We start from the raw sequence: 1,153,433 nt of genomic DNA on the forward strand, positions 1-1,153,433 counted from the left end.
ATTCTACATGGAGAAGCACTGATTAATTAGTCAAGGAAATGGGGGAGGACAGTGATAATCAGTAGGACATTTCCTTGCTCATGTTTGACCTGATACCAAGATGCTTCCAGTGATCCAGAAATAATGTTTTCATGTGCAAGAGGATCGGCCCACCAAATCAACTCACTGAATAAGTGTAGATAGACAAAAGTGTAGATAGTTGCTCACCTGCAAGATACATCATAATATCATTATATTTGAACAAATGTTCACAGACCAGAATGTGAATTTGAAATAAGAAGTTTTTGCAATCACTTATTGCTGCTTTCAATTATAAACATAAAGTTAGTTAAATTTTATTGACTGGCAATACCATTTGCAAGAGCTATTATTTCATACTAAGATGCGGTGATGCATCATTGATCTGTTTCCTCGGGTTTTGATTCTTCGAAGATGTAGAAACTGACATTTTCTAAAGGTCATTTTGCTTCAGTACCCAAACAGAGGACACATGACATAAGCCTTTCTTGTTTTGTTGTAAGAAAATAATTTGTGTTTATACTTTCAATGTGGCATTTTCTAAACTATACTGAGATAATTGAAGTGTTGTGTGAACACACGGTAATTCATTGATGAATCATGTCTCTTGGAAGATATAACAAACTAATCCCTGGGCTAATTGAAAAAGACTTTAACCCAGATGATGATAATCATACCCTTTCCATTTAAGCCAGTACACACTAACATAAGTATATAGGTACAACAGTAAGCTATTCAGCCCCTCAATACTCTTCAATCATTCAAGTGGCTAATCTGCTTTGTAACCATAGCTTCAATTTAATTCCAGATTTCTTTTATACCCTTGCCTAGAAAATCAATTTTGCAAATTCAGATTTAAAGTGATTTAAATAAATGTGGGGTTGCCGAATTGGGGTCCACAAGGGGATTTGTACATGGATGCAAATTGCACAGCTGGGTATTAAATGAGTACTTTACATCTGTCTTTACCCACAAAGAAGATGCTTCCAATAGTGAGAGAGGAGTTACATGAGACAGTTGGTGGGCTGGAATTGATCAAGAGGAGGTTAAGAGGACTGGTTGTGCCTAAAACTCAGCAAATCACTAGGTCTAGTTGGAAATATTTCCTAATCAACCTGGTCAGAGATTTGTTAACCACCTCTGGAGCAGCTGCCACTTGATACTAGGCTCTTAGACTACAGGTAGGGACACTACCACTGCACCATAGGAGCCACCCAGTGGACCAGTTTGGATGCTGCAGAGGATAATGAGGGAAGTGGGGATGGACACTGAGAAAAAATGGGCCACTATTTTCCAATCACGAGATACGGGAAAATTGGAAATGGTACAGTTTTCTGCAAAAGATATGCAGCAATACAGGCCAATCAGTTTTGCTTAAATCACATGACTAGGGAGTTGATACCTTTGGTATTGGAGAACTGGAAACCATGCTGTTATAAACTAATAAATATAGAATCATGGCGTCGAAACAGGCCCTTTGGCCCAACAAGTCCACACTGACCCTCCGAAGAGTAGCCCAACCCTACTCTTTTACTCTACATTTACCCTCTGGGTGGCACGGTGGCACAGTGGTTAGCACTGCTGCCTCACAACGCCAGAGACCCAGGTTCAATTCCAGCCTCAGGCAACTGTCTGTGCGGAGTTTGCACGTTATCCCTGTGTCTGTGTGGGTTTGCTCCGGTTTCCTCCCACAGTCCAATTGGCCCTGCTAAATTGCCCGTACTGTTAGATGTAGGGGGATGGGTTGCTCTTCAGAGGGTTGGTGTGGACTTGTTGGGCTGAAGGGCCTGTTTCCACACTAAGTAATCTAATGCACTATACCTACTTATCCCTGAACGTTTATTGCCTATTTAAACAAATTACAAGGCAGACTCTTGCCAGATTTTCTAAGAACATTTCTTTCAGCTTCTCACTGCATGTGATCTATCATCATCTGACATCACTGTTGATATACCCTAATAATGAGCATAATGCTGATTAACGTCTTATACCAGACTTCCACTTTCATTCTATGTATGAACTGGTTGCATTTTCATTCTGTCGTTGAATCAGCAATGCTTGTTGAGCCAAAGAATGGCCTAATTGTGGTTTTCCATGTGGTCCAGGTGCTCAAAAAGGATTAAGGTTTTCTCCATATCATTGTGTACCTATTTTCAGTTTTCTGTGGTCAGGCTAGTTTGTGTCAGATGCCAAGGTCCAAAGCTAGGGGGCTTGGTATTGGTGCATGAGGCAATGCTCATAAAGTGTGCCCTGAGATGTTGGTGCTTGTGACCAGAAGGCTGGAAGTTCAAGCTGAGTTCTAGAGTCAACAGGTACCCGCTCTGACTTTCAGGTTAGAAACTGTCACTCTGTAGTTTCTGTACGGCAGGGGAGAAGATGGAAAGCTGCATTTAAATGAAGTGAGATTAAGTAATAATGAAATACTATAATTAATTGTTTACCAACATGAGTGGCACAGTGGCTCAGTGGTTAGCATGACTGCCTCACAGCACCAGAGTACCTGGTTCAATTCCAGCCTTGGGCGACTGTCTGTGTGGAGTTTGCACATACTCCCTGTGTCTGTGTGTGTTTGCTCTGGTTTCCTCCCGCAGGTCAGGTGAATTGGCCATGCTAAATTGCCTAAAGTGTTTGGTGCATTTGTCAGGGGGGTGGTTATTCTTTAGAGGGTTGGTTGGGCTGCAGGGCCTGTTTCCACACTGTAGGGAATCTAATCTAATCTCATTTCACTGTTCAATACTTGATTGCATAATGGGACTTCTTGCTTTTGATGTCAGGAAGCTCCCCATTGGCCATCTCACTCAATTTTCCCAACTTTTTTGGCAATCTCGGTCCACATCATTCATGACTGGGAAGACTCCACCCAGAGAGTAGGAATGAGTGGTTCCTTTTCACTATAAAATAAGTTATATTCTGGGATTTTCCAGGAACCATTATCAGAACTGCCACTTGATCTATGTTAATAATATAGACTTTGGTGTTTGGAGCAAACCTTCAAAATTTGCAGATGACACAAAATTTGGAAGTACTGTGAGCTGTCAGGATGATGATGGTAGACTTTAAGAGAAGATAGATGAATTGGTGGGCAGATGAAATTTGAAAATGGCCAATTGAAATACTTTGCTCAAAAGAATTAGGAGAAGCAATACAAAATAAAGGATACAATTCTAAAGGTGGTGCAGACTCTGAGGGACAAATCATTTCCTATCCATGGACTTATCCAAATGTCTTCGAAACGTTGTAATTGTACCCACCTCTACCACTCATTATCGCTATCACAATTTGATTATGTATGTTGCAAAAAGGATTGGGCAGCATATACCTGAGTCAGATCAACGATGTACAAGATACTTGCGGAGGCAAAGTTCTGCTGATGCTGTTCAAATATTATTTATGTAATTACTGTGACTGCTGATTGATCACATTACAGAGGAGCGGCCTTGTTTCTGATATTGCCCGCAAAGACTCATTGGCACAATTATCTATGGATGCAGATATAGAAACTGTGGTTGTCTGTGTGATGCTGCACGAAGAGAATCAAAGGAATGGATGAGGAAACATATGTCTGGAAACCCGGGACCAGGGATCAATCTTCAATGGATATGGAGCAGCCTCCTCGTGCAGAGCTTTTCATCATACAGCTGATGTAGAAAAGTGAACATATATTTACAAATATGATCATTTATTTATAATCACATCATCTCCATGCACCCAAAAGGTTCTCTCTTTTCCTTCCTTCCTACCACTTCAAAGTGCAGTGCAGTTCCAAATTCCATACTGGATCTTGCTCCATTGTGAATACAGTTGACCTCAGAGTTTTGAGTGGCATTCCCAGTCATTTGTGATTTGAGAGCCCAGACCTGCTGAGTTTGTCAGCTATATTTTGCTACTGATTTCACCTTATCTCCTTGTGAAGATTGAAGTCAAGGTCTTTCATCCCAAGGTCAGCTTGCTTTTGACTCTGAGCACCAATGGCTAGAGTGATGGAGCGCATGTATCTAGCAGACTCTGAGATTCCTGAACCTGGGTCCTCACAACAGTCCCCAGCCTGTCCACGGAAACAACCAGGCACTCAGATGGCAGAGGAGAAAGTGAGGACTGCAGATGCTGGCGATCAGAGCTGAAAATGTATTGCTGGAAAAGTGCAGCAGGTCAGGCAGCATCCAAGGACCAGGAGAATCAACGTTTCGGGCAGATTCCTGAAGAAGGGCTCATGCCCGAAACGCCGTTTCTCCTGTTCCTCGGATGCTGCCTGACCTGCTGCGCTTTTCCAGCAACACATTTTCAACTCAAATGCCAGAGGCAGCTTGGCAGCACATACAGCTAGTGTTGCTGGGTGCCTCCAATGTTCAAGTCAATTTACCCAGCTGCCTTTGAAGTATAGAATACACAGAAAGTTATAGATAGGTTAGATGAGTAGGGATAAAAGTTGGCAAATGTGGTAAATGTGTGGTTTTGCTCTTTAGTGTGAGGAGAAGAGGAGCTAAGTAATATTTAAATGGAAAGCTTCAGAACAGAGAGATTTGGGAGTACTTGTCCATGCATCAGAAAAAGCTAGCATCCAGGTGCAGCAGGTAATAGGGAAGGTAAATGGAACATTCAGTTTTATTTCAAAAGGACTGGCATATAAAAGTAGGAAAACTATTCTAAAACCATATCATACCATATCATTGACTCATACTAAAATAAATTGGTTCAATGCTTGTAAATGATATGGTACCCAAAAATATGTAGGTTTCGTTCAAGAAGAAATTGTTATCTCAGTTGTGTCGATGATCTCAGTTTGCAACAATATCATTGAAGGAAGCTGTGCAAGCTGTACCAGTGTGTCTCTGGTGCTGACTGCTTGTGGGAAATGATAGCAAAGGTATGCAAACAACTTCCTTCCTTGAGATGGTCCTGATGGCATTAGGCTTAACGTAAACATGAAAAAGGCATTGTGTTGTCTGCTTGGATTAGCAATTAAAAATCACAGGTGATTGTGTCCTGGTATCAATTTAATGGGTAAGAATTCAGTCAACTTTAATTGCAATTGGTGTAGGTACAATGGTAGGGTAAGATTAAAATAGTCTCAAAATGACATCCTCCAGATTTTCTTTTATTTGTAATAAAACTGCTTTAACTGGGGTTGGAAACTGGGATCAGCCCCAGTTAAACTGGAAGCCTTCCTCATTTCACCTGTTAAAATTTCCAACCCATTTAAACTCAGATGCATTGTACAATAGCCAATACATGGGCAAACATGTGAAATCTAAGAATTGCCGTTTGACATTTATCCTAATATCTATGCTGTTTGCACAGAATAATTTGTGCGTTTTTGACCTTAACCACTCCAGGGTGCTGGATGCCAGCAAAATTGACAAAACTGCATTTTCTCAACTGTAATCTATTGTAGATGTTCAAGCCAGTTAATACAGTGGAAACATCTAACTGCCGATCTTCTCCCTTCAACTGTTGGCACGATATTCCATTTGCAGGAATAGTTGTATCTTCTCCCATATGTAAATAATATCTTGCATTAGAAAAAAATGCCTTTGGGTTAGTTTGCTGGAACTTTGGGAAACTCCAACTCTAACATTTGTTTGTTCTCCATATTCAAAGAGTGTATAGAACTGGATTGCTTTAATGACTACGTATCTGTATGAAGATTTTTTATGCAGAAACTATATTTTTGAAATTAATAAAAATTCCCATATCCTGGAAAGTGAAACAGAGATTGGGTGGTAGTTCAACAGTGGCAAATTCAGGTATGATAAAATTTGGAACTAGCATTTGTAACACACTGAAAAACAATAAAACCTATATAAAACATTTTCAATAAATGCATGTTTTCCATTAATGAGAAGCATCTGAGTATCTACAATTTATTGGCACAACATCAACATTTAAGGCAAATAGTAATGCATTGGCAGACTACATGTTATCAGACTTCTGTTGTTTAATTGCTACATTAAAACATAGAGACATTCAAATATTATATAACCTAGACACTGAACTAACAAGCTCAAGCTATTGTACATTCCATGTATCACATTTCTAATACTTTGACATTTCAATTGTTCTGTTTATATTTTTTAATACAATATTTTTTGAGATACTATACTATCAATTCATGAATTTGCACGAAAATATGTAGTCAGAATCTCTAATGACCTTTGGTTGAGATGGCTACACTAACTGTAACACTTAGATGTTGTATCTCATATACCATATAAGATATTTTTGTGAGGAGTTTGTGGTCAAATGACCATGGACCCAAAATTAGACATTTTCAGTTGACCCACAGTCAGAGAAATCAAGCCTAACAGAAAATTGGCCAAACTAAATAAAATAGCAATCAGCAGCTATCGGCTACAGAGAATAGTGGAAATCAGGATCAATGAGGTTACAAAGGTTCCAGGGAAGCTAGTTACAACAACCCAAGGGTTATGTTTTGGAGAAATGTCAATCAGAATTTCTGCCACATTGACAACCAGCCAGTGTACCTCCCCATCATAGCAACAGCGAAGTGTGCTGGCACACAACCCCATTACATGCTTTGAACCCGACATTGGCAAAGGCCACAGATCATTTGGGAAGGTCCAGGATGACTGAGTATTAAAACACACACAAAGAAGTCATCTCATCAGCAAACACTCGCAGTAAGATTCGAGGCAGAAGACTGTGTGGCAGACCCAGAAGAAGCTCCGCCCTGGCCTGTGAGACCCATCTTCATGGAAGAGAACCAGCTGTATGTCAGACAGCCGGGAGATTCCAACAACCCAGGTCAAACACATGGGTCATTGCAGGTAATATTCTTCCTCAGATAGGTAGACCTTGATAGAGAGTAAATATTGTAAGAATTTGGGAAATGCTGGCATGGTGTTTTTAATAAAGTAGATTTGTTAATAAAATTGAGTTGGACCACAAATTGAATTCCCTGTCTCATTGCCTGCCTCACCAACAAGAGCCTTTGGGTAAATTGTTTTTATTACATAAACTGGTCAAAATGTCCAAAGCACAGACAACATTGGCATCTTCCGGTGGGCTTTGATTACAATCATAGAATCCCCACAGTGTGGAAGCAGGCCATTCAGCCCATTGAGTCCACACTGCCTTTCTGAAGAGCATCCTGCCCAGACCCATCCTCTCCCCTACCCTAACTCTGTAACCCTGCATTTCCCATGGCTAATCCACCTACATTGCACGTCCCTGGACAGCATTGGGAATATAGCATAGCTAATCCTCCTGAACTCCACATCTTCGGTCCTTGGGAAGAAACTGAAGCACCTGGAGGAAACCCATGCAGACACAGGGAGAATGTGCAAACTCCACACAGACAGTCGCCCGAGGGTGGAATCAAACCTGACTCCCTGACGCCATGAGGTAGCAGTGCTAACCACCCAGCCACTGTGCTGCCCCTGTGATGGAGACAACTGGAGTGTTACATAGCCTACAAAGTCATTCCCCGCAAACCTTGAACTCTTGGACATCTAACCTGTCCCGACATAAAGAAGGCATCTGTCCCATATTACAGCCCGGATTCATGAGGGTGAAAGAAGGTGAAGTTTCTGAACAGTGATTAGGCCATACTCCAAGTGCTTGTAACATGAAGAGGGCAAACAGCTAGAGATAGTACAGGGTTGGGGGCCCACGGGAAAGGAAATCTAGCTTGAACAGGTCAGGGACACTTAGGGAACAGAGGCAAGGAAGCTGAATACAAGGCCAAAGAACTCACAAAGTGGTGAGAAGCCAGATATTGGAGTTGGGGACCCACAAGGATACAGAGAAACTAGAGGAAGGTCAGGGACTCAGAAGCTAAGACATAGCAGAAAGGGGCAGGAACCCAGAGTCATAGAGACACAAAAACACAGCTAATGTATGGTCAAAGACTCAAGAGAGAGAGAGTGAGAGAGAGAGAACAGTAAAATAAGAGGAAACAATAAGAGCAATGACACAGTGCACAGAGTGAGAGGAGGTACCGAGAAACTACCTGACTAAGAAGTGTCCAAGTGATTCGACCATTGCAGTGAGTAAATATTGGATCCTGGACTCACGGGACAGAGAGCCTGGGGAGTGACACAGAAAACTGAAGGGAAGCACTTTCAAACTCTGCAAGGCCATATCGATATTATGGAGCAGCCAGGGGGAAGAGCATGGGCAAAGTGAAGCTTTGTAGGGAGCCAGAGAAAGTGAAACAGGAACTGAAGAAAGAAGTGTCAAAGCAGCAGAACAGAAACAGAGGGACCAGGCGAACATGGTACTCTTGGGACAGTATCAGACCCGGTGTGATTGAGTGTATCAGAAAGTGTAGTGCATGGTCAGTGATTGAGACACAGCTCAAAAAGCTGTGGAGGAGCTGACCACGAAAGGCAAAAGCTTACAGGTTGTGATCAGTGCCCTGCACAAGGCAGGCAAAGAAAATCAAGCCCACACTGTCGACCTTTTGAAATACCAGATTTAAAAATTAAAGTCCCAACTTTCTGTGCATACTTGGGACAATGGAATTTATGGGGTCAGTGATTTTGGAATAGACTGGGAAAAAATGGAAGAATAAATCCTTAGATACATAAAGAGTGGCAAAGAGTGCCCTGCCTCCCCTTCTGGAGGGAGTAGATCCTTCAGCACCCCCAGAATCCTACCCTACCTCAATGAATCAACTAACCACAACTCATCAGGACGGCCAGAACACTAAATCCAATTACTTATACAACACCATTTACAGTGATACAATTGGAAGAGATAGCAAAAGTGATCCTGTATTTGAGCCCACAGCTGATCCCAATATGTTTTTCGATAGCACCCACCATCAAAGGATTCTCTATGTGCGCAATGATGATGAAGAGGTAAAATAATTGTTAATGTGCCTGAGTTCTGTGATCCTCAGAATGTAGGAGTCCTCAGAATGTAGGAGGAGGGGAGCTGCAGGCCATGAAAGCAGCAATCCTAGCCCCTTGAGGATAAAACAGTGGAGGAATTAACTAAATATTGGCAGTGAAAGGGAGAGCACACAATTGCATTTGCCAGGCTGTGTTGCTAGAAGGACTGGTGAGACAGGTAGCAGTTAATATGGTGGTGGTGGGTGGGGGGAGGGGGGGCAGGATATGCAGCCAAATTTAGTGGAGGAAATGCCACCATCCCACTTCTTGTACCCCCTGTCTGACTACACTCCCAAAGCATGATGGAGCCACGCCTCTCCTCAGTGCGCATATTAGGCTTGCGGAAGGTGCTGAGCTCCCAAAGCTTGCGTTTTCAAATGAACATGTTGGACTATAACCTGGGGTCATGTGATTTTTGAACTTGCCCTCAGTGAGTGTGCAGTGCCAGTTAGGAGAGTGTGGGATGGCCCCTGGTAGACAGTGAGGTGAAAGGCCACCCTGTTGAGTTTTTATAGGGCACAGCTCATTGCCACAATGACACTTACACACATCCTGATAACGCATGGCCACACCTTCTGAGCAGATTCACTGGACACCTACAGAAGAGAGCAGAGACAGAACCTATAGAAATTAAACTGTGAGACAGCAGCCAGCATTGTGGGTTAATCTCCATACAGACGCCAGGCACTTTATCAGCTCGGATCTTATGAGGAAGTGTCATTTACCTTTTGACCGTGCCAATTGTATTTAGCAAATTTCTGAGTTCATGGAGGCACCAGTGAAGATTGCAACAAGCACATACACACAGAGAATTTGTACCATGGCGAATTGCTCATTAGATCTACCGAAAAGACTGAGGACCCAGTTGCACAGGCGGTTCTCACAGAGTGCAATGGTGCGTTCACCAATCACAGACCAATCACAGACACAAACATGGCTCATACAGAGGGCAACATAATGATAGATAGGCTGGACCCGAAGCTACAAAGACAATACACTTTCCCCAAGCAGGCAGAGGGGGAGGTGGCCAAGGTCATTAGCAGCTTATTAAAGCAAGGAGCCCTGTGCCCTGTCACATCTACCAATAAGTCCCCACATGGCCGATTAGAAACCAGCAGGCTCTTAGCAGTTTACCATTGATTACAGGGAACTCAATAAAACCACCTATTTATAACACCAACAATACAAATTAGTTCTGAAACCACGATGAGGCAGGCCCCATGGGCAAATGTCACTGTATGGACATTAGTATTAGATTTTGATCTATCCCCTTCCCCCAACTCCGCCAGTATAAATTCACTTCACATTTCAGGTTTTGATTTGATTTGATTTATTATTGTCACATATTGTGTTGTTTTCTGTGCTAACCAGACAGATCATATCTCACCTAAGTAGATCATGGTATTAGAACAGAATTCAGAATATAGTGTTACAGCTACAGAGAAGGTGCAGAGAAAGATCAACTCTAATACATGTGATGCCCAGAAATGCACTTGGCTTGCCCCACAGTTTTCACAATTTCATCAGAGACTGGCTAAAGAGTAAGAGAGGTTTTTCTGATTGGACTGCTTGGTACTGTGCATAGACAATGTCCTCCTGCAGATAGAGACTAGGACCAAGCATTTAAAATTGGTAACGAAATTGTTAACCCTCCTCACCACCCGAGGGCAAAAAGTTAACCCCAAGTAACCACAGATCATGAGGTCCCAGCTGTGATGCTTCTGAACTGCAACAGCTCAGGGGAAACATGAAATGGAAAGGAAGTGCATCAAAGCCAGAACCCTTTCAGCCCTCCCCAGGGGTGTGAGTTCATTCTGTTCCTTTCTGGCCTCAGCAAAATGCTGTAGAAACCACATTGATGGTTTCACTATGAAAGCTGCCCCACTCTCCAATCTCCTTAAAAGGAACGCCCCATGGGAATGGATTGAACAGCTCATGGATACTATCGCTGATATAAGACAGGCTCTAGCCTGGTACTTGTGGTGTCAGATATATCCAGAACCCAGCTGTCACAATGTTTCTCTTCCCAACTTCAGAAATTATACTTGTATTTGATCCATTGGCTTTTAGAATAAAAAAGGATTGACAAATGAGAGGCCAGATCCAGACTAGTGGGGCATAGTAACAGAACGATGTTGAATAATTTGGCAAAAGCTTATGTTGTACAGTAGGCTTAATTTGGATTATAAACTCAACCCTTTAACCCAACAAGTTAAACAGACTGAACATAAAAATTAATCTGGACAGTCAGCAAGATGCCAAGGGAGAAATAAAAGAAAATCAGGCCACCCAGCACCTGGTAATGGTGCTAAAAAGGCAGCACAGGACCATGAATGAGATTATCCATGGAAAGATAGATGATGACGGTAGGCAGGAGAATCAGAGTCTGTGCAACATCTGTGGCCAGTGAATGAGCGAACATTTGGGGGAGAACTTTGAGCGGGCTAAAGTCCCATCTTGGATCAGGGACAAACAGAGCACTGGTTCCATGGGAAGAGACTCCCTACTGATTCAAATCGTCACTTGCACCAACTGATTTAACAACAATTGTAAGGGGACCCCAGGAAAGGCTGTAGGGATGGTACTGGGAATCCTGATCATGACATGGAATCATACTGGGTTACAAATCATTGAGGTGGAAAACGTCAGCATTATCCAAGAGGGAGTATGGTTAGAATAAGACCACACCCATCCTTATAATATTGAGGAAAAGGGAAGGCTCGTTGGTACCACTCTGGATAATATGAGCAGATAAAAGAAGTAATTGTGTGCCCCAACTCCATATGTTCAAATGAAAATGTCTTGCACATTATTTGGACAAATGCTGTTTGAAGTTATGTTGTAGAGATCTCGAGTCTGAACATAGACATCACCAGGATAGCATACAGGGGGAAGGGAGAATAGTGCATCGCAACTTCCCTAAAACACTTCCCTAACATCCAAAACACCATCTTTTATGACAGGCTACACATATCAGCTGGGGTAGGCCTAATCAAGCTCACAGGCAACCACAGGAGGAGTAGGATTTCTGTCAGTGTCAGTAACAAAATCAGACAAACTGTATGGGGTTAATGGGAGAAGTATGACACCGGCATTAAGCTCTGAACAGAAAAATCACAGCAGGTCTGGACACAAGTGACAAATACCCATAAATATTTTCCTACTGTTATTCAGCAGATAGAGCAAATTCAAAAGGGTAGCAGGGAAATCAAAGTGACTAATTAAGTGACTTCTGGGACTGGGCCTCAGATGTGCAGATATATTTATCTGCATTTTTCCTGTCACTAAGAGATAGTGAGGACTGCAGATGCTGGAGATGGCAGAGTCAATAAAGTGTGGCGTTGAAAATGCCAACTCTCTTGCTCCTCAGATGCTGCCTGACCGACAATGCTTTTTCCAGTGCCAAAGTTTATCGACTCTTCCACTTGTCACACTTGGCTGTTTTGTTCACCTCTTCCCACCCTATCTCTTGCAAAAATGCCATCCCGTATTCCCAATTTCTCCGCCTCCGCCGTATCTGCTCCCAGGAGGACCAGTTCCACCATAGGACACACCAGATGGCCTCCTTCTTTAGAGACCGCAATTTCCCTTCCCACGTGGTTAAAGATGCCCTCCAACGCATCTCGTCCACATCCCGCACCTCCGCCCTCAGACCCCACCCCTCCAACCGTAACAAGGACAGAACGCCCCTGGTGCTCACCTTCCACCCTACAAACCTTCGCATCAACCAAATTATCCACCGACATTTCCGCCACCTCCAAAAAGACCCCACCACCAGGGATATATTTCCCTCCCCACCCCTTTCCGCCTTCCGCAAAGACCGTTCCCTCCGTGACTACCTGGTCAGGTCCACACCCCCCCTACGACCCACCCTCCCATTCTGGCACTTTCCCCTGCCACCGCAGGAACTGTAAAACCTGTGCCCACACCTCCTCCCTCACCTCTATCCAAGGCCCTAAAGGAGCCTTCCACATCCATCAAAGTTTCACCTGCACATCCAACAATATCATTTATTGTATCCGTTGCTCCCGATGTGGTCTCCTCTACATTGGGGAGACTGGGCACCTCCTAGCAGAGCGCTTTAGGGAACATCTCCGAGACACCCCCACCAATCAACCAAACCGCCCCATGGCCCAACATTTCAACTCCCCCTCCCACTCTGCCGAGGACATGGAGGTCCTGGGCCTCCTTCACCGCCGCTCCCTCACCACCAGACGCCTGGAGGAAGAACGCCTCATCTTCTGCCTCGGAACACTTCAACCCCAGGGCATCAATGTGGACTTCAACAGCTTCCTCATTTCCCCCTCCCCCACCTCATCCTAGTTTCAAACTTCCAGCTCAGTTACTGTCTCCTTGACTTGTCCGACCTGCCTATCTTCTTTTCCACCTATCCACTCCACCCTCTCCTCCTTGACCTATCACATCCATCTCCTCCCCCACACACCCATTGTACTCTATGCTACTCTCTCCCCACCCCCACCCTCCTCTAGCTTATCTCTCCATGCTTCAGGCTCACTGCCTTTATTCCTGATGAAGGGCTTTTGCCCGAAACGTCGATTTCGCTGCTCGTTGGATGCTGCCTGAACTGTTGTGCTCTTCCAGCACCACTAATCCAGAATTTGATTTTCAGCATCTGCAGTCATTGTTTTTACCTTGTTGATTTTAACCCTACTGCGAATCCTCTTGCAAGGATGCCTGCCTTGAAGAAGTTTTCCTCCTCTCTCTACAAGAATCTCAGGGAGTTCCTGTCCCACTGCAACTCCCAGGTCATTTCCTCTGCTCTGAAGCTCTTCAACCATGTTGTGAAACAAACTCGGTACCACAGCCACATTTGCTTCCTCAGTGCATGCCTCCGTAACCAACTCATCCCACACGGACTCCAGACCACCTTTAAACCGGCAGAGTTCGGACCCGAACAGGACAAACAGTACAGACTACAGATTCAAAAACACCAGCAACGGTTCTCCTTCAAGATCCTCCGCTCCACGCTCTCAGCAATGCACCGGCACCTAACCTCTCTCTAGTCAGCCCTGCCTCAGCTGAGGGCCACACTCTCTCAGAATTGCAAAGGACCCACTCTGTACTACATCCTCAGGAGAATTCATACTCTCAACAAACAGTATTTCTATTCCATCTCAAACATCAAAAACTGTAAGTACAACAAACTTTTATCCACCCACCTCCATAACCAGCGCTCCTCAAACATTCCAGCAGATTCCCCTGGCCTCGGAAACACCATTAGCCATGCGGCTGACGCAGCTACCACCCCCACGCTGAGTGATGATGTCACTTCCACCCACATCATGGCCACTCCCACAGCCACTTCCGCCCCTCACATCATCGCTGATGCCACATGCTCAGTGACTTCCCCTACTGCCATGATCACCACCACTTCCACCCCCACCAGCGCCACTCACCTGCATTCTGCTGACACGCCCCCCACAGACCCCACTGTCACTATCCCCACCCCCCAGAACCCCGAGGGCAACATTACCCCAGCTCATGACTCCACCCCCATTCCCCCCACCATCACACCCACTCCAGGTACTGGCTCCGACCCCACTCCCAGCTCCACACCCACACCAGATCCCAGCTCCCAGCCCTGCCGAGTTTTCACCATCCCCCCAGACCTCCCACTCACTGAGGATGAACGATCAGTCCTCAGCAAAGGACTCACCTTCATCCCCCTCCGTCCACGCATCAATGAATTTAATACACGACGTGACATCGAACAATTCTTCCGTCGCCTCTGCCTCCGAGCGTACTTTCACAATCAGGACTCCCGCCCACCTTCCGAGGACCCCTTCGCCCACCTCCAGCACACTGCATCCACCTGGACACCCCGCGCTGGCCTATTACCTGCCCTCGACCTCTTCATTTCCAACTGCCACAGGGACATTAACCGCCTCAACCTGTCGTCCCCCCTCCCCCACTCCAACCTCTCACCCTCACAACGCGCAGCCCTCCAATCCCTCTGCTCCAATCCCAACCTCACCATCAAGCCAGCGGATAAAGGGGGCGCAGTTGTAGTCTGGTGCACTGACCTCTACACCGCTGAAGCCAAATGCCAACTCGAGGACACCTCTTCCTACTGCTCCCTCGACCATGACCCCACCTCCCATCACCAAACCATCATCTCCCAGACCATACAGAACCTCATCACCTCAGGAGATCTCCCACCCACAGCTTCCAACCTCATAGTCCGGGAACCCCGCACTGCCCGGTTCTACCTCCTTCCCAAGATCCACAAGCCTGACCACCCTGGCCGACCCATTGTCTCAGCATGCTCCTGCCCCACTGAACTCATCTCTACCTACCTTGACACTGTCCTATCCCCCCTCGTCCAGGAACTCCCCACATACGTTCGAGACACCACCCACGCCCTCCACCGCCTCCAAGACTTCCGTTTCCCTGGCCCCCAACGCCTTATCTTCACCATGGATATCCAATCCCTCTACACCTCCATTCGCCATGACCAGGGCCTCCAAGCCCTCCGTTTTTTCCTCTCCAGACGTCCCCAACAGTACCCTTCCACTGACACTCTCATTCGTTTGGCCGAACTGGTCCTCACCCTTAACAATTTCTCCTTTGAATCCTCCCACTTCCTCCAGACCAAAGGTGTAGCCATGGGCACACGTATGGGCCCCAGCTATGCCTGTCTCTTTGTTGGCTATGTAGAACAGTTGATCTTCCGTAATTACACCGGCACCACTCCCCACCTCTTCCTCCGCTACATTGATGACTGCATTGGCGCCACCTCGTGCTCCCGCGAGGAGGTTGAGCAATTCATCAACTTCACCAACACATTCCACCCTGACCTTAAATTTACCTGGACTATCTCTGACACCTCGCTCCCCTTCCTGGACCTCTCCATCTCCATTAGTGACGACCGACTTGACACTGACATTTTTTACAAACCCACTGACTGCCATAGCTACCTGGATTACACCTCTTCCCACCCTATCTCTTGCAAAAATGCCATCCCGTATTCCCAATTTCTCCGCCTCCGCCGTATCTGCTCCCAGGAGGACCAGTTCCACCATAGGACACACCAGATGGCCTCCTTCTTTAGAGACCGCAATTTCCCTTCCCACGTGGTTAAAGATGCCCTCCAACGCATCTCGTCCACATCCCGCACCTCCGCCCTCAGACCCCACCCCTCCAACCGTAACAAGGACAGAATGCCCCTGGTGCTCACTGTTCATCCTGTTTACTTCAATCTTGCTCACCATCATCAGGGTTAAATTCATCCACTGGAAGAATGAACTCCTCATCCAGAAGTGAACTTTGGACTATATGCTTCTACAGCTCGATCCAGGAAATTAATTAACTTGGGACGCATCATGAAAGGACTCTATAAATTGTTGTGGATTATGAAGTACATCAAGTTGCTAATTGCCAAAGAGGCTGAGGGTGACCCAATGTTTGCAGATAGTAGCTAATTCTCAATTTGTGTCTTATGTTATTTGTATATAGTATATGATTTTGTTGATGTGCATTAGAAATAGAGCAGGATATTCAGCGTGTGGAAATAAACACCCTCCAGGTCAGCCAACCAAAAGTCTAAGACCAAAAGGATCCACTATGGGGCAGGCTCATTCTGTCCTGGCTGCTGATGTCATATCTGCATCTTGTTGTGGTGGGAGGGAAAGGAATGAGAATAACTTATAAGGGCACCCATCTTCTCCCATTTATAAGAATATGTCGACTTTTTATCATCAACTGAGTGAGTAATTTTCATTTTAGTTGCAACTACAAGAAGGAAGGTCATAGAGTCATAGAGATGTACAGCGCGGAAACAGACCCTTCGGTCCAACTCGTCCATGCTGACTAGATATCCCAACCTAATCTAGTCCCACCTGCCAGCACCTGGACCATATCTCTCCAAACCCTTCCTATTCATATACCCATGCAGATGCCTTTTAAATGTTGCAATTGTACCAGCCTCCACCACTTCCTCTGGCAGTTCATTCCATACACGTACCACCCTCTGCATTGAAAATTTGCCCCTTATGTCTCTTTTATATCTTTCCCCTCTCACTCTAAACCTATGTCCTCTAGTTCTGGACTCCCCCACCCCAGGGAAATGACTTTGCCTATTTATCTTATCCATGCCCCCCATAACTTTGTAAACCTCTATTAGGTCACCCCTCAGCCGCCGATGCTCCAGGGAAAACAGCCCCAGCCTGTTCAACCTCTCCTTATAGCTCAAATCCTCCAACCTTGGTAACATCCTCTGAACCCTTTCAAGTTTCACAACGTCTTTCCGATAGGAAGGAGACCAGAATTGCATGCAATATTCCAACAGTGGCCTAACCAATGTCCTGTACAGCCGCAACATGACCTCCCAACTCCTATACTGAATATTCTGACCAATAAAGGAAAACATCAGTAACTGCGCAGGTTCACTGCTCTGTCAGTTAGCAATGTGGGTTTCTTTCTCTCTCTCTCTCTCTCTCTGTCTCTCTCCTGCACTGACCTCACCATGTGCTTCCTTTGTCTGTTCCTCTTCCTTTTAAAAATGCTGTGATTTTGACCTTTTTTTTCCCAATGGTCCAAAACAATGCAACAGCATATAAAACAGTAATTGCTGCTCCTGGAATTCGAGGAAATCACCTCCAACACGTAAAATACCTCAGTACAGAAGAGACCCAGCCTTGTTCCTCATGATGTTCTAACCCCTCTCTGAGCAATAGCTATTCTGTGCATACCACACAAACCAGCATGAAACTTTGTCAGGACTGAACAAGAGAATGTTGGATGTAATGAAGGCTACCAGCCTTTTGTAGCTTTAACTTTCATTCAATAACATGAACGACATGGCAACAATAAAGTATTTAAGCCATAGTTAAGATTATACAGTGGATTTTGGCCTTAGCAGCATTAAGCCATTTGTATTCAACTCAGCTCCATTGAACAACATTCATAGGAAAGTCTTTCCTGTGTTTCTTTGGAAAACATTGCTGTTATGGGATGCTGAAGGTCCTGTTCCATTTGGAGGACATCCTCATCATTGCAATTCGGTAGCCATTGCGTATCTTCATTTTCCATCCCATAGTTTGTTGAGTATCAAGTAATGTGCTATGTCTGAGGAGATAGCCCCAGATATGACCTGCAGTGTGGAAGGACCATCCCAACACCCTCAGTAGCCCCAGAGGAAAAAGTGTCCCATTGCAGAAACACTGGACAATGTGACATGCCATTTCAACTTCAACTTGGACAGGGTATAAACTACTACTCCTCTCTCATCTGTACAGCATTCTATGGGAGATAAGTGACTACAGCTCCCCTGTATCTTCATCTACGGCTGTGAGCTCTTCAGTATGGGTCAGCTCCACTGCAGCTGGAGGTCAATACTCATCCTAGGCTTATTGATCAACGTGGTCCTCATCCATTCATGTAGCAGTCATTTTCACAGTGACTCCAGGCATGAGCACAGCATTTGTGTGCTGAACATTGGGGATGGTTCCAATGAGCCTTTGTGGGCAATATCAGAAACAAAGCAGCTCCTCAGTAAAGCAGTCACAGCACACATGAAAAAATGATGGAGCAAAACATTGGGACATGCAGTTCCCAATAGTGGAAGGCCTCTAAACAGAGATTGCACATTGTTCCTTGATTCAGATGTCTGATGCTCAAGTGTTTGGTGCACATACAGTCGCTGATTTTATGTGCAGCAGCAATAATAAGGCTGTCTCCCCACACATTCCACAGTACTCAAGAAAGGCAGCATTATGTTTAGGGTAATGGTGTAGACATTTTGTGGTCCCCAAGTGTGAGGTGCAGACGGTGAAAACTTGAAAGGTGATTGACCAGTACAAGTGAGGTGAATCTTTATGGCTGTCCTGACATTACTTGTGCCTCATAGTCAACCTTAGAATAGATTCAGTCCAGAGTCATTGAGGTCTATAGCATGAAAACAGGCCCTTCTACCCAACTTGCCCAGGTACTCGGTTCTCACAATTTAAACTAGCCCTATTTGCCTGCGTTTGATCCATATTCCCCCCACACCTATCCCATCCCAGTACCTGTCTAATCATGAATGATGTGGCCAAGAGTGCTTGGATCCAGGACTATTAGTTGACAATCTTGTCATAAATAACATCTGGTGATAATAGATACCTTTGATAGTCATGATATGAAGGAATGGGGATCAAATGTGGTTAGGATGCAGGTCAACCGCAATCTCATTGAATAATAGAACAGGCTTGAGGGTAATCAAATGATTATTATGTTCTTGGTTAAAGTTCCTTTCTACTGGTCCAAGAAGTAGTTTGAAATTTTGTATTTTCCAAAAGAACATATTTCCATACGTCAGGTATCTCAGGCACTGTAGTATAAATGCACGCTGGATTTAAAAAAACAAATTATGGCTCCAAAACATCCAGAAAATAGACAGTAAAAGAAAATTCCTCGTATGATGATGAGTATGGTGTCTTCTGTTTAGTAATTGAAGCAAAATGACCTTTAGAAAATGTCATAGTTCTTACAGCTTTGAAGAATCAATCCCCAAGGAAACAAGGCAATGATGCATTATTGCATCTGAGCCTGAAATTGTAGCTCTTTCAAATAGCATTGCCAGTCAATGAGAATTAATTTTGTATTTCTAAATGAAGACAGCAATGAAATGACGTGTAAAGATTTCTTATTTCAACTTCTCATTCTGGTCTACCATCATTTCTTCTGGCTTTTCTGATGTAATGACACTTTTTGTTTCTTGTAGTTGAGCAGAGAGTCACATTAGTATCAGTGAATAAAATGGAATACACTTAAATGTGTGCATTTTTAAATGTAATACATTACAGCTTACGTATACATTTGGATAAATGGAATGCTGTGGCTCACACACACTCCCAACACTCACACCCATGCACATACCCTCTCACAGGCATATACTCCATCACACTCACACACACATTCTATCATGCATGCATACATGCACACACACACATATACTTTCTCCCTGTCTCCCTCTCACACACACACACACACACTTTCTCCCTCTCTCACACACAGACTTTCTCTCTCTCTCTCTCTCTCATACACACACACCCTCTTTTCTCAATCTCTTTCTCCTCATTCTCTCTTTCCCTCACATGCGTGCACACACACATATAAGTCTATGGGGTGAATTTACATTTCAGAACTGCATTTGCAGACACATTCTATTTTGTTCAAAAAGCACACAATCTGTCGGCAGTCAATATTGTTTTTTGATCCATGTGACATTTTCTAAATTCCTACTTTGGAAATAGAACCGGTCTGGCTCAAGATTGGAATACAGACAGATTCTAACCTTGCACCTTTAATGCTTTGTCTGAGCTGGGATGTCACTTGTGTTTTATAAAACTTTAAATTATCTCAGGAATGTGACTTGAAAGAGGTTCTGGGATTTACATATTAATCAATCAAAACCTGCAGCCCATTCTAAAAGATGAAAGACTTAGCTGTAATCTAGGTTTGTTCAATATCTTGCATCAGTGTATGACATTATCACCTTTTGCAATAAACTCTGTGTCCTATGATCCTACTCCACTAGTTACCTGATGAAGGATCAGCGCTCTGAAAGCTCGTACTTCCAAATAAACCTGTTAGACTATAACCCGGTGTCATGCAATTTTTACCTTTGTCCACCCCAGTTCAACACCGGTACCTCTACATCATGGCTCAGTTGGTAATACCTGAGTCTCAATTTTCCAGGTTCAAATTTCAGTCCTGAGCTTGAGCAAAAAATCAAATCTATTGAAAGACAGCTGCAGTGTCTTTACTGCCATGTTTAAGGCTGTTGTTGAACAGTGGTAATGTTTCTACCACTAGGCCAGAAGGCCAGAATATAAGTTAGCATTGCTGCCTAACAGCGCCAGGGACCAAGGTTCAATTCCAGCCTTGGGTGACTGTGTGGAGTTTACACATTGTCCCTGTGTCTGCATGGATTTCCAATGGGCACTCTGGTTCTCTCCCACAGTCTAAAGATATTCAGATTAGTGGATTGGCCATGCTAACTTGCCCTGTAGTGTGCAGGCTAGATGTATTAGCCATGATAAATATGGAGTTATAGGGATAGGGTTGGGGGCTAGCTCTAGGTAGGATGCTCTTCAGAGGGAAAGTGCAGACTTGATGGGCCAAATGGCCTGTTTTCACAGTGTAGCTATTCAATGAAGTCCCACTTGCTCCACAGTTGTGATATATCATATCTGAACAGATTGATTTAAAGAAGCAGTATTGTTCCTTTGCTCTCAGTAAAGCAAAATCCTGGAATACCTTTTCTAATGGCATTGTAGATATCCTTGCACAAGACAGTAGCTCACCACTACCTTCCTCAGCATAATTAGGGATGGGCAGTAATAATTCGTCTAGCTAGTGACTCCCACAACCCACAAACTAATAAAATATTTAACAGAATAGAGGGTACTCTCAGTATAATGGGGCTTCGTTATGCGGACATGTATAGTGGTCACCCCTATGAATACTGACTGGACAGACGCATCTGCACCAGCAATATTAGTGGGAGAGAGGTGAGGAAAGTCCACCGTGTAAAGACCTTTTGCTGAAGATTAACAGGGGCCCATTCAGTAACTGAGCTCTGCAGATGCCTCAACTAAATGCCAAGAGGTTGACTGCAAATAGAGAATGGTTAACATTAAAGACTTAATTTGTTCTCTGTAAGTGAAGAGAGTATAGATATGAATGACCCCATTACCTGTACAAGTACCAAAGATTTCTTTCTATGAATGAAGTATACTTTTGCAATAAATAAAAAAAATTAAGAGAGGTCAAATATTTTTTTCTCTCTTGTTGGTGCCACACCACTTGATCAAATGGGCCAATGGGCTGAGGAGTGGCAGATGGAGTTTAATTTAGATAAGTGTGAGATGTTGCATTTTGATAAGACAACCCTGGGCAGGAGGTATATAGTCAATAGTAGGGCCCAGGGGAGAGTTGCCAAACAAAGTGACCGAGGGGTGTAGGTGCATAATTCCTTGAAAGTGGTTTTGCAGACAGATAGAGTAGTGAAGAAGGCCCTTGGCACACTTGCCTTCATTGGTCAGAACCTTGAGTACAGGAGTTGGGATGTCACGTTGCAGTTGTACACGAACTAGGTGAGGCCACCTTTAGAATATTGTGTACAATTCTAGCTGCCCTCCTATAGGAAGAATATTGTTAAACTTAAAAATCACACAACACTAGGTTATAGTCCAATGGGTTTATTTGGAAGCACGAGCTTTCGAACCACTGCCTTTATAAAGATGCTACAAGTAGTGGAAAATTTGATTTATAGGGAGAGGCTGAATTGGCTGGAGCTTTTTTTCCCTGGAGTGTTGGGGGCTAAGGTGTCATCTTATAGAAGTTTATAAAATCATGGGGGGCATGGATAGGGTGAATAACCAAGGTCTTTTTCCTCGGGTGGGGGAGTCCAATACCAGAGGGTTTAAGGTGAGGCGGCAAAGATTTAAAAGGGCCTGAGGGGTAACTTTTTCATGCAGAAGGTTGTGCATATATGGAATGAGCTGCCAGAGGAAGTGGTGGAGGTGGGTGTAATTGCAATGTTTAAAAGGCATCTGGATGAGTAAATGAATAGGAAGGGTTTAGGAGGATATGGGCCAAATGTTGGCAAATGGGACCAGGTTAGATTGTGATGTCTGGTTGGTATGAACAAGTTGGGCCAATGGGTCTGTTTCTATGCTGTATGATTCTATGACACTTGCCAGAGACTCAATTTGGTAGGTGTGGTCTTGAGGACTCGGTCAACTCAGTTCCTAATGATGTTACTGAGCTTCTCTTGTTAATGGAGATTGAACTCCCGCACTCAGATTGTGTTTTGTGCTTCTTCCAGGGGTGTCCTATCTGGAGAAGAACAGATTCATTGGCTGAGGGCAGGCAAGTGGTAGGTGGTAACCTGCAGCATGTTTGCTTGTCCAAGGTTGACCTGAAGCCATAGGAGACTTCATGGGGTCTAAAGTCAATGTTGTGGATTCCTTGGGCCAATAGCTCTATAACACTATTGCGCTAGTGAGTTTGTCCTATTGGTTTGACAGGTCATACTCAAAAATTGGAGGCATCTGAGATGAGGAGAGGGGTTGGAAGAGCCTCAATGATGTCATTTTGGTGCATTTGATTATGCTGTGGAGGTGTGACACATGGGTATATTGCCAGGCCATTTCAAATGGACTGGAGTCATGGGGAAGGATACTCTATTTTCTCTTCAAAAATGTATTAAAATCATGAGACTATTGATGAGACAAACATTTTATTTCTGTTTTATTGATCAGTTGAATTTAAATTTCCCAGTTGTAATGGTGGAATTTGGACTCATGTCACTGGAGCATTAATCCACATCTCTGGATAGCTAGTCCTTCACATTCCCATAATGTTGCTATGCCCCACCCAATGTTAATATTACTCGGACCATTTCATTGTCATTTCTTCATTTAATCTTCATTCTATTTGGTAGTCATCAAAATTGAAAGTTTGATGAGCTTCAAGGCAGGAAAGTTAGCAGTTCATGGTTTTTAGCAGTTAAAGCGAGGGGGTGGGGTGGGGGGGAGAAGGGTCTACCAATTGGGGGAAGGTTTTGGGGAACTTGGAGGAGCTGTTGGAAACTTGTGGGATATGGCGCTGGGGGTTAGTTGGGGGTAGTTTGGCAGAACACAGTTTAATAGAATTGGGAGTGGAGTTAAGTGTTTGGCAGGAGGGCTAGGACTATTGGGGTCAGTAGTTTGTGTCAACAAAGAGAGACTACATTCAGGAGAAGAAGTGATTAAGGTACTGGGGGAGCAGTCCTGTTCTCTCTGGCCCACAGGATGTGCTCAAAAATACACACCCTCTGCAGCCAGGTGTTCTTGGCTCCGTTCAGCTGCCAAAATCTGGGAAATCTGGCCAACAGTTGTTATTTTCAATTCAGATTCTTAACTGCACAGCAGGAGCCTGATTTAAATGTTATAATAAAGTGTCCCATTTCTTCAAAATATGACGCATGCATCCCACAACCTATAAAAATAGTTGCAGATGTGCACATGACATAGTGAAATTGAGTTTTGATTTTTTAAAAATCTCTGCCTTGGCCTTTCACTGACTCTCAACCTCTCCCCTGACCTAAGATGTGGTGACTCTCAGGTTAAACCATCACCAGCCAACTCTCTCTAATGAGAGAGAAGCCTATGATCCAGCAGGACCATGGTGACTTTACCTTTAGTCCGAAGAACAGGCAATGTTTTTTAGATAGCTTTACATCCCACCGTGACAGGAGGTGGAATTTGAATTTTAAAAATCTGGAATTCAAAAATCATGAAACCATTGTTGATTGTTGTTAAAAAAAACAGCAATGGCTTTTAGAGAAGGAAATTTGCAATACTTACCTGGTCTAGCGGACATGTGACTCCAAATCCACAGTAATGTGGTGAAACAGCCGAGCAAGCTCACTCAGTTGGACCAAACTGCCAAAAGTTCTCAAACAAGGAATGAAACCATCTGGCATCAAACAGAATTGACACCAGAATACTCATCCATCTCAACCCTGCATATTTCTCCTCACTAGTGCCAAAATTGGCATGGTTGTCTCACCAACGAGTTGAGCAACAGTCTGATTCCTGATGAAGGGCTCTTGCCTGAAACATTGATTCTCCTGCTCCTCGGATGCTGTCTGACCTGCTGAGCTTTTCCAGCACCACACTCTCAACTCTGATCTCCAGCATCTGCAGTCCTCACTTTCTCCTAACAGTCTCACATAGTCATACTTACAGAAACCTTACTGACATTGTCCCAGACAATACCATCATCATCCCTGGGAATGTATTGTTCCACCAGCAAGACAGTCCCTCCAGAGTTGGCAGTGCAGTGGGTGTGAGTTGCCCTGGGAGGCCTCAATATTGACTTTGGACCAGGTGAAGTCTCATGGCACCAGGTTAAACATGGGCAGGAAACCTGTTGATTATTACATTCTGTGACACCCCTCCCCACACATACATACGTACACTTACGCACACATATGCCAATGACTTGTACATCTCCACATTTAACCCCTCTTGGAGGAAATATAACTACAGATCAACCAACTCTGGCAGAGTCCTAAATGACAAAGCTGTAAGATTGGTTGTGCAGCAGATGGTGACCAAATCAATAAGAGAGAAAAGCATACATGACCTCACCCTCACCAATTAGCTTGGTGCAGGTGCATCCATCAATACAAGTGACTACTGATAGGCCTTGTGGAGACAAACTCCTAATTTTACATTGAGGATACTCTCCATTGTATTGTTAGTCACTACCATCATGCAAAATGAGACAGGTTTTCAACGTAACTAGCGACTCAAGACTCTGCAACAATGTGACACTGCGGACTATCTGCAATAGCCAAATTGTACTCCCAGTCCAAAACTTGAGGTTTAAGGTGAGAGGGGAAAGATTTACAAGGGATCTAAGGGGAAACTTTTTCACACAGAGGGTGGTGCGTGTATGGAGTGAGCTGTCAGAGGAAGTGGCGGAGGCTGGTACAATTACAACATTTCAGAGGCAGCTGGATGGGTATATGAATAGAAGGCGAGGACCATTGAGCAGGAGGATCATCACTTTCTTCTTAAAATGACACAAAGAACGGTAAAAGTGCTGAAGATCTGAAAGAAAAGAAAAAAAAGAAGCGGTATCTGCAAAGAGAAAAACATGGTTCAGTTACCCATTATCAGAATTAAAAGCAGCCAGAACATTTTGGTGTGCTTGGTGGAAAGAAAAGAGTAGTGAGAACAATATTTAGAGGTACGTCGATTTTCCTGCTCCTTGGATGCTGCCTAATGTGTTGTGCTTTTCCAGCACCTACTGGATTAGTGGTGCTGGAAGAGCACAACAGTTCAGGCAGCATCCAACGAGCAGCGAAATCGACGTTTCGGGCAAAAGCCCTTCATCAGGAATAAAGGCAGTGAGCCTGAAGCATGGAGAGATAAGCTAGAGGAGGGTGGGGGTGGGGAGAGAGTAGCATAGAGTACAATGGGTGAGTGGGGGAGGGGATGAAGGTGATAGGTCAAGGAGGAGAGGCTTGTTTCCACACTGTAGGGAATCTAATCTGAAAAAAAACCATTGTCACAAATGCAATTCGGTTCTGTACAGTTGCAGATCAAATAAACAAACAAAACATTGGAATTTGACTCTATCCACAAAACAAAGTCCTCACTTATACATATGATACTAATGTTTACATATATTTCAGGCACTTGGAGGATCTGATAACTGAATGGACCCCCAATTTCCTTCAGCAGAAAAACCTCAGATAGTGATCCTTCCCCACTGCACCTTGGCAGCAGCTGCCCCAAGTTTCAGTGTGTGGCTCCGCACATGGTCCTGGACCTTGACACTGACATTTTTTACAAACCCACCGACTCCCATAGCTACCTGGATTACACCTCTTCCCACCCTATCTCTTGCAAAAATGCCATCCCGTATTCCCAAGTTCTCCGCCTCCGCCGTATCTGCTCCCAGGAGGACCAGTTCCACCATAGGACACACCAGATGGCCTCCTTCTTTAGAGACCGCAATTTCCCTTCCCATGTGGTTAAAGATGCCCTCCAACGCATCTCGTCCACATCCCGCACCTCCGCCCTCAGACCCCACCCCTCCAACCGTAACAAGGACAGAACACCCCTGGTGCTCACCTTCCACCCTACAAACCTTCGCATCAACCAAATTATCCACCGACATTTCCGCCACCTCCAAAAAGACCCCACCACCAAGGATATATTTCCCTCCCCACCCCTTTCCGCCTTCCGCAAAGACCGTTCCCTCCGTGACTACCTGGTCAGGTCCACACCCCCCTACGACCCACCCTCCCATTCTGGCACTTTCCCCTGCCACCGCAGGAACTGTAAAACCTGTGCCCACACCTCCTCCCTCACCTCTATCCAAGGCCCTAAAGGAGCCTTCCACATCCATCAAAGTTTCACCTGCACATCCAACAATATCATTTATTGTATCCGTTGCTCCCGATGTGGTCTCCTCTACATTGGGGAGACTGGGCGCCTCCTAGCAGAGCGCTTTAGGGAACATCTCCGAGACACCCGCACCAATCAACCAAACCGCCCCATGGCCCAACATTTCAACTCCCCCTCCCACTCTGCCGAGGACATGGAGGTACTGGGCCTCCTTCACCGCCGCTCCCTCACCACCAGACGCCTGGAGGAAGAACGCCTCATCTTCTGCCTCGGAACACTTCAACCCCAGGGCATCAATGTGGACTTCAACAGCTTCCTCATTTCCCCTTCCCCCACCTCATCCTAGTTTCAAACTTCCAGCTCAGTTACTGTCTCCTTGACTTGTCCGACCTGCCTATCTTCTTTTCCACCTATCCACTCCACCCTCTCCTCCTTGACCTATCACCTTCATCTCCTCCCCCACTCACCCATTGTACTCTATGCTACTCTCTCCCTACCCCCACCCTCCTCTAGCTTATCTCTCCATGCTTCAGGCTCACTGCCTTTATTCCTGATGAAGGGCTTTTGCCCGAAACGTCGATTTCGCTGCTCGTTGGATGCTGCCTGAACTGCTGTGCTCTTCCAGCACCACTAATCCAGTATTTGGTTTTCAGCATCTGCAGTCATTGTTTTTACCTTTTCCAGCACCACTCTAATTTAGACTCTGGTTTCCAGCATCTATAGTCCTCATTTTTTCCATGTGGAGGTAAGGCCCAGAGAGAGAAAGAGAAAGAATAAAGGGAGAGACAAACTAAGGGATCAATAGTAAGCCAAGAGGGAGATAAATGTTGAATAGATGCTAACAAGGTGCAGGTAGTTGTAGATACAAAATGGCTTGGCTGTGATCGGAGCAACCCTTACAGAACAGGATTTCAGGGTGTAAGGCGGGCGGTGAGCATGGAGGAGGGTGTTTATATGCTGAATTTGTTAAACTCAATGTTGGGTCTTGAATGTTGCGACCTTCTTCGTGATAAAGCACATCATGTCAAGTGCGACAGACAGACAGGATTTAGAGATGTACAGCACAGAAACCCATCCTTCAGGCCAACTCGTCCATGCCGACTGGGTATCCTAAACTAATCTAGCCCCATTTGCCAGTATGTGGTCCCTCTAAACACTTCCTATTCATGTACCCATCAAGATGCCTTTTAAATATTGTAATTCTACCAGCTTATTCCATACGTGCATCACCCTCTGCCTGAAAAGGTTGTCCCTTTAGTCCTTTTTAAATCTTTCCCCTCTCACCTTAAACGTAAGCCCTCTAGTTTTGGACTCCTCTATCCTGGGGAAAATGCCTTGACTATTTACCCTATCCAGGCCTCTCATGATTTTATAAGCCTCTACAAGGGCATCCCTCACCCCCAATGCTCCAAGGAAAACAGCCCCAGTCTATTTAGCCTCCCCCTGCAGCTCAAACCCTCCAACCCCAGTAACATCCTTGTAAATCTTTCCTGAACCCTTTCAACTTTAACAACATCTTTCTTATAGCAGCGAGACCAGAACTGAATGCAGTATTCCAAAAGTGGCCTAACCAATGTCCTGTACAGCTGCAACATGATATCCCAACTCCTGGGTGCTGACTGAAACAGGCAAGTGTATCAAATGCCTTCTTCGCTACATTGGCTACCTGCGACTCTGCCTTCAAGGAGCTATGAACCTACACCCAAACCTATACCTATACCTTGTTTAGCAACACTCCTCAGGACCCTACCATTAAGTGTATAAGTTCTACCCTGATTTTGCCTACCAAAATGCAGCACCTCACATTCATCTAAATTAAACGCCATCTAGTATTCCTCGGCCGATTGACTTAGCTGATCAAGGTCCTGTTGTACTCTGAGATAATCTGCTTCACTGTTCACTACACCTCAAATGCTGGTGTCATCTGCAAACTTATGAACCACCTCTCCTTTATTCCCATCCAAATCATTTATATAAATGACAAAAAACTTAATTGACACCCAGTTCCAATAGATGAGAGCTGAGTACAGTGATGATTCATTGATTGTAAATTTGTTATTGGTTGAAAGGCAAGCAGTCCTTGTCAGTTCCGAGAGTCAAATAAAGTTTCCTGTTTGCTTATCAATTGGTTTTGCTCTTGTTGAATAAAAGTTACTGTTTTCAATCATTTCAAGGCTTTCCAGTATGCGATGGTCCCAAACTGAACAATGAAAAGATGTCATGATACTACTGGGCGCTGGGGAAAAGAGGCAGAGGCAGCAGCAACAGTTGTCCTCCTGGCCAATGGCAGCAACAGAAAAGCCCCTCCAGTGATCAGAGGCTGCAGCAGTGATGGTGGCAGCGGATTCTTCAAGATGGCGGCCCCGGCAAGGCAGCATCTGCAACCAAAGCGGGACATTTCACGTGGAGGTGGCATGGCCTGACAGCAGAGCCAGGGACTCCTGTTTACAGTAGGTCTAGAGCAGGGACTCTTGGCATCGTGGAGGCAGCAGAGGAGTCAGAGACTCCTAGTTGCAGTTACAGTAGGCCTGGAGCAGGGAGCCCAGGTTATTAGCAACATGGCAGCGCTGGCGGTAATGGAGCTGGGGACTCTGGGTTGCAGGGCGAGTGTGGGTTCAGTACGGGACTTGATGGCAGCAGTGACAAGGTGGACCCAGCGATGGAGAGTTGGCACCTAAACTCCTACTTTGGTGGGTTTGCCACAAGTGGCGGTGAGGCGATGCAGGATTCTCTTGCAGTTATATCGTTTTACTCTTTACATTCTTAAACTATTCAAAATGGCACCAGATTGTGGCCAGTTGAAATGTTTTCACTGTGTTATTCATTGCCATTAATAAATCATTCCCCATCATTCATCATTCATTCATCCCTTCGACAGGGTTCGAAGATAAGATGAGGCTAAGGATGGACAAGCTGCAAAGCTTGCTTATTAAATAGCAAAATATTTATGAATGTGCACTTGAATTTACAATGAAGTTTCTTTTTTATTTCAAAAATATAATTTATTAATTAAAAAAGTCTTTATGTGCATAATATATACATATATATAGTCACAATTCTGTTCTGGTCAGTTGTATATCAAGTAAACAAATAAACATTGGAGTTTGACACTTTCCAAAAAAAAGATGTCTCTTACACGTACAAGACTATAATTACATACATTTGAGGCACTAGAAGGTTTGATACCTGAACAGACCCCTATACGCCTTCAGCAGCATGACCTCAGACAGTGGTCTTACCCCACTGCATCTTGACTGCAGCTGCCCCGAGCTTCAGGCGTCCCTCAACACGAGTCCTGGATGTAGGGATAACAATCAATCAAGGTCGACTCCTTGTTCTGGAAGTTTTGGGCAGAACAAAGAGCATCTTTTACTGAGCTGATTGTCCTCCAAGCACAGTTGTTGTTTGTCTCAATGTGCGTGCCGGGGAACAGACTGTAGAGCACACAGTCCCGCGTCACAGACCGGCTCAGAACAAACTTTGACAAAAACCACCACATCATTCTCCAGACTTCCTTTGCAAAGGCATATTCCAGCTTTTTTCCTTCTTTGAAAAATATACTTTATTCATAGAAAAATCTGTGCGTGCATATGGGCGGCACAGTGGCTAGCACTGCTGCCTCACAGCACCGGGGACCTGGGTTTGATTCCAGCCTTGGGTGACTGTGTGGAATTTGCACATTCTCCCCGTGCCTGCGTGGGCTTCCTCCAGGTGCTCTAGTTTCCTCCCACATTCCAAAGATGTGCAGGTCAGGTGAATTGGCCATGCTAAATTGTCCATAGTGTTAGGTACATTAGTCAGAGGGAAATGGCTCTGGGTGGGTTAGTCTTCGGAGTGTCGGTGTAGATTTGTTGGGCTTGTTTCCACACTGTAGGGAATCTAATCTGAAAAAAAAACATTGTCACAAATGCAATTCGGTTCTGTACAGTTGCATATCAAATAAACAAACAAAACATTGGAATTTGACTCTATCCACAAAACAAAGTCCTCACTTATACATATGATACTAATGTTTACATATATTTCAGGCACTTGGAGGATCTGATAACTGAATGGACCCCCAATTTCCTTCAGCAGAAAAACCTCAGATAGTGATCCTTCCCCACTGCACCTTGGCAGCAGCTGCCTCAAGTTTTAGTGGGTGGCTCCGCACATGGTCCTGGACCTTGGAATGTGACGGTCTTCAACATCTGACTGGGGTCAACTCCTCGTTCTGGAAGATCAGCAGGTTTCGGACAGACTGAAGAGCACTTTCACCAAACTGATGGTCCTTCAGGGATGCAGTTGATATTTGTCTCGGTGTACGTCTCAGGGAACAGACCATAGAGCACAGAGTTCCACATCATGGAGCTCCTCGACAAAAACCACTGCATCTTTCTCCAGATTTATTTTGCAAAGGCACATTCCAGAAGGAGATATGTGACAGTCTCAACTCCCCACACCCACCCCCCGCAGCCGCTTCGAGGACAGCATGCAGAGGCGCAGACCAACCGGGCCTGCATAAAGGGTTTGAAAATCAACCAAGTGATGACTTGGTGCTTGTTGGAGAGTTCTGGCAATGAGGCATTCTGCCAAATGACTTTGATAGTCTGCTCAGGGAACCAGATGGCAGGTCTATTCTTTCCTTTTTCTTCAGGGTCTCAAGGATGCTGTGTGCTGACCACTTCCTGATGGACTGGTGGTCAAAGGTGTTTTTCTTTGCAAGTTTCTCTATGAAGGGCAGGTGATACAGAATTGTTCAACTACTTAAAGCATTCAGCGGTGGTGAGGCTAGTCTCACCCTTCACAATACCAGAGACAGGGTTAACCTCAATATGTAGTGACACTTGGTGTTTGTGTACCAAGGGCGTATGAACAGTTTGATGCAGCCATATACAAAGGTGGCTATCAGAATGAGACAAAAAAACTGTAGATGCTGAAGAATGGTTACACCCGAAATGTTGCCTTCTCCACCTCCTGATGCTGCCTGGTTTGCTGTGTTCTCCCACCTCCTGCTTGTCTACTTTTCATTAGGATGAGAGCAACATTGGATACATTCTTTCCCCCCTTATCCAGAGTTTTGTATATGGAGATCCAGCAGACCTAGTCTATCTTAGGCTTCCAGATGAAGTGGGTGACTGAAGTAGCACAGTTTTCATTGATGATCAAGGCCTGTGCCATGTACAACAACAGAGAGTACCTCACACCTGATAACCAGATTTTTACCGCAATGGAGGGGGAGCGATACTCCCAAAAGACCAGTTCCGACTTCACTTTGGAAATGCACTCCTCCCAAGATTTTGTGCATGCCCCTGACCCTCCGAATCATATTCCCAGCACTCTCAAGTAATCTGTCCTGACAGTGAAGGGAATAAAGGACTGGGCAGCTCACTTCCCAAAGAACATGGCCTCAGTCTTGCCTCAATTTACCTTATCTCCCAAAGCCAGTTCGACCTGGTCGCAGATGCTCATGAATCTGCGCACTGACAGAAAATGGTGATGATATCCATGAACAGGGAGGCTTTGACCTGCTGGTCTCTACTGCCTGGAATAGTCACCCCTCTCAGGGTCACATTCTTCCTGATGGATTCAGCAAAGGGCATTATACAACACACAAACAAAGCAGGGGAGAGTGGGCAGCCTGACTCCTGCTCTGCGTGGAAAGCTTTCTGATTGAGACTGCGCTAATGATGTTGGTGTAGAGCAATCGGATCCAATTACAGATTCCATCTCCAAAGCCCATTTAGGACATCATGTCCCACGTCGGAGGCTGAGGGGTGACCTTATAGAGGTTTACAAAATAAGCTTGACCATTTCCTGTAGCTGCAGAGATGCTGTATCCCACAATTCCTGCAGAAACAGGAGGCCTGCTCTGACATGGCAGGGGAGATACATTAATCAGGGTCTAAGCGAATACAAATTACAGCTTTTTTAAAATTTCAAAAATATACTTTATTCACAAATAATACTGTCTCAAATGCAGTTCGATTCTATACAGTTGCATATCAAATAAACAAACAAAACATAGGACTTTGGCTCTTTCAAAATAAAACCAAAGACCTCTGTTATAGATACAATACTAATATTTATACATATTTGAGGCACTAGGAGGGTCCAATAACTGAACAGACCCCCATTTACCTTCAGCAGAAAGACCTCAGACAGTGGCCTTTCCCCAGTGCATCTTGGCAGCAGCTCCCCAAGCTTTAGTGCATCCCTCAGTATGTGGTCCTGGACCTAGGGATGTGACAGTCTGCAATAGTCTGAGAAAGCTTCCATTTAAGAAAGCAACACGCAAAATCATCACAAGCTTCAAGTCCTTTGAAAGCCTTTAAGCACATAAATTACGTTTAACAATTCTACTGGAATTTTCTTTTGAGAATGTACTCAGTACAGCTCATAAGTAGGGATCTGTGGGTGTGGTTTACTTGGATTTTCGGAAGGCTTTCAACCAGGTGCCACAGAACTAGAGGGCATTGGTTTAGGGTGAGAGGAGAAAGACATAAAAGAGACCTAAGGGGCAACATTTTCACACAGAAGGTGGTACATCTATGGAATGAGCTGCCAGAGGAAGTAGTGGAGGTTGGTACAATTGCAACATTTAAAAGGCATCTGGATGGGTATATGAATAGGAAGGGTTTGGAGGGATATGGGTCGGGTGCTGGCAGGTGGGACTAGATTGAGTTGGGATATCTGGTTGGCATGGACAGGGTGGACCGAAGGGTCTATTTCCGTGCTGTATGACTCTATATCTTGTCTACTAGAATGAATAACATAAATAATGTTCATCTTGGTATAAGGTACTGACACAGTGAATAATTACCTACAATGCTGTAGTTGAATTCAGTCATTCTACCAGACCAAAGCAATGTTACAGCTAGTTACAGTCATCACAACAAAGTGTTCTTGCTGATTCTTGACCATGTGACTGCAATTAATTATGTATCTGCAATAAATCAAATTCAAACCTCCTATCGTGCTCCACAAAACTAACAAACAGACAAAAAGTGATTTATGTCCATTTTGTAAGTAATGACATTATGAAAGCACAGCGTGGAAGTGAAATTTATTATCCCTGTTCTTAGGCAGTGAGCATTGATTCAGTAATAATATGATCACTGTAGGACCTTTAGGGTCATTTAAAGGGATTAAATTAATCAGTTGTCGGAGGGTATCCAGTCAAAAAAAATCTGAAATAAAAATCCAAATTAATATATTGTTAATCGTTAGAAACATGAACCAGCTTAGTATCACTCCTACTACAGAAATGTGAGTAAATTTGAAGATGAGCTATACTTCAGCAGGTTCATAAAGCACTATGGGCTGAACCTTATGGAAGCTTGAAGAACGTGGGCTATGATGAGATTAATGGCAGGATCACAAGGCAAATCAGACAAGGATCAAGAGGGGCTCGCTGCAACTTGTATACACCTGCTGGATGTTGAGACAAGTTTCTTGCTAGGTAGTGGTGAGGTGCCTTTCAAGTGGTTTCATTGCTTCAAGTAACTGCACAACTCACCTCATTGATATGCAGCTTCCTATCTTATCAAAAGTGCCAGGCAAATTGGAACATCGAGATTTTCGACATGAGAACCTCGTATCTTCAGCTCATTGCTAGCTGAGAAGAGCCTTCAGCATGAGACAGCAGCTCAGGACACAATTCATGGGTACCAGTGTTGGTGCTTCAGCATTAGCCAAAGTTCTGTCACATTGTGATGCTCTCTGAGACATTAATCTAATACCTATAGCATATGCCCATTGCCTGCATGGGAAATACTCTGTACATTTACTCAACCAAATGGTTATGTGGGTATGGGGATTAGTCCCCAGTCCATTTCAAGGTGGAGCTGCTGTCAATCAGGGTGCTCCTGTACTGTCAGCCATGAGTACCTTCTGCACACATTCCAGGAGTTTGGCTATGATCAGTTGTCCACTCAGGCTATATATGTTCTGACTACAGTTCAAGGAATGGGCAATGGTCAGTCCTGTAGGACCATCACAAACAGTCTGGAGAATTGTGTATCACCATCGAGGAGCTGCACAGACAGCAGTCAGGGTCTGTTTTGTTACATCTAAGGGCTGCTCATCAAAGTCGGTTTAAGGTCTGTATTAAGCAAATACAACCCCGTACCTAGTTCTTTAGGTACAGCTCTTCAAAAAGTGGATGGGAGAGTCAAGGCTGGTGGGAGTGTGATGGGAAGCAGAGACATGTGCTGAAGTAGAGACAAGGACAATGCTGTGGGAAAGGACAAAATATATAGGGGTAGGTAGAACATCATCGAAGGCAAGGGGAGGGGATTTCTTGGCAGTGACCACCTCTGAGGCCTCCACAGGGAGTATAGAGGACCAGTTTGGGCATCATTATCGTGAAATGTCAGGCTGCAGGGGGCAGGAAGGTGGTAGGTAAAGTTTGATGTGGCGAGTCTCTACATGAGTGTGGAATGAGTGGAAACAAGCTATTGGGGTAAAAGGGTACATGGGAGCTGTGGGGCATTTAGAAATCTGAGGGGGCCCAGTGCTAACAGTGTTCATTGCAAGCTGCATTCCCTGTCAGCACCTGCTGTTTCCTGTCCAACGTGAGCAGTGTCAGTGTCAGTTTAATGGGCATAAGTGTGGGATCTACTTCTGCTGGATGCTAGGAAATTGAAGGGAATACACGTGAAGTTGCTGTTTGCAAACTACAGCTACATTTAATTTGCAAGCAAACTGAATATATTTTGGGCTTCAAATGATGACCAAAGATGACTTGCATCATGCCATTGGTACTTGTTAATCCCAATGATGCAGAAGTTAGTGGCAATAATTTAAAAAGAAGTCTTTGCTAGCCAAAGTCAAACCATTATTTAGCAACTTCCAGGGCTCTGTGGGAGGAAGAGAAAATCGCCTCATCATACATCATGTATGTATGTCAATACGCTCTATCAAAACCAATAAAAAGTTGAATGATTGAGGTATGTCATGGATAAGACAGGATCAAAGTGCATTGAGCACTCCCTTTTCGATGTAATGTCTTAGCCAGCACAATACCTTCAGCAAGTAAGTGCACATGCTACAAGCAGGGTCATGGTGGAGCAGGTGATAGGGATCCTGAAAGACCAAATCTGCTGCTTGCACCAGAGTGGCCCCCCAGTATAATCCTGACAGAATGTGATGCATAAGTCTAGCATGCTGCCCTCGGAATAATTGGAGCAGGCAACAAGGCTGATGAACTGGGAAAATGGGATCACTCTTCCAAGGAAGGAGGATAAGGATATTGGAGATAAAGGAGTTCACTTTGTTCAGGATAGAGCTCAGCTCCATCAGGGACAAGTCAGACAGAATCTCACTGACACCCACATCTGAGGAAGGATCACTCAACATGAAACATTGACTCTGATTTCTCTCCACAGATGCTGCCAGATTAGCTGAGCTTTTCCAGCAATTTTCTGTTCTTATTTCTGATTTACAATATCCACACTTCTTTCGATTTCCAAAAGGTGAGAGCCTAGGAGCAGTAATCTGTCCTGGAATGTTAAATTGCCATTCGTCAAAATGGTAGCAGACCCAATTTGTTTATGTTTGTGTTTGCTGGCTATAAATAAAAGCTCAGACTTGTAATTGTCTATCACCACCATGTGATGATATTCCTCAACTCGACAATGTCAAGTGGCAGATCTCCACTGGGGAGTGGAGACAGAGTAATGATGATTTAAAGGGTTCTAACCCTCACTCTATCACAGGAACAGATAAAGGGCGTGGCCAGGTGATTAAACAATGACGGGGGTGAGAGAATGGGGTTGTACACTCGAGGAGGTGAGAGCTTTGCTGGTGATATGCTATGTGGCTTTGTGGTTGTTGTGCCATTACATTGCCAATGAGGGGCAATACCAAGCTGCCAATGCTGGTCTGGGTACACCATGATCTTTTAAAGATAGAAATATAGAAAATCGAAGCAGGAATAGGACATTCAGCCCTTCAAGCCTCATCATCACTGGTATCCAACTCAGCACCCTCTTCCCACTTTCTCCCCACATCCTTTGATTCCGTTAGCCTTAGGAAATCTTATCTCGAATACATCCTTGAAAACACTCAATGTTTCGGCCTCAAACGCCTTTTGGGACAACAAATTTCACATGTTCACTGCCTTCTGGATAAAGAAGGAGGATTTTTAGATACATAAAATGCAGAGGGAGGCAAGAGTAAACATTGGACCATTGGAAATGAGGCTAGAGAAGTAGTAATTGGGAAAAAAGAAATGGCAGAGGAAGTGAGCAAGTATTTTACATCAGTATACACAGTGGAAGATGCCAGCAGCATACCAGAACTTCAGGACAGTCATGGCGTAGATATGACTGTAGTGGCCATTATTAAGTAGAAGGTGCTGGGGAAGCTGAAAGGTTTTAAGGTGGATAAAAGAGATAGCGGAGGGGATTACAGGGCCATTGGTGGTAATCTTTCAGGAATCACTGGAGTCAGTGAGGCTGCCAGAGGACTAAATGAATGCTAATGTAATACCTATTTAAGAGGGGACAGAGGCAAGAAGACAGGAAATGATAGGTTGATTAGCCTGACCTCGGTCCTTGGTAAGATTTTAGAGTTCATTATTAAGGGTGAGATTGCTGAGTACTTAGAAATGGAAAGTAAAATCAGACCGAGTCAGCATATCATTATCAAGGGAAGGTCAAGCTGACAAATCTGTTAGAATTTTTTGAGGAGGTAATGAGCAAGTTCGAGAAAGGAGAGTCAACGGACATGACCTATCTGGATTTCCCGAAGACTTGTGACACAGTCCGGCACAGGAGGCTGCTAAATAAGAGTCCATAGTGTTAGAGACAGGTACTGACATGGATAGAAGATTGTCTGCCTGGTGGAAGGCAGAGAGTAGGGACAAAGGGAATTTTCATGATGGCAACTAGTGACCCCTGGAAGGGTCTGTACTGACCCCAACTCTTCACGTTATACATTAATAATCTGAATGAAGAAGCTGAGGACGTTGTTTCTAAGTTTGGAAATAATGCAAAGGTCGGTGTTGGACAGGTAGTTTTGAGGAAGAGGGGAGGGTCCAGAAAAATTTGGACAATCTAGGAGAAGGGCTAAGAAGTAGCAGATAGCATACAATGTGACATCGATAACATGACATTGATGACTGTATCAGCGCCACCTTGTACTCCCACAAGGAGGTTGAACAGCTTGTCAACTTTAACAACACCTTCCACCCTGACTTCAAGTTCACATGGACCATCTTCAACATCTCCCTCCCCTTCCTGGCCCTCTCTTCTCCAATTCCGGTGACCGACTCAACACGGACATCTATTTCAATCACACCGGCTCTCACAGCTACCTTGACTACACCTGCTTCCAACTCCCACCACCTCCCATAAAAACGTGATCCCTTACTCCCAATTCCTCCATCATACCTGCTCCCAGGAGGAGCAATTCCCCATCAGGATATCCCAGATGGCCCCCTATTTCAAGGACCGCAATTTCCCCTCCCATGTAGTCAACAATGCCCTCCAGTGCATCTCCTCCACCTCCCTCACCTCTGCCCTCAAACCCCACCCCCCCAACCACATCAAGGATTGAACCCTCGGGTGGTCACCTTCCACCCCACCAGTCTCTGGATACAACACATTATCCTACACTGTGTCCATCTCCTACAGTCAAACCCCACAGACAAACATATATTTCCTTTCCAACCCCTATCTGCATTCTGCAGAGACCATTCCCCCGCTGTGACTCCCTTATTAGGTCAGCGCCCGCCCCCACCCCGCATCACCCTCCACACTCAGCACCTTCCCTTGCTACTGCACAAAGTGCAAAACCTGTGCCCACATCTCCCCCCTCACCTACATCCAAGGCCCCAAAGGATCATTTCACATTTGGCAGAGATTTTCTTGCACATTCACCCACATCATCTACTGTGTCTGTTGCACTCAAGGAGAACATTTCTGTGACACATGCACCAAAGAACCCTACCACCCTGTGGCCAACCACTTCAACTCTCCCTCCACTTCCCCAAGAGAATGCAAGCCCTGGGCCACCTCCACCACAAAATCAAAGCCATCCACAAGCTGGAGGAAGAACACCGCATCTTCCACTTTGGAACTCTACAACAACACGGCATCAACATCGACTTCACTAGTTTCCAAATTTCCCCTCCCCTCACCTCATCCCAAACCCAACCTTCCAATTCAGCACCGCCATCTTGACCTGCTCTACCTGTCCATCTTCCTTCCCAGCTATCTGCTCCACCTCCTTGTGGATCTATCACAAGTAACCCCCACCTGCATCCACTTATCACCTTCCCACTCACCTATCCCCTAGCCCCACCCCCGCCTCTGTATATATCTCGCAGCCCCCTTTCCTCTCCACATTCCTGATGAAGTGCTTATGTCTGAAACTTCAATAATCCTGTTCTTCGGATGCAGCCTGACCTGCTGTGCTTTTCCAGCACCACACTTTTCGACTCTGACTCTCCAGTATCAGCAGTCCTCAATATGGAAAAGTGTGAGGTTATGCACTTTGTTGGAAGAATTGAAGTGTAGAGTATTTTCTAAGTGGGGAAAGGCTTCAGAAGTCTGAAGCACAAAGGGACTTGGTAGTCCTCATTCAGGATTTTCTTGGGAATAACAGGAAGGGAACTTATTTCAACCTTAAAAGGTGATCTTGAAATTTGTTGAGAAGTTAGGAATTTGGGAAAGGATTAGGCCAGAAAATGATTCTACGGAATCAAATACACAATTAACCCATACCTGTTTATAGAGATGTAGATAAAACATTATTTTTATGTGGCATACTAATTTAAATTATGGTAATGTGCAGCCTGGTATGTAGCAGGCAGCTGAGTAGCTGAAAGGTTCAGCTGGGGTCGCACATTTGTGCAAGGTTAGCATCAGTAATATCCAGCCTGTTCGACTTAAACCAGATCTATACATCTTAAAAGAGAAGTGCTGTCAGGCTGGAGCAATATAGTTATTATTAAAGACAGTCAGCAAAACGAAGACTGGAAATAACTGAATGATCTAGAGATTGTACTCTGAGGGTCCTTAATACAGTACTGGAAGCTTTGATGACAGAGCTGGACTGGTGAAGAATAGTCCACTTCCAACAAGAGGTCAATGGCACTATGCAGACATATTGAGAGGGCAGTAGCTGTCATCATTAAAGCCAGCAGTCTAGCCCTGAGGTCCTGTATGCAGTACTACAAAATGTTCAATAACTATATGAGTGGTCATGGTCAGTGAATGCTGCCTCTTGTTTCATATTCATCCAATGAGCCACTAATCTCACAGCCTAGTCCATTCACCGTACATAATTACTCTCCAGCATGCCTCAAATTCAATATTCACTTCCTCACTTTGTCCTTACATGTTTAGAATGGCTGCAAACCTCAATCACAGCACACAGAGTGGTTACAACACAGAAGGAGGCTGATTTGGCCTACTGTTTCTGCGTTGAGTCTCTGAAGGAGTTATTTCTGTCCTTCTCCCCACTGCCTTGCACACTCTTCATGTCCAGGTAATAATCTAATTCACTTTTAAATACCTCAATTAAATCTGTCTCCATTACACTCTCAGACAGTGCATTCTCTTGACCATGTGGGCATTGAAAAAATGTTTCAATTGCTTCTTTTACATTAATTCTGGGCTCTTTGGTCTTAGTAATGGGAAAACTTTTCTCTTTATCTACTTTAACTGGACTTTTCATAGCTTTGTACTCCTCTCAAGTATCCTCTCCATCCTGTCTTCTCCAAATGAAATGGTGCAAATTTTTCCAATCTCTCTCCTTAGTTGACGTTCCTCATCCTGAAACTGTTCTCTTGAATCTTTTTTTGCATTCTCTCCAAAGTCTCCACATCTTTCCTAAAGGATCTGAGACTCCATTGAGGCTGCAACGTGGTTCTGTATAAGTTCAGTATAACTTCCTTGCTTTTGTACTGTAGCTCGCTAGCATTCTGTACACTTTATTCACCACTCTCTTAACCTCTCCTTTCACCTTCAATGATTTATACAAATATGCACATAAGTTTCTTTGCTTCCGTTGCCTTTTAAGAATTGGGTTCCTTACTTTACATTCTATCTCACATACTTCCTCTCAATATGAATCACTTCACTGCATTACATTTCATCTGCAACTTGTCCACCCTTTCCACCAATCTGCCTATGTTTTTGAGTTTTTATACTCTCCTCCTAACTGTTCATAATGCTTCCCAGCTTTGTCTCATTCAAAAATTTTGGATTTGTACCATGCACAGAGGAGTAAGTCATTAATATTTATCAGGAAGAACAAAGGTCCCAGTACCAGTTCCTAGGCATCTCCACTACAAACCTTCCTCCAGCCTAAATAACATCCATTAACCAGTACTTGCTGTTTCCTGTCGCTGAGCCATTTTTTTTTAACTCATGGGACTATTATTCCTTTTATTCAATGAATTATAACTTTGATCATTGTCTGGACTGTATCTTTAGTGGAAGTTCATGTATACTACATCAACAGCATTAATAGTCTCAAACTCACTCTGTTATCTAATCTAAAAACTTCATAAAGTTAGGTAAACACAAATTTCCCTTGAAAATATGTCTTGAATTTTGTCCCCAATTATCATTTCTGGAAGACCCCTCCGCACTGACATTGAACTGACTGGCCTACAGTTGCTGTTTTATTGTTACATTAAATTTTGAACAAGAAGGTAACCATTTTGTATCAATTCTCCAACCCTCTATCACCACCCCTGAGTCTAAGGAGGACTGGTACACATTGTTGACTGTTCAGCCATGACAAGCACATCACCCAAACACATTGTACAAAGCTCCCTGATGAATTTCTCTTTCTCTTGTTGGTCTGTAATCAGAGGCAGCAGCACTTAACTAGCTGGAGCAGGCATGGATATATGCCCTTAGTCTGATGAAAGAGACAACATTGTCATCATTAGTGCGGTCATGACTGGGGCTGTGGTCAGCAATGAGTGTTAAACCATAAAGGATGATAGTATGTTCTTACCTCATTCATTTTCTTGAGCTTTAGTTTGCACTGATCTTACAACCTGTTCTGATTTTCAAACGGATGATGGTGTAAGAAGGCATATTGGGTTTTGCCATGGACTTCTATGCGATATCTTTTCATGGATTGAAAAACAACCATCTGGCCAAGAATTGCTACAGGTATTTGAAGTGTAAAAGGAACAAAAAACAACGTTATACTCAAAGATTCCATTTCAGATACTTGCACTATGCATGTCATAGAGTTATAGAGATGTACAGCATGGAAACAGACCCTTCAGTCCAACCCGTCCATGCCAACCAGATATCCCAACCCAATCTAGTCCCACCTGCCAGCACCCGGCCTCCAAACCCTTCCTATACATATATCCATCCAAATGCCTCTTAAATGTTACAATTGTATCAGCCTCCACCACTTCCTCTGGCAGCAGGACTACATAGAGACAGGATCTGCACAGAGTGAGTCATAGGTTGTGATTTGCTTACAGTAAGAATAAGTGAAAGGGTATTTTGGGCGCTAGCTCCTGTGGATGAGGTTGCAGATGAGTTTGGCTGCAAGAGACTCAGGTGAGGCATTGGACGGGGTGATGTACAAAGAAATGTTGGTAGGATCATATTTGGGTATTGTGTACAGTTTTGGGCCCTATATCTCAGGAAAGATAAGACCAAAAGACCATAAGACCATAAGACATAGGAGTGGAAGTAAGGCCATTCGGCCCATCGAGTCCACTCCGCCATTCAATCATGGCTGATGCGCATTTCAGCTCCACTTGCCAGCGTTCTCCCCGTAGCCCTTAATTCCTCTAGACAACAAGAACCTATCAATCTCGGCCTTGAAGACATTTAGCGTCCCGGCTTCCACTGCACTCCGTGGCAATGAATTCCACAGGCCCACCACTCTCTGGCTGAAGAAATGTCTCCGCATTTCCGTTCTGAAATGACCCCCTCTAATTCTAAGGCTGTGTCCACGGGTCCTAGTCTCCTCGCCTAACAGAAACAATTTTCTAGCATCCACCTTTTCAAAGCCATGTATTATTTTGTACGTCTCTATTAGATCTCCCCTTAATCTTCTAAACTCCAACGAATACAACCCCAGTATCCTCAGCCGTTCCTCATATGTTAGACCTACCATTCCAGGGATCATCCGTGTGAATCTCCGCTGGACACGTTCCAGTGCCAGTATGTCCTTCCTGAGGTGTGGGGACCAAAACTGGACACAGTACTCCAAATGGGGCCTAACCAGAGCTTTATAAATTCTTAGTAGTACATCTCTGCTTTTATATTCCAACCCTCTTGAGATAAGAGACAACATTGCATTCGCTTTCTTAATCACAGACTCAACCTGCATGTTTACCTTTAGAGAATCCTCGACTAGCACTCCCAGATCCCTTTGTGCTTTGGCTTTATTAAGTTTCTCACCATTTAGAAAGTAGTCCATTCCTATATTCTTTTTGCCAAAGTGCAAGACCTCGCACTTGCTCACGTTAAATTCCATCAGCCATTTCCTGGACCACTCTCCCAACCTGTCTAGATCCTTCTGCAGCCTCCCCACTTCCTCAGTACTACCAGCCTGTCTACCTAACTTTGTATCATCGGCAAACTTCGCTAGAATGCCCCCGGTTCCCTCATCCAAATCATTAATATATAATGCGAACAGCTGTGGCCCCAGCACCGAACCCTGCGGGACACCGCTCGTCACCGGCTGCCATTCTGAAAAAGAACCTTTTATCCCAACTCTCTGCCTTCTGTTAGATAGCCAATCCTCAATCCATCCCAGCAGCTCACCTCGAACACCATGGGCCCTCACCTTGCTCAGCAGTCTCCCGTGTGGCACCTTATCAAAGGCCTTTTGAAAGTCCAGATAGACCACATCCACTGGGTTCCCCTGGTCTAACCTACTTGTTACCTCTTCAAAAAATTCCAACAGGTTTGTCAGGCATGACCTCCCTTTACTAAATCCATGTTGACTTGTTCTAATCAGACTCTGCTCTTCCAAGAATTTAGAAACCTCATCCTTAATGATGGATTCTAGAATTTTACCAACAACCGAGGTTAAGCTGATTGGCCTATAATTTTCCATCTTTTGCCTTGATCCTTTCTTGAACAAGGGGGTTACTACAGCCATCTTCCAATCGTCCGGGACCTTTCCTGACTCCAGTGACTCTTGAAAGATCTCAACCAATGCCTCTGCTATTTCCTCAGCAACCTCTCTCAGAACTCTAGGGTGTATCCCATCGGGGCCAGGAGATTTATCAATTTTAAGACTTTTTAACTTTTCTAGCACTATCTCTTTCGTAATGGCAACCATACTCAACTCAGCCCCGTGACACCCTTTAATTTTTGGGATATTACTCCTGTCTTCCACTGTGAAAACTGACGCAAAGTACTTGTTAAGTTCTCCTGCTATTTCCTTATCTCCCATCACTAGGCTCCCTGCATCAGTTTGAAGTGGCCCAATGTCTACTTTTGCCTGTCGTTTGTTTCTTATGTACTGAAAGAAACTTTTACTATTATTTCTAATATTACTGGCTAGCCTACCTTCATATTTGATCCTCTCATTTCTTATTACACTCTTTGTTATCCTCTGTTTGCTTTTGTATCCTTCCCAATCTTCTGATTTCCCACTGTTCTTAGCCACTTTATAGGATCTCTCTTTTTCTTTAATACATTTCCTGACTTCCTTTGTCAGCCAAGGTTGTCTAATCCCTCCCCGGTTAATCTTTCTTTTCTTGGGAATGAACCTCTGTACAGTGTCCTCAATTATACCTACAAACTCCTGCCATTTTTGCTCTAGTGTCTTCCCGGTTAGCCTCTGCTTCCAGTCTATTTTAGTCAGTTCCTCTCTCATGCCCTCATAATTACCTTTATTCAACTGTAACACCATTACATCAGATTTCGCCTTCTCCCTTTCAAACTCCAGACTGAACTCTACCATATTATGGTCGCTACTTCCTAAGGGTTCCCTTACTTTAAGATCTTTTATAGAGTCTGGTTCATTGCAAAGCACTAGGTCCAGAATAGCCTGCTCTCTTGTGGGCTCCATGACTAGCTGTTCCAAAAAGCCATCCTGTAAGCATTCCATGAATTCCCTTTCTTTAGATCCACTAGCAACATTATTTACCCAGTCCACCTGCATATTGAAGTCACCCATGATCAATGTAACCTTGCCTTTCTGACATGCCTTCTCTATTTCCCGGTACATGTTGCGTCCCTGGTCCTGACCACTGTTAGGAGGTCTGTACACAACTCCAATTATGGTTTTTTTGCCTTTGTGGTTCCTCAATTCCACCCACACAGACTCCACATCATCCGACGCTATGTCATTCAATACCATAGATTTAATTTTGTTCTTAACTAACAAGGCAACTCCACCCCCTCTGCCCACCTCTCTGTCTTTTCGATAAGTCGAAAAACCATGGAGGTTTAACTGCCAGTCCTGACCCCCCTGTAACCAAGTCTCTGTGATGCCTACTACATCATAATCATTCACTATTATCTGTGCCATTAATTCATCGGCTTTGTTATGAATGCTACGAGCATTCAGGTAAAGTGCCTTAATGCTAACTTCCTTATTAGAGATGTTGTAAGTCATATGTCCTAAGTTATCCTTGCTTTTTTCTGCATTCTCAGTCTGCCTCAATTTTAAATCCGCCTGGAAACATGCTATCCTGCTGCTTATCTTTCCATTTACCTCCATACTCCCTGTTGCTTTCACTTTCCCTTCCCCCCAACTCAGAAGTTTAAAGTCCTACTGACCACCCTAGTTATCCTCTTCGCCAGAACATTGGTACCTGATCGGTTCAGGTGGAGACCGTCCCAACGGTACAGATCCCCCCTGTTCCAAAACTGATGCCAGTGCCCCATGAAGTGGAATCCCTCTTTCCCACACCAATCCCTTAGCCACGTGTTTACTTGCCTAATTTTCTTGTCCCTATGCCAATTGGCACGTGGCTCAGGCAGTAATCCGGAGATTATGACCCTTGAGGACCTGTGCTTCAATTTCCTGCCTAGTGCTTCGTAATGCCCAAACAGGTCCTCCACCCTAGTCTTGCCTATGTTGTTGGTACCAACGTGGACCACAACAACTGGATCCTCCCCCTCCCGCTCCAATATCCTTTCAAGCCGGTCAGAGATGTCTCGCACCCTGGCACCGGGCAGGCAACACACCATGCAAGACTCCCGATCCGGCTTGCAAAGGATACTATCTGTCCCCCTAATTATAGAATCCCCTATAACCACTACCTGTCTATTAGCTCCCCCCTCTTGAATGGCCTTCTGCACCATGGTGCCTTGGTCAGTTGGCTCATCCTGTCCAGAGCCCTTTTCCTCATCCGAACAGGGAGCAAGAATCTCGTACCTGTTGGACAAGGTCAAGGGCTGAGGCTCCTCCACTCCTGAACTCTGGGTCCCCCTACCTGCCTCACTTACAGTCACACTCTTTTGTGCCTGATCACTAGCTGAGTGGGAATTAATTAATCTCCCAGGTGTGACTGCCTCCTGAAACAAAGTGTCCAGGTAACTCTCCCCCTCCCGGATATGCCGCAGTGTTTGAAGCTCAGATTCCAGATCATCAACTCTGATCCGGAGTTCTTCCAGCAACCAACACTTGCTGCAGATGTGGTCACTGCCGTTCACAATGGGATCAGCCAGCTCCCACATCATACAGCTACAGCACATCACCTGCCCAGCCATCTCTGCTTAGTTAGTTAATTACTTACTTAGTACAAGTATGAGTTAGAATACCTTCTGATACCTCTCTGCTATAGTTTTTTTTACCCTACGTAAGGACTTGATGTATACACACAAAAAAAAACACGAAGTAAATTTTTTAACTAGTCCCCAGTAAAGAAATAAAAATCCTTACCTTAAAAGAAAAAGTACCTTAAAAGATGTACTGGCCCTGGAGCATGTTCAGAGGAGGTTCATAAGAATGGTCCCAGAAATGAAAAGCTTAACAAAAGAGGAACGTTTGAGGATTCTGGGTTTATACTCGGTGGAGTTTAGAAAGATGGGGGGGTGGAGGAATCTAATTTAAACATACAAAATACTGAATAGCCAGACAGAGTAGATATTGGGAAGATGTCTCCACTGGTAGGAGAGACTAGGACCCGAGGACACAGCCTTAGAGTAAAGGGAAGATCTTTTAGTACAAACATCTTCAGCCAGACAATGATGAATCTATGAAATTCATTTCCACAGAAGGCAGGTCATTGAGTATATTTAAGATGGAGATAGGTAGGTTCATGAAAATCAAGGGGATCAAGGGTTACAGGGAGAAAGTGTAGAATGGGGATGAAAAACCTATCAGAGCTGAAAAATGTGTTGCTGGAAAAGTGCAACAGGTCAGGCAGCATCAAAGGAGCAGGAAAATCGACGTTTCGGGCATAAGCCCTTCTTCAGGAATGAGGAAGGTGTGCCAGGGAGGCTAAGATAAAGGTAGGGAGGAGGGACTTGGGGGAGGAGCATTGGGAATGCGATAGGTGAAAGGAGGTTAAGGTGAGGGTGATAGGTCAGGAAGAAGATTGCAGGTCAAGAAGGCGGTGCTGAGTACAAGGGTTGGGACTGAGATAAGGTGGGGGGAGGGGAAATGAGAAAGCTGGAGAAATCTTCATTCATCCCATGTGGTTGGAGGGTTCCTAGGTGGAAGATGAGGCATTCTTCCTCCAGGCATCGTGTTGCCATGGTCTGGTGATGGAGGAGGCCAAGGACCTGCATGTCCTTGGTAGAGTGGGAGGGGGAGTTAAAGTGTTCAGCCACAGGGCAGTTGGGTTGGTTGATCCAGGTGTCCCAGAGGTATTCTCTGAAACGTTCCGCAAGTAGGCGGCCTGTCTCCCCAATGTAGAGGAGGCCACATCGGGTGCAGCGGATGCAGTAAATGATGTGTGTGGAGGTACAGGTGAATTTGTGACGGATATGGAAGGATCCCTTGGGGCCTTGGAGGGAAGTGAGGGGGGAGGTGTGGGCGCAAGTTTTGCATTTCTTGCGGTTGCAGGGGAAGGTGCTGGGAGTGGAGGTTGGGTTGGTGGGGGGTGTGGACCTGACGAGGGAGTCACGGTGGGAGTGCTCTTTCCGGAACGCTGATAGGGGAGGGAAGGGAAATATATCCTTGGTGATGGGGTCTGTTTGGAGGTGGCGGAAATGACGAAGGATGATACGATGTATCTGGAGGTTGGTGGGGTGGTAGGTGAGGACCAGTGGGGTTCTGCCCTAGTGGCAATTGGAGGGGCGGGGTTCAAGGGTGGAGGAGCGGGAAGTGGAGGAGATGCGGTGGAGAGCATCGTCAACCACGTCTGAGAGGAAATTGCGGTCTTTGAAGAAAGAGGCCATCTGGGTTGTGCGATATTGGAACTGGTCCTCCTGGGAGCAGATGCGGCAGAGGCAAAGGAATTAGGAATATGAGATGGCGTTTTTACAGGGGCCAGGGTGGGAGGAGGTGTAATCTAGGTAGCTGTGGGAGTCAGTCGGTTTATAGTAAATGTCCGTGTTGAGTCGGTGGCCTGAGATAGAAATGGAGAGGTCTAGGAAGGGGAGGGAGGAGTCTGAGACGGTCCAGGTAAATTTGAGGTTGGGGTGGAAAGTGTTAGTAAAGTGGATGAACTGTTCAACCTCCTCGTGGGAGCACGAGTTAGCGCCGATACAGTCATCGATGTAGCGGAGGAAAAGGTGGGGGGTGGTGCCAGTGTAGCTGCGGAGGATGGACTGTACCACATATCTGATGAAGAGGCAGGCATAGCTGCGACCCATACGGGTGCCCATGGCTACTCCTTTGGTTTGGACCTATCGGCCATGATTGAATAGCAAAGCAGACTTGATGGGCTGAATGGCCTAATTTCTGCTCTTACGTTTTGTAGTCTTATGAATATACCAAGAAAAAAGATTTTGTGCATGACAGGCCTGTCAAGAAACCTATTGTCACTGTCAAGAAACAGTCTAGATCTATCTTGGTACATGCCTTTGCACAGGGTCTGGAGCCAATCTTTTCTGATGTGGGACTGGTGGATAACTCCATGAGAATACCTCCAGACTTCCATGATGCTAAGTCTGGTAGTCGATGTCTCCCCTTCCATTGTATCACAAGTTTTCTAATATCTGGCTGCTGGTTGGGAGCTCAGACTGAAGTCATGCAATTTACATTCATTGCCACCTTAGTGGGATGCAAGCTCAGGCTGTTGAGTAATCCAGGATCACTCAGCAGCCTGAGCTTGTATCCCACTAAGCTCATGGAGTCATCCTTCTGGTTTTGGGCCTAGCTATTCAGGCTGCAGGCTATCTGGACGCACTACTTTAAACTCTCCCATCCTCCACTACGGTGCACAGTGACAATAATATACAGCAAGCACTACAGAAATGCATCAAGGCTCCTCCATCAATACCTTGCAAGCTCTACCACATGGAAGAATTTGGCATAGTAATCTGTTCCTATTGCTGTGAACAGTTTGTGGTCTACAGCTACTTATTTGTCCTTTTACTTATATAAGTAACATGCAGTGAAAGGTTAGAATAGTTACTGATTATAAAGAAGTTCAATTACATGATTCAATCCATACTTCATTGCAACAAAATCGCAAATTTTATCATAAATAGTACATCAGAATGCCATTATAACATTTTTCTTCATGATTTATGGCAGCTTCCAAAACCATCTTGAAAAGCTAAAGGTCTCGCAATTATGTTCACACACAGCTACAGAATTAATTTGGAACTGAGAATTCTCAATGATGACGCATGAAAGCATTATCAAACTTTGCTCAGCTTTCTGAGCACTGATAATGTTCTGATTAGATTAGATTAGATTAGATTACTTACAGATTACTGTTCTGGAGTCCTTAAAGTTGGAAACAATTTTTTATGGCACTTGATCAATATTTCAACAGCAGATGTGAACAACAAGACTTTCTGGCATTTTCCCTGTAACTTTTAAACTTCAATTTCTATTAAAATATAATTAATGTAAAAGTTAGGGGCTAGAAACCATAATTTAGACTCTAATTTAGATGCTTTGGTGGTGTATTGTACCAAGCTGGTAGCTGTGTGAGGTGTGTACACTTCTGACAATTTTGGTGAGGAGTTGGATGGTTGTTGGGAAAGTGCTGGAAATATGCAGAGTAAACAGATTATGGTATCAGTCAGTGTGGATTTTTTTTGTCATAATGCAGAAATTTGTCTTTCTGGGGATATAAAATTAACTTTACAGGGTAGTCAGAATGTTCAGCAGTAATTATAATGTTAGTAGGTCATGAAAATCCACAGTTACAACAGGCCATTTTATTTCCAAATGATTTTACATGAGATACACAATCCAAGACTGGAGTTCTCCTCAGTAGTACTGTTACCCATTGATTGCAGACTGAGCATGCTTGAACATCCCACCCTTTAGAAAACTGTAGTATATCATATTCTATTTAGTTAAGGTCAATAAAATGCACTGGCGTCATGTGATCCATTGTCTGTGAATGCACATTTTGTGTGTTTAGGTGGTGTGCCATATCACCTCAGATCAAAATAAACAAATATTGGAAACTTGGTTTTAAGGCCAATGTTTATGCAAACTCGGGCTAACAAAAGCTAAAAAGCATCAAAGGCATCATTTATGTTTAAAATTGGATTGGTTCTGAAACTACAATATTTTTGAATTAGATTCTTAAATCAATTCTGTATAATAACTTCTTAAGAAGATCTAGAATGCATCATATGTTGTGTTAAACAACGTACAGTGTTGAAGTTTGAATTTTGATAATGTGACATCTATCTCTGATTCTTGGTAATGTGATTCCTATCTCTATGGAGAATAAAGAAAGTAAATTTTATTTAATCTGTTTCAGTCAGCAGCATCCATTATGAAGTCAAACATGAACCATTTGTTAACTAAAAGATGTCGATAGATTTTGGAATTTTCCAGACTTCTTCCATGTCTCATTAAGCATTTGAAACAATATTAATTAGTAGGATGTAACAGCAGTATTCTCTAAACAGACTGAAAATATTTTGATGATGATTCTTATTTTTGCATATTAGGCTTCGGACACTCTACTAATCGAGAAAAGCTGTGAGGGAAAGGACACTCCTAGAAGTGGCTGATATCACTGGGAAGCAGTCAGGAGATAGTGGGAAGTGATAACAGCAAAATGTCTGTCACCCTGAAGAAACCAATCATAAATTGGGCACACACTGCTGATCTAATTGAAGACTAATCATGTACTGGTAAGTCATTCAGAGTTGAGGTTTCCACTGACCAAACCCATGATTAATGGCTAGAAAGAGTCAACAAGTATTAACATTTAGCAGCTGCAGCTGCAGAAAGAGAGAAGCTAGAAGAACAACAAGTTCAGTGAACTGAACAGAATAATACACGTGCCTAATCAGCCAAAAGTCATGAACTGGTGTCCCATTATGGACTGACATATATACTGCCTTTACTGAGTCTCATTCCTTTGTACTTATTGTGATTATTTTGTAAATTCCATGAAACATGTGAAAACATATTTGTGTCAGGAGTAAACATTTCAGATCCAGTGACCATTCCTCAGTTCTGTTTTCTCTGCAGAGATGCTGCCAGACCTGCCGAGTTTTTTCAGTGATTTCTGTTTTTGTTTTTGATTTCCAGAACCTACAGTTTTTTTTTGTTTTTTTTTTAATATACCTGGAGTAGTCTTCTATTTTTTCAGAACTAGAGGACCTCCAGATAGGTTCAGTCAAACTTAGTCTATAATTGTATTCGACTTAAGTCTTACAATTAAAGTCAAATTGAACACTAGAGATCTTATAAAGTAACTGGTGGTGCTACTGAGTCACTCTTGGTGACGATACTGAAGTCCCTACCCAAAGTACATTCTGTGCACATGCCACCTTTCCAATGCTTCCTGCAGGTAGTATTCAACATAGAGGAGTACTGATTCATTAGCTACTGGGGCTGGGGGGGAGGGGGTGGCCATGGTTGTACAGTAGACAGTAACCAGCAGATTTCCTTGCTAATATTTAACTTAGTAACAGTTCTATTGCCACTGCTGGTTCTGTCCTGCCAGTAGGGCAGAAATGATAATGTGGTGACTGGCACATTGTCTGGAAGGTATAGTTCTACGAGTATGACTTAGGTTAGGCTGCTACATGACAGCTCTCTCCATTTTGTCACAAGCAGATGTTAGTAAAAAGATCTTTGCAGGATTGACAGGGCTGGGTGTACAGGTTTCATTTCTGGTGCCTAGGTTGATTCAAGGTGGTCATGAGATCATTTCAGAAGGCATTTAAAAATCAACCATTTCACTGTGGGTCTGGAACCATGTGTCAACAGGGCAGATAAATATGGTAAATTTCCTTCCTTAAAGGACTCTCATGAATCAGATTTTTATTTTTAACAATCAACAATATTTTCATGCCTACCATTAATGAGACTAGCTTTTACTTCCAGATTTATTCATTGAATTCAAATTGTGCCAGCTGCCATGTCTGGATTATAACTCTTATCCCCAGAACATTAGTCTGAGGCTTTAGATTGCTAATCTAGTAACATTGTCACTTCTCCACCATACCTCTCATATGTCTCTGCAAATTTAGTGGTGAACTACCTTCTTGAACCATAACAGTCCATATAACGTTAGTGTACCATTATTTCTGTCAATGTGGAAATTCCAGGATTTTGATCCTGCAGCAGTGAAGAAACTCCAATATGTTTCAGAGTCAGGATAATGTGTGACTTGTAGGAGTACTTGTGGCTGGTAGTGTTCCCATGTATGTGTTGTCCTTATTCTCCCAGATGATAGAGGTGCAAGTTTGAAAGATACTGATGAGGGAGGCATGATGAGTTGCTGCAGTGCATATACGTGTGCAAGTTGTAGTGGCAGGGATACTTAAGGTAGCAGATAGGATGCTAATCAAATTGCTTCATCCTGGATAATGGTGAGCTTCTTGAGTATTATTAGGAGGGCAAATTCACATTGTCAGGTAGATGACAGTGATGCAGCTGCACTTGAATAGGTTGGGTAGATAAGTGGCTAGCTCAGGATTTGAGTCAGCTTGTTGAGTGACACTGTCTTTGCTGAATTTTCTGGGGCATTGCAGAAACGGTCTGCATCACTAATTGGATACATTTAGGTAATGAAATATAATGCGTTAAGTCTTGAGCATTACGGGGAATCAAATGGCCTCTGGGTGTTATATAAAGTTGAATGTGTCTGAGGCTGGCTAGTGTGAATACTGGAGCAGGGAAACACCTTAGGCATGCAGCCTGATGTAGATATTTCAACACCTCTGAGACCATGTTGATTTCTGCACCTAGTACTGCTTCCATTAAAAGTGGAATGTGTGAGTTTGAGATAGATTGCATTTGTAATTTGAAAACATTCAGTCCCTCTACCGATGTGGCTCTGTGTCTGAATTGTGTACCATCTACAAAGTGGACTACATCAATTTCTCCGGGTTTATTTTATAGCACCTGCCAAACATTCCTCTGAACCACCAAGCAGGCCCAGGACAGTAGAAATAGGGAAAGATCATTCCTTCTAAAATCCTAAATCAAACATCATTCTAACTTGGAACCATATTGCTGATCCTTTATTACCACTGATCAAAACCCAAGATCTTTCTATTTAACAGCACTCTGGGATTACTTTGACCAGACAATTGCAGCAGATCAGGAAGATGGTTCATTTTTAAGTGCAGTTAGAAATGGTTAATAAATGTTGGTCTTAATAGCAATATTCACATCTCATGAATTAATAAATAAACCCAAAAAGAAGACAATTGAATGTTGCATGATACATAATCAAATGGTAGAATGCAAGTCATTGATACTGATTAAATCACTCTTTGAGGATTGTGGCCTATTCTAGTCACCCAAGACACATTGGAGTAATGTAAGGCAGTGTAAAAGAAACTACTTTACAAGGTTATCTTCATTCACAGAGATCTTAGTTAAGTGGATTTTTTGCATTTATTCTTTGCATATGTCACAGAGTCATAGAGTCATAGAGATGTACAGCATGGAAACAGACCCTTCGGTCCAACCTGTCCATGCTGACCAGATATTCCAACCCAATCTAGTCCCACCTGCCAGAACCCGGCCCATATCTCTCCAAACCCTTCCTATTCATATACCCATTCAGATGCCTCTTAAATGTTGCAATTGTACCAGCCTCCACCACTTCCTCTGGCAGCTCATTCCATACATGGACCACCCTCTGTGTGAAAAAATTGCCCTTTATGTCTGGAGATGTACGACGTTGTAAACAATTGAAAGGCTCAATCTGGAACTAAAGGAAAATTAAAATTATATCTAAATCAAACTGTCAGACAGAAGAAGGAGAAAGTGAGGACTTCAGATACTGGAGATCAGGGTCTGATGAAGAGCTTATACCCGAAACATCGATTCTCCTGCTCCTCGGATGCTGCCTGACCTGCTGTGCTTTTCCAGCACCACACTCTCGACTCTGCGAGACAGAATAAGGGAAAAGTGATTTAAAGCAATTGTGGGGCTGGATTGAAGGAGATAAATTTAACCCAAAGTCTAGAAGTGATCATTATTGATCACTTACCCATTATTTACCCTGCCTGAGATTTCCTTTAATTAACATCAATCTATAATGATCAGGCATCCAAACATCACTCATTTGATGTCCTTGACGAAAACTATAATGATCTCCGAGCAGTGACAACAAGATGGAATACATTACAAAATAGAACAGTGGATATGAATCATTTAAGAACCAACTGGGTTGACTTTAATCTAATTCTGGATCAATTAGCTGAGGTGGGTTGAATGTCTTATTTAGCTACAATTATCCAATGACATTCTTTTGGGGTATTATTTATATAGTCTTCAGTTTGGTATTGTTTCAAAGTTGCTCTTATTCTCTGAACACAGAATGTCCATGAATAAAGTATCAACATCTTTCAAATATGCACATCAGACAGAAGATTTTTCTACTGAATGAATTCTTTCATTTTGTTCATGACTTTGATTTTCTTTTGTCTGCTGCAGTTTAAGATGACATTTAACATTCTATGGAAGCAAGTTATTCTGCCCTAGCTTCTGGAAGGAAGAACAAAGTCTGTTACTTCAGCTTTAATAGTGTAATAAGTACAGGCTGCAAGAGTTGTAATTGAAGCCAAAGTTTGAATTTTTAATTCTGCTAAGCCTGATTTTCCTAGTGACAAGGCTAATGGCGTTTATAATTATTCAGGTGCCAGTGATCCAACACTTTTTGGTGAGGGGCAAGTGTGTCATTATATCCAAATACCAGAAAACTGTGTTCCAGTTGTAGCAACCCACTGATACCTTCATGTACACAGCATCTTGCTGTCTGACCTTGCCATTGCCATGAACTGAACAACATGAAGGTGTATATGTGCAGCTGATTTAAACTAAGACTGTTGCAGAATGCTAAGTCTTCTCCATTTCAGTCTACTGGAATTTCAGTTGAATAGACAAGATAAAGGTCTACTATTTTTCAATAATATTCTAAGTGTTGATTAGTGATGACCAATTCTTTTGGCATTACAAATTAGCTTCTGGCATTCACAAGGCTCTGAGGACCATCAGCAGCAGCAAGTTAATGTCAAACACAATCTGCAACCTCATGGCCTATCATATGACCTACTCCACCATTGCCATCAAGTAAGGGGATCAACCCTGGTTCGATGAAGAGTGCAGGACAGCATGCCAGGAGCAGCTACAGGCATACTTAAAACTGAGGTGTCAACTTAGTGAAGCTACCAAACGGAACTACTTGTGTGCTATAAAAAATAAGCAACAAATGCCCCATAGAACTCAGCAATTTCACAACAAACAGATCCGATCTAAGCTCTGAAGTCTTGCCACATCCAGGCAAGAGAAGGGTGCTTCATCTCACTCTACTTGTATCTAGTAGATGGTGGACATGCTTTGGGAGTCAGAACTTGAATTACTCACTGCAGGATTCCTAATCTCTGACCTGTCCTTGTAGCCACAATATTTATATGACAAGCCCATTTCAGTTTCAAGTCAATTTTAAACTCCAGGATGTTGAAAATGAGGGATTAGTGATGGTCATGCCAATGAATGTCAAGGGACAATAGTTAAATTCTTTCTTGTTGAAGATGGTCAATGTCACTTACCATTTGGCAGCCCACGCCTGGATATCATCCAGCTCTTGCTGCATGTGGACCTGGACTGCTTCAGTATCTGAGGAGACAATAAGTGGTACTGAATATTGTGGAATCATGAGCGAATATCTATAATTCTGATGTGGTAAACCAGCTGAAGGTAGTTAGGCTCAGAACAGGAGGATCTGAGGGCTCTTATGGTGCAGTGGTAGTGCCTATCTCTGAGGCAGGAGGCCCAGGTTCAAATACCACCTGCTCCAGAGATGTGTAATAACACCTTTGAAAAGGTTGATTAAAAATACCTAACCTGAGGAATCTTACACTGATGACTTGGAGCAAATATCCACAAACATTCACTCCCTGCACTACACACACACAGTAACAACAGTGTGCACTAATTACAACATGCACTGCATAAGTTCACCAGGCTCCTTTTACACTATCTTTCTACAAATCTGTGCAGATTTTCTTGTGATACTTTCTCAAATATGGTTCATTAACTTTGCACTGCATCCCTAGATTGACCTACTCATTCTATTCTCCCACTTGCTGCAGCCGAAGTATCTGCCATAGTTGAGCTTTCCTGGCACTGGTGCCATTTGTAAAGCTCAATTGTGCACTGGTCAAGTGATGGTAGCCTTCAGCTTTCCTGCATGGTTCATTTTATTTACCCTTTGCATATTGTATCCTGGGCTTTGCTAATGGGAGCCTGGAGGTCATGCTAGTTGGGAGGGAAGGTGGGTATATATAGTTGCAGCTGGAGAGCAAGTGGTGAGTTGGAGTTGCCAGGTAATGCTGACCTTCACATCAGGAATTGTTAATATCTAGTTGCTATGCTGCAGTTTAGAAAACGGCAAACTGCATATCAATGAGGTGACATGACATAATGAAGAATATGCTAATGCAGACATGCAGATAGGGTTCTCACAGCTCACTATAGAGAATCTTATCTTATCATTCAACAAATGTTTGGAAATGGGACTTTGCTCTCAACGGTGGTAAGCTGTCGATCTCACACAATCGACCCAACTTTCTCTCCAATGTTTACATTGTTAAGTAGCTGTGAGGATTCTGAAGAAGGGTCACTGGACCTGAAATGTTAACTCTGCTTTCTCTCCACAAATGCAACGAGACCAGAGTTTCTCCACCAATTTTTGTTTTTGTTCTGCACCTCACAAAAATGTTGTTTTCCACCTAGGGTTGATTGGATCAATATAACATGTATGTGGGGGAATCTCAAAAAAGATATATTTCATTGTTCTTAGGATGTAGTCAAAATTATCAGCATTGTCTACTTCAATCAATTACTCTTACATTTGAGGTACTTCTTACTAAAGATTGTTACAAATATTTCAGCCTTATCTCCGGTACTGATGTTCTCGGCTCCCCTTGCAATGAGGATGGAGATATTCCTGGAGCTTTCAACTCCTGTTAGTTGTATTGTCATTAGGTAGGGGAGTTCCAAGATTTTAACACAATGATAGTGAAAGAACAGCAGCGTATTTCCACGTCATGGTGGTAGTGTCACTCAGCTGGGACCTTGATGGTACCTATCCTGTTAAGAAGTAGAGGTCATCGGCTTGAAAGTGTTGCCAGTGTTGTAAACATACTAGAATAGTTCGGCCATGTGTGTAGCTAGAACAGGGCCACAGGTCTTCAATATTGTTGCCAAAATTTTGTCAGGGCCCATTGTCTTTGCAGTATCCGGTGTCCTTAGTCATTTCTTAAAATCACATAGAGTGAATTGAATTGGCTGAATTGGCAAATTGAATTGAATTGATCGGCATCTTTGACGTTGAGGGCCTCACAACAAGACTGAGGTAGGTATTCAAGCTGGCACTTCTTATTAAAGATTGTTACAAATAATTCAGCATTTCTCTGGTACTGATATTCTGGGCTCCCCTTGCAATGAGGATGGAGATATTCATGGAGCTATCAACTCCTGTTAGTTGTTTAATTGTTCACTACCATTCACAACTGGATGCACCACAACTGTTGACTGTGGGATTTCCTAGCCCTGTCTATTGGGTGCTGCCAACACTGTTTGGCATACAATTTGTCGTGTGAATGTAATTTCACCAGACTGAACATTTTTTAAGGTATTTGCCCAGTGCTGCTCTTATCATGCTCTCCTGAACTCTTAATTGGCCCAAGGTTGATCTGCTGGCCTAATGATAATAGGGAGATGGGGGATATGCCAAGTCAGAATGTTACAGATTGCGGTTGAATACAAGTCTGCTGCAGCTGATGGCCGACATTACCTCATGGATGCTCAGTTTTGAGTTGCTAGATCATTATCAAAATATGTCAAATTTAGTACAATGGTGGGGCCATACAACACACTGGACTCCTCTTCAAGCAACGTACCACCCTGATGTTGAAATATATCACCATTCTTTCACTGTCACTGGGTCAAAATCCTGGAATCCTCCCTAACAGCGTGGTGGTGTAATCACACCAAATAAACTGCAACAGTTCAAGCAGGGAGTTTACCACCACATTGTCAATGGCACTCGACATTAAATGCTGGCCTAGCCAGGAAAGCCCACATTCTGAAAATGAATTTTAAATATGTCGAGTGATGGTCACTCCTACTAATAATGGCTGGATGCATCTGGAACAGGTAGATTGATGAGGACAAATAGATTTCATGCTTTTATTGGTGCTCTTTCTAACTGCTGTCGATCCAGTCCAGCAGTCATGTCCTTTAGAACACAACAATCTTGGTCAGTATGGTACTATCAAGCCATTCTTGGTCATGGACATTGAAATCCTCCATTCAGAATACATTCTGTGCCCTTGCTACTCCCAGTACTTCCTTAAATTCTGTTACAAGGAATATCTGCTGAAGGGACAATGATAGTCATCAGCGATAGGTTTTGCCCAAAGCCTGAAGACTTCATGCAGTCTAGAAGTAACGGTGAGGACTACCAGGGCAACTCCTTCCCAACTGTAAACCACTGTGTTGCCACTTCTGAAAGGTCTGCCCTTCTGGTGGAACAGGGCATACCCAAGGATGGTGATGTGTCCAGGACATTTTCCGCGAGGTATGATTCCAGAAGTATAACTATGTCAGGTCGTTGCTTGACAAGTCTGTGAGACCGCTCTCACACCTTTGGCTAAAGCCCCCTTGTGTTTGCTAGGTGGGTATTGCATGCTTGACAGAGCTGTTTTTATCCACAGTAGTTGCCAGTTCTGCAAGTAGTGCTGGATCGACTGTGCTGTTCATACCATTGTTTAGACTTCATAGTGGTTTGATACAACTTAGTGGCTTGCTAGGTCATTTCAGAGGGCATTTATAGGTTAATATTGTTATAAATCTGGACCACGCAAGGACAACAGATTTCATTCCTTAGAGGTACTAGTGTAGTGAAATGTAACAAACAATTAAACAGTAACTGAATTCCGGGCACTTCAGATATAATGTACAATGCCTATAAAAGATTACAGAAAAGATTCATAAAGTGGTACCAGGGATGACTGACTTCATCAGGTGAAATGTAGAAATTAGTGTTGCTCTCCTTGGACCAGAGAAGGTTAGGAGGATATTTGAAAGAGGTGTTTAAAATCATGAATGGCTTTGATGGAGTAAATAAGTAGAAATTGGTTCCAGTGGAAAAAGTTTAGGAACAAAAAGACACAAATTATGATGACTACCAAATGGGCCAGAGAGTATGTGAAGAAACATTTTATTTTACATTAAGTTGTGAATTGAGTGGGAATCAGATCCAGCAGTGATATTCAAAGGAAATAAAACTTGATGAGAAGAATACAGGGCTATCTGGAAGGAGTAAGTGTATGGAATTAATTAGACAAAGAAATTCAAAACAATTCTAATTCTCTCCCAAAGCATTAGCAAGGGTACCATTAACAAAATTACCACCTTAAATACTGTAGTGTTTTATGAGCCTTGGTAGATTTTTGTTAAATGACAGTACGGGCTGTACATCTCTATGACTCTATGACTCTGTAACAGAAAGATAAATAAAGAGTAAGTTCATATCAGCTATGACGTCATAGAATGATAGGACAGACTCTCAAGAAAAAGTGGCTCCTCCACTGGCCAGCTGCTAAAAGGGTAGACAAAGGGAAAATGTACCCTATTATATTTTTATCTTGTTTTGGCAAGGAAGCCTAAATCAAAACCAATTAAACAGCCACAAATATAAACGTACCAGGTCATGGAAAAGAGTTGAAGATTGTGACTAACTGGATGAAAAAAGATTATTATCGTGGATTTGAGACCAAATTACCTTCTTCTGTGCCATGTTGCCAAAAGGGAAAACAGTTTCACCACAACAGTTGCCAACCAATTATTGGGACTACTCAAATAAAAGTAAAGTTATGCAGATGCTGGAGATCTGAAATAAAAACAGAAAGAACCAGAGATCTGCTTGTTTTTAATATAGTTACTGGGACTAGTCAGGAGTGGTTGATCTGGTTGACACTAGAAGACATATCCACTGTTTGGGAGCAGTTGAGATTGGTAGCATTTTGGTTTATTGTTGTTGATTGGAATAGTTGTTCTTGACTGTTGTTCACTATGTTGTGAGGAGGTGGTGCTGGGGCATCATGCTGGTAGATATATAGTTTTGATTTAATTATTTCCCCAATATGATTTTAAGCTTTATGTGTCATTATAAAAGCCCATTATGATATAAGAAATATATTGCATGTGCCCTGAATGGTGTAGGTCAGAATGCATATCATTTACAATGTAAAAAACATGTCTTTAATTGGTGCATCTTTAAAAATTATGGACTGAAATGAAAAATAATTGTTATAATACCAGTCTTTTAAAAGATATTGCATGTTTTGAAAGGTAAATATCCTGACACTTACGGCAAGTATGGACATAAACAGTAGCTTAAACATGTAGTAATTGAAGATTAGGTTGCAGACAAACTGGAATGAAGGTTCTGTTTTCAGGTGGAGCTCTGGTTGACACTAAGAAGTTAATTTGGTCTATGAACTAGTGACCACTTACCTATGATAAAGGCCTTTTGCCTGCCAGCAACTGTGTGATTACTTCTCATATAACTGAACAGCTTGGTACTGGGAAAAAGACATAGAGAAGTGATCAGATCACCACCAGCTCAGGAGCTGTCTCTCTGTTCTCTGCTTTAATCTGGAAGAAACACAATTTAACTTTTCTTCAGCTGATGCTGTAGCTGGGACTTTAAATTGATAAATCAGAGACGTTTCATAAGTGAACTGTACTTCTTGCAACCAGCTGAAGCAGTTGGAATAGGAAGGCCAAGAAGAAACCTTGTGCTCAGCAAGAACCAACTCAACAGATCCTGTGATACTGAACAGCTTTCCCATTTCTCACTCCGTGTGTGTGTGTGTGTGTGTGTGTGGTGTGTGGTGAGTGTGTGACTGTCATGGAGTGTTTACAATGGGATTAAAGTTTTAATTACTAGTTTTATAAGTTAACAGGTTATAACTGCTTACTAATAGCTAGAGTCTAATCACTTGTAATAAATCTCCAAATCTCCCCAACCTCCACCTCATCACAGGCCCAGCCCTCTGTCTTCACCACACCCCCTTAACCAGAGCCTATCTGTCCATCTTCCTTCCTACCTATCCATTTCTCCCTTCCCAATGACTAATCACAGCCACCTCTCCTCCCACTATTTATTTCGCAGGCCCCTTCCCCTCCCCTCTCCCAGCCTGATGAAAGGTTCTTGACCTGAAATATTGATTGTTCTCGTGTCTGATTCTGCTTGAGTTGCTGTGCTTTTTTTTCCTGCTCCACACTTTATCCACGCTGTAATAAATAGTAATGCTTGTTAAGTACAGAAACTTGGTCCATGCTTTCTGTCAACCTTGGTGAAGTAGGACACTGAAAGTAAAATAAAAAGCCCCTTGTAATTTGGGAATTAGGAAAATGCAACTCCAAATTATCATAATCATATGATGAAGATTTTAAAATCAAATGTCATTTCTGGAAATAGGATAAATATTTGCATATTTGGCTTTTTATAATTGTTTGTTCTGAAAATATTGATGTAACCTGAATTTGATTCTTAGTTTCAAAATTCCACTTTTCTGCAACTATGGACAGAATTCAGACAGGGTGTTTAAAAAGGTGTTTGGTCCCTTGACTTCATTCAGTCCTTTGAGTAGAGGAGTTGGGATGTCACGTTGAGATTGTACAGGACATTGGTGAGGCCTCTTCTGGAATACTGGGTCCTGGTTGCCCAGTTATAGCAAGGACATTATTAAGCTGGAGACGGTTCAGGATGTTGCCAGGCATGAAAGGTTTGAGTTATACAGAAAGGTTGGATAGGCTGGAACTATTTTCACTGGAGCATAGGATGATGAGAGGCCACCTGATTGAAGTTCATAAAATAATGAGGGGTATAGATAGAGTTAATGGTAGATGTTTTTTCAAGATTCAGGGGCACATTTTTAAGGTGAGAGGAGAGAGATTTAAAAAACATTAGGAGCAGTGTTTTTTTCAGAGGCTGGTTCATGTGTGGAATGAGCTTCCTGAAGAAGTGGTGGATGTGGCTGTAGTTACAATGTATAAAAGGCATTTGGGTAAGTACTTGAATAGGAAAGGTTTGGAGGGATATAGGCCAGGAGTAGGCAGGTGGGACTAGTTTATGTTCATTATGTTCAGTGTGGACTGGCCAGATTGAAGATTGTGCTGTATGACTCCATGACTGCCAGAAGATCTGTGTTTAACATGCAAGAAAACACCAAGTGATGGCCTTTGTCTTACTCAGAGCTCAGTTTGCAGGGGGTTATTAACCCTGAACATGTCAGCAGCCTTTTGTGACCTATGGCTGTGGGTAATAATTGAGTGATTGTGAAATAATGGGCCCATGACTCTCTGATGTCATTGAGGCAATGAATAGACAGAGGAGGAGTGGCCTGAATAGCCTCAGGTGGTGGGGGAGACAAGGGGAGGAGCGGCAGGTTTTGGGGAGACAAGGGGGAGGGGCAGCAGGTTTTGGGGAGACAAGGGGGAGGGGGAGCAGGTGGTGGGGGTGACAAGGGGGAGGGGCAGCAGGTGGTGGGGGGACCAAGGGGGAGGGGCAGCAGGTTTTGGGGGGACAAGGGGGAGGGGCAGCAGGTTTTGGGGTGACAAGGGGGAGGGGGAGCAGGTGGTGGGGGGGGACAAGGGGGAGGGGGAGCAGGTGGTGGGGGGGACAAGGGGGAGGGGGAGCAGGTGGTGGGGGGGGACAAGGGGGAGGGGCAGCAGGTTTTGGGGAGGGGCAGCTGGTGGTGGGGGACAGGGGGGAGAGGCAGCTGGTGGTGGGGGACAGGGGGGAGAGGCAGCTGGTTTTGGGGAGACAAGGGAGGCAAGAGGTGGTGGGGGTAAAGGGAGTTAATGTTGAGGGTAACAGTCTGGTCATGATTCATCTCGGAAAGTAACTCATGCTGCTAAGAAGCCGGAAGAGGCCCTTTCGTGCTGGGTGTTTGTAACGTAGCAACTGGTGGACGCCAGCACTCTCCGGACGTGCACACTTCACCCGGCAAGTGGTGGAATAAATCGAAGGGACATGACGGAAATTAGTAAACGCATAAACAAGAACATGCCGCTCTCTGCCTTATCTGGCTTCAGTTTCATTCCCGAGAGAAGAGACCACAACGAGCTAACTTACTTCGGTAACCAGAAGAAGGTGAGTTACCTTCTGAACACAAACTTTTCTATGATTTTTGACTCTCTCTCTGTTATTAATTGTAAAAGCTGCTTATCACGTGAAGTCTCTGCAGACGGCAACCCAACCGACTCGTTAAAGCTGCCTTTCCAAGAGAAAAGATTCAGTAGTGAGAAACGTTTTTTTTCTTTCAAATATAAGCTAATATTGTAAGAGGTTTGTCACCTTCTTTAGGGACATGCTTTATCTTTAACATGCCAGAACACCAAAGTTTTGTTGGTGCATCTTAAAAGTTGCCAAGCATTTTCAGAAAAAACCTTGATGTTCAGTGTGCCTGATTATGGTAGTCCTATTTTCCTCTCCTGTCTGCTGTGCATCCCCAAAGCCCTGTGCCTTTTCTGTTTTGCAAATGTGTAACTTGCTTAGGAACTAACTAATTCCAATAAATCAGTGAGGTGAGAAAAGCAATCGCCCTCTCGGAGCATGGCAACTGTATAGATGTGTGAGAAACAAAGCCCACTCACTTCAATAATTTCAGTCCGAGACACATCTGAATCAGTAGTGTCGTTTATTTTACACTTGCAAGTGTGATGTCCAGTGTCTATAAGGCAGAGGACATACACACCAAATTCAATTCATACACAACATTTATATGATTTGATTTCTTTTGTTTTACATTGCTCCTCCCCTGTTTACATCTTCCACTTCCCTAAGACCGGCCCCCATTACCCCTGTTTATCTTTTGCCTTATCCGGCCTTGTCTGTGACAAAATGCTTATTTCAGGCCCCACAAGGCTGTTTGACGTCATCCTGCTGTAGGTCATTGTTAGGCATATTCTTTCTTCATCATTATCTACCCCCTTCATCTGTGCCTTTTCCGAGGCCGTTTCTGATCCCTATGACCCTTTTAATTGGGGTTTGTTCCTCTGTCTCTGTAAAAGTGGGAAACAGATGTTTATACCTACTGTTTGTACAGGCGTATCTAGCTTAACTTCATCCCCTCACAACATCTTATCTACTTGCCCGTAATGTCTACCATTGTTTTGCAGTCACATTTCATTCTGACAAACAGTTTTAGCTAATACAAAAATAATTATATATTTCCTCCACATCGTTTCCATTCTTGTTGACTCAGCTCGTGGCTAAAACAATTACACACTGGTGTGAGTTCATTTTACTTTGTAAAATGGAATTGCAGAAGTAACATTAATTTACCTATATCCCACAGATGGAGTACAAACTTTGGATTTGGATATTTAAAGCCTGTAGTTTGAGTAGGGTTAAAATGAGAGCGGAGCCCTCAGTATGACGTTTGAAGAATCTGGTCATGTGCTGATCTGTGATCTGTGCTGCTTGTGATCGACTACTGAAGTCAGAACTAATCCAGAATTTTAATAGGTAAACGTGTCGGATTTGGCTTTGAGTATCATGGCTTTTAGGCTGGTACAATTGCAACATTTAAAAGGCATTTGAATGGGTATATGAATAGGAAGGGTTTGATTAGATTTAGATTAGATTACATTACAGTGTGGAAACAGGCCCTTCGGCCCAACAAGTCCACCGACCCCGCCGAAGCGCAACCTACCCATACCCCTACATTTACCCCTTACCTAACACTACAGGCAATTTAGCAAGGCCAGTTCACCTGACCTGCACATCTTTGGACTGTGGGAGGAAACCGGAGCACCTGGAGGAAACCCACACAGACACGGGGAGAATGTGCAAACTCCACACAGTCAGTCGCCTGAGGCGGGAATTGAACCCAGGTCTCTGGCACTGTGAGGCAGCAGTGCTAACCACTGTGCCACCGTGCCGCTGTTCGGAGGGATATGGGCTGGGCGCTGGCAGGTGGGACTAGATTGGGTTGGGATATCTGGTCGGCATGGACGGGTTGGATCAAAGGGTCTGTTTCCATGCTGTACATCTCTATGACTCGTTTGAATAAACCTCTCTTTTCCTGGCACCAGTGGAAGCTTCACCTCATTGCATAAAAGGTTCAATGATAATTAATAGGGCCTAATAGACAGACATTCCTGTAACTTCACTCATGCTCAACAAAGCCCCATGTGCTCCAGCAGAATCCTCTGACAATTTACTCTGTGATAAGCCCCCAAGATACAAACCTATCTCAATTTAAATCGGCCCTGGACATTGGTTATAGTTGGATACCACAGTTCCTGAAGAAGGGCCTAGTAAGTCTCTGGTTCAGAAGCAAACAGGTCCAAGAGAAGCATTGAGTCCACGGCAATTACCCTGGCAGTAATTACTTTTTTTATGCCAAAGCCAAAACCAGCTCCTCCAGAGCAGGTCTCTAGCTCCTTATTAGTTGCATTGATTCTGCACTGACTCCATTGTGATTGTACATATATTATTTTTAAAGTGGTGGTTCACTGAAACATTGACATCAGATGCAGATTTTTTTTTGTGTAATGAACATGTTTTTAAAATCTAAATCTAGAATAGCTTAAAAGATCTAATTCCATCACTTTAGTGAGTTAAATCCAGAGAAATTACCCTTTTAAATCAAATCCTTATTTGATTTAACTACTTCTCCCCAATTCTGCACTGTATACCTTTTTTTGAAACATTCTTCCCTGAACACTCAAAACTAAAAGTATAGAGTTTCTCAATCTTTTTGATAATTACAAATTTCTAACCAAAAACTCCTGGTATGGAAACTTTGTAAGGTAAACTTTTACACTTCAGTAACTGAGCTTTCCCTGAACTGTCCCCCTAGAAATGGAATGCAGAAAAACTCCATCCACCTCATGGATTGGAGCAGGGTGTACCTCGGAACCATTTGGCTTGCTCGCTGGTTTAGTGCTCATTCACTTGTGCCTCTGTCAGTGCTAACAGCATCCATGACTTATTTTACTTTGTCTATTGGTACTTTGCTCCCTCAGTGGGATCTTAAAGACTCACAATACTTCTGTCTTGACTTGACCTTTTGTGCAGACACAAAGCCAGGAAGCTCGTCATAGTTGTCAGCAGACATCAGTCAATGAGGTGGGCATGTTAGTCATAGAGCTGTACAGCATTGAAACAGACCCTTCAGTCCAATTCATCCAAGCCAACTGCTATCTCCAATTAATCTAGTCCCACTTGCTAGCATTTGGCCCATATCCCTCTCAACACTTCCTGATCCTTTCCCCATCCAGATGCCTTTTAAGTGTTGTAAGTGAAGCTCATTCCATTCATGTACCACCTACTGTATGGAAAAGGTTGCCCTTTGGGTCCCTTTTTAAATTTTTCCCCGCTCACCTTAAACCTCGCTCTCTAGTTTGGACTCCTCTACCCTGTGGAAACCACCTTGGCTATTCATCCTATCCATGTCCCTCATGATTTTATAAACCTAACAAGGTCACTCCTTGGCCCCTACTGCTCCAGCCTATTCAGCCTCTCCCTACAGCTCAAACCAACCAACCCTGGCACCACTCTTGTCAATCTTTTCTAAACCATTTCAAGTTTCACAATGTCTTTCTGGTAGCAGGGAGGCCAGAATTGAATGCAGTATTCCAAAAGTGGCCTCACCAATGTTCTGTACAACTGCATCATGACCTTTCAACTCCTATAGTCAATGCACTGACCAATAAAGGCAAGTGTATCTCACTACCTTGTCCACCTGTGACTCCACTTCCAAAGAACTATGAACCTGCACCACAAGGTCACTTTGTTTGGCAGCACTCCCCAGGACCTTTATCATTAAGTGTATAAGTCTGTCTTGATTTGCCTGACTAAAACACAGAACCTATCATTTCTTTTTATAATTTCCAAAATATACTTTATTCATAAAAATATTTTGATCTGTACAATTGGTCATGCCATACGTACGTAAACATTCCATTTCTTTGCATACAGAGATCAGAATTTGTCATTTGTATATACAGGTCTGTTTGTTTACCAATCATGTATCCATATGTTTAGCTGAGGCATCAGCAGAGCCCACTTACTGAGTGGGCCCCTCTGTTCTTTGGCAGGCAGACGTTACACGGTGGTCTTTCCCCACTGTGCCTTGGCGGCAGCTGCTCCAAGCTTCAGCGCATCCCTCAACACGTAGTCCTAGACCTTGGAATGTGCCAATCCGCAACACTCAGTCGGGGTCAGTTCCTTCAGCTGGAAGATCAACAGGTTTCAGACAGACCAAAGAGCGTCTTTCTCCGAGTTGATGATCCTCCAGGCACAGTAGATGTTCACCTTGGTGTGCATCCCGGGGAACAGACCATAGAGCACGGAGTGCTGTGTCACGGCGCTGTTTGGGACGAACCTCGACAAACACCACTGCATTCCTCTCCAGACTTTCTTTGCGTAGGCATTTTCCAGAAGGAGATGCTCCCAGCTGCTTCGAGGGCAGTGTGCGGTGGGCCAGAGAGTCCAGGCGTGCATAAAGGATCTCACAGGCAGAGCCCTTCTCACCACCAGCCAAGCCATGTCTTGGTGCTTGTTGAAAGTTCTAGCGATGAGGCATTCTGCCAAATGACTGACAGTCTGCTCAGAGAACCGCTCAACAGGATCCGCCCTCTCCTTTTCCCGAATGGTCTCAAGGACTCTACGTGCTGACCACTTCCTGATGGACTTGTGGTCAAAGGTGTTTTTCTTCATAAATTTCTCCACGAAGGACAGGTGATAAGGAACGGTCCAACTAGTTGGAGCGTTCCGCGGTAGCGAGGCCAGGCCCATCCTTCACAACACTGGGGACAGGTAGAACCTCAGTACGTAGTGACACTTTGTGTTTGCGTATCGGGGATCCACGCACAGCTTGGTGCAGCCACACACAAAGGTGGTCATAGGGTGTGTTTTCCTCTTCCCCCCCCCCCCCCCCCCCCCCACCATTGCCCAGAGCTTTGTACATCGAGTCCCTTCAGACCCTGGCCATTTTTGATCTCTATACAAAATGGAAGATGGCCTGGGTGACTGCAACGGTGCAGGTTCTGGGAATAGGCCAGACTTGTGCCACATATATCAGCACTGACAGTGCCTCACACCTGATGACCAGGTTTTTACCCGTGATGGAGACCGACCATAGTTTCCATCTGCCCAGTTTCTGCCTCACTTTCTTGATACGCTCTTCCCAAGACTTGGTGCATGCCCCAGCCCCTCCAAACCAAATACCCAGCACCTTCAGGTGGTCTTTCCTGACGGTGAAGGGGATGAAGGATTGGTTGGCCCAGTTCCCGAAGAGCATGGCCTCGCTGTTGCCTTGGCTCCCGAGGCCCGTTTGAACTGGTCACATATGCACAAGAGTCTGTGCACGGACAGTGGATCCGAGCAGAAAACGGCGACGTCATCCATGTACAGGGAAGCCTTAATCTGCAGGCCCCCGCTGCCAGGAATAGTCACCCCTCTCAGGCTCACATCCTTCCTGATGGACTCGGCAAATGGCTCTATGCAGCACACAAACAAGGCAGGAGAGAGAGGGCAGCCCTGCCTGACTCCAGATCTGACTGGGAAGCTATCTGATTCCCACCCATTGATTGAGGCTGCACTGACAATGTTGGTGTAGAGCAGTCTGATCCAATTGCAGATTCCCTCCCCAAAGCCCATTTTGGAGAGAACATCTCTCATATACCTGTGTGATATCCTGTCAAAGGCTTTCTCCTGGTCCAGGCTGATCAGGCAGGTGTCCAGCTCCCTATCCTGCATGTAGGCGATCGTATCCCTGAGGAGTGCGAGACTCTCAGCGATCTTCCTGCCCAGTACAGCACAGGTTTGGTCAGGGTGAATCACCGACCCCAGAGCAGACCTGACCCGGTTGGTGATGACCTTTGCCAGGATTTTGTAATCTGCATTTAATAGTGAGATTGGTCTCCAGTTTCTGATTTCCTCCCTCTCCCCCTTCCGCTTGTAGATGAGGGTGATGATGCCTTTCCTCATGGATTCACTCATGGTACCTGCCTGAAGCATACTGACATACACCTCCAGCAGGTCCTGGCCAATCAAGTCCCTCAGAGCAGAATAGAGCTCGACCGGTAAGCTGTCGCTTCCGGGAGTTTTATTCTTTTCGAAGGACTCTAGGTCCTTGGTCAGCTCGTCCAGAGATAGTGGCTGGTCCAGCCTCTCCTGGGTTCCGTTGTCTCAGACCTCCGTGATAGAGGACAGGAACGACTGGGAAGCCACGTTGCCGGTTGGCTTCGAGTCATACAGACTGGCATAAAAGGATTTGCTTATCCTCATGACGTCAGCCTGAGATGACGTTACTGAGCCACCTTCCTTCAGGCTGCGGAGCATGGAGCTCTCTTTGTGCACCTTCTGGAAGAAGAAACGTGAGCATGTCTTGTCCCGCTCCACAGAGCGGACCCTGGACCGGAAGATTATCTTGGAGGCCTCCGAGGCAAAGAGCGAGGCTTGCTGGCCCTTCACCTCCTGGAGGTCCTCTGTGAAATCGAAACCCATTGTCTGCAGTGGGAGGTTCTGCATTTTCTCTCTTGATGTTCCCTTTTACTGTTTCCCACCAGTCACTGGAGACTCAAGGGGCTTCACAGTTCTCCAACCTGCATAATCCCTCTTGAGCTCCTCAATGTTTCTTGGGGTCAACAGCTTGGTGTTCAGCTTCCACATTCCCTTACTAGCCTGCTGCTCGTCCTGTAGGTGACAGTCGGCCAGCAGGAGGCAGTGGTCACAGAAGAAAACTGGCTTGACATCAGTGGATCTGACAGAGAACATTCGGGACACAAACAGATCTATCCATTCAAGGATAGATTACCTGTCTGCCCATGACCAGGTGTATCTACGCTGTGCTCCATCTGTAGGGGTGCTGAAGACGTCATGCAGCTTGGCATCTTGACCGTTTCCATCAAGACTCTGGACATGGCGGCCAGTTTACTGTCCCTACCCCCACCGGTTCATCATCTGCATCAATGATACAGTTGAAGTCTTCAGCCAAAATGACCAGCCTGGATGTAGCCAGCAACGGTGGAAGCTGCTGCAGGACGGCCAACCATTTACTCTTACCCTCTGGGGTGTACACATTAATCAGTCTCGGGGAGCATTTCTATATATGACATCAGCGACAAGGAGGTGCCCGCCCACCACCACCTTGACCTCTGACCTCTGAGATGGTGAAGTTGCCTCATCTCAACAGGATACCCAGGCGCGGCTATCGTTGCCCCCCCCCCCCCGACCAAATTGAAGGCCCATGGGCCCATGAGCTCGACCACCTCCTGTAGCTGCTGAGGTGCAGAAACAGGACATTGGCTTTAACGTTGGCCAGGAAGGCCAGTGTAGAGACACCATCGCGGAGCAGATTTAATGCAATGCACATTAATACTGGCAAATTTTATCAGGTTACCAGTGTCCATTTGCTGCTGGTCCAGCCTCTCCATTAAACTCCATCTGCCACTCATTGGCCCATTTGTCCATCTGATCAAGGTCCTGCTGTACTCTGCAGTAACCTTCTTCAGAGTCCAGTACACCGCCAATTTTGGTGTCATCTGTAAACTTACTAAACATTCCTCCTGTATTCACAATCCAAATGATTTATATAAAATATACAAAGCAGTGAACCTAGCACCAATTCTTGTGATACAGCATCATGTTATGTCAATGACGCATATGCACCATTGGCCAGCTCTGTACTCAAACATATTACATGGACTTTGGCAAAAGGCCATGCCTCAAAGTCTTAGAGTTTGATCCAGGAGACACCATCTTGGCAGAGGGTCCTGCACAGGAAGTCAAGGCTGCCTCTTTCAATCCAGGGGCTTAGGCACAGTCGGCCAGTTGGGGTGGTCAGGAGTGCATGCCTGTACAAGTCCATGGTTAGCCTTCTGGGTCCAGTATGATCTATCTGGGGTCATGCAGGAACATAGTTGGGGAATTGTAAAAGGGCAACATCATTATACAGACACCAATATACTAAAAGTGAGACATACCTGGAAGCACCACATGCTACAATAATTCTTAGGCATTAACCTACTGTATATTGTCCAAATGCTGACCCCAAGCACACTTGGCAACATCAATCCCAATATTGGCTGTGTTCCACCAGAAATGTGGTGCTGCCTGGAAAGATCAACCTCAGGTGCTAAAATAGTCATTGTCTGCCATTTTCACAGAGCCTGCACAAAGTACAGGACATGCTTGCTTCACACATTGGATGATCTAATGTGTAGTGCTAAGGATGGCTGGACTTTGTACCTTCAATGTTGCAGTTGGTGCTAGACAGACATTCACACAATTGATGAAGAAAAGTGAACATACATTTTATAAATGTAATGTATTTAAATTGTGTCAGCTGTGTGCCATCAGAAGGTCTTGCTCTTTCCTTCTCTTTCGCTGCATCGCAATGTATTCTGCAGCTGTGTGGAGGGAACCTGGGTGGAGCCCAATAGCTTTGGAGGTTTATCAGGTGACCTTGAGGCAAATGTTTTATGGCTAGAGAGCCCAAACCTGCATCCTGTGGCCTGCCCAGAGGAAGGTGGAGCCTCCTTGGCTTGAACCGCCTCAGAGCTGTGGGTGGATAAGGAAGGCCCAGCATCCCTGAAGTGTCCTGACATAAACCTTCTGGGGCTGTATGTAGTTCCACCTCTGGGTGTCTACTGGCATCGCCCTGTCTCCTTCTGAGGAAGGTACACCTGGAGTGAACTCATGATCCCTTGCCCCACTATTGCTTTGCCAGTGGTGCAGATCTTTGTATGGCTAGAGTGATATGCTCTGTGCACATATCTAGAAGACTGACTGCTAGACCTGGCTCTTCCAGCACCACTAATCCAGTATTTGATTTTCAGCATCTGCAGTCATTGTTTTTACCATCTCTATGGCAGCTGCTAACATGATAATGGAAGCAGCTAGATGATCACCTACTTGAGGCAGTAGGGTTCCTACTAGATTGCTGCAATCTTGCAATCTTTGTTACAAATTGGCCACTGCCTTTGACAGAGCAATGTCTGCCTATACTTATCAATGACGTCACAAACTGCTGACACCATGGGATCCTCTGCTGCTTGGGATTGAGCAGATTCTTGGTTTCTGCAGCCTGCTGAGTATTGATGACCTGGGATCTTTCTTGGCCAGCTGTAGACACACGATGTGCTCACCAGCAGGTGCTACTGATTCTTATCTAGGTAACTTTCCCTCTGTGGTGTTAGTGTCTGAGCTGGTCGGGGATCAGGAGGTAACGTTGCCAGTCCTTCCTTCCTGAGGCTTCAGAGTCGACTTGATTTATTGTTGTGCCTAAGTAAAGTCAGATCATAGGCTGTTTAGACCGAGCAAGGCATACAAAGTTACAGCTGCACAGGAGGTGCAGAAAAGCAAGATCAACACTAGGTTTGAAATTGGAGAGGTCTATTCAACAGTCTAATAGCAGTAAAGGAAACTTTTTAAACCTGTTGGTGTGGGTGTTTAAGCTTCTGTATCTTCTGCCTGATGGAAGAGAGCATTACCCAGGTGGGATGGGTCTTTGGCAGCTTTTTGTTTTGGGACAACGAGATGTGGAGATGGAGTCCACGGATAGGAGGTTGGCTTGGGTGATGCTCCGGGCGGTGGTTTCTTAGGGTCCTGGACAGAGCAGTTGACATACCAAGCTGTTATGCACCCAGCTGGAATGCTTTCTGTGGTGCATCTGAAGAAGTTGGTCAGGGTCCTCCTGGACTTGCCAAATTTCCTCAGCTTGCTGAGGAAGAGGCATTGTTGTGGTAAGCTAAAATCAATCCTTGATTTATTTTAAATCTAATAGCAAACTTTTGGTTTTCAATGTTTACTCCCTATCAGTATTACCAAACCCCTATCACCTCCATCCCCATCCCCATTCATCTATTGTTCTCTTTGCTACCTTTCTACCCCCCCGCCCCCCAAATATTTATGTCTCCACCCTGGAGACTCCCTGCTTCTATTCCTGACGGAAGGGCTTTTGCCCGAAACATCGATTTTCCTGCTCCTAGGCTGCTGCCTGATCTGCTGAGCTTTTCCAGCACCACTCTGATCTAAACTCTGGTTTCCAGCATCTGCAGTCCTCACTTTTTTGCCCATTGTTTGGTAATACTATCTTCCACTAATGTTCTGGAGTGCCACTAGGGATAAGAGAATAAGAATAAAAGTCTGCTTTTTGATTCACATTGGATTAGGTCATTGTTCCAGAAAGGACTCTGCTTTTCACCCCTCGCAAAAGGATCAATACCCAATTATTAAACTCTGAAAGTGGTATCACACACCCTTTCAAGACACCATGGTGAGCATGTTTAGCCTGAAACCCTTGCCTATCTGACCACTGTTGAGATCCTGGAGTTAGCCATAAAAGTGGCCTGGGTCAAGAGGAAGAGAGTGGTCACCTCCTGCTCTCCCTCTGCAGTATCAAGGAGCTAATTAAACTGCTGTGAGGATTCCAAGCAGGGCTCTGCCCAACATGCAGACCTTGGTTTTGCTGAGGGAAACAGGTAAGTCCCAACAAGGTTTAAAATGACCAGATTTAACGCAAGGTCAGAGGAAGGGGAGATTTCATTACATAGAGAAAGTGATGCAGCATGTTGAAAAGGCAGAATCTGTGATCAGAGGAATACCTCCTTACAGATTGCGTCTTCCACTTTTTCTGCAAATTGCATCAAAATAAGAGGGAGGAGGGTAGTGTGGAGTGACTTTTGTTGACATTTTCCACCTGTTATGAAGCCTTAAGAGCTACTTATGATGTTTCCAGTGTGATTGTCACTTCTGTGTGTTTTTAACCCTGATTTAAAATCTTTGCATTTTGTTCACTTTGACCTTCTGCATAACCTAATAGGACCAAGAGTGAGCCATTTGGTCCCTTAAGCCTGATTTGTCAATCAATAAAATAATGATCTGGTCTGATTGTAGCTTTAAGACTACATTCATGCCTGCCTCCCATAACTTTTGACTCACTTGTCAGCTGCCTACCTCCATCTTGAATGTATTCAATGACGCACCATCCACTGTTATCTGGAGTAAAGAATGACAAAGACTAAGTCTTTCTGAGAGATGAAATCATTCCTCATCCCCATCTTAAATAGAGACACATTTTGAAACTGCCCTGAGTTCTATATTTCCCCATGAGAAGGAAAACATCCTGACCACATCTATTCTGTCAAGTCCCCACAGAATCTTGTACATTTCAATAAGATCAGCGCTCTCCTGCTAAATTCTCGTGAGTATAAGACAAACCTGTTGAACCTTTTCTCTTAAGATACATCCATCCAAAGAATCACCCTGGTGACACTTTATTGAATGTCACCAATAGATCCAATCTAATGAGACCAAACCTATATGCAGTAGTTTTGGTCTCTCCACAGCTTTGTACAGTGGTAACAAGACTTTCATTTTGTATATTCCATACTCCTTGTGATAAAGGTTAGCATTCTATTTGCCTTCCTAACTTCCTGCCATATCTGCACACTAACTTTATGTATGAGAACATTCAGACTTTGCAGTTGGGTCAGGAGGCAACATATGGAGATTTGAGAGGCAGACAAAGGAAGGAGAGAAATGGCAGCACTTTGACTGGGGTCCCCACTTCCAAGACCTTTCTCCAACTTTTCTCTTGTAGGTGACCTGCTAACCTTGATTGTGGCACACGGCTAATCTTCTTGTGCCCATGTTATGTCAGAGAACCTTTTCCAGCATTGTATAGATCAGCAAGGGATTATACTTCTGCTTGTTTTCAGAGGCAGGCTTCTTCCTCCAGTCCACTAGGATTAAAATGATTCTGTAGGTCCTTATAGACCCCAGAATGATTTCCAACAATGTCTTTGCAACTTTGAGCTTGTTGAAACTCCATCCTTTCTGATATATTTGTCAGTTGTGGAAAGATTATTTGCAGGGGTCTCTTTAAAAAGTTTTTCAGTGCAGCCTTAAGATCCTGAACAGCTGGCAACTCAATCATCTCTGAAATTGTTTTGGATGTCATTGCATCACCATAGTGGGTGAATAGGTACCTGGTAACTAGCATTCCTCCTAGTGTCAGTGGCCTGGGGCACTGCGCTCCCTCACCCATCTACGTAACTGTGGGTGTGAGGTCCTGAGCATCAGTGGCTCAGTGCTGCTGCTGGTGGGGAGGAGGGAGGAGAATCTGGTGGGCAGCCTTTGCTGATGGTTCCTCCATGTCCTGAGTAACATTTTCCTCTGAAGTTAAGAGTCTCCTCCAGAAAGGATCATTTCCACTTGGCTGATATGCTCAGCGCACGGGCAACAGCTGTAATATACAAAGCACTTGTTCTGGGTGGCAATCTTTGACTAGTTTGATGTCAGGAAGGGCCAAGTTTGTATCTGCTTAATGGCATATTTCTGTTCCCATGTTTCCATAAACAGATCAGAAAGATAGGCCAAAAGCTTGGGCTCATCTTTTGTTTACCTTTGCTGCCTGGACACATCATAATGTGGAGAGGTTTGGCCATCTGTCATACAACCCAAAACACTTTTATTTCATTTAAATAATTGCTTTGCCCCATCCACCTTCCAACCAGCCCAAGTGAAGGTTGGCGTGAAGAAACTGAGTGCTGAATAGGCTTTCAGGGTAGGTTTTGTTTGTTTTCCTCTGGGTCAGGAGAAAGGAAATATTGCTTTCAGTTGAGCAAGGAAACTGTTTGGTCACTTCTGCCTGGATTGATACCGCTTCATCAATTTGTCCAGAGGATTCTGACACAAAATAGGGGGTAGGATTTCCAGATGCACTTCAGAACCCATGTATCGGGACAAACTTGGATCTTATGCTTGCAATTACTGGAATCAATCCAAGAGAGCTTGTTGTTCATTTGAAGATTGTGAGCAGGTTACTGATATTAGAGCTGTCAAGAGAGGAGGGTGCTGCTGGGACAGTTAAGTAATCTGAGGGCATGTCAAAGTGGAGGCAATCTTCGTGCAGAGAAAGGGAAACTAGTGTGCTGAAAATTTAAACTGCTGGTATGGCCATTGCTATAGGTGGCCCCTTTTTCGTTTCTTTTTCACCGGTCAGAAACAGAAATTTTCTGAAGAACCATTCTGAAGAAGGGTTGACTTGACTTGAAAACTCTGCTTTCTCTCAGATGTTGCCAGACCTGTTCAATTTTTTTTCCAGCAATTTGTTTTATTTCGATTTCCAACATCTGCAATTTTTTTTTTAGATAATGACAGCTCTTGTTCCTGTGGCCTTTTGGCCTACCTCAGGAAGGTCACTTACATTAATTTGGTGGATTCTGCTTGTGGCTGGAAACATTCTGACCCCAGTACTATGTTGGTGATGCTTCAAATGCCTCCTAATTTAGGATAATAAATTTGTAAAACTGCAGAATGCTCCATTCCTGGGAAACATCATTGGTAATGTAAATTTGTCAGGGAAATGTGCCTCATCAGTTTGGCATTATTTTCCTGCTCCTTGCCTCCACTGTTCTCAGTTTAAATCTTCCACTATGTTGTTACACCAAGCAATTCTGTCCAAGTTGAGTGCACTCCTTGAGTTCGAGTATGGTTTATGAAAGAATGTTATTTATGAATTCATCACAACAGCAACCAAAATAATTCTTATCCAGACTTTAAATAATGTAATTTCTTCTTAAAAGTTTAAAAAAAATAGTGTGTTGGCTTTATTAATTTAAAAATTTTTTAAATTGATTGGAAGGCATTAATGTTTAAATAGTTCATTCAATAAGTCTTTATAGAAATGGATTTGGTTTGTTTCATTTGTCTGAGATGCAGCCATTTCTTTAAGAGCACTGTGTGGATCATGGAAGGCTTATAAACCACAATTTTTTTTTCCTTTTTTATTATAACAACTGAAGAATGTCCATATAAAAGGAATGCCATACTGCAGGAGACCTTTTGATTTTATGCCTGATTGCATAAATAAATGCATTTAATTGGTATCTTGTAAAGGTATATCCTTTCAAATAACAGTCCATAACATAACCAGCCTTTGCTGTTCATCTCCCTGTCGCTGGTAAATTTCAGCAGTGAAATGATTCTCTTCTAGCATCACAATGCCTTTTGTACATATACCTGAATCAGATGGAAGTTCATTCAAATTCTATACAGCAAGCTACAACATATTCTTTATTTTTCTTTGTCCTCCTGACTTGCAAAAAAAGGCAATGTTCTGTCTTGGAGTGACAGCATTAAATGAATCAAAGGTCTACCAGCAAACATGAGATTTGAACCCATACGTAACCTGAATCTCTGGATTACTAGTCCAGTGATATTTCTACTCTCTCCCCAATATGTACTACTGACTTTAAAGTAAATAAGTTGTACATAACACCGTATACTCAATTATTCTGACTTTGAATTATTGTTTTGATTAAATAAACACATCATTTACATTGTAGGAGCAGTTTGATGACTCTTGGAAGGGCCAAGGATATTACAGATTTAAGTACTCCAATAGGTTGCCTCTTATTAAAAGTCATATGTATGTGCAATCAATACCTAGTGCCTTATGTACAATGTGTATAATTGCAATACAAATCATATTAACATCCGCATCAATTGAAAATTGAGTCAACAATAATTTCTGTCCTGAAAGTTGAGCAACAATCACTTGCCTTACAGATCCATGTTGATGATTATGCTCCAACCGAGACTCCCCTAACCCTGGTTCTTTTAACTTGATCAATATATCATGCTCAATTCACATCCCCTTTAAATGTAGCTATACTTGTCACCTCGATGACTTTTTGTGATGAGTTTCACAATCTAACCAGTCTCTCTGGCTAAAGCTATTTCTCCCAAATTTCCTATTGGGTTTGTTGGTGACTGTTCCTGACCCTTCGTTCCATAAATATTCTTTGTAGCCTTTACCCACGTTTCTGTTTGTTACTCTTTTTAATATAAATGGTTGTAATTCACTCATTGTGGCATGACTTTTCCTTAGAACTGAAAGGTGTTGAAAATAGTTTATTTTTCATATATTTGGCAGCAGGGGAGCAAGATAGCAAATGGCAATTTGAAGCCCAATGCAAAAGATGTTGTTAAATGGGGTGGGGGGTGGGGGAGGTGGTGGAAGAGAGAGAGAGTTAAAAACAGCTGTAAAAGGAATATCACTTAAGGTGTGAAAGGAAGAGAACTGTTCCTTTCTATTAAGTGCAAAGTAAATAAGATATATAACGTGGCTGTGGAGAGGGTGGTGAGGTGGTGTGGTGTGGGGCGGGTGGGGGTGGTGGGGGGAACAGGGAGATAAATGGAGAATGGACAAACTGCAATCAATTTCTGATTTCAATCTTGAGACCTTGAGAGGAAAATGAGGTGTTTGTTCTATGAGCTTGCATTGTGCTGTGTTGGAACAGTGCAGCAGGATCATGACAGAAATGTTAGCATGAGAGCCAAGTGGTTTATTCAAATATCAAGCAAATAGGTGGGGAACCAGCATTCTGGCAGGCAGGTCTGTCACTCAACACAGGCATGTTTAAACTAAGAAGTGGAGGGGAGGGGACAAACTGGAAATTCAAGCAACAAGTTAAAGTGGAAGTGAGAATAAGAGCAGTTAAGAAAGACAACACAATCAACTGAGCAGAAAACTCGAGGGATCCTACAGTATGGTCAAGTGAAGTAGGGATTGATAGGAGGGGTAAAGGGAGTAACAAATTAAAAATAAAAATATGAATGCACAAAGCATACGAAATAAGGTGGATGAGCTTGAGGCTTAGTTGGAAATTGTCAGGTACAATGTTGTGGGGATAACTGAGACGTGGCTTCTAGTGGACAGGGCCTGGGAAATGAATATTCAAAGCTATACATGCTATCGAAAGGACAGACTGACGGGCAGAAGGGGTGGGGTGGCCCTGTTGGTGAGGAATGATATTCAGCCCCTTGCTAGGGGGAAACGTAGAATCGGGAGATGAAGAGTCAGTATGGATAGAGCTGAGAAAATCTAGAAACTCTCTAATGAGAGTTATGTACAGGCCCCCAAACAGTAGTTTGGATGTAGGGTGTAAGTTGAATAAGGAGTTGAAATTGGCCTGTCGCAAAGGTATTACTACAGTTGTTATGGGGGATTTCAACATGCAGGTAGACTGGGAGAACCAGGATGGTACAGGAGCCCAAGAAAGGGAGTTTGTGGAGTGCCTCAGAGATGGATTCTTAGAACAGCTTGTACTGAAGCCTCCCAGGGAGAATCCTGGATCTGGTGTTGTGCAATGAACCGGATTTGATCAGGGACCTCAAAGCAAAGGAGCCATGAGGAGGTAGTGACCATAATATAAATCTTAATCTGTACTTTGAGAGGAAGAAGGGAAAATCGGAAGTGTCAGTATTGCAGTCGAACAAAGGGAATTATGGAGTTATGAGGGAGAGGCTGGCCACAGTTCAATGGCTCAGTACCCTAGCAGGGATGGCAGTGGAACAACAACAATGGCAGGTATTTCTGCATATGATGAGGGAAGTTAAGGACTGTATAAAGATAAGAGAAGTATAACATAGCAAAGCTGAGCGGGACGCCAGAGGACTGGGAAACTTTTAAACAGAAACAGAGGTTAACTAAAAAGGCAATATGCGGAGGTAAAAATGAGGTAAGTAAGCAAACTGGCCAAAAATATAAAGGCAGATAGTAAAAGCTTTTTTAGGTATGTGGAAAGAAAAGAATGGTTAAGACTAAAGTTGGGTGCTCCAAGACAGAAATGGATGAATTTATGGGGAACAAGGAAATGGCAGAAGAGTTGAATAGGTACTTTTTGCTTGTGTCTTCCCTAGTGAAGAGACATCTGTCTCCCCAGCTGTAATTGTGGCTGAAGAACCTAGGGTATTGGATGAACTGAAGAGCATTTACATTAGGCAGGAAATTATGTTGGATAGACTATTAGGTCGAAAGACTGAGGTCCTTGGGACCTGTTGGTCTGTATGCCAGGGAACTTAAGGAGGTGGCTCTTGAAATCGTGGTTGCATTGGTAATCATTTTCCAATGTTGTATAGATTCAGGAGCAGTTCCTGCAGATTGGAGGGTGGCTAATGTTGTCCCACTTTTCAAGGAAAGAGGGAGAGAGAACACAAGGAATTATAGACCAGTTAGCCATTCGTCAATGGTAGGAAAGATACTGGAGTCAGTTATAAAAGATAAAATTACGACTCATTTGGATAGCAGTAACAGAGTCAGCATGAATTTACGAAGGGGAAATTGTGCTTGACTAATCTTCTAGAATTTTTTGAGGATGTAACCATGAAGATGGACAAGGGAGAGCCAGTGGATGTAGTGTACCTGGACTTTCAGAAAACCCCTTAAAGTCCCACATAGGAGATTAGGGAGCACAATTAGGGCACATAGTATTGGAGGCAAAATACTGACTTGGGATTGAAGATTGACTGGCTGACAGGAAGCAAAGAGTAGTGACAAATGGATCCCTTTCCGAATGGCAGGCGGTGACCAGTGGGGTACCACAAGGTTCGGTGCTGAGACTGCAGCTGTTTACAATATACATTAATGATTTAGAAGAAGATATTAAAAGTAATATTAGCAAATTTGCTGATGACACAAAACTGGGTGGCAGGGTGAAATGTGAGGAGGATGTTTTGAGAATACAGGGTGACTTGGACAGGCTAGGTGAGTGGACGGATGCATGGCAGATGCAGTTTAATGTGGATAAGTGTGTGGTTATCCACTTTGGTGGCAAGAACAGGAAGGCAGATTACTACCTAAATGGAGTCAGGTTAGGGAAAGGGGCAGTACAATGAGATCTAGGTGTTCTTGTGCATCAGTCTCTGAAAGCATGCATGCAGGTACAACAGGCAGTGAAGAAAGCTAATGGCATGCTGGCCTTCACAACAAGAGGAATTGAGTATAGGAGCAAAGAGGTCCTTCTGCAGCTGTACAGGGCCCTGGTGAGTATTGTGTACAGTTTTGGTCTCCAAATTTGAGGAAGCACATTCTGGCTATTGAGGGAGTGCAGCATAGGTTCACGAGATCAATTCCTGGAATGGCGGAACTATCCTATGTTGAAAGATTGGAGCAACTGGGCTTGTATACGCTTGAGTTTAGAAGGATGGGAGGGGGTCTGATTGAGACGTATGAGACTATTAAAGGATTGGACACTCTGGAGGCAGGAAGCATGTTTCTGCTGATGGGTGAGTCCAGAACTAGAGGACACAGTTTAAAAATAAGGGGTAGGCCATTTAGACCAGAGTTGAGGAGAAACGTCTTCACCCAGAGAGTGGTGGATATATGGAATGCTCTGTCCCAGAAGGCAGTGGAGGCCAAGTCTCTGGATACTTTCAAGAAAGAGATGATAGAGCTCTTAAGGATAGTGGAATCAAGGGTTATGGGGATAAGGCAGGAACATGATACTGATTGTGGATGATCAGCCATGATTATTATGAATGGTGGTGCTGGCTTGAAGGGCCGAATGGCCTACTCCTGCACCTATTGTCTGTTGATTATCCAACTCAATACCCTGTTCCCTCTTTACCTCATATCCTTTTAGAACAATATGTAATTCCATTTTGAAAATGTCAGTGTTTTGGCCTCAACTGCTTTCTATGGCAGAGATTCCACAGGCTGCCATTGTCTGGGTGAAAACAATTCTCCTTATTTCAATGCTAATGGCCTACCCCAGATCCTCTGGAGTCCCCAGTCATTAGGAACAAACTACCTGCATGTATCCTGTTAGTCCTGTTAAACTTTGTAGGATTCTATAAGATCCACACTAATTCTTCTGAACTTCAGTGAATATAGTCAAAACTAATTTGGTCTCTTTTCATATTTCAGTCCTGCATCCCAGTGTTATGGGCCAGGCCAGACCCTGCGCAAAACATTTCAATAAAGTAGCCTGGACCCTAACATTGTGAGTTGTTTTAAGCAGGAGGAGATTCCAGGGGGGATGCAGCTGGCCTAAACAAAACAGAATTTATTTGCAATTTTTCCAAATGAAATACAAATGAGAACAGACTATAGAATAACAATCCATCTAAAAGCCAACAGACTATCCCAACTTAATGATGCTCTTCCAAATTCCTGCAACAATCCTCATAAACACCCCTTGTCAAAAAAGGTAAAATCAAACACCGGGTTTTACGAGAGAGAGGTGGCAGAGAGATTAATCGTGGAACACCTTCTTCCATGGAGCTCTTTCATGGATCTGCAGCCTCAAAGATGACTGACTGCTTGCTTTGAACAGCCAGAATACTAAACCCAAACCAAACCAGGGAAAGGCTGAGCTGGGAGAACTGGCCACTCTCCTTTCATTTATACAAGTTTTTAAAAAAAACTTGATACTTTTTTTTGCCTGAGGCAGTATCTGATCGCAATAATCAAACTGACCCTAAAACGCCTCAAACCTAGACTTTTCGGAATTGCTGCTTTTACGTCCTCTGTGGAAGAAAAGCCAAGGACAGCATAACTTTGTTAAAGGAACAGCCTAATCACACCACAAATCAGTGCGAGAAACTTCTGTTGCCACTCCCTCCTTAGCCAGAACATCTTGCCAATATACCAGGTATGGTCTCGGCAAGACACTGTACAATTTCAGCAAAACATCCCTGTTCCTGTAGTCTAATCCTTTTGTTAAGAAGGCCACCATAGTATTTAGCTTCTTCACCATCTGGTGCATATAAAGCTGGATTTTCCTTGGAACTGCTTTCACCTTGGCACCAGAACCCTTCTAAATTTACAAAACAAGCCACATTCATCTCCATGTTCAGGGCATGAGATGCGCTTCTGATGAAGTTAGTGGCAAAGCAAGTGAAAGTCCAAGGGAATTGGAGGTCAGAAAAGTTATAGTGATGGAAAACTAAGCAAAATAAATGTTATTTTTGAAGACTTAGATTCTTGTATTTGTTCATGATTATTGCAGTAGAAATCAATTGGTTATTACATTTTTATTAAACTGAATGACTTCAAGTAGGAATTATACTGCAATGTGAGTTGATAATGATTTTACTTGGTTCTGAAAATCTTTTCTTTTTAGGAAATATCCGTGCTGCTTTACGATCAGGTTTTTAAAGTTCAAGAAGGGTACAATAATAAGACTCATCGTGATGATCGTGAGCATAGCCACAACCAAGGTCTTAATGTCAATGATGAGGTATGTTACTAGCCATTTTTAGATAACAATAATGATCATTGAATTGTTATACCCTGATGAGTTGCTATAATCAAACTTGCAAAAGAGTGGTAATCAAAGCTGCACTGTCCCTTCAAAAGATGATTGCAAGTATTTAACGTTCTCTTTATTGCAACTCTATTGTTTTTGTCTTCTCATTGGGGACAATTCATTTTTCCTTCAATTATGATGCAATAAATGCTATTCTGTAGAGTTCTTACATTCCATGTACAATATATAATGTTTTTAATGGTTTTACGACATTTCTAAATACTCTAAAGAACATTATGCACCAAATGCTATCCTGCTACTCACTATCAGTAGGAGAACAAGGTAAAGGCCTCCAACCTTGGGGACAGGGTAGGTTCTCCACCCCTATCCCCACCTTGATTATCCTACAGGTTATTCTCTCTCTTTAGATGTTGCCTCTTAACTTATTTACACCCGACATGGGAGCATCCTGAATTGCTGAGTTGTATTCAGAAATGGGGCCAATTGAGTTCCATATTCCAGTCTTTACAGTGGTTGCATGGCAATCGTTCTTGTCACCTATAAACTGAGCGGCATTCTTTTCAGATTCAGTTACCCTCTAAGAACAAGTTAAATAAATAATTACCATTGCTTTTTTTTTTACATTCGATTTGATGGAATTGAAAATAATTACTTAAGACACCAAGTGTTCCTTTCTTCCTAGCAACCAAAGTGAATAGTATTTGTCCCCTCTAGTTTTTGAATTTAGATCATAAAAGCTGAAAAGTTTCATGAATAATCTGGTTCCTTGTAATTTACCCAATTTGTATGGTATCCTACTTTAAAGCTTGTAATATGATTTTTCATTTGTCGCTGTTGTGACAATACTATGGTTGTAGGAGGTGTATTTTCTCTTTTTAATGGAGAGGTTGAGACACTGGTTTAGAATGCTCTCTTTTAAGGCAATAAAGTAAACAGCTTGGGGATTTTTTTTAAAAGGCAGAACAATAGAAGCAGTCTGAGGGTGGGGTGGCGGGATCAAGCTCCCACAGAACCAGAATCTTTAGCTTTCAGTAACTGCTGGGGTTGTGAAAGCTGCTTCCGCTCTCTTACTCACTCTGACTCTCTTTTAGCTACAGCTAAAAGCTTGGGTTCTCTTCTTGCTGTTAGAATTGCGTGTGAGACAATCTATTTTACTGACTTTGCCTTTGCCAAGGTTATGCTAATGAGATGTTGCTGTATTGGAGCAGTTAATGAGGAGTTTATTGTTTTAAGTATTTCAATACATTTGCAGTTAAGCCTTTTTCTTTGTTATGTCTGTACTTTAATTATAGTGGCTGAATAAAATTTTGCTTCGAGCCTAGTAGTTTGACCAATCGAATTGCATCCAGTATATAAAGCCAGGCATTTGCCTTTAAAAATAAGAATAATAATAGGGGGTAGCTATCTCTTTGACATGTTTTGAGGGGGTGGTGGTGGGGAGGGGGTTGCTCTGGTCCATAGGACTATTATTTTTATATATGCAGATTAAAGAAAAAATATAATGTAGCACCCTATCACAATCCCAGAGTGCTTCACAGTCAATTAATTAATTATTTTTGAAATTCAGTTGCTGATATTAGGTAGCAAAAGCAAACTGGGTTTGTTCAATATATGACTTAAGTTGCATAACACTGTAATCTTTTGCTATAAATTCTCACCTGACTAAGGAGCAGTGCTCAGAAAGCTAGTACAGGTGCACAATCCTTTATCCGAAATGCTCAGGACCAGCTGACTTTCGGAATTCAGAATGTTTTGAGTTTCAGCATAAGTGACAGTTTGGTGAAATTTAAAAAAAAATCTTTCTGAAGAACAGACTTACTGTGAGTAAAACAGGCCCTGAAACGAAATTGAGGTCTGCCAGTGCTGGGCCACGCCCCCACACTTCACATCTGAGTGACACACATCGAGTGGGTGTGGACTTGGGTTAACTGTTTGCACAACAAAAGGTTAATGAGGAAAACAAACCTCACAATAAAACCTTCGAAAAGCTCCAAAGTCCGGATTTCAGATAAAGGGTTTGTTTTCCTGTACTTCCAAATAAACTACTTGGACTGTAACCTGGTGTTGTCAGATTTTAAACTTTGTTCTCCTAAAGGAACCTGAGTTGCTTTGACAACATAACATTTTCCCAAATATGTTGTAGTTTGAAGCTATGTATATTGAAGCTGGAGGCTCAAATTTTTTTCCATCCTGTGACTGACCAGAAATCTCTCCTGCTCTTCCTGTATGCTCTTGAAGTATGTTGAAAGGATTTGCAAGTTGACACTGTTTTGATGCAACGTTTGGCCATCAAATGCTAGGCTGGGAATTGAACCTGGTGCTTCTGGCTTAGAAGCAGGGATTTTACCCATCACAACAGAAGTCTTCCATCCTTTTCGTGCTGGGGGAGGGAATATTCATCAAGAGTTTCCACTGCCAGTAGCTATGCTGGGAATGTATGGGAGTCAGTGGAGGATGTGGTGCAGTGTTCTCTATAGCTGAAAGATGTGACAGTCAACATCTAAACTGAACATGAAGAATGTTACTTAGGTTTCTAATGTCTATGGGAGTATACTACAGCTTGTCAATTTGATCTATTTTATCCTCATTACCTGTGAAGGTATTGAATAGAACAACTTTTGCAATTTTTCCCAACATTGTTCAAAATTATGAGTGGATTCCAATATGAACTATGATATAATCAGAATGGTGAATTAGAAAATTATGTTCATGTGTCTTCTCTCATGGGGCAAAGCTAAACTGATCACTCAATCAGAAACAAAAGGCTATCCATTTTGAATGGAAAGAAAAAAACACTAAATGGGGGAAGTGTGAAAAAATTCAGAATTAGTTTTGTTGGAGATTTCATAAGAAAAATACAAAAACAATAAACTGTTGAATAACAATCGCATGTTTAAAACATCATTTAGTTTGTTCTGTTAGTACCATGAACTGTTTTAAGAAATACAATTGAGTAATAGCTACTTGTTCCTCTTTCAGGAAAGAGCTCGAACAGTTCCAGTCTTGTCGTCCTCCTTCTACGGTAAACGCCCTGCACTTGAATCACCAAATCGAACTTTTGTCAGAATTGCCCGAGTCCAAACAGAGTTTTACAGAAGGAATGGTATTGCTAATTATTTGGAAGAGGATCAGCAATGAAAGACCAGTAAAATAAGACTCTTATGGACTCATTTTCTCTAATTTTAATATTGTTTTTAAAATATAGATTTTTAAAATAAAAACATTCTTGATTAAAAATTGAAAATTGTTCAAGCTTAAAAAAAATCGGAATTTGTAGACGCTGGCTTTTTTTTGAAACACATTTTTCTATTTCTTCACAGATGGGTGGTCATCCATGTACCGTATCTGCAGCCAATTGAGTCCCCTTGGAGCTTCCATGACAAGCTCCCTCCATCCCCATTGTATTTTCTACTTTCCCTCCAACACACCTGGATCCCCCAGGCAGCAGACGTGAGACATGGGTGTCATTGGCAGAGTCAGCACTAACTAGCTAATCCATATCTTTGAGCATTGTGTAAGATGTAGGGGAGACTTCATCTGAAATAATATCTACAATACTGGACACTGTACTACAGGAAGGATGTGAAATGTAAATCTTGAGTTCAGAGAAGCTTTTCTTTAAAAAAAAATGACAGTCCACTACTTTTCCTGATATCAATAAAATAGCTGTTCCCAGGCCTGGATCAGCCTCCATTTCTTGACAAAGTCAGGGCCCATACTCTAGACTCCTTTGCTTTTTGGAACTCTGGTTGGCTGTTATATCGGTAATTATCTCCGTACTGTCAGTGATCTCCTGGATTTGGGAAAATCCATCACAAGCAAAGAGGAGATTGAGCTTTTCTGCCAGCAATGGCATATCTGTTTCAAACTGTATGTGGCTCTCTGCTGTTGTTGACAGCCACACTCTAATGTGTTTCCCAATTCTCCACTTCTCCCATGCCTCTCGATATAAAGCAGCAAATGACTGCACCAAACCCTGTTGTTAACCTCACCTTTTAATTGCTGGTTCTCCCTTCCCACTGTCCTTTTGAAAATGGCAGTGATACCATCCAAGATTGTGATTTTTTTTCTCTCTTCTAAATCATGGGTGATTTTAAGAGCCAAAAAATAGAATCCCAGTGACTCATGGGTTGGCTGGATGATCGTCATCCTCATTCACTTCATAACTGAAGACAAATAAGTTTATTTCCTCCTTGTCTTTGTAACCTTCTTGATTATTTTTTTCTTTCTGAAGCTTTTCTGAAGGACGTGTTGGAAAAACAGGACAAACTAAGAGTTTGTCTCTCCAACATTTCTGGTGTCAAGATACTGTGAATTGTAATTATTTAGGATTTGAGCACAGTTTAGTAATTAATACTAAAGCTAGACTAGTTTTACACTGTCAAACTGACACGCAAATCTACTAAACTGATGGCCAGAGGAGTGGCAGGCAGTGTCATTTTGACTTACCTATATGTGTCCCAGCCCCACTTAATTACTTTTTCAATGAATGAGAAACACTTCATAAACTCCCACTAGAACTTGAAGATTTGATTGTGTGAGTTTCTTTTCCTGTTGCTATCACAACAGATTTTTTTTTTCCCCCTCATTTGGGTCCACTTGGCAAGTCCAGAAATGGAAACTTCTTTCCAATTTTGCACAAATTATCGAGTGAGGTATGAGTTCTCACGTTCTGAAATGCTATCCAGGATGTTAGTGTTAATGTAATGTAATGTTATCCCTGCTTTGGAAACTGACCGGTTTATGTATTTAAAAACACTTCATCCAAGCACTCGTGTCAGTGAAGCTGCCAAAGGAGCACAGAATTTGGTTTGTGCTACAACTCTTCTATGAACAAAGTAGTTTTAATAATGAATATGATGAGAATGTTTCCCAAGTTCCCAAACTATTTACTCTCTGTCTGGTTCTTTCCATCTGAGAAAGGATGTTACCCTAAGTGATCCATCTATTTGAGCTGGGCCATTGGAATCTCCTTTTCTGACAGAGCTGACTCTTTTCAATGATATTGGGTCTCACAGGTTAGGGTGGATCTTCTGAGTTATCTTCGGTTTCCATATGGTCTTCCTCCGCAAGTCTTTCTGCATGACTTTACTACTGGAGTAGCTTCCAGGTGTGTATTCTGATTGCCCCCCTTGTCAGGAATGTTCCCAAATGGTCTATGGCCATTAAGGTCATGAGCAGGTTTCAAAGCATCCAAGAAGGGGGTCATGCCAATACTTTTCACTGTTGCTGTGCTGGGAAAGTGTGAGGAGCATGGCCAATTTAGAATGTCCAGTTTTGGGCACTTGACCACGCTATTGTTTCCTTAGTCTTTTACAACAGTTGCTGCATGTTTATATAGGCCAAGTGGTCCATCACCCCAACAGAGGACGCCCATTCTATATGGAATTCATGCTACCTCACTATCCATCAAACTGTAAATGAGTTTGACTCCCATGAGTTACACTGGTCAGTAATGCAAATCATCAGCTTTCATTAATCCCAATTCTGTATAATACAAATGAGAAAAATAGCCCCAAAGATTTATGATCCTGTTTATGAAGTCACCTGATAAGAGATAGTACTCTGAAAGCTTGTAATTTCAAATAAACTTGTTGGACTATAACCTGGTGTCATATGACTTCTGACCTTGTCCACTCCACTAATCCAGTATTTGGTTTTCAGCATCTGCAGTTATTGTTTTTACCTTGTCCACTCCCGTCCAACACTGGCATCTCTACATCAAACCTGAAGAGTGGGCAGAGAACATAGCCTGTTGTCGCTGGCTTCCCCATCTCAGCCTCACGTGTGAAGTGAGATTTTCATCTGCGGTTCACTTATTAGAAAGTCTAGCCTCAAAAAGATATAGAGTCTCAGTTGCATTACCTGGAGTGTTATTGGCCATTGCTGGGACCATAAGCCATCCTCATAGTTTAAGTGCAGGAGCTCATAAGGCTGGTTAGTTGCAGGGCAATGAGAGTGGGGATGGGAGGCTTTATGTGAATAGGGTGTAGGGAACTTTCCAGAAAAGTTAGATTAGGAAGGAGAACCCAGGTATGTGTGGAAGGACGGAACAGATCATGACACTAACTGGACAGGAGGCCAGTGATGGAGGTGCCTTTCCTTCCCCATGCGTTGCCAAGCAAGGTGATCTGCTAGGTGTCTTAACCACCCAATTTTCTAACTCCTCCCAATGCTCAAATTATTACTGCTGGTTGAGATGTTTAGGGGCCTCAATTGGGATGAAAAGGGCACTTCCCAGTCTTCAGTGCCTCCCCCATTCGAAATTGTCAGTAGAGGGGCCATAGAATTCTGCCCAGAGAGAAACCTTGATGCATAAGAATTATGTGAGTTTTGTTTTTGTTTTTCTTTTCCCAAATATCCGTGAAGAATGGGGCAGTAATTAAACCAGAATGAAATAGCTTCTTCTCAGACCCACTTCCACTGGAAGTTGTAGTCCAATATAGCAGGCAGCGTCACACAGCATTGCCCTTTGATGAGAAAGGCACTGCTTGTCACTGTCCACTTGGGTGGTTCCTTTCTTCCTGGTGATGGAAATTGAATAACGAATAGTACACTTTGTGTCTTTCACTGTGTCTCACACCTGCACACGCACAGCAGGGGTGCTGTGGAAAAATAAGCAGTTAGACGGTAAAAGAAGAAAAAATTAACCAGGGGAGTCTGGGAGTGTGGCAGATTGGTCGAGAGCATTTCTTGGAGTTTTCCACTTCTAAGGAGATTTAGGGTTGAATAAAAAATATAGCAGGCAGCATGTATCCACTCAATTTACTCGAGAAGTGCATTGATTGCCATATTGGCATTGGCTACCCAATAGATGTCCAAGGCATTTAAGTGATGCTGATGCTGTGAGTAATTTTTTTGGGGGGCTACATAGCTGAAGATTGCCACTTGATAACTAATTTTGTGCTTTTCACTTGTAGAACCAAGAGGAGTACTCCAGCTACTTGAACTCTTTCCAGTTGCTTATTTCCTGACTCTCCTGAGACTTTAGCCAAAAAGAAATTGGCCAATCCTGCTGCACATTATCCCCTTCCAACTTGCATGTGATAGTGTGGCTGATGGGTGCAGTTCACTGATGTTATTTTATTTTCACTTGCCGATGTATTTGCCAGCCTGTCAGACCTGTCAGCCTTGTTAGGCAGGAGTAGAGGGCCTTTAAGGTGTAATGAAGAGGTGTGATCCAAATACCATGTGGACCCGTATAAATATATCTTGAACATTTAAACACTAGTAACTTTGTTTTTGTTGTGGCCAATGTCTTTTCCTTGGCAATGTTGTACTTGCCAGGAGTGAAGAGTGTGGTGCTGGAAAAGCACAGCCGGTCAGGCAGCATCCGAGGAGCTGGAGAATTGACTTTTTGGGCATAAGCCCTTCATCAAGAATGAGGCTTGTGGGTCGAGGCTGAGAGATAAATAGGAAGAGGGTGGGGTTGGGGGAAGTTAGCTGGGAAAGCGGCAGGTGGATCAAGGTGAGGGAGAAGGTGATAGGTCAGCGGAGGCAGTGATGAACAGATCTGGAGGGTGGTACCGAGTTGGAGGCTTGGGACTGGGATAATGTGGGGGGAGGGGAAATGAAGAGGGGGGAGGGGAAATGAAGAAGCTGTTGACATCCACATTTATTCTTATGGTTGCAGGGTCCCAAGGTGGAATATGAGATGTTCCTGCTCCAGGCGTCATGTGGTAATGGTTTGGTGGTGGAAGAGGCTCAGGACCTGCATGTCCTTGACGGAGTAGGAGGAGGAGTTAAAGTGTTCAGCCATGGGGCAGTGAGGTTTTTCAGAGAACACCTTTGGCACACCCACACCCACCAACCTCACTTCAACTCCCCCTCTCACTCTGTCAAGGACATGCAGATCCTGGGCCTCTTCCACCACCAAACCATTACCACATGACACCTGGAGCACGAACATCTCATATTCCACCTTGGAACCCTGCAACCACACAGGATATTATGGAAAATAAAGAACATGAAAGCATAGGAAGGGTTAAAGCATGAAGACCGCTGGGATCTGTGTTCTGTGGAAGGCAGGATGGGGTAACCATCATGGAACATTCTTACACCAATTAGCAGAGTAAGGTTAAGGCTGAAAGGTCACTATGGCGAGGTGAGATAACACAAGAAATAAAGCAAGTTTCTCTGTTAAATGTTATTATGACAGGATTGGAACCATAAATATTTGGGACATGGCATTAAAATATCTAAGTAATAGTTAGTAGAGTCAGCTTGAGATAGGAGACTATTGTAACAGATGGAATAGCTGCAATTGAAGGTCACTGTAGCAGAGTTAGCAATAAATATCTAACCATGACATTAGAATAACATTAAGTAGAATGTACAACTAAAGAGATAATGGGAACTAACATCACTGGTTTATTGTGTAGCTAGAGTGAGGAACTTTGATTAATATAGTTGGACATGCTAATAAGCTAACAGAAACATGATAAAAAAAAATCCATGGACTCTGACTTATGGTTGCATTCGTGGGCATTCGAGAATCAACTTTCTCAGTCTCATGGTTTTTTGTTTGCAAATAAAAGACCTACTTCTTGAAGAACTCCCTGCGTCTCCTGGTGATTCTCTATATTTTCTCCACAACAAATTTGGCGCTGGGAGCAGGGTCGTGCAGAGACCCACCTGGACAGAGGACAGGAGTAACAGGGCACTTCTTGGTCCACCAGGGGCTCTCCCGTGACTGACAGAACAAGTGTACCCAACAAAAAACAAGGTTAGCATTTTTGCTGTGAATTCAGACTATATACTGTTGGCTTAGAGTGGTCCTTGGGGACTCGGAGGTGCAGGAACCTGCCGGACGGTCTCTCCGATCCAAGATCCAAAGGCGAGGTGTAAATTGCTGCTGAAGGAGACGTGGAGAATTGGTCAAGAGAACTGCGCAATGGGGTAAGGGGTGAGTAAGAATAAAAAGTAGCAAAGCTTCCACATGGTACATGTAAGACCCGATAGACAGATAGGGCAGAAATATAAGATCCTATAGATGGATAGGGCAGAATAAAGAAGGGAAAATTGTTTTATAAGACGCTATAGAAAGATAGGGCAGAATAAGTAAGGGGAAATTGTTTTACTGGAAGCGCTGATAGACCTGCTTAGAAAGCCGGCAAATTGGTAGGGGAAAATAGCAGAGAATAGTCATAGTGTTACTAGACTGTTAAATGTTTTAGAGAAGGCCTGTAGGATAATAGGATTTTTGGAAATGAACAAAGGGTCTGTTTAAGTAAGGCTCTGGCTGAGAGAGATTCTTTTATGGCCGAGCTCTTGTGTGTGTGTGTGTGTGTGTGTGTGAGTGTGAGAGAGCTTTGAGAGAGGGAGAGGGCTGGAAAGATGTTGCCGGTCAGAGCCGACACAGTAATCAACACTGGTGTGAACCAAGTGCCAGCGCAAGGAGGGGTCCTATCAGGTAGCCAGACAGGTGCCAGAAAGTCCCATGCCAGAAATGGAAGTTTTCAGAGAAGCTTTCCCGTGGGTGAAGTATCCAGGGCAGGGCAGATTTAAACAACAGCCTAAACAGAACTGGAGTCCCCAAGGACAGGGACGTAGGAATGGGGAACAAAGGTACATGATAAATAATCAGGCTCAAGGGGGGGCAGAAATTATGTGCTGGGGATGCCATCAACCAGCCTACTTTAGGAGGAATTGCCCTTATTGGACCAGGCTATCTCTGCCCTACAGTGGGCCTGGATGGCGGGAATCCCCAGTGGCCACTTCCCAGACACGTACAGGCCCAGCAGGACCTGTTAACCCATATGGGATGTGCTAGGGATGCCCTGAGAACCTGGGTGGGAAGGGGCACTACCCTGTAGTAGCATGGGAGGCTGATCGGGAACCAGTAATACAAGTTAATATAGAAGGGCGGCAGACACCAGTGATGATAGATACTGGAGCTACATACACCTGTGTACAGCCGCAGTGTGCCGCTCACTTTCCCATGTCAAGTAAATTTGTTAAAACTGTTGGGTTCTCAGGGAAATCACAGTTAACCTGATTTACAGCTCCAGTAAGATTAGAAATGGAAGGTAGGGAGATATTATTGTCTAAAGAGACGCCAATTAACTTGTTAGGTAGGGATGCTTTACTACAGTTAGAGGTAAGATGAGAGTGCACACAGCAGGGCTTGGTCAGAGAAAAGGCCAATATACAATTAGTGATGCAAGAAGTTAAAGATGTTCATGTTTATTGGATAGGGGATATAGCAAGTGATATTCAAGACATTTGGAGGATGTGGGAAGCAGAAATGTTGATGATGTTGACTAAAGCAAGACCATCTAAGTCTGAGCTGCACGGTACAGTGATGTTCGATGAGTCTCAGGATGAGGTGTTAGAGAGGCAGTGGCAGCAGGAAGTCACTGCTCCACAACATTTGAGAAGTGAAGCAATAGTATTAGGGGAGCAGGGAGTGATCCTGCAAATAGAGAGAGATGCGTTCCTGCAAAAGTGGTCGAGAGTACCAGGGGCCGCACCACATGTAACCTTACTGGTGAATAAGGGATATCAATCTAAAGACTTAGGACCTATGGCCAGGCATGTAGAAAGAGTTAGGGAATGGCATATGCTCACGACAGGGGTCTGGGAATCTGGGAATGGCAGCTATATTAAAATCCTAGCATGCTGCAACTTGACAGAGAATCCGAAGGAAGTCAAGGTAACACCCCAGTGGAGTATGTCAGTGACAGTGGAGGGACGTGATCACTATGGTAATGGGCGATTAGAAACCTTACCACCCACTTTCTGGTCCAGCATGATACAGATCTGGGGAGAGTGAAATCAGTTAGCTCAGTGGAAATAAGGGTGAAACCAGGAGCTGGGGCAGTCATGAAATTTCTGACGAATGAAGTTAGCCCAAGGTTTGGGATACCATCGGAGATCAGTTCAGACAATGGGTCTGCCTTCATTCAGAAAGTAGTTAAGTTGGTGCTGCAGTCTTTGAGTATCAAACAGAGGTTTGGATGCGTGTATTATCCCCAGTCACAGGGTATGGTGGAAAGGATTAATGAGATATTGAAAGCCAAATTAAACAAGATCTGCACAAGCACCAACCTTAATTGGGTTAATGCGCTGCCGCTGGCACTAATGAGTTATCGCATGCAGACTAATCGCATGACCAATCTAACATAGAACATAGAAAAATACAGCGCAGTACAGGCCCTTCAGCCCTCGATGTTGTGCCGACCAAAGCCTACCTAACCTACACTAGCCCAATAACCTCCATATGCTTGTCCAATGCCCGCTTAAATGACCCTAAAGAGGGAGAGTCCACCAGTGCTACTGGCAGGGCATTCCATGAACTCACAACCCGCTGAGTAAAAAATCTACCCCTAACATCTGTCCTATACCTACCACCCCTTAATTTAAAGCTGTGTCCCCTAGTAACAGCTGACTCCGTACGCAGAAAAAGGTTCTCACTGTCAACCCTATCTAAACCCCTAATCATCACTGCATGAGATGCTCACAGGTAGACCTATGCCAGTGCCCAGGTGGAAAGACCCATATGAAGGGCCTAACTTGGAGCGGTTAAGCTGAGAATTTAAGCAATATATGCAGCAGCTAACTATGATACTTGAGACTATCCACCTGCAGGAAACACAAAGGGAACCGACACCTGTCAACGAGGAAGGACCTATTACACCTGGGGATTGGGTGTACGTGCGGGTTTTTCGAAGATGCTGGAATGAGCCGAGGAGAGAGGAACCTTTCATAGTGATTAAGGCATTACCTACCACCATCCAAGTGGAAGGACGACACATATGGTACCACCTTAATCATTGCACTACAGCTCTCCCACCAGCACAAACTAACTCTAACACTGAGGTAAGTGGAGCTGAGGCCAAGGAACGTGGACACAGGCAGGGCACACAGGAGGCTAGTATCCCTCAGCGGGGTTCCGAACATCGTACAGATGAAGTTCTTGGGGATACTGATCATTCTCGAAATGATTGTGATGGAGATGTGGAGCATAGTTCTCCTGGCAGTGGGGATGGGGAAGACATGGGGGATGGCCATGATACCCCTCTCTCTGATGCCAGGCCTGCATACTCAGACTTGGAGACCATTGATTTGGCAGACCTGGACTGGTAATGCCAGGGTCATTCAGGCTGGGAGGCAAAGACGTATTAGAAGTGCAGACCTTGCAGCCCTAACATGGGTACGCAACCGTGACAATCACTGGTATCAATGGGCAACTATATGGCTGTAATGATGGCTAGACAGGACTGTTTCTTGTGTACTAAGGCAACCACCTCATACTATGTTGTCCCTATGCCTTATAACTCGACCACCTGTACTCAATGGCGTTTGCAGCACTCCAGCCGACCTCTTAATCCGGATGATTCATCATCTTACAGGCAATTCCATTGCCCGTTTTGGTGCCTCCTACTTCTGGCCTCTATGTTCTATTAGCAGGATGCTGTGAACAGGCAGCAACTCCAACGCTGGTGCGGCTATAGTACCCCGTGGTCCACCAGTAAGACTAACTACACGTTCCCCTTGGTTGCTTTCAGGATAAGGGAAGTTTTGAATGCTTTAAGTGAAATGGCTCCACACCAGTAGGCTATTTTAAGGGTCTTTGCGGAAATATGATTGAAGTTGAGGTAGACAGCACATTCGGGGCGGTTTTAAATTCTCAACACATCCCACTGGCAGATACTTGGTGGCTGTGTGGTAGGAAAGAAGGGTTGCACCTGGCGCTGCCCGCTGACAAGGTCTGCACTTACACAGCTGTGCCCGTGTAATGCTCCTACACGAGGTAGTTATATCACCACACACGCTGTTTGACTCTACATCACAGTCAGCTTTGCGACGAACTGAGCGACGGTATGTCCCTGATTCGACAATTCAGATTGATAGCAGAGGACAGCCAAGAGGTATTCCTAATGAGTTTAAGGCCTGCAATGAGATTGCCGCGGGCTGGGAAGCTCTCATCCCAGCGATAGGGGTTAGCAAGAATGCTGAATGGATTAATTACATTTATTACAACCAGCAGAGATTTATCAATTATACTGACGATGTCCTTGTGGCCTTGGGAGAACAATTGGATGCGACTACCAAAATGACATGGCAAAACAGACAGGCCTTAGATTGGATACTGGCAGAAAAAGGCTGGGTTTGTGTGATGTTTGGGGAACATTGCTGTACCATTATACCTAACAACACTAGCCCTGGGACTAAAGCAATGGAAAAACTAAAGAATCTAAGACAGGAGATAAAATAGGTTTGGTCATCAGGCTTTTGATTGGCTGAATAATATATTCGGGTCTTGGGGAGCATGGTTTGTCAAGATTGGTCTTATTGTAGGTGCGGTTTTGCTTGTTGTTATCTTCATCTTTTGTTGTGCTTTACCTTTTATTAAGTCCTTTTTAGTTTGCGTCACTACATGGCAACTTATGGTCATTTCAGCTACCCCAGGAAGTGCTCACTCCTCAGATGGAACCCCACTACTCTATTATTATGATCTGACAACTGCCACAGTGCAAGGAATAGTCCAAGTGGGGACATCAATGATACTTCTGAAGAACGCACAGGTCCTACATTGTGAGGGATCTTAGGTCTTTTTTCCTGTTCTGATTACTGGAGGGCAGGTTTTTGGCCCAAGGGACCCCAGGAATGGAGGAAGAACCCTTTAAGTCTCAGACTTTGAAAATTATTTAGTCTGTGTTGGGACCTATATTGTTTGTATTGGGCACAAGAGAGGTGGAGCTTATTGTCTTATCTCTCTGGGTGAGACCAGTAGGTCTCAATGGGGGGAATATGGAAAATAAAGAACATGAAAGCATGGGAAGGGTTCAAGCATGAAGACCACCGGGATCTGAGTACTGTGGAGGCAGTACTGGGCAGGTAAATGGGATAACCATAGTGGAACATTCTTACACCAATTAGCAGAGTAAAGTTAAGGCTGAAAGGTCACTATGACGAGATGAGATAACACAAGTAATAAAGCAAGTTTCTCTGTTAAGTGTTATTATGACAGGACTGGGACTGTAAATATTTGGGACATGACATTAAAATATCTAATTAATAGTTAGTAGACTCAGCTTGAGACAGGAGACTATTATAACAGATGGAATAGCTAAATATCTATCATGATAGGTTAGTCTGCAATTGAAGATCACTGTAGCAGAGTTAGCAATAAATATCTAACCGTGACATTAGAATAACAGCAAGTAGAATGTACAACTAAAGAGATAATGGGAACTAACATCACTGGTTTATTGTGTAGTTAGAGTGAGGAACTTTGATTAATACAGTTGGACATGCGGATAAGCTAACAGAAACATGATGATAAAAAAAAGATCCATGGATCCTGAGGTTCGTGGGCATCAGCTTTCTCAGTCTCATGGTTTTTTGTTTGCAAATGAAAGACCTACTTCTTGAAGAACTCTCTGCATCTCCTGGTGGCTCTCTATATTTTCTCCACAACAATATATGTGGATTTCAACAGCTTCCTCATTTCCCCTCCCCCCACATTATCCCACTTGCAAGCCTCCAACTCAGCTCCTGGCCCACAAGCTTCATTCCTGATGAAGGGCTTATGCCCGAAACATCGATTCTCCTGCTCCTCAGATGCCGCCTGACTTGCTGTGCTTTTCCAGCAACACACTTTCGACTCTGATCTCCAGCATCTGCAGTCCTCACTTTTGTCTGTACTTGCAAGGAACAGATTTTGGGAATACACATTTGTATTTAAGAAATTAATGGAAAAATTGTAAAAACACAGAGTGCTCTAAGCCAGCTACTGTTTGTGGGAAAATCAAGGCAAGCAAAACTTTCAAAGAAATAAGAGATGGGATTTATGACCTTTAATTACTGGTAAATCTGGTTATTGAAAGAATGGTAGGAGGGAGACCTTTATGATAATAGTTGCCTAGCATTAGTGTCCTAGGCCCAACCATTTTCAGTTGTTTTGTCAATGGCCCTCCTTTCTCATAAAGTCAAGAATGGGGATGTTTGCTGATGATTGCACCATGTTCAGCACCATTTGCAAATCCTTAGATTCTGAAGTAGTCCATGTCCAAAAGGCAGCAAGACCTGACTTGGGCTGAAATGTGACAAGTAACATTTGTGCCATACAAGTGCCACGCAATAACCTCAAGAAAGAGAATCTAACCATTGTCCTATAACTTTCAATAGTGTTACCATCAATTTCAACTTCCTAAAGGGTTACTATTGACTAGAAACTCAACTGGACTAACCATATCAATATAATGGCCTTGAGCACGTCAGAGGCTAGGAATACAGTAATGACTAACTCGTCTCCTGGTTCTCTAAAGCTTGTCAATCATCTACAAAGTCGAAGAGAGGAGTGCAATGGAATATTCCCCACTTGCCTAGATGACTGCAGCTCCAGCAACATTAAAGAAGTTTAACATCATCCAGGACAAAGCAGCCCAATTAATTGGCAACACATCCACGAACATCCACTCCATCTACCACCAATGTTCAGTAGCAGCAGTGTGCACCACCGATATGATGCACCAAAAATCGTTAGACAAACCCATTTCGACTACCATCCAGAAGAACAAAGGCAGCAGATAACATGGGACCACCACCACCTGCAAGTTCCCCTCGGAAGCCAAACACCATTCTTGACGTAGAAATATATCACCATTCTGTCAGTGTCCTTGGTTCAAAATGCTGGAATTCCCTCCATAACACCATTGTGGGTCTACATGGGTTGCAGCTGTTTAAGAAGGTACCTCACCAACACCTTCTCAAGGGCACCTCAGGGTAGTCAATAAATGGAATCAGCCAGTGATCTCCATATCCAACAAGTGAAGAAAACAAAATGCACAACTTCTACAATTTCATGAACTTAACTGCTACTTGTTCAAAGCACTATAAAGTTAAGATTTTGCAGAATTTTCATCTTTTTGTTTCTCCACTGTCAGTTTTTTTAAAAAAGGGTATACATATTGCAAACACTAACCCACTTGTCAAAGCTCTTTGCATCTTTGATTTGATAGAAGAGAAGGTATTTGTTATCGACAATAGAAACCTGACTGACTTGTTCCCAACACTGAACCTGACACCATCTGAGACCTGTATAACTGGCCATGTTGCTCATCTGGGTCAACGAAAAGTTTGTACTAATCAGTGGAGGAGTGGGACTAGACAGGAAACAGTGCCCCCTCCCTCTCAACTTTGGTCATAGCAACAGGTGTCATACCCTGGTTCAGAGTCGATCTAACTTTTAGACTCTGTCGATATTAGTCATTCTAACGTGTTTTAGGAAACAAAGCCATATTGAAATACAGTTGAAATTCTGATGTTCAGAAGACGAGTTAATGGACGGAAACCATTAAATCTGATTTCGTTCAACAAATTCTGTGAGAGCTATTGAGTTTCTCCAGCAATTTTTGTTTTGTTTCATGTTTCCAGTATCAGGAATTCTTTTTTCATTGAAGCCGATTTCATTGGTGGTTTCTACTGAGGTATAAAGTATTATGTTTTATTTTGCCATGAAAGAACAACAAATGACAGATTCTGTAAATTAAACAACATACAAACTTTTAATGAATTAGTTATTACAAAACAATGTGACTTTAAATGCGTAACACATTTGTAAAAACTGGTCCTCGTGATTGTTGTAGTTTGCTCAATTGCATCCACAGCTCATGTGAGAATTGCTAAGCCTAAGAGTTTAGATGCAAGTAGCTCTACATATCCAAAACATAGGCAATGTATGTGCAGCTAAGGATGGAATCAAACTATGTACAAATTATGTATTTAGAGGCATATCACACTTTGCTGCTGAATATGTAATCTTTGATGTTGGATCTTCTGTTCATCAGGTCATCAGATTTCCTTGTGATAACGATCGTGTCATTTCTGTATTAACAAAGTATGTTTTCAGCTCTCCTTTCCCTTTGACATTTATTATTCCTCTGCATGTACAGTTGTAGCCAAGTGTTTGTAAGATGTTACTGGTTTCTTCTGTTATCTGGAAGTGATTAAAATAGTTTCATTACTCCAGTAATTTATCCTATTTATGTAATAATGCTTTCCATTAAAACAATCTTAAGAAGTTTTAGACTGCAACTTGGTTGTGAAATATTGCAATATAACCAACATGTTGATACTTAGGTCTTGGATTTTTTTTTCCTTCTAATTAGTATCCATTTTCAGAGCAGGAACATTCACCTGTGTTACTGAAAAGAATTGCTCCAAAATTTATGATTCAAGATTAATGTCCGTAACTTGCAGTATATGCAACTGTGCCATGCTACAAGCCCAACTGGCTGTGCTAAATTTGTTGCCAATGTTATTCTTTGCACAATAAGAATTATCAAGCAAATGTTGTTCAGTTGCAGAATTACAGTGTTGTATGCCAGCATCTACTGGAAAGTACATATATTAACATACACATGGTCCTGTTCTTTTCAGACAGAACAAACATGCACACATCAACAAAACTGATGACAACCCATTCATGGATTCATTTCTCAGGCTCGGTCTGGTTTGAAATCTAAACAAAATCTGGCAGCTAACAGTCAATCATCATTGTTGCTGCATTGTCCATGGCAATGCCTCCATCATTCAGAGTTCACTCGCAACCAATCAGCATTCTCCTCTCATACTGTATAAATGATCTCCCCCCTTCCCATTGGTATTCTTGTGAATTGTCCTAGTAGGCGCAAGACAAAAAGTTTCAAGAAAAGTAACTTTTTTTCTTGACAATAATAGTTATCATCTATCATCTATGAGACAGAAAAAGAAGCCAAGACAGGCAGAGTGAACACACTGGGACATGTGCCACCAACCTCAATGAGAGGAAACCCCATAAATTCAGAGACTGGTCACTCTGGTGTTGTCAGTATGCTGCCTGTTCCTTCTTTTGAAATAGCAACTGATTGACTGCTTGCTTCCAGTTTCCAAAGATCATTGCTTCTTATCCCTGGCTTGTCACAAAAGACCATGGAAGCATCTTGATGTTGATTAAGTGGCTACTCAATATCATGAACAGAGATTGTGTAGAGATTGTCCAGCAATGGCAAGTTTAATAGAACTTCTGCAGGTATCTCTCCGTTATGTGTTTCGTTTTGGGAAACAATGCCTAATAAAGAGAATAATTTACAATGATGTTGAAACAGAGGACGGGGCCTCTTTATTTGTTTAAATCATAGCTGATATGTATGTTATCCTTAAATCCCATCTTAAAGTCTGAAAAGAACATTCCTCAACCCTGCTCCCACAATGTGGGTAGCCAGCATCCCATATAACAGTTCCATTGATACACGGAGAAATGTTATTTTAAAGAAAGCATATGGTATATTGTTACATTATTCCAATTGGATTTTGGAATTGTGTTGTAATGTGTAGGCATACATGGATAGCCACAGATTTATACACTCACTACTCCTCCTCTGGTCAGAAGTGCTCAAAATACATGGGCTGGTGGGCAGATCCACCTCTTGAATCCACAATTCATCCTGGAAAATTCCCCCTGAGAGGGTGAGCAATCAGGAAAAGTCAGCCTCATGAATACAATGAAAGAAATGGTGAGGACTCATTCCTGCAATCACAGGCATGTTCTCTCCCCTGCTTCTTTCTGACAGGTTCATAGTGAGCATAGTATGTGGCTGCTATAAGCAAGGCTGGAGGCTGTGGGTGTAGGCTCTCAGGCAACACAATGAGACTGACGAAAAAGGTCAGTGAGACAGGGGAGCAAAACTAGCAAGGCTGGGCCCAGAGGACCAATGGAGTGACAGTGAGGGCATGCAGATGGAACGGAGGAAAGGAGCTGCGAGGCAGGGGTGGGGTAATGAGGACCTGCAAGGGGTGGCACAGAGGAAAGAGGAGACATAGTGGACGGGAACTGCAGTGGGGGTGAATTGGGCTGCAAAGTGGGAGGGAGGGACTGCGGATTGTGGAGAAGCTCTGAAAGGGGCGAGAGTGGAGTGAGGATCTGTATAAAGACCAAATCATTTTATTAACCTTATGATTGGACTGTGGACGAAAATAAGCTACTGCTTTAAACCAAGGGAACTGTAGCTGCAGTTTTGCAAATAGTGTTTACTGGAGCATACCAAGAGCTGTATACAATTTGGTATTTTCCTGGAACAGGGACAGGCTCTGAACTAAAGACAAACTGCTAGACAATATGTTCTGATTGCCTCCTGACCAGGTGATCATGGCTTGTGGGTAGGCCAGTGCAGCAGAAAACCAGCCAGCCTGCAAAGAGGTAGCCCCAAAGAAGCTTTCTCCTGTGATTCCCCTGAGTGGAGATCCAGTTAAAATCTAGCTGTCTTCTAATCACCTTACTCTGCAAATTCCCTATTGAAGGAGAAATAAAATGCCTTTAAGGACAGTGAATGGATACACTTTCAATCAATGAATGAAGTAGAGCATCAGTGCGTGAACAACTTTATATTATCAGCAAAGATCTAAAAAAGAAATGAAAGGAAAGGAAAGAAATCAACTATGGCCCTCAGAGGTGTGATCATACTGTTTCTCTGATCTTTTTAAAATTCTTTTTCCAGCCTTAATATCATGTTTTATCTGTCATTTGTGCCTCTCTGCTTATGAAAGGGAGAATTAACAAAGAGATAGAGTTGTAAAGTTATAAGTTGACAATTCATTCATTCTAATTGCCATTTGTTAAACACAGTTTGTTTATACCAATCAGTTATTTTCTTGTTATGTACAAAGATCTGGCAAGTGTTTTCTTTTAACCCCTGAGTCTGTCAGTCAGGTAAATTAAGGACTTTGAGTAGTTTGACCTTTTTTTTTCATATTTGCGATGATTCCAGGAATAACATGGTTTGATTTACAACAAATTAGCCCCAGCGAGTCATGATAAAAAAGATGTGATTGTATAATTTGATATTGAATAGTTTTACTTCATTAAGATGTGTATTTATTTGTAATAACATCTTGCATACTGTTACTTATTTGAGCTGCAGCAATTGTGTTACAGACAAACATACAAGAGTTTAGCTATGACCTCGCCAGTCTAAAACATATTTAGGGTGATGATGTTTTGTCTATAGTAGCATCAGCAAGATCGTCAAAACATAATTGTTAACTTATACCTGTTGTGGTGTATAAGGAATTATGGCTTTCCTTATGTTTATAACTTTAAGTTTAGTAGAACAGTAATAATAATTATTGGCAAAATTGATAAATCTTCTTTATTCTGCTTCTGCATGAATTTCTGTCCCATATATCAACACAAATACAGAGGAGTCGTTTTTACTCAGACTGCATTATCTGACAAAGGAGTTACTGTGACTCCAGAAAGGAGCTCCTGAAAATCAAAAAAAGTAGCCCCTGAAAATCAAAAAGTAAATCTTGAAAAACCTGAAGAGGGATCCTTGAAAATAAAAACCAAACATATTCTGAGCCCTAATAGTGTACCAAAGCAACAGTGAATCAATCCACCTGCCACACAGAGAGCTCCAAGACATACACTCCATATTTATGTGCACAAGTTTAATTATTTCTGAATTTAGGAACCGTATACACCAAATGACCAGCTAGATCCAAAAACTGGATGTTTCCTTGTCAGAGCCCCTCACATGAACATCTAGATGAACTTTTTAGGGAATACCAGATTGATTCTTTTGACATTGATTTTTTTTAATGCTTGCCCACTGGGTACAACATTCTGTTAAGAGTATTAGCTCAGTAAATCTGTCCTTTGAAAAATAATCATACGCGACCCCTTTGAAAATCACCACATTTGGTGATGAACCCTTACTAAGCTTTGTTAGAACCTCTCTTCCTTTACGTCAACGTGTTTAATTCTTTTTTTTAACTTTAGGACAGTTAAAAAAAAGCTAGATTTATATTGTAGCCTAAGACTGGAAATATGCTAATTGTTCATGAAAGATTGACTGGTACAAATAACTGCAGCTATCTGCAGCACACAAAGTGCATCCATTTGGCAATAATATTTGACAAACTTTGCAGAAGTGGTTCAAAGGAGAATACCTGTATTTTGCCAAGAACTCCTGTGCTGTCCATTCGGCTTGCCACATTAACACTATTACCCCAGATATCATACTGTGGTTTCTGAGCCCCAATTACTCCAGCAATAACAGGACCGTGGTTAATACCTGCCAGAAAATTAAACAATTACTTTACATGCAATATTATGAAAGATAGTGTCTCTATAACTCTCACTATCTTTGCCACTAAAGTAAAACTACAGGCATATGGGCAAGAAAATATTTTGGCCCAAATCTCTCATTTCCCAGACTGCTGGAGAACATTAGGGGCATGTTGATATCTCCACATACTGACCTCTGTAGGAACAGCTCAGCAAGTTTAAGCTTTCGGTCGGCAATTTGACTGCTCTCTGAGATATCAGACAAGAGGCGTTACATAACTTGAGCTGGAATTGGAGATTTCAGAGAACTCCATAGGATTTACCTTAATAGTTAACCAGGCAATGTTAGGAAGTAAAAAATGCATTAACGCCTGGCTATCTCCAGAGCTGACACTCCAATCACCCATAGTAACCACCCAAATACCCCTCTGATACACCCCGAATTACATCCATGACCCCCCTAACAACCTTTAGACATCCTGACTGATCACTGACAGCCCATTGACCACCTAACTATCCAAGTGTACAGCCCAAACCCAACTAATACAGCACCCTCCAGCCACTTTACCCATGTACTGATGGTGGTGGTGGTGGCGTGGGGGAGGGTGGGGGAGTTGCCAAGGGACCCATGTCATATCCGTGACAGATGAAATCAGTTCTTGGGTTAGGGAATGTCCAATTTCAGGGGTGCATTGGGTGCTGAGCAGAAAGTGTTGAGTCTAAGAGTGGGAGTGTGGGGGTGTTAGCGCAGAAAAGTATCAGCTCCCTGGCATGGGTTTGGGTGATGGCTCCCAGGGTACTGTACTCAGGTCAGGGTTAATGGGTGTAAGTGCTGCTGTAGTAAAGGGTGTGGGGGTTAAGTATGAGGTCAGCTGAATAGGTATTCAGGAGATAAATTATGTAGTTTACTCATTGCCATCAGAACCATTCAAAATCTCCAATTTTTACGTGGAGATCTTTGGAGGGCTCCAGTTGTAGAGGAACTGCCCAGAGTAACATTCAATATCCTGGCTATTCTTTTGGAGCCTGCTAGAAATGGGGATTCCACAGGGTCTCCTCATGCACAACTCCCAGCCACACTGGAATGATGACTGTCCTGTCATCAGAAAGACTGCTCCAATATTTTGTTTATCTGAATATCAACAGTATATTTGAGGTTTACTTCTAATAAAACCTATCTGTACCAATTAAAACTGGGTATCATAAACATTAGCACTAAAGCTGGAGTCAGTGTATATCTACAAATCCAGAATGAGGAATTCCTTCACTGTTCATAAATATATATTTATTTTGTTTTTAATAGCCAGCTTTATTTGTCTATCAGAAAAGAACATGCGAACTGGAATGTCACTTGATGCCATTTTTGCTTTACTAAATACGTTAGACTTCATATTATGTACCACAGATAGTCATGTTCTGTCGATTCAGATATCTTGTAATTTGTTAAGACCCACATTATTATTATTTATAACAAATATTCACAAATCTACAATATCACAGATTTACATATATAACCTAGGTGTTGTGTTTACTGTCTTTATATTAACATCCACAACACAGACTGTTACATAGTGAGGCTGACTGAAGGCAAAGGTTGGTACCTTTATGCTAGAACATCACAGATCATGATTTCATGTAGCTAAAAACATAGGTCTATCTGGCCTGTAATCTATACCATACTGCAGCCTCCTCAACTCTGCAACATTGTAACTAAGTAGTGGTCTCAAGTTATAAATGCAGTTATTAAAAGAAACAAAAATGTATTTAGTACACACAGTTTCACCACCAGATCACGAGAGCAGGAAATATAAACACGCATACCAATACGCAGCTTAAAGTCATTGAAAGAATGCTTGTTGATCACATCAAGTTTTATCATAAGTGCGAATGCAAATTCCAACATGGTTCCAATGTGTGTGTACTGTCTGTCTGCTTCCTGCAAATCAAGGGGTATTTAGATATTAGAAATTTAGATAGATCTTACATAACTCAATGTCTGGTTTACAAATAAAACATGGATTCAAATGTATTTAGAAATTGTTTTTGGAACTCAGCAAAAAGAAAATCTGTGGATTTAAATTACAAAAGCACAAAATTCTATATACAATAGAATATAAGCAATATACAGAAAGTATGGTCAATACTCACACTAATAACTAAGTGCTGTATAGCCCTTATGATGAACAATGTGGAATGGTAATATGCAATAAACTATTTACCAAAAGTCAGTGATCTATATAAATTTCAAACCTGAATTTAAATATTTTAAATGCTACTGTTTAAAATAATTTGTCATTATTTGCCACTTATGACTTAGAATTAAAAAAAAATATGATCAGTTTATCAGTAAGAAAAATATCGTAAATGATTATATTTTACTTCTTTGATGCACTGATGCTGTGGCTAACTGTTCACAGATCAAAATTAGACAATGTTGCCAATTGATTTGTTTTGCCTGATAAATCTTGCATGTTTTGTGTAGTTTTCCCACTTCTTGCATCAATCTCTGAGCTTTCCTGAAAATGTTGTCAATTATAAAATCACCAGTTTAATTCACAAATTAAAAGTGTGCTGATGCATATTAATTTCCATTATTTTGCCTAATTGTTCTTTCTGGCCTAATAAAATTGCTCTGATAGATTTAATTAGAAATCATTACATTGCAAGATTAATAACTGCCAGTGTTAGTGATCAAAAATTTTGTTTGGAAGTAGGAGAAACTCCTAACGGCACTTTTTAAATTACTTGTCCAAATGATGAGGGGAGTTGATAGTGAGGTCAGCATTTATTGCCCAAAGGGCTGTTATGAGTCAACCAAATAGCAGTTGGGCTGAGTCACATATAGGCCAGACCAGGTAGGGACAGAAGATTTCCTTCCTTAAAGGACATAAGTGAACCAGAGGGTTTCCTATGACAATCAGCAGTGGTTACATGGTCACAATAGGCCAGATTTTTATTTTAGATTTTTACTGAATTCAAATTCACTGTCTGCTATGGTGAGATTTGAACCCTTGCTCCCAGAACATTAGCTTGGATCTCTGGAAGACTAGTCCAGTGACCTTACCACTTCACCTTTACAACATTCCATGAAATCACAAATCTACTGGTAAAGTTTTTGATGAAGAAAATCAAAATGCAAAGAAGTATCTTTCATCTATTAACACAATTGTTCCAGAAAACTTGTTAGTTATCTTCAGTTTTGGAACTGACTTAGATTTTGTTTCAGCTTCACTGGGTTCCTCGTAGCCTTGCAATCCTTGGCCTCTCAATACTCAGGCATAAGCATGGATGCCATCCGCTACATTTTTTAACAATTCTAATCAGAGTCCCATGAGGTGATTGCTGTCTCAAGTCCTGCAACGTTAAAAGTCTGCATGGTAACAACAGGTTACCTGATTCCAGGCAGGAGAATGAATGTTGTGAGAATTGCATGGAGGGAGGAGGAATAATAAATCATCCACTTAATGATCCTCAAACAGATTAATCTTATCTTGGATAGTAATTAATCTTTGTGAGGAAAAAGGGGTGGCACGGTGGCTCAGTGGTTACCACTGCTGCCTCACAGCGCCAGGGACCTGGGTTTACTTCTAGCCTCGGGCGACTGTCTGTGTGGAGTTTGCACATTCTCCCCGTGTTTGCATGGGTTCCCTCCGGGTGCTCCGGTTTCCTCCCACAGTCCAAAAGATGTGCAGGTCAGGTGAATTGACCATGCTAAACTGTCCAAAGTGTTAGGTGCATCAGTCAGAGGAGAATGGGTCTGGGTGGGTGACTCTTCAGAAGGTCGGTGGGCCGAAGGGCCTGTTTCCACGCTGTAGGGAATCTAATCTAATTTTGTTTTGTAATAATTTTGGATTCCAAGCCATTTGGCAGTACCCAGTTAAGAATGCTTTATATAGTCAGACATTTAGAGGATTAATTCATGTTAGAAAAAGTAATTGTTGTCTTATCAATACTGCTCCTTCTAAAGCATGTTTGCCAATAAAATGGATGTTGAGTACCAATTTGAAATAGATTGAAAGTAAAGAATAGTGCAGGTTTGACGATGGAGGGAGAGGGACAGAAGTGTTAATTTGAATTGGGGCAGAGAATATATGCCTGACTGAAAAGGATGGAGACAGTATTACTGAAATGAGGTGAGGGGTAATGTCAGGTTTAATCAAAGAGAGTAGGTCAATAACATGAACTTGAATTATTTGAGGAGGAGATAATTGGTTGGATTTTCCTTTTACCATCCTTTTAGCTATTATGATGTGTGTTATGGGGCTTCTTCCCAGTACCCTGACTTTACTATTAAAAAGACTAAATTTCCTGAGTCAGGCCTAATCAGTGATTTTGGTAAAAATATAGAAACTAGGGGCAAGAGTAGGCCATTTGGTCCTTTGAGCCTGTTCCTTCATTCAATATGATCATGGTGGTTTCTCCATCTCAATACCATATTCCCACATTCTCCTCATAATAATTGATGCCTTTAAAATCTGAAAAAAACTCTCTCTTTCTTGGATATATTCAGTAACTTAGCCTCCGTAGCCTTCTGTTATAAAGAGTTTCAAAGGTTCTCTACCCTTAGAGTGAAAAGACTTTTTCTTATCTCCGTACTATCTGGCCTACCCTGTAGCTTAAGACTGTAATGCCTGGTTCTTGCCATAGAAAACGTCTTCCTTGCAGCTCATCTGTCCAGCTCTATTAGAATTTTCCACGTTTCAATTAGATCCTCTCTCGCTCTTCTCAACTCTAGTGAATACAGGCCCAGTTGAATCAATCTTTTCAACATGGGAAAGTCCAGTCATCCCTGGTGTCTGCTTAGTGAGCCTCTGTTGAACCTCTTGTATGGCAAATATATTTTTTCTCTGACTGTAAGGGACTGACATTCGTCTTTGCTAATCCTTTCCTGTGCACATATTTATAGAAAATTTTACAGTCAGTTTCTTTGTACTCTATAATTCAACTCAGATACTCTTACTTTTTTGACCAAGCTTGTTGCCCTTTTTTGCTGAATTTTAAATTGCTACTAATCTGTACTGTTTCTGGCAATTTTATAAATCTTCTGTTTAGATCAAATGCTATTCTTAATTTATTTGCAAGTCATGGTTGAGTCACCTTTCCTCTTTTAGTTTTGCGCCAGACAGGAATGGATAATTGTAATTCGTGCACCCATTCTTTAAATATTAATCACTGCATACCCACCATCAACCGTTTCAATAAGGTTACCTAATCCATCCTTGCCAATTCATGCCTCAAGTGCAAGAACAGGAATATTTTGCTCCATTTGCCTTGGTGACGACACCTGATGTATTGTGTGCAGTTTCACTCTTCTTTACTGAGAAAGGATAGGGAGGGAGTGCAATAAATGTTTACCAGACTGATTCCTGGAACGGCAGAACTAATGTATGAAATAAAACTGGATTGGTTAGGAATGTATTCATTCGAGTTTAGATGAATGAGGAGTGGGGGAGGGAATCTCATAGAAACCCACAAATTTCCAACAGCATCAGGCAGGGTGAACGCAGGAAGAATGTTTCCGATGATCGGGAGAGTCCAGAACCATGGATCATAATCTAAGGGAATAGAGTAGGCCATTAGGACTGAAATGAGGAGAAATTTCTCCAACCAGAGAGTGGAATAGTCTGCCATAGAAAAAAGTTGAAGCCAAAACATTGAGTATTTTCCAAGACGTTAGATATATTTCTGAGGGATAAAGGGATTAACACATTGGGGGAGAAAGCTGGAACAGGACTCTGAGTTAGATGATCAGCCATGACTATACTGAATGTTGGAGCAGGCTTGAAAGACTGACTGGTCTACTCCTGCTCCTATTTTCTACATTTCTATGATTCCAAAAGGAAGAGAAGCCGGCAAAAAAAAGGGACAGAATCATCCCAAGTATTGGAAAAACAAAAGACTCTGAATGCAGAAAAGTTGTTCAAAGCCATGGAGCAGAAAAGAGGATTAGTGTCCACCACTAAGATTCTTGAACCAGTGCTTCATGTTACCTGAGTTTGATGGTAATCAAACAGGAAGGCAGAAAAATAGAAAAGAATAGAATAAAACTCACACAAATTTAATTTTTAATCAATTTAAATGCTGTGGGATTGAGGTGGAAGCAGGTGTTGTGGTTGAAGGAGGGTAATTGCAGATGTGGGGGTGGAAAATTAGGCCTGGGGTGGGGGGAATAGGAATCCTCAGGGTGGGACCTCACAGGCCTGGTCAGGAAAGTTGATGGTTAAAAGCTAGCAGTGGGCTATCATGTACTTCATGTTGGGACAAATTTGGGGAGTGAAGAGAGATTGCAGGTCTGGTGGTGGGGTATGAGGCAGACAGATCTCATGGTGGAATCTGAGGGTCTTGGAGAGAAGCTCATAGGTAGAGTCATGGTCAATTACTGAGGTAAGTCTGGATCCAGGTAGCAGCAGTTAAAGGCACTCAACTCTGAGATATGCCAAGTCCTCACCTTGGAAAAGTTACTGGATTTCCAGATGCTCTGGAAACATAGTTGATAGTTAAATTCCAAAAGTAGAATGGTAACAAAGGTCTCAGGTTGCATTATGATATTTAAGTACTAACGCATCTACTTTAAGCAGTTTGGTTGATTGGCCATTTTGTGGCCTCAGTTAAATGCCAAAGTGTTTTGTTTAGAGAAAAGTTTGAATTGAGGAATAGATTTTTCAGACTTTCACTCCCAGACAACCCAAACCCGCCTATTTCTTTTTCCGGTTTCAATTTCTTCCCTCAGTAGTCAACTTTATGAAATACTTTTATTTAAATGGCAATTAAATGTGTAACACTGTCTCAACTAAATAATGGTATGCATTTGATATAATTCACATGGTGGGTAAACAAATAAATTCACTTCTATATCAACAGACACTCTAGAGAAAATAATCTGCACTCACAATAGTGTCTATGCAGACTCATCTTTGAAAAGGAAAATGTCAAGTAGCTTTTATCGCTGGAGAGCTCACTATGGGGAAGATTATAGCAGATTGCATCACTAGTAATGTTGCTGAGATAAACTAGACAATGAAGAGGGTGAATAGACTCTTTACATTATTTGAATTCTAAAAATCTACAGTGAGTAATTTTAATTGGCTGCTGTCATTAACACATGAACCATTTTCATAGTTAGAATTCTAATTAGCAATTCAAATTGATGCTGCAATTACCAAATTAAACTCATCTGCAGATCCTAATAAATCTCTTGCACTCTGAAGTTGACGTGCTAAAGCATGTTGCTCATTTTTGAAAATGAGCCTTGGTATATCAATTCCAGTGTAACCATGGCAATATGTTTAATAACCAGACAGACCATTACAATTTTCTCTCCTTTAGTGGAAGTTTATGCTGTAATTATAAATAGGAGCATAACCGCTAAAGGTGCTACACATTGCAGTAAAAATATCTGGGATGGTTTAAAATACTTTATAAGACAATCATGTCAGGAACAAAAAAAAACTGCTGGAGAAACTCGACAGGTCTGGCAAAATCTGTGAAAAGAGAAACAGAGTGAATGTTTTGAGTCAAGTGATCTTCGTCAGTACATTTCAGGATTGTGATAGAGCATCTGTAATACAACTGAAATCAAAATAGAGTGTATCATTGTTGGATTTAAATGAAGTTACCTGAATGGATTGTTATCACGAAGACCAATGTACCTTCCATTGGCAGTCTATACTTCCCACTGCCTCGGGAAAGAGAAGCCAATGTAACCAAAGACTCTTACCACCCCAGTTATACTCTCTTCCACCTCTCCCATTTGCAGAAGAATCAAAAGTTTGAAAACAGATATCAATAGATTTAGGAACAGCTTCTTCTCCGCGATTATCAGACGTATGAACGGACGTCTCACTTATTACAGCTGATCTTCTCTGTACTTTCTTTGCAGCTGTATATTCTGCAATCTGTTCTATTATCCTGATGTACTTATGCAGGGTATGGTTTGTCTAGTTAGCACGCAAAACAATATTTTTCATTGTATCTCGGTACATGTCACAATAATAAATCAAATCAAATCTCTTAATTATTTGGTTGTATAGAACTTAAATACTGCTAAAAGGAGAAAAGAATGAGAGAAGCTTACTTGATAAAATAGAAGATACCAAGTTATACAGTATGAGAAGAGGGTACTGACTGGTTGAGTCATACTGGCATTGAGATACAGCATGAACAGTTAACTATCAATCTCAGGTCTCAGAGCAGGCAAGTAGATTTAACTCAGTGTCCTGCATGCTGGCGCTGATGAGTGCAAGACAAGAAGCTTTAACATGCTGTCCCCATTTAGCAATGTTAAAATTCCTTTCTTTCAACAGTGTCAGTGCTTTTCATTAATCCTTTACTCAAAAACCATGTGTTTCTGTCAAGAAAGACAATAGTAATATGGGCTAAGCAATAGTCCATTCAGTCCCCTGAACCTGTTCCACCATTCAATGAGATCATGGCTGATCTGTGGCCTAATTCTATATACCAGCCTTTGACCCATATCACTTTAAAAGCTTAACAAAAATTAGATCTGTCCCAAAGTTAAAATTAACCTGATCCTGCACTAATTGCCATTTGTGGAAGAGAGTTCCAAGTAACTATCACCCTTTGTATGCTGAAATGCTTCATAACATCGCTCCCTAACAGTCTGGCCCAAATTCTCATACTATGCCCCCTACTGCTAGAATCCTCAGCAAGTTGAAATAATGTATCTTTATCTACTCTGACTTTTACTGTTAATAGTTTGAAGATTGCAACAGATCACCACTTAACCATCTAAAATTCTGGAGAAAACAGATCTAATTCAAATAATCTCTCCTTATAACTTAACCTTTTAAGACTATGTGTTATTTCTGTAAACCTACATTGTAATCCCTCCAAGATCAATATGTCCTTCCCAAGGTGTGCTGCTCAGATCTGCTCATATATTCCAAGTGGAGTCTAACCAGGGCTTGGTATAACTGCAGCATAACTTCTGCATACTTGTGCTCCAGTCCCCCAGATATAATGACCAACATTTCATCAGTTTTTCTTGATTATTTTCTGTATCAGTTTCAAAGCTCATTGCACCTGAATCTCCACGTCTCTTTGGACATCCATAGTATTTAACTTCATACCATCTAAAATATATCCTGATCTATCATTTAATGGATAACATTAAACTTGCTTACATTGAACTCCAGCTGCCAGTTTTGTCCATTCATTTAGTCTACTCACTTATTCCTTTTGTAATTTTATGTGACCATCGAAGCTGTCAATAATGCGTCTAAACTTTGTGTCAGCAGCAAGTTTGCATATTTGATTTTCTATGCCATTTATACGAGTTGTTAATAAATAATGTGAATAATTGAAGCCCTTACACAGATCCTTGTGGGACACCACTGGCCACATTGTGCCAATTTGAGCGCCTTCTCATTATCCCTATTTCTTGTTGCCTGCCACTCAACCAATTTCCCAGCAACATCAATACTTTTCACTCAATTCTTAGTTCCTTTCCAGGGAGTCCATGCTCCAAAAAGCAGGATCCCCAGTACGAACAGATGCCCTGCGGCTCCAAGCTGCTGTTGGAAGTGTTAATGTTTTGATTAGTGGGACCTGCCTGGTTGGTCCCAGCCAGGGGAAATTCATTCTTCCACCTCCCTGCGAGGGCCTTCTATCATTGTAACCTCAACAAAGGCTACCTTTATCTCTAGTGCTGCAGAAGCTGCTATGTTGCATGATCTTGGATAGGACTGGCAGGTCAGATATTGGCCTTTTAATTGTCAACTGTCAGGAAGAATGCCCCCTTACCTCCTCGGTGATCTGGCTAACTGCTCTTATGGACTTAGGACTCCCGATGCAATATCATGTCAGGACTTATTTCATGCTGGGAAAATCATGGCCATAATCTTTTCAATTAAAGCCATTAACACTAAAGAATCATAGAATCCCTACAGTGTAGAAAGAAGCCATTTGGCCCATTGAGTCTGCACCAACCCTGTGAAGAGCCTCCTTCCAGACCCAGTCCCCAACCCTATGCCCATACAAGGCATCAACCATGGCTAATTGATCTAGTCTGCACATCCCTGCTCACTACTGGGGAATTTAGTACGGCCAATCCACCAAAACTGCACATCTTTGGACTGTGGAAGGAAACCACAGCACCAGGTGAAAACTCACGAAGACACGGAAAGAACGCGCAAACTCTGCAGAGACAGTCACCCAAGGCTGGAATTGAACCTGTGTCCCTGACGCTATGAGGCAACAGTGCTAACCACTGAGCCACCATGATGCCCTAGATTATAGAAACCTGAAACTCTTTCCAGAAAAAGGCTATAGAAACTAGAATAAAATTAAAAATCACACAACACCAAATTATAGTCCACCAGGTTTATTTGGAAACATGAGCTTTTGGAGCTCTTCTCCTCAACCACCTGATGAAGGAGCGTCGCTCCGAAACCTAGTGCTTCCAAATAAACCTGTTGGACTATAACCTGGTGTTGTGTCATTTTTAACTTTGTACACCCCAGACCAACCCCGGCACCTCCAAATCGAAACTAGAATAATTATAGCTTCCATGATGGAGAGAGAGTTTTGTTAAGTTTTCATTAGATATAGAAAAATGGCAGGATAATAAATTTGAGGGACAATTCAAATCTAATTACTCGACAGTGCTTTAGGTCAATGGGCTGAATGACCTTTCCTTTTCCCAATCAATCTTTGATCCTAATTGTTCAGTAAGTATGTATCACGCCGTGTATGGATAAATGTAAAATTATTCCTATAATTATTCATTTTTCTTTCAAAAAGTGGGGAGCAACAAAACTAGAGAAAGTCGAGTTTGTGGCAGTGACCATGTATTTGGATGGTGCTTGTTTCTACCAGAGGAAATATGAATCATAGACATTTTATATAATTCCTTTGGCAATTGCCTTACTCTCCATGGTGTTGCTACTCATATCGATTCCGCATCATCTCCTGTGTAAAAGTTTGTTTCTAAAATTATAGTATGCCTTTCTAAATTTAAAATTGGTTACTGACTGGTACTGAAAAAGTGCTACTGAAAATTAATTTTACCGAAAGAAAAAAGGATACATCTTACCTGGCTGAACTCTTGAACTGTGGCAGCACTTAACCCGGTTGCTGCCATATACGTGCTCCCGATAGTTTTGATCTTTTCTACTCCACTGAATTTAGGTTTGGACAATAGCTGTTGGGAAATACATGTATCATTTATGTGGTAACTACATTTCAAATGATAGTGATGTGCATGCATGTATATGTTATATGGAGGAGTGAAGGTGCTATGATTGTTTTAAACTACTATGAAACCAACATTTTTTTTTGATTTTGTCATAAATGAGCTACAAACAAGTAAGATTGCGTACATCAAAATATTCAAATCAATTCTAAACCAATATATTCCAAAAAACGCAGAAGTGTAGGTGGTGGTACTGGATGTCTTGAAATGCATAAAAATGGAAAAAGCCCCAGGACCTGATCAGGTGTACCTGAGAACTCTGTGGGAAGCTCGGGAAGTGATTACTGGGCCTCTTGTTGAGATATTTGTATCATCGATAGTCACAGGTGAGGTGCTGGAAGACTGGAGGTTAGCTAACGTGGTGCCACTATTTAAGAAAGGTTGTAAGGAAAAGCCAGGGAACTATGGACCGGGAGCCTGACATTGGAGGTGGGCAAGTTGTTGGACGGAATCTGGAGGGACAGGATTTACATGTATTTGGAAAGGCAAGGACTGATTAAGGATAGTCAGCATGGCTTTGTATGTGGGAAATCATGTCTCACAAACTTGATTAAGGTTTTTGAAGAAGTAACAAAGAGGATTGATGAGGGCAGAGCGATGGACGTGATCTATATGGAATTTAGTAAGGCGTTCGACAAGATTCCTCATGGGGCACTGGTAAGCGAGGTTAGATCTCACAGAATACAGGGAGAACTGGCCATTTGGATACAGAACTGGCTTGATGGTAGAAGACTAGGTGGTGGTGGAGGGTTGCTTTTCAGACTGGAGGCCTGTGACCAGGTGCTGGGTCCACTACTTTTCGTCATTTATATAAATGATTTGGATGTAAATCAAGGCCAGGAGGTATAGCTAGTAAGTTTGCAGATAACACCAAAATTGGAGGTGTAGTAGACAGCAAAAACGTTTACCTCAAATTACAACAGGGTCTTGACCAGATGGGCCAATGACCTGAGGAATGGCAGATGGAGTTTAATTTAGATAAATGCGAGGTGCTGCATTTTAGAAAAACAATTCAGAGCAGCACTTATACACTTAACGGTAAGGTCCTGGGGAATGTTTTTGAACAAAGTGACCTTGAAATGCAGGTTCATAGCTTCTTGAAAGTAGAGTCGCAGGTAGATAGGACAGTGAAGAAGACATTTGGTATGTTTTCCTTTATTGGTCAGAGTATTGAGAATAGGAGTGGGGAGGTCATGTTGCGGCTGTACAGGACATTGGTTAGACCACTTTTGGAATATTGCATGCAATTCTAGTCTCCTTCCTACAAGAAGGATGTTGCAAAACTTGAAAGGGGTCAGAAAAGATTTACAAGGATGCTGCCAGGGTTGGAGAATTTGAGCTATAGGAAGAGGCTGAATAGGTTGGGGCTGTTTTCCCTGGAGCATCGGAGGCTGAAGGGTGACCTTATTGAGGTTTATAAAATCATGAGAGATATGGATGGGATAAATAGACAAGGTGCTTTCCCTGGGGTGGGGGGAGTCCAGAACTAGAGGGCATAGGTTTAAGGTGAGAGGAGAAAGATATAAAGGGGACGTAAAATGATTAGATTAGATTAGATTAGATTACTTACAGTGTGGAAACAGGCCCTTCGGCCCAACAAGTCCACACTGACCCGCCGAAGCGCAACCCACCCATATCCCTATATCTACCCCTTACCTAACACTACAGGCAATTTAACCTGGCCAATTTACCTAACCTGCACATCTTTGGACTGATGAGTGATGAGTGTATGGAATGAGCTGCCACAGGAAGTGATGGAGGCTGGTACAATTACAGCATTTAAAAGGCATCTGAATGGGTATATGAATACAAAGAGTTTAGAGGGTTATAGGCCAAATGCTGGCAAATGGGACTAGTTCAGGTTAGGATATCTGATCTGGACTGAAGGATCTGTTTCTGTTCTGTACATCTCCATGACTCTTTGACACAAAAATGATGCAATTGATTGTTTGGATGCTATATTCAACTGATATTTCATCTGAAAGCAGGAATATACTGAAATACGGTAGCAAAGGCAGTGATTCAAGTTAATTCTGAAAGTCAGCCTGTGGAGTTATTGAATCCATCATGGTTTGGGAAAAGCAAACTGAATGATGCCCAATGTATAATCCAAAGCATTTGAACATAAATACATACCTTATCTAGCATAAATAAAATCCATAAGGAAAAGCAAAATTGATTATCAACAACAGGTTCAGAAAAGATCTATAAGGATGTCTCATAAACAAAATTGCAGAATATCAAATAGTCAAAACAATGTCTTTGGCCAACTGAGTCCACTCCTACTCCATGCAAGAACTATTTAGTCCCACCCCTCTGCTGTTCACCATCACATTTTTCCTTCCTTGTGCTTTTCCATTCCCTTTCTGAAAGCCATGATTGAATCAGCCTTCACTGAACTGTTAGCAGTGCAGTCGAGATCCTAATTACTCATTGTGCAGAAGGACTTTCCTCCTGTTATCTTTGATTCTTCAATCACCTTAAATTGAATGCATTTATATAAATGACTTAGATGGGAACATAAGAGGTATGGTTGGGAAGTTTGCAGCTGACACCAAAAATTTGAGGTGTAGTGGACAGCGAAGAAGTTTATCTCAGGTTACAACGGGATCTTGATCAGGTGGGCCAATGGTTGAGGAGTAGCAGATGGAGTTTAATTTAGGTAAAATGCGAGGTGCTGCGTTTTGGAAAAGCAAATCAGAACAGGACTTATACACTTCATGGTAAGGTGCTGGGGAGTGTTGCTGAACAAAGAGACCTTGGAGTACAGGTTGATAGTTCCTTGAAAGTGGTGTTGCAGGTAGACAGGATAGTGAAGAAGGTGTTTGGTATGCTTGCCTTTATTGGTCAGTGCATTTCGTATTGGCATTGGGAGGTCATGTTGTGGCTTGTATAGATCATTGGTTAAGCCACTATTGGAATAATTCATGCAATTCTGCTCTTCATGCTTTAGGAAGGATGTTTTGAAGCGTGAAAGGATTCAGAAAGCATTTATAAGGATGTTGCCAGGGTTAGAGGGATTGAGCTACAGAAAGAGGCTGAATAGACTGGGGCTGTTTTCCCTGGAGCGTCGGAAGCTGAGGGGTGACCTTATAAAATCATGAGGGGCGTGGATAGGATAAATAGACAAGGTCTTTTCCCAGGGCTAGGGGGGTCCAAAACTAGGCGGGATAGGTTTATGGTAAGAGGGGAAAGATTTAAAAGGGATCTAAGAGGCAACTTCTCATGCATGTGTGGAATGAGCTGCCAGAGGAAGTGGTGGAGGCTGGTACAATTAGAACATTTAAAAGGCATCTGGATGGGTGTGAGATTTAGAGGGATATGGGCCAAATGCTGACAAATGGGACTAGTTTAGTTTAGGACATCTGGTCAGCATGGATGAGCTGGTCCGAAGGGTCTGTTTCCATGCTGTATATCTCTATGACTCTAACTGGTTCTCAATCTTTCTATAGGTTGTGTAATGTTGCTCTGTCTAATCACAGTCTAATGTCTTTGAAATCTTCCTACAAATCTTCTCTTTATGGAGAATAGCCCAGCCTCTGGCTCAAGTCCCTCGATTCTGAAACCATGCTCTCAAATCCTTTCTACATTTATGTAAAGCTTTCAAATCCTTCCCAAAGGCGGTAAATATACAATGAAAAGGTAGGGGAATGGGTCTGGGTAGGTTACTCTTCAGAGATTTGGTGGGGACTTGTTGGGCTGAAGGGTCTGTTTCCACACTTTAAGGATTCTAATTCTAATTCAAAGAAGGTGGCCAGAATTGGATATAAAGTTGAAGTGTTTTTTTTGCAATAAAAATTGGATAGAAGATCAGGGAAATTTTACAGCTGCTGTACAGGGGTGAGATCATATCTGGAGTACTCTGTGTAACTTTTGTTTCCTTGTTTGAAAAGAATGTAATGATAATAAAAATAGTTGGGAGAAGGTTCACTGATAATTAACTGCAAAACTTTGTCTGAACCAGGTAGGTTGACCCTGATTGGCCAATATATCGCCCTGAGAAATAAACTAGAGTATGATTACTGTCATTCAGTTGAAACAGGCACATGTTTGTACATGTTCTTTCTGTCTCTGCAGTTTTGTACATCTTCGTTCTCTCAGTTATCATCTAACTGGTGCATTCTCCCTTTCTTACAAAAACATATAAGATTCTTAGGAGATTGACAGAGTGGATTCTAAAAGGATGCTTCCCCTTGTAGGAGAGACCAGAACTAAGGGAGTGGGGGGTGGGGCTGGGGAGAAGGCAGCAAAGAGTACAATAGGTGAATGGGGGTGGGAATGGAGGTGACAGGTCAGAGAGGAGGGTGGGGGAAGGTAGCAAAGAGTACAGATGTTGCCTGACCTGTTGTGCTTTTCCAGCACCACTCTGAACTAAACTCTGGTTTCCAGCATCTGCAGTCTTCACTTTTGCCACTAAAGTTTCAAGATAGTGTTCGATAGATTTTTAATGGACAAGACAGTCAAGGGTTATGGGGGTCAGTCGGGAAACTAGAGTTGAGATCTGAACCAGATCAGTCACGACCTTACTGAATGGAAGAGTAGGCTCCACGTGTCAAATGGACTTCTGCTTCTTACTATGTTATAATTGTTAATTGATATTGCCTTTTCTCTTTTTTCCGACAAAATGTATCATTTCTCATTGCTCTGAATTGAATTTAATCTGTTATATGAGCATCCATTCCTTTGTAGAATATTCTACTGCTACTCAGTGACAACAAGGATTCTGGTACTAGATGGCAATGTTATTTTGGTCACAGAAATAATTATCAGTTACCCTCACAATAGAAATTCCTATTGGTATTACTTTTCCAATCTTTGCCACCTGTTCTTGATCATGACTTGGCTACACTGGGCCTTGATCATGACTTGGCTACACTGCCCAGAGGAACCATCACTATCATCAGCTTTCTGAACTGAATACCAGTTAAAGAATAAGATGCACCTAGAGGACTCCTGCAATACTTTCTTGTTCCTCCTTAATTTTCTGGCCATTACCCATTCCCCCTCTAATGGTACAACATTAAACTGTTGGGTGATCAATTCCACTAAAGTGCTATGCACATAGCTTGGTCTTACCACTTGAGGGTTTTTAGAACCAAAACTGGAAGCTCAGGATCCTCCAGCTGACAATGTCCAAAATACTAAATACAGCCTGGAGTTCATATCACAAGATTTGCATTCCACAGCGTCCGGTCTTGCTTTCATTTATTAAATTATGGAGATCAGTAAGCACAGCGGTAATTGGTTGGCAGCAGTTGGTGCAATTGGAGGATGGGAGGTTGGCCAAGAGAACATTGGAATTCTTGTGTCTGGAGGCATCAAAGGCTCCATACGTGATTGGGTAAAATTAAGTAGAGGAAGAAATGATGATTTTGTAAAGACTTTTGTGGTGGAGAGGAAATAGCGTCAGAAGCACAACTTGCAGCGAAAAAGAAGATTTTGATAATTAAAGCCAGCTTAAACCTGAGATAGCAGCAGGAAATCGGGATGGAATCAATGACAAGTGTGCAGAATGTGCCAGATTTGATTATGCTACTGTTGCTCTTCCCAATGTTTAGCTAAAGAAAACTGTGGCACTTCGAGGTCTAGATGTTGAGAAGTTTGTTTGACAACACAGATACAATGGAGAGAGTGAGCTAGAAGCAGACCATGAAAGTGATGCCACGTGTTCAAATGAAGCCACTGAGGGCAGTATCTAAACAATGAATGGGTGGGCTCGAAGGATTGAACTCACAGTGAGGGATTGTGGGAGAAAAAAACATTATTCAAGACACTCTGGAAATTGGATCAGAAAGAGTTCATCCAAGTAAGCACTGTCCCAATTATTGGATCAAGGAAGAAAACCTTTAGGGAAGCATAATGCTTTTAAAAAAATGGTAAAGATTTTAGAAACCTCAAGATGCAGGAGGACATTGAACTTTGCTTAGTCTTAAAGGAGGTCGCTGTTTCAGTACTTTGGCAGTGGTAAAAGTCTGATTGTGTAGAAACCAATAGTGAACTGGGCAAATCAAAGAATCATACAATCCCTACAGTGTGGAAACTGGCCCTCCGGCCTAACAAGCTCACACTGAACCTCGGAAGAGTAACCCACCCAGACCCATTCCCTTACTCCATTACTCTATATTTACCCCAGAATAATGAACCTAACCTTCACATCCCTGAACACTATGGGCAATTTAGCATGGCCAATTCTCCTAACCTGCACATCTTTGCACTATGGGAGGAAACCAGAGCACCCGGAGGAAACCCACACAGACACGGAGAGAATGTGCAAACTCCACACAGACAGTCGCCTGAGACTGGAATTGAACCTGTGTCCCTGGCGCTGTGAGGCAGCAGTGCTGCCCACTGAGCCACCGTGCTGCCCCATGGTATGAATTTCAGAGGCAACAACATGTTTCTGGACTTTAGAGATCCAAGAGAAAACGAGGCACCTGTCTGCAAGAATTGAGGACTCAACAGTAACATTTTTGAAGATTTTCGAGAGAATATGGGGCAATACCTGAGGGGATGGAAGCATTTTTAATGTCTGCTAGCATGAGGACCTGCAAAGGAATGTGGTTGATCAAGAAATTAGTGTAGAAAGTTTTAGTTCACATTCTCATGTTGGAATGTTAACTAACATTGTTAACATAATTATGCATGAAGCCGGGTGGGAAAGGTCTTGCTTCTGCAGCCTTACAAACACAGGCTGATCTGACATCAAATATGACCTGACCATCATTGTAATGTAGTTTATCTTGTGCATGCTTAGTAGGTAATCTTGAATTAAAGGTATAACTGACCTTTACTCTATGCTTAGTGTCAATAGGGAAGAGGGAACAGATGTTGGGACTCATAAACAAGATGAGCTTGAAGGGTACATGAGGGGATACAAGTGATAGTCTAAAGAAAGACCCGTTTCAGGCCTACGACTTAGGGAACAAGGGTAGGTGAGGTGGATCAGAAAGAAGTCTTTCGGATATCTCATTACACCATCCACCACCATCTTCCCTCCTCATCAACCTCCCACAATTACCTACAGCTGGTTGAAGTAATGATTGAAACTGTCATGACAGCAGACAGACAAATCCCATGCAGTTGGTCTTATTGTCTACATTTTGCACGAGTCTTCTCTGCCTTTCAAACCAATACGAAAGGAATTGAGGACAGTACTGCCAGTCAGAATTTTAAATCTTTAAAGTTATTATTGACCACATTATCCTCATCCAATGCTTCTCTTCTAACGTCCAACTGGTGGGACTGTTTTCACAGGATGTGGATGTCACCGGCCAAATTAGCATTTCTTGCCCATCTCTAATTACCTGGAGGGCAGTTAAGTGTCAACCACATTGCTGTGGGTCTAGAGTCACATATAGGCCAAACCAGATGAGGACATTACTTTCCTTCCCTAAAGACATATGTGAACCAAATGGGTTTTCAGATAATTGACAATAGTTTCACGATCATTATTGAATTCAAATTCCACTATCTGTCATGGTGTGAATTGAACCCAGGTTCCCAGAATATTGCCTGGGACTCTGGATCAATAGTCAAGCAATAAGCCCAATAGATCATCACTTCCCCACTCATTCTTATTTAATGATTTACACATCATCTCCACCAATGACTTTACTTCTTGCCCTAACTTTGCAATTATCTTTAACTTTGTAGTGATTAAAAATAAAAATGTGAATAGAAAATGACAAAAGTGGTAAGTAGATTAATGCACTTTCTCCATCAAAGGTTATCATCAGAACACTAGTAAGAGTGCCTTGCACTCAGAAAGATCACCAATGTATCTCTAGACCAATAGGTGGCTATACTGTTGTATACTTACATCATCAAAGTCAGCAATAATTTCATTCAGCAAACGTAGACATTCTAAGCCTTCTTTATTTACATCTGACTCGGTATAGAATTCTTTGAAATCTGGGATGGATGCAAACATTACACAGACACATTCGTATGATTGATGATAAAGATCCTATCGAGAAAATGAGAGATGTAACATTAGAAATGTGCAGGCTTATTCTTTTCCTCTGAATATTTGAATCTTGCATTCAGTCCATATATTTTCCAAATCTAACTCCAATCTTTTTTTTCCCTGATGCTATGATCTGTATAACTGGCTAACCAGGCTCCCCTTCTCATTTATTAAATGTATCTATGCTTTGTGGAAAATGTGACAAACTGACTTCCCATTGCTCTCAAAAATCCAAACCCCTATGTGTACTCAGGAATGCCCTTTAATGATGAACATGACAGGTTTTCAGAGGCAGGCGAAGGAGAAATTTGATGCAAATATTTAACTGGGTACATTTCTGATCGTGCCCCCTTTGTCTATAAAAACTGAGGTTGCTTTCCTTCCATTGGAAAGAAAGATGGGATAAGGCAAGTGTTGTCCTACATGTTCTTGCCTGAAACATACATTCAGATATACATAATATTTTCATTTTAAAACATTGGGGCTGGCTTTAAGGTTGTTGGCTGCTTGTGTTCCCTGCAATACACTGGCTGAAGCCCACATTCATCTCCCTAATGAATGACGGCTGCAACAAAATATCAATAACCATGCAAACAAGAGTTCTGACCCTGAATCAGGAACAGGGAATCCTGTTACAGGCTCTACTCCTTGCCTGTTATTTTCTTGGTAAGAAGTTGAGACAGCTTGGTGAAGAACACTTAGTTGTGGTGTAAAACCCATTTAAAACCGGGTCCTACCATGCTCTTTGAGACCCTAGATTCTCAGTAGAATTTCTGAGCCATAATATTTTGAACACCTACTGATCACAACTGATTTAGACTTTGGATTATGAATATGTATAATTGATGTAGTACATAAATAAATGTGACATTCTGTAGTGGGCTATTTTTAGGCAGGCTTTAACCATGATCTGAATACTTTAACATTTTAACAAAACTTCAGCAACCAGAAAGTGGATACAGCTGATTAGAATTTAGGGTTTGTTTGATGATGTCCTAGCCTCTGTACAACTAGATTAAAAAGCGATGCTTTAATTTCTATTGCATCACAAAACAGTTCACAGACAAGTATTTTCTAGATGATGGTCTTTGAAAGATGGAATCATAGGATCCCGACAGTGTGGAAAGCGACAATTTGGTCCATTGACACTCTGGAGATTTTCCCAAACAGATCCAGCTCCTATCCAATCCCCATAACCTTGCACTTACCATTGCTACCCTCTAGCTTGCACATCTTTGTACTGTGGGAGGAAATCAGAGCAACCAGTAAAAACCCACGCAGACACAAGGAAAATGTGCACATGGATAACCCCCAACTATTCCCCTCCACCTACTTGATGTGGTCTCCAGGACTCTGAATCTGGGGACAACTCTTTGTCAATGTCCTTGTTATTGCTGTTGCTGGCATTGCTGGGACTTCAGAGCTGCTGGCCTATCAGACTGGTTAGTAGCTCTTTGAGGGGGGACTTCTAACCAATGAAGGGTCAGAATTTCCATCTCCAACTAATGAAAGGATCGGTGCAAGTGAATTCCCTGCTGATACTTTGGTTGGTGGGATTGAAAAAAATCTTGCCCCACAAGTCTTTGGTGTCATTTATAGTTGTTAAAAGTTACAAACATCTATGGAGTTGGTGTTAAAGGTAATGAAGCATACTTTGCTGAATCCATGGTCTGACACAAAGAGGTTGCTCCCACACATGGGTACACTAGGAGGCACTCCCTTTGAATACAGCAAAGTTTTGTAGAATTGCCAGAGGCTATGCTGCGCAGGACAAGGAGATGGAAAAGGGAGGAGGAAGAACAGGTAGGAAATGGTTATCAGCAGAAGACCATGGGTGTACAGGGTAATTAGGAGAAATTAACATGAGTTAGCAATGTTCCTTCACTTTTTAGCAGTGATGTTAGCCATGTACAGTATGTCCCAGCAGATTTTAATGCCTATTCCCAGTAGGTTAAGAAGAAGTTAGCTACATTCAATTCTTAAAGTGATTACTAAAGTTTCATACACTAGTAAAGCACTTCCAACTGAAGTAGTGATTCTTGAACCTGATGGGTGTCACTGCTCCCTCTCCATTGTCATAAAATGCAACTCTTCAGCATTTGTTGTAGCCCATTTAGGAATGAGTCGTCTGAAGATAAAAATGACCAATGAGGAGGGAACCCACCTACTCTTACCTCGTAAGGGATTGAATAATCTATGACACTGCCCTAAGGCATAACATATGAGATTAGCAATCGAATGTTGTGACACAATTTTTGCTAAATTACCTTGCTGAGCATGGAACAAATTTCTAATTCATTTTTGCTATTTTAATACTTTAAAAAATCATTGTGATCTGACAGAATTATACAGGTGAAAGATTACAGTGACATGTAAAGAGCAGGGGATCTCAAGTAATTATTTTATCAATTAAATAGATTAGTGATGGCGGGACAGGTGAAGTGTTTCAGCATATGGTATCTGTGGGACACCTATGTGCCAGAGTTAAGGACATCTTCCCGAGATTAGAGAAGAACTTGGACTGGGAGAGGAGCTGAACCTCCAAGGGACTAATCACCAGTTTACTACCTGTGTCATGGGTAAACTGGCATAGGGTAAATAAAGTCATGAATCTAGTTGTGTGGCTCAAAGTAGTGAAGGTGGAATTGGTTTCAGTTCATAGGGAATTAGCATTAATACTGGGGTAGACAGGAGCCGTTCTGATGGGAATAAGCTTCACTTGAATCATACTGAGACCAGCTATTGGCAAATTGAATAACTAAGTCAGAAAAGAAGGCTTTAAGCTGATGAGAGTTGATGGAGAGTGTGGAAGAGGGCAAAATGTAGGCTTATAAAGCAAGGAGATTTTGCAGCATTACAGGGTAGCAATTTGGATAACAATACACAGAGTGGAGCAAGAAGGGACAGAGGACACAAACATAGAAAAACAGCATCCAATAGAGTCAAAGGGGGAAAAATGGTTAAGAGGTACAATTAATGTTCCTTTCCTGGAAGTGGATAGTATTTAGAACAAGAAAAATGAATGAACAGTTCAAATACAGGTTAATGGGTATGATCTTATAGCTATTACGAAGGTATGATTACAATGAGATTAAAACTAGGAACTATATGTTCAAGGGTATGCCATTTTGTAAAGACAAGCAGGAAGTAAAGTCTGGTGGGAAAGTAGTGTTGAAGTGGTATGGAATAAATATAAAAGCAAGAAATGATTTTGGATAGGAAGATATAGAATCCATATGGATGGAGGTAAGAAATAACGAAGAAAGACAATACTTATAGGAGTAATTGTTAGGCTCCCTAACATTAGCTTTCTGGTGGGACAGGGACTAAATCAGGAGATAATAAGGGCATTTAAAATGGTATTACATTAATCATAGATGAGTTCTATCTTCATATAGATTGGGCTAGTCAGTATGGTGGAGTGGAGTAATCTGTGAGGAAGAATTCATAAAATATGTTTTAGACAGTTTCCGAGAGCAATAAGTTGTGGATCCAAACAAATTTGCCTATTTTAGATCTGGTGATGTGTAATGAAGAAGTTTAATAAATGATGTCAGAGTAAAAGATCTCCCAGGAAACAGCAAAAGTAACACGGTAGAATTTAGCCATCTGTTGGAAAGAGAGGAACTTGGGGGCTGGAAACAATTGTGTTAAACTTAAATAAAGGAGTGAGGGCAGAGCTAGCTGATAACAGCAAAGGTTGTTGAGGAACAATTGCAAATATTTAATAAAATAACATGGCTCACGGTAAAGATATGAATCAGTGAGAAGTAAGGATTCCAAGGAGGGGAGAAATCAACTATGATTAACAAAGGAAGTTAAGGATAGCATAATATTGAAAAAAAAGCACACAATATGGCAAAGATTACTGGTATGACACTGAATTGGGATAATGTTAAAAAAAAAGAGACAACCAAAGCAACACGAAAAGATAACTCTGAGGTTGAACTTTCAACTAATGTCAAGATGGACTGTATCAGCTTCTTTTATTAAAATAAAACGAGAACAAAGTTAAATGTTAGAGAATGAGTCCAAAGATATGCAAGTTAGGTGGACTGGCCAAGGTAAATTGCCCATAGTTTCCAGGAATGTGCAGTCTGGGTGGGTTAGCCAGGGTAAATGCGAGGTTATGGGGATGGGCTAGGTCTAGGTAGAATGCTCTTGGGAAGGTGGTGCTAACTCCTTAAGCAAAATGGTCTTTTTCTGTACTGTAGGGATTCTATGATTTATGAACAGAACAAGTTGGGGGAAATAACAATGAAGAGCCAAAAAAATGGCAGAGAAGTTCAATAAACATTTTTCATCAGTCTTCACAATTAAAGATGCTAATAGCATATGAACATTTCTAAATAATCAAGGGACAAAAGTTGGAGAAGAAATAAATACAATAATTATCACTGGAGAAAAAGTGCTAAGGAAACTGATAGAACCAAAGGCTGATAAATTCCTTGGACTTCCGAGGATATTAAAAGAAGTAGCTCTAGAGACAGTGAATGTACGAGCAGTAATCATCCAAGAATCGTTAGGTTCTGGAAAAGACTTCCATATGAATGTCATTTCTGGCATGGGAATCATGGAGGTAGTACCAGAACTGACTAGATGGACTGCAAGTCCCCTCACCTGGGTACTTCTCAATTCTGTTGTATTCTAGTTTTGTGGTTTGCTTTTGCATTCTCAATTTCTTTATGATGTTGGGCCTTCCTGAAGAAAAAGGAAAGATTTATCAAGTATTCATTGGTGCAATGCAGAAAACAAGGATCCAACAGGGGACCTTAATGGTCTGCACTGTTTTAGTTCCATTTCATGTATTTATCCAATGGGCGAGCTGCATTTGATTTTGTCTAGTACATACACACATACAGAATTTCATGCTTTTGCATTAAAGTCTACTTACTTCATTTTTCCAGTTTTGCGCCAAGAAATGTTCAGCCACGTGAGCAGGAAGCACATTTTCCAGTAATACTCTATTGAGGTTTTCCATAGTTTCTATCTCCTCGCATTCTCTTTTGAATTTATTCTTCCACAGGAAATCTAACCTACAGTAATATTCATTCTGTTACAAGAGGACACAAAGGTAAAGAAACGATAGACAACTTAACATCCAACCAAATTACATAAGATATTAAGATTCAAAGGCAAATTGAATGCATGTCAAAAACATCAGTTTATATAGCACTGATTATGTCAAGCCAATTGCATATGCCACTGTGAACTCAAGTCTCTGTGGCATCTCAGGATGATGTATTAAGTTAAGGAACGGGATGATACTACAGATATCCATGTAAGAAAGAAAAGGCGATTTTTTTTGAGTATTCTTGAAATTCAGGAGATATGAGCAATGAAGTATGAATTGGGTAAAAAGTTAAGAAGAGTGAAAAATTAATTATTGTCTGGATTGGACAACACATGCCAGAAAGGGTTGGCCAAGGACCACAAGAACGTCCTCAGGCCTCAATATTATGAAACTGCTGAGATAGGGTTGCCAACAGAGTACTCCAATGCAGCTTCTCAGCATAAAATGTGCGTTAGCTAGCTCAAATATCCACAGTAGTCCTCAGATAAATCTCATGAAGTGGGAGGCAAAAAGAAATCGGTATTATATGCCAACATGGAAACATTACACAGCTATGATTAATTCTAGATTGGGGTTAGAAAGCAGGCTTTGATTAGTGTATGTACAAGTCTGTTTCTTGATGTAATTTTGCATTTTTCACATCATAAGGATGAATTGGACATGGAATATAATGCCCCAAAATTATAGGTTTGCTTGTGCTCGAAAAAGATGTCATAATTATTTTCATATGGATGCAAACTACTCTTAATCTCACATCAAAATAGTAATCTTCTCTGTCTGGAAGCTAACTCAATACAATAATCTCTAGGTAATGGCATTTAAAAAAAATACTATATAATGTACATTTAGATTTCCTAAAATTAATAAAAGAACATTGGAACTAAAATTGATTTTTGAAAGAATTATTTTTACATATGGTACCTACATTTGAAGGTACTTTCATGTTGAGTTTGCTGTGTAAAGATCTATATTAGAAATTACGCATCTGCACTTTGTTAATAGGTTAATTACCATGTTGTATAAGACCATAACACCATAAGACTTAGGAGTGGAAGTAAGGCCATTCGGCCCATCAAGTCCACTCCGCCATTTAATCATGGCTGATGGGCATTTCAACTCCATTTACCCGCATTCTCCTCGTAGCCCTTAATTCAAGAATTTATCAATCTCTGCCTTGAAGACATTTAGCATCCTGGCCTCCACTGCACTCTGTGGCAATGAATTCCACAGGCCCACCACTCTCTGGCTGAAGAAATGTCTCCGCCTTTCTGTTCTGAATTGACCCCCTCTAATTTTAAGGCTAACGGAAACAATTTCTTAGCATCCACCCTTTCCAAGCCATGTATTATCTTGTAAGTTTCTATTAGATCTCCCCTTAACCTTCTAAACTCCAATGAGTACAATCTCAGGATCCTCAGCCATTCCTCATATGTTAGACCTACCAGTCCAGGGATCATCCGTGTGAATCTCCGCTGGACACGCTCCAGTGCCAGTATGTCCTTCCTGAGGTGTGGGGCCCAAAACTGGACATAGTACTCCAAATGGGGCCTAACCAGAGCTTTATAAGGTTTCAGTAGCACATCGCTGCTTTTATATTCCAATCCTCTTGAGATAAGAGACAACATTGCATTCGCTTTCTTAATCACAGACTCAACCTGCATGTTTACCTTTAGAGAATCCTCGACTAGCACTCCCAGATCCCTCTGTACTTTGCCTTTACGAATTTTCTCACCGTTTAGAAAGTAGTCTGTGCTTTTATTCTTTTTTCCAAAGTGCAAGACCTCGCATTTGTTCACATTGAATTCCATCAGCCATTTCCTGGACCACTCTTCCAAACTGTCTAGATCCTTCTGCAGCCTCCCCACTTCCTCAGTACTACCTGCCTGTCCACCTATCTTTGTATCATCGGCAAACTTTGCTAGAATGCCCCCAGTCCCTTCATCCAGATCATTAATATATAATGTGAACAGCTGCAGCCCCAACACTGAACCCTGCAGGACACCGCTTGTCACCGGCTGCCATTCTGAAAAAGAACCTTTTATCCCAACTCTCTGCCTTCTGTCAGACAGCCAATCCTCAATCCATACCAGTAGCTCACCTCGAACACCATGGGCCCTCACCTTGCTCAGCAGCCTCCCGTGTGGCACCTTATCAAAGGCCTTTTGGAAGTCTAGGTAGACCACATCCACTGGGTTTCCCTGGTCTAACCTACTTGTCACCTCTTCAAAGAATTCTAACAGGTTTGTCAGGCATGACCTCCCCTTACTAAATCCATGTTGACTTGTTCTAATCCGACCCTGCTCTTCCAAGAATTTAGAAACCTCATCCTTAAAGATGGATTCTAGAATTTTACCAACAACCGAGGTTAGGTTAATTGGCCTATAATTTTCCATCTTTTGTTTTGATCCTTTCTTGAACAATGGGGTTACAACCGCGATCTTCCAATCATCTGGGACTTTCCCTGACTCCAGTGACTTTTGAAAGATCTCAACCAACGCCTCCGCTATTTTCTCAGCCGCCTCCCTCAGAACTCTAGGATGTAGCCCATTGGGGCCAGGAGATTTGTCAATTTTAAGACCTTTTAGCTTTTCTAGCACTTTATCTTTTGTAATGGCAACTGTACTCAACTCAGCCCCCTGACTCCCTTTAATTGTTGGGATATTACTCATGTCTTCCACTGTGCAGACTGATGCAAAGTACTTGTTAAATTCTCCTGCTCTTTCCTTATCTCCCATCACTTGCCTTCCAGCATCAGTTTGAAGTGGCCCAATATCTACTTTTGCCTGTCGTTTGTTTCTTATGTATTGAAAGAAACTTTTACTATCATTTCTAATATAACTGGCTAGCCTACCTTCATATTTGATCCTCTCCTTCCTTATTTCTCTCTTTGTTATTCTCTGTTTTTGTAGCCTTCCCAATCTTCTGATTTCCCAGTGCTCTTGGCCACTTTATAGGATCTCTCTTTTTCTTTGATACATTTCCTGACTTCCTTTGTCAGCCACGGCTGTCTAATCCCTCCCTGGATAATCTTGCTTTTCTTGGGGATGAACCTCTGTACAGTGTCCTCAATTATACCCACAAACTCCTGCCATTTTTGCTCTACTGTCTTCCCTGCTAGGTTCTGCTTCCAGTCGATTTTCGTCAGTTCCTCTCTCATGCCCTCATAATTACCTTTATTTAACTGTAACACCATTACATCTGATTTTGCCTTCTCTCTTTCAAACTCCAGACTGAACTCTACCATATTATGATCGCTGCTTCCTAAGTGTTCCCTTACTTTAAGATCTTTTATAAAGTCTGGTTCATCACATAGCACTAGGTCCAAAATAGCCTGCTCCCTTGTGGGCTCCATGACAAGCTGTTCCAAAAAGCCATCCTGTAAGCATTCCAAGAATTCCCTTTCTTTGGATCCACTGGCAACATTATTTACCAAGTCCACCTGTATATTGAAGTCTCCCATGATCACTGTGACCTTGCCTTTCTGACATGCCTTTTCTATTTCCCGGTACAAGTTGCACCTCTGGTCCTGACCACTGTTAGGAGGTCTGTACATAACTCCCATTATGGTTTTTTTGCCTTTGTGGTTCCTCCCACACAGACTCCACATCATCCAACCTTATGTCACTCAGTGCCATAGCTTTAATTTTGTTCTTAACCAACAAGGCCACCCCGCCCCCTCTGCCCACCTCCCTGTCTTTTCGATAAGTTGTAAATCCTTGGATGTTTAACTGCCAGTCCTGAACCCCCTGCATGCCCCCACATCTCTGTGATGCCTACCACATCATAATCATTCACGATGATCTGTCCCGTTAGTTCATCTACTTTGTTACGAATGCTACGAGCATTCAGGTAAAGTGCCTTAATGCTAACATTCTTATCATTAGAGATATTGGAAGTCATAAGATGTCCTAAATTATCCTTCCTTTTTGTTGCATTCCTAATCTGCCTCAATTTTAAATCCACCTGCACACATGCTATCCTCCTGCTTACCTTTCCATTTAACTCCATACGCCCTGTCGCTTTCACTTTCCCTTCCCCCAATTCAGAAGTTTAAAGTCCTACTGACCACCCTATTTATCCTCTTCGCTTGAACATTGGTACCTGATCGGTTCAGGTGGAGACTGTCCCAACAGTACAGATGTCCCCGGTTCCAAAACTGATGCCAATGCCCCATAAAGTGGAATCCCTCTTTCCCACACCAATCCCTTAGCCACGTGTTTACTTCCCTAATTTTCTTATCGCTATGCCAATTGGCACATGGCTCGGGCAGTAATCCGGAGATTATGACCCTTGAGGACCTGTACTTCAATTTCCTTCCCCAAATAATCCCCAAACAGGTCCTCCACCCTAGCTTTGCCTATGTTGTTAGTCCCAACGTGGACCACAACAACTGGATCCTCCCCCTCCCGCTCCAATATCCTTTCAAGCCGGTCGGAGATGTCCCGCACCCTGGCACCGGGCAGGCAACACACCATGCGAGACTCCCGATCCGGCTTGCAAAGGATACTATCTGTCCCCCTAATTATAGAATCCCCTATAACCACTACTTGTCTATTAACTCCCCCCTCTTGAATGGCCTTCTGCATCATGGTGCCTTGGTCAGTTGGCTCATCCTGTCCAGAGCCCTTTTCCTCATCCAAACAGGGAGCAGAATCTCATACCTGTTGGACAAGGTCAAGGGCTGAGGCTCCTCCACTCCTGAACTCAGGTTCCCCCTACCTGCCTCACTTACAGTCACACTCTGATGTCCCTGATCACTAACTGAATGTGAATTATTTAATCTCCCAGGTGTGGCTGCCTCCTGAAACAAAGCGTCCAGGTAACTCTCCCCCTCCCGGTTGTGCCGCAGTGTTTGAAGCTCAGATTCCAGATCATCAACTCTGATCCGGAGTTCTTCCAGCAACCAACACTTGCTGCAGATGTGGTCACTGCCATTCACAATGGGATCAGCCAGCTCCCACATCATACAGCTACAGCACATCACCTGCCCAGCCATCTCTGCTTAGTTAATTATTTTAATACTTTGTATAGGTTTGAGTTAAAATACTTTCTGATACCTCTCTGCTATAGTCTTTTTCTAAAAACCAATTAATAGATAAACCATAAAAAGTAAATTTTTAACCATTCACCGATAAAGAAATAGAAAATTCTTACTTTAACAAACCAGAGTCCTATTTTTGGTTAGAGGAGGGGGGTGGGGCGGGGGTGGAGACACAACACGTATAATGTCTCGGGTTCAGCCACTGCCCAGATATATTGTGGGTGGCACGGTGGCACAGTGGTTAGCACTGCTGCCTCACAGCGCCAGAGACCCGGGTTCAATTCCCGCCTTAGGCGACTCTCTGTGTGGAGTTTGCACATTCTCCCCGTGTCTGCGTGGGTTTCCTCCGGGTGCTCCGGTTTCCTCCCACACTCCAAAGATGTGCAGGTCAGGTGAATTGGCCATGCTAAATTGCCCGTACTATTAGGTAAGAGGTAGATGTAGGGGTATGGGTGGGTTGCGCTTCGGCGGGGCGGTGTGGACTTGTTGGGCCGAAGGGCCTGTTTCCACACTGTAAGTAATCTAATCTAATTTAAGTTATCTAATATTACGGCAGTCCCCTGGTCGTCGCTCCTGCTCTTCCTACTTATTAACTAGGTTAGAGGAGGAGGGCGGGTGGGAGACACTACATTAGTAGAGTCTCGGGTTTAGCTGCCTTGCTGATATATGTGGTCACTGCTTTCCTTCCTGGTTGCCCCTTCGGTTCATGTCACTTCCTCCGCTGATCCCGCTCCTTCTCTGCTGCTGCTCACACTTATGAATTCAATTAACTACAATTATTAGCTGCTAATTAGTCTTAAGGATTACACCAAAGACCTCATAAACCTCAAAAAAAGCACGTACACAAGGTCAGAATCTTTCTCATATCTCACTATTCACTATAAAGATCTGCTATAGCAGATTGTGCTGTTAGATGACACAAACATAACCACAACTTCTTATATAAAAAAACAGAGTTCTTTATAAGAGATAACTTGGGGAAAAAAAAGAGTTAATTATTGAAATTTACTGCTCTACTTTTGCACCTAGTCAGCACTGGGAAAAGGGATCCTCCGAGATTTCTAGCCTTCGCTCTCATGTACATCCAACACTAGCCTGTATCTCAATGCCCAAAGCCATTTACTATCACTGACTCAACAATGATCTTGGTCTTGGGTGGCTGCATCCACTACCTTCTCAATGGAGCAGATATGTAAAAGAGTTTCCAGCTTCTGAATGGTAAGCAGCTCCTGGTGGGACTTTTGCTGTTAGTATCCTTGATCTTGGGGCTAGGTCCACCTGTGAATGCCTGTGGCATAAAATGCAGTGGGACATCCCAAAAAGAGGCAATGTTAGGCTCTCACTGGCTCTCCAGTCTGCAGCTGAGACCTCTGGAACCAATGTTTGAGAAGGAGTAAGACATTCAACTCTCGAGGTCATTCGCTTTTCAATTAGATATGGTAATTTTTAATCAATGAGGTAAAAACAATGACTGCAGATGCTGGAAACCAGATTCTGGATTAGTGGTGCTGGAAGAGCACAGCAGTTCAGGCAGCATCCAAGTAGCTTCGAAATCGACATTTCGGGCAAAAGCTCTTCATCAGGAATAAAGGCAGTGAGCCTGAAGTGTGGAGAGATAAGCTAGAGGAGGGTGGGGGTGGGGAGAAAGTAGCATAGAGTACAATGGGTGAGTGGGGGAGGGGATGAAGGTGATAGGTCAGGGAGGAGAGGGTGGAGTGGATAGGTGGAAAAGGAGATAGGCAGGTAGGGCAAGTACGGACAAGTCATGGGGACAGTTACTGAGCTGGAAGTTTAGAACTAGGGTGAGGTGGGGGAAGGGGAAATGAGGAAACTGTTGAAGTCCACATTGATGTCCTGGGGTTGAAGTGTTCCGAGGCGGAAGATGAGGCGTTCTTCCTCCAGGCGTCTGGTGGTGAGGGAGTGGCGGTGAAGGAGGCCCAGGACGTCCATGTCCTCGGCAGAGTGGGAGGGGGAGTTGAAATGTTGGGCCACGGGGCGGTGTGGTTGATTGGTGCGGGTGTCCCGGAGATGTTCCCTAAAGCGCTCTGCTCGGAGGCGCCCAGTCTCCCCAATGTAGAGGAGACCGCATCGGGAGCAACGGATACAATAAATGATATGAGTGGATGTGCAAGTAAAACTTTGATGGATGTGGAAGGCTCCTTTAGGGCCTTGGATAGAGGTGAGGGAGGAGGTGTGGGCGCAGGTTTTACAGTTCCTGCGGTGGCAGGGGAAAGTGCCAGGATTGGAGATTGGGTTGTTTGGGGGCATGGACCTGACCAGGTAGTCATGGAGGGAACGGTCTTTGCGGAAGGTGGAAAGGGGTGGGGAGGGAAATATATCCCTGGTAGTGGGGTCTGTTTGGAGGTGGCGGAGGTAATTTTTAACTTGAGTCAATGCTTCCATATTCCTTAATCAGGCCACCTCCAAAGAACAGGATTTATTCTGAGGATATTTGAAATGGATAGCAGTTGTATTGAAATTGCAATGCATGAGCTGAAATCTGACTGAATTAACCTTAAGCAGATTCCTGACAAGCCGGAATCCATCAAAGGTAATCTGAAGCACTGTTGGGTACTTTAGAGAGGACTGGATTCCGAGTTCCCTCAGTCTTTTCTTAATGCCATCATAGGATTTCCTTTTCTGGATTACCACTGCTGGGAAGTACTAGAAAAACATAATTCTAGAGCTGTCATAAACTAAGGCCTTTGGATCATTGCCCTGGATTCTGGAAGCTTCCACGATTCTCTGCTTGTCTCTATAATTATGGAACTGCACCAGGATAGGGTGAGGATGCTGGTCCAGAGCTGACCTCCGTGCCATGACCTGGTGAGCTCCCTCAATCTTCAAACTTCCCATTCCAGCCTCCAAGTTAAGGAATTTCGGCAGCCAATCCTCAATAAATTCCACTGGTTGCCCACCTTCCTTCCCCTCTGGCAAACCAACGATCCGAATATTTTTCCTTCTGCCCAGTTCTTGAGGTCATCAACCAGGTCAAGCAAATTACAGATCTGCGTCTCCAGGGATCCTATCTTTGGAGGAATCCGTTTCAGCTTCCACCACTGTGACCCTGCATTCGACCATGTTGGACTTTTCCTGTGGTCACCCAGCTGCTGTTCATGATTCTGCAGCATAATAGAGATCGGGCCAGTGTCTCTTCAATTTGCTTACCCAGTATCTTGTGATATTTTGTGAGCTCTGAAACAAGGGCCTGGTAAGAAATCGAATCTGAGGATCCAGTAGGTTGGGCCGCAGCCCCGGGCAAATCTGCTCCCTTCTTAGGCATCCCTTCATGGTGAACATGCAGTGTCTTCTCAGAATGTTCTAGGACTCCATGACTTTTTCAGAGTCCTAGAGTATCGTGATGGCCTTGGTAGGGTGGGTTAGGGCTTTGTCACACCTGCGATGCGGTGCACAGCTCTGCAAATCAATCTTCCTGGATCACAGCCATCTTGGATCCCCACAATTCTCATTTTTGTATGCATCATGTCCACTCAATGCCTTTCAGCAACCTCATCCTGTACTTTAAGATATAGGAGCAGAAATAAGTCATTCTGTGCATTGAGTCTGCACCACCATTCAATCAGGACCGATAAGTTTCTCAACCCCATTCTCCTGCCTTCTTGCTGTAACCCTTGATCTCCTGACCAATCAAGAACCCTTCTGCATCTGACTTTCCCTCTCAGCCCTCTGCAGAAATGAGTTCCACAGATTACCTACCCTCTAGCTGAAGCAATTCCTCCTCATCTCAGTTCCAAAAGGCCATCTCTTCACTCTAGTCTCTTCTACTGGTGGAAACATCTTCTCCATGTCTACTCTATCCAGGCCTCTCAGTATTCTGTTAAGTATCAATCAGATCTTCCTGCATTCTTCTAAACTCCAGCAAATGCAGACCCAGAGTCCTCATGTGACAAGCCTTTTGTGCCTAGCATCATTTTGGTAAACATCCTCTGGGAACCCTCCACAGCGTGCACCCATCCCCACCCCCCCATCCAACACCAGCACACTCTTCCTTAGATACAGGGCCCAAAACTACTCAAAATATTTCAAATGCAGTCTGACCTGAGTCTTATACACCCTCAGCAGTACATCTCTATTCTTGTATTCCCACCCTCTTGCAATGAATGTTGATATTATATTTGCCTTCCAAACTGCCAACTGAACTTACATGAATCCTGAACTAAGACTCCCCAGTTTCTTTGTGCTTCAGACCCTGGCGCAATGGAGGCTGAGGGGTGACTTTATAGAGGTCTACAAAATCATCAGGGGTATGGAAAGGGTGAATATACAAGGTCTTTTCCCTGGTATGGGCGAGTCCAGAACTAGAGGGCATAGGTTTAGGGTGAGAGGGGAAGGATATAAAAGTGACGTAAGGGGAAACGTTTTCAAGCAGAGGGTGGTACATGTATGGAATGAGCTGCCAGAGGGAGTGGTGGAAGCTAGTATAATTATAACATTTAAAAGGCATCTGGATGGGTATATGAATAGGAAGGGTTTGGAGGGATATGGGCCGGGTTCTGGCAGGTGGGACTAGATTGGGTTGGGATATCTGGTCGACATGGACAATTTGGACCAAAGGGTCTGTTTCCATGCTGTACATTTCTATGACTCTATTTAGAAAATAGTCTCTGCCTGTATTCTTCCTACTAAAGTGCATAATCTCCCATGCCTATACAAACAGACACATAAGGAGACTAGACACAAGTATTATGGTGGGTAGGAAACAAAGTCATAAAAAATGTCATACTAATTAGTTCTGGCACCAGTCCATATCATAGACATTGATGTGCTGTTTTCCTTCAGTTTTGTTTTGACCACTTTTGATTCTTTGCTAATGATGTGAAGTTTTCAGTCTTTCATTCACTAGTTGATTCACCCTTTCAGTGTCTCTGAAAATATTTTCCCCTTTTACTTACAACAGGAGATTTGCAGACAGAACAACTTACAGAGGGAAAAAATGAGGGAGACTAGTTAAAACATGAGGGATTTTCTTTTACTTTTTTTTACACAGAAGGGAGAGAGAGAGAGAGAGATGACGCTTTCTCTTCGCAGGTAGAATGTTACTGCTGTGTTGTTCACAAATATGGATGTGACACTTGCCCATGAACAAATCAATGGACTATTACTATGCTGAACTGTCCTGACCTCAAAAACAACTGGTCCCAGTTGAATAATCAATCAAAAACTGCATCTGGACAACAGAGCCCTCAATACACAATGGCTGTGACATTATGTCTGGGAAAATTCCTATCCTCTGCCCTTGCCACCCTCTTTTTCTGCAGCTCCCCTACACCCACCCCCAGTCCTGAAGAAGGGTTACACCCAAAATGTTGACTTCTCCACCTCCTGAGGCTGCCTGGCTTGCTGTCTTCTTCCAGCCTCCTGCCTGTCTACACTGATTTAACCTGTCTATAACTCTTTCTGGACTCTTGGCCTTCTGACAACTTAATTTCCCACCTATTTTGGTGTCATCACCAAATTATACATTTAGTTCATTCATTCAAGTCACTGATATGAGTTGAAAATAGCTGAGGCCCCAGCATAGTGACCCTTATAGAAACATAGAAAATAGGAACAGAAATAAGCCAGTCAGCCCTTTGTACTGCATCACCATTCAATATGATCATGATTGACCATCAAACTCAGTACCTCGTTTCCTCTTTTTCTCCATACACCTTAATCACTTTAGCCCACTCCATTAGTTACAGCTCGTCAACACCTTCCATAAAACGTTATTGCTACTCTTTGCTTTGTCTTAGTTAACTAGTGCTCTATCCATATTATCGCAATACAGTGGTTTTCATTTTATACAAGGGCATAATGTTGTTTGGAAGCTTCCTGGCATATTGTTTTCTACTCAAGAGTTTTATTTCTACTCACACTCCACAAACTCCAAAAACACTGATTACTTATTCCCCTCCATATTCAAGGGTTAAGTTCTCACCAATTATCCCTGACATTACGTACTACCATCACCCATTCCCTAGTTCTATTCAGCCTCAGGCATTCCATAAGATCATAGCACATCTTTTTGAATGCTTTTTTGGAAATCTATCTTTGGCGCATCTGCAGGTTCCCGATTATCCACATTGCACGTTACTTCCTCAAAGAACTCCAATAAATTCGCAGAACATCATTTCCCTTTCTCAAAATCCACTGGTTGCAGGGACAGCTTTGGCATCCGTGGAGTAAGCCATGCCTTGTCGCCAGTTATGAAATCAAGAAGCCGTTGTTGGAACAATAAAAAAGAAATTTGGCTTAACTTTGTATGCAGTATTTCTTTTTTTTATAATTTATGTAATTAAAATGGTACCATATTAATCATAGTGACTTATGTATATTGAACTGTATTTTCATAAATACATGTCAAAGTAAATTACTATACTATGAATTTCTAAGTATTTCAGTCCATTCTCCTTCATAAAGAATTCCAGCAATCTCTCTCAGCCAGATGTCAGGCTAACGGGCCATTGTTTCCTACTGTCTGTCTCCGAACCTTTTCAAATGAAAGAGTTACATTTGCTACTTTCTCCAATCCACTGGGACCTGTCCAGAATCTAAGAAATTCTGAATAGATTATAATCAGTGGCTCTAGTATCATTGTAACCATTACTTTAGAACTGTTCACCGAGCTGGGAATTTCTGGTGCAGATGTTTCGTCCCCTGTCTCGGTGACATCCTCAGTGCTTGGGAGCCTCCTGTGAAGCGCTTCTGTGATCTTTCCGCTGGCATTTGTAGTGGTTTGAATCTGCCACTTCCGGTTGTCAGTTCCAGCTGTCCGCTGCAGTGGTCGGAATATAGGGTCCAGGTCAATGTGCTTATTGATTGAATCTGTCGATGAGTGCCAAGCCTCTAGGAATTCCCTGGCTGTTCTCTGTTTGGCTTGGCCTATAATAGTAGTGTTGTTCCAGTCGAACTCATGTTGCTTGTCCTCTGCGTGTGTGGATACTAAGGATAGCTGGTCGTGTTGTTTCATGGCTAGTTGTTGTTCATGGATGCGGATCGTTAGCTGTCTTCCTGTTTGTCCGATGTAGTGTTTTGTGCAGTCCTTGCATGGGAGTTTGTACACTACATTGGTTTTGCTCATGTTGGGTATCGGGTCCTTTGTCCTGGTGAGTTGTTGTCTGAGTGTGGCTGTTGGTTTGTGTGCTGTTATGAGTCCTAGTGGTCGCAATAGTCTGGCTGTCAGTTCGGAAATGCTCTTGATGTATGGTAGTATGGCTAGTCCTTTGGGTTGAGGCAAGTCCTCATTCCGTTGTCTTTGCCTTAGGCATCTGTTGATGAAATTGCAGGGGTATCCGTTTTTGGCGAATACATTGTATAGGTGTTCTTCTTTCTCTTTTTGCAGTTCTGGTGTGCTGCAGTGTGTTGTGGCCCTTTTGAACAGTGTCTTGATGCAACTTTGTTTGTGTGTGTTGGGGGTGGTTGCTTTCGTAGTTCAGGACTTGGTCTGTGCGTGTGGCTTTCCTGTATACCTTTGTGGTGAATTCTCCGTTCGGTGTTCTCTGTACCATCACGTCAAGGAATGGGAGTTGGTTGTCCTTTTCTTCCTCTCTAGTGAATCGGATTCCTGTGAGGGTGGCGTTGATGATCCGGTGTGTGTTCTCTATTTCTGTGTTTTTAAGGATTACAAAGATATCATCTACATATCTGACCCAGAGTTTGGGTTGAATTTGCGGTACGACTGTTTGTTCTAACCTTTGCATTACCGCTTCTGCTATGAGTCCAGAGATGGTGAGCCCATGGGTGTGCCGTTGATTTGTTCATATATTTGGTTGTTGGTTCATATATAGCGCTTCACAGGAGGCTCCCAAGAACTGAGGATGTCACCTAGACAGGGGACGAAACGTCTGCACCAGAAATTCCCAGCTCGGCGAACAGAACCACAATAACGAGCACCCGAGCTACAAATCTTCGCACAAACTTTGAATTACTTTAGAACTCTAAGATACATGCCATCATGTCCAAGGGACCTGTTAGCCCTTTGGGCTTTATAGTTCTTCTCATAATGGGGATTGCTTTAAGTTTCTCCATTTCACCATTCCTGCCCTGTCCTCCCCACCCCCACCTCTTGATTTTTAAGAATCTATCTAATCACTCATGGCTCACAGCAAAGATATATCCAGTGAGGAAGAGGATAAATCCACCATGGTTGACCAAGGGAGTCAAGGTCAGTATCAAAATGTGGCAAAAATTAGTGTGAAATCAGAGGCTTTGGGAAAGTTTTAAGAGCCAACAAAAGATTACAAGAAAAGGGAGAAAATAAAATGATGGCAAAATATAAAGCAACTTAAAAATGAACAGTAAAAGCTTCTTTAAATACGTTAAAGGAAAAGAGAGGCAACAATGAACATATACCCCTTAGAGAACGAGGTTGGAGAAATAATAACGGGAAGGCACGAAATAGCACAGGTGTTGTGCAAAAAATTTTCTTTGGTTTTCATGGTAAGGGATATGAAACTAAATACTAAAATACTAAATAATCAAAGGGGCTAATGTAGGGGTGGGGGGAGAAAATGTGAGGTGAAGCACTTTGGCAGGAAGAAGAGAAGAATAGAATAGTTTTTTTAAATGGAAAAGACTTCCAATTTACATCTTCACGCAGAACAAGTGGTAGCTCCTTGGAAAAAATGGCTACTCTCTAAGAGTGCCATCTGGGCCCCAGTCACTGCCACACTTTGTCGCTGCTGCCTAATAACTGAACTCTCTCCAGAAGGTAGTGAGAAAACACAGTAAAAAAAAACAAACATAGAACAGAGAACTGTGCAGCACAGGAACAAACCCTTCGGGATGTTGTGCCATACATGACACCAAATTAAACTAATCCTTTCTGTCTGCTCTCCATTCGTTGCAAACTCATATGTAAAGGTCCCTTAGACATCCCTAAGGTAACTCCCTCCACCACCATTTTCTGTGGAGGTGACAGGTAAACAGTTGCAGTTATGCCTCGAATAGTCACTGCATCTTAGGTAACTCACAGTATGTGAGAAGCTTTAAAGTCTGATAACACACAATGTAAATCATTGTGAAATAAAACGTCATTGTTACATTATCCATTTCATTGTGTTCATCACAGTAACATCCACTATTCGATTTAAGATCTTCTGAACATCTGCAACCTTAAACTAGGGACACCAGGTTAATTTGCAAGGGATTCACTACCTCAGAGACTTCAATTTTTCTTGGTTATGAGTTAGTTGAAAGATTCAAAATTGCACATTCCACCTTACAGCTCCTCTGCTCCCTTTGTAGTCCTTATTCCTGCTCTGAATTTGCCTCCATGAGGGTCTTTTATTTTAAAAGACGATGCTTATGTTATCCCTTGTTACATAACTGGGTGTGAATACCATGGAGTTGAAGAATCCAACAGACATTTATAACAGCTGACTATACACATAAGTATCAAGTTTTTCAGACAGCTAAGAGTCTGGACTAATAATGATCTAACAGGTTAGAACAGAGGAGTGTACTGCTAATCCATGTCATGCATCAAGTGATCCTAGAGTAAGATGAAGAATTAGACTTTTATACCGTCAGGTCACATGCTATGGTAAAATAACAATATCAAGAGCTTGTCTCTCAAAGGTATTCTGATGTACTAACCACGAAACATAATGCAACATGCCACAGATCCATGGCATCACTCCCTCAAAAGCACAGGCAAAAGAGCAGCCTGTGATTGGACAGCTAGCATCTCAGTCATTCTGACCATTCCATGTTTGGAGAAAACGGTTGTCCAATTGGTAGTCGCTGTGATTGAATGTTTCTGGATGTGTGGGGACTCTCGCCACCACTCTATGTATTAGATCTACTAAACTGGATGTAAGGTTGAAAAATGCTGAGATTCTGGTTACAATCTTTCAATCCTCCTTGCATATGGGGATGGTCCCAGAGAACATATTTTCTAATCAACCTATAATTACATGCCTGTCCAGCAGGTGGGACTTGAACCCAGGCATCCTGGTTCACAGGTCGTGATATATCACTGTGCCACAAGAGTGCATGGTCCCAGAGGATCAGAGGACTGGAAATATTAAACCCTTGTGTAAATAAGCGAAGAAGGATAAGTCTGGCAATTATAGATCTAATCAGTTTAACTTGATGATGGGATAGCTGTTAGAGACAATAATCCAAGAGAAAATTAATTGGTGTTTGGTAAAATAAGGGCTAATGAATTAAAAATGTCACAAATTTGTGAATAACAAATCATATTTGACAAACTTGACGAAGTTCTTTCGAGATGTAATGATAAAGTTGGCAAGTTTATTGTGACTGAAGGAGTGTACGTGAACATTTAGTAGGTGTTTGATAAAGTACTTGTTAGCACAATTGCAACCCACAGGAACAAAGAAACAATGGCAGAGATGTGTAATAACATCTCTGAACAAGTTGATTAGAAAAATAGGTTAAATAAAAAAAGAGACAATGATAATATGAATACAAGTTAGTGAATAGAAAACAGAAAGTAGTGTCAAATGCTTTTTAAATGTACAGTGATGCTCCCCCTATGTTTGATGTCAGGACAAATGTTCTTTTTAATATAGTTAAGAATCACACAACACCAGGTTATAGTTCAACAGGTTTATTTGGAAGCACTAGTTTTTGGAGTGCAGTTACCTGATGAAGGAGCAGCGCTCTGAAAGCTAGTGTTTCCAAATAAACCTGTTGGACCTTAACCTGGTGTTTTGTGATTTTTAACTTTGTCTACCCCAATCCAACACCACCATCTCCACATAATGGCTACCATCAACTTTTTAATATATTGATGATAATTTATATACAGGTACAATTTCAAAGAATATGCAAAATATGAAATTCAAAAATATAGTGATTAATGAGGGAATAATAAATTACATCAGGAGAATATAGTAAGACTGGTAAAATGGACAGACATTAAGCAAATTAAATTTAATGCTGAGAAATGTAAAATGTTACACTTTGATTGGAAGAGTTAAGAGCAGCAATATAAATTAAAGTTTTCAATTTGAAGGCAGTGTTTGCTGACACCGAAACTGTAAAGCAATTGTACTCAAGTGCTCAAGTGAAAATGTGCATCCATATGGTTGCAGACCCTCCACGTCATTGTGTAATGTGCGAATTGTGCACTGCACATCTGCACAGAACAAAGGCCACATTGAAATAGGTTTTATGGGCTTACACCATTGCCCAGACCCCCACAGATGTCTCCAGGGTCACAATGCTGACAAATCTTTTTATTTTTTGTTTAACAGTTTCTTCAGCCTCTCTTGTGAAGATCCCAGGTCTCCTTGTGTGCTTCAGGAATGACCACTGCTCTTGGTAACATTGCTGAGCCCTCTCATTGGATCAGCAACTACAGGGAGAGGATGGCCTTTCTGCAATGGATTCATTCATAAACTGTTCAAGGGATCAGTCACACCAGTCAACTTCCAGCAACCTGGAATGCACCAGAATGACTTTCATTGTCACCTTTACCCTACTGTTGTGTCATGCTAACTGTGTTAACATTAGAGTGGTGCTGGAAAAGCACAGCATGTCAGGCAGCATCTGAGGAGCAGGAAAATTGACGTTTCGGGCAAAAGCCTTTCATCAGGAATTTTGCTCGAAACGTCGATTTTCCTGCTCCTTGGATGCTGCCTGACCTGCTGTGATTTTCCAGCACCACTCTAATCTTGACTCTGATCTTCAGCATCTGCAGTCCTCACTTTCGTCTAACTATGTTAACAGTTGAAAAGAAAGATGATATTACATTGACAATCTTCTGAGAATGACTGACACAATGTTTACTCAGCAAATATGGAATTAGCAACAAGGAAGGAAAATAGCTAAACTTCAAATCAAGGGAGATATAAGGTGCTAAGCAATGAGGGGTGCTAAGCACAAAAGCCCAGAACAAAATTAATTGGATTTGATGAGTTGTTAACTTGCAGCTATCAATGGCACCAATTAAATTATGATAGTAGGTTTGCAATGTATCCAAGGTCATCCCTTGACCTTCAATACACCCAATGAATGTACACCAGAAAGCCTGATTATTTGGAACTAGGACAGATTTTGATTAAATCCCCTCCCTGTAGTCAGCTTCTAAGTAAAAAAGGGGCTTCCATTTCAAATTATGTTAAAAAAATCTCAAGGAGTTTCATGCAATCTGTAGTTGCTGTACTTGTTTCTCATCATGTGTGTTAGTATCAAACATACACTGTGTCACTAAGTAGATCTGGAGCATAGGAGCCCTGATCATTGGGATCCAACACTTCCTTTATTCAGTGATTGTAGGAGTTGAGCGTACATTCTACTCTCCAATAACCATTCCTGATGGAATCATGCAAACAGTTCATTTCTAGCCATTTTTCCAGCTAAATGACCACTAAGGTGGTTGTAAATGTTTGATGTTTTAATACAATATTACAGCAAAAAGTGACTATCCGCTTCAAATTAAAATACAGTTTCATAACTCCAACAAAATAATTTGGAATCTCAAAGCCGACTGGCCTCTGGTCATCTTGTGTCAGTTACTACGAAGCAATGGTAAGTTAGCTCAGTCTGCAAGTCAGACCATTGCTAACTGACAGGGTGCCGGAAGAGAAGAGGAAGTAGAAAGAGCTTTTTAATATTACAAGCCTCATATGTTACTTAATATTTACTGGAAAATCTCATTTTTGGCAATGTGAGACCTAACTAAATTGGAGGAGGGGTGACCTAATTTTGAATCTCCACAGTCCTCTTTACTAGATGATGAAATGACAGATTGGGTTAGATTTTCATAGAGGTAAAAACAATGACTGCAGATGCTGAAAATCAAATACTGGATTAGTGGTGCTGGAAGAGCACAGCAGTTCAGGCAGCATCCAACGAGCAGCGAAATCAACGTTTCGGGCAAAAGCCCTTCATCAGGAAGTCAGGAAGACTCCGTGGACCTTAAAATGTTGGGAATGTTGCTGTATCGAGATGGGGAAGTCCACCCCCAATTTCTAAAATATCTGTGTTTTTTGGTCAGGAGGAGAAAGGGGATAGGATAAATTTCACGCAAGAGGGAAATTCAATGGGGTGATTTGAACTTTGCACTGAGTTAAACTCTACTTTGGCTGACACAAGATTTTAAAATGCAGTGTGAGAGTCATGAATTAATGGAGCAGATGAAAATGCTCTTGAAAAGCTTATAAAGTTTGACCAATGGTCAAGATCTGAATTTCTAAAAAATGCTCAGCTTTTTAAACATTGAAAAGAGAAGGTCTGAAGCAGTCAATGAGGGTTAAAAAAAAAACCCTTCTGCTTTGTTTGAAAAATCATCTGGTGTAGGTTGGAAAAATGCATTAGCACCTTGCCATGCAGTTTTATGAATAGGAGCTTTTTCCACTATTAAATATGTATGAGTATGAAATAGATTATTCGAAATTTATTTTGGTTTTATTTCCACATTACTCCCCCAGGTCTGCTCATAGTGAATACTGCTGAGTGGCTATGTATGCGTCATTAGGGTCATGTAGGGACATTGTGGGGTGTTTGGGGTGAGGAGATGTGAGAAGTGAGAGCAACAGGATCTACAAGCCTCTAAAACAAACAGGGCAAAGTCTCAGAGGACTTATGTAGGCCCTCCAATCAGACTTGCTTGGCACTCATCTACACATGTGGCCATCTATGATGTGCTTATAGAGAGAAAAGGCAAGAAAATAAAGAGTTTACAATTAGCAGTAATTTAAAACTCAAAGATGTGGGCATTAATTCACAGGATCTTTTTTAAAACTAACTCTAGATATGGCCAGGTTTTAGTCCAACAAAGGCCATTCTTAAATTTACAGAATGAAGTATAGCTTTTCACAGAATCACAGAAGTCGATTAAAACAAATAATGATTTCTCCCTATGTTTCTATACAAGACATTAATAACATGCTGCACCTCTATCCAGAACACTTTTCAAAATTGTTTATTTTTTTAAAGATATTATATGTTCAGAATTAAGAAAAACCTGCACAGTTACTGTCTTTACTGTTTTTGAATTCATGTGTCGCTGAACATCGGAGTGCATCTGGGAAAATTAACAAACAGTGAATTTCACAACTAATCTTGGAGGAACCAGTTTGGGTGAAGTTCACAACACAGAGGCAGATAAGTTAATTGTTGTTTTAAGTCTGTCCAAGAGAAAGGCTGCATTAGTAAGTACAGTGGGTACTTTCTTGATTATACATTTTTGGAGATAAGTCTCTTGATTAAACTTAAAATATAAGCCACAGATATTAATTTAACCTAGTGCAGTGTTTTGTAGAGGAATAAGACGGTGTTATTTTCTGGGTCTGTAGATTGTGAAGGAGCAAAAATGGCCCTTGCAGTGATATGTACTTCTTGTCAGTTGTGGAAGATTAAAGAGAATTTAAGGGTTACTGTGGATTATATCTGTCATAAATGCTGTTGGATGTGAATCTTATCAGATTGAGTGGATCAGTTGGAGAGACAGATCAAAGCGATGAGGAATATGCAACAGCAACAGTATGTGATGGATGGCAGTTATAGGAAGCGGGGAAAGTCTCAGATACAGTCACATAGATGGGTTAACTCCAGGAAGGGTGAGAGAGATCGGCACCTAGGGCAGGAGTCTTTTGTGGATATACCCATTTCAAACAGGTATGCTGTTTTGGAAAATGTAAGGGGTGATGGATTCTCAGGGGAACGTAGCACAAACAGCCAAGTTTCTGGTATTGAGAATTGCTCTAATGCAACGAGGGGTACGTCAGCTTCCAAGAGATCAATTGTGTTAGGGGATTCTGCAGTCAGAGGTACAGACAGACGTTTCTGCAGCAAGCAGAGAAAAAGCAGAATGGTGTGTTGTTTCCCTGGTGCCAGGATCAAGGATGTCTCAGAGATTTGCAGAATAGTCTCATGGGGGAGAAGGGCCAGCAAGAGGTCATTGTCCACATTGGAACCAACGATATAGGAAGGGAAAAGGTTGAGATTCTGAAATGAAATTACAGAGAGTTAGGAAGAAATTTAAAAAGGAGGTCCTCAAGGGTAGTAATATCTGGATTACTCCCAGTATTATGAGCTAGTGAGGGCAGGAATAGGAGGATACAGCAGATGAATGCATGGCTGAGGAGCTGGTGTATGGGAGAAGGATTCACATTTTTGGATTATTAGAATCTCTTTTGGGTAGAAGTGACCTGTATAAGAAGGATGGATTGCACCTAAATTGGAAGGGGATTAATATACTGGCAGGAAATTTGCTAGAGCTGCTCGGGAGGATTTAAACGAGTAAGGTGGGGGGGGGGGGGAGGCGGGCGGTGGGGGTGGGGTGGGACCCAGGGAGATAGTGAGGAAAATGATCAATCTGAGACGGGTACAGCTGAGAACAGAAGTGAATCAAACAGTCAGGGCAGGCAGGGACAAGGTAGGACTAATAAATTAAACTGCAAGGGGCCTAACAGGGAAAGCAGATGAACCCAGGGCATGGTAAGAAACATGGGACTGGGATATCATAGCAATCACAGAAACATGGCTCAGGGATGGACAGGACTGGCAGCTTAATGTCCCAGGATACAAGTGCTACAGGAAGGACAGAAAGGGAGACAAGAGAGGAGGGGGAGTGGCATTTTTGATAAGGGATAGCATTACAGCTGTACTGAGAGAGGATGTTCCCAGAAATACATCCAGGGAAGTTATTTGGGTGGAACTGAGAAATAAGAAAGGGATGATAACCTTATTGGGATTGTATTATAGACCTCCTAATAGTCAGAGGGAAATCGAAAAACAAACTTGTAAGGAGATCTCTATTATCTGAAAGAATAATAGGGTAGTTATGGTAGGGGATTTTAACTTTCCAAACATAGACTGGGACTGCCATAGTGTTAAAGGTTTAGATGGAGAGGAATTTGTTAAGTGCATACAAGACAATTTTCTGATTCAGTATGTGGATGTACCTACTAGAGAAGGTGCAAAACTTGACCTACTCTTGGGGAAATAAGGCAGGGCAGGTGACTGAGGTGTCAGTGGGGGAGCACTTTGGGACCAGCGACCATAATTCTATTCGTTTTAAAATAGTGATGGAAAAGGATAGACTAGATCTAAAAATTGAAGTTCTAAATTGGAGAAAGGCCAATTTTGATGGTATTAGGCAAGAACTTTCAAAAAGGTAAAAACAATGACTGCAGATGCTGGAAAGCAAATACTGGATTAGTGGTGCTGGAAGAGCACAGCAGTTCAGGCAGCATCCAACGAGCAGCGAAATCGACGTTTCGGGCAAAAGCCCTTCATCAGGAATCCTTCATCAGAGCTTTCAAAAGCTGACAGGAGGGACATGTCCGCAGGTAAAGGGACGGCTGGAAAATGGGAAGCCTTCAGAAATGAGATAACAAGAATCCAGAGAAAGTATATTCCCATCAGGGTGAAAGGGAAGGTTGGTAGGTATAGGGAATGCTGGATGACTAAAGAAATTGAGGGTTCGGTTAAGAAAAAGAAGGAAGCATATGTCAGGTATAGACAGGATAGATCGAGTGAACCCTTAGAAGAGTATAAAGGATGTCAGAGTATACTTAAGAGGGAAATCAGGAGTGCAAAAAGGGGACATGAGATAGCATTGGAAAATAGAGTTAAGGAGAATCTAAAGGGTTTTTACAAATATACTAAGGACAAATGGGTAACTAGGCAGAGAAAAGGGCCCCTCAAAGATCATCAAGGTGACTTTTGTGTGGAGCCACAGAAAATGGAGGGGATACTAAATGAATATTTTGCATCAGTATTTATTGTGGAAAAGGATATGGAAGATATAGACTGTAGGGAACTAGATGGTGACATCTTGCAAAATGTCCAGATTACAGGGGAGGAAGTGCTGGATGTCTTGAAACGGTTAAAGGTGGATAAATCCCCAGGACCTGATCAGGTGTACCTGAGAACTCTGTGGGAAGCTAGAGAAGTGATTGCTGGGCCTCTTGCTGAAATACTTGTATCATCGATAGTCACAGGTGAGGTGCTGGAAGACTGGAGGTTGGCAAATGTGGTGTCACTGTTTAAGAAATGTGGTAAGGACAAGCCAGGGAACTATAGACCGGTGAGCCTGACCTCAGTGGTGGGCAAGTTGTTGGAGGAATCCTGAGGGACAGGATGTACATGTATTTGGAAAGGCAAGGACTGATTATGGATAGGAGAAAGTGAGGACTGCAGATGCTGGAGATCAGAGCTGAAAATGTGTTGCTGGAAAAGTGCAGCAGGTCAGGCAGCATCCAAGGAGCAGGAGAATCGACGTTTCGGGCATGAGCCCTTCTTCAGGGATAGTCAACATAGCTTTGTGCGTGGGAAATCATGTCTCACAAACTTGATTGAGTTTTTTGAAGAAGTAACAAGGAAGGTTGATGAGGGCAGAGCAGTAGATGTGATCTATATGGACTTCAGTAAGGCGTTCGACAAGGTTCCTCATAGGAGACTGATTAGCAAGGTTAGATCTCATAGAATACAGGGAGAACTAGCCATTTGGATACAGAACTGGCTCAAAGGTAGAAGACAGAGGGTGGTGGTGGAGGGTTGTTTTTCAGACTGGAAGGCTGTGACCAGTGGAGTGCCACAGGGATCCTGGGTCCTCTACTTTTTATCATTTACATAAATGATTTGGATGCGGGCATAAGAGATACAGTTAGTAAGTTTGCAGATGACACCAAAATTGGAGATGTAGTGGACAGCAAAGAAGGTTACCTCAGATTACAACAGGATCTGGACCAGATGGGCCAATGGGTGAGAAGTGGCAGATGGAGTTTAATTCAGATAAATGCGAGGTGCTGCATTTTGGGAAAGCAAATCTTAGCAGGACTTATACACTAAATGGTAAGGTCTTTGGGAGTGTTGCTGAACAAAGAGACCTTGGAGTGCAGGTTCATAGCTCCTTGAAAGTGGAGACGCAGGTAGATAGGATAGTGAAGGCGGCATTTGGTATGCTTTCCTTTATTGGTCAGAATATTGAGTACAGGAGTTGGGAGGTCATGTTGCGGCTGTACAGGACATTGGTTAGACCAGTGTTGGAATATTGCGTGCAATTCTGGTCTCCTTCCTATCGGAAAGATGTTGTGAAACTTGAAAGGGTTCCGAAAAGATTTATAAGGATGTTGCCAGGGTTGGAGGATCTGAGCTACAGGGAGAGGCTGAACAGGCTGGGGCTGTTTTCCCTGGAACGTCGGAGGCTGAGGGGTGTGCTTATAGAGGTTTACAAAACTATGAGGGTCGTGGATAGGATAAATAGACAAAGTCTTTTCCCTGGGGTCAGGGAGTCCAGAATTAGAGGGCATAGGTTTAGGGTGAGAGGGGAAAGATATAAAAGAGACCTAAGGAGCAACATTTTCATGCAGAGGGTGGTAAGTGTATGGAATGAGCTGCCAGAGGACGTGGTGGAGGCTGGTACAATTGCAACATTTAAGAGGCATTTGGATGGGTATATGAATAGGAAGAGTTTGGAGGGATATGGGCCGGGTACTGGCAGGTGGGACTAGATTGGGTTGGGATATCTGGTTGGCATGGACAAGTTGGATTGAAGGGTCTTTTACCATGTTGTACATCTCTATGACTCTATGACTCTAAATGATAACAGACAAAATGTAACTGAAACTATTTCAATATTATTGAAATAACCAACAATTAGTAGGTAAGCTGGGATGAAACTACTCCCTGCATTAATCACTTGAATGATAACAATGCAGGGTGTGTATAATTGAACCTCTTTTCATTAGTACAGTGTCTATTTAAAACAATTTCCACACACATCTACTGCTTAGCACTCCCTGTCTATTTTGTTTTCATGGTTACAATAAATCTCATATTCAGAAAATGTTTTCCTCACCTGTCTGGCCAAGACAAGAAGTGTGATGAAGAAGATAAAAAGAGAAATTACACCCATTGTCTTCAGATCTTTTAGTACACCGGGTCTAACAAAAGAGAAGAAAATATACATTAAACCAATGATCAAAATGAACTTCTGGTATTACATCAGTGCATAACTATTAAAATAGAGCAGTAGCCAATATCGAATTATTAATCTTTAAACAATATTTATTCAATTTATATGAACAGTCTTCTTTTTTGCATTGTTAGTACTTCTTCCACTTTTGCATGTAAAAGTAATTACAAGTGAAAACATCTTCATCTGTTTCTATTAGTTATAATGACAAACATAAAATGATGGAAAACTTCATTAAAATTTCAAAGCTTTTCAAATACACCACAAAAATATTTATTTGAAGCTTCCTAAATTGATACAATCATAATCATTGTTTCAAAATATCTACGGCTCTGACATTGACATTTTAAAATTCTTAATTTGTTCACTTTTTCTATCAATGAAATGAGGTATATTATATGCAACAAAATAGTGACATCAGGTTTAATACCTTGATGGAGCACAGAAAGCTAAAGAGCGATGTAGTAAGTTGTTTTCAAAGGTTGACTGGGTTAAGGGATCTGGTTGGAGATTCAGTGACAAAGAAAAATTTGAAAGTTATTACAAGAGTGAAATGAGGAAATTGTGAGATTGTAAGTGTATGTGCAGCATTGCAACAAGGCAGAAGTAAGACACAATGTTTAATGGCAAGGTGGCTAAGTACTTGAAGCAAAGAAAGATGCAGGATTATGAGGAAAGACTAACACAATAGAATTAGTTTTGAATTACTCGAGCAGAGTGAGAAAGGAAATGATGAACTAAATGGCTTCTCTGCAGCAAACTTCCATGGTGAAATGATTCACACATATGATAAACAATAGGAAAATTTCAACACACGACTGTAACCTTAGAGAAAATTTACCTCTCCATCTTGACAGTTGCGTACAGCATTTTGCTATAATCATCAAAGAGCGAGGAATGGGTTTGCAGAAGAATTACATTATAAACTATCACAGCAATCAGCATCATCACCATCTTCAGCTCATAGTTGACACGCAGGAACACAGAACATGACATCAATCCCAAAATACAGCTGTATAGAAAATACTGTGATAGAAAAGTAACACATTGAAACCTATTATAATAAAGTCCATTAAAAGTCATTTTCCTTCAGCATAACAGTGGAATTCAAACTGTTGGCTTTGACTTTAGGAAAGTCTCTTAATGTGAGAGGTTGGTGCTGTAATGTTAAGATTATTTGGGTAGAATCTAATATAAAATAAGAAGTATTATAATATTCTTGTACAACTAGCATAATTCAATGCTAGTAAACTCAATTAAATGGGAGACCTTGACAGAAGAAGAAAAATAATTTCCTTTTACAAAACCTTCGTTAGAATTCACCTAGTGTACAGCCTCAAATTATGATCCTCTGACATGGATGTCATGGAGATTCTGAATAAGGTTCAGAGAAAAATGGACAGGTCAATCCTAATCTTGACTTTAATTTTGCCAGGATTCCTTAACGTTACATTCAGTCAAATAAAACACCAGCCACAAATATATTCATACAACAGTGAGGACACTCACAAGTCAATGAATAACACACACTAACAAATTAATGTTGAATTGGTGGCCAGTGAATTAATATGTATACACAGCTGCAATCACACCAACAAATCATTAAAATAATGGAAAAGCTGCAACAATTACCCAATGAATAAATGTATTTGCAGGCTTCGATCAACAGATGAAGGATGCACCAACAAATGCATCAGCACACCAAAATCAACAAATCATAGAGCATCAGGCAGCAGTGAATCATTCTGCAACAAGTAATTAAACTAATGGAATAGAGATGCATTTTGATTTAATCAGTGTAGAAGTAAATATTAATTTATGAGTAAGAGAGGTGCAGGTACACCATTATATAAATGTATTAATGGAAAATGGATGACCAGAAATTAATTAATTCACAAGATGGTGAGCATACTCTCAAATCATGTCTTATTTAATGGTGTCACGTGCATCGTAATTAAGCTGTGGAACAAAATATGCACCAAAGCATCAATAAACTAATAGTGCAACAAACACTAGCGAATTAACATTTCGCCCTGATTTGGGCAACAGAACAGAAATAAGCTGGAGAAACTCAGCAGGTCTAGCAGCACCTGTGCAGAAAAAGCAGATTCAGTGTTTTGGGTCCAGTGGCCTTTGCTTAGAACTTGTTGTGATCCAAATTATGGAACTGCTGCCTCTTGTAGCTGTTCATTTCTTTGTATTAGTTTAACCTGTCGTTTACTTTTCAAAGTACTGTGAATAGTTTTAATTGAAGTGACATCTGTAGAAGTAAGTTAAGGAAATTCCAAATATCTAATACTAGACTAAGGAGGCACTTAGTTTGCAAGTGCACCCAGGCAATTATGGTTTGGCATAAACTATAAAAGCATTACAAATCCTGTGATGAAAGGGCAACATATCTGACCTGTGTATAATTAGGCACAGTCATACAGGATGATGATTCAAATGCGAAAGATATAAAGCCAGACGACAATCATTCCTCTGTGACAAATGCAAATTTCAGCTATGGCAACAGACAGCACCCCCAGAGTGAGGCTAGACAGCCAGGTCGTGATAACTGTATAAAGGCTAGGTTTGGTTGTGCACATATGTTTGAGTGCTAACAGTGTAGGAATGAAACACTTTGTTGGTTTGTCTTGCAAACATGAGAACTACCAGTCAAGGTAAACCATTGCCTTGATGAGTAGCAGGTAGCTTTCTGGAAATCTAAACAAGTCATTTTGCACTTAATTATCATGGATTCTACAACACAAATAATATATACCTGCCTTGGAAGGGTGCACTGGTGCATAATCAACCACATATCACATGTGAAAATAACATCCAATTTTTTGAGGTACATTGAACATACCGAATATGGTGGTCAACGTGTCAACAATTGTTGCATTTGTGGTATCTTTGATTTGTTGTAATACAGAGAATTTGGTGAAGTATTCAGGGACCAGAATGTAATTGTGTTCTTGGACATAAAACTGTACTGTTCAATAAGAGGCCATTTGGCCCATCGAGTCCACAATGACTCTCTGAAGTGCATTTGCACTCCGTGCACACTTTATTCCAACGTTCTCTTACAGAATAAAACTTGCCTCTGTCATGGCTGCAGCTATTCACCTTATATATTAATGATCTGGATGAAGGGACTGGGGGCATTCTGGTGAAGTTCGCTGACGATACAAAGTTAAGTGGACAGGCAGGTGGTACTGAGGAGGTGGGGAGGCTGCAGAATGATTTAGGTAGTTGAGGAGAGTGGTCCAACAAATGGCTGATGAAATTCAACGTGAGCAAATGCGAGGTCTTGCACTTTGGTAAAAAAGAATACAGGGACGGACTATTTTCTAAACGGTGAGAAAATTCATAAAGCCAAAGTACAAAGGGATCTGGGAGTGCTAGTCCAGGATTCTCTAAAGGTTAACTTGCAGGTAGAGTTCGTGGTTAAGAAAGCATATTTAATGTTGTCATTAATCTCAAGAGGGTTGGAATGTAAAAGCAGCGACATGCTTCTGAGGCTTTGTAAAACTCTAGTTAGGCCCCATTTAGAATACCTATACTTCTTGGCTGATGTTGAATTTGTCTTACACTCTCATCCACTTCGATATGATATTCTTTTGGAGGACATCCTAACCACGTAAACACATCATTATACTCCTCTTGGATCTGTTCCATCAATGGTTTTGTGTTCTGAGACATATTACAAATCTCTCTTGGCATAATGAGTGTTATCAATTCAAACTTCAGAATTTGTGATAATTGTCTTCATTTGCCATCTATAAGCTGCAATCCCAGATCTTTATTCATGTTGTTGCACTCGATTGTAGAGTAATCCACACTTTCAGCATGAGGTTTGTCCAATTAAGTTTCTGCATATGCCACAGTACAGAAACGGTCTTTATCAAAGACAAAGGACACTTAAGTGTGATGCAAGTAAATATCTTTCTCTGTCCTATATGACATATTTGACCAGACTATCATGCTCCAACTCTTCTCTAGTGTTATCCATACGGGTGCAGAACTGTAGGTACCAGTTCTGAGAAGGGGGTCCCTGGATCTGAAACATTAATTCTGATTTCTCTCCACAGGTGCTATCAGACCTGCCGAACTTTTCTAGCAATTTCTGTTTTTTTTTATTTCCAGAATCTGCAATTCTTTCAGCTTTTATGTAGGCACCAGGTTCCATTCTTATTAATCCAGCATAGCCAGCGAATCATGTGGAGGGTTTTCTTTTCTCATTTGGAACCAGTTATCTCTGATGGTCCCTTTGCCTATATCTTATATATCTTTACATGTTCCACCTGGATAGGGATGCCAAGGTGGCACAGTGGTTAGCACTACTGCTTCACAGTGCCTGGGACTTGGGTTTGATTTGAGCCATGGGTGATTGTGTGGACTTTTCACATTCTCCCTCTGATTATGTGGGTTTCCTCCGGGTGCTCCAGTTTCCTCCACAATTGAAAGATTTGCTGGCTAGGCAAATTGGCCATGCTAAATTGTCCAAGGATGTGCAGCCTACGTGGGTAGGCATGGTAAATATGGAGGTAAAAACAATAACTGCAGATGCTGGAAACCAAATACTGGATTAGTGGTGCTAGAAGAGCAAAGCAGTTCAGACAGCATCCAAGGAGCAGCGGAATCGACGTTTCGGGCAAAAGCCCTTCATCTGGAATAAAGGCAGTGAGTCTGAAGCGTGGAGAGATAAGCTGGAGGAGGGTGGGGGTGGGGAGAGAGTAGCATAGAGTACAATGTGTGAGTGGGGGAGGGGATGAAGGTGATAGGTCAGGGAGGAGAGGGTGGAGTGGATAGGTGGAAAAGGAGCTAGGCAGATCGGACAAGGTAAATATGGAGTTACAGGGATATGGGTGGGATACTGTTTGGAGGGTTGGTGCAGACCCTCTGGACTGAATAGCCTCTTCCAACACTGTAGGAATTCTAGAGCGTCTAGATTTTTACACCTTCCAAAAACACAGTGTCAGTTTCAACTTGTAAGATAATGATACCCAGCTCCATCTCTCAAACAACTCCAATGGGTTGCAGTCTTTTAACTAGCAACTTAGCATGCATACATAAGGGTATTCATAAGGGAGAGAGCTGTCAACTATAATGATACTTACTGGCAAGAAGAAATAATCGTTATGCACAAACCATAAAGCCTTCCCATTTGTAAATTGATAACTTGTATTCGTACTGTTAACAGAAGGTACCACTGAATTCTTCAGGAAGAACTGAAGGAAAAACATGACAAAGTAATTGCTAATTGCACATAAAAACAGAAGCTTTCATTTTGAGTACTAACATCTCTTAAGATCATGGATGCAAAACATCTTTTCCCAGCATACATCCACTTTATTATGGGAGGACAGGAAACAGCAAAACGTTCTTGTGAATGATTATTCCTCAACTAGAAATTCCGTGCATATATTTAAACATTTTGTCAATATAATAAAGTTAGTTTTGTAATTGTTATTATCTGTATACATACTGCAATTGCATAGAGTTAAGGCATGGTTGGGCACTGCTGCTCATTGTAACATCAGAACAGATACCAGCTACACAATATACAAACTATACTTATGGTCATTTGACTGTTTGATATTCCTGGTTATTAATGGTGAAAATACATTTTGTTTTGTGACAAATTTTATTGCACAAGGTGACTTCGTCAAATGAAATAATGCCTTAATTCATCTTTTTTGTTGTTTTTAAAGAACAAAGTAATTATAATACAAATAAAGTTAAAACCTGAACAAATTTTCCCTTGTGTTTCACCAACATCATTGACACATTTGAAGATATTTCTAAGTCAGTGGATGTTAAAGGGCAAATACCAAAGTGAATCTTGATGTTTAGAAGATTTTTGATAAGGCTTAGAATGAAAGGCTATGATGTAAGGTTTTCTCCTCAGACTGGTGGGTAGTTGTTGGGTTGGATAAGAAACAGATTGCTTATAGACAGAAAGTAGTTATTAACAGCTGCAGTTCTTTGTGGGGATCAGTCGCTAATGGAAACCTGGACAAATTTGAATTAGGGCTATTGTTTTACACCGTCTTTTCTTAATTTTGTGGCTAATGGGAAAATTTATTAGCTTGTGAACTGCAAAATGCCATTCGTGAAAGCAAAGATCATGGGTCACATATGTTTACTAATGGAGGTACGAATCTGGGTGCAAAAATATGAGCTCAGATTTTTTTTTGCTAGAAAAACAATTTTCATCTGCCAAGACAGGGATCCCAATTATGAGCGATACAGGGAAATTATATTTCCTCCTGCTCACTAGGTTTGTGTGCTGGTCTGGGCTTTGCAAGTTCTAAAGCAAAACCCTCCTCGGAGAGTTTTTGACATAGAGAGAAGCCTGTTGAAGACTGAAGAATCTTCTAAAACATGACTGCAAGATATTGTGATACTTACAGATGCCACTACCACATGCTATATTGTAACACAAATGTGTTTCTCGTGCACTGTTTGATCACTGGGATCTGTCAAAAAGGTAGGTTGATCGGTGCATTGATCACCATTGCTGTATGACTACATTACCCAAAGGGCTTTTTCTACTGGAGAAAATATTTGAGAAACATTTGCTTAGCCTTTGCTATCATATTTTCTGCTGTTAACCTTCTTTTGAAGTGGAAAGAAAATCTACACACATTTCCTTCATTGATTAACTAACATTCAGTTTTGAAGTGGAAACAAGACATCACTGCATCCTGTCAGTCTCAAACAATGTAGTTAGAAACTTCTGTCATATCTGTGGCCATTATAAACGGCTGGCTAGGTTTCAAAGTAGATTATAGCTTCATCTGAATAATTAGTCTATTGATTCAAGAACTATGGAAATATGTATAATACTGCATTAACAAAATATGTCTTTAATGTGGTTGCCTGCTTGTTTTCAAACCCAACAGGTATTTAAAGTATTACTTATATCTATTGCAGAGCCTCTGAAGACTGTATATGGAGCTAACTGGGTGGGTGACTATGGGCAATACATAGATAGAATGGAGATGGCATGGGGTGGGATTGGGTTGATCGGGCAGGTGAGGAAACATGGGAAATTTGAAGGGACATTGAGTGACCTGGGGATTACTTTAAAGAGCATTTAAGCAACTGAGAGATCAGGGATGCTGCGTTAGAAAAAGATGTGGGCCTTCTAACTGGCATTCCTTCATCCCATCATTATTCATCCATTCCAGCATGGCTTGCAAAATGCACGATAAGCCCGCTACCTGTGAAAAGGCAAAAATCCTGGGTAAATCCTAAGTAACCAAGACCCATGTATGATCTTATTTGGAGTGTCTGTGCTTTGGTAGTCTGGGCAATTGATCACAGTCCCTTATGTTTTCATAAAGGTCAGTCTGGTGCAGATTGGAAGGGAGTGGTGAGGGAGATCTAACAGGGCCAGGGAGGTGTGTGTCTATCATCACTGGTCTAGGCACTTTCCATGTTGGTCTGTCCAGTTAAGTGGCTAAAAAGCTGGTGTCACAGTCAGATCCTTGGGTCTGTCCAAAGAAACGAAGCAGTAAAAGAATTATGGATGAGGGGAGGAGACAAAGGGGCTGCGACTGCAGGAAGGAGATTCAGCAAGCTATCCTTTGGGACTGGGAGAACTGCAAACTGGAGGCAAGGAAATGACAATTGTGAAGGGGGCAACAATGGCAGGGGATTCAGGTAATGCAAGGCTGGAAAGGGGTCATGCAGAGGGGGCATCAGTCCATAGTCAAAACCACCCTAAGTTCAACGTGGGGTGGGGGGGGGGAGGGCAGTGTATGCCTACAAGTGTCATGGTTACTTCACATGCCGGGGTGGCAGGGAATGGTGAGCTGGTGCAGGCTCATGTTGATGGTTAGGTGGAGACCTGGGAGAGAGCAAATCCTATGTGGTTTATGGACGGGCTACCGGGAAAGGGCTTTGGATGTTTAGGGGCTCATTGACGTGGACAGATAGGGGCTGGAAGCCACTGGCCGAAGAGAACTTATTGTCACCTTCCATATGTCCTGTAGATATTAACCTGTAATTTGCTGAGTTAGGTGAAACAAAGTTAAGTGAAATGAAACGAGAAAGAGAAATCATGTGAGGTCTGGTGATGACCTAATGATTAGAAAGGTCACTGGTTTTAACATGTTTGTGTGTTTTACTGAAGGCATGTGTTTATTTACATCAAGTAATGTAACTCAGCAATAATGGACAGAGCTGTCTCAGTAACTCTGGTAAAGCTGAAATTTTATTTAAAACAGACACGGTGAAACATATGATAATGTGAACTATTTATCAGCTGAATTCGTGATTATCGATTGTGCTGTGTAGCGATCATAAATTTGACTAGATGATACAAAGTGGTGAAGAAGTGATTACAAACTAAAACTGAGGTTAAAGTTCATTAAAAGGAAGAGATAAGCCTCTTTACAAAAGGAAAGTCCAAATGAACTAATGGATTAAACTGGCTGTGTTAGTTAATGTGTTTGTCAGCAGTCAAATTGATCATTTGCTAGTGACTGAATAGTGTAAACATATGGCTTCTTTGTATGGAAAGTGTATGTAAAAACCCTTGCTTCACTGCACAATTACTGGCTGGAAGTTGAAATCGAGTTGGCTGATCACCTGGATTAGAGTGATGCTGGAAAAGCACAGCAGGTCAGGCAGCATCCGAGGAGCAGGAAAATCCACGTTTCGGGCACAAGCCCTTCTCTGGTGTGATCTTCAGAGACGTCCTGTTAAAGGGCTCACTTGTGATTGTGAGCACTGTATGGATTAAACCTTTGCAACATTTTTGTAGTGTACTTAGCTTTTTAAACAAAATTGGGCATTTTAGATTGTTAGAACTGACTTGGATTACTGATATCCAGAAAATACGCGATGGACCAGGAAAGTGGGAATATAAGCCTACAGCACTGGAAATCAAAAGGGAAAAAAAGGCTCCAATCAAAGGGATTAGGTGGGATAAGTGAGTCAAGGCAGGGGCTGCAAGAACCACCAATGTTAGAACTTTCAGAGGGAAACAGCATTATAGCCTTGCACTATACATGTCACAGACCTGCTGACCCCTAATTCCTGACCATTCTAATATATTGATTTCTCATTTGCTGTGCACCTCCCTGCATAACTGACCAACTCATTCACGACAATACATTTGTACACAGAGGCCAGAAAAAGAACAGGGATGTCATAGAACTGGGGCATGATGTCACCAGGACATACTGCACTACATACACTTTGTTCACCTTGCTTCCAGATGCTGCAGCAGCTTCTCAACATGGTTATCAATTCGTTGAACATTCTGTGACAAACTGAGATTAGACATCATTGTGACAGAGTGACACAGGGAGTCTGCGCAACTGTGGAACATGTTGGCCCTGGAAGTTTGGTCAGATGATCTCGGGAGCATTTATGACTAGATGGGTCAGACGTTGAGGGGGTCTTTTTGAAAAGGCAAGAGGACCCTCCCGATATGAACATTCAAGACAGGGACAGGCAGGGTGCAGGAGAGTGTTGGCTACCTATGCAGTGTCCTGATAGGAGATTTCTGAGGGACCTGTGTGTGGTCCCTTCTCTTGTTGGTGCTTTCTCACGCTGCCCTGTCTCCTCATGAGCAAAGGACAGCTGGAATGTTTGCCAGGTTCCCTCTCTCCCTGTCACCATGTCGTTGATCCTAAGGACCAATGATGAGGCAATGAATTGCAGGACTCTGTGCCTCTCCCTCATGGTGTTGGACCAGGCTCTCCATTACAGCTACCAATCTGTTCCTGAAGACTGACAGTCACACGACTGACTGCATTGCTGCAGCTTGAGGGCAACGAGGGCTATTGTGTCCCATATACTTGTCTGCTGCTCCTGTTCCACCTCGTGTATCCTGATGCAGTGCCTGATTGCTGACACTACAGTGCCCTCTCCTGTCTGGGTCTAAGCAGGGACCTGGTCTCTGGAAGCTCTCTGAGTGCCAACTGGCTGAGGCATTTCTTAGTGGTGAGTTGCTATTTTGAATCATCATCATCCTTCGAGTGTTAGCACATCCATGTTGTGAGGGAAGGAGCTTTGGGGTTTTTAAATGCACAACCTGTACCTTTGTGGCACTGCCTGAGTATTCAGTTTAATTATTGCTTTTTTCTCAATATTTTATATCAGCAGTCACAATAAATACTGGCTCCCTGTTGTGCTCCCAACAGCTGTGCAATAAAGTGTTCCACACCATTTATTTTTCCCATTCATAATTTGAGAATGTCATCCCCTTGATGCTGTTAATCAACTTGCTTATGATAAATGTAAGATTCATAATGCAGGAGAGAACCAATAGAGGAAGTACAGAGGAGTAAAAGAAAAAAGAATTTGCAAAATGAAGTATGACAATAGATTAGTGAACAATAAAACCAAGTCCAAAAAGTCTTTATAAATATCCAAGTGGAAAAATATTAGCCAAAAGAAGCATGGGGCTGATTAGGGACTAAAAAGGATGTTTTCAAGTTGAAGCAGAGTATATGGATCAGCATTCTGCATCCCTTTACATCAAAGAGATTGTTGCTAATATCATAATAAAGGAAGAGGAGTGGATAATTTGATAGAACAAAAGTGACAGAGCTTCGGCTGGCAATGCTCAAAGTATTAAAGTCACCCAAACTAGATGGGATGCACCATAAATTGCAAAGGGAATAGGGGTGAAGAAAGTTGAAGCAATAATCACAATCACCTGATCCTCCTAAGATATAGGACAGTTGTCAGAGAAACCTGTTCAGAGATGTTAGTTATCGTGCACTTTTTGGAGCATGTGGGACTTGAACACATGCCTCCTGTTCCAGAGGTAGGGACACTATCACTGCACCACAAGAGGACTGGCAGATTTCAAATATTCCGCATCTTTTCATTAAAGTGGGAGGCTAATAAGGCCTGCAGCTACCAGCAGGCCTGGGTTCAAGTCCTCATTGCTCCATAGGTGTGTAATTACATCTCTGAACAGGTTAATTAGAAAACGCTTAAACCCAGTAACTATAAGCCAGTCGGGGATCTTCTGGCACAATGGTAATATCCTTATCTCCAAGACAGAAGCTCTGGTCTCATATCCTACTTGCCATGTAGATGTGTCATAATATGTACAAACAGCTGGATTAAAAGATTCTAGTGTGTTGCTGGAAAAGCACAGCAGGTCAGGCAGCATCCAAGGAGTAGGAGAATTGACATTTTGGGCAAAAAGCCCATCAGTCATGTGAACATTCATTGAAAGAGCAATCCAAGATAAAAGTGTCACTTGGAACAATATCAATTAATAACTGTAAGCCAACATATATTTGTTATATGAAAATCATATTTGACTTGATTTTTTTTGAAGTAATGAAGAGTTGATGAATATAATACAGATTTTCAAGACATGTTTCATAAAGTAGTACAACTAGATTTGTTTATACAATGATTAAAGTGAGCAGCCAACAACATGGATATGAAACTTGTAAGAAGTAGAAAGCAGAGAAGACTGGTGAACAGTATTCAGTGAAATACATAGTGGTACTGCCCAAGAACTGATATTAGGACATTAGCCCATCTTGATATAGTATAGTGATGCAGTATACAAGCATAACCTTAATTCAGAAACATAAAAGATAGCAGATTTTTCAAGAGGCCCCAATAGTTATGCATATGGCAGGGGCCATTTAACACAAGTGTGAGTTGATACATTTTGACTGAAAAAGTGAGGAGAGGCAAAATAATGCCCTGCTGAAAGGGTGGTCGAGTCACATTAAGTAGCAAATAAAAAAAGGATTTGCATAAATAAGTGGAAAAAAATTGCAGGGATATGGGAAAGGGATCCAGCAAATGAGACAAATAGTTGCTGTATAATTTTATGTCTCAACCGCTGGGATCAACATTTGCAGAAGATAATATCAGGAAATTGCCATGCAGCATATCTACTTCACAGAAGTACTTTTATTTGGAAAAGCTCTGTAATACTGTGTGCACAGGGACTGTATCCCATAGAAATGCAAGAGGAAGGTGATTGGAAGAGTCACTTTGGATATAAATTTATTCCAAAGCAATTATCTCTGTTACCCATCTCTTTCTCTGATTGCTCAAGAAATAGCTTATCAAAACAATGGATTAATAGATTTAGTAAGATAGCAAACATGGAGGCCGGAAACAATGTTAGGAATATCTTGCAGGTAGAATAGAGGAATGATGTTTTTTGATAAATTTATTCTTTAAAGTAAAATTTGCATATTATAATTTGGTGTACGTTTTTGGAGATTTTTACAACATAGCGGACCGTGTCTTATGTATTATGAATGCAAATTTTTAATGACAATTAAACAGTATGGAGAAGCACAAATCAATAGTTGATGTATATTTAGTTTTATAATCTTTCTTAATTGAACTCACTCAGCTATAAATTGCTGCCTCTTCTCCAGCTGTCCTGTTCCACCTCCCCTCTAGCCAAGGTGCACTCTTCCTGATGTAGTGATAGAGGGTCTTCTCCATTTCCTTTGCAATTATTATTTAACTTTGAGCAAACAAAAACCTCTCTGTATAAAAATATGCAGACATGACTATCTGTGTGCTTTGGCAAAATGTCCACATTGTCTTTTTTGTAACGTTCATTTTAAGACCAGTGTGGATTGGTGAATTTCTGACAGAGGGTGAACAATTTCGTGATAATGCCATCATTAGGTTCCAAGAAATACCATGGGGCTGGAGTTTTCCAGTGAGATAGAAAGTCAAAGAGCATAGGGAAAATAGAAGGCTAATTGTAGCAATGTTGAGTTTTCAACTTATGGACAACTACTTTCAACTTATTTCAACCTCCCAACTACTGAAGGACACAGGCAATGATGAGAAAGCTGGCAAAAAGGTGAGATTGCTGGTAAGAAAATGATAGACACCAAGAGCAAAAAGTCCGATTGTCCAAATAAGTGTTGGTAAAAACTTTGCTGTTCCGAAGACAAGTAGTCCCTTTCCCCAGAGGCAAATGCTGTTTTGTTAATTTCTTGTTTGTTTTGGCTGTTATCTGAAGGCTTTCCAGCATGTGCTGGTCCCACATTGAACAATAAGACCATTTTAGGCTACACTGGGCATTAGGGAAAGCCTGTCCTTGAACTGGGGTAAGACTAAAGACAGGTATTCTGTTCAGCTCTGTCTTAAGCAGCAACAGCTGTCGGATGTGCACTGGTTCTTGCAATGAAGTGTCAGGCGTGTTACCTATGCAGCCTAAGAAGTGCTCATTTCTGGTTCCTTTCTCACTTTGTGCAAGCTGAAGGCCTAATCCCAGCTGCTTAGGTAATGAGTTAAGTTTCAGCATATTGCTCAATAATTATTGCGAGGCATCTGAGAGAGAAACCCTCTGTGACATTTACCTATTTCTCTCTGTTTCAAAAGTCCTCTGTTTCAACTTGGCAGTCCAGAGCACGTTGAAAATCCGTTTTAGAGAAAACAAGCAAAGTTTTCATTGAATAGAGGTGTCTTCCTTAGTGGTTTTAAATAGATCCCTGTGGTGAAGAAGGTCTCTCAGAATGCTGCAGAGACTGTCAACAATGGGTCAAACTTTCCCATTTGCTGTTAACGCAAATGAGGCGTTGGGCACGTTATTTGCTAAATCTTGGACTGAGTGCGATGGAAGTGAGGTGTAGATTACAACCCTCAGCATTGCATACATCAAGTTCACTCAAGAGCTCACATCCACCTCATCCTCTACAACTGTGGTCTCCAACATTTAGATCACAATTGATTGATTGATTGCAGGGTGTCTGACCACGCTCTCTGTCAGCGATCATCATATTGTTGCATGAGTTCTGCCACGCAGCTAGAAAAAAGTAAGCTTTTAACAGGTTTTGCCAATTTGTTACATCATATTTTAGTTTGACCCAGATGGACTATCATTGCTAGGTAACATATGTTTTGCAATGGTAATGCAAACAAATGAATAAGAAATATACTGGGGACTGACGTGAGAACCAGTTTATTCCAGTCCTAGAAATACAGGACACTATTCAGCTCAGCATGTCCATGCAGACTCTCTGCAAGAGCAGTTCACCCAATCCTGTACCTCTACCTGTTCTCTGTAGACCAGCAGTTTTTCTTCTTTAACTGTTTATCCAATAGGTCTATATAGCATGAAGAAAGATGACAGGGAAAGCTGCCTCACCCTACATGCAAGATGACCAGCACCCCCGGAAACAAATCCTGACCACAGAAGTGACCTTCTCTGCCACCATGATAAAATACCGCCTGCAACATTCTAGATGTTCCAGAGGCCTATCTGCAGAGTGACCAGCAGAGAGATACCATGAAGTATATGGTGAAGCACTAATAGTGAGTGGTGAACCCAGATCATTTAAAAGGAAACCAAAGATGTACAACATGGATAGGATGAGTAAATAAATTACTGTTGACAACTGCTGTTGTTGTGGGTATGTTCGCCGAGCTGGGAAGTTGATTTGCAGATGGTTTTTCCCCTGTCTAGGTGATATCCTCAATGCTTTCGAGTCTCTTGAGAAGTGCTGCTGTACTGTGTCTTCTGGAAGTTATTTGGTTTTGTTCCTGCTGCTTCCACTTGCTTGTTGCAGTGGTTGGTATACTGGGTCTCGGTTAATGTGCGTACTAATTGAGTCCATGATGAGTTCCATGCCTCTAGAAATTCGCTGGCTGTCCTCTGTTTAGCTTGTCCAGTGATCATTGTGTTGTCCCAGTTGAATGTGTGGTCCTTGTCATCTGTGTGTATGGCTGGTCATGGTACAATAGCGCCTCGACATACAAACGACCCCGTTCACGTACAAATCGGTTTACGAACAGGATTGTACGTAAAATTTTGCTTCAACGTACGTACGAAATTCAAGGTACGAACGAAGGTACGAAAACGCCCGTGTGCGACCACGTGGTTTCACTGTTCTGCTTTGCTACGCGCTTGTTGAACGCAAAAGCTCTCGGGCCCCACGTGATCTCATTCAATTCGTCTTTGGCGCGTGCACTGTGAACAGTCATCCAAGCATTCTTATGCTATCCGAACAATGGAAAAAATTGATTCAGTTCGCAAACTTTTCGGTTTGCGAATCGGGTCCCAGAACGGATTAAGTTCGTAAGTCGAGGCGCTACTGTATTTAGTGGGTAGTTGGTGTTCGTGGCTGTGGATTGCTAGTTGTCTGCTTGTTTGTCCTAAACAGTGTTTCGATTAGTCTTTGCATGGAATCTTGTAAGCTATGTTTGTCTTGCACATGATGGGTATTGGGTCTTTTGTTCTGGTGAGTTGTTGTCTGTGCGTGGCTGTCGGTTTATGGGCAGTCATGAAGCCAAGTGATTGGAGAAGGCTGACTGTCAGTTCCAAGACATGTTTATATACGGTAGCGTGGCTAGTGAACTTCATCTGCAGATGCCTGGCAGACAAACAACAGTGGTTAGCACTGCTGCCTCACAGCGCCAGAGACCTGGGTTCAATTCCCGCCTCAGGCGACTGACTGTCTGGAGTTTGCACATTCTCCCTGTGTCTGCGTGGGTTTCCTCTGGGTGCTCTGGTTTCCTCCCACAGTCCAAAAATGTGCAGGTTAGGTGAATTGGCCATGCTAAATTGCCTGTAGTGTTAGGTGAAGGGGTAAATGTAGAGGAAATGGGTCTGCGTGGTTTGCGCTTCGGTGGGTCGGTGTGGACTTGTTGGGCCGAAGGGCCTGTTTCCACATTGTAACTAATCTAATCTAAACAATGAGGACATGCCACGACCTAACTCACTAGCCACGCTGCCTTATATAAAAAAACCATCATGGAACTAACAGCCAGACCTCTCCACCCGCTGGGATTCAAGCCAGCCCATAAACCAACAGCCAAAATCAGCCAACAACTCACCAGAACAAAAGACCCAATATCCATCATGTGCAAGACAAACATAGCTTACAAGAATGCAAATTCAACTGGGACAACACAATGATCATCGGACAAGCATGGCACTCATCCACAGACTCAATCAATAAACACATTGACTGAGACCCAGTATACTGACTAATGCAATGAACAACCGGAGCCAGCAACCGGATGCAGCAGGAACCAAATAAATTCCAGAAGACACAGTACAGCAGTGTCTCACAGAAGCTCCAAAGCACTGAGGATGTCACCTGGAAGGGGGACAAAATATCTGCAAATCAACTTCCCAACTCGGTGAACATACCCACAACTATGGCAACCGGCACCCCAGCTACAAACCTTTCCGCAAACCTTGAACTGTTAACAACTGTAAAATGTAAAAAAGCATTTACCTTATATGTCAGAGGGAAATGGGTCTGGGTGAGTTACTCTTCGGAGGGTTGGTGTGGACTTGTTGGGCCGAAGGGCTTGTTTCCACACAGACATATTCCAATCTAATATGTCTCTAAGTTATATTGATAAGTAAAACGGAGAATTTGAAGTAACACCCAGTGGATGCAAGGATTTTTCTGTTTTGCCTTGGACAGCATTAAATAACTTCAAACCAAGAAAGCTGATGAGCTGAAGACGGTTTTGGAAGTTTAACAGTGATGTGTTTCTAAACCAGTAGCAAAAGGTAAGGCCTGCACTGAAACATCATTTCACTTTTGCAATATTGGCAAAATACAGTATTAGAAATCATTGATAAATGGTGAAATAATTAAAGAAACAAAGACTGTGGCCGCTGACTCTTTCTCCAAAGATTTAGGAACAAAAAAAACAACAACCAGAGCATGTCACTTTGTACTTTCACAGCAGCAAGATGAGCTGAATACCTGCCCGAGGATATCTTTCAGGAACCACAGCAGATCAGGAAGGACTGGGAACGCTTCTCATTGCCTTTTGATCAATCCATCAACATGACCAACTCAGCCCTGCTGACTGTTTTTCTGCGTATGGGTGTAAAGGACATAACAACTAAAGAGGATCTTCTCACCCGTTTAAAAATTAATTGTTATGTCCTATTATCGTTGTGTTGTCCCAGCTGAATTTCAAAGGGAGAACAAGAGGAATGGGAATCTACAATGAATTTGAAACATGCTTGAGAGAAAAAAAAACGTTTCATTCAAGAAACTGGCTTCCACCACAACTGATGGTACAGCAGCCACACCTGCTGCAAACACAAGTCTCCTTGCATTTTTCAGAAACAATCCTGATTTCCCTGTTTATGTCAATTACCAATGTAAAATCCACCAGCAAGCATTAGCAAGTAAAGTTGTGAACTTTTCTCAATCAATGAAAGTTGTTGTGAAGATTGCAAACTCAAATTGAATACATGTTTAAATCCTTATTCAATGAGCTCAATGCTGCCTCAGATGAACTAATATTCCATGCTGATGTGAAGTGGTTAAGCCAAGGGAAGGTCCCACAAAAGGTCTTCTAGGTTTGACATCTGAAATCACCCACAACCAGGGCATTAGGCCCAAGAAAGGCGTGGCATTGGTTGACATCAGGTTCCTCACTCCATTCAATGAGAATTTTATGAGAAGGCCATGTGCTGAGTAATAGGCAGCCCAACCTAATAAACTCCATTATGCTGTGGTGCTCTTCCATCACCACCAATGCTAATTCTTGCATCTTCTGCACAAGCTTTTCTTCACCTTTTCCAATGAATTCCCTCTCTTTTCTCCATGCACTAGTGGTACCCAGAGAAACTTCACCAGGAAGACTCAGTGGCTACCCTGTAAATATACAGGGCCCTGCACTACTCTTTTAACTGTGGGTACATAACATCAATGGCAAGGCTCAACCTCACTCCAGGTGCCCCGTCTTCACAGGGGGACTGGGTGGTAACAACAGGTGCCCTCAGAAGCTTCTTTGCAGGACACACCAAAGGGCCCTGACCTTCTATCTACTCAGCCTGTGATCCCAAAGCCTAGAGTAGGACAACCTTAGAAGGATGAGCTGCCACTGGGCAGGAGACTGTCAGCAGGCTTGGGCCCTCTAAAGCCAATGACAGCAGCGGTTGGCTGCACAAGCTTTCCATATCAATAGGAACAATTACAGAGCTGGCTCTGGGACAGCACTTCAACATCATGGGAGCAAGAGGACAAAGGAAATGTACTAGGGTGTATAGATGGAGTAGGTGGTACAATATATTTTTACTTTCACACTTAGAATGTTTACTGTAGTATTACCTTCACTGTCAGACTTGGTGAAGTCATACTCATGATATATGAGAAACTCCTTCATTCATTTCAAAGATGTAAGACTTTACAATTACTCATCTCTCACAAGCGACTGGTAGATAGCATCATTCATTAGGGATCCTAGAACCTTAACTTTAAGGATAGCAGTTAAGGCAATACATGTTTATATGGAGGAGTCTGAAGCCAATGGCATTGTTCAAGAAATTTGCCAAGGCCTGTCCTGCACAAATCCTTCAAGACTTACACTCACTGCTTGAGGATGGAACCAGTGACAATTCCACCCATTTCAGTTTATTCCTACGTATGAGCTTTTCAAGGACTATAGTGACATTTCATAGCTGAGAGATGTCATGCTCACATGTTCCCTATCCCTCATTGTGCACAAAGCTGCCCCTTACAGGTTAAATGTCCTCATGGAGGGTGTTCAAACATACCAAGACAATGTTATGATCTGCACAACCATTGAAGGGATAAAAATGAAGAAAGGCTCAAAGGTGTTTCCTCAGAAATCATGTCAACCTGGTGGAAATCATTAGGAACTGGACCACACATCACTCTGATGCTGTGTTCTCATGGTTGCCTTAAGATCTACCTAACATTAATGCCATGTGATGTAACTGTGTGATAAGATACTCTGTCTCACTGTTGCTTTGTCCCTAACAGTGTTGTAAGGTGGGTTAAATGGAGATACTTTAAAGTGGGATCATCTAAAGATATCATTTGTACCTTAACTTGGATAATGAAATATTTTTTCAGCAAACAAAAATGAAGAACTGCAAAATGGACAAAATTCCTTTGAATTAAGTGTGGGCTGTTTGTCAGATGAGCAACAAACTTGCAAACAAGTAGATAATGTTTGAACCAGCTCAGCCACCCTGGAGGAGCAAATTACTACAGATGCTGGAATCTGTACCGAAACAACAAATGTTGGAGATCACAGCGGGTCAGACAGCATCAGTCACCAGAGCTAAAGTAAAGTGTGGAGGGGCAACATTTATCTGGGGGGTGTTTTGGGGGTAATGGGCGCAGAGTGCTGGTGGTGAAAAGATGTTGATAGTTCAGATTAAGTGATTGTAGTGTATGAATGGCAGAACAGTGGTGCATCTAACTGCCAGACTGGAAAGTGCAGGGAAGGAATGGGAAAATGTAACAAACTAAGCTAAAAGAAAGGAAAGAAATAGGAGTTGATACACAATTTGAAGGTGTTGAACTCAGTATTAAATCCAGAAGACTGTAAAATGCCTAGCCTGAAGATGAGATCTTTTCCCTGGGGTGGGGAGTCCAAAACTAGAGGGCATAGGTTTAAGGTGAGAGGGGCAACCTTTTCACACATAGGGTGGTGCGTGTATGGAATGAGCTGCCAGAGGAAGTGGTGGAGGCTGGTACAATTACAACATTTAAGAGGCATCTGGATGAGTATATGAATAAGAAGGGTTTAGAGGGATATGGGCTAAGTGCTGGCAAACGGGACTAGATTAATTTAAGATATGTGGTGGGCATGGACATGTTGGACTGAGGGATATGTTTCACGCTGTACAGCTCTATGATTCTATGAGGTGGTGTTCCTCCAGTTTGCCTGCTGTGCAGCAGAACACCATCACCAAGCAAAACTTCCCCTTACTTCCTCTGTTTACACTTCACAGGGATTGTTCACTCCGGGACACCCTAGTCGATTCCACAACCACCAACACCATCCCCAGTTCCCACGGCACCTTCCCATGTCACTGCAGAAGGTGCAACACCTGCCCTTTCACCTCCTCCCTGCTCACCATCCAAGGGCCTAAACAATCTTTCCAGGTGAAGCAGCATTTCACTGTACCTCCTCTAATCTTGTGCACTGTATTCACAACACCCTTTGTGACCCACACCCTACATTAGAGAAATCAAACACAGACTAGGTGACTGCTTTGCAGAACACCTCCAGTCTGTGTGCAAGCATGAGCCCCACCTTCCTGTAGCTGGTCATTTTAACACAGCGTCTGCAAAGGTCCAGTGAATCACAGTGAAAAGGAACATCTCATTTTCAGACTAGGCACTTTACAGCCTTCTGGACTTAATGTTGAGTTCAACACCTTCCAATTGTGAACCAACTCCTCTTTCTTCCCTTTCTTTTAGGTTTGCTTTTTACATTCTCTGTCACCATGTCCTCCCACCCTAATGGGACTGTCTGCTCCTTCAAGTCTGGCACACCATTGTTCTGCCCTTCTCACATTTTGGTCACTTAATCTGAACTATCAACATCTTTTCACTAACAGCACCCCACACCCCAACCATCCCAACTATAGTATAAATGCTGCCCCCTCCATACTTCACTTCAGCCCTGATGAAGAGTCATATAGACTCAAAATGTTAGTTTACTCTCTCTCCATGGATGTTGTTGGACCTACCATGATCTCAGTCATCCTGGGCTGCCATAAGATCATATCTGGCTGCTTGGGCTCTCCAATATGCTGCTCTGTCCTACTCTCTTAACTGGTCCACCTGTTTAATATCCTGGTCATCTGCCTGATCTTCCTTGTCGGGTTGCTGTCGCTACTCCATTTCATCTGCATCCAGGTTATCACCAATTTGTTGGTTCCAGCTATGGAGGGGGCAGCTTGCCGTATTGATACGGGACATCAGGGCTTACTTCAAGACTTCGTTGGCACAATCCAAGCATCAAAAGGTTATCTTCAGGAAGTGTACAGTTGGTTCCATTATAGCTCTGCTAGAAGTGTGACCAGTGTTGTATCTTCTTTCTGCATGTTTGTGTGTGTGTGTGTGTGTTTCATAATGCTTGGTAAGCTGACCCGCATCACAAAGCAGCTGGATGTTTACTGATTAAACATATTTTACCTACTTTTCTAATCATCTCTGGAGCAGGTGAAACTTGAAGTCAGGCCTCTTGGTCCAGGGGTAGGACACTACCACTGCACTATATATTACAGAAGTTTTGGAGTTCTCAAATGGAAACTTCATTGGCAAGTGTTCCATCAATTATTCCTTGAATCACCAGAAACACTGGCAATACTCATTTGGCTCAAACGTGCTGTCATGGGAGTTTGCTTTATTGGATGCCACTAACAAACGTTTGGGGAAACATTGAATATGTTTGTGGCTGTGAGCCATGCACGCCTCATCGTTTTCTAATGCCTCAACACTATCTGAAGAAATTCCACACCATTTTCAGCTCACAATAAAAGCGACCCCACCAATCCTCAGCAAACAATGTAATGTAGAAAACGCACTTGAAGAAAGCTCCAGCGTTTTGTGTCTAAACGTGTGGTTACTTTGCACATGATTTAACAACAGGTGTCAGTTAATCTGATGAATGATGAACAGCTACTGTCCTAAGCAAAAACAAGAGAGAAATCGAGTAAGACTGAAACATGGGGAGTAAAGGAATCAAAGGTTATGCTTTAAGATTGTTAAACTCAAATTATACATTGATGATAGTTGCAAAACTAAACAATTTGTTGGATTTCAAACAGTGAAAGAGTAGTAGTGCATGTGAGAACATCTAAATATCTTGGAGTGTTTTGATTGAGACTGTATAATTTTGCAAGTGTCCATTATCAGTTGCATGAAGCGCATATGTAAAATGTTTTACCACTACAGCAAAAAAAAACATTAGAGCCCAAATCATTTGTGGCTTACTTGTACACAAACTTTGATGACTGATCCAATACTGATTCAGTATTGGCAAAAACGTAGGAGGGAAGATTTGTTTACATTCTCAAGTGTGCACAGTTCATGACTTGAGCAGAAAGAAAACAAATGAGGAACTTAAACAGCAGTAGGAGAAATGGATTGTAAGTTTAATTATATTAAATACTTACCATGTTAAATATGGCCATAACTAATATAACTGTGGTGGTTGTCATTGTGAGTGTAAGCCGTGGCAAAGGTCTATTCGCAATTATCTCAGAAGATTTTAAAATCCACACCAAGGATGCTGAAGCCTTCTTGCTACATTGCTACATGGAAAAGAAACAGTAGTTAAAATGTTAAAGTCTTCAACTGCACCCAAGGCATGCAGCTGAGTTAAGTATATTTACCAGCTTACATAGCTGCTTCAAAAGGCACACAAATCATGAAGATGTGCCCAAATGTATAAATGTTTACCTTATTCATAGGAACAAGAGTAAGTGATTAAGCCCCTCAAGCCTGTTTTGCCATTTAATGAGATCGTGGCTGATTGAGGCTTAACTCCATATTGGTCCATTTCTATTAATACCTTTGCTTACAAAAAAATCACCTATTTCAGATTAAGAAGTAATAATTGAGAATAGCATCAACTGTCATTTGGGAAGAAAACACCTCCTAACATCTCCTGAATGGTCTGGCTCGAATTGTCAGATGATTCTGCATTGTTCTCGAATCCCCAACAGTGGAGCAGTTTGTCTTTGTCTACCCTGTCTTTTCCTCTTAATTACATGAAGGCTTTGATCAGGTCACCCCTTAATCTTCTAAATTCTAGAGAAAACAGACCTAATTTGTATAATCACTCCTCATAACTTAACCCGTGAAGTCTCAGTATCATTCTTGTAAGACCAATATATCCTTCCTCAGGTAATGTGATCAAATCTGCTTCCAGCACTCTGAGTGAGGTTTAATCAGAGTTTTGTCAAACAGCAGCATAACTTCTGGATCTTCATACTGCAGTCATAAATCCATAAATTAATTCAGCACACGTTTTCCTGCTGACCTCCAATGTATAACTAAATTAGATTAGATTAGATTAGATTACTTACAATGTGGAAACAGGCCCTTCGGAAACAGTCCACACCGCCCCGCCGAAGCGTAACCCACCCATATCCCTACATCTACATCTACCCCTTACCTAACACTACGGGCAATTTAGCATGGCCAATTCACCTGACACAAATTGTTGTGTAACATTCTAAAATCACTACACAACATAGGAGAACACTGATCCAAGTCTGCGCCAGTTCCTTCAAGAGCATTCCAGTTAATCTGTCTCCTGCACATTACCCCTATTTGTGAAAATATTTCTCCCTGAAATATTTGTCCAATTTCCTTTTGAATGTTACTAGTGAATCTGTAGCCATCAGGCAGCGCATTCCAAACTCTAACACCTGTTGCTTAAAATTATTGTGATTTAGCCTGTTTCTTTTGCCAATCACCTTAAATCTTTGGCCTCTCACTTTCAGCATCAGAAACAGTTTATTTATTTTAACTAAACTACTCACTGATTTTAATTTTGTCTGCTCAAAGAGAAACAATCACTGCTTCTCTCGCCTATCTGGGTAACTATAATTCTCAATCTTGGGAACACAGTAAATCTCTTCTGTAGCCCCTGCAAAGGCTTCATTGTAAGTGTAATTGGGATACATAGCTCTAGCTTTGGGTCAAACAGTATTTCACAGATTTACAATTTCTAGAATAAACGTTTATGCTCCACAACAGCAATAAAATGTATTCAACAAAACCCACTCATCACTGACATAGACATCGCCACACAAGATTATTTCTAAAGATGAAATATGCATTTAAGTAAAACGGCAAAACAGAAGGTCAGTTCGATATCAGTCTTCAAGCTTGTTCCAGTGAAATAATGGTAATATCACTGGACTAGGCAATCAAGGTAATGCCCTGGGGGCATATGTTCAAATCCCACCATGGTAGTGGAGTTTTAATTGAATCAATGAAATTGAAAACTGGTCTCAGTAATGGTAATTATTAAATTATCTTCAATTGTCATGAAAACCCATCTGGTACTATGATGTACTTTCAGGGGGCAAATCTTAGGCTGACAAATATTACATATTAAACAAACGCTAGAAGAGCTCTTCTGGTAGCGTCCCTACCTCTACGTCAGGAGGCATGGATTCAATTCCACCCCTGCTCCACAGGTGTCATACATTCCTAAATATATTGATCAAAAATATCAACACAAATGGCATGCAATGACCTCGCTTGTCTTTAGCAAGAGATGGCTTTACGGTTTCAACTTAACATTCAATGGTACAATGATTCAGTCAATAAATCTCCCACAATCAGCATCCTCATTGGGTAGGTACTGACAGCAGGATGATTGAGCAAGTGACCCACTTCTTTGTTGCCTAAAACTGCCAAACAACCTACAGTCCTCAAGTAAGGAGTTGACAGTGTACATTCCATTTGCCTAGACAGATGCAATATCATTTGTGAACATCCAGCAACATCCTTGACTGAACAGTACACTTGGTTGGCATTCTATCAGCTAGTTTAGCACTCAATTGGGAAGTTCTATGAGGGCACTATGTTCTCTCTACAGGATGCCCTGCCACAAGTCATCATTGCTTCAAATTTACAATCTCCACTACCTTGAAGCTTGAGAATGGTTGTGTTTCATGTTGATCCCTTTGTCACTTTTGAACTTCTGCTCTATACAGTGCTACAGCAGATTAACGAAAATGTCTCCTGTGGTATTTCCATTCCTAATACAAAGCAACAGCGTAAATCCTGTTCTCACTTAAACTCTAAGTTCTATAAACTTGCCTAAATTGTTAATGAGTATGCTGTCTCTCTGCACTGGTTGGTTTCATCTTTGTTGATGTTTATGCTAAAAATAGGCACATATTTCATCAATTGAGATATAAAGAACTCGCATTTGTGAATCACAACATAGTTTGGTCAGCATTCATTGATTTATAACATTGATTTAAGGACAAGAATGAAAAGAGGTGATGATTATTTTAGAACGGATAACTTGTCTGAAGAAGCCATTGTTATTTTCAGCAATGGTTTCTTGAATATAATTTGCATTGCACTTGAAGAAAATTAAGCTGGTTTTCTAACTGTTTTTGGTGATCTCATAAATACACACATATATTTGCCTCAGCTATTAAATTAACAAATAGGTCTTTATATTCATGTGGCTGTTGACCATCAATAAGTTATTGTTTTCTTTATTCTTAAATAAAAGACATGAACACTTACCACAAGCTGTCCTGCAAAACAGGTGAAGAGAATGAAGACAAGTGTAATGAAAGCAGTTCCAAATGAAATCCCAAGAATAGAATTTCTACAACAAATCCAAACATTATAGTTAAAATAAATACACGTTGATTGTGTGCACAAATAATATTAATAGTTTCAGAATTAACCAACAAATATTTCAACTTTTGCCTGCAATCAAAACAGCACCATGCATCTCACAAAATGTTCCATGTTTATTGCATATTGTTTGAAATGTCGTCACTTTTGTGATTGATTGATTCATTTATTGTCATGTGTACCGAGGTGTGGTAATCATATTGCACACCGAAATCCATAAAGCAATACAATAAGAGGGATACAATTAATTTACTTTTAGTGTGGTTGATTAGGAGAGGAAGGCTGGCCAGAAACCTGTGTTAATAAAGCTTTGGTTTCTTAACATACACCTGAACAACTGCACTAAGCAGACAGAACCTTTATTTATGGCCTCACCTAAAAAACACTTCTTTAACTGACGATCACCAAATATATGTAGTTAACAACTTGAATGGAGCATCAACTCTCAATCTTCTGGCTCAGGGTGAGAATAATTCTAAGTAAATTCATTAATTTTGGAATTCTGCAGATGTGCTATGGAGTTACTGGCTGAATTCTTAAATTCCAACATAATGGAATTATGTGAATTTAAAGTCATGATTCCTCACTGCTTTAAAGTCCAATCTCAGCCAATGTGGTAAAACACTGGCCCATGATACAGCCTATCTTTAAAAATGGAAACCCTAGTGGAAGAGCCTTCCCCCAATGGCTGGCCAACATAATGTACACATCCAAGCATTCAATTTAAGTGTGCACGTGTGCTGTTGACAAAATTAAAGTTTGCTCTTCAGACTGACTGTGGTATGCAAAATGACAAATTACGGTATGGACAAGAGAAAACAGAAGTCTGCTCTCCTAATTAAAAAACAACATTTCTTGCAGTGACTCTACTAGCATGCATTACAAAACAAGCACTGAATGAAGGCAAATGGACACATGTAAAAGACCCCATTTGTCAAATGAGGCTTATATTAAAGGTCTATCCAACTTTACAGGTTACATGCATATGGTCTTGCAAAACATACTCAGTGCATAATGAGGCTTGGCTGCAAGCCCAGACATTCTTTTCTAAACAAAAACAGGTGAACACCAGGGGAAAATAATCGCTCGTATTCTACGCATGAAGGACTGTAGTAGATCAAAAACTCTAGAAAAATTGGGGCTGGGTAAAACATTGCTGGTCAAGAAGCCGGCACCCACATCCCATGAATGAATAAAACTAAAGGAAATTGTATACACATACTTACTTTGGCAACACCAGAATCTGAACAATGAAGATACAGCAAAATATGAGGCAAGCACAGGTAACATAGTACTTGAAGGCTGGAAGTGCAGTTGCTCGATACTACAGGAGTTAATATGAAAATACAAATGAATCAAAGAGGTAATGTCAAGGCAACATCCACATTACTATAAATTCTTATATTTCTCAGTACAGACAGTGAAATATTGGCCCAGCCATTATGAAGAGACATTTGTTAGATCAATCTGAAGTAACTAGTCTTCCTGTAAAACAACATGTACATGTTCTCAAGCAGTCTTGCAATAACAAAGTATTGTAGATACTGGAAAACTGAAAGGAAATCAAAAAGTTCTGAAAATATTCAACTCATCCGGCAGCTTCTGTCAAGTGAGAAACAGAATTAATGCTTCAAGTTGGTTACCATTAGAACTGTTAAAGTGTATAAAAAAGAACACATTGAAAACGTTGAGTTCATTACAAGATGTCTGCATGGACTTTTACATTAGATTAGATTCCCTACAGTATGGAAACAGGCCCTTCGGCCCAACAAGTCAACACCGACCCTCTGAAGAGTAACCCACCCAGACCCATTCCCCTACCCTATATTTACCCCTGACTAATGCACTATGGACAATTTAGCATGGTCAATTCACCTGATCTGCACATCTTTGGACTGTGGGAGGAAACCAGAGCACTTGGAGGAAACCCACGCAGACACAAGGAGAATGTGCAGACTCCATACAGACAGTTGCCCAGAATCGAACCCGCATTTCTGGCGCTGTGAAGCAGCAGTGCTAATCACCAAGCCGTCGTGAATTTTGAAGATTTAACTAAATTATGGAACGGGGATATGTATTAATGCTATTTATGTTTCCTTCCGGAAGACATTTGATAAAGTCTTTCAAAAGATACTGTTACATAAAGATGAAGTTGATGGAATACAAGGCCAATTATTTACGTGATTAAGAATTATTTCAGTGGAAGGGGATGGAGGACGCAGATAAAAGACAGGTATTATAATTAGCAGCATATGGAAAGTGGTATCCCAGAAGATTCTGCACTGGGGCCTCAGCTACTCATTATACTTATTAATCAATTAGATAGCGGAATGGAAAACCTCTTGTCCAAATTTGGGGATGAGAAAGATAGGTGGTAGTGTAGAGAGCATAATGGAAACATAAAATGGAACAGTTATTGATAGATTAAGTGAATTGATAAAACTATGGCAAAAACATTCCAAGAGGAGAAATGTGAAGTCATCGTTTCAATCTAAGAAGGGAAAACCCAGAGTAGTTTCTAAATGACGTACCTCGTCTGTTTCTAACTTTACAAAGAGACTTAGAGGTTCACTGACCATTAACATGTCACGAGTAGGTACAGATAATAATCAAACAAAATAATAAAATGCTGGCCCTTAGATTTATGAACATGATGCATTGGTTAAACTATGAGGAAACAATATGCTAATTTTTTTCAAATTTCTTAGAACTTGAGGAATGATTCAATCAAAGTTTTCAAGGTATTATGGAAAACAGTTAGGCTGGATATAGAGCAAGTATTTCTGCTGGAAGACAAGTATAGGACTGGGGAGTTAATTTAAAAAACACTTGCATAGATAAATGCTGGTAGAAGCCTAGAATTTTCTTTCATAAATAACAATTGATGTTTGATCAATGTTAATTTTAAGTTTTGGAGAAAGTGATGACTGCAGATGCTGGAGGTCAGAGTTGAGAGTGTGGTGCTGGAAAAGCACAGCAGGTCAGGCAGCATCTGAGGAGTAGGAAAATTGATGTTTCGGGCATAAACCCTTCATCAGGAAGGTCAGATGAAGGGCTTATGCCTGAAACATCGATTCTCCTGCTTCTTGGATGCTGCCTGACCTGTTGTGTTTTTCCAGCACCACACTCTCAACTAATTTTAAGTTGTGCTCCATAGATGTTTGTCAATCCAAGGCATTATAGAATAGGGCAAAGGCAGGTATATGGAGTTATGTTCGAGATCTCACTGAATTACACAGCAAACTTGAGGGGCTAAAAGGCCACCTCTTGTTCCTATGTTATAAGGGCAACCTGCTACCTAACCTCCCCCATTATCTCACCACTGATCCAGATGTCTCTCCTCTCTCCAATTCCTGCATTAATGCTCCCAGTGAAACATCAAAAAACTTTCATTCAAGCTGTCATTTTTTCAATACATCATAGTCCAGATCCAATTCAAAAAGGACTTAGTGCATCTCCCTTTTAAGATACTGAGGCTGCCTTTAAATGGCACTTGCCACAAAGAATGATGGCCCCAAAATTGTTGCATTCACTTCACAAACAATGCAGAAATTATTTAAAATGCTAGGAGTATAATATATTGCCTATGATGTAATAAATAGGCGTCAGTTATATACAGAAACTCCAAACCCGTATTTAGCTTATTGAATTTCATCCCAAATACTTTACACCGATATTTTAATAAAAAGTGACTCTTACCTCTTTCTCTAATTCTTGATTGTGAAAGAAAAGGGAAATTCTTTTAATGTCATCAGATTTTAGCCACTGTCTGTAAAACAAACATATCTTCAATAAATTGTTGTATCAATTCTCAAACAAGTGTTAGCTTATTTAAAATAAAGTAGATATTGCCATCTGGAATTGACTCTCAATAAATGCATAAACTGATCCAAACTAAGACACTAATATATTAAGTAAGCAGAAGATAATCCTAGAATACAACTTTTATCTGGTGCTGAAGCTCTAACTTCTGACAAATCTCTCCATTTAGGACACTGGTTAGTGCAGTGTGTAACATTATTGAAAGGCAATGACAGAAACAGCCAATTCAAGTGAATTTTAAGAAGTTAACAAAAAAAAGTCCTAACAGCTGTTTAATTAGCAGACTGACATTCCCAGCTTCTGTTTCCATTAATCTCCAACCAGCTGACTCAGCATTGTAGGAAAATTCTGTTAAAAGACAAGGGTTCCACAAGCTAGCTGAACAGGTTAAACTTGAGATATGGACTGCGAATTAGACACCATCACCCAGAATTCAGAAATCCCAAATCCTGTTGACATTGTCGCTAACTTGTCTATTTACTATAGTCATGGTTCTGTCTGGACAGCCTGGAAGATGCTGCAGTCCCTCAAACTGTGCTGTAGTGCCACTGCCTCTGTTCACCTACCCCACCTGAAGCAGCCCATCAAACACAGTTGATAACTGGATCATGGTGCTAGTTTCTCTCCTTGACTGCAATTTGAGAATAAAAAGGGGAGATCGTCTGAAACAGAAGAGTAAGAAAACATGACAGAAGGGAAAGAGAGAGAGAGAAGCAAAGGTGACTGTTTATTCATTGCATTGAGGAAGTGACATAATCCTTAGTTTTCTTAGCCTTTATTCTCTTAGGTTTTCAATGTTGCATCAATGGTGTGGGCACACTTCTGAAATGAAACTTGGTAGATGCTGTCATGATAAGTGGTTTAGTTGGAAGTATGCATTGCAACTCTGATTTAACACCAGCTTTGCCATACTCTAGCCAACATGCTCACTTAATATCACAGACCTGAATGCATGCTAAACACCATGGAAGCCCTCCCTCTCATTCCCACTCCCAAATTTAAAAGGAACATCAGCTTCCAACAAGTTACTTATTGGTTTTATTTCTTTTAGCTGCTAGTTCTTTTTCATGGTGCTTTCCATAGTTTTTTGAGCATCAAAAGTTTACAGAAATAGTGTAGCAGTGCTAAGTATTTTGTTGACCTCCTAGCATCTGAATCAACAGCTGCTTCCAGGTGGAGGGGAGGGAATATTTCCTAGAAGTGTTTAAAATTCTGCGATGTTTGGATAAGATAGACAAAGAAAACCTGCTCCTTTGGCAAACAGTACATAGATTTAAGGTTTTGGCAAAAAATACAGGGGATGCGAAGAACACATTTATTTTTAATTTCACACAGTGATAGTTATACCTTGAAGTTCAGGGTCTAAGAGATTGGTGGAAATGGAGACACTGAATAGTTTCAAAAGAAGATTGGATGGGCACTTGGGGGATAGCCTGGCAATGGATATAAACGAGAACATTGATACTGACTGAACTGACTGAACTCAATAGACTGAATGGGCACTTTGTGCACTGCAATAACTCTATGACATGAGTGCATTGATAGCATGTCCTATTCAAAGAAAAAAACCCAATTCTGAGGGTCACCAGGGGCCACAGAGAGCTGAAAATGTCAATATAAGGAGAATGGGAGAGGGGTTGTGGGAAAAGGGCTCCCATTAGGAGGCCGTAAATGCCCCAGGGTTTTATAGAGCAACTCTCTCATCTGAACTTCTGTGATAGTAAATATTTGAGCTTACCTGCAACTCCATCAAACTTTTTGGGTGCATTCCTCAAAGTTAATTGGCAATGATTACAAACTTACAGAATCTGAACAAGTCAAAAAAATTTATGAGGGATCATATACACAGCATACACATAAATTGGAGGAGTGGATTATGGCAGATAAAAGGCTGACTGAATATAGGCAAACGTGGTCCAGAAACTGTGGATAAAGCTATTTGCCCCAGAGGACAACTCCAGAAAGTTGCCATGCATGTCAGGAGAGATGACACCAGTGTAAAGAGAGAAGGGCAAACCACTGGCAAATACAAACATTGGTTAAATTTGCAATGAAGGACAGGTGGTAAAATCCATGGATTAGCAAAATGGGGTACAGATGTGGAAGACAAGGAATTGCAGTACAAATCTGAAGGTGAATGTGAAAATGAATGTGGCACTAGGAAAGAAATTGCAAACTTGCAAAAGGAGAGGAAGACCTTGTAGTAATATTTAAATGAAGTAGAGATGGAACAAGGTGTGACTACCACGAAGTGTAGAAGCCCCCATGGTCAAGACGTTTTAGTGGCTACAAACATGTTAGAAGCTAAGTTAATAAAAGTTGCCAAACAGAAATAGTTGGAAAACTGTAAAGATATTGGTGTGCACATTGAGGTAAAGTTAGCGAACAACTAGGATTATCACACAGATGGAAATTCACCTGGAAAAGTGATTCCTGATGGGACATATAAGCCATATGCCAAACTAACATTGAGCTATGGAGGAGAAATGTGGTGATCAAGATGTTACAGTATATTTGTATAATACCAAAATGTGATCTTAAAGGTCTTCTTCGCTTTCTTAAAAACATTTCCCTTGGAACGTAAATCAATCAATATAAAAACTACAACTTTGCAGTGTAAAAAGTTGCAAAGGGAGGTAGTTTTGAAACCACCTAAAGAAGCAGGTAATATAGTAGGGCAGCTATGGAAATTAAACAAATGTGTTTATGGATTGAATGATGCAGTGAGTTATTTCTCAGACAGGTCAGTCTTGCAGAAAATAGACTGCATTCAACCTGAAGCAGACCTAGCAATGTTGTACTAGTATCATAAAATGAAACTGGCAAGCATCTTCATGATGTATGTCAATGATCTGTGGGGAAGTTCTAAGGAATTTGAGCGATGCGTGAAAGATAAAATAAAAAGGGAATTTCAGACTACAAGTTAGACTTTGAGGCTCATAAAATATATTGGGCGTGACATTAAATAGAATAAGTCAGGAGAGACTTTGAAACAATCATCTTAATTGAAAAATGTTCATTGCATTCCAATAAATCAGGACATGTCCTCACAGAAATATGACATTGCGTTCTGGGAAGGACTACACCAATTAAGAAGTTTGATTGGACAACTGATTTTTCCTGAGGGTGACATTTTGTTTTACATTTCAAGTTGCTTTTCTGGGAAATATGTACCCTGATATAAAATGGGTCAGGTTCTGTGAGAGCATGGGTGGTTCTCTTGGAAAACACTGAAGCACGCTTAAGTCTTCTTTGATGACAAGAGGTGCTGAACAGGCATTTAATGTCTGCACAGAGCAGTCCTCCCCAGCTACCACATCAGTAGTAGATTTCTTGAGGCCTGAGATAAAAAGCAGAGTTACTTCTGAAAATTTGGTTAAGTCTTAAGGCACACCGGTTCATTATAAAATTAAAATAACTCACTTTTCCATTGGGAGTAGGTTGCCTGGGCTACTTGCGCCTGCATTCATCTCCATTTAAAGCAGAAGTAGACAGATCAGAGGTGGGTTATTGCTTATGGGTTTGAGAATTAGTTAACTTTTCACATCCCACTCAAATTGAACTCCATTCAATTTTACAATCTAACTTTCCTTAAACAGGGTTTTTATTTGATGTTGGCTGTGCATAGCAATTTTCTTGATGTTTTTGCAGAGGTCCTAGAATTTGTGGCAGATTTTGTTGAGGGTTACTGTTTGATTAGTTTTGATTACCGCTTTTTAGATCGCAGCACTTCCTGTCTCAGCACTAATGCCTTTATTAATTGCTGTAGCCAAAAACAGGCATGTTACTAACAGGTGTTTTTTTTCTTTCAAAATAACAAACACATATAGGTCCACATACAAAATAGCCATCATACATGCACTCCGTGGACTCAAAATCACAACCAATTTTGAGCACACATGCACAAGTCTGGAATATTTTAGCCAGGGAGTTACCATCCTTTGTACAGTATCTTAATTTCAGATTTAAATTTAACAGCTGATCTTGAATATTGATGCATCATTAATTGCTTTTTGGAGAAGGTAGTTCCAAATTTCTTATAAATTTCCAGTGAATAGTTGGTCCCTCATGTAATTGACTATGCTCCCCTACCCTTAAACTCCCCTCAATTAATTCAGATATCTTTTTACACTTCTTTCATTACAACAATGACTACAACTTCAAAGTATTTCAATGATGGTCAAGATCAGATGTGGGAAATGAATGGACTGTTGCCAAGTTTGCCGATGACACAAACACAGGCAAGAAGTGGTGTGGATGACTCAAGGAGGGATATTGACAGATTAAGCGAGTGAGAAAATCTTGGCAGATGAAATATAATGTGGAAAATGTCAAATTATACACGGTGACAGGAAGAAGTAGAGCTAAATCGTATTTTAATGGAGAAACACTGCAGAAAGCCACCCGAGAAATGGATTTGGGATTCCTCACCCACAAATTACAAAAAGCTAGCATCCAAGTTCAGTGGGCAAAAGGGAAGACAAATGGAGTTAAGTATAAAAGTAGGGAGAACTTGCTCAAACTATACAAGGCACCTGATGAAGGGCTTTTGCCCGAAATGTTGATTTTCCTGCTCCTCGGATGCTGCTTTGACCTGCTGTGCTTTTCCAGCACCACTCTATTCTTGACTTTAATCTCCAGCATCTGCAGTACCCAGTTTTGCCGATACAAGGCACCAGTCAGATGACAGCTGAAATTGAGTGCAGAGTGTTTGGGACCCTTATCTAAGGAATGATGTATTGGCATATGAGGTGGTCCAGAGAAGGTTCACTAGTTTGACACTGGATATGGCAGGGCTGTCTTATGAGCAGAGGTTGAGTAGGTTGTGTCTATATTCACTGGAATTCAGAAGAATGAGAGGAGACGTTACTGAAAAGTACGGAGTGTTAGGGGACTTGAAAGAGTATATGGAGATAGATTATTTTCCTGTGTGGGGGGAAGATTTTTAATCAGAATGGGAATAAAAGGGTTGTAGGGAAAGGGCAGGAAAGTAGAGTTGAGAATGATCAGATCAGTCCTCGAATGGTAGAACAGACTGGATGGCCTACCTCAGCTCCTATGTTTCATGGCCTTAAGTCTTAAGTGAGTCAGAAAATCCCATCTGTGCCACTAAAGTCCTTTAGGGAAGAAAATGGCTGTCCTAAAATGGTTTGGCCATTTGATTCTTGAGAAATGACAACAGCAATGTGGTTGACTCTGAACTGCCCTTTGGGAAAATAGGGATGAGCAATAAATGCTGGCCAAACCAACTACACCCACATCTCATGAATTAGAAAATCACTGCTTGGTAGCCACCTCTCTAATACACTCTATTGCTACATCTTTCCCACTGCAGTTGTTGTCATGATGCTTCTCCTTTCCTTGCATCTGGTTCCACATCAACTCTCCTCAACATGAAGCCTCTCTCACTGCTGCTGCTTGGTACTCAGGTCTCAAGCTGAAAAATGCCACTCACTTGCCCACTGCTCATTGCTGCTTCTTTCCTCTAGATAGGTTCGTGAGTGAGCAGCAGGTTTTCAGAGCCACTTTAAAATTCAAATGATAAACCCGCCTTTTGGGAGGAAATTGACTACCTGTACCCCTTCCATTAAAACTAGGTAGGTTGGAGGTGCATTAGAATTACATTTGAGAACGTTGTAAATTGCACAACACACCCAATTAAATGCCATCCTACCTTGTAGTCTAACTTTTCTTGGAGGTAAAAACAATGACTGCAGATGCTGGAAAGCAAATACTGGATTAGTGGTGCTGGAAGAGCACAGCAGTTCAGGCAGCATCCAACGAGCAGCGAAATTGACGTTTCGGGCAAAAGCCCTTCATCAGGAATAAAGGCAGTGAGCCTGAAGCGTGGAGAGATAAGCTGGAGGAGGGTGGGGGTGGGGAGAGTCTCTCCACGCTTCAGGCTCACTGCCTTTATTCCTGATGAAGGGCTTTTGCTCGAAATGTCGATTTCGCTGCTCGTTGGATGCTGCCTGAACTGCTGTGCTCTTCCAGCACCACTAACTTTTCTTGGCCACAGTTCTTATCAGAATACTCATTTTGCATGGCAATCTTTCTAGAAGAGCAACTCTGACACAATCTTTCACTTGCATGGATTCAGGCAAATTTCTTTGAAATGTTGCTCTGTGATTGAATTTGATAAGTGTTTTTGGGGGCTTTTGAGGATGAATTTGCCTTCTTTGCTCTTGAATTTTGAACCCTTGCTTGTGGTTAGTTCCAGTGTTGAGTGCCTGATACAAAAAATATAAAGTCCTGATTTAAATCTGATTTAGGTGAGAGGTATACAGGTGTTCTCTGCTGATAAGGTGGAGACATTTAATTGCCGAGCCTTATTTAAATCTGCATCTGCTGAATTCTGGCCAAAGGGTGGTGGATTTAATTTAATTTGATTTTGTTTTCATGTGTGCTAAAGTACAGGAGTACAATGAAAGCGTATAATGTCACCACACAAGGCGCCACTTTAGTACAAGTACCCAGGTAAAGAATCTTAAGAACAATGCAGAAAGAAAAAAGTTAAAAGTTAAAAATTGCAGTGATTATAGCATAGTGTAAAACATATGAAATAGGGTTACAAGTTACGCATTGCATACCTTCTTAGTTTGAGGCAGAAAATAAAGCTGAAAGTTCAAACATTACAGTCTTTCTAAAGTCAAGATTAGAGTGGTGCTGGAAAAGCACAGCAGGTCAGGCAGCATCCAAGGAGCAGGAAAATCGATGTTTCGGGCAGGAGCTCTTCATCAGGAATGAGGCTGGGAGCCTCTGGGGTGGAGAGATAAATGGGAGGGGGGTGGGGCTGGGAGAAGTTAGCTAAAAGAGGTACCTTCTCCCCAGCTCCTCTTAGCTACCTTCTCCCCAGCCCCATCCCCTCTCCCATTTATCTCTCCACCCCAGAGGCTCCCAAGCCTCATTCCTAATGAAGGGCTCCTGCCCAAAATGTTGATTTTCCTGCTCCTCAGATGCTACATAACCTGCTGTGTTTTCCCAGCACCACTCTAATCTTGACTCTGATCTCCAGCATCTGCAGGCCTCACTTTTGCCTTGTCTTTCTTAAGCGGTTAGCTATGGTGGGCCTACACTTTGTGGAATCACCTCGAGACCCGAAGTCCACGTCAGGCCGAGAGACTGTCACGTATCACCGCATACCTGGCTGAAAGACCACCATGCTGGGCCACTGTGATATCACCATGCTGGGCCGAGAGTCTACCACGTCAGGCTGGGAGGCCATCACACTTGATGTGACATCAAGGAGAGTGGAGAATCAGATGGGAAACTGATACTTATGAATCTTTTCAGACACTGTGCAGTATGTTTTCCTAGGGATGGTGTGACTTTAATGTTCCACCCTCCAATTATCTGTATTTTAATTAACTGTGACATGGTTTTGTTCATAAAAAAATTGGAAATATTAATCTTTTTGTCTTTTTTAATCTTTTAGACTCTTTTTAGTCTCTCATGAGTACAAGAACATTTTAAAGAATAAGCAAAATATTGTAGACACTGGATATCTGAAATCAGGAAGTTTTGGATTTTGAGACCAATATGTCCCTTTTGGATTCCAAAAATATGAACCCTATTTCACTCTCCACAGCTTCTGCCAGATCCATTCAATGTTTCCTGCATTTCTAGGTTTTGAACATAAGAAGTAAGAGCAATAATAAGCAATTTGATCTCATTAGTCGAAGAGTGTGGTGCCGGAAAAGCACAGCCAGTCAGGGTAGCATCTGAGGAGCAGGAGAGTCAATATTTTGAGCATAATCTCTTCATCAGGAAGAGCTGGGCTAGCCTCATTCCTGATGAAAAGCTTGTGCTTGAAACATTCACTCTTCTGCTCCTCGGATGCTGCCTGACCGGCTGTGCTTTTCCAGCACCACACTTTCGACTCTAATCGCCAGCATCTGCAGTCCTCACTTTCTTCCGGTTTGATCTCACCAGCCTGTTTCAGGATTCAGTCACATGATGACTGATCTGACTGTCACCCTAACTCCCCCAACACATTTGGCTCCCTTGCAGATCATAAATCTGTCTAACTTAGAGTTGAATAATATGGTTGTCCAAAGATTAAAATCCTCTAAAAGAACAAAATCCTCCTAAATCCTATCTTAAATGGGAGACCCTTTATACTGAAATCATGTTTCTTAGTTGTAGACTCAGTTACAAGATGATATTTGCAAAAGGGTGGCACGGTGGCTCAGTGGTTAGCACTGCTGCCTCACAGCGCCAGGGACCCAGGTTTGATTCCAGCCTTAGGTTACTGTGTGGAGTTTGCACATTCTTAAGTCTGTGTGGGTTTCCTCCGGGCACTCCGGTTTCTACCCACAATCCAAAGATGTGCAGGTTGGGTGAATTGGCCATGATAAATTGCCCATAGCGTTCAGGGATGTGTGGGTTAGGAGCATTAGTCAGGGGTAAATGTAGAGTAACAGGGGAATGGGTCTGGGTAGGTTACTCTTCGGAGGGTCAGTGTGGACTTGTTGGGCCAAGGGGCCTGTTTCCACACTATAGGGATTCAATGAAGGGAAGACATCATCTCAGCATCCAGCAAGTCAAGCACCTCGTCATCTTGTTTCAATATGATCACCTCTCATTTTTTTTTAACCTCCAATGAGTAAGCCACAACCTGTTCACTGTTTCCACAGGAATTAAACTGGCAATGCTTCTCTGAACTGCCTCTCATGCAAAAATATTCATCCTTAAAAAAAGGTGATCAAACATTTACACAGTAGATTAGGTGTTGTCTCAACAATCCTCTGTACAGTTGGCTTCCCTGCTTTCATATTTTATTCCCCATTTAGTAATGACCATTTTAGATTAGATTAGATTACTTACAGTGTGGAAACAGGCCCTTCGGCCCAACAAGTCCACACCGCCCTGCCGAAGCGCAACCCACCCATACCCCTACATCTACCCCTTACCTAACACTACGGGCAATTTAGCATGGCCAATTCACCTGACCTGCACATCTTTGGACTGTGGGAGGAAACCGGAGCACCCGGAGGAAACCCACGCAGACACGGGGAAAATGTGCAAACTCCACACAGTCAGTCGCCTGAGGCGGGAATTGAACCCAGGTCTCTGGCGCTGTGAGGCAGCAGTGCTAACCACTGTGCCACCATGCCGCCCATTTCATTTGTCTTAATAATTATTTGCTGTATTGCATTATAACTTTCTGTGATTCATGTTGGACTGGAGTGTACAAAGTTAAAAATCACACAACACCAGATTATAGTCCAACAGGTTTAATTGGAATCACTAGCTTTCGGAGCGCTGCTCCTTCATCAGGTGGTAACCATCTGATGAAGGAGCAGTGCTCCGAAAGCAAGTGCTTCCAATTAAACCTGTTGGTCTATAACCTGGTGTTGTGTGATTTTTAATTCTGTAATTCATGCATGGAGTCACAGGTAGACAAGATAAAGAAGATGACGTTTGGTACGTTTGCCTTTAATGATCAGTGCATTGACTGCAGGAGATGGGAGGTCATGTTGCGGCTCTACAGGACATTGGTTAGGCCACTTTTGGAATACTGCATTCAATTCTGGTCTCCCTGCTACAGGATGTTGTGAAACTTGAAAGAGTCCAGAAAAGATTTACAAGGATGTTGCCAGGGTTGGAGGGCTTAAGATTTGTTGAAAGGCTGAATAGCCTAGGGCTGAAGGATGATTTTATTAAAATTTATAAAATCATGAGGGGTATGGATAAGGTGAATAGACAAGGTTTTTCCCCTGGGGTAGGGGAGTCCAAAACTAGAGGGCATAGGTTTAAGGTGAGAGGAGGAAAAGGTTTAAATGGGACTGAAGGAGAACTTCTTCATGCAGAGGGTGGTGTATGTATGGAGGCTGGTACAATTACAAGATGTATACAGCATCTGGATAGATATATGAATAGGAAGGGTTTAGAGGCCAAGTGCTGGCAAAATGGGACTAGATTAATTTAGGATATCTGGTTGGCATGAATGAAGGGTTGGTTTCCATGCCGTACAGCTGTCTGACTCTATGAAGACATCCAGATCTCTCAGTATCTGCAACGTTTTCTCATTGAAGTGGATATCCTCACATTTTCCCTCATTACACTGCATCTGTGATTGTTTTATTGCCCACTCACTTAGCAAAGCTATATTCCCCTACAGATTCTTTGCATCCTCCTCATAATATGCTTTTTTACCTAGTTGTAACATCAGAAAAGTTAGCTACAATACATTCAGTCCCTTCATTCAAGTCATCAATGCATATTGTAAAAATAACCGGCTTATCCCAAGGAACAACAACTTATGCTGTTTTTCATTAGTCAGAGAATCCTGCATCCATTCTAATATATTAACTCCAACATCATGAGCTCTTGTTCAGCAGCATTTTATGTGGCAACTTATGCCTTTGGAAATCCTATTACATGACATGTGTTGGTTCTAATATATCCACCATGTTTGTTATATTCTCAAAGAGCACTAATAAATTTAACAGATATGATTTTCCTTTCAGTAAATAATGTGGTGATCTCCAGACTGCCACCCTATTGCAGACCTCCCCTTTGGTATTCGCTTCCACCTAGCTGTTTCCCAAGCTCAAAACCTCTTATGCTTCTATATTTCCCTCATCGTGAAACATAGTTATCAACCAGAAACATTAACACGGTTTCTCTTCACAGGTGCTGCCTGACCTGCTATGCATTTCCAAAATTTTCTGTCTTGATTTCAGATTTGAAACTTCTGCAATATTTTGCTGAAGTGATTTATTTGTTGCTTCTGGGTTGATGGGTAGGTAGGGTATTTGTGCAGTCAGAGGGGAGGTGCATGTTTTCCCAGTCTCTAATGGTATTTGGTTTGAAGTTGTTCAGCTAGGCTTGTGCACAACAGTGCAGAAGTAGTACAACCTGGTTGGCACTATCTTCTTGTAATGAAGTCATGATTTGGAGATGCCAGTGTTGGACTGGGGTTGACAAAAGTTAAAAATCACACAACACCAGGTTATAGTCCAACAGGTTTAATTGGAAGCACACTAGCTTTCGGAGCGTCGGAGGTGATAGACTACCACCTGATGAAGGAGCGACGTTCCAAAAGCTAGTGTGATTCCAATTAAACCTGTTGGACTATAACCTGGTGTTGTGTGATTTTTAACTTCTTGTAACGAAGCACTTGTTTAACACATGGTGAAACATCAACAGCAATTTCATGAAGAATTTCAGAATAGTGGAAGGATTCTTAGCTGACTCTGTTGTTGCAGTCTGTGCCTGCTTTCTGTGAAATGCCTCCTTCACGTGGCTGTGGAATTCCTTCCAGAATCACAGTATGTTTTTACCCATTGAGAGGGATCACAGATCTTTACTGTGCAGTCAATCCACAAAGAAAGCAAGAAACAACATCAATTACTATACACAGCCTTTTCAACCTTGTAGGAGCCTTCTGTTCTGTCAACCGTGAAAGTTTATGGAGTATCTTCCTCAAATTTGGCTGTGCTCAGAAATATGTCACAATTCTCATCCTACTTCATGATGACATGCAAGCCATGTTCCTTATCAACAGACTTAATATATTCCCTACCTCGGAGAATACAAGTGTCAAACAAGACAGTGTCCTCACACCAACCCTTTTCTCTATCTCCCTTGCTTCAACACTGCTAGTACTTCCAGAAAGCAATCTATAAGCACAGAGATAATTCACAACCTTAACAGAAAACATTTCAATATACACTCCCATCAGTCCAATCCCCAAATTAAATTCAGTCACTGAGTCAGGTCTCTAACCACTACACACTACACACAATGGGTGGTTTATCAGAAAATGGTAATTTCACTAACAGCTATATACCATTGCTCAACATTAATGACCAGAAAATCTCAGACAACACCTCCACAATTTTCAAATTAGCCTCGTGCTCTGAGAACAACTGGTGCTGTTGGTCCTTGGAACATACTGCCTGTTGTGTTGTGAGTCAGAATTAAAATAATCTGCAAATTTCCATTTATTAGCAACTCATTAATCCTCATGGACTTCATATCTTGCTTATTTCACCTACCAACTAGACGCACAGCATTTATGGAGCCAGTCAATCCAGGAACAGAGATAGACAAAATTACACAGAAGAATGTGTTTTGTTAAGCACAGTAGAACTTAATGAACTATGAATCAGAGGAACTGGAAGATTGGCTTCAACTGGCACCATTTAATTCCTGCATTAGCTTGAGAAAAATGGTGGGGGCAGAAAGCAATGCACAACTGAGTACAAAATTCTGTAACAATTTCCATGGTGATTGATTTTATAGGAATACAGATCTCAACAGCCATTGCATAATTTGTATGGCATAGGCAAAATATTTCAGGTGCTCCCTTCATTTTAGGGACAAGTAAATGTTCTCAGATGGATAGATTCTATATGGTGCAAACGTGCTCTCTGGTGGGAAAATGGCCATATGATTGTGCACTCATATTTGGGAATTAGCCGCACCGTGATGAGTTTCTTTCTCATCTTCTTACATTAATGTTTACTTTTCCATGTAATTCATTATTCGAGATGATGAGGTGGGCAGCATTAAAGTTTCTACACAGTTATCAAAGATACGCTTACCATCTCAGGTACAGACTTACAGTAAGTTGTTTGACACCAATGTTTAATTCTAAATTTTAAATTATGAATCTGTCCATCTCCTTTACCTTCGAGGCAATACTTATTTTCTGTAATGCAAACTTACTTTTGTGAATTAATTCCATCAATAGCTCTAATCATTCTCTCATTTAATTCCTCCTCGAATCTCCTTTTCTGTGACTTTGTTCTGAAACAGTAAAAATCATTTTCTGTTAATGCGCAGTATGGAATACGTTTAATGAAGCAAATTTAAAACCAGGCATTTGAGAGAAAAGTTCTGAGCATTTCTGTTATGTTTTCTTTATCATCATCACATGCAAAAAACATTTGGCATGTTGTTGACATACAAAGGACCTGAAATTATGTTCAAAGTTTGTGAGAAGATTTGTAGCTCGGGTGCTCGTTGAAATTATGTTCTAGGCTAACGAGAGCCATAACATCAAAGATAAGGGAAGAACTAGATACATCAAGTTTTTAACTGTGCTGCTAGTTTATTTGTGGCTTTTATAAAGGAGTACACCTCTGCCAGTTAAAGGTGTGTGCATTTGGGGAAGTAGGGTAAGTGGAGGAGGTAGATTGGTTGTTTGGACTTCGAAAGAAAAGCATCGGAATTGCAAGGAGATTCATCTGATCTGCAGTCAAAATGGACACTATTTACAGTCAACGCCTTCTGCCTGGGGGGTAAGTAGTGATGGTTTGACCAATGGCATGTTGAAATATCAGGGTTTCAGGAGTCAATGTGTATAAATGTTTAAGACGTTCATATGAAACATCACTTGGCTAATTTGATGGAGATGTCAGCATGTAACAACAGATAGTTAACGCCTCCCCTAAACTGTGGTAAAGAGATTTCATATAGAAACATGAGTAGGCCATTCAGCCCCTCAAACCTGTTCTGGCATTTAATGAGATCATGGCTAATCTGTGGCCTAACTCCATATAGCTGTCTTTGGCCCATAGCTCTTAATACTTTGGCTTAACTAAACCTTCTGTCTCTCAGATTTAAAACTAACAACTGATCTATGAATGTGTGATGATGCTGCTCCTTTAACAAGGTTATGTTGTCCTTGTTATTTTCCCAGAGTGGTCATAAAGACAGAGATGCCGATACATCTGGGTTTATCCACTTGAAGAAGATTTTAGATTTAATAAAAAAACACTTGTACAATGAAAGGGGAATGACCAGTTCTCCCAACTCAGCTTTTCTCTGGTTTGTTTTGGCTTTAGCAGTCTGGCCGTTTTGCAGCTGCTGGTCAAGTATTAGCTGGAAACCTAGAGAAGCTGCAGGACTCAAAAGAAGCAGCTCCATGCTGATCCTGCTCCCCACCCCCCCCCCCCCCACCCCACCTCACCCCACCCCCCTGTCTCTCTGACATCTCTCCTGTAAAAATCTGTGTTTGAATTTACTTTTTTTGGCAAGGGGGTGTTTATGGGACATTGCAAGTATTTGGAACAGCATCATTAAGTTGTGACAGAGTTGATTGCCTTTTCAAATAGTTACGTTATTCTAAATTTGGTTTTCTTTTGTTTGTGTCTAAATAAATCTTGTACTGTTTAAAACTGAGTGGTTGGGCCAGCTGCATCACTCCCAGAATATCCACTTCACACCGGCTTAAAACAACAAGAAAAATCAGGGTCGAGGCTACCTTCTTGAAATGTTTTGAGGGGGTCTGGCCCGGTCCATAACAGATTGGGGGCCTCTTTGAGGGATTTGTTCTATAGTTCCAAACTGGGATGAAGATTGTTGGACTCGAAGGCAGTGAGTGGAAGGTGTGAGTGTTTTTTTTGTTCTAGGTGTTGATTTTGGTTGGATTAAACAGTGCATGGGATAGCAATGGCTGTTTTAGTTACCAAGGGTTTTCTGGGGCTGGAAGATGTGACTTTGGGGGTTTTGCAAAAGGTGAACAAGGAAAAGTTGCTGGCATTGACAGTCAAGCTGGCGTTGGAGCTGCCTCCTTCCATGAGGAGAGGAGAGATAATTACAGCAATAGCTCAGCATCTACATTTGATGGAAACGCCATCAGAATCTTTAGAGATGGCTACAATTCAATTAAAATGAAGCAGCTTGAGTGGGGGGGGGGGGAGGGGGGGCAACAGAAATGAAACTGTTTGAATTATGATTAAAAACAGAGGAAAGAGAAAAACAATGAATCCCTTTAGCAAAAAAAAGAAGAGAGGGAGGAAAAGACAAAAGAGCGAGAGTTTGAACTTCAGAAAATAGCACTTAGACAGGAACGTCAGCTTAAAAGGATGGAGATGAAGGCTAAAGGTAAGCTTGATGAGGAAGAGAGTGAGGATGAGCAAATCCACAGTAGCCAAAGGCCTGATGAGGATCTGTTGAAATACCAAAGAATAAAATAGAATACCATAGAATGCCTAAAGGCCATTTGGCCCAACAAGTCCACACTGACCCTCCAAAGAGAATCCCACCCAGACCTATCCCTCTATCCAGTCATCCTGTATTTCCCAAGACTAATGTATATCCGAGAACACCAAGGGCAATTTAACATGGCCCATCCACCTAACCTGCATATCTTTGGACTGTGGGAGGAAACCAGAGTACCTGGAGGAAACCCATGCAGGGAGAATGTGCAAACTGCACACGGACAGTTGCCTGATGCTGGAATCAAATCGGATCCCTGGCACTGTAAGGCAGCAGTGCTAACCACTGAGCCAACGTGCCACCCTTTATATATTCACACATTGTCTAAATTTGATGAGAAGGATGTAGAAGTCTTTTTCATCTCATTTGGAAAGGTGGCTAAACAAATGCAATGGCCAGTGACTATGTGGGCTTTGCTGATCCAAACAAAACTTGTAGGTAGAGCTAGTGAGGTATTTGCATCACCATCAGAGGAGGTATTGAGGGTATAAGGTGATGAAGAAAGCCCTCTTAAGTGCATATGAGCTTGTGCCAGAAGCCGACAAACAACTTTTCAGGAAGCTAAGGAGGGACCCTGGTCAAACCTACATTGAATTTGAAAGTATCAAACAAAGTAATTTTGATTGGTGAATAAGGGCATTAAAAATAGACCAAACCGATGACGCTCTTTGAGAGACAACTATTTTGGAAGAGTTTAAAAATTCACTTCCTGAGGTAGTGAGAACTCATGTGGAAGAGCAAAGAAATAAAACAGCAAGATTGGCTGCTGATGATTATGAGTTGGTTCATAAATCAAAGTTTGGCGTCCAACATCAGTTTCAACCAGTGAGGGATAGAAACTGGGGAAAGAGAAATCCTCACATGGTAAGGGAAAGGTAGATCTTGGTGAAGATCATAAGAATACTTTACCACAGGGTAAAAAGGAAACACTTGAAGGGAAAAGAGAAGTTAAAAAGCTTCGGTGTTTTCACTGCAATAAAGTAGGCCACATGAAATCACAGTGTCGGTGGGTTAGGAAAAGCGCGAGGAATCCAGATGTAAGAAAGCAGGATAAGCCAGTGAGTTTTAGTGGAGTGGAGGCTAAAAAGCTACACCAGAATGTACAAGCTAGTCGGATGTTGGTTAAGGAGGAAGTGTCAGATCTTCTTAAACCATATACTTGCAAAGGTAAAGTTTACTCGCATAGGCCGGGAGCAGCAGGTAAAGAGGTTACAATATTAGGATATACAGGATCCTTTCAATCTTTGATGTTGAAAGATGAGGCAATATATATTTCTGAAGGACTATTGCTAGAAGGAGTGCTAGTACTGGGAATTCATGTTGAGACAAGAAGTGCTCAATTGTAGAGGTAAAACCAATGACTGCAGATGCTGGAAACCAGATTCTGGGATTAGTGGTGCTGGAAGAGCACAGCAGTTCAGGCAGCATCCAAGGAGCTTTGAAATCGACGTTTCGGACAAAAGCCCTTCATCAGGAATAAAGGCAGTGAGCCTGAAGCGTGGAGAGATAAGCTAGAGGAGGGTGGGGGTGGGGAGAGAGTAGCATAGAGTACAATGGGTGAGTGGGGAAGGAGATGAAGGTGATAGGTCAGGGGGGAGAGGGTAGAGTGGATGAGTAGAAAAGGAGATAGGCAGGTCGGACAAGTACGGACAAGTCATGGGGACAGTTACTGAGCTGGAAGTTTAGAGCACTGTCCCCATGACTTGTCCGGACTTGTCCTACCTGTCTATCTCCTTTTCCACTCATCCACTCTACCCTCTCCTCCCTGACCTATCACCTTCATCTCCTTCCCCACTCACCCATTGTACTCTATTCTACTTTCTCCCCACCCCCACCCTCCTCTAGCTTATCTCTCCACGCTTCAGGCTCACTGCCTTTATTCCTGATGAAGGGCTTTTGCCCGAAACGTCGATTTCGAAGCTCCTTGGATGCTGCCTGAACTGCTGTGCTCTTCCAGCACCACTAATCCAGAAAGTGCTCAATTGTGTAGAGTGAGGTAAGAGTGTTCCAGTGAAGAGTGGAGAAGTTGTGGTAGGAGTACTGGACAAACTCTGAGCTCCAGGAATACAGTTTGCCCTTGCTAATAATTTAGTTGGTTCAGAGGTGGGAGTGCTGCTTACTGTGGTTGAAATGCCAATGGAAACTCAGGCAACTGAACTATTGCAGGAAGCATATCCTGGGATTTTTCCTGACTGTGTGGTAACGCGGTCACAAAGTCACCAGTTGAAACAGGACAGATCAAAGAGTACAGATAAGGAAGTTGAAGTGGAGTACGCAGAGATCCTGTTTGATCAAATGGTTGAGACAAACCAGGAGCAGATAAATGACAAAGCAGATATCTGTAGTTCAGAGAACTTAACTGACTTACAGCAGAAAGTTAAAAAAACTAAACCAATTGAATAAAAAAAATACACGGAAAAAGGATCTAGATGTATCCAGTATGCTATCTTAAAAATGATGTCTTAATGAGGAAATGAAGACCATCATACATTCAGGCAGATGAGAAATGGGCAGAAGTTCATCAAATCGTATTGCCAGTGGGTTGTAAAAAGAAGGTGTTGTGGGTATCACATGAATTACGCGTAGGAAGTCACTTAGGGGTAAGAAAAACCTCAGCTAAAATACAAAAACATTTTTACTGGCCTGAACAAGGATGTGGTTGAATTTTGTCAGACATGCCATACATGTCAGGTAATTGTAAAACCACAGGCAGTAATAAAACCTGCACCTTTAATACCTCTTCCTGCATGTGAGGAACCTTTTACAAGAGTCTTAATTGGTTGCATAGGATGCTTAAAACAAAATGTGGGAATCAGTATTTGGTAACAATAATAGATGTGTCCATTAGATTTCCAGAGGCCATTCCATTATGCAATATCACAGCTAAAAGGATCGAAGAGGAGTTACTCAAAGTTTTCACTAGATACGGACTACCCACGGTGATACAATCAGATCAAGGGTCAAACTTCACATCAAAATTATTCATGGAAGTTATGGACAGCTTAGGAATAAAACAATTCAAATCTACTGCATACCATCCAGAACAGCAGGGAGTGCTAGAAAGGTGGCATCAGACATTAAAGACCACGTTGAGGGCTTATAGTCAAGACGATCCAGATGATTGGAATAAAGGAATTCTGTTTGTACTTTTTGCCATCAGTGATGCACCAAATGAATCGACCAAATTCAGTTCATTTGAATCCGTTTTGGGGCAAGAAGTAAGAGGACCACTAAAATTGAGTAAGGAGAAATTGGTAAGTCATAATTCAGAGACCACATATTTGGACTATGAGTCAGAATTTAGGGAATGATTAAATAGAGCAGGGGAGTTGGCTGGACAGCATTTAAAAGCACCACAGCATACAATGAAACGGGAAGTAGACAAGAAATCAAAAACTTGCAATTTTGCTATTGGGGCTAAGGTGTTAGTGTTACTTTCAGTGATAGGTGAACCTCTAAAAGCAACGTTTAGTGGACTCCATCAATTCGAAAGGAGATTGAGTGAGGTGAACTATTTGATAAGGACTCCAGACAGAAAGAAATTTCATGGAGTGTGTCATGTCAATATGCTCAAAAGGTATTTTGACAGAGAAGGAAAGCAAGAGGAGAATGTGTTATTGATTACAACACAGAGGGAAGAACCAAGTTCAGAAGATTCTGAATTTGACATTCCTCAAATTAAATTGGGCAATGAGGAAGTTGTCAAAAATTGGGACAAATTATTGAGTTAACTTCCAGAGGAAAATTGAAATGACCGGAAAGAGTTATTAATAACACATGGGGAGGTATATGGAAATAAGCGGAGAGATACTAATCTAATTATGCAAGATACAAGCATAGGAGATGCTGTTCCGATTAAGCAACATTGTTATAGGCATAACCCTCTAAAGTTGGCACAGGAGATTCAAAAGGAGATTGAACACATGCTCTAAGATCCTGATGAAGGGCTTTTGCCCGAAACGTCGATTTCGCTGCTCGTTGGATGCTGCCTGAACTGCTGTGTTCTTCCAGCACCACTAATCCAGTATTTGGTTTTCAGCATCTGCAGTCATTGTTTTTACCTTGTAAAATGGTGATGTTCAGTGGCAAGACTAAATGGACAACCAGGATATAGTGGTGCATGTTTGCATATTTACAATATAATATGCGTGTCTGTTTTGGTGTACTAACAGTGTAAGATTAAGAGGTTTTAAAATTAAGCAATCTTTCGATATTGATGGTTCATTTTTTAAGGGGGAGATGTGACGATGCTGCTCCTTTAACAAGGTAATGTTATCCTTGGGTATTTTTTTCCAGAGAGGTTGTAAAGACAGAGGTTCTGATATGTCTGGATTTATCTACTTGAAGAAGCTTTTAAGTTTAAAAGAAATACTTGTACAATGAAAGGGAAATGGGCAGTTCTCCCAGTTCAGCTTTTCTCTGGTTTAGATTGGTTTTAGCAGTCTGGCCATTTTGTAGCTCATGATCAATGTTTAAGTGGAAACCCAGAGAAGCTGCTGGACCCAAAGAAACAGCCCCATGCTGATTCCAGCCCCCGCCCTCCCCACCTCTCTCTCTCTAGCATCTCTCCTGTAAGAAGCTGTGTTTGAATTTACCTTTTTTGCTATGGGGCCTTTATGGAGATATTACAAGTATTTGAAATTGCATCATTAAATTGGGATAGAGTTGACTGAGTTTTCAAATGTTACGATTTTCTAAATTCGGTTTACTTTTGTTCATGTTTGTTTATAAATCCGTGGTGGGGGCCAACTGCATCACTCCTGGCACATACACTTTTCACCTGCTTAAAACAACTAGAAAAGTTATGGTCTGGGCTACCTTCTTGAAATGTTTAAGGGGATCTGACCTGGTCCATAACAAATATGTAAACAATTCCTGCACTCACACGATTACTAGCACAATCTCAGAGCTAGTGTTCCAAAACTTCAGAAATTCACAGATGAAAATAGATGGCTTTCACAGTGATATCAGGAAAATTGTCTTTCGAGAAAGTGGCCCAGATTTTCTGTTCAGCGGTGGTGCAGCCCACAGAGAGTTTTGCACACTTACTCTTTTTGCACTCGTCTGTCAGAACTTCTGATTTGGATTAACATAATACCCATTTAGGACACTAATGGTTGTAGGAGAGGACACACAAACAGGAGCAGCACAGAGGAAATGCCCCACATCAGCTGTACATTTTTAAAGATGTCAATGGTTTTCAGTGACTGAGTGAGGAAGCAGGTGAGTAACTGAAAGATTGAATGGGAACGTGTATCGTTGTCAAAGGTAATTGTGGTGAGTCTGTTGGGAGGTGGACTGTTGGGTTGGGGGGGGGGGGCACTGGTGATCGCGTTGAGGGCCATGGTCAGGTTTGGTGAGGAGGTATAGTTAGTTCACAGATTATTAAGTCGAGAAGAAAACTTGGTCATGTTTGAGGAAGCAAATTGGGTCAGACCGGCAACTTCGTGGATCTAATTGGGTAGAGGAATCTGAAGGGTCGTTGGGGTGTGGAATGGGAATGCTATGTGTGTGGTATGTTGTGTTGAGTCACACTTTCAATCACTGAGTTACACCAAAAATTAAACTGTGTTTTTCTTTCAGGGTAAACATCTATGTAATAGACCTGTATGTAGTCCATGTCTTGAATATTCCAAGGAGTGGCAATCGTAGTCAGATTGCCACTCTGCTCATATTTTATGCATTAATACTGGACTCTGCTATTCCAGCTAAGATTTCAGTCCTGAAAATGTGTTGCTGGAAAAGCGCAGCAGGTCAGGCAGCATCCAAGGAGCAGGAGAATCAATGTTTCGGGCATCAGCCCTTCTTCAGGGATTCCTGAAGAAGGGCTCATGCCCGAAACGTCGATTCTCCTGCTCCTTGGATGCTGCCTGACCTGCTGCGCTTTTCCAGCAACACATTTTCAGCTCTGATCTCCAGCATCTGCAGTCCTCACCTTCTCCTAGAAGATTTCAGTCCTAGCTCCTTCAGAAATGGGGAGTTTAGCTAAAATCACCAATGTACCCTCGTAGTGCAGGATTAACTAGGCAGGTCAATCTATACTTCCTCTTGTAGCAATCGGTCACCCTGAGATTTAAGTGTCCAGTAACACTGTCAGACTTTGACATGGGCTGCGAGTAAGTAATATGCAAGGTAAATGTGGGGTTAGGGTAGCAGAACCGTGAGGAGTTAACAGTGCCAGGTATGTATGGCTTCAGGTGGGAAAGGTGCCAGGGAAGTGTTGGAGTGTTTGGAAGTGGTGTGGGGATGTTGTCTGGACCAGTGAGGCTTCATGCCAGTGGGGCTTTAGTAATAGGTTCTGGGGTGATGCTGGGGAAATTTAGTTGGTGGGAGGGGATTGTGGCTGTCAGGGTCCCAGGCTGTAAGGAGTCAGGAGAAGTGTAGTTTTGGTGTGTGTGTGGCTCCAGATGCAGGGCAAATGCCCAATTAAATCTTCAATTTCCTGCAATTCCCATAAAATGTGCTGCATCAGGGATTTTAAGCTCCTGACATGCAACACGCATCTGTGCTGCTCCAATGACCAATTGGCCATCAGAAGATCTGGACCCATGCTTTCAATAGTCAGGTCTGCAAGACACATTTGTGTGGTGTTCAGGATAGCACAATAGCCCCATCAGAAATTTAAACTCCCTGAGCAGTTACGGCACCTGTACATACTTCAGGATTTCCGATGAGACCTAAAGAGTAATAGCAACTTAAGTTTAATCTATCCTCGCTCCAGTACTAGCAGATCTAGGCCACAGAACTCAAAGTTGTATATGAAGTAGGACATCAGACACCAACCTTTCTGTGCGTCGATGGAAATGGTACTGAACCATGGGTACGTCCTGCAAAAATGGAATATCATTTGATCATTGTTATCTTGAAAATAAAAATCAAAACAGTAACAAAACACCACTTTGCCACACATTTGATATAATTTCACTGTGTTTTTTCAAAATATTCTCATCCCTCTGGGGCTGAAATTTATGGAATCTGAAATTTGAGGCAGCACTCAGATCTAATTTTTTTTTACTTCATGCAACATCCCAACTTTCTATAGGGAAGAGCTAGGTGAGCTGACTGGTGAGTATACCTGTGGGTGCTCAGGAATATGAATGGAACCTATCAATTATGATCCCAATAGGCCAAACAGAGCTAGTATGGCCTCTACTTAGGGATTAGTAAGATTTGATTACTGTACTGGAGAAAAGTAAATTATTGTCGAAGGGTTAAATTAACTATGCAAAGTAGCCAGTTGCACTGTTAGGAACATTAACAAAAAGCAGCTTTAATTTTCCCTTTAAACCTTTCTGGGCTTCACTCCCACAACTGATCTTGCATTGTGCTCTTCAAACCTCCTGTCACATGTTACTACAGCATCTATGTACGGGCACACTGATATTTTAATAATGTTACTATTTCGCAGCATGGGGCAGGCCTTACATTGATAGACAATGGCAGACAGGCGTTGTTTTCCATTGTACTGCTACTGCCATGGCAGCCAGTGGTTAGTGGAGTTCCACAGGGGTCAGTGTTGGGGCCACAACTATTCACATTATACATTAATAATCTGAACAAAGGAACTGAGTGCATTGTTGATATGTTTGCAGATGACACAAAGGTAGGTGGACAAGTTGAGGGAGCAGGGAGACTACAGAAGGATAGGGACAGACCAAGGGAGTGGGCAAAGAAGTGGTAGATGAAATACAATGTGGAAAAGTGTAATTTTCTAAATGGGGAAAACCTTCAGAAATCTGAACCACAAAGGGACTTAGGCGTTCGAGTTCAGGATTTTCTTCAGGTTAACTTGTGGGTTCAGTTGGCAGATGGGAAGGCAAATGCGATGTTAGGATTCATTTCAGGAGGGCTGGAATGTACTCTTATGGCTGTACAAAGCTCTGGTCAGACTACATTTGGCATATTGTGAGCAGTTTTGGGCTCCATATCTAACAAAGGATATGCTAGCCTTGGAGGGGGTTGAGAGAAGGTTCATAAGAATAATCCGAGGTATGAAGGGCTTGTCATATGAGGAGTGATTGAGGACTCTGGTTCTCTACTTGATGCAGTTTAGAAAGATAATGATAGGATCTCACTGAAACTTATAAAATACTGAGAGAGTGGACATGGAGAAGATGTTTTCACTTTTAGAAGAGACCAGGACCCCAGAGCACAGCCTCAGTGTAAAAGCATGGCCCTTTAGAAAGAGATGAGGAGGAATTTCTTTAGCCAGAGGGTGGTGAATCTGTGGAATTGATTGCCACAAAAGGTTGTGGAGGCCAAGTCACTAAGTATCTTTAAGACAAAGATGGATAGGTTCTTGAGTCATAAGGGGACCAAGGATTACAGGGAGAAGGTAGGAGAATATGATTGAGAAACATATCGGCCATGATCAAAAGGCAGAGTGGACTCATTGTGCTGAATGTCCTAGTTCTGCTTCTATAACTCATGACCTTAGAGTGTTGGAATTTAAGCTTCTATTTCTCAGTCCTACCTGGATGTTTCCATTTTGCAATAATCACTGATTATAGCCACATGACCCATAAACTGGTTTTTGTTTTGAATTCAATTGGAATCACCATTATTTTGCCGATCCTCTTTTTTAAAAAAATTGGATTTCATGTTCTCTCTGCCCCAAACCCCTCACCGTATGCTCTGCATTAATCACCAAGTAGGTAGCCAACATACTATAAAGCTACTAATTTTCCATTCATCCCTATATTAAGTTTTGTGTATGGGATTCACTGCTGCCTCACAGTGCCAGGGACCCAGGTTTGACTTTAGGCTCGGGTGACTGAGTGTGTGGAGTTTGCACATTCTCCCTGTGTCCGCGTAAGTTTTTTCTGGGTGCTGCCGTTTCCTCCCATAGTACATGCAGGTCAGGTGAATTGGCCATGCTAATTCACCTGACAGGGTACAGGGATGTGTAGGTTAGGCACATTAGTCAAGGGGAAAGGATGGGTGAATGGATCTGGGTGGGATACTCTTCGGAGAGTCAGTGTGGACTTGTTGGGTCTAATGGCCTGTTTCCACACTGCAGAGATTCTATGATTCTATGAAAGCTCACATCCAATCACTTCACAGCACAAATAGAAGCCTGCTGTTACCAAAATGAGGTGGCATATCAGTAAGCTCATGTATTTATAGTTTTCAGCGACTCAGTAGATTTAAATTCATTTCATCTTATATTATTTCTAGCTGTCCAGATGAGCAACAGAATTTATAAGAAAAGACAAATGAGCCTTGACAATCCTTGTAGTTAAATGTCATCCTGTACTTCTTAAATACTTTAGGTTGACTCTTAAGTAAATTTCTCCTAAAAGTTTATCAATATAATTTTTAATGGTTCGTATTTCTCTCATTGTACTCTTAGGCTTCAGAATATGCTAACTAATAATATAGCAGGAAGATTAAAATGCAGGCACTATGGCTGGAATTTTAGGTCCTATTGTGTGTTGTTGAGGTAGTTGTGACTCCAAAATACGTGCACTGGCAGCATGAGATATCCTGACACTCTTCACAGTGCCTGACACACACACACACTGAGATTGGGGGAGGACATCGTTGATCTCAAGCAATCTGATTAAGCTGGTTAAGATGTTCCTCAAACATTTCTCAATGTGAGGTGGGAGCATGGTGTGTGGAGTTTTCACAGAAGTGCAAGGGTTGCGTTGCTTGTGTCGGACAGACCGGGTTAAAGGAGGCTAGTACATAGCAGAGAGCCAGAACGTTCATGCAGGGAATTACCTAAAAAGATTGAAAGGTGTATAAGGGGATAGGCCATTGACAAACAGGTGTCCTGTGTGTAGTGCAGAGGGTGTGGAGAATGAGCAGTAAGTGCACAGACAGTGTGGGGGATGTGGAGAATGAACAGTAAGTGTACAGACAGTGTGGGGGATGTGGAGAATGAGCAGTAAGTGTACAGGCAGTGTGGGGGATGTGGAGAATGAGCAGTAAGTGTACAGACAGTGTGGGGGATGTGGAGAATGAGCAGTAAGTGTACAGACAGTGTGGGGGATGTGGAGAATGAGCAGTAAGTGTACAGACAGTGTGGGGGATGTGGAGAATGAGCAGTAAGTGTACAGGCAGTGTGGGGGATGTGGAGAATGAGCAGTAAGTGTACAGACAGTGTGGGGGATGTGGAGAATGAGCAGTAAGTGTACAGACAGTGTGGGGGATGTGGAGAATGAGCAGTAAGTGTACAGGCAGTGTGGGGGATGTGGAGAATGAGCAGTAAGTGTACAGGCAGTGTGGGGGATGTGGAGAATGAGCAGTAAGTGTACAGACAGTGTGGGGGATGTGGAGAATGAGCAGTAAGTGTACAGACAGTGTGGGGGATGTGGAGAATGAGCAGTAAGTGTACAGGCAGTGTGGGGGATGTGGAGAATGAGCAGTAAGTGTACAGACAGTGTGGGGGATGTGGAGAATGAGCAGTAAGTGTACAGACAGTGTGGGGGATGTGGAGAATGAGCAGTAAGTGTACAGACAGTGTGGGGGATGTGGAGAATGAGCAGTAAGTGTACAGGCAGTGTGGGGGATGTGGAGAATGAACAGTAAGTGTACAGACAGTGTGGGGGATGTGGAGAATGAGCAGTAAGTGTACAGACAGTGTGGGGGATGTGGAGAATGAGCAGTAAGTGTACAGGCAGTGTGGGGGATGTGGAGAATGAACAGTAAGTGTACAGACAGTGTGGGGGATGTGGAGAATGAGCAGTAAGTGTACAGACAGTGTGGGGGATGTGGAGAATGAGCAGTAAGTGTACAGACAGTGTGGGGATGTGGAGAATGAGCAGTAAGTGTACAGACAGTGTGGGGATGTGGAGAATGAACAGTAAGTGTACAGACAGTGTGGGGGATGTGGAGAATGAGCAGTAATGTGGAGAATCTGCATATCCCCCACACTTACTGTTCACTCTCCACGTCCCTCCACACTATCTGTACACTTACTGCTCATTCTTCACATCCCCCACACTGTCTGTACACTTACTGCTCATTCTCCACATCCCCCACACTGTCTGTACACTTACTGCTCATTCTCCACATCCCCCACACTGTCTGTACACTTACTGCTCATTCTTCACATCCCCCGCACTGTCTGTACACTTACTGCTCATTCTGCATATCCCCCACACTTACTGTTCACTCTCCACACACTCCCCCACACTGTCTGTACACTTACTGCTCATTCTCCACACACTCCCTCACTGTCTGTACACTTACTGCTCATTCTTCACATCCCCCACACTGTCTGTACACTTACTGCTCATTCTGCATATCCCCCACACTTACTGCTCATTCTCCACACACTCCCCCACACTGTCTGTACACTGACTGCTCATTCTCCACACTCTCCCACACTGTCTGTGTCTGGAAGTATTCATGGACTTCCAGAAGGTGTTTGATATAATGCCACACAACAGGCTTGTGAGCAAAGTTGTAGGTCACAGAATAAAAGGAACAGTTGCAAGATGGGTATGAAACTGACTGAGTGAAAAGAAACAGAGGATCATGGTCAATAGATTTTTTTTGGGTTGGAGGAAGATGTTAGTGGGATAGTATTGGGATCCTTGCTTTACCTGAACTCATATTAATCTTGGTGCGAAGGGGACAACTTCAAAATCTGCAGATTTTATGGAATGTGGAAGAATTGTAAAATGTGAGGAAGACAGCCTAGAATGCCAATAGGTTAGTGAAAGGGGCAGATAGGTGACACATGAGGTTCAATGCAGAGAAGTGTGAGCTGCTGCATTTTAGTAGGAAGAACATCAAAATACAATAAGAAATAAGGGCTTCAATTCTGAGGGGAGTGCAGGCATGAGGGACCTCGGCTTATCCATGCACAGATATGAAAGGTAACAGGACAGGTTGACAGAGCAATTAATAAAGCACGCAATATCCTTGGCTTTATTAACAGGAAGCATCAAACACAAAACCAAGGAGGTGATGTTAAATTTGTACAAGACACTTGTTAGATCTCAGCTGGAGTATTGTGCACAGTTTTGGGTACCACATTATAGGAAGGATGTGGGCGCATCAGAGAGTGAGCAGACATGATATATAAGAATTGTCCCAGAGATCAGAAATTTCAGATATGAGGATAGACTGAAGACATTGAGACTGTTCTCCTTGGATAGATGAAGGCTAAAAGGAACTCTGATAAAAGTTTTCAAAATTGTCAGGGGGCTGGATACAAAAGATAGGGAGAAACTATTCCTGCGCATAAAAGATCAAGAACCAGAGGGTATGAATTTAAAAAGATTTGCAAAAGATGCAAATGCGAGATGAGAAAAAAACAACATTTTCACACAGTGAGTATTTTGGATATGGAATGCACTGCCTGGAAGTGAGGTGGAAGCAGGTTCATTTGAAACATTCTGGAGGGTGTTGGATGATTACTGGACATAAATAATGTGCAAAAGTATGGGGAAAATCAGAAGATTGGCAGGAAATAGTGATGCTCATTTGAAGACCTGGTACAGACACAATGAGCTGAACTGACCTCCTCTGTGGTTTGTGCCCTCATCATGAAAACCTTGCGTCTCGCAGAATGGTTCACCATATCTTGCCAGTCACCATCAAATAATTTGTAGCTTTAAACTTCTTTTCTTCTGGCTTTCAAGGATTATCTGGAGATCTTGGTAGCTTCCCACAAGTAGCAGTGCACCACAGTATCTCACTGGATCGTCTGTCAAATTTGTGGCTCTGCTAGCACAGGTGGGGGGCGGGGAAGTGAGTTTTGCTACTATTGCTGAATTCACCCTGGACTCATTTGACTATGAAGGCACCCAGTGACCTGCAGGTATAATCATCTCCAGTAGGATCTTTTACTCCCTCAATTTTCAGTTGGTCTCCAACAACATCAAGAGCTTATTTTCCTGGTAACTGCCATGACTCCTTCATTTTCTATGAATCTAGACTGCCACAGTTTAAAGTTTGTGGATAGATCCTGGGGCATAACCGGTATCCCTTGCAGAGATGGCTATCTGCCTCTATAAAACCTTGGGTTGAGGCACAGAATGAGACAACCAAAACAATCTACACATTAGGAAAACCATTGAATGGGTCATCAGGGGTTTCTAAAGATGCAACTCCAGTATCTGGAGCAGATGGGTGGTGCCCTGCAGTTATACTCATGTGGGGATCTCCTTCTTTGTAATGGTTTGCTAGGTTGTCCATATCATGGAACTTGACATGTGGTAAGACATTTGTTGCTGCTGCCTCTTTTGCAGTGACAGTGCCACCTTTTCCTGCACACTAACATTGGGCTACTCACTGTGTGGCATCTATCAAACTTCAGATGCTGAGCCAACAAGGTGACTGTATAAGAATGGTGCACAGTTAGGATGGTGTATTCCTGGATCATTGACATTCCTCTTGGCCCAGTGATGTTGAGAGAGAAGCCCTTCTAGGGTTGCAAGGATACAAAAAGGGATCATGGACATACATCTTGAACTGGAGAAGCCTCTTCTGTGCTGGGTAACTGCAATTCAGTATTTGATATTTTATAGCCTCTGTAGTCATCATCTGTGCCCATTTCATCAGGGCCCTACTTGCCTATGGTCTCCAAGCCTGGCTACTTCAATCACTTGCCTCTCCATTAGTGTGATGATGTGAAGAAAGGATACCCCTCCACTTGTTTTGGCCCCTCTCAGACATTATGTGGCCATTCCTCCTGCAAGGACAAAAGAGAGGGAGATAAGGGCACTGCTGTCCTCTATGCCCAATGGCAGGTGCTCCCATTTGTCGAGCTAGACTTTAAAGGATACGCAGAAAATCACTGAGCATATGCTGCGATTTTACCATAATTATAGTAGTCATCAGAGAGTGAGACTGTGCTAGAAGTTTGTAACTACATTAATTCAAGACAAATAGGTCTCCTGAAAGATCATCATGAATATAGTGTAAATAAATACCATTCAGAGAAACACCTCTAGGATTGAGCAGTTTATCTGAACAGACAAACCCATATCAAAAACATGGTGGCATTGCTGGAGACATCCATCTAGAGTATGTGGTTTCTCCTTCTGAAAAATCATGGGGAAACAGTTTGAAAAGACTTCTGAAATACTTTAAGTGGAGTATGCTGATGTAGCAGGCACCAGCTGTGTAGTCACTGCTCTGGCCGAAAGACCGAAGAAGACAGATTGATGGCTTCAAAGCTTCATTTGAAACAACAGCAACTCCAGTCAGAACATTCCCATATGCAATAAGCCTCATTGCAGAAAATGTCCTTCTCAGACAAGGTGTTCACAAGACCTCAGAGACCATCAGTCAATCCCACCAAAATGCAATGTCTACTTTAGCCCTAGGAAGAACCTTGCTTTTTAATATTCCAGTTTAACCAGTGGTCCAGAAACCTGGAGAATTGGCAGACTCCATTAATAATTATTTTAAAAGATTGGTTAGTTCATGTAGTTGAAACATGCTGAAGAATGAGCTGATTTGATATAGAATAGTGGTTGGTGTAATCAACAATTAAATCGAACTTTTTGCGTTTGAATAAACTTTGAAGAAAAGTCATATCAGATTTGTAAAACATTAATTGTTTTTCTCTCCACAGATGCGGCCAAACCTGCCGAATCTCTCCAGTGTTCTGTGTTCAAGAAAACTTGTAACTGAAGAAGTCAGTCCAGCAGCATAAAAACAGGATGCAATTTTGGCAATCCTAGCCTTTTAGTTGGATAGAACCAAAGATGTCCACTGCACCCACAAAAAGCTCAGCAGAGTCAGGGAAAAGGTGGAGTGTGCATTCAGAAATACTTGCATTGCAAGAAGACAATGCTGATGGTGTGACAGAGAGTGCAGAAGATTCTTACGATGGTGATATTGGATACTTCCAACAGTCTTAGCTATTTTCAATTTACAAGGTAACATAGTCCGAACTGACACTGAGTCCTTGGGGAGTAGAATAAGAATGCTGATAGTATGGACTTTGTAAGCCTTTTGAATCCATGGAAGGCATAAAGAACACATCAAGGAATTTTGGTCAGTTCTTCCACAACCAAAAGCTTTGATAATGTATTAGAAATGCATCCATGAATGGCAGGGGAAAGCTATGCAATGATTGAAATGGAGGCTTTGGCTGTTACTTGGGCATGAGACAAATTATCTAATTGACTGGGGTATGTTTTCAGGTTGAAATGGGCCATACATCCTTGGTCAAAATGCCTTTGGGGATCCAATGACTCAGGCTTCCTTTGATATGCTATAACTATGTAGCCATCTATATTCCAAAGAATACACAAATTATGTTAGTTTTTCACCACATTTAAATGAAAGGAAATGTTTGGCAACAACCATGATTCCTGCAATATTTATGTCTCTGGATGCAATCAAAATAGATTAGCAGATGGTGGCAACAGGTGAACAGATCCCAGCATTGAAGAACAGCCAACAATCAGACAGCACGCAGAGAGCAGCAATAGAGCAGAGGCAGAATGGACAAGTAATTGCCATTACCTGAGTGATTCGAGCAAGTCCAAACCAGAATGAACAGTGGCTGAATTGGCATTGTCGCTTTGCAAGGTATCATACCACAAGCTGCAAAGCCTCATTAGGAGAAGGTCAGTATTCTTTTCTAGACCATGGGAGATTGTGCAGATGGCATTCTAGTCAGACAAGGGATTCACAAGGAAATAGCTTGCATCTGTCAAAGTACTTAAAACATTCAATGTCTACTTCAATCTTTCAAAAAAACCACTGTTAAAGTATAATTAGCACTCTCAGTAAGTAGGAGTGTGTGTAAATTTGTTCATTAATGATCTATATTGCCTGCCAAAAATTGCAAATATCCAACTTAAAGGAAGAATTAATCAGAAATACGGTGGAAGTTTTAGAAGGGGCATGATTGCATTTTCAGCATTTGAGGGATGACTTGCCATTGTCCAAAGGCAAATAACTGACCAGGTAAGCAGAGGTTTGAAAATGGAACAGTTCAGTAATTTCAGGTGACAGGGAGATTCCTTACTAAAAACGTGACTGACTCTGCGATTTGTTGGGCTCTGGAATAAAGCATGGCTGCAGTGATACTGTCTCCACAGCAATGGTTGCTATGCTGAGTCAGGGTGGGCTAACACTTCAGTTCTTCCACCCCTGTTCCCACTACTGCAGGTGATAATTGGTTGTAAAACCTGTCTTCATACAAACAAAGTAATCATCCCCGTGAAATTCATGCTCATTTCTGTTTGGGTCTTCAAGTAATTTGGATTTCTGTTTCAGGGAAAACCCAGCTTAAAGGGTAAGGGTCCACGGGAGTGGGTAGGTGAGGGAGGGGCACCTGGATTGGACACCGGGTGCTGAGAAGGGGAGATACCACCCTTAACAAGGCTTTCCCTAAGTTTTACCTGGTGATTTCACCACATGTCTGGGCACCTCTTCACTGCTCATAAAATACCAGCATTGCGAGGAGGACATCCTTCAGCAGATAGTAACTGTTCACTACAGAGCTTCTATTCATTCAAAGGAGGGCCATCAGAACTCTCCCACAGATGTCATGCCCTTAAGTTTATATCCCCAAACCGCACCCCTACCATTCTAACAGCTGGTGGGTAAAATATTCCACCCCTAGTGTTAACAAATGACTGATAAAATGTCTTCTTTCATTTTACAGTTTTTCAGATGCTCCATTAAAATTTTCATTCACTTTTAATCGCAATTCAGGGCTGTACAATTATTCCGTTACTATCAGTTGATTTAAGAGGACAGAATGACATTTCAGAGCAGCCACATCACACTAGCCACACATATATTTCAGTCTTTTCCATTTAATTTAGCATTTTTTGTAGCTGCAGCTACAAATTATGAATTGTGGAGAAACAATTCAGTCATGGTATTCACCAGCACTGATAAAACACTCATATGGCTTAACAGGGTTATAGATCTAGAAACCTGATATACGTTCAAAACCGTACAGTTGTTCCTATGAATTCAAACAACATGTAAACATTATAGATTAATCTAGAAAACAATTGATACCAGGAATGTCCAAAATTAAGTGGTTGAGAGATACTTGATGCTGAAGAATGAAATTTTATCTCACATTTTTCATTGTCAGCATCAAGCACCAGAGGCCAGGAACAAGATCAGATTGATATGAAAGGAAATTTCTTCCTTGCATTCCAACAATGTTTAATTCTCATGGTACATTTACTGCTTGGATGTCATACTGTAGATGTCCCACATTCTCAACACTGACCTGAAGGCTGGAAATTGATGTCCCTTTGTAGGTAGGTTGGCAGTCAGAGATAATGTAAAATTGCATGGAAAGACAGAGGCACTATGCCTGCCAGAGGTATGTGCCAGGCAGTGCACCCATCCTTGTGCCAGTTGAGGCCTTCAAATGGTCAATTTATGGCCACTTCCCACTAGTGTCCATGCCACATGGCTACAGGCTGGGGTGGCAGAAGGATGTTTGATTCTGGTGGGCACCTCTGCTCAATGCAGGTCTAATGCAAATGCTTATTGAAGCTTGCCTCCTACTCCAATTTTAAGTCTTCTAATCACGGTAAAACACCTAGCCAGGACCTGGCAGAGTAGCCTCTCCAAAACTGCTCCAACTTAACTAGTTTTACAGATTCCTTCATGACACCTAGTCAGGGACTGATTATAGTCTACTGGTGGCCAACAAACCTAGTAACGTTGCCAGTTTTGGAGAGTGGCCAATTATCCACAGCCTTCTGACTGGCCAGCACTTCATTCAAGAGTCGTGAAGTGATGTTGCAGCTGTACAGGACTTTGGTTAGGCCACAGTTGGAGTACTGTGTGCAGTTCTGATTGCCTCACTTTAGGAAAGATGTGGAAGCTTTGGAGAGGGTGCAGAGAAGATTTACCAGGATGTTGCCTGGAATGGAGAGTAGGTCGTACGAGGATAGGCTGAGAGTTCTCGGCCTTTTCTCGTTGGAACGGCGAAGGATGAGGGGTGACTTGATAGAGGTTTATAAGATGATCAGAGGAATAGATAGAGTAGACAGTCAGAAACTTTTTCCCCGGGTACAACAGAGTGTTCCAAGGGGACATAAATTTAAGGTGAAGGGTGGAAGGTATAGAGGAGATGTCAGGGGTGGGTTCTTTACCCAGAGAGTGGTGGGGGCATGGAATGCGCTGCCCGTGGGAGTGGTAGAGTCAGAATCATTGGCGACCTTTAAGCGGCATTTGGATAGGTACATGGATGGGTGCTTAATCTAGGTTAGAATTTCGGCACAACATCGTGGGCCGAAGGGCCTGTTCTGTGCTGTATTGTTCTATGTTCTATGTAGCAAGACCTCTGCCCACATGGAGAGTGTGGGTGGGGTAGAGAGGGGCTGTGGGTAAGCCACAAACTCAATGCCTGTAAAATCCAGCCATGGTCTCCTCAGCCAGCGTAAATGAGATTGCCTCGATATTTCTGCCAGTGGTGGTTGGCCGCCATCTCTGCAAAGAAATCCAGCCAAAACCTCTTTCAGGCAATTCTATAAATACTCTGTAACCTTGGAGAATTGTACATATAAGCCTCTCTCATGTTAGGATCATTGGTTATGTGAACTTTCAACTGTATATTGGCAAGCATCTTCACATGCCATGTAAGGGAGACTACCACAACCTCTTATGAGAACATACAATCCCTAAGGTGTGTAAGCACCATTCGGCCCAATGAGACCACCCTGACTCTTTAAAAAACCCTGTCTTATCTGTGTAACCCTGCATTTCCCCTGACCAGCCCATCAAAACAGCATATCTTTGAACTATGGGTGGAAACTGGAGCAATTGGAGAAAATCCACCCAAATACAAGGACAATTTTCCAACTCCACATAGGCAGTCACCTGAGGATAGAATTGAGCCCAGGTCCCTGAAGCTGTGAGGCAGCACTGCTAATCACCCAGCCACCATGCCACCTCATTCAGCAATTTAAGAAAACATACAAATAAACACAATAATAGTGCCAATCAACGCAATACACGTACAAATGAATTTTATGGTTCTAGTTATGGATACTTCTCTAAAACTGCATTGTTTTTGTACAGTAATCAGCTTTCAACAATAGTAAGAATTATAAAAAAGCCTCCCAAAAAATAAATACACTGGCTCATCCTTACAACTGTATTGATTTTTCCATTTTCAGTTGTCATACTGTCTCGATGGTGTAAATGTGCGAAGGGTTTGGCTGCTCCCCAGGACTCCAGGTATCTGGTCATACGAACAGAAGCTCTCATTTTGGCTCCATCTGCAGTGTGTCTATGTCTGAAATGTTGTTGGGGGCTACGTCTCTCCACCTATAGATTTTAAAATGAGAACACTGGAAAATCAGTACTTTCTAATGGGTACATATTCAAAACATTCCACAGTTATCATGAAAATACACATCAACAGAATACAAAGTTAAGAAGATCTCTATAGGACTACAATTGCGTTAAAGAAATCTTGTTGCCAGCACACACACTCAAAACATCAAGCTGTTAAAATTATTATTATGTTCCAATTTTTTTCATCTTTGCCGTGAGCCACCTTTGTTTATACATTCAAACATTTTAAGAGCTGCAGGAATTCAACTTTTAATGTAAATGTATTCTTCAGCTGTAGGCTGGAAAACTGTGTGGTACAGACAGGTCTGCCACATCAGTAAAGTACTCATTAGCTGCATTTTGCTTCCACCAAGGACTCTGACTTTAGCTGTGATGTGCTTCGGTTCCCCAGATGTTGAGAAATCTATCAGGAAACAGAAGGCAAGAGGACAACGGGGTTTAACCAAGCTAGGCAATTTAAAAGGAAAGAAAGTGTTCAAAGACTCTGTTCTGACAAATTATTTTTTGCCCAAGTGAAAGACTTCTACTCATGGTGCGTGTTCAGGGACTGTGCTTTCACTATTCTGGAGGTATTTTTTCATAGTTTGAAGATCATTCCTGCCCCTTTGGAAACACTATGTTTGAACTCGATTTTCCACTTTTCAATTTTCAGAGCAACATGGAAACCACCTGTGCAGTTATGAGGTTTTAGATATAAGAGGACCAGCAGTTGTTCCTCAATCACCTGCCATGCCACATTAACAGAGGAGATGAACATAGAGTTCTGATTCATAGGAATCTCGAGCATACAGGCTGACAATATGTTTCCTGAATACCAGAGCCTCAGCAGACTCTCTTGAGAAATGTATCAGCAGACTTGATGGGCTGAATGGCCTACTTATGCCTCTATCTTATAGTCCTCAGGTGGTCATAGACATATGCAGCCTCCTAAAAGGAAGCATCACAATGCAACATTTGACACCAATGAGGTAAGGTGATACTGATGCAAATATTCAAAATCTATGCCAAAGAGATAAGCTTTCAGGGAGAGAGGCAGAGATAGAAAGATTTAGGGAGACAATTCCGAGGCTTAGGGTAGAATCACCAATAGTGAAGCAATTAAAACTAAGAGTGTTCAAGAGGCCAGAAATAGTGCAGATAATTTGGAAGGCTGTATGACGGAAGAGGCTGGAAAGAAGTGGGGAAGGCTCAGGTCATGAGAGGAAGTTAAAGAATCAGAATTGTCAAATTGAAGCACATATTAACTGGGAGCCAATACAGGACAGTAATATAAGCTGAGGTAGGGATGAAATTAGACAATGTTATGGAAGTGGCTGTCAGTTATCTCAGTGTTTGGGTGGAAATGTAGTCAGAAGTTCATATTGGGATCAAATATGGCGCCAAAGTTGTGAACAGCATCATTTAATAAAAGCTACCCAGGAGAGGGATGCAGTTAGGGAAAGGACTGTGGAGTTAGGATCAAAGACAATGGCATCCTTCATTGCCTGTAGCAGTCAAGGTCAGAGTTATTAATTTCTTCATATCCGACTCCTTCAAGAATCTGGAGGTTAAGTTTGTAGGATCTCAAAATCTCTTGCCCACAAGTGCATCTCACAGATGACCAAGGGCCAATGCCAGACCCAATTTTTAAAGCACTTTCCTTCTAGGGTATCACATTGAAATCACACAAGAGTTACATTTCTGCCTCACTGACTGAATCCCCACGTATACATGGTGTCATAAATTGCACACATGGCAATCAAGGCACCACAGATTACCCAGGAGCTATCATTAACAACTGTACCTATTTTCAGCTGCTCAGCAACTATCACAAAATCATAATAAATTTCAGCAGTGATTAGGAGATGGGTCAGAGATAATACCCAAATAATGGTATTATCTCTGATATGATCTTGTGTCTCGATGGAAGCCCAGGTTCTTCAGCTGAGAAGCTTCTCAGTTGTGCTGACTCGCCTTCAGCCAATGGAGCCAATCAATATGGACCATCCCAACTGACAGGTTGTTCTGAACAATAGAAACTATTGGTCTAGATTCACATAATTTTTGCAGTGCAGAAGAAGGACCTTAAACTTATCATGTCTGGCTGGTTGAGTACCAATCTCCTAGATTTCCCCCTGTAATTCTGCACGTTATTTTGATTTATATAAAATAAAACATTTTCTCTTAAATGATTCAATCAAACCTGCCTTCACCATAGTTCTTGGCAGTAGCCTTCAGAACATAACTCTTAATATGATAACAAACAGTTCCTTTGTATCTACTTTGTAAAGACAACTCATGGTTTTAAAAATGTCTGTCAGATCTCCTCTTGGCTTTCTCCTCAAGACCCAATTTCTTTAATCTATCCTCATAATCTAAGCTTTCCATCACTGGAATCATTCTCATTCATCTTTTCTGCACTCTCTCCAATGCTTCACATCTTTCCTATAGTGGCACCAATAACTGTACACAATACTTCAGATGAAGTATAACAATGTCCTATATAAGTTGAGCATATTTTCCCAACTGTTGCACTCATTGCCACTCTTCATGAAGCTTAGAATACACAATGCTTTATTAATTGCTCTCCAACTGTCTTGCAAACTTTATAGTCTTATGCACATATGTACCTAGATCTCTTTGCTCCTACACACATGACATGTACAAAAATGTATCAGCTTACAGTTCATTATATATTGAACTTCATCTGATAACGATCTGCTTTCTCCAGTAAATCTATTGGATGTCATGGTCTGGATGCTGTATAAGGCCAGGGTCAAAGTTGTGGATCTGTTTGTACAAGATAAATGACCAAGTGGTGTGCAACTATCTTACAAAGTCATAGTTGTAAAGTTATCATACTGAAACCCGAGCTTTTAATGGACTTTACAAATGGACAGGAGAAACTCCAGAGTTTATTGTACTCTGCTTCACTCTGGAAGTCAGCTGCAGATTCTTAGGAAGCATCCTCATCCTGTGCATGCTAAGGTTTCCATAGATATTCAGACCTCGAAGTAGAGTTAGTGAGTGTCTCTTTGAAGACACGGGCAACTTTCTAAGGATACCTGTGGGAAGCCCAAACACCAATGCCAAGGGAAGCTGTAATAGATGTCGTATGAGCTGGAATTACCAATCAACGGAGTTGCTGATGACACAATTCATACATCTGAAGAGATCTGGGAACATTTTTCAGTATGTCCTTTGCATAACAGCAATAAGGACTTGCATAACAAAAGGAGGAAGTTGACATGCACTCTACATCTTGGCAGAGGAGGAAAATGAGCAACAGGAGGAGTCAGAGTGGAATTGCTTCGAAGAGAGTTGCAACTTCCATTTCACAATACTGCTATTGCTCTGTCATGGCCTACCTACACATTCCTTCTTACCAAGAGTTGGAAAGTTGTTGCTGCATTTCAGCAAGTCACTGAATGGCTAAAGTGAGGTTTTCCTAAATCTTCAATAACATGGCAGATTGAGTGCACAGGTCATTGGTAAGGCCCAGGTTGCCAGCCACGTCTACCACATGGATGTAGACACCATGGCACTCATGCTTTGGACAGATTTTTCAATCTCTTCAGAATCATACACAGCCCACTTGGAAAGGCTGACAGAAATTCTGCTGCTAATCCTCTTCAGTGATGAGTCACATCTGCGTCCAGCTGAGCAAGAGCTTGGAGGATGCTACACCCCCTGATGGAGTGCTCTTCCCTGCTTTTCTAGTCTCCATCACTTGTCCTCCTCACAGTGATGTCAGATCCATCATGTCATGACTCAAACTCCTCCCTTGATAGCCCTGTCAAGAAGAACATATCTCGGCTGCAAAGGGTGCATGCCAGTCTAATAGTGCATCCTGAGAATGCATTACCAGCTGTAAGTTGTTTTCATCCTCCTCCTTCACCTAAATTCTGAGAACACTTGAAAGATCCAGGTGAGATGAAAGGTGTAAGCCAACCTGAGAAGTGAGAGAGTTCTAATTCATCATTGGGCAGGTCATCACATTTCAGTGGCAGATGAGAACTTGAGTTCACATTGCCTGCCATGTGGCTATGTTATACTTAATTGATAACCAGATCACTTGGAGACCTTATCTCTCCAGGCCCAATATGGTTGACTCTTAACTGCCCTCTAGGCTATAAATGCTGGCCTAGCCAGTGATGCCCACAGCCCATGAATGAATAACAATAATTCCTGGGCAGATATCCAGAGGCTGCCCTTGTCAGGCTCCCTGATTGAAAGGTGTTTCTTGTCCGAGGACTTTGAGACATGGCCAATTAGTTGATGCACATGCAGTGTGTTTGCCACATAATGCAGTTTTGAGATAAGCATCATGTTGTGCCATACAGCAAAATGTGCACTTCGTCACATGATAACTACTAACAACCATGAGAAGCTGCCTGGCTTTTTGTCTGCATTAACCAGCAAGGCAAAGCAAGGCCAAGTATTTTGAGGAAAAAAACAGAAATTGCTGGAAAATCTCAGCAGGTCTAACAGCATTTGTGGAGTGAAATCAGAGTTAATGGTTTGGGTCCAGTGACCCATCTTCAGAACTGAAGTAGTTTGAGCCTTTAGGCTTTGGCCGAGGTGGCAAAGCATAAAAAAAAAACAAGGCAGACAGGATCCTGTGAACATCGAGGTAGGCACAATGTTAGTGATCAATAAGAGAGCAAGTAAGGAGCCCTGAGATGAACCTTTGTAGTTCATTCTTCAGGACAGAAGCACTATGTTCCTGCTGCTGACCTTTCCCTCTACTTATAGACATATCAAATTCATTTCTGAGGCAGCCTGTGTCCTCTCTGTCAGGGGAACACAACCTCCCTATTGGAACTTAAAGCCCACATCATTATCACCAGGGATGCAGACCTGAAATATGATTCAGCCCCACCACATTGAAGCTGGAGCTTTGCAGATGCTGGCTCTGTCAAAACATCTCTGTGATTGGAGGCTAAAGGAGATTTCTCCAGGTCATTTTCATGTTTGGTCACGCTAATTGACCAGGAAACCTGGAAATCAAATGCAAATATAATGATTGTATGACAAGTATTGGGCTGAAAGTTTTGGGTATTCACCATGTGGGTGAATGGGTCTGAAAATTAAAATTCAGCCCTATGTCATGCACATTCGCTCTTTTAAACTTATTTATGTAGTGTATGTCTCTGTAAGAGAATATATACTCGATGTTGGAAAAATTTCTCAGTCCTGTAAACTGTCAACTCTATGTCTATCAGACACCTGGCCAGAAAAAGCAATTTAAAATGTATACTTTTAAAGCAAGGGTGTTGTCAGCATTATAACATGCAGTGAAAACTGCTACAGATCACCACAAAATGCTGAATACACAATTAGAAGATTGCGTTTCACAGTTGTACATCAATAACATTTTCAGGGACAGGGTCCATTTGAACAGATAATGCATCCTGCAGCTTTACCTAGAATGAGGAGATTCAATGAATATATAATAAAGCCTATTCCTATTCTTCTGAGTCATTCATTTTCCCAGACAATTTTATTTTTCCAAACCATAATTCCTGTTTCAGATGAAAAGCAACCTTTCTCAGTATTGCTTGTATTCTTGGTGTGTTCCCAAGGCAAATTCCTATTAAAATGTTTATATCATTTTTTTAAGCAAATAAAGGGTGGAATTTAATCCAGCTGCCAGGAGTCCCAAATTGCAGCTGTAGAGATTGTAAGGACCCCATATTGCTTCCTTCAGAACTGACCCACCATATTGAGAGTCAGTCAGGCACTTAACTGGCTAGTGACTGACTGGCCTTGCCTGGCTGTGGATCCACTGTGGAAATCCTCAGAGGATGGCATCTCTTCATTGCAGGCAGCACCACAGGGGAAGTAGTGGGAGCTGCTGGCAGTTCTTCTACAGAGACTTAAACTTAGTGAGGGACCCAGGCAAAAAGTAAAAGAGAGAAAGAGGGGTATCAGAGTGGGGATTGTCTTACTGAAGTGGGGTGGTGCCGTGTAGGGAAATTGACAAATGGCCTGCAGCTCATTCCTTGCACCCTTTTTGTTTTATTCATTGACAGGATGTGTGTGGTGTTGGATAGGTTAGCATTTATCATCCACCCCTAATTGCCCAGAGGGATGTTAAGAGTCAACCACATTGTTGTGGGTCTAGTGTCAGTGAGAATGGGACTTCCTTCCCTAAAGGACATTAGTGAACCAGATGGGTTTTATGACAATCAGCCATAGTTACCCAGTCACCATTAGAGAGTTTATTTTTAATGAATTTAAATTTCATCATCTGCCATGGTAAGACTCAATCACATGTTCTCAGAACATTAATCTAAGGTACTAGATTATTAGTTTTGTTACATAACCACTACATCACTGCTGCCCTTTCCTGATGATTATTTATTTGATTGGGTATGTACATGGGAATCCTACAAACAAACTTAACAGCATTTGCTCATATAGCGACTGCTCCACCTAAAGTTGTTGGAATGTCAGAAGCAGTGAAATGAAGGCTTTTTTTTGGGGAATTATTTGCCCAATTAATAGTAGGGTAAAAAAGGCCATCCAGGAGCCTTCCACACTGGTCTTCATTACAGCAGAGATGGTTCTCCACTCCACACAGGGTAGCACAGTAAATGGCCTTACTTCCACTCCTATGTCTTATGGTCTTATGGTAAATACGACCTCCCCCCCCACCATGAGCTGCATGAGACAAGGCAGTCAGGAGAGTGTTGGCATGAATGACTTGTTTAATACACAGAACTTTTGAACAATATCTCTGGCCTTGAAAAATTAAGTTAACACACGTGGGCCTGGATTTCTTGTGGTTGGTGGCAATGCAACTACAGGTGCTTCTGGGAGCCCCAGCTGGGTTTATGATCCATCAGCTCTCCCAGTCTAGCAGCGCCATCAAGAGTGGTGGCCACAGCTAGGAATGCACCTGCTCTGCAGCTGCAGCACGGTCACCAGTCTGGAGCCATGGTAAGTGGGTTCTGGACCCCGAAGGCAAGTTAGGTGGACTGAGGCTAAGGGTAAATGGGAATGGGATGATGATCGTGCTTGAGGGATGGGGATGTTCCGCCATGGGGTAGTCCTTGCTGCAAAAGGGCCTTCGGTGGGCCATTAGAAGTCAGCAATAGCAGTCTCCAGAAACGTGCTGAGGATGTCGTGTTGCAAACAATAATGCTTTGAACTCTGCAAAACTCTGCCAAGTGTGAGGTTGTCCATTTTGGAAGAACAAATAAGAATGCGGAATACAGGGTTAATGGTAGGGTTCTTGGTCAGGTGGAGGAACAGAGGGATCTTGGGGTCTATGTACATAGATCTTTGAAGGTTGCCACTCAGGTGGATAGAGTTTGTAAGAAGGCCTATGGAATATTAGCGTTCATTAGCAGAGGGATTGAATTCAAGAGTCGTGAAGTGATGTTGCAGCTGTACAGGACTTTGGTTAGGCCACATTTGGAGTACTGTGTGCAGTTCTGGTCGCCTCACTTCAGGAAAGATGTGGAAGCTTTGGAGAGGGTGCAGAGAAGATTTACCAGGATGTTGCCTGGAATGGAGAGTAGGTCGTACGAGGATAGGTTGAGAGTTCTCGGCCTTTTCTCGTTGGAACGGCGAAGGATGAGGGGTGACTTGATAGAGGTTTATAAGATGATCAGAGGAATAGATAGAGTAGACAGTCAGAAACTTTTTCCCCGGGTACAACAGAGTGTTACAAGGGGACATAAATTTAAGGTGAAGGGTGGAAGGTATAGGGGAGATGTCAGGGGTGGGTTCTTTACCCAGAGAGTGGTGGGGGCATGGAATGCGCTGCCCTTGGGAGTGGTAGAGTCAGATTCATTGGCGACCTTTAAGCGGCATTTGGATAGGTACATGGATGGGTGCTTAATCTAGGATAGAAGTTCGGCACAACATCGTGGGCCGAAGGGCCTGTTCTGTGCTGTATTGTTCTATGTTCTATGTTCTATGTAAATGAGAGGATAACTTATCAGTGATTGTACTTGGACACAAGGCCCATGTTATGGGCTTTATGATGGCAGACGCCCACTGATAAAACACGAATGATGGCTTGACTAAATCTTTAGTTGGCCCTATATTTGGCCACGAGGGTTATTCATTACTTACTCTGCCACTAGTCAAATGTCAGTGGTGGTGATAAGATGACCATATCACCCATGCCTTCATATCCAATTTTTCAACACATGCCCCCTGCAACTCCTAGACTTCAAGTGCGTTTAAGTAAAGAAAATGCAACACTGGTTTTTTAAAAAATAATAAACAGATAGGTTTTTGTGCCTATCTCTCATCTGTTTTTCTAAATCTTTATCTTGCTTTCTGCACATATTCCTGCATGATATTGAACTTCCTGCAACTGCTGTCTCTTTCTTGCATCCTGGCAGACTGTGATATTCAGTGGCATCTTTAGAAAACTTGTAACCTAATATCTCAACAGTTTCCTTTGTATCCTTGCTTTCACAAAGCCCAAGTTGTCCACTCAGTTGGCTGGATGGCTGGCTTGCAATGTAGAGTGGGTTCAATTCCCACACTGGCTGATGTTACTATGAAGGTTAAATCACCACCCATTGTTTCTCTCTAGCCCTCTCTCTCGCTCTCTAATGAGAGAGTAGCCTACGGTCAGAAAGGACTATGCCAATTTAAGCCATCATAAAGCCCACAACATGGTCCTTGTATCCAGGTACAATCACTGAGAAGCCAGCCTCTTGTTTCCCTTGAAGAGTTCAAAGTATTATTGTTCGCAACTCGACATCCTCAGCACTTCTCTGGAAGCTCTCAGTCTATCCACTGTTATTACACAGGCTGCTGTCAATGACTCCAAGTGTAAATAAATATCTTGCACATATTTCCCAGTAAAAACCTTGGCACTTTTAATCTCTCATAATCACATTACCCAATCTTGCTGTCAGACAGACTTCAGAACAGGACAAACAATATGTTGTTTTATTTTAAATTAATTAACAATCTTATAATCATCACAATTGTAACACCAGCTTGAATTCTGGCATTCGAGAATTTCATCAATTGCATTTTATATGGATTCCATTAAAAAGAAAGTTCCAATAAGCAATGCAATTCACAATAGTGAAAGTGCGCATATCTAACCTTTATCTTGTGGGCTGCATGAAGCAATGGAGGTCATGCACAAATTTGAAATCCTCACTTCCAACTTTGATATTAACAGGTCTTGGTATTTTAATTTAGGATTTATTTACAAGTACAGCAATATTGCTCTGGAGAAAGTGAGTACTCCAGATGCTGGAGACCAGGGTCTAAGAGTGTGGTGCTGGAAAAGCACAAGAGGTCAGGCAGGATCTGAGGAGCAGGAGAGCCAACATTTTGAGCATAAGCATTCCTAATGAAGAGCTCCTGCTCCTCGGATGCTGCCTGACCAGCTGTGCTTTTCAGCAACACACTCTTAGACTCTGGTCTCCAGCATCTACAGTCCTCACTTTCTCCTAGTTGAATTTAACCTCACTGCGAAGCCTCTTCCAAGAATGCCCACCTTGAAGAATTCTCCTCCTCCCTCTAAAGGATCTCAGTGAGTCTCTCTCTCACTGCACCCCCCCCAGGTCGTCTCCTCTGCCATGAAGCTCTTCAGCCACATCCTGAAGCAGACCCACTACTACAGGCACATCTCCTTCCTCAGCACCTGCCAATGGAACTGACTTATCCTGCATGGACTCCGGACTACATTCAGACCATCACAATTTGGACCTGACCAGGACAACCAGTACCTACTACAACTTCAAAACCTCCACAAACAGTTCTCCCTCCAGATCCTCTGCTCCACACTTGTAGCCATGTGCCGCCACCTACATTCCCCGCAGTCAGCCTTGCCCCAGCTCAGGGCCACACTCTCCCAGGCCTGCAAAAAACCCTTGCTGTTCTTCGTCCTTAGCATTCCTAATGAAGAGCTTATGCCCGAAATGTCAACTCTCCTGCACCTTAGATGCTGCCTGACTGGCTGTGCTTTTGCAGCACCACACTCTTCGACAGCAATATTGCTCTGTAAAGAACTTCCAAGCACTCTTCGCTCATGAAATCAAAACAGGAAAGACCAATAGAAAGAAAATAATTGGAAATGCAAATAGAAGTGAGCTCCCTAGGCTGAACGTCACTTAACAGAAATTGGTGGTTATAGTTAGTCCAAGTCTGTGATATTTGAAAAAAAGTCAATTTCAAGTAAGAGAAGAGGAGGAAAACTAATTAACACTTACCTTTGGGTTAATTACTAAGTATGTCCTGATGTTGTGCTCCTTTAGATAGGGGTCTCTGATATGGCCATTACCATCCTCCACTTTATAAGCTCCATTTAAATGCTCCAGTGTGACAGAAGTGATATGAACACGACTAACATGGTCAAAAATAAGACAAAATTGAAAACTGTAAGTGCAAGATTATATTGTATTATTGAAAGTAAATGTTAAGAATCAAAGACCTAATAAATGGTTGTGAATTAGTTTAAACTTAGTCACTTGATGCATGGATTACAACCATTCATTTTATATACAATGGCTCGATTACCATTTCCCTATGAAATGTGAATTGAGTCAAGAAACATAGAAATCGAGTCTGGATTTTCACTCATACATAGAGAACGTAGCCAGCTGTAGAAATTGGCCAGCTGTTGGGATTTTCATTCTGGAATGGCAGAGATCCCGAGGAATCAGACCAGGGAACGAGAGTGCTGAGTGTAGAGGTGGGCCACATCAAAGGCTTACCTTCAAGCACTCTCACGGCATTGAAGTTCCAGAAAAAAACAGAACAGCACTGCATCAATCATATTTCTCATACCCCAAACATGCCATGCCATGCCAGATATCGGCTCTCCATGACCCTCCATGATTTCCAAGTCAAGCAATGCCTCACTACCTCAAATCCATGTAGAACTAATCCAGTATTCTCAGACTTATGCCAACAAAGTGAAATCGCAAGCAAATATTTTTCATTAATTGCAGATATTTTTCTTGAAATTTTAAAGAACAGGACTTTCAAATACCTTGATATTTTTGAAAGCTCATTTTTACAGATCCTTTTGACAGTTACCTTTGACAGGTTTGTAGACAGTTCCAATGAACATAACTGTTAATGGATTTATACACTTTTTATACCTATTCATATTTATTTCAGTAATTCCAAAAGGCACCTTACATCTCCCAAAAGACAACTCTCAAAATGTATCCTGGGACCATATCAAAAAGGGTTTGCATACCTCTCCAAAAACATACCCTGATTATCCAAATTGAACCCACAACATTCAGACTTACTCTTACTGGGTCTAATCTATGCATTTCTCAGACACTAAGTTCACCAAAATCACACAGTAGAGAAGGAAGCTGTTAATTTCTTGGGAAACTGCCTCTGTCCAACATGCATGAGTGAAATACAGTCTAAACCTTTACCCACCTCAGCAAAAATGGTAACTGCTGTGTTCAAGGATATCACTTCTGCATTTTGGACTTATCTATGTTTTGCTGTTTTGAGAGGCTAACCACCATGGTGAAAACTCAGGTCTTAGTTTGCTTTAGTGGAAATTACTTTTTCTAAGTTTTCTGAACCCACACTACTTTTGTACAGACTTCTGGCAGTTTGGGAAGATCTTGGGGAGAGAATGCATGCAAATCATTCTCTTATGAGTTCAGATTTCTATTGTGAGGACACCTAGAAAATTATGCTTCACCCTGTACATTATTCTTATCTGCTCGCATGGGTCTTGCAAACCCTGAAAGAATGCACCTCCTTGTCGAATTTGAGACAATTGCAGGAAAACTGCGAAGGAATCTGGAACTTTCTGTAGATGGCTATAAAATATCTGACATCTCCAAATGTTATTATGAGGTGCTGTATTGGAATATAGATGTGATTTTCATGTAGCAATTAATTATCAAGATCTGTCCTGCAAAGATAAGCTTTTTGTTACATTGATCAACGTTGTGTAACTATTGTCATGCGTTGAAATTTTTTTTATTGCCATATGCATTAATTATGTAGAAAAAAAGGAAATTGTCCGCTTTTTCTGTCAGATCTTGAGGTTTTATCTAAATCATCGCAGTTCTAGCTGTAGAAACACTTGCTTGCTAATGAAAGTTGTAAAAAAAATTCTGCACTTGCTACCCTCCATTGATTGAGTGGCATGTAGTTCCATAAGTGAAATGGAGCATTACTCTCATGCAATGGAGCTGGACACATTTATTATGTTTTTTTGTAGCCATTATGAATGCTTAGCTGGGTTTCAAAAGTTAATGATGTATTTATATTGGCAGGTAATTTATTGAACCAATAAAAATTAAAACTTGGAATATGTAAAAATACAATATAATTTTGATGCTCCTTCTTGTTTGTTTATAAATCTATTAAGCATTTAAAAGTACTGCCACTATGGTATTTTTGTTTTCTGTTCTCAATGATAGTGTGCTTGGATCCACTGCTTAATTAAGATTGTTAGAGGTTTAATTTTTTTAAAAGTATTTCCCAGTGTCATTGCTTGGCTCCATAGGAAGGTGCATAGTACATATTGGATAAGTGACAATAGAGGATTTGGAGGGTGCATGGGTAGCATAAGTGGACTGAGGTGGCATGGAGGTTCATGCATGAACTGAACAGGAATGAGTGACATATGATGGGTGGGAGGGTGAGAAGGTAAGGAATAAGATTGAGTCAACCTTTAAGTAATGTTGGGAGCTGGAGTGCCAAGCTGGAGATCAAACGTGTGCCTTCCAATATGCCCATCTCCACCCCAATATTATAATGCACACTCTCATGGCTAGCAAAATGCACAGCTAATCTGACCCCTACGTGAAATTAAAAAAAAACTCATGTGAGTCACACATGGATAGGATGAGCATTTCAGAAGATGCAGTGCTGCACGGGTAAGTTTCCCAGGCTCATGTAAAAGTTGATGCTCAGATGTACACTATCTCAATCACCTTTGCAAGGAAATTAAATGGTAGTGATAACATTATACAGCCAAAGCTCAGTTTATTCATTTTAAAATCATTTTCTAATAGTTAAAGTCTGAAAGTTATAGATCTTGCAGAAAGACAGAAATAATGAGCATTCTTGACAGCTGTTCCAAATGGTGGCATATATTATATTCTGAATTTTAAATGTAGAAATGTCTGAGTTTTATCTCTTTGCTATATGTCCATTGTTTTGGCTCATTTGATACCACTGTAAGCTATGACAGAAGAGTTTGTGCACAAGTTCTACTGCAAGGTTTTGATTATGTAATTTATAACAACAGGACTTCAATGCATTACTGAAGGAATGCCATGGATGAGATGCTACATTGAGGATATATCTACCTTTTCAGGCAAACATAAAACATCCCATGGCACCATTCAAAAATCAGCAAGAAAGATCTGTTCCTCCTGTGACATAGACAACATTTATCTTTCAGCCAGTAACCCAAAAATAAATTTTACCCTTGTTCTTTTTAAATCTGGCTATACAATTTGACTTTTATGTTGGTTCATAAACATAACAGTGGCTACATTTCGAAAGTACTTCATTGGCAATGAAATACTTTGAGGCTTTCGAAGTTATAAACAAGTTTTTCTCATTATCTCTACTAACTTTATACCATGCAGTCATAGAATCCCTATGCTGTAGATAGAGGCCAGTCAGTCTATCAAGTCTGCACCCACCCTCTGAAGAGCATCCCACCCTAACCATAAATTTACATTTACCATAGTTAGCCCACCTAGCCTGAATATCTTGAACACTTTGGGGTAATTTTTAATATGGCCAATCCACTTAACCTGCACCTCTTTGGACTGTGGGAGGAAACTGGAGCATCCAGAGCAATCCACGCAATGTAATGCCTGAAAGATAGCGATCTTGGAGCTGAATATGTTGCAGCATATCAAATATAAGAAGGTCATATGTTCTAATAGGCCTGCTTCAAACTTTTGCTATGACAATTCTCATATTTTGGACCAGCAAGCTCCCATTGTATGACAGTCACAGATTTTTAGAGTCCTGTAAATCGAAACACTTGTGAAGAGTGGATGAAGTCCATAAAACTGTCAAGCTGATAAATTATTTAAATCCTCAACCCTATAAACATTCGATTAAAGCTGTCTATGTTAGGGAGAGTTAAAAGAAAATAAAACAAAAACAGAAATTCAGCAGTTCTGAAGAAGGATCACTGCATTGAAGTGTTAACTCTGATTTCTCTCAACGGATGCTGTCAGACCTGCTGAGATTTTCCAGCAATTTCTGTTTTTGCTTTTAATTTCCAGCATCTGCAGTTCTTTTGGATTTTTACTTAGAGTTGAAATATTTTTTTAAGCAGTTATAATATCTGTTTGTTACAATAGCTGTCATATCCTCAAGGCCTATCATTATGTTATTATTAATATGCAACATTTATTGCAACCTACAATTATTTCAGCAGGGTGTATTACATTTCCAGTTTGACAGCTCAAAGATGTTAGTAAAAGATTAGTTGTATTTGATGTGAGGTGCTAAATACAAGGCTGATCGTTTTTATACACGATTAAGTAAATTATGGGGTTTAAAGGTTTTGAGTGGGCTTTAATGGTGGAATTTTGTTTTTAAATATAGCAAGCTTGTATCAGACATTTAGACAATCGTTTCTTCTTAACATGGTTCTGGGGGGTTTGCCCACACAACATGAGGTTGAATAAAGGATGTAAATGAAATGGGTGATGGCAAAGGTTGGCATCAGCTGACATTAAGTTGCATAGGAATTCGAAGAGGATATGAGAATGTTGGGAAAGGGGTAGCATGTTTTGACATGAGTTAATATGGATCTGTCGTGGGATGTGGATGAGTGTCTGCTGGGAAATGATGTGTGAGATCTAGGGAGGCTGAAAATTTCAAGAACAACAGGGTCAAAGGGCCCAGCTAACTTAAGTTTTAAACAGCCTGCCTTAGCACTGGGTAACCTATGGCTGCCTCTGACATGTGTCTGGGAATTACAGGCCCTACTCCATTCTTCAACCACTATTCTCCCCAGAGTGAAATGCAGGTGGTTGTAGTGAGCCAGGGATTTTTTTGGCTAGCTCTAAGTAGAGCAACAGCAAAACTCTGACCCTTTATTCCCAATTCTCAACCACTTCTTCAAATGCTTACTAATAAATAAGTCTGTCGTTCAAATTTGCCCAGCTCAACAGATTTAGCATGTAATATAAAGTCCCTACATGAAAATCCCTGAGGAAATTAAACCTATACAATTTTCATCCTTATTTCTTATCATTTAATTACATGCAAAGCATCTGGACCTGGATATTTATCATGCTTCCTTGATTTGGAGTAATAGGTAGTTAGGTTAATTCCAATATTAAAAATTCTAATGGATAAATGAACTGAATTTAGTTATTTCACGCTCCACACATTAGTACCTCTTATATCATACTTTCTCATCATTTTTATGAAGCAACAAGTCCTTTAAAGCATGTATAGCATCTTCAATCTTATACAAAAATGAAAATAAAACAGAATCTGTTTTAATAGACCACCTCACGGAGATCAAATCTGGAAACTAAATATTCAGGGTAGCTTTCTGAAAGAACAGCTGGAAGGAAAGGATGGTGGGTCAGCTTTTTTAGTACAAGATGGAATGAGTACAAAAGCAAGAAATGATCTTGTGTTGGAAACACAGAATCCACATGGCTGGTGTTAAGAAATAGTGTTGGAAAGAAAACACTTTTGGAAGTAGTCATAGGCCCACTAGCAGTGGCTATAATGTAGGAGAAAGAGTAAATCAAGAAATACAGAGGGCATGTCAAAAAGGTAGTACATTGATCATGGATGGCTTTAATGTTCATATAGACAAATTAAATTGGCAGAGGATAGTGAGGAAGAATTCACAGAGTGTACTCAGGACAGTTTGAGGACATCTGTGATGCGTAATGGGGTAGGTTCAATGAATGATGTCAGAGTAAAATATCCCTTAGAAAACAGTAGCCATAACGTGGTCAAAGTTAGGGTTCAGTTTGAGAAACCTGGATCGCAAACAACTGTGCTAAATTTAATAAGACTAATTACGAAGGACTGAAGGCAGAGTTAGTCAGCATGGACTTGGAAAGGAAATTTAGCAGCAAAGATGATTGAGGCACAATGGGAAATGTTTACAAAAAACTTCATGACTCAGAATAAAGACATTTCAGAATGAGGAGGAATGATTCTTAAAAGGGGAAGGGTTCAGAAAAGATTTCCAAGGATGTTGCCAGGGCAGGAGGATTTGAGCTATAGGGAGAGGTTGAACAGGCTGGGGTTGTTTTCCCTGGAGTGTCGGAGACTGAGGGGTGACCTTATAGAGGTTTACAAAATTATGAGGGGCATGATTAGGATAAATAGACAAAGGTTTTTCCCTGTGGTGGGGGAGTCCAGAACTAGAGGGCATAGGTTTAGGGTGAGAGGGGAAAGATATAAGAGAGACCTAAGGGGCAACTTTTTCACACAGAGTGTGGTACGGGTATGGAATGAGCTGCCAGAGGAAGTGGTGGAGGCTGGTACAACTGCAATGTTTAAGAGGCATTTGGATGGGTATATGAATAGGAAGGGTTTAGAGGGATATGGGCCGGGTGCTGGCAGGTGGGACTAGATTGGGTTGGGATATCTGGTTGACATGGATGGGTTGGCCGAAGGGTCTGTTTCCATGCTGTACATCTCTATGACTCTATAACCAAAGAGGTTAAGGATAGAATGAAATTGCAAGAAGAAATATGCAATGTGGCAGAGATAAATGGTAAGATAGGTAATTGGAAAAGTTTCAGAAACCAACAAAAGATGACCAACAAACACATAAAGTGGGAGAAAAACTTTGAGAGTAAACTAGCAAGTAATATTGATAACATCAAGAGTGTGTTTAATATATAAAAGGGAAGGGAGAGGCCAAAAGGAACATAACCCCTTAGAGAATGAGGTTGTGAAGCAATAATGGGAACTAGGAAATAGCACAAATGTTGAATAAATACCCTGCATCATTCTCCATGCCAAAACTGCTAAATATTCAAATGGCATAAGGGGAGGAAATAGCCACAATAACTATCACTCGAGAAAGAAATGCCAGGGAAACTAATAAGGATAAATGCTGATAAGTCCTCCGGTCCTCTTGGGTTGCATCTTAGGACATTAAAGGAAATAGCTAGAGACATTGGATGCACTGGTAGTAATCTTCCAAGAACCCTTGAGTCCCCAGAGGATTAGAAAACTGTCAATGTGACTGTGACATCCTTATTCAAAAAAGGGAAGGAAACAAAATACCAGGCAACTCCAGGCCAATTAGCTTCATGTCCATTATTGGAAAATGTTGGATACTATTAGAAAGGATGGCAGACCATTTAGAAATACATAATATAATCAAGTAGAATTAGCATGGCTTCATATAGGGAAATCACAAGGTGGGGGAGGGGTGGTATTTTCAGGATGGGGACTTATAACAGTGTGCATTAGCAAAGACTTTTAATGTGCATCAAGAAAATAAAATAGTTAAAGCCAGAGACTACAAGATGATCAGACAAAAAAGCAGAAGTAGGCCATTTGGCCCATCACATCAGCTCTGGAATTCAATGTGATCATTGCTGATCTAATAAACCTCCACTCCACTTTCCTGCCGTTTCCCCAAAACCCACGCTTCTGTTTCTAATTGAAAATGTATCCATTTCAGCCTTGGGAATGTACTTAACAACCTAGCCTCTACAGGTGCTGGCAATCAATTACTTACAATATATAGTAATGGCTTGGATGACAAAAGTGAATACATTATCACAGAGCTTGTGGATGACGCAAAGTACAGATGGAAAGGCAAGTGGTGAGGATGACACAGAGTATGCAGAGGGTTATAGACAAATGCGTGAGCGAAAAAAAACTTGGCAGAGGAAATGTAATGTGGAAAGATGTGAAGCAATGCACTTTGGCAATAAGTATTGAGGAGCTGAATATTACTTAAATGGAGGAAGACTACGGAAAGCAACAGGAGAAGAATTTGGGTATCCTTGTACATAAATCACATTGAGCTAGTATACAAATTTAACAGGTAATAGGGAAGACAAATTAAATGTTGGCCTTTATTTAGAAGGAAATACAGTATAAAAACAGAGAAGGCTTCTGAAACAATGCAAGGTACTCGTAAGGCTGTGCCTAGAATATTGTGAACAGTTTTGGTGCCCTTATTTAAGGAAAGGTATACTGGTACTGGATACAGTCCAAAGAAAATACATTAGCTCGCGAAGCTTCACTAGGTTAAGAGGATTGACTAGGTTTATCCCAGTCACAAGGAAAATTTATGCGAAGAGGTTCAGTAGGTTGTCCCTGTATTCCTTAGAGTTTAGAAGAATGAGAGATGACCTTACTGAAACATGCAAGATTTTTAAGGGGATTTGCAAGGTAGGTACTGGGAGTTATTTCCCCCTGAGGGGAAGAGTCTAAGACAAGAGAACATAATCTCAGAGTAAGGGGTTGTCCATTTAAACAGCAATAAAGAAGGAATTTCTTCTCAGGGGGCAAGTGAACCTGTAGAAGTCTTTAGTGCAGAATACTGTAGAAGCTAGGTCATTAAGTACATTCCCAAGGCTGAGATGGGCAAATTTTCAATTAGAAACAGAAGCGTGGGTTTTGGGGAAAAGGCAGGAAAGTGGAGTGGAGGTTTATCAGACCAGCCATGATTACAATGAATTTCAGAGCTGATGTGATGGGGCAACTTCTGCTTTTATGTCAGATCACCTAATGGTCTCTGTCTTGAATTAATTTGTTTTCTTGATGCACATTAAAAATCTTTGCTGAAACACGATTAGTATCTCCCTTGATTTTACTCCACAGCCTTTCACTAGGTAATATTGCAAAAATTATTAACTTAAATAAAATACATTTTGTAGAATTTAGTACAAATTCAAAGTATTTCCATAATTTCTACTAAACATAGACTACAAAATTGACAAATCTAATATTTAATATACAAATCTAATATTTAATAAACAAAAAATAATTCATTAATCCCAATGAAATTAATTATGTCGTGCTATTACAAGATTCTTACTCCTGAAGTCGATTAAGTTCGATCAATTTATTTTACATTGGTACAAAAAAAAGTGGAAGTGCTTCACTACTGCCTTTGATTTGTAAAAGGGAGCATATGCCTCAGCAAGACATTTGTGGTTCATGGGGATTTTGCGAGACTCCTTGTGGGAGACCGGCACAACTTGCTAGAAATTGCTGGGACCCAGTTTTTAGATTAGATTCCCTACAGATTTGCTACAGTATGAAACAGGCCATTTGGCCCAACAAGTCCACACCGACCCTCTGAAGAGTAACCCATACAGACCTGTTTCTCTCTGATTAATGCATCTAACATTATGGGAAATCTAGCATAGCGTAACCTGCACATCTTTGGACTGTGGGAGGAAACCGGAGCACCAGGAGGAAACCCAAGCAGACACAGGGAGAATGCGTAAACTCCACACAGACAGTCACCAGAGGCTGGAAGTGAACCCAGGTCCCTGGCGCTGTGAGACAGCAGTGCTAACTACTGAACTGCCCTGCCAAGAGAGAATTAAATGATAGAAACTTGCTAAATGATAGTTTTGCTGCATTTCTGCTGTTCCAGACCTTCAAGCCTCATATTCCAGGATCTCCTGCTTTCCTGGTTGATATGGAACGCATCACAGTTCTGAATCCATTAACCAAAGTGAAATGAATTATTCTGGGCTCTTGCGGATTGGTTCTGGAAAGTTAGTGATAGAACGAAGCATTTATTTTAAATATCTATTCAGCCCCCTTAATATTTGTTCTGAGGAAGACTTGGTTATTGTCTACCGCATCAGAAGCTGGATGTACTGCATGGACCAAGAAGGGTCTGCAGCCAGATCCCCTTAATTTTTGTTCTGAGGAAGACTTGGTTATTGTCCACTGCATCAGAAGCTGGATGTACTGCATGGACCAAGAAGGGTCTGCAGCCAGATCCCCTTAATTTTTGTTCTGAGGAAGACTTGGTTATTGTCCACTGCATCAGAAGCTGGATGTACTGCATGGACCAAGAAGGATCTGCAGCTAGGCAAGCTTTGGACTGTGAATTAGATCACTTTCCACTGACCCACAAACTCGATCAGCGATAGCATCTGCAGACACCAGATAAGTATAATGCACTATAATTGTGTTGCAGGATGAATCATGCATAATATTTCATTTATTAAAACTTAAAATTAAAGTGATTCTGACAGCTGCTGCCATTTGTCATAGCATCAGACTCTCAGGATGTATCGGGTTGACAGAAACAAAAACAGAATTTGCTGGAAAAGCTCAGCAGGTCTGACAGCATCTATGGAGAGAAATCAGAGTTAGCGCTTAGGGTCGCTTGACCCTTCCTCAGACCTGCTGTATTCAATGAAGAAAGGAAAATAGTCAGGCAAGAGAAACCTACTGTAAGGTCAAGGTCAGAGAATAGTTTATTTTCAAGATATATTTATAACAATACCATAAATAATTTACTTGCTGATTATTAGTGCATTTCACATTTATTCGCTATTAAATTTATCAGCATCTGTAGCTTAAATATAGAGGCACCAGGTGAAGTAAGTTCTGCTAAAAATTATTTGCCTAACTTAGTTAATGGCATTGAATTAAAACTTATTAGAATAATTTTAATAAAGATTTGGAGGCTATGTTTTCTAAGTTGACAACTTATTCCACCTTTGGCAATATATCTTGTGAACAAATAATTCAATATGCATAGAATATCATAGAGTAATAGTAATAGCAATATTCATATGATATCTTTTACAAATATGTTGGCATGCATTACATATGATTCAGCCTTTGGGCTTTGAAAATGTTTCTTGAAAGAAATACCATTAAAGATAATATCTCAGTAGTTGTAAATGTTCGTTAAAGGATTTTTAAAGGAGTCCTACTAAGGGAGTTGAAAATGATACAACAGTTTCATTAAGATGAAAATAATAAACCTCATATATTCTTTAAGACATACTAATGATGCAAATTTCGAAAGTTTCACTTAAGCATAGCATAGTTTAACATTCCTGAAAATAATATTGGTCTTGAGAGTGTACTGAGTTCCAGCCTACACTGGAAGTTGCTTTGAGGACTTCTAAAGGATCAAGCCTCTACCTGCCCCATTAAATTGGAAGGAGGAGAAATACTTTCCACTGTGGATCTCTATGATCTTAGCTCTGCAGACTTGCTAGACCTTCAGAAACCATTGCATCAAGATGAAAATGGCACACTGGGTTTTTCATCTGGGATTGTCAACTTTGAGCTAACCATAATGCTGAGTTCTGTTTCTGTTGCCTATGTTCAACACTCGTATTTTTGGTGAAGAGACTTCTCCCATACGTAACAGACCCTCTCTTCGATCGTCAAAATTCCTGACTTGCCTGTACCCCTCCCTCAGGTCTCTTATCTTTCCTTGATCCTTAAACCAAGAGTGTAGGCTCATAGCTCCTTGAAAGTGGAGTCACAGGTAGATGGGATAGTGAAGGAAGTGTTTGGTATGCTTTCCTTTGTTGGTCAGAGTATTGAGTACAGGTGTTGGGAGGTCATGTTGCATCTGTAAAGGACATTGGTAGGCCACTGTTGGAATATTGCCTGCAATTCTGGTCCTATCAGAAAGATGTTGTGAAACTTGAAAGGGTTCACAAAAGATTTACAAGGATGTTGCCAGGGTTGGAGGATTTGAGCTATAGGGAGAGGCTGAATAGAGTAGGGCTGTTTTTCCTGGAGTGTCGGAGGTTGAGGGGAGACCTAATAGAGGTCTATAAATTCATGAAGGGCATGGACAGGATAAATAGACAAAGTCTTTTCCCTGGGGTGGGGGAGTCCAGAACTAGTGGGCATAGGTTTAAGGTGGGAGGGGAACGATATAAAAGAGACCTAAGGGGCAACTTTTGCACGCAGAGGGTGGTACATGTATGGAATGAGCTGCCAGAGGAAGTGGTGGATGCTAGTACAATTGCAACATTTAAAAGGCATCTGGATGGGTATATGAATAGGAAGGGTTTGGAGGGATATAGGCCGGGTGCTGGCAGGTGAGACTAGATTGGGTTGGGATATCTGGTCGGCATGGACGAGTTGGATCAAAGGGTCTGTTTCTATGCTGTACACCTCGCTGACTCTATGACTAATAACTTTTGGTGTGATATAACATATAAACATTCTTCACTTAAACCTATTCCTATCTGAACATAAAGTACTTCGTTGTCTCAAATCCAAACTGGAAATAGTCATCAAAACTGCTAACAAGGGAAGGGTTGTTGTGACTTGGTCCTGCTTTTCCTGGATGTTCATCTTTATAAGCTGTCCATATGTAATATCTCCCTTGTCTGGATAAAGATGTGCCTTTAACCTTTCTTCCTGTATTGGTGCTGCATGAGTTGCTGAACGTTTCTAACATTTGATTTCATATTTCCAACATCTTCTTGCTGTCTTTAGACTTTTCTGACAACCACAGGGAGTACTGATTCATCAGAAGATCTTGGGTTATGATGGAACATTTCTTCCCTGTTTAAGTGCCAGGCCTGAAATGTAGCTGTTGTAAACATGACTGGCACTGTGACAAGAGGAAGCACTTTGCTTCTTGTGTGTTTACAAGCCAGATAGAACACCCACTGGGAACAGCTGCACTTTTTGTTAAATATTTACATGGATTTCACATTCACTACAGCTTATTTTTTTTGATAAACCATAAATCAGGTAATTAGGTACAAGAAACTTTTGCAATAATATAGTATTTGACAGGTGACTAAATAACTAGAAAGTGATTGAGTTACATCCATTACTTCTCCTGAACAATCTATTTAAATTCAACATTTTAAAAAAAGCTTCATGGTAGAAGTAATTAGTACCTTCTTGTTTCTTACTAAAATCTAACTCCAGGCTCTCATAATCTGAAGCTGAGAAATGGACAGCCTGAATTCTGTAAGGCAGAACATTTGCCTGTGACTTGGTATGCATTTTAACTGTGAAAAACAGGTGGGCTTGGGAAATAACAATGTAAAAAATAATGAATGTCACTGCTGTTCTCATTTTATCAGGCAGTCAGATATTAGCCTCAACAGTATTTTTGAATAAGAGTCTGATGCTGTTATATTTACAGTGATGGTGCAGAGAGGAAGAAAACAGCCATAGGAATATGGGCAAGCCCGTGGTCATTAGGCAGAATATTAAGGTCCTTGCTGCCTCGTTTGCACTGGGGCTGCCTTCTGCCCCCACAACCACTGAGGCGCTTAAGGTGGTCAATTCTAGGTTAGTTAAGAACAAAATTAAATCTATGGTATTGAATGACATAGCGTCGGATGATGTGGAATCTGTGTGGGTGGAATTGAGGAACCACAAAGGCAAAAAAACCATAATTGGAGTTGTGTACAGACCTCCTAACAGTGGTCAGGACCAGGGACGCAACATGTACCGGGAAATAGAGAAGGCATGTCAGAAAGGCAAGGTTACATTGATCATGGGTGACTTCAATATGCAGGTGGACTGGGTAAATAATGTTGCTAGTGGATCTAAAGAAAGGGAATTCATGGAATGCTTACAGGATGGCTTTTTGGAACAGCTAGTCATGGAGCCCACAAGAGAGCAGGCTATTCTGGACCTAGTGCTTTGCAATGAACCAGACTCTATAAAAGATCTTAAAGTAAGGGAACCCTTAGGAAGTAGCGACCATAATATGGTAGAGTTCAGTCTGGAGTTTGAAAGGGAGAAGGCGAAATCTGATGTAATGGTGTTACAGTTGAATAAAGGTAATTATGAGGGCATGAGAGAGGAACTGACTAAAATAGACTGGAAGCAGAGGCTAACCGGGAAGACACTAGAGCAAAAATGGCAGGAGTTTGTAGGTATAATTGAGGACACTGTACAGAGGTTCATTCCCAAGAAAAGAAAGATTAACCGGGGAGGGATTAGACAACCTTGGCTGACAAAGGAAGTCAGGAAATGTATTAAAGAAAAAGAGAGATCCTATAAAGTGGCTAAGAACAGTGGGAAATCAGAAGATTGGGAAGGATACAAAAGCCAACAGAGGATAACAAAGAGTGTAATAAGAAATGAGAGGATCAAATATGAAGGTAGGCTAGCCAGTAATATTAGAAATAATAGTAAAAGTTTCTTTCAGTACATAAGAAACAAACGACAGGCAAAAGTAGACATTGGGCCACTTCAAACTGATGCAGGGAGCCTAGTGATGGGAGATAAGGAAATAGCAGGAGAACTTAACAAGTACTTTGCGTCAGTTTTCACAGTGGAAGACAGGAGTAATATCCCAAAAATTAAAGGGTGTCACGGGGCTGAGTTGAGTATGGTTGCCATTACGAAAGAGATAGTGCTAGAAAAGTTAAAAAGTCTTAAAATTGATAAATCTCCTGGCCCCGATGGGATACACCCTAGAGTTCTGAGAGAGGTTGCTGAGGAAATAGCAGAGGCATTGGTTGAGATCTTTCAAGAGTCACTGGAGTCAGGAAAGGTCCCGGACGATTGGAAGATGGCTGTAGTAACCCCCTTGTTCAAGAAAGGATCAAGGCAAAAGATGGAAAATTATAGGCCAATCAGCTTAACCTCAGTTGTTGGTAAAATTCTAGAATCCATCATTAAGGATGAGGTTTCTAAATTCTTGGAAGAGCAGAGTCTGATTAGAACAAGTCAACATGGATTTAGTAAAGGGAGGTCATGCCTGACAAACCTGTTGGAATTTTTTGAAGAGGTAACAAGTAGGTTAGACCAGGGGAACCCAGTGGATGTGGTCTATCTGGACTTTCAAAAGGCCTTTGATAAGGTGCCACACGGGAGACTGCTGAGCAAGGTGAGGGCCCATGGTGTTCGAGGTGAGCTGCTGGGATGGATTGAGGATTGGCTATCTAACAGAAGGCAGAGAGTTGGGATAAAAGGTTCTTTTTCAGAATGGCAGCCGGTGACGAGCGGTGTCCCGCAGGGTTCGGTGCTGGGGCCACAGCTGTTCGCATTATATATTAATGATTTGGATGAGGGAACCGGGGGCATTCTAGCGAAGTTTGCCGATGATACAAAGTTAGGTAGACAGGCAGGTAGTACTGAGGAAGTGGGGAGGCTACAGAAGGATCTAGACAGGTTGGGAGAGTGGTCCAGGAAATGGCTGATGGAATTTAACGTGAGCAAGTGCGAGGTCTTGCACTTTGGCAAAAAGAATATAGGAATGGACTACTTTCTAAATGGTGAGAAACTTAATAAAGCCAAAGCACAAAGGGATCTGGGAGTGCTAGTCGAGGATTCTCTAAAGGTAAACATGCAGGTTGAGTCTGTGATTAAGAAAGCGAATGCAATGTTGTCTCTTATCTCAAGAGGGTTGGAATATAAAAGCAGAGATGTACTACTAAGACTTTATAAAGCTCTGGTTAGGCCCCATTTGGAGTACTGTGTCCAGTTTTGGTCCCCACACCTCAGGAAGGACATACTGGCACTGGAACATGTCCAGCGGAGATTCACACGGATGATCCCTGGAATGACAGGTCTAGCATATGAGGAACGGCTGAGGATACTGGGATTGTATTCGTTGGAGTTTAGAAGATTAAGGGGAGATCTAATAGAGACGTACAAAATAATACATGGCTTTGAAAAGGTGGATGCTAGAAAATTGTTTCTGTTAGGCGAGGAGACTAGGACCCGTGGACACAGCCTTAGAATTAGAGGGGGTCATTTCAGAACGGAAATGCGGAGACATTTCTTCAGCCAGAGAGTGGTGGGCCTGTGGAATTCATTGCCACGGAGTGCAGTGGAAGCCGGGACGCTAAATGTCTTCAAGGCCGAGATTGATAGGTTCTTGTTGTCTAGAGGAATTAAGGGCTACGGGGAGAATGCTGGCAAGTGGAGCTGAAATGCGCATCAGCCATGATTGAATGGCGGAGTGGACTCGATGGGCCGAATGGCCTTACTTCCACTCCTATGTCTTATGGTCTTATGGTCTTATGCTCAGATACCCCAATATCTACAATTGTGAAACAGGTAGGAGGTGGGGGTGTTGTTTGTTGAGGTAGTTTTCTTCATGTGCAACTCTCCTGTAACTCTCTACATTCATTGAAGGTAGGGAGATGATAAGCTGGTTAGTATCAAGGCCACGCTGTCACTTCCTGATGTTGTAAAACACCCATAAAATTCAATTTTATTTTGGATTACGAAAAGAAATGATAACGTACATTCACCTGGATTTATATACTGTAAATTAAACGATTTTTCAAGCACACATAAGTATTAAACGTTAATATATTGCTTTTTATCAACTGCACAGTGTAAAATTTCCAAGGATTATGGGGAGAAAGCGGGAGAATGGGGTTGAGAAACTTATTAGCCATGATTAAATGGAGGAGCAGACTTGTTAGGCTGAATGGCTTAATTTCTGCTCCTGTGTCTAATGGTCTTAACATGTTATAATTATTGACATTTAGGAAGCCTTTTAATTACCAAATTACCTATGTATGAAGTTTCGCATATTTAAGACTGTCAACTAAAAATGACCCTTCTAACAATTTGAGTCAACACAGACTGGCTTGCTTTCACAAAGTGTATCCCTTATGTTGACTAGCTTGCACAAATATTTCTTTAGTACTACCAGCTGGAGCTCCACTCATTCAGTGCAGCAATATGCCTTCCAATTTCAGTAAAGGATTTAGCTAGTGAATATCATTTTCTCTCATTGTGTCCATTGGCCTTCCAATTTAATTCAGCACCATAAACCTGGATTGAAGCTGATAGAAGAGATGGGAAACTGCATTAACATTGCAATATTGAATAAGCAGCATGCAATAACAAGTGACAGCAGCAATGAATAAATTTCCTAACACTGAGTTTGCTGGGGTCAGTATTTTTTAAGCAACTGTTTCACTTGGAAGAAAATCAGCCAGGACAGATCCTGTGTGCAGCAAATGACATTTCTCTAAGAAAACTTTAGTTGCTACTTCTTATCCCAATTAATGGTACAAATAGACATGTGAATATATCTGGCACTGCGAAATTTCAAACATAAAAAAAAGTGGTGTATTTGCTTACCCAGGAACACCTCCAGCTTCCATGTGATTTGCAAGAGTAACGTCATGTGACCAGACATCATACTGCCATTTCTGTAATCCAATGACTCCACAAAGAACGTTCCCAGAATGTACTCCTACACGCATGTTAATATCGACTCCTGTGGCATCCCTTACCTTCCTTAAAAATAAAAGATGCAGATGGTTAATGAACAACTTCATTCTCAAATGAGAACAAATCGAAAAATAAAACCCTGTTTTACTTTACAGGATTCTAACAAATCAAAGTTGTTTGCAGAGCTGTTCACTAAATGCAGGATTTATGTTCGTTTTCACGATTAGTTGGAAAATAAGCAGATGCTAATTGGTCACCCTTGTTTTCATATACCCACAGTTATGTATTTGTGAGCTGATGTGTTGAAGAAACCATATCATTGTGTGTACTCCACTTGAACTCAAAGTCATCTATACCTAGCCATTCATGGTCATGTTTCACAGATGGAGCCCAAGGGTTAAGCACAAGTAAGCTTTGACCTCTGTTTTCAATTGTAACTCTCAAATTTTCACACTTTGATTTAGTTTTTGGAGTGCTGCAAATTTCCAAATCAACTTAATATCACAGCCTTACAAGAACATTCACTTTTAAATTTACTTATTCATTGCACTTGTGTTTCCTGGAAGTATTCTCAGCAAACAATTACTATTGAGATAGTCCTATCTATTTACCTACCATCATGTGCAAATTGCATCTGAATGTAAATTCTTTTAGGGAATCCTTTTAGGTCTGAAGGTTACAAATGATTGGACTGTAGTGTAATTATTTTATTAAACATTTATTCATATGTAAAATTATGTTATATCATCAGTGATCATTTTCTAATTTTACACCAACCTCAAAAATTATGACTCTCAGTATGGTATTCTGTTTGATCTGACTTGACATGTTATATAATTCTAAAGTAAAGATGAACTTTCTCTCCTTTGATGATCAAAAGCTTTTCATCCAAGTCTTTTGGAGGTAGAAAAAATGTTCAACATGCAAATCAAAAGCAATGACACAGCAGGATATGCAGCCAGAACTTATATTGCCAACAAAATGTAAGACTACAAGTAGACTAGCAAAAAGAGATCCACCCCCACCCTCCTCTAGCTTATGTCTCCATGCTTCAGGCTCACTGCCTTTATTCCTGATGAAGGGCTTTTGCCCGAAACGTCGATTTCAAAGCTACTTGGATGCTGCCTGAACTGCTGTGCTCTTCCAGCACCACTAATCTAGAATCTGGTTTCCAGCATCTGCAGTCATTGTTTTTACCTCGTTGATTTTAACCCTACTGCGAATCCTCTTGCAAGGATGCCTGCCTTGAAGAAGTTTTCCTCCTCTCTCTACAAGAATCTCAGGGAATCCCTCTCTCACTGCAACTCCCACGTCATTTCCTCTGCCCTGAAGCTCTTCAACCATGTCGTGAAACAAACTCGCTACCACAGAACCCCAGGGCATCAATGTGGACTTCAACAGTTTCCTCATTTCCCCTTCCCCCACCTCACCCTAGTTCTAAACTTCCAGCTCAGTAACTGTCCCCTTGACTTGCCCGGACTTGTCCTACCTGCCTATCTTCTTTTCCACCTATCCACTCCACCCTCTCCTCCTTGACCTATCACCTTCATCCCCTCCCCCACTTACCCATTGTACTCTATGCTACTTTCTCCCCACCCCCACACTCCTCTAGCTTATCTCTCCACGCTTCAGGCTCACTGCCTTTATTCCTGATGAAGGGCTTTTGCCCGAAACGTCGATTTCGAACCTACTTGGATGCTGCCTGAACTGCTGTGCTCTTCCAGCACCACTAATCCAGAATCTGGTTTCCAGCATCTGCAGTCATTGTTTTTACCTAGCAAAGAGATCTGACAGGCTTAGGAGTTAATTATTATTATCACAGAGAGCTGGCTGTCAACACCTGCTTTCAGAATTTTTTTAATACATTCAGGGGATATCGGCCAGCACATACTGCCCCGTCCTGAATTGCACTTGACAAAATGGTGGCGTGTTGCCTTCTTGAATCACTGCAGTCCATTTGGTGTAATTACACCTACGATACTGCAGGCAGATAGTTCCAGAATTTTTACCAAGAGATACTAAAGGAACAGTGATGTATTTCCGAGTCAGGATTGTGAGTTGGTTCAAGGGAAACGTGCAGGTGACAGTGGTTGTGGGTTTAGATTAGATTAGATTACTTTACAGTGTGGAAACAGGCCCTTCGGCCCAACAAGTCCACACCACCCCGCCGAAGTGCACCCACCCACACCCATTCCCCTACATTTACCCTGCATCTAACACTATTGGCAATTTAGCATAGCCAATTCACTTAACCTGCACATTTTTGGACTGTGCGAGGAAACCGGAGCACCCAGAGGAAACCCACGCAGACACGGGGAGAATGTGCAAACTCCACACAGTCAGTTGCCTGAGACGGGAACTGAACCCGGGTCTCTGGCGCTGTGAGGCAGCAGTGCTATCCACTGTGCCGCCCACCATTTGGAAGGTGATATGAAATACATTTCTGCAGTGCATCTTGTAGGTGGTATATACAGTTGCCACTCAGTGTCTGTGTTCGAGAGAGTAAGTGGCTGTGGATGTGGTGCCAATCAAACAGAGTACTTTACCCTGGAAGGTGTCAAGTTTCTTGAGTGTTGTGGGAGCTGTACTCTTCCAAGCAAGTGGAGAGAATTCCTGGCTATGTCTTGTAGATGGAAAAGATTTGGAGCATCAGTGGTGAGTTACTTATTGCAGGATTCCTAGTCCCTGACATGCTCTTGCAGTTACAGTATTTCAATGGCTTTTTCAGTTCAGTTTATGATCAATGGTAACCCCAGAATGTTAACAGTGGGGAATTCCATGATGGCAATGTCACTAAATGTCAAGGGGCGATAGTTATGATTTTCTCCTAGTGGAGATCATCCTTGCCTGGCATTTGAATGGCCTGAAAGTTACTTGCCATTCTTAAGTTCAACCTTGGTATTATCAGGTTCTTCTTGTATTTGGCCACAGATTGCTTCAGTATCTGAGGAGACATGAATAATTCTGACCATTGTGCAATCATTGGTGAGCATCTCCATCTCTTACCTTATGATGGAGGGAAAATCACGGATGAAGCAGCTGAAGGTGTTTGGACTAAAGACTGTACATTGAGGAACTACAGCAGAGATATCCTAGAGCTGAGATGACTGACTTCCAACAATCATAACCAGCCTCCTTTCTGCTAGGTATGACCCAAAGCAGCAAAGAGTTTTCCCCGACTCCATTTCTCTAGAGGATCTTGATGTCACATTTAGTCAAATATGGTCAAATACACTCTCACACCATTTTTAGAGTTTCACTCTTTTGTCCATATCTGATCCAAAAGGAAATGAGTTTGGGAGCTAATTAGCCCTGAGGGAACCTAAGCTAAGTACCAGTGAACAAGTTATTGGTAAGAACATGCTGCTTCTTAGCACTGTTATTCTCATCACCTATCAATTTGCAAATGACCAAGAATAGAGTGATGGGTTAGTTGACCAGCTTGGTCTTTTCTGCTTCATATGTACAGGACATACCTGGGCAATTTCTACATAGCCTGTGTATTATTGCTATACTGGTAGAGTTTGAAAGGGGCATGGCAACTTCTAAAACATGCCATCAATACAATTGCCTGTATGTTGTCAAGGTCTTCAATGCCTTCCACTGTTTCTTGACATCAGATGGTTGAATTGAATTGGTTTATGACTTTCTCCTGTGATGCTGGGGACCTCTGGAGGTGACCAAAATAGATCACCAATTGGTACATCTGAAATCAAAATGCTTCAGCCTTTTCTTTTGCATAATATATTTGGCACCTCAGCATTGAGGATGGGGATGTTTGTGGAGCCTCTGCTCCCAGTGAAAGGTTTAATTATCCAGCGCTATTCATGACTAGATGTGGCAGAACTGTGGAGTTTAGATCTGACTCATTGTTGGCACAATTGCATAGTTCTATCTATCACTTCCTCCTTATGCTATGTGGCATGCAAGTAGTCCTGTCTTGTAGCTTCACGAGATTGACACTGCACTTTTAGGTATGTCTGGTGCTGTTTCTGGCATGCTCACTTACAGTCTTCATTGATCCACGGTTGATCCCCTGGCTTGATGGTAATGACAGAGTGGGGAATATGCTAGGCCATGAGGTTCAGCTTGTGTTTGAGTACAATTCCACTACTAGTGATCACTCTCAGTGCCTCATGAAGGTTGAGTATTGAGTGGCCAGCTTTGTTTTAGATCTATTGCATTTAGCAAGGTTGTCGTATCACAGAAATTAATGGAAGGCATTCTCACTGAGAAGATGTGTCTTTGCCTTCACATGTACAGTGCAGTGGTCATGCCTACCAATGCTTTCATGGACAGATGAATCTGTGGCAGGCAGATTAATAAGGATGAAGTCAAGTTCATGAGTTTTCTCTCGTGTTGGTTCCCTAACCTCCTGTACACACTCAGTATGGCGTTATGTCCTTTAAAGATTCAACAGCAGTTCTGCCGACCCCATTTTTGGTGATGAACATTGAACTTGACCACCCAGAGTACTTTCTGCACATTTGCCACCTTCACTGCTTCCTCCATGTGGTGTTCAATTAGAGCAGCAATGATCTATCAGCTGACGGGTCTGGCACATAGCAATGGGCAACAGGTTTCTATAACTATGTTTGATCTGACATCATCGGACCTTGTGTGGTCTGAGTAAATGATGAGGACTCCCAGGGCAACTCTCTCCTGACTGCAAACCACAGTGTCACCACCTCTACTGGGTCTGTCCTGCTGGTGGGGCAGGATATACCCAGGATGGTGATAATGATTTCTGGGACACTGACCATGAGGTATTTTTCAGTGATGATGTCAGGCTGTTGCATAACAAGTCTGTGAGACAGGTCACTGAAATATGGTACTAAGTTAATGAGGGCTTTGCAGGGTCAACAGGACTGAGTTTACCATTGTCATTTCTTGTGCCTAGCTTGATGCTGGACGGTCTGTCTAATTTTATTACTTTGAGACTTTTTATCAATTCATGACAACACCACTCATCACGAGGCAAGTAATTCAGAGATACACATTATGTCTGGATTACCCAAGCTTCAAATCTCACCAAGACTAATGAGGAAATTTGAATTCAGTAAAAGAACTTCTGGAATTAAAAGGAAATCTGCCATTCTGATCTGGTCTGGCCTACATGTAACTCCAGATCACAGCAATGTGTTTGACTCTTAAATGCCCTCTGAAATTGATGAACAAGCTTTCCAGCTATAACAAACTATTTGTAGATATTCTATCAAGAGCCTTTTGTCACTCATTTATGCACAACATCAACAGCTCTATTAACTCTTATTTTAGCTGAAAATGTGTTGCTGGAAAAGCGCAGCAGGTCAGGCAGCATCCAAGGAACAGGAGAATCGATGTTTCGGGCATGAGCCTTTCTTCAGGAATGAGGAAAGTGTGTCCTGCAGGCTCAGATAAAAGATAGGGAGGAGGGACTTGGGGGAGGGGTAGCGAGTCTGTCCCTCCTCCCTACCTTTTATCTTAGCCTGCTGACACACTTTCCTCATTCCTGAAGAAGGGCTCATGCCCAAAACGTCGATTCTCCTGTTCCTTGGATGCTGCCTGACCTGCTGCGCTTTTCCAGCAACACATTTCCAGCTCTGATCTCCAGCATCTGCAGTCCTCACTTTCTCCTAACTCTTATTTTATCAAAGAGTTCAATAAAGTCTGTCGAACAAAATTCACTTCAGCAAATCCATACCGTTATTTTTACCCATATTTTTCCAATATTTAATATTATCTGAGATTACTATGTCTAGAACTTTAATTGTAATTCACTTTTAATTTCACTGTGTACTTCCCTGATCTATTCCATTCCCTTTTTTTGAACAGGTATGTGAATTTACAACCCTACAGACTGCCTGCAGAACTTTATACTAAAAGAGGATTCAAAGATTGTGGTCAGAGCCTCTACTATCTTCACCTTTATATCCCTCAGCACCGTAGGATACATTCCATTCAGACTGATGAAATGTTTGAGTACTATTTCTTGACTGACCATGTTGACATCATCCTGTTGTTTAATGAAAACAGATGCGAACTACTCTTTAATATCTGAACAATGCTTTAACCAGAAGGTCTTTTTTTTACTCTTAGTTGGCCTCATCTTCCTTTAACTACTCTTTTAAGGTTTTATTTATTTTGTGAAAAAATTCAAATTGAAATGTGAAAGTGATTGCTAGCAAGTCACATCATGTGCATACCCATGGCAGGTACCTGAGGTTTGGGAGTCACCAATTGCACACAGCCTCTGGACAGTTGCCTGGAGAGGAGACCTAAGTGAAGCCTACAGCAGCATCAAACTTGGAGCTTACAGCTGAAGCTGCGTGCTGCCTACCCTGTTGTAGGTGTGTGAACCAGCAAGTGGTTGACACATAGAAGAATTTTGCAGAATCCCCCACAAAGAAAACCTTCTCCTTCACGAGTATTCACCAAGGCTCATGTAGGGCATTAGACTCAGTGAAGCTCTTCCCACAGTGGGTAGAATGGCTCTTTACCTGTGTAGTTGCATTGGTGGGCAGAGGAAGACTTGATGTACTTACTTGACCAGAAGGTGGGCTCATTGCTATGGCTGTCATTCTGTCAGACTATAGCCAGGTGCATTTTAATTAACTTTTTTTATATTGTATCTATGACTTTGAGCCCTTCATTATGAATTGACTATTTTTATCATTATGAGATGGAGGAAAAAAACTAAAATTATAAAGAAGTAACCATAATGTATTTTACTCCAGCCAAATACAATATAGCTACAACTGTTAACAGAGGATAAAATTAATTACAGCATATTTTATGCATTATATTGTATGTGTGCCTTGCCCTTAGGAGTTCACCTTTAAGGATTCCATGTACTGTATAATGATGTGAGTTAGTCTGCTTTGGATTTGCAAGTGGCATATGCAAAAACTGGTTGGTTGCTATAATGAATGCTTCATAAACTGATTTTTTTTCACTGTTTTAAATAAACTAATCTAGAAAATCAATCAATCCTGACAACTGGCTGATTATTAGACCATTGCATTGAGCATGATACATTATACATTGTACTGTTTTCACATGATTTACACTGCTGCATTATTGTGGAATCACAGCAGCTTTGCGAGGTCTCAAGTTGGTTTGTCTGTCCATCAATAATGGAATCAAATCGCACACTGTAGAAAATGCTGAAGGACTCCACAGGCGATACAATAGAATCGGATATTCCAGGAAAACATCTGCTCGAGTCTGGGTCCTTGAAGCAGATCAGATCCAACAATGTATGACAAATAGGCACAACATTCAAACTTCAGCATTTATAAATTTCATTTTACAATTTCTACTATGACAAAAATGCTCCAACGTGGTATATTTTCTCCTTACTGCTTTTAAAATGTCTAATTCAACAATGTTTTCACATATCAAACACTATTTCAATTACATGTTATTTGCCTCACAAGATAATACAAATTCTTTAAGGCTGTCTGTTTTTGTGTATTTCAATATTTTAATTTAACAGATAACATAAGAGAAAGCACTTTCATTCCTTTCAATGTCAGCCTTGACTGAACAATAGAGCTCTTGCTTCTAAGCCAGCAGATTGTGCATTCATATCTCACCCTAATCAGCTAACACAGATCGTGGTTGATACTTCAATACACTAGCAAGGGATGCTGACGGCCACTTGAAATGTTAAACTGTGGCCCATTTTCCTTAAGACACTTACTCCACAATCAACATCACTACTACAAATGACAATGGTCTGAATGTTTCCTGAGAAACAAAAATAAAATTGAACATTAGGGCAGATTGCATTAACTAGCGCTCCTGATAGAGGTCTTGGTATAATTGGATACAAATTTGGAATTCTATTGCAGAGATAAGAGCACCCGGTAAAATGTTCTACTAATTTGCTCAAAACATCTCTTGTAAGTGCTCTTTAACCAAAACACATAAAAAGGGACATTATAATACTCCAGCTCTGGAAGTGATAAGCCATTTAATGTTCGCCAGCAGTAGATAATCTAGAAATGAATATTGGGGTTACTCTTAAAATGGCAAAACTGCACTACTTTATCATTGAAATGGTCCAAGATGAAAGAAGGCTCATGACTGATCCATCAGAAAGTTTCATGGCTGAATCCCTCCATTATAGCATTAACCTTCAAGCTCTGATATACATATCTGACAATGACAAAGAATAATCAGCACCACTTCAAACAACTATACGTCAGCTTCAAAATAACTTGTAACCAACATAAAAAAGGCCGGAGGCAGTCACTTTCTTCAAGCAATCTACTTTTTTTCTTTACATAAAATATCAAACAGTGTACTGCATGTGAGAGACAGTCACCTTTGCATTGGCCAATATTGTCAGCACATTCATCTGCATAATGAACAAAAAAAAGCTATTGAATTATCCAACATTTGGTTTTTTTTCCAAAGTAGATGTGGTCATTGAAATCTACCATGCAACCAAACTGGGCAAACTGATTGTCTGACTTGCCTGAGTTTTGGCTATTGTCGACCTGCTATTACTATAATATCTGAGGCACCTCCTGCTATCAGGCCTTGGGCCAAATTATAATGCATTATGATCAGACTTAAACATCTGGCTGCTCACAAATGTCTGGAAATTGGGTCATATCCTGAACTAGAGTCTGGGTTGAAGTGATGATTGATGCTGGAAGCTGGGATCAATTCTGGAGGCACGGTGGCTCAGTGGTTAGCATTGCTTACTCATAGTGCCAAGGATCTGGGTTCTATTCCAGCTTCGGGCGACTGTCTGTGTGGAGTTTGCACTTTCTCTGTGGGTTTCCTTTGGATGCTCTGGTTTCCTCCCATAGTCCAAAGATGTGCAGGTCAGGTGACCTAGTCAAGAGTAAATTTAGAGTAATGGGTCTGGGTGGGTTACTCTTTGGAGGGTCAGTGTGGACTTGTTGGGCCAAATGGCTTGTTTCCACACTGTAGGGATTCTATGATTCCTTGAAAACCAGCAAAGTTTTCTTCAAAAACATTGGTTTCTGTTTAGCAGAAATAATATAGAATTCCAGAAGCTCTAACATGGGAGATGTACAAAGAAGATAAGAATGTTTAATGCCTAAAATATGATGTGAATAGCTCAGGCACTCAAAAGAATTATTGGTCAGTCAGTTAAAAAGAAATTCTGGAAGTGTACATCCTCAGGAATAAGATCACCAAATTACAGAGGGTTCATAGACATATGACTTGTTATTGTAAACAGCATCTGGAAACCCGATGGAAACTACCATTGATGACAACTCAAGGGCCAAGTTAATTGAGTGGGAAAGGAAGAGATCCTACAAACTAGAGCTGAATTGGAAAGAAGGTGAGATTGTACATGGTATTGAGAATGATACAGTTCTTGTGGCCTTATAATGCCAGATTTCTCTCAATACCAGCATTTACAAGTGCCACTGGTTACTGACTATTTTGCCAAAGAAAATACTACCTTATCAAAGTACATTCATGATTTTGTCTACCATTATACAATCTCAATCTTCTCTGCTGTAAGAAAAGCAGACCTAATCTTTTCAGTCTCTCCATCAAAATAAAGTTCTGTGGCCTTGGTTAATATCTTGTTAATTTATTTTGCATCTCTCTGAAGGCTTGGCAGGTTGTCTAGTATGTATTCAGATTCAACTTGTTTTCTCTGAACAGCTGGCATAATTTCCTTGCTTTCATATTCTATACCTCAGTTAAGAAGTTAAGGATCGCATAAGCATCTCATCACTCTTCTCAACCAGTTCTGTCTTGTAAATGTATACCTCCAAGTATCTTGAGATTTGTACCCCTTTGAAAGCGTATAATTATTCAGTTTATGTTGTCTTGCTCACTATTCCCTCCAAAATGTATCGCTTCATGTTTCTCTGCATTACATCTATCATAAGTTCATTCATTTCAGCAGTTTGGCAAGGTTCTTCAGAAGTCTAATACTGTCCTTCTCATGGCTTACTATTTTTCTGAGATTAGAGTTATCTTCACACACTTAATTTATGTGTTGTAAACCCCAAGTGCAGATCATAAATATTTATCAAGAAAGTGCTCCTTGTAATAATCCATATAGGATACCACTGTAAATCTTCCTCAGTTGAAAAACAACCATTCACCACAACTCTCTGTTGTCTGTCCCTTAGCTAATTTTGTGGTTATGCTGCCATTTTTCATTAAATTAACAGATTTATTGTATGCTACTTTGTTAAACATCTTTTTAAAGTCCATATACACAATATCAAACATATAATTCTTCATAACATTAGTTCATCAAAGACCTCAACAAGTTAGTCAAACAGAATTTATCATTAACAACTCCTGATTGACTTTCATTTATTAGCCCTCACTGTTCAAAATGCCAAATCATTTTGTTTGGATTATTGTTTCTAAAGGTTTCGCCATCACTAACATTAGACTGACAGTTGCCTGATATACCTATTTTCTCTTTTCTAAGTTGAGAAGTAGCATTTCAGTCTTTCAGTCCTCTGACCCAACACTATAGGTAAGAAAAGTTGGAGGATTTTTACAAACAGATCTTCCATTATTTCTACTTTTACTTCATTTAGTAATGTAGGATACACCGTATTTAAACCCATTTAAACCTATTTTGAGAACTACTAGTATCTCAATTTCCTCTATTCTATTATATGCAATATTGCAACTAACTACTTTTTATTACTCTACTACAATACCCTCTTCTTCAGTGAAGACAAATGAAAAGTAACCATGCCCTCTGTCTCTGTCAGCTTTTGGCTCCTAAATGGTACCCTTCATCTAACTGTTCATTTATCTTATATTTTTGTATTCATGTACAGGTTGTCTGCACTGTTGATATTGTTAGCACCCATTGCCCATCTCAAATTGTTCTTGGAACTAGTAATAAGCTACCTTCTGTAGCAGTTTGCGTGATGCAGATACACTCAGTGCTGTTTGGTAGACATTTAACAAATAATCAATTGTTTCAAAGGCAGGATGACATGCAGCCTGAAGAGAGCTGTGTTCCCATGTTTCTGTTGCCTTTTTGGAGGTAACATCACAGGTTTAGAAAGTGCTTGAAGCATTACTGTCATGCATCTTTTAGTTAATATGCACATACACCTGTTTTTGAGGGAGTGAATATTTAAGGTGCTGAAGTAGTGCCAATCAAGTTTGCTGCCTTTGTCTTGGCACAATATGAACTGAGCATTGGTGAACAGGTATTAATGTGTAATTACTTCTTGATAGCATTATTAATTATCCTTTGCATCAATCTGTGGCCGATTGCCAGTGGTTTGATGGGAGTAGTAATTGGCTGGCATGGATTTGTTTTGTTCTTTTGGATGGACATACCAAGACAATTTTCCTTTCTTGAGTAGATGTCAGTATTGGAATTGCATTGGAACAGCTGGTTGTGAATTATAAATATTCATACTACAGCCAAGATATTGTCAGAATTCATAGATTTTGCTGCATCTGGCACCATCAGCTGTCACATGAAGTGAACTGAATTGTCTGAAGACTGGCAGTTGTGAAGATGGAGACCTCAGGAGGAGACCAAGATGAATCATCACTTAACATTTGTGGCTGAAGGTAGTTGCAAATGCTTGAGCCTTATCCAGCATGCTTTAGATTTTACCATGCTGGAGGGTAGAAATGTTTACAAAATGTGCTCCCCTTTACTTGTTAAATTATTCACCACCATTCATGACTGAATGTGGCAGGACTGACCTGATCCATTGGTTAGGAGGAGAAAGTGAGGACTGCAGATGCTGGAGATCAGAGCTGAAAATGTGTTGCTGGAAAAGCGCAGCAGGTCAGGCAGCATCCAAGGAACAGGAGAATCGACGTTTCGGGCATGAGCCCTTCTTCAGGTCGATTCTCCTGCTCCTTGGATGCTGCCTGACCTGCTGCGCTTTTCCAGCAACACATTTTCAGCTCTGATCCATTGGTTATGTGATTACATAGCTCTGGCTATCATCTGCTGATTCTGCTGTTCAGAATGCCTACTGTCCTGAATTGCAGCTTCATCAAATGGGTATCTGATTTGAAAGAATGCATGGCTTGCTCTTCTACCTCTCCCACTGAACTAGGATCAACCTGCTGGTGTGAGTATAATGATAACCTGTGGGAAATGTATACCTAGGAGGTCACAAATTGTGGTGGAATACAAACTGCTGCGCCTGGTAGCCCTAAAGGCCAAATCCTAGCTACTTCATCTGTTCTGAATCTATCACATTTAACATAGCCCATGCAACTTGATGTGCTCAGTTTAGAGTGAAGAAGGGACTCTATGTCCACTTGGTGATCATTCCTATCCAAAACCGTCATGATCTGATTGCTCTGTCGTTGCTAGTTTGTCTGCAATATATCTAATCTCATCAATAATCTGTTGTTCTAAAAAATAACCCAGGAAACAACAAGCATTTTAATTGAAAAAGAGATCCAAGAAACCTGAAATAGAAACAGTAAATACTGGCAAAATTCAACAGGTTTATCTGCATCTTCGAAGAGACAGAGTTAACATTGCATGCTAATGAACTTTCATCAGAACTGAGAAAAGTCAGAACTGATGTAGGTTTTGAGCAAAGGCTGGGTGGGACAAGGACAAAAGAAAGGTGAAAGACAAGAAAGACTTAAGAATTAGCTTTTTAGGGTCAAAAACGTAGGCAAAGAAACAAAACATGTGCCTAAAGTATGTGTACGGATAATGGAGTTTAATTCAGATAAATGTGAAGTGCTGCATTTTGTTAAGACAAATCAGGGCAGGACTTACACTGTTAATGGTTGGGCACTTGGGAGTATTGTCAAACAGGAAAACCTAGGAGTGCCAGATACATAGTTCCTTGAAAGTGGCATCACAGGAGGCTGAAAGCATAAATAAGAAACAAAAAAACCAATACAATCAAAGAAAGGAAACAGAACAGTGTCAGACATTATGGTCTGAACTCGTTAAACTCAATGTTGAGTCTCAGTGGAATAGAGCAGTCAGTCAACGACTGAGACGGCAACATGACAGCAAGTTGGAGAATTAAAATGACAGGTCAACAGAACCTGGGTGTCATGCAGTGAGAGTCAGTGATACTGATTGTCATATGAAATAATATCATCAAGAATGGAAACAGAAAGTAGAGGATGGGAAACGACCCATTAGAGCTGGAACATGTGAAACTGAAAGGTGGAAATTGGAAGCAAAGATGGCAGAGTTTTCCAATTTTGTTACATTTCTCATTTTTCTCAGTTCTGATGAAAGGTCACTGAAGTGGAAAAGTTCACCGATGCTGCCTGACCTGCTGAGTATTGCTAGCAGCTTTTATTCAGTACCTGGATTTTGTCCAGTGCTTCATATACTCAGCTTTGTCTTTGTTCACAGACCTGTTCATAACTGAGTGCCTTTTGCTGAATCATTTGTAAGGAAAGCTGATTAACCAAAGTGCTCTACTCTACTATTTCTATTTGTATGAGTGAAGTCAACCAGTTAATTTTAATTGTAATAAAGCATTGGCAGTGAATGGGAGGAGGAGATTTTGTTTAATTTAAAGTTTAAAATAATTTAAATAAGAAGTGCTTGAAGTTTTTTTTGCTGATAATCTCATTGTTGCAAGTTTTATATGTCATTGCAAATAGCACATCAATTACAGACCATTGGGTCATCTGACAGACCACTAATAACATCACTATTAATTGGTCAACATAAGATGGATACTGTGGTAAACTTTGTCTCTTAAAGAGAGTATCTGGTCTCCATTCAATATGTCCATCCTAACAACTACAACACTACCTTGAAATAAAGTTCAGTTTGTTAGTTTATCAACATGGGGAAACCAAACATCTAATCCATTGCTTTCTAAGGATGTTAAATATTGGTGTTCCAATGGTTTTTATTAATCTGTCACTACTAAAATTCATTATAATTTAATGTATATTTGTTTATTCAAGAACTTTTATAAATATCTACTATATAAAGAAAAGTGTTTTACGGACAAAGCCCTTGAAACAGAAATACATATTCACAAACTTGATTGAGCTCTTCGATAAGGTGACTAAGAAGATAGATGAAGGCAGAGCGGTAGACGTTTACAACATGGACTTTTGCAAGGCCTTCAACAAGATTCCACATGTTAGACTGCTTAGGAGGGTTAGATTGCATAGGATCCAGGGAGAGCTAGCCAACTGGGTACAAAATTGACTTGGTGGTAGGAGACAGAGGGTGGTGTTAGAGGGTTGTTGTTCAGACTGGAGGCCCATGACCAGCAGTGTGCCACAAGGATTGGTGCTGTGTCCAATGTTGTTCATCATTTATATAAATGATTTGGATGAGAATATAGGAGGCATGGTTATTAAGCTTGCAGATGGCAACACAATTGGTGGGATCATGGACAGTGAAGAAGGTTATCGAAGAGTACAACGGGATTTTGATCACATGTGCCAAAGGGCCGAGGAATGTCAAATGGAGTTTAATTCAGATAAATGTGAAGTGCTGCATTTTGTAAAGACAAATCAGGGCAGGACTTACACTGTTAATGGTTGGGCACTTGGGAGTATTGTCAAACAGGAAAACCTAGGAGTGCCAGGTACATAGTTCCTTGAAAGTTGCATCACAGGAGGCTGAGGGGTGACCTTGTAGAGATTTATAAAATCATGAGGAGCACAGATAAGATGAATAGCCAAAGTCTTTTTCCCAGGGTAGTGAGTCTAAAACTAGAGGGCAAAGGTTCAAGGTGAGAGGGGAAAGATTTAAAAGGCAATGTTTTCACACAGATAATGGTGGGCATATGGAACGAGCTGCCAGAGGAGGAAGTAGAGGGGAGTACACTTATAACATTTAAAAGACATTTAGACAGGTACATGGATAGGAAAGTTTAGAGTGATGTGGGCCAAATGCAGGCAAATAGGACTAGTTCAGTTTAGGAAACCTGGTCAACCCCTGTATCACTCTATGCTGTGCCTCCTATCACCATTCAGCATGAATTCAAGCTTACAATATGTAACAAAGATTAACGTTTACGGATTCATATATACTTCCAGTAGTAAAAGTACTGCTGGAGAATAAACTTAGATTTAGTTCTATTTATAAAACTAGAAGAACTTGAAAATGTAACTTACTTTATGGCTTCACACATGTCCAACCCCATTTTAACACAGTTTTTGGCATGGTTGGGTAGAGATATTGGTAAACCAGAAACACAGTAGTAGCAGTCCCCTAAAATCTTGATCCTCATACAATCATTTTCCTGAATAAAACGCAGTGTAAAAATCAATTGTAATTGCAAATGCAAAATAGCACGAATAATGTTTAAGCACTAACATTTCACAGTATCATTCTGTTTGTCAGTAAGGGCTGCTTACCTTTGCAATTTGATCAAATTTGCCAAATAACTCATTGAGTGTGTGCACAAGCTCTCCAGGTGAACATTCACTAGCCAGGCGTGTAAAACCCACAATGTCAGCGTACAATATGCTGCAGGAAAACAAATATTTTAAAATGTTATAATATATTCATGGATTATGTGAATCAATAGATGGAACTGTTTGGACAACACTGGTTTGAGGAGGTATTGTCATTTCCAATTGCTCACATGACAAGTTAAAAGGTCAAAAGGTAGATGGTTTACCTATTGTTTACAAAAGTCAATAGTCAAGGAAGACTGTAGATCATTTGCTGTTTATTGCAAAAGCAAATATTTTTGGAACAGGAGACAATCTCTTTAAGAAGAGATAGGAGATGGATTTTATGGTTTAATATTTGGACAAACAGACTTGGAACAACCTTTTGCGCTGTGCTGCAGGTTGCCAAGCAACCAGCCTCTAAACTAAAGATGCCATATCAGTGCACACAATTGTGGCAGTTGTGGAAAGGACTGCAAGTAAACACAATGCTCCTGCTCTTCATCTGTGAGAGAAAAGTCCTTAAAATAAAGCTGATTAAAAAGCTCTTTCTCTTTCAGTGATGGAATTTGAAAAGCTTGATAAACTTTCAATTATCAGGATGCTTAACTTTTCCCCTCTAAATCTGAACTGACGACCTTCCACCATTTTGTTATGGATCTTGTTGACAGGAAATTACGGGATCTGTGAGAAGGTAATTCATTCCATCTTCTGAATTTGAGCCCTTGACTTTATTTTCTTTGTTACAAGTTTTTTGAAGTCTAGCAAATTTTTCAAATATACAGACTGTCTTGTCAGTGTATGAATATATGTATGTGTGGGATTAAGGAAATACAGTTTAATTGTGTAAAGTAGCTTAGTTGATAACCAGTTTAGCAACTTGTTGTAAAAATAAGTTATGCCAATAATAAATGCATTATTTTTGAGTTTATTAAAACAACCTGCTTTCAGGTTCTTTTATTCTAGATTAAAGTAATAAAGAGAAACAAATTGATTGCTTTGATTGTTCACTAAAAAGTTTAGGGTTGAATCTTGAATTTTTTTGGCTATATCAGGGTAGTTTTTTGGAAGGTTATTCATGGTGAAGCCTAGTAAGGTTTCCCACTGTATCTTACAAAACTATCCAGATTAATACCATCCCTACCTCAGTAGCAATCTCCCACAGTAGATTTTCATCCCATTTTATCACATGCTGTTCCCACTGTAGGTTGCCACTCGAGGGATACAAGGAACATCTACGAAAACACCATGCCCCTTTCATCCGTGCCATCTTTGAAATGTCGCTGTTCACCCAGATAACATTGGCAATCCAGCACTGCTCCTCACTAGCAATGTATTAAAACAGCAGCCATAAAGCTCTACAGCCCACTATAGTCAGCATGACTGACACTCCTTCATTCATACAACCCCATTGCTGTTTACACTGATGCCACACAAACTTTACTTGTCTGTTGCTACGTCCTGTTTGAACATGCTCTAAGTCAGTTCTCTCCCAGTCCCCCCAGTGGACTTGCATTTTGTCATTGTCCACTGCTTACCTACTTGTAATGTTCCTCAATCATACAAATAATAAAACATAAATATGAGTTTTTACTTACAGGAAGGAAAAGAGAACAGGAATAAAACCAAAAGAGGCTGAACTTTTGTCTCCATAGTGCCAACCAGATTTTGGCATCACGACCAAACATTGCTAATCAACATTTGTCTGATGCAACCAGTTGGCTTCAATTGGAGGTGGGTGTTGATGACATTTTAACTGGTTTGTAGAACACACTGTTGCTGAGCTCTGTCATGGACAATGTCAGCTTCCTCCTTCCCAATATCTTTGTCTTCCTTTTCAGAAGGAGGTAGATTCCACCAGTTCCTTTGCATTCAAGACCTTTCCTCATTGTCTGCACACTCTGTCTGGACTATAGCAGAGAGCTTCCCACCCCCCAGACTAGACCAAGCAACAGAATCTTTAAGAGCCCTATACTCTGGTCCTGGTTGATGAATGGACGGCATGAAACACGCTCTCTGCCTCAGTTAGGGGGTTGCACATGGTATCATGAATCATGCTCAGAATGTGTAGACCTTGTCCTCCAGTAACCAGCCTTGGAAGGCACTTAGAACCTCAAAATCATCAGCAACCTCGGCTGCTTGTCTGGCTGCTGCTGTCTTCTTCATAAATTATGGCACCAGGAACAGAAATCCTTTCCCTCCAACACTGCTGCAAAATATGCCAGTGAATCAGAGGCTGGCAAATCTCCAATACCCAACAATGGCATGGGGAACAATATCAACTGTTGATAATTGACCCTTCAAAGCTTCTTAAATTAGGAAATCACATCTGACAATAAACAAATAAAATTGACTTTGTCTTTACTTCAGTGCTTAGTTATTCAAATACATCTCCTTTTGGGGTCTAAATTGATTATGACCAAGAAAGTCACAATTGCCCATAATTTCCATTGGCCAGTCATTATTCCAATGTAGTTGACAGGTGCTTATAGTGCCTTCCAAGGCTGGTTACTGGAGGACAAGGTCTACACATTCTGTGGAATCCTCATCATAGCACACTCCAAAGGAACTGACTGGGAAGTTGAACTTTCCATTGGGCCAATTCCTCTAGGCCTTGAGCCCTCTCAAAGTCTCCCTTTAAATCAGAAAGTTTGGAGTGTCCTGATAAAATGAAGGAAAATAGATACTCAGGAAAGGTTAACTCTTGGTTAACTATATAACAGACCCATGTTTAAACCTCACACATTCCTATACCCCAGACACTGACACAACATCCCGATGGGATGTGACACCATTCCTCCTCTGGACACAATCCCAAAGACCATCACCACCCCGTCCCCCCAACTCTACCAAGCCTGACCTTCCAACATGACACAACCTAGCCCACCTCCCCACTCCCTCTTCCCCCATGATCTTACTGCCTCAAACCCAACAGGGATTCCACACTGGTTATGACCCATCTCTTGTCAAACATGGCCTGAACACCCACCCCAACTCCGCCATACCCAAAGCCTCCAGAATCAAGACTTACTCTCCTTGCCTTCTGTCAGACCGGATTTCTCCCACCAATTCCCCCTACTCTAAGCACTGCTTTATTCACTTGTCACTTTGAACCTTAGGCACACTTCTCTTTTCCTGGTTCACACCTTACCCACCCAGCACCCTACCCCTATTACTGTCATATTAATTACTGGGCACTCTGTCCACCTGGCAGCTTTTGCCCAATCCAAATGACTTCCTTTACTATGCATCTGACACCCCTTACCCCATACTCACAAAGAATACCCCCTGGGATCCTATCCCCTCCCCAGATGGCACATTGCTCACCTAGTATCATACCTATCAAAAAACCTACTCCTTACCCCACCTGACAACATACTCCACATCCTAGCCCACCCCAGATGACATCCCACCCCACTCATCTGACATCCTACCCTTGGCACTCTACCTTCCCTCCAACCTAACATCTCATAGCCTAACATTTGGCAGCTGATTACCTGAAAGAGGGTATATGGTTTACCTAGTTCTGTGCTATGAAGGAATTGTCAGATTGGAAGCACTGAAGGACCCTAAGTAGAATCTCCACTTACTAATACTGCAAGAGTGGCAATCTGTATGTTGCCACACCTCAAATAATCTGCCCCAATATTTGGTTCAAGAAAACTCAAATCAAGTGATGAGCTGTTTTTCCAGATGGATCACCACAGTAGATTAACTATGCAGTGTATCTAGATCCAATGTTACATTGTATAGCTAGAACTCAACACAATGGGATAGACAGTATCCATTTTAGGTGTGTATCTAGGAACATATAATTTATTAGTGGGGAACAGCCTGCATTTTCTCATGAAGATTTATTTACAGATTTTATCAGTTGACATGAGGAGGACTTATGGCACAGTGGGTAGCATCTCAGAGTGAACAGAGCTCAGTTGGCACAGAGTATGATGGAGTTTGGTAAGTGTGAAGTTTCAGTGAAGTGGGAGAAGATGCATTCATTTACTTTTCCTTTCCTAACCTTCTGGGAGAGTTCTGCTGGCAGCCAGTGCATGCTTAGTATAAAAACAGCGAGAAACAAGAGCATTATCGAAGTCTGTTAAGCTGATCAGCCGGTAATGCTGAGTATAAGGGACTATGTAAATAGCCTCCTTAAGGCATCCAAGTTTGGGAACACATATGATTAAAGAGCACTTAATATAGATAAATAAAATAGTTATCCTTGAACCTGTTCTGTCATTCAATGATATCATGACTGATCTGTGTCTAACTCCATATTCCTGTTTTTGACTAATATCCTTAATACCTTTACTTAAAAAAAAATTGTGTCTCAGATTTAAAATTAACAACTGATCTAGCATAATTGCTGTTTGTGGAACAGAGTTCGAAACCTCTAATGTTTGTGTGTAGAGTGCTTCATCTCTCCTGAATGGTTTGGCCCTAATTTCTAGACTATACCCCCAATTCTAGAATCCACAACCAGTGGAAATTGTTTAACTTTATTTATCCTGTCTTTTCCTGTTAATATCTTCAATCAGATCACCCACTAACCTTCGAACTCCTTGAGAAAACAGGCCTAATTTGTATAAACTCTCCTAATGCCTTAACCCCTGAAATTCAAGTATCAGTTCTGTAAACCTACATTGTACTTCCTCCAAGACCAACATATCCCTCTTAATGTATGGTACCCAGATCTTCTCAGTACTTCAAGTGAGGTCAATCAAGTTGTATAATTGCAGCATAACGTCTGTATCCTTATACCCCAGTCCTCTAGATAAAAAGATCAGCATTCCATTAGCCTTCTTGATTATTTTCTGCACCTGTTTGTGGCATCTTGGAGATCTATGCACCTGAACCCCCAAGTCACTTTGGACATCGGCTACATTTAACTCCATATCATCTAGAAAAGTACTCCAGTCTTTCCATTTAGGTCCAAAATAAATAACCTCATGCTTGCTTACATTGAACTCCATCTGTCACAGTTTTACCCATTAACCCGAGTCCATCAATATCACTTTGTAATTTCATGCTATCGTCTACAATGTCACCTAACTTTGTGTCATCAGAAAAATTGGATGTGTGACTTTCTTCACCATTATCCAAGTCATTAATAAACAATGTGAATAATTGAGACTGTAACACAAATCTTTCTGGGACACCACTAGTCACATCCTGCCAATTTGAGTACTTAACCATTATCCCTACTTTCTGTCACCTGCCATGCAACCAATCAAAAGAGACACTGAAGATGTACCCACCAATCATCTACCTGCTTCCCCATGATGGCACATTTGATTAATGAAATGATTAGGTGTTTGTTTTTTGACTGGTGCAGCCTTATAGAACCGAAGACGTTTATGACAGATAGAAACAGCTTGAAGGGACTGTCTGCCACTGGCTTTCGACCACAATGACTTTCTAACACAGGTCCTCATCTCACTGCTTCACAGTGGTGCTGACTTGCTACACACTCTTCTCTGACTCATACCTGGACCACCTGCAAGTTTCCCACTAAAACACACTTCATTCTGACTTGGAACTATATCAATGTTCTTTTACTTGTTGGAGTCAATATCCTGTTTTCCCTTCCCTAAAAGCACTTTGGGTGTGACTACATGGCATGGACTACCACAGGTCACCACCACATGCTCAAGATCATTTGAGGATGGACAATAAAAGCTGGCCTAGCTAGCAACGTCTTGTGAATGAATGAAAAAAAGGCGTACGGTGCAACCAATTCTACACATGCAACATAGCCCAACAATGTTTGTGTATCCGTGTGGGTAAATCATGGTCTTCTGTTTGTAGCGTTCTATACTATGGCCTTTCTAATATATTAAGTTGCATATCCAGGCTCTGACATTGAGGGGAGATTTGCCCAGTATCTCCTTGTGTGGTTTAATGTCACGTTTAGCTTTACAAATCTCCCGTGGAGCGCGATGGGACATTTTACTACATTAAAGGCAGTACATATAACATCTCTATGATTTAAATAATATGATTCTTTAAATTTCTTCGTATTTTCCCAACTTTCTCTCCATGGCCCATGCCACTCAAACGTGTGGAAAGTTTCACCCAGTTAATTACAATACCAGGTCATTTTCAAACATAGCTCTGTCTTTAAGCAAAAGCTTATCTCATCTCAAAACATACGCGGAGGTGCCCTACGCTGGTCTGCTGCATTTGGAGAGAGACTTTGATGTTTGTCTTTTTAACTTTGCTTCTTGTTTTTCTGACATATGGTAATGCAATGTATAGCTGTAATATAACGGGCCTACGGTTATACTGTGTATAGCTGTGATGCAACTGACCTACAGCTATACCATGTATAGCTGTAGGTCAGTTGCATCACAGCTATACCATGTATAGCTGTAATGTAACCGACCTATGGTTATACCATGCATAGCTGTAATGTAACTGACCTACAGTTATACCATGTATAGCTGTAATGTAACCGACCTATGGTTATACCATGTATCGCTGTAATGTAACTGACCTAAAGCTATACCATGTATAGCTGTAATGTAACCGACCTATGGTTATACCATGTATAGCTGCAATGTAACTGACCTATGGTTACACCCTGTATCGCTGTAATGAAACTGATCTATGGTTATACCGTGTATCACTGTAATGTAACTGGCCTGTGGTTATACCGTGTATAGCTGTAGTGTAACTGACCTACGGTTATACCGTGTATAGCTGTAATGTAACGGGCCTATGGTTATACCGTGTATAGCTGTAATGTAACTGACCTGTGGTTATATTGTGTATCGCTGTAAGTTAACTGGCCTAAGGTTATACCATACATAGTTGTAGTGTAACTAACCTGTGGTTATACCGTGTGTAGCTGTAATGTAGCTGGCCTGTGGTTACACCGTGTATAGCTGTAATGTAACTGACCTATGGTTATACAGTGTATAGCTGTAATGAACTGACCTATGGTTACACCGTGTATAGCTGTAATGTAACTGACCTATGGTTATACCGTGTGTAGCTGTAATGTAACTGAACTATGGTTACACCGTGTATAGCTGTAATGTAACTGACCTATGGTTATACAGTGTATAGCTGTAATGTAACGGGCCTATGGTTATACCATGTATAGCTGTAATGTAACTGACCTATGGTTACACCCTGTATCGCTGTAATGTAACTGATCTATGGTTATACCGTGTATCGCTGTAATGTAACTGATCTATGGTTATACAGTGTATCACTGTAATGTAACTGGCCTGTGGTTATACCGTGTATCGCTGTAAGTTAACTGGCCTAAGGTTATACCATACATAGTTGTAGTGTAACTAAGCTGTGGTTATACCGTGTGTAGCTGTAATGTAGCTGGCCTATGGTTACACCGTGTATAGCTGTAACGTAACTGACCTATGGTTATACAGTGTATAGCTGTAATGTAACTGACCTGTGGTTACACCCTGTATCGCTGTAATGTAACTGGCCTGTGGTTATACTGTGTATAGCTGTAATGTAACTGACCTATAGTTATACCGTGTATAGCTGTAATGTAACTGACCTATGGTTATATTGTGTATAGCTGTAATGTAACTGACCTATGATTATACCGTGTATAGCTGTAATGTAACTGACCTATGGTTATATCGTGTATCGCTGTAAGATAACTGGCCTAAGGTTGTACCATACATAGTTGTAGTGTAACTAACCTGTGGTTATACCGTGGGTAGCTGTAATGTAGCTGGCCTATGGTTATACTGTGTATAGCTGGAATGTAACTGACCTATGGTTATACTGGGTCTAGCAGCAATGTCACTGACCTATGGTTATACAGTGTATAGCTGTAATGTAACGGGCCTATGGTTATACTGTGTATAGCTGGAATGTAACTGACCTATGGTTATACTGGGTCTAGCAGCAATGTCACTGACCTACGGTTATACAGTGTATAGCTGTAATGTAACGGGCCTATGGTTATACTGTGTATAGCTGGAATGTAACTGACCTATGGTTATACTGGGTCTAGCAGCAATGTCACTGACCTATGGTTATACAGTGTATAGCTGTAATGTAACGGGCCTATGGTTATACTGTGCATAGCTGGAATGTAACTGACCTACGGTTATACAGTGTATAGCTGTAATGTAACTGACCTATGGTTATACCATGTATAGCTGTAGTGTAATTGACCTATGGTTATACCATGTATAGCTGTAATGTAACTGACCTATGGTTATACCGTGTATAGCTGTAATGTAACTGACGTACAGTTATACCGTGTATAGCTGTAATGTAACTGACCTATGGTTATACCATGTATAGCTGTAGTGTAATTGACCTATGGTTATACCGTGTATAGCTGTAATGTACCAGACCTACGGATATACCGTATAGCTGTAATGTAACTGACCTACGGTTACACTGTGTATAGCTGTAATGTAACTAGCCTATGGTTATAACGTGTATAGCTGTAATGTAACTGACCTACGGTTACACTATGTATCGCTGTAATGTAACTGACCTACGGTTACACTATGTATCGGTGTAATGTAACTGACCTATGGTTATACCGTGTATAGCTGTAATGTAACTGACCTATGGTTATACCATGTATAGCTGTAATGTAACTGACCTATGGTTATACCATGTATAGCTGTAGTGTAATTGACCTATGGTTATACCGTGAATAGCTGTAATGTACCAGACCTACGGATATACCGTATAGCTGTAATGTAACTGACCTACGGTTACACTATGTATCGCTGTAATGTAACTGACCTACGGTTACACTATGTATTGGTGTAATGTAACTGACCTATGGTTATACCGTGTATCGCTGTAATGTAACTGGCCTGTGGTTATACCGTGTGTAGGTGTAATGTAACTGACGTATGGGTATAACGTGTATAGCTGTAATGTTGCTGGCCTATGGTTATACTGTGTATAGTTGTAATGTAACTGACCTATGGTTATACCATGTATAGCTGTGATGTAACTGACCTATGTTTATACCGTGTATAGCTGTAATGTAACTGACCTGTGGCTATGCCGTGTATAGCTGTAATGTAACTGACCTATGGGTATACCGTGTGTAGCTGTAATGTAGCTGGCCTATGGTTATACTGTGTATAGCTATAATGTAACTGACCGATGGTTATACTGTGTATAGCTGTAGTGTAATTAACCTATGGTTACACCGTGTATAGCTGTAATGTAATGGGCCTATGGTTATACAGTGTATAGCTGTAATGTAACTGACCTATGATTATACAGTGTATAGCTGTAATGTAACTGGCCTAAGGTTACACCGTGTATAGCTGTAATTTAATTGACCTGTGGTTATGCCGTGTAACACTGTAATGTAACTGACCTACGGTTATACCATGTATAGCTGTAATGTAACTGGCCTAAGGTTATACCATGTATAGCTGTAATGTAACTGACCTACGGTTACACCTTGTATAGCTGAAGTGTAACTGACCTACGGTTATACAGTGTATAGCTATAGTGTAACTGACCTATGGTTATACCGTGTGTAGCTGTAATGTAACTGGCCTGTGGTTTTTCCGTGTATAGCTGTAATGTAACTGACCTATGGTTATACCGTGTATAGCTATAGGTCAGACTCCATCAATATCCAGCTTATGTGCAACCAATGATATCAGATTTTGGAGGTGTGTGCCATATATCCTGAGAGTTGCAATGATGTAGTCATGCTCGAGAAGTCCCAAGTTACTGTCTCCTTGAGCCTTACATGGATGCCTGCTAGGAGGAAAGCAGTTATCCCCTCCAAACATGGCTGGGGAGAGAGAGAGAGAGAGAGAGAGAGAGAGAGAGAGAGAGAGGGAGAGAGGGGGAGCACGAGAGTGAGTGAGCAAGAGTGAGCGAGATAAAATGAGAGAGAGAGAGAGAGAGAGAGAGAGAGCACGAGAGTGAGTGAGCAAGAGTAAGTGAGATAGAATGAGAGAGAGAGAGAGAGAGAAGGGGGGTGAGCTGAGATTGGACAGTCTTTAATTGTGTAACTTCTTGTTGGATATAAAGCAAGCAGCTGCTGGCCATTGCAAAATAAACCAGGTTAGTGATGAAGTCCTTGAATTCTTCATTTCTTGAATAAATGTTTTCTCATCCATTTTATTGTATGATTGAAATTGGGCTTGCCCAAAGATATTAAGTATTTACACTTTCCAAGTGCTACAACTATAATTGATTTAGGTCTTACAATTAAAGTTAAATTTAACCCTGGAAAAGCACGGCCGGTCAGGTAGCATCCAAGGAGCAGGAGAGTTGACGTTGAGCATAAGCTCTTCATCAGGAATGCTGGGTGGGGGAGCAAGGGGGCTGAGAGATAAATGGGAGGAGGGTGTTGTGGGGCGGGGAGGGGCTGGGGGAGGGTAGCTAGGAATGCAATAGGTGGCTGTGGGGTGGTGGGCGATGGTGATAAGTCAGAGTGGAGGGTGGAGTCGATAGGTGGGAAGGAAGATGGACAGGTAGGGCAGTTCAAGAGTGCGGTGCTGAGTTGGAGGATTATGCAGTTCTCACTTTCTCCCAATTAGCCTTTTCCAACATTCATTATGATCATGGCTGATCATCCAACTCAATAGGCTATTTGAGCTTTTCCACAATATCCTTTAATCCTGTTAATCCCAAGTGCTGTATCCAACTCCTTCCTGAAATCGTACAATGTTTTAGCCTCGACTGCTTTCTGTGGTACTGAACTCCACAGGTTCACCACTCTCCGGGTAAAGAAATATCTCACCAGCTTTGCCCTAAATGTCCTGTATCATTAGACTGTGACCCCTGCTTCTGGACTCATCTGCCGTTGGGAATATCCTTCTTGCATCTATCTTCTCTTAGTCCCTCTCCTCACAAGGCAGTCCCATCATCCCAGGAATCAGTCTGGTAAACCTTTGTTGTATTTGCCCTATAGAAAGAACAACCTTCCTTAGATAAGGAGACCCAAACTGCACAAAGTACTTTAGGCGTTGGCTCATTAAAGCCCTGCATAATTGCAACAAGACATCCCTGCTCCTGTTCTCGAATCCTCTTACCATGAAGGCCAGTATACTGTTTGCTTTCTTTACCAGCCTCTGCACCTGCATGTTTACCTTCAATGAAAACCTCATACATTCTTTGTCCTGAGTCAGATGATGCATTATTTTACAGCAATAGTGTGCAATCCCAAAGGACATATTAACACGTTAATAAAAGAAGAGGATAATATCTCATTGATCATGCTTTTAATAACTTATTTTCCAAAACAATTTTAGTTGCAAATTAACATAAAAAGGCATCAGAAGAAGTTTATGTTGCAGCAGAAAATACAATTTTACTTTCCTTAAAGTGGAATACTGACTTTTAAAATTGCTATCTGTAAGAAAATGTAGTCATCATTTTATAAATGACATTTACCACAGCAAGATTTTTTTTTATTATGGCAGGGGCAGTTTTCCCTTTCTACAATTGTTTATCAGGTTGTGAATTTTTCAGAATAAGCCAATCTTGTCCATTTCACGAACTTGGAATACAGCATACAGCAGCTGTAATATTGTATCCTGCACTCTGTTCTGATACCCTGATGCAATTGTATAGTATGATCTGCCTGTAAAGCATGTAAGAAATCAGTTTTCACTGTGCCTTGATACACATGACAGTAATAAATAAAATTAGTACTCTAAACTGGTTTTCCTGTAAATACTTGCTGTGTTAATTGTACAATCATAGGAGGTACCGCTCTTATAGTAAGAAGGTCTCAATTTACTGTTATCAGTTCTCTCTGATACATACAAGCTCAAAATTAGTTTAAACTATATTTACAGAAAAGTCCTGTAATTTGCCGGGATCATGTCCCTTGTAAACAGTCATTTTCACAAAGAGAGAACATTGCAAACTGTGTATCTGCAGTGCATACTTTCTGCACTAGGAAGCGAACTTTCCTCTGTTTTAAAAGTATACCAAAGCAAAGATTGAACTCAGTGCGTGAAAAATTGTATGGCAAATTCTGCACAGGAGAGCAAATTCACAAAAAACAGACACAAATGGTGGAATTTTACTGTGTTTCATGCTGGGTTTTTTTAGAACAGAATAGAATATCCTTTTATTTAAATCATAAATATTTCAATGTGTATATCTCCATTGTTCACAACCAATGAACATACAGTTTATTTGAATATTTTGGAAATGTGAAAACCATAGGCAGGGGAAGCATTTATGCTCATCCCTAATTGTCCTTGACAGGATGGCAGTCAAATACCATCCTGAAATGCCACTTTACCCATCCACTACTCTCCACACGATTTATCCAGTTGGCAAACAACCTACCTTCCACTGTGCCACCCAGTGACCTTTCCTTCTGGCCTCGTGCACACTCATTTATGGAAAAATGTTAGTGAATGAAAACTCACCAGAACGAAAGGAGCATAGCTCGTCTTTCCCTGGTTATACTGGGCCATGAAGGAGAGCTCCAATACAAGGCATGTCCTTGCATTTCTGAAGAAACTGGAAGGCCTGACCAACAACATCGACTGTGATTGTTGCTGAAAAAATTAGGAGTAAGGGCTGCAACCTGATGGTGATTTTCACTCCCAGAACATTAGGATCAATGGGGCTTGCAATGGTGACCGAAAGGAGAAACGTCTGACTTAATTTAAGTCGGTCACATATTATAAGACACTGAGGAATCCCCAACATGTGCATACCCTGTTACTTACTTAAGAGCTCTGAACTTTAGTTGCTGGTTTTATCCTTCTCAGACCAATTCTAAATCATGGCCAGAACTGTGCAGATGTGAACTATTTGCCCAATACATACTTTGTTTTTACGCAGATTTATTGACAGCTTTTTATTGCATGTGTAAAACCAACCCAGGATATTAAACAAATCAGCTAGTGTCAAACCACTTCACCACCCAGAGCAATATTCACCCTCACTTGTTGATGGTGTTTACTATCTAGTCTCTGAATTGAGCTCAAAGCTCTCTGGCCCCCTGCACTTCCGGCAGTGGCCACCTGTCCCTTCCCCCAGCACCACAAACAGCACTCACATTGTAGCACTAATGCTCTCCTGTCCCCAGTCTTCTCTGGTGCACCAGACAATACTCACCCCATCCCATATACAGTAATGGATAATGCTCAATGCCACACTTGACCCTATCCCTGCTCAACTCTACCCACACTCCAACTCTTGACTCATCTTTGAGAATCCCTAGCTCCTCTCCATCTACTGCAGAAGAGTTAGCACAGTCAGAGAGTGCCGGTGCGGGTGGGGAAGGCTGGGTTGAGCACTTTCCTGTTTGTGTCAGGTGAGCAAGGTGAAGCACGGTGAACGCTTTTGGGCTGAGAGAAGTAGGTGAATATCATCAGGATAAGAGATCAGGGATATGAACATTTTATGAGGCAAGACAGAGGGGTGGCAAACACTCTCAGGGACAGAAAGAAAGGATGCACATTATCAGAAAACTGAAGAGGGTAGCAGTACTTTCCGGGGCGAGGCTGTGTTTTTTCAGAGGTTGACGACTCTGTTTAAAACAATGCAAGCCAATGAACTGAAGGCAGGCCTTAACATCAGTGTCTTCCTGTGAGAAAACAGGACATGACTTCACTGGAATTGCATCCTATAATGTATCTCATGAATCCCGGAACTTCTGTTGGATTTGGCATTGCAAGGTGAAGAAACCCCAACATAAATTGCTAAGTGTGCAGTTTAAATTGCCATCAGTATTTGGTGACCCTTTCCAATGTTGACTGGAATCTTTGGTCCCTTCAGGAATTCAAATTGTGAAAATGGAGAAAAGGAGAAAATTCAAAGCTAGAAAATAGGAGAAAGACTAGGACCATACTGTTGAAACATACAAGCATGTCTTATGTTTAGGCACTTGCATAAAAATTCAAAAACTGCCATTTTACTAAATCAAACCTTCCATCAAACTTTAAAGAGACTGAAACTGACAGCCAAACATCTGATGCATCAACCACAACCAAAGCTGAAACAGATGGGCCAGTGACCTCACAAAAGAAATAAATGGAAACATGTATTCTGCATCTTATTTTAATCCTGATAATAATTTGGATGGTGATATATTAGTTTGCTGTTTTCAACATTTATGAATTACTGCATGGAAGTAAAGACATAAAACCCATATGATAACATAACTTTGCCAAGTGTTTCTTTATAAACATGTTACAACATTGTCAAGTTGGTTTTTGTGTACGTTTTCATATGTTTAAGACAAAATGAAAATACCTCACATTTGTGTGCCTCTTCACATACAAATTGTGAAAGTTATTTGTATTTTCTAGCTGGCAGTGACCAGATTTTGGTCCTTGTAATCGCTGAATGATTTCAGCCTTCATCTCCATGGCAATATGTGCAGGAAGCAATGACAGTAATAGACGTTCCTTTGGAAAGAGGAGGAAAAGAAACAAAAATTAAAATGTTATATAACATCACAATTTCTCATTTCTTACTAATGCTTACATTGTTTGAATGGAAACAGAAATGGCAAGATTGTGATAGATGATTTTGCATCAAAATGGCAACTGACGTACTTCTGCAAAATTTCAACATGGCCCATGCTGGACACCATCTGAATGAGGGCATTGTCTTGACTTAAACATGCACAGCTGAAAATATGTTCAGTGGCAAAAGAGACATCCCAGCACCATAGGTAAGCTTCTGATTATAGATGTGGATGGTCCAAAACCAACACCTTGTTATTTTTGATTGGTAAAAGAATATTGCTTGGTACTAAAATTGAATGAAGGAGTAGTAGAAATGAATGTTATATCATTCGATAAAGTTGCCACAAAACGGAAATGGTGAAAAGATAATTGAGCTTCTATAGAGTGTTTTTGTGATTAAAGTTTTGGAAGTCTATCCATCCCTTTCAGAAGGCAAATCAGGTGGCTATGACAGAGTAAAGAATGCTGTTTTTGGTACATATAATTTATCTCCAGAGGCACACAGATAATCATTTGAAATGAAACCCAATTAAACCTTCATGGAATTTTCTAGAGAAAAGAAAATGGTGATGATAGGTGGTCCAGATTGATGATGGCTGACCAAGACTTTGAGAACGTTGGGAAATCTTTTTTTGTGCAAATGTACAACTAGTGTCTACTATGGATTAAGATCCCACCTAGATGAACGTGAAGTTTGCAGAAATAGCAGGTGATCACAGATTGACTCAAAATCACTTTAGTGATCGGCTCCACTTTGGAAGCTAACAAAGAAACTGAAGAGAGAGGATTTTGATGGTGAAAAGAATGCTGAGAGAGATTACAGAAGGTGAAGACACAGGCACTCCTCAAGTTTGTAAAATAGCAAGTCTGGGTGGTTTTAAGCTCGATTTGATGGATTTGATTTATTACGATGGACACGCCAAGGCTGAATACTGCACAGTGATCTTCCAGAGAATACTGTTCTAGTGATAAAGATTATGATAAGCTATCCTGTGTTTTCTGATAGCATAAATCATTATTGAGGAATTTATTGAAGTTTTCTGTCAAATCATGTGTTGTAGCTCGAAAGGGCTATGGAAAGATCATACTTCAGCAAGACATTTCTCTTTCAAGAGATGGACGTGTGATCATCCATTGCTTTGGAAAAAGCCAGAATATATGTTTTTCTGCTTTGATCCTTCTAAAACAGAGGGAACTGGGAAGTAATTCTGAAAGAGGATTGATTGGTTTACTGACTATGCCACTAAAGTTCAGGGAAAAGCCAATGTTGCCCGAGATTGCCGTGAGGTTAAACAACCAAGAGCAAAGGGTAAATAGAAAGCTAAAACCTGCGTTGGATTTCAGTTTATAGTTTTTTTTTGGTTTGGCAGTTCAAAAGACATTAGGAATTTGTGTGAGAGGGAGAAAGCTTTCTGATTAGAGTAATTCTCTGGCAGTTGTCAAACAAACTCTTGTGGCAAAAGCAGGTCTCTGCAGACAGAGAAGGGACTATGTTAATGTGTGTGCTATATAGTTAGCAAGGATAGAGAGCTGAAGCCAGGAAGGAAAAGGGATTGTGAATTGGACATGACTCACTGCTGCTGTTATAACAGGGATATAAGAAGGGAGTCTCCAGGGATTCTGTGCTACCTGTACTGTAAACCTGAGTGAGAGAGGATTTGTAGATGGTGCCTTGTTGGTAGTAATTAATTCTGGGAATTTCAGGTGCTGACAAATCTGACTCAGGAAAGAATTGAATGGGATATCCTACATAGTGGAGGCCAATTTGGAAGGACTGTCAGATTGCACAGGGTGACTGATTAGTACAGAAAATGATACAAATACTTGTAACTACAGACAGGCTAGACTTGCTGCAGCAGGTATCTGAAGTAAAATTTATCTTTGTTTGACTTATCTTTCAGCTGTCACTTAGTGCTTTGATTATGTTAATTTTAGTTATTTTGTTACAGTATAAAAGTTTTATAATGTGAAATCCTTGCCCAGGGCTTTATTTTCTGCTGGCATTGTGGGGCTTCCTTTTTTTTTTGTCATGTTTTGACCTCTCCGAGTATCATCACAATTGATTACAATATAATGAATGATGTGTTAGTTACTGTTCACTTGGAATCCATGTTGTTGTGGTAACGTGGATGTTTTATACACCTGACAGTCTGAAGCAGTAGACAGTGATGGTAGAGATAATGTTTACATCATATGGCTGACCAGGAATCTCTGCCACTAACTTTTGACCAGCCATTGGCAAATCTTGAAAGGAATTACAGATTCCACATTATCAATGCACTTTTTTCACTTATCAAATCTTGGGTGGGACTCAAACTCAGAGCTTCTTGCTCAGAAACAGTATGACCTCCATACTATGAACAATTTCACAACCTAAATGTGCTCCTGTCTTTAACATAGAACACATTCTAGACATCTCAGTATCGAATAGTAATGAATACATTATTTGAAAAAGCATATTTGCCTCTGGCTTCACATCACTTTGATCTTTATCTCCATCTTGAACATTTTTGATACACATCTAAGCTTTAAAAATAGATAGCAGGAAAATGGTTAAGTATTTGCTTCAACAACTGTCTTTCATCTTAAATCAGAAAATGCATCAAACATAGTTACATTTTGAGAAATGTGATAGTACATGTTTTAATTTAGCATCAGATAAAGCTAATCTTTTCATGTTGTTGTTTGTGATGTGCATCTAGAGCTGTTTGGTCTGACACAAATCAATATCCTGCTGTGTTAGTTCTTTCTGGTTTTAGTTTTGAATTAATTTTCCTGTCAACAATTTCTCATTTTAATAGCTAGTAAGCAGGAAATACATGAAACTGCTAAGAATAATTCCACTTTTATGCACACTGCTGACATAATGGATGAGTAATTTGATTGAGAAATGAACAATCACGTAAGCCTTCAAAATAATAGGCAGGAAAGATCCACTCATTTCAGGTGAAAATATACTGTGATTTATTTTTATACTATTATAATATTTTTATACTATTCTAGTATGATATAGAAACTTTATGTTTGTGTATATATATATAGCATGGATATCCAAAAAGTCACATCATTCACTACTACATCAAAAGAACAATTTGTCAGTCTGCAGCACATGGTGACATCTGTGAAAAACACAAAGAAAGCTCCAGCATTTGTCTGTAAAAGTGGGAACATTTTGAACCGCCAAGAACCACGAGATGCAATGTACCACCAACCATACTGATAAACGCAAAAAGGTTATGCAACAGAAACAGGTTAGTGAAAGGCAAGACAATACAGAGGAGGAAAGTCAGGTTTCTAATGCCTGTTCAAGGCCCCTTGTCCAAATTGGGGTGCCCTAAAACACACCTAGCTACACCAGACAATTCAGCTTTTTATGTAGCCTCTGTAGAAATTCACAGAAAAACCTTTATTTTGTTAAACAGTACTTGTGGGAATTTTGAAAACAGGTGGGGCAGGGATCTCTCTCTCTCTCTCTCTCTCTCTCTCTCGCTCCCTCTCACACTCACACACCACACGCCATACTTTTAATCTCTTATCCCAGTAATGACAATACTTGTGAATTTCTGATCTGCAACATGATAGCTCAAGTAAATTAGGCACTGCCAGTAAAACTTGTACGTGGGCTTCAGGGATTTTTTTTCAAACGATTCTTCTGCATATGTACACCTAGCTTGTGACTGTGTACCTAAACCTGGCTGGTTAAAATTATGCACGTAATTTGCCTCCAGAGAACAGAATTCAGAGGTCAACAACATTTTCATCATATTCTGGTACTCAATTGTATCAGTTGCAACACACTATTTGAAGACATCAATGGCCTGCCACCATCTGTAGAATACCATTATGTCTTTTCAAAAAGAGATTTTTGCACAACAGAATTGCAGTTGGTAAATGTCTGCAGAGAACTGCAAAATGTGAGTAAAGCAGCAATTCCAGACTATCTGGCATAATCAAATCAGATTTTGTTCCATGTACTTGAAGTTGGCAATGGTAGAGAATCAGTAAGATGTAAATTATAATGTTCAGGAGAGGATGTTCCACTACTAATCACATTTGATCCTGACTAGTATAAAAGGCAGAGTACCCTTGGAGTGTTTAATTGGTCTCTCAAAACATTTCAATGATCACTTTACAAAAGACAGTTTTTAAGTGAGACAGAGCGACCCAGAGACTCCAAGTTGCTGAAATGGCACTGTGTGCCTGTGTTCAGATGCTGGCAGACAGACTGGTGAAAACAGTGACAACAGACAATAGACCATAGGTGCAGGAGTGAAATGATGGAGCCTCATAAATAAATTAGCGTCGCTGAAAAGACCAAGGAGTGTCTATCTGGGAGTTCAAGAAAACTCATGGGTATCATCAGCTTGGTGAAGCAAGCTGTTTGGTAAACATCTGAAATTGCACTGGTAATTAGGATAAGGATTCAGAGGAATGCAGTCTCAGAAGAGATTGAACTACCATAGTATGATGTGGAGGTGCCAGTGTTGGACTGGGGTGGATAAAGCTAAAAATCACACAACACCAGGTTATAGTCCAACAGGTTTATTTGGAAGCACTAGCTTTCAGAATACTGATTCTTCATTAGGTAGCTGTGGAGAAGGGCCTGTTGCTATAAAATCTGTGTCTTATTATCCTGCTCCATAGCTACCTGAGCTACACCAAAAGCTAGTAGTTCCAAATAAACTTGTTGGACTATAACCCGGTGTTGTGTGATTTTTAATTTTTATCATAATATGAGCAGTCATCCAAACAGTCCATAAAAGAACAGCTTTGATGAGAGCTCTGAGGATAGATCTTTAATGTAAAGAATTGAAATTCCTTGAGAAGGAGGTAAAGTTTACTGAGATCTGGTAAGCTACAGTGTCTAACAAATGTTGGACACTCTTGCAGGTTTTGCAAGTGTGGTCCAGCTTGCTGAACACTTGAACAGATCCAGCAATCTTTGGAACTTCTGCCCTACATGCCTGGCATCACATCAGCACTGAAATTCATTTGTTATATTATTTATTAGTGTGATAGAAATAATATCTTTTTGCCTTCATGGTAGTCTTGTGCTATGCCAGTGATTCTTTACTACTGTGGCTAGCTGATTAGATCATTTCGAATTATAAGTGTTACGACATGGGGTAAACTCTTCTGCTTAATTTAAACCAGCAACACAGAAAGATTTATCCCATGCAGTAATCTGTGAAAATGCGAGAGGCTAAGAACTATTTCAAGTAAAAATTAACAACTTTATTTCTTAAAGTATAACAGAGAATAATTAACTAACAAGTATTTACATCTCCTTCCTCTAACCTATCCTTTACTTTCCCTTCTATAATATTAGTCTGATAAAACCCCCAATTAAGAATTACGAAAATATTCACAGTTTAAAAACCAGCCAGTGATCAAATCTTCTCGGTATATCTTCCTCTGTGGATTTGCTCTACAGGTCAGTGTTGATATTTTTCTCTGTGCAAACTCCTTCTCTAGACAAGTACTTCTCAGAGTTCTGACTAGCAGCCTACATCTGTTGGTCTTTTGGCAGTTCTCCCTCAACTGTTCAATTTTTCCCGGTCTTATACCCACAAAGCACTGGATTGTGTCATTGGCTTTTAATACAGTCAATATACTAAATTCAAACTGGATTGGAATTTGATATTTTTTGGGGGGCATAATTTAAACTGATTGGTTAATTCAAATTTGTTTTTGTCTCCAGGCAACCAGCTACCCTAGCTGCCGGACCATATGTTACATTGTATCATAATCAGAACACTTGGTGCTGTCAGGTAGCTCTGCTAGCTTTTAACTCTCTTAAAGGTACAGTACACCCACATCTTCATAATATATGTTGTGTTACAATATTGGGTCAAAACTTCAAAATACATTTTTATCTTGCAATTCAAAAATGTATTTTAAAAAAGGGTTGTAAAAGCCTTGAACAGTTGTGGTTAAAAATAAGTGGCTGCCTAGAAAGAGACTAAGACTCATGGAAGAACTTAATACCTAAAGTATCAAAGAAATTTCAAACAGATTAGACTGTGCTCTCTTGTAAATACAAAGATGACCAGGAGCTGATAACTACCTGCTCTTGATCAAGCCAGATTATGCTTCAAGCTGCAATCACATTTTGTATAATAAAAACAAACAAAATTACAGATGCTGGAAATTAGAAACAAAAATAGAAATTGCTGGAAAATCTCAGCAGGTCTGGCAGCATCTGCAGAGAGAAATCAGAGTTAGCGCTTCGGGTCGCTTGACCCTTCCTCAGAACAGAAGGGTCATTGGACTTGAAGTGTTAATTCTGATTTCTCTCTATAGTTGATGCCAGACCTACTGTGCTTTTCCAGCAATTTCTATTTTGTTGTCATATTTTGCATTTTCCTTTTAAAGAATGTAGAGAGGAGGGGTTAAAACATGGGTTTCAACTTTACTGGGGTGGACTGGTGGGACTGGATGCTCATAAAGTGTACTTTCATGGAATTCTCATTAGCTTGCTGCGAAGGTCACAGTCAAAGAGCTGTCCCTTATTTACTCTTGTGTTGAAGTCAAAGAAGGCTGTCTCTCTTTTCAAGCACTGAAAACCAGTTAAAGGAAACAAGAAAGAATTCACCCTCACTCTGAATGCTGAAATTCAATCACCATCAAAACACATCACAACTACAGAACATAGAATACAGAATTACAGCACAGGAACAGGGCCTTCGCCCACCACATATGTGCTGACCATGATGACACTCTAAACTAATCCTACCAGAAACTCAACCTGTCAGGAAAACTAAATATAGTGAAACCAACTAATTGTTCAACTACCAATGTCAATATAATTGTAATGTCCATAGCAATGGCTGTACATTCAACTATACACTCCTCATGAACAATTTGGAGACTGATCCTTTTACCATTTTTTAAAAAAATCTTTTATCTTTTGGAATCTCTATTATTTTTGTGATGAGTATTGAGTCTTTATTACTTCTTATATTTAGAAATTATTATCTCGCCATTTTTGCTAATTCAAGCAAGCCTAGTTAAATTGGTTCCTGTTAAATCATAAGTTTATTTGGCCCGGGGTGAAAAGTGTCCACAAGGTAAAGGATTCTTTTAGTTTAGCCTTGTTGCAACCAACTGAAGGGATATGGATGCATATGGTTACCTTTTTTGTCTCTGTCAGTTTTTGGGATAAAGGTATTACACTGGCAATTAATTAATCCTGTGGCCCTTCTCCAGAATCTAAGGATTCTTGGTAGATTAGTACCAGTGCATCCATTATTTCTAAAGCTGGATGTGGAGGTGCCAGTGTTGGACTAGGGTGGATAAAGTTAAAAATCACACAACACCAGATTATAGTCCAACAGATTTATTTAGATTAGATTATTTACAGTGTGGAAACAGGCCCTACCACCCAACAAGTCCACACCACCCCTCCGAAGAGCAACCTACCCAGACCCTAGTAGGTGTAGAAAATGTTGGATGACTAAAGAGATTGAGGTTTTGGTCAGAAAAAGAAGAAGCATATGTCAAGTATAGACAGCAGGGATCAAACCCATCCCAGAAGAGTATAAAGGCAGTAGGAGTTTACTTAAGAGGGAAATCAGAAGGGCAAAAAGGGGACATGGAATACCTTTGGCAAATAGGGTTCAGGAGAATTCAAAGGAATTGTATAAATATATTAAGGACAAAAAGGTAACTAGGGAGAGATCAGCAAGGCCACCTATGTGTGGAACCGCAGTAGATGGGTAGCCACATCTTGAAAAATGTCCATATTACAGTGGTGGTGGTGGTTCTGGATGTCTTAAAATGCATAAAGGTGGATAAATCGCCAGGACCTGACCGGGTGTACCCTTGAACTCTGTGGGAAGCTAGGGAATGATTGCTGGGCCCCTTGCTGAGATATTTATATTGTTGATAGCCACAGATGAAGTGCCGGAAGACTGAAGGTTGGTTAACATGGTGTCATTATTGAAGAAAGGAGAAAGGGAAATAGACCAGTGAGCCTGAGATGTTTTTCTCTGGGGAGCGGATCCTGATGGACACGATTTGTATGTATTTGGAAAGGCAAGGACTCATTAGGGATAGACAACATGGGTTTGTGCATGGGACGTTGTGTCTCACTAACTTCATTGAGATTTTTGAAGAAGTAACAAAGAGGATTAATGAGGGCAGAGCAGTGGACGTGATCTATATGGACTTCAGTAAGGCATTCAACAATGTTCCCCATGGTAGACTGGTTAGCAAGGTTAGGTCACATGGAATACAGAGAGAGCTAGCTAGCTTGAAGGTAGGAGACAGAGGGTGGTGGTGGAGAGTTGCTTTTCAGACTGGAGGCCTGTAACCAGCAGTGTGCCACAAGGATTGGTGCTGGGTCCACTGTTTTTTTGTCATTTATATGAATTATTTGGATGTGACCATAGGAGGTGTGATGGTAAGTTTGCAGATGACACCAAAGTTGGAGGTGTAGTGTGTTATGGACGAGGCCTGACCACTCAAAACATTCTTAAGCAGGCAGCTTTGCAATTTGTTTTGCTAAGTGTACAATAAAAATTATCCAGATTAAGTTAGCTAGGTTGACTACCAAGTTTGAAAACAGACAAAAGTTTGTTGACAAAAGTACACATTCAAACACAAAGAATGTCTACCCAAACCAGACTTAATTATTCTGTTCCAAATATACACAACAGTCCCAATAAGCAAACCCTCTTGAAAAACAGTAAACAAAAATGGATTAAAGTTAGAAGGGCAGAAGGGGAGTGAGAGAGAGAGAGAGAGAGAGAGAAAGAATTGAACTGCTCAGCTTGAGAGCTGACTACTCCCCTTTCATTGTACAGGTCACTTCTAAAACAAGACCATTTTGGCCTGAAGTCTCATTTGTTTACATATAAACAAAAAAGCCTCTCCATATCCTTTAATCTCTGTACCGAACCAGTCTAATCGGAGCCAGAAGTGTTTTATTACCCCTCAGAAAAAAACAAAGATACAGTATCCTTGAGAAAAGGAACAGCTTTCAGAAAAAAAGGGACCAGCTCTTTGACACCACCGCCTTTGAAAAATATGAACCATCAATATCAAAAGATAGCTGCATTTTCAAAAATCCTGGTTAGTAGCCAAAACATACATATACACTATATTAACTGTAAGTATGGTAAGTTTGCTGACGACACCAAAATTGGAGGTGTAGTGTGTTATGGACCAGGCGAGACCACTCAAAACATTCTTAAGCAGGCCGCCCAGCCCATAACTTTGCAAACATGCATAACCACATGCAAATTCAGGTCGTTGCTCAACTGTCACCAAATGTCTCCGTATCTCAATTGAGCCTCGATAACAATTCGGCAATCTCGTTTTTGCGACCTGCCACATGCACAACTGTCAAATTGAATGGCTACAACAACAAGCTCTATTTTTGTCTGGCATTTTTGTCCTTAAATTTTTCCACAAATGTCAATGGGTTATGATCAGTGTACATGATTGTCTCAGACGCATCGCTGGCAATACAAACACGGAAATGTTGTAATGCCAATACCAAGCTTAAAGTCTCTTTCTCCACCATGAAACTTTTCTGTTGATGGACATTCAACTTCCTGGAAAAATACCCAATGGGTCTTTCTATTCCCTCGTCATTCTCCTGCAGGAGCACTGCACCAACACCCACATCACTGGCATCGATAGCCAACTTGAAAGGCTTTGTGTAATCAGGTGTGGCTAATACTGGGGCACTGGTCAACACAGTTTTTAGGCTGTCAAATGCCTTTTGTTAGTCTGCTATCCACTGAAATGTCTTGCCCTTGTTAACAATTCAGTGAGTGGAGCAGCCACAATGCTAAAGTTTGGCACAAACTTTCATTAAAATCCATTCAATATTAGGAATTATAGTACTGCTTTTTTTTTTGTTGACAGTGTAGGAAATTCCCCAATTACTTCCGTTTTGCATCCCGTAGGGTCGTTTGTCCATGTCTAATAACATGGCCCAGGAAGGTGACTTGGGCTTTGGCAAATTCACTTTAGCTCGGTTTATCACCAAGCCTGCCTTCTGAAGTTGATCGAACAAGTCAGATAAATGCTGTAAGTGTTCCCTCCAATAGTGACTAAAAACCACCAGGTCATCAATATACACCACACAGTTGGGTAATCCGGCAATGATCTTATTAGTCAGTCTCTGGGGTGTTTTTCATACCAAATGGCATGACTTAAAACTAATATAGTCCATGTGGCATTATGAAAGCTGAAATAGCTTTTGCTCTCTCTGACAGAGGTATTCGCCAGCAGCCTCTGAGCAAGTCCAACTTAGAAATGTAAGTTGCTTGTCCTACCTTTTTGACACAATCCTCCTACTGTGGAATTTGATATGCATCAGTCATTGTAACGGCATTGATTTTGCGATAGTCCATACATAACCATTGGGTACCATCTGGTTTTGGCACCATAACTATGGGTAAGCTTCAGTCACTGTAACTCACTTCAATTATGCCATCTTGGAGCCATCTATCTCCTTTTAGAATCAACTTTAGAGGGATATGCCTAGAAGGATGTTGCTTAATTGGAACAGCATCTCCAATCTGTACATCATGCACAATTAGGTTAGTACTTCCCAGTTTATTTCTGCATTTCTCCCCATGTGGTAATAATAACTCTTTCAAGTCATTTCGATTTTCTTGTGGAAAATTAACTCAATAATTTATCCCAATTTTTGACAACTTCCTCATTGTCCAATTTAATTTCAGGAATGTCCAATTCAGAATCCCCTGAGCTTGGTTCTTCCTTCAGTGCTGTAATCATTAACACCTTCCCCTCTTGCTTTCCTTCCCTATCAAAATAGCTTTTGAGGATATTCACATGACACACTGAGATTTCTTCCTGTCTGGAGTCCTTACCAAGTAGTTCACCTTCACTCAATTTCCTCTCAATTTGTTAAGGTCAAAACCTTGCTTTCAAAGGCTCACTTGTTATTGGAAGTAACACCAATACCTTATCCCCAATTGCAAAATTGTGATATCCTATCCATTGCATGTTTTGTTGTATACTGTGATACTTTTAAATGCTGTCTAGCCAACTCTCCAGCTCTATTTAATTGTTCCCTAAAATTTGACACACAGATCAAATGTGTGGTCTCTGAATTCTGACTTATGAATTTCTTCTTAATCAATTTTAATGGTCCTCTTCCTTCATGCTCAAAAAGCTAATTCAAATGGACTGAATTTGGTAGATTCATTTGGTGCACCTCTGATCACAAAAGGTACAAACAGAACTCCCTTATCCTAATTATCTAGGTAATCCTGACCATGAGCCCTCAACATGGTCTTTAGTGTTTGATGTCATCTCTCTAGCGCTCCCTGTGATTCTGGATGGTACAAAGTAGATTTGAATTGCTTTATTCCCAAGTTATCCATAACCTTCTTGAATAGTTTGGATCTGAAATTTGACGCTTGATCTGACTGGATCTCTATTGGTAGTCTTCATCTAGTAAAAAAAAATTAAGTAATTCTTCAACAACCCTTTTAGCTGTGATGTTGCGTAATGGGATTACCTCTGGAAATGTATTTGACACATCCATTATTGTTAATAAATATGTATTCCCTCTTTTTCTTTGAGGTAGGTGACCTACACAATCAATCAAGACTCTTGTGAAAGCTTCCTCAAATGCTGGAATAGGTATTAAAGATGCAGGTTTTATTACTGCCTGTGGTTTTCTGAGTAGCTGACATGTATGACATGTCTGGCAAAATTTAACTATATCCTTGTGTAGTCAAGGCCAGTAAAAATACCTTTGTATTTTAGCCTGTGTTTTCCTCACCCCTAAATGACCTCTAAGTGGTAGCTCATGCAGCACTTCCTTTCTATACCCTACTGGCAAAACAATTTGATGAATCTCTGCCCATTTTGCAACAGCTTGAATGTGTGATGGTCTCCATTTCTCATTAAAACATCATTTGTTATGTAATAACACATGGGAAGGCATTCGCTCTCCTTCTCTGTATGTGCCTTTTGATACAACTGTTTTAAGTTCTCATCTTTCTGCTATAACTCAATAAGTGTAGCAGAGCTAAAGTTATGTACATAAGACCATAAGACATAGGAGTGGAAGTAAGGCCATTCGGCCCATCGAGTCCACTCCGCTATTCAATCATGGCTGATGCGCATTTCAGCTCCACTTGCCAGCGTTCTCCCCGTAGCCCTTAATTCCTCTAGACAACAAGAACCTATCAATCTCGGCCTTGAAGACATTTAGCGTCCCGGCTTCCACTGCACTCCGTGGCAATGAATTCCACAGGCCCACCACTCTCTGGCTGAAGAAATGTCTCCGCATTTCCGTTCTGAAATGACCCCCTCTAATTCTAAGGCTGTGTCCACGGGTCCTAGTCTCCTCGCCTAACAGAAACAATTTTCTAGCATCCACCTTTTCAAAGCCATGTATTATTTTGTACGTCTCTATTAGATCTCCCCTTAATCTTCTAAACTCCAACGAATACAATCCCAGTATCCTCAGCCGTTCCTCATATGCTAGACCTGTCATTCCAGGGATCATCCGTGTGAATCTCCGCTGGACACGTTCCAGTGCCAGTATGTCCTTCCTGAGGTGTGGGGACCAAAACTGGACACAGTACTCCAAATGGGGCCTAACCAGAGCTTTATAAAGTCTTAGTAGTACATCTCTGCTTTTATATTCCAACCCTCTTGAGATAAGAGACAACATTGCATTCGCTTTCTTAATCACAGACTCAACCTGCATGTTTACCTTTAGAGAATCCTCGACTAGCACTCCCAGATCCCTTTGTGCTTTGGCTTTATTAAGTTTCTCACCATTTAGAAAGTAGTCCATTCCTATATTCTTTTTGCCAAAGTGCAAGACCTCGCACTTGCTCACGTTAAATTCCATCAGCCATTTCCTGGACCACTCTCCCAACCTGTCTAGATCCTTCTGTAGCCTCCCCACTTCCTCAGTACTACCTGCCTGTCTACCTAACTTTGTATCATCGGCAAACTTCGCTAGAATGCCCCCGGTTCCCTCATCCAAATCATTAATATATAATGCGAACAGCTGTGGCCCCAGCACCGAACCCTGCGGGACACCGCTCGTCACCGGCTGCCATTCTGAAAAAGAACCTTTTATCCCAACTCTCTGCCTTCTGTTAGATAGCCAATCCTCAATCCATCACAGCAGCTCACCTCGAACACCATGGGCCCTCACCTTGCTCAGCAGTCTCCCGTGTGGCACCTTATCAAAGGCCTTTTGAAAGTCCAGATAGACCACATCCACTGGGTTCCCCTGGTCTAACCTACTTGTTACCTCTTCAAAAAATTCCAACAGGTTTGTCAGGCATGACCTCCCTTTACTAAATCCATGTTGACTTGTTCTAATCAGACTCTGCTCTTCCAAGAATTTAGAAACCTCATCCTTAATGATGGATTCTAGAATTTTACCAACAACCGAGGTTAAGCTGATTGGCCTATAATTTTCCATCTTTTGCCTTGATCCTTTCTTGAACAAGGGGGTTACTACAGCCATCTTCCAATCATCCGGGACCTTTCCTGACTCCAGTGACTCTTGAAAGATCTCAACCAATGCCTCTGCTATTTCCTCAGCAACCTCTCTCAGAACTCTAGGGTGTATCCCATCGGGGCCAGGAGATTTATCAATTTTAAGACTACCTAGTTGCTCTTGCTCTGTCCCACTTACCTGATCAAAAAAATTCTCCAATAAAGCTATGTCAGCTTCCTTATCTATGCCTTTTGATCTCTCTTGCTTCAACGTGTGCCTCTGTGATCTTGTGATCACACAAAAATCTAGGAAAATTCCTAAATAAACATCCTTCATTTCTTCAATTGCCTGCATCTCTACTGGCTTTTCAACTAGGGTGGGCAGCACACTTACTGATGAATCAGCTATATCATTTGCAATGACAAATTGTATTCCTGGAGCTGAGCGTTTGTCCAGTACTCCCTACCACAAATTCTCCACTCTTCTTTAGATTCTCTAGCCTCACTTTACATAATTGAGCACTTTTTGTCTCACCATGAATTCCTGTTACCAGTACCTTTTCTGGCAATTGTCCCTCAGGAGTACATATCTCCTCATCTTTCAGCATTATCGACTGAGAGGATCCTGTGTCCCTTAATATTGTAACCTCTTTACATGCTACTCCTGGCCTTTGTGAATAAACTTTACCCTTGCATGTATATTTTTTAAGTAGATCTGGCACTTCCCTCTTAATTAATCTCTGATCATCTTGAACACTCTGAGGCAGTTGTCTAACTTCCCTTGTGCTCTTTGTTACTAGTCCAACAAAACTCCCAGGCTTGTCCGGTTTTCCTACATCTGGCTTTCTCCTAGCTCACCACCACTGTGATTTTACGTGGCCCACTTTATTACAATGGAAACACCTTTTTAACTTCTTTGTTCTCCTCAAGGGTTTCTTTTTTACCCTGTGGTAAGTTATCAAAGGGTGGGTCAGTAAATTTGCAGACGATACGAAGATTGGTGGAGTTGTGGATAGTGAGGAGGGCTGTTGTCAGCTGCAAAGGGACTTAGATATGATGCAGAGCTGGGCTGAGGAGTGGCAGATGGAGTTCAACCCTGTCAAGTATGAAGTTGTCCATTTTGGAAGGACAAATAAGAATGGGAAATACAGGGTTAACGGTAGGGTTCTTAGTAAGGTGGAGGAGCAGAGGGATCTTGGGGTCTATGTTCATAGATCTTTGAAAGTTGCCACTCAGGTGGATAGAGCTTGTAAGAAGGCCTATGGTGTATTAGCGTTCATTAGCAGAGGGATTGAATTCAATAGTTGCGAGGTGATGTTGCAGCTGTACAGGACCTTGGTTAGGCCACATTTGGAGTACTGTGTGCCGTTCTGGTTGCCTCACTTTAGGAAAGATGTGGAAGCTTTGGAGAGGGTGCAGAGGAGATTTACCAGGATGTTGCCTGGAATGGAGAATAGGTCATACGAGGATAGGTTGAGAGTGCTATGCCTTTTCTCATTGGAACGGCGAAGGATGAGGGGTGACTTGATAGAGGTTTATAAGATGATCAGGGGAATAGATAGAGTAGACAGTCAGAGACTTTTTCCCCAGGTACAACAGATTGTTACAAGGGGGACATAAATTTAAGGTGAAGGGTGGAAGGTATGGGGGGATGTCAGGGGTAGGTTCTTTACCTAGAGAGTGGTGGGGGCATGTAATGCGCTGCCTGTGGGAGCGGCAGAGTCAAAATCATTGGTGACCTTTAAGCGGCAATTGGATAGGTACATGGATGGGTGCTTAAGCTAGGACAAATGTTCGGCACAACATCGTGGGCCGAAGGGCCTGTTCTGTGCTGTATTGTTCTATGTTCTATGTTCTCCTTACGAGCTTCACCGAGATCTACCTTTCCCTTTCCACGTGAGGATTTCTCTTTTCCCCAATTTCTATCCCTCATGGACTGAAATTGATTCTGGAAGCCAAACCGAGTTTTATGGACCAGCTCATAATCCTCAGCTACTTTAGCTGCTAACCTTGCAGATTAACTCTCTGCTCTTCCACATGAGTTTGCACTACTTCAGGCTGAGAATTTTTGCATTCCTCCAAAATAATTACCTAAGGGCATCATAGGTTTGTTTGACTTTTAAAGCTCTTAACCATCTATCAAAATTATTCTGTTTGATCCTTTCAAACTCAATATAGGTTTAAGCAGGGTCTCTCCTTAGATTCCTGAAATGTTGTCTATAGGCTTCTGGAACAAGCTCATACGCACTTTAAATGGCTTTTTTCACCTCCTCATACTCCCCAGAATACCTCACTAGCCCTACCTACAAGTTTCATTTGGATCAACAAAACCCACATTGCCACTGGCCACTATATTTGTTTAGCCACCTTTTCAAAGGAGATGAAAAAGGCTTCCACATCCTTCTCATCAAATTTAGGCGATGCTTGAACATACTTAAACAGTTTCTCACTAGGCTTCTGACCACCTGGGGCTTGCTCATCCTCACTCTCTTCCTCACTAAGCCTACCTTCAGCCTTTATCTCCAGTCTTTTAAGCTGACTTTCCATTTTAAGTGTCAGTTTTTAAAGTTCAAAAGCCCTGTTTTTCTTTCTCTTCTGCTGTTCTCTCTTTCCCCTCTCTCCTGCTTTTAATCGTAACTCAAACTGTTCCAGTTCTATAGCTCTTTCTTTATCTCTCGCCTCTAACTCAAGCTAATTCATTTGCAATTGAAGTCTTGCCATCTCTATAGATTCTGATGGTTTCTCCAGTAAGTTTAAATGCAGAGTTACTGCTGTATTAATCTCTCCTTTCGTTACAGAGGCCTGCAGACCCAATTCCAGCTTGGCTGCTAATTCCTGCAGCTCGGTCTTATTCACCTTCTGTAAAACTTCCAAAGTCATCACATCCACTTCCAGGAAAATTGCGGTGACTGAAAGAGCCATTACAATCCCAAGCTTTGTCTACCTAACCAAACCAACACCCAAGATAAAGACACTAGCACCTATAATTCGCTGTTTAAAACACCTCAAAGAGCCCCCCCAGTCTGTTATGGACTAAGCCAGACCACTCAAAACATTCTTAAGCAGGCAGCCCAGACCATAACTTTGCAATTTGTTTCGCTAAGTGTACAGTAAAAATTATCCGGATTAAGTTAGCTGGGTTGACTACCAGGTTTTAAAACAGACAAAAAATTATTCACAAAATTACACAATGAAACACAAAGAACAGAATAAAGAACCCCTACAGAACTCAGTCTATCCAAACAAGACTTAATTGTGCTGTTCCGAATATACACAACAACCCCAATAAAACAAACCCTCTAGAAACATGGTTAAAAAAAGGAACAAATGATTACAGGTTGAAGTTAGAAGGGCAGAAGGGAAGAGAAAGAGCCTGTTTCCACACAACTCACTGCAGAACTCTGGACTGAACTGAACTGCTCAGCTAGAGAGCTGACCACTCCCCTTTCATTATACAGGTCACATCTAAAACATGACCACTTTGGCCTGAAGTCTCATCTGTTTACATATAAACAAAAAGGCCTCTCAGTACCCTTTAGTCTCTGTACCAAACCAGTCTAATCGGCATCAGGAGCGTTTTATTACCCCTCGGAAAAAAAAACAAGTACACAGTATCCTTAAGAAAAGGAAACAGCTTTTAGAAAAAAGGTACCAGCTTTGTGACAAGTGGATAGCCAAGAAGGTTACCTCAGAGTATAATGGGATCAGTGGAATGAAGAATGGAAGATGGAGTTTAATTTAGATAAATGTGAGGTGCTGCATTTTAGAAAGGCAACTCAGGGCAAGACTTATATTCTTAACGGTAAGGTCCTGGGGAGTTTTGCTGAACACAGAGACCTTGGAGTGCAGGTTTATAGTTCCTTGAAAGTAGAGTCTCAGATAGATAGGATAGTGAAGAAGGCGTTTGGTATGCTTGCCTTTATTGGTCAGTGCTTTGAGTATTGGAGTTGGGAGGTCATGTTGCAGCTAAACAAAACACTGGTTAGGTTACTTTTGTAATAACGTGTTCACTTCTGGTCTCCCTGCTATGAAGAATGTTGTGAAGCTTGAAAGGGTTCAGAAAAGATTTACGAGGATGGGGCCACAGCTGGAGGATTTGAACTCTAGGGAGAGGCTGAACAGACTAGGGCTATATTCCCTGGAGTATCGGGGGCTGAGGGGTAAACTTATAGAGGTTTATAAAATCATAATGGACATTGATAGAATGATTAGGCAAGGTCTTTTCCCTACGGTAGGGAAGTCCAAACGAGAGGGCATAGGTTTAAGGTGAGAGGAGAAAGATTTAAAAGGGACATAAGGGGGCAGCTTTTTCATAAAAAGGGTGGTGCGTGTATGGAATGACCTGCCGAAGGAAGTGTGGAGGCTTGTACAATTATAACATTTAAAAGGCATCTGGAATGCTATATGGATAGGAAGGGTTCAGATGGATATGGGTCAAATGCTGGCAAATGGGACTCGATTAATTTAAGATATCTGGTCGACATGGACGAGTTGCACCAAAGGGTCTGCTTCCATGATGTGTATCTCTATGACTCTATTATTATATTTCAAAATACAAGTTTCATTTGGTCTGATAGAGGGGCATTCACAAATGAAGGGATTCTTTCTAAACTAATCGTGTTGCAACCAGCTGAGATGGGTGAGTAAAGAAGAGCTTCTTACTTGGGAGATTAACATTTTGGGGCAACTCCTCTGGAACTGTAATGAATTGGGGAACCTTAACACCCCCAGGAAGGCCCCAATTCCCTGCAGCCTGGCGATGAGGGCAGGATTGTGACAACAGGATATTTCTCGCCGCTTGACTCCTACCTTGGATATTAAATTCTGGACCTGGGAATCAACGTGTTCCACTTAATCTGTGAGTTAACAGGTCATAAACCAACCAGTTCCTCACGACTAAAGTCTTTTTATAATTCTCCTAACTGAAAAGTTGAAATGCATCCTTTCTTTCAATGCTGAGTACAGCTTGCAAGCTTTAATTTTATAAGACTGAATGAGACCAAACTCCCATGAGTAGTAGATGTAAGAGTTTTCTTTTTGAAAACTAAATTCCATGCTGGTTTACATTTACATTTATTGCATTCCTGAAAGCCTCTAATCTTGATATCTAAGGATTCTGAGAGACTACAGTAGAAAATGAAAATGGAGAAGAACCTGGTTGTGAAGATTTTTCTGTCAGAAGCTCAATCATTCTTTTATTCAGTTTTTTTTCAAAGTCTGTGAGAAGATTTGGGTCCAGGTCGATGTGCTTATTGATTGAATCTGTGGATGAGTGCCATGCCTCTAGGAATTCCCTGGCTGTTCTCTGTTTGGCTTGTCCTATAATAGTAGTGTTGTCCCAGTCGAATTCAGTTTTTTTTTTGGCAGTCAATCAAAGTGACTAGTTAAACAAGCCTCACTAATAGCAGGGACAGAGAGTGGCAGGAGATCACCACAGAAGTCCTTGGGGACAATCAGCAAATTCAGGTAGGTTTGGGGGGGGGGGGGGTATTCAGGAAAATAAAGAGATTGGTCATCAAAGCTTGGGAACAGGGAAAATTGACCAATGGGGCTTGCATGGGGATGAAATTGGTCACTGTCACGATGAGGTGGGAAAGAAAGTAAATATTAGAGCTAAAGAGAGGAAGAGGCCATGGGGCTGGTGTGAGTTTGGAGGTGAGTAGGGGAATAAGGAGAAGCTATGTTTTACTGAAAGGTGGTTTCCTTAGAAACCAAGGAGAGCACAGTACTCATACTGGAAATAACACAACTCTCAGGGAGGAAGGACCTACCACTTCCCTCTCAGTGCTTGATTTCCCAACCTTGGCAAACATGTGCACTCAACAGCTAATTTTAAACAAAAATCAGGAGTACTTGACAAACTCAGCAGGCCAGGCAGCAACTCTGGAAACAGAAACAGAGTGAACGTTTCAAGTTTGATAAGATTCTTCTTCATCCATGTCAGGCACAAATCTGGTCTATAACCTAAAGCTTCTGGCTGCGAGGTAGAGGTACTATTCACTGAGCCAGAGGACCTTCTCCTCATCATTCCACTTGTCGCAAAAAACAAGATGAACTCACAAGGTACCTTACTACCGAGATCGAGCTTACTGATTCAGCAGCCTCTTCCATATTCCTCATAAGTTAAGAATCTAAATTAATTTGGCAGACTTGGTGTTGGATGTAGTGAAAAGCAAATTGCGTTCAGCCTTGGTGAACAAAATGTTGGTGGCTTGAGACCACCCATGGAGGGAGTAGTTGTTCTCCAACAGGGAGTATATCCTATCTCTGAGTTGGCAGTGCACAATTAAGAGTGTGTTGTTTGTCCTGTCATCATGGTCAAGTGGTTAAGGTGATGGATTTGAAATCCATAGTGATCTGTCCACATGGATTGAAACCCTGCAAATTGCGATTCTCATCTTCCTTTATTCTTCACGTTTGGGGCCCTCTTGTGGTGCAGTGGTAGTGTCCCGTCCTAGACTAGGGAGGCCTGCATTCAGGTCCCACCTGCTCCAGAGGTGTATAAAAATATCTCAGAACAGGTTGGTTAGAAAAATAGGTTAGTACTAAAACAAAAAAGCAGCAAATTGCAGAGAATTGATAGCTGGTTTTCCCTTTGATTTGATTTTACTTTCCATTGGGATCCATCCTCAATAGCTTTAAAGCTATATAGAAAGAAACTGATTACCCACTGAAAATGGGTCAGAGGATTTGGTATATCCTGTCAAGGGCAGGTCCTCCAAACATATGCTAATGATGTAGTGGGAAGATGTGGTGGCAGAGGTTAAGGCTCTATAAACATGTTTGCTGTACAGAAAGGAAAGGTTAATTATTTCATACAAGCTGTCACATTATCTTCAATGGCATATCCTAACAAGTGCAACACGAGATCCATTCACTGCTTATTTAATAACAGCCCCATCTCCTACATACCAACAATCTTCATCAAACCTACAAAATTCATATGCATTCCCAGAAAGAAAAACACAGTAATACTGTGAATTATGCGTACTGATTTGATTTGTATACTTCAAAATTGGGGTCCAATATTTAAACAAGTGGCCTAGAAATACTGGATGTATTGGTGGACATCTTTCAAGACTTTATAGACTCTGGAAGAGTACCTATGGATTGGATGGTTGTGAATGTAATCCCACAATTCAAAAAAGGAGACAGAGAGAAAACATGATATTACAGACCGGCTAGCTGACATAGGTAGTGTGAAAATTGCTGGGGTCCATTGTAAATGATTTAATAGCAGAGCACTTGGAAACAGTATCAGGATCAGTCAACGTTTCCTTGGGTTAATAAAGGGCAATCCTGCTTGACAAATCGACTGGTATTTGTGAGGATGTAACTGGTAGAGTTGATAAGGGGCAGCCAGTTTGCTTGGATTTTCAGAAGGTTTTCAACAAGTCCCACAGAAGAGGATAGCATGTAAAAATAAAGTACATGGGATTGGGAGTAGTGCATGGATAGAGAACTGGCTGGCAGATTGGATAGAAAGAGAAATGAAGCGTTTTTTTATGAATAGCAGGCAGTGAATATTGGGTATCACAGACATCAGTGCTTAGAACGTAACTATTTGCAATATATATTAATGATTTAGATGAGGAAGCTAAACATAATATCAAAAGTTTGTAGTTGTCACAAGTGGGAGGTGAACTGTAGGAGGATGCAGAGATGCCTCCATGTGATTTGGGAAAAGTGGGTGAGTGGACAAATGCATGACAGATGAAATATAAATGTGGATAAATGGGAGGTTATCCACTTTGGTAGCAAAAACAAGAAGGCCAGTTATCTGAACGGTGATAGATTGCAAAATTAGATTAGATTACTTACATTGTGGAAACAGGCCCTTCGGCCCAAAAAGTCCACACCGACCCTCCGAAGAGCAACCCATCCAGACCCATTCCCCTACATTTACCACTTCACCTAACACTACAGGCAACTTAGCATGGCCAATTCACCTAACCTGCACATCTTTGGACTGTGGGAGGAAACCGGAACAAACCCACACAGACATGGGGAGAATGTGCAAACTCCACACAGACAATTGCCCGAGGCGGGAATTGCACCCAGGACCCTAGTGCTGTGAGGCAGCAGTGCTAACCACTGTGCCAGTGTGCCGCCCCAAAACAAGAAGGTGCAATGAGACCTGGTCCCTTGATTACCAGTTCGCTAAAAGATGCAACAGGCAGTGTAGAAGACTAAGGGTATGCTGGCTTTCATAACAAAAGGTTTAAGTACAGAAGCAGGAATGCCTATTGCAATTGTACAGAGCTTTGGAGAGAATACCCGTGAAGTGTTAAGTGTAGTTTAGTTTCCTTATCTGAGCAAGGATGAGTCTTCCCAGTAAGTAAAGGAAGGAAAAAAGGCAGCATTCTCTTTTGGATACAAAAACAATTTGATTGTCAGTGACACAGGATAATTAAGGAGTCAGGGCCTGTTGATGAATGGGGAACTGTGATTGAGTTTCCAATCATTAATTATTTTGCCACTTACAGCCCAGGGAGAAAGAGGCAGACTACATGTGGCTTCTCATCCTCTTTCTGGTCCTCTCCCTTTTGTTGCAATTTCCTGCTCCTTGGCTTCTCATCTGACAGGTAGAGGCAATGGCTGTCCCCTCATAATAACCAGATTGAGTCATATGCAGATTACCACAATTGTTATTGTCTGCTCAGCTCAGCATTGCAGGATTCTTTCACAGTATTCAGGCAGCTATACCACCCTTCGTGTCAGCATGCATTTTATCACAGACATTCTGTATTTTTGTGTTAGCCAACAGCCAACACCATGATTTGGTATGCTGGTTCGAATACAGGGTGCTGAGGACTGCCACAGAATTGTGATTAGTACCAGGAAATGTTGCCTTTGGGTGCACATTTGATGCACACTGAGGGAAATGAATCCTTTTAGAAAACATGCATGCGTATGTGCAGCAAACAATTAGGACAGAAAATGCAATGTAAGCATTCATTGCAAGAAGGTTTGTGTAGAGAAGCAAGAAAATCTTACTGCAGCTGTAGTGGGCCTTACCTGGAATGCTGTTACAGTTTTGGTGTCCTTGCTGAGGAAAATATATATTTGCCATTGAGGAAGTTTAGCAAAGTTTCCCCAGATTGATTCCTGTAGTGACAGGTTTGTTGTATGAGGGGAGATTGGGGCAATTGAACCTGTATTCGCTGGAGTTTGGAAGACTGAGGGGGAATATTATTGAGCATATAAAATTCTAATAGAACTGGACAAACTGGATGCAAGAATGATTTTTGCACTGGCTAAGGACTCTAGAGCCAGGAGTCACAGTACCAGGATACACAATAGGCTGGTTCAGACTGAGATCAGGAGAAATCTCTTCACCCAGAGGATGATGAAACAATCACAGAAGACTGTGGAGGTCAAGTCACTAAATATGTTTAGTAAATAATGAGATAAATCAAAGTCTAAAGGTGTCAAAGGGAATGGGGAGCAAGCTGGGCAATGACGTAGAGTGAAAAATCATCCACGATCATGTTAAATGGTCGAGCAGGCTGAATGGCCTACTTCTGTTCCTCATTTCTATGTTTCTATTTGGAAATGAAAATGATGGAGTTGAGATACATTCCATGCAAAGCAGTCAAGAGCATTCTGCAAGGTGGGAAGCTGCAAGCTGCAATGTGTACAAGCCATTGGGTTGGCCCTTCCTGCACGCTGTATTCCCTCTTGAGAACAATACTGTTAACAGTTAAGAAGTGGAGTCACCTTGAGAGTCACAGATAACTCCCTTGCTCTGCTTTGAGGTTGCATTTGCAGCAGTTAACATTTGAAACAGTAGTCATCGCTGAAGTAAAAGAATTGATTCCTAAACATCCACTGTATGATCTCCTGCTAAAAGCACATCCCTCCTCCTCCTCTAGTAGCTTAACTGACTCTGTGTGGGCTCTGTTTATTCTTTTGGCTGTGCTCAATTCCCGGAGGAAAAACTACCAAGCACCGATGTCTAGAAGCAACTTGTTTTCGCACAAGCTGTCAAATGAGCAAAAATGCACTTCAACACCAGTCAGGCCACTCCTGGTATATCAGTGAAACTTTAGGCAACTTTATTAAAACACTAAAATAAGTAGAATTTCAGCGGTGCCCAGAAGAACTAACCAAGAATTAACTTGTAACAGGTCCTGATTATTGAAGTTGAACTGGGTACAGGGTGGAGTCCCAGAATTATCAGCCCAGCCAGACCTCACCAGGCACAGCAGAACCACCCATAGAGGCAGTCACTACTGAGGCAGGGAGGAGGCTTATAAATAATAAAAAAAAAACAATAATTAATAAACACCAATTCTGTTAACTGTAAAAAGTTCACATAAGTAGGCAGGTACAACTTTATCTGAGTCTATTTATAACTATGTTGAATATAAACTAATTCACATGTGCTGAATATATTCGAAACGTTTCTTACAAAGCAGACACCAATGATTTTTCAACCAGTAATTTAAACCTAACACACCTGCAATTCAAGGATCATTTTATTGTTTCATAAAACGACAATATAATAGCTAGTGCATAGCCTTCAGACACTACCCTTCTAATTAAAGAGTTGGTCAAAAGAAATAACTTTCTTTTCTTGCACAAGCAAAAAATTCTGCTTTTGTTTCAGGTTTCCAGTATCCACGTTCTTTGTTTTTTTCCCCTTGCTCCTAATTTCAAAGCGATATTTTTTAGGAAAACATCAAGCTCTTCAGGCATTCTTCCCCAATCCCACATGATTGATTTTCCTTTCTTGAGTCACCTTCTGTTTCTCCTTGCAACAATAAACTTTATTAAACTAATTGTTACTCATCCTGACTCTCAAAAATCAGTTACTTTTTATAATGGGATGACTTAATTCTTTGGATTTTTCAATGTGAGTTTTTTTGATGTGAGAAGTGGTGGTTAATCAGATTGCTTTGCCTATTATGATGTGTTGAAAATGTGTTGCTGGAAAAGCACAGCAGGTCAAACAGCATCCGAGGAGCAGGAAAATCAACATTTGGGCCGGAGCCCTTCATCAGGATGAAGGTGAGTACAGACAGAATAAGGTAGTAGTCTACTTAGAAATGGGGTGAATTTTATGCGTCTCCCATGGTAACTTTGCTGTCAGTGGGAAACAATGGTAAGGTGACAGATGAAGGCACTGCAACCTTCCCTCCTCCACCCTGACTAAAGATCACTGATAGCCTATCTGTCCTGCTATCAATTGAGGCACTAAGGTATGCAATTAATACCACTAAATATCTTCATCCTGCCACTACTGGTATTATCACAGTGCCAGATGGATGGCTTGTCATACAAGAAAAACAAGTGAACTCTGGCATGTTAGTTTGCACGCTATCAAGTGGTATCACTCATTCAGTTATCTATTCCTGATTAACGTTAACGTTATCAGGAAATTTAGGGGGCGGGAGGGGTCACTGAGAGACATCTTCCCCCTTTTCTGCTGTCTCCCCTTGGCTAAAACCCTGTGACTCCCTTCTCTCTATCACTCATCTATGTCAGGGGGCCTCCTAAGTCTGAGACCTTAAGCTGGTGTTCTACCAGCAGCAGCCACTGCCTTGGTGGTAGCGCTGCTGTGTACAGACGAACTGTCAGGCTAGGGAAAAGGCCATCACTGACCATTCAGTGCCTCAGTGACACAACATGTTGCAAGCCTTCCTGAACCATGAGACCCTGTTGCTTCCACAAGATTCTGTATATTGTTTCTGGGGGAGGGTGGGGGGACTCTCAGTTGATCACTGGTGAAAGTCTAGTGAGCAGTGATCTACGCTGAAAGCACAAATGAAACCTACTTTGTGCAATTCAAAATTTTAAAAGTTTTTAAAAGAATCACATTGAAACGTATTATGTAATTTATCATTTATTTTTGTAGAGCTGAGAAACATTTTCATTCTTCAGTTTCATTCCTGCCAAGCAGAATCTCAATTGGTTGGAACTATCATATAATAAAACACTACATAAAAGGCCCTTTGGTCCATCAGATCTACACCACCAAAGATATACTAATACATACAATCGGCCCATTTTCTGGCACTAGACCCATAGCCTTGAATGGTGTGACAATCCACATGCTCCTGCAAATACATTTGAAAGGTTCTGAGGTTTCTTGCCTTAATTAACCTTCCAGTCAGAGCATTTCAGACCACACTGCTGTCAGGGAGAAAAGAACTATAAGGCTAATGAGCACAAGGCTTCATGCGGGAGAGATATGATAATGCCAATCTGTTATATCTCTACAGGAGAAAGTGAGGACTTCAGATTCTGGAGATTAGAGTCAAGAGCATGGTGCTGGAAAAGAACAGCAGGTCAGGCAGCATCCTCACTTAGCATTATGTCTGTCACTGGTTGATAATTCTGCTTTCAAAGAGTGGTGAGGAAAGGGGTGTCTCATCCTAGGACTATGGGGCAGGAAGGCAGAGTGTAGGGTCAGTGGCAATGGAGGCTGAGGTTGGGTTCAAGGCATGGGGGGAACACACCCCGATGAATGGCTTTTGCCCTAAACATTTATTCTCCTGCTCCTCGGATGCTGCCTGACCTGCTGTGCTTTTCCAGCACCACACTCTCAACTGTTATATCTCTAGAGGCAACCTTTAACCTTTTAGACCTGGCCTGAGGACCAAATTTGGTCTTGCCATTAACCTTCTAGTTTGGATGTACACTGTGGTCAGTTCACTGATTTAGAGTCAGAAACCAAAGTCTTAATCCATACTCAACACTAATAAAAGCACTATCCATAAACTAGGGTGTACAATCTGTGTCAACAAAAAGAGAAAATGCCAGCAACTTCAGTTTTAGTTTCAGATGTATACCATGTGAGGTTCTTTGCTTTTATTTTATATAATCTGTGTAATTGGGGTAGAAGAATGCTGCCATCAATCTTCTTTCTTTGACTGGGTCTGAGGGCCAATTTAGTTTACATATTGGAGGATATAGGTTCAAGTATGCAAACAGTTGTCTTCTTCAGATTGGACATCTTCATTCAGCCCCTATGTTTGTTGTCCTTTTCTTTTAGATATTTTCCTCTTACTGCTCACTTAGCACGATTGCCATCACTGGTACTGATAATTCTGCTTTGAAACAGTGGTGAGGAGAGGGGTGTCTCATCCCAGGACTATTGGGTGGGAAGACAGAGTGTAGGGTCAGTGGCAAGGGAGGTTGGGGTCAGCTTAAAGGCATGGGGAGCACAAATTTAGTGGTGGGCGCTGCCAGATCCCAGACAGAGAGAGGGAGAGGAGATATCAGGGCTAGGGGGTGTAACACATCCAGGGGTAGGTATAATTTGGAATGTGTATGTGGCTAAGTTCGCATGCCAGTTTAATAGTTATTCAGAATTTAGACTAGGTTTTAATAGAATAACTTTTCCTGAGTAGGCATTTAGTTAACTGCAATGGAACCCTCCAGATTATCTCATATAAATGGGTATTCTTGGGAGTTCCAGGTTTAGGAGGATTACCCAGTGGCATCTTCAATTTCCAAGGCAATTCACTCAGGTCAGGGATTCAACAAGGTTCTCTTGCACAACTCTCATTTATGCTTCTGCATTGATTATCTGGCCATTGAAAAGTCCAGCCCATTAATTCACAGAAAGCTAATAAAAATTGAGCATTCGGTATATTCGTCAATTTGAAGTGTAGAATGAGTTTACTAACACAGCTGACATCAAGAATTAATGACTTTATGAAGCTGATTAATGATAGTTCATTAAATCTTGTTGTAACAGCTTTCCTGAAATCAATTTATTATGTTGATCTCAAGATCAGTTTTCCATTTGTCTTTGAAGTACTCTTTGTATAATGCCATCCCCAACACACCCATTTGGAAAAATAAAACAAACCTTATATCAGGTAAACTAGTATTTGTAAAGCACAGTTGGAACATTGCTATACATGTGAGTCTGAAGCAATGCAGCCAAAGCCTGGTACTCACTACTCAGTTAAATATGCTAACTAACCAAGCAAGACCGTGCTCTCTCTACTGTGAAATGAGCAATTGCCTATAAGAAGCCAAACAGGACTTTTATAGCTACTGGCATATTTTAACAGTAAAATATTTTGAAACTGAAATGCCTTTTGCGATGCTGTCTGTGTGATATATGTTTTTAAAAAACCATTTATTGTAAATTTGGGTTTTTGCTTTTTGAGTTTGTAACCTGTTGGTTTATCTGAAGTTAGTAATTAACCACGCCAAAATATCACAAGTGTGAATTTTGTTGAGTTTCATAATTTCTCTCTTTGAGACCCAGTGGGATTTCTCACCGTATCGTCCAAACTTGCCTCATTAACTACCTTCCTGTGGTGCCTCTCTCATTTGATGCCAGCTTTATTCTACCACTTGCTGGAAAGACTTACCGTTCATCTGACATCAAAGAATATACCGACATGCCTGCGCTAAGTTTCAACCCCAGCCAAACACCTAGCCAAGCGCTGGCATTCCGGAGTTCCCCATCACCAATAGCATACAGCACAGCAGCACTAAACATACATGCAGAGTTGGCATGGCTGGCACACACACAGCTGCTCTTTCTTGCCTCAGTCACTGTCGAACCACCAGGAGAGAAGCAGATGCAAGCAATGGTTGTAGAACTACATTTAAACAAGATTCTACAGAGAAACATAGAACATTTACAGCACAAATGGTGGCTTTGGCCCAATGCCTATTGGAATTATTGCTAAACTATTACTCCAGAGGCACAGGTAATGTTCTGCGAATCTGAGTTCAAATCCCACCATGGTAAAAGATTACTCAATGTTTTTGGAGAGACACAGTGGCTCAGCAGTTAGCACTGCTACTTCACAGTGCCATGGACCCAGGTTCTGGTGACGGTGTGGTGTTTGCACATTCTCCTCATGTCTGTGTGGGGTTCCACCAGGTGTTCTGGTTTACTCCCGCTGTTCAAAGATGTACAGGGTAGGTGAATTGGCCATTGCAAATTGCCCTGCAGTGTCCAGGGATGGGCAAGTGGGCGGTGGTGGTGCTGGGTCTAGGTGGGTTGCTCTTTGGATGGTCGGGTACAGACTTGATGGGCTAAATAACCTTTTCCAAAACTGTAGGAAATCTATGATTCTAGATGACATACCCTGCCTGAGCTGAGGCACGTCTATACGCCTTCTATACACCGCATCATCCTCTGCCACCTCTGCCACCTCCAAATGGACCCCACCACCAAAAATATATTTCCCTCCCTACCCCTATCACCGTCCCAGAGAGACCATTCCCTCCGTGAGTCTCTCGTCAGGTCCTCGCCCCTTCCCCCCCCACCCCCAGCCCATACCCCACTCCTGGCACCTTCCCCTGCCACTGCAGGAAGTGCAAAGCCTGCACCCACACCACTCCCCTCACCTTCATCCAAGACCCCAAGGTATCGTTCTAAATCCATCAGAAATTTATCTGTACCTCTCCCAATGTCATCTACTGCATCCGTTGCACCCAGTGTGGTCTCCTCTGCATCGGGGAGACAGGACGCCTTCTTGCGGATCACTTCAGCGAACATCTCTGGGACACCCACACCCAGCAACCCCACCACCCCGTGACTGAACACTTGAATTCCCCCTCCCACTCTGTCAAGGACACGCAGGTCCTAGGCCTCCTTCACCACCAAACCGTTACCACCCAACGCCTGGAGGCAGAACTGCTCATATTTCACCTTAGGACCCTGCAACCACATGGATTTCAACAGCTTTGTCATTTTCCCTCCCCCACATTATCCCAGTTCTAAGCCTCTATCTCGGCACCAGCTTCTGGACCGGTCCATCACTCCCCCCCAACTAACCTATCACCTTCTCCCTCACCTTCATCTACCTATCGCTTTCTCAGCTACCTTCCCCACAGCCCCACCCCCCTCCCATTTATCTCTCAGCCCCGGCCCACAAGCCTCATTCCTGATGAAGGGCTTATGCCCGAAACATCGATTCTCCTGCTCCTCAGATGCTGCCTGACCTGCTGTGCTTTTCCAGCAACACACTCTCAACTCTGATCTCCAGCATCTGCAGTCCTCACTTTTTCCTGAGCTTAGGCACATCCTATCAATCACTCTCTCTATCAACACTATTGTCTCCAGTGCCCAGTGTAGGCCAGCATCTTATGATTGTTTGGTGGGGACCCTCATAAACAAGCGAGCATTCAGGCAATTCTGAAGATGAGCTTTTACTTAATCATCAAAAATGAACACAAACAAAACAAACTGATGCTGCAGTTCATCCCATCAAGTTAAACAAAATGCTAAAATAACTATTGATGACTATCTTATGTTCCATGATTGTCTGCTGCATACTGCTCTCATCTGTGAACAATCGTAGTACAGTAAAGCAGGGCAGGAATGCTCTGAACATGTAGGTAGGCGAAGGGATTGAGCTAGCAAGCCTAAGATGCAGCTGATTCCAATCAGTGAGCTAGGTGCCAGCCCACGCACACAAAGTGTCTTCTCAGCATCTGACTGCTAAATGCCAGTCTGCCCCAAAGTGCAGCATTACAGTGCAGAAACATCCTGAAAATGGCCTGGAGAACTGCTACAAGGGTTCTGAGAGGCTGGCAGTTGTCAGAGGTTAGCGACGTGGATGTGGGGTTCATGAAGCTGGTGCCTTGGAGCATGCCTGAAAAGTTGTTGCTGGAGGTTCAACATGGTAATCCATCGGCACAAGCTGAGGCTGCCAGGTACCTCTGTCACTTTCACGTCGAGAATCGTCAACGTTGAATTTCCTTTCAGTGGTGGTACAATAGAAACCTTCATATTAATATGAAGTGAGATATAGTGTTTATGAGTTGAAAAGTGTGGCGTTGGAAAAGGTCAGATGTTTCCTGACCTGCTAAGCTTTTCCAGTGCCACACTTTTTGAGTCTGACCTCCAGCATCTGCAGTCCTCACTATTAAAGGGAATAAGCCCACACAATAGGCGGGCATAGCCTGTGTGCATCACACTCTCTAAGCACCCTACGATCTGTATGTCCTTGTTTACTATGATCTGCTGTACTGCTCGAAAACAAAGCTTTTCACTGTACTTAGGTACATGTGACTACAATAAATCAAACCAAATATCACTACTCCCTAGTGAAACATTTGGCTTCATGCCCAGGACACTGTTTGAAAATACAATGAGTTTCTCCTGATTCTGAGAAAGGCCTCACCTGACTTGTTATGCAATTCTCCCACATTTCTCATCTGGTCCATATTATTCAAGCTCCTGTAAGGTTCCACCGATCAAGTTTATGCTAGTTCTTGCCAAGAGAAAATCAGACATTCTTGCCACCATACTCATCCTACACCTATGTTCTATCTCTGAGTATTTATCTAATTTCCTTTTGGATGCTAATTTTAAAACTTCATATTTATAGTCTTTGCCTCCATTTATGCAGAAAATCAAAAACCCAGACTGCAACATAATACAATTTAGATTCCCTACAGTGCAGAAACAAGCCCTTTGGCCCAACAAGTCCATACCAACCCTCCGAAGGGTTACCCACCCAGACCATTCATCTACTCCCTTACTAAGGCTCCTAGTTACCTGATCCACACATCTTTGGATTGCGGGAGGAAACCCACACAGACAGTCGCCCGAGGCTGGAATTGAACCTGGGTCCCTAGCGCTGCAAGGCAGCAGTGCTAACCACTGAGCTACTGTGCTGCCCCAATATACAAACCAGCCAGGAGTCGAACCTAGAATCTTCTGATCCGTAATCAGACATGTTATGTATTGCATCACTGGCCCACAACATGACTTTGACACACAATTACACATAGCTAATTTGACCATATTAAGCAATCAGCTCTGCTTCTTTGATCCTAAACCTATGTCAAATTAAGTTTGACTGCCCTTCTTGAGATTTCTCAAGGGAGTTTTTTTTTATCTTCAGGGTCTACCTTTACTTTTACTTCTTTTGTCCACACTAATTAATTTATTAGGTATTGCTGTCTTGTCATAACAATATCTTCTGCATATGTTCACACATGTAGTATTTGAACTCAAAGCAAAGCAAAATTAGAAATATTCATCCATTGCTTCAACTATGAAACCTCCATGAAACATAAGCAGATAACACACAAGGGAAGCATTTGCTTAGTGGCAAACCACAGTATTTAAACTGATACAAGATAACAGCATAAATTTGCAATTTTTTTTCCTCCAAAATAACTGATACTCGCTTCTGCACAGATAACGAACATCACCATCAGCCTAAACATACTTTCTGCAGACTGATAAGGTTAATACATTTCTAGAACATATGCACAAAACTGGAACATTTTAATTAAAAGAGAAAATGCTGGAAAATCTCAGCAGGTCTGGCAGCATCTGTAAGGAGAGAAAAGAGCTGGCGTTTCGAGTCTAACTGACCCTTTGTCAAAACATCTTAATCATGTAGTTTCTACACTTTTTGTTCATTTCACGTGCAATCTCAGATTGTAGTTTAAAAATTAACACAGTGTTCATTATATTAGCATCCTTTTTAATTTTCCAAGTAGTTGCCCCTGAACATATGGACATTTATTTGCAAAGAATTAATTACTTTGGTAATTTTGAGTTTCCTAGATTTCCAAATGGTTGCATATTCCTTTGTTGATATGTTTAAAATTGTTCTCTCTCCTTTGCAGCCTCCTCCATATTTTGCAGCCTTCTTCTCCCTCTATTGTACCTTTCCTTTTCTTCTGCTTTGCAGTTTCAATTCATCCCACTTGCAGTCTTGTCTTTCCCCCAATTGCAGCCTCCTTCTTTGTTCTCCTTTCAGCCTCCTTTGCTACCCCCATCAAACCTTGGCAGCTAGTGGCACCCCCATGACACAGCTCCTGGTAACAATCCACCTAAGACCTAACTCTCAGCAATACCACCCAAGGTCTCCACCAACTGAGAGCAGCAACTGCCTCAACAGACATTTACCTTCCCAGCGACTTCTTGAATCACAGGCTAGGATCTTTTCCATATTTACTGCTGCAGGTGATTAAAGAACATGAGAGAGACAGAATTTTGATTGGAGGAGCCAATCCTCCCAGATCCTGTCTCTCTCACACAGGAGAATCATCTTGCTGTGACTGGTCCTAGAGGAGGTGGTGCTGTCCAAGCCTGTGGCCTGCCTGAAGGCATGGGTCTAGTGATTAGCACTGTATGCACTGCCCTGTGCCAAGTCTTGGTTGAAATTGACAGGGCAGATTGAGAAAATATTGACCAGGATCCCATATGCCTTCTCAATAGAGGCCAAGAATAGAAAACTATGGTGAATCATTACAATGATTCTATGTCGACTACAGTAGTATGTCAAATTCCTGGCACTTTATAAAAGCTGGATTGGAGAGCTGTAGAGATGATGCAGAAAAAAAAGTTTTATGAGGCACTTCAGTTACATGAATGAAAGTGAGAAGCTAGGGTCCTGATACAGGTAAGCTGTTTTCATTGGTAGAAGAATCAATAATGACAAGATGCTGATAAATGGGCAAAAAACAGCGAAATAAGGAATTTTTAATTTAAAGCCAAGTGTGGTTAAAATCTGGAATAGCCTGACTGTGTGGGTGAGGCAGATTCAATCACGATCAGAATGTATGTTCTTTCTTCCTTCCTGTAACCCCCATGTTTTGTAATGCAAAGTATTGTGTAAGGACTTTAGGACTCTGGAACAATCTTGCAATGATGTCATGGAGTTGCTACCCACCAGGCATAAATAACATTGTGTAGAATTAGTTAGGTGAGATACAATAAAATTGAGGGAATGTGTGGGGATTAGTTGAGAGAAGCACATGTGGAGAATAGCCTTTCAATAATGTAACAGTAAGATTGGAGCCTTGTACATGACAGACGACTGTGTATATTAGTAGTTCGTATTTATAGGCAATAAACAGGGCTCTAAAAGAAGCCTAAGCCTGAAGATTATTCTTGAATTGGTTTCTTCCTCAACCTGTCAGTCAGTCTTGAATCAAAACTTAGAAGTGGCATAAAAATACATGACCAAAGAGAAAAAAGCATTCCCTATCCTTGGAAAATGTATTCCAATTAAATAATTCAGCAGCACACTTTCATGCATTTCAAATTAAGGACAGCTATTTATTCTCTCACTTCTTCTGAATTAATGTGATGTCATACACTGTTTCAAACGCGCACCCACACACACTAAGATTGGGTATGGATAAAGGTAATGTAATTTCACAGATTTTAATAAACTCAGTCTCCGATATATGAAGGCAAAATACTGTGAATGCTGAAAAGCTGAAATAAAAACAGAAAATTCTGGAGAAACTTAGCAGTTCATTGTTCCTTCAACGGCACCCTAATCCACTCCTCCTTCACTCCTAATAACTCCTCTTCACATCCAGTTCCCATGGCAGTTCTCTAAACAACTTGCTCGAGGATGAGTCTCCACAAATTACCACAATCTCAATGACGTGAGGGTGCCTAGCACCAAAAGATAACCATGAAGCATTTACACACATCTTCAGCCAGACATTCTGATTGAATGAACCATCTCAGCTTCCTCTCAGGTCCCTAGCATCACAGATGCCAATCTTCAGTTAATCTATATTCAAAGGATATGGATCCTGAAAACACTCCAGCAATTGCACTGAGGATGTGTGCATCAGAACCTGCCACGCCCCTTGCTAAACTTGCCCAGTACAGCTGCAGTATTGGCATCTGCCCTACAAAGTTTCTCAAGTATGTCCTATCCGCAAAAAGCGGGACACATCCATCACAGTCAATTATCAATCCACCAGTCCACTCTTGTTATTTAGTGAAGTGATGGAAGGGGTCATCAACAATGCTATCAATCAGCACTTGCTTTACAATAATCATCTCACTATTTGGTTTTTCACCTGCGTAACTTGACTCCTAACTTATTACAACCTTGCTTCAAATATGGCTAAAAAAGTGAACTCCAGAGGTGAGGCAACAGTGCCAGCCCTTGATATGGGAGCTCCACCAGAACTAGAGTGTTTGGGAGTCGAAAGAAATCGCTCTGTCTGTAGTCATAAGTACCACAAAAGGAAAATGGTTGTGGTTGTTGGAACACAGACATCTCAGTCCAAGGGTATCACTGCAGAAGATATAGATTAGTATCCCTATCCAGATACATCTTTGGCTGTTTCATTAATTATCTTATTTCCAGTATCAGGAATGAAGGGGAGAAAATGTTTGCTGATGAGTGCACAATGTTCAGCACACTTGAGACTCCATAGATACTGAAGAAGTCTATGTCCAAATCCAACAAGACTTGAACAATATCTAGTAAAGTAAAACAAAGTGCTGCAGATGAGGTCTGAAACAAAAACATAAAGTGCTGGAGAAACTCAGCAGGTCTGGCAGCATCTGTGGACAGAAAAACAGGGCTAATGCTTTGAGTGCAGTGATCATTTGTTAGAATTCATGTTAACTCTATTGTTGTCCATAGATGTTGCCAGACCTGCTGAGTTTCTCCAGCAATTTGTTTTGTTTGAACAAGATCCAGGCATAGCTGACAAGTGACAAGTAACTTTTATGTCATTCAAGTGCCAGGCAATGACTATCATCAACAAAAGAGATTCTAATCATTGTCCTGTAATATTCAATCAAAGTAGCATTATTGAAACAACTACCAACACCATTAATCAAAGGCTGAAGTGCACGAGCCATGAAAATACTGTGGCTAGGCTACAAGAACAGATCAGAAATTGGGATTCTGGAACCAATAACTCACCTCCTGTTTTTAGATAAGATTCCCTACAGTGTGGAAACAGGCCCTTTGGCCCAACAAATCCACACTGACCCTCCAAAGATTAACCTACCCAGACACATTCCCCTACACTATATTTACTTCTGACTAATGCAGTTAATACTGTGGGCAATTTAGCATGGCCAATTCACCTGACCCGCACATCTTTGGATCGTGGGAGGAAACTGGAGCACCCGGAGGAAACCCATGGAGAGAATGTGCAAACTCCACACACACACAGTCACCCAAGGTGGGAATCGAACCCAGGTCTCTGGTGCAGTGATGCAGCAGTACTAACCACTGAGCCATCATGCCATCTTCTGAAAGCCTTTCCACCATCTACAAGACACAAGTCAGGAGTGTGATGGAATGGTTCCCACACGCCTGGATAAGTGCAGCTCCAGCAATATTCATGATGCTTCATCCCATCCAGGACAAACCAGTCTGCTTGACTGGCACTACACTCACAAAGATTCATTTCTTCAACAACAGATGCACAGTAGTAGCAGCGTGTACTGTGGACATGGTGCACTGCAGAAATTCATCAAGGTGCTGTAGATATCACCTTCCAAATCAGTGCTAGTATCATCTCAAAGAATAAGAGCATCAGACAATAGGAATGTTGCAGAGAGGGAGAGAGCACGAGCAAGAGAGAGCAAGCAAGGGATAGAGAGAGTGTGCGTGAGAGAGAACGTGAGAGAGAATGTGAGAGAAAGTGATCACGAGAGAGCAAGAGAAAATGATAGCAAACCAATTCACCATTTTAACTGCACAAAACGAATATCTAGAAGCATCACTGAAAGAAAGCAAGGAGACATACAACCTAATAGGAATTAGTACAGAAACATGGACAGATGATGGTTCATGTCTTGTTGAAACACCAGTTGCCTAATGAGTGTACTGGATCACAAAAGGCTTTAGTTTTACCTTGCCCCTGAGTGAGAAAGTTGTGAGTTCCACATTGAGACTTGATTTACAATTCTGCATCTGCAGAAACAGGAGGAGGTGGCTTCAAAAACAGAGCTCCTGGATGGTAATTCAGTGTCCTGATACTTCTCGGACACATTCTAATTCGATAGCGGTGCTGTATGGTCTGGGGATCTGGGCTGCAATTGGGAACAATGCTTATCTCCAATTAGCTGCCTCGTAAGCTCCTTGAGGGTCTGTGCTTGGGAATTATGCTCAGCAGCCAGCTCCTGCCCACTGGCAATGCTCAGCATCAGTAATTAGAGATCAAGCTTGCCCCAGCCCAATTAGGGAAACTGCATATGAAGACTGCATTATGTGAGTGATGCAAACATGCAGATACAAAATTTGAATAGTGGACACTAACTGAGAGAGTGTTATAGTGTCAGAGTTTTAGTCTCTCATATGAGATATTAAAATTGTGGCCTTGCCTGCGCTCTCTGTTGGACATTAAATATTCTAAGGCATAATTTCGGAGAATAGTTTGAAGGTTTGTTCAAGTGCTCAAGCCAATATTTATTCCTCATGAAAAAAACAGATTATCTAGACACAAACACATTGTTGTTTGCTAGAGCTTGCTGTGGAAAAGTTCACTGCTGAATTTCAAAAATACTCATTGATCATTGATATTCATTGGAATGCCCCATGGACATGTAAAGATATATATGTACATATATAAATTTGAGCAAACTAACCCAATTTGCTGATCTCTATTACTTCTTACAATTGGATGAAACTCATCTGATGTAAGTCCTGTGAAATTTTGCAACATCTCTGACATTTTAATAGAAAATGATTTCAAAATATAGGTCTTACTCTTCTTCTGATAAGCAGATATAAATATTATGGATAAACTTTGACTCTCAGTTCTCCCCATGCATTAAGTACTGCTCCAAAAGTCATAAAGTCAGCATTCACCACAGAACTTTCCTCCTGTTATGGGTGCAATTGATTGGAAACAGCAGCAATGGGAAACAAATGATATATTACAGGGTAACAGAGATGAAGCATTAGGGTAAATCACAGCTTAAAACATCTATTTTTGAGAGCTCTCCAACTTACACATTGGTTTTATCATAGGAATTGTCAAAGGAATGTTTAAATTATATACTGAAAATAATCAGCAAACCTAATTCCCAGCCAATTGTCCCAAATGGGCAAAAATAAAATTTTGGTCCAACTTACAGTCTTGTGCCCAGCATGTTTTAGGAAGAGGAAGATATGCCTGTAAATGGTGTATGTCTAAAATAATGTTTTTGTTGCTTTAAGATCCGTAAAAGAAAATAAACACACATTCTCTCTACGAATATTATGTTCTCAACAGGAAAGCAAAAGATTAGAAAATCTTTTCTGTATAAATTTCTGTTTCAATGAAGTGGCAAGTATGCTTAGAAAAAAGTTGGATATCATGAATGCATTAGATCTGATATTACTGAAAAATGATCTGTGTGATACGCACTTGTTATTGTAGCAAGGAAGCAATAGACCATGAATTTTGAATCACCTCAAGATGCTATTAGCTTCCTAAGCACAGAAACGTACACTTAATCTCTTTGTGAAAGGAAGTTGTTGCATTTGCACATAAATTGTCTATTAAGTGTAATATAATGAAATTTATGTAAATCATGTTGATCATATGACTCTGACATCACTAAGAGAACAGACACCAGTTCACCAGAACGATCTTGTGAAGACAGAGGTCTTAAACAGTACATTAAAGATCTGTATTTTAGAACTTGCCATGTACAGTTTTCAATAAAGTAGTGCTATAGTACATAAGCAGCTGAAAAGCTTTACTTAGAGATAAGGATCAAGCACCTAATTCCAGTCATAGCTGGCACAAAGGCATGTGATTGTTGAAGGTCAGTCATCTCATCTCCAAGATTTCTCTGCACGAGTTCCATAGCATCATTTCCTTGGCCAACTATCTTAGCTGCTTCATCAATGAACTTTCCCTGCATCATAAGGCCAGAGGTTGGGACTTTTGCCTATAATGGCACAATGTTCAGCACCATTCGCAACTCCTCAGATACAGAAGCAGTCCCCACATTCAAATGCACCAACACCTTGATAATACCAGGCTTGGGCTGACAAGTGGCGAGTAACTTTCATGCCACAAAAATACCAGGCTATGACCATCTCTAGTAAGAGTCAATCTAACCACAGCTTATTGACCTTCAATGGCACTACCATCATTGAATGCCCCTACTATCAACATCTTTGGGGTTACCACTGAACAGAAACTCAACTGGATTGCAATACAAACATAGTGGCTACAAGAGCAGGTGAGAGGCTAGGAATACTGTGGGTGATAAACTCACTTCCTGACTCCTCAAAGCCAATCCATCATCTACAAAGTACAAGTCAGGAATGTGATGAAATACTCCACACTGCCTGGATGACTGCAGTTCTAACATGCTTGACACAATCAAAGACAAATCAGCCCAGATGATGGGCATCACATCTACAAGCATCCACTCCCTCTACCATTGCAGCTCAGGAACAACAATGTGTATTACCTACAAGATATAGTGAAAAGTAATTCACCAAAGATCTGTAGACGGTACCTTCCTAATCATTGATCATTATTGTCTATAAGGACAAGGGCAGCAAATAGATGGGAACACCACCAGCTGCAAGTTCCATTCCCGGTCACTGACCATCCTGACTTGTAAGTATACCTCTGTTGCTGGATTACAATCCTGGAATTCCCTCCTTAATGGCATTGTGGGTCTACCTACAGCATAACGACTGCAACAATTCAAGAAGGCAGCTCACCACGACCACCTAATCAAGGCATCTCTGGATCTGCAATAAACCAGCCATGCCCATGTCCCAAGACAGAATGAAAAAAATCTTTACAAATAGTACTCGTGCAACCACCCATGGATACACTAGACTGATATTTCAAGGTCTCCCTGCTATAGGAAGGATGTTATGAAACTTGAAGACAAGATGTACAAGCATGTTGCTAGAGTTGGAGGGTTTGAGCTATAGGGAGAGGCTGAAAAGGCTGGGGCTGTTTTCCCTGGAGTGTCAGATGCTGAGGGGTGACTTATTGAGATTTATAAAATCATGAGGGGTATGGATAGAGTGAACAGACAATGTTTTTTTCCCTGGGGTGGGGGAGTCCAAAACTAGAGGGAATAGGTTTAGGGTGAGAGGGGAAAGATTTAAAAGGGACTTAAGGGACTTGTTCACGCAGAGGGTGGTGTGTGTATGGAATGAGCTGCCAGAGGAAGTGGTGGAGGCTGGTACAATTACAGCATTTAAAAGGCATTTGGATGGGTATATGAATAGGAAGAGTTTAGAGGGATATGGACCATGTGCTGGCAAATGGGACTAGATTTATTTAGGATATCTGGTCAACATCAATGAGTTTGACTGAAGAGTCTGTTTGCATGCTGGACAATTCAATGCCTCTATGACTATGATTAGTTTAAAGCACAAGCTAAAGCCTGGTCATAGCTCAGGAAAAGTCATCCAGAGCCAGGATCTAAGTGTCAGGGACACTTGAAAAGAGGAGATACTGAATGTCAACTTGGATCCAAGCCAGTGAGATGAAAATCAATACATGTTTCCTTGGGGATAGGTTTAATAAGTACTCACACTTCTAGCTGCTTCCACATAACAGTCCTACATGATCCCCCACCCCTACAATCTACTCCGGCAATTCATTAATAATTTATTACTAATCAGCTGTTTTACCATGCATCGCTCTTTGAGGATTTCTGATGATTGTTTGTACCTTTTGACTTGTGTTAATTCATTTCATTTTGGAAATCATTTTTCTCCAGTATTTCTTGTATGGCATCAAAGTTAATCCTCAGCCTTTCCTCAGAAACATTCTTTGTTGAAAGTCCATTGACCCAAAGAGGAAGCTTATCCAGAAAACATTCCATGACAAAACTTCTGTCAAATTTTGCCTGTAAAGGATTTCCTTTGAAATATTCAATAAATACACTCCTGTGTCTATAGTTTTTATGAGCACCAGTGTTTTAACAACTAAGGCACTTTTAGTACCTTTCTTTTCTTGGCTTCCTAGGATAATGGACAACATTTAATATGCTTTACCATGAAAAATACGATAAAAGCTGTTATACTTAAATAGACATCTGGAATATTGGTATGAGTATTGTATTGCTAGAAAGGATTAGTTCTATGGCTTTTGGGTCGTAAAAGGCTGGAAACTTTAATATTTAATTAATTAAAAATTTTAAAAGTTTTAATTGCTACCAAGAATTCTTTAACAGTTACATGTTTCATCATGGCACTCAGTTCCAGTACATCATAACTAACATGGGTCTAGTCTGCGTGCTCAAATCACTTAACTGTCCAATCAAAACTGCTTACAGTTGTAGAGCCAGAGATTTACAGCATGGAATGAGGCCCTTCTGCTCATCATATCCATGCCAGTCCTAGTACCATTGCCCACCACTTGCACCAGAGCTTTGTGTGCTATGGCACTTTAAGTGATCACCTAAATTTTTCTTACATGTTCCGATGTTTTCTATCTCCACTGCCCTTTCAGGTACTTTGGTAATGCATGACTTCCATATACCGACCAGTCACGGGATGAAAGTAAAAACTACCTTAAGTATCCTATAAAATTCCTGCCCTTTACCTTAAATTTATGGGCCTGGTTATTGATCTCTCTAAGAGGAAACATTTCTTCTATCTACCCAATCTATGCTCGTCATAATTTTGTACACGTCAATCAGGTTGCCTGTCAGCCACTGCTGCTCAAAGGAAAACAACTCCATCCTATTTAGTTGCTCTACATAGCTGAAACCCTCCAGCCCAGATGACGCTTCACAAATCTCCTCTGTACTCTTGCTACTCCCCCATCTTTCCCAGAGTGTAGCAACCAGAACTGCAGAGTCAAAGATAGAAACCTGTCTGCCTTACCCACTTGCCCTGTTGCCTGTGGGCATGCACACCAAGGTACCTCTGATTTCCTGTACTTCCTGGTGTCCTACCATTCATCATGTACTCCCTTGCCTTGTTATCCCTCCCAAAATGCATCACTTCATCATTCAGGATTAAATTCCATTTGCCATTGTTCTGTTTCCTCACCAACCTAATTATGTCATCCTCTAGTTTCAGGCTTTCCTCCTCAGTGTTTACCACACCACCCATTTTCATGTCATTTACAAACTTGCCTAAATCATTAATGTTCAGTGTAAACAGCAAGCGACCCAGTACCAATTACTGCTGTACACCACTGGACACACACTTCCATCAACCATTATCCTCTGCCTACTGCCACTAAGACAATTTTGGATCTCGTTTGCCAAATTGTCCTGCATGCCATATACTCTTGCCTTTTTGACCAGTCTCCCAAGTGAGATCTTGTCAAAAGCCTTTCTGAAGCCCACATAGACTTTATCCACTACACTACCCTCATTCACACATCTAGTCACATTGTCAGAAATGTCAACAAAAGCTGTTTTACATGATCCCCCTTGACAGAGCCATATTAACTGTCTTTCATGAATCCTTGCTTCTTCACATAAATATTAAGTCTGCCCCTTAGAGTTTTTTTCCAATGGTTTTCCTACCACTAGACTGTTGTACAGCTTCCTTGTTACCACTACCATCCTTCTTGAATATCGGTGCCTACACTCAAGTCTTTTGACATCTCTCCAGTGTTCAAACAGGATTTGAAGATTAATGTCAGGGCCACAACAATCTCTTCCTTTCCTCTAGAGCAGCCTGAGACACATGCTTTGGATAACAAAATAATAAAAATGCATAATCGGAACTTGGTAAGAAGGAAAATCTCAAGTACTCACCCAATACATTCTCTCTCAAGTGCGGGCACATACACACACACATTTACACACAAACACAAACACAAACACACACAAATCTACGGGGTAAATCAATTCATCCAAGATGTTTGTTTGTGGATACATTCTATTTTGTTCACAAAACACACAATTTGTAGTCACAGTCAGTTAATGTGGCATCTTATAAATTCCAGCTTTCAGAATAAAACTAGCCTGTTTCCAAGTTAAAACTCTGAGACAGATTCTGAACAAAGCCTACAATTCAGTGTCTGATCTGAGATGTCACATTTTGTATATTTCTATTGCTCTGCCTGATTGGCATGACAGCACAGCATCGACACTGACTTTACCCATCATTTAACGCTCTTGGTCACTCGCAGAGATGACACTCCATTCACACCAGTTATTTGACACTCCATTCACACCAATTGTATAATCTTTTGTCTCTCTTCCTATAAGCTCTGGCAGGGTATAGTCAAACAGGTGTTGGACTGTAAACCTGGTGTTGTATGATTTTTAACTTTATCCATCCCATTCCAACACTGGCACCTCCACATCATGCAATTGTCTGTAGAGATGGTAAATCCAGTAGAGACTTTGCCATTACCTCAATCATTTGATAAGTTAGAAGGCTTTTAATAAGGCCAGAAATAGGAGCTCTGGAAATGGCAGTTTCAGTTCCACAGAACAGCTTCAGGCTTAGACACAATGGATCAGTGCCATCAAGTCAGCACATTTCAATATGTTGTGGGTCCAATAGGTAACGATGTTCTCATAAGACAAAGCATGGAAGAAAGCACCATGGGGTATGATGCACTGATGAAATCATTTGAAGTGAATTTCAACCAGAAAGAAGATTTTATGATAGATGATCTGAGCATTTGGGCAAATTAATAGAAGTCTTTGTAATGGATTGACATCATGTTGTTATCGGGATCAGGTTGACCTCGTCAACGACAACGTGCTTGATTGGGTTTGTTCATCTGGGCCAATCAGGAAAGCCTTGGCTGACCAGTGTAACCAGGAGAGCACCGTGGGGTGTAGCGTGCTTTACTCCTCCCCCAACTCCCAATTCTATTGTGATTTCATCCTTACCCTCTCCATGTTTTTGTTCACATGGGCCTTGCCCTTAACAATGGGGCTCTGTTTGTCACTGGCCATTCGGGTTTTCCTTCCTGGTGGTGAAATATCAAAAAAAAATAACCAGGAGTTTACAATCTCCTCAATTGAGAATTGGCTCTGTGCTGGCTGGCAACAGCCACTGTACTGTGCGCATCAAAATAAAGGGTGACTTGGTGATGGGACCCGGCCGCTGTGCAGTTATTTCACAAAGTCAAACAGCATGTTGCAGGTACAGAGGTTTTGAAGGACAAAGTAGTTCAAGACCATATAGAATTAGAGTGAGGCATGAGAAGTTGTCACGCTTCCTTCAAAGGAAAACTTAATGTTGGAAAGGCAATCCAATATGCTATGTAGGCAGAAATCAGGGTCCAAAATCAGTCCCTACTCTGAGGGAACATCTGAGATTCATGTGACACCTTCAAAAAGGTAGGCCCAAATAAGTCAAAAAAAAGGAAACCAACACTATTGACATAAGTTGTATATTATGTGACTTCAAATAGAAAAACAAATGCAATGATGTCCAGGAGGGGAAGCTCAGAGTTACAAATGTGGTCAGCTGGAACACTTCTAAAATATTCTAACTTAATGGCACCTTCATTACCTCAAAAAACAAGGAAAAGGTCCTCCAAAAAGGAAACTTTCCACAGAAACAGAAGTCATGCGACAAGGAAGAAGTTCAAGAAGTTACAGATACAGAACAAAGGACAAAGGCAAATTTGTAGAGGAGGTCAGAGAGTGAAAACAGATTGTGGATCATCAACTTTAAGGTGTAGTGGTTTGAACTCAACACAGGGGCAGTTGTTTTGAAACTGGCAGACTGCTTGCCATAGTTGAAGTCTGAGAGAGTCAGACCAGCAAACATAAAGCGTCAAGGTCCAGGAGGCACAGATTTTCACATGCATGGCCAAATTAAAATGAAGCTTTGTCACACAGGACAAAATGTTAGTGAAACATTACACATAATGAGGAATCAGAATACATCATTGCTGAATAGAAATACACCCAGGTCTCTTCGAGAGAGTGGATACAATATTTCAAGATGAAGATGGCAGAGAACTTGAATTTCCAAATTTATTCAAAGGTTCAGACAAACTGAAGCAAGAGTTACTCTGTAGGATGAGCTAAATACATCTGCTTTTGAAAACCCAGGAACTTCCTCATTGGTTGTGAAAGTAAAAATACAGTTGGACAAAACAATTGAGAGCAGCATCACATCACCATTGACAGAACTGACACAACAGTGCTTTGGGCTGGTAGTTATTTCCAAAACAAGTAGAGAACTAATATTGGGTATGGATCTCATTCAATGAAACAAAAGGAGTTAGCAGGGAAATTCAGCTTATTTCATCAGTTAAAACACTGGAAATGGTCATCATCCTAGCTGATGATAAAGCCAACTGCATAAATAACACTGTTATCTGCTCTGACAAGATGTTGATTTAAATCACTGTGAGCTATGAGAAGATTTGTAGCTCAGGTTGCGGTTCTGGATGTAGGTTTGCTCACTGAGCTGGAAGGTTCATTTTCAGATGTTTCATCACCATATTAGGTAACATCTTCATCCAGAGGCTCACTGAAGATGTTACCTAGTATGGTGATGAAACGTTTGAAAATGAACCTTCCAGCTCAGCAAGCAAACCTACATCCATGAAATCACTGTTGCAGAAGGGCCCCTGATCTTTTTCTTTCATAAAACAATAACATTTTCATGATTTGGAGATGCTGGTGTTGGACTGAGGTGTACAAAGTTTAAAATCACACAACACCAGGTTATAGTCCAACAGGTTTAATTGGAAGTTAGTGTGCTTCCAATTAAACCTGTTGGACTATAACCTCGTGTTGTGTGATTTTTAAGTTAAAAAACTTTTCACATAAGTCACCAAGAGCCACCTGCTTCTATTTTGAAAACCAAAATTGTACACATTTCACCACATAGGCAAGTTTTACAAAACTGGATGCAAATAGTGGGTTCTGGCAGGTACACTTCGACCAGGATTCATGATTGCTAACTACATTTGTTACATCATTTTGGTGATATTGCTTCAACTGTTTACTATCTAGAATCTCCTCTTGCCAAGATTTCCAAAGGGTAACATCTGGAATCTTTGAAGAGAGACAGGAGACCAATTGCCATGCAATGACATCTCAGTGTACAGGGAAAAAAAGAGAAACATGATCAGATGGTTAGGAAGGCATTAAAGAGCATATATATGATGAGAAACAACAATTCTCTACAATGATATTTATATATTTTTAGTACACATTATACAAGAACAATATATCTCAGTGGATTGAATGAAGAGGACAGCCAGTACATTTCTAGCAGCAAAATGTGTAAAGTGATGTAAAGGAATTCTTTGGCATAGTAAATCAAGTGGAAACAGTTAAAAATCACACAACACCAGGTTATAGTCCAACAGGTTTAATTGGAAGCACACTAGCTTTCAGAGCGACGCTCCCTCTTCAGGTGATTGTGGAGGGCTTGATCGTAACACAGAATTTATAGCAAAAATTTACAGTGTGATGTAACTGAAATTATACATTGAAAAATTGATTGTCTGTTAAGCCTTTCATCTGTTAGAATACAGTGATAGTTTCACTTCTTTCATGTGTAAATCACAAAATGCTTTTTTTTAAAGTTGCATTCTTGGGTTAGCTGTTAACAATGGTGATAGCTAGACAATATGTTGAAGGTGTTAGCCCCCTGTGTTCTCTGTCTACGACCTGATGTTTAGATTGGAATCAATCTAAACATCAGGTCGTAAATGGAATCAATCTAAACATCAGGTCGTAGACAGAGAACACAGGGGGCTAACACCTTCAACGTATTGCCTAGCTATCACCATTGTAAACAGCTAACCCGAGAATGCAACTTTAAAAGAAGGTTTTGTGATTTACACATGAAAGAAGTGAAACTATCACTGTATTCTAACAGACGAAAGGCTTAACAGACAATCAATTCTTCAATGTATAATTTCAGTTACATCACACTGTAAATTTTTGCTATAAATTCTGTGTTACGATCGAGCCCTCCACTATCACCTGATGAAGGAGCGTCGCTTCCAATTAAACCTGTTGGACTATAACCTGGTGTTGTGTGATTTTTTAACTTTGTACACCCCAGTCCAACACCGGCATCTCCGAATCAAGTGGAAACATTTATCCTCGACTTAACAAGTCTTGCTCAACTCATGATTGCTCACTACATTTGTTACATCATTTGGGTGATATTGCTTCAACTGTTTACTATTTCTTGAAGTATTTTTGAAAAATGGCTGACTTTAACACTGGAGTCAGGAACAGAATACACTTTGTAAAAGGATTAGAGATAGGATATGTTCTACTGATGTTTTAGCACATTACCACCAAGGTTTATTCAGTTTAGTAGCCATACAGGCATCATCCACAGGCCTAGAAGTATTCCTTATTCAAATGCAACCTGATCTATTTTACATCGAGAGCTTTGACAGAGACTGAACAGAGGTATACAAACATAGTGAAGGAAGCATGAGCAATTACGTGGGAATGTGAAAGCTTTGCAGACTACCCACATGGGACTGAAATTCCAGGTCGAGACAAACCACAAGCCTTCGCTAAGTGTTGTTATTAAGATTGAAAGAGATCATAAAAATGCATCGCAGCATAACAAAGATTCAAGTTTGGGAAAATGAGATATGTTTATGGAATAGTCCATGTTCCAGGCAAGGCAGGAATAATGGCAAAATATACTCCTGAGAGCAGCATTGGACCAAGCAGTAAAATATTCTATTCTTGTATAAGCAGTTGAGACTTGTTCTACAGCTGTAACAAACAATGTAACGCTGCTCAGACAAACGCAAAAAAATTTGTACAGCTCACAGATCTAACAAGGAATACACGAAAGTGAGGCAACTCTGTCCATTGGGGTTATTAAAATGTAGTCTAACAGACCAAGTGCTAAAAACATGCCACAAGCAAAACAACACATGACAATAGACTAAGATTTATTACTGCACAATCATTAAATGGTTATAGCGAGGTTTGAGAAGATTTGTAGCTCAGGTTGAGGTTCTCTTAAATGGTAATGTCAAAGTCCTTGTGAAGAGAAATCCTCCAGAAACTTCAGGGGAGAGATCTCAGTAACAACAGCTCAAGTAGTATTGTGGCCATGCATGTCAAACGATACACAGGATTCCATTTTGTCACACAAAACATGTGCCACATACAGCCAAATGTTGTAGGCCCAATGAATTGATCAACATTTCTTGAAAGCTATGAGAAAGGCTTGCAACAGATTTGTTCGATTTTAGAAGCTGTATTTAGTTCGAGTTCACTATTGTTCAAGATGGGCTAGAGTGGTAAGATTTCACTCAACCATAGCAAACTCAGTGATCAAAGCAATGAAAGGGATCTCTGCGATACATGCTTTGCCGAAATGACAATCAAAAAGTGGACCTCAGTTCATGAATGAGTGTTTCAGGAAGGTCACTGTGGAGGCAGACATCAACAAGGTGATAGGTTCAGCACTCCATCCTTGTTCAACAGAAACATGGAATGACAACTCCAGACTGTGATATCACTGATGCAAAAGAAATCTAGATTGGAAATTAGCTCAACTCAGTTACTGAGCAACACCATCAAACAATGGACTCTCACCTGCCAAATTCTTAATGGAGAGGAGGTTAAAATAGATCCACACAATGTAAAACAGATGTTCAAACAGTCTTGGCATTAAGCCAAACATAATCTCTCAAAACCACAAAAAGGGAAACTAACTAGTGTACAGCCACAGCAAACAAAGCAACAGATCTGACTCACCTCTCGACAGAGGGCAAACACTTGTCAACATCAAAACCAGGACAGAAGGTCTTATTAAGAAATAGGAAGTGAGAAATCATGATCATTAAAGAAATTGATCAATCACAATCTTATATTGTCAGAATGCCTGAAGGTACTATCACGAGGAACAGAAGATAAAGTTATTCCAGACATGATGCAATACCATCATGCTAATGTTGAATGCAAGTGAATGTCTAGTCAGAATTCAAGATCATTTTGATCTGAGAGATTATGAGCTGGTGGAGGTGAGAGGGAGGGGACAGGGTGGGAAATGAGATAGATATGGTGAAAATGGTTACAATCATGTTAATAATGATGTTTTAATGATTACAAAGATTATGGAAGTAATTGAAACCAAAGTATTGCAATAAAGTTGACCAAATGAAAGTAACATACTTGAAAATGGGATGCAATGATATTTAGGTAAATCATGATGATATAACTGATTACACAATTTTGAAGAATAAGGACACCAGCTGAGAATAAGCATGTGAATGGAGGGATTCAAGACTTTACATTTCAGAGTGGTTTTTGAGAACCTATAATGTACAGATGTAAATAAAGGAATGTGACAGGTACATAAAGTGTTAAAGAGCCTGATTCAGTGATTAGGAACATGCAGATACCTACAGAAACCCTCAGACTGGGCTACTCGAGACGAGTATCCGAATGGGCAGGTAGCAGTCTTGGTTTAAAGCTTTAAGATCACCACAAAAAGTTATGTCTAGGAGCCTTCCATCAATGTGTTAATCAAATATTTTGGCCAAGAAGTGAACAACTAAGTCTGGAGTCTTATAGCTTTAGATTTAGGAGATTTCAAAGGTGTCAAATTTTAAATTTTTTCTCAGTTTTACTTTGTGCTTTTCCTTTCTTTTCCAAAATTTCTCCTGTCTTTATTTCTGTTGACATCATCTTATTTAATAACTATACTCATCCTCATCATAACTGTTTGGATCTCAATTCTTTAATTTCATTATTTGAGTTGCACTGTTATTGCTGTTGCTCACTAATACCTAGCCACCTGTTATGAATAAAGTAAATTAATATTCGTTTCTGTCCATAGCTTTAGTCTTTATCATCAGATACACATAAGTATTCACAAAAATTGTTCTAAATGGAGAATGACCTAAATTTAAAACAAATTATTCAAAATATTCTTTTTGCCTAATATTTTCATGTCTGCAGTCAAATAATTTTATTGAAGCTGTGCTGACTGCACTTGGATGCAGGACATATACATTCCCCCGAACAGTCAACGGGAATTAGAGGATCAGATATGCAGTGATATTGTGGAGACTTGCCAGAGCAATAGGGTTATCATAGGAGGGGATTTTAATTTACCAAACATAGACTGGGACTGCTAGAGTGTTAAGGGCTTAGATGGGGTAGAATTTGTTATGTGCGTTCTGGAAAGATTCCTCAAGCAGTATAGAGAGGGTCCTACTTGGGAGGGGGCAAAATTCGACATACTCTTGGAAAATAGGATAGGGGATGATAGAAGTGACCGTGGGGGAGCATGTTGGGACCAGTGACCATAGTTCTATTAATTTTAAAGTAATTAGGGTTTAGGGACAAAACTGATCCACAGGTTCAAGTTCTAAATTATGGCAAGGCAAATTTTGATGGAATTAGACAGGAGCTTTCAGGGGGTTCATTGGAGTAGTTTGTTTGCAGGTAAAGGAACATCTGGCAAGTCCTTTAAAAGTGAGATAGCTAGAGTTCAATGTCTAAAAGGTCCTATGAGGGTGATGTGCAAGATTGGCAGGAATAGGGAACCCTGGATGACAAAATATTGAAGCTTTAACCAGAAAAAAAGGAGGAGGCATGGCTCAGGTACAGACAGTTGGGATCAAGAGAATCCCTGGAGATATACAGGGAATACAGGCCTTTACTGCAGAAGGAGATCAGGAGGGTGAAAAGGGTTCATGAGATCGCCTTGGCTGAGAAGATTCAGGTGAAAGACGTACTTTAAGTATATTAAAGGAAAAAGAATAACGAGAGAGAGAATAGGACTCCTCAAGGACCAAAATGGACAGGTATGTGTAGAACCGCATGAATATTGAGTTCATTCACTCATGAATATTTCTCCTCTGTGTTTACTGTGGAGAAAGACATGAAAACTTGGAAATATGGGGAAGTTAGTGGTCATATCTGTCTATATCACAGTACAGGTGGTGTTGGATGTATTATAATGTATGAAGGTGGATAAATCTCCTGGTCCTCACCTGATAGAGCTGAAAATGTGTTGCTGGAAAAGCACAGCAGGTCAGGCAGCATCCAAGGAGCAGGAGAATTGACGTTTCGGGCATGAGCCCTTCTTCAGGAACGAGGAGAGTGTGCCAAGCAGGCTAAGATAAAAGGTAGGGGGAGGGACTTGAGGGAGGGGCGTTGGAAATGCGATAGGTGGAAGGAGGTTAAGGTAAGGCGCCCACCCCCATTCCAGCCTTTCACCCTCACCTTGACCTCCTTCCACCTATCGCATTTCCAACGCCCCTCCCCCAAGTCCCTCCTCCCTACCTTTTATCTTAGCCTGCTTGGCACACTCTCCTCGTTCCTGAAGAAGGGCTCATGCCCGAAACGTCGATTCACCTGCTCCTTGGATGCTGCCTGACCTGCTGCGCTTTTCCAGCAACACATTTTCAGCTCTGATCTCCAGCATCTGCAGTCCTCACTTTCTCCTCACCTAATATATCCAAGAACACTACAAGAGGCTAGAGAGGAAATTGCAGCGGCCTTGAATGATACTTCTACAATTTTGTTAGCCATGTGTCAAGTCCTGGAAGAGTGTGGGGTTAGCGAATGTTGTGCCATTATTCAAAGAAAAGCTTGGGAACTTTAGACCAGTAAATTTAACATCTGTGGTGGGTAAGTTACTTGAGAAGATTCTGAGGGACAAGATATATATGCATTTGGAAAGGTAAGGTTTGATTAGGTGTATTCAGCATGGCTTTGTGAGTGGGAGATCATGCCTCACAAATTTGTTAGAGTCCTTTGATGAAGTGACCAGGAAGGATGATGAGGGCAGGACAGTAGCATAGTCTATATGGATTTCAGTAAGGCCTTTGATAGAGTTCCACATGGTAGGCTGTTCCGGAAGGTTAGATTGCATGGAATCCTGGATGAGCTGACAAGCTGGATACAAAATTGCCTTGATGGTAGGAAGCAGAGGATGCTTGACAAACTGGAGGCCTGTGACTAGTAGAGTGCCTCAGAGTCGGTGCTGGGCCCATTATCTTTGTTATCTATATCAATGATTTGGAATGACAATGTACAAGGCATGATTAGTAAGTTTGCTGATGACACTAAAATAGGTGGTATCATGGACAGTGAAAAAGGTTACCAGAAATTGCAGCAAGATCTTCATCAGCTGGGGAAGTGGGCTGAGAAATTGCAAAGTGAGTTTAATATAGATGAGTTGAGGTCTTACATTTTGTAAAGTCAAATCAAGGTAGGAGTTTCATGGTGAATGGTAGGGCCTTAAGGAGTGTAGTGGAACAGAGGGACCTTGGAGTTCAGGTTCACAGGTTCTCTGAAGTGGAGTCACAGGTAGACAGTGCAATGAAGAAGGCTTTTGGCACACTGGCCTTCATCAAAGCATCGAGTATTGAAGTTATATTGCAGTTATACAGAATGTTGGTGGGGCCACACTTGGTGTATTGTGTTCAGTTTTGGTCACCCTGTTATAGGAAGGATGTTATTAAACTGGAAAGAATGCAGAAGAAATTTACAAGGATGTTGCATGGACTCAATGGTCTGAGCTATGGGGAGATGGTGGACAAGCTATGACTTTTTTCTGTAGCGCTTAGGAGACTGAGGGGGGACCTTATAGAGGTGTATAAGATCATGAGAGCTATGGATAGGGTGAATTTACTCAGTCTTTTTCCCAGGGTTGAGGAATCAAGGACGAGAGGGCATCAGTTGATGGTTAGAGGGGAAAGAATAAAACAGAACCGGAGGAGATAGTTTGACACAGAGGCTGGCATGGACATGGAAAAAGCTGCCAGCGGAAGTGGTTGAGGCAGGTGCATTAACAACATTTAAAAGGCATTTGGACAAATACATGGATAGGAAAGGTTTAGAAGAATATGGGCTGAGTGCCCAGACCCATCTCATCCCTGTAATACTACATTTCACATGGCTAACCCATCTAACCTGCACAACCGTGAACACCACGGGCAATTTAGCATGGCCAATCCACCCAACCTGCACATCTTTGGACTGTGGGTGGAAACTGGAGCATCTGGAGAAAACCCATGCAGACACGGGGAGAATGTGCAAACTCCACACAGATAGCATCCCAAAGAAGTAGAATCGAACCCGGGTTCCTGGCACTGTGAGGCAGCAGTATTAACCACTGAGTCACTGTGCTGCTCTAACACTGACCCACTGTGCCTTCCTGGTCCCTCACTAATGAAGTAAAATAGGCAGTCCATCAGCACTATTCACATTCTTCAATGGTAGCTTCCTGAATTAGGGGCAATTTTGATGTTGCTGATGATTTTTAAAAGTATGCTTTACCTGTTAAAAAAAGATACACAACTGTTATCAAAGATGCTGCACAATGTAAATGCTGTTACAGCCCCTCCAGTTTTAGACTGCATTGAAGATTTTAATGAGGTTGATAGGAGAAAAATGTTCTGTTCAACAGAATTTGGGGAGGCATCATGGCTCAGTGGTTAGCACTGCTGCTCGCAGCACGAGGGACCCAGGTTCGAGTCCCACCTCGGGCGACTGTGTGGAGTTTGCACTTTCTCCCCGTGCCTGCGTGGGTGCTCTGGTTTCCTCCCACAAAGATGTGCAGGTCAGGTGTAATTGGCCATGAGAAATTATCCAAAGTGTTAGGTGCATTAGTCAGGGATAAATTTAGGGTGGTGGAATGGGTCTGGGTGGGTTAGTCTTCAGAGGGTCAGTGTTGACTTGTTAGGCCGAAGGGCCTGTTTCCATACTGCAGAGAACCTAATCTAATCAACAGATAGTAAAGGGTTATCAAGATAAGCATCATTAGAGGGCTGGGTGGTTGGCTGCAGGAGTGTCAGAAGCATTGCCCTAGGATATGTTGCAATCTTGCAAAACATGAAATGACCTCTCTAGCTGAACTAGGGTAGGCTTCCTAACTGATTTAATTCATCACTCTGCTTAATTCAACATCAACAACTGTTGCAGTATTTTCAACCCTTTACCCCCTCAATGACCAGCATCACCACAAGAACAATGTTGTCTTTTCATTCTATATCAGTTATTCTACTTGCTGTTACTTTCTTTACCTCCTCTTACATCAGTCATCTTTCATACACCAGCAATATTATTCTATACTAATACACAAATCATCAAAACGTTTTGCTACTTTAACCATGACACACTTGCTTCTTTCTTTCAGGACAAGCTAGCACACACTACAACAAGGAACATGCCACAGGAAAGCAATGATTCATCAAGGTGCTGTCACCATTTGCAGAATGTGTGATAGGAATTTTGAGAATTGGGAATGTCAGCAGTGCAGTGTGTGGTCAGCCTGAAGAAAAAAACCTGCAGAGTTTAAACCATCCTTTCTTTTCACAGTTAAATGTTATTCTTGTGCACGATGCAAAACAGATCTTTCTTTCAGCAGTCAACCATCTGTCTGCACTTACTCATGCCACTAAATGCTAACACTTGTTACTTTCATTTGGAAGAAGATCAGGATCACAGGGGAGGCCTGGAATTTCAAAAGCAAAACATGAACTTGCTCTCCTTGTGAAAAACAGGACCTCATACCATTTTTCTTAAAACAGCTGGTGGGGCTGGAGGAGACTACAGAGACAGAAATGGGGGAAGCCATGCTAGGATTGCAAACAAGGATACGAATTTTAAAATTGGATCCTGCTCAACAAGCAACATAATAATCCAGCTGAGGTCAAACTAGAGTCTCTACATGTTCAATATTGCCTCCTTATCTTTGTACTCTCAGCCATAAAGGAGCCTTTGGGGAAGAGTAACTAAAATACTAGAGTCATAGAGATGTATAGCATGGAAACAGACCCTTTGGTCCAACCCGTCCATGCTGACCAGATATCCCAACCCAATCTAGTCCCACCTGCCAGCACCCGGCCCATATCCCTCCAAACCCTTCCTATTCATTTACCCATCCAAATGCCCCTTAAATGTTGCAATTGTACCAACCTCCACCACATCCTCTGGCAGCTCATTCCATACACGTACCACCCTCTGCGTGAAAAGGTTGCCCCTTAGGTCTCTTTTATATCTTTCCCCTTTCACCCTAACCCTATGCCCTCTAGTTCTGGACTCCACGACCCCAGGAAAAAGACTTTGTCTATTTATCCTATCCATGCCCCTCATAATTTTGTAAACCTCTATAAGGTCACCCCTCAGCCTCTGATGCTCCAGGGAAAACAGCCTCAGCCTGTTCAACCTCTCCCTGTAGCTCAAATCCTCCATCCCTGGCAACATCCTTGTAAATCTTTTCTGAACCCTTTCAAGTTTCACAACATCTTTCCGATAGGAAGGAGACCAGAATTACATGCAATATTCCAACAGTGGCCTAACCAATGTCCTGTACAGCCGCAACATGACCTCCCAACTCCTGTACTCAATACTCTGACCAATAAAGGAAAGTATACCAAATGCCTTCTTCACTATCCTATCGACCTCGACTCCACTTTCAAGGAGCAATGAACCTGCACTCCAAGGTCTCTTTGTTCAGCAACACTCCCAAGGGACCTTACCATTAAGTGTGTAAGTCCTGCTAAGATTTGCTTTCCCAAAATGCAGCACCTCGCATTTACCTGAATTAAACTCTATCTGCCACTTCTCAGCCCATTGGCCCATCTGGTCCAGATCCTGTTGTAATCTGGGGTAACCCTCTGCACTGTCCACTACATCTCAAATTTTGGTGTCATCTGAAAACTTACTAACTGTACCTCTTATGCTTGCATCCAAATCATTTATGTAAATGACAAAAAGTAGAGGACCCAGCACCGATCCTTGTGGCACTCCACTGGTCACAGGCCTCCAGTCTGAAAAACAACCCTTCCACCTTTGAGCCAGTTCTGTATCCAAATGGCTAGTTCTCCCTGTATTCCATGAGATCTAACCTTGCTAATCAGTCTCCCATGGGGAACCTTGTCGAATGCCTTACTGAAGTCCATATAGATCACATCTACTACTCTGCCCTCATCAATCTTCTTTGTTACTTCTTCAAAAAACACAGTCAAGTCTGTGAGAATTGATTTCCCATGCCCAAAGCCATGCTGACTATCCCTAATCAGTCCTTGCCTTTCCAAATATATGTACATCCTGTCCCTCAGGATTCCCTCCAACAACTTGCCCACCACTGAGGTAAAAACAATAACTGCAGATGCTGGAAAACAGATTCTGGATTAGTGGTGCTGGAAGAGCACAGCAGTTCAGGCAGCATCCAACGAGCAGCGAAATCGACGTTTCGGGCAAAAGCCCTTCATCAGGAGGTCAGGCTTGTTCCCTGGCTTGTCCTTACCACCCTTATTAAACAGTGGCACCATGTTTGTCAACCTCCAGTCTTCCGGCACCGTACCTGTGACTATCGATGATACAAATCACTTCTCTAGCTTCCCACAGAGTTCTCGGGTACACCTGATCAGGTCCTGGGGATTTATCCACCTCTCTTGCCTCCCTTTCTATCCTTCCTGTAGCATTTGGATCCTGGAACATTCAGCTGCCCATCCCTGAGCTATAATATCCCAGTCCCATGCTCCTAACCATGCCCTGAGTTCATCTGTCTTCCCTGTTAGGCCCCTTGTATTGAAATAAATGCAGTTTAATTTATTAGTCCTACCTTGTCCCTGCCTGCCCTGACTGCTCGACTCACTTCTGTTCTCAGCTGTACCCGTCTCAGATTGATCTCTTTCCTCACTATCTCCCTGGGTTCCACTCCCCCCCCCCCACCTCCTTATTAGTTCAAATCCTCCCAAACAGTTCTAGCAAATTTCCCTGCCAGTATATTCGTCCCCTTCCAATTTAGGTGCAATCCATCCTTCTTGTACAGGTCACTTCTACCCCAGAAGAGATTCCAATGATCCAAACATGTGAATCCTTCTCCCATACACCAGCTCCTCAGCCATGCATTCATCTGCTCTATCCTCCTATTCCTGCCCTCACTGACACGTAGCACTGGGAGTAATCCAGATATTACTACCCTTGAGGACCTCCTTTTTAAATTTCTGCCTAACTCTCTGTAATCTCCCTTCAGAGTCTCAACCTTTTCCCTTTCTAGGTCATTGGTTCCAATGTGGTCCCTCTCCCCCGTGAGACTATTCTGCACCCTCTCTGAGACATCCTTGATCCTGGCACCAGGGAAACAATACACCATTCTGCTTTTTCTCTGCTGGCCACAGAAACGTCTGTCTGTACCTCGGACTACAGAATCCCCTAATACAATTGATCTCTGGGAAGCCGACGTACCATTCATTGCATTAGAGCCAGTCTCAATACCAGAAACTTGGCTGTTTGTGCTATGTTCCCTTGAGAATCCATCACCCCCTACATTTTCCAAAACAGCATACCTGTTTGAAATAGGTATATCCACAAAAGACTCCTGCACTAGCTGCCGACCTCTCTTACCCTTCCTTGAGTTAAACCATCTATGTGACTGTATCTGAGACTTCCCCCCTTCCTATAACTGCCATCCACCACATACTGTTGCTGTTGCAAATTCCTCATCGCTTCTATCTGTCTCTCCAACCGATCCACTTGATCTGATAAGATTCGCATCCAACAGCATTTATGGCAGATATAATCTACAGTAACCCTTAAACTCTCTTTAAACTCTCACATCTGACAAGAAGTGGGCAGCACGGTGGCACAGTGGTCAGCACTGCTGCCTCACAGCGCCTGAGACCCGGGTTCAATTCCCGCCTCAGGCGACTGACTGTGTGGAGTTTGCACGTTCTCCCAGTGTCTGCGTGGGTTTCCTCCAGGTGCTCCGGTTTCCTCCCACAGTCCAAAGATGTGCAGGCCAGGTGAATTGGCCATGCTAAATTGCCCGCAGTGTTTGGTAAGGGGTAAATGTAGGGGCATGGGTGGGTTGCGCTTCGGTGGGTCGGTGTGGACTTGGGTAGTAATATCTGGATTACCCTCAAGGGTAGTAATATCTGGATTACTCCCAGTGCTACGTGTCAGTGAGGGCAGGAATAGGAGGATAGAGCAGATGAATGCATGGCTGAGGAGCTGGTGTGGACTTGTTGGGCCAAAGGGCCAGTTTCCACGTTGTAATGTAATGTAATCTAAAAAGGTATGTAGCACTGCAAAGGCCATTTTTGCTCCTTCACAATCTACAGACCCAGAAAATAACCCAGAAAATATAGCTATGGCTTATATTTTAAGTTTAATCAAGAGACTTATCTCCAAAAACATATAATCAAGAAAGAACCCACTGTACTCACTAATACAGCCTTTCTCTTCTACAGACTTAAAACAACAAATAACTTATCTGATTCTGTGCTGTGAACTTTGCCCAACAGTTCCTCCAAGATTAGTTGTGAATTTCACTTTGTTCATTTTCCCAGATGCACTCCGATGTCCAGTGATACACGAATTCAAACAGCAAAGGCGGTAACTGTGCAGGTTCTCTCTCTCTCTCTCCTGCACTGTCCTCACCATATGCTTCCTTTGTCTGCTCTTCTCCCTTTTAAACTGCTGTTGTTTTGACTTCTTTTTTACAAAGTTCCAAAACAATGCAACAGCATATAAAACAGTAATTCCTGGAATTCGAGGAAATCACCTCCAACACCTAAAATACCTCAAAAAAGGAGCAGCTCTTACAGCCAGAAATTTTTCCCGTCCTCCATCTTGGATTACCCAGAATCCTAAAATTAGAATTTTGTATTATATTTGAATGCAATATCGTTCATTCTAAAACTCTGGGTCATTAATCTTGAATAGGACGTAGGCATTGTTAGCAACTGAGGAATAATTGCAATATTTCCAAATTTGTTGAATATGCCAAACTGACTGGGAATGTACATGATAAGAGGAGGCAAGGAGTCTACTTTGTCAAGACAAAGTGATTAAGTCTAGAAGATGGCATTGGATTATAATATGAATAATTGTGAAGTTAATAAATTTGGTAGAAATGCAGCAAAAAGGCAGAATAGTTCTTAAATGATGAGCTATTGGAACGTGCTGGTGCCCAAAGGGACCTGGACGGCCTTGTTCAAAGGTTAACATGAAGGTACAGTAAGCAATTAAGAGGAGAAATGGTATGATAGTCTTTACTGGGGGGAGATTTGAGTACAGGAGTAAAGATATCTTGCTACATTTGTATCTAGCTTTGTTGAGAATTCATCTGTGTACAGTATTGTGTACTATTTTAGTCCCTTTATCTGAAGAGGGATGTACATACTACAGAGGGAGTGCAATGGAGGTTTACAAGACTAATCCATGGGATAACAGGATGGTTTAACAAGAAAACTGTACCTGTATTCTCTGAATTTTTAAAGAATTAGGACCTCTTTTAATCATACACAGTTCATAGAGAGGGTGGATGTGGATAAGATGTTTTGCCTAGTTGGTCAGTCTAAAACTGAAAGTAATTAAAGGGAAGTTTTACAGATTTTTTTTGAAATATTGAGGTGTTGAAGGCTATGATGAGTTGGCGTGAAAGATGAGTTAAGACCTGGGACAAATAAGGCATTATCTTATAGAATGGCAAAGCAGGCTTCAGGGTATGAATGTCCTATTCTTGTTCCTATTTCGTATGCCACTTATTGGATGTAACCTTAGGATAAAGAGCAGGTTACTTATGACTGTAATAAGGAGAAATTTCTTCATTAAGACGACAGTGAAAACTTGGAGCTGTCTACCCAATGGAAAGTGGAACTGAGCACACTCGAGACAGCAATTGATAGCTTTCTGAGAATTAATGACATTGAGGAATATGGAGTTGGAACAGAAAGTGGCATGGAGGTAGATAATCAGCTATAATCTAATTGAATGGTCGATTAGGGTCAAGGCCTAAATAACCTCGTCCTGTATCTATCCTTAACCTCTGAATCTGAGAAGTGTAAATGTGATGAAGGGCATGTGGCTGCATTGGAATTACAGTTTGAGGACTGGTTTAACCAGCTAAAATGAACATGATAAGAACAGGCCTAGGTTGCTGCGCCTGTTCTGACATTCAATACAAATTAAGGCCAATATGAATGTCATCTCAAACCTACAATCCAACTTGCTCTTGCTTAACAAAAATCTATCCACATTCAAGGACAATCAAGGACTCTGTTTTCATTGCCTTTCCAAAAGAGTTCAAAAGTTTCACAACCCTCTGAGAGAAAACAAGAATCACCACTTCTGTTTAAAATGGGATTCCTTATTTTTTGACAATACTCCTCATTTTAGATTCTCTTATTAAAGGAAATCCCTTTCCAAATCCAACCAGTCAAGCCTACTCAGGATCTAACATGTTTCAATCAAATTGTCCCTTAATCCTCTAAACCCCAGCAGGTACTAGCCGAGCCTGTCCAATCTTTCTTTATAAGACAACTCACCCATTCCAAGTACAAGTCTGATAAACCTTCTTTGAACTGCCTCAAACACATTTACTTCCTTCCTGAGATAAGGTGATTAATACTGTGCAAAACATTGCAGATGTGGTTTCACCAATGCTATATCTGAAGCACAACTACCTACTTTTACGTCAGTTCCACTCAAAGTAAATGATAACATTCTATGTGCTTCCCTAATTACTTGCTGTACTTGCATGCTAACCTTCTGCAATTCATGCACTGTGATATCCAGATCCCTCTGCATCTCAAAACTCTATAATTTTTCATCATTTAGAGACTATGCATCACAAAGGACAGCCTCACAGATGATAGTGCAAACAGGAGAAGAACATATGACCAGTCCTAGAATGGCCCATGTGATTACAACAGGGAATGGTTAAGGAATTATGTTCTGCTTTGTAAATCATTGTCTGGTTTTATTCAACTTTATATTTTTATCCTTAATAAACCCAAATTCCTTTCTATTCAAGAACATAAATAGTATTGAGAAATTCTAGTGATAGTATATAAACCAATCAAAACCAATTTGGATGGATTATATTAACTACAAATGAATGTTAAATTTCTCACTCGAAAAACACTGTCATGGTGCAAAATGCAAATATGGAACATAAACATTTACCTGTTGGCGCTTTTCAAATTCAAGCTTGATACGCGACTTAATGCAATTGCATGTGTCTTGATATGTCTGCTGCAGGGCAAGTTCCATCAAATGCTTGTGATAGGCTCCTGCCAGATTTCCACAGATGAAAATGATGACATTCGCCATGATCTGGATAGAATGAAAGCAAAAACACAAAATTCATTTTCAGCAATGCCCATTGCATTTATAGGGATTTGGCTCCTAGTGTTGTCTCACCTAACAGTGGTGCATACCTGATGAATCAAATGTCAAGTTCAATGCATCCAATTTACATTTCTGACTTGCCAGCCATGAGCAGGGATTTTGAGGCCTCTTGTCTTATGGAAATGTGATGGGAGCACAACAAAAATGACAAGAAATGATAGAAAACCTTGCCTCCACCAAAATACCATGCAAAGACTGTCAGTTACCTTAGTTGGCTAGATTCGTGATATAGAGTGATGCTAATAGTGTGGGCTCAATTCTTGCACTGTCTGAGGCTACCATGAAGAACTGTTCTTCTCAGCCTCTCCCCTGTTGTGAGGTATGGTGACCTTCAGTTTAAATCAATCTTTAATGAGAGATCAGTTCTATGGTCTAGTAGGACAATGACAACTTTATCTTACATATTGCAAAGACTAATTTGTGAAGGGTCTACCCACTATTGGACAGCTACAATGCCTGTTTTTTAAAAATGAAAATTGTGGTCCTATGGTGCACATGGTAATGATTATTCCTTTGGGACCCAACTGGTTGTGGAGTATTGAAGTCAGATGGGATGGTGACATTAGTCAGGCATGATGCACACACTATCTTCATCAAGATAAGATGACATCTGGATGGACATTTGGCTTTTTGATGCTTCTTCATGATTCACAGAAATATCATTGGCCATTGCAATAACAGAATACCAACTACTCCTATCATTTTCTGTCAGGAGGCTCAATATTATCATGATCTGGAAGCATTTGTTTCACAAGTTTCGGTTGGGTTTTGGATGGGAATGAAATCATTCTTCAAAATAGTACAAACACCTTGTCAGTTATATTTGCTGCTACAAAACAAAAAGAAAAGACTTGTGGAAGAAGGTACATCAAATTTCATAGTAAAATGTTGCATAGGTTATAAATGTTATGAAGTGATGATAGGGCTTTGTTTTGAAAGTTGAATGATCATTAAATAATATTTTTACCAGATTGTCACTACTGATATCTGACAAGTTTTCAATGGTCAAGTAAATTGTGAAACTGGAAAAGTCTTCATCTGCATTATAGTACATGTTCCACTGGATCAATGAGTATTCTGCATTGCACAAACGTGGAATTCAGGGTTACCAATATGAAATGTTTGCTTTGCATCATTTATTCCTTGAGGTTGCTCTCAGCAATCTGCTTGGCTGTTTCAAAGCTTGCACAGGCAACTGAGTATCTGCCTGTCTTCAAAGTCTTTAATTAATTCAGCTCAGGTGATTTTGTTGTCACAGTTACTGAATTAATCTTTTTAAGACCGTTTGAGTGAATTCCAAACTCTGATGAATTCAGTTAAGCAGGAATTGCTTATGCATCCTTTCAATGGAATATCATTATGAATACTTGGCTGAATTCTAAAGCCAAATATCAGCGGAATGCAAACTTGATTAAGTTACAAGTGGTTAAGGATTTATGGCATTTTTAAAAAGTGCATTTCAAGGATTGTTTTTATGTTGACATATTTATGAGCTGTTAAGTGGATAATGTTTTGCAACTGTAAATCAAGTACTGTTTGTTTATTCTAACAGATTTATGAACTTCTCAAATACCTTAAAAAATTGGTATGGGCTTGTGAAGTTTTTATATAGTAGACATTGGGTGAGTCTTTTGTGAGGTTACGAGCAGTGAGAGGGTATGGGGAATGAAGTGGGTGAGTTAGTGAGTGAGGTGACAGGGATACAGGTGGTGATGTGGATGCAAGTGAGTGGGAGAATGGGAGAGCTCAAAAGTGAGTGGCATGAGGAGAGGGGTAAGAGGTGAAGACTAGGGGATCTCACCTGAATTGGACTGATATCTCAGTGGGATTTTGGTTTTTGACTTGGCAGCCACAGCACTGGCTTGCCTCCATCCTGAAAATGGAAGCTATCGACATGACTCCAGCTCTCTTTGAGTCCCAGTACAAAAACACTGATAGTGAGAAAGTGGGATTGTCATGTCAGGAAATCCTCATGACCCCAATCCCCAAGTCCAACATGAAAATTCAGCTCCCCCATGTCTACTTTATCAAAACTTTTTAAATTATTTTAAGGAATCTTAATAGGTTTTGAAGATAAAGAAGATCCAGTCTCTTCATTCTTTCTTGATAGGCCTAACCTCAGCTTTCTAGTTTCAATTTTGTAAATCTTTTTTGCAAACTCTCCAGTGTCTTTAAATTATTTTTTGTAATATGGCGAACAGGCCTGTAAATCGTACTCCATGTGTGGCCAAACTAGAGTATAAAGTAAATTTGACATAACCTATCTCAAAATGTTCTCTCGAAATAAAGTAAACCAAGCATCAGACTTTATTTGTTGCCTTGTAAAACACTTTTACTACTTCCAGTTATTTGAAGCATTTGTACGGCTGGATTAATTATATCCTGGAGCCCATCTACCTAGGTACAGTGAAAAGGTTTTGTTTTGCATGCAGTACAGGTAGATCATACCATACAAACTGCATAAGAGTAATAGAACAGAGAGAGGAATACTACGTTATGGATGCAGAGAAGCTGCACAAAGAGTGAGATCAACATGAAATTTAACATTTGAGAGGTTCATTCAGAATCTAATAATAGTCGGGAAGTAGTTGTTCTTGAATTTTGTGTCATCTCAAAATTTAAAAATTGTGACTTTGGTTTTAAAGACTAAACTATATATATAGCTTGCAAAAGATAGTACAACACTGATCCTCATTGTATCTCATTCCCAGTCTTCTACTACACTGAACTGCTATACTTAATCCTGACTCTGTTTTCTGACTTTCTGAACAGGTCTGAGGAAGGGTCAGCAGACCTGAAATGTTAACTCTATTTCTCTTCACAGATGCTGCCAGACCTGCTGAGATTTTCCAGCAATTTCTGTTTTTGTTTCTATTTTATATGTGTTGCATCATTTCTAATCTAATGATACGTAGAAAAAAAGGAGCAGGCGTGGGCTGTTCAGCCCCTTGAGCCTTCAATATAAGCATCCAACTCAGTACACTGTTCCTGCTTGCAGCCCACATCCTTGATCTCTCTAGCTCTAAGGACTATATCTACCTCTTTCCTGAAAATTCAATGTTTTGGCCTCAACCATCTCTGTGGCAGAGAATTCAACCAGCTCACCATGTTTTGGGTGAAGAAATGTCTCCTTATCGCAATTCTAAATGTCCTGTCCAATATCCTTAGACTATGACAATGGTCCTGGGCTCCTATGTCATCAGGAACATCCTTCGTGCATTTATCCTGAATTTTATAGGTTTCCATGAGATCATTTGTAACCCCCTGTCTCCCTAGTAAGTACAAAGCAAAGTAACTACTTAGTATTTCCGCTATTTTGCTGAACTTGAATTTGTTATTTTATCTGTCCATCCATTAGGAACCCTATTGCCATCTTTGGTTTCTTAATGTGTTAAATAGGGAAGGTGGGTATCCAACAATGTAGTGAGAATAGGATCAGGGAAACTACAGCAGGCTACATGGAGGATGAATTCAGAGAGGTCATGACAGGAGATAGAATATAAACTGGACTAGCAGCTTTTCACAACTATTGTCTCCTGGCTTTTATCTATCAACATTCTCCTCAGTTTTTACCCTAAGCTATATATATGGTCACCATTGCCTAGGTAGTCCCATACCTTGCCATTTCCAATTTGCTTGGATTCATTTCCCATGACTACATCCAGTACCGAATATGTTTGCCAGGTTTCTCATGCATTAAGTTAAGTAAACCTGATACACTTGGAGAAACTCCATTTCCTTATCCCTTTTACATACCTCTTTTTGCTAACTTTGGGAAATTGAAATCTTCCATGATTACTATTCCATGCTTTGTAAGCATTTTCCTAATTTGTTTGCATATTTCTTCCTCCATGTCCCTTTCACTATTAGGTAATTGACAGACAACACCTAGTCATGTGATTGATTATTCATTATCCTTTATCTTTACCTATTTGAACTTTATTGTATCATATTGATAGCCATGTTGTTTTTTCCAACTGTCTTTACATTGCCTCTAATAATTACAGGCTCTTCATAACCGCCCCCTGCCCCCAAACTCTTGCTTTACTACAATTTTCTAACTATGTTATGTATCCTGTTTAATTACAAGTTTTGATTTTTCTGTCAAATATCTCCGTAATCTCTACTATTTGGTTCTTCATAGCCTATTATTATCTCCAGTTTGCTTGTGTACAATAGACATTATACATTGTCATGTAGAACAAATAGTTTAACTCACTTTGAATTACAGCTTCTGTCACTTTACTTCTGTCTATCTTTTGACACTCCTGTTCCCATAAGGATTATCTACTAATTTAAAGGTAATGTATCCAGGATCCCCAATCTACATTTCTATAAATTAATACAACATATGTTTTGACTACATAATGATTTATAGAAAAAGGGATGGAAAAACCTGAAGAAACAACTTACAAACACAAGAAGTTTATGCAATTTTGCAGTCATCATGACCAGCATTATGAATTGATTATTCTTTGTGAAAGGAAGGTGTTCTGAAAGGACAAAGGTAAAGCTTGTCATTTTTTTAGATGTGTAAATGAAAAATACTCATTCTGTATGGGGGGGGGGGGGGGGGGGGACGGTTGGGGAGAAACAAATCTGCGATAATATAGGCAGCTACCTACCTGGTTGTGAATAGGTTACATTCTTGGGTATGTCAGTAAGTTGATTTGTGAGCAAGTCTTAAGCACAGTACAAGATAACATAACACAGCCATTTGTAAGGATGAGTAAACATTCACATGTACAATCTTTAAAGTTAGCATTAATGCAATCAAGATCATGTCTAGGATTGTAAGTATGAGCATTAGTTGAATGTTTGTAAATCGATGACTACTCGTTTACCTCTAATTTAAAGCTAATTTAGCCCCCTAATTCCAATTCTCAAAAAAATCATCATATCCATGCTTACAATAATGGAGTTGGGAGGAGTCTCACTTGACTTTATGATTTCAGCTATTCTTACTATGGGACAAATCACATCCCAGATTGAAATCTGGCTTCATTGATCATATTTTGTATTTTCAGGTTTTAACAAGATGATCTTTCACAGAAATACAAACACACAATACTGTAGATTCAAATGCAACAATAAAACTAGCTCAATACACAAAATAAGATTTAAAAAGCATTATACCAAACTATAAACATGTATTACAACAAACCTACACGTTTTGAATCACACAGTAAAATATAATCCCTTTAATTCCAACTACACTCATTTAGCAAAATAAGACTACAAGAAATAGGAGCAGAATCAGGCCATTCAGCCCATCACATTGGCTCGGCCATTGAATTATGGCTGATATATTTCTCAAACCCATTCTCCTGCCTTCTCCCTGTAACCTTTCATTCCCTTACTTATTATAAAGTCATAGAGAGATACAGCATGGAAACAGACCCTTTGGTCCAACCCGTCCATGCCGACCAGATTTCCCAACCTAATCTAGTCCCACTTGCCAGCACCTGGCCCATATCCCTGGAAACCCTTCCTATTCATATACTCATCCAGATGCCTTTTAAATGTTGCAATTGTATTAGTTTCTACCACTTCCTCTGGTAGCTCATTCCATACACGTATCACCCTCTCCATGAATAAATTGCCCCTTAGGTCTCTTTTAGATCTTTCCCCTCTCACTTTAAACCTATGCCCTCTAGTTCTGGACCTCCCTACCCCAGAGAAAAGACTTCGTCTATTTATCCAAACCATGCCCCTCATAAATTTATAAACTTCTCTAAAGTCACCCCTCAGCCTTCGATGCTCCAGGGAAAACAGCCCCAGCCTATTCAACCTCTCCCTATAGCTCAAATCCTCCAAATCTGGCAACATTCTTGTCAATCTTTTTCTGAACCCTTTCAAGTTTCACAATATCTTTCTGATAGGAAAGAGATCTGAATTGCACGCAATATTCCAACACTGGCCTAACCAATATCCTGTACAGCTGCAACATGACCTCCCAACTCCTGTACTCAATACTCTGACCAATAAAGGAAAGCAGACCAAACACCTTCTTCACTATCCTATCTCTCCCTGACTCTACTTTCAAGGAGCTATGAACCTGGACTCTAAGGTCTCTTTGTTCAGCCACACTCCCAATGACTTTACCATTAAGTGCTGCTGAGATTTGCTTTCCTAAAATGCAGCACCTATCTATCTCTGTACATTACAGTACTCACACCAGGGAGAATTTCCCTTTCTACAAGGCTTAATTGAACTGTGGTTTAAATTCCCATCTTGAGAATCTGATAGTATTTTTGTGGAGTTCTCATATATTTGAGATTAGAGTTTCTCATTTTCAAATAATCCCCAAAGGTTTTTACCAAATACTTTTGGTCTGAACCTTTTAAAATGAACTCATCACACTGAGGTAACTTCTTTCGTAACAGTTTAAACTAAGCACCTTTGTCAGGGGCAACTGTTTTGCACATTCAGCTTCAGTCAAGACATCTGCAAACTGCCCAAAGCTGAAACTAAAGTGCTTTGGTTCCCAAGTTAGGGAAGTCTCTCCTTAGCCCAAAAGCTAAATTCCAGAATGTTCAATCTGACAACCTCATGTACGACATTGTTTATATCTCCAAATGCAACAGAACCCCAGTACTCTCCGGGAAGTCTCTCTCTGATAGAGTGTTTTAAAGGAAATCACCATGGCAACAGAAATGCTTACAAGTTAATCATTCAAAACCTTCAGGCTCAAAGATCAAATCTGTCTTTCAAAATATTCAAAAATAAATGATTTTAATATATATTTAAATCACACAATACACTACTGAAAGTAAAAACAATGAGCTACATAGCAACATAATTTTATGTTTGTTAATGGCACCACATCACCTAGTGTCCACGACATATGCTTCCAATAAAGTATCTATTATAACATTGTTTCCCCACAGGAACATGAATGTTTTTCATACTAAATTGTGGAAGAATGAACTTCCACCAAATTAGTCATAAGTTCTTATCTCAAAGTTTGTCCAAAGAAAATCAAAGGATTGTGGTCTACTTAAATAAGCTTCCTCCATGTTGGTGATGTCAATTTCAAAATCATATAGACAAGAGTATTGGAGAATAACTGACAGGTCATTTGATCCCCATTTTGTCATCTTGAAGTAAAATTGCCCCCACACCTACGTCAGTGGCATCAACAACCAGTTTGAATAACTTCTAATAAATCTTTTGCATCCATTGAACATTCCTGCCTTTTTTCAACATGTATTAAAATGTGTAACAATAGTACTGAAGTTCGGAACAAACTGTTCATCCAATCCAATCATGTCAACATCATGAAAACAAATCAAGTTCGTCCTAGGCATGGAAAATCTAAAATAGACTTTCTTTTCCTTAGGTGCTACTTTTCCTTGTCCCACAGTGATACTCAAATAAATGCACTCTTATCCAAATTTATAACCAAATTTGATTTTTGTATCTAATCAAACAGTTCAATTGAGTGATACAAATGTTCTTCCCATATTTGGCTCAAAGTAAATAAATCATTGATGTAAACACACAATTAAATACTCACTTAATGACTTAATTGGTTAATCATTGAAAGTTTGTTGGTGCCAAAAAAAATCTGGTTTGCTAAAGTCCTTCAGGGAAGAAAATCTACCATGCTTACCTGGTCTGGCCTACATGTGACTTCAGACCTACAGAGACATAGTTGACTCTTAACTTTCAAGTTAGGGATGGGGAATAAATACTGGCTAGTGATGTACATGTCCCGTGAAAAAAAACTCACATGCTTTCATCTGAAGCACAGTGTTTGAGCTTTGGTTTATTAATTTCTCTTTAATCAATTTGATGTTCATCAAATCTCCTGTCCACACAGTATCTCAAAAGGATTAAATCCAGTGGATTCATTAGGTCTATCCCTGATAGCAAATAGTAAGTGATTCCTTTATTTAAATCATTTGGGAATTCTTGGCAATAAGCTCTAATCATGGTCTGCCATTGTTCCAATTCAACTTGAGATTGGGGTGAAAATTAAAAGATGTAAATTGTCTGATTCCCAAATTATTCATCATTTCTTTAAATATTTAAGACATAAAACTTGAACCTTGATCTGATTGAATTTGTTTGTGTAATCCATAGCTTAAAAAAAAATTAAAGTAACTTTTCCACTTTCACTTTTTCATTAATTTTCCCGAAATGCACTGCTTCAGAAAGTCTTGTGGAAAGATCCGTTATTGTTATAAAAGATACTGATTCCTGTGCTTGGTTTGAGACAGATGTCCTACACAAACTATTAAGACCCTGCTTACTAGTTTTTCTAGAAGCTGATATTGGAATTAAAGGTTAATTAAGGTTTGGGATATCCCCATTATGAGATATATATGGCATGTCTGACAAAGTTGGACTACATCTTTATGCAATCCTGGCCAATAAAAATGTTTTAATGCTTTTGCCTGTGCTATCCTCAGACTGGAGTGAGCTGGTGCTGGATTTTATGAGCCATGGACAATGTTTCTTTATGATTCCCAAATGGAATTACCACCTGACAAACTACTGCCCATTTCTAGTTGGCTCATATTTGAGGTGGTCTCTATTTCTTCATTTTTTTTGTTTCAAACAATAGCACTTGGGTATCATTTCTGATTTAATTTCTGAGTACTGTAGGTTGTTCGGTAAAACTTTTAAAATTCCCAATCTGTTTGTTGCACACTTGGCCTCATTCTCTGTATCTTCATTTACTTTAGTTACATATTTTAAAATTGCAGCTAGTTATTGAATTTCCAGATTTGTGACTCATCTTCCTCCTATTTAATTTTGTAGTCCTGAGATGTAGTTACAACACAGTCTGGAAACAAGCTAACATTTCTTTTGTAACATTTCAATTTCTTTTATCTTCATTTGTTGTTCCACCACCCTTGTTCATGCTAATATTTTTGAAACAAACAATCAGAACATTTCTCAAAATAAAGTCAATTCCTTCTGTAGCTTTCTATAGTAATTTGTTTCACTACTCCTAAATGACGTCTCCGTTTACCAAATCACTCTTTAATCCAACTGTGTGTGTGTATCCTTGTGTACAACTTCAATTAATATTTTCTCCTTCATTAATTCATTTGGAAAACAAATAACACCATTAACCAGCAACAGTGACTGATTTGCTCCAGCATCTCTTAATGACTTTAATTTAAATTATAACAAGATACTTCCCCTTTTAGGATAAAGTATTCAGAATCTCCAGTGGTGGGATTCTAGCTGTCACTGTCAATGCTATTAACAACTCCTCAGATATTGAAACAGTCTATGGGCATATGCAACGAAATTTGGACACCTTTAACTGTACTGATAAGAGGCAAGTAGCATTTGCATTCATAACAATCTTGAAAAACAGAGTTTAATCATCTGTTTTTGACATTCTATAGTATTTCCATTGCTGAATTCCTGATCATCAACATCCCGGGGTGGGGGAAGGGTGGACAAGAAAGATAACTGGACCAGGCATGGAAGTAGTATGGCTACAAGAGAATGTCAGAGGTGACGAACTCAGAGTAACACACCTCACAACTTCCCAAAACCTGGCAACCATTTACTGGTTAAAGTTAAAAGTGTTGTAGAATATTAGTGACCTGCCTGGATGAATGCATCGATGACATTTAAGAAGCTCAATGCCATCCAAGATGAAGCAACTTGCTCGATCGGCAGTCCATTACCCACCATAAACATTCAGACGCTCCACCACTTGTGTACAGTGCAAGTATTGAATACCATGTAGAAATGCTCTGCAATATGTCATTGTGGTTCATTAAATAGTGTGTTTCAAACCTGAGACTTCTATTACCCTAGAAGAGAAAAGGAAACAGGTCCATGGGTATGCCAGCATTTGCCAGTTCGCCATACTAACTTGGAAATATATTGCCATTTCTTCATTGTCACTGCATCAAAATCCTAGAACTTCCAACTGAACAGTGCCATTGTGAACCTCCATCATAGAGACTGCAATAGTTCAAAGCAGTGCCTTACCTTCTTAAAGGTAATCAGAGACTGGCAACAAATGCTGGCAGTCAAAGATCAAGTTAAAAAATTGAGATTGATTTATCTTGCACATCACTTGCTGACCTACTGTAAAACGCACTAAATTTATCTCTCCCAACCATCTTTCTGATTTAACTGGTCTGATTTAAAACATCAATTTTGCACTGGATCACATTGAAGGTTCTTGGTACAATGAAATTGACTTTTCAATGCTTCTGATTTCCTCATGACTAATTTTATTCAGAAAACAAAACAGAAGAACAACAAAACAGGATTCTCTGATCATTGCTTCCATTGACTGCATACCTGGGCTTTGAGTGCAACCGATGCAAAATTTATCTTTGGAATTCTTGACCATAGAGGACTGTAGCTGTGTCATCACTGACTTTAGTTTAAGCTGAGATGGATAGGACTTTTGATCTCCCAAGGAATCAAGAAATATGGTGAATGACTTGATAGCAAGGGCTACCCCGTTCCTATTTCTTACATCCTTTGTTTAGTCCTTAGAACCTCTGCTAACATTTTATGTTATCATGACTGACCCATGCAACAACTTGCAAAGACTTAATCTTTCAGCAAGTCAATGTTTGCGCCTTGAATGACAATTTGTGAATTCATTCCATAATTTTCAAAATTAAGCTCTGCATGACCTATATCAATATGCCAAGATTTGAGTGGTGCTGGAAAAGCACAGCAGGTCAGGCAGTATCCAAGGAGCAGGAAAATCGATGTTTCAGGCAAAAATCCTTCATCAGGAAGCCCTTCTATAGCCCTTACCTATATGCCCACTAGATAGGCAGCCAAATGAAAGAATTTATTGGTACGAGTATTAAATTGGAGTTATGTCTCTCTAATTGTACTATTGGGAGGAAATTAAAACAATAATTGTGTATAATTACATTCCAATGTAGATGGAAACTTGTGCCAAATACATATCTGAATTCCTAATTTGACCCCCTGACAACCAAGACTTCCTAATTTTGTAAAACTATCCCTTAAGTGTAAACAGCTCCGAGGATCTTCTGGGAAAATTTGAGTCTTGTTGTGCACTGGATTCAGAGACTACCTGGTCCTCTTGCACATTACTCAAGTGATCACTTGTAATATTTAAACTCAATATCAAGAAGCTAATTTCTGGTAAGATGTACTGGATAGTAATTAGAAAACAGACCCATGATTTTAATTATACCTGATAGTCCAGACTTCAGCTGCTGTCTTAGCTATAGCAACCAACTACAAACCAAGAAAAGTTAGGTCTGGTCTATACGGCTAAGTTACGCATAAGTTATTTAGCATTACTCAGCATTCGTATTGTGTCACTAGAAATGAAATTCTTGGACCAACGCAAAAAGAAAAGCATTTGCCAAGAATTCTTTCATTCATCAGGAACAAAAGTAGTTAGTGGAATTACCGGTCAATTCACTCCACCCACAAAGCACAGCTAGAAATGATCAATAAGATTCTGGATTAGTGGTGCTGGAAGAGCACAGCAGTTCAGGCAGCATCTAAGTAGCTTCGAAATTGACGTTTCGGGCAAAAGCCCTTCATCAGGAATCAAATATGATCAATAAGATGGCTACTGATCCTTGCAGGAAGAAGGTGGACATGCTCAATATGGGACAGAGTTATTTCTAGAATATTGGAAGGCGTAAGAGTATGGTGGGGAGTTTGGAAGCCTCTTTGGAGGAAGGAAGGGAGGAAATCAAGAGCCTTGAATGAAGGAAGAGTGACTGTGGGAATCAAAGGTTTGAGAAGGAGATTGGCAGAGGAAGACAGTTGAAGGCCTGATGGCCTGAAAAGGGGGTATGAGGTCAGAGGAATGACTGTGAGGGAGGCTGGAGCTTTGTGAGGGGATTTGGGTGTGGGATACCTGATCATGGAGATTGTACACATTACTGTACGGAGTCCCACAGATAAGGATACAGGCATTGACCTCCTAGATTTGGCAGCATCATCATGCAAATTCACTTCCTGGTTTCCTGAGGATCAAGCAGGGTCACAGTCCCATTACAATATTTAAAGTACTGATCAGCCACCTCAAAGCAGTTTGATTGTACAGACACCTTCCCACCTCCATTAAAATCGTGAGCAGTTGAAATGGAAGTGGGTTGATGATGATATTTAAGGAATGAATTCTCAACCCACCCAAATTAATTGGTTTTTGTTAAATCTCCCCTGTTAAAATCCAGGCTGGCAGACCTGGAACAAAAGAGCATTCATAGTAATGGAAAATACAATTGCAAAGAAATATAGTCATAAAGTCATACTCTGAAGACTTTGTTGCAGATCTTCATAATTGTGTATTTATTTGAAATTTAGGTACAGAGATCAGCACTGACTGCAGCATTTCCAATTCATGCATATCACAGATTGTTATGGTACAGAAGGAGGCCATTCAGCCCATCATTTCTGTATAGGCACACTGCAGATTTTAACTTAATGTTACCTTTTCCCTTTAATCCAGCATGCCTGCACCTTTAAATCGAAACAGTAATTTAATGTCCTCTTGAATGCCTCAATTGAACCTGCCCCCATGACACTTTCAGGCAGTGAATCACTAGACCTTAGCTACATGCTGCGTGAAAAAGTTTTCTTGCCACGAGTTTACTTCTTTTGCAAAATGCTTTAAAACGTTGCCTTTTGGTTCTCAATTCTTTTAAAAGTTGGAACAGTTTCACTCTATCTACTGTAGCCAGACCACTCCTGAATTTGAAAATTTCCATCAAATCTTCTCGTATCCCTCTCCTCTCCAAGGAAAACAGTTCCACAGTCTCCAATCAATTCTCATAATTGAGGATCTCATCCCTGGATCTATTCTTCAATCCTTCCCCAAATGTGCCATCCAGAATGGTACACAATACTCCAGCTAAAATCAAGTTGGTGTTCTATACAAATTTATCATTATTTCCCTATGCTCGTACTCTTTGTCCCCATTAATCAAGCCAAAAGTACTGCATGCTTTATTAACAACTCTTTCTACCTATTCTATCATCTTTACGAGCTTATGCATACATACACACAGGTCTCTCTCTACACCTGTACATCCTGTGGTCTAGTACCCTTTACTTTGTACTGTCTGTCCACATTGTTTATTAATGACATGGATCTGAAGCAACCCTCTTCGCTGTCCACTACACCTCCAATTTTGTCTAAAAGTTAAAGTTCTAAATTGGAGGAAGGCCAATTTTGACGGCATTAGGCAAGAACTTTCAAAAGCTGATTGGGCAGAGATATTCGCAGGTAAAGGGACGGCTGGAAAATGGGAAGCCTTCAGAAATGAGATAACAAGAGAAAGTGTATTCCTGTCAGGGTGAAAGGGAAGGCTGGTAGGTATAGGGAATGCTGGATGACTAAAGAAATTGAGGGGTTGATTAAGAAAAAGAAGGAAGCATATGTCAGGTATAGAAAGGATAGATCAAGTAAATCCTAAGAAGACAGTAGGAGTGTACTTAAGAGAGAAATCAGGAGGGCAAAAAGAGGTCATGAGATAGCTTTAGCAAATAGAGTTAAGGAAAATCCAAGGGGTTTTACAAATACATTAAGGACAAAAGGGTAACTAGGGGGAGAATAGGGCCCGTCAAAGATCAGCAAGGCGGCCTTTGTGTGGAGCCGCAGGAGATGGGGCAGATACTAAATGAGTATTTTGCATCAGTATTTACTGTGGAAAAGGACATGGAAGATTTGGAATGTAGGGAAATAGATAGTGACATCTTGAAAAATGTCCATATTACAGAGGAGGAAGAGCTGGATGTTTTGAAATGCATAAAGGTGGATAAATCCCCAGGACCTGATCAGGTGTACCCTAGAACTCTGTGGGAAGCTAGGGAAGTGAGTATTGGGCCTTCTACTGAGATACCAGAAGACTGAAGTTTGGCCAACGTGGTGCCACTGTTTATAAAAGGCTGTAAGGACAAGCCAGGGAACTATAGACCACTGAGCCTGACGTTAGTGGTGGGCAAGATGTTGGAGGGAATCCTGAGGGACAGGATGTACATGTATTTGGAAAGGAAAGGACTGATTAGGGATAGTCAACATGGCTTTATGCATGGGAAATCACATCCCACAAACTTAATTTAGTTTTTTGAGAACTAACAAAGAAGATTGATGAGGGCAGACCGGTAGATGTGATCTATATGGACTTCAGTAAGGCATTCGACAAGGTTTCCTATGGAATACAGGAGAACTAGAATTTGGATACAGAACTGGCTCAAAGGTAGAAGACTGAGGGTGGTGGTGGAGGGTTGTTTTTCAGACTGGAGGCCTGTGACCAGTGGAGTGCCACAAGGATCAATGCTGGCTTTCTACTTTTGTCATTTACATAAATGATTTGGATGTGAGCATGAGAGGTACAGTTAGTAGGTGTGCAGATGACACCAAAATTGGAGGTGTAGTGGACAGCAAAGAAGGTTACCTCAGATTACAACAGGATCTTGACCAGATGGGCCAATGGGATGAGAAGTGACAGATGGAGTTTAATTCAGATAAATGCGAGGTGTTGCATTTTGGGAAAGCAAATCTTAGCAGGACTTATACATTTAACAATAAGGTCCTAGGGAGTGTTGCTGAACAAAGGAACCTTGGAGTGCAGGTTCATAGCTCCTTGAAAGTGGAGTCGCAGGTAGATAGGATAGTGAAGAAGGCGCTTGGTATACTTTCCGTTACTGGTCAGAGTATTGAGTACAGGAGTTGGGAGGTCATGTTGCGGCTGTACAGGACATTGGTTAGGCCACTGTTGGAATATTGTGTGCAATTCTGGTCTCCTTTCTATTGGAAAGATGTTGTGAAACTTGAAAGGATTCATAAAAAATCTACAACGATGTTGCCAGATTTGAGCCACAGGGAGATGCTGAACAGGCTGAGGCTGTTTTCCCTGGAGTGTCGGAGGCTGAGGGGTGACCTTATAGAGGTTTACAAAATTATGAGGGGCATGGATAGGATAAATAGGCAAAGTCTTTTCTCTACGGTCATGGAGTCCAGAACTAGAGGGCATAGGTTTAGGGGTGAGAGGGGAAAGATATAAAAGAGACCTAAGAGGTAACATTTTCTTGCAAAGGGTAGTATGTGTATGGAATGAGCTGCCAGGGGAAGTGGTGGAGGCTGGTACAATTGCAACATTTAAAGGGCATCTGGATGGGTATAAGAATAGGGAGGGTTTAGAGCGACATGGGCCAGGTGCTGGCAGATGGGACTAGATTGGGTTGTGATATTTGGTTTGCATGGACGAGTTGAACTGAAGGGTCTGTTTCTGTGCTGTACATCTCTATGACTCTACGAATGTATAAATAGGATTGGTTTACCTTAGTGTGTGTTATTCAGTTTAGATATGGTGGGCCGAAGGGCCTGTGTCTCTGCTATATGACACTATGACTCTAATTGTGTGCCCCTGCCTCGTATATTCAAATAATTATGCTTTGTGTGGTTTTTGGACAAATGTTTTTCTAAATTGTGCTTTGGACATCTGGACCCTGACCCAATATGACCAGAGTAGTGTACAAGTGGAAGGGAGAAGAGTACATCACAACTTCCCTGAAACACGACCAACTGGAACCTTCACATATAACACCATCTTTTGTTTCAGGCCAGACATACCGGTCAGGTTAGGCCAAATTGAGCTCACAGGCATGCACAGGAGGAGTGAGATTTTTGTCATTGTTACTCAGACAAACTTTCGAGGATTATTGGGAGAAGTACAACACTGGGATTGAAATTCTACCAGAAAGATTACAGCAGGTCTGGCACATAAAGCTTTTGCTACTGCTATTCAGCAGACAGCAAATTCAAAAGCATAGAAAGGAAATCAAAGTAATTAATTGGTGGGATGACTTCTGGGATTATAGCTCAAACATGCAGATATACCCAGGTGTATATCTCCTGTCACACATGGCTGTGTTGTTTATCCTGTTTGCTTTGACCTTTGTTACCATCCTTATAGTTAAATTCATCCTCTGGAAGAAGGAACTCATCCAAAACCAACTATGGACTCTATGCTCCTACAGCAGGAGCCAAGACATTAATGAACCCAATATGAAAGGACGATTGTACGAAGTTTAGTCTTATTGACTGCAGCTAATCCCTCAAAGAGGCTTGACTGTGAGCCAGTGTATGTAAATAGAGGCTAACTCTCAATTTAAGTATTAAGTTATTTGCATATAGTCCTGTTAAGCTTTTTGATGTGCTTAAGGAAGCTTGTTAGTGCATTTGGTATTGTTGCCTAAGTACTCAGATACACAGGGAGTTACACTATCCATCTTAGACTTGATAAATGCCTGCATGTGAGTGTGGTTTGAGCCTGTGATCCCATTTTTGCGAGGTGCTTCAAGAGAATAACAGGAAAGATGGTGGTCAAGTGACCACAGCCCAAAGTTGGCCATTCTAAACTGGGACCTTTACTGACACTGACCATTTTAGGGAACTGCACAAATGAAGCATGTGGGAAGAGAGAGAGAGATAACTCCTCGGTTCATTGATAAGACACAGCAAGCCTTAATCATGAATTTCACAAGAGGGGCAAAGCTACATTTCCCAGAGTTCAAAGGACTTTAAATAACTAACCTTTCAGGTTGCTCAAAGCAGGCCATCATCACTCGCACATCCCTGACACTTAGGGGTCAATATCCAGATACTTTACAACACATTCACATTTTTCAATAATTTCAGTCTCAAACCTTCAGCCTGCTACTTTCACATACTTCCAGGTATTCAACTGTGCCATGTATGTCATCCATACACTATACAAGATGATCATGGAAATTCTCCCCTCTCTTGTAGGATAAAAAGTAATTGATGAATTAGTATGAGTGACATTAAGTTGGCATGGATGCTGTAAGGGACCAAGGGATGAATAATAGCATGGGTTGACATGAGTTGACATAGGGGTGGAACAATATGACATAATCTCAGTCTGATGTTTAACAAAACACCAGGAGCAAAGTTGCAGAGAGTTGAAGGGGGCCTCATAAACAGCTTGCTTTGACAGTCAGCAGACCCTGGGGTTGCTTTTGATTTGAGTATCGACTCAACAGGACAGACTCCACTTTGCATCCATCCTCCACCAGAACAAAAATGTCACCATTTGCATGAATTACTCCTGATCTGGGCATAGTGTACTGGGTGAGTTCCCAACTCTTGCTATCTGGGAATTTGCAAGTCACTGGTTATGAGTGGACTACAGCCATGGCAAAACTAAAGTATTGTTTCTGTGCAAACTCAAAGGAAGGTAGAGTCTAATATGAGCTCTCCTGGAGGGAACTTGTGTGAGGGCTGTGATGGACTGGCACACAGGAAAACGTTGATAAGGATGCATTCCAAGATACTGAGTGCATTGGCTGATCTGAATGTCAACCTCCTATCAATGTCAAGCACTATGAAGGAGTACGGCACCAAGCAGAGGACGTCATACAAAACTTCTCTCTCTACAGCCCCTTTCGTGCTGTAACCCATGAAGCATTGCAATAGCAGCCTTTGTCTCTTTACAGTCTTTGTTTGAAGAAGTCACCAAATCATCTGGCACACTGCCAATCTAGAAATTCATTAAAATACCTCGAAAAGCACACTCAGTACTTCCCTAAACTTTAGGAAATTACAAATTTCAATAGCAAAAGATAGTCTAACTTGCCCTACATGTAACTTGAGTATCTGCCCCTTTAACTGTTGCTTCACAGCACTCAGCACCCAAGTTCAATTTCTGCCTTGCGAAACTACTTGTGTTCTATCTGATGTTCTCTGTGTCCGTGTGAATTTCCTCTAGGTGTTCCAGTTTCCTCCAACAGTCCAAACCAGTCCAGGTTAGGTGGAATGGCCATGCCCCATAATGTCCAGTTTTGTGTAGGCTAGGTGGGTTAGACTTGGTAAATGCGGGGCTATGGGGATGGTGTGGGTAGGATGCCCTTTGGAGGGATGATGCAGACTCGATAACTGAAAGGGGTCTCTATCTGCACTGTGGGGATTCTATGATTATGATTCTAAATAACCTTGCAGCTGTGTGAATATTATTTGGTGAGTGACATTCCAATAGGTTGTGTGGATATAATCCAAACTTGTAAATTGTGAGTGAAATCAGCCAGTAAGTCTATCCAACAGTAAAGCTAAGCAAAATCTAGCCAGTTGGAACTGGACAGGAAGCCTTTCAGAGCATGATTTCCAGTATTTGGCACCGAGCAGCCCATGTTGGAAATAGCTGCAGGTGCTAAATTTTTCCCACTCAGTGCCTCAGCTTCCACTGCATCAGCTCCACCTGTGCCAGAGACCTATTTTGTGCTCATACTGTTTAAATATGCACCATGATAGAGAACCGCATCTCATATGAGTTTTTCATCAATAATACATTCAATAATGATCAATTTGGGCACTCTCAGGACCATTCACTCCAGATACATGGCTGCTTTGGTACAAAGAAAAATTCTCGCGATGAGGTAAGAATTCTTATTGACTACTAGAGGCAAGTCAAAAATACGATGGAATATTCCTTGCCTGCTTAAAAATGTGCAGCTTCAATGACACTCAAGGATATCAGCACCATCCAGGATAAAGCAGCCTACTTGAATGGCACTCCATGTGCTGCCTTAAACATCCCTTTACTCACAACACAATCTGCAAGATATATTGCAGCAAATGTTCAACTTTTCTTTGACAAAACCTTCCAAATCCATTAGCTCTCCACTGAACAAGACAAAGGTTGCAGGTACCTAGAACACAATCAATTGCAAAATTCCTCTCAAAATCGCATATCGTCCTACCACGGTAGGTTATACTTCCAAGGAAATATATCAGAGTACACAGTTTAGAATGCATTGTTTTAACTCAGGGTTCCATCGATTTTCTTCAAAAATATTGTACAAAATTAGATGAATAGGAATTGGAAGCATATGCTGATTTCTCTACACTTTTTTAGAATTTAGTGATGACAGCACCGATTATGTAACCAGTCTTAAGGTCATTGTTCATTGAGTTTTGTCAAATTGGCTTCTCATGAAAAGCAATGACGTGTGTTCCAAGTTTTTTCTGTTTGTCTCACATTATTTGCTGGAATGTTTCTCACTTTCTCCGACACAAAATTGACCTTGATTTATGTTTCTGTCAAACATCTGTTCTATTTTTTCTACAGCTGGGTTTGATTTCAACTATAGCTCTATAGTTCAGTAGTTTTGCACCCCCCCCCCCCCCCCCCCCCCCCCCCCCCCCCCCCCCCCCCCCCTCTACAATGAGGCAATTCTTCTCACCTGAACCTAGACCATAACTGTAACAGGCAATGCAACCAGTTTGGGTTTGACACACAAGACAGCATGTTGCCAGTACGGGCTGAGTTGCGGGCCGAAACCCGAGGCAGAGCGAGTATGGGCCAGAGCTGGAGTGGCAGCACAGCACGCAGGCCAAGCCCAAAGTGGGATCAGAGCGAGGGCGGACTAGGTCCCAGAATGGCAGCTGAGTGAGTCCTGGACAGAGGCCAGTGCATGGAGGCAGCTTTGCCTCGTGTCCTGAAGCCGGTGGACATGCGCTCATGTTTGAAAAAGACTAGAACCTCTTGAACCTAGGTATTTTATCATCACTTTTTATTATCATTCTGGTCTTTTGAAACTCTATTCCCATGCTTATCTTTTTTGTTTACTCTGTAACAACACTATCTGTACCTAGGGTAGTCTGTACCTAATATAGCACCAAGAGGTGACATCACAAACATTTTACTGCACTCATGGAGTGCGTTTGACATTAAAGGCTATTCTATTCTAGGAGTGATCCTGTCATCATCACATGTCCACAAATGAGCATCAGGGGTCATGATCATAATGATCACTGTCATAAACAATAAATCAATACACTTGGTGGAATCTTACAGAAGTCTGAGCAACATAGACTATGATGAGATTTGTGGCAGAATTGGTTGACCAGCTCAACACTGACATTTTCTACAAAAACACAGACTCCTACAGCTACCCAGATTACAACTCCTCCTACCCTGCCTTCTGCAAAAATGCTATCCCCTATTCCCAATTCCTCTGCCTCCGCCACATCTGCTCCCAGGAGGACTAGTTCCACGACAAAACATACCAGATTGCCTCCTTCTTTAAAGACTGCAATTTCCCCTCCTACGTGGTTGAAGATGCCATCCAATGCATCTCATCCACGCCCCGCATTTCTGCCCTCGAACCCCAACTGTCCAACCACAATAAGGACAGAACCCCCCCACCATTCCTCACCTTCCACACCACCAACCTCCTCTACATTGCATCATCCACTGACATTTCCGCCACCTACAAATGGACCCCACCACCAGGGATATATTTCTCTCCCCACTCCTATCCGCTTTCCATAATGGTTGTTGCCTCTGCGGCTACCTGGTCAGGTCCACATCCCCTAACAGCTCACCCTCTCCTCCCAGCACCTTCCCCTGCCACCGCAGGGATTGTAAAACCTGCGCCCACACCTCCCCCCTCACCTCCATCCAAGGCCCCAAAGGAGCCTTCCACATCCATTAAAGTTTCACCTGTACTTCCACACATCATCTATTGTATCCGTTGCTCCCAATGCGGTCTCCTCTACATTGGGGAGACTGAATGCCTTCTCACAGAGCGCTTCAGAGAACATCTCTGAGACACCCGCACCAACCAACCACACCGCCCATGGCTGAACATCTTAACTCCCCCCTCGCACTCAACCAAGGGCACGCAGGTCCTGGGTCTCCTCCATTACCACTCCCGCATCACCTGACGCCTACAGGAAGAATGCCTCATCTTCCGCCTCGGAAGCCTTCAACCCCATGGCATCAATGTGGACTTCACCAGTTTCCTCATTTCCCCTGCCCCCATCTTAGCCCATTCCAACCTTCCAGCTCAACACCATCTTCATGACCTGTCTCACCTGCCAATCTTCCTTCCCACCTATCTCCTCCACCCTCCTCTCTGAGCTGTCACTTTACCCCTATTGTACTCTCAGCTACCTTCCCCCTCCCATTTACCTCTACACGCCCGAGGATCCCAGCCTCATTCCCGATGAAGGGCTTTTGCCCGAAATGACGATTTTCCTGTTCCTCGGATGCTGCCTGACCTGCTGTGCTTTTCCAGCACTACTCTAATCTTGACTCTAATCTCCAGCATCTGCAATAACCACTTTCACCTGGATGAGAAGTCTGTCAAGGCCTGTCTTAACATTAGGAGCATCTTGCTGCATCTTTTACTGCTTTTGCTGAGGTGAATCCCTTGCTAGGCAGCAGCGAATTGCTGTTTGTTAAAAGCCTCATTTACAGTCCAACTCACCTCATTTGTATTCGACTTATTATCCTACCAAACATGCCAAGTAAGCTGGATATCAATTAATCAGCGTGATTAGAAGCTGTCTTTAGCTCATCACTTACTGCAAAGAGCATCCATGTTGCTTAGCACCAAACAATATCTCAGGGCATGATCCATGGTCACCAGCTGCATTCACCTCTTGTCCACAAACACTGGCATTTGCTGACCACCCCTATCCCCCACGCCCATTGGCCAACATGGCAGCTCTCCAATATATTAGGAAGGATGGACTGGAATTGCAGGGCACACCGGCAACTAGCTTTGAAAGGCTGCTTCACAGCCACTCCATGTGCAGGGACTGAACCAGTTCATGTTTGGGAACAGGCTGTCTCTCAGGGTTACTCACTTTCTCTCTTAGTTCTTGTTCACTTAGCATCTACCTGCCAGTGCTCACACCATCCCTTGGCTTGTCTGGTCAAGCCAATTAGCACAGCCACACAACCAGCCAGCTTGCCTTGCTGTTCAGCCACCCTCAGTCAAGGGAAGGGATGACTTCCTGTATTGTCAGTGTGCTCCATGAAACTCACAGCTGTGCCTTTTACCAGCAGCTTATGAGGCAAACACACTGCATGTGCAGCAAGCAGGCAAATATGTCTCAAAATAATGGGCAGTATTCTTTGTTCAAGTTTATGGAGGCATCCATTAGTCAAGATGTCCAGCAAAGTAAATGAAGGGCAGATTCTGATGCCAGTCCATGGGATTAACCATGGTCAGGGGTTTGGTTCAGGGTTCATGCCTCTGCAGTCCAAGGCTTAGGTCATGGTCACTAATGGTCATGGTCACAGTGTCACTAATGTCTGTGCTCCCTAAGCTGGCTGGGGTGTTCAGAAAGTGACTTGCTGATAGTTCCTCTAAAGTCATACAGTACATAAACAGACCTTTCCATTCAACTAGTCCATGCTGAACATAATCCCAAACTAAACTAGTAAACACCTACCTACTCCTGGCACATATCCCTCCAAACATTTCCTATTCATGTACTTATCCAAATATATTTTAAATGTTATAATTGTACCCACATCCACCACTTCCTCAGTAAGTCCATTCCACACGTGAATTACCCTGTATAAAACATCTTTAAATCTCTCCCCTCTCACCAAAAAAATGTGCCCCCTAGTCTTGAAATTATGCATCCTAGGGAGAAAACAACTACCATTAATACTATCTATATCCATCATTACTTTATAAACTTCTATAAGGTCACTACCCAACCTCCTACACTACAGTGAAAAAGGTCCCAGCCTATTCAGTCTGTCTTTAAAACTCAAACCTTCCATACCTGGCAACATCCTGGTAAATCTCTTCTGAACTTTTTCCAGCTTGATAATATCCTTCCTATAACTGGCCAACCAAAACTGGGCACAATACTCCAGAAGAGGCCTCACCAATGTCCTGTACAAGCTCAGCATGACTTCTCAACTCCTGTCAAAGGACTGAGCAATGAAAGCAAGTGTGTCAAACAACTTTTAAACCACCCTGTCTTATATATGACACAAATGTCAAAGAATTATATATCTGAACCCCTAGGTCTCCCTGTTCTGGAACGCTACCAAGGCCCTACCATTAATTGTACAAGCCCTACCTTTGATCATGGTACCAGAATGCAATACCTCGCATTTATCCAGATTACTCTCTATGTGCCATTCTTCAGCCCATTGACCCATCCCTTTGTAATCTTAGAAAACATTCTTCACTGTCTACTATGCCACCAATTTAGGTCTCAGTACTTTTATTCTCTGATGTTGAGGAGGCAACTTCTGGAGCAGCCAGCTGTTTCTCAGTGATCATTCATGCAGAAAAGAAGAGAGGGAAGGCATCACGGCCTGTGGTTAGAATCAGTCTGCAATGAACGAGGCTGACAGCAGGGTCTCTCCTCGTAGAGGCTGAGGAGTCTAACTTTGAGCACCCATCCTTTACACCCTATTATGGATTGTCTTTTCCTATAATGAGAGAAAGGGAGAGACTGAATTAGGTAAAGTGGGTGACATGGCTGTTCGTGCTGGTACAAGTGGTGGAAAGGTGGTGAGCCACTTACCCTGGTAGACTGGCATTGCTGGCTGTTCCTCTGCACAATTGAGACACCACTGACTCAGGTGGAGACTTTGAATCAGGATCAGACTCCTCTGTCATTCCTCGGGGAACAGCATTCATATCCTTTACACCCCACTACCTTGACAAGGATCTCCTCTCTTCAACATCCTCCAACTCTGTCCTCTACCAAGCAGGGCAACTCCAGAATGCCAGTGTTCATCTGGGTGCATAGCAGCCTGGCGAGTGACAGGTTTTCCTGGGAATGACCCATGTTAACATGGGGCTAGAATTGAATGAGAGGAATGGCACAGAGGTGCAGTAGGTAATTAATGAGGTATGTTTGATAAGATACACCAAGAAATCTTGCTGAGCCTCACTGTGAAGAGTACCTCACTTAGCTAAAAAAAACCATTCATCTTACTGATTTAATAAATTCATTGAGTTTTTGCATTCTTACAAGAAAATACAGCATTGGTAGTCAAAAGCTTAGCTTAATTACACAGCAATTGTGGACTGGGTTAAGGAAGGTAAGCCAGTTCCACACCCGATGGAAGATATCACTGATTCACCCGAAAATCTCAGGACCAAGGCCAGCACCTACAAGTTTAGAGATTAGTGGTAATGGCGGTGGGTGGGGAATTGGTGTGACATTAGTGGTAATGGCGGTGGGTGGGGAACTGGTGTGACATTAGTGGTAATGGCGGTGGGTGGGGAACTGGTGTGACATTAGTGGTAATGGCGGTGGGTGGGGAACTGGTGTAACATTAGTGGTAATGGCAATGGGTGGGAAACTGGTGTTGGGAAGTAAGTACGCTAAGACCTTGGAAGAAAAAAAGCCAAAAACAAAAATTGCTGGAGACACTCAGCAGATCTGGCAGCATCTGTGCAGAGAAAGCAGAGTTAATGTTTCAAGTTCAGTGACTCTTCTTCAGAACATGGAAGACCCTAGATATGCTGCCAGTCCTTCAATAGCTTGGATGTCAGAAAAAAATCCATTCCATGACTTCTCATGCTTTGCAGATTCATTGTCTGAGATGTGACCATATTCTGAATCCCCACAGTTAGGTTGCACTTTAGTTGAGACTGTGCATAATTACATTTATAGACTCTGGATATGGTCAGAAGGTCATGACATTGGAATACCTGACAGGAAGTTGCTAAAGTGCTAAAGACAAAATAGAGCGACGGTGCTAGCTGAGTATTGCTTTCTGGAACTCAGGAAAGCCTGACACTTTTACGGCATTGGATCCATCTCCACCGTATTACACCGGAGTTCTGAGGAAAGGTCACTGAACCCGAAAAGTTAACTCTGATTTCTCTGCATACATGCTGCCAGACCTGCTGAGCTTTTTCAGCAATTTCTGTTTTTGTCCCACAGTATTACAGTGAGTGCTCACTGGCTCAGCAGCCTTAAGCCAAGCCTTATTTGGGAAAGGTGGACAACGTCCTCCTGCCATCCTCCGGGAAGCAGGCTTTTCTCCAGGCCGCAAGTGCAACCAACATGACATTTAAGGTCATATCTGCATTCTGGGAACAAGTTTGCAATGTCTTCTATCCATTTTCTTCTTCTTTCCTGCCTCAAACTGATTGATTTGCATCACATGGTGCTGCCTGTTTAAACCTTCCTATGTACTAGGAATGGCTCCAAATAGTGGAGGCATTTTTCCCTTTGATTCCCACTGGCTTCAATTTTACTGGGAACCCTTGATGCCATACTTGGAGAAATTCTACTTCAATGCCAAAGGCAGTTACTCACCTCACCTCGTGAGTTTAGCTTGGTCCAATCCACGATTGGACCAAGGCTATAATGAGGCCTGCAGCTAGGTAGCCCTGATGGAATCCAAACTGTACATCAATGAGCAGCTTATTGTCCTGTAAGTGTTGCTTGGTAGCAATGACACCTTCCATCTCATTGCTGATGATTGCAGATGGACTGTTTGGATGACAATTGATTGGACTAGATTTGCTCTGTATTTCAAGGTTTGAACATACTTGGGTAATTTTTCACATTGTTGATGCTAATATTGTATCTATAGGGGAAAACCATGGCTAAATAAGAGTTTGAAGCTGAAAAACAAGTCTTGTGGGCTATAGATGACCTGTTACCAGGCCATGGCTTTTGCTGTGTCCTGTGCTCTGCCATTTCTTCATATCAGGTAGAGTAAACTGAATTGTCTGAAGACTGGCACAAATATACGAACAAGGAGGAGAAGTAGGCTATTTGATCCTTCAAGACTGCTCAGCCATTCAATAAGATCATGGATGATCTGTTTGTAATAATAAGGTAAAAAACAATGACTGCAGATGCTGGAAACCCGATTCTGGATTAGTGGTGCTGGAAGAGCACAGCAGTTCAGGCAGCATCCAAGGAGCAGCGAAATTGACGTTTCGGGCAAAAGCTTTTTGTCCCAACACTGATCTCAGCAGCACACCATTCAGTGAAGCTCGCTAGCCAGAAAATTGACCTATTCATGCCAGCTCTCTGCTTCCTGTTAGTCTGTCAATCTTCTAGCTATGTCAATATGTTATATCCTTCACAATAAGCTTTATTTTGTCCAATAACCTTTGTTGTGGCATTTTATGAAATGTCACCTGAAAATCTGAGTACAATGCATTCAGCTGTTTCCTTTCTCCACAGTACATTTAACTTTATGATGGTGAGGACCTCAACAGGACAGCAGGATGAATCATCCATTGGTACTCCTGGCTAAAGATAGTTGCAAATGCTTCAGTTTTTCTGCGGTATGTTGGGCTCCCCAACAATTGAGGAATGGGTATGTTTGGAGAGCTCCCTCCTCTAATTAGTTGGTTTATCACTTATCACTACTAATTACGAATTGCAGAGCTTTGACTGATCTACTGTTTATAGAATTGCTTAGAATGGCCAGAACAGACTAGCAGATAGAGCAGCAAGAACCACAAGGGAGAAAAGACTTTAAGTGCTAACTCCCTTACCTAGTAATTCCCAAACTATTTATCATCATGACCCCACTTGCAAGCTTGAAAAATTAACGTCAACACAGATACCAACTAAAAAAAGGCAATCAAGCAACATCGTAACAATCAGTACTGCACACAATTATGAAAATCACTACTTTCAAATAGCCTGTAAAGGTTTTATTATTTCATCGACTTATGTTGGTTTTTCAGGCAAGCCCTCTGTGTTACCTGATGACTCAGTGAAGATTCGCTCCTTCTGTAACTTAGCCGAGAATGACTATTATTTCCCTTGCTCCATGCTGATCCATAAAAAGATGGCAACCATGCAAGCCCTCATTTTGCCTTCACTAAAGTTGGTGGCTACACATACCATCAAGTGACAATCATGATAAGGGTTTGGCCCGATGTTGTGTGGGCCTTGGTGTCAAGGCACAGTCTCAAAGGAAGAACAGCTCATGAACCCATGAACCACGATTGCAATCCCATTGGGGTCATAACACACATCTTGGGAAACACTGCCCTAACCCCAGAATCCCTTTCTAATGCAAGATGTTTAATGATCTCACAAGGTCAGTACAGATAAATGCAAACTGCTATTGGTGACAAATTAGACAGCAGATCAATGTTTAATCTGCTCGTTTATCACTAAACCTCAATATTTCATTTCAGTGGTTAAAAAAATTACTGAAATAGCTACTGTTCATGAAGAATCATCATGCAATACATGTCTTTCTAAGCCTCATTGCCCTCTCATTGCAAATTTCATATCATAAGCTAAGAAAGTTATTAATGGCTATTAAATAAAATAGTCTATGATTGATTGTTAAGCAAACCTATCGCTCCTGGTTAAAAAAAAAAGATTGTTTGCAATTTCAAAGGATTAGAGGCCCTAAGGGACGCCCGAGATATGTGTCTAAGTAATGAAGCTACATAGGGACACAACCATGACTGATCAGGTTCTAATTTTATTGTCTGCCTTTGTGAGATTTGAACTCATGCCCCCAGACCATTAGCCTGTGCTTCTGGATTATGAGCCCACTCACATTACAACTACACTACCACTGTCCCCTGCTGAAAACATTTTACAACATCTGTTGCACAATTAATGAAGTAATTTTTTGAACTGTTGCATGATGCGATGAAGAAAACACAACGGCCAATTTGCAAAGTCCTTGCAAAAAGGAATGAGATGATTGACCAGATAATATGTTTTGGTGACATTAGGTGGGATAATTATAGGATGGAATTCTTAGAGCACTCAGTGGAACTGGAAATATTTAGATTTTGACAGGAACACAATTAGGGTCCTAGTTTAATGTTGTAGCCAAAAGGCAACACCTGTTACAATGCAATATTGTGGTACCAATGTAAAATAAGTCCAGCTCTGTAGTGAAGCTTGAAACCACACTTTTCAGAGCAAGGCATAGTCACTCTGAGCCGGAAGAAACAGTTGTCAAAAAGCTTTCCTGACAACAATGTCTATTGACCTTTATGCCATCCCACCTAAGCATCTAATCTATGTTTAGTCTCTCGAACACTTCTGCTCATAATTTGCATTGCAAACAGCGGCAGAGCTTTTGCAAAAAAATAAATTGCTCTCCAATGCTGAAGACTTTTAATTGTTTTCAGTTTGATTAATGGAATTGAACAACAGTTACAAAAAGTAATTGTAAAGCAGCAATCTAATTGACAATGTAGATTTATATTAGATGCATCCTTACCCTCATCAGAGACAATTTAAATAGTTAGAGTGTAGTTTCATTCCTAAAGGGACAATTATTATGATATTTAACTCTGCATTTTATGTTTAGTATCATAGTCAAGTCGCCCCATCATTTAATTCTGAAAAAAACATAACATTCAGGATTGAAAATACCAAGAGCAAATAAGGAATTCATTTTGCATTAAGCCCGAAGGCAGAATTTTGCTGGAAGTGGTAATCTTCACAGTCATCATAAATAATCTGATCTTTTGGGTAAACAATAGATCAGAAACATTTTGATCTGCACCTGCTCACAATCCATGCCTGCTTAGATTCCAATTTATTTGTAATATAGCAATAACAGATACATTTCATGCTTTGCTTAACTGACATGCCAGCTGTCTTGCTAGTCCTTGAGACCAAGGATAAGAGATATTTATACACTAAAACTTCTTCATAAAGTCAGACCAAAGTGAATACTGCTTATGGAATGAATGTGGTTATTCAAATTTAAAGAAATGGGATTTTTAACTTGAAGTCAGAGATGGAATGAAGGAAGAGATTTTGGAAGTTGAACCAAATATTGTATAATATATCTTCTGCCACAGGGTTTACCAAATGTACATTTTTTACAGGATCTTTCAGTAGAGTGCCTTATCATCCCAGGTCTTGTACGTGACTTGTCCAGGAATCTACTTGCTCCGGATCTCTCTGGACAATGGCTGAGGAGACCATTAGAGTCTCCACTTGCTGTTGGCCAAGCATCTTTGCTGTGTGCGCATGCATACTGTATTACTGAACATGTGCAGTCAATTTCGTTCACACTCAGTCACAAGCAGCAGGGGGACATTGAGCAGGCAGCAGATAAACCCTAACACAGTTATTCATCCAATGGAGAGAAAAGTTCATTTCCAGAGTTTAGACTCCCTCAGCCCGCAGTAGGCCTGATTTGGGAAAAGTGGGATGTGATTCTGACTCCAGGTTTGTGCAATGGTGTGTTGGGGAAGTTACCACGGATGTGTTTGTCGATGCCCATCCTCAGTCAACAATATAGAGAGCAGATTGTCTAGTTGTTATCGCATCGTTAACCTGATTAACTACATTGGGTGGAATTTAGACATTAGTATGTGAAGGTTGTGCTTGAAGAACTCCCAGGAAGAATGTCAGCCTCCATCTATCAATGCAATAATTATAGATCATGATTGTGAAATGAAATATTTTAATTTATGGATAAATACATAACCTAGATCCACATTACATTTAGCTATCCCAGAATTAACTCCAAAGCTCCAAGGCTGATATTTTGTGATTAATCTATTCTCTGTATTATATTCAGAGCTTGAATATCACCATTATAAGTGTTGAAAAATGTGGTGCTGGAAAAACACAGCAGGCCAGGCAGCATCCGAGGAGCAGGAGAATCGACATTTCGGGCATAAGCCCTTCCTGAAGAAGGGCTTATGCCCGAAACGTCGATTCTCCTGCTCCTCAGATGCTGCCTGGCCTGCTGTATTTTTCCAGCACCACATTTTTCAACTTTGGTACTCCAGCATCTGCAGTCCTCACTTTCTCCTATCACCATGATAACTCACATACCAATGCTACAGCCTATGTGCCTGCAAAGTGGTGAAGGGTAGCTCCACGGGAATTAAAAAAAAAACAAATTCTAACACCATCAGGAAATATTATGATTATAAGGTTCATATGACTGGTATGTTTTGGCACTGTCTCTAAATTTAGACTTGTCCTTAAGTCTGCTTGACATCAGATTTGTATATTGAGGCTGCTAAGATTACAAAAAAATTAATAGGAAAATACTTCCATTTCATTTTATTTTATTTTAATTTTCAAATACTGTAGGAAAACACTGAAAAAAATGTTTTAGTGGGAAAAGAAAGTGCAAGGTTTCACAGTTGTACATGATGGTGGTGGACAAACTGAGTTTCCAAGTCCCAACGGTTTAGAATAGCAGTACAAAAAATGGTCATACATTCTTTGAACTATCCATTTGATTACAAGATCAAATATAGTTGGAGTGAATTAGCATTTCTGCCTGGATAGACAGCTTAAGTGATTCAAGTTGCAAGGCTGATGGACTTTGAGGTGAAAAGAATACAGAGGAAGGCATACTGGCAAGAGGCTTTCCTAAATTAACAGAGACAGATGGGTTTATCTGCCAATGACAGCAAGAGACAGGGCAGCTAGATGCTGAAAGGCTGTATAGTTTATCACACTGGCATGTGAATGGAAACTTGCATTTAGATTGAAAAAAACCAAGTTAAAAAGTCACAGAGTCATACTGCACTGAAAGAGACTGTAAGACCATAAGACATAGGAGCAGAAATTATACCATTCAACCCATTGAGTCCCATTCAATCATAGCTGATAAGTTTCTCAACACCATTTTCCTGCTTTCTCCCTGTAATCCTTGATACTCAAGAACCTACCTATCCCAGTCATAAATATATGCAATGACCTGGCCTCCATAGCCTTCTGTGGCAAGGAATTCCATAGATTCACCACTCTCTGGCCGAAGAAGTTCTCCTTATCTCAGTTTTAAAAAGTCTTCCCTTTACTCTAAGGCTACGTCATCAGGTCTTAGTCTCTCCTACCAATGGAAACATTCCCAACATATACTCTGTCCAGGCCATTCAGTATTCTGCATGTTTCAATTAGATCCCCATGTCATCTTCTAAACTCCATTGAATATAGACCCAAGTTCCCCAAACATTAAGCTTTTCTTTCCTGGGACCATCTCATGAACATGCTCCAGGACCAGTACATGCTTCCTGAGATATGGGGCTCAAAACTGTGCAAAATACTCCAAATGTGGCCTGACCAGAGATTTATAGAGCCTCAGAAGTACATCCCTGCATTTATATTCAAGTCCTCTGAGAATAAATGCCATCATTGCATTTGCCTTCTTAACTACTGACTCAACCTATCCAACTAGTCCATGCCGACTATGTTCCCAAACTATATTAGTCCCACCTGCCTACAATTCACCCATTTCCCTCCAAACCTTTCCTATTCATGTACTTATCCAAATTATTTTTAAATGTTGCAACTGTACCTGCATTCAACACATCCTCTGGTAGGTCATTCCATGCATTAATCACTGACTGTGAAAAAAAACTTTTCCCCTCAACATCTTTTTAAATCTTTCTCCTCTCTACTTAAAAATATGCCCCCTAGTTTTGAACTCCCCCACCTTAGAGAAAAGACCTTTGCAATCACTTCATCTACGTCCTTCAAGATGCAGGCTTGTCGGTGTTGGACTGGGGTGGACAAAGTTAAAAATCACACACAACACCAGGTCATAGTCCAACAGGTTTCTTTGGAAGTACTAGTTTTTGGAGCACTGCTTCTTCATCAGTCCTGATGGAAATAGCAGTGCTCCGAAAGCTTGTACTTCCACAGAAACCTATTGGGCTATAACCCGGTGCTGTGATTTTTAACTATGTCCCCTATGACTTTATAAATCTCCAAAAGGTCACCCCTCAATCTCCTATGCTCCAGTTAAAAAAGTGCCAGACTTTTTTTATAACTCAAACCCTCCATTCCGTAAGGGGTTAAAACAAAGTTGGGAGAATTGCCAATTTAGCTAGGTGGAGGATCTTCAGTATTGCCCTCATCTTGAAAAACGTGTACACAATACAATTACACAAACAGAATTACACAAAAAAATACTGTTTTGGTCTTATAGTCACTGGACCTTAATACTTGTGAAAATGATGAGGCTCTTGTCTGCCTGCAGCAGGTCTCACTATTAGAAATAGGTTGTAGCAAAAATTCTGTTCACAATCATGGACGTTTGCAGTTATTATTTATTGTTTTAACTATATGTCTTTTGAAGCTAGCCGCAAAATTTGCCATATATCCACATGATTGTGGCCAGAATACACTTATAGAACACAGAACAATACAGCACAGAAACGGGCCCTTCGACCCATGATGTTGTGCTGAACATGACACCAAATGAAACCAATTCCTTCTGCCTGCCCATGGTCCATACCCCTCCATTCCTTGCATATTCATATGCTTATCTAAAAGTCCCTGAATGCCCTTTTCATATCTGCCTCAACCATAACCCTTAGCAGTGCGTTCCAGACTCCTAGCACTGTCTGTGTAAAAACATTTGCCCACACATCTCCTTTGAACTTTCCCCTCTCAACTTAAATGCATGCCCCATTGTAACAGATATTTCAATTCTCAGAATAACATTCTGACCATCAACCCTATCTATGCATCTCAGAATTTTATAGACTTCTATTAAGTCTCCCTTCAGTCTCCATGCTCAAGAGAAAACAACCCAAGTTTTTTTCTACCCTCTCCTTATAGCTTATGCCCTTTAATCCAGGCAGCATCCTGAACCCTCTCCAAAGCCCCCACATCCTTCCTGTAATGTGGCAACCAGAATTGACTGCAATATTCTAAATGTGGTCAAAGTCTTATAAAGCTGCAATATAACATTCTGACTCTTGTACACAATTCCCTGACCAACAAAAGCAAGTATGCCACACGCCTTCTTTACCATCCTATTTATTTGCATGGATCCTTCCACAGTCGACAGAGATTTTCCTGTATTTCCACACGTTATCTACTGTGTCCGCTGCTCTCGATGTGGTCTCCTCTATATTGGGGAGACAGGTTGTCAACTTGCGGAACATTTCACAGAAACTCTCTGGGACACGCACTAAACAACCCCACCACCCCATGGCCGAACATTTTAACTCCCCCTCCCATCCACCAAGGACATGCATGTCCTGGGCCTCCTCCACCGTCAACTCTAGCCACCCGACACCTGGAGGAAGAAAGCCTAATCTCCTGCATTGGAACTCTCCAACCACGCCTTATGTGGATTTCACCAGTTTCCTCATTTCCCCTCCCCCCACCTTATCCCAGATCCAACCTTCCAACTCTGCACCCTCTTGAACTGTCCTATCTGTCCATCTTCCTTCCCACCTATTCGATCCACCCTTCTCTCTAACCTATCACCATCACCCCCACCTTTATCTAACTATCGCAATCCCAGCTACCTTGCCCCACCCCACCCACCCCCTCCCATTTATCTCGCAGCCCCCTTGGGCCACCCCCTCATTCTGATGTAGGCCTTATGCTCAAAATGTTGACTCTCCTGCTCCTCGGATGCTGCCTGACCAGCTGTGCTTTTCCAGCAACACACTCTTCGACTCTGACCTCCAGTATCTGCAGTCCTCACTTTCTATTATTTGACCCTTTGAGCCAACATTCAACAGGATCATGGCTGACCATACAACTTAGTAACCTGTTTCCAGCCCTTCTCCCCATATCCTTTAGTTCTGCGAACTATATCTAACCCCTCCTTGAAAACATTCAATGTTTTGTCCTCAACCAACATCTGTGGCAGAGAATTCTCATTTGTCCTAATTTCAGTCTTAAAAGGTTTTCCTTCCTATCATTAAACTGTGACCCCTGGTTCTGGAGTCCCTTCTCATCAAGACCTTCTTTTCTACATTACCCTGTCTTCTCCTAAAGATTCCAGAGAGTTGCTGCTAAGTCCCATCACATGATTATAGCAGCCATCTTTATTGGACCGATCAGCTGTTTTTAAAACAGGTCACTAAATATATATATATATACAGACATGACAAAGTCTAAATTACACATTACAGAATGCTTCAATTAAAACACATCCGTTTTGAATTCAATATCCCTGCCTGGTTCAGGCTTCCCCATGCATGAAACCCACCATGGTTCCCCTACCACTGAAATAGGATCTGTCATGAATTGGGGCGGGACTTCTAGATCCAGGGTTTTGATGCCTTTTTAGATACATGTAAATCTACACCAGATTCTTACAAAAACGATGATGTCCTGCAAGGCAGATCAAGAATCACTGTACCTAAAATGATATGGAGAGAATGCCTCCAAAAGAGCACATGGAAACAGAATTGTTAAGCTCGGAGCCAAATCACCTCTCTATCAGGTAGGCATCTATGTGAGATTCAAACAACAGTATTTACGTGCACTGTAGTCCTGAGGTACAGAAACAGACACTACAAAGAGCAGTGGGCAACTATTGAAGTACCAAAATATGGCATTTTGTGTGAGCCAACTTATTCACACATGATGAATGGTATCTCATAACAACAGATTATCGCTCAAAGTTCCATATTATCAGAAATGTAGAAGATTTGACAGCTATAACAATCTTCTCAAAATTATGAGGTCTGTTTGAGCAAGTGATTCCTGAAATAATAGGATAACGAACTTCCAGAGTGTGTAAAGAATTTGCTGAACAGTATGGGTTCAACATGATCACGGCATTACTTAAGAAGATATAATTTTATAGAAAGACATATCAGGATCAATGCCTTATTGTCACTGGCTTACATCTTGGCTGGAAAAGTAGAAATCATAATCAACAATGCCAGTAATAGTTATCAAATGAGACAACACCAAAAGCATCACCAGTACATGATGCAACATCAATAACAAGTGACACACCATTAGGAACAGCATCAACTACCCCTACAACAGAAACACAGCATCACCATCAGTGTGCCAACTCATCACTGAGACTGTTAAACACAAGCTTATGATATGGAGGTACAATACCCAATTAATTAAGCATTACGGTGAATAATTGTGTTTTTGAGAACTGAAAAACTGAAATGATTCTTTCAGTCTTCAATTTAATTACCAAGTCAATCTTCTTTAGTTTAGACATAAGTAAATAAAGTTAATGATGGGAACGATTATATTGATTATCTCAAGGCATCATGTTTTTTAAAGAAAATGTTTTATTTTGTTATGTTATTCCAGTATGACCTGGCAACAACACAGCGTCAAAGAGTATTACAGCCTGAAAAGAGGTCCTTTGTATCATATCTGCACTGGTTGTCACACATTTCCAAGCACTTGGCCCACAGCTTTGTTTGCTCTGGCATTTCAAATATTCATCTAAATACTTCTTAAATATTGCAAAGATGCATAGATAAGAGGAGCAGGAGTAGCCCCTTCAATATGGCAAGCATATTCCACCATTCAATATGATCATGGCTAATTATCCAACTCAAGTTACCTGTTTCTGCTTTCTCCCCATATTATTTGATTCTTTTAGCCCAAAGAACTATATCTAACTCCTTGAGAACTTTCAATGTTTTGGCTGGAACCACTTTCTGTGGCAGAGAATTCCATAGGTTCACCACTCTTTGGATGAAGAGGTTTCTCCACATCTGAGTTTTTAGTGGCCTACATCATATCCTTAGACTATGACCCTGGTTCTTGACTCCCCTATCATCAGGAACTTCCTGCCTGAATTTATAGGCTTCTATAAGATCCCCCCTTCATTCTACCAAACCCTAGTGAATACGTCCTAACTGATCCAGTCTCTCTTCATATTGTTATGGACCAGATCATATTAAGAAGGTAGCCTAGACCCTAACATTTTATTACTTCAAACGTGAAGCACCGTGTTCCAGGTGAAATTTGATTGGTTAAACTACTCGATGTTAAGCAAAACACAATTTATTCAAACAGTTAAAATACAACAAAAGAGAAAAGAACTTGGTATTACAACTCTATTGGAAAATGTAACAGAATAACAGATTATTTTACTACTAAACAGTAGCTGTTCCAATATAGTAGTATTCATAAACACCTTTTTGGCAAAAGGCAAATTCAGAAAAACAGATTGTCTTACAGTCAGCTCCAGCAGCCCAGGAGGAAAAGCATTCAGAGAAAACTCAGAGTGCTACAGCTGGGAAATATTCACTGCCTTCCAATCCCAACAATTGCTAGGGATTGGAAGGCAGTGAATCTAAACCTAAAATCTGTGGTTCTACAAGAGCTTGGCCACACCCATTCAGGTTGCTTCTATTGTTCCAACTTAAAAAAATCTAAGGCTTCTCACGTTACTTATCTTTTCATAGACCGCTTGATACCTGTGTCCCAGTCTCTCTCTCTCAAAGAAACCATTACGAAACACATCTCTTAAAGCCACAGTATTTGTCAGTTACCATCCCAGGAATCAGTCTGGTAAGCCAACTTTGTATGCCCTCCAAACAGTCAAAACATCTCTTTTTTCAGATAAGTCAATCAAAATTGCATGTAATACTCCAGGTGAGGCCTCAACAAGGCCTGTACAGTTGGAGCAAGACATCCCCGCTCCTGTAATCAAAACCACTGTAAAGGCTAATATGCCATTGCCTTTTTCACCTCTTGTTACATCTGCATGCTTCTTACATCTTCAGTGATTCGTATACAAGGACACGGAGGTCTCATTGCACCTCCCCTATTCTCAATGGATTGCCATTCAGATCATGATCTGCCTTCCTGGTTTTGCCATCAAAATGGGTCACCTCACATTTATCCACATTATACTTCATCTGTCATGCATTTTTTGCATTCATTCAACTTGTCCAAATCACATTAAATCAATATTGCATCTTCCTCACAGTTCATCCTCCCACCCAACTTAAATCCTTCAGAAAGGATGAATTACTAATCTTGTATTAGATTTTTATCTTCACTACAGAGTAGTGATCTGTTGAAGTAAGAAATGAGCTGATTTGTTTTCCACATCTTATTGAATTCAAATTTCACTATCTGCCATGGCATGACCTTGATCCATGTGGCATTAGTATGGGGCTCTAGATCATTAGTCCAGTGACAATATCATTAGACCACCACTTCCCTGCTGATTTTTCTTCCAGATATTTTCTAAACAACTTGTTCGGAGAAATAATTACATGCCTCTTGAGCAGATAGGACTTGAACCTAGGCCTCCTGGCTTAGTGGTAGGGACACAACCACTGTACCATAAGAGCCTATTCCTTTGAAATGAAAATCAGCTACTTGCACAAAAGGCAGGAATTCAGTCTGTTAGAAAATTTTGAGGATGACAATATCATCGATTGAAACTAATATATGTGAAAATTTATTTTGAAAGGCAAAATGTGCATAAATTTATTTTCCAGCTTTAAGATAATTTGCAAGAAATCATTTTCTAATTTCTGATGGTTGATACTTTAATCCCATATACCTGCTGAGTTAACATGCCTGCATGAAGCTAAGCACTTCAGATTGTCAAAATCTGGAACACTTCATTCCACAGGCTATGGAACACTCAGACGTTTCAAGAATGATATAGGTAGATTAGTATTCTTGAAAAGTATCAACAAATAAGACCATAAAACACAGGAGCAAAAGTAGGACATTCACTCCATCGAATCTGCTCCACCATTCAATGAGATCATGACTGATCTAATAATCCTCAACTCCACGTTCCTCCCTTTTCCACACAACCCTTGATTCCCTTACTGATTAAAAATTTGCCAACCTCAACCTTGAATATATTTAATGACTCAGCCTGAACAGTCCTCTGTAGTAAAGAATTACAGAGATTCACTTCCCTCAGAGAAGAAATCCCTCTTTATCTCTGTCTTAAATGTACAACTCCTTATTCTGAGATTGTGCCCTCTGATCCTAGAATCTCGCACTGTGAAGTAAACACAGGTAAATAGCTTAAGGAGTGTATCAGTCATCATCCAACTGAAGTAGGCTCAGAAGATAGAAGGGTCAATTGCTACTAATATAGGAAAAAAAGAGATCACCTTAACCACTTAAGCCAATTTTACCATTCTATGACATTCTGCACCTAACTATATTTAACCACATTGCGTCATACAAAAGTCTTGTGTAGCTCCACATTCAGCAGAGTTCTGTTTTTCTAAAATATGTTTTTGGCACTGGCCTCCAGTGGATCCTTAAAGGGCTTGTCGTTTTAAGGTTGCAGCTGTCTCAGCCTTGCTAGTACGCAACACAGACCAATTTGAGAAACGGGTCTTGAAGTTTACAATAAGACTCATCTTTTCATATGTCAGTTGCCATATGTCAGGTTCAATGCTTGGATATCGCTTTTTCCTGTCTTCACCCCACTGTTGACGTGGAATATGTCCTTGGAGAAAGTGAGGATTGCAGATGCTGGAGATCAGAGACGGAAAGTGTGGCGCTGGAAAAGCACAGTGTGTCAGGCAGCATCCGAGGAGCTGGAGAACTAACATTTCAGGCACAAACATTCCTGATGAAGGGACTATGCCCTTGCATGCTGCCCTCCATGTCGAATACTTAAAGCGATCATTTCTCACATGTAAAATAGCACTGGTATGAATCAATGCTGAGATTACACCCTCTGGCCCTAGACTCTCCCACAAGTGGAAAGAACCTTTCAGCACCTAGGTTAAGTTCCCTAAGAAACATTCTAAACCTTAATAAAGTCTCTTCTCATTCTTCTAAGCTCCAATGAGTACAAACCCAACCCATTTAACCTTTCCTTATAAACAAATCCCTCCATATCCAAAGCAGCCAAATTGTGAAAATGTCAGAAGGTATATTTCAGAAGTATTGAAAGGGTTTGAAAATATTCCACTTTCTAAAATAATCAAACAACATATCTTTTATTAACTCATCTGTTTTTCTACTGCTTACTGTTATATAACTCAAATTGATCATTTTTAACTTAATAATGTGTAACTGTTTTACCTCAAAGAGATGGTGACATTTTACTTGAAAATTTAGAGTTTATACACATCTGAATTGAAGTGATATCTGCAATATTTATACATTAGTTTAGACTCAAGTACTAAAACTGAATTCAAGTTCATGGTAATTTCAATGGACACTCTCTGTAATACTGCCTTTCCCAGCTGTATGAAATGTATTCTAAAGTGCATATTTACATTATTGAGGAAAAGAGATTGCCACAATTATCAGTAATTGATGCTTTTGGTGTAGATCAAGTTGTGTTTTTCTGATATACTAGCGTGTTTCATATTGATGTTCCAAAATTCTTTGACCTGCTGGGATCCACACTTAATTAAAATACACTTGTAGTAACTAATTTCAGATTGATTAAATAAAATAATCTTCAAAGATGAAATGCAAATTGTGCAATGTGTTCGGTCACTAAAAGCAATTCACAAAATAGATAATTTAATTCAATTTAAAGGGTGGCTGGATTTATGTCTAAAAAGAAGAGATGCACACAATTGAAAATCATGAGGTTCATTCAGAGCTACACAACCAATGTTTGACACATTTGCAATTAAACTCTTGGGTCCATTTTTAAATCAGTTAAGTGAATGGGTTTTGAGTGAGATTGGACACTAACAGTGAAAATGGAACAGAACATTCTTTAAAAACAACATTATTATTCAAGTCAGATATTACTTGAGTTATTGTCACATGTATTTAAAAATACAATGAAAAGTGTTCTATGTCGCCATACCATGGTGCCTATAGTGACAGAAGTCATGATAAAATCATAAGTTACAAAATCAAGCAAATGCAAGGCAAAGTTCAACAAAGTCCATTTAAAGGCTCCTGGCCTCGAAGAAAGCAGATCCACGATAAGAATGACATGACGGGACAAAAACTGAAATGCTGGGACACCACATCACTGGATCGAAAGCCTCTGAAGAAACACCACTGCCAAAAACACCACTTAAAAAAACGCTGGGTGCTACCCATGGATAAAATGAAACGGTGAGATATCAGAAAACCATGCCAGAAGTACACAGTCAAGATTTGGATTTTAGCTGGATGGCCACCAAGATCACAAACTGGGACAACCGCTCCAACAGGGACCACACCGTAGGCTGAGACCAACGCGTCGAGAAAAAGACCACCAGAAGCAACAGCCACTTCAGAGAAGCCCACCGGCTGAAGACCTTAAAATAAAGCTAAGATGAATTGAACTTATATATATACTATTGTATATATACTAACTGAAAAACCTGTAAAACAGAAGAGAGGAAAAGAAAATAATCAAGGCAAACTAAGCAGATAAGCAATGGGTCCCTGGACTGAGGAGTCCATGCTATAAGTTGCTACTCCGCTGCTGCCATTTTAGATACATTTTGATTGGAAACAAGCATGGTTCACACATTTTTGGTAACGACTGTGTTGTTTCTATTACACAGTTCTTGAATATGATTAGCTCAACAGTCACTGAGTTTTTACTGAAAACTCTGGAGGTCTGGAAGCCAGATCCTTTGTTTAGATCTGAAAAGACCAATTAGACTTAAAGGAAGATTTTAAAAATTCCACCCAACATCTTCGTTAATGGTTTAGCAGGTAAATAAATTGCAATATTTAATATGGTCAGCTAAAAGCCATAAGGGTCTTGAGTTAATTTCAGATCATATATTGAGCTAGCTGAACTCAGTATTGAGTACGGTTCTGGTCACCGCATTATAGGAAGGATGTGGAAGCTTTGAAAAGGGTTCAGAAGAGATTTACTAGGATGTTGCCTGGTATGGAGGGAAGGTTTTACGAGGAAAGACTTGAGGCTGTTTTCGTTAGACAGAAGAAGGTTGAGAGGTGACTTAATTGAGACAAATAAGATAATCAGAGGGTTAAATAGGGTGGACAGTGAGAGCCTTTTTCCTCAGATGGTAATGGCTAGCACAAGGGAGCAAAGCTTTAAATTGAAGGCTGATAGATTTAAGACAGATGTCAGAGGTATTTTCTTTACTTAGAGTAGTAAGGGTGTGGAACAGACTGCCTGCAACAGTAGGAGATTCACCAACTTTAAGGGCATTTAAATGGTCATTGGAGAGAAGTATGAACAAGAATGGAATAGTGTAGGTTAGATGGGCTTCAGATTGGTTTCACAAGTCAGTGCAACATCAAGGGCCAAAGGGCCTGTACTGTGCTGTAATGTTCTAGATTCAGGTAGAACAACACGCGAAGGTAACAGACTTAATTCTCAATATTTTCTCATCATTCTGTTCAAAGATTTTGAAGCAGGTGGAACTTGAACCTGGGTGACCTAGCTCAGAGGTAGGGATACTACTACTTTGCCACAACAGCCTGCACAGGCTTGGTTCTACACTATTAATTGGGGCTCCAGCAACCAACTAAGCATCTGCTTTCTAATTGCTCTTCAATTACTCTGCGGGAAACATGTTAATACGTTTTGCAATGCCAGGAATAAACAGCAATGATGTTTCCTCGAATTGAATACTTTGCTAGCATACAATATACAAATTTGCATACAAAGAATAGCCAGTGGAAATACCATAAGACCATAGGTATAAGGGCAGAATTAGGCATTTGGCCCATTGAACCCACTCTGCTATTCAATCGTGGCTAATATATTTCTGAACCTGATTCTCCTGCTGTCTTTCTATAACCCATGATCCCTTACTAATCAATTATCTATCGATCGCTGTCTTAACTACACTCAATAACTTGGCCTCCACAGTCCTCTGTGGCAATTTGTTCCATACATGAACCACGCTCTCACTAAAGCAATTCCTCCTCTTCTCAGTTCTAAAGGGATGTTTCTGCCCTCCTGTCCTAGCATCTCCTACTAGTGGAAGCATCTTCTCCATGTCCACTCTATCCAGGTATTCCTGACTCTAGTGATTCATGAAAGATCTCCTCAGCTATCTCTTTAAGAACTCTGGGGTGTAGACCATCTGGTGTAGGTGGTTCACCTACCTTCAGGCCTTTCAACTTCCCTAGCATAGTCTCCTTAGTGATGGCCACTATATGTATCGCTGCCTCTGACGCTCTTGAAGTTCTGGTATTCTGCTGGTGTCTTCCACAGTGACAGCTGATGGGCAGTAACTATTCATTGCCTCTGCCATTTCTTTGTGCCCCTTTACTACTTCTCCAACCTCATTTTCCAGGGGTACAATGTCCACTCTTGCCTCTCTCTTACCTTTTATATATCTAAAAAACAATCTATCTTCTTTTATATTACTAGCAAGCTGACTGTTACATTTCATCTTTCAGCTTTATTCCTGATTGCCTCCTTAGTTATCCTCTGCTAGTTTATAAAGGTTTTCCATTCCTCTAGCTTTTCATTAATCTTCACCACCTTGTGTACATTTTCTATTGATTTTATGCTGTCCCTGACTTCTCTCGTCAGCCATGGTTACCTCATCTTCCGCTTACTGTGTTTCTTCCTCCTCAGGATGTATTTCTGCTGTGCCTCCCAAATTACCCCAGAAATGTCTGCCATTGTTGCTCCACCATCTTCTCCCCTGATAGACTGCTCTCCCAATCAGCTTTGGCTCACTCCTCCCTCATATCTTTGTAGTTACCTTTACTCAATTGTAATACTGTTGTATCCAATTCAATCTTCTCCCTGTCAATGTCCACAGTGATTTCTATCAAAGCTGTCTGAAAGTCCTTTTACCAGAATATAAATCAGCATCCCATGATAGGAATAGAATAGAACAGTATTGAATCAAGAATAAACCAGCCTTTTTAATCACATATATTCAATGAGTATTGTGAAGAGTTTATACATGGCCAATTACAGTGCCAACTTAGATACAAAAGTACCCTAGGCACAGATTTTAGACAATACAGAAATAAAATGCCCAATATGAAGGCACGAGTTCAGTACAGCAGACTACATTGACACTAGCATCCAGTCCGCACCGAGCCCAGACTCCACACCGTGCTGGCAACACGCCAGGCTGGAAGGCCACTGCAGGAGGCCCGGCAATTGCCACGCCAGACTGAGAGGCCCCTACGGGACAAAGCCCGCTGCACCAGGCCAGGAGGTCATCCCGACACACCGGGAGGCCGCTGGACAAGGCCAGGAGGTCGCCACACCAACGCTGGGAGTTTGCTGCGGGAGGCTGGGAGGCCACAGCGCCATGCCGGGAGAAGTCACCAGAGACTGGGAATCGTCACTCGGCAGACGCTGGGAGTCAGAGTTGGATGCCAGGGATCACTGCTCCTCACCAGAGGTCGCCGGAGGTCAGGAGTGAAAAGGTGGGGGAAAGAAAAAGAAAAACAAAGCACTGATAGAAAGAAAAAGAGAAGACGAAGAAGAAAAGGTGGAGCAGACAAACTCTGGCTGGAGTGTCCTATTCTGCAACATCTTGCAACAGCACATCATGTAGAAAACTGCAGTGGAAAGAATGTTTTAATGCTTTAAATTATAATCTTGTGTCTACTGTGGCTCACAGTAGTTCTGCAGTCTCTGAATCAGAAGGTTGCAAATTCAAGCCTCTTTCCAGGAGGCTGGATTTTATATAGCTGTCAGCTGTGTTTCCTGCAGGGGGCATGTAAAATAGGGCAATTTTAACAACTTTGTGAGGTCACCAAGTCCACTTATACAGGTTGCTGCTACTCCCTTCACTTCTCATGAATTTGTCTTCCTGTGAAAATTATGTCCCTTGTGTTTCTTATTGGACACAATCAACTGACAGGAAATTGATCAATCAGTATCAGTGTCCTCTCTCATGCCAACATCCCCCGTAATGAGGCATTAAGCTGCACTGGGTGGGCCCATGGTATGCATGACATTTCCAGGAGGACAGAGGAACTATTCCAGAATTTCTCAAAACTTGGAGAAAGTGAGGAGTGCAGGTGCTGGAGATCAGAGTCAAAAATTGTGATGCTGGAAAAGCACAGTTGGCCAGGCAGCATTGGAGAAGCAGGAGAATCAATGTTTCAGGCATAAGCCTTTCATCAAGAATGAGCTCAAAGCTTCACTGAAAAAGTGCAATATGCTCATCAACTCACTGGAATCTCTAGCCCAAGACCGTGCAAACTGGAGAAGAATCTGCAAAGGTGCCAGCTATTGCATGTCTCCATCAGCATCAGACTGAAGCCAAGCACAAAGAGCTGAAAGAGCATGCAAAAACCCAAGCGTTTCATCTCCCTATAGGGCAAACACCACCAGGAAAACCATAGGCATGATCAGTGTCGTGTGATAAATTCAAAATGTGTCTGATAAAACACATGTCCTTTACTGATTTGTCAAAGACTTTGACCTCCATAAACTACAAAGCCTTCTGGAAAGTCCTCCAAATACCTGGATTGCCCAGCAAAATTTGTTAGCATTCTGTCACAAAGAATCAGAATTGAGTTTTGACTCAATGGATAATTTTCCAAATTCAACAGGCTGAAAGCCAAGATTAAGGTGACCCTCCAATGGAACTGACAAAATAATCAATCACACCACAAGTAGCATTCAGACTACCATTAACCTCTTCAATTCTGCATACAGGAGCGTTAATCTCTACTTCAATAAAACTAAAATCATCAACAGCCTTCCTTGGACAAGCACTCAGATCTCCAGCAATTGCTTTCGATGGGAAGACTCAAGGAGTAGTTGATATACTCTTCTTATTGTGGTGGCCCCCTTTCTCAGCAAGTCACTGAAGAGATGCAGCAAAGAATCAGCTGTCAATAACAATAACTTCAAAACTTACAACACCTTAACAGAAAATTGTTTTTACATTTAGTTATTCAGCAGTGAGAGCATATCATAGATACATATTGCTGACACACTTCCCTCTTTCTTGCAGGACAAGGTAACACATAATGGGAGGGAGCAGCAAAGAATCGTGGGGACAAAGACACACCTGCCACACCATGGCAGTCCAACTGGAACTCCATCAGCAAACACTGAGTTAGAACCCATCTCCCACCCGCTGAGAAAAAGAACAGGAAGTGACATCACCACAGGAAATGATATCACCACAGGACATGACATCACCAACCCAAAGAAACCCAAACATATAAATGGAAAGCAGGAATCATGAACAGTGCTTCACTCAGAGGCCCACTGAAGATGTTACCTAGTAGGGTGACGAAACATCTGGAAATAAACCTTCCAGCTCAGCAAGCAAACCTACATCCAGAATTTCAACCTGAGCTACAAATCTTCTCAAAACTCGCTAACATCTGCCTCTCCTAAGCTTATTACAGAAGTCACTGTTTATTTTATTAGTATGGGAATGACTAAGGCTATTGCAACAAACTGCTGAGGATAACCAAGGCGAGGGGACGCTTCTATTCTATGTCTCCTATCTAATCTCACTTCACCCTCATCCATCTGACATGAAGTTTGAGCTACAGATGGTGTGATCATATGTCTTGTGCTTTCTACCCAAACTCTGCTGCATTTATCCGTTACATATACAGGGCCTATCGCATGCCGAGTCAGTGTAGTTTCATGATGAACGGTGCAAGAAAAAGACATACACCTGATGAAGCAACACTGACTGTCACATTTACAGTGCACATACTGATACTATGATAAACTTACAAGGCAGTACGGGGCAGGATCAGTATGTGGTGAGTCACTGGGCACGTGGAGCTACAGCCATCCAAAGAAATACAATTACATGAATGTTAGTTCCACGGAAGGGTGAAGTCAAAGATGAGTTCTGCTGCAGATGAGAACTCTGATGAGCCAGTGTATGGGAGAAAACTAATGGACTTGTAAACAGAGCTGCTTGATGTGTTGGCAGCCTGGTACATTGTCAAGAAGCACAGAGGGAAATGGTTTTAAGTAGATTCTAAATACTATATTTTCCAACCTGAAAATGTTCAGTTCTATTGCAGTACTTGTGGACCCAGCCATAATACAACATCCTTAACAACTATGGCTCAGCTGGTAGTGCTCTTGCCTCTGATCATGTTCAAATCCTACTTTAAGCATTAATGGAGAGCTGCATTGTTGTCTTTTGGACAAGATGTTAAATTGGGATCCCATCTGTTTATTCTAGTAGATGTAAAAGATCACATGGCACTTTGTGAATAACAGCAGGGAAATTCTCCATATTCATCAACTAAAGCAGATCATCTGGCCATTATCACTTTGCTGTTAGTGGGAGATTGCTGTTCGTGTTTTGCCTGTATCACTTCCTATGTTACAACAGTGACTACCCTTCAAAGCAATTTCGAAACTTTTAATGATCATAACTTCAAATCTTTCTTTTTCATCTGCTGGATGATGTCACAGCTTCCACTTTATAACAGGTTGAAGTCACAGGACACTGAACACTGCAGTGGAGCTCAAACAAAGGTCATGACATCCACAATTATTGAAGTGCAAGCCCAGTTTGGTGCCACGCAGTTTCAGACTGCTGTCATCATGGCAGTAACAATCAGAATCCAACAGGCATGCAGTTCAGCAACTTGTGCCTCCAGAAGATCTATTCTGGCAGTAACAGTGGCAGTAGTTCCATGGGCACAGATCCTTGTGTCTTACGACAGCATTCCCATTTCTACTACAGGTCATCATTGTCCCATTGCTATTCATCAGTCAGCCTGACCATCAAGACAGCTGCTGGCCCGACTGAGATGCGATAGTCCAAGAGGGACCCTCAAGGCCCAAAATTGTTGTGGCGATCTGCAAAGTCATTTGCAATCTCCCTCACAGAAAATCAGCAGCCTTCCATCAGCCATGCATCAACAGCTAAGATAGCATATATAGGACCAGTGGGACAAGCAAATGCACATGGATAAGGAGGGATCCATATGTTTGTAATTCAATCTTGTATATTATTGAATTCAAATTTAGATATTAAATAGTTTTCTGGTGATGCCTTTTTTTTAAGGATTTAGCCAAGAAGATGCAGTGAACCTTAAAAAGAGTATGGAAAGATAGAAAAGTTTAGAACAATGGATGCTATGAAGATGTTTTTACAATAATCAAAGTTTGAAAAAATGCTTGCAGACAGCAGAAACTATGATGTCGCAATGCTTCTTCCTTTCTTCCTCCTTCTCCCAAGATACATCCTGAAGGCTTTTGTTTGCAAAGAATTTGTCTCTTGTGGGCCAGATTATGTAAAATGCAGTAGACAATCACGGATTTGGAAGCAAGCTGAAGTGAGTATTGGAGACAACTGCACAAAACAGTCCAAGCAGCAGAACCATTGTTTTAAAAAGCTGGAGGTTTACTCTAAGACATTGCAGGTCTTTGTATGATTCACACTGTCCAAACACTGTCAGTATGCAGTTGATGATCGAGGAAATTATCAGCCACGTGTAGAGCAGATAGTGGCAAGCAGCCAACCTTTGATTCAACCTGGGGCTTAAATATAGTGGAAGGTGGTACAGTTAAGGTGGAAGGGGGAACGTTTTCCTAAATATTCTATGCATGTGTGACCCATGTTAAAATTTTTTACTATTTTCGCTCTGATCAAAGTTTCCCCTCTCCATATCATGTTGCACCCAAACTGGGACTATATGATCACACTCACCATGTGATAAATGGCTTCAACTTAAAAAAAAAAATCAAGCATCAGTCCTTTGTTGACTCCAAGAACAGCTGTTTTAACCACACTTTAAAAAGATGCAAGGGATAGACCAAATAACTATAGGCCAGTCAGGTTGATTTCAGTAGTTGGCCAATTATTAAAATCAAACCTACACTCTGAGAGACAGGATAAGCTGTCACTTAGAAAGGCAGGGTGATAGTCAGAGGGGCTTTCTTAAGGGGTGGTCATGTCTTACATTCTCAAAATATATAATTCAGTTAGTGACAAAGAAGATTGATGAGGGTAGTGCAGTGCATGTTGTTTACATGGATCTGAGTAAGGCATTTGATAAGATTCCACATTTCAAACCGATCAGAAAAGTAAACATTTATCGAAAACAGGGAATATTACGAGTTGGATCCAAAATTGGTTAAGTGACAAGAAACTAAAAGGTAATGATCAATCGGAATGTTTGCAAATAGAAAGTCCATTCGAGTAATGTTCCGCAGAACTCACTGTTGAGTTCCTTGTTGTTTGCTGTATCTAGTAATGATTTGGGGGTCAGTTTAGCTCAGTTGGCTGGTTTGTGATGCATAGCGAATCATGGGTACAGTTACCATGCAGACTGAGGTTTCCATGAATGATTCTCCTTCTCAGTCTCTCCCATCACCTGAGGTGTGGCAACCTTAAGGTTAAACCACCACCAGCTTTCTGTCTGTCTCTCTCTCTCTAATGAGAAGGAAGTCCTATGGTCTGTAAAGACTACAGCGACTTACCTTTATTAATGATTTGGAATTGTGTAGGAGGCATGATTTGGAAATTCATGGATAAACAATACCGAGCCATATAGTTAATTGTGAAGAGGATAGTTGTCAACTTCAAAATATTATCAATGATTTGCGTGAGTGGGAGGTAAAGTGGAAAATGGAATTCAAACCAGAGAAATGCACGAAAATGCATTTGAAGAGGCAAATAAAGCTAGAGAATATACAATTGACAGGAGGATACTGAATGTGATACAGAAGGTGAGACACTTGGATGCACGTCCACAAATCCTTAAAAGAGACAGGATAGGTAGGTAAGATGAATGATTTGCATCAGACACAAAAATATAATGCTGCCATTGTATAAAACACTGGTTAGGCCACACCTGCGTGTACAATTCTGACGACATTACAGGAACAATATAATTGCTGTAGAGAGAGTACAGAGGTGATTTAGAAAAATGCTTCAGGGTTTGAAAAGTGCAGGTATGAGGAATGTCTGGATAGGCTAAGGTTGTTTTCCTGTGAATAGAAAAGACTGAAGATTGACTTAATTGAGGCATACAAAATTATGAAGGGCCTAGGTAGAGGATGCAGAAAAGACTTGTTTCCCCCAAAGGAGCAGCCAATTACCAAGAGGCACGGATTTAAAGCGATTAGTGGAAGGATTAGAGGGGTTTGACGAAATCAAGTCCACCCAGAGGTTAGAATTTGTTGTCCATTTTTAATGGTGAAGGCAGCAACCCTCTACTTATTTAAAATGTAGCTACATCTGCACTTGAAGTGTTATAATCTGGAAGACCAGGCGCTAAAGCCAGCAAACACACCCTTGGCTAAATATTTTTCTGGATGGTCCTGACACAGTACATTGTACTTGCATTAACTGCAGCAGAAATATCTCCTAAAGTTCCCATACTGATCTTATTGAAGGTTGGCTCAAAGGAAAATATGGCTGACTCCTGTCCTTATTTCTTATATAACCTTCAAATCCCTTGTGCATGTAAACATGTATGTTCAAGACAGGGCATTAACTGGGCCTAAAAGGTCCAAAACGTCAGTCTACATACCAACTCAATGTTACACATTGGGCAGTTTGCAACATCAGTTATTTTCCATAATTTTGGTAGATACGTAGTATTCCTAAGCTATCACACTGTCAAGCATGGTGATGTGAGCAAGCCAGAGACCGCTCAGAGACCATGTTCAGCACCTTGGAGTTCCTAAAGATGGGCACGAGCAGCGCTCCAGAGCTTAATTTTGATGGAATAGTTTTAAATGAGGCCTTAAACTGTGATTCAGCCTGACTGTTGAAGTGGAGATTCAAGATCTCATGGTACATTTCACAGAAATGCAGAGTGCCCTGTCCAATAACTATCCTTCCAGTAACACTTCCAAATCAATTTATTTGGTAATTTATTTTTCTTTTATTTTTGGGCATGACTGTGCACAATTTTCTGAATTGTTTCACAACAAACCAATAATAATGCACCGGGATTCAATAGCTGTGAAGTACTTTGGGTGATCCTTAAACTATAAAAAGCACTAAATAAATACAAATTATTCCTGAAGAATCTCATGTGAATTGATAATATGCAGAACTTGTCAAATTGTGAGAGTTTGCAATTTTAATGCTGTGGTAACTTTCTCGGGTTTTGATTCATTGACTGAAAGGTCCGGCAGGACACTCTTTCTCAATTCTTTGCCAATATCATTTATGGTGGCCAGGAGGATTAGTAGGCCTGCATGAAGTCATTACAATTTTTCCTTTCCCTCAGATAACAAGCAGTACCATTTGGCACTTGTGTACACAGCAGTACATTCTCCTTGATAAAAGAATCTGTGCACGTGAATGAGCATCAAAAATGAAGAACCTGACTTGTGTAAACTGACATGAAAGAACCTGCTTTATTCCAACAGTTACCAGAAGACAGAAGGAGTCTGTAAAGTTGGATCAATTAAACAAAATAGCAAAACTATACAAACACAAAATAGCAATGCATTTTTGTTATCACCGAAAGACTTTCACATGCTTTTGCAGAATAGGACGTTCATTAAAATACTTGATGCATGATTGTAATGTCCAGAAAAAAATGAATTAATGACTTTGAATTAAGGATAATCACTAGTATGGAATTACTGCATTATCAAACTACTCCAATGTTGAGCACTTATTTGGCAATGTCTTATATAATTATAGTACTGACCCAATACAGCCATTTTATTAAATCACTTTGAAGTGTTGTTAATTAACAACATGAATAACTGTGAAAAAGACAGCAATAATTATTTAGCCTTTAATTTTTCTGTTCTTGGATTTATCTGAACTCAGCAACTTTGAAGAGCAAACGTGATAAGTCCATTCTGCAACAAAATTAGAAATTGCTGGAAAAGCTTAGCAGTTCTAGTACCACCTGTGCAGATAAAAGAAGAATTAGTGTTTTAGGTCCAATGACCCTTCTTCGTAATTGAATCCAAAATATTAATTCTGCTTTCTCTCCACAGTTAATATTTTGGATTCAATTCTGAAGAAAGGTCACTGGACCGAAAACATTAATTCTGCTTTCTCTCCACAGTTGCTGCTCGATCTGTTGAGTTTTCCAGCAATTTCCACCTTTTGTTTCTGATTTCCAGCATCTGAAGTTTTTTGGTTTTTTTTGTTAAGTCCATTGTGTGTTTGTATACATTGAGCTATGTAATTATGGTTATTTAAGTATTTCCTAACTCAAAGCATTCTGCATACTACAGATGTCAAAGTATCAGCTTTCTTCTTTGTAGTTTGATCATTTATTTTTGACCAATGAACTCCACTGCCATAAATTGAAGTGCATTACTGCGCTGGGACTTATTTTTTATAAAAGAACAATACAACACTAAAATGTATTTAGCTGACCTATCTGCATTATTTTATGTAACATTAGCTGTATGTTCCGTTTTCACTCTATGGTCATCAAAGGAACAAAGCTAACAATTCATCCCACCAAGATATTGTAACTCTGACATGTCTTTAAACTGTTTGCAAGCTGCATAATAAATAGCCCTCAGACGCATGGACAATAACTCAACATCATGTTACGACTGAAATATTATATATATATTATGTAACTACTGTTTCCTTTCAAAGTGTTGCACAAATTGTGCTTCCATTGAGAAAGGCAATAGCAAAATTTAACCCACAAGTTCATGAACATGACTTCAGAAACTATTGTCTGTGTAGCACTTAAGAGTTAATTGAGCATCACATTGACGTTTTCAACGTAATAAGCATAATAATGAACGTGGAATGTTACTGGATTATTTGTCTGTGATATAGTGAACATAATAATAAAGACAATGATGCTACAGTAGAGATGAAGGAACAATAATTGTGGCAAAGTTTTCTAACAGCATTGAACAACCATTTCAAATCATAAAATGGCTATTTACACTGAATTTATACTGGATGTAGAATTTTCTCCTTAAAGAAGAACAGAATACAAAGAATATATGTCATCAGATGGCCATAAACTCAAAACAATGCTTTAAGCAAAATGAGAAATAAATTGGAGTGTATATAATAAGAATGGCTTTGCATCAATTTTCCTGACTTCAGAAACACATAATACAGCAGATATTGAAATAAATAAATGCTGTCTCATAAACCTGTAGGGTCTGACAGAAAGTAAGGAGGAAGGTGGCAGGTCTGAAGCTATCTGTTATCTGAAATCAGTTCGATTAATGTGAGTGATAAGCTATTCTAAATAGATATGGAAGGACAAGTGCCCTGGTATAGTTTTACAACTAAACGTCTCTTCTCCACTTTGGATGTCCATCAATCATCCCTTTAACAATCAATGTTTAAGTTACCTAGCACCTGCAGAGCATTTGTTTCATAGGTTATTTAAATTTTGCATATAGGAATCCATCACTAGCAAAAAAACACCCCGAGTTGTGTAGCTTAAAACTAACATTTTCATTCCTGTAATGCCTCTTTTGAGAAATATCTTTGTGCACAATGGCTTAATGTACTTATGTGACCATGGTGGTAAATTATAATTAAATAACTGTTTTAGGCAGCACCTGTTTTGTACATTACATTAAACATGATGTCAGAAACTTGAAACTAGATTTGAATGTTGATAGCTATAAGAGATCAAAAAACTGAAAAATAGTAGAGAATAATTAAAACTTCAATGTACAATATTGTATGGCGCATCGGCAATTGGGAGAGTTGTTAGACCTTCTGCATATCAGTAGCTCTGTTTTGAGAAGGTTTCTCTTCTCTCAGCATATATGTTGTTATAAAAACATCTCTCAACCCTAAGAATCCTATCTTTTGATAAGAACATACTTCCAAAGCTCAAATTCTCAAGTTTCAGCTTGACATCTCATTGCAGTCTCATACCAATCAATATTCTCCCACTCTTCCTGATCACTGGTGTTATACACACAGTACTTATAAATACCATTAGTACTCAGGTCCAAAGTAAGTCTTCAAGACCTCTAAAGTTTCAAAACTCTGGCTCTTCTGCTCCTCCTCCATGAAGTCCAGGGTACAGTGAGGTTTACAGTTTGTATCACTCCTTTACTACCACTGGTTAAAAAATTGCAACTCTTTGTTTTAGCCTTATTGATCAACTCTGTGGTATTCTCTAAATTCTCAGATACCATTTTTGTGGGGTCAGACCGAGAATTAATGGTTCCCCATTCCCACTAAAATCTTGCATTACCATTCTGTTCTTGCATGTCATCCATTTCCCTCAGATCCCCCTTGCATCACCTTGATTTGCAGCTGACTATGTGAGAAGCTGAACAATGGTTGGATTTTGAAAATCAGCAAGCTGCAGGAGCATGTTGGGTACGCAGCTGAATGAAAATCAAATCTGAACCATTTCCAATCTCAGCAATATGCTAGTGTCACAGATGCACTGTCCACCTTGAATCTCTTTTTTTTTAAGTACAACTTATAAATTTGCCCTATTCAAATTTCTCAATAAAAGAGTTCAACATTTCTCTTAATTAAAACAGCTTTCTTCCTTACAATTTTCTACAAGATGAATGAAATCTGTGATTGCTAATTATGTAAAATGTGACCGTACACTGAATTCCACATTTAATCAGTATCAACTATCCCACAGTATGTGTCATATCTACACATAATTTACAATAATTGAATGCTTTCAAGTGCTTGTGACAATAAGTCTCATGACTGAAGATACAACTGGAAATCCTCAGTGGGTTTACTGATTTCAAATCACTTCAAGATGTCTATAATTTTCTAGGCATGTCAAAAAGTCATTTAATCTGAATATATTATTTAATTGAAAATAATTATCTTTAATACTTTGAATAAAATATATTTAATAGAGAAAAGGAATTAATTTATGAAATTCTTTTTTACACACTGAGCTCATAAAGTTGAGCAATGCATGCTGTGGAAATGAGGCACTTTTCATGTTGAGCTCCCAACAATCCCAGTTCACCTAAATAAAGGGCAGTTTAGGATAACACTTGTATTTTACTTTGTTCTGCAATCTGCAGACTCGATCCAAATACTGGAGCAATGGGATATTTCTTCCAATTTTCTAGACATATGATGCTTAGGTTTTTCTGTGAACTATTGCCAAATGAGTGCGGTGAGTCCATGCCCACCGCAACTAGGTTAAGAGTACAATACAGAGGTTGTAACATAGAAGAGAAAAAATACATTTCTGAAATATGCCAGACTAAAAGTGTCTTTTCTCTTGCAATCTTCCCATGCCTGAGGTAGCACACAAACTTTGCGATGGCTCTTCCATTCCATGATTGCACCATTCAGCTGAGTGAGAGCTGTGCTGCTGGCTGGCTTAACACTTGTAAGTTCTGAGGTTAACGTGTTCCAAGTAGCTTCCTGTTTTAAAAGGCAGCTACCCCTTTTAAAATCAGAGTTGTGCTGGCTGAAGAGCAGCTGAATGGTTTCTAAAGACAGGATAGATGCTGGTAGCTGGAACTATGAGATGAAGTGATGGCGCTTCTTCATCAGTGTGAGGTGATGCTCTAGCCCTTTATCCTGAGGCTGTTATGTATTGAAATGTATTTTGTTAATGCACCTACCATAGCTGAATAGTGTGCATGTGATGGAGAGACAGGGTATGTGAATATTAGACTTAGGTACCAGCTACTGTTGATGGGTGGGTAAGTGATGAAGGTGTAGATCATTGAGCAGCATAAGTGCCTGGTGATGCAGTAGGTAGGTAGGAAATGCCATGCGAAACCACATTCGTTGCTCTTAACAATCTGTCTGAGGTCAGTAAACCTCTTCAGACCTTGCGGCCAAATCCTTGAGGTGAAATTCAAGAAATGTACTTCCCTGGCCCACTGCTCACATTTGGAATGAACCATTTATTGAATGAATTATTTATTGTCACATATATCCTGAATATACAGTGAGAAGTGTTTTGTCGCCATAATCTGGTGCCATTGAGCTATAATAAAGGATAGAAAGAAACTACTTAAATAAGAAACAAGAACAGAAATTTCTGGAAATGTCAGCATGTCTGGTCACACCTGTAAAGAGAAATCAGAGTTACCGTTTCGTGTCCAGTGACTCTTCCTCAGAACCAAGGAAGTTCACAGATGCTGCCAGACCAGCTGAGCTTTTCTAGCAATTTCTGTTTTTGTTTCTGATTTACAGCATTCACAGTTCTTTCAGTTTTCACTTGAATAAGAATTCATCTTCTGTTCAAATTGGGGTCTCAAGCATAGTTCAGGGCTTCTACAAGGTCTCTGCAATGTTGTCTGGTCCTCAAGGATTCTCGGTCCAGGAACTGCAATAACATCAATGCCCCAGGAGACCCAAGTTCTCTAGCCACCGGCTCCTCACTGACACCACCAAGAGTTGAGGCTCCAGGCACTACCATCACCAAGAATCTAGGCTCCAAGCCTACCATTGCCAGGGGTCCTTTCTCCAGGCACCACCACCGACAAGAATCCAGGCTGCAAGCCAGCACTGTCAGAGGATGAACCTTGAAGTTCCTTCAGGCTCCACAGAAACATTCTTGCTTTCCTCCTGCTGACATTCATCAGAAAGGCCTTATCCTGTTCCTTATGAGCTTGCAAGCGATTGTAATACCAATAACATATAATGAATCACATGACATGAGTGAGCTGCAAGGGAAAAAGGTCACGTGTGACACTGTTCATTAAACAGCATGATTGCAGATGGGTTTTAGTTCAAGGGACTCAGGTGAGGATATTGGAGGAATAGCATACAGTCAAATGCAATTGAAACCGCTTGATGCATTAATAGGCCTGCTAGGCACATCTTTCCACAATCAAGAGCTATAGACGATATAAAGAATATTTCTTATCTAAGTCACCAATGTCAATTGTAAATCACCAAGGCTCTAATGCTGACCTTTGCAACACTCCTTTAGGTACAGTGCGCCATCCATGCTAATATATTAAATCCAACTACATTCAGAGATAGCTTGAATAGCTTTAGCTTAACATCTAAGCTATGGGGCAGCACGGTGGCTCAGTGATTAGCACAATGGCCTCACAGCACCAAGGACACGGGTTTGATTTCACCCTCGGACGACTGTCTGTGTGGAATTTGCACGTTGTCTCTGTATCTGCGTGGATTTCTTCCAAATGCTCCAGTTTCCCCCTACAGTCCAAACATGTGCAAGTTAGGTGGAACGGCCATGCTAAATTGCCCATAATCCTTCAGGGAAGTGAAGGGTAGGTGTGTTAGCCATGGGAAATGCATGGTTACAGGGATAGGATAGGGGGATGAGTCTGGGTGGATTGCTGTTCAGAGGGTCAGTGTGGACCTATTGGGCTGATTGGTCTGTTCCCATACTGTAGGGATTCTATTATGGTTTTATGATCTTAACAAATGACTCCTCCTTATCTGCCATACTAGTTACATTTCCAAAATTCAATTTTCTTTTTGAGAAATCATTTTGACTTTATCAGAGCATTTTCTAAGTGCATTGCTAAGACTTACTTAATTATAGATTCACATATTTTCCCAAAACTTCTTGCCAGCCTAACTGGCCATGATTCCGTGGTTTCCCTCTCTCCCTCCTTTTATGAACTATTGTTCAAAATTTGTTAACCGCCACTCTGCTAGAATGATTATAATCTCGACAATTTTGGGAAATGATTGTTAGCACAGCACTATCTCTGTATCTATCTCTTTTAGACCCTCCAAGATATTTCTTAATATGGTATTTTGTCATTTATTCTTCGCTTAAACTTTTAGAATACTTATTCTCTGCTGCTATTAATTATAGTAAATTCTTCATTCTTACTGGCCCTTTGGTTTACCTTGATTTCTGGCATGTAATTTGTATACAATGTTGTGAAGAGATGGCAAACAGCTGATCAATGTGTTTATCATTCCCTCATTCGCGTGATAGTCTCCCTTGTCCATTTTGCTAATTCTTCTAATAACATAGTGTAAAATCTTTTAAACCTGCTTTTACGTTTTGGGATTGTTAGGCCCTGAGATTCTCATTCTATTTTTTTTCCTTTTTTTACCTACTTGCTGGTAAACTTCTAATGCAGCCCCGATCCTCAGGCTTTCTACTATTCTTTGTGATATTGCTTTTCAAATACTATCTTTGACAATTGTTTGGTAGTACAGAGTTTAAACGAGACAAGATATTAAAGCTTATTGTCTTGCACTCACTAGGGTAAAGAAACTGACTTGTTAAAAGGAACACATTTTATACAGCGTGAGAAGAGGGTGTTGGATTGGTTATGCCATCACTGGCATGGAGTTGCATAAGGAACGGCTAACTGGTTAATCTTGATTGTCAGACCAGACAGGTAGATTCTGATTGGTCAAGGTGTTGCCATGGGAATGCAGGAAAGATGTTCCATTGGTGTTCAATCAAACTCATTAACTTAGCAACATGTGCAGTTGAATCGGGTCACCATACCTTTTGGTCGATTTACTCAACCCAGTTTAGCTTGCACCATACTCATACTTTTGTTTAGGACTATAATAATTAAGAAATCATAGAATCCCTACAGTGTGGAAGCAGGCCATTCAGTCCAAGTCATACTGTCCCTCCAAAGAGCATCCCACCCAGACTCACTCCCTACGCCACCCTATTTAATTGCACAATATCAGCCTGAAATAACTCTATCCTAACATTAACATAACATTGTTCCGGCAGACTGTTGCCAAAGTATTCTAAAATTTATCTTTCAGGCTGTTTTTACCAGTTTGATTTGTCCATTTTATAAGAGTGGCAAAACAAATAAAGCAGTTGAAGAGGAGAGGGTCAGACAAGATAAGCAGTTGAGAGACGAGAGCACAGGATCAGGTAAAGCAACATGAAAGAAGGCAGCTGCAAAGCAGATACAGGGGCATGAGGGGACAAAACAGCGGTCCAGATAAAGCAACATGAAAGGGAAGATTACTGCAGACCAGATAAAGACTGCTATCTTTAAATGAATTTTGATTTATGGGCACTGGTTCCAATACTGGGCAAAACAGAACCTGTAGTGTAAGGATGACCTTCATCAGAACTATGCTGGTACCCATTGTCCGAGCAATGTTTCAGTATTTAGAAAGGGCCATAAACTACTTATTGCAGGGGAGGAATCATGTGAGAGGAGAGGGAAACAATGAGCTTATAGAGCAGGATTGCAATTTAATGGTAAGCGATTGTATACAAACTCAAGAGTGCACCAGCAAATAAGGCCAGAGATTGCAAAACAGTGTAAAGACAGGTTAAAGGCATACAGCATTCACAGAATCAATGAATTATTAGCATAGATAAAAACAAATATGTCATGACCTGTGGTGAGTAAAAGTTAGCAACCAAAATAAGACCCCTCAAGTAAGCAAGTTAAGACTCACAATTCAAGTGGGCTATTACCCAAACACTGACAGCTGTCATACCATGTAGAAAATTGCCCAAGCATTTCCTGTCTGCAAAAGACTAAGCAAATCAAATCTGGTAAATTAAAGACTTACCATGCTTCTCTTGATTATCAGCAAAGTGTTAAAAAGGGTCATCAACTGCACAGTCGAGCATCGATAACCAACAATAACCTGTTCATTTCAGGAAATATAGAAAATAGGAGCAGGAGTCAACTATTGGGCTCTTCAAGTCTGTTCAGCCATTCAATACTGTCATGGCTGATCATCCACCTCGGTACCCTGTTCCCATTTTCTCCCTATATTTTGACACCTTAAGTACTAAGAACTATATCATTCTCCTTCTTGAAGATATTAAGTGTTTTGGACTCAGTCACTTTGTGAGTCTTGGTTATTCCTGGACAATACAAATTAAGAAGGTTCTCAAGAAAATAGTCTTAGTGAAACTTTTATTTTAAAAAAACAATTTGACAAAGAGAGAACAGAATCAGGAAGATGTAATAGCTTCGGGAAAGATTTCTATAAAGTAAGAGTACAATCAGTGAGGAACTGACCATGGATGTTGGAGAACTGGATTTGAAATAACCAGGTACCAGAAAAATGTGACAGCTGAATCTTTCACTTGCCGGCTAAGTTTGAGTTTGGTGGAGGGATTTGCTCCACAAAGACTGCCCAGCAAGTTCTCTCGCTATATCTTACCAAACTTATCTTAATAATTGCTGACCCTGCCTCTAATGGCATCTTTCATGTCTGATTTCAATTTCATCTTACCATATAACATTTCCAGAAACAACTCGTTACTCACTGGGTATGCACTGAAACACTGGCATCGCTTGAGCCTGTGCCATCTTCAAACTACCATAGTGAATTCGGATGAGGACTGTAATTCCAAAGCTGAGCTGCTCAATCACAGACAAATTTGCAACATGTTAGAGAAGGGGGCTCTGACTCGAAACAGGCAGATACAATACGGTTGTGTGGGACACAATGGTCCTCCTTGCCCAGAAGCTGCATCAGAGCATTGACAGTTTGGCTGCTGTCATCGGGAGCCAGGCCCAGCATCCTTCGGGGCTGCTGGAGAGGCAGACATACACCTGTACCTCATCCCCACCCATTGGTCCTCAGGTCCGAAGGCATGGCAACAGGAAGACTGGGAATTTTGAGCCTAGTCCATGTGGCTTCTCCTCCTAAAGAGTCAATGTGATGCTAGGAGGCATCCAGCTGGAGGAGGAACCATACATAAGCCATTCCACAGTTTCCACCCCTGACACTGCAGAAGTAGCTGGGCCCCCCAGCTCCAACCTTACAGTCCTTCTCTGACCTTTGGAAGTTCAAGTTCTGGAGAGTCAGTTTGTTCTTGTCAAGAAGTTACTTGGTACTCCTTATTTGATGGTAGAAGAGGTAAAAGGAAAAATACAAGGTACAACGTAAAACAGTGTGAAATTAGTACAGATGCAGTTAGGCTCCCAATAAAGCACAGAAAAAAAACTGGATGATAGGTGTACAAGAGAAACTGCAAATGGACACTGCTGAACAATTCAGAGGAGATTAGCAAAGAGTGCTTGAGATTTCAGTGCTTCAGATGATGAAAAACAATGGATTTATGTTTCCCAAATCAAGGGGGAGGGATAGAGCTGTAAGAGATAATGTTATCGAACAATACAGGCTTGACGACTATCTTAACGTGGGGTAAGAAAAGCTGCAATCCATCTCTTAAACTCAGCAATAGTCGAGGAAATTAATTGATATGAAGTCAAAAGAAGGAGTGATCAGAACAGGATGAATTTTGAATAAAATTGAAGTTTTGAGTCACTTAATGTTTATTTTAGAATCAATCACAATCCAATTTAAGAGTGGAGCAGGCTTGAGAAGCAGAATTATTTATCCTGGTTCCTAATCGATAACAATGACAGACAGCCAGAGCTGTGTTTTATTGACATACGTATGAAAGCTTATCTTGTAGGTTCCACATGATGTAACTGGAGGCCTTCAGATTTATAATGAATGATGCAAATAGTCTGTAGGTTTATAAGGGGAAGCTACATAAGCATATGCAGCAGCAAGGAATAAAAGGACATGCAGTCAAGTGGAACATAAACAATGGCACAGAAAGTTAAGCTAATGTCCTGCTTCTCTGCTCTGAAATACCACAGGTAAATTTTCCCAGCCTCTAAGTAATGTGGATAATGGCATGTCAATTGGAAAAATATGGAAAGTTTGGAAAAATTGGAATCTTAAAGTTAAGAAAAAGGTTCAGTTTTTCCACCAAAGGTTTTCACGGCAAGATGGAATTCCACTAGTGAGTGATGTGTGGCCTATTTGCAAGTGTTAATCACTTAACTGTTATCTAACTCCATCTGGCAGAGAGAAACTAGATAACAACACAGGCAACATGGTGGCTCCGTGGCCTCACAACACCAGGGACCTGGGCCTGATCCCAGCCTCGGGCAACTGTTTGTGTGGAGTTTGCATGTTTTGAGTATCTACATGGGTTTCTTCCCACATTCCAAAATGTGCAGCTTTGGTGGATTGGTCATGCTAAATTACCCATAGTGTTCAGGGTTGTGTAGGCTAGGTGGATTAGCTGTGAGGAGTGCAGGGTTATAGGAACAGGATCTGGGCAGATTGCACTTTGGAGTGTCTGTGTGGATTCGATGGACCGAATGGCCTGTTGCCACCCTGTAGGGATTTTATGATTCTACAAACAATTCCCAACGTGGAAATCTGAGTTGAACTTGGCAGCTCCAGCTCACTGCTTGCTCCTCTGGACCTCCAACTTGGCCAGCATTCCCCAAAATCTCTGGATATACTCCAGGGGTAGCAGCCAGCCTCCATGCTTTGTCCAAGAGGGTTGGGATCAGACTTGTTCCAACTTGACCACACCATCATAGCACATCTTTGACTCACCTATTACAGTCTATCACTTTAGTGGTACACTTGGGAATGCCTAACCTCTTTCATTACATTGCTGCTAGGAACCTTTGTGTGCAGGAACAGGCACCCATCTTATGTTTCAGAAGAGGACGCATCTCAGGGCTCTTAGCTTTCTTTCTTTGCCCTTAAGCATTTTGTGGTTCCTTGGATGCTCACAGCATCTCTGCATAGCCTTTCGCAAATTGCCATATCATTCAGAACTTAAAGCCTCACAGTACTACTGCCTTGCTTTGCCTTTTAGTACAAACAGAATACTATGCAGCTTGTTATGTTTCTCAGCAGTGATCAGTCAAGGGAGTGAACATACAGCTGTACAGCACAGGGGTACAACATTGTCACACCTATACCATGTGCCAGCAAATGCACTGTATTTGCTTCAGACAAATGACCATACCTCAATGTCTAAGGGAGAGCAGATCTCATTCAAGTGAAGTCAAGGGGTTCTGTCAGCGGAGTGTTGCATATGTCAGCACAGCTCATGGACAGAAACCTGCCATGATACTTAGCTCAAGTTTGGCAAAATACTGCCCAATATAAAGCACAGGAAGGATTAAGGAATGGCAATGGAATGCACTGCATGCACAGCAATTTTAAAATATGAAATTATCTGTTTTTCAATTTCTATGGTCAGTGGCACATGACTAGAACATATAATCAATGGCCAGAAAATTTGGTGCAGATCCATTTGGCAGTATCTGCATTCTCCTGCATTTGTGTAAGTGTCTAGTTTGTGCTGACAGGTCTAATTTCAAAGGAATTTTGACAGGTAAGTGTTAATGAACTTAAATTTAACATGTGTAATTTTCCATTCACCTAGGAGTTACATATGGGTGCTATTGCCACCCATCTAGAGTCACGTTAACAAAAATACTTCATGTGATAGACTGTGACAGGCGACTGACTGTGTGGAGTTTGCACATTCTCCCCGTGTCTGCGTGGGTTTTCTCCGGGTGCTCCGGTTTCCTCCCACAATCCAAAGATGTGCCGGCCAGGTGAATTGGTCATGCTAAATTGCCCGTAGTGTTAGGTAAGGGGTAGATGTAGATGTAGATTTAGGGGTATGGGTGGGTTACGCTTCGGCGGGGCGGTGTGGACTTGTTGGGCCGAAGGGCCTGTTTCCACACTGTAAGTAATCTAAATCTAAATCTAAACTCTTTAAAGAAAACAGTTAATTTAAGCATATTACTTTTCATTCCTTTTGGTGAATCTGCAATTTGCTAACAATTTGATTATTGTATTTTCTGGGAAAAAACTGCATTTTAAAATTAATTTTCATGAATAGTTGTCTTTATCATTAGTTGGTAGTGTTTCTGTTAAATTTTAAAAATGAAATATTTATTGTCTGCTAATTCACAGGAAAATAAATCATAACCAAGGCATCTATAATACAGTAGCAGAAGAGAAAAAGCTATTAAACATGGCATGAACAGGAATTCTAAGAATATAAAATTATGTGCGGCTTAGTGGAATCCATTTTCAGTGAAGCTACAGAACCCTGCAGCATTTGGCCAAAATTAATCAGAGGGATTGGTTGCTAAAACAACCCAAATACAATATTTCTCAGTTCATTTATCACAAAATGAAATAGGCAGATCAGGGAGATTATTGGGTTCTAAAGCCAAACTCTCACATCTGTTTCCTCTGGTGCTGTTCCATTTCCCAATTCATTCCAAAGATAGACCTTTCTAACAATCAAGGTACATAATTAGAGTAAAGGAATATTATTTTGGAATATGTGCTCAAAATTTGGAATGAAGCACAAAAATGCAATTTTTAACTGCAACACTTAACTACATTCTCTTCTAGTTTCTAATCTTGTGCTTATATTCTCTGGTTGTGATTTTCTTTATCTATGATTTTTTTCCCTTAAACAAGCATTTTAGCTCTAATTTTTAATCCTAGGATGTGGATACAGACCTCGAGAAATCCTTGTACCGTGATCCTGACCTTTAAAAATAGTCACATACGTTTTGCACATCCAGGCTGCATTGGGAGTTTTACCATGTTACCCTCAAAGACCTCAGAAGGCTGCCCAGCACCCAAAGCAGGCTGGGTGAAAAGCCTGCTTTAGGACTTCACATCCGAAAACCAGTCTCTGACCCTGCAATGCCCCCCTTTGGCCTTCATTTATCCTGGGCTACCCAAGGTCAATCTGAAATAGACCCTCACAACCTATATACCCCCAATCATCCCCTCAACCTTTATTGTCCCTATACCAACTCAATGGCAATCCATCTCCTGTCTACAACCTAGCTTGTACAGGATGATGGTAAGGCCTCTTCTGCATTACTGTGTGCAGTTCTGGTCACCCTGTCATAGGGAGGATATTAGTAAAATGGAGAAGGTTCAGAAAACAGTTACCAGGAATTTGATAGGAATGGAAGGTTTGAGTTATAAAAACAAACTGGGACTTTTTTCACAGGAGTGTAGGAGATTGAGGGGTGCCCTTATAGAGGTTTATAAAATCATGAGGGGCATAGATGAGGTGAATAAAAAAGGTTTTTTTCCCTGAGGTGGGGGAGTTCCAAATCAGGGACATATTTTTAAAGGTGAGAGGAGAAAGGACATGAGGGAGAACTTCTTTTTGACACGGTGTGGTTAGTGTGTGGAATGAGTTGCCAGAGGAAGTGATGGGCAAAGGTATAGTTACAACATTTAAAAGACATTTGGATAAATACATGAATAGGAATGATTCGGAGGGATATGAGCCAAATGCAGGCAAGTGAGAGGAGTTTAGTTTGGAAACAGGGTTGATGTGGACAAATTGAACCAAAGAGTCTGTTTCCATGCTGCATGCCTCTATGAATCTAGGAACACACATTTTCATTCCTTCTCCATGTAAAATCATTTATTATCAAGGCTGGGCATTAATCAGGAGGCATTCTGACAGAAAATAAAGTTACCAGTCAAGTCATTATTTAAAAAAAAAGCTTCCCATGGATACAAAACATACAATGAAGTGAAATTGCAAGGAAAATTCCCTTGTGGAAAAAAAAATCACTTAAATATCAATGATTTATGTAAATAATATTTTTCTCTAATGTCAGTACCTTATGTGAATATGCATCTCCCTCAAGTATTTAAAAACCTTATGTCAATAAGTATTTCTATTCAGTAAGCAGATTGAACTATCAATCTGTAGGTACCCATTATGAAAATGGTAGTTTGGGAAATCATTTATGTAGCACAAATCCTGTAACATCCTTACATAACCAAACACACTCAAATACTGGCTATGCTTTATTTCAAAAACTGTTCATTTTTTTCCAATAGTTTTTGACAACTTTGCAAATCCCAATGAGTTTATACAATTTCTTTGTATAAGCAAGCCTTTACCTCTCCCAAATGAAACTTTACCCTAATATGAGGTGATACGGAATCTGATCCAAAAGGGCAGTATACCTCACCTCAAGGGAAATATAAAACATTCCTCCAGGACTTACCCCTCTTACTCACTCATTCCCCACTCTTTCTTTGTCTCACCTATGCCAACACTTTCAACCTCATGTCTCCAATCCAGTCATGAACTCTAACACCACTATGCCAATTTAGTGTCGACTTCCACCCCCCATTCTTTCCGTCCTCAATTACCATGCCAGCTCACTTGAGTATCCTGGATGAGAGCAGATTCAATAACTCTCAAGATGCTCAATTCTACCACGATAAAGCGGCCCACTTGGTTGACATCCATCTAACATCTTCAACATTCATTTCCTCCATCACCAATGCATGGTGGTAATAGTATGCATCATCTACTAGATGCTCCTTAGACAGCACCTTCCAAACCCACAATCTTCAGTACCTACAAGGACAAGGATACTGACAGCAAATATATGTTAACCTCCTGACATGGAACAATATTTTTAATCCTTCCCTGTTGCTAGGCCAAAATCCTGGAACTCCTTCCCTAACAGCACTGTGGGTAGCCCCACACCTCAATGACTGCAATGATTCAAGAAAGGCAGTTTATTGTGGGTTATTAGGCAATAAGAGCTGACGCAGACAATGATGCCAATTACCCAACAATGAATGAAAAAAAATACACAAATTCGCAGTGGAGCAAAAATTAAGATCTATTACTTAAATTTCTGTATTGCAGACTACATCTATTGAGAAATTCATACATAATTTTTAAAAATTAATTTACATGATATGGGCAGCATTGAAATGCTTCCCAGCATCTATGCTGATCTGCCTTTGCTCTAATTGGTTCAGGTTGCTCCACTAGAGGAAGTAGTTCCCTTCAACACATTTGACCATCTTGAACACTTCAAATATATCCACTTAAGACTACCCCTTCATTTTTATATTCCAGTAAGGCAAGTTCATTTGTCCAATCACAACTTAACCCCTTTAGTGTCAATATCACAGGTTTATTTTTTTTTTAAGTGTGCACCTGGATTTTCACTACTGAGGTAGAGTCACAGTGTCAGGAAATTTCACAGTTTATCACACCCACCTGGGAAGAAGTGTTTCCAATTATAGGAATCTTCATTCAGCAGTCAGATGCCTGTGAAATTGGGCCCACTGCCGCTGTAAATAGTTTGGGCCTTTGAGGTAGCAGAGTGTAATTGTTAAAAGGTCAAACTCCATGATCTAGAATTTCATCCCAGCTTTGCAGACGAACTTTCAGCTCTCTACCCCTCAACTACTTCCTATGCCCTATGCATGCCAACCAATGACTCCACTTTCCCCAATAGCTCCTCTATTCTTCCTTGTCAACACACCCCTCAATAGCACCTCATGCCCCCTCCATGCTAAGTATTGATCCCCCCCCTCCCTTTTCCCCGATTCCTGTAGCCCCTTACAGCTCCAATGCTAATGTAATGGCAACATATAACAACGCATGCCTCTACCATTTGTTCATACACTATTTCATTGATAAAATTTCATTCAGTACCTTTAACTACCGTCAAATACTCAGTCCCATAGAAAACATATAATAGTGTTCATAATACCACAAAGACAGTTAATCCCTTAATAACATGTTAGAGCTGTCAACCACAATAAGAATGTACAGTCCGCCTCCTCCCCAACGATGATAATAACAGGTAATAATAATGATAGCCCATACATTTATGTCAACAGACAGCTTTTCAAACTGCAAGCACGGATTCTTTGCAACTCAAGTGATGCTGGGAGTCTTCTTTATTTTTCCGGAGTTTAAAGGGCAAGGAATTTGAACAACTTCACAGTTTGACTGTTCCAAAGATCTTACTCACCTTGAACACGCATTCATACGTACCGTTGCTCACACATTACAGGTCAAGGCCTTGGCTCTAGCAAAAATGACGATTGTTCGAACTCATCACAGATGTATTAGGGGGTGAGACTCATGTTTAAATAATAAAGCTTGAACTTTCTAGTGAGGTATCAGAGGGGATTGGTCAGAATAATTCCGTTTATGAAGTGTACATGGATTTCTAAAAGTGTGTACAACAGACTTCTGTACAAATCTAGAGCTCATGGAATTAAAGTGACAGCAACAACATGGATATGAAATTCACTGAGTGATAAGAATTAGACAGCGTTGGTTAATAATGTTTTTCAGACTGGAGGAACAGTCGCAGCAGAGCTCCCCAGGGCTCACTGTGAGAAATCTTGTCCATTCAGATATGAAGTAAGAATTATGCGCTGCTGCACAGGGATATCTTTCAAAATTTAGAGAATGAAAGTTACAAAATTCGCAAAAACTCAACTGTGAAAAGGACACTGTAGAACTTAAAAAGAATGTAGGGAAACTGGCAAAATAAGTGGCCAGATGACATGACAGAAAATAACGTAGGAAGTTTGAAAGGATTCATTTTGTAGTAAGAAAGAACATAAAAATAAAAACAAAACAAAGGGTATAATTTTAATAGTAGTACATAAGCAGAGGGACGTGGTAGTACATGCATATAAAGCACTTAAAGCGACAAGTTGGAACAGCAAAATAATGCATACAGCATGCTAAACTATATGAACTGGGAGTCAGAGCGCAAAAGCAAGCAACTTAATATGTTGGCCCAGTCTTAACTGGAGCACTGCATCCAATTCTGGGCATATGCTCTGGGCATCCAGTTCTGTGAAGGCAGAGGCAGCAGTATAGCTTCACAAGAGTAGTCCCAGAAATAAGGAACTTCAATTATGTGGATAGTTCAGAGAAGGTGGTACTGTTTTCTTTGGAGAAGGGAAGATTGAGAAAAGGTTTGATGAAGCTATTCAAAATCATGAGGTCATGGACACGGTAGGAATGGAGAAACTATTCCCATTGGGGAATGCAGAAACTATTCCCATTGGGGAATGCAGAAACTATTCCCATTGGGGAATGCAGAAACTACTCCCATTGGGGAAGCATCAAGAACTAATGAATGCAAGATTTAAAGCAATTTGCAAAAGGAGCAATAGCAATGAAAGTAAGTAGTGTGGTAAGCAGCGATCAAGACATTTAAAATCAAATTGGACTGTCATCTGAAAAGCAAGAATTTGCAAGGCTAGAGGGAGACGGCAGCAGAGAGGCAGTACAGACACAATGGTTTAATGGCCTTCCTCTGTGGTTAATTTTATGCCCTGTTCCTGTTCTGGCACTTAACAAGCCTGGATACTTCAGTAATGAATGGCAAGCGCACTCAAGTCCTCATTTTCTTCCACCTTTGCTAAAGGCCAGTCATTATTCATTTGCTTGTTTAATTGTACCTTATGAATGTGCATGGGGGTGCTTTTATGCTCGTTATAAATTTTAATTGTTGTTCCTCAACCGATCCATTTAGTTTATACAGTTCTCTGGGTGTATTTTTGTGTTACTTCCAGCAAACTGCAAAGTTTCATCCAACTAGCAACATTTTTACTGGAAGTAAAGTATATATGCCAAGTTCAAATATGTAAATGAAAAAAAAACACAAGAGAAAGGAAAGGAAGTTTGCCTTAATTGCATTATTTTCAATGGATTAAAGAAGTGTGGAAATCCTGAAGTGCAGACAGAAAGATGACGGCATTAGTGGGAAGTCAAATCCCTGGTTAATTTTCAAAGGCACAGAATACGAAAGTAAGAAGGCGTCACATTTCAAAAAGGTCCAGGAGGTTGAAGTGTTAAACGACAGCAGGAGCTTTATTATGGAGCCATCCACATTGCAGGTAGCAAGGTTAGACTGAACTGTTTCTCTCCAAAATGGCCAGTGATGTCATTGTGACATCACATGATTGGACTGTTAATTTGATAGTTCATCATAGTTAATAAATACACAATTGAAGCGGAAAATGCTATCGATGTTAGAAATCTGAATTCAGATAGCAGATCTGACATCATTTTCTTCAGTTTATTGCACAACAGCTGTCCCATGATCTTCATTGAGTGTAGGGCCAGGAGGTAGGAATAGGAATTGACACTGAGACCAATCTGGTCCATATTGTCTCAGTTGGCTGGATGGCCAATCCAAGCAATCCAAGTTACCATGGCAACATGCGCTGTGTCATGTATGTTGTCGTCCAGAGCTATGAACAGTGATGGTAGAGGCTCCAATTCTTCTCCTGTCACATGGCTACAAGTAATCTCTCCTTCTCTTAGTGTGTGTTTGGAAGGATGCTAAAGTTGATTCACAGCTTTTTTGACCAATCATGAATTCACCTTTTTTAGATTAGATTAGATTAGATTAGATTAGATTACTTGGCCATCAAATCATGGAATGAGACATGAACCCGGAACTTCTTGTTCGGAGAAAGAGACACTCCCACTAGGACAGTGAAACACTTAACATTTTAGAGTGATAACCCTTCATTAGATTCTGTTTCACTCTCCACAGATGTTTTCTTCCATTTTCTTCCACCTTTACTAAAGGCTAGTTATTATTTGTTTGCATACCTAATTGTACCTTATGAATGAGTATTTCTAACGTTTTCTGTCCTAATTTATAATGGTGAACTTGTACAAACACATTAGGCCACAGAGAGAATACTGTGTACAGTTTTGGGATCACCATTATAGGAAGAATGCAAAAGCACTGAAGATTTAAGAGCATGGACATAGGGTGACCTATGAAGGGCTTTTGCCTGAAATCTCGATTTTTCTGCTCCTCAGATCCTGCCTGACCTGTGCTTTTCCAGCACCACTCTAATCTTGACTCTGATTTCCAGCACCTGCAGTACCTACTTCTGCCTATAGGGTGACTTATGACACACTTTCACTCTCTCCCTCAAGTGCATGCGCGCTCGCGCACACCCACACACACCCACACATATAAGTCTATGGGGTGAATTTGCATTTGCAGAATTGTACTTGCATACACATTCTACTTTGTTCAAAAAGCACACAACCTGCAGGCAGTCAACATTTTTATAATCCATGTGATCTTTTATAAATTCATACTTTGGAAATAGAACCAGTCCAACTAAAGATTGGAATCCAGACAGACGCTAACCCTCACACCTTCAATGCATTGTCTGAGCTGTGATGTCATTTTTTTTGTAAAACCTTAAGCTATCTCGGGAATGTGCTTTGAAAGAAATTCTAGGATTTACAGATTAATAAATCGAAACCTGCAGCCCATTCTAAAAAATGAAAGACTTAACTGCAATCTAGGTTTGTTCAATATATTGCATCAGTGTATGACACTACGATCTTTTGCTATAAATTCTGCGTCCTATGATCCTAGTCCACTAGCTACCTGATGAAGGGGTGGCATTTCGAAAGCTTGTAATTCCAAATAAACCTGTTGGACTATAACCTGGTGTCGTGCCAGTCCAACACCGGCACCTCCATATCACAGGGTGACCTGATCAAGGTCTGTGGAATTATGAAATCATGAAAGCTACTCTTTCTCCATTGGTTGATTATGTACAAATAAGAGATCACAGATGTAAGATGATCATGAAAAGAATTAAATGAAAGATTAACAAAAGCTTATCGTACAGAAAATGGCTAAAATTCATCATGACAAATCACTGTTATAGCAGAGCCCATAAAAACTTTTCTAAGATAGTTGAGAATCAAAAGAGGAATATTCAAATATAAGATCCAAAGTGTGACTGAAATAAGACAACTTTTATGGGGTAAAGTAATGGCATTGATTTGAAGGATTCAATTATGTAATTGCAACATGCAATAATTCTGAAATTGACTGGACTTTCTATTGTTTAGCAAACTTTCAACTCTATAGATAAATTACCAGTAATGCATGAATTCTCTGTAAAGGAGTCAAATAAAGAACTCTAGATGCCTCAAGTAAATTCCCGTAAGTAGTTTCCACTAAAGGGAAGACGTTGGAAACTGGTTGTTCATCAAATAATATCATTTTGTGAATAACTTCGATAAAATGTGAAGAATTGCTTCATTGTTCAGCTTCATTCAAATAAACATAAAGTACACCTCCAAAAATGTGGCTGAGGGAACCTGTGATGTCTGATTCATATGCTAGAGTTTGGATTTTGAACCAATAGTATTAGTATTTTGGTTTGTGTATGAGGGTGTATAATGATTATCAGTATTTCTGCAGCTATGATCTTTTTAAAACCATTATGACAGTGATAGTTCCTGGAGGACTAACATGCATTTATTTGCTCTGGGAGTGTTTTAGGAGCAGAGTAAACATTGAAGGCTCTTATCTTGCTTTCAGTTGGAAGGATCAGGAGTTCACTTCTTTTGCTTTGGCAAAATACCGATAGCTTGGGAAACTTTCAGTTTTCAGTTCACAGAAGTCCTGGTTAAAGGTCGATGCAAATAAATACAGCTCTCCTGGAACAAGGAGTTAGATCAGGAAAGTTATAAATAGGTTAACTCAATGTAAAGGTTTGAGTTTGAAAGTTCCAAAACAAAAGTGGTCAGTTAGAACCCTGAAGCGAATTATTCAAAGTTCAGAACGTCTAGCCTCATTTGTGTGACTACTCAAGGAAGAAGCTATCAAACTCTGAATATCAGAAGATATTAAAAGCAACTATTATGTCAAAGCTATGGACATGATACAGAAGGAAATTCTCTCTGCTGTTTGACCACTATAATGGATAATGTAGACACTAAAATAACAGTGTATACTTACTGTGGTTGGATATCTTTCATATTGCATCAAATGTAAATAGCTTGTCATATTGTTGCTTATTTTGTTTTGAGTAATATACTTCTGTCTTATTCGTAAAATCAAATCTGCAGGATTGAGTGTTTATGTTTCAGTGAAAGACCATGTTGTTCAATAAACAAAAATGTATCAAGTCTGATTTCAGTCTGGAATCTAACTTGAAAAGAAATAAGATCAGCTGGGATCAAAACAAACTATATGGTTCACTTCTGTTTAGGTTGCTAGCAGCAAGAGAACTCATTTCAAATCCGTCAAGATAATTTAAAGTGCATTTCATTGTGGCCGTGTCAAAATACGACACCTTAAACTTTTGTTCCACTTGGAGATAATGTTCTGTCGGTTGGATGGTAAGACACAAAGAACAGAATAACACAAAAATACTTTTAATAAAAAAAACTAAAAATGTAAGATATGGAATGTTAGTATAAAGCTGTGCGAAATTAAAATAACATCATCAGAGTCAGAAGTGAGACAAATAATTAAGGAAAAAATGCAGTGCGAGCATAGGTAGTCTACGAAAAGTTATTATTTTTGTAAGATTTATTTTAGAAAGATATACATTGTAACATGCATTCATATAGCCCTAATTTATAGAATTTTTTAAAAAAAATCAAGCTATGTTGTGATACATCTTTGCAGCAGGTGGGAATTGAACCCAGAACCTCGGAGGGTGGGACACTACTACTGCACCACAAGAGCCATTCGTAGTCTTAATTTATGTATTTCTGTGTAACATGGGACAAATCCCAAACTACTACACAACAGCAAACGTGGAGAACACCAAAGAAAGTGTTATAGGAGGGATGAGCAAAAGCTTGGTCAAACAATTGTTTTTGCGGTGTGTTATAAACAAGAAGGGGAAGTTTTAGAAAGAAAAGTCCAAATCTTAAGTCTATATAGCTATTGGCATGCCTGCTATTAAAAATGTAAGTGGATAGAAAAGCCACTGAAAGCCAGACTCAACAAGGTTGAACTGAGGTATGGGGAAACACCAAATACTTGGGATTCCTGATGAAGGGCTTTTGCCCGAAACATCAATTTTCCTGATCCTTGGAGGCTGCCTGACCTGCTGTGCTTTTCCAGCACCACACTCTTGACTCTGATCTCCAACATCTGCAGTCCTCATTTTCTCCCTGATGCATGTATGGAATGAGCTGCCAGAGGAAGTGGTGGAGGCTGGTACAATTATAACATTTAACAGAGCTGGATGGGTATATGAATAGGAAGGAATTAGAGGGGGGATATGGGCCAAGTACTGGCAAATGGGACTAGATTAGTTTAGGATATCTGGTCAGCAAGGCCGAGTTGGACCAAAGGGTTTGTTTCTCCATGCTGTACATCTTTGATTCTATGACCTTATGAAGGACCAGTGCTCTGAAAGCTTGTGATTTCAAATAAACCTGTTGGACTATAACCTGGTGTTGTGTAATTTCTAACTTTGTCCATCCCAGTCCAACAGTGGCATCTCCACATCATAATTTATATAACAACCTGGTTTTCCAATGAAACATAAACGCTCAATCTTGCAGATTAGTTTTCTGAATAAGACAGAAGTAGATTACTCAAAATAAATTTTTGCTTCATAAATATCTAATATTATGCATTGTTGGTTTGCTGGAGCTATCTAAAGATACCAAATCATTATTGTAAAGCCAGCTTCTTTCTATATACAACAATATAAGAAATGAGCAATTTTATTTCCAGTATTCCGTTCTCTAAAATATCCATTCATACATTGTTGAGACTGATGTAGTATTATTACTTGCTAAAAGAGAAGTTTTATGCTCATGATTTTTTGCAGGAACTTGCTTTTTGCCATCAATATCTAGATGTGATTATGTTAAAAAGCAGTCTTGTTACACTGTGTCATGGAATTGTTATTTTTTTCTTGCAGTCAATGCATGTGTGAATTTAAACATCAAATTTAATCAGAAAATAAGTTTCAGAATACAAACGTTAGTGAAAGAAGGGCAAGGTCACTCACTGCAAATGCAGACATTTTGTTGATTTTATTTGTCTATATCAATTTTTCTGTCTATTTGTTCCCTACCAGAACTCTGGCATGAGAGCATAGGAACCACTCTAGAATTTTTTCTCTTTATGTCCAGATTGACTTACAATTGTGCTTCAGAATAACAAACAAGATTATTTTGTCTTCCAAAGAGATATACTTAGATAAATAACTTTGGCAAATCTATAGCATGCCATTGCTTCTGTTCTGATATGCATTTATTGCTTAATCTGTTTAGTTGTTTAGAGACTAAGCATAGTCTATTAAAATGTTTAGTCTGACTTTCAAGATTCCAGAATATAAAAGGTGAAAATATATAAAAAGTAGTTGAAATGCAGTAACAAGAGTCAAAATTCATAGAGTGGACTGGGTAAGCAATTAAATTAACTGAATTTAACCCAGTGGATTGAATTTTCCCAGCCTTTGAACAACATGGGCAACTCAGAATCAAACAAAAATCTGACTTTCACCTAAGATTTTATTAGCAAGATGAGAATATTTGTATGCATTAACATTTCACTTTACATAATCTCACCTCATTTATATGCAGTTTGCTATTCTCCGATGTGGTGAAGAGAAATTAGTCAGTGCAATTTCTAACTTGAAAATCAGAGAGAGTACCTGGTGGTCAAACTTGCTATTTGATCCTTTGAGTCTCCATCTCGGCCAGTGGATCCCAACACTTCAGGGCATGCTCATGGGCAGTGACCACCTGCACATCCCATCCATGGATGTTGGCATCGGACATGCACTCGCTTCGCCACATTAAAATGGTATAGCAACGACTTACTTAGAATTAAGTATCCACATGCACTATGGAGCGCACAGACACCTTTCACACTGCTGCTAGACTGCTTTTTGTACAGTAAAAATGCCTATTTCATGCACTGAAGCTGGGTGCATCTTGGGGCTCTTCACTTGCTTCGTTAGCATTAACTCACTTTGCACCTGCCCAGATGCTCACAGCATTTCTGCCTTGCCTTTTTGCACTTTGCTGCTTCATTCAGAATTTAAAGGCTCAATCAACTTCTGTGTTGCCTTGTCAATTAATACAGATGCAAAGCCAGGGAGCTTGTTATGGTCGTTCGCAGTGTTCAATCAAGAGGGTGGCCATGTTGCTGTACGACACATTGTTACGTCAATGGCACACCTACACCACATCCCAGCAGATTGCACAGTACATACACTGTATCTGCTTCAACCAAATAGCCATGTCTTCAAGTCAAAGAGGAGTAGTTCTCAGTCAAGTCAAGGAGGACTGACAGTCAGTCAGTCCAAGGCAGCATCCAATTTCAGTCCAAGGAATTAGACACGGTCAGTTGGCCACTCAGGGAGGTCAGGGTAAGAGTTTCCAAATCACTGCAGTCAGTGGAATGGGCCAAAGCCAATCCTGCAGTTCCCATACAACCAATCTGGATATTCATAGAGATTCCAGAGACTGATCAGTCTGGGCTCTCTATCCATGTCTGGGTCTGGGAGTTTGCTGACTGAGGGAAATACTTAGGGTAACTGCTGTGACAGGAAAGTTGGAGAAACAAGTCATGGGGATTGGAAGCAGTAAGCTGGGATGCAGAGGAGATAAGATTTAGAACAGGGTAAACACTTCATATGAAAATGGGAGGTAATTCTGCGGACATTCACATGCTACTGCAGGAGGAGGTCACTACCACCTTGCCTTCAACACGGGGACAGTGCATCATAATGTTGGCATGGCGAAGCTTTGGGATGGGGCTCATGGAGTAATGTTGGGAAGTGAAGACTTAAATGAATCTGTGTGGAAAAGTGGAAGAGCTCAGGACTCATTGGATAATCAGGAAGTTTAAGGAAGGAAGGAACAAGAAGTTTTAGAGGAATCCTAAAAATACCAGGTTGAGTCTGCAATTCACTCCATGAGTGCAGCTGACAATACTTTCTATTTTCATCTGAATTGCAAATATGCAATGAAAAGAAAAATGTCTGCAAGCAAACCTGGATAGGGCAGAGTAAGTGGTTTCATCTGTCTGAGCATGTGGGCTACACTTGTGAGCTGTGTGCTCTTAAAGGGGAAATCACATTAATTAGGCATTTAGTCAGTACAGTATATGTTACAGACATCTGTAAGCTCACAATCCTGTGTATAAAATGTATGCAATGACCATTTCTGTGGAGTACAAATCATGGCCACAAGCAATCTTAACCGTGTCAACAGTTATTCCAAGCTGATCACAGTAATTACTATGAAGCAGAAGTAATCATAGGTACCCTCAAAAGTGTCACCTGCAGGCCACAATTTACAAAGATAACCCAAGATCTCATAGGCCCAGTGGCTCACACTGCTGTCTCATAGCGCAAGGGACCTGAGTTTAATTCCAGCCTCAGGCAACTGTCTGTGAGGAGTTTGCATACTCTCTGTGGCTGCAAGAGATTCCTCTGGGTGCTCCAGTTTCCTCCCACAGTCCAGGGATGTATAGGCCAAGTGGGTTAGCCAAGGGAAATGCAGGATTACAGGGATATGGTGGCATGCTCTTCAGAGGGTTGGTGTGGATTTGATGGAACAAATGGCCTGTAGGGACTCAATGATCAAACACAAGGGTGTTTGGCTGATTTCCTCTCACCTAGAACTGTGGGTACTTGCTGACATACTTTTGTATGCAATGCTGCATTCTTTCAGTGATGTGGGAGGGGAGTTAAGGTGGGGATGGGGGAGTAAGGAAGGTTTCAGAGAATTCTACCACACTTACAATGTCCTGCTGCATTTGCAATTCATCAGAATATATTCCTGTGGTAAAGGTCCATGCACAGGCATTCCATGGCCCTGCCTATTACAAACATCCATGTCCCAACGCATGGGGGACTACACTAAACTTTCATTTGTCTGCTCATGTTACAAAGAACCTATTTTGTTTCTTATATTCTCCATACAGATTCAATGGAACTATGACTAAACAATCCCACAACAGCAGGGTTTTTTTGTCACTGTGGCTGCTACGCAATGAAAGTGCAGCGAAATCAAAAAGGAACAAACGCACAGGCAAGCTCAGGACCCATAACAGCCTCCATTGGCTGCCAAACAACCTCCACACAAAACAGTCACAGCTAAAAGAGCAAGGAACTTTGCTGCAGACTGCAGATGTCCTGGGGCATTTTCATAGAATTGTGTCATCTGCTGTGGCAGGACTTGGGAACAGAGGAATAGTTGGCCACCCTATCCCATTGGCTGTCAAGTGCACAGCTGGGCTAAATTTTATATGCAACTGGCTACTTCCAATTATCCACAACTATCCCACGTGAGTTCATTCAATCCTCAACCCAAAAATGTATCAAGGCTGATGCAATTGTGCCAGCTCACATTACTTAATCTCATTTCCATGTGACAAGGTCAGTGCTGCAGCCTGAGCAGTATCCTTGCACAATCAACTGTAGGTACGTTGCACTGATACTGCCATATCATAATGTGGCTAACTTCAGCAGAAAGTGGTTCCATTTCACCAATGTAAAATTCAACTGTGATCAGCTGTATACCACATCTGAGAAGTTTAGGCCAGGTAGTCTTCAGTTCCTGTTTCATTTCAAGGGTCAGATTCTTTACAAACCTCTGCCACCACGGCCGATGATTCAGTTCCGGAACCCACCAACTGAGACCAAGTTTAGATAAAATGAAGCTCCTTCTCCCATTGTGAAGGAGACAAGAGACCTGCAAAAGATTAGATTCTGCTGCTTAGATCAGTTTTGGAGGCCTGGAGTACAGATTTCAAATATGGTGTCGGTGCCAGAAATCCCAATCGCCTGGTAGTTTTTGCACGTATTTTTGCTGCTTGTGGTCCTGCACCACTAGAACCAGCAGAGAGTGTATATAATGGATGTTGAAGAGGTGAGAAAGCAGCAGCTGTATTCCAAGAGGAAGGTGAGGACATTTAACAGGAGGAACCTTACCTTCAGCATGAGAAGAGTGCTGCAGGGTCAGATGCAGCAAGCCAGGCAGAACTTAATTGATACCCATTTCCAATAGATGACAGTAGGGTGAAATAATCATTAGTTGACTAAATTTGTTACTCAAGAGGCAAGAGGATCCGGTCTGTTGCCAAAGCAAAAGTAGATTTTACGTCCATTTTTTCCACCTTTTCTATTGTTCAATGAATGTTAATTTTTTAATAAGCTTGAAGGCTTTTTAACACATGGTACTCCAACAGTGCATAATAATGAGATGTCATCCTACATTGGACATTGGGGTAATAGCAAGAATCACTTTGGCAGAGCTCAAACATGGTATGGTACTATAGATGGATAGGCTGTGTTGCTCGATTTGTGTAGTTGCACTTACTAAGACAATAAATCAGATAGGTAATTATATAAAGTAGCAATACATTTACAAATGTGAGCTTTTATTTCCAATAAAGAGTTATTCGTATCACTGACGTCCCCTCAGAAATTATTTATTTTTGTTTCCATCCATCCAAGTGCACTGTAAAGGTTGGCAGAGACTGAACTAATGCAGGGCTCGGTTTTAAATATGGTGTAGGTGACGGACATCCCAAAGTTCTGGTAGGTTTTGCATGTACATTTGTTGCTGCTGAGTGCATAACAATGTGAGCATAACAACATTGAGGTGTGGTGCACACATAATAAGGACAGCAGTGGAGTATTACTTGAAATACATGACATGCTAGAGTTACAGACAGAAACCTTCCATGAAACTACATGAAATTAACTCTAATCCAATTTTTTTGTGAAATCCAGTCTAGTATTCTAGCTAGCAGTACTGCATCCGCTTATTGAGCTGTGCCTCGGTTGTCAGGATCAACCTGATCACAACAGAGTATGGAGTGACTCTCCAGTGAAACTGACAACAGTCAAGGACTCAAACAATGAAACAGAATATTCTCCTTCATGACAGATTGTTGTTCATAGCAGTTCTTCCAAGAATGCAAGAATTCTTCTAAGGATGCTTAGTAGGTGATTGCTAACTTCTTGGAAACAAATTTAACTTTCTCGAATTTCATTTCTGTTGATGCAAACTTCCCTACTGTCAACCTGCAGTCTACAGCAAGTTACATAAAGTCTATCTTGAGACTGAAGAGAAATACTAGTAACACTAACAGCAACAGTAGAAGCAGAAAACAGCACCAACAGCCTTCTTTTCATTCACATGCAGCACCATTAGGGATGAACACTGACACTAGCTTGTAGACAAAGCTCCCAGTACAGGTCTTTAGGCAGGGATCAGTGTATATTTTTTGTTTCTTAAAATGCTCAAGTTTTCATAAGTTGTTGCTGATAGCTACAGTTTCCTGAAATAAGTTCTCCTTCTGAGTTGTCAGGTGCCCTTGCATTAAGGTCGTGTTCATTTGAGGATGTTCGAGCTCTCAGCCTCACCCTGAAATTCTGCGGACTCTTCGTTTGCTAGGAAAATAAGCAGAGGGTTGAGTGTGAGAAACGGAATGTGTTGTGAACAGGGAAGCACCACATTTGTGATGGGTGACTGTGACATACGGGTGCAGGATTATCAGTTAAAGTTGTTCGAATGTTGATGTGAGGATGGGTCTGAGGAGAGAGAAATGAACATTGCTTAAATGTCTGTTGGTCTTGTGCAGTTTTGCAATGGAAGTAAGTTCAGGAGAATTCTGGGAAATCAGAGTGTGGGTATTGAAACTTAAAAGTATGGTGATACAAATGTGACAGATTAGGAAAAAGAGAGGTTGGGTGTCCTGGTATGCCAATTACTGAAAGTAAGGATGGAAACACAGCAGACAGTGAGGAAGGAAAATGAAATTCATAGTGGGAGGATTCGAGCAGGATGTCTTGTTGCAATTTTACAGGATCTTGGTATGACCACACCTTATGTATTGTGTGCCATTTTGAGCTCCTTTATCTGAGGAAGGATGGTCTGGCTATGGAGGGAAGGTTTAAAAGATTGATCCCTCTGATGGCAGGACCATTATATGAAAACAGACTAGATTAGTTAGGATTATATTCATTGGAGTTTAGAAGAATGTGGAGGGATCTCTTAGAAACCTACAAAATAGGATAAAAGCAGAATGAATGTTTTTAATGACCAGGGAATGTAGAACTAAGGATATGGGGTAGGCCATTTAAGACTGAGATGAGGAGAAAGCTTTTCATCCCGAGTTTGGTGAACCTGTAGAATTCTCTGCCAGTTAGTCCAGTTGACTAGGCAGCCAGTTTGTGAAAGAGAGTGATTCCAACAGCAAAGGCCCAATTTCCATACCAGCTGGGGTAACCATGAAAGACTCTCCTTCTCAACCTCTCACTTCACTTGTGACATGGTGATCCTTAGGTTAAACCACCATCACTTGTCTTTCTTTAATTAGAGAGCAGCCCTGTTGTCCATTAGGACTATGGCAACTTTATCCTTACGTTTAGTCCAGGTCATAGCATCACCTCATGGGACTTGAACATCAGAGAGGTATGTAGAATGAAGTATCCAAAATGGTAATGTGCATCTCAATATTATTCATGATTTGGTATGACTACAGTTGGCAGATTGACTTTCTAAAAAAGATTACAAGAAAAATGAGACTATCCACCATAGCATTTTTAGGTTACGCCCTATCACTTTCTACTCTACAGGAGAAAGTTTGCAGAGTGTACTTGAGCATGCACCAAATTTGCTCCCTTCATTCAGCATTCCTGCTTTGAAGAATTGTAGATAGGTTGGTTGACGAGGACGAGGACGAGGTCAAAGCAGGTTTCTCACTTCTGTTTGTTCAGTCATCACTTGTTGTACGCCAAGTCTTGCAGATATGATTCTCAACTTGGCCAGCTCGATCACAGCCTTAATTCCCTACTGCAATCTCTCCTCTTTCCATCAGACAGCATCACAACATGTCCCATCACCTCTAATTTGAAGTGGCAGGAAGATAGGGAGAGAAGAAGAAACCAGAGAAATAAAAGGAATGAAACAGAAGCTGAATGATTTAGAATAAGAGAGAAAAATAGAAGCTGAAGCAAACAAAAAAAAAGATTATTTAATTATGTTAGTAGATCCTCTGTGGTGGTACACTGAATTGGGATGTACAATTGCATAAAAAAAAAGTGTTGTCACATTTCGCCACTTCTCCTGTAAGGCACATCTGTATCAAATTATCATTTGTATATATAATTCCTCTTTTTTTTTGTTCAGTTTTGGTAAATGGTTTCTCTTTACATTCAGTCACTCCATAAGCAAATGATTTTCAGCTAAATGTATTAAACTAATGTTGAAACACATGCTGCAAGGTCAGCTGAAATGGGTTTTGAAACTACAGACATCAAGGGAAAAGTCAGTCTTTGAATAGGTACAGAAGGTCACCTTGATTCCTAATCTTCTCTTCTACCTCTGTAATGACATAATGTGTCACTCCATATCTCTGCTTAAGTGCATGACAGGCAACAATTCCAAATCTGATTTGTCGGCTGTGAAGAATACAAATAAACCACAGAAACTAGGGTTGAGTTTATTGAGTAATCCTACAGTGGTTTTACCTATTTGAAGGAAAATAAGTAATAGTAATAGCAGTAATTTATTGTTACAAGTATTTATGAAAATACAGTAAAATGTATACAAGTCAACATAAGCCACTGCCATTTTAATGGCATAAATTATAAGAAGAAATAAATCATAAGTTAGAACAGGTTTCATTTTTTGTTCCATACACGGCTTCGTGATTTCCTAAGTGGTTATGGGTTGCCACCACACTCTGCAGCTGCCAAACTATTCCCTGAGGATGCAACGTCAAGGAGGAAGTATGTTGAAGCAGCCCTCGCCACCGCTAACTGGAGCCGTAATGTCACCTCTGCCAAAGCTGCCATATTGCCACTGATATTCTAGCCGCCACCATAACCAGGAGACTGTCCAAACTCCTGAGGACTAGGGGCCACCTCAACTTCCGAGAACCAAATGACCATCCAAATTAACTCCCACGGACTGAGAGATCATTCATTTCGCTGCCATTGCTGATGCTGCCAAAATGTCAGAGGAATAGAATGGACCCGCCCCCCACCAAATTCATTGACACTGGAACAGTTGCTCAAGCTGCAACCGCCACGGCCACACGGAATGGACCAGGTCGGCCGCTCCAACAGTTCCTGCAACCTCTCTCTACCACCACAGCCGCAGAAAGAACAAAATGTATTTGATTCAAAAGTTAAACAAAGAAGAAAGAAAAAATGCAAATTGATCATTCAAGAGCAAGCGGACAGGCCAGGAGCCCGAACACCACCAACTTTGCCACCTCTACCATTTTGCAATAAGGGCAGACTGGCACATTTACATATTCAGAAAGGATTGCAAGAAAGAAAATGACTGTTTGCAAAAGTTTTATATGAAGACATTTGATTTCAGTCTCAACCTGGAAAATGGTTGAATGGACACCATCAGTAGCAGTTACATAATGGGTTTCATATTCCAAAACAGATGCAGATGCAGAATAGCACAGCTAGGACTAATCGTAAAAGTACTAAACAAAATGTAAACACAGATGTATGGCATAACACAAAGGCATTTTTGAAGAAAATATTAGATTGTCAAGACAAAAGAGGAAATAAATTTGCAAGGTATTACAAAAATATTCAATCCTTCAAACAATAAAAAGCATAAAGCTGACAAAGGAAATTATAGTGAACAGGCTTTGTAAACATCAAAAAAGACAACTGTAAGAAAAAAGAACAAATAAAAATCATAGGGATAGGAATGGGGGCTGAGCAACAGAATATGATTTTTAATCAAAGTGAAATTTCAGAAGTTGGTGATCTTATCTAACAGCAATCTGCAGTGATGATTGCCTTGAAAACTACTAAACAAAGAGATCATCAATGTCATAGTTCAAATGTTTGGAAATGGGTGACAATAAGCTTGCAAATTTATTGTCTTCACAGTGCAGTGGAATTTTTTTGAATGTATCCCCAAGGTGCTCTTTTGTGATTGTCAATCATAATTCTTCTCTTCTACACACAAAAAAATGTCACAGACAAATACTCTGGGACAGAATTGGAATTGCTAAGACAGGGGAGAGGTAAAGTAAGTACCAACAGAATGAGTCAGAAATGCTTTTGAGATTAGGGGTTGTTAATCTCTACCAAAAACAATGGTTGAATGAGAATCTATAGTAGCTTTAATAAAAGAAAAAAAAGAGATTAAAAAAGTAGATATTTGCATCTGAAAATAAGAAAATAAACAGTATTTACCCAGAATAGGGTATTTACCCAGAATAAGGGAATGGTCTAACTGGAGTGAACAGCTTTCTATTGGCTTCCAAAATTCTAAGACAACATCTGCATTTTACATCGCAGATTGTGGTTTACAAGTTGTCCCAAAGCATAGGACAATCCATTTTGTCTGCACCGAAATCATGCTTTTGCAGTTACTCGCTATATAAATTCATCGATACCCACTCTCGTTTCAACAACAAACTGCTTTAATTTCCACCTCAGCAATACATGGTTTTATACTGTAAGTGACCTTAAGAAACTTGTTCTGTACCATATTCCATCCTTGAAATTTGTCTGAATTACCATCTCACTAACAGCAATTCAATACATCGATATACACTGAAATGGGTCAAATCAAGCCCCATGTCCAGCAAAGCTATCAGATCAACAGCTAGTTGGTGTAGCACAGAAGAACCAAGACTTCTCAGAGACTACTAAGAAACATAAAGGCAAAAATCACCAACTTACAGCAGTTCGTCATCAGAAACAAGCAAGAACAAGAATACTCTAAAGTCATGTCGGCAACATGGATGATGCATCTATGAATTTCAATATGACCAGCAATGTGTTTAGTAAAGAGGTTTGAAAATAGTTTGTGTAAATATGTGAAGATGCAAAATGATACTAGCCTGTATGACTGCCAGATTGAAATTAAAGTTTGTGATCATCTTCAAGCATAAGTCAATGCCAAACACCAAATGTCCTTTCACAGCTTTTGTGCATGGCCAAAAATTGGGTGGATGATAGCAGGGTGAAGTAATGCATCAATAACATGTAGAATAGGCATCCTTATGGCTAACATAAAAACTGCAGCCTGTCAGAATGGGGTGTATTTAGATGCTATATAACCAAAGTGATAAAAAGAGCCTAGGAAGTAATACCATCCAAATTGCAGTTATGTCATCGATCTAATGTTTGTAGTTCAATATCTGGATGCACGCATCAAAGTAATTCAAGGATCAAGTTTGCAGCAAATGTTTTAGATTGATGGAGAAGACACTTTCACAAGATGTGGAAATATGGGCGTACTTCTGCCTGATATCTGTACAGAATTAGATCATTCAGTCTATTGTGCCTGCACCAGTTCTTCAAATGAGTATCATTATATAGTGGCAATCTCCCGCATGTTTGTTATCCCATTGCGCACTAGTTCTATTTAAACAATCATCCAATGCCCTCTTGAATACCTCAGTTGAATCTGACTCTACCACACTTTCAGGCAGGGCATTCCATACCTTAACTACTCGCGGAGATTGTATCCCCTTTTGCTTCTTTTGCACATCGCTTTAAATCTATATATTTTTACAAATGGGAATAGCTTCTCCCCCTTCTCAATCCAGCTCACTCATGACTTTTTAAAAACCCCCATTAAATCTCCTCTCAGGCTTTTTCCCTTTAAGGAGAACAGTCCAAACTTCTTCATTTGTATTTTCATAACTGAAGTTTCTCATTTCTGGAATCATTCTTGCATATTGCTTCTGCACTCTCACACACAGTCATTTGCATCTTTCCCATAATGTGGTGCCCAGAACTGTACTAATACTTCAGCTGAGGTTTAACCACTGCCGGTATGGGTTCATTATCAAATCGTGAAGTGCTATTAAAGTGTCATCTGATTCCTCAAAAGATGTAAATATCCAATTTAATGGATGGAGAGAGGATGATTTATTCAGTAGGCTCTGAAAGCAAATCTAAAGCAGTGTGGAATTCTTCTGATGATGCCAAAGCCAAAATGCTTCAGAATGATGGACACTTTGTGCAAGATGGTTTGTTGATTTTAAAACCTTTTGATTGTGAATAAAAATATCTTTGTACATTCAATTCATTCAATAATCTGTGTCATACACATTTAATGTGAATTACCAATGTTATGTTTTGTCGCATTTCAACTTGGTGCCCACTAAACCAACACTGACTGTTCACAAGGATATAATCACCCCTTTAAGTCACCTTTACCACATAGTTTTTGGAAGAATTTTTGGAGGCTCCAAATGTTGATCATCTGATTTTTTTTTAAACTTTTGGATCAGAGGATGTAAAGTGATCACTGACTGGCTGTGTAAGTCAGCAGGGAGTAGTAGCTCTGCAAATTGTGATGAAGGTGAAATCCAATTTATTAGCATGTGAAAGATGTCCTTGGGATTGACAGGCATATTTTGTGCTTAATAACACAGGGGCAGGGTAGCTTCTTGTAATATTCTCAGATCAGTTCCCATTTGGATTAGGACAGTTCCCTTAAGATGTTGTTTCTTACTGATACTTATATCTTTGATTTTGAAGCTTAAGGTGTGATCCAACATTACTTTCAGGTATACTCGCTTTCAAGGTATAAGACTCTGGTGCGGCCGCATCTGGAGTATTGTGTGCAGTTTTGGTCGCCATACTATAGGAGGGATGTGGAGGCACTGGAATGGGTACAGAGGAGGTTTACCAGGATGTTGCCTTGTATAGTAGGAAGATCGTATGAGGAAAGGCTGATGCACTTGGGGCTGTTTTCATTGGAGAAAAGAAGGTTTGGGGTGACTTAATAGGGGTGTACAAGATGATTAGGGGTTTTGATAGGGTTGACCATGAGAACCTTTTTCCACGTATGGAGTCAGCTATTATGAGGGGGCATTGCTTTAAATTAAGGGGTGGTAGGTATAGGATAGATGTTAGGGGTAGATTCTTTACTCAGCGAGTCGTGAGTTCATGGAATGCCCTGCCAGTAGCAGTGGTGGACTCTCCCTCTTTATGGGCATTTAAACAGGCATTGGATAGGCATATGGAGGATAGTGGGCTAGTGTAAGTTAGGTGGGCTTGGATCGGCGCAATATCGAGGGCCAAAGGGCCTGTACTGTGCTGTACTGTTCTATGTTCTATGTTCTAAGGTGTGTGCCAGTGTTCCCAGGGATGTTAAAAATAAAGATACATTGCCAGAAATTAAGATGGAAATATTGTATGTGCCTTTTCAAGGTGGTCCGCATTGATTAGCTTGGTCGGGGCATCACCAAGGAACTCCTCGAATGTAGTTGAAAGATTGGTCAAGAGATGCTATGCAGAGATCATCAGCATACATGAAACCTTCTGCTATGTGGACAAATGGGCTGATTGTTGGAATAAATAATGAATAGCAAGGATATGGCAACATTAATTTGCAGTAAGCCAATTCTCAACCTGCACCATCTGCTCTGCCTGCTATTTAGGTCACCTGTTGGTCAGCACACTGCTTCATAACTCACTCAATCTGGCATCTTTCCTGGATGGAATAGTTTTTACACAAGAATGTTATGACTGATGGTACCTATGATGTGGAGGAGCTAGTGTTGGACTGGGGTGGACAAATTTAAAAGTCTCACAATACCAGATTTATAGTCCAACAGATTTATTTGGAAGCAAGTTATAGCAAAAATTTATAGCTATAAATTCTGTGTCATATGGTCCTGCTCCATTACTACCTGATGAAGGAGCGGCGCTCCAAAAGCTAGTGCTTCCAATTAAACCTGTTGGACTATAATCTGATGTTGTGTAATTTTTAACTATGACTGATTGTGTCACATGCAGGAGATAGGTCCACAAATGTCGCATTTATTATTGAGCCTATTTTGTAGCTTAATGAACTCAGTGAGCCAAAGTGTGTCCTGGTCATTCAGCAGGACAAATGGCCCTGTAACTCCAGATGCTATTATGCTGAGGAGAGAGACCCGGCTCCTGATTTTCCCACCGGATTTCATAATTCTTGATTTTGACCATTCACTCTCTGGCTTTCAGCAGTGGGGTCATTAAAGAGGGCAGTATCATCCTTTGATTGGAAACCCTTACCTCTACGTATTGAACTGCAGTGAGATCATGGAAGAATAGGGAAACTTTGCCCCTGGCACCAACCTGAAGTGTTCTGACATAGGCGTTCATCCCAGGAATAAACAGTCATCTTCCACCTTCTCGTCGTTAATATCAGCTATGAATAGAAGTTGGGCATGATGTATTTAAATAAGCTCCAGGTGTTAAATTGCCCAGGACTCTCATTGGTGAAATCACGCAAGCTTAACTTCACTGTCCTACACAAATAGATCAACCCAAATTAAAACTGGAGCTTATAAATCTGGGTGGTTTTCAGAGACTATAGGTAGCAAAATGTAATAGTTTCTTTCTTTCCTGACAAGCATCCTGTCTGTATGCCTTCACAAAACAGCTATACTGTAGTAATACTGCAATTGTTATAACTTTGGACTCTGACGGATATGCCAACATGCTAGCAGGCATGGCACAGCACATCAAGACAAAGCAAAGTATGGATACTGCAAACAATGTAGGCAGGTGTTTAGTGAGTGAGAGTTGGATAACAAGTGGGCAACCCTGAAATGCAATCTGGTCCAATCAGCTGGGTGACTGCCCCTGTTTGCAAAGTATCTATGCTGTAACATAACATTGGAAATCTGTGTATAAGGTATATGCCAGAAATAGTCAGGGTCAGAAATCTGCTGGAGACTTGCTTCTATCATCAGACAGATCAATTTTGAAACTGGTGTACAACAAAAACACAAATTGCCTTTATATAGTGCCCTTAACCGTAGTAAGACTTTCAAAGATGCTTTTCATTATGACCATGAGCTTCATGAAGGAAAATCTGACATTAGACAATATTATGTGATACTGGGGCAGATGAACAAATGCTTGAGGTAAACTAGGATATGTTAAGAGAAGAAAGATACGCAGAGAGTTTGACAGAGGAAGTTTAAAATCTATGGGTTAGTCTATTAGTAGATTCCAAATTAGGTTGTAAGTTTGCTCGCTGAGCTGGTAGATTTGTCAACAGACCAAGACACATAAATAGCAAGCGGGACAGATCACCAGTGCCTCATCGGAGGCTCACTGATGATGTTACCCAGCATGGTGATGAAACATCTGAGAACAAATCTACAGCTCAGTGAGCAAACTTACAACCTAATCTACAACCTCAGCCACAAATCTTCTCCAAAATCACAGTTTCCAAATTGGTTCATGAGAGAAAACCAAGACAAGAGGCCTTTCTTTGTGGAAAGAGCTTATCGGCTTACCCAATCTTTTATTGATCATCCATAAACTTGTGTCCCAGATATCCCTCTTATATATGCACGAAGAGATATTTGGGACTAAGCACCAGTTTCTCTTAACCTTAACAATGACACTCTAAAAAGCTTAAAATATATCATTGACAAGATAGTCACAGATTCACCTTTTGTTCAATCTTTTGATAACAAACTTTCCATACCTAATAAAAAAAAGATTTATTTAAAATTCTAACATATTATTATAGAATCAACCATAAACAGATCCCATGTTTTCATTTATTCAAGCATTTTTTCCACTTGCATAAATCATTATAAATAATTCCGAAGTTATTAAAGAAAGACATGTTATCCATATTCTTAAAATACAATACAACATTCCATGTTCTCATTGTAACATAAAATGTCACTCTTTGAGGGCATTTAACAATTTCTTGGGCAAGCATTTCTCTTTGGACAGCAGTCTGACAATTGCTGACTTGTAACAACCCATTTTAATTTAGAAATCTCTACTTTCCAATATTTCCTTTAAGTGTGCAGTGGACCAAGTAGTTCACAAGGTAAATGGTATGTTGGCCTTATATTGGTGGTTCTGCAAAGATAAGAAAACAAGAAGGGTAATAAAATCAACTTAACTTGTCAAATACTGATGCATTAAATGCATTAGATGTGCAAATGTACTTATTCAATATCTTGAAGGAAATACAAAGGGAAATCTGAGAAAATTTGCCCATAGGGGATAACTGGATAGTTTGGAGCTAACTGTTCTTTTTAGGACAAGGTTTATTCAAAAAAAGAGTGGTGTAAAGGAAAAGTTGAGAACTGACCTTGTTGGTGTGAAACATTGAAACGTAGAAACTAGGAGCAGAGGTAGGCCTATCAAGCACACTCTGTCATTCAACATGATCTTCATTATAAAGAGGGTTTGAATACAGAAGAAAGGAAGACTATTGGCAGTTGTGTGGAGCCCTGCTGATTTCACACCTTTGTCTTACCTAAGCAAAGATACATTTGTCATAGAGGGAGTGCAGCAAAGGTTCACTAGGATGGTCGTTTGTAGTATGACAAGAGATTAACTCGAGTGGGCCTTCTTTCACTTCACTTTAGAAGGCAGAGAGGGGATCTCATTGAAACATAAGCTCTGACAGGGTCCTACAGCAGGCTGATGATATCCCAGACCGGCGGATGATCATGTCCTGAACAGAGGGCCATGGTGCGTGGATTCGCAGTAGGCCATTTGGGACTGAGATTAGGAGAAACTTCTTCAATTAGAGGACGTGGAACCTGTGAAAGTTTCTACAACAGAAAGCTATTGAGGACAAGGTCACAGAATATATTTAAGAATGAAATAGATTTCTAGTAGCTGAAGAGTATCTCAGGATACGAGGAGAGAACAAGAGTATGACATTGCGTTAGAAGATCACGTTGAATGACGGAGTGTGCTTGATAGGCCTACCTCTGCTCTTAGTTTCTACATTTCAATGTTTCACACCAACAAGGTTAGTTCTCAACTTTTCCTTTACACCACTCTTTTTTGAATAAACCTTATCCTAAAAAGAACAGTTAGCTCCAAGTTATCCCTTATGGGCAAATTTTCCCAGATTTCCCTTTGTATTTCCTTCAAGATATTGAATACGTACATTTGCACATCTAATGCATTTAATGCATCAGTATTTGACAAGTTAAGTTGTTTTTATTACCCTTCTTGTTTTCTTATCTTTGCAGAACCACCAATATAAATCCCGGCACCCTGAACATCCATTTAGAAAAGTGGCTTGCAAAGCGTTATTAAAATAACTAACTTCATATCTTCTGAAGCCCCAAGGTCTGAAAACTTGAGTGTACCTTTCTCTCAATAATTTTTTTTCAAACAAGTTTGAATTTGTCTTGCAACCTAAGATGATACTCTGCTCCACTGGGCCATAACCAGAAGTGGATCTGATCTTAGTGCACCGCCAGTGACGGGTAATTCAAACTTAACTCATCAGTTATTCTGCTGAGTGTAGGATCTTCTTTTGGACTTGGCTCTATTTGTTAGGATGTAACCGACATGTTCTCGGCAAAAATTGTTGATCCAAGGTCACTTCTGATTTATTATGCTTAATATTTAATTGAATATAGTTAAAGGCACCTGAAGACAGAGTAGGAACATGAAACTCCTGCATTTAGATATCAGCTGGCTACTCCTTGTCAAACCAATAAACATTGCTAATCTACTTTTAACTGAGTAAAATTTGCTTTCTGCAGGATTGACCACACTGAGAAATACCACATCCCTGACACATCATTCAATCCATAAACATACTTGGTTTAACTTCAGTTTTTCTTATGTATACCCAGTTTCAATAGGCAGATTCAGTAAAGCTTCCCTTTGAAATATCTCCACTTCCAAAAATGCTGCTTTTGTAGCAATTGATTTACATTCCCAAGATTATGTTAAAGACCCAAGAAAATCTTCAGGCTCACGTTTCCTTCAGATTACTATCTGAATAGATATCAATTGCGAGAGGGGCATGTACAAAAGACTAGATGTCGTCGGACACCAGCAAGTGAAGGTAAGCATGCAAGTACAGCAAGCAGTAAAGAAATAGCATTAGAGTAAAGGAACAGACTTCTCTTGCTGCATTTATACGGGGGCTTTGGTGAGCTAACACTTGGTGCAGGATGTGTAGTTTTGTTCTCCTTGTCTAAGGAAGTATGTTCTGGCTATACAGGGAGTGAAGGTTTATCAAACTGATTCCTGGGATGGCAGGCCTGACATACAAGGGGCAACTGAATTAGTTTGGATTATTTGCTGAAGTTCATAAGAATTAAGACTGATTGCATGGAAATCTATAAAATTCTAACAGGACTCGAGAGGGTAGATGCAAGAGAGATCTTCCCCATGGAAGCAAAGTCCAGAAGCAGTTGAAGGTGAAAATTCTTTACATAAAGAATGGTGAGCTTGTGGAATTCACTACCACCGAAAGCAGTGGAAGCCAAAACATTGTATGATTTCATGAAGTGTTCACTGGGACAACACTACCATTATAGGGCAAGCCAAACACAGAACAGCCAGGGAATTCCTAGAGGCATGGCACTCATCCACAGACTCTATCAACAAACACATTGACCTGGACCCAATATACCGGCCACTACAGCGGACAGCTGGAACTGATAACCGGAAGCGGCAGAGACAGGCCACTATAAATGCTGGAGGAAACAGCACAGAAGCGCTTCACAGGAAGTTCCCAAGCACTGAGGATGTCACCTAGACAGGGGACAAAATGTTTGCAAGACAAATTCCTAGCTCGGCAAACAGAACCACAACAACGAGCACCTGAGCTACAAATCTTCTCCCAAATTTGAATTTCATGAAGGTGCTAGATTTAGCATTTGTGGCTAAAGGAATCAAAGAATATGCGAGAAAATCAAAAAAGCATGATCATAATAAATGGTAGAGCAAGCTCAAATGACTGAAAGACCAACTCCTGCTCCTATTTTCAACATTTCCTACTGCAGGAGAAAAGACTCTAATATTGTAAATAATTTTGTCAATCCGTAGACCTGACCCACTTGTCATCAACTTGTACAATTGGCTAACATTTGCATTTGCCTGCAAATAGCTCTGGTGGTTTTTCCTGCTGTCCCTTCATTGATAGCATTCCTCGATTCACTAGTCCCTTCTGGCACCTATGTTACTGTAGTGCCAACGTTTTCCTCTGGGACAAATAAACTCATCCTGTATTTCAGCATCACCTTGTCCATAATCATTCAGCCTTTTGTCTGCCAAAGTCACAACTGTCCAGACTTCAAAATGTATGCTGCCTCATCAATACCATCTATACATAATCAGTGTCAATTAAAAACCTCAAGGAATGCACCCTTAAAGTTTGATTGCCATTTGGAAAAGTAAGGCCTCAAAGGAGCCTTGCACATCCACTAAAGTTTTACCTGCACATCCACCAATATCATTTATTGTATCCGTTGCTCCTGATGCGGTCTCCACTACATTGGGGAGACTGTATGCTTCCTAGCAGAGTGCTTTAGGGAACATCTCTGGGACACCCACACCAATCAACCACACCGCCCTGTGGCCCAACATTTCAACTCCCCCTCCCACTCTGCCGAGGACATGCAGGTCCTGGACCTCCTCCACCGCTGCTCCCTCACCACACAACACCTGGAGGAAGAACGCCTCATCTTCCGCCTCGGAACACTTCAACCCCATGGCATCAATATTGATTTCACAAGTTTCCTCATTTCCCCTTCCCCCACCTCACCCCAGCTCCAATGTTTCAGCTCAGCACCATCCCCATGACCTATCTTCCTTTCCACCCTCCTCTCTGACCTATCACCTCCATCCCCACCCCATTCACCCTTTGTACTCTTTGCTACCTTCCCCCACCCTCCTATTTGACCTATCACCTCCATCCCCACCACCATTCACCTATTGTACTCTATGCTACTTTCTCCCCACCCCCCTCTCATTTATCTCTCCACTCTGCAGGCTCCCTGCCTCTATTCCTGATGAAGGGCTTTTGCCTGAAAGGTCGGTTTTCCTACTTCTCGGATGCTGCCTGACCTGCTGTGCTTTTCCAGCACCATTCTAATCTAGACTTTGGTTTCCAGCATCTGCAGTACTTGTTTTTACCATCTTGTAAAAGTAATCCTCGCAAACAGGGCTTTCAAATACTCAGAATATTTATAACACATGCCCAATTGCCCCATAGAAGGGGATACTGAGATGCCAACTTGAACCACTGCAGTTCTCAGATTGTAGGAACAGCCACAGTGATAGTCGGTAGGAAGTTCCAGGACTTTAACCAGCAACAGTGAAGGAATGGCAATTTTTTTTAAAAGTCAGGACGGTGAGTGGTTTGGGAGAGAATTTGCAGGTGGTCGTGTTCCCATGCATCTGCTTCTCTTGGCCGAGGTGACAGAGATCACAGGCTTGTAAGGTGCTGTCAAAGGAGCTGTGGAGAGTTAATGAAGTGCATCTTGTAAATGGTACATATACCTCCAAACCTGAAGCAAGTAGAACTCTCAAATTTGTTCACTTTACTCCTTACTATTTAAAGATTCTAAGTAATATTTTAATGAATCCGCTCCACACATAATCGGTATTCAATTGTCCAGCAAAGCCCAATCAAATGAATCAGTGTCTAGAATATTCATTATTGGGCTGAATGTTTGTCTTGTATCATTTTGAAAACCTGGTTATTCCATCAGGACAACACAATATACAATCATATTTTGAGTTGCATCTGAAACGACTGTTGACCATTCCCCAAGTGTTCCTGAGTTGATTCTTCTGTTATAGTTCCCAGCTCCTGCCATCTGTCACAGCTACCAAATATTTCTCTATCCTCACTGATTTTACTTATGCATTTTGTTTTGCCATGTTGATGCTTACATGCCCAAATCCTGATGGCTCTGAAATGCTGCTACATTTATGCAGTGAAAGCTGCTGAAATTAGTGTTTTCCAAGGCTTTTTTTTAAGGTTCTGATATCTGTTCCAAAAGAGAGTTTCTTTCTGAAAATCCACCTCAACCAATAAGTGAAAGGCAACTACTGAATTAGGAATCTCCAAATGGAATTTTCGCAATTTCGCACACAGTTCATTAAATTCCATTATTTACTCTTTGATACAATAACTATCCAGCTTTCTAAATTCCAGTCTGATCATGTGTTATATGCATCTAATAGATCATTTTTCTTTTAAGTTTTGTCGACAAATTGTAATAGTATTTTCAAACTTTCCTCCATCTCCAATTGTTGAGACTTTAGTTCCAAAAATACTTTGCACTGAACTCTGTCTCAAGCAAGAAGAAACATTGCCAAGGCCATGCTCTGATTCTTTTTTCTTGGTAAAGATGTAATCTGTGGTCAGATATTCATTTACGTTTTCCACTGGTCACAAGTTTTCGTGTGACAGAACATTAATGGGAGATCATATCCTAACATGCCACACATGTTTTTCGCCATTCTTTCCAAAGTTACTCCAATTGCAAATATTCTATCTGAAAGAATTTTATTTTTCAACGTTTACACAATCATTCTCTGCTACTGCTACAAAAAGGTTTGAAGATGGAAGGTGAAACAGAATCCAAGACACATAGCTATTCTTTGAAGCGAGAGTTTATTTACTTGCTCAGTCTTGGTCACCCAGCTATTCTTCATTTATGTTCAAAGACAATTAATACCGACCACCTTTCTCTCAATCATAATAGTCACATTAACAAAACCCTAATAATGTGGTTGACAAAATATCAGCAAGTAGGAGTGAACTGCTTAACATCAGGGTGCTCGAAAAAACGGTCCTCGAGGGTAGTAGTATCAGGATTACTCTTGGTGCTATGAGCTAGTGAGGGTAGGAATATAAGGATAGAGTAGATTAACGCACAGCTAATGAGCTGGTGCATGGGAGAAGGGTTCACATTTTGGATCATTGGAGTCTCTTCTGAGGTACAAGTAATCTGTACAAGAAGGATGAATTGCACCTAAATTGGAAGAGGACTAATATACTGGCAGGGAGATTTGCTAGAGCTGCTCGGGAGGATTTAAACTAGTAAGGTGAGGGGGTGGGACCCAGGGAGATACCGAGGAAAAAGATCAATCTGAGACTGGTACAGTCAGGAAAAGAAGCGAGTCAAACAGTCAGAGCAGGCAGGGGCAAAGCAGAGAACAGGGTAGGACTGATAAATTAAACTGCATTTATGTCAATGCAAGAGGCCTAACAGGGAAGGCAGAATAACTCAGGGCATGGTGAGGAACATGGGATTAGGATATCATAGCAATTACAAAAATGTGGCTCAGGGTTGGACAGGACTGGTTGCTTAATGTTTCAGAATACAAATGCTATAAGAAGGATAGAAAGGAGGGCAAGAGAAGGGGGGGAGTGGCGATTTTGATAAGGGATAGCATTGCAGCTGTACTGAGAGAGGATATTCCCTAAATACGTCCAGGGAATTTATTTGGGTGGAACTGAGAAATAGGAAAGAGATGATCACCTTATTGGGATTATAGATCCCCAAATGGTCAGCAGGAAATTGAGAAAAAAGTTTGTAAGGAGATTTCCGTTATCTGTAAGAATAGTTATGCTAGGGGATTTTAACTTTCCAAACATTGTGTTAAGGGTTTAGATGGAGAGGAATTTGTTAAGTGTGTACAAGAAACTTGACCTACTCTTGGGAAATAAGGCAGGGCAGATGACTGAGGTGTCAGGTGGGGAGCACTTTGGGGCCAGCGACCATAATTCAATTACTTTTAAAATAGTGATAGAAAACGATAGACCATACATATCTAAAAGTTGAAGTTCTAAATTGGAGAAAGTCTAATTTTGATGGTATTAGTCAAGAACTTTCAAAAGCAGATGTTCGCAGGTAAAGGGACTGCTGGAAAATGGGAAGCCTTCAAAAAGGAGATAGATGGTCCAGAGAAAGTATTTTCCTGTTACGGTGAAAGGTCTCCTTTTTTAAAGACTGAAATTTCCCCTCCCACATGGTTGAAGATGCCATCCAATGTATCTCAACCATGTCCCGCACGTCTGACCTCAAACCCCATCCCTCCAACTGCAACAAGTACAGAACCTCCCCCTCGGTCTTCACCTTCCACCCCACCAACCTCCTATACATCACATCATCCACCGACATTTCTGCCATCTCCAAACGGATCCCACCACCAGAGACATATTTCCCTTTCCGCAAAGGCTGTTCCCTCCACGACTACCTGGTCAGGTCCACAGCCCCTAACAAGCCATCCTCCCCTCCTGGCACCTTCCTCTGCCATCGCAGGAATTGCAAAACCGGTGCTCACACCTCTCCCCTCACCTCCATCCAAGGTCCCAAAGGAGCCTTCCACATCCATCAAAGTTTCACCAGCACTTCCACCATGTCATTTATTTTATCCGTTGCTCCTGACGTGGTCTCCTTTACACTGGGGAGCCTGGATGCCTTCTTGCAGAGTGCTTTAGAGAACATGTCCGAACACCGGCACCAATCAACCCCACCACCCCGTGGCCGAACATTTCAACTCCCCCTCCCACTCTGCCGAGGACATGTAGGTCCTGGGCCTCCTCCATCGCCGCTCCCTCACCACCCGATGCCTGGAGGAAGAATGCCTTATCTTCCACCTCAGGATCTACAACCCAGGACATCAATGTGGACTTCACCAGTTTTCTCATTTCCCCTCCACCCATCTTACCCCAGTTCCCACCTTCCAGCTCAGCACCATCCTCATGACCTGTCCCACCTGTCAATTTTCCTTCCCACCTATCCGCTGCACCCTCCTCTCCGACCTATCACCATTACCCCACCTCCATCCACCTATTGCACTCGCAGCTACCTTCCCCCAAGCCCCACCCCCCTCCCATTTATCTGTCCACTCCCGAAGCTCCCAGCCTGTTTCCTGATGAAGGGCTCCTGCCTGAAACATCAATTCTCCTGCTCCTCGGCTGCTGCCTGACCTGCTGTGCTTTTCCACAGTGAGCCTGTGGGTAGGTGTAGGGAATGTTGGATGATGAGAGAAATTGAGGTTTTGATTAATGGAAAGAAGGAAGCATATGTCAGGTATAGATCAAATGAATCTTGAGAAGAGTATAAAGGCAGTAGGAGGGCAAAAAGGGGACATGACATAGCTTTGGCAAATAGGGTTAAGGAGAATTGAAAGGGATTTTATAAATACATTAAGGACAAAAGGGTAACTAGGGAGAGAACACAGATCCTCAAAGATCAGCAAGGTACCTATGTGTGGAGCCACAGGAAATGGGGCGGGGGGATACTAAACGTGCATTTTACATCAGTGTTTACTGCGGAGAAGGACATGGAAGATATAGAATGTGGGAAATAGATGGAGACATCTTGAAAAATGACAATATTTCAGAGGAGGTGGTGCTAGATGTTTTGAAATTCAAAAAGCTGGATAAATCCCCAGGACCTGATCAGGTGTACCCTAAAACTCTGTGGGAAGCTACGGAAGTGATTGCTGGTACCCTTGATGAGATAGTTGTATCATCAATAGTCACAGATGAGGTGCTGGAAGACTGGAGGTTGGCTAATCCGGTACCACTATTTAAGAAGGGTGGTAAGAAAAAGCCAGGGATCTATAAATCACTGAGCCTGATGTCGGTGATGGGCAAGCTGTTGGAGGGAGTACTGAGAGACAGGATTTACATATATTTGGAAAGGCAAGGACTGATTAGGAATAGTTAACATGGCTTTGTGCATGGGAAATCTTGTCTCATATGAGTTTTTTGAAGAAGTAACAAAGAGGATTGATGACGGCAGAGTGGTGGATGTGATCTATAAGGACTTCAGCAAGGTGTTCGACAAGGTTCCTCATGGGAGATTGGATGGCAAGGTTAGATCTCATGGAATACAGGGAGAACTAGCCATTTGGATACAGAACTGGCTCGATGGTAGAAGACAAAGTATGGTGGTGGAGGGTTGTTTTTCAGACTGGAGGCCTGTGACCAGTGGAGTGCCACAAGGATTGGTGCTGGATCCTCTACTTTTTGTCATTTACATAAATGATTTGGATGTGACCATAAGAGGTATAGTTAGTAAGTTTGCAGATGGCACCAAAATTGGATGTGTAGTGGACAGTGAAGTAGGTTACCTCCGGTTACAATGGCATCTTGATGGGCCAATGGGCTGAGGAGTGGCAGACAGAGTTTAATTTAAATAAATGCGAAGGGCTCCATTTTGGAAAGCAAACCTTAGCAGGACTTATACACTTAATGGCAAGGTCCTAGGGAGTGTTGCTAAATAAAGAGACCTTGGCCTGCAGGTTCATAGTTCCTCAAAAGTACGGTCGCAGGTAGATAGGATAGTGAAGGCGGCGTTTGGTATGCTTTTTTCTATTGGTCAGAGTATTAAGTATAGGAGTTGGGAGGTCATGTTGCGGCTGTATAGGACATTGGTTAGGCCACTTTTGGTATATTACATGCAATTCTGATCTCCTTCCTGTCGGAAGGATGTGTAAAACTTGAAAATGTTCAGAAATGATTTACAAGAATGTTGCCAAGGTTAGAGGACTTGACTTATAGGGAGAGGCTGAATAGGCTGGGGCTGTTTTCTCTGAAGCATCAGAGACTGAGGGGTGACCTTATTGAGGTTTATGAGAACATGAGGGGCACGGATAGGATAAATAGGCAAAGTCTTTTCCCTGGGATGGGGGAGTCCAGAACTAGAGAGCAGAGGTTTTGGGTGAGAGGGGAAAGATAGAAAAGGGACTTAAGGGGCAACGTTTTCACAGAGAGGGTGGTGTGTCTATGGAATGAGCTGCCAGAAGAAGTGGTGGAGGCTGGTGCAATTACAGCATTTAAAATGCATCCTGATGGGTATATGAATAGGAATGATTGAGAGAGATATTGGCCACGTGCTGACAAATGGGGACTAGATTAGATGAGGATTTCTGGTCGCCATGGACAAGTTGGAATGAAGGGTCTGCTTCCGTGTGTACATCTCTATGATTCTATGACTCTATGACGGTTTAGAGTATGAAAGGATTTGAAACTAAGGATGAGAATGTTAATATCAAGGTAACTCACAGCCACAGTCAATGTAGGTCAGTGACCCAGGGATGATCAGTCAACAAGATTTAGTGTATAATAGGATATGGGCAGCAGAGCTTTTGTAAACTGAAATTTACTTTGTCCCTTCTGCTCACTGGGTACATAGTAGATGCTAAAAAGGTCATGTGAGGTATAATGAACAATGACATCTGTCATCTTTTTGACCACAGTATGAACATAAAATATAATTAATGATCATTTTACTAGTTGCTCCTCCCCAGTTTCTGTAGCAATTATTTGTTGTTACCCAACATAGTCACAATAGCCATCAAATTTTGAACAAACAAATGCAGGTGCACTTATTTTCCAGCAGTCTTAGTCTATTCCCTCCCAACTTCATAGAAGCTACAACAGCTTGCAACATTCCACCCGCCTTGACAAGTTAAATCTCAGGGTGCACAGAAAGCATATTCATCATTATTTCTTTAATCTAGGAATCTCTTTCATGTTCTGCTTATTGAAACAGCTGAACTCATTTCAATTACAGAGAAATCATCATTGAAGGCAGTGCAAGATTAGGAAGCATCCAAGTTAATCGGTGGATTAAAATATGCAAGTTACCCTGAAAGGGGTTTGAAAAAAATCTGATGTTAAATCACTATTTGCAAGTCAATATGAGGAAACCCTGAACTGTCACCAGCAATGCTTTACTATAACTCTGAAATATCATTAAAAAAAAGGCACCACACATGCAGAAATATCTGTATAATGGGTTATAAGTTAGTTATTTAGGTAGCTTTTGAAATAATAAAAAGCGTATTAGAACCTGCAACTCAGACAGAGACAAGCTATTCATTTAATATATGTTAACCAACTAAATCAATTTCAATTGTCCATCTGGCACTTCCAGGGATTGGTGACAATGTTCTTACTTCATCAAATTTGTGGCTCACATGTAAACTGCTTAGGGACAGCCATTATTAATTTATCTGCATCACAGAGGAGGTTTATGCCAGAGGCTCAGATGTTTAATAAGCACTACAGGAAAAAAAATACCATTTCACTGTTTCACACATTGAAATAATATGTATTACAGCACAATAATCTCAGATATAAGTAAAAAAAGCACTTACAGTTTTGAAAAGGTGATTAAAAAGTAGAAATTTGATGTTAGATTTGCCACAAACTGTCAAACCTTTATATCATGCATTGACATCACTTTGACATACTACCTTGTGAGTTATTATAAAATGTAATTAAGGCTTGGTGGGTAAGCTTCAAAGTTAAAGTTGGCTTATATTCCATTCCACGTTTCGATACATCTGAAGCAATATTACATGAAGTCTATCAAGTTTGTTTAAAATGTATTATTATCATTGCTCATCAATCTTACCTTGAAACCGATCCTAATGTTGAAAGAAAAACATTTTATTAACAACCAGCAACAATCCCTTATTAACTGCACATTCTGTATCTGGTGTTTTTCATCAAAACTTAAAAACCTTAATTGCCTTATGTTTGTAACAGATACATTCCAGCTGACGAGAATACTCAAGCCATGCTTTATTAAAATAAATTTGACACGAATTGTGTTTCTGTTTAAAGCATACTTTGGACATCACAGTGTTTCAAAGCAGATACATAGTTGACAACTGAAAAGAGAACAAATTTAAACAGCACAATTAGTATTTTCGCATACTGTTTACTCTGTTCCATTTCTGTTTGCATTTTAAAAAATAAATTGGGCATGCATTTAGGTTTCACATCTAATATCTCTGAATGCTCACCTGCCAAACCAAGTGGTCCTTAATGACAGATGTGGTTGATAGACAGACGCTGAGCACTATAGTATGGGAGGATGATGTCAGCACACTGGCAACAACAGCATCCCGCATACGAAAGGGTAGCATGGTGTAAACCACAAAGATAATGAATAAGAAGAAGGATACCTGGAAAGAAAATAATATTTCTTTGTATTGGTGAAAAAATGGAACAAAACATAAGTCATTCCTAACTTAGGGCTTAAATATATCACTCACAAAAACAGTTATTTGCTATGAAAATGTGATTGGAAATCCCAGTGCTCCAATCTCTGCAGCTCATTAGATGCAAAGACCCTGGACCACGTCAATGCTTAGCATGAAATCTGCAATTTTATACCATCAGGGAGTATGCACATAGTGGCAAAATTAATAACATTTTCTATTATTTTTTCTCAGGTTTCAAAGATTCAGTAGTATTTACTTTTCTCAACTACCAGCAAGTGAGAACTTTCAATGTTCTAGATAGTTACATACTATCATAAATATTGCTCTGGAGTATTGCTGAAAAAAAAAAGATGCATTTGTTGAAACATGTCACCTTGCACTCATCTGGACAATTCACAAGAGTACCAACATAATGAGGGGAAAATATGTTTATACTCTATGAGAAGAATATGTTTTGTGGTTGGCTAATAGATGCTGGTTGATAGAGGCATGACTTTGGAGAATGAATCAGTTATAGAATAAGTGATAATAACTGCCAAAATTTTTTTTTTAAATCAGGAAGGTTGATTCTGTTTGTTCAAGGCACTGCCCTGAGGAATGAACCAGAAAATGGCTGCCACCAATTTTATTCAATTGAAACAGGCACAGTATGTGTACATGTTCCTTCTGTTTGGAAACAGGATCCTGTGTATTAATATATGGACTTTCCAATATGCATCATATGAACAGCCTGTCTGATAATCTTAAATTGGTGGTCAGTGTAATTCTCAACATACTCAGGATTACTTAGCCAATATTGCTCAAACACAAATTCACCTCAAATGTTGATCACCGGGCCTAGAGTTTGGCAAACGTGAGCAGGTTGGGTACAGTCAGTATCTTGTTTGTTGTGAACAGCTCAAGAGACATGCAGTTGAGTATGATCTGCCATATGATTGACATTATCAAAGCAGACTTGTGTGTAACATTCATTCCCTATTCTCATCTTCACACACCTAGCACTGTTTCAAGTTGTTTCAGATTACACACAATATTAACTCGTCAACAACTACATGATTCATGAACACTCACTTACACATTTCCCTCTTGCTTAGAGAACAAGGTGGCGTATACCCTGAGGTCAACTAAATGGCAGGTACCAGCGTAGCTGTGTACTTCACATTCATTGAAAAACCAGTGGTTTTCATTAGTGATGAAGAGACATTGTCAACTGATCTCACACTAACAGCCAACAGTTCAAATATCAACACTGCATATAGTTTCTAGAGTTGCTTTGAGATGTAAACTGCAGGTTATGAGTCATGCATTGCACAGAATTGACAACAGTGCAGCGAGTAATGTGATAGTCCATCTACCACTATGGACAGGTTAGAATCTGCTATGGACAGCCAGGCCCAGCAGCTTCAGGGTCTGCTGGTGAGGTGCTTATACCTGCACTCCCTCACTCCAGCCATTAGTCCCCAGGCGGATGTGGTCAAATGGGCAATGGGGGGGGGGAAGGTGAATTTTGACCTAGGGCTCGGTTTCTCCTCCGCATTAGGAGACAGGGTAGATTCAGGAGTCACTCAGTAAACACAGAAATATACATAGACCCCCCCCCCCACCTTGGCGGTTTTCACTCAGTACATTGCAAACATGGCCAGGCCTCCACTTCCACTTTGCCTGCCCTCCTCTGAAACTTGGATGTTCAGGCAAAAAGAATCTCCGCATGCCTGAACCACCCTGACACAAGTGGTCCCAGGGTCTTCTAACCAAACATTCAGAGCCAATGGACTCCATTGCCAAACAGTGGGTCCCTCCATGCCAGCTTTGAAATGCGGCATAGTGAGAGGAAGAAGAGGAGGAAAACTTACCGTGGGCACTTTTGTGCAGGATGACAATGCCTGGTACGTAAGTCTTCACTTATGGATATGTATTTGCGTTTTAACTTACACGAGGTTGTCAGTGTCTGCATAAGCCCTAAACATATTGTTATATCAGTCAGTATCACTTTGCGATCGCAGATGAGGCTCAAAGAATGAAAATCTGTGCAGAAAGCCTACTGCACTATCTTGACATGGAAGACTGATGCTTCTGTACATGCTGATACCATTGGCCCGCCTGTTTAGCATCCCTTCTTTTCCATTTCCTCTTTGTATCAAGGTGTACCTGTCAATGGGTTGTACAGCAGTGGCTGTGCCAGGCAAGTGCTACACACACAGGGAATCAATGCTGAAGGATGTCTAAGAAGTAGGCATCCTGTGTGCCTGTGTGTTGTATATTGCTTATAATTAAATACAATGTTTCTTCTCTTTAAAAGCCCTATGATTGGTGGTGGCAGTTCACTTACCAGCCCACTCAGAGGGTGGCTGTTCACTTACCAGCCCACTCAGAGGGTGGCAGTTCACTTACCAGCCCGCTCAGAGGGTGGTTGTAGCCATTTTCTTCCTCACTGAGCACCTTCAATTCCAAAAATGATGAAAAGTGACAATGTTTCTCTGCCAGTGACTTCTTGCCTCAATCTAAGTGTGTCAGTGAGCCCCAAACATCCATGTCCCTTTCCTAATAGCTCATTCTGCTAACCCCACAGGCTACATTCTTATACAATTCCTCACACATGCTGACACTTGCCCACCTTTCCCACTCAGTGCCTGACATATAAGTGACCATACAAGGTCCATCCCTATGGTCTCCATGCCTAGTTTTCCTGATATCTAGTTTGTTTTGAGAGTTTTAAAGACAAGAGTCTGAATATTAATGGAAGGAGATGGTCCATTAACAAGGCATTTCACAAGCATTAATCCCTGCCAACTGACAACTCGTTGCTGCCGAGCATCTTGCCACTTTGCTTATGAAAAGCATTAAAACAAGGGCAAAATGATCTCAACATTAATAGAGATCTCTTGGACCTTTCATCCAATTCAGCCACACATTTTTTCCAGAGCCCACATTGCCCAGACCACTATATGATTTCATCCATAGTGATGATTTTAACTATATAGATTGGTGTGTTCTGACTGATTTAAATTTAGTCCTATATATTTAGGAAGGTAGGTTTTTGCCTAATTTCTTCCAAGAAGTCATGTTACACTAGCGCATACCTTCGATTATGGTGCATGCTTCTGATCTACATACTGATTGAAAAATAATGACCCACAAACAATTGTTTCTCGTTGCAACAGGAAGATAGAAAGGGTATAAATACAGATTTAAGAAAAAGAACCTTAACCATTAACTTTCTGCTGCCTCTCTATTAATCTCCATTCTTTATTAAATTATGTTTTTACACTGTTTCCTTCTTTTTATTATTAAAGTTGTTTTAGTTGTATTATCATGTTGTATTATCCTTTCTCTGTTACCTTTAAGTACATATAAGCACCAACACATAATATAATTTTCTTTAATAAATTAATGTAACTACTTTTCAAGAAAACTTTGAATGATGCTTGTTGTAAAATTTAGAATAGAAGACAAATTAATATTTCTTTAAAAAATGGAAGTAATTATGTACATGAAAATCACACTAGCAGCTGTCAGGGCTTAGACTGGACTCCTTTGTGCAGGATTTGGGAGACAGTAGCCACAGACTGGGAAAAGAGAAATTTATGAAATTAACCAATAATCATGCCAGGAGTGTACAAAGATAAGAATTATTTTGACTAATCCCTTTTATTCAAACAAATGTTGAACATGTTTCCAACATTTATTTGTGCTAATACCAATAACTCTTTTAAGGCAGTCAAATGCTATCAAAGTAATGAGATGGAGAAATTCAGAAATATGATGTTAGGTGACAAACTATTATAATCAATGATCCACAAAGTAACTGGAATTTTAAGTGATTCAAAGAAAAAGGGTAAGATGGGGCTGGAAACAAATTGCAATGACAATTGCAATTAGTCCACAAATTGCTGAAATCTTGCAGCGGCCTACCACGTAACAATTGATGGATGCAGAGACCAACTGCTGAGCAGCTGATTCTGTGCTATGTGTAACTTCCATCTTTAAAGGGTTGCCAGTATTGGTTCACAACCAAATGCATCATTCACTCAAGCTAGCGATCCAATAAAGAACTGCTTCACTCCAGCTACTCTACCCATCAATAACTCCAGCCACCAATGCAGTTCTGTCACTGGAGGCGGCCAAGAGGTCAGACAGGCAGGTTGAATGAGAACCTGATGGCAAAAGATGCTCACTAAGCTTTGTGGTTCAGTGATGATTCCCTGGGTGCTCTTTTCTTGGCTAATCTAAAATTGGCAATAGGTTCTCTTCACCAGAAACAGAAGGATGAGATTTCCCTACCTAACCATGTAAGGCTGCATGGAGATCACATTGGAGAACAGCAGCCATGTGGTTGCCTGGAAACTTTGGTTGTAGAGTCTAAAGCACTTCAAAGATCTTCTCTATTTTTACCACACTGAGTACCCTGCACAATGTGGATGCTGTTTGTTATGTCTTTGCTGTTGTGATGATATACCAAGGTCCTCAGAACATCCATTCTCCCATAGAGTCACAGAGATGTACTGGATGGAAACAGACCCTTCGGTTTGTCGACCAGATATCCCAACCTAATCTAGTCCCACCTGCCAGTACCCGACCCATATCCCTCCAAACCCTTCCTATTCATATACCCATCCAAATGCCTCTTAAATGTTGCAATTGTACCAGCCTCCACCACTTCCTCTGGCAGCTCATTCCATACATGTACCACCCTGTGTGTGAAAAAGTTGCCCCATATGTCTCTTTTATATTTTTCCCCTCTCACCCTAAACCTATGCCCTCTAGTTCTGGACTCCCCCACCCCAGGGAAAAGACTGTGTCTATTTATCCTAACCATGCCCCTCATAATTTTATAAACCTCTATAAGGTCACCACTCAGACTCCGACGCTCCAGGGAAAACAGCCCCAGCCTGTTCAGCCTCTCCCTATAGCTCAGATCCTCCAACCCTGGCAACATCCTTGTAAATCTTTTCTGAGCCCTTTCAAGTTTCATAACATCTTTCCGATAGGAAGGAGACCAGAATTGCATGCAATATACCAACAGTAGCCTAACCAATATCCTGTATAGCTGCAACATGACCTCCCAACTCCTGTACTCAATACTCTGACCAATAAAGGCAAGCATACCAAACACCTTCTTCACTAACCTATCTACCTGCGACTCCACTTTCAAGGAGCTATGAACCTGCACTCCAAGGTCTCTTTGTTCAGTAACACTCCCCAAGACCTTACCATTAAGTGTCTAAGTCCTGTTAAGATCTGCTTTCCCAAAATGCAGCACCTCACATTTATCTGAATTAAACTCCATCTGCCACTTCTCAGCCCATTAGCTCATCTGGTCAAGATGTCTTTGTAATCTGAGGTAACCGTCTTCACTATCCACTACATCTCTAATTTTGGTGTCATTGCAAACTTACTAACTGTACCTCTTATGCTCGCATCCAAATCATTTATGTAAGTGACAAAAAGTAGAGGACCCAGCACCAATCCTTGTGGCACTCCACTGGTCACAGGCCTCCAGTATGAAAAACAACCCTTCACCACCACCCTCTGTCTTCTACCTTTGACCAGTTTCTGTACCCAGATGGGGCAGCATGGCGGCTCAGTGGTTAGCACTGCTGCCTCACAGCACCAGGGTCCCAGGTTCAATTCCAGCCTCGGGTGACTGTTTGTGTGGAGTTTGCACATTCTGCCCGTGTGTGTGTGGGTTTCCTCCCACAGTCCAAAGATGTGCAGGTCAGGTGAATTGGCTATGCTAAATTGCTCATAGTGTTAGGTGCATCATTCAGAATGAAATGGGTCTGGGTGGGTTACTCTTCGGAGGGTCATTGTGGACGTGTTGGGCCGAAGAGCCTGTTTGCACACTGTAGGGTATCTAGGCTAGTTCTCCCTGTATTACATGAGATCTAACCTTGCTAACCAGTCTCCCATGGGGAATCTTGAACGATACTGAGGTGTCTTCTTTCATACAGAATGGAATCATGTATATTGGTCATCTTTTGACTCAGTACTCCCTAGGCTCGACAGATTCTTTGTAGATTTCAATGCATCTCTGCTTTCATTCAGTCACTGAGTTGTTGCGAGTAGAAGGCCGGTTGGCTCAGTTGGCCAAGGCCGCCATACATGTTGACCAGGAAGGAATTCAATGATTCTGAAAGACCTGCCCAGTGCCATTTGCCCTATAGGCAAAAGTAGAGGCAGAAATGATAAGACTGGAAAGTGAAGGAATCATCAAACCAGTCCAGTTTGCAGCATGGGCAGCACCAGTAGTACTGATTGTGAAACCTAACAGGTTGGTTCACCTTTGTGGATTTTAAATGAAAAGTGAACCACTTTTTGCAGTTGGATAAATACCCAATCCCTCACCCAGAGCATTTATACACAAAGCTAGCAGGGGACCTGTCTTTCACCAAGCTGGACATGAGCCATGTGTACGTGCAATTGCAGTTAGCTGAGGATTCCTATAAGAACACTCCAATTAATACCCTTAAAAGGTTTCTACCAATATATGAGACTTGGGGTATCATCAGCATGTGCAATTTTTCAGTGGACAATGGAGAATGTTATACCAAGGTTGTCATTTATCTAGATGACATGCTAATAAGAACGAAGACCAATAAGGAGCACTTACATAACTTGGACATCAGCCTTAGATGTTTTTCTTAAGCAGGTATACACCTAAGAAGGGAAAAATGTATGTAGCAGGCACCCCAACTGATCTACTTGGGCTACAGCATTGGCAAGACCAGGTTACAAGGTTTAGAAGATAAAATGAGGGCACAATAGGTGACATAGCCACACCCCACCCACCACCACCACCACTGTGTCTGTACCGGAACTTAGGTCTTTCTTTGGGCTCGTCAATTATGAAGGTTCATACATAACCTGGCCTCTATCCAGGTGCCTTTGCATCAACTCTTAAAAAAGGTCAGCCTTAGAAATGGTCGCATAGCCAAGCCAAAGTTTTCAGGGAAGTGAAGAAACAGTTGGCACACTACGATCCCAAATGAGACTTTGTATTGACATGTGATGTCTCCCCATATGGCACGGGTAATATTTGTTCAAGGGTGACCCAATGGAGAGGAATGCCCAATAGCAAATGCATCTAGGACTGTGGCTAACGCAGAGCATAAATGCATCCACATCAAGAAGAAAGGTTTGACAGTCATATTTGAAGCCCCAATTTCCACCAAAGGTTTATGGATAAATTTGAAATAATAATGAACCATAAATCCTTGCTAGGTCTAATTAAAGAGGGAATACCATCCAGGAGGCCAAGTAGCAAATGCAGATGCGTTGAGCCCCCTCTCGCTGGCAGATATCCCACTGGTTGCGCTGCCAATGAAAGAGTCTGTAATACTTTTAAATTTTCGAGATATATTGTCAGCTCTGACTGGAATTATCAGACTTTGAATGCAGAAAGATCTGGCTCTGGCAAAACTGAAAACAGCTGAGGGTGATGGGGGAAAACAAACAGCTGCAGCAAACAGAACAGAAACCCTTTTGCACTCAAAGACCAAATCACAGTAGAGGTTGGCATATTATTATGAGGAGTAAGAATGATTTTCCCTAAAAAGGTCACCACTAGACACTTAGAGTCCACCAGTGTCATCCAGGCATTTCCAAAATGAAGATGTTGGCGAGAGGTTACAGCTGGTAGACAAGATTGAACGCTGACATAGCTACATTGGTGGGGCAATGCCTAAAGTGCTAACATGGACAAAAATTACCACCAGTAGCTCTCCCAAAATTGGTGGGAATGGTTGAGTAAATCCTGGACTTGGTCACATGACAACTACACAAATCCTTTAATGAGCTCAATGTCTTTAGTCATTGTGATGGGGCAGCACAGTGGCTCAGTGGTTAGCACTGCTGCCTCACAGCACCAGGAATCCGGGTTCGATTCCCGCTTTGGGCAACTGACTCTGTGGAGTTTGTACATTCTCCCTGTGTCTGCGTGGGTTTCCTCCCACAATCCAAAAATGTGCAGGTTAGGTGAATTGGCCAAGCTAAATTGCTCATAGTGTTAGGTGCATCAGTCAGGGATAAATATAGGGTAGGGGAATGGGTCTGGGTGGGTTACTCTTCGGAGGGGTGGTGTGGACTTGCTGGACTTGTTCCATACTGTCGGGGATCTAATCTGATCTAATCTAAAGTGGTTGATGTGTATATAGTTCATTCATCAAATAAGGGGACAATGTTAGAATAAAAAACTGAGCATACCTTTTGCAATACACAGACATCTGGCAGTGTTGTTGACAGGTAATGGCCATCATTTACCAGCAGGGAATTTGAGTATTTCCTAAAGTCAAATGGCATTGTAAATGTAAGGAAAGCTGCTTACCATCAATCACCCAATCGTCTGGTAGAAACTGCAGTCCAAACTTTGAAGGCAGGATTAAAGAAACAGGCAACAAATTTCCTAGATACCAAACTATCCTGGTTCCTACTTGATTATAGCACCACACCTCATGCAACTACAGGAAAAGATCTAACAGAGTTGCTGTTGAAGAGAAGATTCCACACCAGGTTAGATCTGACGTTCCTGGACCTGGATTGAGAGTGAAATAACATCAGGGATGCCAATGCCAGACACAAGACTCTCCTAAGCGAGAGAGATAGTTTGCTTCAGGGTACAAAGTTTGGTGTAGAAACCACACGAATAGCCCCGAATGGATAAGAGGCATGGTTGGTGAGGTCAGGTCCAGTGACTGATAAAGTTCGGGTAGGTGCGACAGTCCTGAACAAGCATGGAAAGGTGTGAACGTGCAAATAGGGCGAGATCAAAACATGCCCGGCTCCTTAGAATAGTCAGTAGGGCTGCCCGAACCCATAGGTTCTCCTTCTTCATCAAGTGTTGAAGAGACCTCTGAGTCTATGATGGACACTGCTTTTGCCGCCTGAAGACAATTAATTTCTTCTAATACGCTCAGGGCATGAGACGAGCTTCTGTGCATTGCACGTTGGCCATTTCTGAGGCAGAGTTGAAGGAACCTGATGTGCTGAAGTGTCCCAGGTGGAGCTACATAAAAAAGAACTGGCTTATGTCCTCTGACTCAGATGGGGAGGGATATAATCATTGTCACGTGGCCCTTGTAGAATAAGAGTTCCCTGATTAGACAAGACTAACAGCCTCAATAGGGAGTCCTGGCTGGTAAATGATTGGATTCCAGAATCTATAGTCTCTTTGTCTCTGACAAATAAAAACACAAGTGTCAGACACCTGACGCTCTGAGGAAGCTAGATCAGTGCCAAGGACTTCCCATGTGTAAATAAAGGGTGACTTGGTGATGGGATTCTGGGCTCTGTGGATTTTTCTCAGTCACCGTGAAGGATTCACCTTCTCAATCACTCCCCTTGTCTGAGGCATGATGACTCTCAGATTAAACTACTGCCAGTCTCTCTTTCTAATGACACTGCAGCCTATGGCCTGGTCAAGTAAGACAATGGTGACAATTTGGGTGTGGCGTGTGTTTGTTTCAGATCTCCAATACTTATAGTTCTTTGTTTCACTTCATAGAATTAGTTCTTGCCATGTGAGAAATAAACAAGGGGGAAGTGAGAGACTGTGTCTGTGTGTGTATGTGTGTGTGGGGGGGGGGGGGGGGGGGGGGGAAGAGGTGGGAAGGGGTTGTGTGGTGGTGGCGGTGACAACAGAGAATGCAAGAAAAATGGAGGGCAGTCAGTTTCTGAAGTTATTGAATTCAATGGTGACACTTGAAGGGTTGATAAAACGTGGCATTGAAAAAAGCAGAGCGGATCAGACAGCAACCTAGGAGCAAGAGAGTCAACATTTCGGGCATAACCCTTCTTCAGGATTATGTGGAAAGTCAGGTGTTGTTTCTCAAACTTGCATTCTACTTCAATGGAATACTGCAGTAGGCCCAGGACAGATAAGTTTGCATTAGATTAGGTTAGATTCCCTACAGTATGGAACAGGCCCTTTAGCGAAACAAGTCCACACCGACCCTCCGAAAGGTAACCCACCCAGACCCATTCCCCTACCCTATATTTAACCCTGACTAATGCATCTAACACAATGGCAATTTAGCATGGCCAATTCACTTGACATGCACATCTTTAGGAGGAAACCAGAGCACCTGGAGGAAACAGACACAGGGAGAATGTGCAAACTCCAATCAGACCATCACCCAAGGCTGGAGTCGAACCCTGGTGCTAACCACTGAGCCACCATGCCGCCCCTAGAGTAAGGTGATTTATTGAACTGGCAAGCAATTGGGAAATTGGGCTTCAATTACTCTGGGATTCTTTTTAGTTCTAATAAAGAGTCAGACCAGACTTGAACATTAACTCTGTTCTTTTCTCCATTGATGCTGCCAGTTCTGTGAAGTTACTCCTACATTCTCTCTGATTTGGAGGAGATACTTTTTCAGCCAACACTCCCTGATCTTTTACAAGAAAAAAATCACTTCCAAATGATCGATCTGCTTTCTTTCATGGACCTAACAATCTCTTTAGGTTTCTTTCAGTCTTATTCCAGTCTTTTCGTGACACAGCTTAGGAATGACTGCAGATGCTGGAAACCAGATTCTGGATTAGTGGTGCTGGAAGAGCACAGGTGTTCAGGCAGCATCCGAGGAGCAGTAAAATCGACGTTTCGGGCAAAAGCCCTCTGGCCTATTTGGCCTAATTGCTGGGATAATTTTCATAGCTGGTTTTCCCAGACATCAATAACAGTTGGTTGGAGCAGTTGATGCACACTCTTCTTGCCATGTGGTTTTTATGACTAATGATCTGAGTCTGTGGTTTTAGGGCTATAGTTCTCCATCACTCCAAATCACCAATTGTTATTACTTCCTGAACTCAACTTGCCTACTCTGTTGATGTGCCTTTGTTAATGTTAGGTCATCTTTCTACTACAAGTGGGTAGAAAATACTTCATCTTAGACTTCCAACAGCAATTCTGCTTCTGGTTATTTCTTCTTTAAGTTGCAAATCTGTATAAATCATTGACATAAGTAATGATATTCACTGTTTGTTGCTGTTATAATTATTACTTTTAGCCAACTCTGGTGGATTGACTTTTCTTATTATTATGAAGTCTAAAGACACACGTTGGACAGATCAAGTAAGGATGGCAGATTTCCTTCCCTAAGGAACCTGCGTGAACAAGATTTGTTTTAATGAGAATAATTTCATAGTCATCATTAGACCAAGCCTTTGATCCAAAATGCATTAATAGAATTCAAATGTGATTTCAACCCGCATTCCACAGCATTAACCTGTCTCTGGATTACTAGTCCAGTGACAATATCACTATGCCTTGCATCCCCTATATAATGTATTTCAAAATTTCACCGTAACTATTTTTAGGTACCTTTCTTTCAAAAGCCTGTGCCACTCCCATTTGATTTACTACCTACCATTGGTAATATGAGTTTAGATATTTACTACCTAGTATTGGTAATATGAGTTTAGATATTGCTAAAAAGAGGTACAAAGCTGAAGGTTTTTTTTGTCTTGCAGTCACCTTGATTGGAATGCAAAAAACAAACTCAAACTTTGAAAGAGAACATCAATTTGTCCACCATGAGAAGAGGGTACTAACTGGTCGGACCTTAGATAGCATAAAAGTGCAGCTGCATCTGCTCAGTATAAAACTTAGCCAACAAATTAACTCAAGACTAGAAAGGTGGAATCTGATTGGTCAGGACTCTCATAAAGAACACAACAGAGATTAGCAATCTCTATATCCCACTTTTTAATTTCAAAAACGAGCAAATTCCTTTTGCCTAAATAGATCAATGTCCTGCATATAATTAGGCGTAGCTTCCAACGTACTGCAAGATTGACTGAATCTTAAATTGGTTTCTAGTATAATTCACAGCACAGTCGAGCTTATTTAACAGAATCACATCTTGTGCCAAATGCTGTGTTTGGAATTCTACAAGCACAGGCTGGCCTAGACAGTGATTGGTGCTTGCTGTTTGATGTAATCGATTAGTCATTGAGATATATGGCCCATATATCTGGCATTACATTGACAGTGAAACTTGTATATCATGTTAATCATCTGCTTGGTAGGCAGAACATCTTTTTGGCTGACGGCAATATCTATTATTAGACAATATGACAAGTGTATTTACTACAAAGTGATAGCTTGAGACAACTAGCTTCACCTGTTGATCAAAATTTTGAGAAACCTTCTTCCGGGGAAATCTGAGATAGGCTGGGCACACTTCAGTGGCAAACATAGTGGCAGAGGGACTTTCAGGAGTTTTGGCAATGTACGGTGTTGACTTGATCAAAGTCGGAGAAAGTGAGGACTGCAGATGCTGGAAATCAGAGCTGAAAATGTGTCGCTGGAAAAGCGCAGCAGGTCAGGGAGCACCAAGGAGCAGGAGAATCGACGTTTCGGGCATGAGCCCTTCTTCAGGCATGAGCCATTGATCAGAGTAGCCATCATCAGAACAGAATCATAGAATCCTTACAGCGTGAAAACAGGCCATTTGGCCCAAACAGGTCCACACTGACCCTCCAAAGACTAACCTACCCAGACCCATTTTCTTATATTTCCACTGACAAATGCACCAAACCTCCACATCCCTGAATACTACGGGCAATTTAACATGGCCAATTAACCTAACCTGCACATCTTTGGACTGTGGGAGGAAACCAGACAACCCAGAGAAAACTCACGCAGACACAGGGTGAATGTGCAAACTCCACACAGACAGTCGCCTGAGGCTGAAATCAAACCCAGGTCCCTGGCACTGTGAGGCAGCAGTGCTAACCACTGAGCCACGGCAGAATAAATTTAATATCCATTTTCTTGACATAACGATTGCTTGGTGATCAGAAGGCTAGGTCTAAGTTCATTAAGTTGTCAATAAGGTTAATCTTATAGTTTGTGAAACCATTGAAATTTCAAGGTATTTATTGACCAGTGAATGCAAACGCTTGGTAAATAGTAATAGAGAACTCGCCATCAGATTTCTCAACTAACATATTAAGAAAAAGGAGCACATTGATTGTTTCATTTCAATGGTAGTTGACTAAAGGATAAAAATTATTGAAGGTATAAAGAATTTCTTTAATGCAACTGCAGATTCTAAAATCACAAAGGCATCATCTACATAATGGAAGTATGCAAGGTGTAGAGAAGGTTCGTGGTTATTCCAGGAAATGTAATCATCCCAGGACAATGAAGATGTGAGCAAGAGTAACCATCAAGGAGGGCATATAGTCGGTTGGTAAAACTGAACTCAACTGCATGAGTTGCCAAGATCTAGGAAGACAGATTCAGAGATTAGTAGCACATCTAACTTGCCATGATGTAGTAACCTGATGCAAATGTCAATGGCTTCCTTAAGTAGAATAGCTTAGCAACATTGATCACTGACATTCAGTGATACTCAATATGTCACATTTGAATCTAAACCCAGCATGCTAACTTTAAATCACCACGTGCAATTTTTTTGCTCCGTTCTACCTCCCCTCTGTCCAGATAAGGGGTCAGAAAATCCAAGCAATGTCACATTATTGAAATTGTCTACTGATAAAGTAACATTAGAACTTGGATTATACTATTAGCACAGAGTGTTAATATAACAAATATTCTGAGCACATTTTGAATATCATAACACATTCTCCAATCTGTTGTTTTGCAATGATTATTTTTAAGTTTGAACAATATTCAAACCATGTTATTTCACTATGAAATGATCTTTGAAATGACAGAATTTATAGGCTAGTCATTTCATATGAAAAAAGGAAATTCAACTTTTATCATAACTTCATGAGGAATTTGATTTTCCACATTCGTAAAACTATTGGTATTGCTCTGAGAATAGGGAGCCATTGGTCTGTTTATTGCAATAATACTTTATTTCCTCAGAATTTTCATTTCTCTCAAACACATTTGACAAGTAATCACTACTTCTTCCTCAAAAGTTCTCTTGAGAACTAACTTGTTGATTTCTGTTGCGGCTTCAGTTCAATGGACTGGTCAAAAAAATACAAACATTGCAGCATTTGCTTTGCCTGTAACATTTAAGAGGGTTTTATTTCTATGGGGCAGGGAATGGAAGGTTTTCAAGTTCATTACAACTGCAAGCTGAAAAGGTTAATTTGGTTATAAAGTCATTATGTAAGATTGTTTTAAGAGCTACTTTTGACTTACTTCTCAGAAAATTACCCGTATGGCTGACAGAAAAGGTCACATTTCATTTCATCCTTCAATTTAGTAAACGGTCAAGAAGAGGTTTATTTGACCTTCTCTCATATGTTCCTTAGGCACAGTACACTATTTACTCTCTTAAATAACAACAGTAAGGATGATTGTTTCTCACTGCATCCAGTTTAACTGAGAGCTAACCTACCCTATCATGTACATGGTTACACTTTTTCCAACAGCCACGACTTACATGTGTAACCCTAAACTGCTTCCTCCACTTTTTTGGACTGATAGTGCCACATTATAAGGCACCCCATATCTCTTGGCACACAACTGATTATTAACCTTTACTTCAGTTGCTCAATTTTATTGTAATAGACCCTGCTGGGAGCTGGACAAAGAATGGGGAATTTCAAACGTGATGTAACAGCATTCAATAAGGAGATAGATATAAAGCTCGGAGAGCAACACTCTATTGTCAAAGATGGGGGTCAAATGCCGGGGCAGATTGTGGTGGAATACTCTGGCTGTATGCGGGCTCATGCCGGGGGCCCATCTGCTTTCTTTGTTTGTTTTACCTTTGCTTCTGCTCGTTCCCTTTAATTTTGGTCTTCTTTTCCCTTTTTTGGTAGCGGATTGGTCGGCAGTGAGAGCGGGCTGCATGTAGAGTGGTAGACATGCCTTTTCCAGGCAGTGTGAGGCGGTGACAGCAGGGACATTCTCCCTGTGATAGGAGGCTGGCGGCAGCAGCAAAGGTCCTCCAGAGATCAGGAACAGCAGCTCCAGCAGCAGGGGACCAATCAAGGAGGCAGCGCCAGCAAGGCAACATGTGCAGCTGAAACAGGACTCCTGGCCTGGCAGTGGCATGGCCTTCCAGCAGAGTCAGGGCCTGTGGGTTATGGGGTGAGTATGGGTCCAGCAGCAGCAGTGAAATGAAGCCAGTGGCGAACAGACAGCACCAAATGTGGGGCAACTCATACGTTGATGGTTCCAGTGCAGGCGGCAGCGGTGAGGCAGTAGAGGTCTCCCTTGAGGCTCGGTGCCAGCATGGACTGGGTCAGAAAGACTGATATTCTGAACTTTTTGTATAGTTGTTTTTCTACTTTATTCCTATGACTTGTAATGCTGGGCTATTTATTTAGAATCATTGAGCTGTATAGCATGGAAACTGACCCTTTGGACAAAACTGTCCATGCTGACCAGATCGCCTAAATTAATCCAGTCCCATTTGCTAGCATTTGGCCCATATCCCTCCAAACCCTTCCTATTCACAGACCCATCCAGATGCCTTTTAAATGTTGCAACTGTACCAGCCTCCACCACTTCCTCTGGCAGCTCATTCCATACACGCACCACTCTCTGTGTGAAAAGGTCTCTTTTATATCTTTCCCTTCTCACCCTAAACCTATGCCCTCTAGTTCTGGACTCCCCGACCCCAGGGAAAAGACTTTGTCTACTTATCCTGTCCATACCCCTCAATTTTATAAACCTCTATAAGGTCACCCCTCAGCCTCCAACGCTCCAGAGAAAACAGCCCCAGCCTGTTCAGCTTCTCCCTATAGCTCAAACCCTCCAACCCTGGCAACATTCTTGTAAATCTTTTCTGAACCCTTTCAAGTTTCACAGCATCTTTCCGAAAGATGGGAGACCAGAATTACACATTGTATTCCAAAAAAGGCCTAACCAATGTCCTGTGCAGCTGCAACATGACTCAATGCACTGATCAGTAAAGGAAAGCATACCAAACCCCTTCTTCACTGTCCTGTCTACCTGCAACTCCACTTTCAACAAACGATGAACTTGCATTCCAAAGTCTCTGTTCAGCAACACTCCCCAGGATCTTACAATTAATTATACAAGTCCTGCCCTGATTTGCCTTTCCAAAATGCAGCACATCACAATTAGCTAAATAAAACTCCAACTGCAACTCCTCGGCCCATCTGATCAAGACCCTGTTGTACTCTGAGATAGCCTTTTTCACAGAATTCCTATGGTGTGGAAACCAGCCATTTAGCCCAACAAGTCCACACCGACCCTCCGAAGAGTATCCCACCCAGACCCATTCCCCAACCCTATTACTCTACAATTCCCCTGATTAATGCACCTAGCCTACACATCCCTGAACACGATGGGCAATTTAGCATGGCCAATTCACCTAGCCTGTACACCTTTGGGTTATGGGAGGGAACCGGAGCAGCCAGAGGAAACCCACACAGACACAGGGAGAATGTGCACACTCCGCATAGACAGTCGCCCGAAGCTGGAATCGAACCCGGTTCCTTGGCACTGAGGCAGCAGTACTAACCACTGAGCCACTGTGCCACCCCTTCTTCTCTGTCCACTATGCCTTCAATTTTGGTGTCATCTGCAAACTTATTTACCATTCCTCTCATGTTCACATCCAAATCATTTATTTAAATGACAAAAAAGAAATGGACTCAGCACCGGTCCTTGTGGCACACCGCTGGTCACAGGCCTCCAGTCTGAAAAACAACCCTCCAGCACAACCCTCTGTCTCCTACCTTCAAGTCAGTTCTGTATCCAAATGATTAGTTCTCCCTGTATTCCATGAGATCTAACCTTGCAACCAGTCTCCCATGTGGAACCTTGTCAAACACCTTACTGAGGTCCATATAGATTATGTCCACCGCTCTGCCCTCATCAATCCTCTTTGTTAGTTCTTCAAAAAACTCAATCAAGTTTATGAGACATGATTTCCCATGCAGAAAGCCATGCTGACTATCCCTAATCAGTCCTTGTTTTTCCATATACATGTACATCCCGTTCCTCAGGATTCCCTCCAACATCTTGCCCACCACCAATGGCAGGCTCACTGGCCTACAGTTCCCTGGCTTGTCCTTATTATCTTTCTTAAATAGTGGCACCACATTAGCCAACCCCCAGTCTTACGACATCACCTGTGACTATCGATAATACAAATATCTTAGCAAGGGGCCCACTTCCCTAGCTTCCCACAGAATTTTGTGGTACACCTGATCAGGTCCTGGCTATTTATCTACCTTTATGCATTTTAAAATGTCCAGAACCACCACCTGTCAATTCTGGACATTTTTCAACATGTCACTATTTATTTCCCCACATTCTGTCTTTCATATCCTTCTCTACAGTAAACATGGAAGCAAAATACTCGTTTAGTATTGCTGATCTTTAAGGGGCCCTATTATCTCCCTAGTTACTCTTTTGTCCTTAATGTATTTGTAGAATCCCTTTGGATTCTTCTTACCCCTATTTGCCAAAACTATCTCATGCCCCCTTTTTGCCCTCCTGATTTCCCGATTAAATGTACTCCCACTGCCTTTATATCTAGGGATTCATTTGATCCCTGCTGTCTAAACTTGACATATGCTTCCTTCTTATTCTTGACCATAGTCACAATTTCTCTAGTCATCCAGTATTCTCTTCACCTATGAGCCTTGCCCTTCACCCCAACAATAACTTGCTGTATCCAGACTTTTGTTATGTCAATTTTGAAGGCTTTGTATTTTTCAGCCATCCCTTTCACTGCAAAAAAGTCAACTTTTGAAAGTTCTTGAGTAAAACAGTCAAAATTAGCTTTCCTCCAATTTCGAACTTCAACTTTTAGATCTGGTCTATCCCATTGACATCTCAATCACCTGCCCTGCCTAATTTCCCAAGAATAGGTCAGGTCCTGCTGACTATTGGGTCTATAGTACAATCACAATAAGGTGATTATTACTTACTTATTTCTCAGTTCAACCCAAATACCTTCCCTGGATGTATTCCCTGGAATATCCTCCCTTCATATAGCTGTATTGTAAAACCGAATCAGAAATGCCACTCTCCCTCCTCCCTGTCCCCTTTTCTATCCTTCCTATAGCAGCTATACCCAGGAACATTAAACTGTCAATCTTGCCCATCCCTGAGCCACACCTCTCTAATCACTACGATATCCCAGTTCCATGTTCCCAATCATGCCCTGAGTTCATCTGCCTCACCTATTAGGTCTCTTACATTGAAATAAATTCTGTTCTAAAGTATTAGACCTACCTTGTTCTCTGCTTAGTTCTTGCTGACTCACTTCTTTTCTCAACTGCATCAGTCTCAGACTGGTCTCTTTCCACACTAACTCCCTGAGTTCTCCACCTATCTCCCACCCGGACCCACCCCCCAGCCCCTCCCACCCCCACAGTGCCTGTAAATTCTTCATTTCCTCTAATCCCCGCTCCAACTGATCCATACAATCGGATAGGATTCACAACCAAACACACTTCTTGCATACATAGTCATCAGTAAAATAGAAACTTTCCATAATCTTCCACATTTGACAGGAAGAGCACATCACTCTATTAAAGGCCATCTTTGCACCATAACCATCTACAGACCCAGAAAATAGCATGGTCTTACTGCTCTAAAAACACTGCTCCAAGCTAACTTATTATCTATGCTACAAAACTTCATTTTTAAAGCTTTACCAAGAAAAACATAATTAAAAAAGGAACCACTCTTCTCACTATTGTAGATTTATAAAGAAATGTAAGATTACACTTTAAAATGAGCCACTTAGTTGCTCCTCTCCTATGCTCTCCACCCACCACAGATTTCTGCAAGGTCATTTTTGAATTTCACTGTTTATCCAGAGATACTTGTTTCTAAACAGCAGATGCATTCAGCTGTGCAGGTTCACTGCTGTATCAGTCAGCTTTCCAAGTTTATTTCTCTGGTTGTTTTCACTTCCAATATGGTCATTGCTTTGTCTCTCTTCCTTTTTAAAGGACCGTTGTTTTAATCTTTTTTGTTTCTTTATTTTCCCCCAAAGTTCCAGAACAATACAACACCTTATAAAACGGCAAATACTGTTCCCAGATTATGAGGAAATCTGCTCCAACACGAAAATACCCCAGAAAAGGTGCAGCTTTTACAGTGTTTTTCCTGTCAATGTTTTTCTTGGATTCTTTGCTTTTCTAATTTTTTTTTGTTTCCTAAGAATTTGATCTTAAGTATCTGTACCAAGGTACCTTTGTACCCAAGATGGAACCGTAATGAGGTGACTGTAAACTTTCCACTGAACTCATTTGAGTACATGTGACAATAAAGCTAATTGAATTCAATTCATTAAAATTTGGTAATATATTGCGGGTACCAGATTCATGGTTGAAAGATCAATATTGAAGCATCAAAATTGAAGCATCATCACAAACCGCCAACCCATTCTCTATCTCATACTTCCAAGGAAATAATGTTCACACATGCTTATGATGTACACTTCTCCTGCAGATTTCCACAGCGATTATGGACACAGAAACAGAAAGTATCATCCCCTTCTGTAATGCTACAGAAGAGTTAGCTTGACCTTCTGCTTATCCTCTGTTCTCTGAACTGAATGCAACCTTCAACATTGCCTGTCTCACCAATGAATCCAGATCAATGAGCTCTCCACCACTCACCCAGACTTTTCCACTTCAGTTACTGGCTTTCCCTGCATTTTCAAGTGCTAAACTATTTATTGTCTTATTTCTTTTTTATTATTCCTTTGATTTACATGTTGTCATCTATTGTCTAATTTCCCTTTAAGCTTACTTTTTGTTTCAGACTGAAAGTGATTTCTATCTTTTCATCCATTACGCTCCCCAACTCTTCTTCCAATGCTTACAACTAATTTATTGTTTTGCCCCTTCCAGATATTATGCCTTTCTCTCAACACAAAGCTGCTGTTTTATTCCAGTCACAATTCTAATAGATATACAAATGAACAGTTACCTGCCTTTCTTCTCTTTTGTTCATTCCATGCTAAAATTTCCCCAAGACCCAGTCTTAGTTTATTTTCTGTGCAGCTCACAACATTCTCTGACAACTTTTACTTAAGAACAATTTCAGTTTTCCTACCCTCAGCTAGGTCCATTAACCTGTCCTCCTTCAGTACTGTGGGCTAATCTTACCAACCTTCTTCATGTGCCATTTATCCCACCTACCAACTATCTTTGACCTTGATAAGCAATCAGAAATCACACCACTTCAAAATATTCAGTTATTTGTGAATATTCTTCTGCAAAGCCAACACTGTGGAAGATTATGAGGAAAGTTTGAGCATAATTTTCAAGCAGGCTTTGGGTCCCAGGTGTCGGGATGAAATGGAGACTTGAGCATACTTGGTAGCAATGCCAGTTCAATGACAATCCTAGAAGTGGCTTCCGAATTGACCATCTTCCTGCTCAAGCTGGTTTCCCATACTGCCAGCCTAATTAGACAGCCAGCAACTCTGGAGCCTCATTGCATGAGCTGAGTATGACCGAGGAAGACAAGACGTTGAGACCAATTGAGAGGTCTAACATTAAATGAATAAATCAGAAACCTTCACAAACCTTGCAAAAATCAGAAAGGAGTAGCTGGTAGGCCACTTGAATTAAAAGGAGGAAATCGCTCTGGTTATTTCTTCAGGTGACATGGACTGTTGGTCATGTCCAGGGGCGCAATTTGGCAGGTGAAGCTTCTAGTCTGGCATGCTCTGTTACTGCGAGAGCAATCTTGCCTCCATTGAATTGGGTGCCTCTACACATGGCTGTGAGCAAAATACTGAAAAGCCCACAAAAACTGCACATAACTCGGACGTTAACTATATACATTGCCTGTTCCTCAGAGGGTTCTGATCAGATGCCATTCATCCCTATTATTCCACAATCCCTGCTTCAATGGGCTGGAAACATCCACAGTCTGCCAACCTTGGAAGAATCCACTTATTTCTGTTCTTATTATTAACTTCCATTACATGAGGAAAGTCCATAGCTTGCTGATGGATTATACAGTAGTAGTTTACAAAATAAGGGAAACCTGGATTATTTCTGCAAAAGGCAACAAAGTCCTAATATAAGCCATGTATCAGTTGTGATTGCAACTTTTTCATAAATGTGCACTTTTTAAATTTGTTGTAGATATCATCACCCTTGTCCTCTTTGTAAGGGGCAAAAGTGGGAGTAATCTTCCTTGGTTATGATGTGCATGAAAGCATGCATTTTTAAGCTTGGCAGTGTCGATCACGCTGATGGATTCATTGAGCCATAGTGAGAAGCATTCAGTATTTCAGGTCCTGCTCTGGATGCTGAAAGATGCCTTCTGTGGGAGGACCAAGTGACATGCTCTGGTTCTTAATTCTTCCTTGTTCTTAAAGTCTTTGAATAGAGTCAGCCACCAGTCATTGCTTCTTTACTTAATTTACCATCTGCAAATGATTTCTTGCATTTAACTAGAAGATGGAAATCATGGAATGATCCTTCAACATAGACCTTGGCTTTTGCAGCTGGTTTAGAAAAAAGAAACTGAATGTTGAGCTTTCAAAATAGCCTTCAGCTTTCTTTGTCTGAAGCATGCATGACAAGGAAAAGCTATCCTTGAACCTACTGGGCTTTGCTGTTTGGCATCGTTCCAAATTCTGCTATTTGTCAATACATTTTAACTTAAGCCAAAAGGCAGTTATCCTTTACAGTTGTGAACGGAAATTCATTTTGCTGTTCCACATGAAAGGTTTCTCCTTAGATGATCCTGGTTCACCGCTCATTATTATCGCTGCACTTCATAATTTGTAACATTAATCTGTGGACTGGAAATGAAATAGGGGATGCAAGCAGAGGAGAGTGATGGGAGAGGGACAGGCACAGATCAATAAATGGCTGGGTATCTTGCTTCAACCCATTAAGGAGCAAAGTATACAGTTTTAAAACTACTTTTGAATGATTTTAGAGGTAAAACAGCAAGATTTTCTCAGAAGTTGCACTGATATTCTATTATTACCTTGAAGGGCAGCGACTAGACAAAATCATTGGTTATTTGGTCTCTGACCATTTCTGAAGTATCATCAACAGCTAAAATACAAGCATGACAATGACAGTCATAACTGGAAAAGAGATGCAGCAACATGTATTACATTGCAGGAAAATTATGTATGTACAAGACTTTTCACATAATCCCAGCACACTCCTTCTGACCAGCAATGCATCAGCTATGACTACAAGAGTGGGTTTGAGGCTAGGAACTCCATGGTGAGTAGCTAATCATGTCCATCATCCACAAGGCATAAATCAATAGATTGACGGAACACTGTGCAGAACCAACACTCAAGCCTGAAACTATCCCGGGCAAAAACAAAAGCCAGTTTGACTGGCATCCCATTCACCACTTGTAATATTCACCCTCCAACATTGGCACATGGTGGCAGCAGTGTTACCATCTACATGATGCATTGTAGCAACTTACCTAGATCTCTTCAATAGTAGTGTCAACCAGCCAGAAGGAGAAGGGAAGCTAGTGCATGGTTACATCACCAATTACTTGTTCCCCTCCAAGTCAGGCCCTATCACTGACTTAGAATTCTATCATTCCTTGCTTTTTCTGGAACAAAATCCTGAAATTCCCTTGTTAACACCACTGTGGGTGTACCTACACGAAGAGGACTGCAGGAGTTCAAGATGACAGAAAGATGCCACCTTCTTTTGGGCAAATTAGGAATAGGTAATAAATGTTCGCTTAGTCAGCCATGTCCACATCTAATGAATAAACAAAAGCATCATAGTTATATTAGGATTTTCAGATTTGCTACTCACCACCTATTTACTGGTTTAAAAATATACAGCTTAATCCTTGCATATTTGTAGAAAAACCTCAAAAATCTGCCACTGGATTTTTCTGATCATTTCAAACTGAGGTGCAACTCCAGTTGGGCTGGACTACAACCTGAATATGGAATAGTACTCTCCCTCTGGAGTCATTTGAAAATTATAGTTATTTCTTCCTCAGTCCACATGCTTCAAGATCTGTGGTATGTTATGTTATTGAGAAATGATTTCAGATTGTATTGTATTGTATTGTATATGTGCATCAAAACACGAGTCAGAGTAACGCATTTAATACTGCATCATCAAAATAACAACTTACATTTCCCCAGCACATGGAGAGATCTGGAAAAATACTCTTGATGCAAGTCCCTGTCTATTTGTCTTAAAGTGTGATTATTTCTTATTTCTGAGAACCATCACACTTAATTTGCTAGCAGCAGGTCTTCAGTGAAACTCAAAGATTACAAACAAAATAAACATTAAATTACATTGAGAAATATCAACGCAATTTCGAGCTAGGGAGAGACAGAAAAATTAACTGAGTAAAAGTGAGATAGCTGACACCCAGGATGAATTAAGAGGCTAATGATATAATGGGGCCATTTGAGGAGTTCAAACTCAAATGCAGGTTGACATTCAAAAATTTTTGTAAGGACAACAGCAAAGAATGAAGCATCAGTTTCCATCCTTTCATGGATAGGATGTAAAGGTTTGCATCTTGTCAATATTTGGGAGATAAACAAGGACAATAATACAAGCTTAGTTAAAATTTAAGGCATTTAGCACATATCTCCCTGCCGAAGTCAAACCACTGCCAAGATGAATTTTAAAGCATGAGGCAAGTGCAACGTGAACCTGTTGACAATTTCTTAACAAAGTGGAGAAACATAGGCAGCCATTTTCAATTTAAGGTACCAGATGAAATACTGATAGCTAAGCTCATTCCAGTCTCAACACACACAACAGTGTACAAAAAGCTCAGAAGAAAAGTAAGCAATGAAAAAATGAAAACACTGACTAACCAAACAGCTAACCTTCTGTTAAGGGTTGATGTAGTGAAGTAGCAACAAACAAGACAAAGAGAAGGATGTTCAAGGAGCTGTGGGTGATGAGTTTACAAATAGAAGGTAACATTCCACATATGGAGCAGAGCATTTAAAAGAGCTCACTCACAGAGCAAAGAAACAAAGAAAGAGGATGATAAAGCAGTTATCATAGGCAGAGCAGTAGGGGTGAATGAGAAAGAAATGTAAAACACCCATACCTTAGAAGAGGGTGATGAGATTAAAGTCACATTAGAAATATGAACAATACATCTATTAGAAATACCTAAGATGCAGAGATTGCGAGAAAAGAAATTCACACAACTACTAAAATCAGAAAGTTCGAGGAATAAGCACACAACCAGAAATATGAAGCTGAAACTGTTCTTGGAGTACACAGTAACTTCATCCAGCTCAGACTATACCCAAAGATACTTGCTAATCATTTGAAAGAAAATAGCAACCGAAAGGAAGATTATCTGAAATTAACTCCTGTTATGTTGACAATAGTGGTGAAAGTGAAATTCCATTGATGCACAACCCAAATCAGAGGGATGCACTGAGAAAACAACTTTAGCTACATGTTCTATATCGTAAACAGATTTCTTCTTTATCAGGGAGTCAAACATTTGCTGAAGAGCTACAACCAATCACAGATGACCATGAGATGGAAGAGATGTCACTAAGGGTGCTAGGTAGCACACCCATTGATTCATTCAGCTAAGGTTCTTGGCAGTTGGGTTTGAATCTTACCAGGGTGGATGGTGGAATTTGAATTCAATAAAGAAAAACTAATCTGGAATTAAGAATCTACTGATGAACATGAAGTCATGATCAATTGGTCGGAAAAACCCGTTTGGCTCATTAATGTCCTTCAAGGAAAGAAATATGGCATCCTCGTCTGGTCTGTGATTCCAGAACAACAGCAATATGGTCAATGCTCAACTGCCCCTTGGGCATTCAGGAAGAGGCAACGAATGCTGGTCTAGTCAGCGATACCCTCAGCTGTGAATGAATCAAAAAGGGTCTCTCATCAGAAGTAATAATGACTTGCCACAAATGGATCCAGAGCAGTTTGATGAGAGGGTTGGATACTTTAAAGATTGAGAATCAAGCTATTTATCCAAAGAAGGAACTAGAGTTTCATCCCCTACATAAAAATACCAATGGAGGTAAAACAGAGCTCGACGGTGATGCAGGGAGAAAAAAAAGCCATTGTCAGAGTCAGATAAACAATGGATAGAATCATTTCCATTATGGGGAGAGGAAAGTCAAAATGAAAGGCTACAAGTATGCCTCATTGGAAAAGATATTAAATCAAGCAACAAAGCAGAATTACTAGACTATTCATCATTGGAAGTGATGATGCTTGCCTTGGCATTGTTGGTAACATGCAACATACCGCTTGGACTGTACAAATTCCTGTTTCCACTTTTTAAGCCAGGAGATGTTCCAGTAGATGAACAAACAGAGCAGGAAAGAAGCTGACATAAATGATAATAATATCTGTGCTGTTGATGAAAGAGACCATGGCTTCCATCTATATGAAGCCATGGAGAGAACCAGGAAAACTGAAATTGAATTAAAGCTGAAGTTAACACTGTCAGTTCAATCAAAAAAATGTGCACATGTGATAACATCAAGTGGAGTCCTGAAAAAGTCACAATTATATCGGAGGTGGAGAGATGAAGAGACAACCATAAGAAGCTACCTTTACTTGACCTAGTACGAATTCCTTCATACCTCACGTATGAGAACAGCAAATCCACAGTCCTGATGAGGGAACTTGGTGAGTACAAGGGGTCAGAATTACGAGTTTCAACAAATTCAAAGAACTGGCATGCAAGGAGACAAGTCTGTCATATTACTGCGAGATACTTGTCACTTTATAAGTCAATGCTTCTACAACAAGACTGCAGCAGGAAGAAAAGCCAATCCTAATTACATCCAAAGCTTTAATTTCAGCTGAGGCTAGATGTGTCAACGCAGAGGTAGATCTTTTGACAGGCATATATGGATGTGAGAAATTTCATATATGGCTCTGTAGGAGGAAGTACATAGAGAAGAGTTTAAGCTCCCAGTAGAATAGAGCTCCAAGAAAAGTCTGTGTGGAGCACCAGCAAGTTTACTCTAGAGATGGTAGAGGTACAATTTCAATCTAAAATACAAACTAGAAAGAAAAATGCCACTTTAAGGTGCTCCATCTCAGTATCACCATGTGACAAACAAAAGATAAACTACCCAGGTGGAAAGATCTGTCACCTAATGAATGTACCATCACCAAAATAGAGATGAGACCAGGAAAGGTGATGAATTATTGCTGCTTATTTAGCAAGTACTCCAGGAATGGACTGACAGCTTACTGCAATGCAAGCAGCTATACAGCAGGATTGGTCCATCAGATATGACATCTCACTAGAAGATGGTATTTTGCTTCTAGAATTCAGAATCAACACATCCGAAGAACAGAGAAAGATTTTTTCTTGATTACACATGAAGTGAAGAAGTGTAAGTTTAGAGCCAGATCAAGTAAACTGGATTGGCATTTAAAAAGATCTACATAGAACGTTACCAGCAGCATAAAACTTCACAGCAGGTAAATGATGACAGATTGGGAGATCCCACCAACATCTGTATCATAACAGTCAAGCAAGAATGTATCTCATAGTAACAGACTATTACGCAAAGTTCCCATTTGTCAGAAAGACGAAAGATTTGAAAAACTGAACACGACTTAGAATTCTGATTAGTGTAGCGCTGGAAAAGCACAGCAGGTCCAGGCATCCAAGGAGCAGGAAAATCAATGTTTTGGGCAAAAGCCCTTCATCAGGAATGAGTCCTGTTTTCTCAGCAAGAAATTCCTCAAAGTAACACTATTCTCCTCTGGATAGTTGAAGAAATGCTGAACATTATGGGTTCACCATATTGCCCAATGAAACATGGATTCATAGAAACCCCCAAACTACCTAATCAAGCTGTAGTTATCATCTCGGTGGGGGGTAGTTTCCTGCCTCTGAAAGCCACCAGCCAGAGGCCAGCAGTACATCCAGGAGCAGCAGACACTGCAGCAGGCCCAGGCTGAAGATGGTCACCAGCAACCTCCCATCTAAGCAGCACGGCTGTGTTCACACACACTTCAAGCCCACACAGTGAATCAGAATTAGGATGCCAATTGTGACACACACTTCTGGTTTCAGAAGTCATGCTGCACAGAGACCTTGGAGGCCTCCACAGCTAGAAAGAAAATTAGAGGAAATTCTGCTCACCAGACACTGGAATAATGGTAGCTGAGGTGGATTTTCCAAGACAAGACAGGGAGACGCTGGAGAAGGGTGGGGCCTTAAGTTTAAGAGACAAATCAGATCTTCATGGCAGGTAACTATTGCAGCCAGTGGGTCTCTCCATTGGGCGTTGGCTGCTGAGATTGATTGAATATGGCCCACCATTCCCACTCCACAAGCAACAAGGATGTCTGCCAAGTTGTCCAAACAGCATGGACACCATGCTGTTAAATCGCAGCACTGGCAGGCCATTCTGAATGTAGCCACTGAAGGGCTTTAAGCCTGTCCTTGTCCCTTCTCATTCAGGACTTTTCTGCCCAATTATATATCGGCCCCAGCTCCAAGTCTATCTTCATAGGGATGATGATATATTTCCAAGGTCACAGTACAAATTTTCCAACCTGTCTGCTCGCTGGCTAAACATCATGACATAGGTAATAAAGGGCAAGCTGTACATGGAAAGGTCTACAAGAATTTGAGTACATTAGATTCTCAACTATGCTTGCAATGTAGAAAGCTTTATTTCTAACACTGGCCCAGATCATTGCAGCAACATCAACAGAAATTATGTGTCAGAACCACGTGGATGTTCTGACCAACTGCCTTGCTGGAAATTGCCCTGAAAAGCTCAGACCTCCTAAAATATCTCCAACGCTGAGTCAGAATCAAAGAATTTAGAATTTAGAATTAACTTAGAATTAATCCTCCACTACTGCCTAATCCCCTACCACCACTGACTCCTGATTACACTTAGCAACAACTGTCTGCTGTCTAGAACCCTCTGAAAATATTAACTGAGTCTTCAAAGGTTTCCAACTCATTTAGCTTAAAATTAACCAGAAAATAAGCTAGAGGAAACAAAATCTCCTGTAAATTCTAGTAAACTATATAAGTGATAGCTTTCTGACAGCAATGCTCCCCCTGCCACCCTACCAGAGCCGACCTGACTCTGACCTGACCCTCCAATTCTCACCTGAACAACACCACCACCACCACCACTACCACATTTGGGCTTAACCTTACCCTGACCAGACCCAGAGGTTCCCCAAACCTAATCCCTGTCACAAACCAAAAGGATCCAGCATTCCTGACCCTCTCTCCAATCAGCCTGACCCTTCAGAATTACCCTAAAACCAGACGACATGTCACAAACAACCCTAAGGGGTATTCTATTTACTGAGTGTTTCCCCCCACAACCCAAATGGTGCACTATGCCCCAATCGTCTAGCATTCCCAACTCCTTCACCACCTGTCACCTTAAATCATTCACTTAATATACCATCCCCACTCTAGCTCTCCTCTCCCCACCCTGTCCCCGTTACTCTCTCTTCTCCCACTCACCATACACAAACATCTTTTCTTCACATCTGATATAAGGAATCTAAAACCAAGGAATGTCAGAGCTGGTGTTGAAAAAAGGATTTCAACAGTTTTCCACACCACTGCTGGCTGCAATTCCTAACCTGGACTAGGCCTCTTCAGCTGAGGAGGCTCCTGGCTTTGAATTCAAACAGAGAACTCCTCTAAAAGAGTGCATTTTCTTGTCCAATCAAGATCACAGCAGAAAGTGAGCACTGCAGATGCTGGACAGTCAGTCAAAACATGTGGCACTGGAAAAGCACAGCAGTGCAGGCAGTGTCCGAGGCGCAGGAGAGAAGCCCTCCATCCCCACCCACCACCGCGCCCCCCACCCCCGAACAGTCTTAATGAAGGGCTTATGCCCGAAGCGTCGACTCTCCTGTTCCTCGAATGCTGCCTGACCTTCTGTGCTTTTCCAGCGCCACATTTTGAAAAGATCATAATTTTTTTTAAGTCCAATGGGATGACGTGGGCGACGTTTGTCTATAGTTTTCACCTTTTGCCCTTCTCTTCATGTTTAAAAGCCACATTTCTAATCCTCACCTGACATGCAGACAAGAAAAGGCTGCCAAATGGCAATAAGGTCCATCAACATCATCCAAACTTACCTCTTAATCCAGCAAGACTGTAGCCAATTAATTCCATCAATGACAGCTAAACTGCATCAGCAAGCTTAATTTATATGATGCAGCATCATACTATTCAATGCATGGAGTATCTGAGCTGATTAATTACTTCTTGTTATCACCATGTTTAATTTTTTCATGATGTAAATGAGTGAGAGAGGAATTACTAGCTATTAAAAATGACAAATTGGAGCTCTGCTGCTCTGTATTTTACTGATCTTGCCATGGAATACTTTGTTTCTCCTCACATGCTGTGTTCAGTCACATGCATTATTAAACATTGTGAGATCTTCCTGCAGCTTAAGTAAGTGTGACTGAAACACAAGCAGCAAGGAAACAGGAGATACAACTTAGAACAGCAGTATGGCTGAAAGTGAGAGTTTCTCTCTAAATAATTTAGGCTCTGTGAACTCTAAAACAACAAACTTAATGGTTTGGGTGGGGGAACAGTGGAATGGTAAAAATGAGGAGAAACTGAGTACTGCAGATGCTGGAGATCTGAGTCGAAGAGTGTGGTGCTGGAAAAGCACAGCAGGTCAGGCAGTATCTGAGGATGAGGACAGTCAACATTTCGGGCATAAGCCCTTCATCAGGAACGAGGCTAGTGGGCCACAGGGGCTGAGAGATAAACGAGAGGAGGTGGTGACTGGGGGAGTTGGGGGGGTGACGGGGGAGGTAGCTGGGATCGCGGTAGGTAGATGAAGGCGGTGGGGGGCGGGGCGGGGCGGGGGGGGAGGTCATAGTTCGGAGAGGAGGCTGGAGCAGATAGGTGGGAAGGAAGAAAGATGGACAGGTAGGATCCGGAAACTCGGGTATGCTTTTGCTTCCTACCAATTACTCTGTAAATTAATTAGGAGATAGCAAGGACTGCAGATGCTGGAGAGTCAGATTGGATAAAGTGTGGCACTGGAAAAGGCACACAGGTCAGTCAGCATCTGAGGAGCAAAAGAATCGTGAAGAAAGCTTACGTCCAAAATGTCGACTCTATTGTTCCTCAGATGCTGCCTGATCTGCTGTGCCTTGTCCACCGTCAGGCTTTATCAATTCTTTAAATTAATTCCCTATTACCCATCAGTTAATATGACAACCGTCTATTATCAAAAGTTTACCTAACATAAATCTTTCCATTTCAATAGTGGTCAAAGTTAAATAAGCAATTTCTTATAAAATATTCAAGACAAAAACTGTCTACTCAAATGCCGATTTTATTTCTCCTTCAAAATGCAAATATAACTATGAAAAGTCTCAAAGCTTATGTGAATTTCATATTGCACCACTCTTGGCTGTTAACTTATCAAAGGAAGCTGCAAAGAACTAAAAATACAACATCTCAAGAACTTGTGAAGTAAAAAAAAAATCAGTAACTGTACACTTTTTTTATTCACTGTTATCTGTGATAAGAAAGATATTTTTGTCAATGCAGGTTTGCAACGTACATAGATTCCCAACAGATACTGATTGCTGTGAAACTTCCTCACCTGACTTGCTTCCAGGCAGAAGACGTTTGTCAAAATTAATTGCTTTTGAATCTGCAGAGAAATGATTCATATGCCTACATAAACAAACATTCTTTTTATTAGATTACTGGCTTGATAATAGTTGTGAGAAATTGCTTCTTCAAAATATTTTTCTGTATGAGGTGACATGAGAGTGACTCCCCTTGATATCATCACAATAGTTGACTGAGTGTACCATCAAAAAGCTCTAGCAAAACTGAAGTCAATGGGAATTTGGTCTTTGTCTTGACTGATTACAATTCCTCCTAGTGCACAGAAATATAGTTGTGTTGTGGAGGCCAGTCATCTCATTCCCAGGACATCACTGCAGGATATTCCTGATGTATTTTCCTCAGCTCAACCACCATCAATAACCTTCCCTCTGTCATAAAGTCAGAATTAGGGATGTTTGCTAGTGATTGCAAACAACACTGAACTTCGTCCAATTTGTCAGAGCTTTGGCTAGACCTGCACAACTTTAAACGTTTGCATCAAATAATTGCCAGACAGTGATCACCGACAACAATCTAGTCAGATCCCCTATATATTAAATGACAAAACGGTCTTGGAATCCCTGATTATAAACATTCAGGGGTTACCACTGAACAGAAACTGAATCGGACCAGCCATAAAAACACAATGGCTATAAGAACAGGGCAAAGACTGGCAAATCTGTGACAAGTAGCATTTTGAGCTGACTTTGCAAACTATGTCCACCTACAAATTAGGAGCGTTATAGAATATTCTCCACTTACCTGGTTAAATGTGGCTTCAACAACACTTAAAAAGGAGCTTAACACAATCGAGGATAAAGCAACACATAGTGGCAGCAACGCACACCATCTACAAAATGCATTGCAGCAATTCACCAAGGTTCTTTCAGGAGCACCTTCCAAACTGTGACCACTATCACCTAAAAAGAACAAGGGCTGTAGATGCAATGGGAACCTTGCCATCTCCAAGGCACACATCAGCTGACCTGGAACTTTGTGGCTGTTTCTTCACTGCTGCTAGATTAAAATCCTGGAACTCCCTTTCTAATATCACTGTGGATACGTTTACATGACAAAGTCATGTTTTTAGATTAGATTCCCTACAGTGTGGAAACAAGCTCTTCGGCCCAACAAGTCCACACCGATCCTCCGAAGATTAAACCACCCAGAGCCATTTCCCTTGGACTAGTGGGCAATTTAGCATGGCCAATTCAACTAACCTGCACATCTTTGGACTGTGGGAGGAAACCAGAGCAAACCCACACAGACACGGGGAGAATGTGCAAACTCCACACAGACAGTCGCCTAAGGCTGGAATCAAACCTGGGTCCCTGGCACTGTGAGGCAGCAGTGCTAACCTCTGAGCCACCGTGCCACCCTTGACTAAAGGTATTTCATCATCAGCTTTATGGCAATTACAGATGGGTAACAAACACTGATCCAACCTCTGACGCCCACTGCCTGAGAAAGAACTAAAAGAGCCATCACTATATTAGTGTCAACCACTTAGGCATAATCATTTTTTGTTTAAATAGACTTGGGGGGAACTGAACAAGGCCTATTAACAAATGTGGGCATCATAATGCACAATTAACCCTTATCAGACACAAATGATTGATGTCTCACAGCCTGTAAATTGCTGTCTCATTTTTGTGACTGGAGCACAAAACTCAGGACTGTATGTTGTTGATACAGGTGGAGAGAAAGTTCAGTAACTTCACATGTGGTCAAGATTAGTGACTGTCTCTTCAAGTGATGTGTGCTACTCCCCATATCACCAACCTTCTTCTCAATGCTTGCATCACTCCCTCATCAGTAATCAAGCTAGGAATCATTCAGCTGCACAGTCTGACAGTGCCGATATTTGGTACTATTGTTATCGATATCACTGAGACAGGTGCCATTGAAGCCACCCTGGATGATGCTATGTTTTTGTCTAGCTAACTTTTTCAAATTCTACTTGCCCTCATCCTGAAACTTAGCATGATGTGTAAAGCTGTAGATGATGTAACCATGCACCTGTTGCTTTTTAACCACACTTCCCTAGTGCATGACAGCATAAAAGCACACTACAGGGAATCTAAAATAAGAAGAGGGGATCCAAAAATACTCAAAAGGTTCCTGAAGGCTCAGTTCTGAAGAGGGGTCTTATTTGATTTGAAACATTAACTCTGTATTACCTGCTGAGTATTTTCAGCACTTTCTATTTTTACTCTACTTGTACAGCTTTGCTTTCAAGAATGATTTTGTGGAAGAGGAAATGTCACTTGATCTTATATTAGCAGTCACTAGCTCAGATACTGACACTGCAAGTTCCTTACAGGAGTGCACAGAAGTAGTTTGTGAGATTACCAGGCATGTATGGGCTGCAACCAGGCTGTGATTAATAATGGCACATATCTCAGTTCTTCAGAGTGAGGTCACAAACAAGTTTTAGATTAGATTAGATTACTTACAGTGTGGAAACAGGCCCTTCGGCCCAACAAGTCCACACCGACCCGCGAAGCGTATACCACCCAAACCCATACTCCTACATTTACCCCTTCACCTAACACTATGGGCAATTTAGCATTTTTGGATTGTGGGAGGAAACCGGAGCACCCGGAGGAAACCCACGCAGACACGGGGAGAATGTGCAAACTCCACACAGAGAGTCGCCTGAGGCGGGAATTGAACCCGGGTCTCTGGCACTGTGAGGCAGCAGTGCTAACCACTGTGCCACCGTGCCGCCCATAAGATTCACGTGAAAACTTCATGAGGTAGCGTATAGGAAATGGATGATGGGGATGCATATTGGAATGCTGAATACACTGGTAGACCTGCCAGAGAAACTGTTATCATTGTCAAAAGCATGGAAGAGATAAGCTCCAACTCTGCCCAATAGGATTCTGAAGAGCTTACAGTTTAGCTTTTCTAGCACAGAAGTGGTGGCCATCTCCATGAGGACAATTTCTGACACAGATGCGATGGCCAACGTCTCAGTTTTCTTTTCTGCATATACAGAAAGACCCAAAGTCTTCGTGCTACAGTGGAAAACTATAGTGAAGTTATGAGTTCATTCCTTATTGCTGTTCAAGCCCAATTTAATATCATGCAAGCTCAGGCAGTTGCCATCACATTGCTGATACCAGCGCTTAAAGGGATATGTGGAGTCTCACTGCAGCCCAGCAAATCTGTCCAGCAGAAGATTATATAGATTGTTGGACATCATACTGGGAGATTAACATTGGCTGTGTGGAGCAAAACCTACTATTTCAGAGTTACAGCATTTGAACTCCCACCACTGGCATTCCATCAGAGCCACTGCTGATACTTGGCAGCACAGACAGCTACCTCCCACACTGAGGTGATCCTCTTGAAAGGCAGGCCCTTAAGGCTCAGGAGGCAATCAAGAGAGCTGGAGTCAGAGTCATAGAGATGTACGGCATGGAAACAGACCCTTTGATCCAACCCGTCCATGCCGACCAGATATCCCAACCCAATCTAGTCCCACCTACCAGCACCCAGCCCATATCCCTCCAAACCCTTCCTATTTATATACCCATCCAAATGCCTCTTAAATGTTGCAATTGTACCAGCCTCCACCACTTCCTCTGGCAGCTCATTCCATACATGCACCACTCTCTGCGTGAAAAAGTTGCCCCTTAGGTCTCTTTTATATCTTTCCCCTCTCACCCTAAACCTCTGCCCTCTAGTTCTGGACTCCCCACCCCTGGGAAAAGATCTTGTCTATTTATCCTATCCATGCCCCTCATAATTTTGTAAGCCTCTGTAAGGTCACCCCTCAGTCTCCGACGCTCCAGGGAAAACAGCCCCAGCCTGTTCAGCCTCTCCCTATAGCTCAAATTCTCCAACCTTGGCAACATCCTTGTAAATCTTTTCTGAACCCCTTCTAATTTCACAACATCTTTCCGATAGGAAGGAGACCAGAATTGCACGCAATACTCCAACAGTGGCCTAACCAATGTCCTGTACAGCCGCAACATGACCTCCCAACTCCTGTACTCAATACTCTGACCAATAAAGGAAAGCATGCCAAATGCCTTCTTCACTATCCTATCTACCTGCGACTCCACTTTCAAGGAGCTATGGACTTGCACTCCAAGGTCTCTTTTTTCAGCAACATTCCCTAGGACCTTGCCATTAAGTGTATAAGTCCTGCTAAGATTTCTCCAATGCCACCTGTAATCTTCCTCATGATAGCCAGCAGTATTCTCCAGCCATTGCAAAACCACTGGGTCCACTGTGTAGGAACACAAGCTAGAGAAAGGAACTCACAATTAATCACTCAGTGCCTATCTTAAATATAGGTGTAGCACGTATAAGTGGATAAGGCAATTGTTCTGTCCTGCCTTTTATTTCACTCTTCCATTTTAATTTGCCACGGTTACACCTGATGAAGGTTAACACAAGTTGGAATTGTATTAAACATTTTTAAACAAACTATTCTGAAATATAAATAGTAGCAGAGCACTTGCTAATATTTCCATACATGAACAAGGAGAGGTGAACTTAATATTTTAGAAGGAAAATTCTGATGCTTTGGAGAAAAGAACTCTGTGGGAACCTAGCAAAGTGTTTGCTGGGCCCCTTGCTGAGATAGTTGTATCATCAATAGCCACAGGTGAGGTACCGGGAGACTGGACGTTGGCTAAAATGATGCCGCTATTTAAGAAAGGTGATAAGCAAAAGCCAGGGAACTGTGGACCCGGGGGTAGCCTGACATGAGTCGTGGGCAAGTTGTTTGAGGGAATCCTGAAGGACAGAATTTAAATGTATTTGGAAAAGCACAGACTGATTAGGGATAGTCAGCATGGCTTTGTACGTGGGAAATCATGTCTCACAAACTTGATTGAGTTTTTTGAAGAAGTAAGAAGAGGATTGATGAGGGCAGAGCAGCAGATCTGACCTATATGGACTTCGGTAAGGCGTTCAACAAGGTTCCTCATGGTAGACTGGTTAGCAAGGTTAGATCACATGGAATACAGCGAGAATTAGCCATTTGGATAAAAAACTCACTCAAAAAGGTCAAAGATAGTGGGTGGTGGTGGAGGGTTGCATTTCAGACTGGAGGACTGTGACCAGTGGTGTGTCACAAGGATCAGTGGTGGGTCCACTGCTTTTCGTCATTCACATAAATGATTTGGATATGAATATAGGAGGTCTCATAAGTAAGTTTGTGGAGGACACCAAAATTGGAGGTGTAGTGGACAACAAAGAAGGTTACCTCAGACTAAAATGGGATCTTGATCAGATAGGACAAGGAGTTGAGGAGTTGCAGATGGAGTTTAATTTAAATAAATGTATTTTGGAAAGCCAAATCAGAGCAGGACTTATACACTTAATGGTAAGGTCCTAGGGAGTGTTACTGAGTAAAGACACCTTGGAGTGTGGGTTCATAGTTCCTTGAAATTGGATTCGCAGGTAGATAGGATAGTGAAGAAGGCATGTATACTTTCCTTTATTGGTCAGAGCATCAGGTATAGGAGTTGGGAGGCCATGTTGTGGCTGTACACAACATTGGTTAGGCCACTCCTGTCTCGCTTCTATCGAAAAGACTTTGTGAAACTGGAAAAGGGTTCAGAAAAGATTTGCAAGGATGTTTCCAGGGTTGAGCTATAGGGAGAGACTGAATAGGCTGGGGCTCTTTTCCCTGGAGTGTTGGAGGCTGAGGGGGTGACCTTATTGAGGTTTATAAAATCATGAAGGTCATGAATAGGATAAATAGACAAGGTCTTTTCCAAAAAGGGTATAGGTTTAGGGTGAGAGGGAGACCATTTAAAAGAGACCTAAGGGGCAATGTTTTCACATAGAGGCTGGAACATGTATGCAATGAGCTGCCAGAGGAAGTGGTAGAGACTGGTACAATCACAACATTTAAAACTCATCTGGATGGGTGTATGGACAGGAAGGCTGTAGAGGGATGTGGACTAAGTGCTTGCAAATTGGACAAGATTAGTTCAGGATATCTGGTTGGCATGGACGAGTTGGACTGTAGGGTCTGTTTCCGTGCTGTACATCTATATGACTCTATGTGAAGTACTCACTTAGAGTCTCAGCCATACATAATTCACTTTTATAGCCCCTAATTATCCTCACCCTCCTCTTATCACCAGTTTAATATTCATATGGCCCTAGAAGACTTTTGAATTTCCTTTCAAAGATGGTATGCTAGCTTGCATAACTATCTCAGTTGCTGACATCATGAAGATTCAAGAGGATAGCTTCAAGCTGGGTAACTGGGCACAAGTGGCTACAGCCAGAGCTCACCAAAGGGAGAGGTCAGACACGCGTTCTGCTTCAAAGCATTCGGATCAGCACCTTGATAGGACAGCTTACAAATAAAGACTGATACGTATGTATTCAGAAATGCTGCTGCATTCGCAGGTCTACCAGGAGGCTTGCAATCAGTCAATGTTGAGGTGCACAGAGGAACCCAGTACTAACCATACACATGGTTTTGTACAAAACGTGGAGCCTACTGTTTCCATGGTGGAGTGGTAGCCAAAGCCATTATCACACTTGTGGACCCTACCCAGGAGGCAGTGTGAGAGGATTAAAATTCTGGGTGTAACATTATCTTAACGGACCAAAAACAGTAACAAGTCCAAATGGGTTACTTTTGTCATTGAGCTTCTCTGTGGCAGTTTGACTGAATCAGAACATTATCTTTTTACTTCTTTATTTCCTGACCAGAGTACAGGCGTGATGAGGATTCACATTCTGTCACAATTATGGATTTCCATGAAACATACACTGGTTTGGGTCAGAATGGCTACAGGAAACCTTGCTTGGAAATATTAGTAGAGGCAGGGATGTGGAAGGGCAATGTACAAAAGCTGACTCCATGTTCGCTGACACTCCCCTTGAGGTTATATTAGAAGTGGTAAGGATAAGAAAGGATGTGCTATTTACGCTAAATGGCTGAATGAAATCAATACAAGTGTGGCTGGAAGTAACCAAGCCTGTCAGCAATAGGGATGTGGTGCCCAGCACCTGGAAACAGTGACAAAACAGATTTATTTGGAACTTACAGCACAACACAGCAACAAGCCCTTCAGCCTGCTACCTCTGCATGAGTATGATGACATTCTACTCGAGAGTGTGGTGCTGGAAAAGCATCGCATGTCAGGCAGCATCCGGGAAGCAGGAAAATTGATGTTTTTGGGCAAAAGCCCTTGATCACACTCTCGACTCTAATCTCCAGCATCTGTACGATGCCATTCTAAACTAATCCTCACTGCAAGCACACCATTCATATATCGCTCTGTTTTCTGTCTGTTCATGTTCCTGTATAAATACCTCTTAAATGTTGCTATCATATTTGCTTCTACCATCGCCCCAGCACGGTGTGGCACGGTGGCTCAGTGATTAGCACTGCTGCCTCACAGCACCAGGGTCCCAGGTTCAATTCCAGCCTTGGGTGACTGTCTGTGTGGAGTTTGCACATTCTCCCCGTGTCTGTGTGGGTTTCCTTCCACAGTCCAAAGATGTGCAGGTCAGGTGGATTGGCCATGCTAAATTGCCCACAGTGCATTAGTCAGAGGGAAATGGGTCTGGGTGGGTTACCCTTCGGAGGGTCGGTGTGGACTGGTTGGGCCGAAGGGCTTGTTTCCACACTGTAGGGAATCTAATCTAAAGCAGTGCATTCCAAACACTTACTACCCTCCGTGTAAAAGAAATACCTCGCAAATCTCTTTAAAAAAGAACTTTCTTCCTCTCGCCTGAAACTTATGTCCCTAAGCAACTGACATTTCCACCCTGGGAAAGAGACTGACTATCCATCCTGTCCATGCCTCTTTATTTTATATACTTCTATCAGGTTTCCCCTCAGCCTCCAACACTCGAGCAAAAACAATCCAAGTTTGTCCACCTTTGCCCAAAAGCTAATGCACTCCAATCCAGGCAACATCCTGGTAAACCTCTTCTGCATCCTCTCTAAAACCTCCACATCCTTGCTATATATAGTGTAGGAAGCAGAACTGTACATATACTCCAAATATGACCAAGTTTTATACAGGTGCAATATGATTTGCTAACTTTTATACTCAATGCCCCAACTGATGAAGGCAAGAATGCTATATGCCATCTTTACCACTTTATTCACTTGTGTTTCCAGTTTTAGGGAGCTATGGGTTTGTACTCCCAAATTCCTTTGGCGTGCCATTTACAGAGGAACCTCAATTATCTGAAGGACATGGGCAGGCAGCATTTCGGTTGGTTAATTGAATTCCGGATAATCAGATGCCGGATAACATAGTTTTTCTGAACATTTGCCAGATAATCCAATATTCGGATAATCGAATGCTAGATAATCAAGGTTCCTCTGTATTGCATTTGACCTCCCAAAATGCATCACCTGACACTTGCCCACATTAAACGCTTTTTAGAATCCCTACAGTGTGGAAATAGACCATTAGACCCAACAAGTCCACACTGACCCTCCAAAGAGTAAGCCATCCAGACCCATTCCCCCTACCCTGTTACTCTACATTTACCCCTGACTAATGCACCACACTGCCAAACTTTCCAACTGATCTATACCCTGCTCTATTATTTGGCTCAATATCCACAACTCTCCTGATGTTTGTGTCATCTGCAAACTTACTCATCAGACCACTTGCGTTTTCATCCAGCATCCATGGAAGGAAAGCAAGTTGACATTTTGAGTCTAGATGACTCTTCATCATAAAATGAAGTGGGGGGTAGACAGCATTTATGCAATGGTGGGGGTGGAGGGGGTACAGTTGGAGTGATGGGATCAGAAAGGATGTTGACAGTTCAGGTTAAGCACTCAGAATGGAAGAAGGGCAGAACAATAGTGTGTCTATGTGCCAGACTGGACAGAACAGACAGTCCCAGTGGGATTGGGAAAGGGGAGAGAGGGTGACAGAGAATGTAACAAACAAGGCTAAAAGAAAGGGAAGGAACGGGTTCATAATTTGATGATGTTGAACTCATAATAATGAGTCCAGGATGTTGTAAACTGCCTAGTTTGAAGTTGAGATGTTGCTCCTACAGATTACGCTGTGATTTGCTGGAGCATTGCAACATGCCGAGGACAGAGAAGTGGGCATGTGAGCAAGACATGACTGGCTATGGGAAGGTAGGGGTATGCATGGTTCGGAGGTGTTCTGCGAAGTGGTCACCCAGCATTTTTTGTTTCAGTTCAGATTCCAACATCTGCACTGATTTGCTCCCACATTTTCATCCAAATAGACAATAGACAATAGGTGCAGGAGTAGGCCATTCAGCCCTTCTAGCCTGCACCACCATTCAATATGATCATGGCTGATCATTCCTAATCAGTATCCTCTTCCTGCCTTATCTCCATAATCCTTGATTCCACTACCTTTGAGAGCTCTATCCAACTCTTTCTTAAATGAATCCAGAGACTGGGCCTCCACTGCCCTCTGGGGTAGAGCATTCCACACAGCCACCACTCTCTGGGTGAAGAAGTTTCTCCTCATCTCTGTCCTAAATGGTCTACCCCGTATTTTTAAGCTGTGTCCTCTGGTTCGGCACTCAGCCATCAGCGGAAACATGTTTCCTGCTGCCAGGAATGTCCAATCCTTTCATAATCTTATATGTCTCAATCAGATCCCCTCTTAGTCTTCTAAACTCAAGGGTATACAAGCCCAGTCGCTTCAGTCTTTCAGTGTAAGCTAATCCCGCCATTCCAGGAATTGACTTCGTGAACCTACGCTGCACTCCCTCAATAGCCAGAATGTCTTTCCTCAAATTTGGAGACCAGAACTGCACACAGTACTCCAGGTGTGGTCTCACCAGGGCCCTGTACAGCTGCAGAAGCACCTTTTTGCTTCTATACTCAATCCCTCTTGTTATGAAGGCCAGCCAGCATGCTATTAGCCTTCTTCACTACCTGCTGTGCCTGCATGCTTGCCTTCATTGACTGGTGTACAAGAACACCCAGATCTCTCTGTACTGCCCCTTTACCTAAATTTATTCCATTTAGGTAGTAATCTGCCCTCCTGTTCTTGCCACCAAAGTGGATAACCATACATTTATCCACATTAAACTGCATCTGCCATGCATCTGCCCACTCACCTAACTTGCCCAGGTCACCCTGTAATCTCCTAACATCCTCATCACATTTCACCCTGCCACCTAGCTTTGTATCATCAGCAAATTTGCTAATGTTATTGCTGATACCATCTTCTATATCATTAACATATATTGTAAAAAGCTGCAGTCCCAGCACTGATCCCTGCGGTATCCCACTGGTCACTGCCTGCCATTCCGAAATGGAGCCGTTTATCACTACCCTTTGTTTCCTATCAGCCAACCAATTTTCAATCCAATCTAGTACTTTGCCCCCAATACCATGCGCCCTAATTGTACTCACTAACCTCCTGTGTGGGATTTTATCAAAAGCTTTCTGAAAGTCCAGGTACACTACATTTACTGGATCTCCCTCATCCATCTTCAGAGTTACATCCTCAAAAAATTCCAGAAGATTAGTCAAGCATGATTTCCCCTTCAAAAATCCATGCTGACTCTGACCAATCCTGTTACTACTATCCAGATGTGCCGTAATTTCATCCTTTATAATAGACTCCAGCATCTTTCCCACCACTGAGGTCAGACTAACTGGTCTATAATTTCCTGCTTTCTCTCTCCCACCTTTCTTAAAAAGTGGTATAATATTAGCCACCCTCCAATCCTCAGGAACCGACCCTGAATCTATTGAACTCTGGAAAATAATCACCAACGCATCCACGATTTCCCGAGGCACCTCCTTCAGTACCCTGGGATGTAGACCATCAGGCCCCGGGGACTTATCAACCTTCAGACCTAACAGTCTCTCCAACACCAAATCCTGGCAAATATAAATTCCCTTAAGTTCAGGTCCTTCAGCCACAGTTACCTCAGGGAGATTGCTTGTGTCTTCCCCAGTGAACACAGATCTGAAGTACCCATTTAAGTCTTCTGCCATTTCTTTGTTCCCCGTAATATGTTCCCCGTAATATATTCCCCTGTTTCTGTCTTCAAGGGCCCAATTTTAGTCCTAACCATTTTTTGCCTTGCACATCCCTAAAAAAGCTTTGACTCTCCTCCTTTATATTATTGGCCAGTTTACCTTCATACCTCATTTTTCCTCTGCGTATTTCCTTCTTAGTAATCCTCTGTTGCTCTTTAAAAGCTTCCCAGTCCTCAGTTTTCCCACTTATCTTTGCTATGTTATACTTTTTCTCTTCTAACTTTATATGTTTCTTAACTTCCCTCATCAGCCACGGCGGCCCATGCCTCCTCCTGGGATCTTTCTTCCTTTTAGGAATGAACTGATCCTGCAACTTCTGCATTATACTCAGAAAAACCCGCCATTGTTCCTCCACGGTCATCCCTGCTAAGGTATTGCACCATTGAACTTTGGCCAGCTCCTCCCTCATAGCTCCATAGTTCCCTTTATTCAACAGAAGTACTGTCACTTCCGACTGTACCCTCTCCTCTCAAATTGCAGATTGAAGCTTAATGTATTATGGTCACTACTTCCCAATGGCTCCTTCACTTCGAGGTCTCTGACCAGTTCTGGTTCGTTACACAATACCAGATCCAGAATTGCCTTCTCCCTGGTCAGCTCCAGCACCAGCTGCTCTAAGAATCCATCTCTGAGGCATTCCACAAAGTCTCTTTCTTGAGGTCCAATACCATCCTGATTCTCCCAGTCTACCTGCATGTTAAAATCCCCCATAACAACTGTAGTAACATCTTTGTGACAGGCCAATTTCAGCTCCTGATCATTTGAATTCATGACAAACAGAGGTCCCAACAAGATCCTTGCAGAACGCCACTGGTCACAAACCTCCAGTCTGTAAAACACTCTTCTACAACTATCATCTGGATATAAAACTGGCGTGGTCACAGAAGACCAATTTACCAAATCACCACGGATTCCATGTGACTTAATCTTCTGGACGCGCCTATGAGGGATGTTGTCAAATGAAAGAAGCTAATTAGCTAGTTTTAAATAGCATTTAGTTATTCATCCTTTTCAGATTTATGTCACACGTCCAGTGGCAGGTGAGACTTGAACCTTTTGCTGAACATTTTGGAATAAAGATCAATATACAGCAGAGGAACAGGCCCTTCAGTCCTCCAAGCCTGTGCCGACACATTTTGCCCTTCCATATTAACAATGTCTTCACTTATAGGATCCGTATCCCTCTATTTTCGTCCTACTCATCTATTTGTCCAGGTACTTCTTGACTGCTGTTATTATGTCTGCCTCCACCACCTCCTCTGGCAACGCATTCCAGGCACTCACTAACAGCGAGAAAAACTCACCGCGCACATCTCTTAAACTTCACCCCTCCTTGTACCTTGAACACATGTCCCCCAGTAATTAAAGTATAAAAAAAGCCTGTGTCATGCTTGTCTTCATTGGAAGGGGCAACCTTTTAAAACTTATTTCTTTACCTTTCTAGTTCTGTAACTAAGATTTTGTACCTAGGTACTTTGTATCTGACTAGGCGCCATTGTACACTTTCACGGTACATTTGCACCGCTTTTGAGTAAATGTGGCAATAAAACCTAAATCTAATCTAATCGACTCAAAAGGGGTGGCATACCATTTTCAAATGGCATTACTCACTCTGACTCCTTGAGCAGTCTCCTACACTGTGCTCCACTCACCAACTAACCTTGTAGCTCTCCACAATCCTTGGTCTGTAAAACAGATCAAGTCCCAACTGAACAGCAAATTCAATCATCCTGACCTGATTGCAACTCATATCGATCCCTCAGTTACCTTCGACAAAAGCTTTCTCATTCCGACTTCAACATAAATTCCACTTCTCAGGCTCAGAGTGCTTTGATTTTTCTCATTACAGAAGAAAAGCACAATTTCAAGAAACAGCGAAGTGGAGATAGAACAGCAGCCACAGTCACCCTGACTGCAGTGCAGGATGATGCCTGGGATACTGGCAGGCTGGAACTCAACCATCGTCGGCAATGGAAAGATGGGAGCTACCCCTATATTATCCTTCCACTTGGTGCTTAATTGTCACGGCCCTGTCATCACTAACTAAAATGTCATAAGATGTTAGAGGTAAAGCAGTACTGATAATGACTGAAAATGTCCTTCACGCATAAGCAGAGTAGGTTAAGACAAGGACAGCAATGCAATGTTAATGGAAGATGCGGCACATTCCAATTTCTGTTCAACTGGATACAGATGTTAAACATCAGGAGTCATCCATGAAAAGAGAACCATGGAGCTTCAGTGGGAAATATGTATACTTCTGTCAGCCAATTTCCTGAGTCAGTTCTGTCTTCAGAGATAACAATGAGCATTCATTCAATTTCTAGAATAACGCCTTAGGCGTTTGCACATATGACCTTTTCCATAAAATGACTGGCCGTTTGCAGGTGTATCAAATGTGTTGGCAATGAAGTGAATGCTAGCAACTATCTTAAGAAAGGTGATGCTTGCTGTATTGTTGCAAATAAGGTTGTGGCTTCTGTTGTACACTCTCCTCCGGTTCACTTGTCAGGTTCCTTTAAAGGAGTCATCTGCCTGTTCCTCAGAGGATAGCTCTTGGCTCCAAAAATCCAGCCACTGATGTTTCATGGAGGATAGAAAAACTGTGGGAAATATGATTGTTTTATTTTACTCCAATCAGGTTATCATATGCAGCCAAAGAGGATAGCCATCCAATGGCCACAAACTATCAAATATTAAGGGAGTGGAATCTTTTGAAATTGACAAACACTCCAATACTAACTTCAGGATGCCTTGATTGACTGCAAATCTGTGGGAATCCAGTCACTGCAGCAAGGATAACGGCCCTCAGTGTTTGACAACGTCATCTGTGGCAAAGATATAAGGGGCCATCTTAGAAAACAAAGCTTCAGTGATCTAGAAGATGCACTGGTGAACAGCTTATTGTGAGACCTTAGAACTGTCGCCAGCATATTCCTGGAATAGCCTAAAGGAAATTAAATTCTTGTTTGTAGTGATGGTCACCAGCAATTGTGTAGTTGGCCCTCTTGGAAGATCCTCTGAGACTGCAGATGTAAATGATGGGTCTGCTACAAGACCATCAGCTTCCTGCAGCCTAGTGCCCTGTGCTGTTAAGGAAACTCACCTTCTGTCTCTAATCTCTGTTTTGGGAATATCATTTCCTTTGAGCTGGAGCTCTTTGTCAATCCCCATTTCCTGCACAGCATGTGGTTGCGGAGCAGGCAGTTGCTAATGCTGCTATTAGTGCTCTTGCTTCTCTCGGTATCAGGTGCTGCTGTTGTTGGTGTGGCTGTTGCTGTTCTCCCTCATCAAAGATTCAGCTAATGCTGAATAAATTGGCCCTACATTACGATGAAAGACTGACAGTAAATAAGCTGAGGTCAAAGTAAGTAAATTCCAGTGTGTAATCACTTCCAAAAAATTGGAAATGACCTGAAAAGCAGTAAAATCAGCTTCGGAAAATAAATCTTGAAAACACAAGACTGGATTGACCACAAGTTTTACAATTTCACATTTTAAAGATTTCTTTTTAAAGGATGCCATGCAAAGGAGAGGGTTTTTTTTGTTTTTGGAATGAGAATGTTTTGTAAACAGAGTGATAAAATTGTGAATTTGGTGAAAATTGAAATTCAATGTAACGGGACGGGAGGTATTGCCCTTTATTCTTCTCTTGTACTTCCAGCAACTGGTCAATGTTTTTCTTTTCTCTCAAAGGTACAAAACCCCACAACACTTTATTATTTTGTTTTAATCAATTAGTAACTAATAATTAATCAAATAACTGTGAGAGCATAGAGTAGGGAAGTCTTACTGAAAGTGTACAAAGCACGAGTGTGAGCACAGGGTCATACAGATGTGCCGCATGGAAACGGACCCTTTGATTTAACTCGTCCATGCTGATCAGATATCCTAAATTAATCTAGTCCCATTCGCAAGCATTTCGCCCATATCCCTCTAAATCCTTCCTATGCACATACCCATCCAGATACCTTTTAAATGCTGTAATTGTACCAGCCTCCACCAATTCTTCTGGCAGCTCATTCCATGCATGTACCACCCTCTGCATAAAGAAAGTTGTCCCTTGGGTCTCTTTTATATCTTTCTCCTCTCACCTTAAACCTATGCCCTCTAGTTTGGATCCCACCCCAGGGAAAAGACCTTGGCTGTTGACCTTATAAACCTATAGAAAATCATGAAGGGCTTGGATAAGTTCACCCCTCAGCCTCTAAGGCTCCAAGAGAAAATAGCCAGCCTATTCAGCCTCTCCCCAAAGTTCAAATCCTTCAATCCTGGCAACATCATTGCAAATCTTTTCTGAACCCTTTCAAGTTTCACAACATCCTTCCGAGAGGAGGGAGACCAGAATTGTACATGGTATTCTAAAAGTGGCCTCACCGTTGTCCTGTACACCCGCAACATGACCTCCCAACTCCTGTACTCAATGCACTGACGAATAAAGGCAAGCACACCAAACACCTTCTTCACTATCCTGTGTGGGTGGCATGGTGGCTCAGTGGTTAGCACTACTGCCTCACAGCAGCAGGGACCTGGGTTCAATTCCCACCTCAGGTGACTGTACAAACTCCACACAGACATTCTCCCCTTGTCTGCATGGGTCCCCTCTGGGTTTCTGATCCTTGTGGCATACTGCTGGTTACATGCCTCCACTCTCAAAAGTAACCCCAACCTTCGAGTCAGTTTTGTTTCCAAATGGCTAGTTCTTCCTGTATTCCACGTGATCTAACCTTGTAAACAAATCTACAATAAGCGACTTTGTCAAACACCTTACTGAAGTTCAAATAGATTACATATACTACGCTACCCTCATTAATTCTCGTTTATTTTTGAAAAAACTTAATTTAGTCAGACATGATTCCACTTGCACAGAAACATGTTGACTACCCCTAATCAATCCTTGCCTTTCCAAATACATGTAAGTCTGATTTCTCAGGCTTCCCTTCAACAACGTGTCCACCAATGATGTCAGGCTCACAGGTTCCCTGGCTTTTCCTTACCACCTTTCTTCAATAGTGACACTATGTTAGCCAATCTCCAGTCTTCCAACACCTCAGCTTTGGCTATCAGTGATACAAATATCTCAGCAAGGGGGCCAGCAATCACTTCCCTAGATTGCCACAGAGTTCCTGAGTACACCTGACCAGATCCTGGGGGTTTATTCACCTTTATGCCTTTTAAGACGTCCAACACCTCCCCCTCTGTAACATAGACATTTTTGGAGATGTCATCATCTATTTCCCCACGTTCTCTATCTTCCATATCCTTCTCCACTGTGAACACTGAAGCAAAATACTCGTTAAGTATCAACCCCCATCTCCTGTAGTTCCACATATAGGTGACCTTGCTGATCTTTAAGGGGCCCTATTTTCTCCTTAGTTACCCTTTTATCCTTAATATGCTTGTATACTCTTTAACTGAATTTGCCAAAACTATTTCATGTCCCCGTTTTGCCCTTGTGATTTCCCTCTTAAGTATACTCTCACTGCCTTTATACGCTTCTCGGGATTCATTTGACCCCTGCTGTCTGTAACTGATACGGAGTATTATGAACAGTTTTGATCCTCTTATTTAAAAAAGACATAATTTCATTGGGAAAAAATACAAAAGTGTTAGAAAACCTCAGCAGCTCTAGCAGCATCCCCGGAGAGAAAGCAGCGTTAACTTTTCAGGTCAAGAGACTCTTCTTCAGTTCGGTTTTTGTTTCCGATTTCTAGCATCCACAGATCTTTCGGGTTGTATTTAGTTTCATCATTTCATTGGAGGCAATTCAGAGAAGATTCGTGAGGATGATCCCTGGGATTGTCTTATGAACAAAGACTAAACAAGTTGGGAGTCTATTCACTGGAGTATGGAAGAATGAGCGCTGAAAATGTGTTGCTGGAAAAGTACAGCAGGTCAGGCAGCATTCAAGGAACAGGAGAATCGATGTTTCGGGCATCAGCCCTTCTTCAGGTTCCTTGGATGCTGCCTGACCTGCTGCGCTTTTCCAGCAACACATTTTCAGCTCTGATCTCCAGCATCTGCAGTCCTCACTTTCTCCTATGGAAGAATGAGAGGTGAGCTTATTGAAACATATAGGTTTCTTAAGCGGCATGGCAGGGTACATGCTGAGAAGGTGTTTTTCATGTGAACGTCGAGGACTAGAAGGAATAAAGGGGTGCCAATTTAAGACTGAGATGAAGAGAAATTTCTTCTGTGATGAGAGTCTTTGGAATTCATTGCCACAGAGAACTGTGGAGGGCACAGCCCTTGCATATACTTAAGGCTGAGATAGACAGATTCTAGATCAGTAGGGAATCAAGTGTTACAGGGAAAGGGAAGGACGGGAAAGTACATGTGAGGAATGTAAGATTAGCCATGATTCCATTAAATGGTGACACCTGCCTGAGGGGTCAAATGTTTAGATCAGAGTAGTGCTGGAAAAGCACAGCAGTTCAGGCAGCATCCAAGGAGCAGGAAAACTGACGTTTCGGGCAAAAGCCCTTCATCAGGAATAGACCTGATAAAGGGCTTTTGCCCAAAACATCGATTTTCCTGCTCCTTGGATTCCATCTGACCTGCTGTGCTTTTCCAGCACCACTCTGATCTAAACTCTGGTTTCCAGCATCTGCAGTCCTCACTTTTGCCTGAGGGGCCAAATGGCCTACTCTTGTTCTTATTTTTTATGAGCTTATGTGACTAGAGATCCACAGATGTGGCAGAGTAGGTGGGGTGCAAAACTACAATGTGTGGGAGATTCCCTTACAGACATTTTTAACCATTTTAATGAGCTGAATATTAAAATGCAGATGAAGAGAGAGAAGTTACTGCTCATCACAGATAAACTTCAAGGATTCAGGTTGACCTGATCCTTTGGCCACATGTGGTCTTACCAATCCTCTGTATAACTAAGGCAAAAAACCTTTGTATTCATTTCTCCTGACAATAAACAGTAACACTCTATTGGCTTTCTTAATTATTTACTATATCTGTGTTTTAACTTTAAGGTACTCATGCAGTGATCAGATCACTTTGCATCTCAGAGCTCTGGAATCTCATCGTGTAGACAATAAACATTTTTATTCTTTTTGTCAAATGAACCATTTCATATTTTCCCACATTATAGTCTATATGACCAATCTTTACCTACTCAGTTTACTCAGTTGTAAAAATGTACAGCATGGAAACAAACCCCTTTGGTCCAACTCATCCATGCCAACCAATATCCTAAATAAATCTAGTTCTTTTGCCAGGATTTATTCCATATTCTTCTAAACCCTTCCTATTCATGTACCATCCAGATGCTTTTATAAATGTTGTAATTGTATCAGTCTCCACCACCTCTTCTGGCAGTTCACCCAACATACGCACCACATTCTGCATGAACAAGTTATCCCTTAGGACCCTTTTAAATCTTGCCCTTCTTACCTTAAACCTATGCACTCTAGTTTTGGGCTCCCCTATGCTGGGTGAATAGCCAAGGTTTTTTTCCCAATATATGCCCCTCATGATTTTAAAAACCTCTGTAAGGTCACCCCTCAGCCTGCAACGCTCCAGGGAAAGCAGCCCCAGCCTATTCAGCCTCTCCCTATAGCTCAAACTCTCCAACCCTAGCAACATCCTTTTATATTCTTTTCTGGACTCTTTCAAGTTTCCCATCTTTCCTATAGCAGGAAAAATAGAACTGATTGCTGTACTCCAAAAGTGGCCTAACCAATGTCCTGAAGAGCTGCAACATGACCTCCCAACTCCTTTATTCAACGTACTGACCAATAAAGGCAAGCAAACCAAACGCCTTCTTCACTACTCTCCTTAACTTATATGTAACCTTTTGTGTCTTTGTTATATCCTGTTCACAGCAATCTCTCCTACTTATCATTATGTCATTAAAGACCATAACTATCTGTCCCTTCATCCATTCATTTATAGAAGTTACTAGCACATGATACTATGAGTAATCTGGAGAGTAACATCTTTGAGACCCTGCTTGCTAGTTTTCTTCCTGGTTTCTTAAACACTAACGGCAGGACCATATCTCTTTCCATATATGTTGTTGGTACAATTTGGACTATGACCACTTGCTCTTCACAATCCCTCCACAGAATGTTCGGTACCCACTCAATTACATTCTTGATACTTGCACCAGGGAAGCAACACATTATCCTGGATTCACATCTATGGCCGCAAAATGCTACCTGTACACGCGAATTGATTCCTGCTGACTGCTGCTTTTCCAATCTTCCTCTTGTTCCATGTCCAGCTGAAACAGCTGTAATGGTATTATGAAAAGAAGGCTGCAGTTAGATTTGGGTGCCTAATTACACAGAGTACAGTTCTGTTGAGAATTACCATTGAAGCCTTAAGAATGGGGACTATCTACATCATGCAAGGTTATAGCATAACAGGGAACAAGGCTACTTCTGACAATTTGCACTAATGATTCAGATATACAAGTTCAAATCCTACCATAGCAGCTAGAGAATTTAAATTCAATTAATTCAGCAAACCTGGAAAAACAAGTCAATATCAATTTGATTCCAGACCAATAGCATTATAAACATGCAAATGAGCAGGAGTAGGCCATTTGGCCCGTCAAACCTCCTCAACTTAATCAGATCAGCCACAATCTTATTACAACCTCAAATCAATGTTGCTGCCCCTATCCCTGCTGACATTTCAATGTAGTTGACTCTTAAATTCACACTGAAATAGCCTCATATCTACATTATTATGACAAACTGTTAATGAGAACTGTAATAACTATAACATGATAATCCAATAATCCCTCTGTCCTTGGCCTCCTGCTGTAACCAAATAGGGTTCCACAAAAGCTGAAGAACCAGTACTGCTTATTTCAAATAGACACCTTATAGTCTTCAATGCTCAATATTCAGTTCAACAATTTCAGACTGTAACCTCTGCTCTCTCTACTCCGCATCCCCACCCTATTCAGTCATTTACATCTCCTTTTAGATAATGATATTTTTTGTCCCATTACCAATCCCTTTAGTCTTGCACCACCACCTATTAGTCATTTAATATTCTACCCAAAAAAGGTCTTCCCTTAATTCTGAATTGTTTAAATCCAGTTGCATTTAAAACCTTTCCCAATTTTAATGAATTGTCATTAACCTGAAATGTTTCTGTCTCCACAAATGTCCTGATCTGACCTATTGAGTATTTCCAGTACCATCTGTTTTCATTTCAGCTTCTGGTAATGATAAGATTTTGTTTTTGTATAATTGGTATGTGCTACCCAACATGAACAAAGGCAAGGGCTATGACACAGACACATCAGCCAAAGAAAATGTGATGCTAAATTCTCATTAAAAGCTGGATACTCATATCAAAATTGGAGAAGTATCCATAATCTAGAGAAGCAACACAATGTGAAGGTCATACTTTTCAGAAGATTCTTCAAACACCATCCCTATAGGACAGAGCCACCAGGGATACCAACAGAATGGTAGTTAGTTGGAAGTGATGGATGAGCACGCAACATTGTGGGGCAGATGAAATCTCACAGCAAGAAGTTCAAAAAGGGCACAAAGGTTTGTTGATTACCACTTACTGCCCTCCCTCAGCAGATGAGCAGTATTCCTCCATGCTGAACACAACTTCAGTGAAGACTAAGGGGTAGCAAGCACATAAAACATACTCTGGGTCCTCGAAGTTCATTACCAAAAGGGCCTCAGGAGCACTACTACTGTCCCAGCGAGCCAAGTTCAAAAGGATATAGCTACTAGACAAATAGTGGTACATAATAAGAACATTAACAACGGATGTTAAATGTCTCTTCTATCTTGTTTCGTTTGGCCACAAACACTACGTAGGACAAACAGGAAGAAAGTTAGCCACCAGGATACACGAACACCAGCTAGCCACAAAAAGACATGACCCTCTCTCCCTCGTAGCCCTACACACGGATGAAAAAAACCACCATTTTGACTGGGACAACACATCTATCCTCGGACAGGTGAAGCAAAGACATGCCAGAGAATTCCTAGAGGCCTGGCACTCCAACCACAATGCCATAAACAAACACATAGATCTAGAGGCCATCTATCAACCCCTCAAAAAACGAACAGGAAATGACATCACCACAAACCTCAGGAACCCCATTCAGGAGAAAGATATAAACAGAAAGCAGGAGACAATAGCTTTGCTTCACTTGGAGGTCGCCACTGATGATGTTACCTAGCCAGGTAACGAAACGTCTGGATATCAAACCTACAGCTCAGTGAACAAACCTACACCCTTTGTTAAGATATGCTGGTGCCTGTACAAGAGAGGGAATTAGTTATCTAGTATGCATTAAAGCTTGAACATATTAAGAATATGCCAGCACTGGTGTAAATGGGAAAGCAGCAGAACACAATAAAGCTTTCTAGCTTGGTTGGCCATCAAAGTCTCCCCATGCTCACATGAGTAGCCGACTCTAGCATTTTGTCCTCATGTGGAATGAGACACCACCCACCAGACCTGGTTTTCACAGCTCGGTTACTGGCCAACTATTCTTGCATTGAGACAATGGGAGGTGTTGAATATGATAGAAGAGCAGTTAGCAGTAATCCAGAAGCAAAAAAAGTAATGATGTGTCTACAGTGAGTAGAAAGTACAGAAGGTAGGAAAGGTAAGCAATTTGGGGAGGATGAGATGAATGAGAGCTGTTGAGTGAACAGAGTTTTCATTACATGAACCTTGGGGCTATGTGTATGAAGTGCCAGAGTTAGAGTCAGTGATGGCCCTGTGAATATGAAATAACAGAGGGAAGATGGTGGCATTTACCCTCACAAAATGAAGATCACTGACCACCTTCCTGAATTGGCCAGCTATCTGTTTTACCTGGGACACAGCACTAATCAAGCCCGAGTCCAGGCTGCCTAGGCCTACTGGCTGCCACCTACAATGTTTGGATGAGTGAAGGATGGCCCACCTCTCCACACATTCTACCAAGCAGCCCTTCCATGTCCCTTTCTTTGCCAATGCTCTAACATCATACTGTAAAGTTTCAGCATCTCCAATGGTGTGAAACTTGGCTGTAAGTCTGATGTCATTGTGAGAATGTCACAAGGTCTTGATAGTGACAAGCACATCATCCCTTCTGACAAACAACTCCATGAGACTGGTGCTGAAGAATTTGGTTGAATAATTAACAAGATGAAAAGCAGATGATTGCACCAGCAAAGTTGTTCCAAGCCATTGTAGAGCAGTCACCATGAATTTCTCTTGGCTAGAACAGTTTAACCAAGAATGGGAATATTCTGCCCTTTCTCTCAGAATAAAACATTGCCCATAAAAGACCAAAATTAGAAGTAATTTGTTAACACTGTTTCAAAGATTCAGAACAATCTACTCCATGAAAATGCAGATGTTAATTTGAGTATTTTCTAGATAAAGGATTTTTGGATTCTAAGGAAATCAAGTAATACAGGGCAGGATGGTAGCACTGAGGTAGAAGATCAGACATGATCATTTAATGAGGGAGCAGACTCAAGCGATTGAATGACCTAATTACCTCTTATTTCATGTCTTATGTAGATGGTGGCATAGTAGTAATCACACTATACTAATAATCTAAACCTCTATCTTCTGAGGGACATGGGTTCAAATTTCACCTTGGCAGAAGTTGAATTCAATTAAAAAATCTGGCATAAAAAGCAAATCACCTACTGCAGACAATGTAATCATAACTGATAGTTGGAAAAGCCCACCTGGCTCATGGTGTTCCCTTTGGAGAAGGAAATCCACCATCTTTGCCTGGTCTGGTCTATATGTAAGTTCAGGTCTCCAGTAAATTGTCACATCTCAACTGCCCTCTGGACAATTATGGACTTGCAATAAATGCTGACCTACCCAGTGATGCCCACATCCCACAAGCCAATGAAACAATATATATCATGCTCTGATAGAGAAACATATTGAAGGGCAATCTGAAACAATACAAGTACTGGATTAGTGGTGCTGGAAGAGCACAGCAGTTCAGGCAGCATCCAACGAGCAGCGAAATCAACGTTTCGGGCAAAAGCCCTGATGAAGGGTTTTTGCCCGAAACGTTGATTTCGCTGCTCGTTGGATGCTGCCTGAACTGCTGTGCTCTTCCAGCACCACTAATCCAGTATTTGGTTTTCAGCATCTGCAGTCATTGTTTTTACCTTGAAACAATACAAGGTCAAGCACGAAATATTGAGGACATTTCCTGACAGCATTTTGGACAAGGTTAAGGAATATAGCTATATAGTTAGCAGAATGCAAGTGAAATATGAATAATTTGACAGCTCATTCTACTTTTAAAACTAGATTGAATTCCATAAAGATCTGATATGTCTTATTATAGAGTAAATCATATCTGCTAAAACAATGCTACACCTAAATACATCTATATCTGTTAAATACATCAGTATGTTACCTCCTCTTGTGAAGAAGGTTTGTTGGAACATTCCTCCCAACATGCCAATGTGGTGTAACGTTTTTGTTAGCATGAAACTAGAAAGAAATTCAGAAAGCAATAACATATCGATCTCTCTTTAATGAATTTAATGTCAATAAAAGTTACACCACATGGGCATATTGGAAGGAATGATCCAACAAACCTTGCAAGAGGAGTAATATACTGATGTATTTAACAGATATAGATGTGTTTAGGTGTAGCATTGTTTTAGTGAATATGATTTACTCTATAATAATAAGACATATCAGAGATCTTTTTGGAGTTCAAGCTAGTTTTGTAAGAGTAGAACAAACTGTCAAATTGTCAGATTTACAGTGTTCCTAATGTTATTGTTCACAAGTTATTATTGGTACCAATCTCATGAGGGGCAATATTAGATCATTGCTTTGTTGAATAATAGAGTTATCAACCAGCGAAACCTCATCATCTTGACATTATTCACAAGTTAATTACATTTACCTATCAAATCATTTTCCCAAAAGACTACTTTATTCTGGCTCCAACAAGCACTAATTACAACGGGATTTTTTTTTTTGAAAATTTTGTAATGCCATTCAAAACAGAACACTTTCTTTGGGAGTTGTGGGATGAATAAATGATTCTGTCATAAATCCAAATTCTGTAAAACCGCAAAAGATTTATCCAGGCTTGCAATGGAATATTAAACAAAGTAAGTAAGTATGTCCATTGGAGGAGGTGAAATTGATTTTCAGCAGCTAGAAATAGATGATATCAATCGGTGGTGCATTTTATTCCCTACTCAACTTTCAGGCTATTGACCTTACTAGTTAGATGCTGTGAGGGTGAAACTCATGTTCAGCATAAGTGCAAAATATAATTGTCACGAATCACAACCCATTTTACAAAATTATTTTCCTTGGCTATCAAAAGGTGAATGATCTGGCATATGATCTAATTTTGCCAATTTAATGCCTGCTCACTATTATCACAAACATTGAAAGTCACCCAAGTGTAATTTTTATGGTTATTTTGTTAAATCATGTTGGTACATATACATACTGATCTGAGCAAGTGAGACAACATACTTTGGTTTAAAACTACAGTTAATAAAACCGAGAACTATGAATGTTGGAAACCTGAAACAAATAATAAAAAAAAGAGAAATTGCTGGATAAACTCAACAGCATCTGTGCCAGCACCTGTGGAGAGAAAGCAGAGTCAACATTTCAGGTCGAATGACCCTTCCTCAGAAGATACTGCTGAATTAATTCAGCAATTTCTGTTTTTGTTAAAACCTGTAGTGATCTGATTTGTACAATTTAAGAAAGGTCCAGGTTTCCTTCAAATTAGCTATGATATGGAGGTGCCAGGGTCATCAGACTTCACATGATGAAGTACCAGCACTCCGAAAACTTGTGCTTTCAAATAAAACTGTTGGATTATAACCTGGCATCGTGTGATTTGACTTCAAGAAAGAACAATTTTGCAATTAAAAGTAAATGGTGTAATTGGCTAGTTCATTGAATTACCAGTTTGCAATTAGTACTTTTTCATACCATTCTGCAGATTCATGATTGTTATTTTTCCCCTTCATGTTTACATCTGGGTTAACAGTGTTTATTGTTACTCAAATCCAATTTGTTAATGCAATATAAAAACTTCTCAGTTGCTCAGAAGGTGTAAAGCTGTAGATAATCATGTGAAAATGCCCAAGGAATATCAAAACAAAGAGCAAAGTATTGAATGCAAACTGAAAGAGCAGTTTAACCGAAGGAGATTAATATGCTTTGAGCTCCAAATAAGTCATATAGAAACATAAACTTTGTTTCTCTCTCCACAGCTTTGTCCGACTTGTTAAGGCCGTAATATATAAAAGCAGAAGTAGGCCACTCAGCCCATCAAGTCTGATCTGCCATTCAACAAGACCATGGCTGATCTGATAATTCTTAACTCTGCTATCCTGTGTGCTTTCCCTATATTCCTTGATTCACTTTCTGATTCAAAATGTGTCTATATCTCAACCATAAAAATACTTAATGACCCAGCCTCAATAGCCTTCTGGAGTAAAAAATTCCACAGATTTACAACCTCAGTCAAAGTTTTTCATTTGTCTTAAAATGTTAAACCTCTTATTCTGAAATCAATTCCGTCGGTCCTCAATTCTCCCGCGAGGGGAGACAACCTTTCTGCATCTATCTGACCAAGTTCTAAGAATTTTGTTTGTTTCAATAAGGTAGCCTCTCATTTTTTATGAACTCCAATGAGTACACGCTCAACTGACTTCCTAGAATCATAGAATCCTACAGTGTGGAAACAGGCCCTTCGGCGCAACAAATCCACACCGACCCTCCGAAGAGTATTCTACCCAAACCCATTCCCCACTACTCTACATTTATCCCCCAACTAATACACCTAAACTACACATCCCTGAACACTATGGGCAATTTAACATAGTCAATTCATCTAACCTGCACATCTTTCGACTGTGGGAGGAAACCAGAGCACCCAGAGGAAACCCACGCAGACACAGGGAGAATGTGCAAACTCCACACAGAGAGTTGCACATAACCTCTCCTCATAAGAAAATCCCTCCATACCTGGAATGAACCAAGTAAACCTTCTCTGGACTCACTCATTATCCTGACTTGGAACCATATTACTCTCCTTCACTGTTGCTGGGTCAAAAGTCTGGAATTCCCTCATGAACATTGTGGGTACTCCTGTACCCCAAGGGCTGCAGTCATTCAAGGCAACAACTCAACATTACCTTTTTAAGGAAATTAGGGTTGGACAATAAATGCTGAACCCACCAGCGATGTGCACATCCTCTGTTTCAATAAATAAAAAGGTAGACAAAAGAGGAGGAGTAGATAACTCAGCCTCTCAACCCAGCTCTGCCTTTTGTTTATGAAATATCCATTATCCCAACTCCACTGCCTTTTGAGGCAAAGAGTTCCATGACCGCCCAACCCTCAGTTGTGACCTCTGCCCTGAAAGGGTGACCACAAATTTTTAAATTGTCCACTAGTTCTGGACTGACCCACAAGAAAAAAATACATCTTTTCCAAGACTATCTTGTGAATGCCAATTCATCCAATTTAATCTAATCACCCCTCACTCTTTTCCAGTGAAAACAAACTGAAAGTGCCAAAAGATAACCTGTTCCAGCAAACTTCCTCAAAAAGTGTATTGAGGCTGGTACATGTCAAAAACCAACATCCATGGACAGGGGTGGGGATACTCACCACTAATTGTGTATACACCTTTTGAGGAAGTTGGGGACTACTGTCCAAGAGGTAGGCCCAGAGAAGCAAATGGTCAGCCATATTCGCCAGGTATCCACTCTGACATTAATGTCAGATTACATAATAAATAGACATCTTAATATTCAGAGCTGAGAGTGTGGTGCTGGAAAAGCACAGCAGGTCAGACAGCATCCGAGGAGCAGGAGAATCAACATTTCGGGCATACATTCTTCATCAGGGAGGAAACGTTGATTCTCCTGCTCCTCGGATGCTGCCTGACCTGCTGCGCTTTTCCAGCACCACACTCTCGGCTCTGATCTCCAGCATCTGCAGTCCTCACTTTCTCCTACCTTAATATTCAGAACAGGGATTCAGATCTCACCATTCAAAACAGGGTGGGACAAGTCGGACACTTTTCTACCATACTCACCCTATATTCTGAAATAACTCCACAGAGGCCAGCAACACGTAACCAAGTCATCTATTACTTAAATGTGGAGAGTACTTGACCCTGATCCAGCTCCCTCAGAGCCAGCTCTGAGTGAACAGGATGTCTGACATTCCTTATCGGTCAGCCAGAGTTCCCTGTTTGGACCACATTAACAGCCTCAGTTAGGAAACTCATTCTATGGCGATCAACTAGCTGGCATTGTAACAATCACATCATCCCTCCCCATCTGATCCAGACGACGTAGCCCAGTTCTTAATTGGTAGCTCATCCTGGGGCAACTTAGCACAAGGGCAGGTTCCACCAACTCAGCCTCTGATACAGGCGGCGTGTATTGCACAGTATCTGACATGTATCAGCCTCACTACAGCTTGAGGATGTTTGCTGAAACAAACAGTTTTTTTTAACTGGCACTCAGTTTGTTTCCACTAGAGAAAGAGTGAGGGGTAATTTGATTAAAAATAGATTAGAAAAGCATATATCTACACAATGTTTTTTATGCCCGGAGTATCTTGGAAGAATATGATTCTCTTCTTCAGGCAAAGGCGTTGAGGTGGTGACATCGACTGTGTCCATCTCAAAATCTGAGGTATCTTCAATGCTTGATGCAGACAGGTTCTGGAACAGTCACAAAGGTTGGCGAGGAGCTGGACAGGTTTTGCTCCTGCACTGTTTGAGAGTTTACAGCATTCATACATTCCTCCTTTCCTGATGAAGGGCTTTTGCCCGAAACGTCGATTTTCCTGCTCCTCGGATGCTGCCTGACCTGCTGTGCTTTTCCAGCAGCACTCTGATCTAAACTCTGGTGTGCAGCATCTGCAGTCCTCACTTTTGCCTCACATTCATACAGACCACATGCTTGCTCAGGACCGTCTCTCCTACCCAAACTTTATACATCACTGGATCTGACAATCAACCTGACGAAGAGCTTATGCTTCAAATATGGACTCTTCTGCTCCTTGGGTGCTGCCTAATTGGCTGTGCTTTTCCAGCACTACACTTTTTAACTCTGATCTCCAGCATCTACAATCCTCACTTTCTCCTCACCGCAACCATGCTCCTTACCCATGGAGGGCCATCCCTTGGTTCCAAACCCAAACTTTGCCCACTGAAGTAAACTCTTGCTTGCTTGGTGAAGTCATATCTGGCACTAGCATTCTTGATGCCATTTCATAACCCCCACCCCATCCACCATTATCAACTCTGCTGGAGCTATCCTTGTAATTACATGAGGAATGGTCCTACAATAATACAGGGACTCGGACAGTTTGGTATCTAGAGAAGCTTTAGGCTGTTTCTTTAAGCTTGCCTTCAAAGTTTGGACTGCTTTTTTTTTGCCAGACCATTATGCAGCTGTCCTTGTATGTCAAATACCACTCTAAGAAATACTCATACTCCCTGCTGTAAACTATGGCCCGTTATCTGTCACCAACATTTCCAAAGGTCAGTGTATTGTCAAAGATGTGCACAGTTTGTCTCTTGTCATCCCAGTGTTTGACAAAAACTCGATACATGTCTAGCCATTTTGAATGGGCATACACAATGACTAAGAACATTGAGGCCAAAGGACCTGCACAGTCGACATGGGACCTAGTCCAGAGTTTACTCGGCTATTCCCATGAATGTGGGGAGCTGCTAGCGGTAAGTTATGTTCTTGTTGGCACTTTGGGGACTGGTCCACCAATGTGGCTATGGCTACATCCAATCCGGCAGACATAGCTTGGCACCAACATCTCCATTTTGGAAGCCCCGGATTACCCTGGTGAACTGCAGCCATGATCTGGCGATGACCTTTGCCCATAATAATATGCTGTCCTCCAGCGGTCTGGTGTCTCCAGGTCCAAAAGATTGGAGTTTGGGTTGTGACACCACTTTTGTTTCCCCATCATCACCAGCTGTTTCAGTTGTGCCAGGACCAAATCTTTCTGTGCCCAAAGTCTGATATTGTCAGCTGTGATTGGAAAAGAATTTAAAACCATTACAGACTCTTCCAGTTGCAGTACCACTGGTTGTGTATCTGGCAGCTGGAGGCGGCTCAATGCAACCACATTTGCTAGTTAGCCTCTGATTTGTACACATATGAATTTAGAATTCAAACCTACTGCTGAATTTGGCCTGAAGCTATGGGCAGCACTGCCTTGGCCTAAGTATCTGCTCCCAGGAGGACCAGTTGCACCACAGAACACATCAAATGGCCTCCTTCTTTAGAGACTGCTATTTCCCTTCCCACCTGGTTAAAGATACCCTCCAACGCATCTCGTCCACATCCTGCACCTCCGCCCTCAGACCCCACCCCTCCAACCGTAACAAGGGCAGTAACCCCTCTGGTGCTCACCTTCCACCCTACCAACCTTAGCATAAAACACATCATCCAATGACATTTACGCCACCTCCAAACAGACCCCACCACCAGGGATATATTTCCCTCCCCACCCCTTTCCACTTTCCACAAAGACCGTTCCCTCCGTGACTACCTGGTCAGGTCCACGTCCCCAAACAACCCACCCTCCCATCCTGGCACCCTCCCCTGCCACCGCAAGAATTGCAAAAACTGCGCCCACACCTCCTCCCTCACCTCCATCCAATGCCACAAAGGAGTCTTCCACATCCATCAAAGTTTTACCTGCACATCCACCAATATCATTTATTGTATCTGTTGCTCCCGATGCGGTCTCCTCTACACTGGAGAGACTGGACGCCTCCTAGCAGAGCGCTTTAGGGAACATCTCTGGGACACCCGCACCAATCGACCACACCGCCCTGTGGCCCAACATTTCAACTCCCCCTCCCACTCTGCCAAGGACATGCAGGTCCTGGGCCTCCTCGACCATCGCTCCCTCACCACCCGACGCCTGGAGGAAGAACATCTCATCTTCCGCCTCGGAACACTTCAACCCCAGGGCATCAATGTGGATTTCACCAGTTTCCTCATTTTCCCTTCCCCCACCTCACCCCAGCTCCAGCCTTCCAGCTCAGCACTGCCCCCATGACCTGTCCTACCTGCCTATCTTCTTTTCCATCTCTCCACTCCACCCTCCTCTCTGACCTATCACCTTCATCCCCAACCCCATTCACCCATTGTACTCTATGTTACTTTCTCCCTATCCCCACCCCCCTCTCATTGATCTCTCCACTCTACAGGCACTCTGCCTGTATTCCTGATGAAGGGCTTTTGCCCGAAACGTAGATTTTCCTGCTCCTCGGATGCTGCCTGACCTGCTGTGCTTTTCCAGCACCATTCCAATCTAGACTCTAAGTAGCCCAGCAGAGGTCTGTGGTCCATCATTATTACAAGTTTACACCCACAAAGGTGATGGTGGAACTTTCTGACTCCAAAGATAACCACCAAAACTTTCTTCTGTATTTGGGCCTAATTATACTCTGTATTAGCCAAAGTCCTGGATGCATACACTATTGTGCATTCCTCTTCATTAGGCCACCTACCCCAATACTGTACAGGAATGCAGCCATATCAATACCAAGATCTTATTTGCGATTGGAGTATACCAACAGTCCAGAGGATGTTATCGGTTTCTTCACTTCCCTGAAGTCTATGACTTGGCTATACAATCAATTCAAGGCTGACCCTTTTGTAAGAGTTGATGTAAATGTACCAGGATGGAGGCAGCTTATATATGAACTTTCCGAAATAATTCTCCAGCCCAAGGAAAGACCTAAGCTCTAGTACGGATATGGGAGCATGGGTTGCTTGAAACATATGCCTTCTAAGGCATATGCCCATCTGGAAAAAACATCTAAGAACTACATCCAAGTTCTCAAAGTGCTCTTTATCGTCTTTATTATTAGCACATCATGTACATAATTGCAACCTTGAGTAGACCTTGTAAAATGAAAAAGTCTACAGGTTGACAATTCCCCAAATAGCTGTCTCACATATTGGCACAAACCAGTATGGGTCTCAATTGTAGCATATTACTGGGAATCCTCATCTAACTACAATTGCAAATACGCATGGCTCATGGCCAGCTTTGTGAAGGACAGTTCTCCCCCCACCTGGCCAGCTTTGTGTATAAATCCTCTATGCGAGGATTTAGGTATTTATCAGGCAGTGAAAAGCTGTTTGCCATTTGTTTAAAACCCCACAAAGGCGAGCCGACCCATTGGACTTCACATTCGGTATGCCCGGTGCTACCCATTCCACAAACTGGACTGGTTTGATAATTCCCTCACTTTCCAGTCTTCTGATTTCTGCCTCTGCACTGGGCAGGCCATGCAGAATCATGGAATTGATTCCTGATCAACATGTGTGGTGGCCTTAGCTCCTTTGGTAGTCCCTAGACCTTCCTAAAAATTTCAGGATTTTAATTAGAACTTCACTCAGACAGCCATTATCTAAATGAGCCAATCTAGTTGAATCTTTCTTAAACAATTTTGCCCCATCTAGCTTGGGCCTCAGCCTTTCATTACAATTACTGGTAACTGAACCAGCTGCTTCTCATAAGAGACTGGATCAAACTTGTAGCCTTAATCTACAAAGTTTCCCCAGTACAGGTTCGCAGTCTAGTTGAGGTCTTGTGCAAACTTAAGTGTAGGCGTCCAGAGTGAATTTTGTTAAAGACGGGGTCTGTATCACTGAAACGGCCATGCTGCTGCTGACCTTCATTAGAAACAAGTGACCATTTAACCAGATGTTTATGTTGACTGGTTCAGATTTGGATGCTGCTAAGCAATTTAACTGTTCCAAATAAGATGTAGGTGAACCTTCCAGGGTGTTTAATCACCTGGACACTGGCCTATGAGTTTTCTCACTCAGTTCAGGTCTAGTGGGGCTCTTTTACTGCCTTGAATCTGCATACCAACAGCAACTACAATGCATAAAAGCAAATTACTGCAGATGCTGGAATCTGCTCTCCTCCGCCTGGTTGAACTTGTTCTCTCTCTCAACAACTTCTCCTTCAACTCTTTCAATTTGGTCTATTGCATTCCTTGCTCCCGATGTGGTCTCCTCTATATCGGAGAGACAAAACGCCGACTGGGTGATCGCTTTGCTGAGCACCTTCAGTCTGTACGCAATCAGGTCTTGGACCTTCCCGTGGCTTGCCACTTCAACACCCAATCCTGCTCCCATGCCCACATGTCTGTCCTTGGCCTGCGACAATGTTCCAGTGAAGCTCAACGCAATCTGGAGGAACAGCATCTCATCTTCCAACTAGGTACGTTACAGCCTGCCGGTCTCAACATTGAATTCAACAACTTCAGATAATTATCCCATCTCGACCCCTCTGTTTTCATTCTGCTCCATAATTTTATTTCATTTATTTAATTTATTTTTAAAAATATTTTTTCACTGTTCTGTACCTTTTATTTCTTGATTGTCTCTCTTTCCCTCGCTCCCCACTCTCTCATCACTTTTTTCCTCTCCTCTTCCCCCTTTGCTATCCTTCTCCCCTGTTTTCTATTTTGCCTCTGCTTCACACATCACCCCTCCATCCCCCGCATATTTTGTCACATAGCACTGGCTTTAGCCTTGGTCATTCACAGCTCCTAATCTCCCTATAATCTCTCTATGCACTGTCATTATCATCTCTTTATTGTTACCTTTGCTTCTGGAGCCATGACTCGCCTTCTCTCAGCCTAGTATAAATAACTCAATTTCTCCCTTTTTTTAGCTTTGACAAAGGGTCAGTGAGACTTGAAATGTCAGCTCTTTTCTATCCTTACAGATGCTGCCAGACCTGCTGAGATTTTGCAGCACTTTCTCATTTGGTTTCAGTAACTACAATGCCATGCTGGCCTGGATCCTGTAGAAAATTAACCAGTTGACCAAGTTTGGCCAGTTGTGCTTGTTTGAACTCCAGTTGGGCTTCAGCTAGTTAGTGCTTTTGCATGGTTACATCATTAATTCCACATACTGAACAGTCTCTAAGCATCTCATTAAGGGTAAAACCAAAGTCACATGCCTCTGCCAGCCATCTTAACCTTGTCAAAAATCCCAATATGGATTCCTGAGGTACTCGAATTGCTGAGTAAAGCTGATTGCTTCTCAGAATTACAGGAAGCTTGGGGTCATAATATTCCTTAAATAAATGCATCAACTCTTTCAAGTTAAGAACATAGAACAGTGCAGCACAGATCCGTTGGCCTGCAATATAGTACAAGCCATTTATCCTACTCTAAGATCAGACTAACCCAATACCCAGTACGATCTTCCACCTGTCTATGGAAGAGTAACTTTAATGTCCCTAATGTACCTGACTCTACTATCACTGCTGGCAGTGCATTCCACGCACCCACCAATCTGAGTAAAGAACCTATCTCTGACATCTCCCCTAAATCTTCCTCATGATAGACAATTCTACCATGGGAAAAAGTCGCTGTCTATCCACTCAACCTATGCCTCGCAATATCTTGTGCATCTCTATCTAATCACCGCTCATCCTACTTCACCTGAATGAGGAAAGCTCTACCTTCCTCAAGAGTCTTCATAAGATATGCCCTCCAGTCCAGGCAAATCTCCTCTGCACTCTCTCTAAAGCTTCCACATCTTTCCTATAATGAAGTGACCAAAAACTGAACACAATGTTCCAACTATGGTCTAACAAGACTTTACAGAGCTGCAGCATAACCTCTCGGCTCTTAAACTCAATCCCCCTGCTAATGAAAGCCATCACACCATATGCCTTAACAATCCTTTCAACCTCGGTGGCAACTTTGAGGGACCTATGGATATGGACCTCAAGGTCCCTCTGTTCCTCCATACTGCCAAGAAACCTTTAACCCTATATCCTGCATTCAAATTCGACATTCCAAAGTAAATGAATTCACACTTGTCCAGGCTGAACTCCATCTGACGCCTGTCAGCCCAGTTCTGCATCTTGTCAATGTCCCATTGCATGCTATAACAGTCCTCCATACTATCCACAACTCCACCAATCTTCGTGTCATCAGCAAACTTAGTAACACACACTTCCACTTCTTCATCCAAGTCATTTCTAAAAATCACACAGCAGAAGTCCCAGAACCGGTCCCTGCAGAACACCATTGGTCACTGAGCTCTAGGCTGAATACTTTGCATCCACCATCACCCTGCCATTTATGGACCAGCCAATTCTGTATCCAGACATCCTGGTTTCCCTGTATCCCATGCCTCCTTACTTTCCAAATAAGCCTACCATGGAGAACATTATTAAGCACCTTGCTAAAATCCATGTGTACCACATACACTGCTCTACCTTCAAAGTGTTTTGTCACATCCTCAAAGAACTCAATAAGATTTGCCCCTCTCAAAGCTTTGCTGACAATCTCTAATCAAACTGTGGTTTTCCAAGTATTCATAAATCTTTTCTCTCATAATCCTCTCCAATATTTTGCCCACTACAAATGTAAGACTAACTGGTCTGTAATTCCCAGGATTATCCCTATTCCCTTTCTTGGGAAAGGAATAACATTTGCCAGCCTCCAATTATCTGGTACTACTCCATTGGACAGTGAAGATGCAAAGATCACCAAAGGTGCAGCAATCTCTTCCCTCACTTCCTGTATTAACCTAGGGTATATCCCATCCTGCCCAGGGGATTTATCTATCCTTATGTTTTTCAAAATGTTCTGCACATCCTCCTCCCTAACATTAACCTGTTCTAGCATATTAGTCTGTTTCACGCTGTCCTCAGAAATGTCAAGATCCCTCTCACTAGTGAATACAGAAGCAAAGTATTCATTAAGGACCTCCCCTACTTCCTCCGATTCCAGGTGCAAGTTCTCTCCACTATCCCTGACCGGCCCTACCCTCACTCTGGCCATCCTCTTGTTTCTCACACAGAAGTGTAGAATGCTTTAGGGTTTTCCTTAATCCTCCCCACTAAACCTTTTTCATGTCCCCTTCTAGCTCTCCCAAATCCATTCTTCCATTCCTTCCTGCCTTCCTTGTAACCCTCTAAAGCCCTGTCTGATCCTTGCCATCTCTATCTTAAGTAAGCTTCCTTCTTCCTTTGGACAAGATGTTCCACATCCCTTGTCACCCAAGATTCTTTCAACCCACCATCCCTTCATTGCATCAGTGGGACAAACTTGTGCAGCATTCTCAGCTTCCTAAAAATCTCCACATTTCTGTTGTGCATTTGCCGGAGAAGATCTGTTCCCAAATTAGGCACTCCAGTTCCTGCCTAATACCATTGTAACTCCCCCACCCCCAATTAAATACTTTCCCATACCATCTGATTCTATCCCTCTCCATGACTATAGTAAAGGTCATGGTGTTGTAATCACTATCACCAAAATACTCTCCCACTGAGAGATCTGACACCTGGCATGATTTGTTGCTAAGCATCAAATCCAATATGGCCCTCCCTTTAGTCAGCCTATCTACATATTGCATCAGGAACCCTTCCTGAACACACCTGGCAAAAGACTGCTCTAAATTATTTGAGCTAAGTCAGTTATAATCAGTATTAGGGAAGTTAAAGTCATCCAACACTGTTACTTTTGCACATTTCCAAAATCTGCCTCCCACTCTGCTCCTCCATGTCTCTGTTGCTATTGGGGGGTGCATGTAGAAAATGCCCAATAAAGTGACTGCTCCTTTCCGGTTTCTTAATATCTGGTGCCTCGGCGCAAGTTCGGTTCCTATTTTTTCTGAAAAATACTGCAGGTTCACAAGCTGACAGGAGGAGAAGTACTCACTGCTTTTCATTTACCCATTGGAAATAAATAATGCATTCTTTCCACATACTCGGTCTGGTCTTCGAAGGCAGAATCAAACAAGCTTCCGAAATAACAGCAAATTTCTTCAGGAGTGTGCTTTCCTCTCATAACCACTGAAATAATTCAACAGAGCCCAGTATCCTATCACCAAGTCATCCTTTATTTACATGTAGAGAGTCCTTGACACTGATCTAACTCCCTAAGAGCCAGCTCTCAGAATGAACAGGATGTCTGACCCTCCTGTTCTAATCTGTCAGCCAGGGCTCCTTGATTAGACCTGGTTAACAGCTCCAATTAGGGAATTAATATTCTATGAGGTCCACCTGGCTGACCTTGTGACAATCACTACAATTCCCAACGCACTCACCAATGCCTTGTCATTCAGGCACTGGAAAGGTTCTGCCCAGTGTCTTCAAACTGCTGAAAATAAAACCAAAATTTCTCACCCTTAATAAATGCCACTTTCACTGAACTTAAAATCAAAAACCTATTGCTTTTAGATTGGATTGGATTACTTACAGTGTGGAAACAGACCCTTCGGCCCAACAAGTCCACATAGACCCGCCGAAGCGCAACCCACCCAGACCCATTCCCCTACATTTACCTCTTCACCTAACACTACTGGCAATTTAACTTGGCCAATTCACCTAACCTGCACATTTTTGGACTGTGGAAGGAAACCGGAGCACCCGGAGGAAATCCACGCAGACACGGGGAGAACGTGCAAACTCCACACAGAGAGTCGCCTGAATCGGGATATGAACCCGGGTCTCTGGCGCTGTGAGGCAGCAGTGCTAACCACTGTGCCACCGTGCCACCCACTAAGTTCCCAAATTCCCAATTTACCAAGTTCCCAAATAATAAAGTTAAAAATCACATGACAACTGATTATAGTCCAAAAGGTTTATTTCAAAGCACTAGCTTTTGGCACCTCGACATCCCAAATATTCATCATACATGAAAGGGCAATGGAGAGTGAATGTAGCATGCAGGACTCTGTGGGTATGAGTTGGTATGAAATGCCCATGGATGGTTTTGAAAGGACAGAGGGTTGGGTACAGGGCAGAGATGACATGAATTGTCCATGGTGGGCATTTAATTAAGGTATTTTAGAATGCAAATGGAATTGTGTCCTTCATTGCGAAAGGAATTGAGTTTAAAAGCAAGGAGCTGTAGCTGGATAGGACGCTGGTGAGACCAAACCTGGAGTATTGTGGGCAGTTTTAGTTTCCGTACTTGAGAAAGGATGTGCTAGCACTGGAGGGGGTGCAGAGGAGGTTCACTAGGTTGATTCCAGATTTGAGGGGGTTGGCTTATGAGGAGAGACTGAATAGACTGGGATTATATTCATAGGAAGTTAGAAGAATGAGGGGGGATCTTATAGATACATATAAAATTATGAAGGGAATAGATTAGTAAGAAGTAGAGAGGATGTTTTCACTGTTGGGTGAAACTAGGACAAGAGGCTATAGCCTCAAAATTAGGGGAAGCAGATTTAGGGCCGAATTAAGAAGGAACGTCTTCACCCAGACAGTTGGGAATCTGTGGAATTCCATGCCCAGTGAAGTAGGTGAAGCTTCCTCATTGAATGTTTTTAAAGCTAGGATAAATAATGTTTTGAACAATAAAGGAATTAAAGGTGATGATGAACAGGCAGGTAAGTGGAGCTGAGGCCATGAAAAGATCAGCCACGATCTTATTGAATGACAGAGCGGGCTTTCTGGGCTACTCCTGCTCCTGTTTCTTATGTTTGGAGAGGAATGGGAACTTGGGTTTGGGGATGAGGAGCTGTAATGGATATAGCTAGAGGACCAAACAAGGAACTAAGTTGGTGAGTGTAAGAGTCATCTCAGCAGAACATCTTTGCACTTTCCCAACCCCTGTAGCCCATTAATTTCAGGGATTGGTTGGCCTGACTCTATCCTAATTCAAATGTGTGATACTGGAAAGGCACAGCAGGTTAGGCAGCATCAGGGGAGCAGGAGAGTTGACATTTTGGGCTTAAGCCCTTCATCAGGAATAAAGAAACTCTATCCTACTCCTGACTCCCCCAAGCAAACACTGGGTTTAATGGGGTCCTTAAAACTCAACGAGGTAAAAACAATAACTGCAGATGCTGAAAACCAAATACTGGATTAGTGGTGCTGGAAGAGCACAGCAGTTCAGGCAGTATCCAAGGAGCAGCGAAATCAACGTTTCGGGCAAAAGCCCTTCATCCTGATGAAGGGCTTTTGCCCGAAACGTTGATTTCGCTGCTCCTTGGATACTGCCTGAACTGCTGTGCTCTTCCAGCACCACTAATCCAGTATCCTTAAAACTCAAGACAAGAGTTGGGGTCTGCTGAGTCAGAAAATTTCTGGACTTAGAACATCTTAATCCATCCCAAAGTATTGACTGGTAAAGAATTTCAGATGTACTATTTTAAAATGTAACTTTTTCCTTGGCTGTCACAGCATAACGCAAATCTTTTCAAGTAGAAAACTCTCACATCAATGTTAACGTTATAACTAATACTGATGTTAAAAGTTAATTTGTATTGAACATAAAACATGAGGCTTTATATAATAGTGAGGCATTCTGTAGCACTAAGCATTGTATCATGCAGTGATGATAAGTATAAGTTTAAATCCCTATTTAGTGACAAGTCATTGCAGGCTTTACATGCCTGTTCTCTTGGTCAGTTTTAAGAGCTGCTTTTACAGATTATTAAGTATAGGTTACTATCTCAGTTTCAAGAGTTCCAAGACATGGTTAAAAATACAAATAGGAATAGCCACTAATTATGAAAACATAGGTAAGAAATGATAACTGAAATCTACCAACCTCACAATACAACTATTTGTACTCAAATTACACAGCATTTCTTGTTTTCTTTTCAGAATTGTTATCTGTCTTATCAAGGATGAGCAGGTGCAATATAATAAAAGAATCAGTTAAATTTGTTCTGTTATTGCTTTCTCAAATCTAACTTTAGTTGACAATATATTTCAAAAGCAAAATCTGAAGGATATTACATCTCAGCATGGTTCACTAACTGACATTTGCATCTTATTCCTCTGTAGAGTTCTTACCTGGTCCCAAGGAGAAATTATTCCACCAAAGCACATGAACAGGTAACCCATAGCAACCAGACATGCCCAAACGACTAGGGAGAACACATGCAATAGTTTTCTGAAAACAGACTCCACACAGACCAGAATAAAAATTGTGAGGAATATAGCCAAGGCTGTTGTGACAGTTATTAGGAAAGCCACATGGTCTTCAATGTCCTGGGGAAGAGAGAAATGAAAAGCTGCCTCAGTATATCACCATGGTATATTTATTCATGTAATAAGCTCAGTTATGCATCAAAAAAGAAAGCAGTTTTTTTTTGTTTTTAGTTTCAGAAGTTTCCAATATCTGAACTGTCATTCAAATAGTAGGCTAAATTTACACAATATAGTTAAATCCATACCTTCAATGAGTTCTATTTATTTTAGGAATGCATTGTAAATCTGTGTGTGACAATATATAACATTTGATTCAAATGAACGTTTAGTCATCTAAAACTCTTCCATCTCCACAGATACTAAACTGTTAAGAGTTTCCAGCATTTTCTGTATTGGTTGTTGTCATACTTATAGCAGTTGGGATATAGATATTACTGACTTACACCAAGTGCAATTAAAATTTATATTTATAATGCTGCAATCCAGAATATCTAATTAAATGGCTATAATTAGTATTATGTCCACTGGAGGTGGTTAATTATTTATGAAATAACTCTAAGCACTGAATTAGCTATAAATTACTTCACCAATGAATGTTTTCAAATTGCACATAAACATGGAATATTGGGCTCACTGAGGTTTCAGCCTCCTTTCAATTTCCTGTCAAGATTATAAACCTTCAAAACAAGTTGTGGCTCATTAATTATAGCCTTTATAGGATGCTGCTTCCTACTCCTATCATATGATGTCTCATGTGTTCTTTTAATTGACAAAACAAAGACCAGAAGGTAATAAAACACATTCTGCTTTGCTAAACAGAGACTAGAGTTGAAGCTTGTTGTCTTGTACTTGTCAAAACAAAAATGCAAGAATTACACATGAAAAGAAAACACAACATTTTATACAGAATGAGAAAAGTGTTCTGACTGGTTGTGCCATTATTAGCATAGAGATGCAGCAAAACAGTTAACTGTCAATCTTAATTATCAGACCAGGTAGGTAGCTTCTGATTAGTCAGGGTGTAGCCATGGAGCATAGCAGAGTTTGACTATCTCCAAAACCCTTATTTTTGTAAAAGATGCAATCTATATACAAATTCCTTTTCCCTACGTGGGAACCCTGATTGGGTTGACAAACAATCAGGGAGCAAATTACAGGAATTTGACCCAGTGACCTTGAAGGAATAGTGATATCCAAGTCAGCATGGTAAGGGATTGGGATGGGAAATTGCAGGTGGTGGTGCCCTTGTCCTTCTAAATGAAAGTGTTTGTGAGTTTGGAAACTGCTGTCCAAGGATCTCTGGTGAACTTCTGTAGTGCATGTTGTAGATAGTACACACTGCTGCTAATCAGTGATGGAGGTGGAGGTGGAGGAGGAGGATGTTTGTGCATGCGGTGTCAATCAAGGGGGCTACTTTGTCTTGGATGGTGTGAAGCTTCTTGAGTGTTGTTGGAGATGCACCCACCTATTTCATCACATGCCTGACTTGTATCTTGTAGATAATGGACAGGCTTTGTGGAGTCAAGAGGTGAGTTACTCACCACAGGTATTCCTAGATTGTGATCTACCCTCGAAACCACTGTCGTTACTTGGTGAGACAACTTGAGTTTCTGGTCAATGGTAATCCCCAGGATGTTGATACTGGAGGCTTCAGTGATGGCAAAACATCCATGTCCCAACATCTGAGTAAGTAACACTTGTCCACCTGCTGCAATGGCCACATTAACCAGGCTTCAAACATCAATGCTAACTGGTGGCAGCAGTGCCTTCTGCTCTTGTGTCTTACAGGGAGATCCATCCTCCCAAGGACTAGCCATCTCCTGGATAGGACAGGTCCTTGACATCCCCAGTTAATAACGTTAGATCGGCCATCATTGACACTGTCTCGGACATTCCAGCAATATGGATTAGGATATCTCCGGTGTGCTCTGTAAGGATGCACAGTGCTCAACACCGACAGGTCAGCAGATGTGAGGGAGAAACACGCCAGGTCACTGGCAATCAGATGACTGCTGGAAACCAGGCATCTGCTGAGCCCACGACAGGAGGTGACCCTGTGGTCAGGTGCCAAATTTCATCTCAGATGCAGAGGGAGGAGAGGCAGATGTCCAGGTAGCTCTGGCCCTCAAAGCTGAGAAGCTGAAGCAATGCAGTCAGTCTATTAATACTGCTTGTTATCCTAACTGTACAGTAGTGCAGCCAGTCTGTAACCATCTGTCTGCCTCCATGGGCAACTTGGGGGGGGGGGGGGGGGGGAAGGGGGGGGGGATGGTGAGCTTTGAGCCTAGTCCAGGTGCCCCATTCACATAGGTGACAGATGAGGAATCCAGCCACAGGAGGAGTCACTCACAGGTCCTCCAAACTCAGGAAACTATGGAGATGGCTGGGCCCTCCAACTCCACCCTGCCTGCCCCTTCCAACCACTGGAAGTTCCAACCAAGGAGGGTCAACTGGATCTGGCAAGAAGCCCATCCAGACACTAACATCTTTGATGCCACTCAACCAAATCTCAAAGGCCAAAGTGTTCCATTATGGAGCAGGCCCCCTCTATCTCACCTGTGGAGCTTTGGAGCTCATTGCATTTCAGAATGTTGGTGGGGTGGGGGGAGGGGGGGTATGCGAGGAAGGAAAGAGTCTTCTAATGAGATGTGTGCAATGGCTAGAAAATTCATGTAAATAGTTTGTTCAGCATACAATGTGATGTAGTTTGTTAAGTCAACATTGTCATGTTGAAAGTTTGGTTTTCCAACTTCTATTAAGCCAATAGTTATTATGTTTCATAAACTCATGTGTTTCATCATTTCTACGATTGTCCTGCATCTGTTTTGCCTTTAGATGCTTGTAGCACATTGAACTTCTTGGCCAGTGACCAGGCACATTGACTGAGGGTGAATGACAAGCATCAAATACAGGCATCAGGCAAATGTGCAGTGACAGAGCAAAGTGCAGGCCTGGTAGGCAACCTGGGCCATGCCATTTAAGAAGTCCCTTTCAGTGTACAGTTCCCGTACCTCTTGCATATGGACACTGCTTGTTACTGGTGTACTCTGCCAAACCCATCTGCCCTTGCAGGCTGCAGTGACAATGCCATTGGAGGCTTGCAATGGCTCCTTGAAACTGAATTGCCAAGGTCCATGGGGAAGAGTATGTGCAGCTGATGCTAGTGGACCATGTCCTATTTTGCAGTTTGGCAGTGGGAAAGATTGAAGTCTTTTTTTAAGCATGTGACAGACTAAACCTGCCAAAATTCTACTCTGATTTCCATGTTGAGTTTTCCTGTTAGTTAGTTTGTATTGCAAATTTGTAAGATCACATCCTGTGGCAAGTTGGTTTGTTAACAGGATGTTTAACAAGAAATGTTAAAGAGCAGTTAAGAGTCAACCACATTTCTGTGGGTCTGGGTAGAATAGACCAGAAATTATTGCCAGTTTCCTTCCTTAAAGGACATTAGTGAACCAGATGGGTTTTTCTGATTATATTAAGATCCTTAATTCCAAATTTGTTATGTTAAACAAGAAAATCTTCTTATAAAGACTCTCTCGTGGTCCATCCTCTAATACTAATAATTAAACAAGTGTTTGGACTTAGTATAGAAAGAAGGATCAGTGGCAACAAACTCTCCCAGCCACAAGCAACCACTGGTTAATAACCATAAGTTATGGTAATAGTAGATGACTTAGGATTCAAAATTGACAAAAAGAGCCCTATTATTTAAAAAAGGAGGAAGTTGGTAAATGGTAATGTGCAGACCAGTTAGAATAACATCACATGTAGGCAAAATGATTGAAGCTATTATTAGGCACTTAAACATCATAATATAATTAAGCAGAGACAACATGGATTTATGAAATGGGAAATGCCTTTGACTAAACAGAGTTTAAGAATGTAACTACTAAGATGGATAAGAGGGAACTAGTGGATGTAGTATGTCTGGATTTGCATATAACATTTGAAAAGGTGCTATCCAAGACTATGTTGCAGTTGGCAAGCTGAAACTACCATGATACCTCAAGTATCAGTACTTGGGCATAGGAATTTACAATTTATATTTATGGCTTTGTGTTATATTGTTGGTAAAGAGCTAGAAATTAATTGTCATGTGAGTGTACATCTAGGGTGCTAGATGTCAGGCACCAAGGAACAATACTTCAGTCTACCAGTCACAATGCAGCATGAAAGAAATACACACAATGAAGATCCAGCAATTTGAAATTAAATGAGAAGACTATAGAACATATCCAAATTACTAACAATAAAAGATGTACCTGAGAAGTAAGTGTGAGGAGGGTGCAAAGAGGCTGCAGTACAATGTAGATAGATCTGGGCAACTGATTTTGGAATGGAAAATAGATATGCCACTAAACAAAGAGAATATGAGGAAGCCTTTTGTTTAATGATAGGTAGCCAATTTTTAAGACAGAAGATGCAAAGTTTAAATACCACACTAGATAATACTGTACTGGAATTCCAGATTTGAATTCTAGGTTTACATCCAGGAAGTAAAACACGTTCAGTGGCTGTGCCTATTCCAATATATGGGTTGTGACAGCCCATCATTGTAAAATTAACAACCATTTTGGACGGTATAGAGATAGTTATGGGCATATCTGGAGCATTTGCATCACAGCTGCCTTTGTGGATTCTATGCCAGCATTTTAAATACATTAAGGCAGTCTTTCCCACCATGACTCCACGTTGAGGATTTAAAATAGCTGCCAACCCTCAGGGAGATGTCAAAGAGCTGAGTGGCAGGATTGGAGGAAGTGGGAGAGATCCATGAGGGTGTGGGTGGCGGGGAAGATCTGTGCGTAAGGGGTTTAAGATCCATGAGAGCTGGGGGTGTGGGTTATTATGACAGCAGGCGTTTATTAGAGCAGGGCAGAGCTGTTATGACTCGGTTGAAGACTCACAGAGACTGATGCTGCCTTGGGTGCACACAACACCAACATTTCAGTATGCCGACACCTCTTTGGGACTGCTTCATTAAGAACATTATGCTGTAATACCAATAAACAGTTAGATTCCTACAGTTTGAAATCAGACTACTGACTACATTTTAACAATTAATTTTCTAAAGCTAAAGTTAAAGATTGCCTTCTGCATCTCTCTGATGTATTTATTTGAGAAAAGATGTTCTCTGCACATTGTGTTATGAAATGAGTTTGAGAGTTTCTTACATATAGCACAAAAAATAAATTGGATTTATCTTAATCCTTTGGATTGTCCTTAAATTCTTATTGAGGTTATTGATCTCATTCTCCTTTAAATATATATTTCTGTTTCTTTGTCAGGTTTTGTTTCATACTGTCCCTATCACTTATTCTCAAACTAATTTGACATTTTGCTTTCATGTTCCTTCAATTTTCACTATACCTATTTGCTTTTATTTCTTGCATTTTTTAAATTTTATTTTTCTATCTTCATATTGAATAGTATTGAAAACTACTCGCACTGACTTTAAATACCATTTAGATTGCATACATTACTCTATATACAGAGGGTGCGATAAATATTGGAATAAGCCAGAGTATAGTTAACGTAATCTGACTATGTATAACATACACAGAGAATACTGGATAAATTCAACACATCTGGCAGCATCTGTGAAGAGAGATACAGAATTAACATTGAGTCCAGTATGAGTCCTCTTCAGAATTAAAAGGTGGTGAAAATTGTTTAAATACACTTTTGATAGAGGAAGCGGCCCAGTACAAAAGACAAAGGTTTGTTAATGATAGAGAATGAGAAGGAGAGATGTAAAATGAGTGTAAATTAAGGTATGAAATGGAAAAGGGTAACTGGGCTCAATACATTAACTCTATTATCTGTCTACATAGGCTACTGGACCTGTTGAGTTTCTCCAGTAATTTTTGTTTTTGTTTCAATTTTCCAGCATCTGCAGTTCTTTATTTTACTTTTGTGATCGGGTCCTCCCTATGAAAATGAGGCACAAACACGACAAAGCTGTTGGAGGAAGGGGCAAGAAGAGAAGGGGGAGACGATGTAAGAAAAAAAACTTTAGTTAATATCCATTTTTACATCTATCTTTCTTGTCCTCCTTAATTAAGTTTCCAAAGTTATTGAAATCAAAACTGAAACTTTGAGGCTTTAAAACGCCTAAGTGAAAAATGAAATATTGTTCCTTGAGCTTGCATTGTCCTGTGTTCGAACATTGCAGCAGGCCCATGACAGAAATGTTAGCGTATGAGCAAGGTTGCTTACTGAAATGGTAAGCAACTAGGAAGTCAGGGTCATTCCAACAGTCAGAGCAGAGGTGTTTTGCAAAGCAGCCACCCATTATGTGTTTAGAGTCATAGAGTTGTACAGCACAGAAACAGACCCTTCGGTCCAATTTGTGCATGCTGGCCATAGAATCCCTATAGTGTGGAAATAGACTATTCAGCCCAATGGGTCCATACTGACCCTCCAAAGAAGCCCATCACCCTATCCGATCCCTGTAATCCTGCATTTTCCATGGCTAACACACCTAACCTAGGCATCCCTGAACACCGTGGCAATTTAGCATGGACAATACACCCAGCTTGCACATCTTTGGACTGTGGGAGGAAATCGAAGCATCCAGCAGAGACCCACACAGACATGGGGAGAACGTGTAAACTCCACGCAGGCAGTGACCCAAGGATGGAATCGAACCTGAGTTCCTTGCACTCTGAGGCAGCTATGTTAACTACTGAGCCACTGTGCCACCCACCAAGTATCCCAAAATGAATTAATCCCATTTGTCTGTCTTTGGCCCACGTCCCGCTAAACCATTCCTATTCATGCAATTATCCAGATGTCTTTTAAATGTTGTAATTGTACCGGCCTCTGGCAGCTCATTTCATAGTGCAGCACTGTGGCTCAGCGGTTAGCACTGCTGCCTTACAGCGGCAGGGACTCAGGTTAGATACCTGCCTCAGACAAATGTCTGTGTGGAGTTTGCAAATTCTCTCCGTGTCGGCATGGGTTTCCTTTGGGTACTATAATTCCAAGATGTGCAGGCTAGGTGAATTGGCCATAGTGTTAGGTGCACTAGCCAGGTGTAAATAAAGGGTAGGGGAATGGGATTGGGTGGGTTACTCTTTAGAGGGTTGGCGTGGACTTGTTGGGCCAAATGACCTGATTCCACACTGTAAGATATCTAATACATGCACCACCCTCTATGTGAAAAAACCTGCCTCTCAGGTTGCTTTTAAATCTTTCCCTTCTCACCTTAAACCTATTCCCTCTAGTTTTGGACCCCGTACGCTTAGAAAAAGACCTTGGCTATTCAGCCTATCTATGCTCCTCATGATCTCAGAAACCTCAACAATATAAAGGAGATTGCATTGCGAGCAACGAATAGATTGATTTAAAACAAAAAGTGAAATGCTGCTTCATCTAGAAGGTATGTTGGGGGCCTTGGACAGTGAAGATGGAAGAGATGAATGGGTAAGTTACACCATCTCCAATGCATGGAATGGTGACTTGGAGGAGTTATGGAGGGCTGGACCAGCATGTCACAAAGGGAACAGTCCCTGACAGTGGAAGGGAAGGGAAGATATGTTTGATTGTGGCATCCTGCTGAAGGTAGCAGAAATGGTGAAAGATGGTCCCTTGCATACAACATAGCAACATAACCCATATTGTTTACCAACAAAAGAAGTCAAGATACTCTTGTTCATAACGTTGTAACTTTATAGCACACATTGAATTAATGGAAACTGTGCATGCTATGACTTTTAGAACTGGTTCAGTATACTACCGCTCCAGCAAACCAGCACTTGGGGTTCAGTAGATTGGGAGCAATCTTCTTTGCATTGAAAAGCTCAGCTGACAGATTTTCATACTACATTCATGCCACAATGAACACAAATGAAATGTTAAAATCTTAGTAAAACAAAGGGGTTAGATAAGAGTAGGCCTTGCAGATGGCATAGCATGCACAATTCATAAATCTTTAATTATTATTGTGTTTCTTAGTCTTGGGCTAAGTCAAATCTCAGCGTCAAAAGATTATGCTTTTCCATTTATTGTGTCCTCATTCCAGTTTTGCTTCCTAAAAGCCTTGATTTTTTTTTGTGTTTGCTCAAACTCAATAATCTTTTGTGTAGTTCATATTGCAAAACCACCTCTCTTTGGTGCTTTGAAATTTGCTTCATGTGTACTAAGAAGGATCTCTTGACTACATTTCAGATTATAAAGCACAATGTATTCATTCTGCATGTTGCAGACACTGTATTTCTAAGAGCAGTTCATTGACTGTGAAGAGCTTTAAAATGTCTTAAGGCTGTGAAGGCAAGCTATAGCAATAGTATATATATATTTTCTTTAAAATCAATGACAATTTATAAAAATGAAATGATGTTCAAGTTTGCACATGAATGATCAAGATACAATTGCATTTTTACTTTTCTGGCCATAGCCTTTCCTACATGCTGCTGCGGAAGGTATTTATAAATGAGGAGATTTTGAATTTTATCTGAGAGGTTTTCTCAACATTGCTTTTAGGGAAAACTATAATTTTAAAATTCTTTGTTTTAACAGGAGCACATTCTTCCCCTGCCATTTTTATTCTTTTTAAATTTCAAGTAATGGTATAGCATGATTCTGGTCTTCTATCTATGAATTGTGTAGAGAGACTCTATATTTCGGTGTCACTTGACACAGAAAACTTTGATGACTATTATATTCCTGCCCTCTCCACTGAAGATTAATGCAATTCTGTATTGGTGCTGGTATTGAAAATTATTAGGTCACCACACATCAGGGAACAGTTGCTCCTCGTATCATTGGAAATAAACAAAATTAAGTCAAAATTAGACAAGGTAGAAGGAGGAATAAACAACCTTCTGTCAAACATAATTATGTCGTGGAACAGGCATGAGGAGGAATACATGTAGTTCACAAAACTTTAGTTGCAGTAAGTTTATAAAACATATTATTAATTCTGCATGTTCATTGAAAGTGATTATTCATTACATTCAGAACACCATATTTTCTTTGTTCTTGAAGATTTTGATACTATTTTCAAAATCCATATTTTAAAAATTCTCAAATTATAGAATTCTATAATTTTCAAAATTGAACTTTGACAGCCTGAGGCTGTTTTAATGTAAGAAGGAAACATAGAATCAGATCTAAAGAGATGGGCTAAACAACCCTTTGCCTTCAATTTTTCCTTTATATATGATACAAAAGTTTTAAGAACTTTGCAACTTATGTGTTAGGACGTTGCACCTTGTATGGACTACCTTGTATTGCATTCTTTGGTTTTGGATCAGATAACAATTATTAACTGGCCCTGCAATCCAACAGCATATTTTAATCCAAGTTATTGGTAATTTTCATTGATAAACAATTTTACACAATGATTCTCATTGACAAGAATAGTAGCACTAATAAAAATGTGTGTGAATTACATAAAATATATTCTTTAAACACAAAACTTAGATATACATAACATATTAAAACAATAATGCTTACTTCATTATAACAATTCAAAATATAACATCATCTATTTTAAAAATAACTTCAGTATAGTGTTGAAACAGAAAGGATCTTACCAGCCCTAAAGCAAAGAAGACAGCCAGTAGTGATAAACAGGCTCCCATCACAATCAAAAGCAAGAAAACAATCAAAGGATGCTGCTGGCTCATGCAGTAATACGACTCATACAGCCAGTCGGTTGACTTTTGTTTGACAGGGCCATCATCAGTTCGATTAAGCAAGTATCTCCTTCTCCTCATTGTGTCTTGCCACATAGAAATCAGCAATAATGCTTTTCAACTCTCAATTAATTGGCACACAGTCAGCAAGGTGCAGCTGAGGGAGCACATTTAAACTGTATTGCTGAAGCAACATGTTGAAATAGAAGCAGACTGTAAGCTAGACCAATGTGCATAGCAAAGGGTGCACTCATCTCAATCGAAGCGCAGCATCCTAAAGAACTACTTCCCCTCTAATAACTGATGTCAAACATCAATAGCAAGTGGTTTTCGATGGATGGACGGCTTCATGAAAATTCTCTTGTTCCTATTTTCTTTTGTAATCAGTCCTCTATTTATTTGCAAAAAATATAGCCTAGAAAAAAAAATAGATCAATTAGTTAACTCGTTATTACATAACATGTAGACACATGCAGGAAATACTAAATTAGATCATGAATCTAATAGACCTTGGAGAGATATTTTTCCAAGCCTGTAGGATAATTAAAATGTAATCCTATCATATAAATAGTAGTTCTACATTCTCCCTCTCGTAATTTCAAAATGTATCAAATAGCATCTGAAGAACCACAAATGTGCACAATATGTCACACACAAAAACTTATGTTTTTCAGTTTGCATGTGCATAATAAAGAAACCATATGACATCTGCACGGGAGAAATATTATTTGTAACAGGGGATTGTGTGTCATTTCCACAGCTGTTGTAAGAAGCTGAGTAAATAGCAACTCATCCATCAACTACATAGCTTGTTGTGCTTTCAAACATTCAATCCTCTGTTACAGGGGGAATATAACTTTGCACATTTACAGGATACAAGTATAGGGCATGTAAAAGACAAATCCAATAGTCATACCTCAGCAGATAAGTCAAATTTCATTTGATATGCACTTATCACAGTGCAGGTCATGTGCTTTCTTTTAAATGGTGCAAATTTTTAAATGGTGCAAATTTTTTTGTTAGATTATGTTAACTCTCAGATTTATGTTTCATGGAAACCCACAAGGTAGTTCGATCAAGAGGTAGTTACATTACATTGAATTCCACCAACTTGTAATATAGAACTCATAAAAAAACTGAATCATACCTTTTTTTGGCAAAGTGTGTGCTATGTTGATTCTCTTTGAAGAATTTTTCACCATGAGGCCCAGCAAGATTTCTCACTGTATCTTACAAACTTGCCTCATTATCCCACCCCAATGTCCCTAACATACAATTCTAGCCCTATTTTACCAGATGCAGCTCCGAGAAAAACTCACCATTCACCAGATATTGGCTGAAAGGTTGGCATTCATTGCAAACACGCCTTCTTTGAGAGACCACCATGCACCTAACAAGCATTACCAGTTCAGCATTGCTTCTTATCGGCAGTGTAATGGCACAGCGGGCACAAAACTAAACATTCCATGCCAAATAGCTGACATGACTGGCACTTCTTCAGACACAAAACCTCACTCTCTCACCTTAGTCATTGTGTAACTACCAGATCACATTTACTTGTCTTTAGCAGCATCCGTCTGAAGAACTTCTGAGTCCTGATATTTCTTCCTTAATGCTCAGTAGTCATTTACATCTTGTAATTGTCCAGTCAAGTTAAATCATACAGAGAGCATTCACGCAAGTCCTAACATGAGCTTTTGTTGACAACCAGCAAAAGGGAACACAAAGGAAATTTTAAAAGTCTGTGTTCACACCCACTATCAGACTATCAGAATACAGCAGAATATAGATAGATTGGAGAGTTGAGCAGAGAAATGACAGATGGAGTTTAATCCAGACAAATATGAGGTGATGCATTTGAAAGATGCAGTTCCAGAGCGAACTATGCAGTAAATAGAAAAGTCCTTGGGAAAATTGATGTATGGAGAGATCTGGGTGTTCAGGTCCATTGTTCCCTGAAGGTGGCAACACAGGTCAGTAGAGTGGTGAAGAAGGCATACAGCATGCTTTCTTTCATTGGTCAGGGTATTGAGTACAAGAGTTGGCAGGTCATGTTCTAGTTGTATAAGACTTTGGTTCAGCCAAATTAAGGATAATGCTTACAGTTCTGCCACCACAAAATGATGTGGATGCTTTGGAGAAGGTGCAGAGGAGGTTCACCTGGATGTTGTCTGGTATGGAGGGTGCTAGCTATGAGGAGATGTTGAGTAGTTTAGGGTTATTTTCATTGGAAAGGAGGAGGTTGAGGGGACCTGATTGAGGCCTACAAAATCATGAGAGGTGCAGACAGGGTGGATAGACAGAATTTATTTTCCCCAGAGTGGAGGACTCAATTACGAGTTCAAATCGAGTGGGGAAAAGTTTAGGGATACATATGTGGAAAGTTCTTCATGCAGAGGGTGGGGGTGCCTGGAATGGTGGTAGAGGTGGGAATGATAGCGTTGTTTAAGATGTATCTGGATAGATACATGATGGACATGGAACAAAGGAATACAGATCCTTAGAAAATAGGCAGCAGATTTAGATAGAGAATATGGATTGCTGCAGGCTTGGAGGGCCGAAGGACCTGTTCCTGAGCTGTAATGTTCTTTGTTCTCTTTGTTCAATAGGTGTGAAGCTGAAAAAGCACAGAAGGTCAGACAGCATCCAAAAAGCAGAAAAGTCAACATTTCGGGATGATGAAGGGTCTTGGCCCAAAATATTGACTTTTTGTTCCTCAGATGCTGTCTGACCTGCTGTGCTTTTCCAGCTTCACATCCATTGATTAAAAGAAGGTTATTTAGATTTTCAAGATATAACAGAACATGACCTCACTGCATGATTATCTTATAATTCATACTGTCATCTTTCCCTTAATCTTTAGAAGGAAAGATCTGCATCTAGGCTATAATTATTTATTTTCCATGCTTTACATCCTCTTTTGCTCCCTAAGAGGCTGTCTGTTTACACCATTTGCTGTTGCTGCTCTGCAACAGAGCAGGATTTTTTTTTATTGCCTAAGTATCTTTTTTTCCTTTCAAGAGTATTCTTTATCAAAATGGTTATGTGTTTCGAGCTGCCTGTCTACAGAAATATGATTAAATTCCCCTGTCTTTTCTTTCCACCAGGACTCTTTATGACTGCCCCAGGATCTTTTATTATTCTTGTCGTGATTGGAATGAGATCCATGATTGGGGCTGTTATCCTGGCCGCAGCAGTGAGCCCTGGATGACAGATATAAACAGGAGTTTCAGAGTCTCTCCTCAATCTAGGGACTGGATGTGAGCTGGCTGGTCAGAGCTCATGTACTGTGCACATGTAAGTAAAGGGGGACTCGGTGATGGGATATTGGCCTCAGTGCAGTTGTTTCAATCTTATGTAGTAACTCTGTCCAGAGAACACAAGTCTGGCTGTGAAAGCCTGCCATATGTAGCTGCCAATCCTTTTTGGTTATCTTATCATAGAGTCATAGAGATGTACAGCATGGAAATAGACTCTTCGGTCCAACTCGTCCATGCTAACCAGATATCCCAACCCAATCTAGTCCCACCTACCAGCACCCGGCCCATCCAAATGCCTCTTAAATGTTGCAATTGTACCAGCCTCCACCACTTCCTCTGGCAGCTCATTCCATACATGTACCACCCTCTGCGTGAAAAGGTTGCTTCTTAGGTCTCTTTTACATCTTTCCCCTCTCACTTTAAACCTATTCCCCCTCTAGTTCAGGACTCCCCGACCCCATGGAAAAGACTTTATCTATTTATCCTATCCATGCCCCTCATGATTTTATAAACCTCTATTAGGTCACCCCTCAGCCTCTGAAACTTCAGGGAAAACAGCCCCAGCCTGTTCAACCTCTCCCTATAGCTCAAATCTGCCAACCCTGGCAACATTCTCGTAAATCTTTTCTGAACCCTTCCAAGTTTCACAACGTCTTTCCGATAGGAAAGAGACCAGAATTGCATGCAATATTCCAACAGTGGCCTAACCAATGTCCTGTACAGCCACAACATGACCTCCCAACTCCTGGCCTGCCTGGCATACCAGCCTCATTCCTGAAGAAGGGCTTATGCCCGAAACATCGACTCTCCTGCTCCTCGGATGCTGCCTGGCCTGCTGTGTTTTTCCAGCATCACATTTTTCAACTTCCAACTCCTGTACTCAATACTCTGACCAATAAGGGAAAGCATATCAAACGTCTTCTTCACTATCCTATCTACCTGCGACTCCATTTTCAAAGAGCCAAGAACCTGCACTCCAAGGTCTCTTTGTTCAGCAACTCTCTAGGACCTTACCAATAAGTGTATAAGTCCTGCTAAGTTTGGTTTCCCAAAATACAGCACCTCGCATTTATCTGAATTAAACTTCATTTGCCACTTCTCAGTCCAATGGCCCATCTGATCAAGATCCCTTTGTAATCTGAGGTAATCTTCTTCATTGTCCACTACGCCTCCAATTTTGGTGTCATCTGCAAACTTACTAACTGTACCTCTTATGCTCACATCCAAATCTTTTATCTAAATGACAAAAAGTAGTGGACCCAGCACAGATCCTTGTGGCACTCCACTGGTCACAGGCTTGCAGTCTGAAAAACAACCCTCCACCATCACCCTCTGTCTTCTACCTTTGAACCAGTTCTATATCCAAATAACTAGTTCTCCCTTGTATTCAGTGAAATCTAACCTTGCTAATCAGTCTCACATGGGGAACCTTGTCGGACGCCTTACTGAAGTCCATATAGATCACATCTAACACTCTGCCCTCATCAATCCTCTTTGTTACTTCTTGTGTCAGCTAAAAAGCCCCAAGTGGCCATTTTGTCAAGTTTAGTCACAGGTTACTACAACACTGCTGACCCTAGGCACTGTCTGAGCCAATTTTCAGCTGCAGCGTACATATAGAAAATGGCAAGTGATGGCAGGGAACACAACCTGTGATAGTCACGGTCAGCACCAGGCTGCACATGGTCACCAAGGATCCCCCAGAACTTTCACATCCTCGTTAGTGTTACGAAACAGAAAATCAATGGATACCTTTTGGGCTGGAGGAAGGTTTATAGTGGAGTTACCAAGCTGTCACGTTTGGGACCCTTGTTTTTTCTGTAATGTACATCTCTATGACTCTCTGACACAGGCAAAATGGAGAAAATTCTACTTCCGTAATGTATCTAACAATTCACTGAGCAGGTGTCACATAGATTTTGCTCTTGTTTAATCCCAGATACTGCTAAGAAAACTGGTGCAGTCAAATTAAGCATGACCCTTAGTCCTTATGTTATGCTTGGAGTAAAGTGCACTCAAACTTCCTCTTTGCACAAGATCTCCCAGGTTCTAGTGGGCCATGAGATAAGCAAAATAATGTAGACCATTGGAAACACTCACTAAGGTACCGCCACTGGACTGCTATCTAGGTCATGTATATGCCTAATACTGCCTCTGGTTTTCTCTGAAAATCCTGATGAGACACTTGAGGGCAGAAGCCTGGTATATTCTGATAGTGCTCTTTTAATCATCGACCAATTATGAAGACAAATATTCATCCTTTCTCTCCTATAGCTCCTACAGCAGTATATTTCAACCGAAGTGGCTTCTCTGGGCACGATAATGTTCTTGGGTATATCTTAAATGCTGTGAGTGTACTACTTCGACAGAAACAGGAAGGAAACCAGAAATATGAACATTTCTGGGGCCTTGAAGCCCACAACAACTATGAAGGAGCAGACACGATGGAAATGCTTTGTCGGAAGAGATGGACTTAAATTTCAGTACTATAGGAGCAGATGATTTGTTTTCTTAGCTTCAGTTGAATCGTGATGAGTTTTCTTTTAAAATTAATTCATGTCAGTAAGAAAGTATCATGTATATCTCTCAAGTCTCCACATTTATCCCCATGAGAGTAACTGTGCTGCTATTTGTAAAGTTAAGATTGCCGAAGGATCCCGGGAAAGAATCTGGGTGACTGTCAGTCTAACTTAGAGGGAACTGATGAAATGTAACACTATGCTATAGATGTAGGGAAAACAAATGTGGGCACGCCAAATTAGAGCACAGGAATAGGAATAAGTTTCCCTTGAAGTTCCCTTGGAGGGGATGTTTTCACTGCAGCACTGGAGATTGAGGGGTGACCTTATTGACGTTTATAAAATCATGAGGGGCACAGATAATTGTGAATAACAAGGGTCTTTTCCCTAATGTGGGGGAGTTCAAAACTAGGGGGCATATTTTTAACGTAAGAGGAGAAAAATTTAAAAAGGACATGAGGAGCAACTTATTTACACAGAGAGTGGTTCATGTGTGGAATGAAGTACCTGAGAAAGTGGTAGATCAGGTACAGTTACAACTTTTAGAAATCATTTGAATAAGTCCATGAATACAAAAGGTTTGCAGGGATATGGGCCAAGCACAGGCAGGTGAGATTAGTTTAGTTTGTGAACATGGTCGATGTCAACTGGTTAGACTGAAGTGTCTGCTTCCGTGCCTTATGACTCCATGACTCTATGAAGCTTTTCTTTCCAGTCAAAGTGCAGCAGATACATGGTTTAAGGAGAAAGGATCATTGTTCCATGACAACAAAAAATGTTGTTAGGAACTGCACATGGCCTTTAGCTTAGAAGAAATCAGTGTGCAGAGTCATAGAGTCATGGAGTTATACAGCATGGAAACAAACCCTTTTGGCTCAACCAGTCTGCACCATACAGACATTCTAAATTATCTTGTTTCATTTGCCAGTGTTTGGTCCATATCCCTCTAAACCCTTCCGATTCATATACCCAGTTGTAACTGTACTCTACCTCCGCCAACCCATGTGGCAGCTCATTCCACACAGGCACCACCCTCTGTGTGAAAAAGTTGTCCCTTAGGTCCCTTTTAAATCTTTCATCTCTCACCTTAAACCTATGCCTTCTGGTTTTGGACTTCCCTATCTTGAGAAAAAGACCTTGGTTATTTAGCTTATCCATGCCTCTTCTTATGATTTTATACACCACTGTAAGGTTAATCTTCAGCCTTCGACACTCCAGAGAAAACAGCCCCAGGCTGTTCAGTGTCCCCCAATAGCTCCAACCCTCTAAACGTTGCAACATCCATACAAATCTTTTCTAAACCCTTTAAGGTTTCACAACAGCTTTCCTGGAGCAACAAGACTAGAAATTAATGCAGTATTCTAAAAGTCACCTCACCAACATCCTGTATAGCCACAATGTGAGGTCCCCATCGGACTCTAACTTGCACAAAACTTGCTTTGCTGTGCTACCTTCAGGGACATCTGATACAAGCACCTAAAAAGTACAGAAAGTTTCAGTGCAGTGCTTTCCAGGCATAGAAGGGGAGAAAAAATACAACAGCTATGCGTTATTTGTACTGCATTGGTTTTACTAGCAGTACCTAAGACGACATTGTTAGCACAAAATGGTGAACAGTATCAGAATTGCTTGTCCATTGACTTACTTTGCTGGAAAACACAATTTTACCCATAATTATTAAGAATACAAATTAGAATTCAAAATTCTTCAATACTTCCTCCCCAACAGTGCTACATGAGGCAGCATGATAGCTCAGTGGTTAGCACTGCTGCCTCACAGCACCAGGGACCCAAGTTCAATTCCCACCTCGGGCAACTGTCTATGTGGAGTTTGCATGTTCTCCCTGTGTCTTTGTGGGTTTCCTCCAGGTGCTCTGGTTTCCTCCCACAGTCTAAAGATGTGTAGGTTAGGTGAACTGGCCATGCTAGATTGCCCATAGTGTTAGGTGCACTTGTCAGAGGGAAATGTAGGGGCATGGGTCTGGGTGGGTTGCTCTTCGGTGTGGACTTGTTCAGCCAAAGGGCCTGTTTCTACACTGTAGAGAATGTAATCTCATCAGATGTACATACACAATGTGCTCTTGATAAAATTATGATGGATCACCATAATTTTACCAAAATCAATTACGTTTCATCAAAAAGTGCTGGCCTTACCAATGTCTCTCATAACCAAAGAACAAACAGAAGAAAAAACAAATAAACCGAATAAAGCTCATCCATGTAGAAGAACTCCACTTTTTTCCTAGTTTGAAAAAACAGATATATTCAAATAGAAGCTACAAGCCTGAAATGTCGTATCTGTTGAAGTCAGGAGTCACACACACCAGGTTATAGTCCAACAGGTTTATCTGAAATCAAAGTGAAGTGACCTGATGAAAGAGCAGTGCTCCGAAAGCTTGTGATTTCAAATAAACCTGTTGGAGTATAAACTGGTGTTGTGTGACTTCTGACTTTGTCCACTCCAGTCCAATACCGGCCCCTCTATATCTGTTAAGACTGATGTGGAAGCGAGGTCAGAGGCAGAGGCTGCAAGCATGTTTGAGCCCTTACATACTTTCGTTCAAGAAAAAAAAAACTGATTATTAACACATACCTGACATTGTATCTTTCCAATCTACTCAAAAATTGCATAGACTGGAACACACTGGCAGCTGATTTTTTTTTAACGCTCCTCATCAGTTAAAGAACATGCTGTGAAACAGAAGGTCTGGCTAATAATATCAGTGTAGATTCATCAGATTGCTACTGAAGAGAGGGACAAAGCTGCACATGCCTCTATGATGGCCATAATTGAGCAGATAATAGAACTGCTCAAAATGTGATTCAGGTGGATATACTGCTCAGGCAGTGCACGACAATATACTTCAGAAAGAGTATCCTGCATAACTGCTGTCTATTTCACCTTCCACAACTACACTGAATAACAGGGGAATATCTTGGGAAAGGAAAAGGGGAAAGGCAAAGAGGTGTCCTCCAAAGGAAGAAGGGAAAGTTGACGATTGTGGTGTGGGTTAGGACATTGCTTAGTGTCAGGAAGAGGCACTTTTATAGAAAGTTGTAACAAAAGATGATATATACACACATATATAAAAAATTATTGGAATTTGTATTTCAAATTAGTGGCAGCTTATCCTGTTGGTTACTTCTAGGTCAGTGATTTAATCCAGTATGTGCCAGAGAGTAGTTAACATGAAAACGCCTGTCATGTTTATAGAAATCTTAACAAATATTAACTTATGAAACAAAACAACAAAATCTATCAAGCTAGGTTTCATTCTGGCATCTGACAGGTCCAGTGGTGCCGTCAGATGGGATCTTAGCAAGTCAAATTACTGAGAAAAGGCAAGCAATGTTTTCAGAGAGATAAGAGCTGGAGTTTATAGTTTTCCAGTTTAGTGACTGGAAAAACCTGGATTTGAAATGATTACAGCTACCTCTATGTTATTGGTTACCCACAACTCTTTCTGGACATGGATTTGTGTTTTCAGACCTGAGTATTCAGTAAGGAAGAAATGTCAGAAGCTGCAAGTCTCTCTCTCATTCTCTACATAGAAGTTCTGGGAACCTGATGTTTCTGACTACCTTAAAAACTCTGAAAAGCTGAACTGCAAAGACTGAGATCCAATGTGATTTCAATCTTCCATCACGCTCTGCCTGTCAGACTTTGTTGACAAGAAAGCTGAAAGATCAATGGAAGTCATCAAATTCAAACATTCGTTTCCAGGTCCTTTGCTAAGAGGGATTCTTTCATTCTTTTTCCTTTACCTCACTTCTGTAGAGACCATTGTCTTTTGTGACATGGGAGTGTGACTATGTTTGAGAATAGGGGATTTTTTCTAATTCCAGATTATAGTTTAATTACCAACCAGTGTTTCCCACTTTTTTTAAGAATAAGATCTACGTTATAACAAACTTATGACTTTGAGTTCATTAAAGAAGACTAGTGAAAGTCACTCCGTTATTCTGATTTGTAGTAGAAAGAAATGCAATAAGCCATTTTGGTGATTGAATCAACAATTTATATGAACAGTGCAACTGATAACAACAAGACAGGGAGAATGAGATTGAGTGTGCGTGTGTGTGAGAGACTGAGTAGCTAATTAAATGGTTCTGTGAAGGGGATTGCCAGAGTTGTAACTTGATAAATGATTTCACAACATTTTGATCAACATTTCGTAATCAGCTTCTTCACTATTATATTGCTAAAGTATTCAAATTATCAAATATGCCATTCAAAATACAGCCAATGCGTTAAAAAAAATCCAAAGATCACACAATATCGCATCAAACTGTGTATCCCAATTACAGCCTTTTCCATTAAAACATTCTCTCGAATAAGGTGAATTAATGACGGAGGAGATAATCCTTTCAATAGACAGACGGCTAAAAACAAAGAGTGTAGAAAAAATACAAGTCATGAAAACTAAATGACAAACACCAGGATGATGGTCTGTGGACATTGCAAAAGTAATGGTGTACTGCATATGGAAGCTCTACCTTTGACATACAAAACAAAACACCAACTGTCAAAAAACACAATTTGTATCAAAGAAATTAAAACATAGCAAAAATTGGACTGAACCCAGTGATTGTTGCCACCCACTGTCAATGGTACATTTGGACATGTTCACAAACAGTAGTTGAAGATTGTCTCTTTAATGCAGATATCTTAAATCCAAAGCAAAATTGCAAGCTTTATCAGAATACTGGGCCAAATTTCAGCTGGCAGGAAGATTTTATGCTCTGTTTCCACAGACAACTCCAAAAAGCCCTTGAAGCAATACAACACAGAGTGACTGGTCTGGGAAGGTTCACTTATTGTCAAGGAACTGATGGCTGCAAGCATGTTTAGTACTGCAACTTGTGAGAATGCTAGAGAAGCCATTCAGTGTGGACACTAGAAATTTGAAATAAGAATAGAATATAGTGGAAACAAGATACCAGGTAGTACCTGTGGAGACTGAAACACAGGTAATGTTTAAAGTTAATGACCACTTATCAGACTCTGAAAAAGTCAGATACATAATATGTTTGGAGCAAAACGTTGGTGAGACAAGGATAAAAAGGTCTCCGTTAAGGTTGAAAGGTAGGGAAGATTGAATAAAAAAGGAATGAATTAAAATTGCGCTAAATCAAGTAAAATTGAGGTCTAGTAGAGCTGTGACAAAGCAATTGTCCCTAGTGCAACATAGATGCCTTGCAGCACAGATAACCAAACACCTGTAACTAGGATTATGCCTATCAATTTAAGGGAAGTACTGGACAATATAACTAGAATATTTAACTTTATAAAACTCTGAACGACACATCGTTCCCATTGTATCAATAAAATGGGCGATATGGTGCCTCAGTCGTAAACACTGCTTTCTCACAGCGCTGGGGACCCGGGTTCAATTCCAGCATTTGGTGACTGTCGGTGTCGAGTTTGCACATTCTCCCACTGTCTGTGTGGCTTTCCTCTGGGTGCTCCGCTTCCTCCCACAATCTAATGATGTGCAGTTAAGGATTGACCATGCTAAATTGCCCACGGTGTCCTCCAGTTGTTTCTCCAAAAGAACATAGACACAGACAAGTGCAGGATTGTGCAGACTACATTGACCAGCCATGGGAAATGCAGGATTACAGGGATGGGGGTGGGTCTGGGCGGGATGTTTTTCGGAGGGTTGATGTGGACTCAATGGGCTGAATTCGATTCTCCTGCTCCTTGGAGCCTGAAGAAGGGCTCATGCCCAAAATGTCGATTCTCCTGCTCCTTGGATGCTGCCTGACCTGCTGCGCTTTTCCAGTAACACATTTTCAGCTCTGATCTCCAGCATCTGCAGTCCTCACTTTCTCCTCGAAGATTTTAGTCTATTGTGAATCCTCTTGCAAGGATGTCTTCCTTGAAGCAGCTCTCTTCCTCGCCCTAAAGAAGGGCTCATGCCCGAAACGTCGATTCTCCTGCTCCTTGGATGCTGCCTGACCTGCTGTGTTTTTCCAGCAACATATTTTCAGCTCAATGGGCTGAATTGCCTGTTTCCACACTGTAGGGATTCTATGTTTCAATGAAATGTGAAGTGAATATTCCACACCAATATTCACTGGCTTTCTCATGGAGAAGTGTTGAACAGTTTTTTGAACTGCACTTTGAGATGAAATTAGTCTTCACCGATCACCAGTTCTCATGTCTGCAAGTTTCAATCTGACTTGTACCTGGGCTGCCTCTCAGACCTTTATTTCACCTCACAGAACGAAATGTAGGACTCCAAAGATTGAGCACGACAATATTAAACACCAAGGAAAAGATTGAAGCCATGATTGAAAAGCTAGAATTTTGGGCTGAATATCATGGAGGAAAACTACACCAAATACTTCCAAGCCTGTACAAATCCCTGACAAATAACAAATCAGGCTTGCAGAGCAATTTTAAAGATGACAGCAAGGAACATACCACTGAACTTGTGCTGCGCTTACCGAGCACCTCCCAATGGACAATACAAACAGTCGTGTTTGCTACTCTTGCTCAAATTTTCCTGCAATTGCCAGAAATGAGAGCTGCCATAAAGATCAAGAGACCATCTTTGTCATAGCAACTAATGGTACACTTGAGATTGAGTGCCAGCCAAAATGATTGGCAGATGTTTGTGGCCAAATGGAGACAGAGTATCCTCAGCAGTCAGATAGTGCTACGAAGGCTTTGATGCCATTCTCTACAATGAAAGCTGGTGAAAAACTATTTTATCTTCTACATTGGAATGAAATCAAAGTAGCATTATTATTTGTTTGTTAAAAAAGTTTGCCAATAAACTTGTTGCTCATTTCTCCCAACTTCAAATTCTTATAATCTAATAAATAAGGTAATCCATGATAGTAAAACATTATTGTATACACACTAGTCATGTGCGATTATAATGATTTTCAAAACTAGCGGTCATTAGAGAGGTACCGCTTTAGCAGTACACAAAAGTTGTTAACTTTAAATAAGATACATGATTAAAAAAACTTGGGCTCTCCAATATGTAATATACTATAAAATGCTGATGGTAAAGATTGTTTTGATTTTGCTCTTAAGAAAAGAGATACCAGCAAGATGGGTGTGCCTGCTTTTCATGGCAAAGTCCTCGATGCATCCCCTCCTAATTGAGATAAACTTCGTACATCCATTTTGTCCCTGTTTCCTGGCACATGCTTAACCTTACATTTTGGGCTCTGTGAAGCCCCAGGAATCAGTGTAAACCAGTCTAAAACTACTGACACATTCACAAAAGTACAAGGTATGTTTTGTATCAGATTTCATTTCAACTGCAAATAATTTGTTTCTACTAAATGAGTCACAGAGTTCAATGTTTTGTAAATATTATGATGAAATTCTCTTTTGGGGTTGTTAAATGTGACTGTTCCAAGTATTTGCTACATTCAATACTGCTTAGGAACAAGTGCAGGGCCTGTTGAAATATTTTCAATAGGTCATTCAGAAGTTTAAATGTTACTGAAAGGTCCATTTTAGACAGTTGAACAGAGACAATCAGTGGAGAAGATTGCTACCTTCAGTTACCTAGTCAACCAGTTACTTAAAAGAAGGGAGAAGATGCTCTAAGCCAAAACAGAGCTGCTGTAGAAGCTTTGAGCTACCAGCCTGAGTCTAGGGAGCCATGTGGTGCAGCTAAATGCTGGAGTTGGGGCTCAGGGAACACCCCTGAAGCTGTAGGGCTCAGAAGAAACCATGTGTATTTAATAGGTCAACACTGTTGAGAGTGAGGGTGAAGGAAATGCACAGGCAATATTTTCTTTGTGCAAGTGAGGAAGATTAGAGCTTGGGGGGAAAAAAAACAAGGGAGTCCCAGTTTGGTGAAGCCAGCTTTCTGTGAAAAGCTAAAATTGTGCCTATGAGTAGATGTTGGAGTGCAGTCCCAGTTAGTGTGTGAGCTGTCAATGAGGCATCAGTGATGAGGCACTTGTTCAACAAATTCCAAAGCTACATGTTTTAAGAAAAAGAAACAGGAAATGTTTATAACATCTAATGAGGCATCATGACCCATGGTGTCACTAATGTTTGGAGGTTTGATGAGAAATCTGAGAGATCTGACTGCATTTGCTATTTGAAACACTCTGTGGGGTGTTTGACGTAAGTATATCAATAACCCATATTTTCTTTAGGTTAATTCTGGAAATGTATCATTTTTGTCAAGTTTCATGGAGAACTTCTCTCTGCAAGGCCTAAAGAGTTTCCTCATATGATCATTTGCCTCATTAAAAACTTACCATGTCCTTAAGTCCAATATCTCATCTAATCTCAACTAATTCTTCAACGTACTGTAGCTGGAGAGCCCTGCCATTTCAAGGGTATCTCAGGATCCTCGGTGCCACGTCACATTAAAAGGCTGCTGTGTGCATGGTCAAGCACTGTCAATCTAGAGAGAACCTACTCGGTTCAGGTCACATTAATAGATAGGGGAAATTAATGACCTAGAGGTCCTGGCAGATGGTGTGGCACAAAGGAAGAACATCCTCTTTTCATGGTACCAGCAGAGGGACCACAACACTAGACCCTCCCAGTCTGCTCTCAGGTTAATCAGTTAGATCAGTGCAGTCTCAGTCATGTGAAGGAACACCCAGTATAATACTGTGGGAAGAAAGTCAATGGCCTTCTCCTCTCTGCCAGTGTAAGTGCAATCATCTTCTCTCTGCTCCCTCACACTCAATGTTTTATTATACACATTCTTTCTCATGTCACATTTTGGTCAGTCGTCCAACATGGCACCTTCACCACAAATGCGGATACTGAAGCTGGTTGAATAATGGAGACATGTCCCTCGAGATGCTCCATATCTCACTGTTAATGTGTCTCCAGTGACCACTGTCATAACGGCGATCAGAGGTCACCTGGCCCTCAATTGAATGTTATCCCTCAATCAAATCTTAACACTGATGAATTCAACAGTGTTATGAAACGGAAACACAGGTGCTATCAATTATACATACATGATGCTGGGAGGGCCATATCATAACAGATTCTGGATTAGTGGTGCTGGAAGAGCACAGCAGTTCAGGCAGCATCCAGGTAGCTTCGAAATTGACGTTTCGGGCAAAAGCCCTTCATCAGGAATAAAGGCAGTGAGCCTGAAGCGTGGAGAGATAAGTTAGAGGAGGGTGGGGGTGGGGAGAAAGTAGCATAGAGTACAATGGGTGAGTGAGGGAGGGGATGAAGGTGATAGGTCAGGGAGGAGAGGGTGGAGTGGATAGGTGGAAAAGGAGATAGGCAGGTAGGACAAGCCCGGACAAGTCATGGGGACAGTTACTGAGCTGGAAGTTTAGAACTAGGGTGAGGTGGGGGAAGGGGAAATGAGAAAACTGTTGAAGTCCACATTGATGCCCTGGGGTTGAAGTGTTCCTCCATCTGGTTTCCAGCATCTGCAGTCATTGTTTTTACCAAATCACAACAGTGTCAAATTCATCATTAGGAAAGGACAGCATTCTATTCATGGCCAGGTGATCTCTGACCGCCATTACAACAGTGAGCACTGGGGACAAAGTAACAGTAATCTACAGCATGTATTTAGATTGGATGCAGCTATGACAGGAAAACCACGTTAGCCTGATGGTGAAATTTCAATTACAGTGAGAGAATGGTGTTACATTTGCAGGTCATGTGCTGTAAGCAGAGGCCTTGTGGCTGTGGTGCCACTGCATTACCAGTAAGGGTCAACTGCAGATTGCTAACATCTGTTAGCACAAGATGACCGGGACTGCCATGGATGCTGGTTGTTCAATAATTATCGGACGAGTTGCAAGTTATTCTGAGAATGACAAGGGGGGCAAAATTGGGATAGAATTGGGCAAATGGCCTGCCATAGGAGCGAGGGAGGTTGTTAAGGAGTCAGTTATGGTCAGGTATGACAAGAGATCTCACTTTCTCATTAGGGCCAGAAACCCTCCAAATATCTCGACAAAGTTAACACTCAGCTAAGTAAAAATAAAATTCAACACACATTTATCTACTGATGATCACATACAGTGAAATGAAATCATGGACTTGTTGGTATGCAGATGTGTTGGTCAATCGTTCAGGGATAGATGAATGGATGCAATGGAATGCTATTTCTTTTCTGATTTGAGCTCTAAACATTGATAGAAAAAGAGGTCATGGCCTGGGGAGCAGAGATGAGTTCGGTGGGGCAGGAGCAGGCTGAGACAATGGGTCGGCCGGGGCAGTCACGTTTGTGGATTTTGGGCAGGAGGTAGAAATGGGCGGTGCGGGGTTGTGGGACTATGAGGTTGGAGGCGGTGGATGGGAGATCCCCTGAGGAGATGAGGTTATGGATGGTCCAGGAGATGATGGTTTGGTGGTGGGAGGTGGGGTCATGGTCATGCAGAGATGAGTTCTGTGGGGCAGGAGCAGGCTGAGACAATGGGTCGGCCGGAGCAGTCAGGTTTGTGGATTTAGGGCAGGAGGTAGTAACGGGCAGTGTGGGGTTGTGGGACTATGAGGTTGGAGGCGGTGGATGGGAGATCTCCTGAAGTGAGGAGGTTATGAATGGTCTGGGAGATGATGGTTTGGTGGTGGGATCACATGGTTTGGTGCTGCACTTTTCCAGCAACACATTTTCAGAAAAAGAGGTCATGCCAGGTTGGATTAAATAGTACAATCATTTCGAGTGGAACTATGTAAAAATGAAAATGATTCAAGCCAATACTTCCATATTGATAAATCATGTAAAGGAGCAGGAGCTTGTTTGGATTGATTACATACAGTGCAAAAATAATTTTCATTATGTCATCTATGAAAATTGTATTTTGTCATAAAATTTCCTTTCCCACTGCTCTGTAATTCTGCATAATTATGAAGTAATATTGTAAATTTTGCTTATTTTGCGATTTAATTGTTGAACGTTTTCTGAAATACCTCTCCCAATGATTTTGCTTACAGACCATTTTAGATTACTCTGCTGCTGAAGTTCTACAATTAAGTAGGCACTGGAGATGTTTAGGTGTGCTTTTGGAGAATGAAAGATCTGTATTTATAATCAACAATATGATGTAATTCTCACCTTTTCATTAGTGAAACAATAATAGAAGAAGATATTAAAAGAAAAACAGCTTGTACATAAAAATTTGATTAAAATATCAGTTTTCTTCAAAGACAACTGTTAAGCTAATAAAATTTTATAGTTTTCAGTGAATTACTTTGAAATTAAATTTAACGTTTTTGCAAAGAAAGCACAATGCCAGAAAGTGAGCCATTACCACTTGCTAGGAGATTCTACTGCAGACATTACAGAGATAATTTATTAGAGGAAAGTAGTTACATGCACCATCAGTGGAAACACAAGACACTAATATATGTGCAGAGGCATAAATGAGGCAGTGAGATGCAAAACATTGCACATGCACAGAAAACAAAATATGATCAAAAAGATTAGATTAGATTAGGTTCCCTACAGAGTTGAAAAGCTAGAGGGCGAGGAATGGAGGAGTTTGTACGATTGGGAGATGAAAAGCTCTTTCGAAGATTAAAGGGTTTTTAATAGTTAATTCATGACAACAAACACACTTCAGTTTAAACATTCACTGTTCAATATGAGCAAGCCCTTTCCTTTCAAATCTTTGGTGTCAGTACATCACAAAGTGTGGGTCCAATATTGACAAACATAACATTGAAATAAAAGATTAAATCAATAGGAATTTGTTTTGTAGTTAAAACTTTTATGATATTGCTTTGAATTAACAGAAAACCCCAGATTCAGAATTTAATCCTTCTGTGATTACGCCAATGTTCCAAAGCTCTTTGAAATATTTAATAATGTATCTTGTTTTTATCAATCATTGCAATTTCTGCTGAGTCCTGGATTTTTCATTTCTTAAGTATAAATCAATAGAGTTCTTGAGAAGATTTGTAGCTCAGGTTGTGGATGAAATCATGATTTGTTCAGGGAGCTGTATGTTTTTCTGCAAATGTTCCATCGCCTCACTAGGTGACATCATCAGTGCATCATTGATAAGGTGTTGGTGCTCTCTCCCGCCTGGTATTTATATGTCTCTGTTTGTTAGTACTTGTAGTTCTGTATCTGAGTGGTTTGTATACGAGGTCCAGTTCAAAGCGTCTATTGATTGAGTTCAGGTTGGAGTGCCAGTCTTCTGGGACTTCTCTGGTATGTCTCTGTTTTGCTTGTGCCAGGATGGTTACATCGTTCCAGTTGAATTTGTGTCCTTCGTTGTCTATGTGGTTGGACATGAGAGAGTACTGGTCATGTCTGACAGTGGCAAGCTGATGTTCGTGTACGGGTATGGTGAGTTTTCTTCCTGTTTATCCGATGTAGTGTTTTTCACAGTCCATACAGGGTATCTTGTAGATAACGTTCATTCTGCTGGATGTGGGTGTCAGGTCTTTAAACTTTGTGAGGAGCTGGTGGAAGGTGTTTACTCGTTTGTGGGCCACCAAGATTCCCAGGGGCCCGAGTCGTCGCGTAGTTATCTCTGATATGTCTTTGCTGTATGGTATTGTCACTATCATTTATTACTTAAATGGGCAAGGGCACACCGCAGCAACCCAGAACTCCAGAAGGCAGAACAGAAACACCTATTCAAAGGATTTAAACGAAACAGGTGTCCCAAGAGCACTATCCTCAGGTACTTATGGGACAAATCCAAATGAGAAAACACCATACAACCAGACACGTTAGTGACCATTCCATACGTCAAAGACATAGCAGAGATAACTATCCGACTACACAGACCTCGAGCAATTTTAGTGACTCACAAATCAGTAAACACCTTCCAGCAGCTCCTCATAAAGGCTAAAGACCTAACATCCACATCCAACAGGACAAACGTTATCTATCAGGCACCCTGCAAATACAGTGAAAACCACTACATATGACAAACAAAAAGAAAACTGACCATACAAGTGCACAAACATCAGATTGCTACTGCCAGACATGACCAGTACACTCTCATTTCAACCACACAGATAACAAGGGACACAAATTCAACTGGGACGATGTAATCACCCCAGCACAGGAAAAACAGAAAAATGCTAGAGAATTCCTTGAAGCCTGGGACGCCAACTGGAACTCAATCAGTAGACACATTGAACTGGAACTCATATTTAAACCACTCTGATACCAACAAACAGAGATATAAATACCAGGCAGGAGAGAGCACCAACACCTTATCAATAATGCACTGATGATGTCACCTAACGAGGCGACGAAACATTTGCAGAAAAACACACTAGCTCGGTGAACAAATCCATGACTTTGTAAATCAATAGAGTTTGATAGTACATTATTTTCACATGATGATGGGAAATTGGAAGGACAGTCAAGGTACATTTTTGCTGATGTAAGATGAATTTTATATGTGCATTTCATTCCAATGAGAAAAGTGTTCAACTTATTCTTGCAAAATGTTTGAGCTGGCAAAGAAGTATTTTCTCAGCATCACCACTTTTCTCCTGCATGTCATACAATTACAGAAGAATGCTTCGCCAGACAGTTGACAAATTTCAAGTGACTTTGTTATAATGATTTTTTTAAGAAAAATAATTAAACTTATCATTTTTAAGCTGCATACCACTGAATCATATCAGCAGCATTTTCATAAGGTTTGTAATATTTCTATGTTTTAATAAGCTTTGTATGTTAATTAAAATCTGCATAACATCACTAAGGAATTAGCCACTACATTTTACCAGTCTTTAAATGACAATTTAGTATAAACGTTTTATATTGGTTTGATTATGAAGTGCTCTTTAGTATTGAAATGCATATAATTTTTCTGTTCTGACATGCAGAATAGATATCCCAAACTCTTATACCAAGACTGATGGGAGGTTAATATAATTTAATGGCAGTTGTACTTAAATGGCATCAATAAAGCAGAAGAAGATTCTTTATAAAATTTTACTGAATTAAAGAATAATGCCAAAAAAAATGAATGGTAGACTTTATCAGCTGCAATACCATCAAAGAAAACCATTCCAGCTGATGCTCAAGATATTTTTAGCAGTAAATGAATTATAAATAAGAAGAGACTGTGGGTTAAATTCTGTTGTGATAATGGGATCATTAGCGTGTAAGTCTGAAATTTAAATCTGAGTGTGGGAGCCCAATAGGCAAATCATTTCCTGATTCCTATCCCACAACACGTGTGAGCATCAATGATAGAGCACAGCTTTTAGGGCAAATGCCCTAATTGGGTTGGACTCAAATTCAGGCACAATGTGTGGCACCCAACAGTGACCTGGAATCAGAACTTCATGATGAGCAGAGGTTCTAAAAGCCAAACAGCAGGCTTCATCGTGTGCGCTGTGGCCTGGAGGAAATGGAACAGGAGGGAGAGCAGAGGACCAACAGCTTTACAGTCCTCACAAGTGTCTAAAGATTCACCCTTCAGGTACTAGAGCTGCTCTGCTCAAGCATTGACAATTTTTTGTCACTGGATGAGTACCTCAGTTTGACTAATCACTAACACATTTTGCTTTGTCACAGCTACAATGTGGAAGTTTTTTTTGCAATGCTCCAGATAGCTGCAACAGACTATTTGCTCTTCTAGTTAGTAACACTGAAAATGATCTTGCTATTTGAACAACTCTATAGAGGCCAGTAACCCATCAATAAGTTATCCTCTATTTATACCTGGAGAGTTTCTGACACTGATCCAGCTCCCTCAGAGCCAGATCTCAGAGTAAACAGGATGTTTGACACTTCTGTTATTTCTTTTAATCGATGCGAGTGATAAGGATGTCAGTACTGTACTCCTATAAGATGATGATGATGATGATGATGATGATGATGAAGAAATGATAGAAAGACCTACTGGGTATTTCTCCCGAAGGTTGAATATTCATCAAAGGAAATATTCCACCATTGAGGAAGAAACCTTGGGTTTGCTGTTGACATTCCAACATTTCAACATATCTGCACTCCTGTTCTTTTTTTAAAATTAAACAATATACAGTTTATAAAACAGTTAACATTAACAGCTGCATACAGAGAAACAGCAATTTTACAAGGGAGAGGAGCAGCAAAGCCAGGCCCCAAACCCTATCGTTCAACTAGTTTTCAGGAAAGGAAGTCAAACCTCAAATCCCACTTTCCACCACCACAAAACAGAAACAGATACATATAAGACACTCAAATTACATAAAAACAGTGCATGAAATACAGACCCCCGCAACCCAGCAAGCCACCTGTCACTCCCACCTTCTGGCCACTCTAAGGCAGCCTGGCCCCTATGCCCCTTCCACCTCTTGGTCCACCCCATGCCCCTTCCAGTTCTTGGTCGAGCCTGACACACCTTCTGACCACCTCTAGGACAGCCCATCCTGCTTTGCACTCCTGTTCTTTTTGTTCAGGCAGCAGCAGTCCCAGGCGCAAGCAGGGCCCAGGCAGCAGCAATGGAAATAGTCCTGGGTATAGCTGGCTCCGGGCTCCGGGCTTTGCTGGCAGCAGCAGCAGTGGTAGTGGTGGTAGTGATAGCTGCCTGTGCAGCTGAGCACAGCTTCAAATGCGCATGTGTTTTGTTTTGGTTATATTTATTTTAATAAACAATACATAGTTTTACAAAAACAGTTAACATTAACAGCTGCATACAAAGAACAGAGCAATTTTACAAGGGAGAGGAGCAGCAAAGCCAGGCCCCAAGCCCTACCGTGCAACCAGTTTTCAGGTAAATTTGGACAAATCTCAAATCCTACTTTCAGTCACAAAACAGTAACAATGACATACACATAAGGCAGTCCAATTACATTTAAAAGGTGCATAAAATACAGACCCCAGCAAGCCCCCTGCCCCCCCACTGCACACCTTTTCTTATGTCAGCCAGGGCTCCCTGATTGGACCATATTAACAGCTCCAATCAGGGAACTCATATTCTATGACGTCCACATGGCTGACCTCATTACAAACATTACACTCTTCTTCAATTAACTTCAAAGTGTGTGAGCTGAGAACAACAACCATGCTTGCCACTAACACCAGCTCTTCAATGATTCAAAGGTGTCCCAATGGTAACATCATCTAGATTTTGGCCTTGGGAATAGCAGGCTGATTTGATAGTCAGGTTGGGTGACCCAGAAAGAGTCTAAGAGGCTGCCAGTTCTCAAGACAGTAGTCTACGTGGTCAAAGTTTTAAGAGTTAGGTTTTAAATCATCCCTCCCTTCAAACCTTCCACATGTGACAGAAGTTTGGAGTGTACAGAAACTTAGTGAATGGTAATTCTTTGAACGTGTGAAAGATTTAGAGCAAGGAAAGGTAACAAGCATCAGTGAGAGTAGTTTTTCAAGTGCACATACCCTCCTGCATGTTTCGTGCCCTATCCATTCTAAGTCACTTTACCTATTTGATGTTGCTCCTATCCCTTTACCATGTTATGCATATTTACCCATCCTACAAAGCTCTTTATAGCTCTGTTGCTGCATTATATCTGTCTAACCCAGCCCGATTCTTGATTTCTGCTTTATAGGTGAAATTCTTACCATGTTTGTGAAACGAAACTAATTCTTAATGTGCAATGTGTTTCAACATTTCTGCATTTCAGATGAGTGTTTTGACTATGGAAAGTAAAATGAATTAATAGAAGGGGCGATAAGAACGGTGATAAGGAAAAGCCAGAGAACAACAGACCAGTGAGGAACAGGATTTAAGTATATTTGAAAAGGCAAAGACTGACGAGGGATAATCAATATGGCTTTGGGCATTGGAGACTATTGAAGAAGCAACAAAAATTATTGATGAGGGCAGAGTGGTGGACGTGATCAATGTGGACTTCAGTAAGGCATTTGACAAGGTTTCTCATGGCAGACTAGTTGGCAAGGTTAGATCTCAGAGAATGCAGGGAGAACTAGCCATTTGGATACAGAACTGGCTCGAAGATAGAAGACTGAGTGTGGTGGTGGAGGGTTGTTTTTCAGACTGGAGGCCTGTGACCAGTGGAGAGCCACAAGGATCGGTGCTGGGTCCACTACTTTTCATTATTTATATAAATGATTCGGATGCGAGCATAAGAGGTATAGTTAGTAAGTTTGCAGAAGACACCAAAATTGGAGGTGTGGTGGACAGCGAAAGTGGTTACCTCAGAGGACAATGGGATCTTGATCAGATGGACCATGGTTGAGGAGTGGCAGAGGAGTTTAATTTCGATAAATGTGAGATGCTGTGTTTGGAAAGGCAAATCAGGACAGGGCTTATACACTTAATGAGAAGGTCCTGGGGAGTGTTGCTGTTGCGGAGCAGGTTCATCGTTCCTGGAAAGTGGAGTCGCAGGTAGATAGAATAATGAAGAAGACACTTGGTTTGTCTTCCTTTATTGGTCAGAACATTCAGTCTAGGAGTTGGAAGGTCATGTTATGGCTGAAGAGGATATTGGTTAGGCCACTATTAGAATACAATCCTGGTCTCCTTCCTATCAGAAGGACGTTGTGAAATTTGAAAGGATTCAGAAAAAATCTACAAGGATGTTGCCAGGTTGGAGGATTTGAGCTACAAGGAGAGGCTGAATAGACTGGGACTATTTTCTCTGAACAGTCGGAGGCTGAGAGGTGACCTTATAGAGGTTTATGAAATCATGAGCGGCTTGGATAGGGCAAATTGACAATGTGAAAGTGAGGACTCCAGATGCTAGAAATCAGAGATAACAAGTGTGGTACTGGAAACATACAGCAGGTCAGGCAGCATCTGAGGAGCAGGAGAATCAATGTTTCAGGCATAAGCCCTTCATCAGGAATGTGGGGGAGGGGGGAAGGTGGCTGAGAGACACATAGGAGAGCGGAGGTAGGGCTTGGGGTAAGGTAGCTGGGAAGACGATAGGTAGATGCAAGAGGGGTTGATGGTGATAGGTCGGAAGGAAGAGTGGAGCTTTCCCCAGGGTGGAGGTGTCCAAAACTAGAGGGCATAGGTTCAAGGTGAAAGGGAAAAGATTTTAAAATGATCAAAAGGGCACCCTTTTCATGCAGAGGGTGAAGCGTGCATGGATTGAACTGCCAGAAGAAGTGGTTGTAGGCTGGCACAATTACAACATTTAAAAGGCCTCTGTTCGGGTCTGTGAATAAGACGAGTTTACATGGTTATGGGCCAAATGCTGACAAATGGGACTAGATTAATTTAGGATATCTGGTTAGCAAGGATGAGTTAGACCAAAGGGAATGTCACTAAGCTGGATAACTTTATGACTATATGAGGTGAGTGAGGTAAGCAATTGGAGACAATGTCCCCAACCTAAAGATTCTTATGGACTTGAAGAAATCATTATAAAAATAGTGGGGCAATCAGAAATCGTGCAGGAGGGTTATGTGCACCTGAACTAGTACTCACACTTCTTATCTTTCTTTGCTCTAAATCTTAAAAGAATAACTATTCACTAAATTTCGCTACACACAAATTTATGTCACATGAGCATTATCAAGTCAGATTTTAGTACGGTGGATGTGCAAAAGGTGCAGACAGCAATTGTCCAAGATGAGTTTAACTCAGATCTACTGTCATATGTTGACAGCTGGGACTGTTATCGCTAACATAAAAGCTGTTTCCTGAGGAGTCTGTTCATGGGCTCATTTCAGAGCACGAGATACACTTTGAAAGGCAACAGTGCTGGCGTGCAAGAATCATGAGCTGCATTTCTTTTTAATAATTTTCAAACTGTTGTCATTGTGAAGTATGTACAAGTCCACAGATGTGAAAACAGCATTTTCCTATTGTTACTAATATAACTGGAAACAAGCATCATTAGAATTTCTCCTGGAGGAACATTGCCGAATCTAAAGATCCATTGAGCTTCAGTGTGGGGGAGGAATTAGTTAGTGTATAATTTCAGGGACCAAATAATAGTCACAACTGAAAATGCCCCAGAGAGCTGAGCCCAAGAATCACTGAATGTTACTCCTTTGGCCTCATTACCATAAAACAGCAAATTGCAAGCACCATCAGCTGTTCTGGTGCAGCTCACTTATCAGGCTTAAAGCGAAATCAGATGACAGCAACAACCCACTCTTGCTCTAAATTAAGGCAAGTGACAAAATGTTTACTTTATCTTTCCAGTTCCAAATGTTTCTTTCAGTAATGCTGGTGAGGTGATTCATTTTAGACCAGTAAGACGAGTCAGATCTTCCATAGTGCCAGATCCACCAAGCTTTTGCCTTATGTAAGAATAGGACAGTTGACTCGGCATTAAATCCCTCATTACCACATCTAAACAGCATTACATCTGTCTGAAGAAGACTACCAAGAGACCCTTGAAGTTGCTTGAACCAACATCAGTTTTAGATGTACCTGAGGACAATGACCTGTGTTCAAACAATACTGACCCGGTTTGCTGCTGAAAATTCTAAAAGTTCCAATTTTGCTCTTGATGAGTTAGCTGGAGTGACTGGCTGAACAGTATCCTGACAGAACACTAACAACCTTGCTGCAGCACTGAAGTCTTTGCGCACTAAAACGCAGGAAATGGTAAGGCAGGGTGTGGCAGCAAGAATACAGCCAAAACATGACGCACTGAAATAACTCATCCACTGCCAGCCAAAAGGCAGCCACATCAATCCACAAGTGGATCAGTTATATCCAGCTAGTAGTCATTTGGCATACACCTCCTGCTAACAACTGGCTCAGACTCTATAAAAGGCGAGAGAAGATTCACGATGTACAGTTGCAAAAAGCAAATTACCAGGTGAAACAAATGCTAATCTACAGAATATTGCAATGGCAGAGCATAATCTCTTATGTATTTTTACATTATTCTGACAGCTATTTTACTGGAAACAGATGAACTTTTGGGATAGAAAGAATAAAACTGGTGTAAAACAGGCTGCCAATTCATTACCTACCATTTCCCTTCTCATAATTATTGCATGAAATAAAAGCACACCATCATGCAAAATATCACAAAAATTTAAAGGGCATTTAGAGAAAATTTAATGAATTGGATCAAAAACTGGTTGGACTGGAGAAACAGACAGCATAAGTAAATTACAGTCAAGTGTCTGGACCAAATTTGGCAGATGGAGTTTAAGGTGTATAGTATAAGGTTATCCATTTTCATTGGACAAAGTTAAAAATCACACAACACCAGGTTATAGTCCAACAGGTTTAGTTGGAAGTATAAGCTTTTGGTGCACTGCTCCTTCATCAGGTAGCTAGTGGAGCAGGGTCATATGTCATAGAGTTTATAGTAAAAGATCAAAGTGTCATACAACTGATGTGAAGTATTGGACATTGCTGTTAAGTCTGTAATCACTTAGAATGGAGATGCACATTTTGATTCATTAATATGTTAATCCCAGAACTTCTTTAAAGTCTCTCAAGATAACTTAAGGTTTTATTTTAGCAAAGGGACAATGGCCTCAGCTCATACAATGCATTAAAGGTGTGAGGTTAGAGTCTGTCTGTAAACCAACCTTGAGCCAGACTGGTTCTATTTCCAAAGTAAGAATTTATAAAATGTCACATGGACTGACTGCTTACAGATTGTGTGCTTTTTGAACAAAATACAATGTATCTGCAAATGCAAATTCATCTCATTGGCTTATATGTGTACATGTGCACACAGGCAGAGAGAGAGAGAGAGAGAAAGAGATAGTGTGTGTGTGTGTGCATGCTTGATAGGGTGTGTGCACGAGTGTGACAGAGTATTTGCCTGTGAGAGGGTGAGAGTGTGGGTGTGTGTCTGTCTGAGAAAGAGCATGTATATGACAGAGGGCATGTGTGAGTGTGACTGTGTGTGTGTGTGTGTATGCGTGTGTACGTGTGCATATGTGAGATTTTATTGTATTGTGGGGTCACCTATAGTGTGACATGAACCCAAGATACCAGTTGTGGTTGCCCTCATGGGTATGGTACTTGGCTATCAGCTTCTGCTTGGAGATTCTGCATTGTTGCATATCCCAAAGTCCACCTTGGAGGATGGTCGTCCAAAGATCTGATCACTAACTATAAATTCTGTATTCTATGATCCTGCCCCACTAGCTACCTGATGAGGGAGCAGCGCTCCAAAAGCTTGTACTTCCAAATAAACCTGTTGGTCCATAACCTGGTGTTGTGTGATTTTTAACTTTGTTCACTCCAATCCAACCTCCACATAATTTTCTTTGGAAGAATGGGGTCATTGTTGGTGATCATCATTCCTAGGAAAATGACGCTGTCAATCATTTCCACCTCAGCACAGGTGCATGCCCTCCACTCTGCTTCCTGAAGTCGATGATCAGCTCCTTCATTTTGTCGATGTTGGTGGAGAGATTAGTGCCTTTACGTCATGCTGCTTAGCACTCAACCTCTTTCCTGTATTCTGTCTCATCGTTATTTGAGATCTGCCCTACAACAGTGGTGTCATTAGCAAATGTTTAAATGGAGTTGCGGAGGAATTAGGCCACACAGAATGTATAAGAGTATTATAAGGGGTTGAGTATGCAGCCTTGCAGGGTACCAGTGTTGAGGATTATGGTGGAGGTGTTGTCACCTATTCTTGTGGTCTATGGCTCAGACAGTCCACTAACAGAGTTGGGAGCCAAGACTTAGGTCTCAAAGGTGAGAGATGAGTTCGTTTAGAATTATGGTGTTGAAGCAGAACTGTCATCAATAAGCAGGAACCTGATGCAGGTATCCTTGTTGTCCAGATGTTCCAGGAATGCATGTAGGGCCATGGAAATGGGGACTGCTGTGGACTTATTGCACCCGTAGGTGAAACATGAAGGTTCAAAGCAATTTGGTCGGATGGAGTTGATGCAAGTCATGCATAACCTCTGAAGGCACTTAGTAAATATGGAAGTCAGAGCTGCAAGGCAGTAGTCATTAAGGCATGCTGCATGATTTTTCTTTGGCGCTGGAATGATGGTGGCCTTCTTGAAGCAGATTGGAACTTCATATTCTTGTAAGGAGAAGTTAGAGATGTCTGCCCAAATACTCATGTCAGCTGGTCCACACAGGATCTGAGTGCATGGTCAGGGGGTCCATTTCGGGCAGTTGCTTTCCTTTTGTTAGATTGAGGTAACACTGCAGATTAATTAGAATACTGACTAAGATAGGGATATGGGTAGTGATTGTAACAAGGTCAGCCAGCTTGATATCAAAGAATGTGAATTCCCTGACTGAGGCTGTTAATCTGGTCCAGTCAGGGTGCCCTGGCTGACAGATAGAAACAGGAGTCTCAGACATCCTGTTCACTCTGACAGCTGGCTCTCCATGTGTAATTAAAGGGTGACTTGATGATAGGAAACTGACCTCTGTGGAATTATTTCAGTAAGGTATCAATATAAAGAAGTATCTGAAAATTTGGGGTTGCTGTCATTACAGCAAAGGGCATTGGGGTGAGTTGATAGCAATGCTTAAAATTGTGAAAACATTAGACTGTTTCCAATGAGTGGAGAGTTGCAGAATGAGCAAATATAAATGTAAGATTTAACATAAGCAACGGGGAATGGAGAATGCTTTAAAGTAGTGCAGTTTAGATCACACCAATTGATTACATTAAAAATTCCTCAAGTCCAATCTAATTGTTTTACTTCCTTGCAAAGTGACTACTATGGGCTGCAGGATTATAATTATATATGGAGAATAAATACCAACACCAAAAGGTTTGGCTGAACAGATTGCTTCCATGTTCCTGTCTGGCACAAGAGTGTTGAGAACAATGGCCGACCATGGTTTGCGAGAGATGTTAGACAGAGTATTTGATGTGAAAAAAGAAGCCTACAAATTGACAAGAAAAAACAATAGACCTGAGGATTGAGACCAATTTTGTCAGCAAAGTAGGACCAAGGGATTGATTAAGAAGGGGAAAATAGATTATGAGAGTAAGCTTGCAAGGAACATAAAAAGATGACTGTAACTTCTAAACGGTTACAAGCTGTGACAAATTTGAATAATTCTCAAAGCAGTGTGAGTGGTTTGAAGTGATTTTTACATTTATGTTTAGAAATTATAATTGTTAAAACAAAACAATGAAAAAATAATAATTAAAAACAGTTTCTTGATGTTAATAAGATTTAAATGAATCTGTAATGAAAGGTGACTACTTTATTTTCATGCATTTGCTTCCCATTAATGGCTCAACTCATTACATTTCAATGCAGCTTTCAATTCTCCTCTCCTTCCTGGAGAAACTAGATGGTGCCAAATCCTGACACAGATCTAAGAACGGTTTCCAATGTGTTGAGGGGTGCAAACATGACTATCTGGTGGTAGCAACTCAATGCTTGCCTATCCAGGCTTTCATTCAACTCTTGTCTTCATCACAATATCCCTGCACACTCCACGGACACTGCATTCCTCTGGCTTTTGTCCATACAAATCAGTACCAACAAACCACCAGTCTCACCACCTCATCTCTTGTGCTCTTGGACCAACTCATACACCACTTCAGCCCTTTAGAACTTTGTGTCGGAGCTCAGACATCTACAACTTGCATGCTCCTGCCAGGTTGTTATTCATACAGCCACACTGGTAACCAGTAAAGAGTTAACATCATTAACAGAACTGCTGATCTATTTCAGAAGGACAATGAGCTCATGATGGAATGAGGCATGAGTTAGTTATGATGAATTGGGAAATGTTATTGAAAGACATGACAACTGATAGGAAGTATGAGCTACAAAAACTGTTTGTTCCTGTCTCGCGCAAGAGTGTTGAGAACAATGGTCAACCATGGTTTGCTAGAGATGTTAGACATAGTATTTGATGTGAAAAAAGAAGCTTACAAATTGACAAGGAAAAGCAACAGACCTGAGGATTGGGACCAATTTAGTCAGCAAAGTAGTACCAAGGGATTGATTAAGAAGGGGAAAGTGGAGTATGAGAGTAAGTTGCAAGGAACATTAAAAAAAAGACTGTAAAACTTTCTCTCTGTAAAGAGAAGAAGATTGGTGAAAACGAATGTAGGTCCCTTACAGTCAGAAACAGACAAAAAATTATAGTGAACAAAGAAATGGCTGACAAACTGAATTCATAGTTCGCCTCTGTCTTCACATGAATAACATAATGGAAGCGATGGGAACACAGGGTTTTATGAGAGGCAGGAACAGAAATAAGTCTGTTTTAGTTAAGACATGGTGTTAGAGAAACTGATGTGTTTGAAGGTCCTGATAACCTGCATCCCAGAGTACATAAGGAAGTGGCCTAAAATTGCTGGATGCATTCGTGGCTATTTTCCAAGATTCTTTAGACTCTGGAACAGTTCTTACAGGTCAGAAGGTAATGTAATCCACTATTTAAAAAAAAGAGGTAGAGAGAAAACAGGAAATCATAGACCAGTGAGTCTGACATCAACAGTAGGGAAGACACTAGAGTCCATTATTAAGGATTTGATAGTACAGCACTTAGAAAACAGTGGTAGGATCAGACTGAGCCAGAATAGATTTACAAAACGGAATCATGCTTGGCAATCTACAGAACTATTTGAGGATGTAACAAGTAGATTAATCAGGGGATCCAGTGGATGTGGTTTATTTGGCCTTCAGAAGGCTTCCAAAGTTCCATGTAAGATTAATGTGTAAAATGTAAGTGCAAGGGATGGGGCATGATGTCTTGAGATGGTCAGAAAATTGGTTAGGAGATAGGAAACAAAGAGAAGGAATAAATGAGTATTTTGTTTTGAATGGCAGGCTGTGGCTGGTGGGGTACCACAGGAATCAGTACAAGGATCCCAGCTATTCACAATATATGTTAATGATTTAGATGAATTAAATGTATTCACTCAGAATTTGCAGATAAAGCAAAGCTGAGTGGAATGGTGAGCTGAGAGGAAGATATGGAGATTACTTGGAGCAAGGAGGTGAATGTACTGTAGCCAAATTTACAGCTGACACAAAAATCGGCGGAAAGGTAATTTGTGGGAGAGATACAAACAGTTTAGAGAGAGATATTGATCGGTTAAGTTAGTGAGCAACAACATGGGGAAAATGTGAAGTTGTTCATTTTGAAAGGAAGAATGAAAAAAAGAGAATATTATTTAAAGTGAGAAAAACTGCATAAAGCTGCAACACAAAAGGACTTGGGGATATGTGCGCACAAAAAAAATCTAGCATACAGGTGCAGAAGGTAATCAGGAAGTTAATGGAACACTGGCTTTTATTTCCAGGGGATTGGAGTATAAGAGAAGGGAAGTCTTACTCCAACTGTACAAGGTGCAGATGAGACCACATCTGGAGTCCTATTAGCAGTATTGGTCCCTTTATTTAAGGAAAGATGTCATTTCATTGGAGACAGTTCAGAGAAGATTCACCTGGATGATCCTTGGTGTGGAGGCATTGCTATATGAGCAAAGGCTCAACAGGCTGGTACTCTACTCACTGGAGTTGAGAAGAATGTGAGGTGATCTCAGCCCCTCATGGGAGAGTCTAGGACCAGGGGACATAGTCTCAGAATAAAGAAACATCAATTTGAGACTAGTTGAGGGGGAATTTATTCTCTCAGAAGGTTGAGGACTCCTTGCCATACAGAACTGTGGGGACAGAGTTCTTGCACATATTTCAGGGTGAGATAGATTCTTGATCATTAGGGAAATCTAGTGTTCTGTTGAAAGTGCAGGAAAGTGGACATGAGGAATGTCAGATTAGCCATTATCCTATTGAATAGTGGAACAAGCCCGAAGGGCAGAAAAGCCTACTCCTGTTCCTAATTCTAGTGGTTTTATTTTGTAATCTGATTTGCACAGACCGAACATGAGGGAAAATGAATGACAAATGCACTATAATCTGGATAAATATGTGATTAACCACTGGTTGCAAAAATAGGAAGGCATATTATTATTTGAATGGTGGTAAATTAAGAGAATGTTCAATGAAACTAGGGTGTCCTTTTGCGTCAGTCACTGAAAGTAAGCACACAGGTGCAGCAGGCAATAAAGAAGGATGTAAAGAAAATGTTGGCCTTCATAACAATAGGATTTGAGTACACAACAAAGATGTCTCACTACAATTTAGAGAGCATTTGTGAGGCCACTCCTGGAATATTGTGCACAGTTTTTGTCTCCTTATCTGAATAAGGATGTTCTTTCTACAGAGGGAGTGCAATGAAGTGATTCCTGGGATGGTAGGATTGACATTGGAGAGACTGAGTAATTTAGGACTTTTAGAAAACTGAGGGGGAATCTCATAGAAATGGTTAAACTTATAACAGGACTAGACAGGTTAAATGTAGAAAGAATGTTCCCAATGGTGGGGAGTCTAGAACAAGGAGGCATTTTTAAGCATAAGGGGCAAATCTTTAAGGACTGAGATGGGGAGAAATTTCTTCACCCAGATAGTCGTGAGGCCTATGGAATTCATTACCACAATAAATTGGTTGAGGCTAAAATATTGTGTTTTCAAGAAGGAAGTAGATATAACTTTTGTACTAAAGAGATCAAGGAATAAAACATAGAATGGTACAGCACAATACAGGTCCTTCGGCCCTCGATGTTGTGCCAACCTTTCATCCTACTCTAAGATCAGACTAACCTACATACCCTTCATTATATGATCTTCCATGTGCCTTTCCAAGAGTCGCTTAAATGTCCCTAACGTATTTGACTCTATTACCATGGCCAGCAGTGCATTCCAAGCACCCACAACTTTCTGAGTAAGCCTTGCTCCAATTACCTTAAAATTATGCTGACCCCCGGGTACAGATTTGTCCACCATACGAATAAGAGCCTTTATTTGGCCATGGCAATTCTATGTAATGAATCTAGTATCCAGAGGGGAGGAATTACAAGCATATGAATATATATAAACTTATGTGCTCGATGATTGAGGGCTATTTCGTTGTTTTGCTGAGCTGTGTATTGGTTATTATCTTTATTATTGTTGCTAAGACTTTTTTAGCTTAGTTATTAGTTGATACTTATTTATATAATTAGCAGGTTTGTGCTTTTTAAGAGGAGTTTGAATTGTTTGGTTTTGTATTTGTTGTAATATTCAAAAGAAAATAAAATTCCTTTTTTTAATAAAAATATATTTTTAAAAATATGCCCCCTTGTGATAGACATTTCCGCCCTGGGAAAAAGTCTCTAGCTATCCACTCTATCTAGGCCTCTCATCATCTTGTACATCTCTATCAAATCACCTGTCATCCTTCTTTGCTCCAATGAGAAAAGCCTTAGCTCCCTCAACCTTTCTTCATAAGACATGCCCAGTCCAGGCAGCAAACTGGTAAATCTCCTCTGCACCCTCTCAAAAGCTTCCACATCCTTCCTATAATGAGGCGACCAGAACGTGGTTTAACTCCAAGCGTGGTTTAACCAGGCAGCATAACCCCACAGTTCTTAAACTCAATCCCCCTGCTAATGAAAGCCAGCACACCATATGTCTTCTTAACAACCTTATCAACTTGAGTGGCAACTTTGAGGGATCTGTGGACATGAACCCCAAGATCCCTCTGTTCTTCCACACTGCCAAGAATCCTGCCTTTAACCCTATGTACTGCATTCAAATTCGATCTTCCAAAATGAATGACTTCTCACTTTTCCAGGTTGAACTGCCACTTATCAACCCAGTCCAGCATCCTGTCAATGTCCCAGTGCAACCTACAACAGCCCTCCACACTATCCACAACTCCACCAACCTTTGTGTCATTGGCAAACTTACTAACCCAACCTTCCACTTCCTCACCCAAGTCATTCAGAAAAATCACAAAGAGCTATAGGGTACTGAGCTCGATGATCAGCCATGATCATACTCCATGGTGGAGTATTCTTCTATGTTTCTGTTTCACTAAAAACAAATAATGCTGACGGTGGTATTTCCTGGCTTGTGAGCTATAATGGCATCACACCAGAACATGTTACATTTGGAACCAGGGTGTCTCCACCAGTCTGTGGTACTTCAGTTAAAGATGTTCCATTGACTTCAAACTTGACCATAACTGACCAATACTGAGAAACAAGTGAAGAGAAATAGCCACAAATTTAAAACCAGAATGGGTGTACACATATTTAAATTAAAAGTGGCCACATTGCTAATGAAGTTTTGGGCTGTGTAACAGATCCTGAGAAACCTAAAGGAGGTCAGAAGTGGGAGAGAGAGCACAGAAGCAAAAAGGCATAAAGGCAAAAAGATTGCAATATTTGCCCACGACTTGAATATGAATTGTAACAGAAAAATAAGGAGTTAAAAGAAGAGAATCAGACGTTGAGAGAGGAGTTGAGAAAAGGTGAAACAGTGAACTGCAGGTGCTGAAACAAATCAGCACAGTTTCATTTATACATATGGCTAGCGTGCACTCAGGCTGAAAAGGCTGTGAGTAATTGGAGTAATGCTGAGTAGGAAGTGCAGAGGTTAACGAAAGACTTGAATTATGTCTGACAAATGTGCACTATTTAAAAGCAGCACTTACAGAGTTGAGAAAGGAACAGCAATTTGATAAATATGATAATCAACATCATACTAAATGTCAGAAAGGAATAGATAAATTAAGAGCACAGCTGTCCACCCAGAGAAGAATCATTTTATGAGTCACAGTAGTAAATACAATGATGGAAGTGACTCGGAAGGATTAAAAGAGAAGGCAGACAGGTAGAGACTTGCCGATAGTTACTGTGACCAACTTTCTCTGGAACCGTATGGACACCCACCACTTTACCTTTACTGATGGCCCTTTTACAACTTAGAGAACTGCAAGCACAACAGGACCAACAGAGACATAGTGAACTCCCTATTTGGTCACCCAGTTCTTGGACTTGTCTAAAATTAATAACAAAATATGATGGTACAGGGAATCCGATTTAAGTGTTTACTGCTGTTATCCAACATACATGGGTTGGATGATAAAGAAATAGTAATGTTTTTGGGTATGTGCATGGATCCTATGTTGTCTTTGGTGTTGGCCCCGGAACAACAGAGATAACAGAGGACAACTCAGACAATGAAAGGGGCAATTTGTAATGTGGTGCAGCAAGGAGGGTGGATCCCACAGTAGGATTCCATAGGTGATGCCAATGTGCAAACAAGCACTCGCTAATTTTTGTCAATCATTTGTAGGGATATTTTAAGACAGTAAATGGGTTGGACCCAGATAGAAAGAACTTGTCAGATGACAAGCGAAGTGGATGGTTGCAGAGCCTTATCTCACACTGCAACTCAGACACGGGAATTGGGCGTTGCTGGCTGGGTTGCCTGTTCAGAGTTGACCTTGAGAAGATGGTGGTGAGCTGCCTTCCTGAACTGCTACAGTACACACGGTGTCCAGGTGGTCTGCGAGTCTCATATCTTTGTTGAGATTTTGCAGTGATTGATATAACTGAGTGGCTTGCTACGTCATTTCAGAGGGCAGTTGAGAGTCAAGCAAATTGCTGTGGCTCTGGAGTCACATGTAGCCAGTCCAGGGGAGGATGGCAGATTTCCTTCCCTGAAGGATTTCAGTGAGCCAGATGGGTTGTGTGTGATCCACTTGAACCAGAGGATGATACTCATACAGAAGCTTGTGATCTGGGAAAGGGGGATAAATAAGGAAGTACCAGGTTAGGTGAATTGGCCATGTTAAATTGCCCATAGTGTTCAGGGATGTGTGCGTTAGGTGCATTAGTCAGGGGAAATGTAGAGTAATAGCAGTAGGTCAAGGGGGAGGGGTGGGATATTCTTCGGAGGGTCATTGTGGATTTGTTGGGCCAAATGGCCTGTTTCCACACTATAGGGATTCTATGATTCTATGATATCAAAAGGCAAAGTGTATATCATCCAGGCCCAATTTGCAAATTTAGAGAAGTAGCCCAAAGGAATGAAGATCCTGGATGCTTGATACCTTGTGGAAAGTCCCCCACTGCTGAAAATGTGCTGCTGGAAAAGCACAGCAGGTCAGGCAGCATCCAAGCAGCAGGAGAATCGATGTTTCGGGCATGAGCCCTTCTTCAGGAACGTCGATTCTCCTGCTCCTTGGATGCTGCCTGAACTGCTGCGCTTTTCCAGCAACACATTTTCAGCTCTGATCTCCAGCATCTGCAGTCCTCACTTTCTCCTCGAAAGTCCCCCACTATAATGTACCAATGGCATGGGTGAAATTCACACCAGGGTAAGCCTCACAATAGTGGAAAGGTAACAGAAAAATGCTTTAACTGGAAAAACAGGAAATGGAGCGAGAGATCGCAAAGCTTTGAGACAATCCCCAAGATCGCCATCTAGGGAACGCTCACATGACAGGTATGAAACTGATGTAGAGGGTACAACTCTTCTTTAGGTAAAAACAATGACTGCAGATGCTGGAAACCAGATTCTGGAGTAGAGTGGTGCTGGAAAAGCAGAGCAGTTTAGGCAGCATCCGAGGAGCAGTAAAATCGACATTTCGGGCAAAAGCCCTTCATCAGCTGTACTCCTGATGAAAGGCTTTTGCCCGAAACGTCGATTTTATTGCTCCTCGGATGCTGCCTAAACTGCTCTGCTTTTCCAGCACCACTCTACTCCAATTCTTCTTTAGGTAGAGAGAAAGCTCCATCTAGTGCATGGATTCTTTTGGCCAACCAGTGGTTACCTGCGGGATAAGAAGCCACTTGTTAATTTTTTTATGGGACACTGGAGGCTCCAAAACAATTGTAAATACTAGCCAACAATATGGCTCAGGTTGGGAAACCAGCCAGACCATAGTTTTGAGACACTTACTGGAACTCCACACACCAATGTTGTCACTTAAAAATTACCTTTTCAGCTGGGAAGTTGTGAATTCCAACATAAATGTGTTCTGGTAAATGGCATATTGGGACTGGATGCCATGAGGAAGCAAGGCTTTATATGGGCCACAGCTAACAACTGCATCTGGCACCACACTGACACAGAGTGGGGCCATTGCTAATATCCTCGGAGGAATATGCAGAATGAGTTTGTGGCATGGTTTTTGGGATAAAGCTAATAGAAATGTCAGAGAGGCTAATTCTAGCTCATGAGCAAGCCTATACCACATGTCATTTTTTATGACACTTCAGTTGAATACCTGTAATTCTTTTGCATTCATGCAGATATAAATGCAAGTTGTTGAATTTAACTGAGTGAGATGTATTTAAACATCTACCTGACCCAAGGCAGTGGAATTTCAATTAAAATCAAGTATCTCTGACAATATTAAAACAACTATTTGCATTTATATAATACTGCACAGAGGCATAAGAAAAATACTACAACTTCCATCATTACTGCTTGGATTATGTGGTCAAGTCCCAGTAAGGCACTCAAATCCTAAAATCTTCTAACCCAAACATGGAAGTACTATTAAATGATTTGAGTTGATGCACGTAATACAGATCTCAGCCATTTACCTTCCACAATAATGCCAGCAGGAAACCATGGCAACACTGCATTAACACTATTTTAAAGTCTGATTTGGTTAAGTTCCATTTGTTTGTGTTGTAATACATGTGTGTCATGCTTTCTTACTGTACTCAGTTGCTATCATTTGATGACCCCTTTTCTTAATTGATCAAATAGAAGCATAAGTAATTTGAATTTTCCAGGTAAGTTGACAAATACAAAGTTAAAATAATGCTAGAAAACTCCTGATATCAATTCATCTTGTCATATCATTATGTTCTTTTGATGTTAATTCACTAAATACCTTAGCACAACACTTGAATGTACTATAACATAACAAATGAGCAGCATCCAACACGAACAGGCAGGGAATAGAGGAATATAGATTATTGATTGATTGACTGATTTGATTTAATTTATTGTCATGTATAATGCTTTGTTTGCAAGCATTACACGCAGATCAGAGTACACAAGGACATAGAGTGAAAAAGACGTGCACAAGGCAAGAACAATATGAATACGACCAACATTATTTGAAGTTACAGGGTCCATTCATCAGACTAATAATGGCAGGGAAGAAGCTGTTCTTGAAACTGCTGGTGCGTGTGTTCAAGCTTCTGTATCTTGTGCCCAATGGAAGAGGTTGTAGGAGAGCATTATTGGGTGGGATGGGTCTTTCAAGATGTTGGCAGCCTTTCTGCAACAAGAGGTGTAAATGGAGTCCAGGGATGGGAGGCTGGTTTCTGTGATGGCCTGGGCTGTGCACACACCTTCTGTAGTTTCTTACAGTCCTGGGCAGATCTGTTGCTGTACCTGGCTGTTATGTACCCAGACAGTATGCTTTCAATAGTGCATCTGTAAAGGTTGTTGAGGGTCCTTGTGGACATGCCAAATTTCCTGAGCCGCCTGAGGAAGAACAGACATTGTTGCACCTTCTTGACTGTTGCATCTACGTCGGGAGTCCAGGATAAGTTGTCGGTTATCATCACTCCTAGGAATCTGACGCTATCAACCCTTACTCCATTGATGTAGATGGAGGCTTGTTCTCCTTTTTTTCTGAAGTTAATGATCAATTCTTTAGTTTTGTCAACATTGAGAGCAAGGTTGTTATCATTGCACCACATCACCAAGCTCTCTAACTCCTTTTTGTATTTTGATTCATCATCCTAACACAATGGTGTCATCATCAAACTTGTAGATGGTATTCATTTGGAATTTGGCTACACAGTCATGGGTGTACAGCGAGTACAATAAGGAGCTGAGAACACATCCTTGGAGGGCTCCAGTGTTGAGGGTTATGGTGGAGGAGGTGCAGTTGTCATTCTTCAATGTGGGTCAGCAAGCTGAGGATCCAGTTGCAGAGTGCAGAGCCGGGACTTAGATCTCAGAGTTTTGAGTTCAGTCTGGAGGGGATAATAGTGTTGAAGGCAGAGTTGTAGTTGATGAGCAGGGGTCTGATGTAAGTGTCCTTGTTGTCCAGATATTCTGGGGATGAAAGCAGAGCTAGGGAAATGGCATCCTCTGTGGACCTGTTATGTCAGTAAGCAAATTGCAGGGGATCGAGGCTGGCTGGGAGACTAGAGTTCATGGGGGCCATGACCAGCCTCTTGAAGCACTTCATGATTATGAAGGTCAGACCACTGTCTTTAGTCATGAAGGCATGTTATATATGCTTTCTTAGGAAGACCTATCGGATGTCTGCAATGGTGACGGAGGGAACAGGGGGTCTGGGACTGTGGGGATAAGCGTCACGACGCTGCTGCCAACCAAGCATAGAAAACATTGAGCGCATCAGGGAGGGACATGTCTTTGTCTGCTATCTTGTTCTGCTTCATTTTATATCCCATTATAGTGTTCAGGCCTTGAGGTGGCAGGAATCTATGTGTGGTTTGGGCCATGTGCAAGCAAATAGGTTTAGTTTAGAATAGCAGCATGGTCAGCACAGACATGGTGGGCTGAGAGCCTGTTCCTGTGCTGTACTGTTCTGTTTTCTATCCAGAAGCAATGGTAAGAGCACAAATGGCCCAACGCTCAATTGGAAAGCTACAACAGCAAGTGAAAGACTGCTGATATCCTAAAATGTGTTGATTCTTGCCTCAGGACTGGTCGTAGGACCACCATATGATATACATTATGAAACTTAAGTAAGGTTCACTTGGATGCTATATGTCCCTCTCAATGTGATTATAACCCCTCCAAAGTAGTTATTCCAGAATCACGTTAGGAAACTATTACAACATTGACATAAGAAAGCTCATGACAGGGTTTGGTTAAATGGTGGAGTAAAAAGTCTATATCGGAAACCCAAAGAGGATTAGCTGGTACAGGACTTGGGTTAGATAATTCAGTCAATGAGGCAGCATTACATGGATTTTGGTTCAGTTTATCCACCAATTAAAGAAAGTGTACCCCAAGCACAGAAATATGTAAATAGTTTAATAAGCTGCAAAAACAGAAATGCTAGCGAATCACTGCAGGTCTAGCAGCATCTGTGGGAAGAAAGCAGAGTTAATGTTTTAAGTTCAGTGACTCTTCATCAGAAGAGATGAGGAGTCTCCAGACTTAAAATGTTAACTTTGTTTTCTTCCCAAGATGTTGCCAGACCTGCTGAGTATTGCTAGCAATTTCTGTTTTTGTTTCAGATCTCCAGCATCTGCAGTTCTGTTTTATTTTAGCTTAATAAGCAATTTGTCATTCAAGTTAATACAATAGAAGAAGTTAAAAACTCAACTGAGAAAATTTGAAAGTGATAAGGGAATCTAGGCCTAGTCCAACCAGGAATTAATAATGCAATCAATATAAATATTAGTTACTTACTATATGGAGACTGGTAGAAATTTATAGTTGAGACCACCATCTTGGCCTTACAATCAGGAAAGACACCACATGTGAAAAGGGAGAGGATACTGTTAACAACCATGTAATGCATATCCCCATACCAAAGAATAAGAACACTGCTTGGTTGATTTGTTATTTAGCCCAAGGCTGGTAACAAGGGAAATACAGACAAGGTGCACACACTCTTCTCTGGATGGGAAAATTACCTTTAAGAATGGGCACCCGATGCAGCACCAACAGGAAGCTCCCCCCAGGGCAGGGAATGTCATAGTTCACTAACTGACCTGGAACATACCCATCTATCCTTTTGTGAAGGAAGAGTAAGGAATTGAAGTAGCAGACACACTCAGCTTGAGAATTTCAAAACCTCTGACAACATTTATTCGGGTCAGTGTGACGGTGCATTGTGGCCAGTTATAATTGTAATCTTACAAGTCAACAACACTGAATGCAACTATATCCATAAACAAAACGCGTGAATGGATCACAGGGTGACATGACGATGAATAATACCAATTAGCAATACTGGTTACACATGGAGGAGAAACCACTTCTGTTGATTCCTCAAATTTGATCACCCATCTCCTCTACAAAACCTGAAGTTTGATTATCTTAAACTGAATACTTTAATTCATGATCAGTCAGGATGTGGTCAATACAGAGTCCAGGAGACTGCATCCTTGCAGGCTGGAAGTGGGCCAATCTTTTTCATGCAATGAGACAAAGAGAGTGATTAAATATATTGGAAGAGCAATTAGTCGTGATGTAGGAGCAGGAGGAATGGTGAGTTGCCTCCAGTGATTGAATAGGCTGAAAGTGAACAGGAGGGTAGAAAGTGTAAGTTGTTTGGGAGAATAAACTGAGTGAGAACCATTGAGTGGATATGATGCATGTAATAATGAGAGTTATAGTCCACAAGCCTTGATGAGACATGCTGTGAGTTAGAGTGAGTGGTGGCCATGTGAGTATGACATAGCGGAGAAAAGATAATGACACAGACATGTGACACAGCACTGATCCAGACCACTATCTGCACCCAGACTGACTTGCCTTTCTGCACCATGTCTCAGTCATGACAATCAACTGTGAGAGATAGTTCCTGGGTTTACAGCACCTGAAGTGCTGAGGATCGAGGATTTAAATATCATGGCAGCAGCATGAACTTTACAAAGTCCCAGCAGCAGCAAGCACTACCAACTCTCCTGTCACAAGTTTCCGTGAGGTGAACACCAGAGACACCAGTTGCATAATTAATAAGATGAAGAGCAGAAGATTAAATGAGAAAATCTGTTATGGGCCACAGTGGTCAGGCTGCTGCAGATCTCACTGAAGGAAACACTTAGCCAGAAATTGAGAAAATTCAGCCCCATTTCTCCAGAAATTGCCTTTCATTCAAAATAATGTCAATCTCTGAATCGTTTTTGCCTAGTGTAAGGGATTAATTTGTCTTCCTTTATGTTCCCTTATATCAGTAACCATCAAGCAAGGTTAAATACACATCGCTTATTTCCTTTTATCAATGGAGCATTTACTTGTCTGCTAACACTATACTGTTCAAATATGTCTGAACCAATTACAGCTGAATTATGCTACACTGTATCAAACGGCAAGCAACATTTGTGACCTAATTCTATGCAATCATCTCTAGCATTAATAAAGGGCAGGTCACCTTACAGTTAAAGTATAATTATTATGTTTATATGATAACAATTTGATTAATCATGACATTAAGTAATCAGACTAATAATTGCTTCTGTTGTTACAAACTATTGTGATAAATTTACAAAGTCACTTGATAAGGTTAATGATAATGCTGTAGCAAATATTGAATTTACAGCTGTTTGCATTTTCTGTCATGGTCAAGATTGCAGAATGACAGCTGGCTGATTGTATTATTATATTTGGCTCAGGATGAAAGATGAACCTGCCCAAGCCTAGTGCGGTGTAAGTAATGTATAACATGAGGTAAATTTTCACCAATGCAGATACCTCGTGATCTGTTGCAGTATGTTTATTAAGTTAATATATTGACGCAAATCATGAGTCTGCTGGACTAAACATTTATTACCTTACATTTCTATATATAATTTTAATGAATGCTATGTATAGATAAATCAAGCAATGTCACACTAAACACATTTGGTAAACTCTCTCAAGTTGTTAAATTGTTTCAATTTTAACTCTAATTTTATGCTAAGATATTTTAGCATTATTTGATTGGGTCCCAAATCTGTTACATCAAAGAATTCAACTTTCCTTCTAAGAATTTCTAATTTGTTCATCAAATTAACCTTTTTACTACCTATTTGCATATTTGCCACCATTATTCTTTTCCCCCAATACAACTAAATTTGTAAAGGACAGATATGTTTGTCCTGGGCGTCATTCTCTTACAATTCCACAAACTGACAAAAGGAAAATCCAGAAATAATGTGACAGCATTCAACTGCCTGCAAACACAGATCGTGAATAAAGAGACGCAAGTGAAATTGTATGGAGGAGCTGCAACTTGCTTGGTAATAGCTCAGGTCAACCAATCCAGCAATTGCTAAGACCAGGGGATTCAGTATTCACTATCCATAAATATATTTCATTGGCATTTTATTTAGCTCTAACATTACAGTAAATTGAGATTGCATCATGTTTGGGAGTGGAGCTGAGGGGCCCAGAACCTAAAATGCTAATGACCACCTGTCATAACTAGAAAGTGGAACCTTCCTGAACTGGTATACTGTATTGCTGGTATAGCTGATGTAAAATGCTGTGAGATATTAAGTTCCATATTCTCAACTGGGAATTAAACACTCAGGAATGTTATGTGACATAATGCTACCTGTGGAAACACTAATGTAAGCGCAGAATCTGAAAACTAATTTTCAGATGTTGAGCTGCCATGCTACAATTCAGCTTGCATAATAAAGTGACATGCAATAGAGGGGTAATCGATTCCACAACCAATAAATCACATCTGAACCCTGCAGACCCTCCAGTTGTGAATGATGGTAGACAATAAAACAAATGATAGAAGGAAAAGCCTACCCAAATATCCTCAACTTCAATGAAAAGGGGTGCCTGGCGCATCAATGAAAAATGGAAAGCTGAAGCATTATGGATCTGCTGAGGTTCCCAGCATCATAGATGGCAGTTTTCAACAAATGTGATTCACTCACAATGAGATATCAAAAAACCAGCTAAAGACTACTACAAAGGCAATGGGCCTTCACGTGTAGTCAGAGAGTTATACACATTGAAACAGGCCCTTTAGCCCAGAATGTCTACGCTGACCAATATATACCAAACTATACTAATCCCATTTCTCTGCACTTTGTCTATCCCTGGCATTTTAAGTGCTCATCCAGATGCTTCTTAAATACTGCAAGAGTACCTGCGACCACCACTTTCTCAGGAGCCATATTCTATATTTCTAACACCCTCTGGATGAATGTTTCTTTCTCAGATCTCTGTGAAACCATTTACTCCTCACATTAAACTTATGCCCACAAGTCTGAGGCACATCTGCTGTGGGAAAACAATTCTCACAATTTACTCTGTGTACGCCCCTCATAGTTTTTTTATATCTCAGTCAGATACCCCCTCAGCCTCCTATGTTCCAAGGAAAACAAACCCAGCCTATTCAGTCTCTCCTCGTTACTGAGGATTGTCATCCCAGGCAACATCCTGGTGAATTTACTATGCACCCTCCCCAGTGCAATCACATCCTTCTGGTAGTGTGATGACCAGATCTGCATATGGTTTTCCATCTGTGGCCTAACCAATGTTTTACAAAGTTGTAATTAGATTTCCTTGCTCCAACATTTTAAGTCCTAGCTAATGAAGGCAAGCATCCTATATGTGGTCTTCACCAGCTTGTCGAGATATGCTGTTGACACCTTCAAGGATCTATGGACTTGTACACCAAGATTGTTTGGTCCTCATTACTCCCTGGGGACCTATCATTCATTGTGTATATCCTTTCTTTATTGGGGCTGCCAAAATACATCACCTTGCACTTATCAGGATTAAATTCCATCTGCCATTGCTCTCCCCAATTTACCAGCGGGTCAATATCAGATTGCAGCCCGAGACCATCCTCCTCCTTACTAACACCTCCAATAATTTTTACATCATACAAAAACTTGCTAATTAAAACTTCTACATTTGCATCCAAGTTATTAATATACATAACAAACAGCAAGGGTTCCAGTACTGATCCCGAGTGTACACCACTAGTCACGGGCTTCCAATCCCAGACACATCTGTCCACCATCAGATCCAGTTTGCCAACTTATCTTTGATCCCATGGGCTCTCACCTTTTCGACCAACCTTCCATGAAGGACCTTGTCAATGCTTTACTGAAGTCCATGTGAACCACCTTCATTAACATATTAAGAATCACATAATACCAGGTTATAGTCCAAACCTGCCAAACATTGGCACTTCCACACCTTCATTAATATATTTAGATAGCTTTTCAAAAACATAATTAACAAATCCATGCTGAAAATCCCTGATTAATCCCTGACTTTTCAAGTTTGATTAATTCTGTCCCTCAGAATTTTTCCAATAATTTACCTACCAGTGAAGTCAGACTAATTGGTCTGTAATTACCTAACCTATCCTTGCTGCATATCTTGAACAAAGGAACCACATCAGATATCCTCCAGTCTTCTGGCACTTCAACTGTGGCCAACAAAGCAGTAAATATCTCCAGGCCCCAAAAATCTCCTCCTTTGCCTCCTGTATCGACCTGGGATACATCTCATAAGGCCCTAGACATTTATTCAACTTTATGCCTGTCAAAACATCTACTAGACTCATAGGGTCATAAAGGTGTTCAGCATGGAAACAGACCCTTTGATCCAACTTGTCCATGCCGACCAGATATCCCAAACCAATCTAGTCCCACCTGCCAGCACCCAGCCCATATCCCTCCAAATCCATCCTATTCAAATACCCATTCAGATGCCTATTAAATGTTGCAATTGTACCAGCCTCCACCACTTCCTCTGGCAGCTCACTCCATACATGCACCACCCTCTGCGTGAAAAAGTTGCCCCTTAGGTCTCTTTTATATCTTTCCCCTCTCACTTCAAACCACTGCCCTCTAGTTCTGGACTCCCCCACCCCAGGGAGAAGACTTTGTCTATTTATCCTATCCATACCCTTCATGATTTTGTAAACCTCTATAAGGTCACCCCTCAGCCTCCGACGCTCCAGGGAAAACAGCCCCAGCCTATTCAACCTCTCCCTATAGCGCAAATCCTCCAACCCCGACAACATTCTTATAAATCTTTTCTGAACCCTTTCAAGTTTCACAACATCTTTCCGATAGGAAGGAGACCAGAATTGCATGCAATATTCCAACAGCGGCCAGCATCATGACCTCCCAACTCTTGTACTCAATACTCTGACCTATGAAGGAAAGCATACCAAATGCCTTCTTCACTATCCTATCTACCTGCGACTCCACTTTCAAGGAGCTATGAACCTGCACTCCAAGGTCTATTTGTTCAGCAACACTCCCCAAGACCTTACCATTAAGTGTATAAGTCCGGCTAAGGTTTGCTTTCACAAAATGCAGCACCTTGCATTTATCTAAATCAAACTCCGTCTTCCATTCTTAGCCCATTGGCCCATCTGATCAAGATCCTGTTGTAATCTGAGGTAACCTTCTTCGCTGTCCGCTACACCTCCAATTTTGGTGTCATCTGCAATCTTACTAACTATATCTCTTATGCCCTCATCCAAATCATTTATATAAATGATGAAAAGTAGTGGACCCAGCACTGATCTTTGTGGCAGTCCACTGGTCACAGGCCTCCAGTCTGAAAATCAATATCTTCCACCACCACCCTCTGTCTTCTACATTTGAGCCAGTTCTGTATCCAAATGACTCGTTCTTCCTGTATTCCATGAGATCTAACCTTGCTAGCCAGTCTCCCATAGGAAACCTTGTCGAACGCCTTACTGAAGTCCATATGGATCATATCTACCACTTTGCCCTCATTAATCCTCTTTGTTACTTCTTCAAAAAAAGTCAATCAAGTTTGTGAGACATGATTTCCCACGCATAAAGCCATGTTGACTATCCCTAATTAGTCCTTGCCTTTCCAAATATATGTAAATCCTATCCCTCAGGATTCCCTCCAACAACTTGCCCACCACTGACATCTGGCTCATCGGTCTATAGTTCCCTGACTTGTCCTTACCAACCTTCTTAAACAGTGGCACCACGTTTGCCAACCTCCAGTCTTCTGACACCTCACCTGTGACTGTCAATGATACAAATCTCAGCAAAAGGCCCAGCAATCACTTCCCGAACTTCCCAAGGAGTTCTAGGGTACACCTGATCAGGTCCTGGAGATTTATCCACTTTTATGTGTTTCAAGACATCCAGCACCTCCTCTGCTGTAATAGGGACATTTTTCAAGATGTCACCATCTTTTTCCATACATTCTATATCTTCCATGTCCTTTTCCACAGTAAACACTGATGCAAAATACTCATTTAGTATCTCCCCCATTTCCTGCACAAAGGCTGCCTTGCTGATCTTTGGGGGGGGGGGGGGCCTATCTCTCCCTAGTTATCCTTTTGTCCCCAGTGTATTTGTAAAAACCCTTTGGATTCTCTTTAACCCTATTTGCCAAAGCTATCTCATGTCCCCTTTTGCCCTACTGATATCCCTCTTAAGTATACTCCTACTGCCTTTATACTCATCTAATGATCCACTCGATCTACCATGTCTATACCTGACATATGCTTCATTCTTTTTCTTAACCAAACCCTCAATTTCTTTAGTCATCCACATTCCCAAACCTACCAGCCTTCCCTTTCACCCTGACAGGAGTATTATTTCTCTGGACTCTCGTAATCTCATTTCTGAAGGCTTCCCATTTTCCAGCTGTCCGTTTAGTTGCGAACATCTGCATCCAATCAGCTTTTGAACTTTCTTGCCTAATACCGTCAAAATTAGCTTTCCTCCAATTTAGAACTTCAACTTTTAGATCTGGTCTATCCTTTTCCATCACTATTTTAAATCTAATAGAATTATGGTCGCTGGCCCCAAAGTGCTCCCCCACTGACATTTCAGTCAACTGCCCTGCCTTATTTCCCCAAGAGTAGGTCAGGTTTTGCACCTTCTCTAGTAGGTACATCCACATATTGAATCAGAATACTTTCTTGTACACTATTAACAAATTCCTCTCCATCTAAACCCTTAACACTATGGCAATCCCAGTCTATGTTTGGAAAGTTAAAATCCCCTACCATAACCACCCTATTATTCTTACAGATAACTCAGATCTCACATTTGTTTCTCAATTTCCCTCTGACTATTAGGGGGTCTATAATACAATCCCAATAAGGTGATCATCCCTTTCTTATTTCTCAGTTCCACCCGGATAACTTCCCTGGATGTATTTTCGGGAATATCCCCCCTCAGTACAGCTGTAATGCTACCCCTTATCAAAAATGCCTCCTCTCTTGCCTCCCTTTCTATCCTTCCTATAGTATTAAGCTGCCAGTCCTGGAATATTAAACTAGTAGCTCTGTCCATCCCTGAGCCATGTTTCTGTAATTGCTATGATATCCCAGTCCCATGTTCCTAACCATGCCCTGAGTTCATCTGCCTTCCCTGTTAGGCTCCTTGCATTGAAATAAATGCAATTTAATTTATCAGTCCTACCTTGTTCTCTGCCTGCCCTGAGACTGTTTGACTCACTTCTTTTCTCAAATATACCAGTCTCAGACTGATCTCTTTCCTCACCTTGATCGCCTTGGGTCCCATTCCCCCTCCTTGCTAGTTTAAATCCTCCCGAGCAGCTCTAGCAAATCTCCCTGCCAGTATATTAGTCCCCTTCCAATTCAGGTGCAATCCGTCCTTCTTGTACAAGGTCACTTTAGCCCAGAAGAGATTCCAATGATACAAAAATGTGATTCCTTCTCCCATACACCAGTTCCTCAGCCATGCATTAATCTGCTCTATCCTCCTATTCCTACCCTCACTAGCTCGTAGCACCGGGAGTAATCCAGATATATTACTGCTCTCAAGTACCACCTTTTTAAAATCCTGCCTATTTTTTATATTCTCCCTTCAGAATCTCATCCTTTTCCCTTCCTACGTTGTTGGTACCAATGTGTACAATGACCTCCTGCTGGTCCCTATCCCCTTTGAGAACATTCTGCACCCTCTCTGAGGCATCTTTGATCCTGGCACCAGGGAGGCAACACACCATTCTGATTTTGTAGAAGATGATATTTTGAGAATAAGATTTTTTTGTGCAGATGTGATAGTATTGAGCTTGAGAAAGATGGCACCTGAGAAAAGAAAAATTATCTTTGGTAATTTTAGCTTCCAAAGAAGGTAATTGAGAAATAAGGCAGTAAATTTTATCAATAATATAAACATTGGAAAATGGGCAATTAACACCAAAATAGAGTTACTGTTTGAATGGCTCAGAGATGAGAGAGAATTTGTGGGCAACATATAGAAGGACTCTACCCCCATAGCTCTCTATGGCAATGAGTTCCAAAGACTCACAACTCTATGAGAAAAGAACCTTTTCCTCATCTCAGTCTTAAATTGACACTTCTTAATTCTGGTACTACGCCACCTGGTCCTTGAACTTTCCATGAGGGGAAACATCCTCTCAACATTTACCCCATCATGCCCCTTAAGAATCCCCTCATTCTTCTAAAGTCCACTGAATAGCATCCTAAACTGTTTTCCTCTGCTCATAAGACAGTCTCTCCATACCGGGGAGAAAGTGAGGACTGCAGGTGCTGGAGATCAGAGCTGAAAATGTGTTGCTGGAAAAGCACAGCAGGTCAGGCAGCATCCAAGGAACAGGAGAATCGACGTTTCGGGCATCAGCCCTTCTTCAGGAGTGAAGAAGGGCTGATGCCCGAAACGTCGATTCTCCTGTTCCTTGGATGCTGCCTGACCTGCTGCGCTTTTCCAGCAACACATTTTCAGCTCAGTCTCTCCAGTCAACTGATCATCCTAGTAAACTTTCTCTGAACTGCTGCCAATGAAATGATATCTTTCCTTAAACAATGGGAGCAAAGCTGTTCACAGTACTCCAGATGTGGTCTCATCAGCACCCTGCACAGTTGTAATAAGACTTCCCTATTCTAATACTCCAACCCCTTTGAAATAAGGGCCAACATCCAATTAGCATTCCTGATTACCTGCTGCACCATTGTGCTAGCTTTTTCTCTTTCGATGCACGAGAAACCCAAAGTCCCTTTGTGTTAGTCCCTTCCTCCAGCTTTTCACCCATTAAATAGTACTTTTTTTTAAATTCCCCCTTCCAAAATGAACAACTTTATATTTTCCCACAGTAAACTCTATTTGCAAATTTTCTGTGCAGTCAGTTAACCAATGAAACTCTCTCTGTGAAGTATATGCATTCCTTTTTCAATTTGCCTTTCCACTTATCTTTTTGTTGTCTGGAAGTCTGGCTGTGGTATAGTTATTTCTTTCCTTGATGTCATTAATATAAATTGCAAACATTTGTGGTCCTAACACTAATCTCAGTGGAACCCTAATGGCTTACAAGCTGTAAAAGAATCCCTTATCCCGACTTGCTGTTTCCTGTCCACTAGCCAATTTTGTATCCATGACAATATATTACCTCCAACTCTGTGGAGCTCCGATCTTATGACTTAACCTTTGGTGGGGTACTTCTTTAATGCCTTCTGGCAATCCAAATACAATACATTTACTAGTGCCCCTCTATCCACTCTGGTTGAGACTTCCTTGGGAAACTCTAATAAATTAATGAGACACAATTTCCTTTTCATGAAGCCATGCTGACTCTGCTTGATTAGATTAACTTAAAATTTACACAACACCAGGTTATAATTCAACAGGATTATATGGAAGTACTAGCTTTCAGAGTGCTGCTCTTTCATCAGATAACTAGTGGAGCAGTATCATAAAACACAGAATTTAAAGCAAAAGATCACAGTGTCATGCAATTAAAATGATATCTTAAACAAACCTAGGTTGCTGTTAAGTCTTTCATATTTTAGAATGGGTTGCAGGTTTCAGTTCATTAATATGTAAATCCCAGGCGTTCGACAAGGTTCCCCATGGGAGACTGATTAGCAAGGTTAGATCTCATGGAATACAGGGAGAACTAGCCATTTGGATACAGAACTGGCTCAAAGCTAGAAGACAGAGGGTGGTGGTGGAGGGTTGTTTTTCAGACTGGAGGACTGTGATCAGTGAAGTGCCACATGGATCGGTGCTGGGCCCTCTACTTTTTGTCATTTACATAAATGGTTTTGATGTGAGCATAAGAGGTACAGTTAGTAAGTTTGCAGATGACACCAAAATTGGAGGTGTAGTGGACAGTGAAGAGGGTTACCTCAGATTACAACAGGATCTGGACCAGATGGGCCAATGGGCTGAGAAGTGGCAAATGGAGCTTAATTCAGATAAATGTGAGGTGCTGCATTTTGGGAAAGCAAATCTTAGCAGGACTTATACACTTAATGGTAAGGTCTTGGGGAGTGTTGCTGAACAAAGAGACCTTGGAGTGCAGGTTCATAGCTCCTTGAAAGTGGAGTCGCAGGTAGATAGGACAGTGAAGGCGGCGTTTGGTATACTTTCCTTTATTAGTCAGAGTACTGAGTACAGGAGTTGGGAGGTCATGTTGTGGCTGTACAGGACATTCGTTAGGCCACAGTTGGAATATTGCGTGCAATTCTGGTCTCCTTCCTATCGGAAAGATGTTGTGAAACTCGAAAGCGTTCAGAAAAAAGTTACAAGGATGATGCCAGGGTTGGAGGACTTGAGCTATAGGGAGAGGCTGAACAGGCTGGGGCTGTTTTCCCTGGAGTGTTGGAGGCTGAGGGGTGACCTTATAGAGGTTTACAAAATTATGAGGGGCATGGATAGGATAAATAGGAAAAGTCTTTTCCCTGGGGTGGGGGAGTCCAGAACTAGAGGGCATAGGTTTAGGGTGCAAGGGGAAAGATATAAAAGAGACCTAAGGGGCAACTTTTTCACACAGAGGGTGGTGCGTGTATGGAATGAGCTGCCAGAGGATGTGATGGAGGCTGGTACATTTGCAACATTTAAGAGGCATTTGGATGGGTATTTGAATAGGAAGGGTTTGGAGGGATATGGGCCGGGTGCTGGCAGGTGGGACTAGATTGGGTTGGGATATCTGGTCGGCATGGACGGGTTGGACGGAAAGGTTTGTTTCCATGCTGTACATCTTTATGACTCTAAGTCACATTCTCGAGATAACTTAAGGTTTTATAAAAGGAAGGTGACACCTCAGCTCAGACAATGCATTCAAGGTGTAAGACTAGAATCTGTCCGTATCCGTTAGAGAGAGAGAGAGAGAGAGAGAGAGAGAGAAAGAGCGAGAATATCTCTGTCTGGCGATTATTGCACGGTGTCCATTCATGCATTGTCATAGCATCTGCTTGATCTTGGCAATTTGCCATGCTTCAGGGAATCCTTACCTGCAGCGTATGAGATATATAACATTGGCCAAGACACGAGTACCTGCTGTGTACATGGTGGGTGGTGTCCCACATGTAATATCTGTGTTGACACACTGACACACCTTGCAGTGGTTGCCATGACAGGGTTGTACGTGTTGTGATCGATGTTGTCCTGAAGGGTGGGCAGTTTGCTGCAAACAATTGTCAGTTTAAGATTTAGCAGTTATTTAAAGGTGAGAAGTGGAGGCGTAGGCGAGGTGCACATTCTCATTGATAATGTGTTGCAGGCTGTGAAGAACATGGTGTGGTTTTTCCACTCCCGGGAAGTACTGGACAATGAAGGGTGCAGATCCTGAAGAAAGCGGTTGCATCCTGTGTCTGTCATCTGAGGAGGTCATCACAGTTTCTCGCTGTGGCATGTTGGAACTGGCAATCAATGAGTTGAGCATCATACCCTGTTTTTAGGAGGGCGTCCTTCAGCACCTTCAGGTGTCCATCACATTTCTCCTCATCTGAACAGATCCTGTGTATACGTAGGGCTTGTCCATAAGGGATGGCTGTTTTAATATATTTAGGGTAGAAGCTAGAGAAGTGCAGCATCATGAGGTAATCTGTGGGTTTGCGGGATAGTGAGGTACTAAGGTGCCAGTCCTTGATGGAGATGAGTGTCCAAGAATGAGACAGATACTAAAGAATATTCAGGTACATTCGGCCTCGGATCTTCGTATCACCAACCTCCAAGGCGGACTTCAGGATATGCAACAACGCAGAATGGCCGAGTAGAGGCTGATAGCCAAGTTTAGTAGCCTTGAGGATGGCCTCAACCGGGACTTTGTGTTCATGTTACACCAGAGGTGATCCCACTACACTAAACACCCTCACACACACATATCTTCTCTCTCATGCACACTCACATGCACATTCTCTCTCACACTCACTCTCTCTCTGACACACACTCTTACATACTCACACACTCACGCAGACCCTCTCTCATACACACAGACATACGTTCCCCACAGACACACCCACACACCCCTTCTCACAGGCTTATACTCCATCACACTCTCAAATGCACGCACACACTCTATGAAGTATGCACACATGCAAACATACACTCTCTCACGTGCACTCACATGAGCACTCTCTCTTCTCCCCCTCCCCCAAAATGTGCACACGCGCACACACAAAAAACAAGTCAGTCAATGCAAGCACTTGATCCATGTAATATTTTATAAATTCCTACTTTGGAAATAGAACCAGTCTGACTCAAGGTTGGGATACAAACAGACTCAAACCTCCCATCTTTAACACGTTGTCTGTGCTGAGATGTCACTTTTCATTTATAAAACCTTAAATTATCGAGAGAGTATGACTTAGAAGTAGTTCTGGAATTTACATATTAATGAACCAAAACCTACAATCCATTCTGAACGATGAAAGACTTAACAACGATCTAGGTTTGTTCAGTATATTGTTTTAATTACATGACACTGTGATCTTTTGCTATTTATTCTGTGTGTTATGATCCTGCCCCACTCGTTACCTGATGAATGAGCAGCGCTCTGAAAGCTACACTTCTATATAAACCTGTTGGACTATAACCTGGTGTTGTGTGATCTTTAACTTTGTCCACCCCAGTCCAACACTGGCACCTCCACATTATTAGATTATGAAAGCACCGTTGCTTTCATATCTCCCCTAGCAGCTTGTTCCAGGCACCTGCCACCCTCTGTGTAATAAATTTATTTCGTTACCCCTTAGTTTTTAATCCAAAAATTTCAAAGAAACACTTCCTGTTTTTAATTCCACCCAAAAATTCCAGGTACTATCTAGCCTTTTGAAGGTTCTTTTGCTTCTCCTGGGCCAAACAGCTTTCAGGAATTTATTTTCATTTTTCACGGTGCTGCTATTACTTCCTTCATAATTGATTCTAACATTTTTCCAACTATAGATATCAGGTTAATCGCCCTACAGTTACCCACTGTTTGCCTCCCTTCCTTTTTGAATAGGGGTATCACATTGACAGTTTTCCAAATATCTGGTACTTCTCCAGAATCTGAGGACTTCTTGAAAATTATGACTAACACATCCGCTATCTCTTTAGTTACTTGTTTTAGGATCCTCAGATGCAAGCTATCAAGGCCAACTCCTGATTTCTTCTGGGTCTGGCCTTTGTTATGAAAGTACCTAATTCACATGTTTTACAAAAATAACATTTAACCTGGTTTTAAAATGTTAAACCTAAGCCAAGTAGAAAACTTGGGTTTGAGAAATCACCAAAATAATTACCATGTCAAGGACAATCCATGTTTATGCTCAAAAGTCAGAAATGCAAGTGTGAAAACACTAAATAGTGTGCTGTTTCTTGATAGAATCCAGATTTCAGCATTTGTCTTCATGAAGAGTTTAAATTATTCATATAGGTTCCTTTGACCAAAGAAGCCAAAAGCAATTTGTAAAGGCTTCTTGATGAAATGAGTAAATCAAATAGGAGGATTTTTATCTTTATCAAAGGTATAAATTATTGATGAAACAAGAAGGCAGTGAAGTTCATGCTTGAGCTCTGAGGTCCACATTGTGAGGTGTTTTAAGAATGTTAGCGGGTCAGTTTTCAGTATATTCTTAGAAAGATCTCAAGGAATCTCATGCCTTGGGGATTGGCTGGAGCACCGTGAAAAATGAAAGTAAATTCCTAAAGCTGTTTGGCCCAGGAGAAGCAAAAGAACCTTCAAAAGGCTAGATAGTACCTGGAATTTTTGGGTGGAATTAAAAACAGGAAGTGTTTCTTTGAAATTTTTGGATTAAAAACTAAGGGGTAACAAAATAAATTTATTGCACAGAGGGTGGCAGGTGCCTGCTAGGGGAGATATGAAAGCAACGGTGAAGTGGCATTTAGACAGACACATGAACATGTGGGGATTAGAGGAATACAAACCATGTTCAGGTAGATGGGATAGTTTAAAATGGCATTATGGTTGGTGCAGACATGGTGGGCAGAAGGGCCTATTCCTTTGCTGTATTGTTCTATGTTCGATACACAGTGTTAATTGAGTAGTACTTGAATTTTTGGAGAGTAATAAAGTTTTTTTTAAATTGTGAAACCTCGAGGAGTAATTTAATTTGGTTAGTAACTGAGACTTTGAAGTTATTTCTTAAATGGTCTCCTTTGATATCTTAATACCATGTGCAGAATAAAGTGATTTGTTTAAAAAAAAGCAAATGTGAGGTGAGAAAAAAACATTTTCACACAGCAAGTAGATAGGGTATGAAATGTCCTGCCTGGGAGTTTGGTGGACATAGGTTCACTTGTGGCATTAAAGAAGGCTTTGGATGATTATTTGGATCAAAATAATGTGCAAAAGCATAGAGTTATACAGCATGGAAAAGACCCTTCAGTCCAAGTTGTCTGCGCCAACCAGTTATCCTAAACTGATCTAGCTCCATTTGCCAACATTGGCCCCATATGTGGAGGCTGGTACAATTGCAACACTTAAGAGGCATTTGGATGGGTATATGAATAGGAAGGGTTTGGAGGGATATGGGCCGAGTGCTGGCAGGTGGGACTAGATTGGGTTGGGATATCTGGTCAGCATGGACAGGTTGGACTGAAGGGTCTGTTTCCATGCTGTACATCTCTATGATTCTATAAACCCTTCCTATTCATGTACCATTCAGATGCCTTTTCAATACCAGCCTCCATCACCTCTGGCAGCTCATTCCATACATGCACAAATCTTCGCATAAAGAAAAAGCAGGAGATTGGCAGAGGTAATGATGCTTATTTGCAGAGCCAGTGCAGGCATGATGAGCCAAATGGCTTCACATCTCAACTTCAGAATTTCTGACCCTGAGGTGTGGCCAGAAGCAAGTGCTTTGCATGGGAATAGTTTTTTTCAGAAAACAAGGAATTTCATCCTGCTGTCTCCCAAGGACTAGTGAGGCACTGCTTTTAAATTTTTTATTAATAATCTAGAGTTAGGTATACCAGACAGAATTTCAAAATTTACACGACATAAAATTCGAAAATGTAGTGAACAAGGAGGAATATAGCAACAGACTTCAGGAGGATACAAAAACTTGTGAAATTGACAGATGCACTTGGTGAAACTGTAATGAGTGAACCATTCCCAAAGGTGGAACTGAAAGTGGCACCACTTCCACTGTCTTGCTTTTTGCTATTTCCTATGTGTTTTCAAATTAAATTTAAAGTGTTGCCTGCCCGCCTTGAAGACGGCATAGTGGATCAGTGGTTTAGTACTGCTGTCTCACAACACCAAGGACCCAGATTCACCTTGGGCGACTGTTTGTGTGGAAGCACAAAAGGATGGCAAGGCACAGAATGTACTCTCGGTGGGGAATTTCAATGTCCACGACCAGAAGTGGCTTGGCACCAGCACTGTTGATTAAGCTGGTTGGGCCCTAAAGGAAAAGCTGTTAGACAGCCCTTGACATCAAGGCCACACTTGATGAAGTGTGGCATCACAGAACCTTAGCAAAACTGGGCAAACTCTCCAGTAGTTGGTGTCATACTTGGTGCATAGAAAGGTGGTTATGGTTGTTGGAGGTCAGTTATCTCAGCTCCAGGACATCTCTACAGGAGTTCCTCAATGTACTCTACTGGGCCCAATCATATTCAGCTGCTTCATCAATGACATTCCTTCCATCATAAGGTCAGAGGTAAGGCTGTTCACCAATGGTTGTGTAATATTCAGCTCAATTCATGATTCCATAGATACTGAAGCAATCCATGTTCAAATGTAACACAATCTGAGCAGTACCTAGGTTTGGGCTGACAAGTGGCAAGTAACATTTGTGCCACATAAATGCCAGGCAATGACCATCTTCAACAGGACTTGCCTTACAAATACAGTGGTCACAATAGCAGATCAGAGGCTATGAATACTGCAGCGAGTAACTCACTTCCTGACTCACCAAAGCCTGTCCACCATCTTTACGATACAAGTCAGGAATGTGATGAAATATTTCCCACTTGCCTGATGGGTTCAACAACACTCAAGAAGCTTGACTGGCACATTCATGCTCACAACCACCGATGCTCAGTTGTGGAGGTATGCACTATCCCCAAGATGCACTGCAGAAATTCACCAAAGATCCTTAGACAGCACCTTCCAAATCCATGACCACTTCCATCTCGAAGGACAAGTGCAACTCCAACAACAACTAAGAAGCCTGATACCATCCAGACCAAAATAGCCTGTTCAATCGGTATTCCAACCTCTATGTCTTGAATTTGTTTCCTCAACCTCTGCAGCAGTGTGTAGCATTCATGAAGATAAACTGCAGTAATTTGCCAAGTTTCCATTTACAGAACCATAAAATTCAAAACCTATACAAATTGGATCATCATGGCTTCCAAGTTCACTTCCAAGTCACTCACCATTTGAACTTGAAGATACCAGTCCTTTAATGATACTGGTAAAAACCCTGGAACTCCCTACCTAAAAGCACTGAGGATACATCCACACAACGTGAACCAAAGGTTCAAGAAGGTGGGGGAAAGCCAATTAAGTATAAGCAATAGATCCTATAATCTGTTCGTAAATAAAACAGCAAATTGTCATTTGTGTCCTTGTATTCTTTGAGTACAGTTTTTGCTATAAGATCTTAGCTTCTCTTAAAAATTATAATTAACAGTTGTTATGCAATTTGCACTCTGCATCAGCAATTCTAATAATGTTACAATTTAAGCATGTTTAAAGTAGATTCCAAAAACCTTATGCTTTTGTGTAAGATACCCAAATTTCTTCATTAAAAACTGGTTCTAAAGTCCTTAAATGTCTTAGGTGGCATTTAATACAGCAGTAGAAAGCCCAACATCTGTCATGAAATAATGATGGGACCCCGCCCTATGTCTGGGAGCCCCGAAGGAATGCAGCTCCTAATTAGCAGAGGAACTCTGGCTCCCCTGGGGTCAGTTATCTGCTGCACTTTTTTTTGCTGTCAAATTTAGGGACATCACAGGCTTCAACGCATCTGAAGTTCAATGACCTAGCCTCACACTGGAAGAACTGCCTTTGTGACCATGGTCTCTCCCCACAGGAGGGACTGGTCATCATCAGCAAAGGCAAAGGGAGTTTCCTATATGTGACCCCTTCCTTTTGCCAAATTTCCTCATCAGGCAGGGTTTATAGAATGGCATGTCCCTCAGCATTATTGGGTTGAGGACCTGAAATAACCCTAAGGTCATCACTTCAGAGGCTGAACTGGCCTCCAGGCACCAAGGTTCCCTTCTCCCTTTTCTAGACTTGGAGAGAGGTTGGAAGGCCACAGGACTTCCAGCCCATCCCCCCCTGCCTGATCACTAGTCATCCATGCCACTGAACCGATGTCCATTCATCTGCAGCCTTTAACACTGTTGATTGCCTCATATTCATCTAACACGTCTCCATGAGAACTTGCTGAATAGAAATAGATTAGCCAGGCCCCATTCTTACCTACCTAACAGCTGCCACTGAATCATCAATAATGACATTTCCTCTTCCTCTTACACTATTGCATGTGTTTCTTCCAACCATTTGAAATATCTGAAATCCAATTACTGTTTAGCAAAAGTTTTCTCCTACGAAAATATTAGATAACTGTTTTTCTCGTAACTAAACTATAAGGCTTAATGTCATCTTCTTTTCTTGCAGCAGCCTGCTCAATGGATGCTAATTCATTTCTCCGCTTTGTAACTAAAATTGAATCAGACTTTTCACAAATTTGCAACCAGATTGCATCCAAAATTGATGTTAGTATCAGCAAAACTGAGGCCATGCAATAGGAAATTTGAATTTGAATACTGACAGGCCAAGGGGAACTTTATAATTCTTGTCCGATGTTTCTCGACAGGTTGGGCATGTTTTAGAAGCCTTTGGGAAACCTTACTAGTTTGGAAGCTTGGCAATCATGGAGGAAGATTAGAGATGTTTGACAGGAATTTATATTCCCTTTTAAAATACCCCTGAATCAGAATGCTGTTCACTGATGTTATGTGCAATCTCCCTTATTCAAATGAGGACATTCTCCCAGGCAGGGAATGTTGGGCTTGATAATCATCGTCTCACCAAAAGAGAGAAACATTTATCTGGAATATATATGTCAATATCCTGAATGGACTAATCCACAAGAAAGTTAAACTGGTAAAGTTATTGTATTTTCCCTCTTGGCATACAGTTTTGCAGACCAGGGGCACAGGTCCACAAAATCGACCTGATACATTTTTATGAACACAATTGAGACACTCATACCTCTGTTCCATCTGTTGATAAAATTTTCCTTTTTTTTAATCACTTTCAAAGGTACAAATAAACATCTGATCTGATTATGTCAATATTAGGTTAGCATTTATTTTTTAATTGTCTTGTGCAGATTAATCCACCTCCCTTCACACCTTTATCAAGGTAAACAGATTGAACCTCTTCAACTGGTTAATCTGGGAACTGTAAAACCTGCGCCCACACCTCCTCCCTCACCTCTATCCAAGGCCCTAAAGGAGACTTCTACATCCATCAAAGTTTTACTTGCACATCCACTAATATCATTTATTGTATCTGTTGCTCCCGATGTGGTCTCCTCTACATTGGGGAGACTGGGCGCCTCCTAGCAGAGCGCTTTAGGGAACATCTCCGGGACACCCGCAACAATCAACCACACCACCCCGTGGCCCAACATTTCAACTCCCCCTCCCACTCTGCCGAGGACATGGAGGTCCTGGGCCTCCTTCACCGCCGCTCCCTCACCACCAGACGCCTGAAGGAAGAACGCCTCATCTTCCGCCTCAGAACACTTCAACCCCAGGGCATCAATGTGGACTTCAACAGCTTCCTCATTTCCCCTTCCCCCACCTCATCCTAGTTTCAAACTTCCAGCTCAGTAACTGTCCCCATAACTTGTCCGGACTTGTCCTACCTGCCTATCTCCTTTTCCACCTATCCACTCCACCCTCTCCTCCTTGACCTATCACCTTCATCCCCTCCCCCACTCACCCATTGTACTCTATGCTACTTTCTCCCCACCCCCACCCTCCTCCAGCTTATCTCTCCATGCTTCAGGCTTACTGCCTTTATTCCTGATGAAGGGCTTTTGCCCGAAATGTCGATTTCGAAGCTACTTGGATGCTGCCTGAATTGCTGTGCTCTTCCAGCACCACTAATCGATGACCTATCTTTGCTTTACCTTGCATAAAGCTTTGCATTTTTCTACCTCCCCTTAGCCTGCAGCACACTTTTAACTCTAAATGTTAATAACCAATTTTTTACAGCACAAAGGTGTTACCTACATTTTATTAGGGAAAAATAATAATTAATTCAATGTTAATCAACATGTTTAAATTGTGCAGTTTTTGTACTACAAAATGAAACTAATGTATTTTCAATTTTAGCAATAAGCCACAATTAAAACTGAAAATTATGAAAAGCTGGGACCACTAATAGCTAACTATAATAAAATTGCAGCAGTGTGGTCACCTGAGAAGCGAAGTGTCAGTATGGACATTACTTATAGCGACATTAATACATGAGATTGTTCTGCTGTCACAAACCATATAATTGAAGGAGTTATCTTTGCTCAACAGCTTGTGATCAGAGGTGAGTGCAGAATTTAAATCACTTTGCACAATCTCAATAAATATTCTACTCACTCCTCAATTTCAGCTTCTTTGCCCCCTGTTTCCATGTTCTTGTTGATAAAACAATATTCCTCAGACTTAAACAGAATAATGTTAGTGGGTCATTTGGAACAAATCTGACCAGCTAAATTTGAAACAGTTCTCTCAGAGCAAATGTCTGAAGTTTAAGGCCACCTTTGTATGTGTAGTGTAATAGTTTGGAGGGGTTTACATCTGGGATAGTGAGAGTAGCAGCCCCTACTACAATGATGTAAAATATACCATAGGAGAAAGACTTGAGAGGAGAATCATCATGCTTAAATAGACTTAAGTGTCTATATTTTGTAATAAATTGGTTGCTAAAACATACCAAAAATTCAATAATGTCGTCTAGCTTAACAATGAAACAGACAACACTGTGCATCTTATTTATTTTTTCAAAGTCAAAACCCACCACATCACTGCAAGAGACATGTAGAACTAAAATAAAATTAGAGCTTATGTAGAAGAAATTAAATTTTCATCATTATATAGACTAGACAATTCTATTTCTGCTTTGTGTCAGCATCACAGACTAATACATCTATTTCACCAATTATAATACATATGACTAATATATGGGAATGTAACTCCCACTTCTCAAAAGATCAAAAGTTCAATTTATTTCGCTAAAATATTAAAGTATAACTTGACACATAGTAGTTACGAACATATATGCAAAAAGTAGGCCATTCGGCCCTTTGAATCTGTTCTGCTATTCAGGAAGATCATGGCTGATCTAATTTAACCTCAACTCTTCCTTCCTGCACATTCCAATAATTTTTTTAATCCCCTTGAGAGGCAAGAATCTATATTCCTCTGCCTTAAAAAATATTGAAGGATCCTGAATTGACTGCCTTTTGAGAAAGGGAATACCAAAGACTCAGCCCTCAGATTTATTTTTCTTTAACTCAGTCTTAAATGGCTGTCCTTATTTTTGTTTTTAAACCACAACAATTAGTTATAAATTACCCCACAAGTAGCAACATTCTTTCTACATCCACCCAGCCAATTTCCCTCTCAATCTTCTGTTTCAGTTAAGTCACCTCTCATTCTTCTAAGCTCCAGAGGCTACAGGCCAAGCTTGTCTAGACTTTCCTCATAAGATGATTCACTTATTCTGGGTATTAGTCATATAAACCTTCCCTAAACTGCTTCCAATGCATAATCATCCTTCTGTATGTACAGTGACTAGTACTGTACACAATACTTCAAATGCAGTCTCATCAATTCCCCGAATAACTGAAGTATAAACTCCTTACTTTGCATTAAATTCCCCTCACAAAAAAACATTCTATTAGCTTTCCTGTTTACTTGTTGTACCTGAATACTAACTGTCTGTGCCTTATGCACCAGGACACATACATCTCTGTGCATCTCAGAGCTTTGAAACCTTTCACCATTTAAATAATAGGCTTCATTTTTATTACTTTCTGCCAAAACTTATAATTCCACACTTCCTCCATTTGCCAGATCTTTGTCTACCTACTTAACCTATCTTTAAATCTTTGTGGACTTGACAACTCACTTTGCTATCTTTGTAACATCAGCAAATTTAGCTACCATACCTGCAATGCCTTCATCCAAATCATTTAGATAAATTGTAAAGAGTTGAGGTCCCAGCACCAATTCCCTGTGGAACACTGCTTGTGCTCACTATCTCACAATATTTTATCTGGTATCCATTCCCTCCATCTCTCTTGCAAAGGTTTATCTAGTCTCTCTCTCTCTCTCTCTCTCTCTCACACACACAATGTTTTAGCTGTTGTTTGTTCTCTCACTTTCTGTGTTTTAGCTGATGTTCTCTCGCCGTGTATTATCTGTTTGTCATATAAAGTTCCTACAGTGTGGAAGTGGGCCATTTGGCTCATAAGTCACACCAACCCTCCAAAGAGCATCTCACCCAGGCCCACTCCCTTATCCTATCCCTGTTAACCTGCATTTCCCATGGCTAATCCACTGGGCTTGCACATTCATGGACACGGTGGGCAGTTTAGCATAGCCAACCCACTGAATCTGCACAGTTTTGGACCATGGGAAGAAACTGGAGCAGTTGTAGGAGACCCATGCAGACACAGAGAGAATGTGCAAACTCCACACATACAATTGCCTGAGGGTGGAATCAAATCAGGGCTTCTTGTCATGTGAGGCAGCAGTGCTAACCACTGTACCACAGTATCATCCTGTTCACTTTCTCTCTCAAAGCATATTATCTGGTGTCCACTTACTGTCTCACAATGTTTTATCTGTTGTCCACTCTCTTGTTCTGACAGTGCTTTATCTGCTTAAGATGTTGAAGATGATCCATTGAAGATTGTTCTTCTGTCTCTTGTTAAAGTACCTTTTCTCTCTGTTCAGTATCTCAAAAATAATGACATTTTATTACCAACTTTTGCACTTTTATCACAAGTTAGAATTTAGACTTAACTTTGCCACTCACCATAAAACTGTATAATTTGGAGCTAAGATAATCCTATGAAATTAATACTTAAACCATAATTCTTTAGTTCTGAAGATGGAAACCACCTCATCCCTCAATGGTTACTTTGCAACTTCAAATATCTGTGGAAAATAATCCCTTCTCTATGTCTTCACATAAACACATTTGTCGGTCATTGCCCTTTTTTTGTTCACTCCTGGGATGTGAGCATCGCTGGTTGGCCAGCATTTATTGCCCTTCCCGAGCTGCCATGCAGAAGGTGATGGTGACCTGACTTCTTGAACTACTGCAGTCCACATGGTGTGGGCAGACCTATAATGCTCTTAGGAAGGAAATTTGCCCCAGCAAGGAATAGCAACAAATTTCGAAGTCAGGATGGCATTGTCAGGATGAGTGGTATAAAGGGAAACTGTAGGTGGTGATGTTCCCATTAATCTGCAGCTCTTATCCATCTAGATAGAAGTGATCATTGGTATGGAAGATGTTGTCTAAGGATCTCTGGTGAATTTCTGTGGTGCATCTTATTAATAGAATGCATTTCTGCCCTGAAACCGAGATGACTGAGCTCCAACAACCACAACCATTTTCCTCTGTGCCATCTTTGACTCCAATCAGCAGAGAGTTTGCCACCTGATTCCCATTGACTCTAGAGCTCCTTGATGCTGCACTCGGTTGAATGCTGCTTTGATGTCAAAGGTAGTGACTCTCACCTCACCTCTGGGATTCAGCTCTTTTGACCATATTTGAACCAAGGCTGTAATGAGGTCAGGAGCTAAGTGGCCTTGGTGCAACCCAAACTGGGCGTCAGTGAGCAGGTATTGCTGAATAGGTGCTGTTTGATAGCACTGTTGATGACACCAGGCAAAAGTGAAGACTGCAGATACTGGAAACCAGAGTCTAGGTTAGAGTGGTGCTGGAAAAGCACAGCAGGGCAGGCAGCATCTGAGGAGCAGGAAGATCAACGTTTCGAGCAAAAGCCCTTCATCAGGAACCTGCTGGTTGTGGGATCGCTTAACTCTGTTTATCACTTGCTGTTTATACTGTTTGGCATGCAAGTAATCCTGTTTGGCGGCTTCACTAGCGGCTTGACACTTCATTTATAGCTATGTTTGGCACTCACTGCTCCTGGCATGCCCTCCTGCACTCTCCATTAAACCAATGGTACCAATCTTGATGGTAATGTTTCAGTGGGGGATATACCAGACCATGAGTTTGCAAATTGTGAAGTACAACTGTTGCTGTTGATGATCCACAGTCCGTCATGGATATCCAGTCTGGAGTCACTATTTCTTTTCAAACTCTCCCATTTAGTGCCACACACCACGGAAATTATTCTCAATGTGAAGGTAGGCTTTGTCTCCACAAGGACTCCACCAATACTTCATGGACAGTGCACCAGCAGGTTGGAGTTAATCACGTTTTGACACAGTGGTTGCACAGTGGTTAGCACTGCTGCCTCACAACACCAGAGACCTGGGTTCAATTCCCGCCTCAGGCGACTGTCTGTGTGGAGTTTGCACGTTCTCTCTGTGTCTGCATGGGTTTCCTCCAGGTGCTCTGGTTTCTATCCACAGTCCAAAATGTGCAGGTTAGGTGAATTGGCCATGCAAAATTGCCTGTAGTGTTAGGTGCAGGGGTAAATGTAGGGGAATGGGTCTGACTGGGTGCGCGTCGGTGTGGACTTGTAGTAAGGTTGAAGTCAAGCACGTTTTTCTTTCTTGTTGGTTCCACTTTACCTGACGCAGACCGAGTCTAGCAGCTTTGTCCTTCAGGAACTGACCTGCTTGATCAATTGTGCTCCTGTCGACCCACTTTTGATGGTCGACATCAAAATCCTCCACCCAGAGAATTTCGTCATCCTTGGTGCTGCCTCCAAGTGTTATTCAACATGGAGAATACAGATTCATCAGGGAGGATGGTATGTGGTAATCATCAGATTTGCTGATGTTTAACCTGAAGCCATGAGACTTCATGGAGACAGAAATCAATGTTGAGAATTCCCAGGACAACTCCTTTCTGATTGTATACCACTGTGTCACCACCTCTGTTGGGTCTGTCCTGCCAATGGAACAGGACATATTCAGGGATAATGATGGTGGTGTCTTGGACATTGTCTGTGAGGTCTCACTCCATGAGTATATTATGTTAGGCTGTTGCTGGAGTGGTCTGTGAGACAGCTCTCCCAATATTTGACATAAGCCCATGCTATTAGTAAGGACTTTGCCGCATTAACATGGCTATTTTTGCTGTTACAATTTCTGGGTGCCGAAGTTGATGCCAAGTTGTCCGTTAAGTTTCATATCTTTGTTGAGATTTTGTAGTGATTAATATAACTGAGTTGCCATTTCAGAGGGAAGTTGAGAGTCAATAACATTGCTGTGGCTTTAGAGTCAAAGGTAGGCCAGACCAGGTGGAAATGGCAGATTTCCTTCCTGAAGGACATTAGTGAGCCAGATGGGTTTTTCCGATAATCAACAACTGTTTCATGGTCATCAGTAGATTCTTAATTCAAGATTTTAAAAATTGGATTCAAATTCTACCATCTACCATAGCAGGTATCAAACCTGGGTCCTAAAACATTGACTGAGTTTCTGGATTAATAATCTAGTAATAATACCGCTCGGCCATCGCATCCCCTTCTAAAGTTTGTTTGATTCAAGAATTACCCTTTTAGATTAGAAATTTAAGGAACAACTGTGGGTGGCACAGTGGTTAGCACTGCTGCCTCACAATGCCAGAGACCTGGGTTCAATTCCCGCCTCAGGCGACTGTCTGTGTGGAGTTTGCATATTGTCAGCGTGGGTTTCCTCCAGGTGCTCTGGTTTCCTCCCACAGTCCAAAAATGTGCAGGTTAGGTGAATTGGCTATGCTGAATTGCCCGTAGTGTTAGGTGCAGGGGTAAATGTAGAGGAATGGGTCTGGGTGGGTGCGCGTCGGTGTGGACTTGTTGGGCCGAAGGGCCTGTTTCTGCACTGTTAGTAATCTAATCTAATTAAAACTCCGCTATTCAGAAAGCTAAGCGAGAGCAACCAAGAAATTATAGACATGTTAATTTAACACGGTCAGAAATTGGAATCTATGATTAAGTACAGAGTGATTGAATACTTAGAGAAATTTGAGCTGATTTGAGAGGACAGATGTGAATTTGTAATGGATAGGCCTACATGTCTATGGATGCAGTTTATATAGACTTACAGAAGACTTTTGATATAATTCCACATAAGAGATTGCATGGACGAAAATTGTTGACAGAGTTAGGACAGTGGAAAAATGTATAAGACAGTCAGGTTAATAGGTGTGGACTCAAAATTATAGTAGGGAACCATAAGGATCTGTGCTGTGGTCTCAAACAATCACTGTGCTTATTAATAACTTAAACAACATAACAGCCGTATATATAAATTTGCCCATGACACAAGGGTTGATTGAGTGCACAGTGTGGACGTGAGCATAAAATTATGAAAACTAATTGATAGATTAACTGAATGGGTGAAACTGTGGCAGGTAGATTCAAAACAGGTCATTGTGAAATCATCCATTTTGAACCTTTAAAGGGTATATTTAGATGATTTAAAAAGGAGAAACACTGGTATTACAGACAGATTATGGGTCCATGTACACAGATCACTAATTTCTGGTAGTTAAGTATAAAAATAAAGATAATGGAATGAAAGTCTTTATAATAGAGGTCTACAATATAAAGGAAGAAGGTATATCTACAGACATACAAAGCCATGATAAGATAGCTGGGGTCAAGTCAAGTTGCCCCAGTCTTATCAGCCCACAGGGCTACTCTCTCAGAGACAGATAACTGGTGGTGATTTAACCTGAGGGCCACCATACCTCAAATAAGGGGCGATGTTAGAAGGAGAGTACTGTGCACAGTCTGCACATACACCTAATTCTGAATGGAGTGCAACACACATTGACTACAATATTATTGGATTCCAGGTTTAATTTATGAGTTCACAATACATAAACTAAGATTGTTTTCCCTGGAATATAGCAGGATCAGGCATAACTTGACTGAGTTTTTTTTTAAGGATTTGAAAGGTTAATAGAAACTGTAATTGCCAATGATGGAGTCGACGTCAATGGAAGATAACATTACAATTACAGCAAGGCCAACCAGAGGAGAAGTTAAGAGTTGTAGTATCGTACAACTTGCACTGCCAAAATATGGTATCTACTGGCTCAATTAATCTGTTTCAAACAGTTATTGATAGGTTTTTGTTAGATAAGGGCATAAAAGGGTATGGAACCAAGGTGGGTATATAAAGTTAAGGTACGGACCAACTACATAACTCAGGACAGTGTCTCATCATCCGGAGACGTAAATTAATCAATTATTTGAATATAAAGGCACAATCACTGTATTATTTCCATAATGTTTCTCTTTGGTATCTTGTTTCCAGATCACTCACTCTTGGTGCAAGTTAAAAATGTTAAAGTTAAAACCAATACTTTATTTAGCTTAACATAGGTATTCATCACTTATCATAAAGGTATGTTTTACACAATTGAGTCTGTAAGAAACAAAGTGACACTGCAATCTGTAAAGAAGTAATTCTCACTGAGACAACTAACATATTTATTGTTAGTTTTACTGTAAGGAGCCTCTCGAGAGGTTGACCACCCCCACACCACAAATTACCCATTTAGACAAAGTTGGTTTATTTTAGTGGTACTCCAAGCCCACTGTACATGATGTACAATATGTTCCTTGAATGGCTTGGACTGGAATTTTGGGACAATGGCTGCTGGTTTCCCTCAAAAGTTTAAACATTCTTCTCTGTATTTGATCAGAAGCCCATTGAATAACATTGTCTAAATTATGGATGAGTCCAACTGTAAAGGGTACGTTCAAGTCAGGAATAGGTCATTTAAAACTAAACTTCAAAAATTTTGAATGACTTCACTCAAGTCACCCAATTCAAATTGGTGATTAAAATCTGGAGCATTAATTTGTTCGTGGGATATGGGTGTTGCTGGACAGGTCAACATTTACTGCCAATCCTTCATTGCCTTTGGCATGCTGTGGTCAGTTTCTTAAACTGCTGCAGTCCATATGATGCAGGTCATTATTTCAAATGAAACAATGATTTATATTACATAAGAAAAAGATGCTGATCGATTGGCACGTGTACACTGATTGCTTAAGGGTTTGCCATAGTGAATGCACATTAGATTACTTACAGTGTGGAAACTGGCCCTTCGGCCCAACAAGTCCACACCGACCCGCCGAAGCGCAACCCACCCTTACCCCTACATTTTACCCCTTACCTAATACTACGGGCAATTTAGCATGGCCAATTCACCTGACCTGCACATCTTTGGACTGTGGGAGGAAACCGGAGCACCCGGAGGAAACCCACGCAGACACGGGGAGAGCGTGCAAACTCCACACAGTTAGTTGCCTGAGGCAGGAATTGAACCCGGATCTCTGGCGCTGTGAGGCAGCAGTGCTAACCACTGTGCCACCGTGCCGCGTTGCCGCGTTGAATGCGTTGGGGAACAGCTTCCTCAAAGCTTTTCTTTAATTGAAGAAGGTGCAAAATTACAAAATCTAAACATGTTATTTCTGGTTGCAAAGGACAGGAGTGTGAGCATGGGTATATGTAGCTTCTAATCCATACATGTGAGCCACATTGTGAGCTTGACTGATAATCTTAATTGGATTGTTAGAGGAATTTGTAGATAAATCAATATTGCTTAGTCAAGCGACGTCCAATTGTAAAATATTGGACACTTTGTTCTCAATGTTGCAAGCACAGATTGGCAATGTATGGTCTGTACACTGTCTATTGTAAATAACTGAAGGGACATGTTGTTTGACAAGATTGACCTATCATTGTATAACTGACTTACCTGGTGTCATGCTGGCACTGAAATTCATACAGCACATTACTCATCATATCATCATGAATTAAAATAACTAACTCTTTTCTTGCATAGACAAATCAGCCAAGAAATTCTTTGTGTATCACTGGTATAATTTATTTGTGGGCAGAGAACAACTTGAAGCACATCCCATTTCTACCATGTTTCTGTCCTTTCTGAGTCTAATTAAGAAATTTTGATTATGGGGTGATGGGGGTAGGGCAAAAAAAAACCACTGATGCAATAAATACTAAAAAGTAGTAAATGGGAACCATGATACCATCTTTTGACTGGTGATACAAGAAAAAATGTCATTTTCAGTAAGCAGTCAATTGAAATTGAAACTTTTACAGTGTTAAAACTGAGCTTCCTGTCCCAGGCTCACAGCCTTCTAATGTAATGTGCCACCTCACTTCATGCTGTCTTTCTGGTATTATCAGGAGGATGGCTGTCCCCAATAGGGAAATTTCTCAAATTCATTATCAAAGACTTCATAGTGGAGCATTTATAAAGCAGTGGCAGGATCAGACAGAGTCAGCATGGATTTATGAAGGGGGAAATCATGCTTGAAAAATCTGTTGGAATTCTATAGGGATGTAACTAGTAGATTTGACAAGGGGAAGCCAGTCGATGCGATATATTTGTACTTTCAGAAGGAATTTGATAACATCCCGCATAAGAGATAACTGTGCAAGATTATAACATGCATGGATGAGGGAAAGTGTATTGAGATGAATAGAAAACCAGTTGGCAGAGAGAAAACAAAGAGTAGAAATTAATTGGTCCTTTTCAAATTGGCAGGCACTAACTAGTGGGGTGCCACAGGGATTGGTGCTGGAACCCCAGCTATTCACAACATATATATTAATGATTTGGATGACAGAACAAAATGTAACATCTCACAGTTTGCAGGTGACATCAATTTAGGTGGGAGGGTGAACTGTGACAAGAATGCAGAGATCCTACAGCATGTTCTGGACAGGTTAGGTGAGTGAGCAAATCAATGACAGATGCAGTATAATTTAGATAAATGTGAGGTTATTCATTTTGGAAGCAAAAACTAGAAGGCAGATTACTACTTGAATGGCTGTAAATTGTGAGAGAGGACCTGGGTATCCTTGTGCACTAGTCACTAAAGGTAAGCATGCAATGTAGCAGGTGTTCAAAGTTTGGGAGAACATTTGTAGCTCGGGTACTCGTTGTTGTTGTGGTTCTGTTCGCCGAGCTGGGAATTTGTATTGCAGACGTTTCGCCAAAAAAGGACACCTGCGCAATTTCATCAACAGATGCCTAAGGCAAAGACAATTGAATGAGGACATGCCACAACCCAAAGGACTAGCCACACTCCCATACATCAAAAACATTTCTGAAATGACAGCCAGACTACTGCGACCACTAGGACTCATAACAGCACACAAACCAACAGCCACTCTCAGACAACAACTCACCAGGACGAAGGACCCGATACCCAGCATGAGCAAAACCAATGTAGTGTACAAAATCCCATGCAAGGACTGCACAAAACACTACATAGGACAAACAGGAAGACAGCTAACGATCCGCATCCATGAGCACCAACTAACTACGAAACGACATGACCAGCTATCCTTAGTAGCCACACACTCAGATGACAAGCAACATGAGTTCGACTGGGACAACACTACTATTATAGGACAAGCCAAACAGAGAACAGCAGGGAATTCCTAGAGGCATGGCACTCATCCACAGATTCAATCAATAAGCACATTGGCCTGGACCCAATATATTGGCCACTGCAGCTGACAGCTGGAACTGACAACCGGAAGTGGCAGATACAAATCACTATAAATGCCGGAGGAAACATCACAGAAGCGTTTCACAGGAGGCTCCCAAGCACTGAGGATGCCACCTAGACAGGGGACGAAACGTCTGCAACACAAATTCCCAGCTCAGCAAACAGAACCACAACATGTAGCAGGTGGTAAAGGAGGCAAATGGCATGTTGGCCTTCATTGTGAAAGGTTTTCAGTCCAGGGGCAGGAATGTGTTATTGCGGCCACACCTAGAATACTGTGCGTAGTTTTGGTCTCCTTTTGTGAAGGAGGATGCTCTTGCTCTACAGCGTGTGCAGTGAGGGTTTACCAGCCTGATTCCTAGGATGACAGGACCAACGTATGAGGAGAGATTGATTAGATTAGAATTGTTTTCGTTGGAGTTCAGACGAACGAGGGGTGATCGCAGAGAGATTATAAAATTCATTTAGGACTAGACAGGGTACATGCTGGGAGGATGTTCCCAATGGTGAGTGTGTCCAGAACCAGGAGTCATAGTCTGAGGATTCGGGCTGGACCATTTAGGACAGAGATGAGGAGACATTTCTTCACAGAAAGAGTGTTAAGCCTGTAAAATTCATTATCACAGGAAGAAGCTGATGCCAAAACATTGAATGTATTCAAGAGGTAGCTAGATATATCACTTCGGGAGAGTGGGATCAAAGATCATGAGGAGAAAGTGGGATTAGACAACTGAATTGGATGATCAGCCATGATCGTGATGATTGGTGGAGCTGGCTCGAAGGGCCGAATGGCCTCTTCCTGCTTCTATGGTTCTATGTTTCCCCTATTATACAAATTTGGGACTAGGTTCTGAACCAAATCACATTTTTTTGTAAATAAATAATTTAATGGAATGTGGGTGTCACTGGCAAGGCTGGCATTAGATGCCAATCCCTCAGGAGTCATACTGCTGCGGATCTAATCCTTTCAATAACATTACCATTGCAGAACCCCCACTACCAAGCTTGCAGATTACCATTAACCAGAACCTTAACTGAACTGAACCAGCCATATAAATACTGTGATTGCAGAATAGGTCAGAGGCTTGCAATTCTTTGGTGAGGAACTGACCTCCCAACTCTCAAACCCTGTCCACCACCTACAAGGTGCAGGTCAGGAGTGTGATACAATAATCACCACTCACCTGGATGAGTGCAGTTCAAGCAACATTTAAAGCATTGCAAAGCAATCCAGGATGGAGCACATTGCTTGATCAGCACCCTAACCACTCAGTTACCAAAATTCTGTCAACAAACCCTTCCAAACTTGTGACCCTTATCACCCAGAAGAACATGGCTGATGTGGGGAGTAGTAGCATCGTGGACATATCCTTTATCTAATAACTCAGAAACCCAGACTAATGTTCTAAGGTTGTAGGTTTGAATTCAATAAAACTCTTGGAATTAAAACTCTGCCTCACTGACGACCATGTAACTATTGCTGACTGTCATATGAATAAGGAACAACAGTAGACCACTCAGCTTTTTGAGCCAGCTCTGCCATCTACATGTAGGTGGTCCTATATTGTAGCTCCACCAGACTGACGCATCATTTTTAGGTATATCAGAGCTGCTACTAATGTGCCCTCCCACTCTCGTTATAGAGCCAAGGTTGATCCATTTGCTTGGTAGTGATGGTAGAGTCAGCTTTATGCTTGGCCATGAGGTTACAGATATCATAGAGTCATAGAGATGTACAGCATGGAAACAGACCCTTCAGTCCAACACGTCCATGCCGACCAGATATCCCAACCCAATCTAGTCCCACCTGCCAGCACCCAGCCCACATCCCTCCAAACTCTTCCTATTCATATACCCATCCAAATGCCTCTTAAATGTTGCAATTGTACCAGCCTCCACCACATCCTCTGGCAGCTCATTCCATACACATACCAACCTCTGCGTGAAAAGGTTGCCCCGTAGGTCTCTTTTATATCTTTCCCCTCTCACCCTAAATCTATGCCCTCTAGTTCTGGACTCCCCCACCCCAGGGAAAAGACTGTGTCTATTTATCCTATCCATGCCCCTCATAATTTTGTAAACCTCTATAAGGTCACCCCTCAGCCTCCGATGCTCCAGGGAAAACAGCCCCAGCCTGTTCAGCCTCTCCCTGTAGCTCAGATCCTCCAACCCTGGCAACATCCTTGTAAATCTTTTCTGAATCCTTTCAAGTTTCACAACATCTTTCCAATAGGAAGAAGACCAGAATTGCACGCAATCTTCCAACTGTGGCCTAACCAATGTCCTGTATAGCCGCAACATGACCTCCCAACTCCTGTACTCAGTACTCTGACCAATAAAGGAAAGCATACCAAACGCCTTCTTCACTATCCTATCTACCTGTGACTCCACTTTCAAGGAGCTATGAACCTGCACTCCAAGGTCTCTTTGTTCAGAAACACTCTCAAAGACCTTACCATTAAGTGTATATGTCCTGCTAAATTTGCTTTCCCAAAATTCAGCACCTCGCATTTATCTGAATTAAACTCCATCTGCCACTTCTCAGCCCATTGGCCCATCTGGTCCAGATCCTGTTGTAATCTGAGGTAACCCTCTTCACTGTCCACTACACCTCCAATTTTGGTGTCATCTGCAAACTTACTAACTGTACCTCTTATGCTCGCATCCAAACCATTTATGTAAATGACAAAAAGTAGAGGGCCCAGCACCGATCCTTGTGGCACTCCACTGGTCACAGGCCTCCAGTCTGAAAAACAACCCTCCACCACCACCCTCTGTCTTCTAGCTTTGAGCGAGTTCTGTATCCAAATGGCTAGTTCTCCCTGTATTCCATGAGATCTAACCTTGATAATCAGTCTCCCATGGGGAACCTTGTTGACTGCCTTACAGAAGTCCATATAGATCACATCTACTGCTCTGCCCTCATCAATCATCTTTGTTACTTCTTCAAAAAACTCAATCAAGTTTGTGAGACATGATTTCCCACACACAAAGCCACGTTGACTATCCCGAATCAGTCCTTGCCTTTCCAAATACATGTTCATCCTATCCCTCAGGATTCCCTCCAACAACTTGCCCACCACTGAGGTCAGGCTCACTGGTCTATAGTTCCCTGGCTTGTCTTTACCACCCTTCTTAAACAGTGGCACCATGTTTGCCAACCTCCAGTCTTCCGGCACCTCACCTGTGAATATCAATGATACAAATATCTCAGCAAGAGGCCCAGCAATCACTTCGCTAGCTTCCCACAGAGTTCTTGGGTACACCTGATGAGGTCCTGGGGATTTATCCACTTTTAACCATTGAGACATCCTGCACATCCTCCTCTGTAATCTGGACATTTTGCAAGATGTCACCATCTATTTCCCTACAGTCTATATCTTCAATATCCTTTTCCACAGTAAATACTGATGCCAAATATTCATTTAGTATCTCCCCCATTTTCTGTGGCTCCACACAAAGGCCGCCTTGCTGATCTTTGAGGGGCCCTATTCTCTCCCTAGTTACCCTTTTGTCCGTAATATATTTGTAAAAACCCTTTGGATTCTCCTTAATTCTATTTAACAAAGCTATCTCATGTCCCCGTTTTGCCCTCCTGATTTCCCTCTTAAGTATACTCCTACTTTCTTTATACTCTTCTAAGGATTCACTCAATCTATCCTGTCTATACCTGACGTATGCTTCCTTCTTTTTCTTAACCAAACCCACAATTTCTTTAGTCATCCAGCATTCCCTATACATAGCAGCCTTCCCTTTCACCCTGACAGGAATATACTTTCTCTGGATTCTTGTCATCTCATTTCTGAAGGCTTCCCATTTTCCAGTCATTCCTTTACCTACGAACATCTGCCCCCAATCAGCTTTCAAAAGTTCATGCCTAATACCGTCAAAATTGGCCTTTCTCCAATTTAGAACTTCAACTTTTAGATCCGGATCTATCCTTTTCCATCACTATTGGTATAACAGTTAAATATAATTCTATTACTTGGCTGATTGCACTGAGCGGATTCGCAGTAGAGGGAGGAAGAGAGCTTCTTCACCTTGTAAGAGGATTCCTGAAGAAGGGCTGATGCCCGAAACGTCGATTCTCCTGTTCCTTGGATGCTGCCTGACCTGCTGCACTTTTCCAGCAACACATTTTCAGATCTGATTGCACTGAGCACCTCATGGATGCCCACACCTGAACTTTCAAATCTCTTCTGAATCTATTTAATTTAGCACAGTGTAATGATACACAATAGAAAAGTGTTATGCTTAGTGCAGACTGCGCAGTGATCACTCCTGTCTATCTATCATGGATAGATACAGCTGTGACAGGCTCATTAATGAGGACAAGGAGAAGTAAGTTCTTTTCCATCTTGTTAATTCGCTCACCACCTGTTGTATACTCAGAGTATGTCTTTTAAGATTTGCTCAGCACTGTCAGTAGCAATACTACCAAAGCCACTTTTGGTAGTGAATATTGAAGTCCCCCACACTGAAGGGATATATTCTGTGCCCTTGCCACTTCTCCTCCTAGATCCTCAAGCAATATTTCTACCATTCCCTCTATCCTCACCACTATTGCCTAACCTCCACAACCAGTCGGCATTCTGATCCCAGCATTCTCCTTTGTGTTACAATGGTGTTTCCACATTGCCACTCTAAAAGCATCCTACCAACTCTATCTTCTTCATTGTTGGTAACGATCCCCAGCAGCCCTAGATTGATTATTTCTGCACTGGCCTTTCCTACCTGTCAGTCAGTCTACTAATCTGGCCAGCTGCCTGTTAGAAACAGTATAAAAATATTCAAACTATCTTCCTCCCTACCATGTAAGTATCAGACACAGAGGTCCCACATTACCACAATTTTGACAACATTGCCACTGAGTGGATATGTATGGTCATTATACAGTGCCGCTGAACCATATCTATAACTTATTACATTTATTCTTTTGTGATTTCTTTCTGTTTGGGAAATTTACAGCATAGTGATTTTGATGCACACAAGTTGAAAAGAGACTCAATGTAAGAATGAGATGATATTTATTTTTTGTGATAGAATGGAAGGTAGAATCTGCCTTCCTCTGTCTAAAATTGTCCAAGTTATTTCCTGAGGCATCAATTCAGAAAGACCATCTGTGCCTGCTGAAGGCAATAGATGGCTAATGAACTTGTACAGAATCAGGACATGTCAAAAAAAGTCGTGATCACTTTACATTCCATTTTTGAAGATTTTTAGTATGATATTAGACAACTTATTTTATAAGGCTTATGATTACATACATTTTAAATGTACTTTGCATGGATTATTACACAGTACAGCTATAAAGGTAGAACATGATGACTTAAGATGAAATTCTGGGATAACATCTCAGAGTGTCAAGTTTTAGGATATCTTTCCCAATTTCTATTATAAGTACTTAATGCAAGTGATTTTTAAATGATAAGGTTTGCATTAGGTTTCTCTAGACAACCACAATGTTTTGATGTATAAATCAGAAATTGGACATTGCATCTGGCAGATGGCTTCAGACTGTGGAAACCCATTAACTTGAGCAAGCATTGCATTATATTTTAATGCAACATCCTTTTTCAACTTTGCATTCAGCTACTGCCAAAGTTTGGCCTACATTCATGCAGGCATGACTGATAGTCAGCTAGTCAGTTATAAAAACAGAAACTGCTGGAAAAGCTCAGCAGGTCTGGTAGCATCTGTGGAGAGAAATCAGAGTTGACGTTTTTGATTCAGTGACCCTTCCTCAGAACTGGGGACCATACCAGACATGCTGAGTTTTTCCAGCAATTTCTGTTTTTGTGTCTGATTGACAGCATCCACAGTCCTTTTAGATTTTAATTAGTCAGTCATCCTGTTCTAAAATGCACCAAAGTTAAGTAACATAATTTCTTGTCAATGAAAGCTTTTGAAGAGTCATCACTTTCTTTGTAAAAGTAAGTTGCCAGGGCTTCATTGAAGTAAAGGTGTTGAACGTATTGAAATATATATCAAAACAGTTTTGTTTAAGTCAAGTAAGAACAGTAAGCCAAATCACTGCTCATGGGGTTACTGAACTGTGTAAAAATGCAGTGATCACAGTTCTGAAATCACTGACCTGAATCATGCATGGTGTACTATACTGCCAAGGTAAACTGTATTTGTGAAAGGATGCAGAACATATTTTTGAAAGTAAGGTCAACGGACAAAATGTAGCTCATGGCACATGAGTGAATTAGTAAGGAAAGGGTTCTGGTGCTGCAGACAAAATTTTTAGATGTGAAAGAGCAGGTTGAAGTGTAAGACCGCAGAAGTGGAAATCTCTGGATCACTCACAATGTCATCCACGTGTGAACATACTGGCAAGAGGAAAACAGCAATAGGTAAATATATGGATGCAGAAATTACACTGGAAGGAAGGTATGGGTACATGTATCACACATGTCTAAATACCTGAAATGTGGTAGACTTGGTAAGACTCAGGCACAACTAGTAATATGAGCTATAAAATAGTTTCTATAATTATCACTGTCTCAAACAAGGGAAGAAATGGATACTTAAATTGCTGGCTACAATGTATTGAAAAAGGAAAGGGAAGCAAGAATAGGAAAAGAATGAAAAGAGTGATCAAAGGCTCCATTACAGCATTAAATAGGGATAATGTACTTGAAGGTACAAAGAAAGAATCTATTTGCTTCAAATTGAGGACTGCAACATGATTGGTAAGGCTATTGGACATATTCCACAGCCATCAGTCAAAGAAATAAATCTGTTACAAAATTAGAATCACTTCTTAATTGTGATGATAGTGTACAAATAGTCTAATATAGTCTGTAAAACAACAATTTTCATTCCAGAGAAGAACATTAATTCCTGAAAACTGCATTAGAGAATTTTCCTGCTCAAGACATTTCAAGCCCATTGACGGAGTAAGCAAGTTTGGATTCAATTCTAGGGATTGATTTGACACAAATGGAGTGTGTCATTTCTTGGTCATAATCCTGGAATTCTTTCCCTAATGGAATTGTGGACAGCAGGTGGACTGCTGCAGTTCAAGAAGGCAGCTCACCATCACCTTCTCAAGGGCAGCTAGGAAGGAGCAATAAATGCTGGCCAGTGGCACCCACAACCCGCAAATGTATTTTTAAAAAGTTTCCATGGGAGAACGTTTTGCAAACATTGATTACAATATACTTACGTTTTGAGTAGTTTTGGAATAAGCAAATGACATCCTGAAAAATTGAAAATGAATCAGGTATAGGTAAGTTGGATTGGATCAAAAATTGGCAGGTGGATTAGCAAATTAGCAATGGATTTTTTTTTCTAAAACAGAAAAATTACACTCCTGTCGTGAGATAGAAGAGAAGAGACTCCAATACTGAACATCTCAGTATGACGAAGGACATTGGGATTAAAAATAAGCAGAAAAAGGAAGATTACATAATAATTAAGATCATAATTTAACAGCTAACTAAAATACAAATGCAAAAAGCACCAAGGAAATTTCAAGAATGAAATCCTGGGGCATAGCAAGTTTATGACAATATAGATTGATGGCAAACATAAAAAATAAACTTTGATGTATTTTATAAACATAAAGAAAGTGAAAGTGGACTGATTAGGGACCAAAAATGAAATGAAGTTAGAGGGCATGGAAGTACAGTTTTCATTGTTCTATATGTTTCAGATGGTGGACTAAGAGTAATGTGGAACCTCAAGTCTGCTCCTGAGATTCAGGCTGATTTCTAAATTTACTTCGAGATTTCGTACAGTTATTTCATTTCAGTAGTACATGAATAAGAAATGTTTGGAGGGATATGGGCCAAGCGGGGGCAGGTGGGACTAGTTTTGTTTGGGATTATAATCAGCATGGAGTGGTTGGACCATATGGTCTGTTTCCATGCTGTATAATTCTATGTATAGCTTAGTTTAGGTTCAATGATAAAATTGCTGGTAAAACTTTCAACACTGGTGAACTACACAGACATAAGGTAGTCACAATTCAAAAAATAACTTGCAAATAAATCATAAAAGGCAGAAGCAGGAGTAGGCCATTCATCCCTGCTCTGCCATTCAAAGGTATGGAAGGGAGGGGGAGGCTATTCCTCTGACTGAACCTTCCTTCCAGCTACCAACCGGATTCATTTCTCTCATCGACGAACCAGGTTGTCCCTACATCACCACCCTGTTCCCTCCCACCCCACCTATAACCCTCCCCACCCCTCCTTTATCTGCAGCCCCCCTTTCACCTACCCCCCAGTCCTGAAGAAGGGTTATACCTGAAACGTTGACTTCTCCACCTCCCACTGCTGTCTGACTTTGTGTTCTTTCAGCCTCTTGCTTGTCTACCTTGGATTCCAGCATCTGCAGTTTTTTTTTGTCTTTCACTCAGCCACTTTCTGCGGCAGGTAATTCATACGTTTACCATTCTCTGGGTGAAGAAATTTCTCCTCATCTCAGTGCGAAATAACCCAACGCCTATCCTTAGACTGTGACCCCTGGTTCTGTTTCAGAGCGAATTTCTGACTTTGCTTGATATTTTTAAGTTTCTCTTCCATGATATCTCCGTCAAATTTTGCCTGGACAAGATTACACAGTGTGAAGTGTTTGAAGTTTCTGATAAAGATGTTTCAATGGTCTGTCTGACATTTTTATTGGATTAGAGGAAGAAGATTTGTTCTTTCAAAATAAACTTTCAAGAGTGGCTGTTTTCTGCCCCCTCCCAGCAGTTCCATGGCTATCATTGTTATTTTGTTGTATATGTAATCCCTTCCTTTGACAGATTCAGCACATCATCCTGCCTGTCCTCTCTAAGAAGGAAACTTAAAAGTAGGATGCCAATACTGTGGCTGAGTGAAAGAGCTACGAGAAGGTTTACCTCAGTCAGAAACAAATTTCAAATGCACAATGAGCATGAGCACATCCATTCAGCTGACATTTCACTGATTATCTTTGTTTAACTCGCCATAGATACCAGCTGGCATGTTCAGTATTTTCAACATTTCAAATTTCCAGCTTCTACTTTATTTGGTTTTGAACTTTTACTCTGCTTATCTACCTGAGGATTGCCTTCACTTTCTGTAAAAGACCCACGGGTACTGACGATTCTAAGCTAGGTGGGGAAGTAAGCTGCAAAGTGGTTGTAACAAGGGATATTAGACATCTTAGGTGGCTGAGCAAAAATATGGGAGTGGGAGTGTGAAAATTATCCACTTTGGTAAGAAAAATGAAAAAGCAGCATATCTATTAAAAGATGACAAACAAAAATTGTTTGGATTCTAATGGATATGCATGTCATTGTACAATGCTTGAATCAAAAAGAGTTAACAACAAGGAGTTAGAACGGCAAATGTGTTAACTTTTACTGCATGGGAATTCAAAAGGGTAAGGGTCTTGTTGTAAATATGCACATCTGTAATGAGACTAAACTTGGAAAACTTCAAGACAGACTTGATTTCCTTCCTAAGGAAGGATATACTTGCCTTAGAGGGCAATGCAGCTCTGTTGCGCTGGATTGATTCCAGTAAAGACGATTGTTGTTTGAGGAAAGGTTGAAGGGCATCGGCCTAGCTACTCTGCATTTTAGAAGACTGAGAATTGAACGCATTAAAACATATACAATTCACATGCTGCAAGGTAGTACATACAAAACTGAGATCCTTCAATTTTGGAGCACTCAGTAAATACAGGGATATGGAGATAGGCCAGGAAAGTATTTTCAATGTAAAAATTCAGGCATTAACTTATTTGGTGCACTGGAGAAGGTTTGATAGGCCGTTTGGTTCACTGTTCCTGTTTCGTAAACTCTCTGACTTTCCTTGTAAAGAACCTGCAAGTCTATGTCTTTTTTTTACATTACTGTATTGTATAACTACTTGCATTAAATTTTGTGCTAATTATTATTTGAAACGTAGTGGTGGTGTAGTGGTAGTATCCATACCACTGGGCCAGAATGTTGAGGTTCAGGACAACTCCTCTGAAGGTATGTCTTAATATGTTTGACCAGGTTAATTAAAAATGTTGCTTTTATTTGAAATACTGGCTGTCATAAAATTGTGTCACAATAAACATTGTATTTTCTTAAATAATACATATAACACTGATAAACATCCCAAGTTGTTTTCCAAGAAACAAACTCAACTTCATAATGTTAAATTTCTTCTGAACAAACTGCGTAACATGATGCTCTAGTCTAGATAACATTTTTGCTTAACAGAATGAGAATTTAGCAGAAACTTTCTACTTTGTACTGCTAATGTAGAAATGAAAATAATGAGGAGAGGTATTACCACCAATGTTCCTGTCAGTGGTTTTGATTAAAATAGCATCCTTAAGAAGGAAACGTCCATGCAATTTTAACTGGTTTTGTTTATTGTTTGTTGTACGTTGAAAATTCAAAGTAATCACTCCAAATTCTGTTGGTTACAAAATTCTGTTACTTTCTATTGTCTCCTTCCTCCCAGACATGCTTCATAAATTGTAGATTGAAGGGTTATGTCCTTGACTTAAAATGTACGTATTAGTTACATGATAATTAAGACAGTTGCACTGTGCAAAGCATTTTCAAAGCCATAGTTTCTGCAAGTTTCTAATCACCACATCAAGACTGCTACAATGATATGGTATCAATAAGCTTAATAGAATACCAAACAAAGGTTATTCTGGTTGAATTCATTGCATGGTCCAACTTATTATCAGATGAGTTTCATTGCACTAACCAGAAATTATTGTATTCTCATTACTCTTATCTGTTTTGTTCACATGAATAATTGGTCCAATAAGGACAGTAAAATGAAATAAAAAACTCAGACTATAAGTAATTTATGGTAAATGTTTTTAACGTGAAGATTGCGGAAATATGACACGTTTAATCAAAGCTTTACACGTTGCCTTCATCAGAACAATTCACAAAAATACCAAAGTAAATGGAAAACAATATTTTTACTGTTTTGTTGACAGATCAACTCTGATTGGTAGAGGCATTGCCAAAGGGAATGCACCAGTTAATGATGACTGACTTTAACTGCTTGCAACAAGCTTGGACAAAATTAATCTTTCAACATAACTGAAGTTCTGTAGTACAGTAACAACTATTTTTAACTTCTCAAAGAAAAAAAATAGATTGGCCCACCAGTACTTAATGTCAGCACAGCAAGGAATGTGCACCTACAGCAAATGGACTGCAGTAGTTCAATAACGTAGCTCAGCTCTGGTCAGCTAGGGATAGGCAATAGTTCTCCTTGAATAAATCAAAAACCTTAAGACTATTAGAATAATCATTTTGGAATTGATTATCTATGAAAGTCCCCATCAACACACACGAGCTACACAATTTAACTATTGTGTTTTGTAAAATTCCTTACAAATTCATTCTGTTCTAAAATTCTAAGAGCATTCACGAAAGGTAATGCATGAAATTGAATTTTTTAACATGACATTAAAATTCATTTCTTTTCTCCTGTAACATGGGAGAACACTGAACAATATCACCATATTTAATGACATTTAATCTTACAAACTTTTGGATCATGAAGCAACTAATTAAGGGACGATTACTTAATCTTAGCACAGTGAAAAATTGTAAATTGAAAAACAATTCAAAATATTTCATATCATTATCATGGTCATGGCAGTAGCTATGGTTTCAGACTGGTGCTGAGAAGACTACAAAGCTGACAGCCATCTGCTGCCTAGCAGCTCTCTAAGGATGGACCTCCTCTTCAATTGGACGTGGATATTTCACCCTTAGTCAGGGAATATACTGCCAAGTGTTGAATGGGTGTAAAGCATGGTGGGTAGGGAAGCTCCACCATCCTAATAACCCTGTGTCATTTTTTGGTGTTGTATTGTTTTAATGGTGTTTGTATACATTTGTAAATGAGTCAAAGATATAGAAACAAATCAGTACACAATTTTGATAATAATTTCATGTTATTTTAAAGTTGCTGTATGGATCATCTGTGTTTGTACCTGTTATGCTAATAAATGTTGCTGTTGCATGCACTTTAAGCAAAATCAGTCATGTATCAAAGTAGCTGCTGTGCAGAGCCTTTCAAAGCCAACACACTCAGATCATCAGGTGGTCTGAATAAATCAAAGACAAAACTAACCAGATACCATGGCTCAGAAGTTGCTGTTGTAATCATGGTAAAGGCTATCAACTTTCAACCTGTATATTCCAGAATTCAAAAAGTGCAAGTGCCCAGGACAGATGAAGGATGTGATCCTGAGATTATATCATTCAAAGAGCATGGCTGTTCAAATTCCACATTGCAATATAAATACTTTGGCTGCTATTTTTACAGATACTAATTGTAATTGTGAAGTTGTTTTATTTGGTAGAAAACCTTCTAATTGGCCTTTATTGATAGCACTAGTTCCATTAAAAGCAATCTAGTGTAAGCAATGTCATGCAAAGGTAGTACCAGTAAGATTGAATATCCATGTGATCAGAAATATAGCATTCAACTGTACAGAATTTCATCCTTTTTATTTAAATGGACACAATTTATAACATTTGTTTTTCTACATTTTTCTCTGTACTGATCTAAACCAAGTTTAGAAAAATACAAATTCTGTTCTGGAAAATTGTACCTAAATGCTCAAATTCAGATGCCATGTTGCCAAAGCAATTTTCTCCACTAAGATCCTATCGATGGCACATTCAAACTCATTGACAATACTTATGGCATTTTAAATTGCACAGCGTAAGGTTTATTTATAGCAACATACGTTCCTTGCTACCTCCTTCATAGAACGGTCAATCCTAGTCTTAATGCAACAATCAAATTTGTAGTGGCAGCTTAAGTTAATAAAATATATACAACAGTACACCACAAGAACAGGCTCTTCAGCTCACCATGTCTGAGCTGACCCTGATGCCTTTCCAAACTAATTCCATTTGTCATCACATGATACTTATCCCTCTATTCCCTGCCTATTCATGATGGATGCTCATTTCTTAAGTTATATATATTCAAGTGTTGGGCTAAGATGTTTAGTGAATCAACATCAAAAAGATCATAACAGTGTCAGAAGATGAATCGATATCAAAATTTGCCTAGCATTATTTTAACTTTGCATTTGTCAACTTATTTGGAAAATTCAAATGACTTCTGCTATTTCTATTTGATCAATTAAGAAAGGAGCTCATCAAATGATAGCAAGTGGGTGCAGTAAGAAAGCATGATACATATGTAAACAAATGAAACTTAACCAAATCAGACTCTAAAGTAGAGATAATGCAGTGTTGCCATGGTTTCCTGCTGGCATTACTGTGGAAGGTTTCAGTAGAGTTCAGTAAAAGGCTGAGATCAGTATTACGTGCATCAGCTCAAGTCAGTTAATAGTACATTCATCTCTGGGTCAGAAGGTTTTGATTCAAGTCCTTTACTGGGACTTGACCATGTAATCCAAGCAGTAATGATTGAGTCAAAAACAGAAGTTGTTGGAAAAGTTTATCAGGTCTGGCAGCATTTGTGAAGAGAAACCAAAGTTAATGTTTCAGGTCCAGTGACCCTTTCTCAGAACTCATAGAACCAGCTCTGAGAAAGTGACCTGAAATGTTAACTTTGATTTCTCTTCATAAATGCTGCTAGATCTGCTGAGCTTTTCCAGCTACCCCGGCTTTGTTTCTGATTTACAGCATCTGTAATTCTTTCAGATTTTATTTAGTAATGATGGAGCATTGTATTGTTTTGCTGATGCCTCTATGCAGTATTGTATAAATGCAAACAGTTATTTTAATATTTTCAGAGATACCTGACAACTATTGAACTTACACTGCAAACACTGAACTTACACTTAGGCAGATGTTAAATAAGTCTCACTCAATTAAAATCAACTTGTATTGTTATTCCTTTTAACACTGTCACAGAAGGTCCTTGAATTTTTCTCCAGAGAGGGGGTAATTGGTTAGGCTCCAATTAGGCTGGGTTTGAAAGGTTTATTGGGGGCTCTTTTTGTTTACCCCTAACAGATAATGCCTCCGTCCTAAGTCTTTCATGTCCAAAAAAAGTATAATCAAAGGGGAGTGGCCAGCTAATTGCGTAGCTAGCCTTCATTTAGATTAGAGGTTTTGATTCAGTTCAGCAGCACTGAGAAGAAAGGCTACTTGGGCAAGTCCAGCCTTGCACTCTCTCTCTAACTTCAAGTTTGTAAGCCCTGGTTTGTTTCATTTTTACTCTTTGTGCTAAGGGATTTGTTTACTAGGACCGTTGCAAGTATTTTCAGAATAGCAACATTAAGTCAGAATAGTCCATAGGGTTTGTGGATAGAATAAGTTATCCAGTATTCTATTTCCTGTTCTTTCTGTTTCATTCCATAATTTTGTAAATAAATTTTCTTTGTTTAAAACTTGGCAGTCGGACCAGCTAACTCACTCCGGAAATATCCACTATACACTTACCTAAAGCAAATAGCAACGTTACGGCCTGGGCTACCTGCTTAAAAATGTTTTGAGGGGTTGGGTATGGTCCATAATAATATAAAAGAATTACTAGTATTCAAGAGAAGTTTGTGAAAAATGGATGTCAGCCTAAAGGAAAAGACACTAGCTAACTAAAAACATGACATATGGTATAAAGACGTTTTAAATGGCAAGATGGAAATGACGAATTTATGGATGAATTCTATATGGAGCTTCCATAGCTGACACCATAACCATCAATAGCAGGCCAGCTGCAGAGGAAAGTGAGACAAAGGGCTGAATTGTACAAGCCCACATTGGCTATGTTTTTAGTGGGAGGAGGAACATGTAAATAGAGTGGGTGCCGTAACCATCACTGTCTCACTCCAAGTTTTCCAACAAGATATGGACGGTGAATGGGTACGAGAAGTGGCAGCCCATCCACCATATGTAAATGATTAATTAAAAGTCAACAAATCATAGATATTTACAGCACAGAAAAAGGCCCTTTGACTCATCACATTTGCACTGGTTAAAAATAACGTAACTATTCTAATCCCATTTTTCAGCGCTTGGTCCATAGCCTTGTATTCCTTGGTATCACAAATAGACATCTAAATGTTCTTATATGTTATGAGAGTTTTAGTTTTTAACCACCCTCACAAGAAGTGAGTTTCACATTCCTATGACCCTCGGGTTAAAAAGCTTTTCCTCTCATCTCCTCTAAGCCAGCTGCCCCTTACCTTAAAATCTATGTTCCCTGGTCATTGATTCATCAACTAAGAGGAGATGTTCTTCCTGTCTATCCTATCTATGTCCCCCCATAATTTTATACATTTCAAACATGTTCCCTCTCAATCTTCTCTATTAAAGCAAAACAATCCCGTCTATCCAATCTCTCTTAATTACTTAGCCCATGCAACACCTTGGTCAATCTTCTCTGAACCTTGTCCAGTGCTATCACATTCCTCCTCCTCCCCCGCCCCCACAATAATATGGATTCCAAAACTGCACACAATACTTTAGTTGAGGTCTAACCAACATTTTTGCACAGTCCCAATATAACCTCCCTGCTCTTAAACTCTGTACCTCGGCTAATAAAGGCAAGTATACCACATGCCTTCTTAACCACTTTATCCACCTGTCCTGACACCTTAAGAGACCAGTTTGCATGCACATACCCAGTGCTTCCCAAGGTCTTATGTTCATCATGTACTCTTTTGCCTTGCTAAGTCCTGTCCAAGTGTATCACCTCACATCTATCTGGATTGAATTCCATTTGCCATTGATCTGCTCATCTGTATCCTCTTGTAATCTAAGGCTAACATCCTCACTATTTACCATCCCATCAATTACTGTACCATTTGCAAACTTACTCCTCAACACTCCTATATCCAAGTCTAATTACTTTATATAAACCACAAAGGTTAACCGAGAATTGGTCCCAACACTGAATCCTATGGGAACCCATAAGACACAGACTTTCATTTGGAAAACCATTCTTCAACCATCACCCTCTGTTTTCTGTCACTCTGCAACTGCAAATCTATTTTGCCCAAATTTCTTTGGATATCATTTTGATCAATTGACCTTTACCAGTATTATGCTCCCCAATATGATTGGGGTGGCAGACATACTGGAAAGAAGGCGCTGCTATTTTCAGGGGGATCCCTTTGCATACTGGGGACAATTTACAAAGATAGTACCACACATACACAACTCCAAAGTCAAAGTCTCCAGGCAAATGTCCCTTATTTCCTTGGGACTGGTTTCATTTCTGCCAGCATCCATTACCTAGGACTACTATGCTGGGACTGTTCATGATGCTGGGCAAACTGATTTGCTGGCTGCTCCCAGGGGGAGGGACTTCCTCCCATTAGGAACTTAAGTCAAACAAGGTACTAATGTAGACCAGATTAGAGTGGTGCTGGAAAAGCACAGCAGGTCAGTTAGTATTGTGAGGAGCAAGAAAATCAATGTTTTGGGGAAAAGCCCTTCATCAGGAAATCTAATGTAGACCACCTACAGCCTGTTATGGATGTAGGGCAGGCTCCTTCTGGGCCTATCTGCTGGTTTCCTGCTTTCCTCAATGGAGTTGAGCACCTCCACTTGTAAATTTCAGCTGAAGATTCGGGAGTCATGTTTGGGAGTGAGGTGAATGTAGTACTAGGAAGATTATAATGATATAGAGAGGCAAGCAAATAGAGGACTCTAAGCACATAATGCGAATTTTGAACGGAAGCACTAGGGGTCAGGAAGACACATAAATGGAGTAGAGTTGTGGTTGACAGATGGAATATTGGCCAAGGTAGTATTAGCATAGTCATTGTTGAGATGAGAAATTTCAGCTTGAGGGTTTCAAAAATCATTAGGTTGAGGTAGGGATGTAGGTGGGCAATACTATTGAGAAGATAGCAAGCCATTCTCAGTGATGGATAGATTCTAGCAAGATCAGTCATGGTTGAATGGAATATTAAAGTTGTGAATAGTCTAGTTCACTATCATACAATAACCATGAAAAGAAATTAAATCAGTCATTCAAGTTGCTTTGATTCTCCCATGGAGGAAATTAATTGTCATTCAAGACTGAGTATCAGATAAACCATCTGACAGTAGAGGAAGTAAAGAGACTGAGAGTGGTTGTGGAAAGTCTGCAATGTGGAAACTGATCTTATGTTGTTACAATGATCATAAACATTGACTGTCAATTGTTATGCCTCCCTGAGGTAGGGTACCAGAAATCAAATCCCACTGTTCCAGAATCATCATAAAAAGATAAAGACTATTTTCAAAGTGTGCAGAATTCCCCAATTTATCTGATTTTTTGACCGAGGTTGGCACAAATCAATGGCCACATTTTATGTACTGAACAAAAATGACAATTTCAAATGAAAATAGAAATTGCTGACAAAACTCAGCAGATGTGACAGCAATCGTACAAAGAAAGCAGAATTAACATCTCAAGTCTAGTGACTCTTCATCAGAAGATCTCCAGCATCCCGCTCTTTGTTTTATTCAAGAATGACTATTTATTACAACTTAATAGACTCCTGCTACAGGTAAACAATAGTTAACCGTCAACAAATAACTCTACTAGTTAAAACTCTAATTCACTTATTACTACATAGGACAAACAGGAAGACAGCTAACTATCCGTATCCATGAACACCAACTAGCCACGAAACGACACGACCAGCTATCCTTAGTAGCCACACACGTAGATGACAAGCAACATGAGTTCGACTGGGACAACACTACTATTATAGGACAAGCCAAACAGAGAACAGCCAGGGAATTCCTAGAGGCATGGCACTCATCCACAGATTCTATCAATAAACACATCGACCTGGACCCAATATACCGGCCACTGCAGCTGACAGCTGGAACTGACAACCGGAAGCGGCAGATTCAAACCACTATAAATGCCGGAGGAAACATCACAGAAGCGCTTTACAGGAGGCTCCCAAGCACTGGGGATGTCACCGAGACAGGGGACGAAACGTCTGCAACACAAATTCCCAGCTCGGCGAACAGAACCACAACAACAATTCACTTATTAACTATAAATAGACACACACAGGGGAAAAAAGTATGGGTGTTAATTAAAGGAGGAAAATCTGGAAAAGCAGTTCAGGGGTCCCTGGTCAGAAGATCTGGTGAGGTGGCTCTTATGCTGATCAGAAAGTTGCTTCTCGGTGTTCCTTCTCTGAATGTTTTCACTTAATTGCAAAAAGCACAATGTAGCTAGTTCACACTTATAAAAGGTCTTTGGGCTTATAATTAAAAGTCGCATCTTACAGCAACAGCTAAAGGAAAAATAAACTAGTTTCCCTCAGGCTTAACTTTGCTTTGTTTGCAAAGAATAGAGAGAGCACTTGATCTGATGGCTTTTCTTTATGTTGTTAACAGCTTTGAGATGGTCAGCTACCTAAGAACCAATCACATTGTTGTTGGCAGACAGAAGGCCTTTGTCATTAATAACTGGTCACTAGTCCACAGACCAATCAATTATTTCTCTGAATTTCAGCTGAATCTCTATTAGTACATACCCTTGGCTCCAGTTCGTCTGCACCCTCCCCGACTATTGCTTCAGCCAGCTGTCATGTAAATTTGCTTACACTGAGGATCTGGTTATTTGCTCTCTAAACATGTATCAATCCTATATTTTTCCTTGATTTTTAAAAACAATTCTCATTTCTGTTCACAATTAAAAACAGAGAAAATAAAAAAGCATGGTCTTTACATAATATTTTCTTAAATCATTTGATTTCAATATCCGAGACCTTCACAGGCTAAAAATAAGATTATAAGACATAGGAGCAGAAGTTAGGCCATTCAGCCCATTGAGTCTGCTCTGCTATCCAATCATAGAGAATAAGTTTCTCAACCCCATTCTCCTGCTTTCGTCCCATAACCCCTTATCCCCTTGGCACTCAAGAACCTATATATCTATCTCAGTCTTAAATATAGGTATACTCAATGATCTGGCCTCCACAGCCTTTTGTGTGGCAATGAATTCCATAGATTCACAACTCTCTAGGTGAACAGGTTTCTCCTTATCTCAGTTCTAAAAGGTCTTCCCTTTACTCTAAGGTGTGCTCTTGGGTCCTAGTCTGTCCTACCAATGGAAACATCTTCCCAACATCTACTCTGTCCAAGTCATTCAGTATTCTCTATGTTTCAATTAGATTCCCCCCTCATCCTTCTGAACTCCATGGAGTATAGACCCAGAGTCCTCAAACATTTGTCATATGTTAAGGTTTTCACTCCTGGGACCATTCTCATGAACCTGCTCTGAACATACTCCAGTATATCCTTCCAGAGATGTGGGGCCCAAAGCTGCGCACAATATTCTAAATCTGGTCTGAACAGAGCCTTATAAAGCTTCAAGCTTCAAGCTTCTATATTCAAGTCCCCTCAAAATAAGTGCCATCACTGCATTTGCCTTCTGAACTACTGACTCAACCTGCAAATTTACCAAGTAAACTGAAAAAAGTTAAACATAGAAGGTATTGATGATAAGCTAGCAGAATTCAAGGAAGCGTGAGTGCACTGAAGAGGTGGATAGTTAGGAGGCAGATAAGATCCTACGAATGGACTGGGCAAGAAATCTGGGAAGCTAAAAGGGTGGGAAGTTGAGATTTGTACTTGTGAAGAGGCAGTGTTGGATGCAGAAGAGGGTCTTTTGAATAATGCTGGAACCAGAGAGTTGTAACAAGCTTTCTCAAAAGTAATGTTTAGGACCAGACCCTGTAATAAGGAGTGAAGTCAAAGCAGAGTGATGGGATAGGATAGGAATAGGAGGGGCAATATATCTGAGAAGTGAGAAATGGAAACTGATATAGCAAAGTAGCAACATGGGAAGAGCCAAGAAGAAAAAATCCTGAGAGGTATGAAAAAAAGAAAGGAATAATAGCACAGAATTTGCAATTTATTGATGGTATACCTGTTAGCATTTGTCATTATTACTCTGTCAGACTGACTGCAACTTCTGGCATTGGCACATGAGTAGTTAAGTGCTAAATTGGGCATTGCTGTCATGGATATTTGGTTAGCAGAGGTTGATCCCACATGTCCAGTGGATACACACAATATTCTCAGTTAATATTAGTGCTTCTAATGGAGCAGGAAATAAATTGAAGTGAAACTCAAGGAGCTATACTAATGAATAACAGACAACCAAAGTGTGGATTTAGAAACAACTGTGAAACAACAAAGAGCAGGCATAATTTTAGAGCACCAGCAGCTGGTCCAATCTAGCCTGAGTAGGGCAGTGGAAGTCTTCTGGAGTCTATTAAGTAAGGCAGAATTAATGGGCATAGGAAGTAAGCAATTAGCAACATGCAGTGACTTCTCAGCAGTAAGGAAGATGAATCAAGAACAGTATGGAATTGATCTGTTGTAGCTGGCTGAGCAGAGACTGAAAAGTTGCAGTGGAGCAGCAAAACCTCAGCTTGCAGGAACAAACGAGAGCACGGAAAAGCAGTAAGAGCAATAAATATCGTCTCAATGGGAAGCAAGAACAAAAGTAAGTCAAAGCAATACCCAGAAGCCAGCAAGAAGATGAAATTATCCCAGGAGAAAACAGATTTCTACCAAGAGCCTCTCAAAACAAAATGATACTGAAAAGCAAACAGTACACTAGATTATTCAAAAGACTTTCCGCAGTGATTACTTTTTCAAGTGCTGCCAGCAACATTTTACAAACAAAACTGAGACAAATAACAAATCTGATTCTTGTGTCAACAGAAGATCCAAAGATAACAACTCCCTACTGAGTTTCTCTCCTTTCTACTTCCATTAGTTAACAACAGCAGATGGGTGATGAGGACTGTAGGCTGGAACAAACATTACCTTAAGTTCAAAGTAATTGAGGAATACAGCAAAGTTAAGGCAGCTGAGGAATACATTACAACCGTAGCCTGCTGGCAGGTGTATTCAGGAAATCTAATATAACCACAGTCAAAATGACCCAAAAGGCACACAAAAATCATAGAATTGTGAAGGGTTGAGCAATGAGGTTATAGGTAGCTTGAAATTGTAGACAAAGTTAAAACATGCTCATTATATAATGCAAGTATTCCTTATACCATTATTTTTATTTAGTTTTTTTAGACCTTATTGTCACGTGTACTCGAGCACAGGTATACCAATCACATGCAACTTCCATTGTTGGAGGTTCTTGCTGTTTTGTTTTAATATGTTTTGACATTGTAGGCGAGCAACCGGAGTAGCAACTCAGAACCATTTATTCTAAATAAAAAGTGGTCGTTAATGTAAACTAAAGCTTTTGAAGGCACCATTGATCACCTGTGCTCTGGAATGATTTTCAAAATGTTGATTTATTGTTCTTCTTGTTGAAGTCGTGATAAGCTGGTGTCACTGATCAAAGTTGGGCTAGGTTTTACTTGTTCTAATGTGACAATTCAAACCTTGTTCAATCTGAAGCTCCAAACAGTGAAAAGTTTGCTTCAAAATTTTGCCGACCAATAATTAAGGTAATATTTAAAACAATTATCAGAAGTTAGGATGAAACACAACAAAGAAAACAAGGAACCATCAAGTGTAAAAAACAGGGTCTGAGGAAAACACACAACATTTCATTCTTTGAGTAGCCCTTTACCTATCAAAATTAAAACTATCATTTATCCACTTTAGGCATGTTTAAGAAAATGCAGTTGTGGATGTCTTAAAATGCTTAACAGGACTCATTCTGATACCATTCAAAGATGCAGAAAGGACATTGTAGTTCTTACTAAATAGAAATTTTAAAAGGTTTCAAAAAATCATCTTGAAATAAAAACGAAGAAAAAATCCACTGCAAAAAATCAGTTAGGCAGGTTGCTGAGAGACATCCTGAACTAACATTCTAACAAAATTGGGGTGAATCTTCCGAGCCAACAGGGCAAGGAAAATGATGGGAAGCTTGGAAAATTAGATGACTTGTCATTGGGATGATACCAAAAACCTGCCTCCACTCAAGAAAGATCCAGCCAGGAAGGATACTGGGAGACCTTCCCATCCACACCCATTTATGACCCTTGAATTTAATCTGTAACTACTTAAGGATTGCTTAAGGGACTAGTTGCATTTATCTCAATGCCAGGCAGGAGAAATGAAAGGTTACCAGCCAATTGGTACACCTGTCCAAGCCGACAGTTTGTTATGAATGAGCAGTGTCCCTCAATCTGTATCAATTTGTACGTGAATGAGAGCAGAGGTCAGCTGCTGTCAGCCAGTGCCGTATCTCACATCCTCACTTCTGATCCCCTGTCTTTACATCCCCTGTCTACTCCCAAATATATGGCAATATCTATCCCTGGTCACTGCTCCATCCTGAAGTGCTGTGGTAGCAGCAGCCACCACCTTCTCCTTAATGCTAACGAACACTAGAACGGCAAGCCTCTGATTGGCTAACAGTTCTGGCTGGACGGGGTTTCCTATCCAGGGTCCTCAGACAAGAGGAATCCCAACCAGTCTCCATTTAAGTGCATGAGTGATAGAAGATCTGGCAGTCATTCCTCCCAAATGTCATAATGAGCATCTGAGCCCTTTTGCCAATAGACCTTGAGACACCTGTCAAACAGAAAATTCTACTCACTAAGTTGGTTTTACTCTCTCCACAACTATGAAGTGATCTGCTTGTATAAGTTTCTGTTCAGTAGATGCATTTCCTGTTTTTATTTCAGTTTTCCAGCACTAGCTTTTGTATTTTCCTTATGTCCTAGAAATATGACTTTGGGCTCTGCTGTACCTAATGTTTTGAGTGTAAAATTACAGTCCATTCAAAACTGACATAAAGCTGGATACTTGGCTTTTCCATCCAGCTGAGCAAGAACAATTACCAAGGGCCTTCCACAGCAATTTTACTGAATTATCCTAAAAAGATTGAGTAAGTTAGATATAGAGTAAAAAACACAGGTCACCAGAGTGCATATTTCCTCCAGTTTCTGTGTTAAAAAAGCATTGTTACTGTTGCAGTGTTAAGTCTCAAGGGCAGTTGGAGCCAAGTTAAGAATTTGGATCCAAGCAATAGATCATATTTCACTGAATCTTAGATCTTCATGTCAATCAAGGTTTTTATATTAAGATTTCACCCAGGATTTTGAGCTCTTCAGGGAACTGCATCTATATTTGAGACACACAAAAAAAAACTACTGCTTAAAAGTGATCGAACTGTGTAAGCATAAATGATTATATTCTGTGATTCTGTGACATACCTTACAGACATTTTACATACCCCGTGTATAACATTCTGCCAGTAGGAAAGATTATGTCTGCCTGATAAATAAAAACTGACAAGAACAGTGATTCTGCATTGTAACAACTTCGTCCAATGGAACTGGATGGATTCCTTCAATTTTATGACAATTATTTTCATAACTTTAAAGCAGAGTGATTTTTTAATGTACAAGATAGCAACAAGAACAATGTAGCACTCATCTTGACACAGGTCACTGGCCTTCTTTTGGCAATGCTGACCATTCCACGAGAGCAGTGGAGATGGCACTGACCCTGGCAGCGACCAGACTGCAAGGCTGTGGAGGTGCAGCCTCCCATGTCAACCCTCAGAGAGGACTCCTCTCCTTTGCACCTGCCCTCAATCAGGATCTCCAGGCCCTGGCATAGAATCGCAGTGTCATCTTCCCCTTCTCTTGACACCTTAAGGAACTGTCCTTAACCAGGAACAACAATATTGGAAAGGGGCTACTTGGGGTGCACAGCAGCCTTTTAAAGATGCCGTGGGTATCAAGGAAGCCAGTCTTTCGGCATATAAATGCATAGTGGCAAATTATTTTGGGAACTGGAACATGGGGTAGGGTCACTGGTTAAAGAGGAATGTTCATAAGAAATGGCAAAAAATCTCACAAAATCTTGCAGGTAGAATTCCCCTAAAATACTCAATGCAACATAGCCAAAGAAAAACTGTTAGATGTTTCTATACATGTGTCATACATGATACATCTGCCCTAATATTCTATGCTGGGATGCTACACATTTACTGTATAAGTTTAAGACATAGGTACAGAGGTAAGCCTTTCAACCCATTGACTTTTCTCTGTCATTCAATGTCATCATGGATGATCTGCTAATCCTCAACTCCACTTTTCCTCCACTTCAGCCCTTAATCCTGAATTCCCCCACTGATTAAAAATCTTTCCATCTCAACCTTGAAAATACTTATTGACCCAGCCTCAACAGCTTTCTGCAGTAAAGATTCCATAGATTCACCAGCCTCAGAAAAAAAAATTCCTCCTCATCTCTCTTAGAAAGGAGATTCATTACTCCGAGATTATGTGCTCTGGTCCTTGACCTTCCCTTAGGGGAAACAACTTCTCCATTTTTACCGGATCAAGCCTCCTAAAAATCTTATGTTTCAATGAGTTCTCCACCTATTCTCCAAAACTCCATAGGGTACAAGCCCAACCTGTTCATCCTCGCCCCTAAAGAAAATTCCTCCTTACCCAAGATCAGCCAAGTGAACGTTCTCTGTACATCCTCCAATGCCAATACTATATGTCTTTCTTGAAAGGAATCAGAACTGTTCACAGTAGCCCAACTGTGGTCTAACTAGTGCCTTCTATAGTTTTAGCAAGACCGCCCTATTTTTATACTCTATTCCATTTGCGTTCCTATTACCTACTGAACTTAGATGCGAGCTTTTTGTGATTCATGCACCAAGAATCCAAATCCCACTGTGCTACAGCTTTCAGCAGTCTTTTCTCATTTAAAGAATATTCAGTTCTGCTATTCTTCCTGCTGTAGTGCTTAACCTCACAATTTCCCACACCATCCTCTAACTGCCAAGTTTTTGCCCATTCAGTTAACTTGTCTGCATCCCTCTGTAAACTCCTTGTGTCATCTTCACCACTTGCCTTCCCAGTAATTTTTGTCTCATCTGAAAACTTAGCAATATTGCATACACTTCAATCACCCAAGGCATTCTTACATATTGTGAATAATTGTGGCCAGATATCTGATCATTGTTGTTCTCCAATAGTTACAGGTCACCATCCTGAAAATGCAACCTAAAGATTTTTCAAACATAACGTTCCCCTTCATGAAACCATGATGACTCTTTTTGATTATACTGCAGGCTTCTAAATGTACTGTTATTGCATCCTTTATATTAGACCCTAACATTTTCCCAAGGACATCTGTTAACTAACTGACCTATAGTTGGCTGTTTTTTTTGTCTCCCTCCTTTCTTGAATAAAGGCAGTTATATTGGCAGTTTTCCAATCCTCTGGGACCTCTCCAGAATTTAAGGATGTTTGGAAGATTATTACCACTGCATCTACTATCTCTGTAGTTACTTCCTTTAAAATCCTAAGACGCAACGCATCAGGTCCACCAGACTTATTAGCCGTAAGCCTCATTAGTTTTCATAGTATTTTTTTCTCTGCAGATAGTCATAGTCATTGTCTTTATTTCCTCCTCCCTCGCCTTAAATTAGTATGTTTTGAATGCTATTAGTATCATCTATCATGTTGACCGATGTAAAGTATTTGCACATCTCATTTGCATTTCATGGCTCCCAATTATTAGCTCCCCAGCCTCAGTCTCAGACCCAATGTTCACTATTGTCTCCTCTTCTTTAAGTATTTGAAGAAGCTCTTACTATTCATTTTTACTTGCTAGTTTATCTTCTCCCCCTTATTTTTTAGTCATCTTTTAAAACATTCCCAATTCTTTAATGTACCACAAATGTCTGCCACATTGAACATTTATAGACTATATATAAATTAAGTGATACATCCAGCATATATAATAAACCTCTGTCACAATTTCCATCCAAAATGAGGAAGAAAGATTTGCAAGATAATTTCATCATTACTGGTGGCCAACTGCAATTATTCATTTTTTGAATGTGTGTTTTCCAAGGAATAGCAGCATCACAAATAGGCCAACCTGAAGTAATGATAACCGTGCATACACATGTATTTAGGTTAGATTAGATTCCCTACAGTGTGGAAACAGGCCCTTCAGCCCAACAACTCCACACCAATCCTCTGAAAAGTAACCCACACAGACACATTCCCCTACACATAACACTGTGGGCAATTTAGCATGGCCAGTTCACCTGACCTGCACATCTTTGGACTGCGGGAGGAAACCGGAGCATCCGGAGGAAACCCACGCAGCCGCATGGAGAATGTGCAAACTCCACACAGACAGTTGCCAGAGGCGGGAATTGAACCCGGTCACTGGCGCTGTGAGGCAGCAGTGCTAACTACTGAGCCACTGTGCACCACACATGCAAATGCATTTAGGCCTTACTTTATATGCATATTGATAAACACATAGGCTCACAGACATTTACAACAAATTTCTTCCATCAGACTTGTGCCAGTCAACAAGGTCTGATGCTACTAATCTCATTTTCCAGCTTTATCGAGAGTTTACAATAACACTAGTGAATGTCTAAATGCAGCTTAAATGTTACAAGTGTTTCTGACTGACTACCAGACTATCGCTATCCTCTGAACGAAAACACTTCTCTTCAAGTCTGCTCTTAGTCTTCTACCTGTTATCTTAAGTCTATCTCCCCTAATTATCCGATCCCTAACAAATGGAAAAATGTCTTCTTATCCAACCTATCCAAGCTCCTTTTTATCTCCCAAGCTCCCTACACCTCTATCAGGTCCCCTCTTAGCCTTTATTGCTCCAAGTAGAACAACCAATCTATCTAATTTTTCCTTATACCTCAGACTCCCTACATCAGGCAGCATCCTGGAAAATCTCACTCTGCACACTTGAAGGGAAATCATATCTTTCTTATAATGTGACGACCAGAATTGCACGTAATAAACAATTGCATCTTGGACAGTTCCAGCATTACTTCCTTGCTCTTTTATTCTATACTTTAACTCATTAAGACAAGTATTCCATATGCCTTGCACATATCTAATCTACCTCAGGGATCTATGGATATGCTCAGGAAGCTTCCTCTGAGCCTCAGTACTTTTCAGGGTCCTATCATTCATAACATAATTGTTTTTATTGTTAGCCTACCGAAGTGCATTATCTCACACTTTTCCAGGGTGAATTCCATTTGCCACTGCTCTGCCCAGCTAACCAGTCCATTGATATCCTCCTGCAGTTTATGGTTGTGCTCCTCACTATTTATCAGCCTACAACCATATTCCAAGTCAAACTCACATGGTGGTGGATTTTTAACTGCATTCAAGTACAAAAACAAAATTACTTGACAAAATCACAAGCTGGTGCATATTTTATTCATCAACCAGCAAATCTAACCAGTGCAAAACAGAGGTTAGCGGTTATCTCTGTAAGGAGGAAAAATAAACCTAGTTCAATTATTTACGTCTCCCAAAAGCAAGTCAGTGTACACAGAGTACATAAAATTCAATTTCATTTGGACATTTCAGTAACCCACCATTATGATTAATAAATAGAGATCGTTGGCCTTTTCTGTCAAATTCTCCAGTATGACAGAACATTATAACATTATTCATACATACATTTGATTGTATGGATGTATCACAGAAATATAGAGATATACAATTCAACTTCTAAACATAGACTATATTTACCTTCATGAATGGTTCCACAGGAGACTGATAATATGATCCTGGCACAGTAACAATAAAACCATAACTTTTTGGCGCACTGGCTGCCAAGATCTGACAAGGTAATTTCATTTACGATGGAGCAGTGACCTCAGTGCACAATGAAAACAGACTGGGAACGCACCAGAATTAAGAAGCAAGCATCTTCTCTACTATAAAACATTGATGATTAAGTTCACCACTGTTTAAATTTTGTGCCTACCCTTAGGTATCTGTTGATTTTTTTTAAAGGTGTTTATCAATAAGAAAAAGAGTAGAACTCACCTTCTAAACTCAAAACAGATCAGAAAGATGGTATTTCAGGATGCAGTTTTGCTGTAGGAAGTCCTCCAGTGATGTTATGATTTGTTGTTCAGTTATTGATCTCAGTAAGCAACATTCAATAATCTGATCAGAAGATCTCCACACCATTGTCTTGACTCTGAGCTCAAGTCAGTAGTCTCCACTGAATCCTCATCCATCTCAGATTACCTGGGAGCTCTAAGTCTGTATAACAAGGAGGAGTAGGGATAACCCTCCATTTGTGGGAGCTCTTCCCCAAATATTGGTGCTATGAACAACGACTCCCCAGCCCGTCTCAGTAGGACCAGCACCTGGGCTAAGATAACAACTGAGACTCCTGCACTGCACCTTTATCTGAGAGGGGTGTTGATTAGTTCAGTTGGCTAAACAATTAGTATGTGACACAGAAACAAACAATGTAGGTTCAAACCATATACTGAATGTGACAGTTCATGAAGAACTGCCTCTTCACTTTATCCCACATTCTAGTATGGCTACCCTCAAGTTGTGCATAACCAATTATCTCTGTCTCTAATGGAGATACCTCTGGTCCTCTTTGGATTCCAGCTCCTTCTATTAAATTAAATAACTCCTGTCTAATTACAGTTGTGATAAAGTTGGTATTTTGTTATTGCAACATTCCAACATGCCATGAGGTGTCCTCTAAAAGTGCAGAAGAAACCTGGCATGCACCAAGGGCTGTTTGGACGGCTCCATGGCCATTCAGAAGAATCAAGCTGCAATGGCAAAGGAGCCAGAGCTTGCACTCTGGATAAATTACAACAAGGAAGTTGCATGATAGATTGGATAATGTGATGAATCATTTCTCTGCCTTAGTCCTAAGGTTCCTCATCAGAGTCAGTAGCCATCTATTTAGTGACAAAAAACCCATGCCTAAAAGTGTGAATGGGGGTGAAAAGTGGTGGCCTGAGTACGTCTGTATCATGGTTGTTTTCAGGATACCATGTATATACCTGCAAGATCTTCCTGCAATGGCCATTGGCTAATTGATCAGTGATGCAACGTACTCCCTCCCCAACCTTCTGTGAGCATTCTCTTACTAAAGTGTAACTTCCTCTCAGTGCTGGTGCCTGCTCATAATTGTCTCAGTAATCACCTGTCACTTTCCCATCCTGCATTTAGCTCTACAGGCTTTCTTTAATTCATTCATGAGATGAGGGCACCACTGGCTAGGCCAGCAGTTAGTGTCCATCCCAGTTACCCTGCAGGAGGCGATGGTGAGTTACCTTCTTGAACTGTTATTATCCTTGGGAGCGAGGACACCTAAATACTGTTAAGAAAGGGAGTTCCAGAATTTTGACACAGCAACAGTGAAGGAATGGTGATATAATGCAAGTCAGGATGTGCACCCAGTGCAGAAATCACTTCAAAGACCTTCTGAGGTCTGGGCAGTGAGTGGCAACTCTGACATGTCAAACATCACAGTTATCACATCCATCTCCTTACGTACACCTATCCTTTGAAGCTCTCTCCTTGCAATCACATCCAACAAACATGTCTTGTTGTTCCCCAGGACCTTTTATCATAAGATTGGAAATAAAGTAGACATTGGTGCATCATGAGACTGTAGGTTCTTAACACAGGGAAGAGGACGTATTGTGTAATGATTATTAGAGCAGAGACCTTTGTGTGTGGAAGGGGGACAGTATATCAGCTGCTATCTGAATGTAAGGGCAACAGCTGACATAATAAGTAGCAAGCCAAGATCCTACATAGGCAACTCAATTATTTTTTCCCCACGAGCATACCTGACTCATTATCCTCTTCATCAATAGAAGGTTGTTTTTGCCAACGCCTTCTGATGCCAGCTGAAATCCTGTTTAAGTCGGGAGTTTTGTGATAGACAGTATACCACCACTATGCAATATCACTGTGAACTGGGTTTGAAATGTAGGCAGAGACTGTTCCACGGTATCTGAAATGAATTTACATCAAGTTAATGGTTTGTTCTTTTGTTGTCCTGATAAATAGAAGGTACCTATTTAACCTCTTTTGTGACTCTGTAGTGAGATGTGCACTGGTACCAGCAGTTAGGTCTTCAGAGATCACCCTTATGGAAAACATCTACTGAGGGTTGTGCAGAGTTCTGAAGACCTAGGACACCTTTTGCTGGACAAAGGCATTGCCACAGTTCCATGGAAATTTTGCACACACCTGTAGAATTCTCTTCCGATCATGGCATACTAGCTGTGGAATGAATGGAACTCCCTACAATTAATAAGTAGAGTTGAATCAGTTTTATGAGGTCTTGGTACAGTTAATGATGCCTTCGAACTGAGGAAAGCTGGACAACAAGGCAAAACCTATTGCACTCTGGGCTATTTCAAACTTGACATATTCAGATGCTGTCCAATGCGAGCCATCCATGACTTGACATTACAGTTGTGGCTGCTAAATGTAAAAATATTCTTGCAACTCAGCCCTGAAATATAAAAAGCCATGGCAATGGTCTCCTTCACCATAACTAGCTATGGGTGATCTCCTGGTTTCAATGGCATTTGGTTGTCCTCCTTTAGATCATACAGGTCAACGACCAACTGATCCGACCATTGCACCCTGGAGGGGCAATGATGTTCTGACCTTGGTTATGGAAACTGACCTTTGGCCTGCAGATCATTTGCAGAAGACAGCATCTTCTTTTGGGTGCAGCCCTCCGGTGTACCCAGATACAATTTCCTGTGCTAGATGCTGCTTTTCCTGTATTTGATGCCTCTACTGTGGATGCAGAGCTGCAGATCACTGCAACTCCTCCTCAGCGAACCATATTGGCCTGGTGTATGTGAATGTATATCCCCACTTAAGTACACGCCCAAGGGTGCGTAATAACATCTCATAACAGGCTGATTAGAAAAGACTTAAAGGTCAATTTGCAAATCTCTCCACATAGCATCTGTGTTATGGTGCCAAACCCCTCTTACCGCATCTGTCCAAATTGTTCTTCAAGGAGAAGCTTCCACTGTACCTAGCTTTGCACAATGGCTAGACCATTTCCTGCTGCTTTCACCCTTTATGGCATTGTATGACAGAAACTTGATGTGCTAGTTCCTTCCCATTGCGCACTTGCTTTTCTGACCTTGCCAGGCCTGACACGGTTTGTGACCCATGCTCAATAAAAAAGAATCATTACACCTGTAAAGTGACTCCTTATTTGCTTTTAAATTGTCTTAATAATGTGTGCATTTCACCCAGAGGGTTTCCTGACTGCAATGTCAACCTGTTTCTTGGAAGCTCAAATGTAGAAAATGCATTGCGTCACTAGTCTAATTTCCAATTCCACAAATTCCCAGCCTGTCATGTGACCCCCAAATGTATTGAAAAATTCAACTCAATGGATTCTGTGTTTAGATTTCCAGCATTCTGATAAGTCACAACTGAGTGCTATTCCAGAATATTCCTTTAAATTGCATAAGTAAATCCCATGAAACTACAAACATAAAATACTATTTTTTTCACAAGCCTAAATCTACAATAAATAAAATTCAATTGATCTTTCTTAATCTTTTCAGAATTAACCTTCCAAATTTCTTACATCAGCTAAACCTCCACAGGGACCATTTTCAAAGAGGACTGAATGGCTTTGTGCTGCTATAACAATCTAACAAATAAATAGGAGATCATCAGAAAATTTCTAAAGGAAAAAGTAGATTGCTGCCAATAACTAATGCCTCAAGGAGCTCATTTTAATTCCATAAATTTTCTGTTCTTATTAAATTGAAGGGGAGTTTTTTAGCAAGGCAAGTGAATATATCCTATTGATTTCATTGCTTTAAATCTCAGTTTTCTGTTCTCTTAAAAATAACACACTCATGTTACGAAATAAACATCAGCAAAATATCCAGCACAATTTCCTCTTAAAGTAGTACTTTCAATGTCCATGGCACAAAACCACAGAACTATTATCGTACATCTTGTTGTTTGTGCCACCTCTACAAAAGAGCAATGTATCTAGTGCCACTTCCTTGCCTTTTCCCCACTGCCCATGTTCTTCCTTTTCTGATAATTCGTTCTTTCATGAATCTTACATCTCAGTTTTACTTCACAAGGCAGCAAAGTAACAAAAATAATCTGGTTGGATACATGATTTGGAGATGCCGGTGTTGGAGTGGGGTGTACAAAGTTAAAAATCACACAACACCAGGTTATAGTCCAACAGGTTTAATTGTAAGCACTGTCTTTCAGAGCACCGCTCCTTCATCAGGTGGTTGTGGAGGACACAATTGTAAGACACAGAATTTTTAGCAAAAGTTAAGAGTGTGATGCAACTGAAATTATATATTGAAAAATACCTTGACTGTTTGTTAAGTCTCTCATCTGTTAGAAAGACCATGATAATTTCACTTCTTTCATATGTAAATCACAAAGCTTTTTTTTTAATAAGTTACATTTTCAGGTTAACTGTAACAATTGGCGTCAGCCCAATGTTAAGATGTTGAAGGTGTTAGCCTCCTATGTTCCCCGCTTGTGCCATAATATTTAGACCGATTCTAATCGAAAAAGTGAGTTAACAGAGTCATACATGGATTCATGCAGTTTTTGAGCAAAGTACAATGTAACTTTGCAAGTACAAATTCACCCCACAAATGTGTATGTGAGAGAATGGGGTTGTGAGTGTCTGTGAGAGAGAGTGTATATGTGTGTGTAAGAGGGTAAAGGGGTCTAACTGTGAGAGGTACATGTGAGAGTGTCTGTGTCGGGTTGCAAGTGTCTGTGAGAGAGAGAGAGAGAGAGAGAGAGAGAGAGAGAGAGAGAGAGAGAGAGAGAGAGAGAGAGAGAGAGAGAGAGAGAGAGAGAGAGAGAGAGAGAGAGAGAGAGAGAGAGAGTATATATGTGGTTGGATACAACTGCATATGAAAAACTATACAGCAAACTAGATGTACTTCCATTGTTCCAGTTATCTTTATTTGTAGTGTTCATAAATGAATTTTAGAAAGTAAGGAACAAAATTAAACACAATAGTTATAAGGAGCTGCAAGCTTCATAGTGGGGAGTTTTACAACCACAGTCAGACCATAAAATTAAAAATGAAAGGTTATTCCATCAAATGGAAGGTAGATTGATAAAGTTGATTTTTGTTTTGATTTGCAAGATAAAGCAGTCTCATTCACAATGGCTCAAAAAGCTAATTTTGTTAACTGGAGCTAAGTTGTACTTTTGTCATACAAAAAGAAACTCCCCATTAATACACAGCAATATTATTGAGGAGGAAACAGTATCTTACAATAGAGAAGATAAACGGCATTGATTTTTTTAGAGTGGGTTCATCTTGAACTTTGACATATTTGTATACATAGCTCACAGAGGGAGACCACCATTGTTAAGGAGCTATGGCACTTTGAATGGATTAATATCCTTTACAGAGTGGGAGTATCCGGAATAATTTTTTCAGGCATCTTTGTGCAACCATCCAGGTGTTTCTTTCCCTGTGAGACAGTCAGAGACGTTCATGCTACAGCGCTGACTTTTATTGCCAATCATCCTTTGTTAGTAGCCAGTGTTGGCAGTACAGGAGCGGCAAGGCAGGAAAACCAGTTTGCCCCTTTCTCTCTGTCCCTTAATTATGCTGTGATGAGTAAGGGTCAGACACCTATGTTCCCAGTTTGGTGGAAAGAGAACTTTCTATGAAGGACAATAAAAAGCAGACTTTGGGAAATAGGACTCATTGCCCCATTTTTTCCCTCTTCCAATTTTGGCTGATAGAATGAATTAAATTTTGCTGAATATTTTCTTCCCAGAAACAAAAATACAGAAATTACAGTAAAATCTCAGCAGGTTTGGCAACATCTGTAGAGAGAAAGTAGAGCTAACATTTCAAGTCCAGTGACCCTTCTAGACCGGAAATGTTAGCTCTAATTACTCTCCACAGACGCTGCTGGGCCTGTCACCATTTTCAGCAATTTCTGTTTTTGTTTCTTATTTCCGCACGAAGAGTTCTTGTTTTATTTTTGGTTTATTATTTTCTCCCCAGTCCTAGATTAAAAACAGTATTAGAAAAACTGAGTTTAAATATTCTTATAATCATTAAACGTTTTACCAATGTTATTGTGCCAAGATTACATCAATGTAGGATTGAAAAATAATTGACAGTGGACTGATATTAAAACCAAGTGAAGCTTATACCATGAAAATCCATGGCAACACACAAAGGAAAGGGGGGGCGGGGGGGGGGGAAGATTGCAGAGTGAGCATCACAGGAAGATGGTTAAAGTGGGGTGATTGACAGCAAGGAGGGAAAGTGGCACTCAGAAGGCTTCCCCTTGACCAGGTACTTTGCCTTTATTGAGACACCACCACCCAGCCAACCCGACAAACAATGTGACAATCTGGCCACTCTCTTTAAGCTGCATGATGATAAGCTAGTCTGCATGCGAGTTAATTTTAGCAGCAATGAATGATGCCTTTAAATGGTTGTTAATTGATGGGGTTAAGGTATTATGGTATGCCACCATACCCTCCAAATTACATATCCTTCTTGCCCCCAAGGTTAGTACCAGTGAGAGATACAGATTCCACCTCTTGGTGGAGGCACTCTTACACCCATTTGATAGCCAGTATGCATCATCTCAGTGGGAGTATTAGCTGCTCGCATTACTGAGACCCAACTGCATCTACAAAGAGAAATCCCCTGGCCTAGGAACTCCCTGTGACCACTGCACTGATATTTGCTTTTTAAAAGAGAGGGCATAGTTTCCACCCAGACTCAGCAGAACCAAATCAGTTTGATGTATTCCACTGGTCACCAAGCAGGGTACTAATTCTAATTTGGCACAAAGATGTGGTCACAACATTGACAACTTAGGAGCTGATCAAATAACAAACATGTTGGTGGGAATGCACAACCAACAGCTCTACTAATAAATTTCAACGATCAATAAATGTGACTTAGGACTCTGTTTAAACCACAAATTTTCCAGCAAGTAATTTACACTAACTCATAAAACATACTCCAAAGCTTTGAGAAACATGCATTGTTATAGCATCTTTCATCACCTTGCAACTTCTGTCAATGAAGTACTTTTGAAATGTAACCACAGTTCTAATGTAGGAAACATAACTAATTTACAAGCAGTGAAGCAGCAATATGATAATCATTATATAATCTCTTTTAATGATGTTTGTTCGAGCATAAACACAAGCCAGGTATCTGGGAAGAATTGCTTCTCTTTGAATTCTACCACAGGATATTTTATGTCTGTGTAATAGGACAGACAAGGCCTCAGTTTAACATCTCATCTATTTGACAAGTACCTCTGACAGTTCAGCACTCACTTAATACTTCACTCAACTGTCAAAGTGATTAGGATTGATTACCCAGCATCACACGATGATCAGAAGTTGAAATAACTCATTCATTGATCTGTCCGTTAAGCTAGCTAGCAATGCCTGGTAATGGAGATATGCAGTATTTAACTTTTCATTCTGATCCTAATCTATCCCAGAATGCTGACATGTTTGTGATAAGGAAGCAAGCAAAGCCTTAAAATAGATTTAATTATCAGTTGAACAGATGATCTGTTTACTGTCTGGAAAGTATTATCTGAAGAACATGATGTTTTTCTAGCCTGGTGATAATTATCCAGTATATAAGGAACATGTACCTTTTTTTGAGAAATTAACTATAGTGTTTTTATATTGTAATATTGTCACATTATTACATGATAATATGTAATAAAATATTTGATTACATAAGTTTTCATTTGAATTAGGATTATTTTCCCCCTCATTGAATGTAATTAAATCCAAAACCAGTGAAAACATTGAATTGACACCCAAAGGAGTTAGGGAGAATATCAACTAATTTCTCTTTAAAGCTGTTTCCTAAGCAGTTCAGTTCCAACACATGACAGCCTAGTATTTGTTCCCTCTCTGATATTTCACACCTTACATATTGGATGCCGCTTGTACAAAGAGAGCACAGTAGGTAAGCAGAGATGTGAAATCAGAAGGTCAGCTGTCATCTAGACTACATATTATCATTTCGACAACCTTCAATTAAAGAGCTACAATGTGTAACATTACTGCAGATATTATCACACAGATGTGTGTGTGTGTGTGCGCTAAGCTGTGGGATCCTCTAGTTTACAGCTATACAAGTGATATACTACGTACAATTGCAATTTATCCCTTGATAACCTTATAACAATATAATCAGTTTCCTATCATACTCATCTTACATTCAGATGATAAATGACCCATACAAAAATGTCATTATAATTGATATAGCAACAATATCCTCAAACGTACAACATAGTTGACATTGTAACAGTAATAACAATAATATGGAATCAGATGGAGCAGACTAGCACTTTCCTGAAAGTTGGGTCCACATCATAGGGTTTGGGCCCCTGACTGGCAGGCTGCATGGAGATACAAATTAGTATTCACTAGCCTTATTAACATAAAACTAATGTCATAACTTTGAGTGAGCCAATGTCCCAAGTATGGTACCTATTTTATCCCAGTGTTTTCCAAAATATAAAGGCTATCACCTTGAATGCAGTGTTGGTGGTACGGTGAAAGCTCAGAGGGTAATGCAATAGTTGCTCTTGATCTTGTTCTAATTGTCAATTAACTAGCCTTACATAGCACACATATTGCACGCAATCTGTCATTTCGACACTTGATTTTAGATGAAAGTCTTTAATCTAGTGAGGATTTGAGAAGAAAGAGGCAACAAGTTTTGGCAACAGCCCCAAATTGTGAGGCTTGAATGGCTGAAGGCACACGGCCAATGATGGAGCAAGGGAGGGTGAAGGATGCATGGAGGTTTGAAGCACAAAAAGTTAGTGGTGGCTAAAATCAATCAATCACCACGACAATTGTAAGGATGTAATTGCATCTACCATTTCCTGGCATTGTCATGCATAAACACCTAATGGTCCGGCAATCCCTGCAAGATGTCCACCAATTTACTGTCATTACCCCAAGCAAAACTCCAGTGGAACAAACAAAGGAAAGCTGGAATGCTTGAAGGGATTTCAAGGTAAAGCTTTTTAATACAGATCTATTCTGCTATAACATGGTAGTTGCATTGTCATGTGACCTCATGTTACAGAAAATTGCACAATAGAAATAATGGGACCGATGGGAAAAACAAGGTTGGGACAAACCACCAAAAACATCAGTAAAAATCGAAACAAAAATAGTACTTACCCCTAATACAAATGATAGCAGTCTAAGTAAATGTTAAGATCATATATTTTAATGAAATAACACAAATTTAATTTAACGGGTTTCTGAGTTTGCTGAGTTACAGTACTGTATTAAGAGGGGGGGTGAAGGTCATCATTATTACTTTCAGCTGCAGTTCTGGGTGCAAGGTTACAACAAAACAAAATATTTAGTCCAGAAGTGGATGGCTGTGGGTCGCTGTCCTCAGACGGTTTCTTGGAAGTTGGCTTAAAAAAAAAGGCATCTGGTTTTTGCTGCTTTGCCATCTTTCTTCTTTCATGAAGCTGTTCATAGGGTGCCAGATACGACATTATACCATGGACTGCTCTCCTGTTGCATTCTGCAACTGCTTCTCAACTTCCTTCAGGATGAAAGGCAAAAGTGGAAAGTATTCATGGTGCTGCATCCTGGACTTCATCGTTTTCATCACAAGCTTCAATTTCCCCAGTAGCTACAAATTGTTGTAGACCAGTCTCCACTTCTTCAAGTCCAACTTGCTTTGCAAGAGCGACACAATGTCCTTTGATTGCTGGAAGCTCCTCGGATGGTTCAACACTTTCAAAATCATGAAGAAAATCTGAAAGAAGTTTCTGCCAAACAATCCTTACTGGCATCACCCCAGGCCTCCACAATGTGGTCAACAGCATTCTTAATGTTAAAGCTCTTCCAAAATTGAAGATTACCATTCTAATTATCCCCCTCAGTAGCTGCAATCAGCTTCCTGAATTTGCACCTTAAGTAATAAGCTTCAAAAGCTGCCATTGCATCCTGGTCCACAGGTTGAACGAGAGAGGTTGTGTTCGGAGGTAGAAATAGCACTTTGGTGTTTTTGGAAATCTCACCATTGGTGGGAGGATGGCTTGGTGCATTGTCCAGAATGAGGCGAATCTCAAAATCTAAATCTAAATCTATTCACCCGCAATAATTTCTAAAAACATCCTCAAAAACATCAACGATAAGGTCAGAAAAAATTTGCCTCATCATCCAATCTCTTTTGGTTGGCCTGAAGTAAGAGAGGACTTAAGGTAACTGGGGATGGAATCACGTAATAGCCAATGGGAGTTCACATTTTTAAAAAGTTGCTCCCCAATTCACCAATTGCATTACAACCATATTACACTGACAAATGCATGTTTTAGGAGAACGAGCTTTACAGTGGATGAACTGCAAATATATAAAAATGTCACGTCTTGCGTATAGATTTGATGTTTAACTTTATTACTACTGTCTTCCATGCGAAATTTTCCTGTTGGTCAAATATGACCTTCAACATTTCTTTTTACATTATAATAGTTCACTGATTTCTAAACGTGACAAATGTGAAAGTTCTGTAGTTGAGGAAGTGTGCATCAACAAAATAAACCATGCTGTGTCCGTTGTATTTATGTGATTAATTGCTAGTTAAAGGCTTTACTACAGTTCATTAACCTATAATTTAAGTTGACTTTGCTCATTAAAGTTATTGCTCTTCTTTTACCTTGTAGTGATTTTAGAACTGAAAGATTCATAATCATAATCGATTCATATCTGGCAGAATTCTGTTTTACTGCTTAGATTAATTTCAGTTCTACACATGTAGTTTGCTGACAAAATTAAATCTTGCCAATATGAACATTTTCATTCATTATTGATAACATTCTTTTTTAGTTCAAAGTATGCAAGGAAACTCCAAATGTGCAGCATTTTAAAAATATTATGGCTGAACTAAACAGATAAAGTCAGACATATGTTACATCACCAGCACCCACTTATAAGTTTTCAAGCCTGTCAATCACCCATTCTCAAATATACCATGTCACTGTATCTCACCACCTCCCCCCAACTCTGCCAAGACCAGGAGCACTCAACTCTTATTCACATTTATGTTCCAATCATGAAGGATAGAGGGCAAGAGTGTGGCGCTGGAAAAGCACAGCCGGTCAGGCAGCATCTGAGGAGCAGGAGAATCAACGTCTCGGACACAAGCCCTTCATGAGAAAAGCACAGCCTGACCTGCTGTGCTTTTCCAGTACCACACTCTCAACTCTGATCTCCAGCATCCTCAGTCCTCCCTTTCTCCTAGTTGATTTCAACCATGGAGGATAACCCAGTTGACAAAGATCAGTTCTACACAGATTTCTGCAAACTAATCTAGAATGTCCCACGCAAGGACAAAAATTGTGATCCTTAGCAATTTCTGCCCTATTGCTGGCTATAACCACTTGATTTGGAAGGAAGTGTCTGCAATTAAAACAGGTGTCTACTCTTGGAACTCTGTGCAGAAAAGCAGCTACCATAACAAATACCGTTTTTCCACAAAAAGATTGTTTCAAGACAACACGAATGAATTTCTGCTCCAGACACTGGCCCCTGATTTCCACACCTTGATGGGCCAATGCCTCCTGGGGAACATCCTGCATTCCAGAGTCATGCTGTGATTTTCTAGCACCACTCTTTTCGACTCTGATCTCCAGCATCCGCAGTCCTCACCATCTCCTAGTTGATTGTAACCTTACTGTGAATTAGTAATGATCAGTCTGAAATACCCTGAGCTCACCACTGGTGCCACTCAAGAAGAACTCTGAACACATAAGAGAGTTATAGTACTGGACACTTCAAATGAGGTCTGCAGACCCAGTACCAAAAAGAACAAACTGGCTGCATGAAAATGACAAGGAGTTTGAAGGTCTGCTAGCAATACGAAAGTCAGTTCATTCGGCTCATCTTGTTCATCTAAACGGCCAAGAGTAAAAGACAGTCCACAGTCAAATTACCATCAATCATGCTGAATAATAGTCTGCCAGTATAGAACTGGATGACAGTCCAACTCTGATCGAAACTGTGATGAAGAATCCACCTGATGAACAGCAACAAAGCCTCTGGAGTCAATGGAATTTGACCTGAAGCAGCTAGTTACAATGGCTGTAAAAGTCATCACCTCAATTTTGTTTTTGTCTCCAGATCCTTCCAGGAGCCTGCCAAAGCCATATATAGAATCTCCCAGTTTATGGACGATTAATGCACAACACAGATGACAGATGCCTTTTGCCAGGGTTGGCAATTACTTTAGTTTCAGCTACAATGCCACCAAGCAGAATTAAGTCGCTGGCTAGCTCCCACAAGAAAAGTGTGAGACACATAGGAATCCAGAAATCCCCAAGATTATCCAGAAACATATGCCTTCAGAACACATTACCATTCCAACATGTGCAGCAGTATAGGATATTAATGCAGTGCTATATTACAATTCGCTATATCAAACAAACATGATGATGAGCACTTTAAGCACCTGGCAAAACCTTGAAATGTTCTTCAAAACACCAAGCAGGGCCTCCAAAATGGCTATGACACAAAGAAGTCCTACTAGCAAAGCACTAGCTGTTGCACATTCTCTAATGGTTCCTGCAACTTTAACAATTGTCAAACAAAGGTAAAAGAGGGACTTCCCACCTAAGAAACAAGAATGGACAATATGGGAAAGTGATACAAAAGTAAAAACATTTTGAATGGAGTCATTTTTTGGGCGTAATGTTTGGGAGGGTTTGTTGCACTGAGTTCAAACAAATTCTTTCACCGTATCTCACCAAACTCCACTCATTAATTGCTTGCTCTGTAGCATCTCTCTCATCCAATTTCCACTCTATCTTACAATTGTTCAAAGATTAACTTGTCACTCCATGAATATCCGCCAAACAGTTGCCATCCATTGTGACTGTGCCATCTTTGAAAGCTCTTGATGCACTCAAACAAGCACCGGAGGTTCAGTTGCTGACATTTGTCCTAGACGTGACAGAGGGAGAGAAATTGCTCACTGAGTAGTGTCGTGGAGGTCCTGTTGGGCAGGGTAGTGCCAATACAGGCCTTTGTCTCCCCTAGGACCAGCAGATGAGGCCACAATACGAGACCATGATGGTGCAGTTGGCACCTGAGTTTGCTGTAGTTTCAGCCATCTGAGGAATGCAAAACAAGATAAGGAGGAGGAGGTCACTGTCCTTTTCCACTTAGCCAGGGCAAATGTCACCATCTTCTGATATATTACACTCTGCTATACTATCCCATCAAGTCTAATGCTCTACCACTTTCCCTATTAGCTGCAATATCTTCCCTCACTTTCTGTCAGCCACTCCAACACCTGACATTACAAACCCTCCATGCCTTCTGTGCTGCCTTCTCACTCACTAAAGACAACTCCCCAATAGCATCAACAGAAATAGCTACGTTACTCATTTGTATCACTCATAATACCAATTTCTCTCATTCCAAGTGGAAAAGAGCTCACAAAAGGGCAGAAGTGGTCAAAGCAAGAGGTGGGCTGCTTGACATTTGCGGAGAGGATCCTGACTTTGAGTAGGCCATGGATTGGTATCGAAGGCTGCTCTTGACTTAGTGTGCCAGGCCCCTGAGCAAAAGCTATTCTGTTTGAGGTGACTGAAATCTGCTCACAATCATGACAAGCTTCCTTGCATTGTGGCTGTGCTGAATAACAAAGCAGTACAGCAGTGATCTCTGGCTGAAGGACCAACGTGCATAAAGTCAAGGCAAGACAGGAATGTAGTGAACATCCAGATAGCCTCTGAGTAAGTGCACACTATGACAGCAAGTTATGACAGAGATGCAGCCTGGTCCAGTTGATGAGCTTTTTGCAGATCTCCGAGTGCACAGTATTCATGCTGCAGCTTTACAAAGAGAGAGTTGCCAGTGAGGGCTGACATGCAGCATTGAAGTACATAAGTGATCAGTAAGCGAATTGGAGATGTGCCATGAGCCTTAGAGGTTAGTACCTTTCGAATGCTAACACCTATACATGTGGGGTGCCCTGAGATGTTGGTGCCTGGTATCCAGCATGGAGCTCCTTCGGGAGCAAGCAATGAGCTAAATTCCCCAGACACCGGCTCTGGTTTCCTTGTCAGGTCTTATCCAATGCTGATTTTGTTTGGCGAGTTTGGTAAGACAGAAAGCTGGATATGAATGATGTGATTTTTGCCATTAACAGGGCATTTAACAAGCAATAATCATTTGGCAACCTGCTGCTGCCCAGCAGGAATCTCATCCTGCAATTTTCGGAAACTATAAAAAAAATGCAGCTAGGTGTTCTCAATGTTAACATAGACCTTGCTGCATTCATCACCCAATTCTGACACATACCTCAACACAGCACACCTTTATCAGACATCCTTAAAATTCTGCCCACTGCGTTTTACTGAAACGTAGGTGGTCCACATAATCATTTTCTTATATACCCATACGTTTTACCTCATAACTTTATGTACTTCCACTGCTGTTGGTTTCAGCAGAGGTAGAGTCAGAGTCAGATCTGATTAACATGACGTTCTTGGTTGATCTCCTCGGTCTTTTCACACTCATGAGGGTCCTGCCAAAGACACTATTTTTATTTGTGTTCGGACATCCCTGTTTCATTGAGATAGAGGCGATCTGTTGGGTCCTGACTGAGGGAGGCACACAACAGGTGAGAAGTGAAACTGCTTTATTTGGCAACTTTACTTCATGTTGTCTTCCTCATGGCTCACCATACTCCACTGTTAACAATGCGCAGAAGAATAGAGAGTGGTGGAGGTCAGTGTGGGATTGTAAGGCCAAAGCAGCTGACAACCTAATTAAGGTAGCAAATACATTGTCATTCAGAATCTGTACGTCTGTGATCAAGCTACACATCGACTTATTAATAAATAGTTTTATACTCCAAAAATCCTGCCACCAATGGAAAAACACAACATTGGAACATCTTACTACATCATTTGTACACATTTGAAGCAAACTCCTCCAACCACTCTGCAACCTAGCAATGTTATGTTGCACATTCTCTGCCACTTTATCAACAGCCCCTAGTCTACAACATGTGTCCAGTTCTGCAGAGCTTGACAAGCTGTTGTTTCCAAAGTTGATTCTTCACGGCAACCACTACCCCCATGATTTGCTCTTCCTCACTTGTGAAGTGACAGTCATTGTTTGAAAACCTGACTGGCTTTCCAACTGGTTCCACTGAAGAGTTAGTGCGTGATATAATGTCTCAGCTACTCTGCAGAACATTTATATGTGACCTCCAATGATCATAGGAACACAGGAACAGAAATAGGCCATTTAGTCTCTCAAGCTTGTGCAACCATTCAATATAAGATTATGGCCAGTCTGTGGCCTAACTCATATCTGTCTTTGGGCCATATTCTTTAATGCCTTTGCTTAACAAAAATTAAACAATCTCAAATTTGTAATTAACAACTGATCCAGTATCCACTGTTTGTGGAAGAGAATTCCAAATATCAACTACCCTTTCGGTGTAGACTCTCATTCTCAGATTATGCCCCTATTTCTAGAATACCCAACCAATCGAAATAGTTTGCCATGATCTATCATGAATTTTCCTTTTCATATCTTGAAGACATCAATCAGATCACCGTGTAACCTTCTAAATCCTGAAGAAAACAGGCCTAATTTCTCCTCATAACGTAACCACTGAAGGCCAGGTATCATTCGTGTAAACTTGCATTGTGCTCCAAAGCTAATATGTCTTTTTGAAGGTTGTTGTGCCCAGGTCTGCTCACAGTATTCCAAGTGGAGTATAACCAGAGTTTTGCATACCTGCTGTTACAACATGGGGTAAACCCCTCTGCTAATTTAAACCCGACACACAGAGAAAATCACCTCACGCTGTAAATGTTAAATTTCAAAAGGCGATGAACTATCCCAGAGGTCACTATTTAAAGTAAAAATTAACAATTTTATTCTTTAAGTCCAACAGCAAACATTAAAGCAATGGCTATTTACCACTCCTTTCTCTTAAACCTATCTTTTACCACCCACTCTGCAATACTAGTCTGATAAAAACCCCGAATTAATATCAACAAAAATAAAACTTTGCAAAACCAGTCAGCTTTGTCTATTCTCCTTTGTAGATTTGTTGCTGTATTTTCCTGGGTTGTCTCTTCTTCGGCCTTCTGCTGCAATTTTTTTAAAAATGGACAGGTACCTTTCAGAGAATTCTTAGCTCAAAGTCTATATTTTGTTGGCGTTCTTGGCAGTTCTTTGTAGTTCTCCCCCTAATTGTGCAAAGTGTCCAGTTTTATACCCCAAAATATTGGATCATTTCATTGGTTTTGATGTCATCAAAAACATGGTATTTCAAATTCGATTGAATTTTGGTATCTTGGGGCATAATGTAAACTGATTGGCCAAATATGAATTTGTTTTTGTTCCATAGCAACACAACTCCAGCTATTTGTTTCAACCAAGTGTGACATTTTTATTTTGTTCAGGACTCTGTGCTTTCAGTCAGTCCTTACTAGCTTTTCAACTCTCTTAAAGGCATAGTACACACCTACACAACATTGCAACATAACTCCTACATCCTTCTACTCCAGTTCTCTAGACATAAAGGCCAACATTCCATTATCTTTCTTGACTATTTTCTGCATCTATTCATGGCATTTTAAAGATCTATGCACCTGAACCTCAAGTCCCTTTGAACTTTCACTTTATTTAGTGTCATACCATGTACAAAGTACCCTGATCTGTTATTTTTCAGGCCATAATGGCACCAGCCACGTCTAAAATATATTAATCTGTACCAAAGCGTTACATCCAAATATCTTTGACAAAGATGCACAGAAAGTGGATATTCTACTGTAATAAGATGGAGTCCAAGGGCTCAAGTGATTTCTAAGTTTGCTATTGATACAGACATGCCTTTGGCAAGTTACTTGAAATACAAACTACATATACAAATACACCATTCCATTTCAACTTAAAGGGATTTAAAGTAATAATGGCTTTTAGACTTGCTGCCCATGTCCTCCAATTTGGAACTACAAATAAATATATTCTGAAGGCCATTCATAACTATAATGTTAATGGTGCAATTAGATTACTTACAGTGTGGAAACAGGCCCTTCGGCCCAACAAGTCCACACCGCCCCACCGAAGCGTACCCACCCATACCCCTACATCTACATCGACCCCTTACCTAACACTACAGGCAATTTAGCATGGCCAATTCACCTGACCTGCACATCTTTGTGACTGTGGGAGGAAACCGGAGCACCCGGAGGAAACCCACGCAGACACGGGGAGAATGTGCAAACTCCACACAGTCAGTCGCCTGAGACGGGAATTGAACCCGGGTCTCCGGCGCTGTGAGGCAGCAGTGCTAACCACTGTGCCACCGTGCCGCCCAGCAATGTATTGCTGAGCCATCAACTCATTGTATGGGCAGTGAAAATGAGTGGAAACTTGTTACGATGAATATTACAAGGGGTGGTGGGTCTGAAGATGGGAGGGTCTTCCCTTTAGGATTGATCAGAATTTCTCATGTGATTACATTCTTGTCAGCTCATTACATTGGAACATAGTAATAAGAGTAAGCATTCAGTCCCCCAATCAGTTCCATCATTCAACGGGATCACAGTTGATTTGTAGCCCATTCCATGTACAGAACAACCTCAATTATCCAAACGAGACAGGCAGGGAGTATTTTGTTCAGATAATTGATCGTTCAGATCTGATCGTACAAAGTGGTAATTTATGAGTGCGGTTATCCTAACATGCCTCATTTATCTGGCAATTCAGGCCATTACGCAGTTTTACCGATAACTGATCTGATCATAAGCAAGTGGTAATCTGAGTGCCGGTTATCAAACATGCCTCATTTATCCGGCAATGCACACCATAATGCCATTTAACTGAATGGTGAGTTGCCTATTGCCATTTTTACGGTACCTTGAAATCTTGTTCAGATAATCTGAAATTTGGATAATTGACACTCTGATAATTTAGGTTGCTCTGTACCTGCGTTGGGCCCATATTCTTTAATAACTTTCAACAACAAAAATTTACCTATCTCAGATTTAAGATTGATCCAGCATTCCCTGTTGTTTGTGGAAGAGAGCTCCAAATTTCTACCACCCTTTGCATGTAGAAGTGTTTCCTAACATCTCTCCTGAACAGTCCAGCCCAAATCCTTAGAATATGCTCCCTAGTTCTAGAATCACCAACAAGTCAAAATAGTTTACCCTTATCTAATCTGTCTTTTTCTGTTAATATCTTGAAGACTTTGATCAGACCACCCTTTAAAGTTAAAAATGCTCGAGGTTACATATGCACGCATGGATAAAACACAATATTCTTTTGGGGGCAGGGGGGGCAGTAAATGTTTTGCCCCTGCTTGGATCTTCCAGGCTCCAACATCTGGATATCATTCAAAAGGGTCCCTCACAGCATTTCACTCTCGGCAACATCGAAGTATCATTCGATTTCTGCTCATCAGCCTGACACCCTCCTGCAATGTCAGAGACCAGGCAAAAGCAGTGAGGACAGACAGGATTTTCTTTCCCTGAAAGATGGCAGCAGCATGTAAGGTTGCAACTGCGTATGACTGTCACACAATCAGTGATTGCATGGTTTCTCCATCACATTCTTCACGTGTTACTAATATCTGTCACTTTGTTATAACCTACCGACGTAACATTATTTGCAGCAGCCTTTCACACATCTGCCAGTGTTCATACTTAAAATATAAAAGAAGCTACAATACCCAGTAGCTCCTGCACCATCAACTCACCGATCTTTCCCCACAACTAGTAGATTTGATAGCTTTTCACCAAAGCTTGTATCAGACAAGAGCACAACTACAAAAGATAGCTTCAGGATATAAACACTTCATGTTCTGAAAGCAAGACATATTGGACTGAAAATGTCGACTGTTTTAACAGTTGAGTATCTCCAGCACTTTGATTTCATTCCAGACCTTTTCTGCTCTACTTGTAAGCTACTTTCAGGAACACTGATCATCGTTCACACTGATATACACATCATGTAGAACAGTGCACAGTGCTCAAGCTGTTGTTCTCCATAGCCCTCTGCGAGAAACATAAGCTTTAGAAAGTGGGAACTGATTCTTTTTTTAGGTTTTGGGAGTCAACATATTTTAGACCCTCTACTTGTCTGTAATAGACAAATGCCTTTTTAAAATTGAGGTTCAATTTACATCAGCACAGTTCCCATGTAATCCTGCAAAACTCCACTGTGACGTTTTGGTCAGGAAACTGAAAAAGAGAGAGATTGTTGGTGCCAAGGAAACAAACGATCTTTAAACATTTTAAAACATAGAGCAAACATCTATTCCCTAGAGGAAAGGAATAGCACTGCTCCATAATTTGGCTCGTGATTTAATTAGAGACATATTAATCCAAAGTCATTGCTCCTCAAGTCTAGCTGCTGTCAGGTTCTCCCAGGCCTGCCTTGTTTCATGATAACCCTATCTTCTTCAGAATCCTCATCAGCATAAACTCCCTCAGCATCTCCATCAGACTCCATTTCTCTTCTTCTGAGGAGATAAAGGAGGGGGAGATGGTCCAGCCACTTAAGTTCTCATCTAAGCTAGGTTACACAGAGCACAGCAGACAATTACTATTCTGGAGATCCCGCCCAGTGAGTACTAGAACGTTCCTCTTGAGCAGTCCAGGCAACAGAAGGGTATCTTCAGAAGATCAATTTTCTGTTTAATGATGGACCCAACAGATACATGTACTGAGTCATAGCCTTGTTTGACATTAGTCTGAAGAATGTACACGAGGTTTTTAGCCGTATCTTCTGGGGTTTCACTTGTCATCTACAGGTCAGCACAGGAGACGATGCAGAGGAAGCAAACACAGGTAACTGGATATTGGGTGCACATCTGCACAAATTGTGGACATCTGGACAATGCCTTGAAGTTCTAATTGATATGTATGCCCCTCACTTGAGGGAACTTAACCATGGTTGCAAATCAAATAGCTCAGGCATCTTTGCATTCTGGGTCTACTGTGAATTGAATAAACTGTTATTTCTTTCATAGAAAGGGTAACCGTGGACACACAAATAAATTCATGGGTTGCCAATTGGGAGATGATGCACACACCCTCAATTGAGTTTTGAAAGGAGCCGACAAGGAAGTTCAATACTGTGGTGATCACCAGTGCCAGAGGCATAGCACTGCTTTCCCAAGCTACAGAACTGCCTGTAGTAGGCAGATGTAGGTGACATCATCTCTGATCATGTGAAGAAATCTACAGCACTGCCCCTTCCACTTATCTACAGGTATCTGCAATGACTTTGTAACTAGTCTATAAACACTGTTTGATGCTGAAAACCTGTGATCCACTCTTCAAGTAGTTTTTTTTTATCTACCACTGTAGGCCTTGAACCTCATTTCTCAGGTTTAATTGGCACTATCATTCCATCTTCTCTTTCTCGTCCTACCAAGCCTCAGCAATTTTAGTACAGCTGTTGGGCTAAGCTGATAAAACGTCGAGCATGGAAGTAGAGATTTGTGAAGAAATATCAGGAATGAGATGCTTATTTTTCATGTGAAATCTTAACATAGTCGAAGTATCCTTTGCAGGTTTATTATGCTGCTAATATGTTGAGTGAAATCCTAGACTGCAGCCACCTTCAGTCCATGAGTCAAAACTGATTTTTCTGTTGTTATTTCTGCCTTGTACCAAATCTTAGTAGCCATGATCTTACACTGCTCTCCATGAATTCAGCAATTATCAAAAGTGAGACTCTTTGCAGTCGTCATTAGCCACTGCATTATAGCCCTACATTTTTGGAAATTACTGCCTTTATAAAATTAAGTACATGTGGATGAAACTGTTGTGATGCACAGACCTGTGAATGCTCCTGGACGACTACATGTGGGGAAAAAAAACCCATACTTTCAACACAGTTGAGTTTTAGGTGCCTTCTTCTCAGAGCTAAATGAATCATGAAATTGGTTGGGATGTTTATTTTCGGAGCTGGTAGCGCTTATTTGCCTTTCTGCTGCAGTGAGTGCTTTCCTTCATTGCTTAGCCCTTAACTAAGTTCTCACACAATAGTATTTTTAATCTGTTTCGATTCCCTCCATTGCGGATGGTTGTACTGTGCAGGAACTTGTGCAAATAGATCTCAGGTCCTTTCTATCTGTACTGCGTACTCTCTACAAGACCTTATTTTGTGAAACAATTTAGAAGAGGAATGGTAGTTGTAAAGGTTTCATTTCATTTGTTCGTCTTCTACCCTCATCCTCCAAAGTCCACCATACCTTCATCATCATAGATGGCCTTTTCCTTTTCTTTGGCATCTTCTCTATCATTCAATATCCCCTTCCAATGTTACCTTTTGATATTCATGTTCTTCCCCGATAACCCTTCCATCCAAATCCCCATGCCCAGCCTTCGCCTTATATCACCCAACGTAGAATATGGTGATTCTTTCTTCCTCCCTTACATACCTAATTAAACCCATTGTGTTTCCCACTCTAAATATGCAAATCCAAACTGCCCTATCATTATGATTCTCCCTATTGCATCCAGCTTCCTCCCTCTATTCTTTAGATTCTTACCATGCCACTTAAATATCTGTACCTAGGTACCTAGTAGCTAAGATGGTGCTAAGAGGTGACATTACAGACTTTGACTGCACTCATTCGAGTGCACATGACAATAAAGACTATTCCATTCTATGCCCCCAACAACTATGTCCTTTAATTTACATTTCCAACTATGCTGTTTTGCTTAACTCACCTTTCTCTGAATATTTAAAGTTGAACAGCCTTTTCAGCTGAGCCTCCTCATTTGGTGAGTCCCTGTGGAGTTATGAACCACTTTGAGTTAAGCCCTACTTGCCAATCTTGATCAGGTTGGCCAGCATTACATTCCATTGCTGTCAGCTGAAGGTGGGAAAAGGTGATTCCTCAATCTGTCCAAAATAAAAACAAAGAATCTTGCAAATTTTCATTACGAAGATGCTCATGTTTCAAATGCTAACATCAAGTCAACATGACTGAGTGCCAAATAACATTTTGGTCACTGATACTTAATTATGTCACCAACCAGTGACACAACATCCCCCCCCCCCCCACCCCCCGCCCACCCCTCCCCCCCCCCCCCAGCACCTGCTCTTCTGTCGGTATGAACTGAAAGATTTTGACTGGGGGGAGGGGCGGGGGTTTGATCGCCTGTTCCTTCCCTCTCCCTCCTGCAACCAGGCAAAATACAGTGTATGAAATGTAACCTGGTGTAATAACTTGATTTTTACCCAGTGTACACAGTGCATTTGGTGAAGGTACCTGTTAGGAAAAGCCAAGAAATTGCATACAATTGAGGCTGAGCATCAGTGCTTGATGGATTGCTGGTGGCTTGAGTGAGCACTTTGAAAAGAAGGATGTGTAGGTTGTAGGATGGAAGGTTTGTAGGTTTTAGTGAGTGTGAGATGGGACATGATGGCATAAGCTTAATAAGGAGGAGTGAGAGGGTGAAGCAATGTGCACAGCTGAATTTGGTGAATGCACAGTAATGATCTTTCCTAACTGTTGAGGTCATTAAAACAATTTCTACACTGAATCCAAGTGTGTGGAACAGTGTTCTGACTGCAAGCACTAAATAAGAACCAAAAGAACTGTGGATACTGGAAATCAGAAACAAAAACAGAAATTGCTCGTACATCTCAGCAGATCTGGCAGCATCTGTGGAGAAAGATCAGAGATTTTGGGTCCAGTGACGCTTCCTCAGAACTGATGGAAGCTAGGAGAAAGTTGGCTTTTATGATGAAGATAGGGTCATGGGAGGGTGTAAGGAGTAAAGGATATATAGAGTTAGGGCCCAAAGAAAGAGAACAATTGGATAATGATCAGCAAAGGAGAATGAATAACTACAAAAGGGGATTATTAATGGCCAGCAACGAGTTGAGTATAATAGCAGATCATTTGATTTCCAACTGTGTTTCTCTCTCTTTGGGTTCGATCTCCACCTATCGTTTACTCCTTAATCCCTCCCCTCATCTATGTTTACTGATCACGTGCTCTCCCCACCCGATCTTTTGCATAAAAAAAAGAACATTTCCTAGCAACCATCACTTCGGAAGGGTCACTGCACCCGAAACATTAACTCTGATCTCTCTCCACAGATGCTGCCAGATTTGCTGAGCTTTTTCAGCAATTTCTGTTTTTGTTCCTATTACAGACCTTATGGGTTATCTTCAGCCACAACATTTTAGTGACAATACCAGTTTGTTCCTCCAGTTGTTGCCAAAGAACATCTTTCGTGACTCCTCATAGACTTCTGTGGACTAAGCAAGGCATAACTGAAACTTGACACAAACTCTGACTGTCTGCAATTATTCTCACATTGCCTCTTCTCCCCAACTCCAAATTTCTTCTTAGGATCCGCTTTTGAAATTCTAGAATTGACAGTATACTGTGCCAATCCTCAATGTACCTGCTGTTGCATCTTGGGTGCCAACCTCAAAAGTATAAGGGAGAAGGTGGTGACAGTTGAAAAGCCACTGATGGATGAGCTGAACTTACTTCCAGCTTTCCTATATGGTATCACCCTCTCTCCCTAACCCCATTCCAATCACGTCCGAATTAATATTAGTGCTTATATTATGCCACAGTCCATAATCCCAGTCCCAACTGGTCATTCATTCAATTCTAAATATGTTAATTGACTTTCTGTTTCACTCTGCTGGATTAGCAGGACAAGGGCTGGCAAAGGCCAGACATTCTTGTGTGTTAATATTTATGCACCGAGAGCAGAGAGGCATCATGTCCATAATGAGCCATACTTCCTCATCCCAAACCCAACACACTACCACCACCCTTTCTCAAATCATTTGGTTTATTTTATCCCAGGGCATCAATTTTCCATGCTTCCACCTCCAGAGAAAAATAAATCAACTTAGACTTCCTTGCCACCGAAGTTTTCACAGGTAATTCTGAAAGTCCTGGGGATTCCAGCACGACTATTTATTTTTTGCACTGATTTATTCTGACTCACCATATATCACAATCATCTCCTTTTCCAGAAACACATTTAAGTAATCTTAAATATTACTTGAAGCTTGTTAATTTTAAGCTTGAGTTCTGCACTTCAATGCTCATTTCAAGCGAAATAAATTTTCACGTCAACATTATCCAATCTGACAGCTTTTATAAGTATCAGATCATGTCTCTTTTCAATTATCATTTCCCTAAACAGCATTAGTCTTTCAGTCTCTTGAAAATGTAAAGCTTTAAATGCTCTTTAAGTTGCTTTGCAAAGCAAATTCGGCAAATGAAGTAGAACACACCAGTGTCTTAAGAAAATGATATAAATGAATGCCTTTCTTTATTTTGAGATCAATTTTCCTCTGATTAAGCTTTTGTGAATCTCCCTGGAATTTTTTTATGTTAACATCACTATATAAATACAAGTGTTACTGCAACACGAGCAAGACATCCAAAAATACTGAATGGTATCAAGGCCCATGGAGATAGTGCAGGAATATGATACTGTGGTAGTTAATCAGCCATGATATCAGAAAGTAGGGAAGGATAGAAGGCTGAATGGTTTTCTCTTGCTCCTATGTGCCTACTTCCCTAGATCATCTACTATCTCTGAAGGTAACGACAAGTAAAATTTCACATGGATGACTGTTCCTCAAAATTAGAAGACATTGGACATTTTAACAGTTTATAAGCAAGAGCAAAACCAGAGCACAATTTTTCAGAAGTAGGAATTACTAAAGGGAAAAATCTTGATAGATTGAAGGATAGGATCGATTAACATACAGAAGGGATGACTGTGCCAAGCAAAAGAATGTGGTAACGAAACAAATAATGAAACAAAAGGATGGGTCAAGAGGAGGTGCAAATAATTGCAACAGAATCATTACCAATACTTGCTGTCCAAAGAAACAGAAACCCAAGCTAAGCTCTTGAAGTTGTATTATCCTCTGCCAATGCTGACAAACTCTGCACTGGGAGACTCAAATTGAAAATGTATGGGTGTGTAATTTTAAACTTAAAGCAAAATCCCAATGGATACCATTTCCATAGTGCAAAAAGCACCAGAAAGCATTGGATGGCGTAAAACCTCATGGTAAAGGAGCATCTAGGTACAGAGATAATAACATGGTAGGTAGAATTTCATATTCAGTTTGTAGGGGAGAGATTTAGTTTTGTGAGAAGGATTTTAAACCCAAATAAAGATAAATATAACAGTTTGAAGGCAGAGTTGGCTAATGTAAAGTGAAAAACTAGATTGAAAGATAGGGTGATATTTTGCCCGGGTGTTTTGCCCGAAACATTGATTTTCAGGCTCCTTGGATGCTGCCTGACCTACTGTGCTTTTCTACTCTAATCTAGATACTAATCTCCAACATCTGCAGTACCGACTTCCACCTAAAGGATATGATAGTCTATACTGTGACAGATTTTAAAAGAGATATTTAATAACTTTCAGCAAAGGTATTTCTCAGAGAGAAAGCATCAGTGAGAGGGAACCATGGCTAAATAAAGATGTTAACGATAGCAGTTATTTCAATTTAATACTAAACAGGGCCTTGGTGAGATCACATCTAAAAGGACACATTTTGACCTCACTTTAAATATAAAATTACTTTTGAAACAGTTCAGAGAAAGCTCAATTGAGTCATTCCTTGAATACCACGCTTATTTTATGAAGAGGTTAAACAGGTTTGGCCTTTATTCACATAAGTATAATAGGTGATCTTATTGAAATATACTCAATCCTAAAAGGATTTGACAGGATTCTGATATTATACTTCCCCTTGTTAAAAAGACTTGGGGATATACTTTAGCAATAGAAGATTTGATTTTAAGAAGATGAACTACTTTCCTTTTGTGTGGAATTCTGTTCCCTGCAAAATAGTGGAGGTTAGGTGCCCAAATTTACTCAAAGCTTAGTTACATAGATTTTTGATAGACAAGGAAGTCAAAGATTATGGAAATCAGACACAAAATTAAGTTGCGATCACAAACAGATCAACAATGACAAGGCAGGCTCAAACAGCCAAATGGCCCAATATTCCTCAACAATCCCAGATAAAGCAATTAATATATGCTGGAAAGTTTGTTGTGAGTCAGGGACCTTTTCACAGGTAAGTTTACAAGATCTTGCCAAATTCAAACATCATAACAAAACAATGGATAAAAATGACTTACATATGTTTTTAATGGAGCAAATGGTCACAGGACTATGCCCTTAAATGCTAGGTGACCATTAAACTGACCTAAATATTCACTGCATTTTGGTTTTTATATCGATTTAAAGTCCAGAGATCTTTTCAGATTTTGAAAAATCTGAACAGATGCCAGATCTTTCAGTTTGAAATTTCACTGAGCCTTTGGAAACAAAGGCTTAATATATGCTGTCAAGTAAACTGAGAGAAACAATTTTATTGAACATGAAAGGATTTTCTTATTTCAATTGCATGAGGTTATCTCATTATTCATGTATGGCTCAGTTCCAATCCCAAATGTAAGATTTAGTTTAGAAATAGTTGTTTACACAGCTACAAAGGGTACAGTGAGCTTTCTTTAAGAAGACCTAATCGGGGTTTTATAGTCCATTGTTATTACAAACTTACATCATTAAGGTGTTGGTGGAACCACCTGACTCCAAATATGACTGCCAAGCCTTCATTCTCTAATTGGATATATTTACACTCTGCAATAGCCAAAGTCCTCGATGCATACATTATTGGGTGTTGCTCTCTCTTGGGTCACCTAATAGCTGTTTCTTCACATCCCTGTTAATGCAAAGGTGCCAGAAATGGAGGCCAGGTTATGTATGAACTTTCCATCATAATTCACCAGCCCAAGGAAAGACCTAAGCTCTGGTACAGCCGTTGGAACCAGGTCCCTCTCTTCATCTTCTAATCCTTGTGACCTGGTCTTGTCAACTCTGTAACCCAAGTAGGTCACTTGGGGTGCCAAAATCACAAATATATGGTTCCCTTCTAAGGTGTACACCCGCCTGGGAGAAACATCTAAGGACTATGTCCAAGTTCTCTCAGTGCTCTTTGTTGATTTTGTTAGCACATCAACTAGATAGTGACCTGGGTAGACATTGTAAAATGTTCTCCATCATCCACTGAAAAAGTGCACAGGCTGACAATATCCCAAATTAGCAGTATTGCATAATGATACAAACCCTCATGGAATATAACTGTAGCATACTTCTTGAAATCCTCATCTTACCAGATTTGCAAGTAGGCACATCTTATCTCCAGCTCTGTAAATGACAGGCCCTCTGCCAGCTGTGTGTGTACAGCCCCTATGCAAGGGACTGGATATTTATCCAGCTGGAATGGTGGTTTACAGTTTGCTTAAAATCCCCATAAAGGCAAACTTACCCATCGGGTTTTTTAATCAGTATGACTGGTGTTGCACATTCCGTAAACTGGGCTAGTTTGTTGAGTCCTTCGCTTCTCAGCCTTCTGATTTCTGCCTCTTCTTTTGCCTGTAAGGTGAATGGCACTGGACAGGCCTTGCAGGATCATTGAATTGGTTCATGGTCAACATGTAAGGTGGCCTTGGCTCCTCTGATACTCCCTAGACCTCCCTGAAAAGTTTCCAGGTATTTAATGAGGATTTCACTCAGGCATTTTGTTTTTAATTGAAAACATTGAGCCAATTTGGGTGAATCTTTCTCAATCAATTTAGCCCCATTAAACTTTTACTACAATTAGTGGTAACTGAACCAGCTACTTCTCATAACAGACCAGAACAAAACGCTGTACCCTTAACCTGTAAAGGTTCCCTGGTACAGGTTCTCAGGTCTTAAGCAAACTTAAGGGTTGGAGTCCAGACTTGTTAAAGATTGGTTCTGCGAGCTCAATGAGAACTGAGTGACCATTTAGCCAAATATTTTTCTTGATTGCTTAGTAACAACCAAATCAGAACCAATTTACCTGTTCCAAACCAGATGTAGATGGGCTTTCCGGGGATACCACCCGATGATTTTCTTACTCGATTTAGGTCTGGTGGGGCTCTTTTGCTGTTGAGTCTGCATAGCTGCTGCAATTACAATGGCCTGCCTGCCCAGATACTGAAGACAATTTTAACCATGTGGCCATGGCTTGGCTTTATTTTGGGGTTTTGCTGTGGGCTGGCCTAAAATCTCTCTGTCCTGGAAACGTCCTGAGTGAGGCTAAGCAATTGCCTTTAGTTGAGTGGTGTTCCCCAAGCTCAGTCAGACTGGTGAGGGTGTCCAGTTCCATCAGAATACCAGCATCTCCTAAGCTACTCTTGCCATATTTTCCAATGAGGAGAAAGTGAGCACTGCAGATGCTGAAGATTACAGTCAAAACGTGCAACTGGTCAAGTAGCATCCAAGCAAGGGAGTCGATGTTTCGAGTATAAGTTTCTCATCGGGAATATGGGGGAGGCCTAAGGAGGCTGAGAGATAAATGGGAGGGGGTGGGGCTGGGGGAAAGACGGCTGGGATGTGATAGGTAGATGGAGCTGGAAATGGAGATGGAGAGGTCCAGGAAGGGGAAGGAGGTGTTCTAGGACAAGGTGGGGACTGGTGCTGGTTAAGCTGTGGTAGACGGACTGTTCACATACCCGCAGCTACACCAGCACCATTCCCCACCCTTTCCTCAGTTACATCAATGAATGTAATGGTGCCACCTCGTGCTCCCACAAGGAGGTTGAACAGTTCATCAACTTCATTAACACCTTCCACCCTGACCTCAAGTTCACCTGGACCATCTCAGACACCTCCCTCCCATTCCTGGACCTCTCCATCTCCAGCGACCGACTCAACATGGACATCTACTTCAAATCCACTGACACCCACAGCTACCTGGACTACACCTCCTCCCACCCTACCTATTAAAACGATACCCCTTAATTCCAATTCCTCAACCTCTACCGCATTTGCTCTTAGGAGTTTCAATTTTACCACAGAACATCCCAGATGGCCTCCTTCTACTAAGAAAGTAATTTCCCCTCCCAAGTGGACAATGATGCCCTCCAGCGCATCTCCCCCACTTCCCACACCTCTGCCCTTGAACTCCACCCCTCCAATCACAACAGGGCCAGAACCCACTAGACCTCACCTTCCACCCACCAACCTCTGGATACAACGCATCATCCTCCGCCATTCCCACCACCTACAAACAGATCAGATGTAGTTCCCTCCCCCATCCCTACCTGCATTCTGCAGAGACTATTCCCTCCACGACTCCCTCATTAGGTCCATGCCCCTCACCTCCAAAGTCTGCCAGTCATCTTAACCTAATCAAAAATCCCAAGCTGTCAAATTGCAGAATAAAATTGATGGTATCTCAGAACTAGGGAAGACTTGGGTCATAATATTCCTTAACTAAATATATTAATTTGAAAGTTTTAGTTTCTGGTGCCTCAGGGAAAGTTTGGCTTCTAATAGCCGAAGAAAGCTGCAAGCGCACAAGCTGTCAGGGGAGTTATTCATTGCATTTCAAGTGCCCCATTGTCATTTGTCTGTAAAAAATAATGCATTCTTGCCATACACTGGGCCCAGTCTTCGATGACAGGATGGAATGAATCAAGCTTCTCAAGTAACGGCATGATGCCAGAAATGTTTATCCCAACCTAAAGACAATCATTGCGAGCGAATTTCTTCAGGAGCATGTTTTTCCCTCACTGTTGATGAAATAACTCCACAGAGGCTGGTGAAGGCACCCTTTATTTATACATGGATCCAGCTCCCTCAGAGCCAGCTGTCAGAGTGAACAGGATGTCTGACACTCCTGGTTTTTAAAATTTTTTTAAAATACATTTACATCTGTAAAGGTATTGGTCTAACCTCCTGACACCAAATATGAACATCAAACCTTCCTTCCTGGATGCATAAGCTATTGGGCATTCCTTTCCTCTGGGCCACCAATGAGCTAATACTACCTCGCTGCCATATGGGGAGGCAATGCATTCAATACCAGATTTCACTTGGAATCATAGTGTGCCAGCACCTTCGAGGATGAGAGCTGTTGCTTCATTTCCTTAAAAGTAATGGCTTAGCTACATGATAGTTTCCAAGGCTGACCCTTCTTTAAAAGTTGATGCAAAGGTGCCAGATTATGTATGAACTAAAATAACTCCACAATGGTAGGCATTCCGTCACAAAGTCACCCCTTTTTTAAATGTGGAAACTCCCTGACACTGATCCAGCTCCCTCAGAGCCAGCTCTCAGAGTGTCTGACACTCCTGTTCTTTTTTTTTCTTTTTTTTCTTTTTTTTAATCTTATTTAACCCCCACACTTATTTCTTTCCCCAGCACCCATGGTGTGTGTGTGTGTGCAGGTGTGAGACACAGTGAAAGACACAAAGTGCACGAATCTTTATTCAATTGCCACCACCAGGAAAATAGGAAAACACCCGAGTGGCCAGTGACAAGCACTGCCCTACACTTCAAAGGGCAATGCTATACTCCTGTTCTTATCTTTCAGCCAGGGCTCCCTGATTGGACTAGATTAACAGCCCCAATTAGGGAGCTCAAATTCTATGAGGTCCGCCTGATTGATCTTGTTACAATCACTACGAACAAGAAGGAGGTCTGAGTAAGAGTGGAATGGAAAATTGGCATATATATCTTTTATGAAAGCATTTTGAAATGAAGTACTGTTCTTCAAAGCTCCATGCTATTATTTAAAATTACTTAACACTTATCATTAGGTAGTGATTCTGATGGTTAGAATTTTTAGGAGTTCCTGTATATAAATTCAACAGCAGGTATAACTCTTAAAAACATCCAGTGAGCTAATGCAAGATTTAAATAATCAAACTATTCCAATCAAATAAAAATAAAAATACATTAAGTCTGTTGCTGTCTGCAAGATCATGTCTGCTTAAGACGATCAAACGTGCTCTGAGCACTGGGATTTGTTCTAATGCCAGCTTTCAACTAAAGCAGAATAATCAATTTGCAGCAGATACAGGATCCATTATTTTATATCTCATCATACTGGAAACAATCATAGATTTTAAATAACACCATTAGTCAGAATATGTTCTATCAAAATTGCATAGCAGGAACAGTGCTGAAAATAGAATAACTGCAGCAGCACAGTCCCCAACGGTGCGCAGGGAAATGAAATGACAGTCAAAAGCAATTACATGGTATCAGAAGTGATGACAAAAGCCTGCTCTTCCACATTTCCTGTACTTTTTTTTTGTCTCCAAGTTCAGATGTCACTTCATATATCTAAGTGACCAAATAAGTTAATATAGAACCATTTAACCTCATTACTCCACTGTTATTGATTATGCTAAATCTGTATGTCTATTCATAGGAGTAGAATGCTCAATATATTATAATAAATCATTTACACATCACAAAAACACAAAGTGTCTGTACAATGATCATGATGAATTTGAACAGCTCACATACATTTATTAATTGTAAACATAATTGAATATATGGGACACACTGTATTGAAAACTCATTTTAACAGTCTACAATATCAACTATTATTGCAGATGGCAGATTGACAAATATTTGTTCGTGTTAATTAAGCAGTAGAATTTCCCACGCCAGAGACTGTAGGGCTAGTCAAGATATTTCTTGGGAAAGTATATTGCTTAGTCTGACATTGGAATAGTCCACCTGTCCCTCATTCAACAGGATGAGGAATTCAGCCGAAGAGAACAATGAACCCTTAGGTTTGCTGCCAACCCCATCAGTATGGCTTAAATGGACACAGATTAGCATTCTTTCTTTGGATGATTGTGCTGTAGCTGATGTCCCTTGTGGTCGCCTGGAATTACACCAAACCATTAAAACTAAAGGTACTTGTGATTTTTACAGCCAATGACAATACCACACTTGTTAGGATGTTTGGCTGCTGGTCACAGTTGGAGCATTCTGCACAATCTGACAGTGTCCTTTGTAGATTTAAATTAATCTTCCAGGAACCAAAGTGTATACACTTTTATTCGTGTATTTCAGTGATAGGGAATGTCCTCTTCAAAGCAATCTACTGATCTGCCCGCCATCTCTCCATTCATCAATTTACTTAAACAAAAATCATGTGATGTAAACCTTTAGGTTGTTATAATGGGCATTGTAAAAACAAAAAGGCAAGCCATAAAAATTGGCAAAGGCTATTACCTTAAAGTAGAAAAGGAAAAATAATGAAGTGAGAAAGTTTAAAATCATAAAAAATTACCAACAATCTTCATACCAGTATTTGAAATTAACTTTGAAAATAATATAACCCTGCACAGATAGCAGATTCAGTAATTGTCACTGAATGCCAGGAAATTCCTCAAATGATGTAATTACAGCCCTATTTGCATAAATGTACTGGCAACATTCCTGGACCACTAAAATAAAAAAAAACTGATTTCAAATCTAGCTGCAGCATTATGTGGATGGAGATTCAATATATAAGATCTCCATCAAGTAATCAATTAATTGTGCTGAGTTTACTTCTTATCATAATAAATTGGAAAGTCAGCCAAAACGTATGAACGAGTAAGGGAGATACAGAGATAGGAAATACCGGACAAAAATGTTTTTTTTTTAAATTGAAGCCACTCACATGTAAAACCCATAATACGCACACATCAACAACTTACAACAAAGTATGACACAAAACATTGGAAGGAGATGTTAGATCAAATGTTAGATCAAGTTTGGTCAAAGGGACAGGTTTTAAGGAGTAACTTATAAGAGGAAAGAGACAAAGATGCAAAGGAGTAAAGGAAGCATATTCCAGAATTTGTGGGGGTGGGGGGCAACTAAAGATACAACCAGCTTCCATGAGAATGATAGAATCAAGAATGATTGAAAATAATAGTAGCAAAACTAAGAGTTCAGTAAAAATTCATGTGTTTTAGCATCAATTTTCTTCTCTCAGGACATTTAGAAGGAAATGGATTACCTAGAAATTATTCAATGCCATTTACCAAGATGAATAAAAAGTCTATTGCTACTGCATAATATATAGCAAAAATCAATTTTGTTTCAGCTTCTTCTGCTTTCCTATTACTTCTGGCATTCTTGATAAATTGCATAGTTTAAGCTATTATGGTAAATAAAACCTTACATTTGTATAATGCTGCAAAACATTTGTCAAAGATCTAAAACTACTTTGTTTCTAACTAATTGGTGATGCAGTGATGGCTGTTATCAAATGCGGTGTGACAGCACTTTTCTATAGCACATTCTATGACCACATCTCCTGGATGCTGCTGTGAGCAACTCAGAAAAAATAAGGAAGTAAAGTTATTGCATTGAACAGATAGAGTAATGATAGAAATGAGACCTATGACCTATAATCTCAGATGTCAAAAGGCTTGGGCCAAGTTGCTGCTGATTAGCTAAGCTGCAGTTGAGCCTGTGTAAGCATTAAAAGGTTGTAAAGTTCCCAAATAATATCTGTTCATAACATTTGGAAATTGTTTCTCCAAATGCCAAAACCCATTTTCACTGTATTAATTTCCAATAAAGCAGCCAACTTGTGTTGGAATTTTTAAAACTTCTTTCTTCATATTCGGGCAATGCTGGGAATGCCAGCATTAATATGTCTATTTCTAATAGTCCTTAAAGCAGTGATTATGTGCCACATTATTGAATTGCTGAAGTTCATCTGCTATATCCACAGTTAGTTAGGGAGAGAATTCAAGGATTCTGATCCAGCCACTGTGAAGGAACAGCAATATCATTGCAAGTCAGGATATCAATTGAGTTGGATGGGAATTTATAGATAATGTGAGTTTCAATGCTTGTCCTTCTAGGTGATAGAGGTCATGGGTGTGGAAGTTGGCTTGGTGAGTTGGTGCAATGCATTTTTGTGTGGACTATTGCCATAGGTGGAGGAAAAGAATGTTTGAAGTGGTGAATATGTGCCAGTCAAGTGCACTGTTCTGTCTTAGAGTTATAATCTTGCATTGTATCAAGTCTTTGGAACCATATTCATCTGATCCAAGCTAATGGAGAGTACTCTATCACACTCCGCACTTGTGCATTGTTGCTGTGGACAGGTTTTGGGAAGTCAGGTGATAAATTACTCACCACAGAATTCCCAGCTTCTGATTTGCTGTTGGAGCAAGAATACTTATATGGCTTATCCAATTCAGTTCCTGGTCAATGTACATTAATGGTGGGGATACAGTGATGGGAATGTTGTTGAATATCAAGGGCAAATGAAGCTTTCTTATTGAAGATGGCCAATGCTAATACACATAAATATCACTTGACACTTACCAGTCCAAGTGTGAACGTTAACCAATTCTTGCTGCATGCAGGAATGAACTGCTTCAGTATTTCAGGGATTTTGAATGATAGCAAACATCATGCATTCACCAATGAACATTTCTATTTGTGACCTTAATGGTGGAGAGAAGGACATTGATGAAGCAGTTGAAGATGGTTAGGCAGATGCTTTCATTGACAAATTCCTGAAGAAATGTTCTACAGCTGAGAAATTTTGCACTGGGTATGAATGCAAGCTATGGACATTCTTTCCCCAATTCCCAGACTTCAATTCTGCTAGGTCTCCAAAGTACCAAATGCATTAAAAATCTGTTTTGATGTTGAGCACAATTATTAGAACCGCACCTCTGAAATTCAGCTCATTTAAACATATTTATAGCAATACTGGAATGAGGTCTGGAGTCAAGGACCTGTGTGGAATTGAAATACAGTATCAATGAACAGGTTATTGCTAATTAAGTTCTACTTGATAGCTCTATCACCCATCCTTGCTGATGATTGAGATTTGATTGATGGGTCAGTAACTTGTCAGATTGGATTTGTCCTGCATGTTTGTAAACAGGACTAGAGAGCAATTTTCCTTTTGTCAGGGAGCTTCCCACAATTGTATCCAGACTGAGAAAACTCAGCCTCGGGATATGGCTAGACCTGGAGCATAAATCTTCAATATTCGTGATAGTTTGTGGCTAGGTTCCATAGCCTTTGCTACATCCAATAACTTCAGATGTCTGCACTGATAGGGGAACAGGACTTAGCCAGAAATGGAGGCAGGTGAGTCTGTTACATTGGCAATCAGTTACGATTCAGTGAGTATAAATGACAAAAAGGCCACAGATATCTGTAAGGAGTACTTTGCAGGGTAAATTAGGCAAAGTGTACCTTTGTCAATTCCCATGCTTAGTTTCATCCTAGTTTTGTTTCTATTTACCTCTTCTGGAGCAATCTGACGCAAATAAGAGCTTTACTAAGCCAGTTAAGAGTCAACCATGTTGTTGTTCGTCTGAATTAAACATAAGTCAAATCAGGTAAGGATAAAGAATTCCTCCCCTGAAGAACATTTAACAAACCAAGGTTTTTATGACAACCTGGCAGTTTTGTGATCAATAATGAGGCTAAAATTACATTCTTGATCTATTGATTGATTTTAAACTAGTCTCCAAAGCATTACATGGAAACATAGAAAACAGGAGCATTCAGCGCTTTAAGCCTACTCCACCATTCATTATAATCATGGCTGATTCAATACCGTTGCCGCATTTCTCCAAAATCCTTTGATTCCTTTAGCCTCACGTGTTATAAACAACGCCTTCTTGACACCACACAATATTTTGGCCTCAATTGCTTTCTGTGGTGGCAAATTCCTTGGGCTTATCACTCTCTGGGTGAAAAAAGTTCTCTCCATCCCAGTCCTAAATGACTTAGATTGTGACTCCTGGTTCTCACCATTCAAAACTAATCCCACCTGTCTGCATATGGTCTGTATCTGTCTATTCCCTGCCTGTTCACACATCTGTCTAAATGTATCAGTTTCTACCCCACCATCCAGCAGCACATTCCAGGCACCTACCATTCTGTGTCTAAAAAAAATTCATCACACATTTCCCTTCAACTTTTCTCCTCACACTTTAAACCTATGCCCCACCAAGCATTTGACATTTCCACCTTATTTTTAAAAAGACTGCAATTATCCACCCTATCCTCAACGCTCCACTTTATACACTTTTATAAAACCTCCCCTCAGTCTCCAATACTCTTGCAAAAACAAACCAAGTTTGTCCAACCTTTCCCTCTAGCTAACACACCCCAATCCAGGGAACATGCTGGTAAACCTCTTTTGCACCCCTCTTCAAAGTCTACTAATCCTTCCTGTAGTGTGGGGACCAGAACTACATACAATACTTCAAGAGTGGCCTAACTATAGTCTTATATAGCTGCAACACAATTTGCCAACTTTTATACTCAATGCTCTGACTGATCAAGGCAAGCATCTGATGCAAACAAGACCTTAACTGGCTTCTGAAATAGCTCAATAAAGAGTCAACCATATTGTTGTAGGTCTGAATCAAACATAAACCAGATCGAGCAAGGATAAAGCATTCCTCCCTTGAAGAATACTGGCAACACCTTCTTCACCAACTTACTCACTTGTGTTGCTACTTCAGGGACTGATGGACTTAGATCCCAAGATTCCTCTATATATTGATGCTCCTAAGGGTCCTACCATTGACTATATACTTTCCAATTGCAGTTGACCTCCCAAAATGCATCACTTCACGCTGGTCTGCATTAAACTCCATCTGCCATTTCTCCTCCCAACTTTCCAGCTCATCAAGATCCTGCTGTATCCTTTGACAATCTTGCTCGCTATCCACAACTCCATTAATTTTCGTGACGTCTGAAACTTACTAATCAGACAATCCATCCAAGTCATTTAACTCAAACAATAGAGGTCCCAGCATTGATCCTTGCTGAACTGGTCACAGAACTCCAGTCAGAAAAAAAACCCTCCAAAACTACCCTCTGTCTCCAATGACCTAGCCAATATCATATCCAATTCGCCAACTTACCATGTGATTAATTTTCTGGGCCAGCCTACAGTGAGGGAACTTGTCAATGTCTTAGCAAAATTCACATAGACAACATTTGTTACCCTACTCTCATTCATCTTTGTCACCTCCTCAAAAAAACTCAATCAAATTTGAGACAAGGCCCCTCCCACATAAAGCCATGCTGACTATCCATAGTAAGTCCTTTTTTTCCCTAATGCAAGTAAATCCTGTGCCTAAGAACTTTTCCAGTAATTTCCCCACCTCTGACGTAAGGGTCACTGGTTTATAATTTCCTGGATTATCCAGGTTGCCCTTATAAAGCAAAGGAACAAGTTTAGATATTCTTCAGTCTTCTGGGACCTTGCCTGTGGCTAAAGGGGATACAAAGATCTGAAAATGCCCCAGCAATCTCCTCCCTTGCCTCCCTCAGTATCCTGGGATAAATCCCATCAGGCCCTGGGGACTTCTCTACCCTCATGTATTTCCAGACACCCAACACCATATCATTCTTAATAATAACTTGAAGGTGCCAGTGTTAGACTGGGGTGGACAAAATTAAAAATCACACAACACCAGATTATAGTCCAACAGGTTTAATTGGAAGCACTAGCTTTCGAAATGCTGCTCTTTCATCAGGTGGTTTTGGAGAATAAGAATTTACCCTTAAACAAACAAACAGTCACTCTTACCCAAGGACCAATCTTAACCTTATCCATGACTATCTTACAATTTAAATAATTATGATCACTGTTCCTAAAATGCTCCCCTGCTGAAATTTCAATCTGGACAGGCTTATTCCTGATTACAAGGTCTAGTACTGCCCCTTCTCTATTGGATGATCTGCATAATGTTTCAAGAAACTACCCTGGATCCACCGGGTGTATTTTGCCCCATTTAAGACAATGGCAGTAAGGTATTCACAGTCCATGTTGGGGAAATTAAATATCCCACTACATTAACCCTGTTGTTTTTACATTGTTCCCTGACTTGCTTACATATCTGTTCCTCTATCTTTTGCTTGCTACTGGGAGACTATAGTTTTTTTTATTTTATAGTCATGTGTATTCAAGTACAGAAGTACAGGAGTATACTGAAGTGGGTGCATAATGTCAGCACACATGGCGCCATCTGAGGTACCAAAGTACCTTGATACAATAAAAGCTTAGATACAAAATCATAAGATGTTGTGAAACTTGAAAGGGTTCAGAAATGATTTCCAAGGATGTTGCCAGGGTTGGAGGCTTTGAGCTATAGGGAGAGGCTGAACAGGCTGGGGCTGTTTTCCCTGGAGCGTCAGAGGCTGAGGGGTGACCTTCTAGAAGTTTACAAAATTACGAGGGGCATGGACAGGATAAATAGGCAAAGTCTTTTCCCTGGGGTCGGGGAGTCCAGAACTAGAGGGCATAGATTTAAGGTGAGAGGGGAAAGATATAAGAGAGACCTAAGGGGCAACTTTTTCACGCAGAGGGTGGTACATGTATGGAATGAGCTGTCAGAGGAAGTGGTGGAGGCTGGTATAATTGCAACATTTAAGAGGCATTTGGATGGGTATATGAATAGGAAAGATTTGGAGGGATATGGGCTGGGTGCTGGCAGGTGAGACTAGATTGGGTTGGGATATCTGGTCGGCATTGAAGGGTTGGACCAAAGGGTCTGTTTCCATGCTGTACATCTCTATGACTCTGAACAAGAGTTTAAAAGTTAAGCATTATTTCACAGAATAGTAGAAACATAAAGAAATACATTATAGTTTACAATAAAGTCCTTCGTAGTTTAATCTGGGAAAATAAAGGTATAAGCTTAATGTTCAACAGTCTTTGATGAGTCCCCTGCTTATCTCGCTCTCTGGAACACCTCAGCCATCTGTTCTCGAAGCAGTCGCCGCAGATAAAGTCCCTGCTGCTGAAACTGCCACATCTCCATTCACCCCAGCTGCCTGGGAACACACCCAGGCAGAATCAACTCACACGTCAAGCCGAGACACCACCAAGAGCCACCAACACACCTACCGACATACAGCCGAGAGCTACAGCGAGCCCAGGTCCATGATGCACAGAAAGACCAGGCTGAGATACACCAAGAGGTCAGGTTGAGACCCACCACAAAACCAGGCTGAGAGCTGCCTCACTGTCAAGAGACCAGGCCTGGGACACACCTCAAGCAACTAGGAGTCCAGGCTGATAGCTGTCACAAACTGCCAAAAGACCAGGCCGGGACCCACCAGGAGCCAATGAGAGACCAGGCCAGGAGCCGCCAGGACCCGAAGAAAGACCTGGCCCAGGACCTGCCAGATCTGCCAAAAGACCAGGCCAGGAGCTGCTGAGAGACAAGACTGAGAGCTGCCATAAGCAGAGAGACCAGGCCCAAGACCCACCATAAGCCATAGGGAGACTGGGCCAGGACCCACCAAGAGACCAAAGGGGAAAAAAATGAGAAAGAAACTGGAGGATGAGAGGACCTCCAGTTGGAGTATTCTACTCCACTGCCATCTTGACCAGAAGTTATAGTATAACCATCATATTGATTGCACCTTTCTTATTCCTATGCTTTATCTATATGGCTACACTAGATGAACCCTCCAAGATGTCCACTCTGAGTACAGCTGTGACATTCTCCTTAATCAGTAATATAACTCCCTCACCCGTTTTACATCCCTCTTTATCACGCCTAAATCCTGGAACATTGAGCTGCCAGTTCTGCCTTTCTCTCAACCAAGATTGTGTAATGGTTATCACATCGTCGTCCCATTAATGCAGGCTCTAAGCTCATCTGCTTTACCTGTCATACTCCTTGCATTAAAGTAAATATAATTTAGATCATTAACCTGATCCTACCTGTCCTTCCTATTAGACTTATTTGACTTAATGTCAATCTTCTCATCAAATCATTCCAAATGCTGAGCTACTGCTCTAGTTCCTGCTTCCCCCCTCCCCCCCACACCTCCCCACTAACACGAGTTTAAATCCTCCCGAGTGGCACCAGAAAACTTCTCTGCAAGGATATTAATTCCATTCCAGTTTACAAACAACCTATCCTTCTTGTACAGTCCCACCTGCTCTGGAAGAAATTCCAATGATCCAGATATCTGAAGCCTTCCCTCCTACATAAGCTCTTAATTTATATTATCTTCTCATTTCTGGCCTCACTCATACATGCTACAGGGAGTACATCTGAGGTTACAACCTTAGAAATCCTGCTTTTAAATTTCCTACTTAACTCCCCAAATTCCCTTTGCAGGACCTCATCTTTCTTTCTATGCTGTCAGTACCAATATGGACCATGACCACCCCTCACTCTCCTCTTCTCGAACTTTTAAAAAATATTCTTTCATGGGATGTGGGCATTGCTAGCTAGGCTGCATTTTTATTGCCTGTCCCTAATTGCCCAGGGGGCAGTTAAGAGTCAACCACATTACTATGGATCTGGAGTCACATGTAGGTGAGACCAGGTAAGGATTCCAGTTTCCTTTCCTAAAGAGCATTAGTGAACCAGATGGTGTTTCTGGACAATTGATTCATGGTCATCATTGTTTTTGAACTCCAGATGTTTATTGTATTCAAAATTCACCATCTGCCTTGCTGGGATTTGAACCAAGGTTCCCATAACATTACCTGGGTCTCTGGATTCAGTCCAGTGATTATACCACTAGGGTGTTGCCTCTCTGCTTTGATACAGCCTTAACCCTGGGAAGCAACACACCATACTGAAGTCTTGCTCACAGCCACAGAAATGTCTATCCATGCCACTGAGTCCACTATCAATACTGCTTACCAACACTTCGACCCTCCTTGCTGTACAACAGAGCCAATCATGGTGCCACTGGTCAAGCTGCTGCTATTGCTTTCCTGAGGAACCATGCCCCTCAACAGAATTGAGGATGATATATCTTATTGAGGGGCGAATGGCTACAGGCAACTCCAGCACCACCTGCTATGCTTCCTAATCTTCCTGGTGGTCACCCAAACCTTTCTATCTATGTAGCCCTTATTTGTGGTGTGAGCAGCTTGCTAAAGTGTGATCCATGACATTCTCAGTTTCATGGATGCTCCATCGTAGGTCCATCATAGCTCCAGCCACTCCATGCAGCAAATCAGGACAGGCAGCTGAATGTATCTCCTACATAAATGATCACCATGGACTATGGAAGTGTCCCCAGGTTCCCACATATTGCAAAAGGAGCATTCGCGGGCCTAGCTCTACTGACATTGTGAAACTCAGCAACTACAAGAAATAAACTAGGAATTGACTGTACAACCTTACTCATTACTCACCAAAATCAGATTTCTCAACCTTAGTCCCTATTCCTAACAAACCACAAAGGACAAAAGTAAGTCTTTACGTTCGACCTCCCTCAAGTCAACACTCACTCAGTCCCTAGCCTGGTTCCTAAGTTGTAGTGAGTATCAAATTTCAAAATAAAGCAGCAACTAATACTTAGCTTTCACATTTAAATTAATCATATATTCATTTCTTCACAAGTGATGAAAGCTACATGAAAATTTTATTTTTCATTTCTTTTGGGGTTTGAAAGCTTTTAACTAAAAAGGCACTAGATTATCCCTGAGCTGTAGGTCGTAGTAAAGCTTAACAAAGTCCTGTTGATATTTTTACTTGAAATATGCCGGTCTCAAAATATAAACAATAAAATATTGCAAGTAATGATAATCATAATTAAAACTGAAGGTGCTGGAAATACTCAGAAAATCAGGTAGCTACAAAGAAATTTAAAAGTTAGTTTTTGAGATAGCCCTTCATCTGACCTGCTGAATGTTATCATCATTTTCTGCATTTGTTTGAAATAGGATATGGAACAAACTGCCAGAAGTGGGAGAGGGGTTTATAATTGTAACTTTTAAAAGACATTTGGACAGGCAAATGTATAGGAAAATTTTTTAAGGTATGGGCCAAACATAGGCAAATGCGACTAGTTCAATTTCAGATACCTGACTGGCATGGATGAGTTGCACCAAAGTACCAGTTTTCATGCTGTATGACTCTATGATGATAACAGATTGACTACCTTTGATTTTATAGATGCAGTGTAAAATCCACATTCGGATCAAGAAAGGCTGTGTACAGACCTCATGCTACTTGTAATCTGACAGTGGCTAATCACTTCAAGGATCAACTGCCCTCTCATGTCCACATTCAATACTACCCAGATGAAAACTTCAGCAGCATCCAAGCCAAAGTCAAACTGCCCACCCTAGACACACACAACCTTCAGTTTGCTGTTGACTGCAGGTTTGCAAATCACTCTCTATATCTTCAAATCTGTTTGGAAGAAACTTGGTCTGTTTTTTGAATGTTGCCAAATCAAAACTCATGCTGCAACCCACATCTGATCACCCAAATATTCCACCTCACATATACTTTGAGGAAGAGACTCTAAACAATTCCAGCACCTTGGTAGCCAACTCTCTCAAAAAGCCACCATTGAAAAAGAAGTAAAGAACTGCCAGCTACACCATCTCTGCTTTCCACAAACTATTCCAGCAAGTGTTGGCAATACAGAGCTGCAAGTCATTAAACATCCAAGGGTTGTATCTTACCAAAAAACAGCAGAAAGGATCCCTTGTGCTGGCACCATTTTTGAAACCCAGCCATGCATCCGGCCAAGCACTGGCAGTCCAGAATTGCCTTTCACTGCACACAAAGTGTGAGTGCAATCATAAACCGATGCTGTTCAGGGCACACAAGTTGACTTGGGCGTATAACTGTACATTATTACACCTATCACCATTTATGAAACCAGCCACACAGCTTGACGCTCTTCAGTCACGTTCCATCTGACAATTATGTCTAAGTCAGTGCTACTCTTTCCCCACTGTTCAGTGCAGCCCAGCATCGTATCAGTGTTCAACTAAGACGATCATATATGGGAAAGCCTGTAAATGCATTCACTTTTATTCAGCAAAAGAGAAATTAAAACAAAAATAAATAGACACTGCATTTATCTCCTGGAACAGAAATGGATACTTGCCTTTTGAGCACCAACAAATTCACAGCCAATGAGTGATCATCACACCCAGCTCTCATCGACTGAGATTAATATTAATTAAGTCCAGTGTGGCTTGCTGCACCTGACACTGCACTGATCTATTATTCAGAAAATAATATTCCTTGCACCCAATGTCCTCATCTTCCTCCTCAGAAGACTGCTTTCATCTCCCAACTCTTCAGAATCTATCACATCCTACCACCCTCTCCCCCACAGACCCCATCCCCCATCCCCCACCCCCACCCTTAGCCTGCTCCAGCACCTTCCGAGCACATTCTCTCCGGAATGGCCTCTCCAGATTGATCCAAGCATCAGAACTCCATCATCCGTTCCACCATAACCCTGCTGGAAGGGGCTGCACTTTATCCATTCTCCACCTCAGTCAGGAATTACCAGCCATAGTTGCAAAGGTTGCCCTTTTTCTGCCAATAATCATCCTAGTAAAGCATCCACCCCTTCCCATACAGTAAGAATGAGGGAGTTCTGACTTCGAACACCATGACAACTCCCTGGATACCTGGATGCAAACTTCTAGAATGTGATACTAATGATCATGATCACTTGTGCATTGATGGAATGGAACCCTTTTCTGTTGATGAACTCGGCTGTGTTCTGGTATTGCCTCTCAATGTGACAATTTTACAGACTGTCATGACTATTCCAAGGGAAAGCCAGCTATATTGCCAAAGCTGAAGTACGGGTATTGCCACAGAGAACTGAACTCAAGTGGTGTGATCTGTCACAAACTGCATCAGTAATAGCATGGAAACATCTGCGGGTCAAGGATTGTGAAATTCCACACAGGTCCCCAGTTGCTCCTGGGAAGGAACCAGTTGCCTAAAAGATCAGCACAGCTGGCACCTTAATGGATGCTGATACACGACGACTACCACTCTTTCATGTTTTAGTTCCAGCTCCAGCAGCTGGCATCGTTCTGTGACAGTGTCCTGAGACAACCATAAACCTCTGATGACAAGGTGCTTCACTCATTCAGGAGAAAATAGCATCAGGGACAATAGATTCTGGCTTTCCTGCATATCCTGAGGGGACTTTCAGCTATGAGCTCTTCAGGTAGAGGCTATTTGGCATTCCATAAAGATTACAGTTCCTCCTGGGCTGGCTGGTATATCTGTTCCTATTCCATTTCTCTTCATCACTGCAATGATAAAACCTGCTGTGGCTGGATCCATCAGCTGTACTTGTAGTTAACATTTATGGGGAACTTAAGAAACCGAACGTCTTCTGTGAGCAGTCAGCGTTCACATCACTCACAAATGTTGATCGAGCATACACCTCCATACAGTGAGATGTGAGCACTGCAACAAAAGGGGCATTGAGTATCCTTACATGGAATACCAACATAGGAAATACCTCCAATGACTGCAACTCCTGTCATGGCACAACTAGACGGTAGGAGATTGTAACTGCCATATGAGAAGACCTTATCCTCCCATCCCACATCATTCAAGAAAGGTTTCACTGCATATAAGACCACGTTGGTGAATATGTACAGTTCAAGGTGTGAGGAAATCAGTTCCATGCGCCTGTGCAGCGTATGAGATTTTGTATTATCTTTGTGCCTTTTGGCTTGCGTGTGCCACATTTAAGGTCACCTATGATTATTTCCTCTTCACAGTATAACTAGTTTCAATCTGCAACGACATGGTCAAAGTTGCTTGATACAAGCATTTGTACCTCACACAGTTTGGCACTGCACGCATGACACGTACAAAATGCTATGATTACAGATTATTTCAATTTGTACGGTCAACTTGCTGAGTAATGCAATTGTCCCCTTGTAGTTCACAGGTGAAGCACACATACTTAAACAGAAGGAAAAAAAACCTAACTCCGCCCATTCCAGGTGTGGTCACAGCCACTTCCCTTTCACCGTGTGCCTTTTCAAGTCGAATGAATCTGGAAGGCAACACTTGGCACAGCGAGTCTCCAACTCAGCCTCATCCAAGGGCCCCTGAACTTGCTAGTCCATGCTGGCCCATCACATGGACTCCATGCTAGCCCACCACTATGATTCCTTCCCACACACCATCCTGAATTACATCTGTAGCTCTCATCATTACCCTCTGAGCCCCAGCCCACCAGTTAAGTCTTGTGCATCATACTGCACAGTCCTACCTGTCAAGACCACAGTGCTGGTGACAACCAACATCTCTTGCATCCCCAACATTGACTTCCCAACTTTCATAGAGTTGAAAAATGTGATGCTGGAAAAACACAGCAGACCAGGCAGCATGCGAGGAACAGGAAAATCAACATTTCGGGCATAAGCCCTTCTTCAGGAAGAAGGGCTTATGGCCAACACGTCGATTCTCCTGCTCCTCGGATGCTGCTTGGCCTGCTGTGTTTTTCCAGCATCACATTTTTCAACTCTGGTCTCCAGCATCTGCAATCTTCACTTTCTCCTTCCCAACTTTCCTCGCATAGCAATGTCCCTTGATAGCTCCACTTGACTTCCATCCAACTTTCATCCAGGACTTACCATAGCCCACTCTAACTTGGGAGCGACAACTTGGATTGATCACTGACCATCTCCCTGACTGATGTCTGTGCAGCTCCTCCACAGATTTACTACAAATCCTGTTTACACTTGATCTGCAGGACTACGAGCCATTCCCTGGAAAATAGTAAACTGGACCCCCTGACCACATACACCCCGAGTGGACAGATGTCTGTGTCCAAGTCCTTTGGCTGAGATCTGACAATGTTCTTGACCTAATGTACCAGGACACCTTGACTGATGAAAGTCCCCTTTGATAGGGTTGAGGAAAACTCCCCTTAAACTTTGAGACATATTAAGTTAGTTGATGCAGTTGCAGTGTGTATGCTGCATACACTGCTATCGCACGGTTCAAGTTTGAGATTCACATAGTGTGGTACAGTAAAGCAACATCATCATGGCACACCTCATGGCACCCCTTGAGTGATCACTGATGATAATCATAAAATGTTGTCTGACTTTGTGTTATGTTAAGCAGCAAGACAAGAGAAAAGTAATGTGAGGCTTTGAGCTCTGTCTGAGGAGGTAAAGAACCAAAAGACAAGAAAGCTGTCAGTATCAAAGTTGGCACAAAGTGAATGAATGCGAAGTGAGCAAGCAAGCAAGCAAGCACCCCCGAGATGGACCCTGATCAAATCTATGAGGATTTGTCGCTCCATGCAAAGGGCAGCACAGTGGCTCAGTGGTTAGCACTGCTGCCTCACATCGCCAGGGACCCAGGTTTGATTCTAGCCTCTGGCGACTGTCTCTGTGGAGTTTGCACATTCTCCCTGTGTCTGCGTGGGTTTCCTCAGGGTGTTCTGGTTTCCTCCCACAATCCAAAGATGTGCATGTTAGGTTAATTGGCCATGTTAAATTGCCCATAGTGTTCAGGGATGTGTAGGTTAGGTGTATAAGTCAGGGGAAATGTAGAGTTAAAGGAAAGGGGAATGGGTTTGGGTGGATTACTCTTTGAAGAGTCGGTATGGACTTGTTGGGCCAAATGGCCTGTTTCCACACAGTAGGGATACTATGATTCTAACAACAGTGCAATGAAAGCTATCCATACATTCCAAAGTGCAACACTGAAGTGCAGAAGTGTTCTGTAAATCAATCAGAGGTGTGCCATGATGATGTGATGAGCTGGTACACGTTGAATGCTAAGATCCCCTGAGGTGGGATTTTGCACAGTCACTGCCCATGGAGTGTGCTCTGAGACATTGGTGTCTGATGCCCAAAAAAGGAGGACAAGAGGATCAAACAGTGAGTTTGAATTGCCAGGTACCTGCTCTAGTTTTCAGGTCAGGAGTTTTTGCTGTCTAGTTTCTATTTAAGCTACATATTAATGATGTGAGATTATGAGTTGTTTAAGCATGCAAATGGGTCTCTTGCTGCTCATTAACAAGAATCCTGTCTCAACATTCAACATTTGGTTGAAAAATTGGACCCTTTTTGCTCTCAATACCTAGAAACACCCTGCTAGTCATTTCATGTGCTTTCCTCAACTTTCTCACCATGTCATTCAGGGGCTAGGAGATTCTGCCCCTAAAACACAGAACAGTTGTCTTAAATTTACTAATTTATTGCAGTGATATCTGGACTGTGCATCAATGACACCTAAGAGAGCAAGAACAATTATTCTATTGCATCTACAGGTTCAATGAGAGGACTATCAAACATACCTTAACAAACCAAAAGAAGAGCTTCAGTGTATCTCAGTATAATTTCAGTAAATAAATGTATTTAATTTTATAGTCTCATGTCCACAGCAGCACACTGTCAGTTCTGTTTTGGATATGGTGTTATTAAAATTAATGCAAAGGGCTAGCAAATCACAGAGCATGTGTAAAATAAGGAATGACAAGTCTTTTCTGGTTGTAGGTCAAGTTTCCATCTGCTCATAAATGAAAAATACCAGTGTTTCATATTAAATACCATCAACATTGCAACAACACAATTTCGCCAGTTTTGTGTCTGCATTAATGATAGTAGGTGCTAAGAAGCCACTGAATCTAAACATCAAAATAGGTAGTTGAAGGTTGTGGTGCTGGTGTGGTGTGCCTTTTCCAGCACCATACTCTCAACTCTGATCTCCATTATCTGCAATCCTCACTTTCTCCTAATCAAAAGAGGTAGTCCTTACTTGTGTTATAATGCTCTTGAGTAAATGATTCAGCAGTCTGTTTTACAACTCTCCCTATTGATCCAGATAAGGCTGGAGAGCAAAGGAGAAAGGCATACAGAGGTGGCTGGCAACATCAAAAAGAAAACTGGATTATTCATGTATATCAGGATGATTCTGCCTTTCTGGTTGATTTAGCAGGTGAGAGTGAGACCTGATAGCACTTCACGTAGTTCAGCTAAATATAGTGACAAATGACTAAAATATTTGTGCAGATATGCTCAAACCTCACACTTTGGACCTGATGGAACAGAATGACTATACTGGGGAAAGAAATTGGGATGGGAAAAAGTAAGAATTTTTTGTGGGTCAAGGGCATTAAAAGTTAATGGAAGGGTGTGGTTAAGTAATCCAACAATACAGAAGTACTAAGGTAAATTGAGGGTTATAATTAGGCAGTTAGGATTTAAACAAAATCACAATGTAGATGTTGCAGTTGGAAGGACAGAAACACTTTGAAAAATTCCTCACTGATGGAGCAAATGTGATACATGCCTTGACTGACGAATTAAGATATGCCCAGAGGACTATAAGGCAATGAGTGTAAAATAGGCCATTATCCTTTCATCTCATGGAAATACATAGTCATTTAGTAATAGTTTAGGGAATGACTACCTCCTCTCCATGCTCCAAGAGTCCCACATGTAATGCCTTTAATCAATCTCAATTTAGTCTCCAATGATGACATTTTTCCAGTAAAACAGTGCACCAATTGGATACTAAATTTTTAAATGTCATTCAAAGAAAATATAAAAATGGTGACTTTGAAAACTGAAGAGCATTCTGTTGGGTGCTGACTTAAGATAACTTTACCTGATCTACAGGTGCTTCAAGTTGACTGTAGGTTCTGAAAGTAAAAACAAACATTGGCTTCTTCCTAAATTCTTAATTGTATATCCTTTATACATCACTGACCCGACTACATAGACAGATTTCAACTAAAACCTTTCTCCATATTAAAGTTTTTCACAACTGAAATAGAAAATGATGACTACTGGAATATTTCTCTCAGTGTTAAGTACCAGATACCCAGACTCACTCAGTTCTGGAGTTTGAAAAATAACCTGTAATACTTAACTTGCAATGCTGAGTCAGTAATTGGCTCCTTTACATCTGTTGTGAAGATCACGAAGAGCATCAATGTATCAACAACTAATTACTGTTCAAAAGTTTCCAAATTATTGCTGGAAGGATATGCAAAATTCCGCAGGTTAGGTGGGTTGGTCATCTTGAATTGTCCATATGTCCAAGGATATGCAGGTGAGGTGGATTAGCCATGGGAAATGTGGGGTTATGGGGATAAGGTGGGGTCTGGGTGGGATGTATTTTGGAGGTTTGGTGCAGACTTGATTGGTCAAATGGCCTCTTACTACACTGTAGTGATTCTATGAGGAGAAAAGGGCCTGACAAAACACATATTAGAAATGGAGTATTAGAGGGAAAAGTCAACATTACTTGATAATTATAGTATTCTGTCACTAATTCAACACTGAAGGGTCATACAAGTTTCTTTTTTTAATTGACACTAGTAATATTTTTATTTTACTTGAACTATGATTAGTTTAGCTTTTGCAGATGCTAAAATATTACATAAAAATAAACAAAGCACAAATACAGCTTGTTCTTGGGCTGAGTTGAGTTTATACAGTACTGTATATAGAATTGCTTTTACCACCAGATGATCACATGTACAAAGAAATATTGCCTTAATATCTACTGATCTAAATGACTCAAATAATGGTCAGACATTTTTGCCACTAGCCTGGACTGTAAATTACACAGTCATTTGAAAAATACACATGAAAACGGAGATTCAGTTGATTGATCTCTGAAGTATTACTCTGATGTATGAAAGATGTAGACTAACCTGAAATTGCTCTAGAATCCACAGTCTATGTTGCTATGAAAAGAAAGTCAAAAATACAACAAGGATGAAGAGCTCCATTTGGAATGTTAAATTTGCATTGATCAAATACTTCCCAATCTACTAAAAAATTGTAATTATTCCTTTTCAAACTTATATTGAAATGAGAACACGTATTTTTCTCTTTGTAGAAGAATTAAATATGCTGATATGTAACTGCTGGGGTAAAATACACTGAGAACTCTAAATCAGACAATAACAAATAAATGAGGCTCTGTTCAATATTTTTCAGCATTTCATAAGTTTAAAAAAACTATACATGTATTTATCCCAATAACCCGAAAAGAAGCAAGTAGTTTGTTCAGAATTGCAACTCAACAATTCGCCTATAGGCTAAGATAAAGGTTTGTGTAAAGATTTGTGACACAGGTGCTGGTTGACGTGGTTGTGAGTATGTTCATTGAGCTGGGAAGTTTATTTGCAGACATTTTGTCCCCTCTCTAGGTGACAACATCAGTGCTTTGAAGCCTCCTGTGAAGCGCTGCTATACTGCCTCTTCTGGAATTTATTTAGTTCCATTCCTGCTGCTTCTAGTTGCCAATTTGTTGTAGTGGCCGGGTATATTGGGTCTAGGTCTATGTGTTTGTTGATAGTGTACGTGGATGAGTGCCATGCTTCTAGAAATGTTCTGACTGCCCTCTGTTTGGCTTTCCTATGATCGTCGTGTTGTTCCAGTCGAATATTTGGTCCCTGTCATCTGTGTGTATGGCTACTAGAAACAGCTCGTCGTGGCATTTAGTGGCTAGTTGGTGTTCATGGATGTGAACTAAATGTCACAACCAGATGACAAGGACCACAAATTTGACTGGCACAATACAACGATCATAGGACAAGCTAAACAGAGGACAGCCAGAGAATTTCTAGAAGCATGGCACTCATCCATGGATTCCATCAACAAGCACATAGACCGAGACCCAATATACTGGCCACTGTAACGAGTAACCGGAACTGGCAGCTGGAAGCAGCAGGAATGGAACCGAATCAAATCCATAAGAGACAGTATAGCAGCACTTCACAGGAGGCTCCAAAGCACCGAAGATGTCACCGAGAGAGGGGATGAAACGTCTGCAAATTAACCTCCCAGCTCACCCGAACATACCCACAACCATAGCAGGCTAAGTTAAGAAGAACTCATTTAATGAATTAGCAGAGAACATTGAGTAGATTTGTAGAATTATAAAGTTCTTAATGTGGAAGCCGGCCATTTGGCCCAATGAGTCCACATCAACCCTCCAAACAGCATCCCATCTAGACCCAACCCTATTCTCCACCACCACCACACCCCCACCCACCCCCATCCAATCCCTCCCCATCCCCATAACCCTGCATTACCCATGTCTAATCCACTTAGCCTGCACATTATGGGCAATTTAGCACGCATGGTCAATCCATCTAATCTGCAACATTCAGTCTGGGGGAGGAGCATCTGGAGGAAACTCACGTATGTACAAGGAAAATGTGCAAACTCCACAGTCACCCAAGGGTGGAGTTGAACTCAGGTCTATGGCACTGTGTAGCAGCAGTGCTAACCACTGAACCATGTTACCCTTTTGGTGGATATTAGAACATAGAACATAGAACAATACAGCGCAGCACAGGCCCTTTGGCCCTTGATGTTGCGCCGATCCAAGCCCACCTAACCTACACTAGCCCACTATCCTCCATATGCCTATCCAATGCCCATTTAAATGCCCATAAAGAGGGAGTGTCCACCACTGCTACTGGCAGGGCATTCCATGAATCCACGACTCGTACTCCTCATATCTGTTCTATACCTACCACCCCTTAATTTAAAGCTATGCCCCCTCGTAATAGCTGACTCCATACGCGGAAAAAGGTTCTCATGGTCAACCCTATCTAAACCCCTAATCATCTTGTACACCTCTATCAAGTCACCCCTAAACCTTCTTTTCTCCAATGAAAACAGCCCCAAGTGCCTCAGCCTTTCCTCATACGATCTTCCTACCATACCAGGCAACATCCTGGTAAACCTCTTCTGCACACGTTCCAGTGCCTCCACATCCTTCCTATAGTATGGTGACCAAAACTGCACACAATACTCCAGATGCGGCCGCACCAGAGTCTTATACAACTGCAACATGACCTCAGGACTCCGGAACTCAATTCCTCTACCAATAAAAGCCAGAACGCCATATGCCTTCTTCACCATACTATTTACCTGGGTGGCAACTTTCAGAGATCTGTGTACATGGACACCAAGATCTCTCTACTCATCCACACTACCAAGTATCTGACTATTAGCCCAGTACCCCATCTTTTTGTTACTCATACCAAAGTGAATCACCTCACACTTACCCACATTGAACTCCATTTGCCACCTTTCTGCCCAGCTCTGCAGCTTATCTATGTCCCGCTGTAACCTGACACATCCTTCCTCACTGTCAACAACTCCATCAACTTTTGTATCATCCGCAAACTTGCTCACCCAGCCTTCTAGCCCCTCCTCCAGGTCATTTATAAAAATGACAAACACAAATGGTCCCAAAACAGATCCTTGCGGAACACCGCTAGTAACTGCACTCCAAGATGAACCTTTACCATCAACTACTACCCTCTGTCTTCTTCCAGCCAGCCAATTCCTAATCCAAACCTCCAACTCACCCTCAATGCCATACTTCCATATTTTCTGCAGTAGCCTACCATGGGGAACCTTATCAATGCCTTACTAAAATCCATATACACCACATCTACCGCTTTACCCTCGTCCACCTCCTTAGTCACCTTCGCAAAGAATTCAATAAGGTTTGTGAGGCACGATCTGCTCTTCACAAAACCATGCTGACTATCCTTGATCACATTATTCCTATCCAGATGTTCATAAATCCTATCCCTTACAATTCTCTCTAAGACTTTGCCCACAATAGAAGTGAGGGTCACCGGCCTATACTTACTAGGGTTATCCCTACTCCTCTTCTTGAACAAGGGAACCACATTTGCTATCCTCCAGTCTTCTGGCACTATTCCTGTAGACAACGAGGACATAAAAATCAAGGCCAATGGCTCTGCAATCTCCTCCCTTGCTTCCTAGAGAATCCTAGGATAAATGCCGTCGGGCCCAGGGGACTTATCTATTTTCACCCTTTCCAGAATTTCCAACACCTCTTCCCTACATACCTAAAAGCCGTCCATTCTAATTAATTGTGACTCAGTATTCTCATTGGCAACAATGTCCTGTTTCTGAGTGAATACTGATGAAAAGTATTCATTCAGTGTCTCCCCAATCTCTTCAGCCTCCACACGCAACTTCCCACTACTATCCTTGACTGGACTGATACCTACCCTAGTCATTCTTTTATTCCTGACATACCTCTAGAAAGGCTTTGGGTTTTCCCTAATCCTACCAACTAAGGACTTTTCATGTCCTCTCCTTGCTGCTCTTAGATCCTTCCTGGCTACCTTATAACTCTTATTCTTTAGATTGGGAGGATGGGGCAAGATGGGGCAAAGATAGGGGAAACTTTCCAAGCATAGTCTTGCTCCATCTTGCGTTTTGTTACTGATATTAGATATTTATGAGGTTTATTCCCCATCCTGCATCTATTTATCTGCTTGTTATTTTCCTCAGATCTTGCCTTTCCATCTCCTGACCTGGTTTCAAATCATTTTTCCCCTCTTTTAACAGCTATTAACTGTCTCATTGAATTTATTTCTAATATCTTTCTGTTTTTTGTCTTTCTCACAGTCAACTCACAGCTCATTCAATCAATTCTCAATGATCCCTAAAGTGCTTCTGATGTTTTTCTGTTCTGTTTTATTACAGGGTTTGTTGATCTTGCAGTACTCAGCTTTTAACGATCATAAACTGAGCACATTATAAACAGAATATAAAAGTGAGATTTGATGAGAATGGGAACCTTTGATAAGTTTTGAACAATTAGATCTTAAACTGTCATATAGTTTAATATTCTGAACTTAACTCAGAACTTAAAGTTAGTGAAAAGAAACTGCCTGACAGTGGGACTGAACAGCTAACACCTGTAAGTATTTGCTAAAATATGGACTAATTTCCATATGTGGGAAGCCAAGTAAGCACTTACCTCTTAGGTGAGGTTCAAAATGTATAAAGGTTATCAGTAACTGCAGACAGAAGCCTGTCATCATAACCAGCCTAATAGTGTGAAAACAGACAAATAGTTTGCAATTATGTAAATAAAAAGAGATATTCAGGAAGAATTTGGCCCCTTGACAAATTAAAATCACAGACATATTAAACAATTGCTTTGCATTGATATTTAGAGTAGCTAGTTGAAACTGTCATGTGCAGATGAAGACTCCATGCAAATACGGTCAGTTCTACTATAATGCGTGTTACTTCGACACTAATTGGCTCTAACACAATTGAAGAACTTAGCCCATTATTTGTGGAATGTAAACTTTGCCTACCTGCATTGGCTATAACACAATTCCAGCACTATTAGTTTAAATGGCAGGCTATTGCGCAATTATCTGATAACACAAGATCGCACGAAAACAGAACTATCGTGTTATATCAGAACCAACTGTAAACTCTAAAATGGCAATCAGTGTCTTTCACACAGCATAGGATCCCAACATGTGTATTAGCAGAGACCACCACCAGAGTGACTACAGCTTTGTTGCCACCTAGCAGCAGGTCCTTTGAAATAAAGTAAAAATTTCATGAATGACACATTGAATTTTTAATATTACTCCTTTGATTGAGTTTCATGTAATACATGCATTCAATTGTCAATCTGGAATGTTCCTTCTGTGCCCTTGAGACAGGCAAATGATTTTAATCCACAAAATGAATAAGGTGATCCTTGGGTGACCTTCATTTGCACCTTTTTGTTCAGTTTTTGCAAAAATACAAAAGTATTGACTATATGATGATAACATACTAGAACATGACACAAGTGAGAAGGGACAAAGCAATGATATTTCTCTGGGGAGATGTGTAGATGCTTTCTGCACTTGGTGTTGGACTGAACTGTAACAAAGAGAAAATAATGTAAAGTGACAGGTATAGACTGAACTATGTTTGAACTCAGCATTTCAATATACAAAACTGGTTGCATAACTATAAAAAAGCTGGGATTCTGGTTGTTAGATATTATCAGTCACCTTGCAGTTTTATCACTGCTGAGAGTTTGGGGAATTGCGAATTGTCATTTCAAATTAAAACTTGGAATGCAATCTGAAAGAAATACGTTAGAAAGGCAAATGCAATGTAAAAGCCAATGTAGGCAATAAAAATGTTTGCATTTAGATCCTTCTAAACGGAGGTGATAAATAAATATGTCTTTACCATGCCTGTACTCTTTATATTTCAAGGCTGGCGTATGCAGCCATCAAAACAGAACATTCATTTAAAAGAGAAAATAGAAAAAGTAGCAAAGAAAGGCTATTCTTCCTTTGTGTGGTGCATGTATCATTATTAATTTCAGTATAGCTTACAAAATAAGACTTAAGGAATGAAGGAAATTGCTGCAACTCAAGTATCTCTCAGAGAACACCTTTTTAAAAAGACAGATTTAGGTCAAACAATTTTTCCTTCATTGAGGTTGGTTAGTCAGATGAATTAACTGGGTGAGAAGTGGCAAGAACCCTATTTATATGTATTTATATCTAATTTAATTACACATTTCATCTTATTAACTTTCCCTTCCCAATGAATTTGTCTCCAATCACAAAAGTTAAAGTTTCAAAAACTGAACTGCAAAAACCAACCTGTCAGATTGATTCCTCTGCCTCAGTTAAGTTCACTCATATCTGTCCTGGCTATCTTCCTTCACTTGACCTTTGGTGGAAACACTAGAGTTGCTGCAGATATTTCCATAAAGGACATGGTATCTCCCTGAATCTTCTATCCACAGAATTGGGAAATAGCAACTTCAGAACCACGCATTGCTTATTATTAGGCAAGTTCAGCTAAAACATGGTCTTTCTTAAGTCATGGTCACTCTGGCCTCGATATGTGAATGGTTCAGGGTCAGCCAGAGCATGAGAATTTCAAGAGCCACAGGCTCTGAGAATAAAGCAGGCATATTAATGGTAATGTAAAGGGAGTCAATCAAAACGAGAGGAAGATAAAGGGTCATAGGGGCCACAGAGCTTGATATGATACATAATGGGGAACGTCGTTCACAGGTTGTAAAATTCTGGATCACAGGGGGAGCCTCCAAGTCACTCTCTCGAACACAAAGTTGAAACTTCACCATATGATCTGAAAAAGGTCTCATTTAGGAAAAAAGCACCAAAGGAAGGAGGAATAAGTTACTGTTTTACCCAAGGAGCTGGTTATAGCACTAGAATGCGAAATGCTATGGAACTGCAGTCGTCACAGTCATTTGAATAATAATACTATTCATCTGTATTTCATTCACAGTTAAACTAAAAGTCAACATTTGTCAGACATTCAGTGCTGAGCTACATTCATGAAATAATCACTAGGAATGCATTGTGCCCACTTATTGACCCGGATTGATCTCAGTGATCAACAGTTGGCAAGAGAACATGGTGCTCTCAATTACAATCTCATGTTTCCAATTGGCAAGGCACACAGCCCTGAAGACTGCAAGCCAACACATCAGGCATGTCCTCACATACAGCAGAAATCCTAATATGGGATGACTATTAAGACAGAATAGAATTGGAGGGTCTTCCTGGCAGCTGCCTAGTGCCAAGGAAACATGGACATTTTGTTGGCTCACCTTAAAAAAAACTTCAGGATATATTACTCTAAACTTTTTAATCAATCCATATCGTTTCATTCCTTGGTAAAAACAATGACTGCAGATGCTGGAAACCAGAGTCTAGATTAGAATGGTGCTGGAAAAGCACAGCAGTTCAGGCAGCATCCGAGAAGCAGTAAAATCGACGTTTCAGGCAAAAGCCCTTCATTAGGAATACATGCAGAGAGGGTCTCTGCCTGTATTCCTGATGAAGGGCTTTTGCCCGAAATGTCGATTTTACTGCTCGTTTCATTCCTTGCACCACTCCTTCAAACTGCCCCGATATGATTGATGTCATGGCTCAAGCATATGTTTAAGAGCACATGTATATTCTCTCTGTTACATTTCTCATGTCTGCTTCAATTTAGGAAAAAATGAGCGAGATCAAGGCAGCCATTTTCTGGTGCTGATCTGAAGAAACAGGGAGAGTGTACAGCAGAGCGATCATTTTCTAATGGCCTAACATGACCAGCAGCTGCCACTGGCTGCCACACTGCTTCCAGAGGGAGTAGCTGGAAAAGATCAATTGAGGAGGCAGAGAGTTCTGGCAAGGAACCTTAGCTACAGACTTTGGCACAACTCTGGAAAATTAAGACAAAGAATCTCGGGGCCATTGTGGCAGGTCAATGAAAGCTGCTCAATAGGAAACTGGTCACAAGACTCAGTGGCAATCCATTCTATAGTCCAAGGATACAGTTACCCTTATATTTTTTTGCCAAGCAGCTTGTTTCAGGGACAACTGGAAACCACTGTGACATTTCTGTGGTATTGTTCACCAGAACCCAACTATTTTTCTTCTCCTACCATGACACCGTGATTCAAGTAGCAAGGGCAAGAGGATTCTCAGTGATTGCTGGCTTCCTGCACTCACAGAGCACTACAGATTTTACCCACATAACTCTAAGAGTGTCCTATCACCAACCAGCAGTATTCATGAACATAAGTATTGGAGAACTCATGGGTGACAACTTTTTTGCAATTCCCTTAACCCAAGTTTGTAGACCAAGAGGGGTACGATCACCAAAGCTGGTTCATGATTAAGTCTCAGAAATTCTCAGACTTGGTATAGCAATGATAAAGTGCTGCCCATGTTTTCACCAGAACCACTGTAGAACAGGCAATAGGCCTCCTGAAGATGAGGTTGCAAATCTCATACAATAAGTTATCCCACAATTTCAAAAATAAAACACTTTTTGAAAATAAAACCAGAAATAACCAGTTTAGTCACCCTGAACCTCTCCCTCCCACCCCCCCACCCATTTGTTTGCAAAGGAGATTTTGTTGCATTTGACTGTGTGATCTGGAATCCCTGAAGTGTCCACATGCTGCCCCAGCCTAGACCTTATGATCAAATTCCACAAAGGCAGTGCCATGGCAACCAGGTAACAGGCCAACCTTCTTACATCCATTGAAATGGTTGAAAAGCAAGGACAACATCAGCACACTGGTCTGCTTAACTGAGCTTCTGGACAGGATATGGCACATCAAAATGCTGTGACCTCCACAATCTGAGTCAGTGAAGAATGCATGTATTGGATAAAGAAGAAACAAAAGAGCAAAAGGATTGGAGAGCCAGGATCTTGAGATGCACCAAGAGCAGCAAAGAGAAGAATACAGCGTAACGGCCTAGAGAACCATAGAAACTGGTGACACCCTCGTAGCTACACGGCAGGACTGAACGGGCACCTGCTATATGCAAGGTGTAATTTCATTTCTACAGATGGCAGCTAGCCCTCTGCCAGGTAGGTTTACATTGATAGCTGAATTACTTGTTTTAATCATTCAATTATTCTTTCAGATGTAGATCTGACATCCACACCTTTTTGTAAGCTACAGTAGATGTGTAAAACTTGCCTTAGGCCAATACTAGCAAGTAAACAGCTGTGAGCACTTTTACTACATTGCATTGTGTTCTTTTCACTAAACTGGATCTTGTGTCAAAGATTAAACGTTACATCAGGGATTGTACTCCCTCAAAAGGGACTTGACATTCATCCTCGTAATGCATCTTTTTAAGTATTTCTACATCATTACCCCTTCAATGTTTCAGAGCACTAGCAGCATTTCCTGAATGTTTTCCATGCCTGAAAATCCTTTTTTAAGTGTTCAATGTACAGTGACCTGTGATTTTTGCATCAATTTCCCCAGAACTTTGCACAATAAGAGTAAATGATCATGTGAATTGATTCCCATCATCACAGATACCATTCTTCAGTTCATTTGATTCAATCCACCTGAATATCAAAAAATGGTTATGCACTCAATCAGAAAAAAATGGCCTCAGCTCAAACAACATTCCAGCTATGATGCTGAATGTCTGTGTGCTTCACAACTAGCCATACCAAAGCTAAAATGTTCACATATGGCAACTTATTGGCATCTACCAGACAATGAGAAAACTTGCCTTACTTACAATTGTACAAAAGACAAGACAAATCTAAAGTGGTCAATTATTGTCCAAGTCAAAAAGTGTGGTGCTGAAAAAGTACAACATGTCAGGCAGCATCCGGGGAGCAGGAGAATCAACGTTTCGGGCATAAGTCCTTCATCAGGAATAATGATTTGGAGATGCCGGTGTTAGACTGGGGTGTACAAAGTTAAAAATCACACAACACCAGGTTATAGTCCAACAGGTTTAATTGGAAACACTAGCTTTCGGAGCGACGCTCCTTCATCAGGTGGTTGTGGAGTATAAGATCACAAGACTCGAATCAGGAATGATAAAGGTCTTATACCCGAAACATCGACTCTTCTGCTCCTCGATGCTGCCTGACCTGTTGTGCTTTTCCAGTGCCACACTTTTTGATGCTGACTTTCCAGCATCTGCAGTCTTCACTTTGTTCAATAAAGCTACACCTAATCAACAGCAAAGTGATGGAAGGAATGGTCAATGGTGGCAGAAAAAGCTGTACTTACACAAATAACCTACTCACCTCTCCTCAGTTTAGTTTCTGCCGTAACACTATAGACTATAGATCGGTGACCCAGACGTCAATGGTGGGCAAGTTGTTGGAGGGAATCCTGAGGGTCAGGATTTACATGTATTTGGAAAGGCGAGGTACGATTACAGATAGTCAACATCACTTTGTACTTGGGAAATCATGTCTCACAAACTTGATTGAGTTTTTTGAAGTAACAGAGGATTGATGAGGGCAGTGCGGTAGTCATGATCTATATGGAGTTCAGTAAGGCGTTTGACAAGGTTCCCCATGGGAGACTGGTTAGCAAGGTTAGATCTCATGGAATACAGGGAGAACTAGCCATTTGGATACAGAACTGGCTCAAAGGTAGAAGACAGAGGGTGGTGGTGGAGGGTTGTTTTTCAGACTGGAGGCCCGTGACCAGTGGAGTGCCACAAGGATCGGTGCTGGGTCCTCTACTTTTTGTCATTTACATTTGGATGCGAGCATAAGAGGTACAGTTAGTAAGTTTACAGATGACACCAAAATGGGCCAATGTGCAAAAGGAGTGGCAGATGGAGTTAAATTCAGATAAATGTGAGGTGCTGCACTTTGGGAAAGCAAATCTTAACAGGACTTATACCCTTAATGGTAAGGTCCTACAGAGTATTGCTGAACAAAGAGATCTTGGAATGCAGGTTCATAGCTCCTTGAAAGTAGAGTCGCAGTTAAATAGGATAGTGAAGGCGGCATTTGGTATGCTTTCCTCTATTGGTCAAAAAATTGAGCACAGGAGTTGGGAGGTCATGTTGCGGCTGTACAGAATATTGATTAGGCCACTGTTGGAATATTGCATGCAATTCTGGTCTCCTTCCTATCAGAAAGATGTTGTGAAACTTGAAAGGATTCAGAAAAGATTCACAAGGATGTTGCCAGGGTTGGAGGATTTGAGCTACAGGGAGAGATTGAATAGGCTAGAGCTGTTTTCCCTGGCGTGTCGGAGGATGAGGGGAAACCTCTGAGGTTTATAAAATCATGAGAGGCATGGATAGGGTAAATATACAAAGTATTTTCCCTGGGGTGGGGGAGTCCAGAACAAGAGGGCATAGGTTTAGGGTGAGAGGGGAAAGATATAAAAGAGACCTAAGGGGCAACGTTTTCACACAGAGGGTGGTACGTGTATGGACTGAGCTGCCAGAGGAAGTTGTGGTTAGTAAAATTGTACAATGTAAAAGGCAACTGGATGGTTATATGAATAGGAAGGGCTTGGAGGGATATGGGCCAGGTGCTGGCAGGTGGGACTGGATTGGGTTGGGATATCTGGTCAGCATGGATGGGTTGGACCAAAGGGTCTGTTTCCATGCTGTACATCTCTATGACTCTGTCTTAAGCTCCAGACGTTCTACGGAGGACTCAAGCTGAATTCCTGAGTTGAAGATAGTGTGTTTGTCCTTGACTTCAAAGTAGCAGTCAATCCACCATAAAACAATAAAAAAATTGAAGTCACTAAGTTGAGGAAAAACTCAACTCATTGAAGCTATACCAAGTTTAAAAGAAGATTGTTATGCATTTTCAATCAGTCAAATCTTAAGATACAAATGCAGAAATCCCTCCTGGTCCTGACAGCTCTCAGCTGTTTCAATTACCCTCAGTTCATGATCAGGTCAAAAGTTAAGGCTCTTTAGGTACAGTTATGGAAGTCTTGCCTCTATTCTAGGAGACCCAGGTTGAAGTATCACCTGCTCCAGAGGTGTGTCGTAACACATCTTAATAGGTTAAGGAGAGAATATCTACAAGTTCAAAAGTGGGCTATTTGTAAATGACTACACAGTACTGAGCTTCTTTTTGCAAGGAAATATTCCACAGCAAAATTTGGAAGACAGTAAAGATTAATTAATAAAAGCAATTAACATTCACTTCACACAAGTGTTAAAGAATTGACAAGTTCAAAAAATAAAGAGTTGAATCAAAATCCCCTTAATGGTATTATCATTATCATCACTGCTCACATCGTGGAGGGGTCAACACTGACTAAAAATTCCAAATCCCATTCCAATATTCAACACTAGCATTCTGCATTGAATAGGCGAAATAGAGGACTGCAGATGCTGCAGATCGGAGTCAAGATGAGATTGGTGCTGGAAAAGAACAGCAGGCCAGGCAGCATTTGAGGAGCAGGAAAATTGACGTTTCAGGCAAACCTGATGAAGGGCTTTTGCCTGAAACGTCAATTTTCCTGCTCCTCTGATGTTGCCTGGCCTGCTCTGCTTTTCTAGCACCACTCTAATCTTGATTCTGCATTGAATAGATCACGTGTACAGCCATAAGAACCTTTCCATCAGTTATAATCACTATTAAGTGGAATGGAAAACTCTACGCTTGCCTGGGTGGGGTAAACAATGAGTGTAAATTTAAAAGCTAAAAGGTAGTAAGAAGCTGCTTACAAAATAAGCTAGCTGCAATATTAGTTCATATCAATTAAAATACACAGAACATGCAGTTTGATGGGAATGATATAGTACCATAAGGAAAACAGAGAAAATGCACTTATTCTACATTCCCACCCACTGTATTTTTTTCCCAATAAACAAGTACAAGAGTTGAGCATATATCGATAGATATATTCATTCAAATAATGCCTTAGTGGACTTATAACATGACCAGGTAAAAGCAATGACTGCAGATGCTGGAAACCAGAGTCTAGATTAGAGTGGTGCTGGAAAAGCACAGCAGTTCAGGCAGCATCCGAGGAGCAGTAAAATCGACGTTTCGGGCAAAAGCCCTTCTTCAGGAATACAGGCAGAGAGCCTGAAGGGTGGAGAGATAAATGAGAGGAGGGTGGGGGTGGGGAGAAAGTAGCATAGAGTACAATAGGTGAGTGGGGGAGGGGATGAAGGTGATAGGTCGGGGGGGAGGGTGGAGTGGATAGGTGGAAAAGAAGATAGGCAGGTAGGACAAGTCATGGGGACAGCGCTGAGCTGGAAGTTTGGAACTGGGGTGAGGTGGGGGAAGGGGAAATGAGGAAACTGGTGAAATCCACATTGATGCCTGAACTGCTGTGCTTTTCCAGCACCACTCTTATAACATGACCATATAACATGGCTAAATATAGTTCTGACACAGATATCACAACTTGGCAATGTCGCTCCATGTGGCCCACTTATCATCCTATGTGACAGGCAATGATGATATGAAATTCAGATGTGTCAACTATTTCTTCATAGGGCTTGGCGATTCCTCCTTACAATGTCATGACATTGTGTATTTCCACGGCCCTAGTGTTCGTACGAAAATCTTGAATTTGTATGCATTGGCCTGTTGGGATTATTGTTTAATATTCATGGTTCAGAATCAAGCACTAGCCTGCTACAATTCCTGCTAAATCTTTGCCCTTCTTCCACTTATGCATCAATGATATATTCCTTAGGTTTGACCTGAAATAGCTTTCAGAAAGATTTGATGTGTGTGGAGACAATGACCACGTCAACAGGCCCTTCATTTAAGTTTTTTTGGGGGGGAAATTACATTCCATACCTTCGCATCAACATCTGCGCATGATAAATAAAACAAGGGACTGCAGAGGCTGAAGATCTGAAACTAAACAGAAATTGCTGGAGAAAGCCAGCAGATCCAGCAGCATCCATTGACAGAAAGCAGAGTTAATATTTCATGTCCAGTGACCCTTCTTCATAACTGGCCAATGAACTGGATGATTACTTCACCTGGTTGATACAGTATGAGAGGATCTCAAACCTCTGTATCCTGAAATTGACAAACTTGAAAGATATTGTCATTATCGTTGTGAGAAATACCAAAGGATTTATTTTTTCTTCTTAAACCTTCAGTGCTCAGGGAAAATTTTGATTACCTGTTATTCTTTTTCAGCCACCTGCTGCTCCAGGAAATAAAAATTGATTAATTCTTTAAACAGTCGAAGTTCTGACATAATGTCAATAGAATGCCAATCCACTATTATGCATTTGCTTTTCATTTTTATTGTGCACTTCATTTTCTTTAAAATGGCAGAACATAAATCAGTATTGCAGTCTAGATCTCTTCTTGACCTACTTATTTCTTTCACTGGCTTTAAAAATGTTTCTTTTCTCTATTATCTTTAGTTTTGAAAGCAGGAGTTGGCTTCTTTTGCTTTTGTGCACTTAGAAGTAGCTGTTAGCATATCTCTTTCTTTCCTTGCCATTAAACTTTTACATCTGCAGGCTTGAAGCAGTAGGTTTATCTTGTAGGTGGCATTTGCAGCAAAATAGAAGCCACGGGGTTTTTAAAAATTTGTGTGTCCTGTCATAAAAATAAAATGGTGGAATTGACCAACATCTAGACACAGGTTAGGCATCTTTAGTATGGAAAACCCTTTCTTCTGTATTTTAAGCAAAATCTTTCTGTGGAATACATTGATTTAATTTACTTCCATTTTGCTTCTGCTCTTTCCTGAAATTGAATTTCCTGCTTTTCCTTCATGAATTAAAACTTCAAAACATATATAAGCTAGACTCGATGGGCTGAGTGGCCTAATTTCTGCTCCTATGTCATCTGGTCTATGGTCTTAGATTCACATCCTACCAGCAGATTCTCACAATCAATAAACTGATACATTTTGTGTGCTGTTAATCTTGGAGTTTTCTGTTCAGATGGGCGACACGGTGGCACAGTGGTTAGCACTGCTGCCTCACAGTGCCAGAGTCCTGGGTTCATTTCCCGCCTCAGGCAACTATCTGTGTGGAGTTTGTCCATTCTCCCTGTGTCTGTGTAGGCTTGCTCCGGTTTCCTCCCACAGTCCAAAGATATGCAGGTTAGGTGAATTGGCCGTGCTAAATCGCCTGTAGTGTTAGATGAAGGGTAAATGTAGGGGAATTGGTCTGTGTGGGTTGCTCTTCGGAGGGTCGGTGTGGACTTGATGGGCCAAAGGGCCTGTTTCCACACTGTAAGTAATCTAATCTAAAACACAAGATTGTTCTCTTGGCACTGTGTTCAAAATAAAGCCACTCTCCAATCTTTTTCAAACTTCCTGCCTCCTCTCTCTGTGCTATGCACAAAATGGAAGTCACTCAAGTGATGTGTGCTTCCTTGGCTACAGTAGCATGCATTGCTCATTCCTAGCTGTCCTGGAGAATGTCATGGTAAACAGCCTTCTTGAACTGTCACAATTCTTGGGGAGCAGGCACACACGCAGTGCTGTTAGGAAGAGAGTTCCAGGATATTGTTCAAGTGGTTATAGTTTCAAGTCAGCATGTATGTGGATTACATGGGATCTTGCAGGTCTTGGTGTTCCTACTGTCCTTATCCTTCTATGTGGTAGTAGTTTCATGTTTGGAAGGTGCTGTCTAAGGAGCCTTGTTGAATTTCTGCAGTGCACCTTGTAGACTGCACACAATGCTACTACTGGGCTTTGGAATGGAGGAAGTGAATGTTGAAGGTGTTGGATGGAGTGCCAATCAAAATGGCCCAATTTGCCCTGGAGGATGTAAAGCATGAGTACTGTTGGAGGTGCACTTAACTCAGCAAATAGAGAGTAGTCCTTAACACTGCTGACTTTTGATTTGTAGATGGCGAAGAGGCATTGAGGAGACGGAGGTGTGTCACTTGCCACAGCATTCCTTTTTTTATTCTTTAACAAGATGAGGGCGTCACTGCCCATCCTTAATTGCCCAGAGAGCAGTTGAGAGTCAACCACTTTGTTTAAACTAGGCTGGGCCCAACCTCAGACCTGTTCTTGTAGCCACAGTAACGGTCCAGTATTGTGATTGGTCTATTTCAGTTTCCAGCCAATGCTAGCCCCAAAGATGTTGGTACTGGTGGCTCAGTAGTTAGCACTGCTGCCTCACAGCAGCAGGGACTCAGGTTCGATACCAGCCTCGAGTGACTGTGCACGTGGAGTGTACACATTCTCCCTGTGTCGGTGTGCATTTCCACTGGGTGCTCCTGTTTCCTCCCAGTTCAAAGATGTGCAGTTTAGGTGGACTGGCCATGGTAAATTGTATTTAGGGATATGCAGACTAGGTGAGTTAACCACAGTAAACAGAAAATTACAGGGATAAGGTGGGGCGCTGGGTCTGGGTGGGAAGCTCTTTGGATGGTCAGTGCAGACTCGATGGGCTGAATGGCCACTTTCCACACTGTAGGGATTCTATGATTCAATGGTAATGCCATTGAACATCAAGGAGCAATGGTCAGATTCTCACTTGTTTGAGATGGTCAATGATGGGTATTTGTGTGGTGCAAATGGTACGTGCCACTTATCAGCCCAAGCTTGGATGTTGTTCAGGTCTTGCTGCATATGAACACAGACTTTCATTATCCGAGGAATCATGAATGATGCTAAATATTTATTGTATGAGCCTGAGCAAACCACGCCACATTAACCCTTATGATAGAGGGATGTGATAGGTCTCAGTTGTCCTATTGTGTGAGTTGACAATTATTCAAGCTATTTATATAACTTTAAAGGTTTTTAAATTAATATTTAAAACATCACATTTTGGTTTTTTGTTTCAGGGTGTGACTTTGGCAAAACCTTATACTGGGCCGAGCCTTCTGCTAACAACACTTTAAGCTTTGGCCCGCTATCAGCCCTGACACTGTTTCACACTATGTTGAGTTTCCTTCATATTTTAAATGGGTCTAAAAATGTCAACACTGATGAATGTCGTACTATGAGAATGTCATACATACTTAAGGGTGGCACAGTTTGCGATCATAGAGGAGTACGATTTGAGGTGGGCATGTGGTATTGGATCTGGCAGTGTTGGGGTCCTGGTGAAGGCATGGAGGTTTGGGTGGAAGTTTATGCCAGATTTGGGGGTTAGGCAGGTGGGGGCTGTTTGTCATCAGAGAGTGAAGGAGTGTTGTTGGAAAGGTCAATTGTGAGTTAAGAGTACAATTTGATAGTTACCCATGAGCATTGTCATTCACTAAGTTTTCTGGCTAAATATTAGCTCAAGCGAGTCAGAACCCTCCAAATTCTTTGACAATAAGGGAGTATTGTTCAAAGGGTTCCAGATGAAGAGACATTGCCAAATGAAACTCAGTTTCCTGAGCAATTCCCTCAGATTCAGTTGTATCAGGAAGTCTACATGGTCCTGAAGTTCACCTGTTTTCTGGTCATTGAAATATCTAGCTCAGTGTATTTCTATCCTTTTGCTTTCACCATGCGTCATCACTTTTTTTTTAAAGTCATTCCAGCCTAAATCTTCTAAATTTAGCTACTAGAATAATTTGCAATAAGGCACTGCTGTTACTTAAGATAAAGATTAATCAAGTCAGGCTATTTGGCAACAGTAAATGCCATAATTAAGAACACTCTTCCCTGGAATAACTGAGCAGCAAATTGCCTTTGAGAAAATATTAACATAATTAAACACTCAAATTTGAAATTCACAGCAGAATTCTCTAGCATCTAACGTGAACCACCTAATAATGTATTTTACATTGCTACATGGAGGCTAAGGTAGTAGCCAGAGAGAAAAATTAACATTTGGACTGAATGCCTTTTCACACAAAGGAAAATTATGGGAACAAATGACTTTCATCATTAATTCCTTGGAACGAAAGTTATTCATTTCATTATAAACTTACCAGCTACTTTACACTGATGGTAACTGTAATTCATGTAGTGTGTCACAGATCTGTACAACAGATTCTTAACTCAGCATTCCCCTCTTATTCCTCTGCAACTTCCATTGCTTAGTTTTATTACATTTGCTTCAAAACTAAAACGACAAATAGCTGCTAACCCCATCTTCAGACTTCAAAAATTTTAGTCCACTTAATTTTAACATTATTTAATTCTGCTAAAAATCTAAATTACCAATTAGTTATAGTTCATATAAATCATTCTTTTACAAGTTGCAGTAAAAGTCATTGGGCTAGATTTTCCCAAAGTCAGTATAACTTACAATTTTGAGGTGGTTGATGAAGAATTTCTCTGTGTGAACTCTAATGAATTATGATATGCAATTCTCTGCTGCTCACCTCATTAACTCGGCACCACAGCTTTATGGTAATACTCTGGCATTACCATGTACTCAGCAAGGGAATTGCTCACCACTGCCAAACTCATCCTGGCTTCCTGGTTAAAGTTCAGCTATGTGCCAAGTCAAAACACTGCCTGCCCCTAGAATTGTTCCAGTCTTCACAGGTCCAACAGGGGAAGAATTGCCCCAGAGATGGTTGCAGAGGCAAGCTGACACCCTGATTTGCTGACAGGTACCTGGATGCAATGGTGTTCTGAGTTGCAAAGAGGAGGACTACCATCTATCCTCAAGACCGTGAGAGGCACGGCACTAGATGCTACCATCCTGGTGTGAAGCAGCCACCGGAGTCACAGTCATTTCTCGAGTCTAGAGAAACACTCAGCAAAGCTCCAAGATAATAACATTCAGCACTAAATAAACGATAAGTGCTACCGTCTTCTCTCTGCTGTACAGTCACTATATCACTATATCTCCACCACTGCACCCACTTCACTCCAAGAGTCACGGTGATAACTTTTACAACTGTATGCAGTACCTTCCTCCATTAACTATCATTCAGTCCACCCCTCAGACCACTAATCCTGCATGCTCTCTGTGCTTCCTACCCATTCACCCTGGACACCACACCACCTTTTCTCCACCTGAGTCAACACTTACATCTCCTCCAGCCATTTCCAAGTCACTCAATCTCCTGCTTTCTCACATTACAGGGAGAAATTGGATCGCAGAGAGCACCAAGACAGGTGGTGGGGTACCTGACAGGTATCTCATCAGACCAGATGAGGTTGCAGGAGAGAATAGAGAACATTCCTACAGGGATACCAAAACCTTCTTGTACTGGCAACTAAGCAAGATATAATGTTAAGTGCATGTTGCTTTCCCTTTGTCACCACTGAATGTCTTCTCAACACACCCGTTTTTCTAGCTCTATTTTGAGACTCATTTCTTCTTGTGTTCTGTTGACAACAGTGACATCCAAACATACAATCTTCATCGTGCAGAGAGCAGCCCCTCCAGCCACCACCTCATCCTCTACCTACGAGGAAGAAAACACTGACCCTTCAGCAGAAGAACAGGCAACGTTGTCTCCTGCTCCCTCGGTGGAATTTTAACTAGATTAGACTCGGGAGCACATGCTAATGAACACACCGCTGCAGCTAGCCAAGGAAGAAACACTCAGGTCACCAGCATTCAGACAACTGCTGGAAACCAGAAGCCTAATCAGCCTCAGGCAGAAGAGGATCCTGTGGTTTATATTTTCAAAATGCACAGATAGAGAAGCAGTAGGCAATAAACTAGATCAAAGATTGGAGGAGTCCACCAACACTATTGATACTATGCTGGTCTCCCCAAAATCTTCTCTCAGGACACTCCAGAGATGCCCAAGCTCTCGATCTACACTCTGCCCACAACCCTCAACCCTGTGGAAATTCAAACAGCGGACAGTGACCCATCTGGCCAGGACCCAGTCAGAATGTCTGGACCATCTAGCCACAAATCCTCCCGGGGCTTTCCTGCGCAAGACTCCAAGATCAACAGGCTCCTCTTTGGAGCTCTTCCCTCCTAAAACTTAAAATTAGTGTGAGGCAAAGGAAAGAGGACACACAGGTGGAATTGGTACATTTAGTTATAAATACGTCCTGATATTTGTAAATATATGTTCACTCTTCCTCATCAGCGAGGTGATCAACTGGCCTACAATGACATCCTTAGCATCCTCTACATCCTTAGCATCACACAATGCTATAATCATGCCTGAAGTACAACTATCCTTTTTTGTATCTCGCATTCTACATGATACTTTGTCATGATTGAATGAGGGAGCATCAGATCTTGTGAAGGTTTCCAGTATCAGTAGCCTTAAGGAATATATAGCATTTTGGGAAGAAAGTCAATGACTTTCTAGATCCTCCAGCGCAATGACTCTTCCAGTGTAAATGCCATCATCTTCTCTCCAAAACCTCCCACTCACTCGATTTCTGCTATTAAACCCTCATCTCACCAAGGCTAATGCTCCATTGCTCTCAATGTTGCCTACAACATCTTCCCTCACTCACTCTCACCTAGCCACAATCCTGACACTACTAACCCTGCATCCACCCTGTGCTGCCTACTCACTCACTGGGCGACCTCCCTACCTGCACCAAAAATAACAACTGTGCAAACCACTATCAAGTATCAAAGTTGCCCTTGACTTAGTGTGCTGAGACGCCCTTGCATTATAACTGCAAGTAAAGAGCACAGAATGTCCCTGCTGCAGCATTACAATGATAGCTGGCATCGCACCCTGAGGTGCAGCACTCAAGTGCGGAAGCATTGAGTTAAGTGGATCAGAGATGGACCATGAGGCTTTTTTAGCAGCTGGCACATATCAGATGATAATGCATGTGGACATTGGCACATGTGGTTGGTGCTGATGGAGCATGTTCTGAAATAGGTGAAAGTGAGGACTGCAGATGCTGGTGATTAGAATCAAGAGTATGGTGCTGGAAAAGCACAGCAGGTCAAGCAGCATCTGAGGAGCAGGATAATGTATGCTTCATCAGGAATGAGGCTGGGAGCCTAGGAGATGGAGAGATAAGTGGGAAGGGGGTGGGGCTGGGAGGAAGGTAGCTGAGAGTCCAATAGGTGCATGAGGGGGTAATAGTGATTGGTCAGAGGGGAGAGTGGAGCGGATAGATGGGAAGGAAGATGGACAGGTAGGACAGGTCATGAGGGCGGTGATGAGTTGGAAGGGTGGATCTAGGATAAGGTGGGGGGAGGGGAAATGAGGAAACTGGGAAATCCACATTGATGCCATGGAGTTGGAGGGTCCAGAGGCGAAAGATGAGGCAGGTGGTAAGGGAGTGACGATGGAGAAGGGCCAGGATCTGCATGTCCTTGGCGGAGTGGGAGGGAAGTTGACTTGTTCGGCCATGGAGTGGTGGGGTTGATTGGTGCGGGTGTCTGAAGTGCTCTGTGAGTATGCAACCTGTCTCTCCAATGTAGAGGAGACCGCATTGGGAGCAACGGCACAGTAAATGACATGTGGAAGTGCAGGTGAAACTTTGATGGATGTGAAAGGCTCCTTTGGGGCCTTGGAGGTGAGCGGGGAGGTGTGGGCATAGATTTTGCAATTCCTACAGTGATAGGGGAAGGTGCCAGGAGGGGAGGGTCGGTTGGTGGATGTTGTGGACCCGATGAGGGAGTCACGAAGGCAACAGTCTTTATGAAAAGTGGATAGGAGTAGGGAGGGAAATATATCTCTGATGGTGGGGTCCATTTGTAGGTGGCGGAAATGGCGGAGAATGATGTGATGTAAACGGAGGTGGAGTGGTAGGGGAGGACCAAGGGGTTCTGTCCTTGTTGCAGTTGGAGGGGTGGGGTTCGAGGGCAGAGGTGTGGGACATGGATGAGATGTGCTCAAGGGCATCAAAAACCATGTGGGAAGGGAAATTGCAGTCTTTAAAAAGGAGGCGGCCATCTGGTGTTTTCTGTGGTGGAACTGGTCCTCCTGGGAGCAGATGCGACGGAGGTGGAGGAACTGGGAGTAAGAGATAGCATTTTTACAGAAGCCAGGGTGGGGAGGAGGTGTAGTCCAGATAGCTGTGGGAGTCAATACATTTGTAGAAGATGTCAGTGTTGAGCTAGTCCCCGTTGATGGAGATGGAGAGGTCTAGGAAGAATGAGGGAGGTGTCTGAAATGGTCCAGGTGAATTTAAGATCGGGGTGTAACATGTTGTTGAAGTTGATGAACTTTTAAACCCATGTTCTGAGATACCGGTGCCTTAAGTCCAACATGCAGATTCTTTGAAGCAAGCACACACTGAATTTACCTAGCACACGTTCTGTTTTCCATGTTTGGTGAGTTTGATAAAATAAAACATTGAGTATTAACTAGGCGAATTGGGCTGCCAACAAGTTTTTTAACAAATTTTAATCTCTATCAATTCACCACTACCTAGCAAAAGGCATGCCATACCACTTGTGAAAAACAGAAAAGATAGAGCAAGACGCTTCTGACATCGAGATAGGCCATGCTGAACTTCTCATCTGATTCTGCCACAAATCTCACCATAGCCACATCACTCAGACCCCTACAGAATGCCAACCATAATGTTTTATTTCTCACAAAAAAATTTGCAATTTACGTATTCACTATTTTGGCAACATTTGACCATTACTACTAAAGATGTTTTGCTTAAAGTTGCACACTTCAAAGACAATTTGGATGTTAAGTAATAAATTACTATAGTTCTCAACATGAATGAGCATTATAATGAAAGGTGTTGGTGCACTCCAAAGTGCAGCGCTGAAGTGGAGAACTGCATTCTAAGTGGGTCTCAGAGATGTGCCAAGATTATGTGGTGAGGCTGGTGTGTGTTCCATCACAGCCTCTGTGGATGTGGATTTGCTGGCGGTCGCTGCCCATGGAGTGTGCCCTGAGATGTTGGGGACTGCTGTACAAGATGATTCCTCGGCCCAGTAAGTGGTGAACAGTAAGAGAAGCTCCCAGGGATCCACTCAGGCTTTCATGCTGAGATCTGTCACCATTTTGTTTCTCTTCAACATGTGGGAGAATAGGAAACTGCATATAAATGAAGCAATATTAGATACTAATAGGATGTTAATGCAAGCAAATAAGCCTCTCGCTCCTCACCAGTTAGATTCTAACATTACTATTCATACTTTGGTGGAAAATAGACCTTTTATTTTCTTGTCATCAAGAATCTCAGTTTTCTGATCTCACCATTGTTTCCAACTGACTCACCTTGCCCATGTGGTTCAGGGGCTGGGAAAACTCAGCTCATAGAAACACCAAACTCAAAACTCCTGAGGTAAAATTCAGAGTGAAAAGACACAGCAGGAATTATTTAGTTTTAAAAGCAAGGCTTGACAGATAATTGTTGAATTTCGGCAAGAGGCTTCCTAAGTGCATTTTTTTTTTAAATTTGGCACACTTTCATAAAATGTGATGCAAAATTATAAGTTTTCACACATTGCATACTACTGTTTAAAACAAGTTAATGAGTAAGTTATTATGAGTGGTTGACCAAAATCATATTGGGAAGAGAGATTCTATCAACAGGATCAATATATAATATTCATAATATTTTCATTAATACTAATCATTATACCTAACAGACTGTTGGAAACTTTCTCTACTATAGCTGGGCACAGAAATATTCCTCAGGAGAGGGTTATGCAGCGCATGGAAGAAATTACAAACTCTCGATAGATCATATTGCAAGACACCACTGGGTGATCAATACATCTGTTGCTGTTTTAGTGATTTGCTCTGAGTTAACTTCATTTCAAAGATTGCAGTGCATCAGAAAAAGGCTGATCCCCCATGTCCTCTGGATGCTAGGAATAAGCAGTCAATGCAGTCTTTGCAGCACTTCTTATGAACAATGACTTTTAGAGTTAAACCTAGGATTATTTTCTGAGCTGACTACTATACCAAGATGTATGGGGTCCAGAAATCATGTAGTCATGCTTATAAACAGAACTATAAAACAGCATATGGTTGAAAAAATTATGCATTAATGTGAACACTTCCTCCAGAAATGCAATAAGCTTCAGCAGCACACTCAAAAGAAAATCAGCACAAAGTTCTATAAAATGGAGTTAAATTGAAACCAATTTTAGCTGAGGCCAGCCTTCAATCAGAAAGGATGGATGGAGCAGATTCTGAGTTTTGGTTACTGTTAGACTTAAAATTCTGCTTTCAAGCTTCACAACACTGAATTAAATTGAAGGTGAAGTTTACCCATTTGTAACAGTACACTGTACCTTTAGACTAATGTCAACAAGTAAGTCATTTCATTTGTGCTTTTCTGCTCAGCTTGCTTTCTGAAGTTCAGATTCAAAATAATTCATGCAGTAAAATAAATGTTAACATTTCAATAAAATCTGCAACACTAGAAATGTGTAGGTCATGAGGTCCTCAAGCCTGTTCTGCTATTCAATTAGATTATGGCTGATCTGTACTACATTGCAATTTAGTCACCACATTTCTGCTTACATTTTGATGCTCTTACCCAACAAAAATCTATTTTTCAATTGTGTTAATGGAACTTCCATTAAGGTTAAGGAATTCCCTGACCAGTATGGTTCATAATCATCACTTCCTTCCTATATTATCAAAAGGAGGTTGATTTTAATAGAAAAAGTGCAGATGATCAAGAATCCTCATGAAATACTGAGAGACAAAGGAAGACCTAAACCCTGACGCCAAAACCTTAAGAACTGTACATCTCAAGGGTGGGATGAAATCAGATATGCAGGTATAAAGCTAATAGCAAAAAGTACAAGAAAATTTTGCCAAGCAAGATGCCACCTCAAAATGATCAGTAGAAATCAAGAGAACAACTTACTAATATACAGAAGAGATCAACAAACCAACAAGCATGTTAATATTCCTGCCTGAATTGTCAAGGGGACAAATTGTTCAAGTATAGGATCCAATCGTATAAACCTGGAACCTAGAAAAAGCAGATAGCTAAGCAGATACTCCAAAATCATAAATTACAAGACCAAAACTGATAAAAACATGAAAAGAAACAGTATCCATATTCAACCTGCATCTAAGCTGGAAAAGCACAAAAGGCCATCTCAACACCTGCATTATTGCTAACAAGTAAGGCAACATTCAGCAGCAATACCAGCATGTGCTGCAGCATCAGTAATAAGCAATGCAACATCAAGAACAGCACGCACAAGTCCCACAACACCACAGTAAACAGAGTCATACATGTTCTGCTATAACACGACAGTTGCAGTCGAATCGAATTGAATTGAATTTATTGTCACGTGTACCAAGGCACAGTGAAAAGCTTTCTCTTGCGAGCAATACAGGTAGATCACAGAGTTAAGTTGCATAGATAAGTAAATAATAGGTAAAGAGTGGTAAAAACAAAAACAAAAACACAGGTACAGGCGAATGTTAAGAGTTTGAGAGTCCATTCAGTATTCTAACAATTGTAGGGTAGGAAACTATTATGAAACCGGCTGGTGCATGTGTTCAGGCTTCTGTACCTTATTCCCGATGGTCGAGATTTTAGAAAAACGTTACCAGGTGAGATGGATCTTTGAGAATGCTGGCAGCCTTTCCTTGACAGCGGGCCTGGTAGATGGATTCTATAGCTGGGAGGTTGGCCTTTGTGATTGTCCGGGCCAAGTTCACCACTCTCTGTAACCGTCTCCGATCTTGAATGATGCAGTTGCCATACCAGGTAGTGATACATCCAGACAAAATGCTCTCGATGGCGCACCTATAAACATTGGCAAGGGTATTCGCCGTCATGCCAAATTCCCTCAGCAGCCTGAGAAAGAAGAGATGTTGTTGGGCCTTTGTAACCACTGCGTCCACATGAAGAGTTCAAGAAAGCTTTTTGTGAATGACCACTCCCAGGAGCTTGACACTCTGTACTCGCTCCACCTCTGTGCTCTTAATGTGTAGGGTGGCATGTGTAACATCTCGCTGAAAGTCAATAATGAGTTCCTTGGTTTTGCCGGCATTGAGAGCTAGGTTGTTCTCAGTGCACCATTTTTCCAGGTCTTCCACCTCTTGTCTGTAGTCTGTTTCATCGCCATCGGAGATTCGACCGACTATGGTGGGGTCATCATCAAACTTGTAAATGGCATTAATCGGGTATTTGGTGATGCAGTCATGGGTATACAGTGAGTACTGTAGGGGGCTGCAACCCCATGCTATAGAAAATCACACTGTACAAGATCACCATAGAAAATGACTATACCCATTCAGTAGAAAGTTTGCATTATCCAAACAGCATCCACAATTCATCAATCGCATTATAGCGAATTAGTGTTAACGAAACGAGTGTTGTTATACTAGTACAACCTGTACAACATGGAAACAGACCCTTCAGTCCAACCAGTCTACGTTGAATATAATCCCAAACTAAACTAGTCCCACTTGCTTGCTCCTGGCCCATATCCCTCCAAACCTTTCCTATTCATATATCTATCCAAATGTCTTTTAAACACTAATTCTAGTCACAGTACAACATGCCAAATCCATGAGGTGGAAGACACCAGCCAGCAACCTAAGTGATACTGTGAAGAATATTTTGATAAAAGAAAACAAGCTACAAGACATTCTTCAAGTGTTCATAGACCACTTATAGCAATTATACCTTTCAAAAGAACATTAAGCAAGACACTGGAGGTTGAACTAAAGGATGTATTATAATCATGAAGGAGTTCAGCTTCATATAGCTTGGACAAATCAAATAGGCAAAAGTGGTCAAAAAGATGAATCCCTAGAATGTCTTCACATTTTCAGCTTGAAATACATGGAAATGCAACCAACCAGAGAAAGACAAAGCCCAGATTTCCTATAGTGAAAGTAAGGCTGACCGCCTCAGTAAAAATGGCAGAAGGCATCAGAAATTTTGAGTCCTGCTTCTGATCTGGCAATTTTGTTCGCCATGCACAGACCTCAGAGAATAAGGTGATTTAAGTGATCAGATAGCTCCAATAAAATCCAGTTTTTAAAAAAAATTTCTGCTATCTAGAAGCCAGAATGTAAAGATTAGACCAGACAAGAGCAGAACTGTTCTCAATGCATTTTCTTTGGATAACCAGGATACCTCTTTCGGAAGCCAAAGTATCCCTGCGAATATCGTCCCTTGGGAGTGGTGTCAGGCAAGCAGTTTAAGTGGAAAGAACATATACCCTTTGGGATTTGGGTACTCTTTAGAATTCCTAATAGTGAAGAAAATTGTGTGTAAAACCCAATGAAATGATCAAATATGTAAAAGACACATCAAACTTGTCAAAAAATCTTAACACTTGTCAACAATTGTCAAACTTATCAAGACCTATCAAGAAGTGTGAGTCTCTAAAAAAAGTGTCTGACTTGTCATGGTCAGTCAACAAGTAACAAAGACTTGTCCAGAAGTCGTGAGTGTGGTGCTGGAAAAGCACAGCAGGTCAGGCAGCATCTGAAGAGTCAGAGAATTGAAACTTCGGGCGTAAGGTCTTCATCAGGAAGCTTGATGAAGGGCTTATGCTCAAAATGTCAATTCTCCTACTCCTCAGATACTGCCTGACCTGCTGTGCTTTTCCAGCACCACACTCTTGACTCTGGTCTCCAGCATCTGCAGTCCTCACTTTCTCCTACTTGTCCAGAAGTCCAGAACCACTACATCCATCAAAATATGTTTTTATCAGTGTTTTTCACAAAGCAGACTCTGCAATATAGAACATTAAGAAATTGACATGTTTTTTTCCATGTTCTCTTGACATTAGGGGAGTTGGAATGGTAGGCAAAAAGGGAAATGATGGTGGATAACACAGAAGGTTTAAAGTTCCAGGTGAATAGGTGGAGGAGCATTGGGTAACATAAGGAATATGAGGAGCAATGGGAGAAGGGTAGAGAATACGAGGTGGCACAGGCTTGCCTAGCTGATGTATGGGAGTGACAGGGAATGAAGCATGTGTGAGGGATGACGACTGGAGGAATATTTTATATTTTATTATATTTGCTGAAAAAACCATGAATATTTAAAGCTTTTCATCTTGCACACATCCTGACAATTTGCAAGGAGATCAATAAAAGGAGAAAACCAACATTACGTTGTATAGGAGGAGAGTGCTGATTGATTGGTTGGAAAGTGGAATTAACATTGCCTTGAGAAATAAATCAAAGAATGGCTGTAATCTATTTTGTTGAGCAAAGTATGGGTACATCTTCTTTCTGTCTGCACAGAACAGAATTCTGTGTATTGATGTTGTATCATCTACAGCAAGCAAGTGCACAGCACTGTGAGCCCAAGTGACCATTAAAATTGGTCATCTGAAAATTTCATCATGTACTCACAATTATCTCAACAGAAGTCACCCAATTGCAGAACCATACCTAATGTTGGACACTTATGATTTTTGCAAAGATGTGCGACTTGGGTACAGTCAGTACCTTTCCTTGTTGTAAACAGTCAAAGGCATAGTTCATGTAGACCATCCACATCACAGAGACACTGCAATTTATAGATCACATGACTCATTCGTGTGATCGACAGAAAGATACCAGAAATTGTTCCCACACTGATTGGGCCTCAGACTATAATCTACGATTCTTAAGAAGATAGCTGAGGAGAGGTGGAGGCAATGGTAATGATCTTTCAGGAATCACTGGAGTCAGGGAAGGTCCCAGAGGCCAGGAAGTGAGGGATGCAGAGGTGGGAAATTATAGACCAGTTAGACTATCCTTAGTTTTTGGTAAGATTTTAGAGTCCTTTATTAACAATGAGATAGCAGATTACTTGGAAGCGCATGGTAAAATAGGAATGCGTCAGAACAACTTCATTAAGGGAAGGTCATACCTTACATATCTGTTAGAATGCTTTGAGCAGGTAATGAACAACTTCGACAAAGGACAGCCAGTAAACTTAATTTAGTTGGATTTTATGAAGGACTTTGACAAGGTGCTTCACAGGAGGCTGCTAAATAATCTAAGAGCCCTAGGCATTAGAGGCAAAGTACTAGCATGAATAGGGGATTGGCTGACTGGCAGAAGACAGAGTGGGGAATAGAGGGGTCTTTTTCAGGATGGCAGGTAGTGATGAGCGAAATTCCACAGGTGTCAGCATAGGGATCATAAATATTCACGTTACATATTAACAACCTGGATGTAGGAACTGAGGGCATTGTTGCTAAGTTTACAAACGACACAAGGATAGGTGATGGGTCAGCTAGTGTTGAGGAAGAGGGGAGGCTGCAGAATGATTGGAACAGGTTCGGAGATTGGGCAAAGAAGTGGCAGATGGAATACTGCAGGGAAGTCTGAGGTTATATACATTGGTAGGAAGAATAGGGGTATAGTCTATTTTCTAAATAGGAAAAGCAGTCAGAAACCTGAAGCACAAAGGGATGTTGGGGTTCATGTTCAGGATTCTCTCAAGGTTGACATGCTGGTTCAGTTGGTAGTTAGAAAAGCCAATGCAATCTGAGCTCTTCCTGGTTCAAATGGCCCAAATGTGAATTCAGCCTGACACACCCCCTCCCCAAATGAGAGTCCAATATGGGCACTTTTAATTGTTGGGTTCTTAAAGCCAGGAAATCTCCCACCATTGCACACCCAGTCCAGGAGCATAAATTGGGACCCCTCAAGAATAATGCGGCCAGGTTTGCTGATGACACAAACCTACACGTGATCATAAGCTGTTTGGAAGACACAAAGAGGCTTCAAGATACAAACTTGTTAATTAAATGGGAACAGAGGTGGAACATGATGGGAAGTATCAAGTCATTTTCTTTGCTAGTAAGAACAGAAAAAAAACATAATGGACAGAATCTTATAGGGTTTGTTGCAAGATTTGTGGTAGAATCAGAAAAGAAGTCTGGCGAGGTCCATCTCAACCTCACTCCAACTTGTCCATTTCTCGCAAGCCACATGGTGAAGTGTTTGCTCAGCAGTGGTGAGACACCAGTTTTCAAGTTTGACACTTGTCGAATACCTTGTTAATGCCACAACTTGCCTCACTAAAATTCAGCCTCCCAACACAAGCTAAACATCAAGAAAACTCAACAAAGAAACCTGATTGTGGCCCCAGTGAATTTAGCTCACTGCTTGCTCCAAATGAAATCCACATTTCCTACAATCAAACTGTAGTCCAGGGCATTAGGTGGATGCATTCTTCAACCTCAGACATTAGCATCTGCCAACCCACCATGACCAGCCTTACATTTCTATGCAATGTGGGTAGTGCACTGTGAAAGCACAGACTTGGATTTCAAGATAACTGGCAACTTCTACCAAAAGGGTGCAGCAAGGACAGTTTGCGCACAGGTACAGGCAACCAGCTCACAGTCTGGACTATGGTTCATCTCAAAGGCTGCTGGCTTGCTCTGTTAGTGCTCCCTTAGTGCACATTTGCATGCAGGATAAGTGGGCAGGATAAGTGACTCAACCTTTGTGTTTGGGTGAAGTCCTTGATAGTCAACACCTCCTGCCAGGCATTGATCAGTCTGCTCTCCGGCAGTACTCAAAGTGCCAGTGACTTGGTCAATTCTTTCTCTACAAGCTGCAGAGTTGTATGTGAAGTACAGCTCTGTGCCTAAGGTCCCCCCAACATGTCAGTATCTGGACTAATGGAGACCCACAAGGCAACCTTGCCTATGTTTCATCTGAGGCCTCAGTACTTTCATCCTCAGGTGTCAAAAAACAACTTCTGGAAGAACTGGACATTTCTCTGCAAACATTGTGTGGCGATTAGCAGAACCCACAAGACAAAAGAACGAGAGAGGTCCTCATGACCAATAGTTAGAAGTGGTGTTGTGCAATGATTGAGAGTGATAATGGGGTTAATATGAGTGTTGCACTGGAATGAACAAAAGTACTTGTTTGGAGGAACATGAATGTTTCAGCGTCACTAGGAGTGACCCCAGTCTTCTCCTGCACAAGCCAGAATTCTTTCCTCATAGGGCATGAGGACTCAGGCACCCTTACAAGCTCCTTCTGCCCATTATGAGCTACATTCTACTATAATGAACAGTGGTAGGAGGGCTGGAAATGAGTGAGATTTCATTGGATGGGATGGTTATTAGTGCTATTGTGCAGTAAGGGAAAGTTGCTAAGTTGTTCCAAAGAACCAAAGAGGCAAAACAGAGGGGGGAGTGTGAAAGAGACAGCATGAACCTTAATAGAGGATGAGTGCAGTAGGAAAGAAAGAAACAGTGTGAGGTGATAGAGAACGCGGTGCTTACCCTGGCAGAGCAAAGGGAGTCACTGACTTACTTGCAGCACTCTTGGCTATTCCTTCTCACCCTGGGGATAGAACTAACCCGGATCATAGTACACTAGTCTCCCAGGAGCTGGTGATGCAGCCGCCTCTGCCTGTCCTTTGGAAAGAAGACACCTGTCTTCCAAACTATCCCACCCACCAGAACCTCCAAGTTCCTGTCAGGGTATTGCGGTGTCATCCTTTCCTTTTCTGACATGGCCTGGCTCCATCCTTGATAGAGCAGGGCAGCTCAAGAATGTAAGTGTGCAACAGCATTTAAAGATGGCACAGATGCAAGGATTGCTGGTCTTTCAGCGATATTCTCCGAATGCCAAGTGGTTATGGGACAGCATGTGACAAGACAAGGAGGGAATCATACTTGAGAAACATCATCAGGACATGGTAGGTAATTAATGAGACAAGTATCGTAAGGTACAGTGGGAAAACTTGCCTCGCCTTACAATGAATAGCCCTCCAAAAAACTCAACATAACTTGGAGTTAGTCAAAAAAAACATAAGATACAGTTGAAGATCATTTTAAAAAAGCATAAAACTGTTAAATGTGGGCAACTAGAAAGTACAAGGAATGTAGACTGTAAACATGCAGGTACAGCAAACAAATAGGAAATCAAATGGGATGTTGACCACACTTCCAAGATCACTGGAATACAATGAAGAAAGTCCTGTTATAATTGTATCAAACTGTGATGAGACCACACCTGGAGTACTGTGCATTTTGGTCTCCATATCTAAATATGTACCTGCCATGGAGATCATACAACAGGAATTCACTAGATTGGTTTACCTGGGTCAAGAGATGTGATCTATGTTGGAAGGCTCCGTTAATCGGGTCTGTGTTGTGCCCAGGTGAAGTTGTGTTTTCAAGCTTAGACTTTAAAACAGTCAATACCAATTTCAGTTTTTCTTAATTTTACTGACCATCATGTCTGTAGCTTTCTTAACTTTAAGCTCTACAATGGAGTAACCAGTTAAGTTCATACTTAACTGTCTCATTGTGTTACCTGAAGATAAAAGTTCAATTTTAAGATCATTTTCCAAGCTGATATTTGATTAATTCTCATTTTGAGACAATAAGATCAGAAACAGCTTCTTTTTTGTGCCAACAACTCATTTCTATTCTGATCAAAAAGACCTTTTGGCTGTTTCAAGAATATTATTCAGAAGCTTTAGTTGTTCAGTTAAAAGTCATACAACCATGGAATCATAGAATCCCTACAGTACAGAAAGAGGTCATTTAATCCATTGAGTCAGCACTGATCCAAAGAGCATCCCACCCAGACCCCTATCCTATCTCCATAACCTCACATTTATTACAGCTAACTCACCTAGTCTACACATTTCTGGACACCATGGACAATTTAGCATGGCAAATGCACACTTTGAGCATATTCCTTTTTGGCCTCTGAAATCTTCCTGCTGCAATTGTGCCTTATCTAATTTGTCCACATCAATGTCATCAGCATTCTCCTTGCAGACTGTTAGTTTTTTTATCATAATGAAGTTCCATTAGTTTATTAGTTTTGATTTTTAATACTGTACTCAACATTTCTGATGCATCAGCCCAAAGATGTGCAGGTCAAGTGAATTGGACATGCTAAATTGCCCGGAGTGTTAGGTGCATGAGTCAGAGTCTGGGTGGGTTACTCTTGGGAGGGTTGGTTTGGACTTGTGGGGCCAAAGGGCCTGTTTCCACACTGTAAGGAATCTAATCAGCAATTTGTCATGTTCAAGATGTTTTCAAAATAATTGATAGAAATTTCTGATGCTTTTAGGTCATTAAAATTTATTTTAAGATCTACCTTTATGGAGTTTGCTTTTACAACTTTATCATTTAGGCATTTCAAGTGCTCTACTTCCCATGTTCAATTCTCAAGTGGTTTCACCAGCACTCAATTTTTTTTAGAGACTCATCCATCATGCATTAATGTTGGTTCTCCACAATGATCAGTCTTTTCTTTAAGTGCTCATTAGGAATAATCTTTTTACATTGGGCAAGCGCCCTTTCACCCATAATCTAAGTTTTTCTTTCACTAGTTCATGCTTTCTGAATTCTTTCTCAATTTAAAGCGCTCTTGGAAAGCCTTATCTTTCTGCTCTATTGCTAACTTCTCTCTCTTGAGATGAAGTTTAAGCATCACATTTCTTCTTCCTTCTTTTGCAAGTCTTTACATTTCCTTTTCAAGTTCAAGGGTTTGTTTTCCTCTATCTCTTTCTGTTGAAGCAGGTGGCTCACCACCAAGTGGTGTTAAGTGGTAAAGAGCACAGTCTGTGGGCGTCTGCAGCAATATGGAACCTTGGTTAAATGAGATAAAGGCTGAGTGACCTCTGACTGCCAACAATGAAAATGCATTGAAATCGGAAACTCGACTGGTATTTTCTTCCTAAGTTCAGTTTGTCGAGGTAAAACGATTGGGTAATTAAATAAAATGGCTGATTCTGGCTGCTAGAATTCAAACATCCGAATATCCTAGCCTAAATGAGGTGCTGATTAGAGGGCGAAACAGATTCCCTGAGCAGATCTATATAAGAAAGACACTCTCCGCGTGACTGTAAGAAGCATGGTCAGTGAGGGGTCAGCAACAGTGTGGGATCTCAGCTAACAGAGACGAGGGTTGAGTGAGATCTTACTGACAACTACTAGAACCTGATTCAAAGTGGAAATTCAGTACTAAGTGGGGAAAGAGGAGTTTTAACTTGGGTTTACCTCAAGAAATAACCAGTCTAGAGCAAGAGGTGAGTGGGAGAAGATAAAAGATGCATCCTGAGAGGCTGACCTGCAGTAAGACCAGAGGTAGAAGGATGTCACAAACCATGGTGTGATGTGAGTGCAAAGAAAGTAGCTGATTTGTAAGATTGGTGAATAAGTCTCCTCTTTAAAGTAAAAGGCAGGTGTTTAGGTTTCCAGTGTTTTGTTCCTTCTTTTAATAAAAAACTACTTGAATATTAGATTGATAGTGATGACTTGTTTTCTCTCTTTTAGTTAAAAAAACATATTATTACAGTGAAGTGTGAAGGGCAAGGCATCACAATTAAGTAATACTGAAGTTGATAGTGATGGCAGGAAAAGTGATGTGGTGTTGCTATAATGTCTGTAAGCTACAGCATATCAATGTGATCCAGAGTGAGTGTTGTAGCTCAAATTTCAGATCCAAGTTGAGGAACTGGAGTCCTAGCTTCAGATATTGCACTACATCAGGAATGGGAAAGTTAAGCATATACTTCACTCAGGAGGGCGGTCACACCTCTCAAACTGGGTAATTCAAAATTGATCTGTGCTTAAGAACAAGAGGATGCAACTGCAGGTGAGGCATATGTGGGGGCATCAGGGTTAAATTGATGAGCCTTAGTACCTGTCACTGTCCAACAGTTACAAGGCCCTTGCAAGATGTGTGGATGAGAGTACAGACTGCAGGGAGGATTAGCAAACTGACCATGGTACCTTGGTGCTGGGAGCTATTCAGGTGAGGGAAGGAAATGGGATGTAGATGTGGCAGGCAACAGTAGAAATAGGGAGGTAGTCAGTTCTGCTAATAACACGGTAGTTCTGTTCTCATACAATCCCAATTTCTAAGAAAATTGCGAATAGCAGCACCATTTAAACAAATGGGGCTGGAATCGCGTTATAACCAACACAGGCTTTAAAACTTTGTGCTTCAGAAACAATGTCCCCAATTCATCAACTGTGTTATAGCGAATTCATGTTAGCGAAACGCGCATTATTGCAGAACGACCTGCAGATACTATTCTCTGCAGCTGTCAGCTGGAGTCCCCTGCAGGATGTGTTGCCTGCTGGTGCCAGAGTCAAGAACATATTGGAACTGAAGAAGGACGTGCAGAGGGAAAGAAGGGGTACAGTAGTCATTGTCTGTGTTGGTACCAATTACATTGGTAGGACTATAAAGGAGGGTTTTCACATAGACTGAACAGTTAGGAGCTGAATTAAAAAGCAAAACCTGCAAGAGAATAAGTTCTGGATTACTTTGGAGCCATGGGCAAACTGACATAGGGTAAATAAAGTAAAGATGCTAAATGCATAGCTCAGAGATTGATGTGAGTGGGATGAGTTTCAGTTTGTGGGGCACTGGCACTGGCACCAGCACTGGAGTAGAAGGAAGCTGTTCTGGTGGGATGGACTTCACTTGAACTGTGCTGGGATGATTTTTCTGGCAATTCAAATAACTAGGGATGCAGAGAGAGGGCATCAAACTAATTAAAGGGTGGGGGAGGGGGGTTGGGAGACACTTACAAAGCAAGAGGATATAGCAGCATGACACAGCAACTATCTGAATAACAATAGCCAGAGTGGAACAGAAAGAGTTAACCAGGGTATCCTGGAGGGAACGATCCCTGCAGAAGGGGAGGGGAGGGGAATGTGCATCTGCTGGTGGCATCTTGCTGGAGGTGGCAGAAATGGTGGCTGATGACTGTCTGGGTGTGAATGCTGGTGGGATGGTAGATAAAGGACAAGGGGAACCCCGATTGCTGCTGGGGGAAGGGAGAGAGGGGATGAGCGTGGAAGTGCAGAAGATGGTTTGGACCTGGTTGAGGGTCCAAACGACAACGGTGTTGGGGAATCCTTGGTTAAGGAAGAAGATGGATATTTCAGACGCTCCCTTATCGAAGCTGACCTCATCATAACACATGCGACAGAAGTGGAAAAACTAGGAGAATGGAATGGAGTCTTTACAGGAGGCAGGGGACGAAGGTGGATGTATTGTCCAGGTAGCTGTGAGAGTTAGGTTTACAGTGGATATTAGTGGCCAGTCTATCCCCAGAAATTGAAACAGATGTTGAGGAAGGGAGAAATCAGATATAGGCCAGGTGAAAGAGAGGATGGGGTGGAAATTGGAAGCAAAATTGATTAACTTTTCCGAATCCAGATAAGAGAGGGAAACAGCACCAATGATATAATTGATATATCAGAAAGAGTTGTGGGCAGGTGCCACAATAGGACTGGAACGAGGAATGTACCACATACCCCATGAAGAGACAGGCGTAGCTGGAGCCCTGCTGAGCTTTTCCAGCAACATCTGTTCAAAGACGTGGATGGCACAAGGTACCATTTTCAAGCTGGCAATCTTAAACTAGTGGTATGTTATAGTGTTGGGGCTGCACTTTCTACAATATGTCTTAATGACTTAGATGAGAAAAGTAAATGTACTATAGTCACTTTTGTGGATGATAAAAACTAGATGGGGATGAGGATGACAGTGTCTACGATGGGAATGGACACGTTCAGTGAGTAGGCAGAAACTTGGCAGATGGATTCCTGAAGAAGGGTTTATGCCCGAAACGTCGATTCTCCTGTTCCTTGGATGCTGCCTGACCTGCTGTGCTTTTCCAGCAACACATTTTTCAGATGGAATATAATGTGGGAGATGAAGTTGTACATTTTGAAGAACAGAAGATCTAAATGCTCTTTAAATTGAGAAATATTGCAGAAAGGAAGGTTATGCCGAACACATATGGTGGAATTTTTAAAGAAGGTAGTGAAGTACCTGGGTGAGAATAGGGCAGTTTATGTAGTTTTTTAAATGGATTTCATCAAGATACATTGTCATGAGCACTGGGGAAGTAGGATGTTGTTCTGATGGAATGTCCATCAACTGAATCATGCTGGGCCCAGAGTCCTGGTGAATCGTACTAGTGTTGTAGACAGACTTTAAACTAATCAGTGTGTGGGCTTGGGTAGGGTTGGGGGGCTTTATTTGCACAGAAAATTATAAAATCAAAGATAAAGAAGTAGGTTGAATTGGAGGTTACTGATGTGGCTGATTATTACGAGAAAATACAAGGAGGGACAGAAAGTGTGAATGTCATATTGTACTAAGGAACCAAAAGGTAGGGAAAGTTGATAACAGAATATACCTAAAGGCTTTGGATCTTAATACACAAAGCATTTGGAATAAGACAGAAATTAAGGTAAGTGAACATAATCTCATAGGTCATGACAGAAACATAGTTATAGGAGATCAAAACTAGGTACTTAAAATTCAGCGATATTTGACTTTTCAAGAGAGACAGTGGGAATGGGAGAGGTGGTGGGGTAGTATTAATAATAAAAGATGAAAGGAGTGCAGTTGATAGAGACAACTTAGGTTCGGCTTATGTAGAGTCCATTTGGGTGGAGGTGAAAAAAAAACAGTAGAGGATGAAGACATTGGTAGGAGTAGTGTACAGACCACCAAACAGTACCCATTCTGTGGGAAGGGCTATAAATCAACAAACAACAGGAATATGTAAAAAGCATAAAGCAAATAATTATCAGTGATTTTAACTCAATCAACATGAAGATTGTTCAAATTAGAAAGGGTAGCTATAATAATAAATTCAAAGTATATTAGGATGGTTTTCTACAACACTACCTCATGGAATCAACCAGGGAGCATGCTCTCTTGGATCTGGTTATGATAATGAGACAAATTTTAAAAATGACATCAGTAAAAGATCTCCCAGGACGTGGTGATCATAACTTGATAGGATTTAATATTCAGTTTCTGTGTGGAAAAAATTGTCTTTAACTTAAATGAAGGGAATTACAATGAAATGAGGATAGCTAGCTGAACTAAACTTGGTGGATAGAGTAGCAGGAATGATCGTATGCAACCCGCGACTACTTCCATTTGGAAGGACAAGGGCAGCAGATACAAGGGAACACCACCACCTGCAAGTTCCCCTCCAAGCCACTCACCATTCTAACTTGGAGATGTATCGCCAGGTCAAAATCCTGGAATTCCCTTCCAATGGCATCGTAGGTCAACCCACAGCAGATAGATCATACAGTTCAAAGCAGGAGCTTCCCATGCAGAACTAAGGACAGGCAATAAATGCTGGCCAGCCAGTGAAGCCCACACATCCCACAAATTTAAAAAAAGCTAGTAGCAAATTCATTCCAGCGTATGATTCAAAGCCATACTTAAAGCTTGGGATTTGTACATATAATCTGGACAAACATGTCAGTTCAGGATTGAACCTGTTTTCAAAAGGAACTGAAGGGCAAATGAAGGAGTGAGGTCAGGTCAGATCAATTAATAAGCAGAACACAACTTCAGAGACAGTGCATAGGTGACAAGTTCAGTGACGATTCAGTTTAAACAGGAGCAGAATAAATAGACATCAATCTAAAGTTGTAAGAATACCATGAATGATTATAAAAGATTTTTTATTCAGGTTAATCACAGATTATCACATTAAACAAAGGATAAAATACACAGTGTCATTATCGATAATCTGTCACTATTTGGAGTAAAAATTGTGTTATTAGACAGCCTGCAAAACAATTTAATTAGTCTGCTATTTGAAAGATTCAGATTTTTGCCTTCTAACATTAAAATGGTTGTGGTCATTTTAAATGCACCAGTTGTGGAAACTGATTAGAAAAGATCGATCATTTTCATGCATAGTCCTGATTTACTTTTCACAGAATTTGACAGTTAATAAACTTGCCAGCATACAATTCAATATCACATTCAGATCTTATCTCTCGGGCTTCCTACAGAGTTGGTTGGGTTTCATATACCCCGACAGATAAATAAAAAAATACTACTGTAATGATTTTTTTTTGGGTCAATGCTTCTGAAGGAAAAAGGAAAATAACTGGCCTATTAAATTAAATATAAATGGGTCTCATACTCATATCATTTATCTCTTTCGATTCAGCATCTTAATTAACTTGCTACATTTGTACTGAAACAAAACAATGAAACTTTTCCTACCTATGTACTTTTTAGTTCTTGCAAACTCTCTCCATCTCCAGCCTACCTACATTCAGCAAAGTTCTTTGCTAATCTAGTTACGTCCCAAATTTGTAGCTATTTTTCCCAGAACACCATGGATCCTTCCAAACAGGCTTCTATCCCTATCTCCATTCCAAAACCACTTTTAATCATATGTCATCCTATGTATCTGAAACAGAAGTAAATTACCCCTCCCCATACTTCTCAACTTGTCTTGCAGCCTGAGACGCATTTAACCTTTACTAACACCTCCCCATTGTTGTCCAATTACGTGGGCTAGATTCACTTTACTCCATTATTTTCAATATAACTATAGCGGACCACTAAACTGTGCCATCACCAAGATCATCAATTCCTCTGTAACATTGCTGGACTTTGCCAGAATCCTTATCCATGCATCTGTTACCATCAGATTTGATTATTCTAACACACCCCTGTAAACTCCGAATAGCTACAAGTTAAAATACAAGTTATTAACTTAATGAATTTAACTTAATGAATTGTCCCAAGTCGCTTCATAGCAGCACTATGAACAAAATGAGACACCAAGCCACATAAAGATATTAGGACAGATAGGTTTAAGAGATATTTTAAAGGAACCAAACAAGTTTTAATGGTGATAAGGTTTAAGGAGGAATTCCAAAGTTTAGGAACATCTTGTTGACAGTCAGGTGCTTCAAATCAATTATGCACAGGTGTTAGGAATTATTGAAAAATAGTTGTCTGAAAGCTGCAGAAGTAGAGTGAATTACAGAGGGGGTGAGATTGTGGCAGAGTCTGTAAACAAAGATGAGAGCTTTAAAACTGAAACATTGATGGACCAGGAGTCTAACTATGGAGCGAACAGGATTTGGTGGGAGTTAGCAAAGGACCAGCAGAGTGTTAAATAAAATTCACGTTAAGGTAGGACAGACATTGAGAAGGCAAGAGTGATTCAGCATGAAAACAGACCCTTCAGTCCGACTCGCTCATGCTGATCAGGGTGCCTAAACTGAATAATTTGGCCCATATCCCTTTAAACCTTGCCTATTCATCTGTCTGTACAAATGTCTTTTAGATGTTGTATTGAACTCACCTCTATCACTTCCACTTACAGTTATTTCCACATATGGACCACCCTCTATATGAAAAAACTGCCCCTCAGATTCCTTTTAAATCTTTCTCCTCTCACCTTAAACCTATGCCCTCTATCCTGGGCTCCATTTACCTTACCTATGCTCTTCATGATTTTACAAATAAATATGGTCAATAAGGTTATCCCTCAGCCTCCTACACACCAGGGAATATAGCTCTAACTTATCTGGCCTCTCCTTACAACTCAAACCCTCCAGGGTCAGTAACATCCTTGTAAATCTCTTCTGCATCCTTTCCAGATTCATAACATCCTTCTTATGGCAGAGCAACCAGAACTCAAACTGGCCTCACCAATGTCTTGTGCAGCCCATTTCCCTTTAACAGTACTCAGGCTGAGCAAGAGTCTTTTCTTGCTTTCTAACCTGCAGTACAGGGTTATTCAAATCATTGTTTTCAGAACTGTGACCCTCGCAGCACACACTATTCCACATTTGGGGATCCCAGGCAAGTAAATATGCACAAGTCTAATGCTGCATCCAACCTTTAATTATATTCATTTTTATATTCCTGGAAGACCAAAACGCAAAAGTTCTGCAAAAGATCACTTTTGGTGAGAGGGTTATCTCTTCCTCTGACACTTTAACAAATGCGGCATTCTGTTGGTCCTATAAAAGACTTGGTCAGGCAGTGAATGAAGTTATATCTGCAATCTTTTTTTTGCAGTTCAAGTAGACTTCTTCTAAAATGTTTAACAAGTTGGTAAAAGTTAACACTGTTCATGGTACTTTGTGATGGTGATGCATTGCCATGACACTGCTCAATCCTGACCTGAGCTTATGTCTCTATTGCTTCTCCCAAACAAATTACATTTGGGCCTCCAAAACATTTCTCACTTCCTCAGACACAGAATCCCTCAATCAAATATTTGTCATCTCTGGACTGTCTGCCCTCTTGAACAGTCCAAAAGCTCTTTGTTCTCCTAAACTGAAGATATGAACAAGAAACAAGAACAGGACACTTAGCACCTTGAATTTTCTCTGCCATTCAATAAGATCATGGCCGATATGAAATGAACTTCAACTCTACATTCCTGCAAATCACCAGTAATCCTCCATCTCTTTGATAACTAAGAATCTATCTATCTCTGCTTTTAAAAATATTTAAGGATTTTATATTGACTGCTTTGTGAGGAAGGGAATTCAACTATTCAGTTACACGGGTAGGTCTGTAAATGTTAAGTTGCATATTATCATAAGCATTAATAAATCTCCGTTGAACAATTCAAAACTACATCACCAATGTCTCATTGTTATGTCACAGAAGCAAATATAATAATTGTCACATCAGATACAAATACACTGCAGAAGGCAAAGCTCACACAAAGGTGGCAGATCTGACTGGCAGCAATGGTGCATGTATCAATAAAGTGTGGCACTGGAAAAAGCAGACCTGATGAAAGGTCCTGCCCAAAATGTGAACTCTCTTCCTCCTTGGATGTTGCTTAACCTGTTTTTTTTTCCAGCGCCACACTTTATCGACTCTAACTCCCCAGTGTCTACAGTCCTCACTATCTCCTAGCAATGGTGCATGTCCACATTAGAACTGATGTCATGCGATTTAATGGGCATTAAACCTCACATATCCCTTCTATTTTCTGGGTTATTATGGTAAATGAAGTGTGGGATTGAAAAGAGTTAGCTGGAACTGTTTTTTCAATAGCTATAACTATGGTAAGTCTCCATATCCCTGCTGTTAAGAAAGGTCATTCCTTAGGTTCTCCACATCGTAGAGAGAATCAGAAAACAGTGGATTAGCATGTTACAAAGAGCCTGAATCTGGAAACAGTAGTTTGGAATCTTACAACATTGGACACGAGTTTCTCCTCTGAGATTGACTACCTTTCTACATTATTAAAATGGTCACTATTGACACATTTTGGTGGTGGGGTCCGATTGTAGGTGAAGGAAATGGCAGAGGTTAATGCACTGTATCCAAAGATCCACTCCGCCCTCCCCACTGACCTATCGCAATTATCTCCCTCCTGCATCCACTTTGGATTATTCAATACATACATTACTCAATTCTTGCTATTGTTGGGAGTTCCTGCTATGTTTTTCCATCCAGTTCTTCACTCTGTTGCTGACTGCAAGACTGGTCTCGTGATTGGCTCTTTTTACTTTAATGCTGTTAGGGCACCTGTTCATTTGCAACATTTGGGCTCAATATAGTAAAATAATGGATGAAATTGCCATTGTACCCTGTAAAATTAGTCCTTTAATAGCAACATTACCGCATCCTCATTTGTGTAGTTCAGATGTTTTTCCAAGTACTAGTAGACAAAATGAATGATGCAGATAAAATGGTAGGACAACACTTTGGAAATTATTTACAAATATGTTGGAAAATCAATATTTATACAAGCCATAACAATTCAGATTGATTGTTGACCATAAAAGAAATGTTAAATTTGTGCTCCTTTATTGGTAAACAATCAAATTAATAATTGATTGAAAAGCAAGGTTTTAGCAATAATTTTGGATGCTGAAATGCAGTTAATCAATCTCCTTTCCTGGGCTTGTATGTCTTCCTACTGAATCCCAGTTCCATGAGTGCACTCCTCTGCTCACGGGAAGCCTCACCCATTTGGTCTCACCCATTTTTCTGCTTCATTCTCCAACTGAGCTCCTAATCTAAGGAAACAAATATATACTGCTGTACACTGGCAACAAATGCTCAGTATCACATAAGCCATCACTTACAGACACACCTCAGGTATAGGTTTGAGCTGTATTTGGGGCATGAATAATTTCTTAATTCACACATGGGTTAATTTGCCACTCAGGACTGCAGATTCCTGGAGAGTCAGAGTCAGAGTCAAAAGTATGGCGCTGGAAAAGCACAGCAGATCAGGCAGCATCCGAGGAGCAGAAGAGGGGCATAAGCCCTTCATCAAGAATGTGGAGGAGAAGGAGGCTGAGAGATAAATGGGAGGGCGGGGCTGGGGGGGGGGGGGGGGAAGTAGCTGGAAAGGCAATAGGTGGGTGCAGGTGGGAGATACTTGTGATAGGCTGGTGGGGAGGGTGGAGCCTATCTCTGAATACCATGCATTAAACCTCTGCCATTTCCTCCACCTACAATCAGACCCCACCACCAAAAATATATTTCCTTCCCCACCCATAACTGCTTTCCACAAAAACAATTCCCTCCGTGACTCCCTCGTTAGGTCCACATCCCCCATCAACCCACCCTCTATACCCGGCACCTTGCCTTGCCGCCGCACAAGGTGTCAAACCTGTGCCCACACCTCCCCCCTCATCGCCGTCCATAGCCCCAAAGGATATTTTCACATCTGGCAGATATTTTCCTGCACATCCACCCACTTCATCTAATGTGTCCACTGCTCTCAATGTGGTCTCCTCTACATTGGGCAAACAGGATGCCAACTCGTGGGGCGTCTCAGGGGACATCTCTGAGATACATGCGCCAAACAACCGCATAGCCCCATGGCCAATCACTTCAACTCCCTTAAGGGCATGCAAGTCATGGGCCTCCTCCACCACCAAAGCAAAGCCACCTGAACTGGAGAAAGAACGCCTCACCTTCTGCCTTGGGACCTTCAACCACACGGGATCAACACTGACTTCACTAGTTTCCAAGTCTCCCCTCACCCCACCTCATCACAGATCCAACCCTCCAACTCAACACCACCTTCTTGACCTGTCATCTTCCTTCCTTCCCAACTATCAGTTCCACCCTCCCCACCAATCTATCACAGTTACCCTTCACCAGCATCTACTTATCGCCTTCCCAGCTACCATCCCCCCCAGCCCCACCCCCTTATCTCTGAGCCCCCTTCCTCTCCACATTCCTGATGAAGGGCCAATGCCCGAAACGTTGACCCACCTGCTCCTTGGATGTTGCCTGATCTGCTGTGCTTTTCCAGCGCCACACTTTTCGACTATTAAATTAAGTTTGATTTTTCCAGTATTCACTCAGATGAAAGGTAACAAGTAAGAGGAGAATTCTAAAACACTTTTACTGAAAGTATCTCTGGGATACTGAGGTTACTATTTGATTATAGAATCACAGAATCCTTACAGTGTGGAAGCAGGCCATTCAGCCCATCAAGTCCAGGCAAACTTTCTGAAGAGCATCAAACACAGACTACCCCTCTATCCTATCCCTGTAACCCCACATTTGCCATGGCTAACCCACCTAATCTATACATCCCTGGACACTATGGGCAATTTAGCATGGTCAATCCATCTAACCTGCACATCTTTGGACCATGGGAGGAAACACATGCAAAAATGAGGAAAATGCCTGTGTGGGCTTTGCGCAGTCACCCCAAGGGCGCAATTGAACCTGGTGCTGTGAAGCAGCAGTGCTAACCTCTCAGCCACCACGCTGCCTCTTCATCCAGCAAAGAATTAGTTCGCATATCTTTACTAATTGCTTCAACATGCAAAACAATTTTCATGGTTATATGTAAAGTACCTGTTAGCTCAGCAATGAACTTTATTTGATGGCTTGTAAGCTGCTACTCCTCAGGTGTCATGACATCCCATATACTACAGTGATGTATTCAAATCTCCATAGAGCTGGTAAGATTTCAAAAGGTCTGAGGTATAACCAGCCTACAGTCACTGCATTAGCCAAGCTTTAGGCAGAGAAGAGAAAGTGAAGATAAGCTATTTATATTTATACTAACACCACAGCTGCTGAGTCATGATCCTAGAGCACCAACATTTCCAGGGAAGAGCCATGGCTCTAGGTTGGTGCCACTTGATCTTTGTGCTCCTGTCAGGATCACATGACTTTGGTCAGGTCATGGTCCAGGTCGGAGTGGACTGCCCACATTTTTGACGGGAAACGCCAGTCATCATGGCAACTATATTGCACATCCTCCCCGTGTCTGCTTGGGTTTCCTCCAGGTGCTCCGGTTTCCTCCCACATTCCAAAGATGTGCAGGTTAGGTGAATTGGCCATGCTAAGTTGCCCGTAGTGTTAGGTAAGGGGTAGATGTAGGGGTATGGGTGGGTTGCGCTTCGGCGGGGCGGTGTGGACTTGTTGGGCCAAAGGGCCTGTTTCCACACTGTAAGTAATCTAATCTAATCTAAGAAATCTAATCTAAAAAATGTAAGTAATCTATATGCCCCAAGGTTTGTAAGGACCATTCCTTAATTAGCTGTCAGTACTCATCTAGGAAAACTGATATAATCCTGAGCCACTTTTATTGAAAAGGCAAAAGGTCAAGACCATGTCCCTGGTGGATGCTCCTACTAAACCATTCACCAGCTTGCCACCTCTCCTGGTATACTTTACCTCTACAAACCTGAAACTGAATTGTATACCAGTGACTCTTTCATCAGTGATATGGAAACTACTGGGAAAAATTCTGACAGAAATGATTAATCTCCACTTGGAGAGGCAAGGTTGCATCAGGGAGAGTCAGCATGGCTTTGTCAGAGGGAGATCATACCCTACAAGTCTGGCTGAATTTGTTAAATAATGACCATTTGTGTAGATGAGACCAGTGCAGTTGATGCAGTTTATATGGATTTCAGTAAAGCTTTTGACAAGTTCTTACATGGGAGACTGATGAAGGTAGAAGCATATGGGATCCAACGTAATTTGGCAAATTGAATTCAAAATTGGCTTTGTGGTGGGAGAAAGAGGGTGGTGGTAGAATGCTGTCTATGTGGCTGGACGCTATGCCCAGTGTATACCACAGGTATCAGAGCCAGGTCCCTTATTGCTCATTATATATTCGTGGGAGCTGGGTGAATAAAGACATTGAGGAAGAAGGCCTTAGGAGAATATAAACAGATTGGTCAGATGGGAAGATCAGTGCTGGTTGGAATAAGTGTGAGATGACGCACTTTGGAAGAAGGAACAAGACAAGGGAGTCTCAATGAATAGCAAGACACTAGGAAGCTCAGAGGAACAGAGACATCTTAGGGTCCTTGTTCATAGATTCCTGAAGGTGGCAGGACAGGTTAATAGGATCATGAAGATGACATATGGGACACTTGCCTTTGTCACTCCTGGCATAGATTACAAGAGCAGGGATTTATGTTGCAACTGTAAAGGACTTTGATTAGGCTACAGCTGGAGTTCTGGTCACCACATTAATGGAAGGATGTGACTGTACAGGAGGGGTTGTAGAGAAGATTCACCAGAATGTTACATGGGATGGTGTAGTTTAGCAATGAAGAGAGGTTTGATAAGTGCAGATTGTTTTTTAAGAGCAGAGATGATTGAAATGTATAAGATTTTGAGTGAATTTGAAAGATTTTTAATGAACAAAGAGACTTGGAGTGCAGGTTCATAGCTCCATGAAAGTGGAGTCGCAGGTAGATAGGATAGTGAAGACAGCATTTGGTATGCTTTCCTTTATTGGTCAGAGTATGGAGTATTGGGAGGTCATGTTGCGGCTGTACAGGACATTGGTTAGGCCACTGTTGGAATATTGCATGCAATTCTGGTCTTCCTATCGGGAAGATGTTGTGAAACTTGAAAGGGTTCAGAAAAGATTCACAAGGTTGTTGCCAGGGTTGGAGGATTTGAGCAAAAAGGGGGAGGTTGAATAGGCTGGGGCTGTTTTCCCTGAAGCGTCAGAGGCTGAGAGGTGATCTTATAGAGATTTGCAAAATCATGAGGGACATGGATACGGTAAATAGACAAAGTCTTTTCCTTGGGGTGGGAGAGTCCAGAACTAGAAGGCATTGGTTTAGAGAGAGAGAGGAAAGATATAAAAGAGACCTAAGGGGCAACTCTTTCACGCAAAGGATGGTACGTGCATGGAATGGCTGCCAGAGGAAGTGGTGGAGGCTGGCACAATTGCAACATTCTAAAGGCATCTGGATGGATATATGAATAGGAAGGGTTTGGAGGGATATGGGCTGGGTGCTGGCAGGTAGGATTGGATTGGGTTGGGATATCTGATTGGCATGGATGGTTTGGACCAAAGGGTCTGTTTTTGTGCTGTATAACTCTATGACTCTATATGGACAGGGTGGATAGGAAGCAGGCATTCCCCCCCCAAATTGAACAGTCAATAATAAGAGGCCATAATTTTAAGTTGAAAAGCAGGAGGTTTAGAGGCAATTTAAGGAAAAATGTTTTTATCCAGAGACTGGTGGAAATCTGAAACGCAATGCCTAGGAGGGCAATTAAGTTGGGGAAACATCACAACCTTTAAAAAGCACTTGGATGAGTATTTGAAATGTCATAACATTCAAGGCTATGGGCCAAAGGGTGAGAAATAGGATGAATATAGATTTAAAGTAGCTGTTTATTGATACAGACTCAATGAGCCAAAGGGCCTCTTCTGTACTGTATGATTTGTGGGCTCTTGTGCTTAAACCGTAAAAGCTTGCGTACGAGTTCAGCTAGAAATAGGAAGGTAAATAGAATGCTGACCTATATTTCAAAAGGGAATTGTATAGAATAGGGAAGTCTTGCTAGATCTAAGCATTTGTTAGACCACACCTTGAAGATCTAAACAATTTTGGTCCCCACATCTAAAAGAAAGATGTAGAGTTTGGGAGGAAGCCCAAAGAAGGTGACAACAGTGTTTGGAGGATATGCCACCCATGACTATTCTAAAAACTAAGTAACTCTTTCATTCCAAGATCAAATTAGATCCTTTCAACGAAGTGATAGGTTTCACCACTGGTGGCACATTGCTCACTGTAGATGCCAACCTAAAAAGACAAAGGCAGATTTGGAAGGACCAGGCCTGATGACAAAAACAAAAACTACAGTGGGCAGGCATGTAGGACAAAGAGCAACCAGCTCAAGGATAGGTCACAGGTGCATGGCACCTCAGGATGTATGAGGTGCTCAGAAGGTGCAGAGTTGTCTGGCCTCAACTACATTTCCTGGGGGATGAGCGAGCTGTGGTACCAATAAAGGCTCCATACATCCTGGGACATGGTGACACCAGTGTGTCAGATGGTGGAAGGGCACCTGAGGGCTGGAATGGGAAGCCATCCACTTCCGGTGGCTATGAAGTTCAATGCAACTTTCAACCTCTATGCAAATGGCTCTTTCCATGGACCAACAGGAGATCTGTGTGGGATCTCTCCATCCTGCTGCCACAAATGCATAAGAACAATGACTAATTGTCCAGAATCATTTTGATTTCCAATGATGAGATCAGTGATGTGCCCAGGCTGGGTTCCTGCAGGTGATGGTGCAATTGGTTGTGATACTGCCCTTTCAGTGCCACATAAGCACAATGGTGCAGAATTCACCAACAGGAAGGGGTTCCTTTCCCATTAATATTCAGGTGCTCCCTGATCACAGTTATCACTTCCTAGAGGTTTGTGCCCGCTAACCTGGCAATGCTCCAGAATGAAGAAGTCATAGCAGCTATCATGTATCTGGTACATTTGAGAGTTCATCAGGTGTCTTGCAAGGCTGGTTATAGGAGGGACAAGAGCTACCCACTACAACTGTGGTTCATAGCACCACTGTGTAACCCCCTGACTAATGTACAGAGCAGATTCAAAAAGTGCGGTGCTTAAAAAGCACACCGAGTTAGGCAGTATCCGAGGAGCAGGAGAGTCGACTTTTCGCGCATAAGCTCTTCATCAGGATCTTATGCTCAAAACGTCGACTCTCCTGCTCCTTGGACGCTGCTGACTGGCTGTGCATTTCCAGTGCCAAACTTTTTGACTCTGATCTCCAGCATCTGCAGTCTTCATTTTCTCCTAACATACAGAGCAAGTTAAATATTTCAAAGCGCACAGTGGAGCAGAGTATAAACCTCTTGGAGATGTGATTATCCAGATCTAGGAGGCTTCCCTGTACAGTCAGGACAGTGGGCCGCATCAGCTTTGCATGCTGGGCTCTGCACAATTGCAATGTCATGGATGCACAGAAACTAGGAGAATTGAGCACTTCTGCAAAAAGGAGGATGAGGGCACTGAACGAGTAGGAAGCTGACATTGTGCATGAAAGAGGCAATGTATGAGCAAAGTTCAGCATCTTTTGGTTTTGCATATGTTCCCTTTTGCTTCTTGTAAATAAAAGCTTACATTTACCATTCTATCTTTCAAATTGCTGGACACTGACTACACTTGGATCTGCAGTGGGAATTGGGACTGGGTCAAGCTCACTTTGAGAGTTTGTTCAGAATGGATGTAGTTAAGATTAGGTAAAGTGTGGCACAGTGGTTAAACAGCAATTAAGGTAAGTGAAGAGGTTGTATTTGTGAGGAAAAGTCAGCGATGCCATTTATGTAGGAGAAAGTGAGGACTGCAGATGCTGGAGATCAGAGCTGAAAAATGTGTTGCTGGAAAAGCGCAGCAGGTCAGGCAGCATCCAAGGAACAGGAGAATCGACGTTTCGGGCATAAGCCCTTCTTCAGGAATTCCTGAAGAAGGGCTTATGCCCGAAACGTCGATTCTCCTGCTCCTTGGATGTTGTCTGACCTGCTGCGCTTTTCCAGCAACACATTTTTCAGATGCCATTTATGTGCCATAAGATGTGTAGCTTTGTGGTTGCTGTGCCATTGTGCTGCCATTTAAGAGCCACATTAGCTTGCCAATGCTTGTCTGGATGCACGATAGCCTTTCAAGATAACACGCTCATAAGGGAAGCCAGTGTATCTGTGGAATGGTGAATTGTTGTCAGAATGGCACGTGATAATATGGGGCCGAAAGGGGCTAAGAGAGACACAATAGCAGCACGATGGTCATTACTGAGGCTAGTTTTGTAAGATAGGGTGAGAAATCCCATTAGCCCTCACAGTGAAAAACACACCAAAAAACTTGACACGGCCAAAATCAATAACATACAGCTCTAAGTCCGAGTCAGTGGAGCAGTGACTTTGAAATCCATTAACTACCAGCTTATATGTAAAATAATCAGTTAAGAAGAAAACCCAACCCTCAAACTGATTATTACAAGTGTATTTTGGATATAAACCCAAAAGGAATGTTTGAAATTGATTCACATAAAAGGTTAAGAAAACTTGATCTAAAATTGATACAGTTATAGTACTGTCATGTAACAATTTAAATCTCTTCAGAACAGTATGATAGAATTAGCATGCAGCCAACAAACACTGGATATACCACAGCAAGGAGGAAACAATCCAAACTGGAAGGAACATTTTGGGAGATAACAGCAGGAAATAATTATTGCAGCTTGTCCTACCACTCAATCAGACTGTTTGGTCTGTACTTCAATCCAATTTGTTTCACATTATTTGATAGTTTTAGTTAACAAAATCTATCAAACACTGTCTGCAAGTTTCCAATTGATATAGCAGATATAATCATTTGGCTAAGTGACAAAGTCTGAATTTTCTACTACCCTGTGTATAAAAGTGCTTCCCAGTTTCACAGATGAATGGTCTGGCTTAAATTGCAACATTATTACCCTTTTGTTCAGGACTTTTTAAACCAGACGGAAATTGTTTTCTCTTATCCCATCAAAACCATTTTCCATATGATAAATATTCCCAGCAGAATACCCCACTGTCACCTGATCTCAAATGTATACAGTACATGCCGAATTTATGGAACCTGTCTTCTCAACGTAACATTTTCTTAGCCATGAAACTGATTTGGTCATTTGTATTGAACCAATTACAATATTAATATATCCATCCCAAAATTCACTGCCCAAAACTAAACACAGTATTTCAGATGAAAGCTAACAAGGCATCACACACGTACAGAATTTTCTCTTTTGTATTCCAGCTCGGGGTGAAGGCCAATATTCCATTAGCCTTTTGATCCCACTTTGCAACAGTAAATTGTGTTCCTGAATATCCACTTGCTTCTTTACAGCTGAATTTTTCAAGAAAATAGTGTGAATTTGTTTTTTTTTATACAATGTGATTACCTCATAATCAAAATAAACTCCATCTGCCACAATTTTACCCACTTATTTATGTCTCTGTAAACCTTCTTGCTCAATGTACTGTCCCTCCTAACAATATAATCTGTAAACTTGGATATACAACTTTATGATCCTTGATCTAAGTCATTGATGTATATGGTTATTGGCAAACATTGACACTACATGTTTAGTAATTAAAACATGTGTTCCAGAGGGTGGTGGTTCTATCCAACTATCCAAGCTGGAGGAGTTAGGCTATATGGGAACAAGAAATGAGGGACCAAAACTTGAAGTGGGGGCATTTCACAGTGCAAACCATCATTCAGACCTTTTCCTGCACTCTCCAACTCAAAAAGAGAATTTGCAACTCTAAATCAGCGGAGATATGAACAAATTAACAGTGTGGTGAAAACAAAGAGGCATCCTGAACCTTATTGGAATAGTGGCACCAATACTGTATGCCCATAAACAATAGTTGACTTAAATTTGTGGGCAATTTAATGGACAATTTGATGTATATAGTGCCTGAATGCCTGGATGAGTGCAATCCCAACAACACTCAAGCAGCTTGACACTATGCCAGGACAAAGCAGCCTGCTTGATTGACATTGCATCCATTCCCTCCATCACCAACACTCAGTAGCAGCAGTGTGTACAATCCACAAGATGCACTGCAGAAATGCACAAAGGATCCTCAGACAGCACCTTCAAAAACCACGACCACTTCCATCTAGAAGGACAAGGGCAGCACCACCTTCAAATTCTTCTTCAAACCATTCACCATCCTGATTTGGAAATACATAACTGTTCCTTCACTGTCTTGGGGTCAAAATCCTAGAATTCCCTCCCTGTTGGTCAACCCACAGCAGGTGGATGAAGCGGATAAAGAAGGCAGCTCACAGCCACCTTCTCAAGAGCAACTAGGGACGGGTAATAAATGCTGGCCAGCCAGTGATGCCCATATCCCACAAAAATATATTTTAAAAATTAATAATGCAAGTTCTTAAAAATTGGGTAGCCACGTGTGAAGCAAACAGCAAAGCAGCAAACATTGACCTGCATGTTTTGAAGATTCACAGCTCTATGAATGTCTTAAATGCCTGACCTTTTGCCCAACTTACACGTTTGTACTATCATGCATCAGTAACATCCTATTATTTCTCCAGTAAGACCCAAAACTGTCAAAGCATTGAGTTTTTTAAAAAAGCAAAAGAAATTCAGTTTTATGTACATTTCCTTGTTATTCAAAGCTATTAATCAATTATGCAAAAAAGAAAATCAGATAGTAAAGGATGATGCCTGTTGGGTCAACATACTTACACTGGCTTTTCCACACTCTTGCAACCTAAATAATCATCCAATGCCTTCCTGAATGCTTCAATTAAACCTTCACCAAATTTCTAGGCACAGCCTAACTATTCAAGAGTGTTTTTTTTTCTCAATTCACCCTGAATTTGTTTGCAGATCAGTTTAAATCTATGCCCTCTTTTTCTTATTCCTTTTATGAGCAGCTACAGTTTTGTGTCATCTGCCAACTTTCATATCGTTCCCTGCACACCAAGTTCATTAATACATCAGGAAAGTATTGGTACCAATACTGACTCCTGGCAATTCCACTATAAACCTTCCCCCAGCCTATGGGAGCAATACAAGATCTTAGCCAGGGTTTCAAATACTGATTCAAGATATTTAAGTGGGTAAAAATTGATGCTGTCCTTCCTTTAAGTTATCATTAAGTAATGATAATGGCATATTTTTAAGAGAGATTTAGTCCAGTACTTTGCATTATAATGATATTCTAATTTCATGTAAAGAAACCGTTGAGGTTTCAGTCATTAATGAATGGAATCACAATGAATACTCAATCTATCCACATTGGTTTAGATGATTGACAAACTAACAGAATAAGAGTTCTCTTCATTTTGGATGCGTGGCTTTTTGAGATTTAATAATATTTTGCCTACTACAAAGAATTTGCACGCTTATTGACTAGAAATCATTTTAAATCCTGGAGACAAATTAATTGGAGGATGAAATCACTATTACCATACCCAAGGGTGGACCTTGAATGCAAGTCATAGTTCCAAGTTAAAATGCAATGAATGATTTAATTAAGTATTAGAAATTCTACCAACGCCAATCATTTTCAATAGTTGATTCCTATTCCTTTCATAGATTGAATTATGCACAATCTGTCAGAACTTCTCAACCCATTATTTGCTGAATACATAAAACTGTAAAACTTAGGTTTTCTGGGTTTCCATCCATCTAATGGATGCCCATAATACAGATTTATATAGAGTCATAGAGATGTATAGCATGGAAACAGACCCTTTGGTCCAACCCGTCCATGCCGACCAGATATCCCAACCCAACCTAGTCCCACCTGCCAGCACCTAGCCCATATCCCTCCAAACCCTTCCTATTCATATACCCATCCAAATGCCTCTTAAATGTTGCAATTGTACCAGCCTCCATCACATCCTCTGGCAGCTCAGTCCATACACACACCACCCTCTGCGTGTATCTTTGCACAATGACTACAAACATGTTATTTCATAAAATATTTCTCTGCAATAATACCAATTATCCTTTGGGTAGCTGACCTATCTTTTGTAAGTTAGAGAGGATCCTGGGAGATTTGTTAATGGATGCACAACCCCCACAAATAATATATGAAAATCACTGTTATAGAATGCCTGTTCTACTTTACGCTCTGCATTATTCATCTTTGACCAGCTGCCTCCTTTTGCACAACAATCTTAAAATCCCAGTAGTTCAAATTATCATAGCAGTTAATAATCACTATCTGAAAGAATGTCATTGGATTTTCTGTTAGTTGCTAGTTATCACAATATTTTCAGAAACAAGGTTAAAGAGGACTATCTAGGTAATTCAGGAGGTGTTCTTTATGTTTCCTCTCAAATAAAACTGATGGAGGGTTGCTTTAAAAGAAAGGAATCATGATAGCTCAAATAGTAATCACTTGGAATATGTATTTTCATGGTCACTAGCCACTCCTACATGGATGAAGTTCTTGTGGCTTAGAAAGAACAAAAAAAAACACTTTAAAGCTTGTTAAGATTTTTCAGCATGCTTATTTTGGATAATCTTGTGACGCAATATTAAATGTAGCACTTTCATTCTTCTACCAGTTTCCAATGAAACTGATGCAGCTGTTTTTCCTAAGTCACTGTCCCACTGGTTAAAAAAAGCCTAAAAATATAAATGTCTTTAAATATTCTCAAGCAGATTTACCTGGATCTGATTATAAAACCGTATGGCAAAACATAGCCTGCCCACCTTTCATGCAAATCAACATTTATTTCACCCTTTTCTCACTCAATCCTCATCCCCAGATTTTAATTCAACAGGAATCATGAATGAGAAAGCCAAATAAAATATCTTCATGATTTCTTTAGTGTGGGAAAAAATGCAAGTATCTTAATTTCAGACAAAAACTGGCCAATTAGTGTTCTGATGATTATCAATGTAATTTTACTTACATCAAAATAAACCTCTGAACCATTTTAATTCAGTATCACAGGTTTTTGGCATCTGGAAGATATACTCTACTGAAGAGTTCCCGATTATTCATTATGACCCAGTGAGGAGAGATTTAAGAGATTCATTCATTTGTTAGACTCTTCCACTGGTAACAACAAAGTTTTAACTGAGAAATGGTGATTATACAGAGCAGTATCAGAAACAAGTCAGCTAGGTTTGTGAACGGCAAATATTTAACTCGATTATCACAAACAAAACTTATTCAAGTGAAGATATACTAACTATTAACAAAAAGTTTAAACTATAAATACGTTCAAGTACCATTCCTAAAAATACAAACACAACTTTGAAGTCTACCAAGGTCTGTATAATCTTAAAGTATTTTGGGAAATTAATGATTAAAATCAGGCAAAAGAAATTATGCATAGATTGTCTAAATACTGATCTGTAGTTGCAGTCATTTTATTGGCAACGGTACATTTTCCTGGATTAGTTATTGCTGGCTGACTTCTGGTGTCGATTTCAAGTTTTCCTTTTCAGAAACCACGTTTTGTGGTAATGAGGTCTTCCAGACTTCTAGGAGAATAGTGCAAACAATGACCAATATATGGTATGCATCAATTTTGTAATGGCCATTATCTCAGTCCTGTCAATGATGGAAGAACATGTCCTTTAAATAGGTCCAGAAAACAATTACCTAGAAACAGATTAGGGCCCACCAGAGATAGTGGTAAAAGTATAAATGACTTCACATGGGCCTGGCTCCTATCCCTTCTGCACTGCAGTGTTGTGCAATATGCAGCACTCCAATACAAAGCACAAATCCTCTTAAGGGCTGTAATGAAGGGTTCGTCCAGACCAACCAAGGCAGCGGAAACTAACAAACTGCATGATTCACTTTCAGAAGACCAACAGCTAACTTGATAACTGCACTGGAGTCCAAGCCACAGTTCTTGCATTCCAGTTACACTGTAAAGTGGTTCACACTGATTTCATGAACTTTGATTTTACTGGATACCTCTTGTCAGAATCCAACCACAGACACTAATGTTGGCAAGGACTTGTAAGGCAGCCAAGGATGCCTCAGGTTGTACAAGTCATGACAAATGCAGGGAACCTTCCCCACATTTACATGAGTCTCTTAGTGATTTCATTTGAGTAGCATGTTGAGGGAGTGGGAGCCTTCTTATTCAGAATACCTCCAATTGGTACAGCATCTTAACGACTACAGGAGTGCATTCTACCACCATTGTGACTGAGGGAATCCCATTATCCCACAAGTATGATTGATCCTTTATTTTATCCATCACATGGATTATACTTCTGCTGTACTGATGCCTGCCACTTTTTTCCCACCTGCTGTTCTTATCTCTAGAAATACAGGTACTCTATCTTTTATTTTACTTTCTTTTCACACTGCAATACTTATTTTGCAGTACTGAAATTTCTTAACACCAAATCTCAGTAATCCTTGCAAACTCTGATTCCTTATAATGTATGATTACTTTCAGTTCTCTTTTAATACATGTTGTTTGCTTTCCTGTACAGTCAAATTAAATTAAATTTATTGAAACTTCCTCCATCTTTATTTTTAAACTGTTTATTTTCTAGCCATTTGAATCCAACCTTAATTTAGTCTGACTTATTTTTATCTTTCATGTACATTTGCATTTAAGTGTAATTAATGTCTTGCAGATTTCCCCTTCCAGTGCTATCTATACTAGTTGAATGACTTCGACTACAGGTTTACCTGCTGGTTCATTCCAGACGGTACACCTGCCCGTCCCATCACCAGTCACTGTAGCCCAAGAAAATAAATCCTTTTCCCATACTTCCTCTCTAAAAATAGATTTATTCTCCTAGTCTATCCTCCTCCCTATCAATTTGCATGGGATTTGGGCTAAAGTCTAGGCAATATTGTGAATCTTGCTTTATAATTTAGCTCAAAGCCTGATGTCCCCTCAGTTCGAGAAGGTCAAAGGAAGCTGAGAATCAAGAGTTAATGCAATTTGACGTAGATGTGAAACAATGGAATGACACTTAATTACAGCATAAATACCACCATATATAGGTTGGGCCAAATGGCCTATTTTAATGTTATATTCTAACAGATGCAATTTAGTACACTTGAGGAAACACATACATATTATCTCCCTCAGAAGGATGAAGAAAGCAAAATACACGTACTTCAAAATAATATTCCATAATATTAAGGCCACAAGAAGATGACACTTGCATTTTTTTAATTTAAAAATTCAGTCATTAAATCAAAATTTTGTATCGCTACTTGTATATATTGTAAAATTTTATTGCGACCAGAAATAAAATGGACTCTGTACTTTACTTCATTTTGAGATAGCTGACAGATTTGGGAACAAAGGGTGTTTTTTTCTGAGGTTTAGTATAAGGTTCATGTAGTTTCACATGCTAATGAAGGTAACTGGGCAACCATCATGTGTCAACATGATCTGATGTCTCTCTTTACAGCAGAGTTTTTTTTAGTATTGCAAGTGGTATTTTCATACCTTGATATATTAATTGCATTCACTGAAACAAGAAGTCCATATTGCTGTACAATGTGTAAAACCATGAACAAGTGTTAAATTGGATTTTGACAGTATCATTAAGATTATTGGAATAGTTCACTTCAAAGGAATTGAAATTTAAGCTGAGTGGAAAGATATCCAGAGATGTCCTCTGCTTTTTGAATTCTAGAAACTCCGTTAAAGAACTTTTGTAGCAGATGGAGGAATTAAGTAGACCAAAATATTGTATTAAGAGTATTGATTGGGCAGTGTATTTTAAAACTACAAAGGACTAAGTTATTTTGGAGAAGATAATTTAAGGTCTTGGAATCTTATTCAAAATTTATTGACCATGAATCATTAGCTCAAATATTGCTGTATTTCTTCAACTTCAATGCATATCTAAATGTCAATATTTGCCTACATAATACTGGTATTAGTTTTGATATTTCCAAAATTCAAAAGAGATGTGTACTTCAGTAAATTGAGTGTACAGTATCCAAAATATTTGGTTTTATTATTTACTTAACCAAGGTTCCATGAAACTTAACGGTGATGATAGTCAAAAATTCCTACAAAGAAGATTTCATCACTCAAAGCTGCCAACAACTTTGTTTAATAGAGATGTTGCCAAAGACAAATACAAGGATAATTAGACAAAAATTACCATAAATCATAAACTATGTTCATTGTTTTCTTGGAAATGGTGGGTGTGTAAGTAGCATGAGTCTAATAGGTGAGGAAAATACTTTGGAAGAGAAGATATGATCGTGTTTTCCTTTAAAATATATGCAATGTTGCTTTCCTCACCATTCCAAGTCTAAATGATTGCACTGTCCAGCAACCTTCCGCATAAAGTTTGTTGTAATCTCACTCAGTTGAAAGTATCAGTGAAGAGTTCACACTTTATTAAATTAGAATATAGTGGGCTGATTTGCGAAATGACAATCGTTCTCTTTATACCATAAACCCAGAGCTATGTTGAGACCAGAGAAATTACTTAGAACGCTTTATAATAATTGCGTGTTCTTGCTTACTCCTTTGAATAACTTCTGACCGATCACTCCCCATGGGGACTCGATGCCGTTTCACTCCGGCTGAACCAGCTACGCGCGCAGCACAATAAACACATCTGAATGACAAGCTTTTTGCTCTGTCTCTCCCTCTGCTCTGTGGAGATTTGGATGGTAACCTTCAGTTTCGAATCTATTTTCGCAGCTTCGTCGATTAATAATACGTTGTTGTGACCAGCTTAAACCCAATTCACTTGATAACGGCGCTTCCAAATTACAATCCTTGCCCATAAATGTGTACAAATTAATCTGCTTTGGGCGCCCGTTCATTTGATTGAGGAGTAAAGTGTTCTCACGGAATAGATCAAGCTGACAAGTCTCGCTTACCTTTTTTCCATTTGAGGCTTTCAACGATTCAACTCGCCTGAACTGGCTTTAATGCATCTAAAGTACAGTCTTTCAGTTATTCCTCCCGCCCGCCCCAGTTGAGTTCATTCATTCTAAGCCTGCCACCAAGGACTGAAATTTTGAAACAGTCGATCATCCTCAAACTACAGCGAAGCCAATGTCATTCAGCACTCCAGACAGCGATCAACCAGCGGATATATCGGCTCCAGGAACAAAGCTGCACAAATCAACAACTAAAAAGCAAACCCGCCAGCAGTCACTTTGCTGTTTCCTGTCCATTCCGGGCACAACCGTTTCAAAAAACTACTCCTCACGTCATAAATAAGTCCAACCATTTACATTCGTGTGTGTGTATATATATATATATATATATATATATATAATATATATAAAATCCTGCTTTAAGTGAGGGAGTTAACATGTAACCGATAAACATAATATTATTTTAAATAGACAAGTGTGCAGCTCCTCTATAGCGCCTTGGAAATGGAAACGAGTGATAACAATTATTCTAAATGATTTTAATTACACAGGCGCCGCGGTTACAGTTCACAGTGGACGTTTCTCCTCGTTTCCTTTCTAGCTTCAACAACAACAAAGCACTATATTACTTACGGATCTCCAAACTGAGCCAGCAGACTCCTCAGCTGCCTTAGAGTTTTGTTCGCTGTGCAGCTGTCCTCTTGCCCGCTCTCTGGCTGCTGAAGGGAGCCCGCAGCTCCCACCCACCCCACCACCCCCCCCACCCCCAACCACGCTCGACTGCCGCCTCTTACACACGCTGCACAGACGCTTTTGCGATAAGAAATCAAAAGGAAACCCTCTTGCGGCCGCCGATGTGGTTGGTCCGGCGAGGAACTGGTGCCTGGATGAAATGTGACTACTGCGTGCTCTCTACTTCTGTTAAAAAGCAACGCGTCCCAAACGCAGCGACTCCCCTTTCCAGCCTGAGTTGTTCTGTAGTGACTGCCGCTGCCCAGCAACCAGCCCATCACCCCGAGCCTACCCCACCCCAAATATTATAACCTTCACGGCAAAGATAACGGAAACTCCCCATCAGGGCAAGAGGCTATTTGCTCCGCGAGTTTCACTCTAGTACCTGACAACGAGGCAGCTCGGGGCTTCGAACCTGGCGCCTTTGAGAAAGTTGCGAGGCTCCCGGGTCAGCACGAGGACGGAAAGAGCGGGAGACGCCAGCACCAGTGATCCGGCGGCACGGCTGCTCCCCCGCAGGATGACCCTTCAACTGCACGCCGGCTCACACAGAGTGCTCCTGGGTGGACGGACAGACAATGAAAAATTCAGGTTGAAGTTATGTTAACTTGACCGAAATTCAGAAAATGTTTCCTCCGCTTCCAGATGTATTATCGAAAGTCGCATGGAAACCACTTTCATTGATTTTTCGCACTTCTCTGCGGAGTCAGAGTGTCCGAAGCCTTGTAGCTGACATCTGGCATAAACAATCGCTCGAATTGTTCGGCTCTGTTCACAACAAATAAATTGCCCCTTTGTCAAATGAAAAGCTCTTGCGCTCGGGAAAACAATAACATTGGTGTCAGTTATCTGCTAAACAAGGAGAGCCAAACTTGGTAAGTAGTCTAACATATAAGGTAAAAACAATGACTGCAGATGCTGGAAACCAGATTCTGGATTAGTGGTGCTGGAAGAGCACAGCAGTTCAGGCAGCATGCGAGGAGCAGCGAAATCAACGTTTCGGGCAAAAGCCCCTGATGAAGGGCTTTTGCCCGAAACGTCGATTTTACTGCTCCTCGCATGCTGCCTGAACTGCTGTGCTCTTCCAGCACCACTAATCCAGAATCTGGTTTCCAGCATCTGCAGTCATTGTTTTTACCTCGTATGGATCATACAACAGGTTGTCTGAAACTAATTTGCAGTGAAGCATTTTCTGGCTGAACACTCCTCAAAACAGTGAAGGATTATGGATGTGGGAAGACGTTCGCAATATACAAAGTTGTGAACACAAATACTGTACTTAGCTGCACCAACAGATAATTAACATTCTGATCCCAATTTGCCAGTCACAGCCGGCCAACCATTGGAGTGGCTTCGCTTTTGTTTTGTTTTTTTGGATGGTTCTCTCTCCCCTTGGTCGCACCCTTCTGCCAGTTGCCTAACCATAGAGAAGATGGCAGCAGCATATTCAATTTTCCTGATACTGGTTCGTCAGTCCCTTGAAGAAATAAAATGGAAACGTGAAAAGGTCTTTGACCAATGTTAATTTTCTTTCTACAAAATTTTAAAACCTTTTTGAAAATCATTTGTAACCAAATTTTAAGTACATCATTACATGATACATTTGTAGAGTGTGTTAAACTTTTATATTCTTTGTTACCAGTGTTGTCAAACTAGGAAAATAGGTTATTTTTCAATTCCAGGACAGCATCAAATTACACATTATAGAATAGAGTTAATGACAGTCAGGCCAATATCTCAAAGGTAAAACCAACAAGATTAAGGGAAATTACGTTATGTTGAACCTAATGCAATAACTTCTGTCACAGTCATTGTCTCTTAGTAAGAATTTGTGTAGCCTGATGGGATGATTTTAGATTATTTACGGGTTGTTATTCTTACTTTATCCCACTAATATGACTCAAGTTTGATAGTTCAGCTGGTAGAGCCATAAAGGCAGCATTTTCAGGTTGTTACTGCAATTCCAGCTGAAAGTGGACCATGACTTTTAATATCTATAGTGGCACAGTCTTTGAGCCAGAGGTCTGGATTCCCACCTACACTGGGGATGTAACATAACACATCTGAATAGGTTAATTAAAAATATCTATCCCACTCACATTTGTGACTTTAATCTGACAAGAGTGCACTGAATGAAAGATTAGGAGAAAACATCAGGCCTGGATTTGGACAGGTAGCAGACTTCAAGTAGGTGGAGATCTAGCTTTACAATACCAAGCCACCACATTACCCAGTGGAACTAATTGAGACTTAAGATGGTTTAACTCCAGTGAATCATTTATATTCTACTTGCCAACTGTTTTTCCAAATTGGGTATGAAGAGGCAACTGGTAGATTGTTGGTCAATTAAAATAACATGGCCCAGTGGATACCTACTGGCACTGAACTAAATCTTGGATTTAAAAAAAAAATACTCTGTGGCAGGTTGGAAAGTGGATGTGTTCAGGAGCCAGACTCTAAGCTGAATTTTATGCAGATGCAGTACTGTAAATGAATCCTGTATCCATTAATAGGTAGTTAGTTGCATATGTTCTCGCAGCAGCCATCCAATTAAAGAATGCAATGATAGAGGAGCAACCAATTAAGCAGCTTGATGCATGGGAGCCTTCCAATCCTTCCAAACAAAAAAATCAGCATCAGCTAATGCTGAATCAGCCCTGGTGGCATACTTAGAGCAGCTGATCCTATAGTTAACTGCTATATGAACAAATGATCCCTACGTATTCCCATTAGATTAGATTCCCTATAGTGTGGAAACAGGCCCTTCAGCCCAACAAGTCCACACCGACCCTCCGAAGAGTAACCCACACAGGCCCATTTTCCTTTGTCTAATGCACCTAACACTACGGGCAATTTAGCATGGCCAATTCACGTGACCTGCACATCTTTGGATTGTGGGAGGAAACTGGAGCACCCGGAGGAAAGCCACGCAGACACTGGGAGAATGTGCAAACTCCACACAGACAGTTGTCCAAGGCTGGAATCAAACCTGGGTCCCTGGTGCTATGAAGCAGCAGTGCTAACCACTGAGCTACCATGCTGTCCTGTAAGCCTGTGTTGTTTTGCTACTACTGATGTTGCCTTGGGTTATGATTCCATTGCTATCCTGAGACACCCTGTTGTCACTGACCTCACTGAAGATGCAAAACAATTAATGGGCTCACCAAAAGGCAACACCATTCCTAATGGAAGGAAGACCTCAGGTGGTTGCACATGTTAGTAATGCACTCCTGCAAGTTCTTCTGCAAACTCCAAGACCAAAACAGGAGATTCTCCTCTCCCAAGATTAGGAGTAGTGAACACTACCTGTCAAGAACGTCTAGATGCAGATTGCAGAGAAAGTCAGCAGCTATGGGATTACATCAAAAACTGAATCTAGTGCCAAAAGCACATCCATGCCCACAATTTGATGTGCCAAGGTGAGTGCTCCACACTCCTTTCCTTTTGGGTCTTGCATGTGATGGTGGAAGAGCATTGGATTAGATGGTGACAAATGACTGAGGCAGCAGCATTTCCTATTAGAGTTATGCTACCCCTCAGTGAGGGTCACTTGCCTATGTTCGCTAATCCCACAAGTCTCCTCTGTGGCCTCCATCATGGGTTGCTAACCTCCCCCCCCCCCCCCCCACCCCCATCCCCGTCACCATTGGTGTTGTGCTTGTCTTTGTGGGGAAATTAAATCTTCCTTTTTGTACTTGTGGGAAAACAGAAAACAATATTACAGAAAATGCCAAGATTAGTTGAAGTATCCATGACTCCACATTCTCACCCACATAAAGGAGGAGACCTTGGAGTTGGCACGTCAGCCTTGCAGAGGTGCCAATCCAGGCGGGTGACTTAATGAGTGCACAAGGATGCAACTAAAAGATAGAAGTCAGAGTCTGATCGATGTTGCAGAAGTGGAGCTCTACAGTGAAGTAATGAGGTCCTTAAGCCTTAATGTTCATGTTCCAGGATGGCAGCAGTTAGGAATGAAACAGTAAGTTATCCGAGGAAATTTAATCTGCTTTCAAAGTAGAGTGAGTGCAAAATATCCTCCAACCCTGTGCAGAAGTTGATGCTGCTGGTACAGAAGCAGTTTATAAAGAAATCCCTGTGCAAGTCATAAGTAGTCAGACTTCCAGTGGATTAATCAAACATCACAGTAACTTCAAAACAAGGGAAGTATGGAACCTTTTTGATTATTGTGACCTTACTTACACGAAAAGGAAAAATAAATTCTGAGCACCTGTTTGATTCAAATGTACCTTTGAAGAGTTGTAAGATGAATCCTCACCACTGCTCATCATTTGTGATCTATTTGGTAGATTTACTGCCTCCATTCACCTTCCTGGTAGGGATCTACAGGGTGTGCTTGACCCAGTATGGTAGAAGGAAATCAATTGAGTGTCCAATGAGAAGTGGATCTTGTCTTAAACAGGATGCAGTTAATTGCATAATAGAAACTATGTACAAGCCACATTGATATGCAAGACATTGTTACAACTGCCAGTTGTAAATCTTTGAGTTCCTTTAAGGTCCTTCAGGATCATAAGTCTGTATGACATCATCATGGGTTAATATTAACGCTTTCAGGCATTTATACATTTTATAGAAAATAACCTGGTATCAGACATTCTAATGCACAGCCTGGCAGGAGTACAAATCTGAAAGACAATCAAGGGAGCTGGATACAGTAATTTGTGTCTATTTGATTGATTTCAGCAGTGCCAGCAATGAACTCTTGAAAGGCAAAACAGGTTTAAAAGAACATGACAGCACAGCAGCATCTTTGTGCAGAAAAACTGAAAAATTGTCAATTTCAGGTTGATTTGAGACAGGATGATAAAAGAATAGGTTAGACATGCCCTGTATAGTATCATGAACATTACCATACGCTGTGGGAGGTAAAAACATTTCACTGCAGGAAGAAATGAAGATGAATTGAAACTTCCATTACAATGGAGGCCAGTGATGAAAATTTAGTACCTGGTGGAGATGGGAGGCAAACATGTGGCTCATAGTTGCATAACTTCAAAGAGTTATCTGGAACATATTTTCATTAAGAAAATACTTTTGCAAACTTAATCACTAATTCTAAAAAAAGACTCACATCTAACAGCAAAGTCAGAATGCTTATTCAGAGAAGTTAATGTATCTCATGAAACTTTGCAAGAGATCCTCCTGGAGACAGCATGAGATTTATTTTTGGATTAGTTCTTGAAAATAGCTAAATAGTAATTACCTTCTTCAATAATGTTAGACTAAATGTTCTCACAAATCAAAGTTGTGCTGTCATATGCTTATTTTGTGTTCCTTAACACAACATTGCCACTTCCATATTAGATTGCTAAGTAACATTGGTTCAATTTAGTTAAAAATCCCAAACAAGTTTACTGAGTAGACAAAGTGATAACTTTCAATTACACATCCTTATTGTCTCGGGCTCTGCTGTTTTGACTTATGACTGCTGGCCATATGGTGTCACCCTTATGCTGGTCTTCATTCGCTTGTTTAGCTCGTGAAGCTGGAATACATAATTTTCTCCTGCAAGAGAAAATTAATGTGCTGTGAACAAAAATACATTAGGTAATTGCAAAACATTTTACACAAATAAGAATTATGAAATTTACAAATTTGTGTATAGTGTACAAATGGTGTGACAATCCTCGGAGACAGTATAACCTTCTGGAGATCTAGACTTCACAGTTGGTTGTTCTTGATTTTTTATGTGTCTTGGTCACTTGCGTGTTGCTGAATATGTGAAAAACCATCATGGCCACAGCCAACACACTTTCATTGTCCGTGTATCTGTGTACAGTTGGAATGTGGTGCAGTTTCCTATCTTTGCTTATTATAATGTCTTTAACATTGCTCCATTTGATGTTGTGACTGCATGGATCTAGGCTGACTGGTAACCCGATTCCCCGGATTGGATATATGCCCCTGACCTTTTGTGCTCTGCACAAATTAAGCAGTTTTGCACCCATATTTTGGTCATGTGCTATCTTCATTCTTGAGTGTTTTTCAAAAAAAATTGTGCTTTCTGAGAACGTGGACAAGTGATGGTTCGGCAGGATTATTCTAACTTGCATTCCAAAAATGCTAGTGATGGTAAGCCCACTTCGAAAAACGTAGGTCTTAGGTGTGCAATAGCAATAGAAAATTACTGAGAAAAATAGAAATTGCTGGAAAAGGTCAGCAGGTTTGGCAGCATCTTTGGAGAGAAATCAGTTAATATTTCAGGTCGAGTGACGCTTCCTCAGAGCAAAATTATGGTTTTGTCACATTGTAATTCATAAGTGCTGTGAGAGTGAAAACCATTCGCTTGGCAATAATAATAATATGGTGAGGCTGCCACATAGTTTGTGCACCATTTGACATACACATCCTTAAATACTGTAGCCATATTCTGCGATTGTTAATCAGGTATGATCTCTTAACGATACCAAATAAATTGAATATGTCACTCACTGTGTCTGCTTTGGGTGCATTTAAAGTATTCTTTCAATGACAATTAGTAATTTGGAAAACTAGTGGAAGACTAGAAGACAATCATTACCATTTATGGTGAATGAAACCTTTAATATAAGACCAATGGATTGATGAAATCTCATAAGAAGGTAGAGGCTCTTTTGTGTTGCTATGTTTCATGACTCTGGCATGTTTTACACTTCCTTCCTGTCATTGGCTGCTGGTCAATGTGCCAGGTGCCTTGTTTTCTTTATGCCCACATATTCCTGATGTAGCTGTGACAAGGCCCAATAAAGCGCTTCAGATACAAGCACTTGTTTCCCTTTTAAAAATTGTATTCTTTTGAGATACTTCATTGATCTCTGCAAGGCCAAAAGCAACAATTATGCATGGTGCCTTCATTCATGGATCATTAGCCATTTCTTCGTGAAAGTAATTGCATTTGTGCTGCCTAAAGTTCATCAAATCGACCTTACACAGGTCTTTCACCTCTACCATAATGCCTACTGTAAATCTAGAAGGATTTCTGCATTATTGTTCAGATTTGATGATGTGCTCAGTTTCTGATGTAGCCATTTTGATACAAGGCTTGTATTCAACATCACAGTAATTTCCCAGGACTTTTAGTAGAAGTTGTTGTCTCTAGTGTATTTCATTGTTTTATACTAAATTATTTCCAATGGTTTGACTACCAAACAGATACTAGTAGAATCTTAAGATACTTTAAAAAAAAAGTGTTTTTTATGTTGAAATAATTTGGGTTTGTCTTCTGAGAAACCTTTGGATCCAAGTACAGTTGGTTTACCATCTTGCTTGAGGTAAGCTCCTAGCTCTTTCAGGATTATCATCTTCACCATTGTGTAGTGTTGAAGGACAGTAACTCCCAATTTTTTCAGTAACATTGCACACTTCAGTGAGGCAAATAGTTTGGTAGCACAACCATGTATTTGTCATCTCAGTTTTGACGAATAATTTTCACAAGTTTTATGAGCGGTTTTGGTTTTGGAAAGAATATTTAATTTGAAACAATTTTTGTTTTGCAGTGATTTTCATTACCTTTCTCAAATTTTATGACACACTTGGATAATTCTCACAGCAGACTGGTTGAAACAGTTGCTGTAAGATGCAGGTTTCTGGTGACACTGGTTGTTTGAGTTGTTTGAGCATGTGTTTATGGTCTGACCTTAATAATATGGAGCATTTTTCATAAGAGCTTTCTTCACGATGCCACTTTGTCAGGAAGCTTTGTTATGAATAGGGCAAGGAAATCAAAAAATATGTCTGCAAGTAGTCTTTATTTTGTGGAGTAGGCATATATCATACGTTCACAATTTTACCTGCATTGGATGGATTTCGCAGCTTAATTACATGGAACCAAAACAGTTGATGTGGCCTAAAATCATTTAGCATTTCCTGCTATTGAAATGAAGTCCTTCATGATGAGTTGTTGTCCTCAGTGAGTGAAAATGTCAGCCATGTTCTTCTTTGGTTTTGCCCATCACTGCAATATCCTTAGCAATACATGCATATCCAGGAATCGTTTTCATTCTTCTGTCCAAACAAATCCTGATTATGCCACCTTTCTTTCACAATCATGTAATAGAACAGCTTCTGTCAGTATGCTAAGTACACAATAGATTATGGCATTATGTTCCAAGTTATTCCGAATGCTCTTAAGCCTCCCTGCACTTTCTAGGAGGGCAATTGACAACATCGCATTTTCTCTGAGGTGTAATAAAGTATCGTTTTGGAAGTTACCTATGGTGTAAATTCTACCTGTGTATGTTTGTTATAAGTACTAGACTGACTCAGAGTATTCTTGGCCTGATCTGTTGTAATTGGCATTTTGATTTTTCCACAATGTTAAATTCCATATATACTGGTAGTCCTATTTCGGGTCTATTCATGTCTACCGTACAGAATATTTGTGGCTTCCTTCCAAATATACCATAGCTGTACTTTTGTCATCAGTCTACCAATGCCAGGGTTAGGTGACCATTATTTGTAGTCAGTTTGGCTTTTTTTTTGCATCATTGATTTCCAATGATCCTATATCCTTCAAGATGCTGATGGTAGTATGTATGCAGTAGCTCCTGTCCTATCTTTAGTTTTGAGCTTGACTTTATTAATTTTCTTCTGGCAAATGAAATTAATAGCTTTAAAAGCTACTGTTTTAAGGTTTCATCCATACAATGTGCCACATTCACAAATTGGAAAACCTGTTTTCTGATTGGAAGGTTCTAAATTTTTGTCATGCTCTATTTTACTAGCCTCATGTACATCTGTGCACTTATGCAAATTCTATCCAACCCTGTTACATCTAATATACTTCACATGCTTTTGTTTGCTTATATCTTCTATTGTAGTCTTTTGGTTGCATCTTTACAACCGGATTTCTCACAAAAGAAGGCCCACTATCTGCTTGCACGCAAGACTTACGAAGAGTTTTGCAATGCAGGACAGCTTTTTGATGGGAATAACTGCTTGCTTTGTGCATCCTGACTCCCATGTTAATATTGATAGCTGCAACTAATCTTGCGGATGTTGTTGTCCGGCTACAGTGGCTTCATATTTTCTGCAATCTCTTAACAGTCTTTTTTTCAATGTCATGACTTGGTTTTATCCAGGAAATGGTTTCGGAATGCTTTTATGGATGTTGAAGCTAATACTAGCTCCATTATCTACTCAGATGGGCAGCCTCTGAGAAATCCACAGCCTTGCTTTGGTCATGAAATAATCCAATTGATTTTTGTGGCCATAATTTGAGAGATATTAGCTGTAGGTGAATTCTGAAGTTCGTTTGTACACCATCTGATCTCCAGCATTTCTTACAGATGTGCAGGATTTCTGTGCTCCTTTTCAGATGGGCTTGAAATGTAAACTCTGAAATCCCTTCAATGGATTTCTTGATTTTTTTTTGCTGCTTATTGATTCTGAAACACCTAACTCCAAAAAGTGTATCTCCATCCATTATTCAAAAAGCTTGAAGTCAGATGTTGACCCACATCCATGAATGAATAAGTAAAATGATGTCCTGCATGCTCCTGCTTGGAGTCTACACGGCTGCTGGTCATGTGGTGTCATCCAGAACTATGGCTCATTCAGATACTCAGTTCTTAAAGCTGAAACACATGTAGAAATAAATTGCTGTAAGCATTATTATCATTTCTTACCTTTTTACTATGAAAGAACATACTGAAACAGAAATTAAGGCCAAGTAATACATAAAATTTTAAGAGGGTAACCAATTAGATCTACTCATTAACATGATCCCAGTATGCAGCCAATATAAAAGGTTGTATAGATTGATTGTACGCTCTGCAGAGAGTCCACATGCATGTGTGAATAATGTGATGGAGAGCCAGACTGAACCTCCTTAAAGGGAAGCAATGCTGTGATATGAGCTACTGAAATAATATCTGTAAGGCTTTGCAGAGAGTACAGAGACAGCAGATGAAACAGTAGGCTAGGGCGAAGACACTTTTTAAAAAATTTCCACAGCACTTGAAACCTTGATGAGGAAGGTGAAAGAAAAGGAGAAATGCCATATTTCAACAGGGAGCCAGGAGCCCTTCAAAGCATACTGATATGAATGAGAGATGTAAGTTACCAGAGTTTGGACCAAGTTTGGCACTTTCTCTGGCAGTTCCTTCCAAGCGTGCACCATCCTCTGCTTGGGAAAGGTTGCCTATTAGGTCCCTTCTAAATCTTTCCCCTCTTACCATAAACCTATGCCCTCTCGTTTTGGACTCACCCACTCTAGTGGAAAAGACTTTGTCTGTTTATCGTACCCATGCCCTTCGTGATCTTATAAACCTCTAAGGTCAGCCCTTAGACTCTGCTCCTGGGAAAATAGCCCTAGCCTATTCAACCTCTTCACTGTAGCTCAACTCCTCCAACCCTAGCACCATCCTCATAAATCCTTTCAAGTTTTATAACATCCTTCATATAACAGGGAGACCAGAATTGCACATAATACTCCAAAAGTGGCCTAACAAATGTCCTGTACAGCCGTTCCATGACCTCCCAACTCCTATACTCAATACACTGACCAAGAAGGCAAGCATACCAAATGCAGCTTTCACTATCCTGTCTACGTGCAACTCAACTTTCAAGGAACTATGAACTTGCACTCACTAGGTCTCTTTGTTCAGCAACACAGCCCAGAACCTTATGATTAAGGGTATGAGTCCTGCCCTGATTTGTCTTTCCAAAATGCAGCACTTCCTATTTTTCTAAATTAAACTTAATCTGCCACTCCTCAGCCCATTGCCCATCTGATCAAGATCCCGTTATGCTCTGAAGTAACCTTCTTTGCTGTCCACTACACCTCAAATTTTGGTATCATCTGCAAAGTTACTAACCATACGTCCTGTGTTCACCTATATCAATGACGAAAAGCAATAGACCCACCACGATCCTTATGGCATAGTACTCGTCAGATGGCAGCTCCAGTCTGAAAGGCAATCCTCCACCACCACCACCCTCTATCTTCTACCTTCGATTCCAAATAGGATGCAGAAGCATGCTCAGTTTGCCTAAGCATGAAAGGGGATTGAACCTCATGTTGGCATTAATCTGATTCATAAATATGAACATTCAAACAAGGAGCAGGATTAGGCCATTCTGCGCATGAGCCTAGTCTATCAATTAATAAGTATATTGCTGATCTGATTGTAACCACAAACCTGCATTCTGCCTGCTCACAACGTTTTGACAGCTTGCTTATCAATAATCTGCCTACCTCTGACTGAAAAATATTTAATAACCCTGCTTCCATCACATTTTCAGTAAGAACGTTTCAAAGCCTCAATCCTCAGTGGGACATAAAATTGCCTCATATCTTTTAAATGGGTGAGCCTTTATATTTAAACAGTGACCCATAGTTCTAAATCCTCTCAAAAAGAAGTCCTCTCCATATCTACCCTGCCAAGGCACTTCCGGATATTATGTTTCAATCAAATCACCTTCTGTTCTTCTATCAGCAGATACAAGCCTAATCTGTTCAATCTTTCCTAATTAGACAACTCACCTATTTCAAAACGTAGTCTGCTAAACCTTTTCTGAATTGCTTCCATTGCATTCTAGTTGACTATGGATGGTGGACCCATATCTTAGAATTTTTCTTATTCTTGGAATCCCCTTTAAATGTCTGCCGCTCTATCTATCTCTACCACTAATGACCATTTCAACCCAATTTTCCCATTCTCTTTAGCCAGCTATGCTTTCACTCACTCCTGATAGTGCTTGCTTAAGTTTTTAAAAATAGTCTCCAACCCTTCTTTCCTTCAAACTGAAAGTGAAATTCAGTCACACTATAGTCACTGCTACCTCAGCAGATCTTCATTACAAGATCATTAATTAATCTTACCTCATTGTACGGTACCTGGTCTTGTATCACCTGCTGTCTGGCTCCAAAACATGCTGTTATAAGAAACTATCATTAAAAATCCATGAACTAGTCATCTATGCCACCTTTGTCCATCATACTTTTTCAGTCTATCTACAGATTAAGATTTCCCATCAATACCTTTTTGGCAAGCTCTTGTATTTTGTCCATTATGCTCCATATTACTTTACAATTACTATTACAGCATGTGTACACTACTGTCCCCATACTTTTTGCCTTTATCATTTCTTATCTCAATTTAAACCATTTCCATTTTCTGGTTTCCTGAACTCGGGTCATCCCTTTCTATTGTACTAATACCATCATTAATAATCAGATTTTTCCTAAATGTTTTCCACTTTTTTCCTAAGTTCCTGTAGTCCCTAAATATCCTGCATCCTTCAGTATGAAAATGAGTCCAAATCATCCTGTAATTATGTCACTGTAATGGCTATCAGATCTCATTTATTTTTATGCACTGTTCACTTGTTTGGTTTCAAATGTTTTCAATATGTATTCACATTCAAAGCCCTAAGCTTTATCCTTTTTTATTATTTTTGAAACCATAGCCGTTTCTTATTTGCTTTATCCTTATTTGTACTCTCTATACCTTACTGTCATGGTCTGTTTTTCATTTCTGATGTTAATACCTTCTCTTGCCTTGTCTCTGTTCTTTGATTACCTTTCTTGATGAACCACATCTTATCAAGTTTGATCCCTTGCCTCCACCATTTAGTTTTAAATCTTTTCTGCATAACTTGTTATGCATCTGCAAGAACAAAGGTCCCAACATGGTTCAGGTGGAGACTGTCCTAATACTACAGCACTCACTTTTATTTTAGTAATACTAGTGACAGTATCCTCCCAACCCACTTCTCCCACACCAACCTTTTTGAGCCAAATGTTCATCTCTATAATCTGATTTGCTACACAATATTTTGCACACGATCAGGTGATAATCCAAAGATTGCAACCTTTTTGAGTTTCATACTAACTATGCAGAGCCTCCTTTGTTCTGCCTATGTCATTGGTAACAACATGAATCATGATGGCTAGATTGTCCCCTTCCAGCTGCAAGATTTTTTTTCCCCAGCTCTGAGCCCACACAGCTATCTGCAGCTTTGCTGCAGAGGATGGTATCAACCCCTCTGTACTATTCCCTACGATAACGTGTTTTGTTTCACCACCCCGCCATTTCAGTGCCTTTCTGTATAGAACAGTTGTGATCCACCCTGTGACCTCCACTCTCACCCAAACAATCTGAAAGAATCTCAAACCTTTTGCAAAGGCTGAAGCATTCCTACACTTCCAATCCCTTTATCCGTCTAACTTGCAGTCACATCCCTGTTCTTATACAGTGAACAAATTCTAAGAGATGTGACTGCCTTCTGGTACAAATAATACAGGCATGTATTCCCATTCCTTAATGCATCAGTGTCTGTAGTTCAATCTCCAGCTCAGAAAATCTGAGCCAAAACTGTTCAAAATTCAAACACTTATCTGCATATATGTTTGCCCTGGATAAAGCTGGTAACTGGGACCTCTCACATGCTGCAGCCATGAGATGCCACCTGACATTCCATCTTTTAATAGCAACTTAATTATTTTATTCAATTACTTTTACTTTTGTTTTAATGTATGCTTGATTTTTTGCTAACTGTTTCTGGATGCTGCTTTTGCCTATTCATCCAGATGATGCTGACTGTTTCCTTTCACCTGCTTGTCGAGATGATTCTGACTGTTTTGGGTTCTTCAATTTGCCCACTCATATGACCAAGTGAGACTGTGTTTATTATAGAGAAGGAGACTATTCAATCTATTGTGTCCCCACCAGTCAGAGTCATACAGCAGAGAAACAGACCCTTCAGTCCAACTTGTCTGCGCTGACCAGGCATCCCAATCTGAAGAACCTCATTTGCTGGAGGGCCCATACCGCTCTCAACCCTTCATAATCTTTACCCATCCAAATGCCTTTTTAAATGTTGTAATTGTACCCATCTCCACCACTTAGTCTGGCAGATGGTTCCATATACGCACACTACCCTCTGCATCAAAAGATTACCCTTCAGGTCCCTTTTTAAATCTTTCTCCTCTCACCTTTAACCTATGCCCTCTAGTTTTGGATTCCCCCACCCTAGGGAAAAGGCTGTGTTCATGCTCCTCATGATTTTATAAAACTGTATAATGTCAACCCTCAGCTTCTGATGCTCCAGGCGAAAAAATGTCCCAACCTATTCAGCGTCTCGCTATAAATCAAACCCTCCAGCTCCGGCAACATCCTTGTAAATCTTTTCTGCACCCTTTAATGAAACCATATTGAATTGTCTGGTTTTGTTATGATTTTCTCAGTGCATTCTTGAGATTCCTTAATAGCATAATGCAGCATCACCCTGGCAACTAATGTCAGGCCAAGTGACCTGCGCTTGCTTGCTTTCTTTATCCCTCCTTTCTTTGAATAGCTGTGTTACAAGTGCTTACTTGCAATCTACTCAAACTGTTCTGATCTAGGAGATTTTGAAAAATGATACCCAGATGTTTTACTGTTCCTGCAACAAACTCTCGTTTAGGATCATTTGGAGGCCATTAGCTCCTGGGGATTTGTCAGATTTTAGTTCCTAAATGTCTACAGTACTTGTACTCTGCTGACATTAGTTAAGTTCTTCTTACTTATTAGCTCCTTGGTTTCCCTCTATTCCTGGTATGTAATTTGTGTCTTCTGCTATGCAGACAGAAGCAAAATGTTGGTTCAATACTCTCACAAGAGGAAGAAATTACAGGGCAACAGGTATACTTGTAGCTAAAATATAATATCACACAGTGGATGTTAGATGTATACAAAGTAAACCCAATTCAGACAATACTATGAACATTCAGTCAACGGTAGAGAATTTTAGACAAGAACCACTACGGACAAACATTGAGAGTAAGTTATCTAAAGAAGTCTTGCTGAATGTTCCTGCTTGATTTGTTTTCATATATCTTACTTTCCCAAGGCTGATCATTAAATTTCTCATCTCTTCAGTTTATTTATTGTCATTTATTGAGCACAACATTTGAAACACATCTGATTTGATTTATTATAGTCATATGGACAAAAGTACAGTGAAAAGTTTTGTTCTGTGAGCAGTACGGGGAGATCATAACAAACAAGGACATACAGATCATAGGATGTGTAGAGTGAGGCATACAATGTTACAGCTGCACAGGAGACGCACGAAGCAAGACTGACATTAACAAGATCAACACTGTTTGAAGTTAGGTGCATTTAACAGGGACGAAGCTGTTCTTGAACCTGTGTATGTGTTCAAGCTTCTGCATTTTCTACCTGATGGGAGGTGTTGAAAGAGCATTATCAGGGTGGGAGGGGTCTTTGATATTGGCAACCTTTCCGCAACAACGAGAAGTATACATGGGGTCCATGGATGGTAGGTTGGCTTCCGTGATGCTCTTGGCTGTTAACAATTTTCTTACGGGCCTGGGCAGAGCAGTTGTCATATCAAGCCATTATGTACCTAGAATGCTTTCTGTGGTGTCTCTGTAAAACTTCATTTAAAGTATGATGTAACATACAGTGTGATATGCAAGGGATACAGATATTTCCATATAATTAAACATTCAAGTTTAAAGCTTTATTGTGAGAAATCCAGATAATAAAGATCAGATGAAGGTAGTCTAATTGGTGGTAAAGTTATCTGTCACAGTTAGTGGACACCAGATTTAAAACACACACAAAGACCAATGATTACACCCAAGTGTAAATTATTTTAAATGTTCCTTATTTGTCTAATTAACGCATGGAAGCCTTATACAAGAATGCTGAGTCAGTTTACATTTCTAGTCAGGTTAACAAACCACATGAAAACTAATATTACCTGCCAACTTCAGGCCTGCAATTCCCAATGTGAGGTTACACATCAATAAAACTAATTAACTGTTGTGGTAAATATGACTGACAATGTATTTTGATGTGCATCAGAATAAAATATTATTTTGGCTCTGCTGGTGATTCATGAATTTGGCTGTGTTAATCCAAAGAAGTCTATGCACCTGTTTGTTGTCTTTCTCTTGAGAGGTAAGGAAACCTTTAATTCCATGTCTTGGTTTCGTAAACTGACCAAAGTTTGAAATCAAATAGGAACATAAAATAACCTGAATTGTAATGCAACTTCAAAGAATCACAAAATTGTTCTAGTGCATAAGAATGCCATTTGGTCTCTGATGTCTGTTTCAATTTAGTGAAGCCAATTGATATTCTGCAGCACTCACCAGTTATAAAATAGCTTCTAACATGTGTGCACATGTGCTTGTATTCCAAGTTCATTCATAAACCAATTTTTTCCAAGCCTGGGATCAGAAACAGCAGTACGCTCTCTAATGTGTTTCCCTTTGGAAGAAAAAGCATGAATGTTGTCAGCATTTGAGAAGCTGTCTGAAATACTGAAGACTACCATAAGTCCATAAGAAATAGGAACAGATTATGTCATTTTGGTCCATCACATCACATTCAATCATGGCTGATATGTTTCTCAACCCTTTTTCCTGTCATCTCCCTGTAACCCTTTAATCTCTTGCTAATCAAAAAGTTATCTACCTCTGGCTTAAATATACCTAATGACTTGGCCTCCACAGCCTTCTGCAGCAATGAGTTCCACAGATTAACAACTGTCTGGTTGAAGAAATTTCTCCTCCACTCACATCTCAAGGGTCATCCCTTTACACTGAGCTGTGTACCCTTGGGTCCACATTTCTCCTTTATTGTGGAAACATCTTTTCCACCTCCATTCTATCCAGGTCTCTCAGCATTCTGTAAGTTTCAATCAGATTCCCCTTCATCAGATACAGACCCAGAGTCATCAGTAGCTCCTCATATAACAAGTCCTTCTTCCCCAAGGATATATCTTGTATATCTACTCTGAACACCTTCCAATGGCAGCACATCTCCCTAAGATATGAGGCCCAAAGCTGCTCAGTATTCCTAATGTAGTCTGACCCAAGCTGTCTATAGCTTCAGCAGTACATCTTTAGTCCTCTTGAAATGAATGTTAACTTTGTATTTGCCTTCCTAACTGCCAACTGAACCTGCATGTTCCCTTAAGAGAATCCTGAACTAGGAATCCCAAGTCCTTTTGTGCTTCAGATTTCCAAAGTCTTTCCTCATTTCAAAAATAGTCTATGTCTTAATTTGTTTTACAAAACTGCATAACCTCTCACTTTCCCATAATCTATTCCATCTGCCATGTCTTTGCCCAATCTCCTAGCCTATCCAAGTACTTCTGCAGCCAACCTCATCCTCAAGACAAACTGCCCCTCCACCTATTTTTGTGGCATTTAAACGTTAGCAACAATGCCCTCAGCTCCTTTTTCCACATCGTTAATGCATAACGTGAATGGTCATGAACCCAATGTGGATCCCTGCAAACTTCACTAGTCACTGGGTCCTATCCTGAAAAAGATATCTTTACTAAAACCCTTTGTCTTCTGACAATCAGCCAATCCTCTATCCATGCCAGTACCTTGGGCCTAAAAGGATGTGCTCTTGATTTAGTAGTCTGCTGTGTGGCAACTTGTCAAAGGCTTTTTAGAAATCCAAATAGATTGAGTCTACAGGAGTTCCTTGATCTAACTTGCTTGTAATCCACTCAAAGAATTTTAATAGATTTGTCAGCCATGATGTCACCTTGACTAACACTTCCAAGCGATCTGCAATCTTATCCTTAATAATGAATTCTAAATTCTTACCAAAGACCAAAGTCAGGCTAACGGGCCTATAGATTCCTGTCTTCTGCCTCCCTCCATTCTTAAACACAGTGTTGCATTAGGCATTTTACAGTCATCAGGCACCCTCCCTGATTCCAGAAACATCACCAGCAACCACTGAGCCACGAAACACCCTAAATCTCTGGATTACTACTGAGCCACGAGCAAACTAGCAAGGGGTCCAGGGTGCAATCTTTGCTGTGGTCCCTCCAGTGCCTCTGCACACTCATACGGGCTGGTCATTGAGATGGGTTCACCTGTAAGACACTAATTAAAGTAATACCCTTCTAACCAGTAGTCACAATAATGTTGGTGTGGGAGTTGCAGTAGAGTGGCAAAGTGATACTTAATCAGGTGTCAGGGCATGTTCAGTCATGATCGTATTGAATGGTGAAGCAAACATGAAAGGCTGAATGTTCTTCTCCTATTTTCTCAGATATTGTACCTGTTGTCCTCTGAATATCAAATATCCTTATCTCGGAAGGTCTGAGGACATGGGTATCTAGCAGCTCTGAGCCCCACCCATACCAATTTTACTCTGCAGCATTGCTCAAATCTGTAATGGGAGATCTTGTCCTGTATTGACAGGCCAAATGTGAGCGATGTAAGTGAATGGTGCACCTGTTAGGGCTGACGTGTGTGTGGGAAAGTGTTGAAATGTTCTGAGAGCGAGGACGTAGTTCGATAACAGGATTATCGGTGTGGAGTATGGGGAATAATGAGACTCAGGGAGGGAGGATGTGGGACAAAATAAGAGTAAGCCATTCAGCCCTTCAAGCTTGTTCCATCATGCAATATGATCATGACTAATCATCAACTCAATACTCTGTTCCTGCTTTCTCCCTATACATTTTGATCTCTTTAGCGCTAAGAATCATATAAAATCTCCTTCTTTAAATCATCCAATGTTTTAGCCTCAATTGGTTTCTCTGGTAGAGAATTCAACAGGTTCACCACTTTGAGTGAAGAAATTTCTCAGCATCTTAGTCCTAAGTGGCCTAATCCACATACCTAGACTGTGATCCGTGATTATGCACTACCTGGTCATCAGGAACATCCACATTCATCCTGGCTAATCCTGTTAGAAATTTGTAGGTTTTTGTGAACCAAGCCCCCTGCCATTCTTGATACTTCCAGTAAATATAATCCTAAGCAGTCCAGTTTCTTTTCATATGTCAGTGCTGTCATCCCAAGAACAAGTCCGATCTCATGCAACAGGGATGGGGATGTCAGAGCATACTAATTGGTGGGAGGTAGGTGCAGTGGCATCGATAGGTATGTGAGAGCAGAGTATTACACATACCTCGAAGGAGCAGACAAAGTCATTGACCTTCTTCCCATTCTGCTGCTCAGTTTCTGCAAATGGCACCGACCTAGCCATGGTCTGGTGGCATGACGTCCACTGCCGGCCCTCCGGGAAGAGGACCTCTATCCTCTCAATCCTTCTGTCCACCAGGACTTCTGTATCCCTGTCAGAGAAGCATGGTACAAGCCTTCCTTTTCTCCAACACCTCTCCTGAATCCTTCCACAGTAGAGTTTCCAAGTGCCAGGTGGGGTTATTTGAAGACTGTGCAGCTGCAAGAAATGCTGTTCGTAGGGAGGATCTCCACTGACTGAGTTGCTCCAGGGACACACAGTGATAAAGATGTGCAGTACAGAAACCAACCCTTCGATCCAAATCATTCATGCCGCCCAGATATCCTAACCTAGTCTAGTCTCGTTTGCCAGCACTTGGCTCATATCACTCTAAACCCTTCCTGTTCATTTACCCACCCAGATGTCTCTTAAATGTTGTAATTGTACCAGCCTTTTCCGTTTCCTCTGGCAGCTCATTCCATACACAAACCACCCTTTGTGTGAAGAAGTTGCCCCTTCGGTCCCTTTTATATCTTACCCCCCCCTTACCCTAAACCTATGCCCTCTAGTTCTGAATTCCCCACCTGCAGGGAAAAGTCCTTGTCTATTTATCATCTTCATGCCCCTCGTGATTTTATAAACCTCTACAAGGTCACCCCTCAGCCACCATTGCTCCAGGAAAAACAGCTCTAGCCTATTCAGCCTCTCCCTGTAGCTCAAATCCTCCAACCCTGGCAATAAAGGAAGGGGAGAAGTTGCAAGTGTATGGTCACCATGGAGACACAAAGGGAATTGATAGCTCTCTTAGTCTGCTGATCAAATTCAACCAGGTGCGGGAAAGATGTGACGATCAATCCCTGATCTCATCCTAGGGACAATGGTGTAAGGGTGCCCTCCACCACACTTTCTTGCTCGAAGATGAGGTAATACTGTTGAGAAACCTATGCCTGGCACAGTCAAATAGCACCCCAGATCTCCTGTCCATTGAGGTACACTCAGGGGGAGGCTGTCAATCCACAGTTTGGCCTAATCTTCCCCTACCAAATCCAGGAGGTAAAGATGAGGGCGAAGGCTGGCTGTCACACGGTAAGGTTGGGGTGCGTGGGGAGGAAGAGAGAAATTTGGACATGATTCTCATCACAAGAGCAGAAACGTCAATCAATTCAGTGAGTATGATAGGGCAAGAAAACCTGCTTGGGTCATGGCAAGAAACACTCCACTAAACTTAATTTGACTCAAACTTGCCAAGAACCATATGATTCAGCCCAGACTTTGATGCTACTACTATTTGACATATAAATTTCAAAAAGCAGCTTAGAAACTTCACTTCTCACTTGTGCTTGATGTAGCATTTCTCTGAAATTCATCCATGTGTGTGGATGTATTATATCTGTCTTTAGTGCCAGTTTATAGATTGTTTAATTTACACAGATGGACAGGACCATTATAGCAGAGTTAATTACATCTTTGAGACACAGTTCAAAAATAAAAGATTGTTAGAAAGATACACATTTGTAACGGAAAATCAGAAGTGATTTCATTTTGTTTTAAATGACTTCAATACCAATTATCTTTTCATTATTAAACACATTCATTCTTGAATATGTCCAGATAAATCCCGCTGTTGTTCTACAAAAGTGTGTAATTACTTTCTTGAACATACAATGTTTGCATCTGATTGGTTAGGAGAGGCATTATAACTTATGACTTTAATGGGACAATGTGAAGATTGATTACATCTCAAACTCACAGACCATTGCTTAGCATGTTTACATATTGGTTGAACTCTTTCATTTCAGTTTATGTCTGAGTCATACTATAAATAATTCTTTCAGGAAGAGACAGTATTTAATTTCCTCTGTGCAATTTTACAATTAATTCTAATTCGCAAATTTTACACAGTGCGTAAAGATTACCAGATTTTTTGGGGGGCTGAGATACTTGCATATTTTCATACCTATTTTTACACTGGTCAAAACAATAAGAATCCTACGCTTTAGCAAAATATAGTGAGTATTGAAAATCCATAGACTAAATGGGCAGAAATGTACTTAGTGGGCTGGGGTGGGTGGCGGGAAGTGAGTGAGTTGGGAGAAGCAATGTGGGCAGACAAAATTTAACACAGAACAGGATTTCATCACTTGCTGGGAGGAACTCTCACACTTTTGGAAATACTGGTTATTCCGATTGGACTGTAGCTGCCTAAAAACCTGGCAACATAATAGCTCAGTAGTGGTCACTCCCTAGACAGCAACCAGTCCCAGCACGAGGGCCTCATGGAGCCCCAGACCCAGCTAAGTAAGAAGCATTGGGCTGGGACAGTTGGTTGACTTTAGGGAGAGGATGGATGAGTGAGTTTTAAAGCCCATTCATGGGGAAGTGAAATAAGGGATAATTGTCTTCTGAGGGGTGCTGTCCTGATAAACAAAACACTCTCTTAAAAATAGTACCCTGTTTCTTCCCATCCTTTTAGAAACTTGTGAAACAAAAGGTTTCCCACTCTGTACCCCACCCCCGACCACCTGCCATATTGTGAATATTGCCCCTTTTAGTTTGTCTCCACTGTCAAAAACACACCCTATGGGGTTAATATTTGATCCATTACATGTTTTTTCCCCCTCTCCACAGATGCTACTGGATCCATTGAGTATTTATAGCACTTTCTGTTTTTATGGTAATGCAATGATATAAGCAGTGTAAGGAACATGAATTTATAAGGGTCCTATTTTTAATAATCTATTCACTTCTCACCTGTCTTGTGGTGCTTATGTGAAAGTAGAAATTGTACATTTTAAAGTTAAAGATCAGTTTTGGATGTTATATTAATGTTGATGTTGATTTTAATTAAGCTAATGATTTTCTAGAAAACCGAAGTTTTTTTGTAAATTTCCATTTACAAACACAAGATAATATTATTGTGGGAAAGGACAGAGATTCATGTGAAGTACTACTACATTTGTAGCTACAGTGGTCATGATATGCAATTAGCCCATGTCAGTATGTTGCAATGCAGCCAACATGTCAAGCACATGCTACTTGCTAATTTGAGTGACTTTAGTTCGAGACAGCACTAAGAGTGCTGTTGATTTGCCTGAATGCGTTAGCAGGGGCCAATTTGATGAGTGGTTGACACCACTTTGAGCAACCCAACACTGCTTAAAGCTTGTGTGCATCTCTGAAAGTGCATTGAGGCTGGAGCAGCTGAGGTGCTGGCAATCATGTAGAATGTGAATCCAACCTGGCAAACATTAGAAAAAAGAATGGGCACAAGGTAGGACACAGTGGGCTGCAGGATATTTAGATGCTAAATTTACAAAGCTTTAAAGAAGGTGGAAAGAAGCAAAGATCTTCTGCATTCTTAGGGAGGTCAGCAAGTCCTGCAGACAGACAGACAAGCAGAGGGGGACAAGTAGCCATGAAAGTTAATGCCAGGCATCATGTACTGAAGGCCTAGATATTGTGTTGGAAGACTTTTAGTGATCTCGTATGAGTAGTAAATGTCGGTGTAGTGTCTTTAAAATGCCTTATCCTGTCAACTATGTTACAAGCTGTGTACAGTGCTCAGATCACCGTGCTTTTATCACTCTTATTATCAGCAATTTCTATCAGTTAGGACCAAGATGTGATGTGCTGGCAGTATATGTTGGATGTGAATCCAACTTGGGAAGTATTAGAAGAAAGAATACCATAATATAGGACTTGGCACCCTTCTGAATTTAGTACAGTAGCAAATCTCACATCAACACCTTACAGCTTACAAATACTGCTGGCTATTCAACTGTGAATACACACCACCCAGACTGAATGACTCTCTCCGGCACAATTCCTTTCCACTTACAGGATGCAAAGGTGCATCTGGAAAATTGATACCAAAAGAATGTATAGGATGTATAGTTGACTTTTCTTTGTGCTTCTGCATTTTTAATATATAAGTTTGGTTTGGAATGTGTATTTGTGAGAGCTTGGATTTTTTTTTGTATTACAGTAGATACCATGATGATTAGTATGCCAAGGAATGCTGCTGAGACTGTTGGTGAGTGAAAATTGGGGTTGCAGTGAAGGGTATCAGATCTGGGAAGACACCCCAGGCAGGAAAAAGTCAGTCTAGGTTGTGTCCTTCATCTCCCCTGATCTCAGCTCATTGTGTAGCTGGTGCCAAGAGCTGCTGTATCATATAAGTAAGAAGTCACTCAATACCAGGTTTATTTGAAAATGCAAGCTTTTGGAGCACTGCCCCCTCGTCCGATGGCGAGTAGGGCAGATAGGTAGTGCACAGAATTTAGAAGAAGATGAAAGTATCATATAACTGTTGCAATGAATTAAAAAACCTAAGTAGCTGTTAAATTTGCAATCACCTAGAATGATGATGATGCAGGTTTCGATTGATTAATATGTGTATCCCAGAATTTGCCTCCCTGAGATAACTTGAGGTTTTATCAGTATACTAATTAAAATGCATTAAAGACAATGCATTAAAGGTGTGAGGTTAGAGTCTGTCCTGTCCCAACCTGGAGTCAGATGAGTAATGGTAGTACCCATGTTGATGATGTGACATGTCTTGCAGTGGTTGCCATGACAGGGTTATATGGTGTTGTGGTCGATGTTGTGCTGCGAATAATGGTCTGTTTCCAGTTTCGTGGTTGTATAAAGGCAAGAAGTGGAGGCGTAGGGAAGATCTTAGCGAGATGCTGATCCTAAATGATACTGTGTTGCAGTCTGCGAAGAACATGCATAGTTTCACAGCTCCAGGGAAGCACTAGACAATGAAGAGTACTCTATTGGTTGTAGAATGTCTGTCTCCTGGTGAGGTCATTGCGGGATTTTGCTGTGGCACGCCGGAACTGGTGATCAATGAGTTGAGCATCGTATCCTGATCTTATCAGGGCATCCTTTAACACTTTCAGGTGTCCATCACATCCCCCCTTATCAGAATAGACTCTGTGTATGCGTAAGGCTGGGGATGGCTTTTTTAAAATGTTTAAGGTGGAAGCTCAAAATGCAGCATCATGAGGTTACCTGTAGGCTTGCGGTAGAGTGAGGTACTGAGGTGTCTGTCCTTGAAGGAGTTGAACGTGTCCAAGAATGAGACTGATTCTGAAGAGTGGTCCATGATGAGTCTGATGGTGGGATGAAACTTATTGATATCACTTACTATGGACTACTGTTTGGAATCAGTCTCATTCTTGGGTGCACATCTCCATCAAGGATGGACACCTCAGTTCCTCGCTATGGATAACCTCACGATGCTGCACTTCACTTTCCACCCTGCACCTATTTCTTTCTTTAAAAAAGAAGCCATCCCTGTATGGACAAGCCCTACACATATGCAGGATCTGTTTGGATGAGGAGGAACATGGACACCTGAAATTGTGAAACATGCCCTGATAAGAATGGGATATGATGCTCAACTCATCCATCACCAGTCCTGATTTGCCTTAGTGAAAAACAGTGTAATGACCTCCTCAGGAGACAGATGCAGGATAAGATCGACAGGGTACCCTTCATACAGCTCCAGGAACGGAGAAACTGTGCTTTTTGCAGACTGCAACATGAGGATGAGCATCTCGACAAGACCTTCCCCACACCTCAATTTCTCGCCTTTGAACAACCGCCAAACCTTAAACAGACCGGTGTCTGCAGCAAACTACCCAGCCTTCAGGACAATATCAATCACATACAGCCCTGTCATGGCAACCACTGCAAGACATGTTAGATCACCGACATGTATACACATGGGGACACCACCCATCACGTGCACAGCAGATATTCATTGACCTAGCCAATGTTGCCTACTTCATATGCTGCAAAGTATGGTATAATGGCGAAACTCTGCAGATGCTACGACTACAGTTGAACAGACACCGCACAATGATTACCGAACAGGGATGTTCTCTCCGAGTTGTCAAGGACATTTGGCCTCTGATCTTCAAACCAGATTTCGGGATGCGCAACAAAGCATAGTCACCAAGCAGAGGCTGATAGCCATGTTTGGTACCCAAGAGGAAGGTCTCATCTGGGATCTTGGGTTTATATCACACAACAGGTTCCCCCATCACACTGCATACTCTCCAACACACACTCTTACAGAAAAACACTCACACTGACCCTTTTTCATATACATGCTCTTGCGTGCACACCCTTACAAATATCCTCTCAAGCACGCATGCACTCTCCCTCCCTTCCCCACACACACACTATGGGTGAATTTACATTTGCAGATTTGTATTTGCAGATTCGTATTTGCAGATACATGCAATTTTATTCAAAAAGCACGCAATCTGTAGGCAGTCAGTCCCTGTGACATTTTATAAATTCCTGCTTTGGAAATAACTATCTGACTCCAGGTTGAGACAAGACAGAATCTAACCTCAGACCTTTTAATACATTGTCTGAGTTGAGCTGTCACTTTTGTTTTGTTAGTATACTGATAAGACCTTGTGTTATTTCAGGGCAGTAAATTCTGGGATTTACATATTAACCGAAACCTGCATCATTCTGGATGATTGCAGACCTAACAGCTATCTAGATTTATGTAATACATTGCATCAGTTATAGGACATTTTGATCTTTCTCTTTGAAATTCTGTGCCCTATGTATCCTGCCCCGCTAGCTACCTGGTGAAGGAGCAGTGCTGTGAAAGCTTTATTTTCGAATAAACCTGTTGGACTATAACCTGCTGTTATGTGTGTGTCCACCCCAGTCCAACACCAGCACCTCCACATCACCATAGGCAAAGTCATGCAGTAGACTACCCCAAATCTTACAACCAAATACATGAGTATTGAAGGCTCCTCTGAAGCAGCACAGATAGCACATACATTCCACATGCCTCGGGCACGTAAATGTCTGCGCTAATATTAAATTAGTATAACACTTCAGCTAAATTATAGAGTCATCCAAGGTAAGAAGGACCAAGAGTCGAAGAGTGTGGTGCTGGAAAAGCACAGCCAGTCAGGCAGCATCCAAGGAACAGGTGAATCGACATTTCGAGTGTAAGCCCTTCATCAGGATGCTGCCAAACTGGCTGTACTTTTCCAGCACCATAATCTTTGACTCTGATCTCCAGCATCTGCAGTCCTCACTTTCTCCAAGAAGGACTAAAAGATCTTTCTCCCCTTGATCACCTGTTATGATACAGCCACATAATATCATGAGTATTTCTCCTAAACACAAATGGATATAACAATACAACACCTGTAATCAGCCTAATTTGCCCAGAAAATGAACAATTAAAAGTGTGAAGACTCTATTCTCACTTGTGAATAGTATCCGGGGTTATTAAAAATAATGGTTTTAGACTTACCTTTTTTGGGCTTTTTTTTCACCTTTTCCCCCTCAATAGAACCCTTCATTCCATTGTAATTCAGTTTTTCTACCTGATTTTAATAACGAATTCCATTAAATTAGATTAAATGGTCTTTCATTTTATTTTTTGTTTGGGCCACTTTGTAATACACAGTTTAGTTTCAAAGATTATGCATTATGTATGTAAAGTACTTTGTGATGCTCTTCAATGTCCTCAATTTGTGTGATACTCATGATGAATACTATTAGTTAGAATATTGTGTTCTTGTCCAATGGTAAATTTATGAAGATTGCTGCTTTTAAAATACCATACTAAACATAAGAGTGCTGGGCCAGGCACACAATAAGATAATTGTTCAATATTTATATAAAAATCATGGGTTATTATGTTTAACTGTTGTAACTCCAAATATTTATTTGAGATTGCTGCTTTTTGAGGTGGCAGTTGTTTTGAAATTATTATAACTGGCATTTCACTCTTAAATGCCCAGAATTTCGCTTGAGTTGGGTAAACTTGCAGCAAGTGGTCTTAATTGTCTTTTTTTGTAATTTCTTGCTTCAGTTTTTGACTCATGAATTACTGCAAGTGCAAGTTATTGATAAAGACTGCAATGCATGGACCTTGGTGAATAACAGAACCAAAAGTCTCTTTCTGTAAATGTAAGGAAATAGGAAGTAGACGAAGCCAACAATTATTGGAGTTGCTTATGGCTGAAAGTAGCATAAAATGGCTGCCTGTGGTTTTAATAGATATAAGATGGCTAGCTGAACACAGCATTCGCAGACAGTGAGGTCTGCAGATGCTGGAGATCTGAGTTGAGAATGTGTTGCTGGAAAAGCACAGCAGGTCAGGCAGCATCCGAGCAGCAGGAAAATCGACGATTCAGGCTGGAGCCCTTCATTGGGAATGGGCTGTGATGAATCCCGATGAAGGGCTCCAGCCTGAAATGTTGATTTTCCTGCTCCTCGGATGCTGCCTGACCTGCTGTTCTTTTCCAGCAACACACTGTGAACACAGGAGTTCCCATAGTCAGAAAATGTCTTATGGGAATCTTGGTGAGAAAGAGCGACACCAGACATTCCTGATAAGGGGAGCTTGGATGGAAACATTTTTAGCAAGCTTGTTTAAAGTTTGTTGCTAGTAAAGGTCAGAAAGAAAAGTCTGATCTGACAATAACTAAGGCTTTTTAAGTGAGTGCAGTTATAAGTATATTTATCTCAAACAAACAAAGGGTATATTAGAATAACAGATGCTACTAACAATTTTATATCAGAGGTTTTAACTGATTTTCAATGGATAAACAACATTAGATGGTTGGGAGAAGCCTCCATACTGCTAGCCAGGAGATTGAATCATGTCAGTTTTGGAATGTTTCTTACACGCAGGAAGGCCTGATAACAGGGCGACTTATTAGCAGAAAGAATGAATAATGGGTGCTGTGAAAGATATATTGTGAGAGCCCAAAGATAGGTGATAAGAATGTATGGCAAGCATCACAATCATGGGAAAGTGTAGGGTTTTCCATGAAGTTGCTCATCGTTGACCATGTATTCACAGGATTGGATATGTAGGTTAAAGAGAATGTGGTTAACACTGATATGAATGTTGCATGTAATCATTGTAGTGTGGAATGTATCAATATCTTGTGCTTTATTGGGAGAGTTAGTCTTGGAGTCTGTTTCCAAAGTCCTCTCCCATGCTGTGTTTGTGAGGAGCCCTGAGTAAAGATTGATTTTTGAGCTGCTGAACACACGACTTAAGATTCTTCTTTAAATTTCCACTCAGATGATGAAGAAGGAAGCAAAACTAATTAGAGCCAAAGAAATAAAGTCAAAGGAGTAAAATTGGATAAAGAGAGAAAGGAAAGCAAGATTTTAAAAACTGAAATGTTTAGCAATAACTTTCTGGGAGTGAGATACCATGATTTCAATTATTCACTGTCTGTGTCTTCAAGATTAAGTAGCATGTCAGGATCTCAAATTACCCCTTTAACAGGGTTTTCATGCTGTGATAAATTACTCATGTGGTGTGTTTAATTCATATCCATAGTGTAAATATAGCAATTCTTGTGGAAACTTTTGTTGAGTTCACATTGTGAGTCTGCAGCAGAGAGCCACAAATTCTCAGCAATTTGGGAGCATTTGCAAGTCACTGTTATTTTTATCATAAATTGCTGGGGGTGGGTGGGGATTTATGCACGAATAACCATGTCAGCTGTGAGCTTGCTGTTTTATTTCCAGAAAATTCTGGATTGTTACCAATAAATGAAACTACCACAACTTCCAAAGTGAAGTGAGTTAACAATGTTGCAAGTGACTGGTAGATTGTATCTCAGTTTCAAAAATTAACATTTTTAATTTTACCAATTAATAGTGAAATAACCATTTTCTGTTGAAAACTAAACATCCTGAAGCTCGGACTTTAAAATTTTGATCCAGTTTAGAATTTCTTTTCACAGAATGATAGCAATTGTCCCCCAATCACTGCATTACATTGCAGATATTCTACTCATGCATCCAAGATCACCTTCAACATGGAAGGGTTGTCTCCAGCCTCAGTGCATAATCTTTTCAAAAAGGTCAGTATTGCATTCTAAATTTATTCTGTAAACTTTTCCAGCAATCTTTGCAATGTGAGGAATACTCAACATGCTAGGCAACATCTACAGAGGGGAAAAATGAAATTCACATTTCAGGCCTATTACGAGTTCTTTACTTTCTTTTCTATTTTCACTTGTGGTATACTGTGACTAGGTGCTGAGATGTTTTTGAGGTATGAATTTGTAAGTTAACCAGTATACCAATAAAGCTTAAAAAGCTTCTGTTTCTCTATCATAGTTGATGTAGTAAACTTAATATATCATTATTAGTGTTTTTTATGTATTTTGTCTGAACTTATTCACTGTCTCGTAGATATGTACTCTTTTATAGTATGTTTAAAGATTGAATAGAACCATGAGTTTCAAATACATGGTTCATTGATTGTAGAAACATGGGAATAATACCAACACTACAAAATTTTTCTTGATAATTACATCTGATCATGGCTGCACGAAACATGATTCAAAGTATTAGTTCAAATACACAAATTTAAATATTTAACTCGATGCTTGCCTTTAGTTCTAGAAGAAAAACCACACTAGAAAACAACTTATACAAAATCTTTTTAATAGATTCCTCTTTGGGATTGTCAGATTTATCGTAATTTATGGTTGAGGCAAACTATGGTTTGCTTAAGTGCATTCTATAATACTGTAGCTCCCTCCACTGGTGATTATATCAAACAGCAATCTGAGGATACAATATTAACTAGCGATTGCTTTGTCCCATAAACCAACCATTCTCAACGGGGGCCATCTGGCCCATTTGAAGGGGACCACAGACTGAAAACTATGAGAAGGGGAGTTTCAAGGGTTTATAGGGATCCTGGTAACTGAACCAATGAAATACCCAGGCCTAACCTAATTTGGAGTCTAATGTTATGAAACTTGCCAGAAGAGTACCTAGCTCACAGATTGCATTAGGCCTGATTAGATGTTTAATTTCATCGTCTTTTTTTAAAAGTTTTTTTGTCCAGTATGTCAGAATGTTGAAGTTTTCTTAGTGTACAATAATAAATGATTTTCTGTGTGTCTGTTTGTGTAATTATCCCTGTTTGAAAGTGGGGCCCTGAAACCTGACAAGAGCTCGGTTGGTGGAGGAGGGGGTTTGGGGGGGAGGCATGGCCAAAAAACCTGTTGAGAATCATTGCACAATCATTAGCATTGGACTGTAAGACATAGAAGGACTAGTAGGACTTCCAGCCCATTAAGTCTGCTCCATATGATTGATCAAATCTATCTCCTGCCTTTTCCCTATACCCCTACATTTCTTTACTGATTAAAAATCTGTTTATCTCAGCTATGAATGCATTTAACTACCCAGACTCGACAGCTGCCTACAATGATTAATTCCACAGATTGAGTAACATCGAGAGGGGGAAAGAAATCACTTGATCTGTCTTAATTTCAGAAAAAGCAGCCATATTTATGTTCTCTAGTTCTAAAATCTCTCAAGGTGAAACAACTCCTCCATATCTACCTGGTCAAGGGTCCTAAGAATCTCATATGTTTTAATAAGGTCACTTCTTGTTCCCCTAAACTTCAATGAATGCAAGTCCAACCCACTCTCCCTCCCCTCATAAGAGGATTCCTTTAATCCGTAATGGAGTTAACACTTCAAATCCAGTGACAATTTAGAAAAGTTCTGAAAAAGAGTTACTGTACTTGGAGTGGCTCAGTAGTTAGCACTGCTGCCTCTCAGTGCCTGGGATCTGGGTTCAATTTCATCCTCAGGTGACTGTCTGTGTGGTGTTTGCATATTCTCCCTGTGTCTGTGTAAGTTTCCTCCCACAGTCCAAAGATGTGCAGATTAGGTGGATTGGACATGTTAAATTGCCCAGTGTCTACAGATATGTAGGTTAGGTAGATTTGCCTTTGAAAATGGGTTGCAGGGATAGAGTAGGGGGATAGGATGCTCTTCAGAGGTTCGGTGTGGACTCGATGGGTCAAAAGGCCTATTTCCATGCTGTAAGGAATCTGCGTTAATTCTGACTCCATGTTAATTCTGCTTTCTCTCCACAGATGTTGCCCGATCTGAATTTCTCTAGCAATTTCTGGTTTTGTTTCACATTTTGAGAATCCACAGTTCTTTGTGTTTTATTTAACCAAATCAGATTTCCCCATTATAATCAATGCAAAAAATGAGGTTAGGTCCTAATTGGCCAGTCTTGTTGAGGGGAAGAAAACACATTACTGTACATTGCTAAATTCCAATATTTGTATTGTTGCAGCCTCCTGGCGGCTAAAGCTCAGATCACTCAACTGAAATCTTGAGTTTGACACACTACAGATGACCCCATGACACCATACACCCTCTCCTTTTACACAAAAGTACACATGCGCATACATTCTGACACACTACCTCTCATTCACGCACTCTCATACATGCACTCTTACGTGCACACCTTCTCATAGACATATACTCTGTCACACTCTATCAAGCGTGCACACATACACACAACTATAAATCTATGGGTGAATTTGTATTTGCAGAAACATTCTGTTTTGTTCAAAAAGCACACAATCTGTAGGCAGTCAGTCCATGTGACCTGTTATAAATTCCTACTTTGGAAATAGAACCGGTCTGACTCAAGGTTCGGATACAGACTCTAACCTCGCAGCTTTTAATGCATTGTCTGAGCTGAGATGTCATTTTTTTTAATAGATATTTTTATTGAAAATTTAAGTGTTTGTACTTTGTTTATTTGTAAGCTTGTAAAAACATAATATACAATTAAATATTAAATAAATAATATTTAAAACAAAAAGAAGAAATACAGAGGGAAAAAAAAGGAAAAAGACAAAACTTAACTAACTACTAATCTAACCTATAACTAACCAGAGCGTATATTCAAATATCTTACATTACTCAAGAGAGAAAAAAAGGATAACATAGGAACTAAATAGTGAAGTACATGCTCGGATTTAATTAACATCAAGTCGTAATAAAACCCTTTTCAAGTGGGATTCCGCCCCCAAGGGGCCCCGGACCAGCCAGAACCGCTACCTCAACTAGATGAAAACCCTTGACAAAATGGCCAAAATATCTGTATCTATGTAATTCAAGAAGGGCTGTCATATTTTATAGAATAATTCAGTTTTTTGGTGCACCGTATTTGTAAGGAAGTCAAGGGGAATACAGTCCATGATTAATCTGTGCCAATTCGAAGGTCCTGGAGGGCCCTCAGCTACCCAGTTTACTAAGAGATTTTCCTTGCACAAAAGGGGAGAATGGAAAATAATTTCCTCCCGTGCACATCCAGAAAAGGTAAGCTCGAGAAGCCCAGGAGAAGAGATACTGGATCTACTCTAATTTCCATTCCCAAGATTTCTGTCAAGGCATTTGCTACTTTGGTCCAGTATTTGTGGACCTTGTGACATGTGAGAGAGTGCCCACATCTGTTTTACATTTGGGACACATTGGAGATGGTCCAGCCCTAAATTTTGCCAATCGTTCCAGTGCTGTATGAGTCCTAAAGAGTATCTTTAACTAAATGGCCTGGGTTCTGTTACAAATGGAGATTTTTCTGGCATTTTCCCAGATGTCATCCCACATTTCTGTGGAAATGTCTAGCCCCAATTCCTGATCCCATGTTCTAAGCAGACGGTCCATGTCTTCCAACACTTCATTATGAGAGAGAGTACTGATCGAGGGTACACCCATTGGTCACAACACTCTACATTCTCTATCTGATTTATAAAGGCTATCTAATAGCATAGTCTTCTTCTGTATGTAATCTCGAATTTGGAAGTATCGAAAGAGGTCTCCATTAGGTAGTCCAAATTTCTGATCAAAAGACATCAGGACCCCCTCCTCAAACAGATCCCCTAAACAGGAGATACCCCTGGATCTCCAGGATTTAAATGTGGCGTCTGTGAGCCCCGGTTGAAAACCCCATGCCCCCACTATAGGAGTATAGGGGGATGGTTTATGTGAATTACCTTCGTTTTGCCTCATTGTATTCCAGGCTTTAATTGTGTTTAATACTATAGGATTTTTACAGTAGTCCGTAATGATTTTCATCTTATCTAAAAATAAGAGGTTAGTAAGAGGGCACTTTACTGGAGAAGCCTCAATGTCCAGCCAGATTGATTGCGGGTCAGACGAGACCCAATCAGCTACGTAGCTTAACAGGGAACTCAGCTGAGACCTCCTGAAGTCTGGAAAATCCAGCCCTGCCCTTGCCTGTGGAAGCTGTAGCTTCTTTAACTTAATGAGGGGCCGTCTATGATTCCAGATGAAAGAACCAAGCCAACCGTACATTTTACGCAGTGCTGGCCTCGGCAGCATCACCAGGAGCATTCTCATAGGGTATAAGAGACAGGGCAAGACATTCATTTTAATTAGAGCTATTCTACGTAGCCAGGATATTGAAAGATCCCCCCAACGTTGAAGGTCTCGCCTTATCCTTCCCAGTAGGTGCACAAAATTGGCCTTGTACAGATGGCCAAATACTGGGGTGATTAAAAATACCTAAATATAAGAAACCCTCAAGAGACTACTGAAAGGGAAAGTGGGATCCATCCAATAAGTGGGGCATACTAGCAAGGCCACCCATCAGCGTGACCTCCGATTTTGAGAAATTAATTTTATAGCCTGACAATACACTAAATGTATTAATAACTTGGATTAAGCGAGGCACGGACATCAAAGGATTACTGAGAAAAAGGAGAACATCATCTGCGTAAAGGGTAATTTTATGTTTACCCTTACCAACCCTTGGAGCCATTATATTTAAATCAGCCCATATAGCTTCCGCTAGTGGCTCAGTTATTAGTGTGAATAACAGCAGTGAGAGGGGACAACCCTGACAGCAACCCCTACCCAGACTGAAGCTATCCGAGCCTAAACCATTGGTAATCATGGCTGCTTTGGGGTCGTTATACAATATTGAGACCCATTTAGCGAATATCTTTCCAACGCTAAACTTTTCCAATGTATAGAACAGGTATGACCATTCAACCTGGTCAAATGCCTTCTCTGCGTCCAACGAGACTTCTGTTCCCGGTATTTTTTCCTGATGACAGACTTGAATCACAATCAAAACCCTTCTGATATTATTAGATGATCTAAGGCCCTTGATAAACCCCATCTGGTCCTCTTTTATGATGTGTGGTAACACCGTCTCCAACCTCAATGCTAATGTTTTTGAAAGAATTTAAAAATCTACATCTAGTAAGGATATTGGTCTGCACGATGCGCAATCTTCTGGGGTCTTTCCTTTTTTGAGAATGAGAGAGATATTCGCCTCTCTCAACGAAGAGGGGAGGCAGCCCTGACCATATGATTAATCATACATGTCTATAAGTGGACCAGCTAGTACTCCTGTAAACTCTTTGTAGAATTCAACCTGGAATCCATCTGAGCCAGGTGCTTTACTGCTCTAAAGCTGCCTGATTATGTCAAGTACTTCCTGGGTTGTCAGGGGAGCATTCAAAATCGACACCTGTTCCGGGGTTAAGTCCGGAAATGCCAGGCTTTTAAAAAAGGACTGCATCCTCCTGGCTCTATCTTCACAATCCTCCGATTTATACAAATCAAAATAAAACTTTCTGAAGATCGTGTTGATCCTTTTATGATCGTGAGTCAGAGTACCAGCATTTTCCCGAATGGACGTGATAGCTTGAGGGGCCTTTTCTTTCCTTGTGAGAAATGCTAAATATCTACCAGGCTTATCACCATATTCATATAAATCTTTGCTTTGCAAATAATATTTCCCTCTTGCCATTTGGGTAAGTGCAGTATTCAGGGCTGTCCTAAGGGCTGTAATCCTTTGTAATTTAGCAACAGAAGGTCTATCAATGTATGCTGTCTCAGCTGCCTTCAAGTGAGCTTCAAGCAGGCGCTGTTGTTCTCCCTTTAGTTTTTTCTGGGTCGCCGAGTATGAAATAATCAGTCCTCGTGCATAAGCCTTAATAGTCTCCCACATCTTCGATGGGTTACTAGCCGTACCTGAATTAATTTCCAAAATAGTTTTAAATTCTTAAGAGAAATATTTTACAAATTTACTATCCTTCATTAAGAAAGAATCCATATGCCAATGTCGGGGGGATGCCTCATTGTTCCTAGCCTTGATTTCCATATACGCAGCAGCGTGATCAGAAATTATTATATTACCTATTTTGCAGAATGATATGGAATTCAAAGAGGTCGAGGGGCCGAAAAACATATCAATTCTATCAAGTTATGTGGATTAGAGTAAAAAGAGAAATCTCTGCCTTGCGGTAGGAGGCACCTCCACATATCTACTCATCCTAACTCTTTATTCAAATCTGCCAATTGTCTGGATCTGGGGGGGGGGGGGGTACACCTGCAGTACTCTTAGGTATCCTGTCTATCTCCGGGTCCATAATGCAATTAAAGACTCCCCCTATAATTGTATGACGAGCCCAGAGAGCCATCAGTTTGGAGAAGGCTTCCAGTATAAATTTGAAAGGATGTGCCAGGGGACAATACAGGTTCAAAATCTCATATTCCTCTCCATTTATAAGGGCTTTAATCAGTATATACCATCCAGATTCATCTTTTATCTGACTTAGAATTTTGAAAGGGAGATTCTTCCAAATAAGAATGACTACTCCTCTACTTTTTGAGCTGAAAGAAAAGAAGGCCTGATCAAATCCACCCTGTTGTAATTTCAAGTGTTCTTTATCCAGTAAATGTGTCTCCTGTAGGAGAGCTATATCAACCCTTTCTTTTTTGAGGTTTGATAGTATTTTCTTCCTTTTTGACTGGTGAATTACTCCCCTTGACATTCCAAGTGCACCATTTAACCGCATGACTAGCCATGATCATCCAGGCAATTCCGGGACCCCCCGGGAGGAGAAACCCCATCCAAAACACCTCGAGCATAGACTATAGAAAATTCACAAAAATAGAAATTCTTTAATACACTCACACCAATATAATAAAAAAATCTATTTCTAAATAGAAAAAATATAAAACATATTTAAACGGAGATTTTCCCCCTTGCTTCCAGGGGGCATCACTTCCTTTCCGAAAACCCATCGTATCATTCTCCCAACCAGTGCCCGACCCTCGTCCCAGGCACCCCATAATAAAATAAAGAAAATTCAAGTGTACTGTAAAGCTAAAGTTAACAGTGAGTACCCTACCCACCCCCCACCCCCATCCACACCAACAACTAGATATATTTGGTAATGTTAATACCACGTATAAACATATAAAGCTATAAAGTTACAGTCTCAGCAGATAATAATTAAGTATAGTAGTACAAAATAATAGGGGGAAACAACCCCGCTCTAAAAGAGAGATATAGTAAGACAAGGCAAAACACCCCTCCTCACCTGAATCAACTGGACCACCCAGCCTATATATATAAAAGAAAAGAAAATCACAAAAGTGGAGAACAAATAAGCTCTCCTCCCTACCCCCTCAGAGATAATATTAAACAATAAAGGTAATAAGAGAAAAAAAAAGGGTAAACCAGGGGTGATGGGGGCAAAACGACATCATTAACCACATGCATTAACTCTTGCAATCTATTTAAGAGAGTCCAGAAATTCCTTGGCCTTCTCTGGCGATCCAAAGTTATAGACAGACCCTTTGTGACTAAACCATAGCGTTGCTGGGTAATGGAGGGAGTATTGAATGTTCAAATCCCTTAGACGCTTCTTCGTTTCATCAAACACCCTCCTCTTGCAGGGGAAAAGTCCTGAAACAACATTATCTTAGATCCTCTGTAAGTCATGGCCTGGGGATCTTTCCTGGAATTTCTGGAGGCTTCCAAGAACATTTGCTTCTCTCTAACACTGAAGCCGGAACAGGACCGGGCGTGGGCGCTAGTCTGACCCGGGCCTGCGTATAATAACCCGGTGGGCCCACTCTACCCGCACCTGGCCTGACCCAATATCTGAGGGAGCCACTGCTTCAAAAACACTGCAAGCTGGCCTTCCTCTTCCCATTTGGGAAGGCCCAGCAAACGAATATTTTTTCGACCTCGCGAATCGAGGTCATCGATGTGATCTTCTAAGGCCCGGACCCGACCCACGGCCGATTCTGCAGCAGCCTCGGAGGTCGCGGCCTTTAGCACCGCCCCTCCGACTCAACGTTCGATTGTTTTCTGTGTCTCGGTCATGCTTTTGCAGTGCGACCGACGACGATTCCCACCTGCTCCTGGACTCTTCTATAAAGGCATTGATCTTCTCTTCAAGCTTGGAAATCACTGCAACAAGGCTCGCCACTGTAGTTAAGTCCCCCAGGGCGGCCGCAGATGCCTCTGCTGCAGCTGGGGAGGGTGGAGAGGGGTTCCTGTGTGCTACAAACTGCGGGCATTCTTTCCCTTAGTCACTTTAACAGAGCACCAAACTACTCAAGTTTGGTGCAAAATGACTAGCTGTATTAAATAAAAGTTATTTTAAATGACTTGGCAGGTGTAGTGGAGGTGGACAGCTCACATTGTCTGAGTCTTGGGCAGAGTACCACAGACTCAGACTTGCTGGGTCACCGCCATCTTGGATCTCTCGAGATGTCACTTTTAAATATGCTGATAAAACCTTATCTTGGGACTATAACTTGAAAGAAGTTCTGCGATTTACATATTAATTGAAACCTGCATCCCCATTCTATGTGATTAAAGATTTAACAGCAATCTGGGTTTGTTCAGTACATCGCATCAGTTGTACGACAGTTTGATCTTTTACTATACATTCTGTGTCCCGCTGATCCTGCCCCACCAGCCACGCACTGAAAGCTTGTACTTTCAAATAAACCTGTTGGACTATAACCTGGTATTCCTGGTTATGCCTGAAACATCGACTCTCCCGCTCCTCGGATGCTGCCTGACCTGGAGTGTTTTTCCAGCGTCACTTTTTTAACTCTAATCTCCAACATCCTCAGTCCTCACTTTCTCCCATAACCTGGTGTTTTCTGATTTTTGACATTGTCCACCCCAACCCAACACCAGCATCTCCACATCAGAACAGTTATGCTGGACAGGCATAACCCCAACAATTTATGCACTAAACGAAGAGCCCAGACAGAAAGGCACCAGGTCCTGCATGCCATCTAAGTGATTCACTCTTGGTTCAAACTATTAAGCGTGTCCCCCGATCGGCCAGAACTATAGAAAGTCCCAGATTATCTAATCTGATATAAAACCATGGTTCTCCTGCAAATCTCTCTGTTGGAACCACTTTGTCGCAACCACTCTGGGAACTGTTTGAGGCCTTCTGAGAAGACCAGCATGGGAAGAGGCAGCAAGCAGCTGACCACCCAGAGAGAGAGAGAGAGAGAGAGAGAGAGAGAGAGAGAGAGAGAGAGAGAGAGAGAGAGAGGAAGAAAGCAGCTTCGCAGACCCAGAGAGAGCGTGATTGCATAAGTCTACAAGCAACTCGGAAGTATTATAACCCGAAAGGGTCAAATTGGATATGGGGTTAGTATGTTTAGTATTGAAGGTTATTGTAATTTTGTTCCTAATAAAGCTGGGACTGTTTTGCTTTTGTACTGGCTTGTGTTTGTTTTGATTTGACCACTTTGATATTGTGGGACACCTGGGTAAATTCATTCATCATGTGATGGTCAAAGTTGTCTCAACTGTTTTCAGGAAAGACCAGACAACCAAAAATTAAATAACTTTTCAAATATAATCCTGCTTTATGATCCTCTTGCTTCCCACCTCTCTCATTTACCACGGCTGGTCTAACCATCTGCTCACTGTTGCTTTGCTGTGAGCAAAGTTTCAGGTGAGGGGGCAGAGAAAGAGGAAGGAAGTGAGTAAGAGTGCAGGAGGAGCTGTGATTGGCAAGGTTAATGACGGAAGCAGTGAGCAGGAGGCAGACAAAGTGATAGAGAGCAAAAAGCTCCTGATGAAGGGCTTTTGCCCGAAACGTCGATTTCGCTGCTCCTTGGATGCTGCCTGAACTGCTGTGCTCTTCCAGCACCACTAATCCAGTATTTGGTTTTCAGCATCTGCAGTCATTGTTTTTACTAAAGTGATAGAGAGGCAACCTATAGGAGGCTTGGGGAGTGGGAGAGGCTACAGATAGGTGAAACAAGAGAGAGGATTTGGAGGATCAGGAAGCAGAGGAGGCAACTCCTAAAATATTGCTGATTAGGTCATACAGAGTTACATCAGCCCAAACATGAAACAATGCTAAAATGGAAATCCTGACACTAAATATGTGTGTCAGCTCCATTATCTCCACAATGTTAAAGTGGAACAACTTAAAATAGGAACCTCTTGTACTTATCTATCTATAATTCCTAGGTTTCTTGCCTAATATTTATATCCATTGGGCCACTTAACTACCTTTTAAAGGCAAGTTCTGGCATAGTGATACTGTCAGTGGGCTAGAAATCTTGAGACCCAGGCTAATGGTGTTGGGACATGTTGTGGAAGCTGCAATATTTAAGAGGCACTTGAATGGGTATATGTGTAGGAAGGGTTTGGAGGGAATATGGGCCGGGTGCTGGCAGGTGTGACCAGTTTGGGTTGGGATATCTGGTCGGCGTGGACGGGTTGGACCGAAGGATCTGTTTCCATGCTGTACATCTCTATGACTCTATGTGTTTAAAATAATAGAGAAATTTGAATGCGATTAATCTAGAATTACAAAGCCATTCTAATGGAAACCAGAAAAATCATTGTCAGCTGCTGTAAAAACCCATCTGGTTCATGGATACCCTTTAGAAAAAGATAATCTATTATTATCATCTGGTGTGGTCTCGATGTGAATTCAGTGTTACAGAGGGAACAGCGAGTTCGCATTTTTATCCAATAAAGTTAGCTTGTAGATAAAGCCTGTAATTAGGAAGGCAGATGGAATGTTGGCCTTCATTGCAAGGAGAAAGGACCATAAAAATAGGAGGGTCTTTTTTTTTACAACCATACAGGACATTGGCGAGACTGCACCTAGAGATATTCATACAGTTTCTGTATCCTTACTTAAAGAGGAGCAGTCTTGAATTGCAAGCAGCTTAGAAAAGCATCACTGAAATGAAGGTGTTGTCTTATGGGGAAATGTGATTGGGTTGGGCCTGTATCCCCATAGGTGCTCCGAAGATTAGAAGGTGTTCATTTTGGAAGATCCAAGATTCTGAGGGAGCTTAATAGTGTACATACTGAGTGGATGTTTCTCCTTATAGGAGAATCTGGAATTAGGGGACAGTTTTAAAATAAGTGATCTCCTATTTAAAACAGATCTGAGGAGAAATGTATTTTCTTAAGATATAAAATTATGAAGGGCATAATAACGTAGACAAGAAGAAACACTTATTCTTGATGGGGGAGAGCTCATTGATCACAAGACATTGATTTGAGATAAGGGCAGAAGGTTTAGAGGAGATATGAAGAAAATCATTTTTTCAGAGTTACAAGGCGATGTCGAAGTGCTGGAAAATGGGATTATAGTAGTTAGGTGGTGGCTTTTGGCTGAATGCAATGTGCCAAAGGGCCTTTTTCTGTGCTGTAGATCTCTATGCCTCTAAGATAGTTAACCTTTTTTTCAAGAATTATTTTAAAGATTCTCTACCCTAGGCCAGAATGGAGACTGGATCATTTAATATATTCAACCCTAAGTCATGTAGATTTTTGATCTACATGGATGTAGAGGGTTATGTCAGGCAGGCAGGAAAGTGGAGTTGAAGATATAATTAACCAGGATCTAATTGAATGGTGGAGCAAGCTCAAGAGGCTGAATGGCCTACTCTCGCTCGGATTTCTTATGCTATGTTTATAGACTGTACACACTGCCAGCTGGTCAATGAGAACAGTCACATCTCCCAAACAGATTACATGGCACTCACTGACCCACTTTTTCTTTCTTGTAGGATAACGCAATGTCGATGAACCACTTGGAAGGGACAGGTGGATGAATGTTCTAATTCTCTTAAAGGGGAGACTTCTGGCTACATTGGGTTCATAAGGCTATTACCAGTAGCAGAATTGAAAACCTCAAAGATGGTAATAGCCTTATACATAATCTTCCTTCCAACAACATAACTCCCCATTTCTTCGGAGTTTTAAGCTCCAAAAGTACAAGCGTGCATCTTTTCTGCCTCTCTCAGCCACCTTTTAACTTTGTACCTTTTCCCTTTCAGATACGAAAAAGATGTGATCTGGCCGTGTAGTGCAGGAGCACAAACAAGACTGATGCATAATATTCAGCACTATCTCTTGGTTTCACACTAAGCTCAGATATTGATAATGTAAATAGCTTAAAGGACCAATTGAAGGCATGATCTGCACATGATGAAACAGTGGACATGAGTGAGCTGCAACTGGGAAAGGTTGAAAGTGTCGTGCAGGTGGCAACTCGTCAGAGGGCAAGTTGCTCTGCTGCAAAGGACTCCATTGAGGACTTTAATGGTACAATCTACAGAAGAATGACAAATGTATAAAAACTTGTATTTCCATCACACTTTTCATGATTATTGGACATCTCAAAGCATTTACACTTAATTTAAAACTTTTGAATTATAGTCTGCTTTTGGAACTGAGTTGGTGCAATGCAAGTGAAGCCGATGAATTCTCAGCTGAGCAAGTTGGAACTGAAAGCAAGTTACTAAGACAGAGAGGGGGAGAGAGAGAGAGACAATCACTCATACAGAAAGGTATGTGCAGTTGTTCTCTAGAGCAAAACAAAAACAGTTTAAACTGCAGTGTTTGCTGTGAACTGTGACTTTTAAATTGATAACTCAGACATTTTCCAATCACTCACTCTGTACATATAACAAACTAGTGGAAGCTTCCAGAGAAAGACAACTGAAGACCAAGGGAATAGGCAATTGAAAAAGATCGCAACATCAGAATTGGGAAGCAAAGACGATATTCTCCTCATCTGTTTGTTTGTTTTGTAAGGGAAGAGTTTCAGTTTGCAGTATTATATGCCAATGGCTTATATCTGTTTATCTGTAATAACTAACTATTCTTGTTTTGTAAAATAAACCTGGTTTGTGTTTTCTATCAATCTTGGTGTGTAAGCAAGGTAAATTGGGGCACCATGCCAAAAAAAAAGTGAATATTGGTATAAATCTCAGATTAGCAGGACTCAATTTACAAAGCTCTGCTCCAAGGTTTCATAAAAGCTCTGAGCAATTGAAGTTTTGTTTCTGAATGCTAATGAAATGTTTTATCACATTTTGTGTGCACTATATGGCTTTTGTTGTTTGGATGCAGCACATAGCCAGTGCTCTAGAGTCATCAGGCAATTGCTCAGTGAAGAGCCCACCTCACACAGTGACCACTCTGTGGTATGCCACAGTCACACAAATGCCACACAATGAAGGAATCATGACTGTCGCACCATTCACTGCCTACTTGTGTATCGAGCTAGATGTTAAGGGAGTGGAATCCTTTTCAGTTCTAACACAAATCAGAACAGACATGCAGAATCCACAAAAAGGTAAAAGCAGTCTATGGCCTACTGTGCAAAGAGGAAGCTTGCTTTCTCCACCTGCTGGTGTCTGTAAAGAGAAAATGAAGTGGAGTTAATGCTCCTTCAGTAAACTAACTGAATGGCAAAATATGAGCTGTTGAAAATTTACAAAAACCCCTGCCTGGAGGATTCAGACAGAAAACTGCAGTGGTACAATCATGTTTATGGTGACTGGTCAGTGCAGTGACTGGACTGCAGTGAGTAAACATTATTGCAAGCATACCCTCACTGAAGTGCAGACTTGCTAAGGTTCACGTAGGAGCGATATGGCCTACTGTTATGAGCAATATACTCTCTCCTCCCTCTTTCAACAGCTTGACTGTTTCCCAAGGAATCGGTTTGTTCTCCAAGTCATGCTACATTCTGAAGGGAACGTCCATGAGGGAACCCAATTCTGTGAGCAACTAATTTGTACAGAAGCCTTGAAGTCAGCAAAAGTTCATTCAACATCTGCCACATGTTTACTGGAAGCTGAAGTTAGCAAGAAAAAAAAAGCCCAAACATCTGTAGAATTGTAATAACTGTCTGAAAAATTAATCAGCAGCTTACATTTTTAAAAAGTTGTTGGGTCACTTTAAAATCAGGCTGGCGGGGCAGCGTAAGGCTTCCAGCTGCTGGTAGTGAAGTTAAAAAACGGTATTGAGAATTGAGTTCAAGAACAGCACAGCTGGCACCAATTCACCATCCGCTCCAGTTGTCAGGATCAGCCAGTTCTGAATACTTTCAGCTGGTGTTAACTGTAAGTGCATCATGGCTTCTAGTGCAATTTACCACGAGTGTTCAACATGCCCCATGCATTGTTTTTGTGGTCTAAGTGCATACGTAGCACCTGAAAAAACAAATTTCAATGCTTTAATTTCTCATGCATATGTTTTCAATACATATTTTAACAAATCTGTTTCATCAGATCCTCTCCTCCACTTTTGATAATGTTGTCCTTATTAATATTCTCTCATCATAGTTGATAGATTCATCACCTGCACACCTTTATTATCAAGAGACAGAGTCTTGGGCATTTATGATAAATGCTTGTTTACCCATCTGCCACCAGATCTGTTAGTGCACATAAAGTACTATTGGATCTGGTCTTCTTGGCTAAAATTTCTTGGCATTCAATATTTATGCTGAAGTGCAAGAACATCCTTTAGGTCTTCTTCTGAACTAAAATAAAATTGGAAACTCTGGTCCCTTACCTTCTCAACTCTGCCAATAAGCATGAGATGCTTCTGGACACCTTTTTCATAAACATGGAGGCCAGACATTAGTTCATGCTGTTTCCTTCCTTTCCCGTCGCCCACCAAGGCAAGCCCTCCATTAATATTGGTCACAGTCCTATCTCTGAACTTATATCTTTCTCCACATTTTATCCCATCATCAGTCAGGTGCTCTCTGAACACATCCTCTCCCTGATGCTACCTGTTGATTCCACAACTTATTATCCACAGTGACTGTGTTGTTAATGATGTTAAATGTCTCTTCTATCTTGTTTCATTTTGTGATGACAAAGGTGTCATCTACGTAGCGGACCCAGATTTTTGGTTTGATGGTTGGTAGGGCTATTTGTTCTAGTCTTTGCATTACCGCTTCTGCTATGAATCCTGATAGCGGAGATCCCATGGGTGTGCCGTTGGTTTGTTTGTAGATTATGTTGTTGAAGGTGAAATGGGTGGTGACTTCATGATGTTTTCATTGGTAATGTGATAGATGGTGGTTGGGGTGTGTATGATGGTCTCTTCTAAACGTGTGATCCGCTACGTAGATGACATCTTTGTCATCACAAAACGAAACAAGATAGAAGAGACATTTAACATCAACAACACCCTCACAGGCATAAAGTTCACCAAGGAGGAAGAAACCGACAACAAACTCGCATTCCTGGATGTCACAGTCGAAAGAAAGGACAACGGAGAACTACAAACCTGCGTATACAGAAAACCGACAAACACTGACCAAATACTTAACTACACCAACAACCATCCCAACACACAAAAACGAAGCTGTATCAGAACATTATTCCAACGAGCCACCACACATTGCAGCACAGACGAACTTCGGAAAACAGAGGAGAATCACCTATACAACGTATTCAAGAAGAATGGATACTCAAAAAATACAGTCCGCAGATTCCTCAAGAACAAACCACGACAAGCAGACTAAACACAGCCAGAAACCCGAGCCACCTTACCATACATCAAAGTAGTTTCAGAAATGACAGCCAGATTACTAAGACCCCTCGGAATCCCAGAAGCACACAAACCCACCAACACACTCAAACAAAAACTAACAAACTTAAAAAACCCAGTTCAACCCAAAGACAAAACCAACATCATCTACAAACTTCCATGCAAGGACTGCCACAAACACTACGTAGGACAAACAGGAAGAAAGTTAGCCACCAGGATACACGAACACCAGCTAGCCACAAAAAGACACGACCCTCTCTCCCTCGTAGCCCGATACACAGATAAAAACAAATACCATTTTGACTGGGACAACACATCTATGCTGGGATCAGCTAAGCAGAGACATGCCAGAGAATTCCTAGAGGCCTGGCACTCCAACCACAATGCCATAAACAAACGCAAAGATCTAGATACCATATGTCAACCCCTCAGAAAACAAACAGGAAATAACATCATCACAAACCCCAGGAACCCCATCCAGGACAAACATATAAATAGAAAGCAGGAGACAACAGCTTCGCTTCATTTGGAGGTCGCCACTGATGATGTTACCTAGCCAGGTAATGAAACGTCTGGATATCAAGCCTACAGCTCAGCGAGCAAACCTACACCCTAAAGAAATTAAATCGATAGCAAGAAGCAATAGAAGGTCAGAAGGGATAGAATTTGTGTGGGTAGAGTTTAAAGTACTGCAAAGGAAAAGAGACTCTGTTGAGAGTCAGGATGTGGGGATGATGATAAACCAGGAGATAGAAAAGGTATGTAAGAAAGGCACAAATACAATAAACATGGGGGACTTCAATATGCAGGTGGACTGAGAAGAATCAGGCTGGTAGCAGATCGTAAGAGGAAGGAGGTCAGGCAGCATCCAAGGAGCCAGTCTTTGATAAGATTGGAGTCTATTATTAAGGATGACATTGCAGTGTACATGGCAGTTCATGGTATAATGGGGTTTAGTCAGTACAACTTCATCAAGGAGGTCATGGCTAACAAATCTTTTTGAATTCTGAGGTAAGGTGCAATTTTGATAAACGAGAGCCAATGGATGTGATCTATCTGGATTTCCAGAAGACCTTTGACAAAATTCCACATAGGAAACGGTTGAATAAGAGCCCATGGAGTTAGGGGCAAGGTACTAACATACATAGATGATTTGCTGCCTGGCAGAAGGCAGAGAGTAGGGATCTGTTTCAGGATGGCAGCCATTGACTAGTGGAGGTCCACAGGGGTCTATGTTAAGACCACAACTATTCACGTTATACATTAGCAATCTGGATAAATGAACTGGGGGCATTGTTGCTACATTTGCAGATGACGCAAAAGGTAGGTGGAGGGGCATGTTATGTGGAGGAAGTGGGGAAACTGCAGAAGGATTTAGACAGGCTAGGAGATTGGAATTCTCTTAAGGTTAACATGTATGTTCAGTTCACCATTAGGAAGGCAGATTGAATTTTGGCATTTATTTGGAAAGGGACAGAATACAACAGCAGAGATGCACTGGTAAGGCTGTATAAGGCTCTGGTCAGATCACCTTTGCGTCCAGGAGGTGCTGATATTGAAGAGGTTCCAGAGAAAGTTCACAAACAACAATCCCAGGAATGAAGGCCTTGTCATACAAGGAACTGTTGAGGACTTTGGGTTTGCACACAATGGAGTTTAGGAGGATGACGGGGAATCTCTTTAAACTTTACAGAATACTGAGAGGCCTGAATAGAGTGGATGTGGTGAGGATGTTTTCATTGGTAGGAGAGACTGAGACCAAAGGCCACAGCCTCAGGGTGAAGCCACAACCCTTTAGGATTGAGATAAGGTAGAATCTCTTCAGCCAGATGCTGGTTAATCTGTGGAACTCATTGCCACAGACAGCTGTGGAGCCCAATTCATTGGGTCTATTTAAGTCAAAGATAGTTAGGTTCTTGATTAGTAATGGGATGAAAGAAGAGGAGAGAAGACAGGAGCATTGGGCTGAGAAGTATATCAGCAATGATCAAATGGCAGGGCAGACTTGATGAGCTGAATGCCCAATTTTGCTCTTACACGATGTTGCCTTATGGCTTCCCTAATCCATACCCACCTTTCCCAAAATTGGACAATTCTCTTTGATTGAATTCTTCACTTCTGTCACTTTACTCACCACTACTACCCACCCCAATACAAAATGGCCCTCACAAATTGCATTCAATGTGACTGTAATTATGAAAAACCAGCCTTCTTTTTTAAGACTTATTGTGACTAAGCTACAGACTTGACACAATTAACATCATAAACCTCCAATGACTCTCCTCCATCACCAAGCAGGCGGACTGTGCCAGGTTCTATCCTTATCTGGTGAAACATAACCCCAGAAAATCACATTTGTTTTCTCTTCTCTGGCTGATATCTCTAGAGTCCATTGGAGATTCACCCTCAGGCATACATTTTATGACTTATTGTTATGCTTCTCTTCACTGATATCATCCAAAAATACATCAGGTTCCACATATTGTTGCCAACTGACAGCTTTATCTCACCTGGATTTCTGATTTATTATGCCGCTTTGAGAATCAACCATGGATTATCAGAAACATCCTTCCACTTAACATCAGGAAGACAAAATACAGTGTGTTTGGTCTTCAGGTTTAAAAATCTCCATTCAATTATTCCATCATTGGCCACCAGGTTTTCAAGTGCATTGACTCTAATCCTGGAAATCTCTCCCAATAAATCTGTCTCTTCAAGCTTTTCCCTAAAATCTGACGTATGAAAGGCTGCTACTTAAGTTAAAGGTGCTCAACATTATGGGTAATGTATTAGTATGGATAGAGAATCGATTAACTAAGAAAACAAACAGTATGGATAAGTGGGTGTTTTTCTGGTTAGCGGCAGCTAGTGATACGTCTCAGGCACCAGTGTTTGGACTGCAATTGTTTGCAATTTACATAGAGTTGGGGATCAAAGTTCACAGATGACATGAAGAACAACAGTAGAGCAAAGTGTGCAGAGGGCATTGAAAGTCTGCAATAAGTTGAGTGAGCAAGAGTCGAGAAGATGGAGTATAATGTTGGTTAAAAATAGGAACAACAGCAAAATGGTGAAAAATTGCAGCATGCTGCTGTGCAGAGGGACCTGGGTATCCTTGTGCATGAACCATAAAAAATTGGTTTGCAGGTGCAACAGGTCATTAAGGCGGCAAATGGAATCATGTCCTTGACTGCTAGAGAGATGGAGGTTATGCTGCAGCTGTTTAGGGTGCTGGTGGGGCTACAACTAGAGTGCTGTGTAAAGTTTTGATCTCCTTACTTGAGAAAGGATGTACTGGCACTGGAGGGAGTGCAAAGAAAGTTCACAAGGTTGATTCCAGAGTTGAGAAGGTTGCCTTATGAGGTTGCAGTTTGAATAGACTGGGACTATACTCACTGGAGTTTTAAGAATGAGGGAGAATCTTATAGAAACACACAAAATTATAAAGGGAATAGATTAGAAGCAGGGAGGTTGTTTCCACTGTCCGGTGAAATTAGAACAAGGGGGCATAGCCTCAAAACTGAGTTGAGGAGGAACTACCTCCCCCAGAGGCTTGTGAATCTGTGGAATTCCCTGCCCAGGTGAAGCACTTAAAGCTACATCATTGAATGTTTTTAAGGCAAAGATAGATTGATTTTTGAACAGTAAAGGATTTAAGGGTTACGGAGAGCAGGCAGGCAAGTGGTGCTGAGTCTATAAAAGATCAGCCATGATCTTGTTGAATGACAGAGCAGGCTCAAGGGCCAATGGCCCACTTCTGCTCCAATTTCTAATGTTCTTATATTCTTCACTGCTTGAGTGTTTGTTCATCTTGTCAGATTGTTATTGATACCATTTACAATGGGACAGCTTTCTACATTAGAACATAGAACAATACAGCACAGAACAGGCCCTTCGGCCCACGATCTTGTGTCGAACATTTGTCCTAGCTTAAGCACCCATCCATGTACCTATCCAATTGCCACTTAAAGGTCACCAATGATTCTGACTCTGCCACTCCCAAAGGCAGCGCATTCCATGCCCCCACCACTCTCTGGGTAAAGAACCTACCCCTGACATCCCCCCTATACCTTCCACCCTTCACCTTAAATTTATGTCCCCTTGTAACACACTGTGTATCCAGGGAAAAAGTTTCTGTCTACTCTATCTATTCCTCTGATCATCTTATAAACCTCTATCAAGTCACCCCTCATCCTTCGCCGTTCCAATGAGAAAAGGCCTAGCACTCTCAACCTATCCTTGTACGACCTATTCTCCATTCCAGGCAACATCCTGGTAAATCTCCTCTGCACCCTCTCCAAAGCTTCCACATCTTTCCTAAAGTGAGGCAACCAGAACTGCACACAGTACTCCAAATGTGGCCTAACCAAAGTCCTGTACAGCTGCAACATCACCTCACGACGCTTGAATTCAATCCCTCTGCTAATGAACGCTAATACACCATAGGCCTTCTTACAAGCTCTATCCACCTGAGTGGCAACTTTCAAAGATCTATGAACATAAGACCCCAAGATCCCTCTGCTCCTCCACCTGACTAAGAACCCTACCATTAACCCTGTATTCCGCATTCTTATTTGTCCTTCCAAAGTGGACAACCTCACACTTGACAGGGTTGAACTCAATCTGCCACTCCTCAGCCCGGCTCTGCATCATATCTAAGTGTCTTTGCAGCTGACAACAGCCCTCCTCACTATCCACAACTCCACCAATCTTCATATCGCCTGCAAATTTACTGACCCACCCTTCGACTCCCTCTTCCAAGTCATTAATAAAAATTACAAACAGCAGAGGACCCGGAACTGATCCCCGCGGAACTCCACTTGTAACTGGGCTCCTGGCTGAATATTTACCATCTACCACCACTCTCTGACTTCGACCGGTTAGCCAGTTTTCTATCCAACTGGCCAAATTTCCCTCTATCCCATGCCTCCTGACTTTCCGCATAAGCCTACCATGGGGAACCCTATCAAATGCCTTACTAAAATCCATGTACACTACATCCACTGCTCTACCCTCATCCACATGCTTGGTCACCTCCTCAAAGAATTCAATAAGACTTGTAAGGCAAGACCTACCCTTCACAGGTGCTATACATGCAACTGTCGCTAACATACAAAAAAAACATACAAAATAAACAAAAACAAAATTACAAGATTATGCGGTTTGCGACTATTTTCCCATATGCTACAGATTGATGCATCTTCAGTCCAAAGATGTGCAGGTCAGGTGAATTGGACATGCTAAATTGCCCGTAGTGTTAGGTAAGGGGTAGATGTAGGGGTATGGGTGGGTTGCGCTTTGGTGGGGCGGTGTGGACTTGTTGGGCCGAAGGGCCTGTTTCCACACTGTAAGTAATCTAATCTAATCATGTATTTCTAAAATGTATTTAGAGTAAGAGTCAGAGTTATACAGCACGGAAACAGACCCTTTGGTCCAACTCGTCTATGCTGACCAGATTTCCTAAAATTATTCTAGTCCCAGTTGCCAGCACTTGGCTAACATCCCTCCAAACCCTTCCTATTCATATACTTATCCAGATGCCTTTTAAAATGTTGTGATTGTACTAGCCTCCACCATTTCCTCTGGCAGGTCATTCCATACATGCACCGCCCTCTGTGTGAAAAGGTTCCTCCTCAAGTCCCTTTTTAAATCTTTCCCCTCTCACCTTAAACCTATGCCCTCTAGTTTTGGACTCCCCCACCATGGGGAAAAGACCTTTCCTATTTACCCTATCTATGCTCATGATTTTATAAACCTCTAGAAGGTCACCCCTCAGCCTCTGACACTCTTAAGAAAATAACCCCAGAATATTCAGCCTCTCCCTATTGGTCAAACCCTCCAACCCTGGCAACATCCTTGTAAATCTTTTCTGAACCCTTTCCAGTTTCACATCCTTCCTACAGCAGGGAGCCTAGAATTGCACACAGTGTTCCAAAAGTGGCCTAACCAATGTCGTGTACAGCTGCAATATGACCTCCCAACTCAATGCTCTGACCAATAAAGGGAAGCATACCAAACGCCTTCTTCACTATCCTATCTACCTCTGACTCCACTTTCAAGGAACCATGAACGTGCATGCCAAGGTCTCTTTGTTCAGTAACAGTCCCCAAGACCTTACTATTCAGTATATAAATCCTGCCCTGATTTGCATTTCCAAAATGCAGCACCTCACATTTATCGAAATTAAACTCCATCTGCCATTCCTCGGCCCATTGGCCCATCTGATCAAGATCCCATTTACTCTGAGGTAACCTTCTTCGCTATGACTACACTATCCAATTTTGGTGTCATGTGCAAATTTACTAACCATACTCCCATGTTCACATCCAAATCATTTAAATATATGGCGAAGAGAAATGGATCCAGCACCGATCCTTGTGGTACACCACTAGCACAGGCCTCTAATCTGAAGAGCAACCCTCCACCACCACCATCCCCAGTCTTCTACCTTTGAGCCAGATCTGTATCCAAATAATTATTTCTCCCTCTATTCCATGTGATCTAAGCATGCTAAACAATTTACCATGGGGAATCTTGTCGAATACTTTACTGAAGTCCATACATCAGATGCGCTCCCCTCTCCATTAACATTTGCCAGCTGGTTTGTAAATGAATGTTCCTTGTTTTAGGAAAACATGCTAATTTTCACAAATAAAAATACATCTAAAGTGAATCGAATATTTCTGATTTCTATAGTATATTTAACTAACTGAAAACTTAACTTTTTTGTAAAACTAGGAGATTTATAGGCTGTAAAGACTATCTTTTCATTCTTCTGTATTTTTGATTGTGGGTTGAAACGGGTAAAGGATTGTGGAAGTAATTTCTGTACGCATTAAAAGCGAGTTACTAACATTGATTGTTAATGGATATCCCATCATACTGCAGATTCCCAAATTTCTCTGAATTTCCATGCACCTCATTTTTCACCATTTTTAAAAAAGGAATTAATTGAATCTTTTAAAGAATTGGTACAAAATGAATTCTCTCTCATTATTATTAAAATCTATCATAATTTTGTCCTTAATTGAGAACACATAAGAGGATGATTCTTCAGTGAGGCACCGAGGGAAATGCTGTTTTGTCAATCAACATAACTAAAAGAACATTACTCTGGCCAATTAAAACGTTCCTGTTTATAGGACTACATAAATTGCCTGTTAGGTTTTGTTGACCGAGAAAAAGAGTATTGAATTCTTCTCTGGTTGTGAAAGGCATTCTCTTAGATCCAAAAGTTCATTCATATTTAAAAAGGTATTTATGGTAAATATGGATTTGAGTGACTATTTTTTTTTCTAAACTATACTTCTAAATAGAGATCACCAGTTATGTTTTATGATGGGAACCACCATTATTGGTGGGCAATATGGTAGTAGAGTAAAACACTTCTGCCCTGCTTGTTTTTTGTGTGTTTTTTCTCTTACTTTTTCTCTCCCCTTACGTCCCACATCCAGAGCGAATCCTGGAACAACAGCAGGCACGGGTAGAGCGCCCCGGAGGAGCATACGGGCTGTGAGCCCCAGAACAGCACAAAGAGAGCCCGTCCTGGATGGAGACCCATGTGGGGAAGCCAGTCTTTGAACTTCTCTTGGAGTAGCTGAGTGACAGTATGAAGCTTACAGCAGAGCGGGGATGGTTGTTGGATTTGGGTCTGGCACAGATTAGGGCTCTTATAAGAGATGAGAGGAGAATGTTTTAAAAGACATGAGGTTCCATTTTATTTTGTTTGTATAGAGTTGTTTGTGTGTGGAATGAACGTGCTGAGGAACTGATGGATGTGGGTACAATTATAACATTTAAAATACATTTGGATAAGTACATAAATAGGAAAAGGTTTGTCGGGATACGGGCCAAGCATAGGCAGGTGGGACAAGTTTAGTTTGGCATTATGGTTGGCATGGACTGGTTGGACGGAAGGGTCTGTTTCTGTGCTGTATAAGTCTATGACTATGACTAGCAGCAGTGTGTATCATCTACAAGATGAACCATAGAAATTCACGAAGGCTGCTTAGACAGCACTTTCCAAACCTACAACCACTACCATTTAGGAGGACGTGGTTGCAAAATACATGAGAAGGCCACCACCTCCAACATCTGCCCAAAGTTATTCACCAATGGACTTAGAAATATATCATTAAACCTTCTGCACCAGTAACAAGAGGATTTGAGTTAAACATTTTTAACAAACTATATAGTTAACAGGGTCTTATGGATATGGAGCACTAAAAGACAAACTTAAAAACAGAATGTGTAAGCATTAGGGATGAAATGCATGACTGAAGAAAATCAAAAGAGGAGAGCAGACTTAAGCAAGTGATTCAATGGACATGTCAAGTTCGGGCACAGAACTGGGCAATCTCTAAGGTTCCTTTCAAATCAGCCAGATGGGTAAGCCCAGAGATGGCCTCATTATCCATCATTGTCTGCATTAGAATGCTCAAGGTTTGGTTCAAGGCACTTCACAACTGAGAATGCCCAGCCTGAGTGATCCTAGTGTTTTCAAAGTGGAAGAGTAAGAAACTTCAAAACATTCTGCAGATTTATAATTCCTCCATTAGCACAGAAATGGCAAAAATCACACAAAAAGGAAGCTTCCTGAAAAGGGCAACCATTCGGGAAAAAAGGTGCAATAAACAAATTACTAAGTTTTAAAAAAGCAAACCAACATTCCCAGATGAAGTCAAAGACAGTCAGCAGAGGTTTTGGACAACCACCTTACAGGTGCAAGGATCTAATACATAATTTAAAGTAAATGTTGGGGTGGCTGCTCCAATATTGGTTGACAACTTGATGTTAAAATCAGTGGATGTTCAACCTGCAAGTATCAAATTGCAAGGTCCGGGGAGAAACGTTTCAGTTGCACAGTCAGTACACCATCACACCCACTCAAAAGGATGAGAGTTCAATGACATTCTTAACATATTGACGAAAGTGAACTCATCAGTACTAAGCAGAAACCTACGCATTTCACTCGGTCTCTGAGGGGATACAGTACTACAACAGTAAAACGGAAGAAACTTTCCCCAAGCATCGCAAATAGTATTCAATGGCTTAAAAGAGTACCATATTGCTCTGTCAGAAGCTAATCTCAGTGTGCTCCTTGAAAAGTACCTGACCATCATGAAGCAAAGTGAAGGCAATTAGACAGCATGTTAAAAAGCTCAAAACTGACAAGTGTTCAGGATTGCTAAGTTCTCAAACATTATTGTAGGCCTTATGTTTGCAAGATACTGTGAAAGGACCCTTTGGAGTCTTCTCCCTCACTGCATCCTTTTCACATCAGGCTTCCCTCAAACCAAGAGCTACCTCACCTCCACCCTCTCCAAAGCCTCCCCAGACCATGCCACTTGTATATACTTGGCCCAGAGATCTGGAACGTAAACCATTGCTTTCTAATAATGCTTTTCTACCCATTGTATTCCTGGTATTGCATGAAGGGCTTCCAGCTCTGCATGAAATGTGTCATTTTGTAAAATTACTGTTCTGTCCCTCAATAATCTTTAATCCACCTCTTGCACTTATTTTTGTTGATGTTGATGCTGAGATTTATTTGTGGTAATTTTCATCTGTTTTTACATGGGCAGTCATGTTAACTCTTTTCGCCTATGTTAACTCGCTTTGCTCAACTTGCAAAAATTGTGTTAAGCAAACACAACCCAGACACTCCTGCTAAAAGAGACACCTCCTCCACATCCTGTCCTACACAATGGAAGACAATACTTCTAATATTTTCTGGCCCTGCACATCTATGCAGATCCTGCACTGGTCACTTTTTTTTTGGCCCCAGTTTGTACTCTACTTATTATAGCTCTATCAGCATTTCCATCATTTTTAATGGAAAACCGCATTAGTTTTAAAATGCTTAGCTTACCACCATTCAGGCCCATCTTGCATCCTTGAAATATTATTGTGGAGATCCTCACTTTCTTGAAACTATCACTCTGCATCAGATACCATGTCTCAAGTTTTGTTCAGTTACATAAATGTTGTATCCGCGTTTTGTGAATTCAGAGCCATCGGGCCACTTCTGGTAATTTTATTTCTAGCAGCTTTTCATATTACCTACTGTACTACAAACTTACTTTAATATTAGAAGTTATTTGTGTAGTGTTCCTACTTAATAATACTTTATTTTACTTAAATAGTGCTGACTGATCTAGTCAGTTCAATAATTTAGTCTATAATTTACTATGATCTCCATTTTCCAACTCATTGATCCCCATTCCCAAAGCACTCCGATCATTTGACAGAGCTTTTGATTGTTTCATCAACTTACTATATCCTTACATAGTCTGGAATCAGTTTCTGCACAGGTTATGAAGAAAGATCAATAGCCTGAAAAATAAAATCTCTTCCCCTTTTATAAGACACCATCTGATCTGGTATTTTGATTTTTGATATATCAACAGTTTAAATGATTCACTTGTTTATTGGATCTTGTGCACAAACAACTGCAAGTTTCGCCTGTAAGTTTTGCAGCACATTAAAGCAATGCATGGAATGCAAAGCACTGTAACATGATGCCAGATGAGTATGTTTTTCCCCAAATAGTTCCGAGGGACACATTAGCTCCCATGTGTAGAAACAGCAACTCTAATCAAGAGTCTCCAGGTGAACCAGTGCTGACAATTTGTACAATAATTTCATTCGGACAGTAACTTCCGACCACTGAAAGGGAGAACTCCACCTCCATTCTTTCTAGGGAGCAGCTTGCACAAGAAGTCAGAAGTAGCAAGGACTGCATTTAAAGGTAGTCATAGAAGAGTCCATATCAACTAACAAACTGAAATTTCTGAGCTTTGAAGGATAAATCTGGTTTAGTAATTACTACACCTGTCCTGAGAAGGTTTTCAGAAGTACAAATGAAAACCTAGAAACATATGAAATAGTAATGAGTCAAGGATTATTTCACTATGTGCAGGGTAGAGATCTTTGTAGTGGTGGTTTTACATTTCCTTAATGGCCAGGAAAGGTTGAAGTTCAATTTGCTTTCTCCAAGTCACAAATGTTCTGCCAAGCAAATTGCAAGTAACATCAGTTCTGAAGAAAGGTTATCAGACTCAAAATGTTAACTGATGCCTGTCCACAGATGCTGCCAGACCAATTGAGCTTTTCCATCAATTTGTTTTTGCTTGTGAACAATTTGGATAATACAGGTGCCAAAGCATGCATCATATTTGGCACTTCTATAAACGTGGTGATTATGTTCTGAACAGGAATGCAGGTATATGGAATTAGCCACCGCTTATATTTTATTGGAAATTATTATTACAAATGTCCAAAAAAACAGTGCCAATTATGCACTGAAGGTGATCAAGACATAGGCTATTCAAAACAAATAAGTGTTTTTAAAGGTGTATGACTTACAGAAACTATACACTGAACAATGGTGCAGTCAAGGGTAGATTAATTTTAAAATAGGTCAAAAGCAGGCCAAAAGCTAGGAAGGCTATGGCCAAAAAGGGCTACAAAATGAAGGATAGGTTGAAATTATTGTTGGATTTGGAAATGAAAATATTAAATTTGAATTTTATATGTTTGCAGAGCATGAAGGAAGACTAAGAAAGTATGTATCTGCATTTAGTATGAAGAAAGTTTTGTAGCAATGGAAGTCAGTAGTACTGAAGAAGGAATAGCAAAAAGAACATGAATATCTGAGTAGTTCCACCTTAGCAGTAGTAGTTCCTAGTAAGAACAAATAATCAAGAAACTACCATTGTTCGAAGACAAGGAAATAAAGGTGGAGCACCAAAAACTTGCGACTGAGCTCATACCTGTTGTACAAGACACATTTATATATGTATAATCAAATACAATTGTTTCAGTAAGTTTATTAAAAATAATCAAAGAATAGAAAACTATACATAAAAAAATGTTCAATTTTTACTTGCCCCAGTAGAGTCCTAAACACGATTCTTTTTGTACGTATAAAACGTACAACCCCACAGTGGTAGTCAGGCCAAATCATTGTTCACCATGACAGAACTTGAACATGATACAGATGGTTATCCAGCACCACAAAATACACAGCACTTTCAGATATTAATTGCATAAACCAAATTGCTACAAAGTAATGTGTTTCTACCTTTGCTGAAGCTTAAATAACTAGATGTTGTGCACCAATAGAAAACCCTTTCAGCACAAATTTACCTTTATCATTTAAAGCTTTGGTTTGAGCTGTAGTGTTTGCTGGGATTGCCAGTATGACTTAACTGTTACCTTGTACAGTAATTTCATAAAAATAATTCTTCCCCACCTCATCTGAAATCGGTAGATTTTAATTACAAAAGCCTGTCCAAAAATAAAATCAGAATTTATGACTTAGTGTGTTAAAATGATTCTTTGCAAAATTCAGAAGATTGTGTGAATGAACAAGAGTAGCAATGCCAATGGGGAGCCCAAATTCAACATAAGGTAGCAACTGGTCCATTTTGTATGCACTTCAAAACGTCACTAATCAACGTAGCATAGTGAATATTTTTTCCACTGATGTACGTGAAAAGCTAAAAAAACTCCATATCTCACTTCCATGGTTTATGCATTTAAAGTTCAAGGGTATAATCATTTGAACTTCATGCATTTTGTGGAAAAGCAGTGTCCAAGATACAGTTTTTTCTTTATATAAGAATGAAGGATTATATTTTTGTGCAAGATAAATCATCCTAATTTTGTGGTTGTTTTATTTTAGTGTAGAAACTTGTGCAGAGACACATTCATTTTCTGTCCAGTTAGGTCAGTTACAGAGCTAACTGGTATTACTGGAGAATAGGGATAATAATCCACAATTCTGAAGGCAAATGAGAACTCAAGTTAGACACTGGTACAGTGAAGCTCCAATGCTGAAATCAGAATTCTCTGCTTCAACTAAATGCTCAGTTTCAAGGTAGCAGCAGGGGTAAATGGGATACTGATTGTAGAAGTGTTCCAATGCATGGAATGATAAATTATGCCTAAAGCAGAGAACATAATATCCAAACTTTTGCCCTAAAATTTCTCTCAGGGCTGGAATGTTAAGCCATGCAGCATTACATTATAGCCAAGTTTCTAGAGTTCGAATGAACGGAAATATCTCGTTCAGAATATTTGATGGTGGAATAAATAAAATAAACTAATTACGAGTGTTGCACTGGATTTATAACGCAAATAAACAAAAACAGAAATTGCTGCAGAAACTCTGCATGTCTGGCAGCAACTGCAGAGATAAAACACAACTCTCTGAAGAAGGGTCAGATCACTGGATTCAAAATGTTAACAATTTTCTCTTCACAAATGCTGCTAGACTTGCTAAGTTTCTCCAGTAATTACTGTTTATTTCAGATGTACAGCATTTGCTGTTATTTTAATACAGACACTGATATCAGCACAGATTTCATAGCTGCTCGAGTTTATTTTTGTGTTAGTTATATTGGAAAGTATAAGACCTACTTTAGAACGTTATGGAGTTTCCACTGGATAATAATTTCCATTTTCACAGGGGCAATTTTGTGAAATTTAAAGGTTACTTCTGTAAAGTCCTACAAACTTGACCCATTGCGAAATAATTTTGCAGTTCCCCATTATTTTCATGAAATTACAGTATGTACAAAGACAAAGTGTGGACTTTACTGGAATGCTCTCGAATATAAAGCACACTAGCTAAACAAGTCAATAGCATGCAACAGAAAACTTTAGCAGTGAGCTCTCAATATTACACGTTGATAAAGCAGTAACATTTTACAGATGAAATATTCTTGTATTGTGTTGCTGAAAACGTCTAAACAACTTGAAAAATTTCCAAGTGTTTTCCTACAAATTCCTGAATGTCATGGCAACATTATCTCAAAACAAAACCACCTCCATGAGTAGACATCATCCACTTTAGTGTTTAGTTGGGTTAGCACCCATTCTCGAGATATTGTCACGTTTAAATTTCAACCTAATTCAGGCAATACAGAAGGCATGACAAATCTCCTAGGACAACTGTGGTACATTCGTTAAAACGTAGGGCTTAGGCAGGCTGTAATTTTTCTCTCTTCCAAAAAGGTAACAAAAAACAGTGGTTGTCATGAAAAAATCTTGCATAGTCTAACTGTATGCATCAGTAATTTCCATTAAGTGCCAGCAACATAGATGATTAAAACTCTTTGCTGTCCACTGCAATACTGCATCAAAACACTTCCTACAAATGCATACAGCAGATGAAGTACTTTTTCTTTTTTGCTCCTAATAGAACATACGCATACTGGTATACAGATTCCTTAATAGAATCAACATAATTCCTTCCACCACATTCTGTTAGCTGGGAACATCATTCATAAATGCCATCTGGACCCCAACATCAACAGGTTACATTGTTATGACTAGCGTGAACTTAAACACGGAACAAAGTTCTCCCAGTTCACACAAATTTTGTTTTGTTTGAGTATGCCTCTTCAGTGTTGCAAGGCTTGCGTTCCTGGCTCTTATTCAAATCAGAAGTTAAAGATTCAAGGTGACTATATAAACAGACCCTGAGAAAACGCAGCCTAAAACACAAATAATGAACAAGCAGAAGAAAAGATGGTTCCAGTTGCGCTAAATTCCCTTAAAACTTCTGGTTAGTATTGAGTATTATACAGTGAATCAAGGAGCCAGAACTACTCAACAAAATCCCTTATGGTGTTAGCACACTCAGCTTAAATATCAAACCTGCCAAACTAAGAATCCTCTATAAACTTAGATAATGCAACCTGGGAAAGGATTTGTAAACTTCAAAATGTTTCCCTCTTCCACTTAAATATAACTTAAACATGTGATAATAACATCATATGAAAATTAAATAAAAACTTTTGAAAAACAGTTATTGCACAAATAATACAATATGTACAGAGTAAAAAGTTCTGATATATGTATGAAACAATGAGTAAGAAGCGGCAAAAATAATTGCCATGAAAAATGTCCATCTAGGTCAGCCACAAGAACGAATCTTGGATTAAAGTATCCCTAAATTTGCCTCTGCTTGTGAAGAATTGCAGGAAGTGCCCATCATCTGCAGAATGTTGTGGTGAAAGCTCAAGCTCTTGCGGGTCTATCACCAGAGCCGTTCCAGCAGTGATTTGAAAACTATGGGAAGCAAAACCTCCATATTCAATAAGGCTTCACAAATACTTAGCACAAGATGATATGTTCTGTAAAATGGAGTCCAACTGCATATCGGACACATGCAAACAGCCAGTTGTAGATATTACCTATACCCACTAACTGCAGTTAAATGCTGGTCTTTATTTCCAGTCTGATGCCAAGATCATTCCGTTTTTATGCGAAGACTGAGGATGATATTTAATGGTTTCACACACCTTATCGACTTAAACTAACAGTTATTGGGTCCCGTGTCTGTTTTCTTCTTTTTGTGTTGCGATTATATTGGTTATGCCCCCTGTGAATGACTGGCTGCTTCATGCCACCCACTGAATTGTGATTGGAGCCTTGATTATGGAGTCCCTTCACCGAATATTTGGGGCCACTGTGCTGCTGTTAAAGACAGACATTAAAATCAGAAATCAGGAATTCTTGTTCAGTAACCAAATCCAAATAACAACACTCATTTCATTAAAAATTACATTGTAAAAACAGTCTCCAAGTTTGACCCTTAGTCTGTACAAAGGTTTGGCTGCTACTGCCTTAGCAGTGAATTTTATTTTTAGGGGTGGGAGGGAGATAGCAGTTATTAGTATTGACAGGAAGATGGGCGAGGGAAAAAAAAAATCAAGCATGTTATCACTTATTATCATTTGTGACTCCTGTTAGAAAGAGAGAATGGATATTCAGGAAACTTAACAATGCCTAGCTGTAACATTCCACTTGTGAAATATCTAGCAAGCACCAACTTTCTAATTCATGTATGATCAAGACCAAACATAGGAGATTGTGGTGCATAATCTCCTATGTACCTAGACTGAGCTACATTAATAGATAAGAGTATAAATCAAAGCCAGTTGTGTTTTGGCTGGACAAAGCATTGATCTAACTGAAGGATATTAAGTATGGGTATGAGAGTCGCTGAGCATGACAACTTTGGATATCAAAAACTGATTATAAATGCTGATTTAGGGAGACAACCAAAATTCATATAATATTTGCAGCCTCAGGTGAAATATCCCCTCTGCATATCCCAAATTGGAAACCCAAGAAAATGAACCATCAAAAGGCAACAAATAAAGGCGAACAAAATTTCTCTCTGGTCCAACAGTAGTCTAACCTGTAAATAAAAAATTACTGACTGGCTCAGGGTGTGATTGTAACACAGCAGAGTTGCAAACGCCAAAAAAGATCAGCACTAAAGTTTCAATTATTTATTTTTAAAAAACATTTAAAACGACTGTTAAAAAATTCTAACTCCCTTTCTACCATTAGCTGCATGTTACAACTCAATTCCCAGAAACAATGTTTAATCTCAAAATGGATTAAACAAATTTGCTATTATACATTTGATTCTAATATCATTGAAGTGCTGAGAAAGTATTACAGTCAGATTCTATCCTCATGTCGATTTCATACAATACTTGCGAGCAGGAGTCTAGTAATCAGGAACAAGAACACTGGAAAGTATCTTTCTTTTGCACCAGGTACTGAATGCAATGATACACTGTAAAACTATCCAAAATTTAATAATGCAGACTAAGAATCAAATCTGAGACTTAGTGATATGTACGATATAATTAAACTGTTGTCAAAGTTACAGGGGGAGAGCAGCGCACAAATATTTTTCATATACACCTGAAATTCTTTGATTTTATAGAAGACATAATGGCAAAGAGTATTTCAGACAAGTGCATTAAATTTCCAAACAAAAACATGATTTTAGAGAGAAGAGGTTTATAACCAAGAGAGCAGCAAATTAAACTATTGTAAGTCATTTTAATCATATTCAAAGCATACTGAGTAGAGATGGCAACTCCTTTGAAACTATTCCGTTGTATTTTACAACATGTAGGCCAAGCGTGCCCAAATTCCAAGCAGTGTGGAATTTCAGGCTAAGCCATGCTACTCCAATTTGAGGTTCAAGTAGTTAATTTGGATTCCTTGTCTGATTTTGTTCCAGTTTGGATTTTGTGGGCCATTTTTCACAAAAAGAACTGCTTTTTCTTTAATAAATGGTGCCTCATTTGTGGTTAAATCAGAAGTCCAAATATAAATATTGCTGGCATTATTAACTTGGGGCATATATAAATTAATAGGCATGAAGGCTATGTGGTCCAATGCTCCATGGTATACACAATTTTGTGGCAGATGGAACTAAACTTGGACTTCCTCTTTTAGGTGAAACAAAATACTTCAGTTATTTGCTTTCTTTTAAGGTTTCCCTGTATTGGACTCTCGTCTCCAGCCAATAATGGAAAAATATTTGATCTTAGGTTTGTGTTGGATGTCCGTTAACTCCCCATACAAAACACTCCCTGGTTAAGAAATTTACTCTGTGGAGAAAGCAACTAGCCTCCATTCAACGCTTCTAAAATATATTACCAGACTTGAAACCTACCTTGTTGACAATACTGGTACACCCACCCTTAAAACATTTCCTAATTACGTTGCATAATATTAGTGTCCGATGTTGAAATGATTCTATGTGTCATACAATTTAAACTTCAGATATTTTCGAATCATGCATTCCAAAAGTTAAGTTCAATTCATCAGTAGCACTGCAAAGTTCAATTTTTGTTCCGACTCCATTAGTTCCTACCTTGTGATGTATATATAGACTTGGCAGAAGGCTAGGGGATGCAGTAGGGGGAATAGGGTATACAGCAGTGACAGGATTCAGTGGTGCTCCTTCAATACAAACCTGCCTGGAAGGAAGTGCAGGGTGTGTAGAAACACCAATACTGGCTGGTGAGACACCAATCCTAGCCTGTGTTGGAAGGTAGCAAAATAGACAAAATTAACAACTTAACAATAACCAGCTTTTTTAGGGAATAAATTTTATGTAAACTAAAGCTACAGAAGCTTTATTTGCCAAGTATATTCTCACCCTAATATATTTCTCATTCTGTTTTACTGTCCTACACTTTGCAAAACAAGTTTGCCATTTCAGTTAAAAACTAAATGTTAAAATGATAACCATTAAAATAATTGTTCATCAGTTCAGGTAATAAAAAAGTAATTCACCAAGCAATCAACTATATATGGCAACAGAACAGATGGTATTGCTTTCATGTTAAATATCTACATCAAAAAAATGGCATAGATCAGAAGTTACTACTCAAAGAAAAAGACTATGATCAATAACATTTGCAGAATGTTGTGAACAACTACTTGTGGAATAAAGAGAAAACATTTTGCAAATTCTGTAAGCTTACTGCAGTTAATTTTAAACTAAAATAGTCTGCAAATAAACTTTGATCAAGAACGTTATGAAGAACACAACTGACATTTTTCTACAATCTATTAGAAAAAAGTCTGTCTAAATGATGCGGCTGTTCAAAGAAAATTATATGAATATGAAAGGAATGGGCTTGATGAGTCAAATAGTTTATTCAATTCATGCTTTACATAGTTAATACAGCTCCACTTAGCTCCCCTGATGGGTCAGTGAATAAAGGCTTTGTTTGATGGTGTATAAAGTCAAATAAACCTGAAAAGTTACACCCAATCACTATTTTACATTGATTAACTGCTTTCAAGCATAGATATACTGGAAGTGCTTTAACTGGCCTCAGCATTCTTGGGTTTTAGAAGCAAAACAGTGCATCGACTTCGGATTGTTATTGACATATTCACATAAATGCTTGAGCGAAGACACCCCACCACTCCGACCCAATCTATCCTAAATTTGGCTCCAAACCCGCACTTGCTTTTTTGTGTGATGTTGCCTTCCCAATAGTGCCTATTTTCCAAAAGCAATTTTTTCTTAAAAATTGCTCAGTCATCAGATACTGAAATGAAGAATTGGTTGCAAGATTTTAGAAATTCCCAGATAAGACGCATCATAAACACAACTTGGGTAGTTTGTCACCCCATGAAATTTGCACTGGAATTGCACAACTTTATACTATGCATTTTAAAGCTTTTTTTTAAAATATATTTTTAGGATTAAAAATTCTTTAAATATGTACTTGGTTTGATGTAACACCTCAAAGTTAAAAAAAAAACTCCATGAGACCAGTCCCTCGGCTACTGACAATTTTCTAAATTAGAAACGTTGTATCCACTTAAACATTGCTGCTTTACAGCATTAGGCAATATAAAAGTTTAGATAGGGGTGGCCAATGAATATGTAAGCGGAATGTTAATTCTGTTAAATATGTAGTTATTGTCACTTCCAATCTTGCTCGGACGTAGTTCATATCAACGTATCATATCAACTGACTGCAGCTTAACTATTTCACTCTCTCTACAACTGAAACAAATTCTTCGTTGCTTGCTAATTCTGCAACCCCAGCAGATATACTTATGGTACTAAGAGCAATGCTCAACAAAGAGGGAGAAACATGGCTGGTGGTGATTCAGACAGGAGTTTGGAAGAGGGTACTAGGTACATAAATGCAGAGTCAGTGAAACAGCGTATCCTTAGCCAAGATAATTTTATGCTTTGAAAATACATAGGAAAAAAAAGGATTGGATTCTTCCTTTCATAACTTTTTAGATGTTTTTGTGTGGTTTCTTCATATTGAATTGAGAGAGATTCAAAGTCAGAACATTAACTTTAGAAACTTAAGTCGTTCAAAGTAAGAAACGTGATGGAATGACAATAAACAGTGCTGAAATATTTGCAGTGTCAACTGTTCTGCTCTACTGAACTTTTGCTGAGAGAAAAAATAAAACCTTACATAGAATAAATAATTATCTGAAGTATGAAAGCCAAGTAATGACTACCAGAAGTATTCTTTGGAATAGAGGAATGGCCACAAGAAATGAAGTGAAGGTGGTGCATAGGATATGGCACACAACTGTTTTAAATGTTAATGGAACCTTCACAGCACATTGGATACACTTAAGCATCACTCTCTCAGCACCCAAGCAGAAGGGACTGAAAACTTGCATTTCATCTGTTAGCCTGTGCTCTGAAAAATTAGCCACCCCTGTTTGAAATGGCTGCAAATTTGACAGCAAGACCCAATTACTTTGAAAGGACAACAGCTTTCTCACCTGAGTATTTGAAGTCACTATCAATGCACTTGTTATGTTTGTCTGTGGTTTCCCACTTGGGATAGGTAGTGTAGGTGCTAAAGTTGCCATCAAAGGAGCTAATGCTGGGACACCAAAGTGGTGAAGGTTTGAAGTTGTGCATGGAGTAGAGTCAGAATCCTGTTAAAAGCACCATTAAAAACACTTTCACAGTGCCATTTTAACCAATTATTTAAAGTAGTATTATTTTAATACAAATTTGTTCCAAGATCAGACTTAAAACATGAACCAATAGATGAGGATTAAAGAACCATTATTCTAAACAATTCATACATTATGAATACTAAACATTATTTTGGTAGCAATTCTGAATACAAAAATTCATTGAAAACCCCATTAATAAACTATTGACTATACTCACTATATCACTTCCAGACAGTGATGAAGCTGAAGATGATGAGGCAGAGGAGAGCTGCTGTGGACTGGACAGAGACATAGGTGATGCTTGGTTATAGTGAGATTCAGAATCTCTGCTTTGCTGCTGTTCTCTGATGATGTTACCAGTAGCCTTATCCACTGGTTCAATCTTAACACCATTATCTGATTTGAAAAGGAAAATAAAAGACCATGTAGAAACATATTAGAACAGCAACAATATATATATATAATGTTTACGGTGGATGCCCCCACCGGTACAAAGTTGTAATTCAAAGAAAAACAATCAATGCAAACTAAGGGCCAGGTATTGTAATCAAACAAAGGGCCGTGAACATTGACCATAAAGAAAACATCAATTGATCCCTCTGGCAAATGTTTCACTTCAAGCACCATGCAATAGTTCTACACCTGACTGTAGTATTCTTCATCAGGCAGTCAGGACATGGAACAACAGTGATATCACCAGATTGTCCAAGCAATTTTAGTTACACAAACAGGAAACCAAAATCACTAAACATCAATTTAGAATTGTTTTATTTTACCTAGAACAAATTAATTAAAGACTGGGGCATACAATGGGAAAGGCATAACTGAAATTGTTCACGTAAATCTAATTAAATATTTAGAGCTTGAAATCTAAATGCAGGGTAGGAAAGTTGACATTTTCAATGATTACAAGTTGTGGGAAATGCTGAATGACACAGCTGTGAGACAGACTACTTCATGGTTTGTGCAGTAATCTGGGCAAATTCTGCAACTGGAGTACAGGAGAGATTAAATAACAAAAAAGACTATGGTGCAAGACAAAGAAAGATGTAATAGAACAAGGAAAGAAACAAAAAGCAAGATCTCATTGAAGTAAAATTGTGAATAACAAAATGAACACTAACAGCTGCTGTTTGGAGAACTGGGGGAATAGGTTATGATTTAAAATGACTGAACTCAATGTTAAATCTGGAAGGCTGTAAAGGAGTAGTCACCAAATTCAGACTGGCTGAGAAGTGTACCAAACACCTCAATTTAGACTTCAAACAAGACCCCCTAACTTCCAGTTGCCTATCATGTTAATTTTCTGTGCTGTTCCTACTCTGGCTAGTCAGTCCTTGAACTCCTATACTATTCAAATTAAGTTCAAATTAAACTTGAGGAACAACATCTCATCTTTCAATTGGACATTTTGCAATATTCAGGTGCAACATCAAGTATTCCAGCTCCTATCCCCTAGCTCCACTATAATTCCAGATCTCAGCTGTTAATGATGATTCTGCTATTCCCATTTAGTGCAATTCTAGTCCTGTATTTTTCTTCACTTTTTCCATTGCCATCCGCTTTAGTCTTGTCCAAGCCTTCCAGTCTTGACAGCTCTTGACTTTTATTCTTTCACCCACCCATCACATCTTTGCCTCATTATCACTAACCCTTTCTTGTTCAGTGACCTGAAATATCAACAACCAGAAACATCGACTCATCTTTCAACAGAGGTTAGGAGAAAGTGAGGACTGCAGATGCTGGAGATCAAAAGGTGTGGCGCTGGAAAAGCACAGGAGAGTCTTCTGCTTCTCGAATGCTGCCTGACCTGCTGTGTTTTTCCAGCGCCACACTTCTTTACAGAGGTTCTAACAATGGCTGAACAGGCTGGGGCTGTTTTCCCTGCAGCGTCGGAGGCTGAGGGGTGACCTTATAGAGGTTTACAAAATTATGAGAGGCATGGATAGGATAAATAGACAAAGTCTTTTCCCTGGGGCGGGGGAGTCCAGAACTAGAGGGCATAGGTTTAGGGTGAGAGGGGAAAGATATAAAAGAGACCTCAGGGGCAACTTTTTCACGCAGAGGGTGGTAGGTGTATGGAATGAGCTGCCAGAGGATGTGGTGGAAGCTGGTACAATTACAACATTTAAGAGGCATTTGGATGGGTATATGAATAGGAAGGGTTTGGAGGGATATGGGCAGGGTGCTGGCAGGTGGGACCAGATTGGGTTGGGATATCTGGTCAGCATGAACGAGTTGGATCGAAGGGTCTGTTTCCATGCTGTACATCTCTATGACGCTATGGACTCTATGTTCTAAAAAGAGACATGCAAAATAGCAGATGATGACATATCCCTCCTAGATCATCTCAACACCTTCTAAGCTCACTTTGAGCAGAATTTCGGCGGAGAGGTAATATCCATTCTGAGAAGTCCTGATGAACCTATCCCAACAGTCACTGCAAAGGTCAGATCAGTTTTCCTTCGTGTGAATCCAAGGAAAGCGATGGGACCAGATGGAGTACCAGGCCATGCACTCAGAGCATGCGCACATCAACTGGCAGAAGTCTTCTCGGACATATCAACCTCTCCCTGCAGCAGGCCACTGTCCCTGCCTGTTTCAAGAGGGCCATCATCATCCCTGTGCCTAAGGCAGCTCATGCAGCATGTCTCAATGACTACCGCCCAGTGGCCCTAACTTCGGTGGTCATGAAGTGCTTTGAAAGGTTGGTCATGGCACTAATCAACTCCAGCCTCCCCACTACTCTTGACCCACTCCAATTTGCCGATTGGGAAACAGATCCACTTCAGATGCCATATCACTTGCCCTTCACTCCTCACTAGAACATCTTGACACCACGAAGAGTTACGTAAGAATTCTACTCACTGACTACAGTTCAGCCTTCAACATCATTATCCCTCAAGACTGATTACTAAACTTAGTGATCTTGGACTAAGCCCCACTCTCTGCAATTGGATCCTCAGTTTCCTGACCCACAGGCCACAATCAGTGAAGATTGGGGGCAATATTTCATCATCACTAACACTCAATACTGGAGTCCCCCGGGGTGTGTACTCAGCCCCCTATTTTACTCACTGTAAACATATGACTGCGTCACCAAATACCAGATTAATGCAACTTACAAGTTCGCTGATGACACCACCATAGTCCGTAGTGACGAAACAGACTACAGACGGGAGGAGGAAGATCTGGAAAAATGGTGCAGAGTACAACCTAGCTCTCAATACCGACAAAGCCAAGGAACTCATTATTCACTTTCAGTGGGATGTTACGCATGCCCCCCTACATATTAACAGCACAGAGGTGGAACGAGTGGAGAGTGTCAAGCTCCTGGGAGTGGTCATCCATAACAGGTTTTTTTGGACTCATGTGGACGCACTGGTTACAAAGGCCCAACAATATTTCTTCCTCAGGCAGCTAAGAAAATTTGGCATGACGGTGAATACCCTTCTTTTCCCCTCCCTCCACCTTACCCCAGTTCCAACCTTCCAGCTCAGCACCATCCTCCTGACCTGTCCTACTAGTCAATCTTCTGTCCCATCTATCCGTTCCACCCTCCTCTCCTAGCCATCACCTTACACCCTCCTCCATCCACTTACTGCACTTTTAGCTACCTTCTCCCCAGCCCCACCCCCCTCCCATTTATCTCCCCACCCCAGAGGCTCCCAGCCTGATTCCTGATGAAGGGCTTTTGCCCAAAATGTCGATTGCACCTGCTCCTCGGATGCTGCCTGACCTGCTGTGCTGTTCCGACACCACTCTAATCTTAAATTTTATAGGTGCGCCATCGAGAGCATTCTGTTTGGATGTATCACTACCTGGTATGGCAACTGTACCATTAAAGATCAGAGATCGTTACAAAGAGTGGTGAACTCGGCCCAGACAATCAAAAAGGCCAACCTCCCATCTACAGAATCCAACCACCAGGCCCGCTGTCAAGGAAAGGCCGCTAGTATTCTCAAAGATCCATCCCACCCTGGCAATGTTTTTCTACAACCTCTACCATCGGGGAGAAGGTACAGACGCCTGAACACATATACCAGCTGGTTTCAAAAGTCTCTACCCTACTGGTTGTTAGAATACTGAATGGACTCTCAAACTCTTAGCATTCGCCTGTACCTGTGTTTTGTTTTTGTCACTGTTTACCTATTATTTACTTACCTTTGCTACCTAACTCTGTGATCTGCCTGTATTGCTCACAAGACAAAGCTTTTCACCGTGCCTCTAGATTCAATTCAGTTCAGCTTGCTGACTAGAATATTTCTGACATCTACAATTTTTATTTCAGATGTGCATCAACTGTAGTATTTACTGTTGTCTCATCTAACCATGGACTGGAATGGTTCATGCAGGTCGCTCACCACTACCTTCCCTAAAGATGGTCAATAAAGACTGGCCAAGCCAGTCATTATTCATTCATGGAATGTGGTCAGTAAAATGAAACTGAGATTCTGTGAAGGGAAGAAATAGTTTCTACTGGATCTAGTTACCAACTTAAAACCTTTGCGTAAATTACCCCTTAATTTTCTAGATTCCAAGGAACATGATTGTGCAAGTTAATCTGGCCTTAAAATTCAATCTTGGATTTCAAGAATCATTCTCATGCTGAACTCCCTTCAAAGCCAATAATGCATGGAAGAACACTTTACTATATTTGCTGGTACAGATAGCTGTATAGCTATACAGTAACTTCCAGCCTCTTGTATTTTAATCCGAGATAGACTTTAAAATGTACAACCTATGTATCTAGAGTCACACAAGCACTGAAATTCATATACCACAATCAGTCATTTGAGGAGGGAAGAATTTCTTTTGACTTGACAGCAACATCCCTGTTAGAGGTGAATACCACTTGTGTTGCTGCTCCATAGAAGCAGTGTGAAACAGTTAACTTCACCTATTTCCCAAACCTTTGATAAAGTTTAGCCTTCCAGGGAAATGTGAGGTAGGCTTGGCACAAGTGACACCTGAGATCCATTCATGATGCTGCATAATATAAAGTGAAGAATCAGTTAAGCCATTATCCTACAAGGTTGCACCTTTTCCAGCATCCAGATTACAAGGTGAATAAATTGCTCAGGTCCAATTTATAAGGTTGGTAGTTGGGCTAAACTCTAGTGGTACTGTTGGAATCCAAATGAGTATATGCTGACCACGTGGTAGACAGAAGAGGTCCTCCTGATCGAGTTCATAACTCTCTGGTCCTGAGACTTTATTGCTATTGCCATTGTTTTCTTGATTATTATGGTTTTGCAGCCATTAGTTTTGTTGAGTCCGTGCTCCTAATTCAATTTAAGATGGTTTGGAATGTCCAGCATTTACTACCTCTTTTCCTAACAACACAAAGTAATCAATCATTCAATAAATCTATCACGTCCCTACTTTCAACAGTGCTATAATAAGCAAAGTTGCTCAAAAGTTTCAAGTAGATGCACTGCAAGACAGCACAACCAAATGAAACACCGGTCACGGACACTTCCTGTGCATGAAGTGTTACCATCTGCACAAGCTCCAGCTTTGGGTTTCAGATCTTGAATAGCACCTGGGATAACGGAAATATCTCCACAAAGCAAAGAACTAGGAGGAGGTTCAGAGAGCTGGTCACACCACAGATTAGAGGGGAGCAGGCAGTGAGGAAATAGCTAACTCACTACCAGTCAGTCCAAGCAAAACAGGCAGGTATTGTGTAGGAGTCACGAGAAATTCTGCTCATTATCTGGCCTTTCCATTCTGGATATTGGTGATGGTGATGTGTCCTTGGAGTAGTGCACTGTAGATGGCAGAGGAGAGGAGGGTGAAGATAGTGTTGATAGGGGATTCTTTATTTTGGGGGACACATGTTCCTGGGGCTATCAATGTGACTCCAGGTTAGTGTGTTGCCTCCCACCTGTCAACGTCAAGGATATCACAGAATGGCTGCTGGACAATCTTCTGGGGAAGGGTAGACAGGCAAAGATCACAGTAGTAATGACATTGCTGGAAAGGAGAATGTGGTCCTGTATTAGAATTTCAATAACTAAGTAAAAAATTAGCCAACCAACATGCCCTCTAAAAAATAGTAATGTCTGGATTACTCCCAAAGCCACATTCAAGTGAATATAGAAATAGGAAGTGATACAGATGAATGTGTAGGTGGAAAGATGATGCAGGAAGGAGCACTTCAGATTCCTAGGGTCACCAAGACTGGGTCTGGGGAGATGGCACCTGTACAAATTGGACAGAGTTGCATCTGAACTACGATTAGAGCAAGTTTTTTGATGGGTGTGTTGTTAGTACTGTTGGGGGAACTGAGTAATCTTGGCAGAGTTATAGAAACCAGGACAGAATGTTAGAAAGTAAAACCAGGTGCATTACATGCTCAGAGAAGCAGGTAACACGAAAATAGAGAACAGCAAGTTAACAAGAGAGAGTTAGAGTAATGTAGAAAGTACCGAATTCTAAAGCAACGTTTCAATGCATGCAAGTAAAGCCCTGGAGTATAGTTAATAAGATTGCAGAGTTAGAGCCACAGATTATCCATTGCGATTATGATGTTGCATTCATTCCAGAGATCTGACTGAACAAAGTGCAGATCAGTGTAAAAAATACTCCTGACAACAAGATGTTCAGAAAGATAGGAAAGTTAAAAAGGGGTGGAGCTTTTGAGTATTTTGGGCTTTTTTTAAAAAAAAAATTGGGCCCTAACTCCTCAAATCGTCAGCAAAGAGTCATTCTTGATATGTCGTTGGTTCAGATACGGACTATGGAATTTGGTCTTTATTATCAAATGGTCTCTGTCTGCTGCAAAGTGTCTTCAGCCCATGCACTGTGCAGGCAACACATCCTCCAGAATTTCTGTTCACATCTGTAGAGTTGAATAAGTATTTCCTTAATTATATTGTCTTCTATCATTACATTGCTGTTTACTTTCTCACTTGACAGCCTCCTGCAGCCGAGTACCATTGCTAGTTTGTCCATCCTGCTGTCCTTGTTTTGGTCTACACTGATAGGAAGTACCTCATAAATAACAGGTGAAGTCCCAGACTTCACCTTCACCGAACTTTGAGACCCTTACTTCCAATCACAACCTTTTGTCGTTCATCATTTACCAACTCACGTTTTATGTAACCTATGGAACAAAGTTTCCCAGGTAGCTTTTCTCTCTGAAGTCTGATCAAGTTTTCAGCTCAGTCATCAGTTCAGCAAACTCAGCCAAAAATTTCAAGGTCCAGCAGTCACAGACACCTTTGTCCAGAACTAAGCACACCATAATTTCCCAGGAGCTGCAGTTATAGTGCATATGGTGTGCAATAACTAACCTTATTTAATGGTTTAGTTAGAAATTTTTTAATTGACAAGATCATAGTATAAATAATTAATGGCAAATCTGTTTTGTTATTAATTCAGTAAAATAACGGCAAGTCATTCTTTTAGTAGTACCAAAAGAACACAGCTACTGGAGATAAAACAAAAGTAAGAAACAGCGCCCTTCTTCCCTGTCTATACCAAATTCAGCATTGTGAACAAAGCACTTTCACAATCAAACTGTGATCCACTGTTTAAGCATTATTATGATTTGCAGACAAATATGTGCAATGTCCATAACACTCAAAGGACCAAGTCCAGGACTACACCTTACAGTGCATTGGACTACAGGGTGGTCATAGAGGGGTTTTTCAGAACGGAGTGTTGTTTCGCAGGGATCAGTGCTGGGCCCACTGTTGTTTATCATTTAATGATTTGGATGAGAATTTAGGAGGCATAGTTAATAAGTCTGTGGATGAAACCAAAATTGGTGCAACAGTGGACAGCGAAAGTTCTCTCATAATACAACAGGATCTTGATCAGCTGAGCCAAACAGGCCAAGGAGTGGCAGACAGGGTTTCATTTAGGTAAATGCAAGGTGTTACAATTTGGTAAGACAAACCAGGGTGGGACTTACATAATTATGGTAGGGCCTTGGAGTGTGTTGTTGAACAGAGACACCTAGGGGTTCAAGTACATAGTTCCTTGAAAATGGTAGATAAGGTGGTGAAGAAAGAACTTGGCATGCTTGCCTTCAATGGTCAGAGTACTGAGAATTGGTATTGAGACGTCATGTTGCAGCTTACAGGGCAGTGGAGAGGTCACTGTTGGACTACTGCGTACACCTCTGGTCACCTTACTATAGAATAGAAGAATAGAATCCCTACAGTGTGGAAACAGGCACTTTGGCCAACAAGTCCACACTGACCCTCCGGAGAGTATCCCACCTAAACCCATTACTCTACCTTATACACCTGACTAATGCATCTAACCTATACATTCCTGAACACTATGGGCAATTTCCTACGGCTAATTCACCTAACCTGCACATCTTTGGCTTGTGGGAGGAAATCCACATAAACTCCACACAGACAGTCGCCCGAAGCTGGAATCGAACCCGGGTCCCTGGCGCTGTGAGGCAGCAATGCTAAGCACGGAGACATCATTCTGCCCTAAATAATATTAAGTTGTAAAGGGTGCAAGAAAGAGTTACAAATGATGTTGCCAGTACTAGAGGGTTTAAGTTATAAGGAGAGGCTGGGACTTGTTTTCCTTTGTAGTGCAAGATGTTGAGAGGTGATCTTTTAGGAGGTTTAGAAAATCCTAAGCGGCATAGGCAAGGTAAATAGCCAGGGTCTTTTCCCTTGGATAGGGGAATTCAAAACATGATGGTATTGTTCTAAGTCAGTGAGAGGGGAGTGATTTAAAGGGACTGAAGAGTCAACATTTTCTCAGTGATGCATACATGGAATGAACTGCCTGGGGAACTGGCTGAAGCAGATACAGTTACAACACTTAAAAGACATTTTGGTAAGTACATGAATAGGAACGGTTTGCAGAAATATGGGCCAAACACAGGAAAATGGGACAAGTTTAGTTTGGGAAACCTGGTCGGCCAGACGAAAGGTCTGTGTCTGTGCGATATGTATCTCTCGCTAAAATTGCTAGTTTTCAGATCCTAAATTAATGTAAGTTATGCAAAATAACTTTTCAATGTTTGTGGAACATGCGAAGTGAAGTGAATGAACTGCAGGATTTTACAAAAAAGACATCACAATTGATTGTGACATAATCAAAAGATAACCACAAGAAGGTAGACTGGCAGTCTGCAGGCAAAGCTCACACAAGGTGAGGAGAAAGAGGCAGTTCAGCAGTTTTCCAGTCAGAATGCCTACCAACTCATCTCACTAATAGGCTACAAAAATGATAAGTTAAACTTCCTTTTAGATACAACACTTGTACTAACCACAATCAGGTGATCCAAGAATCTTTCCTGCACCCCATTTCTTCCTGATCCACTCTCTGTAATCTATGACTTCTTGAGTCACTTTGATTATACGTCCAAGAGTGCTGAAACAAAATGAATTACACTTAAATTATAGGTCATGAAAGTCATTCATTAACAAATTGAAAGTTGCAATACCCTACCTCTCAGAATCTCTGTTTGGATAAGATCTTGCCAGTGGTGAAACAGCATGGCTAAGAACAATGTATGCATAGTCAAAGACTTGTTTGACTTGCATGGCTCCATACGAACTTCTCCCCACATCATTTCCTATCAAGAACAACAAAAATTCACTCCTTGCTAAGCAAATCTTCAGGTGTTAAAAAGTAAACTTTTGAATGCACAAATTGTATAACAACACACATGAGCTCAAAACACTTATTATTCCTAATTGCGTTGATAAATTCAGGGTCAGTGAAACAACCTTACATCTTGCAAACACTTGACCAACATGCTGATGTGGATAGGGGGAAGAGTGTGTGTTTGGGAAAGGGAGAGGATGATGATAGAGAAAGAGAAAAAAAGAGTGGGTGGAGGAGAGAAAGAGTGGGTGGAGGAGAGAAAGAGTGGGTGGAGGAGAGAAAGAGTGGGTGGAGGAGAGAAAGAGTGGGTGGAGGAGAGAAAGAGTGGGTAGAGGAGAGAAAGAGTGGGTGGAGGAGAGAAAGAGTGGGTGGAGGAGAGAAAGAGTGGGTGGAGGAGAGAAAGAGTGGGTGGAGGAGAGAAAGAGTGGGTGGAGGAGAGAAAGAGTGGGTGGAGGAGAGAAAGAGTGGGTGGAGGAGAGAAAGAGTGGGTGGAGGAGAGAAAGAGTGGGTGGAGGAGAGAAAGAGTGGGTGGAGGAGAGAAAGAGTGGGTGGAGGAGAGAAAGAGTGGGTGGAGGAGAGAAAGAGTGGGTGGAGGAGAGAAAGAGTGGGTGGAGGAGAGAAAGAGTGGGTGGAGGAGAGAAAGAGTGGGTGGAGGAGAGAAAGAGTGGGTGGAGGAGAGAAAGAGTGGGTGGAGGAGAGAAAGAGTGGGTGGAGGAGAGAAAGAGTGGGTGGAGGAGAGAAAGAGTGGGTGGAGGAGAGAAAGAGTGGGTGGAGGAGAGAAAGAGTGGGTGGAGGAGAGAAAGAGTGGGTGGAGGAGAGAAAGAGTGGGTGGAGGAGAGAAAGAGTGGGTGGAGGAGAGAAAGAGTGGGTGGAGGAGAGAAAGAGTGGGTGGAGGAGAGAAAGAGTGGGTGGAGGAGAGAAAGAGTGGGTGGAGGAGAGAAAGAGTGGGTGGAGGAGAGAAAGAGTGGGTGGAGGAGAGAAAGAGTGGGTGGAGGAGAGAAAGAGTGGGTGGAGGAGAGAAAGAGTGGGTGGAGGAGAGAAAGAGTGGGTGGAGGAGAGAAAGAGTGGGTGGAGGAGAGAAAGAGTGGGTGGAGGAGAGAAAGAGTGGGTGGAGGAGAGAAAGAGTGGGTGGAGGAGAGAAAGAGTGGGTGGAGGAGAGAAAGAGTGGGTGGAGGAGAGAAAGAGTGGGTGGAGGAGAGAAAGAGTGGGTGGAGGAGAGAAAGAGTGGGTGGAGGAGAGAAAGAGTGGGTGGAGGAGAGAAAGAGTGGGTGGAGGAGAGAAAGAGTGGGTGGAGGAGAGAAAGAGTGGGTGGAGGAGAGAAAGAGTGGGTGGAGGAGAGAAAGAGTGGGTGGAGGAGAGAAAGAGTGGGTGGAGGAGAGAAAGAGTGGGTGGAGGAGAGAAAGAGTGGGTGGAGGAGAGAAAGAGTGGGTGGAGGAGAGAAAGAGTGGGTGGAGGAGAGAAAGAGTGGGTGGAGGAGAGAAAGAGTGGGTGGAGGAGAGAAAGAGTGGGTGGAGGAGAGAAAGAGTGGGTGGAGGAGAGAAAGAGTGGGTGGAGGAGAGAAAGAGTGGGTGGAGGAGAGAAAGAGTGGGTGGAGGAGAGAAAGAGTGGGTGGAGGAGAGAAAGAGTGGGTGGAGGAGAGAAAGAGTGGGTGGAGGAGAGAAAGAGTGGGTGGAGGAGAGAGGAGGAGGAAGAGAGGATGGTGACAGACAGACAGACAGACAGAGAGTGTGCAGGGAAGGAGAGACAGTGTGACACAAACAGACAGACAACATCTCACTCTGACCAGGTGAAGGAACATTGAACCACTCCAAGAATAATTTATCAACAGTACCACAAGGATTGGGTGATAATTTAATATAAAACAAGCCATCAGTACTTCCAATTGCAACAAAAATATGAAAAAAAGATATGCCCTTTCTAGTACTCGGAACAGTAATGGAGGAGGAGGAGGAGGAGCAAAGAAGGCAAGAGAGTGTGCAGGGAAGGAGAGACAAACAGACAGACATCATCTCACTCAGACCAGGTGAAGGAACAATGAACCACTCCAAAAATAATTTACCAACAGTACCACAAGGGTTGGGTGATAATTTTATAAAAAACAAGCCATCGGTACTTCCAATAGCAGCAAAAATGTGAAAAGATATGACCTTCCTAGTAAGAGACAGACTACTCGCATGAGTTCCACAAGCATGAGTTATCAGCCATACAGAGAGAAAAAATTAAATTATAGGAAACTGATCCAACATATTTTTACTATGCAGGCAAATACTGTGTATACTCAAGTAAAAATCAATCTCATGTAAAAGTCAACGCTCTATTTTTGGCCAAAAACTCTGGCATTTTCCATAAATCTCACGTAAAGGTCGACCCTAGTTCTTCTCATAACAGATCAACATTTACAAGCCAAGGTATTACCCTGTTCATAAATGTTATGGCGACAATGACCGGTGAGAGACTGTATGAGAGTCAAATTTCTGGTAGCTTTTTTTAAAATCAGAAAAGCTCAAAATATTAGTTTGAAACTCTAGAACAACTGCAGATGAGAGAAAACGAAGGGAAATGGAAGAAATCAGCGGGAAAGTTTAAGACACATCAAGTCAGGTGTGTGCAGCTCAGCTAAGCTGAGCTCAGTTCCCCTGTAACACTCATTGAATACAGTCATATACCTAGTTGAGGTTTTGAAAGTTCATCATTTTTTGTAAAAATGCCTTCCAGAAAATGCAAAAAAAAAAGCAGTGTTAAAAACTGAAAAGTTATTGAAACTGAAGAGAAGACAAAAAGCTGTAGCAGCGATTACTGTCTTTTTTATTCATTTAGCGATCAATTGGGCTTCTACTAATCAGATGGTATTTTGGACTATAGCATGAATTTCAGCCCCTCAAATGTGATAGCCATGTAATATTTGACCCCAGAAATTTAACCTTAAGAAAGTATTAAAAATTCAACTTTTACACGAGTATATATGGTAATTGCTGACAGTTTACTGTACCATTCTGAATGAGTAATGTCTGAATGTGAAATCATGCCAAACTCTCTGCAGCAAAATAAAGAACAAGCAACAAGATAGAAACTTGCATCATTGGTTGGGTGTAAAACTTGGCAATTTGTGGACATTTTATCCTGATTTACTTAAAAAGGGCTGAACACAATATTCTGGATCAAACATATCAGGTTGTTGGCAGTCCCAAGCTGAAATCTGTCAGAAATTAAGCAAGGTCTATGCTGTGCGAGATCTGATCAGTCCTTCTGGTTTAAATGGTTAAAACAGACCTTTCATAAGGAATACCAGAAGCTGTCAAAGAATAGACAAGTAATCAATTTTTCTACCATTTACCTGAATGTGGAGTAGTACATATTCTGTTTAGATCCATAGCAATATTCCCAGGTTTGTGCCAGTCTATATATGTACCCCCTACATTTCGCTGTTGCCCAACTTATGCTCACTCTGTCCAACAAATTGCATCAAAACAACCAAGTCACACTTGCAGCTTGTTGGTTTTATAACAATGACGGACAAACCAATTTCAGTCGATCCTCAGGCAAAAGTCAGCTCCTGTGGTGGGCGTTGCCATTACATACCTGTTTTGATTCTGGAGTTCAGTCCTGATCAATTGCTAACCAACACTTCACATAGCAAACTGGAGAGCAATTCCATGCCACAGGAGGTCAGAAAGAGGAAACAGAGCAAAGGGAGGATAGAAATTCAATGCAAAACATCTACCACAACATTACATTAAATTTAACTTTTGCCAGGTGGGGCTTACCTACCATAAGCTACAATCTTATCATTCTATAATAAAATAATAATTGGTGCGAGACAAGAAGAAATATCAAGTAAAACAGAAGAAAAATCATGTATGCGGTTTCTTAAGAACATTTCTAAAGTGTAGGTAAGTCAACTTGTGTACAAAGGATTCCATGGCACTTTCTAAAAGGTGACCTTTGTCACTTCTGGGTCTAACCAATATTTATTTCTAATCACCATCACCAAAACCAATTTCCTGACCATTTAGTACTTAGTTATTTGTGAAATGTATGGAGTGCAACTGGCTGTCATATTTACCACAAAATAACAGTTACTACACTTCAAAAATAATTTATTGGCAGAGAGTGGCTTTGGAGTATCCCAGGAAACAAAGATACTTGACTCAAATATGATGACTCATTACTGCATCAAGATAAAGTTAAACAATTGATTTGGTAGGAGGAAAATGTTGCAGAAATAAGGTCTCCAACAACCAACCTATCTTTTCTTCCCTTAAAAACTATTGCCCCATTCACTTCTCTTAATCCGTGTTGCGAGAGTCATTCCCAGATCTCGTCAGGAAATTAAGCTGTTGTTTTTTTCATGCTTATAAACAGTGCATAGCAACCAGCATAACCAACACTGATCCAAAGTATACCTCTCGATCAGTAAATGCATTAGAAAAAGGAAGAAATCAGAAAATTACAAGGCAACAGTGATGTATTTCTAAATAAAAACATTTTGTTAAAATTACCTGGAACCAGAGGATCTTCAATGCATAACATAGAGGGTCTATATCCATTGGTCATGTTCTTCATGATTTCATCTTTGGCAACATAAGAACCTCCACTTCTTATCCTAATACCAGTTTTCAAGTAATTAAAATGTCTCCCATATAGTTCAAAAAATTCTACCAGTAGAACTCCAAGGTTTACACTAGGCCTTCTAGCATCGATCCTCGGATGCAACTGTAACATCAAAAGATTCAAGCTTTAACTATGCAAAAGAAAGTTCACTAATTTCCACACATTGCTTGTTATAGTCAGAGAAAAAAAGGTTTTAACATATCCATGTGTTGAAAAGAATGTGTTTTACCTGTAGGAAACTAATAGCCATCAAAATGAGGCTGTAAGAACTAATTCCTCCAGTAAAGACTTCATTTAAATCCCTCTGAAGAAGAAATTGTTTTAAGACCAGTATTAAATAAGGCAATACTGGGTAATTCTGTGAAGAAGAAAAAAAATGCATAAATTCTCAATTTAAGATCAAAACTGCTCAAGAATAAAACTTGAAACATTAAAAGCAACTGGGTCAGAAAATACAATTGATTTATAGTGCCAAACTCAGTTCATAGTGTTGAATTGAACTTCTGGAGCAGAAAACACAAGAAAAGCATGAACTCTCAATTACAGAATGGTTGGTACCTTGGACAGTATTGCCTTACAATGGATGGTATCCAAAAAAATTGCTGGGAAAGCATTTGAAAAGAGCTTGAAGCGAATGCTAAAGTCAACCAAACAGTGAAATAATTGCATTCACTGCAACTTAACAGTGAACAGTTACAAAATGTATTGATCATCAGAGCCCAAAAAAGGCATGTGCTTCATGGACATGTTTGCACATTGCAAACATCTTCCACTTTCACCATTTCAAAACATTCCTGCAAACTATTCTAGATGATGATTACACAAAATTTTGGAGTTTTTGTTTTTCACTGTTGAAGCATGTCTGTTTTCTACAAGCAACAATGCTTATACCAAAATCAAATATTGATGCAACATTTCAGTCCAAGGATATAATAGAAAAACAAACCATACTAAAACCAAAGTAGTGTTCGGCAAGTATTTAACAATATTATTATGGTCAAGGTTCCTTGCATAGTAATTAGCTTTACGGTACTCAATGGAACTACTGGAATGAGAACTTTATGTCAATAAAATATTAGCTTTTCTCAACAAAATTCAACCCTCCAACAGTACTGAGTATTGTCAAACTCCTTTTGGATACTCAAGATAGGCTGCAATTTCCCAAGTTAAACTTTGAAAAGATCAAAACCTACATCCTCAGGCTGTGCCACAAGCTCTGCACCTTCAACAGTGACTGAATCCTTTTCTTAGGCCATTATCTCAGGTTAAACCAGCCTTGGATTCCAATTTGACTTCTGATCTCCATCATAATGATCACGCTATATGACTTTCATGCCATTGCTGAACTCTTCAAATGTACTGTAGAACTTCCATTCTCGACTATCCAAGTGATATCCTGGTTGAACCATAATTCTTTGATCAACTTGAGCTCATCCAAAACCTTATTTGTATTTTACCTCATACCAAAATCTGCACACCTACAGCCAATGTCCACTTTCCTAAATCAGTTCCCTATAACTCAATAGCTTAAATTTTAAAATTTTTGATATCCTCATTTATAAATCCCTTCATCTTCCCTGTATCGGTGCCTTCTATATTTTTTCAGCTGTACGACCTTCTGAGAAATCTGAATTCCTCCAACTCTGCCCTCTTGTAAATTTTCTCCTTTCTTAAAATCAGGATTGGGTCTGTGCCTTCAGTCATCTTGGCCCTAGTCTCTTGACTTGCTTCCCTAAACCTCTGGCTATCTTCTCTTTCTCCTTAACAACATCCTTAAAAACCCACTCTTGACGAAGATGTTCCTGACTAAATTGCAAAATTTGAGTTAAGTTCTTTAACTTAGCCAAGACCTGAAATAAGATACCTTCTAGGATTCCCAAGAAAATATGGGAGGAAACTGCTGCTATCCTAAAAAACGTTCCAGAACTATACATAGAGTACAAATGTACGATAGATTGGCACTGGCCAGTCCAGTCTCAGTTTTGATAAGGGAGACAGAGTTAATCCAAGCTAGCATAAAATCCCTGGTAGGATGTTTTTTTAAACCAATGTTTACATACCAAGTTTGAAATTATCACAATCTAGATAAGGCACATGGTTAAAAACCAGCATTGATTCATACATAACAATTACACAGAACTCTGAAAATTGGATATGGCATGCAATACATCAACATGAGAAAAAGGTTTTGATAATGTACTGTGGATTATTGATGATGATTATGGACTATAAAACTGAGTGAGTAGTAAGTGATTAAGAACTGTTTACATAAACTAAACAAAACTAATAATTAAAACAGCCTTTCTCGTGCAACTTGAAGTGGGTGGCTATGCCCCACAGGGCTTAGTTCTGTTCACATCAATAATTCAGATATTAAATCAAGAGAAGTGTTTATATTTTTTTTAAATGCTCCCAAAATAGAAAGCATAGTTAATTAGTAGGACACCGAAAGGAATGTTGCTGAGATATTAATAAAAAAAGCTAGAAATTAATAGATAAATTCAAGGCGGACAACTATAAAGTTGCAAGTTAAAAATAAAACTTGATCAATATTTTAAATAGAAGATAACATTAAAAAAGGTGAAGACAAATATAAACAGATGAGTGGACAAAAATCTGGCGAGTGGAGAACAGTATGTGAATTTGTGAAGTTGTTCACTTTGGCAGATAACTTAAAAAAGGTTAATTATATAGAGAACAGCTAACTTAAAAAAAAGGTTACTAATTAGATAGAGAACAACTGTCAAATTCTCAAATGCAGATCAAGTTAGGTGCTCTTTTAGATAGGTAATAAAAGTTTAGTATGCAGTCCCCACACATAATGGATTGCTATTCTTTATTACAAGAGGAATCGAGCAGGGGGTACTGAGAGGAAGAGGCATCACTTTGGTGCATACATTAGAGTCTGAAAGCAGTCACTGGCACTGAAAAGCAGATAGTCATGGGCCTGGTATCAAGGAGCACTTAAGCCCTAAACACGACATCGCTGTTGTGTTTCCCTCCTTCTCTAACCAAGAAAAAAAGGGGATGTACAGAAGTGTGGTACTGCAAAATTGTTTTGGTAGCAGAGAGGTTTCAGAGAGGCTCAGCAAAACGTACAGGTAAGCTCAGGTAAAGTTTCTTTTTATCTTAGCAGTTGAGAGGAGAGTCACATTTTGCTCCCACAAAATGCGGGATGTCAGGGAGACTTTCATTGTCCCTGATGACTACACGTGCAGGAAGTGTAGCCAGCTGCAGCTCCTGGGAGACCATGTTAGGGAACTGGAGCTGGATGCACTCAGGATCATAGAAATGTTGACCACTTCATAGACCAGAGTTTTAGTGAGGTGGCCATGCTTAAGGTGCAGGCAGAGAGTAACTGGGTGACCACCAGGAAAGGAAAAGGGAGTAGGCACAGTGTGCAGGAATCCCCTGTGGCCGTTCCCTTTAAAAACAATTTCACTGTATTGGAGACTGCTTGGGGGCGGGGGAGGGCATCTGTTGAGGGGAAAGCAACAGTAGCCAGGTCGGCAGTGCTACAACTGGCTTTGGGGCACAGCAGGAAAAGGTAAAGGTCAGCAGAACCTTAGTGACAGGACACTCGATAGTTAGGGGCACAGAAGGAGATTGTGTGGCTGCAAATGGAAATCCAGGATGATATGTTGCCTCCAGGTGTCTCGGAGTAGCTGCAGAACATTCTTAAGGGGGAAGATGAGCAGCCAGCAGTCATTGTGCACAAATGACAAAGGTAGAAATAGGGATGAGATCGTGCAGAGTGATTAGAGAGAGCTAGGAAAAAAGTTAAAAACCCAGGACCTTGTTGGTGATAATCTCTGGTTTACTTCCACTACCATGTGCTAGTGAGGGTAAGAACAGAAGGATATGGCAGATGAATGTGTGGCTGAAGAACTGACGCAGGGGTTAGGGGTTAGGGATGAGGGATTTGATTTTTAGATCATTGGGATCTTTTCTCGACAGAGGGACAGGTCCCATCTGAACTGGAGGGGGACCAATATTTTGGCAGTCAGGTTTGCTAATGCTACAAGGGACGGTTTAAATTAGTTTGGCGGGGGTCGGTGCCATCCTCAACAGCAGGGAGGCAAGTGCAAGGCTGGAAGGAGATACTGTAGTCAGAAATAGTAAAGTGAAGAGACAGGTCAGGCTGGAACATGACAGGGAGCAAAGAAGGCCTGTTGGATTAAAATGCATTAATTTCACTGTAAGAGGGCTGAGAGGTAAGGCCGATGAATTCAGAGCGTGGATATGTACGTGGGACTGGTATATTATAGCCATTACCTGCTAAGGTAGGGGCAGGACTGGCAGCTTAATATGCCAAGGTGCACGAGCTTTAGGCGAGATGGAGGTGGTGGAAAGAAGGAAGGGAGGAGGAAAAATGGCAGGAGTTTGTGGGTAAAATTGAGGACACTGTGCAGAGGTTCATCCTGAAGAAGAGAAAGATTATCCGGGGAGGGATTAGACAGCCATGGCTGACAAAAGGAAGTCATGAAATCTATCAAAGAAAAAGAGAGATCCTATAAAGTGGCCAAGAGCACTGGGAAATCAGAAGATTGGGAAGGCTACAAAAACCGAGGATAACAAAGAGAGAAATAAGGAAGGAGAGGATCAAATATGAAGGTAGGCTAGCCAGTAATATTAGAAATGATAGTAAAAGTTTCTTTCAATACATAAGAAACAAACGACAGGCAAGAGTAGACATTGGGCCACTTTAAACTGACGCTGGAAGGCAAGTGATGGGAGAGAAGGAAATAGCAGGAGAACTTAATAAGTACTTTGCATCAGTCTTCACAGTGGAAGACATGAGTAATATCCCAACAATTAAAGGGAGTCAGGGGGCTGAGTTGAGTATGGTTGCCATTACAAAAGATAAAGTGCTAGAAAAGCTAAAAGGTCTTAAAATTGATAAATCTCCTGGCCCCGATGAGCTACATCCTAGAGTTCTGAGGGAGGTGGCTGAGGAAATAGCGGAGGTGTTGGTTGAGATCTTTCAAAAGTCACTAGAGTCAGGGAAAGTCCCCGATGATTGGAAGATCGCTGTTGTAACCCCCCCGTTCAAGAAAGGATCAAAACAAAAGATGGAAAATTATAGGCCAATTAGCCTAACCTCGGTTGTTGGTAAAATTCTAGAATCCATCGTTAAGGATGAGGTTTCTAAATTCTTGGAAGAGCAGGGTCGGATTAGAACAAGTCAACATGGATTTAGTAAGGGGAGGTCGTGCCTGACAAACCTGTTGGAGTTCTTTGAAGAGGTGACAAGTAGGTTAGACCGGGGAAACCCAGTGGATGTGGTCTACCTACACTTCCAAAAGGGCTTTGATAAGGTGCCACATGGGAGGCTGCTGAACAAGGTGAGGGCCCATGGTGTTTGAGGTGAGCTACTGGTATGGATTGAGGATTGGCTGTCTGACACAAGGCAGAGAGTTGGGATAAAAGGTTCTTTTTCGGAATGGCAGCCGGTGACAAGCGGTATCCCGCAGGGTTCAGTGTTGGGGCCGCAGCTGTTCACATTATATATTAATGATCTGGACGAAGGGACTGGGGGCATTCTAGCGAAGTTTGCCGATGATACGAAGTTAGGTGGACAGGCAGGTAGTACTGAGGAAGTGGGGAGGCTGCAGAAGGATCTAGACAGTTTGGAAGAGTGGTCCAGGAAATGGCTGATGGAATTCAATGTGAGCAAATGCGAAGTCTTGCACTTTGGAAAAAAGAATACAAGCATGGACTACTTTCTAAACGGTGAGAAAATTCATAAAGCCAAAAAGTACAGAGGGATCTGGGAGTGCTAGTTGACGATTCTCTAAAGGTAAACATGCAGGTTGAGTCCGTGATTAAGAAAGCGAATGCAATGTTGTCACTTATCTCAAGAGGATTGGAACATAAAAGCACCGTTGTGCCGCTGAGACTTTATAAAGCTCTGGTTAGGCCCCATTTGGAGTACGGTGTCCAGTTTTAGTCCCCACACCTCAGGAAGGACATACTGGCACTGGAACGTGTCCAGCGGAGATTCACACGGATGATCCCTGGAATGGTAGGTCTAACATATGAGGAACGGCTGAGGATCCTGGGATTGTATTCATTGGAGTTTAGAAGATTAAGGGGAGATCTAATAGAAACTTACAAGATAATACATGGCTTGGAGAGGGTGGATGCTAGGAAATTGTTTCCGTTAGGCGAGGAGACTAGGACCCGTGGACACAGCCTTAGAATTGGAGGGGGTAAATTCAGAACAGAAATGTGGAGACATTTCTTCAGCCAGAGAGTGGTGGACCTGTGGAATTCATTGCTGCAGAGTGCAGTGGAGGCCGGGATGCTAAATGTCTTCAAGGCAGAAATTGATAAATTCTTGATGTCACAAGGAATTAAGGGCTACAGGGAGAATGCGGGTAAGTGGAGTTGAAATGCCCATCAGCCATGATTGAATGGCGGAGTGGACTCGATGGGCCGAATGGCCTTACGTCCGCTCCCATGTCTTATGGAATTGTATTTTTGATTAAGACGAGTATCACAGCAGTAGTCAGAGATGAAATAACTGAAGAATCATCCAGTGAGGCTTTGTAGGTGGAGCTACGAAATAACAAAGTAGTGGTGACATTATTGGGGTTGTACTATAACTCCCAAATAGTCAATGGGAATTAGAGGAACAAGTATACAGGGAGAATGGGGGAGACTTTCAGCAGCATTAGGGTTGTCATAGTAGGGGACTTTATTTTCCTAACAGAGACTGAGACTTCCATAGCGCGAAGGGCTTAGATGGGCGGAATTTGTTAAGTGCAATCAGGAAAGTTTCCTCAAGCAGTACATAGAGGGTCCTAATCAGGAAGGGGCAAAACTTGACCTACTCTTGGGAAATAGGGCAGGACAGATGACTGAGGTGACAATGGGGGAGCATGTTGGGACCAGTGACCATGGTTCTATTAACTTTAAAATAATTAAATGGAGTGGGAAAGAAACTGGTCTACACATTCAAGTTCTAAATTGGGACAAAATGAATTTTAAGGGAATTAGACAAGCGTTTGCAGAGGCTGATTGGAGTACTTTGTTTTCAGACAAAGGGACAACTGGCAAGTGGGAGGCCTTTAAATGTGATATAGATGGAGTTCATGGTCTGTATGTTCCTATGAGGGTGAAAGGCAAGGTTGACAGTACTAGGGGACCCTGGATGACAAGAGGTATTGAGGTTAACATCTGTGGTGGGTAAGGTACTTGAGAAGATTCTGAGAGATAAGATCTATTTGCATTTGGAAAGAAAGGGTTTGATTAGGATTAGCCAGCATGGCTTTGTGCGTAGGAGATCATGCCTCACAGATTTGTTACAGCTCTTTGATGAAGTGACCAAGGCGGTTAACAAGGGCAGGGAATAAGGCCTTTGATAATGTTCCACATGGTAGGTTGCTCTGGAATGTTAGGAATCCAAGGGGAGCTGGCAAATTGGGTACACAATTGGCTTGATGATGGGAAACAGAGGATAATAGTGAAAGGATGCTTGTCTGACAGGAGGCCTGTGACTAGTGGAGTGGCTCAGGAGTCAGTACTAGGGCTATTGCTGTTTATTATCTGTATCAATGATTTGGATGAGAATGTACAATGCATGAATAGTATGTTTGCAGATGACTCTAAAGTAGGTGGTATCATGGACATGAGGAATTTTATCAGAATTGGCAACAGAACCTTGATCAGTTGGGGAAGTGGGCAGAGAAATGGCAAATAGAGTTCAATATAGATAAGTGCGACGTCTTGCATTTTGGAAAGTCAAATCAAGGTAGGAGTTTAATGGTGAATGGTAGCATCTTAAGGAGTGGAAATAGAGGGGTCTTGAAGTTCAGGTGCACAGTTCTCTGAAAGTGAAGTCACAGTTGGACAGGGCAGTGAAGGCGGCTTTTGGCACACTGGCCTTCATCAGTCAGGTCACTGAGTGCAGAAGTTGGAAGTTACGTTGCAGTTGTACAGGACGTTAGTGAGGCCACACTTGCCGAGTATTGTGTTCAATCTTTATCATCTTGCTATAGGGAGGATGTTATTAAACTGGAAAGAGTGCAGAAGAAATTTACAAGGATGTTGTCAGAACTCAACAGTATGAGTTATAAGGAGAGGGTGGACAAGCTGGGACTTTTTTTTTAAAAAGAGCTTAGGACACTGAGGGGGGATCTTATCGAGGTGTATAAGATCATGAGAGACATGATTAGGGAAAGCGCACTCAGTCTTTTTCCCAGGGTTGGGGAATCGAAGACTAGAGTGCATCAATTTAAGGTTAGAGGGGAAAGAATAAAAGGAAACCTGAGAGGTAACATTTTTCTTTAACACAGAGGATGGTATGCAGATGGAATAAGCTACCAGCAGGAGATGGTTGAGGTGGGTACATTAACATTTAAAAGGCATTTGGACAAATACATGGATAAGGAAAGGTTTAGAAGGATATGGGCCAAGTGCAGGGAAATGGGGCTCGCGTGGACAGACATTTTGGTCAGCATGAACCAGTATGGGCCGATGGGCCTGTCTCCGTGCTATATGACTCTGACTCAAAAAGAGAGAATGCCATGTTACAGTTAGGCAGAACATGGGTGACATCGCATCTTCAATTTTCCAGTTTTTGTCTCATTCTTCAAATGATCTGAATTCATTGAGGCAATCCACAGGAGGTTTAATCGATTTATACCACAAATCAGTTGGCTGTCTTTTGATGACAGGCTGGATATAGTGGGCTTGCTCCTAGTGGGGTGACTTGATTCAAGTGCATGAAATCCTGAAAGATCTTGACGACATGCGTGTTTTTTCGTGGATTTGTCTAGAACGAGGCAGCATTGTTTGCAAATTAGAAGCTGCCTTTCAGGGCAGAGAGAAGGAGAAATTATTTCTCAAAGGGTTGTGCAACTTTAGATCTTGGCCACAAAGTGTTGATGGCAGCAACATTGAAAATTTTTAATACACAAGTAAATAGATTCTTGTTAGCCAGGTGAATCAAAGCTTATTGGAGGTCGATAGGAAAGTGGAATTTGAAATACAAATACATCAGCCACGATCTTATTAAATGGCTGAACAGACTCAAGGGGCGGAATAGTTTACTACTTCTCCTATTTCATATGTTCGTCTGCGCTATGAAATATCAAAAAGAGATTTGAAGGAAAACGGTTCATATGTCCTTAAAACACAATACCTGAGAAATAAATGTTAAAGATAACAAAATCCAAGTTTTAACAACATATATAGAACATTAAAAAATACAGTGCAATATTTGTTTCATATTACAGAAATAATATTGATGATTTTCAGATAGCATAACCTACAGTCATTTGGATGTTGTTGGTGGGAGACGAAATACAAAGGGATAGGAAAACAAATAGTTTTTGCAGGAGTGCATGAAACTTGTTTAAAATTATGAAAAGGTTGAAAAGGTAGAAAAGGAATCAGCAATAATGGGTCCAAGAACTAGTCACCAAAGATTTAATATTAAATTCAAGAGAGCTGTAATACCAAAGGAATAGAAATAACAATGGCCTGTGGAACTTAGTTCAAAGGTTAGTGGCTCATGCAAAACAAAGTCATGACTTGACTAGATAAGTGAGTGGTGAAGGGATAGGGAAACAAATAGGCAAGCACGAACAGAATTATGGAATTAAATGGTAGGGAAATACTGATGGGCCCACGAGTTAAAGGCCTTTTTTCACATTAATTCTCAATTCTGTGTATTGTCATATTAATTGTATTGGATTATGAATAAACAAGTGGTCAGTACTGGCTAATTAATCTTGAGCACATTTAAGGGGGCTTACAGTGCAGTGAGTTAGAAGTTCTGAGTTCAAGTCCCATCAGCTCCAGACATGTTCTGTGCCCAAATACATGGATTAAAAATTTTCACCAGTTTTAAAGAGATTGCTGGGAAAACCAGGTTGACTGGTTAATAGGTGGGAAGGAAATTACAAATATGCAAAACTGTAATCTGTTAAGGACCTATCAAGAAAAGGATTTATGCCTAGGTTCATGATTCACCATCTGTCTCAAACAAAAGTAGGTGATATCATGCCCTAGTTATTTTGAGACTCCTGGGGAAATCTGATTTCATTCAATGCACACTTATGTTAAACTTTTAACCAACGTACAATGCGATTGCACTTGCATTACATCTCTGGTCAAATTCAAACAAAGACTCAAACTGTTCTGCTATACTATTGTATTCAATTGATCCGTTTTGTAATCAGAAAATCTCCAAGTCTGTATTGATGCTGCTTATTTGTCACTCTCACAAATGGAACACAAACAGATTTTTTGCAGATAACAGAAAAAGTGAGGATTGTAGATGTTGAAGATCGGAGTCGAAAAGTGTGGCGCTGGATCCCAAGAGTTGGAGAGTTAATATTTTGGGAGTAAGTCCTTCATCAGGAATGATGCAGGGCTACAATTAACCTCAAGTTTGACATGCAAACTCATTCAGGTACTGATCTATGTTTCTAAATCAGCTTTTTTTGTCACTACGTCTTGGGCATTTTCTAATCCACCTGCTCAGAGATGTCCTTATACAACGCTGGAGGAAATGGGACTTGAACCTGGGTCACCTAGTAGAAATACCATCACTGTGCCACAAAAATTCTATAATCACTTTTTTTTTATCATGGATAGTAGAGGGTTTTAGTTTGAATCTCAGTTCTTTTTTGTTACCAAACAAAAGTCCTTATGGAAATCCAAATTTTTAAATTCACTTCAAGGAGCTCTTTAATCCAAAGTTTTTAAACAGTCAAGGATATTCAGTGTTTATACAGGAGCACAGAAACTGCTCGATCAAAGAAACGAAGATTCATTTAGTTTATCTTCCTGGTTATTGCATGAAATAAACAGCCAAGTTCCTGGTAGTGAGGCTGGCCCTAATGCAACGAGGGGTACGTCGGCTTCCAAGAAATCAAATGGGGGACATGCTAAATTAATATTTTGCATCAGTATTTACTGTGGAAAAGGATATGAAAGATATATAATGTAGAGAAATAGATGGTGACATCTTGTAAAATGTCCAGATGACAGAGGAGGAAGTGCTGGATGTCTTGAAATGGGTAAAGGTGGATAAATTCCCAGGTCCTGATCAGGTGTACCCGAGAACTCTGTGGGAAGATAGAGAAGTGATTTCTGGGCCTCTTGCTGAGATATTTGTTCCATCGATAGTCACAGGTGAGGCGCCAGAAGACCGGAGGTTGGAAAACGTGGTGCCACTGTTTAAGGGTGGTAAGGACAAGTCAGGGAACTAAAGACCAGTGAGCCTGACGTCGGTGGTGGGCAAGTTGTTGGAGGGAATCTTGAGGGACAGGATGTACATTTATTTGGAAAGGCAAGGACTGATTAGGGATAGTCAACATGGCTTTGTGCGTGGGAAATCATGTCTCACAAACTTGATTGAGTTTTTTGAAGAAGTAACAAAGTGGATTGATGAGGGCAGAGCAGTAGATGTGATCTATGTGGACTTCAGTAAGGCGTTCGATTAGGTTCCCCATGGGACACTGATTAGCAAGGTTAGATCTCATGGAATACAGGGAGAACAAACCATTTAGGTACAGAACTGGCTCAAATGTAGAAAACAGAGGGTGGTGGTGGAGGGTTGTTTTTCAGACTGGAGGCCTGTGACCAGTGGAGTGCCACAACGATGGGTGCTAGGTCATTTACATAAACGATTTGGATGTGAGCATAAGAGGTACAGTTAGTAAGTTTGCAGATGACACCAAAATTGGAGGTGCAGTGGACAGCAAAGAGAGTTACCTCAGAATACAACAGAATCTCAACCAGATGGGCCAATGGGCTGAGAAGTGGCAGATGGAGTTTAATTCAGATAATTGCGAGGTGCTGCATTTTGGGAAAGTAAATCTTAGGAGGACTTATACACTTAATGGTAAGGTCCCTTGGGAGTGCTGCTGAAAAAAAGAGACCTTGGAGTGCAGGTTCATAGCTCCTTGAACGTGGAGTCGCAGGTAGATAGGATAATGAAGGCGGCGTTTGGTATGCTTTCCTTTATTAGTCAGAGTATTGAGTACAGGAGTTGGGAGGTCATGTTGCGGCTGTACAGGACATTGGTTAGGCCACTGTTGGAATATTGCGTGCAATTCTGGTCTCCTTCCTATCGGAAAGATGTTGTGAAACTTGAAAGGGTTCAGAAAAGATTTACAAGGATATTGACAGGGTTGGAGGATTTGAGCTATAGGGAGAGGCTGAATAGGCTGGGACTGTTTTCCCTGGAGCGTCGGAAGCCGAGGGATGACCTTACAGAGGTTTACAAAATTATGAGGGGCATGGATAGGGTAAAATAGGCAAAGTCTTTTCCCTGAGGTCAGGGAGTCCAGAACTAGAGGGCATAGGTTTAGGGTGAGAGGGGGAAGATATAAAAGAGACCTAAGGGGCAACATTTTCACACAGAGGGTGGTACGTGTATGGAATGAGCTGCCAGAGGAAGTGGTGGAGGCTAGTACAATTGCAACATTTAAAAGGCATTTGGATGGGTATATGAATAGGAAGGGTTTGGAGGGATATGGGCAGGGTGCTGGCAGGTGGGACTAGATTGGGTTGGGATATCTGGTCGGCATGGACGGGTTGGACTGAAGGGTGTGTTTCCATGCTGTATATTTCTATGACTCTAATAATCAGTTACTGTTATTAGTTAACAACTTAACCCACTTATCTGCAACAGACCCACACATGAGATGAGAAAGCTTTGCAAATTGTGGGCCCAAAGTCAATTGCTCCTTCAATCATAACACATTTCCCATATATCATTGTTCAAATATTCGTACTCTGTATTCCAACCTATAAGGATGAATTGATATAACCAACTACAGTCATCACTCGAGAAATATGTTAAATCGATGAACTATTCATTGCATTGGGGCCCACTATGTTAGTTTTGAATTAATCATATTAGGATAAAGTAAAATAACTTGCTGTGGCCTGCATGCTTTATTCTTAAAGTCTTCCAAGAAGAATTTTCTGAGCTCGGAACATTCCCTAAATCCCCAGTGCAAAAATATCTATGTTTAGCTGCCAGGTTTCTGGAAATGAATGCAAGCACAGCCCCAATATTCTTAAATTTCCATTTACTTGCGTAACATTTCTACTGTTTCTCTTCAACTTTGGAATTGGGATTAAGCTTTAGTTTTGCACTATACACTTGAAGATTTGCTCTTTTGTTCATCCAAATATTCTCTTCTTTCTACAACATTGACTTCCCACCTAATCTCTTCCTCTCTATTCATCTACTCTCAATCTCCCAGAACAGTAGAAAGAATAATTTGCCACAGCTTTAATCAGAAGATTTCCATCCTGGACAAAAATTGAAAGTTAACTTCTGCAATTTAAATACATTTCAATAGAACAGGACAAAGGGATCAACTAAGAATATGGACAAATCCAGAAAATTATTGAATCCTAGGATAGCAAGGGGACGGCATGGTGGCTCAGTGGTTAGCACTGCTGCCTCACAGCACCAGGGTCCCAGGTTCGATTCCAGCCTTGGGTGACTGTGGAGTTTGCACATTCTCCGTGTTTGCATGGGTTTCCTCTGGGTGCTCCCGTTTCCTCCCACAGTCCAAAGATGTGCAGATCAAGTGAATTGGCTGTGCTAAATTGCCCATTGTGTTTAGATGCATTAGTCAGAGGGAAATGGGTTTGGGTGGGTTACTGTTCGGAGGGTTGGTGTGGACTGGTTGGGCCGAGGGAGGCTTGATTACACTCTCTCACCTTGGTCACTAATTCTGATGCTGTCAACACATTACGATAGAGCTTCAGATCAATGCCAAGATGTGGTACATGAAACAGACTCCGCTATAACTATTAGATCGCAAGCACCAACAGCTATATTTGAAGTTTATGATTAGAGTGATTAGGATTATTAACCGGATTCTAACAGGCCTTATTTACAGTTGTGCTCTCAAGTTATTGTAAACCACAATTACAATTTACCCAAGTTATTATACTCTCATATTTTATAAAGAAAACAACACAACACAACTATTCAACTAAAACGTGCATTCAGGGACTACAGTGTGGGTAGCATGCTGGACAAATAAAATGACTGATTTATCTGGAGTTAAACCCCAGTCATATGAAGTAGAGATATAGAAGACTAATAGAATATTTAATGATAAGAATAACTCTGCTTTGACAGTTTACCTACCAGGTGGTTAATGTTGGCTTTTCATTGAAGGTTGTAGAAAAATAGCCAAACTGTAGGTTGCCACAATTTGCTAGTAGAAACAGAGCCTCAAAAATCAAGGCCTTCCAGGAACATATTGTTAAGATCGAGTAGACCCAAGTGGAGAAACTAAGAAAATGTCTCCCCTTGGAAGATTTGGGTTCCTTTACATGAAGTACTCTGACAAAAAAAAACATGCTAAGCTAGATAAGCACTTGTCACCTGCCCTGACTGGGATATTATAAATGAAGGGAATAACATTGAGAGAGAGCGCAAGAGCTGATGATGGTTTAATCCAAGGGTCACCACGTCTCAGGAAATGGGCATAGGCTGAGAAGTAGAGTTCCTCATGGTAAGCTCAGCCAATGAGATTTACTGGCTGAAAGAATATTACTTGGAAATAAATTATGCTTTCTGATCCACAACACAAGACTGGATATTCACTTCATTCACATTCCCAGTTTGAATACTTTTGCATAAGTTTTATTATAAAGCTTGAATTTTACTCATCACTGGGACCATCATTATTTTTCTTTTGCATTTCTCACTTTTGGTTTACAACTGAGTTGCATGTTGAGAAATGAACTTTGAACAGCAGTTTGTTTTAAACAAAAAAGACTGACGTTGACTGTTGGGGACTGGTGTGGAAAGATAAAGCAAGTACTGCTATGAGAAAATTGTAGACAGACCGGCATAGACATATTATGTGCAGGGACTGTCAGCTAATTGAATGTTGAATTGGTCAATCAAGGGAATTGGTTTTGACTGGGTTTTTGGGCAGGAGGCAGTGTTGCTTTGGAACCCCTTCAAATGGTTTCTTGTTTTTTGATTTTGCTTTCTAGTTATTCTCCAATTAACAACTTGCTCAAAAGTCCTGGGAGAACAACCCCAGACTATAAGAAATAATGAAAAGTTCCGGAGGTCTCCAGAAGCTATTTGTATTGACCAGTGACTTTGGAGTTTAACAAGATATAATCCTATGATACAAACCATGTGATATCATTAAAGGTTTAATATTCAAACTGAAATGGTTATTGAGCTAGCAACGCAAGAGTCTTATTTTTTGTAATTTCTCTCTTTACTACGTCCGTCTGTTGATTTGAGAGTCGTGGTTGGGGATCAAAGAAGATGGGGTTTGGTTTATTTAGATTGTCTTGTATTTCTTCATTTTTGGATAAAATAACATTGTTAATTTTGTGTTTGAGTTATAAATTTGGTGTCCAAGATTGGTTATTTGTAAAGTTTGGTTAGAAGTAATTGAACAATATTTCAACTTCAGTGTGTTGTGAATTCAGTGTTAGTAAATCTGATTTGGGTGTGGCTTGCTATCTGTAATGTAATATTACATAGAGGTAGGATGCGAAACAAAATACTTATCGCTGCAAGAAGTCATCACATGAAGAATTATGTAATTTCAATCACCAATTGTTATAAGTGATCAACATTTCATATTTTAGTTACTGGAATAATTGAAACACAAAATGTTCAATGCATAATCATTCTAGACATGAGCCACAACACACTAGAACACGTAGCACCAGCTGCACTGGAACTAAAACCTCAAACAAAACACTTCAAATGTATTCATTCAATTGACAACCTAAATTTCTTACCAATTCAAATAATTAGATGAGAACCACTGTTCTTGATATGTATGTATAATAAAATGTGTAAAATATACTCTCATATTTACCTTAACAAAGTCTTTGATAAATTGAGCTGCCTTCACACCAGTTTCAACATTAAAACTGATGTCTACTTTGACTTCTGTCTCCTGGTCAGTCAGTTTTATAATTGGTACCTATAAAGTTGAGAAATTTTGAATCAAGTATCACACTCAAGTAAAAGTTCTAAAAAGATTAGACATTCTCCTGAGTGACCTACTGTAGCTTTGTCAAGTACTTTAATAGAATGTGGCTCAGCAATATTCCGTCTTCGTAGTGCTTGCTCTAATAACTGTAAAGGTGGGTTCTTCCATTTCCCAAAAACTACCAAGTCTATATCACTGTAAAACAAAAGAAAGAAATAATTAGCATTATTCCCAAAGGGCATAAATTAAAAATAGTTTTGTTAAGACTACCCAGTTGGAAACTACCAGTTCAGAATTGGATGCAGTTTTTTTTGTCTGATCAATAAAAATAAACTATTTGTAGACATCAGCCTAAATTTAACCTATTTTATTCAAGTCACTGAAATTAAAACTTGCGAACAAATATGGTCTTGCATTACCTTCTGTGGCTCCCAACCATGATCAAATGGATCTTTTGCAAGATTAGATCAACGTGAGAGCTAGAAAAGCGGCAGAAGTCCACAAAGAACTCATGAGAACAGTAGAGGATTTCTTATTTGGAGCTAGAGATGCATATACAATGTTGGAACAATCTGAAGAGGAAAAAAAGTGTGCATCATCCAGATGCCCCTTATGAAAAACATCACAGGAAGCTCCCTCGTTAGGTGATTTTCAAGAAGATTTGTAGTTCAGGTTGAGGTTCTGGATGCAGGTTTGCTTGCTGAGCTGGAAGGTTTCTTGTCAAACATTTCGTCACCATACTAGGCAACATCATCAGTGAGCCTCCAGTGAAGCACTGGTGATATGTCCTGCTTTTTATTTATGTGTTTAGGTTTCTTTGGGTGGGTGAGTCATTTCCGGTTCTTTTTCTCAGCGGATGATAGGTTGGGTCCAAGTCAATATGTTTGTTGATAGATTCTGGTTGGAATGCCACGCTTCAAAAGGAATTCTTCTGCGTGTCCCTGTTTGGCTTGTCCTAGGATGGATGTGTCATCCCAGTCAAAGTGATGCCCTTCGTTGTCTGTATGTAAGGATACTGGTGATAGTGGGTCACGGTGTTTTGTGGCTAGTTCACGTTCATGTACCCTGGTGCCTAGTTTTCTGCCAGTTTGTCCAGACTGTAACAAACACTACATTGGACAAATAGGCAGAAAACTAGACACCAGGATACATTAACATGAACTAGCCACAAAAAGACATGACCCACTCTCACAAGTATCCTACATACAGACAAAGAAGGACAACACTTTGACTGGAACAACACATCCATCCTAGGACAAGCCAAACAGAGACATGCACAAGAATTCGTTGCAGCATGGCATTCCAACCGGAACTCTATCAACAAACAAATCAATTTGGACTCCATCTACCAACCTCACCTAAACACAAATAGAAGGCAGGATATACCACCAGCGCCTGACCGGAGGCTCACTGATGTTACTTAGCATAGTGACAAAACATCTGACAACAAACCTTCCAACTCATGAGCAAACTTAAATCCAGAAGCTCCCTCATCTTGCATATCGCAGCATAAATAAGCTCAGTTGGCAGTAAGGAGAACTCTTAGCCTGCATCACCTGAACTACCCAAGGAGAGCATATACATCATACAGCAAAAAATTCTAATAGTATGTTACTCATATTAATTGAGATCCAGTGCATATCAGTGAAAGGCACTGACCAAGTGGTTAAGTCATGGCCAAGGTGGTCATAAAAACAGGTCCAGACAGCTGGCTATGGAGGAATTGTTAGACTGGACTACCCTTCCCCTATTTCATGTCTAAATCACATTTGAATATTTCAGGAGAGGGAGTGTGCTATGTGCAATGACACGCTTGAGCCCTTCCTTTACTGCACCTCCGTTCAAATAATAAATAAATTTTAAAATAAAGGTTTGTTTGAAAAATTGACTTTTGGCATAATTTGATTAGTTGGTTCGATTTAGCTCAATTTGTTACACAAGTTTTCAAGAAAGAATCAAGAACCACTTACTGAACAGGGGGTAGAATGGAATCAGGAGATACATGCTTATGTTTCACAGAATCTATTCTAAATAAAACCTGGCTTTGATTTACCTCTCCTAATTCGCTTTTAGAATATAACATGGTGCTTGCAACTCGAGGGGAATCAAATAGTTCCAGTTGGCAGTACATATTTTCAACTTCAGATACATTTCTGGAATCCAGCCTGCTATTTGGACCCAACAACTGGAAGCTTTCAGCTGAGAGCTCTCAAAAATTATTAACCCAACGTACTACAAATCAATAATGTCTAACCTGTCACTCAACTCCAATACTAATTTACATGATAGGATTCTTTAAAGCTAGGTGAGCCATGCAAACCAATATTGCAAAAAATTCTCCTTCTTAATATTTCAAGGGACTTGTAAAAAATTTTGAAAGGCAACACATACTTTGCCCTTATCCCTTCATTCATCTATTTCAGATGAGACATTCAATAAAGGCTCCAGTTATTTGCTTGGGTGGATGCGAAAGACGCAATACACAATTTTGAAGATGGGGAGGGAAGATACCACGGTACGAGTCAATGTTTATCCTTCAATCAAAATGACAAAAAGCTGCTTATCTAGTTGTTACGTTGAGGTTTGTGGGAGTTGTTGAGTGATCCCATAGTTCTTAAATTAGAAAAATGATAAAGCATAATTGATTGTTAAGTGTTTTGGTTGTAGCAATAGTTTCTATGGTGCCCTTCGTAGCTGCCTTGTCCCCAGCTCCTCTCTTGCCCTTTACCTGGGTAGTGCCAGGGGTGAGTTTGTCTGTGCAGACTACTTTTCTCTTCCTCTGGGTCTGCTGCTGGAAGCTGTTATGGCCAGGGATTTCTTCCTTTTGCCAGGTGGCCATTCTTGCCTGGCCTCTCATCTTGGCATCCCCTTATCTGCGTGGCTGCCTCTGCTTCTGGCTGAGCTGCAGGCAGCTGCTGGTCTCCCAGCTCCTTCCTCTGCCTCCACCCAGGTACACACCAATGATCAGTTGCGGGTCAAGCCGCTGACCACATTAAAAAGAGATATTTTCAAGAGCACGACAGAAATACATGTCTGCTTTTATTTACCACACAATGATTAAATATTCCATTTAGGGCTCAGCTCTGAAGGAGTAATTTAATCCATAAAAATACCTAAGAGGTCCACAATTGGAAAACAATCTGGGAAAGCTCTGAGCAGATCACTACATTAACTATATTATGGCATCCATCATTCCACTCAGCACTCTCAAAGGGTATAATCCCTTCTATGTAAGTCAGTATCCAGTGTCCACATTTATCATGGATCAAATTTCTCAGTTGTTCTTCTCCACTCAATCAGATCATTATTAACCTCCATTTTGAGATTCACTTCTTACATCCAGTTCCCAAAGTTAAGAGCCATAACAATGAACTTTGCAAAGGTTTAACAACACTGGATTCAGCCTTCCTCTTATTGGGGTGATAAATTAGACAGGCAAGATAATGTCATACAGCACTCCTTCCTTGCCCCTCTTAATTCAATGTGTGACCAATCTGCAGATATTGGCATAAAGCAAGTAATATTCATCGTGCCTTTGAGAGTTATTCAGAACAGTAACAAAGTACCACAAACCACTGCAAGGAAATTCAGCTGAAGTAATTTTATAATATCCCACAATTGGAGCTGAATCTAGATGGCTGATATCAATAACTCCAATTTACAAATGGAATGATGGGCTTCAAACTCACATTGTGAATCAAACACTCTGACTTTTGATTTTTACTGGTATCACCTTGTTCTAGTCTGGACTTGGATATTATGACAAAACATCTTTTTAGAATAGTAGCTGAGATTTTTCAGTTCCAATGAACCACATGTCTCCTTCTAGAATGTTTTTCTCCAGAAATGAATCCTGTGGAAATCGGAGAATTCTCATCTTTAAAGAGGATGTGGCCTTTGTAAGCTGTAGTGACTGTATTAATCATGGCAGAAACTCTTTTGCATCGACTTTCACAGCTTTAGAGAGTAGATACACAGCCTATTCGTAGAATTTCGTCAAATCCTAACAATGTGGAAACAAGCCATTTGGCCCAACAAGTCCATACCGACTCTCCAAACAGCATCCCACCTAGACCCACCCACCTACCTTTTCCCTGTAGCCCTGCATTTCCTAATCCACCTAACCTGCATATCTTTACACCGTGGGAGGTGGTCCGGGAGGAAACTCACAGACACGGGAGAATGTGCAAACAATTTAATAGGTAGCTTAGTAGGCAAGTAATTCAGAAGTCTAGCCTAATGGTCTGGGGATAACAGGCAAGTTTAAAGACTTTGAAACCTTAATGTACAAAGCACTCTGAATAAGGTAGATGAATTAACGGTGCAAATCAAGGTAAAAATCAAGGATATGATTTTTTTTTAGCCATTATGGAGTGATTCCAAGGAGATCAGAACTTGGAACTTAACATTCAAAGATATTTGACCTTTCGGAAAGACAGGAGGAGGGAAGGAAAATATGGTTGGGTAGCACTGTTTAATAAGTGATCAAATGAGGACTCTTACGAGATATGATCTAGTCTTGGATGATATAGTGTCATTTTGGTTGAAAGCAAACAACAGCAAATGAAAGAAGACGTTGATAGTATTAGTGTATAGACGCACAAATAGTAGCCATAGTGTAGGAAATGGTATAAATCAACAATGAAAAAGAGCACATAGAAATAAAAGAGCAACAACTATGGTGACTTTAATTTTCAGGTTGTTTGGGTCAGTCAAGTTGGAAAGGGTAGCTACGATAACAAATTCAGAATGCTCTATGAAGCTATCCCTAATACAATGTGTCATGGAGCCAGGGAACAGGCTATCCTGGATCTGGTAATGGGAAATGAGGCAGCGTTCATAAATAACTTCAGAGTAAATGATCGCCAAGAAAGTAGTGATTTATTTTTCTGTTTGACTGAGAGACAACTGCGTTGGAAACAAGAACATAATTCATGACTCTCAGCAAAAATACATCCCAGTGAGGAGGAAAGATTCTAAGAAATGGAAAATCCAACATGGCTACCCAAAGTAGTTAAGGACACTACTAAGGTGAAAGAAAATTTGCATAGGAGGCACAAACCCCAAAGACTGGCATAAATTCAGAATCCAGCAAAGGAGGACTAAAAGGTTATTCAAGTGAAGGAGAAAATAAACCATGAGGACAAACTGCCACAGAATATAAAAAACTGACAAGAACTTCGTTGAATATATACAGAAAGGAAGAGAGGGGTCAAAGTGAACATAGGCCCCTTAGTAAATGAATCTGAGTAGATACTTATAGAGAACAAGGAAATGGTAGAGTGAAACAGATATTTGGCATGTGGAAATACCTCACATATCGCATTAATATGAAAAGAACAGAGAGAAGGAATTAAGTACCATCATTATTACTAGAGAATTGTATAGACAAATATAAAATACATTAATGATTTGGATGAAGGAATTGAATGCAATATCTCCAAATTTCAGATAACACTAAGCTGGGTGGAAGCATCGCTGCAAAGAGGACGTAGGATGACTTGGACAGACTGGCTGAGTGGGCAAAATACGTGGCAAATGCAAAATAATGTGGATAAATGTGAGGTCACAAAAAAAAAGGTAGATTATTCCGAATGGTGACAGTTGAGGAAAAGGTAAGGTGCAATGAGACTTGGATGTCATGGTGGAACAGTCCCAAATACAGTATTAGCTGAAAATATTACTGCAATCATCCTACACTAAACCCACCAAGGAGAATATCCTGCCCAGATCACAGACATTTGAAAGGTATAAAACTGGTGAGGAGTTGATGTTGGATAGGCTGCCTGTACTTCAAGTTCATAGCGCAACAGGATCAGATGCGATGTAACCAATGAGGAAAGTGAATGAAAATAAAATCGCTGTGATACTGGCTTTAATTTTCCAATCTGCCTTTGGCTCAATATGGTGTCAGAGGACTGGGGAATTGCAAATATGCCCTCTTCTTAAAAACAAAGTTTGTGAAGATAAACCCATCAACTAATGATAGGCTCGTCAGTGTAACCCCAATTGTGAGGAAGCTTTAACAATCAATAGTCTGGGGCAAATGCTGATTAATTAAGAGGCTTAGTTTGATTAGGGTTAAATCCATTGAAGTAACTTTTTGGATGAAGTAACAGACATTTCATAATAATACTCATGATGTGATGCAAATAGACTCCCAAAAGGTATTCGCTGAAGTGATATTCAACTGGCTTGTGAGTAAAGTCAGAGCTAAAAACTCCTACAGAGTAGAACCGATGGGTTGAATGGAGAGTATCCCACCCAGACCCAACATCCAACCCAAACCCTGTAACCCTGCACTTCCTATGGCTAATCCACTTAGCCAACACAAACCTGGACACTCGAGGCAGTTTAGCATGGCCACGCCACCTAACCTGCATACCTCTTTGCTGTGGGAGGAAACCAGAGCATCCGGAAGAAACCCACATAGACATGGGGAGAATGAGCAAATTCCACACAAACAGTCACCCAAGAGCAGAACCGAACCCTGAGACAGCAGTGCTAACCACTCAGCCACCTTTATGAATAGCTTATGAAATAGTCAGAGTTTTTTGTAAATGCCATGACTTGTTGCAAAAGAGCAGAAAAAACAAGCGAATGTCATTCTCTAGCGATGGAAAGCAGCCATCTACCTAAAGATGGTGCAGATGTAAAATAAAAGGTACCCCGTGTGACCAAATTAAAATATTTTATTTTACTTTGAAGTTCAACTTACTTCTTTTTTTCCTCTAAGCATTCCTTGATCTCTCTCGCTGGCCGCCTCCCTCTTTCACCCTTTCCCTGCAAACACCCCACCTTTGCCAGCCTTTCCAGCACAAAGAAAAACGAGACTGGCTCTCAGTGCAAACTTCTCCCCACTCCAGGTGCAGGCCTTGCTTTCACTCCTAACCCCAGCCTTCCCATCCTCCGACACCAGCTTTTATCCTGCCCACTCTCTGCCTTCCCTCCCTGTCAACAGTGCATCGATTGATCATATGCACAGAATGTGATGCAGATGACTCCTGCACTATGTTTTGTCATAGCTATCTGATGTCATGGGTCATATGCATGACAGCCATTTTACCTTTTTGGATACGTACTGTTCGTAATAAAGGGGCAGTTGCAATACTGATACGAATTGAACTGAGCTACTAGAAACAGCAATAGTTAGCAGCTGTTTTCCAGACTAAAGTAAAATTTTTAGTGGTGCTCCCCAGCGTCAACGTGACAGCCTTCCTTTTTCTGAGATACATTCATGAGACACACTTCGGTGTGCAGAGAATAATTTCAAAATTTGCAGAAGTATTGAAGTATTGTGAACTATGAAGAATGTAGGGTAAAACTTCAAAAACAGTAGGCAGGCTAGTAGAATGCACAAAGAAATGGTGGACGTAATTCAATGCAAGTACTTGAAGTGATTCATTTTGGTAGGAAGAACACTAGAGAATATTAATTTTTGACCTTGTTGCTGCTACGAGAAAACTTGCCATCCAGAAGTGCAACCACATTTGTGATGCAGCTAGCTCCCAACCACTTGACAACCAAATGAACAAGTGCAGGATCCAATAACAGGCTACTACCAACATGTTTGGAGCACAGCCACAAAAACTATTTGGGCAGGATCCTTTGATTTGTAAACTCAGACTGGAAAAACTCGAAGCTGATGGGAATATGCTTAAATTTCACTGCTGAGTGGAGAACCCAAACCGATTACCTCAGAAGCTCATTTCTTGAACTTCTTTCTAACTTATTTCTCTGCTTAAACAAAAAGATGGCAACATCTAATTAAAAATAGAACTGAACAAGTTGGCAAAATTCCTCACAGCCTTTCAATTTGATAATACAGATATAAAGATCAAGAATATTCAAACATTTGTTTGTACATTTGTTCAGATTGAATAAATTTACCTTACTGGAATAGAAAACTCGCTTTGAAAAAAATTTATTTCCATTATAAAGCAAAGGCCAAATTTAAAGTTAGTATTTCAAAAAGTGAAATTCTAGAATTGTGTATAATTATTCTGCAAAACCTGGAAACAAGCTTATGCAGCTAAAACATTTGTAAGTGGCACCACTGTCACCTGAACCAAATTGTGGTCAGTTCAAGTTCTATTCCAGAAATGAAAGCACTTGATTTAGGCTGATGCAGGGTTGTGTTATTCTTTGTCAAAATTGCAATCTTTCATAATAAAAGAGATTAAATTCAGGTCAGTCTACCCTCTTGTTTGAAAAAAACTGCACATGACACTATTCAAAGCAGAGTACCATAGATCTTCCATTAACAGACATTATTAAAAAGCAAGATTATTTGGCCATTCTCTCACTGGCATTACATCACATTTGTCTACAGCAATGTTTCCCATGTTGCCACAAGGATTATCGCTTCAAAAGCAGAAGAACTCCATCAGTTGTTAAAAACACTATGGAGCATGCTGAGATAGTGAAAATTGCAAAAATAGTTAAAGATATACATAAAAACAATTTCTTTCTTCTTTCTAGGCGATAGAAAATTTATTGCATTGAAACACAGCTAGAAAACATTCTTAAACCAATTCTTAACTAACAATTAAGTTATCAGCACTTATTTGAGATTACCAATTCTAGCAGATAACTTGCACCTACCTAGTCGGGAGGTATAGTCCTGTACTGAAACTCCCAAAAATCTGAACCTGCGATCAAAAGAAACATTAATTGTTCAGTACAAAAGATCACAATTATTAATGGCAGACAACTACAAATTCTAATTTGTCATTTTGCTATGTATCATTTATTGAATGCGAAATGCCTAAGTGTAGTACATTCACAGTTTAGCTAAGAGATTTTGTTTTTCTGTTGAAGGAAACCAGAACATTTTTCAAAGAGAATAATTTAAACATTATTCAAAAATTATAAATACTTTCTAACATTATAACTTTGATTTTAATCCATTGTTATATTGATCAAAAATAAATGCATTTTAGTGCATTCTGGCCCAGTGAGTGAGTACATTTGCATTGTGGCACCAAGTCCTGATCAGTGCTGCAATTAACTCATTTCACTGAAGTCACTGTAATTGATTTTGCCTTAACCATGTGAGTGGAAATTTGTGCAAATATATACAAATTTGTGTTTCCATCCTTTTGACTGATTTGTTGATTTCAGGTGAAGAGTTTGGGTCTGATACCATAGGCAGGTAGTTCTCCTATAACGCCGTAGTTGCGTTCCAGCAAAACCTCACTTAATAGAAAATCACAATATAAATAATGAGGCCGATGAGAAAAGTGGGGTTCGGGGCAGACCAGCAAAAACAAAAATCACTCACGATCACTCAAAATCACCTAATACAGCACAGCCTGAATGAAGGTTATAAATCATATTTGTCAATGAAACAAAAGTAAATTTAACAAAGTACAGTTAAAAAATATTGTTAGTACAGGAACAGAGGTTCATCATGGTACATAAGTTAGACACTCTCATACCTGTTAAGCGAGCTATAGCACATAATCTGTTCTTATGCTAAAAAATACTTCATAATATGTAGCTTCTCTGTCAGTGTTATAGCCTTCCTTTTGCGTTCACCACCTGCAGTTTTAATACCAGGACACTTATTGATAACATTCTTGTCGCTATGCCTCTCAATGCAGACGTCGGTGTATGCATAGAACAGCGCAGAGACTTTGACACAGACATTGGTGCAGATGTAGAATGAAGCACGCATATTGAGCACCACTGGAATTGTGCTTGCGCAAACAGAGGTAAGCGTTCTCACAAATACCATTCCCTAATTCCTCAGTGACTTTGTAAGCAAATTGCGCTGTCAAAGTGTGCGTCATCCAAGAACTCCCTGTAGAAAGAACCAAGTTAGGAAGCTACAAGTTGCTAACACACATGGAACCATGGTACGCCATGATTATTAAGACTCAGGAAAGATGCAAGGAATCATAAATAATTCTGTTAACATCCAGAAGAACTGACAATAGAAGAACATGAAAATGCAGAAAATTCCATAAATGAGAGGCAGACTTCATAACCAAAAATGAGAACTTGGCTTTCACTGTTTTGATATTTCTTACTCAACTTTAAAGAAAGAATTGTGGCTGCCTCAAAACATGGCTCTGGTAGATTCCCGGTAATAATATTCAGTACTCTTACAAGCTAAAGGTTGGCATCAACAACATCTCAACAAAGTCTCATCATTTTGATGTAATTTTCACTCATTATAGTCATACTAATTTTATTTCTGATCATAGCCAATACAAAATATTTTGTATTGATATTGACCAGTCAAATGTTTTTGGAGTATTTGAATTCCAGAATCCAAACAGCAATTCAATTAGAAGACCTAATTTTAACTGAATTTGAACTCAATATTCATATGCACATTATTATACATGTATATCTATGGGAATACACAAAAACATGTGGAAAATACATTATTGATGGGCATAGAGAACTCAAAAGATAAATATTACAAGCAACAAAACCTAGATAACCTATGAAGTAAAATGTTAGTTTTAAAGAAAACAGTTGGTTTTACAAATTTAGAATCACCTCTGTCTAGGAAAATAAGAGTTAAGGGAAAAATAACTTCAGGAGAAAATTAGTTTCAGATTGTAAACTCACATCGGCAGCTGGCCAAAGTTCCTTGATAATAGATTCTATCCGTTTCACTACTTCTTTACGCATGGTTTCCTCTTCAGGGCGCGGTGACACGAAATTGTAGAAGTCCATGATTTCTTCATGGAGACTAACAAAATGGAGAGAAAGATTTGTATGAAGATCTGAAACAAAACTTAATTCTCAGACTGTTTTTGCAATCCTCTCATTCAGACTTTTTAAAAGTGTTTGGGATTACATCACATTTTTTCTTTCATTTCCTTACAGATGAAGTCATATGTTTCACATTAGCCAGAATCACATGTTCCAGAAGTTTATAAACTAAATTGGAAGAAAACTATTTTGTATTATATTTAAATTATATATCTGCACATTCTCTATTACCATTTAATTTCAATGTAATGTTTGAAAAAAACTGCCAAACTGTGCATAATTCTCAAATTCTCGTTCGATCGAAATGGTAGTAGAGAATGTGCAGATATATAATTTAAATACAATACAAAATAGTTTTCTTCCAATCTAATTATTAATTACCTGCAAATGTTCACAGAACATTTCCTAGTTCCTGAGAACCTTACACTACTGATGTATTTTACAAACTTAAAGAAACAAACATTTCTTTTCCACATTTTCCATAACTATTTTACCATTCTACTTGTGCCAATATTATCCCCACTCTATTTCTATCTTGATAATGCATATTAACACTGACTATTTGCCTGTTTTGAATAAATCCTTCATTTGATTCCAGTAGACTCTCTCCCTCTAGGCTGCTGACTTGCGTTAATATTTCTTGGCCTCTATTTTTTGAGCAATCACCTAATCCACGGCACAAAGTAGTGCCATATAAGGCCAGATCCTGCAGCTAAGGCAACCACAGTTACATTTGGGCCAGTTTAATGGGCCTAAGTCAACAGATTGTGATCATACTTGATGCTTTTGCAGAGCAAAGCCTTTAATTGTTAAAATGATAAGTACAGCAGGTCAGGCTAAAGCCAGCATCTGCATAATAATTATCCAAAAACTCTCAGGGTTAAGGAAGAAGTTTAATTCTGATGGTCTGCCTGCAAAATGGAGCAGCACATGCAGAACATAAATTGCAACATTTATTAATTGCAAATGAATAGTCAATCATACTGTCAAGATTAGTAATTTCAAGATTACTCTGCTCTCTCCCTGCAACTTCATTGTATTTGGGTTTCTTATTTGTCTGTGTAACCCTTTTCCTTTTTGTTCTAACACAGTACAGTAAATTCAGTTAGACTATCAGGAGTTGCATCAAAGTAGTTGCTGCTTCCAGATTCCAACTTTGCTGCAGAATCCTTGGAATATTTTCCTGTCCCCAAAACCAAGACTCAATGAGCCTCTTTCTACTCTTCATTAGCTCCTTCTTCCAAAGTCAACTTGGTCCTTCATGCACATTAGGTGAAACATGGTGAGGACATAGTGAATGCAACATCAAAAATATTTAAAGACATAAAACAAAAGAGTCACTGATGATCATTTCTTGGGCAATCAAATATTTTTCTGGTTAGCGCTGTCTACAATATTTAAGACTGTCACGTTATTGTTTCTTTATGTAGCATCAACTATTAAGAGTGGAAACTGTTGTGTTAATGGAGCTGCAAAAAGCATAATAATAAAAATATAGATTGAGGGATTATTTAATTGTTGATACCTATTCTTTGAAAAGATTATTATCCTCCTTATGAAGTAAAAATTGTTTTCCCAAGGAAAACATACATAGTTTGACTTTCACAATTTATCTCCACAGCAAGTTGCAAAGAAAGAGTTAGTGGTGGTACGTATATCAATTCTGCCTCAAGATTTAAATCTTTAAATGTTGCAACAGTTATGTTCTTCAGATTGAATGAACGTGAGTTAATGAGAGCATGCGAGCACTAATAAGTAAGACAGTTCCCACACCGAGAACACTTATGTAGTGATTCACTCATATGCTTTGATTGCTTAATGCTTGCACTCTTTCCTTGAAAGAGTTTTTACTTGTATCCTACCACCATTAAGTAATTTGACAACCATTTAAGACCGGAGAACTTGCGTTACTCTGCTGAATGGATACCTCAAAAGTTCTGAACTTAGATGGAAGATCCACAAGATAGAAAAATATCCTATTATATAATCCTTTCATTCATACCTCAGTTCAGATGAATAGGAATTTCTTCCCACATCCTATGCATTTTAGACTTTATTTTGCTTTTAGAAAACATTGATAGGATACAAATTCATTGTAAAAAATGCAATGAGGCTAGTTTGAAGACCATCACAGAAGGCCTCTGAAAAGACTTGAAACATTGCATTAATCAGATTTACACCAGGAAGAATGAAAAACAAAATTAACAGTGAGTATTTGATTCATGTGTCTGTTCAGGACCAGAGGTGGTTCCAAAATGGACTGTGGAAGCCACAGGACCATCAAAACAACTTTTATAAGTGATTCCTGGGCAAGAGGAAAATGGGATGGGAAGAAAGAAAATAAAAAAAAGGAAGGAAGGCAAGAAAGCAAGCAAGATCAAGTTGTAGCTGAAACAGCACAGGGCAGACTTTAATATAGCAGCTGTGTTGCCAAATCTCCGCACAGTGAAGTTAAAAGTAGCAAAACAACTGAAATCGTCTAGACATTGACAGCACTTGAAAACTCAGAAAGAAAAGCAAATGTTTTACGTGAATTGCAAAGTCCACAGGCTTCACACTAAATTTAGGTACTTGAAACAAAGAATGGCAATGTACTTTTTAGATTTATTTAAATCAGAATCAGATAAGCAAGTAATGAAAATAAAAACAGCCATGAGAAATAAAAGGGCTGCACAGTTCCACTGCTGTACAGGACCAAAGAGATCCTACTATGCAATGGGAAATGCTGGAAAATCAGCTTTGTGTAAAAGTAAACTTTATATTTCACTGTTGGAGCTGAAGTTTTACAAGCAAAGCCACAAGAATGAAGTAATCAACTTGGAAGTATCTGCAAACGTTAGGTGCAATTACCAGCAGTGGTGCAGTAGTCAGGATGCAGAAAATATACATGCTGCATGGACAATTTGATCTGCTGGACCCACCACAGACCTGTCCTACATTCAGAAGTTTTGCAAAGTCATGTGACACAAAAGGACACAGGGCTAACCTATGCAAGAAATCTATGGCTACAACAGAATACAACCATACAAAAAGCATGTGCAAAATGTTGCAGCAACAACACGGAGTATACACCAATGACTTATAGAGTCAAAGATGGACAGCATGGAAACAGACCCTTCGGTCCAACCCATCCATGCTGATCAGATATCCCAACCCAATCTAGTCCCACCTGCCAGCACCCAGCTCATATCCCACCAAACCCTTCCTATTCATTTACCCAAATGCCTTTTAAAATGTTGCAATTGTACCAGCCTCCACCACTTTCTCTGCCAACTCATTCCATACACATACTACCCATTGTGTGAAAAAGTTGCCCCTTAGGTCTCTTTTATATCTTTCCCCTCTCACCCTAAACCTGTGCCCTCTAGTTCTGGACTCCCCGACCCCAGGGAAAAGACTTTGCCTATTTACCCTATACATGGCCCCTCAAATTTTGTAAACCTCCATAAAAAGGTCACCCCCTCAGCCTCCGACACTCCAGGAAAAACAGCCCCAGCCTGTTCAGCCTCTCCCTAGAGCTCAAATCCTCCAATCCTGGCAACATCCTAAGTAGTCCAAAATGTGCCGGTTAGGTGAATTGGCCATGTTAAATTGTCCATAGTGTTAGGTGACGGGGTAAATGTAGGGGAATGGGTCTGGGTGGGTTGCGCTTCGGCGGGTCAGCGTGGACTTGTTGGGCCGAAGGGCCTGTTTCCACACTGTAAGTAATCTAATCTAATCTAATCTAATCTAATCGTGAATATGATCTATCTGGATTTCCAGAAAGCTTTTGACTGGAATAGGATGCTGCTAAATAAGATAAAGCCCATGCTGTTAGATGCAAGGTACTAGCATTTTTAAATAGAGAATGACTTCAGAAATCTGAAGCACAAAGGGACTTGATAATCCGAGTTCAGGATTCTCAATGTTAACATGCTAATTTAGTTGGCAGTTAGAAAGGCAAGTGTAAATTTGGCATTCAAATCCAAGAGCCAAAATGCACAGCTGAGGCCGTACAAGGCTCCAGTCAGATAACATTTGGAATACTGAGAGCAGTTTTGGGCCTTGTATTGGAAGACAGATGTGCTGGCATTGTAAGGGGTCCATGGAAGGTTTACAATTGTGATCCTGGGGATGAAGGGCTTGACAGATGGACAATTGAAGACTGTGGGTCGGTAATCAATGGAATTTAAAAGCATGAGGTGTAATCTGACTAAAGAAATCACTGAACACAGAGACCTGGTCAGAATGGATGTGGAGATGATGCTTCCACTAGTAGGGGAGACTGAGACCCAAGGACACAGCCTCAGAGTGAAGGAATGACCCTTTAGAACTGAGTTGAGGAGGAATTTCATCAGCCAGAAGGTGGCTATGGACCTTATTGCTGCAGAGGGCTGTGGAGGCCAAGTTATTAAGCGTGTTAAAGACAGAGATAGATAGGTTCTTAAATGGTAAGGGGATCAAAGGGTTTCAGGAAGAAGGCAGGAAGAATGAGACACTTATCAGCAATAAACAAACTCAATGGGCCCTATTCTGCTCCTATATCTTATGGCCATTTTATTTGCATACAATGGATTACCCATCACTACACAGCTATATTGCGAAGATAGTATGCTTTATCAAGTGTGTTTTGCCCTGATTCCTTTTAGAGAGATTGGGAGACCGGTGTCCAACTGTCTAGGAGATGATAAGCAACTTGTGAAGCAGGTGTTTTTTTTTAAAAAAGGGTTGGAACAATAGAAGCAGCCTCAGTGTGGTCAAGCTCCCACACATACAACCAGGATTTTTAGTTTTAACATTGAGCGGTCTTTGCTGTACCGTCAGCAGGGCTGGAATTTGCAGTAAATTTCTCTCGTCTGCGACGCTTGAGTTTTCTTTACGTTTTTCCTCTTGGGCTACCGGAGTTACACATGAGAATTTGTGTTCTGAATTTGCTTTTTACCAAGGATGTGTTTATGGAATGTTACTATATTGGAACAGTTAATTAGTAATAGTTACTGTCTATTATTTTATTACATTTTCCAACAGAGTGAAATTATTCCAATTCCTTTTGTTAGATTTTAACTATAGTGAATGAATAAAGTGTGTTTTGCTTTAAATTTGGTAGTTTGACCACTCAAATTGCATCGAGAACATTGCACCTTACATTTACCTTTAAAAGTAGCAGTTATGGACCAGACCAAACCCCCTCAAAATATTCAGAAGGTAGTCTAGACCCTAACAATTAATAGACCCTATTAATATTGAAATGCAGCTACAGCAATATTGCATGGAACCTACAACTCTCTCAACTGATGAGCACAGCTGGACGAGCAGTCGTAGGACGAGCAACACATGTGGTTCTTAACATTACGACCTTTCATAAGATCACAAGATACAGATTGCAGCAGAAGAGATCAAGAATACTTGCACTGAGTCAGTCCAAGACTCAAAACAATTTCTCTCAAATAGATTCAATGCCATAAGAAAATCCAAACGGTAAGTGTTTATTACATCTCAGAAGATACAATTCCATCAAGTGACCCTCCCAGAAAATGCAGTGTTTACACACAAGAGGTGCTTAGGAGTAAGCTGGATAACATGTACATGATGGATTATGCCATTATGTTCCATCAACACAAGAGTATTATGTGCATGCTGAAAGATGGCACAATGGTTGCCTGTTTGGACCAAAGATGTCTAAACCCAAGAGATGTCTGTGCAAAACCCCATCATTAGAGGAAAAGAATCATTTACTAACAGGAGCTAGCTTCTTATCCAAGCTAACTTGTTTGCCATGTTAAACACTGATATTGGCTGATTTGCTTAGAAAAGGAATCTCAACAAATCACTACTTTCAGACGGCTACATTTTTGTCTAACTGTCAGTCAAGATCTATCATTTAGCATATAGACAGAGTTATAGAAAATATTCTTGGATATCTATGTATTGACAAGGATCTTGCTGTGATGGACAGTTTTTTGAAAAACACCATGAACAATACTGCCAGGTGAATGAAGGTCAAATTAAGCTTTTAGATCTCTGTTCAAGTTATGTGATCGATCTGATGCAGGAAGTGTCAAACAATTCTGCCATTGGCTTACTATCCAATGTAGGAGACCTTGGAGAGTGCTCAAATTTAAATTTCCTAATACCAACAAAAGTATTATTAAGGAAAGACATCCCATGTGCATGGGTGGGGGACCTTGAGCCAAAGCATCAAATCTCTATGATCTAAGAATGATGAGAATTCTGGAAGTCAATGCATTTCAGAAAGACTAGAAGCACACATCATGTAAGACATCAAATCTATTTGCTTTTGGATCCAAAAGTCTATCACCAGCACAATGCAATATACAGCATGAACAACTTGCTCTGCTATATTCTTTATCGCAAGATTCCATTCAGTACCTATTTGGTAAGCAGGTCACTGTGGAAACCAATCGCAACCATTGGAATGATTTGGCAAAAATCACAATAGGGGCACCATCCAAATTTCAAATGATTTCTAGATAAAGTAAAGGAAAACAACTTTGAAGTTTACTGCAAAGCTGGTGCCAAAATGGTCACCAGAGTCTCTGAGCAGATTACCAAACCTGAGGATGAATGAAAAAATTACACTCAAGACTTGCATGAAGATAGGACAATGCGATGGAAGACAAGCTTACAGTAGTGCTGATGAATTTTGGACAGTATAAACATAACCAATTGCAAGAAAGAGCTGCTAATGATACACTGGAACCTGCAGATGCTTTTGACCATACAGTGTTGCATGAACTATCTCAAAAGGCATGGTTTTGCAACAGCTAAGTGTTTGTGCCTGAAGCTCTTTGCCAGGACGCATTATCACAGCTATATCAAAGGGCTTATGGGCACAGAGTGAACAAGATGCCTGGCATCAACAGTGAACCAGTTCCTTGATCCAAAAATCACTTCAGACTCTTATCCCCACACACTGACAAGTTCTTCCTAATCACTGAATAGTTTTCCGAATTTCCAATTGTCGGACTGTTACAGCGCAATGTCAAATACAATGAATGCAATATAGTTTCTGTTCATTACACCTGAACATTAGGTGGGCTTTGTATGCCAACTGGGGCAGAAACCAGGTGACAGCAATATCCCATATCCAATAGTCTTACTGAGGAATTGGTTTGCACTGTCAAGTACTTATCATGAAGTACAGGGTGACCAAAGATTTTCACATTGCTCTGTCAGACCTAAAAGCTTCTGGATATGTGCTTACCATCAGATGCAGAAAGCATATTTGGAAAGCATGCACAGATAATTCAGTGATGCCACAACCTACGTAGCTTCTTAAATACAGAACAAACCTGGAAAATCTGGGATAATTAAAGTTGATGTATATAGATACAGAGCTACCTATTTGGGACGCAGGGCAGAAAGTCAGAGTCAAACATTTTAAAAAAGGAAGCTGGTTATCCACAAAGTAATCAATTATACAGTGAGCCAAGATTTTACAAGGCCAAAACACCAAATAGAGCAACATTAAGGAGGAATAGAAGCCAACTTAAGGAACTGCAGCAAACTCCAAATGTGCACAACACACATGAAGATAAGCTTGGATAATGAAGATAAGAATGACAACAATCAACACATTGGTAATGAGCAGCAGTCTTTGCCTTATTTGATGTGACACCACGAGAAGTGTTGAGAACTCAGGGGGCAACCTTCTCCCAATTGCATACCATGGCACTGCCATGCCAAGGATGGTAGTGATGTCTGGATCATAGTTTGACATAATGTCACGCACAATGTTTTACAGTCTGTAGAATGTCACAATTTTGGCAAAAGCCCCCAGATATTGGTGAGAAGAATATTATTTAGTCAACAGTGTCATTGTCATGTCATTGTCACTTCCAGTGCCTTAACTGATGGCAGGTGACCATCTAGTTTCATTCTTTTTGTCAGACTGTGTAACAGAGTGGCTTGCTCAGCTATTTCATAGAGCAATTAATTTGTGTTTTGTGTTCTGGAATCACATGTTGGCCACACTAGGTGAAAAAGGAAAAAAAAAATCACCAATGGTTTCATGGCCACTTTTAGACTAGCTTTTATTGCCAGATAACCGAATTCAAATGTTGCTATCTGAGATCTTGCATTTGAACTCATGTCCCCAGATCATTAGTCTGGGTCTGTAGATTACCAGTCCTGACTGTATCATCAAGGCCACATGTTCCCTTGTCAAATAGAAACCTTCATAATGATAACACAAGAACTAGGAGCAGGAGTAGGCCATCTGGCCCCTACAGCCTGCTCCGCCATTTAATAAGATCATGGCTAATCTTTTCATAGCCTCAGCTCTACTTACCCACCCTCTCACTATAACCCTGAACTTCTTTACTATTCAAACAATCTTAGCTTCAAAAACATTTACTGAGGAAGCCTCAACCTCTTCACTGGGCAGGTAATTCCATAGATTCACAACCCTCTCGGTGAAGGAGTTCCTTCTCAATTCAGTCCTAAATCTGCTCTCTAATTCTGAGGCTATGCCCTCTTGTCCTAGTTTCACCCGCCAGTGTAAACATCCTCGCTACTTCTATCCAATCTATCCCCTTCATAATTTTATGTATTGTGGCAAGATCCCTCCTCATTCTTCTGAATTCCACTGAATATAATCCCAGTCTACTCAGGCTCTACTCAACCCACTCAAGTCCAGAATCAACCTCGTGAACCTCCTCTGCACCCTCTCTTGTGCAAATACATCCTTTCTCAAGTAAGGAGATAAAAACCGCATGCATGAATTTTCCCATATTATATAATACACAACTGTTCGTGTTGCAACTAACAATGTTTTGCTATTATCTCAGGCATAGATTCATAACACCATTTATGTTGTGCAACCGATCCATGTCAATGACACTTTTTACAGTGTTACTTTGAAAATATGAGAAATTTTGTAACTTATTCTTTATTTAAATAAGTTTTAAAAAAATTGACAAGGGGACATGATGGCATTGTGATATTATCACTGGACTGGTAATTGAGACACCTTGACTAATGATTTCAGGACATTGGTACAAATGCCAGATTGGCTTAAATGATTGACAACACTAACCTACCTCCATATTCCAAATCAAAGAAAAAGCTCTTGGACAGATGGGTGCAGTTTGTATGACGATAGCCTCTTGCTCAGATGGACAAAGGTCGCAACATTGCTTATTGTTCACACCTTGTATGTTTAGTAAAAGCAGACTTCAGGAAGCAGTTCAAATCACTCTTTCAACCAAGTTAAGAAGAAAGTAGTAGAGTTTTATTTCTGTGTGTCAAAGCAATGCAAAGGGAACCATCAAGTGCACTTTTGTATCATAATTCATATTAATCCAACACACCAGCTTAACACCCATGAAATTATTTTTTAATCAGTCCATGTAATGTGGTTGTGAACTCCTTGGCTTTAAATAGAACAGCTATGTCAGAGGTATTGATTTTGCGGAGGCAGTTTGACAGATACAAGTCCTCGGGAGTGTTGCTAAACAAAGAGACCTTGAAGTGCAGGTTCATAGCTCCTTGAAAGTGGAGTCGCACGTAGATAGGATAGTGAAGGAGGCATTTGGTATGATTTCCTTTATTGGTCAGGAGTATTGAGTACAGGAGTTGGGAGGTCATATTGCGGCTATGCAGGATGTTGGTTAGGCCATTGTTAGAATATTGCGTGAAACTCTGGTCTCGTTCCTATTGGAAAGATGTTGTGAAAGTTGAATGGGTTCAGAAAAGATTTACAAGGATGTTGCCAGGGTTGGAGGATTTGAGCTAGAGGGAGAGGCTGAACAGGCTGGGGCTGTTTTCCCTGGAGCGTCAGGGGCTGAGGGGTGACCTTATAGGTTTATAAAATTATGAGGGGCATGGATAGGATAAATAGACAAAAGTCTTTTCCCTGAGGTCAGGAAAGTCTAGAACTAGACAGCATAGGTTTAGAGGGAGAGGAGAAAGATATAAAAAGGTACCTAAGGGGCAACCTTTTCACGCAGAGGGTGGTACGTGTTTGGAATGAGCTGCCAGAGGAAGTGGTGAAGGTTGGTACAGTTGCAACATTTAAAAGGCATCTGGATGGGTATATGAATCGGAAGGGTTTGGAGGGATATGAGCCAGGTGCTGGCAGGTGGGACTCGATTGGGTTGGGATATCTGGTCGGCGTGGACGGGTTGGACGAAGGGTCTGTTTCCTTGCTGTAAACCTCTGACTCAATGACATATGAACTAATTGATAATGGGAAAAAAAAGTATGTTTGAAAGAATCGTGTGGAAAGAAGGGGTTTTGATTTGGGAACACTGACAGCAGAAGATATTCTGCAGAGGTGAGCTAGGACCAGTGTCTTTACCAAACATAAATTCAGAGTTGTGACAGGGTTTTAAATTACCAGGCAATGGGGAAGGTTCAAGGAAGGGCGCTTTAGAAATCCAAAGAGGAAGGTCAAAGCAACAATGTACCAATGCAAGAGAATACAGGGGGAGGTTGAAAGGAAGAGAGAATTCAACACAAAATGTGCATGAGCAAATAAGGTCATTGCAGAGAATAGAAGTTTTTAAGGCATGATATCACTGACATTATCTGAACGTATTAAGCATCTGTAATAAATCCAGACATATGGGGTAAATTTTACAAGAGGGCTGATTGTCTAATGTTTGGGGTAGTGGACAAAGACATTAGACAATTGGTGGTGGTTTAACCAGACGGTTACTGCACCTCAGGAGAGAGGCTGAGGAGGAAAGATCTTCATGGTAACCTCATCTGGTGTGTGAATTGAACCCTCACTGTTGGTATTACTCCCCATCTCAAACTATCCAGCCATCCGAGCTAATTGATGCCTTCCCCAAACAAAATGTCTGCCAGCACCCTGGTGCTGTGAAAGCTGCTCAGTAGCGGAGTGAGAGGAGGTTTGTTTGCTATCCACGCATGACAGCAAGATTGCACTATAGCATAATTATTGAGATTTTAGGTTTTTTAAAAATTGTTAACGTTCTCCCAAAGGCAATAAACTGCAATTTAAGAATAGCATTCAAGTTTGTGTAGATCACACATAATAGGGAAAGAGGCCCAGACCTCTGCTTTAACCTCTGCAATTTGCTCTAATTTACTAGACATTACATTTCAAAGCAAAAACAGCAGCCACATAAATTACATTGATTTTGTCATTGCTAGAAGTGGATGCAATTTTATTGCATAATATCATAATTCCACTTAATCAGTATCACCATGCTCACATGATGTGCACGATGCATGTGCGATCAGAAACAGTCTTGTAGTCACTGTTTCACTAGTACAGGACAACCAACATTCTGGTAGCCCACAACTCAGGATATGGTACCTCAGTTACAGGATGCTTCAATAGGAAGCAGGACAGTTGGTTATTCTGGTTGTGATAACATCCTGCATACAGCCTTAATTAGTGCAGAGTGGAATGCTTGACACAGGGAAAGGAAGTCCTGTCCAAATGGCTTTGGAGTCTGAACACCACATGAACATGGTGGTGGATGCTGCTGGTGGGACTACCAGCAGTTTTAGAAAGAACTGAAAATGTCTCCCAGACTTCAGGAAAGTCTAGAGCTTTTGAGCTGGCATGGCTAGACTACTCATGTGAGGTGATGCTCCTGTTGGACTCCCTTTCTTACACAATAGCAATCTAAATGGTCAAAACTGCCAGACATTTTGCTTCCACCTTCCATTGATGTGGTATTTATGGATTTCAGTAAGGCATTTGAGGTTACTGTATCCCATGCTAGGTTAGTGCACAAAATACAAAGGCATGGGATTGAGGTTTGGATCACAAATTGGCTAGCTGAAAGAAGGCAGAGGTTGGTGGCTGTTGGGAAATGTTCATCCTGGAGTTCAGTTACAAGTTGTGTACTGCATCTGTTTTGAGTCCACTGCTGTTTGTCATTTTTATAAACGACTTGGATGAGTGCACAGAAGGAGGGGTTAGTAAATTTGTGGACGACACGAAGGTCAGTTCAGTTGTGGATAGCACCAAAGGATGTTGTAGGTTACAGAGGGACATAGATAAGCTTGCACAGCTGGGATGAGAGGTGGCAAATGGAGTTTAATGCGGAAAAACATGAGGTGATTCACTTTGGATGGAGTAATAGGAATGCAGAGTACAAGGAGAAAGATAAGATCCTTGATAGTGTAGATAAGCAGAGAGATCTTGGGGTTCATGTACATAGCTCCCTCAAAGTTGCCACCCAATTGATAGGGCTATTAAGAAAGTGAGCTAGCTTTTATTAGTAGAGGGATCAAGTTTTAGAACCATGAGGTCATGCTACAGCTGTACAAAAGCCTGGTGCGTCTGCACTTGGGAGTGTTGCATGCAGTTCTGGTCACTGCATTATAGGAAGGATGTGGAAGCTTTGGAAAGAGCTCAGAGGAGATTTATGAGGATGTTGCCTGGTATGGAGGGAAGGTCTTATAAGGAAAGGCTGAGGGACTTGAGGCTGTTTTCGTTAGAGAGAAGGTTGAGAGGTGACTTAATTGAGACATAATCAGAGGGTTAGATAGGGTGGACAGTGAGAGCCTGTTTCCTTGAATGGTGATGACTAGCATGAGGGAGCAGAGCTTAAAATTGAGGGATAATAGATGTAGAACAGATGTCAGAGACAGTTTCTTTACTCAGAGTAGTAAGGGCATTGAACGCCCTGCCTGTAACAGTTGCAGACTCGCCAACTTTACGGGCATTCAAATGGTCATTGAATAGGCACACGGACGAGAATGGAATAATGTAGGATAGATGGACCGAAGAGGCTGTATTGTGCTGTAATATTCTATGTTCTACGTTTCATGTTCTTACATCACAGACCAAAAGATTGAAGCAGAAGCTTAAGGAAGCACTCAAGTAGCTGCCTGATACCTTAATCATATCATCATATTTACTCATAACATGGGAAAAGACATCAGTGAAGTCGTTTGTCTAGTCATCTAGTTTGATTTTGTTAAAAAGGTGCTCCCACATCCAAATAGACCAGCAAGGGTACAGAAAAAATTCTGTGGTTGCAAAATGATCAAGGTTGGGAAATAAAGAATCCAATGATATGCAATATTACGACAAGATCAAAAGAATAGCAAAGTTGAAGTAATCCTGATAGTAGAGGATGAAATAAGGATAGGACTTAAAGAATTTAGCCATTGAAGATTATTAAGTAGAATCAATATTGGTGGAAATTAAGGATAGTAAGTGTCAGAAAATGCTCGAGGAAGTAATTGGCAGGTTCCTTAACAATAGTTAAAGGCATTAGACAGAGGACTAAACAAGATTTATTACAGCTTATGGGGAATTTTAATCTTTATATAGATTGTGACAAACAAATTGACAGGATTGGTATTGAAGATGAGTGTGAAAAATATTTTTATTTTTATGAAAATGCATATCATTGAAAAAACATTAAGGCAGACAAATTAGTCACTCAGTAAGGAGGTAACAATAGTTCAAGATTTGCGTAAAGATTTGTATCTCAGGTGCTTGTACCATGGTTGTGGGTATGTTCAAACTGGGACGTTGATTGGCAGACATTTCGAACCCTGTCTAAGTGACATTTTCAATGTTTTGGAGCCTCCTGTAAAGCACCGCTGTACTCTCTCTTCTGGAATGTATTTGGTTCCATTCCTGTTGCTTCCAGTTGGTTGTTAGTGGCTGGTATATTGGGTCTAAGTCTATATTGGATGGAGTCCATGGATGAGTGCCATGATTCTCGAAATTCTCTGGCTGCCCTCTGTTTGGTTTGTCCTATGATCGGTGTGCTGTCCCAGTCAAATTTGTGATCCTTATCATCAGGATATATGGCTACTAGGCGCAGCTGGTTGTGCTATAGCTGGATGCGGATTACTAGTTTTCTGCCTGTTTGTCCCACATACTGCTTCTTGTAGTTGTTGCATTGAATCTTGTAAATTACGTTTGTCTTGCACATAATGGGTAAGGGCTCTTTTGTTCTGGTGAGCTGTTGTCTGAACATGGCTGTCAGTTTATAGGCTGCCATGATCTGACTGTGGCTGTTAGTTTACGGGCTGTCATAAACAGCCCATAAACTGACAGCCATGCTCAGACAACAACTCACCAGGACAAAAGACCCTATATATCCATCATGTGTAAGACAAAATGTAATTTACAAGACTGCACGAAGCAGTATGTGAAACAAACAGACAAAAAAAACCTAGCAATCCGCATCCACAAACACCAACTAGCCACTAAATACCATGACCAGCTGTCCCTGGTAGCCAGACACACAGATGACAAGGACCACAAATTCAACTGGGACAACACAACGATCACTGGAAAAGCCAAAGAGGAATGCCAGAGCATTTCTAGAAGCATGGCACTCATCCACAGACTCCAACAACCAACACACAGACCCAATATACTACAACAAACAACTGGAACCAGCAACCAGAAACGGAACCAAATAAATTCCAAAACACACAGTACAGCAGTGCTTCAAAGGAGGCTCCAAAGCATTGAAGATGTCACCCAGACAGGGGACGAAATGTAAATCAACTTCCCAGCTCAGCAAACATACCCACAACCATGATTAACAATAGCATTACATCAAAAGAAAAAGACTTATTATGTTGCAAAGAACAACAGCAAGTCTGTAGATTGAGTTTCAGAAAACAGCAAAGTGCCAAAGTGAGAATTTAAAAAAAGGGGGGAAAAATGAGAGCAAATTAGCCAGAAAGTAAAAACCGATTGTAAGAGCTTTTGTAATTGTATGAAAAAGTGAACAGCTATAGTAAATGTTGGTCCCTTAGAAGCAGAAAGGTGAAAAAGTGTGCATGGGAAAGAGAAAAGGACAAAGGCACTGAATAAGTGTGACCACACACTAATTTAGCATGTGCTTCCTAAAGATACAAACAAACAGAGAGACAACCTGCATGCCACAAACAGAAAATAACCAAAGGGTAAATAAAAATGAGGAAATTCAGACAATAAGTAGAAGCAAAGAAAAAAGTATTTAAAAGAAACAAATCTAAAAAAATAGCCACTATTAGATGGCCACAAACTAGAGTTCTAAAAGAAATCATTGTAGAGATTATACTTTTCCAAATTCCTTAAATTCAGTATAGTCCCATCGGATTGGAATGTAACATCACTTTTCACAAAGGGAATGGAGAAGAAAGAAAACATAAGAAAGTTAACATAAAGTTAACAATGCACCCAGAAACGTATGATTTGGAAAAAATCAACATGAATTTGCAAAAGGAAATTCTGCTTGACAAATTAATATATTCAGTCCCAATTATCTGCTGAATTTACCACGCGGAGCCACATACCGGTCCAGACTCCATTTTCTTCCCCCTTTTGTTCTTTCAACCGGTCTGCCTCAGTAAACCAATGACACAGTCAGTTATGGTACATAAAAGCGTATAGGAGTGCAATCCTTTTTTTTAAAATCTACAGGAAATCTGTGCCCCTATCCCACACAGGAATTGAGTTAGTCTGAGGATGTAATTAATAGGATAGATGGAGATGAACACATAGTTCATGTAACATACCTGAGGATCGGGAAACAGAGGAGACGCAATTGAGGTCACTGTTGATCAAGGCTGTTTTGGGAGACAAAGAATGAATTGCTGGGGCTACTTAATACTTCATTGGCCACATGATTGAATGATAGCAAATGTGGTTCTTTTTTCAAGGACAGCAGCAGGGATAGGTCAGGTAATTACAGACCAGTTAGTAGTAGGGAAATTATGGGGAAAAAAATCTGATGGATAGGATTAATCAGCACTTAGAAAGGCAAGGATTGATTCAGGAGTGTAGGCATGGATTTGTTGGAGGGAGATCCTGCCGGACTAACTTGAGTTTTTTGAAAAGGAGACTAAATATATTGATAAGAGTAGTGCAGTTGATGTCATGTACATGGGCTTCAGTAAGGCTTTGACAGAGTCCCACATGAAAGGCTGGTCCAAAAGGGAATAGCCCATAGGATCCAAAGTAAGTTGGCAAACTGGATCCAAAATCAGCTTGCAAATAGGAGGCAAAGGGTGACAAATGGAGGGTTGTTTTTGTGATCAGATGCTTATGATCAGTTATGATTCCACAGGGATCAGTGCTGGGACCCTTGCTGTTTACATACATGAACAACTTATGTGAATGCAGAAAGTAGATTAAACAAGTCTGCAGATAACATGAAAATTGGTGGTGTTGTTGATATTCAGGTGGATGACCTCAGCCTACAGTCAGATATTGATCAGCTGATAAATTGGGCAGAGCAATGGCAGATGGAATTTACTCCTGATAAATGCATCAGTTGCATTTTGGGAGTCTAATCAGAAAAAGATTTATACAACAAATTTTAGCTCCCTAGGAAGTACTAAGTAACAAAGGGAGTTTAGTGTATAAGTCTATAGATCCCAAAAGTTCTCAGCATAGGTAGATAGGATGGTAAAGGAAGCATATTAGATGCTTACCTTCATTAGTTATGGCTTATACTACAGGAGCAAGGAAATCTTGTTATAAAAACAAGAGTTCGGTTACAGATGGAACACTGTATGCAGTTCTGGTCTTCATACTATTAAAAGGATGTGATTGCATTGGACAGCATACAGAGGAGATTCAATAAAAAGTTGCCTGGGATGAAAAGTCTCAGTTTGGAAGACAGGCTAGATTGGCTAGGTTTACTTTTCCTGGAACAGAGGAAGCTGAAGGAGGATCTGATTGCCCATAGGTATCCAAGGTTCTGCAAGCTAGGTGGGTTAATAATGATAAATGCAGGGTTACAGGAATAAGGTGGAGGGGTGGGATGCTGTTTGGAGGACTGATGCAGACAGGATAGGCTGAATCACCTCTTTCCACACTGTTGGGATTCTAACTTTTTTTTGAAAACTCAACCTGTTCAGATGTATTATGCCACTTCCAGGGCAGGTGGGACCTGAACCCACATGTTTTAGCCCAGAGACAAGGACCCTAACACTGTGCCACCCAAGACCTCTTGCAAAACATTAGCCTGCATGTACAGCAAACAAAGAAAAATAGCAAACTGCACTTATTGCAAAGGAATAGGAATAAAAAAGCCTTGATACATTTGTACAGGGTTTTATGTAGATTTATCTAGTTGGTACATAGTTGGTCGCCATCTTTAAGACAATGAAGATGGTATAGAGAAGGTTCACTAAATTGATGTTTGGGATGAGGGGGTTGCTCAATGATGAGAGGCTGAGTAAATGAGGTCCACATTCAATACAGAGTTTAACAGGAAAGACAGGATATTTCATTCAGACGTACAAGCTTCCGAGGGGGCTTGACAGGTTAGACACAAGTATTTCTGCTGGTCTAGGAATTTAAAACATGCACAAAGATCAGGGACCAACCAGTTAGGTCTCAGATGAGAGAACGCGATATAAATTAAAAGTTAAAAAGTCACAAATCTTTGGAATTCTCTATCAGAGTGGGTTCTGATGCCTGCCTTGGATGCAGTTTCAGAATAAGGGTCAAGCCATTTAGGACTAAGATTTGGAGGAATTTCTTCAATTAAGAGTGTGGTAAATCTTTGGAATTCTTGGAAGCCTGCAGCAGCTCAATCATTGAGTACCTTCAAGAAAGAGATCAACAAACTGTGGGGATAGTACATGACATTGGTGTTGATGTAGAAGACCAGCTATGATCTCATTGAATGATAGAACAGACTCCCAATGAGTTATGGATCAAGTGATATGAATCACAGGCAGGAAAGATAAGCTGATGCTGAAAACCAGCCACAATCGCAATAAATGGTGTAAGCAGGCTCAATGGACTAGTCACTTCCTACTCTTCCTGCTTTCTTGTCAGAAAAATAGTGTATATGCTGATCTGGTTATCTCAATTTATATGCAAGTTAAAGTTCTCAGTCAAACTATGGATTAGCATATAGCAAGCGAAACAATGTCAAAATCTATGCTATCTACCTCTTCATAGCTGCTAGGAGGGGGACTACATGTTAATCACAACATTTCCAAATCTATTGTCAATATCCTGTCAATCTATTTTGAGATCTCCTTCACTCTAACACATGTAGGCAACATAACATGTGGGACTCTAGAACCTGCTTAGAAAAAATGCTATCTCTTCCCCTAATTGTTTCCTGAAGGATCAGGGTTTCACTTCATGGGGCAGTGGCACCAGTACTGGAAAAGAAAAAGCCATTCTATTAAGACAGGTAAACTGGGACCAGTATCCTGCCAAATTTAATAAAAAGGGCAGTAGACAGGGATTTTAACAAAGAAAACAAGGATGCGAGGATTCAGGAAAACAGGAATTCAAAAATCAAGAGAAACGTCTAGATTCTAGAACAGAATTGCATTTTGGATGAAAAAAAGTGAAAGCAGATTAATTACTAAGGGATAATAGGAGTAACTAATAAGTCATTGGTGACTAAGTGGAATATGAGAAAAGATTTAAGCTGAAGTCGCAAAGCAATCACAATAAATTAGATGAACTAATAGTACTGAATGAAATCAATAAGTTTGATCTAATAGCTATTGCAGAGATGTAGAGGCTTATTTAAAACTAAATGCTGGGGTACCAAGATAAACAAATGGGTTAAATGAAAGTAAAAACAAAAAGATCTTGGGTCAGGAAAATTAAGAATTAGTTTGAGTAGAGATGAGAAATAGTGAGAAAGGACACGAAGGGAAAGCACAGAATTAAAGAAATCGAATAACTTTAGAAATAGAGCATTACATTTACAAAAGTAAAAGGTATCAAGTAAAATAGCTTAAATAAAGGTTTCCAGCTTTGCTGGGAAACGCAGAAAGTCCATCTCTGTGCAGAAACAAGTTTAGGCAGCTGCGAAACTGAAAATGAGTTATTAAGGAGGAACAGAGACTGCAGTGGAAAGGAACATATTGACAGATCACTTCAAACTTAAAGTTATTACGAGAAAAGACAATAGTGGTTTGGATAAAGAGTTTGCTGACCAAGCATGTTAGGTGGAAAATGAGGAATGGGTTTAAGTCATGAAAGACACAGCCAGTAATCAGGTCTAGATAAGGATGAGATGATGAGCACGTGACCAAAACTTTAGGGGATATCAGCAATTAATGGCATCACCTGAGTCAGTACAAACAGTCACATGGGCAGGTTTTTGTTATCGCTACTCTAGATCACAAAATCAGTAATGTGATTAAATGATCACAGTCAGCAAAAGACTAATAATGTAAGTTTATCATTAGCAGAGCAAGAATGTGGTGAGGACATAGTGTTCACCTGTAGATGTTTGATCAACATGTTTATTGGGTAGAAACTGTATAAATACTGAAATTTGAGAGTGTCACTTTGGAGTAGTCCGAGACAGCACTAGGTTGGTAAGTGCCGGTACTGTTAATCTGCTGAGGTTTTAGAACCTCTCCTTAGACTGAGGCTTAGTGTCTTGTTACTCTGTAACTGTGATACCATATTAAATAGTAAATTTTTAAATCAATGTACTAAAACCTTTCATGGACTGCTTGTAAGAATTTGATTCCAGGCAATTGAACGATCTCAGGGACCAGGAAAGGTTGAGTATACTCCAGTAGAGAGTCCTCCCTTACCCACAGAAACTCTTGGTGAAGCTTCCGACAATAACAAGGAGCAGAGAACGTTTGGTGGGGGGGGCGTATTTGTAGCATGGACAGATTTTGGGAACATAGGAAATTAACAGATAATGTGAGAAGATGAAATTGAGGGAGATGATCCATTTTGGATACCCTCCTGCTCGAAGGAGAATGGTCCATAATGTGGCAAACCTTCCAACAGTCTATCGTTGGTGTAACAGGCAGCAATTGCATAGTATTCAAGAGATATAGCTTTTCAAGATTCTCAGTTATGCTTGGGTTCCCTTTATTCTGCACACGGTCATGTAATTTGTGCTAACTGGATTACAGGTTCTTCTCCATTATGGCTTTGAAACTTCTAGTTTACTTTCAAATTATATTAACTTTCAGTTTGAGATATACTCACTAGTATTTAACAAGGGAACCACCATTCTCATCAAATTATCCATTTTTGCATTCTACCTTTAATGCACTGCTTTTATTACCACATTGTGATCCTAAACTGTGGATAAATTAAAAGTCTGAAGATGACAAGAAATTAAACTATAGAAATCAAACAGTGAGGACAATGCTAACAAATTTCACAAATACCTACACAATGTGGTGAAACGGATAGACACATGGTAGATAAAGTTAAACCTAATGGCAATGATACAGTTTTGATAAAAGGGCCTTAGAAAGGAAGAAAGGGTTTTTAGTTACATACATAGAGTCAGAGAGATGTACAGCATGGAAACAGACCCTTCGGTCCAACCTGTCCATGCTGACCAGATATCCCAACCCAATCCAGTCCCACCTACCAGCACCCAGCCCATATCCCTCCAATCCCTTCCTATTCATATACCCATCCAAATGCCTCTTAAATGTTGCAATTGTACCAGCCTCCACCACATCCTCTGGCAGCTCATTCCATACACATACCACCCTCTGCGTGAATAAGTTGCCCCTGAGGTCTCTTTTATACCTTTCCCCTCTCACCCTAAACCTATGCCCTCTAGTTCTGGACTCCCTGACCCCAGGGAAAAGACGTTGTCGATTTATTCTATCCATGCCCCTCATAATTTTGTAAACCTCTATAAGGTCACCCCTCAGCCTCAGATGAGAGAAACTGGGATTAGTTGACTTAGCAGGTGATGCTGAAAAGGAAATTGAACAGAAGAAATTTTTATTATCCCCACCCCCACAAAAGAATCCAAATAACTCTTTATGCAGGTAACATTGTTTTAAGATTACTGGTGAACAAACCAACCAGAAGTGACAGGTAACACTACATTGTGGTTATCTGGAACATAGTTTACAGAAAAGGTAGTGGAATCAAGATTTAACAATAACTTTTGAAAAAAATTCAAAAACGGTTTGAAGGAAAAATAATTAGAGGGCTATGGAGAAAGATCGGAGGTATGGAACTAAATGAATAGAGCCAGCATAGGCACCCTTCCATTTGTAGGAGGTTTTATATTGGTTACTCCAGCCTACATGCATAGAATCCCTAAATTTAATTTCTAGGATCTCTTCTCCTTCTAGCATGTTCATCATAGTCCTTAGAAGTATACAGCCAAATCTTCACATTTTATCTTTAACTTAACATCGTTTGAGAGTTTGTCTTGATAACATGACTAGCAAATTGTGAGAATATTCCAAACAGCTACATAACCAAGACAACAAAATACTTACAAAAAGCAGTCACTGCTGTATCAAAAAACAAATCAGCTACTGTGTGTACAAAGTTTAACAAATATACAAGTTGCTACATATGCCTAGGACCCCTTTCTAATATAAGCAATGCTGTGGAATCTTGTACATCTGCACAAATGCTTTCAACACAGCAGTACTTCCTCAACACAACACTCAACCTCATATGTCCTCAACCTCCTTTCCTTGCAGGGAACAATGCCACTACCGAGCCAAGAGTGACTTGTACAACTCTCCCTCGATTTTAACCAATTCAGGATTTACTAACTCCCCACTATTTTTCTCTTTAGATATACATGATTAATGTTTACAAATGCACCTAATTTTATTTATCCTCTACTGATCTACTGTTTTTTTCCTCACAGGAATCCCAACTCTCATTTAGTAACTTTTAAATTACATTTGGAAGTTTTCTGAACTGTTTTCGTTGAACTCGAGGTCAGAATCTCAAAAAATATTCACACTTTCCTTCCATCCTATCCCCATGATTTTTTAACTCCATTTTCATCATGCACTTAAGGACTGGGTATACAAACTGGGATGACTGGGATTGTCATACAAACACGGATCTTACAGACATGATTTTATACATTGGAGAGTCAGAGGAAAATTCATTCTTACCCCACACCTCTACACTAAATTGGCCTCAGAGTTTTTTCCCTTTTCCTTTTCAATCCACTATTAAATTACATAGTTGCTGGTAGGTGTTGAGCATTGGAATCATGAAGCTTCATTACATTACAAAAGTATCAGGAGGTTCAAATGGACCAACAGCTTTGGTAGTTCATTTTTGTATGCTCAGTTTTAAATTCTTATCAAAACACTGAATTTATCAAGAATTTTCAGCTATATTACTGTCCTGTACTTTGAGAACTGAGTTTTTAAAAATCTTGTTTTTTTTTCAAAAATCTGTGTGTGTAGCAATCTCTCTTTTCAGCCAACCCCAGTGTTGGCATTTCAAAGTTTGCCATATTCCAAAGTGATGCACTTATACCAGTGTTACATTTTCTTTTCACACAACATCGGATGTCATTCCACCCACCCCTTTAATCTGTTATGCTAAAAATTGTTTTCTTCACAACTCAATACACCATCTGCAAACCCATTCTCAAATCCAATTTTACATCTCCCACCTCTTAAGAATAGGAATTTCTGAGGTTAAGTAAGTTGCACACTTTAAGCTACAGTTAACTAAGTTTATTAGAAATAACTATTACAGAAATAAAGAACAAAAGCAAGGACGGAAAAGCTAAAACAGAGACTAAATTACATCAGACACCCAATTTGTTACCCCTCACTTTGTTATTCTTTAACTGAAAATTACAATTAATTTTATTTTTTCCACATTCTGGACCATGGAGATATACATATCATAATATAGTGGCTTTAAAACATATTTAAACTTTTAAAATATTAACATAATAGAGTTACCTAGATCATGTTTTGCTTTCAAAAAAGCAGTGTTTGGTTAGTTAGTTCCCACATAAGAGCGAAAACAAAATCAGGTCATGAGCTCAATTTTACTCGGAAGGAGACTCATTTTGGGACTAAGTAACAACCAAAAGAAATGTTATGTACTATCAAAATCAATAAAAATTATATTTGTAATGCTACAAATATATATAGTGTCCTATATAAAAATATCAGGTCACCCAAGTTAAAAATGAAAGATTCAAATTAGGTATTCCAATTTTAATCGAGATTAAAAGAGAAATTCAAAACTACAAGTGATTTATATCCATTGAACATGATTATTGATAATGGTCCTAAATTATTATTTCAGGCAGTTGTAGAATTTGTGATATAAACCAGATCATATATACCGCAACAATTTACTCCTTCACAGAAAGATTTGGCCACTTTAGGAAACAATTCTTTTCCAAGAGTCTTAAATAGAGAAGGGTCTATTTCGGATGCTCCGGTGCAGAGGGATCTAGGTGTACTCATTCATAAGTCACAGAAAACTAACATGCAGGCCCAGCAGTTATTACAGAAAGTGAATGGAATGTTGGCTTTTATAGCTAACAGAATAGACCGCATCTGGTGTATCGTGCAGTTTTGGTTCCCTTGAGCAAAGATGTAGTGGCATTGGAGGCAATTCAGAGGATGTTCATGAGATTGATCCCAGAGACGAGGGGCTTGTCATATGAAGAGAGATTGAACAGTTTAGGCCTATACTCTCTAGAATCTAAAAAACTGAGGAAAGATCAAACGGAGGTATTCAAGATGATAAAAAGTATGGATAAAATAGACATGGGAGCAGGTGCTTCCTTTTGTGGGAGCATTCTAGGATGAGAAGCAAGTGAGGACTGCTGATGCTGAAGATAAGAGTCGAAAAACGTGGCACTCAAAGCACAGCAGGTCAGGCAGCATTTGAGGAGCTAGAGAATCGACGTTTTTGGCATATACCTTTCATCAGGAATGTGTGGGCGTGGCAGCAAGGAACACGGCTGAGAGATAAGTAGCAGTGCGGAGGTGGTGCAAATAGGCGGGAAGGAAGATGGACAGGTAGGACAATGCTAAGTTGGAGGGTTGGATCTGGGATGAGGTGGGGAGGAGAGATGAGGAAACTGCTGAAATTGATGCCATGTGGTTGGAGGGTCCCAAGGTGGAAGAGGAGGCATTCTTCCTCCATGCATCAGGTGGCTTGGATTTAACAGTGGAGGCAGCCCAGGACTTGCATGCCCTTGGCAGACTGAGAGGGGGAGTTGAAGGACCGGACACACAGGGCGGTAAGGTTATTTGGTGTGTCCCCCAGAGATATTCCCCGAAACGTTCCGCGAGTTGGCGATCTGTCTTCCCAACGTAGAGTAATCCAGAGAGAGCAACGGATACAGTAGAGGTGGTGTTTGGGCGTGGAGAAAAATCTCTGCCAGATGTGGAAGAATCCTTTGGGGCCTTGGACAGAGGTGAGGAGGGAGGTGTAGGTGCAAGTTTTACACCTCTTACGGCAAGGGTAGGTGCTGGGAGTGGAGGGTGGGTTGTTGGGGGGCTTGGACCTAACGAGCGAGTCGCGAAGGGAAAGGTCTCTGCAGAATGCTGATAGGGGTGGGGAGGGAAATATAGCTCTTATTGTGGAGTCTCATTGTAAGTGGCGGAAATAGTGGAGGATAATGCACGGTATATGGAGATTAGTGGTTTGGAAGGCGAGGACCAGGTTCCACCCTTGTCATGGCTGGAAGGGTGGATTTCAAGGGCAGAGGTGCGGGAAGTGAGGAGTTGCACTGGAGAGCATTGCTGACCACTTGGGAGGGGAAATTGCAGTCCTTGAAATAGGAAGTCATCTGGGATATCCTGGAGTGGAATTGCTCTTCTTAGCAGCAGATACAGCGGATACAGAGGAATTGGGAATAGATTGGATTAGATTCTCCACAGTATTGAAACAGGCCCTTCGGCCCAACAAGTCCACACAGATCTTCCAAAGGGTAACCCAGACACATTCCCTTATCCTATATTTACCCCTGACTAATGGATCTAACACGGGCATATTTTGGCATGGCCAATTCACCTGACCTGTACATCCTTGGATTGTGGGAGGAAACTGGAGCACCCAGAGGAAACCCATGCAGACACAGGGAGAATTTGCAAACTTCACACAGATAGTCGCCAGTGGCTGGAAATGAACCCGGGTCCTTGGCACTACGAGGCAGCAGTTCTAACCAGAGTCATTGTGCCGCCACAGTGTCTACCCCTTATCCTAAGACTATGATCGCTCAGCCTATAATGTTCCAGTCGACCCATCGTCTCCACCTGCTCCTGCCCCACCGAATTTACCTCCTCCAATCTTGACACCGTCCTGTCTCCCTTTCCAGGGCCGACTGAATCCCACAAATACGTAGACAACCATTCCACCCCCAAAATAAGGGATAGCATTTTTACTGGGGTGGGGGTGCGGGCATGGGGGAGTTTTCCAGGTAACTGTGGGATTCGGTGGGTTTGAAGTAGATGTCTGTATTGAGTCAGTCTCCGGAGATGGAGACTGAGAAGTCCAGGACCAGGAAGGGGTTGGAAGTGTCCAAAATGGTCCAGGTGAACTGGAGGTCGGGATGAAAGGTGTTTGTAAAGTTGATGAACTGTTCAAACTCAATGTGACAGCACGAGGTGGCACCGATACAGTTATCAACGTACCAAAGGAAAAAGGTGGGGAATAGTGCCAGTGTAACTGTGGAAGATGGACTATTCCATGTATCCAAAGAAGCAGGCAAAGCTGGGACCCATGCAGGTGCCAATGGCTGCCCGTTTGGTCTGAAGGAAGTGGGAGTATTCAAAGGATAAGTTGTTGAGGGTGAAGACCAGTTCTGCCAATCGAATGAGTGTGTCAGTGGAGGGGGACCAGTTAGGTTGGGGGGGAGAGGAAGAAACAGGGCTTGAAGGCCTTCGCCATGGTGGATGGACGCGTACAAGGACTAGACGTCCATGGTGTAGATGAGGGTTTGGGGCCTGGAAAACGAAAGTTATGGAGGAGGAGGAGGGTGTGGGTAGTGTCCCAAGTGTATATGGGGAGGTCCTGGACCAAGGGGGACAGGACAGTGTTGAGATAGGAGGAGGTACATTCAAGTGGGCAGGAGCAGGCAGAGACAATGGGTTGACTGGGACATTCTAGGACGAGAGGTCATAGTCTTAGAATAAGGGGTAGCAAATTTAAAACATCATTGAGGAGAAAATACTTCTCCCAAAGGCTGATGAATCTGTGGAATTCACTATCCCAAAGTGCAGTGGACATTGGGACAATGATAAATTTAAAAGCGGAGTTAGACATTTTTAATTGTTAAGTGTTGAAGGATTACAGAGAGAAGGCAGAACAACTGGAGTGAGGAGCTGATCAGCCGCGATCGAATGGCAGACTAGACTCAAATGGGCTGAATGGCCCAGTACTGCTCCTATATCTTATGAACTTTGGGATAGTACTAGGAGTTATTTCAGAAGATATCCTCAGTGTAATCACATCCAGCTCCTTTAATAACCTTCCACTGAAGAGTGGGGCTAATCAGTAGCAAATCCAACACTCGTCACCAGGCACTTCATCCATAATATAGCAAAGCATGGCCGGTGACAGCTGAATTCGGACTCAAGTGCCAACAAATATTCGCACCACAACACTAGGTTTTGTCAATCTCCAGTAGAAGGAAACACAATTACTTCACTCTGGACTTCAACTGAGTAATTATTTCCAAAGTTGCCCGAGATCTAAAACTTACCTTGATCAGTCAAATTAAAATGTGTTGCTGGAAAAGCGCAGGTCAGGCAGCATCCAAGGAGCAGGAGAATCGACGTTTCCGGCATGAGCCCTTCTTCAGGAATGAGGAAAGTGTGCCAAGCAGGCAAAGATAAAAGGTAGGGAGGAGGGACTTGGGGGAGGGGCATCAGAAATGCGATAGGTGGAAGGAGGTTAAGGTAAGGGTAATAAGGTGAGGGTGATAGGCCGGAGTGGGGGTGGGGGGCGGAGAGGTCAGGAAGAAGATTGCAGGTTAGGAAAGTGGTGCTGAGTTCGAGGGTTGGGACTGAGGCAAGGTGGGGGGGGGTGAGGGGAAATGAGGAAACTGGAGAAATCTGAGTTCATCCCTTGTGGTTGGAGGGTTCCTAGGCGGAAGATGAGGCGCTCTTCCTCCAGCCATCATGTTGCTATGGTCTGACAATGGAGGAGTCCAAGGACCTGCATATCCTTGGTGGAGTGGGAGGGGAGTTAAAGCGTTGAGCCACGGGGTGGTTGGGTTGGTTGGTCCAAGTGAGCCAGAGGTGTTCTCCCAGGAGGACCAGTTCCAATACCAAACAACCCAGATGGCCTCTTTCTTCAAAGACCACAATTTCCCCCCAGACGTGATCGACTGTGCCCTCCACCGCATCTCCTCCACTTCCCGCTCCTCTGCCCTTGAACCCCGCCCCTCCAATCGCCACCAGGACAGAACCCCACTGGTCCTCACCTACCACCCCACCAACCTCCATATACATCATATCATCAGTTGTCATGTCTGCCACCTCCAAACAGACCCCACCACCAGGGATATATTTCCCTCCCCTATCAACGTTCTGAAAAGACCAGCTCCTCCGTGACTCCCTCGTCAGGTCCACACCCCCCACCAACCCAACCTCCACTCCCGGCACCTTCCCCCTGCAACCGCAAGAAATGCAAAACTTGCGCCCACACCTCCCCCCTTACTTCCCTCCAAGACCCCAAGGGATCCTTCCATATCCACCACAAATTCACCCGCACCTCCACACATATCATTTACTGCATCCGCTGCGGCCTCCTCTGCACCCAATGTGGCTTCCTCTATATTGGGGAGATAGGCTGCCTACTTGCGGAACGTTTCAGAGAACACCTCTGGGACACCTGGACCAACCAACCTAACCACCCCGTGGCTCAACGCTTTAACTCCCCTCCCACTCCACCAAGGATATGCAGGTCCTTGGACTCCTCCATTGCCAGACCATAGCAACACGACGGCTGGAGGAAGAGTGCCTCATCTTCCGCCTAGGAACCCTCCAACCACAAGCGATGAATGCAGATTTCTCCAGCTTCCTCATTTCCCCTCTCCCCCACCTTATCTTAGTCCCAACCCTCGGACTCAGCACCACCTTCCTAACCTGCAATCTTCTTCCTGACCTCTCCACCCCCCCACCCCCACTCCGGCCTATCACCCTCACCTTAACCTCCTTCCACCTATCGCATTTCCAACGCCCCTCCCTCAAGTCCCTCCCCCCTACCTTTTATCTTAGCCTGCTTGGCACACTTTCCTCATTCCTGAAGAAGGGCTCATGCCCGAAACATCAATTCTCCTGCTCCTTGGATGCTGCCTGACCTGCTGCGCTTTTCCAGCAACACATTTTCAGCTCTGATCTCCAGCATCTGCAGTCCTCACTTTCTCCTCAGTCAAATTAAAACCAGGCAAAGGCTCAACACAGAGTTGAGCATTTAATGTTCCAATTACACCAAGTCTCTCTGCCACCTCACACAAGCAATGAGGTGAGTATGTGTGTAATACACAGCATTCACCCAAAAAGAGGGCAACTGTGACCAGAGCATCTCATAGTCAGCAGACTTATGTGTTAAATCTACAAGATGCTCTACAGCAACAGCATCTTCCTGTCCTACCTCATTCACTACCAAGACAAGAGCAGTCATTGTCACAATCCTCTTCAATTTCAAGATGACAGAGTGACACATAATGATCACAAATTATTGTCAGTAGGTCAAAACCTTGTGTGACGATGCTGTAGCTTTAAGAGGTTACTTAGTGCTGGTCTCTATTAAGAGAGACACTGAATGAGAGGTGACGAGTTGGTTACTGAAGACAACTGGAGTAAACATCTTGGGTTTTTTTTAGTGCAGTCTGAATGGGTGTGGCCAGCTGGCACAGATCAGGATTTCTGTATTTTGTTTTTTCACTAGCATCAGAAGCTATTGGGGTCTCAACAAAGTTGGAAGCTCCAGTGATGGTCTCCTGGCTGCAACTCTGAATTTTCTCTTTATATTTTTCCATTTTGGATTGGAGAACTACGTGAGAATCTGTGGCTGAATTTTCCTTTTTTGCCAAGGGGTGTGTTTATGGGACATTACTATATGGGAACAGTTAATTCGCAATAGTTACTGTATCTATTATTCTGTTAAGTTTTCAGAGTTAGAGGAATTTAGAAAACCTTTCATTGGTTGTATTTCAACTACAGTTTTTAAATAAATTGTACTTTGCTTAATATATAGTTGACATCACACTGGATCTGGAAAAAGTACTTCACATTTGTCTTTAAAAATAAGAACAAGTTGAGGGTCTAGGATATCATCTTAGAATGTTTTGAGGGGTCTGGAGTGGTCCATAACACTTGGAACTACCTAACATCATCATCAACAGCCCCTGTACCGTAATAACTGCAACATTTCAAGGCAGTGAATCATCATTTGCTAAATTAGTTATTCACAAAGATTTACAATAAATGCTTGCCAACTGTCTCTACTCTATGGGTACTGACCAAGGAAGTGTGTTTAGCTGGCAAAGGTAGTAAGAAATAGACATTAGACCCAACAATTTCAATCTTTACACAATCTTCATTGCACTTTTCATCCCAAGGTGAGATTTTCACTTTGTATTGATGCCACGACTAAGACTAACCATTTTAACATCTGTATTATGCCAACTCTGCCTTCCCCTTACAGATTCTGTTGCTTAAACATTCAATCGGGATCTTGATTACCTCTGGAGTCATACAGCCCAGAAATAGATGCTTTAGTCCAACTCATCCATGCCAATACAAATTTCCCAAACTAATCTAGTCCATCTTGATTGTGTTTGGCCCATATCCAACTAATTACTCCCTAATCATGTACCTGTCCAAAATGTCTTTTAAAACGTTGTAACTGCACTTGCATCTACCAATTCCTCTGGCAGCTCATTCCACATACAAACCACCCTGTGTGAAAACGTTGCCCACACCCCCCTCCCCACGACAAGTCCCTTTTAAATCTTTCTTCTCTCACCTTAAAAATATGCTTTCTAGTTTTGAATTGCCCTACCAGAGGGAAAAGGCATTTGATATTCATCTTATCCATGCCTCTCATGATTTTCTAAACCTCTAACCCTCTTCTGCAAAATGTAAGATACTTTCAAGACATAAATATTTATTTCCCCAGAGTTCCTTAGCCTCCATGTCTTTATCCACAGTAAAGACTTAGGTGAAATATTCATTTAATCTCTCCCATCTGATGTGGTTCCACACATGAACAATCTCATTGATCTTTAAAGGGGCCTTAATCTCTACCTAGCTGCTCTTTTGCTCTTAATGTACTTGTAGATTCTCTTAGGATTATCCTTAACCTTATCTGCCAAGCACATCTCATATCCCCCTTTTGCCCTCCTGATTTCCGCTACATTCCATATACTCAAGGAGATTGACTTGATCCCAGTTGAATATACGTAACAAGTGCCTCCTTTTTATTCTTGACCAGAGCCCCAATATCTTTATAAATCTATTGTTCCCTATTCCTACCAGCCTTACCCTACACTCTTACAGGAATATACTGCGACTGAGCTCTCACTTTTGAAAGCCTCCCACTTGCCAGTTGCCCATTTACCTGCAAGTCTGCTCCAATCAACTTTTGAAAGTTCCCGTCTCACAGTCAAAATTGGTCTTACTTCAAGAACTTTAACTTTTATAGAAAGCTTATCTTTTTCCAAAACTATTTTAAAACTAACAGAATTACGATCACTGGTCCCAAACTGTTCCCCACACCAACACTTGGTCACTTGCCTTTATTTCCGAAGAGGTCAAGTTTTGCTGCTTCTCTCGTAGGTAGATATACATATTGAGGATGTAGAAAATTTTCCTGAACACATCTAACAAATCCGTCCCCATCCGAGCCCTTAACACCACATCAGTCCCAATAGTTTGTTTGCAAAGTTAAGATCCCATATTATTCTTACATATATTTGAGATCTCTCAGATTTGCTCCCCAGTTTCCTGCTGGCAGTCAGGGGCAGCAGAGAATGCATAAGGTGATTGCCCCCTTATTTCTGAGTTCCACACATCTATATTGGATAATCCCTCAAAAATATCCTAAGTATAGCAGTGATGTTTTCCCTAATCAAAAACACCACTCCCACTCCTATCTTGCATCTCTTCCTCTCCTTCCTGCAGGATCGAAACCCCGCAACATTGAGCTGCCAGTCTGGTTCCTCCCTCAGCCATGTTTCTTTAAAAGCTATGATGTCTCAATCCCATGTTCCCATACGTGCCCAAAGTTCACCTCCCGAACCTGTCAGACCCTTGCATTGAAATAAATGCAATTTAATTCTTCAGCGTTACCTTATTCTCAGACTTGCTCTTGCCTGCCTTATCTAATACACTTGCTCTCTAAGCTCAAAACCATCCTCATCTGTCTCTATTTTCATTACTACTTAGGATCCCGCTACCCCATTCCCTACTAGTGTAAAGGGTGCTGAATAGCACTAGCAAACCTCACTACCAGGATAAATTTGTCCGGCTCCAGTTCAGGTGAAACCAGTCCCTTTTCAAAAAGATCTCTTCTGCCCCGGAAGAGATCCCAACGATCCAAAAATCTGAATCTTCGCCAACTGCATTATCTTCTTGATCACTGATTTATCTACCCTACCTTCTTGTTCCTACTCGCACTAGTACAGGAATAATCCAGAAATTACTATCTTTGAGATTCTTCTTTTTAAACCTAATTTGCTATCTTCACTCTGCAAACCGTCAATCCTTTCTCTAACTATGTCATTCTTACTAATGTGTACAACCACCTCTGGTTTCTCACTCTCCCTCTTTAAAACAAGCACTGAGAGACATCCTTGGCCCTAGCATCAGGGAGACAACATCCCATCGTGACTTCTCTCATGGCTGCAGAATCGCCTGTCCATTCCCCTGACTGGAGAGTCCCCGATAACAATTGCTCATTTGAATCTTGACAACTTCACTCTTAGTGCCCAAGATCTGGCTGCCTCTGCTATTTTCCTCTAACAAACTATTCCCTACTAAAAGTACCCAAATCTGTTTGGATGGAGGTGTTGTCCTGTTTCCTATCCCCATATCAGTAGAAGCAAACACTCAGACACAGTATGGCTTTGCCTTCTCCATCTTTATTCCGGGCCCTGGGGAGAGAGAACAATCACCCATGTGCACAGAGACATGCGTTCTCAGTCTTCTCTCAAACAACAGGGAGCAGCATCCAAAAAAGGTAACATCTATACTGATTGGGTGACCGTTACAATTAGCGAGCATCAACAGTAAAGATTAAGCCATCTGGCATTATACGATGTATGCTGTTAACTGGCTTTACACAATGGATGCTTTTTACCCTTACCTCCAACACCTCATTGTTTACTGCAAGTTCTTACCTGGTCAACGTTATGCCAGCTGAGCCTTTGTCATGCAAACCAAAACTTAACTCCTTTCCTACCTGCTCATACCTTATACACTTTCTCAGAGAAACAGCCACAGGAGACTCTTACCTTCCTACCTCTCCTGACATTCAAATTCTACCATCTGCTAAAGGTGGTATTTGAACACAAATACAAACAGAAATTGCAGAAAAACTTAACAAGTCTGACATCTGCAGACAGAATGCAGAGTTGATGTTTTGGGTCCAGTGATCCTTCTTCAGAACTTCAGTTCTGATTGGTTGGTTATGGGATCTCTTGACTGTCAATTGTATGCATGTTCTGTCATTTAGCAGACATGCAGTGTTATGTAAGTGTTTAACCGTGACTGGCACCTTTTTTTAAAAAAATTCTGGTGCTTCTTCCAGCATACTCTTCTACACTCCTCATTGATCCAGTGGCTCTTCCAGACCAGCAAAAGGTCAGTTATTAACTTTCTCAAAATATATGGGATTTCACCTACACTGATAGACAGAGATGAGTTTTTTTTCTCTAAAAAGGGCAATAGCCTTTCAAATTTTTTCCCCTCAAAAATACCATTAGTAAGAATTTAACTACACCCAGTATAGTATAGCTTTTTATAACTGTTCTCAGCAATGAATATCAAATAGCTGATTGCAAATTTGCTTAAACTGAACATTAAAACAAGAACTGAGAAAACAATTTGATTTTGAGCAGACTAGTCTGATTAATTTATATTATTTATTGGATTAAAGTTAAACACTGAGTTAAAAAATCATAACAAATACACTCTCAACTCAACTTTGCATTGAGTATTGTGCAAAAGAAGTATGGAGAAATATTTGCATAACCCTGCTCAACAGAGTCATAGAGATGTACAGCACAGAAACACACCCTTCTGTCCAACTTGTCCATGTCGACCAGATATCCCAACCCAATCTAGTCCCACCTGCCAGAACCCGGCCCATATCCTTCCAAACCCTTCCTATTCATGTACCCATCCAGATGCCTTATAAATAATGCAATTGTACTAGCCTTCCTCTGGCAGTTCATTCCATACACGTACCACCACGTGCGTGAAAAAGTTGCCCCTTAGGTCCCTTTAAGTCTATATTTCTCCTCTCCCCCTAAACTTGTGCTCTCCAGTTCTGGACTCCCCACCCCAGGGAAGATACTTTGTTTATGTGCACTATCCATGTCCCTCATGATTTTATAAACTTCTATAAAAGGTCACCCCTCAGCCTCCAATGCTACAGGGAAAACAGCACCAGCCTATTCAACCTCTCCCTATGGGTCAAATCCTCCAATCTTGAGCATTTATTTCTACCAAAACCTGTATCCAACTAGGGTGCTCTCAAAATTTGTACAGAGAGACAGCAAACTAATCAGGATTGTGTTGACACTTAAACAACCTCTGTCTTGTGATGTGCTGGACAGGAGACGTAAGTTTATTTGAATAACCCATATTTAAAAGCAAACATTAATCCTCACAAAGAAAGCTGCTCGATAGTTGAATTTTTTTTAAAAAAGTTACATCACACTTCATTAAAAATTACTCCATTTATTGGCATCAGATTTTTATCCAGAGTGTACAACTGCACACAGTTTATCTCCATTGTTACCCGAGATGCAAGTGTTTGAGACACTTCCAAATAGCTAATTTACAATATAACTATTACACGTATATTAAAAAAAAATCAAAAACGTAATTATCAAAATATAATTTATCAAATCTCAACTCAGGAATTGAAGCCTGCATTATATTCATGCATGTGCTATTTGCAAGTAACTGAACTCGCTTTTTATTCACTAAAAATGTAATCCAAGGAGTAGATAAATTGCAGACAAAATCATTTCTTACAATTCGTCCACAAACCATGGAGGTGCATTGAGTATCGGAGTTGGGAGATCATGCTATGGTTGCACAGGACATTGGTTAGGCCACATACTGTGTGCAATTCTGGTCTCCCTGCTATAGGAAAGATGTTGTGAAACTTGAAAGGGTTTATAAAAAATTTACAAGGATGTTGCCAGGGTTGGAGGGTATGAGCTATAGGGATATATTTTCCCTGGAGCATAGGAGGCTGTGGGATGACCTTAAAGAGGTTTATAAAATCACGAGGGGCACAGATATGGTAAATATCCAATGTCTTTTCCCCAGGGTGGGAAACTCCAAAACTAGACTGCATAGGTTTACGATGAGAGGGGAAAGATTTAAAAAGGATCCTGGAAGCAACATTTTCATGTGGAGGGTGGTGCATGTATGGAATGAGCTGCAAGAGGAAGTGGAGGTAGGTGGTACAATTACAGCATTTAAAAAGGCACCTGGATGGGTTTAGGAATTGTACTCGTGGGTATGTTCGCCGAGCTGGGAAGTTGATTGCAGACATTTCGTCCCCTTTCTAGGCGACACCTTCAGTGCTTTCGAGCCTCTTGTGAAGCACTGCTGTACTATGTCTCTTCTGGAAATTATTTGGTTCCGTTCCTGCTGCTTCCGGTTGTTCGTTGTGGTGGCCAGTATATTGGGTCTAGGTCCATATAGCTGTTGATAAAGTCCGTAGATGAGTGCTACGCTTCTAGAAATGCTCTGACTATCCTCTGTTTGGCTTAACCTATGACTGTTGTCCCAATCGAATTTGTGGTTCTTGTTGTGTGTGGCTCCGAGGGACAGCTGGTCGTCTAGTCGCAAGTTGGGTGCTCATGGAGTGGATGGTTAGTAGTCTACCTATTTGTCACATATAGTGTTTCATGCAGTCTTTGCATGGAATCTTGTAAATTACATTTGTCTTGCACATGATGGGTATAGAGTCTTTTGATCTGGTGAATTGTTGCCAGAGCATGGTTGTTGGCTTACGGGCAGTCATGAATCCCAGCAGTCGGAAAAGTCTGGTTGTCAATTCAGAGACGTTTTTCTTATGGACGGTAGCATAGCTAGTGAGTTAGGTCGTGGCATGTTCGTCTATTAGGCAGCTGCAGATAAACTTGCGGGGGTATCCGTCCTCGGTGAGTGCTCGATAGAAATGCTCTTCTTCTTCCCTTCATCGGCTGGGAGTGTTGCAGTGTGTTGTCGCCTTTATGAACAGGGTCCTAATGCAACTTCTTGTAAGTGTTTGATGGTTGCTGTTGTAGTTCAGGACCTGGTCGGTGTGTGGCTTTCCTGCACACGTTTGTGGCGTGTTCACCATTTGTTTCTTTCAATCACCACGTCCAGGAATGGGAGTTCATAATTGCGCTCAAATGTTAGCCTAAAATCATTCTGCACACTCAACAGTCTGGAAACGTGAACACCTTTTGGCTCAGAGGTGGAAAAAGAGCTCATTGAGCCAAATATACCAGTGAAAAAAAAGTACAATTTTACTTGGCCTCTAGGTTTTTTGTGATAGAATTAACTGCCAATTCACTGTCAAGACTTGCATCTGTACAACAGCTGGCTGGACAAGATACCAGACAAAATAACAGGTCAGTTCTTCAAGAAACAAGCTAAAAGGTGAATGAGGAAAATAAGCGGAACTTGGAGTATTAACCTAAAAGTCAGACAAAAATAAGCCCACCATTTGTATTAGAACTCCAAAACAACTACTCCCTCGTTACTTAAGTTACCAATGTATTTCCAGAATTAAAAAAGTTTGATATTGTTGCAAGCCAAAACCTATGGAATGAAGAGTTGCTGGCGAATCTGTACGAATATCAAATTGGATTTGAGCCGATGCATGCGAACACATGTAATGCGCATTCACATATAAATATGCATTTACCAATTAAACCTCCAATAAAGTAGTTTTTATTTTAAATCAGCTAATTAAAACAAAGGTTAAGCTTTATCCACAATTATAAAATTCCTCAACATTTGTTTCCTGAAATTAATTTCAGGAAACTTGTCTCTTCATGACAGAGATACACATCAAAATGACCTTTAACAGACAGAGAACATGCCAAATTTTACAATAAAACACTCCACGTACCAAAAGATAGGAATAGGCTATCACAATTCACACTTAAATTTGTGAGGAAAAGGCACAGCTTTCCTTGCACAAGTGGCAATGTTATACTTACAGATTATTTTGCAATATCAAACCAAGTAGAAAGTGGTCTACTGTTCCACAATGACCCAACAGGATCCCAAGTTTGTTTAAACTGATTTGGGATGAAGGAAAGCAAAAAAAAGACAAGAGAGAAAAAAAAAGGGAAAAACGAGAGAGAGAGGAAAAAAAAAGGAGAGAAAGGAAGGAGGAGAAGGAAAAAAAAAGGAAAGCGACCAGAGTTCAAAAAGGAAGGGAAAAATATCAAAGTTAAAGTGTGATTGTACAATGGTTCTTTTGATTCATGTTTTCTCGAGTGCTAATTTTATTCTATGATGGCATACCTAGCAATAAGATAGCGAGAAAACACCACACCATGCAGCAAATTAAACTGCACATCATGCTAACATTCCATAGCACACTCAGTCAATGGCTGGCTTTGAAATGCAGTCAAAGCATTATGGCTGTTTCTCAACTAAGCAACACAAAAAGCAATGAAATCAATGATCAGTTAAACTATTTGCCTAAGTGGTGGCTGTGGAAAACACAGGAGCAGTAGTCCATTTGACCTGCTCTGCCATTCTAGATTATGTCTGATCACCTACCACAATACAGTAGACCTTGATGACATTAGAAATCATTCAATCTTTTGACCTTACTCGATGAGTGAACTTTCACAATTCTCTGGAGTCAAATACAACTTCCAAAAATTCACCATCCTCCAAGTGAATCAATTCCTCAGCTCAGTCCTAAAAGATTTCCATTTTATTCAGAGATTGTGCCCCTGGTCCTAAACCCCATTTCCAGGTAAACATCCTTTCTACAGCTTCTATCAAACTTTTTAAGAATTTATGCTACTATGACATCACCAAATACTCTTCTAACTCCTTAATCTCCACTCCTGGAACAGTCCCAGTATCCCAGGAGTCAATCAGGTGACCCTTCCCTAAACTGCCTTCAGGACATGTATATCCTTCTATAAACAAGTGGATTGGAATTGGAACTGCAACTGCACTTATATTCCAGTTGTGGTCAGTGTTCTACAAAAGTAAATCTTCCTACAATGATGGCTGACATACCATTTGCCTTCTGAACTGCGTGCAACATCTGCTAATCAGTTTCGAGTGACTTTTGAACAAGGTTGTCAACACTGTCCAATCTTCTAACATTTAAGAAACGTTCTACTAGTGTGGGGGTTAATAAAAAAAGAGCATAGAATTCCTTCACTGTTTTGATCACACAGCATTGCCCTTTATTGTGAAGGGCAGTGCTTGTCACTGGCCACTCAAGTGTTTGCCAAAAAAAAAGAAACATTCTACACCTTTACTCCTCCTGAACTTGTTCAACTCTCTTCTCCACATTATATTCCACCTGTTAAGCTTTTGCCACTCACCATACTTGTACAAATCCCCATGAAGCTCCTTTCCATCTTGCTCATAACTCATTTCCAGGTGTATGGCCTGCAGAAGCTGGAAATATTGAAGTGTGGCCCACATCAGAATCATTTGCATAAACTGGTAATAGCTAGGGTCCTAAACTCTGACCTGGAGATACCCCACTAGTCACACCCACCAACCTGAAAACTTATTTCTACTCTCCGCTATCCATCTCCTAAATAATTCTCAACACTGCTCAGGACTACCCACAATCCCATATACTTTAACTGGTTTACTAACCTCCTGTTTGGGACTTTACTAAAAGCCTTCTGAAAATCCAAATACACCATATCAACTCTTGCCACCTCATTAAGTCTGTCAGGAACATACTAAAAAAGAAACCATAAGTTTGTCAAACTTCCATATTCCTTTCATAAATCTAAGTTGATCGGTCCAATCAGACAAAGATTTTCTAAATATCCAGTGTAATCACGTGACTTACAAAAGGGGAAGAATATCAGGTAGAATATTTGGAAAGTTCTCCAATCAACTCCAGACAGACAAACAATCCAAAATCCATCTTAATATGCAAATTATTGTAATATTTCATACAGTGTAACACTACCTCAATTATGCTTCAAAAAAAAAATCAGTCGAGTGTAGGCACTCAAAACCTGAAATGACTTTCTGGTTCTGGGAGAACACTATCGATTTATCCATGCCAAACAAAAATGTGTCATTAGACTGTGACAGTCTCCATAATCCAATTTGTTTCATCATTCAGGTGTCAGTCACAGCTCATTCTCATCTCAAAAGGAGAAAAGATTGTCATCTCAATCCCATCCAGAGACCTTAACACATCATCTAAGCTAACACATCAGCGCAATATGGTAGGGATGAAGGAGGCATTGTTTTTTAGAGGAGATGTAAAACTCATCTGAGTAGGTGGATTTGAAGAAGCTATTCTAAAGTGATTTTTAGAGGCTGTATTACAATGTCCAGACTTTACTAGCTCTATGGTATGGTAGACCAAAGGATACGAGAACTACTATATAAATTTAAATACCTGACTTTGCAGTGATTTTACTACATAATTTCTGAACCTTGGTCCCACTCTTACCCACATAAACCATCACACTCTACGAGCAACCACAAAATCAGTGATGTTGCCTGCTAATAGTCAAATCACAACAGCCATAATCCATCATAAATTAGGACATAAATATTTAGTAAAGTGGTAGTGCCAATTCAGATAGACTCAGAACAGATCAAGTAGCTCAAAACTGAGCATCCATGAAGCACTACGGGCTGTCAGAAGCAATCTTAAGAGTTGTATACAACAAGGTATAAGCCTAGGAAGTGCATATCCCTTAGGCCATCATTGCCGTAAGCTAAAAACTAATCCTACTTCAATAAGGAATACAGAGCATGCCAGGAGTACTATCAAAGAGGAACTTACTAGGAAGCAACCTAGTAAAGCAACTGCACCAAACTACATACATGTTGTTTCTGGCACTTAACATGCTTTAGATCTCATAACTAACTTACAAAATCAAAGCTCTGCAGTCCTGCTATCAGTCATGAATTGTGACAAACAGTTAAACAGGAGGAGCTACACAATGTTGGTACAGCCCAATCAGTGAGTGGAAAGTTGAATCTGAAGCATGACTCTTAATTCTAAGTAGCATGTCAGTGATCGATCTTGGCAATCTTCTGATGTGCCCTGCATCACCAATGCCAGTCTTCAGTCAACTCAATTTATTCCACATGATAATCAACAAACTGCTCATGCCATTATAGACAACAAATGCTTTTTGCCCAGATAAACCTCAGCTTGTGATGGATGGTGGTCCACAATGAGTTTTGCCCCTAGTCAACCTGGTCCAGTCCAGCCACCAGATTGACATCCACCTAATAGTTTTTAGATTAGATTACCTACAGTGTGGAAACAGGCCCTTCGGCCCAATAAATCCACACCGACCCGCCAAAGCGCAACCCACCCAGACCCCTAACACTACAGGCAATTTAGCATGGCCAATTCACCTGACCTGCACATCTTTGGACTGTGGGAGGAAACCCACGCAGACAAAGGGAGAATGTGCAAACTCCATACAGTCAGTCGCCTGAGGTGGGAATTGAACCTGGGTCTCTGGCGCTGTGAGGCAGCAGTGCTAACCACTGTGCCGCCCACATTAGGGGAAGTTGCCCAATTATATGCTGGCCACAAAAGACAGAACAAAATCAGCCCATGTAATCATGGTGCCAACTTAGTCTCAAAAGAGATGGATGATGCCATCAACATCGCTATCAAACAACACTCCGTCACTAATAACCTGCCTACCAATGCCTTGCTTGAGTTCCGCTAAGGCCATTTTAACTCCATACCTCATTACAAGCTTTGTCTCAAAGTTGAAAAACAGAGTGCTGGAAAACACAGCAGGCCAGGCAGCATCCAAGGGGCAGGAGAATCGACATTTCGGGCATAAGCCCTCCTTCATTTTTCAACTCTGGTACTCCAGCATCTGTAGTCCTCACTTTCTCCAAGCTTTGTCTCAACACACAAAGAATTCAGGGTGAGAAAACTGCCTTTAATATTAAATTTGGACCAAGTAAAGCCTCAGGAAAAACTGTTGTGGATTAGATTAGATTCCCTACAGTATGGAAACAGGCCATTTGGCCCAACAAGTCCACACCAACCCTCCGAAGAGTAACTCACCCAGAACCTAGCCTATATTTACCCCTGACTAATGCACCTAACACTATGGACAATTTAGCATGACTAATTCACCTAACCTGCACATTTCTGGATTGTGGGAGGAAACCGGAGCATGCACAGGAAACCCATACAGACATGGGTAGAACTTGCAAACTCCACACAGATAATCGCCCGAAGCGGGAATTGAACCCAGGTCCCATTCGCTGTGAGGATAATACCACTAAGCCATCATCTATTGATGTCAACTTTCTTAACTCTATGCCCCACCTTCAGCTGCTTTACTGACAAGGTTAAAAGGTTTGGAAATTCACTGACGATATCCCAGTGTTCAGTACCATTCATAACACCTCAGATACTGAAGTTGTTTGTGGCTGTTTGCAGCAAGACTGGAACAACAGTCAAGTTTACAGTAAAAGTGGCAAGTAATGTCTGAGCCATGCATAGGCCTGACAAGTACAATCTCGAACAAGAGAGGGAATCCAGCATCTGCTGCACTGAATCAAACTAGGGGAAATTTACCACTAACCAGAAAATGAACTTGACCAGCCATACAAATATTGAGGGTACGAGAGCAGGAAATCTTGAGGCAAGTGGTAGGTATCTCTAGGTTGAAGCCCCAAACCAGGAGCTAATGACAAAGGCACTCACAGTGGAGTCAAACAGTTGAAATATCAACCTGCAAATTATTGCATCATATACCTTTGTCATGTACTAAGTGCAGGAGAAAATTTAGTCAAAAGTCAAAGTCAATAGCATTTAGAGGGTTGACTTCAGTGATTACACTAGTAACCTTTTTGATTTCAACAAATTTGTGAAAGCTGAACCTTATCCAAAAAATAGGTGTTATCCAAACCAAGGCATTGATCTGCATCTTCTAGTTCACTCATTTGTCCACTTTTTGTCATGAAGTCAAATGGTTCCATATCCAGTCTTTTCATAGGTTTCTAAATATGAAACACTAATCTGAGAAAGTCTAGACATCGGTCCAAATTTGTTATGGATGTTTTAATGAATTAACAACACACAACCCCAGTATCAACAAGTAAAAGCAACATCACAGGTCAACGATGGGCTGGCTAGGTGGATTGGCCAAGTTAAATTATTCCGTAGTGTCCAGGCATAGTCGGTTAAATGGATTAGCCACGACAGAATGTGAGGTTATACGGATATTGGGAGGGTCTGAGTGGGAAGGTCTTCAGAACATCATGCAGGCTCAATGAGCCAAATGGGCCATTTTTGCAAAGTCAAATATATTTGGTGAATAATAGAAGGAATCAGACTATTGTATATATGAACTAATTTATTCTACTTCATTAGCAACTTTAGTGCAGGGATGGCACAACAGTATATCCTGGCTGCCCAAGTCCACACTGCACAATGTTACAGAAATAAAATCAAATAGATGTTGGTGAGGCCACTTTTGGAGTACTGTGTACAGTTCTGGTTACCCTGCTGTAGAAGGATATTATTAAATTGGAGATGGTTCAGAAAAAAATTTTACCAGGATGTTGCTAGGACTGGAGGATTTGAATTATAAGGAAAGGCTGGACTTTTTCCCCCATTGGAGCAGAGGAGGTTGAGGGGTCTCCTTATAGAAGATTTGTACAATCATGAGGGGCTTAGACAAGGTGCATAGCAAATGTCTTTTCCCTAAGGTAGGGGAATTCAAACTAGAGAGCATACTTTTAAGGTGGGAAAAGATTTAAAAGTGACATGAGGGGCAAATATTTCACACAGAGTGGTTCATATGTAGAATAAACTGCCAGAGGAAGTGGTCGATGCACGCACAATGATATTTAAAAGACATTTGAACAGGTACATGAATAGGGATATGAGCCAAACGCAGGCAAGTTTAGTTTGGGAAACTTGGTCAGCATGGATGAGTAGGACCGAAGGGTCTGTTTCTATTCTTTCTATTTATTTTTAAATAGTCACCGCATGCATATGCTAATTAAACACCACATTTAGCTTTTCATTTCAGCTTCCATGAACTTTATATTAACTGATACGCCAAAAATCAGGAATTTTGTGCCACTTTTTAACAACACGAAAACATACAAAAAATTTCGCATCTTGCCAATTAAGTAAAACTCCTCAAATATTTCACCACCAAAAAACAGAAATAATTAGAAAAAAAAAGTCAATTTATGCCTGCAATTTGTGTGTGAAATTTAAGTTACTTTGCTATTGCTGCAATTCACCTTCTCCTGCTTTAGCAGTTTGCTTCGAATGGAAATGAGGCACGGAAGGAAGACTGGTAATCTCCACTCGAAGCATCTTTTGAAAAAGGTTACACATTTAAAGTACTGTCTAACCAACGCCCTCGTATCTCTTTGGAATTAATTGCAACACTTTCGATTCTGAAATGTGACAAAAGCAAGCAATCAACATCGAACCACGCCCTCAAAAAGGAAAAAAAAACCTGTCTTTTCAATCTCAGACTCCGAGCTAGGACGTGATTAAAATTCTCATAACCTTCGAGGCCAGTTTTTCAGGGCGCGAATGAGTTTAAAAACGAATTTCAGGGAACCACCATTACCATCCCCCACCCCGCCCACGTTAGCAATACAAATCGTGTAATCTGTCTTTAAAACGTTGAAATTTTATTGTACAACTAAATGGCAAATGTTTTTGTGTGGTGCGAATTCTGTATTTTCACGATTAGCTTGAGAAAATGCCAGTCGGCCGTTTATCGCAAGGTTATCTGAAACGGTCGGCCGATAACTCTGGGAAAAAAAACTACTGCATTTACTGACTATGCTTCGTCCACACCGTTTTATCACGACATTTGTCCTCCAACCACATTTAACGCCATATTTTGGTTTAAATGTCTAACGCAGTGCTTTCTCCCCTTCCTTCACGATCGGTATGTGGAAGGAACCGTTTACAGAAATGCAGCCAACTCGGTTTTATATTAAGTCGGGGGGGGGGGGGAAAGAAATGTTCCACCTATCAAGCCTTCCCCTTCTGAATCGTACAGGAGCGCGAACATCATGACTTCTAATTCCCTTGGACAAGCGGGAGTGCATTTGATTAACATAGTCTCTCTTAATCTGGTCTGACCCATGTGCTCCTTTCGGAAAGGTCCTGCCTCATCATTTATTCTATACTTTGCCCCCTTTAGTCACTACTTGCTTAAGGTGATTTTTAAAAGGTTTGCCGAATAATAATGCCATAGAAATAGTGGCACATATGGCGTGCTTGGTATTTAAAAGCACATTAGACACTCCTTTCCCTCCCCCCCCTGCTCATTACTCAGAAATATGTCCAAACGCCTAATATTCAGGGAGAAGCCCTAGACTCGTACACAAGACACACACCGCGATCTACATGATCTTTGCACCACTTTGATCTTACCCAGCCACCCCGGTGTTGTACTTCATGGTTTTCCAGGGGGTCCCACTGTAGTAGTTTCCATTGCTGGAGCTCAGCATGTAGTTTATGCCGTAAGTGCTCGCCTTGTTCTCCCTCTTCCTCCTCCCTCCGAGCACCAGGCTCTTCAGATTGCTATTGTGGTAGTTGTTGCTCTTCACAAAGTTGCTCCCGCCGCCGCCGTTCATCTCGGTGAAATTGTGACCGAAGTACGAGCCGGAGCCGGCTTTAGTCCTGCCCGAGGAGGAGGAGGAGGAGGAGGAAGAGGAGGAGGAAGAAGAAGAAGAGGAGCTGGAGGACGACGAGGAGCCGCCGGTACCGGAATCAGGGGAAGGCGACGACGAGGAGGACGACGAGGCCGAGGACGATTTCTGCGACCCCCTGCGAACGTCCCCGCTGCCCGGGGCCGAGCCGGGCCCCATGCCCATGTCGGGGCCGGCTGCGGCTGCTGCGGCTGCTGCTGCGGGAGGGCCTAGAGTCCGATGCGCGGCCCCGGCGCTGCTGGAGGGGGCAGCGGGGCCGGAGTTGCTGCTGGTGAGGTTAAGGTTACCGCCGCCACCATTGGGTTTGCTGTCCAGTGCTGGCGAGTTGAGGTGCAGCAGATGATGGTGACCTGAACTGCTTCGGATTCCTTGAGAGGTTTCCCAGATTTGCATCCACAAGGCATTGGCGGGTCCCTTCTGCTCCGGCTGAATCCAAGCCACCCGCGGATCCATTAAATGGTGATCGATCGCTCTCTCTCTCTCTCTCTCTCTCCACGCACACCGAGGAAATCTCTCTTCTTTTCCCACCCTCCCCGCCCCCTCCCCAAAACACACACAAAAAAAAATGCACGGATTACCTGACGATTGACTGGAACTGGCCTGACATAGATTTTTCTTTCCTGACTTGACCCGCTCTTTTTTTTCTCTCTCTCCAATCCCCCTTTTCCCTCGCTTTAAACTGTTCCCGTATTCTTCTTTTTATGGGGGTGGGGGGGGGGGGGGGAGAAAAAACTTTACAAAAAAAAGCCGAGGCCGGTTTCTTGTTAACCTAAAAAGAAACTAACGCTAGACTTTAACAATATGGCGCCTCCCCCTGAGCTCCGGGCCCCCCGTTGCGCATGCGCGCGGATTTTTTTTAAAAACCACCCCCCCACCAACGCTTCTCCCCGGGCCCCTTCGGAACGCGCGTGCGCGGATGTTTTAAACCCAACGCTTCGCCCGGGGCCCCGTCGGAACGCGCACGCGCGTCCCCGCCGCCGAGCCCGGAGGGTTTTGGGTGCGCGCGTTCACTCCCCCCCCCCCCCCTCCTCGAAAAGGCGACGGAGCTGCGCCTGCGTTTTTCCTGCTTTGCTGAAGGGCGGGGCTGGGCTGGACTAGGCTGGGGGGGGAGAGGGTGTTCAGTGGGATTCCCGCACGGGGTTCGATTCCCGCGTTCCTCTTGCGCGTCGCTCCATTGATTTCAGTCGAAAGAGCTCACGAACCTGCCGTCTAAGCTCTGCGTTATATTACTATTCGCAAATTTAGCTACTTCCTAAATAAATGCAGTTTATAAGTAAAAAGTTAAAAATCCAGTTTTACTTTTGTACCTGTTCATCCACGTTGTGCACCGAAATGATGATCACAAAGGGATAAAAACCTTTCTTCATTGCAACACTGATGAACCAGTACTCCTCCATGTTGAACAGCTGTTGGAGGAAACACTGAGGATGGCAAGGGCACAAAATATACGATAGATGGAGAACTTCAATGTCCACCATGAAGAGTCACTTAGAAGCAGCACTACTGATTGAGCTGGTGGGGTCTGCTACTGGTGCTGAGAGAACCAATAAAAGGGGAAAAAAAACATACTCAACCACATCTTCACCAATCAGCTGGCCGAGATGCATTAGTATGAGTGACCATTCCTGGTGGAGACAAAGCTCCACTTTCACATAGGTGAAAGTGAGGACTGCAGATGCTGGAGATTAGAGTCAAGATTAGAGTTGTTGGAAATGCACAGCATCCAAAGAGCAGGAAAATCGATGTTTTGGGCAGGAGCCCTCCTGATGAAGGGCTGAAGATTGTTTGGGCCTCGGACACTACCCAGAGGAACTACTGCAGAGATGACCTGGACTGAGATGACTGACCTCGAATATCCACAAGCATCTTCTTTTCTGTCAAGTATGATTCCACCCAGTGGAGACCCCCAATTCCCATTGATGCCAGTTTTGCTTATGCTCCTCGATACCACACTCAGTCCAACGCAAACTAGATGTCAAAGAATGTCACTTAGTCATAGAGTCATAGAAATGTACAGCATTGAAAAAGACCCTTCAGTCCAACCCATCCATGCTGACCAGATATCCCAACCCAATCTAGTCCCACCTGCCAGCACGCGGCCCATACCCCTCCAAACCCTTCCTATTCATATACCCATCCAAATGCCTCCACCACATCATCTGGCAGCTCATTCCATACACGTACCACCCTCTGCATGAAAAAGTTGCCCCTTAGATCTCTTTTATATCATTCCCCTCTCACCCTAAACCTATGCCCTCTAGTTCTGGACTCCCCAACCCCAGGGAAAAGACTTTGTCTATCTACCCTATCCATGCCCTTCATAATTTTGTAAACCTCGATAAGGTCACCCCTCAGCCTCCAACGCTCCAGGGAAAACAGTCCCAGCCTGTTCAGCCTCTTCCTGTAGCTCAGATCTTCCAACCCTGGCAACATCCTTGTAAATCTTTTCTGAACCCTTTCAAGTTTCACAACATCTTTCCGATAAGAAGGAGACCAGAATTGCATGCAATATTCCAACAGTGGCCTTCCAATTCATTTCTGGAATTCACCTCTTTTGTCCATGGTTGAGCTATAAAGAAGTCAGGGGTTGAACAGCCCTGGCAGAATCCAAACTGGGTGTCACTGACCAGGTTATTGCTGAGCACGTGCTGCTTGATTGCACTGTTGATGACAACTTCCTGATGATGAAGGGTAGGCTGATGGAGTAGTAATTGGCTGGGTTGCATTTGTCCTACTTTTTGCGTACAGGACATACTTGGGCATTTTCCACATGTTGGTTAACTGCCAGTGCTGTAGCTGTACTCAAACAACTTAGCTAGGGGGGCAGCTAAGTTCTGCATAAGTATTCATTGCTTTTAGCGTCATAGCATTTGCAGTAACCAATGCCTTCAACTGTTTCTTGATATCACATGGAGTGAATTGAATTTCCTGAAGACTGGCATATGCGATGCTGTGGACTACTGGAGGAGACCGAGTTAGATTACTCACTTGGCTGAAGGTTTTTGCAAATGCATCAGTCTTGTATTTTCTACAGAGCACTGGGCTCCTCCCTCATTGAGGATGGAGATTTTTGTGGAGCTGCCTCCTCCCGGCGGTTGTTTAATTGCGCACCACTGTTCACTGCTGGATGGGGCAGGACTGCAGAGCTTTGATCTGATCTGTTGGTTGTGGGATTGCTTAGCTCTTGTATCATTTGCTGGTTATGCTGTTTGATACATAAGTAGCCCTGTTTGATGGCTTCACCATTTTGTCCCCTCATTTTTAGGTGTGCCTGGTACTGCTCCTGGCATACCCTCCTCCACTCTCCGTTGAAACAGGATTGATCTCCTGACTTGATGGTATTGGTTGAGTGGGGGTTATGCCACGCCATGAGGTTGCAGATTGTATTGCAGTGCAAGTCGTTCTGCTATAACGTGTGTTTCATGAACAAATTCACTATAATGCGATTTACGAATTGGGGACACTGTTTCTAAAGTGCAAACTTTTAAAATGTGTGTTGGGAAGGGAAATTGCGATCTCTAAAGAAGGAGGCCATCTGGTGTGTTCTGTGGTGGAACTGGTCCTCCTGGGAGCAGGTACGGCGGAGGTGGAGGAATTGGGAATACGGGATGACATTTTTGCAGGAGACAGGGTGGGAAGAGGTGTAATCAGGTAGCTGTGGGAGTCGGTGGGTTTGTAAAAAATGTCAGTGTCAAGTTGGTCGTCATTAATGGAGATGGAGAGGTCCAAGAAGGGGAGGGAGGTGTCAGAGATGGTCCAGGTAAATTTAAGGTCAGGGTGGAATGTGTTGGTGAAGTTGATGAATTTTTCAACCTCCTCGCAGGAGCACGAGGTGGCGCCAATGCAGTCATCAATGTAGCAGAGGAAGAGATGGGGAGTGGTGCCAGTGTAATTACGGAAGATGGATTGTTCTACGTAGCCAACAAAGAGACAGGCATAGCTAGGGCTCATACGGGTGCCCATGGGTGCCCCTTTGGTCTGGAGGAAGTGGGAGGATTCAAAGGAGAAATTGTTAAGCGTGAGGACCAGTTCGACCAAATGAATGAGAGTGTCGGTGGAAGGGTATTGTTGGGGACGTCAGGAGAGGAAGAAACGGAGGATGGAGGTGTAGAGGGATTGGATATCCACGGTGAAGATGAGGCGTTGGGGCCAGGGAAACGGACATCATGGAGGAGATGGAGGGCGTGGGTGGTGTCTCGAACGTATGTGGGAGTTCCTGGACGAGGGGGGATAGGACAGTGTCAAGGTAGGTAGAAATGAGTTCAGTGGGGCAGGAGCATGCTGAGACAATGGGTCGGCCAGGGTGGTCAGGCTTGTGGATCTTGGGAACGAGGTAGAACCGGGCAGTGCGGGGTTCCCAGACTGAGGTTGGAAGCTGTGGGTGGGAGATCTCCTGAGGTGATGAGGTTCTGGGAAATAAGGCAGGGCAGGTGACTGAATTGTCAGTGGGGGAGCACTTTGGGGCCAGCGACCATAATTCTATTTGTTTTAAAATAGTGATGGAAAAGGATAGACCAGATCTAAAAGTTGAAGTTCTAAATTGGAGAAAGGCCAATTTTGGCAGTATTAGGCAAGAACTTTTGAAAGCTGATTGGAGGCAGATGTTCGCAGGTAGATGGACGGCTGGAAAATGGGAAGCCTTCAGAAATGAGATGACAAGAATCCAGAGAAAGTGTATTCCTGTTAGGGTGATAGGGAAGGCTGGTAGGTATAGGGAATGCTGGATGACTTTAAAGAAATTGAGGGTTTGGTTAAGAAAAAGAAGGAAGCATATGTCAGGTATAGACAGGATAGATCGAGTGAATCCTTAGAAGAGTATAAAGAAAGTAAGAGTATACTTAAAGGGAAATCAGGAGGGCAAAACAGGGTTGACAAGAGATTCAACTTCTTTAGTAAATCACGGCTCCCTTGCTCGACCACTTCCTCCCTGCCTGACCGGTACATACTTAGCAAGGACACAGAGTAGCTGTTCCTTGAATAAGCTGCACCTTTCAAATTGGACCCATCCCCTGCAGTTTCCTTCTCCGACCTATGCATCCTAAATCTTGCCTAATCATATTATAATTGCCTTTTCCCCAGCAATAACTCTTGCCCTGTGGTATATAAGTATCACTTTCCATCACTAAGGTAAACATAACCAAATTGTGGTCACTATCACCTGGCCAGGTTCATTACCCAGTACCAAATCTATTGTGGCCTTGCCCCTTGTTGGCTTGTCTACGTACTGTGTCAGGAAACCATTCTGCACACATTGGACAAAAACTGACCCAGCTTAAGTACTCAAACTAAATTATTTCCAGTCAATATTTGGAAAGTTAAAGTCCCCCATAAGAACTAACCTGTTATTCGCACTCCTATCCAGAATTATCTTTGCTATCCTTTCCTCTACATCTCTGGAACTATTCAGAGGCTGAAAGAAAACTCCTAACAGGGTGACCTCCTTTCCTGTTTTTAACCTCAGCCCATACTATCTCAGTAGATGAGTCCCCAAACATCCTTTCTGCCATTGTAGTACTGTCCTTGACTAACAATGCCACACCGCCCCCTCTTTTACCATCTTCTCAGTTCTTATTGAAACATCTAAATCCCGGAACCTGCAACAACCATTCCTGCCCTGCTCTATCCATGTCTCCAAACTGGTTATGTCAAAGTCATAGGTACCAACCCATGCTGCAAGTTCACCCACCTTATTCTGGATGCTCCTGCCGGTGAAGTAGACACACTTCAAACCACCTTCCTGCTTGCCGGTGAACTCTTGCGACCTTGAAACCTCATTTCTGACCTCATTGCTCTCAACCTCCTGGACGCTGGAAGTACAATTTAGGTTCCCATCCCCCTGTTGAATTTGTTTAAGTCCTCCCAAAGAGCATATGACACTGAGAGAGATGGGGGCATTCTGGTAAACTTATTGAACCCAAGGCTAATATTCGAGGGACAGATGTTCAAATCCTACCAAGTCAATAATGAAATTTGAACTCAGTAAATATCTAGCCTAACAACAACCATGTAACCACTGTTGATTGTTGTTTTATTAAAAAAAGACTCATCGGTGCACTAGTGCCCTTTAAGAACAAATCAAACATAGATGGGAGAGCATGTTGTGATGAGGACTTAGGAATCTCCAAAGGGAAAAATATACCTTAAGTGAGTGAGCAAAATCTTAGCAAGTGAAGTTTAAAGGAAGAAAATGTGAGGTCATGCACTTTAGTAAGAAGAACCAAAAGACAGACTATTATTTAAATAGTAAGTAAAAACCAAAAGAACTGCGGCTCTGTAAATAAGAAACAAAAGCAGAAGTTGGTGGAAAAGCTCAGCAAGTCTGGCAGCATCAGTGAAGAGAAATCAAAGTTAATGTTTTGGGTTCTGAGGAAGGGTCACTGGACCCAAAACTTTAACTTTGCTTTCTCTTCACAGATATTGCCAGACCTGCTGAGCTTTTCCAGCAACTTCTGCTTTTGTTTATTATTGAAATGGACAGGACTCCAAAAAAGAGCAGCGTTCTTGTGCGTGAAGGCCAAAACATTAGCATGCAGGTCCAGCAGGTAATAAAGGAGAATTAAGAATAGAATTTTGGTCTTTTTCTGCAAGGAGATCAGAGTTTAAAAACCGAAAGCTTTGATACAACTGTGCAGGGTAATGGCGAGGCTACACCTGGAATACTATGTACAGTTTTGAACCTGTATTTGAAAAATGAATATTGGCACAGGAGGCAGTTCAGATGAGATTCACTAGGCTGATTCCTGGGATGATTTGTTAAGCATGATTTGTCTTTATAAACACATGCTATCTTTGGCCAGTTCCATTAATGTTTTCCAAATGTTCTGTTATTACATCTTTTATAAAAGACTAGCATTTTGCCCACTTCTGATGTTAGATTAACTGGTGTATAATTTTTTTTTCTCTGCTTTCTTTTTAAAATCATGATGTCATAATTTCCACCCTCCAATCTGTAGGAACTACTCGACAGTCCATAGAAGTATGAAAGATGGCCACCAATGCTTCCAACATTCCAGGGCCAATTCCTCTATTATTCTGGAATGTGGATTATCTGACACTGGACATGCATCAACATTTAAACCAACTAATTTCCCAGCACCATTTTCTTATGAATACAGATTTTCTTCAATTCCACCCTCTGTCTAAATCCTTGGCTCTCTAACATTTCTGGGAAATTATTTGTACCCTCCTTTATGAAGAAAGACCAAAGTATGTATTTCAATTTTTCTGCTATTTCTTGAAAATCTTGATCTCTATGATAATTTCTGACTGCAAGAGACTTACATTTGTCTTTACATATCCTTTTCTTTACACATAGTTATAGATACTTTAGAGTTAGTTTCGATATTCCTGCAATTTTACTCTTATAGTCTATTCTCAAACTGTTGGTCAAACCTTTGTCCTCTTTTGCTGAATTCCAAAATGCTGCCATCCCTCCGGCTTGCTGCCTTTTATGACAAAAATTAAAATATATTGTACATATATGTTTTTTATTATTATATATTAAATAAGTAGAAAATATATAAAATTAAATATAAAAGTATGTTTCCTGTTTTGAGTTAGTACTATCACTATTTTATTTTGTCAGCCATGGTTGAGCCACCTGTCTTACTTTTGCACCGAACAGGAATGAATAATTGTAACTGTAATTTATGCATGTGTTTATGGAATACGCACCATTATCTATCCACCATCAAACTCTTTAGTAAGGTTTCCCAATCCATCCTTGACAATTTGCACCTCATACCCTCATAGTCCCCTTTATTTTGATTCAAGATCAGAGTTTTGGATCTGACTACTTCATTCTCACCTTAATGAAGAATTCTATCATATTGTGATTGCTCTTCCCCAAAGGACACTGCAGAGCAAAATGATTAATTCACCCTTTCTCATGGCGCAATACCCAGTTTAGAAAAATGCATTCTCTGGTTGGTTCCTCAAAGTACTGATGAAAAATCTTCATTTACACATTCCAAGAAATCCTCCTCGACTACACCATTGCAAATTTAGTTTGTCCAATCCAAATGTAAACTAAAGTTGCCCTTGATTATAGTTGTACCCTTATTGCGTGAATTCTTGGATTTCTTGTTTAATGCCTTCCCTCAAATCTCCATTACTGTTTGTGGACCTACAGACACCCCGTTTTCTGCCCTTGGTGTTTCTTATTCCCCCCATTACAGATTCCACATCATAATTTTCCAAGCCAATATCCTTCCTCACTATTGCATTGAATTTTAATTTACTAGCAATACTACCTCACCACCTTTCCCTTTTCAATGGCCCTTCCTAAATAATGAATTACCCCTGGATGTGCAGTCCCCATCCTTGGTCCCTCTGCAGCTATGTCTCTGTAATCACAATGATATGACACCTGTTGATATCTATTTCCACATTAATTCATCTATCTTATTGTAAATGCTCTATTTATGAAGACACAAAGCCTTCAGATTTGCCTTTTGCAGTCCACTCCAGTCAGAGTATTCTTCATAACTCTACCATATTATACTCTGTACAAGTAGAGTAGGCAAAAGGAGATATTATGGACACTGAAGAGCTGGGAGAATGGGAGCAGCTTTCTGAGGAGAAAGATGAAAACATTCAGCAGGAGAAACATCACCTTCAGCAAAATAGAGAACACTGCTGTATTGGATGTAACAAGCCAACCAAGACTTAACTGACAGCCATTACCAAAAGATCTGAACTGGGTCAAGAGATCATTCGTAGTCTGTAAATTTGTTACTGCTTGACAGGCAAGCGGCCATATTTGTTCTGAGAAACAAGTTTTTCACCTTAGTTTTCCTTGTTTAATAAAAGTTAATGTCTTCAACTGCTTGAAAGCTTTTTCAAGATTCGATGCTCTTACTACAAGATGTTTTGCTACTCTAGATATGCTCAGGACTGGTGGCCTGTGTAGTTTCTTTCTTGGAGTTCCCGAAATTTTTCTAAGTGTCGAGTGGCTACTGATGTGTCAGCTGGTTACTGATGCGCGGTGCACAAGTGTCAAGCATGGTGTACTGAGTTTTTTCTAAGCGTCAGCTGGTTACTGATGTAAATGACCAGTAGTTTTGTTCTGAGGGAACTCAGTAACTTCGAGGCTTTGAAAGGTGGAGAGGGAAGACAGAAAAAGGGTGAGCGAGCTGCCAAACCTTTGCAGGCACCCCTACTCCTCCTTCTGTGAGCCGTGCACCCATAGCTAATGGGTGGCATGACCTACGCTCCATGCGCCAGTCTGGTGGCCTCGTGTGACTGTTCCTGGCCAGGGAGCTGCATGGACAACCGTCTGGCGCTGGCATGCCGAGGTGGTGCAGTAAGCCAGGTTGTTGGAAGGCCTCCAAGCTCTGCGCGTTTCTCTCTTTCTCTCCGCACATCCCTCCCCACGCACACACAGAGCCGCTGCCCTCGCCCCCCCCCCCCCCACCCCCTGCGTCCTCGATCCTAGCCTGACTGCTGTCGCTACCAACTTGGGTAGATGCACGTATGAACACCCCTGGGGAAAGATAGTGTGCCTGAAGGTGTGGAACCTTTAGCAGGGGGTCAGATTCGAGGTTAAGGACTGGTGCGTATGAACGTGCATGGGAATAAAGTTTGTACACACACTACCAACAAAAGTTTGGCTCGGGGGGATAACTTTCAATAGATCGCAGCAAGATAGCTGCTGTGCTACTTAGGTAACCCTGGGCCAGAATCAGGTTGTCTATGAATGATTTAGCACCAGATTCCTCATGAACATGGTGTGTGTTTAAAGGAGAGAGGTGGAGTCCATACGGCTGCATTCCTGACCAGAATCGAACGGCATTACGCACCGACCGGACTCGGTTATCCCAGGCCAACCAGTGATCCACGGTGCTAGGGTAACATTATGTTTAGGCAGGATTTTGACTTGGAAGCATTCAGTCATAATCCCAGAGATGGTAGCTTCGCACCATTGGCTCCTCAGCCCAGCACAAACGTCTGAACCTGCGGTTCCTCTCATACTGAGCAGGATTACTACTGCAACAATACATCATCAGTAGGTAAAACTAACCTGTCTCACAATGGTCTGAACCCAGCTCATGGGATGTTCCCTATTAGTTGGTGAACAATCTAATGCTTCACAATGCTCGGAAGAGCCAACATCGAAGAATCAAAACATGACATCGCTATCAACACTTGGCTACTACAAGCCAGTTATCCATGTGGTAACTCTTCTGACCCCACCTGCTTAAAACCCGGAAGGCCAGAAGGATTGTGAGGGCCTGCTTTCACGGTCTTTACTTGTACTGAAAACAAGATTGATTGAGCTTTTGCCCTTCTTCTCCAAGGGAGATTTCTGTCCTCCCTGATCTGACCTTAGGACACCTGCATTACGGTGTGACAGGTATACCACTCCAGTCAAACTCCCCATCTGCCACTGGAGCGGATTGCATCCAGCTGCCCAGGCACTTCCAATGAGAAGCGAGAGCCCCTCACAGCTCACCTCTGGGTAAATGAAAAACGATAAGGGTAATGGTATTTCACCAGCCGCTGAGGTCACCCACTTATTCTACATCTTCATCTCTTCTCAGTGCCAGACTAGAGTCAAGCTCAGCAGGGTCTTCTTTCCCTGCTGATCTGCCAAACCCAGTCCCTTGGTTGTGGTTTCGCGAATTGGGACAGTGGGAATCTCATTCATCTATTCATGCACATCACTAATTAGATTATGAGGTAATTGGCTATGTTAAAACACTAAAATTTAAATATTAATACTCAAAATCTAAACTTCAAATATAAAAATATAGTGTACTTTCCAAGTTTTTCCATCGCTTGTCGATGCACAATAATTCCTCTATATAGCTGAAAACCATAGCTAGATGTGGTAGAGATAGTATTTCCTTGCTTGTCAAGCTAGCTACAACGCAGGGACACCAGAGCTGGATTTATAAGACTGTTAGACTAGTTACTTTCCCAACAGATATCATTTGGTGTGTTTTGTGAAACTTATTACAATCATAATATTCCCGATCTACCCTCCACCTTAACCGTGATCTAAAATGCACATCTTTATTGACTAAAACATAACCACTGAAACCCATTAAAATCTTTAAAACCAATTAAAATATAAAGCATTGCACATCTAATGTAAACCAAAACTGAATCTAAACTCCAACTAAAATAAAACCAGACCAAATAGGAAGTCCATTTAGAACCTTAACAGACTGTAAAACACAAAGCAGTTTCAGAGTCAGTGACATCGTCAGGCTCGAGGTTCCTGGGCAAACAGGAATTGTTCATTATTATCATCTATCCATTTTCCTCCAGCTCCCATAACAAAGCTGTGGAAATAAACCCGCTTACCTTTGGTTAATTCCTTAACTTCATCTGAAAGATGTCTATATTTATTTATTTCTTTATCCCAAGCCTTCTCTAGAGAATCACTTTCATTTTCAAAGCTTACAGTGACACCCGCTTATAGGTCCTTCTGAAAAATTAAATCTGGTAGCTGTAATTTTCCATTTTTGACTTGTAGTCGGGGTTCTAAATAAACTTTCCAGCCATTACTACTTATAAATTTCAAAAACTTTTCTACTATTCTATTATGTTTTTTCATTCGTGCTTGTTTTACAAACGAACACCAGCCAGAGATATGGGGTAGAGTCTCCAAAGAGAGTTCACATCTTCGACAATTCTTATTTACCTATGGAAACATGTTACCATGTGTCCTTATTTACCATGTGTCAACGTAGTCCTTGTGGGATTCATCTGTAACAATATAATATTGAATTATTTAGATATTTTATATACAGCATGTTTTTGATCCACGTTTGATAACTTGTCGTTCTTGAAATAATGTAACCCTAACCTTGACTCATCTCAGTTTCTCTCCCACAACTGTAATTTGTACTCGTATCAACAATAATCTCCTCTTTCTCCTCTGTATCCTTCACCTCCCCCATGTCTAGGCCATTTACTGCTGGATTCCAAATTTCATGAAGATTCTGTAATTGGCCTAACTCCACAAGTTTACCTAACACACCTCCATCATTAAATTGGAAGGGGGCATGCATTACATTGTCTGATGAATGTTTAAAAACCTTATGCCTCCTCATTATTGTGATCGGAATCTGAATCGCTAATTTCAAAATCCTGAATCCCCATCCCTATTAAGCAGATGAAGGATACTGTCTGCAATATATGACAGTAGATGTAATGTTTCCTTTATAAAACCCCTAATAATAAAATCCAATCTACATAACTATTACAGAGGCTTCCGAAAATCTATTAAGTGATAGTATAGCCTAGTGATATAATAGGTTTTAAATAATTCTATTTTTTGCATGGAATGTGAGGCAGCATTTCTCAAATTTCCAATCTATTCCTGTAACTTTATTTCTCAATCCACCACTTCTAATCCTACCCATGGATTGGATTTAGCTCGCAGGTATTTTTCCATCTCTCCTGGAATAATATATTGAACATCCATTTTCCCTAATTTCCATTCCTTTTTGTGATAATAAATGAAACTCTTGGCTTTATATATAAACTGAAATCCTTTTGTTTTCTTTATATTAACCTTCAGACTCATATTGTCACAATAGTTTTCAACAACTTTTAAATTACCTACCATTCCCTTGTATGAGTCGTATAACAGAACAACAACGTTGACAAATACCAATGATGCATGATGATAATTCACCCCCCCATTCCAATTTTATACCCAGTTTTTTTCCTCTAGCGTACAAATTAGGGATCCATCACAATATTAAACAATATGGGTGGTGACCTGTTTAACTCCCCGTGCTATCTTTTTGTCTGTTGTTTTACAATTATAACTTTCTATATGTGTTATATTATTTGAGTATAAATTCGCAATTAATTTCAATTCCGGCAGAAGAGATACCTTCTGCAATGCTTTCACGAGTAATTTATGACATATAGAGTCAAAGGCCTTGGCTGAGTTAACGAAGACTACTGCCAATTTCTATCTACTTTTCTTCGATCCTTTGATAATATTATCCAATATTTTTGCTACATTCTAATACTCCTGATAAAAAAAAACCTTTCTAGCACTGATTAAGGTCCCTTGCCTTTCTCAGTCTTTTCGCTAAAAGTTTAGTATACACCCTTAATAAAAGAGGTCCGATGGTTACAGGTCTCCAATTATCTATGCTTTTGAGTCTCTCGATCATTTGTTTTCACAGTTAAAGTAGTTCTACTGGCTTTAAGGTAATCAGGTATCATCCTGCTCTTTGTCCAAAGGGAAAAGAGCCTAGGAGGTCTAGTTGCATCTTTCCTTTGCACTGCCTTTAGATCATTAAAATTCATACCATCAGGCCCAGACGCTGTTTTAGGGTCTGTGCCATTAATTGCTAATTCCACCTCTTGCACGTTAGTGAGCTGTATTAATAGGTGTCTCCCAGTTAAGCCTTTATAAGTGACAAATTTTGTAATATTGGCCTTACCATTAGGTTTAGACAGTTTTTCCAAGAATGCTTCCTCTAATTCCTTCTTATCTAATAGACATGCACTATGGGAGGTGCTACCATGAGCTCCCTAGATAGGTGTGGACATTTCCATCTAATATAATTTGATTTTCTTTAAACTTTCCTTTTTTCCTTGCATATCTTGTGCCTGCCTTATTCCCATATCCTTTAACCTTTATCCTATTCCTCGAATGATCATGAACTACTTTCATCCTATTCTCATTCTTATCCCTCTTACTAGCCAAAATTTTCTCAGTTGCACTATCTACCAATCTCAAACCCTTTCCAACAGAGTTCCGATCCCTTTCCTTAATATTATTTTCTGCTTCTTCAAGTAATTCATCAACAGATTGATGCTTTAGTATATAAACATTGACCTGTTTATTTTCCTTGTTTCTCTTATCTATTATTAGTTCATTCTTCTTTTCCTCTTCTATTTCATTACCTTCCTCCATTTCTTGCTGTTCCACCACCTCAATCCTACTTCTTTTATCGTAGTTAATCTAGCTAGGAGTCTTCTTTTATCGGATATCTGTTTAAGGGTTTTTGTTATCAACAGATTGGTGATAAGCTGGTTAATATATCTACTACCCTGAAATTCTTTCTCCAGCTGACATAGTTGTTCTGCTTCCTTTTCAGTCCAAGCTCCTTTTCTGTTCTTAACCTGATCTCTTCCTATATTGAGGTATGCACACATTATCCGCTTCTGATTTCTAATCGAGGCGTGTCCATGTCTCTTGTGCTGACTTAGGCCTATCTTGGTCGAGAACTTTAACAAACAATGTTCATACTGAAATATTTCTTCTACTCTGTCATCTTTTCTTCCTTTACATTTTGGGTAGTGACATGCAATTGCATGATAGTTTCCTCCTTTTCCACATTTTTCACACTTATGTTTAATTGACCTAGTACCACTACATTTCTTTACATGTTACTCTAAGCATTCCCATGCTGTTCATAGTTACTTGACACTTATTACAGACAAAAGCCTCCAGTGGATACTGGGTAATTAATTCTCTATTCTCAATATTTCTCTTGATCGGTATCATAACTCGAGGCTCTGTTGTTGTTACAATGTCACCTCTCTCCCTCATCTCCCTACCCATGGTAAAAGCTTAAAATGCCCTCTTTATATCTACTGTTAAAATGTCCTAGTCTTCAGAGGACATTTTTTTGATGGGCGAACTTCACCATCAGATCTATTTTCCTCACTCAACACTTCCTCCAACACCTTTAAACCTGATTTCCTATGCCTGTTATTGGGAAAGGACTTTTGGGTCTCTCATCCATTTGTGTAAAGGTGGACTTTCTCAGCCAATTGTGGTTAATTCATTTTACACAAGTCACCACCACTAGTGAATTTGTGGAGCAGATATTTATCCAGTTATCCTCCCTTCCAAACAATGGGAGGTTTGACACATGGGCCAGGTCTACTTCTCTTTCTTTTGATTTTATCACTCGTATAACTGACCCACACAGGCCGCCAGCTGTCTCATATTGTTTCTGAGGTTATATTCGCCAGCCTAGGTTCAAGTAATACCCCTATGTTGGACCATAAAACTAGCGAAAAACCAATTCCATAAAACCAGCTAAAACCCAAGTATAAAGAACAGGTAAAAGCAGAATTCATAAAATCAGTTAAAAGCAAGCCCACAGCCTAACAAGTTCGGGGAACCATGTCCTAGGTCATTACCTGTGGGAATCGTGTGGAGATTCGATCTTAATCTGCAGACGACAAATACATACCATCGGCTGTAGAGGTAACTACGCAAGCGGGCTCACTCGGAGACCCCACCAGAAAAATAAGTCGTAGCTACATCCTGTCGTTTACCTACATTTCATTGAATTTCTTCACTTTGACATTCAGAGGACTGGGCAGAAATCACATCATGTCAACATCTGCCTGAGGCCTTCGCAATGCTTTGTTTTAATTAACCAGTCAGATTCCCCTGGTCCGCACCAGTCCTAAGTCAGCAGCTAGGCACTGGCCAAGGCCACCCGCCTGCCATGGAAGGACAACGGGCCCCACAGCTGGGGCGATCCACAGGAAGGACCTGGCATGCGTCCAGAGTCGCCACCGGCCCTCAGGAGGGGGCAGCCCCTCGTCCAGCCGCAGTCCATGCCCAGCCCCGCTTCGCACCCCAGCCTGACCGACCCAGCCCAAATGCCAAAGTTACGGATCTGACTTGCCAACTTCCCTTACCTACATTGTTCTAACATGCCAGAAGCTGTTCACCTTGGACACCTGCTTTGGTATGGGTACAGCCCAGTGCAGGACTTAGACCATCTTCCCCGGATTTTCAAGGGCCAGCAAAAGCTCACTGGACACCACTGGAACAGTGTCGCTTTCCAAGGCTTGAACCCCTCTCTTAGGTCATACCCATTCCAGGGTGCCCTGCCCTTCAGAAAGAAAAGAAAACTCTCCCCGGGATCCCACCAGCTTCTCCAGGATCATTTGCATTACTGCACTGGATGCCATGAGGCGCTCATCTCCGCCAATCAGAGACAGTCGATCAGATGATGTAAGGTGACCATACTTTTACAAAGTTGAGCTTCTATTTCCAATGATGAGTCACCCATGTCACCTATGTGCCCTCAGAAGTTGTCCTTTTTGTTTTCCTCCCATTATGTGTACAATGAATGGCCATTCACGGCTTGCAGTAATCAACCTTGTGCACTGCAATGACCTTTCTTACTGCTGCCTCTGGAAGCCCTCAATGATTTATCATTGGCTCCTTCCTGTTTCTCATATTATGCTACTCCTTAGTGTTATGTGCAAAATACACATTGTAAATACCTAAACCTACCTCACTACCACCTCTTCTAACATCATTGTACCTGATTTGTCACACCAATTGTCTGATAACTGGATTCCTTGCAGTGAAAAATTAAGTCAAACAAGGCCATTGATTTTAATTCTTACCACAAACATAGTTTCCTAGTCATCAGTTCCATCCTCTTCCTTGGCAATTGACTGTGGCTGAATCAACCTGCCTGTAATCTTAGCACACTATCTGATGCCAAGTTGAATTTCTGACACTACTTTTTCCCCACCTTCAAGTACATCTACTTTTACATTGGTTATGTTGTCAGTCACCACTCCTGCCTCAGACCGTCTCTGACTGAATCCATGCTTTTGTAACATCCTGACTTAATTATTTCACAGCTTGTCTGGGCAGCCTTAAATCTTCCATCCTCTGTAAACTTCAGCCCATTCAAAACAGTGCAGTCCATTTCATTTCAAGCACTATTCACCCATTAGTCCATTGTCACTGATTGACGATAAGACAGTACAGCACAGGAACAGGTCCTTAAGCTCACCATGGCTGTGCCAACCATGATGTTATTCTAAACTAATCCCATCTCCTACACATGATTTGTATCCCTCAATTTCTCACCCATACATCCATCTGTGCAAGTGCGTTCTTAAACATTACTAATGTATACTGGCACCACATTCCAGCTATGCTTCCTCCTGTAAAAACGTTATCCCTTACTCCCAATTCCTCCGCCTCTGCCGTATCTGCTCCCATGAGAAGCAATTCCACTCTAGGACATGCCAGATGGACCACAATTTCTCATCACATAGGATCAACAATGACCTCCAGGCATGTCCTCCACTTCCTGCACCTCTGTCCTTAAACCCCACCCCTCCAACCGCAACAAGAATAGAACACCCCAGTCCTCACCTTCCACCCCACCAATCTCCACCAAAAGCGCATCATCCTCCACCATTTCCTCCACCTACAGTCAGACCCCACCACCAGAGATATATCTCCCTCCCCACTCCTATCAGCATTTCACAGAGACCATTTCCTCCATGACTCCCTTGTTAGGTCCACAATCCCCCCGACCAATCCACCCTCCACTCCCAGCACCTATCCCTGCCATTGCAAGAGGTGTAAAACCTGTGCCCACACCATTCTCCTCACCTCCATCCAAGGCCACAAAGGATCCTTCCACATCCGGCAGAGATTTCTCTGCACATGCAAACATCTCATTTACTGTGTCCATCGCTCTCGATGTGGTCTCCTGTACATTGGGGAGACAGGACGTCAACTCATGGAACATTTCAGAACATTTCACATGACACACATACCAAACAACCCCAACTCCCCGTGGCCAATCACTTTAAATCCCCTCCCACTCAATCAAGGACATGCAAGTCCTAGGTCTCCACCACTGCCAAATCCTAGCCACTTGACAACTGGAGGAAGAACACTTCATCTTCTGCCTTGGGACCCTTCAACCACATGGCATCAACATCAATTTTATCTGTTTCCTCATTTCCCCTCCCCCCACCTCATCCCAGATCCAACTCTCCAATGATCTGCATTGACCAAGAGTTGAAAAGTATGGTGCTGGAAAAGGACAGCATCCAAAGAGCAGGGGAGTCAATGTTTCAGGCATAAACCCTTGACCAAGCCAAGCCATGTTTTTAATCAACTCACTAAGTCATCCCAAGTAATTTACTCTTCTATACCAGCCTACCATGAGAGGCCTTGTCAAATGCTTTAGTAAAGTTCATGTCAACAACATCTACTGCTATAATATCATCATTGATCTTCATGACATCCTCAAGACAGAACCTCCCCATACAAAGCCATGCTGACTATTCCTAATAAGTCTATTCTTTTCCAAATGCAAGGAAAATCTAAGAATCCTAAGAATCTTGTCTAATCATTTCCCTACTATTGATGTAAGGCTCACTGGTCTGTAATTTTCTGAATTATCTCTGTTGGCTTTCTTAAAGAAAGGAACAACAATGGCTATTCTCCAGTTTTCAGGGACTGACTTGAGGCCAACGAGAATGCAAAAATCTCTGTCAAGGCCCCAGTAATCTCCTCCTTTGCTTCCTATAGTATCCTGCGATAGATCCCATCAAGCCCTGAGGATTTATCTATCCGAATGTTTTTCAAGACACTCAACAGCTCCTTCTTCTTATATTGACATGCCCTACAACACCAACACACCCCTCCCAAATCTTACCACCATACATGTCCTTACCCTTGGTGAATTCTGATGCAAAGCACTCATTAAGAAGCTCAACCACTTCCTCTGTCTCCATGCATAAATTCCCTCCTTTGTCTTTGAATGGACTTGTCCTTTCCTGAGTTACCCTCTTGCTCTTAATAGATGTATAAAATGCCTTAGGATTCTCCTTAATCCTACCTGTTAAAAATATTTCACAGCTCCTTTTAGCACTCTTAATTCCTTGTTCAAGTTATTTTCTGCTCCCTTTGTATTCCTCAAGGGCCTTGTCTGATTTCAGTTCCTAAATATGTTCTTAAATGTTTCCTTTTTCTTTTTGACTAAACTTTCAAAAGCTTCTATCATCCAGCGTTCCTGAATCTTGCCATCCTTATCCATCATCATCAAAAGAACACATTAGTCCTTAACTCTGATCCATTGACCTTTAAAAGACTCTCATATGTCAGATGTGGATTTACCATCAGACAACTATCCCCAATCTAATTTCTCTCAATCCCGCCTCATACTTTTGTAATTAGCTTTCTACCAGTTTAGCGCGATCATCTGAGCTCCTGTCTTAGACTTATTCAAAGCTATCTTAAATCTTATAGAATTATGATCATTCCCAAAATGCTACTCCATAGAAACTTTGATCACCTGGCCAGGCTCATTCCTCAATACAGGGTCTGGTATGGTCCCTTCTCTAGTTGGACTATCTACATATTGTTTCAAGAAACCCTCCGAGATGCACCTAACAAATTTTGCCCCATCTTTTTACATCTTTCCATGATCCGCTCACATATCTATTCCTCTATCTCCTGCTAGTTATTGGGAGGCCTATAATATAACCCCAACATAATGAAAGCACCTTTCTTATTTGTGAGCTCTACCCACATGGCCATGCTAGATGAGCCCTTCAGGATGTCCTCTCTTAGTGCAGCTATGACATTCTCCTTAATCAGCAATACAACTCCCTTTTAGAACATAGAACAGCACACCCAGTACAGGCCCTTCAGCCCACAATGTTGTGCAGAGCATTTATCTTAATCTAAAATCAACCAAGCCTACACACCCCTCAATTTACTGCCATCCATTTGCTTGTCCAACAGTCGCTTAAATGTCCTTAATGTCTCCGACTCTACTACCACCGCTGGCAGTGCATTCTATGCACTCACCACTCTCTGCGTAAAGAATCTACCTTTGACATTTCCCCTATACCTTCCTCCAATCACTTTAAAATTATGACCCCACATGACAGTCATTTCTGCCCTGGGGAAAAGTCTGGCTATCTACTCTAACTATACCTCTCATTACCTTGCCTCACTTCCTTCTCTCCAGTGTGAAAAGCCCTAGCTCACTCAACCTCTCTTTTACATCCCTATCTCACCTGAAACATGTAAATCCTGAAACATTGAGCTGCCAGTCCTGCCCTTATCTCAACAAACCTCCAGCATTTGCAGTCCTCACTTTCTCCAAGTCTCTGTAATGGCTAACATTGTAATTCCATGTAATAATTCAGGCTCTAAGCTCATCTGCTTGACCTGTTATTCTCTTTGCATTGAAATAAATACACTTAATTCTGCCAATCCTGCCATGTTCATTAACATGGCATTGTCTATTCCTCCTATTAGACTTGACTTAACCTCTACCTTCTCCTCAATCATTCCATATTGCTGATCTACTTCTCTAGTTCTCAGTCCCCTGCCATACTAGCTTAAACCATCCCAACTGGTACGAGCAAAACTCCCTGCCAGGATATTGGTGTCCCTCCAGGTTAAGTGCAATCTGTCCTTGCACAGGTCCCTCCTGCCCTGGAAGATATCTCAATGATCCCAATATTTGAAACTCTCCTTCCTCCTGCAGCACATTAGTCATGCATTCAACTGTATTATCTTCCTAGTCTGACCTCACTGGCAAGTGACACAGGTAATAATCTTGAGATTGTAACCCTAGAGGTCCTGTTTTTCAATGTGAATTCCCTAGATTCTCTTTACAGGACCTCATCGCTCTTCCTACCTATGTCATCAATATGGACCAAGGCCTCTGGTTGCTCACCCTCCCTTTCAGGATATCCTGTGTCTGGTCAGAGGCATTCTTGACACATGCACCAGGGAGGCAATCCACTATCCTGGAGTCTCACTGTGCTCTTGGCTATAGAATCCCCAATCACAATCGTTCACCTACACTTTGACCTTCCAAGCAGTACAACATTGCCAACCATGGTGCTTCTGATCTGGCTGCTGCTGTTGCTTTCCCCGGGATCGTCAGTGCCTCCATCCGATGAGGCCCGAAGCATTGGAATTTCCTTCATAAACTCTGCCCCTCTGTATTTGTTTAAGATATTATTTAGAAACAATGTCTTAGATCAAATTTATAATCTGTTCTAATATTTACTCATGTGGTTTAGTCAAATTTTGTTTGAAAGCAACCTACTTAACACCTTCTGGTATTTTCCAGCATTAAATCCATTAATAAATACAAATGTTGCTATGAGGTAGTGGTAACTATTGAGAAAGTTAGGCAGGAGCTTAAGATTAAGGTTAAAATTGGTTTTAGGATTGGGTGGCATTTGGATTCTGTTACTGAAGGAGACTTTGTCCTCCATAGTTTACTGGAGTAAGCAAAAATCCATGATTGGGTGCAATTTGTTTCTGAAAAGACATTTTAATAAGACGCTTAGTCGCCTCATTGCTTCCCATACCTCCTCTTAGTATTGATCATACCTCCACTGCCCTTTGGGTGATACGGTGATAAGTACAAATTCCAATTTAGTTGCTGGTTACAAGTATTCAACAAAATGTATTTGAGACTTACATGGTTAACAACATCTACTTTAGCACAATTTTCCCAACAAATGGCTACTATGGCAGAGTTCTTGAAGCGTGCCGCTTATAATTGTTCAAGGAACTTGTTATTTCTTGAAAACTGCATCGTGTGGCAGTAATGCCTTTTAAACAATGCAACATCTGTCAAATACATTGTTCATTTGGCATCTACAGAAAAGATCCTTGTATTCAAACCTGCAGCTGTTTGACATTACATACAGCCGAACAAGGATTTAAGTGTGTTACTGGTGATACTTAGTGGATGATAGTCCTCCAAGAGCTGGAACTAAATAGGGGCAATGTGAGTATTTATCTATCTAGAGCCTGGAAGCTTTAGTAAAGAGCCAAAGAATTTTGGCTGAGACCAATGGTTGAACCAGTGGTGTATATGATATTGCGATAACCAAAAGAAGCTTTGGCAAAAAAGCAACAGCACCAGGAAATGCGGTAAATAAGCAAGCACTGGTGGAAGACATCTAAACGCATTATTTCTAATGGAGTTTAGAACAGTGAGTGCTAACTTGTTTGAAGTATATAACATCCTGAGTAGTTTTGACAAGATGGACATCGGAAGGATCAGTACCAAACTAGGGGTTGTGTTGAAATTGGGAGCTAACCTTCAGGATGGATATGAGGAGAATTTATTTTTTTCTCTGAGGGTTGTGCAACTTTGGAACTCTGTGCCTCACAAAGCAACAGAGGAGGCGGTCATTGACTATTTTTAAGGTGGAAACAGACTGATTCTTGATGGACAAGAGAATCAAGAGTTATCAGAAATAGTTGGGAATGTGGAATTTGAAACACAAGGAAACCAATCATGATCTTTTTGAATAGCAGACAAGCTCGGGGGGCGGGGGGGGGGTGGGGATGGGGGGTGGTGGGGATGCTCAATGGTCTACTTCAGTTCCTATTTTGTGTGTTCATAAGCTATTATGTGTTAAAAATTGGTGTCCACTGGGCTGGTTGTTTCCATCCTTGAGGTTAATTGCACTCAGTTTAATAGACTAAGAATTGGAGAAATTCAAACATTTTCTTTAGTCTTTTCCATCCTTATTATGCAAAATGTTGAATCACATGGGGAGGTGCACTGCTATAGCTGCACTTTTAGCTGAGGATAACTAGTGGATCACAGTTTCTTTCCTTTGTGATGGTTGAGGAAAAGTTTGATGTTTAATCATTTATTTGCTGCATTTTTCAATGTGAAGCTATTGTATATGTATATGTTTCTGCATATAACTATTTCATGAAGTATAAACTGCTCATGATTTGTAAAACCATCACAAGCAATGAATCACACTAAATCTGCTCCCTGAATATCTCAGAGTGTTTATTCAGTGTGTTGCTGAAATAAACAGATTTTTAAGGCAAACCTAATCACTAGCCTGCAGTCAGTCCATTAAAGTCAACTAGTCACCAGATTTTATTCAGTTTAATCTACTGCCAGCATTAGAAACCACCCAACCAATCGGTGAAAGATTGTGTTCATTGTCACCTCAGAAATCCCACCAATAATTCACCTTGATCCTCCTTAACTATATGCTCTCCTCTGGGCAATCATCCCGAACAAGGGCTGACATCCTCAACAATCCCATGAATATTTGCTCTGTACATTCCCAATGTTTATGATTGGGGAATCAGAAGATCTAGGAGTAGTATCAGCTCAGTAAAGCAGGCAAAAAATAAAAGCAAATTACTGCAGATGCTGGAATCTGAAACCAAAAGAAAAATCTCAGCAGGTCTGGCAGCATCTGTAAGGAGAGAAAGTAGAGCGGGCAGTTGGGGCTCTGGAAAGCCTGTGAGCACTGGGTTCTGCTCAGTAAAGTTACAGAGCTGAAATTGTGCCACTAACTAGGTACTGTTGTACAACCTTGTGAATTGAGTGAGGCACAAATTTAGCAGGAGATTAAGCATTTGGGAGGGAGGCAATTTTTGGGACAATCTGAGTTGGAGCAGCTTTTGAGAAAATTCAGAGGCCACATCTCCAAAAGAATTAAGATCCCTTGATGTTAACAGTGTGTTGATTATTTTGTTAAAGATGCATAGGTGCTGGAGATTGTTTAATTAAGAATTAGGATTGCATATAAAGTGAATCTAATGGAGAACTTCTGGCGTGACGATAGAATCATGACCTCTGTGCCAGAAGCTCTGAGTTAAAGTGCCACACCGGGACTTGTTGGCCACGGAAGAAGTGTTTATGGTAATCAGCCTGGGAATCCTGCCACCACTTCCTCACTTTTCCCCAAAGTGAAAAAAGTATGGAAAGATACACTAAATAAACAACTTCATTTGGCAAAATAAAATTGTTTTCTTTGTATAGAAGGTATTAACTGTGACTACTTAGAATAAAATATATCTGAAGAGAGTCAGCTGGGATATTGGAGGTAGGAGTTATGAGGCAGAGCTCCGTATGACTGTATCCTGTGAATTAATTTATTATCAAGGGAAAGAGTTGTGTCTTGCTTCATACTTCACTATCTGGCATGGAGGAGGAAGACAGAATTTTAAGGAATTTTTATGATTCACTGAGGACTGAGTGGGTTGCTGAGAGAATTCAAGGGGTGTTTTGGTTATGTCTGCCATTTATTGTGCAAATTATGGTTTCTTTGATAACAGGTTGCCTGTTAATTCATGTTTATTTCATGTTAATCCTGTATGTTAGAGTATAAGATAGACAGTGTTAAATGTTTGGTGACATTTGAATCGTGAAATTTATTCTGCTGTTTTCAACTGTGGGATCTTGTGTCTTCATTCTCTTCATGAGTAACTGAGATTTCATATTTCCTCCAGTCAAGAAAACTAAAATTATGGGTGTCTAACAAGATCCCAACAAAAAAGTCAGTTCTTGTTTGGGGTTGTAAGAACATTTGGGATCTGGTCTAGAATTATAACAACACCTTTACCTGATAGTCAGCCTCAAATGAAATATTGGGAAGTCAAAAGCTGTGATCCATGGCCTCTGCCACCAACACCATGCACTAACCACCAAACCTAACCTCCGCTGTAGCCTCAATTTCAGGTTGAACAGGCCTGTTCACAATTTCAACAATTTGTTTGACTCCAACTGTGTTTCTAACCCAATTCTAGCTCCATAATAACTGTCTATTCAATTTCCCAAGCCATTATCCAATTTTATCCCTCAATTGCTTCATTGCAGAAACACTTATTTATACTTCATTGTCACGGTTAGTCTGACGCTCTTTTTCAGCCTTGTTTACAACTTCCATAACTGTCCAATTGCTTTTTCCCTTGCTTCTTTTGTTATGTGATAGGTAGAAGGTTTAAAAAGCTTCAGTTCCAAACCCAAGTACACTTTAACATTCCACTCAACATGTTTAACTGGGACTTAAAATTTGAGCGTTTTTCTGGAATTGGAAATTCCCCTCAGAGCATTCAGTTATGCTTTAACAGATGCAGTAAACAATGCCCAAGTGAAGATCGAAAATCTGCAATAGAACAGCAGCCATGCCGCAAAGGCCAGTGAAAGCAGAAAAGCCAGCGTGATGGAGGTTTTGGAGATAATTGTATTCAGAAGTTTATTTATAAGATTTCTGGTTTTTCTTTTCAAAATTTTATTTTCAAAGTGTTTATTTAGTTGTTAATAGTAACTTAGGTCTACTGTTTCATCTCCAGCCTTCCTTTCTTCTCCAAAGTTCTGGGATGTGTCATCACCTTGAAATTTATACTCAGATTTCCTCGAACTCTGATGTTTGAATCCCTCCACTTTGGTTCTCATTCATTTTGCAGTGGCTGCATTTGTGAAATGCTAGAAGTGATTATGGAAAAAAAGGGGCAGGAATTAAATGGGCACAACCTTGATATAAAGGATTATCAGTCTACTTCCTGTTCCTAAATGTTTGCATACTGCCGAAGCATCAATTCATCAGAAACAAAAAAAACAAAATCAAACCTCTTTATACCATTGCTGCCTGGCTAAAGTAGTAAATATCTTACACAGATTTTACCTCTCCAATGTGAGACTTACTTAATAGATTTATTTTGCATTTTTAAAAGTCGACCAGAAATACCTATCATAGAAACTACTTTAAAAATGGGAAAAATGTACAAATGTTCAACATTCAGTAGGAAAGGTTAAGTCAGATCCAAACAGCTGTGCCAAGGAGCTTCTTCATCTTTCCTTGTTTTTATTCTCTATATACAAACAGGTAGACAAAAGTCAAAATTCCTTTTTAGTGAGACATAGGATATATATGTGCCCAAAATTCCTAAGGCATGAGAAATGGAAAATGTTACTTGATCAGGAAAAGCAGTGGGGAGGCTGAAGAACCCATAACTGTGGAGTTTCTGGCCTTTTGGCTTTCATTAACAGGGGGATTGAGTTTAAGAGCCGTGAGGTTTTGCTGCAGCTCTACAAGTCCCTGGTGAGACCACACTTGGAATATTGTGTACAGTTCTGGTCGCCCTACTATAGGAAAGAGACAGAGGCTTTGGAGAGGGTGCAAAGAAGGTTTACCAAGATGCTGCCTGGACTGGAGAGCTTGCCTTATGAAGAAAGGTTGAATAAGCTCGGACTTTTCTCTCTGGATAGAAGGAGGAAGAGAGGAGACCTGATCGAGGTATACAAAATAATGAGAGGAATAGATAGAGTCAATAGCCAGAGACTTTTCTCCAGGGCAGGATGGACTTGTACGAGAAGTCATAGTTTGAAGATATTAGGAGGAAGGTATAAAGGAGACGTCAGAGGTAGGTTCTTTATGCAGAGAGTTGTGAATGCATGGAATGCGTTGCCAGCTGTGATGGTGGAAGCAGAGTCATTGGGGATATTTAAGTGACTGCTGGACATGCAGTGAGTTGAAGGGTGCGTATGTTAATTTACTATATTTTACATTAGGATTAAATCTCGGCACAACATCATGAGCCAAAGGGCCTGTTCTGTGCTGTACTTTTCTATGTTCTATGTTTAATTCTCAATAAAAAGGATCCCTAGGCTGGATTTTATATGAGAGACACATATAAAATGCTCGTCCAACCCCTGAAGGAAACTTACTCAGAAAGTTGTGCACAACCACCTGATGAAGAAGCGACGCTCCGAAAGCTAGTGCTTCCAAATAAACCTGTTGGACTATAACCTGGTGTCGTGTGATTTTTAACTTTGCTCAGGAACTGACTGACTTTAAAAAACCCTATTCTTGCACCCCCCCGCCCCATCATCTGCTAGTAAATTTAGAAGCTTTGGAGAAAGTTTCCACAGTAATTCATTCTGCAAAGATGGTTGTCTATCAGCTAGAAACTCAACTTGCAAACATTTTCGAAGTTTTGAAAATTGTTTTTACTGTAGCTTTTTGAGCTATGTTCAATCCTGTAGCAGCTGCTGCTCACCTTGAAACTGAGTTCGACAAAGAGAATGAAGTCGCAATGACACTGAGGCCGAGATTCTAACAGGCTGGGGGGCAGCTGAAACAAGCTGAGGATCAGATATCTGCCCGTCAATTGAAAGAAGTCCTGTCATTGCAATCTGCAACCCAATCAGATTGGTCAGGATGTTATTTGGTCCTAATAACTCAAAGGTGAATGCTGAGACTGCAAAGAGGCTGCAGTTACGTACTGGGGATTCGGAGCAGGGAGCACTCAAGTAACTAAGGGAAGGGGACTGGGTGTTACGTTTATGGTATTGGATGCATCTGCAAAGCACAAATTGTGTTGGTTACCATCTTACATGGGTGCAACAGAAGGCCATGGAATCTGAGTTGTTAAGTGTAGTCAAAGCTGAGATAGGCCAATTTTTAATCAGTTAGGAAATCAAGGGTTATCGGGAAAAGGCAGGAAAGCGCAGTTGAGAATGATCAAATCATCTGTGATGTCACTCAATGGACCGAACAGTCTACTTCTGCTCCTGTGTCTTCTGGTGTTATGAACCCTAGTGTGCACATTGATAGGCTTAACAACACCCATATCTTGCCTTTTCACCAACTTGAGTGTGGAAAAAAATGGACTTCTCATCTTGCTCTGCCTTCCACTGCCCAGTGTAATATGCCAGTGGGAGGCAGATTGATGAGCATTGAGTGGGTAGTATTTGGCAGTGGCCTATGGGCGGTGGACTAGTGGGCACCTCAGGTTGAGGAGACAGGAAAGGTTTTAGGCTCCCCACTTAAGTGCTACCTGGCAAGGAAGCTGTGAAATCTAGCCCTCTGATGTGAGGGGTGGATGAAAGAGAAGCTCACCCATTTCTGTCCTGACAGTTTCGCATCCTTCACTATCACAAGCAAAATATCATTTCAGAATAACTGAAACAAACTGGTGGAAGTGGAGTTTATTGATGCTTAACCAACAGCAATTTGTTTCCAGAATAACCAACTATGCAATTATTGAAAGTAAAAAATTGGCAGGTATTTTAAATTTAGTGGCGAATCAGTGCAACAATTAGCAAGCTGCTACTCCAATATTCCGTGAGCCCACAGTGAGGATTTCCAGTGAATATTGTGCGTGGTGAAGCTCCTGTCAGTAATGGTCCCTGTCAGACAGGACAAGGCCAATTCTACACTACAGTGACAGATAAATATCCTGGCCGAAAACCTCATATTTGGAAAAAGAAAGCTTGAAGACATTTGGACTCCACCTATTTTTCTTGCCTGTTAACAAAATCATATTTCAAAGATTGTAACTTTTCAAGTTGCACACTCACATTATTTTGTTGACTGTTTGCAAATTAAAAGGAAAGAAAAAGTATTGCACTAATTATTTTGTTGGAGGAGCAGTTTTGCCTGATTTAACGGAATAATCCACAGCAGAATCCGTATTTTTCAATTGCCATTAACAAGTGGGAACATGAGTTGAAGAAAATAAAACAAAATGGAATAAAGAAATAACTCAGAACGATTCTGATACGTCATCATCACAGATTGATTCAGTCAAGATAAAAGGTGATGACTACCTGCCAACATGTTTGGAACAATCCTTAAGGAATGAGACCATGCCTTCAGGAATCTATTTAAATGAAATCAGAGTGAATACATAATTCAACATGCATGTCCATCTGGCACAATCTCTGGATTCATACAGGCTACGATGCCAAAGCAGCCTGGTATTATTATTTAAGGAAAGCAATTTTTAGCTGCTTTAAGAGGCACAAGCAATTTTTTGGAGTCCATTTGTAGTGGCAGTTCAGTGGTTCAAACCTGAATCCATATAAGTAACAATTATGATTTTATTTAAATTGTTTGAGACACAATATACTCAGTATTTGAGCAGCAACTTTCAGGGTACAATTGAGCCTTTCATTACCTCCATTGATCCCTCGTTTGAAGGCCGCTCTATACTTGCTGGTATGGACCTTGGCACATTCACTGGGTGATTTCTGGATTCTCTCCGAAGTCTTCTGCCCCAATTGCCTCTTGGGATACCTTGCTTTGCTGCAATTCACAAACTATTGAACTTTGTTCACCAGTCTGAAACCACATTATCTCAATAAAGACATGCAGCCGGGGTACACAAATGACCATTTTATTTACACTGGTAACACATGGTGACCTTCACAGAAAATGGTCCTTGTGAAAAAGTAATTATCCCAAACTTTAACTGAAGTATCAGTTTCACCTCCTTTTCATAACATTTTGGTGAAGCTATGACTCACTTCAGTTTGAGTACACGCTAACGCTGATCTATCCCATCTTTTTGTTGATACCTAACATCAACTTTTGGTGAACTACTCACAAATTGCAATCTGACTATGCTAGTTTTCTATCTCTCCTAGCTTGTCTATATTGTGTTCTGAAAGGCAGTTAGAAAGATGAAGGGCAATGAAGTCCAATTCAAGAAATGTAGCCCAACGCAAATTTTTTAGAGTCAGCCTGACCCTCAGGCACTCCAATGTCTCAAAGAGCAAACTGATTACTTTCCCACGCAGAGGTACTGGGAACTTTTCATTTCAGCTCAAAATACACTGGAGAAGGTTGTGATTCAATTTAATGTTAATTACTCTCTGAATCTTTTACATTCCATAGTCCAACACTACAGATACAATATACAGGTTCATAAGGTCTAAATTCTCAATCCTCTCCATTTGTTCCCATAAATATGGTCACTTTCCAAGAAATGTACTTTAGTGAAAGAAATCATGAATAGAACATGCCCAAGTTTCTGAATTGTGCAGTCAGCATGCAGCTGTATGAACTTATAAAGTTACCCCTAGAAAGTAATCCAAGTCAAATCTAGACAGCAGTACTTAATAAAAGGGAAAAATTACTTCATTTGTCTGCTTATGAATACTAACAATTGAAGCCTGATTGAAAACAGTTACAGCTATAAAATGTTCTTGTGATTTTCTCCTTCTTTGCTGAGCATTACTTGAACATAGAGTTATATGGGATTATGGAGAGCACTTGACACAGGAACAGGCCATTTGGCCCAACTAGTCCATGCCTGGTTCATTCTCTCCTTGAAACTTCTCATTTCTCCCTCAGCAGGTTGTCTGGGCTCCCCTTAAATGTATTTACATCATTCACATCAACCACTCCCTGTAGCGGCAAATTCAAAGACCTTCCAATCTTTTGTCAAATAAGTTTCTTCTGAATTCCCTTTTGCATTTCTTGGTGAATATCTTTTATTCATGACCTTGAGTTAATCTGTGCCCCACAAATGGAACCATCTCTTCATATCTGCTCTATCGAAAAAAAGTCTTAATTTTAAGGACCTCTATTAGTCATCCATCCACTTTCCTATTTAGAGGAAGGACCAGCCTGTTATAGAGTCATAGAAGTGTACAACATGGAAACAGACCTTTCATTCCAAATCTAGCCCCAGTTGCTAGCATTTGGCCATATCCTTCTAAACCCTTCTGATTCATGTACTCATCCTTTTAAATGTTGTAACTGTAGCAGCCACCACCCCTTTCTCTGTCAGCTCATTGTCTACATGCACCAACCTCTGCATGAAAAAGTTGCCCTTTAGGTCCCTTTTAAGTCTTTCCCCTCTCAACTTCAACTTATGCCCTCTAGTTCTGGACTCCACTACGCTGGGGAAAAGACCTCGGCTATTCACCCTAACCATGCCTCTCATAATTTTAAGAACTTCTGTAAGGTTCAGCCTCCAATGCTCCAGTGAAAATAGCCCCAGCTTTTCCCTGTAGCTCAAACCCTCTAACCCTGGCAACATCCTTGTAAACCTTTTCTGAACCCTTTCAAGTTTCACATCATCTTTTCTATAACAGGGAAACCAAAATTGAATGTAGTATTCCAATAATGGCCTTACCAATGTCCTGTCCAGCTGCAACATGATCTCCAAACTCCGATACACAATGCACTGACCAATAAAGGCAAGCATACCAAACACCTTCTTCGCTATCCTGTCTACCTGCGACTCCACTTGCAAGGAACTATGAACCTGCACAATTTTCCTATTATGCATACCCATTTGTTTTTGATTTTATCCCTATAAGTTTTCTCCACGTCCTCTTCCGTGCTTCCTTTTTTATGATCTGGAAACGGGCATTATGCTTTTCCATTATGGAAAGGAATATCTTTGAGAATTAACTAATTATTTTACCTTGAGGACAATGGAAAAAGTTTCTGGTGGTTCCATAAACTTGAGGTGGGCGAGGGGTTGTTGGAATTAAGATATCACACTTACCAAAATAGATCACCTCTGTCCAAAATACATATTATGACTATTTCTTGTTCAGCAGTATGTTCCTGACAAAAAAATAATAGAAATCCATTCAATGCTTTTCATCAGGGAGAAGGTACAGAAGCCTGAACACATGTACCAGCCGGTTTCAAAACAGTTTCTATCCTACTGTTGTTAGAATACTGAATGGACTCACAAACTCTTAACTCTTAACACCCCAACCCTCCTCTCACTTATCTCTCCACCCCTCAGTCTCTCTGCCTGTATTCCTGATGAAGGGCTTTTGCCCGAAATGTCGACTTTACTGCTCCTCGGATGCTGCCTGAACTGCCAGGAATCAACTTTGTCTACTCAGTACCAAGATGGACATTCTGAAACAGCATTTCAATTGGACTGATAAGTGTGTGTAATTGTTTCAGCACAATGCTGCATCTTTATACTATGTTCAATTTAGCAGGGGTGTAGGCATAAGATGAGAGAACATAGGAGCAGATTTAGGCTACACAGTCATTCAAGTCTGTTCCACTATTCGAGCATGGCTGTTGATATGTTTCTTAACTGCATTCTCCTGCTTTCCCTCCATAATCTTTGATTCTGTTTCTCACGCAGAACCAATCTCTGTCTTATATACATGAGGAGAAGATAAGGACTGCAGATGCTGGAGTTAAGAGCTGAAAATGTGTTTCTGGAAAAGCACAGCAGGTCAGGCAGCATCCAAGGAGCAGGAGAATCGATGTTTCGGGCATGAGCCCTTCTTCAGGAATAAGAAATTTCCTGAAGAAGGGCTCATGCCCGAAACATCGATTCTCCTGCTCCTTGGATGCTGCCTGACCTGCTGTGCTTTTCCACCAACACATTTTCAGCTCTGTCTTAAATACACTCAATGACTTGGCCTCCACAGCCTTCTGTGGAAGTTAGTTCCACAGATTCACCATACCCTGGCTGAAGAAATTTCTCCTCATCTCAGTTATAAAGGGTTGTCGCTTCACTCAGATTGTGTCCTGATTCCTAGTCTCTCCTGCTGGTATAAACATCTCCTGCAGTTCTGCTCTACCCAGACCTCTCGGCATTCTGTAAGTTTCAATGAGATTGCCCCTCATCCTCCTAAATGCCATCAAGTCCTCAACCACTATATGACAAACCCTTCATTCCCAAGATCATTCTTGCAAACCTCCTCTGAACCCCCTTCAAGTCAAGCACATCCTTCATTAGATATAGGACACAAAACTGTCCACAATATTCCAATGTAGTCTGACCAGAGCCTTTTACAGCCTCGACAGTACATCCTTATTCTTGGATTCTAGCCTCTCAAAATGAATGCTAACCTTGCATTTGCCTTCCTAACTGCCAATTGAACCTGCATGTTAACCTTAAAGGAATCCTGAAATAGGACTCCTAAGTCCCTTTGTGTTTCAGATTTCTGAAGCCTTTCTCTTAAATAAAACAGTCTATGTCACTATTCTTCCTACCAAAGTGCATAACCTCCTACTTTCCTATATTTTCTTCCAGCTGCCATGTTTTTGCATACTTTCTGAGTTTGTCCAAGTCTTTCTGTAGCCTTCTCACTTCCTCAACACTATCTGTCCCTCCACCTATATTTGTGTCATCTGCAAGCTTAGCAACAGTGCCCTCAGTTCCTTTGTCTAGATCATTAGATTAGATTAGATTACTTACAGTGTGGAAACAGGCCCTTCAGCCCAACAAGTCCACACTGACCCTCCGAAGAGCAACCCACCCAGACCCCTACATTTACCCCTTCACCTAACACTACGGGCAATTTAGCATGGCCAAATCACCTAACCTGCACATTTTTGGATTGTGGGAGGGAACCGGAGCACCCGGAGGAAACCCACGCAGACATGGGGAGAATGTGTAAACTTCACACAGGCAGGAATTGAACCCGGGTCTCTGGTGCTATGAGGCAGCAGTGCTAACCACAGTGCCACCATGCCGCCCATTGTGCCACCGTGCCGCCCATAATGTATCATGTGAATTGTTGTGGTCCCAACACTGAACCTTATGGAACTTCACTAGTCACTGGCTGCCATCCTGAAAAAGACCCCTTTATGCCTAATCTAGGTCTTCTGCCAGTCAGCCAATCCTCCACCCTTGTCAGTACCTTGTCCTTAACATAATGGGCTCTTATCCTGAGTGGCACCTTGTCAAAGGCATTCTGGAAATCCAATAAAATCATGTCTACTGTCTAACTTGCTCATTAACTTCTCAAAGAATTCTAACAGATTTGTCAGGCATGATGTCCCCTTGGTGAACCTGTGTTGATTCAGCACCATTTTACCATGCACTTCCAAGTACTCCACAATCTCATCCTTAATAATGCACCCAAAGATCCAACCAATGACTTAACTGCCTATAATTTCCCATCTTCTGCCCTGCTCCATTCTTAAGCAGGGTGTTATGGTAGCCATTTATCAGTCCTCTGGGACCCTTGCTGACTGAAAAATCACCACCAAGGCCATCACAATCTTCTCAGCTATCTACTTCAGAACTCTGGGGTGTGATCCATCCAGTCCAGATGATTTATTCATCTTCACACCTTTCAGCTTCACCAGCAACTTCTCCCTAGTGATGACTGCAGTCACCGCAGTGCTGCAACTTTTTTGACGTTCTGGTGTGCTCCTGATATCTTCCACCATTAAGAATGATGCAAAATATCTATTTGGTTCTTCAGCTATTTCTTTGCTCCCTCGCTCTTACTACTTCTCCAGTCTCATTTTCTATGGTCCAATGTCTACTGTTTCCTCTCTCTTACTTTTTAGATATCAATAAAAAAACTCTTGCAATCTTCTTTTATATTACTAGCTAGCTTACCCTTATACTTCATCTTCTCCCCACTTATTTGTTCTCTGCTGGGTTTTTTTGAGGCTTCCTACTAATCTTCAACACGTTGTTGTTTTTTTACCTTTATGCTGTCCCTGACCTCCCTTGTCAGCGATGGTTGCCTCATCCTCTCCTTACTCTGTGTCTTCTTCCATGGGATAAGTTTCTGTTGTGCCTCCAAAATTACCCACCGAAACTCCTGCTATTACTGCTCACTTATCTTCCCTGCTAGGGTCCGTCTCCAATCATCTCTTTGCAATTACCTTTACTCAGTGGCAATGATAGACAGTTAGCCACACTTGGATGATGAGGAATAAAATATTTACCAGGCTATCCCAGATCGAACATTCTCATAAATTCTACTTAATATTTCCTACTTGACTCAAGGCCGCACTCATCTTCTTATTTTCTTCTGTCGGATAATATGTTTCAGTTCCTAAACAGTTCCTAATCAGTTGTCTGTGATACTTTTTGCAACTTACATAAGTTACATTCTTGACAAAACATCTTCAGTTCCCCTATTTTCCCCATTAATGTGAACAATATTGAAGTAATAAGGCTGTAACAGAAAATTCCATTGAAAGTCCGGCATTTTAGATTTTGAATTTTTTTCCACATAATCTAAACAATATGAGTGAATGCATACTAAGATTTCCTTGTAGCCATGATGGACATATAGCAATTGAGGGTTCTTTTTCCATGGTAAAGCATCTCTTTTATTATGAATTTAGCTTTTTTTTTAACAAAAACAAGCCATTGGCTTCTCTATACATAATTCATTTTCTTGTACCTCGAATTCATTAGCAGCAATGAAGGCTGTTGTGAAATTAGGGGCAGCCAACATTAGCTAATTGATGAAAATTATAGAAAGCCACTCAAAAGCTGCTAAGAACTTCACACTACCTGGATTTGATTTTGTGAAAATTTCTCACTTAGTTGTAGCGCCAGGAACTTCCACCAGAGCTTGTATATTTGCAATTACTCTTAGGCTCAGGCACAAACACAACTGGAGAATTTCACTTGCTTTGACCGTGTTCAATTAGGCAACTTTTTAACATTTATTGGATTTCAGCTTCCATCTCATTGAGTTCCTGTAGACCTAAACAATAATGATGCTGCTTAACAGGAAATTACCAGCTGAAGTCCTCATGACTGGGACGAATAGTACATTCAGAGGCATTTTAGTAACATCCAATACCTTTCCAATGTTCTATGTCACATCCTGTATTTTATCAACATAAGAACATAAGAACGAGGAGCAGGAGTAGGCCGTCTGACCCTTTGAGCTGCTCTGCCGTTCAATAAAATCATGGCTGCTCTTTTCATGGATTCAGAATCACTTACCTGCACTCTCACCAAATCCCTTAATTCCCATATTGTTCAAAAAAGTATCAACCTTAGCTTTAAAAATGTTTACTGAATTAGCGTCAACTACTTCACTGGGCAAGGAATTGTGTAGATTCACAACCTTCTGGGTGAAGATGTTCCTTCTCAATTCAGTACTAAATCTGCTCCCTCTAGTTTCACCCGCCAATGGAAACATCCTCTCTGAAGGGCTTTTGCCGGAAACGTAGATTTTCCTGCTCCTCGGATGCTGCCTGACCTGCTGTGCTTTTCCAGCACCACTCTGATCTAAACTGTACTTCTATGTTACCTATTCCCTTCATAATTTATACTTTTCTATCAGATCCCCCCTAATTTTCCAAATTCCAATGAATACAATCCCAATCTACTCAGTCTCTCCTCATAAGCCAATCCCCTCAACTCCAGAATCAACCTAGTGAACCTCCTCTGCACCCCCTCCAGTGCCAATACATCCTTTCTCAAGTAAGGAGACCAAAGCTGCATGCAGTCCACCAGGTGTGGCCTCACCAGCACCTTGTACAGCTGCAACATAACCTCTCTGTTTTTAAACTCAATCTCTTTAGCAATGAAGGACAAAACTTCATTTGCCTTCCTAATTACTTGTTGTACCTGCAGACCAACCTTCTGTGATTCATGCACAAGGACACCCAGGTCCCTCTGCATAGCAGCATGCTGCAGCCTTTTACCATTCAAGTAATAATCCGTTTTACTGTTACTCCTGCCAAAATGGATGACTTCATATTAATTAACATTGTATTCCATCTGCCAGACCTTTGCCCACTCACTCAATGTAGCTATGTTCCTGTGCAAAGTTTTACAGTCCTCTGCACACTTTGCTCTGCCACCCAGCTTAGTGTCATCTGCAAACATTGACACCTTACACGTGTCAGCTTTTCTGAACTGTTTTAACAACCCACTATTTGCACAAACATTGCAGGTAAGGGAACAAACAAGTAACCTGCAAGTTGGAGGGATGTGTATTCCCCACCCCCAGCTGGATACATCTTCATGTTTAAGAAAAGTGCTAACAAGTGGTGAGGTCCCAGTGGCAAGTTTGTAGCAAATTAACAATAGATTCTGTTTGAGATCATGATTTCTCTATTCTGCATATTTCTGGCAGCTGCATGTAATGCCCATGTTATTGCTCTCCCCAATGTAGTGATGGTGGGTCCTGCCAGATGTAGTCAGAAGTGGTGCATCCTCATTTTTCCCGCAGTCTGGCATCCTCATATCACATTGACTGCTTCTATGGAATTGAAATTCGCAGCCATCAATTCTGAGAAGAAAATCTACAAAATCTTGTCTCTCAATAATTTAAAGTCACCAAATTGCTTGCTATCTCAGGTATTATGCATGTTTTATTATGGCTCCTCAGCCTGTCAAGAAGCATTCTTAAAGCATTTTTAAAGCCATTCCTAAAATAGTGTACAAACTCTGTTTATGCAACCTACATAATGCAGGTGCGTATTGAAGGCTGGCAGATGTAAAATAAAAGTCTCATGCTTGCTTCGAAGAAGCATACCTATAAAATTTCAGAAAGCTGTACATTGTCAGTCACTGACAAGACTAATCCTGTGATGGAACACACTCTCATGTGCTATAGGAATGTGTATGGTCTGCTCACAGAGCCCTTTAGGAATCTCAATCTGCAGAGACAGCTGTCTTTGGACTGGTTCAAACATGAGGATCTGATCCTGCACACGTGAGTGACAATGTACAGATAAGTTCGAATGGCGTGTTTCGACTGTGAATGCACCTGTCTACAGTACAGTCTTTGATTGTCCTCTTCATTTTGAACATGGAAATAGGGAGGGATATTCATTGATACACCACCTCGTTCTGTTAAAGAAACAACCAAAGATCACAACCCAAAGCTTGAATAACTGTTCAAGGGAATTGTTAGGGTTTCCCTGAAATGTCTTTGTTCAAAACAAAATGTTACAACAGTGAGTATATAAGTAGTACAAAAACACTTTGAAAGGGAGATGTTAATAATAAATAGGCTTTTCTTCCAGTGTCTTTCAGACAGGCACTTAGCCAAGTGGATGATGCTTTGGCCAAGAGATCTCATGATCACATAATGATAGCTGTCATCAAATATATTGCTAGGTTTTGATAAATGTGTATGTGAGGTTATTTGTTATTGATAAAGCCATGATGAACTGAAAAATATTACAGAACATACAGAATAATTAGTTGGTTAGAAGAGATTGCAGTCTGAATGGATAGATTGAAACATTTTAAATAAAAACTATGAATTGTATTTCCATACTCTGAGCTAAATTTAATGGTGGCAGCAGTGGTCCCAATCATCAGACAATTAACTATCTGGAGTTGGGGATTCTGTTCATTTAGAGACCACTCCAAGAGCTGCCAGCTACTTACAGATCTAGTATCTCTTCAGTCCCAGCGGTGCTACTGTGTGCAATGGCCATTGCAGTGATTGCAGCTAGCCAAGACCATGCTGGGCAGCTGTCTGTGAGGAGTTTGCACATTCGCCCCTTGTCTGCATGGGTTTCCTCTGGGTGCTCTGGTTTCCTCCCACAATCCAAAGATGTGCAGGTTAGGTGAACTGGCCATGCTAAATAGTGTCAGGGGCATTAGTCAGAGGTAAATATAGGATAGGGGAATGGGTCTAGATTGGTTACACTTCAGAGGGTCAGTGTGGGCTTGTTGGGCTGAAGGTCCTGTTTCCATACTGTAGGGAATCTATCTAACCTAGGACCAGTAAGGTAGAGTAGTTCCTGGAAACAAGGTAGGTGGTGTTTGGTTCACTGGTGCCAGTCACAGTCAGATAGGCTATGCAAAAACGTCATTAGTGAGGACAGCAGGTGTACTGGTGGGGGAAGGTGTTTCCATTGGGATGGTCCTTGCTGCCAAGAGGACCCTCAGTGATCCATAGTGTCTAATCAGAGGGCTGACTCTACAGCATGCATTCTCCTAAATTCACGAGTCCACACCTTTTATTTCAGGTCTTTCTCACTCTGCATAATGCATCAATCCCACCCCATGAACTGCAGGTCATAGAATACGGAATAAACAGTGGGACAAGGTCTTTAAGTAGTCATAATTGCCCTTTTAATGGCCTTTTACATTTGAACATGTAATTTGGAGCAGGAATAGGCCATCCAGCCCTTCAAACCCATTCTTCTACATTTTTAAGATCATAGCTGACCTCATTGTGCCCTGAATTCCACTTCCATGTCTATCCCCTATATCCTTTGACTCCCAACAATCTATATCTAGTACAGTCTTAAAAATATTCAATGATGCTGCCTCCACTGCTCTCTGGGGAAGGAAATTCCATAGACTAATGATGATCTAATGGAAAAAAATCTTCTATCTCCTCAGTTGGCCTCTGGGCAGAAAAGCTAGACTCTACCTCTGATATCCCTGACTGAATCATGGAGTTGTGATCGGCATCCAACCTTCTGCTTCTCAGCTAGTAATTGCAGGCTTCCTCCCAGGTCACTCTCACTAGATGAATTAAACTCCTCCCTCTGCCTCATACACAGAGTGGAATCTAATGACTCACCCAGCAGTGGGTCTATAGACAGGCAAACACTTAATCTGGCAGGAGGCTGCTGAGTAGGGACATGGCTGTTTTCGTAGGATCAGAAGATATATGATATCGGATCAGAATTAGGCCATTCTGCCAATTGAGTTTGCTCCAACATTCAATCATAGCTGATATGTTTCTCAACCCCATTCTCCTGCCTTTTGCCTGTAACCCTTGATCCCCTTACCAATCAAGAACCTATCTATCTCTGTCTTAAATACACCCAGTGACTTGGCGTCCCCAGCCCTCTGCTGCAATGCGTTCCACAGATCTGGAAAGCACAGCATGACAGTATGGTAGGGCAAGATTCAAGGGAGATATTCAAATGGGAACTGGACAATTACATGAAGAGGAGAAATTCGCAGGGCTACAGCAGATGTGTGACAATAGTGAGTTGCTGTTGCAGAGGCTCAGCAAAGACATATTCAGATTGAATATTCTCCACTGTGTTATAAAAATATATAATTTTATGAATGCAAATTTTTATTCCATAGCTTTTGGGTTTTGACACCAAAATAGTGTCTATGCCACTCACATTTTGATGAGTGCATTAGTGTAAGTGTTAAGATTCATACAAAGAAAGTGGACGGAGTAAAATATTATGATGTCAGTTCATATAAGACTGATTTGACACCAGAGCTGCCATTTTGAACTATTATGCTGGCTAACACACTCTATTCATCTTGCACAGGTACAGAAAAGACACCAACTCATCAGTGTTGTCCGAATTGTAGTTAGGGGCTTATTATTTTCCACTGACTTTGAGTTTGGGGTACATCACAGAAGCTGTTACATTTCGTGAAGTCTGCAGGAAGTGATGCAGCATGTGGATAATTACAAGACTCTGGGAATACCACATTCTCCCAGATATGTGGGTCATAGTTGCAATGATCTTTAGGCTGCAGCATGAGATGGGGAGGGTGCAGGGGCACCAACTAAGAGGACAAGCTGCTTACACAGAGAGAAGGTGGAGGGGAAAACGAGTATTCAGCCATTTAGGGTACTCTGGGAGCACTTTTCTTATTTTCACTTAAGCCAGGATGAGTGTATATGTTGCCTGTGATTCACGAGGAGGCACTCAAAGAAATCTGCCACCTCTTAGAAATAATCCTGCAGCCTCATAGTGCTGTCAGTGGCTGAGGAGACTGTGACCCAGAATTTCCCTGCTTTGGGACACTTCCAGGTTGGAACAGGCGACATATCCAGCATCTCCCAGTTCATTCTCCAATGCCGTATCAAAGAGTTCCCAGGAACAGAGAGCTCACTATAATTTCTTTGAACAGAGAGAAGCAGATGGAGTGAACAAGTGGCTAGGAGAAGATGACAGGATGTCCACGGCACAGAGTGCTTTCATCTGCATCCACTTGCTGAGCTGTTCTACAGCTGAAAGGCTTACCACTTGCTGAATGGTTCTACATACTGGTGATTTATTTCTATCCCAGCAGCAGACATGACATACGCATGTCTGTTTGTTATCCTCTCAATCTTTTAGCCACACTGTCAAACCAGGGGCTGACTAATGAGTGACAAGGTCCATCAGTTCCAAAGCTGGTTCATGACTCTAGTCTACATTCCAAGCACACATAGGAACATAGAAACTAAGTTTAACCAATCTCTCCTCATATGACAATCCTGCTATTCCCAGTAACATAAGTTGTTGGAAAAATCTCAGCAGGTTTGACAACATCTGTGAAGAGAAATCAGAGATAATGTATCAGGTCTGGTGGCCCTTCCTCAGAACTGGACACAAAACGTCAACTCTGATTTCTCTTCACAGATGTTGTCAAACCTGCTGAGCTTTTCCAGTAACTTCTGTTTCATTTCTGATTTACAGCATCTGCAGTTCTTTTGGTTTTTATCTGTGATTCCCAGTATTAGCCAAGCAATCATTCACTGCACTTCATCTCTTAGTATATCCTCTCTTAGGCACAGAAATCAAAACTGCACACAATACTTCAGGTGTTGATATACACTCAAGTTGTCAACACCATCCTGAAATCTCCTTGCATCCTCTTTGCAATTCACACTCCAGTCCAGTTTGGTGTCATCAGCAAACTTGAAAAAATTGCATTTGATTCCCTCAACCAAGTTACTTATACCTGTTGTGAAAGCTGGCATCCAAACACTAATCCCTGTAATATATCATTAGTCACAGCCCACCCCCCAGAAAAAGGACCCATTTATTCCCACTCTCAACTTCTGATCTGTCAACCAATTCTCAATCCATGCCAACATATTACTTCTCATCTTGTGAGTTTTGATTTTGCCCAGTAGCCTCTTATATGGAATCTTATCAAAAATCTTCTTGAAATCAATATACACTGCAATCAACAGTTCTCCCTTATTCATTCTCCTAATTACAAGCTCAAAAAACTCTAGCTATCTCGATAAAAATGATTTTCCTGCCTTAAACTCAGGCTGACTTTGTTTACAACCATTAAAGCATTCCAAATTATGTTATCATGTCTTTTCTAATAGAACCTAACATTTTCCCCACTACCGATGTTAGGCTAATTGATCTAGTTCTTCTCTCCCACCTTTTATAAATAGTGGGGTTACATTTGTTACTGTCCAATCTGTAGGAACTGTCTATAAAATTTTGGATATGACGAACAAAGCATCTATTATTTCAAGGGTTGTTTCCGCTGGTACAATGGGATGCAGATTATCAGGCCCTGGGAAGCTGTCAGCTTTCAACTCCATTAATTTCTATAACACCTTTTATAAGATGTGGAGGTGTCAGTGTTGGACCGGGGTGGACAAAGTCAGACGTCACATGAGACCAGGTTATTGTCCAATTTGTGATTTCAAATATACCTGTTAGACTATAACCTGGTGTTGTGTAACTTCTGACTTTTAGATAACTAATATTAATTTTCTTCAACTTGTCCCTTGGCCAGAATGCACAGAATGAAAAACATCTTGAACAGATAATGGAGCAAAATTCCATTGTCTTAACTTCACAGTAAGAATTTTCTTCCATTTACTTGAGTGGGTGTTCCAATTCATATTGGTCTGTTGCATCCTCTACAACCTGGTCATCACAATGACAATCCCATTACTACTAGGGATTTGGCAAGCACCTCAGGTGAAGTAGAAGAAGGAAGAGAGGGAAGAAAAAGGGGGGAGGCAACTGGCTTATTTACCTTCCAGCTAGTCTATCCATGAGTTATTCATTCAACGTCTATTTTCATGAACACAACGTCAGATTCCAAATGAACAACAATCACACACCATCACAATCTTGAAAAAAACACACCACAAAATCACCATCCCATTACAACTTTATCAAACAGAACATCCAATATTCTATACAAAACACAACTCATCACTCTTGTGCATTCCTTTAGCACCTACCTTCTGGATGTTTTTACTTGTCCTAGTGCCCTTAGACTTTGACACATCAGTGGCTACAATAGAGCCAACCAGTTGGAAGACATCCAGCTTTCAGAGTGGATGTCCGCAGATGGCCTTGCAGAGCATTATTGAGCAGCTCTGGGCCCAGGAGACCCAACATTGGACTGCACCATCTTTGCATAGGCAGCATCAGTTTGGTATTGCAGTGGAGAAGATGTACTGACAGAATGGCATCAGATGTTAGCTGGCTTCTGCTTGAGCTGCCATGGAGGTTGAGGTGCAACTACCAGATGTATTAAAATGGTTGGATCATAGCATTGACCACCACTTGCATGCTGAGAAAGAAGAGTTTCAAGTTCTATATAATGCCATATGCCAAGTTAGAGCTGAATTCTTCCAAGTTCTTTTGAGTGGTAGCAAGGTCTGTGGCAGGCTTGCCAATATACTATGCACTTCACTGTCTATGATCATTAACATTCGGTGTATTGCCCATCAAAGTCCTCATCTGAGCCCTCTACAAGAGACATCATGTGCAAACTTATCCTCTGTACAGCTGATTCATTGTGCAGAGCTGGCACTTATCCTTACCTCATAGTTTTTCTACAGTCCACTCTTAGCCGGTGATTCACCATAGACCAGTGAGCCTGAAATCGGCGGTGGGCAAGCTATTGGAGAGAATCATGAGGGACAGGATTTGCATGTAATTGGAAAGGCAAGGATTGTTCAGGGGTCACTAACATGGCTTTGTACGTGAGAAATCATGTCTCATGAACTTGATTGAGTATTTTGAAGAAATAACAAAGAGGATTGACGTGTGCAGAGCAGTGGACATGATCTATATGGACTTCAGTAAGGCGTTCGACAAGATTTCTCAAGGTAGACAGTTTAGCAAGGTTAGATCACACAGAATAGAGGGAGAACTAGCTATGTGGATACAGAACTGGCTTGAAGGCATAGATTAGATTAGATTAGATTCCCTACAGTGTGGAAACAGGCCCTTCGGCCCAACAAGTCCACACCGACCCTCCGAAGAGTAACCCACCCAGTCCCATTTCCCCCTGGCTAATGCACCTAACACCATGGGCAATTTAGCATGGCCAATTCATCTTTGGACTTGTGGGAGGAAACTGGAGCACCCGGGGGAAACCCACGCAGACACAGGGAGAATGTGCAAACTCCACACAGACTGTCACCTAAGGCTGGAATTGAACCTGGAACCCCGGTGCTGTGAGGCAGCAGTGCTAACCACTGAGCCACTGTGCCACCTGTTAACAGAAGGTGGTGGTGGATGGTTGCTTTTCAGACTGGAGTCCTGTGACCAATGGAGTGCCATAAGGATCGGTGCTGGGTTCACTACTTTTCATCATTTATATAAATGGTTTGGATGTGGGCATAAGAGGTATAGTTAGTAAGTTTGCAGATGACTCCAAAATTGGAGGAGTAGTGGACAGCGAAGAAGGTTACCTCAGAGTACAACTGGTTCTTGATCAGATGGGCCAATGGGCTGAGGAGTGGCAGATGGAGTTTAATTTAGATAAAAGTGACGTGCTGCATTTTGGGAAAGCAAATCATACTTATACAGTTAATGGTAAGGTTCTGGGGAGTGTTGCTGAACAAAGAGACATTGGAGTGCAGTTTGATAATTCCTTGTAAGTGGAGTCACAGGTAGATAGGATAGTGAAGGCAGCATTTGGTATGCTTTCCTTTATTGGTCAGTGCATTGATTATAGGAGTTGGGAGGTCATTTTGCAGTTGTAAAGGACAATGGTTCGGCCACTATTAGAATACTGTGTGCAAGTCTGGTCTCCCAGCTATAGAAAGGACATAGTAAAACTTGAAAGGGTTCAGAAAATATTTTCAAGGATATTGCCAGGGCTGGAAGGTTTTGGCTTTAGGAAGAAGCTGAATAGACTGGGGCTGTTTTCCTTGGAGCATCAGAGGCTGAGCGGTAACGTTATAGAGGTTTATAAAATCATGAGGGGCATGGATAGGGTAAATAGACAAGGGGGGTGGGGAATCCAAAACTAGAGGGCATAGGTTTAGGGTGACAAGGGAAAGATTTAAAAGGGACCTAAGGGGCAATATACAGAGGGTGCTGCATGTATAGAATGAGTTGCCAGAGGAAGTAGAGGAGGCTGGTACAAATACAATATTTAAAAGGCATTTGGATGGGTATATGGATAGGAAGGGTGCAGAGGGATGTGGGCCAAGTGTTGGCAAATGGGAACAGATATATTTAGGATATCCGGTCAGCATAGACAAGTTGGACTGAAGGGTCTGTTTCCATGCTGTATACCTTTATGTGCAGGTCCCACTTTTAAACTCTGCTCTAAAGTACAATGCAATGACAATGTCTGAGCTGGTGACTGAGAGTGTGAGATTGACTAACAGTGTTTCTTCACAATCAATATCTTGTTTATCTTGTGCTTTCTTTAATGCACTATTGACTGGCCTAATGTCACTAACTGAATCCCAGAAAGGGGAAGCAACAAACATGGTTGGGAGATGGGAGGGTAAATAAAGAGCTCATGTTATCACTATCAATAATGTGAATATCAGAAGATGAGTAGAGAATGGAAAATGACCTGATGGATTAGGTTTGAACATACCATAATCTTTTGGGCTTAGCCCCATCACTGACAAAAAGTCTTCATCGGGTGAGATGATGAGATTCCCTACAGTGTGGAAACAGGCCTTTTGGCCCAACAAGTCCACACCGACCCTCCGAAGAGTAACCCACCCAGACCCATTTCCACCTGCCTAATGCACCTAACACTATGGGCAATTTAGCATAGCCAACGCAACTGATCTGCACATCTTTGGACTGTGAGAGGAAACTGGATCACCCGGAGGAAACCCACGCAGACATGGGGAGAACGTGCAAACTCCACACAGACAGTCGCCCAAGGCTGCAATCGAACCCAGGTCCCTGGTGCTATGAAGTGGCAGTGTTAACCACTGAGCCACCGTGCCCCCCACCCCCCAACAATAATGCAACACTTTGCAACAATAATGGCAACTGTCATCTCAGGGTTGAGGACATGAAGCCACAACTACTATCTGCTGTTTAGCTGCTGCAGCCTCAGATCTGTGCCATTTTTTATGGCAAGCGAGACGTGTGTCATGGAATATGGCACAACGTATTTGGTTGATGCGACTGTCGATAGCTCAGAGTTGTGTGAGATATGAACATGATATGAGCAGCAATGCTAGGAGTGTGAGGATGAAGTTGATATTCTTGCCAGGCAAGTGACGGGAATGGTCAATGGGCACTGTGCATGAGTAGTGACTCAATTTTAAGGATAAAACATTTGAAGATGAATTTACAGACTTTGACCATTCTTATGCAATCATTGAACAACTTTCAACACTGTATCTCAATCCTTAGGATAAGGATTGACTTCTATGGCTATTTGCTTCCATTCCTTTCCATTTCACTTTCAAGAAGAGATCAGCAGGCCCTCTGGGAGGAGGGAACTCTCTGCTCCTATCCATCCTCTGCATTGGATATTCTAAAAGTTATGCTGTGCCATCTTCATTCGATTGTGCTTCACACATTTTTCACCGGTCACTTCCGATATTGTTGATTCTCGAAAGTGCCTCTACTTTAAGAAGTGCAGTCAAGCTTTAAGCAAACCCACGCCCCCTGCTGAGGTATATAGCCATTCAGCAATGTGTTTAATACTAGGCCACATACAGTTATTATTGAAAAGAGCAAATAGACAATGTCTATGTGCTGTCTGCATTAAGTTAAATGAGTGCAGGTTAATCATGCCTTGCAACCATTGTGAGTCATTCTGGGGTCAATTGAATTCAATAGGTCGATACAATTTTATACTGTTACATTTTGGTTAGCCTTCAAAGATATTATAGTAAATTATTTTTCTTCCTTTACTATCACTGGACCAAAATCATGGAATCCACTTCTTATGAGCACTATGGCTGTATCTGCACTTAAATAAACTGCAGTAGCCGAAAAAAGCAGCTCCCACCACCTTCTCAAGTGCAATTGGGAATGGGAAATAAATGTTATCTAACCAACAATACCATGTTGGTACTTATAGACAATTGCTTCAAATGATAACTACACAACAGTTTTGCCTTGCTTTTATGAATAAATGTTACAATTTCATTGAGGGAGATGAAAGATTTTTCATGTTTAAAAAACTGGCTTCAGATTACCTTCAAATAAGTCATGAAACTATTGGTGTAAGCTTTTGATCATCTAAAATTTTTAATGATAAATTAAAGCTGTAACAGTAGGATGACAGCCTGCAAAACACATTTATCCTGATTGTGTTATATTTCAAAGAATAGACCCAGGACATCATCTGAATTCATGAGGGAATGTAAAATATGTGTTCACAGGCGAGCAGCTGTTTGCTGCTGTTTGTGGAGTCTGGAAGATTTCACTATCACAAACGTATTTAAGAATGAAAGCAAAGCTGATTTTTGAAATGGTTGAATGTTGCCCTGCGAGGGAAAAAGATATAAAGAAGAACTCAATCAACCAATATTTTTAAAAAGCGAACATCCCAGACAGGAGTGGAGATCAGAAAGATTGGAACAGTAAAGACAATTGGCGCAAGGCCCAAAACGAATTCAATGGCACGCCCTCATTATAATATCATTGGTGGGCTGGTCATGAGATTGCAGCAGCTGCAGTCCACTTGTCCATCTTCTTTCACAATTTCCAGTGGGAGACTTGAGGCAGCATAGTTAAAGGATGAATCGAGCTCTTAAAGGGAGGGTCATTCATTGAACTTAAACATTGCATACTCTGGTGATTTTTGTTACTGATGGATGTTCCAGATGGTTGGAATACAAGGAAAGATGCACCCAAATTTTCAGATGATTGTTCGGAATTGACAGAGGTCAGAGTTAGGAAAACGGCGCTTTCCTCAAAAATTGAACGGTCTCTCTTAAGTAAACGTTGATGGAGTTTGCTGGTAATGTAAGTTTAGGATGATTGTACAAAGGAACTGGGTCCTGACCTGGAAGAGATTCAATAACTTAGCAAGTCCAGTAAAGATTTGCACAGTTCCTCCTCTCCCCAGGTCCTTCATTCTAATGGTCACTCAACCATCACTCCTTTCCAATGTATTTACAACAATTATCACCCAGCATCATCTCCCTCATCACCAATCACAATGGCACCAGATGCAACTTTGCACTTTCACTCCAAACACACAGCCACCTGCTTACACTAACAGCCAGCATGTGCTTCTATCCCAATGTCAATTGCAGAACTAGAAATTCATCATCAGAATCCTTTCTCAGTTCATTTGAAAAACAATTCTTTCCCATTCAGGAAGTGAGGGTGATGGTCCTTGATATCATGCCAGGATTTCATAGAGCATGGCACCGAGGAACTCTCACAAATGTTGAGTCAATGGAGCTATTGGGGAAAGATTTTCACTGATTGGAGTCATTCTAGCTCCAAGGAGGATGTACGTAGAGGCAAAATTGGTTTTCTTCAGGACGGTGTCCTAGGTCAAACAATCTTCAGCTGCTTTATCAATTACCTTTCTTTTCTGGCAATTAACTCACCTCCTGATTCCCCAAAGCATGTCCACCATCTACAAGGCACAAGTCCAGAATGTGATGCAATACTCCCCACTTGCCTGAATAAGTGCAGTACCAAAAACACTCAAAAAGCTTGACTGCATTCAAGACAAAGTAACCAGCTTGTTTGGCACCCATAAATCACTCTAAAGATTTACTCCTACCACCACTAATGCACAGTGTCAGCAGAGTGGACCCTATGAGAGGTGCTTCTTCGATAACCCTTTCTAAACCCACAACCCCTGCCACCTTGAAGAACTATGGCAGCATATGCATGAGAACATCACCACCTTCAGGTTCTTTTCAAGTCACACAACATCCTGCATTGAAACTGTGTTGCTGTTCCTTCATTGCTACCCATCAACTGCAGGACATGAACCTAACAGCATTCTAGGTATGTCTACACACCAGGTGTACTACAGGATTGAAGGGGTTGGCTCATCACCATCTTCTCAAGGACAATTAGAGAGAAGAACCAAATGTTAGCTTGCCAGTGGTGCCTACATCCCATGAATGAATAAAAGAGAGAAAATCTGACATCATAAACTCTATTCAGTTGAAGCAGGAAGTAAGTGGGACACTAAGAACTAGCAGCATTGCAGATGGCAAGGCAGACAGCTTATCAGTGAGCAAGGTGACAGCTTTTTACATGTATTCTTTCCGATACCATATGCAAATGAATATTCGGTGAGCTCCGAAGCCTCGAACTGGATAGCCAAGCTGATCATACATTACTGTTCAGCCAATCATTGCTACCTAAACTCCTTTTCTTTCCTCCTTGCCCTTCTCAGCCACAAGGACTTGTGATACATACCTCTTGAGGCAGCACTTTAGGTCACCTTAGGTCACATTCTGTTGCTTTGACGGGGCTCAGTTAATTTTCAAGACCAGATACCCTGGTCTCCCAATTTGGGAGGGTTCAGTGCACCAGAGGGAGATGCTGGCAGACGATATAAGTAGGGACCTTTGACTTAGAGAACTAAAATACCTCAGCATAATGATAAATAGGTAAGCACTTACCTCTCAGAACAGTGGCATGTCCCTTCCCATTCCCTCAGCCTCGGTCTATCACAATGCCAAAAGCTAGCTGGAATAGACTGGCCTGCAGCAGCTGAGGAACTCCAGCTGTGTCTTTACCTCAATCGTTCACCGCCGAAGGATCTCAACATCATCCATGGCAGCCAAATCATGGAAGAAACTGAACAAAGTAAACAATCAGCAAACAAATATTAATTGTCCGTACCAGTTACACCCATCATGTTACTGTTCTGCTGAAAAAGATGCATCAAATTTCTAAGTCATTTTGGAATAAATTCCTAATAATTTTTTGGGCCCAGTAATGATATTTCAATTTCGAGGGAATGACTCAATAATTTTGCACTGTTAGAAATGAAAAAGACTAGCTCATATATCACCCGCAGAGTTGGAGTTAATTCAATAAAGAAATAGTGAAACTTTTTTTTGGCAGAATATCTGTTCGACACAGATATTGTTGCAGTTATTACATTAGTAGGTCAGGGTTGTTGGTGGTGAGATAGGGTTGGCTGGGACTACAGGTTCCACCAGAGAATAATTATCCCTTTTTGCCAATGACCACTGGGGCTCAAACTATTCACAATACTTACAATATTTGAATATAATGAGTTTAAAACGTATTGTTCAGACATTTGGTTAATTCTCACTCATGGGAATAGAAAACCTCCAAACTTTCTTTCAATAAATCATTACAATTCCCAATAGAGTTAGAACTAAAAACTTATTTCAAGCACATTTTTAATATTAATTACAATGGCATATTTTGTACACTACTTATAATGCTTGATGTATAGTTGACTTTGTTTTCTCAAAAATTGAGTTAACTGCAGATGTAAAAACATATATTTTGGTTCAAATATATCTAGATTCATAAATCAGTTGCATTGGACTGAATAGTTAACTGTTCTGATTTTTTCTGACCAGTTTTGTTTTGACCAGTTAGGTAGCTGCCAGGCTATGTGAGAGACACTCAGTGAACAATATTGCAAATGTGTCCTGATTGGCCTTTCCCAGATGTCTCAGCTTGCAGGAAGGCATTGCTGAAGTACGGGGTTGCTGTTTACCTAGAGTAAGACATCCTTTTGAATGGGAGGAGATGACAGAGTCCTGTAATATAAATGGGCATATGGAAGGGGTAAAGTGGGGGAGCATTCAGGGTTGACACATGGAGGTTATCAACAGAGAGATGAAGGCTGCAAGTCATGCACACATTTTCCAGATGGTTTTACTGATACTGGATGCAGAGGCAATCCTTTTATATATCCCTAGCTTGGAATTAAGCCAGCTGACAGCAGCAGTAAATATTTTCTGCACACCTGTGACATGGGTTCGAACATGGGACACCTGCCAGCTACATATGGGGCTTTCCTTTTTGGCCAAGTCCAAGTTGCATCAAGTTGTATGGATGGATTACTGCTCTGAGGCCTAGTGAGTTTTCTCAATGTATTTTACCAAACTCTCCTCATTACCGACCTAGCCTATGTCTATGGCATGTCTCACATCCAATTCCTGCCCCATCTCGCCACACTCTATTCTGGGAATAATTTGCACTCAGTGGAATATCCTGAAATTCATCAGCATCGCTTGCACCTGCACCACCTTTAAAAGCTTATTGCATAGCGTGTCAAACACGGTCAGTCTGGAGCTGTCCTACACGTTTGCCCTAGACATGGCACATAAGGAGAATCAGGACCTAGAGATGTGACATGAAGCTTTTTAGAGGTTGGATCAATGTTGACGGATTTGGGCCAGTATCGGTAGAGCATGCCCTAAGGTGTCTGGTCTCCAACATGAAGGTCCTTTGGAGCAAATGGAGAGATAAATTTGCCAAGTACATGCACTCGTTTCCATGTTGAGGTTTCTACTAATTCTCTCGCTTATTTGGTGAGTTTACTAAGACAGAAAGCTCAAACATAATGAGGCAAGTTGAGCCATGAACAAGGTGTTTAACAAGCTTTAGTCACTGTCAATTGGAAACTCGCCACTGCCTAGCGAAAATATTGCCATGCTGCTTGTTAAAAACATTTAAAAATGGAGTTCAAAGCTGCTGAGATGGGCCTTGTTTGATGTCTTGTCCAATTCTCTACAAATCTCGCAATAGTCCATGATGCTCAGACTTGAATGAGATTCTGCCCATTCTTACAACTTGTGTTGTGACTTGCTGAGCTCCTAACCACCACATCAAAAACCCCTCACACTACTCAATGTTCCATATATGAGAACTTAAGATTTTGAAGCTGAGCTAGGTCATTTTGCCCCTGGAGTGGTTCCACTATTGTCACAAAGCTAGTCCCTTTGTTTTCTAAAAGCTGTTCCTTGGCTCAAGGGGACTTTGTCCTTGATTTTTTTCAGAGGGGTAATAAACCAGGCCGTGCTCCGATCAGTCTGGTTTGGTACAGAGATGAAAAGGATTTTGAGAGGCCTTTTGTTTATATGTAAACAGATGAGACTTCAGGCCAAAGTGGTCATGTTTTAGAAGTGACCTGTAGAATGAAAGGGGTGTGGTCAGCTCTCTAGCTGAGCTGAGCAGTTTAGTTCAGTCCTGAACTGGTTGGGCTGTGTGGAAACTCTCTCTCTTTCTGCCCTTCAATTTCAACCTGTAAGCATATGTTCTATTTATACTGGGCTTTTAAGGGAGTTTGCTTATTGGGACTGCTGTGTGTATTCAGAACAGTATAATTAAGTCTAGTTTGGATAGACTGAGTTCTGTAGGGGTTCTTTATGTTGTTATTTGTGTTACATTGTGGAATTTTGTGAATAAATTTCTGTCTGTTTTTAAATCTAGTAGTCAATCTAGTTAACTTACTTTGGGTAATTTTCACTGTACACTTACTGAAATAAATTGCAAAGTTTTAGTCTGGGGCTGCCTGCTTAAGAATGTTTTGAGTGGTCTGGCCTAGTCTATAAGACGATCCAATAAGGTTATGTTTGATCTTCTAATTCAATTCCACCTTCCTCCATTCCTCATATTTCCTACTTCACTTAGTACTGAAAATTCACTTGACTGTTGTCTTCAATGTACTCTGTATCTAAACATCCACTGCTCTTTAGGACAAATAAATTCTATAATTTCTGAAATTGTGAACTCATGTTCTTGATGTAAAGCCAGAAGAATAATTATTTCACCATCCAGTCAAGTTCCTTAAAACCATTATATGTTTCACTTAGATCATCTCTAATTTTTATAAAGTCCAAAGAATATAGGCCTAGTCTACTCAATCTCTCCTCAGAGATCAAACCATTCACCCCATTCTTTGCCTGTACATTCTGTGTCTGTGTGCATCCCTCCAGTTCACCTGACGAAGGAGCAGCACTCCGAAGGTTTGTGATTTCAAACAAACCTGTTGGACTATAACCTGGTATGGTGTGACTTCTGACTTTGTCCATCCCAGTCCAACACTGGCACCTGCATATTATAAGAAAAGTTGGCATGCCCATTGTCTTCGTAATTGCTTACTAAATCTGCACATTTAACTTTGTGCTTCATGTATAAGAACGCTTAGGTGTCTCTGTATGCAAACATTTACCTGTTTCACTTTTCAAAAATATTCTTCACTTTTCCTAACTGAATGCATTACTTCACATTTGCCACATTGTGTTCTACATGCCATGTTATTGCTCATTCATCTAATTCATTTTCTTCAGCTTATTTATCTGGAACATCAGCAAACTTAGACATATTTCTCTCGATTCCTTTTTCATCTAGGTCATTAATACAGATTATAAATAGTTGAATTCTACGCACTGATTCTTGTGGTATCCTACTACTTACAGACTGCCATCTTGAATAAGTCATGTTAATTCCTGCCTGCTACTTTCTTTCTATTAGTAGTTTTCAATCCATAATGATTATTGCCCTTAATTCCATGGGTTCTAATTTGTGTAATAACCTCTTTTATATGGCAACTTATCAAATACAGACTCTTCAATTACCCATCAGCAATCTTTAGCAATCAGAGCGTCGGCCAAATTTTCAGATACTCCACCCCGTTCTCATGCCTTCTGAAAGCATCAGCCTCGCGATCACTTTCTGCTGCTTTTACCTACTTCCAGCTGTTCATCCCTTGAAAACATACCAAGCTAACATAATCACTTGCATTATTCTTTCCCTCTTGCAGGAAAAGATGGCCTATGTTCAGAGGGAACATACTAAAACTGGAATGGGAGGAGCTTGCTTCCACCACTTGTGCATTCTGGAGGAGATGATGCCACCTGTGACAGACTGTGGTATTTGGCATCACTGAAAACATTCAGGAGGATGTGTGTTCCTTCCCTGCAAGTCTTCCATCTCATCCTGGACCTGTTAAATGGCAAGGTGTAGATGGTGTGACTATGAAGATCTTGTTTTCTACCCACGGCCTTCTGTACCATCCTTCTACATTAATTTCAGATACCAAAACAATGCTCCCTGGCCAACTATAGCACATCCAGGAGGAAGAGAGAGAGTACACTCTCAAAATGAGAAAGCATCTGATCTGACACTAGAGTAAGTACACCAAAGTTTCAGACAGCGGAGCCATAGCTTGAGGACACTGATGATCTGTTTCCGAAGTTTTTTCTGGTTGTTTGCTCTCTTTATCAGTACATTGCTATTGCATGGTCAGGCAGTGGAGAGAATTCATTGGTTAGGTGCACAATGGATTTCCCTGTCTTCAAGCAGTCAGCATCTGGTTCATCGCGGTGCAAGAATGCTGACTAGCTCAGGCAGATGACATTGGGATGCTGCCAAGTTAGTTACAGTCACCAACGAGATGGTCCAGTCATGTCAACTCCACGATGAGGAAGTGATGGCCCTTACCCTACCTGCATCCTCCCTGTCCAAACAGCCATAGTATATGCAGCCAATGGTTCTGTGCATTACAGAGAATCCTGTTACCATAGCAAAACTTTATGTCAATTTCTGATTCTGATATGAGAGAATACATTGATATCTGTTCTCCTGGCATTGATTACCCTTTCAACACCCTGATGCAGCAATAGATGGTGAACTTGGAAACATTAACTTTGTGACCTGCTCCCACCCGAAAAGTTAAAAGTGACAGTGACCTTGCATCATGAATTGGAGGAGCCTCATACATTGCTGCAAGCTGAGGTGGAGGCAGATAAAGTGTTAGGTTAAAATACTGGTAGGTGTTGGGAGTGATCACCTTTCTTCCTTTGACTACAGCTTCCCCTGTTAGTAACTTGTGTTTCATGCCCCTATTGTATTTCAACTGAAGAGACAGTAGACCTATATCCCTCTTTCTCTAGTAGCTTTTTGGTGACAGTGCTTAAAATTTCTGACTTCTCTGACACGATACAACAGTAGTCCCTTTAGAAATCCAACGGGTTGCCAAAACCCCTCAACAGGTTGCAGGAGAGGGGAGGCTGCAGAAGAATTGGAAAAGGCTAGGAGAGTGGACAAAGAAGTAGCAGATGGAATACAATGTGAGAAACTGTGAGGTTATGCAATTTGGTATGTTATGGACTAGGCCAGACCACTCCAACCTTTCTTAAGTAGTGAGCCCAGGCCATAACTTTGCAATTTGTTTCAGTGAGTGTACAATGAAAATTACCCGGAGTAAGTTAGCGAAGTTGACTAACAGCTTTTAAAACAGACAAACATTTATTCACAAAATTACACAATGAAACACAAAAGAAGAGAATAAATAACCCCTCCAGAGCTCAGTTCATCTAAACTAGACTTAATTATGCTGTTCCGAATATACACAAGCAAGCCTCCTTAAAAAACAGTTTAAAAATGGAACAAATGTTTACAGGTTGAAGTTAGAAAGGCAGAAGGAGAAAAAGAGTTTGTTTCCACATAACTCACCGTTGAACTCCGAATTAGTTCTTAACTGAACTGCTTAGCTCGAGAGCTGACCACTCCCCTTTCATTATACAGGTCACTTCTAAAACATGACCACTTTGGCCTGAAGTCTCATCTGTTTACATATAAACAAAAAGGCCTCTCAGTACCCTTTAGTCTCTGCACCAAACCAGTCTAATCAGAACAGGGAATGTTTTATTACCCCACTGACAAAAACCAAGGACACAGTATCCTTGAGAAAAGGAACCAGCTATTGGAAAAAAGGACCAGCTTTGTGTCAGGTAGGAAGAATAGAGGCGTAGACAATTTTACACATAACCAAGGCTTTGGAAATCTGAAGGAATTTAGGATTCCAAGTTCAGGATTCTCTTAAGGCTAACATGTAGGTTCAGTTGGCAGTTAGGAAGGCAAATGCAACATTGGCGTTCATTTCAAGAGGTTGAGAAAACAAGAGCAGAGATGTACCACTCAGACTGTATAAGTTTCTGGTCAGATTGTATTTGGAATATTGAGAGTGGTTTTGGGCCCTGTATCTAAGGAAGAGCGTGCTGGTGTTGGACGAGGTGTACAAGAATGATCCGAGGGATGAAGGGCTTGCCAAATGAGAAGCAGTTGAAGACTCTGAGTCTATCATCAATGGGGTTTAAAAGGATTGGGGGTGGTTGGGGGGTGAAGGTGGAGGTGGTGGTGGAATCTGATTGCAATTTACAGGATACTGACAGGTCTGGCTGGAGTGAAAGGAGAGAAGATGATTCCACTTGGAGGAAAGACTAATATCCAGGGCACAATCTAAGGGTGAAGACGCGATCCTTTAGAACTGAGATGAGAAGGAATCACTTCAGCCAGAGGGTGGTAAATCTGTGGAACGCATTGCTGCAGAGGGTGTGCAGTCCATGGCATTGAGTGTATTTAAGACAGAAATTGATCAGTTCTTGATAAATAAGCAGGTCAAGTGTTAGATGGAGAAGGCAGCAGAATGGGGTTGGAAACATATCAGCCGTAACAGAATGACAGAGCAGACTCAATGGGCTGAATGACTTAATTTTTAAGCACACCAGAATATTTCCACAAACGTTGAAAAAGCAAAATGAAGCCAAAAGTACTTTACTTCTAAGTTGAATGGATGATCCTTGAATTAACATTAGTTAGGGTTGAGGAGGGATGGTGGGACTGTGCACTTATAACTGAACATATGATCAGCTGAGAGTACCTGGAACAATTCTTCGGGTGTGAGCTCATCAATGTCCTGTATAATTGAAACATAGAATTCCTAAAGTATGAAACCAGGCCATTTGATCCATCAAGTCCACACTATCCCTCTGAAGAGATTTCTGTCAGACCCATTCCCCTACCATATACCTGCAACCCTGCATTTTCCATGGCTAATCCCTCTCACATCCCTGGACACTATGGGCAATTTAGCATGGCCAATCCACTTAGACTGTACATATTTGAACTGTGGAAGGAAACTGAAGCATCCAGAGGAAACCCATGTAGACACGGGGAGAATATGCAAACTCCACACATCCCAATCGCCCGAGGGTGGAATCAAACCCGTGTCCCTGGTGCTGTAAGGCAGCAGTGCTATCCGCTGAGCCATCATGCCACCCACATTATTAACTGAACTGGCTTGGTCAAAATTGGCAGGATGTGTGTTAAACCAACTTGAGAGGCTTTCTTAACATCACAATCTGCCTACAGTCAAAGATTGCATCACACCCATACTAGAGCCCGTACTAACAGGCACACCAAGCTGACCTTGCTGGAAGTGGTGAACACGTCAATTATTGGCAACTTCAATTTCTGTAGTGGCTATTTTGCTGTCATTTTTGGCCCCAGTATTTTAGCCCTGAGGGAAGGAAATCAACACAGCACATAATCACAGCCCAAAAAAAGAGCCGGCTGTGCCAGTGACTCTCACTTCCAACGCCCACACAGTTATTTATTGCTGAAAGAAGCTCACTGTACTCTGCAGGGTTGCCAGGCTTATGGTTGTTTAATACAATAATAAACAACTCTCCCAGCACTAGTTAGCTTGCATTCACTACACTGAACAGCAAATGCAATTTATCTGCAATATTGCACATGATACCAGTATAATCTTCTGGCAGCTGGGAGAATTTAAGTTCAAGTTCAAGTAATTAATGATCTGGAATAAAAAGGCGAATAATCGTTAATCATCATCATGACATTATCTGATTGTTATTACAAAAAACAAAGTTCACTAATACCTTCAGGGGAGGAAGTCTGCCATCATTACCCAATCTGAACTACATGTCATTCAGACTTACACACTCAGGTTGATTCTTAACGGCCCTCTGAAATGGCCTAGCAAACCACTCAGTTGTAGGTGGCTCACCACCATCTGCTCAATTTGTGATGGGCAATAAATGGTGTCCTTGCCAGTGAGGTTAACATCCCATGAATGAATAAAACAAATAGATCCCTCACAATCTCCACTCTCACCACACCCCCTCTTTACGGTTTTAAGGTTAGGAACCAGGTTAGACTTGCCAGATCGGGATAAAATATAAAGTATTTGTGTTCCTGTGTAATTCTGGATTTTTAAAACTTTACCATAAATAGTGAAAAATGATTGCATATTCAGCTAGAAACAATGATCCAGATTTCACAATGAAAGCAGTAGATGTTTGGATGCTTTTCAGAAGGACAGGGTCTGTAAAGTATGGGAGACAATTGGACTAAATCTCTATTAATCTTAATGTATGCCCCTTTTAATATTTTATTTCTGCCAGTGAAGGAAGTAACTGAAATTTGTAGTGAATAACAGTCATGTGTACTTACTATCAAGTAGTGCTACATCAAGTTTTAGCCTAACCTCTGCTGACAACTTTGTGTGGACATCCTTCTGATATGGCATCATTCTGATATTGACTAACATCAATAAGCAATGTTGGTGGTAATGAATGTATACAAGGCATCCCAAATGGTTCAGGTGCACAACAGTGATATTAGAAGTTGGCACCAGTAGAGTTCATCTGAAGATTTAATCTAACCACACCACTATAAGATGGTAACAATGGGAAGCACAGACTGAAGAAACCTTAAGTTCTACCAAAGTTACAATCATTGGAGGAGAAGAAAGAAAGAAGATATTCTATTCAGAAAACTGTGGGCTGAATCTTACACTTTTTTTGGCTAAGTATGAGTTTCATCAAGAATTTGGATGGATTTTGTTGCAAGGTACAGCAAGTTTTCTCACTGTATCTAACCAAACTGGCCTCATTAACCCCCCTACCCTGCTCATATGTCAACTCTCACATCTGATTCCAGCCTCATCTTACCACACGCCGTTCCTGGACCACTTGCCATTCAGTGGCTATCCCAGAATTGATCGCTAGCACCATCTTTAAAAGCCTGTTGTGCACCCAGACAAGGACTGTCAGTCTGAAGCTGCCTTGAAAAGTTCCTGACATTTGACCCATGGCAGAGAGGAGAGAAAGCTGGTGCCCTCCTGCTTGGGGAGGGAAGGTTGAGCTCCTGTTGAATGGAGCTGGTGCAGAGGCCGGACTTTCTCTACCCATAAGACCAGCAGCAGTGCCAACAACACCAAACCTTGCCTGTCTGGTCCAAAGTTGCCACCCAAGTTAGGGCAGTGTCAGCCATCTGAAGGAATGCACAGAAATGGAGGGAGATACTCAATGTCCTCCTCAACTCCACCAGTGTAAGTGCCACCAGTTTCTCTGAGGTATCTCAGATTCATTATGTCTGCTGCTGCATTCACCTTCAACCATGGCTTACTGCTCTCATTGTTACTTGCAATATCTTCCCAATTGTCTCACTCCCCCAACACCATTAATCCTACTGCTGTCTATGCTGCTGACTCACTCGCTCGAGAGAACTCCCGACTTGTTGGAAAATAACAGCTGTCCTTCCTTAATATTTTCTTCTCTCTCATTCCTGCCCCCAGTAGGCTCAAGGCAGGTAGTAGACTGCCTGACATTCAGCTCCCCACTCCTCATGTGGAAAGGATCCTGACTCTGACTGCTTCAAGCAGTTGCCTGACTGTATCCAAGCCCCTGGAGTGGAATCAAACCTTGACTTACAGTGCCTGGACCTCCTGAATGAAGGCTAGCCCCTTTGTCTTGGCAGAGGGACTGCTGCCAACCATGATAAGCTTCTTGCCCTTCTGTCTGTGTTAAACAACATGAGAAGTCAGAAGTAATATGAGCCCAGTATCTCTGGCTGAGGGTACAAAGCACACAAAGGCAAGGCAGGGAAAAGCAAAGCTGTGAGCATCAGACAGGTTCAGAATGAGTGTAAGCTATGCCAGTGAGTGAAGAGCCTGGAGATGCAGCCTGGCCCCGATCATGAACTGGGTGCATGTCCCTCAGCACAAAGTGTCCTTACTCCAGCATCACAAAGATAGTTGCTGGTGCAGCCCACAATGTTCCCATTGTTAAGACCTCACTGAACATCTTGTCCCATTCTGCCACAAAACATAGTCCACATCACTTAAACCCGGAGAAAGTTTCACCCTCTTAGGTATATTTAAATATACAGGTGCTCAAAGCGTAGAGCTTGTGAATATAACAACAAACAGCTAAAAGGCAGAGCTAAATCTGCCTTTCAAAGCTGAAAACATGTAGAAAAATAGTGCAAATCACTGATCAAGCTTGTGCAGACCATGCCAGATCCTACCAAAATGACAACAGGAAAGATCTGATTCATAAACTCAGGTAGAGCAGTTGATATCAGACACGTAAAATGGGTGAAGTCTCTTGGAGGAGGAATGAAGAACTTTGATAGTTAAGGAGGAAATCTAGGCCAAAAAGATGAAAGAAGGTTTACATCACTATATATATAGTAAACAATAATTATTAAAATAATTAAAAATTATTGCAAAAAGCTGCAAACAAAACTTTGGTGTAAAGATAATCATTAAAAAATAATTTAAATGGTGACATTATTCAGCTAAGAAGAGTGGGAAAACTAATGGAAGAAGAGTTATTAAAAATCATTGTTTTGAGACAAAATACAAAATTATCATTCAAGAAGCAATAAAAAGACGATACTACTTTTTTTCCAAATCTAAAATGGTGTAACTATCCCAGAGAAGCAGCTGAAAGCGCTCAAAATATCCATATGGTTAACGTGAGCACAAAAGCCTTGAGAGAAAGAAGGAAAAATCAATATGAAATAACTATTTTTTCCTCCATCTCGGAAGAAAATATAGCATTTTCTCTTCACTTTTTTTAGATTAGATTCCCTACAGTGTGGAAACAGGCCCTTCAGTCCAACCAGTCCACGCCAACCCTCTGAAGAGTAACCCACCCAGACCCATTTCCCTCTGACTAATGCACTGTGGGCAATTTAACATGGCCAATTCACCTGACCTGCACATCTTTGGACTGTGGGAGGAAACCCACGCAGACACGGGGAGAATGCACAAACTTCACACAGACAGTCACCCGAGGCTGAAATTGAACCTAGAACCCTCATACTGTGAGGCAGTGGTGCTAACCACTGAGCCACTGTGCTGCCCCAAAGCACATCAGTGATATTTAAGCACTTGAAAATTATTCTTCAGCAAAACCACAAAGATAATTCTAGAAACATTTAGATGCTTTTTAACTTTAATTAAGATAAATTAAAGAAAGATTCTGGAAAAGAAAATAAGTTAGAAAATAAATATGTGCATTAAAACAAGAAAACTTCTTCACGAGAAAGCTTTATTAGCAATTCATCTTCAATACCCAGTAATTAAAGAAAATAATTATGATATTTCAAATATTTTCTGAAGATGAGGATGACAATTGAAGTGATTATTCCAATTTCACTAAAACACTGAACAGAAAAACCAGCTACACCAAGAAACAATGAACACATTTCTGCAAGAGTTTTCAAGTATGTTATTTAAATAAGAGAAACAACAACATTGAAAAAGAATGATAATGGACGAAAATATCACACCTCTGAGTAAATTTATAATCGCAAATCATAGAGTCATACAGTTAAACAGCACAGAAACAGACCCTTCAGTTCAACTTGCCCATGTCGACTAGCCATCCTCAACAGATCTGGTCCCATTTGCCAGCAATGGCCCAGATCGGTCTAAACCCTTCTTATTCATATACCCATCCGGATGCCTTTTATTCTTCAGACAGGTATTAATTTGGACTATATGGAAGAGATAATACATGCAATACATAGTTGTTTCAGGACTAAAGATGAAGACAACAGAAAACAAGTGAACCCATTTCTTTATTCACTAAAACAACACAACAAAGGAAGCAGATCTTAAACAAGAACAGAAATTGCTTGAGAAGCTCTGCAGGTCTGGCCAGCACCTGTGGAGAGAAAGCAGAGTTAATGCTTTGAGTCCAGTGACCCTTATTCTGAAGAAGGTCACTGACAAAAAATGTTAACTCTGCTTTCTCTCAAATTTCTCCAGCAATTTCGGGTTACGGTTCATTTCTTCATTCTGTAGGTCTGGTAGTCGATCATGTTTTAAAATGTCAATAGGTATGAGAAGAGTCAAAGAAATTGATAACATTGAAAAAGCATTTGCCAATCACATTCTATCAAGTACCAATCATACAATGAAGAAAGCAAGATTTAATAGAAGAATATAACTTCCAGGAGAAGCTGCTGACAACTTTATGCGCTTTACAAATTGTCAGAATTTTGTGAAAATGGTGAATTAGAACAATACTAAATTCAAGACACAGTTGTTGGAATTTTTGATTCATCTCTTTCATATTTGTTACAATCAAATCACACATTGGGGAGAGTTGTTCAGATGGAAGTGGAAAGTACAGAACATGATTATGCTGAGAACTGAAAGTCAACTTACCTCAAGAAGCTCATTAGACTTTGTCAAGTTTCTAAGGTACAAAAGCAACACATGATAGGTCTGCACGAAATGTCTAAATCCTTTTATGCTAGAGATTACATTGCAGAAATGGAATTTAAAAATGAAGAAAGAATGTCCAGCTTTTTTATGCCAATGCAATGTTTAAAAATAAACATGGGACATCAGCGGAAAATGTGCAAAATTCAAAAACAACATATAGAATCATAGAAGTAATAGTCCTTGTTTAAAAAAAGAGAGGTTAATACCTTACAGTAAGCATCTTTGAAACAAATCTCTGAATGCGAGGATACATTTTCATTGGAACATATATCCCGATATGATGATCTGCCACTTTTGGAACATGTCTTAACCATTCCTTCAGGTAATCAATGATACAACTGAACTAGATATGACACAGTTCATACAAGTTAACAGTCATCCAACTAATTTGAAACTTGACCCTGGAGCAAGTGTTACTGGATTGTTTGAAATCACTACTTTGTTGAAAAGAATGAAATGACAAGATTGTGACAGGTAACAGATATAGTACAGGCAGTACACCACTTGAAATCAAAGGAAGCTGAGAGCAGTCTTAAATTACAGAGATTAATATGCGGTGTGTTATGTGTAGGTGTGTGTTAGCAAAGATCCAACACTTCTCACTTCTGAGCAGAAAAGCAAGCTTTGCTCTTAACGTTGTTTTATAGTTGGAAGACCCTCAACCAGCACAGAAACTATATATCAAAGATTAATGTAACTTTATATAACAAGAGGAAGACTTCATAGGTCTCAGAAGAATATTCACTGTACTTCAGAGAAAATATACACCACTTGAGATTAATTACACAGCTGAGTGATTTGAAAATATTACTGATTTCATGGGTCTCAGAAGAATTATTCATTTGTTTTCCAAATGCAAACAAATCTTCAACTTTTGATCATCGAAGATCCCTGATACCACGACCACCAGCAGTTACTAGTGGACTCTTGATATTGTCCACTCAGCTGTTTGGAACAACGCAGTGTCAAAATAGTACAGTCACCTCATCTGTTTGATGAAATCACATTGCTAACCAAAGATCTTCTCTGACACAAACGAAGGAAATTAAAGATCCTCAAAAGCAAATAAACATGCAACAGTGACAGCAGTGCCAGAGTACTTTCTTTGCAAAATGTATTAATGAAATCAAAGGTTTGTGAATGCCACAGTGCAGAAGTGAACTGAATCTAAATGTTTTGTCCGTAAGCAGCACAATTTTAATCCAATTAAATCATCAGATGTTTATGTAGTCAGAGTCTTTGGGGAGATGGATAAATCTGCTTTCACTTATTTGAAAAAATATAAAGAATTTAATAACTAGAAATAAACTTGGGGGGAATGCTGTCTGACAGAAGGCAGAGAGTTGGGATAAAAAGGTTCTTTTTCGGAATGGCAGCTAGTGACAAGTGGTGTCCCGCAGGGTTCGACACTCACCGGTTATACAAGTTAGGCAGACAGGCAGGTCATTTTGAGGAGGTGGGGAGGCTGCAGAAAGATTTAGACAGTTTAGGAGAGTGGTCCAAGAAATGGCCGATGAAATTCAATTGAGCAAATGCGAGGTCTTGCACTTTGGAAAAAAGAATACAGGGACGGACTATTTTCTAAACGGTGAGAAAATTCACAAAGCCAAAGTACAAAGGGATTTGGGAATGCTAGCCCAGGATTCTTTAAAGGTTGACTTGCAGGTTGAGTCCATGGTTAAGAAAGCGAATGTAATGTTATCATTTATCTCAAGAGGGTTGGAATATAAAAACAGCAATGTGCTACTGAGACTTTATAAAGCTGTAGTTAGGCCCCATTTAGAATACTGTGTCAAATTCTGGGCCCCACACCTCAGGAAGGAGATACTGGCCCTCGAGTGTGTCCAGCGGAGATTCACCCAAATGATCCCTGGAATGGTGGGCCTAACATACAATGAATAGCTGAGAACCCTGGGATTTTATTCATTAGAGTTTAGGAGATTGAGGGGAGATCTAATAGAAACGAACAAGAGAATACATGGCTTAGAAAGGGTGGATGCTGGGAATTTGTTTCCGTTAGGCAGGGATACTAGGACCTGTGGGCACAGCCTTAGAATTAGAGGGGGTCAATTTAGAAGGGAAATGAGGAGACATTTCTTCAGTCAGAGAGTGGTGGGCCTGTGGAATTCATTGCCACGGAGCGCAGTTGAGGCTGGGACGTTAAATGTCTTCAAGGCAGAGATTGATAAAATCTTGATCTCGCAAGAAATTAAGAGATACAGGGAGAGTGCGGGTAAGTGGCATTGAAATGGCCATCAGCCGTGATCGAATGGCGGAGCGGACTCAATGGGCCGAATGGCTTTACTTCCACTCCTATGCCTTATGGTCTTATGGAATGCTGTAAATAGCAGTTAGGTACCTGAAAGGGTTAACTAATGTCACATGATAAGCACCACCATAAGGATATAAATTATTGCATCTGGGAAGAGGTGAAGTGCTTATATGACTTTACCAGTATTGCAAGGCCTAGTTCTAGTGCCAAGTCAATGTAGCTTAGAGTGATGTGAACTTATTCTTAAGTTGAGCTTGATGTAACACATCATTATGTGTTGTAGATGTAATGTGACTATATACTAAGTACTACATAACAAATGCTTACTATTTATCAAGATTGAGCCTATCTTATGCCAAACACTTGTGTACACATCGTTCCCCACATGATATCAGTAACATAGACTAATACCAATAAGTAGGATCAGTGAGAGTGAATCTCCCCAAGATATCCCAGATGGTTCAGGCACAGAACTATAACATTATAAGAATATCATTAGACAACAAGTTTGACAGAGATAGCATGTCTAACAAGTCTCACCCTCTAAGAGAAAGAATGGGAAATGACATCACCAACACAGGAAATGACATCACTAACCCAAGGAAACCTAAATACCTAAATAGAAAATGGGACATAACACAAGCACTCACTGATGATGTTACCTAGTATGGTGATAAAACATTTGAAAATGAACCTTCCAGCTCAGCAAGCAAACTTACATCCATCGTATGTCTAAATTATGAAAAAAATTCAAGTGGGAGAAGGCTCAGGAAGGGTTTTTAAAGTTTCCAGAATAAGTAATAGGACAGAGAATACAGAAAGACTCAGGAATCTAACCTCAGGCACAGCAGATAACTGGACAATTATGAGAAGGGTGCAGTCAACACAGGACTGAGGGTGTTGTACTTGAATGCACGCAGAATATGAAACACGGTAAATGAGTTTGTAGCGCACATTAAAATTGGCAGGTATGATGTTGGGGGGGTAACACAAAGATGTAGCAGTAAAAGGATCAGGACTGGGAACATTCTCCCTGTGTCTGCGTAGGTTTCTTCCAGATGCTCTAGTTTCCTCCCACAGTCCAAAGATGTGCAGGTTAGGTGAACTGACCATGCTAAATTGCCCATAGTATTCAGGGATGGGTAGGTTAGGTGCATTAGTCAGGAGTTAAGTGTGTGAGAATGGGTCTAGGTGGGTTACTATTCAGAGGATCAGTGTGAACTTGTTGGGGCCGAAGGGCCTGTTTCCACACTGTCGGGATTCTTAGGGATTCCATGAATTCATCCACTTCATTATGAGCAGTTACTGGCAGCAAAAACAACTTTACAGAGCAGCAGGACGTCCCAAAGTCCAAATAATTATAAATTGAATATACTTGGCCTATGTTCTTCTTTTATGATGCCAGTATATTTACAACTAGCAATACCACATCATGAAAATATATACTTACTTCCTTAAAGCTGTTTTACCAATTTTATTTGAAGGTAATTCTTCATGCTAGGACCCTTTCACCGAGAAAAGCAAGTTTTGGGATAGACCCTAACGGATCAAGGCCTCCCTTTGATAACAGCTAACAGGTGATAAATCTTCACCATGGACATCCAATCCCTCTACACCTCTATCTGCCATGACCAGGGCCTCCAAGACCTCCGTTTCTTCCTCTTTCGAAGTCCCCAACAGTACCCCTCAGCCGACACTCCCATTCGTTTGGCTGAACTGGTCCTCACCCTGAACAATTTTTCGTTCAAATCCTCCCACTTCCTCCAGACCAAAGGGGTAGACATGGGCACCCGTATGAGCCCCAGCTATGCCTGTCTCTTTGTTGACTACATAGAACAATCCATCTTCTGTAATTATACCGGCACCACTCCCCACCTCTTCCTCCGCTACTTTGATGACTGCATTGGCGCCACCTCGTGCTCCCGCGAGGAGGTTGAGCAATTCATCAACTTCACCAACACATTCCACCCTGACCTTAAATTCACTTGGACCATCTCTGACACCTCCTTCCCCTTCGTGGACCTCTCCATCTCCATTAATGATGACCAACTTGACACTGACATTTTTTACAAACCCACCAACTCCCGCAGCCACCTGGATTACACCTCTTCCCACCCTACCTCCTGCAAAAATGCCATCCCGTATTCCCAATTCCTCCGCCTCCGCCGTATCTATTCCCAGGAGGACCAGTTCCACCATAGGACACACCAGATGGCCTCCTTCTTTAGAGACCGCAATTTCCCTTCCCACTGGTTAAAGATGCCCTCCAATGCATCTCATCCACATCCCGCACCTCCACCTTCAGACCCCACCCCTCCAACCGTAACAAGGACAGAACACCCCTGGTGTTCACCTTCCACCCTACCAACCTTTGCATAAACCACATCATCCAACGACATTTCCGCCACCTCCAAAAAGACCCCACCACTAGGGATATATTTCCCTCCCCACCCCTTTCCGCTTTCCGCAAAGACCGTTCCCTCCATGACTACCTGGTCAGGTCCACACCCCCCTATGACCCACCCTCCCTTCCTGGCACCTTCCCCTGCCACCGCAGGAACTGTAAAACCTGTGCCCACACCTCCTCCCTCACCTCTATCCAAGGCCCTAAAGGAGCCTTCCACATCCATCAAAGTTTTACCTGCACATCCACCAATATCAGTTATTGTATCCGTTGCTCCCGATGCGGTCTCCTCTACACTGGAGAGACTGGATGCCTCCTAGCAGAGTGCTTTAGGGAACATCTACGGGACACTCCATCAACCCCATCGCCCTGTGGCCCAACATTTCAACTCCCCCTCCCACTCTGCCAAGGACATGCAGGTCCTGGGCCTCCTCCACCGCCGCTCCCTCACCACCCGACTCCTGGAGGAAGAACGCCTCATCTTCCCCCTTCGGAACACTTCAACCCTAGGGCATCAATGTGGACTTCAACAGTTTCCTCATTTCCCCTTCTCCCACCTCACTGCAGTTCCAGTCTTCCAACTCAGCACTGCCCTCATGACCTGTCCTACCTGTCTATCTTCCTTTCCACCTTTCCTCTCCACCCTCCTCTCTGACCTATCACCTTCATCCCCACTCCCATTCACCTATTGTACTCTATGCTACTTTCTCCCCACTCCCACCTCCCCCCGCACCCCCCCCCCCCCCTCTCATTTATTTCTCCACCCTGCAGGCTCCCTGCCTGTATTCCTGATGAAGGGCTTTTGCCCGAAACGTCGATTTTCCTGCTCCTCGGATGCTGCCTGACCTGCTGTGCTTTTCCAGCACCACTCTAATATCGACTCTGGTTTCCAGCATCTGCAGTCCTTGTTTGTACCTAGGTAAGAACACATATCAACAACCTGCTCAAATAAATGCAAAATATTGCAGATGCTGGAAATCTGAAACAAAAACAGTAAGTGCTTGAGAAACTGCAAGCTTCTGCAGAGGGGAAAGCAGTCAGTGTTTTGAGTCCAGTATGGCTCTTCTTTGCCACTGAAAGGAGCTGGAAAGTGGTGTTATTTTTAACATTGGTGACAAAGGGAGCAAGGGAACACGTGGAACAGCATTGTGAGGGTTTCCAGAGCAAAAGATAAACACAAAAAATAGTGGTAAGGGAGTAAGAGATATGTAAAACAGATGCAAACATTAGGTGTGAAAAGAAGAAAAACATCAATCACTCTGCTGACAGCAAAGCCAACAAGACACAGCAAGGGAAGGCTGGGCTATGTTAGAGAAATGGAGGATCAATGTCATACTCTGAAGTTATTAAGCTTTGTATTGAGTTCTAGAAGAGTAATGTGCTGATGCAGAAAATGAGGTATTATTCCTCCAGTTTGCATTTATCTTCATTGGAACACTGTATCATTTCTTGGGTGGAACTCTTACCCTGGGGGCAAGATGGTTTATTGAAATTGCAAGCAACTGGAAGGTTAGGGCCATTCCTACAGACAGAATGGAGGTGTTCCACAAAGCAGTCATTCCAATCAGTGTTTGGTCTCACCAATGTAAAGGAGACCACATTGTGAGCAGGCAATACTTTTAACCAGATTAAAATAAATTAAAGTGAAATACTGCTTCACCAGGAATGTAATTTTTGGGTCTTGGACAATGATGGAGGAGGTGAATGTGCAAGTATTATATCTCGTGTGATTGCATGGGAAGATCCCATAAGGGCAGGTGAGGAAGCAATAGGAGTGATGGAAGAGTGGACCAGGAAGGAACAGGTCCCTACTGAATGCTGACGGGAGAGGGGAAAGGAAGATGTGTTTGGTAGAAATGGCGTAAGATGATTCATTGAATGTGGAGACTGGTGGGGTGGAAAGTGAAGACAAGAAGAATCCTATCATTGTTCTGGGAAGGAGGTGAAGGGGTGTGGGCAGAAGTGCAGGAGATGGGTTGGACAGAATTGAAGACCCTGACAACCATGTTTGGGAGGTTGGGGTGGTATGAATCCGAATCTCCCTCTCCTGTTTTACCTGACATCACTACCACAGAACAAGATGAATAGTATATAGAATGAATTGTTGAAGAACAGGGCTCATGAGTGGAAGGATTGATAGTAAAGTTTCATGATATTAATTGCTGGCAGGTACTGTGAGGTACAAGAAGATGGCAAAGAAGTTAAATAGAATGTCAGACCAAACTTGAAGTTGATTTCTATTACCTGCTACCTATGGGCCGCACAGTATCTCAGTGGTTAGCACTGCTGCCTCACAGCGCTAGGAACCCGGTTCGAGTCCCACCTTGGGTGACTGTCAGTGTGGAGTTTGCACATTCTCCCAGTGTCTGCATGGGTTTCCTCTGGGTGTTCAGGTTTCCTCCCACAATCCAAAGATGTGCAGGTTAGGTGAATTGGCCATGCTAAATTGCCCATAGTGTTAGGTGCATTAGTCAGGGTAAAATATAGGGTAGGGGACTGGGTCTGGGTGGGTTACTCTTCAGAGGGTCATTGGGACATGTTGGGCTGAAGGGCCTGTTTCCATACTGTAGGTAATCTAATCTACCCCAGAGCTCCAAGGTTTCCTTGGGAAAGCTGCTGCATCATCACAACAGGGAACTATCATTGCCTAAGGGTCATCCAACTATAGTATACTGAGGAACTGGAAACTGTAGAACCCCTTGGCAGTATGCCTTGCAAAGAGTCTACATTGTGAATCAAGAGGATTGGAAATGTATTGGGACAGTTGATAGTGAAACATGGCATATCATGAAAAAGCATTATACCCCCCGTTGCGCTTGCTGTCATTTCCAATTTCAAATGCTTTGCTCTTGGCCTCTATACCTGACATGGAATGCATTTTGTAAACATTAAGTATACTAAAATTATATTGAATGGAGCATGCTACATGTGGACAATTTAAATTTTATTGAAAGTTCACTCATATTCAAGTTGAAATGTTCTGTCATGTGTTTTCATTAATTTTATGAAAAATTATACAATTTGGGAAAAGAATGAGAAGGTTTATAATTGGCCATGGTAAGTCCAGCATCTGTTGTCAATCTCTCTCAAAGTTACAGACAGTCTTCTCCTTCAAAAAGACTACAATGGGACAGGAAGAGTAGCGAGAAGGGAAATTTGTTGGATGATTTTGCTCTCGATAGTGACTTACTGCTCCTCACAAACTCTACATTTAAACACTGGATGAAGACATCCAATGGTGACTTCCTTGACTCGCCACTAATTAAGACCCTTAGATGGTCAATCATTGACCATTTATAGCCCTCAACTTGCCTCATTCCCCTCTCACCAGTCTCCTTAGCAGATGAGAAAGAAGGGCGAGCTACCTGCTGAATTACATGGGGAGGCCACCAATTACCACAAACTGGGAAATTATAGGCCCTGATTGGAGGAAAGTGGAGGATCTCTGAGAGCCACACTCCTGCCCTTGCCTCTGAAATCCATGAATCCCCTTAGTCCATGATTGCAACATGCAAAACACGTATCTCGTCATTGCTGGACCATTCAAGGAGTAGGCCTCAACCTTTACAACTCAGAAGCTGGTGGTTTATGCTTGTCTAGTAGCTTCTGGTGATTCAGGTGGCCAGTGGCAAGGCCTGCGCTGGGCAAAATACTTGCTCCATTCTGCTGTTGGCTCTTAATAGATTGATTGATAGGTGATCTTGTGTTAGGGGTGGTGGATTAGTCACCACTTCACATTTGCCCCCTCAAATGGAACAAAAAGACAAATTTTGGTGTTTGGTGACCATGTCCTAGATAGTGAATCTGGTAAGAAAGTGAATGAGACATTATTTCTCTGAATGCTGCAGATGTAAAGGACTTCTCATTACCTCCTAGTCATAAACTCTTCAGGAACTTTTGTTGCATTGGTTTAGCTCTTCAGGCACTTTAACGCATTGGGGGTGTGAGGGGAGGTCAATGTTGGGAGCTGACATGTCCAGTTTCCAAAAGTACTTCTCAATTTACAAGACTTGTGAAGATGGTTGACCTTTTTGTGACATTGAGTCACTATATCTGAGGTTTTTGAATTGGCACTAACTGTCTGGTCTCTGAATTTCACTGGGAGTGAGCAAATCGCTTGGAGAAACCTTGACATAAAAAGAGCCTCCTTTCTCTTCCTGACTTAGTTCTGCAGCAATTTGAAAACTGCAACGAAGAATCTGATGGCTGTATTGCATTATAGAGTCATAGAGGTACAGCAAGAAACAGACTCTTCAGACCAACTAATCCATGCTGATCAGATATCCCAGTCTAATCTAGTCCCATTTGCCAGCACTTGGCCCATATCCCTCTAAACTCTTCCTATCATACATGCCTTTTAAATGTTTCAATTGTACCAGCCTCCACCACTTCCTCTGGCAGCTCATTCCATACCCGAACCACCCTCTGCATGAAAAAGTGCGTTCTGAAGAAATAAGACACAATTTTCAACTCCCGCTTTTGCCGCCCCTCCCCCTCCAAGCTAAGCTTTGAAGTGTTCGTACTTTAAGCTGCTGCAGACATTTGAAACTTGCAGCAGTACACTATCCTTCTAGCAAATGAATAGCTTCCATTGAGAGACCTTCATATTTTTAATTCAGTGGACCATTAGTCGGCACAAATGCAGTCAAACTGATGGGATTCCCAGTTAGCCATACTTCCTGCAGGAATTGCATCCCACTCAAAAATCTTGCCTTTGAGTACTTTAACATAATACATTCAAAAATTAGTAATTATAAAACAAACTGATTCATAACTCTCAAATCCAACAGTTCTTCTGAAAAAATTTGCAGCACTCATTATTCGAAGAAAAATATTCAAAATTCAGAAAAATATGTCTTAGAGTTTAAAAAAATCCAAACTGTGGATGCTGGAAATCAGAAACAAAAACAGAAATTGCTGGAAAAGCTCAGCAGGACTTGCAGTATCTGTGCAGAGACATCAGAGTTAACGTTTTGGGTCTAAGGAAGGGTCATTAGATCTGAAACACTAACTCTGATTTCACTCGACAGATGCTGCCAGACTGGCTGAGCTTTTCCAGTTATATCTGTTTTCGTCTTAGAGTTAATGATAGGTCTGCTACATTTTTACAAGAGGTGCAGATGGTGAGGCTATTCTAGCCTTAAAGTAAATTGAATTTATGGGTAAATCACAGCATTTTTACACTCTTTTGAATCCTATTTTTTCAATGGACTAATGTACAGGGAGATTTCTTCAATATTTCCAAAACAAAAAAAAAGTGAAATGTGTAACTCATACAGCATGAAATTCTGTTGTCCAGTCCATGTTTCCAGTCAATTTCAAACTATTTGAAATGTCACTGCTCTGAAGTGAAACAGCCTTTAATGCGTATTTTAATAATAACAGAATCACTGCACAATCATTCAAATTGTCCAGTTTATTTTGTAATGCACTAACTGGATCATCAGTCAGTCTGAGTACAAACAATTGCCAGCAACCAGATGGTTTGTTTACCTATCAGCCAGATTTATCTGCATGAATTGGATCTCTTTTGTTTTACATTCTTTTTTCAGTGTGTAAGCCCAATCTAACTTCCCATGACAGCCCACAAAGCACTAGCTCCCCTGCGTAGAAATACATGCATAATTTCTCTCTGTTTTCTATTATATTGCTCTTTGCAGTCTACTTACAACCTCTTACAAAATACAGTAAAAAAAAGCTAATATTAAAACTGAAAGTGTTGCTGCATATAATCACCAAATCGGACAGCAACAATGGAGAAAGAAATAATGTTATGTTTCAAGTAAAATTGGACTGTTTTTCTGAAGATGCTGCCAGACATTTTGAGCATTTGCAGCACTTTCTGTTTTTATCACTGATTTCCAACACATGCAAGTTTTTGCTTTTATTTTTGTTATAATAGGGTATTGTGTCTCCATGATCCACATTCTGCTTACATTCTCCAACCAAGTGATTAGTGGAGGTTTACTCCTTATGATAATCCTGACTTCAATAAAGAATTCACTGGTCAATTATCTTGAGTTTTGAATGCATGGATTCCCTTATTCCTGTTTTTACTGGAGGTTTCAGCTGAGTCTGTTGCAGTTTTGTTTTAAATCTAAAATGTGTGTGGTAAAATGAGATTCATGTCATCAGTAGGAAAGAAGTCTTGAATGAGCATGCGAAGAAAGAGGTAATAGACACTATACTGGAAGGTTGCATTTGATAACCTTGTATATACAGATGTAAATACACCAATGTTACACTGTGTAAGAGGTTGAAAAAGAGTCTTACTTAAAGATAAGGAACAAGAAATTCAGAACACTGTATGTTCAGACACCCAAAGCCAAAAATGCTCCAGACCAGTATCTCAAAGTGCAGATAGTAGAATTGGTTTTAAACTCAAAATAAAGCAATACAAGTGGATCTTTAAAACGAATGTCATTCGCCCTCAAAAATGGGTGCAGGAGTCGTGAGACGCTATTAACCAATGCCTGTTTGGTCTAATACAAATAATACTTGTGCCTCATGTTCATTTCAATGATTATTGCTTAGAGCCAACTTTAACTGTGCTGCCATTGGAATGTAGAGCATGCTGCAAGTCCATCAGAGATGTACCATGGTTGTATGGGGTGGCTGGCATGGATGTGGAATGCATGTAGTCACTTCCCTGAAGATGCCCTGAGATGCTGGCGCCAGCTGTCCAAGTTAAAGGCCCGGCTTGGGGGGATTCAAGATGGCGGCAACCCTGTAGGTCTGCCCTGCTGAGCTCTGCACCAGAACCCAGACAAAGTGGTGCACTCATCCTCTCTTTATTGCCCAATGTGGTAAAAATAGTTATTTTTGACCCCGGAATTGTTCAATGTCAGTTTAAAATAGTTAGGAAAATGACCAACGGAAGGGACCATGAGGATCGCAACAAGCAGGGACCCCCATCCGTTTGTGAAACTCCGAGAGAGTTTTGATTCATTGGTGGAGGAGACCCGGGCCAGGCTTGAACTGATGTCGGTCATGCTGCAGAAGCAGGACCAGAAGATCCAGCGCCTCGGGCAGTGTGTCGCGGCAGTGGAGCAACGGGCTGTGGCCTCCAAAACTGTGGCGGAATCCTCGGCAGGTCGGGCCCAAGGCCTGGCAACGGCGGGTACAGGTCTTGGAGGAGCAGATCAATGATCTCTTTGGATGAACATCCGTCTGGTGGGGCTTCCAGAATGGGAGAAAGAAGGCCAGCTCATCAACTTCTTGGAGCAATGGCTCCCATAGTTTTTGAAGCTGGAAGTCAAGGTAGGCAGGGTGCGGGTTGAGCGGGCGGGTCAGACCAGCGCCCTGCCTGGCCCTCGTATGACTCCAGCAATACAGAAACACATGACCCTGGAAGCCTCTAGAACACTGGGGAAGGATCCACAGGCTCTGATATACAAAGGATTTGTCTATGGAAATTATGCTTTTCCAAGACTTTGCTCATCGTGATTCATAAGAGGATGGCCTTTGATGAGGTAAAAAGGTGGTTGAGGGACTTGGATAGCCAGTATTCCATAAGATATCGGGTAATATTATATTTCAGCCACAGAGGTTCGGTGTTCAGTTTTGACTCGCTGGAAATTGCAAAGGACTTCCTGGGTGCTTTAAAATAGACTGGCTGGCTTGAATAATATGGATAATAATGTTTTTTTTCGTTTTCCTCTGTAATTTGCCTGGTTTATCCCGTTGTCAGGGGGCTTTTTTTTAAAATATGTGTCAGGGTCATAATTGTTTCTTTTTCCTTCTTATCTCTCTTCTCCATTCTCTCTCCCCTCCCTTTTTTTCTTATCATTCCCTTTTGTTCTTCTTTCCAGTATGGAATGGGGGGGAGGGGCAGTTGGGGGAAGCAGGGAGAGGTTATATATTTCTGTTCAACAGGAGTGCCTAAGGTTATGGCATGGAGGGAATGGGTTGAGTGCCCACTTTTAACTTTCTTGTTATCCGATGTGTGTATTTTGTCTCACTTGGTGTTGTCTGGGGCTGGGGCACAGCTTCACCTCGAAGGAGCCATGGGTTCGATGTAGACTTGCTGCAAGAAGTGCATTTAACCAATAAGGAGCATTTGAAGTTGCAGCAGGGAGGGTTCGGACAGATGTTTTTCTCATCCTTTAATTTGGAAAGTAGAGGAGTTGCTATTCTCATCCAGAAGAACCTAAATGTTAGGCCATATTAAGGAAGAATAGGGGTGATTTATAATTCTTAAAGCTTTCATACATGGAGGGGAATATGGGATTTTGAGTGTATATTGCCCCCCAGCATACCTCCTTAAATTTTTAACAGATGTACTTTCCAGGTTGTACGCCCTTGTGGTGCGTCATATAATTATAGAGAGAGACTTTAATCGTCTTATTGACCCCAAAGTGGACAGGAAGCCTCAGGGTCTTGTGGGTATGTCCCTGCAATCCGGACAGTTGGTGGACCTGAACAGGGAGCTGGGTTTGGTGGACATATGGAGATGTCTTCACCCTAAGGGTAGGGATTTCACCTTTTTCTCTAATCCACATAACTGCTATACTAGAATTGACATGTTTTTTGTCCCATCAACCTTTTTGAATTCAGTGCTGTCTTGCAGAATAGAGAACATAGCCATTTCCGATCATTTGGCAGTGTACATGGAGTTCAGGGCTGGTGGTAATGGGATAAGCTCCCGGCACTGACGCATGGATCCTTTCCTCTTGAAAGATACCAAGTTTATAGAGTATTTTTTGCGGGAATTTAAAATCTTTTGGGACATTAATGTGGGGACGGCCACTTGTCCATCGGTGGTCTGGGAGTCTACCAAGGCCAATGCACAGGGTTTGATTATTTCTTACTCAGCGACCCGGAAGCAGCAGAGGGGAGAGCAGTAGTGTTTGCTCGAGGCCTGCCTGAGGGCAGCTGAGTTAGCATATTTTGACAGACCATCTGTAATCAAGTTGTAGCGGATTACAGCCCTCAGGGCTACTCTGAAAGCTGCGCTCACCCGGACAGAAAAGAGGGAAATCTCTTTTGCGAAACTGAGGTTATTTGAGTACAGTGATAAACCGGGTAGATATCTAGCGTACCTGGCCAGAAAAGAGAATGCCCCCTAATCTATCATATCCATCAGAGAGAGTGCGGGCACTCTGACTTGTAATGTCAAAAAGATTAATGCAGCATTCAGGACATTTTACTCTGAGCTGTACCAGTCGGAGGGCTGTGAGGACAGAATGATGAAGATGGAGTCCTTTTTTAAGGGTGTAACCTCAGAGCAGGCGTCCTTTCTGAGTGCCCCCCCCTGACAATCCAGGACATACAGGAGGCGGTGAGGCAATTCCAGAGTGGTAAAGCGCCCAGTCCAGACAGATTTCAAAGTGAGTTTTATAAGGAATTTATAGACATGTTGGCCGGGCCACTCTTGGATACGTACAACTACTCATACAGTTAGGACTGCCTCCCGTCCTCTGAGAGAAGCAAATATTTCTCTTATTCTTAAGAAAGAAAAAGCCCCAGAGCATTGCACTTCGTACAGGCCCAAACCGTTACTGAATGTGGATTTTAAAATTCTGTTGAAAATGCTGGTGTTAAGGTCGAAGAGGATTTTGTCTTTCATTGTAAAGGAGGACCAGACAGGTTTTATCAAGGATCGTAGGTCTACCAATAATATTAGAAGAGTATTAAACATGGTCCAGGAATTCTGGCTTCTCTCCCTGAATGCAGAGAACATGTTTGACTGGGTGGAGTGGCCGTACCTCGTTTCTGTGCTTTTTTGGTCTTGGAGGGGTTTTTGCCAAATGGGTGGCAGCGTTATATAGTGACCCGAAAGCAGCGGTTCTCATTAACGGTATACGGTCGGATAATTTTAGTATCGGCAGACAAGGGTGCCCTCACTCGCTGCTATTATTTACATTGGTGATTGAGCCGCTGGCAGAGACCATCGGGAGGGATCCCAATATAATCGCCCCGGAGGTAGGATCAGGCATGCGTAAGATCACCCTCTGTGCAGATGATGTCCTTCTCTTTTTAACCGATTCAAAGACATCAGTGCCCCGTTTAATACAAGTGATTAATCTATTTGGCTTGTTCTCAGGATGTAAAATTAATTTCATGAAGTCGGAGGCCATGCGAGTATGGCCTTACGAGTATGCCCAACTTTGGGGATGGAACCCATTTCCCTTTCAGGTGGTCACAGAGAGGTTTCCTGTATTTAGGTATTTTTATCACCCCGGCCTTCGATCAATTATATAAAGCTAATTTTGTGCAGATGCAAGAGAAGATAAGGCAGGACCTTCGGCGCTGGGAGAATCTTCTGATATCCTGGTTGGGTAGAATAGCTCTGTTCAAAATGAATGTTCTTCCTCACTTATTATATCCCACGCGAATGCTCCCTTTGATGCTGCCAAGGCAAGCGCTATGGGAGGCTTTACAGTTGGCTCGGATCTTCCATCTGGCATCATAGGTGGCTTCTTATTAAGCTGGATAAATTGCAGTTCCCCAGGGGAAGGGAGATTTAGATTTCCGGGACTTCAAGAAATATCAATTGAGTTCCTGACGATCCTATGTGGCTGACTGGGCCTGCCAGGACCCGTGATCAATTTGGTTGGAAATTGAGACCTCCCAGGCAAAATACCCCCTCATCAATTTGTTGTTTATGGACAAGATGAGGATTGTTATGGACCATTGCAGAAACACAATTCTCCCTAACATGGTTAAAGCGTGGAGAATGATGCGCCAAGTGAGGACAACTTACAAAAAAACCTCCCCTTTCACTCCCATAGTAGGAATGTTAGGATTCCGGCTGGGGTCAATGGACTCTGGTTTTAAGCTCTAGGAGTCTCTTGTTTAGGAGGTTTATTTGACGGGGAGGTCATGATGTCTTTCGAGCAGCTGAGTCAGCAATATGAGCTGTCTAGGAGGGACGTTTCTTGTTACTTTCAGGTTAGGGACTTTATACAAAAAAAAGACTACATTGATGGTTAAGTCCCGATAAGTCGGATATGGAGAGGGGAGTGCTCCGAGCTACGGGCACTCTCTCAGTCAGCACCCTCTATCACTTGTTAGGTAGTAATGTTGTGAAGGACATTGAGCAGCTATGCAGAATCTGGGCTCAGGAATTGGGGGTAGAAATCTCATCAGAGGTATGGGAGGATGTTTGGGAGAACATAAGGAAGATTTTGATCTCTAACAGGTCGCAGGCTATCCAACTGAAAATACTTCATAGGGCTCATCTGGCACCAGAGCGGCTTGCGAAATCCAAGACAGGAGTGTCCCTAATGTGCCCCAAATGTAAAACGTATGTTGCCACTCTTACTCATTGCTTGTGGTCATGCCACAAGCTTCGCAGGTATTGGGATGTCATAGCGAGTATTTTGGAAGAGGTTTTGGGAACTGAGGTTAAGTTGGATCCAATGTCCCTCGTCTTGGGTCTTCCAAAGCTCCCCTCTTTGCATGTGCACGGGAAGAAATTGTTTAATATTCTTTCATTTTGTGCGAGGAAGAACATTCTAATGAGCTGGGTATCAGAGACTCCCCCGGGACTTTCAGGCTGGCGTAGATTAGTTATGGAGCACATCCCCCTGGACTTCCTTATGAGTATGGTGCACCAGAGAACAGAACTGTTTCATAGAACATGCCAGCCCTTTCTAAATTATATAGATGCAGACTTGTCAGCCATATTGATCAGGTCCTTGGTGTAGTGATTTTGTAATTTTGTAAAATATTTAAAATCTTTTTTCTCAATAAAAATAATTACTAAAAAAGGTCTGGCTTAGTCAGGTAACCACTCTGACTTCCAGTTTGGGACTTGTCGATGTCTAGTTTCTACCTGGTGGGAGACAGAATGGGAGCCTAAATATTAATCGAGTGAGGTTGAGTAATAATGAGGGTGATAATGAGTGATCATAGAATCCCAACAGTGGGGAAGCAGGCCATTCAGCCCATCAGTCCATACCAACCCTCCAAAGAGCATCTCACCCAGGCCCAGCCCCCTCCCCTATTCCTGTGGCTAATCCACCTAACCTGCACATCCCTAGACACAATGGGAAATTTGCATGGACAATCCACCTAACCTGCTCATCTTTGGAGTGTGGTGGAAAATCTGAGTATCTTAAGGAAACCCATGTAGACACGGAAAGAACGTGCAAACTCCACACAGTTGCCTGAGGCTGGAATTGAACCCAGGCCCCGGTGCTGAGAGGCAGCAGTGCTAACCACCGTGTCATCTGAAGTGGCAAAAGTGATAACTTCATGCTGCCCCAAGAGTGATACTTCCTGTTAACAGGCCTCTTGCTTCAAGAATCTTGATTCAATATCCAAAGTTTACTTGGAAAATGCAATGTTGAGAAAGGCCTTGTTGGACTTGTCATGCAATTTTCCAAACGTTCTCCCACGTCCCTGTGATTCAGCTCCTGGGAAGATTCTGCCTTACACCAAAACCATTGTGTGTTGTAGGCGATAACTATGGGGCCATTAGCGGCAATTCAGATGTTTCCTTTCTTCAAAATGTTAGGGATAGGCACTGTTTCTGTTGCTGTGTTGATTCAGGTTAATGTAATATTTACACAAAGGGGAAGCGGGGAGCAATGGCTAGAAATTTCTAGAAGCAGCCAACTCATCCTTTCTGAGATTGATAGCAGCCACTTTAAGTCCAGCAAGGTTTCATTTTTAAAAATGAAACAAGTAAATATGGCTTTTTGAAAAAGGTGAAACAATTTAGGATATCTCTTCATGCCTTTTAGGCACTGACCTGCTGCACTACTACATCTTCATGTTTTTCAGTTAATCACAAATGACGGGTCCTCCTCTTGAAAGTTTTCCTTTCACGCTGGAATATATGCGTTCTGAAATATTCACTCAAATATCTGCTACTCTTTGACCTACCTCTTACATTGGTTGGAGTTATTTATAAACCACCAAACAGTAGTGGTAGTGTGGAGCATGGCATTATTCAGAAGATGAGAGAAACATGTAGCATGGAAAACAGTTAGCATGGGTGACCTCCATCTGCACAGAGGCTGGGTAAACCAAGTGAGCACTTAAGCTATGGAGGACAGGTTTCTGGAGGGCGTTAGGAAAGGTTTTATAGAGGGTTAAATGGAATAGCTAAACTCGAGGACATGCTATTTTGGAAAGAGCTTGTTAACAATCTTGTGATCAAAGAACATTCAAGGATGAGTGAACACAATATAGGTCTTTACTTGTGTTTGAAAGTGGGCTTGTTCATTCTGAATCAAGGGTGTTAAATTTTAAAAAAATGGAAATTATGAAGGCATGAGTCAAAAATTGGTTGGAGTGGACTGGGTCAGGGATAATGCATTAAAGATTATGATTATACAAAGGTATTGAATAGTTTTTAAAGAACTATTAGATGTTTTGCAGCAACTACACTTTCCTTCAAAGTGTTAAAAGTCAAATCAGGTCAGTCAGTTGTGGCTGACAAAAAAAATTCAGGTGATCTAAGATTAAAAGAAAGGGCCCATAAAGTTGCCAGAGATAGCAGTTGTTCAGAGGATTGGGAAGATTTCATTTTGAAGTCCAATTCGGGATTTTAAAGTCCAGAAACATATAAAGAAAGGGAATTTAGAATATAAATACAGGCGAAAGTAATACTGCAGATGGTGAAGATTAGAGTCAAGATTAGAGTGATGCTGGAAAAGTGCAGCAGGTCAGGCAGCATCCAAGGAGCAAGGAAAATCGATGTTTGAGACAAAAGCCCTTCATCAGGAATCATCAGGTTTACCCCTGAAGTCCAGATATCATTCCTGTCCAGGTCGAAAATGAGATCATTCTTGTACACCTTTCTTGTAGTCTCTCCAAGGTCAACATTTACTTCCTAAGGTTTGGTGTCTGGATCTGCTTACAGTATTCCAAGTGGGTCTAACCAAGGTTTTGTATAAGCTGCAATGTAACTTTTGCATCGTTATACTTCAGTCCTAGAGATATAAAGACGAGTGTTCCATTAACTTTTGTTAGTTGCCTTCCTTAACTGACGTACAGAATACAAGTGTAGGGAGGTTATGCGAAACACTGGTTAGATCACAGCTGGGATATTATATGCAGTTTGGTTACTACATTACAGGAAGGTTGTGATTGCACTAGAGAGGCTATAGAGGAGATTTACCAGGATGCCACCTTCGCTGGAGTGTCTGAACTCTGAGGAAAGATTGGATAGGCTGGGATTGTTATCCTCAGACTAGTGAAGATTGAGAAAGGATCTGATAGAGATGTATAAGATTATGAGAGAGGTAGATAGTAAGGCATGTTATCCCTTAGTAATGAGGCCAAAAACTGGGAAAATAGACTGAAGGTGAAAACTTGAAGGCTAAGAGTTGAGGAGAAATATTTTCATCTGGAGTGCGGTGGGAGTCATTGCCTGAAAGCGTGGTTGAGCCAGGAACTCTCTTATTTAAATATGAACTTGCATTGCCATAGCCTGCGGGGCTATGGGCCAAGAGCTGGCACAGACATGATGGGCTGAAAGACCTCCTCTTGTGCCATAAACTTTTATGAGCCTATGATCACAATGTGGCACACAGCTGACCTGTCAATTGTAATCTCAGTGGGGCACTGCTCCCGGCTCAATTCCATGACTATTGTGTGCAGTCCGCACTCCTTCCATTCTGTACCGGTGCACAGATTAACAGGGAGGCCAATACTGTCAATGTCCAGCATTAAAGCCAGTCTGCCTCTTAAGGAGGAGATGCATTATGACTGCTGGTGGTGCAGAAATCAATCTGAATATGGTGCTGTGGAAGAATCAACGAAGATGGAGACCATAGCAGAGAGGATGACTGATATTTTCAGATGTGCACCAGAGGTCATGGTGGAAGTGGTAGAAAGGACATTTGAATTATATCCTCAATGAGATGTAGGCCGTCCATATGTATAGTTGGCAGGCAGTGGAAATAGTGACAGAAGTCAAGTAGTGTAGCATCTAAAGACAGCACAAAAAAAATCTAATGATTTTTAAATCTTCAAATGCCATTCCCTACCAAAAGTCTCATCCATCACTCAGTTTACTACACCCCATAAGTCACTAATAATCTTGATCAATCAGGACTCTTATCTAATATTTATTTGTTTTAACTTACCCATATTCTCACATTTTACAACTTGCACATGCTGGCTACTATTCAACTCTGCCACAATGTAGCCAGATCATCCAGAAATGTTGCACAGCAATCACTGCTATGTTTCCTGGGAGTACTTAATTGTAACTATAACCCCTGGAATACACATTGTTGCCCATTGGCCACCATGGGACTATTACAACAGGGAGACAGGTTATTCACAGTATTAATCATATTCTCATTTCTCCTTGCCCTGATCCCTCAGTCTCCTCTGGGTGACAAAGTGAGTATGGTGAAAATGTGTACTTCATAATTTTTCCTCTCTGCTCATAATCAAAGCTTTTCAGAAGGCTGCTTTCTGTCTGTTAGCACCACGAGTAACTTACAGATCACACGGCAATTCATGTACTGGTATTATTAGTCAATGTCAGAAAGAGGTACATCAAAGCATTTAGCCCTTGTTAAATAATTTTGTTTATTTTAATAGTTATAAAATGCACACTGGATATTACAGAGAAGGCCAACTGATTTTGTAGAGTGGCAAATCTCTGGCTTATAAGAGACTGCACCATGCCCCACATATTAGACACTCGGTTGTCTATTTTATGCAACTTTGTGCATGAAGGTAACCTTTTATTGCATCCTTTCCTCTTTAGCTACTCCCAGTTTGAATGTTTGCTCTGGATGAGTCACTAGACTGAAGTAATACACTCTGTTCCAGGAGAACATTTCTAATTTGTACCTCTGCTGCCTTGTGGGCAGCTGAGCTGTTTTGAAACATGCCTCATGACTGAGATAACTTCCTTACCCCAGCTACAAATTACCTCTCTGCAACTTTTATCCTCCAAGCACCCTTAAAATCGGTTTGCCAGCTGTAAAACTTTACTTTTGAGAAAAAAATATTTGGAACTCATATCAAATATTAAATTTATTCAAAAGGTTTTCTTTCCATATTTTAACAAGAACAAAGAATAAATTGTTTCTTGACACGTCATTTAATTTTGTGTCATTTGGGAACGTCGTAACCAATCTAGCCTATCTATATCCTTTAATGTCTGGAAAAGCTTCAAGCAAATCCGCTCTTAACTTGTTAAATTCCAGAGCATAAAACCTTTGTTAGGGAAAATAGTATAAAGCAAGTATAAAAATCGTAGTATAAAGTATTGTACGGTATTCAACTTTAATAAGAGGATTGTAGAGTATAAGAGCAAGGAAGTGATGTTGAACTTGTATAAGGCACTTGTTAGACCTCAACTGGATTACTGTACACAGTTCTGGGTGCCACACTATTGGAAGGATTTGAACACATCGGAGAGAGTGCAAAAGCGATTTACGAGACTGCTTCCAGGGATGAGAATCTTCATTTGAGGATAGATTGAAGACATTGGGACTGTTCTTCTTGGAGGAAAGAAGACGAAGAGGAAATCTGATATAAATTATCAAAATATATCAGATTGGATAGAGTGGATAGGGAGAAACGGTTCCCACTTGTAAAAGGAACAAGAGGGCAAATATTTAAAGTGATCTGCAAAAGAAGCAAGAGTGAAGAATAATATTTTGACTCAGTGAACAGTTAGGGTATAGAATGCACTGCACAGAAGGGTGGTCAAGGCAGATTTAAGAGGGCATTGGCTGACTGCTTGGATAAAAATAATTACATGGGTAGAGGGACAAAGCAGGAACTGGCACAAGGTAATGATGCTTATTTAACAAGCTGATGCAGACACAATAGGCTGAATGACTTCCTTCTGCTTTTGGATTAGTGGTGCTGGAAGAGCACAGCAGTTCAGGCAGCATCCGAGGAGCAGCAAAATCGACGTTTCAGGCAAAAGCCCTTTTTGATTTTGCTGCTTCACAGATGCTGCCTGAACTGCTGTGCTCTTCCAGCACCACTAATCCAAAATCTGGTTTCCAGCATCTGCAGTCATTGTTTTTACCTAGTTGACTTCCTTCTGCGCCATGCCACTTCTGTGATTATCTATAAGCTCTCCTTGTGGCACATTCTATGAATTATTCTTGTCAATCTGTCCTGCACTTGCTCTAACTTATGCCAATGTATCCATTCTAAGTCTTGGTACCGAGTAAGCATTCACTGTAATTTAGATAGTCAGGTATTTGAATGATGTATTTTTCTAGCTGACACAAAATTTCCATCCTGAACCCTGACATGTAAAGGTCAGCATTCCTTTAACCCTTTTGATTATTATCTGTACATGTTCATAGTAGTTTCATGCTCTCACACCTGTAACCCTGCCCCCACCCTCACCACATTGCTCTGCGCCGTCACTGTTTGTAGCTATTCACAATTGGTCCTACTTTGTTTGTTAGATCCACATTGGATCACCATACATTTCTCAGAATTGAAATCCACTTGCCAGTTTTGTGCATTCACTTCACCTAGCAATATCTCTTCATAATTTTCAGCTGTTACCAGTCATTGCCATCAATAGCTTTGAGTATATCCCTTTTTATCTGATCATTTCTGTTATTAATAGATATAATGAATGGTTGAGATCCAAACAGGATTCCCTGGGAAAAACCACTAGTTGCATCATGCCAATTAGTGCATGTTCATCAAGCCTGCTATCTATCTCTCATTGTTCAACATACTTTCTAAGAAAGTCAATAACTTGCATTGACTTTCTTGTGCTTCAATTATAAATGATTAGAATAGGTTCCCTTCAGTGTGGAAACAGGCCCTTCGGCCCAACCAGTCCACACTGGCCCTCCAAACAGTCACCCACCCAGACCCATTTCCCTCTGATAAATGCACCTAACACCATGGGCAATTGAGCATGGCCAATTCACCTGACCTGCATATCTTTGGTCTGTGGGAGGAAACTGGAGCACCCGGAGGAAACCCACACAGACACGGGGAGAATGTGCAAACTCCACACAGACAGTCGCCCGAGGCTGGAACTGCACCTAGATTGAGACATAGATAAGCTGCAGAGCTGGGCTGAGAGGTGGCAAATGGAGTTTAATGCGGACAAGTTGAGGTGATCCCCTTTGGTCGGAGTAAAGTACTGGGCCAATGGTAAGATTCTTGATAGTGTAGATGAGCAGAGAGATCTTGGTGTCCATGTACACAGATCCTTGAAAGTTGCCACCCAGGTTGACAGGGTTGTTAAGAAGGCTTACAGTGTTTTAGCTTTTATTAATAGAGGGATCGAGTTCTGGAACCATGAGGTTATGCTACAGCTATGCAAAGCTCTGGTGCGGCTGCACTTGGAGTATTGTGTACGGTTCTGGTCACCGCACTATAAGAAGGATGTGGAAGCTTTGGAAAGGATGCAGAGGAGATTTACTGGGATGTTGCCTGGTAAGGAGGGAAGGTCTTACGAGGAAAGGCTGAGGGACTTGAGGCTGTTTTCATTGGAGAGAAGAAGGTTGAGAGGTGACTTAATAGAGACATATAAGATAATCAGAGGGTTAGATCGGGTGGACAGGGAGAACTTTTTTCCAAGAATGGTGATGGCGAACACGAGGGGGCATAGCTTTAAATTGAGGGGTGATAGATATAGGACAGATGTCAGAGGTAGTTTCTTTACTCAGAGAGTAGTAAGGATATGGAATGCTTTGCCTGCAACGGTAGTAGATTCACCAATTTTAAGTACATTTAAGTCGTCATTGGACAAGCATATGGACATACATGGAATAGTGTAGGTTAGATGGGCTTCAGATTGGTTTGGAGAAAGTGAGGACTGCAGATGCTGGAGATCAGAGCTGAAAAATATGTTGCTGAAAAAACACAGCGGGTCAGGCAGCATCAAAGGAGCAGGAGAATCGACGTTTCTGGCATAAGCCTTTCTTCAGGAATCAATTTTGGTCTGCCCCTGATTCCTGAAGAAGGGCTTATGTCCGAAACATCGATTCTCCTGCTCTTCAGATTAGTTTGACAGGTCGGCGCAACAACGAAGGCTGAAGGGCCTGTACTACGCTGTTATGTTCTATGTTTAACCTTGGACCCTGGTGCTGTGAGGCAGCAGTGCTAACCACTGAGCCACCGTGCCACCCCAGGTAGCATTTGGCTATAACATCGCTGAAGAATTAGAGAACGGTATTTTGGAGAATGGCGTATCTCCATTAGCAAAAGTGTGATTCCAGCGGGGATCGATTTGCACGTTTCATTCTGCGCACGCATCAGTGTCTGTGCATGTGTAATATCGGAGCCGGTGAGAGATACTGTACAGAGAGCACTTTCTTACATCTTTAAATGTACTGTGTTAAATTTACTTTTGTTTTGTTAATAAATATAATTTCAACCTTCATTCAGGCTGTGCTTTACTTTGCGTTAGACTTTTGGGTGATTTTTGAGTGGCCGTGAGTGATATATTTTGTTGGTCTGCCCCTAACCGCACTTTTACCATTATTTTTATTAAGTGAGGTTTCACTGGAATGTAACTAAACAGTCATAGGAGAACTACCTGTACCGGTCTTTCTTTCCTTATATGGAAGTCAACATAAATACCATTCGACATTTTACTATTACTTCAGTCACCTCTTAAAAAATTCAATCAGACTCATCAGACATGACATATCTTTCACAAATCTATTAATCGATGGTTGTTCACTTGATTGAATGAAAGTTTTAGAGTCTTAAGAGTCCATAATTGAGGACAAGGTGACTTAACAGTTTCACAACAACATATGTTAAGCTAATTATTAGTCAATTCTTTGGTTTTTCTCTGTTTCATCTTATCAGAATTTCAAGAAATGCAACCTGGCCAGACTGTGATGGGAGCAGTGGAAGACTCATTGACATTCTACATGTGGTAATGCACCAAGAATAAGTGGCATGCAGTCAGGGCATGGGACAGGATAGTACAGGTGCTAGTTTTCTGTAGATTGCAAGGGTGCACATGTCCTACATACAAGTTACACAGCTGAGAACTTTACTGTGAACAAAGAACATTACAGCACAATCCTCCAAGCCTGCACTGACACATAAGTTGCTGAAGGCTAGTGTGCAGGTGCAGCAAGCAATTTGGAAAGCAAATGGTATGCAAGCTTTTATCACAACAATTCACTTTGTTTTTGAGTGCAGAAACAAAGATGTCTTACTTCCATTCTGTAGAACATGGGTGAGACTGCACCTAGAGCATTGTCTGCAGTTCGAGTCCCCCTTGCCAATCGAGAGTTGGGGGAGTGCAGTGGAGAATCACCAGATGGATTCCTGAGCTGGTGGGACTATCCTATGAGGAGATCATATTCTCTGCAGTCTCGAAGAATGAGAGGCAATCTCATAGAAACTTACAAAATACTTGAAAGGCTTGACCATGTTCAATGCAGAAAAGATGTTGTTTGGTCCAAAACCAGGGTAGGCAATCACAGAATAAAAGGCAAACCACTTAGCATCGAGATGAGGAGGAGCTTCTTCATTCAGAGGATGGTGAATCTTTGGAATTCTTCACCCCAAAGGGTAATAGAAATGCAGTCATTAAGTAATTTTGAGACAGAGATCGATAGATTTCTAGTCATTAATGATATCAATGCACACAATATGGCACGAACATAGATAAACAGTCCTGATCTAGAATGGTTGAGCTGGCATTATTAAAGTGTTGGTGCTGCAGGACAAAGAGTCTGGTTAAAAGATGTGTCTAGAGGAGGTGCTTCTGGCATCTGAGGAATAGCTGCCATCCGAAAGGGGCTGAATGGCCTTTTTCTGCTCCTATGATCCTATAGTCAAAACTCATTGAACAGAAAGGTTCAGGGACGTGATGCGACAGGGGGTGTTTAACCAGGAGATATTTTGAACATTACATACAACAGCTTGGAAGGCAAGGTCTGTAAAACTGATGATCAATGTCACTTGCACAACTTCTGGCAATGTCAGCCTCCCCTTGCACTGAGGGTTCCATTGTAATTGGAGCAGGTTCCAGACTTCATTTTGGCAATGAGATTTGGCATGTTTTTAACTCACTGACAAGCATACACGCTCCATGCAGACGCTTGGTCTCCAACTGAGAGCTTTTCTCTACCCCCGCCCCTCTTCTATGAGCGTGTCTTGCTTTGTACAATCTCTGATCATTGTCGTTCTAAAGGTCAAAGAGAATGCAAACTACTGAAAATTGGAACTGAAAATACCGGAAATACTCCCCTGGTCATTCAGCAACTATGGAGAGAGAAACAGAATTAACGTTTTAGATCAATGATAGCCCAACAAAAGAATCCCTGCAGTGCCCAAACAGGCCATTTGGCCCAACAAGTCCACATCGATCCTCCAAAAAGTAGCCCACCCAGACCCATTTGCCCTGACTAATCCATCTCGCCTTCAGCAATATAAGCAATTTAACATAGCCAATCCAATTAACCTACATTTTTGGACTGTGGGAGGAAACCCACACAGACACAAGGAGAACATGCAAACTACACACAGACAGTCGCCCGAGGCTAGAATCGAACCTGGGTCCCTGGAGCTGTGAGGCAGCAGTGCTAACTACTGAGCCACCGTACCACCCCAGGACAGTGCCATATTTGTGTGCATTGATATCAGCATGAGGAAAGATTGGACATGCAATATGTTTCAAAAAAAGAAAGAAAATTGGGGTGGGCTATGTGTTAGAGGAGTAGAAAAAGAATACAAGGCTAGATCAAGTCTGAAAGTGAGAAACTGGACAGATTAAATTATTTAAGTGTTGGTGCTGCAGTTTGGTTGTGGAGGAAGTAAAATAGATGTCTAGAGGATGTGCTAATGGCATCTGAGGAATAGCTGCCATCCAAAAGGAAAGATGAGGGAAAATTAAACCAAAATTGAAACCTACAAAAGAAAAAGAAAACAAATTCAAGTCAGAGATGATCATCTGAAAATGGTTTAATCCAACACTGAGGAAGTGTCTAATCCAAAGGTGAAGTGTTGATTGCTGAGTTTTCCTGGCACATTGCCTTCGTCCCCTGTGGAAGCAAAGGTGGTTCCTCGGTGGCAATGGGACTAAACCAGAGCACCCAGAGGAAACCCACACAGACACAGGGGGAGAATGTGCAAACTCCACACAGACAGTCGCCCGAGGCTGAATTGAACCTAGATAAACAGAAACAGAATAAAGCTAAAAAGATTGGGGTAATGACAGTGTACCAATTAGCAGGCCTAATTGAACAAGTGAGTATCTCCACAAGTAGGTAGAGAAAGGGCCAGGAACAAGTTAAAGAGCTGGAGGACAGAGTACAAGAGTTTGAGCAGGAGCTAAGGACAGTGCACAAAAATTCAGACGTGGATTCTCTTCCTCCTTACCAGACCGTCCAGCAGGCACCAACTGCTCCCTCTGTTGGATGAACCCTGCAAGAGTATAACTTAGCACCAGTTACTAGAGGAGGAATAGCCTTACAGCCCAAAGCAAATTATAAACCTTTCACCCGAGGGGAGAGGCAGCAAATTATGGCCTCCCTGGGCAAATTACAGCCCTGAAGCACAAACACTAGGTTCTGAGAAGAACTGGATAGTGTATGGGTAGGGCACCAACTACACCTGAGGGACATACACCAGCTGGTCTGGGCAGCTTGCCCAGCGGACAAGTGGAAACAGGTGGTTGGCAGACCTGATGCCACAGCAGCCCAAGACATTAGGGGAGGACGGTGGATACATGCCGTCACCCTCCCAGCTGAGATCGACGCTCAGCAGGGCCCCCTTCACCGACTTTAAAGAGGAAATCCAGAGGGTGCTAGGAAACGTTCCCATGAACTGGAGCAAGATCATGACCACTAAGCAGCTTAAAGAGGAAGGAACATCTGAGTATGGGGAATGATTTTTTAGAGTCTATCAGGAAGCAAACCCAGATTGGGGGACCAGGCATTCATCCAAACTTTTAGAGACAGGCTCTCTAGCGCCCACCAAGCCATCCTGAAAATGGGAGTAATAATGTCCCAGGACTATGATGATTCACTCGAGTGGGCTAGTGGGGTGCAGGAGGCAGAAGCTCCTGCGACAAAGGCAAGACCTGACAAATTAGCCACCCAAATGGAGGAGAGAGAGTAGAATAATGCTATCCTGCTATAACTGTTTTTCACAGGGTGATGAGCAACATTCTGAAGAGAATAGATTTACCAGAGAGTAGCACTGCCTACCAATATGTGGATGATTGCCTCAGAGTCCGAGTCAGGACACCACGAAGCTTAATGCCTAGTATTACAGGAATTGGCAACCGCAGGGTTAAAGGTTAGCCTCACAAAAGGCACATATTGGCAAAACACAAGACTTATACCTGGGACACCTCATATCCCAGGGACTCAAAGGAATGCCCAACGACCGGAAGAAGGCAATCCAACAGATGCCATCACCTGCCATTGTCAGGGGAGTCAGAAAGGTCATGGGGCAATTCAACTAGAGTCAGAGCTTTATATAAGAGTTCACAAAATTGGCTGAACCGATCCAGAGATTAATTAAAGGAGGCAAGCCAGTCTTGGAGCCTGTAACCTGGGGACCAGAACAGGAGAAGGCATACAGTCAGCTTCAAACTTGACTCATATCAACCCCCAGGCTAGGGCTGCCAGATCCCAGCAAGGACTGTCATATCCACCGTAATAATGCGGGAGGATTTTACTCCGTAGGGGTTGCCCAAGACCACAGTAGCAGGAGAAGGCCTGTAGAGTTTAGATTAGATTAGATTCCCCACAGTGTGGAAACAGGCCTTTCGGCCCAACAAGTCCACACCGACCCTCTGAAAAGTAACCCACCAAGACCCATTTCACTCTGACTAATGCACCTAAACACTATGGGGCATATTAGCATGGCCAATTCACCTAACCTGCACATCTTTGAATTGTGGGAGGAAACCAGAGCACCTGGAGGAAACCCACCGAGCAAGAATTACAGCTGGGGGGGGTGGGGGGGTGCTGGAAGGGAAGGGAAATTACGATGCAATTAGGAAAGATTTAGGAAGCGTAGAATGGGGAAGGAAACTGCAGGGGATGAGCACATTAAAAATGTGGAGCTTATTCAAGGAAAAGCTCCTGTGTGTCCTAGATAAATATGTACCTGTCAGACAGGGAGGAAGATATAGAACGTGTGAGCCGTGGTTTACTAAGGAAGTGGAATCCCTGGTCAAGAAGAAGGTGGCGGCTTATGTTAGGACAAAATGTGAAAACTCAGTTAGGGCGCTTGAGGGTTACCAGGAAGTCAGGAAAGACCTAAAAAGAGAGCTAGAAGAGCCAGGAGGAGACATGAGAAGTTGTTGGCGGATAGGATCAGGGTTAACCCTAAGGCTTTCCATAGGTATATCAGGAATAAAAGAATGACGAGAGTTAAATTAGGGCCAATCAAGGATAATAGTGGGAAGTTGTGTGTGGAGTCAGAGGAGATAGGGGAAGCACTAATTAAATATTTTTCGACAGTGTTCACTATAGAAAATGAAAATGTTGGCGAGGAAGGTACAGAGATACTTGCATCTAGACTAGAAGAGATTGAGGTTCACAAGGAAGAGGTATTAGAAATACTGCAGAGTGTGAAAATAGACAAGTCCCCTGGGCCGGATGGGATCTATCCCAGAATCCTCTGGGAAGCAAGGGAAGAGATTGCCAAGCCTTTAGCATTGATCTTCAAATCATCATTGTCTACAGGAATAGTGCCTGAGGACTGGAGGATAGCAAATGTGGTTCCCTTGTTCAAAAAGGGTAGTAGAGACAACCCTGGTAATTACAGACCAGTGAGTCTCACTTCAGTTGTTGGTAAAGTGTTGGAAAAGGTTGTAAGAGATAGGATTTATAACCATCTAGATAAGAATAATTTGATCAGGGATAGTCAGCACAGTTTTGTGAAGGTAGGTCGTGCCTAACGAATCTTATTGAGTTTTTTGACAAAGTGACCAGGTAGATGAGAGTAAACCGGATGATGTGGTGTATATGGATTTCAGCAAGGCGTTCGATAAGGTTCCTCACAGTAGGCTATTATACAAAATGCGGAGGAATGGGATTGTGGGAGACATAGCAGTTTGTATCAGTAATTGGCTTGCTGAAAGAAAACAGAGGGTTGTAGTTGATGGAACATGTTCACCTTGGTGGCCAGTTACTTGCGGCATACCGCAAGGGTCGGTGTTGGGTCTACTGCTGTTCATCATTTTTATAAATGACCTGGATGAGGGCTTAGAAGGCTGGGTTAGTAAATTTGCGGACGACATGAGGTCAGTGGAGTTGTGGATAGTGACAAAGGATGTAGTAGGTTGCAGAGACATAGATAGGATGCAGAGCTGGGCTGAGAGATGGCAAATGGAGTTTAATGTGGACAAGTGTGAGGTGATTCACTTTGAACAGAGTAATCGGAATGCAAATTACTGGGCTAATGGAAAGATTCTTGGGAGTGCAGATGAGCAGAGAGATCTTGGTGTCCATGTACACAGATCCTTGAAAGTTGCCACCCAGATTGACAGGGTTGTTAAGAAGGCATACAGTGTTTTGGCCTTTATTAATAGAGGGATTGAGTTCCAGAACCATGAGGTTATGCTGCAGCTGTAGAAAGCTCTTGTGCGGCCACACTTGGAGTATTGTGTACAGTTTTGGTCACTGCTTTATAAGAAGGATATGGAAGCTTTGGAAAGGGTGCAGAGGAGATTTACAAGGATGTTGCCTGGTATGGAAGGAATGTTTTACGAGGAAAGGCTGAGGGCCTTGAGGCTGTTCTCGTTAGAGAGAAGAAGGTTGAGAGGTGACTTAATAGAAACATACAAGATAATCAGAGGGTTAGATAAGGTGGACAGGGAGAGCCTTTTTCCAAGTATGGGGATGGCAAATACGAGGGGACACAACTTTAAAGTGTGGGGAGAGGTCAGAGGTAGTTTCTTTACTCAGAGAGTAGTAAGGGTATGGAATGCTTTGCCTGCAACGGGAGTAGATTCGCCAAATTTAAGTGCATTTAAGTCGTCATTGGACAGGCACATGGACGTACATGGGATAGTGTAGGTGGGATGGGCTTCAGATTAGTATGACAGGGCAGCGCAACATCGAGGGCCGAAGGGCCTGTACTGCGCTGTAATGTTCTATGTTCTATACAGGGAGAATGCGCAAACTCCACTCACAGTTGCCCCAGGCTGGAATCGAACTTGGTCCCTAACCACTGAGCCATCATGCTGCCCTACTCAACTACAGATGGGCCAGTAATCACCAGGTTGGCCAGGTGCATAGCAGCCTTAGACTGTGCTGCTTGGGCCGTTAGAGTCAGTGAGCGCATAGTAATGACAGGGAATGTCATCCTCCACACTAAACACACCCTAGTAGTGATGCTAACCACAGGGAAACTGAGGGCCGTCTCCAATATGAGAAGCGCAAAGTGGGAGGGAGTTCTGTTACCTCCAAATCGGTCCATAGTAATAGTTAGGGATACGGGAGAAAACCCAGCTGAGGGATTTCTAGACACGGGGAACCACACAACAGTGAGGATATAGATGGGGATGAAAATGGGAGGGGAAAGAGTAAAAGATACTCCCCTAGACACAGCTGAGACACCCTCTTCATGGATGAGTCACGAAAATACGTAGCAGGATCGCCCCGAACAGGATGGGCTGTGGTGAATGATAAGTTCAAAACAGCATGGGGTAGAAGAGGGTCACCACCACAAGGGGAGCCCCAATCAGACACCAATTAAGAATTCAGGCACTATTGAGTGCCAGTGAACAGCCAAAAGAGGCTGCTGTAATAAAGTTAAAAGCCCAGCAAAAGAGAGTCCAGGTTGGCTTAAATTCAAAGGAAACCAGGCAGCAGACCAAGCAGCTCAGGAAGCCCTAGAGCAAGAAGCCATTGACAAGGCTGCAATAGCCACTAGTAAATTAGCAAAAGACGCTATCCAAATTCAGCAGGGAGAGAGGGAGAAATGGGAACTGCAGGGGGCATTCAAATGGGAGGATGGGGTCTGGAGGTGAGCAGACAAGGTAGGAGCACCAGCGTGTACACAGAAAACATTGCACAAACTGCACCACAGGCTCTCCCATACAGGTAGAGATGCCAGGAATAGAGGCCCTCCTCCTCGATACTGCCTGAACTGCTGTGCTTTTCCAGCACCACTCTAATCCAGAATCTGGTTTCCAGCATCTGCAGTCATTGTTTTTACCAGGTAGAGAGGCTATGATACCAAGCTTATGGAGAGAGTGGTGGTGGAAGGGAATGGGAAGAGACGTGGCCAAGTACTGCCGCAGATGCATGGTTCATGCACAACATAATCCAGGGAGACCCATAAAAGTTAGGAGAGGAAAACCAGCCCAGACCAAGGGAACCCTAGGAACACCTTCAGATAGATTTCACAGAGCCACTACCACCTTCCCCTGGTCATCACAGACCAATTCACCCGGTGGGCAGAAGCATTCCTGACCAAAAGCTGCACTGCAACCACTGCAGCCAGAATATTAGCAGAGGAGGTAATCCTGAGGCAGGGGGGGTACCACTCCAGATCAACTGGACCCAACTCAAACTGGTTAAAGACTCCAATGACCAAACTAAATGTCATTGACCATTCCCCAGGTGCAAACAGGGCGGTCATCCCGGGAGGAGTACTGAAAACACAACAGAACAAACCACTCAGAAGTACGACTGCACCTCCTGACGAAAACAAAGACTTTGACTGATAACGTTATGTTAACTGCAACATTTATATACCTGTATGTACTTCACTGTGTTTAAGTGTCGCCACTGTCGGGGGCATGTCAGGATTTGAAGATAACCTCTTCTATAAAACCTGCTTAAATTTGCATGGGAACTGAACTGTCTGCTCCCCACTGGTGCGATCAGTAGAATCCCGATTTGTGGCCACCCCAGTGTGGACCCCTCGCAATCTGTATAGACACCTCGGGAGTCCCATGACAGGGGCAGGTAGGAACATACAAATGGGGACTCCAGGGCAGATGTGTGCAGCTGATCAGGACCACCGGCCCATGGGGTCAGGCCCCCCCAGCCTAGGGAGGGGAAGACCCATTTAAAACCCGGTAATTACCCACTCTGTTTCACAGGGCAGGGATGGGGATGCATTTATGCCCTGGTCCCCAAAAATGACTCATGCATCCAGACACAGTGCATTTATCAGCACTGTTCAGTCGCCAGGGGACAGTTTACCAGCAGCGAGCAGGCATGCTTGAATGTGACCGCGGGCAGACAATTCATATGTGGTCAGTGCAATGGCACCCATATCAGCTCTGTCACATGGATATACACGTTCGAACTTACCAGCTGTGGGGGAGCTCCCGGGAGGATTGGGGTGACATGGGTGGACAGACAGACGGAAGGAAGGACAGGACAATGTACGTTACCAAGCAGGGAAGGGATTTGTTTTTCTATTTACGGGGACTTATGCAACAGACACCCCAGACCTCCTAAACCTGTTCATGGTAGGGACAATTGCACCCCTTACTGTACCATGCCCCAACGGGGGACATGTTTGGAGAAGGATAGTGACCCGCTCCATCAGCCAGGAGTTCTGTGCTGACTGGCAGATTCCCACCACTTTGGGGGTCATCATTGGGATATGGATTCTTGGGATGTCTATCGTTGTGGGGGCGCAGCAGGGATCGTCAGTGCAAAAAACCTAAATTATCTTGCATGTGGCCTCATTATCTTAGGCAATAAATACCTCAAAAGCTCTGGAAGCAATTAATACAGAGTTGGCTGACCTCAGACTCTACGCACAGCAGACACATTACGCGGTGGATTATCAGTTAACACAGCAAGAGGGAGTTTCTACAATTATTGGTGACAATTGTATCATACATGTTATTGATGACTCTTATAACATTTCAGAAGCCATCAAGAATATCCAAGACCAGCTAGATAATATGCGACAGGGAGCCACAATTACAGACAGCTGGCTAAATTGGTTGATAGGTAAATCTTGGCGACCCTATTTGGCACACGGGATAGTTCTCCGCATTGCACTCATGCCGGTATTCTGTGTGGGCCGCAGGTGTTTAAAGCTCTGCTGTAAGGCGCTACTGATGAGAACTGTACCAGCAATGAGTGTCACCATGGAGAGCCCCCAATGAAATTGGCACTCCATGATACACCTTGGGAGGAGGTGGTCCTGGAGATGACCTACCTCTACATGTGAATTGGGTGGTCTGCGAGAGATCTCTGAAGTTGCCTCCTTGGCCACAAAGGGGGGGTGGGGGGATGAGTGAAATGGGAGTTGGCACGGGGCAGGGATGACACGAGGCACATGGACACACAAGATGGCTGCTGAGCCACAAGTTGACCATTTGACACACAAGATGGCTGCCGGACTACAATATGGGGAAAGACAGCAGAGTAAATACAGCCACTGTCTGGGGCCACCATAATGCCAGCACAATGCACTCACAACCTAGTTGATCAGTTTAAGGCGGGTGGGGGAGAGAATGCACACGAGTTGCGTATACTGCCCAAAGTGTCTGGGTCCAGCCAACACCTTTGATAGTAATGCTAACTGTTCGATATGAACTCAATACAAGTGCTAATAACCAGAGCTGCAGTAATTGTCCTTCTCAGGAAGAGCGATTAGCCCCGATTAGGACAGTAATGGACTTCTGCGCAGATGCCGAAGTTGGCAATGTCTGCGCTGAAATTAACAAAGGCTGCGCTGGAACTGACAATGACTGCACCAAAACTATCAATGATTCTGCAATGTTTACAATAAACAAACCATGTTACAGAGATAATAACCTCATCACTGACCTATTATATCACAAAATGTATAAAAGTAACTTGACATGTGCTCTGGGTGGAGAGAAGACTCGCAGCTGACCACTGTGCTGTTGGTGTCCCTCTTTCCCTGAAGCTCCGGTATTTCCTTGTACAATAAACTCTGTCGTTGAACCCCAAGTCGGACTCAGAGGCTGGTGATTTTCCCCACAACACATTTAAAGATAGGAGACAGGTGAAGCTTCAAATATGGGCACTGAATTAAAAGTCTACTTTAGTCTATCTTAAATGCTCATAATAATGGCAAAAAGTTTAGGGATTCAAATGTACAAATTGAGGTAAATGGATATGATTTAGTTGGTATTAAGGAGACTCGTATTTGGGTCATCAAGGTTGGGAACTGAATATTTAAGGAACTTCTCCATTTAGAGAGAGTGGTAGACAAAAAGAAAAGATGGGTGGGACGTACTCTTAAAAAGGAATGATATCAGCATAAGTAAGAAAGAGAATCAATCGAAAACCAAGATATAGAATCAGATGATTAATATGGATAGGGAGATATTGTGGGAAAATGGCATTGAGCAGATGATGCACAGTGATCAAGAATGACAGGGCAGGTTCAATGGGACGAATGGCCTTCTCTCGTCCCTGTGTTTCAACACATACCACATCACACCTTGTGGACTTGAGTAACCTGGCAAACCACAAATAATTGAACCATCAAATTAAGTGCCAATAAAAATCTATCAGCAATTGACCTCAAAGTAGCAGATCACAACAAAATCAGAGGTTGCTGGAAAAGCTCAGCAGGTCTGACAGCATCTGTGCAGAGAAATCAGGAAACGTTTCAGGTCCAGTGACCCTTCAACAGAACCTTTTCTGAGGAAGGGTCGCCCGGACCTGAAACGTTAACACTGATTTCTCTTCGCAGATGCTGACCGATCTGCTGAGCTTTTCCAGCAACCTCTGTTTCTGATTTACAAGTAGCAGATCATCACTTTACACAGCAGTTCCTGCACTGACCATGTATTCAGCCATGCAAGGTAAAGTGGGTGGGGTAGGGTGTTAGCTATCAGATTGGGTTCCAAAATTGCACCACTGGCAGCAAATAACAGTACCCGCTGAGTGACCTTAGGATCTGCCTATTCCACATACATCTGGCAGACACCCTCACAAACAGCCTAACAGGCTCACTAAAATCGTGCCTAGCCAATCAAGACCCGGCTATGTGCATGCCATTATTCACTGGCAGTCCCTCGCAGATGACGATGACACCCTTCCAAAGATTGAAAGAGTCTGTAGATGGCTGTAGGGCGTGGTGCTGGTGGTGGTCTGGAGTAGATCCTCTGAGATTGCACGTATACAAGCATCACATGCATACTGCAGCTCAATAAAACCGGCTGCAATGACTTTGGTTGAAACTTGAAGACAGCAGAGGTTAATAATTGCCCACACGTTCTGTAATTTAATTCAGCTCCAACAGTGTGCATACGCAGTTGTGCATATCGGACACTGCAGACCCACACTGAAGATGAAATGATACTCGCCAAGACCAAAACCAGTACTACACATTCAAATTTTATCCCTAATGTCTCAGTCGACATGCACTTTGTTGATAATCAGCTTCACTTCACATCCACGTGTCTTCACTCATTCACTGCTTCCGAAATGTCACACTATTTGTTGGACATCCAAATCTGGATGAGATTCCCCTTCAGCTTAATGTTGGAAAGACTTCGGTTACCACCACAAACACTATCCCCGTGACATTAAGTGCACCTTTTTTCTTTATGAACAAGAATCCTCTGTGTATCCATCGGAGTCCAGGTTAAAAGTGAGTATTCAGTTTCAGGTAACAAGGATTTTGCTTTCAGACTATTTACTGGAAGGAATACCACTGTGCCAGCACTACTTACAACAGCATCACTTGTATTTATGTGGGTGCTTTAAATGGGTTAAATCACCCAAACGCACTTAATAGGGCTTTTGAAACAAAATTTGACACTGAGCCACATGAGGAGATATCCAGGCAGGTGACTAAAGGTTTAGTCAAAAGCGTAGATTTTAAGGAATGTTTTAAAGAGAAGTACTGTAGATTTATAGGAGGATTTGCAGAACCTCAGGCCTGAGCAGCTGAAGACACAGCCACCATCTGTGGTGTGATTATGTTGGGGGTGGGGGTAGTGGTGGTTTTCAAGATGCCAGAATCAGCCAAACGCAGACATCACAGAGAATTGTGCACTTGCTGGAAGGTAGAGATAGTGAGAGCAAGGTTATCGAGACAGCTGAAGACAAGATCGTGCATTTTGTTAAAAAGAAAATGCAAGGTGCTTTTTGACCAGGAGCTGGTGATAGGTTGGCGAGCACAGGGATAATAGGGAAATAGGACTCAGTACCAGTAGGACAGGAGCAACAGTTTTGAATGACTTCAGATTGACAGAAGGCAGACATTGGTACACAAAACAGAAGTGGTTAGAAGAGTCAGGTCTAATGGTGAAAAAGGAAATTGAAAACAACTAGTACATTTTAATCTAATCTACTTTTGACAAACTTTAATATCTTTTTATTGCAGCAAGAGAAGCAAAATTTTACACTAATCATCTTGCTTGATTATTATTTTGCAGCAAAGTAATTTCCATGGATTTCTTTGCAGTACCCTATTAGCTTAAAGTGCAAGATGATAAATTAGAACTGATAACAAATTGTTTCTGGGACGTAACGTGTAACGCATCAACCTGTAAAACTGGCTAAGGATTATTGCCATCTAGTGGTTCCAGTTTGTAATTGGAAAATGGTCGTGTGTGACCTGAAAGTATCAAGTGTGTGAATTTGGTGAGAAAGATAAAACACTTCATTTTTCCCAGAGTTAGTGTTGCGGGGAGTCCAGCGTGATTTAGCCACACAATTGCCACCATGATAACCTAATTTCCATTAAAGTGAGAGAATAAATAAATAAACAGGAAGTGCTGGAAATAAACAACAAGTAGAGCAGCACGACAAAAAGTAAAAGAAAGAACTGCTAGAAATCAGGTTCAGCAGCATCTATGGAGAGTCAAATGTGTCTCTGCGAGCATTTCTATTTATATTTCAGATGGCCAGTATCTTAATGTTAAATGATAAAAACAGGTGGCATAGAATAGTTGGTGAATTGTTACTGGACAGGCTATTTGGTAATAATGCTGAGTATGATGCAGATAAATGATCACAATTGCTGTTTGGAATAGCTAGAGTTCTATCTATTCGCAAATAAAAAGGATAATGTTTTCTTATCGTTGTCAACCTCCATATTTATTACCAACAACTTAGATAAAGATGCCCAAAATCATCTGAACTTCAGTTAGACAATGAACACAAAGCCATAGTTGATGAGACATGGTGGCTCCTGGTGCCATTATACACAGTTTTGACTAAATTAATTTGTAGATATTACCCGATGTGAAACCAGGAAGGAAAACAAATCTAGAAATGGGCAAACTGCTTCAGATCACACCCCACAGCTACTGGCAAGTTTTTATAAGCATGTAAATGAAGCCTCAGGTCCCATTTAAGCGGAGCTTTCAGCTCTCAGGTGAGATGCAGGCTTAATTCATGGCAAGTGATTAAATTAGATCAGATTACCTACAGTGTGGAAACAGGCCCTTCGGCCTAACCAGTCCTCACCAACCCTCTGAAGAGTAACCCACCCAGATCCATTTCTCTCTGACTAATGCACCTAACACTACGGGCAATTTAGCATGGCCAATTCACCTGCCCTGCACATCTTTGGACTGTGGGAGGAAACCGGAGCACCCGGAGGAAACCCACGCAGACACGGGGAGAATGTGCAAACTCCACACAGATAGTCGTCCCAGGTTGGAATCAAACCCGGTACTCTGTTGCTATGAGGCAGCAGTGCTAACAATTGTAAATTGCTAAGGTACTTAAAGTAACATTGTTGTTTACCAGTTTTGCCAATCCAATGGTAGCAGCCATTGGTTCTCTGCAATAAATTAGACTTTATTTCGTTTTAAATGGGAAATTAAGCTGCTCATTGGACATTTGCCCTGCAGGTCTTTATCAGGCAAATGCCCAGTCGTTCACACCATTTAACACGGAACAACCATACATCCTTTTACCCAATCAGACTGAAGAAACATTAACGGGCAGTGCCGAGTCTGAGCCAGGAAATTTGTGGCAGAAGAACAAACTCCCTTTCAGATCTGTTACAGAAAATGAAATAAAAAGAGGAGGCAAAAAAAATTTAATTATGTCAGAGATAGGAAACCAGATCGAAAGAAACAAAAAAAATTTTTAATTATAAAAACTATAATCTGAAGAATGAGACTCAGTGTTTGTAAAATTTATTTTACAGTGTGAGAGAAGTTGTTGGTGGTAAATAGCCACATTGTTGAAGGAAATTTACACCAGAATGGAAGAAAAATACCCTTACCTTTTCTGAGGAGTTCAGCACAAAATTATGGGCAATAAAGTAACTTCCCAAGTTCAGTTAGAGTCATAGAGATGTACAGCATGGAAACAGACCCTTTGGTCCAACTCGTCCATGCCGACCATATATCCCAACCCAATCTAGTCCCACCTGCCAGCACCCAGCCCATATCCCTCCAAACCCTTCCTATTCATATATCCATCCAAATGCCTCTTAAATGTTGCAATTGTACCAGCCTCCACCACATCCTCTGGCAGCTCATTCCATACACATACCACCCTCTGCATGAAAAAGTTGCCCCTTACGTCACTTTTATATCTTTCCCCTCTCACCCTAAACCTATGCCCTCTAGTTCTGGAAATTCATTTAAAATGTCAAGTAACATAGTTAGCTCAAGTTTTTACACAAGCTATGGAGTAGCAGGACATTTTGGACAGCAAATTCCAGATGTTTAGGCTGCATGTACCCCTATCATGATTGGCATGGATAAAATAAACAGACAAGATATTCTCCCTGGGGTGTGGGGGTCCAAAACTCAGGGACAGGATTAGATTAGAATCCTACTGTAGAAACAGGCCTTTTGGTCCAACAAGTCCACACTGACCCTCCCAGACCCTTTCCTTACCCCATATTTATCATTGACGAATGCACCTAACACTATGGGGTAATTTAGCATGGCAAACTCTCCTGACCTGCACATCTTTGGACTGAGGGGGGAAACCGGAGCACCCAGAGGAAACCCACGCAGACATGGGGAGAATGTGAAACCTCCACATAGATAGTCGCTGAGGCAAGAATCGAACCCGAGTCCCTGGCACCATTAGGCAGCAGTGCTAACCAGAGCCACTGTGCCAACATAGGTCAAAGGTGAGTGGGAAAAGATTTTAAAAAGGGAGCTAAAGGCAACTTTCTCTCCCACACCCCCAGAGGGTGGCACGTGCATAGAATGAGACAAATAAAATACTGCAGGTGCTGGAATCCAAAATGGACAGGCAGGAGGCTGGAAGAACATAGTAAGTCAGGCAGTATCAAGAGGTGGAAAGTTGATATTTCAGGTGTAACCCTTCTTCAGGGTTGGGGGATTGGTGTAGGGGGAACTGCAGATAAAGGGGGAGGCAGGGGCAGGGTAGTGAATTGGGGATAGGTGAAGACAGGTTGGTCAATAGGAGGAATGAATCTGGTTGGTGGCAGGGAGCCGTGGAAGGCGGGGGGAGAGGGGCTAGGAAGGGAATCAGGGGATGGTAAGGGAGGTTTTGAAAATGGAGAACTCAAAATGTTGATTCCTCCAGGCTGTAAGCTGCCCAGGCAGAAGAGGTGTTTTCCTCCAACTTATGGTTTGATTCGTTGTGGCAATGGAGGAGGTTAAGGATGGTAATGTCAGAAAGGGAGTGGGAAGGGGAATTTAAATAGGTGGTGACTGGAGGTCTGATCGGCCCCTACAGGCCTAGCTGAGATGCTTGGCGAACCGTTCCCCAAGTTTAATGTTTGGTCTCCCCAATGTAGAGACGACCACATTGGAAACACCTGATGCTTAAACTAGGTTCACCTGCCTCTCTTCTAACCTCTGCCTCATCTGGAAGGACTGTTTAGAAGTGAGGGGGGTGGTGTAGCAACAGGTTTTGCATCTTTTTCAGTTGCAGAAGGTACTCGGGGGGGGGGGGGGGTTCGATGGGTGAGAGTGGCACAAACAAGGACTGTCAAAGAGAACGGTCCTCGTGGAAGACAGAGAGGGGTGGGGAGGGGAAGATGTTCTTGGTGGTGCGGTTTAGTTGGAGTTGGAAGTGTTTAAGGATGATGTGTTGGATACGGAAACTGGTGGGGTAGTAGGAGAGGACAAGAGGAACTGCCTTTGAGTGTGGGGAGGGACAGAGAACAATGGCATGGGGAATGGAGGTGATGCAGCAAAGGCCTGTTTGGATGACAAAGGGAGGAAAAGTACGTTGTTAGAAATAGGTGGACATCTGGAATGTTCTCAAGGGGAATGTCTCCATGTCTGAGCAGATGTGGCAGAGGAATTAGGAGAATGGGGTGGAGTTCTTGCAGGATACTGGGTGGGAGGAGATGTAGTCCAGGTAGTTATGGGAGTCTGTAGGTTTGTCGTAAACATCCATCTGGAGACGGAAATGGAGAGGTCAAGAAAGGGGACAAAGTTGTCAGAGGTGAACCAAGTGAATTTGAGGGCAGGGTGGAAGTTGTGAGTGAGAGGAAGTGGAGGAGGCTGGTATAATTGCAACATATCCATCCAGATGCCTTTTAAATATGAATAGGAAGGGTTTAAGAGGGGTATGGGGCAATTGCTGACAAATGGGACTAGGCTGGTTTAGGATATCTGGTCAGCATGGATATGTAGAATTAGATCTCAGATCAGCCATGAACTCAGATTTTTGGAACTGGCTTGAGTGGATAAATTGACCAATTGGTGTTTTGTAGATATGGTCACATGAAGTTGCTGTCTGATCTGTAGGTAATTAATAACATAATAAAATCAACTCCCGCATCTATTGCAAAATTTGTCAAATCGCAAAGAACATCTATTCAGCTGTACACGGAGAAATTTAGTGACATTAGTTTACAGAGACGCCTCAACTTCAGTTGGCCATAATTCTCAATTTACACCTTCATGTTTTACTACTGGCACTAAAACAAAAACATCTTGAATAACATGTCTAAAAAGGATAGAGTAGAAACACATTGAAAACTTTTCAGTGTCAAGCCAAATAAAGTCACAGATTGTAACAAATTCCCAGACAACATTGTTGTTCTGTTATTTACTGCACGCAAATTTGATCTCTGGGTTCCACTTTTGTCTAGTATGGTCCAGCTTCATCCCACTATTGACAATGGGGTGATGATATAACTTGGCACTGTGCCAATTATATTGGAAATCAGCAAAAACAAATGACTTATACGATCAAGAATTTAAAATCTGACCAGATTTTGTCCTCAGCAGTGAAAAATAAAAATTGGTTAATTACATCTAGTCAAACATTGGATGGGATTTTGCATTGAGGGTTTACTGTAAATGAAAACAGCTCACTTAGCAGAAGATCTTGACCTGTATAAAGGCAGCAAGCAACTGTTAATTCCACAATCAGATGCAAAGAGTTTTAATGAGTAGAGACTTTGAATCATGGAATGCCAAAGAGAAACTCAGTCAATGTCAAAACAGGTGAAAAGTGAAATAACGTTGAGAGGTTGGGGGGGGGGGGGGGGGTTGCATTAAAAGAAATAAGATTGAACAGAAAGACTACAGACTTTTTTTATTTAAATGGCTCTTGAAATTATTTAACCCTAAAGCAGTGAGATTCCATGCTTGTAAAAGTTGACTAAACAAGTCAGAGGAGTTCTGCAGAAGTGTTTAATACTGTTCCTGCAGTTAAATGGGCTCTTATACTGAAGTTGACAAGTTGTAGATGTTAGTGGCACTTAGTTCTGATCTCAGATGTATGTACACCAATGTCTCACTGGTCAATGAAGTTTCCAATGAAGAATCTAACCATTTCTAAATATTTGATACTTCAATACACGAAAGGTATTAAGGCCTTTCTGGACTTAGGATAATCTTCAAATTTTTCCAGATACCATCTGTAATGAGAAAAATAAAATACATTTTGAATGAATAAATACAAATTTCAAAACATTAACTTATTGAATTTCATTTCTGCAATCTAATAATATTGACTATTATTTTCTCCATTTCTGAAACAGTAAAGTCTGTGTTTGATTAAAGTTTATTAAATTAGTTTAAAGTCAGATAAAGATTGGTATTACCAATAGGTCATCTTTTTAAAAAATTATTTCTTGGGACATGTGTTGTTGTTTGGGGCAGTATTTATTGCTCATCTGTAACTGTTTTCTTGTACTCCTGTTGCTGAAGAGGAGGCAGTTACTAGATTTTGATCCTGTAATTGTGAAGGAATGGCAATAGAATTACAAGGGTGATGGGTGCTGGGGTTTTAGGGGTAGGGGCAAAAGACACTTGCAAATTGTAGTGTTCCCATGCATCAACTGCTTTTGTCCTTCTAGGTGGTAGAGGTCGAGAATTTGGAAGGTGTTGTCAAAAGGAGCCTGGATGCATTGCTGCAATGCATCTTGCGCACAGGTAGCTCTGTTGCCATTGGTGCATTGATGGTGGAGATAGTCAAATGATTAAATTGAAGGATGGGGTGTCAGTCAAGCAGTTGCTTCTGAGATGGGATCACATTGTCAGAATTATTATAACAATGATGGAGTCCACTTAGCCCAACATGTCTGCAACAGCAGTGGCATCGAAACCTGTTCCTCCACTTCCTCGAGTATTTTACGAGTGGTTTCTCCCTATCTCCTCTGTCCAGTCCCCTTGTGACTTTAAACATCCTTGCCAGATTTCCTCTTAGCTTTTTATTCTGAACAGTAGACAGTCCTATGCTCTCCAACCCATTTTCATAATAGAAATGTTTCACCAGTATAACCATTCTCCAATACATCACCCTTTTTAAGTCATCTGGAACTTGATACAATACCAAACTGATTTCATGTACAAGTTCAGCATAATTCCTTAGTTTTGCAGCTGTCCCTAAAGTCTACAGCACTGTATGCTTTATTAGCCACTCCTCACTAGTCCTGCCACATTTTACTAACGTATGCAAATATACACCAGAAACCTTTGCTCCTGGATCTCATCCAGAATTATAGTCTTCATTTTATATTGTCACTTCATATTTCTACCAAAATGAATTACTGCATATTTCTCTGCATTAAACATGAACCTGGTACCTGTACACCCTCTTCAACTTGGTCCCCTTTGAAACTCCATACTAACTCCCAGTTCACAATGTTTCCAGGTTTCATATTATGTGTAACTTTTGAAATTGTTTCCTTGTACACCAAGGGTTAGGTCATTAATATATCAGAAAGCCTTAGAGATTGCTTCCATAAAACCTATAAACACAAGAAACATCCATTAGCCACTATTCTCAGTCTCCTGTAACTGATTTATAGTCCATTTTGCTACTGTTCCTATTATTCAATGACCTACAATGTTGGTTACAAGTCTGTTGTGCAGCCCTGTAGCAAGTGCCTTGAGCAAGTCCACATGCACTTCATCAGCACCATCACCATCACCAACCCCCTGTTTACCTCTTCAACTAAGTACAGTTAAATTAGTCAAACAATTCTTTAAGAAATTAGTGAGTGTGTCTGCAATTTCCAATCTCTCCCTTTCTATCCTTAGATTCATCTCAAGCGGTCCCAGAGCCTTATTGACTTCAAATGTAGAAAGCCTTATGCAACTCCTACTCCTTATCAATTGCAAACCCTTCAGCATCTAACATTCCTCCTAACATATCCTTGGTTGCACCTTCTTGAGTAAAAACAGATGTAAAGTACTCATTAGTAAGACATCTCTACCACTGCCTCAATTCGTAAATCTCTTTTGGTCCCTACTTGCTCTCACTCCTTTTACTATTTATTTGCTTACTAAAGACCTTTTATATTAGATACCACTTTTCGCCATCTTTTGCTTTTCTACTTCCCTTCCCAACCTTAGATTTTCAGTCTGGATGGCCGAGTGGTTAAGCGGGAGGTTTTTGTTATTATTCATTCATGGGAATGTGAGCATCACCAACTAGGACAGAATTTATTGTCGATCCCTAATCCCAGAGGGCAGTTGAGAGTCAACCACATTACCGTGAGTCCAGAATCACATGTAGGCCAGATCAGGAAAGACAGCAGTTTGCCTCCTTAAAGAAAAAAGGACAGATGAACCAGATGGGTTTTCCCTAACAATTGACCATGGTTTCATTGTCTTCATTAGACCCTTACTTCCAGATTATTATTGATTTCCAATTCCACTATCTGCCAAAGCAGGTTTGAACCCAGGTCCCCAGAATGTTAACTGGGTCTCAAGATTAATAGTCTAGTGATAACACCACAAGGCCATCACCTTCCTTATCTTGTGGCTGAGGAGTGCAATGAAGAAATTCACTTACAATATTGAAGATCCAAATTAATGAATTGAACTAAACAGAGATAGCCAGACTGGTGATGCTGTGTAGCTGAAGTAGGTGAGTGCTGATGGATAAAAGTGCACAGTGCCCAATCTGCATCAAGGGTCACTGTTTGAGGAACTTCATCTCAGAGTTGACGAGTGGAGTCTGATCTGCATTGCAGCACATCAGGGAGGAAGAGGGGACCTGAACCAAAAAAAAAATAAAAAAAAAAGGAATCCAGATGCTGAAAACCTAAAAATCTCAGCAGGTCTGGCAATATCTGTGGAGAGAAAGCAGAGTCAATATTTCAGATCCAGTGAAACCTTTTCAGAACTGAGATACCCGGACACTGCTTTAAGAGGCACTGTCAAACCTTTGATTAATTACATCAAGTTTGGTCTGTGGTCAGGGACATTAACGTGCGACTATGAGAAGGGTTCTCCTTCCCAGTGTGCACAAGGGTACAGACTGCACCAAAGACAGATCTCAAAGTCTGGGTTACCTCCCAAATGCCAAGCTTCAAAGACTTCTCTATAAAACTGAAAGAACTGCGGATGCTGTAAATCAGAGACAAAAACAGAAGCTGCTGGACTAGAGCAGAAATCCTGAGGAAGGCTCACTCGATATGAAATGTTAATGAATCTTTCTCCACAGATGTGGCCAGATCTACTGAGCTTTTCCAGTAAGTTGTATTTTTGTTCAGGACATCTCTTGTGGGCTGAAGAACTTGAAGTGGGAGGGAGGGGTCCAGTTGTCATGGTCAAGTAGATACTAATGATATAATTAAAGACCATGAAAGAGGTTCTGCTAAAGAATTACAAGCAGCTAGGGGTTAAATTGAAAAGCAGAATCACTATGGTAATAATCTCTGGGCCATGCATTTACTCCTCTAATCATATTTAACCATATGCTAATTTGCACATTGAATTCCAATCTGAACAAAGTTGGTGAGAGAGAAATGGGTTTCAATTTACGGGGAGCAAGCACTGGGGACCTATGAATGCAAAAATGGAAAGCTATTTTGTTGGTACGGACTTCATTTTATACATGCTGGGACCAGACTCCTGTTGAGCCGTATGCTAGGATTGTAGGCTGGACCTAAGTTAGTGAGGGGGAAAGAGTTCAAGTGAAGAGAAGTTTTCAAAAATCAAAAAGAAATAAGATACCAGAGCAATCAGGTAGCAAAGAGGGGAATGAAGATCAAAACGTGTGACAGGAATAAAAAAATTATGCAGCAGAAATTAGAACCATAGTAAATAAAAATGGCAAAAAGGCAAAGCTCTTTATCAGAATGTACTCAGTATTTGTAACAAAATGAATGTATTGATGCCATAAATAGTTTAGAACAGAGTAACAGAATAGAAATAAATGAATCCAACTTGAGAACAATGACAGAGATGTTGTTGCAGGACTGTGATCCAATCTGGGAACTCAATATTCAGAAATTTTGATGGTCCAAAAGAATAGATGACAAAGAAATGGAGGGGAGGTAGCTTTGTTAATAAAGCATAGCATCAGTGTGATGATTATAGGTGTAACAGATGTGAAACAAGTTTGGATGAAAATAAGAAATAGCGAGGGTTACTGGTGGGAGTCATTTATAGGTCTCCAGTAATTTGCCTTATTGTAGGATACAGTATAAACTGATAAATGAGGCATTTAAGGGAAATATTTAAATCACCCATGTCAATTATAGAGTCAGATGTACAACACAGAAACAGAACTTTCAGTCCATTTAGTCAATGCTGACCAGATATTCTAACGTAATCTAGTCCATTTGCCAGCACTTGGCCCATATCCCTCCAAACCTTTCCTATTCATATACCCATCCAGATGCCTTCTAAAATGTTGTGATTGTGCCAGCCTCCACCACTTCCTCTGGCAGCTCATTCTATACACGCACCACCCTCTGCATGAAAAAGTTGCCCTTTAGGTCTCTTTTATATCTTTCCCCTCTCACCCTAAGCCTATGCCCTCTAGTTCTGGACTTCCCTATTTTGGAGAAAAGACCATGGCTACTTACCTTATCTATGCCTCTCAGATTTTATAAACCATTGTAAGATCATCCCTCAACCTCCTAAGCTCCAGGGAAAGAAGTCTCAGCCAATCCTTAAAACTTAAAACCTTCCAAACTTGGAAACATCCTGAAATATATTGGTCCTGACTGTCCCTTAGTACAGTCTATTATTGGTGTCTGTCTATTATTGGACCAAAATGTAAAAGGGTCAGGAAGAGTCATCTTGGCAGAAATCAAACTGGGCACCAGTGAGTAGGTTCCTCTCGTCCAAGTTTCCCTTGATAACACTGTCAACAACACGTTCCACCACATTTTATTCATTGAAAGGGAATGAGGACATTACTGCCTAGGCCAGCAATTACTACCATAATTATTTTCCCTGGAGAAGGTAATAACAAGGTGCTTTTTGAACCACTGCAGTTGGTGGTGTAAAGGAATACCAATAGTGCTGTTAGGCAGTTGCAGGTTCAGTCCCAGCAACACTGAAATAACAATGTTATAGTTCTAGGTCAGGATGAGGTGTGACTTGGAGGGAAACTTGCAGGTGGTGGGGTTCCTATATATTTCCTGCCATTGTACTACTTTGTGGTAGAGGTCATGGGTTTGGAAGGTGCTGATAGAAAAGACTTGGTTAGTTGTTACAGCAATGTTATAGATTGTATACACTGCTGCCACTGAGTTGGTGGAAGAGCGAGTGAAGGTTTAAGTTGTTCAATAGGGTGCCCACTAAGCAGGTTTTTAAAAAATAAAATGAACAGATTCAAGCCCTGAGTGTTGCTGGAGCTGCACCCATCCAGGTTAGTGAAGATTATTCTATTCCACTCCTGAATTGAGCCATGTAGATGGTGGAGAGGCATTGGGCAGATAGGAAGAGAATTCCTCAACATAGAATCTCTAACCTCTGATCTACTTACATAGCTACAGTATTTATATAACTGGTCCAGATCAGTTTCTGGTGCTTTCAGAATGCCTTGCTGATGATTAGGAGCATGCTGGTGAGGAAATGATTAACAGGATTAAAATTTGTGCTGCTTTCTGTCGAAAAGATATTCAGATAGTACTTTTCAGTATTGTTGTGTGGATCCCAGTTTTGGAGGAGGACTAGAACAGCATGGCAAAGGGAATGGTTGAGCCTAAAACACAAGTCTTCAATTCTAATTCCAGACTGTTGTCAAGGCCCATAGCCTTTGCTGCATACAGTGCCTTCTGTCATTTTCTTTTTATACCAAATGAAGTGAATTAACTGGGCTGAGGACTGGCAATGGTGACGCTGGAAGCTCAGGGGGCAGAATTGGATCATCCACCTGGCACTTCTGGCTGAAAATTGTTGCAAATGCTTCAGCCCCATCGTTTGCACTGATGTGCTGGATTTCCAGCTCATTAAAGGATGGGGATATTTTTGAGGCCACCTGCTTTTTTTTTGTTTTACTTTCCACTACCACTCAATTGGATCTGGGAGTGACTGCAGTGCTTTGGTCTGATCCATTGGTTGTGGGGTCACGTATCTCTATCCATCATATGCTGCCTCCAGTGTTTGGTATTCAGCTTGTGTTTTGCTATAGTTTCAACAGGATAACACTTATCAGTTTTTTGCACATGCCTGATGCTGATCCTGGAATGCCCTTGTGCACCCTTTCCATGAAGGAAAAAAAAAGTGTTTGAAGATTTGTCAAAACAATGGACCTACACTGCATTCATGCACATTACACGCAATCTAATGGAAAAAGAAAAGCAGAGGAATTAAACAGAGCCTGGAGAATATCCAAGTTGATAAAGAGGTACAAGCTGACTTATTGCCTACAGTGGTGTCAAGACAATGCTAAACCAATCATCAAAAAAAAACACAGCTGCCAGATAGGAACAGTATAGAAACATAGTTACACTTCAATGCTAAAACTTACACTGGCACATTGATTTGACCAAAACATTATAAATGGGCAACTAAGGGTTAACATCAACTTTCATAACTTTAGAAAATTCAGAAAGACAATGAGGGATATTCTTCAAATATTGATCTAAGATGAGCTCTGTCACAATACTTCCATGCTCGATTGAGAGCTTTTTTTTAATCCTTTAAAAAAGCTTTCCTTCAATCTCTTAGAATAATTTCTTTATCATTGTTTCAATCCCAAGGAAATAATTGTGAAGTTAAAAATTTCATAATTTTAAATCCTCCTTTAAATTCCTTTGTCGGTCCCTCTGCTGCAATTGAAGTAATCTCAGAACCTTCGGTATAACCTCATAACAGTTTCTCATCCTTGACGTCACAGTGAGGTATGGCATGCTTTCTAGCAGCTTCAGGTGTCCTTTCTAATAGGAGGTACGTCAACCAAATGTCGCTTAACTAAAGTTCTGAACATACACATGGAAATTGCAAACATACTCCTGGTCTCCAGCTCATCTGCAAACTAAACTTCTAAAAGATCACAAGACTAGGGTAGAAGTAGGCCATTCAGCCCTATTAAGTCTGTTCTACCATTCAATGAAAAACTTTGCTTCCTGCCTGTCTGTCTGTCTTTCCCATAAAAAAGTCTGTCTATCTTTGAGTGTACATAACACAGGCTCAACTGCCCTCAGGAGTAAACACTTCCAAAGATGCACTCCCCACAGGAGAATTTCTTCCATATGTCTAAAACACAAAATCCATTATTTTGAGATTGTGCCCTCTGGTCCTCGATTCTCCTGCAAGGGGAGAGAGAATCTCTCCACATCCACCTTGTCAAGTCCCCTAAAAATCTTGAGATTCTTTTAAATTCCAAAGATCCCAGGCCCAACCTACACAAGTTCTCCTCATAAGATATCCCTTTGTACTCAGTATCAGTCCAGTGAACCTTCTCTCGACTATATCCAATGCCAGTGTAACTTGCTTTAGATTAGGGGGACCAAACCTGTTCATAGTATTCCAGCTGTGGTCTGGATTAGTGCCTTGTCTAGTTTTAGGCAAATCTCCCTACCTTTATATTCCATCCTCTTTGACATAAAGGCCAACATTCCATTTGCCTTCACTATTACCCAGTGAACTTGTATGATAGCTTTTTGTGATTTATTCCAAATTGCTGTACTGCAGTCTTTCACAATTTAATATTCAGTTCCATTAATCCTGCCAAATTGCACAACTTCACATTTTCCAATACTATATTCCATCTGCCAAGCTTTTTTCCACTCACTTAACCTGACTATATCATTCTGAGCACTCTTAGTATCACCCTTACTACTTGCTCTTCCCACTTCTTTCTGGATCATCCACAAACTTGGCGAGAGTACATTCACTTTTCTCATCCAAGTCATTAGCCGCTGTGTTCAAGAACTCAGAAAAGGCTAGGGAGAACCAAAGTTGCATCTTCCCCTTTGTAGATCCACCTACTATTGCATCCCTCTACCATGTTGAAAGTAAATGTGAATTAAACAACAGACTGGATACTGAATTTGTCTTGACCCTTACCGGTGATGTTGTGTCGCCCGAGCTGAAAGAACGAAAAATCCAAATACAGCAAATGCTGCACTAGGCAGTGACCAGCAAGCTATGGCAAACCCAGTCCATTCTATTATCTCTCCAAGGAAGTTAGCGCCAGACACATATTCAAACATTCCCCCTTTAAAACACCAGAGAAATTTTTGATCACAAAAAAAAATTAAACTTTCTTAAAGGCTGAACAGATCTTGTTCTATAAAAATCACTCACCATGTGGGATCTTATATCCTGTTTCATCGGGTTTTCGTAGTTTTCGGAGTATATGGTCAGAATGTAGGTTTACCAATAGTCCAAAAATCCAGAGTGCAAAGCCTAAAAATAAAGAGGCTGCAGTTAATAAGTGCTTCCTTAGTTCTCTCAACTGTTTAAATAAGGTTTCTTCCAGGCATTCTGGTTTCTTCCCACAATCCAAAAAGGTGGTGGATTGGCCATGCTAAATTGCCCATAGTGTTCAGGGATGCGTAGGTTAGATGCATTAGTCAGGGGTACATACAGGGGAACGGGTCTGGGTGGGATACCCTGAGGGTCGGTGTGAACTTGCTGAGCTGAAGGGCCTGTTTCCACACTGTAGGGTTTCTATGATTCTGAGTCAACTAGTGTGGTGCTGGAAAAGCACAGCCAGTCAGGCAGCATCCAAGGAGCAGGAGAATCAACGTTTCGTGCAAAAGGAATGAAGCGTTTGCCCAAAATGTCAATTTTCCTGCTCCTCGGATGCTGCCTGACTGGCTGTGCTTTTCCAGCACCACACTTTTTGACTGACCTCCAGCAATCGGCAGTACTCACTTTCTCACACAGTGTTTAAAGTTTGTTTGTTTTACAATAATGAAAAGTCACAAGAAAATGCAGAAGAATTGTACCAGGTATGAAGCAAAGTAAACTATAATTTACAAGTATTTATGAAGTTGAACAAAGTTCTATTGGTAATGTCACTTCAGTAAATCTGGGAATGGTACAGGTAGAAATTTTAAATTGTCTTGGAGGTAGACTAGAGTTTCCTAGAAAAACACAGGTAGTCCATGGAAACAGCTCCACCTGAAAGTTCCTCTCCAAATCACACACCATCCCAAGTTTGAACAATATCACATTCCTTCATTGTTGCTGGATCAAAATGCAGGAAATCCTCACAGCACTATGGACATACCTAAATCCATGTACTGCAGTGGTTTGGGAAGGCAACTCACGATTACTTTCTCAGGGCAATTAGAAAATGAGAAATTGCTAGCCCAGCCAGTGATGCCCACATCCCATGCAATCAGAAAATCATACACACAGTCTCTCAAAGCTGCATCACTCGAGTATTCATAGCAAATCTTCTACCTCAAGTCCACTCTCCCTCTTCTCCCCGTACTCTCCAATATCTTGAGACCAAAATCCCTCTATTTCAGCCTGAAGCATGTTCAATGACAGCACAATATGCTGGAATTAGGAAGGATTCACAACCCTGAGTGAAAAAAAAAGTCCCATCAGCCAAGTCCTAAATTATTGTCCTTTTGCTCGAGGCCGAACCAGAGTTTGCCCAAGGGGAAAAACAACCCGAACATAATCCCAGGCTCCTTCAGAATCTAGGTTCCATACATACAATCTCCTCTTATTCTTAGAATATATTTAATCATAGGACAATCCCTACAATCCAAATGAATGTACAGCAAGGCTTATAAAGCTATTCCCAATGTGCATCCTTCCTAAAATCGTGGCTAAATCTGCACACAGTACTCTGCCTTCTTGATTGTTTGATGCACCTGAACACAAACCTCCTATGTTCTGAGTGCAAACACATTCCAATTCCACTGAACATCGACATTTAAAATGTTTTATGCCTCTTTAAAAGTTACATTCTAATAGTAGTCATGATTTGGAGATGCCGGTGTTGGACTGGGGTGTACAAAGTTACAAAATTACACAACATCAGGTTATAGTCCAACAGGTTTAATTGGAAACACTAGCTTTCAGAGCTCCACAACCACCTGATGAAGGAGCATCGCTCCGAAAGCTAGTGCTTCCAATTAAACCTGTTGTGTGATTTGTAACATTCTTCTAAAGTGACTAACCTTGCACTTCATAACATTACTAGAATTGGGGCTAACCTCAGGATCAATGAAAGTGAAGTTAAAAGTATTAATATTAGCATAGAGTCATGGAGCATGGAAACAGACCCTTTAGTCCAACCAGTCCATGCCAAAGAATCCCAAACTAAACTAGTCCCACCTGCCTGATCCTGGCCTACATCCCTCCAAAGCTTTTCTATTCATATATCCATCCAAATGTTTATTAAACATAGTAATTTTTACCCGCCTCCTCAGGAACTTCATTCCACACATGAACTACCATCAGTGTAAACAAAAAATTGCCTCCAAATCTTTTTTAAAATCTCATCTTAAACGTGCCTCCTAGTCTTGAAATTCCCTATCTTAGGGAGAAAATACACTGGGCTAAAATCCAACAAATCTCCAGGTGGGCATGGCCTACATCCTTGGTGTTTAAAAGAGAATGAACACAGACAGACCAGACCAGACAGACAGACTCCTGTTGGATAAATTTATTCATTTGAGAATCTAACTAGTTTGGTTGATAAAAGAGAGAGAATCAACACACATACTTGGACTTCCAAAAGGCATTCGATGTTATCATCACACAAAAGGTTAATCCACAGGATACTGCATGTGAGGAGAAAATGAGGACTGCAGATGCTAGAGATCAGAGTCGAAACGTGTGGCGCTGGAAGAGCACAGCAGGTCAGGCAGCATCTGAGGAGGAGAATCAGCAGTTTGGCCATAAACTCTTCAATCTGGAACATTCCTGACAAAGGGCTTATGTCCGAAACGTCTATTCTCCTGCTCCTCGGATGCTGCCTGACCTGCTGTGCTTTTCCAGCGCCACACTTTGATGACAAGGGTAATGCATATGACATGCTTTGGTGGGGATAGATTCACATGGATAGAGAATTGCTTAACAGATAGGAATCAAGAGACGTAGGATAAATAATATCTAGGCAGCTCAATACAGTGGAAAAGCTGCCAGGTGGAGTACAATGCAGCAAAGTGTAAGTTTATTTACTTTGCCAGTGAGAAAGGTGTGGAACTTATAAATAATGATATTCAAATCAATTCAACTTTACACGCTCAAGGAAGACAATGTTAGCATGCAAGTATAACAAACAATAAGGAATGCAAAAGGCAAGTTGGCCTTTACCGTAATTGGGTCATAGAATTAGAGATGGACAGCGGAAGACTTAAAAAAAGGTTATGCTATATTTGTTCAGGCTTTGGTAAGATCAACCTAGAATATTGCACATAGCTTTGGTCTCCATATTTAAGAATGGACATACTTCCATTGAAGGCGATAGAGTTGATGTTCAAAAGTGCCTGGGATGAGAGAATTGGCCAATGAGGGGTGACTGAGCAGGTTAGGTCTATTATCTTTGCAGTTCCAAAGAATGAGGAGAGTGCACAGGCAGGTGAAGTTGAAGCACAAGATTACCTACGATTGTATTGAATGGTACAGCTAATCCAATTTTGGGGGGGTTGGGGTCCACTCCATTGGCCATCTTGTTCACTGTTTACTTAGCCTGTTTATTTCTCTTTGCAAGCTCAGTTCCTGACAGCTTAAATGCCCACCTACTTTATATCATCAATAAACATTGTATATAACTGAAGCCCCAAAACTGCCAACTTGAAAGCACCCTGTTTATTCACTCTTTGTTTATTTATTATTGTAATGTGTACCAGGATATAGTGAAAAGTATTGTTTTGCATGCTAACCACATAAATCATACTTTACATAAGTACAAAGGCGCAGAGAAAGATCAACTCTAATACAGGATGGAACCATTCACAAGTCTGATAACAAGAGGGGAGTAACTCTTAGTTACAATTCATCAATCCTACATCCAAACTGATATAAACACAAGCCCTTATTTTGTGCAGTAACGCTTTTATGTGGCATCTTATAGAACGAAAATCAAACAAACTTCATATCCTGGTGCCGGTTTATCTAGTCAACTCATTCCATCCTGAAAGTTCCTAAATAATTTGTCAAACACACTTTTCCTTTTGCAGTTTGTCTGCTCCGCCCAGTTTATAAAATGAACTCTTCTAGTTAGACCAGAAGGTGGCTATCCTCATCCATCTAACACCAAGTGGGCCCTGGAGAAACAACTAGAAAGTATCACATACAAGATGGTGCTTAGCCTTAACATTCAAAAATAAGAACCCAAACATTGCAAAGATAGAACTTGGAGATGCTTGGTGTTGAAAATACCAGAGCAAACATTTCCAGTGTGGAATCAGGATGCTGAAAGGTGCTCCTGCTTTAAAATAACACTTCTCATGGTATGCTACCACCAGCAGTGAAGAGCTGCATTGACCTAGCATTCCCCTGTTTATTTCTCAATTACAGAGAAGGGCATAGTGCATGAGGGAGAGGGAGCAAAGTGGAGATGGGCCTTTACAGATGCTGCATTTAGAAATGCAAGAGGTAAGAAGCTATAAATCAGTGAGGTTTTACGGTCCCTGACAGTTGGAGAAGACAGAGTCATGAGCTGTACAACAAGACCCTTGAGGCCAACTCATCCATGCTGACCGATATCCTAAATTAATCTAATCCCATTTGCCAGCACCCGGCCCATATCCCTCTTAACCCTTCCTATTCATATACCCATCCAGATGCTTTTTAAATGTTGTAATTGTACCAGCTTCCACTACTTCCTCTGGCAGCTTGTTACACATACAAGTCCCCCTAAGCATGAAACAACTGCCCCTTAGGTCCCTTTTAAATCTTTCCCTTCTCACCTTAAACCTATGTCCTTGAGTTTTGGACTCTCCCACCCAAAGGGAAAAAAAACCTTGGCTATTCACCCTATCCAAGCCCCTCATGATTTTATAAACCTCATTAAAGATCATTCCTCAGCCTCTAACACTCCAGGGAAATAGCCCCAGCCTAGTCAGCCTCTCCCTATAGCTCAAAGCTCCAGCCCTAGCGGTCATCCCATTTTCCAACCCCACCTGCGCCTGCACCACCTCCACCCCCCTTTCAAAGCAGAATGTTCTGAGACACAATATAATTTTACCTGCATCGTTATTCCAGGCTCTGGAGGGAGAGAGAACAATTGCCCATGTGCACAGACACACAGTTAATGCTCTTCTCTGATGGAAGAGTTTCTCAATGAACTATATAACCATTTTATAGGGAGGAGCATCCAAATAAGGCAGCATACATATTAATTGTGTGACCGTTACAATCAATGTTTGTTAACCGGATTCACACAATAGATACTTTCCCCCCTTGCATACTGAATGCTTCCAATGTTGTTAAATGGCTCTATATAATGATTCTTTTCCACCTTGTTAACCCATTACCCTTGCCTCCAGCACCCCATTGTTAACTGCAAGTTCTTATCTGATCTGAGTTATGCTCTGCTGAACCACTTGTCTCACAAACCTCAACTTAACTCATTGCCTGCCTGCTTATAGCAACATCCTTGTAAATCTTTTTCTGAACCCTTTCACAACATCCTTCCGACAACAGGGAGACCAAATTGAACACAGTATTTCAAAAATTGCCTAACCAATGTCCTCTACAGCTGCAATATGACCTCCCAACTTTTCCACTCAATGCACTAATAAAGGCAAGCATACCACACCGTAACCTCCATCTGATTACACATTCCAGTGACTGGCTTTTAGAATCAAACAGTACGACTCAGAAGTTCTGATGGGCATTACTGTAATAGACTGGAGCTGCACTTTGGAACCACATTAGCCCCAACAGAATGAATTTGATTGGACTTGCCTAGGAAACAAGCTTCCAATAGGCTGCATGGTGGCTCAGTGTTTAGCACTGCTGTCTCAATTCCAGGGACACAGGTTTGATTCTACCCTCGGGCAACATCGCGTGAAGTTTCATTGTTATATCCATGTCTGTATGGGTTTCCACTGGATGGTCTGGTTTCCTCCAACAGTCCAAAGATTGGCAGGTTAGGTGGGCCGGCCATGCTAAATTGCCCCATAGTGACCAAGGATTTACAGGCTGGGTGGATTAGCCATGGTAGTGGTGGGTCTACAGGAATAGGTTGGAAGGATGGGTTTGGGTAGAATGCTCTTTGGAGAGTTAGTGTAGACTCAATGGACTGAATGACCTCTATCTCTGCTGTCGGGATTCTATGATTCAATTGCACGATCCTGATCTCCAAGGGAGAGTCAGACACTTTAGATGTCTGACTTAATTACCTTAATGGTTACCAAGGAAAATTTGGAAATTTAAAAACCGAAATCCTGTTTTAAAAAAAAAAGTCATCCCACAATGCTTCACTGATCACTCCTTGACTACGCTCACAAACCTCACTGGTCTCACAGTTGGACAGAACTTGCTGAACAATCCCAAGCATGCTGACATCTGTCGAAGCAACCCATTCATGATAACTGGTTTAGCTTATAATATGGGTCATCCATACTTGCCAGAAGTAGCACAGTCATACGCAGGCACCTATATTCTGTACTTAAAAGAAATATGCTAACAATTTGCACCTTTCAGAATTGATGGGAAGCTTGGGGAATCTATAGTTTATTATTGCTTTCACCATGGTAATGCCTTGGTCAATCACAGTGAACTTGTAGAACAATCAGCACCCTTTTCTTTTGTAGTATAAGTTGTTGTGATCACTTGAAATTGGAGATTCTTGTGCTCCTGAGATCAGACACATGATAAACATCTTCGCCAACATTGCTTTTTCAGCAATATTTCAGGTTTTGGACAACCAAGTGACTGTTTACAAACTTTCACATTAAATTAACATTACCTGTGAGAAAGCGTGGATCAGTTATCCAGTTTGAGGGGTAGACGGCATACTTGCTTAGGAACCTAGCCTGCAGATATCCATTAAAAGCACAATATATGAAAGCTAACGCAAAAGGAATGAAGGGTGTTGCCTTTCCTCCTTTAATTAAGAAAGGGAATATCAATGACCTGCAAGGAACAGAGAATTATTTATGACAATGAATAATTTTCTTTTGAAGAATGAAAATAAAAAAGTAACATGAAGTTTGGTAACTAGTCTACCACAAACATTTTCAAGCTTTTACATGTACAACTGAGTATTTATTGCTTTTCATTTTAATTGTCAATATTTCACTGCTTCCTTCACACTTTTTAAAATCAAAATTAATTAATCGATTTTTGAAAGATACAACAATTATTGGAAGGAAGTTTAAATTTTTCTTCAGACGTTTGTAGATGTTCAAAAGCACCCTTTCCTAACCCACTGGTCAAACACTTTCACCAAGTGCTTTCAAGCACTTTGGTTTACAATTTGAATGGGCTAATTAGTCACTCCCTGCAGAAAGGGTAGAAGACACAGGACTGTTCTTGTTGTGCTTAATGCTAGTAGTACAATTTCTGATCAAGGGTATTTTTTATCCATGGGCAAGGGAGGTGATGGCCTAGTGGCATTATTGCTAGACTGCTAATTCAAAGACCCAGATGAGGTTCTGGGGATCTGGATTCAATTCGTGCCATGGCAGATAGTGGAATTTGAATTCAATGAAACAGAATTTTAAAAAAAGTTTAATGATGACCAGAATCCATTGTCGATTGTCCGAACATCTCAGCTGGTTCACTAATGTTCTTTAGGGAACTGCCAGCCTTACCTGGTCTGGCCTACATGTGATTCCAGACTTACAGCAACATGGTTGACTCTGAATTGCCCTCTGGGCAATAAATGCTGGCCCAGCTAACGATGCCTCACCCCATGAGGGAGTTAAACAAACAAAACAAATTGCCCCCATTAAGAAACTACATGTGTGCTACACCTCAAATACATTCACAAAAATATTCAAGAGTGAATTGAACAAATATTTCAGCCAGTTACCTTTAGTAGACCTGTATCTCAGCAGAACCAGATGGGTTCTTCCAGTGTGCTGCGTACAGACCACTGTGCTTGGAAGGTGTGTCCATTCAAATGTAGCTTGCACGTGTCAGAAGCAAGTAGAGTAGGCAGGTTGTGATGCCACTTAGTAAGGTTACATTGGGTTGGCCGTTGACCTGCCATTTTGGGTCTCGGTTCCAGTTAGGACTTGGCCCTCAACACCTCCAGCTGAACTTGTGTTCCGTTGCATGAGGGATGCTACCGCCTCCTCCACCGCCACCGCCGCCGCCACCACCACCACCACCACCACCACCACCACCGCCGCCACCACCACCACCACCACCACCACCACCCTCCCAATCCCACACCCACCCCATGTCCCCATAACATTTAGTACTTGTCTGCAGGCTGCAATCAAGGCAACTTCATCCATATTTCCTACTTTTCTAATTTGAGAAAGACACAACTTTTGTATAGCCAATGCCCACCAATTATTGTCACAATACTCTCCTTCAACAATTCTTAAAATTACTAAACATTACTTAAATCAAAAACAATCCTTCTGTTGCAGCAGTTTAGTCTTCAATATCCACCAACAGATTCGTGAATTGTATAATCCTGTAACAGTCTCACAAACTTGCTTTAGTGGCTTTTTATTTTGCAACATTGTAACTGCTGCTACCTACAAGGAAGTTAGTGGGAATGGTGGTACATTTACAACTGGTCAAAAATGCAACAGTGAGCACATGCTGCTTATATCTTTCTTGATGGTAGCTGAAGATTGAATCTTGTTGTTACAAAGTACTCAGAGCAATGCGACAGACCATCTATGTATCCATTTTGCACATTGCAAATGTGCAATCTTTAACATTGGTCCTCCTGGCTGACCTAAAGTGATGATTAAGTGGAGGCTAACCTCAGTGTGTTAAGGCTTTGTGCACAAAGATTCTATACAGCCAATGTAACTCAACTGGTACATTATGGAACTCTATCCTAGAGCCATCATAACTTTTGATCTGAAATACTTTTTATTGATGTTTTAAAATCAAAATGATGCCCTGAAACTAAATATTTTGATCAATACTCTACTGTGGAAGTTAAGACTTCCCTTTCCTGACTGTATATCTGTCATTTATTGAATGAGAGCAATTTTTACAGTTCAAAAAAAAATTGGATAGTACACAAGAAATTGCAATTAATTGCTGCCCTAAAAGTGTAAGTTGAATTTTATTCTTAGTCTGTGTCAAGCCAATTTTATTTTAATGCTATGTGCAGACGTGCTTCACAATGATGCTGAGATTGCAACAGAGAACATGCAGGAAGATTTCACCCTAGTTTTACAGAGGAAAAAAACCTTTGGTTCTGTCAGACTCTGGCTCAATCTACTAACTTACTTTCTTCTATGTGTGAGCCAAGTCCTGCGTGTTCTTTAAATGAAGCAATAGAAGATGATATTCAGTCTCACAGTTTATTTTAGCAGTAAGTGGATAAAGCATACAGAGCTCTGGGTCTAGACCTTTCTGTCCCTGACAAACTATATAATGTGTCAGTTCAGAAAGTACCACACCCTTCTGTCCCTGACCCAGTCTTTTTATATAATAAAAACGTCATGCAATCACCGAGGTGGGATTATCTTCTGATTGGCTGTTGATCTGACTCCATTCTCCGCCTCCTGGCGTTCCCGGATGGCCGACCCCACGTGACCTTGCTTTGCCCGTGAAACGGAGGACCACGTGACCTCCCTGCACGCCTCCGGCGCGTGAAACAGAGCATCACGTGACCTCGTTTTGCAACGGAGCGGAGCACGCACATAACGGAGCATCCCCAAAGGCTTCCGAATGCTGAGTATATTTAAATGGTCTCATGAAAATGAGACCAACAAACCGAGTTTATACATCATATTCGGTCTCCGATGCATAGTCTTCCCTTCTTGCCAGAGCCATGGTTTCCGTCTCCATCTGGTAGGGCGGGGGAGCCTTCCCTTCAATTGCTGTGAGGATTACCCCCTGCAGTCTGACTGCATGTGATGTGCCCTCCACCACCCTGTACGGTCCTGTCCACCTTGGCTCCAACCACTTCCGTATGATCACCTTCAACAGGACCCAGTCCGTGGTAGGTGGCACCTGGCTCTGTCGGTCCCCCTTTTCCAATCCAACCTGTTTGGAGAAAGCTGACACCAAAGCTGTTAGTTGATCATAATAAGGCCTGTACCTGAGAGAAGCTCCTCCTCCCTCTAACATCTGTATTCCAGCTCCTGGTCCCGGGAACTGCTGCCCTGTTGTTAGCTCATACGGGGTAAACTCTGTGATGGAGTTTACTGAACTTCTAATGGACAGTAAAGCAAAAGGGTAGGGCTTCCAACCAACTTAACTTTGTTTGGGCACACACTTTTCCTATTTTTCCTTTTATGGACTGATTCATTCTTTCCACTTTTCCCTGTGACTGAGGATGGTACACTGTTCCAAACGCATGTTTCAGTCCTAAAGCTGCTTCAATTTCTTGCAGGTCTTTGTTCTTGAAATGTGTGTCATTATCTGACCTGACTCTCTTTGGAAACCCATGCATTGGAATGTATTGGTTTATCAAAAATTTGATCACTGTTTTTGCGTCTTCCTTTTTCGCAGGTATCGCTTCTGGCCAACCAGTGTATGCAGCCACTGCTACCAAAAGGTACCGGTATCCGTTTACTCTCTCTATCATGTCAGTGTAGTCAATCACTATTTCCTGACCTGGCATTCTTGGGAGAGGGAATTTTCCCTCGTGTGGTTTCACTGCTGTTCTCACATTGAAAATTACATCAGAGAATGTAGAACGTGTACAGAATACAACCATTGCTGGCAAGAACGGATGCCACCAATGTGTCCGATACCTCTTCATCTGTGTTTTTCCACAATGTGTCAACCCATGAGCCTCCTGGAACATGGAAGCTATCAAACCTGGGGGTAGGACTGGTCTACCGTCTGGTGACCTCCAAATCCCTTCTGACTCTGTGGCCCCTCTCTCTCCCTCCAAACTGTCAGTTCCTGAGGAGAGGCTTTCCGCTGCTCTTTGATTAACACATTTACATCACAGGCTGGCAGCAGGTCGTACACTGTTCTCTCTGTTTGCATCATTATATACTGTGCTGTATACCCGGCTGCTTTCTTTGCTGCTGAGTCTGCTTCCTGATTGCCCTTCGCTACTACTGTATCTGCTTTATCATGTCCTCTACACTTGACCACCGCCACTTCTGCAGGTTTCATTAGGGCCTCCGCTAATCTTTTCATATCTTTTTCATGTTTAATTGGGGTTTTCGCTGCTGTGAAGAATCCTGCTCTAATCCATTGACTGAGTTCTACCTGTATAGCCCCTGCCACATATGCAGAGTCGGTGTAGATATTTCCTCTTTTTCCCTCTGACCATTCTAACGCAGCTATCATTGCCTGTAGTTCAGCCAACTGGGCTGATTCTTTGCCTGTCCCTTTTCCTGTCAACACTTCCTCAAATCCCTCACTCGTCCGTCGCACCACTGCATAGGCTGCTTTAAGTCCTTCAGTTGGATGTCTGTAACAGCAACCATCTGTGAACAGCACTTCTGGGTCTACTAGTGGAATTGCCTGTAAGTCTGCCCTAACCTTGACGTCTCTCAGTATCCTTTCCTCACACATGTGGCTCTCCTTCTCCCATATTGTCAGCCATGTTAATTCCTTTGTGTGTAAAAGTTATATGTGTTGCATTCAGGATTTTCTCCAACCTGGTTTGCTGCAGTGACGTCATTGTAAAGGCCGTTGAGTTCCCATAGGCCACTATACTGTGTGTCGTCAGTACTGTTAGTGAATGGCCCATGACTACATGTGCTATCTTTTGGAGAATATTTGCTACCCCTGCTGCATGTCTTGTACATGGCGGGTGTTTGTCCTCTATTGGATCAAGGGTAACACTTTCCTACATCAACACCTGCCTGCCTCCCCCTTTTTTCTGAAAAAGAACACCATTTATTGTGTAACTTTTCAGAAATATCGAGGAAAAATGGCTCTTTGTAACCCGGGACCGCTAAATCAGCAGCCCACGTTAGGGCCTGTTTAAGAGAGATGAAACTTTCGTCTGCCTCCGTGGTCCACTGCAAATGGGCCGACAAATTTCTCATGCCTTGTTCATTAACCATGGCTCTGAGAGGGAAAGTGAGCTCCCCATATGATGCAACGAATTGTCTGCTATATCCTGCCAACCGAAGAAACGAAAGCATGTCCTTTACAGTGATCGGTTTGGCATGATGCAGAATGGAAGATCTATGGGACGGAGAGAGACCTGTTCCCTTAGCGGAAATCACTCTACCCAAAAAAGACACCGTCTGTCTGCAGCATTGTAATTTAGCCCGTGAGACTTTGAAACCAACTTTATACAGGCGAAGCAGCAACGTCTTTGTGGTTGCCAGACAAGAAACATAGTCGTGAGCGGCCAAAAGAATGTCATCCACATACCGGATCAATGTCACCCCCTTTGGGAGTGATATGTCGTTCAGTTGCTGTTTCAGTATCTGATTAAACACCCCCGCCGACAAAACGAACCCTTGAGGGACCCTTGTATAATGTAGTTGTTGGCCTTTATAGGTGAACGAGAAAATGTCCCTCAAATGATCAGCTAAGGGCAAACAGAAGAACGCGTTGGCCAGATTAATGCACGAGAACCACTTATGGTCAGGGGTCAGCACAGACTTTGCAGTGTAGGGGTTTGGAACTGGAACTGTTGAAGTATAAACAAGGCTATTAATCCGCCTCAAATCATGGGCCATCCGATATTAGAGGAAATATACCATTGTGTCCCTTCTAAATGCTGATAGAATGCATGCTGATAGATGTCATTATCATCTCTATCATAATACAGGGTAACGTGAAGGGGATCTGCAGGAGGAGCATAGGGATGCAGCATCTGAACCCACGGTCGCCATCGGCTGTATAAAGACTGTATACCGCTGTTCTGCCTGTTTTCGGGTTCGAGGAGTCCCCAATATATATCTGCCCACTGCCCTTCTGCCATTGGAGATGTGTCCGGTGATAGCATCATTTGGGATCCAGAGTGAATCATTCTCATAGAACAATTGACAGAATAGCCATTTGGAAAGGTCACTACCAGCCAGTCTAGTCCGCACAGAACCGAGACCCCACATCTCACCAACAAGTTACAGCCCATCAGATTCACAGGGCATGAAGGTGAGATGAAATATACCGGTGACGAACGGTCTGTCCAGCCACTGATGTGATCAGTGGCGATGTCAAAGGCAGATTTTCTGGTTTGCCCGAGAACCCTACCAACTGAACGCTGGAGGATGACATATTTGACCGAGGTATATCACAAGTGATGGTAGAAAATCTTGCACCCGTGTCAACCAAAAAAAGACAGATTCTTGTCCATTATCCTCATTTGCATATAGAGGTCTGCCAACCCCACATGCCCCTGGATTCTCAGGCCCTGTCAATATTCGTACCCCTGTCCTTCCGGCATAGTCTGGGGGTACTGTCCTTGCACTGGAGCTGCAGCTGCATTTGGGGCTCGGTAAGGCTGAGCAGCCTGTTGAAAAGGAGGCTGACTTGAGCGGACATACTGTCCTCGAATCAATCCCTGGCCTCCCTTCTAGCCTCATCAAGCTGTAACTTCAGCAACTGCACTGGAGCTGACTCGTTGCTCTGTTTATCTTCATCCGGTTTTGTCCTGTAACGCTTCATTTGGTACGTCAAGTGTTTCTCCCACTGTTCTGTAGAACAACCTGGGATATCAGGATTACTCTCCATTGCCTTTTTTACCTCCTTAGACATCCCTGCCATAACGGCATTCCTAAATAACGTGGTCTGTAGCTGACCCGACCCTGGATGGCTCCCTGCAGTATCTGTCCAGGTGCCCTTCCACCTAGCCAAAAAGGCAGGCATATCCTCACCCTCCTTCATTGTGAAGGTGAGTGAGTGCATTGCTCCCGGTGGAATCAGAAATCTACTCCTCATTGCCCTTCTCACACAGGTAGTAAGGTGGTCCCTGCAGACGCTTCAATCTGCTATATTTCCCACATATTCAATTGCTTGCCCAACAAAGCTCTCCAATCGCCCATAGCTAACTTGTACCCTAGTGTATATTGGCAAAATTTAGTCATCCAAGGCCCACCTCCCTCCATGGGTGAGGGCATTTTATCCAGGATGCAGTTCATGTCAGTAAATGTGAAGGGTTGATAAACATCCCCCAAATAAGAGCCTCTGTAAATTAATGGCATTTGGTGGTGCTGATACCGTATGGGTTGTCGTAATGTGTCTCTGTGACACAGGTTGTAACTTGGTTCAGGTAGGGGCTTCACTGGAGGGCCATGTTCGGTATGCATTGTGAGTGAGCCTTTCAAAGTGATGGGGTAGGTGTGTGGGTCATCTTCGGTCAGGGATTATTCATCCTCAATATCTGTACTATTTTTAGACACCCCCCATGCAATTTGTCTCTATCTCGTTCTTCCCCCAAATCTCTCCTTCTCTTGCCTGAGAACAAGTCATCTAGTAACTGACCTTCTTTAACTCTCTATTCAGGTTCTAGTGTTAGTTTTTCTACCTTTCTGATGCTTTCTTCTACTGCTTCCGCCAGTCTTTCTTTTACTGCTTCGTACTCTCTTGTTCCTACTTCTTGCACATCTAACACCCCTTCTTGAACATACATAAGTGGCATTTGTGTTACAGGATATGGGGGCAGTGATTGTACCCCAGGCGATTTAGAATATAACGGCACTGATGGTCCTGCCTTTTCTGTCTCCTTCGCCAGTTTTGTCTTAGAGGTACCACCCACCCTCTTTTGCAATGTTTCTACCGCAATACAGGCTAACGTCATATTATGCAGACAAATCCTCCTCTCTTCTTTCTCCTCACCTTCTTTTGTCCACTTTCTTCTAACTAATATTGAGCCTTTCTTTCCCTTCATGTGCTCTTCAACTTCTAATTTAGCTTGCTCTTCTGCTTTTCCTGAAAACGGTGACAATTTCTCCCTCTCCTCACCTTTAGGGACTTTGCCTTGTTGTTGTAATTCTTCCCAAATCTTATCATATTTCTCCATCATTGTCTTTTTGTTTGTCCTTTGCAACCCCACTAACTGAATTCTAGCTTCACCCCACTGCTGTTTTACAGGCAACATCAAGTCAAAAGAACATCCTCCGTATTCCTCACACTCTTTATCAAATTCCCCTTCCAGTTTATGTACTTTTGTTTTAATCTTCCCGTCTCGCAGTCAATTGGTTTGGATATAATATAACCGAGCAACTAACCCAATCAGAGACAAATCCGGTGGCCAGTCAGTTTGTATGGAGTACACCCGAGCAACTGACCCTTTCAGCGAGCTTTACCAGCAGTGCCGTTGTCACCATTAGGTTTCCACTGCCAACTCTGTCTCGTTGAGACACCACCGTCCCTGTCTTCAAGATGCTACTGGCTTTTCTGCCACCCTCTGTACATTCCCCAATATAAGTTTTAAAACATGCAACACATCAATCATACACCACAATTTGTGAGCGTTGCTTTTATGAGATCCTGCTCAATGGACTTTAAACCTCCTCACACTTATGTACCTTGTTGCTTTTATGGTGACTCTAACCCCAAGGGACTACTAAACCAATACTTTATCCACTTACTATTACTAGGACACTTGCAGTATAATGACAACAATCAATTTAGTATTTCCAATTGCAGAACTTCGATATAAACAGGCATCTGCTCACCTTTTTTTTTATGCGGCGCCGCTTGTTGTTGTCATCAGACATCAGTTGTCCATTGTTTCTATTTCGCTCTCTTTTCCGTCACTTCTCCGTCTTCATCACGTCGGGGTCACCAAATTGTCGGATTCTGGTTCAATCTACTAACTTACTTTCTTATATGTGTGAGCCAAGTCCTGCGTGTTCTTTAAAATGAAGCAATAGGAGAAGATATTCAGTCTCACAGTTTATTTTAGCAGTAAGTGGATAAAGCATACAGAGCTCTGGGTCTAGACCTTTCTGTCCCTGACAAACTATATAATGTGTCAGTTCAGAAAGTACCACACCCTTCTGTCCCTGATCCAGTCTTTTTATATAATAAAAACGTCATGCAATCACCGAGGTGGGATTATCTTCTGATTGGCTGTTGATCTGACTCCATTCTCCGCCTCCTGGCGTTCCCGGATGTCCGACCCCACGTGACCTTGTTTTGCCCGCGAAACGGAGTACCACTTGACCTCCCTGCACGCCTCCGGCGCGTGAAACAGAGCATCACGTGACCTCATTTTGCAACGGAGTGGAGCACCACATGACCTCCTTCTGCGCGCGCGCATGTTGGAGCATCCCCAAAGGCTTCCGAATGCCAAGTATGTTTACACTCGCAGCCAGCCATATATTTATAAGTAAGCCATATATTTACAGATCATGATTTTGAAAAAAGTCACATGCTCTTCAATATTAAAAACAGCACATGCTGTCAACATTAAAGAATGGAAAATGCCATAAACACTGAGGGGGTCAGGCAACATCTATGGAGAGAAACAGAGGAGACTTATTTTCCCATTTCTTCCTCTGATCAAAGGCTGGTCAATAAACCATAATACACAATTTGATGAAGAACTTAATTATGCCATTTAAAGTGATTAAAATGACAGCATATGATGTTGTCAGTTGCATTATTCTACATGATTGTGCTTCACAAATTTCAGATCTTTTAATCTCACAATGAAAACTCATACAATCCAACAGGGAGCAGCCTGTTGAATCAAAAATTGATGTTGAGGCAAAACAAAAATGAAAGGGTAATATGTGACACATGTTCTTTCTGATTGAATGTGGTTTCTGATGAGCCTCCACGGGACTCACTACTGGACCTCTTACTGTTCTACATATTTTATATATAGGTATGAATCAGACTTAAATCTAGGGAACTATCTCACGCTACAGATACCTAAATCTGTAATGGCCTCTGGCACGCTTGCCTTCATGGCTCAGTCCTGAGTACAGGAGTTGAAAGTCATGTTGAGGTTTGTATATGACACTGATGAGGACTCTTCTGGAATACTGTGTCCAGTTCTGGTTGCTCAGTTATTGGAAAGGCATTAAAATGGAGAAGGTTCAGAAACGATATACCATGATGTTGCTGGGTATGGAAGTTTTGAGGCTTTTTTTAAAAAAAAATTCTGGGACTTTTTCGCTGGCATGTAGGAGGTTGAGAGACGACATTATATAAGTCTATAAAATGAGGAATTTAGATAGGGAAAGAGAACTATCATTAGCCCTAGGATGGGGGATTTCAAGACTAGGTGGTATGTATGAAGACAGAGGAGAGAGATTTTAAAAAAGATATGAGGAGTACATGTTTTTAAACACAGAGGGCAGTTTCCATGTGGAATGGAATTCCTGAGGAAGTGGTGGGTGTGCTTAAAATTAGAACGTTTAAAAGACATTTTGGATAAGTACGTGATTGGGAAAGGTTTGGAAGGATATGGGCCAGGTGAGACTAGTTTGGGATTACGTCTGGTATGGCCTGTTTTGGTTCAAAGGGTCTGTTTCCATACTAGAAGACCATGATCTCAGTTAAACTGTCCCCAAGTCTCATCTTGTGGCGAAGAAAACATCCTAACTTAATCTTTTGTCATTGCCAAGGAGGAGAATTCTAATAATGTCCTTTAGGATTTCTCTACCTCTCAATTGATCATGTCCTGCCTATAATACTGAGAGCAAAACTGAACACATAATCGAGCTGTGATCTAACGAGTATTCTGTACAATATTTGCAAAGTCTCCATGCTCTTATACTCTGGACTACAATTAATATGGGGAAAAATTCTGTAAACCTTAACACTTTAAGTGCCTCCCCTACTACCATCAGGGATCTACGGCCATGGATTTTAACGTTCTCTGTTCCTCTTCACTTATCAGGAATTTAGATTTTAAATTTGTAATTCCTTTGCTCATTTATCCTCTCCAAAATGTAGTCCAACGCTCTTCTGTGGATTGAATTCCTTCCATCACTTTCTGTCCACCCGACTAGTCTTGTCTGTTTCTGCAATCAATCATGTGATCATTTTCAGATTATCTATAATCTTTTTAAACTACCTTGTCCATCTACAACACAAACTTCAAAAGAATTATAGACCTGAATCCAATGTCCCTCTGTTCTAAAAACACCACCCAAGGCCCTACTATTAATTGTATAAGCCCTACCCTTTTGTTGTACCAAAATGCAATATCTCACATTTATTCAGATTGAACTCCATCTGCCATTTTTTAGTCCAATGACCTGTTTCATCAAGATCCCTTTGTAATTTTTGAAAACCTTTTTTTTGTCTACAATGCCACCAATTGTGGTGTTGTCTGCAAACTTACTAACCATACCTTCTATATACTCATCTCAAATCATTTACATAAAATGACAAGTGGACCCAGGACTGATCCCTGTGGAACATTGCTGATGACAGGCCTCCAGTCCAAACATAAAAAACCCTCCACCATTATTCTGTCTACTGCTGCTAAGCCAAATATATTCAAATCAGCAAGCTCACTCTGAATCCCATGTGACCTAACTTTATTAATTTGTCTACTGTGTGGAACCTTGAAGGCTTTACTAAAGTTCAAGTAAACAGTATCCACTGCTCTTCCCTCAACCTTTTTGGTAGCCTCCTCAAAAAACTCAAATCAAGGTTGAGACACATTATTTTCCTCACAAAATCATGCTGACTATCCTTAATCAATTTTTGCTTTGTCAAATGTCCTTTAATCCAATCTTTTAAAATCAATAGACAATAGACAATAGATGCAGGAGTAGGCCATTCTGCCCTTCGAGCCTGCACCGCCATTCAATATGATCATGGCTGATCATTCCTAATCAGTATCCTGTTCCAGCCTTATCTCCATACCCCTTGACTCCACTATCTTTAAGAGCTCTATCCAATTATTTCTTAAAAGAATCCAGAGACTGGGCCTCCACTGCCCTCTGGGGCAGAGCATTCCATACAGCCACCACTCTCTGGGTGAAGTAGTTTCTCCTCATCTCTGTCCTAAATGGTCTACCCCGTATTTTTAAGTTGTGTCCTCTGGTTCGGCACTCCCCCATCAACGGAAATATGTTCCCTCCTGCCAGAGTGTCCAGTCCTTTCATAATCCTATACGTTTCAATCAGATCCCCTCTCAGTCTTCTAAACTCAAGGGTATACAAGCCCAATCGCTTCAGTCTTTCCGTGTAAGGCAATCCTGCCATTCCAGGAATTGACCTCGTGAACCTACGCTGCACTCCCTCAATAGCCAGAAAATCACTTCCAACAATTTACCCACAACTGAAGTCAAACTCACAGGTCGATAGTTCCCTGGGTTTCTCCATACAATCTTTCAAAAGCAAAAGTACAACATCAGCCACCCTCCAATCATTAGGCACCTCACCCATAGTTATAGATGATGCAAGTACCTCTGCGAGGGGTGTTGCAACTTCCTCCCTTCCCACAAGATGCTGGGATACATCAGAGCATGACTCAGATCTATCCACTTGTACATTCTCCAAGATGTCCTAAAACTTCCTCTTCTGTCATGTGAAATGTTGTTAAAACGTGAATTCATTTGTCGGCTTTCTCTAGCCTCCATTTCTTCCTCCACAGCAAAACTGACCTGAAACATTCATGTGGTCTCTCTCTCTCCTCTGCTGGGGTTCAACACAAAGATGACCTCTGATCTTCAAGGGGTCCTACCCTCTCTCTACTTATGCTATAGCTCTGAATGCATTTGTAGAATCTCTTTGGATTATCCTTAGCCTTATCTGCCAATGCTATATTAAATCCCACCTTTGCCTTCCTGATTTCGTTAGGAATACTCCTACACTCTTTATATTTATTAAAACAGATTCAACTGAGCCAAGTTGTCGATATCTAAAATAAGGTGCCCTTTTATTCTTGGCTAGAATAAATATATTTATTCATTCATTTCTTAATCTTACCATGCTACCCTTCATTTTAACAGGAACAAAATACTCTGTACTCTTGTCACACATCCAGTTACCTGCAAACAGTCTACTCCAATCAACTTTTCTAAGTTCTTTTCTCTTCCAAGGAAAATTTACCTTACTCTAATTAAAAACTTTAACTTTGATGAAAGGCTTTCCTTTTCCATAATGATTTTAAAACTAATAGAATTATGATTACTAGACCCAAAGTGTTCCTCCACTTTTACTTCAGTCACGTGCCCTGCCTCATTGCCCAAAAGAAGGTCAAGTTTTGTTCCTTCTCAAGTAGGAGCATCCACATATTGATAAAAATTTTCTTGAACACATTTGACAAATTCTTCTCCATCCAAATCTGTAATACTATGATAGCCTCAGTCAGTCGATATTTGGAAAATTAAACCCCCCCCCACTATTATCTTATATCTCCCTACATGTTTCTCAATTTCTCTTTGACAATTTCTTTTGGGGGGGGGGCGGGGTTTGGAGGTGGAGTGGGCATATAGTACAATCCCAAAGTGATCTTGCCTTTCTTATATTCATTTTCACTGGTTTTTCAGAAATATCTTCTCTAGTTACAGCAGTAATGTATTATTTAATCAAAAATGCCACTCCCTCTCCTGACTTACATCCTTTCTGACCCTTCCTATAGTATCTAATAGAGTCAGAGAGATGTACAGCATGGAAACAGACCCTTCAGTTCATGCCGACCAGATATCCCACCCTAATCTAGGCCCACCTGCCAGTACCTGGCCCATATCCCTCCTAATCTTTCCTATTCATATTCCCATCCAGATGCCTTTTAAATATTGCAATTATACCATTCTCCACCACTTCCTCTGGCAGCTCTTCCATACACGTACCACCCTCTGTGTGAAAAAGTTGCCCCTTAACTCTCTTATATCTTTCCACTCTCAACCTAAACCTATGCCCTCTAGTTCTGGACTCCCCGATCCCTCAGCTGCCAGTTCTGTCCATTTCTCAGTTAATTTTCTGTAATAGCTATGACATCCCAATCCCATGTTTTAAACGTACAGAGTTAATTAGCCTTTCTGGAAAGGCCCCTTGCATCAAAATTAGTGCAATTTGGTTCTTCAGAATTACTACATACTCTGACTTGCTCTGCTCACATTCAGAACCTTCCCCATCAATCTTGCTACTTAGAATACCTCCACCTTCCCGCCTGCTCCACCAACAAGTATCAAGTCTCTTTTGATGGAATTAGCAAACATTCCTGTTAAGATTTTGGTCCCTTTCCAACTCAGGTCAAGCCCATCCTCTTCTGTCCCAAAAGAGTTTCCAATTGTCTAAAATCTGAATCCCTGGACAATACACTACCTCTTCCACAATTGATTTCTCTCCTTTATCCTTTTGTGCCTTCCCTCAATCAAGTTTGGCATTGGGAGTAAACCATAGATTACTACTTTTAAAAAAAAGTGTTTTTAAAAATTGTGTGAAGCTTTAAATCTTTTACCCAAAAATGTCATTCTTACCAATGTGTACATTACTTCCCACCTTCTCAATCTCCCCTTTAACAGATGCTTGAAACTCTTAGAAAAGTCCTTAATCCTAGCACCTGGAAAGAAAGTTACCATCCTAAATTTACTTTCACTGCCACAATCTCCTGACTATCACTCCTGTCAGAGGCATAGTTCTATTAAATTTTGTCAAACACTGCTTAGCGTAAGAATCTTTCTCTGTGCCCAATAACTGACTGCCACAGAGAGACTATCCCCTTGAACATTATCAAAGCTGAATACCTATTTGGTAGACTAATAGCCACCGGAGACTTTTGAACTCTCTGCTCACCTTTCCTGACAGTCACCCATCTATCCAACAGATCCTGCTGCGTTGTCACTTCTCTAAATCAGAGCCATCTTACTCTGTCCCTAAATAAATAACATTAAGCCTAAAAAAGAAAAGGAACTTTCAATGACACCTCATACATAATCTAAAGCAAAATTTATGTTAAAATGCAAAAAAATTTAAGATGTACAAAACAGAGTCATAGAGCTGTCCAGCATGGAAACTGGACCTTTGGTCCAACTCATCCATACAAACCAAATATCCTAAATTAATCCAGTCCCATTTGTTAGCATTTTGTCCATATCCCTCTAAGCCCTTTCTCTTCATATATCCATCCAGATGCCTTTTAAAATGTTGTAATTGTACCAGCCTCCACTACTTCCTCTGACAGCTCATTCCATACACACACCACCCTCTGTGTGAACAAGTTGCCCCTTTTAAATCTTTCCCCTCTCACCTTAAAACTTATTCTATATAGGTTTGGACTGCCCCACCTGCAAAAAGAAGATCTGTTATTTGCACTATCCATGCCCCTCATGATTTTTATAAACCTCTATAAGGTCACCCCTCAGCCTCCGATACTCCAGGGAAAACAGCCCCAGCCTGTTCAGTTTCTCCCCATAGCTCAAATCCTCCAACTCTGGCAACATCCTTGTAAATCTTTTCTGCACCCTTTCAAGTTACATACACACACAATCTTCCTACAGCAGGGAACCAGAATTTCATGCAGTGTTCCAAAAGTGGCCTAACCAATGTCCTCTACAGCTGTAACATGACCTCCCAACTCAGATTCAAAACCCTGATCAATAAATAGAAGCATACTGAATGCCTTCACTATCCTGTCCACTTGTGACTCTACTTTGAATGATGAATCTGCACTCCAAGGTCTCTTTGTTCAGCAACACTCCCCAGGACCTTACCATGAGTGTAGAAGTCCTGCTAAGATTTGCTTTTCCATCTGCCACTCCTCAGCCCATTGGCCTATCTGGTCAAGATCCCATTGTAATCGGAGGAATACTCCTCCTACTGACCACTATATCTATAAATTTGGAGTCATCTGCAAACTTACTAACCAGACCTCCCATGTTCACATCCAAATTATTTATATAAATAGAAAAGCAGTGGACCCAGCACCAATCCTGTGGCAGCTGCTTGTCACAGGCCTACAGTCTGAAAAGCAACCTTCCATCACCACCCTGTCTTCACCTTTGAGCCAGTTCTGTATCCAAATGGCTAGTTCTCCCTGTATTCCATGAGATCTAACCTTGCTAATCAGTATCCCATGGAGAACCTTGTCGAATGCCTTACTGAAGTCCAGATAGATCACGTCCACCGTTCCGTTACTTCTTCAAATAAAAACTCAGTCAAGTTAGTGAGACATGATTTCCCACCCACTATTCCTAATCAGTCCTTGCCTTTCCAAATACATGTACATCCTGTCCCTCAGGATTCCCTCCAACAACTTGCTCACCACCGACATCAGGCGCACTGGTCTATAGTTCCCTGGCTTGTCCTTACCGCCCTTCTTAAACTGTGGCACCACGTTTGCCAACCTCCAGTCTTCCAGAACCTCACCTGTGACTATCGATGATACAAATATCTCAGCAAGGGGCACAGCAATCACTTCCCTAGCTTCCCACAGAGTTCTAGGGTACACCTGATCATGTTGTGGGGATTTAACGACCTTTATGCATTTTTAAAACATCCAGCACTTTCTCTGTAATGTGGACATTTTTCAAGATGTCACTATTTAATTCCGCACGTTCTCTATCTTCCATATCCTTTTCCACAGTAACCACTGATGCAAAATACTCATTTAGTATTGCTCTTATCTCCTTTGGTTCCACACATAGGCAGCCTTGCTAATAGTTGAGAGGTTCTATTTTTTCCCTAGATAGACTTTTGTCCATAAATGTATTTGTGGAATCCCTTTGGATTTTCCTTAAACCCAAAGCTATCTCATGTCCCCATGTTGCCCTCCTGATTTCCCTCTGAAGTAAACTCCGACTGACTGACTTTATATTCTTCTGGGAATTCACTCGATTCCTGCTGTCTTTCCCCGACATATGCTTCCTTCTTTTTCTTGATCAAAACCACGATTTTCCTAGTCATTCAAGATTCCCTACACCACCAGCCTTGCTCTTCACCCTCACAGGAACATACTGTCTCTGGACTTTTACCTAGCTTTTGAAATCTTCCCATTTTTTTCAGCTGCAAACATCCACCACCCCCCAATATCAACTTTATAAACCTTAAATAAAAATCAACCACTTAGCTGATTAATTGAGTAGAGTTAAAAACAACTCCTCTTCGATAAATTCCTAGGCAGAAAAAAATCTTCTCCAGAGCTGACCATGTTTAGGACGCAAAAATGAAAGCACTACATTTTAAAGAAAAACTATGTGCCTTTAACAAAAAAGCTTTTACAATGTAAAAACTCCCTTTAAAACGTGCATTTTTTTTTAATGCTTCTAAGTTCACATTTAAGGATAACTTCAGCCATTCATCATAGGCCCCCAAAAAGCTTGTTGGAAAATGTCGGTTAGGAAAGAGGAAATTGCAATTTTCTTTCTTAAAAAAAACCAAAAAAAAGTCTTATGAAACAAAATGAATAAAAATCTTATATAAGCGAAATATAAGTTTGAGGGAATGAGAGGAGGACTTCTGTAAGCAGAGGTCAATAATCAGGGAGAATATATTTAAAGCAATCGCTAGAAGGGTTAACAAGTGATTTTCTTTCCCCACCGAGAAAATGCAGAAAGTCTGGAACTCACACTTAAATGGGTGCTGGAGTCAGAAACCCTCATTAGATTTAATACTAAGGATCTTGAGCTAGAACATAAAAGAGGTGCAGGTACATTGTTCCTTTAAAGTGGTGTCATGCTTGCCTTCATCAGTCAGGGCATTGAGTATCGGAGTTGGGACATCAGGTTATAGCTGTACAAGACTGTGGTAAGGCCACATTTGGAGTACTACATATAATTCTGGTCACCCTACTATAGGGGCATGTTATTAAACTGGAAAGAGAGAGTGTAAAAAAGATTTACAAGGATGTGACTGATACTGGAAGGTTTGGAGGTACAAGGAGAGGCTGCACAGGCTGAGATTTGTTTCCCTCTGGTTGGAGGCTGAGGGGTGACCTTATAGATATTGATAAAATCATTAGGGGCATGGATAAAGTGAACAGCCAAGGTCTTCTCTCCAGTGTAGGAGAGTCCAAAACTAGAGGGCATACATTTAAGAGAGGGGGAAAAAGATTTAAAAGGGATCTGATCAGTGCATATGGACGTATATGGAACGAGCTGCTAGAGGAAGTGGATGCAATTATAACATTTAAAAGACATTGGATAGTTACATGCATAGGAACGGTTTGAGAGGGATATATGCCAAATACAGGGAAAGGTGACTAATTCACTCAGGAAACCTGGTGGCAAGGGCAGGTTGGGCCAAAGGACCCGTTTCCATACTGTATGACTAAGTCTAGGTCTATCAGATGATACATTCACAAGGGCTGAGTGACCGCCTTCAGTGCTGCAAATTTTGCCACTGTTTTTAAGCGATTCCAGATTCAGTGATAATTTCAATAAGGAAATTGGTGAAGTGTGACAGGCACCATTTCAGGTTGAACCTGCAACTTCCATGTTAGCTTTTCTTTTGGGTGAACGCCAAAATTCCATTTTTTGCTATTAAGTAACCGTAATATTTGCTGCAGTGGGACAAAGTGATGACAGTAATTTCCAAATAGTTTCGACAAAGGGAACAATGGAGTGGGACAAATATCTGCTAGTAAAATACAGAATGGTGTCATTAGTTGCTAAAGACACTTACTTTAATTCCTTGTGCTAGTGCCCCCCACCGCCCCACACACACACACAAAATGATGAAACAGTGCAGTTTATGGCTAATGTGTACTGGAATATTTTACTTCTTGAAATTGTACCATTTGTCTTAGAAATGTGAATTGACAATGACATCGAGAGGACAAGATGGCATCTGATACTTGACGATCAGAGGGTCCATTGTTCCATTTTCTTAACCACTGAAGTTCAAATGCATAAGGAAATAGTGTAAATTAGTGACAAATCAGAAAAAGAAATAAAAGAGAGAGGGGGAAAGAGAAATAAATTTAAAGTCTAACAATTTATTACCTGCAGGATCGAGACACCAATTCCAAATGTTCTCTTGGGTCTCCAAGTTTGCATAGTGTTGCAGGAACATAAACCATATCGTTAGGAAAAGTCTATACAATGTGAAGTGATAGACTAAATATGCACAGCAAGAATTATTTGTAGCACAGTGAGAATTTAGCAATGTCTTGACACTCATGATAAAATTAACAGTGATCTACTATTCGTGTGAAGATAGCAGCAAGGCAACTTTTGGCACTAGTTACAGAGGCAGCAGTCAGACAACTTCTGTATATGGATGGCTGTGGCCGACCACCATGCAAAGGAAGATGTTCACATAATAGCAAATGAATTCCTGAGGGCTGCTAAAGTTTTCCGCTGCAAAACAACATCTCTGAAGCCGACCCATTGCTAACTGTACCAGGCATAAGCTGTAAAGCACCAGACAAATCAGAGGACACCAGTGTCAGTTGTAGAAAGCACCTCATACCTTGGCAGCATGTATTGTAGGAATATTACTGTTGATGAAAATACTAGTGCACACACCCAGAAAACAGACCACCTACATCCCACCCCACGATCATGTTTAGAAGCAGCATGACATTAAGCTGAAGATTAAAAACCAAACTATACCAAACCATTACCTACTGAATGGCACAGAACCCTAGGTCTGCTACAAGTGCCACATCAAAAAGGTCTGAAATGTTTGCAAAGAGACCTGATGTCCTTCATGAGAATTTGATAGCACGAAAAAAAGATGGCAGGTTTATCATCAACGCCACACTCACAGGAATCCGATTCACTAGAGAGCAAGAAAAAAGACAACCAACTCCCATTCCTTGACGTGATGGGACAGAGAACACCGAATGGAGAATTCACCACAAAAGGAAAGCTACACATACATACCAAGTCCTGAACTACGAAAGCAAACACCCCAACACACACAAAAGAACTTGCATCAAGACACTGTTCAACAGGGCCACAACACACTGCAGCACACCAGAACTGCAAAAAGAGGAAGAACACCTCCACAATGTATTCGCCAAAAACGGATACCCCTGCAATTTCATCAACAGATGCCTAAGGGAAAGACAACGGAACGAGGACATGCCACAACCCAAAGGACTAGCCACACTACCATACATCAGGAGCATTTCCGAACTGACAGCCAGACTACTGCGACCACTAGGACTCATAACAGCACACAAACCAACAGCCACTCTCAGACAACAACTCACCAGAACAAAGGACCCGATACCCAACATGAGCAAAACCAATGTAGTGTACAAAATCCCATGCAAGGACTGCACAAAACACTACATGGGACAAACAGGAAGACAGTTAACGATCCGTATCCATGAACATCAACTAGCCACGAAACAACACGACCAGCTATCCTTAGTAGCAACACACGCAGATGACAAGCAACATGAGTTTGACTGGGACAACACTACTATTATAGGACAAGCCAAACAGAGAACAGCCAGGGAATTCCTAGAGGCATGGCACTCATCCACAGATTCAATCAATAAGCACATCGACCTGGACCCAATATACCGGCCACTGCAACGGACAACTGGAACTGACAACCGGAAGTGACAGATTCAAACCACTACAAATGCCAGAGGAAAGATCACAGAAGCGCTTCACAGGAGGCTCCCAAGCACTGAGGATGTCACCTAGACAGGGGACGAAACGTCTGCAACACAAATTCCCAGCCCGGCGAACAGAACCACAACAATGAGAGATGTTTTGCTGCAGTTGTACAGGGCATTCGTAGGCATGAAGTGTACTGCATATAACTATGGCTTCCTTATTTAAGAAAAGGCCTTATTGTATTTTAGGTAGTTTAAAGAAGGTTTACTCCACTGATTCCTCGGATAAGAGGCTATCCTATGAGGAAAGGTTGGATATGTTGGGTCTAAATCAATTTGGAGCTTACAAGAATGAAAAAAAACTTGAAGGAATTTAACAGGTGGATGCTGAAAGAATGTTTCCAATTAATGGAGAGATTACAAGGGAATACAGTATAAAATAGGGGGAAATCCCCATTTAACATGGAAATGATAATTCTTCTTTTCCCACGTGATCCTTAGTCAGTGAACTCTCTCCCAGAGAGAAACAGCGCAGGTAGGAACATTGAATAATTTTACAAGTAGAGGGAGATAGATTCTTCACCAACAAGGGAGGTAAAGATTTTTGGGGCTTATGCAAGAAAGTGAAAGTAAGCCTACAGCTGGATTAGCCATGAACTTAATGAATCGGTGGGTCTGATGGCCTAATCCTCTTCCAACCCATTTGGTTGGAGGGAAAACAAACTCAGTGCAAAAAATAAAGACACTTCCAAAAGTTCTGCATTGCAGAATTCTCTTGAGAACACACTGCAGAAAACTGGACCTTGTGGAAAAAAGCATGAAGTCTGGTTCAGCATGTTTCAAGGATCATCTGTAAGAAAGATTCACAATATCCAACATGGCTAGGCAGAGAAGAAGTCCTCCAACCTATTTCCCTCCATCAGTACAATCACCCAAATACAAAACAGTGACAACACGAATCACAAGTGTTTTGACCACCTATGTCAACAGCAAGCTCCTCAGGAATGAAAAGACCCATATTAAATTGAATCATTTTCAGTTGGGGCGTATTTGAATAGTGAAGTGGCAATCATTAATCAGCAACAGTGAAAAATCAACCACTAATTCATAGTGAACGGTGACTTGCATGTTCTTTCAAACGTGCTGTATCTTTTCAATACTTTAAACAATCTACACATTAAACTCACCAATATTTTTCCACCAATGAGCCATGAGTCATTGCACTACACATTGCTATTAATGAATTGAATTTATGTACAATTGTAACATTTAAAAGGCATCTGGATGGGTATATAAATGGTTTGGAGGGATATGGGCCAGGTGCTGACAGGACTCAATTGGGTTGGGATATCTGGTCAGTATGGACAGGTTGGACCTTAAGGTCTGTTTTCATGCTGTACATCTCTATGATGTTATGACAGTGAAACTGGCAGGATTTGTTATTATTCCAACTACAAAACTGCCAGAAGTTTCCCCAAACTGCATCGTTAAAATAGAAATCTTCTGAAATCACTTCAGTTGATGAATTTCCACTTTGATGAGGTTAAAAATCACAACACCAGGTAAAAGTCCAACAGGTGATGAAGGAGCGTCGCTCCGAAAGCTAGTGTGCTTCAAATTAAACCTGTTGGACTATAACCTGGTGTTGTGGGATTTCTAATTTTGTACACCCCAGTCCAACACCGGCATCTCCAAATCACTTTGATGAGGTTAGCCTCAATGTAATGATCCTTGAAAAAGGTCATGCATCACTGATTCAAACATAACAAGGGTTTTAGTGACAGAACAAATTCCTAAGTAGTGCTGGGCAACTGCACTGACCCCGATAAACTGGTTCTACAATTAAGACCATGAAGAAACACCAGAAGGAATCAGACCATTTAGCCCATTAATACTGCTCCACCATTCAACCATGACTGAAAAGTGTCTTGATCCCATTCTCCCACTTTCACCCTGTAACTTTTGATCCCCTTAACCATCAAGAACCTACTTGTCTTAAAATATACTCAATGACCAATTGTGCAATACCACAATAGCAACAAAATCAGAGAATCGTCACACCACAGAAAATGAGCATTTAGCCCATCTTGTGCATGCTGGGGCAAAAAAAGCCCCCATAGAACTGACGATGCTGAAAATCAGAAACAGTTAGTAGTTCTGAAGAAACGTAAACTCTTTCTCTCCACAGACACTCCAAGTTTTTTTCCAAAAATTTCTGTTTTTAAACTTTTTTAAAACAGCTAGTTTATAGTATTTCGTTTTATACGTTAATTTTTGCTGCATGCAAAATTAAAAAAAGTGGTGAATAATCAATTGCTGTCTTGTGATGAATGAACCAACTTGTTGACAGTTTTGAGCACCAGAGGTCTCCTTGAGTCATGGTAATGTGGAAAAAGCCACGAGATCAGTAAACCAGACTTTGCTGGGGGGATAAGGACGACTTTGCATCTTAATGCAACCCTAAAATACTATTGGCCCGCCAGTTTTCAGAGAGATAGGTGGGTTGTGAAGCCTGCAGCTCTTACCGGTGGATGTAGTGGCCGATGAACATTCCCAGCAGCAAGCGATTGGGAAGCGACAAAGGCTTAATGTCAGTGCTGAAACACATCAGGTAGAGCGGCACTGTCAGAGACGGCAGCTCCTGGATGAACCAAGCAATCTTCACGTTGACTGGAAAACCGAACTTGCTGCAAGCGTACCTCCCGTACGGCAAATCGACGAACTTCGACAGCACGAATGTGACAACTCCCATCAAGACCATGAGCCAGGACAGCGACTTCAGCAAAAATTCACTGTCATTATCCACACCCAAAGCTAACCGGGACAGTGACCACCAGAACATAATGAAGAATTACTGCTAATTGGCAGGACTTTCTCTGCACAGAAGACGACCCAGGAATTTCAACAATGAAAATATTGTGAAGGCGGGTTGAATATTGTCACTGCGTTCCTGATAAGAGGCTTTAAGAGAGGTTGTGACTGACTTGATATCAACCAATCTGAAACGGCGTTCCTTAGCGAGAATGTGACGTTAATTCGCAAGAGGACTGTAAAATCCAGCAGCAGCAAATGAGAGCAGAGACACTTTTAAGTAAATAGCCCTAACAGGAACTTCCCCCCTCTTGCTCATTGCAGCATTGCTCCCTGAGAATACTTAACCATGAATGAAATGCTCGTTGTAATGTTATGATCCCCAACATAGGGCTATTGTGACACACCTCTGGACCAGAAGGGCTGCTCCAGACGGATGTCATTACACCAAAAGAGAAAATGCTGGAAAATCTCAGCAGGTCTGGCAGCATCTGTAAGGAGAGAAAAGAGCTGACGTTTCGAGTCTAACTGACCCTTTGTCAAGGCTCATTCCACACCTGACGTGGAACTGCCGGTGTTGGAGGACTGGGGTAGACAAAGTTAAAAATCACACACAACACCAGGTGATGGTCCAAAACAACTGAACAGGTTTACTAAAAGATATCTTTCATCACCAACACAAAAAGTTGACAAATACATCTTGCAACAACTTGTATTTATGAGGCACTTCCGGTGTAGTAACACACTCCAAGGTACTTCAAAGGAGTGGAAGCAGGAAGTGAAGTCAGTAAGGGTGAATCTCTATCTCTAACCAGAACGGTAGAATTCTAAACCAGGGTTTCTAAAAAAAAAGTCCCATCCGGCCTAACAATGCTTCAAAGGAGAATAGTATGATCAACTGTGCCATTGTCTCTGCGAAGTAACTTATAGAAGACGGAGTGGTATGGTATGTGGCAGAATCAGGTAACAAGTGTGCAGAGGCCTGTTTGGATGTCAAGAACAACTTGTTCCATCTTTCTGACCTATGTGTTTGGCATCTGCTGATTACACCATAACTAAAAACCGAACATGGATTTTAATGCTGTATCCATTGGCGAGATCCTGGTTTATTAATGTCCATGAAGAAGCGTATCAAGAGAACAACTTTCTGATTTCTGCATTTAATGGGCACGTGCAGACTCCAGATGTTGCTGACTGATTTACTCTACTTAGCATTATTATTAGCACATTATCTGGGGCATTGGTGCCTCATGCTATGCTAGACTATGCTAGACAAATGGTTATGTTTCTTTGGCAAAAATATGAAGTTCATAATGTCATGCAAAGGGAACCTTTGGAAGAAATAAAAGGAATTTTGAGAAAAGCGCAGTTTGTACATGTTACGATTCAGCAGAATAGTCAGATAATTGAGATGGATATGAAAAATATTCAGGATAATACTTGGTGGAATAATATCTGGAACTGGGGTGAAAGATGTAATGACCACTTGGGTTGGTACAATTACACATCTTGACATTATTTTGTGTACTTGGATATATCTTAGTATCATGTTTTGCTGTTAGCGTCAGCAAATGCTGCAGCTAAAAATGGAATTAGTTCTGATAAAACATGATAATCTTCAAACTGCAATGGGTAACAGGCCAGGAACTGCATGGCCAGCTGCAAATGGCCATATTAGTTTGGAACCGGACCACTGTTTCACCCTCCAGTGAAACTGCTTTGTTAAAAGAATGTTGCTTGTCGTAGTGTAAACTTCAGAACTTAAACAACTGTTCATGGATTGAAAGAAGCAGCAATGTCTCTGTCTGAAATCAACTGTTAAGGAACGGGGGCAAACTGCTGCACAGGAATTCAAAGCAATTAGCTGGGCCTGGGAGAAGAAGGAGTTAAAGCTATGTAAGCAAAACTGGCTGCATTATGCAAAAAGCGTATATGATTGCCCTGGAGTTAATCAACAGTCAATGCCAAATGTAACAAGGAACACCAAAACTACTTCCGATAAGGAGTTTCTTGATAACGTTTCAACAGAATTATGTTAGACCTTCCCTCACTCTTGATCTCTTTGTCTATCTCACAGTGTAAAGCGCCTGAGTTAAAAAGATTACAGCAAACAAGTCAAGGTTAAGTCAGTTAGAACTTTAACATATGTGCCATGATCATGAGTACATATCCTTAACTATTCATGGCATGTCTGTTCAAGTCCTTATGGGAATGAGACAAATAAATTAAACCGAGGAACATAGAAAATGGAGGAGTCCATGTAATCTATCAAGCCTGCTGTGTTAATTAATATGATCATGGTTGATCAACCACTTCAACTACTTTTGCCCACTCTATCCCCATAGCCCTTTATGCCACTGGAAATCAGAAATCTATCACTCTCTACTGATAACTAACTCATAGTCTAAAGCTTCAGACGTAAAGAGTTTCAAAGAATTACAAACATCTGGGTTAAAAAAAAATCTCCTTGGCTCATTGCTAAATGGCACCTCTGTTATTTGCAATTTGCATCCCATGATTCTAAGCTCACCAACCAAGGGAAACAATGTATCTGCATCGACTCTGCCGATTCTTTCACTTACTTTGTAGATTTTAATGGGGTTTGTCCTTTCATTTATAAGATGTGGATGCCAGATGGCAGTTAAATGTCTACCACATTGCTGTGGGTCTGGAGTCACACGTTGGCCAAACCAGGTTAAAGAAGGCTGAAGGAAGGTTAAGGATACCTTCCTCAATGACGTTAACTCTTAATTGCTAAATGCTGTGTACATACCGCCACAAGCAAAGGTTGAGGAAGCTCTGGATGTGCTGTACTCTACCACTAACACCCTGGAGATGGAACACCGCGAGGCCCTGTTTATTGTGACTGGCGACTTCAATCAATCCAATCTAAGGAAGGCGTTGCCTTTAGAAGTACCACCAGAACATTACCTGCCCCATCAGGAGCCCGAACATTTTTGACCACTGCTACACCACTGTGAAAAATGCCTACTGCTCCATACCCCGTTCTGATTTCGGGAACTCCGACCACAATGCCGTGTTTCTTCTCCCGGCTTACAGGCAAAAGCTCAGGCAGGAGACCCCCTCGCGGAGTCCAGTGCTGCTCTGAGAAAGCAGAGAATCAACTCCGGTGCTGTCTGGAATCGGCTGCTTGGGCCATGCTCCAACAGTCCGCTGGTACCTTGGACGAGTGCGCCACCACTGTCACAGACTCTATCAGCAAGTGTGTGGAGAACTGCATATTGAGGAAGTCAATCGGGTGTTCCCCAGTAGGAAACCCTGGATGAATCAGGACATAGAGAACCTGCTAAAAACCAGTCGTGAGGCCTTCAGATCAGGAGACCCACTCAAATATAAGGAATCCAAGTCTGACCTTCACACACCCATTAAGACAGCCAAGGACCAATAACGATCCAAACTAGAGACTCAGATAGACACCTGGTGACAATGGCAAGGACTAAATGACAGATCGTCTCAATGCCTTCCATGCCCACTCTGAGCAGAATTTCGGCGGAGAGGTAACACCTATTCCGATAAGTCCTGACAAACATATCCCAACAGTCACTGCATCAGAGGTCACCCTATGACGACCCTTTCTCCCGCCTCCAACACACCCCATCCACCTGGACACCCCGTGCTGGCCTCTTATCCGCTCTCGATCTCTTCATAGCCAACTGCCGCCGCAACATTAACTGCCTCAACTTCTCCACCCCTCTTACCCATTCCAACCTCTCACCCTCGCAACGTGCAGCCCTCCACTCCCTCCGGTCCAACCCCAACCTCACCATCAAATCGGCAGACAAGGGAGGCACAGTGGTAGTTTGGCGCATCGATCTTTACACCGCTGAAGCTAGATGCCAACTCGCGGACACCTCCTCCTACTGCCCCCTTGACCATGACCCCACGTCCCACCACCAAACCATCATCTCCCAGACCATCCATAACCTCATCTCCTCAGGGGATCTCCCATCCACCGCCTCCAACCTCATAGTCCCACAATCCCACACCACCCGTTTCTACCTCCTGCCCAGAATCCACAAACCTGACTGCCCCAGCCGACCCATTGTCTCAGCCTGCTCCTGCCCCACCAAACTCATCTCTGCATACCTCAACACAGTCCTGCCCCCCCTTAGTCCAAGAACTCCCCACCTACGTTTGGGACACCACCCACGCCCACCACCTCCTCCATGATTTTCGCTTCCCCGGCCCCCAACGCCTTATCTTCACCATGGACATCCAGTCCCTATACACCTCCATCCGCCATGACCAGGGCCTCAAAGCCCTCCTCTTCTTCCTTTCCCGCCGACCCAACCAGTAACCTTCCACTGACACCCTCCTTCGACTGACTGAACTGGTCCTCACTCTGAACAACTTCTCTTTCCAATCCTCCCACTTCCTCCAAACCAAAGGAATAGCCATGGGCACCCGCATGGGCCCCAGCTATGCCTGCCTCTTCGTAGGATATGTGGAACAGTCCATCTTCCGCAGCTACACTGGCACCACACCCCACCTTTTCCTCCGCTACATCGACGACTGTATTGGCGCTACCTCGTGCTCCCACGAAGAGGTTGAACAGTTCATCCACTTTACTAACACCTTCCACCCTGACCTCAAATTTACCTGGACCGTCTCAGACTCCTCCCTCCCCTTCCTCGACCTCTCCATTTCTATCTCGGGCGACTGACTCAACACAGACATTTACTATGAACCGACTGACTCCCACAGCTACCTAGACTACACCTCCTCCCACCCTGCCCCCTGTAAAAACACCATCTCATATTCCCAACTTCTTCGCCTCTGCCGCATCTGCTCCCAGGAGGACCAATTCCAATACCGAACAACCCAGATGGCCTCTTTCTTCAAAGACCGCAATTTCATCTCAGACGTGGTTGACGATGCTCTCCACTGCATCTCCTCTACTTCCTGCTCCTCTGCCCTTGAACCCTGCCCCTCCAATCGCCACCAGGACAGAACCCCACTGGTCCTCACCTACCACCCCACCACCTCCAGATAAATCGTATCATCCTTCGTCATTTCTACCACCTCCAAACAGACCCCACCACCAAGGATATATTTCCCTCCTCTCCCCTATCAGCGTTCCGGAAAGACCATTCCCTCCGTGACTCCATCAGGTCCACACCCCCCACCAACCCAACCTCCACTCCTGGCACCTTCCCCTGCAACTGCAAGAAATGCAAAACTTGCATCCACACCTTGCCCCTCACTTCCCTCCAAGGCCTCAAGGGATCCTTCCATATCCGTCACAAGTTCACCTGTACCTCCACACACACCATTTACTGCATCCGCTGCACCCGATGTGGCCTCCTCTACATTGGGGAGACAGGCCGCCTACTTGTGGAATGTTTCAGAGAATACCTCTGGGACACCCACACCAACCAACCCAACCGCCCCGTGGCTGAACACTTTAACTCCCCCTCCCACTCCACCAAGGACATGCAGGTCCTTGGCCTCCTCCATCGCCAGACCATGGCAACACGACGCCTGGAGGAAGAGCGCCTCATCTTCCGCCTAGGAAGCCTCCAACCACAAGGGATGAATGCAGATTTCTCCAGCTTCCTCGTTTCCCCTCCCCCCACCTTATCTTAGTCCCAACCCTCGGACTCAGCACCGCCTTCTTGACCTGCAATCTCCTTCCCGACCTCTGCCCCCACCCCCTCTCCGGCCTATCACCCTCACCTTAACCTCCTTCCACCTATCGCATTCCCAACGCCCCTTCCCCAAGTCCCTCCTCCCTACCTTTTATCTTAGCCTGATTGGCACACTTTCCTCATTCCTGAAGAAGGGCTTATGCCCGAAACGTCGATTCTCCTGCTCCTTGACCTCCTGCGCTTTTCCAGCAACACATTTTTCAGCATCAGAGGTCAGATCAGTTTTCCTGCGTGTGAATCCAAGAAACGCGATGGGACCAGATGGAGTACCAGACTGTGCACTCAGAGCATGCGCAGATCAACTGGCAGAAGTCTTCTCAGATATCTTCAAGCTCTCCCTGCAGCAGGCTACTGTCCCTGCCTGTTTCTAGAGGGCCATCATCATCCCTGTGCCGAATAAGGCTCATGCAGTATGTCTCAATGACTACCGCCCAGTGGCCCTAACTTCGGTGGTCATGAAGTGCTTTGAAAGGTTGGTTATGGCACTAATCAACTCCAGCCTCCCCACTACTCTTGACACACTCCAATTTGCCTATCGGAAGTGAGAGGGGCAAGATTTAAAGACACCCAAGGTGCAACTTCTTCATGCAGAACATGGTGTGTGTATAAGTCAGAGAGTCATAGAGATGTACAGCATGGAAGCAGACCCTTCGGTCCAACCCGTCCATGCTGACCAGATATCCCAACCCAATCTAGTCTCACCTGCCAGCACCTGGCCCATATCCCTCCAAACCCTTCCTATTCATATACCCATCCAAATGCCTTTTAAATGTTGCAATTGTACCAGCCTCCACCACTTCCTCTGGCAGCTCAGTCCACACACATACCACCATCTGCGTGAAAAAGTTGCCCTGTAGGTCTCTTTTATATCTTTCCCCTCTCACACTAAACCTATGCCGTCTAGTTCTGGACTCCCTGACCCCATGGATATTTATCCTATCCATGCCCCACATGAATTTGTAAACCTCTGTAAGGTCACCACTCAGCCTCCAACGCACCAGGGAAAACAGCCCCAGCCTGTTCATCCTCTCCTTATAGCTCAAATCCTCCAACTCTGAAAAACATCCTTGTAAATCTTTTCTGAACCCTTTCAAGTTTGACAACATCTTTCCGATAGGAAGGAGACCAGAATTGCACGCAATATTCCAACAGTGGCCTAACCAATATCCTGTCAAGCCACAACATGACCTCCCAACTCCTGTACTCAATACTCTGACCAATAAAGGAAAGCATACCAAACGCCTTCTTCACTATCCTATCTACCTGCGACTCCACTTTCAAGAAGCTATGAACCTGTACTCCAAGGTCTCTTTGTTCAAGAACACTCCCTAGGACCTTAGCATTAAGTGTATAAGTCCTGCTAAGATTTGCTTTCCCAAAATGCAGCACCTCACATTTATCTGAATTAAACTCCATCTGTCACTTCTCAGCCCATTCGCCCTGCTGATCAAGATCCTGTTGTAATCTGAGGTAACTGTCTTCGCTGTCCACTACACCTCCAATTTTGGTGTCATCTGCAAACATAATAACCATACCTCTTATGCTCGCATTCAAATCACTTATATCAATGACAAAAAGTAGAGGACCCAGCACCAATCCTTGTGGCACTCCACTGGTCACAGGCCTCCAGTCTGAAAAACAACCGTTCACCACCACCCTCTGTCTTCTACCTTTGAGCCAGTTCTGTATCCAAATGGCTAGTTCTCCCTGTATTCCATGAGATCTAACCTTGCTAACCAGTCTCCCATGGGGAACCTTGTCGAACGCCTTACTGAAGTCCATATAGATCACATCAACCGCTCTGCCCTCTTCAATCCACTTTGTTACTTGTTCAAAAAACTCAATCAAGTTTGTGAGACAAGATTTCCCATGCACAAAGCCATGTTGACTATCCCTAATCAGTCCCTGCCTTTCCAAATACATGTACATCCTGTCCCTCAGGATTCCATCCAACAACTTGCCCACTACTGAGGTCAGGCTCACTGGTCTATAGTTCCCTGGCTTGTCCTTACCACCCTTCTTAAATAGTGGCACCAAGTTAGCCAACCTCCGGTCTTCCGGAACCTCACCTGTGACTATCGATGATACAAATGGCCCAGCAATCACTTCTCTAGCTTCCCATAGAGTTCTAGGGTATACCTGATCAGGTCCTGGGGATTTATCCACCTTTTTGCATTTCAAGACATCCAGCACTTCCTCCTCTGTAATATGGACATTTTTCAAGATGTCACCATCTATTTCCCTACAGTTTATATCTTCCATATCCTTTTCCACAGTAAATACTGATGCAAAATACTCGTTTAGTATCTCCCCCATTTTCTGTGGCTCCACACAAAGGCTGCCTTGCTGATCTTTGAGGGGCCCTATTCTCTCCCTAGTTACCCTTTTGTCCTTAATGTATTTGTAAAAACCTTATAACAACATTATTACCGGTAATTAACCCTGACCCTGACCTTCCAGTTGCCTGTCACTTCAACACACCAGCTTGTTCTCTGGCCAATATCTCTGTCTCAGGCCTGCTGCAGTGCTCCAGTGAAGTTCAGTGTCAGCTGGAAGAAGAGCACCTAATTTATTGTTTGGGAACTCTACAGCCTTCTGGATGCAGTATTGAGTTCAACAATTGTAAGGCTTAAGGTGTCCGATGTCCTTGTCCTTATCCTTACCTCTTCACGCCACCCCCCTCACCCCTCAACCTCACCACTACCACTAGGCCTTGTTATCACATTGTCTGTATTACACACAACCCATTGTTAGCCACTAACAGTCCCCATTAATAACCATTCATCCTCCCAGCCTGATTGTTATCCACTCCTTTGTCTGTCCAACTGTTCTCTCTTTCTCTCCACCCATCGTTTATTCCTTATCTCCATGCCCCCCCCACCCCACCCTTTCTTATGTGTAAAAACCGAGTTTCTTCGTTACTATCAGTTATGAGGAAGAGTCACTGGACCTGAAATGTTAACTCTGATTTTTCTTCACAGATGGTGCCAGACCTGCTGAGCTTTTCTAGCAATTTGTTTCTGTTTGTTATTAATTAGCTCTTTTTCATGACATAATATGGCTCCCTAACTTACTGCTCTCGAAAACCATCCAAAACACAATACAGAAACTCATCCTCCACAGCTTTGGTGTTGAATTGGTTTACCCAATCTATGTACAGATTGAAGTCACCCATGACAACTGCGTTGCTCATGCTACACATTTCTCTCATCTCCTGTTAATAACATGTCTCACTGTAACTACTATCAAGTAGCTAATAAATAACTCAAAATAAATGTCTTGCCTCTAGCTGTTTCATAGCTCTATCCAAAAAGATTCCACATGTTCTTCCAATCTGAGATCCTCACTTACAAATGTACTTAATATCAGCGCAACTCCACTTCCTTTTCTTTCTTGTTTGTTCTTCCTAAATGTTAAATATCCTTGAATATTCAGATATCAGTCCAATCACATTGCAGCCATGTTTCTGTAATAGTAGTTAGATCACACTTATTTACCTCTATTTGTACTTCCAGGTCATTAATACAATTGGCATTCAGGGAGAGTGACCTTAACTTTGCCTTCTTGATATCATTCAGCATTTGAAGCATACTTGATGCTGGTTTTGCTTCTGCTGTCTTCCAATCTCCCCAGCATCCTTCTGATTTTCTCTTACCAACTATACTTTCAATCCAACTTTAGGTTACTTCTCAGGTTCCATTCTAGAGAAGACATCCAACAGAAAGCTTACAACCGAAAAGTTGAATTCTCCACCTCCTAATGCTGCCTGGCTTGCTGTGTTCTTCCAGCCTCCTGCTTGTCTACATTGGATTCCAGCATCTGCAGTTTTTTTTTGTTTCTAACCCAACAGCACTCGCAGTTCTCCCTGCGAGGATATTTGTCCAGTGTGAAATACCAAGTTGTCCTGTATCTGAGGCCTTTTGGTAGAACACATTCAACAGTAATGCTGAGACAAGGCGTGATTCTCATTATTCATGATATGGTTTATCTTTGCTAAGATGATTTGAGAGCAGTTTTAATCTCAACAAATACTTTTTATGCATTGTTGAACACTCTTTGAGCATTATAATCAACTAGGAGAAAGTGAGGACTGCAGATGCTGGAGATCAGAGTGGAAGAGTGTGGTGCTGGAAAAGCAGGTCAGTCAGCATCTGAGGAGCAGGAGAGTCAATGTTTCGGGCATAAGCTCTTCATCAGGAAGATAAAGTCAAGCCCTTGAGCCCAGCATGGCCAAAAACTTATAGACTGTGGTGTTGAACTCTTAATTGTGTTTATTTGTTTTTCAACTTTTTTTAGTAAGCAGGACTGTAATGTTTAACTTTTTAATTTTGTTTGTTATTTTTCTGCTTTGTACCTAAGATGGCGCCGTAAGTGTAAACTTTTCACTGTACTCGTGTAAGTACAATAAACTTAATTCTAATTCTAAAATAGTTATCCAAAACAAATCAGTTCAAATTGCTTTAATAATACTCTGTATCACAAAATTCTCAATTTAATTCATAGTCCAAACTTGAACACAAAAAGACCAACTGATGTTGAAGTGCTGAAAAAGGAGTGCTGTACTTTCCTTTGGATGAGATTTTAAACTGAGGCCCATATCTGTAAAGGTATTTGTAAAAGGGATTAAAGTATGGAGTCTTCTTTGCTGTCCTGATGAATATTTATCCTTCCACTAACATCAACAGATTTTCTGGCTATTATCATATTGCTATTGTGAGGGCAAATTGATTGTTGCATTTCAACGTTACCACATGAAACTCCAACACTGACTGCACTTCAGATGTAGTTAACTGGCTATAAATAGCTCCAAGGTGAATGGTGCTTTCAAAAGCTTTATATAAATGCATATCTTTCTTTCTGTTTACCCATTTGAAAAGTTGCAAATAGGCGCTGATTCAATTTTGTTTTTGGGTCACTTGGAATGTAGCATAAGTACAAATATCCATAAGATATGATTCCAAAACATTTCCATCTCGTTTCTAAGAAGGTTTGGTCATATACCATAACATTTACAAGTAGTGAACAAATTAAACTCCTATGTCCAAACTCGACTGTCTTAATGAAGTCAATTCTGAATCTCCCAGAAATATTGTCACCATTTTGGAAGCAGGCACATCTCAGACCATTCCATATGGAGTTGCAAACATTTGTCAAAAAAATTACAAGCAGATACTTGCTTCTCACACTTACTATAACCAAAGTTAAAAATCACACACCAGTTTATAGTCCAACAGGTTTATTTGGAAGTACTAGCTTTCAGAGCACTGCTCCTTCATCAAGTAGCTATCTGATAAAAGAGCAGTGGTCCGAAAGTTAGTACTTCCTAATACTGTAAACGTGTTGGACTATAACCTGATGTTGTGTGATTTTTAACTTTCTCCACCCCCCCCCCCCCCCACCCTAACACAGGTACCTCTACATCATGGCTACTAAAACAAGACTGATGGTAATTGATTATATAATAGCAATAAAGTGATATAATTATTTAAGACCATAGACCATAAGACATAGAAGTGGAAGTAAAGCCATTCAGCCCATCAAGTCCATTCCATCATTCAATCATCGCTGATAGGCATTTCAACACCACTTACCCGCACTCTCCCTGTATCCCTTAATTCCTTGCGAAATCAAGAATTTATCAATCTCTGCCTTGAAGACGTTTAACGTCCCAGCCTCCATTGAGCTCCGTGGCAATGAATTCCACAGGCCCACCACGCTGGCTGAAGAAATGTCTCCTCATTTCCATTTTGAATTGATTCCCCCCACCAATTCTAAGGTTTTGCCCACAGGTCCTAGTATCCCCGCCTGACGGAAACAAGCTCCCAGCATCCACCCTTTCTAAGCCATGCGTTATCTTTTAAGTTTCTATTAGATCTCCCCTCAACCTTCTAAACTCTAATGAATACAATCCCACGATCCTTAGCCATTCATCGCATGTTAAGTCTATCATTCCAGGGATCATCCGTGTGAATCTCTGCTGGATACACTCCAGTGCCAGTTATGTCCTTCCGGAGGTGTGGGGCCCAAAACTGGTCACAGTGTTTTAAATGGGGCCTAACCAGACCTTTATAAAGTCTTAGTAGCACATCGCTGCTTTTATATTCCAACCCTCTTGAGATAAATGACATTACATTTGCTTTCTTAACCACAGACTCAACCTGCAAGTCAACCTTTAGAGAATCCTGGATTAGAACTCCCAGATCCCTTTGTACTTTGGCTTTATGAATTTTCTCACTGTTTACAAAATAGTCCATCCCTGTATTCTTTTTTCCAAAGTGTAGTGCAAGACCTTGCATTTACTCACATTGAATTTCATCAGCCATTTCTTGGACCATTCTCCCAAACTGTTTAAATCATTCTGCAGCCTCTCCACCTCCTCAGAACTACCTGCCTGTCCAACCAACTTTGTATCATAGACAAACTTCGCCAGAATGCCCCCAGTCTCTTTATCCAGATCATTAACATATAAAGTGAACAGCTGCAGTCCCAACACTGAACTCTGTGGGATACCACTTATCACCAGCTACCATTGCGAAAAAGAACATTTTATCCCAACTCTCTGCCTTCTGTCAGACAGCCAATCCTCAATTCATGCCAGTAGCTCACCTCAAACACGATGGGTCCTCACCTTACTCAGCATCCTCCCATGAGGCACCTTATCAAAGGCCTTTTGGAAGTCTACGTAGATAACATCCACTGGGTTTCCCTGGTCTAACCTACTTGTTACCTCTTCAAAAGAATTCTAACAGGTTTATCAGGCACGACCTCCCCTTACTAAATCCATGCTGACTTGTTCTAACCTGACCCTGCACTTCCAAGAATTTAGAAGTCTCATCCTAACAATGGATTCTAGAATTTTACCAACAACCGAGGTTAGGCTAATCAGCCTATAATTTTCCATCGCTGATCCATGTTACAACAGCGATTTTCCAATCATCTGGGAGTTTTCCTGACTCCAGTGATTTTTGAAAGATTACAACCAACGTCTCCGCTATTTCTTCAGCCACCTTCCCAGAACTCTAGGATGTAGCTCATCTTAGCCAGGAGATTTATCAATTTTTAGACCTTTTAACTTTTCTAGCACATTCTCTTTTGTAATGGCTACCATACTCAACTCTGTCCCTTGACTCTCCTTAATTGTTGGAATATTACTCGTATCTTCCACTGTGAAGACTGACACAAAGTATTTATTAAGTTCTTCAGCTATTTCCTTATTTCCCATCACAAGCCTTCCTGCATCAATTTGGAGCGACCCAATCTCTACTTTTGCCTCTTGTTTGTTTCTTATGTATTGAAACTTTTAGTATCATTTCTAATATTACTGGCTAGCTTTACATATTTGATTCTCTCCTTCTTTATTTCTCTGATTAGAGTGGTGCTGGAAAAGCACAGCAGTTCAGGCAGCATCCGAGGAGCAGGAAAATCGATGTTTCGGGCAAAAGCCCTTCATCTGCAGTCCTTGTTTTTACGTTCCTTATTTCTCTCTTTGTTATCCTGCGTTTGTTTTTGTAGTCTTCCTAATCTTCTGATTTCCCAGTGCTCTTGGCCACTTTATAGGCTCTCTCTTTTTCTATGATACATTTCCTGACTTCCTTTGTCAGCCATGGCTGTCTACGTCCGCCTGCCCCCCCCCCCCCCCCCCCAATCCCCACCCCCACCCCAGGATAATCTTTCTCTTCTTTGGGATGCACCTCTGTACTGTGTCCTCAATTACACCCAGAAACTCCTGCCATTGTTGTTCTCCTGTCTTCCCCACTCGGCTCTGCTTCCAATCGATTTTCGTCAGTTCCTCTCTCATGCCCTTTTAATTACATTTATTTAACTGTGACACCATTACATCCGATTTTGCCTTCTTTCAAACTGCAGACTGAACTCTACCATATTATGATCACTGCCTCCTAAGTGTTCCCTTACTTTAAGATCATTTATAAAGTCTCTTTCAATAGCACTAAGTCCAAAATAGCCTGCTCCCTTGTGGGCTCCATCACAAGCTGTTCCAAAAAGCCATCCTGTAAGCATTCCATGAATTCCCTTTCTTTGTGTCCACTGGCAATATTAATCACCCAGTCCATTTGCATATTGAGGTCCCCCATGATCACTGTAGTTTAGATTAGATTACTTACAGTGTGGAAACAGGCCCTTCGGCCCAACAAGTCCACACCGCCCCGCCGAAGCGCAACCCACCCATACCCCTACATCTACCCCTTACCTAACACTAGGGGCAATTTAGCATGGCCAATTCACCTGACCTGCACATCTTTGGACTGTGGGAGGAAACCGGAGCACCCGGAGGAAACCCACGCAGACACGGGGAGAATGTGCAAACTCCACACAGTCAGTCGCCTGAGGCAGGAATTGAACCCAGGTCTCTGGCGCTGTGAGGCAGCAGTGCTAACCACTGTGCCACCGTGCCTGCCTGATCTTACCTTTCTGACATGTCCCTATCTATTTCCCAGTACATCTTGTGCCCCTTGTCCTGGCCACTGCTGGAAGGTCTGTACAAACCCACAAACCCAACTGCCCCGTCCGACTCGTTGTCTCAGCCTGCTCCTGCACCACCGAACTCCCTCATCTCTGCACACCTCGACACTGTCCTATCCCCCCTTAGTCCAAGGCCCTGAAGCTCTTCAGTCTGTACATAACACCCATTTTGGGTTTTTCTTGCCTTTGTGGTTCCTCAACTCCACCCGCACAGACTCTTATCGGTTTGTTATTTTCCATGGACGCTGCTTTATCACGCGTTTGCGAGCAACAGTGTTAGAGGCGAAAGAGAGCTGCAGATGCTGGAATCCAAGCAGGAGGCAAGAAGAACACAGCAAGCCAGGCAAGGTTATACAGCGACGTGAAAGAAGTGGCTGCTCTTTAAGACAGTGAACGCTGCGGGATATGAAGTCACGGCTACAAATGTATCATTTCTTTTGCTACATTTCGTGGCCGTGACGTGTCTGCAACACGCGCGGCTCCGACCCGCTGAGTCAATGACTGAGTGAGCGAGTCAGGTTCCCATCCGGAGGAGCTGCAAGAGATTCCGCCCAGTGCTCCAGTTCCGATCCGGCTCCAGTCTTTCCGCCTTGTGCTCCACGCCGGTTTGGGAATCCAGCTCCGGTCTTTCCGCCGTCTGCTGCCCTCCGGATCTCCCCGGGGCCTGCTCTGCTTCCTTTGCTCCCGCGCCCGGTTGTGAGCATCACGTTTCTTCGGTTCCCCTCGGTCGTCCGCAGTATGGGCAAACGGAAAAACAGACCCAGAAACCGAGACAGGAATGTAAATACCGACAACAAGCCTGTAGGTATTGAGACCGTCCGGCCTCCTTAATTAATATATTCCGTTTAAACACGTGCCTTAACTCCAGCTCCTGTTCGACCCACCGGTATTTCAGAGTCTGCTTTATACATTGTTTTTGTCATTATCGCCTAAAAGGCCATGCAAATGAGCCCACTGGTTTTATTTTAACTTCTGGTTTTACACATTCTCAGGTGGGTGGATGGCTGTCGGCCTTGAGAAGTGGTTCATGTGGAGCTGCTAGGAGAAAGTGAGGATCTCCAGAGCTGAAAAATGTGTTGCTGGAAAAGCGCAGCAGGTCAGGCAGCATCCAAGGAGCAGGAGAATCGATGTTTTGGGCATGACTCCATCCAAGCCAAAAGGAACCCCCCTTAACTGGCAAAAATCCACCACCTTAACATTGACTCCATATTCCTGATGAAGGGCTTTTGCCCGAAACGTCGATTTTGCTGCTCGTTGGAAGCTGCCTGAACTGCTGTGCTCTTCCAGCACCACTAATCCAGTAATCCATCCACCATGTGCAAAGTGGCAGCCACGTGTAATTTGTACAAGATGCCCCGCAACAGACTCACTAGGACTTTGCCAACAGCACCTCCCATAACCACAACATTAATCAACTGGACTTACAAGGGACAGCAAGCACGCCATCCCCCTGCGAGCACCACTCCAAGACATACTCCATCCAGACTCCGATACCCTGAAATATCTGTGAAATATACCGTTGTCACTGAGCTGCTGCCTTGTACCAATACCCTCTATAGTCTATCTGTTTACAAAATGTTGTTCGGGAGGGAATTGCTGCCCTTATATCCAGTGACAACGGTATATTTCACAGATGTTTCAGGGTATCGGAGTCTGGATGGAGTATGGCTTGGGGTGGCGCTCGCAGGGGGATGGCGTGCTTGCTGTCCCTTGTAAGTCCAGTTGATTAATGTTGTAGTTATGGGAGGTGCTGTTGGCAAAGTCCTAGTGAGTCTGTTGCGGGGCATCTTGTACAAATTACACATGGCTGCCACTTTGACTCCATCCACCATGTGCAATGTTAAGGTGGTGGATTTTTGCCAGTTAAGGGGGTTCCTTTTGGCTTGGATGGAGTCAAAGCTTCTTGATTATTTTTGGAGCAGCAATTATTCAGCAAAGAGGAGACGGTCTGTAACTCTTATGCTATTTAGATGGCAGGCTTTTAGGGCTTGAGCTAAACCTCAAGTCGGTCACATGCTGAAGAAAAATTCAGCTTCTGACCTTTTTTTTGTATTCATGGCATTATTATGGCAGTTCCAAGTAAGTTTCTGAATATAGGTGGTCCCTGGGCTCTGAGATGTGGACTGTCTACAACAGAAGCCTCAAGGCACTGGAGCAGGCCCACTAATGCTCCCTGTGCCAGAAACTGTGAACCTGTTGGGGAAAAAGGAAGCATCAGCACTGTTGACCAGGCCAACTTCACTAGATGGGCTGGACACGTCCACATGACTGACACAAGACTCCCCAAGCTCCTGGCAGGTGAGTGCCAGGTGAACAGAGGAAGCTCTTCAAAGATGGCCTCACTGGTGAAGTGTTGCAATCCCACAGACACCTGGGAATCACCGACCCAAGACCATCCAAAGTGGAGGAGAAGCATCTGACAGTTGCTATTGTGGGGGGAAAAGCAGAAGTGAGGTGAAATTAGCCTCGGGAGTACGCTGCCACACCAACGCTTGACCCACACCTTCCCACTACCACCTTCTGTCCGAGGTGTAATAGCCTCCACTGGGCTGTGCAGTCACCTATGGACTCAACCTTGAGAGTGGAAGAGTGCCATCCTCATCTGCCAGGGACCACCAACAATGATGGTGAGGGATATGGTGCTGGTCATGCTAATGAATGTTAAGGGAAAGTAGTTGGTTTTTCTTGTTAGCAACAGCATTGTGTGGCCAAACGTTGCTTGCTACTTATCAGCCTGAATGGCACCCTGCGCTACGACTTCATCTGTAGAAGTGTGAAGGAACTCGAATATTTTTGCAATCACCAACAAGTATCACCACGTCTGACTTTATGATGAAGGGAAGGAATTGAAACAGCTGAATGGTGGGGCTTAAGATACTCCTGTGTGGAGTTTGCATGTTCTCTCTGGATCTGCGTGAGTTTCCACCGGGTGCTGTAGTTTCCTCTCACAGTTCAAAGATGTTCAAGTTAGGTGGATTGGCTGTGCTAAGTTACCCATGGTGTTCAAGGATGTATAGGTTCAGTACATTAGCCATGGGAAATACAAGGTAACATGAATAGATGGGGGGGGGTGGGGAGAGAGGAGAGATGGTCTGTGATGGGATGATCTTCGGAGGGTTGGTATGGACTTGTTGGACTGAATGGCCTGTTTCCACAATGTAGGGATTCTGTAACCATGTCTCTATAACTAGGACTCTTTTACCCTGAGGAACTTAGTGGGACCCTTACAACATGTCTTTACCACTGGAACAGGTGGCCTGGATTCAAGTCCCATCTGTACCAGAGCTATGTAAGAATATTTCTAACAGATTAAGTAGAAAACAGCTAGTTCAGGCACCTGAAGGTGGGAATCCTGTGATAGACCAGGTCAGTTTTGGTGCTAAAGATGCTCTCTGCCCACTTGGATGCAGTATCACTTTGTAAGTGGTGGCTTGTTAGCTCAGATGGTTAAAGCATGATACTGACAGTGCCTTGGTCATATATTCAGTGTCTCTACTGGCCAGTGTTGTTGGTGTCTTCCCCAGACTTCAATTCTAAATGGTGTTTGTGGCTTAGAGGTAAGGATATTGCCCACTGCAGCAGGAGGACTGGGTTTAAGTCCTTTCTGCTCTGGACATTTGTAATAATACCTCTGAACAGGTTGATAAAATACCTTCACCCAGGAACTCTTGCAGTGACGTCCTAGGGGTGAGATAATTAGTTTTTAATAGTGGCAGTCCTCTTCCTTTTAAACAGGTATGACTCCAGCTAATGAAGAATTTTCCGTCTTGATTCCCTTTAGCTCGAATCTTGCCAGAGCTTCTTGACCTCATGTGAAAAGCTGCCTCAGTGTTGAGGGTGATTATTTGTTCCTGATCTTTGAAATTTAGCACTTCTGTTCATGTTTTGACCTAAGCTGTGGTGAAACCTTGTGCTGAGTAGTCATGATTTGGAGATGCCGGTGTTGGACTGGGGTGTACAAAGTCAAAAATCACACAACACCAGGTTATAGTCCAACAGGTTTAATTGGAAGCACACTAGCTTTCGGAGCGACGCTCCTTCATCAGGTGATTGTCGCTCCGAAAGCTAGTGTGCTTCCAATTAAACCTGTTGGACTATAACCTGGTGTTGTGTGATTTTTGACTTTGTCCTGAGTAGTCCTGGTTCAGCTCAAACCGAGTATTGTTGGACAAGGTCTTTTCTGGGAGCTGGTGACATCATCCATAAAAACGCTGTTGATCAAGAGCAGGCTAATGGGGTGGTATTTGACTGGTTCGGCTGTCTTGCTGATTGTGGGCTGGATGGCATTTGTTTAAAGTGACGGGGTGTTCTTTAAAAATGTGGTCTCCCATTTAAGATGGAGCTGAGAAGAAATTATATTGGTCAGTGGATTTGGTGTGTTTTGAATTCTCTTTCCCAGAGAGGAGTGGAGGTAGGATCATTGAACCATTTCAAGGCAGAAATGATGACTGTTAACTATTAAGCTGTTCATTGCAGAATCCACCTGTATGTTAAAGGGGTGAACAGTTGGATAAGGCTTAAATTAGTGACGTTGGCATTTTTAAAAATTAACTCACAGGAAACAGGGGTCACTGGCGAGGTCAGCATTTATTGCCCATCCCTAATTGCTCAGAGGGCAATTAAGACTCAACCACATTGCTGTGGGTCTGCAGTCGTATGTAGGCCAGACTGGGTAAGGGCAGTCGATTTTCTTCCTTGAAGGGCATTAGTGAAGCAGATGGGTTTTTTACTCCCCTGACAATTGGCAATGGTTTCATAGTCACCATTAGTTCCAGTCTTGACTAACAGGGAGTTGACCTAAAAGTGGAATTGAAGTCATAAACAAATAAGTTGTGGTTGTTTCAAGTGGTGGAGGTTCCAGGGCTTGAATGGTTAACTCGTGTTCTTGATTTATATATTTGTGTATTGTAAAGTGTATGAGAAAGTGAGGACTGCAGATGCTGGAGATCACAGTCAAAAAGTGTGGTGCTGGAAAAGCACAGCCGGTCAGGTAGCATCCAAGGAGCAAGAGAGTCAACATTTTGAGCATCAGGAATGAGGGAGTGGCTTAAGGGGGCTGAGAGAGAAATGGGTGGGTGTGGGGTTGGAGGGAAGATAGCTAGGAATGTGATAGGGCAATAGAGGTGAGGAGGTGATGGTGATAAGCTGGAGCAGATAGATGGGAAGGAAGATGGACAGGTAGGATAGTTCAAGAGGGCGATGCTGAGTTGGAAGGTTGGCTCTGAGATAAGGTGGGGAGTGGGGGAGGAGAAATGAAGAAACTGGTGAAATCAACATTGATCCATTTGGTTGGAGGGTTGAAGGCAGATGATGAGGCGTTCTCCCTCCAGGCATTAGTTGGCTAGAGTTTGGCAGTGGAGAAGGCCCGGACTTGCATGTCCTTGGTGAAGTGGGAGTTAAAGTATTCAGCCACAGGGCGAATCCAAGCCCTGCGTTTCTCCCTCTCCCGCCAACCCAACCAGTACTCTTCCACTGACACAATCATCCGATTGGCTGAACTGGTCTTCACCCTCAACTATTTCTCCTTCAAATCTCCCCACTTCTTCCAGACAGAAGGGGTAGCCATTGGCACCGCATATGCTCCAGCTATGCCTGTCTCTTTGTCGGGTATGTGGAACAGTCCATTTTCCGCAGCTACACAAGCATCATTCCCCATCTTTTCTTCCGCTACATCGATGACCATCGGTGCCAACTCGTGCTCCTGCAAAGAGGTTGACCAGTTCATCAATTTCACCAACCCCTTCCACCCTGACCTCATTCACCCTGGACCATCTCCGACACCTCCCTCCCCTTCCTGGGCCTCTCTAACACCATTTCTGATGACAGACTTCACACCCACCAACACCCACAGCTACCTGGACTCCTGCAAAAACACTATCCATTACTCTCAATTCCTTTGCCTCCGCCATATCTGCTCCCAGGAAGTCCAATTCCACGGTAGAATATCCTGGATGGCCTCCTCCTTCAAGTACTGCAATTTCCCTTCCCAAGTGGTTGACAATGCCCTCCAGTGCATCTCCTCCACTTCATGATCTCTACCCTGAACCCCACTCCTCCACCCGCAACAAGGATAGAACCCCCTTGGTCCTCACCTTCCACCCCACCAACCTCTGGATACAATGCATCATCCTCTGCCATTTCCTACAAACAGACCCCACGACCAGGGATATATTTCCCTTCCCACCCCTATCTGCATTTCGGAGAGACCAATCCCTCCGGGATTACCTTCTCGGGTCCACACCCCCAGTAACCCACCCTCCCCTCCTGAAACATTCCCCTGCCACTGCTAGAAGTGCAAAACCTGCACCCACACTTCGCCCCCCCCACCCCTTCATCTCTGTCCAAGGTCCCCAAAAGATCTTTCCACATCCAACAGAAATTCCCCTGTACTTCCACACACACAGGGTCATAGAGTCATAGAGATGTACAGCATGGAAACAGACCCTTCGGTCCAAGCCAACCAGATATCCCAACCCAATCTAGTCCCACCTGCCAGCACCCGGCCCATATCCCTCCAAATCCTTCCTATTCATATACCCTTTCAGGTGCCTTTTAAATGTTGCAATTGTACCAGCCTCCACCACATCCTCTGGCAGCTCCTTCCATACAGGTGCCATCCTCTGTGTGAAAACGTTGCCCCTTAGGTCTCTTTTATATTTTTCCCCTCTCACCCTAAACCAATGCCCTCTAGTTCTGGACCCCCCCACCCCAGGGAAAAGACTTTGTCTATTTATCCTATCCATGCTGTTCATAATTTTGTAAACCTCTATAAGGTCACCCCTCAGCCTCCGACGCTCCAGAGAAAACAGCCCCAGCCTGTTCAGCCTCTCCCTATAGCTGAAATCCTCCAACCCTGGCAACTTCCTTGTAAATCTTTTCTGTGCCCTTTCAGGTTTCACAACATCTTTCCGATAGGAAGGAGACCAGAATTTTTCCAACAGTGGCCTAACCAATGGTCGTGTACAGCTGCAACATCTACTGTATATGTTGCTCTCAATGTGGTCTCCTTTATGTTGGGGAGATAGGGCACCAACTTGTGGAATGCTTTTAGAGAACATCTCTGGGACACATGTACTAAACAACCCCACCGCCCTGTAGCCGAACACTTTAACTCCCCCTCCCATTTCACCAAGGACATGCAAGTCCTAGGCCTCCTTCACTGTCAAACTCTTGCCACCCGACACCTGGAAGAAGAATGCCTCATCTTCTGCCTTGGGACCCTCCAAAAACATGAGATCAATGTAGATTTCACCAGTTTCTTTATCTCCCCTCCCCCCACTTTATACCAGATCCAACCTTCCTACTTGGCACTGCCCTCTTGAACTGTCCTACCTGTCCATCTTGTCTGCTCCATCTTCCGCTCTGACCTATCACCATCACGCCCCACCTCCATCTACCTATCGCAGCCCCAGTTCCCTCCCAATTATCTCTCAGCCCCCTTGGGCCACCCGCTCATTCCTGATTAAGAACCTATGCTCAAAACGTTGACTCTTCTTCTATTTGGATACTGCTTGACTGGTTGTGCTTTTCCAGCAACACACCTTTTGACTATTGGAAGATGTATATCTGGGCAATTCAGTCAGATAGGTGCTAGTGTTGCAGATGTACTTCAGTAGCCTGGCTAGGGGTGTGGCCAGTTCTGGAGTACATCTTCAGCATTGCTGCTGGATTGTTGTCTGGACTCATCCTCTTTGCAGGATCCAGTGCGCTCAGCTGTTTTAAAATACTGTGTAGAGAGAACTGCATCTGCTGAAGACCGTCATCTGTGCTGACTGGAATCTTGAGCAGGCTGAGGTTTATCATCCACTTTTGAATATGTCTGAACATGATTATAAGAGCTCCAGGCTTATCTTGTGCATTCCTGCAGGATATTGATTCTGGGATTGCTTAGCTCTCCTGTTTGTGAACACAAGTCAATGCTACTTCAAGAACTGTGCAATCACCCTTCTTGTAGATGGATGCATCTGAGACAAATAGAGATGAAAATGTCCAGTAGAATTTCTCCCATACCTTGACCTTCATTGTCTGCCACTTGCTTAATCCTTCAGGACCTGATGTAGTCAGTCGTCCTTCTGAACCACTCTTAAAAATGGATGCTCAAATCTCCAAACAGTAGTTTATTTGCTCTGCTTACTTTCAGTATTTGTTCCAAGCGACTTGAACATGAGCATGAAGAAATACTGAGTTATCGGTGATGGGAAAGTGATAAGTGGTGATCTGTTCGAAATTCTTTGTCCATGTCTGACCAGATACCATGGACTACAAAGTACTCTACAGATGAGTTTAGTTGTACGTGGGTCCAAATTGTTGCACTTATTTAACGGTTGAATATATATTATATGTTTAATTTACAGGGTTGGGGAGCTGGTTACCAAGAGATTATTAAAGAAAACAAACTTTATGAAGAGTATTACCAAAGACAAAAGATTGTTCCTGAGGGGGAATGGGATCAGTTTATGGCAGCCATGAGGGAGCCGTTGCCAGCTACTATTCGGATAACTGGGTATAAAAGGTAGGTGAATGAGAACTGGGTTAGTAGCCCAAATATTTGTGGTAGAACAAACAGTCAGACCATTACTAAGGGGCAACCTCCAGTGACTTGTATACACAACTAAACCTGGAAATTGCTGACATGTCGTTCATGAGAAGAATCCCTCTTAATGGTATCTTACCAAAAGCATCAGTAACATTCAATGAAACATTGGGAAATTAGGTTAGAGTGCATCTCCATTGGATAACCAAAAAATACCATAAAAATTTTATTCATTCATGTTTAAGTACATTTTTAATTGTCTTAATTACTTTTGAACAATCTCCTCGCAATGAAAATTTGGTTGAAGTCTCAAACATTCCAAATTTTACTTGGCATTGAAGACATAAAATGCAAATTAAACCTGTTACAAAAACATTTTCATTCTCTTTCTTGTGTCGCTCTCAGTTCTGATTTTTCCTTCTCTCTCTTTTGCTTGCTGTGTACATGAATTTGGTATTGAATTGATTGCTTGGACTCATACTTTATTGTTTATAATACATGTCTGATAGTCAGGTAGATGTTTCTGCAAGGTAGGTGGGAGTTGTGTCTCGGAATCCTGCAGAATTTCCAGCATAGCAGACTCTGAGGGAAGTATCCAGAAAATTGATTCTGCTTGACACTTACCCTGTGCGTGGAACCCTCTAAAAGTGCCCATTACAAATGAGAGAATTTGGATGTTTCTCTTGCAAAGCCTAGACTTAGTTCCTGGATGACTAATAAATTGATCCCCAAGTCCTTGTACTGCCCCCCCCCACCTCCACCCTGACCCTGACCCTGACCCAACATGTTCCATTTCTGCCTCAGACATAGTACCTGCTTTGTCTCCCAGCCATTGCAGCCTATCCTCTTTGAACCCTAAACTTGGCTTGAATGCCTGTGCTTTTTCATGAACTGTCAAAATGGTTGTATGCGTTCCTGGATATCACTGAAATCATAGAAAACAGTGCCATGATGATCCCTGATGGCGTCTCCTGTCAGAATGTTTGGAAAAAAGAAGAGCAGAATGGCAATCTGAGTGTGATTGTTACTTCTTGGAAAATCCAGCTCAGTGTCCTTTTGGTAAGGATTCATCAATCTGTTTAAAACAGCTCGGCTGTTAGGGTTTCACAATCTTTTGGGTCGCTGTAGATCATATTCCAAAAGCCTGCAGAGTCCGTGGGTGAGCATCGTAAACAGTGAGTGTGTTCATTCACCACTGATGGCAAAATTCACGCCAGTAAGGAAAAGGAAGAAGTTTCATTTATTTAATAGTTACTCTTAGGTCCTCTGTAAGCTCCATTAGACCAATGATTTCTTTTTAAAACATGCAGTCACAGTTGTAGATACGATACATTGGATAATTCATACACGGCAGCACACCACAAAAGGTTTATTACTATAGCTGTATCAAATGCTTGGGGGTTTGTTAACTCAGTTGCTGTACAGCTGGTTTGTGACTCCGTGTTACACCAACAGCATGGGTTCAATTCCTGCACCTGCTGAAGCTACCAAGAAGGAATCTCCTTCTCATCCTCTTCCATTGCCTGAGTCATGGTGACTCTCGGGTTAAGCATCATCCATTCTCTTGTCCTCACGCCCACTCTCTCTTGCGCTTGCTGACTCTCTCTAATGAGAGTGCAGCCCTGTGGTCCAGTAGGACCACGGAAATTTAACTTCTGTTTTTTATTCCCCAAACTTATCCCCCTCCAAATAGACTGCATTTCTCAAACTAGAAGGATATCTAAGACTTAATAACAGATGGCGAACAATTGCTCTAAAATAGTCTTGTGCATTGAAATTTTAAATATTTTCACTATCTTGTCGATTTGACAATCCTGTGACATCGACTTTGGCATGCTAAATTGTAAGCAAGATATGCTTTTTTTTAAATTATAGCTGTTGATATTATACTGCATTGTGTACTTTTACACAAATATAAACAATATATGCTATATCACGATAGTTAAAACAGCACTGAGTTATGAATCAGTGGTACCAATCTTGCCTTTAAGTCAGAAAATTTCAGATCTCTAGTCCTGCTTCAGTGTTTGAGCACAACAACTTGACACAGGAGTGCTACCTCTTAGATTTACTGTCATGAAATGAGACATTAAGTTGGATGAAAAAGAACTTTGTGCTGCAATTTAAAACATAAAAGAGGAGACGTATCTCCAGTTTTGTCTAATATTTATCCTTAATCACCATAAAAATCTGGTCATTGCTGTACTGTGGGCACTTTCTGTGAGGAAAGTAGCTGCTGAATGTCCTTCATTATAATGGTGACTGCCCTTTTCAAAAGTATTTAATCATTTGTAAAGTGGACTGTAGAGTTCTCTGAGATGCCCTGTGTTCATGAAAGGCGCAATGTACAAAGAAACCTCGATTGTCGGAAGGCACGGTCGCATAGTGGTTAGCACTGCAGCCTCACAGTGCCAGAGACCCGGGTTCAATTCCCGCCTCAGGCAACTGTCTGTATGGAGTTTGCACATTCTCCCCGTATCTGCGTGGGTTTCCTCTGGGTGCTCCGGCTTCCTCCCACCATCCAAGAAAAAAATGTGCAGGTTAGGTGAATTGGCCATGCTAAATTGCCCGTAGTGTGAGGTAAAGGGGTGAATGTAGGGGAATGGGTCTGGGTGTGTTGCACTTCAGCGGGTCGATGTGGGCTTGTTGGGCTGAAGGGCCTGTTTCCACACTAAGTAATCTAATCTAATCTAATACACAGGCGGGAGTAGTTTGTTCGGTTCATCGATTCCGGATAATCGAATGCCGGATAACATAGTTTAGCCGAGAATCGGGACCTTGCGATCTTACCGAATAATCCGATAATTCAGATAATTGAATGCCGGATAATTGAGGTTTCTTTGTAAGTGGACCTCTTTCAGTTGTTTGGAACATTTTGCACAATTCAGTGATTTGCATTAGCTATGCACTTGAAAATAGCCTATCGTTATGCTTCTATATAGAGTTTCTTCTTGTAATTGCAAAGACTGAGAAAGAACATTGCCAATGCAATATAAGTTTTGCTTTAAGAATATTTTTCTTCTCAACAGTATGCACCAAGATTGTTTTTTATTTACACAAAGTGCAATGTTTGCATTTTGACAATACAATGTTTTGTCATTTTTACCCAAGATTGAAACACTATTTATTTTACAGCGGTTATAGATCCTTTGTAGAATGTAGTAGTATAACGTGTAGTGAAGTTGTCAGCTGCTGACGTATTGCTGGCTCAGTTAGGCTGTTTCCAATCACACCTCAATCCCAAGTATCATTGTTGAATTGATTCTTGATCGTATCATTGCCTCTGGTCATCCTTTCTTTTCAAAGGAGCTGCCATCTTCCATTTTAAACTCGTTAGCTTGTCTTATGGAAGACTTTATTCAGCCAGGGATTTATGTTTGGCATGCACCATTCATGGATTATGTGCTTCATAAACTTGAAAGGAAGCCAGGAAAAAGTTGGTTTACTTGAACAAAACTAAATATTTGCCACATGACTGTCATTCGTTCATTCAGAATATTTGATTTTTCTCTTTTGTTCTTTTCTTCCCTCTCATGTTTGATTTGTAAAGCCATGCCGAAGAGATTTTGCATTGTCTAAAAACAAAGTACTTCCAAGAATTGCAAGACTTGGAGGTGGATGGGCAGAAGATTGAGGCCCCGCTACCTTTGAGCTGGTAAGAAGTGGTCTCTTTCACACGTGTGACGGCGAAGTTGTAAATTTCAACAGTTTGGGTTAAATTAAGATTTCTTTTGTAGGTATCCAGGTGAATTAGCTTGGCATATTAACATTAGCAGGAAAATGCTGAGAAAGTCACCAGTCTTGGAGAAGTTCCATCAGTTCCTTGTTAGTGAAACAGAGTCTGTAAGTATTCATATTCATTAGGGAGAGGGAGAGGGAAAGTGCAGTAAAATAATGAAAATTTTCTCAAGTTGAAATGCAAGGGAATGTAATTCACAATTTACTCCACAAGTTGGTTTCTTGATTGCAATTTTATCTTTTGAGGATGGCATAAATTACTTCATGTTACAAATACAGGAATTCAGAATACACTTATGCCTGCTAATTATTTATTTGTGACTTTGTTTTGTGATATGATGGGAAAATGCATTATTTTCTTCAAATCTAAACATTTTGACAGCTAGTGGAAGTTTTAACAATGCAGACAGATATTAATCTTGAAATATTTGATTCTTATCTTAACAAGATAGACTGGTCAAAATTAAATAGCTCTTAATGTTTTTTGGCATTTTTAGATGTGCAGAGAGCCTAAATAAAATGTTGGAAAAAAAAACGTGTCCCAAAGATCTTGACCTTAATACAGCATAATTTGAAATTTCAAATCCCTTTTGTGCAATTGCTGTTACTGCTTTGAGTGTTTGTTTAGTTCTTTGAAGTAAAAGGGATGAAAGAGATTTAGAGAAACCTTCAGTGTGGTTACCCAGAACTTGTATTGGAATTATTGGTTTTCTTGGTACACTATATGTAAAGGCATGCATTTGGGTAAAAGGAGTACAATTTCAATGGTTACAAGTAATACAAAAATTGGTAATGCAGCAAAGTGTGAGCAAGGGAAAGACACTTTGCAGATGCAATTAATGTTTACAAAGTAATGTGCTTGGGCGAAATAATGTGGAAAGAAAGTTGTACCTAAAATACATGATTAATGGAACATAGGAAGTGCAGGGCAAGTTGAAAGTGTAATTAAGAAAGCACGTAGGATACCTTATTCATGTTCTTCTACATTTGGGAAAGCATCTAATCATCACTGATTCCGAAACAAATTTTGTCCCCAAGTTACCACTGTCTCTTGAACATGATGAACATTTATTTCCTGAATCAGACTTAGGTAGTTGACCAAATGCCTTTGAAAGCCCAGGTGCAACAATACATTGTCTTCATTAGACCTTTTTACTGAAAATAACAAAACAAAAAAGCAAATAAATAGCAGTGGATTCACTTTATAAATAGTGGGTATTAAATACAAAAGTAGGGAAACCAGTTAACCTGTTGTAAATATTTAATTAAGCTTTCAATAGAGTATTGAGACGCCACATTTCAGGAATAGGATACAGGGAAGTCTACCAACGTGACATCAATGATAAGGGACTTCAGTTAATTTGAGAGATTGGAGAAGCTGAGATTGATTCTATTTCATCGATATCTTACGTTTAACTACTCCAACACACTTGGCTGGTGTCCCATGCTCTTTAAACATAAGATCATCCAAAATTATGTCCATGTCCTGACTTGAGCTAGTCCCATTCACCCGTCCATGCTTTGCTGCCTTACCTGCATACATCTTTATTTTAAAAATTTTCATTCTTAATTTGAAATCTCAATGTGGCTTTGCCTCTGCCTTTGTCTATAGCTATTATCTCAGTTTTGATCTCTCACGCATCATCACTTTTGGTCTTTGCACCAGTGGTGGCTGTGTGTCAGGTCCTTATAATTCTGTGTGCAGCTCGTGTCACATTTTGCTTTGCAACAATTTTGTGAACCACCATTGTGCACGCTTGCGTTTATGAGTAATACAATAAATGCAAGGTATTCTTGAAATAACAGAGAAGATAAAATAGGGCCTTAAGAGAGAAATGCGAAATATAAGGGATTGTGATCGAGCAAGTCAGGGAACAAATTGTTTACTTTGGAAAGTAGGTCAGTGACCAACTATCATAGATATTTTAAAAAGGCTAGAGAATGTGGAAAATGTAGTTACACAGAGTTGTCAAAATTGATAACATTCTAACTGAAACTGCAATGAACCACGTGCCATAGAAAAATTTACAGGGCAATTGGAAATATAATTAAACAGGACTTATGCACTTAATGGTAAGGTCCTAGGGAGCGTTGCTGAACAAATAGACCTTGGAGTGCAGGTTCATAGCTCCTTGAAAGTGGAGTCACAAGTAGATAGAATAGTGAAGAAGGCGTTTGGTATGCTTTCCTTTATTGGTCAGAATATTGAGTACAGGAGTTGGGAGGTCATGTTGTGGCTGTACAGGACATTGGGTAGGCCACTGTTGGAATATTGCATGCATTTCTGGTCTCCTTCCTATCGGAAAGATGTTGTGAAACTTGAAAGGGTTCAGAAAAGATTTACAAGGATGTTGCTAGGGTTGGATGATTTGAGCTATAGGGAGAGGCTGAACAGGCTTGGGGCTGTTTTCCCTGGAGCGTCAGAGGCTGAGGGGGGCTGTTTTCCCTGGAGCGTCAGAGGCTGAGGGGTGACCTTATAGAGATTTACAGAATTATGAGGGGCATGGATAGGATAAATAGATAAAGTCCTTTCCCTGGGGCGGGGGAGTCCAGAACTAGAGGGCATAGGTTTAGGGTGAGAGGGGAAAGATATAAAAGAGACCTAAGGGGCAACATTTTCACACAGAGGGTGGTAAGTATATGGAATGAGCTGCCAGAGGATGTGGTGGAGGCTGGTACAATTGCAACATTTAAGAGGCATATAGATGGGTATATGAATAGGAAGGGTTTAGAGGGATATGGGCTGGGTGCTGGCAGGTGGGACTAGATTGGGTTGGGATATCTGTTCGGCGTGCACAGGTTGGACCGAAGGGTCTGTTTCCATGCTGTACATCTCTATGAGGACTGTTATAAAGCTCAGGTATAGGGAATAAATTGAATGGCTATTTTAAAGAGCTGGTAAAGACATTATGGGCCCAATTACTACCTTCTGTGCTGTAAGATGTATGATTTCATAAAATTGCAAAATTAAGTGTGCCTTGCACAAATGAATCCTGGTAAATCCTTTATCAGTTAGTCTTTGTTTGATTTGTGGGCTAATCCCCTTCATTTTACATTCTACTACTTTGCGACTATAACATACTTGGAGTTGAGAAATTTTTCTCTCCTTTTTCCAGGGGAATATCAGTCGCCAGGAAGCTGTCAGTATGATTCCTCCTTTGCTACTTGATATTAAGGCACATCATAAGGTACAGTAGGTATTTAATTCCAAAATATAGGAACAAAATACTCTGCATAGTAATAGAAAAATAGGTTAGGTTACTTGTTTTGAAGCTAGTATTTCAAAATAAATTGCGAAATAAATTGAAAATCACTAGAGGGTATAATGGTGCTGCTGCTTTTGAACCACAAATAATTTTGGATCAATGTCAATATCAAAATGGTAGAGCAAGATGGTGCTGAGGCTTGGAGGTGTTCTATATTATGATAGTTTGAGTTTGCGTTGAGTAGCTTTGCAGCCTAACTTATTTCTGTTTGCAGAAGCTGTGGACCAGTTTGCACTTTGAATTAGCTAGTATGATTCTGTGAAAATGAGCAGAGCTTGTGAAAGTAGGTTCTATACAAAATAAATATATTTATTCTACTAAAAAGGCTTCTAAGTTCTTTTCATTAAACATTGAGATAACCATGTAGTGTTTTCTGAAGTCGCACTGAGGTGAAGCCAAATAGCTTCTTTTCCATGTTGTATATTCGTGAGCCAGCTGGCTTCTTGCAACACTTGAACAGCTTGCAGATTTGTCTGTTTTGTTTTCTGATGTTAATCTGCAAATTATCTAATTATTTTTAGTTTCACCATTTTACCTAATGAACTTGTGTGCTAGTCATATGTCAAGGCTGATATGTGAAACTGCCCATAATTGAAGGTTGGAGGAATCTAGGAGAACAGTTCAAATAGCATTGACTAAAATAGGCTTGGAGAAACTGGAGTCATGTCTACAAACGTTTTTTTTGTTAGTGTATGTGCGTGGGGACTGCTGAAGCAGTCTCCCGAGACATGAAAGCAGATATTAAGTTTATAAAAGATTTGAGCTTTGGATGTAGGTTTGCTCGCTGAGCTGGAAGGTTCGTTTTCAGAAGTTTCGTTACCATACTAAGTAACATCATCGGTGAGCCTCCAGATGAAACACTGGTGGCATGGCTCACTTTCTATTTGTGTTTAGGTTGCCTTGGGTTGGTGATGTAATTTCCTGTGTCATAGGTTGGCCTGAATGGGTAACAGGGAGTTTGAGGAGTTGGGGAGGTGTGGGGGGAGAGGCTGAGGGTTTGAGAAAAATTCTGTACTGTTATTATTTCTTTTAGATACAGTTTTGTGCCAGCAAGAAAGGTTTTCCATCCAGTCCACCCCAGGAACTGGCAGCCTCCTTGGCTATTCCTGGGTCACCTGGCTTGACTCACAAGTCAGCCTACTCCCCAGGACTAAAAGTAAGGCTGTGGACATTTCTTAAGGAACAAAGAAAATTACTGCACAGGATTAGGCCCTTTGGCCCTCCAAGCTTGAGCTGATCCAGATCCTCAATCTAAGCCTGTCACCTGTTTTCTAAGGATCTGTATCCATCTGCTGCCTGCTCATTCATATATCTGTCTAGATACATCTTAAATGATGCTATTTAGCCCGAGTCTAACACCTCCGCTGGCAATGTGTTCCATGCACCCACCACCCTCTGCGGAAAGAAGTTTCCACTTATATCTCCCTTAAACTTTTCCACTCTCACTTTGAGTCTTGTACTCTTGGGGGGGAAAACGTTTCTTGCTATCCACCCCGTCAGTACTTCTCATGATTTTGTAGACCTGAATCAGGTTGTGCTTCAACCTCCGTCTTTCTAAAGAAAATAGTCCTAATCTACTCAACGTCTATTCGTTCCTAGCGCCCTCCATACCAAGCAACATCCTGATCAACTTCCTCTGCACCCTTTTCAAAGGCAGACTGTGTTCATTGGGTACCCATTCTTTTTGAATACACTGTATAGGTGATTTCCTCTGTGCTGCAGTGTGTGGTGGCTCGTTGAGATAATGTTCTCGTGCAGCTTCAGTTGTAGGTGTTGGGACGACTGGGACGATATCAGGGTTCTTAGCAGAGGCAGTAATACAGGGACTCAAACAAACAGCTCTGCCAACCATCCAACCCAAACTTTGGGTCCACTACGTGGATGACACCTTTGCCACCACTCAACGAAACAAATTAGAGGAAACCTTCAAGACCATCAATAATACCCTTACTGGCCTATAACTCACTGAAGAGGAGGAAGACAACAACAAACCGCCAATCCAAAATGTTGCAGTAGAGCGAACAGCCATTGGGGAACCTCAAAACAACATTTACAGGAAAACAATACGTACGGACCAAATATTGAACTACAGAAGCAATCATCCCAACACCCACCAATGAACCTGCACTAGAACATTATTTCAACGAGCCACCACACACTGCAGCATAGAGGAACTATGCAGAGCAGAGAAAAATCAACTATACTGTGTGTTCAAAAAGAACGGGTTCCCAATGAACACAGTCTGCCGATTTCTCAGCAACAAACCTACCAACACACTGAAACAGCAACGAATGAACTTGAATGGCTCTCTACAGACAACAAGCAAAATTAACGTCATTTACAAAATACCATCCAAGAACTGTAACAAACACTACATTGGACAATCTGGCAGAAAACTAACCACCAGGATACATGAACATCAACTAGCCACAAAAAGACATAAGCCACTCTCTAGTATCCTTACATACAGATGAGGAAGGGCACCACTTCGACTGGGGCAATATATCCATCTTAAGACAAGCAAACGGAGACACGCACGAGAATTCCTAGAAGCATGGCATTCCAACCAGAACTCTGATACCAAACACATTGACTTGGATCCCATTTACCACCCTCTGAGAAAAAAGAGCAGGAAATGACATCACCAACACAAGGAAACTTAAACACATGAATATAAAGCGGACCATGCCACCAGTGCTTCATCCGGAGGCTCACTGATGTTACCTTGGACGTTGACGAAATGTCTGCAAACGAACCTTCCAGCTCAGCGAGCAAACCTACAGCCAGAACCTCAACCTGAGCTACAAATCTGCTCAAAACTCGCTAGATTTGAGCTTTACAAAGAGGTGAGGAGTTGAAGTGAAAGAGCAAACTTTAGCAGTAAAGGAGATGTGCAAATGTTTTGGAGATCAAATTGTATAATGATCAAAATGTGGGAGACTAATGTTAGAGGTGGTGGCTGTTGTGTAGAGTTGGGAAGAATAGATCTTAAATTTCCTGTTTGTAAACCTTTCTATAATCTTGTTTGTTCTATGATGGCACGATCATCACAATGCAATTTAGGCATTCTCTTAGAACAGAAATGACTTAATGTTTGTGATTTAGGATTTTCATGAAGATTCTGTCTTCAAAATCCATTGCTGTAAAGCAGCACTTGACTTTTCCACACCTATTCAGTGACTTTGAATCATGTGCACGAGTGACGTGCAAAATATAACCTTTGGCACTTTGTGATTTCTGAACCTAAATGTTATGAGCCCTTTTGTTTTCAATCCTGTCTATTCAGAGATCATTTTGACATGATTCTTCAAACCTTCATGCAATTTTCAAAATCATACTAATTAATTCATGGGTAAAGCAATTAAAATGCTGCCAATGAATATTTAATTCTCCATCTCAAGTGTTTGGCCTTTCAAAATTTAAATTGTTGGATTTCATTATTGTATCATATTTTGTGTTTGTTTCCTTATGTTGAATTATGATGTAAATTGAGTGAACAAGTCGAAGTGCAAAGTTTTTGTTCCTTGTTAGATTCTCGATATGTGCGCAGCACCCGGATCAAAGACTGCTCAGCTGATTGAGATGCTGCACTCTGACATGAACGTTGCCTTTCCAGGTAATTCTGTTTTTCTGATGGTTGGGCATTCAAACTCTGCAGTGTCAAAGTCTCTGCCCTGCTATTTTTATCACTGAAGAATAGACCTTCTGCAAATCATTATGACATCAATGCCTGCGAATGGCAATCTCAATGTAATAACCTGATTAATTGAAAATGCAGTGTTCTGTCAATCCTGGTTTAACATGATAAATGTGAATCCCTGTTTTATAAATTTGATTTGACAAATGATTACATTTTACGGGTTATATTGTAGATTAATTTCCTGTTTCAAATAAATATAGCTTTGAAATTGGCACCCCAATATGCAGTGGGCAAAACAACCAGATGTAAAATGCTATTTGTTACTACTTTAAGATCCTTGACCTTGTTTTCTCTCTTCATTTATATAAAGTTTCTACACACACTGGACAAATATGTGTTTTAAAATCGATTCCATGCTTATTCTTTTTTTATCATTTTACGCACTGAAAACCTTGCTATGAATGCAACTGTGTCAAACTAGAAGGCAAACAGTCATTATTCTTGGTTGAATTCTCTTCCTGATTTTGTTTGGTCTAATTGAAATTATTAACACACTGTCCTCCCTTATTTCTTGCAAAATATAACAAATGTTTTCTGTCAGCATCACTTACTGTTTTTGCAAAGAAGTGTAGAATGTAAATTGGTTTCGAGAGACAATCATTATTAACAACAGGTGGGAGACTTCATCTGCTCTTTGCATATTGCCAGAAGGGTAAGCCAGCTTGATGCTATTGCTAAAGCTGTTTAGATTTTAATGTTCAACATATTAAGGATATCACTGCTTTTATTTATCATTGGTGGTGTAGAAGTGGTGAGTGTAAAATGCAGTTAGGAAGGACGACTGTTGAGCACATGCACACTAATTTTAATCATTTACTGATCACCATGTCTTATTACATTAAATCAAATAACACTCATTCAGGAACAGATTTAAGTTGCAGGTAAAGCAAATTGAATTTGAGGTCTGAATTATTTTCTGGGAGGTTGGAGGACAACTTTGCCATGGTTGAGAAAGCAAACAATTGAGTAGAGTCCATGAGCTGAGATTTTGTCATCATTGATTCAGGGGGACCCTAATTCTGTTAATGATTTCTCCCACGTTCATTATCCTGGGGTACCTACCTAGTGGTGTTTATAGTGAGAGTTATAAATGCAAAAGGAGTGCTACTTTTATTTTGTTTGTTTGAAATCTCAGTCTGCTATCTTATGTTGTACTAGATGAAGATGGAGGCTGAAGTTGTTTTCCTTTTTACTTCTAGACTAATATTACAAACAAAGTTTGAAGGCAGTAAAACGCATGGCATATGGAATGTAAAAAGTGGACTATGAGCCACTTACTAACGATTATTCAACTGTGATTTGAGTATTCTTTGGCAGGAGGGGTTAAAGTTTGAGTATTGTTGAAAAGGACACTTTATCAACATTTTGTACTCATTAGGACAATACTCAAGAATACGAATGTAAGGGGAAACCATCCTCTTATATTGTATGAAAGGAGAGTGTAAATTGGCACTGTACTCTGGTAGAGGTATTTCCATGGAGAATGCACCAATTAATGATATTGGTGAATGATAGCAGTTAGGTTTGGGTTAAATTTTAAACTAGGTGAGTTACTTCTGATTGCACCAGCCGATGGCTGTAACCTGTTTGAGTTGTAGCAGGGGTGATACGTACATCTGTCTGCAATGAACAGGCCCTGTGTGTTAATATATTTAGCTTCTGGTACTACACTAGCAGTCCCAAATTATTTGTCAGTGTAATTCTTCACGTAACTCAGGATTATGTTGTCCTGTTACAGAATCATATCTGATGCTGGTGGCTTTATTGCAAATTTGGCATGTGTGGGCTGGTTGGTTGTATTCAGTATCTTGTTTGCTGCAAATGGTTGAAGAGTTGAACAAAATCCTAGTTGGACCCTACTTGGAATACTGTGTGCAGATCTGGGAACCACAATTTAGGGGGTGCAATGAAGTTTTAGAAGAATGATACCTGAACTTCAGGGATTATGTTATGAAGAGAGCTTATCCAAAATTAAGCCTGTTTTCTTTCTAATTTTGAAGGTTAAGGGGTGATCTGATCAAAGCCTTCAAGATATTAACAGGAAAAAACAGGATCGATAAAGATCAACTATTTCCACTGGTTGGGGATTCTAGAACTTGGGGTCATAATCTAAAAGTTCGGGCAAGTCAATTCAGAAGAGCTGTTTGGAAGCTTATCTATACGCAGAGGGTGGTAGATGTTTAAACTCTCTTCCATAAATGGCCATGGATGCTAGATCAGTCATTAATTTTAAATCTGAGATTGATGATTTTTTATTAAGCAAAAATATTAAGGGATATGCACCAAAGGCAGGTATGTGGAGTTAGGCCACAGATTAAATCATGATCTCATTGAATGGCAAAACAGGCCTGAGAGGCTGAACAGCCTATTCCTGTTCCTATCAGCTGTTTGATTTGATCTTCTGAGGAAGGATCAACAGACCCAAAACGTTAACTCTGATTTATCTTCACAGATGCTGCCAGAAATGCTGAGCTTTTCCAGCAATTTCTGGTTTTGTTTCTGATTTTCTGCAGTTCTTGCCGTTTTTATTTGGTGTTATAGCGGTATGAAAATTCATCTAACATATTACTTGTATGTGGGCAAACGTTTTGCCTCAACTATAGCATTCTGTTAGAAGTGAGCATTGGTCAAGGAGTTGCCCTTAAAAAACTTGAGTCACTCTGCCTGACTTCAAATGTAAACAAAACAGGGCCATTAGCTGTCAGTCATCATTAACTGATGTGTTTTCCATATCACTTGCCAACTAATCAGCACTCTTCTCTCGACTAAATGTTGTTATCCTTTCCATTGATATTTATGCGATTTGTTCTGTTGAATGCTTTGGCAGAATGTATTTATTCAGCAATTCTCAAGTTCTGTATGATCTCACCACCTAATTAATTTGTTTTTGTTCCTCCATCACATTTTAGTCATGGAATTTGATACTAATATTTTGTTCCCTTTTTTTTTATAAGAGGGTTTTGTAATTGCTAATGACGTTGACAACAAGCGGTGTTACCTGTTGGTTCATCAGTCAAAGCGCTTGCATAGCCCTTGTATTATGGTAGTGAATCATGATGCATCGAATATACCAAGATTGCAGATGATGGACAGTGATGGTCAAAGGAATATTCTCTTCTATGACCGGATTTTGTGTGATGTACCATGCAGGTATAGTGGTGTGCATGCCATAAACGTGTTACTATAATTTTTTGTTGGAAGAAATTCCTTTTTATTTACAGCTAAGTATCCTTCGAGTAGCTGCATGCCTTTCACAAACACAAATTTCTGTACTGATTCATGGTAATTTCATAATTATCCTCTTCAAAATCCTCGTATTTAAATATTGCACTTAACTTCTTCATTATTCCAAGGAAGAAATGTAATTCTCTGCATTTTGTGTCTCCAGTTTGCACTTTTAATTATGCTGTATAATTGGAAGCAAGCATTATAAAACTCTGAAGGTGAACCCGTAAATGTAAGGTTACTTATAGTTAAAATTTTGTGAGCATTTGGAGTATGCTAATGTGACTGAACATTTGAGAAATAATTAGTTACTGCAAAACATTAAAGATCTACTTAAATAGCCTGTTATAGGTAATTTGGGTTCATTGTTGTGAAGGAGATGAACAAAAGTAAAATCTCATAGAAGTAAGCATTTTGAAGGTTAAAATCCTGTTGTTTCTCTCTGTATATTCAAAATGTTTATTTATTGGTGCTTCTTGCCTCTGAAAGGGGGTAGAGAGAGATTCCTCGAGCAGGGAGTTTTGTCATGAAGTTTGTTGCCATACATGAACTGCCTATAATGCAGAACAATTTGCATGAGGCTTTATTTTCCATTGAACTGCAGCATCCAGTCAATTGATATTCTCAAATTAATAGTACAGGGGGTCCCTGACTTAAGAACAGGTGTACTTACGGACACAATCCCATACAGAGTTGTAATTTAAAGCGTCCAACATAAGAGCATTTCTTGTATTACAAACAACTATTTTATATTGTTTGGCAGTGTGTTCCAACTTAGTTACAAATCGATTTGCAAATGCACTTAAAAACAGAACCTGTCACAACCCGAGGACTGCCTGTGTTTATTTCGTGGTGCTAGCTTGTCCTGTCAGGGAAATTCACGAACATGAAAGAGTAGGCATTGGATTTGGGCAGCTTGTACACAAGTCTATCTGTTAACTAGTTATTTTCAAATTTTGAGAATGTGCTTCTTTATGATTCTAGTGGTGATGCAACTTTGAGGAAGAATATTGATGTGTGGAAAAAGTGGACAACAAGCAACAGCCTCCAGTTGCATGGGTAAGACTATTAAGCTTCTCCGTTGAGGATAGAGTCTTATCTTCTGTTTATTTCTCAAATAATAGGTATTTTACCAATCTGCGCATTGTTTGGCTCACAATGGCACATGGGCTGACTATTTCTGAATTGAGCTTCTGAAATTTGGAGTCCGGGTCAATAAAGAACAAGCATTGATATGGAAAGGATATGTTTTAGTGGAGTTGTTTTGAGGATATAAATATGTTAGAGGTAGTTCAGAGGATATTTGCTAGATTAATATCTGACATGTGTTATCTTATGAGGAAAAGTTGGACAGGCTGGGCATGTTTCCACTGGGATTTAGAAGAGTGTGAGGGGTTACTTGATTTTTGTGTATAAGATTCTACACGATCTTGATGAGGTGGATGTGAAAAAAATATCCTCTACTCTCAGTCTGGAAACAGGGCACTGTTTCAAAATTGTGAGTGAGGCGCTGGAGCTTCAGGATTTCAGAAGTCTTTTAATATTATCCCAAGTAATTGACTGAATTAGAACAAAACCATTTGAGATAGTTATTTAGCAGAGTGATGGTATGCAAAAGATGTTTTGGTGAAATCCTGCAATATATGAATTCCACATATGCAATATTACACTGTTAGATTTGCTGTCCAGCAAAACTGGCCACATGATAAACAGAACTTTGTTCCCTATTTCAGTATCCAAGTGAAATGACAAATGTTTCTCTATTATTTATCAGCATGTTCCTTTTGATAGAGGACTTTGTATCCCTTGAAAGCGGTTGGTTTGTTCTGTGGCTGGACAGCTGGTTTGCGATGCCAACCATATGCGTTCAGTTCTTGCACCAGCTGAGGTTACCATAAAAGACATCTGAACCTCTCCCCTTGCCTGTGGCATCTCTCTCTGATGAGAGTGCAGCCCTATGGTTTATTAGGACAACAGTGACTTGACCTTTATCCTTGTATTCCTTGCCTTTAGTCTCTGCGTAGTCACCATAACTTTTAATATAATTTAGTCTTGACATTTCTTAAACATTGAAGACAAAATCATTTATTTCACTTTTTTTAAATTCTTTGATGGGATGTAAGCATCATTGGCAACAGCAGTGGTTGTTGTCCGTCCCAAATTACCCCTGAGAACTTGGTAGTAGTGTCATCCTCTTAAGCCACTGCAGCCTATCTGGTGTAAAGTAACTTGTATGACTGTTCTTTCTGGGAAGGAGTACCAGGAATTTGTCCCCATGATCAAGAAAGAATGGCTTGAGAGTTGTTTGCAGTCCATTAGAGAATGGAACATGTTGATATAAGAAGGCTAGCGAAGGTTATTACCTTGCACTTGTTGTGGAAAAAAATGTTACTTGCCACGGATTAGCCAAGCATGGATATTGTCCAGATCTAGCTGCGTTGCTCCTCAGTAGGTGCCGTGAATGGCGCTGAGCATTGTGTAATCATCAGTGAACATCCCACTTGTGACCTTATGATGGAGGCACCTTAACTGGCAAAGCACCTGAAAATGGTTGGGCCTGAGTTCCTCAGCACAATGTCCTGCAGGCTGTAATGATTGGCTACCTACAATTAAAACTATCCTACTGTGTGCCACCAATGACTTCAACCTTTGGAGAATTTACCCTCTGATTACCTTTTAACTTAAATTTTACTAGAACACCCTGATGCTGCTATAGGTCAACTAATGTTAAGTATGGTCCACCTCTGGAGATGAGTAGTTTTTGTCCATATTTAATCTGTAGTGAGGTCGGGGCTTTGTGGCCCTTGCAGAACCAAAATGTGGTTGCGTGTACAGGTTATTGCTGTCCACGTGTCACATGAAAACATCTTTGATCACTTTGATGATCGAGAGATGACTGGAATGCTACTTGGCAGAATTACATTTCTAATTTTTTGATGGATAGGACAATGTCCACATTGTCTGCTAGATACTATTGTTGTAGCTGTGCTGGAACAGGCTGGGTAGGGACACAGCTAGTTCTGGAGAATAGTATTTCTGCCAGGATGTTGTTCGACCCCATACATTTTGCTGTAAGTAGCAAATTGTTGATTCAGAGTTCAGCTGTTTTTGCAGTGTCACATGTAATGTTGATCACAGGAGGAGACCGAGATGGATCATTGAATAGGCACATCTGGCTGTGGCTGTCAGTGGTTGTACATCCTTCCATCTTGTGCAGTGATGCATTCCCCATCATTGAGGGTGGAGATATTTGTGAAACTGTCTGCCCTGTTGTTTAATTGTCCACCATGATTCAAAACTGGATATGAAAAAAAAATTGATCTGTTGGTGTATGATTTTGCTGTTTGTTTTGGAATAAGTCCTGTGTTGTAGTTTCACCAGTTTGGCCTATTTTGTTGATCTCCTGCCTTGCTGCTAACGGTAGGCTGAGAGATATGTCAGTCCGTGAGGTTACAGATTGTGATTTGAATTAAATTCTTTTGTTACTAATGGCCGACAAGGCTTCAAGGATGCCCAGTTTTGACTTACTACCTGTTCAATATCAGTCCGTCAGTACCACACAGTTCAATTTGGATTAATATCGACAAGGATTCCTAACTAAACTGTTGAGAATGTTCATTCACAATTCTTAACCTCTCTGGAGCGAATCAGTCTTGGACGGTACCAGCCATTTGTCTCAGGCCTAGTTTGGCAAATGTGTCTCTTAGGACCTGGGTAGATTGGACAATAATGGTATTGTGAGCCACACCTGATTGGTGGTGGAGGGGCAAGAGAGGTGGGGGAGAGGGGAAGGTGCCGAGGCAAACTCCAACAGAAAGATGCAAATTGAAATCGGGGGATTTCCTTGCTAATGTTTGACCTGATGCCATGTTTTTTGAAGATTTCCAGGACCTGATTGTGTACCATTGTTTAGATTAGATTCCCTACAGTGTGGAAACAGGCCATTTGGCCCAACAAGTCCACACCAACCCTCCGAAGAGTAGCCCACCCAGATCTGTTTCCCTCTGACCAATGCACCTAACACCATGGGCAATTTGGCATGGCTAGTTCACCTGACCTGCACATCGTTGGACTGTGGGAGGAAACTGGAGCACCCGGAGGAAGCCCACACAGGCACTGGGAGAATGTGCAAACTCCACACAGTTGCTGGAGGCTGGAATTGAACCTGGTCCTTGGCACTGTGAGGCAGCTGTGCTAACTGCTGAGCCACATGCTGCCTCAAGCTACTGTGGGATCTGTTCCATCCACTATATTAGGCAGATGGATTTTCTATACACTGCTTGACATCAGCTTGGAGCATGGTTTTACTCTTGGGAATGCAGCATTGTTCAATAGTTTCTGTTTCTGTGCTGTATAACTCTTAAGACTTTATTGAAACAGACCCAGTAATTGGGGTGCAAATGCTATTGGTGCAATGAAAATCAGTTTTTGCATGTAGTTATTAAGTACGTATTAATAACTTTTGAAATCATTGAGATGATTGTGAACATGTGTCTATATTGGAAAAATATCTTGGACCCAGCCAGCTGAGTTATGAGTTTGCAGTGCCTGGCGGCTTTCCTCAAATATTTGGTTTGTGTTACAGAATTTTGATAATATATTTTGACCTCATTAAAACGAGCAGCATTTTATGTTCTATTATAATTATTTATTTGCTTTTTGTTTAGTTCTGATTTACTGAAGCACTTTGTAGAGCAAATTGTCTGTCTCATTGAACTGTTATGTCTAAGCTTACAGCAAAGAATTGCTATCCGTGGTGTCGAGCAGTTAGCAGTTGGAGGCAGAATGGTTTACTCCACCTGTTCTCTGAACCCTATTGAAAATGAAGCTGTAATTGCAACTATTCTTGGGAAGAGTGAAGGTGAGAATGTTGAACATTAGCATTAAATGCAATTTTGTTCAAAACAAAATTGTGAAATTTTTAAAATGTAGGATAATATATGTAAGCTATAATAATTGCTCTGGAGATTTCTGCTTTGTAGTAATTTTAAAAAGAATAATCGTTTGAGGACAAGGTTCTGTTACGCTCAACTACTGAGGACGCATTTTCGGTTAAATTTCACTTCTAATTGTGGTTCGGAGATTTAAAGTCTTCCAAAAACTGGCATGTGTCGTTGTTGGTTTGCGAGTTCTATAAATTGGTTTACAAGGTGGGGCGGGCAGGAGGTATAAAACTTTGTACTCTAAATCAGTTGACAAATGCTAATCTGTTGTAGGAACCCTTGAATTAATTGATGTTTCATCCGAGTTGCCAGGGTTGAAGCGAATGCCTGGAATAACATCATGGAAGGTAATTTTGTTTGTGCTGAAACTCTTCAATCCATCAAGCTTTCCCCTGTTCAAAATTCTCCGAACTGTCATGTTGTTAAATTGTTCAAATGCTATGAAGTCATTCAATTAAATCCTTCAGTCTACAATCAAAACTGTTTTTAGTTACAACCGGAGATGTGGAAATTTTGTAATTTTACAACTGAAAGGAAAGCATTTGAAACGTATTGGATTTGAGTTACGGTCATAGAGTCATAGATATGTACAGCATGGAAACAGACCCTTCGCTCCAACCCGTCCATGCCAACCAGATATCCCAATCCAATCTAGTCCCACCTGCCAGCGCCCGGCCCATATCCCTCCAAACCCTTCCTATACATATACCCATCCAAATGCCTCTTAAATGTTGTAATTGTACCAGCCTCCACCACATCCTCTGGCAGCTCATTCCAAACATGTACCACCCTCTGCGTGAAAAAGTTGCCCCTTAGGTCTCTTTTATATTTTTCCCCTCTCACCCTAAACCTATGCCCTCTAGTTCTGGACTCCCCGACCCCAGGGAAAATACTTTGTTTATGTATCCTATCCATGCCCCTCATAATTTTGTGAACCTCTATAAGGTCACCCCTCAGCCTCCGACGCTCCAGGAAAAACAGCCCCAGCCTGTTCAGCCTCTCCCTGCTCAGATCCTCCAACATCCTTGTAAATCTTTTCTGAACCCTTTTCAAGTTTCACAACATCTTTCCAATAGGAAGGAGACCAGAATTGCACACAATATTCTAACAGTGGCCTAACCAATGTCCTGTACAGCCGCAATATGACCTGCCAACTCCGGCACTCAATACTCTGACCAATAAAGGAAAGCATACCAAACGCCTTCTTCACTATCCTATCTACCTGCGACTCCACTTTCAAGGAGCTATGAACCTGCACTCCAAGGTCCCTTTGTTCAGCAACACTCCCGAGGACCTTACTTTTAAGTGTATAAATCCTGCTAAGATTTGCTTTCTCAAAATGCAGCACCTCGCATTTATCTGAATTAAATTCCATCTGCCACTTCTCAGCCCATTGGCCCATCTGGTCCAGATCCTGTTGTAATCTGAGGTAACTGTCTTCGCTGTCCATTACACCTCCAATTTTGGTGTCATCTGCAAACTTACTAACTGTACCTCTTGTGCTCACATCCAAATCATTTATGTAAATGACAAAACGTAGAGGGCCTAGCACTGATCCTTGTGTCACTCCACTGGTCACAGGCCTCCAGTCTGAAAAACAAGCCTCCACCACCACCCTCTGTCTTCTACCTTTGAGCCAGTTCTGTATCCAAATGGCTAGTTCTCCCTGTATTCCATGAGATCTAACCTTGCTAATCAGTCTCCCATGGGGAACCTTGTCAAATGCCTTACTGAAGTCCATATAGATCACATCAACCACTCTGCCCTCATCAATCCTCTTTGTTACTTCTTCAAAAAACTCAATCAAGTTTGTGAGACAAGATTTCCCACGCACAAAGCCATGTTGACTATCCCGAATCAGTCCTTGCCTTTCCAAATACATGTACATCCTGTCCCTCAGGATTCCCTCCAACAACTTGCCCACCACTGAGGTCAGGCTCACCGGTCTATAGTTCCCTGGCTTGTCCTTACCACCCTTCTTAAACAGTGGCACCAAGTTAGCCAACCTCCAGTCTTCTGGCGCCTCACCTGTGACTATCGATGATACAAATATCTCAGCAAGAGGCCCAGCAATCACTTCTCTAGCTTCCCACAGAGTTCTCGTGTGCACCTGATCAGGTCCTGGGGGTTTCTCCACCTTTTAACCGTTTCAAGACATCTAGCACTGCCTCCTCTGTAATCTGGACATTTTGCACAATGTCACCATCTATTTCTCTACATTATATATCTTCCATATCCTTTTCCACAGTAAATACTGATGCAAAATATTCATTTAGTATCTCCCCTTTTTCTGTGGCTCCACCCAAAGGCTGCCTTGCTGATCTTTGAGAGCCCTATTCTCTCCCTAGTTACCCTTTTGTCCTTAATATATTTGTAAAACCCCTTTGGATTCTCCTTAATTCTATTTGCCAAAGCTACCTCATATCCCCGTTTTGACTGACTTGACTGAGTTTTCTATGTTTCTGGCATAAGCCCTTCTTCAGGAATGGCTTATGCCCTAAATGTCGGTTTTCCTGCTCCTTTGCTGACCTGCTGTGCTTTTCCAGCAACACATTTTTCAGCTCTGATTTCCAGCATCTGCAGTCCTCACTTTCTCCTGACTTTTCTATGTGCTGTGTTTTACCTTGCTTTTGTTTTCTCCCAGTGCAGTATGAACATTGCTGTTCTTGGTTCGCAGCAGGGTGGGTGGGAATGGAAAGAACTGTGAAGGTATGAAAATAGTATTTTAAATTCACTTAAGCATTGCTTATATCTTTGGTTGTGAACTTTGTTATGTCAGGTAATGACAAGGGAAGGGCATTGGTATGCAGAGTGGTCAGAAGTACCAGAAAATAAACAGACTCAGATCCGTCCTACAATGTTTCCACTCAAAGACCCTGAGAGGCTCAAAGCAATGAATCTGGAAAGATGGTTAGTGGTATTTAGTTCTTGTAATGTTACTGCTGTAATATGTGTAATGTTTAAACCATAAATAGCTAATTTAAATTGTGGATACTCCTCTCGAAGAACATTAACTCCTGTTTTGAGTATTTCATTTAATTGATCAGAAGAGTAACTTGGATGTCCATGATTAATAAAAACATCAATCCATCATTACAGAATATACCATGAGTTTTTTTTTCCATTATGGCATGTTAACTTTGTCAGTGCTGTTATCTTAAACTATTGTTAACAGGTAGCGATAATGAAGGAAATATTCCATGAAATAATAAATTGGCTTAGCCTTTCCTAAGTACATCTATTTCATTCACTGAAGTGATTTTTAGACTTGTAGATGTTTACAGTGCTGAATGAGGCCTTTTGGCCCATATGTTTGCACTGATGAACAAAAATATCTGCATTAATCCCATTTTCTCGCACTTGACCATCAACTCAAATATGTATCTAGACACTGCCTAAATGTTACCAAGAGTTTCTAACACTCCAGCCTGGACTGCATCCTTCTCTGCACTTTCTCTAGTGCAATCCACATCCTTTCTATTGTGTGGTGACCAGAACTCCACCCACTATTTCAGTTGTTGCCCATCCAATATTTTATATAGTTCCAGCATTATCTCACTGCTTTTGTATTCTATGCCTCATCTAATTTAATCAAACACCCTTCTTAACCACCTTATCTGACTGCCCTTCTACTTTCAGTATCTTCCAGGATCCTAACATTATTAGTGTAATCTCATGCCTTGTTAACTCTCCTGACTGCATTTTTGCACTGTTCAGAGCTGAATTCCATTTGCAGTGCTCTGTCTACCTGACCAGTCCATTGATATTCTCCTGCAGTTTTGGCAATTCCCCCTCACTATTTATCACATTACAAATTTTTTCTGTCCTCTGTGAACGTCTGGATTATAATCTCCATGTTTATGTCCACATTATGAATGTACACCATGCACAGCAAAGTCCCAGCAATGAACCCTGAGGAACCCCACCAGAAACAGACCTCCAGCCACAGAAGCGTCCCCTACAATCGCCTTCTGCTTCTTACCCCTCTGTCAGTTTTGGTTCCAGTGTATCATTTTACCTTGTAACCCATGGGCTCTTTCTTGAACACACTGCCAGGTGTGACCTTATCAAAAAATCTACCTAAAGTCCATGTAGACAAAATCAAGTACGTTAACTTGATCAACACTTCTGGTTACCAACTCAAAATTTGATCACATTTTTCAAGCACTCCCTTACCTTAACAAATCCATGCTGACTATTCCGAATTAATTTGTGTGTCTCCAAGTGCAGATGTATTGCTGTTCCTCAGAATTCTTTCTAATAACCTTTCCACAACAGAGTAATTAAACATTTGTTGGATCAACTTTTAACCATGCAGCTTAGTTTGTAACAGTAGCTTATGTGCAAATTGCACAAACTCGAATCCGTTAACTGGTTCTTTGGTAGTTTTTTTTCCTGAATGTGCACGTCAGTGGTGCTGAATTGCCACCTTGAACTGGTGCAGTTTGTGTCAGTTTCTTGGCAAATTGCTTGGATTTCACATTTCGGTCAGGTCAACCTTATTGCAAGTTACTGGTAATTAAGAAGAGGATACTAAGCACCCTTTTATCTATGTGAAAGTATCAAAACTTCTTCTGATTATTCTCCTTACTTATTGGCATGTTGATTGTAAAAAGAATAAAATGACAAGTTTTTTTTTGAGAAGATTATATATGTTTGACAATACTACATATAACTTGTATGATGATTGACTCATCTGAAAGAAAAGTACAGTTAAGGTGTCACTTGCCTTATATGACTACTGAATTTATTTACAGCATTAGGATACTTCCTCACCATCAAAATACTGGAGGATTCTTTGTTGCTGTTTTGGAAAAAAAGGCTCCAATGCCTTGGAACAAGCGAGAACCAAAAGTATGGTAGTGTGCCTATTTGAAATATTTGAATAATGATCTCTGTACTTGAAATATTGTACATGTTTTTTTATAATTCCTGGCTTTTACTGTTCCACAATGGTACTCATAGGGACAGTGTTCCTACCTCTGTATTGCATATTTGTCTGATAAAGTGTGCAAATGTCCAGGTTATTGTCTGTTGAACAGACTTTCAAGTCTGCTTTGTACTAATTACCTGCCCTGCTCCTCTGTCTCTTCTCCCCCACCCCGATTTTGATATCTTCCAGTCGCTGTAAACCACTGACCCAAGAAAATCCCTTTCACGGTCTGGGTTGATGGGGCCCGACAGCCTTTCAGCCACATATCCCCCTTCTGCCTCACGTGTATATTTCTAATTATCCCAGACACTGATTTTTGTTTTGGAAACAATGGAAGGATAGCATACGAGTTTGAAGATGCCAAGCCTTTAAGATGGCTGGAGTCTGTTCTTCGGTTTCCCAATCTGAAGCACAAGATTGGTCGGGGAGACTGAAAATGCGTGGGGATTGAGGATCAACCTTGCTTGAGGTAATTTATTAATCATTTTAATCTGTGTCTTTTGGCAGCTGAGACATAAAGAAATGGTGGCTGATTCCCTAGTTGAAGGCACCAATGAACAATCTGCAGAAATGGAAGAAAGTAAAACTGAAGAAGGTGAAGTATCATCAGCCAGCAAAGAGGGTATTTGTTGGTAAGTTGAACCATAATTTGCCGAGTTCATGAAAAATTTATTCCAGTGTAATTTGCCTTCTGTATTTTTTTTTAATTAATGCTTGGTGCCGAAGTGGAATGGTGGTCTCAGTTTTTCAGGGACCACAGCAGCAGTTCATGTTGTGGGGTGGCACACTGTAGATTTGAGCTGGTGAACTGTCTGACGAGCGATTTAGAGCTTGTCGTGTGGCTGAGGGAGACAGGGTCGAAGCTTTTATGTTGGAGAAGGGAAATCTGAAGTCATCACACAACTTAATAAATTGATGAAAGCCCAGTGTCATGTCTGTGTGCATTTACTTTCATGCATACACAAGGAGAGACAGTCTTATCACTAAGCGCAAAATTAATTGTAGAGAGTTACAGACAACTCCAAGCTTTATATTAAAATATACCAACATATGTGTTGCAACAGCCATATTTCTTCGCCAGTGTGTCTAATGTTATCGATGACTTCCAGTTTTCACAAGCTTTGTCTGTATTTCACCCAAGGTTCACTCTTTCTTCCTGATGGTGTAATTCCTGTGCTCCTAACCTGCCTTTGCATTTCACATTTTTGTAGTATGATTGAAAATTTAACTCTTCACACATTCAACCCCTTCAGTTGCTTTGGATAGTTTAACTTCAATCTTAGTGATTGGTTTCAAGGTGTTAATTGTATAGGCATTGTGCAAGTTAGCTGCCTCGATTAAAGTTTGAGTTGTGATCCAAGGAAACTGTAAGATGAGAATTGTTTTGCTTTCCTTTGCCCTTGTTAAACTTTGATGCATTTATCTGTTGGCTTTCAACTTTCATCATGGAGATTAACTGACTGCTTTTTCAAACTCTGCTTTATTGTCTAATCTTGTTTAATGCATTTATCAAGTCAAGGTAATGCCCATATAATTTCTCATTTTTCCTGTATCAGTGTTTTAATTGCTAAATTAAAAACATTTCTGACTCTTCAAATATTTTTAAGTGTTGACAATATGTCAGCATAAAGTAATTTTATTTGCTGACATGAGTAAAAAAGTGAAGGTATACTTTGAGACTGAGTTGAATCAGGATGTTTCTTTTCAGCAATTTCTTGTAAATTTTGCATCAAAATAATTCTTGTGAAAATTCTTCTTTTTAATTGTCTTTAGTCCACCACCATCGAAGAAAATGAAACTGTTTGGGTTCAAAGAAGACCCCTTTGTCTTCTTGAATGAAGATGATCCAATATTTCTGCCAATTCAGTAAGAAATGTTTTGACTTCTTTGAATTTTCATGTCTGAATGGAAGTGAAAGCTTTAATAGTGACCAACAATTAAATTCTATTGGTTTGAACCATGCTGTGTTTTTGAATATCTTCTCCTAAGAGTTATGACAGCATCTGCTTAGAATTAATAGTAAGTTAAGTTAATAGGTATTTCAATTTGGAATAGATTCAAAAATTAAAATCTCTACCAGTGTGGAATGTTATTAGGTAACAAATCCATGAGCAGCATAGCTCAGAGATTCAGTCCATTGGAGTCTGATTCCTTTTATATTATTTTGAACATTTTTATTTTTCATTAATGTGATATGGGTCATATCCTTGATGGCCCCTTGAACCGAATGGCTTGTTCGTCATTCCAATAAGGCAGTTAAGGTTCAACCACCTATGGTGGGTTTGGAGTTGTATGTAGACCAGATCATGTAAGGACAATGGGTGTTTCTTGTATGACAATTATTGTCACCATTAGACGAGCTTTTCACTCATGATTTTTATCATTGAATTCAAGTTTCACCATCTGTCCTGGTGTGGTTCAAACCCTTGTCTCCCCAGCATTAGCCTGGGTCTCTAGATTATTTGCCCGTCAAAACTGTCTCCCTGTACTCCATACTTGTATGAGGATAGTGAGTAGTTAGGTGATTGAGAAGGATAGGGGCTCGCGGATGTGGTGGATAGAAGTCTAAAACTGGAATAAGGTGCTCAATGGTGAATATAGTGGATATTTTCACACCAGTTGGTACAAGAAAGTGCACAGTATTTGGAGAGGGGTTATGGTCAGTTTGCAGGGTGGCTGTTGTAAACTGTGATGGGGAAGGAGTGGGGAGGCAGGGTTGGTGCTAGAGGATGCTGAAAATGTGTTGCTGGAAAAGCGCAGCAGGTCAGGCAGCATCCAAGGAGCAGGAGAATCGACGTTTCGGGCATGAACCCTTCTTCAGGAATGAGGAAAGTAAGTAATGAGGAATGAGTTCATGCCCGAAACGTCCTGCTTCTGCTCCTTGGATGCTGCCTGACCTTTTCCAGCAACGCATTTTCAGCTCTGAGATCTCCAGCATCTGCAGTCCTCACTTTCTCCTTGATGCTAGAGGATGCCCTACAGTTTGAGTTAAAAAAATTTGGAATTATATTACAGATTCAGCGTTTTGATTCCAAGATGAGGCTGTATCAATTTGCTTATTGAATACATGGGGCAAATCAGAAGCTTTAATTTCCAGCTGCCTGGCTTCATGAACCACCCAGTTGCATCTATTGAGACAATACATAGTGTCATTAAGCTTAGAAACAGGCCCTTCAGCCCACCATATATATATGCTGACTGACATAATACCAAATTACAGTAATCCTGCCTTTGGTCCATAGCCTACTATGCCCTGCCATTGTAAATGCTCATCCAAATGTTTCTTAAATGCTACCAGATTACCTATCTCCACCACTCCCTCAGACAGCATGTTCCACATTTCTACGATCCTCTAGGTGAAATAATTTTTTTCTCAGATCTCTTCTGAACCATTTATTCCTCACCTTAAGCTTACGCCCTCTGGTATTCAGCCATTCGCCGTGAGGAAAGGATTCTCACGATTGACTCTGTCTATATCTCTCATAATTTTGTATACCATAATTAGATCCTCCCTCAGCCTCCTCTGTTCTACAGAAAATAAACCCAACCTATCCAGTCTGTCCCCACAACTGAGACTTTTCACTTCAGGCAGCATCCTCTTCCATCTCCTCTGCACCCTCTCCACTGCAATCACGTCCATCTGACATTTGTGGCGAGTAGAACTGCACCCAGTATTTCATCTGTGGCCTAACTAATGTTTTATCAAGTTGTAACAAGACTCTGTTCTATGTCCTAACTAATGAATGCAAGCATCCCATATACCTACCTCACTGACCTGTCTCCCAGTGGTGCTACCTTCAGGGATCAATGGACTTGTACACCAAAGTCCCTTCCTCCTTCAAGTCTGATAGGAATCTATCATTTGTTGTTTATACTTTCCCTTTTTGGACTTCCCAAAATACATCACCTCATGCTCAACAGGATTAAATTCCATTTACAATTGCATTGTCCAATTTGTGGGCTGATCAGTACAAAACTGTAGCCTGAGATCATCTTCCTGACTATCATCAACTGCAATTATATTCATGTGACCTATAGATTTACTTATTAAACCTCCTACATTCACATCCAAGTTATGAATGTATATAACAAACAGCAGGAGTCCCAGCATCGATCCCTGTGGTACGCTGCTGATCAGAGGCTTCCAATCACAAAAATAACCCTCCGCCCCCACAATCGCATGTGAAACTTTTATACCCTGAAATGTTGCGTTCCCAGTCCTGTCCTTCCTTCAACCGTCTCTCAGTGATTGCAACAATATCACATTCCAACATGCTGATCAATGTTCCAAATTTATCTCCCTTACCGTACATTAAGGCTCTTGGCCTTAAAATAGATAAAATAGATAGCTTTGTGGGCAATGCATACATGCTATCCTGACCATATCTACTCTGCCTGCTGGAATTTCCAGCATTCCTTCTATATATGTTTGGCTTGCTCTCGCATTACATCTATTCTGTGTCTATTCCACTACCAAACCAGTTTAAACCTCCCAGCAAAAATATGGGACCCATTCCAGTTCTGGTGTGATCTGTCTAGCTACTCTAGAGACTGTTGCAATGATCCAAAAATCCGTAGCCCTCCCACCTACACTATCCCTTTAGCCACATGTTCATCAGACTCATCTTCCTATTCCAGTACTCAGTGGCAATACAAGTTTTTTTTAATTTGGAAATGTTCCCAGAAACACTTTTATTTATGTATAAAGCAGGACATGTAAAAAAATAAAGAAGTGCATTTGTATATTTCCTACCAAAACAGTTCATTGTGGAATAGTTGGGATTTGGAGTTTGAAGTGAAACTGAGTGGTAAATATCTGGGCAAAATCTTCAAACTTTAGTTTGGCTATTCAGGATTGAAATCGAGAGACATTTAATCTCTCATATGAGTGGAAAACTAGAACTTGCTTTCTTCCCTTCAAAAGACAATCAATGTTTAACAGAAAAACAAACGAGTATCAAAGGCAGGTAAATGGAATTCAAATGAAGATCCCCTATAATCCAGTTGAATGTCAAAATAGGTTGAGGTTCTGAATGTCCTACCTATTACAATTATGCTGTTCATAAAATGACACAAATATTGTCTATTTAAATATCATGGAGTAACCACAAAACAATTCAAAATTAGGAAATGAAAAGGGAATATGAGAACTGGAAGTACTGGCATTGGGAAGAACTTTTCTGAGTATAATGTTTGTCTTAAATTTAAATGTTGTGATTCAACATGAGATTGTGTTCAGAAGCACCTTGCGGTTCAGTCTCATTCTTGAATTGCCTTGTCATCTGTAAGTCACCTATGTTCTTTTAATTGTTGAAGCTAACCTGTTCTTTGCTGTGTTAGAGTATTGTGTTTGCATAAAATAGTCAAGGTGGTACAGTTGTCCAAAATCTTCTGTGCAGATAAATGCCAGTTATCTCATCTTGTGTTAAACTTTGAAGCACCTTCTGGATTGGAATGTCCGACCTGCTAATTGATCTTATCAAGACTTATGCAACATCGTATGCGAGTCTAACCAAGCTGAAGAATAATTGAAACATTAAGTTTCGGTATTTTTGTTAAGAGCATGCCCATTAAAGTGAAGTGTTTCACATACTGATGACTGCAAACGTTACTGGGTGTTTTTGTCTGTGTTGTTGGTACGGATGTCCTGTTAAATTGTCTGATGTATAAGAGAAATATGAGACATCTTATCAAAATACTAAAACAATTTTTACTAGGAAATTTTATCAATTGGATCCATCTTTTCCAAAGTCGAATGTCCTCACTCGGACGCATGAGGGAAAGAAGCGTCATCTCTACATGGTTTCAAAGGAACTAAGAAATGTGCTTCTCCATAACAGTGAACGAATGAAGGTTGTTGACAGTTTCCTCTTGCTTTTTTAAAAAAAATTCTAGCTTCTAATGGTAGACTTTTGGAGTCATTAAGAATTTTCATTTGGGGAGGTCTGTTCCTAGTTTATCATGCATTTACTTGTTAAAGATTGACCTGGTCTGCAACAGGCACTCTGTTCAGACTTCAGGTTTGAGGTATGCTCTTAAACAAACTTGCTTTTCAAGCCTATTTTCAGCTGATGTTAACCCTGCCTTAATAAGTTAGTCTTACATTATTAAAGGAATGCTAAGGAAGGGGAAATATGACTCTCAAAACTGAGCTGTTCATGTCGTCATGGTTATATGGCTCGTACGTGGGAAAAGTGATACAACTGTTTTATTCTCCTAGGTGATTAACACAGGTATTAAAGTTTTGAGTCGCAATAACGATGGAGAAGAATTTGGCTGTGCCTTCAGATTAGCACAAGAGGTAATAATGCTCTTGTTATTTGCAGATTATCAGTGGTGATGTGATACTGGCTATTTTGTTCAGAAATAACTTTTTATTTTTCCTCCTTTAGCAGTTGGTTAACTTTGCAGTGCATTTTTCATTACACAAATTAAAATTTCAAGTAACAAAAGACTAGGTGATTGTTGATTTCATTTTTTAAAAATGTGGAGTTCTTTATTCAAGTCAGTCATATTCAGATATTTGATCTGTTAACTTGAAATCTACGGGTGTTAGCAACATTTGGGGAAAATCTCGAAGGCCTTGCAATTACGTATAACGCCTGAGAGTGGCACTGTGATCATTCTTGTAATCTCATCTGTAGAATAACATCAAATATTTCTGTGAGATTTTTGTCTGATGCTCATCGACAATTTCCTGAAAAACCATTTGGTGTGCTTTCTTGGGGGGAAAGATTGTCACGCTTCTTTCTTAATTAAAAGAGTAAAATGTAATATTTCATGGAAATAGATGTTTTTTATTCACTGAATTATCTTCGAAGTTTTAGCTTTTCAAGCACTCTTCCAAGAACCTGACTTAGCATGTTGGTGCAATGGAAATTTATTTTGGACAGTTTGTGTATGCAGTTGACCCTATTGCAAGATGCAGCATTGAGTTGTTGAAATATTCTTCTTCCATGCTCTTTGGTTACTTCTGAATTATTCAAACATCTGAAGTGCAAATTTCAAAAGCTTCGTTTAGGCAAAATTGACTTGCTTTATATGTGTACATGAGAAAACGATAGTTCCAATTATGCACCTCAAACCATTTTGTGTAATGTAAGCGTCAGGGAGCACATTAAATTAAAAGACTCAAAACTTCTCTCAACCTTAGCTGAGTTCATTTTTCAAACAATAAGTTAGTTGGCTTTGAAACCAAGTATTTATGACAATGATTGATGATGGTGTTTGCAGTTGGAGACAGTTAGTGTTGCTGCGAGGACAGCTGCCAGACAAAGTGAGTCAGAAAAAGCAGCCTTTAATTTGCTCCTGGTGATCACTTGTCACAGTGATTATAAACTAACATTTAAAATTTTCTAACACCTGTGCAGCAATGTCTGTCTTCATCTTAATTTAAATTCTTTGAACCAAACAACAAATTTAGTTGCTTTTTGATAGCTGTAATTATCAGCAATGACTTGGAGGAACAACCATCATCTCAGCAGTACCTCCAGCCTGTAGCATCATTTGATTGGATTATGGCTGATCGATACCACAACTCTTTTTACCCTTTTATTTCTATTTCCTTTGATGCTCTCAATTAATTGAACTTCTTCAATCTTGAGTCTGTTACTTTCAATTGACCTGCATCATCAACAGCCGTTTGATAGGAAGTGTTCTTATCTCTGCAACAAATTTGTATCTAAATTCCCTTTTCCGAGATTATCTACCGAGGCAATAATTACTGAAGTTAATCATTTGTCATTTATCACGTGTCATTTTCAAGAACCTAGATCACATCACACTTCAATTTGCTAAACTCCATAAGGTAAAATCAATCTTAAAAATGACTCTTAATCAGCCAGTTACAGCATATTACAGCACACCTTTGAGACTGGTGGGATTTGAACCCTGATCTTTTGGCCAGATACAGAGACACTGCACCACAAGTCCCCTCAAAGTCAATCTTATGCAAGCAATCTTAATTTACCTCTTCAATTTCAGATGTGATTTTGCCAACATGGGCTGTACTCTGCCCTGTGTAGTTTTCTTGAGAGTTGGTGTCCATAACTTAACACAGTACTCTAGATGGGATCTGATAGAAAGTTGGAGTCTTGGAATGTTTAGTCTTTCTTGCAGATGAGACAGACAAAGAGCGATGGGTGTTGTGGAATCCATCATTAAACATAACTTGAATTTTTTGCAGCAATCCCTTTATGACTCACTAAATCATCTTTGCCATTCATGGGTCCTGCACCCAATTATTACGAAACCTTTGCTGTCCCTTTTACTCACAAATGAGGAATTAGCAGTGAATGAAACCTTGCACTCTATGGGCGGCACGGTGGCACAGTGGTTAGCACTGCTGCCTCACAGCGCCTGAGACCCGGGTTCAATTCCCGCCTCAGGCGACTGACTGTGTGGAGTTTGCACGTTCTCCCCATGTCTGCGTGGGTTTCCTCCGGGTGCTCCGGTTTCCTCCCACAGTCCAAAGATGTGCAGGTCAGGTGAATTGGCCATGCTAAATTGCCCATAGTGTTAGGTAAGGGGTAAATGTAGATGTAGGGGTATGGGTGGGTTACGCTTCGGCGGGGCGGTGTGGACTTGTTGGGCCGAAGGGCCTGTTTCCACACTGTAAGTAATCTAATCTAATCTAACGATAGTTGTACCAAATTGCAGATTCACCTTCTGGAAATTATTTGATTTGCGGTGGTAGATAAGTAGGACAACAAATAACGCCACACATAGCTGTGGGAGGAAGAGTTAGTTGACCATTCTAGCAGATTCAGTATTATCTGTAGAGTGAGAAACAAAGTAGTCACAGACTCAAGCTGCTGAGTTTCTCCAGTAATTTCTGTTTTCATTCAGGTTTCCAACATTACCTGCAGTATTTTGTTGTTATTTGGGTGAACCAATTTTGTGAGAAGCAAACTTGGTCATTGAAGCTTTTTAAGAAGATTCTTTTTTGTTAAAATAAAATATTTAGTTAAAATTGATCTGATTTGTATTTAGAGCTCCACCTCTGAGCTTGGGGATGGAATTGTCTACTCTACTGCAGCGAGTTATCCTGAATTAAAATTAATAATTTTTCTGGAAAAAAAAAGCTTCAGGATTTTTGTTTTCTTAAAACCTCTCTCCTCCCCAGTGAGAGGGTGGCTTGGACAGGTTCTGTCTGAAATGGAACCATTTCATCGTAATGCAAATTAGAAAGATTTGTAAATTAAGACGTTAAAATTTTGAAAAGCAGTATTTCAGACATGACATGCAGTAGAAGGAACATTTGAGGGAACAATGGTTTGAATCTATAGTTTGCAAAACACGGCAGCACTGGGTTTCCCTTTGTATATTTTTTTGGATCTCTTGCAGGCTATTTGATGAAAATTGATCTGCTATGGTTGTTCAGGAACACATGATCATTTGTATCAGGATGCTTGAAGGAAGATTAGATGGACTGCTTTTTTTGTTTTGTAGCAGTTCTAGAATCCCTCCAGGTATTTCAGCCCATTGATTCTGCACTGACTCTCCAAAGAGCATCCCACCCTAACACCATGGGCTCTTAGTTAGCGGCCTCCTGTGTGACACCTTGTCAGAGCCCATCTTGTAATCCAAATAGATCATGTTCACTGGCTCTGATTTGTCTCAAAGGCTTATTACCATCTCAAAGAATTCTAACTGCGTTGTCAGGCATGATCTCCCCTTGATGAAGCCAAGCTGGTTCAGCTGTACCATGCAATTTTGCATACTTGGAATACTTAATAATGGACTCTTAACATCTTACCAGTGATTGAGGTCAAGCAAACTGGTCTATAATTTCCTGCCTTCTGCCTCCCTAAAGGTGTCACATTAGCTGTTATCCAGTGCTCTGGGATCCCCCCTGACTTCGGTAACTCCTGAAAGATCAGCAGCAATGCCTGTACAATCTCCTCAGTTGTAAAACCATTAGACTTAGGAGCAGAAATTAGGTCATTCAGCCCATTGAGTCTGCTCCACCATTCAATCATAGCTGAAGTTTCTCAACCACATTCTTCTGCTTTCTCCCCGCAACCCTTGATCCCCTTGATACTCAAGCACCTAACTATCTCTGTCTTAAATATACACAATGGCCTGGCCTCCATAGCCTTCATGGCAGTGAATGCCTTAGATTCACCACTCTCTGGCTGAACTCCTTCAGAACTCTGGGATTTTACTCATCCATCCGGCTGACTTACCCACATTCAGACCTTTCAGCTTCCCCAGTGCCTTGTCCTTCATGATGGCCATTACACTCACCTCTGCCTCCTTACTCTCTCATAGTTCTGGTATGCTGCAGTTGTTTTCCACTGTAAATACTGGTGCAAAGTACTTACTCAATTCCTCTGCCATTTCTTTATTCCTCATTGCTACTTCTCTAACCTCATTTTCCAGCCATTAATGTCCACTCTTGCCTCTCTTTTTTTTATACATCCAAAGAAACTCTTAAATTTTCTTTTATATTACTAGGTAGTTTACCCTCATGTTTCATCATCTTACTCGTTCCTGCTTGTTTAGTTGTCCTTTGGTTGTTTTATGGTCACTGCCCTGGGACTTTATTCACCTTAAGCTCCCTCATCCAGTTTGCCTCATTACACATCACCGAATCCAGAACAGCCCGTTCCCTGGTGGGCTTTACCTCAAGCTGCTCCAAAAATAAATTTCACAGACATTCCATGATTTCCTTTTCTTGGGATCAGCTCTCAATCTGATTTTCCCAGTCCACCTGTGTATTGAAGTCCCCCACGATTATTGTGAGAGTGCCTTTCTTACGTGGTTTTTCCACCTCCTCGTTTATTTACTGCCCCAATTCCTCACTACTGCAAGGGTCTTTTCAAGTGCAAAATTAGTGTAACATAATTCAGTACAACCTCGGTTATCCAAATTTCGGATTATCTGAACAAGATCTCAGGGTCCCGATGCTTGTGCCTCTCCCCATGGCCATCCGATTAGTTTTCTGAACATTTGATTATCCGAACAAAATTCTCCCACCTGTGTTCGCAAAATTGAGGCTGTTATGTCCTGGGGTTCTGTGATCTTTTGAGCTTTTATTTAAAAGAAAGTATTGTGTGAAATGCTTGCTCTGCTGGTCAATACTGAATGGAACCAGCCACCATAGCAACTTTCAGGTAATTACACTCAATAAGAGCGTTTAATAAGTATGGAGTACACTTTTTAAATGACTCTATGGAATAAATCAATACAACTATCATCTGATTTTGTGTAGTTGTTTAAAAATCACTTGCATTTATTCTAAACCTGTTTATTTACTGGTAGTGGGCTAAACTGTATTTATTGTAATAAATGCTTTTAGCTTACACTAAGTTGCCACACTTTGTTTTAATGACTGAGTTTGATTCATTGTTGTCACACGTACAGAGATATAGTAAAAAGTGTTGTTTTGCGTGCTATACAAGCAGATTGCACCAATCAAAGGGCATCAGGACGGCAGAACAGAGTGCAAAATACAGTGTTAACATTTGAGACGCACATTCAAAAGTCTGACAGCAGTGGGGAAAAAAGCTGTTCTCGAATCTGTTCACATGTGTATTCGCACTTTTATATCTTCTGAACAGAAAAGGGTGGAAGATAATATAACTGAGGTGGCAGAGGTGTTTGATTTTAAAAATAATATTCTCAAATGCTGCCTGGCCGCTGTAGTTCAGGATAGATTTTGCACGTTCCATTATTGGAAATAAATGGATGGGAGCGGCGCGGTGGCTCAGTGGTTAGCATTGCTGCCTCACAGCACCAGGGTCCTGGATTCGATTCCCGCCTGTCTGTGTGGAGTTTGCACATTCTCCCAGTGTCTGCGTGGGTTTCCTCTGGATGCTCCAGTTTCCTCCCACAGTCCAAAGATGTGCAAGCCAGGTGAATTGGCTATGCTAAATTGCCCACAGTGTTAGGTGCATTAGTCAGGGTAAAAATAGGGTAGGGGAATGGGTTTCGGTGGGTTTCTCTTCGGAGGGGCAGTGTGGACTTGTTGGGCCGAAGGGCCTGTTCCCACACTGTAGATAATCTAATCTAATCTAAAAAAACTTGAGCGGACAAAAACACAGCAGGTCCAATTTGTACTCAAAGTGGATCCCCTCCCTCTAATTCTCTTTAGTATTTGTGATTGTGCGGTACTATTAGCTCCATTATCAGCTAACAACTTTTCAGCAGCTGTTTACATTTCTGCAGTTATGGTCTTGAATATATTTGGACTTGGGCTGAGATTGCCAAAACTAATTTCAGTTTGGATCCAACAACCAGCAAAAAAAAGACATTTTTCAGTGCCAGAGTTACTGTGCTAGAAAATCACCAATTTCTATTCCAAATAATGAGGGAAGACTTGGCAGCTTGAATCCAGACTTGGCCCTTCCTACTTTTTTGAATTTAATTGAAGATTGCTGCTGATTGGTTGAATTTCTTTGGGTGTGATTGCACTTGAAGAGTTAATTTGTTAAGTGACTCTGGTTTGTACATTATTGCTTTCTAAAAGACGTTGAGCGCTGCCGTGTCCATAATGTAAGCTAGACAGTAGCCTTGCTTTGTTATGGGAACAATGCATTTTTAAATTGATAGTTAATGAGAGAGAAATTTGTGATAATTTAGGTGCGATCAAAAATGTGTTCAAATCCTGAAGGTTCTGACAGCGATTAAGTCTAAGCAAATGAATTAACATTTTTTAGCTATATTTTTGTGAACTGAGTTTTCTTGAAGGGAGATGGATGCAATTTCCTTATACTGTAACTACCCATTACAGTAATTGCATTAATTTATAATAAATCAATCCAAGATATTTACGACAGGAGTTGTTGCAATTTAGCACTGTGTGAACTAAGCAAGCGGTGATTTGGAGAATAGCAGTATCTGAATTCCAGCCCCATTGGCTATTTCCAGCTTCCAAAGACCTGGTACTGTATTGTGACTCGTGACTCAGATAGCTTAATGTTGTTTATGCTTAAAACGTGTTTCATCCTTCTCGAATTATTTTGGCATGGGTAATTGGAAAGGGCTATTTGGAATTTTGTTGTCTCGATGGTGGATGGAACCTAAATCATGCAAATTTGTCATTCTTAGTAACCTGATGTGTGTGCTATTAGAAGCATGAATTGAGTCCAATGTAAGCACTACAACCTTGCTATAAGAAAAAGGAAGGAATTTCTTGAATTATCTGGCAGCCAAGCAGAATCAGTACTTAATAATAAATATTATTTTTATTATTATTATTATTATTAGTAGTAGTAGTAGTATTGGAAATGAGGTGTTTGCTCTTCAAAGTAAAACATAGGCAGCTAAGCATTTACTTTTATGTTCTTCAGGGTATTTATACTTTAAATCCGTACATTAATGAAAGAATCATTAAGATTTCTATTGAAGATGTTATGGTGCTGTTAACACAAGAAAATCCATTCATTGGCAAACTTACAAGTGAACCACAGAAGCAAGCCAAGAAGCTGAGTAAGTTGTTATGTTGGCACTTTTAATTGAGAAAAGAACCCCTTAATAATTGATGAAGTTGTTTGTGATTCTGTTTTTCTTTATAAGTATGAATGTCACACAGTTATCCTTTTGTTGCTTTTTGTTTTGCATTTTTTTCAGGAATAGTCTGTTCCTTTTTTATGTAAAATGCATTCATTTCAGCTTGCAATGTCGAAAAATAAAATTTAGGAACTTAGCATGAAGCATCAAAAATGCCAGGTGTTTGATTATGAGATCATTCACTCACTTCATCTTATCATGCCCAATGTATTTGCATTTGAAATTCAAATCTGCTCAAATTAATAAAATCTGTAAATCTTATTAGCATTCACTTTAAACTGCCTTTTTTAAACTCAACAGGAAATATCAAAAGTTGAAATCAGAAAATTGGAAAACAAATTGTATGTAATATCTTCTGATAGTCATTTCATTTGCTTGCTGCACACTTCTTAATTGATTTTCATGTTTCTAATCCTCCAAATTTGACCCTTATTTAATTTCTTTGTAAGAGAATTAGTGGAGTTATTTTGTCCGAGCTATACTAGGTTTGGGTGCAATCATTTATTGATATTAAATTGTATAGAAATGAAAAGCAAACAGTAAATATAATGTACAGCAGTGTAACTAGCATTAGGTAATTTTTTTCCAGTTATCTTCATTTTACTGAATATTGCGATTCATTCTGGTTGGCCGAAGATCGAAGTGTATTACCGAGTATCTGTTTCTCTTCAAAATTCAGAGGAACCTTGATTATCTGAAAGAAATGGGTGGGCACTGTTTTGTTCGGGTAATTGAATATTCTGTTAATCTGGGGCTTGGAGTTTTCTTAAAGTTCGCTCCCTGTTCAGGAGATAAGGCAGCATTACAGCGCATACAAGCTCCCGCCCCCAATCCCGTCCAACATTGTCCCCCCCGGCCCCGCCGCCCCCCAAACCTAACTCCCCCCCCCCCCCCCCCCCCCCCCCCCCCAAGAAGGTGAACTGGACACCAACAACTGCAGCCGCTACTGCCTTTTTTGGGGGGGGTGAGTCTCCAAATAGCGTGCGCCCCCACAACTTTTTACTGCAACTTTTTTGACAGGTTCCACAGTGTGGAGAGATTATCTGGGGAAGGGGGTGTTGGAAAGGTACACCCCTGTGTGGAACTACAGGGAAAGTGTGGGAAGAAAGAAGTGAGGTGGGAGGTCAGTCATTTAGAGACAGTGCCTGCGCTCCCATCAGCCTAGGACTGTTCTTGGCAGCACTTTTAATCACTGTAAATAAAAGACGCAATCAGTGTTGGACGCATATCTTTGTAATGTTTCTGTCGGTACCTTGAGATTGTCTTCGGATAATCCGATTTTTGGATAATTGGTATTCGGATAATCGAGGTTCGTCTATTTATTCATGTTAAAAAATATGTAACATGACAGGGCCTCTGTATTTATCAGCCTTTTAACTATTCAGGAGAAATTGAAATGTTATCTTAGAGTTGTTCCACTGCAGTTAATGACCACTCAAATAATGTATTTGTCTTTTCACTAAAACAGGCATGGGGAGCATTGTGTTGAAGTATGAACCAAATCCTTCGTAAGTTTTTCAATAAAATACATATCTTTGCTTGCACTTTTAACAAGTGTAAGATGACATATCCTTTTCAGTATTCACGTTGGTGGGCATTGCAGCAGAGCCTGGTGGAATCTTCAACTAATGTTTATAAACATATATTCCTTGTGTTGTAAAGTCAATCCCAGCAGTTTTCTTTGTCAATTCATTTTGCTAATCCATATTATTTGATTCATAAACTATCATGACGGAATTCAGAATTCTAATCTCTGGGTTGATTGTGCTAACCAATAGACTACTCATACATTGGATACTGCCTTCATCTACTCAACCCATGAGGGAGTTGTGGATTAAGTTTATAATTTAGAGTTAAATGCCAGTTTTATTTTAAATAATTTATTCCAAAAAGCCTGGCTGCAGTAAAAGTACTGTACTTAATCTAACAAGAAAAGGACTAATCTGATATTGACACTTTGCATGTCAGTTGCCCACCATTCGATGATATATCATTACCAATAATGCTTTTAACTCTCATACATTTCTAACCTGACCTCTTACTTCTATTCACCAACCACTATTGCACGCCATTGCTGAGACTCTGTGTAATTACCAGGTCTAAATTCCTCTTGCAAGGTTGCCTACCTTGAAGAAGTTCTCATCCTCTCTGTACGAGAATCTCAGTGAGTCTCTCCTTCTCACTGCAACCCCCAGGTAGTCTCTGACCTATCACCTTCATCCCTACCCCCATCCACCTATTTTTTGCTATCTTCTCCCCATCCCCACCCCCCTCCCATTTATCTCTCCACGCTGGAGGCTTCCTACCTTCGTTCCTGATGAAGGGCTACTGCCCGAAATGTTGATTTTCCTGCTCCTCGGATGCTGCCTGACCTGTTGTGCTTTTCCAGCGCCACTATAATCTAGACTCTGATTTCCAGCATCTGCAGTCCTCACTTCTGTGTAATTACCAGGTCGCTTGACTTCTTGATTTGCTGGGTTTCTCTTTTCTCTCTTTTCCCACCCCACCCCCTCCCTTTTATAAAATAAATTTGAGAGATTTTATCTTCTCCCCCAACCTCTCATCTCTCCAGAGTTCCAAGAAAAGTAAATTACTGAAGTGAGGTTTGGCTCACTGCCCTCAACGATGAGGCAGAATTTCACCAAGTATTTCATCATCTAGCAAATCTATGGTCAGTGTGAATCAGTGGGAAAACTGTCCCTAGGTTTGAAGTCATACAAAGAAATGTGGTGATATTTGTTAGAGATCCATTATTCTAGCCTAGAACATCTCTGCAGGAGTTCCTTAGAGCAGTGGTCTAGACCTAATTATCTTCAGCTATCCATACGTAGCAAAACCTCAGCATCCAGGTTAGCACTAATAAATGGCAAGTAATATTTGTGCTGTGCAAGTGCCTGATGGGGCCCTTTTCCAATAAACTATAACCTGACCATTACCCCATCAGCTTCAACAGCTTTACCGCTGCTGAATCTCCCACTAGCAGCACCTCTTTGACTAGAAACTGAACTGGACGAGCCAATATGGCTACAGATCAGACACAAGGAGTTCTGTAGCGATTAACTCTGACTCTGTTTCCCTGATACCTGTCCACCATCTACAATGTGCAAATGAAAATTGTGTTAGAATGCTCTCCACTTGCTTGAGTAGGTGCAGCTCCAATGACACTCAAAAAGCTTGGTCCAATTCAAGACAAAAACAAAAGCTATTTGATTGGCACTCCATCGACCGCCTTTAACATTCATTCCATTTACCAGCAACACATGGTGGCAGCAGTGTGTACCATATGCAAGACGCACTGCAGCGACACACCAAGATTCCTTTGAGAGCACCTTCCAAATCAGTGAGCTCTACCACCGGGAAGGACGAGGGCAACAAATTCATTAGAGCGCCACCACCTCCAAGCTTCCCTTCAACTCTCTCACCTTCCTGATTTGGAACTACACCATCATTCCTTCACTATCACTGGGTCCAAATCCTGGAGCTCCCTTGCTAACAGCACCAAAGGCCTGTGCAAGTTCAGAAGGTAGCTCGCACCTTCTCCAATTGGGAAAAGGCAGTAAACGAAAATGCATAAAAGTAGACTTCATTCAATCAGTTAATGTTTGCTATTTTTCTTCCCTCCTATTGTCTACAATTGTGCTTGCAGAAACACCGAAGGTCCGAAGTGCCCTATCGTGTTGTGTGGCTGGAGGGGAAAGAATTCAATCCGTGCCTTCGTTGCCAGGAATGAGCGTTTCCATTATCTGCGAATGTTGGGAGTAGAGGTTTTCAGAGACAAGAACAAGGGCGATGGATCAGACAAGGGCGATGGATCAGACAGTGTGGCTACTGAGAAAGCTGAGGAGCCAATGGAAGAAGAGGATTTGAATGTACATGGAGATGCTGGGCATTTGAAAGGCGATTCTGACATTGTACAGCAGTCTGAAGAAAAATGTGCTCAGATCTTGGGGCCAGCAGAAGAATCTGAAAAAGATCAAGAAGTAATACAGCACACGAAGATGGAAATCAACAATATCACAACACCAGAACCCATTGATTCATGTTCAAACATGGAAAACTTTGGTGCTGAAGTACCGCATCTGGATACAAATTAATGAGATTTTAGCTTTTAAGAAATGTCAAACATGAACTGATACAGGTGGCAGCATAAACTTATCTGATGACTTGGTGTTGGATATCCAGTGCTGTTTCTGGAGGAAAACGACATTTACTTGCAATCCAAAGTTGAATATTTCCTATTAATGTACTCAGACCTTTCCTAACTAGATGCATAGTCTTGAAAAATTATTTGATCTCATTATATTAGAGCACACCTCTACTATTAATGTCTTTCCGAAAAATATCTTGGTCACTCCATACTCCGAGAGATGAATAAAACAAGTATGTTAATGGAGGGGAGCAGGGGAGGAGAAGACAGTTGTATCACTTTCATTATGACTTCATTAATGAGAGTGGTGAACTTCAGTGTTATTCACATGATTTAAGATGTTCTTTGCAAACAGCTTGACAGCCACTTCACTTGCAGACAATAACCTTTTAAATTGACATCTCAAGTAATGACCATTTTGTTCATGCCTTCCTGCTTTTTTTTAGAAAATATCTTTGAAAGATGATGTAAAGCTTTTACAGATGAATTTATAAATCTGAAATGCTAACTTTATTTTAAAAGACAGGATGCATTTTATGGTAATTTTTGTTCTCCACTTGAATGGTAAATTATTGGGAACCAAAAGAACTGCATGTGCTGTAAATCAGAAACAAAAGCAGAAGTCGCTGGAAAAGCTCAGCAAGTCTGGCAGCATCAGTGGAGAGAAATCAAAGTTAATGTTTCGTCAACCCAGTTCTGAGGAAGGGTCACCGGACCTGAAATGTTGACTCTGATTTCTTTTCACAGATGCTGCCAGACCTACTTAGCTTTTGCAGCAACTTCTGTTTTTGTTTGTGATAAATTAATGGGATTGGATTAGCTCCATGCACCTGCACGGTTTCCTGCTGGTTTACCCCCCCCCCCCCCCCCCCCCAAGTGGTAAAGCTGATAATTACCTCTTTATAGTCAGAAAATATATTTAATTTGCAAATCCTGTGGATGTACCAAAGGACCTGTTTCAAGTTTGTATGAAACATGGTTATGGATATGAGGACATTTTGTTTTTGAGGCAAGTTGCCATATTTTGCCCAATAAAAGGCACTGGATCTTATATTCTTGTGTTGCTATTTCAGTCCTTTTTTGTACATAAAGTTCCTGAGTGGTATAGTTGCATCATCCTACAGTGGAAATGTTGCCATGTAAAGCAGTTACGATTCTTGGAGATTACAAGCACAAGCTTCCTCTCAAGGGAAACTGTTCAATTTTGTGCCTGCCTCTCTAGTCTGCACTGTAGCTCCAGGTAAGACCTTTAAATCAAAATTACTTAGCACGAGCATTGTTAACAGATGGCATCTGTGCTTAGAAATATCCTGGCTGTACATGGGAGAGAACTATGGAGATCAAGGGTCATTCTTAAGTCCACCGTGCTAAGAGTTCTGCTTTGGGATGATGAAGAAAGAATTTTTTGGTCAATATTTTATGAGCAAAGAAACGCATTATCCCCTACAGTGAAACAGGGGAGAAGTTGGTAGAATATGATTAATGTTGTGGGAAGGATTTTATGTAATGATTTGTGAATAATTTTAAGTTGGAAGCGAAATACTGTGGATCCTGAAAATCCAAAATAAAAGGAAAATCTACAGCAAATTTGAAACTTGTGGAGAAGGAGAATCCGATAAAAGTTTCAGGACTGTGACCTTTTATTAGAGGGTAAAAGTTAGTGATTAATAGGTTATGAGCAATTAATTGAGGGTGGAAATAAATACAAAGTTCTGTGATGGTTTTCATAGCATGGGAATAGATTGGTTCAAGCAAAGAAACAAAATGAGAAACGGTGGGGTAGTAGATTTCCGAAAACAAAGAGAACAGAATTGAGGATACAATTAGAGAAAAACCAAACCAGCAGAAGAACATGAAAACAGAAAGGGAGTAGGGGTTTATAATCTAAAATTATTGAACTCTGTATTGAGCCCAGAAGGCTGTAAAGTGTTTAGCTGAAAGTTTAAATGCCGTTTCTTGAACTTGTGTTGTGCTTTACTGGCACACTATAGCAGATCAGATTGGGAGCAAGGTGAAGATTTAAAATCATGGTTGGCTGGAAGCATGGGGTCAGTCTTGTAGACTGGGTGGAGACATTCCACAAAACTGCTTACCAAATCTATATTTGGTATATTCGGTGTAGAGGAAATGATGACGTGAGCAGTAAATATAGTAAATTTGAAAGAAGAACAAGTAAATCGCTCTTTCCTTGAGAAGAATGTTTCGAGTCTTGCATGGTGAGAAGGCAGGCTTAAAGGTACAGTGAAAGGAGAAATACTGCCTGACATTTACTAGAATTCTTTGAGGAGTTAACCAGCAGGATGGCTACAGGAGAAGCAGTGTATACAATAAATCTGAATTTTCAGAAGGCATTTGATAAGATGCCACATATGAGATTGGGGACAGCAGGGAGGATGAATGAATTGATGTTGTCATGTTGGTCCAGGGAATCGTTCAAGTGGGAAGAGGAATTAGGAATGTAATTATTGGTAGAGAGCAGTATCATTAGATGGATGGATTCTGTTCTGTGCAGGAGTCCCAAAAGCTGTGTTACCTGTCCAGTACATTAAGCACACTAGATTAGATTCCCTACAGTGTGGAAACATGCCATCTGGCCACCGACCTTCTGAAGAGTAACCCACCCAGACCCATTTCCCTCTGACTAATGGACCTAACACTATGGGCGATTTAGCATGGCCAGTTCACCTGACCTGCACATCTTTGACTGTGGGAGGAAACAGGAGCACCCAGAGGAAACCTACGCAGACACGGGGAGAATTTGCAAACTCCACACAATCACCTGAGGCGAGAATCGAACCCGGCTCCCTAGCTGTGAGGCAGCAGTGCTAGCCACTGAGCCACCATGCCTGCTCTCTAGGCTGGAAAAGAGCTTGAAGGAGGGATGGGATCCAGCTGTTGTCCACATTGGTACCAAAGACATTGGTAGAATTAGAAAAGTGGTTTTGCTGAAAACCCTTGAATGGTTAGGAGCTAAATTTAAAAAGTGTAATTTCTGTATTACTGTCTGAGCCATTACTGTTAAATAAAGTCAAGAAGTTAGATGCGTGGATCAAATTGGTGTGGGTGGGATGGATTTTATTCTGGCAACAGTACTAGGGTAAAAAGGAGGATGAATGGGATGAGTTTCACTTGACTGTGCTGGGATCAGCGTCCTGGTCAAATGAATTACCAGGACTGCAGAGAGGACTTTAGGCTTGGGCACCATGGTTAATTAGGGAGGGGGAAGGTTTGTGAGAAGGGAAACTGAGGCTTACAGAGCAAGAAGATAGGACCCTATTAAAGGGCAGCTATTTGGGTAATGACATTCAGATTGGGACAAGGAATACAAACTGATAGAAAAACAGTGGTGTGGGGGGGGAGGGGAGAAGAAAATATTTTTTTAGAAAGGCAAAATTGATGGCTGTTTCCTTAAAAGTATAATATTCAGATCAAAATTAATGAATTATCAGTACAAATGTAAGTGAATCGGTATGATCTTATAATCACTATGGAGACATGGTTACAAGGAGATCAAAGCTGGGAATTAAATATTCAGAGATATGTAGCATTTCAAAAGGACAGGAAGGAAGGAAAAGGTGATGGCATTATTGTGATGGAATTATTGTCATATAATGGAAAGAAATACTCTTGGATCAGAAGATGTAGGGTCCACACGGTTGGAGGTGAAAATATATAAAAAAGAAAGCCAACACTGGTAGGAGTAGACGATAGTACATCTATCAAGAGCTAAACCATGGGACAGAGAATAAATCAGGAGACCACATGTAGGAAAATAAAGGCAGTACATTAATCATTGGTGACTTTAGTCTTGATGTAGTTTGTGATAGTTGGACTAGTAGAGGAAGCCATGAGAGAGAATTCATAGAGGGTATTCTAGACAGTTTCCTGGGACAACAGACTGTGAATCCAACCAGAGATCAGAATATTTTGGATCCAGTGATATATAATGAGGCAGGTTTATTACATTATGTCAGAGTAAAAGATCACCTTGGAAACTGACCATAACATAGAGTCATACAGATGTACAGCACGGAAACAGACCCTTCGGTCCAACTCGTCCATGCCAACCAGATATCCCGACCCAATCCAATCCCACTTGCCAGCACCCGGTAATCCAAGATGGAGGACAGGAAAAATTTCTGGCTGTAAGAGCTGTTTCGTTTTTTTTTTAGGTATTTTAGGTGTTGGAGGTGATTTCCTTGAATTCCAGGAGCAGCAATTACTGTTTTATATGCTGTTGCATTCTTTTCGAAGTTTGGAAAAAAAATCAAAACAGCAGCAGTTTAAAAGGGAGAAGAGCAGACAAAGGAAGCATATGGTGAGGACAGTGCAAGAGAGAGAGAGAGAGAACCTGCACAGTTACCGCCTTTGCTGCTTGAATTCGTGTATCACTGGACATCGGAGTGCATCTGGGAAAATTAACAAACAGTGAATTTCACAACTAATCTTGGAGGAATCGGTTTGGGCGAAGTTCACAGCACAGAATCAGATAAGTTAATTGTTGTTTTAAGTCTGTCCAAGAGAAAGGCTGTATTAGTGAGTACAGCGGGTTCTTTCTTGATTATATGTTTTTGGAGATAATTCTCTTGATTAAATTTAAAATATAAGCCATAGCTATAAATTTAACCTGGGGCAGTGGTTGTAGAGGAATAAGACGGTGTTATTTTCTGGGTCTGTAGATTGTGAAAGTGCAAAAATGGCCTTTGCAGTGATATGTACTACTTGTCAGATGTGGAAGTTTAAAGAGAGTTTAAGGGTTACTGCGATTTATATCTGCCATAAACACTGTTGGATGCGAATCTTATCAGATCGAGTGGATCGGTTGGAGAGGCAGATAGAAGCGATGAGGAATTTGCAACAGCAACATTATATGCAGTTATAGGAAGGGGGGTGGGGGGAAGTCTCAGATACAGGAATTCCAGGAAGGGTAAGAGAGGTAGGCAGCTAGTGCAGGAGTCTTTTGTGGATATACCCATTTCAAACAAGTATGCTGTTTTGGGAAATGTAGAGGGTGATGGATTCTCAGGGGAACGTAGCACAAACAGCCAAGTTTCTGGTATTGAGACTGGTTCTAATGCAACAAGGCGTACGTCGGCTTCTAAGAGATCAGTTATGTTAGAGGATTCTGTAGTCAGAGGTACAGACAGATGTTTCTGCAGCAAGCAGAGAAAAAGCAGAATGGTGTGTTGTTTCCCTGGTGCCAGGATCAAGGATGCCTCAGAGAGGGTGCAGAATGTTCTCACGGGGGAGAGGGGCCAGAAGGAGGTCATTGTCCACATTGGAACCAACGACATTGGAAGGGAAAAGTTTGAGACTCTGAAGGGAGATCACAGACAGTTAGGCAGAAATTTAAAATGGAGGTCCTCTAGGGTAGTAATATCTGGATTACTCCCAGTGCTACGAGCTAGTGAGAGCAGGAACAGGAAGATAGAGCAGATGAATGCACGGCTGAGGAGCTGCTGTATGGGAGAAGGAATCACATTTTTGGATCATTGGAATCTCTCTTTTGGGGTAGAAGTGACCTGTACAAGGACGGATTGCACCTAAATTGGAAGGGGACTAATATACTGGCAGGGAAATTTGCGAGAACTGCTTGGGAGGATTTAAACCAGTAAGGTGGGGTGGGGGGGAGGGGGTGGGGGGAGGGGGGGGGGCGGGGCGGGTGGGACCCAGGGAGATAGTGAGGAAAGAGACGAGTACAGCTGAGAACAGAAGTGAGTCAACCAGTCAGGGCAGGCAGGGACAAGGTAGGACTAATAAGTTAAACTGCATTTATTTCAATGTAAGGGGCCTAACAGGGAAGGCAGATGAACTCAGGGCATGGTTACGAACATGGGATTGGGATATCATAGCAATTACAGAAACATGGCTCAAGGATGGGCAGGACTGGCAGCTTAATGTTCCAGGATACAAATGCTACAGGAAGGCTAGAAAGGGAGGCAAGAGAGGAGGGGGAGTGGCATTTTTGATAAGGGATAGCATTACAGCTGTGCTGAGGGAGGATATACATCCAGGGAAGTTATTTGGGTGGAACTGAGAAATAAGAGAGGGATGATCACCTTATTGGGATTGTATTATTGACCCCCCAATAGTCAGAGGGAAATTGAGAAACAAACTTGTAAGGAGATCTCAGCTATCTGTAAGAATAATAGGGTGGTTATGGTAGGGGATTTTAACTTTCCAAACATCGACTGGGATTGCCATTGTGTTAAGGGTTTAGATGGAGAGGAGTTTCTTAAGTGTGTACAGGACAATTTTCTGATTCAGTATGTGGATGTACCTGCTAGAGAAGGTGCAAAACTTGACCTACACTTGGGAAATAAGGCAGGGCAGGTAACTGAGGTGTCAGTGGGGGAGCACTTTGGGGCCAGCGACCATAATTATAGGATAGACCAGATCTAAAAGTTGAAGTTCTAAATTGGAGAAAGGCCAATTTTGACGGTATTAGGCAAGATTGGGAACAGATGTTTGCAGGTAAAGGGACGGCTTTTGATGGATATTTTGCATCAGTATTTACTATAGAAAAGGATGTGGGATATAGACTGTAGGGAAATAGATGGTGACATCTTGCAAAATGTCCAGATTACAGAGGAGGAAGTGCTGGGTGTCTTGAAACAGTTAAAGGTGGATAACTCCCCAGGACCTGATCAGGTGTACCCGAGAACTCTGGGAAGCTAGAGAAGTGATTGCTGGGCCTTTTGCTGAGATATTTGTATCATCGATAGTCACAGGTGAGGTGCTGAAAGACTGGAGGTTGGCAAACGTGGTGCCACTGTTTAAGAAGGGCGGTAAAGACAAGCCAGGGAACTATAGACCGGTGAGCCTGACCTCGGTGGTGGGCAAGTTGTTGGAGGGATTCCTGAGGGACAGGATGTACATCAGACTGGAGGCCTGTGACCAGTGGAGTGCCACAAGGATCGGTACTGGGCCCTCTACTTTTTGTCATTTACATAAATGATTTGGATGCGAGCACATTTACATAAATGATTTGGATGCGAGCACAAGAGGCACAGTTAGTAAGTTTGCAGATGACACCAAAATTGGAGGTGTCGTGGACAGCGAAGAGGGTTACCTCAGATACAACAAGATCTTGACCAGATGGGCCAATGGGCTGAGAAGTGGCAGATGGAGTTTAATTCCGATAAATGCAAGGTGCTGCATTTTGGGAAAGCAAATCTTAGCAGGACTCGTACACTTAATGGTAAGGTCCTGGGGAGTGTTGCTGAACAAAGAGACCTTGGAGTGTAGATTCATAGCTCCTTGAAAGTGGAGACGCAGGTAGATAGGATAGTGAAGAGGCGTTTGGTATGCTTTATTGGTCAGAGTATTGAGTACCGGAATTGGGAGGTCATATTGCGGCTGTACAGGACATTGGTTAGGCCACTGTTGGAATATTGTGTGCAATTCTGATCTCCTTCCTATTAGAAAGATGTTGTGAAACTTGAAAGGGTTCAGATAAGATTTACAAGGATGTTGCCAGGGTTGGAGGATCTGCGCAGGGAGATGCTGAACAGGCTGGGACTGTTTTCCCTGCAGCGTTGGAGGCTCAGGGGTGACCTTATAGAGGTTTACAAAATTATGAGGGGCATGGATAGGATAAATAGACAAAGTATTTTCCCTGGGGTGGGGGAGTCCAGAACTAGAGGGCATAGGTTTAGGGTGAGAGGGGAAATATATAAAAGAGACCAAAGGGGCAACGCCAGAGGATGTGGTGGAGGCTGGTACAATTGCAACATTTAAGAGGCACTTGGATGGGTATATGAATAGGAAGGGTTTGGAGGGATATGGACCAGGTACTGGCAGGTGGGACTAGATTGGGTTGGGATATCAGGTCGGCACGGATGGGTTGGACCGAAGGGTCTGTTTCCATGCTGTACATCTCTATGACTCTATGACTCGGCCCATATCCCTCCAAACCCTTCCTATTCATCTAACCATCCAGATGCCTTTTTAAGTGTTGTAATGGGACCGGCCTCCTCCACTTCCTCTGGCAGCTCATTCCATACACGTACCACCCTCTGCGTGAAAAAGTCGTCCCTTAGGTCTCTTTTACGTCTTTTCCCTCTCACCCTAAACCTATGCCCTCTAGTTCTGGACTCCCCCACCCCAGGGAAAAGGTGGAATTTGGAGGCAGAATCATGGTTTAGAAACAACTACTAAACTTAACTAAAGGTAAATTCAATGGGTTGAGAAGAGAGTGAACTGAGGATAAGCAAAGACAGTTGAGAAACTATGGCAGACGTTGAAGAAAATAATTCCATTCTGGCGAAGATCACAAGACCTGAAATGTTAACTGTTCTCTCTACAGAGGCCACCAAACCTGGGGTTTGCTATTACTTTCTGTTTTGTTTTAGTTAGATCTCCAGCATCTGGAGCTCTTTATTTCCTTAAACAAATAAACAATTCATGGCTCACAGCAAAGACATATTCCACCGAGGAAGAAGGTTGGATGAGGAAGAAGGGAATTAATTAGGGAAGTTAAGGATAGCATCAAATTGAAAGAAGAAACATGCAATGTGTCAAAGATTATTGGTAATCCAGAGGATTAGAATTTTTTTTTAAAAACCAACAAGAGGCCAAACTAAAATGTTGAGCTTAAGCTTGCAAGTAGTATCAAAACAGACAGCAAAGGTTTCTTTAAATGTATAAAAAGGAAGAGAGAAGCCAAAGTGAATGTGGGCCCCTGAGAGAATGAGTGTGGGGAAATAATGTGCAGGTCAGGTGAATTGGCCATGCTAAATTGCCCATAGTGTTAGGTAAGGGGTAAATGTAGGGGTATGGGTGGGTTGCGCTTCGGCGGGTCGGTGTGGACTTGTTGGGCCGAAGGGCCTGTTTCCACACTGTAAGTAATCTAATCTAATCTAATCTAATCTAATAATGATGTATCTGGAAATGGTAGAGGAGTTGAATAAATACACTGCATCGGTCTTCAGAGTAGAAGATACAAATAGCATTCCAAGATTGCTGAATAATCAAAGGGCAAAACGAGGGGGAGAGAATACAAGTACAACAACTATTGCTAGAGAGAAGGAAAAACAACTAGGGAAACTAATGGGGCTCAAGGCTGATAAATCCCCTGGACCTAATCGGATGAATATTAAAGGAAGTAGCTATAGAGATATCGATACATTGGTAGTTATCTTCCAGGAATTCTTAGATTCAGGATAAGTCCTGAGATTACTAATGTAACACTTCTATTTCAGAAAAGATAAAAAGAACAGGTAACTTAAGCCAATTAGACTGATGTCTGATATTGGGGAAAATATTAGTCCTAATAGCCCTTTATAAAAGGTGGAATAGCAGAGCATTTAAAAATACATACTATGATCAAGTAGAGGCAGTACAACTTCGTGAAGGGGAAGTCATGTCTGACATTTACCAAAACTCTTTGAGGAGGTAATGAGCAGGATAGATAAATGGGAAACAGTGGATTTATAGATTTGAATTTTCACAAATCTATATAGATTTGAGGTACCATGCTTTATGCTATTTAATAAGGAAGGACCTTATGATGCTGGAAGTCAGACATTAGCAGAGCTTGAGAATTGGCGAACTATAAGACGACAGAGTTGGGATAACAGGGCATTTTCAAGATGGCAACCTGTAACTCTTGGTGTGCCACAGGAGTCGGTGCTGTGACCGCAATTATTTACAATATAAATGACTTTGAGGGTGAAACAAAAATAGGTATGATGTGAAGGTGCCAGTGTTGGACTGGGGTTGACAAAGTTAAAAATCACACAACACCAGGTTATAATCCAACAGGTTTATTTAAAAATACTTCCAAATAAACCTGTTGGACTATAACATGGTGTTGTGAATTTGAACAAAAATAGTTGGGAAGGCAAGTGGTGAGGATGACACAAGGAGAACTATAAAACAGGTTAAGCAAGTGGCCAAAAACTTGGCAATTGAAATAAGATGGGGGAAAACGTGAGGTCACACACCATGGCTGGAAGAATATAGGGGCTGAATATTATTTAAATGGAGAATGGCTGCAGAAAGCAACAGCACACAGGAATATAGGAGTCCTCTCTGAATCACACAAAATAAGCATCCATGTTCAGCGAACCATAGGGACGAAAATGGAATATTGGCCCTTATTTCAAAGGGAATATATAAAGGAGTTTAAAAGGGAGGAGCCACTGCTAAAACTATGCAAAGGATTCGTTAGATCACAGTTGGAACAGTTTTGGGCTCATTATCTATAAGACCATAAGACATCGGAGTGGAAGTAAGGCCATTCGGCCCATCGAGTCCACTCCGCCATTCAATCATGGCTGATGCGCATTTCAGCTCCACTTGCCAGCGTTCTCCCCGTAGCCCTTAATTCCTCTAGACAACAAGAACCTATCAGTCTCGGCCTTGAAGACATTTAGCGTCCCGGCTTCCACTGCACTCCGTGGCAATGAATTCCACAGGCCCACCACTCTCTGGCTGAAGAAATGTCTCCGCATTTCCGTTCTGAAATGACCCCCTCTAATTCTAAGGCTGTGTCCACGGGTCCTAGTCTCCTCGCCTAACAGAAACAATTTTCTAGCATCCACCTTTTCAAAGCCATGTATTATTTTGTACGTCTCTATTAGATCTCCCCTTAATCTTCTAAACTCCAACGAATACAATCCCAGTATCCTCAGCCGTTCCTCATATGCTAGACCTGTCATTCCAGGGATCATCCGTGTGAATCTCCGCTGGACACGTTCCAGTGCCAATATGTCCTTCCTGAGGTGTGGGGACCAAAACTGGACACAGTACTCCAAATGGGGCCTAACCAGAGCTTTATAAAGTCTTAGTAGTACATCTCTGCTTTTATATTCCAACCCTCTTGAGATAAGAGACAACATTGCATTCGCTTTCTTAATCACAGACTCAACCTGCATGTTTACCTTTAGAGAATCCTCGACTAGCACTCCCAGATCCCTTTGTGCTTTGGCTTTATTAAGTTTCTCACCATTTAGAAAGTAGTCCATTCCTATATTCTTTTTGCCAAAGTGCAAGACCTCGCACTTGCTCACGTTAAATTCCATCAGCCATTTCCTGGACCACTCTCCCAACCTGTCTAGATCCTTCTGTAGCCTCCCCACTTCCTCAGTACTACCTGCCTGTCTACCTAACTTTGTATCATCGGCAAACTTCGCTAGAATGCCCCCGGTTCCCTCATCCAAATCATTAATATATAATGCGAACAGCTGTGGCCCCAGCACCGAACCCTGCGGGACACCGCTCGTCACCGGCTGCCATTCTGAAAAAGAACCTTTTATCCCAACTCTCTGCCTTCTGTTAGATAGCCAATCCTCAATCCATCCCAGCAGCTCACCTCGAACACCATGGGCCCTCACCTTGCTCAGCAGTCTCCCGTGTGGCACCTTATCAAAGGCCTTTTGAAAGTCCAGATAGACCACATCCACTGGGTTCCCCTGGTCTAACCTACTTGTTACCTCTAAGACAGAATACACTGGCATTGGATGCAATCTAGAGTAGGTTCGTTGTTTGATACCAAGTAAGAAATTCCTATCTTATCAGTAGAGTTAGGTAGGTTGGGCCTGTACACATTGGCATTTGGAAGAACGCAAAGTGACCTTACTGAAACATACAACATTCTTGGGGGACTTGACAGAGTATTTGTTGTTTTTCTCTGTGGGAGCTTCTAGGACAGAGATCAGGAGAAATTTCTTCTGAGGATGACGAAACTGTGGAATTCATGACTACGGCTGGGCTATTGAGGCTAGGTCATTAAGTAAATCCAAAGCTGAAATAGACAGATTTTAACCAGTTAGGGAATCTAGAGGTGTAGGGTAAAGGCAGGAAAGTGGAGTTGAGGATTCTCAGATCAGACATGATCTCAGTCAAGGCAGAGCAGGCTTGAAGGGCCGAATGACCTATTTCTCCCAAGTCCCATGATCTTGTGGTACAATTGTTGCATCTCCTGCACTTGTATAAAAAGGTGTTGTAGGGAAATGGAGGGGGAGGTTGATGAGTCTGACCGAAGAGAAAACAAGTGTGTCAGGGAGAGGATAGTCCCTATGGAATGCAGGGAGGATGTGTTTGTTGGCAGAAATTGTGGAGCATGTTGAATACATGATGGTTGCATGGAAGGTAAGGACATAGGGAACCCTATAATGGTTCTGGGAGGGAGTGCATCAGTTGAGAGCAGTTGTTTGAAATAGAGCAGAAATGTCAAAGACCTTATTAACCTTAGTAAGAATAAATCTTTAGCTTGGAAAAAGGAGGATGTATTGAAAGTGTTGGTATGGAAGGGTGACTCATCCAAACAGTTGCAATGAAGAGCAAACTGGGCGTCTGGGATAATCATCATTACAGAAAATGAGATGTGCACTGTCGTTAAGATAACTGAGAATAAATACTGGTTCATTACCTGCCTTCAGAAATCAAAGTAGAGAAGTCAGGGAAGGGAAAATTCAGAGATTGGCCGAGTGAAGGTGAGAGGTAGAAATAGGAAGTACATTTCCCAGTTTTCATGAAAGGTCACAGATCTCCATGTTGCCCGACCTGCTGAGGATTTCAAGTGTTACTTAGTTTTTATTTACAATGGAATATGGTATTGAAGAAGAGCTTTTTCCAGTTTTCTTTATAAATTATTTACTGCATTACTGTAACAGGCAACAGCACATAGCAAATATTTTATGATAAAGATGTAAAAATGATTGACACATTAATATATTGCAAAATTATCCTGGATGTTAGAAATACTCAACATTTAAGCAGCTCAAATCTTTCCAGGGCAATGTAGCCCACACAATAAGCACTGCTTAAATATTAATTTCCTTTACCATTAGTACAATGTGATTGTAGTGTGTACCTTCTACAAGTTGTTGCTACACACGCACACACTCCCTTTTTAACAGAACTTCACAAGCATGCAGTCTCCAAATAGGAAGTGAAGGGCAGCAAAAATAACCTGCAATTCTGCTTCAAGTCACACACTACCTGGAAATATATTGCCATTCCTGTGTCACTGGGTCAAAATTCTGTAGCTCTAGCGTGTCCTGACCTCTGACTGCAATAGTTCTAAGAGGCTCATAACTATCCTCTCGTGAGAATACTGGGGTTGGATAATGAGTTCTGGTCTTGTCAGCAGCACCATATTCTGTGAAAGAAGTGATTGGCACAATAAAGTGGGAAACAAAGTTCGATTCTGCTTCATTGTTTCCTCTGATGTTTTACATTGCTTCTCCCCATTATTCCTATTTATTTCCATCTCTCTCCTCCCCACCCACATTGGTTGTGTTCTTCCTCCGCAATCTGCACTTATTTGATCTGAAAAATTCATATCTATCTAAATTGTTCAGTCTACTCCAGTTCAGTGTGATGGCAAATCAACTAAGAGTGCAAATAACTGAGGGGCAGGTTCTCAGTTGTCCCTATCTTCTGGAAGTGAAAAGTCATTGTTATATATCAAATAAATGTCTGTACACACAATCGGCTCTACGTGATATTTAAAATATTTCACATTATCAGCTATGCTGTTAATATTAACTAACATCAACGTATTTTTTTTTTCTCTCTTGTAGCTTGACTATTGTTAACTGTCACTGATTACTGATAAATATTGAATGGATTCAATGGATCACCCCTTGGTCTTTCGCCCACCTCCTGTGTGGTGCCACCATCAAATGCATTTCCTTTCCTCCACTCCGATCATTCCGAAGGGACCAATTCATCCATAGCAACTTGCTCCTCTCCTCAGACATCCCTGACTAATTGGAAGGTTCACACAGCAAGATTTAAGACTTTATTTCTGTAACAAAGTAAAACGTTGACCAAACATTAAAATTTTTTTTTAGAGACAAATCACACTGCAAAATGTGAAGCTGTTTCTCTCATTTATCTTTTAAATAGAACATTACGGTGCAGCACAGGCCCTTCGGCCCTCAAAGGTGTGCTGACCTGTGCAACCAATCTGAAGTGTATCTATCCTATACTGTTCCATTTTCATTCATGTGTTTATCCAGTGACCATTTAAATGCCTTTAAAGTTGTCGAGTCTACTACTGTTGTCAGCAGTGCGTTCCACGTCCCCTACAATCAATTGAAAATTCTTTGCCACAGTTATCCTTTATGGATGGGTGTTTGAATGTAAGTGGAAAAAAAGGATTTGAAGAACCAAAGAATATAGCACAAGGGTGACGTATGGTTAGAGGCCATTAATGCACTGTATTGAAGAAAGTTATAAAATGTAACTGTACCTGTCTTTTATACACTTTCACTTCCTTATCACTTAACCTTTTATCAATTCTGGTGGAACCCCCAATATGTTGTTGACTTGCAAACTTCAAGTTTTTTTTTAAACAAAGCAAGTAAACCATTAAATATTTGGATGAGTTTCCATTGCCACTCCTCATGGATTCACACCTCAATTGTATTTCAACCCACTTACTTAACACTAACTTGGAATAAATTTGTTTGTGGAAGCTTGCTGTAGCTGTCATATTTCTAAATTCACATCAAAAAAAGTCATTGATTGTATAGCTCTTTGAGGAAAAGCTCTAGAGGAAAAATGTCATACAAAGTCTTTAGGCTATTGTTGCATTATCCTTTTGGCAGGAGCAGTGTTTGCTCCATCTGATAATCGTGAAATTTCCAAAACCACTGTAATTGATCACATAAATGACAGACTGCAGCAAAGCAGAAGCCTTTTAAAGGCTTGCATAATTCACTCTAATTGTAGCCTTTCAGCAACTTCCTTTGTTACAATGTTGAAATGCCAAGGTAAAGCAGATTTGGAATCATCCAACATCTTCTGTATATCTGATGACTCATTTATTGTTACTGTCCCTGGCAGTTATGTGATTGAATAAAGGCAAATTTGAACTCTATCCACAGCCCATATAATAATATGAAGATGCTTCAGTTCACATCAATCTGCAAAAGTGTTCTCTGGATTTAAATAATAAAAAAAGCACTCTGCACTCACATTCCTGAGTTGTAGAGCTGTTGCAGTGCTGAGTTTAGACAAGTCAGTGTTTTTGGCTGATGTTGGCGTATCCACAGCACTCAGGCAGACTAGTTCAGAGAACAAGCAGTGCTCAGGGAATAGGGGGATGTGAGCTATATGTAGACAGATAGGATTAGTTCAGTTGGCACAGACATAGTGGGCCCAAAGGTTGCTTCCTATACAGTACAGTTCTATGCTTGCAGAACCAAATTTAGATTATGTGCAAATTTCAGAGAATATACAGAATGTGCTTGCAGGGTTTGAGACTTATTTATTCATTCTTGGATTGTTGGTAATGGCAGCATTTGTTATCAATTCCTACCTAAACTGGGAAAGGTGATAATGAGCTACCTTCCTAAACCTCTATATTCTGTGTAATGAAGGTACTTCCACATCGCTGTTAGGGAAGGAATTTGCACAATTAAAAATAAACAAGTATGATATAATAGCTATTGTAGTGGCATGTTGCATATGGCCAAGGCTGAGAACTGAGTATCGAAGGATATTTGATATTCAAAGTTTGGGAGAAGATTTGTAGCTCGGGTGCTCGTTGTTGTGGTTCTGTTCGCTGAGCTGGGAATTTGTGTTGCAGACGTTTCGTCCCCTGTCTAGGTGACATCCTCAGTGCTAGGGACCCTCCTGTGAAGCGCTTCTGTGATGTTTCCTCCAGCATTTGTAGTGGTTTGAAGTGTGTTGTGAGGCACAGGTCCAGTAGTTTGAGTATGCCGTCTTTGTTGATAGGTTCAATGTCCTGTTGTCTGTTCTGTATGTCCAGCAGGTTGGCTATTGTTTCTCTGGCTAGGGTTTTGTCGATAGAGGTGAACAGTGCCGTTACATCGAATGAGACCATAGTTTGTTCCTTGTCTATGTGTATGTTTCTGATGATGTCTCACTGTTTGTTGTGACTCTTCTGTCAGTCCATTGTTCCTGAGTGTGCATTCTAGTGCTGCTAGGAAGTCTGCTGTCTTGGCATCCCTGTGGTTGTAGTTGAGTCCCTTGGCAAGTATTGTTCTTTCCGTGTCTGTGAGCTGTCTGTGGGAGAGGTTTCTAACCCAGGTGTGTGTTGTGGTGTCCTCTCTGGTGTGTGTTAGTTTGGCCATTTTTTCTTTTAGTGCCGTTTTTTTGCGGTGTGTGGTCCTGTTCTGACCTTTGGTGACAGCCTGTTGTATGGTTCGGGTCCATTCCTGATTGGTGGTTTTTGAAATTAATGATATTTGGCGCGCAATTTCTTGTCTGTATTTGTGAAGTCTGTTGTGAGCGTCTGTAATCATTACCTGGATCATCCTGAATCTGTTCTGTCTGGCTGTGTCCCTGGCTTGTGGGTTGTTGACTGGTGGTCTGTATCTGACACATGGTGGAAGGATTCGATTCTTTCGGCATTCATGCAGGAACCGGAGTTGTTCGTATGTGGTGCTTAGGCGGTTGGCACAGGATTCCCATTTCCTGGCTTGTCTTAGCGTTTCTCGCCCGTAGGTGTTCAAAGTTTGGGAGAAGATTTGGAGCTCGGGTGCTCGTTGTTGAGGTTCTGTTTGCCAAGCTGGGAATTTGTGATGCAGACGTTTCGTCCCCTGTCTAGGTGGACTCAGGAACAATGGACTGACAGAAGGGACACAACAAACAGTGAGACAAAGTATCGTACCCCTGATAACAAGGAAAAGACAAACACATAACCTCAACTCCAAGGAGAGGGAAGCACTAAAATCACTAAGAAACGATAAGAACATAATCATACGACCAGCAGACAAAGGCAGAATGACGGTCATCCTGGACAAAGCAGACTACATCCAAAAGGTGCAACAACTACTTGCAGGTACCAACACCTACCAAAAGAGGGAGGTTGACCCCACCCCACAGCTCACCAATAGGACAAACAACACTAAGGAACCTACAAAAAAACGGACAGATAACCAGGTTTGACCTACAAAGAATGAAACCTTAAAGCAACAACACCCCCAGATTCTATGGACTACCTAAAGTGCACAAACCAGACATCCCACTCAGACCCATAGTATCACTACCAGGGACACCATCACACAAACTGGCCAAAGAACTACAGCAGAAACTGAAACATCTGATCAGCGGATCCAGACACTCTATACAGTCAACACAGGAATTCTTGGACATCATTAGAAATATACACATAGACAAGGATATAACGGCACTGTTCACCTCTATTGACAAAACCCTAGCCAGAGAAACAATAGCCAACCTGCTGGACATACAGAACGGACAACAGGACATTGAACCTATCAACAAAGACGGCATACTCAAACTACTGGACCTGTGCCTCACAACACACTTCACATTCAACAACCAAATATATGAACAAATCAACGGCACACCCATGGGCTCACCCATCTCTGGACTCATAGCAGAAGCGGTAACGCAAAGATTAGAACATACAGTCTTACCGCAAATTCAACCCAAACTCTGGGTCAGATATGTGGATGATACCTTTGTAATCATTAAAAACACAGAAATAGAGAACACACACCGAATCATCAATGCCACACTCACAGGAATCCGATTCACTAGAGAGGAAGGAAAGGACAACCAACTCCCATTCCTAGACGTGATGGTACAGAGAACACCGAACGGAGAATTCACCACAAAGGTTTACAGGAAAGCCATGCACACAGACTGAGTCCTAAACTACGAAAGCAACCACCCCCTACACACACAAAAGAAGTTGCATCAAGACACTGTTCAAAAGGGCCACAACACACTGCAGTACACCAGAACTGCAAAAAGAGGAAGAAGAACACCTATACAATGTATTCGCCAAAAATGGATACCCACGCAATTTCATCAACAGATGCCTAAGGGAAAGATAATGGAATGAGGACATGCCGCAACCCAAAGGACTAGCCACACTACCATACATCAAGAGCAGTTCCGAACTGACAGCCAGACTACTGCGACCACTAGGACTCATAACAGCACATAAACTAACAGCCACGCTCAGACAACAACTCACCAGAACGAAGGACCCAATACCCAGCATGAGCAAAACCAATGTAGTGTACAAAATCCCATGCAAGGACTGCACAAAACACTACATCGGACAACCAGGAAGACAGCTAATGATCGCATCCATGAACACCAACTAGCCACGAAACAACATGACCAGCTATCCTTAGTAGCCACACATACAGATGACAAGCAACATGAGTTCGACTGGGACAACACTACTATTATAGGACAAGCCAAACAGAGAACAGCCAGGGAATTCCTAGAGGCATGGCACTCATCCACAGATTCAATCAATAAGCACATTGACCTGGACCCAATATACCGACCACTGCAACGGACAGCTGGAACTGACAACCTGAAGCGACAGATTCAGACCACTACAAATGCTGGAGAAACATCACAGAAGCACTTCACAGGAGGCTCCCAAGCACTGAGGATGTCACCTAGACAGGGGACGAAACGTCTGCAACACAAATTCCCAGCTCGGCGAACAGAACCTCAACAACGATATTTGATATTTCGGAGGGATGGGAAGAAAGGAAATGGAGGATATTGGTTTAGCAAGTGATTAGAACAGCAAATAAAATGTCAGCAGTTATTGCATGGGGCATAGAACATAGAAGTAGGGAAGTCTTGGTTATCACTTTGGGAGTACTATATATAGTTTTGGTGTTCCTTGAAAAAAGTAATATAATGACTTTCAAAGCAATTCTGTAGTTTACTTGACTCTTTACTGGGATGAAGGGATTTCTGATTCAGGATGCATGAACAGGTTGACCCTGTACCCATTGGAGTTGAGAATAATTAAAGGTCATCTTATTGAAATATGAAGGAATTCAATAGGGTTGATACCAAACAGTTGATTCCACTTGTTTGGAGACTGGAACAGTGTTATGAGTTTGACAAGAGGATTACACTGGTAACCAAGTCCAACTACACAATAGTCACACCATTAGTTTCACTACTTTGATTCAATCTCTGAAATGGACAAATGATTCCTTTGTATAATACTATTCAGGGTTTTTTTAAAAAACCTTAAATCAGCTTCTTTAATAAACTCAATAATCATTAACATAACAAAAATTATCTTTAAAATGACTGGTAAACACTGATCAACATTTAAGATATAATTCAGAATTAGAATCATATACCCTTGATCAAGAACGTAGACTCACTCATGCAATACAGAACAAAACAATCTGCACAGAGATGATGTCTTTCAAAATGAAAAAGAATCCTTGATGGCATAATGCCTGAAAGCAAACGATGGAATTTCATGATTTGTCATGGTCCATTGGTTTCATGGTTTTATTTTCTAACAACCTGTTCAGAGATCTGTCTCTTGATTAAATTTTTTAAAAAGTACGAAATTAACCTGAAGCACTTTAAGATTAATTACAATGTGGAAACAGGCCCTTCAGCCCAAGTCCACACTGACCCTCCAAAGAGCAACCCACCCCCCTACACCTAACCTGCACATTTTTGGACTGTGGGAGGAAACCCACGCAGACACTGGGAGAATGTGCAAACTCCATACAGACAGTTACCTGAGTCAGGAATTGAACTCAGGTCTCTGGTGCTGTGCGGCAGCAGTGCTAACCATTGTGTCAGCCTGGTGGTGCTATTTTCTGGGTGTGTAGATTGTGAAGATGGCCTTCAGTAGAGTGATATGCTGTTCCTGTTGAATGTGGGAATTTAGGGAGAGTTTCCATGCTACTGATGATTATGCCTGCAGGAAGTGTGTTTGGTTGTGAAACCTATCACATCACATGGATCAATTGGAGCAGCAGTTAGAAGCAATGAGGAATTAGCAAGAGCTAGGGGGTGTGATGGATGCCAGTTATAGGAAGGGAGAAAGCTGCAGATTCAGTCAGGTAGATAGGTTAACTCCAAGAAAGGTAGGAGGGGTAGGCAGGTAGTGTAGGAGTCTTCTGTGGCTATCCCCATCTCAAACAAGAATGTTATTTTGGAAAATATAGGGGGTGATGGACATTCAGGGGAGTGCAGCATGAACAGGCAAGTTTCTGCTACTGAGGGTGGCTCTAATGAGGGGTATTGATTATGATAGGGGACTCTCTAGTTAGAGGCACAATCAGATGTTTCTGTGGCCAGAAGAGAAAAATCAGAATGATGTGTTGCCTCCCCCGTGCCAGGAACAAGGATATCTTGGAGAGGGACCAGCAGGAGGTCATTGTACACAATGAAACGAATGACATAGGAAGGGAAAAGGATTAGATTCTGAAGGGAGAATATAGAACGTTAGGCAAGAGTTTAAAAGGGAGGTCCTCAAGGGTAATAAATTTGGATTATTCCCATTGCTACGAGCCAGTGAGTATAGGAATAGGAGGATAGAGCAGATGAATGCGTGAGCTGGTGCAAGGAAGAAGTGCTCACATTTTTGGATCATTGGAATCTCTTCTGGGGTAGAAGTGACCTGTACAAGGAGGACGGATTGCACCTGAATTGGAAGAGGGCTAATATCCTGACAGGGAGATTTGCCAGAGCTCCTTGGAGGATTTAAACTAGTAAGGTGGAGTGGAGGGGTGGACCCAGGGAAATAGTGAGGAAAGAGATCAATCTGAGACTGGTACAGTTGGGAAAAGGAGCGAGTCAAACTGTCAGGGCAGGCAGGGACAAAGCAGAGAACAAGGTAGGACTGATCAATTAAACTGCATTTATTTCAATGCATGGGGCCTAACAGGGAAGGCAGATGAACTCAGGGCATGGTTAGGAACATGGGACTGGGATATCATAGCAATTACGGAAACATGGCTCAGGGATGGGCAGAACTGGCAGCTTAATGTACCAGGATACAAATGCTATAGGAAGGATAGAAAGGGGGAGCAAGAGAGGAGGGGAGGTGGTGTTTTTGATAAGGGATAGCTGTACTCAGGGAGGATATTCCTGGGAATACATTCAGGGAAATTATCTGGGTCGAAATGAGAAATAAGAAAGGGATGATCACCTTATTGGGATTGTATTGTAGACCCTCTAAGAGTCAGCGGGAAATTGAGAAACAAATTTGTAAGGAGATTTCAGTTATCTCTAAGAATAATAGGGTGGTTATGATAGGGGATTTTAGATTTCCATATATAGACTGGGACTGCTATAGTGTTATGGGTTAGGTGGAGAGGAATTTGCTAAGTGTGTACAAAATTCTCTGATTCAGTATGTGGATGTACCTACTAGAGAAGGTGCAAAACTTGACCTACTCTTGCGAAATAAGGCAGGGTAGGTGACTGAGGTGTCAGTGGGGGAGCACTTTGGGGCCAGCGACTATAATTCTATTCATTTTAAAATAGTGATGGAAAAGGATAGACCAGTTCTAAAAGTTGAAGTTCTAAATTGGAGGAAGGCCAATTTTGATGGTATTAGGCAAGAACTTGCGAAAGCTGGTCGGGGGCAGATGTTCGCAGGTAAAGGGACGGCTGGAAAATGGGAAGCCTTCAGAAATGAGATAACGAGGGTCCAAAGACAGTATATTTCTATTAGGGTGAAAGGAAAGGCTGGTAGGTGTAGGAAATGCTGGATGATTAGGGAAATTGAGGGTTTGGTCAAGAAAAAGAAAGAAGCACATGTAAGGGATAGACAGGATAGATTGAGTGAATTCTTAGATGAGCATAAAGGCAGTATGAGTATACTTAAGGAAATCAGGAGGGCAAAAAGGGGACATGAGATAGCTTTGGCAAATAGACTTAAGGAGAATCCAAAGGGTTTTCACAAATATGTTAAGGAGACAAAAGGGTAACTGGGGAGAGAATAGGGCCCCTCAAAGATCAGCAAGGCAACCTTTGTGTGGAGCCACAGGAGATGGGGAGATAGTAAACAGTGATCAGTGGAGTGCCCACAAGGATCGGTGCTGGGTCCACTGCATTAGTGTTTACTGTGGCGAAGGGCATGGAAGATATAAAATGTAGGGAAATAGATGGTGACATCTTGAAAAGTGTCCATATTCCAGAGGAGGAAGTGTTGGATGTCTTGAAAAGCTTAAAAGTGGGAAGCTAGGGAAGTGATTGCTGGGCCTCTTGCTGAGATATTTGTATCATCGATAGTCACAGGTGAGGTACTGGAAGACTGGAGGTTGGCTAATGTTGTGCCACTGTTTAAGAAAGGTGGTAAGGACAAGCCAGGGAACTATTGACTGGTAAACCTGACATTGTTGGTGGGCAAGTTTTTGGTGGGGATCTTGACGGACAGGATGTACATGTATTTGGAAAGGCAAGGACCGATTAGGGATAGTCGGCATGGCCTTGTTCGTGCAAAATCATATCTCGTGAATTTGATCGAGTTTTTTGAAGAAGTAACAAAGAGGATTGATGAGGGCAGAGTGGTAGGCGTGATCTATATAGACTTCAGTAAGGCATTCGACAAGGTTCCCATGGGAGACTGGTTAGCAAGCTTAGATCTCGTGGAATACAGGGAGAACTAGCCATTTGGATACAAAACTGGCTTGAAGATGGTAGACAGAAGATGGTAGTAGAGGGTTGCTTTTCAGACTGGAGGTCAGTGATCAGTGGAGTGCCCACAAGGATCGGTGCTGGGTCCACTGCTTTTCATCATTTATATAAATGATTTGGATGTGAACAGAGGAGGCATAGTTAGTAAGTTTGCAGAGGTGTAGTGGGCAGCAAAGAAAGTTACCTCAGATTATAATGGGATCTTGATCAGATGGGCCAATGGGCTGAGAAGTGGCAGATGGAGTTTAATTTAGATAAATGTGAGGTGCTGCATTTTGGAAAAGCAAATCAGAGCAGGACTTACACACTTAATGGTAAGGTCCTGGGAGTGTTGCTGAACAATAGACCTTGGAGCATCAGTTCATAGTTCCTTGAAAGTGGAGTCGCAGGTAGATAGGATAGTGAAGAAATCATTTGGTATGCTTTCCTTTATTGGTAAGAGTATTAAGTATAGGCGTTGAGAGGTCATGCTGCGGCTGTACAGGATATTGGTTAGGCCACTGTTGGAATATTGCGTGCAATTCTGGTCTCCTTCCTATTGGAAGGATGTTGTGAAACTTGAAAGGGTTCAGAAAAGATTTCCAAGAATGTTGCCAGGTTTGATGGATTTGAGCTACAGGGAGAGATTGAATTGCCTGGGGCTGTTTTCCCTGGACTGTCGGAGGCTGAGGGTTTACCTTATAGAGGACTGTAAAATCAAGAGGGGTATGGATAAGATAAATAGACAAGGTATTTTCCCTGATGTGGGGGAGTCTAGAACTAGAGGGCATAGGTTTAGGCTGAGGGGGGAAAAATTTCAAAGGGACCTAAGGGGCAACTTTTTCACACCGAAGATGGTGTGTATATGGAATGGAGAAAGTGAGGACCGCAGATGCTGGTGATCAGAGCAGAAAAATGTGTTGCTGGAAAAGCACAGCAGGTCAGGCAGCATCCAAGGAACAGGAGAATCGACGTTTTGGGCATAAGCCCTTCTTCATGTATATGGAATGAGCTACTACAGGAAGTGGTGGAGGCTGGTACAATTACAACATTTAAAAAGCATCTGGATGGGTATATGAATAGGAAGGGTTTGGAGGGATATTAGCCAAGTGCTGGCAATTGGGACTAGATTAATTTAGGATATCTGGTCGGTATTGACGAATTGGACCAAAGATCTGTTTCCATGCTGTACATCTCTATGACTCTATGTTATCCACACCTCTGAAACAGGGTGAATTTGAATACAGGTGTCCTGGTCCAAAGGTAGGGACACTACCACTGCACCACAAGCGCCATACTCCATTGAGCCTCTTTCTTTGCCACAAATGTGCTATTACACACAACTGAGTGACTTTCCCACTCTGTTGGTTTTCTTTTTAAAATTTAACTTGTTTTCCTAATCAACTTGTTCAGATGTGTTATTGTACACCTCTGAAGCAGTGAAACATGAACCCAGGGCCTCCCAGTCCACAAGAGGGCGACTCCATTGGGTTCTAGCCAATAAAGTCAAATTGCTGACAGCTGTGGGCCAGCTTGTAGGTGATGCAACACCTTTGAATGGGGCCAACAAGTGTCTCCCCAACACCATGTCAGGTCTGGGAGTTTGTTGTAGGACAGTGCAGACAGGGCTAACACATAACTGTTGCACGCTGAACTTTGGGCAACTGAAGGATGCAACAAGGAGATGAAAATTTTTGAGAGCGGCAGTATTGTGCTGGGAAAGAAACTGAGAACGTACATCAAAGAAGAACATCATTTTCACCACCCTGCCCGCACAGCATCAACAGCTGCAGCAACCAATACCAGATGACTTTGGTAACCACTTTGGCTGAACTCACCATTCACTGCTGGTAAATGTGTTGATCCTGGAGAGGCCAGCATCCCTTGCTTAATCCCAACTGCAAAAGTTGCTTACCGCAGTATTCTTTCTTTGCTTTTCCTCTTGTTTAATGAAAGTTAAGTTTATAATTGATGGAAGCCAGTACAACATCCAGTGCGCCCTCATTGAATCCTGACAAAGTTTCATCATGGTATGGGTACGACAAAAAGAATAGCTATCCTTCAGGGAGGGGTAGAATATTGTGTGGCACTAAGGATGGCTAGCCTCTCTTACTTCATTCTTGTTCGGGCAGTAAAAATGACACACTGGAAGAACAACACCTCAACTTGCATTTGGGGACCTTAAAGCCTTCAGGGCTCAATATCAAGTTTAACTATTTTAAAGCATGAAAACCACCTTCTATATCTATAACACACCCCCACACCCCAGATCCTGTCATGCATTGCTTTCAGCACAGCAATTTTCAACTACTCACAGCCCTCATTATCACCCACCTAGCTCGTCTTCTTCCTTGGCTTACTATCAACAATCCCTTTGTCTGCCTGCCTTTTTTTTTAAACCATCTTTTCCTACCTGCTATCCTTTCTGAAGAAGGTTCACAGGACTTGAAACATTAACTTTGTGTTTCTCTCCCCAGATGCTGCCAGACCTGCTGACTTTCTCCAGCAGTTCCTGTGTTTGTGGCAAGAGTCTTGCATGGTAGCCGAGACGTGTAGTTCTCAGCAGCACCACGTGAGTGGTCTCTATTTTCTCCTGCTAAGGTAAGGATTGTCTCTGCATACAGGGTAAGGAACAAATGTTGGACACCCCTTGTCTTGGCCCTATATGCCAATTGTTGATGACCAGCATGAACATGATGCACCAAAGGACCTCTTTCTGTATTATAAAACCCTGTGACTCTGAATAACTGCATCAGGTTTGCTCATAAGGAAACAGTGACAACAAAGCATTTTTCTATAGATCCAAAAGTTGATGACATTCTGGTAAGACAAAGTGTAGAAGAATGTACTGTAGGGTATGATGTATTGTTTAAAACATTTGGTATGTTGTCTATATCCAAAGGAAATTTAGTTATAGGCATGGTGAGATTCAATTACAGATCTCAGAGTCTGAGAGAATCAAAAGTAATCCATTTTAACCGGTTTAGATTGTCCAGCGAAATATTGCGGGGATGAAGCTTTAAAGCTTGAATTAATTAGTGACCATATAGTAGTTGCTGTGAGGGATGGGAACTTGTCAGAATTCCCTCAGTCCAAGGAAAATTTATTGTTGGAATAGGCATTGCAATTTGTTTTGCAGGTACAAATCAGGGCCCCAGATCAGTCAGTTCTGTGAGGAATCATCTGGGATTCTTCAGAAATAGTTGGATGCGTAAGCCTCAAGATGGCATCGTCACCTTCCTAAATGCCCGCTAAAATGCCAAAAGACCCAGTGTCAGTAATCATATTAGATTGTAAAAGATGCGGGTCAAAACACGAGAAACAAGAGGACCTAACATCCTGTTTGGTTGCAACCCCATTGTCACCTTTAAAACAACAGAAAAGTGCTGAACAAGAAATTTGCCAGATGAATGGAAACTACACAAGGAAAAAAGTTCATTAACTTAGATACAGAACAAAAAGATTACCTCAACATGAAGTCAAAGAGAGAGCCTCAGACTTTGGACTATCAACTTGAAGGCACAAGGCTTCGAATCAGAATTGAAACTCGATACAGGAGCAGCTGTTACCCTGCTGGCAAATAGCTTTCCACAATTGAATTACGTGAAAGTTAGATGAACTTCAAGGTCCAATAAGCACAGATCTTAAGATGCATGGGCACATTATCTTAAAACTTACTCATAAAAGGTGAGATATTAGCGAGACACTGTATACATTGAAAAATCAAACAATTTCATTTTTGAGTAGAAATCCATTAGCTAGGTGCGTGTCCCCGAGTGCACAACGTCCTTGCTTCCTGAAGTTGACAACCACTCATTCATTTTGTTGATATTGAGGTAAAGATCATTGCCTTTACACCATGCCACTAAGCTGTATATCTTGTTGTCGTTAGAGATCTGACCCACTATGGTGGTGTCATCAGCAAACTTGTAAATGGAGCTGGAGCTAAATTCGACCACACAGTAGGGACACCAGTATTGAGATTGGTGTGGAGGGGGCGTTTCCTATTCTTACTGATTGTTAGGAAGTCACGGATCCAGTTGCAGATTGGACAGCAGGGTCCTAGGTCTCAGAGTTTGGAGGTAAGTTTGGTTGGAATTATGGTATTAAAGGCAGAGCTAAAGTCAATAAATAGGTGTCTGATGTAGATGTTCTTGTTATCCAGATGTTCCAAGGATGCCAGTGTTTGGGGATGTGGGTTGTGTGTGTGTGGAAAAAGTGAGGACTGCAGATGCTGGAGATCAAAGTTGAAGAATGTGTTGCTGGAAAAGCGCAGCAGGTCAGGCAGCATCCAAGGAGCAGGAGAATCGACATTTCTGGCATAAGCCCTTCTTCAGGAAGGTGGGGCCAGTTGTGGTGTGTGTGTGTGTGTGTGTGTGTGTGTGTGTGTGTGGCCAGTGCCCATGGAGTATGCCCTGAGATGTTGGTACCTGGTGACCAATATGGAGATCTTTTGGAGCAAGCAGCAAGTTGAACCTACTGGACACCTGCTCTGGTATCTATGTTGAATTTTCCCAATGGCTAGTTTGGGTGACAAGTTTGGCAAGATCGCCATGCATGATGAGTTGGACTGTAAATAAGCCATTTAGCACGCAGTAACGAGTATTAAATTGAGACACTCTACTCTCCAATGAGAATCTCATCGCCCGCTTGAGAAAAACGCGGAACTTGCAGTGAGACGATCTTAACATCAGATAAACCATCTCCCCTGATTCTACCACTCATCTCTCCATAGCCCATGTCCCTCAGAGCCTGGTATGATTCAACACTAGGATTTTGCCGTATCAGCTGTGCACAGTATGCCATCTTATTTGCAGTCAGTGGCAAGTGATCTGACCACATTTTTCCCATTTCTGTAGCATTTTGGTTTAGTGGCTTGCTTACTCATTTCAGAGAGCAGTTAAAGAGTCAACCATGAAGCTGCAAGTCTGGAGTCACTTGTAGGTCAGGTCAGGTAGGCAAAGCAGATTTTCTTCCCCTAAAAGGGGAAAGTTAAACATCACACAACACCAGGTTATAGTCCAACAGGTTTATTTGGAAGCACTAGCTTTCAGAGCGCGGCTCCTTCATCAGGAAGCTGTTGAAGGAGTGTCGCTCCGGAAGCTAGTGTTTCCAATTAAACCTGTTGGACTATAACCTGGTGTTGTGTGATGTTTAACTTTGTACACCCCAGACCAACACCAGCTGCTCCACTAGAAGGGGAAAGTGAACTAGACGAGTTTTGCATCTATCTCATCGTTTTGTTGTCACTATTTTCCAGATTTATTAATTGAATTTAAATTCCACCACTTGCTGTGTGAGATTTGAACCTTTATCGCCTGCACATTTGTTTGGGTCTCTGGAAGACTAGTTCAGTAACATTTCCAAGACACCTCCATCCCTGTGGTTTAGATAAGCACATAAGGGCGGAAGGAATACTTATATAATGATCCTTTTATTTGAAAAAGGGCAGTAAGAGGTTTGTGCCAAGTATAGATGCAAACATAAGCCAGCTTTCTGAAAAGCTTGTTTTACACTTTGGATTCGATGTAAGTTGATATGATTAATGCACATTGCTTCAATATAAAAAAAAATTAAAGACAAGGTTGTTTTAAATAGATTTTCAGACTAAGTCTGAAAACTAAAAGGAATCTCTCTTCTTTTTAACCTTTCATATTCCATTTAATTTGCTAATCCATGGACATTTAATTTTCTTCTTTAATTTAAATCGCTTGGAAAAAGTTGCTGTTTGAGGTACGGGGGTAGTTAAACAAGAGGTATTGGCTGTTTTACTTTCTATGGTAATTGTTATGTCCTTATTGAAACCATGAAAAGTAGAAGACATTCATAAACTACAACTCCTCCACATTGATAATTCTGAATTGGCCTTGAACTAACCTCGAACTGCAAGTTAGCTTCAGTCTGGCTAAGGTTAGTAATACTGATTCACTTATTATTTTTGCCAATAATAAAGTCAAGCCAGTTTATTTTGTATTCCTATTTGGTTAAGCTCAGTACATACAGCTGTATTTTCAGATGGTGCCTGATGTATTACTATAGATGTTCAAAGATAAAAGATGTTTCAAATGGCTGAATGTTATTCAAGTTATAAAAATAACATTAGGAGAACTGTTTACTGAAGCAGTGTGGTCATAGCTGGACAGTTCTATGTGAAATTCTGGTCTTGAATGCATTCTTATCAAGCTTGTGGATAAAAGGTAGGCTTGCCATCTTGTATAAATTATCTGGGCTCGGAAGAAAAAGCTTCCCCAACTCTCCTGCTCAAACTCCTAGTGACCTGATCAAAGGAGCATATTACCATATCTGTGAACTACCTGCTGTGTTATCACAATTCCCAATCTTTGGACATGAAAATGGAGCCTTTAAAAGCAGGGTTGGGGTGGGGATGAATTCTGAAAGTTCTTTAATAAAAATTTCAGTAACAACAGAAATATAAAATATCCAGGGCAGTGAAGAAATTTTATCTGGTACTAGGGTAAGTGAATGATAATGATCCAGCCTGTTACACATACAAATTCCTTTGTACAAGTTTGGCTTTAGACAATTAAATGAAAGCTGACATCAAATAGATTTTATTTGTGCATTATCATATAAATATAAGACTTAAAGTAGATAAGGAGCAAAAATAGGACGTTATTGCTTTAATTTTTGTTGCTGAATATCAGTCAATTAATACTCCTAATGGGCCAGTTAGCAAAATTGAGAAGGTGTTGTGTATATAGAAATAAAATAATCCTGAAGTAAAGTTTAACTGACTTAATAGATTGATGAAATACCCAAACTTTCATTTGAATTAAAATTTATTGGGCACAAAATTCATTGCTGTAGTGCTGCTGGACTTGTGATCAGCTACTGTTACTGGAGTGAAATGTATCACTGGGTACTTCTGCACAGCCCCTTAAAGAAAGGGCACATACCTTGACTAATTTACCTTTACTAATGCGGCAAGATTATATGCATACATGTTATTTCAATGTCACTCCATCTAACTCACTGACGTAATGTCAAGATACATAATTTCAACCACACAGATCCAAGCAGTGGAACTGACAATCATTCATCAAACAGTTGCAAGATGAGCTATTCATTAACAGTCTTTAAAAGGCAGGCACCCAAACTGAAGGCAATGAAATCATTACAAACTCTGCAACAGCAAGCTGTCTGGAAACATCCTCAAGTGTTTATGGTTTTGTTGTGGTAGGTTCCTGAAAATAGCAGGGAGTGTTGCTAAATCTTTATGGTCAGGCCAGAGGAGTACATGAACTGTCCATACAAAAACTACAACTGGGCATCTGCGTTTGCAACACAACCTAGTGAGGAAGCAGACGCTATGGTGAGAGTGGGCTCTGCATCACATCCTCTGCCAAGTTGGAGGTGACCTCCATGCTCATTGACAGTGACAGAAATGTGTCCAATAGGTGAGTCAATTCAGCCAGCATGGTGTCCTTGCCCATAGTTCTCCTGTGTGTAGCCCTATCAAAGTCCCTATATGATTCCCCTACAATAGAACTACTCTGTCATCTTGACCTCCAGGAATTGGGCAAACGAGTCATCATTTAATTCGGGTCTGCCTGCAGCTCACTGACACTTGGTAACTCTCCATACATTGATTACAATCTATACTTGTTGTCAAGATTTGCATGGTGTCAGAGGTCAGTGCAAGTGGGATATCATTAGCGCTGAAATGTTGCTGTCTGTCTTCCTCCTGCATTGGGCCATTGGGCCTGGGCAGACAACAGTTCTTGGTTGACTGACTACAAGAAATCAGAATTGGGAAGATTGGTGTGAGGTAAAAGCAAAACGTCCATTGTCACACCATCTGCAGCCTGCTCACCTTGTGAGATAGGAAGATGAGGGTGAGCTAGGCATTGAGAAGAAATATACAAGAGGAACATACCATCATCCTCAATACTCTCAATAATGTCTGCTGTCACAGGAACAAATTACTGTAGATGCTGGAATCTGTTCTGAAAACAACCATTGCTCGAGATCACAGCAGGTCAGACGGCATCCATGGAGAGAAAGGAAGCTATCGTTTCGAGTCTAGATGACGCTTCACCAGAGCTGAAGTGAAGTGTGGAGGAGTGGGAGTGTGTGGGGGTAGTGGGTGTATGGGGGTAGTGGGTGTATGGGGCTGGTGGAGAAAATATGTTGATAGTTCAGACTAAGTGATCAGAATGTGAGAATGACAGAACAATGGTATGTCTCCAGACAGACTTGATATGACAGACAGTTCCAGCGGGGGAGGGTGGGGAGTGGGGGGGTTGTTGGAGGGGAGAGGAGACATGATAACAGAAAGTAACAAGCAAAGCTAAAAGAAAGGGAAGAATTGGTTCACAATTTGAAGGTGTTGACCTCACTATTAAGTCCAGAAGGCTGTAAAGTGCTTAGCCTGAAGATGAGATGTTGGTTCTCTACATCGGGGAGACAGGACGCCTTCCTGCGAATCGTTTCAGAAAACCTCTCTGCGACACCCACACCCAGCAACCTTACTGCCCTGTGGCTGAATACTTCAATTCCCCTTCCCACTCCATCAAGGACTTGCAGATCCTGGGCCTCTTCCACTGCCAAACTGTTACCACCCGACACCTGGAGGAGGAATGCCTCATATTCAGCCTTGGGGTCCTGCAACCACACAGGATAAATATGGATTTCAACAGCTTACTCATTTCTCCTCCCCCCACATTATCCCAGTCCCAAGCCTCCAACTTGGCACCACCATCCGAACCCATCCATCACTGCTCCCTCTGACCTATCACCTTCTCCCTCACCTTCATCCACCTATCGCTTTCTCAGCTACCTCCCCCAACCGCACCCCCCCTCCCATTTATCTCTCAGCCCTGACCCACAAGCCCCACTCCTGATGAAGGGCTTATACCTGAAACATCGATGTTCCTGCTTCTCGGTTGCTGCCTGACCTGCTGTGCTTTTCCAGCACCACACTCTCGATTCTGATCTCCAGCGGCTACAGTCCTCACTTTTTCCCAGACAGGATTTTGATGCTGTGGAAGCCATGGTACAGAGTAAGGGGTTTTTCCAATGATAGTGTAGTGATTGGAACCGGGTGGATCTTATTGACAATGAGATCTTTGGTTGGGGTTGTTAACCTGGGCCAAGCAGGGAGCCTTGGCTGACCCAATATATGCAGCGGGGGGCAGGTGGTTTGCTGGATTGCTGGGATATATGTGTTCTGTGCATTATTTTGATGTTTGTTTGACTGGACTGTCTTGTATGAGTTTGGTTTACTGTTTCCTTTTTGATGATTGAAGGTCGGATTTGCGGTTTGTTCTCATTGCCCTGTTAACAGATTGCATACAAAAGCTGTATTCCTGATGAAGGGCTTTTGCCCAAAACGTCGATATTATTGCTCCTCGGATACTGTCTGAACTGCTGTGCTTTTCCAGCACCATTAATCCAGAAACAGATTACATGGTGGGGTTTGGCCTTGCTGACCCTTCCCCTGTAAATAGTGGTCTTGTAAACTGCTGCTTATTATTTGTTGCTAACTGTTGGTATTTTGTACCATTTCATAAAATTACAAAATAATATAAACAGGGGATTCAGCATCTCCTCACTTCAGGGACTGACTCTGAGCTGGTTGGTCACAGCTAGTGTACTGTACATATGTAAATAAAGGGTACTGTTTTTAATTTCAAAAATATACTTTATTCATAAAATACTTTGATGATCTGTACAGTTGAACATGCCATACATATGTAAACATTCCATTTCTTTGCATACTGAAAACAGAGTAATCATTCCTATTTACAGGTCTGTCCGATTACATTTTTAGCTGAGGCGTCAGCAGAGCCCAAATGACTGCGCAGGCCCCCTGTTCTTCTTTAGGCAGGTAGACGTTACACGGTGGTCTTTCCCCACCGCGCCTTGGCGGCAGCTGCCCCAAGCTTCAGCGCGTCCCTCAACACGTAGTCCTGGACCTTGGAATGTGCCAGTCTGCAACACTCGGTCGGGGTCAACTCCTTCAGCTGGAAGATCAACAGGTTTCGGACCGCCCAGAGAGCGTCCTTCACCGAGTTGATGATCCTCCAGGCACAGTTGATGTTCATCTCGGTGTGCATCCCAGGGAACAGGCCGTAGAGCACGGAGTCCCGCATCACGGCGCTGCTCGGGACGAACCTCGACAAACACCACTGCATTCCTCTCCAGACTTCCTCTGCATAGGCACATTCCAGAAGGAGGTGTGTGACAGTCTCCTCCCCCCCACAGCCGCTTCGAGGGCAGCGTGCGGTGCGGCAGAGAGTCCGGGCGTGCATGAAGGATCTCACAGGCAGAGCCCTTCTCACCACCAGCCAAGCCATGTCTTGGTGCTTGTTGGAAAGTTCTGGCGATGAGGCATTCTGTCAAATGGCTTTGACAGTCTGCTCAGGGAACCGCTCGACAGGATCCGCCCTCTCCTTTTCCTGAAGGGTCTCAAGGACACTACGTGCTGACCACTTCCTGATGGACTTGTGGTCAAAAGTGTTTTTCTTCATAAACTTCTCCACGAAGGACAGGTGGTACGGAACGGTCCAACTACTCGGAGCGTTCCGCGGCAGCGGGGCCAGGCCCATCCTTCGCAACACCGGGGACAGGTAGAACCTCAGTACGTAGTGACACTTGGTGTTTGCGTACCGGGGATCCACGCACAGCTTGATGCTGCCACACACAAAGGTGGCCATCAGGTTGAGGATGGCATTGGGTGTATTTTTTCCCCCATTGCCCAGATCTTTGTACAGCGAGTCCCTTCGGACCTGGTCCATCTTTGACCTCCATATAAACTGGAAGATGGCCCGGGTGACTGCAGCGGCACAGGTTCTGGGACTAGGCCAGACCTGTGCCACATATAACAGCACTGACAGTGCCTCACACCTGATGACCAGGTTTTTTCCCGCGATGGAGAGCTTCCATCTGCCCAGTTTCTGCCTCACTTTGCTGATACGCTCCTCCCAAGACTTGGCGCGCGCCCCAGCCCCTCCAAACCAAATACCCAGCACCTTCAGGTGGTCGGTCCTGACGGTGAAGGGGATCGAGGATTGGTCGGCCCAGTTCCCGAAGAGCATGGCCTCACTCTTGCCTCAGTTTACCTTGGCCCCCGAGGCCTGTTTGAACTGGTCACATATGCACATGAGTCTGCGCACGGACAGCGGATCCGAGCAAAAAACGACGACATCATCCATGTACAGGGAGGCCTTAACCTGCAGGCCCCCGCTGGGTAGAATAGTCACCCCTCTCAGACTCACATCCTTCCTGATGGACTCGGTAAATGGCTCTATGCCGCACACAAACAAGGCAGGAGAGAGAGGGCAGCCCTGCTTGACTCCAGATCTGACTGGGAAGCTATCTGATTCCCACCCATTGATTGAAACTGCACTGACAATGTTGGTGTAGAGCAATTGCAGATTCCCTCCCCAAAGCCCATTTTGGAGAGAACATCTCTCATATACCTGTGTGATATCCCATCAAAGGCTTTCTCCTGGTCCAGGCTGATCAGGCAGGTGTCCAACCCTCGGTCCTGCATGTAGGTGATCGTATCCCTGAGGAGTGCGAGACTCTCAGCGATCTTCCTGCCCGGTACAGCACAGGTTTGGTCAGGGTGGATCACCGACCCCAGAGCAGACCTGACCTGGTTGGCGATTACCTTTGACAGAATTTTGTAATCCGCACTCAACAGTGAGATTGGTCTCCAATTTTTGAGTTCCTCCCTCTCCCCCTTCTGCTTGTAGATGAGGGTGATGATGCCTTTCCTCATGGATTCACTCATGGTACCTGCCTGAAGCATACTGACATACACCTCCAGCAGGTCCTGGCCAATCAAGTCCCTCAGAGCGGAATAGAGCTCGACCGGTAAGCTGTCACTTCTGGGAGTTTTATTCTTTTCGAAGGACTCGAGGGCCTTGGTCAGCTCGTCCAGAGATAGCGGCTGCTCCAGCCTCTTGCGTGTTCTGTCATCTAAGACCTCCGTGATAGAGGACAGGAACGACTGGGAGACCGCACTGTCAGTGGGCTTCGCGTCATATAGACTGGCATAGAAGGATTTACTGATCCTCATGACGTCAGCCTGAGATGACGTTATCGAGCCATCTTCTTCCTTCAGGCTGCTGAGCACAGAGCTCTCTTTGTGCACCTTCTGGAAGAAGAAACGTGAGCACGTCTCGTCCTGCTCCACCGAGCGGACCCTGGACCGGAAGATTATCTTGGAGGCCTCCGAGGCAAAGAGTGAAGCTTGCTGGCCCTTCACCTCCTTGAGGTCCTCCGTGACATCCACCCCCATCGTCTGCAGCAGGAGCAGGTTCTGCATACTTTCCTGGAGCTAGGACAGTTTTCCCCACCTCTCTCTCGCCTCCTGAACACCTTTGAGGATGAAGAACCTCTTGATGTTCCCTTTTACTGTTTCCCACCAGTCCGCTGGGGACTCAAAGAGGGACTTCATGGTTCTCCAACCTGCGTAGTCCCTCTTGAGCTCCTCAATGTTTCCCGGGGTCAACAGCTTTGTGTTCAGCTTCCACGTTCCCTTGCCTGCCCGCTGTTCGTCCTGTAGGTGACAGTCGGCCAGCAGGAGGCAGTGGTCAGAGAAGAACACCGGCTTGATGTCGGTGGATCTGACCGAGAGTGTTCGGGACACAAACAGGTAATCTATCCTTGAGCAGATAGACCCGTCTGCCCGTTAAATAAAGGGTACCTTGGTGAGGGGATACCAGCCCTCTGTGCAGTTATTTCAGTAGGGATGGCAGAAAACAGTATGTGCCTGAAGAACAGTCCTCTTTGAGTTGGGGTAAGCATTATGCCTTTATTTGGGAAGCTGGACTTGTTTGATCCTGCTGTCGAAGACTGGGCCCAACAAGGACAAACCATACTGCTGGTGATGCCATCACATTCGTGGGAATGGCCAGATAAACCCTGGACTCATTTACACAGTGACTACACCGTCCTTTTTATGGGCTCAATGTTCCTGGTCATCGTGGATGTCCATTAAAGTGGTTGGATGTGCTTGGAGTTCATTAGGCAAACTCAGGAATGGCAATTGAAAAGCTGCGAGCAGTGAGGACTGCAGATGCTGGAGGTCAGAGTTCAGAGTGTATTGCTGGAAAAGCACAGCAGGTCAGGCAGCATCTGAGGAGCAGGAAAATCGACATTTTGGGCCAGAGCCCTTCATCAGGAATGAGGCTAGGAGCCTTGGGGGTAGAGAGGTGGTTTTTTGGAGGTGGGGGGGGTGTAGTGATTTTTAAAAGATATCTCTTTCTTTACCCCCACACTACAGCCCAACTGCGGTAATGCTTATATTTGCCTTGCATCCATGTTGTGTGTGTGTGTGTGTGTGTGTAGGTGTGAGACACCGTGAAAGACAACAAGTGTAGAAATCTTTATTCAATTTCCATCACCAGAAGAATGGAAACACCAGGGTGGCTAGTGACAAGCAATGCCCTTCTGGGGGTGTAGTGATTGGAGCTAGGTGGATCTTATTGACTGTGAAATCCTTGATTAGGGTCTTTTAACCTGGGACAATCATAGAACATAGAACATAGAACAATACAGCACAGAACAGGACCTTTGGCCCACGATGTTGTGCCGCACTTCTATCCTAGATTAAGCACCCATCCATGTACCTATCCAAATGCCACTTAAAGGTCGCCAATGAATCTGACTCTACCACTCCCTCGGGCAGCGCATTCCATGCCCCCACCACTCTCTGGGTAAAGAACCCACCCCTGACATCTCCCCTATACCTACCACCCTTCACCTTAAATTTATGTCCCCTTGTAACACTCTGTTGTACCCGGGGAAAAAGTTTCTGACTGTCTACTCTATCTATTCCTCTGATCATCTTATAAACCTCTATCAAGTCACCCCTCATCCTTCGCCGTTCCAACGAGAAAAGGCCGAAAACTCTCAACCTATCCTCGTACGACCTACTCTCCATTCCAGGCAACATCCTGGTAAATCTTCTCTGCACCCTCTCCAAAGCTTCCACATCTTTCCTAAAGTGAGGCGACCAGAACTGCACACAGTACTCCAAATGTGGCCTAACCAAAGTCCTGTACAGCTGCAACATCACCTCACGACTCTTGAATTCAATCCCTCTGCTAATGAACGATAATACTCCATAGGCCTTCTTACAAACTCTATCCACCTGAGTGGCAACCTTCAAAGATCTATGTACATAGACCCCAAGATCCCTCTGTTCCTCCACCTGACCAAGAACCCTACCATTAACCCTGTATTCCGCATTCTTATTTGTTCTTCCAAAATGGACAACCTCACACTTGGCAGGGTTGAACTCCATCTGCCACTCCTCAGCCCGGCTCTGCATCATATCTAAGTCCCTCTGCAGCCGACAACAGCCCTCCTCACTGTCCACAACTCCACCTATCTTTGTATCATCTGCAAATTTACTGACCCACCCTTCGACTCCCTCATCTAAGTCATTAATAAAAATTACAAACAGCAGAGGACCCAGAACTGATCCCTGCGGAACTCCACTTGTAACTGGACTCCATGCTGAATATTTACCATCTACCACCACTCTCTGACTTCGACCGGTTAGCCAGTTTTCTATCCAATTGGCCAAATTTCCCTCTATCCCATGCCTCCTGACTTTCCGCATAAGCCTACCATGGGGAACCTTATCAAATGCCTTACTAAAATCCATGTACACTACATCCACTGCTCTACCCTCATCCACATGCTTGGTCACCTCCTCGAAGAATTCAATAAGACTTGTAAGGCAAGACCTACCCTTCACAAATCCGTGCTGGCTGTCCCTAATCAAGCAGTGTCTTTCCAGATACTCGTAAATCCTATCCCTCAGTACCCTTTCCATTACTTTGCCTACCACAGAAGTAAGACTAACTGGCCTGTAATTCCCGGGGTTATCCCTATTCCCTTTTTTGAACAGGGGCACAACATTCGCTACTCTCCAGTCCCCTGGTACCACCCCAGTTGCCAGTGAAGACGAGAAGATCATTGCCAACGGTACTGCAATTTCCTCTCTTGCTTCCCACATAATCCTAGGATATATCCCGTCAGGCCCGGGGGACTTGTCTATCCTCAAGTTGTCCAAAATGTCCAACACATCTTCCTTCCTAACAGGTATCTCTTCTAGCTTATCAGTCCGTTTCACACTCTCCTCTTCAACAATACGGTCCCTCTCGTTCGTAAATACTGAAGAGAAGTACTTGTTCAAGACCTCTCCTATCTCTTCCGACTCAATACACAATCAAGGAGCACATGTAAATAAAAGGTGACTTGGTGATGGGAAATCGGACTGTGTGCAGTTATTTCAGATCGTTATGCTATCTATATGCTTTAAAGGAGGGTGAGGAGTCCACCTCAAAGGGGATGTGAGTTTTACTTCTGTGCTTGACAAGTGCTGTCAACCATTAGAAACTATCCAATATAGTATTCCAGAAAAAGGCATAAGAATTTACTTTGTCTTATTTACTACATACCTTTTGATTTGGATTTATTTTAATCTCAGTATTAATTTCATGTTATCTGTATTCTTTTTGCTGTCATTTTTTGTTATCTACTTAAAGAAATATCTTGTGCTGCTTTATCATTCACAGCCATTGGAATCCTTTTGGCAACTCATTTAAGAAGCCATTCTTCGTTCATGAGTCTTGATGATAGGTGTTAATGTGCTTGCCATCCTTGGAGAGATTCAAAGGATTACTGATTCCTGATCTTAGCTGGAATCCACAAACATGTAGACTTAAGAACAAATGTAGAAGCAGGCCATTCAGCTCCTAGATTTGGTAAGATCATAGCTGACCTGAATATAAAATTGCCCATATTGTTAGGTGCATTAGTCAGAGGGAAATGGGTCTGGGTAGGTTATTCTTCAGAGGGTCAGTGTGGACCTGTTGGGATGAAGGGCCTGTTTCCATACTGTAGGGAATCTAATCTAAAATCAAATTTACATTCCTGCCTATCTGATTACTTTTCCTTTTTACTTACCAAGAATCTCTCCACATTGGCTGTAAAATACATTCGAAGACTATGTTTCCATTCCTTTTTTTAGGAAGAAAGGTCCAAAGACTTGCCACTTTCTGTGACAAATGATGTTGTTTTTTTCCCTCATCCCTGTTTTAAATGGATGATCCCTTGTAAACAGCAACCCCCAGTTCAAGATTCTACCATAAGAAGAAACATTGTCTTCACATTTACACTGTCACAATTCCCAGGATCTCGCATAGACTCATAGAGATGTACAGCATGGAAACAGACCCTTTGGTCCAACCCGTCCATGCCGACCAGATGTCCCAACCCAATCTAGTCCCACCTGCCAGCACCAAGCCCATAACCCTTCCTATTCATACACCCATCCAGATGTAAATCTCCTCATACACTTCTATAGTCCAGCACATTTAAATATACTGTGTCCAACATTTCCTCATATGAAAACCAGCCCATTTCCAAGTTTTGGTCTGGTGAACCTCTGAATTGCTTCCATTGCATTTTATCCTTCCTTGAATCAAGTGACCAATACTACACTGTAGTCTAAACGTGGTCTCACCGCTGTACTGTGTAACTGAGTAATAATCTTTCAACGTTTGTATTCAATTCACTTTATATTCTATTAAATTTTCTATTTACTTATGTACCTGCATAATAAGATTCTGTGGTTGATTCAGTAGGACACCCAGATCTCTGCTTCTCAGAGCACTGCAATCTCCTTGCACTTTGCTAATATGCTTCATTTCTTTCTTAATGCCAAATGGTCAATTTTACATTTTCTCTCATATACGCCATACACAAGTTCTCCATTTGCAAGATCTTTCACCATTCATTTACCCATTTATCTTGTTGTAGCCTCCTTATGTTGTCTTTGCAACTTACTTTCCTACCTATTTCTGAGTGATCAGCAAATCTGGCAATTATCCTTTCTGTCCCTTCATCCAAGTCACTACTAAAAATTGTAAACAGTTAAGCTCCCAGCACTGATTCTTGGAGCACACTACGCATTACATTCTAACAATTATATCCTGCCAACCTGAAAAAGATCCACCTATGCCAATTCTCCACGTTTTGTTGCCCAATGTCTTTTATTTATGCCAATGTGCTACCCTATATTCTATTAGCTTTTGTTTTCTACAATAACCTTTGAAGTGGCGCTTTAACAAATGTCTTCTGAAAACTTATACACAATATACTCACTGGTTCCCCTTCATATGCAGCACATATTACTTCCTCAAATAACCACAATTGATTGATTAAACATGACTTTCCTTTCACATAACAATGTTGATTCTGCCTGATTACCTTGAACGTCTGCAAGTGCCCTACTGTAACTTCTTTAGTAATAGTGTCTAATATATTCCCTATGATAGTTATTAACTGGCCTATAGTTTTATGTCCCTCCCTTTTTTGAATGAAGCAATTACTTTTGCTATCGTTCAATCAAATGAGCCCTCCCCAAATCTAGGAAGTTTTAGAAACTGAAAACCAATGCACCAACAACCTCTCTTGCTACTCGTTCTAAAACTTTAGAATGTTCATCGGGACCCAAGCGCTTGTCAGCTTGCAGGTCCAACGGTTTATTCAGTACAACCTCTCTGGTGATTACAATACTCTTGAGTTCCTCTCTCTCTTCCAATTCCTGACTTATAGCTGCTTCTGGGATATTATTTCTATCTTGTATTGCAAAATCTAATGCAAAATGCCTGTTTAATTTATCTACCATCTTCTATTTTACATTCTCGGTTCTCCAGACTCACATTTTATCCAGCTAGTTCTCACTTTGTTAACTCATTCTTTTTAAAATATTTATAGAACTCTTAATATCTGTTCTTATATTTCTGGCTTGCTTTCCCTCAATCTCTACTTTTTTTTCTCTTGATTAAAGTTTTAGTCATTCTTTGCTGTTTTAACATTCTGTCCAATCTTTTGATGTGCCACCTGTGTTTGCATAATGACATCACTTTTCTTTAAGTTTGAAAATATCTTCAGCCTTTCTAGTTAGCCATGGAAGGTGGATCTGCCCCCTTGGAATTTTTCTTACTTGTTGGAATGTACCTATTCTGTATATTCTGAGGTATCCTTTTAAATATCTGCCACTACTTCGCTATTGACCTATTAACTCTGCCACCTTATCCTAGTGAGTATAAAATTCAATCATATGGTCACTGTTATCTAGCGGCTATGGTGATCACTATGAATTATTTAATCCTATCTCATTGCACAGAATCAGGTTTGGGATAGCTTGTTCTCTTATTGGCTCCAGAACAAGCTGTTTTAAGAAACTGACCTGAAATCACTCTATGGCTACCTTTGGCCATCTAATGTTTCCAATCTATATGTAGGCTACAATTGCACATGATTATCAATGAGTCTTTCTGAAAACCTCCCATTATTTCTTCCTTTGTGTTACATTCTCTTATGTGGTTCCTATATGGGGCTTGTACACCACTCCCACAACTGACTTCTTGCCTTTATCATTTCTCATTACTTACCCAGGCATCCTGGTATCATGAATTTGGGTTACCCCTCTCTTTTGCGCTCATACCATCATTAATTAACAGAGCCATCCTTCACCTTGTTCTCATTTGCCAATTTTCCTAATATCCTGCATTTACTATTAGTTTGTACTTAATTATTTCTGTTTGCACTCTCAGTTCATCTGTTTGGTTTCAAATGCTACATGCAGACTCTTTAATTTCATCCTATTTTGGATCTTCTAGTCTATCTGTTGATATACTTGAACGTTTGCACTCTCTATTCCTTGCTTTCATGGTTTGTTTATCATTTCTTGTCTTAATATCTTTTCTTTGACTTCTCTTTTTTTGATTTACTGCATTTTCCCAAATTTGATTCCCTGCCTTTACTATTTGGTTTAGAACCCTCTCTGCTTCCTTAACTAATTGGCTCACAACCGCACTGCCTCCAACATGACTGGGTGAAGAGAGCCCTCCTTCCCCCAGTACTGATGCCCAGTGCTCCATGAACTAGAAGTTGCCTCTCCTGTGCCAGTCTTTGAAGCATGTATTCATCTTTCTAATCTAATTTGCAGTATTCCAATTTGCACATACCTGAGGTAATGATGTGATTTGTTTCTTAATTTGGTTCTTAGGTCCTCATATTGACTGTGCAGAATTTCTTTCCTTGTCTTTCATATATCACGGGTACTTATGTGGATCACAGTGACTAAAACTCCTTCAAGTAGAGGCTGTATGGCATCCACTGATGGTTGCTGCTGGTTCTGGGCTTGTTGCCGCATCTGTTTCTCTTCCATTTCTCTGTGCCTCCAATTCCCCACAGCAGCAGTGATGATAACCCCTGCTGTTGTAGAATCTATCAGTCACTTCCAAAGAATCTGTATGGTGTACATAACAAACAGAACAGGCCCTTAATCGTGTGAACAGTCAGCTTTCACAGTATATCGAAATGAAGGCTTAACATGGTCCTTCACACATTTGGGATGTGAAGCAGTCTGACAAGGAGGGCCATTGAATGCTTCTACATGGAACTTCAGCACGGAACCTTATTCTGATCGATGTAGCACCATGTGAAAGTGCTGGTGTTGGACTGGGGTGGACAAAGTCAGAAATCACATGACACCAGGTTATAGTCCAACAGGTTTATTTGAAATCACAAGCTTTCAGAGCGTGGCCCCTCCGGGTGAAATGAGAGTGAAGCAGACAGAATTTATAGGCAGAGAGATCAAAAGATCATACAAAAGGTGTGACTGCAATGTCAAATAATACGTTTCTGCAGGTGACCATGAATGTTAGATGGTGTGAGTAAAGTGTTAATAGCTGAATAACAACCGAAAGGATCACCTACAATCTGATTAAATGGGGCAGAGAGATAATTACAAAAAATTCAAAATAAGGCGGTGTTGGAGACAATAATTTTATTGCTGAGTTCAATAATTTTAGGGCCTGAACTCCCCCACATCCCAGCCCCCAACCCCACACATCAAGCATAGTCTGCCATTACACACCACCTATTGTTAGCCACTAACAGACTCCATTAACAGCCTTTCACCCTTCCAGCCAGCTCATTATCTATTGCTTTGTCTGTCCAATTGTTCTTCTCTCTCTTTTGGGCTCTATCCCCACCCTATCATTTAGCAACTCCATCTCACACACACACCCACTCCCCACACGCGCGCACACACATACCCCCCACACACGCAGCCCACCCACACACATACACCCCCAACACACACACAGACACACACACACACTTTTCCTAGCTTCTATCACTTCTGAGGAAGGGTCACTGGACCCAAAACATTAACTCTGAGTTCCCTTCACAGATGCTGCCAGACGTGCTGACCTTTTTCAGCAATTTCTGTTTTTGTTTCTGATTTGCAGCATCTGCAGTTCTTTTGTTTCTTACATCGGCCAAACCGATCCAGCCCGTCTTCATACATCAGAGCTGCCACCCCAAAAGTCAGTCTAGTAAACCTTTGCATTCCCTCTGTAGCCAATACAGCCTTCCTCAGACAAGGAGACCAAAATTACACACAATATTTCAGGTATGGTCCCACCAAGTCCCTGTACAGCTGTAGCAAGATATTCCTGCTGCTGTACTCAAATCCTCTCACTATGAAGGTGAAGACATCACGAGGCTTCTTCACTGCCTGCTGCACCTGCATGCTTACTTTCAGCATCTGGTTGTCAAGGACACTCTGGTCTTCCTTTCCCAATTTATCACCATTCAGATAATAATTTGCCTTCCTGATTTTCCTATTAAAGCGGATAACCTCACATTTATCCACATTATACTTCATCTGACATGCATTTGCTCACGCACTCAACTTGGCCAATGGTGTTTCAACAGTGCAAGTCGTAGAGTTTTCACAGCATCAGTCATCGAACCTCCATCTACTCTAATCCTATTTTTCCAGCTGTTGGCCCACAGCCTTGCATGCCTTCTTCATTTTTTTATTTTGAACAAGATTAGGAGAAAGTTAAGTTGGAGAGTGAATAATTCCAAAGTATAAAACAGATTTAAACAATCAATAGGAGCTGTGAGGTGTAAAGGACAGGGTCATAGAGTCATAGTTTTTGGAGAGGAAAGGTTCTGAAGCCTTTAGACAGCTGAGAGAGAAGGATACAAGAGCAGCCAGGAGTGGAGTTACTATGTGAGAGAAAACAAATCGTTCTTTACTCACTCTTAAAAGCTACACCGTTAGTCAAACCTTTGCTTACCCGGTCTTTACATGACTTGGTGCCTCACCTTGGTTTGTACTGCTCCTGTGAAGTAATTTGGGATATTTCATTCTATTAAAGCAGCTAGATAGAATACAAGTTGTCGCTGTTTCTCAGTCAAATGTGCATTCACTTAGCTGTGTTGCATGTTGCTTCTGCTGTTTTGCAAGCCTGTAGTGAGATGTAATTTCACCAAACTAGCACTTCATTTTAGGTATGTCTGGTGCTGTTCCTGAGGTGCTCACCTGCATCCACACTGAACCACTGTGGGCCCTCCAACGTGATGGTAATGGTAAACTGTGGGATGCGCCAGTCCATGAGATTACAGATTGTAATTGAATAATATTCAGTTGCGATTAATGGCCCATTTCACCCCATGGAGGCCATTGAGTTGTGAGAATTGCTTTGCATCTGATTGATTGAGTTTATGTTGATAGTGCCACGTAATGCAATGATTGGTGTCAAGATTGGAAAAACCCTGGGGAAGATTGATGTAGAGAGCGATCTGGGTATTCAGGTCCATTATACCCTAAAGGTGGCAATGCAGGTCGATAGAGTAGTCAAGAAGGCATATGGCATGCTTTCCTTCATCGGATGGGGTATTGAGTACAAGAGTTGGCAGGTCATGTTACAGTTGTATAGGACTTTGATTTGGCCACATTTGGAATACTGTATACAGTTCTGGTCACCACATTACCAGAAGGATGTGGATGCTTTGGAGAGGGTGCAGAGGAGGTTCACCAGGATGTTGCCAGGTATGGAGGGTGCTAGATATGAAGAGAGGTTGAGTAGATTTGGATTATTTTCATTAAAAAGGCAAAGGTTGAGGGGGGACCTGAATGAGGTCTACAAAATCATGAGAGTTATATAGGGTAGATAGCAAGAAGCTTTTTCCCAAAGTGGGGGACTCAATTATTCAAGTCACGAGTTGAAGGTGAGAGGGGCAAAGTTTAAGGGAAAAAAGCTTGGAAAGTTCTTTACGCAGAGGGTGGTTGGTATCTGGAACACGTTGTCAGTGGAGGTGGTAGAGGTGGGCACGATAGCGTCATTTAAGATGTATCTAGACAGAGACATGAATGGGCAGAGAGCAAAGGGATACAGATCCGTGGAAAATAGGCAACAGGTTTAGACACTGGATCTGGATCGGTGCAGGCTTGGAGGGCAGAAGGGCCTGTTCCTGTGGCGTAATTTTGTTTATTCTTTGTTCTTTGTAAGATGACACTTCATCCTCACAAGGGCAATGCAGTGGCCATGTATACCAATACCATCATGGATTGGTGCACATGTTCAGGTAGATCAGTAGGATCATGTCACATAGGTTTTTCCTTCTTGTTGGTTCCCTCAACATCTTTCTGTACTCAGCCAGCTGGGTCAACAATGGTGCTAGTGAGCCACTCTTGGTGGTGAACATTGAAGACCCCACCCAGCATTCACTCTATTTCCTTGCTACCCTGAGTGCTTCTTCCTGGTACTCTCTAACACAGAGGACCTCTTCATCAGCTGATAGAGGGTGCAGTGGAAATCTGCAGAATTACTAACATTAAGGTCTGATGATAGCATATGTAGAATCCCCCCGCCCAGACAGAAAGATCTACGAGATGCAGTACGGCAGTGTAATTATTCTGGTAGATAGTGAGATCCGTTATACTTCAACTTAAATCTTGAAATTTACTGCTCGGATTTCTCCTGTCAGAAATATTTATAAAATCTCAATCAGGTTGGAGAGTTGTGGCTCAGAGGATCAGTCATGGGACAAAGAAATAACTAAAATATTTTTTGTTGAGCTCAGGATGGACCTGGTGATAATTAATACATATTCAGCATTCATGTGATTTTAAAACTTATAAAAAATGTTTGAATATGAATGCATCAATAGATACATCAAAAGTCAGAACATCAAAAGTCATGGAATGCCCTGCCAGTAGCAGTGGTGGACTCTCCCTCTTTATGGGCATTTAAACAGGCATTGGATAGGCATTTGGAGGATAGTGGGCTAGTGTAGGTTAGGTGGGCTTGGATCGGCGCAACATCGAGGGCCAAAGGGCCTATACTGCGCTGTAGTTTTCTAAAGCACCATGAGTCTACCTGCATCAGATAGATCGCAGCAATTCAAGATGACCATTCACCAATACTGTCTCAAGGCTAATTGAGGATGGGTAACAAATGCTACACTTACCACCAGGCTCACATTCCAGGAAAGAATAAAAAGTAAGGATCTCAAGGACATAGTCCACAGATATGTTATACGTCCGTAATATTGCCAGATAATTTATCCTGATACTCCTATTTTACTAACTATAGATGCCCTTTCAGCATTTGCTTGCCTCAGCAACACAGCAAGTCTGACTGTGCGGAATGAAAGAATTGAATCAGCTGGATCCAGAATCACCTGCTGTGACATCTCGTTGCAGAGCAACGGCTCAGCATATGTACCTCACTGGTAGTTAACTGCTGTCTAGCACATGAACTGAATCTGTGGGCAGGTGCAACTATAAACCTCATGGGATCAAAGGCAGTTTGAGCTTGTTCTGATTTAAATTGAATGTAATGCTCTCCATCAAATCTGCAGCTTGAGATGAGTTCATCTGAATTTGCTTTTGTAAGATTTGGCATATTGTTTGATAAATTTTACAATGATAAGTTGTAGCCCAATTGTTTCAATAGCTCCTGATCTCTGCTTAAGTTAATTATATTGATTGAAACAGAATAGTAAAATCTACAACCAAGATTACCTTGTTCAAATCAAAATTAGAGCCGGCATTGTGGCTTCAAGGTTAGCACTGTTGCCTCACAGCGCCAGGAACCTGGGTTCGATTCCCGCCTTGGGCGACTGTCTGTGTAGAGTTTGCACATTCTCCCTGTATCTCTGTGGGTTTCCTCCCACAGTCCAAAGATGTGCAGGTTAGGTAAATTGGCCATGCTAAATTGCCCATACTGTGCAGGGATGTGTAGGTTAGGTGTATTAGTCTGCAGTAAATGTAGGGGAATGGGTCTGGGTGGGTTACTCTTCAGAAGGTCAGTGGGGGCTTGTTGGGCCAAAGGGCCTGTTTCCGCACTGTAGGGATTCTATGAAAATCTAGAGTTTAGCGCAGTTGGTGCAGATTTTGCAGTAATTATCAAAGGGATAGCATTCACTGCTGGTCTGAAACTATACACAAAGATTGGTGAGATGTCTAACATCAATTTCCCTATTTTGATGTTAATTCAATTTTGCTCCAGACCAAGGGGAAGCAGACTTAGCAGCCGATCAAGTTGAACAATTCTCATTGACTACAATTTAGGAAGTAAAAGAAAGAAAAATACTGCAGATGCTGGAAAAATGAAATAAAAACATAAAGTACTGGAGGAACTCAGCAGGTCTAAGAGCATCTGCACAGACAGAAACAGAGTTAACATTTCGAGTCCAATGACTATCAGATTCCAAAGTTGAGCCATATTGGCCTCCAAACATTGACACTTTTTCTCTCTCCACAAACGCTGCTGGACCTGCTGAGTTTCTCCAGCACATTCTGTTTTTTGTTTATTTGAGCAAGTAAAAAAGCACTGATTATCATTAAGTTTTAATCACTTTATAGAGAGCAAAATAAAGATTGGGAGGTACACAGAATTACAATCGAAGCTGAAATATAATTAGTAACTTTTCAAAAAAGGAATTATTTTTCTTTTCAAAAAACATTGAATTTTTCCCATAGGGAAATATGTTACACTTTAGATTTCTAAAATTAATTTCTCAAGGTTTGAAATATTACTGAGCTGTACTATGACACAATATGTTGCCAAGCATGCAGCAAGGCTTAACCTTTTTGACTATTTTCCAGCAAGAATAATGAGTAAGAAATTGAATTTCAAGTCAAGTTGTTGATTTCCGTGCATTAGGAAAGATTGCAATAAGACACTCCATGGAGGAACAGGGTGTCCTTGCCATCAACTTTAAGATTTCCAGATTTAACTGCAAGTGTGAGTGCCAGAGGTTACTGTAAATTTCACAGAATAATGGCAGCCAATGGAGGCTATCTTGTTAGCATGAAAGGTCAGTCATAAAGAATTATTCTCACTGACAGCAAATCAAGAAGTAAAATACACTGATTATCTTTCACTACTACTTACATTTCACAGAGAGTGAAATGGTTGGAACATGCATGGAGATTAAGCTAGAAGTTGAAATATCATGAACTTTTCTGTATAAGTAATTTGAAAAAATGTACTTTTTATCGCAAAGATGAAATTTTACATTACATAAATATAAGACTAACTTTCCAGATCCAGGAGCATGTTCAAAAATAATTATGAATTTAATATACATGTACAGTACTGTTAAAGCTTAGTTATCCCATTTCCCAAGGTATAACTTCTACAAGAGGCTTATAATATAAAAATACAAGTTTGAGTAAAGGAGTTGGGACGTGATGTTATGGTTGTACAGGTCAATGTTGAGGCCGTACTTGGAGTATTGTTTACAGTTTTGTTCATCCTGTTATAGGAAAGACATAGTTAAACTGGAAAGAGTGCAAAGAAGATTTACAAGGATGTTGCCAGGACTAATAGGCCTGAGTTATAGGGAGAGGTTGGCCTAGATAGGAGTTTATTCCTTGGAAAGTAGGAGATTGAGGGATATAGGCAGGATGAATGCATATAATCTTTTACCCAGGGGTGGGGAATTGAAAACCAGAGGGCATAGGTTTAAGGTGAGAGGGGAAAGATTTAAGAAGGACCTGAGGGGCAAAGTCTTCATGCAGAGAGTGATGCGCATGTGGAATGGGCTGCCAGAGAAAGTGGTTGAGGAAGGTACAATAGCAACATTTAAAAAACATTTGGATAGGTATATGGATTGGATGGGTTTAGAGGAATATGGACCAAATCTGGGCAATTGGAACTAGCTGAGTGGGAACCATGGTGGGTTAGCATGGATGAGTTTGTGCTGAAGGGCCTGTTTCCATGATATATTACTCTGTGACTCTATGACACATCACTTTAGTAATTTCTAATTCATTGCAGCTCAGGGAGACTGTAACAGCATGCCTGCTGGAGAAGCATTTAATTGCTGAAAAATAACTTCAGGATTTCTGCATTTAACTCTGTACCTGGGGCATTATAAGTTGCTCTCCGTATCAGAGGAGTATTGAAAGTGAGTACGGAGAGTTCTGTCATCATGTCTGCTGTAAACCTGAGGCCATAGAAACCATATTAACAAAGGATGCATCAATCAGCGTGGTCACAGACTTTTCATAACCTCATGGAAGACTTTTCTTATTGTAAGTTTCTCTTCAGTTGGTGGTGAATGTCTGCAGATTTTCAGGGAGAATACCAAGTAACCTTAGCAGATTCAGGGTACAACCTTGGTTCCAATCTTTTATGAGAAGCAGCTGGTTCACTGATTGTATTAAATGGCACAGGCCCAATCTTAAACAGATGAAATTGGTTGAAAGAGATTCACCTTGATTGACTCAAAGTTTTTCGACTGGAACATGTCTGCCTGAGTGAAAGTCCTACTAAGAACTCAGATGTCTTCTACAAAGGTCTAGGGGATATCAAATGAGCCAAAGCCACCTTACAAGGTGACCAGGAAACAATTCCACGATTCTGCAAGGCCTGCCCAGTGCCATTTGCCTCACGGGCAAAAGTAGATGCAAAAATCAGAAGGTTGGAAAGTGAAGGAATCATCAAACCAGTCCAGTTTACAGAATGGGCCTATGGGTAGGTTTCACGATTAGAGTCGCATTGGAAAAGCACAGCAGGTCAGGCAGCATCCGAGGAGCAGGAAAATCGATGTTTCAGGCAAAAACCTTTCATCAGGAATGAGACTTTTATGGGTAGGTTTATCTTTGTGGAGATTTTAAACAAACAGAAATCACTTTTCACGGCTGGATAAATACCCAATTCCTTGCATTGAGGATTTATACACCAAGCTGGCAGGGCGGGGTGAGGTGGAAGGTGAGGTGGGGGGGGGAGGTGAAGAGTGGTTGAATGGTGAGGGGAGGTGTAATTCATTAAGCTGGACATGAGCCATGTGTACTTGCAATTGTGGTTAGATGAGGATTCCCAGAAATGTGTTACAATTAATACCCATGAGGGTTTGTACCAATATTTGGTATTTGGGGTATTGTCAGCTTGTACACTTTTTCAGTAGAGGTTGTGAACATTTTACAAGGTTTACCTCAGGTCGCCATTTCTCTAGATGATGTGCCAATAAAAGGGAAGACCCATAAGGAGCGCTTAAAGAATTTGGACATATTCTTTAGATGTTTCTCCCAAGCAGGAATATGGGAAGGGAAAAATGTGTGTTCTAGGAACCCCAAGTTACCTACTTGGGCTACAGAGTCAACAAGACCTGGTTACACCTGTTGGAAGATAATGTGTAGGCAATCAAAGGTGCCCCGCCTCCCATATCTGTAATGGAGCTTAGGTCTTTCCTTGGGCTGGTGAACTGTTATGGAAAGTTCATACATAACCTGCCTCCATTCTGGCACCTCTGCATCAACTCTTTCAAAAGGGTCATGAAGCCAAGCCATAGCTTTCAGGGAAGTGAAGAAAAAGGCATTATCCTTTAAGGTGTTGGCACACTATGATACAAGTGAGATCTGGTATTGACCTGTTATGCTATACCTCCCCATACAGCATTGGGGTAGTATGTGCTCATAGGTGGCCCAGTGGAGAGTTATGCACCCAGGACTTTGGCTAATACAGTGCAAAACACACCCAGCCAGAGAAGAAAGTGTTGGTGATCATATTTGGAGTCAGGAAATTCCACCAATGTCTTTACGGACATCAATTTGTAATAGTAATCATCCAAAACCCCTGCTAGGTCCACTTAAACAGAACAAGGCAGTGCTGCTCATGGGATCAGGCTAAATTCAGCTGTGGGCTCTATTACTAAGTGGGTATAATTCCAACTTGGAACACTGTCCGGCGCACCTAGTAGCAAATACACATGCATTGAGCCACCTCCCATTGGCAGATACACCCTTGGTGGTACCGCCACTGGGAGAGTCTGTAATGGGTTTAAATTTTCTGGACACACTTCCAGTCACAGCTGACTATGTTAGACTTTGGATGCAGAAAGATCCGGTCCTGGAAAAACTGAAACAGCTCATGGTGATTGGGGGCGGGGGCGGGGGGGGGGGGGGGGGGGCGCGGTTGGGGGGGGGGGTGCGCGGTGGGGGGGAGGCGCGTGGGGGGGGCGGTGCATGGTGAGGGGGGGGTGCGCGGTGAGGGTGCACGGGGGGGTGCGGGGGGGGGTGCGCGGGGGGGGGTGTGGGGGGGGTGCGCGTGGGGGGGGGGTGCGGGGGGGCGGGGGGGGTGCGCGTGGGGGGGGGGTGGGTGGGGGTGCGGGGGGGGTGAGGGGGTGGGGGGGGTGCGGGGGGGGTGGGGGGGTGGGGGGGGTGCGGGGGGGGTGGGGGGGTGGGGGGGGGTGCGGGGGGGGTGCGGGGGGGGGTGCGGGGGGGGTGGGGGTGTGTGTGGGGGGGGTGTGGGGGGGTGCGGGGGGTGCGGGGGGGGGGGTGCGCGGGGGGGGGGGGGAGTGCGGGGGGGGGGCGGGGGTGGGGTGGGGGGGGATCCAAAAGGCCATTGCAACTAGAGTTGAAATGTTTTTGGACCCAGAGAGACCAGATCTCAGCAGAGGATGGCATTTTATCATGGGGGAGCAAGAGTGATTGTCCCGAGCAAATGTCGCCACCAGGGTCAACCAGAGGTTTCCAAAATGAAGATGTTAACAAGAAGTAATGTCTGATGCCAGTTCGATACCACTCCATGGACTTTGGCATAAGCTGCGTGGGGCAGTCATTGTCAGGATTCTTTCCACATATGGAGTGCGGAGCTGAATGTGAGGCAGTCCAACTCCTTCCTTGAGTTTTCCTGCCCTGTTTGGGGCTGTTTTCTTCCTGGAGTGAGTGAGAGGCAGATATAAATAGAGATGGAGGTAGGTGGCACAGCTTTGTTTGGAGTTTGTGGGGAGGTGGTCCAAGTGAGTGATTAGGCAGCACAGAGGACATGGTCAAAAAATGTGGCACTGGAAAATACAAAATGGTCAGGCAGTATCCAAGGAGCAGGCAAGTCGATGTTTCGGGCATAACCCCTTCAGCAGGAATGTTTGGGGGGGGGGCTGAAAGATAATAGAAGGGAGTTGGGGCTGGGAGGGAAAGTAGCTGGGAAGGTGGCTGCAGGTGGGAGGGTGATGGTAATGGTGATACGTTCGAGACACCACCATGCCCTCCACCTCCTCTAGGATTTCCGTTTTCCCCGGCCCACAATGCCTCATCTTCACCATGGACATCCAATCCCTCTACACCTCCATCCGCCATGACCAGAGCTTCCAAGCCTGGGCAGCACGGTGGCACAGTGGTTAGCACTGCTGCCTCACAGCGCCAGAGACCCGGGTTCATTTCCCGCCTCAGGCGACTCTCTGTGTGGAGTTTGCACATTCTCCCCGTGTCTGCGTGGGTTTCCTCTGGGTGCTCCAGTTTCCACCCACAGTCCAAATATGTGCAGGTCAGGTGAATTGGGCAAGCTAAATTGCCCCGTAGTGTTAGGTGAAGCGGTAAATGCAGGGGAATGGGTCTGAGTGGGTTGCACTTCGGCGGATCTGTGTGGACTTGTTGGGCCGAATGGCCTGTTTCCACACTGTAAGTAATCTAATCTAAGTAAAGCCCTCTGTATTTTCCTCTCCAACATCCCCAACAGTAGCCTTTCACTGACACCCTCATTTGTTTGGCTGAATTGGTCCTCACTGAAAAATGTGTTGCTGGAAAAGCGCAGCAGGTCAGGCAGCGTCGAAGAAGCAGGAGAATCGATGTTTCGGGCATAAACCCGAATGAGGAATGAGGAGGGTGTGCCAAGCAGGCTAAGATAAAAGGTAGGGAGGAGGGACCTGGGGGAGGGGCATTGGGAATGCGATAGGTGGAAGGAGGTTAAGGTGAGGGTGATAGGCCGGAGAGCAGGCGGGGGCGGAGAGGTCGAGAGGAAGATTGCAGGTCAAGAAGGCAGTGCTGAGTCTGAGGGTTGGGACTGAGACAAGGTGGGGGGAGGGGAAATGAGGAAACTGGAGAAATCTGCATTCATCCCTTATGGTTGGAGGGTTCCTGGCAGAAGATGAGGCGCTCTTCCTCCATGCATTGTGTTGCCATGGTCTGGCGATGGAGGAGTCCAAGGACCTGCATGTCCTTGGCGGAGTGGGAGGGGGAATTAAAGTGTTCAGCCACGGATGCTCCACCGCATCTCCTCCACTTCCCGCTCCTCTGGCCTTGAGCCCCGCCCCTCCAATCTCCACCAGGACAGAACCCCACTGGTCCTCACCTACCACCCCACCAACCTCCAGATACATCATATCATTTCTACCACCTCCAAACAGACCCCACCACCAAGGATATATTTCCCTCCTCTCCCCTATCAGTGTTCCGGAAAGACCACTCCCTCCATGACTCCATCGTCAGGTCCACAACCCCCCACCAACCACTCCCGGCACCTTCCCCTGCAACTGCAAGAAATGCAAAACTTGCGTCCATACCTGCGCCCCCCCACTCACTTCCCTCCAAGGCCCCAAGGGATCCTTCCATATCCATCATAAATTCACCTGCACCTCCACACACATCATTTACTGCATCCGCTGTACCCGATGTGGCCTCCTCTATATTGGGGAGACAGGCCGCCTACTTGCGGAACGTTTCAGAGGACACCTCTGGGACACCCGCACCAACCAACCCAACCGCCCCGTGGCTGAACACTTTAATTCCCCCTCCCACTCCGCCAAGGACATGCAGGTCCTTGGCCTTCTCCAGCACCAGACCATGGCAACAAGACGCCTGGAGGAAGAGCGCCTCATCTTCCGCCTAGGAACCCTCCAGCCACAAGGGATGAATGCAGATTTCTCCAGCTTCCTCATTTTCCCTCCCCCCAATTTGTCAGTCCCAACCCTCGGACTCAGCACCGCCTTCTTGACTTGCAATCTTCTTCCTGACCTCACCGCCCCCACCCCCTCTCCGGCCTATCACCCTCACCTTAACCTCCTTCCACCTATCGCATTCCCAACGCTCCTCCCCCAAGTCCCTCCTCCCGACCTTTTATCTTAGCCTGCTTGGCACACCTTCCTCATTGCTGAAGAAGGGCTTATGCCCGAAATGTCGATTCTCCTGCTTCTTTGATGCTGCCTGACCTGCTGCGCTTTTCCAGCAACACATTTTTCAGCTCTGATCTCCAGCATCTGCAGTCCTCACTTTCTCCTGAAATGGTCCTCACCCTTAACAATTTCTCCTTCGAATCCTCCCACTTCCTCCAGACCAAAGGAGTAGCCATTGGCACCCGCATGGGCCCCAGCTATGCCTGCCTCTTTGTTGGCTACGTGGAACTGTCCCATCTTCCGTAATTACACCGGCACCACTCCCCACCTCTTCCTCCGCTACATTGATGACTGCATTGGCGCCACCTCGTGCTCCCATGAGGAGGTTGAGTAGTTCATCAACTTCACTGACACATTCCACCCTGACCTTAAATTTACCTGGACCATCTCTGACACCTCCCTCCCCTTCCTGGACATCTCCATCCCCATCAATGATGACTGACTTAACACTGACATTTTTTACAACCCCACTGACTCCCACAGCTACCTGGATTACATCTCTTCCCACCCTACCTCCTGCAAAAACGCTATCCCGTATTCCCAATTCCTCCGCATCTGCTCCCAGGAGGACCAGTTCCACCACAGAACACACCAGATGGCCTCCTGCTTTAGAGACCGCAATGTCCCTTCCCACATGGTTAAAGATGCCCTCCAACACATCTTATCCACATCCCGCACCTCCGCCCTCCAACCCCAACCTTCCAACCGCAACAAGGACAGAATCCCCCTGGTCCTCACCTTCCACCCTACCAACCTCCGCATAAACTGTATCATCCACCGACATTTCTGCCACCTACAAATGGACCCCACCAAGGGATATATTTCCCTCCCCACCCCTTCTGCTTTCCACAAAGACCATTCCTTCCGTGAATACTTGGTCAGGTTCACACCCCCTAAAAGCCCACCCTCCCCTCCAGGCACCTTTCCCTGACACCATAGGAATTGTAAAACCTGCACCCACACCTCTCCCCTCACCTCCATCCAAGGCCCCAAAGGAGCTTTCCACATCCACCAAAGTTTTACCGGCACATCCACCAATATCATTTATTGTATCCGTTGCTCCCGATGTGGTCTCTACATTAGGGAGACTGGACGTCTTCTCGAAGAGCGTTTTAGGGAACATCTCCGGGACACCTTCGCCAATCAACCCCACCACCCCGTGATGAACATTTCAACTTGCCCTCCCACTCTGCCAAGGACATGCAAGTCATGGGCCTCCTCCACCGCCACTCCCTCACCATCTGACACCCTCCCTCTTCTTCCGCCTCGGAACACTTCAATCACAGGGCATCAATGTGGACTTCACCAATTTCCTCATTTCCCCTCCCCCCACCTTACCCCAGCTCCAACCTTCCAGTTCAGCTCCAGCCTCATGACCTGTCCTACCTGCCAATCTCCCTTCCCACCTATCTGCTCCACCCTCCTCTCTGACCTATCATCTTCATCCCCACCTCCATTCACTTATTACACTCTTAGCTACCTTCTCCCCAGCCTCACCCCCCTCCTATTTATCTCTCCATCCTGGAGGCTCTCTGCCTCATTCCTGATGAAGGGCTTTTGCCCGAAACATCGATTTTCCTGCTCCTCAGATGCTGCCTGACCTGCTGTGCTTTTCCAGCACCACTCTAATATAGACGTATTGTCCATGCACCATCACTACTGATTGTTCCTGGTGCAGCCCAAGATAGAGCACTGAAGTACAGAAACAACACATACATGAATTGGAGATATGCCCTGAGTGTTCTTAGAGGCTGGCACATGTTAGATACCAATGTCTGTGGAGGTGGAGGTACATTTGCTGGTGCCCAGTGTCCATCATGGTGATCGCCTGGAGAAAGTGACAGTTTGGTTATATTGGCATAGCTTTACAACAACGGGTAAAGACACACTAACACCCCTTAGCTCCTCGCAGGAAATATCCTTTTTCTTGTGAGGTCCATTATCTTTTCAGGTAATAACTGACTTGTGTAACAGGGTCAAGTTTCCGTTTGAGAATGTTGTTCCTTTTCGCCATCATTCCTCAATCATTAGCATAATTGTGTAGAATGTAATACCAGTTTCTGCATTTTTTGGCATTCCTTTGTAAACCATTACACTAGACATGGCCCCACCTGCACAACTGGCTATGGCCCCAAGATAAATTCATTCATAAAGTTAGTTTATGCTAAAAGTGCTCATTTGCAAACCTGCTGGACGGCTCCACAATTTAAACTAGATCCTTTGTGAACCAGGAAACAAATAGCGATATTCTGTAAGATTTGAATTGTTATTTTTAACTTAAACAATTTAAAATCCATTTCTTTGCAAATGGTACATTGATTTCGTGATTGGTGACACTTATATTTTGTGATCAGCACATTTCAGTTCTATTAATCAGCTGCCCCACGATTACACCCTTCTAAATGTTTTCTGTCCATGGCAGATATTGCATTTGTAAGTGCAATAGTTAATGTAAATTTAAATCAGTTAGAGCAGAACCTTAGTGTGAAAACACTTTTCAAAACTGGAACAATTTAGATACAATTTGTGCAGAAAAATTGCTGATTGTACTTAAATCAGAAACTCCAGCCCAGTTTATTCAATTACGCCCATTATTCAGCTAAAAATGCATTTCCACTTTGAAGAATGCTACTAGTTTGAAAAGCTGTTATGGTGCAGAAAGAAAATGTAAATAGACACTCGGGAAGTATCACTGAGCAGCATTATACTGATTTCTACTATTTTTAAAGTTAAAATCACAGAGCATCAGGTTATAGTCCAACAGGATTATTTGGAAGCACTAGCTTTTGGAGCTCTTCTCCTTTATCAGGTGGTAAAGGAGTGGTGCTCTGAAAGCTAGTGCTTCCAAATAAACCTGTTGGACTATAACCTGGTGTTGTGTGATTTTTAAATCTGTACCCCCCAGTCCAACACCGGCACCTCCAAGTCACGGCTACTTTAAAAAAAAATCATTTAACAGTAAATAGTAATGTTTAGTTATCTGACATGGTGCCAATAGAGCGTAGTTAACAAATTCTGTCGCAGGTCAATGTATGAAAATGTCTATATTGGTCGTATTGCTTCCCCATCACGGGAGGCATCATCTGGCACATGATGGACCCAAAAGTCACAGCTGCTGGTGGGCTAAACAGGCAGAGAGTGGGGTATGGTCATCACTTGATCCATCCATCAGTTGCGCTTGAGTCGAATATGTTTTTTTAAAAATTAGATTCCCTACAGTGTGGAAGCAGGCCCTTCGGCCCAACCAGTCCACACTGACCCTCCGAAGAATAACCCACCCAGACCCATTTCCTTCTGACTAATGCACCTAACACTGTGGGCAATTTAGCATGGCCAATTCACCTGACCGGCACATCTTTGGATTGTGGGAGGAAACTGGAGCACCCAGAGGAAACCTACACAGACACGGGGAGAATGTGCAAACTCCACACAGTCAACGGAGGCTGGAATTGAACCTTGGACCTTGGCGCTGTGAAGCAGCAGTGCTAACCACTGTGTTGCCCTTTGCATGTGTTTAATTTAATCCTCCTCCCAGCATATGCTACATCCTATTTCAAAGCAGAGGAGAGCAGAATGAATCCATATGGACCAGGTGCGTTTCCAGCCTAAACTATGTTTGATTTTATATATTGCAGTCTAACAAAATGTCCAATATCAGCAAAATGTTAAGCTTGTGCTGGCCCAGATTACCATTACAGTTGTGACCAATCTGTTGTTGCAGCTTCAGTTTCCATGCAATGCAACTGTTGGATCTATAAAAGGGGGAGAGAGGGGAGTAATCCAGATTACTGTACAACAGGCAAAAATAAAAATCCATTGGCTTGGATCCCACAATAGTTAAGATAGTTGTTGCAGCAACATAGACAAGGCATGCAAATTGAGAATGTGTGGAAGTCCCAATGCTGTTGACTCCTCAGGAACTGCCTGGGAAGTTTAAAGTTTGGATCCCTTTGAAAATGTCTCCAACTCTGAATTAGAGTTCGAGATTTGAGTGGGTTTGTGAATAAATAAAATTAGACTGATCAAAACGTGCTTCCCTGGGTAGTGGTAAAACTGACTCCCTGTCTCAAAACTGATCCCCTCTCTTCCCGACTTCACTTCAACACCCAACCTCACCCTGATATGACCACCCAATATTCCTCCCCATGCCCAAACCCCTGACCCAACTCGGTTCGGCACAACTCATTGCCCTCAACCTCTCCCTAACCCAAACCATTCCGAACCCTCTCTCCCCACTCGACCCAACTCCAACCTGACACGACCTCACCACCTGACTCGCCCCAGCCCTGTCCGATATCCCCATCTCACCTGCCACCATACCACCTCACCACCCTACTTACCTGCTATTCTGCATGCCATGCTCACCACCGACCCACCTACATCCTTGCCATCCTACCCAGGTGTCCCTACCCAGAGGCCTTCTACTCCCTCACCCATTTGCCTCACTCACACACACTTATACTCTAGGAATCATAAAATAACATTGAATATTAAATAACAAAAATCTAATTCCAGTTAGAATTATTAAATAACAGTGTAATTAAGTATTTAGAAGAAATTTTAAAATCATTACATTTACAATTTGTGAATAACTGTAACATTAAGAAGAATAGAAAGAATGAAAATCTATATAATACCTGGTAAAATGCTATGGAATAGAACATAGAAAAGTACAGCACAGAACAGGCCCTTTGGCCCACGATTTGTGCCGAGGTTTAATCCTAATGTAAAATATAATAACGTATCCTACGCACCCCTCAACTCACTGCTATCCATGTGCATGTCTAGCAGTCGCTTAAATGTCCCCAATGACTCTGCTTCCACCATCACCGCTGGCAACGCATTCCATGCATTCACAGCTCTCTGCATAAAGAACCTACCTCTGATGTCCAAAAGCAAATTACTTGCGGATGCTGGAATCTGAAACCAAAAAAGCAAAAATGCTGGAAAATCTCAGCAGGTCTGGCAGCATCTGTAAGGAGAGAAAAGAGCTGATGTTTCGAGTCTAACTGACCCTTTGTCAAAGCTAAAAAAGGGGAGAAATAAGGCAGTGTTTATACTAGGCTGAGAGAAAGTGAGTCATGGCTCCAGAAGCAAAGGTAGCAATAAAGAGGTGATAATGACAGTGCATAGAGAGATTATAGGGAGATTAGGAGCTGTGAATGACCAAGGCTGAAGCCAGTGCTATATGACAAAATATGCGGGGGATGGAGGGGATGGGTGAAGCAGAGGCAAAATAGAAAACAGGGGAGAAGGGTAGCAAAGGGGGAAGAGGAGAGGAAAAAAGTGATGAGAGAGTGGGGAGCGAGGGAAAGAGAGACAATCAAGAAATAAAAGGTACAGAACAGTGAAAGAAATATATATAAAAAAATAAAATTACAGAGCAGAATGAAAACAGAGGGGTCGAGATGGGATAATCATCTGAAGTTGTTGAACTCAATGTTGAGACCGGCAGGCTGTAACATACCTAGTTGGAAGATGAGATGCTGTTCCTCCAGATTGCGTTGAGCTTCACTGGAACATTGTCGCAGGCCAAGGACAGACATGTGGGTATGGGAGCAGGATTGGGTGTTGTAGTGGCAAGCCACAGGAAGGTCTGGGACCTGATTGCGTACACCAGTATAAATGCCTCCCTCTTTCTCTTTATTTTAGCTTTGACAAAGGGTCAGTTAGACTTGAAACATCAGCTCTTTTCTCTCCTTACAGATGCTGCCAGACTTGCTGAGATTTTCCAGCATTTTCTCTTTTTTGGTACCTCTGATGTCTCTTTTATACCTTCCTCCTAATATCCTTAAACTATGACTCCTCGTACCAGTCAATCCTGCCCTGGGGAAAAGTCTCTGGCTATTGTCTCTATCTATTCCTCTCACTATTTTGTACACCTCGATCAGGTCTCCTCTCTTCCTCCTTCTCTCCAGAGCGAAAAGTCTGAGCTTATTCAACCTTTCTTCATAAGGCACGCCCTCCAGTCCAGGTAGCATCCTGGTAAAGCTTCTTTGCACCCTCTCCAAAGCTGCTGTATCTTTCCTATAGTAGGGCGACCAGAACCGGACACAATTTACCTTTGCCTTTAAATCCTTGTACTATCTTCTGTTGTTGTTAAGAGTTCCCGGCTCCCCTGGCTTCATGGGGAGTCTGATTCCACTTCCCCTGGATCAAGATCTACCCACTTTTCTTCTGGTGTCTTCGGGAAGCAGCCAGCATCAGAAGGACAATCGTATAAAGCACAGGGATGTTATTAAGTGGTTTTCCTACTGTTAGAAATTCTGGGCCAATGCATCTATAATTTATTAAAATTCTTGAGTCCTGAACTTCAACAGTGCAAAGTTCAGCCCATCTAATCAATCAGAAACCATGCACAGACCGAATCTATTATTAAAGAGATGGAGCAAAGGCAGGTAGGTTGAACTTGGTTGCAGATTATCCATGATCTTATGGAAAGGATGTTTATGGCCTGTTCCAGTCCTCCTTTTCCTCCGGTGTATACATTTTGTACTAGTCACCAAAGCGTGGATGTTCAATGATTCAGCCACACTGCAGATGGATTGTCTGTGCACCCATCATCAGATTCCACTTACACCACTTTACCCTCCTTCTGTGATGGACCATGACAATATCATGAAATAAAAGTCACCACAAACCAAACTTTTCATTTCAATTTTATCTAACGACACATCCAATATCCCATACAAAAGTCAGCTGATCACATTGTTGCCTTGCCTTAGTACCTGTCCTGTGGGGGCCCTTGCCTGACATTATAGAACATAGAACATAGAATATTACAATGCAGTACAGGCCCTTTGGCCATCGATGTTGCACCGACCTGTCATACCAATCTGAAGCCCCTCTAACCTACATTATTCCATGTACGTCCATATGTTTGTCCAATGACGACATAAATGTACTTAAAGTTGACGAATCTACTACCGTTGCAGACAAAGCATTCCGTACCCTTACTACTCTCTGAGTAAAGAAACTACCTCTGACATCTGTCCTATATCTATCACCCCTCAATTTAAAGCTATGTCCCCTCGTGCTCGCCATCACCATACTTGGAAAAAGGCTCTCCCTGTCCACCTGATCTAACCCTCTGATTATCCTATATGTCTCTATTAAGTCACCTCTTCTTAACCTTTGTCTCTCTAATGAAAACAGCCTCAAGTCCCTCAGCCTTTCCTCGTAAGACCTTCTCTCCATATCAGGCAACAATCCTAGTAAATCTCCTCTACACCCTTTCCAAAGCTTTCACATCCTTCTTATAATGCGGTGACCAGAACTGTCCACATTACTCCAAGTACGGCCGCACCAGAGCTTTGCATAGCTGTAGCATAACCTCATGGTTCCGGGACTCGATCCCTCTATTAATAAAAGCTAAAACTCTGTATGCCTTCTTAACAACCCTGTCAACTGGGTGGCAACTTTCAAGGAACTGTGTACATGGACACCATGATCTCTGTGCTCATCTAATCTACCAAGAATCTTACCATGATCCCAGTACTTTACATTCCAGTTACTCCGACCAAAGTGAATTACCTCACACTTGTCCGCATTAAACTCCACTTGTGCCATCTCTCATCCCAGCTCTGCAGCTTATCTGTGTCTCTCTGTAACCTACAACATCCTTCGTCACTATCCACAACTCCACCGACCTGAGTGTCATCTTCAAATTTACTAACCCACCCTTCTATGCCCTCATCCAGGTCGTTTATAAAAAGATGAACAGTAGTGGACACAACCGACCCTTGTGGTACACCACTGGTAACTGGACTCCAGGATGAACATTTCCCATCAACCACCACCCTCTGTCTTCTTTCAGCAAGCCAATTACTGATCCAAACTGTTATATCTCCCACAATCCCATTACTCCGCATTTTGTACAATAGTCTACTATGGGGAACCTTATCGAACGCCTTGCTGAAATCCATATACACCACATCAACAGGTTTACTCTCATCTACCTGTTTGGTCAACTTCTCAAAGAACTCAATAAGGTTTGTGAGGCACGACCTACCCTTCACAAAACCGTGCTGACTATCCCTAATCAAATTATTCTTTTCTAGATGATTATAAATCTTATCTCTTATAACCTTTTCCAACACTTTACCAACAACTGAAGTAAGGCTCACTGGTCTATAATTACCAGGATTATGTCTACTCTCCTTTTTGAACAGGGGAACAACATTTGCTATCCTCCAATCTTCTGGCACTATTCCTGTAGACAATGACGATTTAAAGATCAATGCCAAAGGCTCAGCAATCTCCTCCCTGGCTTCCCAGGGGATCTTAGGATAAATCCCATCCAGCCCAGGGGACTTATCTATTTTCACACTCTGCAGGATTTCTAATACCTCTTCCTTGTGAACCTCAATCCCACCTAGTCTAGTAGCCTGTATCTCAGTATTCTCCTTGACAACATTGTCATTTTCTAGAGTGAATACTGTCGAAAAATATTCATTTAATGCTTCCCCTGTCTCCTCTGACTCCACACACAACTTCCCACTATTATCCTCGATTGGCCCTAATCTTACTCTCATCATTCTTTTATTCCTTAAATATTTATAGAAAGCCTTAGGGTTAACCCTGATCCTATTCACCAACAACTTGTCTCCTCCTGGCTCTTCTGAGCTCTCTCTTTAGGTCTTTCCTGACTTCCATGTAACCCTCAAGCGCCCTAACTGAGCCTTCACATCTCATCCTAACATAAACTGCCTTCTTTTTCTTGACCAGGGATTCCACTTCCTTAGTAAACCATGGCTCACGCGTTTTATATCTTCCTCCCTGCCTGACAGGTGCATACTTATCTAGGACACACAGGAGCTTTTCCTTGAATAAGCTCCACATTTTTAATGTGCCCATCCTTCCCCATCCTATGCCGCTTAACTCTTGCCTAATCACATCGTAATTGCCTTTCCCCCCAGCTGTAACTCTTGTCCAGTGGTATTCACCTATCCCTTTCTATCACTAAAGTAAACATAACAGAATTGTGATCACTATCACAAAAGTGCTCACCTACTTCGAAGTCTAACACCTGGCCGGACTCATTACCCAGTACCAAATCTAATGTGGCCTCGCCCCTTGTAGGCCTGTCTACATACTGTGTCAGGAAGCCCTGCTGCACACACTGGACAAAAACTGATCCATCCATAGTACTCGTACTATAGTGTTCCCAGTCAATATTTGGAAAGTTGAAGTCCCCCATGACAACTACCCTGTCTCTCTCACTCCTATCGAGAATCATCTTTGCGATCCTTTCCTCTACATCTCTGGAACTATTTGGAGGCCTATAGAAAACTCCCAACAGGGTGACCTCTCCTTTCTTGTTTCTAACCTTAGCTGATAGTACCTTAGTTGATGAGTCCCCAAATATCCTTTCTGCAACTGCAATACTGTCCTTGACCAACAATGTCACACCTCCCCCTCTTTTATCATCTTCTCTGTTCTTACTGAAACATCTAAATCCTGGAACCTGCAGCAACCATTCCTGTCCCTGCTCTGTCCATGTCTCCAAAATGGCCACAACATCGAAGTCCCAGGTACCAGCCCATGCTGCAAGTTCACCCACCTTATTCCCAATGCTCCTGCCGTTGAAGTAGACACACTTTAAACCAACTTCTTGCTTGCCGGTGCCATCTTGCATCCCTGAAACTTGATTACGGACCTCCCTACTCTCAACCTTTTCTATTCTCGAACTACAATTTTAGTTCCCGTCCCTCTGCTGGATTAGTTTAAACCCACCCCAATAGCCTTAGCGAATTTCCCCACCCCCACAGGATATTGGTACCCCTCTGGTTCAGATGAAGACCATCCTGCTTGTAGAGGTCCCACCTACCCCAGAAAGAGCCCCAATTATCCAAGAATCCAAAACCCTCCCTCCTGCACCATCCCTGTAGCCATGTGTTCAACTCCTCGCTCTCCGTATTCCTCGCCTCACTAGTGCATGGTACTGGCAACAAACCAGAAACAATAACTCTATTTGTCCTAGCTCTAAGCTTCCATCCCAGCTTCCTGAATTTCTGCCTTAAATCCCCATCTTTCTTCCTACCTATGTCGTTGGTGCCTATGTGGACCACGACTTGGGGCTTCTTCCCCTCCCCCTTAAGGATCCCAAAAGCACGATCAGAGACATCACGAACCCTGGCACCTGGGAGGCAACACGCCAACCATGAGTCTCTCTCGTCCCCACAGAACCTCCTATCTGTCCCCCTAACTATGGAGTCCCCAGTGACTACTGCTCTGCTCCTCTTCCCCCTTCCCTTCTGAGCAGCAGGGACAGACTCTGTGCCAGAGACCTGTGCCCCACTGCTTTCCCCTGGTAAGTCATCCCCCAACAGTATCCAAAACGGTATACTTATTGTTGAGGGGAATGGCCATAGGGGATCCCTGCACTGCCTGCTGGGGGTTCCCTTTCCGTTCCCTGACTGTAACCCATCCGCCTTTTTCTTGTAACTGAGGAGTGACTACCTCCCTGTGACTCCTCTCAATAACCCCCTCTGCCTCCCAAATGATCCGAAGTTTATCCAGCTCTAGCTCCAGTTCCCTAATGTGGTTTTCCAGGAGCTGGAGTTGGGTGCACTTCCCACAGATGTAGTCAGCAGGGACACTAGTGGTGACCCTTACCTCCCACATTCTGCAGGAGGAATATTCAACTGCCTTCCCCTCCATTCCCACGATTCTAAATTCCCAAAGAGACTGTTGAAAAATAAGGAATAAAAAAAACTCTGTACCTTACCAATCTGGCGCACAGAACCTTTTTTTTGGTTAGAGGAGGAGGATGGGTTGGAGACACTACCCGAGTAGTGTTTCGGGTAACACAACCACACAAATATATGACTTCCCAGAAGTCCTTCACTCCTCCCTCACACCTCTCGGCAAATCAGATCCTACACAGTGTCTACCCCAGTCACTGCAAAATGCCTCAAGATGGAGTCTGCAGGTATTCTCAGGTAGGCCAGCAGATCAACATGATGGTATGGGAAGTATGAAATGCATGTGTACGCCATCTATGGTTTATAATTTAGAGGAATATTAGAATTGTGTCAATGAAGAGTAGGTGGGATGTGAGAAAGAATTAGCTGTGAAGTTATTGTCAACTTCAATCACTTCAGCCCTTCACTGACTAAAGTCTTATTGCTGGCTGTCCCCATAATGGCTCCTCCATTGTGATTATTATGTATTGGTGTACCCACAACCTCCCTACTTCCACCTTTCTACACCCACCTCACCTTCACCACCACCATCACCCCCAGCGAGCTCCTTCTGCCTCCTATAGTGCAACAACTTATCTTGCAAAAGAGAGAAGCAAGTTTACAAGTTTCGTGCAATCTCTTTGGCTTGCTGACAGAGTATGTGAAGAATGAAATGTGTGATGTGAGGTTTGCAGCAGTGCTGATTGAATGGGGGTGTGCTAGAACAGGGGAATGAATGCCAGTTATGGATCCTGGTGGATAGGTGGATGACTGAGGTGGTGAATTGAAGAGTTTCTGAAACCGGTGGTGTAAGTGGGAGGGTATAGCATTGGAAGATATTTTCATTGATCTTGACCTCATGTGTGAGATTATTGAACTCCTTGTATCACAGCATCTGTGTCTTGGTGTCTGCCTTCTGCCAGGGAATTCCACAACTTTCTGAATGGCTTCCTAGCTACTATCAAATCTAGGACATCCCACCTATTTTCCATCTCTCCTCCATAGTTTCCAGTGCAGAATAAAATCTGAGAGCATACTCTTTTCATGTGGTGCCATTATTCAATGTTTCTCAAGACAGATTCACTTTCTGTTTCATTCTCTTCTTTTCAAAATGTGAAGATGAACTTTAACTTGAATCAACTATGTATGATATTAACCCCCGTTCATGAGTCCAGTCGATCCATAATACTGTTCATGCTGCTTAGATCGTGAAATCAGGTGTCAGGACTTGAGTACTTAAGTTGGGATCACTCAATTTTTTTGTGACATTGTACCAATGCCCTCAGTGCATGTTTCTAAGCATTGATATGGTAGGCTTATGCGGAAAGTCAGGAGGCATGGGATAGAGGGAAATTTGGCCAATCGGATAGAAAACTGGCTAACCGGTCGAAGTCAGAGAGTGTTGGTAGATGGTAAATATTCAGCCTGGAGCCCAGTTACAAGTGGAGTTCCGCAGGGATCAGTTCTGGGTCCTCTGCTGTTTGTAATTTTTATTAATGACTTGGATGAGGGGGTCGAAGGGTGGGTCAGTAAATTTGCAGATGATACGAAGATAGGTGGAGTTGTGGACAGTGAGGAGGGCATTTGTCGTTTGCAAAGGGACTTAGATATGATGCAGAGCTGGGCTGAGGAGTGGCAGATGGAATTCAACCCTGCCAAGTGTGAGGTTGTCCATTTTGGAAGAACAAATAAGAATGCGGAATACAGGGTTAATGGTAGGGTTCTTAGTCAGGTGGAGGAACAGAGGGATCTTGAGGTCTATGTACATAGATCTTTGAAAGTTGCCACTCAGGTGGATAGAGTTTGTAAGAAGGCCTATGGTGTATTATCGTTCATTAGCAGAGGGATTGAATTCAAGAGTCGTGAAGTGATGTTGCAGCTGTACAGGACTTTGGATAGGCCACATTTGGAGTACTGTGTGCAGTTCTGGTCGCCTCACTTTAGGAAAGATGTGGAAGCTTTGGAGAGGGTGCAGAGAAGATTTACCAGGATGTTGCCTGGAATGGAGAATAGGTCGTACGAGGATAGGTTGAGAGTTCTCAGCCTTTTCTCGTTGGAACGGCGAAGGATGAGGGGTGACTTGATAGAGGTTTATAAGATGATCAGAGGAATAGATAGAGTAGACAGTCAGAAACTTTTCCCCCGGGTACAACAGAGTGTTACAAGGGGGCATAAATTTAAGGTGAAGGGTGGAAGGTATAGGGGAGATGTCAGGGGTGGGTCTTTACCCAGAGAGTGGTGGGGGCATGGAATGCGCTGCCTGTGGGAGTGGTAGAGTCAGAATCATTGGCGACCTTTAAGCGGCGTTTGGATAGATACATGGATGGGTGCTTAATCTAGGATAGAGGTTCGGCACAACATCGTGGGCCGAAGGGCCTGTTCTGTGCTGTATTGTTCTATGTTCTATGTTCTATGATCTCTGTAGCACTCTGACTGCATATTTGGAGGCTCTTCATTTAAAATACCAGGCAGGACAAAGTTGGCATGCTGTCTATGTTAATCAAGTATTCATTTCTGCTTCTGTTTTTGGAGGACATTGAACTTAGCCTCCGGATAAAATTTCAAGCAAGGCACTCTCCAGTTCCTGAATATCAAAGAACTGATTAATTGGAGGCCTTCGAGGTCTGGTTTTGTACAAATTAGAAGCGCGGGTGTATATTTTCAGGTTACTGTAGCTGTTCCTGGGATTATCAGTCATAGAGTTATAGAATCATAGAGATGTACAGCACGGAAATAGACCCTTCAGTGCAACCCATCCATGCCCAGGTATCCCAACCCAATCTAGTCCCACCTGCCAGCACTTGGCCCATCTCCTTCCAAACCCTTCCTATTCATATACCCATCCAGATACCTTTTAAATGTTACAATTGTACCAGCCTCCACCACTTCCTCTGGCAGCTCATTCCACACACACACCACCCTCTGTGTGAAAATGTTGCCCCTTAGGGCCCTTTTATATTTTTCCCCTCTCACCCTAAACCTATGCCCTCTAGTTCTGGGCTCCCCCACCCCAGGGAAAAGACTTTGCCTATTTATCCTATCCATGCCCCTTATGATTTTATAAACCTCTGTAAGGCCACCCCTCAGCCTCCAACGCTCCAGGGAAAACAGCCCCATCCTATTGAACCTCTCCCTATTGCTCAAATCCTCCAACCCTGGCAACATCCTTGTAAATCTTTTCTGAACCCTTTCAAAGTTTCACAACATCCTTCCGATAGGAAGGAGACCAGAATTGCATGGAATATTCCAAAAGTGGCCTAACCAATGTCCTGTACAGCTGCAACATGACCTCTCAACTCCTGTGCTCAATACTCTGACCAATAAAGGAAAGCATACCAAACGCCTTCTTCACTATCCTACCTACCCGTGACTCCACTTTCAAGGAGCTATGAACCTGTACTCCAAGGTCTCTTTGTTCAGCAACGCTCCCTAGGACCTTACCATTAAGTGTATAAGCCCTGCTAAGATTTGCTTTCCCAAAATGCAGCACCTCGTATTTATCTGAATTAAACTCCATCTGCCACTTCTCAGCGCATTCGCCCAACTGATCAAGATCCTGTTGTAATCCGAAGTAACCCTCTTCGCTATCCACTACACCTCCAATTTTGACGCCATCCGCAAACCTACTAACTGCACCTTTTATGCTCACATCCAAATCATTTGCATAAATGATAAAAAGCAGTGGACCCAGCACCGATCCTTGTGGGACTCCACTGGTCACAGGCCTCCAGTCTGAAAAACAACCCTCCACCACCACCCTCTGTCTTCTACTTTTGAGCCACTTCTGTAACTAAATGACTAGTTCTCCCTGTATTCCATGAGATCTAACCTTGCTAATCAGTCTCCCATGGGGAACCTTGTTGAACGCCTTAATGAAGTCCATATAGATCACATCTACTGCTCCTCCCTCATCAATTCTTTTTTACTTCTTTAAAAAACTCAGTCAAGTTTGTGAGACATGATTTCCCACGCACAAAGCCATGTTGACTATCTGTAATCAGTTCTTGCCTTTCCAAATACATGTACATTCTGTCCCTCAGGGTTCCCTCCAACAACTTGCCCACCACCGACATCAGGGTCACTGGTCTATAGTTCCCTGGCTTGTCCTTACCACCTTTCTTAATAGTTAGCCAACCTCCAATCTTCCGGCACCTCACCTGTGACTATCGATGATACAAATATCTCAGCAAGAGGCCCAGCAATTGCCTAGCTTCCCACAGAGTTCTTGGGTACACCTGATCAGGTCCTGGGGATTTATCCACTTTTATGCATTTCAAGACATCCAGCACTCGCTACTCTGTAATATGGACATTTTTCAAGATGTCACCATCTATTGTATTTGCCTACATTCTATATCTTCCATGTTCTTTTCCACAATAAACACTGATGCAAAACACTCATTTAGGATCTCCCCCATCTCCTGCAGGTCCACATAAAAGCCGCCTTGCTGATCTTTGAGGTGCCCTATTCTCTCCCTAGTTACCCTTTTTGTCCTTAATGTATTTGCCAAAACTCATTAACTCTACTTGCCAAAGTTACCTCTTGTTCTCTTTTTCCCCTCCTGATTTCCCTCTTAAGTATATTCCTACTGCCTTTATACTCATCTAACGATTCACTTGATCAGTCCTGTCTATACATGACTTATGCTTCCTTCTTTTTCTTAATCAAACCCTCAATTTCTTTAGTCATCCAGCTTTTCCTACACCTACCAATGTTTCCTTTCACTCTAACAGGAATATATTGTCTCTGGACTCTCGTTATCTCGTTTCTGAAGGCTTCCCATTTTCCAGCCGTCCCTTTACCTGCGAACATCTGTCCCCAATCAGCTTTTGAAAGTTCCTACCTAATACCGCCAAAACTAGCCTTCCTCCAATTTAGAACTTCAACTTTTAGACCTGGTCTATCCTTTTCCACCACTATTTTAAAACAAATAGAATTATGGTCGCTGGCTCCAAAAGTGCACCTGCACTGACACCTCAGTCAGCTGCCCTGCCTTATTTCCTAAAAGTAGGTCAAGAGACTTCTGTGATAACCCAGGAGCATTACAGATGGGAGCTCACAGAAGGACTCACAAGTTTTTAGTAATGGTTTGTGGCACTAGATAATGCAGGTTAACAGTGTTAGATTGATTAACGTGTTAAGTAATCATTGGCAGAATTTTGTTTCTGGTACTGCAGGAGTGAGGTGGCTCAATAGGGCAAGATGAAAAAGATTAGGTTCTTGACCTTGATGAAAACTCACATAATTTTCACCTCAAGCCTTAAATGGTGGATTCAGAATCTTGCCCTTGAGTGGTAACTAGCTTATCCTTGCACATCCTCAATAGTCCAATTTGCCCTATTGGCATTGTCCTTCCAATTGGCCTCTTCTCCAGCGAGAAACTAGGCAGTGCAAAACCTGACAGATAAAATCGAGTGGATACTTGCTGCAGTTTACTGAATGCCTGTGCTGCCCATTGTGAGGGGGTTTCTTCTGCACAATCCTCCTGCATGCTCCACTGCCGCCATCAATTCCAACTTCTCATTCACACAGTGTGACATCAGTGTACCACCAGCCTCACCACATCATCGTGCCTGCTCTCGGACCAACTTAGGCCACTTCAGCACTACAACTGTCTACAGGACATGGTAGCAGCCAGACACCTTGGACTGCCGAGTTGTTTTGCGTGCAAGGACAGCCAGACACTTTAATATAAAACAAAGAACTGTGGATGCTGGAGATCCGAAACATACAGGACAAGAAAATGCTCATCGGGCCTGGCAGCATCTGTGGAGAGAAAACAGAGTTAATGTTTTGTGCCCAATGACCCCTCTTCAGATGTTCCATTCTTGTATACAGATTGCTTTTGCACTGGCATTTAATGGCTCTTAACTTGCTGTTATAGCACTCACTGGTTCAGAGATATCCAGCCTATGTGCGGGTGACTTGGTTTTTTTAGTGCTGACTGAGTTGCAAGCTGCCAACCTCTGCGTGGGTTTTGTTGCTTTTTGTTTTAGGGCTCACTAACTTTAACACCTAGTTACAGGCTGGCAGTTTAGCTTATTTTTAACACAGAAAGAGAGGCAGGTAGCATATGGCAGTGGGAATCATTATCGGGTAAATGTATCACTTAGACAGAGGTGGGCATGTCACTGCACGACACAGTGCTACAGCAATGATGCAGAACGTGACAGTAGGTTTATATGGTGAACACATGTGGCAAGTGTTTCAAGGCAATTGCTATGTGTGAAAGTCAATGGGAAGAGTCCTTAGTGGAGTCCAGGGGCTCAACAGTCAGTCAGGATGTACCATAACAGTCAGTCAAGGGTTTGTCTCAGTCAGTCAGGCCGGAGGTTTGTGTCATTAGAGTCTGGGAATTGGGCCATCATCAATTCTGTAGGTCAAGTGGGGATCTTGGGGGATTATGGGTAGGTCAGTTGGGATATTAATCTATGGGTGGTCAGTCAGGGTTGAACTGCCAAGTCAGACTGGTGAGGAGAGGGGGGAGTAGATCATGGTCAGGTCATGGGGGCTTGGTCAATAACAATGCCACTTACAATAACTTATCTTGGAATCAGAGCTCATGGGGGAGGGGCAGAGAAAAGTGGGAATAAAAACATTTACACCTGAGAATTCAGCCCACTTAGCTGTTGTGGAGGTGAATGGAGCAGTGAGTATAAAAACTTTTATATTAAGTCAGTCATTCTGAACTCGGGGGAACAAATTCGGAGGGATGTCAAAGGAAGCAGTGAGCTGTTTGGAGAATAAGGAAACTACATTTCGGAACTCTCCCTGAATCACAGATATTTTAAAAAGTGTAAAATTATTTAGGGATAAAGTCAAATTTAGCCAGTAAAGCTAAGAAAGTTTAAGGAAGACTAAGGAAGTTTAAATCACAGCAGGTGAGGGCAGTTGAGTGGAATGTGTGTCCTGTCACATGTGGGAAGTCGCAGACTGTATTAGCGTCCAGAAGGATCACGTGGAAGAAGTTTTCTCTCAACTGCACAGTTGAGCTCCAGGTTTCAGAGCTTCTTCTGCAGCTGGAGATGCTGTGGCACATCCGTGAGGCTGAGAGATACTTGGATAGCATATTTGGGGGTGGGGGGGTCACACTGCAGCTGGATTAAAGGAAAGAAGGGAATGGGTGCCTGTGATCCTGCTCAAAAATTGCTTTTCCATTCTGGAAGGTGAGGTGGGCATTGCGACTGCAAGGGAATGCAGTAAGAACCAGGTTTATGGCACCACAAGTGGCCTGACTGTACTGGAAGGGAGAAAGAAGAAAGCAGAAGCGATAGTGATAGGGGATTCATTAGTATGGGGAACAGACAGGCGTCTCTGTGTCTGCAGATGTGACTCCAGGATGATGTGTTGCCTTCCTGGTGCCAAGGTCAGAGATGTCACTGTAGTGTACCCTGAAGGGAAAGGATGATAAAACAGAGTTCATAGTACACATTGGGTACCAACGATATCGGCAAAATGAGGGATGAAGTCTTGCATCATGTAGCTATTAAGAAGCAGGGTCTTGCAGGTTGAAACCTCAGGAATGCTCCCATAGCCTCAAGCTACTGAGCACACAAATAGATTGGAATAGAGTAGTTGAATGTGTGGCTCTAAAGTTGGTGCAGGAGAGATGGTTTTAGATTTCTGGATCACTGGGATTGCTTCCGGGAAGGTGGGACCTGTACAAGCAGGATGGTCTGTGAGCAACCCTGAACGGGACCAACATCCTTGTGGGAGGCTTTGCTAGTGCTGTTGGGAGGAGTTTAAACCAGTTCAACAGGGACAAGGGGCATCACATGATTTAGAAAAGGAACCAAAGCAGCGCAAATTCAGCCATGTGGGTGTAAGGTGAACCTGGATGGCCTCTACTTTAATGTCAGGAGCATTAGTGGTAAGACAGTTGAGGTAAAGACGTGGATTAAAGAACTGCGATGTTGTTACCATCACAAGATGTGACTGAGGGAGGGCCAAGACTGAGAACTTAATAATCTGGGGTGTAGGATCTTCAGGCAGGACGGGGAAGATTACAAAAGTGGAGGTTATGTCATTAAGGAGTCAGTTACTGTAGTAAGAACGAATGATATCTTGAAAGAGATGCCAAATGTGCACAGTCCCCCTCTGTCACGCTCACACCTCTGCATGCTACCCAACCGTCATGCTCACTCCCCCACTGTCCTGCTTATTCCCTGCACACTCCCCCAATGTCACACTCAGTTTTGGGGATAAAAAGGGGGCAGACATACAGGTTGGAGTGTATTGCAGGCCCCCAAACAGTCAGCAGGGAATTGAGGATCAGATATGTAGTCAATTTACTAAAGTGTGTAAAATTACCTAAGAGGATTTCAACTACCCAATATTAATTAGGATAATCAGAGAATAAAGATTTTAGTGGAGGCAGATTTCTTGAAATGTATACAGAAAACCTTTTCACCTCAACACATAGTTGGCTCTACAAGGGACAATACACTGCTAGATCTAATTCTGGAGGATGAAGCCAGAATTAATCTCCATTTAGAGAGGCAGAGTTTGATCAGGGGTAGCCAGAGGGAGGTCATGCTGAAAAAATCCGAAGGAAATTTTCAAGGAATTGACCAAGTGCTTAGATGAGGGTAGGGCAGCTGATGTAGTTTATATAGCAAGGCCTTTTTACATATCCCATATGGGAAACTGATTAACAAGGTAAAAGCTCATGGGATCCAGGGAAAGATGCATCCAAAATAGTCTTAGTAACAGGAGGCAGAGGATGGTGTTTGTATGATTGGAGCCTGGTGTGCAGTGGTGTACTATAAGGATCAGATCCTTGATTGTTTGTGTTATTCAGAAATGACAGAGATGAGAATGTGGGAGGGATGATTCATAAATTTGCAGATGACACAAAGACTGACTGTGCTGATGACAGTGAGGAAGAAAAGGTTAGGTAAGAGGAAGATAGATACTAATTGGTCAAATGGGCCAATCAGTGGCAGATGGAATTTAACCCTGACAAATGCAAGGTGATGCACTTTGGAAGAAGGAACAAGGCAAAGGAGTACTCACTGAATGGCATGACAGTAGGAAGCCCAGTGAAACAAGGGGAGTTCGGGGTGTTTGTCCATGGATCTCTGAAGGCGGCAGGATAGGTTAATAGAGAAGGTAAGAACGCATTCCGGACACTTACCTTTACCAGTCATGGCATAGATTATAAGAGCAGGAAAATCATACTGGAGCTGTACAGGACTTTGGTTAGGCCTGGTTGGTAGTCTGTGCAATTCTGGTTGCCACAATAGATCGGAGTGGAGGAGATGCAAAGGTGACTCACCAGGGCGTGGTCTGGGATGGAGCATTTCCGCTATGAAGACAGGCTAGATGAACTTGGACTGTTTTTTTTGGGAGCAAAGATGGTGAAGGGGGTCCTGTTAGAGGTATGCAAGATTATGAGAGGCATGGATAGGGTGAGTAGGAAGCAGGTTTTCCCTTTAATTGGATTTATAGTTATAGTTATGAGCCTAGTGCTGGAAAGTTTTGTAGTGTGGAATAGTTTTGTTTTATGAATCCATGCAAGCTTGATGGGCCGAAGGACCACTTCTATACGATATGATTCTATAATCAAGAGGCATTTTTAAGGCAGTCCACGGAGTCCTGAGTTAAGCACACAACTCAATCCTGGGGATGGGCTTTATTGGGTTACTCAGAGAGTAGCCACTGATCGGGGTAATTTGCAGATCGCAAAGTGAATGGTGAGTTAGAACCTTGCTGTCTGGTATCTGTGCAGTAGGCTAACAAAATGGCTGTGACCATTTACAAAACGATGGGTAAGCCACTATCATAAAACAAAGAACTGTGGATGCTTGAAGTCTGAAACAAAGAACAGAAATTGCTGGAGAAACTCAGCAAGTCTGGCAGCATCTGTGGGAATAAAGCAGAGTTATCATTTCAAATGTGGTGACTCTTCATCAGAAAAAGCTACTGTTCTGGAGTAAGAAGTTAAAAATCACACAACACCAGGTTATAGTCCAACAGGTTTAATTGGAAGCACTAGCTTTCGGAGTGCTGCTCCTTCAGGTGGAGTAAGCTACTGCTTTTTATATGGGGGCAAAGTTAACAAATTTCATTTTGAGGTTTTCATAGGGGCAATTGCAATCATCATGCATTCACTAATCAGGCAATGCCACCCATCTGCTTTCAGGATGTAATTTATTGGGAGGTTAGCAATTGTCTGAATGTAGATTTCAAATTCTGGCCTCAAGCAATTACTTTGCATTGCATTGTGTGTGAGAGTTACCTTCTTGCCAAGTAACTGAAACAAATTTCATGTTAACAAAGGACTTGAAAGCAGACCTTGAAGTGCCCAACCACATTCCATAACAATTTCTGGAAGGGAGCACATTTCAGCTGTAAGATACTCACACTGAGATGAAAGTTTGCAAATACGTGTTCTGAGGTATAAAAGTACCACCACCCACCAATGGAAACAGCTTCCCTGCTTCTACATTACCTATTCCCTTCATAGTTTTATATGTTTCCAAGATATCCTTCTTGATTATTTTGAATTCCAATTAGTCTCACTCTACTGAATCTCTCCTCATTAGCCAACCCTCTCAGTTCCAGAATCAACCCAGTGAACCTCCTCTGCACCCCCTCCAGAGAGACTATGAAACAGATACAAGATATCTTACTCTCTCCAGATCCTAAGCCACTTTTCTACCAAGTCTTTATGATATCATTCATCGTGGATAGTGCTTAAGGCACTTTTCAGCAATAAACCTTTCAAATCCATACATCCTTATACAACGTGAGATCTGGAACCTTCCCTGATCGATGGCAAAGTACGGCTTAACTTCTTTTTGCCAGAGATATCAAAGTCAAGTAGAGAGGCGCATTAATTGACCACTACTTTCTTTCAGCATCCATCACTACACTATTTTCATGTGTATTGACAATTATCAGAGAGGTAAATTAAAATTTGACTGAGATATTGTAGTACATTTAAATTACCACTGTACTTATCGACGCTGGTATTTATAGTATGGTAGGGAGACAACAGTCGAGACCAAAAATGGCAGAAAGACCGAACAATGTTGGGGGGGTTCAGCTTTATGTTTCATCACGTCGAACTGCCTCCTTCCAAGCAGCCAGCCAAAAAGGGAGCCTGCCAGCTGCAGGAGAGCTGGAGAGAGGAGAACATTCCAAGTATTGTCCCACTAATGCATTATAAAGCATTAACATTTTAAATGGCTGAATATTTCACAGTCCAAGTAGGTTCACTAATTGTATTACCAGCTTTAATATAGAGATTAAAAGTGACGAATCAAGAATAATTTACATACCCTACTATATATCTTCCTGTGTTAATTTAATTTTGAGCATTTCACTCTCATGATATACACTTTGATTAACATCCTGTACTTTACCTGTATTACAGCTAAATTTAACTCATCTGCACAATTGTATAACTGATTTAAATCAGTTTAAATCACTGGCTATAACTTGGTGTTGTGTTATTTTTATCTTTGTCAACCCCAGTCCAACACCGGCACCTCCACACATTAAATCTTTCTGTAAGCCTTTTAGCAGAAACATGTCCCTGTCATTCTTTCACTTTTTGGATTGTCAGTTTCAAACATGGAATCTTTCATAATTGGAAATAACAGAAATCAAAGCATTGGTCCCAAAGGACGACACAATGCATTCTTCTATCTAACATTCACTCTTGACTACCTTCTGCTTCACACTTTTTAACCGTCTTCTTTTGACTTAAATCAGAAGACTTCCATTTTAAAGTGTTTGAAAGCTTCTGAAACTGCAAATGAAATGTAGGGAGTTTATTTACATTTTTATCTTCATGTTCTCAATGAAGTCAGGAGTTTTGTGAAGCAAGTTTTCTTGTAATTTTCTATAAATCTCTGTCATAGAATCGCTACAGCGTGGAAGCAGGGCATTCAGCCCATCGAATCACACTGACTCTCTGAAAAGCATCCCACCTGAACCCACCCTTCTACTCTATCCCAGTTACCCTGCATTTTCCATTACTAATCGACTGCGCCTACACAACTGGCAATTTCGAATGGCCAGTCCACCTAACCTGCACGTCTTTGGACTGTGGGTGGAAACCAGAGTAGCCAGAGGGAACATACGCAGACACAGGGAGAACATGCAAACTCCACATCGTCACCTGAGGGTGGAATCAAACCCAGGACCCTGTTGCTGTGAGGCATCTGTGCTAACCACTGAGCCACCAAATCAAGTAACCACATAGAGTCATAGAGATGTACAGCATGAAAACAGACCCTTCGGGTCCAACCCGTCCATGCCAACCAGATATCCCAACCCAATCTAGTCCCACCTGCCAGCACCCAGCCCATATCCCTCCAAACCCTTCCTATTCATATACCCATCCAAATGCCTTTTAAATGTTGCAATTGTACCAGCCTCCACCACTTCCTCTGGCAGCTCATTCCATACACGTACCACCCTCTGTGTGAAAAAGTTGTCCCTTAAATCGCTTTTATATCTTTCCCCTCTCACCATAAACCTATGCCCTCTAGTTCTGAACTCTCTAACCCCAGGGAAAAGACTTTGTCTATTTATCCTATCCATGCCCCTCATAAGTTTGTAAACCTCTATAAGGTCACCCCATCTGCAAACTTACGAACTGTACCTCTTATGCTCGCATCCAAATCATTTATGTAAGGTGAATTGGCCATGCTAAATTGCCCGTAGTGTTACGTAAGGGGTAGATGTAGGGTTATGGGTGGGTTGCGCTTCGGCGGTGCGGTGTGGACTTGTTGGGCCGAAGGGCCTGTTTCCACACTGTAAGTAATCTAAAAAAAAATGATCAGAAGGCTATTAAGCACCTTTAAAAGGTGTTGCATTGTTGAATTTCTCCATCAAATTTCTAACTACAGCCTTGACAGTAGCTTGAACAGGGGTTTAGCATGATAGAATCTAGCAGCACATAGCCTTTGTTTTATTCATTTTTGTCAGCTTATCATTCAATTTGCAAAACAATTGTGATTCTGAATTGGTAAATATCTCTGATCTGCATTTATTTTTAGGGCTAAAATTAGGCACTGCTGGCCTTTGAGCATGAGGATTGCAATGCATAATTGAGATGATGTAGGTGAGACAAACTTCGTAGTGCCTGCCAACCACCACATTTACAGCTTGCAACGCAGCTCTGAATGTGCTGTTGACTGGGGCCAAGGTGCATATGTAGCTAGCATGAGATGAAGCTATTCTTCACATCTTAAAGCCAGTGTGCACCTCTTTCAGTGAAGGTGAATTCCAACTGTAAAAGGCTGTGGAACTGTACCACTGAGAAAGAATAAAGAGAACCAATGAAGCAGCAAGTCAGAGAGGGGCTCTGTGTTACTCTGATACCGTGCTGGAGAGCTGAGTGACAGAGATGTTCGGCAGAGACAAGAGAGCCCTTGAGGCAGATGCAGCAAAGGGAATGGAAGAAAAAACAGGCACAGGTCAATTCAAGGAGTCTAGCCCCGAGGGTTTGGTTGTAATGCTTTCAAATATTACAAAGTCAGTGAAGGCAACCTTCAAGTGCCAACCTCTAATCATTGCGGCAGCGAGTTCTAATGTTATTCAGCACACCGCATCCCCATTCACATTTTAGTTATTAAGGTTCATGGATTACATACATTTGCAATACTGTTTGCTCTCTCTGCAAGATTTGGTGGCATATAACAAAGGGCTCATAACCACCTGGAACCATAACCCTCCTCAGCCTGAAACTACATTTTCTTCATTCTGAGATCATCCTCCCTTCCCGGTCAGGTAACTATCTTCCATATTACAGAGGAGGAGGTGCTAGACATCTTAAAACACATAAAAGTGGATAAATCCCCAGAACATGATCAGGTGTACTCTAGAACTCCATGGGAAGTGAGGGAGGTGATTGCTGGTCCCCTTGCTGAGATATTTTTATTATCAATAGTCACAGGTGAGGTGCCAGATGATTGGAGGTTGGTTAACATGGTGCCACTATATAAGAAAGATGGTAAGGACAAGCCAGGGAAGGATAGACAGATGAGGTCTGACATCAGTGGTGGGCAAGTTATTGGAGGTAATCCTAAGGGACAGGATGTACATGTATTTGGAAAGGCAGGGACTGATTAGGGATAGTCAACGTGGCTTTGGGCGTGGGAAATCAAAGAAAATAGATGAGGGTTGGGTGGTAGATGTGATCTATATGGACTTCAGTAAGGCGTTTGACAAGTTTCCCCATGGGAGGCTGGTTAGTAAGGTTAGATCATGTGGACTACAGGGAGAATTAAGTATTTTAACTGGCTCAAAGGTAAAAGACAGAGGGTAGTGGTGGAGAGTTGCTTTTCAGACTGGAGGCCTGTGACCAGCAGTGTGTCACAAGGATCAGTGCTGGGTCCACTGCTTTTTTTTCATTTATATAAATGATTTGGATGTCAACAAAGGAGGTATAGTTAGTAAGTTTGCAGATGACACCAAAATTGGAGGTGTAGTGGATAGCCGAGAAGGTTACCTCAGAGTACAACAGGACTTTGATCAGATGGGCCAATGGGCCAAGGAGTAGCAAATGGAGTTTAATTTAGATAAATGTGAAGTGCTGCATTTTGGAAAGGCAAATCAGGCAGGAATTATACACTTTGTGGTAAGGTCCTGGGGAGTATTGCTGAACAAAGAGACCTTGAAATGCAGGTTCATAGCTTCTTGAAAGTGGAGTTGCAAGTAGATAGGATAGTGAAGGAAGTGTTTGGTATGCTTTCTTTTATCAGTCAGTACATTGAGTATAGGAGTTGGGAGGTCATTTTGCAGCTGTACAGGACCTGCATGTAATTCTGGCCTCCCTGCTGTAGGAAGGATGTCCAAAACTATTGGGCATAGGTTTAAGGTAAGAGGGGAAAGATTTAAAAGTGACCTAAGGGGCAACTTTTTCAAACAGAAGGTGGTGCGTGTATGGAATGAGCTGCCAGAGGAAGTGGTGGGGACTGGTACAATAGTTACAACATTTAAAAGGCATCTGAATGGATATACGATTAGGATGGGTTGAGGGGGAGATGAGCCAAATGCTGGCAAATGGGAATAGATTTAATTTGGATATCTGGTCAGCATGGACTGAAAGGTCTGTTTCCATGCTGTATAGCTATATGACTCTATGACTGCTCAGCAGAGACCACACACTCTTCAACCTGGGACCCTCCCCTCCTCGGCTTTAAACCATGTATTTTTCAGTTTGAGACCATGTCTTCTTCAGAATGAGACACTCTCTTTTCGCCCTGATGGTGATATGACTATTTCCTTTTGGCAGCTTCATTCATTGTGGCATTGTCTTTCAGAAGAAAGAGTGTTGATAGATGTTCTTGGAAATAGATGGCCTTTGTAGTTTGTGTGGATGGCCACTTCGTGTTTTGTCATTGCTGGAAGGCACCAGATTATTGTTTCTGTCAATTTTATGCAACGCTGGCAAACTGCTTTTTCTTTCTCCCACATTTGCTATAGTGATTCCGATTCTAAAATTTTGATCAAGGATCTGACACAGATATATTTTCCTACAGTTGCATGCAGCATGAGTTTGGATCACTTATATCTTATTTATATTCCTCACCACTTAAGAATCCCACTTACAATTAGCATATTTCAGAATTAGATGGACAAATATTTGGTAAGCTATAACTGATGTTTTTCTTATAATATCAAAAACCCTGCCTAAGAGATTCATAAAAACAGTTTGCTTTGTATGTAATCTGTTGAACGTGGAATCCCCAATGATCATTTTCAAGATGACCCACAGATAGTGCATTGGACAACTAACAGACTTTAAAGTTACCTGTTGGATTATTTTCATTGGTAATGCACCACATGACATGCAATTGTTTGATGCTGAATTTTATCTGCCATTTTTCCTGTAAGCTATGATCGCGTCCAGATGTGTTATCCATGCAGTCATCTGCATATGGTCACACATTTCCTTTTCGGAACATCATATCTGCTTGTCAAGAGGAATAATGCTCCTGACATAGTTCCCTAGGACACTCGAGAGGACATCTTGAATAAATCATTCTCCTTCACTGTCTTTGACTTCTGTTAGAAAGTGCCAGAACCAAATTAATAATGTCTCCCTGATTAGAAAGTAAAGGAATTTGAAAACAATCTTTACCAAAGAACTTTGTTGAAGGCTTTTGAGAAATCTAGTATTGCAATATAAGTAGTTTCAGCTGTAAAACAAAACTGTAAAAACTGTGCTTTCAGAGATAATTTGTCCCAAAATCACATCGACAATATATGGTACAATATTGAGAGTTTTAAAATCTTCATGACAGAAGAATGAATGGAACATTCAAGCACGTTGCATGAGATGCTAGTGAGAGACACCAATCTGTACTTTTCTGGATCAGAGTAATCCCGTTTTTGGGTGTGTCATTGTTCTGGTAAACTATCAGTGGTTTTGACTCTTGAAAAAAAAAGTAAATATTGGAGCTAGTACATCAGCTCCTGAAATCAAAATCCAAAATCAATTTCATTTGGACCCGGACTTTTATTTCTTGCAATAAAAAGTGTTGGTAACCATGGACCCTTTCGTCTGACGTTTATGTTCTACTTAATTGTCTCCATTTGCAGCCCCAGTCTCCTTTGGTTCAATGTAGGTTCCCTTTGAGTAGGACAGACTAAATTATGGAGCTGGAGGCTAGTTAAAATATATGGCAACCTTGAACCCTTTTGGGTCCTCTGTTGCGCATGCAACCACCCCGCAGTGTGAGTCACACTGGAGTGCACACGGAAATCATGAAATTAAGAAACCAGCGTGAAGTTTGGGTGCAGTCCACCTTGGTGAGAAAGAGGAATAGGTAGCTCTTGAATCGAGACACCTGTGTCTGAAAAAGGACATTAGTGATTTTTTTTGGCTCATTGTCCTTAATAAATTAGGGTAAAAATTTATTTACACAGCCAGGTGTGCTCATTGGTATGACATTGAACGTCTGCTCTCGCTTTAATAAGGCAGACAAGCAGCAGACTGTCCCTAAGTGAAGCAAAGATGTGAATCCAGTGTTTCTGTGATGATAGTAGTAGGGGAAGGCAATTGGCAGTGGAGGAGGGAGATAAGCAGGGCTGGCAGTGACCAAAATAAATGAGGAGGAATGTTCCTGCTCATCCTAATTCCACAGTAAGACAAGAAAAAAAAAGCATCCATTTCTTGTGTCAACTTCCAGTAATCTCTTTATGGATAACAGAAAGTGTTAGATTGTCTAGCAGCACCGTGAAGAAAGAAACAGAGTCATCCTTTTGGAGCTAAGATGATTGTTCTTCGGAATCCTGAACAAAGCAGGAAAATTTCTGTCAAACAAATTTTTAGGAAGGTGCTTAAAATGGGCATAAGGATCCAAATTAGCATTTTTAAAGCATCCAACACCAATTTGTGGCGGTAGCTTTGCCAACCTCCTTGAATTGACCTGGAGTCTCCATTGTAGATTCATCTCCAGGGCTAAGGCAACCTTCATCAAAGTTAGCACTTAGCTACATTCTGGAACAATTTGGTCCAATATAACAGTCAATCAGTTCACCAGCCACATGGAGGGATACAAGAAAAACACACATGAAACTCCAGCATTTTACATTGAAAGTGTAATTACTTCTAAAGTATGAGAACCAGGAGCCAAGCCAATGGGTTCTTAAATGACTCATTTGGAGACCGAATTGGTAAAATGCTTCATTCATGTGGCTTGCTAACAGGTCTTGATGCC

The 1,153,433-nt window shown here is 41.4% G+C and overlaps 5 protein-coding genes across 17 annotated transcripts; 2 read left to right on the plus strand and 3 right to left on the minus strand.

The window, feature by feature from the left end:
• Positions 1-63,224: 63,224 nt before the first annotated feature.
• Positions 63,225-88,985, plus strand: cfap90 (cilia and flagella associated protein 90). Of its 3 annotated transcripts, none has more exons than XM_072575135.1 (4): positions 63,225-63,455; positions 83,234-83,350; positions 86,360-86,525; positions 86,701-88,985. In XM_072575135.1, the coding sequence occupies exons 1-3, from the start codon at positions 63,336-63,338 to the stop codon at positions 86,516-86,518; spliced, it is 396 nt and encodes a 131-aa protein (XP_072431236.1). In that variant the 5' UTR covers positions 63,225-63,335; the 3' UTR covers positions 86,519-86,525; positions 86,701-88,985. The 3 variants fall into 3 exon arrangements, with proteins under 3 accessions (XP_072431236.1, XP_072431234.1, XP_072431235.1); XM_072575133.1 differs by having other exon boundaries at positions 86,360-86,483; XM_072575134.1 differs by having other exon boundaries at positions 86,360-86,402.
• Positions 88,986-99,874: 10,889 nt separating this feature from the next.
• adcy2b (adenylate cyclase 2b (brain)) lies at positions 99,875-717,000 on the minus strand. 6 transcript variants are annotated; one of them, XM_072575137.1, is made up of 26 exons: positions 716,766-717,000; positions 510,997-511,513; positions 501,314-501,511; positions 431,796-431,957; positions 332,524-332,673; positions 272,347-272,501; positions 258,103-258,214; positions 257,860-257,987; positions 242,713-242,871; positions 225,939-226,071; positions 215,554-215,730; positions 203,287-203,330; positions 194,227-194,307; positions 181,426-181,495; positions 178,953-179,050; positions 177,610-177,694; positions 174,504-174,641; positions 157,735-157,845; positions 153,471-153,655; positions 152,513-152,597; positions 128,508-128,666; positions 123,467-123,613; positions 115,489-115,596; positions 106,257-106,371; positions 104,318-104,442; positions 99,876-100,325 (listed from the first exon to the last, which is right to left on the minus strand). In XM_072575137.1, the coding sequence occupies exons 2-26, from the start codon at positions 511,192-511,194 to the stop codon at positions 100,173-100,175; spliced, it is 3,276 nt and encodes a 1,091-aa protein (XP_072431238.1). In that variant the 5' UTR covers positions 511,195-511,513; positions 716,766-717,000; the 3' UTR covers positions 99,876-100,172. The 6 variants fall into 6 exon arrangements, with proteins under 6 accessions (XP_072431242.1, XP_072431238.1, XP_072431237.1 ...); XM_072575136.1 differs by lacking the exon at positions 716,766-717,000 and adding an exon at positions 716,282-716,373; XM_072575138.1 differs by lacking the exon at positions 716,766-717,000 and adding an exon at positions 715,646-715,720.
• Positions 717,001-772,633: 55,633 nt separating this feature from the next.
• On the minus strand, positions 772,634-866,603 carry tent4a (terminal nucleotidyltransferase 4A). 4 transcript variants are annotated; one of them, XM_072575143.1, is made up of 13 exons: positions 865,490-866,603; positions 821,860-821,983; positions 819,880-819,926; positions 811,350-811,470; positions 811,159-811,266; positions 795,543-795,671; positions 795,202-795,415; positions 790,544-790,670; positions 790,362-790,465; positions 781,326-781,504; positions 780,926-781,084; positions 778,623-778,688; positions 772,634-776,311 (listed from the first exon to the last, which is right to left on the minus strand). In XM_072575143.1, the coding sequence occupies exons 1-13, from the start codon at positions 866,218-866,220 to the stop codon at positions 776,138-776,140; spliced, it is 2,283 nt and encodes a 760-aa protein (XP_072431244.1). In that variant the 5' UTR covers positions 866,221-866,603; the 3' UTR covers positions 772,634-776,137. The 4 variants fall into 4 exon arrangements, with proteins under 4 accessions (XP_072431244.1, XP_072431243.1, XP_072431247.1 ...); XM_072575142.1 differs by having other exon boundaries at positions 778,521-778,688; XM_072575146.1 differs by lacking the exon at positions 780,926-781,084.
• A 98,989-nt stretch (positions 866,604-965,592) lies between these two features.
• srd5a1 (steroid-5-alpha-reductase, alpha polypeptide 1 (3-oxo-5 alpha-steroid delta 4-dehydrogenase alpha 1)) lies at positions 965,593-1,007,814 on the minus strand. 2 transcript variants are annotated; one of them, XM_072575149.1, is made up of 5 exons: positions 1,007,002-1,007,814; positions 983,946-984,112; positions 977,363-977,464; positions 977,123-977,273; positions 965,593-969,279 (listed from the first exon to the last, which is right to left on the minus strand). In XM_072575149.1, exons 1-5 carry the CDS (start codon positions 1,007,316-1,007,318, stop codon positions 969,213-969,215), a joined length of 804 nt encoding a protein of 267 aa, XP_072431250.1. In that variant the 5' UTR covers positions 1,007,319-1,007,814; the 3' UTR covers positions 965,593-969,212. The 2 variants fall into 2 exon arrangements, with proteins under 2 accessions (XP_072431250.1, XP_072431251.1); XM_072575150.1 differs by lacking the exon at positions 1,007,002-1,007,814 and adding an exon at positions 986,630-986,981.
• Positions 1,007,815-1,021,960: 14,146 nt separating this feature from the next.
• Positions 1,021,961-1,072,488, plus strand: nsun2 (NOP2/Sun RNA methyltransferase 2). 2 transcript variants are annotated; one of them, XM_072575147.1, is made up of 19 exons: positions 1,021,963-1,022,238; positions 1,029,792-1,029,949; positions 1,033,521-1,033,625; positions 1,033,708-1,033,813; positions 1,036,825-1,036,896; positions 1,040,506-1,040,590; positions 1,043,629-1,043,824; positions 1,044,884-1,044,958; positions 1,048,630-1,048,760; positions 1,049,116-1,049,189; positions 1,051,622-1,051,752; positions 1,053,600-1,053,696; positions 1,054,283-1,054,407; positions 1,055,549-1,055,641; positions 1,059,493-1,059,628; positions 1,059,996-1,060,076; positions 1,067,071-1,067,209; positions 1,068,759-1,068,798; positions 1,070,937-1,072,488. In XM_072575147.1, the coding sequence occupies exons 1-19, from the start codon at positions 1,022,176-1,022,178 to the stop codon at positions 1,071,382-1,071,384; spliced, it is 2,355 nt and encodes a 784-aa protein (XP_072431248.1). In that variant the 5' UTR covers positions 1,021,963-1,022,175; the 3' UTR covers positions 1,071,385-1,072,488. The 2 variants fall into 2 exon arrangements, with proteins under 2 accessions (XP_072431249.1, XP_072431248.1); XM_072575148.1 differs by lacking the exon at positions 1,068,759-1,068,798 and having other exon boundaries at positions 1,021,961-1,022,238; positions 1,070,937-1,071,222.
• Positions 1,072,489-1,153,433: the final 80,945 nt, after the last annotated feature.

Source organism: Chiloscyllium punctatum, chromosome 8 (genome assembly GCF_047496795.1).
Source record: "Chiloscyllium punctatum isolate Juve2018m chromosome 8, sChiPun1.3, whole genome shotgun sequence".
Lineage (NCBI taxonomy): Eukaryota > Metazoa > Chordata > Chondrichthyes > Orectolobiformes > Hemiscylliidae > Chiloscyllium > Chiloscyllium punctatum.

Coding starts and splice junctions, on each gene's coding strand:
- nsun2 (XM_072575147.1), top strand. CDS start 1,022,176: ATGGGCAAACGGAAAAACAGACCCAGAAACCGAGACAGGAATGTAAAT. Junction 1,022,239..1,029,791: donor TAAATACCGACAACAAGCCT/GTAGGTATTGAG, acceptor TTTAATTTACAG/GGTTGGGGAGCTGGTTACCA. Junction 1,040,591..1,043,628: donor CATGAACGTTGCCTTTCCAG/GTAATTCTGTTT, acceptor TTTTTTTATAAG/AGGGTTTTGTAATTGCTAAT.
- adcy2b (XM_072575137.1), bottom strand. CDS start 511,194: ATGTGGCAAGACACAATGAGGAGAAGGAGATACTTGCTTAATCGAACT. Junction 181,496..194,226: donor GATGGAATTAATTCACAAAA/GTAAGTTTGCAT, acceptor TTTGTTTTACAG/ACAGTGGCTAAAATCTGATG. Junction 100,326..104,317: donor GAGTTCTTGGCAAAATACAG/GTATTCTCCTTT, acceptor AATCACTTCCAG/ATAACAGAAGAAACCAGTAA.
- tent4a (XM_072575142.1), bottom strand. CDS start 866,220: ATGGATCCGCGGGTGGCTTGGATTCAGCCGGAGCAGAAGGGACCCGCC. Junction 790,671..795,201: donor TGAAGATCCTCTGGTTCCAG/GTAATTTTAACA, acceptor TGTTCTTGATAG/GAAATGATGTGGGGAGAAGT. Junction 781,505..790,361: donor TCTTGGATCACCTGATTGTG/GTTAGTACAAGT, acceptor TTTTCAAATCAG/ATAATGGTGTTAAGATTGAA.
- cfap90 (XM_072575133.1), top strand. CDS start 63,336: ATGACGGAAATTAGTAAACGCATAAACAAGAACATGCCGCTCTCTGCC. Junction 63,456..83,233: donor ACTTCGGTAACCAGAAGAAG/GTGAGTTACCTT, acceptor TTTTCTTTTTAG/GAAATATCCGTGCTGCTTTA. Junction 86,484..86,700: donor AGAGTTTTACAGAAGGAATG/GTATTGCTAATT, acceptor ATTTCTTCACAG/ATGGGTGGTCATCCATGTAC.
- srd5a1 (XM_072575149.1), bottom strand. CDS start 1,007,318: ATGTTCTGGTGGTCACTGTCCCGGTTAGCTTTGGGTGTGGATAATGAC. Junction 984,113..1,007,001: donor ATCGGCCACTACATCCACCG/GTAAGAGCTGCA, acceptor TGTTCCTTGCAG/GTCATTGATATTCCCTTTCT. Junction 969,280..977,122: donor CGGGCGACACAACATCACCG/GTAAGGGTCAAG, acceptor TTCTCATTACAG/ATGGTATCTGGAAAAATTTG.